General features: G+C 40.9%; 4 protein-coding genes and 3 long non-coding RNA genes across 59 annotated transcripts; 5 read left to right on the top strand and 2 right to left on the bottom strand.

The window, feature by feature from the left end:
* The first annotated feature begins 185,187 nt into the window (after positions 1–185,187).
* Positions 185,188–187,906, top strand: FERD3L (Fer3 like bHLH transcription factor). The gene has a single exon (XM_005303209.4). The coding sequence runs from the start codon at positions 185,721–185,723 to the stop codon at positions 186,216–186,218; it is 498 nt and encodes a 165-aa protein (XP_005303266.1). The 5' UTR covers positions 185,188–185,720; the 3' UTR covers positions 186,219–187,906.
* Positions 187,907–211,645: 23,739 nt separating this feature from the next.
* TWIST1 (twist family bHLH transcription factor 1) lies at positions 211,646–213,948 on the top strand. Its single transcript, XM_005303156.4, has 2 exons — positions 211,646–212,562; positions 213,289–213,948. Exon 1 carries the CDS (start codon positions 211,959–211,961, stop codon positions 212,517–212,519), a length of 561 nt encoding a protein of 186 aa, XP_005303213.1. The 5' UTR covers positions 211,646–211,958; the 3' UTR covers positions 212,520–212,562; positions 213,289–213,948.
* A 40,679-nt stretch (positions 213,949–254,627) lies between these two features.
* Positions 254,628–905,449, bottom strand: HDAC9 (histone deacetylase 9). Of its 19 annotated transcripts, XM_065583245.1 has the most exons (29): positions 888,363–888,430; positions 887,313–887,376; positions 848,337–848,465; positions 780,740–780,874; positions 601,098–601,160; positions 538,739–538,980; positions 537,532–537,682; positions 535,539–535,665; positions 532,705–532,826; positions 513,170–513,301; positions 507,956–508,071; positions 498,618–498,740; positions 495,916–496,126; positions 495,264–495,481; positions 483,407–483,676; positions 441,976–442,153; positions 436,782–436,915; positions 425,025–425,145; positions 419,411–419,460; positions 394,894–395,001; positions 382,631–382,686; positions 382,301–382,388; positions 378,192–378,311; positions 377,781–377,878; positions 332,359–332,477; positions 288,669–288,802; positions 277,382–277,466; positions 271,924–272,077; positions 254,628–261,058 (listed from the first exon to the last, which is right to left on the bottom strand). In XM_065583245.1, exons 3-29 carry the CDS (start codon positions 848,356–848,358, stop codon positions 261,019–261,021), a joined length of 3,417 nt encoding a protein of 1,138 aa, XP_065439317.1. In that variant the 5' UTR covers positions 848,359–848,465; positions 887,313–887,376; positions 888,363–888,430; the 3' UTR covers positions 254,628–261,018. The 19 variants fall into 19 exon arrangements, 18 of the variants coding, with proteins under 18 accessions (XP_065439317.1, XP_065439318.1, XP_065439315.1 ...); XM_065583246.1 differs by lacking the exons at positions 780,740–780,874; positions 887,313–887,376; positions 888,363–888,430 and adding an exon at positions 905,169–905,449; XM_065583243.1 differs by lacking the exons at positions 780,740–780,874; positions 848,337–848,465; positions 887,313–887,376; positions 888,363–888,430 and adding an exon at positions 601,622–601,938 and having other exon boundaries at positions 535,545–535,665; positions 537,532–537,673.
* On the top strand, positions 430,066–569,932 carry LOC122174306 (uncharacterized). 2 transcript variants are annotated; one of them, XR_006175932.2, is made up of 4 exons: positions 430,066–430,360; positions 431,295–431,391; positions 432,006–432,088; positions 562,950–569,932. It is a non-coding gene; the product is annotated as an uncharacterized LOC122174306 (long non-coding RNA). The 2 variants fall into 2 exon arrangements; XR_006175930.2 differs by lacking the exons at positions 432,006–432,088; positions 562,950–569,932 and adding an exon at positions 441,551–441,852.
* Positions 593,275–629,416, top strand: LOC135981315 (uncharacterized). Its single transcript, XR_010598284.1, has 2 exons — positions 593,275–593,396; positions 622,968–629,416. It is a non-coding gene; the product is annotated as an uncharacterized LOC135981315 (long non-coding RNA).
* A 75,929-nt stretch (positions 905,450–981,378) lies between the features above and the next one.
* SNX13 (sorting nexin 13) lies at positions 981,379–1,135,186 on the top strand. 34 transcript variants are annotated; one of them, XM_042856462.2, is made up of 28 exons: positions 981,391–981,607; positions 1,013,044–1,013,139; positions 1,024,783–1,024,895; positions 1,034,776–1,034,878; positions 1,039,315–1,039,404; positions 1,051,604–1,051,725; positions 1,054,683–1,054,804; positions 1,054,971–1,055,072; positions 1,059,642–1,059,730; positions 1,060,546–1,060,629; positions 1,068,838–1,068,976; positions 1,069,665–1,069,753; positions 1,071,275–1,071,374; positions 1,072,712–1,072,905; positions 1,082,378–1,082,482; positions 1,084,603–1,084,735; positions 1,088,489–1,088,526; positions 1,095,386–1,095,455; positions 1,102,007–1,102,179; positions 1,107,934–1,108,041; positions 1,109,782–1,109,892; positions 1,111,759–1,111,920; positions 1,117,472–1,117,543; positions 1,121,281–1,121,426; positions 1,126,829–1,126,897; positions 1,129,920–1,130,032; positions 1,130,788–1,131,031; positions 1,132,834–1,134,455. In XM_042856462.2, exons 1-28 carry the CDS (start codon positions 981,596–981,598, stop codon positions 1,132,946–1,132,948), a joined length of 3,114 nt encoding a protein of 1,037 aa, XP_042712396.1. In that variant the 5' UTR covers positions 981,391–981,595; the 3' UTR covers positions 1,132,949–1,134,455. The 34 variants fall into 34 exon arrangements, with proteins under 34 accessions (XP_065439304.1, XP_065439308.1, XP_065439311.1 ...); XM_065583221.1 differs by lacking the exon at positions 1,132,834–1,134,455 and adding an exon at positions 1,134,868–1,135,186 and having other exon boundaries at positions 981,431–981,607; positions 1,102,040–1,102,179; XM_042856479.2 differs by lacking the exon at positions 1,132,834–1,134,455 and adding an exon at positions 1,134,868–1,135,186 and having other exon boundaries at positions 981,431–981,607.
* Positions 988,708–995,012, bottom strand: LOC135981314 (uncharacterized). Its single transcript, XR_010598282.1, has 3 exons — positions 992,285–995,012; positions 990,265–991,004; positions 988,708–989,587 (listed from the first exon to the last, which is right to left on the bottom strand). It is a non-coding gene; the product is annotated as an uncharacterized LOC135981314 (long non-coding RNA).
* Positions 1,135,187–1,153,433: the final 18,247 nt, after the last annotated feature.

Raw genomic sequence — 1,153,433 nt, 5'->3', positions numbered from 1 at the left:
TGTTTAAAAAAATAACATACCCCAACTATTCTTGCATTATTTGGTACAGTCATGACAACAAATAGAGGATGATGGGTAAATGGCATGCTTACTGGTATTTTCTACATAGTGCCATATAGCTAGTGGATGGATTGACTATTTACTGTCAAAACAGAAATGTGCATTAAAAAAGAAATAAAACTTGACTAACGGTTCTATATTGCTACCCATCACCACTGTATCCTAGTCTTCCACATAAATCAATAGTGACATCCCCAGCAGACTTCATGGAGTCTCTGGCACTTCTCCCTGTTCTAGGAAAACAAGAGGATCTTTTTAATCCTGCAAATTAACATCCTTTTGCATGTCTTTTATAAATACCATAATTCAATGCTTTAACAGTGCAATGGGGACTTGCTAGACACTTTCCCCATAACATAACTCTTTTGCATGATTCTAATTCAAAGAACTACATTCTCTTTGAAGCCTTTCACCAAAAAGGTACACCTGGAACCTCCAAATTCAGATAGGAGCAAGAATGATGCACATAACTGCAGCTAGTGTAAGTGTTTTGACATTCAGTATTCAGGAAGATATTTAAGTATGAACCCAAGTTTAAGCATGAACCTGAGTAGTCCCATTGAAATCAGTGGAATTATTCAGGTGCTTGAAGTTAAATATCTTGCTGAACAGGTACCATAGAGGAAATAGGGCTACCTACTGAATTACCAGTACCTCTTCTTGCAGCCAGCCTTCTTCTGTTTTTTCTTGGCAATCTTCCATCCAAGAATTGACCAGATCAATAAAGGGCCCTATGAGAGGTTGATTGTGAGGCTACAGTGCAGGGAATCAGGTCTGAATATGTAAATAGGTTACTCCAACAGCTGGAATCTCATGCCTGGTATTCTCTGGAAACATCTGTTCCATTTTATGGAAAAATATTGTAAAGTGAATCTTAGAGTTACAGGTAGAGTTGTGCGGATAACTGATTTATTTTATTTTATTTTTGTTTGCTGACTGAATCAAAAGTTGAACGCTTTGTTTCAGGGCGAGCTCGCCATTTGGTTCAACCAAAATGTTTTGTTTCAGATTTTTTAACAGTGTAAATAAAAACTGAAGTAAAAATTCAAAACAGCCATTTCATTTGGAAAATGTGGAAACAAAATATTATTATTTTTTCAGATTTTGTTTTGGGTTTTTTTGACTGAAAGGAATAAGCAAAATTGTCACAAATTTACAAGATGTTTTCATCAACCTGAGTCTGGATTCAGCTGAAAAACTCCACCCAACTCTAGCTACAAGAGCTAGAAAACACTCTAATCACTCTAACAGAAAACATAGGGCTGGATCCTTGGCTGATGTAAGTCAGGTTAACTCTACTGAAGTCAATGCACCCAAGCCGATTTACATCAGCTGGGAGCTGGCTCATAATTTATCAGTTGTCATCCGTCTCCAAAGCCAGTAGAATGTCGAACAGTCAGAATGAGTGGAATGTTATAAGGGAAGGTTGTGTGCAGTTTGCATGTCTAGCTTAGTATTTTATTTTGCACTGCTCTTTTCACTTACATCTCCCCAAGGCCCCCTTGGAAGCAGAGCGCAAGGGGTTTCTCACCATTCAGATATATACCACTAAGTAACATTCTTGTAAATGAAGTACTGGGGTCCATGTTACCACTGTCTGTTGATCCCTCCTCTACAGTCAGTCCCCGCACCTCTTCTGACACACAGGACCACAGTTTCTCACAAAAGATGCTCAGAAAACATATATGCAAACAGCATGTTCATAATCACCATCAGTATCCTTCAATCCATACAATTATTCAGAACACAGATGTAAACAATATTGTGCATTGCTCTAGTGCCTTTCATCTGATCTCAAAGTACTTAATATGCGTTAATTATCCCTTACACAAATGCCTATTTGTGCCCCCAGAAAGGTGGCTTTTTCATGTGCAGTGGGAGCATGTACATGTTACCCAGGCACAATTTAGGAAATAATGTTTGAAAGATTGCCGTAGGCTGTCTTCCTAGAAGATCAGTGAGTACCAAACATTGAAAAGAGTAACAGTCACAGTAATGCCATCAGGGTCAGTTCCAACAGCAAAACAACCCATTACTGCACCTCTGCCAGTTCTGACTGCTGCAAAGCTTACGGATATAGCTTAGTGTTGGCATTTTCTCATCAGCTTGGATGAGAGTAAGCCCTAACCGTGCTGCAGACTCATTCTGCCTCAGTACTAGGAGAAAAATATTTGTGTAATAAAATATGCACACTTCAGGGAACCCCCTGTAATAGCTTAAAAGTCAGTGGTAGTTAATGCTGCAAAATCTATAATGATCCATTATAGTTAATTTACTACTAGCCAGCCTTCATCTTCACTGATTTTGGTGCCATTCATTTGTGCGTGTGCATATTTACATATCCTTTGCTAAGTGCAGCCAGTTATAAGGTTTGGGGCAAATTCTACAACCGTCCAACCCTGTTGAAGTCACTGGGGTTGCATGGATGTAACAGAGGGCAGAATTTGCTGTTACAGATCATTTTTCTAGAATTTGCAAGATTATATATCTTGCATTCTGACAGAACAAAGGCTGGGTCAACATTCATGCAGCCCTGTGGAGTCTGCTAACTACACAATGATCTACATCATCACTTTATCTTATTTTCTCTGAAACAGCTGTGGGTGTTCCCCACGTTTATCCCCCCCACTTCTCCTTCCAACCTTGCTGCTGGCTCGCTAACAGATACATGCTGAAATAACTATGCATCGCATATGCTCAGCTGTATGAATGCTGGTGTCAGTGATCCGGCTGGGGAGCACATACACACAACAGAATTAGGAATCCTCATTTTTTTCCTCCAATGTTCTCATTTCATTCATCTCTCAGATTACATTTCTGCTATTTGCCTCCCTCCATCCCCCTTACCCTTTTTTATAGCAGATGGGCTACGTACTGATGAGATAATACTAGGTGCAATTCCAAGCAATCATTTTCAAAAACATCTGGTTTTTTTGCGTAACTTATGTCCAGCTCACACTGTTTCAGGCAGTACATGGATCAGGATTCTGGATCATGCGTAAATAATCAGAGTGAGAAAGGGGGACTATATGCATGTGGTGGGGAGGGTATATTAGTGTTTGTCCACTGATAATTTTTAATTTAGATCTTTAAATATTTGTATAGATGCATTTAGAGTCAACTGGTTTAAATCTGTGTAGCTCTGATTACAGTGGAACTAATCCAATTTACACCAGCTCAGGATCTAACCTTGAGATTTTATATGAATGCATTTTGCAGCTTCTCAAATCAGTAGGACTAGCATCTAAATTTTAATCTATGCTTGCTATCTGTGTGGCATTTAAGATATAAAGGAGTATAAATGCTACAATAATTATTAAGCCTATCTGGGATTTCTTCTATGTCCATTTGTAAAAAAAATCCATTAATAGATTTCCTATTCCCTTTAATTTACTGGTTGGTGTGTGGGGAGGAATCTATTAATGGGAACAATTATTTTGAAAAGCTAAGCAAGTGTAATTACAGATCCTGTAAATCAAGTAATTTCTGTCTGTTTGTTTGCCAAATGAGACCAGTGGTTCCTGGAAGAGAAAAACAACAAGGAAGTATTTAAATTGGTTAAAAATAGCCTTTGCTTTGAATTTTTTAAAGCCATGTGTGTGGGAGTGTTAACTACAGGGTTTTATTTAATGGATTTTGGGGTTTTTTTGCTAACGGTGACAGAATTTAATCAGTGAATCTTGTACAAAAGGTGGTTTTGGCTACAAAAATTAATAGTTTGAATATTTCATGACATCACTTTATTTTGAAGAGGTGTAAGTATACATTTCTGAACTTGAATCGCTTGTTAAATAGCTGTTTTTGCAGACTGGCCTTTGAATTTCTGGTTCTCCATAGGAATGTGAATGTAAGTCTGTTGTAAAACTTCACACACACATATACACACCCTGTTCCCACTATCAGACTGACATGCTGGTGGCAAGTAAACATTTATTAACACTGGACCATCCCAAAACTAGTGGATTCAAACTAGAAAATATCTTATGGATAGAAAAGTTCAGGACATGTCAAATTAACTTGTGCTCTCTGAATTGGCCAGAAGTAACAAAAGTGTTTAGTTTTGACTACAGTCTGTAATACTGTAGCATTTTGTTATTGTACAGTATGACACAAAAGTGATATGATGTAATCTGATGCACATCCACTATCTCAGAAAGTGCACCAATTTGTGGGCTAGATTGTACACACACAATCTGCCTTGTTAAGGGACAATGCAGAGGTGCACTGCCTCAGAAGCAGAATTTATTTTCTGCTCCTCTGTTTTAGTCGTGGTGGATAGCAATTTGCTACTTATCCTGACCAGTGGCCGATTACAACCCTCCCACCCTGATTTACGCCACTTCAGCTGCCCTGACAATGCACTGAGAAAGGCAGAACCCAGGTTCTGACCACTCTCTGTCCATTTGCTCGAGGGGAGAAATGTAGCTGGTGCACAGTGCCCTGCTTACTTTACACATCTGCACCCCAGTTCTGGGGAGGCCACACAGGACCATGTGGTGGCGGGAGGGTAGATGGTCTGAGGTGAGGGTTTTTTTTTAAATACCCTTGGCATGTAGCTCCTCCTCTCTCTGTATGTCATTGTCTAATGGATGCAAAGTTTACTTGGTAAGAGAAAAGATGCTCACTTCATACTACAAGCATTTACAGCCACTCCACGTTATCCAGTCCACACACCATCAGGCACAAGAGTACAGTCTGCTCCTGGAAGAGCTCCAAGTGCCTTGAATGTCAGCAACAAAGGAGGCTGAGGCTGTTGTAAAGTGGAAAGGGGGGGGGTGGGGCATGGAGTTAAACACCTTTGGTAGAGATTTGTTTAATATTTTGAAATAAGCTTCTGGATTTGCAATCAGTTTGGCAGTGGAATCTTATAACCAAACAGATGACTCTTATGAAAATCTTTGTATGTCTGAACAGGAAGAGTTTTACCTCTCAAGCAGGAAGCCTAATGCAGAGCTTACACAGTGATATATTTTCAGTCATGTGGCCAGGACAATAAACATGTATCTTTTGATCCATGTGACAGTAGTGCATGAGCTGTAGTTTTGTGCAGGGCTGGAATGAGATGCAAATCTGTCAGAAGTGAGTCTGTGCTCCTGGACTGCTTCCGCACATCCTAAATTCATCAAGCTGAGACCAGAGGATTTCAAATAAATGTCTAAAGAACCCATAAAAAGTATCCAGCTGGCATGATGGCTTAAGTCCTAATGTTCAAACACCATCTACTCTATATTGTATGAAACATTTTTGTCCCAGGATCTATAAATTAAATATATTTTGCAAATATAAATGCATCTACTCCCTCTCTACTTCATACTATATGAATGAATGAAGAAATATCATTCCTGGGATGGTTAAGGGCCTGGCTAGAATTTTAAAACATAATTTTAAATGATCTCCTATTAATTGCCTTAGTGTTCAAATGGAGATAATATCTTCAGGGTATTAAGTAGCACTGGTTCCTTTACACCTCCTTGCCTTAGAATGTTATGCAGCTAACTGCAGCGGAACATTATTTCATAGACTGCCTCTGTTTACAAATCAAAGTGCCTAGCTTAAGCACAGTTTGCTGAAATACAGTGCTGTTATTAGGAAATGTGAGTGGGCTGAAGTGGGGATCCCTGTAGAGTTAACTTGGCAGCATTTGAGATCCTGGCTCAACCTGATATTAAAAGTGAGTCATCAGTTTACCCACACAGCAGGCCCTCACTTTGTACTTCTCACTGTGAGCAACTCAGCAGAGGGCCAGAAGATTCAGGGTTAGCTTCTATAATTAATAGCCCACTGAAAGGAACTCCTTGTTAAGGAAGGCTTGTTTCACTCTTGTATTTTTGTTCTTCAGTGTTAGCCTTTGATAAATAACAAAAGCACAAGTCAAATCTACCACCTGGAAGGTTAGTTTACAATACTTGTTAGTCATCTGATCCAGACTGCCTCATTTCTACTCCAGGTCTACGGCTTTGGAACTGTCTCAGTTCACTCAAAAGCTATTTTTATATCTGCTAGGAACTGTTCGCAGTGCAAAGCTTTCATTTTCATCAGCTCTTTACTGGCTTGTTTTTCCAAGAAAATACATGAACTGTCCTAGACTCACATGAGGCCTCTATCAGGAAGCACTTTGATATTCACCACTCTTTGGTGAATAGGGGAATAGCAGAATCACAGAAATTAGAGATGCAAAAGCAATACCAAGTTAACTAGTCTATCACTCTCCTAGGACAGGATTGTCTCCTATAGTACATATTCCAGTGCTTTGTCCAGTTTAATTTTTAAATGTCCCAGCCATCTGGACTTGTACCATTGCCTTCCAGGGAGTATCTATCCATCTTGGTTGTTTTGAAAGTAGCACCTAGCACTGTAGTATCTAAGCGCTGTACAGACCATTACATTGAATAGACTATTTCACACTTTAACAGGATGAGGAAGTTTTCCCATACTGACTCTAAACTTTCCCTTCCTTAACATCATCCAATTAATCATAATTATACCCTTTTGTACTATTGTAGGAATCTCTTTTGCCTCTTACAGTCTTAAAAAATTTGTATGAGATTTCCAGGCTCCTCAATCTTCACTAATCCAAGCTACTGTGTACATATTTTGTTCTGTTTGCTCCAAAGCCATCCCCCCCCAGACCCTTATTTTTTATTCTCTGTGGCCCTGATTTGCAAAAGAACATAAGCATGTTCTTAAAAGTTAAACACATGCTTAAGTTCCATTGACTTCGGTGCATGTGCTTAAGTGCCCTTCCTGAATAGGGATGCTTTCCTGAACTGGGACCTGTATTTCCCAATGATTTTTCAAAAAATGTTTGGCTCTAAGAAGACCAGAACTGAATAAAATATTTCAGCTATGATCTCATTGGATCCATGTTACAGTAATCGGAAAACAAAGTTACAGGAACTACCACCAAGCTTATGAAATCTAGCAAGTGGGTGCAACAAAAGTTCTAAGCATATACAAATGCAACCGAGGAAGTTTAACCCCAGAATGTAGTTTTGCACATGCCTTTCACTTTGTTCCCTTGTGAATACATAGGGGTTCTTCCAAACCTCCTCTCTTGATTTGTGTCAAGATCCATCAGTTTTACAAACCCTTCTCAGTTTGTTATCCTATACTTGTATGTGTTTATGATAACACTCTCATTTCCAATTCTTTGATGCAGTACTGTTAATTACAACATATAATCTCCCTCTCTTGCAACGTCATACCAGTTACTCTAAATGCACACCATTCAGTCATATGCATACGCTAGATTTCAGTTTTGTGGGTATTCAAAATATTCATTTCCCCCATAAAAACAAAACACAAATATAGGGAAGAAGAGATTTAAAAAAATGTACAAAATCTATAGAAAACGTAGCTATGAGAGACAGGAATGGAAGGAAAAATGTAAGCCACTCTGAGCTGTACATGATAGATGGTCAAATGAGCTTTATTATGAAAAGGAGAATGGCTTATGTCAAGTGCCTCTTCACCCTGTAATGATACAGTGAAATATGATCACTTGTCTTGAATAGTCTTCATCCTAACAGCTACATTCTTGAACTTATAAACACTATTAATTGTGGCAAACATGGAATTTGAATCCAGCAGCCCCTTTCTACATTTAAACTGAATGGGTCTCATAAATTGCTGGTGTAAAATCTACTGGAAACAGCGGAGTTATATGCCAGGCAGGAATTTAGTGCAATATTTAAAAATTGTGGTACTGAAGACTTTTGCCTATAGAAGATGCAAGATTTTTTATGCCTGCAAGGATCCTCATCACTCTTGTATTGTTCCTGTTTGCAAATCTTCTGTGTTTGGATTCTTCATGCTAGCCTCCATTTTACACATTTTGGACCAGATTTTGACTGACCCTGTGCAGGTGGCACAATGGGGCTGGGGAATGCAGACATAGTGGGAGTGATTGGAAGGACGAAGTGAGGTTGAATCCCTGGTATCTGTTCCCTGCTTTGGACAGCAGAATGAACTTTCCAAAAGCCTATTCCCATTCATGCTGATTTGTGTGCCTCACCCCTACCTGCTCACTGGAGCTTTTGCTGGCAAAGGACAGTGGCTCATATCATATTGCCTCTATATAAATCCATAGTATGCCCACATCTTGAATACTGCATGCAGATGTGGTTGCCCCATCTCAAAAAAATATTGGAATTGGAAAAGGTTCAGAAAAGGGCAACAAAAATGATTAGGGGTATGGAACAGCTTCCGTATGATGAGAGATTAATAAGACTGGGACTTTTCAGTTTGGAAAAGAGATGACTAAGGCGGGATATGATAGAGGTCTATAAAATCATGAGTGGTGTAGAGAAAGTAAATAAGGAAGTGTTATTTATCCTTCTCATAACACAAGAAATGGGGGTCACCAAATTAAATTAATAGGCAGCAGGTTTAAAACAAACAAAATGAAGTATTTTTTCACACAATGCACAGTCAACCTGTGGAACTCCTTGCCAGAGGATGTTGTTAAGGCCAAGATTATAACTGGGTTCAAAAAAGAACTAGATAAGTTCATGGAGGATAGGTACATCAATGGCTATTAGCCAGGATAGGCAGGGATGGTGTTCCTAACCTCTGTTTGCCAGAAGCTGGCAATGAGTAACAGGGGATGATTATCTATTCTGTTCATTCCCTCTGGGCACCTGGCATTGGCCACTGTCAGAAGACAGGATACTGGGCTAGATAGACCTTTGGTCTGACCCAGTATGGCCGTACTTCTGTTCTTATGACAGACTGGAAATGGTTGGACTCAATTTTCTGAAGTTTATTTATCAAAATCCTTCTAGTCTGAATAACTTAACTGGGCACTGGGGAACTCCACCAAGGGGCTGGGAGAAGGAAGCATTCCCCAATCCAGGTTGTAGGGTAGCAGTGAAGATGCAGATCTGTGGCTACTAGTCCTAGTGGTGGGAATAGTCCTTGACTCTATCACATCCAGGGCCGGCTCCAGGCACCAGCCGACCAAGCATGTGCTTGGGGCAGCACCTTGTAAGGGGCGGCCAATCTTGGAGTGGCGGGGGGCACTCGGGTTTTGTTTTTTTTTGGTTCAGCAGGGCAGCACTCAAGGTTTTCTTTTTGTTTTGTTTTTGTTTCGGCCGGGTGGCGCTCAGGGGGCTGGGTTGTTTTTGTTTAGGTGGCATGGCGCTGGGGGGGGGGGGTGTTTCAGCCAGGCGGTGCTCGGGGGGCTGGGTTGTTTTTATTTCGGCAGTGTGGTGTGGCGCAGCACTCAGGGGGAGGGGTGTTTCGGTGGTGCGGTGCTCAGGGGGGTGTTTCGGCAGGGCAGGGCAGTGCTTGGGGGAGGGTGTTTTGGCGGCGTGGCACTCGGGGGTGTTACGGCGGGGCGGCGCTCTTTTTTTTCGCTTGGGGTGGCAAAAACTTTAGAGCCGGCCCTGATCACATCCCCTCTCCCATGATATGGAAAGATTCTGTGTTCTGTGCAATAGTCTTACATCTGCCCCGACACCCCAACCCACCCCTGCCTTGTCCCTACTCTCTCTATAATGACAGCAGGCAAGGAGCACCTTTAAAGAGCTAGATTCTGCTCTAGGCAGGTGTTGAACACCCCTTATGTGGTCCTTCTATATGCAGACTCCCCTTGCATAGCAGAACTATCCAAGGTTCCACTGCCTGAAAGCCTCTACAACTGGGAAGGAGGAGGCAGGATTTTCCTCAATGGTGCTAATTCTGATACAATGATCAAAATGAGGAGACCTGCCCAAAGCAAATCCTAAAACTGATACTTCGCCACGTGAATTCCACTGTTTGAACTGAAAAAGCAAACGGACTTTGGCAGTGACCCAAACTGAGTTAGACATTATGTGATGCCAAAAAAATCCCATGTAAGTTTTGGTACGGAGTCTATGTGCAGTGCATGAGAGAGGGTAATGTAGTTCATATGGAAGAGATGTGAAATGTGTCAGGAGAGGAACCATTTTACCAAAATAGGCAGGAATATGCACATGTTGTGGAAGGATTTAGTACAATCCTGGACTGCAAGGTGCAGCCTGAGTAGCTGGCATGTACGCTGGGGCTCTCCACTGGACCAAGGGAGGATGTCCTCCCCAAATACCCATGCTTCTCTATGACAGTTGCAGTAGCTCCTGTAATCTGTGCACTCCTGTTCTAAAGGGGATAATGGCTTGTGTCATAACCCCCTAGCCCACTTCTCCCTGCCTCTCAAAGTCCCTGTGCACTGAGTTGCTGAGAATCCCCCTGGGTTAGGCCAAGAATGGTACAGACTGCTAACACTCCAGAAGAAAATGAGTCCTTGGAGGGATGATGGATATCTCCGTATCTTGGAACCGAATACACTAAAATAATAAGCACTTATATAGTGCTCTACATTTGCAAGCATCAACTTATGAATATAAAAACACTCTGACCAGGGAAGGTAGTTCACAGCCTAAAATGATGATGATCAGACAACTTTAATCCAAATGCCTTTTGTTCGTGAAAAGTACTAGTACCAAACTATGCATAAAACATCAGTGATATTAGTGGTTCAGCTAAAAGAAATAAAACTAAATGAGTTAATAGATTTCCAAAACTTTCTGAATGCCAGCTGTAGGCAATTTTATTTGTGTGCAAAGTTAATTTGGCAAATGGAAGCCGGTAAGATTCCGACACCTCTCTGTATGTTCAGCAGTAGCTTAGCCTTGAAATGAATGAGACTACCCACATGGTAAAGTACTTCTCAGCGTGTGTAAGGCTAACACAATCTAGCCCACAGTAAATAACCGCCTCATATATGGTGCATTCATTCAACAATCCTTTATCTCAAAAGTTATCCAGAAAAGAAGATGGAATTATTTGAGAGACATGTTAAAATGAAACCAGTGTCTGCTATGGCAGGCGTGCCATTGGGCAGCCAGAACATGCAAAAGGAGCAGACCAAAAGAATCCCACTCAGAGAGGGAAAACGTATGTGACTTAACAACGTAGCAGATATGTAAAAAGCAGCTCAGGCTAGACAGAGATGATGGAGCCTTGTCTGTGCCCTAACTGACCTTCGATTGTGTGGGAAGAATTCAGATATATAATAAATACCCGTAGGAGTAAAATATTAAGATAAAAACATCCTACATAGAAAAACAAAAGCAAGCTGACATAAAAAAGGGTTGGGAGACCACTAACTACAGATTATTGTATAATGCAAAAATAAAAGCTATGGAAGAGATTAAAGCAGCGGTTCTCAAACTGTGGGTTGAGACCCCAAAGTGAGTCACAACCCCCTTTGAATGGGGGTCGCCAGGGCTGGCCTAGGCTTGCTGGGGCCCAGGGCTGAAGCCCGAGACCCACTGCCCAGAGCCGAAGCCAAAGCCTGAGGGGGGCAGGGCTAAGGCCCCCTGCTTGGGACTAAAGCCCTTGAGCTTCAGCTTTGGCCCCCTTGCCCAGAGCAGAGAGGCTCGGGCTTTGCCCGCCCCTCCCCCCCTCCCCGCCCCCCCCCCCCGCCACCTGGGACAGTGGGGCTTGGGCAGGCTCAGTCTTCAGTCCCCCCTCCTGGGGTGATGAAGTAATTTTTGTTGTCAGAAGGGGGGTCATGGTGCAGTGAAGTTTGAGAACCCCTGGATGAAACTATAGAGTGCAGTGGATATTCTACCAAAATACAAAACAGCCTGTGGAGGAGTAATCCACAAACCAGTGGTCTATGGAAGTCTTTTTGTCCTTACTTAGACCTCTGATTCAGGACAGCACTTATGCATGTGCTTCAAGTTCAACACATGCTTAGGAGCGTTCCTGAACTGGGGCATTATAGTGGGGACATGCAATTGTGTTACAATCAGTAGAGTTGCACAGGGTATAAGCCAGGTCACCATTTGGCCAGGCATATCACAACTAAAGAATAGAAGAAATAGGAGCAGGTAAAACAAAGGCTACGTCTACGTTTGAGCTGGGAGGTCTGATTCCCAGCTCATGTAGGCATACCCAGGCTAGCTGTGCTTGAGCTAGCATGCTAACAGTAGAACTGTAGCTTGTGGAGCATGGGTAGTGGCTCACTTTGGCCGCCTGAGTATGTATCCATCGGATCCAGGCAGCCGTGTACTCCGGCAGCTTGCCCGAGCTGCCGCCTGTGCTACCCTGCTAGTTTTAGAATGTTCATTTGATCACGTCTAACATGAGCTGGAAATGACGCCTCCCACCTCAAATGTAGACATAGCTAAAGTGGCAAAGGAATTTAATAGACTAACCTGAACACCAGGCTGTGACGAGCGAAAACCAGAGTTCTCTGATAGTTCTGAATTAGCAATTCTGGTACTCAAAAGGAGGAATATTCAATCACCATTTCTCTTTAGAAGTATAAACAGATGGGAAGCCACCCTACAAGCCAAAGAACATGTCTTCTGAGAGTAAGTCTAGGGCATTCTGTAGAATAAAACACTTTTTCTGTTTACAGGTTTTTTTCATAACAGTTTTAGTTTCAGTGTTTTGACATATCCATACAGTACTAACTATTATACATTGAGAACACTTTAACAGGAATGTATGCATACTGAATGCCAGAGCCTGAAGCCAATGCTCAGGTTTACCTCAGTTGACTTTTACCTGAGTAAAGATGTCAGGAATTGGCCCTCTGAGGTCAACATGAGACTCAACAGTTTGTTTTCTGCTTTTCTTCAACTTGCAGTTTGGAGGAAAGGGATAGCTTCTCTTCACATTCAAAAGCTCGTTAGTGGTAGGTGACCATATTTTCCTATGCTGAATATGGGACACCTGGTAAAATTACTTGTATTTAAGCAAGTTCAACGGCAATCAATCAGAACTATGCAGTACAAACATTCAAATTAACATTGAGTTGACTGAGCCCCTGTTAAAAATAAATACTGCATAGTTGGAGTATTTTTTATTTATCTTCTTATCTTTAAGGCGTTAGGGTTTACACAGGGAGAGGTCACACACACACACACACACACACACACACACACACACGACCGACCAACCTATCTGGTACCTCTCCTGGTACCTGGCGCCGCGTCTTCCCAAGGCAACACATGTGGGGAGCACGCAGGGTCACATGTCCTCCCCCCCCCCCCCCCCCGATTTCTGCCAGAGTTCAAGCCAGAATGTATCCAGCAGCAGCCTTTTGGCACTGTAAGGGAGGGAAGGGACAGGAGCTGCAGGGAAGGAGGAGGGGGAAGAGATGACCTGGCCCGTGTGTTTGCAGAGCTCATCTCTTCCCCTCCCTCCCCTGTGGCTGGAAGCAGCTTGGCCCTTTCTGTCTGCACAGTGTCGAAAGGAAACTAATACCTCCAGTCTGCTGCTGGCCACGGAGATAACCCAGCCGCCTCTTGTCCCCTGGCTACAGCGTGGGCAGGAAGGGGCTAAGTCCTAAGGATGCATTATGCACCAGGGCCCAGGGAGCCTGACTGCAGGGGCTTCAGCAAACCTGGCCATAGAGGTGGCTCAGCAGGGGGTGCGTGCCTAGGGGATGGAGCAGCCCTGCGTTCCCTGGGGGCAGGACTCAGGGCTGGGCAGGTGGCGGGTGAAGAGACTGCTAAGCCCCTGCTCCAGGGGCTGCTGTGGAGCCAGCAGGGTTGGGGCACAAACAGGCTGGAAATTACTTCCTCCCCACCCCACTCCAGAGCTTAGTGAGGGGCGGAGAGGATTCCTGTGCCAGCGCTGTGTGGGGCTTTGGTACATGCAGGGCTCAGCTCCTCCTGGTCAGTGTCCCAGGCCGGAGGGTCTTGGGCTTTCCTCGGGTGTTGGCTCAGCCAGAGGCAGTGGGGGAAGGAAGGAGCCTGTCGACCAGGCTCTTGGTGAACTAAGCACTCCGACCAGGGGCTAGTTCTCTGCAAAGAGCTGGGAGCTGGATGCGCCCTGCCAGGGGTGGGGGAGGGAAATATGAAGGAGCAGCGGGGCTGGGTGGGGTGTGAAGGGGCAAAACAGGGAGAGGACAGCAAGAGGGGGAGCATGTAAAGGGCCAATGGGTGGGCAGCAGAGGAGACACATTACCACATGCCCGCACTCACCAGCCATCACAGCTCACAGCCAGTTCTGGCCAGAAACAGGACGGGGGAGGGCCTGCTTGCCAAGAGCCGGTATGCAGCAGGGGATTTGCTGATGGACCAGCAGGGGGAATGGCCAGCCCTGTGCGCTACATCTTCACCCCACATCCATCCCCATTGTCGGCCACTGGACCCCCCCACTCATTGCTGGTGGGCGGGTGGCTGGAGAGCAGTGAACCGGCCAGCAGCAGGACCCACCAGTACTGATGTGGGGTGGGGAAAGACAGAAAATATGGGACAATTTGCCTGTTTTAAGGAAAAAGTCGGGACACCTGCAGGAGGGCTTAAATATGGGACTGTCCCTTTAAATATGGGACACCCTAGTTATTGGTTTAGGCATGAGGATGTGTTCCCTGGCCTCACTTCAGCTGGAATTCTGGAGTGAAATCCTGGCTTCATTGAAGTCAATGATAAAACTCTCATTGGCTTCATTAGGGACAGGATTTCATTTTGGGAAGCTAATTGTGCTATAAAAGCCAAGATAAAGGCAAAGATGGTGCAATCTAAGCTCCATAGATCTCATGGTGGGCTGGAGGAGCTTGTTTTATGTTTATTTTCTCTTTATTGCCCAATACTCTATTTAAATATGTGAAGTCTGTTTCTGAACTGTAACGTGGGTCATAATTCTTCTCTTCCTCTGCACCAGTCAAACCCCTTCTCCTTCAAACCCTCCCTCAAAACTCATTACTTCCTTTAAGCTTTCTGTGACTATTCTCTCCTCTGTTGCTATCTCACTTTCTCATGCCTGCCTGCATTCAAATAAATGTTTCCATATGATTTGTTATCACTTCTCCTTAATCCATTTAATTTTGATGGTAGTAACACCGTAGGCAGCAACCTTGGCACTTACTTAAAAGTACCTAGTTACTTATGAAAGTATGTAAATTTATGTGCACTAATTAGGGATTAAATATCATTTAAAAAGTTAACTGTTTAAACAATTAAAATTATATCGGTTAACCGGTTAATCGATTAAAGGGAGAGAGGCTGGGGTTGCTCTGGCCGGCCGGCGCGGCTGGGGCTGGAGTCTGCCAGTGTGGCTTGGAGTGGGGGTTGGCCAGTGTGGCTTGGGGCTGGGGTAGCACCAGCCAGCTGGCATGGCTGGGGTTGCTGCAACTGGCCGGCACGGCTCGAGGCTGGGGTTTGCTGGGGGCAGGGGCCTGCTGGCATGGCTCATGGTGGGCCGGCTGGGCTTGGGGCTGGGGTCACTCCAGCTGGCCAGCACGGCTGGGGCTGCTCCGGTCATCGCAGGGCTGGGGGCTAACGGTTAGGGTGAGTTAACCAGTAAGACTAATGCTTATGATTAACCGGTTAATATTTTACATCCTTAACACTAATTAGTGTAGAGAGCAGAATAAAAATCAGCCCACAGTTTAGTTAAACGCCAGTTTTTCTGAAGGCTTCAACATCATCAGATGTAAGTTGATCTACGGACATTTATATATAAAGACAGATATTCATTGCACTCTTGGGGCCAGATTCTCAGCTGATAAAAATTGGCACCACTCCATTGATGGTAATGGAACTATGCTACTTTATACCAATTGAGGATCTGGTCCTTGCATTTTAGAAGATATGTTATCTCTCTCATACACCGTGACCTAGGAAGTCACTGTCTAGCCTTGCAGGATATATGTGTGAGGTAAAAGCAATGTGCAAGTGAATGGAGAATATTTGGAAGTGGGTTTTGTTCTTGTCCTTCAGTGTGGACTTTTAAAGTTTCACAATGTTAGGAATATGTGATGCAAAGGTAGTTTTAATATTATGAAGACTGGTGCTTCTCCCTCACCGTCAATGATTGTATGTTACTTTATCAAGATAGATCCAACCCAGCAACTCAAATCAGTTATCAGTGATTATTCTAAACAATTATATCAATACTGAAGTTGTGGAACATTTTCTAGTGATACTATTTTAGGATTATGTTAGAATGTTAAGTAATGAATAGCAACTTTGCAAGTAAAATAAAATAAAACCTTGGATAGGATAGCTTGGAAATATAAAACACTGAAAAGTAAGGGAGGGAAGGCAATTATTCTTTTCATTTCTGACACAGTTAAAAAAAAAAAAGCATCACCCAACCAATATCCCCATCTCTTATTTTCCATGTCCACCAACACAAACAAGATTTGTTTATGCCCCTGTAACCACTATCATTACATAACCTCTATCAGGATGAACTCACCAGTGAGAATAAAGGGAAGTGTGCTATAAGGCTGTAGAGTGTATAAGGCTGTACCCTGTACAGTGTCTAGTGGCATTGGAATCAGGGGGCCCAAGAGGGCATGGCCCCCCACATTTTAACAAAAGAAACATATGCGCTCTCTGTGGGATATTTAAGTATTAATTCCTCCACTGCTTTGGCCTGGGCCCTCCCACTTCTACAAAGGTTCCAGAGCCTGAAAAGCCATTGTCCCCCCGCAACCTCCTTAAAGCCTGGCTGGGAGGGAGTGTGCTGTGACCTGGCTGGGTTGCCTGGCACTCAGGTCCTGCTCTGCATTGAGCCACACGTAGCAGCTGGGCCCTCACCTGTCAGCTACCAAAACTGCAGCAGAACCTCCTCTTAGTGCTGGCGTGGGGTTGGAAAGCAGGAAGGACCCATCATCTGAGGGCTGAGGGCTGGTCAGCAGGGAGAGTAAGGTAAGGAGAGTGTGTGTGTGTATGTGTGTAGGGGTGGAGGGGGGGCAGGGACTTCTAGAGGGTGAAGCTGGTGGGAGGGGCGGGGGCTCTAGTAGGGTGGGACGGGGGGCCTCGGGTCTGGGGCTCCAGCAGGAGGTACTTGGAGGGAGCAGGGCCTCTGGGAGGCACCCGGGTTCCAGGAAGATGAAGCTGGTGGGAGGGGTAGAGGCTCTGGTAAGGTGCGACTGGGGGAGAGGGGCTGGGCTCTGGGAGGGTCAGGCTGTTGCAGTCCTTCTGGCACCCGTGACAGTACCTATTCTCTTTCTACTCAGGTATTTGGGATCTGAAGACTGTCCTTCAATCTGTGCTGCTGTTACCCAGGTCAGCTTCTTCTGGATCCTTCACATCTTCTATGCCTTCAGATCGTAGGCAGAGGCCTGTGTATTGCTGTGTATACTGGCTGCTCTATGAACAATAATAATATTGTTCATTTAATGTATTTTAACCCAGCACGTCTGATGAGAATTTGCTTAAGAGGCTTTCAGATCTAGAAAGTTATCCCAGGAGTTCCAAACTCGTATCTTTCTGATCTCTGCTGGAAGTTCCTCTGTTGTAGCTAAGATAGTGGGTCTATACAAGACAATGTTACATCGTGACTTATAACATGTTACTGTAACTTCAGCCATGTAGTTGGAGTTCCCTTGACTTTAGTAGATGCAGCCAAAGGACTGGACCCTACCATTAGAAATTAATATGTAGTTAGTCACTAGATTTGATCTAGCTTGAAATACAAAAAGAAAATCTGAATGAAAAAAATCATCTTTACAAAATAGTTAATTTCAAACCATTCTAAGATTGATAAATCACAGTTTGCCCCTAAGATTCCTGTAGGTAGAAACCTGAGATTATGATTGAATTTCCTCCTCTGTTGGACGCTTTCTCTCTCAGGTATTCTACACAGGGGGCAATGCTCCATTATTTTTCTGCCACATTCCAGACTCAGCACATAGTAAAATCCTTCTCTGCAAACTTTCATTTTCTTTTGCATGGTTAAGTTATCAATTTTCTGCAGGATACATGAGTATTTTCTTGTTTGACAAGCCGCAGGTTAAGATCTGTCTTAATTAATTGAATCTGGCTAACTCTCCATTCTCTATCAAGCTTTCCAGACCTGCAAAGCTTTGAACTTTGCACATGAAAGGAAGAGGTATTTATTGGAATCTTCAGTGGCTCTCATCTGCTCATCTGTATCACTTGTATTCCACTTCATAAAATAATGAACACTGGAACTGTCTAATGGGAACTAGACCAGCAGTCTTGTCCAATTTTAGTGGTAAAGGTAATAAAATTTAAGTGTTCCAGCAGTGAGACCAGCTCTGTGGTAGTCTTCAAAGGACTTGCTTCTGTCTTGGCCTCAGCACTAGGGATATAAGAACATCAAAAGCTTAACATAGAACAAGGCCTAATTTTAACTACATTTCCATGTTGCCGAAGTTGACTAAACATTTATTGAGAGTTTAAGGTGTTCCAGCCTCTTTATTTTGATAGGAATAATATTTTTAGAAGCTGTTTGTCAAAGGAGTTTAGACTTTATAATTTTTAATTTTAATTCTTTGCTGTATTTTCCATTTTACAGGGGCTTTCCCTGTCTCTTAACCCTTTGAAACCTTAATCTGACTACATCTGAAACCTGTTTTACTTACATTTTTATGAAAGCATTTACAATAAACTTCACAGTATATTTTTTTTTAAATCAAATCATAATTTGTAGAGGAGTTGTCCTTTCCAGACAAGTTAACCAGATATTTTCTCAAGTCACTTACACATTTGATTCTGCTATCTTGGTTGGCATCATTCCTTCAGTCTTCTGATCTGATCTTGTCAGATCTCACAAGCTAAGTAGTCCTGCATCTGGTTAACACTGGGAGTGAGAAAAGTTCTCCAAGGAAAACTCAGGGCGTTGCAAGAAGTCATGTTGGTGATTCGTTTAATACTGAGTGAGTATTGAACCAATGTCACAGCATGATAGTACAAGACACTGTGCTGCATTTCATAATAGATTAGATATAAACCCAAGTCCTACTTGTGGTCTTTAAATAAGCAAAGACAGATCATCAGTTGGTGTAAATTGGCATAGCACTATTGAAGTTATGGAGTTACGCTGATATGCATCAGCTGAGGGTCTGACCCACAGTGTTCACAGTAGTTTGTTTTTTTTACAAGACTATGGCTATTAATCCCAGAGTCAGGCCCTGATACAAATCTGGATAGTTAACAGTGTTGAGCATATAATTTGCAACTGATAATTTATCTGACTAATTTAGCTGATAAATATCCCTCTTTTCATGCTGGCAGAATATCCATAAGCAGATCATGATTTCCACATCCGTATTAGTATTTATAAAAACAGAATAATTTCAAATAATCTATCAATTGATCTTGAACCATTCTTTGCAAATATTTGCTGTTTGCCACTTAAGCTGCATTGTTTCGCTGTGATTGGTCAGATAGGTCACATAGTCTTGTTTCTGGTCTCTAAGAGGATGAGTGTGTTAAGCACTTCGGGGGTCAAATATATGGTGTATGAGAATATCCATGCATAGTTCTTCAGGTTTTACTGGCACAAATGTCCAGGGAAAGTGAATTCCAATTGCACAAATTTGTGCAGAAAGTAAATACAAATAGTGGGAGAACCAACCAAAGGTAATACACTTAAAAAATCAAGCAAATATTCGCAGTAGGCATCTAGCTCTAGTAAGTACATTCTGCTTACCTAAAATCTCCTTGTGGTTTCAAATGGATGTGCTACTCTTCACTTCCTGTCACAATCTGTTATGCAGTATTATTGTGCGCTCTTAAACTGCTGCCACATTCCATCTTAGACAAGGCTGAACCAACTCAGAGAAATAGTAGGCAAGCCCCCATGGAAAGATCAGTTAGAAAGAAAAGGAGTGGAAGGGGGCTGGCAGTTCCTAAAAGATGTAATAGTGGAGGCTCAACATCAAGCTATTCCGATACAGAGGAAAGATAAGAAGAGCCACAGGAAGCCAATGTGGCTGCACAAGTTGCTTTTTAGCTATCTAAAAACCAAAAGGGATACATATAGGAAATAGAAGGAGGGGCATGTCACCAAGGAAGTATACATGGGAATGGTGCGAGCATGTAGGGGCAAACAGGAAATCCAAAGCAAAGAATGAGTTACAGTGTTATACCAATAGAATAAAAACCAGCAGGATCTTATTAAGAGGGATAAGGCAAAGATGCCACATTTATTGTAAATATACTGATAAAGCAAAAGATAAAAGTAAACAACGTTGTTCGACTACTTATTTCTTATACACACACACATACATATATATCTAGAGAGAGAGAGAGATTCATTCACACAATCATTCATTCAAGTTCTGTATAGGTGTTATAGTTACCAGCCTAGAAGTTGCTCATGCCAAGTTACTGGCCAGGTATCTTGGTCATGAGGATGGACCCGAGTCTGTGTCAGGTGCACCTGATGCTCCTGGAGGTTGGCAGCAGAACCAGAGACTCAAAGTCATCAGTCTTTAGAGTCCATTCTTATAGGAATTAATTCCTATGTTAGTCTATGGGAACTGTTTCATCCTGCTGTTACTGACTCAATCAGCAGATGGCACATTCCTGTCCAAAGTGGCACATTCCTGGTGGCTCTACACTGTCCAAAGTTTGTGTTTCTCATCCTTCCAGGTGATGGGGTGGATCCCAGTTTACCCTCAGGGGGTTGTCTGGTGGTCCTACTCGACACATTCTTCGGCCGATGGATACTCCTTTTCTAGGCTGGCACCTCCCTAACCATTCATGTGTATCAAGCATTCATCAGCATACATTCCATATCTTAACCATATTTTAATTTACTGTCTCCACCACTTTCAGGGTATGTGCTAATTCATTTGAGACTCCCGGCCCTTTAATCACAGAGGGTGGGGGTCTGTCTTAGGAGCCATTGAATGAAGTGAAAGTCACTTAATGGCTTATAGTGTTTGTTTGCATTGTATCAATTACTTCAAGAACAAAGTCAGTTAACTTGTTTGTAAGTTTTACATAATAGTAAAGTATCTTTCACAGGATAGATATAATCAATGGTTTCTACAGACAGTAGCTTACAAGTTTTAACAGAAGACCCAAAAGATTTTTGTACTTGGTGAAACTGTTGGATTTTAAAGTGTGGGGGACAAATTATGAGGGGGTCACTGTCACTTGGGGGAATCATTGTTAGTACCTTCTTTAATATCCCTACAACAGCTGGCAAGGAATATTAGAGAAGGGGCTTACAAATACATCAGACAAAAAAGAAAGATGATGGATGGTGTTGGTGCACTGCTTAATGGAGAAGGTATGGTGACCAGACAGCAAATGTAAAAAATCGGGATGGGAGTGGGGGGTAATAGGAACTTAGATAAGAAAAAGCCCCCAAAATCAGGACTGTGCCTATAAAATTGGGACATCTGGTCACACTAGGAGAAGGTGAGCTGGTAATTGAAGATGATAGGAAGGCAGAGCTGCTCAATGCCTACTTTGCTTCAGTCTTCACACAAAAAATAACATGTGGCCGGATGACTAGCAACATTATCATAGACAATAAAGGGGAAGGGATGCAAATCAGGGTAAGTAAAGAACACGTCAGCGATTCTCTGACTAATTTGAATGAATTCAGATCAGCGGGGCCTGATGATATTCATCCCAGGGTGCTGAAGGAATTAGCTGAAGAAATCTCAGAACCACTGGCAATAATATTTGCAAACTCATGGATGACAGGAAAGGTCCCAAAAGACTGGAGAAGGGCTAACTGGTTCTCCACTTGTGAGGAACTCCCTTCTCTTCATGTATCAGTATAACAATGCCTGCATCTGTAATTCTCACTCCATGCATCTGAAGAAGTGGGTTTTTTACCCACGAAAGCTTATGCCCAAATAAATCTGTTAGTCTTTAAGGAGCCACCGGACTCCTTGTTGTTTTTGTGGATACAGACTAATACTGCAACCCCTGATACCAAACAGAGATTAAAGCTGCTCTTGTTTTTTTATTAAAGAAAGCCTAGATCCTATGGAAAATGGACTAAGTGCCTGTGATGACAAATAGTTATATGCATTTTCCACTGTACTGAGATTTTAACTCCCTTCCTCACATTAATTTATTTGGTTTGATCATATGATACAATAAAAGAAGTTTACTCTTCAAAAACACCAGACAAATACTGAAAATAATACGCAATCCACAACTCAGTATCTTTCCATAGTTACCAAAGTAGTATGCAAGCCTACAATTTATGTCACATTTGATTTGTCTTGCATTTTGCTGTCCTTATTACACCAAACATTTTTATTTTCCCCTCTAATCCTGTCGAAGGCTCTTATAATGGCATTTATCATCCTCCACTTTCTTCCCTCTTTTATATCACTCTGGATTTTTTTATTCCTTATTACATTATTCTGATTTTTTTTTTCTGTTCTACCTGCCACACTTCCATCTCAGTATCACTTACTCCACCCTAGTTTTCTCATATCCTCTGATGGTGGTTTATGGGAAAAGTCTTCAGCAGAGTGGTGCTGGAGGATGGTTGCTGGTTTGTTTGTGAGGTGTCTACACCATGTCTGCTTCAACCACTTGATAGAGATTATTTTACAGTCCTACTGGTTTGGCAGAGCTAATATATACTTTGGAATCATTTTACTTGGAATGTTGATCTGCTTTTTCTAGTCTGCTCTGTAGCATTCAAAGTTGACTTACTACCAACATTAAAAAGTATATTGGTTACTATATAAGGCAAAGGATGGTGAGACTTAACACTGCAAGTTAATACTCGAGAATACAAATAAAACATGAAATCTAAATATTTTCTATCCCTGACTTTGTTTAGTGATCTGAAATGAGAAGGATATTTTGAATTTTGTTGCAAGCTAATGTTTGTTTGTTCTGATCTCAGGATATTTTCCCAAAACCTATTTTGGTCTGTTGTTTTTTTCCCCAAAAACAAAAAAAATATTTCAGAATCAGGGTTTCATCCAAAATTATTATGAATATTTTCAATTTATTATTGTGGATGATACTTTTTGTGTGTGTCAGGTTGGCATTCTCTCTGCCCTCAGAAACATTTGTTTTTCCTTCCCACCAAAAAGCCAAGATAATAATTTAGAAGCTTAATAACTATGCTGCAAACTTGTCACTGATGTTCAGATTACAGTTTTACTGCTACATAAACATAAACCCACATTTAAGGAAAAGTGCTGTGTGGCAGAGTATCTGTGCTATTCCGAAAGCTGGTGGCTAGAGGGAGCTCCTTTCCTTCTTGCAAACAGTGACTCTTGGAAGGCAATGAATCTTTTGCTAAAGAAAAACAATCAGTTAAAAAAAAGACAGGAAAATAAGAGAAATAACACATTAACTTGGACTGAGGATCATTCAGGGTGGAAGGGAGGGCTGGCAGGCAATTGAATTAAATTTACCATTTCTACAGAAATAAAAAAAAAAGCAAATGCCCCAAAGTCAGATATAGTCATTGGTTACACATGGATAATTGCCTTCTTGGTAGCTAGTTCACTGGCAGCTGTTAGACTAGTTATGCCAACTTGGGTTACCTGGTTCCAATAGTGGATCTTTTTGTTTCATGCACTCAGGAAGGGAAGGCATATACCACAAAAAAGAGCAGTGAGTTTACAGAGCAGCAGTAGGTGAGGGAGTTAGCTAATAGCTTTATACTTTTAGGCCCCTATCCAGCAAAGTATGTAACCACATGCTTAGCTTTAAACATGTGAGTTTTTCCATTGACTTAAATTGAACTAATTGAATGCTTAATGTTAGCATGTGCTTAAGTGTTGGATCAGGGCCTTAGAGCATATACATCCATTGTGCCCAATCCATGGCATCTCATAGACCTATTTTTCATTTGTCAGACTGTCCCAGGCTCATATAATGTGCTGCAATATTATGTAGCCGAGAAGATTGGGTGAGGGGGACAAAAGCAAAGATGAAGGAAAGTGAGGAAATCACATATATTAATGCTAGTAATTAGCATAAAAATCTAAATGTCTAACTCACTACTGCATTACTGCAATTTTATGCCAGTACAACTCTGAGATCAATGGAGTTACATTAGTGTAAAACTGGTATAAAGCATGGTGCTGCCCTCTCCACCACTTGGATCATCAGAAAAGTTTGAACCTCAGACCTTAGAGATAAAGCATGAGCCTCGACCATGTAGTAGGCACTTATTCTCTTACGTGTACCAGCCTCTAGAAGAGGACAAAGACCCATAGTCTCCTAGTGTGGATTACTAATGCAACGGTGAATAATGCCTAGTTGTCTTAATAATGTCCAGTTCAGCAAGCATGCTTGTTATGTCCCAGTCCTAGACCACTAGGAGCCTAAATTAGTTATATGAAGACTCATTAATGAAAGGGGTTATCTTTCTTGAACATACTCACTTGGGCTCCTACAATAGCCTTTACCAAAAACTTTCAAAAATGTATAGTCTTGCATTCAGTGGGTCTCATGAAACCATGGATGGGTTCTTTTCAAGGTCTTTGCAGATCATGGAGAGAGTCTTTTCAAAGCTATACATTGTTTTTTTCTTTTCCCTTACTTCAGTGGGACTTTTCAAGTGCTTAACACACACCAATCCACCTTCTAATTTTCCATTGCGTGACAGAAGAAATCACAATGTGTGACAAATGATCAAAATGTGGAACAACAGTGTTTTGTTGTGAATGATACATTATATAGGGTTTTTTTTTTTTAGTATACAACCCCTTTAAGGATGTTTTCTCATTGTGTGAATCAAATACACCTGTTTTATTTTTAATGGTATGTGTTTGAACCCAGCATCTTCAGATTCCAGGCACAGACCTCTATCATTTGTGCTAAAGGAGTGACTAGTATCCTTCAGGATCCAGCCACTACAGGGGAAAGTGATACAGGAGGTTACATATGTGTTAGACAGCAGTAGAATGTTGGAGATCAGGATTCCTGAGTCCTCTTCCTGGTTCTAAAGAGGAGCATGTTCTAGTGTTCAGAACAATGTTTTACAGACAGGATAAACAAGAATAGGTCCATCAATGGCTAGGGATGGTGTCCCTAGCCTCTGTTTGCCAGAAGCTGGGAATGAGCGACAGAGGTGGATCACCTGTTCTGTTCATTCCCTCTGGGGTACCTGGCAATGGCCACTGTCGGAAAACAGGATACTGGGCTAGATGGTCTTTGGTCTGACCCAGTAGGGCCATTCTTATGTTCTTATAGACTTGACACCTTCATTCTGAGAAGCAATTCACTCAAGTATAGAAGACTTGGATCTGTCGTAATACAGACCTGAGTTTCATTCCCAGGTCTGCCTGAAATGGCTTGTAGAACCTCTTAATTAACTTACTTGTAAAACGGGGAAATTATTCTTGACTGCCTTCTAGGGTAAAAGATTAGGCCTTGTTCAATAATAAGGACTCTGAAGTGCACAGAAATATAAACAGCAGGCAGTAGAGTTGAAGCCAGAACTCCTAGAAACCTGACTCCTGACTTAGTGCTCTGAGAGTCAGTCTGTCTGTCTTTTTCATGCATGTCTGTGGGTGAGGCAGCTCAAGGCAATTGAAATGAGGAATATCCCACAAAATCTGGTACATTCAGTAGCTCTGGCTTAAAGTTAAGCACATGTGAATGTGTATGCAGGAGCAGGGCCTAAATCCCTCCTACAGGCCTGGAGTCGCAGCAGTGGAATTACTCCACAAGAATGCACTGGGTTGGTGGGACAATTCCAACCCTCAGCCTTTGGTTTTTTATAGTATTTAGCCCCATATCCTTAATTTGTGAATACTAATGAAGTATGCTTGACAAATAATGAAAGGAGAAACAGATTTTTAGTTATAGATGTTGAGCTTGGTTTAACATATTTTGTTTCCTGTTATTCTTAACAGTGTTTGTCCTAAGGAGGTCTAAGTACTTGGTAGAAATGAGTTTTAAGACAGCAGGAAAGTAAGGCAATGCAGTTGTGCCCATATAGAGGTCCCTTTATCTCAGAAGGTGCATTGCCAAAAATGTCTGTGCAGGGACAGCAAAAAAAAATTTTTTTTTTAAATTAAGGGTATTTAGTTCCTTAAATACAAATTTCAACCCCTGTAAGCCTACCCAATTTCATTCACAGAATCAAATAACAGGTTAAAATGATACATTAATACTCATGCACAATACACACAACCTTCTTTGATTTATCCGATCCAGAAGGTTCACTCTAGTTTTTATAACATGTTGATAGTATAAACTTAGAGAGGGTTCTTCTGGAATCTGTTTTTCTTCTACTTGCTTTCCCTTTTATAACCTTTCTCTCTCTTTTTTTCCCCACTTTAAAACTGCACTAGGCATTTATCGAGCTATATCTTAAAAGACTAGACTTTTTAAATCCTTTTTGAAAACATATACACTTCTTTCCTAACTGCTTAGCATTCTCAGTCTCTGCTATTATTCAACATAGTGCAATCTTTTTGGATACATTTTGTAAAAAGGACAATGAAAAATATAGTTACCGAATGTTGTAAAAGATCTGTGAATATCAAATTACTAATGGCAAGAAAAGAACAAGAGAATTTCAAAATAAAGGTCTTACTAATGAGTGTATTGCTGTGACATATATCATGCTTACATGGGATTTAAGTATTCCCACAGAGTGTTTGCAACCCAAACATTATACCTTAGTGATAACTCATGAGAACCAGAAAGTGAAATTGAGTATAAAATGATTAGAAAAAAAGCAGTCTATTTTCATTGCCCCAAAAGTACACAAACTGCATAAACTATAAGCAATAAATTAGATATTAAAATTATTTCAGTTTTAATAATATAAGAGCTTGACTGCACGTACCCTTACTTAGTTACAATGAAGTTAATGGGACTGGTTTACTGTCATAAGGACGATATGAATGAGTTGAGTGTTTGTGGGATCAGGCTGTAAGCTGTTTTTTGTAAGAACCATATCTCGTCTTTATATTTCAGTGATCTAAAGAAAGGAAAGAACAAGGAACACACACAGAGGAGGAAATCCAGGAAACCCGTCTAGCCTGTGGGTGTCCTAGCTGGGATTTGTGGGGTGCATGTGAGATGGGATCTATCTCCATGACCCAGGGGGAAATAATAGGGCTTCAGCATAACCCTTCTACAGCTGCCACTCCAGCCTAAGGACTAGCACTGCATTCATAGATCCTCAGCACTCTCATTACATGGGAGGGAAAGTCACTGAATTTCCATAAGTATGGATCCAACCCCCAGCCCACCACATCCTCTCCTACTGCTCACACAATCAGATATCCTACAAATAATAGAAAATCCACCCTCATTCCAGTAGAATCCTTTGACTGTTAAGTAACAATTCTCCATACAGACTTCCATGTATTTTTATTGATTTTTTACCCCCTTTTTTAAAAAGAGTTGTGCTGTATATATTACAGAAACTCAGACTTTTACAAAGCATCTAATTAAATTTTTATTAGGGGTGCATTTTCCTCTTTTACAAAAATAAATAAATGAATAATAATTCTCAACCTATTCTGATGGTGTATGTTTATTTGAACTGCCTTTGCCAATTAATAATGTTCTTTTAAACTACAACAGTTATTATTTTAGGCTATGCTGCATGAGTTAGAAAAGTTAAACCTTGCTAAAAAAAATCACTCTTTACATTAAAATAGGTTATTGAACTGGACAATGTGTGTTATTAAAGTACTGTGTATGTCAAATGATATATGTGTGAACAGATTTCGAATTTAACCAAATGACTTAAAAACACAGATTCAAATAGTTTAAGTGGTTAGAAATCAACCAGGAAACAATCATACTCTATTTCTAATGATCAAGACGGGGGGATTTATTTTGAATGACTCACTTCTTTTTAAATTAAATGCCAGGCATCCTTAAACGGTAATTTACCAGCACAGCTGAATTCCCCAAGGTAACAAAGCAAATTCAAATTCTGTGTTGTGGAATGCTCAGTAACCTTCCACCACTGGACACCAAGTCTACAGTGTCTCAGAAGTGCACAGACTCAGGAGCAGAAATGTAGGAAAGCATCCACTAGAACTGTAAACAGAGAGAAAATAAACCTCCCTCTCCCAACCTCTTTAGTGTACTGATATTTGCCTGGTAATATCACTCAAGACTGGAGCTGAGCAAATAAGATATTTTTAGTTTGCTAGCAATTCTGAAAGATATTAAAAAAAATAATTGTCAAACCAAAAACATTTTTTTTAAAATGTGGCAAATTGAAATATGAAAAAAATGTTTCAGGTCACATGTAATAGCTCACCCCTTAGGCCTGGTCCACACTAACCCCCCACTTCGGACTAAGGTACGCAAATTCAGCTACATTAATAACGTAGCTGAATTCGAAGTACCTTAGTCCGAACTTACCGCGGGTCCAGACACGGCAGGCAGGCTCTCCCGTCGATGCCACGTACTCCTCTCACCGAGCTGGAGTACCGGCGTCGACGGCGAGCACTTCCGGGATCGATCTTGAATCGATTTATCGCGTCTAGACAAGACGCGATAAATCGATCCCAGAAGATCGATTGCCTGCCGCCGAACCAGGAAGTAAGTGTAGACCTACCCTCAGAGTACATCTATACAGTGAGTGGCAGCATGCTAAAGTAAGTCTGAAAGCCCAGACTTGGGCTTGCGGGACTTATGCTACAGCTCTAAAAAATAGCTGTGTAGGGGCTCAGGCTCTGAGGCACAGGGAGATGGTCTACATAGCTATTTGTCGCATGGGCCCGAGTCTGTTAACCTGGGTTTTGAGACTCACTGCTGTGCGCAGCCACTAGTTGTGTAGATGTATGAGGGCCCTGATTACAGAATGAGTCACACCTGGGTAGAATCAAGTAATTCCCTATAAAGGCAGCAGGTGGCTGTAGTAAAGGGGCAAAGAGTAGGAAGCTTTGGTAAAGTCTGCAGCAAATGAGGATGAGCTTCTTCAGGGAAGTCTAGGGGAGTTTGCCCAGGTATGGTGGCCTGGGAGAGACTGCAAATACCCCAGGCAGGAAGCGAAAACTTGTGTTGTGTGGATTTAGGAATAGATTCTGTTTTGGGATTTTGAGTTTTATTTGCAGTTTATTATATTAATAAACATAGTCCCTAAGGAGGGTATTTTGACCAACAAAAAGTCTGAAGGGCAGTTTTATTTGAACAGTGCAAGAAGGGAAACTAAGGTAGGCTGCCTGTAGGTTGGGCCTAGGCCAGCACAGAAGGCAGTTGGGCCAGTTACATTACCAAAACATTTTGTTAAACCCACAATTAAACATTTTGTTTTGATTTCAGCAATTTCAAAACTAAAAGCTGATTTTCCCCCTCCTGATTCAAATAAAACACTTTAATTTAAAAAAATGTCTAAATGAAACACTGATCTTTTTTTCCAGAATTTTTTAGGGGTTTTTTTTTTTTTTTTTTTTTTTTTTGACTAAAGCAAGTAGGCAAAATCAACACATAATTCACAGTATGTTTTGGTGTCATTTTTCCCCCTGCATTTATTTTTGTTCAGGAAAAAAACATTTAGTCAAGACTTCTGCCCAGCACTACTTGAAATCTCCATTGAGCTGATAGGACTCAGTGTTTTTGTTTGATGATGCTGACTAGACAAAAAGGGTAACATTGAGGAGGGGAGCTTGCTTTCATAGTGGAATTCAGCCCCTCTTTTCTGCTCCTGCTAAGTCATCCATTTCACTTTAATTGCTGCCTCAGAAAGATGTTTTTGAAGGACACCTTTTTGCCTCTAAAATACAGTAGGTTGCACCAAAGGTACTTGCACATTTTTTTCTCTTTTGATTGCTCCTGGGCTTTCCACAATAATATTATAGCTTCTGCACTCACCACTATCCTCAATAAGGCCCTGTTTCAGCAAGGTACTAAGTCTAGTACCTAACTTTAAACATGCAAGTAATCCCCTTGACTTCATGTTAGATGTATTCTTAGTACCTTGCTGAATCAAATCTTGAATCACTCAATTCAGACACTGGGTAGCATCATAAGGAAGGTGCAGTAGCATTGTATTTTTCCCATTTTTGAGTGTGTGGGCATCCCAGATCTTTCCCTGTCAAGATTCCATCCAAAAGGATTCAGCCAAATTCATCACTGTTTCCCATCTCTTTAGGCCATGTCATGTCTCTCTCCAAAACTCTTTGCTACTTTCTCCTGGCCTTTGTTATCAAACTCAAGCTTTTCATCCTCCTCTTCAAGGCCCCACGTAACTCTGCTCTGGAACGCATTTGTGCTCTCCCTTCCTCATTATTACTACTAATTAATTGTATTATGGTATTACCTAGAAACCCCAATTGAGCTCAGTTTCCCATTGTATGAAGTACTATGCAAACATAATGTAAAAAATAGTTCCTGCCCTGAAGACTTACAAGACAGATGGATGGTGGGAGGGAAAACAGAAGCAAAGAGAGAGATGAAATGATTTGCTGATTGTCACAAAGCAAGTTGGGGTAGAGGTGGGAATAGAACTGGGCTGTCCTGGCTCCTAGTTTGCTCACCTAGATATGCTGTTTGTTATTTTTATTCTGGCAAGACCTCCTTCCCAACTGTTCCTGTTATATCCTGCTCTCGCCATCCTCTTCATTTGTCCATGTTGCCTCTTAGGATATGTCTACACTAGAGCTGAAAGGTGTAAATTCCAGTTCAAGGTGATATGCCTGCACTAGCTCCAATCTAGCTAACAAGATAAAAATAGAAGTGTAGCTGTCACAGTGCAAGCAGTGGGAGGGGCTAACTGTCCCAAGTATGCACTTATGAACTTGGACAGGATCATACTTGGGTGGCTAGCCCCTCCTGCTGCTCAGGTTGCTGTGGCTACATTTCTATATTTAGCATTCTAGCTCAATCAGAGCTAGTGTGGGTATGTCTCCTTGAGCTGGAATTTACACCTTCCAGCTTTAGTGTGGACAAAACCGTATACCTGGAATTGCCTCTCTGCTCCTGTGCACCAAAGGTCTGACACAAAGCCCATTGAAGTCAAATGAAAATACTCCCATTTACTTCAGTAGGCTTTGTATCAGGCTCCAAGCTAGTTTATTCTCTTCCATCAAAACTCTTTCTTGGCACCCAATGTTTCATGGGTGAGAAGATCTGCCTGCTTTGATCTTCTCTGTCACGTTGTGTGTTATATGCCTCCATACTCTAATATCTGTTTCTGAATTAGACTCTAGACTTTGTGGGGAAGCAGGAATGTGTCCTATTATGTTTGAACAGCACTAATACATCAGCAGTTCTCATTAAATAATAATGAAAACTATGGTACGCTTGGATGAAAAATTCATAACCAAAAAAACGAGGAGTCTGGTGGCACCTTAAAGACTAACAGTTTTATTTGAGCATAAGCTTTCGTGGGTAAAAAATCCACTTCTTCAGATGCATGGAATGAAAATTACAGATACAGGCATAAATATATTGGCACATGAAGAGAAGGGAGTTACTTTACAAGTGGAGAACCAGTGTTGACAAGGCCAATTCAGGCAGGGTGGATGTGGTCCACTCCCAATAATTGGTGAGGAGGTGTCACTACCAAGAGAGAGAAAATTGCTTTTTGTAGTGAGCCAGACAGTTTTTGTGGATACAGACTAACACAGCTACCCCTCTAATTCATAACCAAGAATCTATCCAGCCAAGTTAGCTCTTTTTCTGTTCATTAATTGTCTACAAACAAGACACAATTTTATGGATTTGTCCTCACTTCCAAACAGTGTGATGAACATTTTTTGTCAATACATTTCAGCCTGTGGATTGCTTGTGAATTGTTTGCTGTGATTATTCCTTCAGGAATTTGGTACTCATGATTCAATAGCTAGATTGTGTCATTGGTCACGTAAGGCACATGGTATTGTTTCTTCTCCTTGAGTGGATGACCTGAGTTTTATAAATTGCTTCTGTGTTATAAACTAATTTATTTTGATCATAAAATGATTTTTTTTAGTGATTAAATGAATCTCAGCTCTGAGGGTTGGGACTGGCTTTTGAACAAATAATTGTGAAAATTGAACAAAACAAATTTTATTTAGAAGTCACTAAACTGTTTGCAAATGATTGTTCTGGCTATTCACCCAGTCCTAGAATACTGCATTCCAGTAAAGAAAGTCTGATAGTCAGATTCAACTGTTGCATATGCCAGTAACCAGTTTAGCTTGTGCGGGGTGGGAGGAAATAGAGAGAGGAGGAATATATATCAATCAGCAAGACACCAAAGGCAGCACTTGAAGCTCTATATAGTCTAAAAGAATTGTAGAGAAAGATGGTCTGATTCTCATTTATGCTGCAGTTTAAAGGGCTTTTAAATTGGGAGTAAATGTTACTCCCATTCCCAGGCCCCTTTACATTGCCAGAACAGCACTAAGGGGCCTTCGTGTAAATGAGAATTGGGCCCAGAGCAAGGAAAGGCAGAATGGCAAAGGTTGGTATAAAAGAGTGCTTTGATTTCAAGCATCACCAGACATACAGTATCAAAAGGAAAAGACTGGCAGAAAGCATGGACCAAGGGATAAAGAGTTCACAATGCAAACCCAACAAATAAGTTGTTGTTTCATAATTTAAGTTCTTCAAGTGTTACAAATCCTGAAAGACCAACTTTTAAACGCTCAATTTTCGCCATTGACTGTAATTAAGGTTTTCCTTGGCTCGTGATCCTGGTGAACTCGTAGAACTTTAAATACAACTACTAATTATTAATAATAAAAATCTGCTTTTCTCACCAGGTGGAGTTTTCCCTTGCAAATCCCAAGCTTTCCAATATATTTTGTAAGATACTTTTGTCCACAAGTTTGATTAAAGATGGAGGCATTCCACAAATCCCCGAGCAGAGATCATTTTTATTAGCAAGTTTGAGCGCTGTATATACAGGAGAATATGGGATTATTTGTTAAGAAATTTACTGCCCCAAAATTTATGGCAGTAATATAAACTCACAAGTGTCCCTTTCTGCTGAGGGGGAGTCCAGTCGGTAGCTGTATGACTGATGATGTGACAAAGTGTGATAGTGAGTGCAGCTGCTGGAACAAAAAATAATAATTTCTGAAAGACTGAGATAAAACAGGAAAATACTTTAAAGTGGATATCTAATTTTTAATTGTTGTACTAATTAATCCCTACAAATCAGCTTCTTTCCAAAAGTATGAAGAAGCATTTCTTTATTCATATTTTTGAACTAAATTCAAAGTAAATAGGTTACTTCTCTTAAGCAGAAGTCTCATTCCTTCAGTACATTTCCCCCCAGCTTTTGAGGTGCCGCAGAGTTCTGTGGTTATTGTTTGACAGCTGAAGGTTCTATCAGTGGTTTCTTGTGAGCACATTAGGTAACTAAGGAAATCCTGTTGACCTTTTACATGAGACAGTTCTCCTTTGCTTTTACTATAAGCCATTTTGAGTTTCTTCTAGCACCTTCTCTCTCCTTTGCTTCCTCTTTCTCCCCCCCACCCCCCAAAGTTTGAGGAATTTGAAATTTGGATTTGAAATTTGCAGCTGAACCCTCTTTCTAAAACAGGCTGAACCAAAACTCCAGATGTGAACAGTCCTTGGCTTTGAATATTAATACACCTCTACCTCGATATAACGCTGTCCTCGGGAGCCAAAAAATCTTACCGCATTATTGGTGAAACTGCGTTATATCGAATTTGCTTTGATCCACCGGAGTGCACAGTCCCCCCCCCCCCCCCCGAAGCACAGCTTTACTGCATTATATCCGAATTCATGTTATATCAGGTCGTGTTATATTGGGGTAGAGGTGTAGTGTCGTTTTATCTGTTTATACAGAGTCTAATACAGTTGCACTTTGATCTAATTGAGGTGTCTGTACCCTATTGCAATCTAAATAGTAATTTGTTCTTCTATGTAATCAAGGCTACTGGTGCTTTTCCCTGATGATAGTGTACAAAAGTCACATTCCTAGCCCTTCAGCATCAGAGAGCTAATTAAAACTTGGCTAAATACAGATTAGTTCTTGTTAATATTAGAAATGTCCCAATTCACTTGTCCAATCTATTTTGAGTATAAAATTATCTACTAATTATGCAGATGAATTTGGGTCAGGAAGCAAGTACTCACTTTTTTTCTTATTTTTGTAAATAAAAATATATCTAATAAACCTATTAAAACAAGCTCTCCATATTTTGTGATGGGTAGCATAACACTACTTAGGTTCATACTGGATTATATTATAATGTATGGGTGATCCTATTTTATGCTGGATTTGTGATATAACAGCCGATTTCTCATTTCCATAATCTAATGCTTCTAACCTTTGAAAAAAGAGGAAACTGTTTATCATTACTATTAGCAATAATGTTTCTTCTAGAGAGTAAATAAAGCTATTGGTTGTGGGAAATCGAGTGTTTAATGATACTCACATTTCAATTTAATTATTTTTCAGCTTTCTAGTTAATAAACATGTTGTTGTTCTGACTGATATTTACACTCCTTTTGGGTTTGTCATGCTTGGCTCTTTTTATTTGTTTGTTTATAGTTTGGTTAGTGTTTTATTTTGACGGGTTTATTTTTGTGCTTTACTTTCTTTTTCCAAATTCACCATCTGAGAAGACCAGTTCATTAGAAACTGTATGGAAGTAATATGTATGGTACAGTAGCTGTAATTTTTGTGTATGTGAGCTAGAATTTTTAGAAAGATGTAATATAAGCATGTGAGTAAAGCTAATAGAGGAGGTGGTGGAAATCCATTTAGTAATAGGGATGCATGAATCAGGGCCGGCTCTGGCTTTTTGGCCGTCCCAAGAAAAAAAAACAAAAAAAAACCTGCGGTGCGGCCGGAGTGTGCAGGTGCAGGGGGACCGGCTGCGGTGGGTGTGGGGGGGGAGCGGGCGGGAGAGAGAGAGAAGGGGGTGGCCAGGGCTACAGCAGGGGCGCTGCCCTGCGGCCCCTCCCGCTGCACCGCCTCCTGCCGCGAGGGCTCCGCTCCGGTCGGCGGGGAGGGAAGGAAGAGGACTGCCCTGCAGGGCGCGCTGGTTCTCTGCGCCACCGCCCCCTACAGGGCAGCCGGAGCAGAACAAGAACAACAACAACAACAACAAGTGGCCGTGCCGCCCTAGGATTGGGCAGAATGCCGCCTCGAACAATCTGCCGCCCCAAGCACCAGCTTGCTCAGCTGGTGCCTGGAGCTGGCCCTGGCATGAATCCATAGCGCAGGTGTCATGGGCTGTGCTAACAGACCCCAGCAAAGGTCTGTCAACAGGGATTGACCTCAGATGAAACTGTGCTGGTTCACACAGAGATTTTGCTTCATGTAGGACACGGACCAGCATGAAAAAAAATCTAGTATCTCTACACTTAGCTGTCCCATCTCTTCAAGCCCTGGGACATCCCTCTTTATAGGGAGCCAGGAAGATTCATTCATTATGCATGTCTCTCTCTCTCACACCAGCCACACTCCCACTGTTCAGGAACTGACTAGGGGGAAGTATCACCTCATAGGTGAACATGAAGGTATCCTAGCAACTGTGTTGTAGGGATTTATTGGCAGTTGTTCTAGCACATAGTGACTAGGGAGCTACCCCAGAAGGTCCCTAGCTGCTCAGCAGTAAGGCACTTTCTATTCCTCATCACTCCCTAATTCACTACAGGGCTAAACCTTGACTGTGACTGTTTTCCAGCTCCTGCAGCCCTATGTGGAGGAGAGCCTCTAGAACATCTTTGGAAGACCAAAGAAGGAAGTTGCCTTTTCCAGATAGCACCTTCTTCCCTGAAACATCTGCATGAGGGACAGATGGCACCCAAGATCCCTGAAGATCCAGAGATGGGAGAGAGTTGCTGGCCCAAAGACTCAGTAGGGTTCAGGATGCTATCCCTTCTAAAGGTAGCGTCTAATTGTGAAGAGAGTGGCCCTGTATCTGGAACTACAGAAGCACTCTGAGGAGGGCAGGGGGAAAGGAGAATCCAGTCCTATAATAATTGGCCCAGTCTATGGAATTTTTGTAGAGCTGGGATGATGTTCACTATTTGAGTTAAAAATAGAAAGCTTTTTCCATCCTGATCTCTGGTTTCCTCTCAAATGCTTCACACATACACTTCTATTTACATAAATATTCAAATAAATGCATGCAAATAACGCTCTTTTTAGTAATGAAAAGGAGTTCCACACATTCATTCTGTGTTGTATACAAATATATTTCCTTTTCTCCGGTTTAATATTATTCTCTCTTGATTTAAATATGTTCCTTTTTCCTTCCATTAAGATAAATAGGCCTTCCCTAGACCATTTGTTAATACATAAGCAATTAACTTATATTTTTTCATATAGAGCAGATGCTTACACTTTTAATAGTTCATTTAGGGTTTGATCCAATGCCCATTGCATAGATTCCTATTGATTTCAATAGTCACTGGATCAGGGATGGAGGGAGATTAGGAAGGAAGAATGGCTGTCATTGGCTTTCAGTGGTAAGACTCTTTTCTCAGTCCTGTGTCAATGTAGTGCATCCTTTCCATATCTAGTGAATAGAATGAGAAGAGTAAGACCATGTATTCTTCCCTCCCCTGCTTTCCCTGATCTGTGTCTTTGTGCAGTGATAATGCAGAGTGTTAAGGTGTCACTGTTTGCATTCTATTAAATGAATTAGCCAGGAAGAAAATAGTTAAACTGTAACAAAATCCCAAGAGCACCATGAACCTCCCAGAGCAATATTTAGAAGCCAACAGATAATCCTGCCAAAAACTGGACTAATTACAAACTGCAGTCATAGACTGGTTTCTCGTTTTACTTTACTGCTGTATCAGCGTTTTGCAAAGGGGAAAGTGTACATTTTGAGCCTATTTGTATTTCTTTTGGAAGACAGTGTTCTCTAGTGGTTAGGACAGGTGAGTCAGGATTCCTGGATGCTGTTCCTAGTCCTAGACTCATCTGCTCTGTGGTCTTGGCCAAGTCATTTTGCCTTCTCTGTGGCCTAGCTGGCCCATCTGTAAAATGGGTATCATTATACCTACTTCACAGGAGGGCTGTGAAATATCTGTTAAGCACTTTTAAGATCCTATGATGAAAGGCACTTTAGAATTGCAAAGTATATTGTGTTAGATTGTGCCATTTAGTCACAACCCTCTAGGGGAAGAGGTGCCAAGCAAGGGGGATCATCACACACTCCTGGAGCTCTCAGTTGCACTGTATGGCAAGTAATTAGTGACACATTTTAAGGGTGCTGCATAGTCTCCTCTATGTAGCCAGCAAATTCTGCTGGCCTCTGCATGGTGGTTTGGTTGCAGGCACGGTGGAGAAGGGATTCATTCATCATCTACCCGCTTCCCTCCCCCTGTTTCAGGCAAATTGCTCCCAGGGGACCAACTTTGTCTGAGAGTAGGAGTTGTAACTGGCCCTTATGTGGGACATGAAAGGGAAAGGCTCTTTACTTCCTCAATTCCCCTCACCCCCACTGTGCTGCCACGTAAAGGGGAGCCATGATCAGACCCATCATTTAAAATTTTGTTCATTGTTTATCCTGATGATCTCCTGAACTCTGTCACAGAAACTTGGCAAGGAATGGAAATCACAAGGTGAGCCTTGCAGTAGTAATATAGCATATTACAGTGCCTTTCTTCTGAGAACCTCAGTGGGAGTTACAAACATTTTTTTAGCTTCATAACTCTCAGGTGAGGTAGGGATTATCCCCATTTTACAGATGGGAAAGGCACAAAAAGGTTAAGACTTGCCACATCACATGGAATGAATCAATGGCAGAGCCAAGAAAGGAACCCTAGCAGCTAGTTTTTTGCTCTAACCACTGGACTACTCTGCCTCCCAAAGGAAGTGTCTTCTTATGTGGAAATTGTCCATTATTTCAAAGATCATGGCTAAAAGTCTGACACACTTTCTCTACCAAGGAATCATGCCTTGGGACTGATATTTTTGCAATTCCCAAGATGAGTTTATTACGGACCTGATAAATACGTGTGAGACAAAGCAGCATAACAATGTAAGAGCTGGATCCTGCCCCCACCCAAAAAAGCTGAATGTGGGAAGGCTTGGCTGGCCCGCCCTTGAAAAAGAAAAAGGTGCTATATTGGGTTTAAACTTTTTCCTTTAGTTGTGTGAGAACTGCAGAATACATGGGCACTGATCATGGTACATAGTCATGGATGTGAAAAGACACATGCTATCACATGAACCTTTTAAATTCCTGGGGGGAAGACTTTTCTTTAAATAATAAAGTTGGGAAAAGACAAACTGGAAATAAGATGCAGCTTTTTAGCAGTGAGTGCCATTCATCATCACTTGAAGTCCTTACATTGAGTCTGAGTGTCTTCCTAAAAGCTTTGCTCTAGTTCAGCTGCAGGTTATTGGGCTATAGTGTTCTTCTAAGTAGAAGAGAATATTTTCTTCCATTCTAGGAAGTGAAATTCAATGGCCTTTATGTAGGAGGTTAGACTTGGTGATTGCCATAGTGGTCCATTCTGATCTCAAAGTCTATGTATCTCCTTATGTCTAACTACATTCACTGTACTAATGCTTATGTTGGGCCTACTGCTACAAGTCCTCCGTGTGCAGAACTCTTATTTTATGACTAAACTGACAGATACTTTAGGAGACCAGCTTGGAATCTTGCTTCTCAGTCACCTAGTGCAATAAACCATCAGAGAAATTATTTTCCTTTTTTTAGTTTATCTTTTCCTATTTTATCAAGAATTGTCTTAGCAAGACATAGAGCAAAGCTGCAATGATCCTGCAGACAGTTGGTTTGGGATGGTGCTATTTGATATGAAGTACTGTTGCAAAGGAAACATTGTTGAAATAACTGTAATAATGTTGCAGAAACTTCCACTATATTGGGATTACTCCAAGTGGTGAAAGGGAGCCAGGCTGCAGAGAATCAGGTACAGGGGAGTAGGAGTAAAGAGAAGAACAGAATAGGTCTGATTGGGAATTAAATGAAGAGCAAAAGGTAGAGAGAGAGCGAGTGGATTACTTTTTAAGGCAATGTTTCAACACAGTTAAAATACACAAAGACTTTTCTGATATTACTTCTCCATGTAAGTGATGTGTTTTTTGCTCTTTATGCAACAAAAACAATATAAAGAAATCATAGGAGCACAGTTGGATCCCAAATAACTGTTTACTAAATACACACAGGCCTAACTACGTCCATACTGCTGCTCTGGTTGGTTTCAGGGGGCTTCTAAAGCAGAGAACACGATCACCACTAGAAGGCTCACACAATATTTAAAGGGATGCCCTAAATGCCAGAGGGCTAATAGGAACATGATAATGATGATGAACCTATTCCTATATACTGCAGAAATCAACTGCTGTAGTTCCCGCAGGAGTGTTGCTCAATCAAGAATGAGCAGGGAGATAGCTAATGAGATTCTCTCTGTATTAAGATGTGGTCCTCGCTATATTAAAGTCAAAACTTTTGTTTTGTATAATTTACAGCTGAGGCTAATTCTGCTTACCTTTGGCACGATAGTTCATATTGCCCTGCACAAAGTATACTAGTGCTATGCTGCCGGTTCTGTGGTACCTTTGTGTGGCTGATGTGACCTGGCATATCAGGATATCTGTGATCTTTGATTTTGACCCTTGTGTGATTTCCCCCAATAAAACAGTCATGCATTTAATGTACTACACCTGTTTCTGACAAGGTCACTGTTTCAAACCATCATTAGTGTTGCCTGGAGGGGCACCTTTCTTATGCAAATAAGGTCTTGTGAGTCCAGTGAAGACCTGTGCACTACGAATGTCTGTATGGTGATTGTCTTGTGGCACTTGAGCAGTGAATCCTTCGATCTGCTACATCAACTATATCTGTATCTTAGCATATTGGGTTGCTGCCATGTGTATTTTTGCTTGCAGGTAGTGACTTCCTTCCCAGTGTCCTTGAAGCTAGGAAATGTGTCTGATATTGTTTTAGGGCTCACATCAGAGACAAGACTGTTTATGGATTGATGGACTGTTTGGCAGACTGTGTTCTGGTAAGCTTTAGCAGTCATGTAATCCTGAGTACTGCAAGCTCAGATGGATAGTGCAGTGTGGGCTTGAGACAGCATCCATCATATTGCACATACCTGAGAAAAATATATGCTTCCTTTACCACATGGGTGATTTTGCCCCATGACCTGCTTTCACCATCCTAGAATTTTGTTTGATTCATTAGCTATGAGGTGAAAATTTAGGTAGCCATGTTTGTCTTTTGTTCTGTCCAGGCACCCCCCATCTGTGTATTTCTCTGTGGCCTTCTTCACATGCTCTGATCTGAATAGCAGTGCTGGATGCACCATGATTTCATTGGTGTTGCTGGTTCTTCTGTTTTGTCTTCCTATCCTTGATAGTAGGGACCTGCCTTTTTAGTATCCACAGAATCACCTGCTATATGAACAATTGTATTGCTGCACTATAACACTAGTCCTTCCTCTTCTCATTCCCTCCCTAGAGGTACATCACAACACGTTTAAAAATTCGATTATCTCTAATGTTGTAATCATTCCTGGTTTTGCCTATCTCTAAATGAGAGTCTTACTTCTGCTAACGTAACAGTCAGCCAGACTATTGGTGATCATGTTTGCTTGGTGGTTAGCTGAGCTATTGGTGTAGTGTCTGCTTTTTGTATCCTTTATTTATTTTTTACAAGAATTGTTCAAAGATTATCTTTCCTCTGTGTAGAACTGTAGTCATTATTTTCTATAGACATGGAACGTGAGCCACTATTTTCCACATATATAGAATTGAAGCTTCTTTTCTTTTCTTTTCTTTTCTTTTCTTTTCTTTTCTTTTCTTTTCTTTTCTTACTGAGGACTCATTGCAGTGAAAGTTCAGACCATTATCAACAGTTAGGAAGCTCATTTAAAAATCATTTTCAAGGCAGGATTAAAGAGAAATCTCTATGAAAATTTTAATAAAACATGCTACACTGGTAGGTAACAGTATTGTGCTGTCAATTTTGTTATTTCAAGAATCCATTCAGGGATCTTGAGCTCCAGTACAAAACCATATGGTCTATCAGCATATCCCTTTACTCTGTAAATGCAGGGATACCTATTGGAATACTCTAGTCTATATACAATATCTCTTGGTCAACAAAGTCACCTCCAAATCTAGTTAGTAGAAGATAGTGCATGGCCAAACCAGGGGCCTGCTCCTTAAAAGATGGTGAGCTATTGAAGGATCTGCCCTGGTTTGGGAGGAAGTCTGAGTATGTGTGGCTATGAAAGTCAATATGCATCTAGAAGAGCAGGGCATAATCTTCCATTTTCACTCATTGTAAATAATACCTGATCTGAAAACAGAGTTTCAAAAAGTAGCTAATTTTTATTGTAGAACACAGCTTTTCATCAATTTTGCCTTGGGCTGGGTGGCTAATAAGAATATTTTGATTGTGAAAATTGGTCTTTACTGTAGTCTCAATTTTCTCGGCTTTTTTGTTTGTTCGTTTAACATGGAAACAATGAGTTTTATTTCTCAGCGAAGTGGGAAATACTTGATTTTTTTACATGCTTTTTCTTCCAGTCAGGGTTGGATGATGACCCAGAATTGATCATGTACCACTCACCATATCTATTGGGTTGGTCAGTTTAGACTGTCATTTGAGATAATGTAACATAGGAAGAAATATGTAAGGACATCCATTTGGCTCAAGAGTCCCTTCATATGTCATGTAACCTACTACTTCACAAGAGCCATCTAGGCCCATTCTTTCTAAGATTTGTGCCCATAAGTTAATGGGACTGATCTCATGCATAAGGTTAAACATGTGTGAAAGTCTTAGCAGGATCAGGGCTTTACTTTGTGTCTAATTAAAATAGGCTATCAATATACCAGAATCGGAAGAAAAAACTAATAAAACCTTCAAAACTGTGTTGAAATATTATGCAACTATTTCTGTAGTCCTTACTCAGGCAAAACTCCCATTTATTTCAGGTGAAAGAGGAATATTCCTAGCCACATTTTCACTGGGCTATATGACAAGCAAACTGTTCAAAATACCCAGAAAACTTTGCATTGCACAATAAGAGCATCTGTATTTTGCATAGCCTTGCTATTGTAAATCTAGACTAGAATGATAGTGAAATTCATATCACTGTGTTTTTTTTCTTCTTTTTTTCTTTTTTGGTAGGAGTGGGTATTGTATGTCTGGAGATATTTTTTATACACCGACCAGCCTTGCAACCTGGGTGGAAGAAATAAAGGGAGGATGGAAAGCATTTTAGAAATAAAATATTAGAACAAAAATGCCTGACACTGTTGGGAATGGTGAAGGGTTGTTGGTTTCCCCACCTCTTCTTTCTTTCTGTTCTGGCTGTGTGTAAGCATAATATTACACCCCATTTCACAGCCAGTTTGTGATTGCATGCACTATTTGTATTCTCTAGGCAGGTATTACTCATTTCATACATCATTTAGTGTTAACTGTAGTGATTCCGCAAAGTCAGTACATAGCCTGAACATAAGGTTAAAAGAAATAGATTTTGTTTTTCATCCTCTGACATCTCTGTCTAGAAATATTTCCTTTTGCTTCACCACAACAAACAATTGTACAATAATCCACACAATTCTCTGTTCTTGCTTTTGAAAAATAAGGATTTTCCAAATCACTGCAGTACACACATTCATACTCTACCACTGCAAACTGGAAAACTAGATGAAACCTGAGTCAGATAAGCATTATAAAGCCAGGCGAGAAGAAAACTTTAAGAGTAATCCCAAATGTGCTTGAGGAATAAGAGCTCGTATCCACTTACTCCAACCAATGTGATAAAAATTCCAGTTTGGGGATGGACAACATATCCTAGAATTGTAGATCATTTCTATCTCGAATGTGTATGATTCTCCTCCTCTTCCCTGGGCAGACTAGGTACAGCCCACAAACTGCTTGTAGGCTTCACAGTGCTGAAGAGAAACTGAATCATGCCTCCCAGTTATCTGTAGAGTTTTCTTCAGTGTTCAAGGGTTCCATATTCTCCCCTTCCAGCAAAGCAGAAGACCATCAGAAGCATTTAAACTCAAATTCCTGGGCACGTTACATTTAGTTTGCATCAAGCTAAAGCTTTTCTCGTTAAGACCATTACAGACTTTATTTTGGAGGATTTAGAGATCAATTTTCAGGATAAACCTGACAATTTTAGAGAGATCATATTTGGGCTAGGTCAACCTTGACAATGTCAATTAATGAGTACTTGTGCTCTTTTAAAAAAAAATTATTCAGAGGAATGTACAAGTAAATGCTACTTAAAACAGAATTAGCTGTGTTATGATTGTGACTTGCAGTTTAATTATAATTGTAGATTCACAGTGTCATTATAGCAGTATAGAATAAAAAGCTTTAATATGTTTCATCAGTTCTCAATTGAGCTAAAGCGATCCGGCTCTTTCCATTTTCCTCTCATTTTGCAGACTTCAGGTCATTTAATATCACATTAAACTGTTTGCAAAAGAGCTAGTACAATTTTTCCAGGCCTGATTACAATAATTTTCCATTTCTATTTGGCATGCTTTGATCTCATAATTGAAAATACTAACAGATGGATCATCCCAAAATATGGTGGGTGCATCATATTTCATGATGAATGAAACAAGCCAATCAGGATATTTTGATAGCTTTACTTATCTTGGGGCCAGTGGAAAACTGCAGTCAAAAACTCTGAAAGACGTAGACAATAGTAAAATTATACAGAATTTTCCCAGTTTTTGCGGGGATTTTTTGTTTATATTGCCATAATGCAGTCTAATAACTCCTCACTTATTTCCTCTTTGTCGTCTGAATCGTGTCATTTACCCATTTATGCCAATAGATAGTAGACATACACTGGCCAAATTCAGCTCACCAAGTCAGCCATTAATAAGTGGCTTTGATATGTAGATATATAGCACTTTACTATCCGGGACCTGGACACGGACAGTTGGGCCTCATTGGTCAGAGCTGGTGTCAATAGCCAGGAATCGGAGGCCAGAGTCAGAGGCCAGAGCTAAGGTCAGAAGTCAGGAATTGGCACACAGAGTTAGAACTGGGTTACCTGGAGAGAGGCGAGGCAGGGCTGGGTCTGAGGTGAAGCAGGGCAGGAGCAGATTGGGCACAAGCAGGCACAGGAGCTATTGCAGTCAGGGGCAAATGTTTTGATCAGCCAGTAAACTGTGCTCATTAGGCTGTCAGGAGACTGGGTAGGCACAGCAGCAGGCCCTTATTTCTGACATCTACAAGGTATCATTATCCCCACTTTATAGATGGGTAACTTCAGTGGTGAAGTGATTTGTTCAATGTCACCTAGCAGGCTATTGGCATAGCCAAGAATGGAACTCAGGTCTTCTGAGTCCCACTCCAGTGCTGTAACCACTAGACAAACCGCCTCGCCTCTAAGCATCTCTGTGCAGCAAAATGGATGAGACCCTAACCTAAGGGCTAGATAGTATCTGGTCCCTGCATGGGTGTACAGGTGAAGGACACCAGGAGTCTTCCACTTCTTTTGCAAGGGCCAGGGACAACTGCAATCCCTGTGTAAACAGGGAAAGAGGAAATGTGGCTATGGTCCTGTCCCTACAATAAACCTACTTAAATGCATTCTATACAAAAATGATATTAAAAGTATGTTATTAAGGTTGCAAAGTCAGGTACACAGAACTTGGGGAAAAGCATATGCAACCTTAATTCGACCCTCTTGTGTGTCTGCATTACGCTAGTCAGCCATTGATTATATGCTCAGATTTTGGATTTTGGAACAGTCCCTCTTTCAGCACAGAGGTAGGATGGTGCTCAGGGAATGGATCAGTGTAGTGTAGTGTGATGAATGAGGTTGTTCCATGGAGGACCTTCCTCATTGACTGTAGAAGTTGGAAAGTGTGTAGAAAATGAGGTAGGGGACTACAGGGAAAGAGGATGGTTTGCGGGCTAAGATAGTTAAAATCCTTCTCAGACAGAATCAACCCCGTGCACATAATACTTGGCCAAAGGCTATTTTGAAGGTGAGGAAGGATCCATTTTGTCCGTGTCCCATCTGGAGACTCAGTTCTATGTGGGATGCTGATAGAAGACTCTGGGAAGCATGTTCGGTGAGTAATTTGAGAATAATTCAGAGTGCAAGAGGTGAATTTCAAACGCTTCTAACTCAACCACATCTAAATAGATTTTGATGGGGATAGCAAAAGGCAGCTCCCTGACCCCAGGAATTCCCCCCTGCCAAATTTCAAAATCCTGCTGCAACCCATGGAGGGACTAGAACGCTTCAAAAAGGTCTGGATTTTTTTTTCTTATAATGGGAAATGTTTAGTAATTGTAATATTAGGGTCACTAGTAGCAGTTCCTGGTGTGTGTGTGTGTGTGTGTGTGTAGATATAGATAAATATATGAAATAATGCACAAGCTCATTTTGGGCTGAGCTCTTTATGAACAACATACACCTGCTTTGTTTTTTCAGTTTGCTTGGTTGTGGTATTAAATGCTCTCAGGTTCCTTCATATCGCAAACTTGTTCTTTGTACTGGAAGTCATTTTTGTATTGTACATTCACTAATACATATATTGTTTATGCAGGGTTTTCTCAACTCTTTAATTTACCTGGTCTCTGATGCTCTTTTCCCCGATCTTTTATATGAGTGAGAGAGAAGACCAAGGCTACCATGTCATTGTCAGAAAAAAGGGTTTTTTTATATCCCATTTATTGTGTTATATATTTATAATGTCATCAATAGACAAGTGTAAGGTGGTGGTCTAATAATCGATACTAACTGGCCTATTGCTCCTTTATGTCATTCATATCAGTTAACATGATTATCTTATTTATTTTTTTGTATCTAATATATAGATATTTCTGTGATAATTGCTAGGTAGAGCTGAGCAAAAACTATAAAAAGTTTATGTGAATATTTGTTTGACTTTTAAAACAAATTTTATGTTGACCTTGTTTATATTCCTTTTGTGTTCACTTCATGTGACTATTCTGCAGAATGCATTTACTGGCGGGGATGTTCACAGAAACAGCAAATTTTAAGCAAATATTGGGTAATAGTGTTTTGAATTCTCAAATACAAATATTCATTCCAGAGATCTGATTCCAAAAGCTTCAGTCACCCAATCAGGAATATATCATGTGATGTAAGCACCCAATCAAAACAGCTCGAGGTTTGAATATATAGAATGCTAGCTAAGTACATGCCAAGAATTATTTGCATAAATTATTCAAGAAATAACATCAAACAATTATATTTGAGAAACTTGTGATCTGCTCATGATAGGAACAATTTGTGACCAGAAAGAGAGGTGACATTCATAACATGAATGATGCATTATTAATTATTCACCCAGGTATTCTACTTCAGCATAAGTGTATGTGTGGTGTGTGTGTGTGAAGGAATTGGACTCTTTCTTAAAGACAATGATACTTTAAACGGATTAGGAGTTATTTCTCCAGTGTTTCAGTGTATTGTCACTGAAATTATGAAACCTATTCTGTCTGCTGTTTATTAATAATCCTAATTACATAACTAATAGTAATATAATGACGTCAGTAGGAGGGATACAAATTATAGTACTCTTTAAGCACATATTTATCACAATGCCCATTGGAAGTAGCTAAATAATATTTTTCCTATTTTACTGATGTGTAAAGTGAGGCACTGAAACGTCAAATGACTCTCCTAAGCCCACATGGCAAGTTAGTGGCAGGACTGAAATACAATGCGAGACAACTGGCTCCCAGTCTTGCTCTCTATTCGCTGAACTACTTGAATCCCCCTATCCTACAGTGACACTATCTCAGCATCCCCCTGCATCTCCAGTAGGGAATTCCATTGTGTTTTCCTCACCTCTGGCATTACAGTAACAAATATTTGTTTCTTAAACTGAGCACATCAGAGCAGAGTTACTGGCTGGTGATCACGATGTAAACATGATTTATAAATAGCTGAGAGAGTTTATCTCTTAGGATTTACAGAAACATGCTGTCATGAAAACAGATTGCTGCTATTGTAAATATCATGGGTGCATGACATAGATGAGGCTAAAAATGAAGCCGTTCTGTGATTATCTATGTATCTATCTATCTTATATGGCCCCCAACTCTGTAGTATCTTAGCTCCTCAAAGTATTTATAAATCGAAATAACAAATAAAAGATACTGAGAACAATTGTTTAGAGGGACACTGTATACTTTCACTAGTCTCAGTGGAGTCATGATTCCTCTGCTTTATTGGCATGAATACCTTGGTCTCTATTTCCCCTTTCAGCTATGGGATGCAATTAGTTCATGTGAAATTGCATACCAAAAGGGCATGTTTTGATGGCTTGTCGTATATAATCTTACATTGTGTTGGCTTTGAAATTTCTATTTCCCACACCCACTTAGGGTAATGTGGCTGGTGTTGGTCTTTGTCACATGATAAATACTAGAAACAGTACTGTAAAGGTATGGAAGGCATAACCATTACTTTATCTAGGGAAATTCCATTTTAAAGCCATCTTGTCACTTTTTCCTTAAAGAGGAAAACTACATTTAAATTTCAGAATTACTTAGTGCAATACAATATAGATGTACTTACAGATTATCTCCTTGATGTCTACAGCACCATCTTTGCATACCATGGAAAAGGTGGGCAGAAATCTGCATTTCCAATTTCCATTGGCTTCAGTGGGGCCAGGATTTCACTCATGAACATTTTGACCCATAGGTGGAATTAACCTCCATATTTCTAGTGGCTCTATCCCACATTCCAATGAGGGAGGAGGGATTAGGGTGACCAGATGTCCCGATTTTATAGGGACAGTCCCGATTTTTGGGTCTTTTTCTTATATAGACTCCTATTACCCCCCACCCCCCGTCCCGATTTTTCACACTTGCTGTCTGGTCACCCTAGGAGGGATGGTTCTGAATTCGGGTCGCCTTGGAAGAAAGCCTCTGCCTCCTTGACAAGGAATCTCCTAAAAACAGCACTCCTACATTCATATCTGACCTGGCTGCAAAATAGAGTGGCAAAAGCATCTAAAACTCACAGCATTTGCACTATATTGGAATACTCTGGCCCCTTTCTTAATTAGCAAGTACTCAAGAAGGCTGAGTGAGTAACCAGGCCTGGGATAAGGGTAAGTCCAGGAGGTTTCCTCTTCATGCTGAGCCTGAAGGCAAAAGCGAGTAGTCTCAGTGCAGTCTTGCTTTACTAATAATAGATATTCTGACTGGAGACGGGGGTTGAGAACTCAGTCTTTTTGCTAGTTTGTTTCCTGATTAGAGAGTTTTAGAATGTGGTTTTACTCTATTCTACTATCTTCTAACAGGTGCTGGCTCGAATTCAAGTTAAAAAAAAATTACTTCACCAAAACCAGAGCTAAATCAGAACCAGAATCCCTTCTGATGCTTCCATTGCTAATTTACACAGTAGTAAAGAATACTGCCTTCAATTAGGTGCAATCGTCATTTATATCATATAATTTACAATTGAGTTAATTCATTAGAAATAATGGATTACAGAATGAACTTTACAATGGAATAAATGTCTCACCTCATGCAAGAGGTGCAGAGGTAAAGCTTTGATGCAAGCAAACGCCAAACAGCTTATTGGGGAAGGGAGGAAATATTTATTCCACAAGCACATTCATTGTGTGAATGGAAGAAGATATTTCTATAAAAGAGATGTCAGGCCACTGAGATGTCAGCTTTTCCTAACTGCTCCAACCAACACTTCTTTGCTCTCCATGTTGTCCAGAGAGATGGCAGCTTTTCAGGACAGGAAACAGCATAAGCTCTTGCAAGCTATTGGTTGAGATGTTTATTTCCTAAACATCATTGGTTTTAAAAGATTTTCTTTTGGCAAATAGCAATGTCTCCTGTTTTGCTGCTAGACATAATTACATTGGCTTTTAAATTAACATGTAGTGAACTTTTTTTTTTATAGCCATTAACCGTTAAGTCTATTTCTTTTTTCCTTTCACCATAGATTCAATAATATCAGTCCCTTCTGGAGATTTGCTCCAACTCTGTGTGAAGCTGTGTCATGTTTCCAATTCATTTAAAAAAAATCTTTTGGCAATAGATGCTATTGAAGAATATAGGTACTCTGGCTTCTGACTCAGTCCCTCCTGCAGCATCCTGGTAAGCAGAGAAAGTGTACTTTGGTGTCTCCTCCTCCGCCATGGTATGCCCATCCCTGTACCCTGCTCCTCCTTCAGCCTGCTCCAGAGATGGCAGATGCTCTCTTTGAGGGTGTCTGGGTGGGCGCTCTGCATAGGGAGCAAGCAGAGATACTGAGACTTGTGGTGGAGCCAGCTCTAGGCTGGGAAGGGGGATCCCGGCAGTTCACATTTCTCTCACCAGGGGTAGATATTTCTGGCCCCTGCCCAATCACATAGGTTCTTACCTGCTCCCAGCCCTTTCTCTGACAGCCACTCCAGGCCCTTTGGGTCCTGCTCTCATCTCCGCCTCCCAGCAGCCACAGGGCCCTACCTGTCCTGAGCACACAAAACAGCTTGCTTAAGAACAACACACAGGGTCAGAAACATAGATCAGCCCTCCTCCAATATTGCCATAGCCGGGGCACTAGCCCCAGTTCCGCCGCCCAGGCCTGTGCTGTGGGCCTGCCTCCTCACTGCCCCTGGGAGCATCCAGGGGTAGTAGGAGGGGAACTGTGCATGTGCTCCTCAGGCTTGGGGACTGCAAATGTGCCTGTCTCTTGCACAGGATATGCAAGGGGTGGGGGGATCTTAACCTGTTCATTAATGTAACCAGGTTTAGACAATGATGCAGCCCATAAAGGCTTTCAGGGAACAGGCAATATTAAAAGCCTGATCCTAATTTATTCTAAACCCTTGCAGTACAAAAGGGGCCTTACAGGGGGTGAAAATACATTTTGCTCATATTTTAAGATCCCTTTACACTTGCTGTGTAAAGGAGCCCTAGTGATAGATGAAAATCAGGCCCTCCATGGGTTATGCGAAGCTATTTAATCTAGTTTAATCCTCGTCCACTGAATGGAAAGGAAGTAAGAGCAGGGGTAGGTGGCCTCATACTGGTTGGCCCTCAGTAACTTACTCTGTAAAAGTGAAATGTGTTATGCTACACTGAATGTGTTTCCTCTGTTTCCTGCTGCACCTCGTAATCCTTACTCAACCCTCACTAGCAAATCATTCTCGTCTCAATCAAGCCAAGGCTTGTTTTGTGTTTGGAGTTCCAGGAACACTAACGCTTTGGAACTTTGCCACACTGTTTCGAGGAGCTTAAAAAATTAGAACTGTTTCCACAGTGCAGTTGGGGATGTTTATTGTTCGAGTGGGTGGTAATGTCACCAAAGAGGCTTGGGAAACTAACACTGGGCGGTGGGACTGCGAGCTCCTGCTAGGCAACACGGTAGTGTGGCTGGCTCCGGCCGAGCGGCCCGGCTGCCGGTCCTGGTGCTCTGAGCAGCATGGTAAGGGGGCCAGTAGTGGGGGAGTTGGATAAGGGGCAGGGGGTCCTGGGGGGGGGGTGGTTGGGGCGGGAGTCCCGGGAGGGGGTGGTCAGGGGACAAGGAGCAGGATGGGTTGGATGGGTTGAGAGTTTTGAGAGGGGCGGGAAGTGGGAGGGGGCAGATAGGGGGCGGGGGCTAGGCTGTTTGGGGAGGCACAGCCTTCCCTATCTGGCCCTCCATACAGTTTCGGAACCCCGATGTGGCCCTCAGGCCAAAAAGTTTGCCCACCCCTGAGCCAGATCTTCAGCTAGTGTACAATGGCACAGCTCCACTGAAATCAGTATGGCCCTCAGTTTCCACTGCCAGCTTTTATCTGAAGACAACACCAAAACCGCAATTTTTCACTGGTTACCCAAACCTTTTGCAACGGAGAAGGCAGGCATTGCAGGTTGGACTTTCCTCCACCTCATGATTATTAGCCACTTTTAACCCTGCACAACTAGATAAATAACCATATATAATTAAAAAAAAACCACAACAAACTCTGGACTCCAGAACTGCCTCTTGTATCTAGCTATGATGATGAAGCAAGCAATGTCTTTCAAAAGTACAGCCAGTTATATTCTATGAATTAGTCATGGGGGGGTGGGGGGGGTGAAAACCTGCTTTGTCAGCACTTTTCTTCCCAGGGGGGTAAGGTTCAATAAATCCAGGCCTAGGAATAGGGAATAATGGGCAGGGTAATTACATGGAAGGACAAAAAAAAGCATTAATGACTGACACTTGTTCCTCTATGTATATTTAAGCAAAGTATGAATGTGTATATAACTGCTTGCTAACACAAACCGGAGACTAATTCTTCACTGTCTTGCTGCAGATGCATTGTTATTTCAGTGTCCAGTGTTATTGCCAAATGTTATCCTGAGCACATTCTGAGTGATAAGTAATTCATTAATCTGAGCGAATCAGTCAGCACATTTTATTGAGGTTGTATATTGTTAGCATGTCCGTCAGCTTGATTCAGGTCAGCATACCTACCCTGAGAAGGCATGTTGCTAGTTCCCAAGCTGCAGTCTCATTATCGCTCCCTGAATCGAAGCAAATAAATACAAATACAGACTGACTACATTGTCAAACTCTGTGGCTCCACTTTTAGGGCCAGATCCTCAGCTGCTGGAAACTGGCATCAGTGGTGCTATGTAATTTACACCAGCTGGGTATGTGGTTTCATTTGGTTTTCAGCTCTGGTTATCTAATTCTTGTCTTTGGGTGTGTGCAACTATTGTACTACTGAAAGTGAGTAGTTAATAACACTGCAATAGAACCATACAATAATCCAACTTTCCCTACATCTAGTCCTCATGCCTTAATCTCTAATACACTAGGGCAGCTTTGCGCTTCTCTCCCATTGCAACACTACCCTAAACCCAGCATGGCCAAGGGCTGGAGGATCCCCATCTGATAGGGGAATCCTTCATGATGTAGAACCTCTGTAATGGCTCCAAAGCCACCCCTTGCAGGCCCCTGGCACAGGGGTGTGGTTGGGGTTCTCTTATGCACCACTGAGCCCTGACTGCTGAAATGGCCCCTTGGAGCCATAAGTAGCCAACATAGATCAGCCTCCAAGGTGTTCTAATTCATATCAGGGGACCAAACTGGTTCAGGGATGTCCCAAGGATCAGGGAAGTGTAAAGTTGGCTTAAAGCCATCTCTGTGCCCCACATCTGGAGCTGCACTGAATGCTCTTGGCTTGCAGCCCGGGATCTGGCCCCTCAAGTCAGGCCTGCTGTGTAATATCCCTGCCAAGCCTAAAACAAACTGCATATCTTGCTGAATTGTGTGGCAGTTTTGTGGTGCATGTGCATTTTTCTGAAAGACGGAGATGAGACCACCAAACTCATTTATACTTGTGGTCTATTCAGCATTTGAATCCAAGTCACCAGAGGTGAATGGCTTTTACATACGCTTGCTGTGATAAAATTACAGGCAAACATCCAAAGAAAACACACAGCTCAGGGAAATGATTTAATTTTTTGGGGGGGAGGGGTAAAGGGCATGTAGGATGTACATAATCTATTAGGGGTTTGATTCTCATTCACACTGTGGCCCTTTTACACCAGTACTGCCATGCAAACGAGTCTTAAAATGGGTGAATTGCTATTACATTTACATTCACTTTAAGACCCCCTTATGCCGCTAGAGTGGTGTATAATGAAAATAAGAAATCAGGCCCATAATATTCATCCCCTCTCATTTTCTTATTCACACACTTTTCTTTACCAGTGGGCAGTTTGCAATAATTTTCTTCTACCGTGTACCAGTATTACCAGTTCCAGTGCAATTTCCTATCATCAGTATAGGAACTACTTGCTCAAACCAGTAGCATCTTACTACTAGGAAAGGAATAAAGAAAACTTTTTAACTGTGTCCTTTGTTCCTGTTCTTTTACACCCGTTTTGTAACAGCCCTTGAAATGCAATATATTTTACACTAATTATATAAAACAGAAAACTGTTAAATTGTAGAGGTGGATTAAATGAGTTTTAAGAGTGTACAGTTTCACTTAATACACAATTTGGTTTTGTTACATTTTTCCTCTAAATTAAGGCTTTAATACTTAGACATTTTGGAACATTGCTTTTTAATGTTTATAAATGTCAGGTGATTTTGAACAGACCAGAGTTCAGTGTCCTGTAATGTGCACCCTTTTGAATTTTTGGGCTCTGGAAGTAAGTGTTGAAAAGAGCAGGTAATCAGTTGTATAAAGTGCTGACATTATATTTTACCATTTTATTATATAATTAAGGTGGGCATTTCATTATTTAAAGCCAACCCGAGGCAAACTAAGACCTGTAGTTAAAAGTAGAATGATCTCTGAAAGAATCATAGAAATTTCAGATTGAAAATACCTGTTATGTTATCCAGTCTATTCCTCTCCTAATGAAACATTTCCCCCATAATACCTATATATTCTCCATTGCTTTGTCCAGTCCTGTTTTAAATGACTTGGTAGATGGGCTTCTCAAACTTCCTGTAGCAGAGTGCTCAGTGGAACAGGAGTTAATTGTTACATGCAGGGATCATACATATTGTAAGGCCATAGGGTCTGATTCACCATTAATACCAGTGCAAATCAGGAGGGTTTGCAGCAGTATAAAACTGGGAAAGTGAAAGGAGAATCAGGCTCTCAAAATATACGGCTCTCAGTTTCTGATGGAACTCCATGGAAATGCAGCCTTGGACCTAGGGTAGTACATCCCCCAATCTCCGGTGTCGGGACTTTACTGTTGGTTGGAACTTCCCTTCCTTACCTCTTTCTAGTTTAGACAAATGATGCTGGCACCACTAATTGCCTGGTTTCTTTTTTCCAGATCTTCTAGCCATGTGTATTTCTTTCTATTAGAGTCAAATGTCTGCCTTGCATTTTTACTTTTGAACCATTTGATCTATCAATTAATAAGCCTTTAACCAAACATTGTAAAGAAGGGGACAATTGGACAAGCCTTTGCATTTGGCTGGAATCTTTAAGACTCACTGTGAACAGCTGGACTCTTTACAGTCCTTGTGATGCCGATTAAATGGAAATAATACATGGCAGAAAAAAGCTAAATCATTTGAACTTCACAAGTTATAGCCTGGAGCCATTTCACTACAGCTCATTAGGGAGTTTATGTTTATAATGTAATGCCTTTAAATAGATTTGATATTTCTAAACAGGGTTTTGTAAATTAGAACTTTCCCAGGGGGCTAACCTAGTGCAAGCTATTCCAGTTGTGGAATACATCCTGATTGAATAGGCTGGAGTACAGAAGAAATGCTTCACTTAAAAATGCGGAGTCCTGTGTATTGTAATTACTTGTAGATTTAGGAATGTCACAGCCATACAAGGGAATAGGGAAATAATACCCATACTAGGTATAAATAATACCCAGTACCCTTGTGATGCATGATTCACATCAAAAATACAGCAAAATAAATTAACGAAAAAGATCATTCTGCCCCTCCTTTATACAGATGCAGAGGTGGACCCATATAATCAAGAGCAGAATTTGATTTAAAGTGTCAATATGCTGCTGATAGATGACTGAGACAAGGCGAGTGAGATAATATCTTTTATTGGGGCAACTTCTGTTGGTGAGAGAAACAAGTTTTTCAGCTTACACAGAGCTCTTCCTCAGGTCTGGGAAAGGTACTCCAGCTAAATACAAGGTGGAACAGATAGTTTAGCATAAGTAGTTAACACATATTTCAAGGGACCATTCAAGATGAAGTGGCCCATTAACACCCCTCCAGTCATAGGGGGATAGGAAGGCAGGGGAGGGGAAAAAAGGCATCTGAGGGGCAGGGAGTGGGTTATAGTGGGTTATAGATTGTTGTAATAAGCCATAAATCCAGTGTCTCTATTCAGTCCATGTTGTTTAGTGTCTAGCAAAGTTATGAATTTAAACTCCTAGGCTCGTCTTTTGCAAGTGCCGTGCAGATTTCCTTTGAGAATGAGGCCTGAGAGACCAGGTATAGAGCAATTGTTTTGTGAAAAGTGTTCGCCCATGGAGTGATATGATGTTTTTGTCTTTTATCATTTTCCTGTCATTTTAGTTTTCTCCTATTTATAACAAAAAAATACAGAGTTTCTAGTGATAAATATCAAACCGTTTTGTCCTTCACTTTGTTTTGAACAAAAAGGTTGACTTGCATCCATGCCATTGTTGCCTAGAAATCTCAGGAGATAAGAATGATTTTTTTTTTTTTTTTTTTAATTTTCCACTACCTTTTTTTTCACAAGGACAGGTACACTTTGTGAACAGCCTCATGTTATATTTCAATTCATTCTCTTCTGGTGTTAGATGAAACCCGGATGTCCAGAGGTAGTATACACATTGTTTTTAAAATTAGTTAACTAAGCTTTATTGAATCTCAAAACAGGATGATATTCCGTAAGCAAATAAAAATCCTGGTCCCATTGAAATCGCTGGTTATGTTGCCAATTCATCCATTGCCATTTATTTCTTCTGTAACCTCTCACCCTTATATATCAGCCGCTGGAATGATATATCTGTCATCTTTTTCTCTTTTGTTTCACAACATTTATTTATTTGAGACCATACAAACTAACACATAGTCCTATAATAATGTATACAAATGCACAAGAAAAGAAAAAAATACAAAATCTAAGACTATTTAAAGACTGTGGTGTAAATCCTCTGCCCGGCACCTGGTCTGAGTAATTTAGTGGGGGGTAATGGGGAAGTTGCATGGGGCAAGGTGGATGGGGAATCTTCCTTCCTGTGGTTCAAAATAAGAGCAGAAAAACGAACAGCGGATACTTTGGCCCAAATCACTCTCCAGAGAATTGGACCAGATCAGGTCTTAAATTCTCATACAGTGTTTCCCAGAGCCCCCCAGGCCCTCCCCCAACATGCTATTAAAAACTCCAGGAGGATTGAAAATATTTACCAGAGTGCTGCTCCAGACAGCTCTGGCTGACTTTAAGCGCTGGACCATATGATCCAAGTAGCAATGGATCCTCTGACCCACTCCAGACAACCCATGCGTGATGGGCACAGACATTCCCTAGAGACCTGGGAATCCCCACTATATGAGGCACCCTACACCAGAGCAGGATTTCCTGCGTGAGAGAATCTTCAGCTGCTGCCTTAAAACAGCTTTAAGAGCAAGGGCTTAGAGGAGCAGAGGCTCTGGATCTGTGTCTGCTGAGGGTATGCCCCTCCTGTGCAGCCTCTCCAAATGGGATCCCCCTTGCCAAATCAGTTCCACTCCACATAAGGCCATCTCATCCAGGGAGGCAGGAGGAAGAATTGTTCCCTCCCCAAATATTTAACATACGTAATTAGAGGTGCCATATACAGTAAGTATCCATCAAATTCTCCAGGTGCAAGTTCAGAAAACAAAGCTTTTTGGCTTCATTATCAAAGATGGTAAAGAGTGTTGTATGTCCCCAAGAGTCCCTCCTCTCCCCCAAATGTTCTGCACTTATGGTATACAACTGAGAAGAGTCCGTATTGTTTGCACACATGAAATGGGAAGTTGAGTTCAGCAGAAAAACACTGATTACATACGTGGCAACTTATTCTGCATATCTCGCCACTGCCCGAGATGCCTTTTGCAGGCCCCAGCACCAAGTTAAAGTTAGCAGTACTATACACTATCATTCAAAATTGTTTAGAATTTTTCTTTTGATTCATGCCGTTGCTGTATTTTGTACATCCTCCCGACCACACTTAGCAGCTGTAACAACACTTGTGGTATTACCAGTAATTTGCAACTTATCAAACATGATTGAACCTTGTTCTTTTGTGTAAACGAAACAGAATTCTCTGGTTAGCTTTCTTTATACTTTGGAAATAGTGCAAAGGAAACCAAGGCTATATTTGCATGCCAGACAATGAAACATAACACAGAGTGTATACATGCCTTTGACATTGTAATTACTAGCTGTTGTTTAGATTCCATGTATGGTCACTGGTTTTGGCTGTGTTGAAATCAGCTGTATCAACATTTAATCAAAGTCTTATAGATTTTGGTTGTATATTTTTCTAATGTCAAAATGGAAATGCTGAGGCTAAAAAATAAGTTCTTAGGGATGAAAATGCATGCTTGATCCACTGCAAAAATAATGAACATTTGTAGCATAATGAACAAAGCCCACTCTGAGGTTTTGTCCCTAATGAAAGAAATCAGAGCAGGCCATTTAAAATCTGAATTCTTTCTTTGGGGTTTCAGCAATTCTTCTGGAATTCATATTCAGAATTGAATTTTAATGTACTCTCATTTATCATGCTTAGGCTGACTACCTCTTCCGAGAAAATGAGTCCACCCAGAGAATGAGAGTATATGCAAGTGTTGCCTGGGCTGAAACATATCTGGGTCTTTGAGAAATTGTACCTTTAGTGCACAGTTGCAACCAGTAACTCAGACTGTCAGCTACAGACTGATTAGTGTGTGTAGGTTATGAATGAAACTGTATAAAACCATCACCTGCAATGCAGAATATGCACAGACAGCATTTCTAAATCTTTGGGAGGCAAACATATAGCAATGAAGCCTCTGAGACTATTCACTGTGTGTTCTATAATGCTTGGAACATGTATCAGTGAGAGGAACAAGGGTCTGTACTTTACAGGAACTGTTAAAATGAAAGCTTTAAAAGTTATATAGCAAAATAATATAAAATATAGCTTCTAATAACCCCCTACTCTACAAACCTTATTGCCCAGCTCACTTTTATTCTTTGGAAAACATTTGAACAATATTAAATCCCAAATACTTTGCTAAATATCGTGCCGCTAAATTTAGGGCTTCATTGAACTGCTCCTCCTGCTCGCAAACACTCTTCTTAAAGGTGTCTTGGCTGATTTTTTAATATTAGAAATATTTACTTCTGACTTCCCTGTTTTTGACAGAGATCTCTTTGGAGGACTGGAGATCCAGTGGGATTAGCAAGTCTCCAGGGCCTGAAACCTGAGCAATTAAAAAGAAAAAGGATTTTAGTCATTATTTGTTCTTTTTAATTACTATTATTATATGAATACCTGTTCAACTCAAGCTCCAGATGAACACATGGGATAAAAGCTTTCTTTGTGAAAGTTGCAACACTTTTCTGCTCCTTCAACAGACAGTTGAGAGAGCTCACAATCTATTTCTCGAGCCATTCAAGGAGTTTGCCAGCAGCCACAGGGAAAAGAGAGTTTAATAGTCATGATGTTTCTAAAGTTAAAAGTAAGTTGAGAACACCTCAGGAAAAAGACCCAATAAAACTTATTTATGCTTCAGAAAGAAGCAAAAAGGGCACATTTTCCTACCCTATTAGGTTTCCTTTAAATAAAGAAATCTGACTGCAGTCTTCACAGTAAACTAGCTTATCCTTCTGTTTCATTTTGCCCACCAGGCTCACTAAAAAAGGAAAAACCTTAATAGTAGCTTCACTAATAAGATACTGGGAGAGAGAAACTTTTCTAAGCAAAGTAGTTAAACAGAATTGTTGATAAAAAGCTTAATGTTCAAACTGTGATCACATCATTATAGTAGTGATTGGAGCGAGGCTTTTGTGGATAATAATAAATAATAATAATACCTAGCTCATATATAGCTTTTGTCATAAGTAGATCTCAGAGAGAGGGAGGCAATTACTGTATAATACTGCAGTGAATGAAATAATGCTTAGCTGGTGGCATTTGCAAGCCTGTTTAAAAGCATCATTATGAAAATTCATTGAAACATCATTTGTTTCTCAAGTTAAATTCTCAAGAAATTTCTCTTGATATTTTTTGTGTTTTTTTTTCCCCAAGGATCATTTTAAAAAAATCGGGAAGCTTCCTAATTGATTGATTTTGCTATGGACTCTTTTCCAAGGTTTCTGTCTTGGGTTTTCTTTTTGATAAACCATAGATCTGGGATGTGCTTTGTGGCGGTGTTGCCTTTTTTATTGCATGGGATCATTTGTTAGTGAGCCCAAGGCTTGACTGTTGGCTGTCTCAGAAGGGAGGGGGAGAGAGTTCTATCAACATAAAAATATTTCTACCGTGTGCTTTTGATCAAATGGTGACCCATAGCAATTTTCTACTGTGCATCTACTCATTAGTGATTGAAAAATAGCGAGAGAAACTCTGGCACTTCTAATGCAGCACTGTTTTTAGCAAAGAGCTTTTCCATGAAGATATACGGAGGGCAAAATTCTACTCTTAGTTCTACATGTGTAAATGCAAAGTAAGACTGTGATTCAAAGCCCAGTGAAGTCAACGGAAAGTTTTCCATTGATTTCCCTGGACTTTGGATCAGGGTTTAAGATCATTGAAATCAACGGAGTCATTCTGGAATCTGATTTCTACCAATTTCACTGAGAATAGAATTTGGCCCTATAGTATGTAGGAGAAGTATACGAAAGCCAGTGAAATCACTTCCAATATACTTCCCTTGTAGAGAGATTTAATTATACAAATCAATCAGCAGGCGAAAAGAATCTAAGTAAAATGAGATTTTTTTTTAATGTAGACATTTTTTGTTACTACTTTTTAAAGATTTTATTATTAGGGGAATGGCCGAAGCAGCAGCACCTGGTATAGTGATTTGCAAAATGCTTTCTATTATAAACCCCTATTTTCCTATGATCAAAATTTGCTAAACATTTGCCTTTTGGGGCTGACATTTTCCATGCTTGATTTTTGAAAGTTTGAGTAAAAATGATTTTGCCGTTTTTGAGATCACAGAAGATGGGGGGAAATGTGTCTCATTTTAGAGGAGTGCTTGTTCTATTTTGCTGTTTGTGTTTTTAAACAGACCTACAGCTGAAATAACTGATGTTTGTAGGTTGCAATTTGACTTGCAAATAGTCCTCCTGGTGAGGAGCAGTGCATGGCCTTGCTACATGGAGAAACCTGGTTTTGAGTTGAGGAACCAAGTGCTGAGTGTTTGAATATTGCATACTGAGCGAGATGACAACAGGAATAGATTTTCCTTCAGTCATTAAGGGTCCAATCCAGCACCCATTAAAGTAAATGGGTATCCTTCCATTGATTTCAGTGGGCATTGGATTCAGCTCGAATGGTCCATTTATATTGCCAAAGAAAAAAACATGCAGCAAGTCTCAGAGCCTTGGTCATCTGACTCGGTTTCACGGGACTTGCACCATGGGGCTAAAAACAGCAGTATAGACTCTCCCACTAATGCTGGAGCTCAGGCTTTGAGTCCCTTACCATCATCAGGTTTCAGAGCCAGGGCTCTAGGCCAAGCAGAAGCATCTACACTACTGTTTTTAGCTCTGTAGCACGAGCCCCGCAACCTCGAGTATGTATACCCGGCTCTGAAACTTGCTGCCATGTGTTTTTTTTTTTTTTTTAATTTTAATTTTTATTTTTGCAGTGTAGATGTACCTTAAGTGTTCCCTTGAGGAACAACATGCTGCATATATGTTCAGTAGTGAACTAGCTTATTAAATTCTTCACATCACCACCCTTATTTAGCAGAAGTTTGAAACTTGCCATTTAAGGTGTTTGTTGATGGGCAAATCCATAGCCATCCAGGATTTCCTTGCAGCAGAAGCAGTGTTCTGCTGAGCAAAGGGTGGGCCAGGATTTGGGGAGAAGCCCCATTTCATGGGCATTGGCTACGTGGCAGAGTGTGGGGGCAGATGGAGCTTCGGAAGCAAGTAGGTAGGACTGTATCATTGTCTAGTTAGCAAGCTATTGACAACTTCTTTATCAAATATCTTTATTGCATAAAGGAAAATAAAGAACAATAAAATTTAAAACAAAGTGACAAAAAAATACAAAGGTCAGTATGGTAGAATATAAAGGTTTACGTGTTTGCTGATTCAGAGCCACTGTGTTCTGCACCTTGCACAATCAAGTGCTTACTGAGGCCAGGTGTTCTGGTTTTTGTTCTGAAATGATGGAGTCCAATGTCATTATTTCTCTTGTGGAAGTGTAGACTGTAGTCTCAATCCTGCTTCTCTGAAAGTTTTCTCTCTCACTCTCACAAACTTCTCCTTAATGTTGACAACCTCATTGTTCCAGAGGAACGTAGCTGTTGTGGAAAGTCATGTTTTCAGAGGAAGAGGGGGGTCTGTTACATAGCTAAAGCCAATCCCATATTGGGCTCTGAATATGAGAACAGAAATCTTGATCTGGACTCTGTATTCAAGGCACAGAGCGGAGCATTGGAGTAATGTGTTAATGACAATCCGTGTTACTAAGCAGTTGGGCAAAGGAGTTTTGTACCAACTGGAGCTTTTTCAGGGTTGCTTCATTCCTAGATATATTGAGCTGCAGTAATACAGTTTAAAGGTCAAGACTGCATAACTCACCATAGTCAGACCTGTGTTCATTAAGATATGGTGAAATTTTCTGACCAGTTGTAGATGAAAGTGGAGATGGCGGATTGTCGCCAAAGCTATTTGGCTAACCAGTAACAGTGAGGCATCCTAAAGGACATCAAGGCTGCAAACATACTTAACAGTTTAAGGACAGATATCCTCAACGGGGGGATGTTTTAGAGAAGGAAGATTCTTCAAAGCACTTTGTTCTTCCTTTCATCATCATCTTAGGCTACGTCTACACTGCACCGCAGTGAGAGCTACTGAGATGTGAATTGCAACCTGCCCCAAAGTGTTATGATCAAAGTGCCCCATGTGGATGCTGCTGGTGCAAACTAAAAGGGACCTACTTCACACTAATGTAGTCCTGTTGGGAAGAGATATTAATGCAAACTAGGTACCTTTTAGTTCACACCAGCATCACTCACATGGGGCAGTTAGATTGCAATTCACACCCCGGTGTGGTGCAGTTTAGACAAGCCCTTAGTCTCACCTGTATTCATCTTTAATCAGCGATGACTTTACTTCTAGGTGTTCATTTCAGCTATGCCTTTCATTTGAGGATGCTCTTTACATTTGACGTAAAGGAGATATAGAACTGGGATTTGTCTAGGTACTGCTGGCGCGTCAGCATGTGTTAGCTCATCAGCTCTCCCAACAGACGAATATACATGTTGAATAATGTGGAGGAGCTGTGTGAAACTCTGCAGGTGAGGCCTTTGGAGGTGGACGAACAGGCAATAGTAACCCTGGAAGCCTGAGTAAGGAAACAGGATAGACAGTGCTGGTTCCCAGTCAGTTCAGTCAAACATAGCCAGGATATTCTCTAATCAATGAACAATTCAGAGAAGAGCTGCTGTGAGCAGAATGTACATTACATATCTATGTTAGTGGCCTTCCATCATTCTGCTTTATTGATGAAATAACAGTTAAAAGAACTAGACCATAAGCTTCTGTAGCACTAAATGCTAAAAAATTTGCACACACAGTGATACCTCCTGTTGCCTTTTCATTCCAGTCAAAATGGTCTCGTCTCTACCATAATCCCCTGCTGTCCCCTGGTATTGAAGAGAAGTCTTCAGAAATAAGAGACCCAGAAGGCTTGACTCCTCTTACACGAGTGTAATCAGGAGTAACTCCAGTGAGGTCAATGTAAATAGCCAGTGTCAATGAGAGCAGGACCAGGTCTTCACAATCAGAAGGGAAAGTGAGTGTAGTGCATCTGGCTCAGGCACTGAGCCCACTGTGGAAAACAATATTATCATCACTGCCAGTGACCATAGAAAGTTCTCTCTCTCTCTCTCTGCAACGTTTGTGAATGATCCACTGAAAAATCCAGCTGTGGCAAATACATGTACATCAGATATACACAGCTGTGTATGAACCATGGCTTATCCTTCAGTAGAGTTGAATGATAGGCCAATCCATCAGAGTGAAAGTACTTGTAAAATAATAAACCATTTTCTCTTTATTTTGCTGCCTTTATTAATTTCTTCTTTCTTTTCAATTCCCTGTTGACTTCAATTAAAAGTCAGGAGCCTGCCAAACTTGGAGATCTTTTTCTTTCTATAAAGAAGCTTGCTGACGAGGCAGCTTTCCCCAAACTTGCCCAGTTCTGCTGTAATTTTAGTTCTGTCTTACAGCAAAACAAAATGGTTGACATGAAAGAACAATCAATCATAACTACTCTTTGGGATGTATAAATATGTACATTCCTGGCCTCCTGAACAGTGTTAAGCAGCTGTGGTTAATATTTAAACTGCAAATATGTTAAATATATTTTGAATTTTGCAGCATTTGCAATTCCAGACATTAATGAACTTTGCAGGTGTTCAAATTCATTGCTAATAGTGGAGCTTTTTACAAAGATTGTTAGTGATATTTAAACTGAAATTCTGGAACGCAGGCAAATTAGATAAGTTAAAAAAAAGTCCAGAAATAAATAACATGTCTTGATTAGAGGGATGAGTTATGCAATAACTGGAATTCTGCTGAGTAGGAAAAAATGCAAACCCTTTAAAATTATAAACGGTCTGCAACTTCATTTTAAGTGTGATACCAGATTCGACCACTTCATCTGCCTTCCTGTTTCCCTTTCACATAAACACAATTTTCTCTAAAAACAAATCCCTGAATATGTGTTTCTCATCAAGCTGCAGCACAGTATTAATGCTGATCTCTAATATTTGGCTTTCTGCAAGCTGTCTGCAGTGGAAAACTCATACGGTGAAATCTTGGCCCCACTGAAGTCACTGGGAATTTTGCCATTGACTTCAATTAGGGTAAGATTTCATCCACAACCAACATTATTCCCTGTAATTATTAAAATTAATAAAAAATCTTACCTGTATATAGTCTTTCACACAGAAGAATCCCAAAACACTTGAGCCCCGAATACAGTAAGTAAAGAATTTAAGCGCATACTTAACTTTAGCATGTGCTTACATGCTTTCTTGAATGGGTGCCTCTAAGTAATGCATAAACTGTAAAGGGAGAATTTCAAACATCTTTGAAATGCAGCCATTTCTGATGTGGAGGTATACAGCAGTTCTACATTTTCCAGCAACTGCCCACAACAGATTAGGACAGGAAATAAAGGAAAACGTATTTACCAATTCAAACTACAGGGAACATTTTGATAGGCAGGAATTTGAGTCTGAGTAAGAACTGAGGCTAATGTCATGCTTTCAGAGGAGGGATGATTTTGTGATTAAGGCACTGGACTGGAACTCATGAGATCTGGGTACAATTTTGCTTTGACCATAGAATTCCTGTGTGACTTGAGCAAATCATTTAATCTGTGCTTCGGAAGTCCCACGTGAAATATGGGGAAAACAATATTCTGTTTCTCCTTCACTTTGTCTACCTTGTCTATTTAGAATGTAAAACCATCAGGACAGTGACTGTCTCTTCCTATTTGATTGTGCAGTGCCTAGCACAATGGATTCATTGGATCTTTGTGGTGGCCTTTAGGAAGTACTGAACTACTACTACTAAGAACTATAACATAAATCAGCATGGGATTTTTATGACAGCAAGTGATTAGAACCACAATATTATGTCTCTTCCAAAATTCCACACCTCCACTAGGATGGTATATACCTCAACCCTCCTGGGACACAGGTTCATCCTTGACTCAGTAAACAGTGCCACTTACTGAATAACCATCATCACTTTCTGCAGGACTTTGTTGATCTTCTGAGCTGTCCCATTCAAATTCTAATATGATCTGACACTGTTTAACTTGTGAAATCTAGTGGGTGTTAATTTTGGCTTTGCTATGCTGCTTCTAGAAAAAATTAGAGGACCGGCCAAGTGGAAAAGCACCAAAGTCATGGAAATGAACATTTTAAACAATCCAACATCACAGGTATATTTTTTTTACCCAGAATAGTCTTTATTTTTCTCTCTCTCTTGTAAATAACATAATTTATTTCCAGATAAATTTGGAATCTACAGTTGCTGCTCTAAAGCCAGCGTTTGAGTGCATTTTTGCCTATGGTTTTAATAAGGTCACCTACTTGAACAAAAAGTTCAGAATTGTACACAGTAGTCATGTGACTTGTTTAGTCAATCACAGCCCAGGATATTTTACACGCATTTTACAATTGTGTATAAAACTTTGTCTCAGCAACCATCTGGAGAATATTGAATTTCATAACTGGTAGGAATTATTCAATATCCTCCTTCTCAAAGGAATAACAATTTCAAAGACTTCAAAGAGTGATATCCAAGTTGAGAAAAGGTATTTAATGTTGTTAAAACTGGAAATTATGTAGAAATAACATACTCTTTTTGATCTACCTAAAAAATGATTTTATGGACTAGGGAAATATCTTCCCCTATTGTCAAGTTTTGTGTATAACCAAAACCTTTCTTTCTCTTTTACCTCATTGAATTATATATTCTGCCCTAACCCACATGTCACTTTCTGACTAAAGCTGTGGATATGAAGTTGATTCTGTTAATGGGAAAGTTTTTCTAGACGTGGTTAACAATGATTCATTTTTTATTTTTACATTTTGGACCAGTTTCTGGCCACTCTTGTGCAGGTGCACAAGGTTGTGATGATGATAGTGGAAATAAGGAACTTTCCTCACATCCCTCAAGACTCCTTCAGAGTGGGAAATGCAAACCTGCTCTTCATGGGGCCAAGATCATCAGCTGCTATAAATTACTGTAGCTCCACTGAAGTCAGTAGAGCTTTATTGAATTACACCAGCTGAGGATCTGGCCAAGTATGTGTCCAAGGCAGCATAGAGCCATAGAACTACCAACTGGTGCTAGATACCCCTGAAAGGGTTGGGCCATGGCCCTGCCCCCCCAAGCACTGGCCAGCAGGGCAGGTTCTACCCTAGAGGAATGCACTTTGCACTATGATACAATGTAGAAATGGCCACATCTGTGTGTGCTCCCCAAATACTGTGCAAGCAGAATGTCTCCAGCCACTGGTGTGGGATCCTTAAATGCACCAGCTACTGCTGCATTGGCTAGTACAATTTATCTGTACATACATTGATTTTTGTTAATGTAATGATATCCTCTCTAGCTACTGGTGTGCACACATGCTGCCAGCCACATCAGAACTTGCTTTTCATGCCAACCTTGAGGAGCAGGGTTGTTGTTTTTTTCCCTATTGCCAGCTTCACTCAGTGTTTGTGACATAGCTTAATATCCTGTCCTGTTGAACTTGACCAGCAAAACATTACATGATTGCCCGTGTTTCTGAAAAAATGTGCAAAGAAATAGTAGAGCAGAGACTCGGTTTTTCATACCTCTTCAGAGGAAATGGAATATTAAAAACTTGAAAATTGTAACCTTCCTGCAAGAAATCAGATTCCTGGACCACTGACTGAGGCAAAGTGCCTTCCAGAAAAGATTTTTTTTTTTTAAGCAGAATTTGTTAGCTCCTGTGCCACCGGAAAGGTAGTACTAGGTTTATGTATCATGATGTAGCTACTTCCCTCCCCAGCTCAATAACAAATGCCTTTGGGGGAGTTCTAAGCAAAAGGCGTCTCATGCAAAACACATTAGTGCATGAACTTTTTTGAGTGAAGACTTGCTATCAATTTGAAAGGATGGTAACCCCTAGAGTAAACACTTATCTGTAAAATAGAGATTATGCACTTAATAACATTTAATATTTTGCCATCTCAAGCCTCCTATGTAAATCAGCCTGGGAGAGTGGTGTTTATTTTTTTGCTAAATGTGAAAGTTCATTCTCAGTATCAAGTTTGTTTGGTCCACTAACTTTATTAACCTTTGCATTTATTTTTGCATTTGATGGCCTTTCATGAGCAGCCGCTTTAGTAGCTGGGATAAAAATGGTTACATCAGGGTTAAAGGTCATAGCCATTATGGGATTTCAACTTAAAACAGTCACTGCTTTACAGGGATCACAGTATGTTTGTGATTAATTATTTTCTTTGTGAGAGTTTCTATGCAAAAGATTATTATAGTAATATATAAACCATCTGGGTAACCTTTAATATCTACCTAGTTTCTTGATGAAATAATAATCAAAACTTTGTGAAAAATAGCTACATTCCTAACTAGAAACTATAGTACCTTTCATTCGTCAGTCACTGATGTGTCTATGGAATTTCAATTAAATATAAATGGGACTGAATCAACCTTAAGTGCAAATATATTTATTAAAAGAACCACAACACTTCACAATGCCATGCAAAGTCAAGAGTTTTACAATTTTTAAAAGTATCATTTTGGGCTTTCTTTCATGTTTTTTTAAACACGCACATGTTCATGAAATTCCCAACATGAACTGAATTAGTCATGCATCACTGTCAAATGTATTTTTATTGAAGTCAAAACATCAAATAACATTTTCAAAGACTAATAAAATGATATTTATATCTTAAAAAAATACATTCCTAATCTCACAGTTGAAATTCATAGCGCTCAGGAGACACTGAAATCATTGCTTAGAAACAGTATTTGCTGACTTCACCAGGGTAACAGTTTAATCCTTAAAGTAATCAACTTTCACCCTCTTCTTTGGGTCTTTTGACTTTTAAGTTCTCACTAGTCTTTCTGAGAAAAAACAGTGCTAGGAGACAGCTATTATTCTCCTCCATGGGATAGTCCACTTCACTCAGACAAGTAATATCATCTTCTGTTTACACTCATCTGAAGCAAGTGCACCGGGTCACCCTCTCCACTCTGATGTTTTACCAAAGCAAAAGGAAAGACTTTGCAGCAAGAAACAACAGAGTTCCGAAACCAGAACAACCTGGGAAGCAGACACTGCATGCCTATTTATTTTTTGCATTTGATCCTTTTGAAAAAAAAATCTCAATGTCATGTCCCCAAAGCATTTCACATAAGCCGATGTGCTGTAACAGAGAACAGCTTTGGACAGTATTTTCTTTTCTCCCTCTTTAAAGACATTGGGGCAGATCCTCATCTGGTGTAAACTCTACTCAACTCACCTGAAGACTTGGCCTTTTCACTTCAGTAAGAATACATCAGATTTAGTATGTGTGTATTAACGTTTTCACTAATCATCAAAGTAATTTAGAAGAAAAAATAGTATTTTCTTAGCATAATTCTAGTAGGCTGGCAACCAAATGATAGGAATAAACCACAATATGTACTCCAAACAAAAGTCCTCATAATTTAATCACTAGCCCTAAATCTACTGGCTACTTCCATGGTTCACACCAGCTGAGAATCTGGCCCAGTGCTCCTTTCTACTGCCTGTCACTCGGAGCAGTGCATAAGACACTTCATACAAAAACTCCTCATGCAGTGCCTCCTTCCAAAGCCTGACATTGGCTCATGTGAATATGAGGCTACAGGAAGTTTACCCATGCTGTGATAATTATCCATGCTGTAAAAATCATAGCACTCCTCAAATATTTAATAAATAAAACCCTCCACCTCTGAGGGAGAAATGCACATTTCAGTGTCATGTGACCTGTTCATTGACTGACTTGTCTACTGCGCTCAGTCTCTCCTGAGTGGTGTGGTCACCCGAAATAAGCAGGGAACTAGCTGCTGGTGCCAGCAACCTGTAATGAGACCTCTGAAAGCAAGAAAGAGACTAACAGTGTGGTTACAAACCCCTAGGCACATGGCTGGCCCTGAAAGATATATTGAGGAGCAAATACTTCAGAACAAAAGCCCTCAGTAATTTACTCACTGGCCCTAAATCTACTGGGTCTGTGATAATTGACTAAAGAGTTTCCAAAATGTGTGTCTAAAAGATCATCTTACTAACTGCTCACTCCAGCTATGACCAACACGACCACAGTGGGAAATAGTTTCAGAAATAAGGTAACATTTCTCCTGACACTTTCTTTTTCATTAATTCTGGACCACTAGAAACCTTGAAAATAAGTACTGAGATCTCTCCTCTTCCCGGTAACTGTAAATCCCTGTTGGACATCGACTGCAGCTACCACATAGCTCTGCCCTGAAAACGTTCCAAAAAAGACATCCAAGAAAGCAACATCCTTCTTTAGCTACTTTATTACCCTAATGACAGGATGTGGCTTCTTAACCCGGCTATGTGGGTGCCCCTTGCTACATGACCTAAATATCTTCGCTACGTGGTTGAATAACGCAGAACATAGAAGCAGGTTATATAACTATTTTCTGACTCATGTCTGGGATATGCTCAGCAGTATGATGGAGCAGCATGAAGTTTCTTTAGGATCACACCTAAAGGGGAAACCCACATGTGCTACAATGATGGTTGATTTAATGGGACCGCTATTCTCCAGCTGCTTCTCTAAATTGTTATTAAACATTTGATTTCACATAAGGGCTGACCTCAGATCCCTAGCTGCCCATTTCCTATGCAAGAGGTGGTAACATTTTCCCAAATCCATAAATCACAAGTGCACTTCCACCTATGAGGATACTTTCACAGGAGGTCTTTGCTCTGTGATTTTGAATGTTCCTGGTAGGACACCAAGACCGAGTTCTTCTTTGAGTAGATGCAGACATGTATTCCACTTAGGCATGTGTGTGCCCAGTGCGCCGGAGCTGGAGACTTTTGCCTAGCAATACCCATAGAGGGGCAGTGCTTGTGCCTCGTGGCTGTGGGGCCCCCCAAACGCGCCTCAGTTCCTTCTCACCTCCTGTGACGGTAGTCAGAGCTCCATGTGGTTGTAGTCTCACAACCTCGCATTTTGTCTTAGTGCAGTTTGTTTTAGTTAGTTAGTGTTAGTTAGTAGTTAGTGTTCCCTGGTGATGCTTTAATGAGGGTTTAAACACTGTCCTTCGTGTGGAGGGCAGTCCCCAACAGCAGCCCCCTCACATGGTGCTTGCTTTGTCTCAGTGAGGCCCACCTTAGAGAGTGCTGTTCTATTTGTAAATCATGTAAGAAATGGACTCAGGTGGTGCATGAGCTCTGCCTGAAGCAGCACCTGCTTGACCGGCTATGTGGCCCACTACTGAGGCCCTCCTTAGGCCAAAGAGCGCCCTCAGGCTCGGCACTGCTTCTCATTCTGGGGTAGGCACCTCACTAAAGAGACAGAGGAGCCATTCTTGATCATTGGCACCGAGGAAGAGATCTCATAAGACCAATCGGGACCACTCCAGGTCACGGGACAACTCCTTTGCCTCCCCTAGGAAAAGCATGGACTGGTATGGGGCTGGTTCAGGCATGCAGGACGGCGTGGGTACTGGTGACTCTTCCCCAATATCAAGTGGAAAGGGCAGAAACCCTGAACCATTGACTCTAGTTCCAGAGTCCAGGCCTCCACTGAGTTCAGTACAGATGAAGGAGTGAGATGCCAGTACCAGCTGTATCCAAGTCAAAGCATACCAGGCAGCCGCAGACCTCCTCTGCCTTTTGGTCCCGACCTCACCATCCAGGACTTTCCCAGGTCTGTGCCACCCATGGCCCCTCCGATGGAGTGAGCTGCACAACCTTTGTGTCTGTTGGCACTGCATCCAGACACTCCCCTTCCCATGCTGGGGATGGAGGTGGTACTGGAATCAGTGCAGGGGACCTTGGCACTGGGACCCTCTTCAGCCCAGCTGCATCCGATGCCAGGGGTGCTCTCACCACCTTCAGCACTGGCTCATTCAGGACCTCCGGTACTGCTGTTTCCACTGGCACCAACATTGCCTGTGGTCTGTGTTGCCGGTTTTGTTATTATTGTTAGTCTGATTATTAACATTTTGTATTGTGATATAAGGCATCAACCTGGTCAATGCTTCATTGTGCCAGGCACTGTAAAACCAGGTCATAATTGATTATAAGCAGTTTAAGACTAGAGACTATCTAAAAGATAAGACATAACAGGAGAGGAGTTAAACAAGTCGGGGAGGCTATACACAGGACGAAACAGGTAACAAAATAACTGGATATTTTAGAAATGACTAGCTGTGTGTGCAGTTTTTACTTCATCAGTAGCAGCAACCACAAGTTGCTACTTGCCTAGTCATTATCAGATGTTATCCAGGGACCTGATAGTTACACCTACAGTTAAGGTTACATAACATTTTCCATTCTAAGACTTTTTTTCAATTGCTTATAATTTGCTAACCTTTCACTATTTCGTCTGAAATTTTCCATACTTGTGTCTGCCTCATGCTGAATGTTTTTGGAAAGTTTCAGCTAAAACAGTTCAGCCATTTCTGAGAATGAGTTTAGCAAAAATGCAACATTTTGCACCATTATAAAAAAATTCTTGTGATTGTTTCATTGAGAAGATCTAGCACTTCTAATGCTTTGGAGCAGGGACTTGAAATTTGCCAGAGAGAAGCACTGGGATCACGTAATGTTGATTAAACTTAGGTTTTGTCTATGAAAATCCACCCATCTTTGGCCTCTGAATATTGCAGGCTAGCAGCAAAATTGTCCAAAGATTCCATCTGTACTGAGTATGCTCCATCCCCAGAGAACTCTGGGCAAGCTACAATGAGTATGCTCCCCCAGCACCAAACTCTGTGCCAGGCATACTGGGCAAGCTCCAGCCCTACACAGTGCTCACTAAGCACGCTCCATGGCTCCAGTAGATGACCAGGACTTTCTTTGCAATTGCTCTTCTCAGTTGCCTGGGGCCACTCTGGCTCCAGTCACTAGTACGGAGAGAAGGGAGACTTTTTTGAATCATGAGACTCTCTTATGTGCCTTCAGTGCTCCCTTTGCTGATGCCCAGGCAGAGCTGGCACCAGGTATAAGCAGACTAAGCAATTGCTTAGGGCCTCAAGCAGCTCAAGGGGGCCCCCATATTTGCTTTTTATTATGTGTTGCAGGGGGCATAAAAAAATCCTGCTTAGGGCCCCCAGTGGGTTATCACTGCCTATGTGGCCAGGCATCATGGAGGAGGAGAAAGAGGAAGTGGCATGATGAAACACAGAAGGATGAGGAGCAGAGGTGAGAAAGGGACAGGCTGTGGCTAAGGGGAAAATAGTAGCAGAGGGGGACAAAGACAGGGATCAGAGCAGAGGAAGACAGGGGTAGGAACAGAGGCAGAAAGGAGCAAAGAGGAAGGAAATATGTGATCATGTAAGTGATGTATTAAGATTGCACTTCCTAATTTTTCAGTGCTTGACTTGGGAACCTTAATATTCTTTAATATAATTTTCGAATATAATCTGTTATCTGCTTTATCTCCTAACAGTCATTGCCTGAGTCGATCATTCCTGAGCTAGGCATTTAAGTGACATGTATTCCAAAGGCAAATGGCAACTAACTTCAACATTACGGGACCCCATTTTTTCTTAGGGTCTTTCCTTTTCCTCAGACTCTTCATCTATTTCCAGAGTAATAGAAATTTAGGCTCTGGTCCTGCAGAACTTAAGCATGTGTGTAACTTTACTCATGGGAGTAGGTCCACTGTGAGTAGTCATCCAGTACATTGTGTCTGAATTGCTTCCTAGCAAAACTGGGCCCAGCAGTGGGGTGGGGCTGTAAAGAAGGGAGGTCAGTGGAGCGATGACAATTTACACCAGCTGAGGATCTGCAAAGCTAATCTGGGCTGTTTTCCTGGCTGTCTACAGAGGATAGGGAGGGGATGGAGCCATGGCTCCCTAATGTCTCTGTATCAACAAGCAGAGCTGACTGGTGCCCAGGGGTGGGTGCTCATCAAGGGTGAAATGGTGCATCTGCTCTCACTGCACACCCTAAGCCTCTCGGGGGCATTGTGTTGCTTTAGAGGTAATGCCTTCCAAGTACCTGCCCCTAATGTGTGCCTTACAAGGACAATAGAGCCTTCTTCAGTGTGCAATCTATGTGGGGCAGGAACCCAAGGTTGTCTTTTTGTTTGTACAGCACTGAGCATACTCAGTAATAGTAATATAATTTTATAACATGTATTGCCTCTAATAATTATCTCAACAGACATCATAAAACACAATGTCACATTGAATGGAACTCTGAATACTGTCATTCCATACAGTATAGTCGTGGTTTTCCTCTTCCCACTACTCCAGAGAGCCTTCCGTAGCTCCGTCCTGCATCTCTCATTGACTGTAGCCACCATCTTGCTTGTATCCTGGATGCGATGCACAGGACCTTGTATAAAGCTTATTTTAGAAACCCTGTCACATCCTACCCAGTCTAATTTGCATCCTGTAAAAGAAGCAGCAGCATGCCAGTTTTTGAGAAGCAGTAGAGGAGAACTTGTGGCACCTTAGAGACTAACAAATTTATTAGAGCATAAGCTTTCGTGGACTACAGCCCACTTCTTCGGATGCATATAGAATGGAACATATATTGAGGAGATATATATACACACATACGAGAGCATAAACAGGTGGGAGTTGTCTTACCAACTCTGAGAGGCCAATTAATTAAGAGAAAAAAAACTTTTGAAGTGATAATCAAGATAGCCCAGTACAGACAGTTTGATAAGAAGTGTGAGAATACTTACAAGGGGAGATAGATTCAATGTTTGTAATGGCTCAGCCATTCCCAGTCCTTATTCAATCCAGAGTTGATTGTGTCTAGTTTGCATATCAATTCCAGCTCAGCAGTCTCTCGTTGGAGTCTGTTTTTGAAGTTTTTCTGTTGTAATATAGCCACCCGCAGGTCTGTCACTGAATGACCAGACAGGTTAAAGTGTTCTCCCACTGGTTTTTGAGTATTTTGATTCCTGATGTCAGATTTGTGTCCATTAATTCTTTTGCGTAGAGACTGTCCGGTTTGGCCAATGTACATGGCAGAGGGGCATTGCTGGCACATGATGGCATATATCACATTGGTAGATGTGCAGGTGAACGAGCCCCTGATGGTATGGCTGATGTGATTAGGTCCTATGATGATGTCACTTGAATAGATATGTGGACAGAGTTGGCATCGGGGTTTGTTACAAGGATAGGTTCCTGGGTTAGTGGTTTTGTTCAGTGATGTGTGGTTGCTGGTGAGTATTTGCTTTAGGTTGGGGGGTTGTCTGTAAGCGAGGACAGGTCTGTCTCCCAAGATCTGTGAGAGTAAAGGATCATCTTTCAGGATAGGTTGTAGATCTCTGATGATGCGCTGGAGAGGTTTTAGTTGGGGGCTGAAGGTGACAGCTAGTGGTGTTCTTTTATTTTCTTTGTTGGGCCTGTCTTGTAGGAGGTGACTTCTGGGTACTTGTCTGGCTCTGTCAATCTGTTTTTTCACTTCAGCAGGTGGGTATTGTAGTTTTAAGAATGCTTGATAGAGATCTTGTAGGTGCTTGTCTCTATCCGAGGGATTGGAGCAAATGCGGTTATATCTTAGAGCTTGGCTGTAGACAATGGATCGTGTGGTGTGTCCTGGATGGAAGCTGGAGGCATGTAGGTAAGTGTAGCGGTCAGTAGGTTTCCGGTATAGGGTGGTATTTATGTGACCATCGCTTATTAGCACAGTAGTGTCCAAGAAATGGACCGCTTGTGTGGATTGATCTAGGCTGAGGTTGATGGTGGGATGGAAATTATTGAAATCATGGTGAAATTCCTAAAGGGCTTCTTTTCCATGGGTCCAGATGATGAAGATGTCATCAATGTAGCGCAAGTAGAGTAGGGGCGTTAGGGGATGAGAGCTAAGGAAGCGTTGTTCTAAGTCAGCCATAAAAATGTTGGCATATTGTGGGGCCATGCGGGTACCCATAGCAGTGCTGCTGACTTGAAGGTATATATTGTCCCCAAATGTGAAATAGTTGTGGGTGAGGACAAAATCACAAAGTTCAGCCACCAGGTTAGCTGTGACATTATCAGGGATACTGTTCCTGATAGCTTATACTCCATCTTTGTGTGGAATATTGGTGTAGAGGGCTTCTACGTCCATAGTGGCCAGGATGGTGTTTTCTGGAAGATCACCGATGGATTGTAGTTTCTTCAGGAAGTCAGTGGTGTCTCGAAGATAGCTGGGAGTGCTGGTAGCGTAGTGTCTGAGGAGAGAGTCTACATAACCAGACAAACCTGATGTTAGGGTGCCAATGCCTGAGATGATGGGGCGTCCAGGATATCCAGGTTTATGGATCTTGGGTAGCAAATAGAATACCCCTGGTCGGGGTTCTAGGCATGTGTCTGTACAGATTTGTTCCTGTGCTTTGTCAGGGAGTTTTTTTAGCAGATGGTGTAGTTTCTTTAGGTAATCCTCAGTGGGATCAGAGGATAATGGCCTGTAGAATGTGGTGTTAGAGAGCTGTCTAGCAGCCTCTTGGTCATATTCCAATTTATTCATGATGACGACAGCACCTCCTTTGTCAGCCTTTTTGATTATGATGTCAGGGTTGTTTCTGAGGCTGTAGATGGCGTTGTGTTCAGCATTGCTGAGGTTATGTGGCAAGTGATGTTGCTTTTCCACAATTTCAGCCTTTGCACGTTGACGGAAGCAATCTATGTAGAAATCCAGTCTGTTGTTTCGACCGTCCGGAGGAGTCCACGCAGAATCCTTTTTTTTGTAGTGCTGGTAGGGAGGATTCTGTGGGTTAGTATGCTGTTCAGAGGTATGTTGGAAATATTCTTTGAGTCGGAGACGTCGAAAGTAGGATTCTAGGTCACCGCAGAACTGTATCATATTCATGGGTCTGGAGGGACAAAAGGAGAGGCCCCGAGATAGGACAGACTCTTCTGCTGGGCTAAGAGTATAGCTGGAAAGATTAACAATATTGCTGGGTGGGTTAAGGGAACTACTGTTCTGGCTGCTTGTGGCATGTAGCAGTTTAGATAGTTTAGTGTCCTTTTTCCTTTGTAGAGAGGCAAAGTTTGTCTTGTAAATGGCTTGTCTAGTTTTTGTAAAGTCTATCCATGAGGAAGTTTGTGTGGAAGGTTGGTTTCTTATGAGAGTATCCAGTTCTGAGAGCTCATTCTTAATCTTTCCCTGTTTGCTGTATAGGATGCTGATCAGGTGGTTTCGCAGTTTCTTTGAGAGTGTGTGACACAGTCTCTCAGTAGAGGAGAGCGACTCTTTTCTCACCACTGGATTTGTTCCCCTTCAATCTACTGAATATAACAGGAACAGTCAGTCTGCGCAACCTGTATTTCATCCCATGCAATGCTGCTGCCTCCTTCTTGGTAGCTCTTAAGTCACCCATTCTGCTGACTACTGAAAAGTAATCTGCCCTTTGTGTGCTTCATATGGTCAGATTTTCTGTCGACAGCACTGAATGTTGGACCTGTTGCCTTCCTAACCTGAAGTCAGTCACAATTGTCATGGAAGCAGCAGTGATAGAACCTGGCACTACAAGGTATATGCTGTAGAAAAGGCTTCCCCTGAACCTTGGATAATAGCTTTGCTAAGGAGTAAGCTGCCTTCTAGATCTCTCATAACAGATGCTCTTCACCTCTCACTGTGTTTCTAACCACTAGGCTCTGCATTCAGAGGAACAGATTCTCAGCTCTTTGTAAATTGTCACAGCTTGACTGACTTGGAAGTCAATGAAGCTATCCCAATTTACACTAGCTAAGGATCTCAGATAGAGTGACCAGATAGCAAGTGTGAAAAACTGGGACAGAACCTCTGCTGGCAGAAGAACTTCAGCTGCAGTGAAAGCTCTTCTTGGGTTTTATAACAATGGTGTTACAACTTTTTTACCTTGGTGTTTGTAGTTGTTCTAGTTATTCTTCAGTGTTTTTTGCAAATGAAGTAACATTTCACATACATGTCTGGGTGGATTTTGAGAGCAAGGGAGCATGCATTCAGAATAAGAGAGTGCTGTGGAAACAGGTAATGCTTGTGCAAGTTATAATGAGCAGTGAGGAGGCATGCTGGGAAGCAGCATTTGCTGCCCTTGTACAACGGTGGTAACATGCACTCCCTCCACTGCTGGCCAGCCAATTCCAGCCATGTGCTATTCCCAAGCCCATTTTGTGATGTGTTGTGCTGGTGATGGCACCAATAAATCCCCCGACCCTTAGCACTCCTGGAACACAGATAGCAGCAGTTGCCCATTTTTGGCCAACAGTCAAGGCATTGGCTGGGTTGTTTCCATTAGGAGGAGAAATTGATTATATGAGTCAGGTATTTCTTTGGTGCAATCAGATTTATTTACAAAGAATGTGCACAAAGTCCCATTTCCCTGAATTCAGTAGAAACAAATGACAGGAGGCACTTTCTTTGCTCAAGAATCCAAGCCTGCCTTTGCAGAGAGCACCATTCCCAAAAGAAGCTATGTCTCTCTGCTTCCTCCAGGGCCACCCTCACCACTGCTTGTCTAACTCTCTGCCTCCTACACACAGCAACCAATCAGTCCCCTAGCTCCTGCATTTTACAATCAATCCTAGCGAAACCCCTCAGTCCACATGGTTCAGCTTCTGATCAGCCTTGCCATGCAGCCCGTTGCCTTGGGCAGTGACTTCCTATTTTTTTCCCAGCTATCACTACATAAGGAGGTGTTTAATTGCTCCTTGCATTTAGCTTGTAAGTAAGGTACTTAGCACATTTGTCAGCTTTAACAGAGTCCGTGATAGAGTTCCAGCATAACACATCATTATATTTTTTCCTGCTTGGTAGCATTGGGAAGAGAAGAGGATCCCCATATCTTCTCTCCTACGTAGCAAACCAATGCAGAACAATAAAAATTGAAGAAAAAGTGATGGGTGGGAATGGAAAATTCATAGTTCTTTATTGATCTATGGGAGGTGATGTCAGTTTGCTTTGTATCATTTATTCCTCAGTAGCTTGATACCAAAGATAAAAAACATATATATAAAATTATAAGATATACAATTATTCTTTTCCCTTTTAATCAGTGACATTTTCCCATGTATTGATAGGTACATCCATTTTATTTTGTGCTCTGGGACTCATTCTATGATAATCTCTGTTCTAAAGAAAAGGATAATTTATATTTCAAGTATTGAGGTGTGGCCTCCATCCCAGGAGGAAATAACATTTGTTCCTTAGGGAATATGCCTGATCCATGATGCACCAGAACTTCCACTCCAGGAGGATTTTCTCCCAATCTTCTTACCCAATCACAGCAAAAAAGCAGTGTTTAAACTAACACTACAAACACTCATCTGTCTCCAGCAGAGCTATTTGGTTCCTGGACTGCCTATGCTATTTGGCATATGAGTGCACAGATTTAAAAGCAAATACCTTTATTAAATCTCTGTTATAAATCTTTATAAGAGCCAGACCACCCTTGTGGCCAAGTGGTCGTATTTTAGGTTGATTTCTAGACCCAGCATCTAATTTAGAGGGACTGTGGGACTAGAGATTGGGTGGAAGTGGTCCACTAACCACTAGGCAAGTGCTTCCCACTGCTCAACGCCAGCACAGCTCTGCCACATACAGTGCCTGCATATGGAAACACCAAGCAAAAAACGCAAGTGATGAGCCACAGTTTAAATAATATAAGAAATCTTCTGCTTTCTACTTAAAAGGACCATTTAAAGCACTTTAAAGATTAAGCCGAATTCATTTACTTTATATAAAGAAAATGTCTTCGGAGATTTACTTTCCAGCTCTGTGTGCTAAGAAACCTGCAAACAGAAAGCCAGGCTCAGTTCCTCCAGGACTGTGCTTTAGGAGACATTAAAAATGTATTAATGAATGTTCTCCCCAGCAGCCTGATAACATTATTCTCACTTAGATTCCCAACCACAATGGCAACTGGCTGGAGTGGCAGCTCTCCAAGCATGGGCTAGAAGCCGCTAAAGTACCCCGGGTCAATGTTCGGTTTCTTTTGGGAAGGTTTCTAGTGGGAGTTCTTCATAACGGATGCATTCATTCTTACCAAACCAGGCTTTACAGTAGTTTGGCTGTCAAAAAAAAAAAAAAAAAGAGATGGGCTGTTACATCTTTCACTTAAATAAAATAAAAGTGGGGGAAGGAGCTGGTGTGTTTAAAACATTGGTAATATTAAACCAAATGTCTCTGCAAAACCCATTCAAAGAACCCTGTAGATTGGCGCGTCAGCTCTTTACTCTAACTTGTGCTTTTGAATTCAGCAACACTCATGCTAGTCTATCAAAACATGCACCAACTTTAAAAAAAAAAAGGAAACACAGAGGACATGGAAACCATATTATCATAGTCATTTCTTAATGTGTAAAATAACAAAACTGTCTGCCTGCCTGCCTAATATAATGGGGTCTCGTGTACGCCTCTAAATTGCAGGCTTTTCCAGCCATAGTATAGGCACAGCTGGTAGCAAAGCTCTATATGTTTCCTAACACTTTCCATTATAAGCAACTTAAAGCAGAGGGCTTATAACTTTACCAAACTCCAGCCATTTGGGCTGACATTTTCCATGCCAGGTCTCTGCCTCAGGCTGAACGTATTTAGTTATTTTTAAGTTTCAACAGAAATGGCTCAGGGGTTTGTCTGAATGAGGCTAGGGGGAAATAAGTCATTTTGCCAATGTTAAAACAGTCAACCGTTTTTTCAAAAAACTTTAGAATGGGGATGTCCAGCTTGTGGCCCTGGTGCCACCTGTGTCCCTCCCTGTGACCCTCGAGGGTGACAGGGTTAAGAACATGCATATTTGATTATTAATTGAAAATATGTCTCCAAAAGTCACACTTCAATATTTAAATGGAAGGGTTTGGATCGGCCTCATCACCACAGGGAGGAATCAGGGGGGCACCGCCTCCCAGCCATTTCTCACTATTTCGCCTGAAGCCCCAGTATAAGACAGCAGCCCTCGCTTTGGCCTAGAGGAAGGTCTCCTGGTGCCCCCCATGATTTCTATCCTCAGCTCTTCCCCAACTCATGGTTTGAATTCTCTGCACTTCACAGCCCTCTTTATAAAATAAGGCCTCATACCGTTAGCTTAGAAGGTCAGGTAGGGTTGCCAGGTGTCCAGTTTTTGACTGGAATGCCCGATCGAAAAGGGACCCTGGCGGTTTTGCTCACTGGACTGTTAAAAGTCTGGTCAGTGGCGCTGCGGGGCTAAGGCAGGCTCCCTGCCTGCCCTGGCTCCGTGCAGCTCCTGGAAGTGTCTGGCATGTCCCTGTGGCCCCCAGGTGCAGGGGCAAACAGGGAAGCTCCACATGCTGCCCCTACCCTGAGTGCCAGCTCCGCAGCTCCCATTGGCTGGGAACGGGGGCAGGCACGGGCAGCGTGCACCATGCAGAGCCGCCTGGCCCCTGCACCTAGGGGCTGGACGTGGTAGCTGCTTCTGGGAGAAGCGTGGCACTAGGGCAGGCAGGGAGCCTGCCTTAGCCCCACTGCATTGCAGACCAGGAGCTTCCTGAGGTAAGAGCCACCCAGCTAGAGCTCACACCCTCACCCACACCCCAATCCCCTGCCCCAGGTCAGAACCCCTCTTGGAGCCTATACCCTCTCCTGCACTCCAACCACCTGTCCCAGCCCTGAGCCCCCTCCTGGAGCCCGCACCCCAACCCTATGCCCTGAGCCCCCTCCCACACTCCAAATCCCTTCTGGAGCCTGCACCCTAGCCTCCAGCCCTGAGCCTCCAGTCGCAGCGCACACCCCCTCCCACATTCAAGCCCCGAGTCCCCTCCTGCATCCAAACTTCCTCCTGGAACCCACATCCATCACCCCCCTTGCACTCCAATCCAAGCCCTGAGCCCCATCCCACACCCCAAACTCCTTATCCCCAGCCCCACCCCAGAGCCTGCACCCCCAGCCAGAGCCCTCACCCCCTCCTGCACCCCAACCCTCTGCCCCAGCCCAATGAAAGTGAGTGAGGGTGGAGGAGAGCGAGCGATGGAGGGCTGGGGGATGGAGTGACTGGGGGGCGGGACCTCAGAGAAGGGGCGGGGCAGGGACAGTGCCTCAGGGAAGGGGCAGGGCAAGGGTGTTCGGTTTTGTGCGATCAGAAAGTTGGCAACCCTAAGGTCAGGCTAGTATCAGTCTCCCTATTTTACAGAGGGTGCAGTTCTCAGGGGGCTCAGCACAGAAGGTGCAGCCCAGGAACAGATGGGGCAAAATTCCCTTCCAGTTTCCAGCTGGCTCCCGGGGCAGGTGCTGTGTTATTTGGGTGTCTGTGGGCTTCTCCACAGCCCTGAATTGCCAAAGAGCTCTGGGCTCCAGCCTTGTCCCTTCCTGCCCATACACTAGAGGACTGTAAGGGAAGGGGCAGTGTATGGCTGTGTATGCTAACCCTACACTGTCCCTGCACTGAGGGAATTCCCCAGCATCCATCCTAATTTACTGTCCCTCCATGTTACTGGAGCAGTGAAAAGGAGCAACAGCAGGTGTATAATCTGATTCTAGGTCACTAATATGGTAGATCCCAGTTTTATCCATTTGGCCATTTCAGAAAGAATGACATATATGTCAAATATATGTACTTGGCTTCGCTCCCTGCAACCACTGGACCATGGTCATTCCCAGAGGCAGAATTAGAATCCAGGATTCCTGATTTCCAACATTCCTCCACTGTATAGCAATTAGTTGTGTAACCAATGGCAAAGTATGTGTTACATTAACCTCAGAGATACTCAGACTGAGGCTCGTGAGCTGCAAGTGGCTCTTTAATGTGTCTCATGTGGCTCTTTGCAGCACATGATATTAAAACACTGTGTGATTTAATTATTAACCAATCTAAGTTATTAACCGATCAGGATGCTTTGACTATGTTATTAACAAATTTTGCTGTGAGAATTATAGATAGATAGTAAATGAAACAATGAATTCACACTACTGTGAATCTTTGGGTAATGTTGATCACTAATTTGGCTCCTGAACCACTGAGGTATGAGTATCACTGCTCTAGTGGCTGATCCACAAGGAGGATAACAGACGACTGGGCTATCAGTTACTCCCTTAGCACAAGGAGTGGAGGTCTATGCTGTGGCTCTAAAGGTATTGGACTCCAATCCTGCTGATAACCTGGCTGGGGAGAGGGATCCAATAATTTCAGATGTCCTTTTTAATTACACTAAAAGACTACATTAAACAAATGTTAAGGTTGCAAAGTCAAGCTTTAAAAATTGTTAAGATGGTCTACTCAACCTTAATTCAGTCCCATTGTGCAATGTGATGCAGTTTTTAGTTACATGAGCACATCCTATATAATCAAGTTCTACTTGCTCCACGGGAACCCTGTCCAAATCACTACACAGGATATGCAGTGAATGAGACTGACAGTTGCAAGAAGAGAAACAATGTTCCCTCCTGTTTATCTACTGTACTGGGGTGCTGGAGAGTTAGCTGGATTCTATTCTTCTGCAAACTCAGACTTACTATTAGATTTGAGTGAATAACTGATTTTTCAGTTCAGGGTCAATGGTACTTTTTTAAAAATTCACTTTAGCACAAACAGAAAGTACGTTGTTGTTTTTCCAGGGGTGGGGTTGTTTGTTTTATGTTTTGCTCACCAAAATGAAAAACAAACAAAAATATCATTTGGATCAAACAAAATATTTAGTTCGATCTGAATCAAACTTTCTGCGGGGAGGAGGTCCATTTCTGGTCATTTTTGAGTGTTTTTTTTCACCCTTTTTTGGTTTGGTTTGGTTTTTTAAATTAGCTCAGTTTTCAAACACTGTTTCAAAACAAAAAGTCGAAACAAAACATTTTGAAATGGTCAGAATAAAATTTTTCCTTTGGAATTGGCTGAAACAAACCATTTTGACTTTTTCCATTTTTGTTTCTTTTTTCTTTGGCCAAAATTATTTGCTGAATTTGATGCAAATTCACAAATAATTTTGGTACCCCAAAAGCTGCATTTTCTGGCAAATTTACTATACCCTTGTGTGTTCCTTTTCTGTAAGCAATTGTATAAGCAGATTTTCCAAGCTTAAATGCTTATGGAAAGCAAATTTTAAAAACATGCTAAAAAACTCACGTGTAGCTATTTTTGAATTTGCTTTTTATGTTGATTTGCACCACTGATAAGAGTTATGATCATTCAATCAGAGAACAGAAACATCACCATGTGACCTATGTACAGGGGTGGTTCTAGGGGCAGGGGAACAAGCAGGGCAGTTGCCCTGGGCACTAACTTCCAGGGGGCACAGCCACACTGCTGTGTTTTGTTTCGCCATTTGGAAAGATGCCGAAAATGTTTTAGGATGGCAAAATGGGCCAGTCCTGCTTATGTAACCAATCACAAGTGAGTGACACATCTCAAATAGAAAGCCATAGGGTAAATTAAATTAAAAAAACATAAAGAATAAATTATTAAATGTTTATAATGTATACTACGTAATTTATTACAATAGATATTCCATAAAAAGAAAAGGTGACAAAATTTGATGAATAAATTATTTGTTAAAAGGTATCTGCTCAGCCTTGCTAACAAGTATTAAATACAGTGCTTGGAATGCATTACGCTTTTGCATAACTTCTATGTTATAAATAGTGACTGGCTTACTAATTATCACTTTCTATGTTTAATGTTAGTCAACCCTACCATGCAGTGTAGAAAAGGAACTGCTAAATAAAGATGTTCATTGCTTTGTAAAAGTACCATCAAATCTCTGTATCTATTAGTGCGCTTCTTATGTCCTATGTAGAAGTGTCCAAAATGTATCATATAAAGTGTTTAGCTTTTGAAAATCACAAATATATTAACAAAATGACTTTTACTTGGTGAAGTTTAACCATTTGCCTGCTGAAATAACCTGGCAAACCAGTACAGCATGAATATGGATAGCTCATTGTAAAGCTCACAAACTGACAGATCTAGCTCTCTGCACTGATAGGATCTCAATTAACAGGAAGTCAAATGCCCCAGTTCTAAGATGGGGAGTTATGGTTACAAGTGAGAAAGGGCTGCCTGCCATTCAAATTAGCCAGTTCTCAAGATGAAGGAACAATTTTCTCAAAATGATATGATACACCTTTGAAATTATATATCAGAGTAGCCTCTCATTGTGTCTTATGGCTAAACTGTTGTGACCTGTCAGGGTCAGAGCTGTGGTCAAGATGTTACTTATTCAATCCTCCATTCTTTATCCATCAATCTACCAAGAGTGAGCATTCTTCTAAGAATAATAATAATAAAAAAAAATACAGTAAAAATACCATCTTGTGAGGTGAGCTCATCAGATCTCACAGGCTCTGTTTAGTTCAATAACTAGACAGAAAACCACCAGAAAAAGTCTCTACATTTTATAAGAAATGGTGCTGATGATTCATAGATGTTGGTGACATTGTTCCATCTGAATCAGTATACAGCCAATACTTTTATGTGTTGTCAAGAGACACTTTTATGGATGCTGCTGTCTTCCAGATGAGATGTAAAACCGAGATCCTAGCCAGTGAAGGTCTTAAAGATTTTATGATACATTTCATAAAAATAGAGTATTGAGTCTCGTTTCTTGTCCAAATTCCAATTCAGGTTATTATCTTAAATTAGCCTTGCAATTTCAGTTGGGCATGGATATATTTCTTCTCTTCCTATCTCAAGTTCTTGTGCAGTGTTGTTGTGCTCTATTAATTAGCTGCTTCTTTCTACTGTAGTGACCATTGGGGTGGGGCTGGGGATGAGAGGTTTGGGGTACACGAGAGTGCTCTGGGCTGGGATCGAGGGGTTTGGAGGGCGGGAAGGGGATCTGGGCTGGGGCAGAGGGTAGGGGCATGTGGGGAGGTGAGGGCTCCTGCTGGGGGTGCAGGCTCTGGGGTGGGGCTGGGGATGAGAGGTTTGGGGTACACGAGAGTGCTCTGGGCTGGGATCGAGGGGTTTGGAGGGCGGGAAGGGGATCTGGGCTGGGGCAGAGGGTAGGGGCACGTGGGGAGGTGAGGGCTCCTGCTGGGGGTGCAGGCTCTGGGGTGGGGCTGGGGATGAGAGGTTTGGGGTGCAGGAGGGTGCTCTGGGATTGAGAGGATCAGAGGACAGGAAGGGAATCTGGGCTGGGGCAGGTGGTTGGGGCATGGGAGGGGGTCAGGGGTGCAAGCTTCAGGTGGCACTTACCTCAAGCAGCTCCTGGAAGCAGCGGCATGTTCCCCCTCTGACTCCTATGCGGAGGTGTGGCCAGGCGGCTCTGCATGCTGCTCCATCTGCAGGTGCCGCTCCCGCAGGTCCCATTGTCTGAGGTTCCCGGCCTATGGGAGCTGCGGAGCCAGCGTTTGGGGTGGGGGCAGCATGCAGAGCCCCCTGGCTGCTCCTACACATAGGAGCTGGAGGGGAGACATGCCTCTGTTTCCAGGAGCTGCACAGAGCCAAGGCAGGCAGAGAGCCTGCCTTAGCTCCGCTGTGCTGCCGACTGGACTTTTAGCTAAGGTGACCAGATGCCCTGTTTTTAAAGGGACAGTCCCATTTTTGTCTTATATAGGTACCTATTACCCCCCACCCCCTGTTCCGTTTTTTCACAGTTGCTATCTGGTAACCCTACTTTTAATGGCACGGTCAGTAGTGCTGACCGGAGGCACCGGACGTTCCAATCACAAACCGGACACCTGGAAACCCTAAATCTGGGTCCATGTACCTGCAGCATCACTCACTGTACCAGTGGACCAGTTGCTTGTGACTCTAGGGCCTTCTCTGTGGCCTTTGTGATAATGGGAAATAATCAAAAATATTGCTTATACAGTCTAAGTTTTCTACAAGGGTGTTATAATTTCTTTGCAAACCTAGTGGAATTGGAATAATGCATTGCTCCATCTTTGGCTTGTAAAACCAAACAATGTTTGTAAACACTCAGGAGGCAGGTCTGTCTGAGGAAATGGCCTAGCGCTTTTATCAACTGCACAAGCACTGAGGTCAGTCTCTGCTCTGACTAAACTGAGCCGAAGGATTGAACGGAGTGCTTATGTGGTTAATGGAAGTGTTGGGTCTTTTCCTCCAAGACACATGTCTAGTATACACTGGCATGCTCAGACTATTAACACAGTCAATATTAGCACGGTCACACCCATTGTACTTTCTCATTTGCATATCCAATTCCATACTAATAACTGGTGCAGGTAAACCTCAGCTAATATACCCCAGGGGTTATTGAGAGCAAACAATACAGTGTTAAAAAAAATCATATTCCAATCAGTCTTGTGGGTGGCACATTCCATAAAGTTGTTTGTTCGAGTGTAGTCTGCATGCTGTCCTTACAGCTTCCAAATCCAGCAAGAGCATACACCTCCTTGCGTATGAGATTTTCTGTGTGAATCATGGCTTGGACGCCCAGAGCCTTTTGACCTGCAACAAAAATCACACATTTTAAACAAAAGCAAACCAAAAAAACCCACATGTATCAGTTCACAAGTTTCTTTGAAGACAAAAAAAATGGATTTGACCTAATTGAATTTTCAGTGTTTTGGTCCTGTGTTTATGGGATCAAATAATGCAGGTTGTGTCAGACACTGCCAGAAAGTTAAGGACCCCATAAATTTTTATACTGGAAAATTCAGCTCCTTGCATGAAAGAATTGGAAAGATTATTTTTCTTTGTCAAGCAAGGCAGCCTTTTTTTTTTTTTCTATTTGAGGCTCTTTCAGTCAGTTTGCTGTTATCCTTCACACAAAACAGCATCAAAAGTTAGATTCAAAGAGAGGAAGCAGCACAAGATAAATTGCTGAAACTAAAACCTGCTACTGGAAAATGTGCTTTAAAAGTTTCCACAAGGCTGTAAAGTCTGCCCCCGCCCCCCCGCCTCCAAAGTGGTGCTAGATTATGAAAAAAACCAATATGGACAGACCTGTCTAGAAATTAATCTATTTCAGAGCTGTTGCATACAGAGGAATTTTTATTTAAATTGTTGCTCATGCTTAAAAAGTTGTTCCTTTTAAAAGTTCTATAAAGTTTAGAGCATAGTAAAAAAATGTTGATTTTTAATTGTAATGTTTAATTGTAATGTATTTATTATTGGTAAATGTTACTTCAATCCATTTGCTGCTTAAAAATTAATCCAAATTATATATATGTTCTTTCAACAAAGAGTTTTTGCTTGAAAGGAAAGCAGATAATCCATGGTTGAAAGTCATTCTAATGCGAATGTATTACTAAAGGACATTGCCAAATCCTTGACTCTTTATGGATCCAATAGCACTACTAATATGGTATATTTGGAAGAATCGGTCTATTCCAATAGTATAACAGTGTCAGTTATAGCTGTTGGTAATAGGATATCTCTTAAAAACACAGTTTTGGATAACTAAAAAGCACTAATTCTAGCACTGTATTTTTAGTAGTGGAAACTGAATTGGCAAATGAGTTTTAAATGGCCACAGTTCACTTTGAATTGGAAAGCACATTCTTTAAAATAACTAGAGTGAAAATTAACTTCCTTCCCATTTCTATTGTCTTTTCCAGATTTTTCTGCTTTACAGTGTAAAATTTAATTAAAAAAAAAAAAAAGATTGTTTATTTCCAAGACTCTGTCCTGGCACTTTGTCTCACAATGTGCTAATTGCAATATCTTTGGCACACTTTACTTGCAGGGCTGGTCTCTTTTTGCCTGCTGCATCTGTGTTTACATATCTTCTGTGATCAGTCAGAGGCCTGCTCTGGGGCCTTTCAGCTCCTTTCAAGACTGGTCCTTGAGGAGTTTAACCAAACTCTGCGTCACTAAGATCAGTTACTCCCAAGAGTCTATCCTGGTCAATTTCTACCTTCCACTGACATTTTGACATAAATAGGCAGGCAACTGCTCACTAGTCTGGAGATATGAGGTTTGAAAAAGTGTGAATTCAAATGGTTGTTGATAAATTGCTCTATAAGGCCTTCACTATTAATTTCTGTCAGTAGACAGTAAAATGGCAATGGCTGCTCAACATTGCTCCAAAAACAACACTTCCTGCAACAGAGTAAACCACACTACACTGACAGATTGGAATTAATCTTGCTCAATTGGATATTGAGTGCTATCTAAAATTATACAGCTGGTGTTGAACAGAGGTATTGTTCTCACTTTACTTTATGAAACTGAACCCTAACTAAATACCCTAGAGGGGTTCATCCCTCACAGATCTGCTTGCAGTGGGGACCTTTCCTTTGTAGCAACATCTTCTCCCTTCTCCAGATCCCACAGTGTGTTGTGTGGTATGGGGATCCATGCAGGGACTGTGGGCGGAGAGTAGGCTGGCTGTGGAGGGAGTGGGAAAGCCACAGCCAGAGTGAAAGGAATGCAAACATGCATGCATCATCCTTCTTCCAGTTTGGATTTTAATTGGAAAACAAGATAATACAGCCGGGGGCCACATTATCTTTTATGTGAAATCCTATTCACAGTGAGAATCCCCATAGGAAAGTGATGCCTGGGTGATCCAGGTTCAGAGAGTTTTCCAGATTGCAGAGCTGCATTGGACACACACTACTTGGGGATGTGGAACAGAGCTCACGAGAAATTAAAAGGCCTCTCGCAGGGATGGCCCTGGCTTTCCATGAATCTTCAGGGGATCAGATGAGTTTCTGAACAGGCTTTGTGGACGTTCCCTAGGGCAAAAACATTGTCCCATGTGACAGAATCTCCCTAAAAGGATCCTTACACATTTCCCCCCCTGAGCTCCATCCTGTTGGTTTTACCATAGGAAGGTGTGAGATGGCCCATAGTTCTGATGTTAAGCCTGGAAGTGTTTGGGACTAGCGCTGTGCGAAAGTCCAAAATTGTCACTATCTCAGGGTAAGGCTTCCTAGCTACAGTGAGAACTCAGACTAGCTGAGTCATTACAACAATAACTGCTGTCACCAAAATATGTATTAAACAGTTGGGTTTAAAACAGCTAATAAGGGTCAAAGAAAAACTAATGGAGGTTTCTATTGTGCTAGTGCAGGAGAGACTAGTCGTCAGGATGTCTGGGTTTCATTTGTAGCTCTGCCATTAACTTGGTTGGGATTGAGGAAAATCCTCTTATCTGTAAATTGATTGTGATATAATTTACAGGGGTGTTGTGATGCTTAATTAATGTTTGTAAAGTGCATTTAGATCTTCAGATGAAATGCACTAGATAATGGAAATTGCAAAGTGCAGTATTAATATACAAAGCTCATTCATCATCATTGCTCAAAGTGCACTATTAAGAGTCTCATGGCTTAGTACCACAAATCATTTTTATACAATAGACTCAGAATGAGGTCATAACTTGGGACATGTGCCCATCCAAACTGCAGCACTGGGTGTTTTATGCTGGTTTGTTCTTTCGCAAATCCCAGTGGCTGTCTGTGTGTTGCTGAGTGTAGAGGAAGCAGGATACCTGACTTTGTTGTAACAGTATAAGATTGCACTGCGGGAGTGGAAGGACTGAGATATACTGTGGAAGAGAGAGAGAACCAATACTGAAGAGATGGTGAAAGCCCAAAGACAGTCTCCTAAACGGGCCAACATCTCAAGTCATTTCCTGTAAGTAGTTAGAAATTCCCTTGGCACAGTCCTTGGCTAGGGTCAAATGCAGGAGATGCAAGGCCAGAAATATAATGACTTGAAATGATTGTTTGATCAGAAAATAAATTAATAGTGGCAAAATGAAATGGCAGTTGATAAAAGCACCAGGCCATTTCCTCTTTGCAGTCATTTTTTTTTAAGCACACATGTTGCTTAGCAGGGGTCTTTCATACCGATTCCTTCAACAGTGCCATTTGACAATAGCTGCCATTCGGCAAAATCCAGTGACACCACATGAAAAACTTCCACTAACATTCTTGTGAGATAATTTTGTGTATCCTCTGTATGCCTCTCCCTATGAGTTTCACTAGTAGAGACATTTGTATGGAAACGGGACGTTTATTATTAAAGGCTACATTTTTAAAGCATTTCAGCTTGCAGTTGTGTCCCTAATTTGTGAATGCAATGACCATCATTGCATATGCAAGTCAGATGATTTCACATGCAAATGGAAGTGCTGATTATTTGCATGTACAATCACCCACTTTTCACATACAGTCATGGTAATTATACATGCCAGCTAGTCATAGAATTGTTCACACACGTTGCCTATGCTGCTGCATGCTTACATTATTTTAAATTCTGACTTGAGAGTTAATCTTTCCCGGCTGCTTATTCTGCACACAACTTTATATATGCATATTTCTGATAAGAAAATAATGTGATGTCTGCTTGTGTCTTCATAGTTGTTTTCTGTGAGAGTTATGGTAATGTTACAAATAGAATAATATGGGTCAAATTCACCATATCCAGTATGAATTAGGCCCTGTGACTTTAAGTGAAGAATAAGCAGTGGGGGCACACCAATTCTTAGTGATAAATACCCTAACTTCACATAAGTATCCCTAATAATTTAAAAAAAACAAGGCATGGAGGCATAAAGAATATAGGCATGGTAGATATTTACATTCCAATTTTCTGTAGAAAATATATTAACAGGATTCTTTTGAAAACCATTTGGCTGATATAAGAGCCTTGAGATCCTAGGCTGGAAAGAGTTATATAAGTGGAAAGTGTTCTCTGATGCGTCAGCAGCTCTTTAAAGCATAAGGTAACAGAAGTGAATAGTTGTCTGCCGTGTTGTTGTAGTTGTGTTGGTCCCAGGATATTAGAGAGAGAAGGTGGGTGAAGTAATGTCTTTTATTGGAGCAACTTCTGTTGGTGAGAAAGACAAGCTTTTGAGCTTCTCTCTCTCACCAACAGAAGTTGGTCCAGTAAAAGATATTACTTCACCCACCTTGTCTCTCTAAGAAGTGAATAGTGTCTTTTTAAGGAAGATAAGTGAACCGACTGCACATTTGCACCTGTGACTGATGCTTGGAGCAATTTCCAGTGCCCCTAAAGGTCAGCTCTGGGTTTTATATCACTCCAATGGCTTTGATGGGATGACTAGAAAGATTCCTGTAGTCAGGCGATATAGCTGACATATATTGGTAGATATTAAGAGAAATGCATCCTTGACCCTGCGAAACAGGCAAAATGAAGTGGTCTTTCATTACTGTACCACTGTGGTCTACTGGGCTAATTGACTATATTAATAGGTGGTGGTGCTAAAGCAAATGTTTCAAACTGGCTGCATCTAATGGTAGCTAAAGCGAAGAACAAGAGAGAGACATCGGGGTTTGATGTGAAACTGTAGAAAATGCATACGTCTCGCTGTTTATCCTCGCATCGCAAAGCTGTGGGAGAGAGAGCCAGATCAGATTTCTTTCCTACATTCTACCTGACTTTGAAAGTACAGCATTGCCTTTGAGGCCAAGAATTATAGGGAAAGAATGGACTCCTTCACAGACGCGTAGATTTGATTGTATACATTCTGTTTATCTGGCATACAGATGCATCCAGGTAAACAGATGGAGAAATGCATCATTTCAAACATGCTTCAGAAAATTGGAATGTAAATATCTACCATGCCTATATTCTTTATGCCTCCATGCCTTGTTTTTTTAAGCCAAGAATTTCAAAAATAGGAACCTAAAGTTCAGCCCCTGAATCCTTATATTTAGACCCCTTTTTGATTAAAAACAGAAGAGCTGTTCATTCATAGTATTCACAGCACTTTTGTATGGGATTTTTGGATGCATCTTTTAGTGCTCATGAAAAGCACCATATTGACAAACCTAGAGATTTGCATATATCCTCTACTTATCAGGCAGAACATGTACAGTTTGGGCAAAGTGCAACCAGGGCTGGGTGCACGCTAGCTACCAGAAGCTGAAGGTTCTCTATGCCATTAACAAACTGTCCAGTTTCCCAACGTTATTATTTCTGAAAACTTAGTTCCTAAACTGAGATATGACCGAGGGGAAAACCCATAATGAACATACTGGCACACCTCTCTGCTGCTGCTATAACCAAGCCAAGCCCAATAAATAATTGCTGGGTGTTTTTCTTTTCTAGCCTGGCCATTGTTTTGTTTTTTAAAATGTACCATGATTAAAGAAGTGTAGACTAGAGACCGACTGCTCAGGCTAATTGCAGTGCTGCTCTCCAAGCTGAAGAGGAGGAAGAATAAGAGAGCCAACTGCACGCCTACAAAAATAGCCGAACACCAAACTGTCCTTGAAATATTTCATATGGTGTTTCTTCTAACAAAAGTGAGAGGAGAGTTTTCTTAGCCTATGCATATTTATAAACCATGTATGAACAGGAGAAACACATTAAAGCTTGGTGTACTTGAGATTACTTTTCATGCTCTTTCATTAAAATAGCTCAGGTAAATTTATGTAAGAAATCAGGATGTTTACCCATTAAACCTTATCGAAATCTCTCATTGTATGTATTATTCTTTACACTGTCTCCTCTCTTTAACTTTCTAATTCTCCCTTCTAAAGCAGAGACCATGGGTGAAATCCTGGCACCACTGAGGTCAATGGGTGTTTTGCCAAGAGGAACCAAGATTTTACCAAGTTCTGCAAAGCCCTGATTCCCATGTAACCCCACTGAAACCAATGGTGATGTAAGTCACTACAGAATTTGGCCCAGTATAAACTCATCATAAAGACCCTGAAGTGGGGACATTTAGCTTATCTCCTACATATATTGTAGAGGTTTCCCTTTCATCAGATTTACTTGCTCTGAACTACAGAGCTTTTGGTTCTAGTTGGTACACAGAATGTAGGGTTCAATGAGCTCTTCATATTTCAATTGTGGTTTAAGAACAAACCAATTAAAATTGTAACCAGAACTCTGTGGGTGGTGTGTTTATTTAATTTTTTCTCACTATTTCCTTTATTCTTTCCCCTCCTAGTAGTTTATCATCTTTTTCTTCCCAGCTTCATTCTGTCACCTGTTCATCTGTACACCAATAGATTATTCTGGAAAATGTGTTTTCCCCATAGGGAACTACAGGGAGAGATTTATAGACTCCTGAAGGGAATCTCCATTGCAGAGCTTGGTCTCCTGGAGAAATATATCTCTGTACTTTTCAGCTACAGTGACTGTACCTGCTCCTTCTTTCCATTGCCTCTCTTCTCTTTACCTTTTGGTTACCTTGTCTCCATAATTTTGAAGCTCTCACTGAAGTGAGACATTTGCTTCCACTCCAACTAGACAATGAATCTCTTTTCCAATGTGTTACATTTTCTGCAGCCGGCATTTCCTGTCAGTCATTGACAAGGGTACAGGACAACTGGACTAGCAGAAATAGCCTTAAAAAGCCACCACACTGTCAGGAACCTCTGCAGAGTATGTATGGGGGTGGAGACTGAGACACAAAGGACACTTCCAAGTTGTTGAACTTCTGTTCCTTCCTTGGGAGATAGGGTATGTGGATTCAAATCCTTTCTCTGCATGAAGTAGATATCTTCTACCTCCCAGGTGAGTGCCTTAATCACTAGGCTGTAGAGTCATTCCCCTGCTCACACTCTTTGGCCCAATTAATATTTATGTTTTCAAGAGGAGATCTTGTGAGCAGTATAGCCTGGTGATTAGGGCACTCCCCTGCTAGTGGGGGAAACTTGAGTTTAAGTCCATGTTCCAGTGAAAATGTAAGTATTTATACAACATGGAACAACTTCAACAGGAGGGACAGAGAGCAGCTCACCCTAGAATGGCCTATAATCTGGTGGATAGGAGGTGGGAGAGTTGAGTTCAAAAACTCTGCTTCAGCATGGGGATTTAATGCTGCCTCTCCTGTGACCCAAGCAAGTGTCCTAACCACTGAGGTAAAGCTTATAAGGGGACAAACATAGTTTTCTGAATCTGGCCTGGAATGAAAAGTTTTGTATAACCCAAAATGGACTTTTCAAATTTGCTGACAAATTTTGAACATTTTCCAATTTTTCAGTTTCCTGTCCAAACTGAAAAATCAATTATTCCCCCAGCTCTACCTGATAGTTCTATAGACTGATATCCTGCATTCATTCATAGAAAAAGCTTCCTCATAACCCTTCTTCCAACTTGACTTGGAGGGAGAAGGTGAGTAAGTCTTTATGCTTGTTCAGTCCTTGGTCTCTTTGGCAAGACTCCCAGGACACTGATTAGGGTGGGGATGGTGCTTTTTGTAAGGTGTCCACTAATGTGTCTACTAAGAAGAGGACTGAGACCACCGAACTCCTTTCACACAGATGGACAAATACCTATTAGTTGATAAAACGGTTACCATGTATCATTACCATTGACTTCAATGGGCTGTGGATCAGCCCCCCGGGGTTCTGCAGAAATGTATATAGTTTTTAGAGAGTGGTATGTTTGGGGGAGCTTTTTTCCTCTTTGAGCGCTTGATTCTTTGCAAATCCTCTATACGTACTGTGAAGAGCCTTTGTATGTGTTTATTTTGTCCTACAGGCCCTTGTGTTTACTTCCATTCTATCTCTACTTCCAAAGCCTAGCTTTTTTTTTTAGCAAGATTACTACTGTTCATGCAGCTATACTGTTTTGATTACTATGTCATGGTATATATTCTGTAACACTAAGTCAATTTGTATTAGTCTTGCAGTATAACAAACCTAAATACATAAAAAGATAAACAAAGTTCCCCTCAGAACTCCCACAGATCTCTTTCCAAATGTATCTTAAGGGGAAAAGGCTCTAGCCTTCCATTCCCTCCATTGCCTTCCTGTACTCACTGCTTATGGCCTCGCTCTCTTCATAAACCAAAGCAGCTGATCTGCCCTCTCTTTCAGCCTAATAGCTATTTATTTTTCAACAATGGCTACGTTTTATCACGCTTCCTTAGTGTAAATGTAGGGAAGGTTTGTTATTTTGCCTGTCTCTATGCTGCTGTTTGATTAACCATTCCCCACTTTTTGCAGCAATTCCATTACCTGCCTTCACTTTGCCAATGTGTCTATGCTTCAGGGACATACGCACCCCTGTTGAGTCAACAGCCAAGAGTATTGGCTGTGTTTCTGGAAGGGATCCTCAAAGGTCCTTGGTAAGTGTTCTACTGGAAAAAGCAGCTCCGGTAGCAAGGCCTCTATCTTTGATTCAGCATAGCAAGAGACACACCTCTCAGCTCACGAAGGCCCAGAGGCGGGATGCAACGTGGGTGACACGAGAATTTCATTTTTCATTTTTTTTAAAAAATGTCATTTTCCAGCCCCGTGCAATAAAAGTTTGAAATTGCGAACCCTAGAGGCTCAGAAGCCCAGGCCGATAAAAAGAACTCCAACATTAGTGTTTTTCAAAACCTTATGATTTTAAATCAATCTGATTGTTTTGGGAGGCCTGGCTCATGATTTTTGAACACTTGGGTTTGTCAATATTGCAGCACATTTCCCAAGAGCACCTGGCTTGGGGATTTCTTGGTCCCTGCTGACACTTCTCAGTGCAATGTTGTTCTCTTCTAGAAACGTTCCCATCATGTTTTTCTGGGACTGGGCTGCTAAATTTGGCAGAACCAAGAAACTGCCTGTAATGTGGCCATTTTGCGACTGCTGTTTGTGTTCGGTCTCTTTCTCTCTTCCTTTCTTCTTTCCTCCCAGCTGGCAAGTGCCAGTTATGTTTCCCTTTCCTATTATTTAGGCAATGGGACATTCTCACAAGGAGAAAGTGCCAGAGAGGGAAAGAAAAACAGAGTTATATTTATGTAGTGGGCCTGGCACTGAGGAATACGACACCCCACAAAAAGTTGCTGCTGGGAAAGGACCTTTTACTTTCATTTAATACTTCATATGAGTTTTATGTGGACTGGTATCTCACTCCCCACTCTGAGGGCAAATTCAGGGACTAATTCATCATGCCATATTTTCTTTACTGAATCAGGCATTTTGAAGGGATTTTTGAAATAAGACCATGATCTTTCTACTTTAGCAGCTGACTCTGGATCACCATTAAAATGGTCAATATATATATTTTTATTTTTTCCAATATGTCAATAGAATTACTTCTTTTGTTTTACTAAAAAACCTCCCATCTGTTCTTCCTATAGAGGGGCTGCTTTTAAGCATATCAGATGAAAATTGTCCTTTGATGTATTGAGGCTAAAGACAACTCAAGATTCTGATTTTCTTTCCTTGATTGTGTTGTGAAATAAAACAAGGCCCAGTGATCAGAACAGCAGAGGAGTTGCAAGTAAATAAAGCTGCAATCCTGCAAACCTGTGTGGTTCAGCCTGGGTAACAGGGTCCGTTTGTATAGATCTCAAAGCAGAATCAGGGCCTAAATGCCTGGGGAAAAGAAAAATCCTGGCAAGTTACTGAGATTTCAGTTGGTAATGAACATCATTCCTTGCAGTTCCTTAATTAGAAATGTCTCCACAAATTAAGTAAAGGATCCCTTGAAAAAATGTAACAGTTTTTAATTTCGTTTGTTAGTTGAGTTTGATACTTTTCTGATTTTAAGAAATTGGCATCCGATTCTGGGAACAACAATAGTACTTGAATATAAATAGGATTTCTTGCAAAATCACTGGCTAAGCTAATGTTTAATTGAAATTCTACATTTGTCCACTTCATTAGGTTAACAGATATAATTTTAAAATATTTTCCCCTGTTTTGCTTTCCTGTTTAACAAACCCAAATGAACCTAAGATTGACTGGAATTTACTAGCTAGTTTTCAGAAATGTCTTAACTCTCCCTCTCTCTCTTTTTTAATTTCAAATGTAATGCCTCCCCTGATAGCAGACTTTGTAATTCATGGCACCAATTCAAAAAGGTATATTAACTGCCTGCATAATGCTTAGCATCACATCATTCACTGGACTTAATTGTGCATTGGTTTAATATTAATTAAAATAACACCTTTTCTCGGTGTGGAGTTATAAGAGATCTAGATGTGATGTCTGTCTTCTGAGCTCCCACATCCACTTCAACCTCCACACCCAAACTAGAGCAAAACACTAGAGACCCAGAACAGCACATATATGTCCTTTAAAGTCCTATAAAAGACCCGCAAGGAGATGGTTTCTTTCATTCTCAGCCAGACAGAGATAGACAAACAGGTAAAAATGCAAGGGGGGAAAAGACCATTTACTCACTGTAGCAGCAGGAAATCAAGGAAAGAAAATAAACAGGGCTTGAATTCTGGGCCTTTAACCTGTTTGTCAGACAGTTTTTCTACAGTTTCATTCTGTGCGCATTTGTGTTCTGGTCAATGGTGAAGGGGAGGTAGAGGAACTGAAGGCTTCTGGGATCCCTGGGACTCCCACAGCTACAAGCACAGCTGTACAAACACATGCAAGCTTTGTTAAGGTAGGGTGGGCAATCGGCTGAAACTGCTGAGCCTATCTGACCTACAAATCCCTTGCAAAAGCTCTGCCTGAGAGAAAGCCAGAAGTTATGTGTAAATGTTTTACCCAGCCAATAGTTATTGCTTCTCTTTAAAAAAAAAACACCCTAATGTCCTGGCTAGATAATTTTTATGTAGTATATTTTGGTGCTTTAAATAACCCTCTGAATTGCTGATTATCTACCCAGCAGGGGAAGGGGGAGAGTAGAGGAACTAATAACTCAGTGACTCATTCAAATGAATTCAGAGTTTTAAAGGGTATATGATAAATTACACGAACTGATGCTGGGCAAACAGTTATCAGAAGATTATAGAAAGGTAATATGGACATCCAGCAGCTGGTACTGAGGACTAGGTTGGTACATCGTCACATTTAGTAGCAAGAAAATTCTAACACTGCCTGATCTGAAATGGACTGATAGCCCCCTGAAGTAGCTCTAGTCTCTAGTTTGCAGTTACAATTTAGTGTAGGGAAGCAACGTTGTTACTCACTGCACACTGTTGTGAATGTATATGCCATGGCAGAGTACAGCCTGACAACTACAAAATGACAACTACAGTAGAAGTCACATATCTACACCTCCTACCCCCACGCACATGCACACACACATAGGGGTGGTTTTTTTTTGTTTTTTTTTTTAACTTTCTCAGGCTTTTTTCCCCCTTTTCCAAACATTTCTGAACTCTGCATGACCTCTTTTAAGACTGAATCCAAGCACCTCCAAACACACAGCAGAGTTAGATGGTAGAAAGCAAGGATAACACGTGAAAAACTGAAGAAAGCTAAATAAAGTAATGGGAAGTGAAACAAACAAAGCTTAAGATGAAAATTGGCCAGTCTAAACTTAAAGAAAATTAAAATAAAACAATGGAGTGGAGTATTAAAAACACTGCAAGCCATGCAGTCTTCCCCATATATGCTCCCTCCACATCCCACTCCCATACAAAACCTTCAAAATACAGGGGTATATAATATCACACCTGGGATTTATGAAACAAAATCAATGAGACCAATGGGAGTAATGTCACTCCCGTAAATGATTGAAATTCACCCATAACAGGGAGGTGCTAATCCTCATCAGACCCTGTTGCTGCAGTGACAGCATTTGAAGTAAAGCTGCCCTAGCAGTGTTCAAAGACAAGCAGTTCTGGTGGCATTCAGAGAAGTAGAAGGATTTCCGTTGAGCCCACTTCAGGCTCTAGAAGAAGAGGTGAGAAGGGAACGGATAGTAGAGTATGAGGGAGAAAGAGGGATTTTTTTAAAAATGTTAATTCATACATTGTGCGAAATAAAAAGTCTAGCAAATGATGAATTATGAGGCTGAAATTTCATCTCAGGATTCTGGTACACTTGCTACAGAAACTACTTGAGTTTTTCTCATATGGTTTTTAACATCACCCCATCAGTGGTGTTATTCCTCCATGATTTAGAGATGCTGCTTTTTATGCTGTATATTTTATGCTTTAAGCTGATGGAACCCTCAGTTAAAGCCCTGTTAATTCTGTGCTCACTATAGAACACACTGCAGGCATTTCTAGCTTTACCGTCCAAAGGTATTGTATGGCTGACAAATCAGTCCACTAAAGTTATCATGCTCTCCAGCTCCCTGTTCTGTAAGCTAATGACTTCAATGCGGGGCTTGCAGAATTGGCTCTAAAGGAGAAACAATCAAATTAAAGGCTAGAAGACCTAGTTTCTAAAGGGTTTTGCACACTTTCTCTTTTTAAAAAATCCAAAATAATTGTGTGTGCTACTCTGTGTGTATCTGCTTTATGGTGTGGTTAGACAGTTAAACAAGTATATACTCTTTGCTTTACCCACAATTAATTTCCCCCACAAAAAATTGTCTACAAGTGTAAATTGTAGGCAGAATAGAGACTGGATAAAATCCTGGTCTTATGAAAGTCAGTGTCCTCACAAAACTAGACACACCTGCAAAGTAAATAATGGAATTCCTTATCTCTGGAGGTACTGTCAAAATGTACTTTCTAAGATAAATATAGAAAAAAGACAGTTGCCTGGTCACCACTGATTATCTTAAACTATGAATGGAATTAACTACTGAACTATGGCAATTCATGCTCACATTCGCAGAATTTAGTGGATCACCACATTTAGAGTCCGAAGGAAAGTCTGTTGAAATTGATTGGTTTTTAATCATTCTTAAGGGTGACTAGTATATGAGATAGCTGCCTCATATATCCAAATATATAAATATATTTAAAAACTAGAGTGTGCCCTAAGAAATGTAGTAACAAAAATAATTAAAAAGTTAACAAAATGGTGATAACTTTTATATTGGGATTAGAACTCAGAACTACATGGATTACTGCTTTGTGCTAATTTCTGCAGATTACACTACATTCTTCCAGATGACCTCAGATGAAAATGATCCTCTCCATCAGTTGTATCAGTTTAGCAGATTTCTCACTGTAACCCTGCTTTGTGTATTGAATGTGAGAGAGTATCATAGCTGGGGGGGAAAAATGAAGTTGTAGCTAGTGGTACATTTGGCATGGGATCCCAACTGTAGCTGTTGTAAATCCCTTTGTCTGTTTGACATGTGATAGGTGCCACAAACAAGACAGCTGCTGTGTAACCAACTCCAAGCAGCTCAAAGAGCCAGAACTATGAAGCTGTGAAAATTGAGGACAGAGTTATTGTATTTTGGGATAACTTTTATTTGTCAAATACATTTTTTCTCTTTCTTTCCTTTCTGATGCAAAGACTGTCTTCCCTCTAGATGTTAAAGGAATGAAGAAGATAAATTCAAATGAAAAATCTTAACTTGATTGATTAATGATTTTGGTTTTAGAGGCAAATACTTGAGCTTTTTATTAGTTTTTAGAATGCACTGGATACAGTGAACTTTTCCATCTCTGTTTTTCTCTAGTGTCATCATTGTGCGTCCGCAGTACAGCACAGCAACACAACGCTGTGTGCTCTTCTGCAGACAATAATGTTTTATTCTGTTATAAGAAAATTTGCTGATGGCAAAGTCTCATCCTAATTTACACCCATTCTTTAATCACACTAAAACTATTTTTATCTTTTCAGAACATTGTCCACTGGAAGCTTGTGCAACATTAGGAGCAACTGCTGGCTTGCTACCAGAATGGTTATTATATACATAGGTGAAATATGAAATTATGCAAGGTAACAGTTTAAACCATTTAAGCTAAATTAAATGCCATCCAGGAAATAAACCTGGTATGCTAAGTGCCTTCAGGCTCTAGTTCAGCAAGAAACTCTAGGCACATGAGTAGTCCCACTGACTTTAGTGAAATGACTCCTGTGCTTAAGTTATGCAGGTGCTTATGTCCTTTTGTGAATTGGGGCCTCAGTTCCAACTGAGGGCACTGAGCAATTCACAGGATTGGCCCCTAAATCATAGTAGGCTTTATGGCTGAGTCTTTGGAACATAAGAATGGCCATACTGGATTAGGTTAATGGTCCATCTAGCCCAGTATCCTGTCTTCCGACAGTGGTCAATGCCAGGTGCTTCAGACGGAATGAACAGAATAAGTGATCATTGAGTGATCCATCCACTTTCTTATTCACTTTTTCTACACCAGTCATGATTTTATAGACCTCTATCATATCCTCCCTTAGCCGTCTCTTTTCCAAGCTGAAAAGTCCCAGTCTTTTTTAATCTCTCCTTCCGAAGTTAACTAAAGTGCCTATATGAAGCACTGAGCCCTGTTCCAAATGTACTGCCAGGGTAAAGTAGGCAAGAAATTAATGACATTTTGTACATTTCTGTACATTTTGTAGCTAGTTCTGTATGCACAATTTTTCACTTTGTATGCTATTTTAGTGAATCCTCATCTCTACACAGTAACTCCTCACTTAACGTTGTAGTTATGTTCCTGAAAAATGCAACTTTAAGTGAAATGATGTTAAACGAATCCAATTTTCCCATAAGATTTCATGTAAATGTGAGGAGTTAGGTTCCAAGGAAATTTTTGGGGGGCAGACAAAAGGCATTAGATACCGTACTGTGGTTGGGAAGTGCCCCTGGCTACCCCACACAGGCACAGCCCGCTGCAGGCAAGGATGCTAGGAAGTACCTTTGCAGCAGCAGCTTCCCCAGAGAAGAACAGGAGCCAACTTTGCCGGGGGATGCTCCAGGCCAACCTCTTTCCATCCCCACTCCACTCCAGGCCCACTCCACATTTTCTCACCCCCACTCCACCTCCTCTCCAGAACACGCTGCGTTCCCCTCTGCTCATTCCCCCCCCCCCCCCCAGAAAGTCCTAAGCACCGCCAAGCAGCTGTTTGGCGCTGGGGGAAGTGCTGGGAGGGAGTGGGAGGAGGCGGAGAAGAGGAACTTGTGCAATGCTCCCTTGTAAAGTCGCTGCTCTTCCACAGAATCTTACAAGCAGTGGACAGAGCAGGCAGCCAAAGGACATTATAAGGGAGCATTGCACAACTTTAAAGGAGCATGTTCCCTAACTGAGCAGCGACGTAACTTTGAAACAACATTAAGCGGGAGGACGTTAAATGAGGAGTTACTGTAGTCTACTGATATATATAATGAAAAAGTATCAAATAATGATAAAATGAGGCTATAGTTTCCTCTTCAAAGGGCAGGTTCAAAAACGTCAGCCCAAAGTGCAGTTACAAAGCCATAATGCTACGTATGCAACCATTGTTTCCATTCATTTCTGTCAAATGTTATCAAGTATTATCCAACAAAACCATTTTATCTGCTGATGAAAATCAGTGCTATCTTCTAATCTGAAGAAACAAAGATCTAATGAGGGTGGATTATCCCTTTCCCATTTGCCTTTTTCTACTGCATGAAACCAATAACTCTTTTTTACAATATGAAATAACTTACTGTAGGTATAACGTGGTGGCACAGAACATGCTTGTGCCAATCAATGTCCCAAAGATAAATCTTACACCCAGTCTGGAAGACAAGGGATGAAATTCTGACCCCAATGAAGTCAAAGGTAAAATTCTCATTGACTGCAGTAGGACTAGGACTTCACCTAAGCAATGGCTCCAGTTTGAACACTGCTGCCACATATGCAGCCACTGAAGGTCCCCAGGATATACGGGTTCCAGCCCACCAAGAACAGGTGAATATGCTAGTCACTAGTCATGCTCCAGAGTTGCTTGGTGTGGAGTACAAAGTGCTTAATGCCGACAGTGCTCTGTGCTGCTGACTTGAGATCCCTGGGAAAAAATACACACACCATTTCTATACATATACCCGACTACCATGATGCCATCCAAAATAGGGTTCACTTTAGTGGAACATAGCCCTTTTGTTGTCTCTATGCACAGAGGTACATTTCACCCCTTGAGAATACTCTTGAAATAGGAAAATTCAGTGATATGAATATTCATAAAAACTTATAAAGGGATTGTGAATACTATTGAAGCAAATTTGTGGTTTTAAATCTAATGAGTATTAAAAAATGGCAATATTTATCAAGATCTTGTGAAACATACTATTTTTAAAATTCTTTCAGTGCTTAGTAATATATAGAATTATTAATAGTATTGATAAGGACAGTAAAATATAGATTTTTTTTTTAATTCGAGTGTCCCTTAAAGATCAATGACCAAAAAAAATGGCTACGGCTTTTAGTGTCCCCAGAAAAATGGGGGTTCTCCATTTTTAAAGCCTTTCCCAAGCTACTGTACTGGAATCAAATATAGCAACTGTCATGCTTCATTCTTTCTAAGCAATTGAATAAAGACCAGAAGCAACTATGTTTATAGAAATGATGAATAAGACCCCTAAAAGTCCTGTGAAACAACAGATAGTGAGGTGAGCACATTAAAAATATATTAACATTTTTCAAGGGTCAAGTTTCAGATACGAAGTGATGTTTTTCTTGGGGAACTTTAGCTGGACCAAATCATTTATGCTGTTTGAAGTTCTCCCTGAGATCCATGTGCCTGTCTACACTGTTAATCTCCTGTCTACTTTGATGTTTCACAATGACTAGGTTATGTGGGGTCCCCAAGCATTTTTGAGATCATTCAGAATTCTAATAAAAGATGAGAATGTAAAATGATGCTTTCTCTTGGTAATCTGTTCTGAAATGTGCTGACAGAACAAGTGAATACAACATATAGTACAACCCTATTTGTACAAGTCCCACTTAAGTAAGACTCCTTCTTTACCAAGTCCCAGTAAAGTGCCCCCCCCAAACCACAATGTAAGTAGCTTTCTCAACTCTTCCCCAAATGATCTGAACCTCCTTTGTTTGACCAGGTTTTTTGATGTCCTAGAAATATACTGGTAAAATCCAAAATCAGAAGAATTCAGTTTAATCATTAAAAAGCCGTAAAATTCACAGAACAAGATTTTTTTCCCCACTGTACTTCAAGCCAAATTCTGGCTGTGGGCATGGAAGTATGGGAGAGGACAAGAACTTCCTTCTCTTGTACTGCTGCCCAGGGCTAGCCAGAATCCCTTTGGGGAGCACAGTCTCTGCTGCCTGCTAGCTAAGAAGAGTTTACTCCAAAGAGCTCTTTACTAGCATATGATATAAATATCTCCACGTAGAAACAAAGACAAACACCAGGAAAAATATTAGAGGCTTAATTCTCCTCTCATACTGATATAAATCTGGAGTAATGACAGTGAAGTCAGTGGGGTTCTGCTAATATAAAACTATGAGCTGACACTCAGCAACCTGAAAAGACCAGCACAAGACTGAAATAAATGGCAGAAACTGGTGGACACCCTATGTATCCGAGGATGAAGAAAGAAAGAAAGAACACTCTGAGTAAATGAAAGGAAAATCAGGACCCATAATAGTATGTAAAGATGCTATGATTCCCTTTCTATAGATCTGAGGATCTGAACATGTGACATAAGGATCACCTTGAATTGAAGTTAGTGCAGAACTTTATTCCTGACCCCTCTACTGTGTTGCTAATTTCTCCTCATGCCACTTGCAATTGTGAAACAGCCACCTATGCAAAGGAGTAATGGTGAGAAAGGTGCTTTAATACCAGAAGTGCTGATACAATAACATGGAGTCATTCCTAGAGCTTTGATTCTTCCTGAAGTATTTTAAAACATGGTGTATTAACTTTGCTGCATCCACAGATAAGAAAGGAAGGTACCACTTATCCACCAACAGCTAGTTCAGAGTAGCACAAAGGTGTGTAATCTGGCAATCTGTAAGGCCTGGTCTACACTTCAAATTTAGGGTGACATAAGCCACGTTAAGTCGATCTAATAATGTATGTGTCAACACTACCGAGTCCCTTCCGCCAACCTAAGTGCCCTGTAAAGTCGACTTCTGTACTCCACCTCTGTGAAAGTATATGCATCTTACTAATGGACAAAACAGCATACAGGACATCCAGCTTACTAATGTCAAGGAAATGGAATGATTTAGAAGAGAAATATATTGGGGCAAATATCAAACAAATGATTGAGACAATAAAAGCCGTGAAATCAATGGGAGTTATGCCCGAGAAAGGTCTGTAGGGGTAGGCCCCATAGAGGCATCAGCTGAGCAAACAAGGACAGGCATAGTCTAGAACTAAATCCTGGTTCAATTCAGAGCGAGTTTGGATAAAGTAAGAAGACAGCTGACCCTGGATCCAAAACTCAGAAATAACTGACATTTGAAAAAGTTATATTTTTATTTTAAAGTTTTGGCACAACTCGGAATTTCCTCATTTCTTCTGGAAGTTGAAGTGCTGAAACACTGCTTAAAAATCTGTTCCTGAAGTATCTGTAGCCTGCAGAAACTAGCCATTACTGGAAACTTTAAGAGAAAACCTGATCTCACAACAATTGCAGCCCAATTTTCAAATCTAAGGTAATCCAATGAGTGTGGATATCCAACTGCCAAATCTTTTGAGGCTCAATCCTCACTGTTTTGTGTTCTGTTTTTCTTTTGGTGAAGAAGCTCGTGACCTGATTCATCCTTCAGTAGCCCTTGTGTGTTCTTCCCACATCTATGGAAGAATTACCTTTGGCTCACTACTAGTAATGTGTGATCAGATAAATATCTAGGTTGAGCATCTCTGCTGCACCTATAAGGCAGGAGCAGCACAAAACTTGCAACCCAGGGGGAGGGACAGCTAAAGTGGCTTTAAGCCACCTTTTGCACCCTTCCATTCTGGGTTGTGCTAGGAGTTGGAGAGGCCCCCTGCTGTAATTTAAACAGCCCTAACCACCTATTTAAATTACAGAAGCCTCCCAGGGCTGTCTTCTGGGTTCCAGCACTTCTTAGAATCTCCACATTGCTGCTTGCCAGGGACATGCCCTGGTCTGCCAAATATATTATTCCAGGACTTGCCAGGAGGTCCTTGGAAGGCAGTTCCATGGTTGTATTCTTTGCTGACTGTGCTAAGGGAATCCTCCCCCACACAGAACTGGAGCTTTTAGGGCCACTTTACGCCACTTTGGCCCTTTTACCCAGCATAAATGGGCCAGGGTGGGGGTGTAAATCTCTCCCCTGCTATACAGAGCTCTGTCCCTGGCTGATGTCAAGCAAATTTGTTTGTTCACAACAAAATCCATGATAGGTTAAGCAAGCTCAGTGGAGTTGTAATGCTCAGTAATATCCTTGTCAATTGCTCAATGGTGTTATTAGAGAGACAAGATGGGTGAGGTAATATCTAAAATGTCATAAGGATTATCTGTTTATTATGTAAGCTGTTTTCTTAAATATTGTATCCACTTAAGTGCATCTACATCTGCTCTGCTAACAAAGGCAGTTGCATTGCATGCCACATACCTATTATCTCTTCTGTTATATAAAACATTTTTCTCTATTCTATTTAATTAAAATGCATTAATATTTATTCAGAAATGTCAATGCAAAGTACAGGCTAATTGTGCTTTGTATATTTTTAATTCTGTTATGTTTCCAACCCACATTCTTTCCCTCATCATGGTGCTATTAAATGCCATAAGATAAATATCATTTACATTTTTATTTTGGTTGCACAAACATTTCAAAACATTTTATAAAGTGCTTTCTTGCCTAAAACTAGCCATTACTGGAAACCTTAAGAGAAAACCTTTCATTTTCATTTTCCCAGATTTTGACAGTCCATGTTTCATTCATTTTAAAACAGTTCATTCCTAAAATGTTAAAATTGAGCTTCATATTATGCTATCCAAGCTTTAAACTAAGTTTAGGGATTTACTCTTACACTACACCAATCTTATTGTTTACCTCTTGCTCTTTAAAGTAGTAATTTAGACCTTTTTCCTCATTGTTCCTCAATTACTGTATTACTCTGGGTGCTGTTTGGTAATAAGCTGACTGAAACACCACTTTGAAACACCACTTAACCTGTCTGAAGCTGCTACTTCCATGACTACACATGTTTATTTATTTGGGAGGGAGAAACAGTTATAGGATATAATGGAAATGGTGCTTGCTCTATATACTTGTGGTATATGGCCACGTATTGCACAGACGGTTCATGATCTTTGATTACTTTAGGACCTCTGGCTACTTTGGGGTTTCCAGATAATGGTGGTGGCCTGTACCATACAGGGTTTTTTAAAAAATCAACAGTGCATGTTTAAAATCAATACTGTATTTTACAGGTCAAGAGGCAGGGAAGGATTAATATGATTAGAGTTGCTTAAAAGTGCTGCTGCAACAAGCCATCTATCCGGTTTAGGTATTTGTACTATGAACCACCATATTATCCATGTTCTACAATATCTATGCTACCAGTCACAGAAATCGTGTTTATGCTATGGGCCTCATCTGAGGGTTTCCTCTTGCAGACTTTTCCAGATCATTCTTCTAAAGGGACAATGGAATGTGCATGGGGGCTCAACTCATAGAGTCCAATGAGTTCCCCAAGATCCATGCATGGTGATACCGAAGTTGTTCACAGTACGAATGTATTTGATGATAATTACTATTTATTTGTTACAATAGCACCTACAAACATAGTATGCGTCAATTAAAAAATCCAGTAATTTCATAATATCCAGCCTAGAAAGTGTGCGCACTATCCGCCTTTTTTCTTTCTATGATGGATCCTGTGCGTCACATACAATTGCCAAAAAATAAAAATAAAAAAAATGTGTAGGCAACAGCAGAACTGTTACTGTTTTTAATCTCTTCTATTTTTTCAACTGCTAAGTGCAAGACTTTACATTTTAGATTTTCATACCGAAATATACAGTGGCTTCATGAAAAAAAAGGTGTGGAGCACGCAATAAAGTGCAGAATGCCAAAAATATAGTATGCTTCCTCAGATAGTCTTCCTCAGGGACTAAATTTACATTGGTTCTGGGCTATATTAACTTTGCTTTGTTAAAGTATTTCCCTTTCCACTGTCATTTGACCATTTGTTGAAATGATTTTGATTGGTTGACATCTTTTTTTATTACCACCTTTGCTTGAAGGGATTCCGTTCCAGCTAACATAATACTGAGACATAGTATCAAGAGATTCATAAAACGGTAAATCCACTAATTCTAAGACATTTCAGGCAAATTATATGTACTGGAACATAAAGTAGTATGATATGCATTATTGGAAAAGGTGTCACAGAACTGGGAAACATGTATATCACTCTAGTTCCTAATTTCTAGGGTATGACAAATATCAGCATGGGACATGTTTATAAATGGCATGAAAAAAATCAGTTTAAAACTGAATAGGTAAAGTGCACAATCAGAAGAAAGTTCTGGCCTCAGCACAATTGTTTAACATTCTAAAGATATGATGTCATTTTTAGCAAATTGTAAGGGAATGGGCTTTGAAGCAAAACTTCAAAAATACTGAGTCATTTCCTGATTAAAATATAAATTGACTTCCAAAGCTGTCATTACCTAAGTCAGCTATGGGTGCGATTCCTTATTTGAATAGGTACACATTACAAACAGATTCAGCCATGGTGACAGAGTATTTATTTTCCAAAATAATATTTTTCAGGCACTGTGACATCAAAGCAGGAAATAGTCAATAATTTTTTTGTCAATACACTGGCACATAGCAAAATACTTCACATTGTGATTTAACAGTTTGTGTAATGTGGAGAGATTATTAGTTAATAATACTAACACTGAGCAGATATAACAATATGTGGCCTTTTATAGCACTTTTCATCCAATGATCACAAAGCACTTTACAAATATTGCCTCACACAATACTCCTGTGCTGCAGATAAGTAGTATCTTAGGCTACGTCCTCACTACGGAGGGGTGGGGGTCGATTTACGATACGCAAATTCAGCTACGCGAATAGTGTAGCTGAATTCGATGTATCGGAGCCGACTTACCCCGCTGTGAGGACGGCGGCAAATTGACCTCCGCGGCTCCCCCGTCAACAGTGCTTACTCCTACCTCTGCTGGTGGAGTAGAAGCGTCAATTCGGGGATCAATTGTCGCGTCCCAACGAGACGCAATAATTCGATCCCCGAGAGATCGATTTCTACCCACCAATTCAGGCGGGTACTGTAGACTTGCCCTTAGAGATGGAGAAACAGAGACATGAGGGCAGATCTAAGGTTGGTGTCAGTTGTCACAGCTTGATTGACTTCAGCAGAGCTGTGACACCAGCTAAGAATCTGCTTCATGGAAAGGTGACATGGCTTACCCAGTTCCATATGGCATATCAGTAGCAGAGCCAGGATTAAAACTTTCTTCTACTCTCATGTCCACAAAGGACCTGATCAAATGCCTAGAGATCTCAATGGAAAGATTTCAGTTAGGCTATGGATTGAGCTCAAAGTACATGAACATTACATTATTTATTAATTAGCTATTTTTACAGTCACAGAGGCATCAGTATTATTAAGTTTATATTATGGCTGAAGCAAGTAGTATGTTTCAAATGGATTCAAATGTAACATCTCTACCATCTTATTAATGTCTACTCTTCTCTTTCTGATTCCTTCTCAGTATTTTCTCTACAGCTCTTAAAGTTGCATTGCATTTAGTTGTTTTGCTATTTGATTACCTGTATTTAGTTAGTTGTTGACATACCCGTGTCACTAATCATCTTATTATCTAAGGGCCTCACAATATTAAACATGCATCCAACTATCTCTAGAAGTGTGTTGCCAGCTTTCATGCTTTTATGACTCTCATGACATTTGGTGTTTTTCTTAAAGGCCCAACTCCTAAAGTCAAGTGACTATGTGAGAAACTCAGATCCCTGCTCTTTCCTCCTCCCTTCCCCCATTTCCAGCCTTTATTGGTGCAGAGAAAAGCTTGGAAACATGAACCCTAAAGGCTCAAAAACCAAAAGGCAAATAAAAGGAACCCCAAATGTAATATTATTTTAAAATCGCATGAGTTTAAACAAATCTCAAGATTTTATGTGACTTGAGTTGTGATTTTTGAATGCTTGGATTTGGTAAGACTGGCAGACTGTTGACCATATCTCTCTCTTCTATTTCTAATATCAGAGGGGTAGCCGTGTTAGTCTGAATCTGTAAAAAGCAACAGAGGGTCCTGTGGCACCTTTAAGACTAACAGAAGTATTGGAGCATAAGCTTTCGTGGGTGAATGCCCACTTCATCAGACGCTTTGCCACAGGACCCTCTGTTGCTTTCTATTTCTAAGTTTCTTTCTTACACTGCTAGGATGGTTGATATCTTCTCTGTTGGATTTAATTACTATGTGGTTGTTTGACCATTAGATATAAGCAATCTAATAGTGTTCCCTGAACTCCTGTTTTTAAGGGTTATAATATGAATGAGTGAACTATAGTAGTTTGGAAGAAAAAAGAAAGTCCCCCATTTAGCTAATTATCCCTTTCTAGAGCCAAACCCATTTTTAAGGTATTGAAATATTCAGTTACATTATTTTTAATTTTTACACTTCTCCATATAAGAACATAAAATGCTGAAATACCATGATCGTGGCAGTTCTTGCCTCACCAAGATAAGGAATTACTGAGAATTGCACATTAGCCTGTTCTCATGAGATTTTCAGCTCAGTTTCAGAGGCCTGGAGGTTTAGTTATCCATGTGAAATTTTGGGTGCTTATGAGAACCAAACCCAAATTTCCAATTTTTGACATTCTTCTGTCATTACAGTAGTTTATAAACTGGCCAGAACAATGTCCACCAAGCTCACTGCTGTCATTCATGGCTGAGACTTGAAGGAACAACTAACACATTCAAAATTCTGCCATCAAATCCAGATGACAGTTCTGAACTCTAATATTCTGCTTTCAAAACTTCAAATGCACATCACTGGGATTCTGTGCATGTTGGACAGCAGACTACGAGTTGGGATCTACTCTGTGGACCTGAGAACAGCAGTTTGTTCTTTGAATGCATTTTTAGTCTGGATATTTCTAATTGAAGGTACAAGTTAGCTGGTGGTATCAGTGAAGCAATTTCTGTAAAGACATTACAGGATGTGAATGCCTAACAATAGAGAGAGGCAAAGTAGGTAAAGTAATATCTTTTATTGAACCAATTTCTGGTCCAATAAAGGATATTACCTCATTCACCTTGTCTCTCTAATATCCTGGGACTGATATGCCTACAAATGCACTGCATATAAAAATAAGAGAGAAGTATTTGTTGATTAATACCAACATCATAACCGTGACAGAGTCATAAAAACATGTACAGTGAGAAACATCATTTATTAGCAGGATCTCTCATTTGTATTATCCAATATATTGTTACTATATTTATTATAATCTATGTTAGTAGTTTTCAGTAGCACAAAGAACAACAACACAATCCTCGATCGCTGCATATTAGGCTTTGCTGGGTTAGGTAAAAGTATCATCCTTCCACAGAGATCAGGAACTTACCGCATCATGCTTTGACTTATCTCTTAGGAAAGCAAAGGGGGCATGGGAGGTGAGGAGGACAGGAAGTAAAAAGCCAATTATATGCTGATTTCCTAATGTTATTTTTCAGATTAAATGCCACTTTGAGTTACAAAAACTCTAGCACTTCAAGCTGTCAGTTTTCTGAATGCTTTCACATGAAGCACTGTCACAGCAAACAGAATGTTGGATAGTCAGGCTCCTTAGGGGAGCAACAAAACTTTGACAGAGGTTTAACAGGCCTTGAAATTATATCCCCAAACCTTGGGAAGCCTGCTGGTTTAGTGGGAAAAGACATAAACCAAGCAAGTTATAAATAAACTCTTTTATCACAGGCAACGGTGTCTTGGTGACTTCAAAGACCAGGCAAAGGATACTGAGTTCTCTGAAGTTCCATAGACAGTAAGAACTTATTGTACTGCACAGGCAAATCTTTGACCAGAGCTGCAATTTGATAATGCTAAAGTTTTCTCTTTATTTCCCTCCTCTTGTCCTGTTTTGATATCTTCATTTGAATTTCTGGTAAATTGAGATCACAAAACTATTTCAATCTACATTTGATGTCAAATCTGGTTGTGTTAGTTTTGCACTTTGGTTTCCTGTGTAGATTTTCTCTAAACTCAAGGCCAATAAAAAAAATCTGAATGTGTGGTATAAAACAAATCTATAATTCCATAGATGATGTCACACTGTCACCACTTCTTCTGTAGGTGAAACTGACATGATGAACTTTACAAGCTATGAACTTTATCTTATATCATCAGTACCAACACAGGACATCGTTACATGTTCTGGCAAAGAAAATGTAAGCCTATTAGTGTAACTAATATTACAGCCATGTGAAATATTCATTTTTTTCCATCAGGTGAGTTCTGGAGACATGAGATAATATTTGAAATTATTTATCACAATATTACCTGATATATAGGCCAATTGGAATGCTCAACAATTCCTGAAAATCAAGCCATTTCAAAGTCTCTCAGGTTGAGTAACCAAAAATGGAGGGACCTAAAATCTCATCACTTTTTGAAAATCTTGGCAGTACTAACTATGGGACATTTGTGCTAAAAATATGACACTTGATGCCCATTCTATAGCACATTTGATTTCTCTAGGTAGGGTCAGATTTTCAGATTTCAGCTCATTTAACATGGAATGAGCTAAAAAGTCTCTCTCATCATAGATAAATTTGCTTTTTTCTTTCCTGAGTGATTCTGCTTCTAGTCAGTAAGGTACCTTTTCATGAGATGCTACCATCAATGTGGAAAGAGTCAAATCAAGTAAAGGCATGCATGTCACTTGCTGTTGTCTTCTGTGGGAAAGAACACGTGCTTGTTAACCAGTTGGAGAAATAGCAGGACATAAAGACACATAAAAAACAGAGAGATCAGGACAGCAGCAAGCTGTGAAATGACGGTTATCAGGGTTCTGTCAAATATGTAGGGGCACATTGTGGTTGATGCAAGCATCCAACCATAATTTGAGAGTTTCACCCTTCTTCCCCTTGTTCAAGAGATCCTGACAGAGGAGAAAGGTAATCCTGGATTTAACAAAGTGAATTGTGACAGCCCCATGTCAGTCTGTACTGCAACATTAGCTTGCATAATGTCCGCAGGCAACTTGTTTTACTTATACCAAAGGACTGTGAACTTTTTTCTGTGTTCAAGGAAAATCATGTCAGACACAGACACACAAAGGAAACAATGAAGCACAGAGTATTGTCATTGGCAAAGCCCAGGAAAGAAGTTGACCATCTGCCAGTATTTGCGGAGAACCAACGGAAGGAGCTTTACTCCAAAGGACACAGGCCGTGGAGTACAGAGGTGCTAGGATCTTTCATGTCAGACAAAGACAAAGAAGAAATGTTGCACCTGTTTCTTGTGCCAAAGAAGCAGATCTGATTTTGTTTTGCCCAGTGGTCGATAAGTACCAAAGGGACTGTATCTGTATCCTAGACACATTCATACGCACTCTAGTATAAACTTATCCCTGCCTGCTGAAAACAGCTACTGTCTTATCAAAGCAAAAGCAAACTCAGAGATAGACTCTAAAGCAAATAACATCTCTACAAAAAGCAATTTATTTTGCCAGTCATTTTTTGTTCTCTTTCTTATTTTAAAGATAGATATAGATATGGATATATCACACCTTGTCTCTTCTATCTGATCCTAATGTTATGCTTCTTTATTTATGGTATCACGTTGTGTTACAAAGAAATGATTTCAGAGTAGCAGCCGTGTTAGTCTGTATCCGCAAAAAGAAGAACAGGAGGACTTGTGGCACCTTAGAGACTAACAAATTTATTAGAGCATAAGCTTTCGTGGACTACAGCCCACTTCTTCGGATGCAAAGAAATGATTGTGATTTCACCACAAATCCAGCATTATGAGGTTTTTGCCTACTCATGTCAGTACTACCACAGAAGATTGATGGTGAGAGAGAAGACTTTTATTTAAATACAAAATGCCTAAGATTCGGAAACGCAACTAGTGAGTATGGATACCTCCATACCTGGGTGGCTAATTTGAGACATCTTAAAAGGGGATGATATTTCAAATGGCGGGTGCTTAGCACTTTCTGATGTCCCTCTCAAGTTTGACACCCAAAAATTTGAGGTACCTAGAGTCACCAGTTACTTTTGAAAACCTTGACCAAATATTTTTTCCTAGCAAAAGGCACAAAAGATGGACTCATGTAATTTTAAAATCCAATGCACCTTGTGGGATTTTCAAAAGTACCATCTGCATCTTTAGGCATCTAAATACCTTTAAAAATCTAGCCCAGTGTGGGGCCTTAGATAACTGTAACCTCAACCTTACATATGTTAGGAAATGTAGTGATGGTAAACATTCCCATTTGGTAGAAGGAGAATTTTTAAGTAGCTGTGTGATTAATTTACATATGGAAGTTTATCACTATTGGCAACAGTGTGTGTGATGTACAATTATTGACGTATAAGGAATGGGGTATATTTTCAGCACGTGACCTATGAGTTCTAATAACAATTCATTCATTAATAATCTGCTTTGAATGGTGCAAAAAACATACCCCTAACATTAGCAGATCATATCCCTATGATGGTAACAAATATATTTTAATACTGACAGCAACAAGTTACTTCTAATATCAGACAAACTTTTTTAACCCCAATTTTATTTTGGGACAAAAAAAGAATAAATGTAGAAAAAGGTGGAAATAGCATATGAAGCTATCAATCCTCTTTGTAAGAAAAGAATGGAAAACTATTTACAAAACTCTCCATATAGATAGGATTATTAAATAATTAAGAGTATGTGTTTTCTTTTTTAAGTGGTCCCATAAGAGGATAGTAAAGGAATACGTTGAGTGTCTCTTCACAATCTTCTTTTTCATTTAATTTTTTTCTTTTACTCACCATGATGTCCTTCCTCATTCCATCATTCCATCACCATCTTGACATTTCCTGAGCCATCCTTCCCCCTTGATCCTTTCATCACCATGCTAACTTTATACATTCCTTCAGGATACTCCAAGACTTTCTGTTTTTCTCACTCGCTCCTGAATATCACAACCACACACAAATGAAGGGCTGTTTGGGATCAATTTATTACAGCCCTCAGCCACTTCACTCTAGATGAACATAGCGAATCTTTATTTGACCAGGTTCAGGCTATGCACTCTGACTGTACATCATCCATCATGTATTTTTGTAGTTGACCTTGATATTCCCTGGTTACGCCATAGACATTAAATTTCTTAAGGACAGGCTTAGGACAGTCTATCAAGGGTTATTTCATGAGGCAGGCAACAGATGGTCATTTACTAAACATGGTTACAATATTGTTGTAAGTAGAACATCTTTGGGGGACACATATGCTCTTTCCTTTTGAATTCAGAAATCTTTGGATTATTTTTCAAGTTCTGAATTCTGAGCACCCATATATAGTCTCTCAGTCTCTTTTGATGGTATCCCAGTATGCTGTGCTGTTTGCCGTAGTCCTCAGGGCACTCTTTACTGTAACCTCAACATAGCCCTCTGCCATTTCTACATCCACCCCTTTCACAAGTGACCCAATTCATTTATATATATTTTACTTAGTTTTTTCTGCCAAAATATATACACCTAACAGTGAAACTCTACTCTTCTGTCTTCACTAGCTAACTTTAATCCCCACACTGAGATTTCAGTAAAAAGCATGTAAAAAACAAGACTTGTTGAATTAACATCCTAAAGTTTCAGCTGTCTCTTAGTAGGTTCTTAATCTCACCACAATGGAAAAAGTATTTAAAAATAAAACCACTTTTTTCTGTATTTTTGGCTACTCTCACCTGTTCGGTGCCAACACTAGTCCTCATCTTAAGCACTCACAGTGTAGAAAAAAACATGAGCAATTCTTTTCATATTCTGAGCTGGTGCTCACCAACCACTTCCCTGACAATATACATAACTTTCTGAACTCTTCACAGTCCAGTCAATTGACTGATGAAGTGAAAGGGATGTAGGAAAGGTTAGATACTTGGACTATTGGCAACACGTCATCCAGTCATTTGAACTTACATTTTCTGAGAGAGAGAAAACGTTTAGTCTTGAAGGTAGGAATGATCGTTACTACTTCTTAAGATAAGGTGATCTCCTTTATGTTTTCTACATCTTTCTGCAAAAATATAAATTAAATATATAATTTCTGTTTTGAAAATACCCTCTCACATTTCTATTTATACAGTTTACCAAGTAGAAAATTATCATAGTCATCACACACTACACATTTCATAGTACTCAGCACATGAAACCTGTGGCATCACTTGTTCATCTTTCACTATCAGGAGTTATTCCACTGAACCCCTTTATTCTCCTAAGAATCTTGAAAATCAGGAGTTTATTAGTCACTAGCTAACCCAGCTAATACCAACCAGTGATATGTAACCTGATTGCAACTTTTTCATCATATGCTTTTAACCAATGATAATGTTGCTATTCTTTTGGGTAGTTCAAAAGGAGGGGAAAGTATATAGCGAATAGGTCAGTTAGCCTTCTAAATCTTCTTGATTTTACCTAGCAACTCTGTCTTCGCAATCACAGTGTTGTCCGGTGGGAAGGGGTGGTTATAAGACTTACACATACATATATATTATCCACCTACCGCTTAAATATACAAAGTATGTTGAGAATCCTGTACGTGTGTTTTGGCCTGATCCTGGACCAACTAGATTCAATGGGAGTTTTGCCATTGCTGTCACATGTTTTCAGTGTACAGTTAGAACTTACTCCAGAGCCCACCGTAGTCAAGAGGAGTCTCTTTGTATCAGAAGGTTCTGCATTCTGGATCAGGCATTTAGTTATAAATAACAGACATTGATATTCATTTTTTCCAGCAATACAATGGAAAATAAACAAAATGTTATCTGTTGCAAGTAACTTTTGCCATTTATGGTAATGAAAGCAGGCACCATTACCAGATAAGATCACATCCAAATGATTCACACTTCATGTTTGAAGCCTGATTAAGAATGAGTGGGGAGATGGCAGGGGAGCCTGTTATCACAACAGGGTTTTTAATTGATTTGCCACTAATATAGGCACTTATCTTATTTGGAAAACACACTGCTTCGTATTTTAACCTTTCTCAGCTACCTTAATTACCAACTATTTGTCACAGAGGTGGATCTCACAAGGGCACAGAAGGAAGAGACTTTCCCAAGGCAAAGTAAATACTTTAACTGATAGAGATCAGCCAGAAGTGAAATACTGGGGTTTGGATCTGGATTATGAGCCCCTCAATGTTTGGAGCTGTTCAGATCCAAGGTTTGGGCTCTAGACATTAATTCCTTTTTACCTTCCACAAGTTACAGTGCTAAAGGGAAGACTCTTGGTGTTGGCTGCAAACCTTTATACATTGCAGATGGGAATCACCTCTGGTTTATGCTAGTAGCTGCAGGTACCAATGGGGATAGATTATTAATAAAAATAATAAAAATATTACAGTTGGACTTAGAGGACCCAAATGACACTGAGGCCCCACTGTGGTAGGCACTGTGCAAACACATAGTGAAAGATGTCCCAAAAGTTGGCCAGTAATGCACTTATTCTGAGTATCTCTTTGACAGCCTCCATTGGTGGGGCTCCTGCTATGAACTACAGTTGCTTTTTCTTGACATAACTTGTGAGGGAAAGCAGACAATGTTTGTTTTGAAGTGCAACAGTCCACATTGCTACACTGAGGCCATATTCATTCTGACTGAAGCAAGGAGGTGGAGCTTGCCTCTAATTTCCTTTTTCTATAGCCAACTCACACATCTACAGAGAGGAGGAAGACTTATGCCTTAAGGAGAGGCAGTATTGCCTAGTGGATTGCACCCTGGAGTGGGACTCCAGAGATATGGGTTCTATTTGTGACTCTGCTGTTGGTCTCCTGGATGACCTTGGGCAAGTCACTTAATATCTCAGTCTCCCTGTCTTTAAAATGGAGATAATGACACCTTCTTTGTAAAGTACTTTACTTTGAGCTCTACTGATGCAAAACTCTATGTAAGAACTATATGATGAATAGTATAATAATGTAATTAATAATAATAGTAATAATTGTCTATAAGTGTATTAGTATTGTGAACTTCTCCATGGCAAAACCAAGAAGATTTTGTTGTATAAATATCAAACTACAATATCTTCTTGGTTTTGCCATGGAGAAGTTCACAATACTAATACTCTTATAGACAATTATTACTATTATTATTTATTACATTATTATACTATTCATCATCTTTTTTGAGTGCCTAGAAGGCCCCCTCAAAGCATGTAGGAACATCATCCCCACCTTGAAGAATGTGCAGTCTAAATTTAACCTGACATTCACAAGTGGATTATAACCAGACAGTCAGGGAAGGGGACAGGAAAGACAAAGCAATGTCATGGTGTGGTTACCCAGCAAGACCTGCACCCAACCAACTGTTCAGAGTGTGCTATGACTATTAACAAATGAATTCTCAGAATACTGCTGGGTGGTAGGTCAGTACACATCACTATGCCTATTAGACAGTTGGGCAAATGGTGGCAAAGAAATGAAGTGATTTGCAAAAGGCCACACTGCAAAGTGAGTCACAGAGCTGGCGTTAGAGCTTGGGTCTGCCTGATTTACAGTCCAGTGCTCATTTGACCAGCCCATGCTACCACCGCTAGCTTTTATCCTTTATTCGCAATGACTCACCCCTTGCTTCCGATGGTATCAGCTATGATCCTGCACAGAGAATTGTGCAGAATTTCAGTGTGTGGGGAGGGAGGCACTGTTAGTGTTATGGGTCTCAATGCAGAACTGAGGCCTTATTATTAAAAAAAAAAGAAAAACTGTGAGAATGCTTCCAATAGCACATTGTCTCTCTATCATAGGTGGTCAGTGTGTCTGCAGGCCTCATAATCATTAATGTGTTTACCTTCAGAACACCCTGGTGAGGCAGGGAAGAGCTATTATCCCCATTTTACAGATGGGGAACAGAGCCACAGAGAGGCTAAGAGATATGCCAAAGGTCACAGAAGAATTGTGTGGCAGAGCCAGGAATTAAATGCATCATCTGAGAACAACAACCCAACTCCTGAGCCATCCTTCCTTTTTTTTCAATCACTTTCCTTGCTTTCACCATTGCTCTCAAATGTTGGGTTTGGAGGGGTGCGTGGGTGCCAACTTTCATGCAGTAAATAAGCACCCCAACTTTCACAATAAACCCAAAATCAAGCTAATCCCATTTCAAAACAAGGCCAAAACTAGCCAATCCCTAAGACACCCAACACTCTATGTGACTAGATACCCTCGGTGTGCAGTCTGGGTCTATGGTGGGCCCCCTATGCACCCATGACTCTCTCTCCCCCTTGCCCCTGCTTGCCAGGAGCCGATCAAAAAAAAAGAAGCAACAACCTACAACAAGCAACAAGCTACAACCCAAAAACTAGCCAACAAGCAACTCATAAGCCAATTAAGCCGAAAACAAGCCAATCTCGACAGGTTTTTTTCGTGGGTTTGGCATGTCTAGTTATAATACTGCTGATCAGTAAAGAAGGTCTTAACATTAATAGTTTCACACTTTCAAGTTCACTTGACTAGTTTGCCCCAGTGGTCCCTAAGAAAATTCGGCCCATTTCTTGATTATAACTGGCTAGGGGACTAGCAATAAGAAAGGCTGGTTGGGGTGTGAGGGCTTTATGACACGTGTGCAAGCTTTATTCATGGAACACTCTGTTTCTCATGTAAGTTCTTTGATGCCGAACAATCCATTTTATTCAGGGGATCACGTTTCACCTCTAATATACTTAAGTTTTGTACGTGGTTCAAGAATCACCATTAGGGTTGTTGCTTTTTCAATGTTTTGGTCTTGGAGACCTAACAAATCTGCAGCCAACAAAAACTCATTCTTTCTGTTTCATGCCCAAAAAATATCATCATGTAACTAACAAATATCATATTTTGGTTACAGTATCAGATGGGCAGAGCTTGTTACCTCCCAGCAGATTAACCTTTGAATCTGTACCGATTCATTAAGTGTGCACATCAGTCACCAGATTGTAGTAAAATTTATTGCAATTAAACATTGCTGCACTGTAGTGGCTGAATAGGATTCTCCGTTATCAGTGCTGTTAATGGCTTTCTGAACAGTTGCCAGTTCATTCACCCCACCCAGCCTTCAATAATAAAATAATTTTGACATAGGGCCCATGTTTCAACATTTTTAATAAAAACAAAATAAAAAATCCATCCGTAGCAGAGCAGTAAAGTTTCCCCTCTCTTTCCTCTTTGCCAAAACTAACAGAAAGGAAAATGTCAGCCTGGCCTGACTCCAAAAAAGGAGGAAATTGAATGGCCTTAGTTCTGATTCTTTGACTAGTAGCATTGTGTACATAGAAGACTTGAGTCCTGGGCTCATTTTGATGGATCTGAAACACAGATAAGAACATAGAAGACTAGATGCTGTAATTTATAGCCAATGATTCTGTTTAAGATCTTTCAGTACCACATAACAAATCAATGTGATTTAGAAAATAACATGGTTTCTGCCATTGACATAAGCCATATGTGAACTACTAAGCTACTATGTAAGCCACAGTTATAAATTTTAGTCAGTAGGAGGAGATGCTTTATATTTTTGTGCTCAAAACAATTTAATCCATTATCAAAATTCTGAAAGAGCCCTTGCTAAATTGCAGTCTGGAAATGTACTGGAAGTTCTCTCTTACACTAAGTGAAGATATAAGACTGTCTTCCAATCAGTTTCCTATGCAATTCACTCGGGAGAATATGACAGTAGCATCTGTTTTAACAGCACAACCTCTGTATCGTTCAATATTGTTACTGGTTTATCACAGCACATTAGCAATACAATCAAGAGATTAAATTACATATGGTGTATTTCTGATATGGATGGCAGGGGGCAGTGAGTGGGGCAGCTAATTAGCCATAGCAAGACTCACATAGCAGATAAATGGGCCTGAATCTTCCCTGCAGATATTACCATTTTTTTAAATAGAGTTTTTAGCTCACCCTGAACTTCTTGCTGGGACGGTTCATGAGCTCTTGTCCTGATCACTGAAGTCTGACCTTTCTGGCAGTTTTGATGGCACAAATGAAAAAGTAAAGGGCCAGCCCTCAGTATATTGAGCTTGATTCCTGATGTGGTACCATAATGTCTCTGAACTTGATGCACATTGGATGAATGTGCTACCAGCTGACTCATACAGGGCCATGATTTTCAAACATCATGCAAAATGCATGTGCACCCACCATGTAGGCAAAATCCCACACTTTCACATATAAACAGCCATTTGCTACATGTAGTTGCCTGATTTACACACACAAACATCAAGCTACACACGCAAATGTGGGACTTTGCTCATTTAGGCCTAGATTATGAAGTAGTCCTATGAAACTGCACATGAAAGAAAAATGCCAGAAGACTAGACTACAAACCTCTGCACTACAGCCCATCCTGCTCTTCTGCCAGGGTAGGAGAAGAGACCAGGGGCTAAGGTCCAGACTTTCAAAGGTATTTAGGCATTGCTCTGTTCAGCATTGAAATGCCTAAGTCTCATTTTCAAAATTGATTTAGTCATCTAGAAGTCTAAATCCCATTGATTGTCATTGGAATTTTGGCTCCTCGGTGCTGAAATCCCTTTTGAAAATGAGACTTCTGGCATTGCAACTCTCAGTGCAGCAATGTCTAAATACAGCTCTACCCCGATATAACGCCACCTGATATAACACAAATTCGGATTAACGCGGTAAAGCAGTGCTCCGGGGGGGGGGGGGGGCAGGACAGGGCGGGGCTGCGCGCTCCGGCAGATCAAAGCAAGTTCGATAGAACGCGGTTTTACCTATAATGCGGTAAGATTTTTTGGCTCCCGAGGACAGCGTTATATCAGGGTAGAGGTGTACCTTTAATCTGTGCCTAAATGTCCCCTACTCTCCATGTAATGGCTCCATCCGTACTTGTCTCGTTAATGTGCCAGCCAGCAGAGCTCATTGGACTTAAAGGGGTGATGTGCAACATCTGGTAGCAGATCTACACAGCATATTCCCCTGCTTGTGCAACAAGAGACCCAGAGAACTGTGACCCTTAAGAGCTGTCTAAATCATAATTCCTTGGGCAGTTATGCACCACACCCTTACTCAAGACCAAGTAAACATTCAATCTGACTTATAACATGAACATACACATTCTGCTGCTACATGAAAATTTGATCTGCTAACTTCTTTATGGAATGAATATAAAATAAACAGCAAATATATACCGAGGGAATATTTGGCATTATATACATTCATTGTATAACTTCAAAAATATCACAGGTTTTTGACAATGTAAAGTATTTGGAAGCAGATTTAGTGCTAAGGAATAGGAGCAGATTTTCAAGGTGAAAAGACTATATACAAGGAAATTAATCCACTTTTTTGACTGCACTTTTAAACAAATAATGGCAGGAGTTGAACATTTCTCCTTCTCATCATCAGTCTATGAAGTGGGCTTAGAAGAATGTGTTTGGACTGCCCTGCCAAAGTGTTACTACCCCTGACAGTTAGCAAAATACTGGATCTTAAAGTGTGGGAGTCAGGTAGTTTATTAAAATATTTGTATGTGTTATTGAATGTGAACTATGTTCAACTTCAATAGTTCACAAAACCTAAAAGAAAATTAACATTTGTACCTCCTCAATGAGTCTCCCTCCCAGCAAAACTGTTTGAGTCACATGCTGTTGTTGACATCATAATTAGTTCCTGTTTTGTGCCAAAAAGAGAATTTATCAGGACCAGTAAAGTTAAGTGGAGAAACTATTAGACTTAGGGTAAAATTTGCAAAAGTACCTACATGATTTAGGAGACTTTGTTCCAGTTTTAAAAGTGACTTGAGTACGTAAGGCCAGATTTGTAAAGGTATGTAGGTGCCAAGAGATGCAAATAACCCCAGTGGAATTTTCAGAAATACTTAAGAAGGTTAGGCACATAAATCCAATTGAAACCAATGGGAATTAGGCACCTAACCTGCTTAGACACTTTTGAAAATCCCACTGGGATATTAACCTGCATCTTTAGGTGCCTAAACACATTTAAAAATGCATCCCTTAAGTGCTTTTGAACATTATGCCGAAGAAAAAAGATGTGTAAATATGGAGTAAGACGGTAGGACTTGTGAAACTATTAACGTTTTAGTTCATATTCAAATGAACTCCCAAATAGTTAATAACACAGCGGAAGTATTGTAGTAAATTAGTGACATCCATGCAGAGACAACCTGTGCCTGCTGATGAGGGGGAGGAGGGGCAGAGTGAGGGCAGCTGGCTTCAGCAGTGTTACTGAGCATGCTCAGTCTGTATGAGCATGCTCAGTACAAGCCAAGCAGCAAATCGGGAGGGAGGGTCACGTGACCCTGCATGCTCCTCCCCCATGTTTCCTCTGCATCCATGCTTAAAGAATCCTGTATTCATTCTTAATACCATCTTTTTCCCTCTCTTCAATTTCAACCTGTTTTTACTAGACAACATTCTAATGCACCCCTAGAATTAGAGATTATGAGTTTCATTCCCATTTATACTAAGGCTCATTGACACCACTCTGGCAGTGTAAAGGGGCCTTAAAGTGGTCCCAGAGAAATTTAAAGAGACTTTAGTCTAAATGAAAATCAGGCCCTGTGTTTTTTAAAAATTGTCTGTTATATTACAGCCCCAAAAGTTTAATGGAGCTACTCTGGATATTTGAACTGGTGTAACAGAGAGCAGAAGGTAATTCTAGATGACATCAGCCATGACTGAGATAAAAAAATGCTGATGTTCCCCCATTTCTTTGTTGGAATCTGTGGGTACCATGTTTTATGATCTAAGGGCCAGACTTTCAAATGCATTTAGGCACCTATATAGGTGCCTAGTGGGATTTTTAATAGTCCCTTGATGCCTAATGCCCGTGAAAATCTGCCCCCAAACCATCACTCCTAGCGGATCCACAATTCTGTGCTTTATGGGCCAAAAGAGAAGACTCCACTGGTCTTACATTGCTGAGAAGCTATAAAGATAGCTATGTAGCTAACTCTGCCTAAAGAAGGAAGAAATTGGGCTACATCCTACTCTTATTTCACCTATACTAAATCCGTATTAATTCTGTTAAAGTCAGTGGAATTACTCCAGTGTAAGTAAGAGCAGAACTTGGCCCCCGGGTACCATATGTTCTGTATTTACTTCTCAACGTGATTAGAACAGAAGTAGAATGTTGATCAAATCTGCCATTTAAATCATTAAGGGACTATAATGACATGTAATTTCTCTAGTAGTCACCAGATTTTCCTAAATACACTTTCCCTAGCTGAAGCACTACCAGCAAAATGTAGAACATCATGCCATGGGAATAATAGTCAGCTTTCAGGCAGCTGGTAACTTATATCTCCCAAAGCGCCTGCCCTTCTCTCCCACATTGTGTTTAATCCAACTTTAGGTTCTAGACAAGCCAGATAACTAAATGGTTCATCTTAATTACTATTTCATGGTCAATATATGATGTAACAACTGTCTGAAAGTTACAGATTCGTGTTTCAGTTTTATGCAGTATTGTGGTCGTTGGCCTCCGTACTAAAACCAAAATAAATGTGAGCATTTTTGGACCCTTTGCTACAACTACACCATGCATTCCTTTCATCTTTCTTTCTGGAGACATCATACAATAGTTTCCTTGTTTTAGACCTTCAGCATTGTTGACATTAATGCAATTATTTTTGACAAGTTGAAAATCTTCTTGTAATTGAGTTTGTATTTGACTTCAATGTTTGCCCCGTTTGGAAAGCCCTGCTAACAGATTTCAAGCTGTGATAATAATATTTCCTTCCTCTATTATCAAACATTCTAATCTGTTTTCTTTCCAGACCAGCACTACTCAAAATGGCTACAAGATATTTTTAAAGGTGGAAAAGGTCCTCTTTTTAAAAAGTCTGCTGCTTTTTGATTTGTATCATAATGTCCAGTGCTTCCCAAACAAAATGAAAGAGAGTACTAGTACATCAAACTAATAGTCTGTAGTTAGAATTTAACAGAGCTAAACTAAATTAATGGTCTGTGCAGCTTTACAGATAATCTATTTTTTTAATATCATGAAATATATATGTATTATATTTATTAATAAAAATATAAATAAAGATATTTGGTTCTAATTTATTTGTCTTTTCAGCTGTACCTCCTCCTCCCAACCTTTTCTTACTCAGGTTATTTTCTTTGCTTGTATGAAAAATCTTACTTCCACACTCAAAGACAAACGAAAGCCTGGAAAAATTAAAGGCTTCAATCTTACCAGTTTTGAACTGCTTTTCAGAGAAATTACTATTCACACACTTTCTCATTTAAGGCACGCTGACAGTGAAGTTATCCTTTTGGTTTCAAGTTGATTTTCTTTTTTTTCCTGGCAGAACAGTTTCAAGGCATTTATTCTGAGCTATCCATGCCAGGGATCACGTTACTCTTAAAAATAGAATCTGAGATCTTTTTTTTTCCTGAGTATCTGATGGTTTGGATTTAAGAGATAAATATCAGCTTCTAGTTCTCCTTTCAACACTGTTTATATAGATATATAGATATTTAAAGGCCAAAGTTGCATTCTTCCCGTACCCACTGCTCCTGTCAAAAAAATTAAGGAACAAAAGGCAAGGCATTAATAGAAACTCTGCCAAAACAACCAAACAAAGGGAAGTTACATGGAGGATCATTTTTAAGACATGCCCCTCTAATAGCCCCCATTCTCAGGCTATATCAACTGTCTGCCCCCCAGACCACCAGGTTCAGCAATGATGTCCACTACTGGTCCTCAAATATTAGGGGGCAGGGAAGGGTGTGTGCATATGAATCTTTATTTAAAACATTGTTCCAATTTCATTATAGATTTTTCAGGATGTATAGATGCTAAATTCAGATCAGAGTGATGTAATGGATGACTTCAGATATTCTTGCTTTGATGTAATTATTGGCAATTGCCCTTATATCTTTTCTCTCCAAAACTCAGGGGCAAGTCCTGTCTTTCCCATCTGGTGTGGAAGGCTCAGAATCATAACTACAAGGGCGCAATTAGGTTTGTCATCTGCAGTGGAGGGGCGAGGCTGTGCTTTTCAGAAGGTTTTCTGTCCTTGTGCATCAAGGAAGTGGTGAGTTCCCAAGAAGAGGCTAGACTGGTAGTTGTGAGACTACACAGATTCACCCTTAGCAATGGGCAGAAGGGTGTTACAACCGGTAGGCTATAGTAGCTGCTGTGGAGCCATTCTGTTGCTGCCTCTTGAGATAGGGACAACCCCCACCATCACCACAACCACAGCCATCAGCTCCCATGGACCTTCTCAGCACACAGTCGCTGTATTAAAGCTGTGCACCAAGAAGAGCATTTGTGCCTAAAGAAGTAACAGTCCCCATACAGATAAGAGATCAGCTGTCTATGGGGTGCAAAAAAATGTAGCTGTGAGACTTTTGATGATAGGCGGAATTACAATACATTGCAAACCTCTTAAGCCAATGACAAAACAGTGTTTCACAGCTATCTGGGTTCCGCTAATAGATTATGTTAATAGAACTTGCAATTCTTCATTTTTTTTTAAATTGGAAACAACAGTACTGTGCTCCTGCTGGTACAGTATCCATAAAAATGTTGATGAATCCCAAAAGTTTCATGAACAGGTGCGAGAAATGTGGTGGTGTTCATTATTTCCTCTGTATTCTCCCTCTAAAAAATATAATTAATCCAATCAGCGAGCAGGAAATGTGACCAGTTGCATAGTACGAATGGCAAGCAGGGGTCTCTCATGCCTGAAACTTGAGGGAATGGAAAGAAGGTGAAAACCTGCAAAGAGCAAAACCACGGAAAACGTGCAAATGAATCCTGTGTGATGCAAAAATGCTGATTTTCACAGGACTCTAGCACTGGTACTCAAGGCAGTTAGCTTAGAACATTGACAAATATAAGAAAGATGTGACTTGTATGATGGGGGGGTTATTAAATATTTTGTAATTGATAATTTGCCACCATAACTCATTGCCTTGTTCTAAATCAGTCTCTGCAGTGTCATGCTCCCTGCTAAAAGCTCTAACAACATTCAGCTCCAGCTAGCTCTAACATAAATCTATAGCTTAGCATTTAACTATAAATTGCATTTAAAGACCAAAATTCCTACTACCAGCGGAGACTGCTTTTTGAGCTGAACGGTACAGGAAGAGCACCTAGACTTCCAGTGTCTGCTCACAGAGTCATAGCAGTCACAGCAGCTGTGCTGGACTGTTATCTGCCCTTCCCATTAAAGGAATACTGCTGTGGGTAATAGGCAACAGGATAAATGGGAATGGATCCCAAGTGAATGAGTATCCACGTAAATATGATTCAGTGGAAAGTCATCTAACGCCTACTGGTTCGCTCAGTTATGGTTAATAATATATGCATTAAACTGCCTAATCTTCTACTGCAGGGGTTCTCAAACTTCACTGCACCGCAACCCCCTTCTGACAACAACAATTACTACACGACCCCAGGAGGGGGGACCAAAGCTTGACCACACCTGAGCCCCACCCCCCTGGGCGGGGGGAGGCCAAAGCCCAGGCCTGAGCTCCACCACTCCGGGCAGGGGGGCCAAAGACCAAGGGCTTCTTCAGCCCCAGGTGGGGGGGAGCTGTAAACTGAGCCCTGCCACCCTGGGCTAAAGCCCTCCGCCCCAGATGCTGGGGCTTGGGCTTCAGCCCTGGGCCCCAGCAAGTTTAACATCAGCCCTGGCGACCCCATTAAAACAAAGTCACGACCCACTTTGGGGTCCTGACCTGACCCACAGTTTGAGAACTGCTGCTTACTGTCAAGTACTAAGGCATATGATATGGTTATGTGCTTAACCCTTTTTTATTCATTTCTTTATATGAATGGTTTGTTTTCTTTTTATATGTAAAGATTTACTAACACAAACTTGCGTGAATGAACGAGAGTATGGATTCCAATTTTGTATCTGTTTGTACTATATAAATTGTCTTGTAATGTCATGTGCCTTCTCAGGCACTTACTAAAATACCTGCTTCTGAGAATCTTATGAGAGGATTCCCTGGAGACGATTGTACTCCTCAAACTCACTTATTCAGTACAAAGAATGAAAGCTCCAAAGCTCTTACAAAGCTGTAGGACTTCAACATTTAATCTGTTGAAATTAAAAGTGTAGGAGCTGAAATTCCTGATATCAAGTATTTCGGAGACCCATTTGATGTATTATCAATCTAATCTTACTATTCAATCAGACTAGGGATTGAAGGTCAACTCATCAACCAGACTGATGAGTCAGCATCAAATTGGGTTTCATATATGAAGGCTTGGAAGGATTAGATTTTTATCTGTAAATGTTGGTAACCATCAATGTCACATTCACAAACAGAAGAAAAAAATTCTGTTGATAATAATCAAAATGTATAGATAAGCAAAGTAAGAAAAATGCCTCTTGAGAACCAGGGCCGGCTCTAGCTTTTTTGCTGCCCCAAGCAGCAAAAAAAAGCGCCGCCCCCCCCCCGAGCGCCGCCGGAACCCCCCCCCCGAGCGCCGAGCCCCGCGCCGCCCCCCCCCAGCGCCACGTCGCCGGAGCCCGCCCCCGCCCCCTGCCGAGCGCCGCCGGAATCCCCCTCCAGCGCCGCACCCGCGCCGCACCCCCCCGAGCGCTGCACCCCCCCCAGCGCCAAGCCCTGCGCTGCCCCCCCGCCGAGCGCCGCGCCGCCGGAGCCTGCCCCGCCCCCTGCCGAGTGCCGCCGGAACCCCCCTCCAGCGCCGCACCCGCGCCGCCCCCTTCGCTGAGCCCCGCGCAACCGGAGCCTGCCCCCCAGCGCCATGCCGCGCTGCCGGAGCGCCCCCCCCGCCGCCCCTTACCAGGTGCCGCCCCAAGCATGTGCTTGGGTGCCTGGTGCCTGGAGCCGGCCCTGTTGAGAACTTATTAGAGATTGATTTAAGGATGTTTTGCTTTGAATATTTTGATATGTGATGTTGACAATTTGTGTTTTAATGGCTATAAAGTTTTAATTTTTTTTATCTTAACATCGACTCTCCTTAAGTAACTATTGTCTGAGTGCCCCACACATAATTTCCCACAATAGAGAAAATTTAAATTGATAATAATTGTCAAAAATTCTTAAAAATACAACCGTTATATTATCAGTCAAAAATATAAACAAATGAAAAATAGAATTCTGCCAATCTTACTTTAATGGTGCTGTACGTAAAAAAGACAATGTGAACAGAACAAAAAATAACCCACTGAAGTACATTCTCTATGTTTAATTATGTGTTCTCAGGATGCACATGAGTGTAGTGGAAACCTAAATGATACCACTGCTCTACAGCCAAAATGCTTCTGAAATAAATGTAGTCAAACTTTACTAATTCTGGGTCACTGAGAACGAAAATGATGCTTAAAATTGTTGATTGGCTCTAGTTTTCAAGATATGCTATTGGGTCAGTATATACAACCCTTGACTTGGGAATGGCGGAGGATAAGTGAGTTATAAAGGGAAGGGATCTCAATTTAAACCAGAAATGACTAAAATACATCTTTGACTGGATCTATGAATAAATCTATGACTGGGTTTGGACAGTACTTGCTTTTTAGGCAAAACAATGAATGATGCAATCTGAAGCTGGTATTGCGTCATACATGATATGAATTGCATCATGTTATTCCTAGAAGTCATGGATGATGCAATCATAACGAAGCTTACATCACTCTGCTGAACAAATTGCCCTATATCAGCTCTAGAAATCATACAGTGTCGTGCTCTCTTATTTGTCAGTGTTTGATTTTGCAAAGGGACACATTTCTGTTTAGCCAAAGTGAGCAGAGATGCCTCGTACTTGTGTGAACAGTGCAGATAACTTCTGCTATGTTTGTGGTGAAGTGACTTTTGCATCACAAAAGCGCAGTATAATCACTATGGTTAAGAAAGCCTATCACCTTTATTTTGGCTGCCAAATTGGAGATCAGGACAAGAGGAGGGCCCCACACATATGCTGCAACACTTGTGCAACAAAGCTTGGCCAGTGGTTGAACAGGAAAAGGAAATCTATGCCTTTTGCAGTGCCAATGATTTGGAGAGAGCCAACAGATCATACCAGCAATTGTTACTTCTGCATGGTGCCTCCAGTTGGGAAAGGTGTGTCAAAGAAGAAAAAGTGGACTGTGCATTATCCAAACATTCCATCAGCTATACGACCAGTACCCCACGGAGAAGGACTGCCGGTTCCTGATGCACCAGAATCATTCTCACTTGAGTCAGACGAGGAAGAGGAAGAGGATGAAACTTCTGGTCCTGAACCATCAATGTCACAGGACCCACATTTTCTCCCATCCTTCTCCTCTGAACCACACCTCATAACACAAGGTGAACTGAATGACCTTGTCAGGGGCAGAGCTGTTGGGCTCCAGACTACAGCAGTGGAATCTCCTGGCAGGTGATGTTAGGGTTTCCATGTTCCCTGACCGTCAAAAGGATCTTGTCCCTTTCTTCTTCATGGAAGGTGATCTTGTAGCCTGCAACAACATCGATGGTGTGATGGCAGCCCTCAACATCGTTCACGATCCAGATGTGTGGAGACTGTTCATTGATTCATCGAAGATGAGTCTTAAAGCTGTTTTACTGCATAATGGCAATGTTTTGCCATCAATTCCAGTTGGTCATGCAGTCCATATGAAGGAAACCTATGACAACATGAAACAACTTTTGAAGTGCATAAACTATGTCCAACGTCAGTGGCAGCTTTGTGGCGATTTGAAGGTTGTTGCTCTCTTGCTTGGTCTGCAGACTGGATACACAAAGTACTGCTGTTTTCTCTGCGAATGGGATAGTCGTGCAAGAGATTCCCACTACATCAAGAAAGATTGGCCAACAGTCATTGGAGCCTGAGAGGAAAAGTGTTCAGCATCCACCACTTGTTGAATCAAGGAAGATTTTGTTACCACCCTTACACATCAAGCTGGGTCTGATGAAGAACTTTGTCAAGGCCATTGACAAAACACAAGCAGCTTTCAAGTACCTCCGTGGAAAATTTCCAAGGTTAAGTGAAGCTAAGATAAAGGAAGGTGTCTTTGTTGGTCCTCAGATTCGTGAACTTCTTCGAGATGATGCATTTGACCATGCACTGCGTGGCAAGGAAAAGACGGCATGGAAAGCCTTCCAGATAGTGGCAATAAATTTTCTCGGAAACAACAAGGCAGACAACTACAGGTTGTTGGTGGAATACCTCCTCAAGGCATACAAAAGCCTTGGTTGCAACATGTCACTAAAGATACATTTTTTGCACTCTCATCTAGATTTTTTTCCACCGAACTGCAGAGCAGTGAGCAACGAGCACGGCGAGCGATTTCACCAGGACATTGCAACAATGGAGAAACACTATCAGGGCAAATGGAGCCCATCAATGCTTGCAGACTATTGCTGGACAGTGACAAGAGATGCTCCATTTAATGAATACAAGAGACAAGCCAAGAAGCGCTGAGTAGACACTGAATAGGACTAAACTATGTACATAATAGTTTTTTGCCTTTTGTTTCATAATAAATTTTATTTATATAACCCTTTTGCTGATTTTTAAAGTGTTACATAAACAGGACAGGTGAAATATTATCATGTAAAGCAACCATAAACACATGAAAAGACCTAGGTTTACAATTTATGATTAAAACTCTATCTACACAATATACATAGACATAAAATGTAAAACCTTAAATATCTTAGAAACAGTAGCCAATCAGTTGTTTTAATTGTCATATTTGAATTCAGCACATCAAAATACATAATAAATAGCACACATTTTATCTCTGAAGCAGACGACTTCTCAAAAATTGTAGACCAGTGTAATGTGCCAAACAATTTTACTCTGTTGTATTCCATCCTAGAGGAGTCTGTATTTGGTGTTGGATGAATTACACAGCATATATACAAGAATATGCTTTCCACCCCCTTATTCCCATAAATGAACATGCAGGTCAATGTGGTTTTTAGTAATAGCTTGCTTAGCTTATTTTTATCCTGATGCTCAGACACTAGCTTACTGATATGTGATTTGAAATTAATTACAGATTTAGGTAATGTTTAGTGTTTTATATTTTTATAACTGATGCATAGCAATAAACAAAAAATGGAGAGAAGATAAAGGAAACATCAGCAATGGAGTTCTCTACATATTACAGCAATAAAAGTGGTTTACCAATCTTGCCAGAGTAGCACATTTTATTCAGTGGGAGGGGGAGAAGGGGAGGTTATGACTGCATAGGTTTAACATTTGTGGGATGCGATGTAATTGCTTCCATTATTGAGCTTTGCCACTGCATTCTGACTCATACCTGCACATGCTACTTTCCATGTGTGAAATTTTCAGTCACTCCTCAGCCTCTGTGAAAGAACACATGCTGAATGAGCAAATTTAGGACATCTTTCTGGTAGTCTTAAATACAATACAGTCCACTAACCATTCAACAGCAAGAACATAAGAACGGCCATACTGGGTCAGACCAAAGGTCCATCTAACCCAGTATCCTATCTTCCGACAGTGGCCAATACCAGATGGCCCAGAGGGAATGAACAGAACAGATAATCATCAAGTGATCCATCCCCATTCACCCATTCCCAGCTTCTGGCAAACAGAGGCTAGGGACACAATCCCTGCCCATCCTGGCTAATAGCCGTTGATGGACCTATCCTCCATTCATTTATCTAGTTCTTTTTTGAACCCTGTTACAGTCTTGGCCTTCACAACATCCTCTGGCAAGGAGTTCCACAGGCTAACTGTGCATTGTGTGAAAAAATACTTCCTTTAGTTTGTTTTAAACCTGCTGCCTATTAATTTCACTTGGTGGCCCCTAGTTCTTGTGTTATGAGAAGGAGTAACTAACACTTCCTTATTTCCTTTCTCCACAGCAGACATAATTGTATAGATCTCTATCATAACCCCTCTTAGTTGTCTCTTTTCCAAGCTGAAAAGTCCCAATCTTATTAATTGCTCCTCATATGGAAGCCGTTCCATTCCCCTAATCATTTTTGTTGTCCTTTTCTGAACCTTTTCCAATTCCAACATATTTTTTTTGAGATGGAGCGACAACATCTGCAGTCAGTATTCAAGAGGTGAGCATACCATGGATTTATATAGAAGCAATATGATATTTTCTGTCTTATTGTCTATCTCCTTCTTAATGATTCCCAACATTCTGTTTGCTTTTTTGACTGCCGCTGCACATTGAGTGGATGTTTTCAGAGTCACCATTAAAGACATTGTTTACAAATGGTTTCCTAAGGTCTTCCGGTTTCCTCATTAACTGCTGAGTTTTGCTTTACCCTTTTACAGAAACCTTCCCAGCATGCTCTCCGGCAGGGACCTGGGACAGATAACCAATGGAACCCTAATCCTTCCGACTGATGCAGATTTCAAAAACCTCCTTCCCACTAGTAAGTAACGATAAACGCTTTGTTGTCCTTTTCTCCTGACTTTCTGTTCTTTCATTCCTCACAATTTCCAGTTGCTAACTGAGGGTCCTGTGGCACCTTTAAGACTAACAGAAGTATTGGGAGCATAAGCTTTCATGGGTAAGAACCTCACTTCTTCAGATGACTTGCATCTGAAAAAGTGAGGTTCTTACGCACGAAAGCTTATGCTCCCAATACTTCTGTTAGTCTTAAAGGTGCCACAGGACCCTCTGTTGCTTTTTACAGATTCAGACTAACACAGCTACCCCTCTGATAGTTGCTAACTGTAACTTATCAGAAAAGTAAAACTCTGCTAGAGGTTTAAATAGCAAACTGGTATAGCGGGGACTTTGGAAAGGACTTTGTGCTATTTGAAAGAGAAGAAGGATGAATTTGGTCTTTAGTTTTAGAATGTTGAGGTTTTCTGTTAGTTGTGGTGTTAGTGGAACACATTTCTTTGGTGGCAATGAGAGATGCCCCCCCTTAGGTCAAAGCGGAGTTTGGCTCAGTGTGTTTGCCAATAGAGCGTATAATGGCTTTTTATTACATTCATTTTTAACAACCTGTTGTTACGTTATTGTAAGTGTTCATCTCTCAAAGTGTGACAGTGCTGGAAGATAACAGGTGAACCAGCATTCTAATCATTTAGGCACCAGTCAGTTCAGCTGGAGATGGCTGATTGGGACTATGCAGCTAATTCGCTGATCAGCCTGGGAGGGCTGATGAACCCATTCAGCCATCAGCTGAGGGGCATAAAAGAAGACACAGGATGAGAAGGGACCTTAGGTTAGCTGGTCCCAGTATGCACTGAGATCTCAAGCAAGGGAAATCTCTGGTCCTGTGGGAGAGGGCTAATGGGTAGAAACACAGTAAATACTTTGCTACATGTTACTGAATTGGTATTGGTGATGGGAATATAAATAAAGTTGCTACCTACTGACTGAGCCTGAGAGATTTCTGGGACATCAGGGGATGGGGAAAGTTCATACCTCATTACACAGAGTAGTAACTATTACTATTAATAGTAAATGTTTATATTATGAAAGCATCAAAAGGCCTAGTGGGGACTGGGTGCTGTACAAAGCCAGGAAAAAAACAAATCCCTGAAGGGTTTACTCCCCTTTTACCTTTCCTATCTCCTCTTTTTGGTGTTGAGGGAAATCAGTGGAGTTATGATGATTTACATCAGCTGAGAATCTGGCCCAAAATCTTTTCAAGAGTGGTGAAAATGGTCTTGCCTTTGGCAATTTACTATGTACTGTTGACAAATTTACAAATATTAGACAGAAATGCAGGGCATGGCTTTGAATTTGGGTTCCCAAGAATATTTATACTGTTGATTAAATATAACAGTTAGTGCCTATCTGCAGCACTAAATGGTTAATATGCATAAAATACTGTTATGCACCGTACTCTTGTACTGATTGCTTATTCCACCACCTCACCTACTTCATAGCTTGAATATCATTGTGAGTCCAAGCAGTGCTCAATAAGGACATTTAGTAAATAGCCGACAATGACTCATAAAATAGAGAGGAGAGAATTCTAACCCTGGAACCGACAGGGGAACATTGCTAATCTTCATGTGTTCCCACAGCTGGAGAGTCAACATCTTACACAGCTACAGACTGTGCAAGGATGCCTCATACCCAGTTGCTGAGGTGGCTTTCCTGTAAAACACAGAATGGTTAAAAACACTCTGCAGATCCTGCACAATCAAAGGCCTTTGGCTTTATAAGTTCACTTTACTGCCTGAGTTTGAAGTTTTCATTTTCAGTGCCAGACAGGTTCAAAAAGAATGTCTGTTTTCATTTCAACAAGCCTAATCCCTACGTAACATCCTTTCCCACTATTTACTAGACTGCAGCTATCAAATGCAGATATGATGTCTGTGTTTGGGTTAGTTAGTTTAAATTCTAATGACCATGATGTAATCACTATAATCAAGCAAAGCTTGTCTGTCTTTGCATTTGGGTCTCTTTGCCATCAGCCCAATGTGTGCTCTCTAACCTTGTCATTAAACTAACCACAATTCTGCCTAATTTTCAATTAGCAGTAAGCTTGCTATACAAAGCTGTGTGGCCCTAATTTAAAGCTAGTTTCTTAGGGTTCTTTGTTCTTTCTTAACAGTTTACTAACATTTAGATAAGCTAGTCAGTAACCTCAGCTGAATTGAGCTTTTCATGATTCCACTTCCCTCCCTCCCCCCAACCACTCATTAACTCCACTCACATTCAGTGGTGATGAGACTTCTGAGTAGAATTGCCTAGAAAGGGCTTAATTTAAATCAATGCAAGAAAAAGCAAAACAAAGCTCTTTTAATTGCAATTTACTGTGTGTGTATCTCTGGTTAATCAGAATTTCGGAAAACATGTATTATACCTTTATTTGGGAGAGCCGCAAACTGTTATACTGTTTAGCTAACACAGTTTCTTGAGCCAATGGCTAATGCCTGCCAATAATTAGATTTCTTACATTTGAAACTGATTAGCTGTATTGTGGAAAGCAATTTTACACTGCTTCCCTCTAGCTTGACCAGTCAGATTATGAAAGCAATTAAGACAAGGTGTGGCACACAATAGTTTTACATTATTGTTCTCACCTGATCAAAAGATTTTAGTGTCAAAAACTATTTATTGTCAAGCCATTGCCTGAGACAGAGTTACATGAACCTGTGTCCCAAAGCAAAGAAGGGCAAAAAAGAACATTTATATGTATCTCACAAATTGCAGGGGCAATAATATTCTACTACAAACCTTAATTTTAGTTCAGTTTAGTGGCTCCAATTTATATCTCAGACTGCTCTGATATGATCACACCTATAAAATTCCATGTAATTGTGGGCTCCATGTAACTGGAAAGATGGAAACAAACCATAGGGAAATCAGCTAATAGTGGCAGAGGACTTGAGGAAATATTAAAAGTATTAAACATGTATGGCTTGGCAGATCTATAGTTAAGGGCATCTTACAGATATTTTCAAGTTGTAAATATCAAGGAGAGAAGAAGGGGTTTGTTTTTAGTGTGATAGAGAGAAGTACAACTAGGACTAATGGGATGAAACTAAACAAAAAAGGCAAATTTCAGCTAAACATAAGGGAAAACTTCCTGACAATGAGATGTCCTAGGATAGTACAGTAGTCTCCCTAAGGAAGTGGGGGAAGCCCAATTTATTGGGACTTTTAAAACTACATGGGAAAAAAAGCTACAAAATATGCATGGAATAATCCTACATTTGCATAAACATGGACTGGTTGATATAGTATTCGTTTATAGGTGAAAATAATTTCTGTCTATTATTCTATCTACTATATTTATACGCATTCTATATGACCTATACATTAGTGTGATATTTCCTTATCCATATTCTGCCCTTGTCTATTTCACTAAACTCCGTCTACACTATGGATGTCATGGTTTTCATAATAATTATTGTACTTTAAATAGAAAAAAATGCTTAGAGGATTTTAAACCTACAAAAAGAGACAAATATGTAGACTAAACAAAATGTGATAGGGTGTTATGGTATAAAAATTGTATTGCAACTTGTTTGGGAAGCCCTCCATTATTCACAAGTGAATAATGAGGTCATCACAAACTTATGTGTATCATGTATTCTCTCAGTATGATAGATGCAGCTTTCTTCAGTCTAACCACTGAATAGCAATACATTTATAAGGCTAGCCAATGAAATGAAAAGGGCTTATTTGCCAAAGAACAAATTTCTAACAGAGTTTGCTTTAACTTTAATTCTGACGATGTTTAACTGCCCTATATTATCCTACGCATCCGAAGAAGTGAGGTTTTTACTCACGAAAGCTTATGCCCAAATAAATCTGTTAGTCTTTAAGGTGCCACCAGACTCTTTGTTATATTATCCTTTATCCATGTGAGAAACTGCCACTGATATCAAAAGTATTGTCAGAGCGACTGATATTCATTTGTTATTTGTAAATTTTGTGTTCTCTCTTTAGCTGCCCAATAATCTACTAGAAAAAATTAAGAAGCTTGAATATTAATATCAAGCCAGAGGATAGTTGTAATAAAAATGAACTTCTGAACCTAAACCAACCCATTAGACCCATTAGACTTTTAAAGGACATGCATAGAGAACAGCAGCTATCATGACGTTTGTAATCAGCTGCGTGCATTATCACTGACGTTTCAGCCATGCATTATTGCCCTCATGTCAGTAAAAATTGAACTAAAATGTTCATAGTGAAACCCAACAGTATATGAAACCCATTTGTTTTCGATCTTATTACTGCAACTGCTCAAAATGTAAACCAGGCTCACAAACCTTTTGAGCAAACCTGGGGCCAATTTATGGTTTTGCATTGAAGTCAAGGAAAATCTGCTGGTTCACATGGTATTGATAGAAATTCAGCAGTTTTGACTAAGTTTTGCATTGCGATTTTGAGATTGTTCAAACCCCAAACTCAGGAGCATGAAACCAAATAAAATGTTTGCACAGACAGATTTATCCCAGCTCTAGGTATGTAGATGTGGAAAAGAGCAGGAACTAGATGAAGAAAAACAAAATAAACACAAGAGGTGAAAATGATCCAGGCAGAGGTCTTTACACTAAGTCTGAAGAGCTGCATGCTGTACATTAATACCATGTAACCATGATTTACTGAACACTTGTTAAGTGGAACTCCCAGTTAACCAAAGCTTTGTAATGCCCCCAAGGGTCATATTGAACTCTTCACTCACTTCTACATTTTCCAAGCCCAGAGCAAAATGAAGAATTAGAAATCCAGCCAGACAGCAAAGAAAACCTGCGTTCCAGATTACCCGGGCCCAGAGCAGAGTGAAGATTCCAGCCCAGCCAGCCAGTAAGCCTCTGTTCCCAGTTCCTCCCATCTGGAAAGCAGTGAAGATAGTTGTTTTGCAGACTGGCCAACTTTAAAGCGGCTGTACTAGCTTGAATACAGCCCTTTTAAAGCTGACCCAGAACCCTCTGAAATCAACCCTCCCCTCACCTTCTGAATCCCTACTGTCTGAAAGTTTCTAGAGCTCCTGGACACCATAGGCTCAATCAGGGTTATACTGTACATGTATTTGATCTCTCTGGCTGTACACCTTCTTAGTCTCTATTTTTACTGTGATCTCCCAAGCTTTTGACCTTTTCATAAAATCTCCTGAGTTTTGTCTCGCTGACATACTCCCAAAGCTGTGAGATGCTTCCTTATATTGTATGTGCTAGCTCCTTGTAGCTCCACTCTCTGCCCTGCAGAAGTCTGCCACCTACTGAAAGTTGCAAGAGCAGAGAGCACAGGAGCTGGAGCTCTGTGTGCGTGGAAAGGAAGTCAGCTGGTCAAGTCAGCCTGCCCGGCTACAACTTCCAGTGCCAAAAGCTCCCCACTAGTTATGGCAGCAGTAGTGCAGAGCACAAGAAATTGTGGGTAGGCCCCTCAGAGCTACAGTAATGGGGAGAAGGATAGTGAGCCAAGGTGGGAATTTGCAATGCTACAGTGGGGGGCAGGGTTGAAGGAGAAATTGCTGGAGGATATTTAGAGCCCCAAGAAGCATTTTTGTGGGACTTACCCAGACCCCTTAACGCATGCTTTACACATCTTCAAACATAACTGTGATGTAGTTACCACTCTTCTTAAATAAGCTGTGCCTTCCTGCATTATTAATTGGTCTCTTAAAATGTCTGTTTAACCTTTAAAAACTGTTCTCTAGAGCATGCTGTCTCTCTAACTCTATTTAATTTTTCTCTCTTTTTTGAGGGGTAGCTCGGCTCCTACATTTCTAGGAATATAGGCACTCCCAGACTGGATCAGACCAGTGTCCTGTTTATTCCGTGTCTAGTCCCCAACAGTGGCCAGTGCCTAGCTATAGGCAAGCACCAAATAACCTGCCCACATGACAGTTTCTTCCTAGCCCTCCATTAGTTAGAGATTGGCTTCTGCCTGTTTCAATCCCATTGTTTTCCCTCCGCCACTTCTAACCTCTCATGAGGCATGAATTTTTTATTTTTATTTTTTCCTGCTGAAGCTTCTAGAGATTCATGTATGTTGCCTTTTATTCTTCCAACTACCTGAGTCCAAATGCTAATGTGAATAGCTTCCCAAGAATAGGAAATAATTCAAAAGGAATGATGTAATGTTGTGTAAGTATGTTCAGGCTTTCGCAAGTCACTGTTCTGCAAAAAAAAGCTTTCCTCCCAAAGAAAAAAATATAGATGATGAAGGCTGCTGCTAACCACCCACAGCCACCCATGCACTCACCTCCCCCAAAAATTTGTCAACAAACGTTACAGTGAAGTACCTGATGCTTTTACTACTCCAGTCAACAATAGTGTCTGAGTTGTCTGAAAGGCAGATTGCTTTATACCTGAAGTGTCATGCAAATGACATACAAGGCCATTACTTTGCTTCAGAATTATTCTAATGTAAAAAATGACATGGATGCGGTTAATTAATGTGTTCACTCAAACTTCATTCACCTATAGTCCTCTGATGCATGGAATAACATAACTATAAGCCAAACTAATATGAGGAGGGAAACATGCTCATGAATGTTAGGTAAGCCTAAACTTTTTTAAAAAAGAGAAACAAGGAAATACTTACTATTGCTCTCAGTATTAGAGTCATCAGTAAAAAAAAAACCCAAACCTGAACAATCACAACAACAAAATGCAGATGTTAAACAAAAACTGTGATGTTTATGAAGAATACCAACTATTGAATGAGCATAAAAATAGAAAAGAGCAATGTTTAACATTTTTGCCCGTTCTTATTTTAGAAGATGACTGCACAAAGCAAACTTCAAGAGTGGGATAGGATTTCACATTTTATTGGCATTTGGGGAAACTTTATACGCTGTCTCTGGAAAATCAGAAAGGGAAGTGGTTGCAAGGAATCCACATAATAATGTATGGGAAAGCCAACTAGAATTTACAAGGGAGTGGACTGTGCTGGTAAATCAAAGGGTTGCCAGATCACATGGTTTACAATTAATAATAGTGGGGTGCTTACCAGCAAGCAGCTTCTCCATTTTCTTCTCCTTTATTACTATTTTATTCCCACTAAGCCATTAAATGATTTTTGCTTAACTGTTGGTGCAAAATACACGTTATTAGTAAAACCACATCATGCATAAAATGAGAAGAAAATAAACCTATTGCAGTTTCATAAAAAGGCAAAAATGTTCCAAACTGTGGAGTGTTGTGCTTTGTTTTGCTGGGAAATAATATTTTATGGCTGAATGTTATGGGAGAACAAGTATTCACAAGGACTAGAGTTTCTGTAGCTTGGTTTTGAGGCTCATTTTAGGTATATGGAACTAACTTAAAGTGTGGGCTCTTGAATTAGCTCCAGTTTCCCAGCTGTGACTCCCAGTAAAGGATGTTTATAGAAAACCACTGACAGAACAAGCTTAAAAGTCTTTTTCTGATGCGCTCCAAAATGCCAGATATCACATAAACTAGCATTTTGTCACACCATGTGACTATGCAGCACTCAACTGAATAATGTCGTTAAACAAAAAAAATTGCCTTATAAAGCAAAAAGGAATGCCAACTGTCTAGGTAATTGAAGTCTCAAAACATGGTTTGCCCTAAAACCTACCAATTTTGGTTTGTTAATCCTCTTCCATATTTAATTATAGTATGGCTACCTAGCAGGCTTTGTAAGAGAACAGACTGGTAAAGAGCATTCTTGCTGCTCACATTTAGAGGAAAGAGAGGAAAAAGGAAATGCTTACCAGAAACTATGCATATCTTTGAACTATCCCTGGAAACATCCAAAAGAACTCAAAGTGTTTTACCAACTAGGAATTATTTCATCTACCATTACAATCCCGCCACTACTGGGGTAGAATGCTGCAGTTGTGCATAGCAACAGTTCACATCAGTTAAGTACAGGAAGCTTCACTTTATAAAGTGTGCGTGGTAACTTAGCAATGTATAAGAAGATAAGATGTAAGATTCAGTTTGATTTTCAATTTGAGTTCAGTGGGAGTTTGCTCTGTAAGGATTCAACAAAAAGCAAGTAAGAAGCTCAGGATTTGGTCCATAACCATTAGAGTTGAAGCTTTAATAAATAAGAGAAGAAGCATGAATATTTTAGGGTGGATGAGGTGAATGCAAAATGCCATAAGGAAATTTGATTGCAGTTGACATAGGGAAATATAGTAAACTATCATCATTAAAGAACAGTTCAAACCCCAGAGGCAGAAGCTTAATATAAGAGTTAAGAGTAAAGAAGGATTTTAGTCAGAAATATTTCACTCAAAGAATAGTAAATATATGGAATATGTTGGCAAGTAAAGCCATTGAAATAAATAGTGAAATGAGTTTGAGACATCTAGACACTTTTATGAAGAGAAAAGAGAATAAAGGAGTCACTGACAAAGTGGAGAGGTAAGGCTGAGATAAACTGAAAAGATACAGGCCTTGTAAGTGCTCGTTTCATAGAAATCTTACATCTTTTGCATGACTTGCATACCATTCATACTACTGAAAAGCTATTCTAGCCAGCTGCTGAAATGAGAATATCTATATATATAGGGGAAATTGTCGACTGTAAGTCCAGAATCTTGTCGGACATTAAAAAAAAAAACAGTTTATACTTGCACAAAAAAACCAAGAAACAAAGGTGCTTCTCTGAAAGGGATAAGACATCAGACAATTAGATATCTTTAAATAAAGCACCTCACTACAATGGTGCATGAGTATCAGTCTAGGGAGGGATTTTCCAAAGCACTCAGGATTGAGCAACTCTGCTCCCATTGAAGTCAGTGAGAGGAGAGCTAGGCTGATGCTGTGTGCTCTGGGGCATCCTACCCCTAATGTTCACAAAAGCCAAGAGCAAGGCTGCATGTCAGAATCCCCTTCCCACGCAGCATAAATAGACCCATCCACAGATTAGCTCAAACTTTCTCCCAAACTGTCTCTTTGAGCACCATCCCAATACTGGCTGATGGACTTTCCCTTCCTCCCAATACTTTCCTGGTACCTGCAACACAATCACTTCAGTTGCTGGATAAGGTCTCACTATTTCCTTGTGCCACCTTGATTCCTGAAACGCTGCCACTACCACTGCCCAGGAAATCTGTCATGAGACAAGTCTCTTTCTCTCTTTTTCCCCTTCAGCATTCCACTCTTTGGTATTCTGCTGAGTTTTAGGTGGTGGGGGTTTGTTTGGTTGCTCAGGTGGTGGTGGTGGTCATTGGTGTGTGTGTGTGTGTGTGTGTGTGTGTGTGTGTGTGTGTGTGTGTGTGTGTGTGTGTGTGTGTGTGTGTATTGGTTTTTTCTCCCTAGATGAGGGGAAAGGCAGTAAAATGTCACACAAAACTCCCAGAATCCACAATTTCTAGTGGCTCTGGTTGATCTAAAAAATCATCCCTGGGAAAAAAAACATAGTTCCCCTCTGTGCCACCCAGGCAGATCCCCTTACTCTCTGTAGCATCTCTCTTTTTCCAGCATATTTTCCCACCAAGGGCTGTTCCCCATCATTTGCCCCACCCCTCTCCTATTGGCTGGGCTTCTTTTAGCTCACATAGAGTGTGCAACCACCCAGCTCCTTGCTGGCTGCTGCTGTCTACTGCATGCTGAGCCTGGCTCTAGAGGTAACTGAAGGGGATCAAAGCTGACAAAAGCAGACATCAGGGAGTGGAGGAAGGGGCTGCCGAACACCTGCCTTCCGTACATTCCCAGAGCATTAGCTGGGCATAACCTTTAACCTGCCAGGCCCTAAATGTGGGATCCAGTGTAGGACAAAGACCCAAAATGTGGAACACATACAAAGTATCCATGCAGGAAGCTTGGTGTGCTGTCAGATTAATTCCTTCCTACAGGTGGTGCTTTCTGTAGCCTCCAATGCAGGAGTCTTCATTTCCGATGTACATAATTTCAGCAGTGAAAATGAGGGGATACCAAATTTGTATCATGGAATGTAGGTAACTCTAGGACTCAAACGAGTACTAGCCTCATAGCCACTTTATAACTTTTATGAGGCTCACTGATATGTCTACAATGCAATAAAACACCTGCAGCTGGCCCATATCAGCTGACTTGAGCTCGCAGGGCTCGGGCTCCGGAGCTATAAAATTGCAATGTAGCTGTTTGGGCTTGGGTTGGAGCCCATGCAGTGTAGACATAATGAGAGTTATTTAGCTAAGACAGTGGTTTCCCAGGATGGGTTTTCAAAACCCAGGACTGCCCTGACTGAAACATGACTATTGGTGGGTGTCTTGGTTGCTACCCTTCTCTGCTCCCCCTCAGACTTCCTGGAGGGATCCGTGTTGGGAGACAAAGGGGAAAGATGCCTCCACAGGGTCTTTGGGAAGAAGCAGACTCATGTGCAAAGGATCTTCATATGATGGCAAAGATTATACAAATCTATAGAGCTCCATTGTATTGAAGTTTTAAGTAATAAGAATGAATTATGTCACAATTATAATCCTATCAAACACACCTCTAGGTGGTTATGGGGAGGTGCTGTCTGAGATCACCCATTTCAAGTATAAAAAAGGCAAATGTGAGTCTGCGGGAAAAGTACAAGAAAAAGAAAAGTTCAAATTCAAAAGTTCTTCAGAAACCAGAGGAAATAAAAATTTAGCCAAAAATTGGGTATATATATAGGTCAATATTTCGTGCCTCCATCACCAATTCTTCATGCACAGCCCTTTGATTGATAGAGATTTTATTGCTTGCTGGCCAAAAATATGGCTGCTAGCACCCATTCTCGTGATAGCATGGTACAACACATAGCCTCTGCTCAAGTCAAATAGCTGTTGTTTATGACTTTAAGCCAAGCGCACCCTGGAGTCCTTATTTAAACAGAGATGCAAGTTTTGTGGAATGCTCTTGGCAAGAATAGTGCTTCAGAGGTAAATCTTAATTTCCATGTCGGTGAAAGATCTTACAAATATAACATTTGTGGTAGCAAGTTTACAGCAGAGAACCTTAAGATGCATTTTGAGACTCTTAAATAATACAAAAGGCCTCTCATTCATATGACTATAAATCCAGAAGTTGACCATCTATATAATGTTCCCACTAGCAGTGGCATTCCGTAAGATGACCAGTCCATCATTATGTAGCAAACGTGTAATTGTGGGTTACAAACTTGTTTTGACAACACTGCTTGCATTGGTGAGGATCAACCTGCTCCTGAATCTCTTTTCTTCAGATGGTCTGAAAAATTCATAGTGACACATTTTCTAATTGTATTCAATTGACACCTTATCTGGGAAACAAAGGGGAATATATATCATTTGACACGGTTACCAGAAACCAAACAGAAATTGAGTTTGCAAGCTAGCAGCAGTGCTAGTGGCTTTTGTAGAAGTGGGAAAAAGGAACATAGGTAAGGAGGAATTTCAAAGTTCCATCACTTTGAGAATACAAGAAAAATCAGCAAGAGAGTCCAATGTATCAACTCTATTCGAATCCAAACTCCCCCAGAGTTACTCAAAAGTATATTTCTACTCATAGTAGAGATAGGTCATGCAAAATTCAGTCCTGGGCCCATAGAAATGCCTAGTGGATGGGGGGAAGCAATAAATGTGATAGATCATAATTTTAGTAAGGCTTTTGACACATGATGTTCTCATAAGCAAACTAGGGAAATGTGGTCTAGATTAAATCACTATGAGTGCAAAGCTGGTTGAATAACCATATTCAGTTATTAGTTATCAATGGTTCACTGTGATATGTTTATACATATTTAGTGGGGTCCTGCAGTGATCTGTCCTGAATCTGGTACTATTCAACATTTTCATTAATGACTTGGACACTAGAATGGAGTAAAATTTGCAGATGATACCAAGCTGGGAAGGGTTGCTAGCACTTTGGAGGACAGTGTTAAGATTATTTTAAATTTTAATCAATTGGAACATTGGTTTGAATTCAACAAGATGAAAATGCAGAGTACTCCATTTAAGAAAGAAAAATCAAACGTGGGGAGGGATAGCTCAGTGGTTTGAGCATTGGCCTGCTAAACCCAGGGTTATGAGTTCAATCCTTGAGGGGGCCATTTAGGAGTTTGGGGCAAAAATCTGTCTGGGGATTAGTACCCCTTTGAGCAGCAGGTTGGACTAGATGACCTCCTGAGGTTCCTTCCAACCCTGATATTAAAAAAAAAAACAAAAAAAAAAAACCTACAAATTGGGGAATAACTGGTTAGGTAGTAATACTGATTAAAAATATCTGGGGGTGAAAGTGCATTATAAATTGAATATGAACCAGCAATGGGATCCAGTAGCAAAAAAATACTAATATCATTTTGTGGTGTATTAACAGGAGTGTCATATGTAAGACACAAGAGGTAATTGTCTTGCTCTACTTGGCAATGGTGAGACCTCAGCTGGAATACTGGGTCCTGTTCTGTGTGACACATTTTAAGAAAGATGTGGACAAATTTTGGAGAGAGTCAAGAGGAAAGCAACAAAAATAATAAAAGGTTTAGAAAACCTGATCTATGAGGAATTGTTTAAAAAAATGGGCATGTTTAGTCTTCAGAAAAGAAGACTGATGAGGAACCTGAAAACCATTTTCAAATATATTTAAGGGCTGTTATAAAGGGGATGGTGATCAATTTTTCTCCATGTCCATTGAAGGGGTAGGACAAAAAGTAATCCGCTTAATCTGCAGCAAGGGAGATTTAGGTTAGCTATGAGGGAAAACTTTCTGACTCTAAGGATAGCTAAGGACTGGAATAGGCTTCCAAGGCAGGTTGTGGAATTCTTGTCACTGGAGGTTTTTAAGAACACATTAGACCAAGACCTGTCAGGGATGGCCTAGGTCAGCGTTTCTCAAACTGGGGTCTGCGGACCCGTGAGGGAACTTCAGGGGGTCCACGGACCCCACTGCTCAACTCCTTCCCCTCCCTCCCAGGCAGACTCCCTACCTGCCCTGGTTCTATGTGGCTCTCAGAAGCGGCTGCCAGGTCCCTGTGGCCCCTAAGCATAGGGGCGGCCAGGGAGGCTCCGCGGGCTGCCCCCGCCCAAGTGCTGGCTCTGCAGCTCCCATGGGAGCAGTGGGGCAGAGTCTGCAGGCATGAGGGCAGCACACAGAGCCTCACTGACCACTCCTCCGCCTCAGCACACAGAGCCACAGTAAGCCACCGGGACCCTGCACCCCTCATCTCCCCACACCTCAACCCTCTGTCCCAGCCCAGAGTCCCCTCCTGGAGCCTGCACTCCCCTAGCCACCAACCCCACCTCTCAGCCTGGAGCGTCCTTCTGCACCCCAAACCTCTCATCCCTGGCCCCACCCCAGAGCCTGCACCCCAACCAGAGCCCTCAGCTACCTGCCCCCCTTCCCCAGCCCTGAGGCCCCTCCTACACCCCAAACCCCTCATCCCTGGCCCCACCCCAGAGCCTGCACCCCCAGCTGGATCCCTCAGCCCCATGCACCCTTACCCCAGCCCAGAGTCCCCTCCCAAACCCCTCATCCCCAGCCCCACCCCAGAGCCCACACCCGCAGCTGGAGCCCTCACCCCCCTCCCGCATTCCATCCCCCTGCCCCAGCCTGGTGAAAGTGAGTGAGGGTTGGGGAGAGTGAGCAACAGAGGGAGGGGGGTTGGAACAAGCAGAGGGCGGGGACGTGGAGAAGGGGCAGGGCAGGGGGTCCCTGAAAAATTTTAAATCCAAATGGGGGGTCCTCCGGTTGCAAAAGTTTAAGAACCGCTAGTCTAGGTTTATTGGTTCTGCCTCAGCATGGCAGGCTGAGCTAGAGGACTTCTCAAGTTCCCTTCAAGCCCTACATTTCTGTGTGTTTATGCCACTGCTTTTACTTCCACAGTTCTGTGGCCCTGCATGGGTAGAAATAAGTGTTTTATAATATTGGGAAGGGAAAACTCCATGTTTCTGGATGGGATCCAGCACTCTAGCCCTGGTATGAAAAATATATAGAGAAAAGCTATTTTAGGTCTTATTTTATAGATTTTTGTTACAGCCTCTGAACCTTGTATAGTTGGACTTTATAGTAACAAAGGCACATAGCATTACTGTAACCCCCCATCATTTTTAGACATTTACAAATATTTATAAAGTAGCTTTTTGCCAGCATTGTGCTGTATACGGACTACAGTATACAGAATAGAGTAGTGAGGTTGAAAGGTTTTATTGGTACTCATTTGGGATGACTAGAATATTCACTCATGGTTTTTCTACTCATAAGGAATTTGACCATTCCAAACTCATATCAATAAAGCGTTTATATCACATGACACCATTGTGTATTTGCTAGGCATATCGTTCTCTTTGCTTTTTGTCTCCCTCTCATCTGTAGGTGTGTGTTTAAGCCAGTTCTACATTTTTGAAGAACATGCTATGATGTGGTAAGACAGCTTTTAAACCCAGAATTCACAGTGGCAGGGCTAAAAGTGGCAGCTAGGACAGTGAAAGAGCAACATCAGAATGTCAAACACATGCACAGCTACCATTTCCAATCCTCTGTCTCCTGAACTGTAAATCAGCTTTCTTACCACACAGTCTGACTCTGAACTGAGTTCCTAAAATTCTGTTGTCACTGCACTTTTTTCTATTTTTGTCTTGTTTACATTATTTGAAGTGAAGTTAGCATCCAGGAAAGCTGCAGGAGATGATATCCTTGGAACATGAAGTCCTATATTCAACCACAGCACAGGTGCAGGATAAGCAGCAGCAGCATGCCAGTTGTAATGGTGTTTTTCATAATGCAGACACATCTTTCCAGGAGGAACTGAAATGGCCAACTGACTTTAGATCAGATTACAGCAAGTGATGTGGTTCTATTGACTTATGCCAAGCCATCGTTTTGACCTCCTCTCCTTTTCCAAGGCAAATTCAAGCCTTCGTTGTTAACAAGCTGCTTTCTCCTAATGAAAGATACCCCACAAAGCGACCTTTATTAGAAAAGAGAACCATCCATTTAAATGCCCAAAGTCTGTGTTAGCAAAACCTATAGACTTCAAGGCCTTTTTCTGAGGAATCTCCCTCCACTGCTTACTCTGACGTTAGCAGCCTCAGGAGGGCTAGTATTGACAAGTCTCCTATGGATGCCACTATTTTGAACACCATGTTGTTTAGACCTTCTTTAAGCTGGGTTAGGGGGTGAGGAGGAGGAGGGCAAAGAGAGAAGGTGGTAGCAAAGAGGAGGAGGCAGCCAGCCAAAGTAGAGATGAATCTGGCAGCCACCTCTGCCAGAGGGAAAATGGAATCTGGGAGGGAAAATGGAAATGGAGGGTGTTCGCCTCTATGGACAGTCAGAGTTGCATGGGCTAGGATAGACATTTTGGGTGAATGAGGAGAAAGGGGCAAACTCTGGGTTAGGGGAGCAGTGTGAAGTTGTGTAGGGAGAGGGACCTACTTTCAAATTTTGCTTGGAGGGGTTCATCCAACTATCATTTTTCCCTGGCCCATTCTGTCTGTTTAGAGTCACATTCTCTTATTTATTAATTTGTCTTCACTGTACCTCAGGCACTGAGCACTAGTAGGTAACCAGAAGGGTGAATGAATAAGTTGAGAAGCTAATAACATTCAGAGATAGGGAGAGAACCTGGACATGCTGGCACATCTTGGCAGCTTTGAGGAAGACAATGAGAAGCCCTGAAGTAATGACCCCCCATTTTGTCCAAGAAGAGGTGATAGTTACTTTAAAGCTACAGGTTGGAGCAAATTTGAGCAAGGCAAGGAAACAATGAAGGCAAGTTATGAAGCAATGCAGCTGGGGTGCAGAACACAAGCACGACCAGCGCAGATGACATAACAGGGAGTTTCTAAAATGTAACTGTAACATGTCGGATTTTACTAGCTAAGTGATCAGAATGCACGACATAGGAAAATGCACTCCAGTATAGTCCTGGGAAGGAGTACTGTATTTACGCAGCCATGTTACCATTATACTCTACATCACGGTGTTCCATTACAAATGAGAGTGGAAATTAATTAAAAGACCTGGTGGTCCAAAATGTGCACAGAGAGCAGTCATAGAAGGAATTACTTTTATTAGGAGTAAAATTTTTAGTGTAATATAGTATTTCCTAGCCTCATTACCAAAAGGGCAAATTGAGTCTGAGTGGAAAATACAACTACATGCTGTGTGTATACATTTGTGTGCCTCTGTGTGTGTGTCATATATCACCTGCACACACACACAAACAGGTTACTATATAAAAAGTGACAAAAAGAGTCCAGTGGCACCTTATAGACTAACAGACGTATTGGAGCATAAGCTTTCGTGGGTGAATACCCACTTCGTCAGACAAAAGCTTATGCTCCAATACATCTGTTAGTCTATAAGGTGCCACAGGACTCTTTGTTGCTTTTTACAGATCCAGACTACCACGGCTACCCCTCTGATACAGGTTACTATATAGTAAATATGCAGTATAAAAAGGATATTCATAGAGGTTGCTCAAAATCCATGGGAAATTTTGTCAAATCCTGCAAGTTTCTTCAGATTCTGAAGATTTTTTTTAAACTTGCAAAAAAATCAATGTGATATTTTTCTTCAATTGTGTCCCAAAAAAGATAATTCGACAGCACAAAAGTATCACAAAATATACATATTACAATCTACATGTTCTATAATAAAATAAAAAAGAATCCATCACCAAGAAGATAAAAGGCTCGGTGTTGCTGCCACTGAATTTAGGAGAAAAATTCCCATTGACTTCAGTGAGGGCAGGTTCAGTTCCAGGAAGGATCAATTTTTCATGCCCAGCTCAGTCACACACAGTCCTTTCCCCAACCTCACTCCTCCTTTAGTTCATTGTATTTCAATATTTTTCAATATTGACATATCAGAGCAGGATCAGCACTAATGTAACTACAGTCCTAGCAGACTCTTCCAGCTGCCTCCTAACCACCCTATCCATCACAGAGTTTTAAAGACCCTCACCCAACCCAAGTTGACCTGGCAGCCCATTTTTACAGTCTCTGACAGTTTTTCTGATGCCAGAGGGCTGCATTATTCCACCCATGATTCTCTGGACCTGATCCACTAATTGAGTTTGTAGCCGCATTATTTATTTTTGTTTAATTAATTCATTACTTAATTTTATTGCATTCAACATATCAAAAAGGGGAATGGTTACATAGGAATCTGAGAGTTGTTTTATCAGAAAGCAGAAGACAGTGGAAACTGTTTTACATTATAAGGTACTCAGTTTATATGTCAATGCTTAGTTTTATTTTTCATTTAACAAATTAACAATAATTATCACAATTTAAAATCCTACATAGATGGATGTCAAGGAATCCTATTAATCTTCAGTATAAATCTAAATATCAAACCCTAATATTATTCTTGGAAACCAATTGATTGGCTTAAACATCCCTCTAGTATCTTTAGAAATTAAAAGAAGTAGTCAATTGATGTATTGTTTTATGAAGTCCCAGGAATTTGCTGGGTATATTTGTGTCCCGTTGTTTATAGAAGTTTTTTTTGTTGGTTTTGATCTAGCATGTTTTTTTTCAGTAGGTAAAGGTAGGTTCTGAGTTCATGTCTGCAAATCTGTACTGTGGGTTTTGTTGGTACAGTCAGTAGATTTATGATAAACATTTTTTCAGCATAGACATTTTATTCTATACTTAATTTTTTTTTCATATCAATGCCTGCATTTTAAAAATAGTCTTTCTAGAATTTTATCTCATGGTCAGTCACCTACCCTCCCACACCCACACATACATTTACCATTGCCTTGAGATGATTCTTTGTTGCAGGGGAAAATGTGTCATGCCTATCATCAGTTAAGGTTAAAGCCCTGCAGAAATGCCTGAAAGTGTTGGATATTTCATTTTCCATTATCTGTAGTTCTCCGTTGATAGCAATGATTCTGTCTCATCCTGAATATGTTTCTGTCTTGGTATCTTACTGAAGAAAAGATAAAGGTCTTTTATTTTTGGTGAAGGGGGATTGGGTGGGGGAGTTTAAGCAATTACAAAATACAGTAGTTCAATTAACAGCAATAAAGAGACTTGTGTTTTTGGACTAGCAGTATGCCAGCCTTAGGGCTCTCCTTTCAATCTCCATCAAGCTGACCAGAAGGCAACTAAATTTCATGTTCTTCCCTCCTCAACAAAATGAAAAGAGTAGTTATTTGTGAAGTTCTTTTGTAATAAGGGCGCCATCTCCTCTTGCCTGACTGTTTCTCTATTTCACTGTGTCTTAAAGAAGAGTGTTCCTTTGTCAAGAAAGCTAGAGTAGCTCTGTGGGGATTATGAAAACTGATGGGCAATTTATGAGAAGAGAGATATACCTAGAAAGTTTGTCTCCATATCCCAAAAAGAAGTTCAAACCTTTTATTTAGGTGGAAATCCCTTAAGAAAAAGGATCAAGATTTTCCAAAGTGATTAGTGACCTTAGCTGCCTCAAATTGTAGGTCCCCAACTTGAGTCAGTTTAAAGGGGCCTGGTTTTCAGAAAGTGCTGTGCACCTATTCTCTGAAAATCAGCCCCCTTTAAGGAATTATATCATGTGACTAGCCAACTCTTCTCAGACCAAAAAATGCTAGATATTAAAGTGGTACATTCTGGGAAATAAGGAAAAGTGTTAATTTATTCAATAAATTATCCTGACACAACACTCAGAGATTATATTCTTTTTTTCAGAACCAACATGCTTATACAATTATAATTAGTTGAAAAGGCATTTTGGAGCAAATATTCATTTTAGCAATTTTCAAAAAAGTGTTAAAGTAGAAAGGACTTACTGGACTGACTGTACAGATACATGCAACAAATTTGGGCATGCAAAACAGGCAATTTGGTGTGCAAAAGGAGACAATTGTGAAGCCAGTTACATATTCTACAATAAAAAGGTGTAGACTGAGTAGCTAAATATTCTGTATGTGAAGTTGGATCTTTTGCATGTGCACCTTAGATGCCTATTTCTTTAAACTCAGCCCATTAAGGTATCTGTTCCATCATCTTGTCAATAAAAATTTTGGTTATTTGTTTGTTTACTATGACCCCAATCTAGCAACATAGGTGCTGGAACTAGGTTGTGATGGGTGCTGCAGCACCCCCTATCTTGAAGTGGTTTCCATTAGAGACAGGGTTTACAGTTTGGTTCAATGGCTCTCAGCACCTCCACTATACAAATTGTTCCATTGACTAGGGATAGTCCTGAAGCAAATCACAAAAACCACCCAATTTGCTTAAAGTTACACCCATGTGCTTTGTTGTATTAGGACTTTCACTGTACATACTTTGTCAAGGGCAGTTTTCCTACAAAGTGCAAATTTGAATTTAAGATTTTTTGGTGTTGGTGTTATTGGGGGTGGGGGTTGGTTTTGCTTTTGCTTTTTGCTATCGTTTAGTTTTCAATTTTGAAGTTCTACAACAGCCAAATGCATTATTAAGCACAAAACGTTTAGTTCACATTATTTTCCAGTGGAATGTTTCGAGGTGTCTACCTTTTTAGCTTTAATTTGCTGTATTTCTTTGCCAGCACTTTGCCTTCATTGTTTCAAATGGCAACATGATGATGATAATAATAATGGCTTTCACATAATTCTTTCCTTAAAGCATTTTGAAGGCTGAATCAGGAATGGGAGATCTGTTTCTGGGTCACTGTGGCATGAGGGGAGAAAGAAATGCCATGATAACTAAGGATGAAAGTCCTACACAAGTAGGTGAGCCAAGAAAAGATAACTAGGAATTCATTTTGAAATGAAAGTTTGCTTTTCATTATGATTGTATCTGGAGGAGCTGGGGAGGGATTTGCTACAAGACTCCTGGCTGCAAACTGTCATACATGTAATTGGAACCTACTCCCGCTCCTACTGAAGTCAACAGGAGTCTTGACATTGACTTTACTATAAGCAGGGTCACCATGCCTCTGGTAAAGACAACCATCCTACCAATCTTTCATCTCTGTTTAGTGTCCTTTTGGGGGATGAGGACACAAAGAATGCATATTCCTTTTGGATGATTTAGTTAATTATTGTTGCTTGCCTTTACAAAAAGAATACCACAGTGCTTGGGAAAATATGCCAAGTAAAAGCCTGAGACAAACCTGTTTATTAAAGGCATACAGGGAGGTGACTTTGTTTAATTTAATAAACTTTATTTTATTCCATTTCAGAATTAGAGAATTCAGTAAATCTAGAAATAAATCAGAACACATGATGATTATTCATTCGTCCTTTACAAAGCATAGGTGCTATGATTAAGCTTTTCAAAAGCACTTAAGTGACTTAGGAGCCTAAGTCTCATTGAAAGTCAGTGAGACTTCAGCTTCTAAATCCCTCAGTCACTTTTGAAAATGGAACTTAGGCTTCTAAATCACTTAAGTGCTTTTGAAATATTAGCTCATGCTTATGCATTTCTTTTAATATCTGTGTCTCTTAGTGAACATGACAGTACATAACTTAGTTAATCCAGTTCCTGTTTTTCAAGTGATTTATATTACTTTTCCAGTGCTCCTTTAGCCGTGTTTACATAGAGAAATATGTAATGTCTAATCCTCTACCCAAATTCCTTATTGCCTACTTAAAAATCTACACATGAATTGTTCTCAGAATCCTACATACAGTAGCTCTGAAAGAAACTTAGAAAGAAATTTCACCCTGAAATTTAATCTGCAAATTAGTGGAGTATAATCATTTGCTAACCATATCACAAAGGTTCACAGATCTTAAGCGGGAGAGATTTCCTGAGACAATCAGTCCACCTCCATACTCAAGCATTCATCTGTCCTGTTCTTCTGATTTCTCCTTGGACGCTGCAAGTGTTAATGCCTTGATGACTTCCCTAGGTATATTATTCCATATAATCCTCATGCCTGTGTAATTTTAGGCCATTATTACTTTTCTCACCTTATTTCTATATCCTGAATTTTGTCCTTCAATTTACCCACAGTTCCAACAGAAACCTGCCTGGTTTATTGCTAGTTTGCTCACCAAACTTCTAGGCAGCAGACACCCCAGGGCTTCCAGGTCCACAGCTCTGAATCAGAGACCCTAGGGCATCCAGGAGCTGCAGGTCCAGGACAGCATACCAGGTTGACTGCTTCAGGCCAGGGACCCCCATGCAGGGTCCATGGCCCCAGGGCAGCCAACCATGCAGACAGCCCCAGACCTGGGACACCACCCTCTTTCATAGGAAATTTCAAAATTTGGGGGTTTAATTCCAAATCAGAACAAAACCATATTTTGAAATAGCAAAATCCTCCACAAAACAGGATACATCTCCTCTGCCCATCTCTGCTTTTGAGTGCTTGATTTTGCTATCTTAATAATATTCTTTTAACATAGCTGTTTTGGGTGTAATTCGTATTGAAGGCCCCTAGTACCATTTAGGAAACATGTAGACCCCTGATGTTGGTTCTCCTTCCTTTCTCCTCCCAAAGGGCCCAAGCCACCGCCCATTCTCCTCTTCATCAGATCTCTCTTTCTGTTACCAAGTCAAGCCCTCCTTACTTGCTGTAACTTGTCATCTGGAGGGGGAGGTCTGGTGGCCTTTTAATCTCCTTCCAATAAGAGTTCTGGTGCTTTCCTCTATTAATTTTGGATGAATAGGGCTGTGTGAGTAATAGGATAAAAATACAAAAGACAGATGAAGCTCCATTAGATTTGATTCTGAAAGTTCTTCCAATTTAGGTGGGGGTGCCTGCTTTGGCAAACCCCAGTGTTTTCACTCTATATGTGTTTTGCCAGAAAACCTTAAGGTCTCCTTGAAAAAGTGCTGGAGTGGGCCTGGGAAGACCTGGTTTCAAATACCAGCTCAGCCACTGACTTCCTGTGTGACCTGGTGGAAGTCACTTAACAAACCCTGTGCCTAGGCTCCCTCTCTGTGTAACTGGGATAATAATCCTTCTCTTCCTCACAGGGGTGTCAGGAGGTGAAACTGTTAAATCTACTGATGATTGTGAGGGGCTCAGACACTGTGGTGATGAGGGCAGATGGTGGCTGCCCCTTACATAGCTGTGTAGGGAAGCTGGCATAAGGAGCTTGGATAGGGGCAAGCTACAGCTCAAGGCTCTGTGCTCAGCGGAGTGCAGGAGCTGCTTTAACCAAATCACTCCCAGTAGTCCCCAGCGGCCCCAATGCCATGGGGAGGAGGTGTGGACACGACCCCACCCTCCTTTACACTGACCCATAGAACAGGTTGAACTATACTAAAGCATAGTGAACTCTACTCAGCCCCCGTGCACCCCGGGGAACTCTGGGAATGATTGTGCTTCCCTTGGATTAGGGCAGGGGTAGGCAACCTATGGCACGCGTGCCGAAGGCGGCACGCAAGCTGATTTTCAGTGGCACTCACACTGCCCGGGTCCTGGCCACCGATCAGGGGGCTCTGCATTTTAATTTAATTTTAAATGAAGCTTCTTAAACATTTTAAAAACCTTATTTCCTTTACATACAACAATAGTTTAGTTATATATTATAGACTTATAGAAAGAGACCTTCTAAAAACATTAAAATGTATTATTGGCTCACAAAACCTTAAATTAGAGTGAATAAATGAAGACTTGGCACACCACTTCTGAAAGATTGCTGATGCCTGGATTAGAAGGTTCTGCACTATTGCAATGCAGGGTTGTCCCTTCACTGCCTGACCTAGCCATAACTGTGTAGTGCTGACCAGAAACGTTTATGTTTAGAGGTCAGGACTCAGCCAATCTGAATTTGAAATGAAGTATTTAAACTTGGGTAGTGGTGGGAGGAAAGGGGGAAATCACTGTCATCATATAAATTCATGAAACCCCATGAAAAGTATTTACAAGTCACAGCTAATCTGTTGATAACTTTTTTTGGCCCTTGACTAACTCATCATTATAACGAAGTATATTTTTGGTTACTTTATTTTAGTTTGATTTTTTACGGTTAATATTTACCAAGTCTCTGGGCCCTAAAATTACCTCCGTCTTTTCCTTCAGGTCTACAGCTGCAGTTTCTTGCCATCACTATAGCAACGCTTGGAATGCAAGCATTGTGTTTGCTTTTCTGTTAGGAAAATAAGTGAAGTTAAAGTAGCAACTACCACCAGGAGACAGATAAATGCCTTTATAAACGACTGTAATTAAGAATTTAAAGTTGCATGGTTATGTGGAATACAAGAATGACTTCTGAGGACTTTGTTATTCTAACAGGCATAAGTCAGCTACAACACATGGCATATCCTATCGTGCCCTCAAAATAGACATTCAACTAGGTTTATCATGTAAACATCAGCCAAGATTAGTTTACAGAGTTTGTATGGAAGAGAATTATTGGCTTTTCAGAAGTGACTAGTTATTTTGGGTTCCTCAATCTTTAGGTGCCCAATTTAAAAAAAACCTAAAAGGGAACTGAATTTCAGAGAGTTGGCAATCAAGTTTAGCCTCCTAAAATTGAGGCACCCAAAATCACAATTCACTTTGAAAATCTTGGCCCTTGTCTTTTTTAGGATAGAAAAATCTCACAAGAAGACTAAAGCTTTTTCCCACTGAGCCAATAATCATATCTTTTGGATCATGCCAAAAAGTGAGGTTGAAGGAGTTGAAATTGCTTGAAGGCCTGGAGCTGATAGGATTTGGCTTTGGATAGTCCTCTAGGGGTCAATCACATTTTCTTGTTGTAGTGCCATACGACTAAAAGAAACTATAAGTATAGTGTATTGATAATTATCAATGGTGCTTTGCTTCTTCATTTGTGTTGCCTTTGCTGTGCATGTATTTAATGTCAAGGTCAAACAAATAATAGTGTCAAATGTGTTATTAGTTGGACAGAGGAGATATTGTTCATACTTTGCATTTGAAAACAGAGATAAACTAATTATCACATTTTTGTTGTTAGCATGCTCAGCTAATATCGCTCTTGTCTTTGGACTCACAAGGTCATGGGCTCAAATTTGAAACCAGGCCTTGGACACAGTAAATGCTGACATTGTAGCACAGGGGATACCAACCCCCTAAGAACACAAAATGTAACACCAACAGACCCCAGTCATCATCAGGTGGGATCGGACTGCCTCTACTGCATGAGCTAAAAGCCACATAGCTCTTAGCTAAGGCTGTAGCAGACTCATTAATCGCTAAGTGGTCTTGGTGTGGGACAGAACACCACACCCAGGAGGTGTGTGGGTTACATACTCCCCCCAGCTGAGGAAGCATATCCTGAGCTTCAGAGACTTCCCAGTTGATATCCCGGGCGAGCCCCCACTTGTAACACAGCGGGCGGGATTGAGCCTGAGACCTCTGAAACTCAATGCATGAGCCTCTAATGCATAAGCTAAAAGGCAAGTGGCCCTTAGCTAAGGCTGTAGCAGACTCCTTAATCTCTAAGTGGTTCAGTGCCACTAGAGGGGACAGAGTACCACATCCGGGAGGTGTGTGGGTTACAAAAATACTGGTTATTGATCTAGTTTTGAATTTTAATAATCAGCAATGACATCTGTTAACAATCTGAAAATCTTGTGTCCATTTGATGAACCTGCCTTGCGCTGCTTGAAGAAATGTGGAGAAAACACCATTACATGTAGCATCACTTGGCCATATATAGAGATGGGCCTGAGCTGCAAAGCTGGGCACAGCACTTGCAACTTCCGCAAAATTCAAGGATTATTTGGATCCAGGAGGTTGGTATGGTCAGTTACAGGATTAGGGCATCTCCACAAGTCAGATCTGCATCCAGAGCCAAACTTACCCATAAATCGGGGCTGTTTGGATCCAGAGGTTTGTTTCAGGCCCATCTCAGTCACATCAGCGTTGGCTTTACCATACATACCAAACAGAAAGCTATCAAGGCAATCAAACATGCAGAGCAGCACAATGTTCAGTAGCTTTTAGACTGTACACTTTTCTGGGAAGGGACTGTCTTTTACTATGTCTTTTACTAGCACCGTGGGGCCCAGATCCTTTGGTGCTGTTACAATACATATACATAAATATTAATTGATAATAATTAATAATAAATGTTTGGGTGTGGGGCAAATATTTTATGGATTATTTACAACAGCATCTACAACTCTCTCAAAGCCACAACATTGATAAGGGAAACAAAATTATATATCAGAGGGGTAGCCGTGTTAGTCTGAATCTGTATAAAGCAACAGAGGGTCCTGTGGCACCTTTAAGACTAACAGAAGTATTGGGAGCATAAGCTTTCGTGGGTAAGAACCTCACTTCTTCAGATGCAAGTCTTGCATCTGAAGAAGTGAGGTTCTTACCCATGAAAGCTTATGCTCCCAATACTTCTGTTGGTCTTAAAATTATATATTATACCCCCTCCCTCTCCCATTAACTTCAATGGGAGCAGACCTTAGATCTTTTACTTTATAACTACTATATGAAAGTAAACAACATAGAATCATGCTTAATTCCAGGTGACAGCTTACTAGACCCCTATACTTTGCTGACAGGAAAAATAGAAAAGAGTTATTAAAATTACGTCAGTTTGCTTGGCATACCATGTCTTCATTCAAAAAGGTTGGAGCAGACAGGGTGAGGAGCAGGGCCAACACTCACGCACACACATACACACACAAAGCTAAATTCAGATCTTATTTACTCCATTAACTTCAATGGCATTACTTTGCATTTACGTTGGTGTAAATGAAATCAGAATCTGGTCTTGTGGGGCCATTGTTAATTAATATTTTTTTTGTCACTGCTGGACCATGAAACCATTAAAAAATGCAAATAAGGTGGAAAAGAATTTACTTTTCCCATCATTTAACTGGGTAAGTATTTACGTATCCATGCCAGCAAATAAATGAAAAAGGGAAGCCAGCCACAGTATTGAGTACTAAGTCAGCTGGATCAGATAACTTTGCACTCTATAATAAGCCTATCATATGGGACTGAATTACCTATGATGCCTAAAGTACTGCCAGCCATACACTGATTCTAATCAGTCTTTCACTGGGTTCCCAAGAATGTTTTAAGAATTTGTTTTGTAATGTATAAGATCTTAGTTCAGGGGGAAAAATCATACTATGCCTCTTAATTTTCAGAGAGACAAGGTGGGTGAGGTAATATCTTTCATTAGACCAGCTTCTGTTGGTGAGAGAGACAAACCTTTACATAACAAAGCACTTTTTCAGATCTGGGAAAGGTACTCAGAGTGTTTAGCGTGAGCAGTTAACACATATTCTTAGGAACCATTCAAGGTGAAGTGGCCTGTTAACACCTCTGTAGTCATTGGACAAAAAAGGTGGATTAGTGGGTTACAGATTGTTGTAATAAACCATAAATCCAGTCTCTTTATTAAGACCAGGATTTTTAGTGACTAGCAAAATTTATGAATTTAAGCTCCCAAGCTCATCTTTTGAAGGTGTTGTACAGGTTTCCATTCAGGGATGAGGACTGAGAGGTCAGATATGAAGTGATCGCTTTGTGAAAAGTGTTCGCCCATAGATGATGTGATGTTTTTGGTTTTTAATCATTATTTTTGTGTGAGTTCATTCGAGAGTCTAGTGATTGGTTTCACCCACGTTGTTGTTGGGGCATTTGATGTACTGGATGAGGTACATCGCATGTGTGATAGGCATCTGTAGGACCCATGGATCTTGAAAGGTGTGTTGTAGGGAATATTGATCATTGTAGCAGTGGAGATATGTCTGCAGGTTTTGCATCTGTTTTTATGGGAGGGTCTGGTGCCCCTTTGAGTTGGTGGGTCCTGGTCTGTGGTGAGCTTGTTTCTGATTATGAGCTTGGTGAGTTTGGGGGGTTGTGTGAAGGCCAGAATAGGGGGTTCAGAAAAGCTTTTTTTCGGGATGTGGTCCCCATCAAGTATGGGCTATAATTGTTTAATGATACCCCATATAGTTTCCAGTGGGAAGATTGGTGACAACTAGGGGTAAGCAGTTGGACTGAGGGTGTAGGGGGGAGGTTCTGTATTGAAGCAGGTTCTCTTGGGATACTTGGGTGCCCTATTCCATGATGCGATCTACTTCTCTAGTGGAGTGTCCTTGTTTGGTGAATGTGGTTTTAAGTGTGTTAAGGTGTGTATCCCAGACTTTCTCCTTGGAGCATACTCCATGTATCTGAGTGCTTGGCTGTAGATAACAGATTTCTTGGTGTGGTTAATGGATCAGTGAAGATAGGTGTGGAGATTGTGTGTTTCTTGTATATAGATACCTGGAGAGTTGAAGCTGATTGTGGTGTCCAGGAAGTTGATACTAGTGCGGAGGGGACATGGAGGATATGATCCTGTTCCCACTGAAGTCAATGACAAAAACCTCTCATTGATTTCAGTGAAAGCAGGATCAGGCCCATACTCTGCAGATGTATTTTTAACTAGATATCAGCTTTCTAAAACTTTGATGAATAATAAATACCGGGCAATTCATCTAGCTCTCCAAAATGCCATACAAACATTAATTAAACCTCACAAGAACCTTACAACCCTTTGGGGTAAATGTCCTTACCTACATTTTTAGATGGAGAAACTGAGGCAGGGAGCTGATGTGATTTACGCAAGTGCAAACAGTGAGTCAGTGGCAGAGCAGCGAGTAAATCACAGGAGTAATACAGAAAGATCAGCTTTATTAACTATCCCTTGGTCTATGGAAGCTCCACCTCCTTATTCAATAAGTAAAACTCCCAGAGTATTGTCTCCCAGCATGCATTAAAATTTAGGTAAAGTCTAGAGTGGCTTCTTCAGTGTTTCTAGTTTTGTTTTTCTAATGCCCTTGAATAGAACGTAGTGGGGATCTTTCATACATCACACACTACCACTGTCTCTTCTATCCTCCTACCCTGTGCAAACTCTCCCATTGGAAGTGGAATCCGGTTCACAAAAACATGACACAGTGAGCAGAATATACCCAGCAAGCTTCAGCTGCCCCTGCCTCTAGATCTTCTTCCACTCTTCTTTGGTTCTGAAGCAAAAATCTTAAGCATATGAAATTCCATGCCTTTACACAGCTCCTTATCGCCATCCCTCATGCCTAGGAGCTTTGATTACATGACCATGTAGCACCGGTCAGTGGGACAAATGTTTATTTTACAAATATTCATTAGCTAGGCCAAGAACAGAGACACATTTCCTACACTAATTTTGGTATGTTATCAGATTGTACAGGTAAATTGACTTCTGAGAGGTTCCCTATCAGACAGTCCTATCTTAATATATATTCACGAGGGATCCAATATAAAGGTGACGTGGGAAGAGAGATGTAAGAATACTGATGGGGGGAGACCAAGGAGAGGGGAGAAATCTTATCTTTGAATTTCCTGACCTCTGCAGGGTTATATCTCACTCTCAATATTCCATCCATGTAGCACTTGGAGCTGAATTTCCTTAGTTGTGCTTTCATTTTAAGAAAAGAAAATGCAAAATGGTGAGAGAGAAGGAAAAGATAAGAGAGCAAGCAAAGCAGAAGAAAGGCGGTAGGAGAGAAGAATGAGACTGATATTTTCTTAAGGGTATATCTACATTGCAATTAAAAACCCGCAGCTGGTCCATGCCTACTGACTTGCACTTGCAGGACTAGGGCTAGGTCTACACTACCCGCCTGAATTGGCGGGTAGAAATCGATCTCTTGGGGATCGAATTATCACATCTCGTTGGGACGCGACAATCAATCCCCAAATCGACGCGCTTACTCCACCAGTGGAGGTAGGAGTAAGCGCCGTCGACGGGGAGCCGCGGAGGTCGATTTTGCCGCCGTCCTCACAGCGGGGTAAGTCGGCTCCGATACGTCGAATTCAGCTGCGCTATTCGCGTAGCTGAATTTGCGTATCTTAAATCGACCCCTCCCATAGTGAAGACCTGCCCTTGGGCTAAGCTGCTGTTTAATTGCAATATAGACATTTGAGCTTGGGAAGCCAGGGCTCTAGCATCCTGGGAGGTGGGAGGGTCCCAGAACTCAGGCTGCAGTTCAAGTCCGAACATCTACAACACAATTAAGCAGCCCCTTAGCACAAGCCCCGCAAGTCCGAGTCAGCTGACATGGGCCAGCCATGGGTGTCTAATTGCAGTGTAGACATTCTCTAAGTGTTCCACAGTAGAGCTACATGCCCTCTACAGAGTGTACAGCTTTTTCTTCTGCTAAGGAACGGTCAGTATGCTTATGCAATAGCAGCAACATTGGGAACCCTCTTAAAGGGTTACATCGTATTGAATTTAATGGCCAAACTTCCATTGGTTCCAATGGATGCCGAATTGGGCTTATCTAATGTGACTCTGCGTACCATGGCCCTAATTGGCCATCTTTGTAGCAGTGCAACTGTTTTTGCTTTTTTATAGCTAGCATTTAAAAATGTTATGTCACAGGCATAACCAGGTTTGAAATTCCACTGTGATAAAAATCAATTTGATGAATTAAAATAGCCTAGGAAAGGTGCAGCCTGCTCCTTTCTCTGTGGTTGGCCAGTCTCCAAGGCCAGAGTAGAGAGGAGTGTTAAGGTGTTAAGGCAACTCAGTGAGTTAAACATCAAATTAAGGATTATCTTTATTTTCCAACACTATAATTACCTATAAAAATGTCCTATGAGGGATTGTCCCCATTTCCTCATTTGGCACTTCTCTTGAGACCGAGGCATAAGCTGAAGGTCTGAGCTCAAGGTGCTGGGAACCTTTGAGTTTTAACACTGGTCAACCTTAGTGTTTAAACCTTTTCAGAATGAAATCACACCATCCAGTTGAAGTGTTGAGCTGTCACTTAGTAGATGCTGGCAACTTAAATCCCAAGCAGAGCCTCATCACTAATGCCAATGGATGAGCTCAAAGTTCCACTCTTTATTCGTGCAAGTAGAAAGCCTCAAAGAATGTTATAGAAATTATTGTGCAAGATTCCCAGAGCTTATTGTCTCCTAACCCTTAACAACTAAAAAATGGTCTTTCAAATACTTGCAGGGCAGACACGCCAGCATATGTAAAGGTTAAGGGATAGAAGGGTTAAAGGAAGGATGTCAACCATATCATTCAAAAAAATAACTGCAGTGGCTCACCAGAAAGTGTTATGCCTGACAATCTCCATCATTATCTTATTTCTTAATATCTCAGGCTGCAATTAGGGTACAGTTGCTGTGCTGAGAAATATTTTTCCACTGTTTACAGAAATCAGGGAAGTACTCCTTCAAAACCTTCCAAATAATGGAAGTACTCCTTCAAAACCTTCCAAATAATGGAAGTACTCCTTCAACGGCTTCCAAATAATGTTTTATTTAAGTTACATGCTAATTTCCCTAGCTATTTTTATTAGGAGAGATTTATAGGCTCTTAAAGCAATACTATTTATTAGTATGCAAGTATATTTCCATATTTATATTTACCAGTCTCAGCAAGGCACAACATAGGTGCCACTAGGTAAGAAATATCATCCTTGTCTTGTGAAATGCTGAAACTGCTCAGATGCAGCTATAAATTTTTTTTATGTGATGCACTATTTAAAATTACTTATTTGGCATCGAATTATAAAAAGACATATTTTATGTTACAGCTGGAATGCTACATCTTTGTTGTGGTCTTTCTACATTCATTTGCAGGCATCATTTTTGCCAGGGTATTATAAACCATTTTTATTTATATGAATATAATGTCAAAACTGTAGCAGCAGAAAAAGCTAGCCTAAAACACCTTAAAGCCCCCCTACAGTACAAGACATGAGATTTATAGTACCAGAGTGAGCTCACATAAACACATTTACCATATGAACTGTCTGACAAGCAGATAGTGTTGCCTAGGACAATTATCAAGGGGCTCCTTACATTTTTTTTATCATGTCCCAAACTGTATCATGTCTCACAAATAATGTAACCACAGCAATCCCTGCAGAGTCATTGAGACAAGAAAATAATAGAAGCAGAAAGCATTGGTAAATCCTTTCTGTAAGTTAAAAGTTTTGCAATTTGGCACAGACTTTACAAGCAGTGATATAATGAAGTTTGTACTTACATGATACATGATCTAAAAGAAAGTCCTAGAGTTAAGAGCCTACGTCTTTTGGGGGACTAAATTCCCAGGACTTTCAAGACATGAAGAGTGAACAGCCCGACTACTGAAATGTGAAACTTAACATTATCATCATGCATATCCATCACTTTTGTTTGTTAACCTATTTGAAATGACAGCAATTAGAGGGAGGAGTGGTGGTGAGCATCTGGCATGTACTATAGTAGCCTAACCATCTTCAAAAGAACCGAATCCTGAAGAGAACATACTGACAGAGACAAACTAGCATGAACATGAACTCCTTTAAGTTATAATTCAAGCATCAAGTGTCCAATTCAGTAAAAGATTTGGAGTCTGTTTGTGCCCCTCTGAAACCCTGATTTTATGATTCCAAGCTTACACAGGCTTTTGAGCCATGAAGACTCGATGTATTGGGCCAAATTCTCAGCTGGTGAAAATTGGTATACGCCAATTTATACCAGCTGAAGATCTGACCCAGTATTTTAAGAATATGTGGGCTTTGGTCCATGAGACGTTGAGCACCTCCTGAGAGGTGCTTATTGCCCATAACCCCTACTGAAGTTGAGGCCACTCAGCACCTCACAGTACTCAGCTCTTTGACCATATCAGATTAAATAGTAACATCCACATGAGCTGTTTGTTCTTTAAAGCCTATTTAGTGATCATAGCAGAGAACACTTGACTTTCCAAGAGCTCTATCAGGGGCAAATCCTGCCCCAGTCCTCTGGGGAGGCTCCTCAGGCTTTGGAACTGGGCAGTGTCAGTGCATAGAGAGGGGGCTGGAAGTAGTAGTGCTCACCCCATGCAGTGTGAGCCTCTGCTCTATGCAAGCGCCTTGAGAAGAAGCATGAAATAGGTGGTGCTACACAAGCCCCTGCTACAGAGACCCTCTGATCTTCTGCCCCACAGAGAAGCCATGGAAAGGCTTCTGAAGGCTAGTCCAGCCATTGGAGATGTTGACATTTCAGAGCTGGTCTCACAAGATTTTGGCATCAAACAGCAGAAATCTCATTCCATCAGCTGAGCATGTGCAGTTTCTGCTGTCTTGAATTGGGGAAATCGCATGAGATTACTACATCCCGGGAACTACATTCATGCTAGAACCAGACAATAAGCTCTTTGGTTTGTATGGTCTGGGATCAAACCCAGAACCAAAACCATATTCAGATCTAGGGATTCAAACTCAAACCCCCTTTGAATCAAGTTTCAAAGTGTCTGGTTTGGCTCATCTCTAGTGCTGAGGAAGCCAATGCTACTTTTGCTGACTCAGCAAAATGTTGATGCAGCAGTAGTTGTTAGACTCATCAATTGAGCAATTAAAAGGAAAAGGAAAAGGTCAAGTAAGGACCTCTGTGTTACCATTTATGAGTGCTTTGAACATGTACCTAAGCAATGACATTGTCAACAAATTCATAAATACTCCGAAAATGAACCCACTTTATTTTACCACTTTGATGTCACGTGGCATCAAAATAAGGTTATACAGGTTGCATGTGTGATGGCTCCATGCTTTAAGTACATATTTTTTATTGTTTCTGATTCCAAACATTGTGATGCAAAAGCAGCTGCTAGAAGTGTTACTGATCAAAGCTAAGGAATATCATTGCCACTATTTTTGACAATAAATTCAAATCCAGAATAAAGAACATGCCAGAACAGACTCTCAAGAAATCATACATGGCCACTGCAAGCCTATAAAGTTCTTGCAACAAAATTGTACAGCAATTAATATCCTGCATCACCAACAGGAGTGGATAAAAAGCTCATATTGTAATTATGAATCTCAGTTACAGAATCAGGAGCTCAGATACTGTGGGTGATGGACACCATAGGAATATATTGGTGACCCTATTGAATGGTGAAAACACATCACTATTAGTCCTCAAATAGTACTCCTCTCCTTTATTGGGATGCAATACATTTGAGGTTATTGTTTTTATGTAACGTATACTTCAGTAGTGCCCAGAGACAGAATCTGAGCCCCACATGTAAGGTGTTGTACAAACACACAAGAGACAGTCCCTGCCCCAAACAGCATAAAATCTATGATAATTTCCAGTGCTGTTACTTGTTGAATAATATTCTGAAGAAAAACATGAATAATGAATAGTTATGTGAACAAAAATGTTATTTACTTAAAAGTTAAGATAGGCACCAAAAATCTAGCCAAACTAGTAATTACAAATTCCAACCCACCACAATGATTTACTAAATTATAACTCCTCCTTTTAAGAAACACTTAACAACCACAGCCCTTCAAGTAGATCTATGACCCATTAAAACTACAAATTTGTGAGTGAAAAATCTGAAAGGTTAGAATTTTGTCTTCAAGTCAAATATACTTTTCATTCCTTCCTGGTGAATAGCTATAGAAACCTTTCGTCCACATCTTTATCTCAAACAATAGTTCTGTTTTCAAGATCTGAAGTGAGAACCTTTTCTACATGTAATTTGATTATGCTTCTGACCCAGAAACCAAGCCACGGAAATATAAGAAATGTGATATATCGATTTCTGTCCTAGAAACCTGTTTTTTGTGTTTTGTTTGTTTTTAAACTATCTTGAATCTAACCCAGTTTGTTTGTGTGCACATCACTGCAGAAACCTTAAGGACATTTTTGCATGGGACCCAAATCTCAGTAGTTCAATTCTTTTAAATATTGATGGGCCATTGTCAATAGGTCAAGAGTATGCGTTTGACTGAGATAAGCATCCAAAAGTACGAATTCTTAACCTATAGGAACAGACTCCATATGGAGTCCCCTTCCTTTCATGTCACAAAAGCCACCTCCCACACAGGCCCTTCCCTTCTACCTGGGTCAGCCAATCACCAGCATTGTTCCTTTTTTCCTTCTCTTCAAGAGGGAATAAAGCACTTATCTTACAGAGCCATTACTTTAGCAGAGCAACGTTATACTCTGTGCTTTGTAAATTTGTTCTCTTCAGTTATGGTAAAGATGTAATTAATCTTCCCAACAGTCAGCATGATGTGTATTATAGTTTTGCACACTGTGCCAGGGTGGCATGCAGTACCCAGGATTCATTAGGCCAATTTCTGTGCTGTTACATTGCTGTAAATCTGGAGTAATTCCATTGAGATCATAGCTGATATCAGAATCCTGGCCCAGTAATGCCATACGAAACTATGGCAACTGAAAGCATTGCTCCTGCGAAAAAGCCAGTTCATTCTTGTGCTCTCTCTGTCTTCTCTCCACAGTATTCTTGTTGGATACATGTCAGAAGCTCACTGTAATGTGTTGGTTACAAAGAAAGAACCAAGTGCTTCTCACTGAATTTCATCCTGAACTCATGTGCAAATATTTCCTCAGTTAACACATATCCCAATTCCCACTAGGATTAGATCACTGTACCTCTAATATTTCACAAGAATTCACTTCTGGTTTGATAAATTGAAAAGATGGCATCTTCTTTACCACAAAGTCCTTTGCCCCACAGAAGAATCATACTGTAATAAATAATAAATATACAGTACTGCTTCTGTAGCCAGATTCCAAGAATTTTATATGCTGTAATTTAATCCTTAGAAAACCAGAGGATATTAAATGAACTAAACTGTCTTAGCCAGAAATCTCTGATTTGGACTGCTCTTTGATGTTGGTTTCTGAAACTCTTTGATGTCTTAAAATTGTTTCAGAAATTAGAAAAAAAAATCTTGACTTTGTAAATCATTTTGGGATTACAGCGATGGCAATATGATGATGAATGGCAGAGAGTTTGAAAAAAGAATAATTTCTCTGAATATTATATTAAGCACAAAACCAAGGCTGTCTAGCATTAGTTCCTGGTGACTTAGCGATCCTTTGGCATTCCAGATGCACAATGAAACAAAAATAGTCCAACTTTATTATGAGCACCTTTCCACATCTGCAGTCCTGTTATACAATAAAGTCTTGTTCTTTTGTTGCAGGATTGCACTGGCTCTTTATGTTTTATTATCATTAATTTAAAACATGTGGGCAGAGGGTAATCCAGTAAACCATAGGCATTTCATATCAGAGCTTTCAGACAATCACATGTAACATCAACCATCTGGGTGGATGGCTAGATAGAGATTGTCTTGTATAGATAGATTGTGAATGATAACAAGGTAGAGAGACAGCAGTGTTCAAATGGATACAAAGTATGTATGTGTATTTATTCACTTATATACATTTATTATTACATAATTATAATTCATTCGGACAATGTCCCATATATGGAACAAACAGTTCCTCTCTATTAAATAAAATAGCAAACACACATTTATTTATGCACATAAACATCTATGGTCCCAATTCTCATTTAAACTAAGGCCACTTTATGCTGTTCCAGCAGTATAAAGTAGTTTTAAAGAAGATGTAAATTACATTTCTACATATATTACACAATGTAAAAGGGAATAGGCCTGTGTGTGTGTGTGTGTGTGTGTGTGTGCGCGCGCACGCACAAGTAAATTACATTTTATATATTACACAGTGTAAAAGGGGATAGTCCTCTGTCGGTCTGTGGTCTGTGCATGTAAAAGAGAGAGATTCCTGTAAGCAAAATATTTTTTTATGATTGAAAAATAAATTCCAGTCTTAAAATTCCACAAATATTTGGATGATTCAGCTGACAAGAAATAATGTAATAATTTTCAGACAGGATCTCTGCTTTAGTTTTCAACAGACATAAATTATTATCTGTGTGAATGCATTCATTTATCACCTATTTCCAAAGGGAACTTCAAAATGACAAAAAAAAAAGTGTTTGGAACAGAGTAAAACAATCATTATATCTGAAAGGGATAAAATGTATTTATCTTTTGCCTTTTTGCCATCACAAGATATCTTACAGCAAAGCCTTATGGAAACAAATAAAGGGGGGGGGAATTATGATTGATAACCCTATTTGTGAGTTTTCTGAAAACCTGGTGAAAATTCAATAATTTGCACATCCACTCAAAATGGACTAAAACTGACCATCAATACAGACATTTTCTACTTCAGTTATTTATAGTACTGTAAAATCCAGTCTGCAAGTGGGTGGAATACTGCATATGATTTTAAAAGGGTTGCACATTACCAGGTATGGAAAGAAAATTGTAGTTCTATCTGAAGATTTGTTCCTTGCTGAAGCAGAAAGGGAAAATATCTGACCTATGAAGTACCTGCTGCAGCATGATATGCATTAGTGAGTTTCCAGTGTGTTTTGTAGGTAATATATCATCTAGTTATTAAGGGTACTCCAAGCTGATGTGTTATTTTAATTTTGTATGTCAGATACTCCCTATTTCACTATGGAACCTGTGTCCATATTGGCACCTAAAGTAATGATCTGGACACTAAAAAGATTCTGGCTTGGGTGGTTGAAATGTTTGGCAAACAAGTCATCTCAGTCAGTATCTGGAGACTTTTTGTCTCCCAAATGACTTGCTGAAATCATTATTGATTTGACTGATTTATTTATTTTTACTCATGAGCTTTGAACATTCAGTCCTAGCCCCCATAGAGAACACACGAGAGAGAAACATTTTAAAGAAGGAGTAAGGCAAATCACTTATGCACATGCTTAACTGTAAACTGTTATGGGACTTGAAGTTAATGGGATTACTCATCTGTCTATAGTTAAGCACGTGAATACGTGTTTTGCTGTATTGGGACCAAACTGCTGTTTTTGAATCTGTGCTAGTAAAGTAGCAGGCACATAATTTTAATCAGTGTCAAGCCAGTCAGGATTAGAACCCAGGAGTTCTTGGCTTCCAGCTGCCCCATAATAGATCTATGGATAAACATTCACAGCTCAGAATTTCCATCAATACCTAGGCACAAAGAGCCAGACCATCCCCACCCAGTGACTAACCCATGGGAGGGGGACAAAAAGGCTGGCAAACACCTCAAGGTTCACCACGTGGAGTTTCCTTTTAATGCTTCCCTCAGGAGGAAGAGAGTTGGGGGTCCAGAACTTTGAAGCCCAGGAATCTAGAGGGAACATTAGCAGTAAGTCTTGTGTAGATATCTGTCAGGAGGGCTCACACAGTGGAATGTGGCTGCTCTTGCCTCCCCACTCTGCTACTTCCTGATCTGCAGAGTTCAAGGCCATGTCTACACTTATCAGAGATTGACACTGCTGTGATCAATGCAACGGGCGTCAATTTAGCAGATCTGGTGAAGACCCGCTAATTCGATGGCAGAGCACTCTCTGGTCGACTCTGGTACGGAACAAGAAGAGTAAGGTAAGTCGATGGGAGAGCGGCTCCTCTTGATGCAGTGCAGTGAAGACACTGAGGTAAGTCGACCTAAGCTATGTCAACTCCAACTATGTTATTCATGTAACTGGAGTAGTGTAACTTAGGTCAACTTACCACAGTAGTGTAGACAAGGCCCAAGTAGAGGTAGGGCTTCCATCAGCTTGCGGGCAAGAGGGTCATGCTCATCCTGCTATCCCCCGTTCACAAAGCCACCTGGTGTCTCCTCTCTGATACATTTGTTAACGGTGGTATCCCATTATCATGCTGTCCTCGCAATCTATCATGTATTTATCCTCACAACATCCCTGTAAGAAAAGCATTATTATCCTCATTTTACACATGGGGAAACTGAGGCACTACATGACTTGCCAGAGCACCCACAGGAAATCTGTGGTAAAGCAGGGAATTTAACCCATGTCTCTTGAGTCCCAGTTAGTGCCCTAACCACTGCACCATCCTCCCTCCCTTCCTCTATCACTGTTGGAAAACTTTCTGTTGTAACTGTGAACACTTAGCTTCTGCTGGTTTAAATCAGAGCTTCTCTTCCCCCTACATTTTGAGTCCAGCAATTTCAAAAGTGGGAGTCTAAAATTAGCTGCCCATCTTTGAATATCTTGGCCAGAAAACTTTGTAGTGGATTTTATCTGTGACTTGGAAAATAAAACAGGATATGATTCGAATGCAGGTGTTCTCATCGCTATGCACATAAACAATCAGGGCTGGTCTACACTAGGAACTTATATCAGCACAGCTACATCTCTCAGGAGTGTGAAAAATCCACACCCTTGAGAGATGCAGGTATGCCAGACTAACCCTGGTGTAGCCAGTTCTGGGTTGATGGAAGAATTCTTCTAATGACCTAGCTACCACCTTTCAGGGAGGTGGATTACCTATGCTGACAGGAGAACACCCCTCCACCCCCATCAGAGTACGTGGTGTCTACACTGAAACACTACAGCAGTGCAGCTGCAGCAATTTAAGTGTAGACATACTCTCAGCTGCAAAATGTCCTAATATGTGACCTCGGGATCTGTCATGGGGAAGTATCCTGTATCCATTGATATTAGCTGAAATATGTCACAGGGTATCTGTTTAGTAATAGTATGCAACTTCCTAGGTTTGGGAAAGTTGTTTTGTTTTCCTCCATTCATTAGTTTTTAACTTAATTAGTGATGGGATAATTGATTTGAGTATTAAATAGCTTTTGATGAGCCCCTTTGTTCCACAGACTTTTAAAAAAAAATACTCACTGGGTGTATGACTTGCAATAATCAATACAATTAAATTAATACTGTTTATCAAATACGTGATGTAATTAGGAAAAATTAGTACATTAGTTAAAATGTCCTAAAAAAGTTTCTTGTAGCACTAAAGATGAGGGAAAAACCTCACAACTAATATGGATTTCTTCTGAATGCACTAAGAAACTCCCTTTCAACACAGGCTTAAAGGGATGAGTCAAGAAATCCTGGAAAAAAATCTCTCATTGCACTAGAGACTAAACCATAACCACCATGGCTAATCTCTAATGTCCTAGGACACTCCCTTTCAATGAACAGTATGTACTCCTGTATGTCAGTAATTTAATTCACAGGGCTGGTTTTATAAATGTACCTGAACTAAGCAAAATGGGATTTCTATTTCTTCTTATTTTCTTTTCTGTTTCTCTTAACCCTGAAATAAATTTGTCCTTTTTTTTTTTTTCAGTCTTTCTGGAGCACCAAATAAAATGGGACATCTCATCCCCAATTTATTTTTGGCTGGATCTGACCTCACTGCCCAAATCACATAATCCTGCTGATATTTAGTACCTCAAAGGTACAAGTTACTGATTTCCACTGCAGCTGGGAGGTAGCATTGCCTAGTGATTAAAGCAGCAAACTGATATTCAGGAGCTAGTGATTCTTTTCTCAACTTTGCAATTAACTCATTTTGTTGATTTAAGGCATCATTTAACCTTTCTAGGCCTCAGTTTACCCCTTTGTAAAATGTATCATGTACAATATATAGGTATCACTCAGAGACATTGTGGCCTATGAGGTATGTTTATAATGTGCTATGAGATATTTGAATGAAAGACACTACAAAAGTGCAAAGTAATGTAATATTATTAAGCTATGTAACTATTTTTATACCAGTCATAACCAAAAGATTCCTATGCTGTAGTTAAGGCCCCGTGTATAATGTGATTCCAGGATCATGTAAACTGATGTATAACTGCAGATTATTTTTAAACTCCTGCATTGCACTGACATTTTAAAAAAACATATAAGGACTGGATTCTCTTTCCCACTGTGATCCCTGTATGCCAGTGTACAAGGACCACAGTGTCTCTTAGCTGGCCTGGAGAAAATCCCTTCAGGGCTGGCACTGCAAAGGACAGCTGTAGGTTGTGTTACACAAAACTCCACAAACTATGGTGTGGGGAGTGTGCTGGGGTGGAGTCTAGAGCAGGGGGAGCGTGTCAGGGATGGGAGGGAATGCAAATATAGTGCTAGATTCTGGGACAGCTCTGGGTTTTGGAACTGCCCATAGGCAGCACAAGGGAGGCTGCCATAACTTAGAGCAGCACATGGACTGCCTAACTTACACCAGGGGCCATTTTGGCCCCCAACCAGCCCAGAATCTGGAGATCCTAAAGCTACATTAATGCCACCTTTGCTTGCCCTTCCCTGGGCTGCCTCTGTGTGCGCTGTGCCTCTTAGAGGGATAGCACGTAATCCCACCCCAAATCTCTAGCCCTTGAGAACTTTTGAATTGTGAGCTGAGTGTAAACCAATACAGCTATCTCTGCCTGAGCCTGCACATGGCCTGAAACAATAGCCATGAGAGAAATGTGAACTGTTAATATTATGGCAATTCTCAACTGGCCCAATCAAATAATGGGGCAGCCCATTTTGCTAACTCTGTACAAACACATGGGAAGAGATGGTCCCTGCCTAGGAGATATTATAATCCAGTGCAAAACAAGAAGCAACAAGGGATTGAGACAGACAAGAGGCAAGATGGAGGGAGGACACGGCTAATAGTATTAAGTTCAAGCAGTTACACTGGTGAGATATCTGTGCAGCTTGGTGGTCCATTTAAATAAATAAATAATACGCAACTAAACTCCAGCTGCCTCTCAATCCATCTATCACTAGCTGTCCGATTTCTTGTAGGCGTCGCAGCAGAGGTGAAGAGGTAGCTAGTGAAGGAGAAGGGCGTAGTGAATTTATGAGCCAGTTCAGGGAGAACGTTCCATGTGTAAGTGAAGGAAGCTTGGGAGAAAGCACAAAGATAATAATCAGAGGGGTAGTCCTGTTAGTCTGGATCTGTAAAAAGCAACAGAGAGTCCTGTGGCACCTTTAAGACTAACAGATGTATTGGGAGCATAAGCTTTCGTGGGTAAGAACCTCACTTTTTCAGATGCAAGTCATGTGGGCATGATGTCTGACGAAGTGGGCATTCATCCACGAAAGCTTATGCTCCAATACATCTGTTAGTCTTAAAGGTGCCACAGGACTCTCTGTTGCTTTTTAAAGATAATAATGGTAGTCATCATTAGAGGAGTAGAGGGGACGGGGCAACACAAAATGGACCTGGTCCATTGAGGCTCCCGTTGACTTCAGTGGGCTTTGAGTCAGGCCTAAAGAGACAACAGTGGATAAATTGGCAGGGGCGGAGTCTTGAAGATGAGGTCATGAGGCTTGAATTTGCCACACAGGGAAACAAGGAGCTAGAGGGTAGATTCAAAGAGGGGATTAATATGGTCAGAGCGATAGGCAAGGCATATGATTTTTCAGATGCCTTTTGTATCTCAATGGGTATTCAAACTGAAGTTTAATGCCAATTTAAATGCCACCATTAACTATTTCAATGCAGGTCATTTTAACAAAAATATCAGATTAGGGTGCTAATCCATCATTGTTTGATGTTATAGCAGGTTTTGGGGGGAGGTGCAGTAGGACAGCTAGTTGCTTGGAAGAATTGACAGTGTGAGGAAAATGAAGAATTCATATTCCCGCAATAAACCATTTAAAGTAACCCCAGGTTTCCTAACTGGGAGAGGAAAGAAGGAAATGTACCTCCCCACCACCAGTAAGAAAAGCTTCAGCTGCTTCCTAGATCATCAAAACCACCTCCCAGGCCTCCCTGGGTGCTAAAAGACTCAACTTACCCTTACTCAGCTCTGAAGACTTCCAGCTTTGTCCCTGGCAACTTCCACAGTGCAATTACTTGTACTTTGTTCTTTTCAGTACAAAACTGAAGCACAGTGCAAATTTAGAATTTGGCATAACATAAAATAGCAAACTAAATAATGAGGGGCACTGTACTGATTGGACTGGAGTGGGGAGAAGGAGAGGTCTTGAGATGACTGTGATGCGTAATTCCAGGGTCCTGATCCATAATTTAGGTATAATGTTCTCTACAGGACATAGTGTATGAGTTATGCTAGTTTGCTATCACCTAAAACAGAGGAAAATTAGAACAGATTAGACACTGTGTACTGTGTGGATTACAATCAGGTGATTTGGAGGCAGTTCCATACGTTTTCCTTTGCTGAATAAATAATGCAACCCCGGGGCCTCCAAACTAGCTAGCAATGCATTTGTAGGGGAAAGAAGGTGAAGGGAGGTCATGAGAGATGTAGACATATGAAAGTCCATATGTAAGTTCACCAAGACATAATGAATCATGTAATGGGGAAAGGTGAGCCCAGGCCAGAATTTAAAAAAGCCTGATGCTCCCCTTCCCCCACCAAGTTTTCCCTGTTCCTTGTCCATCACTGATGGTTTGGAATGTGGTCCCAATGCACATCCCTCCATTAACTATGCACCAAAGTGGGACTGGACAATCAAGCCAGAGGGGATAAATGGCTCACGTGAAAACCAACAAGTCCAGGATCTCGCCTGGTCTACTCAATCTTTTTCTGTGCCTCAGGGGGAATAAAGGCAGCTCAGCTGGACTCAGAAAATACTGCAGAGAATCCATTAAGAGGTTCATAATACTCTGTCTCAGACAGGGCAGACTAAAGCTCTCTATGTGTTATTAGCCATCATTGTTCAATACGAAGAGACTCACACAGGATCTTAGAACATGGTCATAGCTTTCCTGAGTATAACATTGATGCTAGGGGATGAGACTGTAGTGAGATTGAGAATGCACTAAAGAATGTGTGACAAATGGCAATGACAAGGTAGCCTGTGAAGCCATGAAATGGAACTCTTGCCCAACAGCACGGAGTTCAGCCCCCAGAGTAGTACAACCAGCAGAGCCCCTGCACCTGCATTTGAAAGTCGAGACTACTCTCACAAGAGGAATTCAGTCTGTTTTCACAAGCAACTACCTCTAAGTGATATCGAGGCTGCTGCTGGCCTTCTGATCAGGGAGCTGTAACCAGCTCCCTGACAATCCCTAAACCCTCCCCTCCTGCACCGAGCAGAGCTTTGGCATGGGAGAGAATCTGATCAAACACCTCTTTTAGTCTTCAAAACCAGTAGCGGCACCAGAAGCTAGGGTGACCCAGGCTTACTGAGACTGATCCTGGGTGCAGCCATTATGTACTTTAATCCTTGAAGATTGAGCACTTTGCAGAATTCGTACACTGCTGCCACCTACGGCGCAGGCCAGTAGGACAAATAAATCTGAAATAGAAATGAGACCGTCTCACAATAAGGAAGTACACAATCTTAGCCATACACAAGGATTTCTTTTCCCCTGTTGTTCTTCTAGAATAATAGAGATCTAAATGGCATCCCATAATAATTAAGGAGAACTTTTCCTTCTTTGGATTGACACACAAAACAAGCCAACTGAAATGTGTCTTTACTACTGACGTCAAATTCACAGAACATTTCTTTTTTGTGGATGGATTTGTCACACAATTAAAGGTTTCAAAACATGTCACAATGAACTATCCTTGGGATCTTCACATACTTATTTTGTAAATCATTAAACAGATCACCTTGTCTCTTGTCCACTTGGTAATTCTAATCAAGTTGCAGAAAAGATTATGCACTCAAAAGCTAATGCTTCTACTTTGGCTGGGATTCGATACTTCTTTTTTAATTATTATTAACAGGCCCAATTAAAATGAACACATTTCAATTTATATTCTTTATCAAGAAAATGGCTTTTCTTGGCTAATCCAGATATATTAAGCACATTTTATTTAAAAACGTATTGTAAAATATTGACATATACCTAAAACCTGTTTGCTGTGCTTTCCCCAGCTATTACACTCAACTCCTGCTAAGTACCTTTTAACCTTACAGACAAAATATTTGTATAATCAGAATATATTAGTATTTAGGATCTAATCCAAAAGTCCATTGAAGTCAGTGGAAAAGATTCCCCAAGGCTTTGGATGGGGCCTGTGGAGACTAACGATCATACAAATGTAGCATTGATTAGTCAAACATTTAGAAAACTACAAAGTCAGAAAGTCATGATTATTTGATAAAAGATAAATCCAGTACAAAAAATAATATACTTCTTAAATGTTGGTGACTGCAGTCCAACCTGAATGTATTACCGGAAGCATGTGATTACATACATACAAGATTGACTATGTTTCCATGGTTATTTCCGTATTGCCAACCCAAACCAGTCAAATATTATGAGTCAGTCAGGCCCCTCAAAATTGTGCAGTTGGCTTAAAGATCATTAGATTTTTTTTAAAAAATACATTTGCGGGTTCTTGTCATTTATCATCGGTTTCTGAGTCTGTAGGGTACACTTGGATAACATTTTCCAGCTTTTCTATGCAGTAATGAGGGCTAGAAACTTACTTTAACAAAAAGAAAGCTGAGATTCCCATGTATTCACGTGACTCCAAGAGCTGGGGGCTAAATCCATAAAGGGACTTAGGCACTGTAAGGCTGAGCATTGCAATACCTAACTTCTAGGTGTCTAGCCATATAGTGAAATCCACAACCCCATGTTAGGCGCTGAGGTTCTCCATATAACACCTGGGGACAATTAGGCACCTAAGAATGGGAGCTACAAAAGCCAGCACACTGAGCAGGGAGCTGGTTAAGCAAGCCAATAGCTCCACCCCTCAAAGGGACTTAATCACCTAAATCCAGGATGGAGGGAGGTGCCTATCTTTGCTTGGGGTTCCTAGCTGTGAACCCTCTCCTGAAATTAGGCAACTAAGCAGTTCCTTGCAAAAAACACCAAAGGAAGAGGTAGTGGTGCCTCCTCTTATAAGTTTTAGCCCATTGATTAAAGCATTCACCTGGGATATGGGAGACCTGGGTTAGATTCCCCCCTCTGTCTGATGTAGAGAAAAGCTTAGTTTCTCCCCCTCTCAGAAGACTGCCCTAACCACTGGGCTATGGGATAGTCTGTGATAGGTTGCTCTTAAACTCTCCTGTTGAAGCTGTTCCACCATATAAAAAAAAATGCATTAGGCCATTGAGAATAAATGTATATCCCAATGGTCAGAGCATCCACCTGGGATATGAGGTTCCGATGCCCTTGCTCCAGACAGGGACTCTGCAGGGGTGGTGAGACTAGGATTGTGGACAAAGATACTGGGACTGGAATGAGAAGTCTGAGGAGTGGAGACTAGGACTAGCGAGGTGAAGTGAATGGGCCTGGGATGAAGGGCCATGCATGGGGAAGAGGCAGGATTGAGACAGGGAGAAGTTGGGGGGGGGGCAGGACAGAAGGAGGCAAGCTTGGAGGGAATGAGTAGAAGACCCTGCCCACTAGAACACAGTCCCCTCCAGACCTCAGAATGGAACCCAAGATTTCTGAGTCGAGTCTCGCCATTCGTGTGCTGTCAATAAATGCTTGTGAAGCTCACTGGCAAAGTGTCCCATCCCCCTCTAGTGCTGGTCCACTTAGAGGATAACAACCTACTATTACTATAATTTACTTCATTACCTCATGTGGCAGAGGTCTGTGTAGTGGATCTAAAGGCTCCTGTTGATGACCCGTGTGGGTGTCAATCTGATGTCACATAATGGAACTTCGGGGTGGGGGGCTAGTTTGCTTTTTAAAAACCTAGGAAATTGCACACACACAACTATATTAAAAGACCTTATTAATGTTGCAAAGTTAAATATTCAAAAGTTAAGAAACACCATAATTAAGGTGGCTTGTGTAACCTTAATTCAGTCCCCCTTCTCCTTTGTACATATGCATTATGATACTGTCTTTAATTACATGATCACATACTACTTTTTCCACAAGGTCCTTGCTTGATTCAGTGCACAGGATGAATTTGTTCTGGGAATGAATCAGGGCTGTGTGGTGAAAGAGGCCATTGTCTATAGGATCCCTGCCTTATTTGATGCAGAAGCTGGAAAGTATGTAGTGAATGAAGCAGGGGATATATAGGGAGAGAAAGAACAATCTCAGGGTTAAGGTTATTGAATGCTGCCCTGGAGAATTAGATTAATAATATAATATATGGAGATATACCTATCTCATAGAACTGGAAAGGACCCTGAAAGGTCATTGAGTCTAGTCCCCTGCTTTCACTAGCAGGACCAAGTACTGATTTTGCCCCAGATCCCTAAGTGGCCCCCTCAAGGATTGAACTCTCACTGCTGGGTTTAGCAGGCTAATGCTCAAACCACTAAGCTATCCCTCCCCAAGTCTGTTCCTGGCCCTGGCCCTGCCACTGCCACAGAGTTCTTATTGACACTGGGCAAGTCAGTTTTCACAGGTGGTCACTAATTGTGTGTTCCTCATTTTCTGGGTGCCTGACTTGAGGCATTGGGCTTTGATTTCCAGAAGTGCAGATCGCTCACAGCTATAATTGAAGTTAATGGGAGTTGTGCATTAAACATATAAAGTGCTTCTAAGTACTTTGAAAAGTCAAGTCCTAGATGTGTCAGATTGAGCACCCAAAATTAGTGGATACTTTTGACAATCTCTTGAAGCCTCAGTTCCCCATCTGTAAAATGAGGATAATAACACCCCTCCATCTCAGAGGCGTGTTGTGAAAATAAATTACCAGTAATTAATATTTGTGAAGTACTCAGAAGCTATAGTGATGAGTGCCACTAGAAAATTAATAATTCTGTCTTCAGAGCAGTATTTGAATAGTGTGCAATAAATGGGTCCACACACTGAGCAAAGAGGATACAACAAAATATTGAATAGCTGCTCATTAAATGAGCACTGTCCATTCTGTGCACTGGAATGAGGCATGGTCTGGTGGGAAAAACAGTATGTGATCATGTAATTAAAGACTATATCATAATGTGTATGCACCAGGGGACCAAGTTAAGGTTGCACAGGTATCCTTAATTCTGGCATTCCGTGGTGTTGAGTGCTTGACTTTACAATCTTAATTATATTCTTTTAGCATAGGTTATTTTGGGGGTGGGATTTTGGGCAGGGGGTTATATATATATGTTTCAAGGGGTGCTTTCAAGGTTTAGGCAGAGAATTTGAGCTATCCTGATTGCTACAAATTAATTATAAAGGTTCTCCTTATATGAAATATTTTTCTTTGAAAAAACAAGTCTACCGGTCCATTGTGAAGAAATAAAAACACCAAAACATAAACAGTCTCTTGTTTTGTAGGCCCTACAAAAAACAGTGTTATGGTGATCCTCTGCTGCTGACGGTTCAAAAAGCTAATACTATTCCCAAAGCAGGGTGAAAATTGCTGATGGTTCTGTTGTGCATAGATTGTTTGGGACGGTGAGGTGGTGACTAAGCCAAATGGGATGTCAACCAATAACAGATGTCAGTTTCTGCTCCATTCAAAGCACAAGGAAAACTCCACTCTGAGGTGGTTACTGTGATTTAGTGGACTGAACATCTACGTCATTAGGAATTGCACATGCACAATTGATGGGACAATCAAACCCTCTGATTCTAATTATTGCTCTGATACTAACTTGCTATGTGACCTTGGGCAAGGATTATTCAAATGTGTAAGGTTGTAGGATCCCTAACCTCTCCATGTCTGAGCCTCCCATCAGTAAGATGAAGATATGTAAAAAGCAACAGAGGGTCCTGTGGCACCTTTGAGACTAACAGAAGTATTGGGAGCATAAGCTTTCGTGGGTAAGAACCTCACTTCTTCAGATGCAAGCTTTCGTGGGTAAGAACCTCACTTCTTCAGATGCAAGGGCTTGCATCTGAAGAAGTGAGGTTCTTACCCACGAAAGCTTATGCTCCCAATACTTCTGTTAGTCTCAAAGGTGCCACAGGACCCTCTGTTGCTTTTTACAGATTCAGGCTAACACAGCTACCCCTCTGATACATGAAGATATGTGTTTATCTACCTACCTCCCGGCATTTTTTAAGAGTAAGTAATAATTAGTTAACGTCTGCACACTGCTTTAAAGATGGAAAGTGTTAAGTTTTCCTACTATTATTTTATTGCAGGAGGGAAAAAAGCAAGATGGGCATGGAAAAAATATTTCCAAACTTCTAAGAGGGTATCAAAAAACAATGGTGAATGAGACAACTGGCTGCCTCAGTGGTTTTGCAAAGGAGACAGAATCTTTGTGTCAAATCAGTTCAAATCCCAGCCTACTTTGTTAGTGGCAGAAAGTAAATGTCATGTGATGGATGATCTGTGCCTTATAATAAACAAGCTTGTGGTCTCCTCCCTCCAGTTCTCAGTGGACAAGTCTCCATATCACACCAAAACAATAACATTATAACTGTGCAAGGACAGTCTCCGTAGAAAGTCCAGAAATTAAGGCAGTTACCCATTCAGCCTAGAGATGGTCCTACCAGATCAAGGTTAAGGCACAGTGATAGGGTTGGTTGGTGAATCTTGTTCTACCAGTATTTATGCTGTACCTGATCTGTTAGTAGAGAAACAAAGGACTTCAGTCTCCAGAGCTTTCAGTCTGGCATTACTCTCACATTCTTTCAATGGTGAGGAGAGAAAAAACCTATAAAGAAATAGTCATTTATATAATAATAAAATTAATGATTATAATAATGACATGGAGAAAAAACATTCCATTCTCCTAGGTAAACAATATATGTTTATATTACATTTCAGTTTCCACAAATTACAATATAGAGAAATCAAGATGAATGAAGCTATGTTTAAATTACATTACAGTTTTCACACAACCTGATAAAAAGCCAGGAAATTCAATAATACATGCCCTGTTCTCATTTCCCCCAGCCCCAGGTTACGGACTAAAGAATAAAGTGTCATTCATAAAACTGTGCACACACGATGAATCACATCACACCCCAACCTCAGCTATACATTTAATTTGTCTATGATTTACCCCAAACTGAACTTTTGACTTTCATTCTTGGTCGTTCAGTCCCTTCTGGGGAAATATCTACAAGCATTTTCTTAAAACCTTTCAAATGTTGTGTAATAGAATTGTAAATAAAAATGAATTGAACATTACTGGCAGAATGCTCTGCTTTAATTTCTTTTACCCAGAATGCACATTTTGCCCCTGGTTTCCTAAGTCAGGGAGCTGCATTGTAGTGAATGTCACATTTCTCAGGAAACTCCCGATCCTGCAATCTGATCTGTTCAAGCAGATGCCTATACCCTTATAGAGTCCTACTGACATCACACAGGGATGTGGTGGTCCATCCACACAGTCAGGATTGTGGGATCAGTGCCTAAAATGGTCTCAGAGACCAGACTCTGACGTCAGTAAGAGTGTTAACTTCTTTAACTTCAATGAAGTTATTCTGGATTTAGGCAGAGATCAGAATTTGTCTCCTGGGCTGCAACTCCAATAATTCACTAACTCTGAAAACAGATGGTGCTGAAAAGATATGTCATCAACACAAGGAATGTATACTGCATGTTAGGGTCAAGCTTTTGCAGAAAGCTAATCTGAATCTTGGGATTTCAAGAGGTCTCTTACAGATTCCAAGTTCCAATCAATCCAGTTCAACAAAAACTCTGGAATGGTTGCTTTTATTTCTTTCAATAAGAGTAATGCTTACATACAAACTCCCAGCTCTGTGTCTCTATTTTGTCTTCCCCAGCTGGTGTAGTCAAGCAACTCACTTGGTGTGTGGCAGGAGCTTGCAGAGGGCTAGTTGCTTGAGGCCCACCCCAGACAACTCAGCTCTCTCACTAGAACCCAATCTCTAGGCTGTCTCTCTAGCTTGTGTGCTTCTATTTCCATAACATTTCAAAGGTCTTTTCTGGCTCTCCAGATTGCAAAGGGCCTCCACCATCTGGCATCTTGATTTCTGTAATCCCCTTTATGCCAGCTACACTGTCTCTTTCAAATCCATTCAAAGCACTGCTACTAGGATCATCTTCCTGACTCACTGCTCTGCCCACATCACCTGCAGCTTTTGGTCACTCTTGGCTTCCACTCCACCACTGGATCAAACACAAGCGCTTTGTCTTTGCCTTTATGATCCTTCTCCATTTAGCCATCCCCTATCTATCGGATCTACTAACTTATTAAGACATCAGCCCTCCCCTTCACTCTTCCAGGAATGCCAGCCCCAATCACCTGATTTTCTCCATGCTGCCCTCTATGCACAAGAAAGGTTCTGTCAAAATCTGTGAAGCCACCTTCTATCCTCATTTACATCTTAATGCCTACTCTGTGGTGATCCCTACAAATCACTCCCATCTGCCATTTGTAAGGCACGTGACGAGCTGAGAGTTCTGCTAAACTCTATTCATCATTTTATTGCAATCTCTAACCCACACCCACCCTGCCTGGCTGTTCTGTCCATTTGTTGCATTCTGTCTGACATGTGAACTACAGACTCTCTGGAATAGAGGGCTGTCTTGTTTATTTGTACATCACCCAGCACAATGGGGCCTCAATTCTTGATAGGGTTCATGAGTACTACTGTAATGTTAAACAACCATCGACAAGACAGAGGTAATGTTGGAGAAAGCAACTGGAATATCTAGTGGAGACTACATCAGCCCTCCCAGATTCCAAAAGCGCTCCTGCCATTTGATATTCGGGGTCACGGATTGAGAGTTGTGTAAGACCTTTGGCAGCTCTTGGATCAAGTGTAGCCATGTGAGTTTAGGAAGAAGGGTGGGGCCTTTTCTTTGGATGCAGCTCTACCTACATTTATCCATGTCTTTGTCACTTTAAGATTAGACTGTTGTAATGCATTCTGTGCAGTATTACCTTCAGAAACTTAAGTTAGTGCAGAATGCAGCTGCCTGTCTATTAAATAGCATTTCACAGAGAGGGCAGGTTACATCAGAACTTTGGGATCAACACTGACTTGCAATTAGTTTCCAGGTAGAACTGAAGGTGTTGGTTTATATCTATAAATCCCATAATCTTGGCACCTGGCTCTCTGAATGACACCTCCTGGTGCCACACTGTGCCAGTTGTGATCAGCAAAATGGCTGATTGTCAGCACCCTGGTTTAAGAGGCAGGCAGCAGGGGTATTTCTGAACCAGTGCCTTGAGCTCTAGAACTCATCCACCCCATTTATTTTGGTTCAAGAGACACCAGATTTGCTATTTGAGTGAGTAAGCTGTTCTTATTTTGTTAGGAAGCTTTTTTTTTTTTTTCTTTTTTTTTTTTTGTAGGTTGGGATGGGTTGGTCAGGCAAGCCATTGTTTTGTGGGTTTTAATCCTTAATCATGCATATTTTCAATGATTCATACAAGCACCTGGACCTGTGGGGTAGGTGCTTTTAAAGATATGTGAATAACTAAATGTTTACACAGCTCTTTGAAGATGTAAACTGTCTACAAGTGCTAGATGTTGTTTTTAAACTATGTGGTATGTGTGACTGAAAAAAAAACCAACCGTTGACACACACAAGCTGAGGTTCAAAAATTAATGTGAAGCACTGACAAAATATAAGGATCAGAGTAATAATTTAAATGATCACTGAGCAATTACTTTCTGTCTGGTTAAAACAAACATAGAACATAATAATCTAAATCAACCACAGAGCTGTTCTGGGAAGGTTTCAAAGCAGCTTCTTAGAGAAAAGTATCTTCCTCCCCCTACATTATTTCAGCTGAATTGGAAAATCGCTATACAAAAGTTTTGCATGGAGATATATATATTTCATCCCCTCCATTTTTCTCAACCTGTTACAATCTGATGCATTCAAAATGTGTTAAAATATGTCTGAAATGATAGCTCACTGAATTTACTTTATACTCCTTTGAAATAAGAAGAAAAATAATATTTTAGCTTATGTTCCTGGGAAAGAGCTAAAAACAACCTTACAGCTGAACAGAATTTGATAACACGATCCCCTTGGATTATAGCCATGTACCTTTTCCATTAGAACTTCTTATTTGTCCAATCAGAATACTATGTTTTTATTCAAACCTTAATAGCAGGTGGACTCTGTAACAATCTTTCCCTGTGTATGTTACTGTATTCTATTCCCATTGTGGTGCAATCATAAGGTTTTGGTTGCTTTCTTGCTTGCTTTGCTCTGTGTTTTGTCTCCTAAAATTTTTAATTCAAAATTTGGATTAGAAACCAACAAAAACCTCCAAGAACATTCATCAGTATTTGAGGAGCCTAGGCTAATCATCTGATACGTCTTCCGATCTATTTTAGCTTCATACATCAGTGGAAATGTTGAGAATATGTATATAGTTGAAGATTTCCAATCCCCATCCCGGTTTGTTTCATTTTCTAACGTAAATATATCACTGGTAAGGAACTTTGCAATGGAAATAATTTGTTGTCAGCTATCCCCCTTCCCAAACAACTTTAAACTAATTTTTACCTGTATATCTTTAAACAAAACAAATTTGAAACTATGTAAAATGAAAATGAGCATGTTTAGTTCCTTTTCAGATAAATCGCCCTATGCATTTAATTGCTCATCTTCCGCTCTTCGGACAATCCTGAACAATTTGAACTCTTCAACTTCTTGTGTTACAGTTTCCATAGTGCTCTGTGATTATCTTGGTTTACAGCAAATGTTTACTTAAACATATGCACAATAAATAACCACACTGTCGTGGTACGCTCTCTCCTTTTTTAATGTAAACCACATTAGTAAGAATGATCTGGATCTCTGTGTTATTTCTGTTTTTATTATTATTAGATATTTAGTTAGTAATTTAAATGCACAAAAAGCCATTAAACAATTGAAATAACACTGGGACTACTAATAATAGTGGGTGTAATAAGATGACAAAGAGAGGTGCACTTTGATTTGTGAGTAAAAGGGCAGGATAAAAAAGCCAATGCACTAATTGATTTGAAAATGGCGTATTTTGCCTTATTTCATACTAATTGGCACTCAGACAGTGAGTACTTGCAGAAATGTTGCTTACCTGTTGCGTCGCTCATGAACGCTCCTGAGTTCCGGGAGCTGTCCAATGTACCTCTCCCCTTGTCGGTTTACCTTCAGGATGGTGTCCCAAACCAGGTGATGTACCAGACTCCTCTATTCTCTCCTGATCACATCTAACTGTGCGGAGTAGCTCTTTCCACTTTTCTTTGGAAGCCCTGGATTGCTTCATATAAAAAAAATGTAAGGAAGAGTGGGAGAGTCATGTAGGGGACATAGTTCCCTTTCGCAGAAAAAGATATTTGGTTTGCACAGCTGCTCAGTGTGTTGGAAATGGGAGGAGAGCTTTGTCATCGATTGGAAATGTTTGCAGTCCTGTAGCCAAACAGGAAGGATTTTCTCGGATGTTTTTTGTTTGTTTTCTTTGTTTTTCGGGATTTGTGTTTTTTTGTTTGTTTGGTTGGTTGGTTTTTTGTGGGGTTTTTTGAGTGGAGGAGTGATGGGGTTTGAAATCCCCGCACAAAAATTAAAGGCTAAATAGCCCCAAAGCGGACGTGGTGTGCTGATGATGCATGATAAGGATTAAAGAAAATACCGATACGTTTGCTTTTCAAAAATAAAGTCCAGTCAAGGCCAAAAGATACCCCGTGTACAAACGATGCAAGCAGGAAATCGATAAAGAGATGCAATTCCAATTAAAGAGTGGTGGGTCTGGCCAATCATGATACCCCTAGGGCTAGTGTGCATATCTAAATACAGTAGGTGGTGTCTGAACTGCAAAATACAACCCTCCTGCCCCCTAAAAATGCTAGCTCGACAAGGTAGTCAGCAGGATTCTGATAAAAAATCGTATTGTTCTCATTGCGTGACTTTAGCTGGCTTCGAATATGCCCAGGCGTTGATTGGGATAAAAGCCTACATTCTTCTCAAGTGCAGGAAGAAAGAGTTTCAGATCAAGTGCTTTGAGACTGGCTGAAACAACACGAGATTTACAGGCCAGTGTTTTACTGCCCCGCTGGATAGATGTTTGAACTCTAGTGGGGGGTGGGGGAGAGCCGATTCCAACAGTTACTACTGGGAATGCAATATGGGGTCCCCTACAATGCTTGCTTAGGCTAATGGAGGTCCTGTCATTCAGCTCTCCTTGCACTGGGATACAGGGTAAACATTCCCCCGGTGACCCTTTGCATGCAGGTCCCCTCTTCAGGACATCATTAAAAGCCTACATGCACTTGTCTGACATCAATTGTCAGGCACGGTCGCAAGGTACAGAGATCCGTGCAGCGAGCAGGGAAACGACCCCAGGGGAGAACAATCTTGGCCGCTCGGGCCTGAAAGAGTCTGAAAATCGTTTGGTTGCGGGGGTGTCAGAAGAGACAAAAGCGCGCAGCAGGTAAGAGCTAGGGACGGTTGCCAAGAAGGAACTGGCCCTGATCGCTGTGACAGGATTGAAGCCCTGGGGAACCTCTCTCATTGGAACATCCACGCGTCCCCGAGGGGCTGCCTGTCTCCTCTCATCAGCATCGAGGGGAAACATTTCATAGCCTTCCTCTTTGGTGCCGCTAATCCGGTTATCTGTTGGGTTATAAATATTAATGCCCTCGCGCCGTTCGGCTGGGGATGGTACCAGCCAAGCCCTCTGTGAAGTGAGATATCAGCCTCTTCCCAGCCCGCACACGCCCTGGGAGAATCGATGAAATATCCAGCCGAGCCCAGCAAATGGCGTATCAGGAAGGGCCGGTGGGCGCCTCGGTGCTGGACTTCGTGGCCGATCTCTCCCTGGGGTCTCCTGAGTGCCACCCTCGAGGGGTGCCCAGCCTGGACCTGTACGATTTCTCCTCCGGACCTCCGTTTGGGGAGAGAGCCCTGGCTCTCCGAGAGGGCATGGCCAGGGGGCTGCCTCTGGCCCCCTTTGATGATGGAGACCCCGAGGAAGAAGAGGAGGAGGAGGAGGAGGAGAGAATGAGGGGCACGTCTCTGCTGGACAGACCCAAGAGAAAGCGAGTCATCACCTATGCCCAGCGCCAGGCTGCCAACATACGGGAGAGGAAGAGGATGTTCAACCTCAACGAAGCGTTTGATCAGCTGAGGAAGAAGGTGCCCACCTTCGCCTACGAGAAGCGGCTGTCCAGGATAGAAACCTTACGCCTGGCCATAGTCTACATCTCCTTTATGACTGAACTCTTGGACAGCTGCAACAAGAAGGAGGCGAGCTAGAGAGCCGAGGACGCAGGGCTTCTCCATCCAGGGATGGAGGCGGACAGCATCCCAGCCCGGGCAGGCGGAAGAGAAAGGTCGGGGACGCAGTTTAGCACAGGCAGTGCTCCTGGCTCTCTGGCTAGTGTCTGGGGTCACGTAGAGGATTCAGGGGATGATGGGATAAGATCAAATCAAGGGGCACTCCGGGAGGGCGGGGCAGGGAGGAAAGCGTCACCATCTGTACATTCATTGATATCTAATGGGACTTTTGGCAAGAAAAAAAGTGGTGATTTTTGTTTGTTTATTTTTACTTAAAACGTTGCCACCTGCTGCCTTTGGGGAAAGGTCTGAGGCTTCCCCGCTGACATAGACCTGGTGGCTTTCAACGGGATTTTCCTGGGAGGCATCCCTGCCTTACATGACGAGGAGTAAATGCTTTCCACACATGCCGCCTATTGAATACATTCATGTTAGCGGGGTTTGCCTTTCAAAAGTCCTTACTCTTTTCTGCTAGCCGGAAAAGTCAATCTAATGCATCACACGACACCTAAAGCGTAGAATGGATCATTTGAACAGAGCTGGGAATTGGCACGGGGTCTTCCAGCAAGTCCAACAAAGTTTCTTGGGAAAGGAGTGCTGGGAAAGGACGGGGCTAGGGTTAGGTGTGGGAGGGAGTCCAGCCGCGGCCAGGCGATGTTGGAAAGTCCCCGAATGAATGAATGAGAAAAGGGGGCGGGGGGTGGGAGGGAGATGAGCCTGGGTGAGAGGGGAGAACGGCTCCCGGAAAACCGTGCGCTCGGAGCAATCACTGCTCCGTGTGAGCAGGGAAACACACGGCCCTGGGCCCGATCCCCGGCTGGCGTCAAGCAGCCGGCCTCCGTGGGCTTCCCCGGGGCTAACCGCTGCTGAGGCGCTGCAATGAAGGAGCCGGCCCGGCAGACAGCGAGCGAGGCAGGCCGGAGGGATCCTGGAGGGATCTCTGATCCCTCCCTCTCTGGCTCGGCTGCCGAGCCGGTCGGCCTGGCTCCGTTCGCCTCCGGGCGCCCCTAGAAACCTCGGCGCTTCCTCCATTGTGTCCCCTCGGCCCAGCCCAGGCTAATTGGCTTTCGCTAGCCCGCTCGCTGCCGTCTCTCCGACTGCAGGTGGGGGCGGGCGGACGCTTCCTACAGGCCAGGCGAAGGGCGAGTTTAATTATTTTGGCATTATCTGAGAGCGCCGCCGGGGTCACCCGCTCCCATGTGCCCGGGGCCAGTGGCAAGAGCCAGCGGCGAGGAAGGAGATGAGCAGTGAAGGGGAAAAGCCCCCTCTCCTCCCAGCTGCCTCCGCTCCTGCTCCCCCCTTTGCTCGGGGCTGCTTTCCCCAGCAATAGCTTTGCCCTGCAAACTGAGTTCTCTGCAGGGGCTCCTGGTTGCTTTCTGAGCTCAGTTCTGGCCTGAGTCTCGCGCCTTATGTGCGTTCCAGCTCCTCTTCCAAAGCAATGGGGAAACTGACAGAGATTAGTCACCCCTGGCCGTTTTTACATCAAGCCTGGATGTGTTTTTAAAAACTCTGTTGTGGGAATTATTTTGGGGAAGTTCTATGACCTGAGTTATGCAGGAGGTCAGACTAGATGATCACAATGGTCCCTTCTGGCCTTGGAATCTAGGAATCTGCCTAGTCTATTATTAGGAATTGCGACTGGTCTGGGGAAAGGAGGGTGGGCGAATTTGGGGGGGGGGGGGAAGGGAATGAAAATTTGACTAATCTAAAAATAAATTTGAGATTTTGAAAAGTTTTTTTTAAAATTGGCTATCCATAAAGGTGATTTGAAAACAGAAAAAAATCATTTTTTTTTTCATTTCATTTTCCCCCAATTTTTAAAAATTCAGAATGTTGCAATTCAGAAAATTCCAAATACCTGTAATCTAAATCTATCTATCTATCTATCTATCTATCTATCTATCTATCTCCACATACATTCTAGTGTTCCTGCTCCCTCTCACCTTCCTTTCTCATGGTTTTCCTTCAATTGATATGGTGTTACTTCTTCTCCAGTGAGATAAATAAAACAGGTTTATTTACCCCGACCATACATCAAAAGCATCTTAATAAACAGTTTAGGGCCTGAGTGTGCACTCACTGAAGTCAGTGACAGAACTCCCTTTGAATTAAGTGGTATAAATCTGCAACAGTGCCAATCAAAAGAGTGTCTCTATTTTTTTGCCAGTATAACCGAGATCAGAATCTGGCCCAAGTATCTATGATTTATAGTCCATGGTTTTGTTAACTCCCTTAAGGATTGTTATTGCTCTTTCTCATTATGTTTATTATTTACTATTAATATTGCTATTAACATTTGCATTGCCAAATGCTTATTCCTTATCTGTGCTGACCTTCCTGATTCAGATATCAATTGGTTTGCAATATATCTGCTTTCTGAGTTGTTGGAATGTCTTTTCTAATAGACGGCGGGCTGGCTAATACAGTCCAAACCTCACTATAAAACTGGGGTGCTTCCTGTATTAGAATATATTCTGCTAAAAATGAAAAATTTAACTAGAAGTGAAGATTAAAACTCTCAAATCAACAAATGGTCCAGATGTATATTGTTGTTACCACTGTATAAAGAATCAAGATGAAGACGGGTTCTTTATAGACAATGGAGTGTGCAATTAGATTTTCGTTTTTAAAACTACTCTATATTATAATCTGTATATAACTGTGCTTTCCATAGAAAGGCTGTGTATCTCTTTATGAGTGTTCATTTCTGTGTCATTGGATAAAATTAGGTCTCTATAACCCATCTTATTTTAAGTTAAGAGCTTCAAAATGTAAACATGTCTGTGTCAGATAATTCAAAAATTATTGGTTTTCTCTTTTTGGCTTAATAACAAAACATTGGAACATTTCAAGATCCAAATTGTTTTCATACTTGTGTTAACAATTAGGAAAAGGCAGAAAGCAATGTCTGTGTTTTATTATTTATGTATGACCCAAAATCCTGATCCTCTATAATTAATTATTATTAAAGAATTCACTGGAAATTTGACAATGGTAAGTCAGAGCTATAGTGAAATTCCTGTTTGAATCATTGATTTTGAAGAAAAAAATGCCACTGCAGTTTATGCCAGAGGAGAAAATGTATAAACTGCGCAGGGCAAATGTCAAGGACCTCCACTGGTGTAAATTGCTATAGCACTATTGCCTTCAAAGGAGCTACTCCAGTTCTGTATTGATTTACATGAGGGGAGGAGCTGACAAATGTCTTCCTACAAACCAACTATCAAGTGCAAGTGTCTGGTTTTGCTTGCTTCAATTGATTTATCACTGACTTGGATGACTTTATAAAAAAGGAGCATGATCTGATGCAATGTTATCCTTAGTGCAATGCTCTCTTGGGCTCCCATCAACAATGGTAACTAGATCTGTTCAGGCAGACCCCTTCACACATGTGGGACTCCACTAAAGACAGTGGGATTTCACATGGGCCCATCCATCTGCCCCTGTGGATCCAGTTGCAATACTGGGGCCATGGTGTGCCAGGCATGTAAACACATTTTGGAACCATATTGGGCAAGTTTCCAGCTGCAGTATAATCCCCTTTCATTGCAATCAAATGTACAATGGGTCTGATTCTCATCTCACTTACCCTGGTCTGATTCAGGGGTAACACCACTAAAGTAAATGGAGTAGTATAAATCTGGTATATCTGGGATCAGAATGGGATCCAGTGAAATCCTGGCCCTATTGAAGTAAATGGCTAAACTCCTATTGACTTCAATGGGGGTAGGATTTTACCCAGTATATTTAAAGGTTTCCAAAACACAGCAACCACCAATGCACAAGCCCCAGCAGCCTCCAATGCACAAACTAATCACAGCGATTGGTTCTCCTAAAGGATCATGCCTTTATCACCGCATTAAAAAGAAAAACTGACGGTGTCAATTACTCCTGGGAAAAGATAATAATGGGGTTTTTAAAGTCTTAGAGCTGTTTGAACAAATACCATTTTTAGATCTTGCTCTGAAGCGGGTTTGTTTATGTTCTCTTTGCTCACTGAAGGCTGCCTTTTGGTATAAAGCTGAGTTCCTTCATAGCTATCGGGTTACTCTTAGTATTCAGACATGTAAACCAAAAAATAAGTCTAAATGAAATCATATTTGAAAGACATTACCAAGCTTTCCAAGAGAAGGAAAAATAATCAAAAGACTTTACAATCTATATTCAGGCTGATTTTGTTTTACAACTACCCAACCTGAAAGCAGATTTAAGCAAATTAGTGCTGGAAACAGAACAAAATATTATGATAGCATTGAAAACTCCTGCATCCACATTCTGACTAGCTACTAAGGCCCCATGATTGGTGTTTATTATCACATTTGTCAGCATTTCCATTATAAACACACTAGTGTGGAGGGTTTATAACTCAGCTATAAAAATTCCCTCCAGGATGAAACTTGATAAGTGAGGACTTAGCCCAACAACTCTTTTTTTGTTTTTCCTTTTACAAACTTTAAAAGAAATTAGGTTTTAAAGTCACAGGGGTACTAAGAATATGTGGGATGGGGGCTTAGACTTTTTTTTTTTTTTTGGTACTTCTTTAACTTCAGATCAGCTGTGTTTCTTAAGTTGATTTTCTCTGCAGCCATTTTGCTCCTTAATATGAACATGAACCCTTTGATTTTTTTTTTTAAATTGCAAATAGCTGAGATAATGAGGTTTAAAGGGTGACTGCTGTGCATTTGTAGGGCCAGTTTTCATAAGTATTTTTTTCTATGCATTGATATTAGTGATCCAATATAATGAAAGTGTAGCAGGCCTCAAGAGCACCAGTTTCATATTCTAGCCCTGCGCGTTATGCCTGCACCATCGGTGACACAGACTGCCGCTCGAGAATAGGACTTTTTAGCTACTCGTGACATTTCAGCATGACGCATGGGGCTTGTCTTCATGTACAACACTATAGCGTCACAGCTGTACTGGTGCAGCTGCACCGCTGTAGCGCTTTAGTGAAGATGCTACTATGCCGATCACTGGAGAGCTTCTCCCATCACTGTAGTGAATCCACCTCCCCGAGAAATAGGAGCTATGTTGACGGGAGAAGTTCTCAACATAGCATTGTCTACATTGGGGGCTATCTCAGTATAACTACGTCTCTCAGGGGTGTGGATTTTTCACACCCCTCAGCAATATAGTTATACCTATATAAGTCTGTAGTGTAGATCAGGCCATTGTAACTGCTTTGGCACTTGTACCATCATCTTTCGAGAAGGACAGTTGTGATCTAATAGGGCAAACCAAGCTTTTGCTATTATGCATACACCATAACCGTTGCAAAGGCTGTTGGGTAGGCTGAAAAAGTTGTTAACACTTCTACACAAAACTTTTTAAAGAACTGCTACATCTAGAGCATTCTCATTTAGGCCTTGATGCAAAAGAACAGACTGATCCCAAACAGCCTCTACAATTTACAACAACTCTAACAGTATGCCCAGGTAAAACTACCAGTGACTTCAATGGGATCAAGAATTCAATTGAGATTGCCTTCAAGACTTTGTCTGTTTAAGAACTGTAGGATGTAGTCCGTAATGGAATATAGACCTGGTTGATAAAAATTCCTCAGGTAGGTCTTTGTGTTAACATGATAGACCTTAGAATGTGATTCATCTGAATAACCTATGAATTTAAAATTTGTCTGAACCTCTTTACAAAGAATTTTGTTTCTCACCTTTTTCTCCCCTAATTTCAGAGGTGACACTCAGGTCTGGTCTATAGCAGGCTATTATCCTCCAAAATTTTCCACTGTTGCTCCACTGGTGGTAAGAATAGTGAGAGTCCAGTCCAGCAATCCTTGGCCATTTGAAATTCCCATGGACTTAACCAAAGAATTCAAAGTTAAGGGGGTGATCCTATAATAACCCTTAGTCTTGGGGTGTATAATGTTAATTTTCACATATATATATACTTGTAAGAGAACATATGAACTGTAAAGGTATCCAAATGTTTATGTATATTATCTTAACTTAGAATTGTTTACATACATTTTAATGGTTTTGGTGCTTTAACTGTAACCTTCTGGCATTCGGATCATCTCCTCCCATGGCATAGCATTTAGGAGGAGGAAATTTCTACAAAGAGCCTTTCATGGAATTCCTCCCCATTGCAGGAGCTTGAGCCTCACTATCATGGAGTAGGCCAGGGGAGTTAATGACAAATCTGAATGATCTGAGGATGGATGGTTCTCAGAAAACCATGGGAGGCCAGGGCCATTCATGCCTCTGCACCAGTTCTGTCACCTGCATATTCTCCTCCTTCCAGAACTCCACAGAAAATAGAGTAGAGCTTCATGCTGTATCACTTTTCTCACCTCAGCTCTTGGGGCCAGAAGGAGACAATGTGTGTCCACTCCCTTTTCTGGCCCACCTAGTCTCTTCCCCCTAACCCTGCATGGACCCAGGACCCCAAAGGTGGGGACTCATGCTGTGAAGGCAGATGACCTTTCACAGACTTATACATGGCAAGGGGGAGATCTATGTGTAGAAGGTCCTTTTCCATGCACTGATCAGGAGTTGATGATCCAAACTTTGATATATATTTTTTCTACTACATGTTACTTGCTGCAGCATCCTTCACTTTGTTAATTGCTTTATTTTTTACATCTGAAATTTCATAGGTCAGAGGAAAAGGGAGATAACATTTCTTCTTAATGATGAGTGTAATATAATATATAGTCTCAAAATCTTGAAGCCAAGCCCCACCAGAGCTTCTTCAACAATTCTGATTCATCCCTAATATTGCAGATGATTCTTTCTCATTGGATAAAAAAAATTAGCCAAAATTTTCAAAGGTGACCAGTGATTTTGGGCAACCTCCGTTTTTGCATGCCCAGCTTGAGACACCTTACAAAGGTCCTGATTTTCAGAGGATGAGTTCTCAGCACTACTTGAAAATCAGGACCCCTTAAGGAGTCCCAAATTGGGCACTTTAGAAAATGTTGGTCTTTATTCCAAATAATGAACACCCTTCTACACTCAGGCCCAAATGTATGCATGCAACTGCGCTTGTACACTTCTGTATGTGTGTGTGATATGCCCAGTGCATGTGTGTAAGTCAAGCAAATGCTGAAGTGTGCAAACGCACTGGAAAGTGTTGGGCTAAGAATCTGTGCATACCGCATCTGATATACATTTCTGCCTTGCACAACAAAGATTCTGTGTAATCTAGTCAGCAGGAGCAATAAATCCTAGATACTTTTGCTCCACTGGGTTAAAGGTTATCATTTCTTCTTCACTCACTGTCACCATTCCCAACATTTGCTGTTCAATTAACAAACATGTCCAGAGTGGATGGAATGCTAGCATGTATTTTACCTTGCCCTAATGAACTACATTAACTAACACTTCTACCTCCTCTGGAGATCAGGGATGGAGCAGGCATAGAGGTATGTGTAGGGTGGGGAAGAGCCAATGGCCACATGGCTCCTAGAACTAGTGACCTGGAATAATTTGAAATGGAACATTCCATCCTGAGTAGTTGCTCCCAAGCACCACCTCCTCACCCACAACCCAACACAGTGAAACAGAACCTTGGCCAGACAATATTTACGGGGAGGGGGAAGAAGGGACTTCTGTGAGCTCAGGGGAATCATATAGCATAGTCTCCCTGCTTCCAGGGCTAGAAGCTCTTGGAATTTTTTTCTTCACTGCTTCACTCCTCTTTATACTGTCAGCAGAGGGGCGCATAGAGCCCTTGAAGGGTGACTAACATTAATTAAAATAAATCTTTTTAAATAAACATGAAACCCCTTAGAGCTAAATCCAGCAATAATGCATGAGATCTCATGTTGCAACAGGGGTCCGATTTCTGTGAAAACTGGCACTAGTGCCCACATTCTGCCATTCAGCCCACACTATGTAACTCCATTTCCCCGCCGCCCCCCCCCCCCAATAAGCCAAACAAGTCTTGATCTGAAATCAGCCCCTTCATTTAGCTGACAATCTGCCAGAAATCTGACATCTTCCAAAATGCAGAGATCCATCTGTTGTCTGCTTTCAGGCAGGGAAATGGAGTTCCAAAGAGAAGTGGGTGTTGGCCCCAAATGGCTGGAATTATCCAAATGCTGAAGTACTTCATAGGTTATGTTTTTGAGGCGCATTTGGACCCAGTCTTGGCCACCTAAGTTACAAGGGACATCTTTAGACTAATGTATATAACTGATCTGTGTAGCTAATGGAACTGCAGAATACATATGTTTTTAAGTATCTTTAAGATGATTCAGAGATCCTAATGTGAGATCTAGGAGTCAGGACTATTCCCTGGAACACTTGGAGTCCTTCGATGTATAAATAGTTTACACTGCTTGGCTTAAGAAGATTATTGTAATTATATATACAAAAGAAAAAAGTAAAGAGCCATAATAACAGATCAGATATTCATTGAATATACAGAAAAGTTGAGAAACCTTTAAATCCCCATTTTCAAAGATGTGTTAGAACATTTATGAATAGCATTAATGAAGTGATTCCACAGTATCCTTCAACTTTACAATGAGAATAATTAAATCCAAGAGAAGTTGGAGGAGGGTGAATAACAGGCTGGGAAAAGAGAAAAAGAATAGCATGACTGCGAGACAGTTAAAACAATAGTTTTCGGAGGTCTTCTTTTGTTGTACTAAGTGAAGCACTGAATTAATTTTATCCTATGTTTGAGTTTGTTTTTAATTTCCAAGTCTTCTCAGATATCTTGAAGGCAGCATTGCCAAATTATCATTAAGTTGATATTTTAGCTCTTTATAAGATGCTATCCCATCCATATATAAACCCAATTCTTAATTGTGGATGGAGGTGGATTCCTTCATCAGCCTAACAATATGCCCTTCATGTCTTGTATTGCTAGAGCAAGCCTTGGTTAGATGCAACAGATAGTTCAAACTCTTAACATTATTAACAATATCAAACTATTAGATCTAGGGATGTTTTCCGCACTACCCTGTCTATTATTTTACCATACCAGCTGTACATGCTTCCACAAACAGTGGGTCAGTTCTCACAATCATATGTTTGATACCATAAGTAACTAACGGGCTTTATGAAGGCCACATCTAATGCCAGCTCAACAAGTGGGCAAACCCCACACTCTGACAACATGGTACCTTGGAAACTCCACAAGTTTAAATTCATGAAGTTTCTGAGTATTGCCTTTGTGAGTTTTTCTGCAGGAGGGCATGTTCTGGCCCCGTATTACTGGCAACACACTTGCAGATTTGAAAGTACCTCCACAATATCTGCATATCTTTCTTGAACATGGCTAAAAACATTAAAGTGTCATCCACATACAAGTCTCATATGCACTTGGGCTCAAATCCCCTTCCCAGTGCATAACCCAAGTAGTTGACTGGGGATTTCTTTGGGGACAAGGATTAGAATTCTTCTCTCCAAGCTGTAGAACCAAAGTGGATAGTTAGGAGCAGGGGCAGGGGAAGTACTGAGAAACATGTAGTGTCAGGCGCTGCAACCTCTTTGCAACCTCCACAGGGCCACTATTTGTGAATAGGGAAGGGCTTCTGACACACACACCCATGCCCTACCCCACACAAGCACCCAGCATAATCACAGTGGTTCCACTGGGTCCTGGGTCTCTGTGTCCATGGGAAAGGGTGGAAGGATTTGTGCCCATACTCCTGTCTTTTACTATAAATGTCCCTAGCTCTGTTTTTCTCCATTTATTTGAACAAGAGTTGTTCTGCATAGAGAGGCTTAACATTTCTATTAGATACAATCCATCCAGGGCAAACTTACTGCTTGTATTGTGAAGATTTTCTAACCAATGCAGTGGGAGTGTGAGCTACTTTGGCTTCTGTCTCCCTCTAGCATGCCAGTGCTATGATAGTGTCATGTCATGCATGTATTACGGAAGACCAGTGAACGAGTTCCCCTGAACCATGAGGATTTTTTCATGGTGTTTAGTCCAATCTTGACTTCAACCTCACATTTTAAACTGTTTTAAAATATGTTTTAGCAACTTTTACTTGCAACTTTTTAGCTATATATTAATTTAGCTACAGACCTGAGTTAGAGGCAATGTCAAACCTCTTTGCTCAAGTGTCTGACGGACAGTGTCTGAAGAAATACCCTACTCCTGTAGCTTCGGGGACTATACAGGGAAAGCGTGTGCTGCACTATCCTTTAGAATCACTCAGCCTGCTCCCTCTTTACAGTGAGCCTCTGCAGATGGTCAGCTTTGCACACCTGGGGTGAAGGGTATGGCCTGCATAGCTGATTGGCTGAACTGGTAACCTCTGTCCCACTGATCTGCATCCCGTGAGGGAGTTGGGGTGAGAGGGGAGATTTGCACTCTGATTGCCCCAGGTGTTTGCACAAAATGTTTAGGTGAGTGTGAAGGACCTTTCCCCTTCCTTGCACAATTAAGCTAGGGTTAAGGACTATCTAGCCCAGTAGTTTTCAACCTGTGGTTGGTGAACCCCTGGGTGTCCGCAGACTATGTCTAAGGGTCCATGAAAAGTTGTTACCATATAACAGTGGTTTTCAACCTGTGGTCTGAGCACCAATGGGGGTACATAGACTCTGTCTAAGATTTCCAAAGGGGTCTGCACCTCCATTAGAAATTTTTTAGGAGTCCACAAATGAAAAAGGTTGAAAACTACTGATCTAACCCATAATTTTCTAAACACAATTAAACTGTTTTTCAAACACCATCCCCTCCCCAATTTTTCCCCTTAATTAAAATTTCTTCCCACAATTTATTGTGGGTTCAAATGGAAACATTTAGACATTTAACTAGCTGACTTACTCAACAGATCAAGTAGTTTGACATCTAGATGGAATCATTTGTTCCTGCAATTAATTGCAGGCAAAAAAACCAAACCAAACCAAAACAAAAAAACAGGCACAATTATTTAGGGTTGAAAAATTCTGCTTCCAAATTGGAGGACAAATTCACCCTCCACTAAAATGTAGCCACCTCCAGGGGAGACTGCAGGAGATGTTTCACATTGAGTAGCAACACTACACAGTAATTTAGGACAGGAAGTATAGAGAATTACCACATTTGATTGAAATGTAAGCCAATTGGACCATACCATAGCTAAGCAACTATTGGTGTTGAATTTGCATAGACAAGCTGTATTATCCATCATGGAATTTGGCCAAGACATTGAGATTAACACCTTTACTCTTTCAAGGCTGCTTTGTGATTTTCAATGACCAAAAGAGGTCTGCTCCTCAGTTTAAGATCTTGATTGATAATGGCTAGGTTGAGGGGCATTTGGGGATGGTTGAAATATATTTTAAGTGGGATTGTATATTTTATCCCTTTCCCTCACCCTTCCTATGCTACTTGCCTTTTTAGACTGTAAGGTCTTCCTCTGATGCAGACAGCACCTAGCTGTGCACTCTACTATAATGCAAATAATATATAATCATCATCAGTGGCACCTCCAGCACCATATATTCTAATATCATGTGAGGGCGTTGAATCAGCACCGACTCAGAGAGGAAATGCCACATCTACCGTATCATCTGTACCATTTCCTCAAGTCCTGTGGGTTTTTGCTAGAGGTCACCCATCTAAGTAGAGACCAGTCCTAACCCTCATGAGCTTTTCTGATCTGAAAAGATCACAACATGAGTTTGTATGGCTGCAAGACACAGAAAGGTATTTGACCAGACAAACATTTCTCTGTAATGAATGATCATAGCATCATAGAAATGTAGGGCTGGAAGGGATCTCAAAAGAGATGTCCTCTAGTCCATCCCCCTGCACTGTGGCAGTACCAGGTATACCTAGACCATCCCTGACAGGTGCTTATCTAACCTTTTCTTAAAAATCAATCTGGGGATTCTGTAACCTCCCTTGGTAACCTATTCCAGTGCTTAACTGTCCTTACGGTTCCTAATATCTAACCTAAATATCCCTTGCTGCAAATTAAATCAATTACTTCTTGTTCTATCTTCAGTGAATATGGAGAACAATTGATCACCATCCTCTTTATAACAGCCCTTAACATATGGGAGGATGGTTATCAGCTCCTTCCTTGGTCTTCTTTTCTCAATACCAAACATACATAGTTTTTTAAAGATTTCCTCATAGATCAGGTTTTCTAAATTTTTTATCATTTTGTGCCCTTCTCTGCACTCTCTCTAATTTGTCCACATCTTTCTCAAAGTGTGATGCCCAAAACTGGACACAGGACTGCAGTTATGGCCTCACCAATCCAAGTAAAGAGGAACAATTACCTCCCATGTCGTACATATACCATTCCTTTTAGTACACCCAAGAGAGATATTAACCATTTTTATAACTGTATCACATTCTTAGCTCATACTCAATTTATGATCTACTATAACTCCAAGATCCTTTTTAGCAATACTACCACTTAGCCAATTATTTCCCCATTTTTTATTTGTGTATTTGATTTTTCCTTCCTAAGTGTAGTACTTTACACTTGTCTTTACTGAATTTCATCTTGTTGATTTCAGACCAATTCTCCAATTTATCCAAGTACTCTTGAATTCTAATCCTGTCCTCTCCAAAGTGCTTGTAACACCTCCCATTTTATTGTCATCTGCAAAATTTAGAAGCATACCCTCCACAAAAAGATGGAATAGTACCAGACCCAGGACAGACTGTCTTATTAGTTATGACTTTCACCGAATAATCAATGTTCAGCAGAAACTCCAGGAGACATGTTTCTTTCAAATTACCCAAACTTTTGGGATAAGGAGTAAAAATGACCAACATTATGATCCTAAGTCTGGACATGGGACACAGTGGGGTAAGTGAAGGGAGGTTGGAATTGGATTTATAATGGTTTTCTTTTTAATATGTGTATTGTTATCCATTATGTGATGCTGTGGGGGAAAGGATTACTGACCCAAGAGAGGATATAAACTTCACTCTGCTTCATATGGGAACTCTTAGTTCATTCCACTATAGATGCCTATCTCCTGGAAGGTCATTGTTGAGTCCAGCCTCCTGCCTTCACTAGCAAGTACTGATTTTGCCCCAGAACCCTAAGTGGCCCTCTTAAGGATTGAATTCACAACCCTGGGTATAGCAGGCCAATGCTCAAACCACTGAGCTATCTCTCCCACCCTAATGCTTTACATTCTAATTAATTACAACACTTGTTATCACCAAGGGCTGCATTAGCCCTGTTGCAAAATGTGTAACAGCAAAGAATAACATTAAATCAGACAATAGAAAACTTCATAACCTGTCTGAGTATGAACACAGACATAAACTTGGAAATATTTCAGTGGCAGGAGAATATTTTGGAATGAAGGCCCTGCTCCACCTCTGGCAATCTAGGACATATCTTACAATTTTGGACGGAGCCCATATACATATCATTAAAATAACACACCCTTTGCACTTACTTGACCAACATACTTTAAAAACAAAGTTTTAAAGCACTAAGGAACTTACAAGTTCTCAAGAGTGCAATTGAGCTAGAATTCTGATCAAATGTAACATTTCGTTCAATCAGAGGGAAATTTCATCAACTCACTTTAACTAAAATTAAAATAAATATTAATGAACAGTGAGTGAGTACTGGATGGACTAATTTGTGCCCTGTGCTCCAAAAGGGACCTCTCCAAACATTTTTTTTCACCAGCATCAGTCACCTTCTATGAGCCCCAGGAAAGCCCCTGTTTCCCTGACTGATACAGGCCACGTCATTTTAATTTACCCATGTTAGGGCCTGATCTAAAGCCCTTTGAAGCCATTGGAAACACTCCCACTAACTTCAATGGACTTTGGATCAGGCCCATTATGATCACTGACGGCAAACGTCTTAAAAGGGGAAACAAATATTTCTCTGCTCCTGATGGTAACTATTTTTAGTGCAGCAAGGTCAGATAATGGACTTGGATATGAAAGTATGTTCAGTACAGTAGACAAATTTCAGGGTAGAATCTGTATTAATATGCTATATATATAGTCACGCTGTCTGGAGTGGTTCACAACCATGAGTGTCAACCTCAGGGCAGACTGTCAAAAAGCAGGGCAGATTGGTTGTATGTTCTATAATTGCTAGATTTCATCAACCCCGTAACAAATGTGAACTCCTGATGCACTATAACAGTCTTACCATGGAATCACAGACAGTGGATATATCTACTCCAATCTATCTTGCCACCCAGGCAAGCTGTACTTAGTGACAAATGGTCACTTGCACCAAAGATCACAAAATATTCAGGTTTCTCCCAGTCCTAAGAGACCAGTCACTCACCCAGGTCAATTTGTACCTTAGATCTCACACCAAAGACGATGCTTGTAGCAATCTTAGGATTGTAGCCAATCCTAACTAAGGAGTTATTAACTAGGAAAAAGGAATTTGAGAGTTATTTACAGGTTAAAGCAGGCAACATATAGACACAAATGAGTTACAGTCTATGATTCCAAAAGGTATCAGAGTTGTAGTAATCTGTCAGCACCAAATGTCTTTTAGGGCTAACCCATGCCAAACAGCGTGGGGATTTCTTGCACATGTTTCGGAATCGTTACCCTCCGAGTCCAGACAGCCTAAAAGATGAAAATTGTTCATGTCAGCTATCTTTATTTCCTTCTGTCAGAATTCAAGCTAATGGGACAAGCTTTCTTGCAGGTGGCACCTTCATGGGTCTGATGGGGCAATTAACAAAGCCTTTGCATTATGACGTCCCACTATGGTCCATTTGGATTCAATAGTCCTTCCTGATGAGCTGGAGATAAACACTTTTTGTAAGAATTCAGCGTTTTGCATTGAGTTACATAGTTTGGAACAAACATTTTATAGTTATGGAGCAAACACTTAAGTATTATCTTATAGCGTGGGGTACAGACATTTCAAGCATTTCATCAAGTCTAAACACTAACAACATTGTTATAGGTCCACTCCCCATCTTAACTATGGTAACACATAGGTGAGCTACACTGGTTTCCAACAATAAATTTGTCAGCACTCAGCTGTGACCTAAACCCTTGGCCAGAGCTGGCATATGGTCTGCCAGCATCACACATATATATAATGCTCATATGCCACCAACTCTTCTAGAAAACATTTTCTTTTAACTCCTGTCGAACAGTGAGTTAGTGAAAGATGGTATCTCAAAACAAATCATTGTGGATTCATAACTCAGATATAAAATAAATAGAACGTATTTTTCATGCTCAGAATTAAACCGTATTCATAAACGAGCTCCATATGCAAAGAAGGTTCCCTGGCTGAGTATCTTTCAAGGACCATCTGGAAGGAAGCAGGTTTTTAGCATGAAATAATGGTTGTGTTTGTGTCTCTAAGATGTATAGCACAGAACTCACAGCCGGGGGGGTAAGGGTCTTTTTAAAGTGATCTTTATACCTTCAGTCCTAAACTGCCATGGGGGCTGGAGAGGCCCCTGGCCTTATTTTAGAAAGCCCTCGGGGCCTGTCTAAGTTACAGAAGCCTTCCCTGGCTGTCCTATGGTCACAGCACTGCCCAGGATCTCCACAGTACTGCATGCTGTGGCCCCATCACTGACATACCTCTCTCACCCCCTAGCACATCCCCTACACCGGGATGTGTGAAGGTCAAAGGTAGGCAGCCTATGGCTGTCTTCTGCAGTGCATCTTATAGGGGGATCCTCCTCTGGCTGTGTAGCAGACTTTCAGGGTCTCTTAATGCTATTCCAGACCTTTCATAAAGTATAAATGGGCCAGAGCCAGGGAGGGTCTCACCCCTTGTCTTCTAGCTGTGTACACCATCATAAACACTTAGGGTGAAATTCACCTCTGTGCAGAGGACCAACACAAGGCATATGAACCACTATTTTGAGGCTAGAGTGGGATTTAAGTCAGACTCCTTGCTCTTCCCACCCTGTCAGACACTGTGAAAACCATACTGCATTGAGGGGCTCTGTGATGGCTTGGACAATGACAGAGTTGCACTCTCCCATCTACAGAGACTTTATAGCTTCTCCTTTCCACAAAGGCTATGTCTACCCTGGCATAAAAGGGGTATGTCAATTAGCCTGTTACCTAACACATTTACCCACACTTTAAAACCCTAGTGTAGACAGGCAAGTTGTATTTTAACATGTGTTGGCTTGTGGAGGTGAACTCTGTACTATTGTTCCTAGAATACTAGAGGAAGGTAGCTTGTGGTCCCATAACTAAGTGCTGTAGCTATTCCTTGTGCTGATCTCCCACTGGAATCAATAGCAGCCTTGTATGTAAAGAGACTGCAGGATTGGGCACTAATGTATCATGGTTTCATTTCTTTAAAAAAAAATCTGTGTTCAACTAATGATTAGGACCTTATCCTTCCTGGGAAGGAGTGTGCTTACTCCCATTGATTTCAGTGGGAGCTGTGAGCACTGAGCTAGTCACAAAAGCTATTTAGCACCCTTTGGGATTGGATCCCTTGAAAGGAAGGATGATCTTGTGGCTAGGGCAGTGCACAGAGAGCTGGGTAACATGGATTCTGTTACTGACCTACATTAGTCTTGTTGGGTGGCCTTGGACAAATTGCTTAATCTCTCTGCCTCCATCTGTAATATGGGGATAATAATATTATTAACCCACCTCACTGAAGGGTTGTGAGATTAAATTCATTCCTGTCTGTAAAGCACTTACAGATCCTTGGATTCAAGGTACAACATTACATAGCAATGGCAATTATCTATCTATCTATCTATCTATCTATCTATTTATCTATCTATCTATCTAAGTTTTTACATTAATAAATAAGATTTCATACTGGATTAGTGGTAATTATTTACTCATAGAACATTTGATTACCACTCCTCTATTCTAAAGCCAGGCACTATGTTTTGTTAGCATTTGGACTACAACTGTTATAAACTTAATCTCTGGCCTCCAATTGTCCAAGACTCCTGGACATAAATCTGTATTCACTTACTACCATGGTTTATATTCTACAGCGCCCTGGTGGTTCAAACAGATTTAATTGGGTCCCATATACTCCATGCTGGTTCAAAACACTCTTGTATCACCATTTGATTGATTAAGATATCAGCATGCTAAGGTAGCAGTAGTAGTAATGTAAACACCTCCTTTCTGTGTCCCTTTAAATTGGTGGCAACAGCAAAAGGAAGCAAGTGGCTGCACATTCCACTGAACTATGAGGAAACTCGTGGGCATCACATTTGAACATTTCCACTGCAGCACTGAGCAGTGTGGCAGGGTTGCACAGTACACAGGAGAGCAGAAGTTTACACTTTGGTCACCCAATTCAACACGCTATCCTGTTGTCCAGAAGCAGGCAAATAAGATCCAGGACCATAAAGTGATAATTGGGTTAGATTTAGAAGTTATGCTCAAGGTGTCAAAGCAGAAGGCCCTATGCAGCATAAAATATTCATGATCTTTCCATCTACAGAAACCTGTTGATCTTGGCACTACTGTCCCAGGCAGATCTAAAAGAAAGGATAACCTGACACAGACACAAACAAAACCCCTTCCCTAGAGCTATTCTGGCCCTAGAAAGGAGTCAGACTGTCCTGAGAACCAGGATAACTGGGGAAAGTATGAGGTACTTGTTCATTTACATAAGCTTTGACTTCCCCTAGTCAACTCCTCTCACCCACAGGCTAGGATAATCTCCTTTTGTGGCTCCTGGGTGGGAGGAGGAGATGGATGGGATCCAACCTGGCTTCCAGTCAGCCAGAATTCCAGTCAGGAGAACTTTTCCATTTACCTAGGAGAACATGCATGTATGGTGGGACAGCCTTCCATTCCATCTCACTCACACCCACCTGCGCTGTCTGCTTTCGCAGAGGCGGGGACTCCACTGACTGGTGATCTGCTGCAGAGTCTTCACAGTCACTGTCCTTTTATGGCCCCTTTCTTCATCTCTGTATCTCCCTACGAGCAGTTATCAGCTAGACAGAGAGACCCTTTGGGCAGCAAGTTCTTGACATTCTCCCCCAGGTGGCTCCTGTTGTGTTAGCAAGTGAAGAGACTTTCACCATCACATTTTGTATGATTCTAACATGAATCCCATGGGCTCTGGGGGGAGTCACAGAATCTACATCTTAAAAGGGGAATATTTTGCAATGCCCTATCCATCATCTGTGTCTAAAAAAGAGAGGCTATGTTCCTCTTTGTCAAGAAAGTAGCTTCGGTGGCTGAAAAGACCAGGAGTCTCATAATGTTTCCATGAGCCCACAGCATTGAAGGATGGGGCCTAGAGATCTGAGTAAAACGTGGGAACAGTGAGAATACAGAAAAGGAAATATATGGTTTAGCAGAGGTGTAAAGGGAAAAAAATCCAAAGAGATTAAAATAGCAAATAAGATGCATTATCAACATAAATAACCATTTTATTTTGGAACATATAAACTCTTGGCAGTTAAACCAGCTTTTAATTGATACTCTACTAAAATGTAGGCATAAAACCACATACGTAAGGTTCACAACTATAATTAGGAGTTCTGCCCCAGTGTAAGAACCATTGCCATAGGACTGTGGGCTTAATTGTGCCTGGCCCTGGGCTTGCAAGGGGGAGGGGATGAGAGTGAGAAGATGTAAGGGGGAGAATGCACAAAGCACAGGCACAAATGCGGTTACACACTGGGGCGTTCTTCCCCAGATAGCAGAGGACATGTGTAAGTGCATGCTCCCCCAAGTCTCCTGTAGCTTTGAACCCTGATGCCTCCTGGAGCTGCACCCCCTCCTGCTGGATATGGCTCAATGCCACAGCTGAGTCCTGTATGTGGAACATAAATCAGGACTGATGGTCAACAAACAGCCCATTATCCTGGCTACCTGCTATAAGCAAACAAAAACAGAGGCAATCTACTATGATATGCTCTGAGAAATATGACAAACCAACATTTTGGGGTGAGGGGTCTAGCTAACAGAAGCTACGATGGTGTTTTAAAGCAGGATATCTTCACCTGTAGGGAAAACGAGCCCAACACAAATCTGGTTCTGAAAATACAGTGATTGGCTTTTAAAAAAAAATCAAAGTCCCGGAGGAAAATAGAGATCAAAACAGAACATTAGAATGGCCGTACTGGGTCAGACCAAAGGTCCATCTAGCCCAGTATCCTGTCCACCGACAGTGGCCAATGCCAGGTGCCCCAGAGGGAGTGAACCTAACAGGCAATGATCAAGTGATCTCTCTCCTGCCATCCATCTCCACCCTCTGACAATCAGAGGCTAGGGACACCATTCCTTACCCATCCTGGCTAATAGCCATTAATGGACTTAACCACCATGAATTTATCCAGTTCTCTTTTAAATGCTGTTATAGTCCTAGCCTTCACAACCTCCTCAGGCAAGGAGTTCCACAAGTTGACTGATCGCTGTGTGAAGAAGAACTTCCTTTTATTTGTTTTAAACCTGCTGCCCATTAATTTCATTTGGTGGCCCCTAGTTCTTGTTTTATGGGAATAAGTAAATAACTTTTCCTTATCTACTTTCTCCACATCACTCGTGATTTTATATAACTCTATCATATCCCCCCTTAGTCTCCTCTTTTCCAAGCTGAAAAGTCCTAGCCTCTTTAATCTCTCCTCATATGGGACCCGTTCCAAACCCCTCATTATTTTAGTTGCCCTTCTCTGAACCTTTTCTAGTGCCAGTATAACTTTTTTGAGATGAGGAGACCACATCTGTATGCAGTATTCAAGATGTAGGCATACCATCAATTTATATGGGCTAGCTCAGTGGTTTGAGCATTAGCCTGCTAAACCCAGGGTTGTGAGTTTAATCCTTAAGGGGGGTGCCTTTTAGGGATCTGGGGCAAAAATCTGTCTGGGGGTTGGTCCTGCTTTGAGCAAGGGGTTGGACTAGATGACCACCTGAGGTCCCTTCCAACCCTGATATTCTATGATTCTATATAAGGGCAATAATTTATTCTCTATCCCCTTTTTAATGATTCCTAACATCCTGTTTGCTTTTTTGACCACCTCTGCACACTGCGTGGACGTCTTCAGAGAACTATCCACGATGACTCCAAGATCTTTTTCCTGATTTGTTGTAGCTAAATTAGCCCCCATCATACTGTATGTATAGTTGGGGTTATTTTTTCCAATGTGCATTACTTTACATTTATCCACATTAAATTTCATTTGCCATTTTGTTGCCCAATCACTTAGTTTTGTGAGATCTCTTTGAAGTTCTTCACAGTCTGCTTTGGTCCTAACTATCTTGAGCAGTTTAGTATCATCTGCAAACTTTGCCACCTCACTTTTACCCCTTGCTCCAGATTATATGTGAAAGTGAAAGTTAAATAAACACTGTAAAAGATAAGCACAAGTTGAAATGAAGTGATTTCTGTTTAAAGTAGGAGAATCAATGGTGCAGTAACATTCTATTCTGTACTGTGAATCCACAGCTAGTCAGAATTTTAGTGACTCAAAAAAAAAGAATTCAATTTTTTTTAAAGTCCCGTTTTGTTTCTTTTGGCAGTTAACTAAATTAAATGACTTGATTTCCTTCAAATTTTCAACAGCTAAAAAATGACTTTCAGCATAAGAAAAATATTAGAAATGTCAATGGTTTCATTTAAATGTAGAAGTGTCCAAACATAGATGAACAGCATGGAAAGGCCTCATAAGCAATCACTAAAGTCTAGCTGGTGGCATCACTCGTTGGTACTTGTAAGAAAAAGTGAATTTGCGTTTGAAGAGGGTGGGAGTGAGTTTGTGGGACTAAGAAGAAATGGTGGTGGTGAATTAAAATATAGCCACTCTGACTTACTGTACCCCTGATATTTTGATGTTCTTCAAGCCCAATGTTAATAGAAAGGAAAAATACAGGCTATAACTCTGCTCTCAGACACACCTGTGTAAATCCTATGTAACTCCAATGAAATCAGTGGAGTTATTCTGGATTTACTCAACAGCAAAAAAAGTATATTTTTTGTATATCTTTGTAGCAACATTTTAAGTAGGAAAGAGAGATTAAAGTATTACCATTTCCTCCACTGATGTCATAGTTAAGCTCTTCCCGAGCTATCTTTATTTAAAACGGGGTTCTATAGGAAATTGTGCCCTCTTGTGGTATTAGCATTACAGCACAATACCTTTGCAAGTAATGTATACTTACAACTGGATAAAAAAAATCACACATTTTGGAGACAGTATCCCAAGTGAACAGAAGTTGAACTCATGAATCTTTGCTCCCTCAGAGCAGTCACTAGACTACCTGAATTTTAAAGGTTATATAGTGATAGTTTCTGAACAACAACAATAACAATGGAAAGACTGAAAGGTGAAACAGTAAAAGAAGAAAGGAAAAAGAAACTGAAAAATGGGATCTGTCATGTTCACTTATACTCTACCATATCCCTCTGTTTTGTGCTCCTCTGTATCTGTCTGTACTGTGGCATTATAGAATTTATGCACATTTCCCTCTACACACTTTGAAAATAGTATACAATATGAAAGTATGTGGGTGAAATCCAGGCCCTATTGAAGTCATGGGATTTTTGCTATTGACTTCAAAGGACCACAATTTCACTCTGTGTCTTTAGGATGTATAGAATGTATAGTACTGTCTTTAGAATGTATAGGATTGACCACAGTTCATAGAAACCAGTGGAAAGATTTCTCCTGTTTTCAATTGGCTTTGGATCAGGCCCTAAACGTACAACATATCAGGAAATTCTAAAGTTAAGGGTTTTCACATCATCATTAATGCAGCCACCTTGTATGTGTGTCATATGTTGCATTACTGGACAGCCTGTTAAATCTGTGCTTGCGTGTGTGTGTAATGAGAAACACTGGTAGAAACATTACATTTCTAATTCATTGTGTGTTTCAATTCGTACACTTTCTCACTGAATTTCATGGATTTTAAAAAATGTAAACTAGAATTCTCATGGTCCCATAACTCATAACTGAACACTGAGCCACTATACCTAAAAGCAGTGGGGTTATCTATTAAGCTAAAGGAGAATCTGATTTTATTTTTTCAGTCTGGGGTAGTCCTACACTGGATGGTGCCTAAATTGTACATGTTTCACAGACTTTGTTCCTTTTGAGGCCTTCCATCCAAATACTAGCCATAACCACCCAGGACAGTTTTTAAAACCCAAATGAGATCAAGGTCATACTGACCAGCACAGCCCTGATCTTTCAATCATCAAGTTGCTGTAAACTCAACTTCTTATGAGCCCCACCATTTATTCATTTCAATATGCACTTATACATCTGTAAAATAGATTTTAATATTACAGTTTTATAAACTACTGCCCAGATGACAGAATAAGGAAGTCATTGCTGCTGTGTGCTGAGCAGTGTTCTCTCTCAGTGTAAGATCCAATCTCATAAATGCCCAGGAACTGTTTCCTTCAATCCTCGCTCAGGCAAACGTCCCACCGAAACCAAGCGCTGCAGAATCCCAGTTGACAGATTTTAAATAAAGACAGTTTCATGTTATCTGAGCACACAAAATGGCCAAGATATATTTTGAGTGGAAAACTCTGCATCCCCCCCGCAGTTGCATAATTCAAAAATACTGAACTGATTCTCTTTGAACTTTACACACACAGAGAGAGGAACCTCTCACCTGAAGCTGAAATCAAGAGAACTTTCAAACTTCAAAAGGCTATTTTTGAAAACTTTAAGACCAGCTGAAAAGAAGGGTTTAGAATGGAAAGTCCTTCACAGTTTTAACTAGTCTGCCTAGCAGCTCGCTTATAATACATTCGCATGCTGTAAGAACATACATTCATTCGATTTCCAGACTTGTTCTTGTGTTGGCAATACCTTAAGGGACTTAGCTAATTCTCTTTCTAGCAACTGATTTGTGGTTTATTAAAAATCAATCTGATGTCGATTGTTGGGTGGTTATAGCAGATCGGAGGATATAAATTACAGATAATGCAACTGTTGGCTGAAAATACCCCGTGCTGTTAAGAAAACAGGGCATTTCACACGAGTTGCAATATGAAAATAACTGAGCGTAGCACACGACAGCAACCCCATAGTTAGGAGATTTTCCTTCTTTCTTTTCTGGACCATTTTTAACATTTATTCGGCTAGCTATAGCCATTTGCTTGCCCTGAGTTTTTCATTAGGTAGAGAAGAGTGACCCTAAAGACCATCTATCCAAAAAGATCACTTTCTCCACAGCCACTGTTTCCATTTCCTTTAAGGTGGAAAAAAAAAGAACGTTTGTTTAGGTTCCTCACGTGGATTTTCCTCTCAACGTGTTCTTTAGATTAACGAATAACACGCAGACTAGACTCTCCTGCCCCATCCACCACCGCCATGCGCTACTAAACGCGTTCGAAGTTCAGTGCTCTGGTGAACGATTTGTGTCACTTCTTTCAGAACCAAGCCACGGAGATCAATGATTGCGAAGGCAAAACTGTTTTGAATGCATCCTTTTAGGCTAAAGCGTTTTACTCTTTGACTAGCTTACTAATACTATGGACTCTCTGCCCCTCCCCCCACCTTCCTTCACCATTTTTTCCTTGCTAGATAATATTTAGATTAGATTGCCCTCCGATACCACTCATTTTACAGTTTTACTGCCTGTATCATAGTGAAAGAAAGAAAGAAGAAAGACATGTCATTGTCATCCTAGCAAAGGTTACTCTTGCATTGCCAGCTGCCATCAAAGCAGAAGTACTAGATTACTACGGGGAGTTGGGCAGATACTCCTTTGGGAACAAATGATCAAATAGTCCCACCCAGGCAAGCCCTCGTTCTAAGGGAGGATGACAATGTCAAATGGGAAAGGCCTATTGGTCATTGTAGAGTGACATATTCGCAAAGCCAATGAAATTATGACAACTAGCGCTCTGCACGTGCACCTTGTCAGCGTGCGCGGGGCAGCTCTTGGAGCTGTGTGGTGTCTTTATCACTTCTCAGTGAGTAACCCATCTGCTTTTCACACCCCTATTTATAAAGGATAGAGCAATTTTTTGTTTAAATCAGTGGGGGAAATGCAACCATGAGTCCAACCTCGTTGTTCGGAACAATCATAATAAAATAACAACGAAGTAGCCATTTTGCACAGTTATTTTTAAACGCCAACTAGAATAGTATGTATTATGCAGGTCAACGATGAAGATTCTAGCCATGCAAAAAGAAATCAGGGCATTGGATTCAGATTTTTATCAATGAACGCTTCCCTCGCAAACGGCCTCAACATACCCAGGGGCAGATCCTCAGCTGGGGTCAATTGCCACTGAAGTCAAAGGGATTATGACAATTTACACCATTTGGGGATCTGCTGAGGCTCTCTGTCTTTTTTAATAGTAAACAGTCTGAGATTGGGGGGAATAAAACTAGATTATGTCATTAATAAAAGAAGTCTCCGTTCCCTTCAAAAGTGTAAGCTTTTCCCCTTTCTTAGAATTTCCCCCCATCCATCTTTGCTGCTTAGAACAGCCGTGTTAATATTCTCGATTCCTTCAATCTGCATATTTCATCTTTCTTTTCTTCTTCTAGCCCAATACGTGGGGGGAACAGAACTACGTAAATTCGGGACTATCATTGTACTGTCCTGTGCTTTGACTTTCGACAAGGTGCCCAGACAGACAGAGAACTCCACTCCCACGGCTGAGAAGCGAGATCTAACAAAGTGTTGTGTAAACCCTGCATTAAAGCCTTGTGCTCTCCTGATGCAGTGATCTAAAATATTGACTGGTCGCATTGCAACTCCTCGCTTTCCAACGCAGGCTTTCTACGGTTTGCAGCTGAGGTGTTGTTAAAAAACCACAGCACCTGCGCTTTTCTGGTAGGGAACTGGGAGGGGAGGACCAAGACCTGTGTATGCAAACCTAAAAAAAACCAAATGTAAAACAGATTGGCGCTCTGTTCCCCCCACAACACATCTTTGAGTGAGGGAAAACTTACTGCCCGATCACCAGTAATGAAATCTCAGCAGTGAGGAGTTGTACAACCTCTGGATGCGAAGTGTTTGATTGTCAGTACTATGTCAATTATGTATTTTTTCCCCAAAGGCAGAAGAAGCACTCCAGGATATGCATGAAATGAGCTAATATCGGCATTTCTTCATATTTACATAGAAGACGGCTTCCCCCTCGCAGATTACATCACCCTAATAGGACAGACCGCCCAAGAAATCCTTGGCTCCCCCGGAAATGCAGCCCATGCACCAGAGGTGATGGGAGCGAGGGGTATGTGTGCCAGCACCGCACACTGCGTCCTCTTGTTCGGTTCTTCTCCCTCCCTTAGTTCTGCAAGCCGTTGCCCATGGCACAGGGAACACGGGAGAGGGCAGAACGCCCCAGCTGCTCGTGGTTCAACGAGCCCCGTGCAGCCCGAACAATAAGGGCCGCGCTCCCAATTATTAACGGGGCTCAGGGCGCATTGGCAAAGCCCCCGAAGCGCCCGTGTAAACGGGAAGAGCCCGAGAGGGAGGGATGGACGGAGGGAGAGGGGTAGATCACTTGTGAATGGTTTGGAAACATAATTGGGGGAGGGGGGAGCGGAAACGTCCCTATAAAGCTCAGCAAAGTCCCTCCTCTCCACGTCAGGCCGATGACACCGCCGCTGCCCCAAACTTTCCGCCAGCAGGAGCTATAAGAGCCTCCAAGTCTGCAACTTTCTCCCAATCCCAGACACCTCGAAGGGGCTCCAAGGAGGGATCGGGAGGGGTGGGCTGTGGTGGGTTTTTTTTTCTCCTGGATCCTGATGCCATCCCCCCACCCCCCGAACTGAGGTCCTCCTCCCTCTCCTCCTCCTCCTCGCAGGCCCGCAAGCCGCGATCCAGGGGGAGCTGGCGGGTTAGGTGCCCCCCTCTTCTCCCTGCCCCCCTCCGGGCCCGCGTCGTGTGTCCCCCCCAGAGATGATGCAGCAGGACGAGTCGAACTCTCCAGTCTCCCCGGCCGACGACAGCCTGAGCAACAGCGAAGAGGAGCCCGACCGGCAGCAGCAGCCCAGCAACAAGCGAGGCGGGCGCAAGCGGAGATCCAGCCGGCGCAGCGCAGGAGCGGCCGTCGGAGTCGGGGAGGAGCCGTGCAGCCCGGCCCAAGGCAAGCGAGGCAAGAAGTCCGGCGCCGGGGGAGGCGGCGGCAGCAGCAGCGGCGGAGGCAGCCCCCAGTCCTACGAGGAGCTGCAGACCCAGCGGGTCATGGCCAACGTGCGGGAGCGCCAGCGCACCCAGTCCCTGAACGAAGCCTTCGCCGCCCTGCGGAAGATCATCCCCACCCTGCCCTCGGACAAGCTCAGCAAGATCCAGACCCTCAAGCTGGCGGCCAGGTACATCGACTTCCTCTACCAGGTCTTACAGAGCGACGAGCTGGACTCCAAGATGGCCAGCTGCAGCTATGTGGCCCACGAGCGGCTCAGCTACGCCTTCTCCGTGTGGAGGATGGAGGGCGCCTGGTCCATGTCCGCATCCCACTAGCAGGGAGGGGCCCCCACCCGCACCCCCAGGGAAGGAGACCTAGGTAAGGCAGGACGCGGCCCGGGGACGAGCCCATCCCTGCGCGCGTGGGGCTGGGGAGGGGGGGAGCGTGGGGGGATGGAGCCCTGGGGCAGAGCTGGGAAATATCTGGGCTTGGGCCTGCACCGAGCGAGCCCAACGCTAGTGAGCTGGGAGGGCTCCGCTTGCTGGGTGCCCAGCGGGAGGCGTCTCGAAGGGGCCCGCTGTTCAGCCAGTGCCCCGCCAAGCGGCCCCGGGAGAGGGCTCGAGCCCGGCACCAGAACCACTCGGGACATTTGCAAAGCGTGGGCGGGTGTAACATACAGACGGCTTCCGAGGGGAAACGCGGTCGCTTCAGCCAACGTTGCATGAGCGAAGGTGGGGGTTCGGATGGTTTCCTGTCCTTGCTCTGTGTGTGTGTGTGTGTGAGAGAGAGAGAGAGATTTTATTCCTCCACCGAACCTTCATTGTAAATTCGCTTTTTAAAAAGAGGAATCGGTGTCTCTGGTACACTTGCCTGTGTGCGTTTCCCAATTCCTTTCCCCCTGCTATGGTCCCCTCGCCCACCCCACCCCCACCGCCGGGTGCTTTAATTCCTCCTGATTGTGTTGCTGTGCTGGATCACGGTCAGTTGTGTCACAGGCAAAACAGCACAGCTTGCTCGCTCGCTCTCTTCCCTTCTGCATACATTTTTTTTTTAATAAAAAGAATCAGTAACAAACCTTTCCTCCCCCTCTCTGGGTTTTTGCAGATGACATTGTTCCCAAAGAAGGAGAAAATGGACAGTCTAGAGACTCTGAAGTTGGATACCATTTAAAAAAATAATAAAAAAAAACTGTGCCAAGGATTTTCTTGGAAATGAGAAGAGCTATATCCAAATTCAAAGCAGGGCGTGGGGAGCACTTAAAGAAAGAAAGAGGCAAGGGTGCTTGGACAGTGACCACCCAGATAGGCATCTGCACAATCCACACATCTCTGCATTCTGATAGAAGTCTGAACAGTGTTTTGGTTTTTTTTAATTTTGACGAAGAATGTTGGAATTTAATTTTTTTGCATGCATGCATTCCCAAGAGGTCGTGCCTATGAGCCATTGATGAAAGGAAAATACATTATTGTGGACTTTCGCCGTTCTCGAATGGTCATAATGAAAAACAAAACAGACATTAGAGATGAAAACTTTTTAGGGGGAAAACAAACTGGGCTCAAACTGTTATACACAAACCTACCCGGTTCCTACTTTTTTATTATTATTTTTTCCTCTGAGAAAAAAATAAACATTTTATTTATTTATTGATGACCCATGTTAAAATGCAAATAGATCCGGTGTCTAAATGCATTCATATTTTTATGGTTGTTTTGTAAATATCATTGTATATTATTTTTCTGCAATAAATAAATATGATTGAAATTTTAAGAACCTTAAAGTTTGGTCTATATGAAAAAGCTGGGTTGAAGCTGGAGATAAATACCTGCTTGTTGAGCTGTAAAGACACCCAAGAGAGAGGGGGCACTAATATAAACAAACGGGGCGAAAAACGCAAATAAACTAGCTACTGACAGACACAGGCAAGTTCTTTATAGAGACAGCTTTATTATTCTACTTTAGTGCTCACTGGACTTTGAGGTCGGATATTCTCTGTGTCTCCTTATTTCAATCAGAACTCCAAATAACGTTACATTAAGTGAAGAACGGAATTGTTTTAGCCACCGATCTAAAGTAATGGCCTTCTTTCCCCAGACCATTTGCCTCCGAAATGTAAGCCAGAAAGATGGCATATGCCCCCTGCCATTGCTCTGTGCACAGCAAATTGTATTGATTTAACTAAAAAAGAGTCGAGGAAAGAGAGCGCATCCGTTTTAAAGAGGCCCATAAACAGACAAGGGGAAGTCAAAAAAAGGCTGGAATAAGAAACCAAATGGATATTTGGGTTTTATGAAGAAGGGGGTGTTTTAATATTTTAATTGCAAGGCTCACAAGCCTTATTTTTGGTTGTAAGAGGGGGTGGGATACAATAACCTAACGCTGTTTTCCTTTTCTAACTATAAACAGGAGTGCTCCGCCATTTAGGAAGCATCTTTGTCTTTATTTCCCCCCGCTTTTTATGGTTTAAAATCGAATGTAGGGTAAAACTACAATTGTAAAGGAAAATATATCTTCGGGCGTCAATGATCAAAATAATTGTGGAAGGGGCAGCTATTTAAATTACTAAAAATAGCCAGTCTCTCTAGAATAGTCATCGGTATCATTGTATTTGTATTGTATTCCACCGATTAATATATACAGCTAGCTATCGCTGTTATTTCTATATAAAGCAAACCACCTCACTGACAAGCAATGCTTTGTTTATTTTATTTTGTAAATTACAGGTTGTGATCAATATGCTAATACTAACAGGAAAGTGGGCGGTCACTGTTTAGCTCCTTAATAAGACTCTAGATCAAATCGTAGTAACTCACAAAAGGCGTTTGGGTTGAAACTATAATTTCCTTTTGCTGAACAGATTCAGTCAATGTCTAGGGTAAATAAGAGGGTGTGTTTACTCAAAACAAGTCATGTTTGCTTAGCCCAGGTTGAGTTTACTTTATTGCCTGACTGTTTTTGTTTCCATATCCACATATTACCATATATTGCTGACATAACAGTATTATGAATTTAATATCGTGCATATTTTAGACCAGTGCGCAGTGTTTACAGTAGAAAGCCTGCAGTGTTTGTTTATATTAAAGGATTAGCGAGGACTTTGAAAATTGGTTTTGGGTTGTGGTAGTCCCAGCACTAAGCATCGGAAAGAAGGGTGACATTTTTGTGTGTGCTAGAGAGGGATTCGCTATTTTCGGTGGTCCTACTAAGTGGATTTCTGACTCCCTCCATCAAGGTCTGATCGCTTGATATTCAGATTTCTTGAAAAGCTCCAGCAATGATGAGAGCCCACCATCAAGGAGAAGGTAATGCTTACTCTGCTACCTTTGCTTACATAAAGGGATGGTGAAAAGAGGAATGTCTTGTACCTTTTGCTTTTTTTTTCTTAGAGAGGAAGGTTCACCAGAAAATGTTTTGAGTATCATGACAAATGCTAAAGAAATCACCAGGGTGAAAAGAATAATTTGTCCTAAATTTGCAAAAGAGAGAAATAGGTAACTAACAGCTGGGTAATTTTGAAGGAAAGGGAAATTTACGGAACAGATTATTTACTAAATATAAAAAAGCAGAAAAGTGGATAATAAGATGGGGAGGGGGGATTCTGCTCGTACTTTACTGGTGAAAATTTCAGAAGAAGTCAGCTGAGTTGGATGTCGTTTGTCCTGATTGACATCATCATAAGTGAGTGCAGAATTTGGCCCAATCTACATCAACTCTTTCCAGCAACTTGAAATACGCTGGGGGGGGGGGGGGGGGGGAATCAAGTCACTTTCAACATTTTTAATTACTGCATATACTATCCTTACTTGCCTGTACCTTTTCTAGGAGGGAATTTAATCTATATTTTGCAGTGATCACTATAAAAAGGTGGCAAATACCATATACCCAATATTTGTATTGTCCCCATTAGAATGGGTCTGTTTTATTTGTCTAGTCTCAATCGTTATCTTTATTTAAAAAAAAACACAACGAGATGATCCTGATTTAAAACTACAAACGTGACCTTTCGCGTTTGGTATTTTGTTACTGTGTGGCCCCCTACACTCGAGCCAAGAGCTATTAAATCAGATTCAGCCTTATTGAAGAAAATATTAATTCGTCTTCTGGGAATGTTAAGCACTCCTGCAATCAAAAACTGACTCTGTCTTTGAAAGTTATGATTTCTGATTGATTTTTTTTGCAAGGCACAAAGTTGTACAGTTTATTTCCAGAACAAAATGTAGCATAGATGAGGTTCCCATACATAATGTTCCCATGTTTTGTTACCATAGCTATGAACAGAATAAACGTGTCCTGTTGGCAATCCATGGAAAGTTGTGCAGGCTAACAAACCCAATGTCTGTTACAAGGAAAGCCAGGGACAAGGGGCCGGATCCTGGAATCTTTACTCACGCCTGTAGGCTAATAAAGCGAGTACAGGTTCCAGGATTCGGGCCCAGATGTATACCTTGTATCTCTCTGCCCAATGCAACAAGCGCACGGCTTTGCAATTTTGAGGTTCAGTTTATTCCATGGAGATTCTTAGGGCGCTACCCTCGGCCTTGTGCAAGAGAGTGGAGCATTTTGCACATTCCACGGTTTGGCAAGCTCAGAACTAGCTATTTTCTCTAGTCCAGTATCAAATTCTTCTCAGGCATATGATTTCACTTGAAGTCCTGCCCAGGAATCCTTCAAAGTGAGCGTTTGTCCCGCTCTCATGATGTCAGGCGGTTTCCCCTGCATCTGTAATTTTAAGAAAAACAAACAAACGTGCGGGGAACAAATGTGACGGAAATCCAAACAAAATTCAGTAGAGAAAAGGGGTTCACCTGCGGTGTGGGTAAACAGCACTGCCCCTGCGTGTGGATAGGGAGGACCTGGCGGGTAAATACAGTGCCGATCCCTCCCACATGGGAACCGCAGTTAGTAACCGAGGGGGTGATGCTGTAGCTGGGACAAGCTCTCGTTAAAAAGAGAGACCAGCAGACAGAGGATAAAAGATTGTAAAGGATCCTGGTCCCTTTGCAGTCAAAGGGCGTCTACGGGGAGCAGGATCGGTCCCCGAACCCTCAGAATGTATCGAAAGAGAACTGTAAAGAAACAGAGGCGGAAGCTACTTTGGGGCCATTCTCCAGAGTCCTGTGTGCTCTTGTTCACACGATCAGTCACTTCACCTGCATCCCTGCAAGCTGGGGGCAGACCCCTTGTGAAAAGCGGGCTTTGCCGTAAATTAGTATCTTTTGGAAGTCGGGGGAAAAAAATGACCCGAATCAACTGCCATGGGATGCATGTGGCTAAGAGCAAAGAAGGCGCACACATTTAGCTCGCGCCAGAGCTTGTTTTATTTGCTGAACAACACAATCTGCCCGCAGTAAACATTGCCCAGGATGCATTTTACATTAACTTCTGCACCAGTTTCTTTAGACTTCAGTCCGCTTAATGTTCTTAGCAAATCAAAGCACGTGTCCTTTGAAGAAGGTGTGTAATTGGAGTTTAAGGCATGTATGGAATTCCCAGATGTCTATAAAATAAGAAAGAGCATTTGGCAGGTCACTTGAAGGTGGAGCAGGTTAAAATCACTTGCACGAATTCCCCCCTTGCCCTCTTTTTAAGAGTCTACCATTGAAAAGGGCCAAGTGATAAGAATTCTTTGTACAGTTTTACACAGTGGGAATAATAAAGAGCTACAAATAGTAACACACGTTTCAAAAAGCCAAAAGAAAATAGCAAAACCGTTTGGAACAGCCCGGTGGGGAAACTGCAGTGAGACCCTGCCCTGCCTGTGTCTAATGCCCTCCTTGCTAGGATTATACCGTTTTTATTTACATCGCTTTGTCGTATATAGTAACCAACACGTCGGTAATGACTTTTATAATGTGATCTGAAACTTAAAGGAACTGAACCAGTTGAACTCGCGCTCTTTGAGAACACCTACAAGAGACCGGGGTTGAGTTTCATTCCCAAAACATCTCGCTGCAAAACAAGTCGAAAACATTAATAACAGAATAAAAGTGTCTCGCTTTCGGATTTAACCGATTAAGCTATCAACACCTGGCCTGCGGAGTGTTTCTGATAGGGAAGAGCGCAGGGAAGATATTAGCATACGCCAGAATTGCCCGGGTGTGTGTTTTGTTTCGAATTCCGTTGTTTGGTCCGGAGCAGAAACCAACGCACAAGTAGTGCACTGGGGTGGTGTGAGATGTTACCTTTGGTAATCCAAGCAAAAGTTGGGATTGTTGGGGGTCAAAGCTGGGAGGTGGGGAAAGGGTTGGCACTTTAATATTTCAGAGCAAGAATTTATTTTATTTTATTTTATTTTATTTTTTGCATTGTGAGGAAAGAAACAAAGCATCGGGGGAAAGCAACGCACAAAGCAGCCGTGGGGGAAAGAGGAGCTTCAGAGGTGGAGGGCTTTTGACATGTGAAAAGTTAAGCAGGTACCTGAAAGAGGTTTATTTTGACCAGATGTTCGAGCTTTTAGGAAAACGTCACGTGAAGGGAACAGATGTACAACTCGCAAATGGAGCCACGCCTTCTAACTACACGGAAGGAAAATCGAGCATAAATCAGTTTTGCCTTTTTTCCCCTTTATAAATGGGCTTTATTTAAACATTGTTTGTTTGTTTGCTTGCGGAATGGAGGACGCCCATGTGCGATCCCGGTGTCCCTCTGTCTGAAGATTAGGAGTCTTTTAAACTCCACTTTCCCTGTTTGTTGTTGCTGGGTTTGGTTGTTGTGTGTGTGTGTGGGGGGGGGGGGTATTCCCCCTCCCCTCCGCCCCTTTCAGGATCGTTTGATCCTGAGGAAAGTATCGGATCTCGGTTGGGAAAAAGCTGAGACTAATCGATTTTTTTTGAAGGTGGGTAAGACTGATAAGAAGAGTGGAGGAATGCCTCTCCGGACAGAGCCTAAAACTTCAAACTCCAGGGAGGAGACTCCTGGCTGGAAGGGAAGACAGGCGGGTTTGCTCCTTCCAGGCTTCAGCGCTCTGCCCATTTTGTCGCGCGTTTAGCCTGGCTGTCACTGCCTGCGATCTGCTTGCCAGGAGCAGATACATCCCTGGAGTGAGTGAACAGCAGGTCTGGGACAAAAGAAGCAACGCCACGACTATGCAGGAAATCAAAAGCTGCCCAGAGGTTATCAGCCCTTTGCCACTTGAAAAAAAGTTAAAGGAAAAATGCATAAATCCTTCGTTCCAGGCAGAATTCTAACTTAAAAAAATTCAGGCATATTTTAGTATAAAGGAGAAAGTCCTATTGAACAGGCACTGTCAGTGCAATTTCAGAGGGCTTATTACATCCTATGGGTGGGGAGAAGGGCGAGGAAACGCAGTTTTTCAGTTGTTGTCGCTTTAAAAAGCGAACAACCTGCAAAGCCTAAAAGATGCGTCAATATCAATCCCAGTGCAGCAAAGGAATCATTCCCTAGATGTGTGTGTTTTCCATAGGGCTGGTACAGCCGCGGTTTATCCTTTTGGCGCGTTGCAGAAAATGGAAATGAACTGTCCATACTCCTTATTTATTTCTGCATATATATTCATATACTCAGGCGAGTATCCAGAGCGAGTCGATCTTCTGTCTTATGTATTTGGGGACAGACGCTCTGTGTAATGTGTTTCTCTATTACATAGCAACATCCCTTTTGTGGAACTTCGACAGGGGGTCTACAAAGGTAATCATAAATGCGCCCATATTTACTGTGTCTTTTGAGCGGTAAAAAAAAGAAAAGAAAAGAAAAGAAAGGTTAAAAATGTAATTGATCACATTAGCTTTAGGGATGACAATTTAGGTATGTATAATACCAGATGAATAGTCTGCTTTACTATGCACTGCTTATAGTCTATAGCATCAGTCTAAAAATCCCTCGGGATTCTTAATCTAGATTTATTGCCTTTGAGTCTCTCTCACATGATCTCGTAAAAAGTTTTAAGCGAACGCACATACAAGATTTTGAAAATAAAAGATTAACTATGGGGTCTTTCTTCCCTGTTATCCACCGCATAATATAAATGATGCACTTCAATTATGCAGTGACACTACTCCTTTCCGCGAAAGCCAGCTTTCCTTACAATACATTATATACTTGACAAAAATATGGGGGATCAGCTTTTTTTATTCCTTTGCCTTTTAATTTAACAAAGAACGAAGACCTTTCTTCGTGTGTGTGTACCGTACACTCTCTTTCTCTCTTGGACCCCGGAGCTATCAAACATGTTTAGTGACAGGGTGATGTGCTGTCTATAAAGGGGTTGTTGATGTAGGGGCTAAATTAGTGTTAATTTCAAACAGGCGGCTAATTCTTCCATGGAACCTCAGCACTTTCAAAATGTGTTGATGTGCTTCAAATTTAATTTCTGTCGATGGAAAATATGTCCTTTTCCCACGTGGATAGTTACATGGTTAATTGTTTGATTTTGTGGTTCGTTCTTTCTTTCGTTTTCATGCATCTTGGAGCACCTTTCAACTTTATATTTTTTACACCAATATAAAACAGATCCAAAACAGAGCCTCCCCTCCCTTCAGATCTAAACTTAAAACATATATCATAGATCAGTTTTCATCCAACGAATTTAGGCACAGTGCTCGACCTGTACTTTCAAAGAGAATCGAAGCTGGAGTCTGCAATATTTAATCCAGTCAGCTATTAAATGTCCTCCGGCTTGGACCAAGAATTTAAACAGGAATCTGTATCGGGGATAATGACAGTAAAAGCTGGGGAGGAGGGGTTGGATTAGGGGGAGCCACAAAAATAAGACAACTTTTGTGCCTTTGATTTGGAAAATACCTGATTTTAGGAGACCTGTCAGACTAATAAAGAGAAAACATGAAAGAAAATCCTTTGTTCAAGGATATGGTTTTAATGAAAATAATTGTCCTATTAATACCTGACAATGGCTTCTTCGCGAGTCCACTTTCTTCCCAGCCCCCAAATTATGATAAAATACGTATTTGGTTTGCCCTCTTCCTCTCTATAAATATTCCGCTCCTTGGAATGCGTGTAACGGTGCGTTTCTCTGATCATTCCCTCATTTCGTTCCCATCAGAAATCCCCATCTGAGGCCTCGTGTTCCCTCTTCATTACTAGATTCATTTTTCATTTCCAAGGGGCTGCACCTTGAGCTCATCTTGGAGCAGTGTGGGAGTTAGCTCTGTGGCTGAAAGGGGCACTTTAGACCGAGAGGGCATTTTTTTTAACCTGGCAATCAATGTCTAGAGTTACTCTGAAAGATGATTTTAAGAATATGGGGCATTAATAAAATCTAATCAGGCTTCAATAGGAGGGGAATTAAAGGGGGACGTGGGAAAGAGGGCTCGGTTTGGTTTTTATGAAGCATATGTCTGCTCCTGCGGTTAAGACAATTAAAACTCTTTTCTGATCAAAGGGCTGCATAAATCACCAGAAGAAATGGATTGGAAAGAGGCATTTTGTCTGTGTGATTAGGACCCGGGCTCAGGCTTTTCTCTGCGCCTTTTGGATACTGCCTTTAACTTACGGGTGCCTGCCCCCAGTGCTTCTCATTTCCAGAGTGGATTTATGACATTGTTTGTTTGTTTGTTTGTTTGTTTGTTTGTTTAAAAAACAGCAGCAAGAATAGGAAACCTTCCTGATCACTAGTGATAATAAGACCCTGTGCACAAGAAAGAGAGAAAGAGAAAACTAAAACTGGCACTGTTGGCTTTTGGATAGAAGATAATAATACTGATAGCCAAGGAAGAAAATACACAGAAACCTTATTCCCTGGTCCCTTAGAATTAATACCTGCGCCTTGAAATAGCTGGTATTTTCTTTCTCAGGAGAATAGTGCCATGTATTTGGGTTACATTGAATATGTCTTAAACCCCTGTGCTGAAGCAGCTTTGCCAGTTTTGTTGAACCCCTCTCTCCCTAGAATAATTTTCTCCTGCCCCATGGAGGTCTTGTTCTTCCCCAGGGCGTTTTGATTCTCCCAGAGGGGTTGAAATCTAAGGCATCTTTAAAACGTGGCTCATCTGACCAGCACGGTGGTCTCCTCGGCCCGCTTGTGTCTGAGCACTGGGCTAATGTGTGGGAGATGGGCCGAGGGCGAAGCGTATAGCTCTGCTGAGTGAATGAGCAGCACCTTCTTACCACCAAGGTCCCTGCAAGGCGAAGGCGAGTTCGCTGCAAGGTCTGTTCTGGGCGTTCGCCGGCTCGTGGCATTTCCTAGCTCTGGGGTTCTGTGGCTGTAGGTTTCAGAGGGGTAGCCGGGTTAGTCTGTATTAACCACCCTCCCCCATCTTTACTCAGTGCACCCTCTCGATAAGTTGGCCTTTGCATATAATAGGTGTTTATGGCTGGAGGGGATGCTCTTTGATCTAGGCATTTGGAGGTGAACCTCTTAGGGGTCTCAAGGCGCTTGTCTGACTTGAATGCTTCTCAGGGTGATTTATGGCTAAAGGCTCCTTCCTGACACCTCCAGATGCCAAACCTCTTACCTTGCAGGATTGGAGAGGGGGAGAGAGAGAGGGAGCTGAAAACCTGTTTCCAATAGCCAGGGAGAGTGGTGGCTGTTCCTTCAGTAGCTGGGCTGGGTTAACAGGAGGGGCACCAGCTCTGCAACAGATCACTGGCAGGAGTGGTCCTAACAGTGTCTTCCAAACATGCTCCTGCTTGATTGTTGTCTCTTTGGTTAACACCCACAGAACTGAACCTGTCCTCATGGAGCCATGAAAGACGGCGGCCCCTTCATGCATAGGGTGACTTTCCCTAACACTTTATTCTGGGCAGTTTACAGCCCTCTCTGGGGCCTGGTTGTGCATTTATGATTTTTCTCCTTTAAAGTATTTGAACCCCATTATCCCATTAGCACAGGAGTTCCTGAGCGAGGCAGAGCCAGGCATTTTCTGCACAGCAATCCCTGAGGATATCTAGTCAGTGTCAACCTGGGCAAAGGAGCTGAAGGGGATCCATGTGCATTCAGAAGGCACTAGGCAACATGAGGCCTGTAGGAATGCTAGAACTGCACTGGAATCCCAGGAGAAATCGATTGCGATTGAATTACTGATGACCCACTAATTTAACAGGTTTGTCCAATTGCAGTGAAATGGGTTAGATGAACATCCACAGTAAAACACTGCAGCAGCCCGGCTCTAATGCACTTCACACAGACAATGAGCAGCAGCTGCATTCCTTGTTCAGCCCAAATTCCCATTGATATCAATGGGAGCAAAGCAAGGGAAAAAACTCACTAAGAGTAAAGGACATCAGAATCTGGCTCAATATTTGGAAGCCTCATCAGATTTCTTGTAGCGGTGAAAAGGTGAGAGAAGACAATTGCCACCCACTCCTTGACTTCTCTCAAAGAGGAAGAAATTCTTCTGTCTGAAATGTAATGTATACTACCAATGGGGGGAGGGATAGCTCAGTGGTTTGAGCATTGGCCTGCTAAACCCAGGCTTGTGAGTTCAATCCTTGAGGGGGCCACTTGGGGATCTGGGGCAAAATCAGTACTTGGTCCTGCTGGTAAAGACAGGGGGCTGGACTCGATGACCTTTCAAGGTCCCTTCCAGTTCCAGGAGATGGGATATCTCCATTAATTATAACATCGAATAGATCAGAGACAACAAGGAGCCCTTGGTGTTGGGAAGAATAGGCGAGGAGGAGAGTAATAGCAATATACAGACACTTACAGTTAGTATTTGTAATGGAAGTTCTGGGACCTGAGTCTCCCCTCATTGAAGTCAATGGAGAGTTTGCTATTGGGATTAAATAAAAAGGTTACCAGGTGATCTAAAGTCCCACACTGATATCATCAAATTATTACAAAGCTTAATGCTATAAAAGATAGCTGGCCAGTCACCTAGACAAATATAACTACATTTGATGATAGCGTTCCAAATCTATATTACAAGCCTATGTAATGTAGCCCCTGTCAGTTTACCTGCCATCAGTCTATCTGCAAATTCACAGATAAAACTTTACTGGGTGGAAGGTAGAGAACAAGTTAGTGCAGGGAGGGTGACAAACTCTCTAAATAGATTTAATTTTCTCTCAGTATGAACATGAACCTGTTTTTTCACCTGGAGGATGATTGAGGTACTGTCAGTTTTTATTGGTTTGTGGCTAACAGTGTAAAAACCTTAATCATAGGACAAAAGCCAAGTAAATGTAACTAAAAATGGTGATTGGCCTTAAAGAAAAAGGCTTCTTCCCCCCATCCCCATGTTTGCCAACCAGATCAAATGGCTTGCATCATTTTTGTTCTGCTGCATGTATATTTTCAAGAACATTAAAAGAAACTCCCCTAAACTTCAAACCTATCGAATGTTTAGCAGCTGAAGGATATTCATCTTTAGGAGCTAGGCCAAAATGTCAATAACAATTTAATTATTTCTGAAACATATGGGAGCACTTACAAGACCAAACCCGTGATAGTAAGTATTGATACCGGGAGGAAACTCAACAATATACTTTCATATTTGCTGGTCAAGACCTTGTCCCCCCAAAAGGCAACATAAGCCACTGAAATTGTAATTAATCCTGACAGGGCCTCTAAAGCTGGTACTAAAGATAGATCAGTGACCATGGGGGTTACCTGCATGCAGCTTAATGATAGATTGATGCTGAACATCTATGTGCAGGGAACAACATGTGTTTAGCATTTATTAGTATAGTCAATAGGAAACGAATATTTGCATGGGTGAGATTCTTGCTGTCTGAAATGAGTTATCTCCTTTGTGTATGTGGGCCTAGGAAGAGAGTGGAACTTGGAGACAATCATTTCATAGTGGAATAAAAAGGAAGGCCCAAATTTTAAAGTTAGAAATAGTTTCAACATAATGATTTCTCAAAGGCATTGTCAAGCAGGGGATTGTTTTCCAAGGGCTGGATCTGATGGCTGTTGGAGTCTTCCACTGACTTCTATGGGTGTTGGATCAGGCCTCTAGAGAGTGACTATGGCATAGCTGAGACAAGGCGTTGGATAAAGGAAAGAGTTGTGTACAATTCTTCTGGCTTAATGTAGGAGGTTGAGATACAATAGTTTGAGAAGGCCTTCTCAACATTTTCATCTGTGAATTCTTGTACCGCTGCTAGGCCTGTCATATTCTTCATAGCCATTCCAATTCTAAAGAGTCACTTTCAAATTGAAGATTACAATCAGATTAGACAGGCCAGAATGAGCAGGAATAACACTACATACACATCACTTCTGTCACTGTTTTAACTCCTGTGTTTTAATAGACTGCAAGTAAAGGGGAAAATAGTAATATCACAACTGTTACAACATATACATTCGCACCAACACAACCCTCTTCCCCTTTCATCATGTGATGGAGATATCTATGTGTTAAATTGCAAAGATGTGTGACAAATTGTTTTTAATCATGCTTCTTTGATCGTCTCACCTGCACTCTGCCCAATAATCTGTCTACACTGGGACTGTTTTCAATATGCCAAATATCTGAGCAGCTTCAAATAGGCATCATTACAAGCAAAAGAAAAACAAAACACTGCCAGACAAATGTGGAACTACCCTTTCCTTCACTGCCCCCCTCCAATCCCACAAACATGCCATCTAAAACCAATCCAAAACAATGGAGTGAGGTACAGTTCAGGAAATAATTAGGCCTGGAACAATGGCAGGTTTATTGTCTGATATCACTGAAAAACACAGTTTTCCAATAGAATACAACACTTGCTTCTAACCTGGCAGATCCTGAAATAGTGGACAAATTGTGACATTATGTATGAAAAAAGGTTATTTTATTTAATGTGTCAAGGTTTCTAACATTTATTAGCTATCACCTTTCTCTTCCTTGGAGACCCGTACAGTTGGATTCGTGGTAATTAAGGCAGCCTGGCTTCACAGGAGCTGCCTTAATTGCCAGGAATATGAAAAATACTCCCCCCCCCCATGTTGAAATCACTCTAAAATATATATATTTTTTATTCCAAACATGTGGAATTAAGGATACACGATGGTCTGGTATTATATAAAGGTTTTATTGATGCCCATTGTGAAGCCCTGCCTGACTCACACACAGATTTGCCATGCCTGAGTAATGCAGCCATCCCAAATTCATGCCAATAGAATCTTTATACTTTACCATGGCATCATGCATCGTATGGACAAAGAGAAAGGATAATCTGGTACTTAAGGGAGAGAGTTAGGAATCACGGGATCTGGTTTTTTCCCCCTCTAGTTCTGCCATAGATTTCCTGCATAACACAAGCAAGTTACTGGGGGCAATAGTACTGATTAATCTCAAAAGATGACACAAGGATTAATTCATTAATATTTGCAAAGTGCTTTGAGATCCTCAGCTGGAAGATGCTGTCAGTGCAAGGTATTATTTTATTATTCTCAGTCTCAATATATACTACACCAGTGGGAACATAATCTATTGGCTTTATAACCTATAGGTTATGTACCACTTGTACATATTTAGCTAATTTAAAGCAGTCAGCTATTATAAAGATTCACAACAGAAGATGACTATGCCATTCTGAATACTTCCCTTTATGTCCCCCATATTATATAGAATGCTTTTTGTGTTACATTAAATATTTTTATTTTCTTCCTAAACTCCTGTTTTGTTTCATTCTTTCTCATTTCCTAAACTGAAATGAAATCTAGTTCAAGCTGAACCAAATAGCCCGTGTTGATGTTACCCTGATCTGTATTGGCTGTAAGCAAAATATAGCATAAGGTACGAGAGGAGAGTAGGGGGTCATTTCGCTGGTTGTTTTATGTAGCCAGTCATGCAGCATGCTACACTTACTGGACCCTGTAGTGACGCCTTTACTCACATTGAGTAGCACCTCACTCCATAAATAGGCCTACGGAAGCCAATGAAGCTGTTCATGGAGTCAGGTATTAGGACTGTCTTTTTGTTCTGTATTTGTATAGCACATAGCGTGATGGGGGCCTGATCCATGACTAAGGCTACTACTTGCTACAGTAATGCAAATAAATAAGCAAATAATAATTCAATGTGGGTAGGAGGTCTTGGGATCTGGCCTTTAGCATTTCTTGCTTCTATTTTTTTAAAAAGGACTTAAGAGCTACAAGAAATGACAGAAACTTGCATCTATTGAGGGCTTTTGGCAAGTCAGAATAGGTTTCCAATGCAAGAGGGAAAAAATAGATTCACAAAGTAGAATGTGACTGGTGGAGTGATTTTTGCACAGCACCTTGCCAGTAATAACATGTCTTCCAGTCATAGTAATGATCTTGTAGCATAAAGTGAATAATTCTTGCAAACAGAGGGGTGGCAGGGGGAACGATGACCTTTTTACATTCTTTCCAACAGAAGTAAAAGAATAATTATGGGAGTTCAGCTTCAGCTAGGAATATTGGAACGAGCTCACATGTCATTATTTTAAAATGAACTGTTAATATTTCTAATTAACTTATTCATTTCTCCTGGGAAAACATTGCTAATTCAAGGAAGTGGCGTTTGTATAACTCTTTTTTAGACTGGACATCATGCAGACTCATGGCCTAAAGTGAGTTTGGCTTTGCAGATGTAGATGGCCCAGATCCTCAAAGGCATGTAGGCACTCTTTGTTTGTGTGTCTTAGAGCAATTGTAGTCCCTCCTCTTGCCTTGAGACCATGTAGTTAGGCAGACTCTTCTGACCTGCAGTATTACTTCGTTTGTAATACACTGTAAGGAAATATGAAAAAAAACAATGAATGTGACCATCCTCTGAATACCCATCTCTTCCTACTCCTTCACTCATTCCTGGATGGAGTGAGGAAGCTGAACGTCCCTCTTGAACCCAGTCCACCAGACAGTTCAGCCAGCCCATTGTTCTGTGGTTTCCCAGATTGCTTCCCAGACATAGTTTGGATTAAAAACTAAGCTCTGCTCCTGCTCCTGGATCACTGTGGGTGGACTCTGAAGCCTAGTGGAGCCCCTTGAAGTCAATGATTGGATGATATACGCTTCCAGGGCCGGCTCTGGCTTTTTTGCCGCCCCAGGTGGCCAGAGCGCCGGGGGGAGCCGGCCGGGGCTCCGCTCTCTCCGGCGGCTAGAGCGCCGGGGGGAGGGCAGCGAGCCCCGGCCGGGGCTCTGCTCTCCCCAGCGGTGGCCCCGCTCTCCCTGGCGGCCGGAGCTGGAGCGCCGCACCGCACCGCCCCCCTCCAGGTGCCGCCCCAACCACAAGCTTGGTAGGCTGGTGCATGGAGCCGGCCCTGTACGCTTCAAAACAGGAAGCTTCTCTTTCTGGTCACCAATTAACAGTGAATGTTTGTAATTGCTCAGCAAATCTATGATGTGAATAACAAAAAGAGCTTTTCAAAATGGCCGTGAGAACAAGCCCAGTGTGAATACCCTGCTGCAGATTTAGCTGTGTTAATTTTCCCTGCTGTTTTTGCTTCCTGAAAACAGTCTTGTGAACAAACACTCATTCTCCCAAATATTTGCAAATAAGCAAATAAAAGATGTTACAGGCACCAACAAAGTGGGTTATTGGGCTTTACGCACAACAGGTGAAATTCATCTAGAGCGTGGAGGGCCCAAACAAAGTTCTCTGCATCACTAAAGTCCCATTTTCAATATATGCAGAAGGTCTGCTGACAGTGATTGCAGCAGGGATATCTGCCCACCCTCTATGCATCATGGCAAGAGAATGCATTAGTTCTGCATAGGTTGACAGACTAGTTGTAGGTGAGGGGCAGGCGGGAAGAGGAGCTATTGATCCATATTTATACAGGACCAGTAACTTGTTCAGTTGGCAAATAGGGGCTGAAGTCATTATTTTAGCCCAGCGGTTGGAACAGCAGCTGCAGAAGGCTGGTCCTTGGTTGGGGAGATAGATTTCACCACTTCAACTCCCTGGACTTCACCCACATAGAGTTTGAATTCGCAGGCTCTCTGCAGGTGGAGTAGATTTCACCCAATAATATGAATCAGCTCTTTGAAAACTCCATTCGCTCAGCTCTAATAAAAACACTATTGCAATTTCAATTATCAATCTTGTTCTGTTTCCCTTCCGTGGGATGACAAAATACGGACATTTAATTAGCTGGTAGAACCAAACAGTAATAAGAGCCTTCTCAGTTCTGTCTTTTCTTCATCACTTGACAGTGATAGGACTTATCCTGACTAGTCAGGATATATTTGTTATTCAGCAGCTCATTTTTATGGTGTGTATGTATGGGAGGAGGGCAGTGTCTCCAATTGTTTGCATGTATTTGCAGCAGGAGACAAAAAGCTTTTGTACCAATAGGCAGAGATGAAGTATTCGGTAATGTTTATTTGCAACTATGCTTCATAAAGGTATTAGTCATCAGCTCCGCACTGAACTTTCCTTTTCTATGTGTAACATCAAAGTCGAGGTTTAAAGCACTATAACCTTTTCTTGAGAAGCGCACTCCTGAGTATTTCTGTTTCTTGTTTTGCTTTGTGGTCACTAACCACAGGAGAAATTTGTCTTTTTTACATATGCTGGAAATAATTTACTGCCCTTAGAAATATTAAACCACAAAAGAAACCTACATTAAAGTAACGTTAAGGGTCTGCCTAAAACCCACAAAAAGCCAGGAAATTGAGAGTTAAAGCTGAAACTCTGCTCGGATACTCCAGCCTTAATTTACCTCATAGTGCCTAGGTACAGCTGGCATCTCAGGCCAGTGAGTGACTGTTGTCGTGTAGCATACCCTGTATCTTCTGCAACACCTAAACACAACAGGATAAGTTAAATAAATATTTACTCTTCATAACCCAAGTATACTCTGGAGTAAGAATGTGAAGCACGCACTCCCTGCAGCCACTGTTAATTCCATTACGAGCAGCAGTAGGATCCTTAGACTGCAATATGGTTTTGGCCAGCAGATCTGCCCACTTGCAGATACACAGGCTTCCATTCCAAATCCCAGCTCTGTGAGATGGTCAGAGATTTGCAGCTCACGCCCAGAGAGCTTTGCTTCGTTGCACCCAGGGAGTCAGCAATCCCCCTACATGGTCTGCACATGCCCTGTTCTGTCCTGTGCTGGTTTCACTGCATTTTGGATGTTCTACAACCCTTCCATGTCTGGGAAAATTCTCATACAAGGTTCTGATCTAGCACATCATATACAGAACCTTCCAAAACATGTCCGCTCAAGAAAGATGTGTATTGGGAGTGCACACACCACACCTCACTGTTCAGGAGAGTCAGTGGAATGTAAGGGCCAAACTAAAAACAAACGGGCAAAAAATCCACTGCACAGCCTGTGAAGTTGTATGGGTTTAGGTAGAGAATGCATGGCAATGAATCCAGTGCTCTGAAGAACAAATCTCTCTGTCCCCATGACACTTGCCCTTATCTCCTGTCCATTGCTGGCTCCATTTTGGGCCTGTCAGCCAAGGAGATGTCTGGCCTTGTGGTCCCTTCAGGAACTTCTCCAGCTTACTGACAGGATGGTCAGTTATTGATAAAAGGGAAGGACTGATCCCATTGTGGCTTTGCTTTTCCAGAACAGCTGCATTTCCTATACCCTAATCTACATCATTAGCCCATCAAAATGATAACAAATGGCCAGTTTCTGGTTGATTGTTATTTAGTCTCTTATTGCATTTGTGATTTGCTAGACTGAGCCATTAGGCAAAGCTCATGTAAGAAGTGGCATGGCACTACTCCGCCCTGGGGGCAGCTTTGGGAAAGAAAGCTAGACTGGTGCTCATCTTACTTAGCTGAATAGCCCCTCCCTTGCTTGTCCTACTGGAGTCTTGGTCCTCAGCTCTTGCTGTCTGGATACACTGCCATATGAGCCAGTAGGTAGGGACAGGGTGGAGAGAGCCCGTGAGTGGGTGTAGCCTTGCTTTTTTGTTCTCCCCACTACTCACTGGCCAGAGTAGTTGGCGAGGAAGAAAGCGGGGACTAAGTTGCACCCTTCCAAGGTTCAAAGGGAAGAATTGTACCAGAGGGGAGTATCTCTGAGAACTACAATCTCTTGGTTTGCTTCTGGGGTCGTGCGTCTTACTCACCAACCCTTGCTCAGGGCTATGCCTGAAAGCACCAGATAGTCCTGAAGGTTTAGAGTGCAATTCAGAGTGGCCTGCTACAAGAGTTTTCAACCTGGGGGATCATGAACAGGGCTCACAAGTTGCCACCATCCTCCCTTTCCCATGTTGCTAAATGGGAGAGAAATCCTGTGTAGACTGGCTAGGTAGAAAGGTGGTTTGAAGGGGATCTGTTATAAAAAAGATTGAATTCCACTAGTCTATTACACAGGATTCATCGTCTCAAATAGGGTTATCCAAAAGGCACCTGTATGCTCCCAATCCTGCTTCCAGTGAGGTCAATGGCAAAACTCCCTTCAGTGGGAGCAGGCTTGGGCCAGTGCAGTGGTATTTTATAATGCCCTAGTGCTAATGATGGATATTTCATTCCCAAAATGGGTGGAGTGGGAGGGTTGGTAAGGTATGTAATCAATATTGAATATTTAAAATTACAGTGTGTTCTACCCCCAGATGCATTATCTTCTATAATACATTAGGCCACTAATAATGTTACCTCTGCTCCTCCTCAGTGTGGAAAGCTGATCTCTGTTACAGAGAGGCCACCGAGCTGTCGAATCTCCGGGTTCTAGCTTGTGCTGTACACAGATAATGGGCCTTATGAACATATCATGATTTTAACTCCTCCCGCTAGCAGTATCCTGTGGGGTTTTTAAAAAGCTTTTGAGAGGCAATAATCCTAAATACCTCGCATGGAAATGATAAACTGCCTGTTGTGCCTTTACTTTGACCGAGTTCTCCTGCAGAGTATCATGTTTAAATAAATTGCCATTGAGTGCAGCAAGCAACACAATCATGCACATTCAGCTGGAGCCTTTTGATCATATTCTGCAATGCAATCAAGACTCACATGAGGATTCAAGTACACACCGGCCTCATTCTATGCTAAATAGGTGATAGGGAAAAAGGAGTATTAATTGTGGATTATGACTAATTGGCTGATGCATTAGAGTACATCTGTACCCATAGAACCTTAAACTAGTTACATATAGGACTATATAATTGCAAAGGGATCATATTCACAGCGCTGTACTACAAATGTATGGTCATTCACCGCTGAAAGATTATTAACATAGATTTTTGTTCTGTCTCAGTTAAAAAAAGGACTTGGGGGCTTTTAATCCACAAGGCACATTAGGGTCACCAATTGGGAATTGCTAACTGATGGATTAATTGAGGAAACTTATGGATGCTCTTGAACTCCAGCCAATAATTTAGCTGATGGATTTAAGTTGAGGCAACAGATGTGGAGTGGAACCTTTCAAGGAATGTACTGTATTGGTAGAGTGGTATCTCTGCTCTCATTTAAATTACAAATAAGAAAAAAAATCCAGCGAGAACATGAGAACTGATGCTGTCTTAAAATATTACCTGCTTGACAAAGATGTGCAGTTTGGAGAACAAATTCTTTGCATGATCACATGGAGATTGCCTCTGCCAGTGATAACAGCCTTGCCTTCCCTGTTTGTCTGCCTTGCATACATTTCTTGGTGCATTTCTTCCATGCTGTCCCTTATGAATGATGTGCCCTCCCTGAACTGATCTGTAAGGCCACTATTCTCTCCTACCTCTCTTCAAGACCCACTTCTTCCAGGTTGCCTGCAAGAAGTTAGCCAACTAGTGCTGGCTTGGGTTGAGGGGCATTTGGAGAATGTTGATGTTTCTTTAATGTTTGAAATGGATACATTTTTACCTCATGTTTTATTCATCTTCTCCATCCCTTTCTTTGTCTTCTGAAGCTGTGAGCTTTTCATGGCAGGCTATGGGTCAACTCAATGGCATTGAAGTCCCATTGAAGTAAGTGGCAAAACTCCCCTTGACTTCAAAGGGGCTGGGGTTTCACTCTGCGTCTGGACAGCATCAAGCACACAGGGATGCCACAACAGTACAAATAAAGGAGTAATAATGGGCCCAATTCTACCACTCTTATTGACACTGAGTAGTAATTTACTGTTGGATGGTGCTGGATGCGGGCATGGAGACAACCTTTTCTGGCTCAGTCCTCAGTAGGAGGGGAATCTCTGCCATTCCTGTTCCTACTTAGCCAGGGACAAGAAAGGTTGTGTCTTTCACCACACCCTCTCTCCTTGCCCTTCAGTGAAGCAGTTCTCACTCAGGCTCTCCCTCCTCTTGTGCTGAAAAAGAAAAATGGAGGAGGAAAGATTCCTTGGCTAGTCCAGTCTGGCTCTTGTTTTCTTTCACTAAAAAAGATGGGCCAAACTTAGCCCTGGCATGAATGGGTACAGCTCCATTGACTTCACTTGAGTTCATCCCAGCAACATGTAATCAGCTCTAACTGAAGGGATAACAATAGCTCTGCTTTTTGCAGAACCAATAAATAATTGTTTGCTATGATGGCTATACACTGCTGTAAACATTTAGGAACAGAAAGCATGACATGGAAAGACTTTTCAGCTATATGGTATTTTTCAAGCATTATTCATGTGTGGGGTTCTCCTCGGCTTTACTTTTCTGTGTTTGCTGGGTTTTGGGGGGTTGTTTCTTAAGAAAATTCCAACAGCATAACCAAAGAGAGGGCCCTCTCTTTCAAATGGCCCTCATTCCCCAACTCCCAGTGTAACCGCCACTATGGGACCCAATCCCATTGACATTAATATGAGCAGGATCAGACCTATAAGCAACACTGTGTGCAACTTGAAGCCTACCTTCAAAGCTGAGGAAAGAAAATGGTCTTTTAGAAATGTATTACCTTGACTTCATCTGCATTTGGTTTCAAGAATGATCAGCAAAAAATTCTTGTGGGCCATAGGAAAGTCACATTTAGTGTCAGAGCTGTAGCATCTCTATATCCTGCCATCAACGCCAAGAGAAAGGAAAAATAGTTGAAAGTAAATAATGTTGTGCTTCTTATTGGTGGGGAGGAAGGAGTAAAACAGCCTGATTTTTTTCGTTATCCTAAGAGAGATGTATTTAAATGTCTCTGTTGCCGAAGGCTATTTGGCAGGCCCACATAGTTAAATTTACATTTGTTCTTAGACTTAAAAGGGGTTATTTCATATTTGAAATATTATCCACTATTTCTTGAGCCTCCTGAGAAGTTTTTGTTAGATTGTATGATTGCTGTTTGGTAGGTAATAATTCTGCTGCATCTCTCCAGCGGTGAGGTCATTTTCTTTGTAATCTTTATTGCATTTTTCTGGAAATTCTTAGCAAATCAGATCAATTCCCTTGTCTCTCTGTAGTTCTGGGAAAGTGTCTTCATTTCTCGCTCCGATGAACTGATTATCACCCATGTTTGATCTGTAGTTGCATGTTCTATGTATGTTAGGTATTAATGTGAACACCTCACAATCTTTGATGCATTTATCTTAAAAACAACACTGTGAGCTAGGGAAGTGCTATTATCCCCTGTTCACAAATGAGAAACTGAAGCACAACTGGGCTGGAGTTTTAAAGGTATTTAGGCACCTAAAAAGGCAGATGGGTGCTTAGTGGGATTTTCAAAAGCACTAAAATAAGGTAGGAACCTAATTTGTTCAGGAGCTTTTGAAACTCCCACTAGGTGCACATTTAGGCACCTAAACACCTGGTCCTAAGTGACTTATCTGAAGTCACACAGGACACCTGTGGCAAAGAAAGGATTTGAACACAATTTGGCCATATGCTAGTACTCAAACCACTAGACCATCCTTCCTCATAGAATCATGAGAGCTTAACTTTGTAACGGTCACTTGTGCACACCTGCTGGTACACAGGGATGCATGTTCAGTGTACCAGTGGCTACCCTGTACACGGCACTGGTTTGCACAGTCCATCCTATCCCCTTTTCAAGTCTGCCTGCAGAGCAGGAAAAAATTGTTGTGTTTGGATGGAAAGGGATGTGACCGGGCCTAAGGAGAGATTCTTCATATGCTGGATGCCAGAACTGGCTGCTGTTAGCTGGGACTCCAAAATTTACTTCACCTGCACCTTAAAAATAATTGTCCTTATGCAGTTAAGCCCCCACTCCAGTAAAGCATTTAACTGTAAGCATGTGAGCAAGTCCATTGATTTCACTGGCTCATTGAGACTACTAACATGCTTAAAGTTATGTTCAAAGGGGTTGCTGCATTAGGGGCTTACTTCTGATGGGAGTCAAAATATATATGAGTGTGTTACATTTCCCAGATCACAGAAATGGATACACAGATCCAGGGTTCCTATCTGAGCCCCCAGCTAGAAGGCTTCGTAGAGACACTTGTAACAAGCCCGTCAAATCTGCAGTCATATAAAGGGAACCCAGATCAGTGTACATGTGCACACATGGAGTGAATGTGTCTGGCCTAAAAAAATGGGATGAAGTGTTTTTAGTTGCAGTCTTATGGCTGCACAGCGCCCCCTGAACTGCTGATGCTAGTGCTAGCTCTGGACTAGCTGATGGCAAACTACCCCCCCCCCCCCCCACACACACACACATCTCTTGTAGATTTTAAAAAAATTATACCTATTACTTGTGGTGGACATTGCTCTTCTGAACTGGGGTCCATATAGCCTCAGACTTCCTAGCCTGCATCTATTGGTTCTGTGGCATTGTTAGTTTTTTCTGAGGGGGGGTTCATCTGTAATATTTGGGAAGGGTCGTTCCATTCTGACATTTAACAGTAGTCCTTTACCAAATGATAACAGAGGAAACGTCTTGAATTTTAAAGAGCCAAAGGAATAAAAACCTATATGGGTCTGCCAACCCGTCTCCTGCCAGCTCCAAAGCTGTGGCTGGTGGAGGATACACCTTGTGCCGAGAGACAGAAAGCGAGCACGCACATCTGCCCTAGCTGGGCCACCCTCCCTCAGGCTTCTCACAGCCAGATGTGCAAATATTAAGCTTCAGAGTCTGATGCCCTTGATCACATTGAGTAGTTTCTTACTCCACCATTAATCCAATTGATTTATCACTCATGAACTAAGCTACTACACATGTATGGAAATCTGGCCCTATAGTTAGTTCTAGGACTTCTGCTGGTGGCGGTATAGATGTACCCGAGCACTGGGCTACTTGTTTATAAGGGAAGTGTTGTTTGTAGGGACTGACAAATCCCTACAGGAAAAAAACCCAAACAAACAAACAAATGAAAAAGCAGCATATGCTGAAGAACTCACCAGCAACTTTAGCTTCTGAATCTGGGATATCACTGGTGGTCAGCTGTGAAGTTATTTATAAATCCACTTCAGAGGACAAAGCCTTTGTTATATGAATGCAATAAACAGAATAAAAGGGAAATGCAGCAGGGAAAGGGTAAACAAAGACTTACACCTTCCCCAGCTCTCTGCCAGCTGCCAAAAGTGCTTCTCTAACTGCCTTTTTTGAGCGTTACATCTATCATGCATCCAGCTAAATTTGGAGGGTAATAATTTGTTTCCCCCCTTGATGTTAGAGATGCTAGAAGCTTTCTGGAAACTCAGTTTAAGGAAAGGAATCTCTCGGGTGAAACAGGTGTTGAGGATGAATCATTTCACTTGACAACTTAGACCCCTGTAACCCTGTCTGGGAAAGCAGGATCCAAACAAGGAATAACACAATTCTAAATTCATTTTTGTTGGTTGCTGCCTGCAGGCTGGTTATTTTCTAGTCTCTTAATATTTCCCTACCAAACAAGTAGTGCAATGAAGAAGTGTCTCTTTTTGCTTATGGCTAATATATACACAAGGGCTAAACTAAGGGGACTTTAGAGCAGCACAGATCCCGTTCTCTGCTATAAGTTTCCTTTCTTCTGCGCTCGAGTAAACAGTGATCCCTCATAACTCCCCTTCTTGCTGCTACTGGTAGAGCTCCCTCTGCTGTTTCAAGCTAATTTAACCACTGTATATGCATACAATGCTAGATTGTGCGGATGCACAAGAATGGGACCTCTCTTCTACCCCTACACTGGGGCTGAGTATGATCAGAGTCCTGGGACTCACCTGAACAATGGTAATGCTGTTACTGGCTCTAGTTGTTTTAAGGAGGCAAGAAAGAGGTAGGATCATAGCCCAAACCCCACCTCAGAAGGACGTGTACAGTCAACATTTTTTAAAGGGTGGCACGACAGCCTAACTATGTTAGACTTCTAACCAGCATGGAGCAGTGCCTCCATGGCATGATCCAGGCTATAGTATACCGCATCCATGAGTATTTAGATTTGCATGTGTGTGTGTGTGTGTGTTTAGCATATATGGGTGTTTAGAACTTTTTTAAGGACTTACTTTCAATTTGGGCAGAAGCAGCTGAAAGCTTTCCTCAAAATTGTAGCTGGCCTAGAAAGCATGGCCCCTGTACCGGATTCTGTCGGAACACTTTCTTTTTCACTTGGCCTCTTTTGGGAGACACGTCACTGCATATTTTGCAGCAGAGCTGTTACTTTTTTGATCAATTGCTTGCATGGCAAAGCATTTGTATTAATTGATCTCTAGTTGGCCTGAAGGTTTCTTGGCCCATCCCAGCTGTTTGCTGGGAAAGGCTCCTTCTCGGGGAATTCAGTTTGATAATAGCACAATCATCTTATTAGCTTCAGCTACAGTAACCGTGAGTGTTACACTCTGTTCAAAGCTATCATTTAAGCTATATTTAGCAGGCCAGATTCACCCTCCCAGACACAGGGGTTGCAATTTATGTTCCTGCCCCTTCCCCCCACACACCCATGGAGCAGCTGCACTAGAGAAGGGATTTATTCCAGGTGAGAGCAGATCATGGAGCTATTATTGCTCTTCCCCTGGGCTTCTGATGGGGGAGGAGAGCTGTAAATTCTAGCCTGGGCTCTTTAGGGGCCCTTCCCATGGAGGCTGCTTGGGAGTGGCTCGGAGTGAGAGCATCTCCTGTCCCAGCTGGCCTGGGTTTCACCAGTCCTCTGCCAGCCTCAACCCATTTTGATGCTAGGCAAGTCAGCCACAAGCCCTCTAGCAGAGTTAGTGTGGTGGATAGTTTACACCATTGTGCTTCTGCTCAGGTTGATTTTCTGTCACTGAGAGCCCAGAACATGGTTACCTCTGGCTTGGAGCCATGCAACCCCTGGAGTGAATCTGGCCGTGTTTCTGTTATCAAGCCATCATTTAATCACCTTCAAAACATTGCCAGACTAAGCCGCAGTCTAAACAGGAAAGATGTGAAATGTTATGTGAGACATTCATCCTTTCAAGGACAGATTACTGTAACCCCACTGCTGGATCTTCCACAACGTGTCACTGACAATTTGCTGAGGCTATGTCATGCTGCTGTGGTGCTGTTACTGGCTGTGGGTGATTCGGTCAGATTACTCCACTGGATGTGTGACAGCAGGAGAGAAATGAATATGTGTGCACAGAGATCTGTGCATGAGAACTTGATATGTGATATGGGCTGCAGTGTAGGTCTAACACCAGATCACCCGCCTCTATTTGCTGGAAGGGTGGGTGAAGACTAGAGCGTCACATGATGGCATACAGAATTAGCTGGCATATAAGCAACATGTTGGAATTAAGGCTGGTTTTGGAGCTTTAACTAGAAATGTCATGGTCTTTTGGGGACAGGTCCTGGCCCCTTGTGGCAGATGCTTGGGGTTTGGCTTAGCTGGCACCTCAAGTGTTCCCCCAACATAGGGGAAATCCCTGGATTAGCTGATTTAAGGCCACCTTCTCCTGGCCTCCAGTGCATGCAGGAGAAGGGGCTGCATTCTGTGGCCATTCCAGCTGAGTGTAAGCCAGAGTAGCTCTGAGGTTGCTCTAACTTGTGGGGGGGGGGCAAATTGGCTGTAGAATTTGCAGGTAAACAAAGCCCACATACCATAGCCTTCACCCCACCTTTCTTTGTGTCCCGCACCAAACAGAACTCTGCCAAACCAGAAGATTGAGACATTTGGTTTAAAATATCTACTTTAATAAGAAAGGATTTTTGCTGTAAGTTTTTTGGGGGAAGTGTTTTTGTCTCTAGGGATTTTCATGTGATTTGGATAAAAAAAAAAACTGCCTGGATCTCTTATTCAGATCATATAAAGGCTTATTGCCTTTTTGCCATGTGGCATGCATTCCAAGAAGCTTGGGAGTCACATGAAGGGAGTGTGGATAGTGAATAGAGGTCAGCGATGACATATAAAGGGGGGGAAGTTGTCAACATGAACAAATTGCACGTATTTTCCCCTCTGAAAACGTTCCCAAAATATATGTGCCTAGGGTAAAAGCTTGAGAGAAGAAAGCAAACGATCCAGCACACTTTGCTTCTAATATCTGGCTTTCAAAGTAGATCCAGACGTTGGCCAAAGAAAGTATATAAATTCTGGGTTCTATTCAGTGGGAGGTAGGAATCCCTTTTGGATTCATAACTCAAACTGAAAACCATCACTCATGGAATCTGCTCCATTTTGTGAAAAACATTCTTTCCATCTCTATTTTCCAAAAAAAAAAAAAAAAAAAAAAATTAAAAAAGCTCTATCCTAGACCATTTTGTATTTACACACCAAGATCCATATGGATGGATTTGAAGCAGAAGTGGAACTAGTGAGCAATTATTATGCAGCTCCAGAGCTAAGGGGCAGCGTACAATCTTGAGCTGTCTTCATTTGGGCCATAGCTTTGCTAGTCTGTCCTTATGAATTTGTGGAAGTAAATTGAAAATAGTCTCTTATGTTTATTTTGGAAAATGGAGTTGAAAAGAATTAATTTGCACTAAAAAGGAGGGCATTCTGGGAACTATTGTTTTCATCAGATAAAGTTTTTCTTGGCCAAATTTAAGTAACACAATAAGCTTGGTCACAACACTTAGCATCACCTCACACCATAGCCACTGTATTTATTTAATTAAAATTGCTACTTTATAGGATATTCATTAAAGTTAGCACCAAGTAAAACCACCACCTATTGCCAGAGACAACAGACACTTATGGGAATTTGGTCAAATTTTCAGAGTGATATTTTGGCACAAATGTTGGAGAGTTCTCTTCTACTTATCATCAAGCTTTGAAATTTCCATGGGCAATTTTCCTTCTTCTCTTCAATTCCCGTTCTTGTTGGTCTCACTAATATCAGAAATCAATACAAGACAGAAAGATTTCAAATATTTGATGTATTAAATTCAGGGTTTTTAAATTGTATCCTAAGTAAAGATAATCTCTGGGCCAAGAGGAATCTATAGGAAATGCTGACAAAACCTGGAGAAGTTTCTCAGCACAGTTCTGTGGAATATACATTTAACAGAATACTCCATGATACGAGAATATTCCACTTTATACAGTAAACTGCTCTGTAGCCATATTTATAATAGATGCAAAAATGGAATTACGAGGGATGAAATCTTGGTCCCACTGAAATCAATGGCAAAATTCTCATTCATGGTGGTAGGACCAGGATTTCACTATGAGGGCAGATCCTTAGCTGGCTTTGACTTTGATGGAGCTATGACAATTTACTCCAGCTGAGGATCTACCCCCCTATTGTTTAGATACTGTGATGGTCCAGATAGCACATTCATTGATGTAGCATGTACAGCTAGAGATAGGAAGACTTATATGGGATATTTTAGCACTCTGGGTCCCAAATAAATTGTCATGAATGTGGGTAGCTAACCTAAATGTGCCCAGAGTGGTCTGGCAGTTATCCAATAATTCCCAAATTGCTTCATTTCCAAGAGAAAAGACAATTTTTCTAACTGCCAGACCTGCAAACTCAATTTTGGATCTGAAAGTCAAGCTGTTAGTTCTCTCATATGAATCATATATAGCCATAATAAAGAGTCGGCAACAGAAAGGCAGAGCTAAATTGTGACTCCTTTACTTCAACTGCTGAGCAGTTACTCCCATGAGTTGTCCCACTGACTTCAATAAGATTGCTTGTGGGCTGCTGACCAGTGGGAATAAGGCATTCACAATCTGGCCCTAAGATAACAATTTGTCTATGATGCTTGAAGCAGTGTAGAAAGTAGTTCTGTCTCCCACATATGTGTTGTTTCTCCAGGGCTGATAGGAATACATACTTTTCAAAGTAGAACAGCACTTTGAAACTAATTTAGCAAACACAGTTTCCCTTCCAAACACTTCAGGCTGGCTTCATAATCAGAAAAGATTAAAAACTGTATTTTTTTTAAGGTTCAACAGTTTCTACAGAACATCCATCTGGATTTTTATTCAATATCCCCACACTCTCTACTCACCTCATAACACACTTAACATCCTCACCTTCAGTTTACACTTTTAAAAACAGGTTCATGTTAATTCCTTTGTGAAGCAACATTTGTACAAATGGAAAATGGGTCGAGTCTAACGTCTGCTCTTCAGATTTACTGCAATACATTACTGCAGCCAACCACAGTACGTCTTGAGGCAAAATAATGCATGGAGATATAAACAATAAAAACACAAATCTGGCACATCTGGGAATATCATATTATAGAGGGCACACTCTAATTAGACATGATGAAGAAAGCAGACAGCAAACGGAGACAAAAATGATGATGGTGAGACAGAGTGTATAATAGGGCAATGGACAACAACATATATAGAAATACAAACAGTACCACAGTTCATATTGTTACATCCCCATAGAAACTCACATTGTACATATTAAGAGAATACACTTTCTCCTCTTATATGCACAAAGAACTCACCTACTGGTAGCTACAAATAGACATCATATTAGGAACCTTAGGAAATTACTCAGGAAAATATATAACATGTTAAATTTAATTGACAGCTGCATTCAGTAGTTGTTAAGTCTTTCAATAACCATGGAAAAGATAGATATCTGCAGCATTTGGAGACCCTCTGATCATCCAGAGCCCATTGAAGTAATTGGAATAAGACTCTCATTAACTTCAGTGTACTTTGGATCACTACTGAGTACTGTCTCTCTAACAGTAATTCTGAAAGCTCTTACTCTGGCACGTAGCCCTGTTGAAGTCTCTGAGGTTGTTTGCATGAGCAAGGAAGTTTCTGTCAGTCACACTGACTGCATTCAAGAAATGAATAAATACATAGTAAGAATAATGTTGGTGACAGAAGTGTGCTAGTGTTACAGGTAATAGCAATACTCTTAAACACTCTCTTCTCTCCTCACTTGTTTTGACTTAACTGTTCCTGGTGTCTGTGGCAACCATTTTGAAAATTGTTTGTGCAGCTGCCTGCTTCCTGTTCCCTGTGTTGGCTTATCTGCCTTTTCACCCGTAGTGACGTGAATGGGTGAAGTTCAGGATCAAGATCCATTTCCTTGTTCAAATACAGAGCAAGCTGTAAATTGCTATGGGTTGTCTGAAGACTGTGTCACTACTGCCCAGATCCTCAAAGATATTTAGACGCCTCACTCCCATCGATGTCAAAGTAACTTAAGTAAGCACCATAAGAATGGTCACGTGGGTCAGACCAATGGGCCATCTAGCCCAGTATCCTGTTTTCCGACAGTGGCTGGTGCCAAATGCTTCAGAGAGAATGAACAGAATAGGGCAATTATCAAGTGATCCAGCCCATTACCCAGTCCAGCTTCTGGCAGTTGGAGATTTAGAGACACCCAGAGCATAGCGTTGTATCCCTGACCATGTTGGCTAATAGCCATTGATGTCCTCCAGGAACTGAGCTAATTGTTTTTTGAACCCAGCTATACTTTTGGCTGCCACAACATCTCCTGGCCAGAAGTTCCACAGTTTGAGTGTGTGGTGTGTGAAGAAGTATTTCCTTATGTTTCTTTTAAACCTGATGCCTATTAATTTCATTGGGTGACACCTGATTCTTGTGTTACGGGAAAAGGTAAATAACACTCCCCTATTCACTTTCTCTACACCAGTCATGCTTTTATAGACCTCCATCCTATCCACCCTTAGCACTCTCTTTTCTAAAATGATAATCCCCAGTCTTTTTAATCTCTCTTCATGTGGAAGTTGTTCTATACCCATAATCATTTTTGTGGCCCCTTTCTATACTTTTTCCAATTCTAATATATCTTTTTTGAGATGAGGTGACCAGAACTGCATGAACTATTCAAGGTGTGGGCGTACCATGGGGTTATATAGTGGCATTATGATATTTTCTGTCTTCTTACCTATCCCTGTCCTAGTGACTCCCAACACTCTGTTGGCTTTTTAACCAGCCACTGCACATTGAGCATATGTTTTCCAAGAACTATTCACAATGATGCCAAGATCTCTTTCTTGAGTGGTAACAGCTAATTTAGCCCCCATAATTTTGTAAATATAGTTGGGATTATGTTTTCCAGTGCATTACTTCACATTTATTAAAACTGAATTTCAGCTGCCATTTTGTTGTCCAGTCACCCAATTTTGTGATGTCCCTTTGTAACTCTTCACAGTCCGCTTTGGACTTAACTATCTTGAGTAGTTTCGTATCATTTGCAAATTTTGCCACCTCACTGTTTACCCATTTTTCCAGATCATTTATGAATATATTAAGCAGCATTGGTCTCAGTATAGATCCTTGGGAGATCCGTTATTTACCTCTCTCCACTGTGAAATCTGACCATTTATTCTTACTCTTTGTTTCCTATCTTTTACCCAGTTACTGATCCATGAAAGGATTTTCCCATGACTGCTTCCTTTGTTTAAGAGACTTTGGTGTGGAACCTCGTCAAAGGCTTTCTGAAAGTCCAAGTACACTATATCCATTGGATCGCTATTGTCCACACGCTTGCTGAAACCCTCAAAGAATTCTAATACATTGGTGAAGCACAATTTCCATTTACAACAGCTGTGTTGACTGTTCCCTGACATATCATATTTATCTATGTGATTGATAATTCTGTTCTTTATTATAGTTTCAACCAATTTGCCTGGTATTGAAATTACGCTTACTGGCCTATAATGGCCAGGATTGCCTCTGGAGTCTTTTTGAAAAAATCGGCGTTACATTAGCTATCATGTCATCTGGAAGGAGGGTCCCAACTATGGGATTGTTTCTCTTTGCTCCAGCTTGATGTTCTCCTTCCCCAAGACTTTCATCCTCCTCAACAACACAAAGGCTGTCAGAATGGGATGAGACCACTTTACTATGTCCCAGAAAGTCTCATCTATATATCTCTGTCTCTTAGCACCACAAGTTCAGCCACTCTGGTCTCAAGAGTCTCTGTGGGCCATGAGCTGCTTGCACCAAATGCACAAATATACCACCTGCCCACAAGGCAGGTAATCATACATACTGCATTCAGTGCAGTACACTGGATAGCCCCCACTCTGCTGTTGGACATGTGCCTGCATTATTTTGATTCTTGCAGGGTTCTTTTTGTTTTTTTGTTCTTTGGGAATTTTTTTTTCATGGTGGGGGGTGGGGTGGGGTTATTGGCCTAAGTTTAGAGTACGTTTGTTAGGTGTATCTGACTCACGCTCCCTCTCTGAACTCTCTCGCAAAACTCCTGTTTCTGTTGCTGTTTGCTTCCTTTGCACAGCAAACAAGGCAGCACACAACAAACAATCTAACAGACAACAAAGTCACCCCAAGGGTCATGTGGTTTCTCCTCATTCACTTGGAGAACATCCTTGCAAAACTACTCCTCTGATTGCTTAGGAGCTGGCTTTTTAAGCCTATTCTCTCTGAGTTAGACCCACTCCCTTGTCAAGGAATCCTAAAGGGATTAGGGATCAAAACATAGTGGGCTACAGCCTCATTAGGAAGCTCTCAGCCTTGCCTAGCAGGCCACTAGGCTCAGCACACAGCAGCCAAAACAGTCCACAATACAAACTTCAATCAAGGAGGCGCGTGGCAAGCAAGCACAAAACAAACACATGGACAGGCAACAAATTCAGGTACTTAAACAGCTTTGAAGGTCTGGACCTATGTTGATTGATCTATAAAGATAAAAAGTAGGTGTTTTCTTCATCAATGTATGTATTTGTTGGTAAAATGTGCAACAAGATAACTGCATCAATACTTTACTCATTTGTATAATTTACAGTCACAGGGTCTGATTCATCTTTGCCGTAAGGTCCGTTAGGATCAGTTATCATTGATGCTAAGCGGCTGGAAAGCAAGTGTAAGGACCCTTCCCTGTGAATACCATTGGTGCAGGGGATCTCTCCACCAGGCACAGAGTTGGTCCTGCCCATTCTGGAGAAGCTCCTAGCACAGGAGATGTCCCAAGGCAAATCAGGGAGAGAGGGGTATGCGTTAGGTGTTTCTAGGGAGTTTATCTTAGTGCTGTCCTAGCATCCAAAACAGTCCTCCACTGATCATGATTGGGAAGGTGCAAACCATCCTACCTCTGTCCCTGTAAGGCCTCAGAGCTGCCTCTTCCCCTGAGGGTACGTCTATACCCAGCCGCTAGTTCGGCGGCTGGCAATCGAACTTCTGGGTTCGACTTATCGCGTCTTGTCTGGACGCGATAAGTCGAACCCGGAAGTGCTCGCCGTCGACTGCGGTACTCCAGCTAGACGAGAGGAGTACCGCGGAGTCGACGGGGGAGCCTGCCTGCCGCGTGTGGACCGAGGTAAGATCGAACTAAGGTACTTCGAACTTCAGCTACGTTATTCACGTAGCTGAAGTTGCGTACCTTAGTTCGATTTGGGGGGTTAGTGTAGACCAAGCCTGAGAGATCAGGAGATGGAGCAGCTGATAAAGTCATCCACAATGAAAAAAGAGTTACTCATAAACACACACAAAAACCCAGGCAATTCTCCTAGTCTTCATGTGTGGCAGAAGGAGATGGAATGAAAGGGAAATACAATACTTTGGTGTATTAAAAGAAGTAATTTTAAGTTGGTGCTAAGTTGAGGCAAAAGGCATAATGCCTAACTGAAACTATAGTTCCCCAATTTGGGAATTATCTTAGATGAAATGCAGCCAAATCCCCGCTGACTTCAATGGGAATAGGAGTTGGCCCAACATCACTCTGTAGTTGTTAAGAAACTAAATTTATTTTAGCACCAGATATGACAACCTTCTGTTTGTGATGGCTCTCTATAGAAGAGATTCCCGTAATAATAAGAGCTGACTTTGGTATTTCCATTCTAGCAAAAGTACTAGACACAGTCTACATAGTTCAAATTGTGCTTAAGTCATTAAAAAAAACCAGGATACCACACCCAGTTCATAAACCAAGGATTCTTAACAAGCTACTCTTTTAGGCACTCAGAATGATTTTCACTGTGAATACTGGTTGCTAGAAAGCAGTGCTGAGACTCCCTTTTACTGTTGCAAAATTGTACAATATTTTAAGAGGTTGAATACAGTGAATTACGGGAATCATTTGAACATATTTTTGCTGCTGTTGCTATCAAGATGTCGCTGTACATAAAGACTGGTAGAAAATGGTAAACTAAGTGTTTCTAATTTTAGTTAAGGACGTTTTGTTAAGGCTGTACCTGCAAAAACACACATACGGTACTGTACTTTTCAGTGTAGCTGTCTGACTGAAATGATGAGGCTGAGATGCTGAATGGCAGCAGTATGCAGCACTTTACACAGCCAATAGAAGCCACAGTGTCCAACATAGTTTCATCGAGTTCCCATTTAGTGTTTTATAAATATGCAGCCTGTTGGCAAATGAACCTAGCATGATGAGCTGGTAAAGAGTTCCTTGAAAAGGTAAATAGACATAAAAGCCCTTGAAAAAGTGAGCCTTGTAAATAGTACTTATACAACTGCTTCCTGAAAAGATGTCTTGGACTTCTCCGGAGCTCTCTTCTGGGTTTTTTCGGTGCGCTCTTAAAGGTCTTGTGCATTTCCCCAGCCAAAGCCTAGCTTTAAGTCATTTTAGTACTGCAATTTGAGGGCTGCCATAACATTAAATTACACCCACTTAAATAATTACATCTCTTGAGCTACAAATGATAAAATAAACGTATCAGGTTTAGTGCACACCCGTTGCATGCATTCATACAGCAATTTACACATAACAACGTTCCCAAAGTAAGTTGGGGGGGAGGAGAACCCTTTTGGAAATCTTTACCATTCTGTTAACATATTTTATTGTGGGAAACAATCGCTCAAACAAGCCAAAAGTCTTGGTGGAAAAATAAACTAAATCAAATGGGAATAAGCTACAGCTAAAAGGACAAATTTCAGTCAACATGCCCTTTATTTTCATTCATAACCTCAATTAACTGTTTAAGGGCATCTGTTTGTTAAATGATGTCATCTGTTGACTTCACAAGGTTCGTTATACATGTTTACCCTTTCAGGGCACATAAGACTTTGTCTCTCATTCAGCTTTATACTTGGGATCATCATTCATTTTACTGAAGTATGACAAAAGATGTGTGGGCAGGAGAAAGCAGATGGATAATTCGATGCCTGGCTGTAGTTAACAGATTTCTTGGTATGTCTGGGGTGGTTGCTGGATCTGTGGCGGTAAAGTGTGGTGATCTGTGGGTTTACTGTATATAGTCATTTGTAGGGTTCCTTTGCTGAAACTGATCATGGTGTCCAGGACTTTGATGCTGGCATGGGAGTATTCTAGAGAGTTTGATGGATGGGTGGTGGTGGTGGAAGTTGTGGTGAAACTCTGTGAGGGAATTCCAGAGGATGAAAATATCATTGATATATCTCAGGTATAGTGGTGATTTTTTGGTGCATCCCCCCCCCCGAAATTCTTCCTTGAGGTGGCCCATGAAGAGGTTGGTATTTTGAGGCACCATCCTAATACCCATGGCTTGGAGAAAGTGTTTGTTGTTACATGTGAAGTTGTTGTGGGTGAGGATGACATGGATGAGTTTGGCAATGTGTTTAGGGTGGATTTCCAAGCATTTTACATTATCTTGTAGGTATTTGAGGCAGACAGCGATGCCATGGTGATAAGGGTAGTGTTCAGAGGGGAAGAGGGGAGTTGGTAAAGTTGCGATAGTGTCTTCAGGAAGCTGGCCCTTTGTGTGGTGAGTTGTTTGAGGATGGTTTCTATAAGTCATACTAATACTAATACTCCCTCAGTGCCATGGCCCAGCTATGACAGGGCTGCCTGGGTTCCCTTGTTCTTGAAAAGCATGTAGAAAGTCCCTGGTGTGGGTTCATGTGGGATGAGGCTATAGAGTTTTTCATGGCATTGGATTTGATGGCATGTTTAAATTCCTGTGTGAACTGCAGTGAAGGGTCTTCTCTAAGTTCTTTATAGTAGGTGGTGTCCGTTGACATTGTTGACATAGTCATTGCGATTAATTATTTTTTGCTATTATTAATTATTCTCTCCTATATTGTCTTTTCCTAAAACATATGCATATTATGGAGAGATGACATTGTCATTATATTTATGGCTTGCAGCCTTATTTTTAGTCCTGTAACTTGGCTATGCTTTCCCTTTTCTCTGGGCCTTCAGAAACCCTTTTACCCCATGTACCTGGGCTTGTTGCTCAGCTGGTCAGGAAGCACCATCTGCTTGCACAACAATCCACGCTTCCCTCTGGACTGCATCAATGCCAATCTGCTATCCACACACAGGGTTAATGATTCATTCCTGGTTGGGCCTGGCAGAGCATCTTCCTTTTCCCATAGATTCCTCCACACTCCTCCTCTACTAGGGGATCATTCCAAGAAAATACTGCAAGATGAACTTTACAGAATTTCCTGGACTCTCCAATTCTCAATCCAAGTGTTTTACCACAAGACAGCAAGATATTCCCTTTGGAGAGGTTTGGTCTGAGGAGCCAGCTTGTACATAATATGGGCGGCTTAAAGAAATGGCATCCTGAGAAATATACAACACAAAGGAAGGCGAAACAATCAGAAACAGGCATGCAGAGGGAATTCTGAGAAATCAGCTTCCTACAAAGAGACAGGGTTTTATTAAGCTCCTACGGGCCTGATCTAATTTCCAGAATCAACACTCATCCCTAGGGCCTTGCATTACCGTCTACTATGTTGTGGTGGGGCATGTAGTTTGTAGCTGTTATGACTTGTGTCTGTGTACACATCTTTAAGAGTAAAGAGCACCCTTGCCTCCATTCCCCTGCTCCCACCTGTCTGCAGGGGCATTCCCCTTTAAACAGTTCAAGATGGCTGCTGTTACAGAGTGAGTCTTATATTGTGTGCTCTCTCATGGAGACCTTACCTTCTGATGATTTTCTTGCTCTCAATGTAAAATAAAGGCCCTTTCAGACTGAAAGGCTATTGTCTTGCAATATTTAGCACATATTTGAGCCCAAGCTCCTCGAGTCATATTATGAAGTGAGAATCTCAGCTTTCTTTTTTTTTTTTAAAAGAAAAAAAGCTACTAGCTGTAATGGCTGCAAGGAAATGATTGAAGATGTGAACTTCGAAACATTCAAAAACAAGAAGGCCAAATAACTAAATCGTTTTAAACATTCTTAAGCCACTCTTGAGATTTTGGGGGGATTTTTTCTGACTCATGACTTCTGAATGCTTGGGGTTTGCCCACCTATGTAGATGCAAGTAGAGAGGCTATAAAGAGGCTGCTTCTCCCACCCTTCCATCCCTCAAGCTGTGACCCGTGTGGGAAAGCAGGAGAGGAGGAGTAAGGCTCTATTCTGTAATTATATGTACACCTGAAAGGATGGTGATGATCCAATTTCCTTTCAAATCCCCATGTGCACTGACAGCAGCATCATAGGAGACCCGAAGTAGTTTGGTTGCCATTATTAAAAGCAAAGGCAGTATTTAATGATAAGTGTTTGTTCTTCATAACCAAAATTCAAACTATTCCTATCAGTTTATGTAATAAACTGAAGGAATGATCTAATTCAGTATATTTAATTCAGTTATTCCTGCATTTTGTACACAGCCCAAATAGTTCTTTTTTTGGTTTTCCTTGAGGTCATTCTAAAAAGGTGGTAGTTAGAAAAAACAAGAAAACTACAGGATATGATTCATAAAAATGCCACGTCTTCCCTATATTCGCTTATATTCTTCTTTACTCAAGAACAAAACTTCTTTTTCTTTCAATGTTCTAGTTAGCAGTTGGCTACCCTTGCTTTATACATCCAAGTGGGCTCAAAACGGGGAGCTAAAATTAGAGGAAGAAGAATATTCAGTGGCTAAAGAAACACATCTAAAGGCTCATATGAATATATTGGGGCGGAAGGATGGTCTAGTGGCTTAATTGGACATTAGATTAGGTTTCAGGATTGGGTTTCAGGGGTTTCCTGGATCAGCCACAGACTGCCCTTGGACAAGTCCCTTAACTCACCCTATTCCCCATCTGTAAAATGAGGCTAATACTTCCCTGCCTCATGGGTATTGTGAGGATAAAAATCTATTAATTATTGTGAGGCACTTGGGCCGAGATCCTTTCCCGAATTAGGTACCTAACTCACATTGAAATCAATTGGAGTTAGGTGCCTAAATACCTTTGAGGGTCTGGGCCTTGGATAATACAGACACGAGGGCCATATAAATAGATCAATGTAGTCCAGTCACTTTTGCCCAATGAGAACGATTGTAATTGTGACATCATGGCTGTTTTGCTATTGAAAACAAAGCAAACTACTGGGAATATGAATCTAAGCAATTCCTACTGGTGCTGAACACCGGTTGAGAGCTGGTGTGCTCTGCCATCGGATAATGTCTGCTTCGCTACATGAGCTAAGAAAATGAGGGAATAAAAGTGATCCATGTGCACAGGGAGATTATGGCAGAGGGAACTGCAAGAGGGACTGGGACTCCCTCCCAAAAGCCAAATTCTGCCCTCATTTACACCTATGTAACTCCTTTGGCACCACAATTTCCTGTCAGTGGGGTTGAATAGAAGTAGGTGTAAGTGTGGGTTGTTCGACTCATTCTGTCCCTTCTCAGTCATGCTGTCACTATAGTGCCACTGTTAGGTGAACGGGGCAAAGTGTGATGGTGAATACTGTACTAAATAACAACCCTTCACAAACATTTGGAGCTCTGAGTCTGTGACCTTTAATTCTAGGAATCAAAAGGAATGTTGTCCCCATACAGTTATGTACTTGCTTAGATGCCCTTTGCCACTTGGGGGCCCAATTAAAGGTTCAGTAAAACTCTTATGCATCCCTTTTGGCCATGTTTAGCTACACTAAAGAGGAGCAGCAAGTCCTGAATGGGGAGGTTTGAGGTGTGTGGTGGATGATGATTCAGCTACTCCTTATCTTCATCATCAAACTGACAGATATAGAAAGAGACACTCCTAAGCAAAGGAAAGGGATGCCATCATGAATAAATACCCCAGCTGCCTGTCTACCTACACTAAGAGGATTCAGCAGGACTTGACTGACATCACCTTAGATCCACAGCCCAACTACAGTGCAGGCCTAAAAGGAGATATCAACTTCAGATTAGGCCTACAAAAGGTGTAGTTTTCTTCCTTAGCATCATATGTACACCAGAATGTCCCTTAAAGGCTCCGAAGTTTACATTTTAGACAAGAGTCTATCACTGCGCTAATGCCAGTCAAGGAGTGATGTGCCTGGACATGCCAAAAGACAAGTGGAGTGCAGCATGATTTCTGAAGTTCTCCTCTTCACCTGCTCCCTTCTTACAGATTGGCCTGCTGCTGCTCCCATGGTTGGAACTATTACTCCTCAGTATGGGCCTATCCAAAGTCCCTTAAATTCTCATCTGGAAATGTTTTTCAGGAGGGGGATTGAAACTATAAAGAAGAGGGCCAAACACTCAAAGACATCTCTCCCTGGCCATCTCACTCTTTGCACCTGACACGACAAAAGAAGCAGCTGTTGGACTCTGGGGGAGGGGTCCTGACCTGAAGAGTTTGGTCAGTAATGCTGTTGGAAGCCTGTGGTGAGAAACTTTGCCTTGAATCTAATATAGTTTGTTAAGTTAGGCCACGGGTTGGCAACCTTTGGCATGTGGCTCGCCCGGGTAAGCGCCCTGGCAGGCTGGGCCAGTTTGTTTACCTGCCACGTCGGCATGTTCGGCCGATCGTGGCTCCCACTGGCCGCGGTTCGCCATTCCAGGCCAATGGGGGCGCGGGAAGCGGCACGGGATGTGCTGGCCATGGCTTCCCACCACCCCCATTGGCCTGGGATGGCGAAACGCGGCCAGTGGGGGCCGCGATCGGCCAAACCTGCCAATGCAGCAGGTAAACAAACTGGCCCAGCCCGCCAGGGTGCTTACCCTGGCGAGCCGTGTGCCAGAGGTTGCTGACCCCTGAGTTAGGTGCTAGAAAGCATTTTATCTTTATTTTTCTTGTAACCATTTCTGACTCGTATGCCTCTTTGCTTGTACTCACTCAAAAATAGTAGGTGTATTGATTTAGCTAATCCAGTGTATTTAAGTTAAAGTGTCTGGGAACTCTATTTAAGATAGTAAACTGGTGTATGTTATTCCCTTAAAGAAATAATGGACATAATATATTTGGACTGTCCAGGAGAGGGCTGGGCAGTGCAAGACATACATTTCTGGGGAGGGAAGTCTAGGACTTGGAGTGTGTTGGGGGTCACCTTGCAGTATAACCCAGGCTGGTAAAAGCCAAAGTGTAAACCAAGTGTGGCTGGCAGGTTGCAGTTACACACAGACACTCAGGGTGTAGCAGCATGCTGGAAGGGTGATTGTGAGGGGCTGATTGTGAGCTACTGCAGCAAGACATTGTAAGGAATCCAAGGTTGCAGGGCAGGGGTGACATACCCCCTTCCTGGTCTGCATTGCACACCTGCCGCAAGTAACTTAAAATTAATGTTCCTAAAATGATGTTTTCTGTAAGTAAAAACACCATTCATTAAAAGTTATTGTAGTTAGTTATTATTAGTTGATAATTATTAATGTAGTTATGGTAGTGCTCACTACGGGATGGGTGTTTGTACACATGTTAGAAGTGAGAGTCTCTGCCTCCGAAAGCTCACAGTCTAAGGGCAAATAGGGCGATAGCTGCACAAAACATTGGCACCAATAGCCAGCTCTGCCACATAGAGAAACTCATCCTGCCTTGTAATTGGGTTTACTCAGAATCTGGCCCCCAGGCAGAGCCAACCCCCACATTGTTCCCAGACAAAGTGCAATAAGCATAGAACGTCACACATGGATCCTGCATACCTCTCACTTCAAGCATCCAGGCTGCCTGTGGGGAAGGCAAAATAGAGTCTAGTGAGGGGGAAAAAATCCTTCTCAGCCCTCCTTCTCTCTCCCCCACCACACACACACAAAGATGATTGGCATAATACTCACAGAAATACTCACACTTGGTTTATACTTTGGCATAATACACCCAGAAATTTGGTGTCACCTCACTCTGGTTGGAGGGGAAGGGAAAAGCAAGGTATCAAACATGAATGCACAATGCGGACAAACACTCCACCTTGAAGGGCTATTTATCTCCTCTGAGGAGAAGAAATGGGCCAAACAGCTCCTCTACCCCTTTCAAAGCAGCCAATGGGCTGCCATTGCTGAGAAGAAAACCTCTCTCCAGTTAGGGGGAACCAAAGAGGAGGTAGGGAGGAACTCACTCACAGTGGCAGACGGATCTCAGGAGTGTCTTTACCTCTGCCTATCCACCAGAGCACCTCCCTTTTTCAGACAGAGGAGCATTTCTGTGGCAGGTTGCTTTTAAAACAGAATTGGTGTCTGTTTGAAGTTTCTCAGAAGTTTGGAATGTTAGAAGTAGTCCCAGGGGAGATGGTCTAATGCACAGCATGCAGGTGAGGCTGCAAAAGGAGACTGATGAATGCAATTTATCACATAGCTCTGCAGTTTTTCATATGGATATCACTAACTACAGACAACCAGAGAAGCAGATAGATGAGACAGATAAGCTGTTTGGGGGCATGGAACATGTTTTTTAATATTCCATGTAAATTATAGGGCTACAAATATAAATGTTATATAATCACAATATGTTGTACAGGGCAGATTTTCTCCCAACCCCCTCATCAGGATGATTAAGAAGTAAAAAGACATTGAATTCTGGAGAACTAATTTAAACTGAAATAAGGCTTTTTTTTTTAAATGGCCTCTGAAATGGTGCCTGCAAAATCTCCATTTGTGTAGGTAAACAGGGATTTGCCTTTGCAAATCAGATTCTTGTGCACCCAACTACCCATTTGTATGCCAGATTTTCCAATTCTGGGAGCACAAAATACCACACATAGGAGTGGATTTCATAGCCCCAAATTCAGAGGCCACTTTGAATTATGTGAATATGATGAAAGTTTATTCCAAGTTAAATATGACATTTTTTTATTTATTCCACCTTGGTCTTTAGCTCTTAATGAAAACTAGTATGCTATCATACAATAGTAAGGCCCCAAATTATAGTAATATGGTAGTAAACTGTAGTGTTTGTACTATTACTGTGGTATACTGTATATTTCTTCCCCAAAAGGAGTAGGTTCTGAAGAGCTTTCAAAACAGGGTGTGTGATAGTACATAGTTCACTGGGGGGAGGATTGGGCCCACTGCAAGATCCGCAGTGCCTCAGAACAATGAGCCAAATTAAGTACAGAATATGAGCTTGGTGTTTCAGCCTTAACTCTGAGTCTCTTTTGCCTTATGTGGGTTTTAGTCTGACATATAACATTACTTTTACATTAACTTTTGCGGTTCAGTTTTTTATGCACTCCAGCTTCATCACACTCAACCCTTTATGTTTTATTAGTCAAATTCCTCTGATTCAACCAGGGTGGCAAGTTCAGATGCTGAACGTCTATTTAATCCAGATTTTTAATAACAGAAAAAAACCCCCCAAAACCAGAGCAGAGTATGAAACAATCTTATTTCAAATAGCCTTTATTCACACTAGAACAAGATTAATAGTCAAATAATTATACAAAACGCAAGACAAAAGGAATTTTTACAACTTGCTTGAAGTCTACTTACACCAGTCCAACGCCTATATATGTACAACCAACAAATTTTTGGAGCACAACACTACTCAAAGTCACCCAATGGATGCTTTCAGATACAAAAACGTATCAGGACTAATAACGATCCACTGGCTCCTCTTAGTTGTATAGCAATACTAATATTAACCTTTTATTCTAGAAGAGTTTTGCACATTTGGGACAATCCCACTGCTTTCCAAACAGGTTTGGCAACTTAAATTTTTCTCAGCAGCTCCTACTTTAATGAAGCTGGAAAAACAAATGACAGATGAAACTTTTAATGCACAGAGAGCCCAACGTATTGCTTTCATTATAGAAACAGAGATCAAACAACAATTTCAACTAAAAATTGACATTTCAACTGTGCATCTTTAGACCGGAGAAAAAAGCAGCGTTGTTGACATGAACAGCAACAAGCTTGTTCTGAAAGATTAAACAACAAATGTACTAAGTGTTGCTTTTTGCTGTTCTACTGCATCCTTATTTTAAAATGATAAGCCTAACAGGTAGTGTAACACGGCAATAAATAAAGTAGCAAGGGTGAGGGGTATGGAGAGGTTCCTCAGTCAAAATAGCATACTTGTTATAGGGCTGATTCAAAGCCCACTGAAGTCAATTGAAAACTTCTCATTGATGTCAGTGTGTTTTGGGCCAGACCTCTGTTAAGGTAGAAATGGTACTTCATATAGAAATGGGCCTGACCTGTTCAGTTCAGATCTGAATCTGGTTCTGAACTTTTCCGAAGTTCAGGCATGTTTGGATCCAGAGTTTAGGTCTGGATCCAGTGCTGCTTAATGGACCTCATCCAAAGCACATTGAAGTCAATGGAAGATGTTCCATTGTCTTCAGTGGACTTTGGATCAGGCTCCATGCAACTTTGCCTTTGCAGATGTGCCTACAGGCAGCAAATATCCAGAAATACCATGAGGAGTACCTTAAAATTCCAGAAAAGCATTTGGAGATTTAGCAGAGAAGAATCACCTCTCACATAATATAGTGACAGAGCTCCTAAGGTTTATGGTTCATATTTCTCCGGACCTTATGCACACTCCAAATACTACATGACTGGACCCAGAGTGTTACAGTTTAATTAGTCACATTCAGCTATTAAAACTGAGCAGCCTCGTATGCAGAATACTTTATAAATGGTCATAAAATGCTGAGCTGCAGAATCCAGCTCTATGAGGAGGGGCTGGAGAGTACGTACAGTATATGCAGTACCAGCTGGAAAGTTCTTTTGTTTTTAACTTTTCTCTTGTGGTGTGCTAGTTACTGATGCCTAAAACTTCGCTTCTGCTGAGCTGGTAGCAAGATGCCATGGAACAAAACTCCCTCCTTCGGACCAAATGAAAATATTACATTGCTAGTCCCCAAATGGGCCATTTGTGAGGTTAGAGAGGAATGTTAGTTTCAAAGTCACAACAATCAGCAGACAGACAGTGAAATCGAACTAATAAAATACTGACTCCAGTTTGGATCTGTTACAAAACTAAGCATTTAATTGCAAATAAAGAAGATTGTTTATTCTGTGAGAAGTGACGGAGATAAGTTATTCTTATTCCCACATCAAGCACAGAGGCTTCTGTCAGAACTAACAGATTTTGTACTCTGCAAATAAAAGTATAGTTAAAATGAAACACATAATAAGTGAAGTGAAAAAGTAAAAGCTGAAGAAACAATGAAATCCCCCAACCCTTCCAATTCCAGGTAGCAGAGTTAAGAGAAATTCTTTCCCAGCAGGTTCCCCCTATCAACATATTTATTCTCTTTTACTTCCATATGGAGTCTAGAAAAAAAAAAGAAGAAAAAAGAAAAGAAAAGAACCCTTCCCTCCTCCCTCCCCCCCCCACACACTTTACAGTGGTTCACCAGGCCTTATGGGTGACCTTTTAAAATAAAACAACTGTGCACTGTTATTTAGGTCTTTGGAAGGACCACTGGAGCAGAACCTTCTATTTCTCTATAGCTCTCATGTTAGACACCATCTCTCCTCGAGGCTTGTGCATTTTGGTTTTGGTTTTGGATGAGAGGGATGATTACATGGAGCACATTTTAAGGGCAGTGCACCTAATTGTCGCTATTTTTTTTTTTTTGGAAGGGGAGAGGAATTTTCAGAGGTGTAGATGGCAGTTAGGCACTTTGCACTACAAGTTAATGGGAGTTAGGTGCCTAATTGCCATTTGTGCCTTTGGAAATCGTCCCCTGGGTTCCTAGTTCCAGACAGATTGCCCTGAAAGTGTTTAGCTGTATGTCTACACAAACTAGTCTGTCTCCAATTCTTGGTCTCTACAGTACCTCTGGAGTTGGCTGCAGCACAACCTTTCTAATATTTCATCTCCAATTATGCTTCCCAGCTTTTAAGGGAGTTTGTACTCAGACAAGATATCTGCAGGAAAAAAAAAACCCCAAGACATTCCAGACAGAGAATAATTTTGCCACCGTATCCTTAGCTGTGCTTTGTTGGTTTTTTTTTTTTTAATATAAAAGACAAAGTAATCTTTGCTTATATAAGAGCTATTTTTATTCTCTAGTTATTTTATTAGTTTTATATAAGAAAGGTTAGTGGATTTTTCAGGTTTGATTTCCTCAAACTTGTTTCCTCACTTTCATGGTAAGTAAAATTAAGTAGGTATGCAAGCAAAGGACCAATCCTGCAGTCCTCACATTGGCCAGACTTCTGTGGACTTGGATTACTTTTGTGGGAAGTAAGAACCACAGAATCAGGCCCATAATTGCTGCAGCTTGTACTAAAGCAAATTAGTACACATATGATTCCCACAAGAAAAGTCAGAAAATGAACCACAGGATACACTGAGTTATTAGCAGTTGAATATTCATTGTTATTTCCACCCCAGTCCGGTAAAGGTATTATAGTGGAGAAAAACAAGTTGGCCTTCATATTGTGCTACATGCTATTCCCATCTGGTTTATCAGATACAGGGGCTTAGAATCACTATGAGTTTCTATTCTGAATTTCCTGCAAGGTCTTCCACCTGAACCAGGGGTTTACACCCATAGAAATGGTGGGGGAGTCCCCCAAACTTGCTGCGGTTCTGACTTCCATAGTGGGTAGGAGAATCACATGGAGGTCCAGGGCCTCTGTATACCTCCTTTGTCTCCACCTTCTCCATGACATCGTGGCTCCCATAGGAATGTCCCATTGTATGACTATTTAGGCCCACATTTTCAGAAGTAATCTAATTTTGTGAGCCTCATTTTTTTTGGTGGCCAACTTTAGACACTGGAGGCCTAATTTTCAGAAGTGCCAGTCGTGTCCAACTCAAGTTTAAGTCAATGGGCGCTACAAATCTGCCATTCCTCTGTAAATTAGTTCTTATGTGTCTAAACTTGGAGACTGAAAAATGGAGATACCTAAAATTAGTGAACACTTTTGGAAACAAGCATTTTTAAGTGGGTAGTGTGATTATTGACCAAGAGATATGGCTAAAATCTGTGCTTAAATAGGAGAGAGTCTAACAGCATCCTATAGGGAGCTATTGTTGATAATAAAAATTAAAAAAAACAAGGTGAGAATAAAACAGCAGCAAGTGAAACTGCCCTCTCAGAAAGCACTGGTTTGTTTTAAAGAGAGTGTTGATATTCTCCATAAGCCTCAGTCACATCCCACAGGGCTATGGTGTGTCTTGTAATGGTATAATCAAAAAGCAATGGTGCTCTGAACTTGCAAATAGAAGGCCTGATCTTCCTTCCATTTAAATCAATGAGTGTTTTGTTATTGACTTCAGTGGGAACAAGAGCAGGCACACGTTCATCTGTAATTAATCCTATGTGTAGTTTATCTGCACATTTGCTTATCCAAATGATTCTAACTGGAACCAACAGTGTACATTTATATATGAATATCTGTCTATAGGAAAGCATGAATGTGTGATTGATTTAATAATGTGTTTTTAATCCAAATGGTCTTGGAATTTGTAAAATGATTCCTATTACCAAGACTGACTTAGCTGATGCCTGCACATTCCCCCCCCCCATAAATACAGAGTTACATTACTGTAGATCAGTAATTCTTATTTGCATATATGCTAGAAAATGCAAATAGATTTTTAGGTTATTTTTAAATCTTCTCAATTATGTATCCAATTAAAATATTACACATTGTTTTAAACCAGGACAAACTTTTTAAAATACCCAATCCATCAGCCATGGTTCTTGGTTTCCTTGAAGCACAGTTTCTTTGATGATTACTAGAAAATTGCAATAACTGACAGGTAAGATTGTTGTGACAAGCTCCTTTGATAATACAGGACCAAATCCTGATTGCTTTATTTATCCGAATAGTCCCATTCGAGTCAATGGACTATATTCAGCTTTGGTGTAATTCCATGGGAGAGAATTACACCCGAATGAATTTAGCCTGTTGGGACTATTTGCATTAGTAAAACAAGCAGGAATTAGCTCATAAAAGTGTGGGTAGAATTTTATTTTATTTTTAAAATTAATGAATGGTATATATCCATTTTAACATAACTCTTTCAAAATAGAATAGAAGTCTACTTCATGTTATAGGAAATTACATTCCTTTCAGATTTCCTATTTCAAAGAGTGCCTCAAATTTCCAAGATTTCCAAGAGACTTTTTGTATAAGTAATAAAAGTCTTTAAAATTAAAATGCTAATTGTAAACAAACCCAAATGCTTGAAAAATATAGTCTGACTGCATAACAAAAGAGAATTATATAATTCTATTTGAGTGAAATCTTTCATCTTTGATTTACAGGTTTGAGTCCCCTATAACTGAAACCATATTGTTCCATATCTTTCATATCATGGCATTCCCCAAAATCTTGTTTTAATTAAGGTTTCTTTCAGATTTCTGAATAAAAAGCATGACAGTCTTCACTTATGGCTTTAATATATCCTTTGAGTTTGGAAAATATATAAAAAATGAACATCACTTACTTTCAAAAGCAAAGCCAGCTTTCAAATACTGCAAGTAGAATTCTTCAAGGTAAGTAAAACAGCTCCCAGGGTTGACTGGTGGTGGGGGGCAAGTTGTAAACAAAACTAAACTTGCTGTATCACAATTTGTGTTTATTTAAAGTATTCTACATAAATGCCCTGTTCCCTTTTACCTTCTCTGACAGTAAGGCAACATGTGTAATAGTTTAGGTGTTCATTATCAGCTAAAGGCACAATTCTATGTTACGCTCTCAAACATTAATTTAAGGAGTTAAAGTCACTTTTCAAGGACATTTTGCTTTAAAGGATCTAAAATATAGACTAAACCCTTTGAAACTTTTTAAGCAACACTAACTTCTGTGGGTCTGCAGTAATGAAAATAATCTGTTTGCATTCAGATGGTGATGTAAAAAAAACCTCTCAACAAATGATCACTGCAGAAACACCTGAGCTTCCAATGAGCTGCACACAGATACTTTTTCTTCTGAAAGTCAGGATGCAAAATAAACTGAAACAACTTTTGAAAAGTCATCCATTTTTCAGAGATTATTTGAGTCTCTAATGCACATATGCTGAAAGCTACTGTCAACTATGCAGAGTGCAGCATTTTTAAAAAGGCAGAAGATCACTCTTGTAGAGAACCTTGATTATGGTGTTATTGATATAAAATTATACATTAAACAGGGATATAATTCTAGAAAGAGATAAAATAAAGCACCACTAAGCACAGTACTTTGGGGGACTTAAAGTACAGTAAGCAGTGCTTTCTTTTTAGCTAAAATTCCCTCATCCTAATTTACGTCTTTAATTTATCCAAACAAGATTTCAGTACGTTGCCTTAAATAAGACACAGTTTATGAGCTATCCATTATTTCATTACACTGAGCACAGAAAACAAATTCTATTAACAATTTAACACAGTGTGAAAACAATTACCCAGTAAAAAGTGTTTCAGAATGTCAGAAAGAGTGATTCGTGGAGTTTCCCCAGAATTTTGCTGGATGTTGCAATTCTTGTAGCTATCAATAATCTATCATGTAGAATATTTTAATATTTCTATTTCACAATTTATGTCAGTGAGTGGGTCACACAGCATATTAAAAGCATGCACTAGGCTCTTTCTCTCAAGCCTGATTTATTGTAACTTTAGAATTGTAGTGGTTACATTTAAGGAATCTTTAGGGCCCTTTCAAGTCCATCCAAAGAACAAGTGAAGCTGCTGTTCAGAGTTTTGTGCCCAGTGTTTATGTTCCATCTGATCTGTGCCACCCAAGCAGCAGACAAGACATGTCTGAGGGTGCTTTGGGGGGATACACAATGATGTCACACACAGGAAATATCAGGGAGGACTTGGCACTTCACAAGGCTGGCTCTTCTTCCATGGGCTCGCCAGCAGCTCTGTAAAAATAAACAGGCAATCAGAATACAGCGCAAGAGTACACAATGACATTGTAGATTTTCATGCATAATCAAAGCTGATTTTTCAGCTCTCTCTGATGTTTATTTGTGTTATTCAGTTATCCATAAATAGAGTTTCTTTCTTAGGAAGTATAAACAAATGTCAAGTGGAAAAACATTTTAGATCTAAGCAATCACTGCAAATGTTCCTGTTTATATTAAAATATGTCAGAATATTTTATAACTTTAGGTTCAGAAATGTACATGCATTGTGTCAGCAAAGTCAAATAATTTAATGAAAAAATTAGCTGTGATACTTTTATTTTTCAAGCATTTGCAACTAAAAATAAATTACTCTTCTTCAAATGGGACCATACCATTAAAACCAAATAGTTACCATGTAGTTAGCTGACAGTCCAGTCCTCTGATTTTTGCTTCTGCACTTTCATAACGACAGTGCATGTCTTCCTAACATTTCTAAGACCAAATTCTGAATTTGAATAGCAGATCGCTGCCATACAGCAGGTATCTATTAATAATATATAATCAGATTAGATACCTATCCTTTATTAAAAATCATCTGGGAGACATTCCGCTCAGGCAAAACCAAAACCGACTGTTAAAGATGTACAGCTGGTGCAAACTGCCATAGCTCTATGACAAGTTACGTCAGCGGAGGATCTGCCCCACTATCAGCATCCACTATATAAGGAATTGTCAGAGATTGTATTAGAAACCTCATTGTTGAAAGGCTTAAGAATTTGGACGTGGCCATTTTTTTCCTAAGAAATAATTTGACAAACAATATCTAAACTTGGAACTTCAGTTGAAAAAAAAAAAGGCAGTTCAAGACATTTTTTACATGAGAGGAGGGCTAAACCAAAAAGAGGCTTTACCAATAAATCTCACTTAATGTTTGGATTCAATAAAACCTCCCCCAGGAAGTGGAAGCTCTCATGCAAGCCATAGAAAATTAATTATGTGGGGCTTGCATAGCCTTACATGGGTTTCTGCAGCAAGGAAGCCAAAGAACTTTAACTGAATCTGGACTTTATTTAAGGCTCCTCCAATGAAAATTCAGTAGTGTCTCTTTAAAAGAATTTATACAGGTTATTAATCCAATCACTAATCACTTCTGGTATTTTGAAAAAAATAAAATAAAATGAGCGTGATATGAAAAAGCAAATGTCTTCTAACTAACTACTTTCCATAAAATGTTTTACAATGTGTTTGGATTATTAATCCATAAAGCACAAATCCTTCCTCCTTCCCCACGCTGTGGAGGGTCTCATATGCAACGTAACCACTCATGTTCTGCTGCTCCTGGGAGTTGAAAGGGAATGGAATTTATGGGAGCTCTGCAGAAGTGTACACCCATGCATACAGCTCTGTGTTGGTATGTTTGAAAATGTGGCAGGAGCAGGGCTGGATAGGATTGGTGTATCTATTTCCAGACAAACTGCCCATTGCAACACATGGCATATTTCTATGTTCATGGAAATTTTAGGGAAAAAGTAGGTTCAATTTTTCACTGGTGTTTTTTAAATGCTCCAATGAGCTATGCAGCCTGATGAAGGAGTCCCAGTCCTCTCTTGAGATCACTAACACATGGCTCACTACTCAGTGTGGTGCACTGAATTCCACGTGATAGGGTATAAATGCCCCACTGACTCTGTCGTAAATATGCACTCATTACAACATCTCAAAGTGAGTCATCGCTGCGTATACAACACGTATATTAAGGCAAACAGAGAAAATGTACAAAAATCAAGGTACAGATAGACAAATTGTCTTAGGATGGTTGATTTGTATGAGACAGTAGGGGTGTGTTGTATAACATTGGGCTTTCATAGCATTTGCCCCCAAGACTGCACATCAGTTGCAATGGAAATGGGTCCCAGAATAGAAGCCTATCTGCTACCACTGGAGGTGAAGAGAGAGCCTCCTAGCATAGCCTCTCCACAAGGCTTATCATAGCATTCATATGATTCTATACTTGATGTATTGGCTTTTCTATGATTCTTGACTGTCTCACCTGAACTCTGCTAATCCATCTCCCCAGAGGATGCATCTAATATTTCAAACTTCTGAGCCGTTTCAAATAGCTGCCATTTTGTGCCATAGACAACAGGCCAGATAAACAAAGCCATCTTTACCCCAATGTGAATTCTCCCATATTCTAATTTATCCCCCATCTGGAAGGATCAGGATGGGCAGTATTAGGTCCTATACCAGTGACAGGTTACAGGTCCATTAGCTTCCTACCCTTCAGAGCTTCCAACCATTTCAAAGGGGAGAGTCCCATCTTTTTACTAAATCCACTTAAAGCCCTGGAAGATCACAATATATCAGACTATAAAGTCATGCTATTTTTATGTATAGAAAAGTTATTAAAGAACAGTTTTTAGGGATTTTGACAATTGTGTTGATTTTAACAGACCATCTTCTTTCATTTATATTCATGCAAACCATTGACTTCAACAGGATTGCAAGGATTAAGCTAAGAGCAGAAATTGACCATATTTTACATATATATAATATGTGTCTGTGTATATATATCATTACCCACACACACAGAACCACCTACGTAGAAGGGATACCCACATGCCAAATTGAAAATCCATGGATCTTTAAACATATTATCTTGCAACTTTGATCACTTCACCTGGTTTCTCTGCTCACTAATCCATCTTCCTTTGGATTCATTCTCACATCACAACTTAGGAACTGACATACGGAATCGGACTTGAAATCCATCTAGTCCAGTGTCCTGTTTCTGAGAGTGACTGGTAGTAGATCCCTCCAAGAAGGTGAAAGAACTCGACTGTAGAAAGGTCTGGGATAATCTGCCCACCCCACCTCTGCCTCCCAACACACATATACACACATTAGGTCTCATCTTTGTCTCTAAAAGTTAGAGATTGGCTTAAAACCTGAAGAATGAGGTTTAATATCCTTTCCAAATTTTGTTGTTAATAATGATAATGTGGGATATTCTTGCTATCCATATAAATAAACAATCTCTTTTTGAATCTTGTTAAGTTCTTGGTCTCAATGACTTCTGTGGCAATGTTTAATACATTTCCTTTCTCAGTTTTCAATTTTTGTCTTTGTTCTTGTATTACTGAAGATCTTGAACTACCTTTTCCATACCATGATTGTTTTATATGCTTTATCATGTTCCCTCTTACTCGTCTCCATCTAAGGTCAAGAGTCCCAATCTTTTCAATCTCTCGTGTGTTTTTTGGTGCCCTTGATCATTCTCATCACCGTTCTCTGAGCCCGCCTCCCTTTAGTTCTGTAATAGCTTTTTGAAAATGGGGTGATCAGCACAGCACACAGTGCTGCAGATAAGGATGCACCATTGATTTATATAAAGGTATTATACTATTCTTTGTATTATTCACTATCCTATTCCTTATGCATCCTAACTTCTTGTTTGCTTTTTTACTATAGCTGCACATAGAGCAGAAGTCTTCATTGAGCTGTTAACAATGATCCCCAGATTTCTTTCTTGAGTTGATACTGTTAATTTAGATCCCTGAAAAATGTATGAGTAGTTCAACTTTTTCCCTCCAATGTGCATTTTATCAGCATTGAACTTCAGTTCCCATCAAGTTGCTCTTCCACCTAGCTGGTTTAATTCTCTCTGAAGTTCCACTCAGTCCTCTCTGGTGATAACTAACCAAAAATAGCCTAAATTTTGCTACTCACTATTCACCCCCCTTTCCAGATCATTAATAAACATATTAAATAACACTGAACCTACTACGGACCTTTGAGGCACCGTTTGTTACCTTTGCCATGATAAAAATTACTCTTTACTTTCTGTCTCCTAGCCAAGCATTTGATGCATTACAACACTTTGCCTCTCACCCCATGATGATTTAATTTCTTTAGTAGCAGTCAAAGCCCCTGTGAAAGTCTAAACCAATTGTGTCAGCTGTTCTTCCTTATCCACTACTGACATGTTCAAAGAATTCTAAGCGATTAGTGAGACATGATTTTCCTTTGCAGAATTCAGGCTGGCTAGATCCTAACATCTTATGATCTTCCAGATACTTGTTATTCTGTCTTTAATGAACCCATGAACAGCTTCAAACAGTCTGGTTTTCAAAAATCAGCCTGCTGGGGGGAAAAATTGTCCTTCTGATCTCAAATCTGGAATTAAAACATTTATTTGGAATACTGTTTAAAATGGTTTATTTCTGTATTTCTTTCATTCATTGTTAAGAATACCGGAGAAAAATTTATGTCACCAAAAAAGTGTTTTCCTCATTTTATAAATTGGAATTACAGAGATTTCTCAGCTCGACATCATCACATTGAGATTAAAAATAAAAGTATAAGGTATGTTTCTAAGCAACAGAGAACTGTCAAATGCTCAAACAGCATAAGAACATAAGAATAGCCATACTGTGTCAGACTATTGGCCCATCTAGCCCAGTATCCTGTCTTCCGACAGTGGCCAATGCAGGTGCTTCAGAGGGAATGAACAGAACAGGTAATCATCAAGTGTTCTGTTACCAATTCCCAGCTTCTGGCAAACAGAGGCTAAGGCTAGCTCAGTGGTTTGAGCATTAGCCTACTAAACCCAGAGTTGTGAGTTCAATCCTTAAGGGAGCCACTTAGGGATCTGGGGCAAAATCAGTACTTGGTCCTGCTAGTGAAGGCACAGGGCTGGACTCTCTGACCTTTTAGGGTCCCTTCCAGCTCTATGAGATAGGTATATCTCCATCTATACATATAGAGAGAGCACATGGTTTTGCATCCCTGCCCATCCTGGCTAATAGCCATTGATGAACCTATCCTTCACAAACTTATCTAGTTGTTTTTTTAACCCTGCTATAGACTTGGCCTTCACAACATCCTTTGGCAAAGAGTTCCACAGGTTGACTGTGCATTGTGTGAAGAAATACTTCCTTGAGTTAGTTTTAAACCTGCTGCCTATTAATTTCATTTGGTGATCCCTAGTTCTTGTGTTATGAGAAGGAGTAAATAACACTTCCTTATTTACTTTCTCCACACCAGTCATGATTGTATAGACCTCTATCATATCTCCCCTTAGTCATCTCTTTTCAAAGTTGAAAAGTCCCAGTCTTATGAATCTCTCCCCATATGGAAGCTGTTCCATACCCCTAATCATTTTTGTTGCCCTTTTCTATACCTTTTACAATTCCAAAATGTCTTTTTTGAGATGGGGTGACCAGATCTGCACACAGTATTCAAGATGTGGGAGTACCAGGGATTTATATAGAGGCAATATGATATTTTCTGTCTTATTATCTATCCCTTTCCTAATGATTCCCAACATTCCATTAGCTTTTTTGATTGCCACTGCACATTGAGTGGATGTTTTCAGAGAACTATTCACAATGACTCCAAGATCTCTTTCTATCCCCATTATTTGGTATGTATAGTTGGGATTACGTTTTCCAATGTGCATTACTTTGCATTTATCAACATTGAATTTCATCTGCCACTTTGTTGCCCAGTCACCCAGTTTTGTGAGATCTCTTTGTAACTCTTTTCAATTTGCTTTGGACTTAACTATCTTGAGTAGTTTTGTATCATCTGCAAATTTTGCCACCTCACTTTACCCCTTTTTCCAGATCATTTATGAACATGTTGAATAGCACTGGTCCCAGTACAGACCCCTGGGGGACACCACTATTTACCTCTCTCCATTCTGAAAATTGACCATTTATTCGTACTCTTTGTTTCCTATCTTTTAACCAGTTACCAGTCCATGAGAGGACCTTCCCTCTTATCCCATGACAGCTTACTTTGCTTAAGAGTGACCCTGTCAAGGGCTTTCTGAAAATCTAAGTACACTATATCCACTGGATTCCCCGTGTCCACATGCTTGCTGAAAGAAGAATTCTAGTAGATTGGTGAGGCATGATTTTCCTTTACAAAAACCATGTTGACTCTTCCTCAACAAATCATGTTCATCTATGTGTCTGATAATTCTGTTCTTAACTATCGTTTCAACCAATCTGCATGGTACTGAATTTAGGCTTACTGGGCTGTAATTGCTGGGATCACCGCTGGAGCCTTTTTTAAAAATTGGCATCACATTAGCTATCCTCCAGTCATCTGGTACAGATACTGATTTAAATGATAGGTAACAGACTGCAATTAGTATTTCTGCAATTTCACAATATAAATGCATTCTAAGGGACAGATTTTTTGGGGTGGTGTGGCTGTTTCTGTGCACAGCAGAATGTGGCCCTAGCCTAGCTCAGCTGTGGAGGATCACTACTGTGTAAAGGTGATTTCTGGTGTAAGGCTCTTATCCTTCCCATGGAATAGCAGGACAAGAGAGGCATGGCCAAAGGAGAGGGTTTGACCAGAATACCTTGTGCCATGCCAATCCTAGAGTATGGTTTCATCCCACTCGGGCTGTTTATTGCTGGCATAAATTAGAGCAGCCCTCACGATGCTCTAATTTGATGCAGGTGGATTACTCCTGCACAGAGATGACAGTAGGGTCAGAGGAGTGCAAGGACCAGCGTTATGCACCTCTGCACATACACCCTCCCTCCCCCATGATTGGCAGTCTATGAAAAACAGTTGTATCTCAGGATCTGGTCTTTAATCTTTCCAACAGAAATTATAAAATGATGAAAATCCCAGTCATTAGTTCAGAAACCACAGAATCCTCTAAAATGGATTTTAATCCCACATCTAAGAATTACATTTCATATCTCATTTCCAGTTGGGTAAAATCTATATCCAGGTAAATCAGGGCCATGAATTCAAATTCGTTTAAATGTATTCCTAAGATTTGCTTTAAAACAATTAAGTACCAGATAGCCCCTGCTCCTTTAAAAAAAAAAAAAAGAAGTAAAAGAATCAAGGAGACTATTGTACTGAACTTTTTCAAAACAAAAGTTTTGTGAAACAACTGTTGGCCACTACAAAGCTCTAATCAGTTATATGTGTATCTCATTTAGGTAACAAGTAGTTATTAATACACACAATGTGTTGTGGTTAAACATGTTTATAAGACCATGCCTATTTATTTAATTGTCTCTGTATTTAAATTTGTATTTACATTATTCATATTTTCCCTTCTGTCCTATCCATAAATCACTTCTCCCTTATCTATTCTCTCCTGAAGTCTACAATTTAGTTTCAAATGTATATTAAAATGCATAGAGTATTTTAACAAAAAACCCACCAAGAACAAAAATAGCTTTTCATAAAGTCTGCTTCACTCAGCATGTCAGGGCCAATCAAATTGAAACAACTGTCTACTTTGTGTTGTCATTTACCACTGCAAAAAAAAAAAAAAAAAAGGGAAAGAAAGAAAACTAAAAAAAAAAAAAAAAAAAAAAATACTTAGAATGGTTCTTAGCCAGGAGCATTTTATACTTTATTCATCAGTGGTAAATGAGTCAGATATGAGTTGGCCAGAAAAAGAGCTGCTTTACCCAAAATCTGAGTTTAAAATGAGTCATCTCACTCCAAACACCAATATATCCTCCAACATAACTGGCAAGAGTTTCCTACAAAGAGACTCTCCTGCTATTGCTCTCTTCATCTGGGGGCCTGATTCTACACAGCTGAAGGCAATGGGATCTTTACCATATATTCAGTGAAGCAGCATTGAGTCCTTGGGATGCCCCTCCTAGAAGCACAGCAGCTGTAGGCCAGATATGTGTGCATGCGGGGAGGGGATTTAAGCTACCTTTGTGAGCTCTCCAGTTGCTCTGAAGTGTGGAAAGGCTCTTAGCATAACTTCTACAGTTTTGGGGGCCTGTCTAGGTTACAGCACCCTCCCTAGACTGCCATGTGGACTGCAGCACTGTGTGCTTTGGCCCTATGTTCAACATGACCTGGCACACCTCATATACCAGGGCTTGCCAGGGGATCCTCTGATGGCAGCCTTACAGCTCTCTTCTTCAGTGCCAGTTCCAGGGCAATGCTCACTCAGCTGAAACCAGAGCTTAGAGGGGCCCTTTACATCTGGCATAAAGGACTGGAGCAGGGGTAAGGCTCTCCTCCTTGGTCTGTAATTGTTATGTGTTACTGTCCTGTATGGGTCTGTCTCACTGCAGTGTTACTTCAGTTTTATGCTGCTGTACTTCACAGAACTTAAGGGAGTTAAGATAGTGTAAAATTGGAGTAGTACAGTGGTAAATCAGGCCCTGTGTTTCTAATGCTGCTTTAGAGCTCCTCCAAGCCTGTGCTAAGCTCACACAATTCCACTCAGGAAGCTCCCAGCATCTCAAAGGAAGCAGGCCCTAGAAAGCCGATTTTTAGAAGTAACTATTTTTGTTTGTCTCTGTTCACAGGAAGTGAGGGGTGGGGAATAGGAAACATGGTGGCCAAAACTACTGGAGAGCTTGGCTATCAGTTTGGTCCAAAGTTGCCCCCGTCATTCATTTATGGAAAGGCTGGTTTTGAGTGACCACTGGGCAGGTTATGAATGTGGTAATGGAATCAGCAATGTAGGCATGCAAAGGTTTTATTGTGCTGCTGAAAAACCTCTATAGCACCCCAAAAGATATTTCAAGTGGAACCATTTTTCCACAGAAGAATTCATGACCGATTCATTCCTATAACCATCCAGAACTGATGAAGTGTAGTGAACCTGGCAGCCAAATGAATTCCATTTGTATACATATCAGTACATCCATTTTTCTCACACTTCCTTCAGCTGCACTCTCAATTCATTCCATGTCAGGAATGGGTGGAAATTGCCACAGGTTATCAGTAGTCAGGTGATATATTTACATAGCATTAAGAATATACATTGTTAGCAGAAGTACTGCTTTACTGAATGACTATAGAATCAATTACTGTGAAGTGGCTATAGTTTTAGATTAATATAGGTTTATAACATGACTTTTAATTACTGATTATTCTAACCTATGTAATTTTATATGCAAAATTAATTACATTTTATTTAAGAGAGCCTAAAACAGCTTTATTTCATCATATTAATTAGTTACCAAACCCTAAATTATAGTCCCTTTACATTAGCCCCTTACTCACATGTGGAAAAGGTTTTTACATCCTTGGCTAACAAATGAAAGCATTAACTGCCACACACTTAGATTACAAACATTTGGGTTCATTCCTTAGCTGAGGGTTAATTGACAATGTTGTGGATCAAAAATAAGATCGCTCGTATGGACCAACTGTCTGTCACTGAGAGAAAAAAACGGTTCCTTCCTATGCATTTATGTATTTGTAATAATAATAATCTATTATTAAAGTGCAGTTATAGTGAATACTCTACTCACTAGATCTGTCTTTGAGTCACAGCTGCTTACTTTACTTAAAACCCCAAGTTTTTACTCTTGTGAGAGCCAATACAACTACTGAAGATTCTAGAATATCCTACTGAGTTCTATAGTTATCCCCCTTGTGCATCATCAGTAAAATTGTCAGCTGAATTCAGATTAAAACAGCCAATGCAGGTTTTGAGGACTAGAACCCTACCACTGAGCCCACAGGCAGCAGCTGCCAGTACATTCACATAATTCATGGATCCACTGGCTACACTCCCACTGCTCCTCTGGCCCACCCACAACTCCCTCCTCCCTTCGATGTTCCTGTGGAGAGAGCTGTCATGGAGCACAGCTTCACAGTGCACAGGGAGTTGAGGAGTCCCCTTGTACGGCCTCTCTATCTCCTGCCCCTTTTTCTCTTGTCCAGTGGAATCAGAAGGTTCCACTGCATTTTTGGGTCTTTCTCCACTACAGAGAGGCCAGGTGGGATTGGCGCTGAAGGCGAATAAATAGGAAACTCCATAATGCAATTTTTATAGAGTGACTTTTCTGACTCCAACAGTTCCTTAAAGAAACATTGTACTGCACATGGCACTATTCAATAGGCATCAGTGCTTCATTTTGAAATATTGTATTGACAAAAGTGCATTGGCAGTTGTTGTTCCATTTTATAGAATTGTTAAATTCACATCCAAGTCCAAGCCTTACTGGATTAGTGTGAAATGTCAGCTGACGGGCAGGGAAAACCAACGCTCTTTATTTGATGACCTATCTTCATCGTGGTACATTAAATACACTGAGCCGGATTCTCCACTGTCTTACTCCAGTTTTACATCATGTCACACACTGAAATCAGTGGAATTACATTAGTGTAAAACTGAAGTGTAACAGTGCTGATTTCAGTCTATCATTACTAAGGCCTGGTCTACACTGGGGGGGGGGGGAGATCAATCTAAGATACATCGACTTCAGCTATGCTATTCTCGTAGCTGAAGTTGCGTATCTTAGATTGAATTAAAATTATTTACTTCGCATCCTTGCGGCACTGGATTGATGGCCGCGGCTCCCCCGTCGACTTTGCTTCCGCCTCTCGCACTGCTGGAGTTCAGCAGTCGACGGGAGAGCGATCGGGGATCGATTTATCCTGTCTACACTACACGTGATAAATCAATCCCCGATAGATAGCTACCCGCCAATCCAGCGGGTAGTGTAGACATACCCTTAGTCTGTCTGAAAGCAGTTTACATTGATTTTTATAAAGTCAAATCTAAAATAGGTCTGAATGTCCTCTCAGGAGGAGACCATGATCAACTATGCTTTGGCAATTCGTGATTTTTTTCACATCAGTATTTTGCTTTTCAATTTAGTTTTTGAGGGGGAAAGGAGTGCATTTAGTAATTGTGAATCTTAATAAATATTTATACACACTGTGATCACTAATATAGGGTGACTCTGATTTTTGGATGCCCAACTCAATATACTTTCCTAAGGGTCTCAAGCTGCGGTGTCAAAACCCAAAGCACCCAAAATTATCAGATACTTTTCAAAATCTGGGTTCTGGTTCTTACAACACCAGGGTACAAAATCTTGCCATCTGGGTTTCCAACAATGTACACTTACCTGCTGTCTTCCTGAGAAAAAGACTGTTCAACATCCACTGTCAGTGAGGCCATAGCAGAGACAGTCTCCGTCTCCTCTCTCTCTTGTTTCTGAGTCTCAGCCAGAGCACAACCCACTAGCACAGGATACGGCTTCACTGACTTCCAGTACTTGCCTAAAAAAAAAAAATCACACATAATAATTTATGGGAATTTTAGCTAGCATGGTGGTATAAGCACAGTAATCACTTCGGTCCAACACAGAGTGATTATCAGTTAAAATCCCTGTACTGTAAGCAATTGTAATTGGGATTTCAAACTGCCACGATGAAGAATGTTTCTGGATCTAAGAATGCCAAATTGGAAAGCGCTCTCATTCCAAGGACTGTGTCACACCCTTCCCCAGAAGGTAATAAACTAAAGGAGTAACACACAGCCTAACGAACTCATATTATCAGTCAGACTGTTGGCTATATCTATGGTAGGAGAAGGAAGTTCAGAACAGATAGGTACGATATTGCCTGGCAATAGGTGTAGTTGCGACAAATGGGAATAGAAAAATGAAAATAATTGTACAAAGCGCTCACATTGCACTGACTTTTGGGGGAGGGGGGAGTCATGAATGCCAGCATAGCCTGCAGTTATGTTGCCAGAACAATCAGGTTTGTTAGTCCTGGATGTTCTTTCTCCTCCAACCTCAGGGTGTGTACTAGAACAATAATTTATTTAAAACATTCATATACGCACTGGCTTTTGTTGGAATGCTACTAGGTATTATAAGAAAGACATTTTTCTGGTTTTGGGGGTAAAAACACACCAGTGGAATAAAAGTGTGAGAGAGATGTCAGCCTTCTGCCTGCAACAGAAAAGACTTTGAAAAGCTTCCCAAGTGAAGCAAAAAATAATGTGCAGGTGAGTAGGAATGAAAAATAATCACTCAGTAATATGTTATTCAAGAACAGGGGTCAATTAGTGGTAACCAGGTGAACAACTTAAAACTTACATACATATTCCTCATAGTATAATAATCCATAGAATTCTTACTAAATTCCAGGTGGATGCCACCTGGAAAGTAGGAGCTGGAAGGGAGTTTGGGACCAGCACTTATCCAGTGGTTAGCAAGAGGCTTCCAGCAGCTGGGCCAGCGGCGGGGTCAGAGCACTTATTTGGGAATTAGTGGATGGGTTTCAACAGCTGTGACAGAGGGGGGCTCAAGTAGGGGATCTTTCACAAGGACTAGGAGGAAGATTTTGGCAGCTGGGAGGTGGGTTGGGTCAAGGTGCTTAGCCATGGGATAGCTGGAGGGTTTCAACAGCTGGCAGGCAGGGCCAATTGTAGTGTATTCTGGACTGAGAGTGTTAAAAATTCCTTCTTTGATAACATGGCATATAACACCATTTCAGGCTTTTCAAAAGATGAGCGTTCGAGTCAAATGAGACAGCAGCTGTCAATAAAGATAGCAATAACCTTATTTAAAATATACTCAAAGGATGAATGCATAAGTCAATCTCCATGATCGACAGACACCGTGGCAGACGGGTGTTCCTTTGACCCCTAGTACTGTGCATGTTTGAATAGTTAGCAGGATCTTTAAATAATAGGAATTGGTGGAGGGGGGGATAAAATCTGAAGTGTATTAAGTATCCTACAAAGTTAAGATTAAGTGTTAGAAGCTGGATTTTCCTCCAGATACAGGAGAGCCATGGCTAAAAAACTGTGTACATAACACTAAACCAAATGGCTGAGGCCTGGCAAATTCTATAAAAACAAGACAAAAATATTCAGTAGAGACCATATTCTCTAGTCATTAAAATAAAAAAATTAAAAAGTTATTTAGGCATTCCACAATGTTCTCACAGCGGTTATATGTAAAATCAGACTGTGCAATATACCTGTCATAATTTATGGGCTAAATGTTCACAAGTGGGTGGGGTTTTTGCTGTAGAAACAGATGTGCAAGAAAATAAAATCTGTTGGCATGGGAATAATACACAGTTTTGCCCATAAAAGAAATGAACCCATGTTCACTGCTTGAGTTTTCAAGGTCTCCTATTCATAAAATAAAATATTAGTAACCAGCCACTACTGTGCTGCTCTCCTGCAGCAACAATAAAACAGCATCAGAGAGGACTGCTTGCTCTCTCTCTCACTCACACACATGCGCGCGCACTGCCCCCTGACTTTCTTCTAACACTGAAACTAACGACCACATTCAAGCATATCAGTTGGTGCTGTGTATCCATTTTACCTTCCACCCCATATGATCATTCATTACCCCTCCCCTTCCCTTTCCCTACACTCAATTAAAATTGTGAAAGGGGGTTTAGAGGTGGAGGAGAATTGCAGAGTAGGAACAGGAAGCAGGTGGCAGTATCCAGGTAGCGGTCATAGTATCCAGGTATCACTATCTGGGGGATGGAATGAGGAGTGTTTGGGGAGGCAATTTTGAGTCCCCATTAGGACAGCATCCAGTTAGCAGAGGGTACACTAAAGAGGCTCATGGACTAAATGCTCCCTGATATTTACAAGAAAATGTGAGAGACATTTCTTAAAAACAAAAAGCTGTATCCTATGCCAAGATGATTCTCTTTGGAAAATGAGGATTGTAGGATTGTTTTTATAACAATGGCATGATCAAGGCTGTGCACAAAAGGCATGTGCAATTTATCACCTATTTTTCATGCACAACTACAACTGAATGTACAAATTGGGCCTTTGTGTATTTTCAACTACTGATGTGCATGAACAGTCTCATCAATTGTATATGCATAGTGCAGGCAATTGCACAACTACTTTTGCTAGCAGCCCAAACTATCCTATGTATAAAAATCCAGCTCTGTTTGAAACAAAAGCACCAGGGACAAACAGCTCACAACTGACAAAACTGACATTTTCACTTTCCAAGGCAGGAATGTGAAATTCCACTAATCTTGTTATATTTTCTAAGAAGAACATTTTGGAGTTTATGAAATGGGTTGCCAGTCCCATACATGCACCGCTTGTGGCATCGATTACTTCTAAGAATAAACTATGAAACCAAATAAGTAATCTAGATATGCTTTTGTTTGATGCATAAAAAAGTGCTCAAGTCTCCAATAAGGCAATGGGAACATTTCCCATTCACAAAGGAAATAGTAACAGTGAATGTTTATATCATGTATTTTTGTTACAGACATTTCAAAGTACCCTTCCTTGAAGTATGTTGGAATGTATGTGGCTTAGGCTGACATTTTCCATGTATAAAGAGCTCGGTTGAGGGGTGGTGCCTAAGCGAGTGAGAGCAACTTATTTAGAAATACATATTGTATGGTTGTGGTGAATACTTCTTCCAATTGTATCATATCCCCATAAATACATGATACCATTGTCACAAACAAAGAAGTTTATACAAATTCCATTCTACTTAGAAACAATTTGGGTTTTCTCTTTGTCTGATCGAAAATCTGCAATTTCCAGCCTGTTAGAAACAGAGATGGAGCAAAGGCAATCCTTGGACTAAAACACTGATCAGAGGTTGTAACATTTAAATACTTGACATCAGAGCTGTATCACAGAAACGTAAGTGTTAAGTAATGCACGTGCCAAAGCAGGATTTGTCAGTATTTTGTCCTGTCTAGTTTTAAATGTTATACGTGATGGACTTCCCCAGGTTATAATTCTACAGCTTAACACATTTCACCCCCAAAAGTTGTCCCTGATATTCAGCCTATATTTTCTTTCTTTTAATTTCATCCAATTGTTCCTACTGAACTAACTCCCCCATGTAACATTCATACTAGTTCCTCTCCATCACTAGTGTTTACTCCTTTCAAATATTAGTAGACTGTTATATCCTCTCAGTCATCTCTTAGCCAAATTATGCAGATTTGGCTCTTTTAAGTCAATTCCTCCAATCACCTTCATCATTAATATGGCTCTTCTCTGAATTCCCTTCATTTTGTCAAGATTTTTCTGGTTATATGTTGTATAGAACTAAATGCAAGATTTGGGTCACATCAGAGATCTGTAGAAAAAGACTACTGCCTTTGTGCTCTGTGATGAATATGGCACCTAAGTTGTTTTGATATTTTTGCTGCTATATTACCTTGTACATGCATGTCTCATTTTTGTCCACTATTATCTCTAGGTCTATTTCAGCATAACTGCATTCCAGATTTCTCTTTCCATTCAACCGTTTTGTTTTTCTCAAATATTTTTTCTCTCAAATTGAATTGTGTTTTGTTATATTTTGTCCTGGTTTCTAATCTCGCTAGCTCCCTATGTATTATTTCTCTGCCCTCATTAGCATTTGCAGCTTACCCAATTTTGTATGGTATGTCATTTTCATTAACAAGCTGCGTACTGTCTCCTCCAGATCATTAGTAGAAGATATTAAAGAAGACTGAACCTAGCACCAGCTCCTGCAGTACTCCACTACACATATCTCCTCAAAACTGACACTGACATTTAGCATGAATTCCTGAAGAAAGCTGATTTAATTGTGACATTTATTTACCTGAGTGCATAAGTGGGAGCAGGGATAACTTACCAGTTATGTAGCTACACATGAGTTTTCCAATATCTCTTCACATGAGAAGAAATGTATGAAGAACTGACCAATAATTCTGTGTTATGCACATTTTTAAATATGATGAATCTGCTTTTTTTTATTCACCCAATACTAGCAGAACATGTGGTATTCAAACCAAATCTAAATATAAATGGCACCAGAGGGTGATGAGAAAGAACTGGCAAACGATAGGTAGGAAACAGGAAGTTCCCTCTCCCCCACTTAGTATGGTTGGAAGTAGCACATGGTGGCAAGTGGAGGAAGGTCTCTATAGCTGAGCTGAAGCAACTGGGAGCAGGGCAAAGTAGGAAGGTGCAGGTGGAAAACTCAGCAGCGAAAAGTGGGTGGTAGCTGTGGGCCACAGAGAGCGTATGTGGGGAAGGTTCAGGACTGGTGTTGGGATGCATAAGTGACATGCATAGGGAAGGGGTGGTGGGAGGGAAGCACTGAATATTTTCCATCACTGTCCCATGTGGCAGCAGCCATTTCAAGTATCCAGATGTAGTTTTAAACTCACGTACATCTCAACATGAATACATTGAAAAGGTATTTGTCTACAAATTGAATCCAAAGAGACTATGTCATATCCCTAATATACCCACCACATATCTACACCCACCCACACGTATTTCTCTCACTGGATCGCAAGACTAAAATGCTTGAAATGAGAGTTGTGCAAATGAAAGATTTTGGACTATATGGGAGTAGGAAAGCTTTGATTAACGTTAAGAACTCAGCTTTTTAAGTGTTAAATCATCAGTGAAACAAAAGATGTGCCAAAGAAACAAGAGCACAAGCATACATGTTATAAACATGTATTGTGTATATGCGCAGATATCATATTTTTTGTTTATTCTTTACTCTGTAACAAAAGTTTAATCAGTTGTCTCTGACATTAATTAATAACAAGAGAAAAAACACTGAAACATACTTTGAATTTCAGTGGCCTTTTGTAAAGAAGCCATTGCATTCATATTAGGGGTTTGGTGCAGCATATCTTCTGGGAGAGGCTCCAGCTGCAAGAATAGAACAGAATAATATGAGCAGAATATTATGAATTTGCAACAAGACACATGGAAATAAACCAAACTGAAACAGCCTAATCCTCAAGAGAGGCTCAGCCCAAGAACTGGTTAACATTTTGCTGGTATTTCTAAAAGTATAGCCACAATTTTGTTTTCTGTTTTTCAGCCATGTAATTGAATTCCAAGGGGCTTTTCTATTGGCTGCAAGACTAATCTATGGAGTCTCTGAAGCAGGTGCATGTCTGTGTATTATTCATTAAAAAAAATGTTAGTTATTTGTGTAATTTTTGTAGGTTCCTCACAAACCAAATTCCATTGCGTCTGTATGTGCAGCTGGGCACTCCAAACAAAACCTGGTTGAAGCCGCATTGGGACTAAAGTGTGCACTCTATTATCTATATTTTTCTAGTGTTATTACATCTAACCATCTTACACATTTCAACATTTTACAGTGGAAAATTATAAAACACAGCTGCTCTTAGTAGCCTTGTGTTAATTTCAAATAAAGTAGTAGACAAAATGCTTAAGCATATCAACAATAAAAGTCTCATAAATTTATTTGGACTCCACTGTACTTTTACTGGCTACATTTACTTTCAATACCCTTTAGTTTGTTTATGTGTTTGAGTGTGCACATGCATGAAACAAAATGCCAACACTTATGTTTTTTTCCCTGTAATTCCATTTTCAATGGCTCTAACTATTCTAAAAGGAGAGCTAGTGTGGTGGTTAGGGGCCTAATCTAGGCCTTTATAAACCTAGGTTCAAGTCCCCCATAAACCACAGATTTTCTGTATGACCTTAAGCAAGTCACTTAGTGTCTTGCTGCCTTGGTTCCCCATCTGTAAAATGGGAATAATAGTACTGCTCTATTTCATACTGATGTTGTGAGTTGCTCAGATAATACAGAAATGGGGGTGGAGGGCTAATAAGTACCGTAGATAGAGAACCTAATATGTCAGACATGAATGGATCCTAAATTAAACACTGGGACTTGTGAAATATCAACATGTCATGATATTGAGCACTGACATGATGACATTGTATCATGATGCATGATGATATATCGTCACAAGAGCCAAGCAAAAAAGACAAATCATGTTCCATCTACATTCATTTCAATTTTTAAATGAATTCAGCTGTGCTCATGCCCCTTTCTGTACACCTTCCATTCTACACACATTAGGGCAATTAAGTTTTACTGGCACAAATGCTCACAGCCATCTGTGTGAGTTCTCATGGAAACAGCAGCTGAAATTTGTACACATAGATATTGATGCCAGAAGTATTTGCACACTCAGCCAATCAAAGGGCTGGAATAACATCATGTGAGTCATCTGCCCAATCATGACTCAGAAACTAGCTCTTCTTTTGAATATTTGTAAACAAATTCAAAAATATATTTTTTGAATACATTTGTATGATGAATACACTGGAGAGAATTTCAAACTTATATGGATATTTTGTGGGCAGAAAAAGAGACAAAATTGGCTCACTTATTCATTGTCAATGATTAGATGAGCTCTAGTCATTACATTAAGGAGATTAGCCTGGATTATAAAGAGGTGACAAACTAAGCAAATTTACCCAAAGTCCCAGAATTGCAGGGATTCAGGTAAAATGATCAGCAGAGAAATATTTTAATGCTGATGAAATTCTAATTATCATCAGGCTTTTGGGTTAATTCTCATGAGATGCCTATAGTCCTGCATTGGGAATCTACCTGGAAGATTTTCTTTGAAACCATAAGAATTAGCAACATAATTTATATTAAAGTAATATAAATGTTTAAATTCTTTGGAATTCAAGGGGACTGCCAGAAAAAGGCTGATACAAATATCAGCCTTTACTAATGCCATAAAACCACTGAGGATGCCAGATTGTAATGGTGGATTGCTGCTATTTTAAATGATGCATTAAGACATGCCAGTCTAGCTTTAGGATTAGAGCTAGTTGAATAATAAAAATCAAAGTAACTGATATATTTGCAATTAACAAGTCAACTTTGCTTCACTGGTCTTCATAGGTCATAGCATTCAGTTATTTGCAAGCACTTGGATGAAAGCTGAGTATTTGTGAAAATGTTCACAAATCACTAATTTCACAAATTTTAGCGCAAGTGATTATTCGTCTGAAAATTCATACCGGAAGTCAGGTATTTGTTAATAACTGTTATTCATCTTTGTCATTCATTATTCTCTATTTAAAATGTTTCAGGCATCCAACCAGGAAGCAAAAAAAAAATACTTTGGGCCCAATGCTCAGGTCCAGCTGGGCTGAGCTCAGCACAGATCCACAGGCAGGAGAACAAAGGTGGCTTAAAGCCACATTTTTACACTCTTCCAATCCTTATGGCTACTGAGACCCAATTTAGCTCCTGGAGTAAGTTAGAATAGATTCAAGGCTACTCTAACCTGCACCTCTGGGAGCTATTGCACAGGCTGTGGAATTGCCATAGTGCAAAGTGCTCCAGCTGTGCTTTGTTCTGTCCTCGACGTATCCTTCCTGTTCCCCTGCAAACTCCTTCTACTGGGCAGGAGTTGGTGATGTAGACATAGCTATTGTAGCTCTATGCCAACCAGTGCTTCTCCTAATCAAAGGGAATCTCGTCAGGCAACTTTCATAAATTGGTTGGACTGGGGTCCAGTGATAGGTGTGTGATTTAGGCGGCCAATCATACACCTTAATTAACCAGTAATGAACAATTAAAGTGAAGAGTTCACAAATAACTCATAGGTTAACTCATCTAAAATGTCTGATCAATACTTATGAATACCAAATACATGCACAGAAATCAGGTTAGGTTCATGAATCAACCACAAACAGAAAAAAGGGCCAAATTTGCAATCATTATTATTCAAGATGAACATTTTGGTCAGCTCTTGTAACAGACCTGTAGCTGACATGGATTTTCAGTGTTTGTTATCTAAACTTCCCCCCTCCCCACCCAAAAAAATGAACAAACCCCTCCCTGTAACTATTCCAGCTTGGTTACAACTACAGAAATGTTCTCTGTCTCCATATTCTTTGCAGTAGCCAGGCAGAATGCTAGATCCTGTTCCATATCAATAAAACCACATCAGACTCCAGACGTAAGTTCATTACATTATACACCCTGTTCAATCCTGATGCACTATTGTTACAAAAACACTGTAAAAATAAAGCCAGCGGATTATTACAGCTATTTCTATACTCCTTTGGAACAGGGCCTTCAGCATCAGGGAGAATAATTTCTGTTGGCAGTGATCCACTTTTTGGATCTACATAGACATAGGGGTGTCCCTGGAAAATATCAGGACACAGACCCAACAGTGAACAAAAGAAATCACTCTACACCTGACAGTCATAGCACCATCACCTTCACTCCTACACTTCTTGGCATTCAAATCATGCAGTTTATTAGATCTGGAGCCGAAGAGAATAGAAGTTGTAAAGAGCACTAGAAATACATTTGCAGAACAGAATCTTTCAGAGAGGAATGACTCAGGTCAGTGCAGGACCAACAAAGCCACTTAAGGGAGAGTTTGGATAATTTACAGAAGGCAAAATTTTCGAAGGATTTGCACCACTAAATTGGGCTTTTGTGTGCCCAAGGGAATGTAATGGAATTTGTGTCCATTAAGCATTTTCAAAGGAAAAAAGCAACTGTGCACCACATACGTTGGATAGTCAAAAGTTGCTACAACTGAATTGTGCTCCTATCAGCAAGTGGCATAAAAATACACCACCTATTAAATTTTCACATACTTGGAAGGTGGCATAAGTGATGGTAAGGGTGTAAGCAGTTTGCCAAAATTTGAGACAATTGCCATCTGCACTGTATGAGCAGCCCAGACTTGGCACCTGACTACACTGCCTCCTTAGCCCTGCCATGTTTTAAAGAGCAGAAGCTAGCTTTATTCATGGGTGTTGGTGAATTTGTTTAGAGAAAAAAATGACACAGAGGAACATTTTAGGCAACCTCAGGCGTAAAGCAAGGGTTCTGGAGAAGGAGATGGTGATGGTAATAGATATAGGGGCCACAGATCCCACGGATGCCTGAGAGTCCACCATACACTTCAAAGTGGGTCTACAGGCCATGGGGACTTTATAGATTTACTGGAGATGGGATTTCTCTTGTACAAGTTTGACTTGATAACCATTCTACAGCTGTGTGAAAAGGAGCCAGAAGGGTATGTAGAGAATCACACACATAGGAGCCATGACTGAGGTGGTCAGTCACCATTGTTCTGGGTAAGTCATAATAGCAGACTGTTTGCTGCATCCAACTTCATTCAACAGTTTCTGTGAGCAACTCCCAGGAGTTTTAGTAATTATATTGGCTTCCCTAGGGGCAAACATGACCAACAGTAGGTTCACGAGAGAGATCTTTGACACTGCACATCTCCTATTCCATCCTGTGCAGATTTTGACTTCTGACAATATTCCAGTGATCATAATTTTGCATAATATGCTAGGAACATAATGCCCAAGGACAGTCAATGGGAGTTAGGCATGTGACTCCCATTTGTGCGTTGGAAAATTTTCCACTAGTAATGTAGCACTTTTGAACCAGTTCATCTTCAGTCTGCTTGGCCAAGCCACCTCCTGGCTAGCACTGGCCACTTCCGGGATTATAATGTCACCCTATTGGCACATACTTTGCACTATTGTAGATTCCTCCCACTGCCAACTTTCCATTTTTGGGCCCCTTCTCCCAGGTTTATGCCAGCCAGAGTTGACATAAACCTCAGGTGAACCAATGATTGTAACTGTATTAATTTTTTGGTAATAATGACAGATTCAGATTAACAATGAAGCTATGAGATGTAACCAGGTTTAACTTTCAATTTAAAATTGATCTCTGGCAATTTTCACTTATGTGTATGCTATTTGGGAAATATTTCCATTTTAGAGAGAGAAGCATTTACCTATTCTGGCAAATCACACACCCCCCCCACTCCTTTCTTTTTTAATGCAGTGTCTGCGTTCTTAGCAGAGCTCTTTGCATAGCTGGCAAGCTTCCCCAGATTCACACCAAATTCCACAAAAATGGGGAAATGCCAACTTTTCATCATCTGAATGACAGCTGCAGAGCCCTAGTTTTCCATTTAAATTGCCATACACACCCAAACCCAAGATCCACTAATTGCAAGAAAGCAGCACATATTTCATACTTTACAACAAAAGTGTCCAGTACAGATTTTTAAATGCCCTTGGTAGCCAACCAATCACAATGTTTTGTCAGATTATGCTTCAGAAGAGTAATTCAAGCAGGAAGAATATTTACTAGAAGATGTTAAATTTAGCCATTTAAAAATGTTTTCCTTCTTTGGGCCAAATCCAGCCTTGGCCAGCACAGTAAGAAAGAGCAGACATACTTTCTGGTGTGTCCTCTGCTACAAGGATCCTGCTGGGTGGAATGCACCATGGAGTACACTTTGCTGCTTCCTCTGCGCAGGAAGACATCTGGTACTAGTTAGCACTTGCTACAGACTCTGGGACACTTGCTACAGCATATGGGGCTGGCTACTAGATACCTCCCTAAGCCATAGACCATTTCTTGTTGGGGACAAGGTGAATAGGGTACTAGTTAGCACTTGCTCCAGATCATGGACCCAATAGATAACCCACAGACCATTTCTTTTGTGGGACAGGGTTCATATTGGTTTGGCTGTGTGGTATGGGGAGATCCTACATGGCTGCTTACAATGGGGATTGGGAAGGTTGTGGTGGAGAGAAGAATTAAGCCTATAACTTCAAACCAAAGTAGTCTGGGGAACGAAGGCTTAGCAGATCTGTCACTGCATACATATTATTAGCCATCACCCACCAGGGCATGGTGGTGCAAGGGCCAGAGAGGCTATTCTAGCCCAATGACTGGAGTAGAAGCCATGGTGTGGGACCACTTTTACTTCCCAGCCTGGGCATAAGATTCTCACTACTACCACCCTCACAGAGATGCCCAACACCCAGTCCAAATACATCTATAGTTAAGTCATACAATTAATCTGTGATGGAAAAATATGAATTAATCCAGGGGTGCCCAACCTACAGCCCGTGGGCCATACACGGCACACCAGAGCATTTCATAAGGCCCACGGCCTGCTTCAGCACAGTACACTAACAGCTGATTCATCAGCGTTTTGTCATCATGTTAACATCATTTTAGTTTACACAAGTGTGTGTACAGACATTGCTGTACATAGAAACAACCTATCTAAATACACACAAAACAAGATGAACTTAAAATATAAATTGATACAGGTGACTTTAAATCTTATTAAAATATGTAGAATGTGTTTGGCCCACACAAGGTTTGTGCTTGGGTTTATATGGCCCTCCTGTGTAATAAGGTTGGGCACCACTGGGCTAGTAATGGAAGCCAACAGGAAAAAAGCCCTGTTCACAGAAAATGAGGGAGCTGAATTTTCAGTGCAAGGCTGCATCAGCATCTCAACAGCTTCCTGGTTTTAAAGTAATTTCTCTTTTCTAATTAGCTAAAACCATCATTTCTTTTGTTTTGACAGGTGCCCATGTAATGGATGTGATCTAAAACCACTAGCAGAAGACATCTAGGACATTTTACAGCAACTTAACCTCATCCTTCTTTCTTTACCGGCATGAAGGATTTCACTGTTTTGATTTTGGATTTCAGGGGAATCCAATTGCTTAATCACTTCTCGCCTCTTTGGAAGATTTCCTTCCTAGGAGGCAACCCAGGGTGCTTCTAATTAGCTTTGCATTTAGTTCAGTAAATTGTCCTTAAAAGAAATTCAGGTTTTTCTTTTTGTGCACAAAAGTATGAATAATAAAAACTGAAATCTAGATACATTTATGTCTTCATTTATGTCTACATTGTTGAATTTTTGCTTCGTTTATTGTCTTTACAAATAAACAACTGCTATGCTAAGTGTTTCTGATAATAATAATAAAAAAAAGCCAATGGCTTTTATTTTGTAGAGTTCCATATATGTTTCTGTGGAATTTCCAAAATGAATGTTCACAACACTTCTATGTAGCAGTTCAAAAGTATTCATCACACATTATTGGCCTGATAACTCATTTAAATGTTGAGGTCTTCCAAGAAAAAGAGACCTTCTGAAATAGATTTTTTGGTTAGTCTTCAAAGTCAACATTTGCATGAAGGACTTTCCTTTACCATGCTCAAATTATTTAACAAAGGTTAATTCAATAGCATATTCTTTTCATATTGACCCAACTCATAATTATTAAGGGAAAAGTAAAAGCTATCTTCCTAAACAGATCACTTTCATGAAGGCCACATGTAATTAAAAGCAAGTTTGGGTTTAGTTTTGGGGTTGGGTTTTTGTTTTTTTCAGGGGGGGGTTGGTTTTGTCTTTTTGGGGTGTCAACATGTTTTTCTTGCAGAGATTCAGAAACAAATTAGTTAAAGCAAGCATTTCTAGCTTGTAAGTCTGTTGTTTCATTTACATGTCTGACTGGCTCCGCACGAAAGGTGAAAGTTACTGCTAGTTTTACGGTTACTCTTTTCGTTACAAGTTATTCTGCTGATAATAAGACATACGAAGCAGTATATTGCTCTACTGACAGGTCCTGGCCAAGAACAACATAGGCAAGGAAAAAAGAATTTAAAAAAACCCTGCAAAATGTTTATGAATTCTAATCCTCAGCACATGAATAAATACAACTGACAAACTGCAGAGTACCTTACAAAGGCCTTTCCTGACCTTTCTAATTTGAGTTCAATTGCATGTGCAGTGTTTAGAAGCCAAAGTTGGTCTTGCCAATGTTTTTAAACTACGGTTGCAGTACGTATCATTATTTGTAAAAGTGAAGTGCCAGATAATAAGTTATAATTACCCTATTAATCACCTGTAAAGAATTGCATTCAAGGAAGAATGCATCTTCAAATTACAATAATTGGTGACTTAAAGGAACCAATTTTTTCTGTCCTTGACTGGAGGAGACTTTGTAGTTGGCTGTGCAAATCTACAAGTATTCTGTTGAAATGAGGCAGTGTACACCATATATATGCTATGGTCCATATCCTCATCTAGTATTGATTGGCATAACTCCATGGAAGTCGATAGACCTGTGACAATTTACACAAGGTGAATATCTGACCCTATATCTACATGCCCTTCCTTATCAGCCTACCCATCTCAGCAATACCTTTAGTCACAGATTTTCTGTGAGCAATTTCTTATGGTGGTGATGATGACATAGTTTCTGAATCTTCCATCTCCAAAATTAGCAGGGGCAGTATCTGCTCTCTCCTTGCTGTAACATTGTTCAGTTTTGGTTCGGAGATGTGTGTCTGCCTGTTTCCTGCATGTCCCTAGTTAGATTTAATACTTGGAAAATAAACATGCTTGTATTATAAATTATAATGTAAGTGTACATGAGAAGAATATTTATTGTGTGAGAGGTTTCAAGATCTTAATGTTCATGTCTTTCCTCTAGTGAATTATAATGCACATGCACTCACACTTGTCTTCATCTTCCATTATTAAAAGTCCTTTCTTCCATTTATTACGCTATATTTTGCAAACAGATAAACCCATTGAATCACCCAGCCTACTTTATTGGCCTCAGATTACTGGTCCCCCTTAAGAGCCAATAGAGTTAGGCCAATATTTCAGTGCACTCACACATAACTCAGTGACATACATTTCATGTCTGTTTCCAACTGTAGGTATTTTTCTGAGAATGCAGAGGGTCAGCAGCTTTAGAAGCAGTAGCAGGCGTGAGCCAACATTAAAACAAAACGAGGCCTTTCTCACAAAGAAGCAATGTCACCAAATGGTCATCATTGGCTGTGGAGAGTCAGGCCCCTGGCATAGTGACGGGAGTAAGGCGACCAGACAGCAAATGTGAAAAATCGGGACAGGGAGTGGGAGGTAATAGGAGCCTATATAAGAAAAAGACCCAAAAATTGGGACTGTCCCTATAAAATCAGGACATCTGGTCACCCTAGGTGGGAGCATAGTTTCATTAGCATTATTTGTCTCTGCACGAGGCTGCAAACCTCAGAGAGATATTACCTTAAATGTGCCCAGGCTAACCAGGGCCAAGCAGAAATCAGGCTGACACATCTCCAGTCTAAAGCTGGGCAAGGTTGCACTGTGAGAACATTGCTGTTGTGGCTGATTTTGAAGGAGGAGGATTCAGAGGATGTGCCACCATCACCATCACCACCACAGGAAACTGCTGTGTCGGATATGAAGTTCATGAATGAGTGTGGGTGAGGATGGGCAGGAGGGCAGGCTGATCAGGAGGGTCAACAAAATTTTATGACTAAGATTTTCAAACAGAGTACCTGAAGTTGGGCTTCTAAATTCATATTTCAGCACCCAAACAAGAGGCCTGACATTCAAAAGTGTTGTTCATCCTTCTCGAAAGAAGACACTGGATGTTCAGCACTTTTGAAAACTTTTCTTTATGGGCCATATCATAGATCACCCAGCATGAAACTCAAATCGGGCTAAATATTCTGCTATGGAATGCTTGTTCCCACAGAGTGCAGGGGGATGGGGAGAAGAGAGACCTTTCCAGCAAGCCCAACCATCTTCACACAAGGGATCATTTTTCTTTGCTCACCCCTCTACGGTAGCACTCCCTTAATGTATTAATTCCTACACTGTCCCTGGTGCCTGCAAGGGAGAAGGCTGAGGAACTGTTTGGGGTTGCTCCGGGGAGTTTCCTTGCATTCATTTCCTGTTCCCAAGAAGCTCTATAGCTCCTTTTCCTGGAAGAGGTGCCTTGGACCTTCTGAATCAGGCTACTTGTTCTCAAGACAGGCCACTATGGTGCAGAGCCAGCGTATGCAGCCTGTTGGGGTGTACTATGTTGCCATGTAAACTAAGTTCAAGACTTGCAATATAGTACATTTTCCTTAACCTGCAAAGGAAAAAAATAATGGGCTTGTGTCCTTTATTGCTTCTTTGTGATACATAAAGAAAGCCTGAAAGGTTTTGGTTCAAAGTAGGGGGGAAAGGCATAGGAGAAGGGGGCTTCCTGCTTGTTTTTAGCACTACAGATGTGTGTCTTGTCTACTTTGGAAGTTTCTATGGACACTGGAGAATTGGTGAAATTGAGACTTCACCAGAGCCAATAGATTGAAAAGTGAGCAGCTGAAAGGGGGAAAGAATTTTTAGACAAATTGTTTAAAACTGTTTTTTTTAACATGTATTCAACTCCCATGCTTGAAGAACATTTGAGAGAAAAGGTCTTTGTTATATTACTATTACTCTTTTGATTCAGGTTTGAGAACTCCCAATACACATCTCTGAGATGCTCAATAGGTTCTCCAGCAAAATTAGGGAAGGCCTCATGTGACATTTTTGTTGTCTATAAAGTAAAACACAAGCAGAAAAAAAACCCTTTCAGGCATTGTCTATGTATCATTAAAAAAAAGGCATAAAGGTCTTTAAAAAGTCCTTCATAGGTGATCTTATGGGTTGTAAGCAATTTCCACTATAACAAACAGCACTTCACATCAATCTAATAGGCCTGAAATGGTGCCCTAAAAAGGAATTAGGAGACTAGTAAGTAAGTACATTAAAAAATACTGATTGCTGGGGTTGTCAGTTTCCAGTAAAAATAATGACTTGCAACACTGTTCCCCATAACAAGATTTCACAGACCATGGCATGAGAACATGTGACAGGGTCACAATTTAAGGTAAAGGTACGTTGCCTTTATGTATTTGATTTTTGTATGTGCCTTTAGCAGGTTTACCCTTAATCATTTTCACCACAGAGTGAACATATGCAGAGAGCAGAGATTTGCCCGTGGATGGTGGAAAGAAAAGTATCAAAATACTGCATGAAAATGTGCTTTTGCTATTTTCAGTCCAAGAACTTACCAGCAAACTTGAGAGAAGAGCCTGTTTTTCCACAATAGCTCGCTCAAAGACTTGATCAATGATGAGCATCAGTGACCCCCACTGATGTCAAGGCAGGTTCTCAGCAGGTTCTCAGCACAGCATATTGAGTCCCTCTCAGAATCAAGAATAGTTTTGCAAACCCTAGAGATTCATATAAACATCTGATGGTGGGGTGCTTATCAAAATCAAAATAACTTCCGACTCTTTTGCATTTTGCTCATTACTAAGACATGTGCAAAAGGCACTTATTTCTACACACCAGGAAAATTAAAAGAAACCAAAAAGACAGAACTTTTCGAAAACATGGATTGTCGTCTGAAACCCTTGGACTTGTCTTTTACCTCATTTCCTAGAAGGGCATTTACGCAGGCTTCAGATGCATCACAGATGGCAGTAAGGTCATGTCCTCCCTCCAGTGCCAGCACCACACGGCCAGCTGCTAGCTTCAGCAACTGCTGCGTTAGGTGACCAAAACCTAACATGCAAAGACAGTAGTGCCAATTAGTAAAGCAGAAAAGATTTTAATGACATATTTTACATCTGTTGTATCAGAAAGTAGGAAACATGAGGATATTGCACAAAAACATAAGATCAGAACTATGGTCCATCTATATCAGTAACCTGGCTCCAACACTGGTCAGCCCTAAATACTACAGAAGAAAGTGTAACTGTGTACCTCTGTATTCACACCCTACTGCAATGATATTTGTACAAAATATGCATTGTGAGGTATCGTATGAAAGCTAACAACACACTGGTTATTAATATCATTGTAAAATGATACACATTCACATAGTTATATGTGAAGCTATGAATTCCCACTGTGTGACGTTACTAGAACATGTTTACAACCAGACAGGCTAGCCTAGGTAAAGGTGATAAACAGGTCTGTCCTAGAAAAGGCAATGCAGATTTACCCCAGTTTACATATTAGCAGTAAACAAAACCATCAAGCTAAACCAGTGGCATTTATCCTGATCCTGAACTCAAGAGGTAGAGATTTAATATGATTCCTGTACCCCGGAGAAACACAGGAGACTAAATCCCCAGGAGGCCTTCCTAACTTGTAAACATAGACATACCATTGGGGATATAAGGAACAAAGAGAAAATCCACTTTTATCCTTTACCAAAGGAGACAAATAACAACAACAACAACAACAACAACCCAACAACAAGTGATTTGAGCTCTGTGATGGATCCTGGCCAGGCTGGCTAGTAAAAGCTGAAAAGGAGGCTGTGGGTAAGAGAAACTATCTTGATCAAAGACTATATCTTGCTAAATTAAGTTTTAGACTCTTAGATGCATTTTTTCACTTTGTAAAGGGACCAACACAATGGGCCCTGAACTTAATGCACTACCACAATGTAAAAAACAAATCATACTAGATGTTACATTTTGGTGTTTGTTAAAGTCATTGCATTAGCAACAATCTCTGGAATCAGGCTTAGTGCAGGCTGGAACTGTTCAAGGTTTACCAGACAGCTCTGCTGGTGTTCCTCAAGCATTGATCCACAGCACTCTGTATCCCTGTATCACAACCAGAGGCTGCCAATGGAGCTCCATTGGATCCAGCTTTATGAGGGTATTCAACTCAGGTAACACCACCACTTAAATTTCATCTGAGATTAAAGTTAGGTGAAATTCTTTCATTTTTGTTTCATAAATTTCATAAGAAGTTGGATAATTTCGGGAGGAAAATTTTGAAAATGGTTGTGTAATTTCCAAGGGCAGTTTTTGCTTTGGCTTGACCTCCCTTCCAATGGTTAATGGCAGGTAAGGCCTTGAGACTTTTTAAGTTAAATTCACAACACACTTGCAGCCTGGGTCTCACACTTCTATCCACTCTGTTCTAGTTGCTCTTCTGACAGTAGTCCCTACCAGCTCCAGAGCACTGCGTGTCCCCTAGGTTTAATAAACAGATTGGCAAGACACCCAGGAGGTTTACGGCTCCAGAAAGACATTTTTACTGTGCTCCAGTGAGAACCGAATGTAGAAATTTGACATTTCAATAAATGAAAAAAATATTCTGGAGAAATGTTCTGAGGCACAGACTGAAGCCCTGACCCTGCAAGCATTTACACATATGCTTAAGAAGTAAGCACATGAGTAACCCCATTTACTTCAATGGGACATATAGTTAAGCGTGGTTATAACTGTTTGCAGGATCGGGTCCCTAATTATTCCACATTTTGCCTAATTGTTCACAAAATTCTACTTGCCACTTGTCCCAGGGCTGATCCCAGAACCGTTGGAGTGAAAGGTTAATTCTTTAAACCAACTCACAACCTAGTGTAGCTCTCTAAGAACTGCAGTTTTGACTCTACTGAAGCCACTACACTGTGGTTCAAATTACACATGGTTTGAAAAACAAGCAAAAATTTAAATCTCTCATTTAAGCTCAACCTTCACTTGTAGGGGGGAGGGAAGCTTTGCAAAAGCCCAAATTTAGTAGGATAATAAAACTGAAGGAAGGAGTGGAATGAGGATAACCTTTGATCATTGGCCAGTTTCCATTTTCTTTTACCTAGAGGATTTATTTCTGTCTGCATACTACACATGTGATCTTCAGACTCATATCAAGACAGTGCCAGCAGCAGTACCATGAGATGAACACATAGCATTCAAAGGAAATGAAGAAGAATAAATAGTTCATGGGCTCCCCACATCCACATACTGTATAACTCTCCCCTCAGCTTTGTGAGAAGTGCGACAGGACTTTAAGATGCTATTATCCCTCACTTCACACAGCTTCTGTCAGGAAGGGAAAGTTCTACTGAATCCAATACCCTGCACAGTTTGAAAACAATATACGACCACAAGGGTCACTGCAGCCACAACATAATTTTCTGGCAATAAATTCAGAGTCTCTCCCAATAGATTTTTCTTCTTTTTGAAAATTGTACACAGTACTTGTGATAGAGATCATTACCAGGTTATTTCATCTGCTTGCTTTCCTCAAACTACTAGCAAATATCAATGTTACAATATTCACTACTGGCTTACTAGGAGATGTCTACACAATCAGCCATACAAGACATAACACTCCCAATACAATTCCAGGATGGAATTAATCAGACAATAAGAGCAAAAATCTGGTAACACGATAAAGGGTTGCCAAATGAAACCATTATGGAGGTGGCTTTTCTTCAGCACAATTACCCAGAAAGTCAAGATGACTTGCTGCAGGGAGAGGAAATGACTTTAGCCAACAGTACCAATGCTTCTTATGACTGAATGAGTTATGGAAATTCTTAACAAAGAAACTTAGCTCATGTGCCATTATAGCAAGCTTAGAAAGATATTAGCTTCCTAAAGGAAATTCCCTGAAGTACAGAAGTAACAACATGGAAATAAGGAATCCCAGGTTTTAAGATGGGCTGAAGTTTATGCCAAATAAATAAGAGGAGTGGGAGAGGAAGGGGAAACAAGCACTGTGAAAAGAAGCAGTCATCTCTCCTGGTATAATAAGACTGAGCATGTCTCTGAATTCCCAAATGACCAGGTGCTTGGGGGAAGGAAGGGGTCAGACAACCATTTTTAATCCTAAACCTTCAGTCTCACCTGAATCCTTAAAAACCAGTAGCAAATTCAATCCTTGGCCTCTCTGCTAACATTGCTGACAATGGTACCAGTTGTGATGGTGATTTCAAAAAACAGTTTCAGTTCGGCCTTGCTATACTGTAAAAGGGTCTGCTTTTGCTGTGGTGTACAAGATTTATAGTATGGTAGCATTTTATATGAACAGAACAGGTTCCTATAGAGGTTTAAAATGGAAACTCAAATTAAAAATATTAAGAGCTTGATTTGCAGTTTAGCCTTAAATGGACATCCTTTTTGAGCATAAAATTTGGTGGACAGAAATAATTGCAAGGACAACTCAGACCATTTAGACATCAACATACATAAATTGGTGGGTACAGTCCATTACTTCAATGCGTAAATGGCTTAATTGTGTCCACAATTACTTGCGCCCATGAGTAAGGGTATAAAAAGAGGATGTCATTTTGAAAACATCCAGCCCTATGGATGTTAAAAATTGATTGTTTCAAATGGATAAATAATAAGGAAAAGATTAAACACAGACTGGTATTTCCCAAATGCTACTGTGAATGTGCTGCATCAGTACATTTCTTAATACTTACACAGCAGTAGCCAGATTTTTTTAAATAGTTTAATTTTTTTGGTGCCAGGAAACTGTGAGCATGGTTTTGTGCCAACAATTATTTTCAGGCACACTTTATATATCGAAGTACCTGTTTCCCTCTCAAATCCAGTACTTAGATATCAAGGGTGCAGTTTGCAAAAGTGCTTAGAAAATATAAAAACGTCGAGTAGTGGAACTAAACAATAATGATGTAAACAGCAAATTGTAAATTTGACACTGAAATATATGGTTAACAACACAAATCAAGGATATGCACTTGATGGATATTCTTAACTAAAGACCCACGCCTGCAATGATTTATGCACGTTTAACTTTACACACTACAAGTGACCCCATTGACTTGAACTAAATGTCCATATTACTCCCCCATTCCCTCTCTCCCTTCCTGTCCCCCCCATTTTTTGATTAAATATAGTGCTGGTTAGAATTTTAACAAAATTCCAAATAAAAAAAAATCACAAATTATTTCCCCTTTTTCCCCCAAGCTTTATATTTTAAATTGGGCCTACTGCACCAGACAGGATACAATCCTAGGCTGGGGTGAACAGCCTGCTGTCCTGCTCCCTGATGAAGGTCAAAAGTGGAGTATGCAAAGTTACCCCCTGGTGCGGAGACTTGCACAAGTGAGCTAGCTACCTGGTGGTCACCCTCAAAGCACTCTGACATAATGAGCTAGTGAGTAGGGAGCAAAAAGACAAATCATTTCCTAATGTTAACCAAATTAGTTCACCCATCCATAGGATAAATCACATACTTTTATGATACTGTATTCCTAGATGCCTTAAAGTAAAGTCTCTCCTATAGTCACTCTGAGAAAGAAATATTTAAGAATATATTGTATCATAAATCGTAACCATGGAAGAGACCATAAGGAACACTTGTTAATGCACTGTATCTAGTGCTCCTCTCTCCAAGCAGATGGGAGAGTCACATGTGGAGGGGCTGCTCCAGGCCAGTATTGTGCTACTTATGTTTTCCATAAACTGTAATATGAATAGTCTCTATTCTCTCATCAGTGCATGTGCAAAACTCATATTCAATAGGCTCATAGGTCCCAAAGCCAGAAGGGACCATTGTGATCATCTAGTTCAGGGATCGGCAACCTTTGGCACACGGCCCGTCAGGGAAATACGCCGGTTCGTTTATCTGCAATGTCCACAGGTTCAGGCAATCGCAGCTCCCACTGGCCGTGGTTTGCTGTTCCAGGCCAATGGGGGCTGCGGGAAGCAGCGTGGGCTGAGGGATGTGCTGGCCATTGCTTCCCGCAGCCCGCATTGGCTGGAACGGCGAACCACGGCCAGTGGGAGCTGTGATCAGCCGAACCTGCGGACGCTGCAGGTAAACAAACCGTCCCAGCCTGCCAGCGGATTTCCCTGATGGGCCGCGTGCCAAAGGTTGCCGATCCCTGATCTAGTTTGACCTTCTCTATAATACAGGCCATAAAACTTCCCAAAATAATTCCCAGCGTGTGTCTTTTAGTACAACATGCAAAATTGGCAGTGATGACGAATCCACCACAACCCTTCGTAAGTTGTTCCAATGGTTAACTATTCTCAGTGTTAAAAATTTACAGTCTGAATTTGTCTTGCATCAATTCCCAATCATTGGTTCGTGTTATACCTCTGCTAGATTGAAAAACCCATTATTAAATATTTGTTCCCTGTGTAGGTACTTAGACTGTAACCAAGTCGCCCCTTAACTTCATCTTTGTTAAAATAAATAGATTGAGCTCCTGGAGTCTCTCACAATAAGGGATTGCATTAGTCCTTTTGGCCATAGCATTGCACTGAGAGCTCGCATTCAGCTGATTCAGTGGCTGGCTGCATCCATCACAGCCCCCAAATCTTTTTCAGAGTCACTGCTTCCCAGGATAGAGTCCCCCATTAGAAACAAATGTGCTTGATGATTTCACATTTACAATTAGATTTTAACACATATTAGGTAGCCAGTTTTTAACCTTTTTAATGTGTGCCCTGTTAATTTTGCATCATTCTAGCTTGTTAATATAAATGTCATGCAGTACCAAGTCAAATGCTTTATAGAAGTCTAAATATATTACCTCAACACAATTACCTTTATCAACCAAACTTGTAATCTCATAAAAAATCAAAGTAGTTTGACAGGATCTACTTTTCATAAACTTGTGTTGACTGGCACAATTATATTACCCTCTTCTAATTCTTTATTAATCGAGTTCCATATCAGCTGCTTCATTACCTTGCCCAGAATCAAAGTCTGAATGACAGGCCTATAATCACCCAGGTTCCTGTTTATCCTTTTAAGATATTGGCCCAACATTAGCTTTCATCCATTCTTCTAGAACTTTCCTGGTGTTCCAAGTTCCAACTGATAATCAACATTAGCGGTCCAGTGAGTGCCTCAGAGAGCCCTTTTAAAACTGTGGATGCAAGTTATCTGGATGTACTGATTTTAAAATGTCTCTCTATAGTAGCTGATGTTTAACATCCTCTTGAGATACTAGTGGAATGGAAAGAGTGTTAGTTATTATATGATATGACTACATTATCTGTTTTTTCCCAAATATACAACAGAAATATTTATAGAACATTTCTGTCTTTTCTGCATTATTATTGATAATTCTACCATTTCATCTAGTAATGGACCAGTACCATTGTCAGGATTCTTTTTGATACTAACACACTTTAAAAAAATTAATGGGAGCTGTGCTTGTATCTGGGAGGATAGCACCTCTAGTGTATACAAGGAAGACAGTCCTATCTTATACAGGCATTGCTCCCTGCTAGTTGGGTAAAAAGGCGGGGTGAGGTCAGAGACATGGTCCTAACCCCCCTTTCCTGAGGAGGTGGTTGGTGGAAAGAGGAGGGGACAGTGCAGCCAGCCACTGAAAGGGTGGTGGAGCTGCTAAGTTACCCAGAAAACCTCCCAAGAGCTCCACTGCAGCAGGACCATTGTGCACCTCCCCCGTCCCCCCCAGCATAGGCAGTATCTTAAAAGCCACAATCTGACCCTAAATTACTAGCAGACAGCTGGTGATCTCCTCTGGCTATTCAGCACAGTACAGAAAGAAATACTCCCAAAACACAAAAACTCCACAGTCTCTGTCCTGGACCTACAGGCATGCATTTAACTATTATTTACCATTTAATCATGTCATTACTCTCTAATTTACTTGAGAATGTGTTTTCCTCTCATTAAAACTTTTGTGATGGTCACTGCCAAGAATCTACCCACCAGTGTTCTGCACTCTATCCTTGTGGTTCTTTCATGACTATTTGATTATTTTTCATTGATATTCTTCCAACAATAGCATCTAAAATTAAGTGGGTCAGTTTTTACATAACTTCCTGAGTCATCAGGCTACGTGTCCTAAATAAATATGTCCATACAGGAGTCAAATGATAGTTGACCCTTCCAGTGCTGGGCTGCAGCTAAAGCACTTTGCAAAGCTTGTGCTGTGTTAGGAGAACAAGTTATTCTTTTAGGGTTCGATCCTTACTTTTACTCAAGCAAAACTTCCTTTGAAGTCCATCAGAGGTTTGCCTAAGTCAGTAAGATCTAGACTTTGAGTGAATGAGGGAGAGGGATTCTCCATTTAATGCCAAATACATTCTTATGAAAGGCACTTTCCAAATGGCAGAAGTTCTTAATGACAGTACTAAAATACCTGTGTTTAAAAGACAAATATTTGACCTCCAGGCAGAGCTGGTGACTTCATGGTTTTAATACCACAGAAAGAAGCTCAGTAACACTTTAAATTACATGTCTCAAGCAGGCATTTAATTTAGATTACATTAGACAGTAATTGTTCGTTAAATAAATACCAGCATTCTCAGAAATGTATTTTTTGAGGATTAACAATTTCTATAATAGATGTTTTCCTACACAGTTGTTACCCTACAGTAATATGTTTTTCACAATTAATTGGTTTTAAGTGCTACCATGTACCTATCTTACATTATCAAATCTCTATGGTGTACATACTTCAGGAGACACATGACACCTAACTGAAAGCCAAATAATATTGACCCATCTCACCAAATATGTGCTAGAACAAGGGAGAAGAGTGGCATTAACCAAATGGAGAGTGCGGGAGCTAGTCTGCCCCATTGATCATGATGGCTCAGGCTTCAGAAGCCACAAGCACTGCAATGCCCCAGCCTTTCTAAGTACTTCAATGGTGGCCCACCTCGCCCGAGTGCCTGCTTACTACTCCTTCCGCAAGGAGCAACTTGTGCACCTCTATCACAAGGCAGCCCCTTTTGGGTAGTGCAGACATGTCAGCCCACTTCTCTCCAAGAGGCAAAAGTAGTGCATGAGGGAAGAAGCGGTTCCCCCCCCCGTCTTCCCTCAATTATCTTTTGCATTGTTTATCTCTATGATTGTAATACATAGATAAAATTAATGGGAAGGTACAAGATAAAGGAATTATTGCACTTTTAGTGCTGTTATAACATTATGTTTGTAACTAAATACAGTGGAATAATGCAATGCATTTTATCGTTGTGTAGTATCCAAAATACACAGTATGGCTACAACTTTCACTTGCATCTGAAGAAGTGAGGTTCTTACCCACGAAAGCTTATGCTCCCAATACTTCTGTTAATTTCAAAGGTGCCACAGGACCCTCTGTTGCTTTTTACAACTTTCACAGAGATATTTATAGGGCTAAAGAGCAAATGAAGGTTTTGAGGAAGTGTTTAAAGAGCAATTGCCTCAGTGGCTAAAAGAGAAAGAGAGTTCTAGGGGGATCAGCCAGAACAAGAGGGAGTGACCCTCTGAACAATGAACAAGGGTCTACATTCACAAGGAGGGGAAAGAGTTGCCAGGACTGGAGGAACTGACAGGAAAGTACTGCAAGTGGCTATGAAGTCAGAGAGGTAGAATGGAAGGGATAAATGGAGAGGTCTAAAAACCAGAAAACCTGGCTTTGCTACTGAGGTCAATAAATCTTAGGGCTAGATCTTGGATTTTATGCCACAGCTATGTGTAGGGGGAAGTTCAGAGCCACACCAGCCCAGGAGAGAGACAGGCACACTAAGTAAAGTCATTAGGCTGGCACAGATTGCTCCACACAGTGAATTGGCTTAAAGGCAGGGCCGGCTCCAGGCACCAATCTTCCAAGCATATGCTTGGGGCAGCACCTGGAGGGGGGCGGCGCTCACCTGGGGAGAGCGGGGCCGCGGCCGGGCTCCGCGCCCTCCTCCCGGCGCTCCGGCCAGTCGGGGAGAGCGGGGCCCTGGCCGGGCTCCCCGCCCTCCCATGCTACACTCCCCGCCGGGTCGTGGGGAGGCTTTTTTGCCTGGGGCGGCAAAAAAGCCAGAGCCGGCCCTGCTTAAAGCGTGGGCTGCCTCCAGGCCACTTTTCAAGTGAGTTGCTTCTCATGGGGAACCATGAATGATGTCAATGGAGCTACACCAATTTACACTAGCAGAGGATTTGGCTCACCCAAATTATTGGTCTAATCCTGCAAGGTGTTATATATCCTCTGTGGCTTGCCAAGGGCCCTCAGCACCCACTGACTTAAACTATAATTGTAGACTATTATGATCAAGAAGTGGCTAGAGGCAAAAAGGCATCTTTAAAAATTGGAAGTTAAATCATACTGAGGAAAATAGAAAGAAGAATAAACTCCAGCAACTCAAGTAGGAAAGTATAATTAGGCAATCCAAACAAAGAATTTGAAGAGCAACTAGCCAAAGACTCACAAACAGCAAAAATATTTTAAGTACATCAGAAGCAGGAAACTGGCCAAACAATCAGTGGGGCCACTGGACGATCGAGGTGCTAAAGGAGCGATCAATGAAGATAAGGCCATTGTGGAGAAGCTACATGAATTCTTTGCATCAGTCTTCACTGCAGAGGATGTGAAAGAGATTCCCATATCTGAGCCATTCTTTTTCAGTGACAAATTGAGGAACTGTTCCAGACTGAGGTGTCAATAGAGGAGGTTTTGGAATAAATTGATAAATTAAACAGTAATAAGTCACCAGCACCAGATGGTATTCACCCTAGAGTTCTGAAGTAATTAAAATATGAAATTGCAGAACTACTAGCTGTGGTATGTAACCTATCATTTAAATCAGGCATCATAAAATAATTTGATGTAATGTCCCTGATTTACCTGGATATAGATTTTACCCAATTGGAAATGAGAAATGAAATGTAATTTTTAGATGTTGGATTAAAATCCATTTTAGAGGATTCTGTGGTTTCTGAACTAATGATTGGGATTTTCATCATGTTATAATTTCTGTTGGAAAGATTAAGGCCCAGATCCTGAGCTACAGCTGTTTTCCATAGAGTGCCAGTCATGGAGGGTGTACATGCAAAGGTACATAACACTTGTTGTCGTGCACTCCTCTTACCATAATGTCATCTCTGTGCAGGGCTAATCCACTTACATCAAATTAGAGCAGGGGCTGGCAACCTTCAGCATGCGGCCCATCAGGGTAATCCGCTGATGGGCTGCGAGACATTTTGTTTACATTGACCGTCCGCAGGCACGGACCCCTGCAGTTCCCAGTGGCCGCGGTTCACTGTTCCTGGACAATGGGAGCTGCGGGAAGTGGCACAAGCCACAGGAACGGGCTGGACGCCGCTTCCCACAGCTCCCATTGGCTGGGAACGGCGAACCATGGCCACTGGGAGCTGCAGGGGGCCATGCCTGTGGACAGTCAAAGTAAACAAAATGTCTCGCGGCCCACCAGTGGATTATCCTGATGAGCCATAGGCCGAAAGTTGCCGACCCCTGAATTAGAGCATCTTGAGGGCTGCTCTAATTTATGCCATCTGCAAACAGCTCAAGTGGGATGAAACCACAGTCTAGGATTGGCATGGCACAAGGTATTCTGGCCAAACCTTTTCCTTTGACCATGCCTCTCTTGTCCTGCTATTCCAGGGCAAGGATAAGAGCCTTACACCAGAAATCATCTTTTCACGGTAGTGATCCTCCACAGTTGAGCTAGATTAGGGCCACATTCTGCTGGGCATGTGGCACAAAACAGCCACACCACACCAGAAAATCTGTCCCTTAGAATGCATTTCTATTGTGAAATTGCAGAACTATTAACTGTGGTATGTAATCTATAATTTAAATCAGCTTCTGTACCAGATGACCAGAGGATAGCTAATGTGATGCCAATTTTAAAAAAAGTCTCTGGAGGCAATCCTGGCAGTTACAGGCCGGTAAGCCTAACTTCAATAGTAGGCAAACTGGTTGAAACTATAGTAAAGAACGGAATTAACAGCCACATATGTGAACACAATTTGTTGGGGAAGAATCAACATAGTTTTTGTAAAGAAAAATAATGCCTCACCAATCTACCAGAATTCTTTAAGGGGGCCAACAAGCATGTGGACAAGGGAGAATCCAGTGGATATAGTGTACTTAGATTTTCAGAAAGCCTTTGACAAGGTCCCTCACCCAAGACTCCTAAGCAAAGTAAGCTGTCATGGGATAAGCAGGAAGGTCCTCTCATGGATCAGTAAGTGGTTAGAACAGACGTGGGCAAACTATGGCCCGCAGGCCACATCCGGCCCACGGGACCCTCCTGCCCAGCCCCCGAGCTCCTGGCCCAGGAGCCCTTGGCACCTCCCCCACTGCTCCCCCTTACCCACAGCCTCAGCTCACTGCACCGTCGGTGCAATGCTCTGGGTGACGGGGCTGTGAGCTCCTGGGGCAGTGCAGCTGCAGAGCCCAGCCTGACCTGGTGCTCTGTGCTGTGCGGTGGCATGGCTGGCTCCAGCCCCGCCAGCCACCAGTGCTCCAGGCAGCGCGGTAAGGGGGCAGGGAGCAGGGGGCGTTGGATAGAGGGCAGGGAAGTTCGGGGTGGTGGTCAGGGAGCGGGGGTGTGATAGGGGTCGGGGTGGTCAGAGGGCAGGAAACAGGGGTTGAATGGGGCTAGTCAGGAAGGAGAGGGGGGGTTGAATGGGGGAAGGGGAAAGTCAGGGGCGGAGGTTCTGGGGGCTATCAGGGGACAGGGAGCCGGGGGGTGGATGGGGCAGGGGTGCCAGGGGGCCGTCAGGGAACAGGGGGGGTTGGATGGGGCTGGAGTCCGGGGGGCCGTCAGGGGGCAAGAAGCAGGGAGGGTTGGACAGGAGGTGGGAGCCGGGCCACGCTTGGCTGTTTGGGGAGGCACAGCCTCCCCTAACTGGCCCTCCATACAATTTCTGAAACCCAATGTGGCCCTCAGGCCAAAAAGTTTGCCCGCCCCGGGTTAGAACATAGAAAAAGAAGGGTAGGAATAAATGGTTAGCTTTCAGAATGGAGAGGTGTAAATACTGGTGTTCCCCAGGGATCTGTACTGGGATCAACATATTCATAAATGATCTGGAAAAAGGGGTAAACAGTGAGGTGGTAAAATTTGCAGATGATACAAAACTACTCAAGATTGTTAAGTGTTAAGCAGACTTCAAAGAGTTACAAAAGAATCTCACAAAACTCGGTGATGACAACAAAATGGCAGATGAAACTCTACGTTGATAAATGCAAAGTAATGCACATTGGAAAACATAATCCCAACTATACATACCAAATGATGGGAATAAATTAGCTGTTACCACTCAAGAAAGAGATTGTGGATTGTTTTCTGCAAACATCCACTCAATGTGCAGCGGCAGTCAATAAAGCTAACAATGATAGGAATCATGAGGAAAGGGATAATTGCTAAGACAGAAAATATAATAATGCCACTATATAAATCCATGGTACGCCTACACTTTGAATATTGAGTGCAGATCTGGTCACCTCATCTCAAAAGAAATGTATTAGAATTGGAAAAGGTACAAAGAAGGGTGACAAAAATGATGAAGGATATGGAACAGCTTCCACATGAGGAGATATTAAAAAGACTGGGACTTTTCAGCTTGGAAAAGAAACAACTAAGAAGAGCTATGATTGAGGTCTATAAAACTGTGACTAGTGTGGAGAAAGTGAATAAGGATCTGTTATTTACTCCTTTGCATAACACAAGAACTAGGGGTCACCCAATGAAATTATAGTCAGCAGGTTTAAAACAAACAAAGGGAAGTACTTCCTCACACAATGTACAGTCAACTCGATGCCTGGGGGTGTTGTGAAGGCCAAAACTATAACTGGGTTAAAAAAAGTATTAGATAAGTTCATGGAGAATAGGTCCATCAATGGCGATTGGCCAAGATGGTCAGAGGTACAATCTTATGCTATGAGTTTTCCTAGCCTCTGTTTGCCAGAAGCTGTGACTGGACATCAGGGGATGGATCACTTGGTGATTGCCCTGTTCTGTTCATTCCCTCTGAAGTGTCTGGCATTGACCACTGTGGAAAGAGAGGATACTGGACTAGATGGACCATTGGTCTGACACAGTATGGCCGTTCTTATGTATGAAAATTAAGTAAAATACAGAGGGCCAGATCCTCCAGTTAGGCTGAATGGTGCTTGGGGCAGGACTGGTGAAGTGGAGGGCAAAGGGTGACTTGAAGCCAACTTGACAACCCCAGAGCATGGGATCAGTCTCCAGTGTAAATCAGATCAGCCTCAAGGCTGCTCTCATCTGCATCAGCTGTCGATGGTTGTCAGGGGCAGCTCTGGCAGAGAGCCTTAGGAGATAAGGAAAATCCTAGTGTGCCCCTTATCTCCTTGCCATGTATATACCCTGCACTTCCCCATACACCAAGGGGCTTGGTGTAAGAGCTGATATGATGGTCCTGTTCCACTGGAGGCATCTCCCTACGAAGAGGGAATATTGCCATGGTCCTTCAAACAGGATCAACGCTACTTTACACTACCAGAGGGGCACAAAGCAGCCTTTCGTGTGGCTGAGGATCTGGTCCAGAAGGCCTAATTGGGTTTAATAGATTTAACATAGTTTGATTTTAATTGTAATGCTTTCATAGACATTTTAACAAATCCAAAAGGTTTGTGGAACTAATATATTAGGAAATAAAATAAGCCTGTTATGCCAACAGAGTAGGTCTAAAAGGTAGGACTGCACTGGACATGAATATAATGTGGTTGTTTCCCAATAGGGATGTTTGATAAAAGAGCTTGATTCTGAGCTCAGGTATGGAGATATATTCATTTGCAATTTGGAACATCAGATATCTTTATCGTATATCCAGTGAAACCAGAGAACTAGATTAGGTTTGGAAGATACCAGTGGTACTGCCAGTACAATCAATTTAACGGATTTTTAAATATAAAGACAGAGTCTTAGTGGCATAAATTGGAGTATCTCAGTTGAAGTCACTGGAACTTTTCTGATTTATGTCAGCTGAGGAGCTGACCCTATTTTTTTAAATTGATGAAAACCTAAACTAACCTGATTTGGAATTCACAGGCACTGGCTTCTGATTTTCCCTGGGTGCTCACCCTGTTCCACTCCAGGCCTGTGTCCCACTCTGCCCCTGCCCTACCTCTTCCTGCCCCCTCCCCTGAGCGTGCCCCATTCCCTCTCCTCCCCCTCCCTCCTAGTGCCCCCTGCCCACCACTGAAGAGCTGTTCCAAGGTGTGCAGGAGGCACTGGGAGGGAGGGGAAGGAGTTGATCAGCAGGGGCCGCAGGATCAGCAGGGGCAGGAGTGGAGGGGAGGAAGGGGAGCTAGCTGCCAGTGGGTGCTAAGCACCTGCTAATTTTTTTCCGTGTTGCTCCCTAAAGACTCTGACTTAAGCCCACAGCTCAGAAATTCAGAACGGATTGGTGCTGACTGAAGAAGGTTTATGTTATTCTGCCAAAAAGGCAGAATGGACTAGATACCTCCGGTCTGACTTTTCCACTGTGTGCAGCTCTATCAGTCTGTGAACTAAGGCTCTCACTTTGTCATGTATTACCCAATCACACCTACATTCAGGGACAAATTCTCAGCTTGTGTAAAGCAGCACATGCTGATTAACAGCAGCTGAGTATCTGGCCCCCATATGTAAAATCATGCACCATACTGAGATTTACGGCAATATCTACAATGGGTACAGCAAGGATGGCTTTTCAATGAGCAGGTACTTTCAGGAGGAACATTGAATTTCCTGGCTCAGATTGGCACCCACTCCACCAGTGAAGTCAACATGAGTTGTGGGTGCTCTGCATTTCCTATGAGTTGGTCCCTTATGTTTAATAAACTTGATTTCCTACTAGCAAGAGAACTCAAGGAAGTGCATTTCTAAGGGATTACTGGGTAGTTAGTCACTTTGTCTCTGGCTTTATGCCTTCGAACACCACCTGACACACGTTATAATAACCCAGAAATGCACTGCCTGTCATTTCTTATTGCAGAAGTAATGTGTAAAATTCAGCAAATGAGAGGAAACTGTGTTGAAACTGGGTTTGGGTCTGATTAATTGTAATTTCCAAATTAAATAAAATTAAATTTTAAAATTAAATAAATACATTTTAAATGTTTAAATAATTAAATTAAATTAATTAAATAAATACACTGAGCACCTTTCTGCTGTAGTCTGTTACAACGATGTATGAGAATGAAGGGTCAGATTCTGCCTCATATGACAGCCCTTTGTGCCTCTCTGATGGTTCAAAGGGATGGTAAGGATGCTCTGAAAGGGCAGGTAAGAATTCCCCCAGTGTGAGGAAAACCATGGATGGCATATGAATGACGTAGCTGGATCTATATCACCATCTCCCAGCTCCCCTAACATAGGAATCATGTCGGAGTCTTGTCAGGTATATTGTTATCAGACAGCAGAGGGTGGAAGAGCCGTGAGGCTGGTCTAACTTATGCTAGAGGCCAAACCAGTTCTTAGCTGCCCCAGGGAACACACAAAGGTGGCATACAGCCATCTGGGCTCCAACGGAGGACCTGTGCCCCACAGAGCCAGACCGAAGGACTGAAACCAAGGTTCAGAATTTACTTCACTTTATTGTGATTCACAGTCAGGTAAACATAGTAGAAAATGTTCTTTCTTGCCACTTCCTGAAGTAAAACATGTGATGCATCACCTCAGACGCTTTAGATTTTAGAAAAACTAGAGCAAGCGTTTTCTCGTTGTTTCATTCTGTAGATATGTACATGAGAATAAAATCCTTCAACAGAATATCCCTCGCCCAACTCCCAATATATGGTTCTCAAATGTTTCATTCTATTCACTACTGAAAACCAGTGGCTCCAGGGACCACAGTTTGAGGACTGCTATTCTCAGTATTTAGAGCTTTGTCCGGAATTCCTTATCCATTAGTTTTCCAGTTTTCCAAAGGGAAACTTTAAAATAGTGCTGGTGTCCAGTTACATATCCCCATGGGACCCTTGCATGAGCAAGGCCTTGAGGCAGATGAGCAATTGTCTGACACTATCCTCTGGGTCTCGCCACTTGAGTTACTGCGTCTTCCCCAATAGGCTCTGCAGATAGGTTAATGGCCTCTATCTGTCTAGGCCCCTGTCACCATAGTATTGGAGTAGCATCACAGGCAGCTGACAGATCTCTAAAAAGAAATCAGTAGGGATGCCTAATCTTCATTCATCACCAGAAGGATCAATCAACAATGCAGTTTCTGTACCATACCCAGGCCTAAACCCAAACAGATTGGTATTGAGGTGACCTGAGGAATCTAGATATTGCTGTAACTGCAACCCCACAGTCTTCTCAGTAATTCTTCCTAAAAGCAGAAGATTCAAGATAGGGCAATAAACAGAGAGTTTCTCTGTGTTAAGAGATGGTTTCTTCAGCAACAATAACAATAGCTTCCTTAAGGGAAGAAAGGATCTTGTCTCTGGCAATCAATTACAATAATAGCCACCATGTCTCTACTGACTTTTACCAACTAGGAGGGACAAGGACCTAGCTCACAGATCCTGAAGGTCTCCAACAGCTCCAGGACCTTTGTGAACAGCACATGCTGAATTGTAGCAAAGAAGACTGCATTTGTCCCCCCACAGACACAGCTCTGCAGCCACAGAAGCTGAAAGCTCAATCCAAAGCTAAGCAATCCTATTTGCAAAGCAACACAAAAATTCCTGACAGCAAGAAGTCTTTCACTCTCTCACTAGGTACAGACAGACAAGATCAACTGAATTGTTCTAAAACTGGAGCAGTTCCACAGATCACAACTTTTCAAATGTTCTACTGCATACGGGGAAATTGTTTTTCCCTTCTCAGTTTTGGCAGAACTACTGAGTTTCTTTTTATGAGAGAGATAGGCATGAACCAAAATTCCAGATCTAAACATCACCCTGCTATTCAGATCCAAATTTCACAGCTGGACCCTAGTATCTATATGTAAGACAGAGAGGATGTGGGTGTGTCAGAAAACGGATAAGTGTGTGTGGTGTGTCAGTGAATGAGTATGACAATGAATAAGTGTGTGTGTTTGTGCCAAAGAGACAGTGTAAGGGAGAATACTAGATATCTGAGTTCCTGTGTGGGGGAGCAACAGTAGAAATGAATGTATGTATGGGGCCAGAATGATGACAATTGTATTTTCCTGTATATCCATCATGAGATTTGGAAGGAGTAGGGAGCAGTGAGGGCTTAGAGATAAATCATTTCCCTCTACAAACGGAGGGGACCTAGATTCAGAGAATCTCCCCAGGGGGATGAATAAGGGGAGATGCTTTGGTAGCTCCTTTGTAGGTGCTTCACATGGACTGAGCAATGTGTGTTTACAGGAGGTGGGCTGGAGCAGGAGGTGGTGGAACCTGGGAAGAGGTCATGAGTGATGCTTTCTGCAGCATTAGATCTCACAGGCCCATGCAGCATCCCAAAGCAGGAAAATGCTGACTCAGTCCAGCACTATCTTGACCGTGTAGATCACTACACAGTAAATCACATGTTTTGAGGGAGAATTCAGGGGCAACAATCAGCAGGGAAGTCCATGGAGGTGTGCTGCCACAGAGCCTCGAGGTTAGTGTTGAAGTGTGGTGCTCCTGTGGCTCTTGCAGGCTGTGTTTAGGGGCCAAACCCCCAGCCAGTTCCATGGGAAGCGCAAATCCCACCTCCCATCAAGACAATTCCAATATAACCTCCAATGTAATCAGTGAGGACTTTCCTATGAATGGCTGATGAAAAAAAGAGAAAAAATAAGCAGCAGTGTATCATTTCTAAAACTTTTATGCCAAATATGCAGCTTGGCTTCTGATTTTACACAGCAGAATATATTGACCACTTTTCTTATTCACTTTGGAGGAGTGAGTTGGTATCAGTCATTATTACCAGTTGTTTGTTCAACTCTCCTTGATATGCCATGCAGTGTAGGGAGCACTCCTAGACTTAGGGCTTGGCTCATGCTGTCTTTGACCAAGTGTGAGAAAAGTCCTGATCAGATACATCCATTAAGTCTTTAAGGGTACATCTTCACTGCAGGGTTAGCTGGGTGATCAGCACCAGGCAACCAGATTAGCCTAACCTGCATCTGAACAGCCACACTGCAAAGTCATACCTGAGTCACTATGTCCTCACCGGTGCTGAGTGATCTTCTGTGTGAGTTGGCAGCACTACTGGGGTCATTGCCCATGGTTCTGTGTACTGCAGTAAGCTGAGTTGCTCTCTTTGTCAGTGAATTTTGGGAGAACTTGTCTGTCGTTCTGGGCACCTGGGGGGATTTGGAGGACTGGACTATCAACACACAAGCAGCTCAGCCTGCATCGTCACTGCAGAGTGGGCGAGTTACCACCCCGAGTTACAGTGGAACCTGAGTTCTAACCCACACCCCCAGCTGTGCCAATTAGCGCCGGTTCAAAGCATCTCTTAACTCGAGTGAGGGGTTAGTGTGTGTAGACAGGAGGTGGATTGAGGAGAACACCTGAGAAAGAGGCTGCAGTGAAGACAGCCTAATAGACAGGGCCTTGACAAAGAGCATGTGGCCCAAGAGGAGATCTCACCCCTTGTCACTGCTTCAGCTACGTTTAGTATCATTGCTTTAGTCATGTTAGTCAGTGGAGGCCAATGTAAATCTGGAGTAGTCCCATTGGCTACAATAGATTTACACCTGTGTAACAGTGGCAGAATTTAGCCCAATAATTGCAATATTGTCCCCATTCTTTAATCATCACAAAAATAACCCTAGAAATTGTGTGTGACATCTATGTTCAAGCCAAAAGGACAGAGATGCATGTTTTGGGAACCAGAATACAGACAAGCACAAGGCATTAAAGATTTTCATAAGCTTCTGTAATTACACCTAAACTAGACAAATCTTAATAGCATCCAAACTTTGGTCCTATAGTTCTGTAGGGCAGATGCTCTTTCAAACTTGTCATCATGTATGTTTTTACATATTGTTTTTTGTTCTGATGGTTCATGGTATAGAAACTCAAACTAACTTTGATGTGTGTGAATCCTTGAAAGCAAGGGAAAACAAATGAAAAGAGAAAATTTTCCTTTCCTTGGTTGTGATTCCATCTGTAGGCCGGTTCCACCAGTACAGAAGCCCTCACGCACAGCTCGCCTAGCCTGAAACACCTTTAAAGGTGAGGTAGAAGACTTTTTAAAAAAAATTAGCCCAGTTTTTTGCCCTTACAATAGTGCAAGGTACTGCACTGTACATATCTCTTAAGTGGTTTTGGTGCTGTGCTCTAGTAGGATAACATAGGTGAACACAAGTCTTTCCATGTAAGAAAAGAAAGAACTGGTTTTCAAATTAATAATGATTACTAGTAACAGTAACCACTGACAACAACACACAACTATCTGCAAATCTACAATGTGCTTTATAGGACACAGAGTGAGATACAGTTCCTGCTGTGAAAAGCTTACAATCGAACACATATAGACAAAACATGAGACAACCATGAAGGAAGGGAAGTTGTGGGGAGATCAATTGTGCAGAGGCCAATCCTGGAAAGATTCATGAAGGAAGTAGGTGTTGAGTGAGAGAAACTGAAGGAGAAAAAGGGCTTGGGGGTGAACAAAAGCATTGTCCAAGTGTTGGGGGCAACAGGGCAGGAGGTGCAGGCCCAATATGAGGTGAAGCGAATAGTAAGGAGTCATGAATGGGAGCAACATAAAAAGGGAGAGGAGCTGTAAGAGGAAGAAGCCTGTGGAGCACAGGGGAGGGCATGTGTAATTTGCTGGGGATTTTTTTAACATTTTAACCTTGTAGGCACAGCCCCGCACTGGGACCACATCATCTTAGGGGGAACTCACACCCTTGTATAGGATACAGCACACTACCCCAGCCAGACAGGAATACTGGTTGGCTGGCTGGCTGGCTGGGTGAGTGTGTGTGTGTGTACTGAGGATCTGTGGGCCTGTTTCCTCCCTGCCCCCTTTGAGATATGTCATTCCCTTTGAGTACAACAAACTGCAGGATAGGTTACAAAGAGAGTAACAGAAAATGCATCTGTAAGTAGGGTTGGTCAAAATGTTTCAAAATTTGAAGGCTGTTTTGTTTGTTTGTTTTTTAAATAAAAAAACAGGAAATTTTCACAAACATTTTTGTGAAAAACTTATCCCATTTTTTAACCAAATCTATCAGTAACCCAGCCTGGAAAACATATTTAAAACCTTGTTTTTAACTTCATAACTGCACTTCCATTCTTTATTTCAATTCTTTACCCTGGCTGTCAAACAAAACCTCGGCAAATTGTGATTTTAAATAGTTCATATTCACAATCAGACAAATCCCTGAAAAGTTTCATTTTCCTCCTTATGTTCCTGCCAAACTTCAAAACAGCCAGATACCAGTGTTCAGACATATTCTGACTTCTCTTTCTCTATTTTTTTGGTCTTTACCATGGTGAAAATGCCATGCTTAGTAAAGTAAGATCAAACCAATACAGTTGATTTACAAAAAAACAAAAACAAAAAAACAAAAAAAAAAACCCCACACCCTTAAAGGAACTGAATGCATAAAAAACAATTTGGGGGCAATGTGGGAGTTTAAACAGCACATTTATTTACATCTAATTTTTGTGCTGTCATATATCAGCACTGAAGGCCTGATTCAGAACACATGCAATTTCCCTTTGAAGTTTTGGCTGCTTTTTTAACAATGGCAAAAAAAGATATAAAGAAATAGAAGTACAACACAAATCATAAAACTGGGCTTTTGTGCTCTTGATTTACAAATTGTTAATATTTCATATTTGTAAACAGACAAATAAAATAAAATAAAATAAAATAAAATAAAATAAAATATAAACACCACACCCTTTTTTCCCAATAATCTTTCACAGGAAAAGTCACTAATATTCCTTTCTACATCAAATCCTTCTCTTCTAAACTTAGTTCTCTTCTTTTTTCCTCTCTGAGTCATTCTGCTTTTATTTTAATTCACTGAAAACAGTTTATTGTAGTTTTCTGAAGACAAAAAAGGGACTAGAAAATCTACAGCGTCTGCACATGTCAAACCCTTATTGTGTCAGTGTTTGCTGTACTCCCTGTACTGCATTCTGCCTGAGTTTGCAGGGTAGTTGATTGAAAGAATAGTGTACTCGGTCTTCTTGGTCCATTTACCTAGCAGTGACATTTTCCAAGGCTGTGCAAGAAAACTGATATTTACAGCTATTCAGTGTTATTGGTGCTGGCTTAATGATGCCATCTATATGGCTTTGAAACATATTTACATAATAATAATCTATATGCCTTTGAAGGGAAAAAAATTCATGAAGGGAGAGTATCAGAGGGGTAGCCGTGTTAGTCTGAATCTGTAAAAAGCAACAGAGGGTCCTGTGGCACCTTTGAGACTAACAGAAGTATTGACAGCATAAGCTTTCGTGGGTAAGAACCTCACAGAAGTGAGGACCCTCTGTTGCTTTTTTCATGAAGGGAGAGGAATTATTGTTTAAGGAATATCTATGGAGATATAACTAGGAGCAAATTCAGAATAAATATTAGTTAAGTTTAAGTGGACCAGTCTCCCAAAGAAAGTTGTACAAGCACCATTACTAAAATAATTTAAAATTAGAATGGAAAAGACATTCAGTAATATGATATCTAGAGAAGGGAATAATCCTGCACTAGCAGAACAGATCTTTTCCTTCTCTAACTTCTTTGATTCTGTGATTATTTATGGTTCTTCTCCAAAGCAGTCTCTTACAATCATGAGTTTTTCTTAAAGAGTGATGCAAAAACCTGAGAACAACCAAAATCACATGTGTTATGGCCCTCCCACTGTAGATTTGATAAGGTACAGTGCACCTGCAACCATAACATGCTGACAGTGTTATTCATTGTCATAAACTAGGTAGAGTTGAGTCAGGTCAACAGGATGAAAAACCAGACCTCCAAGGAAAAAGTGGGTTATTCAGGAAGTAGGGTAGGTGATTTAGTCTGTGGCACTCTTCCCTCTGAATCAGTATTGATCTAATGCCAAAGGTGTGCTGGAGGAGCTGTTATCTTCTGAATGAGATATAACAAAAGCCCTGACTATTAAAGCATTGAAAATATCTCCTCCCAGTTTTTGTTTAAAGTAAGTGTATTTACCTTGGCATCCATTTTAATGGTAAGTTACTCCTCATTTCCCCTCTTTAAAATAATGGGTAGTGTGGCAAATACAGATTGGTTGACATGTACCACCATAGAGGAGATTGCTTTACCAAACTAGCCAAATGCTGTCTGTGTATTATCTGATATGCCCAGTCCTGTTTTCATTGAAGTCAGCTGCAAAACTCCTATTGCTTTGATGCAAAAATAAAGTCAGGTCAGTGGTCTGTAAAGCACTTTCAATGCTTTCAGAACAAAAGATGCAGTTTATCAATATTTTTTCTTTATTTACTATTGATTTCTATTTTTAACCATGAAAGTCAGACTATATAATACTCTCTGGGGATCTACTTGATCTTTAGTACATTGTTTAGAAGACAAATGGGTGCTTCATTGTATGTTTTCAGTGTGTATGTGTGTGTATTTCCCCCCAAACTTTACTATGTCTGCGATAAAGCATTAAATGTGGTCAAGCAGATTTAATTTCCCATTCTCTTTAAAAGCACTAGGTAAAAACTTATCTTCATTAAGTGCCACTGGGAGTCTGGCACCACATAACTAATCAGAGAATTCAGTAGCTTCATGTCCATGTGATGCCTCAAGTTCAAAGGGGACCAAGACATCCTGTTTGGTGTTTTGTTTCACTCAAGCTATTAAAACTGCCCAGGCCTCCTTAAGTGTATTTCTAAGGTAATCTTCTTTATTCCTCATCAATAACACTAACCATTATAAAATCCAATGTCAGCCTAGATAATTTTCAAATTTGCAACATGATTAAAAAAATCAGTAACCATCGGTGGAATGGAAGTACAGAAACTCTTGATGCAGGCTCCCATTTCTATTCTATTATTATTTTCCATAGACCTCTAAGCATTTTGGTTCAAACTTTGTGACCCTGATGCCTCTATACCACGATGTAGGTAGGCATGCTGGGAAATTTGCCAGAGATGTGTGTTGTATGCAGGAATGTACACATCCAAGAAGGATCAGGCGAAAAAAGATAAGCGTCAGTACACATACCCTTTCTTCTAAAGTGCTCTTTTAAAACAACAATTAGTGGTAGCTGATACAACTAGAAAAATAAAGTTTTGCACATAAGGTCACCTTCTCTTCATAAGGTATATAAACATCACAATTTTTATACACTTTTCCTTTGATCTAGTTAAATTAAATTATGAGATTTGAATCAATATGTTATCACTTGATCCATAGATTTACTTCACTCTGTTCCCATGACCTGATAAAGACTGTGTAGCTTTAACAAACTTGCTTACTTATTTATGTGTAGTTTAATAAGAAAATATTAAATTTATCTTGTTTGTGTTAATGTTTATGGTATAGACTAAATACAAGATTAAATACTATATACCACTTTTATTTCTTACACTAAATGTTCTGAAATATTGGAGAAAATGGGTACATACATTTTAAAGCAGCCCCCAGGCACTGTTTTTTTCAAATCTTACTGAACTTGTTAGCATTTACAGGAATCACATTCAAGCAAATAACCTGATCTTAAACAATTTCTCCAGTGTATGAAAGTTCAAAAGTTCTCATTTGGAGTAAATTTGAAAATAAAGGATTTAATTTACAAGTTTTATATCTGAGACTATAGGTAATGGTTATCTTACTAAAAGAAAGAAAAAAAGATAGCATTAGTAACATCAATAGTTAGCTTGTCAGAAGTTTGAAAGTATTTTCGGTGAAAAATCTTGAAAGAAACAAAATTTGCTCATTTTTTCAAAAGTATTTTTTGTGGAAATTTTCCATTTCTTTGGATGGAAAAATCAAAAGGGTTTTGGTTTTTTTTCACTGAAAAATAAAAATATTTAAAAGGAACTAAAATTTTCCATGAACATTTTTGATTTGAGAAAAGGCCATTTTTTACTGAAAAAAAAATTCTGGATGAAAAATTTTAACTAATTCTACTGGCAGCATGAGAATCCCATGCAGAAGATTTTAAGTTAGGGTTTTTTCCACACTTTAAACCTGATTTTACATAGAGAAAAAGAACCTTAGAACCGGGTTTTTTTAAAGAAGAGTCGATGCAGAACCGCACACACACAATGTCTGTGCAATCACACATGTAATGTGCATGACTGCAGGCACAAATTGTGTAATTGTATATATGCAAGTATCTGATTCATACCCAAACACAGTAATAACATGTGCAAATTAGGCATGCAATTGTGCACCTACCACTTTTAAAAATCAGACACTTTATGTACAAGGAAATCATATAAATGTAGGGCTGGAAGGCACCTCAAGAGGTCATATAGTCCAGCCTTCCAAGCTTGAGGCAGGACCAAGTAAACCTAGACCATTCCTGACAGGTGTTTGTCTAGCCTGCTCTTAACCTCCAATGAGTTGGATTTCATAATCTCCCTTGGTAACCTACTCTAGTACTTAGCTAGTCTTACAGTTTTCCCTAATATCTCACCTAAATCTCTCTTGATGCAGATTAAGCTAATGACTTCTTGTCCTACCTTCAGTGAACATGGAGAACAATTGATATCTGTCCTACTCTTTACAACAGCCCTTACAATATCTGAAGATTCCCCCCATACACACATTTTTTAATGGTAAAGTTTTGTGGCTTTTTTAAGATTGCAAAGCAAGTACAAGTAGAACTGAGGCTGCTTTACAAACCCATGCATCACCATCAATTTGCACTACCCAAAGGATGGTGTATAGGCAGACGTTTGTTTTGGAAGTTTTTGGCAATGCAGCCAAAGAGCCATCCTTCCACGGTGTATATAGGGGATGAGGATGAGAAAGCTACATGACAAAAGAGACAGAGGAAAACTCAATATATATCAATAATTAGTAAATATGAGTAACCAGAATGGACGAGAACTTTGATGGACTGGCAATATTTAGTTATTTTTTTATGGTATCTTATTCTTGGCTTGCTCTTACTTTACTGAACAATCTTCCAGAAATCTGCCTTTTGGACAAATTTGTGCATGTTGTTTGAATCTCAATCAATGGGAAAAATTGAACATAAAAATGTGCTTCTTTTTTTATGCATTTTAAAGTACACTGCTTTTTATTAGGAAAACTGTTTCTGCTTCTTCCAAGTTATCGCCATGAAATTGAGGGAAATATTAAATCATTTTAACATTTCTCATGTGATTTCTCATGTGAGAAGGAATGTGAAGTTTCCCGCCTATAGTGAATATTTATATATTATATTAACACTTACAAACCTGGTGCCTGTTCCTGAAATTATTACAGTACTCATTTCAGTAAATCTTAATCATGTTGGTAGAGTAGTCCCACTTAGGTCAGCAGGACCTACTCAAGTGAATAAGGATTTGTGGAATCTGACCCTACATTCTAGCACTTCCAGCAGTTTATGGTGGTTCATTGATAGAAGCATGAACAATTTCTTTTTGACAAAATATATTTTAAATATTGATAAAAAGTAATAATTTGTATCATGTTCTGATATTGCCAACTTTCGCATTTTGTTGCAAATCTCATAAAATTTGATACTTATATTAAACTCCAGCTGCTGGAATGAAGAAATTGCATGAGAATTTCAGTTTTCCTTAAAAAGAAAGTTTCGAGTTTTCATGGTTGCAGAGAAAAGCTTGAAAATGTGGAGCAAGCGTATGTTAAGAGTTCACAAACAAGCAGACAAAAAAAACCTCCCGCCAAATTTCTTATTTTCAATATAGCTAATGATTTTTGGGGGCTTGACTCAAGATTTTTTAACTTTTGGATTGGCAATACTAGTATTCCATTTTAGTTACTGGTTAACATTCAAGCATAATGCACAATATTTCACATAAGGTAGATTTCTGCAGCTACACTGTCCTGCATAGCATTGCAGGATTGGACCCCATCAGCGAATGTTCAACCAAAACAACTCCAGTTATGATTCCATGGGTTTTTCTTTTCTATTTAATCTCTAAATGGACACAAAAAACTCCTTCACTTTTGTTTTAAATTTGATATCTGTTTGATTTTGAATGTTTTACAGAAATAACAGAAAACAAGACAATTGTTTGGATCAAACGTAAATGAGTCTAGAAAATATCATTAGACAAATGAGGGATCCCTGGTGCTGACACCAGTCAAGCATGAAGTGTACTTGATACTGGGACAGTGTGAAAGAGATGAGTTCGCAGACCAGAAAACAGATGGCCCCTTATCACCCCCTGGGGCTAAACACACAACAGCAAACTTCAGAGATGCCTTTACCTTTACCCTGTCTGTCCCTATCAGGATAGGATCTGTTATATTAAGGGTTATTGCCTCTCTAGCCCTCCCTGTGATCAGCTTTTGAAGTCCATGGCCAAGAGGCCAGGGTGAGAATATCATCACAGATAAGAGATGTTTGCTTTGTGAAATTTTCAGGACAAGAATCCATGGAACCCTTCATAGTCCAGCAGGAAACCACAAACTCAAGCTAATATCTTCTAATCCCCTGTTGGTTTCAGAACTACTCACCATACAAAGCATAACTGGCTGTTTATTTGTGCAGCCAAGCGATAACATCTTAAAGTTACAGTCTGCCTTAAGTAGTGGGGATATGAAGCCCAAGAAATGAACCATCCAAGCTCATAATCAAAATTGTGTCTGCTCTCTCCTTCTCTGCCTAATGAGATGTAAACATTTTGGCCACTAATTCTTTTTTTGAATATTAATCAAATATAGTGGTCAAAAATCACAAAGGATAGCTCTGCCCCCAAATCAAATGTCTTGCATTGTAGTTTTTTGAAGCTTTGGACAATATGTTAAGAAATGTTCCCATGACACAGCCAAGTAAATACTTGTGGCACATTTCTATTTATTATAAAGAATACTTCAATTCTCAGACATAAGTCATGCTCTTTTAATAAAGGCTTCACAAATTCCCAAAGAGAAGCTGAATTCCCAAGGCACCAACGCTGCAAAAGCTCAGACCCTTCCTTTTATGTAGAAATTCCCCTTTTGGAGACTTCTGTCAACGTTTTCCTCTCAGAACCCAACCCGGTGGAATGCCAAGAAACTCATGCAAGTAGCTGAGCACCCTCAACACCCTTCAAACAGGCCCTAAAACTTTTATTGGTTTTCTTTGCCTCATAATTTTGTCAAGTGTAAAATATTCTGACTGGAACAAAACCCTTCTCCATCCCTCCCTCTTATCATGCATTACCCAAACCTTTTTGGATAGCAGGCAAAAGTGTGGATTGACTGAGTTTAAGTTGCAGGACCTAGAGACTAGGCCACCAAAATATTTATGGCATGGGTCGCATTAGTTATTATCTCATCATCATTCAGTGCCTCTATTGTAGCACAAAGGGGAAAAGAATGTGAGTGAGGGAAGAGATAAAGGAAGAGCAGTGAGAGGGGAAAATGTTTCTTAATGGTGCAGTGGGTTCTCTTTCCATTGTAATCCATCCTCCGCCCTGTCACCAGCAAACTACCTTAAATCAAGTAACTGGCACCTGATGTATTCTGCAGATGGGTCAGCACTGTATATCTGGAACACAGTATACAGGTGGTTTTTCACTTGCACTTGATAGTTAGCTAGCTAGAAGACAGGTCTTCTATTTTTGGGGGGGGTGCAGCACTTGGAAAGGGAAAATATCTCCTGGATGATTCACAAAAAGTAAGAGTAAGTGAAGGAGTAAATCCATTCAGTGTTTATCTCTTAATACATTTAGTTGTCTTCACTTCCTCCTTAGGCAGCTTCTTCCTGGAAGGAGCAAGTGACAGTTGCAAAGATAAAATGTAAGTATATTAATTAGCCAGATGAATTTTTGAAAATGTTGGACACAACAAAATCAGTGCTAAGAAAAGTTCTGTATAGTTCAGATACGCTTTGGATAAGCATTCAATTGGAGCATGTAGTACAACCACCAATTTATGAAGTTCTCCATTCCCTAGTTCTAGCCAATTGTTTACTTCCTTTACCTGAGGATTTCTCTCGCCTTGGCATATTAGGTAAAATGTTCAGAAAAGATTTGAAAAACAACTCCCCTTGATGCTGGTTCCTTTGAGGCTGGTTATGGTGGGCAGTACAAACCATTAGCACCGAACAGATTGTGAACTGGGAGAATAAGACTGTATGTGCAGGCAAACTAGTCAAACATCTTTAAAATAGTCTAGCATTCATCTATATACATGGCCAGCTCCAGGCACCAGCGAAGGATGCAGGTACCTGGGGCGGCCAATAGAAAGGGGCAGCAGTCCATCCGTTGTTCGGGCGGCACGTCCTGGGTAGCGGCGGTGGTACTTCGGCAGCAGCTCAATCAGTCTGCTTCAGTCTTCAGCGGCAATTCGGTGGTGGGTCCTTCCTCCGTCTTCCTCTTCGGCGGCACTTCGGCAGCAGGTCAGCAGATCGGGTTTTTCTTTTTTTTTTAAATTTTGTTTGTTTGTTTGTTTTTTGCCGCTTGAGGCAGCAAAAATGCTGGAGACGGCCCTGTACATATAATGGCATTTGTTTCTCAAAGCACTAGGGCCTTAGAATGAAACTTGTAAGAGTTCTTTTGTAGCTCATTTCATGTCTTCACCTTGAAGTTTCTTTATATGGTATACGGTAAATCATCTAGAGCAGCGGTTCTCAAACTATGGGGCAGGCCTCCCAAGGGAGCCATGGGAATGTGTCAAGGGAGGTTCAAGCTTTCTGGTTTTGGTTTTTTTCTTTAAGAGCTCTAGCTGTCAGCCCTGGGTGGCTGAGGTTCATGCTGAAGGACCATGCACATCTTGGAGGTGATGATAAAGGGGAGAGCCAGAGCCCCGCTACCTGGGTAGCCGGAGCCCCGCTACCTCCCCCGCCCCCAATTCCTCACTTGGAGTTGGTGGGGCTCCAGCTGTCAGCCCTGGGGTGATAGCAGCAGCGCAGAAGTAAGAGTGCCAATGGGGCGCTAAGTCTGCTGTGAAAAGTGATATTCCTGAATATCTGCCTTCAGAGCTTGGCACCCAGACAGCAGCTGCTGCTCTCTGCTCTGCCTTCAAAGCAGGGTGGCGCTTTATGTACTTAGGGGGTGGGGGGCTGTAAATGACTACAGACACAAAAAAGGGGGACCCGGTCAAATAAGTTTGAGAACCACTGATCTAGAGAGGATCCAAACAGTATACAGCTAATTCATATATCAGTTCCACGTCTAACAGAATAAATTTCTCAGTTCTGATACAGATAGAGTTTTGGGATCTTCTATATTTCAAATGTATTACACTAGAAATGCAGATTATGTGTCTGATCCTACACTCACGGAAATCAGCGACAAAGCCATAACTGATTTCAGTGATGTAAATTCAGGCCTTAGAAACGGAAGATGTGGATGACTGATGGAATGCTACCAACAAGCTTGACAACTGCTTTGATGAGGAGAATCTACCACCCACTCTATAGCATGCAATAATTCAACCAGTATTAAAGAAATCACTGCAAGAGATCTCACAAACTCCCATTGTTTAACTTCCCTTTCCTAAGCAAGCTAATGGAGAAGAAGCCAAAACTGTGATTATCCTGGATTTCTCTTGATCAAGCCTGGGTATAGTAAAGGAACCAACACTTACTGCTTTGGTAGATAACCTTCTCCTGTCTGTAACAGGGGAGTACATCCAAGTCATCCAGGTGGGCCTCCGTGGAGCCTTTTATACCATCAGTTACAAAGTACTCCTGACCCGTCTCCCAGAGGCAGCAGGAGTGAATGGAAATTCCCTGGCGCAGCCACCTTCCTCTAAGATTGAGATTCACATTATGGACAACTGTCCCTCCACCTCCAAGCTTTCACCTGCAGAGTTCCACATCTCCTGTATATCAGAAGTAAACAACATTGTCTGCTTTCCAACCCAAATCACCCCTTGGATGAAAAGCAGCAGGCTAACAGGGAATCCAGAAAAAAATGAGGTAATGCTGAACTCTCAAAGCTCATACTTTGTTGGGCTGGCTGTTTGCTTGTAGAGAGAGGAAATATGATACAGCATCAGTGAGACATAATGACCATGGAACCCTACAATTTACAAATTTTTGTAAACTAGAACTGCACTTAAAAGGATACCAAACCAACATTCATTTTCTATGTTATCTATCATATATTTATATGGGCTTCCCTTGCCTGTCTCCTTTACAATAATATTATGTTATATGTATATTCAGAACTCCCAGAAGACCCAATCAGGATTGGAACTCTGTTATGCTAGGTGCTGTACAAACACAGAGGAACACATGGTCCTTGCCCTAAAGAGTTTACAGTCAATCTAAGGTAGTCTGTATCAGACTTTACAACGTTCTCTTGTGAGCCCTCTGGACAATGCAAAGTACGTCAAAAAACCACAGAGGATCAGTTATTGGAATAGCCAAAATAGTTACTGAGAACAATTGATCAATCCTGATGAAAGCAAGCAGCAAAGTCATGCTTATAGAGATAAGCCTGAGCCACTAAGTTTAGCTCCAGATCAAACCTCCCCCAAAGATTAAGGGCTTTAGTTCAGATCCACCCCTTTAAAACATATTACAAATCTAATGCCACAGACAAACTGAAAAGAACTTCAAGAGATGATGTAGCAACTTTGAACCTGGGAAAACACGTCAGGAGGCCAAAGATGACTGAAGAGACACAGAGAAAGAACCAAATAATTTGTTTTGATGTAAGACAGCAGCTGTAATGAGCACCCAACAAAAGAGCAAAAACCACACAAAAATATTATTTATTACTCCCTGAGACTTCATAGATTCTAATGTCAGAAGGGACCATTATGATCTAGTCTGGCTTCCTGCATAACACATGCACCATAGAATTTCACCAAGTAATTCCTAGAGCAAGTCCATAACTCCTGTATGAGCTAGAGCACACCTTTTAAAAACACATATAATCTTGATTGAAAGGTTCAGGTAATAATGGATCTATCATACTAGATAAGTTGCTTCAAAACATGTGTCTTATTTCTAGTCTGAATTTGTCAACTTCAAACATTGGATTTTAGATTAAAATCCCCTCTACTGGCAGACATATTTTCCCATGTAGAGCATGTACACTGTGATCAAATATCTGAAGAGCAGAGCAGAAACCAGGGTTCAAATTGCCCATTCTACCTCTGAGTTCTGAGAAGCACCACCAGGACCCAATAAGGATGAGGGATTGATCTGCAGGATGTGAGCACAGCTAATCCAAGAAATGGGAGCTGCAGAGCAACCCTAATTTACACATTAAGTTTTACAGCAGAAGGCAATATGTCTCTTGGAAAATTTTTGATGCTCAGGATGTTAGTGAGTCCTGTGCTGTGATTAATGAGAGGCCCTGTGCTGTGATGAGAGGGTGCCCCGTTCCCTGTGCTGTTATGGGAGGGTTCCCTATTCCCTGTGCTGTGAATGGTGGGATGTGTTCAGTGCTTTACAACTGTTTTCATTAGTCACATTCGAAGTATCCGATAATGCAATATTTATTTCAACAAGCTTAGAGAAGTCAATTTGACTTTCTTCAGGAAAAATGCACAAGGATAGCAAACCAACACATCCTGGGCAATATAATGTGCCTGCAGCACATTAACTTAGAGTGAGTTGGCACCCATGGATTCCATATACTTGAGCAACCGTGCATCACTAATTTGACACAGCAGTAAGTAGGTATCCAACCTGACACTGAATGATTTACTCTTTAAATGCCTGCAGTGGCATCTTTTCCTACTGCTAATTGTTGATCTCATTTTGCACCCTGGTGTCAAATAGTCTCCCTGGGATAAGAGAGTAAAACGACAGGAAAACTTCAGCAAATCATTATAGCTCTTAATGAAATGCAGTTCTCAAAGAAGATAACAGACCCCAAAACATCTTAAGTCTTGCTTGACACTTCTCTGTTTACAGTTTTTATGGAATGATCACCATTTAATGACCAATTGCCAATAATACTTACTTAAGTGGGAAAATGATAAGGGACTGCAGACAGTATACTAAGGAGTAGACTATAAAACAAAGAGAAAGCAATTCACGTAAGGATAACAATACAGGAAGAAATTCTCTATTTATGATAGCTAAATTTGAAATTTTTCAGAGTGGTAGCCATGTTAGTCTGTATCAGCAAAAAGAACAAGGAGTACTTGTGGCACCTTAGAGACTAACAAATGTATTTGGGCATAAGCTTTCGTGGGCTAAAACCCACTTCATCGGATGCATGCAGTGGAAAATACAGTAGGAAGATATATCTACACAGAGAACATGAAAAAATGGGTGTTTCCATACCAGCTATAACGAGACTAATCAATTAAGATGGGCTATTATCAGCAGGAAAAAAAAAACTTTTGTAGTGATAATTTCAAACAGTTGACAAGAAGGTGTGAGTAGGGGGAAAAATTAGCATGGGGAAATAGTTTTACTTTATGTAATTGTTGCTTTTACTAGAGTCAACAAACTGCAAATTTATGACCAGATCTGGCAGTCCTGTCTTAGATCTGTGGGCAGAGTATATTCAAATCGCAAGAAAATATGTCCTAGCACAGACTATAGAAATTAACTATAAAACAAAGTACAGGACATACCAGCTACATCTCAGCGTTCCAGATAAGGCTCAGTAAGCCAACGCAGAATCTTAGAATACCATACACTCAACATCATTTTTCCTTCCTCCATTAATGGAGATTTTTCATTATTCCAATATCAAAAAAAGGTATTTTATGCTCATATATTTTTTATAATATACTATATATTATACTGAAATTTTTATGTTATGTTATTGAAAGTTTAATAAAAGGATAGTCATAAAAGAGAAATACTAAGATTATTCAGTAACTGATATGGGCTTTCCCCTGAAATGTTTTTGGATTGTATTAAAATGAAGGTTCATATACTGCACTTGATCCACACAAAGAACTTCCAGTAATATCAGTAGTTGCTCTGTATGAAGATCAAAGGCAGCAGTATATGGTCCTAATTTTGGTAAATCTTTTATTGAGTGCTACAGTAAACGGCCAATGGAATATCCATAGTAGTACACTGTGTGATGAAAGGTGGTATAGAAAATGGTCCGATTGATAGATAACATGTATAAGTTTATAAAACTGAATAGACAATCTATATATTTGTTTTGCAATTTTCATACAACTGTGTATTGTGCAACAAATTAACTTCATAAAGAGTCAGGCTTCAGTATTACTTTTCTTCAACCCAGTAATAAATACGCACATACATACTTGATGGTGTGGTGTACAGATTTGATTGGCTTGTGTTTAGGGCATGTGCCCTGTTACCATCTCACTTCTAGTCAAGCTTTTGGGCCAGATCCTCAGCTGAGGAAAACTGGCTTAGTTCCACTGACCTGGGGATACACCAATTCACACCTGCTGAGGATAGTGCCTTTAGATGTTTGTGCATATATTTACAAGTAGCATTGTTTAGGAAATAATGCTGAAAACCTCTGCCTGCTAAGCCGGTAGAGGCTGTCAGCTGCATTCTATCTGGATCGTGATAGCTTGCTGAAAGAACAGCAATACAGAGAGAGAGCCTCCCATTGCATAGGGCCTCTCCACAAACAGTTTTTGTAATTGATTTAACTCACCAGTGTAGATAAAGTTATACCGGTACAAAGGTCTTTTGTAAACTTTCTGCACAAACATTATGGGGTTTCACTGATTTAACCAATTAGTTTTTCTGTCAATTTAGTTAAACTGGTACAAAGCTGTGTGCAGAGAAGCTTTTAGTAACTTCAGCATGAGAGTAGTGTTCACATGTACTCCAGTTCAGGCAAGTACTAATGCATATGCTTAAGCCAGGGGTGGGCAAAGTACGGCCTGTGGGCCAGATCCGGCCCCTCAGGGCTTTGGATCCGACCCACTGGATTGCCCCCCATGGTGCCGTGGGCCCTGCGCCGCTCTCAGAAATGGCCGGCACCATGTCCCTGTGGCCTCCAGGTGGGGAGGCAGAGGGCTCCGTGCGTTGCCCTTGCCTCCAGGCACCGCCCCCCACAGCTCCCATTGGCCGGGAACGGGGAACCACGGCCAATGGGAGCTTCGGGGAGGTACCTGGAGGCACGGCAAGGGAAAGCATGTGGAGCTCTCCGCCCCCTCTTCCCCAGGGGCCGCAGTGCTTCCTGGAGTGGCGCAGTGTGGGGCCTGGGCAGGCATGCAGGGAGCCTGCCCTGGCCCCAGTGCACACCACTGCCACCCCAGTGCCATTTTAGGTAAGCGGCGCCGGGCCAGAGCCCGAACCCCTCCTGCACCCCGCCCCCCAATTCCCTGCCCTAAGCCCCCTGCCTGCATCTCGCACCCCAACCCCCTGCCCTGAGCTCCCTGCTGCACCCTGCATCCCTGTGAACCCCAACCTCCTGCCCTGAGCCCCCTCCCGCAGTTCACATCCCTCCTGCACTCCTGCCCTGAGCCGCCTCCTGCACTCCACACCCTTCCTGCACCCCAACCCCCTTCCTTGAGCCCCCTTATACACCCCACACCCCTCCTCTGCACCAATCCCTTGCCCTGAGCTCCTTCCTGCACACCACACCCCCTCCCACACCCTCCACTCCCACCCTGCCCTGGCTCTGCATACAATTTCCCCACCCAGATGTGGCCCTCAGCCCAAAAAGTTTACCCACCCCTGGCTTAAGCCCATCCCTGTTCAGGAAAGCACTTAAGCACATATGTATGTATTACACTTAAGTTTAAGGCTTCAATTTTCTGCTATATGTGAATTCAGCTCGGAAATAGTAACAATTGTCAGCTGTAGGGAGCTGGGTGTAGAACCCTGATCCTCAGCTGATCAGGCACCATGGCTTCCCCTTCATCATGCCCCCTCCTGTTTTGTCACATAACTGAACCTCCCCTTTCCCTTTCCTTACACTGGAGGTGGTGTAGCTGGTGCAGAAGACACAAACAACTTTCCACCAGCAGAGAGTTCCTCTGCTCAGGAGGAAGTACTCCACTGGTTATTTCCAGTTGTTTAAAGCCCACTTTACACTAAGCAGATCAAGGAATCCAGCCATAAACTAGTGCAATGGGACGTAAGCATGTGTTTAAGTATCTTCCTGAATTGGGATCATGAAGCATGAGGAGTATTTCTGTGAGCAAGGAGACTGGAATAAAGTGGGACAAAAAAAGGCAATTCAGAGTGAAAAGGGGGTGAAATCTTGACAACTGGGAATGGATGGACTAGTTTGGTAATCTCCATCCAGCCTCCTTAATTAATCAAATCAGAATTTTTGGAAGACAGAGAAATTTAAGTTAAAGATCAATGTCTTTTGCTCGAAAGATCAAACAGCGAATGAAGGAATGTCACAATCAGTTGGGGAAGAAGGTTTGCATGGGAAAGTAGGTTCAAAAAAAAAAAGGGAGAAAAAGAGAAGAAAATATCAAAACCAAAATTTTTCAGTTTTTGTTTAAAACCATAACCCACAACGTTTCAGCTGTATCACAACATTTAATAGAAAATACTATATTTTCATTAAAAAAATAGAATTTTTTTTAAGTTAGGGCTTGTCTACACTTAAAACTCTATAGCAGCACTGTAGCTGCTGCTGTAGCACTTCAATTTAGATACTACCTACACTGACAGGAGAAATTCTCCCATCAGCACAGGTAATCCACCTTCCCGAGGGTGGCTTCCCTTCCTAACTAGGTTGATGGAAGAATTCTTCCATTGACTTCGTGCTGTCTCCACCCCTGAGCAACGTAGTTAGGCTGACCTAATTTTCTAGTGTAGATGAGGCCTTAGCTGAAAAGCCATTTTTCACCCCCCTCCCCCCAAAAAAAATTGAGACAAATTTATTTATGAAACCTGTTGGGAGGAGGGAGGATTAAGATCCTTCAGGAGATGTTAGAAATATGGATAGTCTTCATGTAAGTATCTACTTTTTATTATATATTTATCCACAACCCACCCTTTAAAATCTTTTCATCACTGCTTTGGTGACGTAAAGGTTCCTTAGAATACATTTTAACTCCAGTTAGGTTGCCTTCCTATACAATAAAAAGAATTAATAAATAAGATCATATATAATTTTTTCTAAACAAAATTTGTAGTTCTCAAAACGTTTCAACCAGCTCTCAAAATTTAAACTCAAATTATTTACAGCCAAATTTAAATGAAAATGGCATACAGAGCAATTGTGAATAGAAACTGTCTCTCACATTTTTTTCATTAGCAGCTTGAACCCCGAAAAATATTTGAATACATAGCTGCATTATGTTCCCATGCAACACATTCTATGTTGTGGTCCTGCATAAAGCCAAATCTTGACTCTTTGGCAAAGCCCAAGTAACAAGGTTTGTGCCCATCTCTGAGAGGAGTGGTGGGTGAAGGAATCCTCCCTTCAGCAGCTGGCAAGATTAACTGGGGCCACAATTGCAGCCTCAAAACTGCGGAAACACCTGTAGCCCCTCTGCATTTTCTTCATAGAGTGTTTTAACCAGTGGATCAACATGGCCCACTGGTCATGCCACCTCTCTCCCTTATTGCCTTCAAAACCCTTCTATAGAATTCCACTTCATGGTACGGCTTCTCCATGGCTCAGACCCCCATGAACTGTAACTGTGCCAGTTCTTCCACCTTTGACTCCTTCCACATCCTTTCAACAGACCGCTGGATTTGGCTCATAAATACTTGGTAAGCTGACCAAAAAAGGAATAGCTCTAGCTGTGGACTGTGCAATAAGTTAGTTTGGTGACAGATCCTCCAGCACCAGCATTACTATCATCATAGGACTCAACTGTGCCTTTAAACTGCAGTGCTACATTAGGCATGGCAAGGAGCACCACCACCCAGGGAAATATCAGAGAGAGACTCTGCTTCACAGGCCACGCCTGGCATTGAATGGGAGCCAGCTGAAAGGGTATGGAGTAGTCGTTTGCTGCTGATGTATTCATTTACTGTTCAGAAGCTGAGACCGGGCAGTGGCCCAGACTACACTTATTTTAAATAAAGTAACATGCAAAAATGTGTGATTGCATTAATACGGGCTATAAATTAAATATGCTTCCCAAAATAAACAGATGTAACAGGCCGCATTCATTGGACATATAGCTGGTGAGACGAAGGCAGCTGGGAGTCTAAGGGAGTTAGCCAGCTGAGTTCACCAGTGGAGGAAGGTTTTTTTATTTATTTTCTTCCCCCACCCCCTTCCCTTAACTTGCAGGTAACTCCACAAGGAAGAACTCACAATGGGAGGAAAATGGTATGTTGCCAACACCACTGCTAGCTCTTTCTTTCCCTGCACCTGTGGGGTACCTAATCGGACAGGTATCCTGACCCTGGAGGTGTCTACCAAGATCCTGGTTTTGACTTGCTTGGAATGCAGCCTTCATGTCCAAGTCAATGAAAGCCAGGCAAGGGAAATCACCTGGTGTGAGAGATCTCTGTTGGTGGAGTCCTTCAGGAAGCAGGTAAGAGAGCTGAAGGAGGAGGTGGCTCATTTGTGTAGCATCTGGGAGCATGAGGACTACATTGACCGGATGCACATGGAAACATCTGGGATGAAGGATGCTAGCCAACTACAGATGACTACAGCAACACCAGAGGAGGAAAGAGAACTGGCTTCTCTGTGTGGAGGAGATTGGCTCCCTGCCACCTAGGTGCTCCATCCTCCATCCTCCACGCAGGTCTCATTTCCAATGTAGTCAAGAACCAGTATGCTGTACTGGCAATGGGAGGTGACCCCAACGACTGAGGAGGAGGAGCCATCTGACATTAAGCCTGGGAGGCTCACGGCACCTAACAGGTGGAGTGCTGGTGGCTGGGGACTCCCTCATGAGGGGGATGGAGGCATCCATCATGCTGACCTGTCATGATGTCCCAGGAAGTGTGCTGCCTGCCTGGAGCCCATATCCGACACATCAAGAAAGGTTGCTGAGGCTTATTATCTCTCTGATCACTACCTCATGCTGCTCATTCATGCAGGCAATAATAGTATGGCCCTGAGCAGATCAGCAGTGATTACAAGGCTTTGAACGTGATGGCAAAAGAGTTGGGGGTGCAGATTGTGTTCTTGTCCATCCTCTCAGTTGGGGTAAAAGCCAAGGCAGAGACACACACATCCTGGAGACAAATGCATGTCTGCGCAAATGGTGTCAGTAGGAGAGCTTAGGCTTCCTTGACCATGGGATGCTGTTCTGGAAAGGAGGGATGCTGGGAAGAGATGGGGTCCATTTGACCAAGAAAAGGAAGAGCATCTTAGCCCACCAACTCACTAACCTAGTGAGGAGGACTTTACACTAGGTTCAAAGGGGGCAGGTGACAAAAGCCTACAGATAAGCATAAAAAGGCAACCTTAACAGACAGATGTTGGGGGGTGGGGGGGAGACATAGAAAATTACAATAGGGTCATAGGACCAAAAAAATAGAAATCACTGGGGGAATCTGCTCAACATCTTAGATGTCTATACACAAATTCAAGGAGTATGAGGAATAAACAGGAGTGCATACGCTAAATTATGACTTCATTAGCATCACAGTGACTTGGGAAATCTCATCACTGCAATATTCATATAGAGGGGTATATCTTGTTCAGGAAGGACAGGAAAGGAAAAAAATAGGGAGGAGGTGTTGCATTATACATCAAGAATATATACATTTGTTCTGAGTTCCAAGGAAGGAGGTGAGAGTCAGACCACTTGAAAGTCTCTGTGTAAAGATAAAAGGGGGGGAAATAGGGGTGATATCATGGTTGGGGTATACTATAGACAATGAAATCAAGAACAGGAGGTGGATGAGGTGTTTCTAGAACAAATAACAGAAATATTCAAAACATAAGACCTGGTAGGAGTGGGGAAATTTAACAACCAGATGTCTGCTGGAAAAGTAATATGGCAAAACACAAAATTTCCAATAAGTTCTTGGATTGAATTGGGTACAACTTTTTGTTTCAGAAATTGGAAGACATAAGGACAACAGGAGAGTCATTTTAGATTTTATTCTGACCAACACATAAGAATGGGTTATGAATCTGAAGGTGGAAGGCAATTTGGGTGAACGTGATCATGTAATGATAGATGTCATGATTCTAAGGAAAGGCAGGCTTGAGATCAGCAGGGACAATGGACTTAAAAAAACCCAGACTTTAAAAAACTCAGAGAACTGATAGGTATTGCTGCCTAAGAAGAAAATCTAAGGGAAGGCATTTGGAAGAACTGTCAGTTTCTCAAGTAAGCAGTATTAAAGGCACAACTTAAACTATTCCAATGTGAGGGAAAGGTAGGAAAAATAGTAACAGGCCAATATGGCTCCATCAGAAGCTCTTTAATTACCTGAAAATAAAATATTAATCCTACAAAGAATGGAAACATGGACCAATTGCTAAGGAAGAGTGCAAAAGACTAGGACAAGCATGCTGGTACAAATCAGAAGGGCTAAGGCACAAATGAGTTACACCTAGCAAGAGACATAAAAGCCAATAAGAAGAAATTCTTTAAATACATCTGGAGCAAGAGAAAGATGTAGGAAAGTGTGGGTCCTCTACTTAGCAGGAAAGGAGAGCTAATAACTGACAACATCAAGAAGGCTGAGGTGTTTAATGCCTATTTTGCTTCAGTCTTCACTAAAAAGGTGACCAGATAATCAATATTTAATATTGACAAGAAGGAGGAAGGATTGCAAGCCAAAATAGGGAAAGCACAGGTTAAAAACTTTTTAAATAAGTTAGATGTATTCAAATCAGCAGGGCCTAATGAAATTCATCCTAGTATACTTAAGGAACTAGCTGAAACAATCTTGGAACCATTAGCAATTATCTTTCTGAACTCATGGAGGACAGGTGAGGTCCCAGAGGACTGGAGAAAGACACAAAGAGGATTGGGGAAATTACTGACCAGTCAGCCTAATTTCAATACCTGGAATGACACTGGAACAAATTATTAAATAATCAATTTGTAAGCATGTAAAGAATAATAGAGTGAGAAGGAATAGCCAGCATGGATTTGTCATGAATAATTTCCTTCAGTGACAAGGTTACTAGCCTACTGGATAGGGGAAAGCTGTAGATGTGATATATCTAGATTTTAGTAAAGCTTTTGATACAGCCCCACTTGACAGTTTCATAAGCAAACTAGGGAAATGTGGTCTAGATGAAATTACTATAAGGTGGTGCACAGTTGGTTGAAAGACCGTACTCAGAGTAAGATATCAACTGTTTGCTCTCAAACTGGGAGGGCATATCTAGTGGGGTCTTGCGGAGGTGTCCTAGGTATAGTACTACTTAATATTTTCATTAATGATTTGAATAATGGAATAGAGATTAGGGTTAAAAAATTTGCAGATTACACCAAACTGGGAGGGGTTGCAAGTACTTTGGAGGACAGGATTAGAAGACAAAATTACCCTGACAAACTGAAGAACTGGTCTGACATCAACAAGATGAAATTCAATAAAGACAAATGTAAAGTACTTCACTTAGGAAACAAAAAAATCACATGCACAACTACAAAATAGGACATAATTCGCTAGGCAGTAGTACTGCAGAAAAGGTTCTCGGGATTATAGTTAATCACAAATTGAATATGAGCCAACAACGTGATGCAGTTGCAAAAAGACTAATTTCATTCTAGTGTTTGTTAACAGGAGTGCTGCATGTAAGACAATTGTTCTGCTCTACTCAGCACTGGTGAGGACTCAGCTAGAGTACAGTGTCCATTTCTGGGTGCCACACTTTAGGAAAGATGGGGATAAATTGGAAAGCATCCAGAGGAGAGCAATAAAAATGATAAAAGGTTTAGAAAACCTGACCTATGAGGAAAGGTTAAAAAACTGGGCATATTTAGTCTTGAGAAAAGAAGACTGAGGGGAGACCCGATAAGTCTTCAAATATATTAAGGGATCTTATAAAGAGGATGGTGATCAATTGTTCTCCATGTCCACTGAAGGTAGGACAAGAAGTAACGGGCTTAATCTCCAGCAAGGGAGATTTAGATTAGATATTAGGGAAAACTTTCTGAACTATAAGGGTAGTTAAATTCAGGAATAAGCTTCCAAGGGAGATTGGGGAAACCCCATCATTGGAGGTTTTTAAGACAAACGCTGGTCAGAGATGGTCTAGGTTTACATGGTTCTGCCTCAGCACAGGGAGCTGAACTAGATGACCTCTTAAGGTCCCTTTCAGCACTACATTTCTATGATTCCATGAGTACAGTTGAGTTACACCAGGGATGTATTTGGCCCAGTGATTTTCTCATTTGGATCATCTCTCTTCATCCCTTTTCTCCTAATTCTTCAGAGTTAGAACTTTCTGCACTGTTAACACTTTACAGTTATTCCCTTGTGACTGTGCTCTGATTGAAGGCCATAAAATGCTCTCCACCCATGGCACAGCATCTCTATATTGCTTCTTTACCAAGTGCGGCAAATAGTCAAAGAATCAGTTTTCCTTCTTTGATGTAAATGTCTTAATTCTCAAGTGCAAAAATTGGACTGGCTCACTGGAAATCAGGGAGACCAGTGTATGAAATGGGTGCAAAGCACTAAAAATATGTAAATAAAATGACAATAATAGTTTGGGTACAAGCTACAGTCCGGCTTGCAAAAACATGTTAACATTTCTCTGTGCACTTGCTTGTATTGTACATGTTTTACAAATCTGAGAAGTAATCAATGATATAACTATTTCTTCATGGATATTTTGATTACCGTTGCACTTCCTGAATATGGAGTTTGTCTCTCAAATGTTAGATGATTTTTTTGTTATAGTCTGTACGCACTTTTCTCTATACCATATACAGTATGATATGCTCTAAAAACGTATGGTGGAATGTTGAGTATTTTGTTTTGGGGAAATAATAAATTCCTTTGGCTCTGTGCAAAGAAATTTATTCATCCTTTAGATACGTGATTATTATCTGGGCCTATATTTGCTTTTCCTTTAATTTAAACAAGAGACACTTACCGTAAATCATCTTTTTGTTCACATTTATACTGGTGTGTATGGCCTCTTGTACTAAAATTCTAAGATGATTTCAGGTTCTGTAAGAGTGACGTAAAGGAGGTAGAATGGATTCAGAATGCAGAATGGATGAAGAAAAAATTATCTGAGTTGATTTTAAAAAACAAGATAATCCTTTTCTTCACTCCATTCTCCTTCTCAAGGTTGGGGGCGGCGGGGGGGAGAGAAATAAGATACTTCTCCAATATACTGGTAGGTTGTGGAATTGCTTCACAGCCCATCGTGCCTGGAACAGCAAGTGGTACCTCTCAAGCCCACTGAGCAAGGATTCCTGGCTGTGTCATCCAAGTAAGTAAGGATCCCTCTGGACCAACAATTTTAGAGTCATTGTGAAGCCCTCTTGCCCTGCACACTGGGAGTGTTGAGCTCATGCAATCACAGCTCTACCCATTCCCCTTATTTGTAAAGGATAATGATAAGGACAGTGTAGATGGAGGCACTTACACGAGTCCTCCGCCAAGGAGGGATTTCACCCCCAGAAATTTAGAGATATAATAAATTAAAGGTAATTTTTTATTTGCACTCTGCATGCATGTCACGATGCAGATAACATCCCAACCTTAAAGGAGTTGGCAGTCGAGCTTCTGTGGCTGGTCAGCTCCTCACCATGGCCAGGTTCTTGTTTCCTCTCCATTCCCACTGCAGATTAACACCTCCCATTGTTGTTCAAGGACTCATTGAGCTAAACCTTTACACAGTGCTCCCTCCTTTGCACATCAACACACAACTCCCACTGACTCCTATGGAGTGTTTTTAAATTACACTAAATAAGGATCTGGATTAGAAAACAAGTTTATTTTGTATTCCAGCGTAGAATGCCAACAGTGTCGTATATATTGCAATGCTACACTGCACATTGCTCAACATGTTGTTATTGGGCCAGATTTGTAAAGGTATTTAGGTGCCTAAAGATGCAGCTACCTAGTGTAATTTTCAAAATCACCGTGTCACCTAATTCTTATTGATTTCACCTAGGCTGTTTTGAAATTCCCACTATATGTCTAGCTGCATCTTTAGGCACCTAAATACCTTTACAAATCTAGCCCACAGGCAAGAAACAGATTTTGGCCAAGATTTTCAATAGTGGTTAGTGATTTTGGGGTCCCCGATTGGAGGCACCTTAAAGGGGTCTAATGTTTGGAAGCTGGTGAGCACCCATCCTCTGAAAATCAGGCTCCTTTAGGGGCTTAAGCTGGGCATCCAGAAACTGAGGCACTGCAAATCAGTAGTTTCTTTTGAAAATCTTGACCTTCGTGAACAGTGGTGTAAAAACAATGTGAGATCAGAATTAAGCCTCCAAAATTTAACATGTTCAACACAGTTTAAAAATGACTAATTTATTACTGCATTTGTAAGTGGGGCCTGTTGAAAAAAAGCATGAAATCACTGAAAGGTTATTTGAATGCCAACAAAATAAAGCTTTCAAACCTAGACAAAAATATGCCAAGAGGCTCTGCAACAAGGAGTGAGCTAGAAAAGCTAAGAAATAATTTTATTTGTATCACATTCAAGTGGTTCTTGAGAGTTCTATGGCTACCCACGGATATTAACTAAAGGACAAATTCTTCTCTCAGTTACACCAGGGCAATCTCATATGTGTATAAATGAGGCAAAATTTGGTTCTGAAATAAAGATCCATCCCAGAAGAAATTATCAAGCCAGAAAAAAATAACCGCTTTATGACTATACATACATTTAGCTGTGACTTTGTACCCGCCTAATGGAGCATCGTGGCCTTCCACAGCATCAAATCCAGCTGATACTAGGACAATGTCCGGATCAAACTCATTGGCAATTGGCATAATCACAGTCCTGCAGAATAAAAAGGCAGCCAGTTACTAACTACAGCTCATACCTTCATTAAGCATACTGCTTGGCATGATCCCCAAAATCCACTATACAAAAACAAAAGTCTGGGCATCAAAAACATTAATGTCTCCCTTTAACTAAATTCATCATCATATGTAGTCAAAAAAATTCTACTTTTCCCATCTCTGCTTTTGTTCTTTTTCTTTTCCAATTTTCTAGGTCTTTTTTAAAGTACAGGTACATGTGAAAACCTCTAATATTACACACACATCTGTGCCTGTTTTATCCCGCTGCCTATAAAAAGCTGTCTCTTCCAGGGGAGTGACTAATGGTTTACAGAGAATATTCAAAGCCTCAGTGGAAACCTGGACTGCTCCAGTGAGTGCGAACTTGGTGTAAATTTGAACTATAAATTTCTTTTGGGAAAATGTTTGCTTTCCAAACATTTTTTTTCTTAACATTTTAAAATGTTTGTCGAGGTGGGGGGTGACTCTAGCAAAGGAAAAACATGAAATTCCCTTAATCAAATCCAGGCTACATTGTCGAGCCTTTCCAAGGTCAAGCATAGCAGGAATGTGACAACCACAAAATAGTGACAGCAACCCCTGCTGGTTTCAGTCAGATAATTCAATGCTTCACATTCCCAAATGTTCTAGTTTTTTTAACCCTTTCCTTCACATAGGTTTTATCCTGGGTTAGGATTTTTATGGTTTAGCTTAGCTTTTATCAGCATTTAAAGATTTAAAGCAAATTTATTAAAGAAAAGGTAAAGCTCAAACTGGATTCACAAATATTTTCTTTCACTTGACTGTTCAGGATTCATGCTCATACGTTGGCTTAAAAATTACAGGTTTAAACACTGATATTTTATTATTGTTGACTGTGTTTAATTTTGAAGGTCTTCAATTATATTAAAAGTCAATTGCATTAATTAAGATGCTAACCTAAATTCACTACCTCCAGAATTCCAGACTTCATCCTGAAATTCTTCTTAAAATTAATATCTTTATATACCATATATGATAGCACCTGCCTTATTTTAAATTACGTGTGCATTCTCTTACTGATACTGCACATAGGAAGAAGAAGAACATATTAAGGAGCTAGACTTCATGTTAAATAAGTTAGACTGTTAATAGTTCTCGTCCATTCTGTGTGATTTTTGTTTCTGCATTTTAACTTCCTTTGTTTTGTTCCAAATTGCTCAACAGTACGTTTAACATTGGGGACCATATCCTGAACTCTTTACTCCCACAAAACTCAACTTGAGTTGCAGTCAATCGGAGTTTTATCTAAATAATAAGTGTAGGGTCAGGACACTGGAGAATCAAATTGCTGTCATTTTAGCTCAGAAAAGAGGATAGTTCAACTTTCCTGCAGGTCTGTTATGCTTATTCCATTGAGATTGCACTAAAGCAATACAATGCAAGTATACAGAAAATTCCATAAAGACACAACAATTATTATATAATTACCTTTAAAGAAAGCTATGTTGAAAGAACGTTAAGTTTGTAAAGCAAGTAGTCAAAAGTTAGGAAACGCCTGGGCAGCCTTAATCCAGCCCCGGTGCATATTTATTGTGATACAGTATTTAAGTCCACGATCACTGCCTCATTCACCACACACCTCCCAACTTCTGCAACAAATGAGGCAGGGGCCCTACAACAACAGCCTTCTTCATTGCACAGCCACAAATTCACCCCGAGAGCGTTGTGCATCCTGAGCACTGAATGAGACAGGGATGATGTGAAGTCCCAGTCCAGGTCCTGCTTCTAACTCCCTTCTCCCTCATACTCCCATCTCCTCAAGCTCCTGCTCCTGACCTACAGCACTGCATCTCTCCTGCCACCCGGGTTCCTCATCCCTCTGCATTCCAGTCATATTCCTTATCCAAGCTGCCAGCCTGCCAGCAGGGGCAGCATTGAGAGCACAACAGAGAACAATTGCAGGGGAAGTCCTGCTCAGGCTCGCAGTCCTGGAACAGCACATGCCTCTGTGGGGAAGGTGCATGAGTAAACCCCCATGTTCATCGCCAATGCAAAATAACACAAAATGAAAAAGAACATAAAAAATGGCATAAAATGAAAATGCACCCTGCAGTGGCAGCTCCTGCAGCTCTTGTCCCGCAGGGCTGAATCCAGATCCCTGCTCCAGGTGTTGTAACCTGGCACATGGGATCATAGTGCTGCTCAGGTTTGCCCCGGCCCCACTGATGAAGGGGCAGCCGGGTCAAACCTGAGCAATGCTGCGTTCGAACCCATGTCCAAGTCACAATGCCTGGTGCGGGGAACTGAGCCTAGACCTGCAGGACAGGAGCCACTGCTGCAGAATGAGTGTGTGGGGGCTTTATCTGCAACCCCCTGGGGCCTCCCAACCCCTAAGTACAGGACCTGACCCCCTCCCCCAGAGTTTTCCACCTCCTGCGGGCAGGACCCAACCCCTCACTAGGTCCTCCCCACCCAGAGGCCAGGGAAAATATATAAGGAGGAATAAGTGAGAGGGCCTCAGGACTAATGGGTGACCTGGAGGGCTGGGACTCAGTAGGGGAGGTGGAATATTTAAGGGGGGGTAGGGAAGGGACTTCTGGGCCTAATGGAATTGGGGGGCTGAAGGTCAACAGGAGAGGGGTGTGACAAGGTGTTATCAGTAGCATTCAGATCACTGACATTGCTGTAGTTTGGAGAAGGCTGCAGGCCCAGCTGAGGGCAATTACATACTTTCTGATGGGGGATTGTGAGCACCTGGGTGACAATCAGGGCAGGGCGGTGAGGTGAGGTGAGGGCTGCAGGGGAGCCTACCTTGCTGTAAGCCTGTATTGCACAAGTATTGTTACGTAAGAGGGAAATAAATGCACACCTTGGTGAAAGATAAACAACCCAGTATGTATGTTTGTGACGGCAAAACCATCTGAACTGCCCAGGCTGCAAGATTCACCAGGTACCGACGGAGGCACCCTGTGACAAGGGGAAATATATAAGGGGGCATGAGGGTGCCTGGATAATGGTGTAAAATAAAATAACAAGAAATTCCTATAACATAAAAAATATAAAAAATAAAAAGAATATCATGGGCTCTATACATGAGCAGCCAGGTCATCATATATTTGCTGTGAATGGATGGATCATGCTCACTACAGATTGAATCTTTGGAAAATTTAGCCTCCAAATTCTAACAAGTTTCTAGTGAGCATATGCAAACTGAGACTATTATTCAGAGCCTTATAACTTGACCACATTTGGTCATGTTCCATTGGGAAGACAATAGGCTTATCCCTGATATCAGCCATCCTACCCCATCCCCTGACCAAATTTCAAGTCCCTGCTCCAAAAGCAAAGTGTCTCAGTGAAATGATTGTAAGAATTTTTTAGCTCAGGCAAAACATGTTTTTCCCTAATCTTGTTCTCAGAAACAGCTCAATCGTTTTAGCTGAAACATCCCAGAAAAATTCAGACTGAAGCAAAAATGCAGCATGGAAAATTTCCGCTCAAATGGTTACATTATGGGAAAGTTATAAGTAACTGAAAACAGCATCTTGCAACGGGACGTGTCAGGCAACCATACATATAGGCGTCACTATTTAGCACTACCTATAATGGTAGTAAAAAATCTGTACAGAGAGGATACATGGAAACCTCCAGACAAAAGAAAGATAATGATTACAATGATAGTAACTGGAAAAGTGGGGGTGAAATTTAGAACGGTTCTGTCAGTGATAGCTGAGATTATAAGGGTGAGTAAATGCCTCAAAATGCTTTTCTGAAAATTAGCAAAAAGAAAAAAAGAATGAGAAATTCTGCTTTTGAGAATGCAGATGTAAAGCATCAACTTGGATGAATGTATTTCACACCAGAGCAGTACCACCACTCCCTCCACAAAACAATAAAGTTACTTTACTAACTGTGGCAGACTTTTGCTAGTATGATTCAGCATATTGCACACAGAGCTGGCCTGTGAAGACCAGAAAACCTATGTCATTGCTTCCTCTCCCTTTCATCCCTCCAAATTTGGGGGTAACTGGAATATCAGACTTAATCTAATTAATCTTTCATGTTTTAATAATAAAAATACATTTATAGTCCTTTTCTTTGCAAAATACTAAGGAAAGTATAATTTGATTGCTAGAATAGAAAGTTAGTCCCTATTTCCTTCTAAAAATCATTAGTTATTTATGGTTCTCACTACAGCAACCCAAGGCTGGTCTTTGGCCTCCAAGAAAACTATGGCTGCAGGTTCACTGATTTTTGGGAGGACCCACATGGTAATGGATTCAAGTGCTCCATAAACTGCTACTGATAGCACTAATGTCACTCTCTCCCTCAAACCTAGCAGCATGAATCTAAGCTGGTTCCTGTGTTGAACAACCAATATGATGTCTGTAAACATGAAGGGGCAGTTCATCATGAAGGTATAATGCACCTGGTCTAATGGACTACATGTAGAACTGAAAGCCAGGGACAACTCCTCTCTGTGTCCAGCTCTGACAACAACTCCTTCTATGGCTGAGGCAAGTGACGGAACATCTCTGCCTACATTCCTCCATCTATAAAACCAAGACAGTGATACTTTCATACTCTATGGGGTTGCTGTCATGAGTAATTTGTTTGACTCGAACATATAGATAATACATTTCACCAGCATGCACACCAAACCCTGTGGTCACAGTGGCTCTCACAGCCCCCCAACCTCCTTGGCTTGTCTGGACAACTGTCTTTTGCAAAACCTTTTAGAAGTTGACCACTATGCAGAGCCCTGTTCAAGCAACTGGGCTGCACATCACCAGGAGGCTGGGGACCCTTGAAGATCCATCCCTTCCTCTGCCCATACTTGAGGTTCAATTCTTCCCTGAACCCAAGTTTTGTTTAGCTCGGGGGAGAAGGAACAGTCAGAGAGCAGGTTACAGCTCCCTGATCCTGTGCTGGCCTGGCCAAGCATCCGAGAGAGCAGCCCTGGGACCTTGTGCTAGTGAAGGATCTGCATAACATAGAGAGCTCCACCATGACCTATCCTCCCTCAGGTACACGCATGACACCAGTGTGGGGTGGGGTATTTGGCCTGTAAGCTGCTTCACTGAGTTTGCACTAGAGTGCGTTCACACATGCCATGGCCAGCTTCAGCCAAAATATGTCTGGATCTGAACATTACAGAGGAAAAAAACGGTAAAAATACATTTGGGTGTATTCTAAAGAATCATCTTGTTAGCCATCCCTAATTCCTCAGGACATATCTATGCTCAATAGTATATCACATCTGGCAGGTTCTGGTTATGATGAATGTCAAAACACTTTCTTACAGTCCCAACAAAAATACTCTAAAAGCCTCTGTAGACAGAGGCTGTATCCAAGATTAAGACTAAGGATAGTTATTATTTTATCTGGAGGGGAATTAAGAATTAGATCCAGGCAGTAGAGCACTAGGGGACAAATTCGTCTATCAGATGCAGTAGTGCAACCCTATTGAAGCCAGCTGGGCTGCATGGGTGTAACAGAAAGCAAAATCTATTACTAAGTATTTCTGAGACTTTAGATGGAATTACCATTGTCTGATTAGATCTGAGTTTTATATTTTAACTATTACTCATGCCCTCCACTTCTTCCTTCCCTCGCGAAAGAAAAAAAATCCAAAAGAGCGACTTATTTTCTGTTATCCTGTGTCATACAGAGCCATACTTATTAGATATAAAGTATTCACCTGAAAAGAACAGTAGGATTCTAGGGATTTCCCGGCTCTTTCTTTCCTTTTGCTGTGTCACTAATTGCACGTCACATTTTAAAATCTTGAGCAGTTGGCTCATGGCTTATATCACACCAGAGTTTACTTCACTCCGTTAGGCCTTACAGCAATAGTGGAGCTGTCTCCTCTGACTCAAGACAATGCAGCCCCTCCTTTAGTTTGATGGCACTGGCAGTGGACCATGTGCCTGGGAATTTGAAGAGATTAATTTTAGTTCCATAAAAGAGATTTCCCCATAGAATTAATGCATTCAATTTGGGCATGCTGCTGTCTGCAAAGAAGCCATGGGACAGCTTCCAGTTGGGTGTAGTCCTAGAGAAAACATCAAGCATGTGTTCTTTCCCCTCCCCAGCAGTATGAACATCAGATGCAAGACATTATAGAGACTTTACCATTTACTTGATCTTATTCCTTTTATTCTTCTATTCTATTTTTGTGGTTTTACAGCACATGGGAAGCATGCTCCCAAACATTTGTTCTCCCAGAAGACACGCAGAGAAGTACCCAAGCCAGAAATTCATCTGGATGTGCCACCAAACAAAGCCAAAGATCTCCAGAGAAAGGGCTAAGTTGACATAAATGACCACTCTAATTGGGCAGTGTTTATAATGTAAGAGGAAGCAAGAAGGATAACCTACACAGAACATTGAGGATGGTAATTAGTAAAACTGAAAGGGCAAATCTACATTTTTTCTGAACCTACAGGGCATAGTGGTTTAGTAACATCAATTATTCACATTGACTAAAAAAAGTAGCACTTTCCACCCACAGTTCTCAAAACACTTTATACATGTTAACTAAGAAACACAATGGTCCACATCCTCAGTTGGTGGAAATCAGCATAGCTATGATCTGGCCCAACATCCCTTTAAAGTAAGCATTATTATACCCATTTCACAAATGAATAAACTGAGGCAGAGTGCAGGTAACTAACTTGCTTAAAGTATCACAGTGATCATAAGGAAAAACCTGGACAGAAAACAGAAATAAAGAATCCAAGTCCACTGTTTTAGTTACTAGACAACACTAAGTATTTTGTTTCCCCACTCCCACCTTTTGCTGAATATACATAACACATTAGTTCTAATATACCTAGTTTTTGATCCCAGAGGGCCCTCCCTTAATTTGAAGTAATATACTGCTATCTACTAAGACTCTCAATTTCCCATCTTGAAGATGCATGCACTCCTTATTTACACAAACAGTCTTTTACAGAGACCTTCAAAAGTATACAAACAGCAGTATTTTATATTGAGCAAAAAAGGCATTAAAAATTAAACCTTACTAAATTTTGTAATTAAAACAGTTTGTACTGTGGTTTGGGCTTTTAGCATTCCTTTAATTTAATTAATATAGACACAATACATGACCCTGTCTTTTACCTACTAAACCTTAAAACAAAGAAATGACTAGAGGGAAGTTTATAATGCATATAATTTATAATGCAATCCATTTTTTATAATACAACTTATTCTAAAACAAAGGGTGACCATAATCAGTCATAAGGACTGTTCTGGTCTGTCCCTGCCTTAACATCAGAACAGACACTGGCAGTCTATCAGATGCATTTCTACCAACACCCCAGAGGGTCATTCCTTTCTGCTATTTAAAAAGGGTGACTGGCAGCATAAACTATGGCCTTTAATACAAATATAAAATTCTACACCCACACAGAAAACAGAAATAAAGAATCCAAGTCCACTGTTTTAGTTACTAGACAACACTAAGTATTATTTATTCAGTTTCCCCACTCCCACCTTTTGCTGATTATACATAACACATTAGTTCTAATATACCTAGTTTTTGATCCCAGAGGGCCCTCCCTTAATTTGAAGTAATATACTGCTATCTACTAAGACTCTCAATTTCCCATCTCGAAGAAACAATATCAGAGTCGCCTCTACGGGACTGAAAGTTACATATGTTCAAGTATGTTGCTGAACCCAGGCGCAGTGAATAGATCAGTGAAGCCCAGGAGGTTGATCCCCAGCATTTCAAAGCATATGCAATACTTGTTGGGAACAGTGCCCTATGGTATCTATTACTTTTATGCATTGTTTTCATGTATGTTTTAATGTAATATAATATCATGTAAGTTACCTACTTACATAAAAGAAAACTATGTTGTATTCCCCCACACACACCCAAACTTCAGGTTAAATTTTTTCTGTATTATTAAGTACCGTTATATCTCCCAATCAATCTAGCTAACCTCGGATATGGCACTAAATCAGAATAAATGGGGTTTTAAAACAGGAATGAATCTCTAGCATAATTAAGGGACCTTCCCTTCTTAGACCCCAATCCCACCAACAATTAAGCGAGTGCTTAACTTTATTACTGTGAGTAGCCCCACCGATTTCCACTGAATCAAAGGGGTTAAAGGCACCCTCAGCTTTGCATCTTTTATTGTTCTTTTTGTTTTATTTTTTTGGCTTTTGCAGCTTACATTTTTGAGCCTGAGATTATTATTCGTAGGTTTCTTTTTAAATGAATAATGATTTAGGTATCCTGCCTAAAATTTTCCTAAGTTCTGTTACAACTGGAATTGCAACATCAACAGCAACCAAAAAACAGAAGAAATATTTACTACAATATGTGCTGATCCTTCCATTTTTTAAATTATTATTTACAAAGGTGGTTTTCATGTAATTACAAGGGCCCTTCTACATTTGATCTATGGTATGCCTAAATCCAATCCACTGAATTAGTTCAAAAATAACCAAAGATGGGCAAAATAAATTAGCAAACAGGAGAAAGATTAGAAAAATATTACTTTGAACTTTTCAGAAACTACAAAGAAGGAGCTTATGATATTGTCACAAGAAATTATCCAACTTCTAACAGCTATGACATACAGACATCCACAATGAGAATTAATATCTATATTCAGATTTCAGTTTATTCACAGCTTAGCAGTGTTTAGATATAGGGTTTTAAGTTTGGCCCAATATGGAGACAAATTTTAGGGAAGTTTAGATCCATAACCATGGCCAGTCTTCAGTGTTCAAATATGTGGCTGTAGTTCAAACCCATCCAGAATTTACAGTTTGCTATTGAGCATAGATGCCCATTTGCGTACAGATACAAAGCCATATGGGGACAATATTTGAAAAGAGGCCAAGAGAACATGCACCCTTAAAGAGCAGTTTTATTCTGAAAGGTCAGTATGTAAACATAGCACCTGCTTACTCAACAAACCTGCTCCTTCATTATTCATAGCCATATGTGTTTACGTATTTTAGTGATAGAAATAAGTGTTTTCTGTCTTCTCCTCTGCAGATCCAACACAGCTAAAAACCGATCAAGTTGGATATCATTCCATCTTATATATCATAAACAAAGTATTTAAGTTCCTTTCAGCTGGGGACCATGGTATTGACAAGTGTGACTGCGGGATTAACTTGACCTTGAAGATCTTTATTACTGGTGAAGATTCACAAGAAGCAAGAAATCCAGCTTAACTTCTAGATTCTATCTGCAAGGCAGGGGGTTAAAAAACAACAACATTGTGTTACCTGTAAACTGAACACCATGAATAAGGAGAAGTAGAAAGATGATAAACATGAAACCTTATAACCACACTAACATACATCATGCACATACACACACATATCCCGCAACATTTTGCTCTCATTAATACCTTAGGTCAGAATTTAGCCCATGTAGTGTAACATGTGCCTATTGGAAACTCGTTTACTGTCCATCTGTTATTAATTTATTTTATATATACTATATATATATATATATGTGTGTGTGTGTGTGTGTGTGTGTATACACACACACACACACACACACACACACACACACACACACACATATATATATAATCCCTAGAAGTTTTTCTGACATAAAACATAAAAGTAATAATAGGGATTATAAAAGAGTTTTCTATTTTAAAATTTGGATGGAGTGCAATGTGGAGCTTAACACTCATATTTCACTTCTATGAAATCTGGGTGCAGTACGGTATATCCTCTTTCTTAGTCTTAAATAGCTATCAGTTTTGTCTTTCTGTTAAAGCATTTCTTTCAACAGAATTTTATCACACAAATCAATGGACTTGGCCTAAATCTTTGCCACAATAAGCCAACAATACCACTAAAATCCCCACAGTAAACCTAAATATTACATACTAAACGTGGTTGTTCCTGAAAAGAAAAAAAAAGAAAAATGTATAATACTAGAAATAAGTAACTGGAAAGGTCAGACTTTATGGTAAGTAAATGTAGTGTGGTTTTTGGAATGCACAAAACAAATGGTAGCTTGTCTATGGAATCATTTATTTCCATGGAAAAATTTGTATTATTTTCAATAGAGACTACCTTTTCATGGGTCTTTCCAAAGCATTTCACATCAAGAATTCCCTAACAACATAACAATCTAAGAATGGTACAATAGAAAGCATAATTTAGTAGCTAACATACATGCCAGAAGAATATTGAATAGGTGGGTAGGGAGAAGAAGGACAAGGGTACTGCTTGGAATAAACTAAAAAACATTCTGCCTTCATGACCCAATGGACACTTTATTTGTTGCAGAGACCATACAAAGCAACAGTCCAAGCCACAACTTAGAGCCTAAAATTCCCGAAAGTTCAAAAGGTATTAGGGTAGGTCTACACTGCAATCATGGGCTGTAACTGCAGCTCATGTATACATACCTGAGTTAGCTTTAATCTAGCTAGCTTGAGTAGCAGTAGCAATGAAGCCATGGCAGCACGGGTTTCAGCATGGGCTAGTTGCCTGAGTAATTACCATGGATTCTTGGCAGGCTTAATCCCAGATCAAGTTTATGAACATTTGTGAAAATATCACTTTTCACATCCACTAGTCAGGAACAGGGTTATGCATGGAACTTATTCAGTTATCTTTTTACATTCCCCCTCTCCCCCATATTTCACATATTCATTTTCCTAGATGTAATGAATGCTGTGTGAAGTGAAGTTGGAAGTGTCCTCATAGTTTATCTAGTCTGGCTCCTAGTATACTTAGCATAGCTTCTAAAAGGTAGTTCATCTGCTTCCTTTTTCTTTCTTGCCTTTAAAAGCTCTTGGGGTAATGATTTCACAACTTTTCTGGGCAGCCTATTCCATTGCTCACTTTTCCCTTGAACTGAAGTTGCTTTTTTGTGCTTAGGCTGATTTTGTCAACTCTTAAGAGTTATTACCTCAAAGGGAAGAAGTACGGTATGTATATATTATTTCCTCCTACTTTGTCCTAATGTATAAAATGAAGCAATTGAGAAGAGTGACGTGGAGATTTCCTTACACCCAGGCTAAATTCACTATGAGGAAGTCTCTCTGATCTACAATAAGATGATGCTGTTGTCCGGCTATACCAAAAGAAGAACAGGAGACACTTGATATGGATTTAATCAGGCCACAACTTTATTATTAGATGCCTGGGACTACCCAGTAGATAAAAGTGTACAGTGCAGGCAACTCCATGTTCATTCAAATAACTACCCGGGACTTCCATCAGCTCTCCATCATTTTACATCCAGGTCCCCCAGCCAACCTATAGCTTGGACCTTACCATCCCCCCTCCCCGCTCCTAGGAGGGTTAAGATGGGCTATAAGAAAGTGGGGTTTGCTCCTTGCCATACCAATCATACGAGCTCTGAACACTCCCCACCCCCACATTCCGTTCCTTTCCTTTAACCAGCCCTTTTTTTTTAAATTCCTTTACCAGGCCATTTATCTGGTCACTGGATGCCTTCCAAATGGAGTACTTGCACTGGACATCTGCCACAAGGAGGTGCCAGCAATTAGTTTGGCTGCTCCCCCCCTCCCCAAACCCAGTAGGGTTTCCAACCATCTCCCAATGGCCTCTTTTATAGCATCTAAACATGCCAGCTCCCAAGTCTGAGAGGTGAACCACCATTCTCCCAAAAGAACTCGGTTGCCCCTTGCACTATGCCAGGATTGTCGAGGACACCGGCAGCTGGATTGCCAACGCCCATGTACTGCAACTCCCGCCCCGCTCTGATGAGCCATATTGGTGACTAGCATTCCACATCCTGAAATTGGAAGAATTCATTAAAACTTCCTTCATAACTCAGCCATGTGCCCAGAACCAAGGCTCTCCATACCACTGACAACATCATACGCTGAGGCTCCACAGTGCCAGTGGCATCTGCTCAGGTTCATTGCTAGCTCCTGGTGCAAGCTCCCAAAATCTGTGGAAGTGAAAATTGTGCCATTATTCACCCCAGGCATGTGCTTGGAAGAAAAACAGATGTTGAGGTTTAAACATTGTAGCACAAATACCGTCACTAACTTCATAATCCTGTATGAACTGGACATTTGGTGACTGATAACATGTACCACTGCCATGTTGTCACACCCAGAAGCACACCCTTTTATTAGCTAACTTTGATCCCCAGATAACCACTGCAACTAAAATGGGGAAAAATTTCAGGAAAGTCATGCCATGCACTACCCCGTTTTGTGTCCAGATGGTTCTGGGAACACAGCCTGCTTTGGTAAAACACCCCAAAACCCATATCCCTGAAGCATCTGAATGGATTTTCAAACCCGCCTCTAATACCCATTCCTCCCTCCATAACGACACCCCATTAAATTAACTCAGAAACTGTTCCCACAGCTTCAAGTCTTCCTTCATCTCTCTAATAACTCATATACAATGGTGTGACCTGGCTATTTCCGCTGTTGCCACCGCAAGCCTGACCACAGAATGCCCACCCTGGAGCAACAACCTTGCAGGCAAAGTTCAGGTGCACATAATAGACTGCAGGTTTCGAAGCATGAGTTATAACCTGCACGCCATAACCTGCTCCAACCAAGCCAAACCTGAGGTTGGCACTTGACCCACCCCCAATCCTGTTTCCCCCTTGCAACCATCCCCAATCCCTCTGGGAAGAACGGACTGAAGCAGTTGAGAAAAGTGTCATGGAGATTTCCTTACACTTAGGCCAAATTCACTATGAGGGAGTCTCTCTGATCTACAGCAAGATGATGTTGATGCTACAGACAGTGTCAGTGTCTAACATGTCCCTTTTAGAAGATGCAGGCTGGTTGGCACTTCTCTATCTCAGCAGGGCTATGAAGCTTTCACTGAAATCATGACACAATATCGCCAAAGAAAAAAACATTACATTACTACATTCTTTTCCAAACATGCATTTAAACAGAGCAGCAGGATTTCACACCCACAGTGCTACAGCTAGAACAGACATTAATGAAGTACACAAACCAAACACCAGTTCTGCTAATGTGGGCTGTGCAGAATTCTGCATAATTAGACATTTAGTAGAGACACAGAGTGAGGTCCTTACAGTGATGTGCTGTAATCAGTACAACTTTTTGGCCTCTTGTTTGTTACACTACATAAACCCCCTTTCCCTTGTTCATGGGACAAGGAGGAATGCTCATAGTAATGCTACAACCTCTAGATACTACAGTGTTGGAAACTACTACTGATTCTGTAAAAGTTCCAGCTACTGTTCAACTAGAAATCTGACCTCTTTTGGCTCTGGACAACACTGTCATCCTGCTTTTCTCATTTTCTCTTTTTCCCCTCTCTCTTTTTGTTCAGCAAAAGAAAATAAATTATAACAGATCCCAAAGTAGCAGAGAAATTCAGTGTCGGTGATCACAAACCAGCTGAATTAGGTGTATTAAGAAGAGGTGGTATCACCGACAGCCAAAGGAAAGCGCTACACTTCAGAAAGGAGGAGACTGCTAATCACAATGGGCAATATTAGATTGCTGGCATATCAAAACATAAGTACACCATCCTGCAAAGCGTTGGTGGTCCTTGTATCTCACACAATGTGCTCACCATCTAAAAGGATGGGGTCCAAAAAAATAACTGGAGGGATGGGAGACGTTGGCAGATTTGGGGCCTGTTTTTGAATAGTTGAAATGAATGGGAATTTTGCCATTGACTTCAATGAAACCAAGAAATCAATCTTTATCACTGAAATATAAAAGACAGATCTCATATAGAAGGAAAGCCTAACTAGAAAAGAAAAACTGTCACCAAAATGAAGTTTCATAAAAGCCCAATGTCATTGAAATGATTTGCTTAAAATTGTTATCTAAAGCAGAAAACAAGATAGAGGTCAAGAGACAAACTGGGAGATTATGAGACACTAAAAGAAAATCAATGAAAACCTGTTGACTAAAGCAATGAATGGAAACTTAATGTTTTTCTCAAAGGTATCAAGCAGAAAAGAAAGAATGAAGACAAAGTAAGACCTCTGAAGAATGAGGATGGAGAGCAATAACAGAGGAATCAGGAATGGCCGAACGCCTAAATAAATATTCCCCAGTTTTTAACAGGAAGGAATGGGGAATAGAGACATACACTGGGGAGCTCAATACAAGAAACAAAAAGGGAAAATACAGAGCTAAGTGGCAATAAAATGATGTTAAATAAGTATTTAATTAAACTGCTGTTGACTTCAATGAGATCAGTATTTCACCAAATGGGTTTTATTAAGGCTCTGCCAAAAAGGGGTAAGAGAAGCATTGCTAATGCATGGGGCCCTGTGGCATTACACCTGTGAAAGCTAGAGCAGACATAATTCTTCCAGAAGTACTGTGAGATGGAAGTTTTGAGCAGCACCACCAGCAGATTCTGGACAGAAAGCTAGTGCATCTGGCACTGGGCCATTCACAATAGCGGAGTGGGGTGGCATTTGTTCTCCTATACAGAGTAGGGGCAAGTTCAGAGGAAAGGGGCATGGCAAGATTTGGACAAGCATCCAAAGTCACTTTAAAAATGGTGTTGCTGAATTTGCCATTCATTCATTCATTTCATTCATTCACTCACATGATCACTGCACTCTTCCTGTGAAGCCAAACTGCTCACACCTCTTTCAATCATTTTTTCATTCCAATTTGAAGTGATATATTGCGTAGCCCCTTTCATGAGCATTTTTTAAGTCACATGAAACAAGAAATACTTTTTCTGCCATATGTTATAGTTAAAAAACTTAAAGCTGTTTCCCATTATTGGCTGGTCCATCTTTGTGTCGTCAGTTGCCTTGGGAACTGAGATTGATCATAATTTCAAGAACATTTAAGAATGAATTGAATAGCATATTTCCCTATACAACGTGCAGCTACATTTATATTATATGTTGGAACTACTGGCAGTTCATGCAAATAAGCATGATTTCCACTTTTACCTATATTTTTCACATACTTGTCTCCCGCAGTTACAGACAAAATAACATATTAACATGAATTAGATACATGCGTAAAATGACTATAAACTTCCAATAATCTTTTGGGAAAACACTGTAAAGAGGATGTATATTCTAATTACACAAGACTTGTTGTATACCTGTTAAATCCTCATTTTCCAGTTTGACTATCTGGAGCCCATGTTATCCAAAAGCTTTATCTGGTCTTATGTCTGAAATTTTCATCGAAATCAAATTTGGTTTTATTTGGTTTATTTTATTTTGATTTTCCAAATATTCTGGAGGTCCTCCATAGGGTGACCAGACAGCAAATGTGAAAAATCAGGACGGGGGGTGGGGGTAATAGGAGCCTATATAAGAAAGAGACCCAAAAATCGGGACTGTCCCTATAAAATCAGGACATCTGGTCACCCAAGTCCTCCAAGACTTTCATAAAATTGGGGAGTTACGTGTGTACACACCCATCAGTTACATAAGCTCCTTCATAAACATTTATTAATCCTGAACGAGGAGTTGTATTTAATAGGCTTCAATATGCTTAAAGCAAACAAGAGAAAAGCAAGCATTTGCTTATTGAGACAATTTTGCCATTTTAAATCCTTTGCATGAAATAGCCAGTAAAGCGTGTAAGCTGTGCTCAAGAGCGGTAGTTTTCAAACTGTGGTTCATGAATTACCAGCAGTCCCCAAAGTATTTGCTGCTGCTCTGAAAAATCCGGCTGCTGAAATAGAGAGCTCTTCATTTCCCTCCTGCCACAATGCATTTAAAGATAGGTAAAAATTCAATTCCTGTCTTGGATCAGTTCCTCAGCTGAAGTCAATGAAGCATTGCCGATTTGCACCAGCTGAGAATCTAACCCATGTATATTTCACTAAAATGATTTTTTCAAGGAAAAATTACCATAGTTGCCACAGGGAAGTTATGCAATTACAATGAGTGGGAAGGTATTCTATGTGATCACAAATGGATGGAGAGGTAGTCCTCTAGAGCAAATCTAGATTATGGCCCACACAGTGAAAAGGACTGAGGACCCCTGCCTCCAGGACAAAGAATTTGTCAGCCGTTCAAGATAAATAACTATGGATTTAGTTCTGTTTTACACTTTTTATTCTTCGTTGCATTTTTCTTTAAGAACAGTCCAGGAAATTATATTAAAAAAAAAACAAATGACCCTGCATATTAGTAAAATGTTAAAGGCGAAAAGATAAAATCACAAAAACTTAGGTGATTAAGGGTTACAAACAGGATACACAAAATGGCCAAGTTAAGGTTGCTTTTGGAGGGGTCATATTAGCATATTCTGACTTTTGTGATTTAAATTTGAGCTGATCAGTTTATTTGATGCACTTTGTCTCTTAAATTATTGACAAATAAGTTTTCACATTATTCAACCAGCTGCATAAGCAGGTCAAATATTATTCATCAAGTGTTTTATATGATGATTTTTTTCCTATCATTAGTTAAATTATTTTGAATAGTTTTGATGTTTATTGACCAGTTTTAACTTTTCAAGGTATCTTTCACATTGCAGCAACACATTTTTTGCATTTGATGTACATCCTCATTAAGCAGTTAACAATCCCTTCACATTACTGTACACCTTGAGTTCAAATAAAAAAATTGAGCAGTTAAACCGTAAAGCTGAAACGTTAAGATCACAGTCCAAAGACAATTAGTTCCAAGATATTTGCAAAATCTTGGCAACTTATCAAACCAACTGGAGACCCACAGTCAGGAAGGAAATGACCATCTTTAAGGAGACTTGATTGGAGAACCTGCAACTGGAAAAGGCTTGCTTGTTATGAGTCACAACAAATCAGCATCGTTTTCCCACCACCTCACCGTTTTGTTAGCTAACAAGGCAAAGATGGCGATGAGGAGTACCAAGAAGCAAACAGTACTTTAAAAGAAGCCTGTCCTGCAAAGACTGGTCTTATCATCCTCCCCCTGGCTCTTCTCTGTTCTCTTTAAATGTAATTGCATCTCTAAAGGTGTGCTCTGCCCGATTGTGGAGAAAAAATATCTGGTAACTAGACCAACTATTTCCCCAGAATCAAAAGTACTCCGCCACCTGTGACCTAAGCAGCACTAGTTTTAGCTGTATTGTTGAGTACTGAGGAAAATTTATCAAGAATGGCTTAGGAGGAATTAGGAGACCGTGCTATAATTTTAAAAAGTGAAATACCACTAAAAAGTAAAAAGACATACTGTCCAAATGAAAATTTAAAAAATGGAATGTGACATGATGTTGTTACATCAACCATAAGGTTTAAATGAATCTTCCTATTTGTCCCCCTCTTTAGGTGCAACTGGATTAAACTCCTGACCTCCATTTCCTATAGTACTGTTGTGTGCTCTTTACCAGTTGCTGCACTGTACGCCAGAGGTGGCTGCATTTTAACAAAGAAGTAATTGTAAAGATAGATTCCAAAAGTCCTTGGGATTCTTTGGCCTAAAAGTCACCATGCAAATATAAATTATGATATATTAGTAAGAGACAGGAAATTACTCTCAAAATAGATACTGTAATTATGAGACTAGACTGTTGTGAGATAAAAAAGATATTTGGTGTTTTGGATCAACTGCTTGAAAAAATAGGTTGTGTTTATGTAATTTATACATATGTTCAATTTTAGGTTCAGTTTAACTTCAAGAGGAAGTGTATATTAGCGAAGGACAGATCTCAAGAGGTTTGGTTTGAATAAACATGTAAATGTTTTGATGTTTATCTGAAGCTCATCTATGAGGGGTCACCAATATCATCAGAATATCCCTCTCTCGCAGTATCTCTGTTTCCGGTCCCAGGATGAAGAGGTTCACAATAGTTTTGCTTTAAGTTTCCTAAACTTTTTCAAATCTTGTCAAAAGATTTGGTTCATTTTGAAGTCTGACTGAAGGTATGCTTTGGTTTTTATTTTATCCAGACTAGTTCTTCCATCCCTTGTGTAAATCAATGTGTTCTTGTCTCTCTCACTTCATTGGCTTTTTTTGCCTCCATCTGTTTTCTCTCATCTTTTCCTCTCCTTTCCTCTGTCTCATCTATGTTCTCCCTCTGTTTTCTCTCATCTCTTTGCTCATTACTGTTTCCCCACTCCTTGCTCTTCTTGTTTTCCTTTTTTCTTTTCAAGTATCCTGGAGTGGATGAAGACGAAGGCCTCAATCCTGTAAGATGCTAAGCACTTTCAATACCAATTGACTTCTTTTAATGACAGTCTTTTAATGACTGTTGCTTCAGTATAAATGAAGCATTTGAAGTCACTCATACTATGTAAAGTTAAGCATGTGCATAAATCTCTTCTGGATCAGGGCCTAAATATCTATATTAAATTATTGGTGGTGACCTAACACTGTAGGCCAAATTCTGCTTTACATGTCACCGATGCAGCACCATGTATGTTGTGATTTGGATGGCAGAATCTGTCCCACCGAAAATGTGCTAGAAATAATCCATTAATCTAAATTCAATCTAAAACCTAAATTAGACGTCACTCTAACTTTTTCACTTTCTTTCTAAAGAAGAACTATTAACTAACACTACAAAATCCTGCAACTGTCAATGGTAGCAGTAGGATATTGAAATTTAAGAAGCACAGATGTGATCTCCATCCACTCAAGGGGCATTCCCAACATTTGCTATTTGTGCACCTCGCATTCACTCATGATACGCTGAAGATTTTGTCTGAGCACCTACAACTTGCTAGCTTCCACTGAGGCAGATGGGATGCATCTCAGGATTTGGCCCATCATTTCCACTGGGAGCAAAGATTTCCCAGAGCATTACCGTTGTGTTTATATAGCTCACTCCTTATCACTAGTTGAGCACCTAACAAAGCTATCACCAACACAGTAAGATCCAAACATTATTATTAAAAATTAGTTGTATTACCATAGTGCTTGGGAGTCCTTATTATGGCCATTGTGCTAGGTGCAATACAAACATAGAACAAAAAGACAGTCCCTGCCCCAAGGCCCAACATGGTCTACTTTCCTCTCTCCTTCCCCTGCGGCAGCTGCTGGAGCTCCTAACTGCACCAAAGGAGACCACCTGCCATGTCCAACAGCTAAAAATACTTCATATAAGGAGCCAGTTTTTGTTTTGTGGGACCCACAAGCTTCGCTCTGGTGCCAGCAGGCTGTATGATTCTGGAACCTTGGTTCACTCGCACATGGAATCTACAAGCTCTGCAGATCCAAAGAGCACAGTCTGTTGACACCCCTGAGCCAATGGGGGCAGCTCAGAAAGCAGAAAGCACGACCGCTGCTCTGCTCTGGACGTTCTATCAGCCATTGGGTGCTTCCAAGATGTTCAGGGGTTTCCAAACAGGTTTTAAAAAGGAACCTGTTTATCTTGAACCTGGAGTTGCTATGACAGTTCCATAATTATGAAAACTTTCAAAGATTCACCCCAGGGAAACAAAGGGCCAAGTTCTTCCATGTACAACTCCCACTGAATTTCCAAGGGCTACGCTGGTATCAGTGGAACGAGAATTTGGCCACATTAAATTCTACACAACAAAGATAGCTTGTTTCAGTCCATCTTCCATGGCATATCATATTATAGTAAACACTAGAATTCAGTAGAAACTAGGGCTACTGCTAGTTGTCAGTGTAAGCATAGCTATTTGCAGTGGAAGCAGTAACAAGCATTTTAAATTTTCAAAGAGGCACTATCTGAAAGTGTCTCTTGCAATAAAATGTTGGACTCATGAAGTTGAGTGATTTGGCAAAACCCTATTTATAAACAGTTATTCAGGACAGCATTTTTGGAAGGCAGCCACCAGAGTGTACTGTATTACAGAATAAATCACACTAAGAAGACACTCTCTGTCAAGCTGCAGATGATCACAGAAAATCTCAATTACAGAACCCATCACACTTATGTGACTATTTCTATCTTTGCTAGCGACACAAGCTTATTTCATACATATCACAAGATCACACATGATTTCCCATAAGATTTCACACTGATCACTGATCTTAGTTCTATTGGAAAGGACTTGTTCATTCAGTAACATGAAGTATAACTAAGGCAAGATCTTCATTTGACAGATCCCATCTACCTCCCTGGGGAATGTGCTGCTGTTTAACTATTTTAAAAGACCTTTATCCACCATTTCAGCTACTCTGCAACTCTCATCAATATTATCAGCTGTGTGTACAGTCCCTTTGTGAAGGTACAGCTCGGCAATGGCTATAATGCAATCTCACCCCAAATTTTTATTTCGTTCATTAGTTATTTTAAGGTAGTGCCTAGTGATCCCAGTCATGAATCAGGGCCCCATTGTGCTAGATGCCATAGAAACACCTAACAAAAAGACAATCCCTGCCCCCAAAGAATTTACAGTCTAAGTACCTGTCCCGCCATTTACTTACTTCATCAATGACCTGAAGTGATTGTCCTGCCTAGGTAAGGGAGATGGCTCTGTCCTCATCCCTTCCTTCACACTTGCTTACTCTTGAGCCTCTCCTGTTGGACCCTGTTAACTGCCCTCCTTTTAAAATATCATCCCATAATCATAGGCGCCAACTTCCACTGTTCCCAGTGGGTGCTCGACCTCCACCCCCACCTCTGCACCATCCTCGCCCCGCCCCCATTCCACCCCTTCCCCAAAGTCCCCGCCCCTGCCCCGCCTCTTCTCCCCCTCCTCCCCTGAGCGCGCCACATTCCTGCTCCTCTCCCTCCCTCCCAGCACGCCACCAAAAACCTGTTTGGCAGCAGCCAGGGGAAGCACTGAGAGGTAGGCAGAGGAGCAGGGATGCGGCGTGCTTGGGGGGGAGGAGGTGGAGCAGGGGCTGAGGGGAGCTTGGCTGCCAGTGGGTGCAGAGCACCCACTAATTTTTCCCTGTGGGTGCTCCTGGAGCACCCATGGAGTCGGCGCCTATGCCCATAATTGTGCTCTAGAATCCAGCCATTCTGGCTGTGAAGTTAACCTTCAACATATGGAGCAAATATAAACTGATGCAGTGATGTCTGTCCAAGTCTCCTAAAATATTAACTCTGAGAGAAGTGTAAACTACTCCCATTTTCTTAGATCTCAATTCAGGAGCATCCCTGTTCAGGACAGCAAGTTTGACTTAAGCACAAGCTTAAAGTTAAGTATATGCATAAGTATTGTCCTGAATAGAGATGAGCTACAGCAAGTGTTGAAATGTTTTCCTCTATCGGGACCTAAATATAGTGTTAAATCTGAAGCCTAATGATCTCATTTACCTTTTTGGCCACAGCATAGCCCTAGGGGCTCATGTTCAGTTGATTATTCACCAACCCCCCCAAATCTTTTTTCATAGTCTCATAGACTTTAAGGCCAGAAGGCTAGTTTGGATCATCTAATTTGACCTCCTGCACATCACAGGCCACAGAACCTCACCCACCCACTCCTGTAATAGACCCATAACCTCTGGCTGAGTTACTGAAGTCCTCAAATCTTGATTTAAAGACTTCATATTACAAAGAATACACTATTTACTCTAGTTCAAACCAGCAAGTGACCCATGCTCCATTTTGCAGAGGAAGGCAAACCTCCCTCAGAGTCTCTGCCAGTCTGACCTGGGAGAATTCCTTCCTAACCCCAAATATGGCAATCAGTTAGACCTTGAGCATTTGGGCAAGACCCACCAACCAAGCACCTGGGAAAGAATTCTCTGTAGTAACTCAGAGCTCTCCCCATCTAGTGTCTCATCTTCGGCCAGTGGATATATCTGCTAATATAGATGAGCCATATGCCTTGTAGGCAACCTTATCATACTACCCCCTCCATACACTTATGAAGCTCAGTCTTGAAACACATTAAGTTTTTTGCCCCCACTACTCCGCTTGGAAGGCTGTTCCAATACTTCACTCCACTTCATCTAATTTCAAGCCTAATCTTATTGTTGGCCAGCTTATATCCATTTGTTCTTGAGCCAGTGTTTACCCTTAACTTAAATAACTCCAATCCCTCCCTGGTGTTTATCCTTCTGATGTATCAATAGACAGCAATCATATCTCCCCTCATCCTTCATTTTGTTATGCTAAACTATCCAAGCTCCTTAAATCTCCTCTCATAAGGTAGATTCTGCATTCCTCTGATCATCCTAGTAGCCCTTCTCTGCACCTGTTCCAGTTTGAAATCATCTTTCTTGCCTGTGCATCCTAGGATTACATTGCCCTTTTTTGTGGCCACATCACACTGGTGGCTCATCGTCATCCTATGATCAGGCAATACACCCAGGTCTTTCTCTTCCTCCATCACTTCCAACTAATACGTCCCCAGTTTATAGCAAAAATTATTGTTTTTAATTCCTAACTGCATGATCTTGCACTTTGTACTATTGAATTTCTTCTTACTCCAGTTTTCAACGTTGTCCAAATCTTCTTGTATAATATTCCAGTACTCCTCCATATTGGCAACACCTCCCAGCTTTGTGGCATCCGCAAAATTTATTCACACACTCCCACATTTTGTGCCAAGGTCATTAATGAAAACGTTAAATAAGAGTCATTGCTTCCCAGGATACAGTTCCTCATCTTGTAAGTTTGGCCTATGTTCTTTGTTCCTAGATGTATAAATTTACATTTAGTTGTATTAAAACACATATTGTTTGCTTGAGCCCAGCTTACCAAACGATACACACCACTTTGTATCAGTAACCTGTCCTTGTTATTATTTACTACTCCCCAATGTTTGTATCAACTGCAAACTTTATCAGTGATAATTTTATGTTTTCTTTCAGGTCATTGATAAAAATTTTAAATAGCATAGTGCCAAGAGCCAATCCCTGCTCGATGATTTCCCATTTATACATAGATTTTGACACTTATCAGTTAGCCAGTTTTTAACCATTTTAATGCATGCCATGTTAATTTTGCATCATTTTAGCTTGTTAATATAAATGTCATGTGGTACCAACTCAAACACATTCCAGAAATCTAAGTATATTACACCAACACTATTACCTTTGTCAATCAAACTTGTAATTTTATCAAAAAAGCTATCAAGTTAGTTTAACAGGATCTATTTTAAATAAACCTATGTTGATTGGCATTAATTTTGTTAACCTTCTTTAATTCTTTACTAACCGATTCCTATATGAGCTGCTCTTATATATTGCCCAGGATCGATGTCTGACTGACAGGCCTATAATTACCGAGGTCATTCGATTTACATTTTTTAAATACTGGCACAACATTAGCTTTCTTCCAGTCTTCTAAAACTTCCCCAGTGTTCCAAGACTTATTGGAAATTGACATTAATGGTCCAGTGAACTCCTCAGTGCCTCTTTTAAAATTCTTGAATGGAAGTTGTCCGGACATGCTGATCCAACTAACTTTAGTAGCTGCTGTTTAACTTCATCCCAAGATATTAGTGGAATGAAAAGAGTGTCATCATCATATTATATGACTACATCATCTGGCTTTTTCCAGAACAGAAACATTTATTGAACACTTTCAGCTTTTTCTGCATTATTATTGGTGATAATCCTACTATGTGCATCTAGTAATGGAACAATGCCATTGTTAGGATTCTTTTTGTTCCTAATATACTAAAAAAAATTACTTCTTATTGTCCTTAAGTACTCTGCAAGCTATAGATTTTTCCGTGTGTCCCTTTGCTTCCCTTATCAATTTTCTGTGATTCCTATCTTCTCATTCATATTCATTACTATCATTATATATAAAATAGCTGTCTTTACTTCCCTCTAAACGAGGTCGGTTTTTCAATCCATACAGCCTTCTTCCTTGATGGGAGATTTTTGGGCATTTAGTAAAGTGTCCTTAAACAATTTCCAATGATCATTCACCTTCTTCTGACTAAATTCTTCCTCCCAGCAGATTCGGCTGATAATTTTTTCCAGCTCTTTGAAATTGGCCCTTATAAAGAACCAAATATACATACTACTGGTCTGGACTTTATTCTGTTTACACATTACAAATGTGATCAAGTCATAAGTCTGTGATCAACTCCTCTTTATCTGTCCAGACAACATCTAATAAAGAATACTCCTGTGTTGGATGCAACACTTTCTGAGTTAGAGCAACAAGAAATTCCAATTCCTCTTCTTTGCTGCCCTGGGCTCCTAGCACTGTCATATAGGCTATTAAAGAATTGGGATTAAGAAAGAATTTATCCAAAAGACAGCATACCATCGTGTTGTTTGCCAGTCCCTTGCAGAATGTTCTTTCAATTCTTCTTTGTACAGAAGCCACATCAATGATCATCTGTCTTCCTTAAATGGTTGGAGATCTCTGTGGGAAAGCTTGCTTTTCTTACAGGTTGGGTGACAGAATTGCCAGGCAGCCAGCTGAGGCAGAAGAAGATGCAGGCTGGAGCAAAGGTTGGCTAGTGTGGAAACAGGCACAGGCTAGAGCAGAAGCAAAGCAACGGCTGGCTGCCGCAGGAGCAGGATCAATGGCAGTCTATCAGAACTGTAGGCAGGTAGCGATGTTGAGTAGACTGAATAGACAGTGTCTCTTAGGAGCCTATAACCTGCCTTGGCTCGCTTGTGGATTGACTGAACCCTGGTTGAATAGTGTGGGGCCTGTCACAAGACCAGCAGATAACTGACTCTGATGACTTATCACACTCTCTGGCTCAGGGAGGACTCATCTGGCTTAAACAGGCTTAGGTTCAGAGATAATTCAGGGTTAGGCAGGCTCAGGCTCAGGGGTAACTCAGAGATGAGTCATCACATCAGGCCAAACAGCAGTCTGCAGGTGTGTCCCATACATCTCTCCATTCCCTTGGACCAGCTGGATTTTGAGAGATATCTTCCATAGTTTCCATGTTGAGGACCTGGTATTGACTGTAAATTCCCAGATGTGTGAAATTCCTCCTGGTACTCCTTCCTCTGGTGGGCACAGCCTGACAATCCTTGTCTATCTCCAGCTCTGTAGAATGCCACTTGGCCTCTTGCCTATGGAGATTATGAACTGCCAAACCTCCTCTCTGACTTCCTTTCTCTCTGACTCCTTGGTGCCCAGTTCCTTTCTTCCTTGAACTTGGGGTATTGATGTTTCCTGAACCTGGCTATCTAGGAACTTCTCTGATTTTCAGTAGCATTTCTATCTGCCTATCCAATCCAAGAATCTTTTCTTCCAGCACAGCCACCAACATGCACTTCATACACAGGAAGTCCCTTCTGGCTTTAGGCAGGAAAGAAAATATGGCACATCTGCTGAAAGTCACCACCGCTATTCCATTGCTGGCCATTGTGGAATCGCACTTAGAGCTGGACCTGGAGTGAAAGTCTCTCATACTATATCTCCAAACTCCTTCCAAAACTCTCCTGTTAGCTGCTTTTGTTCATGGCTCTTAAGTTTGCCTAGCAAGTGCCTTTTTATACCCAATCTTCCTGCTTAGCTCAGCTCCGCCCCACCCCTCATTACTAGGGAGCAATTAACCACTAAGAGATTTCAATCAGCAGAGTTGATCAAAGGTTTGAGGGTCATTCCACATAGCCTTTACCAAGACACCAACAAAAAGATCTGTCTCAGCTGCTTACTTAGGCCTTGGCTACACTTACCCGCTAGTTCGACGGCTGGAAATCGAACTTCTGGGTTCGACTTATCGCGTCTAGTCTGGACGCGATAAGTCGAACCCGGAAGTGCTCGCCGTCGACTGCGGTACTCCAGCTCGGCGAGAGGAGTACCGCGGAGTCGACGGGGGAGCCTGCCTGCCGAGTGTGGACCAAGGTAAGTTCGAACTAAGGTACTTCGACTTCAGCTACGTTATTCACGTAGCTGAAGTTGCGTACCTTAGTTCGAATTAGGGGGGTAGTGTAGACCAAGCCTTAGGGACCCATAGCCCAGCATACAGTCCATACACAGAAAACTAACAAACAGCAAACAAACATCCCACAGATGGCTTCAATGCACCACTCCCCAAGTCCTGCTACCTCTAAGCACTTGTTCTGTAGCTACATCCTCCAAAACTTCCCTTTTAGGTGCCTCTGTTTGAAGCTCCCAAGTTTGCCTAGCAAATTACTTATTATACTAAATCTCTATGTTTAGCTCAACACAGCTCCACCCTTCACACCAGGGAGAGATTAATAACTCAGAGACGTCAAACCACTGGGCTGATCAAAGGTCCAACGGCCAGAGCCAAACAGACGTACCAAGACACCAACAAGCAGACCTGTTACTCCATCCTCTCTCAAGATAGAGGGGGCATTTAGTAGCTATGAAGCATGCCTGGGGTGAAAAATGGGGAATTCAATTCCTTTTCCCAAATATAAAGTTATCTTTGCCCAAAAGTGAAAGGAAAAGAGGAGGTGAATCCCATTCTCCAGATCAAATTCTTCATCTAGTTCCTAGGTGCCAAAAAATAAATTAAAAAAAATAAAAAACATTTCCCAAGCTTTCCTGAATGCTAGTAACATCATCTGTCACCTACGCAGCTGCCAAAACCTTAGTTTTCTTTTAATGATTTCTATATTTATGCATTTTCAGTTAAAAAATCATTGGTAAACCTGGGCAAGTAAACTGAATTTCATAGTGATGTAAATAATCAACACCGGGGCACTGGACCGGATATGGAGTAGTGTTCTTTGAAATTGAGGATCTCTGCCACATAATGTAAGTCTAATATGCTACATAGAACATAGGGCCTTGCCTCAATGACTGAAGCAGCTATTAGATAAAAACTGGATTTATTGCTAATCTCATCTGAATTACTGTACTCTTTTTTTCGGAGGCCCAAGAGAGGACCCCTCACAAACGTAAACCATGGTTCTAAGTTAAAGATAGAAAAACAACATTTCCCATTTGCTAAGATTTTTTAAGTGTAATAAAAATGGAATCTAATAGGAAGTCGCTTGCAATTTTTAGCTTCTTAAAGAAACTTTGAATTCCTGGATGTTTTCCTGAGTTTCATTACCGTACTATCAATCACTGCAGTTGTACATATGAATTAAATTAAAGCAACTCAGTACATTAAGAGAAAACACTGCAACAAAAAGCACCCCATGTTTTTTCTTAATCCCAATTTTGACCTTGTTAACAAGCAGGTGTGAGTCTTCACACCACCACTAAAAATAATAAAGAAGCATGCTATTCTTTAAACCACACTAGCTACCATTTGTTTTGTGTGATGTTCCCCATTATCCTTTTTTTTCCACATTTACTATAGTCAGGAAAGTAAAAATACAGTTCTTTGATCTCCTACATCACACAAAAGTAATCTATGAGAATACAGCATGTGCCGTGGTATGAGAAATGTGTCCCAACGGAATTCCAGAGTCCAAAGTATAACCTAACTAGAATATCCTCTATGCACGTTTTCTGCAGTGAATTACTCCCACTGCTATTACTGAGTACAGCAATGAAATATCACAGCCAAAAAAAGCCACATTTAATACATCGGCTAGATAATTTCCTTACATTATAGTAACTCTTTCATTCTCCCTTAGCAGCACAAATATACTGTTATTTTAAGGTAATTTGGAATTAGAACAACAGCTGACGCATCCACACTCCAGTTAGTTTAAAAAATGGAATATTTTATTATGTTTTACACTTACCTAGAGAGGTGAATCAGACTGTGTGCATTAAGTGGTTTTCAGATTCAATTACTACAAGATACACTTTGACAATTGTGTATTTGGTAGGGTCAGAATAAATATTAGTAATGCACTTCAAAGATAAAAAGTTCTAAGTAGATATAAAACATAATAAAATATACAAAAATCCTAATTAAGTACTTTACATGTAACTTCACTGGCAGGTGTAAAAGAAGAAAAATTCCACTGAAGTCAATGAAATTACACTGATTTAAAGGAAGAAGAGAAGCAAACCCTAAATTCAGAAAACGTAGGAAGGGGAACAGGTTGCTACATCAATACATAAAATGAACATGGAACAAAAGGATTACTACTAATAATGACTTTTAAAACTACTGAAAAGTAGGACATAAAGACAACAGTAATGTTTTGAGCATAAAGAGTAGTCAGGAAAACTATTTGGCCTGCAGGAATCAGCATAGAGTTGGTTATACTTCTGCCAGTGATTCCCTGTGTGGTCTGTTCAGTGCTTTAAACATACACAGTGTTACAGAAAGATTGTTCTACTAATATTTTTATTGTACTTTACTTTTCAAGTTGTAGCCTTCACATGACTTAGTGAAGTGGGAAACTTATCAGAAAAGTGAGAAAATTACCACTTATATAATGAACAGCTCTACTCATTTTAAAAAAGTGCTGTAAAGCTTGGAAATTAACAGAATGAACAATGGAATGCTTCCTATTACTCTACCTGAGGTACATCATTCATCCAGCCGTAACTTTGCCCCATAAAATTTGCAAAAATAAATGCAAAGGCAAATTAAATTACTAGTGGATTATAAAATCAAATCTCCTATTCAAAGGATCACTGTCCGATATAGTATAACATTAACAAATACTACACAGACACATTCCCTAAAATCACGTTAGTTGCTACAAAATACAGTCAATATAGTTAAAAGTGGAGACATGCAAAGTTTACATTCAATTGGACACACGCAACCTCCTCACAAACACATATCATTACAGCAAGCATATCAGTTATTCCAATTCTATTCATAAAAGTATTCTACTTTGCCAGTACATTACAGGACGTGTATGATCAGGCTACTATCTGATTTTGTTAAGGGATTCAAACTACATCTTACCTGAGCAAACATGAGTCCAGAATATGTTGGTTTACTGAAGTGGTAGTTTAAACTATCTCTTATATCAAGTATGGGATCAAAGAGGAAGTCTCTTGCATTTTTTTTATTTAGCCACTAAAAATGAGAGCAAATAAAATCTGCTATTTAATAAAAAGCATAACATCGGTCCATCTGGAAATATTATCTATTGAAAATTACAACCATTCACTCTATGACACATAGAGCACATTTTCTCATCCATTATACTATTATTGTTGGATTGTACTGAATTAGAAGAGAAATCATTATATGCTGAATATTTTACTGCAATACCACTATATAAAGGGATATTTTGTGAGCTTGCTCCATAGAGTTTTACATGCAAGTTGCTTATTAATGATAATAAAATCTTCATCAAGATAAAAAAGCTCTCTATAATGCTACCTATGTATTGAACATGCTACATTGTTGTAAGGTATTGATTAGACTCAGACAATGCTGATTATCTTTAAAGCATTATTATTTCAGCAGAGTAAGATTCATTAAATTTATAGAACATATAAAGGGAAAAAAAACAGGCTTCTTATACATGGGTCATTTGTGATAAAATATTTTTCAGTTACAAGTCGCATGGCTGCATACAGAATCTTTGAGGTATATCACAGAATGGCATAATTCCAAATTACAGTGTCTTAAGGTGTATAATATTGCTGGAATAACAGAGGATCTATGCAATATATACATCCCATCTCATAGATGTAACATTAGAACATAAAAAGCTTCAATTCTTTCCCTCAGTGGAATCTAAAAATGTTGAGAATATTAAAGAACCCAGGAATAACTAAGGGAGACCTTGAAATTCTGGGATCCACAATTTAGTTTGCACCCACAATTTTGTCCTTTCCTGTTTATCAAAAGACAATTATTTTAGGGGCTTGGACAGTGTGTTATGATGAGATTTACAGTCACCGGTGCACAAGTTTTCCCAACAGTAGCCCCGGTGCTCATTTGGCTGGCCAGGGAGAATGATCACTGCAATGTCACATGGGTGATGTGTCTTTGTTAGGCTCCACTAAAAAAAAAAAAATAGATGCCCTCAAAAGTGACTCTTCAGTCCTTTATAACGTCTTTATTTTTATTTTTCTGCCTACGTGTTTTTTTTGGTGGGATGCGGGACAGGGGAGGAGTTTGGATCTGGATCTGAGCTTTGTAGTTTGGACCCCGCCTCCAATTAACATTGCTTTTATAACATGCCAGTGGTGGTAATATAAAATCTGGCTCAAATCTGCCAACAGTATAGACTTTTGTTCTTGAGAGGCCCAATCCTGCAAACGTTTATGCAGATGTGTAATTTTACTGATGCGAGTAGTCCTATTGACTCCAACAGGACTACTTGCACAAATAAAGTTACACACTGCCTAAGTGTTTGCAGGGCCCATTCCAGGCTTCTTAACTGCTGTCTTCCCATTGACCTCAATGGGCTTGGGCCTTAGAACACTCTCCCTGCTTTGGTGTGCCAAGATCTGGCCACTCATTGATTAGCATGAGTGCAGATCCTTATTTATCCAGCAGCACCAGCAGCAGAAGCAGCTCTGGGGCTAGGACCATACTCCGAAAGCAATCATCCTTGAAAGAGTAACTCACAGCTAACAGTGCTGAAATGCTGCAGTTGTTTCTGTGAGTTACAGTATTTCACCTTAAAAAGCACAGATGTGCTCTGCATTCACTGTAGGGGTGTTCACAGGATCCCTTCTGCTTTTGCAGAATGCCTTTGCATTCATTCATGCTACCCTGAAGATATCAGGCCAGATATAAGGGAGTTGGTTCTTTAGGGTGTCAGGTCTGCAAACACACCACAGGGGTTTCCTCACTTATTTCCACTTCAAAGAAGCATTAAAAATAATTTCACTTTATGACAGATTTTAACTAGATTTCTTTCCTCTGTGATGATTAATTAGGCATTTGTTATAATTTGCCATCTTTGCAGCCCTAAAAATAAATGTCCCCTTTTGCAAATCAGGCACAAACAAAATGTTTTGAAAAGTAATCACTTGTTAAAAAAAATGGAAATTGGGCTTCTGTGTTGTTAGGAATGTACACACATAACAGAGTGAAATTTAACACTGGTAAATGATCTAACTACCTCAAAGTGAAGTTTTTGCCTTCCTACAGTGGCCTTTCACCCTGCCCTTTCCTCCAATCTGAAGAGAGCTGATGTTGATGGAACATATAATGGCTCCTTTCCTGTGTAGTAAAGTCAGCAATAAAGCTTAGTAATTAAGGTGACCGGGGAGGCCCAGCCCAGCAGGCTAGTGGTGTGGCGAACACTTTTAGAACTTCAAACAATATCAAAGTCACTGAGAAACGGACCTAGTTCAGGACTGGTTTGAATTAAGCCTCACTTCCACACGCACTTTTCAAATCCAAGCTCAAACAAGAAAGCCAAGGCCTTCTGGATTTCATTAGAGCCAATTATCTTATCTGTTTCATCTCAGGCCTGACCCTAAGGCTGGCAAACAGCTATTCAGTGCGTTTGTGTGGTTGTTTGAGAAAGCCTCTAGCCAGCCAATGGCCTGAGGAACTGCTAATTAAAACACTGTTGCCCCCTGCCTCTAGTGATTAAATATTTTCAAGCTTTTGTAAATAATTTTTCCATTCTTTGCCCCAAGCCTCGGAGGTCCAATACATGCAGTAATTTATTTAGTTTGTCAGAGAATACTGCTGGAAATCTGACTATAATACAAATTTAGGAAACTTTTATACCTCTCAACTTCTGAAAGTGACATTTTATAAACGAACAAACTATGTATACTGTTTCTGATGTAATTAAGTCCTAATGACCTTATTCTGTTTGAAGTGATATAGTGTATAACAGAGCTTACATTTTGTCGATGATCATCATATTTCCTCAAATGTCAACATGATATCTAGGCTCAGGGGCTTAATGAGATCATACATATCCTACAATAGATATTGAGGTACATATATGGTCTTTAGAATTGTAACTAGAGGGTGGGGTCAGTGTTCCAAAGCCTGGCCTGGGAAGGATTGCATCCCAAGACACCATATTCAAACATAAAAATCTGCCAAGCTAGCCTGAGAATTCCTTATCCATTATTATTATTATTGTTATTACTTGTATTACCATAGCACCTGCAAGCCCTTCTCATGGACCAGGACCTCATTGTGCTAGGTGATGTACAAACACAGAACAAGATAGTCTCTGCCCCAAAGAGCTTATAATCTAAGTATAAAACAAGAGATAACAGATGGATACAGACAGATGCGGGAGTAAAAGGAAACAATAAGACAATATTGGTCACCATGATAGGCAGTGGTATCAGCTTACCAGTGGCCTAACCCTGGTCAACCTTTTTTTTTGTAGGCTTCACAAGGGAAAGCTTTAAGGAGGACTTTGAAGGAGGATGAGGTGGTTTTGTGGATGTTTACAAGGAACTCCTCCTAAGTGCGAGGGGCTGTGTGGGAGAAAGCACAAAGGTGCTCATGTGAAAATTTAACAAGTGAGCAATGGAGACCGACATCATGGGCTGATCAGCCAAAATTTTGATACTGAATAGGCCATGATGGGGTTTGAAAGTGAAGACAAGAAGTTTACATTTGATGCAAAAGAGACAGGAAGCCAGTGGAGGGATGCAAAAAGGTGGGTAACATGGTCAAAGTGACAGGCTAGGAAAATAAGCATTACAGCAGCATTGTGAATGCATATGAGGGGGCAAGGTGGCATTTGTCAAGACAAGAGGAAAGAATGTGGCAGTACTCAAGACATGAGATGATGGGAGCTTGGAGTTTCAACAGTGTGCATGGACAGAAAAGGCCGTCTCTTAGAGAGGTTATACAAAAAGAATCTGCAAGGTGGATATAGTCTAGATGTAAGGACCTAGAGAGAGGTCAAGTCAAAGAAGACATATTGGTTAGGGGCCTGAATGACAGGCAGAATGATGGTGTTATCCACAGTGAGTGAGAAAGGAAGAAATGGGGAAGACTTGGGGGGAAGATTAAGAGCTCCTTTTTCATAGAATCATAGAATCATAGAATCTCAGAGTTGGAAGGGACCTCAAGAGGTCATCTAGTCCAACCCCCTGCTCAAAGCAGGACCAATTCCCAGCTAAATCATCCCAGCCAGGGCTTTGTCAAGCCGGGCCTTAAAAACCTCCAAGGAAGGAGATTCCACCACCTCCCTAGGTAACGCATTCCAGTGTTTCACCACCCTCCTAGTGAAATAGTTTTTCCTGATATCCAACCTGGACCTCCCCCACTGCAACTTGAGACCATTGCTCCTTGTTCTATCATCTGCCACCACTGAGAACAGCCGAGCTCCATCCTCTTTGGAACCCCCCTTCAGGTAGTTGAAGGCTGCTATCAAATCCCCCCTCATTCTTCTCTTCTGGAGACTAAACAATCCCAGTTCCCTCAGCCTCTCCTCATAAGTCATGTGCTCCAGACCCCTAATCATTTTTGTTGCCCTCCGCTGGACTCTTTCCAATTTCTCCACATCCTTCTTGTAGTGTGGGGCCCAAAACTGGACACAGTATTCCAGATGAGGCCTCACCAATGTCGAATAAAGCACATTTAGCTATATTAAGCTTAATTTTAGCTATATTAAGCTTGAGCTGATGGCTAGACATCCATGAGGAGATGTCAGATAGGCCAAGATTTTAGTTTACCAGAGAGAGACAGGTCTAGAGTAAAGAGCATAGCATAGAAATGGTAGCTGAATTTGTGTTTGTGGATGCAATTACCCAGAAAGAAAGCCCTGTGGAACCCCCAGTGAAAGATGGAAGAAAGATGAGGAGGATCACCCGAAGAACACACTTGATTAAAAGCAATTAGAGAGGTAGGAAGAGAACAGACTCATGAAAGCAAAGAGGGACAAGATTTCAAGAAGCGTGTCAAAGGCAGCTAACAGATTCCGTTCACAAGAGGGATGAGGGTCGAGGATGGAATTGGAAGAGAAGAACTCCAGATAGAGATTATATGCAGCGCACTCAATGAATTTATAGATGAAAGAGAGAAGGGGCGGTAGTTGGAGGGGCAAGTGGAGTCCAGTGTAGGGGTTTTATGATGAGAGAGACTAAAGCATACTTGTATTGTGAGGGGAAAGAGACAGTGGAAAATGAGAGGTTAAGGAGAAGAGTAAAGGAGGAGATGAGAGTAGATGTGAGGGAGATCAGATGGGTTGGGATGGGGTCAGTGGGGCAACCGGACGGTTTAGAGGAGGCAAGTAGATGAGAAACTTCTGTGTTTGTGACAGGGGAGGTGGAAAGAGTTGTAAGAGGGGAAGGGGAAAAGGAAGGCAAGCAGATGCTGTTTCAGAGAATTTAGTGAGTGGTCCCAGTAAAGAAAGAAATGTGAAGGGAAAAGGGTGGAGAGGAGTCTTAGCAAATACATCTCCATTGCTTAAAGGAAAGTGTAAATGACTTTGTTCTAATCATTTACATAGCTAAATAGTCAATAATAGATATTGAAAAAATAAATGTTAAACCAGAGGGCCCGATTCTCCCTTTCACTTCACCTTTTACACTTGCTTTGGATAGGTGTAAATGACTGCACATCTTACTACCCTTCTTATTTGGTAACATCTTACACCCAATTGCATGGTGTACGCGACAGAGAATCAGGCCCAGAATCTCCATTTGTTGAATGGTGTCTCTTTCAATGGCAGCTGGCATTTTGCTGATCCTCCCTAAGAGTGCATCTGATGGTGCAAAGTAGGAGTGAAATAATTGCCTTCCTTGTCAGTTACTGTTAGTCATCAGACAGTATCCGAGCCGTTGTAAATTCTCTATTTTTTTTTCAGTTAGTTTTTTGTTAGCATTGATTATATGAAAAAAATATAGCAACAAAGTTTAACCTGTTTGATTTCCAGGGTTATTGGTGGTTGATTAGTTTTTTGTTTCTTATTGAAGAAAAAGCCTCTATTGTCTGATACATGGATATTGATTGTCATTTGAAAAACTGAATCAGCTTCCCCAGGGAGTTAGTTGGTGGCGGGGGAGGGAGGGAAGGGAGGGATGTGCTGATGCTCCTAAGCTCTAGGGAATCATGATACCTTAGCTTGTGAGAATGGAAGGGGAAAGAGATTATCATATTCATGGCCACAGTTCCTTCATCCAGAAACCTCTTGCTGGGTATTTGTGAATAAACCCACAGAGTTCCTTATCAGCCCAATAACTCAGGATCACTCAGCATAGGATAGAGAAGTCAGTCAAAGCTTGTAGCATTTACAGTGCTACTGCTGTCTAATGCATTTTCTTTATTGTCATTCTTTTTTGACATGTGTGTATTTTTAAATGTATTGTTAATGTGCCTACAGAGACTAAGATAGGCAAATCATACAAGTTAAATAAATAATTAAAAGGACAGCCAATTATTTCAGCATATGTTGATGCAGGTGAATGCTTGTGCATACTTTTTTTAACTTTGGTTACTTGAACAGTTGTTTAAACATAGCTAAAATAACTAATTTAAAGCCAGATTCTACCACCTTTTCTCTGTAAGTAGTTCCACCGATTTCACTGACATTAATGAGATTACTTCTGGAGTAAGCTGTTATTCAGTGTGAGTAAAAGTATCAGAACTCAGTCCTTGGAATATATATGGATAGAATTTACTCTGTAACAATGCCTTCTTATGATACAGCTGATTGATTCAATCCTATGCCCTGATCCTCATGTGTGTACAATTCTGCCGGTGTGTGAATAAAACAGAGGCCCAAGTTTGCATCATCAAAAATTGAAGATGGTAGCTTGCTGTCTGAGCATTCTTTTATTACTAAATGTAAAAAAAAACAATTAAACTTTAAGACCTCATTCTAATATGCTACCTCACTCTGAGGAGCACCTTAGTGTACAAGTAGTTCTATTTACTTCAATGGGGCTGTTTGTGGATTAAAGCAGTATTGCCAATTTCAATAATCATGAGCCAGGTGTCCCAAAAACATGAGACTTAAAACAAAATGGGGTTCTCTTTTTTGTAGTGTGTTTATGAGCCCTTAAGGATCATGTTTTCAAGATTTTCTGCACAACCATGTGGACTACAAATTCATGTTAAAAAAAAATAATATAAAAGCTGAAATTCTCACAATCTCAGGATTCCAGGGGTTGGGGCTTTTAATAAAAACAGCATATATCATGGGACTCAGGATAAAAATCACAAAAATTGGAAACAATGAGTCAATTGCTTCTCAGCATAAGCCAGTGTTTTAGAATATGGCCCTTAGAAATTTAGTCTTCCTTGGAATTACTGGACAGGCATTGTTCGTAGTGACCTGAAGAAGAGTTCTGTGGAGCTCTAAAGCTTTTCTCTTTCACCAAACAGTTGGTCCAATAAAAGATATTAACTCACTCACCTTGTCTTTTGCATGTATAGGTAATGAGTAGAATATATTTTGTATGAAAAAGGATGGAATTATGGTACGAACAATCCGTGACACAACCACTCAATTCCTCGAGGATTAAAAAAATACAACCCCAAGATGTTTGTGCCACTCAAGCATTAGTACACCTATGTGCACATATGAGTATACACACATACACACCACAGATGTACACACACTGACATACACACTGATACATGTGCTTGCACGCACTTCTATGCAATCCAAATCATGTTTTAATGGAGGCAAATACAAATTCCACTTCTTTTTTCTTCTTGAAGTATTAAAAAAATGGTGGTGATCTCATTAGCTAAACTAACTAAAGCAGATATGAAAAAGAACTATGTAACTGAAAGGCCTCTGTTGCTGCTGTTCTTGAAATAACACTTCAGTCTGATTCTGGATAATGGGCTTTTAATAAAAATATCCACCAAAGGAAAACAATTTAACAATACATAAAGCACTAGGGCGCAATCTAGTGGTTCTGTTACAGTCGGGAGCTGTGGAGCTGTTCCAGAGGTGAACATGTGGATATATATATATGTATGTTTATTTATTTATTTACAGGCTATAGTATAGTTATAATAAATTATCATAAAGAAACAAAATTTTAAATTAGGGCTGGACAATTACACAATAAACCAGTGTTAGTGCAGGACTTTACATTCAGACCTGAGGTTTTGCCTGACCTAAATACCACAGATATTTTGACTATCAAGAAAAATCCTCTATTACCACTTTTTCTATTTAATTTCTTTAAGGACATATCAGGTGATATTTCTTACCTCTTCACCAGAGTATTCAAAACGTTGGCAAATTCATTCTCCACACATCCCTATTCTTTCATCTTTTTGGCCTGACAGAATTTGGAAAATACTAATAATGCTAAAAAAGCTCAGGTACATTCCTGCTCTTTGAAAACCATGGACATACATGGCTTAGGGTTTTAATCAAATAGTTTTTAACCTGAACCCCATAAACTTGACACATGCCATATTTTATTATCCTTTCTCCCCTACCCCCTAGTAGGCCATGTTAATAAAAGAAACTGCGTATCTGCAGGAAAGTAAGCCGACACTAATTAATTTATATAATGAAAGGTTTCATTTCTGTAGTTCCAGTAAGTTAAAGGAGCTTCATCGGCAATTTTAAAAAGCTAGTGCAGCTAGGGAGACAAGAAGATTTAGAGTGTTTTGGTGAGAAGTTGGGATTTCCAAATAAAAATACACAAGGGGGAAGAACAAGAAATCACAGGATATAATCACTGTTGCCACTTTTAGTTTTATGGTAAACTTTGAAGTACAATAAAACGATGAGAGGCCATTTTTGCACTGTTTTAAATGACTCCCTTCTCCATTCCTTATCCAGAGCAGGGGAAAAAAAAATAGAAAAACTCTCTTCCTACCCACCAATGCAAATCTAAATGTGAAATGGCACTGGTCACTCCGGAGTTCTTCTGATCCAGAGGAAATGTCAGGAAACAAAGAAAACAGCACAGCTCCAAAACTTACCACTCGCACTTCCAAAAAAGTTACTAGAAAATATCAGTCCTCATTCAGGACAATTGAATAAACCCCATTAGAAGCTAATACATTAAGCTGTTTTGAGAGAGATCATTCCAAACAAGCATTTAACATAGCAAAACAGCTATGCATTTTAAAACCTTCTCTTTCACAGGTGCTTTGTCCAGTTACCTTTACATTTTCCCCAAAACATTTTCTCTGGCAGAACACACATGAGAAATTTCAGTTGAAACAGTTTTATTTTGATGACTATAAGAGAAGGGGGACAAAATTAGAGATGCAATGGAAAATCAGCTGCCACTTTTAACTTCTGAATCACAGCTGAAGTTCCAGCATATTGTACCTAACAACACATATTGCTTATGTGGCTATTTTCCCTTTGCACAAATTCATCTGCAAAACTCACTCCTGCAATGCCTCAGTATGATGATCCACAAAGTAACTAAATTACATATTTTTAGCCTGAACAGAGGTGTGAATACTCTGACTGTAGAGTTATTTGTGACTCCTCTGTACTGTCTTTCTAATTTAGGGTTACATTGTGTAATTTACACACAAACCAGTATACACATCTCATCTATTTATTCTATAAACGATTAAGGATTGAGACTATCTTGTACCATGTGCCTGGCACAATGGGGCTCTGATCTCAGCAGTACATACAACAACACTGATTAAAGGATATCTAATAATAATTTTCAGAAGAGGAATTTTCCTCTACAGAGGGATATCCATAGTGGAATTGATTACATGTAGTCACCATACTAATGTCCTAATAGTTCACTTTATTACCATGCTTCTAAGTGTAGCTAGGGAAAACACTATCTGTTGTCTCATATTTTATTTTATTTTATCATTTTATCAGAAAAATACTCATTCTCAGCTAGCAATTTACGCGGCATTGTAGAATGGACATATTACAGTACTTATTAAATAGTACCATAATAATATTGAAAATATTATAAAACCATTATATAAATCAATAGTACGCCATCATGTGGCATGTTATGTTCACTTCTGAAAGAGAAGGGCTTCAGAGGTGGGTGACAGGTTTTAGCTATATGGGTAATTTGAAGAGTCTGTATTATTCCATTACTGGGGCTAAAAAAAAGTCTGACATCAGATGCTAAATTTCTTGAAAGACCCATTATTTAATTAGTTTTAAATATCAAACTAATTAATGGATTTACTTGTAAATTCTCAGAAAATTCAATCTATTCTCAAAGAATAAGTGCTGCATTTTTAGGGGAAAATGCTATATTTCTCATATCTAACAAAGAGGATGGGTGCCTGCTTTAAGTGCAAAACTCAGCTCAACCTTAAATCTGAAGCCACAAATGGCATCTCCATAATACCCAGCTATGTGCTGGTCAGCCAAAAGGTCTGGAAAAGGTAGTGAAAGTACAAATATACTTACTTCATACTGACCAATAACTTAGAGCAATATTTCCCAAACATGAAAGTTGAACCTCACTCCACATATAGGAAAATTAAACCAATCACTTCAATCTTTCTAGGTTAGCAGGGTAACATGGAGGAAACTAGCATTGCCACTATTCCTCACTCTGTACTTTTGGAAAACGCTGCCTTAATGAGATTCTCTTCTTCCTATGAGTGAAATATCCTGAGAACTCTGGGGTTAACTAAATTATTGATATTATTTAACACCTGGGGCACCTACTTTTAGGTAGTTTTGGAAAAATGAGGCACCCATGAAGTAAGAAACTAAATTTATGAATGGATACAGACATCTAAGTACTATTTTAATAAACAATTAGCCAATTTACATGTACAACTGAATAAATAAGAAAGAATGTTAGGCCTCATATTTATCAAAATCTGTCCCTCAATATTATTAACAGTTGTGTTTTAGTGGAGCCAAAACTAGTAAGCATAAAATAAAAACTAGTTGGCGGAATGAAAACTCTGAATTACTTTCAATATCAACGTTCCTACTTGTGTTATAGAAAGCTTTTTCCTTCTGCCTTTTAGCATCAAGCTAAATTTTCCACTTATCTTTTTGTGGTCAACAAACCAAGCACTTCAGTATGTGTTAAACTTAACATGAATAACCATACAAACAACAGTCTTAGCAGAAACACAAAAGAAACTAAAGGAAAAACATTTTCTTTTACACAGTAGAGTATTACATTTTCAAGACGGCTGCATACATTTAAAACTTTTGTTTGCATTGAAAAAAAGAAGTGATCTGAACTCTATCTATGCTGAAATGTGTTTTTGTTTTGTTTTGCACATAAATGAGTATCTGTCAGTTTAAAGAAGTGATAAAACAGCATGAAACCAACATGGCAGCCACAATCCAGCATGGTGGTTTTTCACAGAGTTCATAGCACTCCCATGGGAGCCACTCATCCAGCACACTTTTAAAGTGACTGCTCTGTACTAGGCTTCTAGCTCATCTGCAACTGGGTTCATATGTTCTTATATGTGGAAGGTGGTTTGTTTTCATTTCTTCTGTGAATACAAATAGGATTTTCCTAGGCTGCTTTAGAGGAAAGAGATTGAGATTTACTCTTGTTCAGCACTAAGAAGACGTATTAATTGGATTCATCTGGTGATAGATCAGCATATAAGATGAGATATGCATTTGTGGGTGTGAGTTCCTAAGAACAGATACCTACATAAAGCATTACACTCATGACATTGAAAGTATCACTGAAGGCCAAATACCTGACTATAAACAAAAATCTAATATAAGAAAAAAGGCTGGTGTCTGTTTCTATGGCCATTATTATTTAGAAGGGCCTCTGTTGTGAAATTAGTGGTCAATCAAACAATAATGGACACTACGCCATAGTTGCCAACATTTCAAAAAATGTGCCTAGGGCAATTCTGGGAAGAAGCCAGAGCTCTGAGGGCTTTTTATATTATCGCTATTGGAGGGGGATTTGCTTCTACCCTGTCACTGCCTTCATTCTGTTGGGTGGCACCATCTTGGTCCTCTGTGTTGCTCATATACCTCTTTTTTTTTTTCATTTGTCAACATCAGACCAGTTGAAAGCTGATGCTCTTTCTATGGCCTCTTGGTCCTGGCTTTGGCCCTGTCTGTCTGGGTGTGCCAGCTGACTGCTGCTACTCCAACATTGCTTTGGTTTCATCTCTATCAATGTCCTGAGTCTGTTGCTACTTCATACAACCAGTCCCACTGTAGCTTGAATAGTTGCCTTTTCCCATTGCTTTTGGACTATATGACAGTTGGACTCAGACCTGCTCACCAGTGTGTAACAGCCTCAGGTCCTCGGCTTTGTTGTAGTGAACTACCCTCTTAACTTGGCATTCTCTTAACTGCTTCTGTTTACCTGTTCTACACTAGTGGTTGTTATTGTTTTGATCCTTTCCCTGAGCATTTAGCTGCCCTTGCTATTTGGAGGTATTTCTCTAAGGATTTCTCTGTTTCTCTCAACAATCATTTCTGTAAGCTGAGAACTTGTCTTTAATTAGGTAATATTTAATGTCACCAATGTGGATGTAATCTAAGAATTTATCCCCTCTTCTGCTTCTTGGTTTCAGGTAAAAAAAAAAATCGGTATCTTTCTACATTCTCATTCTGTTTGGGTCACAGCACTCATCAAACACCTTTATCAGCTGTTCCAGTCTTTCTGAAAACCTGGCGGGCTGGGGATAGGCATTTGGGAAGAGCAGTGAATTGATAATGAGTCTGGTTTACAATAAACCTGAGAAATCTTCTGTGGCCTCAGAAGATAGAAATATAAAAGTAAGCATCCTTCAAGTCAAGGGCAGATCCAGGGAGGGAATGACGGAGGCCAGGAAGACCAGGCAGAACCTCAGTTTCTGAGATATCTGTTGAGGCAATGCAGGTCCAGGACCGGATGAAGGAAATAATAGAGTAAAACACCTTCTCTCTCAAGTTTTGAGGTATCTCCTCTACGGCCCATCCATAGGAGGGTCTGCACACCTCCTGGGCCAGGAGGTTTTTTTTTTTTTTTTTTAAATGGAGATATCCCATCTCCTAGAACTGGAAGGGACCTTGAAAAGTCATCAAGTCCAGCCCCCTGCCTTCACTAGCAGGACCAAGTACTGATTTTGCCCCAGATCCCCAAGTGGCCCCTTCAAGGACTGAACTCACAACCCTGGGTTTAGCAGGCCAATGCTCAAACCACTGAGCTATCCCTCCCTTCCTCCCTACTGCTGAGAAGGGTCCATGAAGAGCGACGGGAATGGAGTGGGAGGGAGGGGTGGATAAAAATTGTGTGGTATAACAAATCGCCACAGTATTTAGCATCCAGTGGTTCAATGTTATACAGGACTATGCTAGGCTGAAGTGGGACAGTCAGTCCAAAAATAAAGGGGAGGCAGGATCTGAAGCAGAAAACCTGGGGCGCACCTTCTAAAGGCCTGCTTGGGCCCACCAGAGTACCTATGTGACCCTGACTGTGAGGTTGAGGTGGACGGAAGGAGTTGACTGCACTTGTAACCTCTCTCTTTTCTCTTATAGGGGTCCTGTCTTGGAGGCAGAGCTGAGAAGTATGGCGGCTACTGGGGCCTGAAGTGCTTACTCGAATCAGATGGAGTACACTGGACTCAACATTCTCAGCAGAGTCAATGGTGCCACCATGGGACCAGGGATGGAGGAATGGCCCAACGTGGGTCACACTCCACCACCTTCCCCTTGCTTGCCTTTCTTTGGGACCAGCGGGCGCCCTCTGTTGGTGCACTGCTTTTTGTGCTTCTTCCTTGGCACCAGGAATGGAGAGCAGTGCCGGGATGCGCACAGTGGTGGAAGAGCACTTTGCACTGAGGCTGACGTGCTCAGTGCTGAATCCGAGGGGCTTAGTTCTGAAGCCGGTCTAAGACCCGCTTCCATTAGGATAGTCTTAAGTCTGATCACTGTGGCCTTCTTTGTGCAAGGTTTAAAGTCCCAACAAATTTGGCAGTGGTCTTACATGTGAGATTCTCCCAGACACTTCAGACAACTGGAGTGTTGGTCGCTCATGAGCATAGGCTTGCCATAGGAGGCACAAGGTTTGAAGCCCGAGGACAGGGTCTTGCCCGGCCTAGAGACAAAGGGAGCCCCTTAGCAATAAGGGGAGGGGATACAACTATACACATTAAAAGTATTTTCAATATCTACACTAAAACTAAACTATGAAACAGAGAGATAATCACCTTGCCAAAGGAAGAGGAGACATTCTAGCAACTGTCACGGGCAATAAGAAGGAAGAGGATGTGGGGCCAGCGGTGCCCCTTATACTGGTGCATAAGCATGCGGCACCAGAGGGTATCAGAGCTGACCCAATGAATACCACTGAGGGAAAAATCTCTGGCAGCAATCTGGCAAAACATCTTAGGTGTGCACACACCTAACATGGAATGGACATGAGCAAGCACTCAAAGAAGAACTAAACTGGCTCTTTATTAAGACAACTATATACAGAGATGCTGTAACTGCAGCTAGCATTCGAGCAAAGAGCACACAGACTGACTTTATGGTGCCTCCTCCAAACTCCTCCTTCCTGAAACCTGTGCTCCTCCCTCCAAATTCCATTCAGGTTGCTATATTGACAACTATGCTAAACCATCATCACAATTAGTACTAATTGTATTCATGATGGCAGTCTCAAGAGAGAGGCAAAGACTACTGAGGCAAATAGACTAAATTATCCTCTTATTCTTAAAGGAATTCTATACAGGGAGGGTTTGAGGCACATGGGGGTGGTACTGAAGGGTCACTTTTACTACTACAGCTGCTCTTTTATCTATCATTTTAGATAAATAGAGGACATCAGTATCCATTGCAAACAATCCCATTCTGTTCATCAGCATCACATTCACAAAAAGAGTTTCAAAATAAAATAATAACAACAACTTTAGAACAATGAGAAGTGGTATCCACATTATTTGGACATAACTATGGGTTTTAAATGAGTTAAGCTGCTTACATTTTTATGTGAAGGCATAGTAGTAAAATTAAATTTATAAAAGTCTGGATTTTTTAAATCAAAGTTGGGCACAAGTTGTTATTGTATGGTTGCAGACTTGCTAAAATTATTTATTCTTTAATAAATAACAATAATATTTTTCTTTTTCTAAAGTTTGCCTTTCAATTTACTGCTCCAGAAAGGTACTAGTTTGCCAGCCAGGAGACTGAAGTCCTCTGTTTAGTCATGACACTGGCACAGTATGGACAGGAGCAATACAAGCTTCTCCACAGTGTTCATGAATGTGCCTTAAACTTGACCTGTGGGGAATAGATTTAGGCTGGACCATTAATTTCCTGTCTTTGCTGTCAATGATAAGTATGGTGGTGGTCTCTGTGATGTAAACTTCTACCCATTAAAAAGGGCTGAGACCACCAACTCATTTCACTTAAGCCATAATATGGTAACAATTTCACTCACTACCAACCTGGGCTGGAGTTGAACCAGGAACATAGAGGTGAGAAGCACTATAGCCCAGTATTAGTCCTGAGTCAGCCAATCTCCTGGCTTTTATAAAATCTCAAACAAAGAACAAGACTGACCTTGGCAACAGAGTAAATGAAACTTTTAAAGGAGTCAAATTTTGGGGCCTACCACCTTGACAATGTCCCTTGAAATAACTGGCTGTTTGGTTAGACTGTTTTAAATAAGGCAAATGATGTAAGTAAAATTAAAACCCATTTTACAAAAACAGATTGTGATTTTCTTAGCTATTTCTATGTTTGGGGTTTAGGCTTTGAATTCAGTTGTGTGATGTCTAAATACAAAACCTTCTTGGATACTGTACATACCACTTCACGACCACCCAAGAGTGTTACAGAAAAAAAAGTTTTATATGTTTGTGGTATATTTGCTTTACAGTACAGGTTTAGAGTTATATATTTTAGATATATCATTTCAAATTATAAGTCTTGACAGGGTCAGAGGTACAAGTTAGTGGTCTCACTGCCATTTTTGAACTGCAGCCATTACAAATTGAAGCCTGGTATTTCCCAGCAGTTACAGTTTGCCCAGTCTTGATTGGCTATTGTTCACCATGCCCTTCCACAGCAATAAGGCAAAATGCATTCTGCTTTACTGTGAAAGGAAATGATACATGAAATGTAGGGCTGCTGAAAGTGAGTACAGTACGGCATGTTTAGGTTCTTTCTCCTCTGGCCCCATGAAAATAGATTATCAAAAGCCAATGCTTCATGGCTGAAAGAGTGATCCATTTAGAATGAGATATTTCAATGATATTATGATGCTTCACAATTACTTATTTTAAAGCAAATAATACCTTATTGTATTGCATAGAAGATACCATTCTTGGCCAAATCTATGAACTTTAGTGGGAGTTTTACCTGAGTAAGGAGTGAAGAATTTGGCCCATATTATATTTTACTTGGTATTTTCTATACAATTACAATTAGGTTAAAACTAATTATTTTTCTCATGCCAGGTAAAATTGTTTACATTTAATAGTGGTAGATGTGAGGAGGTAGATGTAAAGTTGGTTTACTGCTATCATATAGTAATGATGTTTATCAGTGACTGATTAAATCATCAAACATTTTCTTGTATATTTTGAGCTGATGGCCAGAACAAGTAAATAGCTTGTTTATTAAATAACCTATAATGTTTCCGAGAATCATTAATTTTATAAAAAGTCTAGTTTTATATATTTTGTAGTATATTTGCTATATCGTGCAGTTATAAAGTTGCATATTCTCGATACAACTTTTCAAATTGCAAGTCTTGACAGAGGTCAGAGGTAAAAGTTAGTGGTCTTGTTGCCATTTTACTTAAACAGTTATTTTAAGCGAGTTCCACCCGGGGTCATTTTTTACGTCTTTCAGGATTACTATAGTTGTTACTTGTGTGAGCTTTCACTCTACTGCCAGTTTTGGCACTTTTAGAAGGAAACAAGTACCAACCTGAATGCTGTTAGGTACTCTACATCTCCCATGGGGGGATCCAAGCCACCTGTCCAAGCAATATTTACATTATATCCTTTGCCAAGGCCTCTTCCAACCTGAAAAGACAGGGGAAAGTGCCAAAGGAGGAGGGGAGCAGGAAAAGGGGAGATGAAAAAAATAAGAAAACATACAAATGTGTGCTTTTGAAACAAACATCAAACACCATGTCAAATCAGTCCAGTCTTGTTTGACAAGGACTGTTCTGGGTTATACATTTGTTCTCCACTGGTCCTCCAGTCCCTATGGACAATTTGGTAATCTGGTATAATTTAAAGCACCAGCGAAGGACGAGAAAATTAGGGGTAATCATGCAAAGCAATTACCTGAAAGATGCAAATAAAAATGGGTCTCTAAAGAAATAAACCTAACCTCATTTGGGGCTCCACTGCCAGGGAAGAAGTTGCCTTCATCATAGCGATGGAGGGAAACATACAGGATGCTGGGGTCAGCATAAAAAGCCTGCTGTGTACCATTGCCATGGTGAACATCCTAAAGGGGAAATTAAATAGATGACAAATGCAATAATGTCCAACTCGGTGAGTAGAGATAAGTTCTCTCTCTCTCTCTCTCTCTCTGTGTCTCTTCCCCTCTCCCTCCACCACCCCTATACTTCCTGAACTTTCAGGCAAATTACTCTTTAATGCACTCATTTTTTAAACTGGCTTCTAAAAATCAGGAAACCACAGTGAGCATGCCCTGGAGACTCCAGATGAGCAGTCATTGAGAAATCCCAGTCCTTTTGTACAATTAGATATTTATACACCGGCTCTTTGTACTCCTTGCCTCAGTGATGGAATCTAGCATCCTGTTTTATGGAGGAATTTTATGACTTATTAACTGCCAACAGTTCATAACCCCTCAGGCTTAATTAACTAGCCTCACTGGCCTCTGAAGAAAGACTAATGTTTAAACTACAAACTAGTATTTTGCAGAAGGATCTACGGTTTACAGAGCATTTTCGCAATTCTTGACAGAACACTAACCATAAGTGTGTTCATTGATTTGCCAAGTTCCACTACTGAGGTCAAAGGCTTTGCGACCAGCTGAGTAAATTGGCTCTCTTGAAACATTCAGTTCAGTTAGCAGTCCCTCAGCAGTTAGATCCACATCAAAAGATGCCAGATGCAGAAGGACTTCATACTTCATTTTTGCAAAATCATGACGGCAACAGTAGACATAGCAGTATGATCTCATTAGCTATTAAATCATCTGGCAGAGAAGAGCCAATAGTACGGTGCCTTCCACAACCGAGGAATGACCATAGCCAATTTGCATATTTCAAACATAATATAACAGTCCAAACACCAGTGCACAGGAAATCTCTTTCTTTAAATAAAATATTTTAAAAATATTTAGAGAATGAGCATATGATAATGGATAACGGTTTAAACTTTTCAAATTTATTTTTTGTTTCTTCACAGTTGTATCATTGTACAATATATGGTTAGATACATGTGGGGTTTTATAAGCGAAAAGGGAAAACCCAGGTGCACTGTGGTGGAGGAAAACTGAAGGTTTTTTTTTTTCCCTAAACTTCCACATTGAAGCTTATAAGAGACTGAAAGATTTCAGATGTTGATTCTGCTTCTTTACTCCATCTGAGTAAAAATATAGATTTCAAGAAGCTATTCCACAAGGAGAGTAAACAAAATATTTTGAAAAGCAAGCCTAATGCCTTGACTGCATTTTCATTACAAATGAGTGTCCTTGGGTCTGGGCTGATATATAGTCTTCAAAAATATTTTATTCAAAAACTCAACAAAATTGCCATCTGTTCATCATTCATCTATTCACTGTGATCTCTAGGCACCAGATACAGATTAAAGGAGCATAAAAATAAATTCTATAAAGGCCTGTGCTCTCCACTCTTAAGTCAGCTTCTACTGTTGTGGGTTTTGATTTTTTTAATATGTTCTGGCTCTGACACTTTTGAAATTATAAGAATTAAAATAGACACTTGGGCCTTTTATATGCTTCTTGATCTTCTATACTGCAAAAATAATTTTCTATTGTAAACTTAAATTTTGCCAATGAAAATAGTCCAGAAATGCCATTGAGTAGACAAAGATACCTGAATGGTAAGGATAGTGTATTCTACTATTAATCAGTTATATGTTTTGAGTATGGACTCGGTTCTGAGCCTAGCCTTCTTGGATGAAATGTAGGACTTATTCAGAAACTATGGATCAATCCAAAAATTGAGATTTATTCATCGGAAGGAATGAAAAAAGGAAAGCAGAAAGTGAAGTGTTTTTCCTGTGGTGTAGATGTAAGAAGAAGAGGAAAATTTCAAAATGAAAAACAAAGAAGTTAAAATTATATATACAAAAACAATTCTGAACATTAAGGAATGCACTGGACTGAATATTATTAATCTTTTTATTATTATTATTATTGCAGTAGCACCTACAGGTCTCAGTCAGATTGGGGCCCCATTCTGCTAGCCACTATAAACATATAGCCCTGAAGGTCAATTAGAAATCTCAGGGTACATCTACACTTGAAATGCTACAGAGGCACAGCTGCAGCGCTGCAACTGTACCGCTGTAAGTATAGACACTCACTGCATCGATGGAGGGATTCTCCCATTGCTGTAGTTAATTCATCTCCCCAAGAGGTGATAGCTAAGTTGATGGAAGAATTTTTACATAGACATAGCACTGTGTATACTGCGGATTAGGTGAGCATAGTAACATTTTTCAAGGATGTTGATTTTTCACACCCCTAACATCTGTGATTCTATGTTATCTTTCAGGTGAGACCATTAAGGCCAATTCTCCTTTGCTCTGAATGGACAGTAGAGCTCTCATAGGTAATTAGTTACATTTGGATTGTGGCTTTGCCTCTATGTTCATAGAAGGGGCAACACGTCATTGCATTGACCCTCGAGGAGATCAGAGACCACACTGTGCCTATTCCAGGGGTGAAGTCATCTGTGCCAGCCCTCCGTACCATCTCAGCTCAACAGGTTTGTGGAGGAGATCCAGAGTGGAGCTGAGTGTTACTTGCTATTCAAAATTCAAGCTGGGTTTCTTAGTGGAGACTGATCAAATAGGCCTCATGTTTATAATTCTCTTCCCGGACTGGATGACTATATCACTTATAAGCAGATCTCCACTGCAAACATCCACAGAATCTAAACTTTGCATAGGTTTGCTAGGAGTTTATAAACTTAAAATTTACTTCATGCTAGTAAATCCTAATCGCCTGAATAACCCCAGTGAGCAAATGGACACAAACCACAGTGGAAGTGAATTTGTTCACAAATCCTGATGTGTTTCTGCAGAAATATGTTTACGCTATTCTTTCTCTCCATAAGTGCATTCTTAAACCATAGGGTAAAACTTCTGATAAATATTTGAAAACTATTCCAAGAATATCAATATTACTTTTATACTTATTTTAGCCATATATTTCATTTGCTATTTCTCTTGCTCACACTCTCCCCTCCCCCCTCTCTTTTTCCTTAACTACTAGTATGCACACTTAACTGAACAAAAGTGCTAGATGGTAAGGCCATGACTTCACAATAAGATTTAATTATGAGTGCAGATATGAACAAGATTTAGACTATTAAGCCATGCACTTCAAAAAACCTTTAACATATTTTGTCTTTAAATCTTTTATCACCTGCAAAAATTAATTAAGTGCAGATGTAACAGGTTAGGTTTTGATGCCAGGGTTCATTTCCTGTCTATGCTTTGTCAGACAACCTATTACACCTCCTCATGAACTGTAGGCAAAACAAAAATGGTGCTCATAAATCAACATTCCGCTTTCTTTGGGCTGTGCATTGGGCTGATCCTTTAAGTATGAAGCAAAGCTCCAATTCATTATTCATGAAAATAATATAGACAACATGCCAAATGTCATCTGTATTTAAATACACCATCAGTTAAACAAATTAGAACTCTATTGTGTAAGAATGCATTCTATTCAAATACTAGATTAATCCAATGAAGTTGACTTTTAATCATTTCGCTCTCCTGCAGGGAATCATCCAAAGTTGGCATATGTGATTTGAAAACTTTTCAGAGAGAATGACTTGTTGATTTGTTTTAATAATATCAATGTTACTCAACAAGCAGATGGGGGAAGTGGCCAATTTGGTTACCAAAGCAACAGCATTCTTTAAAGCATATCAGACTATTTAAAGTCTGTATTCTGTAGGGAAAAGTAAACTTGGGTTCTGTTGGGTTATTTTAACAGTGGAAGTATCAATTCATTTAAGGACCATAAATGTTGCCCTGATCTGTGCCTTCTTCTCATTAAATTGCAGTTAACACCATTAAAGTGAAACATATATGTTTATAGTTTCAGTACTGCCATCCTGGCTTTAATGAGTTCCCAAATGCAAAGGAAATACATGCCTTTATTTCTTGTAAGTATTAAAAGCAGGAAAGCCTGACGTACAAATATAAATTCATTATCTTTTATCTAGATGCACTGAAAGTGTGATGCTTGCCAAGAATACATACCAGATCTACAATCAATATCTTGCCTATATTTAGCTTGTCTCTCAAGTATTTGGCAGTAATTGCAACCGAATTAAAAAAGCAGAACCCCCTGTGGAATAGAGAAGAACAGAAATAAGAAAGCAAATCAGTCAGGAAAACAGTTATAAATAATGTTCAGGGCATTTAAAAAAATGCTATAAGATCTCTGAAGCCATAAATCTGCTTCTGGGAGTACCTAGAAAGCCTTTTCAGTCATCTGCTAACAATTAGAGTTCTTCAGAGACATACACAGTGCAGGTGATTGCCAGTAACCCTAGCGCTCCAAGATGGGCAATATTCCCTGGTACTTACATGGCTGTTGATTCTTCAGCATGATGGCCTGGGGGCCTTACAACAGCAAAACCATTCTGTAAGAACAAGATAGGTTTTCAATTATCTGATTTTTTTTTTTTAAAAAGCTGGTTTTTCTGTGTAACACAGCACAGCAGGCAAACAGAATTGGAATCTACCAGAGGCTCTTGAGCACGTTTTGCTGCCCCCATTGCCCTTTCATAGAATTAGCAGAAACAATATATGTGATCACAGCTGCATATAGATCATGACTTAAAGAGAAGCAAAGAGACAGGCTCTAATATAGCCGGGATAAGAATAAGATATTTTGGAGCTGTACAGCACCTCGCTGGCAAATATACACAATAGCTATTGTTCTGTACGACACAAGCATAACTGATTTATTCATTTAAGTCCAGAATCCATAGCTGGTAGAGAGAAAGTATCACTGATCCACCCCGATGAACATTTGATCCAAATTAAATTGCTCCCTGTCGATCCGTTTCAGACTATAAAACAGTAGAAAGGAAAAAAGCCTTGATATTTACATACAGTGGTTTGGAAATGTTGGCTCTACCTTCTGTGTAAACTAAATGATAAATTTACACTCGCACACAAAAAAGGCAATTCCTAAGAGTAGAAAAGGAGGACAATGGAAATCTCATTCTTCTCCAGTCTATAAATTAAGCTTGGAGGCCTGCCAAAGCTTGCAACTTTATTGAATTCCCTCTGTCAATTTCTAACACACATTCTGGAGTTTTATAGAACATTTTCATACGCAGCAGCTATCAGAAGTAGTGATGATCAAGGAATTCCTTAACCTACAGATTCACTGCAATGCATCATGTAAAAAAAAAAAAAATGAAGTCCCCCCTACATGAAGCAAAGGAAAGATCTATAAATCCTTGCAAGACGGCTGCTGTTCAAAAATGTAGGCTGGATAGTCATGAAAATAATTTGCTATCATAAGGAAAAAACTGTTAATCAAAACCTGGGCCAAATTCCACTCCCTGTTATACCAGTATGAATCAGGAGTAACTCCATTACTTCAGCAGATTTACTCTTGGTTTACACAGATGTGACTGGGAGCAGAATTGGACTCGTGTGTTCAACTATTGCTTTATAACCATAGCCAATGGAGATTAAAAAAAATGACGTTCTAATCAATGCATAATTCTGGCAGCCAAACCTCTATTTTAAGTAGTCAACAAGGAGTGCCTCAAATCCCTCATACAAAATGCAGCAATGGATTTTAAGGAAATACTTTAGACTACATTTTAAGAAAACACTGTAGAGTACTGTTGAATACATATGCCTTTTATTGATAAATTATTCTAATTAGAACTAAAGAGGATAGTTAGGCTGCAGAGCTGCAGTCCTTATCCAGGAAAACAACTATAACAATCGATGGACCTGATTGTCCTTTCACTTCCACAGGTGTAAATAATGAGTACCTACAAGTAAATCAAGGGAGTTACACTGATGTATGTGAGATCCATTTTCCTAGACAAAAGTGCCATTGAACATATAAATAGCAGTTGCCTTACTGAAGGCTAATTTAGCAGCCAAGCAATCCTACAACAGCATCTAATATAACCTACTGTTAAACATAATTCAAGAAGCCAATTACAATATTTTCTAGAGTCTAGACTATTGTGTTATCAGTCTAAACGGAACCCAAGGCAGCTGAAAAGGGAGTAGTTCTGCAATATACTGATCAATTCCACTGATCCTCATTTAGAGACTTCAGGGCACTCGGCAGCATCGCTCAATGTCATACCCCTCATTTGCATATAAATATTCATACTTTATCAAAAAGAGACACACACATCAAATACGTGTGTCAGTTCTTAGGTATATCTCCCTTGGCAATTGAACAGAAATTGCCTGTAGATTGAATTCACCAGCAATGAAAACCAAAAACCAAGGCAATTACAAAGCCATTAGTGAGGAATATCCAGGATTGCCTATGCTTACCGGGTTTGTTGTTTTTCATAAAGCCTCAGATCTTGGAATCAGGTGATTTTAAAAAAAAAAAAGTTTCTAGCCCTCATAGTTTCTGAGAAAAACTCGAAAATGTGACCTTTAAAGGCTCAAAGGCCAGATGGCAAATTAAAAGTACCCCAAATTTACTATTTTTAAAAAATCTCATCATTTTAAAGCCAATTTAATGGATTGTGGGGATCTGACTCATGATTTTTGAATGTTTAGGGTTGGTAATACTGAACAGCACTGGATGTTTAACTTTAAAGACATTAGTCTGCTGATTGTACTTAATATAGAGTACAGTGAAGCAGAAGGAGGATGGGCTGCATTTAGCCTATAGCTGTCAAACCGCATTTATACTGCTAGCTAAAATCTTGGTACTCTGCCCACATAGGCTTTTTGTGGCCTCTTTTTTCACAAAATATGTTTCACAGGCGAGTGTACCAAATTTCATTCTCATTCAGACAAATTCTGGGATGTGTTTCTCCCCTCTACCATTTGTGAAAATCTAAATAATATATACATTCAAGTACATGTAGGTAGAGAACCAAGAGAACACAGTCAAGGAGGCACCATTCATCAAATTATGACGTGTATTTTGCTCTTTCAATACTAGAAAACAATTTGGAAATATCAGTGCAAGAATTATAGCTGCCCCTGCTCAGTTCACAGCTCATTATTATCTAACCCTATCAGCATTCCCAAAAGATCGATATAATTAAGATGATTATCTCTCAGAGTACATCATGGGGGTATCTAAAGGGGAGAAAATGGGACACTTTCCTGTTTTTGACAGCATGACAGATACATTGTACACTCCTCTCTTCTGTTTCTTTACTGTAGCAATCCACAAAGGCAAGAGGAATTGTTAGAATGATCTGTCTGGAGATCTAGTTTCCTTACCAGTGGCTAATTTCGGACATCTTGGGGTAGTTAACCCTGTCAGTCCCCTATGAGCATCCAAAATATCTATTTGACCCCTCTGGGGACTACATTATATATCCGTACATTACAGTGAAATTCAGTGCATTACAACAGGCATTTGGGGAAATATTTTTCTTAGGAAAAAACCCTATGCTGGTGATCAAGCAGTTAATTTAATCTAATCCATATTGAGCAACACTGAACACTGATTATCAGCTAACACACAGTATTAAAAAACAACATTCATGCAACTGATAGAACTCCCTTCACACATCCTTTAGCTTCAAGCTTTGCACAAACATACTCTATATTAGCACAACTGAATGTCAACTAATTTATTTAGGCAATATTTAAATACCAAACTGTAAGCTCTGGCTGAGGGTTAGAAGAAATGCAAAAATACAGAGTAGAGATAGACAGACTAACGAAGAACAATATGTTGAAAATGAAGTGAACACATACATTCAAAACATTTTATTTATTTATTTATACTAGGATACAGGAACCATTACATGTAAACTGACTGACATAAACGCACATTAAAGGAAAGATTCACATCTGTAGCATTATATACTTAGTTCTCTGGTTAAACCTAAATATAAGGAGTAGAGCTGCAACTAAGATGGTATTAAAGCCATGGCTCTCAACCTTTCCAAACAACTATACCCTCTCAGGAGTCTGATTTGTTTTGCGTACCCCAAGTTTCATCTCACTTAAAAACTACTTGCTTACAAAATCAGACACAAAATACAAAAGTATCACAGCACACTATTACTGAAAAATTGCTTACGTTCTCATTTTTACCATGTAATTATAAAATAAATTAGAATATAAATATTGTACTCACATTTCAGTGTATAGTATACAGAGCAGTTTAAACAAGTCATTGTCTGTACGAAATTTTAGTTTCTACTGACTTTGTTAGTGCTTTTTATGAAGCCTGTTGTAAAACTAGGCAGATATCTCAATGAGTTGACATACCCCCTGGAAGACCTCTGCGTACCCTCAGGGGTATATGTACCCCTGGTATAAAGTCTACACCTGCTCGAACTGGGAATGACAGAGGAGACGTATATTCAAACTTTCAATTCACAGAAAAGATGCATTTTAGATCTATGTGATCCTGTCTCCGGGCTACTGGAGAGAAAAACAAGGAGAATTCATTCCCTTCCTGTACTAACATAAGTATTTTGCTCCCTCTCAATGCTATACATGTGGCTGGATGCCTACTTTCCAAAGAGTAGCTGGGAGATCAGTCATATATGCTAGCATTCTTTTCCTCAGTGTTTTACTTAATTCCTTGATGCTTTGCAACAGCACAATCGGACATCCATCCTGTTTCTGCTGAAATGGGCAGTCAAGGATAGTTTCCATCACATTATTGGGTTCTCTGCTGTTTATGTACTGGTTGTCTGCACTGATCTTCTATGGTGGATCCACAGCATAATGAGGTAATATAGGCTTAAGAAGCATTTTGCCACAATGTGAATTTGTCCATTCACAGCAATGTGTGAGAACAAGATCATGGTTACTAATGTTCTTCTCAAATATCCTGTACCCATACTCAATGATTCATGTGTTTATGGACACATTCCTACGAAGTGCTGAATGACTTCTAGAGGTGCTGGGCACCATTAACTCTCACTGGCTTCAAAGAGAGTTTAGGATGATTGATAACTTGCAGTCAGGCCCTGAGAGGGTAAAATTGACTCAGCAGTTGAAACCACTGCCAGCCAATTTTGACTAGCTAATTGATAAATATAACTTTTGTATTAAAATGAATGGTATTTAGCATATTATGTCTTGTTACAAAAACTGTATAGCATTTGTAAAATATATTTATTATGGCAAGAAGCAGGGGTTCCTTTGGAAAAAAGACATCTGATCCTCTTTTGCTATCCTCAAATTCAGTACAAAACTGGTACTGTATGATATTTATAAGCCCACTTGTGCATTGACTGAAAGTACCTTTCGGATCTTTACAAATTAGTTTCATATGACTTCACCCTACAGGACAAATAAATGCTCCTTGGAAAGTGTTCCAGTCATTTGCAGTGTCATGCATGCCGCTGCATCCCAATGGGACAACTTGTGTGAAAAATCTAGCCCTATTTTTTTTGCAGGCACAGTTTAGCTGTCTAATTTTGAAAATTTAGCCTTCGTTGTCTTTTATTTTGACTGTGTAAATAGGTAAAACAGTGTGAAGCGGGAACCTAATGCTTAACAATAGTAATATTCGAAGTGCCATTCTTGGTCATGCAAACATCCCTTTGACTTTAATGGGAGGGATTTAGTTCTGTTTTAACAAATCTTCTGGATTTTTACATAGTAATTAGGTGCACAAGGCTTCTGGATCAGGCCAATATTGACATAAGACACTACTACATTTCTCTGTTTAGACTGCACTAGTTGAGTAGATGACAAGTTCACCATGCTTTCGTAAATAAAATCCTATATAGTAGCACACTTTAAATACCTTTACTTTTAATATAGTTGGCCTATGTGATTTTAAAAAAAATAATTTTATAGCCAGATTTGCAGCTGTGCAGGAGCTCCATTCAGCTAGCCGATGGGAAGAGGCAAAGGTGGCCTTAAGCCATCTTTGTGCTCCTCCAGTCTCTGACACTGTCAGCTCCCTGGCATAACATGGAGTAGCAACAGGGCTGCTCTAAGTCCCACCAGCTTGTAATAGTCCCTTTGAAACTGTTATCCTGGATGAGAATCACTGTGTTCCAATCATCCTGCTTCAGCATGACCCCAAGACATGCCATACATCATGGTGGAGGGAACACGAGTGTAAGAGGTGGGGGAATCTTCAGATGTTTGTTTAGGGTAGCTTTAAAGGCTATTTGCCAGAGCAGGAGCTAACAACTGGCCCTTAGGGTCTAAGAATGCTAAATACAAGAACTCATGATATTAACAGAGCATTACAAGCAGCATGTTGATTTGCCAAGGAAACAATAACAAACGTGTGGGAATGCCATTATTTCTCACAAAAGAAGCCAGCAGAGGCCAGAAACACAAGAAATCGCCATTAAACACGTAACTGTATAATGGAAACAAAGAGCAATGCACAGCTGCTTGTCTGCCTCCATGAGGAGTCTGTAAAGATGACAGCATTGGAGGAAACTGGAAACGTGGGACTTGTAGTCTAAGATGGCTGTACCTGTGTTGCCCTGTATATTAACCACCCTAGTGAAAAATCAAATAAACAATAGGAAGAGGAGGACAGTTGCTGTGAAGGTCAAGTGAATAATTCAAGTTGTATTGCTGTATAAAATAATAGCAATCATTTCGCTATGAACATAGCCATAATTACTAGGAGAAATCATCTAAGGGATGTTTTTGAATGCATTTTTTAAGAGACTAAAAGTAGAGTGCATAAAGGAAATGGTGTTTATTTAAAAAGCCATACTAGGCAATTATAGTTGCCAGCTTTTATTAAAACAATATAACAATAACTACCAACAAAGCAATTATGATAGCAATTTACTCTGTTCTTGTCTTTTTTCTTTTCTTTTTTTAACTCAGTGTGCATAGATGCTGTTGCAATAGGCACAGGGAGAGATTTTTCAAAGGTACAAATGACAGTTAAGCACCTAATCCTGAGTGTTAGTGGGAATTGGGCACCAAACTGCCCTTTGTGCCTTTGAAAATCTCTCCTGCCATGGACATTAATTCATTCATTAGGAAGATGAGAGCTGGTGGCAGTAAGTCCATCTCAAATAAGTGGCTTGTGTTGTTGCACTCCCACAGAGCTGGCCAGCAGAATCCCAAATGTGAGTGAATGGCCACAGGAGGAGGCAGAGCCAGGTTTACTAGGGACTTAACTAAATCAGTCTCGCTGCTGAAAAGCCTCTGTTACAGTGGAGCTGTGACTGGATTTTAAAACTGCCATTCCCCAGTGGAACTCCTTGGGCAGAGTAGCAGTGGTATCACCATCTTCTTGCTCCAGTAGGGAATGCACCCTCTGGAACAGCTATCCCAGAAGAAGGTGAAAATTGCATCTGCAGGGTAGAATCTGGCTCATTTTCTTTCATGCTTCATACCTTAACATTTCTTACTCACTTCAGTGTAGTTCAACAGGGATGTATTTGCATACATGCATTTCCCCTTTTGCTATGACATCTGAAGTTGCCTTATAGAGCTACTTATCAGTAAGAGAGTATCATACGAATACCTGCTAAAGTAAAACATGAACCATGGAGCAGTTCCTTAAATAATCAATATATAACATACTCTATAACTGCATATGTAACACATTAGGAAGATTAGTACAGATTAAGTTAATTTGTCATGTTACTAACATGCCTCAGTTATTGTATGTGATATAAGAAGCAGAAATAGTATAGTTCTATATACCCAAATGGTATAACTTGTCATATTACAAAGATGAGAAGAAATAATTAAAACATTTTCCCCAGTATCTATTATGGACATCAACACTCTTTCAAGTAAGACAACTAATTAAATTCTTTCATGATGATTGAAACAATATGGACATTACAACATCCCACTCTATCTGCAAATCAGCTGGTACCCAAGTTCAGTGCTTCCAAAGATATCTGACAAACTGTTCGGCACATTTTTTGCATCTCATGCACTTAATCTTGTCTGGCAGTCTACTTTATAGACTGAGGTGAGACAGTGGTTCAGAGACCAACACCATATTCAAGCATATGGATCTAATCCAAAACCCACTGAATAGGTGGTCTCCAATGAAGTTTGAATCAGTCCCTAGGTTCCTAGAATGGTCTTTTAAATAAGTTTTTTTCCCCTAAATTGTTTTTAAGAGATTAGGAGTAAAGCTCTTGTTGTGCTTCTCTTTAGCTTGTCTTGGACTGATTTCACAGAGTTTTATAAAGATGCTTTGAAGCAGAGGCAGATCCATATTCCAATCCATGTTCCGCCTGTCTTTTGACTAGTAAATAACTATGCGGTCTTCTGCTATGTACAGACCTCAATACCTTTCTCCCATGGTAAAGTCTGAACCAACCTTTTTCATGCTTACCTAAATTGGATTTTAGCAATGCATCTGAACTGAGGGTATGGGCAATTTAAAAAAAATAAATGCATTATTGAAGGGGAAAATGCACAATATATACATCTCCTTTTCAAGAGTAAGAAAGAAGGAGAATATTTTGGGACAAATTGTGCTTACCCTACTCACATAAATAATATAATTGATTTTATGGTGCTAGTTCCATGAGCATGGCAAGCAGGATCTGGCCCTGTATGACTTGAGCCTTGAGCAATATCAGTATCCAAACTTGTTTGGAATGACAATTTCAAGTTCAATTCCAGTTATCCAGAAATAGCAGCGAAACAGCACAGTAACAGTGACTGAATACAGCAAATTAATTTTGTTCCTGATGCATGCTGACATGTTCCAAAGCACCATCCCACAAAAGGATACCTTTTTTGTTTCTGAGGATATTAATTTCAAACTGTTTTAATTCAGTTAAATGATCCCTGTCTACTAAGAGGGTAATTACGCAACACCCACACACCTGAAGATATGGGAAGGGGCTTGTGTTTGTTTTGGTTCAGTTTAACTGGATGTTCAAGATAGTATCAGACCTTGTCATCTTTTAACTGATTTGGCCTTTTTCTTGAGTGCCCTTGTGCATAATTGCCTCTTAACCCATGGAAACTTTTAAAACAATAGGGAATAACCAGACAAAATACAACAGTTCTTCACAGTTGATTGCAGAGGTCTCTTCTGTTTCATATTTGTCAAATTAAAGATATATGGTGCTTATGTGTTTCTCGCACAGAACAGAGTGTTGCAACGGACAATGTTGACATACTTAATGGATATAAAAAATAAAATGAAGAGAAATCCTTATTTTGAGTACTGTGCTTAAAATAATTAACTCCAACTTATAGTAGTACTTAATAGGGATATTGGAAACTGCAGAAAACAATATCAGAAATGTTCCTGTAGATTCTAAAGGCCCAGTTTTGCGATCTTACTCACATTGAGTAGTACTTAATTACAAAAGGCCCCCCCCCACTGCAGAATTTGTACCCAAATTAGGCAGCCCCTTTCTTCAGCTACATTAGCTCAAGAATTTACCCTTTTCATAGCTATTAATTTTTGTGTCAATGGGAAGGTATGAAGAGGTACCCAAAAAAATCCAGGGCACCTTACGTAACTGGGAAAGACACTAAGAGATTGCATTTTCACAAGACACTATCCAGTAAAACTAATATTGCAGCATCGAAAAGGTATTTTTTAAGAATGTTATTGATCAATCTGTAAACATAACCAATTATAGTATTAATTTACTTATATTTATATACTTATAAATTAATTTTAGAGCCTTAAAAGCATTACTAATATAATGAATAAGCACTGACATAAATAATAATAGTAATAAAATATCTGGTTTTAAAAAGTTACCAGTATTAGTAATGACAATTTGTTTATCACTAGGGAAATATCAACGACCCAAACACTACCACAGAAAGCAATTATTGGCTACATTAAGTATTAAGGGTGAAATTCTGTGCTGTGCCGCTAAGAGGTGCAGCATAGAACTTACAACCCAGAGGAAGAAAGCGAAGGTGTGCCCTTTTGATGCTGGGCTGCTCCAGGGACTGGAAGTCCCAGACATAATTTAGGCTCTCTCTACACAGCAATCAGGAGTTGTGATTGCAGTATGTATAGCCATAACTGAGCTAGCTTTGATCTAGCTAGTTCAAATAAGAATGGTAGCATGGGCAGTGGCATGGGCTAGCTGCTTGAGTACGTACCAGCAAGGCTACACTGCCACCTGTACTGCCACAGCTGCATCACTATGCTTATTAGAGCTACCTAAATCAAAGCTACTCTGGGTATGCATACATGTGCTGCAGTTACACCTCTGATTGCCAGGTAGCCATACCCTGAATTATTGAAGCATTCCTGGGTGGTTCTATTGGTTGTAGCACTGTGTACTGCGACCCCACTCACACCACAATGCCCTGTACTCACTCCCAGCATGCCTCTTCCCTCCCACTACACCAGGGCTTGCACTGAGGGAATGCTCCCTCTGCAGGACAAAGGTCTTCTTCCACAGGAATGTTTGGTCCCTTTACTTGTCTTAAAGGGCCCAGGACAGGGGTGAGGCTCTCATCCCAAGAGCCTGATTCACCAGTGAAGTCCATGGGCCATATTTGATAAGATCTCACACATGTAAAGAGCTACACACAAGTTATTTGTAATGCACAACTACTATTGGTCCTAAAGCCCCCCATGAACTATGTTCCGTATTCTTGAGCACCATCTAGTTAACCTTATCTATTAATTATTTACATAGACATCTTTCATCTACAGAGCACTCCTGTAACAATATTCACCTAGGTTTGACACTGGCCTCTGCTTACATACACCCAAGTTGAGGGTCCATAGCTGAGAAAAGTTTACCAGGAATTGTATTGTAGTGCCACAAGTCTCCACAACCTCCCTCCACTAGGGGTCTACAGTCAGCCAGTGTAGTGCCAAAAGTTGATGCTGCTGAACAGTGAGAGGCATGGTGGATGCAGCAGGGCTGGCTGGGGAATGTGCTGATTCAATACATCTAAGGTGCAGACTTCATCATCAGGGCTCCTAACAATTGCATTTTGTGTCTCTCAAACAAATGTATGACAATATTTTGAGTATCTGAATTCTAGACAAATTCAATTTTGAATTTACTATTTAAAAAGTAATTAGCAGATTAGCATTAGATTTAAAATATTGACTTCCAGACTGCAGCCACTTCAGTGGCAACTGAGGTCTTACAGTGGCTGATGCTTTATTCTTCTCAGCCACTCATTACACACAGATAAACAACCAAGAAGAATCACACAGTGTGAAAGACTCCATAAATCCGTGGAGATAAGCAATAAAGGTCTTGCAGCAGATCCTGGTCATGTCAACTGCACATAAAGCATATCTGATTATTCTTATCTAGTCCTCCTTTTAAACCCTGTTACATTCTGCAGGGCAACCTACAGTCAACAAAGATAAAAGCTTGCTAAAAATCCCTACAGATCCCTCATTGGTCCCTCTGGCCAGGAACAATGCTCTGAAACTGTATGCACAGCACTAAACAGGGCCCAATTTTCAAACTTCTGTGCATAAAGGCCTGACATTTAGTCGGCAGGATTACTCTTCAACCTGAGTAGAGGGCTCCACAATATGGCCATATGTTTGGGTGTCCCAGTTCTTCATTTGGTGCTTTAAATCACAAATACTTATTATTTATTCGTTTATTTATATTATTAGACCATGTAGGAGCCCTAGTCCTGGACCAGGAACTAAGCAGTGTACAAACACAGAGCAAAAGAGCTTACCCAGCGCACTCTAAGTAGAAGACAAAAGGCAACAGATGGATACAGACAGATTGACAGGAGAGTACAAGGAAACAGTCAGAAAATACTCATGATTTAAACACTTAACGTCAACATCCAGGTTTGAAATTGAGCTAAAGAGGTTCTGTATTTAAGTGAACTACGCTATCTAGAGTATAATTGAAATACTGTCTGAAGTAAAATTGAGATGAAGGAATTTCACCATAATTTCATTCCAATTTATATTGTTGGTCCTAAAATATTTACCTCCTACCTAGACTTTGGTCACAGGACTAAGTCCACCAGTATTTGGACAAGAAAATGTATACACAGTTGCATTAAGAAGCCATGTTAGCTCCAACAATATTTATTGGGGTAACTCTGCATTCAAGCTGCACATGGTGTACCTTAAATAGAGGTGTTAAAATACCAAATAAAATGTCCAAGTCTGTCACGTCTGGAGCTTTTATAAATTGTTTAGACTGGGAATAATTTGGGTTTTGTACATCATTCTTTTCAGATCATGTAGAAAAGAGAAAAATAAGGTGGGAGAAGAAGAACAATGAAGCATAGTCAGTTTGAAGTTGTTTCATGGAAAGGCATATTCTGGATCATTACCTCCCTAATCAACAATTTCCCTATTCCTCCGTAACTTGCAAGTCCACTAGTTACCTTTCCTCTCTCTGGGTGGTATTTTGAGGTTACACATACTACTCAATAATCATATTAAAAATCACTTCAAAAGGGAATTCCAGTACAGCTTGCCAGATATGTACATACTATGAGTAATTTTAACTTGGACTGTAGCTCCCTAATCACCTCTGTGTTAAAAAAAAAATACTACAGTATACTGACAGCAAACCTTTCCCCTGTGAACAGAAGGCTTTGAGTAATAAAATCTGCCAACTACCTAGCAGAGTATTTAGATTACCACACCTTAGTGACCATCTTTCCCACTCTCCCCTCTTCCACCCTCGCCACAACTCCAGAAAAATAACATCTCTCTTTCAGCTTCTTCCCTCGTTTTCCCACACACCACGCAACCCAGACCTCACCTTCAGCTCTCCAGAGGCTACTTTGGAAGCCAGTTCGATGACACAGCCAACAGCCATGCGTGCAGCGCCGGACGAATGCAGCTCATTCCAAATGGTGTCACTGTCCACCTGAGCAAACAGTCGGCAGAGAAGGGGGGGGGGAGGAAGAGAGAGAGAGAGTATAAGAGAAAACAAATCAGTGAGGGAGGGCTGGCAGGGTGACAGCCAATGTACAATAACATTAGTCTTCCGCCTTGGCCAGCTGAAAAGGCCTTCTGGACATGGCTTTGCTTATACTTTTTCTCTACACTGACTTCTCCAATGGAAACACATTCCTGTCATGCCTCACTGCCATTCCCTGTTTAGATTTCTCATTACAAACAGCATTACATAGGCCGGATCTGGCCTAGTTACAGGCCCGTTAGACACCAGGCCCCAGTAGTAGATACAATATATGTTGAGGGCCCTTAGTTATACATGAAAATGAGTTTTGCAAGTGCCAGGACAAAGAATTTAAAATAAATTTGTGACTACAGACATTAGGAAAGCAAAAGCTTGTGTTATTAAGAAATCAGTAGCACATATTCTACACAAGATGATAGCTACAGTTTATATTCCTTAAATAAATGGAAGGAATATTTTAGATTTACTGAGAACACTTGGTAAAACAATTTAAAAATTAGAAAAACTAAAATAATAAATCAGATAAAGAGATACATCCTCAGGATAATCCCACATTTTTACAATCTCAATCCTATTTTCTATATGCTACTTTGCTAGGATTTGGCTAGTGGAAAATAGAAATCTAATCAAATCGTTTGTTAGATTTCTGAATGCAAACTATACATTTATGATTCATTTGATTCATGCTCGAGATAGGAGCAAAATAAAGAAGAAATACAATGTGAAAAATTAATCTCTGGTGTAATTCCACTGAATTTGATGCAGTTATATCAGGGATGAATTCGGTCCAGTATGTTTTAGCTACTAACATTTAATTAAAGATAAACAGGATTGCTGACTCTTCAAATTATTTTCTATCATACTAGTATTAAATGAGAGCCTGCCAGCTATTAAAAAAATAAGGGAATACAGCAGAGATGAGACAGCATAGAATAAGAACTTCAGTAAATATGTTCAAAAAGTTATGCTTATTCAATACTTCTGTTTTCAATAATCCAGTAAATGTGCTTGCATAAAGTAATTAATGCAAAGGAGAATGAAAACTAATGAATGAAAATGGTGAAGGGTTGCATTTACATTGTCTGATTTCATACCAAGCAGACACTTTAGTATGAAATACTTGAATCTGGCAAATATGCAGCCTTCTTTGATGCTTTATAGGAAGTACCTTTAAATGGGAAAAATATCACACAAGTCCATTATGAAAAAAAAAAGCTTTAGAAATACCGATTCTAGGTGGAAGATCCTATTTTTAAAGTTTCCAAAAACACTGAGACATGTTTTTAATTTGAACTTCTGTTGTTAATTTCTCGAAAACTAAATCAGGTAATTGAAAATAGATGCAACTGTTACTTGACTCTGGAATTTCTGAGGAATTCTCTGGCTAGTCAGTGGAAATAGAAAGAAGTTTGATCTTCTATACACCTGTCAAATGTCTTCACCATTGATGTTACATTGCTATTAAATTTCAAGCTATCATAATGATCTCATTTTTCAGTATATTGCGCCTGATTCCTCTTTCTCTTTCACCAGTTTACACTGGTGAAACACAGCTGACTTCAACTGGATTAGTCCACATTCTCATCAGTGTAAGAGGAGAATCAGGCCCTTTGAATAGTAAGACTGGCATTTGCTTGTCAAGCTTAGTATAATGAAGATATTTTGTATTTTCATCTGAGGATGTCATAGTGCTGTAGAAACATGAATTAAGCCTCACAACACAAGTAATGATTTATTATGCTTCTCTTACAGATGGGTAATATTAATTTTTAAGGAATTAAGCAGCTTTTCCAAGGATACACAGTAAGTCAATGGGTAGATCACGGAATAAAACCAACAAGCATTAAGTCCCGAAGCTTTAGCCATTAGACAACACTCCTGCGGCCTTTGTCTCTAATGCTTCATATGAAGCAGGTGTCATTAAAATCTATTTTAAGTCTAAAAGGCAAAAAAATAGAAGGTATTTGTTAAACACAATAGAATAGGATAAACAATGTATTCAATTTGAATGCTTATTAATAGAAGGGCTAAAAGGGAGCATTTTCCTACCATGTGCATGGCTAGCAAATGAAGGTTAAAAACCAAAGCAGTGGTTGATGAAAATGATTCAACTGCAGTTCAACATGCCAAGGTACAAGCAGGCAGGGAGCCTGCAGCCTTGGAAGGGCTATGATTCATTTCCAGAATTGCTTGTTGAGTCTAAAATTGTAACCACAGTTTGTGAATGTATCCGCCCTTCAAAATGGTTGTCTCCTCTAGAAAAAGAAAAAGGGATTGCTAGCAGCTGAACACTGTCCCTGTTGCCCAGACTATTTATTGTGTTAACTATTTTCTGTGTTCTGCTGTAGATGAGAATGAATTGGAACAAGGCCCAATATTTACCACTGGAAATTTCCCTATTCCCATGAGAGCCTAATTTTAACGGGACTTGAGATAACAGTGGAGAATTGGAAAACAAAACAGCATGTCTCAAGGTATTTTCAAATATGACTAACAGAGTATATGGGAAATTCAGCACTTTAACTGATGAATTGGGGATGGCACATATCATGCATTTGGATCTCCCAACGCAGCAGGCGCACACTTCCAGCTGCAGAAGTGTGTGTGCTACAAGAAGGATACAAGAAAATTAACACACACACACACACAAGGAATGATCAATATGGGGAGATACAGCATTACAATTTAAAAATTAAATTCTGGAGTCCACACTCCTGCAAATCTCTATTGAACTCCATCGGAGATTTCCCTGAGAAACAACTAAAGAAGATATTGGCATATAAAATTTAACTCCCAATGTCAGTAATGGAAAAGATCTGTTAGATAATCTAGTTCATCCCTCTGCCAGTGCAGAATTGTTTCTCTCCATATTTTTACTAGTTTTAAATACTAGTTTCAAATATCTCAGTTGCTTGGGCCTGAGACATTTTCTTAGAGGCTATTTACTCAATAGTTTATTCAGCAGCATGCTATTGAACTACCACTGTATAAAAAGGCAAACATGTTAAAGTTATGTCTGTTAGCTTTTGTAGACGTCACTCTTTAACTGCAATACACTGGGCTGTAAAAGAAAGCAGAATATAGCCCTATGTATCTTCTTGATTGTGCACCATGGGCCAAATTCAGAGGTGTCATAAATGGGCAGGACTCAGCAACAACCTAGTGTCGGAATGTAAATGTATGTGTGTTACTATTGTAAGAAATTGGAGAGGAAGGAGAAAGTTGTAGTAGAAAAAGTAGCCAGGATGTAGGAGGGTGGGAAGCTTCTTTTTTCTTTTGTGCACCTTTTGTTTCTTTTTCTTGTTCCAACCCCACTCTTCTGCATGTATAAATGCCACCTACATAGACTCACACCAATGTACTGAGAGGTAACTTATACCACCATTTAAGTCTCTTCTGAACGTATCAGTCTGAAAGAAGTATTTGAGGAGAAACAATTCTGACTAAATTGAAGGGCAATGTTTACAATTATTTTGACTCTACAAATAAATGATTATTTATTAGATAGGAAACTGCTCCTGAGAAAATGTCTCAAATGTAATCCCCTGAAACATTTAAAACTACACAAATGATGTTTAATTTAACTATTTTACTGGGTGTTCCCCAGTGAAACGTGAAGACAACCAGCATTAAAAGTCCAGTCAGGTATACAAGACCAATTTTTGTTTGCATTACTTGTACAAGATGAATACAACAGGACAACTTATATGAATAAGTAGAGTAGGATTTGACTCTTTGTGTAGTCCATCATTACTTCCTGCCTACTTCAGGTCCGCCTCATGGAGGAACTATATACTTAATGCATTATACTCTTGCTAAAGATGTCATAGTTTCTGAATCATTGCTTTATGGAAAAGTCCTATAGAATTTAATAGTGAGTGATGCCTTTTCCATAGGTGTTTTGGACCATCCTATAGAATTTAATAGAAAATTTTATCCCTGTTAGATATGCCTACAGAATGATTTAAATAAAACCCTATATTAAATTTAGCATTTTATGCTAAGTTCAATTGGTTTCTAGCACAGGATCCTTTTACTTTAATCCCTATTAAATTGTTGTTCTTTTTCCATGAGGAACATATGCTTCGGATGTTTTGAAAATTAACCTAGAGCATTTAGTATCTTGATAGAATAAAATATACATAACATAAAACTAAAAGGGGTTTTAATAGGATTTTGAAAGCACCAAAACTTCAGTATTAAAATATAACTATACTCAGTGTTTTGGCATCCATGTTCTTATCATTTATGCAGCCCTTCAAAGAATAAGAATCATCTGTGATAATGCTGTGAGCCAGAAAACACAACTCCAATCGCAAGAGTAAAGTTTTTAAGACCCATATGAATTAATTTCATTCAGAGTTTTCTGAATGAACACTGTACGTTGCAGGCTCTTTCAAGCACATGTATCATAGCTCAACCATTGGTATGTATAGCAACACTAATACTCTGCAAATGATAGAAATTAAACTACTTATTCTTGAAGTGGATGTGGCGATATTAAAAAGGAAGAGAGAATGACTTAAATAAAAAGCATTTATACTGTCTAAAAGCATCTAATGTTTCAAGTGTTGTGTGCAGAAATGCTATATCTTATACTACCAAAAGGAACTTGATAGGAATGTATTTCTTATGATCAATTTATATCTGATATCTTGAGGCCTAACAATGAAAACCTTAACATCCCAAAAGCAAGCAAACAAACAAAAAACCTCCAGCAACACATAATGGTCGAGTTTATAGGGTACTTGTTACAACAGCAAGACCGGGACATTCTGTGTTAGGTTGGATTGGTTAGTAGCTGAAAATTGCTGTTACCACTATAAATTACTGCCAGATGCACTGTGTGGGGGGAGGTGGAGCAGAGAGGGAAGATACATATGAGTGGGGGGGGACTGTTTATGTTAATGGCTTTTTTAATAACAAAAACCTGAAATACTATATGCCTAATACTGTAAATATATGCTCATATTTTGGTGGCCTGGATCCTATCTGAGGGATGGGGAAAGTGATGAAAAAATTCTAAAAACGATTAAACATTTTTCTTGCAACTTTTCTTTCTTCTTTCTCTCTCCCGCATCCATACCCCAGCCCCCACCATTGACCTCTATTCCAAACTCTCTCCCTCCTTAAGAAGGGCCCTTTCTACATCCTGGCACCAACTTTACTCTGTGGGCATTTGGGATCCAGATTTTCCGATCATAATATAACAATACAAGTGTGTCATTTCCAATGATCAGAGAGAGAGAGAGAGAGACAGGCAGGCAGGCAGAATGTTCTACACCTTATCCTCTTCTCTGAAACTAAGCTCAATCTCAAATTCACATATAGCAATAACTGGGAAATAATACAAGACAAAGGCAATGATCAGGGCCATTCTTTAGGTCCCACACTTACAAGATCTGTAGGTTCTTCTGATTCATCAAACAGGGTCAGAGTTGGAGGGGCACAACTGCCACTGAATATTATCCTTTAAAAATCAGAGTGCATCCAACTCAAATTTTAAGGCCGGGAGGCTTGACTCCACTACAGCATTAGCTTGAATTATCTACACTCGAATTAACAGCTCTTAAATTAGCCTTGCTCTAAAGAGAGCAGTCACACTACAAAAAGCCGCTCAGAGTGATGGTAGTAGCAGTTCGGAGTAACTGAGTCCCCACTGAATTAGTAGGTCCTGCATCAGCAACATTTGAGCTTGAACCCACACCTCCTGACAGGCCAGCTAGCTTGAGTTTAAAGCCACTTAACTGGAGCTATTTGTGTGTGCACAGGAGTCAGGTTAGGGGTAACATTTGAGTTACACCTTGAGCTAAAACTGCAAGGAAGGCAAGCTCTAGATCTCAAATGCAAAGGGCTAGAATATCTGCTTGGTACCCTCTGACTCCTAATGCATCTCTCTTTCACACACACACACACACACACACACACACTTTGAATTAAAATTTATGCAGTTCCCCCAGTAGGATCTTGTGACTTCCATCCAAAGGCCAAATATAAGTAGACATAATAATACACTAAATCTCTCATCCTATGAGTGATTCACTGTATAATAACTGCCATTAAAAAATCAAAATTTGCCAAGTGTTATCAAACAGTACTATCAGAGTTACTGCATATATTCCCTATTCTAAATATAGTAGGAAAATGTGGTATCTTATATGCCGGTCGGTGGGAACTGTTGGCAAAATATGACCTTTTAATGGCAGTTACTATATATTATATGCACAGTATCTTGGGCAAAAGCAAAAAAGGGTAATTGTGGTTCAAAAGTAATAGCTCTTTGGAGCAATTTGAAGGGACTTCCCTCTCATTCATTGAGCCAGTAGGAGTTGTGCTAAAATATTCTCAGATGGAAGTTGTACCAACATACATTTCAGGGGAAATCGGTAGCTTAACACACATTCTGGAGAACCTATTGCATTGATTGTATGTTGTGGTCAGACACAGTAAATATAAAGATGGAATGCAATAGAGTAATATTAACTAGCTAAGTTATTGGCCTTCATGGAATGGACCAACAGAAAACTGTAAGAAATACACTCGAAATCACAGCTTTCCCATGTGACCTTGTGATCCACAAGCATTTGTATATTGCTAACTGAATTTATGTGCCTTAGCAGGTATAAAAGTTTTCAGAGTCTCACACTCTGCCACTTGTGCCAGCACAAACATGTTTCCTTCACTGTTTTTTGTTACTGGCAAGTAAGTAGTAACTGAATATTTTCCTGAAGCATTACAGCCTCTAAAACTTGTGTGTGGCATTTTGATATGACTGCCAGCAACGAGCCTGTCATCATTGGAATGAGCTAGTGCCAAAGAGTGTTAATGCACTACCCTGCAATAGTGTGCCCAGTGCTACACTCCAGCTGCCATGCTAATAGTTCATGTCTCCGATCCATATGGAATCACTGGTCACAGTGATCATTCATCACATCCATGATTTCACTAGGAATCAAAAGATCCTCTGTCTTGCTTCTCTGCTTCTGTTTCATCTCACCATGACTAAAGAAGCTAAGGTGTGTACATCATAACCTAGAAACGATACTTAATAAATGGCCTGTCAACCATGTCTCTCAATAGTGAACAAAGGAGAGAAAGTATGTGTGCCTGGCCTAGTGTTTCCGTCATAAATTTCATTTATCTGAAACGTGTGAGTAGGATACTTTAGAAAGAATATATTCCAACATTGGCATACTGAGCTTCTTATAATTACTTATAAAACTGCAGCAGTTAACTAAGATTTTGCTTTGCTAATGGCTTCACTAACTAGTTTCCCTGATAAACGAGTACTCAGAATAGCAACTATTCAGGAATGTACTTGTACTTCCAGTGTGCTATATAGGGAAATAATAAACGTTATGCAACCTTTTGAATACCTCAAAATATTTTCAGTTACTTAAAAAAAAACCAACCCAACAACCTGAATTCACCTGTGTTCGCTCCCCATTTGTGTTTGCTCCCTGATAATATTCTAGTAAACGAGTTTACTGACTGGAAAGTTCACAGAAACAGCAAATTTTAAGAAGATTTTGGAAAATGTTTGCGTTGTTGTAATAGCTGTGTCAGTCCCAGGATATGAGAGAGACAAGGTGGGTGAGGTAAAATCTTTTATTGGACCAACCTCTGTTTGTGAAAGAGACAAGCTTTTGAGCTTACACAGAGCTCTTCTTCAGGTATAGAGTATTCTGTATTGGAGAATATTGCCAGAGAGTGAATTTTGAATTTAGAAAGGCAACTATTTGACAAGAAATGTAAATATAATGGTAGGTCTACACTGAAGTCTGAGGTGTGAACACAGCACCTCTAGAGGTAACTGAGCTAGCTTTGATCTAACGAGCTTGAATAACAACAGCAGTGAAGCCACTGCAGCACTGCCCAGGACTCTAGGTATGTATTCAAGTGCCTAGTCCATGCTGCCACCTGTTCTGTCTTGGTTTCACTGCTGTTATCATTTGAGCTAGCTAGATCAAAACAAGTTAGCAAAGTCACACCTCTGATTGCAGTGGAGACATACCGTAAGAGTATGGTATATATATTTGGAGCTAAGCCGCTGCAAACAAGGAACAGAAAAAATACCATGTTACCTATGCGTCCACTAATCAAGACTTCTAAAGTTTGGAATAATAAATACAAATAATTAACTACTCATAAATGATCTACAGACCAAAATTTATTTAGAGAAAATATTCCTGCTGAAGAAAAAAAAAGAATGTCAAGGGCCCTATTTTGCCCCATTACATTGGTGATTGGGCTCAAAGTTTCATTGTGAATTCAACTTCTGAGCCATAAATACCGTAAGAAGCAAGTTTATAACAGCAGCACTAATAGATCTTTAAAAGTGAATTGGAAAACATTTCATTTTTTTAATTTTAAATGATCATCTCTGGCTTTCAAATCACTAACAAAAATGTATCGATATAAATGCAATAAAAGTATTAAAATAATGATATCTTTAAAAGAAGTATCTGAACTTAATTACCCTCCTTAAATTCTTGCAAAGATTCAAGTTCAGGGTTCTGTGTTTCTCATGCAGCAGCTGAAGATATTACAAACACCTAACAAAAACACAAATTCTTGAACCCAAGTTTGGATGGATATAATAGTAATGCTAGGATCATTTCTTTTGGGGAAAGGATAGGGTGGATTAGAATTTATTTTTAGAAAAAAAGATCATAAATAATACATCTAGGCACAGACTAAAGTCTCAGATATGTGGCACATATCACCAGATGCTTGTAAAAAAAGTTACTGCACTTGCAGACCTGGCCCTGAGTATTCTATTAATTTAACTCTATGTTTGCTTCAGTTTTCAATGTATTGGTGTGCAAAAATCCATATGCAATTGCCTCCCTGTATTTGATGATGCAGTTCCTATGACTTCATGTGCAAATTAATTACTAAAGGTTTATTAAGCCATTTGTGCATGCAATCACAGTAACTGCAGATACTTACATGTAGAATCAGGCCTCCTCTTTGAAAAGTTTGACCTCTTACTACAGAGTTCATTTTTCTGTTGCATCATGTTTCAGCCCTCTTCTTGGATGTAGATATTCTTTCTATTAGGAGTCACCATGGAGCTATTATGGAGCCTTAGTATTTACTATGATAAAAATTACATGAAAAATACAAAAAAGTTCTTGTGCCAATTTTGGAGGCTAAATTTGATCACTGAAGCATGTCACAGTGGAATTTTAAAGTACAAATGCAGAAAGCTAAGGAGTTTCTATCAAAATCTCATATGCGTGTGTGTGTAAGCTTGTTTGGGGGCCATGAACATGTGTGTATTTGTCCGTGCATGTTTGTCAACCGAATGTAATGTAGTATAAAATTATTTATAATTAACTTACGTGTATAATGTTCAATATCACCCTTATAAATAAAGAGGGATTCTCTGTTTTACATAATACTACTCTATACTTTGCAAGCTTTGGGAATACTAGATATTTTTGCGGAAGCCACAAAATGAAATAAAATCCTCAAGGGATTGAATTTGTGACACTTTATCAGCTTCACAATAATACTTTGTGTTCCACATGATGTTTGGTGTTTTATAATTTGGGTTGTCTTAATACCTCTGAAATAGTGAATGCAATTAAGAAAGAGCTTCATTATTAAAAATGAGGCAAAATAGATCTAAAGGGACAGATTCTTTGTTTTACCAAGATTACACCAGGCAAAAAAGTTGTGTTGGAAAGTGTTACACCTCCTTAGTTTTCTGTCCAGTCCCCAGTCAGAGGCCTGCACAAGATTGAACAACTTGAAGCTCTTCTAACTTTTACCCATTAGCAACAAAGCCAAGGGACTATCTGCTAGTTAAACAACACATGCCATCTCTCACTACCCCCAGCATGACTCTGTGCTGGGAGCGGTGTGTGGGGAAGGGGGATGACATAGGATTGTTACAGAGGGAGAAGAATGGAACAGAGTATCTGCCCTTAAATCTGTGTAGACTGGTGAATTGTGCTGTGGGCAAGGCACTGCAGGTACAGCCTCAGCACAATCCATTCAAAGGGGAAGAGAAACAGTTGTGAGATCCCAGACTCAACAAATTTGGTATATGTCCACAGGTTTGTCAAATGGCTGCTTCAGGACATGAAAAGTATCAACTGTGACAAAGTTCCTCCTCTATCTTGGTGGGTCCTGCGCTTATTGGTGGATTTTCTTGCCTCAGAGATTCACCATGTGGGTTGGGGAACAGCCCAGAGACCTTCCCCTCTGGAAGAACCCACAGTCCAGGTCAATTGGGAGGTTTGGGGGGAACCTGGGCCCGCCCTCTACTCCGGGTTCCAGCCCAGGGCCCTGTGGACTGCAGCTGTCTATAGTGCCTCCTGTAACAACTGCATGACAGCTACAACTCCCTGGGCTACTTCCCCATGGCCTCCTCCAACCACCTTCCTTATTCTCACCACAGGACCTTCCTCCTGGTGTCTGATAACGCTTGTGCTCCTCAGTCCTCCAGCAGCACACCCTCTCACTCTCAGCTCCTTGCGCCTCTTGTTCCCAGCTCCTCACACTCGCACCACAAACTGAAGTGAGCTCCTTTTAAAACCCAGGTGCCCTGATTAGCCTGCCTTAATTGATTCTGGCAGCTTCTTCTTAATTGGCTCCAGGTGTCCTAATTAGCCTGCCTTAACTGGTTCTAGCAGGTTCCTGATTACTCTAGTGCAGCCTCTGCTCTGGTCATTCAGGGAACAGAAAACTACTCATCCAGTGACCAGTATATTTGCCTTCTACCAGACTCCTGTACCCCACTGGTCTGGGTCTGTCACATATCCCTCCCCCCTGCTCAATGCCAAGGGGTTGGGCAGCTTGGGACGCCAGACAGTGCACACGTGACAAGCCATCGGCGTTGCCATGATGGCTCCCTGCTCTGTGTTGCACACAGAACTGGAAAGGTTGGAGGGATAAGAACCATCTGGTCACCCTTGTGTTCGTCTCCTTGTTCCGCTGCATCCATTGAAGAGGGGCATGGTCGGTCATGAGGAGAAATCTGCGCCCAAGCAGGTCCTAGCGCAATGTTTCCATGGCCCATTTTACAGCGAGACATTCTCTCTCCACCACTGCATATTTTTGTTCCCTTGGAAGGAGTTTCCAACTGAGGTATAGAATTGGGTGTTCCTCCTCCCTGACCATCTGTGATAGAACGGCCCTCAACCCTACTTCCGATGCATCCGTCTGCAGGATAAACTCCTTGGTGAAATCAGGGGCTATCAGTACGGGGTTACTGCAGAGGGCAGTCCGTAGGTCTGTGAATGCTTCCTCTGCTGCGTCAGACCATCTCACCAGATCAGGTCCACGGGCTTTCACTAGGTCTGTCAGGGGGCTTGCCCTTGTGGCAAAGTGGGGGATAAATCGTCGGTAATACCCCACCACACCTAGGAACGCCCGGACTTGTTTCTTGCGACTTGGTCGGGGCCAATTTTGGATGGCCTCTAACTTGTTCACTTGGGGTTTTACCAAACCTTTTCCCACAATGTAGCCAAGATATTTGGCCTCTGTAAACCCTACAGCGCACTTGGCAGGGTTTGCTGTAAGGCCAGCTCACCTGAAGGTATCAAGGACTGCCTCCACCTTCTCCAGGTGGGTTTCCCACTCTGGGGTATGAATGACCACATCGTCCAAGTAGGCAGCAGCATAACTGTTATGCGGGTGTAATAGCTTGTCCATGAGGCACTGGAAGGTAGCTGAGGCCCCATGTAGTCCAAAAGGGAGGACAGTATATTGAAAAAGACCCTCTGGTGTAGAGAACGCAGTCTTTTCCTTTGCATCTTCTGCAAGGGGAATCTGCCAGTACCCCTTTGTCAAGTCTAGGGTAGTCAAGTACCGGGCATTACCCAGATGGTCCACTAGCTCATCTATGCGAGGTATGGAGTACGTGCAAACTGGGATACTTTGTTTAGTCTCCGGAAGTCGTTGCAAAAATCTTGTGGTGCCATCAGGTTTGGGCACCAGCATGATTGGGCTGGACCACTGATTGTGGGATTCTTTGATGATCCCCAACTCCAGCATTTTTTTTACTTCTGCTTTTATTTCCTCCCTTTTTGCCGCTGGCAGCCAATAGGGCCTCATTGTTACTCTGGCCCCAGGGTTCGTGACAATGTGGTGATATGTCTCGGTTGTTCGACCCGGTTTTGTCGAGAACACAGCTTGGTTCTGGAAGATCATCTCAGATACCTCATTCTTCTGGTCGGGTGTTAAATCGGGAGACACTCTCACCTGTTTGGAAGGCTTGTTTTCCTGGGTTAGGTCTTTTTGACTGTTCTGCATGCCTGTTGTGCATGCCAGGGTTTCAGAGGGTTAACGTGATAAATCTGTTCTTGTTTTCTGCGTCCTGGCTGCCGCACCTTGTAGGTTACTTCCCCCATGGGTTCAACCACCTCATAGAGCCCCTGCCATTGGGCCAGAAGCTTGCTTTCTGCTGTGGGTACCAACACCATAACCTGATCCCCTGGTTGGAACTGTCGCCCTTTTGCCTGGCAATTGTAATGGGTTCGCTGGGCCTCCTGTGCCTTCTCCAAATGTTCCCGTACAATAGGGGTAATCTGGGCTATCCGGTCTCGCATCTGCATTACATGCTCTATTATATTTCTCCCTTCATTGGGTTCCTCTTCCCAGATCTCTTTGGCGATATCTAGTATGCCACGGGGGTGATGCCCGTATAATAACTTGATGGGGGAAAACCCAGTTGAGGCCTGAGGTACCTCCCGGATAGCGAAAGTAAGGTAGGGTGTCTCAATCCTTCCCGTCCCAACTTACCACCTTCCTTATCATAGCCTTGAGGGTTCGATTAAACCATTCTACCAACCCATCAGTCTGCGGATGGTAGACCGAAGTTCTCAGGGTATGTATATGGAGCAGTGTACAGAGGTCCTTCATTAGCTTCGACATAAATGGGGTTCCTTGGTCGGTTAATATCTCCTTCGGTAGCCCCATTCGGGCAAAGATCCCCACCAGCTCTTTGGCTATAGTTTTAGAGGCCGTGTTCCGCAAGGGGACGGCTTCTGGGCAGTGAGTAGCATAGTCCAATACAACAAGTATATATTGGTGGCCCCGAGCCATCTTCTCCAGGGGTCCCACTAGGTCCATGGCTATTCACTCGAAGGGGACCTCTATGATGGGAAGGGGTACTAAAGGTGCCCTCAAGTGGGGATGGGGACTGTGCAGCTGACACTCCGGGCAGAAGGCACAGTACCGCCGCACTTCTTCATGTACTCCGGGCCAGAAGAACCGTCGTAGGACTCGTGCCAGGGTCTTCTCTACCCGCAAATGCCCCCCAAAAAGATGACTATGAGCAAGACTTAATACAGCGTTCTGGTGTTTTTGAGGTACTAGGATCTGCTGTACCTTCTGCCCCTCTACTGGTGCAACCCTGTACAAGGGATCCTTCTTCATTATGAAGTAGGGTCCTGGTCCCTGGGTTTTCCCTTCCACAGGGACCCCATCTATTTCAGTCACCTCCTTTCTAATGTTGTCATATCTTGGGTCTTCTGCCTGGTCCCATCCAAAATTTCCTCTCCCGGGGCTAATCTGCCCAAGATCTAAGGGCCCAGTCTCTGTTGCCTCTACTGGTTCAGAAGCATTAGGGTGGGGGTCAGACTCAGGTGCTTTTCCCTCCTGCGTGGCCTCCTTTTCAGCTGCGTGGGTCCGCCTACCCACAAGAGCAACACTCTGGCTTTGGGTCAGTATTCGGGTTTCCAAGGCCTTAGCTGCCCTTCTTTCCCTTTTTGTCTTTCTACCCTGTCTGGGAGTGGAGAACAAATCTAGGGATAGTTTAGAGAAGATTGGGGGTGGACAGTCTGCTGTGGATGCCTAACTAATTTTAGGGTCCCCATCTTTCTCCAATCCCCCTACTGGGAGTAAGTTTCCAAACCCTGGGAAGTCCCTCCCTATGAGCACCGGGTATGGGAGTTTAGGGACTACACCTGCTGCTACCTCAGTAGTGTTCCCTTGGATCTCTATTTTTACTGGGATGGTGGGGTAGTAACTAACTGTCCCATGGACACATGTTATCCCCGTACGTTTAGCCTGTAGCAGCGGACTACGCTTCACGAGCTTCCCTGAGATAAGCGTGATAGCACTCCCTGAATCAACCAGTGCCGTGGTCCCTACCCCATTTAGTTTCACTGGTCTGGTATACATATGTGGGGTTAGTGAGACCCCCACAAGGTGGATTAGGGAGCATGGATCTGCCCAGTTCCCCAGGTTACACTGCATAGGCTCCTCAACATTGGGACACTGTGCAGCTCTGTGTCCCCACTCCCCACAGGCATAACATCTGTATGGAGCCCTAGGCGTTCCCCGGTCTCTTGGTTTGGGCAGTCTAACATCACGATCCTCTTCTCCCTCAGTGCTCCAACTCTTTGTGGCCTCTGATGGGCCTTCAACCTCTCCCTTTTTCCACCTGGGCCCTCCTGGTGGCCCAGTCACCCGAACTTTAGGGCTTGGTGCTGCTAGTTTAACCCAGGGTGCCTCTTCCTTAACTGGTCGGGTCAGCTCCCTTGCTGTCCTTCACCTCTCTACCAGGGTGACAACCTCGTCATAGGTGGAGGGTTCGTTCTGGCTTACCCAGGCACGAAGGTCTGGTGGTAGTCCCCTCATGTATCGGTCGATGACCAGAACTGCTAGTATCTCTTCCGGACTCCGGGACTCTGTTTGCAACCACTTTTGTGCGAGATGGATGAGGTCATACAATTGGGACCGCGGGGTTTTGTCCTCCTGGTACCTCCAACCGTGATACTGCTGGGCCCGCACTGCTGTCATTACCCCAGATCTGGCCAGGATCTCTGCTTTCAACTGGGGGTAGTCTGCCGCAGCCTCTTCAGGCAGATCATGGTAGGCCTTCTGGGCCTCCCCACACAGGAATGGGGCAAGGATGCCAGACCACTGATCTCGAGGCCAGGCCTCTCATAGGGCTGTCCTCTCAAAGGCCAGAAGGTATGCCTCTACATCATCCTCCCGTGTCATTTTCTGCAGCCAATGGCTGGCCCGTATGAGCCGCGTCCCATCATGGCCGCGATTCAGCTCTGTAAGGGACTTTACCTGGTTTACCAGTTCCCGCAACATAGCTCGGTCTTGAGCAGCCTCGTCCATCAGCAGGCGATTAGTCTCTTGCTGCAGCCGCACTGCCTCCTGTTGGGCGGCTGCCTGGACACGGGTAGCCTCCTGCTGGGCCGCCATAGCTTGTATCAGTGCCCGCACTACATCATCCATTGTGGTGAAAAAAAATAAACCCTCTCCTTTTTTTTTGTTTTTTTTGTTTTTTAAAATCACCCTCCTTCTTCCGCCATGCTGTGCACCCCAAGATCCCACTCCTGACACCAGTGTGACAGAGTTCCTCCTCTATCTTGGTGGGTCCTGTGCTTATTGGCGGATTTTCTTGCCTCAGAGATTCACTGTGTGGGTTGGGAAACAGCCCAGAGACCTTCCCCTCTGGAAGAACCCACAGTCCAGGTCAATTGGGAGGTTTGGGGGGAACCCAGGCCCGCCCTCTACTCCGGGTTCCAGCCCAGGGCCCTGTAACAGCTGCATGACAGCTACAACTCCCTGGCCTCCTCCAAACACCTTCCTTATTCTCACCACAGGACCTTCCTCCTGGTGTCTGATAACTTGTGCTCCTCAGTCCTCCAGCAGCACACCCTCTCACTCTCAGCTCCTTGCACCTCTTGCTCCCAGCTCCTCACACTCACACCACAAACTGAAGTGAGCTCCTTTTAAAACCCAGGTGCCCTGATTAGCCTGCCTTAATTGATTCTAGCAGCTTTTTCTTAATTGGCTCCAGGTGTCCTAATTAGCCTGCCTGCCTTAACTGGTTCTAGCAGGTTCCTGATTACTCTAGTGCAGCCCCTGCTCTGGTCACTCAGGGATCAGAAAACTACTCATCCAGTGACCAGTATATTTGCCTTCTACCAGACTCCTGTACCCCACTTGTCTGGGTCTGTCACACAACATTATCCCAATTACAGATTCCTGCTTTGCGCCTCTACCCAAATGAGGTCTTACGTGTACACAGTTTTGTTTTCTTATTTTCTTTTTCATATAAATTTCATGCTTGAGAAAGATGCTAGCCTGATAGCCCTGAAGAGTGTAGTCCTCTATGTGTGGACTGCTTGAATTTGCACAAGTCTAGCCCTGTCCTGCAAATAATTACTCATATGACTAGTCCTCACTAACAGAAATAATACCATTGGCCTAAGAAAGCAAACTTACGTGAATAAGGACTACTTACATGACCCAGGATTTTCAGAATTGTGCAGCTACCAATCCAAAATATACACTCATAAACCACTATCAAGAAGTAAAACTGTATCACTGAGAGATAAGATAATACCAGTCAGACCACAACATTAATTAAAACCAGAGACAAAAAGAACAATATATAAGCAAATAAATTATTAACCCACTTGATTCAGTATTTTAAAAGACAGTAACTTTAGGAAAAAAAGCTGCATGCACTTTTAAAAACATATTTATATAAACACACTCATCTCTACACTTTCTTCTTCTGGGTAGTCAGAGGGTAAAATTCTCTATTGGTATAATGAGCAGAAACTGCACCCATTTACACCAGCGGATACTTTGACCTATGGTTTGTATATATGAAAGCAAAGTTACATGAAATTCACTGTGCACATACAGAATAGCCACAAACCCATTGTGCACCTCAGAGAGTGGCTAACCTGATCAAACTACATCAATATTTAGTACATGGACTACTGTTCAGTTAGTCCTCTCAACATTGATGCTGGGCAAATCTGATTTCATGCAGAGTATTGTTTTGACTCTGCCACAGCTCCTCCTCTTCCAATTTAAAGATCTGACTTTGCACATCGCAGGGTAGTGGTGGTTGTTTTTTTCCCATATCTTGGTATTGGATGACTGCCCTATTTCATGATAAAAGTGGAATTCTCTTCTGTCTGCAGGGCAGTCCCCAGGGATCAAAGTATGAAACCCAAACTTAAATAAAATCATATCCTGTTTGCAAACATCATATTCCCTTTGCTAGTCACTAATCTGGACCCATAAACCCTAGCACAGCTTGAGAGCCCATTCCTCATCTAAACAAATGCCATAAGCCTCTTTATACTTTTACAGCCATGTCAGAAAATAATATTGACTGCCAATAGTGATGTGATCAGAGTTGCCTCCTCTGAGCCATAAAAGAAGTGGTCTGTTATCAATTTCTCTAAATGTATCAAGGGAACTATGGGTTGATTCAGTTCCAAGTTATAAATGACAACTCAAAAGCCGCAGAAGCTTTTGAAGCTGGGAGCCGATGATGACATTATCATAAAAGCCTGCTCTTCCTTACTTTTGTGGGGTTTTTTTGCCTATCAACTGGACAAAAAATATGGCTGAGAAATGATTTCAAGATTTCTTCACACAGCAGCAAGTCAGATGGGCAGGAAAACAATCACTATGTTTTAGTGACGTACTGGAAAAAAAAAGATTAAACTTACCCACATTAAAATTAGGTTTTACTTCCCATAATTATCAATTTCATAACACAATTCATAGGGAGGTGTTGTAATAAATCAGTCACAGCTCAGGTGGCATCATGTAATGATCAATAACATCTCGGATGGTAATATCCATGTAAAAAACTGTGGAACCCTTTGATAATTATCAGAGCCACAAGATAATTTGCATCCTAAACCTCTGATCAACTTCAGGAAGTCATCATTTATTATTAAAACCACTGGCCTTAAAATAGTCTTTTTCTTTTTCTAACGTGTGCAATTTCTCCCCAAAATTACAACAGCATGAGGTATGGAATTGATAATACTCAGTCCTGGAACAGTATAAAGTCCAAAAACTTTCATCTCTGAAGAAAGAAAATTAGGAGCACCTCTGGAAAGGGGAGATTCCCATCCATTCAACAGTTTCAAACTGCTAGTCCTGGAAGGTCCTGAGATGTAAAACCTTAAAAATTGAAATACTTGTGTGAAAGAACCTATTACAGGCAAATTTGAAGAGGTTAGAATTCATCATCATTTCTCTCTCCCTGTGAGACCCATACAGTTCAGCTCACAGTATAAGGCAGCCTGAATTTATAGGAAGAGGAATAGATTTATTTCTAATACAGTTTCTTATAAAACTCTATAAATAGCTTTAAAATATTTTGTTTCTGCAAAATATTTGGCACATACGGGGTCCAATTCACCAGTGACCTGTACTTTGTCTGATCATTTTCACTACAGGAAAGTGAGGGCAATGTGAAAAATCAGTACAGGGGGTGGAGGATAATAGGAGCCTATATAAGAAATAGACCCAAAAATCGGGACTGTTCCTATAAAATTGGGACATCTGGTCACCCTGGGGACAGGGCCTGTCTCTTACTATATCTATACATGGCACAAAGGGTCCCTGATCTTGGTTAGGATCTCTAGGTGTTGTAATAATACACATAAGAATTTGACAGGATAATGTGTCATGAAGGTTGTACTGGCCCTCATTTGGGACCATTTGTAAATAATCCAGGCCATCCCAAACTACTACTTCTAGCCTTAGTCCTATCTATATGCATCAGCTCTTTGAGTCACTCTTCGCCATTCCAGTCTGTCTTGAAGCAGTTCCTTGGAAAGTCTGCAGCTAATCATATCCTTTTGTATGACATCCATCCATCTAGGTTTGAGTCTTCCACCCTCTCTCTTACCCTCCACTTCTAAATTTAACACCCTGTTTCCTACATATTCTTCCAATCTTCTTTTCACACGCCCAAACCATCTAAACCTGGATTCTCTCAGCTTTTCTACCATCTTCACATCGCCCCAATCCATTCATTCCATGGTCCATCCTTGTAACTCCAAGCCTCCATCTTAACATCTTCATTTCTACTGTATTCAAGATCTGCTCCTGTCTCTTCCTCAGTGACCAGCATTCAGATCCATACAAAAGTGAAGGCCTAATTACCATCTTGTAGATATTAATTTTTAATGAGATAATTCTCCTATTGCAGATCACTCCACTCAGTTCTCTCCATTTAGTCCATGTCTTTCCTGTTCTGCTTATAAATTCATCTCTGAGTTTATCATTATCCCATACTTTCAAACCTACATACTTAAACATCTGTACTGTAGTAGTAGCTGACCCCCTAGACTTACAGTATTTTTTGTCTTCCTAGAAGGTATCATCTAATCTACAGACCACATACTCTGTTTTATTTCTGCTCATTTTCATGCCATTTCTTTCAGGTACACACCTCCATCTCGCTAAATTTTCTTCCACTTCCTTTTTGTTGTCCCACATAGCACAGCATCATCTGGAAAGAGCATGTGCCAGGGTTCCACTCTCTGGATCTTTTCTGCTAGTGCACCGTGAACAAAAAGGGGCTAAGTACTGAGCAGATGTACTCCAATTCTTACTAGAAACTGTTTAGTTTCTCCACATGGCTTTCTAACTGTGGTAACAGCACACTAGTGCATGTCCTGGATGAGTCTGGTATAGGCTATGTCTACATTTACGGCAGCATGTAGTGTACAGGCACTACACGTGCAGTTACATGCCGTAGTGAAAGGCAGGCTGCATCAGCACTTGCCACTGTGGTATGTCACATGTCAGCTACATGTCATAATGAACTACTCTGGCAGGGGGAGACAGTTTGGGAAGCAGTGGGGAAAGGTTCCGGCAGTGGGGAGCCTTTCCCTGCTTCCTCCCCCCACCAGTGCCTTTCTCCACTGCCAGAGCCTTTCACTGTGGTGGGGAAAGGTTCCAGCAGCCAGGAGGCAGTGGGACATTACACTGGTAAAAATAGCTGTGACACTGCTTAAGTGTGCAAAGAGCCTATGTAGGATACATACCCTGGGCATTCAGTTGTGTAGAGCATTTTATTCTCCTTGCCTCACCTAAGCATGCCAAGCTATTTATACCATGCTAGCTGGTCATTCAGTGTTTGTACTCTACATGCTGCCATAAATTTAGACACCCTTACAGTCTTCCGGTATCTGTTCCAGTCTCATAAGCCACCAGATGACTTCTCTCTGAATGTGGGCATAAGCTTTCTCAAGACTGATAAATACTACATATAGGGTTTTCCTCTTTTCTCTATATGTTTCCACAAGCAATCTCAATGCAAAGATAGCATCCATTGTTGACTTGCCTGGCATGAATCCAAACTAATTGTTACTGACCTTTACTTCTGTTTTAGTCTCTTATCAATAACTTTCTTCCAGATCTTCATTGTGTGGCTCATGAGTTTAATGCCAATGTGGTTACCACAGTCTTGTACATCTCCTTTTCTCTTTAATACTGATACTAATGTGTTCTTTCTCCGGGCATCAGGCATCATCTCAATCCTCATGACAATTATGTCAATATGTTCATGTCAGTTGCTCCAGGCACTTCCATACTCTGCTGTATGCCACCAGGGCTGAGATTTTTCTTATTTTTCATGTGGCTCAATGCTTTTATAACTTTTTCTTTTAGGTCTGGTGCCACCAGACCTTGGTTTGGTTTTATCATAGGGCATAGTTCTATTGGTTTCTCTCCATTCATTAGCTTTTCAACGTAATTTCGTTCCTTAATCTGGTTCTCATTGATTAATTATATCCACTTTCATCTTTAATTACTTTGATCTTACGACTGTCTTTAGTTCACTTATCACAGGTCTTTGCCAATCAATATATTTATTTCTCACCTTCCTTCATGTCAAAATGGGCATTTTAACCTTCCATGGCTTTAGCCTTAGCGGCTGCTATCTCTTTCTTTGCCTCCCCCCCCTTTTTTTTTCTGGCTTTTTTGTACTTCTGAAAATCCTGCTGTTGGAGCATTGCTTGCCAAAGTTTAAAACACTTTGTCTTTTCCTTCTCAGCCACTCAAACTTTCTCATTCTGCCACCAGATCTCACTGGGGACAAAGGCTCTTGCTTCTGTTCACCAAGTGGGCTCTGTGCACATTCTTGAATTTTGTTTGCAACATGAATCTACCATTGATTCACATTTTCTCTTAAGCCTTCTAAAGAGATCTTCTCCAACACTTCCTGCTAACTTTCTTAAGCTTACACCACTTTGTTTTCTGTACTGTTTTGGACTGTTTTCTTCTAAAGTACTATATGTATCCATATTCAAGAACCAGCATTCTATGTTGAGTTGCAATGCTTTCCCCTAAGATGACCTTACAGTTTTTGATGGTCATCCCAAACTCACACTGACAAAAACTTTATATCACACCAAATCATCATATATTCCCTATATTTTAATGCAAGAGGAGTTGATAAACTTGATAGGTATCAAGACAACTTGATAATTTTCTATACTTCACTATTTATAATAACCCAATCATAGAATTACTAATCAAACCAGCACAAAAACAATATTTAACATAATAAAGCTGGCCACCAAGGCCCCAATCCTACAAAAATGATGCACCTGCTTAATTTTAAGCATGTGCACAATTCTTTGCAAGATCGGGGCTTAAATTCCAAAAATACTACAAGGGGAGGTCAATATTTTTTTGCATCTTATCATTTTCTCCCCTGTGCAAGGAACTATGCTTAAAAAGAGGTTATCCATATTATTATATTAGCATAGAAAGGAAAACCACATAAAAACTGCTAAGCACCCTGTGCATAATCTAATAATAATAATAATAATAATTAATAACAGAAAGAAAGGAAAAAAGATACCTTCTTTGAATAACACCACTGTTTATGATATATTTAGAATGAGCAAACTTTCTCTGAGCTAGACTCTCAGCTGGTGTCAACGTACTTCAATGGAGCTATTCCAATTGACGCCAGCTGACAATCTGGCACTAGATATTTCAATTTGCAAGTCATTTCTGATTATTTATCAATGCCCCAAATACAGAACAGACAACTCCACACAGACTCAGAACTTCTTAAAGAAGGGGAGTCTTTCATATATTCTTTCCCACTATATTCTCTACTACAGAATACAGACTTGAATTTCATTTTCACACAAGGAAACAAAAGAAAACAAAGATCTGCTCACCAGCAAATGAGAAAACTACATTCAAACTCATCCATCCCATCACACAAAACATTCAGACAAGAAGTATGCTGGGTTTACTGCATTATGCAATACTATCCCCCTTATCCCAAAAGTGATCAAATAACAGTGACCCTTCCTACTTCCACCCTTATAATAGAAAGAGCTCATTTTACCTAAGAGACAACTAAATTCAGCCAAAAAAAGGTCTCCTAAACTGACCATTTACTTTGGAAAAGGTCATAACCTCCCTCCTCCCTCTCTAAAAAGAGTCCCTAACCAAACACGAAAATAAAATAAAAAGAGGCAAACTAACTAGCGGTACACTAAATAGGGTGTAATACAACAACATATATTTCTGTTTATATGGTTCTTAATCAGAAATGAGTTAAATGAGTTTGACAAAGTGCAGGTTCCTCTAAACATGTGAAAGAACAAAAGTTGGCTGAGTATTTCCTGACCTGTGTTATTGGTAAATTTAGTGCAGAACAGCACACACGCCTCTCAATTCTAGAAGCACCGCAAAGCCCCCCCCCCCTCTTCACTGATTTTTCTCATTGCACATATTGGGCAATATCATGATGACCTATTTCTCAGAAGTAAGATTTTCCAAAATGTTGCCAAACAAACAAAATGTTTTCCAAAACATTGTGAGCACATGGCAACCTTTACTAGTTTCCCATGCTCTTGAGCAATCCTAGTTAACAGGTACCTCTTATTAACTACTTTTTGCTCATAAATGTAGACAACATCTGCTGAAGTTGTTCCTCATTTCTTGCTCAGTCCTTTCTCAAAAAAACCCCAATAATTATAATGACAGTTTTGCCTCAGTAGGACCTGATTTGGCCATATATATATATATATGTGTGTGTGTGTGTGTGTGTGAATGTGTATGTGTATGTGTATATATATATATAGAATGTCATTACCATTAGTCACTAGGCTTAAAATACTGGACCCAATCCTCAGCTAATATAGCCACAATGATTTACATCCTCTGAGAGTCTGTTCCTTAATTCCCATTAGTGAAATCTTTAGAAATTACCAAATAATAACAACAATTATAAAGTGAAATTGATTTTTTGTTAAAGCCCTGTAGCCTGGATATGCTTTTTGTCAAGTTCATGCTTCATGATAATATCTCATAATAAGAAAAACCCACAGCAAAGATTCTAGTGGTATGGAAATTATCCTATGTGGGGGACAAAAGCATATGAAATGTGTTGGCAAGCTTCAGTAGAGAAAAGGCAAACTTGTAGTATTTCAATGGAGGTTGGCCTCTAGCTCCAATTGCACTCTAGAGACTGTGGTTTCACTCCTGAAGACAAAAACAGTGAAAGGGAGCTAGAACAAATGTGCAACACTCAGCCAGCATATCAATGGCTAATAATCTAAGCATTGCACCTTAATTTTACTGACAGTGATTGTTTACAGTTCCATTTAGACCACAGAACATAGGGTAGCTAAAGAAAGTACCAGTGAAGAAAATTGTAGATGGAAAATCGTTTCTAACTGTTACGACCTTCAATAGTAAATAACAGGAGAATGTTAACAAATGTTGATAGAGCTCTCTTCTGTGGGGAATTTTTTTTTAATTTTGATTCTTTTCCTAATATTGGAACAGTTTCTCCTAGAAAAATGGACCCACTGGCTCAAAATGTAGCAGAATAAATAGTTTCCATAATTTGGTATTAAAAAGGGTTGAGGGGGAGGCATAGCTCAGTGGTTTGAGCATTAGCTTGCTAAAACTCAGGGTTGTGAGTTCAGCCCTTGAGGGGGCCACTTAGGGATCTAGGGCATAATCAGTACTTGGTCCTGCTAGTGAAGGCAGGGGGCTGGACTCAATTACCTTTCAAGGGCCCTTCCAGCTCTAGGAGATAGGATATCTCCATTAATTAAGGTTGGTCAAAAATTCTATTTAATATTTTATTAACAAAAACTATGCCCTGGCAGTTACTAAACAATGCCCATTATGCAAAGTGCTATTTGTGTGTACTTTAGTTTTTTCCTTTCTGTGGAACATAGTGCTGCATTACCTATTCAGTACTCTTTATCAGGCTTTCACTATACCCAAGAACATTTCACTAAAATACAGCCCCTCTAATTATCACATTACTTTTCTCAAAAACCAACGCACAAAAGAAAATATGTACAAGGACAGACAAGTAACATACCTGCTATCAGGACAAAAATATTGCCCCGTGATACTGCACTCTAAGATTATGAATATATTGCAATGCACAGTATCTAGAAAAAATCAGTATGGCAATAAGACAAAAGCTTCATTTTTATTTTCTGTCATTGTATATATTAGCTCCTCAAGTGTAGGACCTGCACAATCCTGAAGATGACAAATTACTTTAAAAATCTATTTATGCTGTACAGATTACATTGGAACAGCCTCTACTTACCCCAAGTCCCCCACAAGGCAACAAGGAAAAGATTTTTTGAGACACGCTGCCTATATGTTAAAGAGAAAAGACAACAATCAGCATAAAACTTGAAAAATAATCTTAATTAATTCAATCCTAATGTATTAATCTCTCTCAATAATTAGTCAACTACAATACTGTTTGCAGTGTTGCTGTAGCCATGTTGGTCCCAGGTTATGAGAGAGACAAAGTGGGTGAGGTAATATCTTTTATTGGACCAACTTCTGTTGGTGAAAGAGACAAGCTTTCAAGCTTCTCAGAGCTCTTTTTCAGGTCTTCCTGCAGAAGAAATCTGTGGAGCTCGAAAGCTGTCTTCTTCACCAACAGAAGTTAAACAAAAATACTATAACTTTAGAATAACACTGTGATTAGTACTAAAAAGATCAAAATCAGTCTTTGGATTTTGGGGTTAAATTTTGAAACACTAATAAAGCTGTTAAACTGGTTTTCCTGGGATTTCCAAAGGAATGGGGATTAGGCATGAAACCTCACTGAAAGTCAATGTGAATGCTGGTACTTTTAATGGTCCAGACAATTACAGTATGAGCTCATTTAAAGTGTAATTATATGAGTATTTTAATAGCTTATAATTAACATAGATAACTGTATACTTCAGCAGTACTATATGAATTGATAGCATTACTATACCAAATGAAATTTAGACAAAGAACATACAGATTACACAGTCTAATTTATTACTTCCCTTAATTTACACAATATACCACAATATGATGACTCAATATAACCTGAAGTTGTTATTAATTTTAAGACAGTCCTATATTCAGTTTTTACTACCTTTGAACTTAGTGTTTGCCTTATTAAGGACTATGTTAAAATTAGGTAGGAATCTTAGGATTTGACCCATTCACTGTTGGAGTATGTAATTCGGCTCTAGGCAAATCTTTCCAGGGCAGTTGTGGAAGAGAACATAGATTTCCCCCAATGTACCACTGAACTAGTTTTGTAACTTCAACACAGAGGAAATGCTAGATGGTGGATCAATTCAAGCTGCCTAGAAAGTAGCAACCCATTGCTGAGGAAGAGGCAAAGGCTAGAGTTACTTGTGTTTAACCAGTATAAATGAAGTGTATAACGAAGATTATAAGCTATAGTCTTTCAGCACTGAGAGACCAGATTGGAAAGTTGGAAGAAAGTGCCTTAGTCTGATAGTAAAATCCAAGGCATACTGAATTTGCAGCTATTTCTAATCAGCAGAAGAGGGCATATTGATCAATTAACATAGGGTGAAAATCATACAGGTACAGAGGGACTAAACAAAGCCATCTGCACCAATTTAAGAGTTCTGCAAGGGAACTGCACATGCAGTAGCTGTACAGAATATTATCTCACACTATGCCATAGAGGAATGATTACTCCAGATATACCAGGGTAGGTAGATGCTCTGGGGCATGCCAGAAAGGGGATATGGAAGGGGGTCATCAGGTCACTTGCAATGCAGATCCAGTGGCTGACGTGGATGACACTTTTTTTACATTTTTCTGAGGAGATGATGGAAAAGTCTGAGAAAGGGCGCTAAAAAATACATAATTAAAAATAACAGGTTTGAGGTGCTGTCAAAGTATTAGGAGGGAGTGACTAAAGTTTCATGTAAGATAAAGGATGATATTTTGAAAACATTGTATAACTAGAATGTTTTTCAATAAATCCAGTAGCTAACTGATGGAACGTGAGAGAGGAAAGATGAATTCCCAGATATCTTAATGCTAGATGCATATAGGAATTGTCACAAAAAGAGAGCATATGGAGAAGCAAGATGTAGAAATCCATCAGCAGGCAGTATTCAACACTGAAGTATCGACACAGGGGAAAATATGTACAAAGACTTTTCAACACATCAAGAAATTTACCAGAAACACTTATTCCCTATTGCACAATTGTCAGAGAAGCAGATAGCAAAGTGATAACAGAACAGGAAAAACATCAAGATCTCTTTGAAAGAACAGTATGAAAAGGTTTTGCTAAGAGGGAGTAGGACGGTCACCTAATGATCCTCATAGCAATGAAAGAGCCTCCAGCTTTGTTGACAAAACAAAAAGACAAAAAAAACAACCCAAAACCAGCAGCAAAAATGTTCAAAATGAGACAATTCAAGAGGTCCTAATGATATTTGGAAATGATTCAAAAGTACTTGGCAAATGCCTACTGCTTGATTTTTCATAAAATGTATCCAAAAAAAAAAGGGATTTGAATAAACCAGATTATGTGGAAGGAGAGTGAAAACTTCACAATAAGTTCTTCAGTCTTGCATCAGGCCAGGTCTTGTAAGATTGAGAGCCAAACCCTTGAAGAAAATGACCATCAGGAGAAGATCTGAGGGATATGGTGTTAGAGTGATCAGCTCTATTAGTCATGGATGCAATATAGAGCACAAATAAAGGAATGTTAAAATAGGAGAATCACAAAGGTTCCCTTTTCTGATATGTAAGACCACAAAGGAAAGGATTCTCTGGTGAACTCTCATACAAAGGAGATTTTTTGGAGAAGAGGGTTATGATGCAAAGTTAAGTGCCAGGACAGTAATCCACATGGATGCTGCAGTCTGTGTGAGTGATTCACAATGCAGGATTGAGGCTTTGGTGAGCAAAAGAAGAGACAGCAGCAAAACATTACTTTGTGGAAAGATGGACAATCTAGTAATACTGTATGAAAGCTTACAGAACACAAGGGAGGTTTGGGGACCTTAACTGTTTTCCAATATCAACCCTCAGATTGAAGCGGGTACTGCTAAGTGATCACATAGGAACGCACAAAAATTGTAACATACTTACATATGCTGTCTAAATGTATCTTTTTATTCCACTTTAAATGAAGCATATAAGCTGACAGCAAATTTTTCACATTTACAAATTTGTGGTAATTGGAAACTTACTTTTTTAGAAACATTTTCATAATGACAGCGGGAGAGAAAAAAATTCACACTGAACTTGCAGGATCTACATGGAAATGACTGATTGTTATGCATTTGTGCTCATTAAAAGAGGTTTGAAATGGTGTATCCTGTCACATTAGACCATAATGTAATATGACACATCATCTCCGGTATTAATTTGCATCACATCAAGATGTAATGCAACATGTCATGTTGTTTAACACACTGTAGTGAAACATGAGCAATCAAAAGCTTAACTTTTTACTAGTGCAAAGTTACATAATTTCTAAAAGGTTACATAATTTGTAAAATGGTAATTTGTAATAATTGAACTCTTAGGCCCTGATTCAGAAAAAATGTAACCACGTGTATAAATCTATCCCTCTTCAGGAAAGCACTTAAGCACCTGCTTAACTATAACCATGTGCTTAAATCTCATTGATTTATCGGGACATAAGTATGTGGCTAAGCACCCTTTTTAAAGATAGATGCTTTCCTGAATCAGGGCTTTAATATGTAATTTGTAAAACACACACTTAATTAGCAAGTACTAAATTTCTCATGCTAGATTTACCCCATCTCCTGTAAGTCACTTTTAACACTAGCGCCCTAAGCGGTTTCTTTTTTTATTTTTAAGTTACAAAGAAAGGTTTGGCTATTTCTGAATATAAAATAGTTTAATGCAATATAAATCTGTTGTTTCCACCAGGCCTATCATCTGCGGTGTTCCACTGAAAAGTGTCTACTATGCATGACTATGTGCATGGTAGGTGAGGGTGGGGAACAAAAGAGTGGCTGATTTTGGTCAACCATTACTTTTCCTTTGAGTTAGCACATGAGGCCAAATTGTAGAGCTAGTCAAAAATATTTAGACAGAACAGTTTTCTGTCCAAAAAATGCACTTTTGTTGAAATTGAAATGCTTTGCAGGAACTTATCGATTTCATGAAATTTTCAATGGGGAAATATTTATAATCTCAATTATTTTGCTTTGACATTTATATATTAATTAATTATATTACATTACATTAAGGCTTGGAAGGCGTACATTTTTATCAGTAAATTTTAATAAACACTGATTTCATTGTCTACACACAAATCGATGAAAAAATATTTCCATCAATAATAATTGATATTTATAGGTAGGTAAAGTAAGAAAAATGTTGCTTGAGAACTTATTAGAATTTGATTTAAGGATATTTACTTTGTATATGTTGACATGTGATGATGACAATTAGTGTTTTAAAGCTTTAACATTTTGAATCTCAATATGTTGTCTGACCCACCCATCGTGTGACTTTCCCCATAATTTCCCACAACTCTGAAAATTTAAATCAATAAAAATAAAGAAGCTTAAAAATAAACACAGTTATCCATCAAAATTATAAAAAATCAATTTTTGCCAAGCCTAATTATATATAATGTTTAATATTGTGTGTATATAACATATTACAATTAATACAGTACAAAAGTCAAAACAAAATTGATCAAAATGACAAAGTCTCATTGAAATATTTAAAATTTTCAATGGTCTAGAAGTGATTTTTTTTTTTTAATTTTTGTTTTGTGTGAAATTTCAAAATTTTGAATTTCATTCCAATTTGGACCATTTTTTCCCCTAAATGTCAAAATTTCCATTGTTACAAATTCGAGTTCCTGACCAGTTGTATCAAATTGTTGTAGTTTTTATTTTTGCCATCCCATGGACCTGGCCTAATAAAAATATAAACGCTCATAAAGGATCATTGTGTTTCCCTTTATCTATTCTAGTGCCTCAGTGCAGAGGCAGTTTATCAATATTACTGAATAAATTATTAGCATCACCATTCCTATAGCAAAATAACTGTTCTATTTTAGTGTAGTTGTAGAAATAATTACTAATGAATCTCTGGGGAAAAAAAGCTTCTGGTGGGAAGGGTATGTTATAAATATAAAGCTCCATGTCTTATACTGGGTGAAATAAAAATAGATAAGAACTCTAATGTGTATAGTGCAACATTCACTATTGTAGGTTTGTCAAGATACATTGCCTTGTGAACGATTTATCTGAGATTAGAATCTAACCTTACTGTTCCTAAAATTAAAGTATATGCTCAGCACTGACCATGCATCCAAATATAATTCTTGAGACACATCAGTGCTGATGGCTTGTTTTTATTTTTACATATTAAAAACCATTTAATACTTTAAATATGATTTTATGTTACTCAAAGATACTATACACTGCATACTGCACAATTACACAAAGTTCAGTTATCAGCAAAATCTGATGAATAGTATCTATATTCAACTCGGCTGAAATAACGTTTAAAATAAATAAAATGAATGAGAACAGCAGAAGAACAGTTTTGACAAGCAAGTGTATTTTTAACTCTTATTTTTAGATGAAAGATATAAAGAAATAGAAGATCTATTGCATTCCAAATTTCCATAGTTACTGATTTCTGGCGGAAATGACTTAAAGGGTTAATATTAAAATGATGTAAAAGCAAATGTGGAGAAACTTCTATTGTTGTTTTCCAGCCAGTGCATTTTACTAATGTATATTGGCTTCCACTGTAACATTCTCATTTCACTTAGCAATGCATTTGGAAAAAGTGAATTTTTGTCACACTGCTTGCCAAGTATTTTAAACTGACACCAGCTATGACTAATGACAGTGCTGGAATGTGCTGTTCTCAGTAGAATAGAGGCCTGTACAGACCTAGGAGTTTCCTGGGGTCCAGCTTCTGTCTGTTCAGGGGGCTGGTGCCATATAGCAGTGAATGATGTTCAGAGTGAACCAGCTGTATTTCCTCCAGACTGGCTTTTCGACCTCGAATTCGCTGAAAGAAAACAGCAGAGGCCTACAATATTCCACTGACAATATCTGGGGGGGGGGGAGGGAAGTAAAGGTCCAAAATAACATTTAGTATGATTAATAATGGGTTGAAATTGCATCATGCAGGAATGTGACACTGATTTGTTTATTAAAGTATACTAAGGATGAAAAACAAATGCATGTGTGGTTAAGTCTTAACTTATAGTTAGCAAGATACAGTATTCATATAACAGAAAAAAGAAGTCTCTCTCTCTCTTTTTACAAGCCAATAAGAGTTAGAAAACAAACATAGATGTGTTTTCTATAGTACTCAATCCACGTTGAATATCTCAGTATTAAAGAAAACAGTGTATTCGCACCTGGAAGCTACAGATGAGTTTTGAAATAAAGATCACTGTGTTTTGCTAGTGCCACTATTACTTACCACAGTGTCAATTCTTCTAGAAAGGAAAATATAAGTCCTACATTTAAAGTAAGCTAAAAGTACTTTTTTTCTTGAATTTAGGGTTGGTCTCCATAGAGTTTCATTCTGCCAGACTCAGATTCATTTGCTGCCTCTTTTTTATTTTTATGACTTCCTTACTTATTGTAATTGGAGTTTGGCCCTTTACATACTTACCCAGCCTTTACCTTTCCCGTACAGCATTGTTAAAATTCAAGGATATTCTTCTAGCTCCATTAAAGTACAGTCAGTTAAAAAAACTGTAAAAATGACACTTGCTTACTCAACAGATCTTCTCCCTGTGTGTATTTAGTTATCTTTGCTTACTACAATGACATAAATAAGCATTTACTACTTTCTACTCCTGTTAGTACTGCACACAGTCTATACAGCTACAGCAGAGTGAAATGGATTTTATTCTGGTTCATGCATAATCAGCAGCAAGTTCTGTCACGATGTCTTTATTACTGTAGAAGCAGAAAGAAAACAGTTCAACTTAAAAACCCTAGGTTTTATTTGCAGTGTTGACAACTAGAAACTGCATGGGTCAAATCCTCAGCTGGTGCAAACTGTCATAACTCAGGCTGAGGAGCTACACCAATCAAATATGGTCTGTATGTAAGTAAATAGATATGAAACTTACTGAGGGACAATACACATGTAACCCCCATGCTATTTTCATGGAGTCATTTTTCAAAGTATATACTTCCACGATTTGAATGACTGTTCTTTTTGATAAATTCCATTCAGGAACTTATTTTTTCCTGGAGGTAACTGTCTAGCACTCAGTATTACATAACAACCCCACCACCACCACAACCATCACCACACACACATTGCAAAACACTAAACTCTTCTCTTCATCAGGGCACAAAAGCAACAATTACATATATTAAGTGCCCTACCAAATTCACGGCCATGAAAAACATGTCACAGACCATGAAATCTGGTCTCCCCTGTGAAATCTGATCTTTTGTGTGCTTTTATCCTATACTATACAGATTTCAAGGGGGAGACCAGCATCTCTCAAATTAGAGTCCTGACCCAAAAGAGGCTCATGGAGGGTGTTGCAAGGTTATTGTAGTGGGGTCGAAGTATTGCCACCCTACTTCTGTGCTGTCTTCAGAGCTGAGAGGGTGGAGAGCAGCGGCTGGTGGCCAGGTGCCCAACTCTGAAGGCAGCACCCGGCCAACAGCAGCATCGCAAAAGTAAAGATGGCAATACCATACCATGCCACCCTTACTTCTGTGCTGCTGCCTTCAGCATTGAGTCAGGACCCCTACAGTTACACCATGAACTTTCATTTTAAATATCTGAAATTATGAAATTTATCATTTTTTAAATCCTATGTCCGTGAAATTGATCAAAATGGACCATGAACATGGTAGGGCCCTACATATATTTGAAGAGAGCAAGTTTTGAGGAAAAAGAGTTGTCTAGGGTGGTCCAACTGGACTGGGCATAATTTATACTAAGTTAAGCAGAGGCAAATTTTGCTGAATAATCAGAAAAATATCCCTAAAAATTAGATCTAGTGGACTGTGGATTAGTCTGGCAAGGGAAATGGTGGAAGTCCTATTTTGTGCATAATTTACAACTAGACTGGACACAGCAATGGAAAATAAAATTTAGGGAACAATCCATGGACTAAATGACAAGCTCTTTTTTCATCTCCAAATTCTCCAGGCCTCCCCAGTCTCACGTGAGACTTTGTAGCAGCACTTTCACATCCTTTTGACACACTTTTCCACAATCAAAATCTGCACATTATGTTTCTTCATGGAGTCAATGATAAAAATATTTTTTCTTCAAAAGTGTGGTGACGGATAAGATTTGTTCATTCATCCATTCTCTCTAAAAATGTATATATTTCTATCAATTGTTTCACAACATATGTACACAATTCTCTACAGAGATAGGGAGGGAAGGATAGTTCTTAGGTCAGCTAAAATATTTTTCTAATCAGATAGATAAACAGATGTGGTGTCAATGTTTTATCAGAGTGAGCTTGGAATGGCTGCATTAGTCACAAGTGGCAAAGGCCCAAGTGCAATAAGCAGGTCATCTCAAATAAGTGCCCATATACCCTTTACGCTGCATGTTCATACACTTAGATCACATAGAGGGCTTGTCCACATGAACATTCAATTTGCAGCAAGTCTGGGTATTAATCCACCCAACATCAGTCTGCCATGCAACAATTGTCCGTGTGAACACTGCTGCCACACACTAACAGTTCCTTAGGGTATGTTTACACTTACCAGTAGATCGGCACTGCTGCAATCAATGCAGCGAGTGTCGATTCAGTGGGTCTGGTGAAGACACGCTAAATCGATGGGAGAGCAATCTCCCATCGATTTGTGTACTCCACCTCCGCGAGAAGCGTAAGGGAAGTCGATGGGAGATGCTCTCCCGTCGACGCAGTCCAGTGTAGCCACTGTGGTAAGTGGATCTAACTACATTGACTTCAGTTACGTTATTCATGTAACTGAAGTTGTGTAAGTTAGATCGATATACCTCAGTAGTTTAGATCCGCCCTTCGTGCACTTTGATCTATTTCACTTTGAAATGGGACTAGACCACGGTGCACTAAAAACTGTTAGTGAATGTCAGAAGATTCCACATAGTTAATGTGCAGCAAGCTAGTGCAGGGTAGATTTATACCCCAGCATGCTGCTAACTAAATGTTCATGTAGACAAGCCCACAGCTTACAGAAAAACTATTTTAGAAATATTTAAAAGGGTTAGGATTATTTTTAATTGCCATTAATTGTCATAATCTTTTGCCTGTAAAGTCAGTTTCCATAGTACCAAAACTCCAACTACTGAGGACTCGGGTCAGAATAATGTCATGATTTTCAGGTCCAATATGTCAAGACCTAGCAGGGTTATATAAGTAAATGCTGTAACCCCATTATAAAATTTGGAGTCTCTGTTTTTTCAATGGTGCAAAGTTCCTGTTTTAAGCCCTCATGGGCCACAAGAGGTCAGACAACATAATGTAGGCATTTCTGTATCTTTAAGTATACACAACTATATATTTATTTGTTGGGGGAGCTAAACAGAGAGATGTGAACTGCTTTATCTGCGTCCCCTAATACTTTCAAGGTCTGAAATATGGCCAATGTAATGTCCTAATTAGTTCTGATTGGTCCTGGAGGTATCTAAACCTTTAGTAAAATATAGTAAAAGGCATAAAATCATGATAAAGTACACTTTTGTTAAGGAATTAGAACTAATGTAGCAGAACAGATGGACTGCATTGGTTTTGCATTATGGAGAACTTGAAAGGGCTGATTTGGGGGTAGATCCATAGTAAGGGCAAACTTCTCTTCTCTGAACTCCATGATATTCTGCTTCCCCATCACGGGTGGTTCTCTCACTGACATCAGCTTGGAGGCATGCATATGTCAGGGGAGTAGAATATTGAAGTTGGGTAATCGGAAATGTCCACCCTAGAATGGGCCAGTTATACCTGCCAGAATTGGAGAGGCCTGCATCTTCTCCATTGCATTAAACTAAAAATAATTGATAACATGGATTAAACAATATTTATCACTCAACTCTTTCACTATAAGCTTTCCCTTTATTACAGTTGTATGTAGGGATCTGCTTCCTCTAAAATTCCACTAGGCTCTCTAGTCCTCAAACATGCAAATAAACAAAAAAACAAACTAATGGTCTTCATAGTTTTTTCATCTTTCTTGGGATTTTTCACAGTGGTTAAATTCTCTCTCAGTTCCTTAAAACACACACACACTAAATGGACCTGTTGCCCAGTTGGCACATCAGGGGATCTCTCTTGCTCTATATGTGTGTATCTTTCTCTTAAAAACACATGCACACAAAGACATATCATTTTTGCTCTGTACATAAATTCATCTTTCCTGGTCTTTTGGTATCTAATGTGAATGTGTTTGTCATTAAAAAATATGTTTTTAAAGTGCCCATACAGATTCCCCTATCACTCTCCTACCCGCACCCTTGCTTTTTGTGTCTTCTTTAGAGTTAAAGTGAGATTATGAAGAAGGAATCTTTATTTCAAAGTTCAATAAAAATAATCTGGGAGTCTCACACCTCCTTAACAAAACTCTTTCTCCCCTCCCAGAAAGTTAAAGCTCACGAACTGGCCAACGCATCCACGTAGTAAGGCAGCAATAGACAGCGTGAAACATCTCATTAATCCCCTGTGAGAGCATTGCAGGTCACATTGTGAGCTGAGCGAGCAGCCAGTGCTGGAGCCGTGGGCAGCGTTTATGAGGCGAAGCTCCCCAAATGGGGCAAGAAATGCCAGATGCGGCAAACCTCCCTTTGGAGGTGCACAGTCCTGCCGCCTTTACAGTCCCGCTGCCGGCAGATCCCGAGAAGTGCGGCCAGACTGTAGCTCCGCCCCGAGGCCCCGCTCCCGCTCAGCCTCTTCCCCCGTGGCCCCACCCGCACTGCACCTCTTCCCGCTGAGGCCCCGCCCCTTCCTACCCCCCCCCCCGCCCACTGCTTGCACCTCTCCACTGCCCATCCCCCATTGCTCTCCCTCAAGGCAGGAAGGGGCAGAAAGGAGCAAGCGGCGGGTGGGGAGGCCCCGGGGGAGGGAGGAGCAGGCAGGCAGAGGGGCTTGGGGGAGGAGGGAGAGGGTTCGGGTTCTCAGGACGGAGTGGGGTTGGTGCCGCGGGGGAGGATCGGGCCTTGGGCTAGAGCGGGGGGCAAAGTCCAGGCACCGGTGGCCTTCCCACTTTTAGGTAGCTTCCTGCACGTGCCCCAGCCTCCCCAAACACAAGAGGTACGTGCCGCCTGTGGCTGGGTCGCTAGTCCCCATCTCATACCGCGGGGGGGGGGGGGGGGAGGAATAGCTGCAGCCTTAGCTCTATTCCCCCCCCCCCCCCAATGTGCCAGCCAGTGTAGCTGAGCCAGTTAGGGTGACCGGATGTCCCGATTTTATAGGGACAGTCCCGATTTTGGGGTCTTAAAGCGGCTCCTATAACCCCCCCACCCACCCCCTTCCCGATTTTTCACGTTTGCTGTCTGGTCACCCTAGAGCTAGTACATTTGCGGATGTACTCTTCTGTGCCAGCAAAAGCGTTGGTACAACTTATTCTCCACCCTGGAGCAAGTGGGAAGCAGTAATCAAACCGTTATTTGTGAGTCACAATTCAGTCGCTGTTCTGGCTGCTGAGGCAGCACAATTATGCACTGCCCGGATGGTATTAATTTTGATGGAATATATGGGGACAAGGAGTTAAAGGTGTCAACATGACCCTTTCATTGTCCAACATTAAACAGTTTTAAATAAGGTTCAGGGTTTGATATATAGAGCTCTTAGTCTGCTTAGCACCATGGCAAGTACACTATTAAAAATCTTCATAACTTTTTATAGTCTTTGGAAGGAAAAGAACCCTAGTCTGACAGCATCTTAGATGGTAGTAATGGTCCTTTAGGGGAAAAAGTTAGTTGAGATGGGTTGGAGTTGTTGTTAAAATCCAAACCTATTTCCTAGAAGACAAAACAAGACACACACACACAAAAGAGGAAAGAAAAGAATAGCAAAGATTAAAAAATGCAGCTTCTGTCTCTTGTGTTGACATTCACTTGCAACCTCGCTGCTGGAATAAACACGTGCATGGCACACAGTTGTATTAGCCACTCTGAAAATTAGCAAATTTGTGCCAACATCAGGCTGTTTAGGGAATTGCTTTTAACTGCCTCTTTCATTGCAGGCTTACAGCAGTGTGCAATAGATAGTCTTGGTTGACTGAGTCAGACTCTTCCTAGACAGAAGACAAATGGAGAAGGAAAGAAAAGAGAAGAAATAAGGTGGGTGTAATATTTTGGGGTGCAACCCAGACCAGTGAGAAGTTGTGTCACCGCCTGCTCTGTAAACCCAAGTGCCTTAAATGCTCTGTTGCTGTGCTCACAGCCAGTAGACAAGCATGTAGTTCCTTGAGTGTCTGTGTGTTCTATGCAGCACTGACTCAGCACTCTGACCCCAGCAGGCTGCCTACAACACAACAGCTCTACCCTGGTCTCCAGCAGCTTCGGTGACTACTTGCAGGGTGACCCCAATACATTCCAACTCCCAAATTTCCCCAAATTTCCATCTGCCCAAGTCTCGAGCCCTGTCCTGGAACACTCAGAGAAGTAATAAGGTTCGTTGAGCCTTAAAAGAGATAAAAGTGCGCTTTATCATTTTAACTGGAGTGAACAATCTCTTCAATTCAAACAGTAAAAATAAAACAAGTTTATTAGCAAAAGGATATAGGTTAAGTGATACCAAATAGAAGGGATTGAAGCTAGAATGGGTTAACAAATGAACAAAAGTAAAAATACACTTTCTAATGACTAAGACCTAACTTAACATGGCTGACCAGATGCTCTGGCCAGGACCCAACACAGGGACCACAAAGCACTAGGTTTCTTTGTCTCCTCAGGTTTCAGATAAAGATGGAGTCTCTCTTTGACCCTTATGTTACAAAGGAATTGTCTTTGTCCTAAAAGTCAGGAAGGCCTCCTGGTGAGTCAGTCTCCTGTGTCTCTCTGGGATGCAGGAGCCATGTTCATTCTCTGTCTCTCGAGTTCAGTCTCAGGATAACCCCTGCTCATTTAGCTTGATGGCTTTGTTTTTGCTAATATGTGAACTGAGGTCAACCCACATTCCTTTGTTTATGACAAACCTGTTTGTTACTTTTACCTAGGTTAGGCCATCTGGTTTTAAACATGTTCTAGTAACATCAAACAGAGACAATTCATAACTTTACATATGACGTGGTTACATTCATTTTATAAGGATATTACTGACCAGTGTGTTATTAGTTTTCAAATGATACCTCGCAGGGCATATTCTGTATAAATATCCTTGCAGTAGTGTGTTGTGGTGATGAATACATGGGTGCCTAGGTTCACAGTGGGGAAGATGACACATGAAGCGTGGCAATGACAAAGTTTCACATCCCAGGTGTGGTTCAGGTTTAGCCAAGGCCGGTGGAGGTGAGGATGTCATCTGGGTCCCTCTTTCTGGCCCGGCCTGGTCAGGACCAGGGCCGGCTTTAAGCCGATTCGGGCAATTCCCTGGAATGGGGCCCCACGCCTAAGAGGGCCCCGCAACATCCCGGGCTGCCGGTGGAGCGGAAAAAAAAAAAGCCGTGTCCTGCTTCTCCCCCCTCCCTCCAGCGCTTGCGCCACCATACAGCTGATCAGCGCAAGCCTGGGAGGGAGGAGTGAGGAGGAGGAATGCGACGTGCTGGGGAAGAGGTGGGGCTGGGCCAGGGCGGGAATTTGGGGAGGGATCCAATGGGGCAGGGAGGGGCGGGGCTGGGGGGCGGGGCCAAGGCGGGTATTTGGGGAGGGATCCAATGGGGCGTAGGGGGGTGGAGTCGGGGCGGAGGGGCGCGAGACAATTTGCGTCCCGGTGTGGGGCCCCGCACATGCTAAAGCCGGCCCTGGTCAGGACATCTTTCAGGATCAGAATGACAGAGGCCCAGCAGTGTTAAAGAAGATCCCAGTGTCCCAAGAGGTAGCCATGATGTTGAAGCTTGCTGCAGTGGTTGCTGGCAGACATCTTCTTCTTCATTTTCCCCCCAAAGTCTTTTCTTTTAAGATCCCAAAAGGGATAAAGACTGATTCAGTCTTTTTGTCTCCCATTTGCACATTTTCCCATCAACATTTATTGCTGTAGGCTATTGTGTCATTTTATAAACTTTCAGTCACTTCTCATAATTAAGGCCATAATTAGGGTACAGCTGTAGGCCCAATTATCAAAACATCCCTTACTTATGATACATGGCAAAGTCCAATCTAGCAGCTAGGTAGCACTCTGCAACTTTCAGTTGCCCTGTTCTGATGTATCACATGACACTTCCTTGGTTATCCAATGTTCATAGACCTTTGTCAGACAGAGTAAGTGCATCAATAAATGCACAAGCAACAGCTCATCTTATATGAAAATATTATGTCAATGTTTTACACACAAATTAAAGTCCCCAGTATCGCAAATGCTATATAAATTATTCCATTCTAACCCTCTGTTTTCAGTCACTAATAAAAACAACGAGAGTCCTTGTGACACCTTAGAGAATAACAAACCTAATAATTTTCTAAAACTCACCATTCAAACTAATATTTTCATGGCTTGGTCATGGGCTGAATGGGGATTATTATTTTTCTTTAAGTTTATGGGAATATGATCCAGCCATTTTGGAGTAAAAGCAAAGTGGAAGGAGTAAAAAACAAACTCCTGCTCCATTCTACAATTTTGTTTGGCAAATCTTTATATGAACAGCTAAAATGTCTAAGGGTAGCCCAATGCTGCAAATGCTTTGTTAAATAAGGTTAGACTTAAGCATATGCTTAATGTTAAGTACAGTATGTGCTTAGGATGCTTTGCTGAAACTGGGCCTTAGAGTTCATGAAAAGTAAAAGACAGACTGGACTGTCAAATGAAATCCTCTCTTCAGCCAGAGAACAAGTTCAAGACAAACACCTGCAATGTGCACTTCCCTACATCTCCCTATCAAAGCGCCTCAAACTTGTATCCCTTCAGATTTCACTTTATTGGATGAAAAGGCTATTTTTATACTGGAACCATTAAAATAGCAATTTCTCAATAGTTTAAACAAAGAAGCCATTTTCTTTCAAATAATTAAACATGAATATATAACAAGCTATGAAACTCCATTTGTAAAATGTAAGTAAACTTTCACAAAATGCTTTCTTTGAGACATATAGGGGGACCAAATTAGTTGAACGTGGCTTGAGTGCTTTGTTTCCTCAAAGCTCTTGCAAACTTACTGGTTTCTACAAGATCTTAAAGGGTATATTTTAATTTGTAAAATAACTGAATTTTAGGGGGAAATCTTAAATATTTAATATGAAAAAGGTTATTTTGGCCTAATATTACACATAATAAAAACATAACATTTTTTCTACCTTTAATTGTATTCAGACCTATAAAATGTTTGAGGTCCTATTATATCACCCTAGCTTACACGGAGTAATAATCAGTGGGATGACTTGTGAAGTAAAGTGCTACAAGATCAGAGTAAGGGCATCTGAAGCCGGCCCTTAATGATTTACATAACACTGTATACAAAAGAAAGGAAACCATGCAGACCACCCATGACCAGCCAACTATTATGGCAGCTGCTCTGATAGTGTTTGTAAACAATAAGGCTTTTTTCTTTTAGATGTCTCTCTGATTATTTTTTACATGCTGCTTGTTGCAGCTTCACGTAACCTGTTAACATGCCAGTTGCATTCTTCTGTACATTTTCTAGTATGGGTCTGAACCACAAAGTTCCAGATCCAAATTTCCCAAAGTTTTAGAAGTGTTCAGATCCAAGGTTTGGGATTGGCTCATCACAAAGGTAGATAGGGGCCACTCATAACATTTCTATCCAAACCCAAACTTTCTCAACGATTGGGATTGTCCGGATGCAGGGTTTCAGTTTAGGTACATCTGTAATATGAAAAGTAACAGCAAACTCCAAGATATGCTGTTGTAATGAGATATGCTGTTGGAACTTCATTGGTTCCAGAAAACTACTGGACTACTGAATTATAATGTACCCCAGGCATGTGACACATATCCTAAGAATCAATTTACACCACATTATAGGTGCTGCTTTTCCAAGATTCAACACAGTTTACTGATTAGGAATGTCAGCTTCTTTACTGCAGAGATTATGTAACTAAAATCCACACTGCATCTTCCTTAGGTTCTTTTTTTGTTCATTATGAACCTGAGTCAGCAAACTAATTAGGCCCCAAATTTAGCAAAGCACTTAACTTTAACTTATTCCTTAAGCATATGTTCATGACCCAGTGTAATCAATGGAACAACTCGTGCTAGAAGTTACATATGTGCTCAAGGACCTTGCTGAGTCACAACCTACTAAAACATTTAAAAAATTAAAGCAAATGAAAAAAAAGCCTGTTAGAGTGTTGCCATCTAGTTAAATTAGTGTATATAACAAATCCATTACAGTGCTTGTTACATCATAGTTCTATGTGCTCAGTTCCCTACAGAGCAGAAAATCTCAGTGAATACTTAGTGTTTCCTGAAGAAATGACCTACAGTGCCTAGTTCATGTGGATTTGCAAAAACATTAGTAAACAACACAATGTAACGTGAAAAACAGAGTATATGAGCTGAGGAAATGACTTGATCCTGCTAACTTTACTTATGGGAGTAGTGTGCATTGAGCTCTGCTCGGGCCTGCTCCTGAGAAGCAGTCAGCACCCTTAACTCCCAGGGACTTCAATAAGATGTGAGTGTGTTCAGCACCTCTCAGGAGGCATTACATGCCTTGCAAGATTGAGCCCCTTGTGCGTGTTTCCAAGATTTGAAAAATGATGAATGGAGGCTGTTTTCAGTCTACTTTTAATTAACTTATTATGCTCTAATACACAATCATAGAATCATAGTAATGTAGGGCTGCAAGGGAACTTGAGATGTCATCTAATCCAACCCCTGTGTGGAAACAGAACCAAGTAAACCTTTGTTCAACCTGTTCTTAAAAACCTCCCATGATAAGCATTCCACAACTTCTGTTGGAAGCCTATTCCAGAGCTTAACTTCCTTTATATTGAACAATGTTGTAAATGTAAAGGAAATTAAATACATTAAATGCCAAAGTTGCCCAGATATTGTCTAGAGAATTGGGCTTCAAGTGTCTTGATTTTCTGACCCAATGTCCATCTCCTGGGACAATAAGAAAAGCTTATGAAAGCAAGTTTTATATGCTGAAACACGACAAGGTGAAGCATGCAATTATGGAGATAATGGAGATGATTAATAAATAACACAATGTTCTTATGCTGTTATGAAAGCGAAATTGTTAGCTGTCTAAAGAAACAAACAATGATCCTATTGGAAGGATTGTAACTCCCTTTTGATCGCTATCTATCTATCTGGCTGGCTGGCTGTCCTTTACATTATCTCTCTCTAGGTATCCCCAGGTGGAGAACACAACTAAAGTCTGGATTTCACATTATGATATTACGTGTAGAAGAAATTTACACAACTACAGGTGGATAAATTAATGTCAGTGTGCAGATCCCATTTTAGGAGAGGAAAGGAGGCATCAGAATGTGCAATATTTTAGTAATGTCAACCAATCATTATAGGGACAATGTATTCTATTATTACAGAAGTGACACAGACTTAGGATTTATTAATTGGCCATTTGAAGCTACCTGGTCTTTATTACCTCGCATTTGTTTAGCAACCCTGTTTCTTGCAGCCTCGACCAGATGCTTTGTATTCTTCCAGCATGCTCAGGATGATTGGCGTAGTTGCCACACATGCATTGGTGCTTCAGCATTAGACTGTCATAGACAACACCTTCAGCACAAAGAGAATACAACAAGAAAATAGAAGTAAAACTGAAATACAAGTTATAATATTCTATACATAATGCTTCCATCATGAACAGATTTTATTTAATACCCACATTTACCAAAACCAAATGCCTAGATCTGAACACCCCTTAACTTTGGGCATATCAAAATTTGGATTCCAAATGTGCATACTAATTATTATGACAGTACCTAGGATCCCCAGTCATGGACCAGGCCCCCATTGTGATAGACACTATACACACACAGAATATCTTGTCCCAGCATAGAAGATAAAAGTAGAATCAATGAGAAATAATGCTATCAGACCACATAATCTGAAAAGAATGATATTGAAAAGTACTGTACCTTGTGAACAGTTTTTAATAGGTAGCATAATTCAATTGAATTACTGAATCATTTATTTACAGTTTATTCAGTTGATATTTTTGTGGCATGGGAAGGGCATATATTTATTGCAGAGTATGGGGAAATCACTCACACTACTCCTGAAAGTTTGATTCAATGTGTTGAAAAAGGTCCCTAAAATGAGACAAAACAAGTCCTTATTTTTATTGTTTGAAAATAATAGAAAATAAAATGTAGATTTTAAATGTGCTGTGTATGACATTTAAGTGAGTGGTACAAACGCAGCAGCTGGAGCCAAAACCCTTCGTTCATCAAAGAAAAGAGTTATATCCTGCATGAATTTACGACTAAATTTTGCTGTCAGCTCCAAATGCAAGGTTCCCTTTGAATTTGGTTTACTCATATATCCAAGGCCGGAACAATTTAGTACCAAACAACTCTCAGTGTCATGTCTATTTTAGTTGCATCTTGGGAGCAAGAAGCTTTTAAGGTATTTTGGTCATTGGGCTCAATGTTAGCCTTTCATTTCAAGTCATGATTTAAAGACAAGTCTAAGACACTGACAAGTCATTTTTATTTATTTATTTTAATTCTGGTGTTTGTATTTCTCTCAGAAATGACTGAAATAAAAAATATTTCCCTAACCACTTAGGATCTTTTTCATTTGGAAAAACTTTGGATTTCCCCCCCTCTTGCATTGGGATGGAACTGAAATTAACAACTTCTGTAAATTACACAATTCAGCACTTAAAACTTCCCTGTTATGCACCAATATCACTGATTATGCCAACACATTTCTGGTAAAATTGCATTAGTCTGCTCTTTCTGAACAGTCAGCCAGTGAGGAAAATATAAAATTAAAGTTCAGATTCAACAAAGCACTTAAACACATCATTCAGCACATGTGTAAATTAATCATAAGCACATGCTTAAATGCTATGCTGAATCGGGGCCTGTTGGCACTATGGGTAATGCAAAGTTACGGTTGTATTTAAAAGGTAGAGCATTCCAAATTATGGTGCTTCTGATACCTTAATTTTTCTATATTACCAAATCCTGTACACTTTAAACCTGATCCTGTGCTGGGAGATTTTCTATTCACTTCAGTGGCTATGAATGTGGGATTGGACTACAAAATGATAATACGCTAGTAAAGTTTACATATTACACGAGCAAGAAAAATGACCTATATGCAACACGGCGAAATTTATGTTGATTGAGCATCCTTGGTGTAGCAAACTTAAAAGTGCATTAACGCTAACTTTTTGCATTGACTTTCCTGGTTTGTTTTCTTTTAAAGGAAAAAAAGGGAAATCTGGAGGTAATCATCTAATACAGCTTAAAAGCTCTGCTGGCATTGCCGATACAGTTTAGAATTTCCTTTCTCTACAACTATTTGCATTGCACGGTTTACAAGCCTTCGTGCTTCATCATCGGGGCGTATAAATTCTCAGAACCAACAAATGCACACTCATATAGGTGCATACTCACATGCTATGCATTTCTCTTCTATGCCCATATAGCTTTATTTTTTATGCTCAGTATACACCTTTCCAGTGGGCAATACTTGGTTAAATAAAGCACATTTTTTTTCAAACTAACTAAAAGCATATGTCTCTGGTAAGTGCTGTGGCCAGATTTTCAAAAGGTATTTAGACACCTAAAGATGCAAGTAGGTACCTAGTGAGATTTTCAAAAATCCCATAAGCAAGTTAGGTGCCTAAGTCCCATTGATTTCAGTGGTTCTGCTCACAGTGCCTAAAGTTAAGCATCTGCAAAGTCTTTACAGGATCAGGGCATATTAAACTTAGCCCTCCCTCCACCTGGGATTTGTCCTGATTATTCTAGTTCCCCAGAGGGTCTCCCAGAGTAACCCCAATTCTAATCAACAGAAATAAAAATACTATTAAAAGCAATTAAAAGGTGCTGTGTAATAGTTACTTTTTTGGAAATTATATAGGCATATGTGGCTTTGACAATTTTGAAGCTATTTGTTGATGATGCCTAATAATGCAGATAACCATGCAAACATTACATGTTTAGAAGTGGCAATACTGTTCCATTAGCATGTTCCCTAATACAGAGTAAAACAAAAATGTAATGTTATGGTAATTGAGTTATTTTCTCCAAATCAAAAAATGAATTCAGCTTGGATGGGTCACTACTATAATTTTATGATGGAAGCATCCACCCCAAAATTTTAAATGGTAAGATATTCACACCACCAAGTGCATAATTTACTTCTAAACAGGATTATTTGGTTTAAAAAGAGACTGAAATACACATTTTCATTTACTGAAAGCATCTAAATTGATTTAGGATGTGCAAATAATTCAGTGACACACAGCACATGTGTTTGGTACAATACCACAATGCAGCAGCAGAGCTCACTGCTAAAAATAGCCTGTAGGATTTCCCCAACAGGATTCAGCCAACAATCTCCCCACCCCCACAGAAGAAGAGACAACTGTTTTCAATTGCAGGCTGCTGTGGAACATTAGTAAAAGACGGTTACTCTGTCTTTCTAGAAAAAATGCCTAGGGCCAGATTCTGATCTCATATGCCTTTGTATAAATCCACTGAGGCCAGTAGAGTTATTCAGGATTTACACCAGTGTAACTGAGGTTAGCATCTGGCCCTTAGTGAGGGAATAGAATGGTGACCTCACTCAACCATGCAATGATAGATAAGGGACCAAAGAAATCTATCTTTCATTTGGGTCAGAAAAGGTGAGTTGCTCTTAGTCAGGATTGCATAAATCTCATTCTATTCCAAAATTCCTTATCTGGATCAACTTTTTTAATACCATTTGAAACAATAGGGGTGGGGGGGGAACACCTAAAATTGTGGCTAATACATATCTTCATGACAATGTTTTCTATGAAACTGCAACCATAAAATGTCATTGAGAACAATAATACCAATAGCAAAGCCCAAGAGAAGGAGTTCTAATAAATTAAACAGCATAACAATCTAAAATAAAAAATGTCAAAAGTCTGATATAAACTGACCAAATGACTATACATCAGACAATGCCGTTGTTCCCCATCTTTATCTCACAATCATGTGCTTAAATACTGCAGAGCTTGCATGGCAGTATTCTGAAACCCAGGTTTTTGCTAATAGTGTTCTTTCCCACATCTCACAGACTAATGGCAGTTTTAAGTCAAGCATTCAAAGGTTTGGAAATGTCAAAATTAAGGTTGACTCTGCAACCTGAATTTGGCTCTCATGTGTGTATGTATTATCCCAGACTCCATCCCTAGCAGCACCACCTATAACACTATCACCTATCACACCTATAGCACTACCAGCATTATCTATAATAACAACTCCCTCTTCACACTATTGGCATTTGCCTTATTACTGCTGCTCATTGCAGGTTTATATGCATTTTTTGGGGGACATCTACAAGCTTCTTACTCTCCAAGAGTGAGAATCCTACACCAAGGGTATCTTTGGAGAAGGAAAAAATGCTTAAATTGTTATTTTGTTTCTCTGAGGATGTTGTCTTGCAGTCATTAACCCATTCACCCACTTCCCCTTAGTGTTTACAGGTTACCTTTTTCAGGTGTTTTTTCTTTTGCATCGTTTTTCATTTTTTCTCTGAGGCACATTTTTTTATATCATGCTGATCACCTCCAGTTGTCATTTCTCTCTGCAAACTTTATTTCCTGCATAGTCAAGTAACTGAAATATTTGGAGGGCAGTGACAACCCTTGGCAGGCTGATCAGTGGTGGCCATTAAGGGGTCTGGCTTGCACTCTGTTCCACTATCCTGCCCTCAAGAATTATAAACTTTAAGAGCTAGTGTAGCTCTGCCAGTCTCATGCTAAGGAGCTATGACCCAAGAGAGAAACCTAAGAAATAATATTTTAAGAGAAGCAAAATTACAAGTCATTTTCCCTTTCTTCCTATCAGAATAAGTAAAGCATGATATATCTCCCACCTATAGGCACACACTGTATTTTTAGATTTATATTTCTATGGGCTAGATTCTCTTTCTTCTGATTAGCTGCAATTGGGGAACCAGGCTTTCTGTTTAAGGCATTTTCTTCCTATCATTGGAGGCTTTCAGGCCCCTCAATCTTTCTGTGGATCATATACATATGAGCTGCTCATTGAATGTCTGGAATAGTTGGTGTCTGCCCAGGAAAACCTCTCCATTGATAGCTTTCACACAAAACTGTTAAAAGACTTGAAGCCTGTAGCTGATATCACTGTCCCATGACTGATCACCTCATTTGTGCTGCCATTACTTTGTTTTTCATAGAGAAGAGCAGCACCCCTGCAGGAATGAGTGATATTCCCACTGGAATCAAATTAAGATGTTGAGAATCATATCCCAGCCTTGCCACTTACTGGTGATCTCTGCAAAAAGAACATGAAGAAGAGAGGCAGAGGATGGGGAAATAAAAGAAAAAATTGTAAATGACTTAAAGACACCAAAAATGCACCTGTTGCTACATTGCCAGAGCCAGTGGATGATAATATTTTATGACTGTATGAATATTAACCCTGTGATTTATCAGCTGCATTGGTTGATTTAATGCCAATAAAGCATCATAAAACCCAGTAATGGTGAGGTTAAAAATGAATGCATTGCTACAGGAGATATTCAAGGCATTTAAATCAGTTGAGCCCACATGAACAGTGCATTTACTCTGCCTATTAAAAGAAGTCCTTAGGGAATCCTACCAGTCATGTAGACAGGCTGGATGGGCCGGTCCATTGCTGGATGAGGTAATGTGGAAGCAGCAGGGGAAGACTGGGTCCTGGAAACAGGCCGATGTTTATCTAATCCTGCCATGCCAACTGTAGCCATCTGAGCCTGGTACATTTGCAACTGGTGGATACGCTGATGCTCCAGGATCTGCTGTTGCCAAGAAAACAGCACAGTAGAACGAAATGTGAGAAGGGATCAAGTAAGACACTGAGAGAAACATGTCAACAAATTAAGTTCATTAGGTCAGGGCTGTAATAAACAGTGTGAAAAAAAACCCCCACCTAAGACCTAGTCAATAAATCCATTCAACAGATGTTTTCACACTGACACTGAGGGGCTGCCCGCACTGCTGAATACTGTGTGATGGCAGGCAATCTCTCAATTCTCACTGATGGAAAGAAACAGCTCTACCCACACAGAGTAACATTTGACTGAAGACTTTTCTAATAAGTTGATAACATAATATTAAGCAGGCTCTGTACTGTTATAAGTCTATGTGAGGGAGAAAAAAAAATCTTCCTACAGTACCTCATTCTAAGAGAAGGATACTAAGCACTTGCACTTAATTTGTTGAATCTAGTGGGCCAAATTTTACAAAGGCCTTGATTTAATTTTCATCAAGATGTCTGGAAAATGAGAAACATTTGAACATAAATTTTTGTGAAAAATTTAGGAACGTAGGAATCGCCATGCTCGCTCAGATGTAAAGTCCATCTGGTCCAGTAACCTGTTGCTGACAGTACCAGATGCATTCGAGGAACGTGGAAGAACCACACAGTAGACAGATGTGAGAAGATAAGGGAAGGTAGATTTATCCCCTTTTTGTTTGTCAAAAAATGTGGAAACTCAAAATTTTTCAATGCACTCTTGGGTGAAACTCTAGCCTTACTGAAGTCAATGTGAGTTTTGTCATTGTCTTCAATACAGCCAGAATTTTGTCCCAGGTCTTAATTTTTTATGCACATTCCTAGGCCCACAACTGATTGCTAATGCAAAACTGATGGTGCAAAACAGATTTTTACAAAAATATTTAGCTCTAAAATAACTGAAATATAGATCTCCATTTTAGGGCTATACGCTGCATTTTTCTTCACCAGGCACTTATGTTTACTGATTTTCTTTGGAACTAAGCAACATATAATCAATGCATTGGCTCATTTAGTACTGCTGCAGACCTGGGTGCAATAGCAAGTCCACTTTGCCAAAGGCCTGGACTGCCATAGAAGGTATTTTTCAATGCTCAGAGAGCGGAAGCAGAGTTCAGTTTGTACACAAAAGCAGGCGGGAGTACACTATTTCCCCTAGCTAGCTATAGAATGAATCCAAGATTCCTCGAAGTGTAAATGGCGGTCCTGTGGGAGAGGGAATTAAAGCTTTTCCAAGGGACAGATGCTCAAAAGAGGGGTATTCAAGAAGAGATGAAATGGGAACCAACAGTTAACAGACATGAAAGCCCCCTCACCCACATTAATACCCAGAGTCCCCACTTCAGTGAGATGATGTTGAGTCAGAGGATAAACTGCCTAGTTGTATTGCCATAAAATGATGCAACATAGAAAGAAAATGCAAATAAATAAAAAGAGCTTTTACAGAAAGTTGCTTGGTTTTAAGTCATGAACTATTTTCTTTCTTTCTTTTCTTTCGGTGGTGGTGGTGTAGGGTGTTATAAATTCAGAGTTACTTGGTAATAGCTCAAGAAATCACTGCACCCAACTCCTTTATGAACATATCACAGGCACCAGACACACAAAGGAATCCCCCTTGCCAAAAATGCTTAATAGTATGTTGTTTTAACACACCTGCTGAAGTGGCATAATGTGATAGTGAAGATACGTGTTGTGCACCAGATTGAATGTGTCTTTTGTAGCCATAGCTGTGTGAAGTGCTCATCGAAGGGATGGAATAGTTGTGCATTGGCAGGATAAAGAGGAAACATTCTATCTGTGGAGGACAGAGGCAGAGTCGATCTAAGTGAGTTTATTCTGTTCACCTCTAGCTATGGTTTCCTGGGAGAAAGCAGGAGCAAAGTCTGAGAACCTGGATATGTGAATTCAAGAGGAGAGGGACATTGGACATCCAATATTTTTTATGTGCTTTTAAATAGTTACGGTACTTTTGACCTTAGTGCACTCTATATTTGTGTTTGAGCTACATGGTATCTATAAAGGATACTGTTTTCAATTGTAGCCAGATGGACTGATTTTTCTACGTGTATCAAGCTGAGTGTATTGTATCTAACAGCTTGTCTACCAGATATTTTAGCACGAGTTTCTGATAAAATTTGCTGAAGACTGAGAGACAAGCTAATTCCTGGGTTTCTTATCCTGCTAAAGTCTGTCCTCACATAAACCTATACAAGTATCTAGAAATTGCAACAAGCTTATTTGACATAACCAGTTTAGAAAAGGAAGAGGAATCGTGGTAGGATATTCATTTTAATAGCCACTGCTCTACTGCTAGGTTAACACTAGAACTAATAATCTGTGCATAGCTTCTAAAATTTGTTAAAATAACTTGTAGTAATTTGTATAAGGGGATTCATTTTGGGGTGGATTATTCTTTCAAGATATCACAAAGCTCCTTTTACTTTAAGAATCAAGATTTTAGATACCAAGCGGATGTCCTCTTATCATCATGGCTTCTGTTTTAGGTTTGATTAGTTTTGAGCCAGAGATTTAGATTGAATTCCAGAATTAGGTTAAAGAGCACAGCCACTGAGCTCTTTGATTTTTTGATAAATAGCAGTGCATTCGGAAATTCCTCCTCCCCTATATATTTATGCCTTGAATCTGTGAATAATGCTGTATCACACTGGCTAGGGGTTTAATTGCTAATGTATAGAGTAGCGGTGTTAATTAACACCCTTATCTGGTTTCCCAGAAAAAGCACGTGGACTTGGAAAGATGATGCTTAACTCAATACTATGAATTCATCCTTGGATTCCCTGTGCTGTAGCACTGTGAACACATGTCCATGTGTCCAGAGATAGGACAAGAGAACTGTCTGCACATCTGTAGTTAGTGATTTGTATAAATATATCTGGAACATTTCTTAGGTTATCTGAGCCTTGTCCTCCCTGCATGAAGCCTGTTTGTTCCAGGTGCATGAGATTAGTTCATTAGTTGAGTTAGGCAATTAGGGCCTGATCCAAAAACTATCCAAGGCAGTGAAAAGATATCCATTAAATTCTCTTGACATTGGATTAGGCCCTTAGTAATTATTTTGAGGAGGATTTTCAAAGCAGTATCTAAAAGGGAGCTGGGTCTTTTGGAGATAGGTAAGTTACATTCTTGTTGTTCTCCCAGTATTACCATGATAATTGTTGCTTGTAGGGAATCGATCTCAGTTTAGACTTGATGTGAGTCTCCCTGTAGGGGCTTATGTGTTTTTTCCTAGGAAGGTTATATAAAAATGTGATTCTTTGTATAGTCTATGGATTTTAATGAGAACTATTTCCTTTGTTTCCAATGGGTCTGAAAGTTGCTACCTGATGTTCAGCAAGGTAAGTCAATTTTGTTGTTGTCAGGAAGTTTATAATTTTCAAGATGAGATCAGGGGTTCCTTCTGTTCACTGCTATATGGTTTAGTACCACCTGCAGTACTTTCTTCTGCTCTGTTGATTATTTTGTTCTGTGTATAGTAAAGAATAGGTGCATTTATGCTCTTCTAGAAGATTGTTGTTTTTTCACCTGGAACCCTACCAGCCTACTTGCTGTTGTTCTAAACAGTTATGTAGTTTCTGTACTGTTTTATCTGTTCACTTTATCATGATAGTTTTAGTCTACAGATTTGAGTACCTCCCCTTGTATATTTAGAAATAGCACAACAATGAGCTCAAATTTCCCTTTCCAATATTTTGTTTATTTTCTGATATAATTATTTTACACTGAAAACTGCTTTGCAGGCTTTGCACAGGATTATTTCTTCATTGGCATTGGTTTTCAGGGAAACCTTTTTTATTTATATCCCCGTAAAATGTTCAAAATTTTGAATTTCCTAAGATTGAAATCTGTGTTAATGAATTGCTGTCAGAAGTCAAGCTGGTGAAACAGGTAGCTTATGCCTATGCTTTATAACCATCTACAGCACCTTCTATGGATGTGCTTCTAACACAGTGGTTATTTTAAATGGAGGCACAGACCCCTTTGGAAATCTTAGCCATTGTTCCGTGGACCCCTCGCGTGCACAGACTAAGTTGAAAACCACTGTTCTAGCACATAGTGCTCAGAGCTGTAACAGGCGTAAATGTCCATTAATCATGTTAGTCCTTTTTAAAATGTGATGGCTTCAGTGTTGCCAACCCTGCAAGTCCAAAACTCATCTGATCGGCATAAAAATGTTGTCAACTCTGTGGAAGTCAGGGCCGGCTCTGGCTTTTTTGCCGCCCCAGGTAAAAAAAGCCTTCCCCCCGCCCCCGGCGGGGAGCGCAGCAGGGGAGGGCGGCGAGCCCGGCCAGGGCCCCGCTCTCCCCGACTGGCCGGAGCGCCGGGAGGAGGGCGGGGAGCCCGGCCGCGGCCCCGCTCTCCCTGGTAAGCGCCGCCCCCCTCCAGGTGCTGCCCCAAACATATGCTTGGAAGGCTGGTGCCTGGAGCCGGCCCTGGTGGAAGTGCCCCCTTTTTGTGCACTGGTATTTCCAGGTGGTTTCTGGAAATAAACAAAAATAAATACATGCACAGGGTGGAGCCCTCCTCCTCCTCACTTCTGAGGGCTGATGATGACCCTGCCTCCCCTGCTGCAGGTCAGGCATCTTCCCCTGGCCGTGATCTCTGCTCAGCGCCCTCTCCTCTCTCTGGCCTGGAGGCCCGCTTGCAGCTGCCTCCCCCTGCACACTGCGCCTGGAGCGGTGCAGGAGAAAGATGCTGGTGAGGGGAGGGTCTTCTCCACCACCCCGCGCCCCTTGGCGCCTCCTCAGCGCATGGAACCCAGGAGGCTCCTAGCAGCTGCCCCTGTAGTTGGCCCACGCTCTGCACGGGCAGCGCGCGAGCCCGAGCGCTCCCCGCAGCACGCGAAGCCCCGGCCTCTGCCGCCTCCCCGCCCCCCGCTCAGGCTGCCAAGAGCAGCATCTGGCGGCGGAAGGCGGAACTGCAGCACTCGTTTCGGGTCAGCCCGGAACCTGCGCGGCCGACAGAGGCAGCTCGACGCGCTTCGGCGGGACCGAGGGACTCGCGGAAGGCAGTAGGACGAGGGGTGGCAAGGCGGAGCATTGCGCGGCCGGGCGAGGCTCCTTCAGGCAGCGGGGCGGTGTGGGACCAGCCCAGGGAGCAATGTCTTACCAGTTCGTGCTCGGGCGCGCAGGGAGGGCGAACCCGGTGCAAAAGGTGTGCATGGGAGAGCCGGGACTAAGCCCAACCGCCTGGCTGGGCTCTCTCCAACCACCCTGTCCTGCCTAGTTTTACCATCACCAGATCCGAGCTTACGTCTTCGTCTCGGCAGTGTCCCGCGCCCCGGCTGTGGAGTTCAGGGCACACACTCCCCCAGCCAAGGCAATGTAGGGATCACCTGGGGAGTGGCGATTTCCACTCCTACTAGGGACCTTGGTGTGGTGCACTTCCATTTAGTAAGGAGAAGAGACCTTTCCTCTCCAGATTCGCACTCTGAAATGGAGGAATCTTATGCCCAGGTTTCCCAGGGAATGATGGGTGATTAGAAGACTGTGAGTGAGTGTCAACTTCTTCTCCCTGCTTAGGATTCAGACTGAGAAGAGCAGGAAACTTGTCCTGTCCATCTCCTTTTTGAGATCATATGTTCTTGCCTAGTGTAAAAACGAACATGGCTACCACTCTGAAATTTGCCTAGTGTGTTTCCTGTAAGTAGTAATGGAACACGTTACTGATTAAATCAGCTGAGAAATCTGCGTTATTGAGTAGGGGAGGCAGTGTTGCTTGCAGGAGAGAGCACCAGACTGGGACTCAGAAGACATGGGGTCTGTTCTCAACTGTGCTGCTGACCTGCTGTGATAGTGAAGTCACTTCACTACCCTGTGCCTCGGTTTCCCTATCCATAAAATGGTAAGAATGAGACTTTGTAAACTGATTTTCAGCTCTACTGATGAAAAGCGCTCTGTGAGAGCTAGGAATTATCTTCTCTTATACAGTCCCCTTTGCAGGGCTGGTGCTTCCATTTAGGTGACCTAGGCAGTCGCCTAGGGCACCAGGATTTGGGGGGGGGTGGCATTTTGCCACCCTCGGCGGCAATTTTGTGGGGGGGGAGGTGTCCTTCTGCACTCCAGGTCTTCGGCGGCATTTCTGCAGTGGGTCCTTCACTCACTCCGGGACCTGCCGCTGAAGTGCCCCAAAGACCAGGAGCGCGGAAGGACCCCCCCCCGTCGCAGAATTGCCGACGACGACCGAGAGCATGGAAGGACCCCCTGGCGCCACTCCTGCCCCTTTGTGGATCTAAGCCAAAGCCCTAGATCTGAACAACCCCAAACTTTGAACAAATATTAGAAGTTGGGGTCAGGTTACATTCCAGGACCTGGATCCAAATTTCACAGCTGAGCCCCATCTTTGTCTTTCCAGAAGAAAGTTCTAGATGCAGACACTCCTGAACAAGAATGTTTATTAAAAAAACAACAACCCAAAATCCTATTCGCTCTTAGAAATTTTGCAAAAATAGGTTTTGTGCACATAAATAAGCATATATACGTTCACAAGTAAGAGTGCACAAATATGTTTCACACAAGTGACTTGTCAATGCAAAACTACATACAAGTAGAAACCCGTGAGGAACCTTTGATAATGTAGATCTTAAGGTTACATTTTTAAGTTGGCCCATCATTTGAAAAACCACATGTAAAACTGCAAAACCCCAGCAATGCCATTGTAAAAAAAGAAAACAAACACAAACCCACAAATTTCCATCATTTTAAAGAAAACCTCAGAAATTAACCATTTAAAATATATTTATAGCAATCCACACGTCATTTAAAAATAAGTAAATAACACATTCACAAAAGGAGGGAGAGAACAAGATTGGGGCCCTGACCTGACGGATGTGAAGGAGTCAGGCATGTGGGAAAAGTAAAGAACAGGGCTCTCTGGTACCCTAACCCAAGGGAGGCAATACTTAGTGGAAATGGAGGAAACAGGTGTGTGGCCCTGACTGTGTGAAAAAGGAGGCAGCAGGAAAGAGTGGGACTAAGACAGTCACTAGGCTGAAGGCAGACAGGAATGAAGAGGAAAGCCACAGTGGGAAGTGATGTCTAGGAGTGACAGAGAGATACTGTGGCAAGGAGGCTCCAAAGCCATCCGGGAGCTTTTTTGCTTCCTGTTCTGTGTAAGACCTGATGTTTTCCCACAGGTGTAGCTGCAAGTATTTGACTTCTTCCCTCTTTACCAGAATACCAGCTTTACGGAAACTGAACACACCACGCACTCTGGTAAATGTGGTACTTCATCTAAGGTTGGATTCCTGACTCAACCTTCTCATAAATATTTAGACGTTCTGGAGGTAAAAAACAAAACAGGTTGGAAACCTCATGAATAAAAAAAAGATTTCTGGTACCTTCTCAGGCTATATATAGCACAAGGATCTCCCTCAGTATTTTGATGCTTTCCATACCAGAAACAAGAAATGCAGAGATGCACAAAAGTGAACACTACTAGAAACTAATGTATCTCCATATTTTACATTCAATTCAAACTAGAAGAAAATATATATTTAAGATGCATATACAAGGCTCTACATGCACTAACACATAAATAATAGTCACGTAACCCCAGCAGCATTAAAAAATTCAGATAAGAATCTGGCCAGCCAACCATCTACAAAAGCCTCTTGTCCACCCATTCATAGTTACAGGAAGTTTATATCCTCCATCGTCTCCAAAAACCCTGTCAAACCCGTATGAGTGGGTTATTTTATCTGAATCACTTCATCCCTGATCATAAGCATAAAGCCCTTTCATTTTTGTTTCTGCTCAGTTAATTCATTTTTGGTATAATAAATATGTTTTAATAATGAGCACAATTTATTTAAAAAAAAAATTATTTGGCCTTCATTCTGTGCAGAAAGTACAGTGTATGGACTAAATTGAGCAATAGGCCATGTGCTCTGATAATCTACATGGCCTGATTCTACTTTTACTTCATTGCTTTCATACTGGTGTAACTCCACTGGCTTCAAGATTTCCTGTGATACAAACAGGAGAAGTCTCAAGCCCCATTGTATGAAGGAAATGCTGGTAACTCTTTATTCAATATACCGCCATACATATGAACGCACAAAGGACCAGATTCATAGTTGCCTTAAGGGAGGCATAAGCCTCCTAGCAAAGATTCCCTTCTGTCCTGTGCAGAAGACTGCTATGCCAGAACTGCATCTCCTCTGTAGGAGCCCTCCGCTCAGAGGGCATTCTGGAGAGAGAGAAGTGGCCAACACATTTTTACAGCTCAGCAATCCTGTGCCCCTGCAACTGGAGCACAAACTCAGCCAGCCTTTAGGGCTGCCATCATCTGTACACAATAGTTTTCTGTGAATAATAAAAAAGGGCTGGTTTTTTTTAAACCTGGATATTTAACCTTAGAAATATCAGATGTCAATTCTGGTCTTACCTTGTTTTTCTGGAGGATTTTTTGAGGGTTTCAGAGATGCATATTGTTAGTTCTCATGCCCTTCCTATAGTGGGATTTGAATCCTTGACAGACTTCCTTTCTCCAAAATATTAGTCATTGGAGTTTAACAGGGGGTTAATAATAACAAAAACACACCCAATCCCGCCCCCCCCCACCCTACCCTACCCCACCCAAGGAGAATTTTAAACAGTCTGACTCAAAATCCCTTCCCCTCTCAAGAGCTCAACTTTCACCTCCATGGCTTTTGTGATGTCATCACTTCACTAGTTCTTCAGTCATCATAAAGTCTTTCAGGACACAAGATCTGATATTCTCCCCCCCCATATAAATAAAAAATATACAGGGGTGGGAAAGAGCCTTGAGAAAATAAAACTGAAAGCTTTCCAGCCCCCCCCCCTTTTTTTTTTCTCACTTGTAACCACCAGCAAGTATCAGTTGATGGGTAGAGTGGATGTTTAACTGAAGTTAGAACAGAATTGTACTGGAAACCTTGGGGAGAGTTTAAAATGTTCACTAAAGACCAGGATTGTCTATTACAAGTGGAATCCTCTGGTTTCACTGTATTTAATATGAAGAGAAAATAAAACACTACCAGAGGGGGTTAATTGATTGAGGGGAGGGGGGAAATCTATACTTGCTGATCTAGGAAAAAGTAGAGGATAAAAATAATTGGAAAATAGTGCTGTGTTAGCACATACTATATTATAGACTGCAAAATAAAGTGTAGTCTCCAATTTCTTGACTCTCCAACCGACCTTCGACCAAGGATGGCAGAGTACATTTCAGAAATAATCATAATATTTATTATGTTGCATGGTAAGGATGGGTGAACTTCTTTGATCTCACACAAACATAACATGTTTGACTCTTTTAAACATTAGTAGATGCATATTCCACTTAAGACAAGATTTAAAAAAAAGACTAGGGATTGAAGTGAACCAGTGAGAGCAGTATTGCCAACTCCAAACATTTAAAAAAAAAAAAGCCCCCACAATAATGAGATGAGCTTAAAAATCAAAAGATGTTTTAAAATTAATATATTTGGACTTCTTTTTATTTGCCTTCTGTTGTTTAAGCCTTTAGGGTGCATTTGGGTCATCTTTTCAGACTTTTCTCTAATACCATGGGGACAAGAAACTTATTTTTTATGTAACTGAAAGCTGAGTTTCTCACATAATCTGGCTTCTCAAAAAGGTGGGACTTTAGTAAATCCTCACATATCACAAAACTTTTGTTAAAATCACAAGAATTGGCAACCATTAGAGAAGCTGAAAAGGAACAAACTAGAGAAGGAACAGAATATATATATTTTTAAATATTTTAAAATACACACATACACACACACTTTTCCCAATTTAGCTTTTGGTGTAAATCTAGATTAACTCCATTCAAGTCACTAGAGTTACTCTGGATTTACACTAGGATAAGGAAGTGCAGAATTTGGCTTTTACCAGCTACTCTTCAAAACAAAACCCAAAAAAGAAAAGAGAGTATTTCTAAAGCCCAAACAAAGTTAGAGGAAAAATGTAATAGATAATGTTGCCATAAGTCAAAAAGCACAATTTTAACTGCATATAGTAAAAGTGAAAAGAGCCTTAAAAACCAGTCAAAGCAAAATGTTAATTCTAATTGTTCTATTTAGTTGTCCTTGATTTGTGACAGGTTTGTTATTATGCAGATTTCCTACATGCCACTTTCCATGGGGGTGTTTACCAAGTGAAGTTATGCAGACGATTTCCCCTTGCATCTCACGTCTTTATTCCTAATTATGTTGGCCCTGTGTTCACTCAGGGTAATGTTACAGTTGTCCCCAAGTGTTCTTGATTTGGGGCCAATGACAAACTAAATCATATAGTTTATGCAGTATATTTAAATAAAAATTCATAAAAAGTAAATCCTGAGATGCTGAAAAACAGGGTTGTGCCTGCTTATTCCTGCCAACAGATGTTTACCTGTTTGTTGGTATTGTTCCATTACATTTCTTAACCCCTTTTTGATTTTCCTGTTCTGTCTTTAGGATTTAGTTGTTCAATAATTGCACCTGGACTATGTTTCCTAATAAAAATGTACCTATATAACTACTGGCATGCTGCAGTCCATGGGCTGAAACCAGAGATTCAAACGGTGATGGCTAGACTGGGCATTATTGTATTCTATGGTATTTGTATTGCACTTGGATGTTCTGCCTATGAAAGTGCAGAGCTGGTTTTATTGGTACCAGTAGACTCTGCTGGCTAATGCCTCACAGAGGATTGAAGAGTACCTAGTGCTGAGTGTCCTGAGAAGCCACATGCCCATATCTGAAGTCTTGAGTGCTGGGACAGACAGCCAAGCAGGCTAAGGAATCACTGTGGATAGTGTGATGGGATCAGGGAACTCAAACCAGGTAGTCAGGAGGACAAGGACTCCTGGTGTGTATCTAGGATGCCAAGCTCAGACCTTCACCTGTGATTGCAGTCACTGGGCACTTGCCCACGAAAATTAAGGGAACAAAAATGATCAGCCTGATTGCCACAGGGGTCTGTTACCAGCATCTGACCAGCGCATACAGTATTAATCAATTCCACCCCTAGTTGGAGTGTGATTATTCAGAAATGTGTGCCTCTACTATTGTATCAATGCATGATGCTCTCAGGATCTTAGTGATCTGTGTCCATAGAGGTTTGGAATCCAGGATATAGTGCACATTCACTGCAATGTATTGTTTGTTTGGGAACTCAGTCATTCTGCAACTGATCATGCATCTCTGCACTGGCTATAGGCCATGAGGACTCCAATCCCAAGATCACATACCGTGGTAGCTGGCTCTTCAGTTTTATGCCTTATCTGTTTTGCACGACCGTGGGAAGATAATGCCAATGTCCTTGAGATAATGGCCCTTAGAAAGTTATCACCTTTCAGATGGTTTTGTGTGTATGTAGCATTCAGGTCCATTGGGAATCTAAAGAAGTGGGCAAGGAGGCCTCTGGGACCAAAACCATGCTGCGTTTTTTTTTTTAATTACAATGGTGGGAGGTGGCTGCGAAGGAAACAACCTGCAGGAAATAACTGGGCACAGTGGCTACCTCCTTCCCTCTGGTTATGGAAAGGGAGAAGGCACTAGTGGGTGCCAGGATGCAGACAAGGAGAGAAGCAGGTGGATCTTGTTCTTAATAAAAGGAGCTGCTGTGCTCTAAAGAAAGGTGGTAGAGAGATGCATGGAAAATGTTTACTTGGGTGAATGGTTCAAAGCCCTGGTGCTTCTTTGCAGGGTAGGGGAGGATTCAGATTGGAGTCCATTTTTGTTTGTTTTGTGTCTAGACTTGAATCTGCTGAGAACTTAAATAAATAAATAGAATATTCTTGGGGCGGGGTGGCCCAGTGAACAGAGCACTAGACTGGGAATACTAAAACCTGGGTTCTGTTTGCAGCCGTCACTGACCAGCTGTGTGACCCTGGGCATGTCACTTAACTTCTCTGTGCCTTTGTTTCCCCTTCATCTGTGCTGTCCATTTAGATTGTAAATTTGTGAAGGCAAGGAATGTCTTTTACTGTGCAATTGTTCAGTGTGTAACAAAGTGGGCTCCTAACCTCAGTTGGGGTCTTTACATGCTACTGTAATACAAATAATAAAATAATGGAAAAGGGATCTTTTTATTGTTGAACCCACCACCAAAAAAAAAAAAAATGTGGTGCATTTCTCACAATTTGTTCCAGCACAAATCTTGGCCCTCCCACAAGAATTATCTGGGGTTATCTAGATAGGGCTAATCATATAACAGATATAAGAGTTAAAAAACCCAATGAGATGGAACTGAGGAGCAAGGGCAGTGGTGGAAGAGAAGTTAGATTGTTTGCTTAGTATGGGTCTGACTGCAATATTCACAAATAATGTAGCTCCCATTGCTGAGAATGTGAATCCAACCACTGTCTGTCTCATGTAACTTGGAAATCATCCTTTAACCCAATGTTGCTGTGCAGGGTTCCCAGAAACAGAATTACTTGTTGCTTTGTTTTCAGCTATTAGTGTGAAACATTTGTTTTCCTGAATAGAGACCGTATTCAAGGGCTTTCCTTTTTCTTTCTTTCTTTTTTTTTAATCTGGCTTGTCCCTTCTGTAACTATCTACCCAAAAAGTCAATGCACATTTTAATAAATGTCACTGCAGATCCATTCATGGATTTTTGGCCTCCACCTACTATATAAAGTGTTCTGAAGAATAGCCCCTCTGCCTCACTTCAACAAGTGCTACAAAAATCTTCAAACATAGACATTGAATAGCCTTAAGTATCAGAGGGATAGCCATGTTAGTCTGTATCCACAAAAACAACGAGGAGTCCGGTGGCACTTTAAAGACTAACAGATTTATTTGGGCATAAGCTTTCGTGGGTAAAAAACCACTTCTTCAGATGCAACTGAATTGAATAGCCTTGTTCATTGCAACATGATGCTTTCTGAATCTGCGGCTGGCTTTTTTCAAAGCCCCTGTTCTGATAGAGCATACCTATATAACATGGTAAAGACCCAGTTTATTTGAAGTCTGCTAAAAAGAGATGGTAATTAAACTATCACAAACATAATGACACTGTGACAATTAATAGTCAAACAGAATCAGCTGAGAAAGCAGAGCTGATTTCATGCTGACTGCAGCTCCCACCTATTGCTGACCACAATAACCTTTTTGGGAAAAGTCACTTCCATCAGTCAGGCCACTACAGGGCACTGGCCGCAAGGCAGCAAAACAGTACTTGGAATAATTCTTTGCAGATGCCAGGAACCGGAAGTTTCAGGAGGAAAAATGAAAGCCATTCACTCTTCCAATGACACAGGCCTTTGATACCACAAAGTCATTTGGGCAGAGAGCTCCAAGGTCAGGAAGGCACGTAAAGATTGGTGATTAGAGAAATACTATATCAGCAAAGTGTGGCAAGCTATTAAAAGAAACTGTAGCTTTTATGATTGTGTTGCTGAAGCTTCCCCAGGGCTATTTGCATTAGATATTGAGTTAAGCATAACTTATTTAGTCCCAGCATTCCAGAAAACATTTTGATGTCAGCTACTGCAGGAAAGTAAACACGAGGCGAAGGAGGAAACAGTACTGATCCCAAACAGATAAAAATATTGTAATTTAATTTTATGAACCCATGCATTTCAGAGCATTAAGAATGAGGAATTTTTAAAAGGCTCTTTTAACTTTTTTTTTTTTTTTTTTTAAAAAGGGTGGAGGAACGAGGGAAAGCTTTTAGTCATTTTGTTGGGTGGGGGAAGGGAGAAGAGAGAAACCAAGTCATGATTTATCATCAAACGTACACTAGAATCTGCCAATACATTAACGCATTTACTCTTATGAAGGATTTTATGCACAGCTATAGATCTCTTCTAATTTTATATACTTGCATTCAGATAGTATTTTTTAATTTCTTTGTCCAGTAGCTCTTCTGCATGTCTGCTGATGGGGACTTACAGCAAGTAAAAAGAACCTCTAAAATGGAATTGCAGTTTGGTGGAGCATGTATGAGGAAGGAGATCCTCCTTTTTGGATTGTGCTGGCAAACACTGAGCGCGGGACTTAGAGAATAAGAAGTCATCCCTTACAATGTTGTGCACAAAATCTGGTTGCATTCAAAGCACAATGTAGGGGTTCTATCTCCATCCCATCTGCTTCATGCGGATACTCCCAGCTGTGCCACTCTTGCTGCCACCGTGTTCTCTGCTGTTGGTGCCACCGCAAATCCTCAGCTGGTGGTATTCAAATTCTGGATTGTTGGTCACTAAATTGAGATTAACTGCTATAGCCAAAAGATTGAACTCTTGGGAAAGGTGGTTATCCCACAGATTACCAGCTCCTATACTGCACCAGAGTTGGTCTCTTTTAAAGAGGAAGCCAATAAAGCAAACAAGGAATTTTGTATATGGATTATCTATTGAATCATTGTTCTAGGATACCACAGCAGGGATATAAGGGAACCACAGACTTCAATGGATGGTCAGATTTTCCTTGGATTGACCTCAATAACTGTACACACAAGGGGTGGGGAGCTGGAACCCCAAAAGCCATGCATACCTTATGGTGAAGAATAGTCTCTCTCTAATACATTGGAGACATTGCTCAAGAGCAGTTTATTTTAACATAAAGACTGACCTTGCAGCGTTGACAAAGCTTTGCTTACTGGCTATAGAATTGTTACGGCCACAAGTTAAAGGATCCTGGAAGTAGCTTGTTTACCTCACTTTTGTGTAAGATTTTTTTGGTAGCTTTGTGTTCATTCACTGGTGTTGCCTGCTCACGGGCGCCTCCCTTCTCTGCCTGTCTGTGAATTTACACATCCTCCCCAGGCTCATCACTGTAAGCAGAAGTACAGGGTAAAGAATATTAATTTTGCTTCAAGGGCCACTTAGAGTCTGATCTTGAGAGATGCTGAGCTCCTTCATTCTCATTCACCTCAATGGAAGATGAGCTATTTCAGTACCTTGTATGGAGTGCGCAGTACCTGGCATGATCAGTACAGTGCTTTGGGGGAGATTGTTCTACTGTAAGTGTGACCTCTTTTGGATCACTACAATCCTCATACAGGACTGGAAATGAAACCTTTCAGAAGACGACCTGTACTTTGCTGGGGGCTGTTGTTTGGGAGATGTTTTATTTTTTTGCTGTATAGTGTGTCCTAACTACTTATATAATTCCTCTCCAGTGAAAATATGATTATAATAGGAATATCCTGACTCTGCAGGCAACATCTCAGTGATTAGTTCTCCCAGACAGAGGGTTGTATTCCACTTAGAAATGCAAATACTTTGACTCCTGATTATCAATATCTCCATACAAGATTTAGTCCGCATATTAATTCCTATTACGCCCACTGCCTGGAAAGATACTGATTAATAAAAGGGCACCAATGAGAAATGTTTTGAAACTGTTTTATCCAATTTTAGATCTTGTAGTTAGAGTAAACCTCAGTGTTACTCCTTGGAAATGGAGATTGTTCATAACTCCGAACAAAATGTTCTGGCTGTTCTTTCAAAAGTTTACAACTGAACATTGACTTAATACAGCTTTGAATCTTTACCATGCAGAAGAAAAATGCTATTTTTAACCATCTTAATTTAAAAGAAACAAGCACAAAAACACCTTCCTTGCCTTGCCAAATCCTTTTTAAACTTTCCCTTTATTTTTTAGTAGTTTACATTTAACACAATACTGTACTGTATTTGCTTTTTTTGTTTTGTTTTTTGTCTGCTGCTGCCTGATTGCGTACTTCTGGTTCCAAATGAGGTGTATGGTTAATGGGTCAGTTTGTAACTCTGGTGTTCTACTGTATACCCTTGACATATTAAGTTACAATTATATGATAATGTCTTGATTGTAAGTCCTTCACTTTTAAAATACATTGTACTGTACTTAACCACTGATATAAAGGAAACGACAAAAGTACGGAACACTTCAGTTAAATATAGAGTTTGTCTATTACTTTCAGAAAGTGCAACTGGTGGTTTTTTTGACTCAGTGGAGGCATATTTGAAATTGTTTATCTTGGAGGATCTAGGTAAGTGTCAGTTTTTTGGTTTTGAGCAAGGGAGATCAGCAGGTGGGTGGCTTAACAAAGAGAAAGCAGGAAAGTTCTTCACTCTGGAGCTAGAGTGAATTACTTTAGCTAATTTTGGATGACAGCTGAAGGATTTTCCGAGAGGTTGACAGAACATATTTAAGTGAAGTTCTGCTGTGTTAGAATTAGTAATGTTAAAGTGCATTTTGGTTTTTTAGGAGTTTGTGCATTTTATAGTAATCTGGGGAAGGTAATATGGTCCCAGTTCTCCATTGTATATGTCACCTGTCTTGGTCCCCGTATGCTCATTGGGCTGCTTTAACTTACACTGTGGCTGCAGTTGTGCTCTGTGGGCTGTCCTGCTGAGAATAGCAGGGTGCAGCTATTCTCTTCCTCAATACACCCCAGGTTTGTCCCTTACTCTGGAAGTCAAGGAGGAGCTGGCATAGAGCCATCCTGGGGAGGTTCACTGTGCTGGTGATATTTGCCAGGGCCCAAATCTGGAGTATATTTTAGTTTTATTTAACTCTTCAGGTTTTTTACTGCCATGAATTCTTGTATGAAAGTTACACACTAACGGCCAGTAATGTGTGTGACTTGCAAATGGTGGTGTCTTCATCTCTGCTCTTATTTTGCTAGGCCCCTTACACTCTCCTCTTTTCATCTTTCATTCCTAGGGTAGACTTAGCCTAGGCTACATAGTCTGGGAGAAGCTAGACTGGTAGCTTCTGCGTCGGGCTGCTGCCTGTGGGCACCTGTATGGAAAGTACCATAACATGTCTAATTCAGTATTTGAGGGCTGTACTTCATGCCACTTCCTTCCACCCCCCCACCCCCGTTTTTAAACAAGACTAACTACAGTTCAAGTGAAGGAAAAATCTGGAGCAAAGTTGTAAAAGCAAAGGAAAAAATAGTAATGTATTTCATGTTAACATAGGAAATAAATTCTCCTTTACTGTTGAAAGATACTTGCCTTTGAAGATAAAATACCATTTGCAAAAACTGTAAGGCCCTCTCTAATGTAGCTTTCATTATCTTCTGTGTTCCCCTCTCTCTGAAAACCAAATGACTGATGTCAAGATCAAGGGAGCCAATCAAAGTAGATACACTCCAGGACCTGGCCAGGAAATAAATCACTCTTGCCCCTATCCAAGGTAGATACTAACTAAAGGAGAGAGTTTACGTGTTCACTATCCTGCTGGGGGAGGCCAAGTTTCTCAATCAGTCACCAATTGGGGTGCTTAGTATCACTTATCAAATAGGCTAATCAAAGTTTGAGATAAACCAGCTCTTGACCACTTCTTGCCCTTTGAACACTCCAGGGCCACCTCCTACCCTTAGACTTTTATCTCATTAAAGTTAAAGAGGGAAAATTAATCCATGGAAGAAAATGAGATAACAGCCACTGTAGCAGACCATCCTACAGACTGTTTGGCTTTCATCTATTGCTACCTGACAATTAACTCTTCAGCCGCACAGGAACCCTCCTTCATTAGAGATGGATCTGTCCCTTAATGCAACTACTCTTTTGTTTGTCTTTAACTCTGCTTCAGCTGTTTCATTTATTGCTCCACCATGTAGTTCTTTGGACTTGTAATGGGTGCAGATGAATAAAAAGGTCATAATTTATTCTGCGTTTCTCAAGCTTGACTTAGTGCTGTTTTCACTTACAAAATACAAAAGTGAAAACTGTAATTTATTACAGTACTAGCAATTCAAGATATTTTGCTTGGATTCTGTGCTTGCAATTGGTTACCAACATTCCAGTCTCTCTTGCTATTTTTGGCTACTAGGTTATTGCCCTTAATTTCATTTCTATCAATCTGCATTTAAAAAACAATTTAACACTTTGATTTTGTTTGGAAAAAAATAGTGGTGTGTTCCCTTTGCTAATGCACTGCAAATTTTGTATTGTGGGATTAGTTGTGTTTTTTTTTTTTTTTTAAAGCCATTAGGATTCTGATGGCTCTCAAATCAAAAGACTCTTCCCTATCATCAGTTTAATTTCTCATCTACTAAAGTTTTTAGTACAATGAATGTCAGAAGTGGGTTCACTCTAGTAAAACTGCAGCAGTCAGTTGCACTGCCAACAGAGAGACCTGCATTTTATGGGAGTCCCACTGATTGTACTTGCTTCTCTTGGAAAAGAGTGCAGGCCATGCTGCTCTTACAGCAACACCTGCTGGACACTACATGGTGGTGTCCTGGAACTCGCTTCAGAGGGGGCTCTCTCACTGGAAGTTTAGTTTATATGAAACTGAAACGGCAAGGGTGGGGTATTTAACTTTCAGTCACTTCAAAGACATGATAGATTTGCATTTCCAACATCTTTAACAGGAAATATTAGATTAGAAAATCTGTGGGGCAGGACACTGGGCCAAATTCAAAAATCATGCATAATTCCTCCTTACACTCGGACTCCCGTCCGCCCACTGTACCCTGTGATAAACTATCCTAAGTAGTGTCATTTACAGGCTGGAGAGCCCAAAGTGTGAGTTAAAGTAGCCCCGTCCTTACACCCACTTAAATTCCAGATCCCAAAGAGAAAACTGGTCTAATTTATACCGCCTTTTGCATTACTTCTGAAATTGGCTACTGTCATTTGTTTTTTAGTCTGTAGAAACCACACCTATCTATGGCACAATAGCCAGTGACAGCCATTAAATTCCCCACAAAGCCATCTTTAATATTGCCCTTGGCCTTCGTGTGTGTGTGTATGCAATTCCCCACACTTAGTATGGGGCACTATAGAATACAATTAATTACTTACAAATGGCCACTGTAAAGGAAATAAGGCTTGATGGAAAATCTCCCATTGACTGAAATGCCTACATGTTAGAGAGATGCCCAAACTAAGCCCCTCTACATGGAGCTACTCCGAACTTTGGGAGAATTTTTGAATCCAGTCAATATCTGAACTAATATCTGGCCCTTCTGTCTATAATGACCTGAACCAAAGCCCCAGATCTGAACACTCCCAAATATCATAATGATGGCCTGCAATTTTCTCACAGGCATTTAGTTAAGGAAACAAGATTGTTGAGACTTTTAGGAGTGAAAAATTAAGTCTTCATAGCCATGAATTACTCCCTCTGTGAACCCTTTGGGCTACAAGACACCCGATAAGGAGTGGGAAGGAACTGAGGCCAGCAGTGAGGGGAGTATGTTTTACTTCCCAACACCCTGACCCCTGAAAGTGGTGTAGCAGCAAGGCTATTTCCACTGCGTGCAGAGTTCCTCCTAAAGCATTCATTTGAATGATGCAGCTCCACGCCACAAAATGTCTGCATCTTCAAGGCACAGTTTCTTAGATGCCAGTTAGTGCCAGCTGTAGTGGTTTTTAATATGGACAACTATCCACTAGGAACTGGACAAACTACTAACTAGAAAACATACCACAGAGAGCAATTCTGCACTGGCAGGGGGATAGTTTCTATGCATTCATTTTATATAGGCCACTGCACAGTTGGGTTATAACAGATCACGGTCACGATCCACAAGAGACAGATTTGAACCAGTGACGCAAAGGCGAAAGGCTCTGTATCTAATTACCAACCCCCTCAGACATGCAGTCCCTCATATAGTTTTTATTTCAATAACTAAATACCATTAACATTCACAGTCTACACAGCAATGTTTTCAATGGTCCTGATTCCTCATAAGTTCAAAAGGAAAGTGAAATTCAATCTTGCACTAGACTCCAAAACTTGGATGGAACTTCTATTCCAAACAATGGAACCTCATTGATGTTTAATAATACCATTGTTCCTTATTTAAGTGGGGGAAGAATAATAATAAAAGAAAAGCAAGGGCTGGATTAGGATGAAATGTACTTAGAAATGTTTAAGGATAAGAGGTACTGTACTAGTGGAACACATTATGCACTGGTCCTGTGCTGCTGTTCCCACTGTCTCATGTGACTGACCATTGGTGAGAGTTCTTCTGTCTTCCTTACTGGCAGTTCTAAATCTTCTACTATAATGCCACAAAGAATGAGAGTCTGAATTCCATCCAGCATCCAAAGGTTAACACTGACTTGATTGTGATATTGGTAAGCATGATTAAAGTATTTCAGGATCTATAAACTTAAACAGAATAAGGCTGGGAAGACATAACATCTTCATCTTCTATTGAAAGATAAATTTGGAAATAACCAAAAATAATTTATGTTAAATAGCAGTTGGAGGTCAGTATTCATGTTGGAGGTGGTCTAGTTCGTGGGTTTTTTTTCCCCTTTACCTACAAGCCAAGTATCACTAAGCCAGAAACCACCAACCAGCACAGTCTCACGGTAAGAAGATATTAATAGCCCATGGAAAAATAACATATAATTTTATATTATGCTATTTACTAGAGTCCCTGTATTTTTTTTAGTTCTGAACTAACTGTAATACAAGAAAAGGCAACAAAGTGACATACACAGATCTATGCACACTTTATTTTTTAATATATTTCAAATACTTTAAGGACTTTCTTGTGTAATTTTTAAAGCACCCTTACTTCATCCCTCAGATTACAGAGGGCGGTGGAGTTTTCTGATTTTAACCCTATTCCCCCACCCCACACCTCATCTTCCAATATTCAGAGAAATATGAAGTAAGCTTGAGAGTGTATTATAAAATTCTGAATTTCTGCCATGTCCTATACCTCCCTCTCTGCCTACATCATTAATTATATGAGTCTTATTCACCCATAAAACAGAGCTGATGCACATGGAAGTATTAAGTAAATACACATGTGTTTTCATTGCATGGCAAAGAACATTTGCATTATATTCTGGGCCCTCTAGGAAGTGACCCACATACGTACAGGCATGTAGGCATATCCCTAATAGGTGCCTAAAACACATTAGTGGTTTTTACCTTAACCATAAAATGACTGAACAGAGGTTTGTACATGTGGAAATGGCTAACAAACTAAACTTGTTTAAACCACCACCCCATGTAAAAAATACCTAACTTAGCCACCTTCCTTACTACTATTAGTGTAATAGCATTTTCCAGAACAACTTTTACTGTTTTGCTCCCATGGGCCGATCATGTAGTACCAATAACTTGGAGTGTCCTGTTGCCATGTCCCCTAGTGGGGATTATGTGGATTAAACCTGATGCATTGTACTAAACATTCACCCCATGTGCCACAAACGTTTACAAAAGCATATTTCTTGTTTGCTTTAAACTTTTGAATCAGAACAGGCACTTGATATCTTTTGTTGGTGAAATCAAGTGAAAATAAAGGACAGGTACAGAATCATTTGATCTCATTCATTCAACGCTAAATAGTAATAAGCTTTTGACTTGTCTGTCTCCCATCCCTAAAAAGACATGCAAATTGATGCCTAGACTTTCAACCAGAGTCTTTGAATGGTCTATGCTTTGCAAGAATTCAAGCTAGGTATGACGTGCAAAGGTGTTTCTCAATGTCAGAAGGAGTGTCAAAGAAGTAGAGAGAATGCCAAGCGAGAGAGAGGAAATACAGACACATTCTTTCTGAAGACTCATCCCCAGCAATAAAAAAAGGAGCCCAAATGGGGGAGTCCATTAAGCAAATGATTTACAGGATAAGATGTTACATGGATAACTCCATTCTCACAGGCAAGTCAGGAGTCACATTTAAAGTTCAAAGATACAGCTCTAGGTTAGAGCAGAAATGTCAGGTCTTTCTAAGAACTGTAAGTCTTATTTCAGTTATGCCGTAGAGTTCAAGAAAAAAGAACAGGAGTACTTGTGGCACCTTAGAGACTAACAAATTTATTAGAGCATAAGCTTTCGTGGACTACAGCCCACTTCTTCGGATGCATAGGAAGTGGGCTGTAGTCCACGAAAGCTTATGCTCTAATAAATTTGTTAGTCTCTAAGGTGCCACAAGTACTCCTGTTCTTTTTACGGATACAGACTAACACGGCTGCTACTCTGAAACCTGTAGAGTTCAAGGTACTTTTAAAGCTACAATATATGGAATTGTAGCCTAGATTCATGATTATATTAAATGTTTTGCTACTGTTTATATTCTAATGCTAAAAATTCACTTTGAAACCAGATTAGGCTGTTGGAGAAATGTTGGGTTAATCTACTCCACAGGAATTCTCACTGGTCATCAGAATGGAGTGAGGTCCTGCTGAAAGGATTTAAAAGTAGGCAACGATATTGGAAACTAAGCCAAACCAGCAGAATTGTTTCTAAAGCTCAGGACTCTGTTCCAAACTTATTGTCCCCTCTTCTCAAGCACCCTTGTCTTCAAAAACAGGTCCAGTTAGTTCTTTAACTACCATGATTTGGTGTCAATAATTTTTTTTAAGGTGATAAATCACATAAGCACCCTATGACTTGATCTACTTCACACCATCATGGAATCTGTTGTCCTATTTTTTTTTCTACATACCCAAGTATTTCATTCTGTTCTTTTTCTAACACATGGAGGATTTAGATTTCTTCCTTTCCCCAGACAGTTATCGTTGGCCATCACATCAAAAGACTTCTTTTAGTGAACTCTAGCCACAGAACAAACACACCAACCAAACCAAAGGCGCCCTATTCAAATCACAGCCCCATTTGGCAACAAATTCCTCTCATACTATTACATCCAGTGCAAACTATAAATCTTTCATCTTGCTACCTCAAGTGTGCAAAACTAGTTATAATGATTTTAGTAAAATGATCAGCTGCTAGAAAGGGATTGTACTGAAGGTGTAACATTTCACAGGGTTTGCCTCATATAGTTTTTTCTGACCCCTCCTTCCCCACTTGGTAAGGCAACTCCCAACTTTTCATGTGCTGTGTATTTATCCCTGCCTCTGTATTTTCCACTCCATGCATCTGATGAAGTGGGTTTTAGCCCATGAAAGCTTATGCCCAAATAAAGTTGTTAGTCTCTAAGGTGCCACTTTTAAATCCTTGTTTTTGCTGATACAGACTAACATAGCTACCACTCTGAAACCTATAGGTTTTTCTCTTTCCCAAAATGCTTAGAATGCTGTTCTCCAGAAAATTTCAAACTATACTTTGTGGGGTCTAGTGCTACATTCCTTTAATTGTTAAATTTGCTTATGCTTTCTCCTCAGGCCCCTTTCTTTTGACAGCTATTTTTTCCTCTATAACCTCTCACATCCTCTGTTGCAATTATTGTTGAGCTCTGTGACATGCTTATCATCCGTATGCTACCAGCAACCATGGTACAAGTTTCTGCTTTAGAAAAGAACACCACTGTCACTGCCAGATTTATAAACTCTGAATACATTCAACGGAAGTCTGCTCTGAATGGGACCTGAATTTGGTTCAATCATGTCAGTTGAATTTGGTCTAGAACCTGTTTCCCCAGGTTGGTGTAAACAGAATTCCTCATGATACTGGAGGGAAAAAATGACAGGAAAGAGAAGATCTCCTCAGGTATGATTCTCTGAAAAGTTAGTTAGTTAAGCTGTATTACCCAGAAAGTTCCTCGGCATCTTTATCACCAGACAGCAAACTCCTGTCTTCCCTACTTCACTGATGAACTTTGGGTCCAACGTCAGATCTGAAGCTCAGTTTACCATCCCTGCCTGTCTCCCACTCACTTATGCATGCTACAACCTGTAACAGAACTTGGGGTGCTCAAAATCCTGGAACATGGCAGATTGCTCTAAATGAGGGTTTGGGTCACAGAGGTTGCAGTGGGAAGGACCTGTCACAATGATGGTCATCCCAGTACCAGTGGCAGAAGCTCAAAATACTAATGCTGTTTCAGATACAGTGCTTGTGGTAAGAAACTCTATACTAATTATTCTCAATGGCTAGATTGGTGATAATTTTGGAGAAAGTTACTTGCCCATTCAGGGCCTGATCCAAAGCTCACTGACTTCATGTATCCCATTGAGGATAACTGAAAGTTGTGACTGGAATATGCTACTGCTTTACAGAGGAGTGCTTAGGAACAAAAGAAGGTGAAAATCATGAATAGAACATAGGTGGAAGACCATAGCTACAGAAAAATAGTATTTCCTGACCATTGCTACAGTTGTCTCTTCAGTGCTCCGTAATTCTTCATAAAAGCCAACTTGTAAATGGTAACTACTGTATATGTGGAAAGTTTTCTTAATCCTCTAATATGTTTATTGTTACAAATGCTTTGTTTTCATATTCAGTGCAGTAAAAATCTGGATGTATTTATTTTTCACCGAGTCTTCTTCAGAGTGAGCTATTATATTGACTGACCTAAGTTCTGCTCTCATGTCCAGTACAGCGGGGGGAAATTGGAGTAACTTCACTGAATTTAGTGAGTGATTCCGGGAGGGATATTCCCTTCAACCATGGTCCCAGATCCAGCCAGACGAGAACTCCTTCAGCACAAGGAACTGAGTAAAAGAGCCATCAAGTCTTAAAATGCCCCCTCCACAAACCCATGGTGCCATTGGCTACAGGGGATGGGCCAGGAGTGGGAGGGATCAGGCTTATGAAAGACTTCATACAGTGATTATACATAGTGTTACCCCTATAGGTAGTTTGGCTTGAGCTACATAACGTAGGTTATGTTGGACCCCCACAGCAGTGCAGAATTGAGAGGATAAAAAGGTGGTTTAAAGCTACCTTAGCCTCCTTCCCCTTGGGCTATGTCTATCAGGCGCTGCACAAAACCTCACTGCATGCAGACACAGTATATAATGAGGACTTTGTCCCTATTATATGTACTACATGCACAAACACACTCAGAGGACATTTTCACAGAAATACACGCCAACAGATTCCAAGTCTGAAGATTTGCGGCTTCCCATGACCATTTTATTTTAGTGTTCTCCAGCTAACCTTCCTCGAGGTTGTGGTGAGCCACAAACAGGGTGGAGATCTGTTTGCTCTCCATAAACAATCTTCAAAGGGAGGTTCAATCATATTGCATTAAAAAATAAAAATTGTAGGAAAGAAAGAAAAGCAACCCTCCCAGCCATTCTGCTTAAAGGAAAACACACAATAACATTTTTACAGAAGAAACTAAACTCTGAAAACAAATTACATTTGTTTAGACTAAATATGAGAGAGAACTTTAACAACATTTCAGAACTAGTGGCTCGTTTATTGTTCTTTGGCATATAATTGTCCACGTAAATCACCTGATATTGATTCTGCTCCCTGCTTAGATGGCTGTAACTTTAGAAACAGAATAACGTAGAGTAAAGAATAAATCCCCTTATATGTGTAGGATGCCACATGATAGTGTTTTAAAAAATAATATCCCAGTTGTGAAATACAAACAGCGCCAATAAAAAACCACAAGAGGCCCAAAATGTGGATAATATTCACCAACAGTTTCAAAAGTAATGTCTGTGCTTACAACTTATAGCTCAAAAATCTAGCCCAAAGTCATGACAAAATCCCCTCACCATACACCCAGGACTACTTAAATAAGAGCTGAAGTTAACAGACATTTGAAGCAGATCCTGTATGGGCCAAATTCTGCTGTCACACTGATGTGCAAGGTAATGACTGTGGACTTACACTGGTGTAGCAGAATTAAGCTCTGTATGGAATGAATTCAGCTTATGAATAAGTAGTCCCAATCCTTCATCAGAACTACAGCAAATATATGACATCACCAACTGATAGAACTAAAAGAGCAGAATTGGTGCAATTAATGAATGATGGTGTCTTAAGGTTGTCCAGCAAGTTAAGGGCTTTAGCATGTGTCTCTTTAAGGCGTATCTGTCTGACAATCACATGAATGTGATAATGTGTTATTTACTGCTTTTGAGTCATGTAGCGATCATAGTGGCTCTATGGTGCAGAACTGACTAAATTTGTGAGGTTCTCCCAACAGTTATGAAGCAATTCTCTAGGTGAGTGAAAGTACCATCACTAAGATTCATAGTATTCATGCAGCCAACCGACTTCTCCTCCTTGTCGGAGGTGGAGTCCATGGCTCCTCCCTATAGGAACTAGGGGATATTAAAGTGCTGAACATGCCCCGTGCCTCTAAAGATGATGGGGAAGGCAGGTTTCCAACAACTTACCAGGTGCTTCACATCCTTTTTAAAAAAAAAAACATTTTGGAGTCTCAGGCCTTTTGATTTAGAGCTGTTAGGCAGGAGAGATGATGAGGTAATTGGCCTGTGGTGAAAAAGCAGGAAGAGGGAGAGAGACCACTTGTCCCACACAAAAGCTACTATTTATTTTTATAGTTTTAGGTCTACAGTACTTTCTGCAACTTAGTCTAAGAAGCTGCTACTAGCATTCAGGGGGGAATGAACCCTAGACCGTCCGCACTTAAAAGCAGATGTCTCTGCCATCTAAGCTACAGGAGCATCTCTATTAGCTTGAAGAAGTAGCATAGTCTCATCTTCAGTTACCCAGCCATTAGAGGGGTACAAGAAATGCTGAAACAGTAGGTTACACTAGAATGAGAAGCAAGGGAGACAGTTTAAGGGGAGGGCTGCTTCCATGCAAATCCCTTTCTGCAGCAAGTCATGAGGCTCAGAATAATTGGTTCGGGAGACACTGGTTTGAGCAACAACAGGGGACTTACATAACCTGTATTACCACATAATGGAGGGCCAGGACTTGAAACAGGGTGTGACTGCATAACAGTCTGGTATGCAACATGAAATATGTCTAGTTCAGATTACTAAGTCAAAAAGAATTATTTAACTTGCTTTCAGTATGAAAAATCAGGCTAGCTAGTAGATGGATTAGAGATACATTTTAAAACACAGGCATACCACACAGACTAGGGCCGGCTCCAGGCACCAGCTGAGCAAGCTGGTGCTTGGGGCGGCAGATTGTTGGAGGCGGCATTCTACCCAATCCTAGGGCGGCACGGCCGCTGTGTGTGTGTGTGTGGTGTGTGTGTGTGTGTGTGGTGGTCCGCTCTGGCCGCCCTGTAGGGGACGGCGGCGCGGAGAACCAGAGCGCCTTGCAGGGCAGTCCTCTTCCTTCCCTCCCCGCCGACTGGAGCGGAGCCCTCGCAGTAGGCAGCAGGAGGCGGCGCAGCGGGAGGGACCGCGTGGCAGCGCCCCTGCTGTAGCCCTGGCCGCCCCCTTCTCTCTCCCGCACGCTCCCCCTCCCGCCCCCCCCCCCAGCCTGTCCCCCTGCACCCGGGTGTTTGTGTTTTTGTTTGTTTGTTTGTTTTTTGCTTGGGGCGGCCAAAAAGCCAGAGCCGGCCCTGACACAGACCATTAAATACAAGTGAACATATACTGTAATTTCTAAATAAGTTAAATATTGAATGTGAGAACAGTGTAATACACTGATGGCCAGATTTTTGAAAAGTCAGGCATATAAGACCATGTACAAAGATGTACGCAAAGACAATTCCATATCTATTTATACAGTTACCACAACTGCATAGGCAAACCATCGTACAAGTGCCTGACTTGCATATGCAGTTATGGTACTTGTGCATGCAAATTAGTAGTTCAAATGTAGGCACTTTATTTTCAAATGGTCTGGAGTTAAAGGAGTTTTGAAAATCAGGCCCTGAATATCTGTCACTTGTTTACTATGCCCACATGTCCTCAGGAAGGTCCCTTGTTTCCAGTTTAAAAAAAACACAGCAGGGACTCCCCGGATATGCCCAACAGCACAACCACATCTCTGACCTATTGCTCGCAGATATGTCAACTCTTGACTTGATTAATGTAAGCCTTTCCTGCCTGGCCTCTCTGCCTCTCCTCTTTCCCACCACCTATTCTTTCCAATATGACGCTGAAAGGGAATCGTCTCTGCTGTCTCCCTCCCCAACTCCAGTTGCATCACCTCTCTCCTTGAATCACTTCATTGGTTTCATTTTACTGAATCAAGCTCAAGCTCCACATCATTACACCACAACAAAGTTATGCAGATTACAATCGCATATTATTTTGTTTTATACAGGACTTGCGCACTTTCACCCACACACAGTTGCTAGATCAATGTCTAGGTATATTTACACACCTATGCACAGTTGTCAGCACAGTACCTCTATAATGTTCTATTTGCAATGACATGGTTTAACAGTGCATCAATGTGTGTTTCTAGGTAAATGGAAAACAAAGAGAAACACCTGTTAATATTGTGGGAAGTGGTGTCAGCCTGTAACTTAAACTGACTACAAAGCTACTAACGGTTGTCCTCAATCACACTTAACTCGTTCAGCTCTGAAAAAATGTAAAATAAAAAGGCTTTCCACATATAGTCGTTTCTTAAATCAAGGAATTCACCTTGATTAAAGATGCTTCATGGAACTGACACTGTGAAAGTTTGCTTTCTTTATTCTCGGTCATGAAAGATATAGCTCCAAAAGGCTCAGGTATGTATTACAAGTGGTTTTCCAGTCTTAAATATTACTTAATAGCATTTACCATCTATGGCCTTAATTTAAGAAAGCACCCATTCAGGATAGCACTGAAGCATGTGCTTAGATCCCACTGAAGCCAATGGAACTTAAGCACATGCTTAAGTGCTTTCCTGAACTGGGGCTTATAATGTTCAGCACCGTAAATGTCACTTTACCAAATTCTAGGATTTACCACACAGATTTCTGTTAAAGTTTGTGTTACATATATTTCATATAACTTCTAAATTACTAAAGGCGTTTTATAAAGTTAGCCCTTATCAGGCTACTTGTGTGATGACTTGCAATGCAGTCACGCTTAGTTTTGCTTCTATAATTCCATCTTCTAAAAAGAAAAACTGAAACTTGCACCCATCAAAACATGTCAGACAAGAACTAAATGCATTATGATGGAACAGTTATACATAGGACTTTTCTAGCTGCCCCACACTAACAGCCAAGTCTGAAATAACACAATGATACATGTTTTAAGTTTCTGCTAACAAAGCTTATTTCTGACCAGGAAGCTGGAGTATTCTTTTTTTGTACATTAATCCTCCAAAAGTGACCATTCTTCTTCTTCACCAAGGCCAAAATGTCATCTTTTTTGTAAAACAAAAAAATCAAAGCCAAATGGTAAAAATGCAAAGTTTTGGTTAAACAAACAGTCAGTATTTCAGTGGTTTTATCTGCAGCCTCCAGAGCAGCTAAACAAAGCCAAGATATTGTCCATCTCTTTGACAGACAAAGAGCCTCAGAGGTCCAGAATGACATGCCCGAGGCTGGCACGTGATTGGAGTAATTAAATTAAATAGCAGGAAACATGTTTTCCATATGCCATTGCCTGGCCACACACAAACTGTAACAGTAAATCTTTTATATAACAACGGTTGGGGGGTGAGAAAGTGTAACCATTTTAGAAGTGCTCACAAAAATAATGTTAAAGTGAGAATAGCAGCATGTTCTGCAAGTTCCCTGTCTTTGGTCATTGTCCTCAAATGTTAAGTCAGTTATTTATTTTTAAAGGCGCAGCTCAAACTGCTAAGAGTATGTGAAAATTCAGGAATGTTCATTAAGATTTAAGCTGAAAAACGGTTAAAGAAAAAAGAAATCACCACACTAAAGTCAAGGAAAATTTCAGGTATCGCCTGAAATCAAGGTTCAAACACATTTCTGAGAGCATTTTATCCTAATCCAGAGCTCAACAAATACTTCAGAACTGAAAGATACTTTTCATACTTTTAGTAATGATGTGAACTTAAATTTTGTATTTTATGACAACTTTTCTGAAGGATACAGCACATTTATCTACATCCTCATATATCCAAATGAATTGCACTTGGGTGGAATTTGTCACTCTTGGTTTTGGTTGGCATTGTTATTAGCACCATCTAGAATGCTAGTTTGGAACTAATATCTAGGACTAGGTTTTAAATAGATGAGGATGTCCGGTTAGATCACTGGTACAGTTTTTTGCATCACAGGACTGAAAATGTGAATGGAAGGAACTATTAATGAATGATTGTCACTTTGGTTTAAATGTCTAGTCATCTCCTAGAAATCTCAGTGACTGATGGTAGACCATTTCCCATATATGATATTCTCCAAATTGTAAAGTGTTTTTAACATAAAGAGGATTAAAAATCTGGGAAAATTCTACTTGGCACATCAAGACCTGTCTTTTAAAATAATTTTAATGAAATAAGAAGAAAAATGTGCCCAATATCTTTTTGGTTAAGTATTTATTGTGTATTTTTGCTAATATTTTAAACCTACATGTGTTTTTGTAGCAGTTGGTCATAGCCTCAGCAGATATTTGAAGAGGTTTAGATTTCAGGACGGGCACTGTATTAAAGTGTTAGACTTAATAATTGATAATGATATAATGAAATCAGGGTACAGTCTTCCAGCTGGAAAAATAAGTGTAAATTTGTATTTCATAAATGATATAACAGAGATGACAGGAGGTTGATACTCTTGGCTCTGCCTCTGGTTATTATAATATGCACTCAAATTGTTAAATTGAGATTTAGATATAACAAATATAGAGACTAGAACAGAGGATAGGTTTTTTCTCTACTTCTTTAATCCTGTGCTTACTGATTTATAATCTCAGTTACTAGACCAGGAAAATTCTTGTTTAACAATAAATCTAACATCATTGAAGGAGTCACAAAGAATAGAAATGCAACAATCAATTTGGGTGTCATGCCAGGTAGCCATAAATAGTATAGTTGGTAGAAATTTTTTGAATTTAAACTTTTTAAAACAAAATTTCTTGAGCTTCATGAACTGACTCCCTGAAAAAATTCAGTGAAAATCTGTGTTTTATTTATACAACCTGCTATAGAGCTGGTCCAAATTATTATATTTTGGGGGGGAAACAGAAAAAATAAAAATCATAAAATTGTACTTTTTTTAAAAAACAGCCGTGTTAAATAGTTCTCTAAACTATTACATATAGTAGGTAAAACTCAGGATCCTCAGTCTTTATCTATTCCAGAACTTCCCATTGAAGCAGTGAGGTTATGAGGAAGGGGCAGAGGTGCTACAAATCAGTAGGTACAAAGGGACAAAACCTGCCATCCACTTGGATAAGAGGGGATGCAGACCGGGCTAGAAGGGGTGGAGGGTGCTGCTCCTGTGCCATCTTCCTCTGTCCCATCCCTTACTTCACACACAATTTCCTAAGGGAGTGCAACATGAGAATTTTCCTGAAGAACTTATGGGTGGGCTTGGAGATGGCAGCAGGTGCTGTTGTCCTCCGTTTACCTTCCCACAGAAGTCATAATTATCCACTCAGGTACCTGGTACCTAAATTAATGCTGCGTGAAGCAGCAATAACTAGGATTCTATGCTTGTAACCCTTCTAGAGTGGGTTTCCTTTGTGCAACAGCACATGCCTTCCAATGACCATGCAGCCAGGAGGCAGAAGGCTCAAGGAACACTGGGTGGGTCTGATACAACTGGGGACTTGTGAGGATATATGAACTGTTCCACTAAAACCATAGCAGGAAGCCAGGAAGGAGTGGGCTAGGGAAGTTTCTAGGCAGAAGCTCTTCAGTGAAGCAGAGGGAAACACATAATCGCTTTAGGGATAAGATTGTTCTCTTTATTCTGATAAAGTTCACGGTTAGAAAGCAAATTTTCCTGTAAGTATTGTGCTCTTTATCACCATAACTCTAAGGAACTCATGCTGCTTTCTCTGAGGAACACTAAGCCAGTTCCACAGTGAACTCCCACAATTGTCCAAAGGGACAGTTTGAAGAACATTTTGTGGGGTTTCCTTGCTGTTTTATCTCCCGCCTGTAGGTAACTGTGCAGGAGAGTGCAATTTAGTACTGCAGCCAATATTTTAAAAAAGTTCCCTCAAAACCTTTCTCCCTTGGTCTGTGATATTCTCTATGGTTTTCCCTCTCAAAATATTATCAATCCTTTGGCCTGAGCACACTTCCAGTTCCCAATTCAAATAATCCATCCCTATTCCCCTAGCCAAAAACTTCTTTGACACACCACCAGGGCCAGCTCCAGGCACCAGCTTGGCAAGCAGGTGCTTGGGGCAGCCACTCCAGAGAGGGGTGGCCAGTCCAGCTATTCGGTGGCACTTTGACGGACGGTCCCTCACTCCGGCTCGGAGCAAAGGAGCTTCCGCCGAATTGCCGCCACAGATCGCGATTGCGGCTTTTTTTTTTTTGGGCTGCTTGGGGCAGCCAAAACCCTGGAGCCGGTCCTGCCCACCACATTTCCCCCAAAAGCTCCTCCAGAAGACTCCCCTACCTGACAGCTGTTCCTCACAGCAGCAGCAGTTGTGGAAGGTGGTTGTCTTGTGACCTCTCTTTGTAGCAATGGTGGAAGATGGGTTGTACTATGGTCTCTGGCTGTGGTGTGCATGGTCGGATGGGGAGTGGGTCTTCTCCGATGGCGGGCTGGGTAGCTAGTTTGGGAGTGAACACCTGCTGATTGATAAGCTACCAAAAAAAATCTCCAGGCACACCTGTCATCTGCTAGTGTCTTGAATCCCTCTCAGATAGGTGTCAGGCCCCAACACTTGTTCTGGTGGATGGCCTTCTCCTTGCATAGATATGTGAAGTACAGCTGTACTCATGCTTCTTGACCCCTCTGAAGCATTTGATGCTGTTGATTAACAAAAACTCCTGTTCCTCCTGCAAAATGGCTTGTGTCCTTCATCTCAGACTGAGTCCAGAGTCCTTACCTGCGAGTCCTACAAAGTTCAGTCTCTCATCGATATTATTCAACATCTATACCAAAATATTGCTGCAGTGGGTGAGACAACATGGGTTGAACTATCAACAGTACATTGATATCCACTACCTCTACAAGTACATCTGATGTTAAGAAAACAGACACCCAGATTTCTCAATCCCCAGTTGAAATCAGCACCTGGATTAAGAGCCGCTGGCTAGAGCTGAACCCAGTAAAAGTTGAGGGGCTATGGCCAGGAAGACAGAAGGGCTTCAAAGAACTTGCCTCCTCTGTAATATGGCCCTCTATTGATGGCACCTGTCCTGCTAAATTGGTGCACAGCCTTGTCCGGTGACACTGGATGCCCATATAGCCAAGGAAGTAAGAAAAAGAATCAAATACCTATTTCCATCTGTGACTGGCCAGAAGATTTCACCTCATCCTATTAGATTCAGACCTTGCTACAGTGATCCACCTATCCATGACCTCTAGGATTGATTATTGCAATTCAAATCTAGGATTGAAACCATAAATTCTGAAATCATCCACATATGAACAAAATGCAGCAATCTGTCTGATTAGCAACACAAGATGTAAGAATGCATCATCCCATTACTCTGGCATCCCATAGAAAAAAGTCCAGTTCAAGCTCTTTGTTCTGATACTGAAAGTCCTTTGCGAACTGGACCTAGCTACCTGAGCAATTGTGCTTTCCCCAGGACAATGACCTGCTATACAGCTACGTTCCACTGGAACAGTGAAACTGCCAGTCAACAGGGGGAAGTTTGAGAGTGCAGGAGACAGAACTTTCATTGGAGCACCCTCTAGACTGTGGAATTCACTGCCAGATGAGATGAGAATGAGCACTGGCCTCAGTGCATTGAGAGCAAGATACAAAACTTACTTCTTTGATTAAACTTTCTCGTACAACTCTCCTCCCCCATCTCTCTAAAGTGAAATAACTAAGCTAACAAAGTTATTTCTTTGAAAGGTTGGAGTAAAAGAGACATCATTATTTCTAAACATGCAAGCGGACTCGCATACTATAAGGGTGGGAGACCATATGAGCACATAACTAGAGAGATCATGAGCAGCAACTGGCGCAGTCCCAGAGAGGGCTGAAAGTTACAAGATGCAGAGTCCTTTAGGGCAGGCTGCAAAACAATATTTTCCTGCCTTTAAATTAAAATGTAACTGATTCCAGTCCACCTTCATCACACACCCAGAGGATGATTCTGTGGGATCTCTCTCAAATTTAACAAGTTTATTTTACATAAAGAGTGTGGTGGTGTAGCATGCAGTATTCACCATCTCCTTCTGCTGTGGAAATGGTGTTCCACTGCTCTTCCTTTCAATCCTAATACTTGGTTTGCATTGGTTTTCAAGGCTCTCTGTGCAAAGAAAATATCTAGAACTATTTAAAAAAAAGACTATAAGGAAAACTTAGTGTCCTTCACAGGGCACAAAGGACATTTCTGTTAGCAAAGGGTTTGTGCAAGTTGTTATAGTCCAAATTGCTTGCCTTAAGGCAGAGGTGGGCAAACCATAGCCCGGGGGCTACATCCGGCCCTTCAGACATTTTAATACAGCCCTTGAGCTCCAGCCGGGGAACGGGGTCAGGGGCTTGCCCCGCTCCACGCATGCCGGGGCTCCGCTCAGCTCCCGGAAGCAGCAGCATGTCCTCCCTCCGCCTCCTATGCTTAGGGGTGGCCGGGGGGGCTCCACACACTGCCCCCGTAGCTCCCATTAGTTGGATGCGGATGGGATGGAAAGGTGAGCAGAACCGCCTGGCCATGCCTCCGCATAGGAGCTGGAGGGAAGACATGCCACTGCTTCTGGGAGCTGCCTGCGGTAAGCGTCGCCCGGAGCCTGCTTCCCTTACCCCCTCCTCTGCCCCTGCCCCAGCCCTGAGCCCTCTCCCGCCCTCTGAACCCCTCGGTCCCAGCCCGGAGCACCTTTCTGCACCTCCAACCCCTCATCCCCAGCCCCACCCCAGAGCCTACACCCCCAGTAGAAGCCCTCACCCCCTCCTGCATCCCAACCCCAATTTCATGAGCATTCATGGCCCGCCATACAATTTCCATATCCAGATGAGGCCCTCGGGCCAAAAAGTTTGCCCACCCCTGCCTTAAGGGCATACAATGCAAATTCTTACCTAGAAATGAATAGATTTGAACTACTTGATGAAGTGAAATGTACATGGAATGAGCAAGGTGGTGATGAATAGAGATCATATTTAGTGTTATTTTCTTCTATCAAAAATACAAAAGAAATTGCATTGAAGATATAAGCGTATGGTCAGGAATTCAGCACATTTAAAAATATCCATAAGACAATCCATCCACAGGAGATAAAACTTGAGCATTTTTCCATTTTATGAGACCAAAGGAAACTATCCAGATAAGAGAGTAGAAGAACTGTAAGAGAATGTTAGATAAAATTCTAGAAGACCAAAAGTAACCATCTGGAACAAAAGAGGAGGTTTAGTGGGATTGCTGATGGGATAGGGAATCTTTCATGTCTAAACCCCTGTTTCAGCCATGGATCAAGCCTGATAGTATCCAAAAGATGGTCCTGCTGGCTGCTGTTTGGTGGCGTCTGTGAAATGAGTTGGCAGAATCAGCCTGGTTGCTACGAGATGGGTGGCCAGATAACCTTAATTGTGCTGCTGAGTTCTTTATTTAACTGTCAACCTTACAGGCATTCTCAGCAGAGGAGGGGCTAAGTAAAGACTGAACAGGCCTGAAGAGGCCCTAGAAAAGGTCCATCCTAGCTAGGTCTGAGGTTTATTGCAGATCAGTGTGAGGAAGCTCACCCTTTCAGCTTTGCTCAGAGTCTGACGGAATCTCATCCTGAAAACACACATTTTAAATGATAATATTAAGAATAAAAGAACAAGCACTGGGAATCACTGCTGTGCACAAGTTGTCACTTCAGGAGACTGACAACGGCCCAACTGTGCTGTCAGATGTGTAACCAAAACATCCCCGCTCTAGCTCCCCCTCATGGTGCAGGGGGGTTCTGAAGACATGCTTGGAATGCCCTGCAGTCCTCCAATCCCTGGACGCATAATGGGCCCTAGGGGCCATTACCAGCTTACAATCTTCAGAGCAGCTTTGAGCTGCTCTAAGTAGCAGCTGAGGCTGAACTGCTCCCAGGATTGAAGGGACGAAAGATTAGCGTAATGCCAGCCTCCTCGCTTCCTGGATCTTGTGTGATGGAGACTTAAGGAGCTGGCCTAGAAAGAAGAGTAAGCTCCAGTGCTGAAGGTATTGAGTTGAGCTGGTAGGCACTGGAGTTTTGTACCTACACTCTTCTGGTGACACAACATTTTCTCTAGAATTCTAAATACATTCAGAAACAGAATTAGGCCTCCATCCCTTCTTGTTGTGACAATTATTATTCTGAACATGAACAGCATGGTCTCTAAGGCCAAAATGCTGTCCCTTGCAAAAGGCATAGAAGGCTCTAAATGGACTCAAATAAGTATGGTTACGCTGTGCAAGTGGAGACTATGGAAGGAGACCTTTCTTGCAGGGCTTTCTGGTGGTGTGGCTGGGGAATGATGAGGAGATTCAGTGCAAAGTGGATTCACGGGGTTAAAACAACTGGCCTGGGACTGGGAGCCTGTGAAGAGTTGCTATGCGCCAAGCCAGTCACTTGGCTGTGGAAGATTATTCCCCAGCCCTTCGCAGAGCCTCTGTGAAAAGCTCTTTATTCACATTCCATGTGGGGTAAATGAGCATTTGGTCTTAGGAGCTGTGGACTGCCCCCCTTTGAATGTTATTAGTGTGTTGACTCTGAAGCCCAGTAACAACACTTTAAAATCTTAGCATTGTTAACTGTCTGCACACGTCATTGTGACAGGCACATCTACCTGCTCTGATTTATGGCTAGAGTTTGCCATTATAGGTGGTGCTTGGTTCCACACTCTTCCCATCCCTCTTAAGTAGGGCATCTCATTAACTTGCACAGCACCCAGCACAATGGGGTTCTGAGCTTGACTGGGCCTCTGGGCACTACTGTGTCATAGATAATAACCTGGCCCTTGCACTGTATTGTGTTTTTAGAAATATAAGAACCATTCAATTTTGTGATATAGAACAGAAACAGATGCAGCTCTTAAGAATTGAAGTATACCATAAATGCCAGAAAATAGGGCTAAAAATAAATATATGCTCTATAAACATATGGCATAAAGATAGAGTGGCACAGGTAGGAACACTGTAGAGCTATTGGGGAAAATGCAGACCAGTATACTCTGTCAGATCTAAATGCATAGCCAATGCATATAGATCTGACAGAGTTAGAATAAAAAACAAAATAAAAATCAAGTTGGGCTGAATTATACTGAAGATGAAAGGCACAAGGGACAAGTTCCATCAAATACACTGATGCAAGCCTATTACAATCAATGAGATTGTACCAGAATAAATGAGAGGATAATTTTATCCATGTTGAACTTCTCTTTTGCGTGAGGAGGACTTCAGTGTACAGTATAATGCTCAAAACTATGATCCTCCAGCAAGCAAATGAGGTACTGAAAAAGCTTTGTCATACTGATGATGGGAATTGCATAAGGAAATCAGAAAATAAACAAATAAATGAAAAGCAAACAACATCCTTTAAATGGATAAGTAGGACAGGCTGCTACTCAGACAGAACATAATACAGCAAAGTTAATTTTCTAACTAATTCTGGCTGCAAATTGTGGAGAGTTCATAGCCTGGCCTTTTGGGACTAATGTCCATAATTTTTTTTTTTTACCTCAGAATGCCAGTGAAATAAAAACAGGGTACAGCTGGATTGCTCAGGATCGATACACAGAGTAAATCTTAGCGATCCTGAAGATGATATGGTAATGATGAAGGTGCATGAATGAATTTTTGAATGGTAGAGATATGTGTCAGCACTGCCCAGATTACTTCTGCTCTGCTCAGAGATTCAACTTTTAATGCTATTTTGTTAATACCAAAGGATGAACAGATATTAAAGGGACAATAACTTTAGCAGTGTATGGCTTAATAGAGTTTGTTTTCTCAGAGTACATAAGTTATATGAAGCAATTTTACTAATTTAGAAGTGATTGGTCACAAATTGCTACATATACAGGCTTTATTTTTGACAACAGGACTGCATAGGTGCCTATTGTTCTAAAGAAGAGACATCTTACCTCTTGAAAAAATTACGGTATTTATTTGACTTTTGTTTCATTGCAACTTGCTTGGAAACATGGCTAACAAAAATCTTTTAGCTACACTCAGAAAATGAATGCTGTAAAATAAGATCTTGGATTATAGATGGAAAATGTTTTAAACTGCTATTCTGACATGTTTATTAAAACAACAGGCCTCATTTCAAAAAAAATTGTCAGCAGTATTAACTATTTAAAGACTTCAATTTATATATACGTGATCGATATGGTAAGTTGTTACAGCAGTATGGTTAATGCCTATTAACCTGTTTAACTTTTGCAAAATTAAGCCTTTTAGCATTATTCTTTTTAGCTAGTAAGTATTTTGAGTATCACTCATATCAGGGAAAAGTAATGCTCATACAATTAACTGTAATGAAAAACTCTATTTATGGAAATGTTTGTTTATTCATATCTATTTATTTTACCTGAAACCATTTATCTTAGTGCAAGAACCACTGGAAGTGAAAGAGTTAAGAACTTAACCATTGCAGAGTTAGAAAAGATGGATAATCATTCTGCCAAGCTACCTTTTCAATATCTGATTTTCTGGATCCTTTATTTGCCCTTCACACACCTTTTTGTAGAAAAATTTCAGAGACTACTAACAATGAAAATAGTTATGTATATTGGAATGATATTTATCTTTGTAAAAGGTAAAGCAAAGTTAGGGTCCAACTCAGGAAAGCATCACCCGCCATTCAGCAAAGCACTTAAGCATATGCTTAACTTTAAGCATGTGCTTACAGTGCTTTTCCGAATCCGTGTTGAAAACCACCCTCTAATTAGTCTGAAGTTCTCTCTCCAGATTTGTATTAATAGGTAAACCTTGTTTTAACCAAGGTTTCAAGAGACATCCAAAACTTTTGTCAGTTTCAGATCAACAGATTTTAGGTTATATATGAATTTTGGAAATAGGAATGGAAATGATTTTCAAATAGCTCACACATTGGCTAATCAGGGGTCAGAAAATTTGGGTTTGTCTGCATTTTATTTGTTCTGTATGTTACCATTGATGATCACGTGTCCAAGACAAATGCCATGATGGGAAAATGAGCATGCATAGATATTATTTCCATTTGTTTTACAGTTTATAATGGCTGATGTAGGATCATATAACAGACCAAAATAGACTTTGTGTAATCATTGTAAAAATAGTGTAATAAAAAATCTTGCTCCTAAAAGCTTTAATGGATTTTTTTCAACAATGCATAGCCAGCAGATTTGGTTATACAAAAAACAGAGCACCAACTAAAATTTATCAACTTTACACAAAGCCAGATATATGAAAGGGGATCTCCTTTAAAAAAAAAAAAACTTTATTTGAGAAAGAAATAGACTTATATCAGAAGGCAAGAAAGGGAACATACAAACAGAATATATTTACAACACAAAACAAGAGATCACCTCCAAAGGTGTAGATTATAATAAATACAGTAGATTTTAAATGTAAGAGACATTTATCAATTAGAAATATGGTTATTTAACCCAGTTTTCCTTTTCACTGGTTCCAGGTAGTTTCTTGATTCAATTCAGGGGCTATCAAATTTGAATAGAATAAAAGTCCACTGGCTTTACCTGGGTAACTCTCCTGAATGACACTATAAAAATATCTTTTGTTTGTTACATGTCTTTGAAATGATATTGTACAAAAGTCTCCTCATTTGCAAGTTCCTCTGTAAATAAAATGTATTTTAAAAGAATCACTATCCCTTTTTGGTGAGGCTGAAATTAGGCTTGGTAGGAAATGAAATATATACAGAATGGGAAAATACATATTTCCATCTTTATATGCTTCATAATGTTGAATGTCTATGTTATTTCCCCCCTTTGTATTTAAGTGTGGAGGTGGGGGGGGAGGGAATATATTTAAGCAAAAAACATATATTGTCAATTAGCAAGTCTTTCCTATCAAAGCTGATGTTAATGTTTCAGGAGGCATTTCTTTTACAGCAACTATTTAAGTCATTTAATTTGTTTGGAGACTTTTTAAGGAAAAGGATAATGTATCTTTAGAAGTTGCAACATTTTATAAGGGACTTTTATAATATTAGAGCAAACTGTAAACAACACATACTAATAACATATATTAGAACAATTTCTAACTTTGGCAAAACAGCTATCTCTTTTGAAACAGGATACTGCACCTTAAAATACCTTAGCTTTAGAAATATAAATATTTTTAATAGAAAAAAACCTGACAGGACTCCAGGTCAGTTTTGGATTATCCATATTAAAGAGATCTTAATACAATGAATCTTTAACTAGCTTAACAAAAGTAAACCTATAAAACAAGGTAAACATATCAAAAGGGAATATGAAGGAAATGTTTCACTGGAAAGCTTCCTTAACAATTTCCCTACTCGCTTTGTTATTTTCTTTGACAATAAATCAATTCATAGAGTGCCCTTTAAAAACAGAGTAAAACACTATCCATCCCCCCATTCCTCCCCCCCACCCCCTTACATTCCTCAGTACATGAATCACTTGGACTTCCTGTTTCCATAAGGCATTTCCTGTTCACCCCCACAGAATCACTTTTCTGCAGGAGAACAGCAGGGACCTGACAAAGTACTGACTTAAATAAACAGTGCCTTCTATTGCATTCAGAGTTGTTCTGATTTTATAGGGAAAAAAGGACACCAGCATTCTGAAAGTACAGTCTGTATAAGTGCATTTATCATTTAGCAATTTTTAAAATACTTTTTACCAATTTAAATGACCTTTTGCCACATTGGTGTCTTACACACACTGTCATTAATTTAGCATTTCAGTGAGACCCTAATGGTAAAGGCTATACAATATTATATGATTAGTCTTTATTAAAAAATATTGACTATCAGATGATAGTTCTGTTTTGTTTTTCTACAATTACACATATACCCTAATATCTGATTGGAACACAATGTTGCATATCATTCCTTGCTGATATTTGAATCTGCTTCATTTGATCATGCCTTTGTAGACAACATAATCAAATAGGGAAAAATGCACTAAGAAGTGCAAAAGGAAAAAAAACTTTTAAATAGTGCCTTGCCTTGTATGTTTACATCCACTTTGCACTCCCAATATCTCCATAATCATACTCTATACACAAACCTAGGACCCCTGGTATTGCAACCAGTATCTGCCTAATGGAGAAAACATACCTACTCTTAACAGTGTTCAAGACTACAGTATGATACATTATATACATATAGGTGAAAGGAAAAAGTCAAGACATCAGAAGAATTCAGAAACAGAGAAAGAATGTTTCATTGATCAGTTCTGGAAATGGACTCCACAACTACTGATCTCAACAAATTAGTTAAACAACAGTGAGTTCTATTTCCCTGGAACTAACTCATGTGATAGAGTCTAGAGCGAAAACAAGTTCTATGTATTATGCACTGACTTATGTAGAATAATTGAGTGCAGCAGGTATTTTCTCAGTTAGTGGCCTTTAAAAGGAGCGTCACTATGTTTTAAGAGTGCACGCAAAAGCACCAACCTTTGTTAGATTCTCTGAACACTAAAATGAAATTAGCTAGATCCATGAATCAAGACAGTCAATCTCTTATTCAAGCCCTAAAAATGCATTTGATGTTCAAATAATAACTTTAATTACAAATCCTGGAGCTAAATCTTTGCCTATTACCTGTTGCATAAAAGCAGCCTGCTCCCCAGATTCCATTTGCTGGGTTTGATTATCGTCATCAGTGTCCAGTGGCTCCTCTTTCACTTTCACAGCCCCCACATGCTGTCCTATTCTGTCATCCACACAAATGCTGCAGCTGTCATCCCTAATGCTGTTACCACTAGAGGGAGCCCTTTCTTCCTGCATAGCATGATCTCCATGAAGCTCTTCTTCAGCTTCTTCTAGATGATTGCCAGGCTGCTTTAACTGTTCGATGGATTTAGAGAGCATCTGAAAAAGAGAGAGAGACACAGACAGACAAATTAAAGTTACTGCCAATATTTCTCCACAAATGCCACATGCTAAGGATTACTATATTTGTATTGACAAGTGAGTCAAAACTTTCCTGGAAAAACTAGTTAAACTTCTGCTGCAAAGTTGCATCATTATCGGAACGAAGAATGTAAGCTCCTCACTAACAAGATCCTACCTTCTTTCAATTTAGAAGATTGTACAAATATAGCATTTTATAGTAATATTAAATTTAATAATAATAATACATAATATAGCAACATAGTAAACAGATGTTTATAAATACTTACATCTAGAATTTTTTTTAAAATGATATTCTCCTTTAAAATACCTTAGCAGTCAAACATAAATGTTTTTAATTCAAATGTATGACTTGAACGTCAGTACATTTTACATAATATAGTTTGCGTGGAACTTCTAACAAGCTTAACATAATTAACGATACACAAAAATATAAAGAGGGGAGAATTAAGTAATTAAAAGCATTTTTCCAAATCTCCCCACTCATTTTGCATGTACAGCTTGTAAATACTGGAAGGCTGAAAAACAGGGATATTCAAAATTTCAGCAGCTTAAAGGTTAATATATTTTTCCTATCTAATTTAGTCTGCACCTGTGGAACTAAATTTTGTGGTAAACATTTCCCCATTTATCTTCTGCATAGCACAGAAACTTCTGCTTTTGTTAGATTCTGTGCTTTGCTGGGTTTCCCTCTTTCCTGTCATTGATGGAGCTATGCCAATTTACACCAGTGAAGGCTCTAGGGCCCTTATTTTAAGTGGCAGTTAGCTTTTAGCAGATCTTGTTGTTAAAATATTATCAGTATTGAAACCTGTTTACTGATGATAGAAAGAAAAGAGATCATGATTTACTAGAACTCAAATAAGTAGCCACATGGAAGCTGCCCTAATAATGAAAAGAAATTTTTATGAGGTGGCAAAAAGTAATTTGCAATTTGCAAAATGTGACACAGGCTAAATCTTGTGGAATCCTGGTACAGAACCCCAAAGTGAAGTGTCTATTAGAAGGGAAGGGGAGGTGGTGCAAGGTGATGTCTACCAGGACACAGAGAATCAATGAATTTCAAACCGTGAATAGCACTGGTCAGGATATAAACTTTGGCCCAGATCCACAAAGGTATTTAGGCACCCAAACCCCAGACTTAGATGCCTAAGTCCCAGTTTTAGGAACTCCTGTGATCCTCAAAAGGCTGTCTAACCCTAAATGTTCACTGTAAGAGTTCCCTTGGTGTCTCTGTTTCCGCCTCGGAGTATGCACATTGCTACCCCACTCTAGGCATCTGCCTATCTCCTGCCTAAGCATCAGTGTGATCCACAAAGTGGGGGGAAGATAGATGCTCTGCCCCTATTGGGCCCAATCCAGTAGGTGTGCTCAGAGACCGCCTACTGGAAAAGGTCCCATTCAAAACTGGTGGGTGGGAAGTGGGGGATGCCCATTCAATAACTTTCAATCCAGTGGTTAGAGCACTCACCTGGGATGTGGGCAGCCCAGGTTTAGTTCTTCCCTCTGCCTGCTGGGGAAAATAATTTGAATAGGGATCTCCCATCTTTCAGGTGAATACTCCAACCACTAAGCTATGGAATATTCTGATGTGGAGCCTCCCTCAATCTCTCGTATTGAAGCTGTTCCACTGTGTACAAATAAGGGGTCATTGGAGCAGGGGGACTGGACCTCTGGTCTCCCCATTTCCAAGCTACAGAGTCTCTCTGGCCCAATCACTCTAATTAATTATCCCCAGGTGAGATTGAAGGGGCCCCACCATCAGACTATCTCATAGTTCAGTGGTTAGGGCACTCCCCTGAACAGGGAGACTCCTGTTCAAACCCTTTCTCTCCCTCTTGTAGAGAAATGAAAATTGAACCTGGGCCTCCCACATCCCAGGCGTGTGTTCTAACCACTGGGCTAAAATGTTTAAGGTGGACACCAGAACCACCAGCCCCATCACCTCCTCCAGCCATTTTGTGTGGAGTGAAGCTGGCCCCTAACTCTTTCTCACAAGAAATAACTTAGGCGCCTAAGCCACCTGGCTCCAAAAGGGGGCGCTGCTGGCTGTGGCTCACAAGCGGAGATAGGTGCCTCCCAGCAGCTCAGACTTAGGTATCTATCTCCATGAGAGGGTCCCATTGGCTAGTTTAGGTGGCTCCTTGCTTAGCATGCTGGCTTTTGTGGAGAGCATTCTTAGGCACCTCTCTCTCTCCCCATTCATTGTATAGGGAGCCTAAGCACTTAACTCAAGCTTTACGGATTGCTTTGTTGTTGCTGCAATTTTCAAGGTTCTGGAAAGCTAGCTCTTGCAATGCTCACCGTCACAATGCCTAAGTGTCTTTGTGGATCCGGGCCTTCCTGTCTGTGCAGCTCACATGGAACTCCCTGTTGAAATTATAGCAAATCCTCACAGAGCACAGGTATCAGTGAAAACACTGCCAGCCGTCTGCTCGCTTAAATGTCTGCTGCAGTGTAAGAGGACTTGCTGATGCAGGAAGGTGTGTTTTGCACTTTTTTGTGTGAGCTTCTGGAATGTGGTCCAGTAACTGCACCTCTAACTTGCTGGAAAAGATGCAACTGGGCCTGAACCTGCAAATGCCTAATCACAGAAATAGTCATTATTCATGCGAGCATATTGATGTGAAGTGAATAAGAATTTACAGAATCAAGCCCAAGATTTATGGATAGAGAATTCTTCTGTGGTAGCAGAGTCATGTCTTTGGGGAAAAATGTAGAATATTTTCAGATCTGCACTGGCTTGAATAGAGGTTGGCAGAAAATTTTCAGTGAAGAGTCCCTCTATTCTGGAACTTATTCTCCTTTTGGTGCAGCAGAGCCCAGATGTGATATTTATTTTCCAAAGGTTGTTTTTTTTTCCTCATAGGGGAGGCTTAATGTGGTATGAGTGGATTGGGAAGAAGAGATTTATGGTAGTTTGAGATATTTATCCAATAGCATTTTGTATAATGTTTAAAAACTTAATAAATAATGTGCAGGTCCCTAAAATTTGGGAGTAGTGTTTTTTATAAACGCAAAACATCCCTTTTAGGCTGTCGTCCACCTCCAGAATCATGGGCCAGTGTGAAAGAGAAGGCTTTATGATCCTCATTGATTGAGGCAAGGGCAGAATTAACACCCACTTTCATCCATGTAGACATAGGATTTATGAGCAAAGTTCTGGAGGCCATAAAATCATCTTCTATCCTATTCCTAGATCCCATATCTACAACACATCAGTCAGATTGTTTCGCATAAACATTAGGAAGCACTGAGGAGATTAATTGAAACAAAGAGCTACACCTCCTGGGCACTAATCATTAGCACTAACCAAGGCCTGCAGCAGCAAAAAAATAATAATTAAAAAAAAGTTACTTTACCATTGTTGATCCTGAACAAGTTGTGTGTGTTATAGGGATAACTGTTCATTCCCCCACAGTAGGGCAAGATTACCCAGGCAATTGAAGGTGCTGAGCCTACAAGCAGATGCGTGCACCCACTTGTGCAGCTGCATTTGCAGAATCAGCGCCTATGTCTAATAGTACATCTATTAAAGAAAAATATGTCCATGATGAAAGTCTTCAGACATGAGAGAGAACCCTTTTGGGTACTGGTACTGAGGGCCGCAGCAGCCCACTTAAAAATTATCTCTGTTATGTTCTAGTATTCATCAATCACTTCAAATGCATCTTCAGTGCTGCAGGTGGCATCGTTATAAGCAGAGGAATCCCTGCTAGCGTAACTAACGCCAACTGACTCCTTATAAAGAAGAATCTGGAAAATTTCTTAGATCATACCAGTAAATCTCTTCCAGTTATTTCTCAGGGGCTAATGCTGCCCAAGAAGGCAGTGGAGCTAACTACATGTATTCACAATAGTAGACTATTCTCTGTCTTTTTGTTAAACATCTGTTGGTGATCCTGCAGCAAAATAAAATTAAAGAGAGTCTGGCTGCTGGCTGGCTAGCAAGCAAACACAAACTAAAACATCTGTGAGACAGATAATCATATACAGCTAGCGTGAGTCACTGATGCTGATCCATCTGTAAAACATTCCATATGCCAGTTGTTTGACATCAGGTGGGTTACTCGGGAGGAGAATCCAAGAGAGACTGAGAGCTAGTCCACAGCACAGTTAAGGAGCATATTTCATTTCCTTATTGCTCTCCTTTCTTCTGTACTTTCTCACTTTTATGTGGGCTTGTTCGCCTTCATGCTACTGTATGGCACTGTTCCTGAACGCTGATGAGGCTACTGATGCAACCCCATTGTAGCATGTGCTCAAATGCATTTTTGGATGACCTAATGAGTAGAGTGATGCAAGCACCTATAGGAGGAGTATTTTATTCTTAGACTACATTTAGTGATAGCATGCATTTAAATTTGCAATATTGCTGTGTTAGAGTCTGATCCTGAATTACTGAAGTCAATTGGAAATTTGCTAAAGACTTCACTGGGATCAAGGCCTTTGTAAGTAATAAATTTGTGCCTTGATTCATAGATCTCAAAGTGCTTTACCAGGTGGGTATACATTGTTTTCCCTATTTCTGAAGAAATAAAAATATGGCAATATCTTTCCCAAGACCACATGGCAGATTAGAAGACGGAACCTTGAGTTTCCTTGAGTCCCAGCCATGTTCAGTCAACTAGTCTACAGCTACTTCTCCCTCCCTCCTTGAACTTTCATTTTGTTAATGTGGTTTAAAAGATAGTGCCAAGCTATCATATTATATTGACAAATATACCTGATACCACAAGGCTCTTCTAATCACATATATTCATCATTAATGATCTGGATGATTGGATGGATTGCACCCTCAGCAAGTTCGTGGATGACACTAAGCTGGGAGGAGAGGTAGATACGCTGGAGGGTAGGGATAGGGTCCAGAGTGACCTAGACAAATTGGAGGATTGGGCCAAAAGAAATCTGATGAGGTTCAACAGAGATAAGTGCAGAGTCCTGCAATTAGGACGAAAGAATCTCATGCACTCCTAAAGGCTGGGGACCAACTGGCTAAGCGGCAGTTTTGCAGAAAAGGACCTGGGGATCATCAGTGGACGAGAAGATGGATATGAGTCAACAGTATGTCCTTGTTGCCAAGTAGGCTAATGGCATATTGGGCTGCATTAGTAGGAGCATTGCCAGCAGAGTGAGGGAAGTGATTATTCCCCTCTATTCGGCACTGGTGAGGCCACATCTGGAGTATTGCATCTAGTTTTGCCCCCCCCCCCACTATAGAAAGGATGTGGAGAAATTGGAGAGTCCAGCGGAGGGCAATGATAATGATTAGGGGGCTGGGGCACATGACTTACGCGGAGAGGCTGAGGGAATTGGGCTTAATTAATCTGCAGAAGAGAAGAATGAGGGGGAATTTGATAGCAGCCTTCAACTACCTGAAGGGGGGGTTCCAAAGAGGATGGAGCTAGGCTGTTCTCAGTGGTGGCAGATGATAGAACAGGAAGCAATGGTCTCAAACTGCAGTGGGGGAGGTTTAGGTTGGATATTAGGAAAAACTATTTCACTAGGAGGGTGGTGAAATCTCCATCCTTAGAGGTTTTTAAGGCCTGGCTTGACAAAGCCCTGGCCGGGATGATTTAGTTGGGGTTGATCCTGCTTTGAGCAAGGGGTTGGACTAGATGACCTCCTGAGGTCTCTTCCAACCCTAATCTTCTATGATTCAATGATATGTTAGAAACATCAGTTTATACTTTACTTCCTGATATTACTCCTTCAACTTGTCTGATCATTTTGTTTCTGAATCTATAGCTAAATACATAGATTTGGATACTGAGAATGACTATGATGTTTGCTAGTATGAATATTTAGTAATAGTTTTGGAAAGAGGAGTTTGAGCTCTAATGAGACTATACTTTAAAATAATGATAAAGCCATGTTTCAGATAATGTTCTAAATTAGAATTGTACAAATTAGCCTTCTCCAAAGCAACATGCATACATTTTAGAGTTATTCAAATTGAGACAGCAGCTTAGAGAATGACCTCAAGCTACTGTAACCCATATTATTTCATTTTTTTGTTTTAAGGAAATTAAGCTGTAAGGAATATGCATAAGCATTGTATAATTACAAGAGTCCAACCAGAAAAGACATTAAAAGACAATTGTGGCTGCTTAGCTGCATAGGAAAATGGGGAGAGTGCATAAATCATCTGGCCATTGAACATAGGCCTTTTATAGCTCTTTCCATGGCATGCGTGTATCCTTTACAATGAATAAGCTGTTGTAAAATCCATAATTTCCTGATACTATTTAAATGAAATGTTTCTACAAACATACGAGGTACGAGGCACCGAGAGTGAACCTGCAGCAACAGCCATGTACATTGATTTCCATCAGAACGTAATCACCTTATTTATGAATCAAACAAACATTGGAAGAGGAGGAAAAACAATTTTCCATAAGCATACGTTTTTTGAATCAACGTATCCATGCACTTAGCGAGCTAGGCTTGTAAGCAGCTATGCTTGCACACCTAGTGTATGGGTATGTTTGAAAATTTTGTATTGAGCATGTACAATAGACACTAAAGAGTCAGCTGTTCATTCAAAATTGTATTCTAAAGTAAGCATTGGTGCTAGTTCTCAATAAATAATCTGTCTATGGCAACGCATTATTCATTGGTTGTTGCTATAGCCTTGTCCAAAAAAGCGGGATTAGACTTTTTAAAACAGGAAGTGTGTTTGTGGGGTTCCCTCCTCCACCCCTTGCTGGACCTGGTGATAAGGATATGATGGAGAGCCAGATCCTGAGCTGGAGTGAACTCAATGGAAGTATGTCAATTTACAACAGCAGAAGATCTGGCCCAGACACAGTTTTAGCAGTTGCCAAGAATTAGTTGACCGCATTAAAAGTTCCTATTGGAAAAACCTCAGCTTCTTTTGTCAACAAACTCATGTCAAGAACTAGAAACCTCCAAATTATTTTCCCACTCCTTATATGCTTTATCTCAGTTATTATCATCATCTAAAGTACTCGCATTTCATTTCCCCATGTATTTTTCTTTCCTCAGAGTCATGCCTAACCATTGTTTTCTCATCCAAGTAAAAGACTTTATGAACAGATTAACAGCCTGGAGTGAAAACTGAAGGTCAAGCCCTCCTTCTTTTATCTTTTAGTTATGAAAGCAGCATTGGGAATGATAATGTATATTGCAAACTGTCCCATAACTTGACTGTTTAATTTCCCTCTCCAATACAAAGTTTCATCATTACAATGTAATATTGAACACTTAGTACAATATAAAGATGTTATGTAACAACAATATGGGGATGTGCTCCTATACTGATGGGGTAAAGTCCTTGTCACATCAAAATCTTTGGGAGTTTTGCCATCAACTTCATTAGGGCCAGGATTTCACCCACAGTCTGCACTGATGTAAACCACTTCTAAAGAAACAGAGCATGTTTCCTTAATCCCCTCACTGCTTTAATTTCTGAGGTTTACCTACATTCAAACATCTGCCAATGGCCTTGTGTTTATATTAATTATGCAGAAATCACATCTTTTAAGTAGTAAGGTCAAGGTTCTTTAGATACCCAAATAACATAAGGAGCCAAACAGTACGATTTTTGTTGCAGTGTCAGTTTTCTGGTACCTGCTACAATAAGTTTAACTGGGTTCCTAGACATGCTATTCCTTTTATTGGGTAAAATGAAGTTCTAAAATGTTGATCAAAGGACTCCACAAGGAAACAAGCTGTCATTTGGACAGAAGTGTATTAAATCTGACAACAGCAAAGCCTATCTTCCAAAAGAAAAGCCCAGTTCAGGTTTCCACACATTTGATTTTTCAAAAGCAAGGGCAAGGCTTTCCACCTACTTCTGGATGGGATGTCAAAATTTGCATTTCAGCTAGAATGTTTTGAGAAGGTCAGTGTACTAGATCCCATAGGTATAAATGTCAGACTCCAGTGAGGAGGTATACTATTTCCCACATCAAAAACCTGCCATCTGACAATTGACCAGAAGTAGTCCACAGGGAAATCTTCTCTTTGTTACTAAGGATAGAAGCACACCTCTTGGCTCAATGATTTGTTTCTTTTTAGAATGGAAATGATCCAGGGAAATCTTTACCTCTGGCCTGTTAGGTTTTGTTTTTTATCACTCTAATCACAGCCTTGGCTTGTGGCTGGAAGTATATTCCCCTTACAAAGAAAAGGAACCATATTTTATGCCTGTAGTTTTGCAAACACTAATGCTTTACAAATCATGAGTTTAGCTGTGTAGCCGCTGTTTTTCCCTTGTCACTGCTATAGCTCGATTTCCCCCCCACCCCCCAATTGCCATAAAAAGAGATTCCATGACTTTCAGGAGTTTATATCATGCCATAAAAAAGTATTCCAAACTGAAACGTCAAATATAGCATTTCCATTTGCGTTATTAAAAAACGTTGATTTAAAGTTTTAAAAATAAATGTCATGAAATACCAGTCATTTCCAGAAGGGCAGAGTAAGAAGATGCAGGGGAAAGGGATAGTATCTTGTCCTGAGCTCATGACAACTGAGTGTTGTTTTAGTTAAAGAGTCTTGCCATCTTAAAAATTGCTTTTCTGGCTTTCCCAGTTACAACTGCTAAGAAAATGCTTCAGAATATCTGATTTATTAAATAAAGCACCTTTTCATAAACAAAAACTTAGGAAATAGAATGATAGATTTTTGCACATTTCACTTTACTGCCTTCTTACAGAAATGCAATGGGTAATAGGATCAGTGGAAAAACATTAGATGCACATATACACTTGGGACATGGAAAGAAGCTGCACTGTATTGTTTAAGAACCAAATAATTCAGCTTTGCAGCCATTTTTATTTTGCTTTAAATAGCCCCACAAACTAAAGTCATTAGTAGGCTATCATGAACAGATAACTTTAACTTCAAGTAGAGCAAACTTTTAGCTTATCAACCCTATCCTATACATTTGATTAATGCCTTTACAAATGTTTTAATCCAAAACAAACTGACCACCTGGAGATGAAAAGACAGTTCTGAATTATTTCTTTTTAGCAAAATTATAAGAGTGAACACGCTATTCAACACTCTGTGGTGAATAATTTCATAGTTCAGGTAAACATCCAAACCTTATTGTAAGTGAAGGGCTGTTCAATCTCAAGCAATAATTTAACACCACAATTGTATGTTTCCCTCTCATTCATATAACATTTTAAGTTACCACGGTACTCAAGATGATCACCTGCCTTCTGAGTTGTTCAGTCATCACTCTCTTCTATTGCCTCATGATGGCTGTTCTTTACATTTCATTTATTTATACACGTTCTCCCTTTAGATACATGAAGATCACCTCTTGCTTTGTGTAGGTTTGCAGAGGACAACTACATAACTAGAACAGCAGCATTTTTCAGTAATCTCTCTAAGATGTACTGTTACAAGAATGCTGACCCAGAAATCATGGCCACAATCTCGTGAGCAGAAGGCCAGTAAAAATGAGTGTGACAAAGAATTTCCAAGTGCCATTGGGCCACTGAATACTATAGTCCTTGCTAATTTCGACCATAGACGTAAATCAGTGGCTAGATGGTGCTGACTGGCTGAACATGGCACAGTTAAGGCCAAACCTTTACCCACAATAAATAAGAGCAATATTTCAGAAGCATTTATTCTCCAATGCCAATGCGTAATTAACTAATTAAGTGCATGTGTCTCCAGATGTGATTAGTCCCCCAAATTTTTGTTTCTTTTCTTAAAATTGCATTTTAACCAAGAAAAACAACTTCGCAATGGAACCATAGACTAAATACAGCCTTTACAGTCCAGTTCCTATTCGGTAAAAATGTATGCATGGGTAAAATTAAAAGATTAGTAACCACTACTTCAGTATCATTCCATTCTGACGTTGTTTGATTCAAGTTTCATTAGATATAATTAGGATAGATGCATCTAAAGCTCATATTATTTATCCCTAAAAGCTACAGACTGTCTTACAATAGAATCACAGGTTTATCTTTCATACAAATATAGATTTGATTCACTTTGTGAAAAAAACCATGATCATTGTTTGCTTTGGATACCCTTAAACAATACAAAGACTCAGTCCTTTACCCGGTAATAAAAAGTTCTCTTTTCTTCGGACAATTGAGGGCAGGTGAAATATTTTCAAAACCTGGAGGCTACAAGATGTACATTATGCCATCTTGATTAAACATATGGAACGCATACTCGAAGAAAAGCCAACTGGAGTCCTAGTTGAGTAATCAAAACACCCTAGCTGAGAGGGGTTAACATGCAAGGATCAGCTCTGAACTTTGAAGTTTTCTGGTCTTCATTTTTCCTAATTAAGACAAGATTTAATAACCAAACCACTGTACAAACTATATACTTAAACTCTGGGTTTGTTTCTAATTTTGTTGGGAATTCCTAACAGATTCCAAGGAATCAGCACCCCCTGAGAGAAGTTCACCAGTGAGATAGGTTGATCCTTTCTCCAATGTACAAGGGCAACATGCCTGCTTTTCATCTTATTTTCTCCCATATGACTGGCTTTCATATATACCCATCAAATAATTCTCTGACAAGACAGAAAAAGGAAAGATGCATTGATTCATATGTGCCAAAATTATTCAAAGCAGGCTGGCAAACATGTATTTAACTTCAACTTGAAAATGAGTATAGTACAATCAGTAAGATGGAAGGGTGTGCACTAAAAAGGTTCTCCTGGGATTAGATCATTTAATTACTCACATATCTCAGCATTGGAGTGTGGCATTGTTCATGGCTACAACTTATCTTTTGATGAAGTGTTGGCTCTCTCTTTTATAAAACGATACTGTCTCTGCTATGAATATAGCTAGATTCTAACACCCTTTGTTCATTCATCTCCAAGTAGTCCTATTGATTTCTTACAAAATAAGGTATTTCTTTACATAAGAAACAGTAGTAGATTTGGGCCCCAAATTTATTAGTAGCAATAGTTGGTTCTCTCTGACACATTAATCTTTTATCCTGACATGCAGGCAGTGAACATTTTGTTACTTGTCAATTTTATATGGAAAGCAGTGTCTTGATACGTTATAAAAATCTTGCTTTGGCTGATCAGTAAAGCCTCTAAATGGAAAAGGAAGCTGATTTTGAAGAACTACCAATGTATTGTTCACCATTAATCAAGTAAGCTTAAAATATGAATCACAGGTAGCAACACAGAATTGCCTCCCAACAGTGAAATGGGAAGTGAAATAAGTCAGAAATAAATCCAATAACCTTTTGAGGAATCATTTATCAATACAACCGGAAACTGATTTAAAATGGTAATTTAAAACTTCAAGAGAATCTGGTTGCTGTTTCATTTAATTTCATTTTTCCTGATGCCAATGCCCAGAGAACCAACTTTGGACAATCTTTAGGAACGACAGAAAATGGATGTCTAGTCTAACAGTAACACTCACACCCACACCCGACATGCCTATGTATATATAATGTGCACATGTAGCAGGGACTTGTGTGCTGCTCAAGTACAGCATTGTACCAGTTATCCACACTATCTTGTTAGTCTTTCATTCTCTGTGTGTATTGGAAAGGCTTTAGTTTGGGAGCTCACTTTGTTCATGTGAATCTGTTGCTGGTACTGTTTCTGCTTCTCCAGGAACTGCTGGTGCTGCTGCTGAATGACCAGCTGGGCCAAAGTGCTCTGAGGCAGTGGAGCTGACTGGGTTCGATTCAGGGGCCTATGACGAGGCAACTTGTGGGCAACTCTGATGCCTGGTGAGACTCTCTCCTTTGATGCTAATGGAGACTGTGGATGGAGAGGAACCCCTCCTGCAAAAAAATGACATTTCACTCATCAAATATGAGGATCAGTAAAACTAAGAAAACATAAAAGTCAGGGAGAGCTTCAGTGTAGCCGGCATACTGAAGAACTTTGCAGTAGTATCAATAAAATGATACTCCTAGCACATGTCCAGCAACAACAGGAAGTTTGACAGCCCCAAGAGAAAGCTACTAAGTTTTCTGTGATAATTTTATCCTTGGAGGGCAGGAGCAAGAGATTGGAGCAGATCTCACTAGAAGCAGGGGGGAAAAATCAAACACCACACTGCTTCCCTCCCCTTCCTCCCCCCCGCCCAATGGCTGAGCACTGTAGCATTCACGTATTGCATTTCATATAAAAATGAAGTCACTCTCTTGTAAAACTCCAGGTTAAAAAAACAAAAAGCTCTAAAGGACACTCCAGTGAAGCCTTTGAGAATTACCAGTCACAAGAAGCTTTTGCTGTCTCATTTGCTCCTTCAGTAACAAATGTTGCAGGAGAGCCTGATGGCTACTGTTAGGTTTTCCCTCTAGAGCAATATGAGGCTGAGCTGAAGAGGGAGGCATGTTTCCCCCATACAGTCCAGGAAGAGCCACTCCCTGCCTCAGTGTCTGGGTCTCACACTTCTGTTTTTCTTTGAGTGAAGATGAAGCCTGTGTCAAGACACAACAGAAATGTTAGCTGCTTTTCAAAGACTTGGTCCATTAGGTCTCCGCATAACTAGCTGGGCTTTTTATTGACTGAAAATGGAGACCATGACAGTTATTTTAACACAGTGGCATCAATGCACAGGGAACCTGAAATAAAGAGGTTGTTCTTGAAGGGCAAAATTGGGACCTTTCCTTACAATGGTGTGTAGGGAAGTGTGGCCCTTCCCAGTCCCCTGCATAACTCACTCAAATCAACACTTTCTGTACAGGTAGAAGGAGAGGAACAGGGGAAGCAGGTGAGCTTTGGCTTTCCACACATCCTTGTCTCACACAATAGATCAATCAGCAATACTGAGCCAAAGTGAGATGGAACATTAACTACAGCTGGTATAGAGCTGGTAAATGTTCCTTCCCCCTGAAGCAATTCCTTCTCTGGCCTACTCCTAGGGCAGCACAATTATACACTGCCTCCTTACTCAAGGTGGATTGTAAAGTAACAATCTGGTCTACAGGAGTCAATGGGAGCTGCTGGGCATTTAGCACTTTAAAGCCCCGTGATTTAATTGCCTAAATACAGACTATGGGACCTAAATTTAGGCACCCGTTTTAGAAAATCTTGACCAATTAGCATTGCAAATCTACTTCAGAGATCTCTGTTCCAGCTAATGGCTGCCTACATTTTCACTGAAAAATATAAACTAGATTTTAAAAAAGGGTTGATAAAAAAAGTAATAAATAGCAATAATAAATATCTAATTGAGTCTTCCCAGGTTGTACATGGTTGCCATTCAGTTTGTAATAGTAAAAAAGGGCTATTCCCTGATTATCTGAATTCCAGATGTTCTACTCAGGCAAACCCTAACCTTTTTCATTAAGTTTTCTGTACATACTTTTTACTTCACACTCCGCCACTGCCATTTTCTCCTGAAAAAATACCACGGTGGGCTATATTCAATTTAAATTACACTATCTTATTCTAACAATTGCATAAACATTACCTTGCAAAAATCAAATACCCTGTTTGTTCAATTTCCAAAAGTAGCATTTAGTGCTAACTGATCTCAATACAAGCTTATATGATGTGTGTGTGTTTTAAAGAGAACAGCTTTTAATTTCATGTAATAAATTACTTTGACATTACGTACTACTTGTTCTCAATTAGACAAGACATTTTTGCAGAAAGGAAACATTATTTATAAGTAGTGTATTTTGTAATGTTACTCATTTACTTATGATCAGTATCTTAACTAGACTCATTTGCTTACAAGTGTCTGATGCAAGATTCCTAGAGAATTTATTTAGAGTTGCAAAATTTTCTTTTGCAAACTTCTCCAGGTGTCTGATGTTAGAAAATAGTACCATATTTTCCCTCAGAAATTAACTAGGTAACAACAATATATCAGAGATAAGGACATTATATTGTACTGAAAAAAAAAACAGGTATGACATAAAACTTGAACTAGATTCAGCATTCAAATTAAGTACTACCTTACTGAAAAAACATAATAAAGTGCATATTTAAAATGAAACTTGCATACTATAAAGTGACACATTGTCATTTATACATCTAGAATGTATGTAAATTCTACTAAATTCAAAAGTCATACCACTGTGTCATAAATTAAATCTTAAATTGCAGAGATTTCTTTATAATATTCCATATTATTGTACAGAGTTATCATAAAACCTATTGTAAATCCTTATTTGCAGTCAAACTGAACTAAGAAGTCCTAGGGTAAAATTTTGGCCCCACTGAACTCAATGGCAAAACTTTAATTTACCCCTAAAGTTCTGTGACTTTTTCTCAACCTGATGTTCTCTTTATGAGTAAGCATGAAATGTAATTCATTAATAGACTACTGTGCTATATAGTCATGCACTTATTTTAACATTTAAATACAAAACAAAATTAAATGCAAGGGACTTCTCCAAATATATTAGCTCCAACTCAACCTGAGTCAGTATTAGAATGTCATCTTAAAGACTATTGGCTTTGGAAGGGTATTTCTGGAAGAAATGTTATTGACGATAGTAGTCACCAGTACAAAAGTAGTTCAAAAGGTCAAATTATATGACCCACCCAGGTATCTCTCACCACTTCGGTGGCTTCAAGCATTCATATCTATAATTCAGAAATTGTGTTTGGTACATCACTGTATAAGCTTTATGCTCACATTTGTTTATTCATTATTATTCAGTGTGATTATTTATTGTTTCAAGTAGTGCCCACAGTGTATCAGGTCCTGTATAACACAAATGAAATCATGGGTCTTGGCCTGAATTGCTTACACTCCAAAAAGACAAAACAGACACAGAGATGGAGATGATTTTTTGAGGGGAAAAGAGACCAGAGTATGCTTGTATTGTGAGAGAAAATAGACAGAAGAGTGAAAAGTTGAAGAGGAGGAGGTGGTGAAAGCAGGGATAAGGGAGATTGGTCTCAAAGAAAAAAACCATGATACAAAAAGGACACCCTTTTAAAGTGATCACTTACACTGAACTGGGATTGTACCGCTGGAAGTCCCAAGGTAATGTTGGGCAAAGAAGGAGAAGTATACAAACTCAACAGGTTCATCGATTCTTCATGAATCAGAATACGTTGTTGTGAAACCAAGTGCTGAAACAAGAAAAAAAATCACCTCCAGATCTGTAACACTTATTTCTATTACCCTTCGGCAACAAAAGCCAGTTAGTTAGTTATCTTTGTTAGTGTGCCTAAGATGCCAAATATTGGGGAAAAGTACTTCCTTTCCTGATATACTGAGTATCCTGAATACTGGGGCCTACTAATATTTCCCCAGTATAGCTCTGAAATTCTTTTCCTGAAATGGAGACAAATATTCACCTGCCTACCATGCTGCCTTGGTTAATCAGTTAAATTCCTATGCCGAACCAAAATGTCAAGGATTCCCTGCTCCATTACCTCTTCTCCCACCAACCACACATTCATTGCTATAGGGTCAATGGGAGTTTTGCTTGAGTAAATATTCAGGAAGGATTGCACGATATGTCTTATGGAACACTAATGCTTCATCTCTTAATGTATGTAAGGACACATATATAGCTGTATTGGATATTATTTGGATATGCTGAGGGATATCCTCCTTGCTAGAACTAGAGCAGATAACCTATATGAGATTTTCATTAAAATGGAAGAAAAAGTTCTAAAGGAGTATAATTCATATGCATTGCTGCAAACTTCACCCAACATAATTCAACACTATTCATTCTGTGTATCTTATCCCCTTGCCACTAAATTACCATTAGGCTACAGTGTTTATTATGGACGGAGAAAGTTTGAGTAAAAAGTGATTTAGGAAGCAAATGCCATTTTAAAAAAAATAATGTTAAAGAACACGGCCACCATTCCTGTTGGGTGCTGAGCTGCCCTGTAAAGTGCTTAGCCTCCTTAACTCCCTCCAGTTTCAACACCTTGCTGGATAGTCCCCATACTTGTTTTGAAACCATATGATATAATCATTTATGAAGAGGACATATAATTTCTGATATGATTTTTAAAACCACCCTGCACAGAGAAACAGGTATTCTGATAAGATCCCCCGTAAGCACTCACTTAGAATTCGGTGGGAAGAAGCAAAAAAAGGTTACCTTATCACATGCTTACTGCAAGAGGAATCTTTTTGAAACCTTTGCCATTCTGCTTTAACGGTCATGTTTTTCAACATGTGGTCTAGTATAGTTGCTTGAATTACATTTTCTGTTTAACTCTTGCTTCCCTCCCAGAACTTTTACACAATAAGAGCTACAAAGGTCTTATTAGGCTTAGGAACTCTGGCATGATATGGTCCCCAAGGGAACAACATCCCTGAAAAAGAATACCCTGTGTAACAGTATGACACAGTGACTGCTTTCTTCCCAAACAAAAAGCATATGGGGCTCCAATAATAGACCACCTCCAAGAGGGATACTGCACACTCGGGCTTTGACTAAAGTAAATATAATAACTTGTCAAGCATGTTGTGGGGAGCGGTAGATTTTCCCCTGGACAAACCTGGGATATCAATTAACTTTGGAAAATACCTTGTGCTAATACAATGCAACTTCAGACTGTCACTGAAAACTGGTGCTGCACAAAAACACAGGATGTTATTCCAAAACATAACCTTCCTCATATAGTTTGTTTGGAAATAAGACCTATCACTGAGACAATAACAGTAGAAGTCTGTATGTGTAATTTTCTCTTGGTATCTTGGGAATGCTAGAAGATAGTATATGAAAGAGAGAAGAGATATGGACTGTATGGAATGCAAGTGTCAAGAAACTGCTTCATATGTATATTACATTAATTTTCCATTAAAATTGCACTTGCTTGATGACATCCAAATATGTACATTATTAAAATGAAGTATGTCCAAAATACAAAAGTCTAGTGTGAAATGCTATAAAGGTCTTACCAAAAGAGATGCTGTAAACATGTAATCCTCTTTTTAGGACATCATCAGACTTGTGCTGGTTGCAGCATCTATACGGTGCTGCATTTAAAAAATATACACGTTTCCTTTTTGGTTTTATGATATGCCACTGTTAAATTCCAAGGTGTGCATTGAGGAACAAGAGTGAAATGATAGAATTTAAGGAATAAGTCCAGCAACTAAAAGGTAATGCCATGACTGTTAAAACTGAATCTCCCCTAATCTGTTCCTTTAAGCATATGTAATAAGACAGCTGTGTTAAAAAACCAATTGATTATTAATAACATTTGCATTGAAATTTAACAGCATAAATATGCCTCTACAACATAGTCATTTTCTTTTAATAATCAACTGGCATTTGTTTTATGATAACCCTCAGATTAAGCCCATATTAAGACCCCTATCCTGAAACGAGCTTTATGCTGACACAGGGGGCCACTTGCATGGAAGCTACTGCGGAATCAGGGCCTATGTGCGTCTTTGGGCAACTTAAAGTGTTACACTAGTGACAATTTACTAAGGCTTTGTCTACACTACACAGCTTTTAGTGACATGGCTATGTTGCCACAGCCGTACCGCTAAAAGTCGTGCAGTGTAGCCGCTGTTTGTTGGCTCTCCTGCCGACAAAAAACGCCCACCCCCAACGAGCGGCGTTTGCACTGTTCACGCTTGCACTTGTCGCAGCAAAACTTTTGTCTTTCGGGGGGGGGGGGGGAGGATGGGGGAGGAGGCATTTAACACCTCTGAAAGACAAAAGTTTTGTCGTTCAATTGCCAGTGTAGACATAGCCTAAGCTAATGGGGCATAGTCCTGTCACCCACAGCATCCATTTGTTGAGGCAGAATTCCCAGCTTGCTAGTGTTTTAAAAGAAACATTCTTATCAGTCAGGTTCACTTAATTCTTAAAATGTAAGTATAGTAATTAGATGTAGCAGTGTGTGGCTTTACTGTCTAATATCAACTTCTCTTCTCTTCCTCCCCCCCCCCACACAAACAAAAAGGGAATATTTTATTTTAGCTTTAAATCTTCCAAGTTGCAGACACAGTGTCTGAAGATACCATTGCTTTGAACAGTCAGAATAAGTGGCACTCCGAAGAAAGAACTACTTCTATTATTTTCGTTAGTTTTAAAAATTAAGTAGATTCCCTTTTCATGTTTGGATTGAATTTCAATTTCATCATGCTGGCTAGAGACTTAAAATTTTTGAAGAACTACTAAATGTGCTCCTCAAAGCTGAGGTTCATAAACGAATATTATGAAAGATGGGTTTAAGAGACATTTGTACCATGTGCATTTATTTATGTCCTCCATATAATCAGGCAGTTTAGTTTCTACTATTACCTTCAATATACCAGTCTCCAAAAGTTCTGTACACCAAATATAAGTGGATTCTATATGGGCCTGAATCAAAGCCCATTGAGATGAATGGGACTTCATTGGGCATTGGATCAGGCCCCCTCTGTGCTTAGAGTTAGCACATGCATTTGAATTGTGCCTTACTGAGGCAAGCTGTCCCAATGAAGTCATAGGAAATCCTTACATGAGAAAGGCAGGCAGGATTTAGCCATGCACAGCACATGTCATTTGAAAGTATATGGTTTGCTCCAACAGACAAATAGTTACCGCAGTGAACCCTGAACCCATCAGAGACAAAACCTGGGTCTAATAAAAACAACTTTTATTTATAAGGCGCAATTATAAGTTTAACTTTTAAGGCTCATATAATGACAGAAAGTCTTTTAACAGACTGGTTACTGAAATCACTATTAGAGAAATTGATAGCAAGGGATTATCTGCAAGGTTTCTTACTCACAGTGCTCTTCTGTGCTTTCAGAAAATTTAAATAAATGGTTACCACACTGTCTACTGTGGGTTAAGACACTTAAGAGACTGCTATTTAAATGATTAAGGCAGAAATGTTTTAAAAGAATCAAAATTTCATTACTAAAATTGCTCTAGTCACTAAAGTGTGACAATTTACAGTACTGACTCAGATTTTTACTGGTAAATGATTCTTCTGTCATCGCAACCTGTTTTTCCCCAGCAAGAAGTGTTCATTTGCCGCCATGAATACCACGGCCATACGCCCACTCAGATGCGAATACAACACTTACTGCAAATGTCACAATAACTATTAGGAAACAACAGAGTGAGTCATGCACGGTTACGGCAAAACAAGTGACATTTTGCATGATTTTAGAACACAACCTATTATTAGAAACCTCTGTACTTTGTGTGTCTGGCAAAAAATTGATTAGATAAATACCATTTGAGAGCTGGCAGCTAATGTTCAACTACAGAAGAAATATTCAGCTGTTTGGTTACTAATAAACTATCAAATAAAATCAAAATGTACTGATGTTGAGATCTATGGAAAAATGTTTGCACCCACAGGACCACAATATTAACAATCAAGTAACCAGTGAGGTAAAGAAGTCTCTGACTGGAGCCAGAAATGGAAGCCAGTGGTTTCAGCTTCCAAGTGTTCTGCCAAAGAGCTGAGTGAGTGGCTCCAGAACATAGAGCTCAGCTTTTAAAATAGCTTTTTAGGCTCATTTCAGTGCTCATGATAGTAAGAGACTAATACCACTGTTGCCTGGCATAGCAAGGGAAGATGATTTTGCAATGTAGTGTTCTATTCATGCACAGAATATAGTCCTAATGGTCCTAGAGCTGCAGTCTTCCCAAACCTCTCCCGAACAGAGACTGCCCATCATACCAGACTGACCAGATTTGATTGTGGTCAGAGGGCTCTGCTCTTCACTGACGAAGCTGCCGCAAATTGGCTTTGCAAAATCCACATCCGCTAAGGAGACTACCTGATTGTAATCTCTGTGGTGGTTTAATGATGTGAACAAGTATCTAGGAGCTAGAATATTCAGAGTACCAAACACAGTAAATAAGCCCAAAGAAGCATTAATATTCCCTTTTGTATTTTGTGGTGTTAGCATTAATGGCAAAGTATTCAAGTAGCTGTATATCCAATTCCATATGATTTTCCATCTAATATAGCATTAGCACCCCTACTATACCCCTATTTGAAATTATGCTTCCCAAGGTGAAAATATACTGTTTTAATCCCACTGTACTGACCAGCCTGTGGTCTGAACTGAACTTTTTTATACCTTGCAATACATAATCTGAATTTCTTCACAATCCCATACAGAGGGCTACGAGGCAAAACCACATGTTAGCCATCAATGTAACTTTTTTGTTTTCTCTGTGCCACAGAGAGGCTACTAATCAGTGTGCAGAGGTCACCCACCTGCCCTCTGGATCATAGTTCACACACACAATTAATTCATTATGGGGAAGAGTCCCTGCTGGAGGTTGAACTAGCCAATCCAGTTTTTTTTAGGTGAATGTCCTGCCACTGACCTGGAGAAATAGCTCCATTAGCCCAAACTCTGGTAAGTCACATTTCCTCATGCTCTTTTGTTTAATCAGTAGATAATATAAAACAATTAACAGCAAGCTAGGCCATCAGAGTAGTTATGATTCTAGGCATTAGCTGCAGAAGATAGGGTGGAATACAAATCTTAGCATTGAATGAGGTGTCCTTTTATGTGTATTGGTACTAATAGGTAAAAACTGCCTTTGGCTTGTGCATTACAAATATTGTATGAGGGAGGAAAATAATAAATAATTAATACCTCTATTGTGCCTTCCATCTAAAAACCTCAGAGAGCTTTACAAAATAAGTAATGAAGCCTCCTCACACCTTTGTTGTGTTAGGGAATTATTATACAGATAGGGAAAACAAGGCACAGAGAGACTGAGTGACTTGCCCAAGGTCACACATGATATCTTTGAGGATAGGACTCCTGACTACCAGCCCTATGCTTTAGCCATAAGACCATCCTTCATTTAATAATAACTGATAACTAATAGCTTATTCAATAATGCAGTAAGACAGGACTTGGCTTACCACAAGTTAGGTTCTTCAAAAGTCTATGGTGTGTGTGCGTGTGTGTACATACATATGTAGTGTGCTGGGAGCTATTTTTTTTTATCCCTTTAAAGCCAGTTCATTAGGGCCCTGATTCAGCAGACCACTTAAGCACATGCTTTATTTTAAGCACCCAAATCAATCAGAGATCAATTAGACTACTCACATGCTTAAGGTTAACCTGGATTTAAGTGCTTTGCTGAGTAAGGGCCTTGAATACTCTCTGCCTAACTGCACAACACTCAATGCGAGAGAAAAATGACTAAAATTCAAAATAATTTAAAAAATGACAAAATAATGTTTATAAATCCCAAATGTCCAATCCCTCAAGCCTTTCCAGGGCTAGAAGTATATGCTGGATGGCCGCTGGAGAAACTCGGAAGCTCCACTATTCTATAGCATTGAGTTCCTGTTTCTTGTTCTGACAAGTAACAAGATATTGGACTCTACACCCATCTGGAGTGATTATTGTCTATTTGGGTCTTAGGCCAACATAATTGGAGGTGGGGGAAGGGAGAATATTCACATTTTGAGGGACAGGAAACCACTTCCTTAGAAAGTTTATTTTTAAAATAATGCCAGGTGCTTGACATTCCTGAGAGTTTTGGAACGTTGAAAGCAGTCCTGGGGCAATGGATTAGTGGGCAGAGTGCAGGTGAGGCAGTCAATGACGATAAATACAATTTGTCACATGGTTGTCAATACCACATTCTGGAGGTGTCAGTAGTGACTCCATAATTAAGGTTACGCTAAGATATACACTTGAAACAGGATTAAAATCCTTCTATTTCACTGGGAATTTTGTTTCCAAATAGCACAGTGAGTTTTTGGATGACAATTGAATTTTCCATAATTATTATTTATTTATTTTTGGTAAAGTATTTACTAATTTTTACATAGGAAATTTAAAATGAGCCCCTTTTGCAATTTCTTACATGTTGTCTGGTCCTTGAAGCTAAAGGCCCAGGGCCACCACAAACACCCAGATATATGCACCAACCCTTTCGTGCCCCCACTCCATTTCCCCTCCCCATAGTGTCTTACTGGAGATGTTAACCTTTTGCAGTGGAAATCTCACAGACCTGCTCAGGTCTGCTAAATAGGGGTTCCACTCTTCAGATCCACAGGAAGCACATTGCCCCCCTAGCTCCATTCCTGCAGGACCTTAAGCTGCAAGTCTCCTCCTCATCTCCTTGCCCTTTGTTTGTAATAGAGACTGGGACATGATGGGAGGGGACAGGGAGAAGGAGAAAGTTCAGGATGCCTTATGAGTGGAGGAAAGAGTACAGATTTAATATACATTATGGAATCCATGGGAGCTCTCGCTCCATTAATAAAGCTATTAGCCCTTGTGTCTAGCTTGTACGATCTGCTCTTTCATTTTTTAATACATTTGTCAGCAGTTGGAGGGATGCTACGACCAAATATGTCTTACTGGATGTGTTGTGGTGTATGTGTCATATCTGAAAATAAACTAAACACATTATCTCATGAAAGGAATTTCTAAACATACTGCAAGAACATATATTTGAATGTATGTCTCTATTTAATTAACAGAGCAAAACTCAGACCTGGCCAGCTAGTTAAAACTATGATATAAAGCTATTTCACAGCTATGCTATCAACAGATTACAGAATCTCTCATTTGTTTTTAATTCAGTTACTGGAGTACACTGCCACAAAATACCCAGGTTTATTATTTTACTACCTCAGAGAAACATATAGAATCATAGACTATCAGGGTTAGAAGGGACCTCAGGAGGTCATAGAGTCCAACCCCCTGCTCAAAGCAGGGCCAATCCCCAAACAGATTTTTGCCCCAGACCCCTAAATGGTCCTCTCAAGGACTGAACTCACAACCCTGGGTTTAGCAGGCCAATACTCAAACCACTGAGCTATCTCTCCCTCCCCTTGCCACCTTGTAGGAGAACAAACAAATACATAAGAAAAACAGTAAATGTTGTCAATTACTATATATTATTTGGGGAGTTTACGTTACGTATCTGTGCTTTGTTTGCCCACATTAAACAAGATGCAATACACCTGAGGTGTGCATATTGTAAGGCTGTATTTCTTTATTCACAGTTCTGGTGAGCTATGCTTCACTCCTCTGGTTTATGTTTACATTGGGAAACATCATAGCTTCACTGTGCCACTTTACTGACAGTGAGTAGTGCCTTATTGTACAAGCATTCCCATGGACATCAATGGGACTATAACAGTGTCTCACCACTCCGCCACAGGTATGGCTGCTGCCTCAGTTTCCTCAGAGCCTCCCTTTCACTGTTTAATGAGTTTAGCCCTTTGGCTAAACCAAAATGGTCCTATCCTAGTGTGTAAGCAAAACAAGAAGTCCACAATAAAAGTCTGTGACTCTGGGCCTAGCCCTCTTTTTAGGGTCTGTGTAAGCCTCCTCTCTTTGAGGAGTATAACCATGCCCCTCTAGCTGACACCTCAGTGCCACAGGGGTGCTTATGCTTTGAGCCTAGAAATCCAAAGAGGGAAGGTGACTGCCCACTACACTGCCCACTGCTTCACTTTCCCCTCAAAGCCGCCTCCTATATTTGTCTTGCCCCCACAACCTCTTTCCCTGTATTCTACAGCATGGCTCCCCCTGGGCCCTTTTTACTCCTCTTCTGGGTGTACCACCACTGGTCTTCAAAACCTGGTCACTGAAAAACCTCCTTTTTGCTTGCTGTGCAGGGTACAGCTAGCTGGGGAGATCTTTTATATCCCTGGCCCCTTTCCCAGCATATTTTGTACGAGCCTAGAGTTCCCTTGTCCCTCAGGGAACTACAACTTCCAGAATTCCTCTGTTCTAGGCTGGAACTCAGAACAGGAATGGGTTGGACCTGAGCCAGCATAAACTGTAACAGACTACTTACAGAGCAAGGTACTACTCAGCATGAGTGAGGGCTTGTCTACACATGGAATTATTCTGGACTGTACACACATGGAGTTAATCAGAGATAGTCAATCAGGACTAACTCCACGTGTAGACAAGCCCTAAGGCAGGTAAAAGCTAGCCCTACATTTACATGTGTGTGGGAGCATAAAGCATTTTGCTGGAGTATCATTTGCTCCAAATAAAATTCCAAAGCAAAGTACTTTGCAGTATCCTGGATCAGTTGTTTATGTTAATATTTAGAAATGCTAGTGTTATTTCACGGGATTTCATTATTTCTAAGATACCAATATTCATTATGATATATCAAAACAGTCATTCCACAATGTATCTCAGCACCATCATATCTCTGCTGTAGACCAGTTTCCACTGCCATCTGAAATACAAGCCAGTTTCTCTTTCACACACAGTTACTGTGACTTCCAGGTGAAGGAAGGAAATCAGAAAGCAACTATGGTCTTTAAAGTGCTGTTTGGAATCTTTCCAGCTCTAAAACGCTAAGCAATTACCTGGTCAATAAAGGGACTGAGTGTATTATTCTTACCTCAGCTTGAGAATTAGATGGCAAAAGTGAGGTTTCATTTTCTGTCATACTTCCAGTAGGGCCGTTGCTTGGTGAGCTGGGCCCTGTTCCTGGAGAACTGCTACTAACTGACGACTCTGAAAAATGATTAAGCACACATGAATTTATAAGTAACACAGAAATCCAGCTGCGATTATGATGAACAATATATTGCTTATGGCATAGTCTTTCTTTTGTTGAAGAATAGTTTTCCTGTATGAATGGACTTTTTACTGTCTTAAGGATTTTCTCTCAGTCCCAATTTGTCTGCAACCTTAAAAAGATAGATAGTTTCATTCTTTTCCCCTCTCGATCCCTTCTGCACAAAGGGGGAATTTATTACTTGAGTTTCCTGCAAAGATGGCAAGTTACTCAGTGGCAGGCAGAGATGTACAAACAGAACTCCTAATGAGGAAAAAAGAAAGGAAGTACTTTTTATTGCATACTCTTCTGCCTCTGTGAGAGATCAAAATGACAGAAACAGTAGACTTGCAAAGGTCATGATAACATGTCATCAATTCATGAGGCCTACTGTCATTCCCTTGCTGTTTGGGAAGGGCTCCGGAGTATTCAGTTGTGAACTAACCTCTATATGAGTAACCAATAAAAAACAATACACCATTTGCAATACATCTCTGTCAGCAAGGTACGAGGGACTGTTTGTAGCATACAAAATCTTAAAATAGCATTTTGAGGGCTATAATTTACCCAGGCTTGGTGAAAAAACTCCCAGGAGTTTTGGTTAAGACGAAACGTAATATCAGTTTAGGAAATGATACATCTGCTATCGGTGATATATATACCATAGGAAGATATTCTGCACTTGTAAAGGAATGGACTTGATGATCTAGTTGATCTTCATCACATCTAACTGTTATAAATCCTATATTGATGACAAGAGTTTTTGTACAGAACAAGGAAAGAATATAAATAACTAAAATTAGAATTGTATGGTGTTAGCAGAGATAAGAATATTTTATAGAACATCTTTCATACACACTATCTCAAGAAAATTAAAATAATTTAGAGAATGTATTTAATTAGCCAGCTATCAATTTATGGCTATCACCAATTCTTTGCTCTCTTTTTTGGGTCAGTTTATTAGGTCCAGTGGCGTATTATCATCTAGGCCGACAAGGCCTAGGCCTAGGGCAGCAAATTTATAATAGCAGCATTTTTGTAATGGCGGCATCAGTGACGCCGTGATTCTACCAATCATAGCGCATATTGAAACCACCAATGATGGCGCGACGCCATTTAGTAAACATACTTGCAAGAATCCTAAACGTTAATAATAGGACTGGAAGGAAGAAATTAAGCGGTTCTCAAAAAAAATGCTATACAAAAGGAAGAAAGGGAAAATGAAATGATAGCAAAAATGCGCAAAATAGATTCCTTTGTTGTATCACTTAGTGCCGACAGTGAGACAGAAAAGATAGTTGAAAGTAGTAGTGAAGTAAAAAGTGAAAATATTGGTGTTGATATTGAAATTACTGATGTTTAATAAGTTCATATGGGGCCAGGGGCGGCAATTATTTCAGGGCCTACAGGCAGCAAAATCATTAATCCACCACTGGTTAGGTCCCCACTCCTCTTGTCACGGACGAAAATGGAAGTTTTGCTAGTGACTTAAAGGAACCATTCCTTACTCCCAGCTAGAGTACATTTTGCAAGTCACTATCCCATCAATAAACTAATAATACAAGTCTGGTCAGGAAATATTTTTGCTCAGAAAATGTTTGATCAGCTGTACTTTTAGCCGACTGGGGGCTATGTACAAAGTCTGATGGGGGGAAAAATCATAATCAAGTCAATGGCAAACTTGTAAAAAGTGAGTCCTGGGAATATATTTTCAGGTATATAAGCAATCATTGATAATAAGTCAGTGACAGAGTCAGGATTAGAATAGAAATGTCCCAACACCCAGTCATGTACTTTAACCATGACTATAGGTAATGCTCTCTTACTAAAATCATTACTGTTTTACTTTAAACCTCACTTGAAAATATATGTATCACAAAGGAATGGGCCATTCTAGAAATGTAGGGAAAGAGTGTCAGTAAAGAGAGAATCAGCAATAAGCTGCCAACCCTTAGATCCCCAACAAATTCAGCAATTACACTTAACACCAGTGTTTGTGAAATTAATTGGGCATATCTTGGTCAGACAGAAATGTTATGGAAAGCTCTGTATTCAGCTATTAACTGGAGATTAAGAATAGGAGAATGATTTCTTTTACATTTGCACCCATTGGTAATAAACACCGTTCAGGACAGCTCTTCAAACAGCACTTATTGGACAGGGAATTTACCGTAATTTGTTTACACTATGTCATATCTACATGGTGATGTAAAATCAGTGAGATGCACTGATTTAATTAAACCCTTCCCTGACTAATGGATGCAGATATATATAACCAGCTGAGCAGTAATCAAGCACCCTTATATACACAGGGCCTAAGTCTCATCTCACTGAAACAAGTGTAAACCAGGTGCAATGCCAGTGAAGTCAGTGGAGTTGCACTGGTGTAAACCAAGAGCAAGTGACATCAGAATCAGGCCCAGATATTGTAGATTCTCCTATTCTTTTCAGATTAATGGGCCAGGCCCTGAAAGCATCCTATGTCTGCATGTTCAGGAGTCTGGATGCCAATGTGCTTGCAGAGGGGACAATTCAAAGCAAAGTTCAGCCCTAATTTTGCAAGATAACATATATGATAATGACACACTAACACTAAAACATATATAACCACTTTATGAGCATACATAATATGCAAAAGTAGACTTTATTATCCAAAGATAATTGGCCTCTTCATTTACTTAGTTCAAATGTGTGGAAAGGAATTCAAAACCAATTTTAATTAACCTAAAATATTTCAATTTACATTTTTTCCCTATCTGCAACTTTTCTCCCTAAGGTGCAAAACTTTTATGTTATAACTGCTAAAAAATCCCTTCTAATTACTAGCAGCACCATCTGCTATGACTGAAAAATGTGCCAATGAATATTTAAACAGGTCTGTAAATACTTCACGTCACATAATACCTTCGTGAGTTCTTAAAATCAAAGCCAATTAAGCCTGACATTTTCAAACAAAGGGAACCAGGAGGAGTGGTCAAACATATGATTTCAAAAAGGTTGTGACGAGTTACCCTCATTTCAAGTTCTTTCTTTTGAAAACATCAAACCTCTCACTCATCAAAATTGTTAAGCCAAGCAACACTTCTAAGGAATCAGGTGTCCTCCACCGTGTTTGGAAAAATCATCAAGATGATATTTCTTATTTTGCCCATCTTGTTCAAAATGTTCAGACATTTCTTTAAGCCCTGGGAGATCTCTCACTTCAGAGAAAGCCTAACACAGGGAAAGATATCCCAAAGACTTAGGTTGAATTTCTAGTCTGCACACTCCAAAAGAAACTAAGCTGTCATATCACCCCACTACAAACTAAGCTGGCAGATACATAAGACATAATATTGCCACTGAGGGCTATTGAGTATTACAGAACATTTCCCTCTATTTAAAAAAAAAAGTGTACAAGCCCTCTCACACAGCATATTTCGGTTCCCTGGGAAAACACACAAAGCCAAAAAGCAGGTGGAATTTCAATTACTTCAGTGTAGTTGTATACAGACAAATGCATTCCTGTCCAGAAAGCTTCATATGGTTTGTGGGTCCCTACACTTCAGAGGTCCCATAAAGGCCATTCGGTCTCCAGCAGCATCTTCTGGAGACTGAGCTCCAGAGTTCCTTCAATGGCTGTCACTGTACTGCCTGCCTCCCTCCACTAGGGGCTGCTGCTGAGAGCCAAGAGTCCAGTAGAGCATCCCCTTCAGCACTGTCAGCTGCCAGATACTTCATCATTCTAGCGCTGAGTCCATGCAGCTGGCATTTGACAATGGGGAGAGCTGCAGCTGGTTACTTCAGGTTGCAACAGGGGACCAGCCCTCCTCTTGACTTAATGGATGATTGACCATGTGTGCTCAAGACTTGAGTATGCTTTGCATAGTCTTTAGTCAAGCAACTATAGATACCAGTAAGTTAAATCTGTCTCTATTACCCATGCATTAATTAGAATACTGTTATCCTGCTCCGCTCCTCTTGGTTAGAAGAGCCAAAGAACAAGCGAACACACACACACACACACACACACAGAGTGTTGCAAATAATGCTCTATCCTGTTTTAGTTTGAGAGAACATACTTATTCAAGACATTATTTAGGTATGTGCCTGAGTACCATTGAAGTTAATAGCAATTAAGCATGTGCTTAAGTACTTTGCCGAATCAGGACCTTAAATTGTATTGGCTTCAGAGCTGTTCGCAAGCTTGTTAAACCATTGCTTAGATTTGTTAAAATCTGTGTACTGTTCATTCTCTACATTCCTAAAGGTTTGCTTTTCCTAAGAGATTAATCTGGGTTTAGCATTCCTTTTTTGCTGGGAGTATGATGAGAGCTATTAATTCATTTCTTGTTCCAATTAAAGGGACAGGAATTTTGTTTATATTAAGTATTTTAAATCTATTTTTCTGATAGTGCAACCTTTACATAGTATATATTAGTATTTAAATAGGTTTTTTTAATCCCTTTAAAGCATTATATGGGTTTTTCTGTTCCCTTGCTGTCTTTTGGGAGGGGCTTGGACTGCTCCTGCCTCCCTCCTTCCTCTTCCACTCTGTACATACAGATGCCTTTTCAGTTTACATTTCAGCTTTGCTGCTGCTACTACTACTAAACACCCTCTTACAGAGCCTGAGGAAGAGCTTGTACACTCGCCACAGAGCAGTACAGGAGAGCGATGCAAGAGACCAGCAATGAACCAGTGACACTGACTACACACAAAGTGCTACCAACCCACACTGGAAATAAACAGGAACAATAGAGAATCTTTTCCCTTCTTATCTCTTTTTATCCCAACAATTCTAGCGGTTCCTTGTTTTTGTACTTACTATTATATGTAAGAAAAAGTGTGCTGATGGAAGTGTGATTTTTAAGTTGACAGTGCCCTTCTCACAAGTGAATAAAGCAAATTATTGTATGCAATTGTACCTTAAGTATTGCTGCTTTTCTGACAGAGAAATCTCTCTCCACACCTATGTTCAATACACAATTATGTTTCCAGTAAACTATATTTCAGGTCTTCTAAGCAGTCTACTAGCATAGTAGTTTCAGCAGAATCTCTCCAGTCCTTAATTACCTGTCACTTCAAACAGTCTCTTTTTGAATGAACTGACAACATTTCCATCCTTCCGCCTGAGTAAGGGGCTGCTTCTCCTTTCTGTCACCTTCTGTTTTAACCTGGAACGCACCTTCAAGTTGGGCTCCGAGGCTGGGAATTAAGAGAAGAAAATGGAAAATTTAAAATTAAAAAGCCGTTTCACCAAACAGTGCTTCCACTCATTCAAGTACCCCTCCCTCAGCCCCCAGATGATCAGAGAAGAGAGAGCAATTTAATTACAGCTCCTCAGCACCCTCAAGTGGCCCCAACCCTAAGATGGTGGATGGGAAGAAGTCTGAGGCAGTTGCAAAGCTGCTGCTCCCACTACTGTTACCACTTCATACCTAAGATAGGACCTAAACTCTGAGCAGACCAGAGGGGGAGGAGGAGATTAAAATATGCTCTTCCCAGAAATAGTGCCACTCTAGAAAGCCCCCTTAGCCATCCCCTACCCTAGCCCTGAGCCAACGGTAGGACACAGCAGAGAAAGTAAGAGGGAACACTTTATTTTTATTTACTTTTTTTCTTCTAAGCAAAATCACTGAATCGCTTTGTTTTTTAATTTTCTGTGGTTATTATTCTGCTTGAATGGTATATATTTACCTCATATATTGGGGGGAGATGTTCAAAAGTGCTTGATAGTCTCAGCAGCATAATGCCCATTAAAAGTCAGTGAGACCTGTACTCCTAAAACCCTTAAGTTCTTTTGAAATTGCCTCTAAACAGATATGATTCCCCATGTACTTCTCCCTGTCTTTAATTCAATGGAGTACAGACCTACCACACTGTCAAAGCTATTTATAATAAGAGTCAAGTATCAGGGGGTAGCCGTGTTAGTCTGTATCTACAAAAACAACAAGGAGTCTGGTGGCACCTTAAAGACTAACAGATTTATTTGGGCATAAGCTTTCGTGAGTAAAAACCTCACTGTATATACATCCGAAGAAGTGAGGTTTTTACTCACGAAAGCTTATGCCCAAATAAATCTGTTAGTCTTTAAGGTGCCACCAGACTCCTTGTTGTTTTTACAATAAGAGTGGCATTTTGGTGGTTATGTTAAAGAAGAAAAAGAAAGAAATTTCACTAGTCAGCCACTGAGTTTATTTTTGTTTCCAGTCCTCAGCGAAATCCCTGCTATTTCTCTCTCATCCCAGCTGTGCTACAGAGAAAAGTATCTCAACATGAGGATAGACAAAGTTTTCTATAGCAGTTAACAAACAGCAGAAATGTGAGTTATTAATATGCAGTTTTATCATTAAAATTATCCAGAGGCCAAGGAAAGCTTTGTTCTACTACATTCCAACTGTAGGTGAAAACTGGTAACAATATAGTGGGGAATCCCCTTCTGGGTTTAGACTTTGGTCTGATGGTAGACATAGGAAGAAACCTCTGCTCTGGCCTTTTGATTTCTTATAGGCATATAATTTATATCAAAGCCCATTGGGAGAACGTTTCTTAGTGAGCAGTTCTGAGCCCGAAACCTTCAGCAGGTCTGAGCCTGAAACCTTTTCTGAATAACTGCACCAAAACAACTGCATTTATTGCTGTATTCTGAGAAAAGTTATACATGAAAATATAAACTCAGTCTGAAAAGGAAGAAGTAAGATCAAATTCAGGAATCCTACAAATTATATTTAATGTATTCTGGACAAGTTCTTCCACCTTTTTCCTTTACTAAATGGACACAGTATTTGAATTTGAATGCTACAGACAAGGTTTTGTGGTGTTTATTAATTTTTGGCATCTCTAATGTGAAAAAATGTTTCATGTACCCATTTATCTGCTCTTCTAAGTAAGCCTTTATCAAACAGACTGCTAAGGATTAGTGCAGCCACCTGGCAGGTAAATTTAGGGTAGAATTTGTTTGTTTCATTGTCTGGCCATGCATGTTGGCTCATCAATGTCTTAACACATAGAGGGGTTGGAAGTTTTTTCTCTCTCTCTCTCTCACACGCACACCCTCTCTCTCCCATGCTTTCTTTCCCGTGTGTGTGTGCACATGCACGCGCACGCACACAGAGTTAGAAATGGAGGAAGAAAAGAAGGGATGAAATCCGGGCTACACTGAAGTCAGTAGAGTTTTGTCATTGACTTCAGTGGGACCTGGATTTCTAATTTCAGCTCTCTTCTCACTTGCACTGTGAACGCATTTGTTTCCTGTTGTTCCATTCGCTTCTACAGTGATGAGCACATTAGAAATGCCTGAGATAGATCAATGGGAGTTTCAATTACTTATTATATTTAGCCTGCTCAAAGAGTGGTACAAAATGTTTAATAAACTCAGGACTGGTTGGATTTGCAATGACTCTAACCAACCTTTGTCATGCCTTTTCCCATGATGCTAAATAGTTCCTGAGAGAACGCTGCCTTCTATGTGGTCTACAGTTTGTGCTGCTTTCAGAGGAACTATATAGCACCCTCATACAAAACTAGAAATCTTTGAGGAAAACTTAAAATGTAAAATCAAAGTTAAATTTAATCAGTCACTATATGACTCATCCATGGGAAAGCAAATCTGATTTATTTCTTTAGAGAGATACGGTTTTGATACAGAACTGTCAACTTACAAATTAATGTATGATAAGATGACATTGGTGTACTAGGAGGATATCTATGTGTGCTCAGACCATGAATCTCATGTAGTTATGATTTGGAAGTAAAGTAACTCATATATTGTGCTGACTCAGTTTGCGGTTAGTGTTCATTCTATTTATAATTCTTCAAATTCCCAAGCTGCAGAAGAAGATTTCCATACCAGTGACTAACTAATGTGATGTAAATCCTCTGGGTCCAGAGAAAGAGCTCTTCAGCATTCATTGGGGAGAAGTTCCACTTGTATATGAATGTATTTCATGCCCAGTCACACTGATTGCGTTTCTATTTTTAACCATGTTGCCATCACACTCTGCATTACAATCAATCACATAAACAGAGAAGACAGTCTTTTATGTGGATATCTGAGTTTATGCGCCAGCCAAGAAGAGAACCCTTACATAAAAGAGGAACATCATTATTTAAATGAAAACAATAAATTTTCAAATGAAGAGGAAGAAAACAACCCAGTTTTTTAATATTCCAAATAAAAGATAAAAATTAAAGCTTTGAAGAGTATGAGGTTCAGAAATAGACTTTCTTGAATATCCCTTGTGAAATGCAGCAAACTGAGAGCACTATGCCAGACAGGACTCTTGATGATAAGAGGTGAAAACTCAGATTTTAATACAGCAAGAAGAGGATGTTAGGGCTGATGGTTAGAGTATAGGGTTGAGGAAACAGTCCTGGGTTCTAATCCTGGCTGAGACATCAATTTAGTCTGTTACCTTGGAGAAGTCCACAGGGTAAAACCCTAGCCCTGCTGAAGTCATGACAAAATGCTCATTGACGTCAACAGGTCAGGATTTCACCCACAATCTCTACAGGCCTCAGTTTATTCTGGTATCAAATGATTGTAACAACAGGCATCTATCAGCCGTTTTGTAAGCATTAAAGAGATACTGTCAGGTAGTATAGACTCCAAATGTAGGTTTTATTCTTAAAAAAGGTTTATCATAGTTCAATATTAATATAAATGATTTATAGATTTAAAAATTTCATTGTTTAAACTGAGTGAAATGCTAACAAGTAAACTAAAAGCAAAAATAGGGAAAAGTAAATTATATGTTTACATTATTTCACTTCTGGTATTCAAGCTTTTTTATTAGTAATTCATAAGGATTTTTCAAAAATATACTTACTATATAATTTTTAACATTTCATTGTCCCTTTATTTAATTAATGTTTATAAAGTGCTTGGAGATCCTTGGATAAAGATGCTAAAGAAGTATTAAAATTATTCAGTAGTAGGTTTTCAATGAGTATTTGGTATGATGGTTTAACTATTGGTGCTTAGAAGTAACCTTTCCTATGCTCCATTATCAGTCAAAAAAGACCTTTATGACTCCATATAGTGGTTCACTGACGCATTAAGACCATGATTCAGCATGGTATTTAAGCATGTGCCTAACTTTAAGCACATGACTAGTCCCATTAAGTAAGAGTCTACAGCTAGAGTCAGCCTGGCTTGTACAGGATGGCGCAAATTCCACTTTCCTGAACCAGCAGTCGCTTACAAGCCAAGGAGGATGCATCCCTAAATCAGGGCAGGAGGTGTTTCCACAACTGCCCTCACTGGGGAAGCTATACAGGGATAGGGCAACTGAAGTTTCTCTCAGAGCCTCCATAGCATCCCTGGTGGCAGAGACAGAAGCGGGATTACGCTGACTAAGAAGCCAGCATAAACCAGAAATGAATCTAGCTCATAGCTTGTAAAGAAATTTGCATCTGGTTCTCAGCTCCATCAAGCTTTTGCATTGCCAGTCAGCACAGCACTTTGAGCTAGATCCACAAAGGGATTTAGGTGCCTAAATGCCTCTTTAGACATCTAATGTCAACATTTAGGTGCCACTGGTATTCACAAAACCTTCACTGTCTTGCTGCCTAGCCTGTGGGTGCCTAAATTTCTGCCACTAAAGTCCCCTAGGCACCTAAGTTTCTGCAAATGGGCATGTGCAAAACCACTTAAATTCAGACACTGCTGAGTCATTCGGTGCCTAGCTCATTCCTAAGCGAAGGCAGGATTCTCAAACTAGGTATTCCCCTGCCTGTTTCACATGCAGGGCCTAGTCTGGCAGGACTGCTCTGAGCATCACTTAACCCTCACAAAAGACAGCTGGGTATGAGACTTTGTGGGGCTGGCTGTGTATTTCCCATTATACCCAACAGCTCAGTGGTTAGAGCACAACCCTGGGATGTGGGAACCTAGATCTGAACTCCCACCCTGCCTGATTTGGAGCAGGAATTTGAACCCAGATCCCAAGTGTGTGTCCTAACAACCATTCTAGTGAATATTTTAGGGTGAGTTTCTCAATCTCTCCCCTTTAAGCTGTTCCACTTGGTATAAATAATTAGCTATTACTAATGACTTGAACTTGCCTTTCCCACATCCCAGATGAGTTCCCCTAACTACTGGGGATATTTAAATAATTATATAAAGTGGAAAAGCTTCAACAAGAGAGATTGAGAGATTTATCTCTGAATACCTAACAGCCTGGTGATTTGGGCACTCTCCTGGGAAGTGGCAGGCCCCCAGAGCAGGGATTTGAAAACAGATCTTCCACATTCCTGGCTAGTTTAGGTGGCTTCCTTGCTGGCTTCTGTGAATCCCTTTCTTAGGTGCCTAACTCTTCGCATACAATGCATGGAGCCTGGGCACCCAGTTGGGGCTGTGAATTCTACTGGGCAGAAGGGCAGCTAGGAGTTGCAACACCTAACTCCATTTGTGGTTCTAGTCCTTTGCCTCTAGTGTTGCTGGTATCTCCCCAATTTAAGGAAGGGAAAATGTACCATTCAAATTTGCTTTGGATAAAAGGAAGCAAAAAGAAAAGGTTGGCAGTAGACAGTTGGTGGAGTGTCAATGCACCGGAGAATCATTCTGCACATGCAACTCTCATTTGCAATGTGTGTTCAGGTCTAAAATGTTATGGGCCATTTCAGTAATGTTGGCAGTTTAGCATCCCATTGCTATCAGTTTGCTTAGTGTCTACTGAAATGCTGACCATAAGAACCTCATTCGATATTACTTCTCCAATCTACTCTAAATGGACTACACCTAGAAATCACACAACACATCTTTTTAATTTAAACCAGCACATAGGAATTATAGGAAACTCAGAAGGTCAGCTGAGAGCAATAGCAAGAGTGCTCTAGTTTCTTGAGAGAGGCAGGGAGCTCTGCAGAGCTAATGTTTTGGGTCCTAGAGGAAGAAGGGTGGGTTACGTCAGAATAAATTTTTCGAATTTTGAGGTAGGTGTTTGTTGAGTGCCATTGCAGAAGATGATGTTACTACACCTGCTATAGAGCTGTATGAACCATTAGCAAGGAAGCCAGTCGCAATGGGGTGGACTCAACCAAATGGTAGGTTAAGACTTTGTGACGCCCACCCCTTACACCATTTCAAGTTGCTCTCTAGGGCAAGTGGAAATTTCCTTAATGGTTGGGTGAGACATACAATAGTTCACACTTAGGTAGCCAGTGACCTGTAGGGAGACAGTACTGCAGCAAAGAGCAACAATCCTAATGTTGACATTAGAAAGAAAATATGACACCGTACATAAGTACAGATGATTTCACTGAGATCACCCCTCTTACTCAACTGTATGACATCCCAAGTAGCTCCAGTCTCTCATGAGTAGTGTGATGACGTAACACAAGCATGGGAGACAGAAAAGTAATACACTGAAATATGTCACATATTACAGTGTTCTTTAATTACTTGCAATTTACAGATACTGGCATTAAAGAATGCAGTCCAAGGACTGGATCACTCCCCAATGTGCAAACAAGACTGAGATTTCTTCGCTAGGATTACCTTGACTATTTCTTTAATTAAACATACTCAGATATTTAAGAATCCTGTTGGAGGAATAAAAACACCTAACATTAAAGGGGGAAAGCCTTATAAATGAAGGGTGTTTAACAGATAATAATATACTGCTTTCTGATGGTACCTGGAAAACAGTAGTACTTTTGTATCAGAAAAGTATGTGCCAATTTCAAATCAGCATTTACTGAACCCAGGCAGGAAATGGGGGATGGGATAGGGGGTATAGTGAGCCGGTCCTCATCTTGAGGCTAAAACCATATATAGGAAACCCGAGGAGCAGAAAGTGAGCTTTTGTCAAGGCTTAGGATGGATCTATAGTGAAAGCATTTCCTTTTATTAGCTCATAGGCTGGTTTTAGAAAATCGTAGGGAAGCAGAGGTAGTGACACTAAATTTGGCAATAGTGACTGTTTAATTTTTTTAAAATTCAACAGGCAGCAACTTCTGTACGTTTCCAAGATTTGTTGCATCCTATGTAAGAATGTCAATTTGTTCCCTATAGCTCGTGCTAAAATCACTATTCCTGAGTTCACTTAGAGAAATAATAATAAGGAATGTTGTGATGTGTTTAAGTCCACAAAGAGAAATACGACAAAAATAAAGAATTAGCATACTATTTAGTAATTTTAATTGCTGGTTGGTATTTTCTGTTTATTTTCGGTTACAAATGGCCATTTTATTTGGGGGCATGGAGAATCATACTTTAAGTTGATTTGAATATATTATGTGGTATTAACATAATATATTATATTGCATTGACAAAAAAATAAAATTGCTGACATGACTGGTAGTTGTATTACTAATCATTTAAATTGTTTTTAAACTTAAAGTGTTATATCTTAGACGTGTCAATAAAGGCAGTAACATTTTCAAAGGCAGATTTTCAATAAGTAGCATGATGCTTTAGACTGGAGCAATTTACCAGTCAATTATTGAAATAAAAAGGAAACCTTAACATAACACAAGACTGGTTGTAATATACTCTCATCCCTAAAAAAGAGTGGTTTAAAATATATAAATAAAAAGGGGATAACATGTAACTCTGGTCCACTTCTATAAAAGTGAAGGTCAGGGAAGATAAATGGACAGTCTTTTAAAAATATATATCATTTTGGATATTGAGAGCCCCCAATTCCTCTCCTAATTCTTTGTTTCCACAGACAGAAGCCTGAGCCTGCATCCTGACTTAGGTATGTTTGTACATCAATATGGGTGGGGCAGCCACAGCAAAACTTGGGGAAACCGAGGCTGCTTAATACAGGGGACCGCTGCTATTTTGAAGAGCAGCAATCTGAAAACTACTGGGAGAAAGCATCTTTGTCCCTTTCTGTCCCCAAAGGATCCGGGGGGAGGCTGGGAAGAACACACATACACACTTCCCCAATAAAGGCAGCTGAGGGAGGAGTACCTGTGCCACGCCAAGAGTCTGTGGCTAAGGCGAGTGCCTCATCTCACCTCATCAGCATGCCATTCCAGTGAAGACAGCTGAAGAAAGAGGAGCATATTTGCTCCCCAAGAATCTGGGCAGGCAAGGGTGGAAAGAGGGCTCAGGAGAAACACACACACACACACACACACACACACACACACACACACACACACACACCTCTGAGGTAGGAGGGACCAGAAGCTCCCAAGTCCTTCCCAATAACTTAGATAGCATAGAGGGAACAAGAGTACCAAACCTCCATTAGCAAGAAGGGTAGTTGATACCGTTGTGGGCTCCCTCCCGAAGATTCTGGGATGCCCAGTACCCTTCCAAAGATGGCAGAAAGCTGAGGGAAAGGGGTTCAGAGAGCAGGGTTGCCGGTTTTGAGCTTCCTGCTCCCTCAATGGCTTGCGGGAGAGCTGCCAGTGGCCCTTACTTTACTGGAGGTGTGTGAGGGTCTCAACTTCATCCCAGGATGCACTAGCTTCTGGGAGAGGCATAAATACTCACTGTTCTACTTGGTGGTTTCTGGCTGCTGCTATTTTAAGCTGCCCCAGCCTCTTCAGCCACCTCAGAATATTTGTATTTATTAAAGGCCAAGATGTACCATTTAGTTCTCCCGACCCTTTGATTCTCTAAGTGATCTCTGTGCTTAGAATGTCACTTTCCAACACGATCCGGAAATGGGGAGTTAATTCTTTGGATACTATGGGCATCTCTCATGGCTGGCACTCTGGAAAATGCCAGCACTTTATACTAAAAGTTCACTGGCTCTTTAATTCTGGTATTTTAAAATGCCATTTCAGGTTGAAGTTAGATTTATGAGAGAGAGAGCCATTTGCACTATTTCCTCTAAAGGTTTTCCAAGAACTACATGGAACATCCATTTGGATGGGCCTGACTGTTGGGTGGTCCCAACAAGGCTAGAGCGTCACGTACTGTGGTGAAGGATGAAGATGCTTTATTTTTCTGGCTTGCATCACCTAATCTGTTTTCAGCATACACAGAAACTGTTTCCTGGTCAGCCGCTTGGTTTAAAGGGAATGTTGATCACATGTGAAACCTTTTAGTCCTTTGCTTTATTTTAGTTTTGTAAAAGGTAAAATGCTTTATTTACTCAGGCTAAGGTAAATATCCAACCCCTAAATAAAAAAACAGGGTTAGTGAAACACATGTTAAAAACAGCTAATTAGATTAGTGGGCATATTTCAGCCCTTTAGCTTTCTTCAGGCTATGGAAGCAGATTTAACAAGGTTAGTTGTTTTTCATCTATAGCCTAAAGAAGGTTCAGAACTGAAATCTTCCCTCCAGCCCTTTTGTAAATTTCTACCATGCATTTTAGAATCTCCCTCCCTGTTTTTCTTTGTAGTCTACATATTAATGTAAAACCTGTTTCATTGGCCATCCCAGGAAGCATTAAGCTTGCCTAATGAAGTCTTTGCTGATTTAGGTATATATATTGTATATTGTACCATATCCTCTTGCAGAGAATTAGGTGCCTTTTAAATCTAGGGAGATGATGCAAATGATGAACACTAATCTGGATTCTCTATTGACATTTGGCCTCTTTGTGTCACTTGGGAAGCAAAGGCAACGGATTCTGGTTTCCAGCTGCCAGAAGAAAATTCTCTGGCTATGGGGAGCTCTTGGCATGTATGTATATGCCAGATCTGGGCCCTGCATCTGCCTTGACAAAACTCCCATTGACTTCAATGGGGCCTGGATTTTACCTATAGAGCTTTAATATATATTATGTGGGACGCATAGACCACATTGTGTTTTGGGTTTGCTGGAGTCTTAGGCATGTGCATACCTAGCTCCAGGTCATTAACTGCCATTGCCAAAGCTGAAGCGCTCTTTCTTTCTTCTCCATACCACTCATAATTTGGATATATTTCAGCTCATGGCTTATGTACATTATGTAATTTATGCAATGGAGCCATTTGTTCACATTACATACAAACTTATGTGAAAGCAACCACTCCGTGTACTGGCCTCCAATAAAAGCCAATTTCAATAAGAACTATGTGCATGAAGTGTTTCCCTGATCAGACCCATAATTTTGGTGTTAGCCTAAAGAAAAGTTTGTTATATTAAGTTATGGTGTGATTCTATGACTTAATGGCTTATCCTAAATTTTCCCTTGGCATCACAGGGAAAGCCAGATTATTTTAAAAGAGGATCCTTTCTGCTATAAGAAACAGAAGAATAAGAGGTAAATAAAAAAACCAGTCTTGGAATGGGGGGGGGGGGGGAGAGTCATGAAAACTTCATAGTGAACTTCCCCACTCCCTTACCCCTCAAATTTAGAAATTTAGACCCCACTTTAACATTATGGGAGGAAAAAGGTGCAGCAAGTCAAATACCTCTCAGTACACCTGTGTGAGGGACAGCCCTCATTTGGTTAGTTAGGGGTCGGGTCAGGCTCATGGCTGGCAGTACTTCTTGGTTTAGAGAAGATATCCCTGCATTGAATTAGCATCATCCCCACTTCCGCCCCAGTATACCCAACAGTGCTAGCTGAGAAACTACACAAAGCTACACATTCTGTGGATGTAACTAGCTAGTCCCACTCCCCATTGCACTCTCTCCTAACATCCATAGAGTCATTACACTTTACATAAGCAAAATGACCCTCTCCATTGCAGAAGTGCCAGAGCTAATCCCCTTACCCCGGCACTCCAAGCTTTTGCAGGGCCACAATTTGACCCTTAGATGCTTGATTTGTAGACTGCAGAATATTCATCCTCACGTCCTCTAGTCCCCACACAATTAAATAATTGTGATGATTAAATCCCAGAGATTTTAATCTAGGAAAAAATCCAACAGTGATAACTCATCTGATGGCAGGCAACAAACTACAACACTGTATTTCGCTAGCCTGCAGAAGCCCAGGATTAAACATCACCACCTTCTCCCCAAATTTAAAAGGACATTAATTTCCTCAGTAGATGAAAGCTCGGGAGGTCTACACTATCTAGGCATACTGCTTAGAGTTGTGCAAAGGTAAGGCAGAATGTCAGCATGTAGGGACTTTGCTATAACAGTACATGATGCCAAGAAAACTAAACACAAAAAGCAATATGTCTTGTTTTCAGCATGGATAACTCTGGGGCAAATTCAGCTCTGGTATAAGAATGTGCAACTCCATTGAAGTCAGTGGAGGCTGAATTTGGCCCTGAATATTTGTTAAACATATGTTTCAATAACTCCTATGATTCTGTAGGTATGAAGGCTGATTTTGTAAAAGGAACTCTCATGTTAATCAAAGGGAGGGGGAGAAAACCACCTGTTTAAACTCTTAATTAGGCATAGATACTGCACATCCACAATGAACTTAATTAAAACAAGTTTACTTTCAGATATGCTCTTTTTGTTCTGGGATATAATTCTAGTCCCCTAAAACTTAATTAGCTAAATATACAATGTAACCTTCCATCTGGTAGAGTAATTTAACTGGAATAATTGTACACCACCATAATTCAATGAGACACTGAGGAAAAGCATTGAAATGCTATTTCCTTTCCTTTGGAAGAGAATTATGTACAATTTCAGCATGCTTTGCATTTCTAACAGTTAAAGCCAACAGGGAGGTATCACTCTCATTTATATTACTTTCCCATGAGAAAATCAACAGCAAAGTATAAAGCTTGTGCCGTTATTCATGAACAACTCTGTAATACTTATTTGGCTTTAGCCAGAACATGTTATTTGGCAGCTAAAACCTTTAATTAGAGTTGTGGGTTTGAACAGATTTTCACTGAAACTATGTTTTGTAGGAGCTTAGAGAAGTATAATCTTTACTAACCAACATATTCTATTTTGGATGGGCCGATATCATGTGACTTCCAGTATTCACCTCTCTCTCTCTCTTTTGTCACTTTTCTATAAGCTTTGATTTGTTTTCCCCAGTTTTCAACTTTTTCCTGCCACTGGTACAGTAGTGGTGAAATCCTGGCTCCATTGAAATCAAGTGGATCTTTGCCATTGACTTTAATGTGGTCAGTATTTCACCCTCATATTTTGACTCTATGGGAACTCTCTTATTTGTAGGGGAGAGATTTCCAAAAGCCCCAAAAAGATTTAGGAGCTCAAGTTTCACTCACCTTCCATGGGATTTGTGCTCTTAAATTCCTAAGGCACTTTGGAAAATCTTCACCTATATGTATGTATTATGTGTTCTATTCTACACCCTTACTCAAGCAAGGTTCCCCTTGGCTTCAAAGTGATCTTTGCCTGAGTAGAGCAAAGGGGCCCAATGTCTTCTGCTTACTTTTTGATGCAGAGCATGTTCATATGTGAAAGCATTTTTGGAAAGCTTTCTGTGTAACAAAATCTGCATGTATCATATTAAACAATTCACAAATGTAAAATACATAGGGTGCAGTTTTGACTATTTGTTTTCTACTTAGGAGCTCAGAGAAGAGTAATACATATGTTGACAGGGCTGGGAGGACTGATGTAAGAATAAAGGATTATAAATATATTGCCATTTATACATATGGGTCTTTAGAGATGTGGTAACACAGTTTTCTTTGCGGAGGAACTTACAAATTTAAGGACCTGATCTTGCTGACACTTATGGCTGTGCTAATTTTATTCATGAGAAGTCCAATTGGCACCAGTGGTTATGTGATTAAAGGTAAGCATAAGTGTTGATCCTGCATCAGAGCTTAAATTAGATATCACTCAAAATACATTGTTAGCTGAGAATTCAAGTTTCTCATGTGTATTTCCTATCAACTCAATCACTTAAAATCACCGAAGTAATATCCAAGCCAGCCTCCATTCATAAGACTTACCATCCAATCATCATAAAACTCTGCAGCACTCACAACCCAGAAAATGAAGGAGACAAAGGGAGCATTAAGAAGACAGTAATGGGACTAACTTTGCATAGTTTGGCTAAATGATGACTAATTGGGGACACAATAATCATCTATCCACTAAAGAGGCAGAGGAATTATTTAGTGTAATACAAGGTGATGTAACTACAAGTAATGGGATTAAACTAAGAAAAGAACATTTGCATTAAAATGTACTGGTAGGAGGTGGGGGGGAAGCATCCTGAAAGTGAGCTAGAATAGTCATTTAAAGGGAACCCTTTTGTTTGACACACTGAAAAGTAGAGTGTACAAATAAAATACATTACAAAGAATCATCGGCAGACAGGGGGATGAACGAAGGGTTTCATCCTGCTGGACTTTAAGTATGGATCAAATCCTAATAGGGCAGGTCCTTTCTGTGATGCTGTCTTTAGGTTTATTTTATCATATTGCTATTTTTGTGTTAGATCATTTTGCAGTGATTTACTTTTTACTCAGACTAAACTGCAGAAATACAACATTTACAACTCTAACTCAGGTAGTTACAGAACATTAATAGTACCAAGTAGATTGCAACAGTATTATATTTCTTCAGAGCTATTGGGCTCCAGTACAAATTGATTGCAACTTTCCTCTAGCCTGTTCATTATATAAATCCGGAAGAAGCTGTTAACATCAGTTTGCTTCAGATTCATTCTTTAATCAAAAGTGAAAGTCTCCTCTGTTTCTCAAACCTATTATTACTAATTATGCCCTCCAAACTTATCAATAGAGACTTTAACAAGGCTAAAAATTCCACCTAGTAATTAGCTGTTACAGGAGAAGAAGAGTCTTGAAGCAAATGGCCTGGGAATCAGGAGATTTGACTTTTATTCCCAGCTCTGCCAAAGATTTCCTGTGTCTCCTTGGGCAAATCAGTTAGGGCAAAATTCTCAAGAGTGTCTACTAAATTTGGCAACCAGTTTTGGGAAGCCCTGGATTGTCAGCACCTCAAAGTCAGATCACAAATAAGGAGAAATATATTTTCTCTGCTGTATTTTCACTGTTTTAAAAACAAATATGCCCTTGCCATTTAATAACGGTGTACACTGTCCTAACCTCTAAAAGTTTATGTATATGCCCAAAGAACCCGAAAATAACTCCCTTCTGGAAATCTGGTAATTGAAGATTTGGGCCCTTTCTAGACTTTTTAAATGGAAGATTTGCAATTAGGAGACCCAGAAGAAACCTACAGATACAGTCTTTTCATATACTATTACTTCACAGCGGGGTGTTTTCCTAGAAAATGTAGACAGAGGCAGAATGAGGTGGGGGTGTGGATTAGGGAGGCGAGGAAGAGAAAGACTTTCTCACACAAAATGTTTTTCTTCTCAATTGCAGTCACTCCTGCAGATTAATGAATCCATAAGCATAGAAGAAACCACAGTAAGGAATAAGTTTCATTACTTTCTTAAAAAATACATTTGCTGAGTTCTGATACAAGAATCTTCTACCCCACCACAATAAAGCCAGGTTACCTGCTAAGACTGTGTTGTTAGTATGCTGCCTAATCAGGCTAGTCCAGTGTGGTCCCATTGTTTTTGTGTTTGGAGCTTCACTGTACACAGCACACCTCTCCTCTCCTTTACCACAAATGAACTCTTTGCTTACACTAGGTTTTATTTTCTAGTATATGAAATAATATAATAGCATCAAAACAGCACCTTGTGCTATTACTAACTAAATATACTGTTCTGAGTTTCATTTGTACACACTTCCAATATTTGGCTAGTAAGCCACAAACATTTTCTTAGATAGTACTAAACCACAGATGAAAGTTTGCAGTTAAGTCCACTAACAAAGTAAGGCACTAAAGACACAGAATCTAGAGAGCTCCTTACAGAAATAGAAGTGTTGATCAGCAGCACTGGTTTTCAATGTCTGCTTCAGGTATTTGTGCTGTTGTGCAGTAGTTTTCAACCTTTTTTCATTTGCAGACCCCTAAAAAATATTGAATGGAGGTGCAGACCCCTTTGGAAATCTTAGACATACGGTAGTCTACAGATGCCCAGGGGCCTGTGGAGCACAGGTTGAAAACCATTGTTCTGTGGTAACGACAACCTTTCATGGACCCCTTAGACATAGTTTGCGGACCCCCAGGGGTATGTGGCCCACAGGTTGAAAACCACTGCAGTAGAGCTATTAACTTGCAATTTATGCTCAGTGTGAGGAATATAACCTCCAAAACATTAGTCATTAGCTTTAGCTAGCACTCAGGTGAAACACAGACTATCTATAACTCTAGCAAAATGAAAACATTACCCTCAGTAATAATTTCAAGGATAGCACCATAACTAACAGTTTATAAGAGCAACACACAATTTAAATATGAAAGTAACATGCAGAGAGGATAAGAAGCTGCTGTTAGAGTGTTGCAATATAAAAGGTATTCAAAAGTCTAGTCTTTTGATTGCCAGATTAGGACTCCAACCCATGGTGGTGTCCTCTGGAATTTCTTCCAACAAACGCCAAGAAATGATGCAAAATGAAGGCAGAGGCTCCATCTATAAGCAATGTTTAAAAAAGGCACATGGCTTTAGTTAAAACAGAGGGCTAATCTTCATTTGGAATTTACTGGCTTTTGCTGGTTTGCATCAATACTAGAGCATAGAAAGTGAAATGTTACAGTTCCAAGAAAATGCAAACGTTCTGGCTTTATGCCAGAACATTTTTGTTTTGTTTCAACAAGGTGAAAAGTAAGTTTGTTAGAGAACAACTCTTCCCCCCATGAAACCCATCTGGTTTGTTACATATTCATTTTCAAGGAGCCTAGTCTAAAGATAACGTCTTCCCAGTTAGACATACAGAGAATTATGGAGTTCAGCACCAAATGGCTCTCATCTAGACACCTAAATATGTGATCAGATTTTTAAAAGAGATCTGCTCCCTTTAGGCCTCCCAAAAGTTACCTGACTTTCAAAAGTGTTCAATATTGAGCAGCTTCCATTGAGTGGAATTTTCAAAAGCACCTGAGTGATTTAGGAGCACAAGTCCCATTGGAAATCAATGGGACTTGTGCTGCTAAGTCATCTAGGTGCTTTTGAGAATCCCCACACTAATCATAATGGGAGCTGCTGGCCGCTGAGCACTTTTAAAAATCTGACCCTACACATTGTAGGCCATATTCTGCTCTCAATTAAACAGGTGTGACTCCTCTATATGCTAAATCTATATCCATGTATCTAACAAAGCGATGGCTTCCCCAGTCCTCCTCCTGCTCAGCTCCTTCATGAGCCTGTCAACAAAAAGCTTATCACCCAGGCGTGAACACTTTTCATGAAGTGATCACTCCATATCTGACCTCCCAGTCCTTGTTCTCAAAGGAAACCTGCATAACACCTTCAAAAGATGAGCCTTTAAATTCATAATTCTGGACACCAAGAGTCATGGTCTTAACAGAGACACTAGTTTCATGGCTCATTACAACAATTTGTAACACACCCTGCTGCTTTCTTTCCTCCTTTGTCCTACCACTGCAGTAGTGTTAATTGCCCACTTCATTTTAAGTTGTCTCCTACAACATATGTAAACCACTTATGCTTAACAATCTGTCTCACCTTGTATTTGACCTGGACATTATGGTTCCCCCTCCAGACCTGAGGAAGAGCCCCGTGAAGCTCAAAAGCTTGTCCTTTCCATCAACAGAAGTTGGTCAAATAAAACATATCACCTCACCCACCTTGCCTCTCTCATATCCTGCGACCAACATGGCTACCACAACACTGCAAACAACAAATGTGAATGCCGCTGTGCAAGGAGCTGCAATCCTTGGCCTAAAGCCCCAAAACTAGTGTCAAACCCCTGTGCACTAGAACTGCACCAAGTTTATTACACACAGGTCCCTCTACACCTTCTGGGGAAGGAACAATACATGGGCTCACAGTCACTGCAGTGGTGTGATTACTCTGGAATCTAATGATAAGCATGTAAATATCAAGACTACTAACTAATTAGCTACAATGTCCAGTTATTCTGGATTTTTGTGTCTTGTAGGCAGAATTTGAGTAGAGTAGTTCTCCCTTTTACAGTCTGACCTTTGAATACAATTGAACAGATTTAGTAGCAAGACACCATTTCCCCATGATGACAATGGTGGGATGGGGAAGGGGAGGTTGGGGAAACAGTCTGCTGAAATAAAAAGGAAAACCTCATGACTTACGCAGGAACGCCGCTAGCTTTTCTGCCACCCTAGGCAGCGGAAGGTCCCGCCCCAAAATGCCGCCCCCACAGAGGCGGCGGAAGGTCCTGCCGCCAAAATACCGCCGCGGTCGCCGCCCCCCAAATTGTAGCGCCCTAATGGGTTGTGCCGGCCCTGGACTTACGTACGTTTCTTTCCTAATACTGTGTTTCTTGTTCACAGTTTTGCTGTTGGGATAGCATTATTCAGCTTTGCTTCTCATTCCTTTATGCTGAATCTAAACTAACTAAATATAATCAAAAGTATCCTTTGAGGGCACCATGTAAATGAAGAGAAAAGAAAGACACCTCTTGACTTTATGTTAAGAGCATCAGTAAGAACTTGGGAAACAAATCAGAACTATTATTACAAACTAACCCTTAACTTGGGTTTTAGCTATCCCTTTCTTACCTTCAACAGAATGTAAAGGTTCATTTTCATAGCAATTGCTGATTGCATGCAGGTTCAGAATCACAGAATTTTGGTAGAAGCCAGTGGCAATAAGCATTCATAGCCCCAGGAAAAGGGAAAAAAAGGTTCACCCTGGTGGCAAAGGTCAGATTTCTGCAGGCAGAGAGCCTGTCTATATATATGAATGTTCCTGGGACATCTTTGTCTGATATGGTCCCATGAGGATGACACAGGCTCCACAATGTCCCCTCTGCCTAAGGGATGGCCCTATAGCCACCCGGATCAGTTTGGGGTCATTTGACTTGCGTTGTTCCAGTTCCTGTTGATTTTACTCTGAACCTGGGGAACAATCATTGGAACCTTTGTGGAGCTGTTGCTGAAAGGCTTAAATTAAGACTCTTCTGCTACTGGGAGTGATTTAATAGGCAAACAAGATATTTATAAGAGTTGCTATATTAACAGATATATAGAGCTATCAAATGCAGTTCTTTGCTAAGAAATGACATACTGAACATATCATCTCCGTTTACATAGTAGAATATTTAAGTAAAAGTATCAAATAACACTGAAGTGACAAAAAAACTGCTGCGCTATTGAATATATCATATCATTATTTGTCTATTTATGTTGTGTGTGTTTTTTTAAAGAGTCATATACTCATGAGTTCTATTTGTAACTGATGCACTGCATGGCCAAATATTTGGAATAATGTATGGAAAACATCTGCATTTAATTATATTATAGTCCTCTTATACAGACAATGGGAATTGAATTAAGGAATATTTTGAAACCCCCACAGAGATATAAAAGTATTAACAGCTGCACAAGAACTTTACTGTTACAGTGTTTGAAAATGTTTTGTTTTACAGATCAACAGTCTGACACATCATAAATATCAATCAAACTATTTAAAATATGTAAAAATTGAAGAAAAATTAAAACCTGCATTGTGAAAATGCAGAAAAATTCACAGCATTTTAGAAGGTGCAGACTGTATTGTTTTGTTTTCCAAACAAATGTAAACATCTAGCATGTTGGCACAGAAAATACATCTTGTACAAGGCCGTTAAGCAAAAAACTGCAGAAGGGCTTATTATGACAGAATAGCCTGAGCAAGCTTTTTATAGGATCCTTATATTGCCACCATGGTGTACTAAAAGCAGACTGAATAATTCAGCCAGAATAAATTAGCAGTTTGTTTTTCATTCTTTACAAAAACAAGCACTAAACTATTCTTGTGAAAACATTAGGGGATATAACATGAGCTGAGTGTCTGTCCTGAAGAATTAGATGTAGATTGGATTTTCTTTCTGGATGCTTACTGGTTTCAAATGCCACTTCTCTCTCTGTCAGTACCAGTTCTGCAGTTAGTTTTCAATCTCCCAGTGATTGAAGCACATTCAAAGGCAGTTAGCACAGCAGGGGGGTAGACTCTCTCTCAGAATGTAACTATATCACTCAACAGCAGCCGCATGCAATAAGGGATCTAATGTTTTCTTCTCTCTTCTTCCTCACCCCCTTAGTGTCTCCCTGCATTCTTGGATGCCAGTCACCACACCAAAAACCTGGGGCAAGGGGCACCAAGTCTCCACCACCAGCCCCTTAACACACTCTATGCTGTAGTAGACAAAGTCAAGCCTACAGTTCACCTATTGTCAGGAAAAGAGGTTCAGCTAAAGCTTGTTTTCTAAGTGAACACTTTCTTCTAAAACATTTCACATTTCACATTGAAGGATTTTAAAACAGATATATTTAACCTTGGCAACCAGCCAAAGAAAATGGTCTGATATAATAATTGTCTACCTCCTCCCAAAAGAAAAAGAACTCTGAAGACCTTAATGTAAATGCAGTATATACCGTCTGTGAGAAAGAGAGAGAGAGCCATGATTGTCAAATTAAACCCAGAATTAATATTAGATTTATTAATAATACTGCACAAGTTCCCCTGATATTGTGAAATATTAACAAGTACATATATCAGGACTGGAGTCTGTACTAGCTGCTAGCATTGGGAAATACTGGTTCTTGACACCACAGGGTCAATCTAAATTGGAAAATTATACAGTTAGCACCTTTGAACCTTTCCAATGAATCATGCGGCTGAATAGGCTTTGCAGGTTATGATATATACCTTGCTAAGCAACAGCCCGATTAACAACCAAGTGAAGCAGAATTGTGGGGTAGGGGATTAGAACAAACTTCTCTGACTCACCAGTTTTTCGAAGTGGAAAATCATCCTTGGCATCCTGTGCTCCTGGTAAAGTGTATTTGTATGACGGAGAGGCCCCACTCAGGGGTGGAGAGCTTTGATCCAGTGAGGTATGGTGGGCAGCCCTGAAGCAGACACAGAGAGGTCATGACTTAGTAGTAAGTGAGGTGACCAGCAGTAACCGTCTACACATGTTGTCCACATGTCTGAGCTGTGTTTATGTGCTTACTCCTCCAAGTGTGCACAAACCACAGGCTCATGTAACCAATTTCACTTTTACAGTAAGTTATGGAACTGCTCAGGATTCCCAAGAATGCCATTTTTGCACTTATCATAAAAGTCACAAAGGATAAGAGTCATGTTGGCCCACCAACAGGATCTGTACCAGATCGGGGAATTGAACATTTTAGGTTGTTGGGTTTTTTTAAGTTGTACCAGCTGAAGCAAAGCCATTTGATTCCTGTTTATTAAATAAAAATATAAATTAAAAGTGGCCTTTACTATGGAGTTGTCATTTTTTGTAGGGCAAATACCCAATATTTTGAAGAGGAGGTGTTACTCCCCTGGAAAAATATAGATAAGTTTGCCAGGAGTTGTAAAGGAGAAAGCAAAACCTTGCCTTTAGTTTGGGCAGCAAATGAAACTTCATAACTGCAATACTTTGCAGCATGTAAAGTTAGTGTCAGCAGTGAAGTCCTACATTGGAGAGCTCTTTCTGACACCTGGGCAATGCAAGAAAAATTGTGGGCAGCTCTTTCCAGCCATAAATGCCCAAGGGAATTGCATCATCTGGCTCAAGGACAACTTAATTTACAGAGCTTTTTTCTTGTGGGGCCCTTCTTGGAACCTCATATCTACGCATTTTACTCCTGTCATCTTTTACAGGCCTGTTGCGGCAACTCTCTCTGAAATAGCAGGGCCCATCAATGACATTACATGCCTTCAGAGAGACAAGGTGGGTGAGGTAATATCCTTTATTGGACCAACTTCTGTTAGTGAGAGAGACAAGCTTTTGAGCTTACAGAAAGCTCTTCAGGTGACCCAAAGAAGAGCTCTGTGTAAGCTGTGTGGAGCTTGAAAGCTTGTCTCTCTCACCAACAGAAGTTAGTCCAATAAAAAAATATTACCTCACCCACCTTGTGTCTCTAATATCCTGGGACCAACACGGCTACAACAACCCTGAATATTACATGCCTTTGTCAAAGGGAATTGCTAATGTGAAAAACTAGCTTTCCTAGTGCCTGCTTATCTGAAGACCCTAACCTCAGATTTCTCTCTTGGCTGCTGGGCCAGAAATTTTACAATTAGTAGAATAGTGCACATTATATAGCACAAACTATTAAGTACAGTACTACCATTGGAAACAATGTAATTACATATTAAAACATGTTACCAGGATTCTCAAACTGTACAATACAGTGAAAACCCCAGAGGGAAACCTTTAATGACTGTTTAAAAAGAACAAACACCAGATCAAAATGCTTAATCAAGGACATCTAGGTGTCTTGGTAGATTGCACAACAGACTATCTAGGTAGGAATCTTGGGTTTGCTCCTCAGGTCTCTAAACCTCTCTTGGGAAGGAGGTGACACTAGCATGCTGCATATATTTCTCTCTATCCAGGCAGACTCAGGAATGGTGTTGAAGTCTTTGGAAACATGTCCACTATCCTGTTTGCAGGGCTGTTTTATATTGATGCAGCTGCTATGATAAAGATGGCAGAAAAGACTGGACTGAAATAGTGAAAAAAATGGACCGGAAGAATGAGTGTAAATCCTTAGCCATTGCAATGCTTAGAAGCATCACTACCTCAGTAACCCGAGAACCTCATCCTCATGGTCTCTCTCTGGGATCAGTGTGCATTCTTGGATACCTAGGGCCAACAACCTCAAAAAGAATGGTGAAAAAAGCTAAGAGATCCCTTACCACTTCTCAATATGCTAGAGAGTTATTTCTAAAATCCCACACATTGGACCGGAGAGCAGCATTCTACAATATCTGTTAACTTCATCTACAATATCATGGCTTTGAATTATACCTGAGGCTAAAAGGAGGCTGTTTCATTTTCTGAGTCTTAATCTGAGTGACTCAAGCACAAACCAATTCCCAATGGAAAAACAGGTCAGATTTGCAAGATCTCTTGAGATTTTATATAAATGATATAGCAGCAGAGGTTAAAACTTCAGAAAAGTTGAAAAGAAATCTCCACCTCTCCTAGATCCTCAAATTATATCAGTTTCCCTTTCTGGAAATGGGATGGCTCACCCGGAGTCTATCAATCTGTTATGCATGTTCTCCATGAGCAGGTGAACCACAAGGTCACAGCAAACTTTCATAACCAGGTCTAACGCCAGACAAAAATTGCCTAGCATCATTATAAACACTACGCTTGGCCCAAGTTCACAAGCTTTTTAGCCAGCCTGAGTCAGCTTTTGAGTGAACCTGGGAAAATTATGGGTGTGGGTGGAAAACGGATGCATTCACATATTCTGTCTCCAAATGTGACAGTTTTGGCTGAGCTCTGCTTTGAGTTTGATAGGGGATAGTTTGAATGTGAAACTCGAAGTGAGGCACTTGGGACCTGAAATAGGAAAAAAAAATACAAACTCCTGTGAACTGAAACCACTTTGTTTTGAAAAGCTCTAACTACATCACTTTGAGTACAGGCTCTCAATACTACTATGTTCAGTAAGAAGTGTTTTTATTTTGTTTCTGTATTAATGTTCTTAATTTTTACTTTGGCCTGGAGACAGGTTCTCAACATTCCTATTGGGAAGGAATCCCACCCTTAGCAAATATATCGGTGAGGCATGCAAACAGCTTAACACAGAACATACGTGTACCAGAGCTTGGGGTGGCGGCTCGTGGAATGATTCTTCCCATTAGTTGGAGAGTCTTTTGTTGCTGATTTACTCAACAGGAACTCTTGAAGTTTCTGCTTCACTTCTGTGCTTGCCACTGCCCCTAAAATACATAAAGATTGAAAGCTCTTCCCATTCTCTAGAGCACCGGGGGGAAAAACAAAAAAGAGCCAACAGCTTGTGGAAAGTGATGGAAAATAGAAGGAAGCCTGGTGGAAATCACAGTCAAAATGGGAGAGAGTCTAAATTAAATGTTCACTCTGCAGGACACCTCTCTTTCAGGGCCTGATCCAAAAGCCCATTGAAGTTAATGGTAGCATTTAAGTTGACTTCAGCGGGCTTTGAATCAGTCCCTTTCTCCTGTGAATCCTTTCCAGGTGCAGAATCAACTCTTAAATATCCCCAAATCATTAGGAAAAAGAAATGCTGACAGAAATAAAACAAAATATTATCTGAGTCCCTTTGAGTTTGAGTTACCCACAAATAATATCTTCACTGAACGAAAGCAATGCCAATAGCACCTCAAACCTGTCATCTGCCTACTGCACTGCCTCTTAACAGAATGCTGCATGAAGCCCCAGAGTTAAGTCTTTATTTTCAAGGCACTTACTGACCTGGACTTGCGATCCTAAAAGATCACCTAATGCTCTAAGATAAGGTCTGTGGTTGACAATTTTGCTCTTGAAAACAATGGAACTTTCCACAGCAACAGTGAAGCTCATTGCTGGAGACAGAGCTTCTTGGGGGCCACTTGGGACAGCAGAACAAACTGCCACAGGATATGGGAACTACCTTAAACCTCACCCACCACCTTCCATTTCAAGTGCAAGCCACACTTTTTCCACCTGGTCTTTGCTAATATAAACATAATATGTCATATAGTTATAAAAAATCCACATGCAATGTTTCCTGTGGGGTGAAAAAAGGAAAGAACTACCCATTGCTCAATGCACCACTGGAAGCCACTCTGAAACCACAGTGATGGGTGCAAAATAAGAACCTGAATAGAACAGAGGAAATCTTTCGAAAACACAATTTCAGAGTCAAATTTTGCCTTCAAACACTTGTGTGCAGTTTCCACTAACGTGATAGGAGTTCCACTGAGTCTTTAGTTTTTAAAACCTAAAACATATTATAGATGCCCCTGCTAAATGGGTACTATTTTCCTGATAAATAAAAAGGCTGAGGAATGTAAATCCTGCAGGCATGGTATGCAGATCTCTTCTGGTTTGCTCTTTATGCTTCTTCAGCTGCACCAGTAGTAATACCTCTTTGTGACAATTCCATTTTGAATCACTTCACATTTTTGATACTCTGGAACAATCTGGTTTTAAACTGACCTTACTGAGGGAATTATTTGTATCTGTCTCCCTCTAGTGAGCATCACATTCCAGCAATGTTCTTTCTATCTTTCATTTGCCTTAAAGCCATACTGGAGCTGGAAACGGAACTCTTGGGCACATCTCAGGAAGCTGCGTCAGCAACACTGACATGCCCGTCTGAAAAGAACTAGTGATCTAACTAGAGCAGGTGTGCTCACTTGAGATACTCTTAAATGCTATATTAAGTTTTCCCTCTTGAAACAATGTTCAAATGAATTTCTTTGCTAGCAAGCAGCCTGCTGTTTGGTAGTGTGCTCTGCATTAGGTAATAAAAAAATTATCTGAGAGAGAAGATCTCAAACGAAGCTTTGTGCTTTCAAACTACATACTTTATTTTTACAAAGGCAAGGTAGGTATCAGAGGAAGATATACAACCATGGTGCAACTCCCCCGCCCCCCGCTCCCAGCTGCATAAACTAACTGTGTGGCTGAGTTTGCAGGCACACCACTTACTCCTGTGGCTGAATATTTAACGTTGAATGGGACCACACTTATTAGCCTTGCTCCTGGCCATTACCCATTGCAGGGGATGGGAGGGGAAGGATATATCATCTTTTTATCCTTAGTCCTGGTACAGTGGCTCTTACTTTCTCGGCCTCTTTCTTTGCCTCTGAGGGGAGGAAGTTGCTGTTCCCTGCGATGTCTCTCTAGCTCCTGCTCTTGCCTCTGCTGCTCCAGTTTCTGCTCCTTTTCAAGGAGTTCTTGCTGTTGTTTAATGGCGAGGAGTTCCTGTTGTAACTTGCAAAGAATAAAAGACATGAGCAAATGCAGTCTGCACCGCTGTCCAGGTCAGTGTTGGCCAAAATAACTCACTTCAATAGTTGAGATAAGAGCTTTCATCTGTGCTCATATTACTCCGTAACCCACTTTTCTATTCTTTCAAGTGGAATACTGTGTTATCAGCTGCCATTAAAATCAGCTCTAATATCACAAAGTAGCTGGCTGCATTGGTTTTGCTTTTTTTTTTTTTGGCCAAACGTGGGTATAACCTGCACATTATTCTCACTCTCTGCCAATGCAGCATCAGACTCTAGATGCTATTCTCAATTGGATTTGTCAGTTAGTCGCATCATAGAAAGGCTCACCACATTAGCAGAGCGACAGTCTAAGATATTTCAGAAAGAAAAAGAAAAAAACCCAAGACCATAAACTCTCAGTCAAAAAAATCTACTTCAGTGTTTCTTCCATGACAGGTTTAATCCCATAAATCAGTTTCTTTCATATTCTGTGAGGTAGCCTAGAGAGGGCAAAGTGCCAAATTTGCTGCACCTGCCCCCATTTTTGCAAATAGCAGAAGGCAGGTGGCCTGTCTATGTGATTTGTGGATACAAACTCAGGCAGCTGCAAAAACAACAACAACAACAACAACAAAAACCATCACATTTACTAGGCAGCTCAAAATCGCTCCTACAAAAAAGGCAGCCATATTGAGGCCTGACTGAAAATTTGGTTAAAAATGTGGACTTTGATTGCCTGAGAAGGTCTCATCTGAATGTGACAGAGTATTCTAATTCAGAGTGCCTTGGTTTGCTGCCTGTATAGTACAACACTGCAATAGCCTCTACCAAGTATGCTTGAAAATCTTCTTTTAATAGCCAAATGTTATCACCATCCAACCCAGTATGGGTTTCTATCCCTTCTCTATACCGCGCACATGGACAACAATAATCACTCAAACTACATCTTTAAATCCCACAAAAACTTCCAGGAGAGGAGCACACCCTTTCCAGTAGTCAGCTGAGAATATTCAGCTTACTTTGGAGGAGCCCCACGATAAATGAAAGATTTTGCTACCTTGATGTGCTCCTGGAGCTGGGCCTGGTGCTGTCGGGTCAAGTTTTCATGCTGTTTCTGAAACTCCGCAATCAGAAGTTGTTTCTGAATTTGCTGCTGCTGCTGGATCAGAAGTAGCTCCTGCTGGAGCTGCTTTTCGCGCATAATTGGGTCCACAATGGGAACCATCATCCTGAGATCTGTTCGCAAGTCCAGTGGGGTGATGGGCTCCAATCCCACAGGAACCTCTGACTTTACATCCACTATAAAACAACAACAACAACAGGAAAATATATAAATGAATGCAGACAAAAATGAATTTATGCTGCATATCGGGGAGAAATAATTTCATTTCACTCCAAATTCCTTCAATTTATCGAGTTAGCAAAATGCCTGTCATTGTAAGCCATATGCAAAATCTAGTCATTTCCACTAGCAATCTAATACATTCACACACCATCCTATTACTTTCCTCCCATTTTTTAAAGAAATGTCCCCCTGTGGAATAATGAGAACCCAGCTCCTACAAAACATTGCACAACATGTCAGAACTTGCCAATTTGCTGACTTAGCATTATTTAGTTTAATTGGTGAGACACTGTGTAACAATACACATTTAGTATACTTGTGGTGTTTGGCATAAGATGAAGGTCCTGAAGTTGTGACAGTTCTTATTCTCAAGGGAGAAAGCTTACATTCAGACTGATTGAATATGATTTTACACCTGTACAGATATTCTTCTGCATTATGCAGTGAGAACCATAAATGTGCTAAGAACAGAGGAAGACAGAGGATTATATGGGACAATAATGGGGAAAACACATTTTTTAAGTTTTAATGTGGTGGTTTTAAATAATGAACACTCACATACTTATAGTAGATAGAATGTGGCACATACACCTACCCCAATATAACGCTGTCCTCGGGAGCCAAAAAATCTTACCGCGTTATAGGTGAAACCATGTTATATCGAACGTGCTTTGATCCGCTGGAGCGCACACCCCTGCCCCTCCGGAGCACTGCTTTACCGCATTATATCCAAATTTGTGTTATATCGGGTCACGTTATATCGGGGTAGAGGTGTACAATACATTACTCATCATGGAATGAAAAGATCTTGCTAAAAAGACTGTTTTAATTCATCCTCGGTAATGGAATAAATTGCTAACACAACATAGAACCGGGTAATGAAGAATCTCATGATTTTTCATTCCCTGAATTAAATCCAAGGATATATACAAACTTAATGATTTTCACTATTCTACACAGCAGGGCTGTTTGGGTTTTCATACCAACTGTGGGGGGTAGAACACAGGTCTATCTGTTCCAAAAAGGCAGAAGCACCTACCACTTGTACTAAAAGAGAATCTCCATTAGTAGTTGGCAGTATAGGGTCTGAGCAGTTCTCAATGAGCAGAGTCTGGGCAGTGTTTCAATTCATTAAAGGGGAATTATAAACAAACACACTAGTTCACTGCAACTATTTCTATTGAAAAAAAATTGAGTGGCTAAAATACAGTGTCTCAAAATGACGAGCTGCACATACTTCTATACATATTTTCTCTCATGTTTTATTTACTTTTATTGTTCCCTCAGTTCAAAACAAAGAAGAGAGGGACAGAATACAGTAGAAACATTCCAGCAAATAGTAGTAGTATGCTGGCTGTGAAAGCTAAAACTCACAGCCAACAGATTCAGCTGAGTTCTAAGCATATGCTAAAATCTGTTGGGCATACTTTGGCATCTGACACATGCGAAATAAAAAATAAACTCTCTTTTTTTTAAAGGAAGACATGAGACACCATAACTTTCCCTTTTTATTATATTCTGTTTCTGTCAATAAACTGGTAACATCAAACATTTTGTTTTACTCCTTGAAACAGTGATTGTAAACCTCAAAGCATAATTTGACTTCTTAACCTGCTATCCCAACAGAATGATTATGCCTAACTGCTTGCTTTTGTTCTGAGACTAATCACTAAATTGTAAAAAATCACCCTTAACTTACAAAAACTACTCTTGATTATAAATAATTGCCCAAGACCAAGAGAAAGCAGCAGTCAAGAACCCAGCCTTTCATCCAAATTATTCAGCTGCAATCCACATTCCATTTGTCTAGACTAAATATAGCAGCGTTTATACAAGAAATCAATAGTGCTTCCAGAGAGCAGAGCAGAGACATGAATATTTCATCAAACTCCGAGAGAAATGGCAATCAGCAAACTGACAGTTCTGTGTAGGTTGACTGGCCCTCCAGATAAGTCCCTGTTACTTGGACAATGGCTCATCGCCTGCAAGTCACAATCTTATCATAGGCACGGTTCTATTTTTAACATTAATTGTGTTGTAGGTGACAAAGGCTTATGATGTTTAAAGTGGAGAGATGGATTTTCTTACATCTTCTGTGACAGGATAATAAGCCTCACCAGGAGCAATAATAGTAACTAGAGCTGTGGAAACCCTGCGGGGTTCAGTTTGCAATAGTGTTTGCAAACTGAACCCTGTGGTTTGGTTTGCAGGCATTGGCTACAAACCAACCCCTGCATGTTTGCCTGGTGATTCAAGTCTGATTATAACTTGTACCTTCCAGAAGCATCCTACCTCTCTATCCCCAGAGAACCCCTATCTGGTTAGGGGGAGAAAGTGAATAGATTTTCTAACAATGGAAACTTCCCTCTCTCAATTGGCAAAATGTAGCAAACCTGAAACCCACACTCAGTTTGAAGGGATTCAAATTCTTGCTGCAAAGAATTCACACAGCTCTAATATTAACTGCATACTGATGGCTCCATTTCAGCAAGTTCAATTTACCACCCTCACCAGAGGGGAAAAAATAAATGGTGGATATTCAGAAACAGAGATTGTGTAAATCAGTATACAATATTTACAGTGGTCATTGTTAAAGAGTCAATATTTTCCTACAAATGCTCATGATCCTGGAGACAATGCAGATATTTCCTGTCAAAAAGTATTGGTAACAATTGTGTTATCTCAGATACTACTGTGTGGTAACTGTTGGTACAGTGATATTGACTTTTAAATGGCAACCACTGTACTGAAACCGCATCCCTGGTAACAGCTAACCTCATCAACCAAAACCTCAGAAATGATTCTGAACAAAATGTACATATAACCATTAATTAAGTAGACTGTTATGGTGCTGGCTGTTGTACAGACCTGGGACATTTTCATTATGGTTATTTCCTACCAATTCATGAGGATAACATAGAGGGAGCCAATCAGTGCAAAAGTAGAATAATGGAGTTCAAAGTCAAAGTCAGAGTCTATAAGAACTTTGACATATTATGGTTGAGGTTCCTTTTCCCCCCCACCATTTTAATTTTAGAAAGCTCAAAGTAGGCACAAAAATGTTTATTCTGATCACGTTTCATGTGTTATGCACATCCACATCACACTAGAACACGGCGTTTTTCAAGTGCACACAAAGTGCCTTAATTTTCAGTGTTTGCAACATGTGCACAGATGAACTAGGAGTGGGAATTTTTAAACATCCCAAGAAACATTGGGTTCAGATCGCCCATCTGAGGACTTGCCAAAATATTGGCTGAAGGAGGGGGAGGATGGGCATAAAGAAAACAGTAAGCTTTGACATCCTGCTGTCTGCTGATGAGACAACTAAAGATATTACTCTAAGCTCCAGCGATTCAGGAACTATGCCAAAATGTTAGAGGAACAAACACTCAGCAAGTTGCAAAAACAAGTATATTTGTTTCCCTTAAGAACTTCTTTTGCCTTAATCTTAAAATATAACAGCACAAGGGTCACAAAAGGGTCTCTATACAGGCTACATTCAGTATATGCGCCTTACGGCAATGTTTTTGACACACTAGGGCAAATATTAGCAACACCTGCAAAACACCATGGTCCAATGTGTACATGGAGGCATGGAGCTTGCATATCCATGTATAACAATACAAAAGGTCTGATTTTAATTGACTGAGGCTTTGGTTCTTGAAGCCACCCTTACACATGGGCATCAGTGGAGGAGCACAGCTCCTTTGTTGAAGGATGCCATTTCAAGCTGTTTCCAGTGACTCATAGTTTAAATTTCTGCTGACTGGCCTATTCAAAGATCAGGGCCTTACTCACCATTTTTATAAGAAAACATCAGGAAAAAACAACAATCCGTGGCATTGACCACCATATTATCACAATAGGGACAATCTTCCCTTCCTTTGGCATTTACCTTCCTTGGTACACAACTATATCATTTTTAAGCACAGGAACTTTCACAACGGATGCTGTAATCTGGTGATCAGGTTACCATTTGTCTGCTATTCTTTATTTGAAATTTAATGAAGAATTCTAATAGGCTTGCTTACCGTAACTTGTTTGATGCATTTACAGTTCTGAGTCTAGAGGAAGTGTGTAAGTGCATTCACTGGGAGTGTAAAAATTCAAGTTGACCCCTTCATCACTGAATTTCCTGGGCAGCAGGTTGAGTTGTTCAGATGGGAACGGGTGGCAGACAGGTTAAAGCAGCTAGGATCATGTCAAGTTTTTTTGTCACCTTTTGGGGGGCAGGTAAGAGAGAGGGTAGCTGAAGCATTTTAGAGTTTGGGAGTGGCTCTTCTTTTGTGGGGAGAGGGAGGGCTGCAAAAGCTGGAGAGCTAAAATTAAATGATCCATTGGAACAGGGAATATGCAAAAGACAACAGGTGACTGTCCTTTTCCTAAACCTAGCAATTTTAATGTTCAGAGATAAAGGAGGATTTCTGAAAACTTATAAGATTTATTAAAATCCCAAAGAAACAAACTTCAAAGAAAGGGACACAAATTATTCAAAATGTCAGCCCAATTTGGAGACACAAGGTATAAAAAATAGAGAATCCTTTCTATAGGGCATCATTGAAAAAATGTTAGAGCTACTCTTTTTAATTATATTCTCCAAAACAAGTAAATCTTGAAATTATTATTATGTTGTGCAGCACCATCCACAAGCATCATCTTCACTTCATAAAATGAAAACAAAAACAAACTAGAACATAGTAAAGAGTTACAAACATTCAGAGATAACGGAAGTCTTCAATTAAGATTCAAAAGTAGAGGAAAATGCATGTACAAAATTAATATTTTTCAATGTGGAAATAGAAGGGATGGGTTGACCAGCAACAAATTATCACATGCCCATAACCAAGGTGCTGGAGAACCCACAGAAATTAGTTTAAAATGGTAAGAGTGTGGTGGGAAAGCATAAAAAAATCAATGACAATACTTTGAACTTACTTCTTACTTTAACCCCTGAACTTTGGGATTCATGTGTAGAAAATCCAGGAGTTGGGACGAATCACTGAGGTAAAGGCTCAGGGAATTCTGAACCACTGTGCAATGCAGAATTCACACAGAATTAATGTTCTGTGCAGAACTTTATTTTTCCCTGCAGAATTGGTGCTGCAGAGCTGCTGGCCACCACTAGGGGCTGCTGGACCCTGCAGAGCCCAGCTCTCCAGCTCGTAAATAAAGGACACTGCCGGGGGGAAGAAGGAGAGGAAGGGGGATCTGGAGGGTTCCCAGCAGCTGTCGTTCCCAGCACATCCTGAAGGAAGGAGGCAGTGTGCAGGAAACTCCATACAAGCCCGGGACCCAGCATCAGGCTGTTTCTCTCTCTGGATCCCTGGGCTCTAGGGGGTAGAGGTATGGGTGTTTGGGCTGGGGGGCACTACAGAGCTGGGCTCTGGTGGGTTGGGGGTGTGGTTGTCTGAGCTGCAGAGGCTCCCTGCGGCTGAGTTCTGGGGGCCGATGTCTGAGACTGGAGGGGCAAAGCTTTCCCCCAAGATGTGCCCAGCTGGCATGTGTGACACATCCAGACTGAGGTGCCCAACAAAAACATAAAGAGAAACAGGAACTGGGTTGTCATACGGGTTTCTTTAACTCTCTACTCCTGGGGGAATCTCTTTTGTTGTCTGTATTGTTACAGACATATTTGCTGACAGGTATTTTGAAATAAAGTACCAAAATAATTGAAACTGGTGTGATTATGTAGTGTTATTTTGACAAATAAAATATGCAGAATTTTAAAATATTGTGTGCAGAATTTTAAATTTTTGGCATGGAATTCCCCCAGTGCTGTGATGTACTGAAGCTGTGTGTGGAGGGGGTAGGAGAAATGGAGTGCTAGGGGGTTTTAAAAAATGAGATATGGGGGGCAATGGGGGAAGGTATAGGAGTAGTGGGCTACAAGTGGGAGTTGGAAGAACTATGGGAAAGTACAGGACAGGCATGTGGGGACGGAGCAAGAGAAGTAGCGTGAGGCAAGGCCACTGGGAGAGGGTGCAGGCTGAAGAAGATCTGCCCATGCAGGGAGATCTTTGCAATCATCCAGAGATAGAGTATAGGGAGAGGATGTCAGAAGCTCAGAGTCAGTTGAGGAAGAAATATCTCCCTGTTGGGCAACAGAATTACAGGAACATTGCACACCCTGTAATCTAAGAGCAGTTCTGGCATGCTGATAAAGTGATGTGGCAGGACCATGAAGCCAATGTAAATAAACAAATAATGGAGTGATGTGTCAGTAGTGAGAATACTGGAAAATTAAGTGAGCAACATGGTTTTGAACAGCCAGGGATAGAGGAAACACGGAGTCTGGCAAGAAAACTATTGCAATGGTCCAATGTGAAATAGTTACACAATAATTCATCATTTTGGACCTGTTTCTGAGAGAAGCTGAGTGGTCGTAACTGTCATTCGCTTCAGGAGGAGCTACATGTGTTCAATGGTTCTCAGGATTGGACCCGTACATTGCCGAAGGGGGCTACGAGTTTTGATTTTTTAAAGTATTGAATACATCAAGCCAGACAGTCCATGAGCAATGAGATATGTCACAATCTAAAGGGATGCCCAGGACCAGATTCTCAGCTTCAATGGAGCAAAGCTGATTTACCCCAGGTGAGAATCTGGCCCCAAGACCTTAGCCACTAGTACTGGAATGACACGAGCCAAGATGGCCGGGAGAAAATCTCATTCTAGTTATCCTTCCAGGGACACCAGCATCCTCATTTAGGACTAAAGTTCAGGTTTTGTAAAAAAGGGTTTTACAAAATGTATGCTCAACAGGAATGATTCCCTGCCATCACAACTGATAAGTGAAGGCACTTGTGCTGTAGACCATGGAGTGATCACTTAACAGATTTCACTGTAATATTTTCTCTAAGCAGTTTACATGAATTACATTTTCTATATCATAGTCTGGCCTCTGGACAGCAAAGAAAAAATGGAAATATAGAAAAAACGACAGTATACACACAGGGAGATTTTCAAAGCACAAATGGCACAATGACTTTCAGTGGGAGTTAGGTGTCCATTTGTGCCTTTGAAATTCTCTCCTCCTTTGTATTGGCCTGGAAGGGAAAGCACAAGAAATTAAACAGCAGATATTTTCTTCCAGAACATAAATTTATACTTAGATCACTCTTAAAGGACCATTGTGAAATTGGAAATATAAATGAATTACCAACCTGATGAGACACTCATTTGATGTTACAGTATCGAGGAGTAGAGTAATAGATTGGACTAGAAATTTATTCCTCCTTGTTCTTCATAAGGGATCTTACCATGATTATACCTTTTCTCTCTTTCTTTTAAGCATTTGCATACATGTCATAAATGAGAAGTAAAATAAATGCAAACAGCGTTCTGGGCTTTGATTTACCATTCTCGTATTTCCCAAGGGCCTGAAAAGGAAGCTCAGACAACCACAAACTTCTAAAATATCAGTGAGAGGCCTTGAAATACCAACATTGAAATAAAAGCTAGCTGGCTGGCTGTTTTAAAAATCAAAGCCTGTATTATATTGATTTACTAAATTCAGACTCTTTCTCTGCAAATATGTTTTTGAGTTAAACAGTCATAACAAACCATAACACAAACATGAATGCCACATAATTTGTAATATCCAAGAAGTACTTAAATGTTGTAGTGTTTGCTATTACTTCACTAGTGAGTACTTAGCAAAAAGCTCCATTTATCAGTTTTCCAGTTTTCTTGCAAACATCAAGCCAACATCTTGCTGTTAACTAAAAGGGGTCAGAGGATTACAGGCAAATGCATACAAGATGTTATATTAAAATATGAAACAAATTCAAAATCTGTTAAGACCAAAACCATGATGATATGTTATCAAAGTCAGACCTGGGCTATATTTGGATTTCCATGTTGCTCTATTTATGCTTCAGCCAGTACTGTTCTTACCCACAGATTCTCTACACCTGCTGACAGATGGGACTGTTCATTTTTCAGAAACTGCCCTTTTCTTACAGGGAATCGGAATGGTCTTAATTCTAGATACTTCTCCTGCAGGCAAGATAAAAATATGCCAAGGATAAATGTGGATATATTTTAAACTGCAGAATCTCTCCCCAACCTTTGAACTTCCTCCACAGCTCCAATGTCCATGCTACATTCATGGTGACAACTAATTAATGATAATATAATATACACACAGTATAAATGCTATGTGTAGATACATCATATCTGCATCTACCTGGCCAGATTGTGCCTGACTGCTGCATATGTATGCAAGAAAGGGCAGGTGAGAATGAAAATGTAATAATAGAATCCTAGAAATGTAGGACTGGAAGGGACTTTGAAAAGTCATCTAATCCAACCCCTTGCACTGAGGCAGAACCAAGTAAATCTAGACCATCCCTGACAGGTGCTTGTCCGACCTGTTCTTAAAAACCTCCAATGACAGCGATTCCACCACCTCCCTGGAAGTCTATTTCAGTGCTTACCTATCCTTATAAAGTTTTTCCTAACATCTAACTTAAATCTCCCTTGCTACAGATTAAGCCAATTACTTCTTGTCCTTCCTTCAGTGAACCTGGGGAACAACTGATTGCCGTCCTTTTTATAACAACCCTTAACATATTTGAAGACTGTTTTCAGATCGCCCCTCAGTTTTCTTTACTCAAGCATTCTTCAACCCCTTATGTCCCCCATGCAATGACCAGACACAACTGTAGCCCTGTTTTCCTGTCTTTTCTTGATCATTACTGAAGACTGGATCTAATGTGACAGCATTGTCTGCAGCACTAAATACACATATATCCCCAACTCAATACAGTTTATCATTACCCTTGTTTAAGGTCATGTAGCCAGTTTTCAATCCATGTGACATACGCAACAGAGTTCTAAAGTGTGAATTAGACAGGATCATATAACTGGCTGTGTGCCTATGTATATACGCACACACAAACATTGATCCAAATGAATCGTTGGTGTTCACACATGCACGCACGCACACACATATCCTGACGTATTTGCAAAAAGTAAAGGATAGCAGTGATACACTGGCCACATGCTTTCCCCATCCTCCTTTCTTTCAAAAATATAAAAACTTAGACTGTGATTTTAGCAATCCTGCAATTCCCATCTCAAACTACTGCGTGTAATCAAAGAAGGCAAAAAAACTCTCTCAATGACTTTTGTTCAAATCTAACTAAGAAGGATTTTAGCAAACACCACTTTGAAACTGTCAAATGAATGTACTGTAATTCCCAAAGGGTCATTTTTACTCCCAGTCACTGAGATTGAATAGTAAAAAAATTATGGGCCAGATTCTCTGGTTTGCTAAAAATAGGCTTGGAAAAGAAAGGGATGGTTGGGGGAGGCGGGGTGGGGAAGGGTTACAGAGCTGATTACGGATCCCTGATTCTACCACCTGGCTCTGATGGCTCTCAGGGCTCCTGTAACCAGGGCCGGCTCTAGGATTTTTGCCGCCCAGAGCAAAAACAATTTTGGCCGCCCCTGGTTCTTTAATTACCCCACCCCCGGCCCCGCCTCAACTCCACCCCTTCCCCAAATCCCCAGCCCTGCCTCCTCCCCCCAGGCTCTCAAGCCTAGGAGGGAAGGAGGGAGGGAGGGGGAGAAGCGGTGCCCGCGCCGCGGCCACTCGGAGTCTCCCCCTCCCTCCCAGGCTCTCAAGTCTGGGAGGGAGGGGGATCAGCGGCGCGCGAAACGGCTGCTCGGGATCTCCCCCTCCCTCCCAGGTTTGAGAGCCTGGGAGGGAGGGGGAGACCCCGAGCTGCCGCGGCGCGTGAAACAGCTGATTCGCGCGCCGCTGCTCCCCCTCCCTCCCAGGTTTGAGAGCCTGGGAGGGAGGGCGAGTAGCGGCGCGCGAAACAGCTGATTCACGCGCCGTGGCAGGAGCAGCGGAGGTGAGCTAGGGCGGCCGGGGCACATTTTTAGGGGTGGCATTCTGGCGCTGGCCATGCCGCCCCTAAAAATGTGCCGCCCCAAGTACCAGCTTGTTTTGCTGGTGCCTAGAGCCGGCCCTGCCTGTAACCTGTGCTAGCTGCCAACACGCCCAAGGGACTGTCTGCCAACAAAACTTAGCCAGAGCACACTATGTTCTGACTCCTCCTCCTCACTCCACCATTCTCTTGCACTGGAAATTGTAGGAAGGCTAGTAGCTATAATGGCTTTCCATCAGCTTAGCACTCTCCAGCACTGGGGATAAAACCAGTTTCCATCAAATCACAAAAGTATAGGAGAGGGATCAAGAATTTTCTCCTAGAGCTGAGATCCCAAAGGAAGCATCACTTGAGTGGGCTGGTAGCTGTGTCCCTTAGTACCATTTGCTACCAAATGCAGCTCATACATTAGGCAGACATGTGCGAGCAAACTGTCCACAAATAAATTTGGTGCTCAAACATGGGCTACCCATTGCTCCCAGAATATATGAGTGAGGGCGATGTCAGGCAGCCAAGGCAATGCAAACCTGTCAGAGGACAGCAGGTAACATAATTTAGAAAAAGTATGTAAAAAACCAAAACCCAAGAATTTACGTTTCTAAAAAGGCATACTTAGCAAGCCTCAGCCTTTTGAATTTCTACAGCTACGTGTATGTCATTTAGATATGAGAATGCCCAGGTTTTATTACATTGCATAGTGTAACTTAATGTGCCACAACTCGCTGAGCTCACAACCTCTTGAGAAGTCATTATGCCAGGAAATTAAAAAAATACACTTGATTATTTCAATGCCTTTAATCAATGTTTTTGGAACACTGGTCTTTGACAAGCAGGGAGCTAAATATGGTTTCTAATCACAGAAACAGAAAAGGGGAAGGATTGAACTGAAGCTTCCTACAGAGGAGAAACAAAAATCCCAACAGGAAGATAATAATACCCCTTTAAAGGTCTTTTGCAATGTGGGACTGCATAAACTGGTAATGAGATACTTATTGAAACCTGCACTGCTACCCAAAGAGTAAAGATCTTGTACATACAAGGTTGTTAAACACTGTTTATATTTATTAGTAAAAAATGATATATTTCATTGTATATTTTATCTCCCTCTTCCTCTACCTTTAATATGTTCCTTGTTTTCTTAGACTGCATGATATTCAGGCCAGGGAGAGAGAGAGAGAGAAAGAAAGTGCGTGTGTGTGTGTGTGTGCGTGTGTGTGACACCTTGAATATTTTGGGTGCTACTAGACCACAAAGGGATACAACATAAATGTAAAGAGACCACAATGAAAGCAGACACATACCATGTCATTTCCATATTTTCGTGTGTGTCTGGTAGTGGAGATGACACAGGGAAGACGAACGCATTGTTAAAGCAAACGAGGTGAGTGAATAAAGGGACAGGAAAATTTAGGGCTAGACTGAAGGGGGAAATGAAAGGGGGTGACTGATGGAAAGGCCTCCTGCACTCAGGCAACACCAGTTAGGCACACCTGGAGAAGTGGAGTTTAGAAGGGTGAGACTAGCCACAGAAGCAGGGGGAGGGGGCAGTTTTCCTAGGAGCAGAGAGGCTGCCAAGAACTGCTAGTGAGCTCTGGTAGCAAGGGCAGCTCAGCTTGAGGCAGTTACTAAACTTTTCCTTCAACCACCTTGTTTGGGGCAATTTGACACAATAAGCTCAATCTGAGCGAAGGCCCTGGAGAGCTGCTTCTAGCCAGGGCTGCCCACAGGATTCAGGGGGCCTGGGGCAAAGCAATTTCAGGGGCCCCTTCCATAAAAAAAAGTTGCAATACTATAGAATACTATATTCTCGTGGGGGCCCCTGTCGGGCCCAGGGCCTGGGGCAAATTGCCCCACATGCCCCCTCCCCCCCCGGGCGGCCCTGCTTCTAGCCAGCAACCTGTGGTGGTTTTTGGAAAATGCCACCAGGGGCTAGATTCCAGGGGACTGTAAATTGGACTCAAAAAAGACCCCAGGAATGACTTGAACTCCTGCTGTGAAGAATAAGATTGCTCAGGAAAGGGCGGTTCCTGTAGGGGACCCAAGGGCAAGAGACTCAAGACACTATAGCTGAGCTGAAGCTGAGGGTTGGCTGACTACAGGGGCTCAGAAGAAGAGGGGGAAAGCACAATGAGCAGGCAGCATGAGGCTTGGTACGATGAAGAGTTGCAGTTTTAGGAGTGGAGTGGGATGAAGGGGACAAACAACCAATGAAAAAATTATACAGAGCTCAAGATGCAGAGCTGAGATGATTTTGATGTGAGAAGGCAGCTACTACTCCAGTTTCCCCTGAAGAAGGGATGGGAAAGCTATTGGGCCTTGCTTCCTGGGAGGGTCCCTCTAGGTCTGGTGAGAGGATTATAGAGGACTGGAAGGCCCTGATTTACCCACTGCACCCTCTCCTGCAGCTGGTGTTTACTTTGGAAAACAATCCTGGATTGGCTTTGGGATGGACTATATATAAATCAACAGATCTTTTCCACCACTGATGTTTATGATTATAAGAGAAGAGCTTCAGTGTGAGGGATTACACAAAATGACACACAACAGAAAGTAAAAAAGAAAATCAAGGAAGTACCCATCAATCGTCATGAACACTTAATGCATGCCACTGCCTCCCAAACATGAAGACATTTTGGTTTTACAGCATCCAAATTCAAACCAAAGCAATTTACAGAAATTAATCCCAAGAAAGTTTTTTTTTCTCTGCTATTAAAAATGACTATGGAGATTGCTTAAGGTAGAGAAGAAGAGAAACAACACATATTCACAGTTCTACTCAATCAACATTTTACAGGACTCTTTCCACTGTAAACAGTGAGGTCTACTTGGCAAAGTCATACTTCGTGGGTTTTCTTCGAATATCAAATTACATTCTTGAGCTGAAAACAAAATTAAGCTGCTAAGAAATCTAATATTTAGTTCACACAATTATGTGACTTATCTAGCTTCTCTAATCTATTATACTGTGTATTTGAACTCTTCTTTTTCTATTTTGGCTTCTTTGAACATATGAAATGGTTTAGATCTGACTTTGCTCATATATTTATTTATTTTGCTAAGGGTTCATTTTGCTTCTTTAACACAAAATTGTTTAACTGTTCTTATTCAATTCAGAATATTCTGATGATAGACATAATGAGCACTATGCTCCCAGTACTTCTGTTAGTCTCAAAGGTGCCACAGGACCCTCTGTTACTAAAAATATAGTGATCCATCTGACGCTCAGAGAGAAAATACATATTAAGATCTTTTTAACAATGAAACCCAAAAATACTGTAGGCTATGAGGCATACTCAATATTCCCTAGACCAAATAGACCTATGGATAACATCCACTGCAATGTAAAGCTATTATTTTAGCCACTAGAGGGAGTCCATTTTTAAGTCTATAAAATACATTTAGAATTAAAAGAAAAGAAAAGGGAAAGAGAATGCAAACAGACTCCCTGGTTTCTATCAAGATATATATGCATGGGCAATTTAATTAAAATCAGGTTGAATTTAGTGTGGTCTTCACTTTATCAAAAATGAAGAATAATCCTGAATTGTTGTTAGAAATGTTTTCCATGAATAGAATTCCTCTTAATATAATTTTTTATGTATGACTGTAGAGTGAGCAGGTTGGTCTAGAATGATGTTCTAATATTCCCATTGTCAGTGCAATACCCCAGATTTCCATTCAAATTAGTGTTCTTTCCTTATTTCTCTTAGTCCAACTGTTTTAGACATACGCTGGCTCAAAAGATAACTGGATAAATTCATGGAGGTTAAGTCCATTAATGGCTATTAGCCAGGATGGGTAATTAATGGTGTCCCTAGCCTCTGTTTTTCAGAGGGTGGATGGCAGGAGAGAGATCACTTGATCATTACCTGTTCGGTTCACTCCATCTGGGGCACCTGGCATTGGCCACTGTTTGTAGACAGGATACTGAGCTAGATGGACCTTTGGTCTGACCCAGTACGGACGTTCTTAACTAACAACTGTAAACACTGCAGGCTGTCTTCAATTTACTTCTGATTAAGTCATCTTGTGAGCAAGCACAGTTATGGTTTTTAAGATGCTGGGTGAGAAAGAAATTAAAATTTCTCTTCACTTTGACAAACATTTGCCTTTGTAATTTTTAATTACCAAGCAAACAAACTATAGGATTTTTTTCATGATGGCAGCTTTCCAGGTACTGCTGCATTAAATAGGGAAACGATTCTTATTCTGAAAAATCACTGCAAAATGTTTGTATGTTCCATAATACTCTATAACCTAATTGACTAGACAAATGAATCACTTCTAAATATATACAGAAATTGGACCATTAGATGAAGTAACTACATAGAACATTTTTGTACAGTTCTGCCAGGAAATAATAAGTAAAGCATAGCATCGCACCTGATTCAAAGAAACTGAGAAACAGAAATTATTACCCATCAATTGGTTTTCTGCATCTTAGCACATCAATTTATAAATAGTGGGTTGCTTCTATTTTCCTCTCATCTGACAGGTAACGAGTCACTCCAGTAAGTGGATTTTTGGTATCTTTTCCTCAGATTCTCACTAGAGATTCTTTTCCCCAGTAAGATTTTCCATAGCTGTAAGACTGCAGTAGGCCTGATCGTAAGGGACTTCCATTGTTTTTAGTAGGCTTTGGATCAGACTCAGTATAAACACTCAGGTTGGAATTTTCAAATCAATCTAAGAGAATTAGATACCCAAAATTAAAATTCAAGGATCCCAGCCTAATCAGCCAGACACTGAAAGAAATATTTACTACATTAAAACTAGTATTTCTAGGTTTTTTCTGGTCTGAACTAATAGTTATGTGGGCCCATCTTAACATAGTTCATTGTGAAAAAAATTTAATGGTATTAATTGAAATTGTAACCTAACTGAAGGGGTCATATTGTGATACATAAAGACCATGTACAGGTAAGAATTTCTATTTCTGCACTCTCAGGACATCCACTACAACTGATGGGACCTGACTCACAATCCCTTATGGAATTATTGCATCCGATATGGTACACCAAGAGCTAGGTGACGAACAAAGTGGGAGTAACTGCTCTAAACACCAGTCATCTAAAGGCTGTGCTGGCAGACATGAAGGAAAACTTTAAAAAGGATGGGGTTACATGGGGGTCACAATTAATGGCTGGGCTTCAATTAAGCAAGAGGAAGGATGGTTTGGTGATTAGGCTGATAGTTTAGGACTTGAGACCTGGTTCTATTGCCTACTCTGCCATAGACTTCCTGTGTGACCTTGGGCACATTGCTTAGCCTCTGTTCCCCATCTGTAGAATGAGGATAATAAGAACATAAGAGTGGCCATACTGGGTCAGACCAAAGGTCCATCTAGCCCAGTATCCTGTCTTCCGACAGTGGCCAATGTCAGGTGCCCCTGAGGGAATGAACAGAACAGGTAATCATCAAGTGATCCATCTCCTGTTTCCGATTCCCAGCTTCTGGCAAAATATTTCCCTACCTCACAGGTATGTGGTAAGAATAAATACATTAAAGATTTTGATGCACTCCGATACTACAATAATGAGGCCTATAAGTACCTCAGATACAAACCCAGCCATTACATTAAAGGGTCAACTTTGAGATGGGTTGATTGATGGTGAGTTGGCATTTAAACTAGAGGGCTGAGCTCTAAAATTTTGGGTGAGGCAGTATCTCTAAAATTGTGTTTTTTAATGAAATCCCATCAATCAGCAAAGATACACCCAAAACCTTTTTTGAGACCACACTAAACCTTGATTGTAAAATGATAGTTGATAGTGCTTAGAGAAAGCATCCAGGGAGGAGAGGACAAGACCACCTAGATATTTTGGAAGCCATATGGGCTGCCAAGGGGATCATGCCACACTCCAGAAGTTTTGAGGAGGGAATCAAAGATGGTGAACAACCTGTAGAAGAAATAGTTCTGGGAAGGTGAAATACAAGTGGTTTGTGAGAAAAATGATAGTCATAAAGGAGGAGAGGATACATTTGTAGAGGAGGAAGTCCTTGGATTGTTTCCAGAGGCATTCAGAGGGATGAGAATAGGAGCAGAATATATGAGCTGTGAGCCAGGGTTCAGAGTCCATGGGATGGAAGGTGGTGGCAGAGAGAATGGAGTTGTGGGGACTGATTGCAGAATAAATGGATTGAGGAAGAAGAGAAGAGGGTGCAGAGCTCCAGGGAAGTCAGGATTTAGATACTAGATTGATGGGTGGCAGTATAAAACCTTAAGATAGATACACTTCAGATGCTTATCTAATTAAATCTCCAGCCCTTCTGCCTGATCTTGCTCTAACTGAAGTAAATGATAAAACTCCTATTGACTTCAGTGAGAGATGAATTGGGCCACCATTCAATAGATACATGATAAAACTGAACTGCATGGGGAATATATTGAGAATGACCTTGCGCATTGTTGAAGCTATATTGGTCCCAGGATATTAGGATATTAGAGAAACAAGGTGGGTGATCGTGAGCGGCTCTTTGAGGATAAATGCTTCTAGAACTTCAAGTGGGCATTTTACATCATATTATTTGCAGTTATATTAATTTTATTTTTCAGAAATGTGCTTTCCTTAGCTAACTCATATTAAAACAACATACCACAGCCAAAAGATGTTACATCTGAATTTGAAATTTTCACTGTCCATTTTGGAAAGTTTAGCAAAACAGATTTTGAATTTTGGGTGAACAGTCAAAAACCTACAGACATCTAATTCTTCAGTCTTCACCTCATTTCAGCAAGCAAGCATGTTTGATAACTTCTGGAAACTAAAGTTAGTTTTCCAGCCAAAAAGCCATTGCCCACGGATCACACGGATTCTTTTGGACAAACATGGCCTAAAGTGGAATTGCTGTTATTTAAGAGGAGCTGATTTTCCCTCAGGCATATTAATCTGTTCAAATTCCATCATCAAGCAATTCGGTAAATAAACACATTACAGCAAGAAACTGCTTGAGTAAATAACAAAAGACATGTGGCTGAGTTCTGGAGCTTCCTTGCCACTGGTGGCCAGACAAAATGCATGCCAGACACCTAAAGTGACCAGACATCCTGATGATATCGGGAATGTCCCGATATTATGGGCTTTGTCTAATATACGCAACTGTACCCCCATCCCCTGAAAAAAAGTCTCCTGATTTTTCACATGTGCTATCTGGTCACCCTACATGCACCTCGCCCAACTTTTAAGCATTTTTCCTGATTATATTAATCTATTGATTTTGAGCATTGCTGTTTAAAAAGATACAGCAAAGTACTTTTCAGTATCTTACATTTACTGTAATAATCCCAAAGCAATATTAAAATTGAATCATATTAAAGACATTAAAACAAAATTAAAATAGTTTATTGTGGAATCCAGAGTAACAATGGCTATGCTTTATAGGATTATTTAAAAATTATATATTGTTAATATTAGATTTATATTTTTAAATAGATATTTAGACTTTGGAGGAACTTTACCAGTCAAGTTACTTATATAAATACTTAGGTATAATCATTCTTAGGCTGAGATCATAAACTATTGCTAGTTTTAGTTAGTGTTACTTTAACCTGTGCATCAGTTTTTTTCTCTATAGTAATATCTGATGACAATACCCAAGCCCATATTACTGCACTCTCATGGTCATTTATTGAACGCAGAATTACTCACATGGTCTTCCAATCTAATAAATAGAATCTTCTGCTCAAAAAAATCCAATTTATATTCCTCTCTTTGTGTGTCAAGTTCCAAGGGTTTCTGGGCTCTAACTATTGTCATAACTAGGGTGACCAGATGTCCTGATTTTATAGGGACAGTCCCGATATTTGTGGCTTTTTCTTATATAGGCTCCTATTACCCCCCACCCAGTCCCGATTTTTCACACTTGCTGTCTGGTCACCCTAGTCATAACAATGACATCATATATCTTGATAATGACAGTCAGGCTCAGCTCCTGGTCCACCAAACTGAAAGCTCCGCTGGCTTTTCCAGTTGTGGCATCAAGAGTCTTAATAAGCTAAAATGGTCTATCAAACTGTCTTCCACAACTTCCCAGTGCAATTTAGCTGAAACGTTTTTCCCATCACAAATTCCCCATTATCATTATGAGAAAGAAAAACCAAATAAAAATTATTCATTCTGAAGCGAATGTCAGTCTGACCCAAGAAGTAAAACGCATCTTTTATATAGTTAATGTTGCTCAATTCTAAGGACTTGCATGATTCACTTCCTTTGGTATTTCAAGACAACAGTTTTTTTTAAGAAGATATCTATTTATTCCCCAGCACATCTCACAGCTCTTGTTTCTACACGAGAATCATATTGACACAAAGTAGACAGGCACAATGCAATAAAATGTACTCAATCTCTTGTGAAAGTAAGTTTCGTTTATTTATATGCATAGTGTTGGTTCTGTGGGTTCCAGGGATAGACAGCAATGCATTTAGTCTCGCAAAAACTATTGAACATGCTGTGAGCTTGCCAAAATCAAAGATTAAAAAATAAAATAGATATTTATGATGCAGTGAAACAGCAGCAATAATTGTGTGCATTATTATACAAGTAATTTCTCACCTATACATCAGGAGATACACTTTCCTGGAAAGCATATTTGCAGCTATTTATTCTCTGATAGATTATGGTATATGTTACAGTAATTATGACTGATTTTTTTAGAGAGAGAGAGAGAGAGAGAGAGATAAAAAATAAATGCCACACACAGGTTAGAATGCATAGCACCAAGAAGTCCACTCAGTATACAGCTATTACCCATCTCTTATTATGGATGAATACTATTTTCTACACAAGCTAAACAACATATGTCCTGTCTCATACAGCAATATCTGGAGCAGCAATGTATGCAAATAAACAATCTGACTGACAAAACACAGAGGATCACAACACAGACAGTGCCAAAGGAGTGGCAATAAACAAGGACTTAAATGGACACCAAATTTAACTGCAAATTATTGGATAATTAAAAAAAAACTATTATAAAAGTTTCCTCCCATATCGTGCTCTCTCTAAATCCTTGGGATCAGAATGGCATGTAAGCAACATCTCCAGCTATTAATCTGATTGTGAAACCTTTGTTGGCATCCCCCATTGTGGAACCTTATTGAGTCTAGTCATTGATCTAGTGGTACTTATTGGCCTGGGAAGGAGTGCAGAGATGCTGTAACTCTTTCTTTCTGTGATTTTGTTTTCCACAATCGGCTACACAATATTGCGAGGTACTCTCGGGACCAGTATAAACTTCCTGCTAAATTACTGTGGTTCCCAACTATGGGCACCAAGGACTGAACCACAGTCTCTGGAGTAAAGAAGTATCAACACACTTTTTCAGTTGCTGAGTAAAATGATTAATGTACCCAAATACCTGTATTTTCTAGCACAGTTTTTTCCTAATGGTTTTACAGGGCTTTTTGGAATCTGTAGCTTGCACTGCTGTAAAAAAAACAACAAAAACCCCCAGCCCACTTAAGGTTTCTTTTTGAAATACACGATTGCCATGATTTATATTGCACTGATTCTTTACATGCCATTAAAACTCGGTCATTTACTCTTCAGAGTGACTATAATCTTCTTTGGGAAAAAAAAGCACCCTGAAAGCAGGATTCTTGAAATTTTTATTTTGTAATAAAACTTGCCACAAGCAAATAAACACAATTCTGAGCTAAAGCTGCAGAAGCATTGGGTTTCAGTGCTACCATAAAACAGTCAGGCTGGGATGGGAGATGCTGAAGAGGAAAGCAGCCTCAGCTACCTAGACTTACCAGAAACCCTCTAAGACTGCAATCTTGCAAACCCTTACACATGTTCACACATTATGCATGTGAGTGGTCCCAGTGAATGTAAAGTTAAACATATGTGAAACAGAGCTGGATTAAGGCACAGGGACTATAGGTCCCATGCCCAGGGCTGCAGCTCCGAGGGTGATGTGATTACACCAGAATCTTGGTTTCTTTCTCTTTCTTCTGAAACTTTCTAGCCTCAGGTTGTGAAGGAAAGGTCAAAAATGCGATCTAAGTATAAACAATGCAGTAGCATCTGCCTGAGTCTGAAGAGAGCCTGAAACAACACCTCTGAGAGAGGTGAACTGCCCCCATGCATCCCAGTGTAGCATCAGGGAGTTAGGCCCCAATACTACAAAGTAAATGGGAGTTGTGTGCACTCAATACATAGAGGGATTAGAATTTCCTCGGGCATGAATTTTGATCATTGTATGCTTTGCTTGGCTAAAAATACATTATCAACTACCTACTGTAGTTTTGTATTTGGCACCAGCTACTTAAAACCATATTGCTGCTATCTTAAAACCTAAGAAGTTGGCTGGCCTACTGGCTTAGGAGCTCTTGCATTCAGGAATGATCTAATCCTTTCTACATTTGGCAGAGATCTGACATATCACAATAGTGACACACACTTCAGCCCAGGGGGTGGCACATCATAAAGGCTGATGACTGCGACACAATGACACTGCCAGCCATTTCATAGACCACCATCGTGAGTACTAGAAGATGGGGCCACAAAGTGTGTGGATGCTTCACAGTATGGAGGGGGCAAGGATCCTCAGTTAAAAGGGGTATAGACATGGAGAGAATTCTCACTCACCAAGGAGTGGGGCAGTTAAACTACTTTATTGAGCTTGGCTGCCACCGAGGTCCATGCAGATATTGAATTTCACTTCCCTTCCCTCACTGCCAGAAAGTTCTCTGTTTCCCTGTTGAGGCACTACAATCCCCTCTCTTCTTCCATTCCCTGCTGGATGTGCCTGCAAAGCAGGGAGCAGCTAAATCTAGCCAGGAAGAGACTGGCGGGTATGCAGGGAGCCAGTGCAGACCTAAACAGAACCCAATAGCCACCCTCCTCAACACACTCAGTAAGGGTGTGTGAATGAGGTAAGAACCCCAGAAAGTGGGAGTACATAAAACTTCTCATCATCTTTAGCCTGTAAGAGAGAGGTGGTAGAAGTGCACAGCAGAGGGGAGGGACAGAGAGGAAGGGAGGAGATAAGTCAAGAGGGATAGCTGGGGTTGCAGAGAGGGGTAAGAAAAAGCTGCAAAGTGCTAGGAAGGGATAACTGGGCCTTCAGAATACTGGGAAGGTCTGAGAGAAATGGCCTGTGATTGATGTTCCAATCTTCAGCATGACATGGCATGTGATCTCCACCAGGGCAGATATTGGACCTTTTTTTTTTTTAAATGGAAGAGCTAATGTAACAAGGGCTGTTTCTCCATCTAGGGAGGGCAGACGAAGCTGCCTAAAAGAGAGAACAAGACAGTCTGCTGCTGCTGCTTCAAGCAGCAGCTTCCCTTGCCTCAATGTACATGAGACTATGGCAAACAAGGAAGGAGAGACAATACCATATACAAAAAATCCTAATGACTTGGCAGGAAGAGATCTGAGTGGGACCTATGGGCTTTAAATCTCCCCCAGTCCATAAGTATATACAAAGACTGGAACTGAATTTATTCACACTAGCCTTCACTTGTGATTAGTGAGGATTTTAGTTCCTAGCCTCTGGCTTGCTTACAACAACCATTAACCTATGTAAAAGTATTTAGCCAGTCAAACTTGGCTTTTATCAGTCCAATAGCCACTGCACACTATTTTGCTTTATGACCTCTGACTACACATCCAGGAATGCTACTTGGAAAAGTGAACTTTTTCTAGGCCAGATCCGCTCAGAGAAAATCCCACAAGGGAGAAAAAGATGTTAAAAAGTAGTCATGAGTTTCCCCTTTTCAAGTGAGCACGAGTCTGGGCCTACAACCCAACTGATGTGCCACGATCTGCAAGAAAATCCCATGAATCTCACAGTATTCCTGCACAGCTTGGACATTTGAAAGGAACGTTGGGCTTTCCATGCTACTCCCTGATCCTCCCCTCCCCTCAGGCTCTTGGCAACAGGGCTCTATTTGAAGTCATATAGCCAGTACTTTACTGCCTGCACCTGGCCCCCCTTCCTACTTCTACCACTCCTCTAGGGGATTTGCAGGCAGCACTCAAGTTTTGGAATCTCTCACTTGTGCACCTAGAGTTGAAAAAATAGACCCACAGAAGTTTGCACATACACAAACCAAAACCCAATTAAGCCCATAAGAAATGTTACCTTTACTACAACTTAATATATTACTTGGTAAGTGCATAATAAATTGGCATGTATGGAGAGCACACTCTCAACTGTATCTCTTGGTTTTGCACTGCATTTTTAAACAACTCATGGCATCTATTACTTTGTCACTTTGACAGTTTTTGTGGACACTGTATGATTCTTTGAAGTTCCAATAGCTACAATGCAATAGTATTTTTCATGCAAGACTGATATCATACAATGATATCTCTCTTGTAAAGATTGCCATATGATTTGGTATTGACATCATACTAAGTAATGTTTCACTGGATTAAACTTGATCATTCACTGTTTGTTATGCTGCTAGCAAACAGCTGGGTCATGGTATTTTCAGCACAATTTATATGTAACTCAGTAACATATTTATTACAGATCTTTTTAAAACGAAAAACACAGCCTGAAAGTGTAATTTCATGTGGTATTTATTTATAAACACTTTAATCTGAAAACACTGCCATATTTGTCCATCACATTTGTGCTAGCAGTTATGAAGGTAGAACACAGGTAACACAGCAATCAGGTCTACCACAAACATACAGAAGTAATAAAAAACAGCAGACAATATCTACTCAGAGTAGTATGCATATAATATAAGCACAAATGATATGTTGGATAAAACTGTCCTTCAGAGGGAAATGATCATCCAAGACAGGATACATTTCCCTCTCAGGGTACCTAATAAACATATATGAACAAATATCTGTAGTACTCTTTAAGAATGTATCATACAATGGAAAGATTTAAGAAAGTCATCCAAAGAATCATCCTCTACTATTGGTGAACCGTGTATTTTTTCCCCTATAAATACTGCATGTGAACAACAATAAAGACAAAGATTTTTAAAATAGTTTACATGAATTAGGAACAAGCAGCATTGTGCAGGTGGGAATCACAGATCTCTGGTACAAGTGCATGTTGTGTCCGTATTCAACACATAGGAAGTCTCTACCAATATAAATCAGCTGTCAGCACCACTTAGTGAATTCATGTCACTTCAGAGCACAGCACAAATCCTTGATGTTGCTCTGTTGTCTCATGCAACATATTACCATGTCTCAAGGGAGGAAAGAGTCAGGAAATACGAACATTTTGAATGTGGAATGTGAAAGATAGATTTGTGATGTGTGCCTACAACCAGATAAGATTGCTTAGTACTGATCATAACAGGTAACAGCTAAGGAATACAGACACAAATCACACAGAAGAGATAGATTTCCCATTATTAGGAGAATAAGTCTCAATGGCTCAACACTTACTAAATCCAAACTAAACACTGAACAGGATATGGAAGTGCTCAGTGCCCCCCAAAAGTAATAACTCCACAGCAGCACTGCTTATAGCTATACTCTCATGTGTCAGGTGAAAAGGAGTATTGTATGGCTGCTTTTGAAAGCTTTCACTTTCACGACCTTTACTCATTATTTACACCATTTCTGGAGGGGATTATACATCAGAAATGCTTTGGCCATGACCACACCTTTTTTCAGAAGTCCCAATCCCTTTCCCAGTATGTACCCAAGATATGAACAACTCATGCACCTTGCTTCCGCCCCATCCCACAGATGCATGGGGCACAGCTTTTAGTCTTATGTCGCTCGCTCATTTCTTTGCAGTAAATGAGCAGATATGAAAATGACCCCATGCTATCACTCTAGTCTTTCCATGCTTCTTGAAGGCAGATAGAAGACAGGATGGCTCAATAACATGGAACAGCTGTGATGTGCTGCAGGGAGCAAGCTGGAGCTACTTATTAAAATGTCACCACCAGGGGATTCCTCCCATTTCTCCTACCTGGGTCGGTTAGCAAAGAAAACATGTATTAAAACCTTACTCCTATGAACCAACCGGTTGGGTTCCATTCACAGTCAGAAGCTGATTCCTCAACTCTCCCTTTCTGTCCTCCACAGCACAGGAGCGAAGGAGCAACAAGCATAAGGAGCAGAAAAGAGTCTGCAGAGTGCTTCACTTGAGAGCAAGACACCCCTCTATCCAACTTTAATTCTTCAGCATCTACGTTTGAAGGCCAAGAAGAGATTTTCAGGTGGGAAAGGAGACCCAAGGGATGGATAAGAAACCATCAGGGGGAGGGGAACTCTGTGAGAACAAGACAGTGTAGAAACCCTCTGAGTGACAGGCACATTCAGAAAGAAACATGTCAGTAAGAGACTCCGAAGCAAGAGACTGGATTCTGGAGCTAAATAAACGGAGGCATCTTGATTGTAACTACTTTTTTTATTCTCCAATTTTCTTTTCCCTGACTTATTCCTCAGCCTGACATTTTTGTGGTCATTTTTGGATCCAGTCGTACAAGGTGCTGAACATGATCAACTCCTGGTGGCTTAACTGGCTCTTGTCACTTTGCAGGGCAAGTCCCTCTGTGGCTGTCACATTCTGTAGCACGTAACTACGAATGGTAATTTGAAAAAAAAACCAACTTGCTTGAATGGAATTTGCCATCCTTTCTATTTGTCTTCCAACAACATTCATAGGAGAATTTTTTTCCCCTTTAGAAAAAGAGAAAGGAAAGACAGTCTTCTACTTCAGGCACTAGGACTAGCCTCAAGAGAGTGAGGTTCAATTTCCCTCTCTGCTTTCTAATAAGAAAATGATAACAAATGTACAGAGCCTCAAGGATTCACATTGCTTTGCATCAATGCTATTCAAATGCATCCTCACAAAGAACTCTGAACTGTTATTTCTAGACAAAGCATATTTGCTTTAATACAAAAATAAATCTGCTGTTAGAAAATTAAAATCAGCTCAAGGTTTTTTGCTATATATCTATATGAACATACACACACAAAAACATACGTAGAGAGAATCATGAAGACTTGACTGTATAAAGACTTATTTCAAGAACTGAGGGGGCTCTTCTACTGTTTTAGAACCTTGGCCAGCATGCCACGCTGCCAAGGCTGTCCTCTCCTGGCACATAGTGGAAGGCATAAGTCCATACACATTAGCAAGTGATCAGATGCCAATGGAAAATCATTTCACAGTCAATTTACTTCACGAAAAAGAAATTTCTAAATCAAATCAGTGGCACCTGCTACACTTTCTATGCCATTTTTCATAAAATCAGGTTTCTTAGATATCTAAAACTATTTAAAGCCATTTACTTAATGCGACATATTATGGTTGCTTTTTATTTATTTTTGCAACTTCAATTCATTTAGACTAAAGCTACACAGAATCTGATTCTGTAGCCTTTGAGAAGCCACAAGAATTCCATGAGAAGCCAACTGGACTGCAGAACCTGAACAACAAAATTTCAAAATATCAAATTTTGGGGAACCATTACATAGCCACACGCACACATAAAAGTTATGTTAAACAACATTATAAAGGTTGCAAAGTTAAACACTAAAAAAAGTTAGGAAATGTCTGAACTGAGGTTGCCTGTGCATATGTATTATGATACAGTCTTTAGTTACATGATCAAATACTATTTTTTTCCATGGGACTCCTGCCTCCTGCCCTCTCTTCCCCCAACTAGCTCCCAGCCTCACCCCCATCATTCCCTCCTTGGCTCCCAATCCCAATCTCCTTGCCCAGCCAGTCTGAATCTCCTGCCCAGCCTCCCAGTCCCATTCTCCCCCCTCCACTCGCAGTTCCTTCTCCAACCCACCAGTCCCCAGTCCCACTCCTTCCCTAATTCCTTGTCCCAATCTACAACCCCACAAAATTCCAACTCTTCTCCCGTCTGCATTTGAGTCAGGTAACTTCCTCCTCCTCACTGCCTAGGGATCAGGTGGGGGGCTTTGAGAGTGCAGGAGAGAGAGGCTGCCTGCTCTCAGTTCCACTGCCCAGACTCAGCATAGCCTAGGCTATCCAGGAACTGCAATGGCAGGGAAAATCCTGTGCAGCCTTGGGCTGGAGTATGCCCAGCGCAGTTGGAATCTTCAGGGTCCCGGCTCTAAAGCATGGGGTGATGGGGAATAGATCATCTTATAGAAAAAGCTGCCAGAATTTAACATTGGCAAAACAATGTATTTTCCCTAGCCTTCTTATCGGAAATGGCTGAACTGTTTTGGCTGAAATTAAAAGAAAAAACACCAAGAAAACAAATCAGCCTGAGGCAACACATGGGGGGCATGGGTGAAATCCTGGCCCCACTGAAATCAATGGCAAAACTCCCATTGACTTCAATACAGCCAAATTTCAGGCTCAAAATACTTCCAAAATGATTTTGTCATCCAAGGTCTGCTCTTCCTCTTATTTAAATCAATAGCAAAAGTTTTATTAATGTCAATGGTGCTGGGTCTGGGTCAGGTGCCAAGTGCAGGACTAATTTCAAGATTAATCAAGGAAGGAGATTCATTAAACAAACTGTGTATGACACTAACCTTTAACTGGCGAAGTATGATTGCAGAGAATAATAAACTAGAAAATTACCAATGTACTTATATGAGCTACACTGAACCAGAATTGCAAAGGACTTCCTATATGCTATTTAAAAAAAGAAGGAGATTTCTGATCATCCTGTAGTATAAGAGAGAGGTCAGGTGTTAAAGAACTTTGAGCTGGAAAAGTCTCATAAGCTGTCTATTCTATACCCATGCCAATAGAGTTTCATCAACATAGGAGGGTTGTTTGTCATAATTTATTTAGCTCAATGATCATTTTGAGTTAATAGTATTCCTGAATCTGGCAAGTGAAGTGTTGTGAATGAGTCTTTGGCTAAGCAGAAGGTTTATAAACAGGAAACGAGTGCAATAACTTTGGAAGCTCAGAATAACTGAGAGGAGAATATAGCTTAGATGTCATAAGAGTTCAAGGTAGAGGGGATGTAGTGGAAGGATGAAGGTTAGTGTGTTGCCAAGCCTGTGTTGCGCTACAACCAGTTAAATCTCTGCATAGGGGAACAAATGTGATAAACGGTGGGTTGGAAGACAGAGTGGGAGCAAAGATTAACCAGTGTCAGGACAAGAGTAAAATGCTCTACTTGGGAGCAAAATGCAAGTAACATGAAAAACTGCATCCCAAAATCTAGTAAATGCTTTTCAAAGTGCATGAAGGTAATGTAGCTTGGTCCAGATGAAAGTTTGACTTACAAAGTTCCTAGAATCCCCATGAATATAAATCATTTTAGAGTTCATGGCAAATTTTTATGTTTGTGCAAACACGTTGGACAATGAAACCAAACCAATGTCACTGTTTTTATCATTTCAGTGTTCCGTTCTAACAAATTATCTATTTTATATTAGTGCAGAATTCAATTAAATCCTTCTGGCATCCCCACTTGGTAAATGATGCTTCTCCTTAAATAAAACCTCTTACAAATGTTTTACTATACAGCTGGAGAATAAAGGTAAGGTTATAATCAATTTTACTATTATAAATATCTAACGGATGTCCAAGAAAGACTAGTCATTGGATAGAGTGACAAATAGGTAGCACTTCAGATTATGAAATCTTGTTGAAATTCTACATTAGCCTGGTTCCTTTTTGGTGCCTAATCACACAAGTAAGATCACCTCTATTCTTCTCTGACATTCTTGTCTTTACCACCAGCAAATGCATTTCTAAATGTCTTTGACTAGTGAAAAATTCCTTCTGCCACAGTCTCAGGATGGTAGCTCAACAATTTAGGCATTAAATGTAACTGACACACAAGTTCCAGGAAACAAGTTCAGAAATCCTTCTTCAGAGACTTAAAGGGCCTGATTCAATCCTGAGATTCTTTCCACTGATTTCAGTGGGCACTGCTGGACCAGGCCAAATCCTGCCTCCTACTTTGCAACCACAGAGGATGCTGACTAAGCGGAAATAGTACCAGTCTGCAACAAAATCAGAAGGCAGGATATGGAGACTTATGCAGATGGTTGACACCCACTGCATGATATGGAGCTGTAGCTCATAGGTTTGCCTTTACTATATTCACAGCCTTGCCTTCATTATATTTGTCTGATTTCATTATATTCAGCTGTAACGCAAGAAACTTATAGTATCCTGTAAGACGTTAGCATAAGTGTGGTTAAGTAGGCCATAACACTTGGCATAGGTCAACAGGTACATTTAGATTTTAGGAACTAAGGAGAGCTTGCTCAATGGTAGGAGACAGAATGTTCCAGTAAGTGCTACTGCAAGGAACATGGAGGTATTAACTGCAAAGTTTAAGCAAGGGGTGACAGATATGATCATGAGCTGAAATGGTAGTTACATGTATCAGTATACTAACCTATAGAAGGAGGACACCTCAACATTAATAGGATGATGAAATACAAACAAGGAAAAAGGGAAAAACCCCTACTGAATATGCATTAGATATAGTGGTGTCAGCATAGCATAGTATAAAAGTTGCCTCCCAGCCTGTGGATGTAGGAAATAGAGAGAGATGTAGCCTTTGGAAGGGGCCAGAATGATGGCCCATGGTTATGAGGAGAAAGGTGATGGTGATGAGGAAGATAGTGGCTAACATTTTAGGTCCTCCTGCAATGGATGGTGTGAGTATATGGGTGTGCAAATATACATTCTGTAGTCTCTCTATCTACCTTACTGAGTTAGAGTGTTTGTGACTTTGCTAAATGTATTAATAAACTATTTGGAAATACAGAAGAGTTCCTATAGTGTGAGTATTGCAATTGTGCACTTCAGGGTTCCCAACTATATAGTAATTTTAATAATACTGAGCCTGATCTTGGGACAAGGATCGGTCAAGGCTCAAAGTGATAAATGGAAATCCTTAGGTAATCAATATAATTAATTCATAATCTATGGATCAGGTTACAGAGCCCTGCTCCACAGAGACTTCTTATGCTTTATGCTTATTGCACAGAAGGTTAGAGGAGTGTGCGCATGTGGGTGGGATATTCTCCTCTGTCCCCTAAGGCTGTAGTGGGGTTATGTTCCATGTGGGAGAAGGGTTCTTTCACTCCAACTCTGCAAGGTTCTCCACTGCAGATCCCACCCATTTTGGTTGCATACTGGTTCCAGGACTTGGTCCTGTAAAGTTAAGTATCTCTGGACACTTAACTTTACTTTGAAGAACAATGCTGATGTATGGTTTCAGGTTTCTTTGTGACTGTATATATTCAAGTGATGCCAACATCTACTGGTTGCACCTTCCATTTCTCACTTATTTTCTTCTAATATGTACTTAATATTTATTTTCCCTGATTGTGAGCCCTGAAACTTGAAGTCCTCTGTTCATCAACAGAGTGGAGAGAGGCAGTTGCAGTGCAAGTTTCCCCATTTGAACTGCTTGCTCCTACTGATGATTTCAGCAGTGTGTTCTACATTCTAGCCAATCTCTTGCAAAAAAAAAAAAAAAAAAAAGCCAGGGGTATTAGGATGGCTCCACAACATGCCAACCTCTTCAGGGCCACCTTGAGGAAGAATTTCTGGAAAAACCAATGATATGCCTGGGACATATTGATGATGATATTTTCATCCTCTGGATAGACAACCTAAATTCCTTCATAGATTTCCACCAGCGCTTCAACAACCATCACCCCTCAATCAAACTCTCTCTAGAACACTCCCGCACCAGCTTCAATTCCCTGGGCACCACAATCTGCTTGAACAATAGAACCCTACAGACAACTTTATACAAGAAATCCACTGATCAGCACGCTTAACTCCAGATTCAGTAATCACCCCAGACACTAAAAAAAAAAAAAAAAATCTGTTATCTAGAGCCAAGCACTCAGATACCACAAAACTTGCTCTGAAGAGAAACAAGGACACTCCACCAGAGAAGTAGATTGCATCATGGAATGGGCCACTTAAATACACTGGGAGAACCTACTTCAATATGGCGGGGGGGACTGACCACACAGCTCTACTTGTCATCTGCTTCCCCACTCAGGAACCCATACAGGGGATTATCAAAAAGAGTTACAACCAATACTCAATGGAGACCACATCCTGAAAAAAATCTTTCCCAACCCCCCTCTTCTGGCCTTCAAATAACGCCCCCGCAACCTTGCCAAGCTCATCATTAGAACCAAGCTCCCACAGACTAGCACACACCAACTCAAAATGGAACCAGACCCTGCCAGAACAGATGAAAAACTTGCAGACATGTCTCCACTGCTACAATGATCCTCACCTCCCACAACACACCTTTCAAGATCCATGGGTCCTATATGTGCCTATCATAACATGTGGTGTACTACATGAAGTGCATCAAATGCCCCAATAACAACTATGTGGGTGAAACCAGACAATCACTATGCTCTTAAATGAACTCACACAGAAAAATGATAAAAGACAAAAACACCTGTGGGCAAACAGTTTTCACAGAATGAACACTCCATATCTGATCTTTCAAAGGAAACCTGTGCAAACACTTTCAAAAGGCAAACCTGGGAACTTCAATTTATAACTCTGCTAGACACCGAAAGCCACAGACTTAACAGGGACACTGGTTTTATGGCTCATTACAACAATTTGTAATACATCACACTGCCTGCTACCCTTCATTGTGCACTTCAAACCCTTTATGGATAATAATCTAACCCCCAATTGCCCACTTCATTTCAAGTAACTGCCTCCAACATGCGTTACCTCTTCTGCTTAACAATCTGTCTAAACTTGTATTTGGCTCAGACACTCTGATTTCTTTCCCCAGACCTGAAGAACATTTCTGTATAGCTCAAAAACTTGTGCCTTCCACCAGCAGAAGCTGGTCCAATAAAAGATATTAACTCACCTATTTTGTCTCTCTCAACCTCTTCTAAAGACATTCTGCCTGCGTGTCTTATTGGATAGACACTACACCTAAGTTCAATCCAGGCCTTTGAATTAGTTACTGTCTCAAACTGCTGACTGACAGTGATCCCATGGCTTTCCTTTCAGGGTGCTATATACAGCATAACTCTTTAAGTTCCAGTTAGCCTCCTTTCTTTTAAGCTATGTAGGCCATTCATATCCTTTGTACTACAAATAGAACTGATACAGTTAATTGAAGGCTTCCCTGCTGCTGAATTTAGCTTGTTACTCTGTAGTTTGAAACTTCAGAGAGAGTTCCTATAATACAGAGCCAAAGGCGACTTCAATTTCCTCTGACCCCACTATGGGCAATAATTTTTTATAGTAAGTTTTGTGATGCAATAGCAAGCAGTGGTTTTACCCACCTAGCACTTTAGTGCATTACGGCAGTTACTGTCTTGTGCTCCACTGGCTAGAGCTATAACTTTATTAGTATATACATACTGGTAGAGCCATTTTGATTCTCCAAAATGAGATTTCCACCTAAATAGTCAAAGCAACAAACAAGATATATAACCATTCTAGGTCAGATTTCTTAAAAGTATTTAGCTGACTAAATGTGCAGATAGTTGCTTAGTGGGATATTCAAAAGCTCCAATAGGAGTTAGGTGTATTTCAAATAGGAGGAAGCAACATCATCCCCATCAGATAAGAAAAAAGAGACAAAAAGAGGTTAAGTGACTTACCCAAGATCACACCACAAGTCAGTGGCAGAACTGAGAACAAAACCAAGGTCTCCTGACTCCCAGTTATGTTGCTTATCCTCTAGGCTGTGTTCTTTTTGCTTGGCCTTCCACTGCTGTAATTTAGACTCATTCTATACCCATCCCATTTTCAGAGTTTCATAACTTATGTTACTGTACCATTTTGCCCATAAGTGAAATGTAGTGCAAAGATATCAGCCCTAAATTTAACATATTTTTTTACCAAACTTGAAGAAGGAAAGAAAGTGGTGGCTGTTTATAAACATTGCTGTTTTATATTTTCAAAAATAAATTTCTTCTGCTCCTATGGTTCAGTAATGGATTTGTCTCTGGAAATATTTTTTCCAAGCCATTAAACGATTAAGAGCAGTGCTGCCTTTCAGTAATTAAAGGGGAGGGGGAAAAAGCACAAATTATAAATGACTGAGTTATTTCATTTAGAATATGCATTGATTGCTTCCCACAAAAATATCCTAAGGATTACAGAATAATATTACATCTTGTATCAGGAAGGCTGTGCAAAGCTGATGAAGCCGAGCCTATTTTTTTGAAACAGACCTCAGTAAGGATGTGCAGTAAATAATAATGGGGCCTTAACAAACCCAAATTTGCCTCTGTAAGTATGGGTCTTAGAAGTTTCCAAGAGACAAGGAGGAAACGGACCCACCACAGCAGAAGGCAAGTGAGGAAGAGCTGAGGTCTCTGCCCATCTCCCTAGTATGCATACTTCTCTCCTTCTTGGCACTACACAAAGGTATAACTCCAGCCCTAAGACTAACGTCTCTTATGGACTGTGCTGCACCATCAAGGGATTTGTGGGGGTGAGTGTTGGGGGGGCGGAGGAGGGGGACTGAGCTAACAGAGAGGTGAAGTGCATGGGATTTATGGATTTTTTTATGTGAGCTCTCCTTTCACCCTCCCCTGGACTTGAGCAGTCCATAACTTCTTGGACACAAACTTGGGGGTTTTTTTGGAGGCATTATTGCCCTTCTGCAGTATGCACAGGCCATAGAGTTAACTATGGGTATAAGAGGCTGATGGGAACTATAACCTTCCTACACTTGGACATCTCAGACCCATGCATAGGGTACCATGGGAACATCTTTTAATAAAATCGCATCAGATATTTATGTGAATAAATATTATTCCGTTTATAAACACCTACAAGCATAAAAATAATTAAAAGAAATAAATTAAATGCAAAACATGATGGGCCTGACTGTTGTGTCACACGCATAACTCCACTGTCTGCAACTGAGTTGCTCCCAGTAGGCAGTAGTGTGAGTAAGATAAGAATCATCACTTATTTACATAATGCTAGAACACCCAAAAGGCCCAAAACAATGACAGTAAAGTCTACCATTCACTGGAGCCTTTTCATTTGCTAGGTCTTTTATTTTTCACAACAGTGTGAATTAAGGGATGAATATAAGTCACAGCTGTGCTATTTAGTTTATGGCCGTCTATCGCTATTTAACATTAAGTAACACAATTGATGTAGTTACTGTACTTAAAGGCAATTTGTCAATAGAAAAGTTAGTACAACTGTAATCATATTATAAATACGTTAGCTAGGTATTTGTAAGTTATTTTTGCATGTATATAAAAAACTAAATAGACAGGTATATTTTTATAATCTTCACTAAGGGAGGCAAATGAGCTAATCATTTTTACTGTGTAAATAACATGTGCCGTAGGCCCTAATCCTCCAGTGAGATCCAGGCGGTGGACCCTTAGGCTTACAGTGAGTCCATTGACTCTCAGACATGTTTGGATCCCTGTGCAGGATTGGGGCCTTAATCAGTGGCAAATTTTGGACAGAATAATTGTATTAGACCAACCAATGAATCAGTCAGCTTCCTCCTAAGATGCATGTGCTAAAATACAAATGTCTTTTATCCTAGTCTACCTATACACTTAGAGATCCATAGAGGTCCTAAATTAACGGAAAGGACAGCATGTAAAAAGTGACAGAAGAGGCGCTGGGAGGAGCTGAAGGAGCTTTGGATAATATTTTAATTCAGGTAGTATTATGCTACTATGTTATGCAAGCTCTTTTATTTTATTAGTAGTGCTCTTAAAACTATGTTTTGACATGGAAGGCCACTGGTTTTCCTTTGTTAGTATTGCTGGCATTCATCAGAAGTTGGCTTTATGCACATTTCTGATCAAAAACATTTCAGTCATCATTACTAGTGATACACTCTAAGGAAATAATAAATTATTTCAGAAAGAAATGGATTGTCTCCCAATGAGGAAAATTAGAGAGAACGACACTATTCTAAACATTGCTTTTTCCTCCTAAGACATCAGTTTTCCTATAACTGCATGGTATCCATTATTGTTCAAACGGCTTGTTCTCTCCTAATTGGATTCCACATCATTATTTTTGCCAAAAAGAAAGGTTTGCTGTGTTCTTAAAATAATTAGGCCTGATTGCAAATCAAATTATCCAATTTCAAAGCTCTATTTTCCTCTCTGAAAATGCCTGTTAAAGAAAGGCTGCAGATGACTAAGCCTTGTGTCATCCCATGGCTTTATTAGGAAAATGTTCTAAGTCCTTCACTTTCTATGTAATCAGAACTATAATTTCTTCAGGTTATTTTAAGACCCAGCTATGGCTAAAGCAGGAAACTCAATTTTATTGTGCGCTCCAGACATGTCGACGCAGCCAAGCTGGGCTCCAGTTTTATAGGCTATCTTCTTACATAAAGCCTAACACTGGTATTAGACTAGTACCCCGAAAGATGCACCATGCTACCTAGTATCAGATAGCTTTCTATTCATGGAGCAAGACATTAAGGGTAGTACAATCTGTTTACAAGTCACTACGGTAGAAGTGAGATAGGCCCAACATGGCCACTGCCTTTCTCGCTTCTATTTATTTTTTAAAACTTTTAAAAACAATCCTGTACACAAGAGAGTTAGAAGAACCATAGTAACATATATGTACCCTGAAACCATGGGACAGTACACTCACACTATTCAATTCCACTTAGTTCTTGCATATTGTTATTGGTATTTGTTTCACTATAATTCTAATAAGTTATAGAATTCATTCTACTAAAGCATCCTGTTCACGCTAAGACACTAATCATGCTGTAAATGGTTATACTAACAGTGTATAGCATCACTTCATAACAGGCATAATCATCCTTAAGAGCCATCTACTTTCAGCAAGCTAGTACATCTAACTACAACGCTAAAAAGAAATACAACAAACTTTTAAAAAAGAAAAGAAAATCAAATCAAAGTGCAATGAATTGTAAAAGCAAATTAGCTGCGACACTGCAGCTACGAGGTCTTCTTGGGGCTGTGGAAAAAATAGAACATGGTTAGTACTACACTATTTTTCAACTGCCCAAAGAAGGCCTTGCAGCTAAAATGTCATCTTGCATCTGATTTTCTGCTGCGAGGATATAATTTAATTCATTCTTATTTTTTATTATTTTGCTGTTTATAGCCTATGTAACCCCTGCATTTGCTCAACCCCTCTATCTCCTCCTTGTCCCCCACAAAAAAAAAGATACAGCTAGAAGTCCAGATAAAGAAAACTTTTGACCAATGCCTCTGGGATTACCCAATTGCCTACGTTTACATTACATTACCTACTCCATTGCTCTTCTTTTTTCCCACTTCTCCACCTTTCTCATTTCACTCCACTAATGAATCTCACCACTCTCTATCAATCCTTTTTGTCTTTCCTTCATTTCTTTTATGCTCCCTCCTGTTACAGTGCACTGAGTTCTCTCTCTTTTTTTCCCATTCAAATCCATCCTCAGAACTCACTGGGAAGTACACAAACACTAACCCAGATTAACAAAAGTACCAGGAGTCACCTTTTGCCTTCCCACCAATAAAAATGTTGTTCTAAAGCAGAATCGTCAACTGGGTCCTCTAGGATGTTTTTGCCTATCTTTCTATTTAGCCTGTAAGTTCCCCAGGAAAGAGATTGTATTTTCTTTCTTTCAAACTACATAATTTTTCCCAATTTATCAAACATTTTAAGATTGGTCAACAACTTTTGTTGGTTTGTCTGGCCTATTCTGAATAATAATATCATCCATTTATACAACTATCATTAACAGGAATTGTATAAAGCTTTACAGAGGAAGGGCCAGACTGTATCTGGGATTTACCTGAGTGCACAAGGGACAGAGAAGAGCAGAACAGAGCTCTCTCTCCCCCTATACTATCCTTAACTCCCATGTGCAGTTCAAATATGGAATTGCAATTGTCATTCACATCTGGAAGGTTTTCTTCATCACTGTAAAGTTTAGAAACTTTAATAAATGAAAATATTAAACCTGCAGTTTCTTTTCATGTAAGAAATGCTGATACAAGGTACTACCAAAGGACATGCCCAATACATTTATATAGTTCCTCCAAATCTGTGTAAAAGTCAACGAATCTTAAAGGTTCAGTATTTCACATAATGAAGGAAACACACCAATCCTAGGAGCGGTACCGGGTTTACAATGTCACCTGCCCTAGCACCAGGCCCAAACTCAGAAGGGGCCCCAGTTTGCTCCACTTGCGCTGCGCCCCGAGGCCCTGCCAGCCTGCTGGCTCCTCTCCGTCCTCTGGCCCTCCCCACTACCCACTGCTTGCGCCTCTCGGCTGGCTGGCCCAGGGCTCCTCTCCACCCCCTGGCCAGACCCCAGTGTGGCTCTGGCTCTGGCCAGTCTCAGCCAGTGTGGAGGGGAGGGGGCGGTGTATGGGGCTTGAGGGAGCCTGGCTGGGGTGGGGGCAGGCCTTGGCCTGGCTGATCATGCCGCTCCCGAGGGGCCGGAGTGATTCTCCACCCAGGGACTGGGGCCGGACCTGGCCGCACTGCCCATTCAGCCCAGCAGACACAGTCACCTCCCAGCAGGACCGGTGAGTGCATCCAGGGGGCAGGGCGTGGGGAAGTGGGGGTCTGTGGAGGGGTGCTGGGCTGTGAGGGAGCAGGGGGTGCTGGGCAATTGGGGAGGTTTGTATGTTTTGGGGTACTAGGCAGTGGGTGTCTGTTGGGGGGGCGCTGGGCAGTGGGAGAGATCTATGTGTGTTAAGGTGCTGGGCAGTGGGGGGGTCTGTGTGGGGTACTGTGTAGTTGTGATGGTGGGGCTGTGAGGAAGGGCACTGGGCTGTTGGGGAGATCTGTCTGTGTTGGGGTGCTAGGAGTGAGGGTGCTGTGGGTGGTGCTAGGGCATTGGGCAGGGGGCACTGGGCGGGGTGGTGGTGGGCAGGGTGCTGTGCATTTGTGGGAGGGAGTCTGGGGGGAGGGGTGCTGGGCATAGGGAGTTAGGGGGTGTTGGGCAGGGGGAGGGGCTGTGTGGCGCGGCATGGGCCCACCCCTGAGGGGAAGGGGCATGCTGGCAGCACAGGACCAGGCAGGCCAGTATGTGTCTGGTGACTGCCAGTTTGTAAACAGTGCCCTCGCATTGGGCTGGGCGGAGCAAGGCCACTCCTGCCATGCCAAGCCCCATTGCCCCTGGCTGGCCACTCACTCTGGGGACCAACCTCCCCGTGCCATGCTCCATTGCCCCCATGGGGGCCCAAAAATATATTTGGCCCTAGGCCCACAAAGGGTTAATCCAGCCCTGCCTATGAGGAATCCTTCATAGGCCAATCTATTAGACCCCAGTTCAACAAGGTACATATATACAGGCTTCAGTGGGACTATACACATGTTTAAAGTGAGGTACATGCTTGAGGCCTTAATTACCTGGAATAGCTATATATTTTATATATCACCTTTATAATAGGGATATTTACCATTGTCTTGTTTTAATGTTTTCAGGAAGATCAGGGCACAAGAAATGGCCACTGTGATGCTCAGAGGCATCACTGTACCACACATTTGGTTAAATCTGATATTTCTTACTGGGAGTTTGATTAATACATTTGTGAAATGAACAATGAATTTAAAGGGATATGGTATCAACCCCATACATGGGGACCTAGTTGCATGTCAACTGCTGCAGCATCTCCATTCAGAAAGCAAACCAATTCTGAATAACAAACAATACAGAAGACTGCTACCCCTGAGCAAAAGAAAACATCATCATCTGACCTGATCATTAGCGAACAATAGCAAATATATCATTCAGTTTCCATTGACGCAAGGCCTGACACAAATGGGAATATTTCTGGGTCTAGGTAAAACCTGAATGTATTGCCAGGGAAGATAATCATCGAAGGCAGTGAGCAAACAGGCCATTTCTGCCCTCTACACAAATAGTAAACAGACAGTTTATACCATAGTACTAAACTAAAGTAATTTTTCAAAGGGAGTAGCTGAGCAAAATAAGGATGAATTGTCTTTTCTTTCTTGTCTTTAATTTCTGCATGTTAGACCCCATAGCTCAATAGAATAAAGTGCAACACTGTAAATGTATAAAGTGTTTTGTCTACATGACAGCCCAAGCCCATCACAGAGTCACTCTGAGGACCTCTGTGGCTGACCATGAAGAGTCTTAAAGAAATGCTGGAACATTTTGAATCCCTCCAGCTTTCTCATGCTCAAAATTAAAGCTATAAAATTACTGTACAATATAATAGCAAGATCTAGACGAGGTTTACGTATCTGATTCAATATGGGTTTGAAATAAAGGTGCAGAAATAACATTTATGTTTCCCCTTTACAACAAAGCAAGTTGCCTATTAGACAATTTACTTAAGAACAGCAAAAAACTATTGTACTTGTCAATACTGTGTACTCTTAAAGAACGAATAATGCAGCAGTATTCCTGACTAAGAGCTAGGTGAACCCTGAAGGGTTTGGAACACAGGAAGGTTTACACGCTGAATTCTACAATTAGGTTTGTCAGGGTATGCCAGTAAACCAATCCCTTCATGTTCGCTTGGAGGTTCAAGGCCGTAAACTTTGATTTCTAAGAGACGATTTCCTTCTCCTCAACTCAACATCAATCAAACCCCAGAATTACCCTACCTTCCATTATTCTCCCCAGTGGTCTTAGGGGTCACCAGGGAGATCCTTCCCTGGACTTCTAGCATGCCTGAATGTCCCTCTTTCCTATCTTCAGGAGTCACCAGGCAGGGCCACTATTCCACAATTCCAAGGGTTTTCCAGGGAGACTAAAAAGTATTCTGACCGCACCCCAGAGCACCAAGAGAGGGAGGACTTCCTTCTCATCCCTCCCTCTCTTGCAGTAGCAGCTCTGAACTGAGCTCATTGGCATTAAGTGCCTTTTAGTAACTCAAGAATGCTTGGAGGTTCTCCGACAATTGAATTTTAGCAATTAGAGGGCTTTCCTTCCTAGTGCATAATCTCTAGACCTAGAGACTAGGGAACCTGTGAGAAGTCCCTGGAAACTGTGCTAGAGTTTATGAAGAGCTGCATATGAAGAGCTGCATAAGCAACCTTAGTATTGGCATTTCCTAACGGTCGAGTGCTTGACTTTGCAATTTTAATTATGTTCTTTTAATATAGTTTTTGTGTGCGTATTACTACTACTGCTGGCTAACATTGGACTCAGTAGTTAAATAAATGAGTAAACAACGGAGTAGTAAGGCAGAAAATTACCTAAAACAACACAAAACGCTTGGCACAGAAAAAGGGATGTGTTTTATTTGCAGGAGTTTTTATGAGATCAGAGAAGCAGGTCAGGAAACTAATATTCTCTTCCATTTTCCAGAAATGCTACCAGAAACAAATAATAATAATAGTTCAATAAGTACTGACATAATTCCCCAAATAACGTTATCTTCTGCATTTGGTTTTTCTTCTCTTCTCTCTCTGTCTCTGTCTTTTGTGACTTCGTATCTAAACATATTGTAACAAGATCCAAACCAGTGATGTGCTGGAAGGGATGTTTATGACTCCCAGGAACCACACAACATTTTTGCCTACTTGAACAGAAAACTGGGGTAATAATCTCTGCCGTTACTCAAGAATACTCCTCTCTGGATTTGGCTAAATACTTCATGACCTTAGAAAAATATGCATGAAGAACAGATATTTTGTCTTTAAAATAAATCAAAACAAATTCAATATATAGTACACACAAAAACCTACATTAAAAGCCAAGCACTCGAAAGTCAGGAAATGCCTGAATTAAGGTTGTCTGTGCAATCTTAATTCAGCTCCTTTGTATGTATGCATTATGATACAGTCTTTAATTACCTGATCAAATACTATTTTCCCCCACAAGATCCATTCTGCAGCACATGAAGCAGGGGTCCTATGGACAATAAACTCCTTCATAATAGAACTTTGATTCAACCCCAGAAAAGGTTTATTTTGTGCACTGAATAAGGCAGAGGTCCTGTATGTTTTCCCAAATCTCCTCCCACCCCTACACCAGTTTACACACATGCCTCCTTCTGTTTATACATTGATCACTGTGCTGTATTATACTAACAATATACTCAGAATATTTTTTAGGAACAAAGTATAAACGTTTCCATGAAATATATTTAATATAAGTTTGTTTAATAAATGATGTTGCCTCATTGGTCATGAGAAAGTTTCTGATTAATTTCTGTTTCGATAATAAAACAAAAGGTCATCCAGTCCCTCTTCTCTCTGCAACCACATGCTCCCCTGATGAATGGGGTCTCCCGTACAGTGCTGTTTACAAGCAAACTGGAGTGTGTTGAACCACAGTTATGATTGGGTATTCCACTCAAACCTGGTATGAAAGGTTTGGCCTTAATCCAAGGGCAACAGACAACATGCAAATACACTGCACTGAAGGAATGAAATAGCCACAGCAGATGAATGAAATGTCATACTGGATCTTTTCCTGTTAACTGCTAGCTAAAACTTGGGGGAAATAGATGTCAGCAATTGGACTTGATAATCTTTCCACCTTAATTTTAGAGGCATCCTAAATTATACTCTCCCTTGCCAATTAAAGGGCTTGAATAATGTAATTCCAGGTAATTGATAGCTATGCATTATGCATTTCTGAAGTCCCAAGCTCACAAAAGGGCCAATCCTGCAAGTTGCTGAGCATTCTCAGCTACCACACTAAAGTCAATTGTAACTGAGGCAGATAAGCATCACAAAGACAATTCCAAGCAACAGTTTTGAATAATGACTTCACCAAGGTCCCTATTCTGCTCCCAGTATTGTAAATGAGAGTTTTATCATTGACTCCAGCAGAGGCAAAACTGGCTGCATGATCTGATATGACTTTCATTTACCAGAGTGTCAGATAAAACAACAGCAACCACAAGAAAAACTCTATTCCTCTTTTTCAGACTATTATGGGGAAAGGGAGAATAAGAATATAGCACTGTTAGTTGTCCTGGACTAGGTACTTTATATGGACCCCTGTGTCTAACTGTGGTACTGTACCCTTGTACAAAGATTCTGGATGTGTGATGCAGTAGAATATTATAGTCTATCCAAATACCTGATTCAAGGTTACACGTGGTCTGGTAAGATTCACTCCTATCTAAACAAATTCTCAATTCACTTCAGATACAAATTCTTTGTCAAAATGAAACCAGGGATGAGAGAATGTATTAATTAACTTCTCACCATGCAACAGGTGCCACTTCAAAATACTAATTTCTGTTTTAAGACAAATTATTTTAATTAAAACAATGTGAACAAAACAGCACTTTCACAAAGGAAGAAAGAAACTCACCTAAGTCAGCTGACCCTAATGGAAAAGTTCCAAAGAAATTAATAAAATATTGTAAACTTGCTATAGGTTTCTGAACCATCCTACAATTTAATAGAAACTCATATCTTTGCTATAGAATTTGATACCATGGTTCAAAAACCTACAGCAAATATCTCATTCTCTAGAGTTGTTTCTATGGAACTCAATGACTTTTCTATAAGACTATTAGTATAAACAAGACTTTTCCATAAGAGGAATCAACTGAGATAAAGTCAGAAATGGTTCTTTATTTGTATAGTAAGGGGTCTCTTTGCTTCCATTTGCTGTCTTATGTTCAGTCCAAGGAAATAGACAACTTTAAGGCTTCATCCAACTTCCAGTGAAGTCAATGGGGAGTATATATCTATTTTTGAAAACCTAACTAATATCTGTATCATGAATACTTACCATTAGACCCAGATCCCAAGTATTTCCAGAGTCAAAGGATCTGGGGACATATCCACTAGGTTAATAGAAAATAATTACCTTTATGACTTTACCATAGTAACTGTAAATACTCTGTTAGCAAATTATTATTACAAAACAACTATGCAGCACTTTAAATTTTCACAACATAAAGAGCTGTCTCCTGACCTGAAGAGCTTACAACTGAAAGACAAAAAGCTTTCTGCCATAATATACGTATGCAGTGTGGTCAAGTTACTGTTGCAGTGGTTGCCATTTCAAATCAGTAAGGGATATGGGGTTTGACTCTGCAAAGTGCTGAATGTTCTGGCCCCAGTCCAGTAACGTACTTAAACACATGACTAACGTTAAGCACAAGAGTAGTCTCTTTGCTGGATCAGGGCTAGACTACTCAGCAGGATATTTCCCATGCACAAAACATTGTTTCACTCCTCATTTACTTCTCAATCAATTCTTACAAAACTTAAGTTAACCATTCATTCCACATACAAGTCAGGACACTGATTCTTCAATGAACTCTTCACAGGTTGACCCCAGCGCCTGCATTGAGCCCACACAAACTCCAATGGAATAGGTAGCTCTGCATCGGCGCAGGGCTCAGCCCACATTAATTCCTATGGAATACGTAGATCTGCATCGGAACTGGGGTCAGCAGTGCATAGCTCTTTGAAGAATTGGAGCGTAGTTTTTAAAAAATAGGCACTTTTTGAGTTATCTCCAAACTGTCCAAAAGTCTGAAGAACATCTTAATACATGATTTTATTCACGTTCGGACAACTAAATATTGGGCAACCAGCTTTTTCACACACACACACATACACACACACACACACACACACACACACACACAAAGTTTCAAGCCAAAGAGTATTTATCGGCACATGAAAATAGGGATTAGAATGAAGCTATCAACACATAGTTTATAGATTTTCATTTTGTAGAAGCAAAACATTTTTCAGATTATTTTGGGCAAGTTGAACACATTCACATCAGAGTTAAATGCTAATTAGGTTTCTTAATGTCCATCATTACATAAGAATTCGGGGTACTACTGAAGAAGAACAATAAAAACAAATATATTGGACTGGAACTGGGGCCCAGCAAAAGGGGAGAAAAGAGTGTATCTACACATTTTTCAAGCAACTAAACATGTCCTTAGGAAGTCTGGCAGAAATCTGAAATTGACTATTATCTGTATACGTGATCCTTGCAATTTGAGCTGATTCTGAAAACTGCATATGTACATAAAATGCAAACAAGTCATGACTCATATTTTTCAAGTTTTAAATTATTTGAAAACAGCTTGTTTGGTTGGTTCCCCCCAGCCCTTCTCCCAAGGACAGGTTTCATAACATGCAACAAAGCAGAATTCAAGCATTCAGAAAATGTAATTAAATCCCCAGTTCTGGACGAGCTGAAAATGAAAAAAGGGAAAAACTGCAAAGAAGAAATATTAATAAAAAAGTTGAGTATCACTTCTTTAACTTTGGGAAAGGTCTATATTAAACAAGGATACTGTCAATCAAGAACATGAAATGAATAAACAAAATGATAAAGACTTTTACAGTATAAGACAGCTGCCTCTTGGCAGAGAAAATATATGAAAACATTTATGGACAGCTCATTCAAAATGTAATAAACATTAAATGATGAAATGTGCCAAGCAACGTGCCAGAAAACTAGATTATCATATTCATGCCATTTTCACTTATTTGAAACCTGTTGGGTTTTAGATCCCTTTGATCTAAAAAAGAAATATCACACTGGTGACAAAGTCCTCTTAAGATGGTTGGGAAATGAATCATTTTGGTATCAATTTGATTTAGTGGCCAATTCTCGTTAGTATCAAGGGGGAAAAAAGTCAGGGCTATGTACTGTAGATTTTGTTATTTTTTTGATACACGGAGCAACAACAGTAATAAAATTATATCTTACATTTATTTAGCACCATTCATGCCTAAAGATCCAAAAGCAATTTATAAATCCTTCTTACTTTCCTGACTTACACAAGGTAAGTGGGATCATTGTGGAGCTAGCAGATTGGTCCTTGAATTCTCCTGGCAGTAGAGTGGCTCAGGGAAGCCAGAAGAGGAGAACAAACATGCTCTGGAGAATACCTAACTGATCTTCCAGAAAGAAGCAGTGTGTGAAGTCCTTTCCAGCCTATGAGACACACCCCTTCCCCGCCTTAGAGAAAGAGAGGAGGAACCTGGTGATCAAAGACACCAAAGGGAACAAACAGATCTGAGGTGTGTCCTATCAAGGAAGAGAAACCCAGAAACATTCATTTTTTTCTATCGGCTGCAAGCATGCAAATATACATTTTATGCAAATTAGATGTCTGGTTTCTTGATGGTCTAGTGGTAGGCATGTATGGTCTCATCTGACAGGCAGGACTTTCCTTAGCACAGTTCCCTCTAATTATGCTGGGAACTTGTGCATTATGACTAGGAGGGAACAGTACCACCTAGTGAATCACCAGCACACAGCACTACTTGCTGCAGCACCTCCCTCTGAGATTCAATATATATATATAGGGGAGGGAAGTGGGGCAAATTACTCCAGGAGGTGGGGTGTCCTTCTGGCCTTCCTCTCAGGGAGAGATGATAGGCCACCAGTGCTTGTGCCATGTTCTCTCCCCATTACTGCTGCAGTCTGCTACATGCCATAGAAGAAAGAGTTGCAATCATTCAGCTTTCCTGAGTAAGTAATGTGCAAAATAAAATGCCTCGGGTGTCTCTTTTGCAGAAGAAGTATTAGACAGAGGCAGAAAGCAGCAGTGGGGAAATTAAGTGATAGAGTGAGTAAACTGCACTCTTGGCCCACTGGAAGTTATCGGTTTTGCACCCATTGCTGTAGGCATTTTAGTGCTATTATATGCTATACTATATTCTAGTCAACATAAAAATCATAGATAAGGCCAGAATAATCTATTCATGTCACCCTGTCTAACCCCCCTCAATTCTGCAACATGTCTCCCTATGTTGCTCCACTTAATCCTGATCTCTTGGTGAATACCTGCAGCGATGGTTTTTCAGCCTCCTCCCTTGTCTGGTTATCTGTGTCACTGCTCTCAATTGCTCTTACTGTTAGGAAAAAGTTCTTACATTTTAGCCTAAAATTCCACACCCCCTCCACTTCAGACCATCATTCCTTGTTTCACTATGGTTTGAGAACAAATAATTCCCTCCCTTCATTTATATTGTTACCTTGAAGTTATTTATAGCTTGTGCCCATGGCCTCCTGAGTTTTCTCCTTTATAGGCTATAAATATAGCTCCCTTAATCCCGCTTCATATGTTTTATCCTCCAGATTTTGCATCAGTTTTGTTACTTTTCTTTATATTTCTCTAGCTTTTAAACTGTTGAGATTAAAGCTGTGCATTTGTGCAGTGACATAATTATCTCACTCGTTTTAAAAGCTATACCACTATAGTTTTGACCACTACAATAAAGGTCGAAATACAGCTTCTGTTTTAACTACTTTCCCTTTTTCAGTTGCTCTTTCTAAAACAAATTGCTTTGAGGCTAAAATTTCCCATGTTTTGTTTCAATCCAGAGATTAATCTTGTAAAGTTTCAGCAAAATACATTCAACCATTTTTGAATTATGTATGTGTGCAAATTGAAAGAGAGAGAGAGAGAGAGAGAGAGAGAGAGATGCCCTTTCCCCATATGTTCTCTCAAACTTTATCCCCCACATAACTCAACAACTGAATCAATTTTGTTTAAACATGGCTTGTTTTGATCTTATTGACATTTAAAGAACAATTCAAGTTTGAAGGAAACTGGTTCTGTAGTTCTGCAGTTATAAGCTTTGAATTTTTATTATACATGTTTGAAAGTTTGTTATACAAACTTTTGGGCATTTGGGGCAGTGGGTCAACAAAATAGGTCTAAAGGAGACAGGAGCAGAGCCTCAGCTAGAAAAATTGTCATAGCTACATTGACATCAATCCGCTTCCCAAAAATGTATCTGGACTTTCAAAAAACCTTTCACAAGATCCATCACAAGAGGTTATTAAGGAAACTAAGGGACTGGGCTCCTATTAACTTCTTTGGGATCAGGCTTCTCTTAGTCAGGGCTGAGAGTTAAATTTTATCTTGGATCAGAAACTATTTTAGAGTTAAAAAAAAAAGAGTAAGAATAAATCATGGTACAAGGTAGACAGTGGCAAGCCACAACATTCTGCAACAGGATTATGCTTTAATATATTTATTAATGACCTCAAAAAAGGGAGGGGGAACAGTGATTTAGATAAAACTGTAAATGAAAAAAATTATTTACGATAGTCAAGGGAAGACTGTGAGGAACTCTAGCGGTCCTAACATGGCTATGTGATTGGGTAGCTCATTGGCAGATTAAATTCACTGTTGTCATGTGCAAGGTACTGCCTAATGAGAGGCTGTGACTACTTGGGAAATTTTCAGTACAGTCTATGAATACTGTGTGAGATTATGAACTCTCTGTATGTATCTATGTACCAACCTGCAATCTCCATTTTGAATGTTCTGCTCCTTTGCCTTCTCTGTTGGCCACTTGACTTCATGAAACTCCAAAGGCAGTGGCAAAAGAATAGCAAAAGAGGGTCTTTGATATTAAGTGCTGTTCCTTTGAAATGGAATAGCTCTAAACAATAGACAAGCTCCCAACCAGAAGAACTGGTTTGTCAGGGGAGAGTTCAGGAAGTCACCTGCCATGGGTCTTCAGTACCTGAGAAAGCTGCTCAGGACATCCCCTGACAGCAGGGGCTAAAAGCAATAAAAGGGCAGGAACAAAGTGGCCGTCTTCAGGGCCATTTTTTTCCTGCTCAAGAGAAGGGTAAAGCAACACAGTGTATAGGATCCAGATGAGTCAGGAGACCCTGACCCAGGCAGTCTCCTAAAGGAAGGGTGAGCTAGTGAGGGGCATTGCATTTAGGATGTTTACTGTATTCTACATTATCTGTACTTTCTGTGTGATGGAAGAGCAATGGTGTTAGAATCCTATGAAAAGTGTTTCTATCTCTATGTGTTAAGTGTTTACATATACCACATGCTCCTTGAAGAGGTGACCAGAAGGTTCACATCTTTGAGTGGAGTTCCTGGGACATGATGTGCTTAAGCTACAGGGATGTTTGAGGGGTCAGCACTGAGTCCAGGGGCTAAAGCAGCTGGACAACAGGTTCCAATTCTCAGAATTCTCTGCTAGACAGAGGGTCCATGACTCAAGAGTGACCCCAGGGACCCTAAAACGGGGCCAGTGCCTCTGCTCCATTCTGGCTCTGGAGACTTAAAATACCTGGGGATCCAGTGTCTGGGCCCCCTCACAGCAGTCTAATGAATGACCAAGAGAAGGTGCTCAACTGTACCTGCGACAAAGGCATAATTTGAACTACACCTTACTGGGCTCTATATTACCTTTAAACAAGATCTGGGTGGCATTGTGGACAACTCAATGAAAATATCTGGTCAATGTGCAGCAGCCAGGATTTGAAAAAACAAAACAGAACAAAAACAAAAAACAGTATTGGGAAGTGTATTCTATACCATAAACAATGGTATAGAATACAGTAGGAATAGAGCAGTTCCACGTATATCAATATATCAATGGAGCATTTTTGCTAGGAATACTGTGTTCAGTTCTGGTCATCCCAACTCAAAAAAGACAGCAACACTCAAAAAAAAGGTACAAATTGGATGAAAAAATTATCAGAGACATGGAAAAACTTCCAGATGAAGAAAGAGTGAAAACATTATAAAGCTGATTCTCATTTATACTAGGGCCTCTTTTCACTGCTGTGTCACTGTAAAGGGGCCTTAAACTGGAGATAAAAATAAGAACAGTAAGAGGCCAATATGGCTGAATCAGGAACTCTTTAATGACCTGGGAATCAAAAAGGAATTCTACAAAAAGTGGAAACAGGACAAATTGCTAAGAATAAATACAAAGAATAGCATAGGCATGTAGGGACAAAATCAAAAAGACTAAGGCACAAATGAGTTACACCTAGCAAGGGATATAAAACGCAATAAGAAGTAGTTCTATAAATACATTAAGCATATAAGAAAGATGAAGGAAGTTCTGGGTCCACTGCTTAGCTGGGAAGATACGCTAATTACAGATAACATCAAGAAGGGTTGAGGTGTTTAATGCATGTTTTGCTACAGTGTTTTCTAAAACCATTAATTTTGACCAGATGTTTAACACAATTAATATTAACAACAAGGAGGAAGGAGTACAAGACAGAATACGGAAAGAACAGGTTAAAGACTACTTAGATAAGTTAGATGTATTCGAGTCAGCAAGGCCTGACAAAATTCACCCTGAGGGTACTTCAGGAACTAGTTGAAGCAATCTCAGAACCGCAGGGCCGCCTGGGGGAGGAGGGGGGCAAGTGGGGCAATTTGCCCTAGGCCCGGGCCCTGCAGGGGCCCCCCGAGAATATAGTATTCTATAGTGTTGCAACTTTTTTTTTATGGAAGGGGCCCCCGAAATTGCTTTGCCCCAGGCCCCCTGAATCCTCTGGGCAGCCCTGCAGAACCGTCAGTAAGTATCTTCAAGAACTCCTAGAGGATAGGTGAAATCCCAGAAGCCTGGGACAGGGAAAACATAGTAGTCATCTTTAAAAAGGGAAACAAAGAGGACCCAGGGAATTACAGACCAGAAGCCTAACTCTGATACCTGGAAAGACACTGAAACAAATGATTAAACAATCAATTTGTAAGAACCTAGAGGATAAAAGAATGACATGGATTTGTCAAGAACAAATCATGCCAAACCAACTTAATTTCCTTCTTCGACAGGATTAATGGCCTACTGGATAGGGGTGAAGTTGTAGATGTAATAGATCTTGATTTTAGTTAACCTTTAGACATTGTCCCACATGACATTCTCATAAGCAAACTAGGGAAATGTGGTCTAGATGAAATAACTATAAAGTGGATGCATGACTGGTTGAAAAACCATACTCAAAGAGTAGTTATTAATTGTTTGCTGTCAAAGTAGGAAGATGTATCTAATGGGGTGCTCCAGGAGCATGTCCTGGTTCCGGTACTATTCAATACTTTCATTAATGACTTGGATAATGGAGTGGAGTATGCTTATAAAATTTACAGATGGAACCAAGCTGGGATAGGTTGTAAGAAATTTGTAACTCAAAATGACCTTGATGAATTGGAGAATTAGTCTGAAATCAACAAGTAAAACAATACATTCAATAAAAACAAGTGCAAAATACTACACTTAGGAAGGGAAAATCAAATGTACAAATCAAAATGAGGAATAATTAGAATAAATTAGGAAAAGCATCTGGGGGTTATATGAATATGAGCCAACAATGTACTGTGGTTGCAAAAAAGGCTATTCTGGAGTGTATTAATAGGAATATCAAACGTAAATGTGGGAGGTAACTATTCCTCCATACTCGGCACTGGTGAGGTCCCAGCTGTAGTACTGTATCCAGTTTTAGGTACCACACTTTAAAAAAAGAGTGGGAGTAAAGAGGAAACTGAGCTCTTTGCTACACCAGGATGAATTTTTGAGCATATCACTAAGCTTGTGTTTCGATTCTTCTCTCACCCAATCCCAAAAGCAGGAAAAATGGTTATTGTTATTATTAGTTCTATATGTCTATGTTTGTCATTAGAGCTTTGGGAAAGCTAAGACAAAGAAGTGAGTCTTGCATTTTGCCCTGACTGTGGTTAGGTCTGTGGTCATCTTCAGCTCCTGTGGAAAGGCATTCCACCACAACGGGCCAGCCACCAAAAAGGCTCCGTCTCCAGCTCTGACCAGTTTAACACACTCCGCTGAGAGTTTCACAGGGATGAATATAACTGTCTTGGGAGGTCTTGGTCAAGGAAGAAGTGCAGTTAGTAAAAGTAGTTTAGGCACAAATCGACTGACAGCCTTGAAAAATCAAGATTTGGGCATTAAACTTGACCCAGTATTCAGCTCCAACAATTGGTGCACTACAGTAATATGCCCCTTTTGACCTGTGTTTGCTCATATGTGGGCTGCTGCGTGATGCAATTCATATATGCATTGTTATTCAGTGCTGCTCCAGCTAGAGACCATATGGGGCAGAATATTCATCCCTGCACATTTTAGCTCTATTACTTTCCAGATTGTCTAGAAAGGTGGTGATACAAGGTGGGGAGGAGGGGCATTTGCAGGTTAGAGAAGCTGAGAAGGAACAGGAGGATTTGACTGGAAAAAATGTCTGGCAAAAACATTTTCTCAGAAAGAAGCACATTTAAATAGAAAATGAGGAAGAAGATACACAAAGTAGTAATGGAGGCTTTTTTTTTTTTTTTGTACCAAAGTCCTACTTGTCCCTCCCCACCACTGTTGTGCAGGGTCTTCTGCTCCAGTTATCGGCTATCTCCACTATAGCTGAGATTGTTGCAGTTCAGTGAAGCTGATGTAACCCTCACTTTAGGGTCAAGTGGGCTATATAAAAGTAAAGTATTATTATAGTCTTTTCTTCTTAGTGGGACATCCTGAAATTTAGCCTATGGATAATCAACGGTAATGGTGCCTCTTTAATCAGGACAGTATTAGCACACATTCCACTTAATGGGGAAGTGCCATGTAATTAAGTGGTGTTTAATAAGGTGTTAATTAGGTGTAAAATACTAAGCTCTGATCTTTTCATACACAAATTACCAATTAAAGTTTGAGAGGTGCTTTTTCTAGGCACTCAGGGCTTGTCTACACTTGAAATGCTACAGCAGCTGAGCCACTGTAACACTTCACTGGAGACACTAAGGCCTTGGCTACTCTGGCAATTCACAGCGCTGCACTTGCTGCACTCAGGGATGTGAAAAAACACCCCCCCGAGCGCAGCGAGTGCAGCGCTGTAAAGCGCCAATGTAATCAGCGCCTGCAGCGCTGCACGCTCGCTCGCAGCGCTGCAAGCTATTCCCCTCGGAGAGGCGTGACTACACTCTGGCGGCATGACTACACTCGCGCTTCACAGCGCTGCCGCGGCAGCGCTGTGAATCCGCAAGTGTAGCCAAGGCCTAACTCCATAATCCACCTACCTGAGAGGCAGTAGCTAGGTCGATGGAAGAATTCTTCCATCAACCTAACACTGTCTACATTGGGGGTTAGGTCGATTTAACTATGCTGTTCCAGGGCTTTGATTTTTCACACCCCTGAGTGACATAGTTAAGCCAACTTAATTTTCTAGTGTAAACGAGACCTCAGTCAAGAGCAACCTTGGTCAAGGGCAGCAGAGTTCAGGTGACTCAGAGAGATCTTCCAAAGGGACCATTCCTCAAAAGGAAGGCAAGTTGTAAAGTCCTAGTTGAATACAAAGGAGTTTCTTAATACAAATCCTTCTCGGTTGAAGCAGACAAAATCTTAGACATAAGTGTAGCCAACAGATGATGGAGTTTCACAGCTGAGTAGAGTGTGTCACTACTGTATGCTGTCATCAATTTTGTTTCTCCTTTAAAATAAAATATAATACCCCTCTCCCTCCCGCCCCCCAAAAAACCAAACAAACCCTGACTTCCAAATTGGGAGGCTAAACTGGGGAACGAGGTGGAATTTTTCTACCAAATTTGAAAAGAGTTTGCTGAAGAGTGTTATGGCACCCTAAATAGAGTTTACTTTGTAGCAAAAAAGAAAAAAAAATTAGAAAGCAGAAAAGAAATAAATATTACATTTACTGAACTCCTGCTACTGAAGTATGGCATAGCAATAAAATTTAGTATATTATTTATTAATCTGTTTGTATAGCACCTAAGCTCAATGGGGCCCTGGTCCATGATTGGGGCTCCTAGTTGCTATGGTAAAACAAATAAAAATAATTATCATCACCACCACCTCTCGAGGGAAACAAATTAGGCCAAACTCCTTGAGATCTTTATGAAGGAAGCCTTTCATAGAGTCATAGACTGTAAGGTCAGAAGGGACCACTGCGAATGTCTTGTCTGACTTCCCATATAACACAGGCCATAGGACTTTTCTGAATTAATTCCTGTTTGAACTACACAATACCTTTTTAGAAAGACATCAAATTGTGATTTAAACATTGCCAGTAATGGAGAATCCATCATAGCTGCAGACCTAAGAATATCTGAAAGAAGAGGATGACTGGACAAAACAGTAGGTTTATGGTGCTTCCCCTCTTCCTGTTGACCTACTGAAGCCTACAGAATGGGAGAACTACCAAATAACCTTAGGTGAATCATTGGCCCCACTCACAAGCCTTAGCAAGCTTGTTTGAGCTCACCTAACCCTTGAGCCTTAGGCTACATCTGCACTGAAGCCACGGATGTGATTTGCAGCCCATGTAGACGTACCCATAATAACTTTAATCTAGTTAGCTCAATAAAAGGAGCAGTCAGGATGCACAAACTGCCTTACCCTCCAGGGTACGTAATCACTTGTGCAGCCCACAATGAAGTCCATGCTGCTATGTCCTCACTTCTATTTTTAGAGAGCTAGCTAGATTAAAGTGAGCATAGGTACATCGATACAAGGTACAAATCACACCCCTGAGTATTGTGGTGTAGATGTACCCCCCAGAGTCTCTTGCTTTCCATGAACCTTTGCAAGGTCAGTATCACTACCATTTATTCATCTGCAGCGTCACTCCTATTAATCTTAGTTACAGTAGCTTTCCTTATCTCTGTTTCCACTTTGCTCGTGGCTTCTCTACTATTGTCACTTGCAATTTCCTTGCTTCCTGCATAAAGTTTTCCGATTGCCTCAGTATTAGCTTTTATGTGTTGAAATCAGCATAAAAACAGCAAATGAGTGCAAAATTCTAACTGGCCAAAAAAGATGAAGGGGAGGAGAAATGAGTGTAAGTGTTCTGGTCTAATTCTATGTCCCCACAAAGCTATGAAGAAATGCTCTGTAGGTGCTCTATGAATGCCAAGGTGCATTCCAAGAAGGAGCCTAGGGATGTATCCCACACATTGTGACACAGGCAACGTGCCCATAGTCCTGTGCACCCCGCACTAGACAGGTAACTAAGGGTTTGTCTAGATGAACAAATAGGTTCATGGTAAGCTGAGGTATAAATCTATCTTACACTATCTTGCTACACTTTAACTGTCCATGTGGACTCTGCAGATGTGCACTAAAAGTTCTTCCCTGAGCTTTCATCTACTCTTGTTTCAAAACAGAGTAGATCAAACCACACTACTGAACTTTTAGTGCATGGTAGTAGGGACCACACGGACAGTTAGTGTCCACATACTCATGCAAAGTAGATTTACATCCCAGCTTGCTGCGCACTAACTGTTCATCTAGACAAGCCGGTGTTGTTCTGCCAAAACACTATATGTGGTGGGGAGAGGGATGCCTGAATATTGGTTCAGAACTAATTGCTTTTGCAGCCTTAATGTACAACTGTTCGGGAGAAAATCAATGTGTGTCTGAATTTGCCCCTTACAACTTTTGCTTATTTTATAATGTTCTCATTTTTCCCTTGTGTTCTTCGTTATTTTCTGTTTTTTGCATAGATCCTCGATTCTTTCAGTTAAATGTGGTTATTTCAGAATAGTTTTCCCCTTTCTTATTTTAGGCTCCCTTTCCTGGATGGCTAATGTGTATTTCAATCTCCCTTTTCCACTTCCTATGCAATTCCCTTTCATTTTCAGTTCTTTCACCAACCTCCCCGGCAGCAACATTTAACATTTTCTGGAGGTGCACTTATAATGTTAACCTCTTTGCTCCAAGTACTATGTTTCTTAACCTCTCTCATCCTTTTCCAACCACTTTCCATCTGGGGTCTTAATCTATCATACTACCTGAAGAAATATACATGAATACTATTGCTGAGGCTGAAATTATTTCAATGGAAACTATTCACAATCTTTAAAAATGTACATTGTTGTCCTTTCTCTGAAAAAAGTCATTGTATGGAAAATGTCTTAACGAAACAATGACAAGAAATAATGGCATAAACCCTTTAGGAAATATGCTATACACCTGTCCTGCTACTTTTATTAATAAAGACATATACTGGCAATCTTTTCCTTCTACCTCATACATCTTTTCTTGTGCTTCAAGATATTAAATTTCTCTGACATTAAATTATTCATCTTAGAATAAACTCCCCAAAAGCCTGTGTTTAAATGTATTTCATTTTTTGTTGTTGTAATTCATACATTTTCTGCATGCATTTTAAATAGTTTCAAGGTCATTTCTAATTTGACTGTCAAAAACAACAGTCTAGAAGATTGAGACTGGTTGTTTAGATTCTTTTAGATCCATGAAAATATAATATTGATCCAGTTCAAGGAAAAAGCCATGCCTTTCAAAATGACTGGCGAACTAGGGATCACACAGGTAGATTAAGAGGACTAAAATATATATTCTCAGTAGAGAGTGGAGTTATGAAGGACTAAGTCATAAAGTCAATTGCTAACATATTTACTGTGGTTGCATGCAGAAGCAGCACAAACCAAACACAGTTACTGCATAACATTTGGCATTTAGAGGCTAGATTCCCTCATCCCTGCAATATTGTTACTGCTCAACACCAACAGGGCGCTGGCCTTGGGCACAAAGAAAGAAAAAGGAAACTTGGATTAAGAACAGAACAAATGGGGGAAATTATTAAATTAACATTAAGCTTTCTTATTCTTCCATTCCAGGCTGCACATAAATTGAATAGCTATCATTCCTCCCTGGGGTATGCATACCTCCAGCTGCATGCACCATGGGAGAGAACAATAACCTTTGATTGTAAAAACATGATTTAGAAAATTGGCATTTTGAAAGAATTTATTTTGTACTTGGTTTTGTCTCATTTTGATTATACGCAGTCTCAATACCAGAAGGAATGTGCTACCATTAGAATGAACCATCCTGCATTTCAAGCACCCTCATCAAGAAAGGGCCTGAATTCTTGAAGCTCTTGTCATGTTTATACACTTCCTGAAGCAGTAAGTGGTTTATAATCAGGAGACACAAAACAATTAAAGCAGATGTATCAGCTATGTTATGTCATCTGATAATGCCAAAGTAGCCTTAAAGTAATGTACAAAACTGCATATCTGACAAAAACAAAATACTGCTTATCATATACTATATGAATTAAGCATTAATGCAGCACTGCCACACCGTATCATGGATGCTACCATTTTTTCAGGTATTTTTAAACACTTGCATTCCAAAGTGGATATAACCCAGGGACATTTTGTTTAGTCAGGAATGTGCACAGGGGTCACAATAAGCTGTTTAATTTGGGAGAAAGTTTGTTAGACTGTTATGATGATGTCCCTGGATATTACTGCAGTGTATTTCACCAGCTTCCTGAGCAACACGTACCTATAGATCTGTCACATTATCCTCATTCTTTCTTACATTGCCTCCAAAAGCTACACTGAGCCTACACCAGTGCAACCACACTAGCTTCAGTAGGGTTCTATGGGTGTAAGCAAGGGGAGAATTTAGCCCATCATACTTACAACCTATAGCTCTTTATGCAGGATTTGAAGCTGTTCAGGTAAGCATGCATGTTTTAGGGGCAGTAGAAAGTGGTTTGCTAAAATGTGTCAAAGAACTGAAGTTGTCGACTGTGTCTTTGCAGAGAGAATTAAAATGCACGTTGGCATGTCACTGAATCGAAGACATTTCTACTGTGGTTAATGAGTTTTCACTCGAAGGGTCGATGCTGGAGAAGCTGTGTAGGTGTGACATGTTTGCACTGAACACAGAGCTTGACGGTGCTTGCCCCTAAAAATAGAACCTGGATGTCCCTTGTTGTCATTGTCAACTGAAATCTTGTGTTCCCTGTGACATGGTGTGTTAATTTGGACCCCTTTCTCTGCCTGTGCAGAAGAGAGCACTATCCTAAGGCATCTCTTTTTAGTTGAAGTGGTGGAGATAAAAGGGATGTTGCATCTGCTACAAGCACACATTTTAAACGATATCATCACCCCTTAGCAGGCTGTTATCATGTTGTTTTGGCAGCAGGAAGGAATCTGTGGTTTTTCTTGAATGTTGCTCTTCTTTATTTAAACTACTAGAAATAACCCAAAAATGACAGAATGCTCTGTCTATAAATAATCATTCCGGTGTAGAGTTATATTAGGAGGTAACTCAGATGGAATGATAACGCCTAACAGGCTAATCTTAGACCTGTAATGCCACAAGATGAAAATAACTAGGCTAAGAATAACTGACCCATTGGAGTCAGCCTGCTAAACAGATCCACAATATAGGGCATGTTAGATTTTCATCGATTTAACAATAATCTGCCATCTTCTTTCCCCAGAATGCTTTTGGGTTGTTTTGTGTTTTTTACCAACAGAAACTGTACTAGTTTATACTGGGTTACCATGTCATGCCATCTGAAACATCACATGGGAAATACATACACATGCACAGACACACACACACACACAGATGTGTATTAATGTTTGCATACTACATGGTCAGTCATTCTGCCTTCTCACAGCTTTTGCTTTCTCCACAAACACTGTGCAAGAGAAAGGGAAATAATGGTTAATGCAGAAATGGAAGTTTGATTAAAGCTGTGGCAATGCAAATTGTATATTGAATGGGACAAATTCTCTCCTCGCACTCAGTGCATGAAATCAGTGGGTTCATACACAGGTATAAATTATGACAGAATTTGATTCATACTATCTGCTTTTAAGTGCAATATATACCAATCTATGAAGTAGAGCTGAAGATTTGAATACATGTGGCTAAAATAATATAAGGCAAAAAAACAGAAAGGGTTTAAGTCCTCCCCTATTGAAAGTTATCATGCACTGTACACTACAGAGAATTGTTGCTGGTATCAGTGAGTACCTGCAATTCAGTCAAGTAGCAGCTGCAATACTTTCAATGCCAAGCACTTGAAAATCAAGAGAATGGCTTAACAGTTTTTTTTTAAATATTACATATTGGATTGTTTTTATCTGAATCTGTTGGGTTTTGTGTGTGCCTTTAAGGGTTCATATTTTCACACTTTTCTCTTTAATCGTGAGAACTAGAAATTTAAGGAAAACTGAGATTTTCATATAATCTCAGGTATCCAGGAGCTAAGGCTTTAAGAAGAACACCAAATATCGCAAGACACATGATGAAATGAGAATTGCCCAATTCCATACACTCTTTTAGGAATGGTAAAGTCCAAAAGCAGTGTCACTCAGAACGGGGCCAATCTAGCAGGTGCTTTCTGTTCCCCTTGGCTGTTCACAGAGCTCCTTGCAATATCAATGTCCAGTCTTGCAGCCCCAGAGCAGGCAAAACTTCCACTGAAGTGAATGAAGTTTTCACTGGATGAGGACTGCAGGATCCATAGTACTTTGGCTCTTCTAATTCCATTAAAGGTGATGGCAAGCCTCAGAATTTAAACAGCCGTAACACTGAATAGATCCTATTTTCTCCCTTTGAGTCTGTGGGACAGAAATGGATTCCCTTGGCAGCAAAATTCTGGATGCTTTAAAGAGTTTCTGGGTTTCATATCTACAGCAGCAAAATATTCTCTGTTTCTTGGAACATGTTTAATGCTCAGCTCTTCTGCTTATCCTCTTTCCAGAGCTCTAGAGAGAGCCAAATAGCACAAGTTCAGGGAAACATCAAGTGTTCTCTCTCACAATAGTGTTTTAATAGCCACTGTGCTATTGCCTCAAGATAAGATCCATACAGCCCCTTACCAATGTAAAATGCTATATGGTATCTAACTGAAATGGACAAATAATTCAAGTTTTCCATGAATATTAGAGATGGGGTTCTCAATCTTTTTCTTTCTTTTTCTCCGCCCCAACATGCAATAAAAACTCCCCAGCCTATCTGTGCCACAACAACTGTTTTTCTGCACATGAAAGCCAGGGCTAGCGTTAGGGGGTAGCAAGCAGGGAAATTGCCTGGGGCCACAAAGCTACATTGCTCAGGCTTCGGCTTCAACTCCGGATGGCGGGGCTCGGGGGCCCAGGCTTCAGCCCCATGTGGTGGGGCTTCAGGTTTCTGCTCAGAGTCCCAGCGAGCCTAATGTTGGCCCTGCTTGGCAGCCCCCCTGAAACCTGCTCGTGGCCCCCCCAGGGGGCCCCGGACTCCTGGTTGAGAACCACTGCATTAGCAAATCTTCAAATGAATGGGATTCAGCCATCCTTATGATCGTTTTGCATTCACTGTGCAAGAACATTTGAGTAACTGAGTTTTCTTGGCCTGGGAAGTGGATTTCAAAGTCACAGATGCTTGTATTTGTAGTGGATCATTTAAATGCACATGCTTATCCAACCACAGAACAGAAACAACAAATGTGATTTATTCCACCACTCACCTCTAAGCAATGCAACTTGAATTTCTTGATCAAACCACAGAGTAAAATATTTTGACTAGATTTCAGAAAATCGCAGATATTTTGGAAGCAGATAGAGAGGCTACGTTAATCGAATAGTCATTCTGAATTATTTTACTCCACGGGGAACATGCTTGTGAGCTGATAAGTAAGAATTATTTTCCTGATTTTACGGGAAAAACTGAGATGTACCACGTTATGTAACTTGTCCAGGGCCAGCAAGTCAATGGCACTTTTAGGCTTAGAACTCAAGCTCTCTCTTGAGCTTTGACCAGGCTTGTAAGCACAACACAACAGTATAGGATCAGAAGAGAAGAATTCTTTATCTAAATACAAATGCAGGTAGAGTGTAGAGAGGAAGAATGCAGGAATCCATGTTGGAATATGGCCAGGAAAGCTGGGCCAACATCCCTACTCTGGGCCAACATCCCTACTCTTCTTAAAAAATGGCAAGGAATACTTAATGACTGAAAGGATTCAGTATCTTGGGTTTACTTCTCAAAGCCATGTATTCTCAGTCCTCACAGCATGGTAAATCTACATCTCCCCTCTTCACAAAGGCCAAATTAATCACTGGTTAAACTCCATTTAATCCAATTATTATTGTTCAGTGCAACTTTTTTGCCCTGCTCTAAAAAAGCTTAGTAGTAGTATTAAACATAAATTATTATTGTTCTGGGCAAATTATTTACCTTGCTCTGTTAAGCTTACAGGCCTTTCACTAGAGATCAGTTTGACCCAACACACTTTTCCCATTTTTGGTGGGGAAATTAACAAGACAAAGTATTTTTTCCTTAGAGAGTGAGAAAGAGAGAGAAAAGTTCACTTTCTTATGTCCAAAATACATATTTAATACCATAATTTTAATCAATATTGTCTTGTTGAAGAAACCTGCCAAGTACTTCGTAGTGCATTTCAGAGAAAAGAGCACCATACATTAACATATAATACAGACGTTTTCAAGATCACTGATATTCTTATTGTCTGACATAGGGTGTAGGTGTTTGTAATTATATAGCTTCTTGATTTGGTGCCTATCTAGATTGTCCCATTCATGATTATACTTTTGATTGGTACCTATCCAGATCATCCCATTCATAATGTGATATACAAGCTGAGATGGAGGCAGGAAGGCAAAGCAGTAATTAAGGGAATACCAGAAGTGCTGTTTCACATGACAGGAGCATTTCATATGCCTAGTATTCTTAGAAATTCCTCAGACAGTTTGGTCTGCGAATACATATCAGATGCCCATTGGAAGTGTCTCCTTTGGGGTTGACTCCATCTATCTTAAAAATAGAGCTGAGGAATGCGTGCACAGTGAATCTGGAGATTTGCAAATCTAACAATCCATTAAGTGAGTGCTAAATTTGTGCTAATTCTTAGATTTCTGAAGGATTAAGGGTGCACAGTGTTAATATTTAGAGGTCTAGTCTCTTATGATAAATATGCGTAGCTCATTAATAGGAATGGACTTTACACATGTCTACATGAGAAAACAGACCACTAAGTTATTAGTGTACACACAAAAAAACACTACAATTAGCTGACATTTTAGCCACCCTAACGCAGCCATATAGCACCCTAGCAGCCTTAGAGGGGCAACTCCTTTTTCCTATAAGCAGTAGAGCAGGCTCTGCTGACACAGATGTCTCTCATAAGTTTCAGAAATGGGGAGGGGGGTGTTTTCATTTTAAATCACATTAAGGTACAGCAGCATCTCATTTATTATTTGTTGCATAACAGTGTGATAAAATATTATAGAACGAAAGGGAGGCGCATTTCCAATTCAGAAATATATGGATCCTTAGTGTTTTATTAGAGTTTATCTATTGTTGTGACATTTCCCATAAGTTCTGTAAAACATCAGCCTACATATGGAGATTGCCATGTACCAAATTATAGGGCCTGATTCGGCAAACTGCTGAAGTCAAAAGGTATAGAGGTCACTCAACAGCACCACTGGACCTCTAGTTGCACATGAAATGGATTAAACTGCAGACTATGTAAAATGTCAACTAGTTGTATTTTATTTGTGTATTTTAAACGTCAGCATAAATACTGAAGAATGTTTCTGTTTTAAACAAAGTAACTTTTAAAAAGCCTTCACCTGGAAAATAGTCTTTTGTCTCCCGATTAAGAAAGGAAGAAATTAAAGCATTATCTGTTGCTTCAGAAGAAGTTTTATATGTTACATGGCTCTAACAATACCAGATAAAAATCAAACATTATCCGACATTCTTGTCTCCAAGGAAGGAAAGTAGAGCTATAATCTCACAGAAAAGTACCAGTTCTTCTTGGGTTCCAAATCAGATAACTGCTGTTATTCAAATGGTACTGACTGGTAGTTCAAGGCAGCATGATGGGCTATGCACTAACTTTCCACCTTGGTAAAACTGGGTTCAAAATTGGCTTTTTTGCAAATGAAAACAAAAAGAGTGATCCTAGTCTGATCTCTGGGTTATGTCGGTGGCCATTACAAAACCACCATACAACTATTAATCTGTGCACAGTAGGCCAGTGACTGTAACAGGTCTACGCTTAGGTGGCTTGGCAAAGTTCTGAGAAAGCTTGACAGAAATTTCAGTGCCTAGCCACAGTCTGAGCCAGTGCTTAAACCTTTACACTTAAGAACAAATTTACCCCCAGGTTTTTTTTTTTTTAACAAGGAACCTGGCACCAGTGGTACAAAACCTATTCCCAAAACACAAAGAAACAGCTCTGGAAATTCTTGAAGAGGAGACCAAAAACTGAGTCACAACGAGAGGGGAAAAAGACTTTACCACAGAGAAAACGGACAATGTTAAGCAGTACTGGTCAAAAGTTCCCTCTCCCATTCCTTTATCTCCAGTCTTGAGATTGCATTTAAGCAGTTCTTCAGTCTTTCATCACTGCTCTCAATATATAATTATTTCTAGGTGGCCTGGGTTTTCTGCAATGGAAATTATTTACTGTGCTGTTAAGACATGTATATGTCTTGGCTGAAAAGGCAGGCATTCCCAGTTGACAAACTCTCACTACATTACAATTTATTTTAATATCTGAAACCATTATTCTGCTCTTCAGTTCCATCCATGTACGAAACAAATACAACTCTCAGCATATCCCTTTCCACAAAACAGGAAAGGAAGTAGATATCAAATATATATACTAATCATAGAAGGTTCAACAGGTGGACCAAGGGTATGATCATTAGAACAGGCATGGGTTCTTTCAGACATGCTCACACTTCAGAAAGTGAGAAGCACTGCCAAGTTTTGTGACGGTTTTGGGGGGTTTAACTAAGATTGAAGCTATGTGGGCAATTCACAGCATTTCACATGCAGGTCTTATGCAAAGCCAACTTTACAAACTAATAAAGGAGAACCAGAAACAAGGGGTTGAAAGTGCATAAGGCAGATAACATTGTGTCCAAAAGCATAATAAAGTTAAGCAGTGTAAAACCAAAGCCAGAACCACACAGTGTTAACCAGAGAGAGACCAAATTTGACTTGCGCTCTGGGTTCTTTTACTAAGTTATCTTGTTAAACCCTTGCAGCTTAATTCAGTTTCAGTGCATCGTTTGCGAGGTCTAAAACACAGATACTACAGAAACTAGAAAATACAAGGTCTTCAAAACTCGGAGATAATATCCATTATTCTGTAACTGCAGCTTTAAAACACCTGCTTTAAAAACACATCCAACTTACATTTTCAGTGAGTCATCACATCTGACTGGCATTGCCAAGGTTCCCAAATATGTTTAAAGGTACAAACAGGTTTAAAGTAAAGTAATACGTTTAAAGTAATATGAGTCCTATGTAAGAAAGACACAGATTTACTTTAGAGTAATCAAAGATGACAGCATTATGAAAACAGAAAAGGACTTTTACAGAAAACTCTCTGTCTGTAAACCTGAGAAAAAGAAACTTACAAATAGACCTATTCCTGCTTACAAAATTATATATGAACAAAACTGACTAAGATGGGTTATATGAATTGCAGCCTGCTGATAAGGTCTTGTTTGATGGAGTCTCGTTCTGACTGAGCCTGCGATCATTGCAAGCCCCATTTTGCCATCACAGAACAAGAGGAGAAAAAACCCCACACTGTATTTTACTTGCTAGTTTTCTTTTTGCTTGGAAGCAGTAAGCTTAAAAGAAAACCACAACAGCAGCAGCAAGTGTCCAAATAATATTGTTGTAGAGATAATCATTTAATAAGAGCAGAATAAAAGAACTTGAAATAGAACCAATTCTTTAAAGCAGAAGTGCTTTACTGTGACAGTTTGTATTTCCTGAGAAAGTCACCCTCCAGAGAGAGAAGCCTTAGTTATTGAACTGCCTCTTACCTGAGCTGATCATACTGTGCATTCTTTGCTGAGCAAAGAGCTGTTCACGTCCAGAAACTCCATCTGAGGAAAAACACGATTCGCTCTCGTAAATTGTCTGCAGCATATTCCAATCAGTCTGTACTTCAGCTACATGAAAGATTCATCACTGTACCATACAGGGGCGTCAGGAGCGACCCTCTCTAATCCTACCTCCTTCACAGTGGGGTGGGAGAAATAATAGACTTTGGTAATTAACAATATTTAAGCATTTGAATAAATATCTATTTAAAAAACAAAAGGACAATCCATTTTTACTCTGCCCCAGTCTGCTGCAAAATAATAAGAAGGACTCAGTGGACTATGCACCTCTGAGTTGGAATAGTTGTGTTCTGGAAGCCAATAGCAGGTGGATGAAGAAATGTATTTGTGCTTCAGGCTTTCTTGTGGAGTGGTGGTGGGGAGAATAAAGCCACTTTAAAAAATAAAACCAAATAAGCACCGTTTCCAGGGACTTCAGCCCCTAAGGGCTTAGTTTCAATTACCCTCAGCCTTGACAAGTGTTTCTGTCTCTGTGCCCTCCTCCTTTCTCTCTCTCCTCTCCGTCTCTCCTCTCTCTCTATCTCCCTGGCTCTGTGTCTCTGCAAAGTTGGCTGAAGCTAGTGATAACTCATTTGCATATGAATCAACAACAGTGTGGCCCACAGGCAACAGAAATAGAACAATGGCCAGCCTGAGCCAAAAATAGGTCAAGCATGGCCCAGTGATTGGAGCCTGCATTAATGCACTTAAAAATACCACAGCAAACACAGCTGTCCAGTCTCTATCTTTCAAACTGCAATTCTCTTGCCAATCCTCAAAAGTAATTAACCCTTTCCCACTGTCAAACTTATTTGTGCACAAATGTATGTTTGTGAGCAGCTTTTCAAGCAAGAAAAGAAGCAGGAGAATATAAATTAAAATTCTAGATTTATGTTTGATTTCTTTCTCCTTCGATCCTCCCCACGGGTATTTTGTGAAAAGAGAACAAAATGAGAAGGGCTCTGGATTGGTTCTAAAATAATACTGGAAGCTTTTGCTCATAATGTGGTTTCTGCCTCACCCACGCACAGCAATCCTGGCATTCTATTTTTGTTGCCTGTTTCTCTGGCTACGCTGCACTTGGCTGTAGCACTAGAATCTTGCTGCTGTCTTTTAGTTTCAGGTCCTACAGTAGGCTCAGAAGCAGTGGCTTCTGAAACCAATCAGACTGCGGTGGGCGGGGGGGCATGTTAATGAGGGATCCATTTTTTCACTTTCATTATAAGCAGTTTGTTCATTTTTAGTATGATTGATATAGTCCTAATGTCTGTTTTCAACTGCAGTACCGCATATTAGAGATGCGCTATTCTAGTGATTTATTAGAATTTGGACAAGAGCTGCACTAGTCTGCCTCTCTCACAGCTTCAGCTCTAAACAATTTTTATTGCAGTTATCTGAGTTTAAAAGGAAACGTGGACTCAAAATAGCAGCTTTTAGACTTTCATAGAAATGTTAAAACTACATGTTGCTGTGCATCTTGCAAGCTACTGTGTGATGCAATGTCAAGTGTGGCTGTTGCCTGCTCCCTTCTTACTCCCAAGAATTATTTATTTGCGTTTTAAAAGGTAGATGGGGCAGATTATATTTGCTAATTAAGTACAAAGGTCATTATACTTGCACACACAGAAGTAGATAGTAAGTCAATGTTACAGATGATACACTTGGTTTCTTTTGGTTCAGTATTGCTATATAGAGTTTGCTATATGTACGCAAATAGTGCAACATTGTTCTAGGCAAACCATATCAGTTTTTTAATAGACCATATGAACAGTATAAACTAGCCACAAACCTCTCAAGAGGTACATCAGAGTATTCCAGTTCTGAGAAGGGGAAGGCAACCACAGCAGGTTAGTAATAACCCTACTAGAAAGTCAAATAAGGCAGCAGATGCACATGTTCAATTGTCCTTATGAGACTCAACTAATCTCGGAGCCATTTCAACCATAACTCTTTTTCTCTCTTGGAGGTGCAAGGTTACTAAACTGAACTATGGATTCAATTCTGCTCTTAGGTCAAGTGTAGAGAACTGAATTGTTTGTCATTGAACAAACAGGATAGAACTAGTTTCAGCACAGACAGTTCAATGCATCCACACTAGTCATGTTGATTCGGTCTATAGACCATTATAGTTGTAACCACATATTCGAACTAGCTTTGTTCTAAATGTTTCAGTTGCAATGCCCTATGGGTAACCATCCCGTAGTTCCCTGCACAGCTCCCAGAAGTGGATTCTGGGACATTTGTATAGGCCACAGATGCACTGAGGGTCAGTAATGGGAGGCCTGCTGGAACAATTTCATCCTGCATTCACAGTCTGGCTGCCATTCTGGTCAACCTTGTTTTAGGGTCCATACAAGGTTTTTTATGTGGATTCTATATCTCAAGACCATACATTTTAAGAATCTGTCTGATGATGACCCTCTATCACTGCTGAGCATATTGAAATATTGACTTTTCATTCCACGCTCACCACCACCCATAATCATTAAAAGAGTTTGCATGATTTGGGGCATACAAAATCAAGGCAGAAGAATTCTAATAAGTGAAATGCAGGTATTTAATATTTGCAATATCAATCAATAGCAATAATTTTTGAGTAATAGGTGTACATGAGGATGGGAATTGGGAGTATAGCATGGACCTCAATTATCATTTTATATAGTGACCACTCTTTTTAATGTAAAAAATATTCAACACACACACACACACACACACACCAACAAAAGAATAATAACTTATGGAATCATTATAAATGATTACTAGTGTTCTCTCTCATTCAAACTACAGTTGAGTGTCTGCATATGAGTAATACCACTGACTACTTGTCATAGTCGTTTTCATCTGCAAATGCTAATGCTGATTTTTTCAGATCATTGCAACACACTACATCTCCTTGGCAAGCATACAATATGGTTGGGACTGTTACATCTACATTTCATAGACTTACAAGGCATATCACTCTCACAAGAGTACTTGATTAACTTCAAAATATATGGAGGAGAACATAAGAAAGACCATACTGGGTCAGACCAAACGTCCATCTAGCCCAGTATCCTGTCTTCTGACAGTGGCCTATGCCAGGTGCCCCAGAGAGAATGAACAGGTAATCATCAAGTGATCCATTCCCTGTCGCTCATTCCCAGCTTCTGGCAAACAGAGGCTAGGGACACCATCTCTGCCCATCCTGGCTAATAGCCATTGATGGAACCTATCCTCCATGAATTTATCTAGTTCTTTTTTGAACCCTGTTATAAGCAAGCATGACATTTTCTGGTACAGTTTTTAAAAAGAGAGACTTGGAACTGGCATTGTGCATTCATCCATACTGCATTGGATCAAGTGCTGGTGTCTCTGGATCCAAAGCACTTTTCCACACACATGCTTGAAGATGTACTCATTTTACATTTACTATAAATGCTTCAGTTGTAAGTGGTAGGGAACTGGTATTTGGTGTTGACATTTGCTATTTTTTGCTGCCCATGATTTCTATCATGCTTCTGACATGGTGGCACAATTTGATTGTCCATAGCATGCAGCCATAAATTTCAGTGACATCAGGCATTGCTGCACTGATGTCATCCAGAAGAGGGAGGGTGCATCCAGCTCACAGAAACTCAAACATAGTGCTTTTGCCGAGGCCAAAATAGGAAACTACGGTATCACCTGAGAGTGCATGGGCAGTTAACAGTCCTGATACAATGTTCTGGTGTAGTTCGGCAGGAGCACGGATGTCTATTTCAGCTCTCTCTTGTACTTGGGGTTCCAAAATCACTAAAGATGTTAGACTCTGTTCAAAGTAGTGGTGCAAGAATAAGACAAATATGTCAGTGTCATCTGATAATAATGATATTCCCAATAGATTATGTTTTGCAACCATCACTCTTTGTTGTGCAAGGATGTTGTTGGCTTCCTCATGAGAGGTGGCCATATACTCTCTATTGATCACCACATCTCTCTGGTTTATTTCAGCTGGGGTGTTGTCACTGCCTGTGTGCTTTAATGTGTGTCGCTAATGACATTTCTTGTCTTGAATGAGTTTGATACAAATGATGCCAATCAACTGTGTCTTATTTTCAGTTACTGTCAAGTAAACTTTCTGTGGAGGAAGCTGTTTACTTGTACTCAACTGATGCACTCTGCTTGTTTCTGTAGCTCTGCTAAATCTTGTGCTGAAGTCTTTGTACCTTTCAAAGACAAGGTATGTATCACCTACTGTTGCCTTGTGTTCAATGTAATCTCTGAAACTGGTCACAAGTCCTTGATGATACCTCTTGCTGGATAGTGTATTAGCCAAAAACTACGGAACAGTCAATAATTATGCAGGTGACCTCTTGTGAAGTATGCTTCTCTAGGTTAGACATAGCATGTATCATCATTATGTCACCAGAGCCAGTGAACATTGAGGTTGATACAGAAGCCAACTCACATGACAAAATATTCTTGATGTTCACCCCTGGTAAGTGTCTTGTAAGCCTATCACTCTTGAATAGATAAGATTAGTATCAAATATCTTTGTTGGACCAATCTGCACATGCTTTTTTTGTCACTGCTAGTGTCTCTGTTATCCTTGGTATTGTGTCATAGAACTCTTTGGTCAGCCATGTTCAAATTCTTGCATTTAGCAAATTCCAATTTTAAATGTGTCAGGTACATTAATGGATAGTGGTGTCATTCCACCACTGACAATGTTTACTATTGCCTTTGGGTGCTTAGTGGGGTGTAAAGGATTGATGCACAGCTCTAGGTTCTTACTATGGCTTCTCTGTCCCCTGCATCTGCAGCTATCCTTGACTTCATTTCTTTGTAGAGCTCTTGTATTTGTGCTTCATTGGTGCTCTTTATGTCTGCAATGTCTTCCACCAGCCAGCTGCATATGTGGAGGCTAAGAATCTAAGTCTTCAGGGTGATCCCAATGATGCCATTAGGGCTGTAGCCATATCTCATGAATGTGGTTTCAATGTACATGTCACTCCATATGCCATTCCATATTCCTGGAACATGGTGCACGACATACTCACCCTACATAGACCACTCTAAGATGTCACCTGACATGGCAGTCAGCAGCGAACCAGCTGAGCGGCGAACAGCAGAGGCTAACAGCAGGAGTTTGCCTGGGAGTTCGCGTGGGGAGAGCGCACCTAGGCTTTCATCTGCAGGTTTCTCAGAGTAGTTCCTGCAACAGTTGAGGAAGCTCCTAAGAGGACGGTGATATGGAAGGTGAGCGATCAGCTGTTGTAACCTGCACAGGTTGTGCCATGTTTGTCTTTCTTCCGCAGGACAGAAGTGACTTTGTCTGTACAAAGTGCAAGCTGGTCTCCATATTGGAGGAGAAGGTTCGAGGGCTGGAGAAACAAGTATCGACTCTGCGTTGCATAAGGGAAAATGAAGATTTCCTGGACAGACGTCAGGAGATGCTTCTACGGCCACATTGTTCTGAAGATTCAGAGCAGGCGCAGCAGGGACAGAAGGATTGTGAGGAGGTTTGGCAGCATGTGACCTCCAGAAGAAGAAAGAGGAGCGTCCATGCACCAGCAATGGAGATACAGGTGAGCAATCGTTTCCATGTTCTCTCTACAGGTGCTAATGCGGAGAGTGGACTAGATGGCCCATCTGAGGGAAGGGAGCAGAAGGAGACTCCACCGATTGGAAGGCAAAAGATGCACTGTCCTAGGGATGGGGGTTCCACGACCACCACTCCCAAGAGGAGGAGGAGGGTGGTGGTGGTCGGGGACTCCCTCCTCAGGGGGACTGAGTCATCTATCTGCCGCCCTGACCGGGAAAACCGAGAGGTCTGCTGCTTGCCAGGAGCTAGGATACACGATGTGACGGAGAGACTGCCGAGACTCATCAAGCCCTCGGATCGCTACCCCTTCCTGCTTCTCCACGTGGGCACCAATGATACTGCCAAGAATGACCTTGAGCGGATCACTGCAGACTACGTGGCTCTGGGAAGAAGGATAAAGGAGTTTGAGGCGCAAGTGGTGTTCTCGTCCATCCTCCCTGTGCAAGGAAAAGGCCGGGGTAGAGACCGCCGAATCGTGGAAGTCAACGAATGGCTACGCAGGTGGTGTCGGAGAGAAGGCTTTGGATTCTTCGACCATGGGATGGTGTTCCAAGAAGAAGGAGTGCTAGGCAGAGACGGGCTCCACCTAACGAAGAGAGGGAAGAGCATCTTCGCCAGCAGGCTGGCTAACCTAGTGAGGAGGGCTTTAAACTAGGTTCACCGGGGGAAGGAGACCAAAGCCCTGAGGTAAGTGGGGAAATGGGATCCTGGGAGGAAGCACAAGCAGGAGAGCGCAAGAGGGGAGGACTCCTGTCTCATGCTGAGAAAGAGGGACGATCATTGAGTTATCTTAAGTGCCTATACACAAATGCAAGAAGCCTGGGAAACAAGCAGGGAGAACTGGAAGTCCTGGCACAGTCAGGGAACTATGATGTGATTGGAATAACAGAGACTTGGTGGGATAACTCACATGACTGGAGTACTGTCATGGATGGATATAAACTGTTCAGGAAGAACAGGCAGGGCAGAAAAGGTGGGGGAGTTGCGTTGTATGTAAGAGAGGAGTATGACTGCTCAGAGCTCCGGTATGATACTGCAGAAAAACCTGAGAGTCTCTGGATAAAGTTGAGAAGTGGGAGCAACAAGGGTGATGTCGTGGTTGGAGTCTGCTATAGACCACCAGACCAGGGGGATGAGGTGGACGAGGCTTTCTTCTGGCAACTAGCAGAAGTTGCTAGATCGCAGGCCCTGGTTCTCATGGGAGACTTTAATCACCCTGATATCTGCTGGGAGAGCAATACAGCGGTGCACAGGCAATCCAGGAAATTTTTGGAAAGCGTAGGGGACAATTTCCTGGTGCAAGTGCTGGAGGAACCAACTAGGGGCAAAGCTTTTCTTGACCTGCTGCTCACAAACAGGGAAGAACTAGTAGGGGAAGCAAAAGTGGATGGGAACCTGGGAGGCAGTGACCATGAGATGGTCGAGTTCAGGATCCTGACACAAGGAAGAAAGGAGAGCAGCAGAATATGGACCCTGGACTTCAGAAAAGCAGACTTTGACTCCCTCAGGGAACAGATGGGCAGGATCCCCTGGGAGAAAAACATGAAGGGCAAAGGGGTCCAGGAGAGCTGGCTGTATTTTAAAGAATCCTTGTTGAGGTTGCAGGAACAAACCATCCCGATGTGTAGAAAGAATAGTAAATATGGCAGGCGACCAGCTTGGCTAAACAGTGAAATCCTTGCTGATCTTAAACACAAAAAAGAGGCTTATAAGAAGTGGAAGATTGGACAAATGACCAGGGAGGAGTACAAAAATATTGCTCAGGCGTGCAGGAGTGAAATCAGGAAGGCCAAATCACACTTGGAGTTGCAGTTAGCAAGAGATGTTAAGAGTAACAAGAAGGGTTTCTTCAGGTATGTTAGCAACAAGAAGAAAATCAAGGAAAGTGTGGGCCCCTTACTGAATGAGGGAGGCAACCTAGTGACCGAGGATGTGGAAAAAGCTAATGTACTCAATGATTTTTTTGCCTCTGTCTTCACGCACAAGGTCAGCTCCCAGATTGCTGCACTGGGCAGTACAGCATGGGGAGAAGGTGACCAGCCCTCTGTGGAGAAAGAAGTGGTTCGGGACTATTTAGAAAAACTGGACGTGCACAAGTCCATGGGGCCGGATGCGCTGCATCCGAGGGTGCTAAAGGAGTTGGCGGGTGAGATTGCAGAGCCATTAGCCATTATTTTTGAAAACTCATGGCGATCGGGGGAGGTCCCAGATGACTGGAAAAAGGCTAATGTAGTGCCCATCTTTAAAAAAGGGAAGAAGGAGGATCCGGGGAACTACAGGCCAGTCAGCCTCACCTCAGTCCCTGGAAAAATTATGGAGCAGGTCCTCAAGGAATCAATTATGAAACATTTAGAGGAAAGGAAAGTGATCAGGAACAGTCAGCATGGATTCACGAAGGGGAAGTCGTGCCTGACTAACCTAATTGCCTTCTATGATGAGATAACTGGCTCTGTGGATGAGGGGAAAGCAGTGGATGTGTTATTTCTTGACTTTAGCAAAGCTTTTGATACTGTCTCCCACAGTATTCTTGCCACCAAGTTAAAGAAGTATGGGCTGGATGAATGGACTGTAAGGTGGATAGAAAGCTGGCTAGATCGTCGGGCTCAACGGGTAGTGATCAATGGCTCCATGTCTAGTTGGCAGCCGGTTTCAAGTGGAGTGCCCCAAGGGTCGGTCCTGGGGCCGGTTTTGTTTAATATCTTTATTAATGATCTGGAGGATGGTGTGGACTGCACTCTCAGCAAGTTTGCAGATGACACTAAACTAGGAGGCGTGGTAGATACACTAGAGGGTAGGGATCGGATACAGAGGGACCTAGACAAATTAGAGGATTGGGCAGAAAAAAACCTGATGAGGTTCAACAAGGACAAGTGCAGAGTCCTGCACTTAGGACGGAAGAATCCCATGCACTGCTACAGACTAGGGACCGAATGGCTAGGTAGCAGTTCTGCTGAAAAGGACCTAGGGGTCACAGTGGACGAGAAGCTGGATATGAGTCAACAGTGTGCTCTTGTTGCCAAGAAGGCTAACGGCATTTTGGGCTGTATAAGTAGGGGCATTGCCAGCAGATCGAGGAACGTGATCGTTCCCCTTTACTCGACATTGGTGAGGCCTCATCTGGAATACTGTGTCCAGTTTTGGTCCCCACACTACAAGAAGGATGTGGAAAAATTGGAAAGAGTCCAGCGGAGGGCAACAAAAATGATTAGGGGTCTGGAGCACATGACTTATGAGGAGAGGCTGAGAGAACTGGGATTGTTTAGTCTCCAGAAGAGAAGAATGAGGGGGGATTTGATAGCAGCCTTCAACTACCTGAAGGGGGGTTCCAAAGAGGATGGAGCTCGGCTGTTCTCAGTGGTGGCAGATGACAGAACAAGGAGCAATGGTCTCAAGTTGCGGTGGGGGAGGTCCAGGTTGGATATCAGGAAAAACTATTTCACTAGGAGGGTGGTGAAACACTGGAATGCGTTACCTAGGGAGGTGGTGGAGTCTCCTTCCTTGGAGGTTTTTAAGGCCCGGCTTGACAAAGCCCTGGCTGGGATGATTTAGCTGGGAATTGGTCCTGCTTTGAGCAGGGGGTTGGACTAGATGACCTCTTGAGGTCCCTTCCAACTCTGATATTCTATGATTCTATGATTCTATGATTCTATGATTCCTTGGATCACAAATAATTGACATGTCCATCTACAAAGCCATAAAGCAGCATCAGTTTCATGACTTCTAGATGCAGTGACCCATTTCCTTTTCTCTCTGCTCTTACATATATAATGTTGTCTTGGTTTGGGGGAAAAAGAGGAATGTACTAATAAGCTATACAGTTTATACAGACACGAATACAGATATATCATTTATACCTCCTAGTTAATTCTGTTCCCTCTGTTCTCTAGTGTAGAAAAAACTTTTGTCACACGTATGTCACAAAGCCTTTGAGCCATTCAGAGTATGTGGCTCAGTTTCCTAATTCAGTGCCTCAAATCAGCAAATCCTGTATTACAGAATACCACCTGAAGGGTAAGTTAAAAACAGTATACAGTATAGAATGTTCATAATTTTCAAACCTAGGTGGCTAAATTCATATTTAGGCTCCTAAATAAGTGGACTGATTTTCAGTGGTACTGGGCATTCACAGGTCCAGTTGACTTCAAACAGGAGTTAGGGAGGCTTAGTTAGGGAAAATCAGAATATTTTGTAAGAGTATAAATATGCACTTGAGTGCCTAGCTTGAGGCAACCTTAATTTTTAGCATACATACATAAAAACATAAACATACTATGCTATCTAAATTATCTAATTATTATACCATATATAAAAACACAGATTTTACATTTTATATATAAAACTACATTAAAATAATGTTATTTATTGCAAGGTCAATTTTTTTTTTGCATAGTCAAGTCATAAGTTAGGACTTTTGCAACCTTGATTCTTCCCCTTTGTGCATATGCATTATGGCTGTGATTAAGCAAAGCGAAGAATCATAGAAGTGTAGGACTGAAAGGGACCTCAACAGGTCATCTAGTCCAGTCCCCTACACTGAAGGCAGGACAACATAATAACAAGACCATTCCTGACAGGTGTTCGTCTAACCTGCTCTTAAAAACCTCCAATGATGGAGATTTCACAACACCCGTAGGCAATTTGTTCAAGTGCTTAACTACCCTCATGGTTAGGAAGTTTTTCCTAATGTCCAACCTAAACCTCTCTTGCGGCAATTTAAGCGCATTGCTTCTTGTTCTCTCCTCAGAGATTAATGAGAACAATTTTTCATCGTCCTCCTTGTAACAACTTTTTATGTACTTGAAAACTGTTATGTCCTGTCCTCAGTCTTCTGTTCTCCAGACTAAACAAACCCAATTTTTTCAATCTTCACTCATAGGTCATGTTTTCTAGACCTTTAATCATTTTTGTTGTTCTCCTCTGGACTTTCTCCAATTTGTCCACATATTTCCTGAGATGTGGGACCCGGAACTGGACACAATACTCCAGCTGAGGCCTTATCAGCGCAGAGTAGAGTGGAAAATTACTTCTTGTGTCTTGCTTAAACACGCCTCCTAATATGCCCCAGAACGAGGTTCACTTTTTTTTTTTTTTTTTTTGCAACAGTGTTACGCTGTTGACTCATATTTAGCTTGTGATCCACTGCAACCCCCTTTCTGCAGTACTCCTTCCAAGGCTGTAATTTCCCATTTTGTATATGTGCAATTGATTGTTCCTTTCTAACTGGAATACTTTGAATTTATCCTTATTGAATTTCATCCTATTTACTTCAAACCATTTCTCCAGTTTGTCCAGATCATTTTGAATTTTAATCCTATCCTCCAAAGCACTTGCAACCCCTCCCAGCTTGGTATAGTTTGCAAACTTAAATAAATAAATGCTTAACTTTAAGCATGTGTGTAAATCCATCCCTTTTCAGCAAACAGTTAAGCACATGCTTAAATCCTATTGATCTCAATGGGATTTAAACACATGCTTAAATACATTGTTGAATCAGCGTTTATAATACAATCTTTAACTATGTTGTGATCACATCATTTTATATACATCTTTTATAGCACCCAAAGGGGAAGGATGAAGAGTTCATATATGAAGAAAATCTGTTTTGTATTTCTAAATCTATGCATGTTTCAATCTGCCTTTTCATGCAGGAACATGAGTTTTCTATTCATTTTTTCCCCCATGCATGTCCTAAACCTAGAGAGCTCTCTTTCTCCCCCTCTTGCCCTGCCCCTGGAGTTAGGGGAGATCCTTCCCCACATAGTGCACCTGGAGAAGTATAAATAGGTGTGGGCCACATGCTGGGTTTGTGAGTTTACATGTGAGGGCAGCCCAACAATTCCCCCATTCTTCTTTCCTCTACAGGTGCTCCAGCAGCTCACTGGTGTCCCTATGCACTGTGTGCTGCTGCTACTCTTTTACATTGCCATGAGCCCAGTCACAAGGTGTTCTGTAATTCTGGGATGTTGGTAATTTCTTACAAGTGAGAGAAGGGAAATTGTGATTTATAACATTTTTGATCTCAATCATATCTGAATGGAATGTCCTAGGACAAAGAAAAGGTACTTCTGTAGCCTCAGGGGGCTGGATATTAAGTCTGCTGCAAACAGTGGAGGTGTGAGAGCTTCTCAAGGAAAAGGTTGCAAGGATCCTTTGTAGTGGAAAGTGTTAGATAACCTACATATAGGGGCCTCTACCAGTCCCCGGTATAATAATATAGAGTCTTTTAATACTGTTGTCTTGTTATAAGATTGTATCATTTTGAATAAAACAAGACACTGGAGCTTTTTGTAACTTTCTTGAAAATATCTGTTAATTTTGAACAATCAAAGCAAATCATCACAACAAAACTAAAAATCTGTGTTGTCGATATATTTACTGGACTGATGATAAAGTGCTTGAAAATCACAGGACAATATTTTTTAAATCAGATAATTTGATACTTAAATAATGGCTAAGGCTTCTCACTTGCACTGCTAAATTTTTAAATAAACCAAAGGGTGTTTTCTATTTAATAATAATGATTAAAAACAGCAAACAAAAAACAATATATATCTTGCTAGGAAATACAATAATCCAGTTGAACAATTAACCAAGGGCAAATGGTTAACATAAAACTTTGAAAGGGGCACTGTTTAAATTGGTAGACCAAGAATGTGACCTATTGTACCAACTATATTTCAGACTGTAGTTACATGCATTCACATGCCCCTTTTCCCTGCTGTGATGTTCTGCTCTCTGATCTTTTCTGCTTTCATTATTCTACAAACTGCATTTATTGCAGAGCAGACAAGCACAGAGAAATAATATTACACATGCAAACATACCTGTGATAGCAGAGACAAACTTAGCACTCACTGCTTTATTATTAAAAAGTCACATATAGATCCTTTCAATACTTTCATTATGGGACCCCATGAAATCCCTCTGATTTTGGATATTGATAGAAATCTGAAACTTGGCTTGGGTACTCTGTACATTTGTTGTATTTCTCAAAATGTTTTTGTAAGCCTGGCTTCATTTTTGAGCTAATCTTGCCCCTCCTCATGGGTTCTAAGAAGAGATTGAGGGGGCAGATCCTCAACTGGCAAAATTTTCATAGCTGCATGGACAGTTGAGCTTCTATCCCTTACTGTTTCATTCAAAACCAGGCAAAACATGAGGGGTGAAATCCTCATGAAATAAACACAAATCAGCAGAGGTTAGATTTCTCCTGAGGAGTTCAGTAAATTTAACATTTCTTGTTCAAACCTCAAACAAAAAGGCTGAAAACCCCAAATAAAGCAAAATAAAAGTGAACACAAATCACTGAGTTTTCCACAATTCTGGATAAAACCAGGGCAAAGGTTGCTTGATTCCCCCCCTGCAAATAAATCTTTAAATGTGCAGGCTACACAGAAAAAAATTACTTTTACTTGTAACATGCCAAAGACCAAATTTTGGAACTACCAAATAACAGCTTGGAGCAGCCTCCTGATCTTTTAAACATTTGTATTCAACATTTTAAAACTAACTTAATAGCAGGCCTTATAATGAAGTACCTAGAGAAACACAGAGAACTGAGAATTATAAGAGACTATGGAAAATAATGAATTACATGCACTGTATTGTCCTTGTTCAGACAACACTCCCATTCAAGTCAGCTATAGATTTACAGTATTTCTTCCTTATGAACTTTTCAACAATTGAAAGACACATTAACTCTTTGCAGTTCACTTTTATATGTGTTTTTGCATTCATGAAAGTTGACATAGTACCTACAATGGGTTAAATCTTGGCCCCATTGAAGTCAATGGGAACCCTCGCATTGACTTCAATAAGACCAGGATTTCACCCATTAGACTTTAAATATTCTCAGTAAGGATGATGAAGGAGGAAGTTGGCAAAACTCAGGCCACCATGTAAGGGGAAGTTCAGGAAGAGAGCTATTTTTTTTTACAGAAGAACAAAGGCTTAAACCCATAATTTGCAGCAGAATCAGAGTGTATTAGAGATGGGCTTGGACCTCAGGGTGGTCAAAATCTAGATCAGAACTTTGTGGCTTGGCCCTATCTCTAATAGTAATGCAGGCCTCATGAAACAGGCCTCATTGTATAATATCATAACATTGGTACTTGGTAAAAGCAAGTGGAAAGATATTGACAATACTGTCAGGAAAAAACACCTCTTAGGCCAACCAGTCAGAGCTCTTAAATGCTCCGATCACACATTCAGTAATGTTTGAGGTAGTTTGCTTCTGAATTCTCTATCTGCAGAGATGGTGCCTTAACTTCTTCCCTCACCAGTCAATTCCACTGCCCCACTGCTTGGAACATTTCCCTAAGGTCCAGTGTAAAACTTTCCTTCCTAAGCTTCTGGCTGTTGCTCACTGTTTTACCAGCTCCTAAAACCCGTCCGCTTACCCTTAGACCATTTCTACACTAGGAAAAATAGGTGTGTTTTTGCAATGAGATAGCTCACATGCAGTAGCTCTGACACTATAAAATCCTAGCACAGACAGGACAAGTTGCAGTTTTACTTCAATGTTGCTGGTCGAAGTGAATCCCAGAGGAATGTGCAATGTGTTAGCTGTTATGTAGATCATTATGAAAACACACCTATTTTTCCCTAGAGAAGACATGGCCTTAGAGTGTGCTCATGGGATTTCCTGAGTCCTCCTTACTATCGCCCCTACTGCTGTCAAGATTCACTGTGGGCGCTACCTTCACAGCAAATCAAGAAACAAACATTGTATCATTAAGAAAATGTGCCTTGAAAAATGTTTGTTTGGAATGGGTGAGGAAGTTCTCTCTGTCTTGGGAGATGGGTGATCATGCCCCAAATATGTCTATTGTTCTACCTTTGCTTAGTCTGATTGGGGTAGCAAACCCGGGCACCACCCTGACTAAAAATAAATGTGTTCATAACAGCAACAAGGCTGAAAACCACACAAGCAAATAACCAAGTGCTATGAAATTGGAACAAACCTGCAAAAGTTGTTTTTCACAGCACAGATCGTATGAATTCTTCTAAAAATAGCATTGTTATACTTTACAATTCATTTGCCTACCACCCCAGTCCATTTCTTTCTCTACTTTCAAGTCGTGTGCATAAAACAAGACAGATCTTAGATTTCACAGCTATGGTCTGCAATAAGATAAGAGGGCCAGGTTTATTTGGTCAAATTCAAATAAAATGCTATATTTAAACCTTGGAAGCATGTCACAGTCTTTATATGAGTACATATCCACATACCATTAAGGATAAAAATCTCTCTCCCCTACACACTGCACAGTACATGTTCACGTACGCCATGAAAACCATGCATTTTTAGCCACTAGCATTCCAAGATCCTGAAGTTCCTATATAGACACATGAAATAAGAGTGTATTAAGACCTGGATTTAGCAAGGTACTTAACCACATGCTCAACTTTAAGCATGTGAGTGCTTAAATACTTTGCTGAATTGGGGCAGTGTTTCCAGGAAGGGCATGAAATAAATTGTGTGGATGACTCCTGAATCAAAAAGTAGCCCTGGCTCCAACCCATCTTGCTCTCATACTATTACAAAAACACCGTTTGTGGAAACTCCAAATTCTTTGCAGTATCTAATGACTGCAATTTGAGACTGTCCTTTCTGTTATGTGTGACACTGCTTCTTTCTGGAGAAGAATTTTAGGACTTTCAGCATCATTCCCTTTGGTCTCAAGGCTCAGCCAGTGTTAAACTTATAACTACTGCCTCAGTGACGCATCATTGTTCTACTATTAGCATTAGAATTACAGTGATAGAAGTTCTAGTTATCTTTCATATCATTATATTACACTGTTCTACTGAAGTTATCTTTAGGAAGCTCTAAGAGGATGACATTCTTTCTAGACAATCTATACGTCCGAGAGTCCCTGGACTGTATAACAAATATCCCTTAAAGATTATAGCTCTTGGCGTATACAAGGCAAATATCAGTCTTCGTTGTAAAAGTTATGAGGTATTTTTAGGACAGGTTGCAAAGCATTTGAAAATCAAAGCCTCTAATAATCCTCCAAAATTATAATCATGGTCAGTTTTGATAGCACAGGTCTAAATTAAATTATTTTTCTGCATAATCATGGACCAATTATTTTTTAACGTGGAACTTTCCTCTTCAGTTCATTAAACATTTCTTTCATAAGACCCAGCTCTATACATCACAACTCTGCATATCATCCTATTCCACGTGTATGGAAAATGGAACGTAGGGTGAAACCATTTCTACTGGATTTTTACCAACTTTGACCTTTCCTTTCTATAATTTCAAACTGAGCTGATTTTCCTCGCTCTAGCTCACAGATCTCTCTCTTCTTCCCATTCTTGCTGCGCACATACACATATACACACGTTTTTCTGCAGCCTGTAATTTTCCTGTCCTGTGTCCTACAAGAGAGAACAATGGGAGCATACCATTTGTGCAGTGAGAGGACAGAGTGACATTTCAGATTGCGCTGACGTCACTGGAAAGGCTGATAAACAATCCATACAATTTGGCTGCTTTGTTTGCTAAGCTTTATATTGATTTTTTTTTCTTGTTAGTAACTGTACAGGAAAAAGTGGGTAAACAAGAGGTTTTACTATAAATCACAACAGAGTTGCCAATCTTCAGATTAATGAAGGAGTCTAGAATTTTTAAATTTTAATTTTGGATACAGATATGGCAGCATTCAGTCTGATTTGAAAGAGATTGACCTGCATCCATGACAACTTTTCAAAGGCTTGTTTTTTCAAGCTGAACAAACCAGCCTGAATGTGAGTCATCTCCCCACTATTATCCTGATCCAATGCTCTATTCTGAAAGCCAGGGACAAGGTAACATTAGTTACTTCACCTGAAGCAATGACATTCTGTACTTTGTCAGCAAGTGCCCCCTGCAGCAGTTTCTTTTTGGCTGTGCCAGAAGGAAACCTTGAGTTCCATTCATATACTGAAAGGCAAATATCCACTAGTAAATTACTGGTTATTTTTAAGTTTGCAAGCTTCCATTTTTCTTGAGTAACACAGGTAAAGAACATACATAGAAACAACAGCAATTTTTCTATGTTAACAAGGTAATGTAACTATCCCAAAGAGCCTATTTGGAGGGCCCTGTTAATGACTATTTAATATATTAATCATAATACTTAATAGGAGAGAAAAACAGTCCAAGAGAGGAAGGATGATGCAGTGGGTAGGGCATTAACTTTGAACCTGGAAGATATGGGATCAATTCCCTGATCTGCCACAGAATTCCTGGGCAAGTTAGTCTTGTACATCAGTTCTCCATCTCTAAAATGAGGATAATAGCACTTCCCTACCTCTTAGGGGGTTTGTGATGGCAAATATATTAGAGATTGAGAGACACTCAAATATTGTGGTAATGGGGGCCATATAAATTCCTTAAATTAGCGTATAAAGCATTAACATCTCTATAGCACCTTTTTATCCATTTATAATAATTTGTAAGCTTCATTTTTGCCACCTAAAATTGGCAGACTGCAGGAGTTTACTGTAGCCATCCTTGTCTTTTATTTATTTGCATTGTTGGGAAGTACAATCACTGTTGAAAAGATAACCCTACGTGGTCTCCCAGTACCACTGAACTAGGTGGCTTCTACTTAACAACACAGAGAAGGCACAAATAGCCTACACAAGCTTTCCTTTTTTAAACTGTTGTCCTTATGTTATACTTAATCCAACCTCCCACCCTTTGGAACATTTGAAGTCATGTTGTTCCACTTTATGAATGGTAAGATATCTAGTAGAAACGCTGAGGGAAAAGAGGCTTCTCTGCTTGAACATCAATTCTAAAGTAGCCTTTTACAAATATTTTAAATTAATTTCCCAAATACAAAAAATATACCAAAATATAAGATACACAAAGTAAATACAAAGGTTAGGACAAAGGGAGGGAAGGGGAAGTGACCTATCTATCCTCAGGGTCTCCATTAACCACATTTTTGGGGCAGTCACTTTCTGTGGAATGTTGGTGGTTTGTTAGCTGTGAGATCAGTCATATCACTGAGCCAGGCATCAATATTTGGTGGGAATCAATTTTTCCATTTTTGCAAGATTAATTTTTTAGTAACCAAAGCTGCACTTTGGAACCACACTACCTTGTTACCAGGTGACCTCCAGGTATCAGGAATATATCCAAAAATGAAACTCAAGGAGGAGGGCTACCACTTACCATCCAATATCAAGTTGGTCCTTTGACCCACCTCATACCAGAAATTCTTGATCCAGAAGCATTCCCAAAACATATGAGCTAATGCAGCACTAAGGGAATTAGATTTTAAAGGGTTGTCAACATTTATAAGGCCAATTAACATTAGCCTAAGTGGTGACTGATATCTTCCAAAAAGTGTTTTTTGGCGAATAAGCCATATTCTCAGATATATAGTAGTGGGTTTTTTTTACATTAGATACAATTGTATTCCCTGAGTCGGAAATATTTGTGTACCAAAATTTCTATTCCAAGCAACTCTCAAATTATCAATCTTTGGCACAGTTTTTCAGGCCAGAAAATCATAATAGGATACTGCCAGCTGAGAAAATCCTGGAAGTTCCCTCCAAAATAATAAAAGTTCTTGAGGTTCTCAAGCTCCCAATGCATCCAGTCCAAATACATTCACAAGTAAATGCTTGTGGAGATATTAACTTAAGATATTAATCTTAACTGGAGATATTTCCATGCTCCGGAGCAGGACAAGCCAAATTGTTGTTGAAGATTTACAAATGGTTAAAATTTATCATCAAGTTAGCTTCAACACAGTCATAATTCCTCTCTCCGGCCAATCCCTCCATATAAAGGTTTTACCACTGATTTTAATGATAGGATTGCTCCATATGACTGCTTCTACATGGAAGAATGGATGGAAGCAGAACTATTTAGCCAAGTTTGACCAAGTTTGTCTCATAGCCATGATTGTGGGAGCTCTGTAATCATCAAATCAATAATAATTTGATCCTACAGTGCCTGGAAGGAAGAGAGGGCATACAAATTCTCATTCAACTGTACCGAAAGTGGGGGTCTGTGTGGTCATATCTAACAGCCACAAAGATGCCTGGCTTAACAAATAGGAGATATGATAATTTTCCAAGTTGGAAAAACAAAATCTTCCCAGAGATAGGGGTAGCTGTAATTTGTTTAGAGCCTGTCTAGGTTTCTTACCTGTGCTCCAAAGGAACATTCTGAAAATATTATTGAATTTCTTAAAATAAGTTTGAGGAATAGAAATGGGGAGACCCCTCTGGATATATAAAATTTTGGGAAAGACATTCATTTTCAGTATATTAGTTTTACCCCACAAACTGAGGGTTAGCAACTCCATCCCCCCAAATCATTAGACACATGGGCAATAATTGGTTCTATATTTGTCTTAGTGATGTCCTGAATATTTTTGGGAATCAGTATTCCTAAAAGTGTCATATAAGAGGACTGCCTTTGAAAGTCCCAATTTAAGAAAAGGCCTTTTTGGACATATTTGTCAATGCCTAAAATTTTCTGATTTACCCTAATTAATTTTATATCCTCAGAGGAATCCAAACTTACTAATAATGGTTGTCAAGTATCAGAGGGGTAGCCGTGTTAGTCTGGATCTGTAAAAAGCAACAGAGAGTCCTGTGGCACCTTGAAGACAAACAGATGTATTGGAGCATAAGCTTTCGTGGGTTGCATCCGACAAAGTGGACATTCACCCATGAAAGCTTATGCTCCAATACATCTGTTAGTCTTCAAGGTGCCACAGGACTCTCTGTTGCTTTTAATAATGGTTGAAAGATTAGGAATGGTAACCTTGGGCTTAGATACAAATATAGGAGCATTATTTTCATAGAGAATAATTTTGTGCTCTTCTTGGCCAACCTTAACACCATGAATCTGTTGATTTGCTCGGATGGCAATGGCTAAAGGTTCTAGAGCTAAATCAAATAGAAGAGGAGAAAGGAGGCAGCCCTGCCTCACACCTCTCAGTAATGGAAATGGGGCAGAAATAATACCATTGGTAACGACCCTCGAATTCAGGTTACAGTATAGAATCTTAATCCAAATCTTGCTAACACATGAAAAAGTCCCTGGCTATGCAGTCAAAGGCCTTTTTGGCATCTAAAGAAATGACAGCTATGAATCCTTTATAATATCTCAAGTGGCAATAATATCAATCAGCTGACTCAAACAATCCAAACCACATCTATTACAAAGTAAGCCTACGTGATGTTTGTGTGTAACATGTGAGGGAGCTTTGTGCAACCGCATAGTAAGAGCTTTAGCTAAACTCTTAGCATCACAATTGATTAAAAAAACTGGCCTGTATTTACTACATAGTCCAAGGTTTTTCCCAGATCTAGGAATAACTGAAATTACAGTTTCTTTTAGAGTAGGCAGGAGAGTTTGCTCATTCTTGGCCTCATTGAACATATTCAATAATCTAGGTGTTAAAGTTTGAGAATTTTTTGTAAAATTCAGTTGGGAACCCATTGGTACCAGGAGTCTTTCCAACCTTCATTTCTTTTATAGTCGGAGTCAGTTCTGTGATTTCTAGAGGTTCCTTCTGAGAGTCAGAGATCAGCGGCAGAAAGAATCACTAAAAAAAAGTTATCTAGGGCATCTTTACTGAGTCCCTCTTCAGCTAAAGATTGATTTAATATTTCAGTAAAACTGTTGAAATTGTTTATAAATATCTGTGTTGTATATAATTTATTGCTACTACCATGAATAGCAGCAATCTTATTTTTGCTGAAGTCTCCATGCCAACAGCTTGCCAGCTCTTTCACCAGATTCCCAGTAGTTTCGCTTCAAACAGAATAAGGCAAACTCAGCCTTTTGGGACAGAAGTTTGTTTGATTTCATATCTTAGATTGAGGACGGTTCTGAGTTTCTCTGGGGAGGAGGCAGAAGCATAGTTTGCATCCAAGGCCTTAATTTCCTTCTTAAAGGTATCAATTCTATTGTCTCTCCATTTCTTTGTAAATGTGGTATAAGAGACTATATGGCTTCTGATGAAAGATTTACAGATTTCCTGAAGTGTGATAGTTGATGAAGTAGTGAGGAAATTTGTTTTAAAAATAAATCCTAACTCCTACTGGATAGAGTTAAAAATGATGTATCAAACAGCAGAGAAGTATTTTATCTCCACATTTTAGTTGGGGTGCATATGCTGGTGGCCTAAAAGACATGTGTATAGAAGGATGATCAGATAGACTAATACTACCAATGCCACAATCAGTGACAGAATTGATCAAGTCTTATGACACTCAGAAATAGTCCAATCTTGAATATTTTGAATGACCTGACAAAAAACAAACAAACAAACCAAAAACCCATCAACCCCTATAGTCTCTGGCCATAGGATTACCCAATCACCACACATTTTGTAAGCCAAATCTGCCATATATGTATGTGAAATATCTGATAAATATTAGTGTTTTTATTGGAGATGGAGCTGGGTCTAGAATTTTGTTAAAGTCTCCAGCTATAACTGTAGGATGATGGCCCATTTATAATTACATAGGATGCATGAAAAAAAGTTAGGATCATCTGGGGTGGCCTGTAGAGACTGGCAAAGATGACTATACAATTGCCAATTTCAGCTGTGAGGACAGTAAATCTGCCCTCACTGTGAGACCTTGTGCTCAGAATATTAACATTCAACTTTTTATGTATTAGGTATATACTCCTGGGGGAATTCTGCACCACTGTGCAATGCAGAATTTTGCAGAAATTAACGCTGTGTGCACAGAATTTCCTTTGCCCCATAGAAATAGTCTGCAGTGCTAATAGCTGCCACTGGGGCTGATGGACCTGGCAGAGCCCAGCTTGCACACAGAAGACACTGCAGGGGGGAGGGAAAGGAGCTAGAGGGTTTCTGGCAGCTGCAGTTCCCAGCATGCTCTGAGGAAAGGACAGAGTGGCATACAGGAAACTCTGTGAAAGCTTGGGACCGAGCATCAGGTATTTTCTCCCTCTGGATCTCTGGGCTCTGGGGGAAGAGGGGCGAGTCTCTGGGCTGGGTAGGTTACAGCGGGGCGCTGGGGGTGGGAGTGTTGGTATCTGGGCTGGGGGCCCCACGGCTGGGCTCTGGGGAGGAGGGGTTCGAGTGTATTGGCTGTGGAGGCTCTGGGGGGGGGGAAAGAGGAGTTGGGGGTATCTGGCCCCTCTGGCTGGGCTCTCGGGGGGAAGGGGACAGAGAAACAGGAACTGGGCTGTCATAGGGGTTTCTTTAACTCTCTACTCCTTGGGGAATTTTTGTCTCTCTCTGTAGGTTACAGACATACTTGCTGACAGGTATTTTGAAAAACACAATGAAAGCGGAGGAAGAAAAATTTGCTGTCACCCAGAGAGCAATGGAAAGGCGAATGTGTAAGATACCGTTCCACGATCATATACCGAATGAGGAGATCAGAAGGTGTACAGAGGTGACCAATGTAGTGCAGGCAATGTACGACACAAAGCGAAGATGGGTGGGTCACGTAGTCCGCAGGCAAGACAATAGGTAGACAACCCGCATCAGTGACTGGATCCACAGAGAACACAAGCGATCGCTTGGCAGACCGAAAACACGCTGGTCTGATCCCATGATGAAACTCTTTGGCCAGGAATGGAAAGAATGTGCTTGCAACAAAATGGAATGGTGGACGGACGAGGACAAGCTGGACAAAGGTGATTTTGACATAAATTATCAAAATAATTGAAACTGGAGTGATTATGTAGTGTTAGTTTGACAAAATGTGCAGAATTTTTAATTTTTTGACGCAGAATGCCACCAGGAGTAGGTATTTCAATGCCCCTCCCTTTAGAATTAAAGCAACTAGAAACTGAGGCCTACTCAATCTCTATTCAGTTTGCAAACTTCAAGTTCTGTCAGATGCATCTCTTGGCACATGGCAATACCAACATTCTATTTTTTAAACATTGAATATATTTGTTTCTTTTAATCGGGTTATTAAAACCCTCTATATTCCAGGACATATACTTAATTATTGGAACCACTGTTGTTAATATATACTGGATAAAATATAAAGTCACTTTGTGCATAAATGAGAAATTGCAAATTTTCCTGAGCAACACACAGTTCTTGCACATCTCAGTAGCAAAAGTTATATAATCCAGGGTTAGGGTGTTGCTTCCCAGTACGTACGCTACAGGAGAGGAAAGAAAATTCCCAGAGTGGAAAGCTAACAGGAAGGGGACAGAAAGAGGAGTTAAATAAGTGGAAAACACAAAACAGAAAAGATAGTGGAAAGAGAAATATACATTAGTACCATACAATGAAAAGGAAGAATCTGTTAAAATAGTCCTAAAATACACATTTGGCACCCAGATCAGGTGGCTGGATTAGAGTTCCTTACTGCTCTTGAGGCCCCAAACATTACAACTATAGTAATGACATATTACCAATAGAACCTTCATGCATTAGTCCATAAGGAAACACCATCTAATAAAGCAATGACTGTATGTATTATACACATGCACACACACGTACATATATAATTACTAATCAAATTATGGGCTTTACTTCAATGCACCTTTTCCATGAATTAAGGCAATAGGAAGTAAATTGAAAATAACACTTTAATCCTTCAACCGCAATGAGAGAGAGAAAAGGAACTAACATATCAATATCAACTAGCACCCATCAACTTGTTTAGAGGAGCCATATCAGATCTCAGAAAGCAATACATAAATTCCATATGGTTGGATGATTCCATAGGTGTCTCCTGTTGCAAAAGAGGAGTTTGCAGATTTTCGAGATATTTTTCTGCCTCCTAAGGAGAACCGAATGCTTCGTTAAAAGCTGCCCTGATTGCAACCATATCACAGGGATAATCTTGAAGGAGCAGCATTTTAATTGCTGGTTGTCTCCATAACAGCTCCTTTTTCTTTTCTGGATTTCTGCAATATAAGCTCCTTAGTGGTAAACTTCAAGAACTTCACAATCAGTGGTCTAGGACAACCTCATGGAGCTGGCTTGGGGGCAAGAGCCAATTGTGCCAGTTCTATATCAAAACAAAAATCCACCGGCAGATCCAACAACTTAGTTACCAGTTTAGGGACAAATTACCTTTCTATATACCCACAGGGACATCCACAATCCTGATGTTATGTCATCTTAGGTAGCCTTCTAGATCAGTGGTTTTCAACCTTTTTTTCATTTGTGGACCCTAAAAAGTTTCAAATGGAGGTGCGGACCCCTTTGGAAATCGTAGACAGTCTGTGGACCCCCAGGGGTCTGCAGACCACAGGTTGAAAACCAGTGTTCTATGGTAACAACAACCTTTTGCAGACACCTTAGACGTAGACTGCGGACCCCCACAGGTCTGTGGACCACAGGTTGAAAACCACTGTTCTAGATCAATTAGCTTGATCTTACTAGTCTTGATATCATTATAGTTCTTCATAACCTGTAATTTGCTCTCTTTGAGATCATCTTCCACTTTAGAAATTCTGTGTTCTGTTTCACCCATCCATCCAGATAGAACTTGTAGTGCACTCCCACTTGTCACAGTGGTCTATAGGGTGGAAACTGTAGATTTAATTTCAACAGTACTGTGGCCATCAGCTGCGTTCCATAAGGCACCATTTTGTTTGTATAAGTGGGGGAGGCAGGTATCCTCTGTCTTTTTGGCACTTTCAGATTTGAAAAGGAAGATGCAGAGCTAGAGGGCATTTTGGGGGTTTCAATAGTCTGGCACAATATTTCTTGAGGTTGGATGGTGGGTTTTAGGGTACAATGTTGGGAATTCCCCAGGGGCTGCTTGAGAACTTAAGGAACCTGCCTCCACCTTGCAGCACCATATGATGTTCTGAAAGTAGCTTTCAGAAGTGATGGTCAAGCAGAGAAGCCTTCTTTCCCTCTCTCTAGCTCCCCAGTTTTCCTATTAGAAATCCCCCCCATTCATAAAGGGGAACAACATGACTGAATGGATGCCTTCAGTAAAAACTCATAGCAGGCAATGAATCCAGATAATGTGCATATTAAATACCTAATATGCAAAAACAAAAAAAACCCCAACCTTTTTGTTATATCTTAGGTGAAAATGACACATTATTTTTCAACATGGGGGTAGATATCTTGGTCTTTAAATCTGCATCACATAATGACTTGTTGAGACTGAATGGAGGAGTCACTTTTATTCCATTCAGATGTAGCTTCTTTTGTGGTCATATGCACCTGCTCCACTCACTTCATCTCCAACATGGGCCTGGCATGGACAGCTAGTTTTCCTTCCATTTTGGTCTGAGGATACTTCAACAATGATAGACGATGAACAACTGCATCTTCTCCCTACACAGTTGTCTGGCCAACCTCCATCAATAGCACTACCCCTGACTCTGGAACCACAACAAGAGATCGAGCCATATCAGGATACTTATTTCCAAGGATTTTTCAGCTGTCCATGGAAGATATTTTTGATGGCTGGAGGCTCCAGGTGTCCCTAAACCTCCAACTGCCAGAAGCTAGGACTGGACAACAGGGGATGGATCACTCAAAATTGCCCTGTTCTATATCAAAACCGGCAGATCCACTGGCCACTGTCAGAAGACAGGATATTGGGCTAGATGGACCATTGTTCTGACCCAGTATAACTATTCTTATGTTCTTAACTTCATCAACAAACACAAATTAAAGTGTCATCTCTGTGCTGAAGACTCACAGATCCACTTCCCTACTCCAGACCGGTCTCTTTCTGTCCAAACTAAAATCTCAGCCTCTCTTTCTGATATCTCATCCTGGATGCCCAGCCATCAGATCAAGCTCAACATGGCTAAATCAGAGCTCTGAATTCCACCTCACACCCCAAGCCTTCCCACTCCCTCTTTTGTCGATCACGACCTCAACCCCAACATCTCTGACTCAAACCTCTCTCTTTAAGTCCTCACATCCAGGTTATATCTACATCTTGCAGATTCTTTTTGCATAACATCTTTAAGACATGGCTTTTCTTATCCATCCACACAGCTAAAATGCTCACTCAGGCCCTCATCATCTGATGTCTCGATTACTACAACATCTTTTTCTCTGCTTTGGCAAATGTAAGCTTGCTCTGCTAATATCCATTTGGAATGCAATTCCGAAGGTCATTTTCCTAGCCCATCACTTTGATCACCTCACTCCTCTGTTCACATTGCTCCACTGGCTCTCCTTTCTCAATAACATTAAACAAACTGCTTGTCTTCACTTTCAAGGCCTTTCACAGCTTATCCCTAATCTTACCTATCATCTCTCATTCGGTATCAAAATGAGAGATTCCTGCCACCAATCAGCCCATGATGCCAGCCTCCATCACCTAGTTCTTAAACTGTCAAACAATCACCTTAGTGCTTTCTTCCTCCATGTTGCCCCTCCAAGTTGGGAGGAGCCCCCCATAAACATCCACAAAGCCACCTCATTAGCCACCATCAAATCCCTCCTCAAAACTGTCCTTTGTCATGATGCCTATAAAAAACTTGACAAGTGCTGCACTGCTGGTGTGCTGAGACCACTGTCTGTCATGTTGACCAGTGCTGTCTCATTGTTTCCCCATCTATCTTTCTGAATCCATCTGTAATCTTTTGTCTTCTACCTAGTCCCCGCCCCAAAGAACTTACAAGCTATCTTTTAGTTCTGTATTTGTACAGTACCTAGCAGAATGGTCCATGACTAGTGCTCCTAGCCACTCCTGCAATATTAATAAATAATAGTAATGATCGTTGATGTGTATTATTTGTACCCATCTGTTCCTGATACATAGAAAATGTGAGTCTGTTACAACCATGGCTCTTTATCTGAAGTTGTAGAAACTCACACTTTTAGCTCTGGAGGTGTTTGGTTCAATCCAGGTATTCGCCAAGAAGGCATTGTCACATCTGGAATCTCCTAGAACCTAAAATTATGTGAATAGTTCCTTTACTCCATTCATCTGGGCTTTCTTACTAATGGGACAGGCTGTCATCCAGCAGTGTACCCAACTAGAGCATCAGGGGCACTGCCTGGAGTGTGGAGACTCCCCACTTTGATGCAGATAGTCAGGGCCGGCTCTAGTTTTTTTGCCGCCCCAAGCAAAAACAAAAAACAAAAAACTCTGGGAGCGCAACTGCCAAAACAAAAACAAACAAAAAAGGTGTCCGGAATGCCACCCCTGAAATTGTGCCACCCCAAGCACGTGCTTGGTTTGCTGGTGCCTAGAGCCGGCCTTGCAGATAGCCAACAGTTTCTTTATAATGACTATGCACAGATGAACAAATGTGTTGTTATTCCCATCAAACAAACAGAACAGCCTGTTCTTAAAATAAAATGAAACCTGTGTTTTTTCTCCTTGCTCTATTATCTGTGACTCACACAACAGGATTCCATCACAGAATCACGTATTATCTCAAAACATAGACTAACAAACCTCTGAAGATCAACCTTTTGAACTGAGTCATCACAAAAGTTCTTACACTTATTATGGGTTGGAAACCAGGAGGATATCAAAACCTGCTGTCACAAATCAGTTTTTACTCCTCTACTCAGGGATGTATCCAGGTTTATTTATTTAGTTAGTTTGTTAGCTTTATTTTATTAAGTGAATTTGGTAGGCCAAAAGTCTGAAGCTGATTAGACTATATGTGCACTAGGTATATGCTAGTGGAAAAGAAGATAGTTTTTGCAACAATTTTTTTTATTATGGTTATCAACATAAAGTGGCCTCTTAACAGACATGAATTTAGGGATCATGGCTTATAGCCCTTATTATAACTCCATTCTAATTACTGCAACTTTAGTACTGCTTTGTTGTTAATCCAAAATTTCTGATCTACTCCCAAGAATACCATCAACTGCATTCTTTTGTAGGAAATGCTCATTTGGATGAATCCCAAATAGGTTTGGGGAGCACCTTGCGGTAATTAGAAATGTATTGTTCACTGTTTCACATAATTGAGACTTCCATGATCCCTGTCTGTGTTGAACTCCAGTAACAAATCCAGGGCATCTCTCAAAGAACAACTGATACCAAATATATTTGTCTAGACTCCCATTGTTCCTGATAAATAAACATCTTTCCCACAGATTTTCCTTTCACTTTTCACAGCTCTTTTCTCTCTCATGCTTGTTTTCTCTATTTTTTCATATTTGCCCTATTTTCCATAAAGTTCTTCACAATCCCCCCTCCCCAAAACTATGATTAACACTTCTCAATTCTAATCTTCTTATCACCTATTTTAGAACAGTTTTTACTCTTTGATCCATTGATTCATATCTTACCCCCGTTCCCTTTGTTCTTCGTATATACATCCTGAATCATTTTTCATCTTGTGCTATTCAAAAACACGTCACCCACTTGTTTCCATGTTGTACTCACACACTTTCATCTTTCCTTATACTACATACATGCTTCTCTATGATTCAGTGTCTTTTCCAACTACTGATACTCCTCCTTTGAGTTCCCCAGCCAAAAGAAAACTTCAGTCACAGTTAAAAAACACTTCTAATCCTCTTACTTCCTCGTTTCTGGGGGGTGTCTGACCCAAAAGCACCCTACACATTACTTTAATTATCTTTGTACAAAATATGCTTGTGAGATATCATTTGAAAACGAATAACTCGGAGGTCGATAATATCATTGTGAAATGTTTGTAGCAATATTATCTGTAAAGTTATGAATTCCCCCCTGTATGACGTTACTTGTTCAAAACAGACAGCCCTGCCTATGCAAATGTTATTAAAAGGGTCTATACTAAGCAAAGAAATGTGTGTTTACCTCAGTTTACATATAAGTAGTAAACAGGATCATCAAGATAGCAAGGGGAGGAGATGGCAGGGAACAGAACAATTTGCATTTCAGCAAACACAAGTGGGGGGAAAAAAAGAGCAAGGAGCCTCCTTCACCACAACTCCATGTCTTCTTCCTCCTACCTGAATAGACTTTGCTTGGAGGGGTAACCTCCAGAAGAATCCATTTCAAAGGTTCACTGAACTATAAAAGAACAGGACAGAAAACTCCAAGTTATCTCTTTCACCTAAGAAGACAGAGGCACCAGCACCATTGGACATCTGCAAGAGATCCTGACAGAGGAGAGGTTTACTCACCTTCTTGCTGGAAGACTGTAGATGAGAAAGGCAATTTTGAACAAATCCTTAAGCCAAAACTTAGTAGATTAAATTTTAGATGTTTAGATGCATGTTTTCATGTTCATTTGCTTGTATCTAACTTTCTATCTTATACCTGAATTCAGTTACAATCCTATCCGCTTTTGTTAATATGCTTGTTTTACTATCAATCTAAACCAATAATGTTGTGTTGGTACTAATGTGAATGTCAGCTCCAGTGAATGTGCCAAATTGGTGTGTTTTGTCTCCTTAAAGGAGCAAACAAGCCATATTATGTCTCTGAACTGTCCAGGAGAGGGCTGGAGATTGCAGAGCACACAGGTTTGGAAAAAATTCGGACTGAGAGTGTGTTTGGGTGGGGGGGGGGGTCACCCTGCAAGTAGTAACCAAGTCTGGAGGAAGCTAAAATGGGGGCTCTGGGGCTGTAGACAGGCTGCTTGGGTCAGAGCTGCTGACCCTGTCTAGCACACTGTCTGAGTGCTAGCAGGCTGTTTCTGAGTAGCCCAGGTTGGGATCTACAACAGCAAAGCATTGTGAGGCACCCAAGATTACAGGGCAGGCAGTGAACACAACCCCTCACTCGTATGGATTGCACCCCAGAACATGATTGGGGGAAGTGGGATTGTGACATGTGTTATAGATTCAGATAATTTCTTTTTTGATTTTGTAGAAATTACAGTTTTGTGTCTTATCCTTCTCTGAGCAAATGTGGTTCTTCATACACAACTCGAAGGGTCTGAGAGATCTTGACCCATTTGCCACCTACTCAAAGAACAAAAACAACTTCTCCTGAGTTGAACAGTTTTATTTCCCAAGCCAGTGTAATTCCAATGACCAGACAAGAGAAATAGAAAACACCCAAAGGGCACCAAATCGTTATGATTCTAAGGACTCAACATTTCAAAGAAGTTAAACATACACTGAGAACATAACAGGAGCTTTGTGTACTTGATTTCCATAGTTTGTGGTCATCTCTTTTTAGCCAGTTTCATTCCATGCCATTTGAAAAACAGACAGGGGTGTGAAAGCACTGTTTTTAATGGAAATCACACTAACTTGGGCTTTTTTTAATGAAAGAGGACATAGCCAGTCTTTCCCACAATACAGCATAAGAGAAGGGTCAGGGAGCTGCCGAACACGTAGCAAAGGAGGAGTAATGAGGTAATTCCCAAACAGAGACGGGTATTGTGGAACTCTTAGAAACCCAGAAAAGCCTGCTAGGAAAACAAACAAATGTGGCACTTTGGGAAAAAAACTAAGACAGACCTAAATATGGTGGCTTCATAGCATATGATCAGCGTTACTAGACAAGACTCATCATGGATCTTAGCGATAAGCTTGCAAAACATAAAATGAGACTCTGCAAATCCTACTGTTAATTAGTTTAAAATCTCTCTCTCTTTCTCACACACACACACACACACACACACTCTCTTTCAATATTTTGCTAGCTTTCTATGGACGTGTTCATGTTTCAGCTGTACCTTGCTTAAAAGGTGCTCAGGAAAAGCAGCAGAAACACAAGTAACACTGCTCAGTCGCCTGATTGGGCAGATCCTCTGGCTGTCAACAGGGCAGTGTCTGCAACTTCTCTTTCCATTACCCTTTCCCTACCTCTATCTCTCCCCTCTGATATGCCCGCTGCCTGCCTCATGTTGAAGGCGCATGCTGATCATCCGTACACTTCACAGTTTTACAGTCCCATTATTTGCTAGTTGATTCACAGTGACAAACGTCTAAACAAACCCCCATTGTGTCATTTCCAAGTAACTCCTCAGGGGCCCACATCTTATTTGTGTCTGTAAAGAGCCATGCACAACCATGGTGCCATACAAATAACAACGGCTCTGATCCTGCAAACACTTAAGGCAGGCTTGACTTTACATATACAGAATTTAATGGGATTGTTCAGTGCATAAAGTTAAGCATGCGCATATGTGTTTGCAACACTGAGTCCAGTATGCCCATTTGTTATTCATCAAATAATGCCATGCACCATTTAGCATGTCAGAAAGCATGAAGGAAGGAGAATCAATAGCTCACAAATTAAAAAGTTTAAAAAAAATAAAAATCAGCACTCATCTCAGTGGCTCAGTCTGTGTTTACGATAAGCCAAACTTTATAGAAGTAACAATAACAAATATGTGTGAGGTCTATCATTCTACTAAGATGTGTAACACTAGTGTTTACAGGTGCCTTCTGCCAGTTTAGCAAAAATAGCAAAGAAATTACTAGGTTATATTAAAAGATGAGTTTAAAATAAGCAGCATGAGTTTATGCAATGCACTTGGTTAAGTCACACCTACAGTATATTATTGCCTTCAGCTCTGGCAACTCCTTTGCTGAGCTCTACAAAGGTGCTGGTAAAGATATAAAGAAGAGAGTCAGCAGTAACTATAACAGCAAGTCACGAATCTCTCACAACCTTTTGCTTTTGATATGTGATAAATATTGCTACAATTTCCTCTTTCTTTCTTGTTTTATAGAAAATTCTGATGCTTATGTTAAAGCAGATTATATCAAACACCTGACTGATTTCTTCTGTTTAGCCATGTGGGAATGGAGCTCAGTTAATACAGCTGACTTCACCTTCCCAAGGTATACTCATCCTTATTGTTCTTATATTAAATACATGGTTAAAGATGTGATCACTATTAGCCCCCTCCCTCTCGCCACACACAATTTAGACACTCACAAAGGATAAAGTGGCATATCTAAAATTAGAAACACCTCACAGCTGTGGTGTTTCAAACACTGAGCCCAACCTTGAGAAGCGCTGAGCACCTTTGGAGAGGTGTTGAGGCACCCTCAAATCGCATCGTCTTCAATGGGAATACAAAACAATGGGATTTGAGGGTGCTCAGCACTTACAGGATTTGGCTGAATGGTTGATCTAAAAACAATAGCAAAATGAGAGACCTTGTAGAATGAAAGGGGATTTAGAATGCCCTATTGTCGAAGAGCACTACAGAGTTGCACTATAAAGTGCCATCTATTTACATGTAGCACACACTTGTCCAAGGCAACTTGTTCAGGCAACTCTGACAAGTTCTCAGTGGCTGGTGCTAGGGTAAACCTGACCTAAATTATAGTGCTCTCTCTTGACCCACAGTATGTGAGATCAACACCTATTCCCAAACTACTCCGAGATGCAAAATGTGAACACAATAGCTGTTAGAAAAGGGGAAAAAACCTTCTAAACAAAACTTGTGGAACTAACAGGACATTTGTTAAACCTCACCCCTTAGTCATCCTGCTTTTTGGTCCATTCCACTTTACATCCTTTTTCTCTCCACTTCTGTTTAGAGGGCAGGATCCTTGTCTACATACCCACCTGTAAATCAACTAATATGCTCTGAGTGCTATATAAATAATAACTAATTAAATAAAAAGTGATAATTGATGATGATGGTGTTTGTTAAGGAAGAAATCTGGTATTTAACTCTACATTTCTTTCAAAGCATGTTTTAACATTATTCATTTTTGTACATTGTTATTTAATCTTCTATGGATTTTAGAATACACATTAGGTTGAAAAGAGACAGAAGGGAAGTGGCACTGAAGTAGTAGGAGATGAAACTTCTTTAGAAAAGATATCAGGTCAATGGAGTCATAATGACTTAGACAAGATTTCTCATTTAGGATGCAGGTTACTTTGCCTTTAAGGCAAGCCAGACTCAGCCTCACCTGTGAGCAGACAGCTACGCGGCAGCTGAAGATGACGGACACAGTTATAATGGCTGACCCCAACTATGAGGGATCAGAGAGAGAAAGAGAATGAACTACAAAAACTGAGCTGTGAACTTGGTCTGTGGAGGAGAAGGTTTTCTTTAGGAAGGACATAGGGAAGCCAGGCTGGAAGAGGCTCATAGGTCTCGGGCTCTGAGGTAGGGCCTGCAAAGAACAAGGAGGTCACTGATGTAAACTGCTGGAGTCCCTGGGGAAGGATGCGTGGGGAACCAGTTGGGTAAGAGACAGCTTAGGAGGGCTAAGCCATATAGCGCTCAGATAGGGTACATCTGCCCTGCTGAAATAGACATACTTGTACTAGCTCTCATTGAACTAGTATGGTAAAAATAGAATGTGGTTGCAGCAGTCTGAGCTGTGGGACATACCCAGGGTCTTGGATAGGCACCTGCTTGAGGTGGTTACTCCTTCCTATAATTTGTTCTGCGGTGGTCACATTCTGTTTGTTAATGTACTAGGTCAATGAGAGCTAGCACAAGAATGTCTTCTCAAGCTAGGAAGCACACAGCTCGAAGTGTAAACGTACCTTATCCGAGTGTTCTGTGGCCTGGCCCTCTCAAGATGTTTCTTACCCAACAGGATTTTCCCACTACCCCCTTCCCCAGAGACTCATAAACTATGCCTACATTAAAAGCTAGGGGTGTGATTTCCCTTGCTTGTGTACACATACTTATGATAGCTCTCATCAAGCTAGCACAAGGATAAATAGCAGTGAAGCCAAGGTAGCAGCAGCACATGCACGGCTTAGCTGGGCTGAGTACAAGCCTCCCTGAAACGGGGTACATACTTAGCATGACTGAGCCACGTCTGTGCAGCTGCTATCCATGCTACTGTGGCTACACTGCTATTGATACTTGTACTAGCTCGATGGGAGCTAGTGCAAGTGTGTGCACATGAGCAGGGACATCACACCCCTAGCCTATAGTATAGATGTAGCCATAGAGATGGTCAGGCCCCGGAACACCCAGGGAAAGAAACAGAGGTGAGGAAGTGGTCAACAGGTGGTACTGCACTGCTGTGTCCAGGCATGAGGGGGCATCCTAGAGTTTAGGGTGTGCTATAGCAATGCCAAGTAGTTGCTTGATCAACTTTGCTACCTTGATTATTTCAACAGCTGTTTTGTTTAAAAATAAACAAACTATATTAAATATAATCCTCTCAGATAGGCTAGAAAAAATTACTGAACTCTAGATCACTACTACTCAAAACACCTGTCTCCAAAGAAGGATTGTGAAATGCTATAAATGTGTATCAGACTTCATCAACATGTAAAATACCCTGGGGTGGAATCCTGCTCCATTGAAATCAATGGGAGTTTGCCATTGACTTCAGAAGGGTGCAGATTGCATCCCTGGATCCTGCCCTAAGAGCATACAATCCAAATAACATGGAAAACAATAGCTACGGGAAACACACACACTTATCTAACAGCATAAGGTGCTGTAAAAAGGTATGTAGACATTCTGATTATTGTGCTTTAATATAGCTATTAACCTTTAAAAGTGCAGAATAAAGACATCTGTTCCAATGTTTTTTATAGGAGGACTTTAAAACTCTAGTAGCCTACTTACCAGTAGCAAGCAGTGTTCACTGGAGAGTGGGGCCATCAACCTCTGTAGAGTTTGAGCTATCATTAAAAATAATTACATTTCCAGCTCAGCTCTTATGGTAGGAAGATACCCTTATACATGTGAATTGCTATAGTGCTGTCTTCCTTAGCCTATAGGGGGGGGGGGAAACCATTCCCAAGCTTCTGCTGCTGCACCATTGGTTCCCAAGCACAATGAGGCTAAAACTGACAGGACTCTGGTCAATTTCCTGGCTGTTACTTAGACCCCTGGGCTGCTTGGATAGCCACAGTGATAATGTCAGTTTATTTCTGTTGTTTCCTGGGAAAGATGGGAGAAGTATCACAGGCAAAAGTCAATGGAGTAGAGGTGGCAGGGCACCTGGCAGGCTCAGACTATGAGTACTACAACTTCTCAAAGATGAAAAGGCAAATTCTTCACATAGGTTTCTTTCCCCCCATCACAATCTGATGTACTATAAGACTTTATATGGTCTCTAGGTAACTCATAGGAAATTGCTTACAGTTGCCTACAACTGATAAGCTCCATAAATAGAGTGAAACTGATCCCACAGGGTGGACTGGATTGGCTGAAAAAAGTAGAAAAAGAAATAAACTTTATTTATTTGAAAGGTTATGAATAAAAAATAGACTTCATTGCTTTACAGTTTGGGTATGTCCAGTCCAAATGTTTTGTTTTCCCACCTGGAGATAGGAGCTGACAATGCAATTGTTAACAAAATTAGTGCTTTGTTCAGAATGTCACTATAAATAGGCCTCTTATAAAAAACAGATGCACTGCCTATTACTGTTTTAAAGGCTTATCAAGCCACTAAAGGCCAAGTTGGTTGTAATAAAAACAACACAAGAATGCAGTGGCTAGATAACTTATTATCACAACTAACAGAAAAACATGTACAAGCCTGATTTATAACAGACGTATTTAATGTTAAAATCCCACAAACGAATCTATGGAGAAAGCATGTATTTAGGTAGAAACAGCTGTTTTTGTCAGGTATAATCCTTTTCTTATTACTAGAAAATACTGACAAATGCGAACAACAATACTCCTCTGTTAGTGGGTGAAACAATTTTTTCACAAATACATTTTATTTTCTTAAGAGACAGATCACAATTTTCAACACTTTTGCCCCAAGTCACATTGAAACACCAATGTCAATGTCAGCTGTATTGAAAAATGTTAGCTACATGTCAGGGAATTAGTCCTGAATTTACACTCTTTACTAACTGATTACAACTGGTATGAAGATCAAGTAATTTAAAATCACCCTGATGAGTATATTTCAATCTTTTGAATCAACTGTGTTTTTTACCTTTTCCTCTTGGCAAAACAAACTATTTGCATTGTTTACTGAATAGAAGCAACAATGTTTTTACTAGCAGTAATCTAATTTTGCTGTACTTTTTCTACCACCCTAATCTAATATTCTATTTCTAGCATTTTTTTATAACTCTTGTTTATTTTCTCAGTCTGGCATAACAAGCAGTGTAGCTGCAAATGCTAGCAAGGGGTTAGCAGTGGACTGTTTTGACTGTTGTTAAAGTAAATCCATCTTTCACTGGATTCATATAAGGGTTGATTCCTCATAAAAACGTCCTATTGGAACTTATGCATATGAACAGTTTCATTGTAGGGAAATCCCTTGTTGAAGTGCACAATGTAAAGATATTATAAACTGTTAAATATAAAAAGCTGTAACTTTTGCAAACACAGCCTGAGCTCTGATGTGTCATAACTCTACAAAATTACATGTAACTTCAGATAGGAATTGTCTGACCTGAATTGAAATCTAGTGAGACTGCTGCCAAAAGCAACAATGTTGATTTCTTTTAAAAAAAAAATACATTGTTTTTAAGGATGAGCAAAATTGAAGCAGAAACAGGATACTAAACAGTGCTGTAAATGATGACGGTTTATGAAGAAGTTCACATACAATACTGTAGTAGTACATTTCCTAATGCAATGTTTTTGAAGGTTCATATTATTTAGATTTAGCATTTTATAATGTATCTTATTAATGTGTGTGCACAAGTCTGATGCTACTTAACAAATGAGTAAGCAAAAAAACTCAGAGACCCTGATCCAAAGGCTACTGAAGTCAAAGACTCTTGACTGGATTCAATGGGCTTTGCATCAGACCCTAAGTGTATATAATTTTGGATGTTCAGGGTGATCAAATGTGAACTACACTAGCATGAAGGGATGGGCCACATATAATTTCAGAGGTATTTTTCCATGGACTTGCAAAAAGGTGTCAGATTTGACTGAGGACCTCAAGAATTTCATCAATCATATTATATCCTTTTCTGAGATGGGGAACTCCATTTTTTCCTATTCTGGCATTTCGATTTTATTGTTTGTTCTCATTTTGTATTGCAAATATTTCAGTCAGAGTTGAGCCAGGAAAGCAGTGCTTGGATGCCACTTAGGTAGGCTAAACATTTTGGAATCTGTGTTCGACAGTTAATCAAAGTTAGGGTTCAGATTTAGATTTGATACCAAAATCTAATGACATTCTTGCAAGATTTTATCCCAAAATGGCAGAATCTTGTAAAACCAGCACCAGCACAAACAATAGCGATCACAGCACTTTTGCCATCTTGGGCTGAAATAAAAGAGTATGGGTAAAATCCTGGCCACATTTTAAGTCAGTGGGAGTTTTGTCACTGACATCAATGGAGTCAGGATTTCACAACCTGCATGATGTTCTGAGTTTTCATCCATATCAGAGCCAGCACAGAGGAAAGTCTTTTTCTCTTTTTGGATTTCATCTGAAATCCAAAAGATGCAAATCTGAACCACCTGAAATTCAAAAGGGATTGAGATTTGAAGGTCCTGTTTCAGCTATCTGTAATATTTCATAGATAGGCAAACCCAATATCAATACTATCAGTTTATCAAAGAAGGCCTAGTAAAACCCTCAGCTGAGGATCAAAAGATTTCTCTTGTGCAAAACTTATATTCATAAACTTGAAATTGCATAAGTGAAGTTTCTGTCAGAGTGACAACTGGATGCAAGACACAGAGGAAACCTCGATAAGATAGTGTAGGTAATAGGACTGGCTGAAACAGATGAGATTCAGTAACAATCATACAAAGTCCAATATCTGGGAAGAGGAAATGAACAATACAGATAAAGACAGAGGGACAACCGAAAGAGACTCATAGGTGATGGATAGGCTATAGCACAGTAAAAATGATCTTGCAATGTGATGTCATTGCAAAAAACAGTCCATTCCAGTTTCATACATATATTGCATATAGAGGAATAATATGTAATCATACCATATTTTATAAACCTGAAAAAACATGTTCAGAATGATTAAGGAAATGTGCACACAGAATATTTTTCAGTCTCCAAGAGGTTAAAACAATCACTTGTGAATAAAATGAAGCCACTAAGAAGATTTCAATAAAGTACCTACCATCCTGTCCTACAGACAATCCGAGATTAAGATGCACTAGACTAATAGCTGGGAGTAAAACACTGCAGCACAAACCATCCCCATTTATTTCCTAGCATCACCAGTCAGTGAAAGAAAAACTGTCCCAATAATATTATACTAACAACTAACGCTGATACCATGAGAACCCTATAGTTACCAAGTCCCCTCAGGGACAATGAATTGTATATTTATAGTTTTAACCAGGGAAGTGGTTGCCTGGTAGCAGGGATGTTCACACCTGTTATAAAACGATCTCAGAGAACCCCAGGAAAGATTGACTAAAAACATAATACTAAAAGCTTTATAATCATTTACACTAAATTCATAGACATTCAAGATTTCCGCTGAATTATTTTTTTATTTAAATTCATATTTACATAATTTTTGTATGCCTTGTGAATTGTTTTTAAACTTTGCATATATGCCACCATGGTTTTGGTGTTAAGGGGAGAGAGCGAGAGAGAGAGAGAGAGAGAGCGAGAGAGAGAAAGGATCTTTTTAGTGTAGTTTATATTCTGTTTAACATTGTGCAAGTGCATTTGTCAAGGTAGTATATGCCTGCAAATAATCAAGTGTAATCAAATTCCATGCAAGTAAAGCTAGTTCTCAGGGGAAAAGACCATAGTCCAGAAAATTGTACTTAATTGTTGTTAAGCACTGAAATCGCTGTCTGTACCACTGAATCTGTAATGGATACAAAGATAATCCCCTAGGGTATTTTCCTCACATGTAACCCCCAGGTAAACAAAACTACATTTTAACTACCCTCTTTTGGTCTAAGAATGACTAGATGTGGCTCCCATCACACATCCTGGCCAATTCTCACAATTTTATCATGAGTCTCGTGATATTTGATGTTTTTCCATCAAGCTCTGCCTCCTGGAGGTATGTGATTAGGTGAAATCTCAGCTTTTATTTTTAAAAAAAGTTTCTAGCCTTCAAGATCGCAAAGGAAATGTGACCTAAGTATGTCCTAACGATAGAAACCAGAAGGCAAATAAACAGAACCCAAAATGTATTTTAAAAAATAAATAATATTTTAAATTATTTTTTCAACTCTCAATATTTAAGCCAATCAAATGCTTTTGGCAACACTGAGGAAGGCAATATAGCATCATTGCCCAGTAATAGTATACCTTAACTGGACAACAAAGTCATAGCTGAGTGACATGAGACATCGACTTGTACCTCCTCCCAGGAATGAGAGGAGAGGACAGGCCTGGAAATTGGACTCATTTCTCCTGCACAGCAGTGCAGGTGTGGCCAATAAGGCGATAGAATCATAGGATTGGAAGGGACCTTGAGAAGTCATCTAGTCCAGTCCCCTGCACTCGTGGCAGGACTAATTATCTAGCCCATTCCTGACAGGTGTTTGTCTAACCTGCTCTTAAAAATCTCCAATGATGGAGCTTCTACAACCTCCCTAGGCAATTTATTCCAGTGCTTAACCACCCTGACAGATAGGAAGTTTTTCCTAATGTCCAACCTAAAACTCCCTTGCTGCAATTTAAGCCCATTGCTTCTTGTCCAATCCTCAGAGGTTAAGAAAAACAAATTTTCTTCCTCCTCCTTGTAACAACCTTTTACATACTTGAAAACTGTTATGTCCCCTCTCAGTCTTCTCTTTCCCAGACTAAACAAACCCAATTTTTTCAATCTTCCCTTATAAGTCATGTTTTCTAGACCTTTAATCATTTTTGTTGATCTTCTCTGGATTCTCTCCAATTTGTCCACATACTTCCTGAAATGTGGTACCCAGAACTGGACACAATACTCCAGCTAAGGCCTAATCAGCGCGGAATAAAGTGGAAGAATTACTTCTCGTGTCTTGATTACAGCACTCCTGCTAATACATCCCAGAAGGATATTCGCTTTTTTTGCAACAGCGTTACACTGTTGACTCACCGTCTCCCATGACCTCTCAAAGATAATCACTAATGGCATAGATATCACCTCAGTCAGTTCCTTGAGTATTCTAGGATGTATTTCATCAGGTCCTGGTGACGTGAAGACATCTAATTTGTAATTTTTAACTTGTTCTTTCCCTATTTTAGCCTCTTCTGATCCTACCTCATTTTCACTGGCATTCACAACATTAGACATCCAATTAACACCACCTTCTTGGTGAAAACCAAAACAAAGAAATCATGAAGCATAGGGCCAGCCAAAACAAAATCATTTTTAAAATCAGACAACAGATAATACTCTAGAGCTTTAGGGAGGAAGGTTTACTTCCCCTTTCGGCTCCCCAAGTAACAGCTCCCCAAGTAACATAGCTTATACATTTTAAAAAAACAACAACAAATTTTGGTCCGTCAAGCAAAGCTTGAGCAAAAACACATTTGTCCATGTTAATTACCCAGTGGTTGGTAACAAGGAGCGTCTTCCAACCAGTAAACAGAGTCCGGAACAGCCACACTGACAGGCCACTGACTCAACTACAGGGCACATGAAGAAAAGGCCCATTCTTACCTATCTACCTGAGTTTGTAGATAAAAGTGTCTCTGTGCTGTGCATGCATCCACTAGTTATGACTCAGCCAGCAGAAAGAGTTGCTCAGCTTCATATTACTAAATGCAAAGTCCTTACTGTTTGATTCCTTCCCTGAGGTCCCCACATTTTCAAGCAACTTATCACCAGAATTTCAATCAATTCCAGGAAATAGTTTTGTGCTGATAACTGTACTTTATCTCCCCTTTATTTAAATATGCATCCTCTCCAATGTATGCTATTGTATATCATTTGCTAGAGATTGTAACACAGTTTCTACCGCCTCCTTCTTTCTCTGCCTCTTTAACTAAGAAGAAAATCAGCAGCAAGTAAAAGCTCACTTTTAATTATGCTAGGGTCAAGATGTAATTTAATTTAAACAATACACCTTTTCTTTTCCAAGTCTCCTTTAATTTCCCATAGATATCAGTTGCAGTCTTTCATACACATCTATGAAAACCACCAGGAAGAGCTCAAAACCTCTTTGCATTTCAACTCTATTAGCAGAACAAATAACTTCTGCTTTCTCATTTTCACTACATATGATGACAGTTTGCTATTGTAAACCCTTCCTCTCTGGCCTTGATGCCAGCCATATTTGTCCTCCTTGAGTAAATTCTGCTGCTAAGATTATCTTCCTAGTTTATTATTCTGACCTTATCACCCCTTTCTTTTTATCCCTCCACTGGATCCCCATCCTTTACCACATCAAACATAAGCTCCTTGTCTTTGCTTTTAAGGCCCTTCACCATTTAGCACGATCCTGCTTATCAAATCGACTAGTTTATCAAGCCATCAGCTCCTGCCCACTTCTCCACCAGCACTTCTGCACTTTTTTCTATGCTACTGTTACACATGGAAAATTATCACCAAGAAAAATCACAAAATCTTTTCATGCAGACTTCATCATGATTTCAACCATACGTGTGTGCTTATATATATATATGGGAGGAGTGTGTATAATTTTATATCATTATATCACATTTGTTCCTTCTTTTTATTATGCTATTTGCTTATTGAAACCATGAGAGCTTTTGTCATACTGATTTTTTTTCTTTCTTTTGAAATTTAAAAAATGATGCGCCACATGTTAACATGGAGAGCAAATAATGGGCAGGGATACATTTTACAGCACAGAAACATAGTTCTGGAAATTCACTGCAATGTGTCTAAAACGATAGGGATTATCAGCGCTTCTACCACTTCTGCAATGCAGGCAAATGAGCTGGAGTGAGAATGATCATAGACAGCATGTAGAGTGCAGTAGCAACAAAACTGAGGTTAATATCGTAAACCAGATATTTGGCAATGACTTTAGGAAATGTTTCTGCAAAATGTAGACAACACCATATAAAAATAAACTGCTAAAAGCTATTGCTCCTTTAAAAATATCAATAAATATGTACAGAAATCACCCTAAATTCATGCCCTTTTAAATAACTGCTTATATGGCACAATCATTTACAACTGTTGAAAAAATAAGGCTAAAAGTAAGGGATACTATGTGCCCAGAGCTCTCCTCCAGAAGTCAGAAAACACTAAGCCTGAATCCTGTATGCAGTGTGCATGGTTGGACACTTGCTCTCATGTGGAGACCCAGCGATTTACATGGAACTCCATGTGTACGGCAGTCCATCTGCACACATCATGGTACTGGATCAAGACCTCATCCGCATGTAGAAATTACAATGGTTTCATTTTAATGGGTTTTTTAACTGATTTAGTTAACCTGGAGCAAGTGTCTGTGACCACCCTTACTTTAATTCTATTTAAGAGTGGCTTATTTTGGTCTAGTTTAAATCTGTCCCAATAGACTTACGCTAAGCCAAAATAAGACTAATTTAAAGTGAATGTCCATGCAGGGGTTGGACTTGGTTTAACTAAAATGGTTTGAAATCATATTGTAAATTGAATCAGTGCCATTTCCTTGTGTGAACAAACACTATTTGATTTCCGTGGAGCTAAGCTGATTGATACTAGCTGACGAGCTGGCCTATTTTGATTAATCAATAGAGTGATTGTTAGTTTGCCTAATCTATTCAAAAGCATGAATTTTGAAAAGAGAGAAGAAAACCTGTCACCAGCTGACTTGCTACATGAGCTGGAGAGCCTGGGGCTCAGCCAGCCCCGATTACTGTCTGGACTCCGCCTGAGAGAAATCAGGTATTTCTTGTATAAAAGGAGCCAGTTTTAAGTCTTGAGAGGGCCAAGGTGGGGAAAAGCTAGAGGGAAAAGCCTGTAGGGAGCAGGGAGGCTCCTGAAGGTCCCATGGGTATGTCTACATTGCAATAAAACACCCACGGCTGGCCTGTGCCAGCTGACTCAGCAATAAAAGTGCAGTGTGGATGTTCTGGCTCTGGAACCCCATGAGAAGGGAGGGTCCCACACCCCATGCTTCACCCAGAGTCTGAATGTCTGCACCGCAATTTTACAGCCCTGCAGTCTGAGCCCCATGAGCTCAAGTCATCTGTCATGGGCCAGCCGTGGGTGCTTGATTGCAGTGTAGACATACCCTGAGTGATCACGAGGCCTGGGGACCCAGCAGGCCAAGCGGGAAGTGGCCCAGGGAAAACTGCCATATGGGTAGAGGATTTGACCTAGCTGTGCAGTACAGGGTCCTGGGCTGGAACCTAGAGTCGAGAGTGGAGACAGTGTTCCCCTACTGGCCCCAAGGAGGGGCCATACAAATCCTTCACAAGATTAATTGAGCCCAGCAAAGGGGCTGCAGACTGAACATGACCTCACAGAAGAAAAGCCCATTGAGGATGGAAGCCTTTTGTTTCTGTTAAAGACAGTTCTGAACTTCACTTTGGACCAGTGGTGGGCAACTTGCAGCCCACGGGCTGCACGCGGCCTATCAGGGTAATCCACTGGCAGGCTGCGAGACAGTTTGTTTACATCGACCATCCGCAGGCACGGCCGCCCGCAGCTCCCAGGGGCCGCGGTTCACCATTCCCAGCCAATGGGAGCTGCAGGAAGCGGGTTTGGGCACATCTTTTTCTATTAATGAAATGATGGACTTTCTATGAGCTTGTATTGTCCAGGAGGGTGCAGGACAGTGCAAGATGCACAATTCTGTGGACTAGTCTGGCACTAAGAACTTGCTGCTATCTCTCTGTAATATAATTCAGGCATGACTGGCACTTATATAATTCAGGTTGGTGCATTTTTTGCATGCTAGAGGCTGAGGGTGAACAGACCAGGAGTGTTTGTTCTCACAGAGAAGCACCCCAGGTTGGAGAGTTGACAGTATACAGCTGTTTAACAGTCCAGATTGTATCCTGGGTAATGTCACACAGAGAAACTACCACAGCACTGGAGTGACCATCAACAGGAGGCACTAGGATAGTGAGGCACTGCTACTACTATGCACCCCTCCTGGCCAGGCACAGTGGAAGTGGACTCTTACAAAACCCCTCACTTTTCAGGGAATAAACTACTGTACTGGCCCAAAGAACATGGTTTTCCTGCCTCACAAATGCTATTAATCCTCAATTAAAAGGAGAATTTGCACCTATGGTTAAGGCTACATTGTAGTCACAGGTACTTTTAGTAAAAGTCATGGACAGGTCATGGGCAGTAAACAAAAATTCATGGCCGTGATGTGTCCATGACTTGTACTATATACCCCGACTAAACCTTGCTCTGGGGTGGGGGGAGATAGCAGGGTGCAGCCAGGCACCCCCGCTGCTGCTGGGGTGGGGTGCAGCAGCCCGGGACCACTGCTGCTGCTGGGAGGTGGGGCAGGTGGTGGCGCGTGGGAAGGGCGTGGGAGGCGGGGCGGGGGGGTACGTGGCGATGGCTGCTGCAGAAGTCACGGAGGTCCCAGAAAGTCACAGAATCCGTGACTTCTGTGACCTCCATGACGGACTCGTAGTCTTACCTATGGTTTTCAATTGTTAAAAAATACAAATTATACTGATCAAATATGTTCACTTGAGAAATTCTTTTGATGCCAAATGACTTTTTTTCAAAATGAAGTATTTTGGGGAAACTTTCTTTTTGAACTTTCCTTTATTTGACAAAGAGTTGACAATTTTGGCCTTCATCCCGCTGTGTCTGTAGATTTTTTTAAAAAGCAAAACAAGACACATTTGTTTCTTTCTAAACTTTTTGTGGAAAATATTTATCATTTTCCTACCAGTTCTAGTACAAACATTTATCCATGGTTGAAGGTTGAAAATAGCCGTAGGACTGAATATTTTGTAATACACAGAGGCAAACTGTGTGCTCAATGACAGCATTGCAACTCTATATGTTTTCACTAGGGTTTTCACAATGCAAAGAACCTGTGGCTTACAGGTTTTTAGGATTGAATTGTTGAAAGTGTTCAGCATTGGTCTAACTCTGCTCCCTCTGAAGTCAAATCTATTTCAAGGGGAGCACAATTTAGGCCAGAGAATTGTTAAAAATGGCACCCTTAATGATTTTGAAAACTGCTAGCACAGACAAAATTAAAACTGATTTAAAACTTTATTATTTTTTAAACAGGATTTTGGAGAACACATTCAATTTTTTTCTAACCTTGGTCTAAATACAAATAGATGTATAGCCAGATCCTGAAGCTCATGGAATTATACCAGCTTCCATGGGCTGAGGATCTGGCTTGAAATGTTTAACAGGCTATCGTCGAGTGAGAAACACTGATCTTTTAGCAACAAAAGCCAGTTCAACCCAATGACACAAACCGAAAAACTGCTACTGAAGAACAAAATAACATTAACTTGTCTATAAATGGCCTCTGGTTTAGCAAAACCTTCGGTGGACAACAATGAGGTATTAAGTGGCAAAATTAAAGTAACTTACTCTAATTAGATTTAGGCTACTACTTAAAGAAAGTTTTGACTTGACACTAATAACTAATTTTACCTTCCGTGATCAGGGCAAGCTGATTACAGTTGATTAAGTACGTAATCTGTTGGCTGTGACATGATTGTTGTCTTAAAAACTGCATTATTCATTTTGCTGCAGCTGCAAATTTCTTTCTAACAGAAATGCTCAGCACACTGCAAGCTATTCTGTAACCCATATATTATGGGGGACCTTTGGGTTATAAGGTTATCATTTAAGCTCTTCTACAATTTGAGAAATTCATTGCTGATCAGAGATTTCAAAAAAATATTGGTACTATTCATTATGGGCCTGATCCTGAGATGTGAGGCAGAGGTAGGGAGAGAGAGCAATTCAGCAGATTCAGGTCTCTGAAGTTCCCAGTAAATAATTCTATCTGAACACAAGAAATAAAAATGAAAGTTATAAAAAATTCTTATCCTTGAGCTGATAGATACTTTGGTTCCAAAAGGATACAGTGAATAAAATGATATTGAGATTATCCACCCACATATCCCTCTTCATTCAGACCTATTCCCACTCAGTCCTAGCTACATGAACAAAAGGCATGGCAGGACAATACAAAAGGCAGTTTGGGATATTTATAGTAACTCAGTGAGGTTGACAAAGAAATATCCTATAAGGCCAGATTCTGATAGCCTCACTCACACTGAATAGTAGCATACGCCACAAATGGTCCCGTTGACTCAACATGAGTAAGGGGATCTGAATCTGGCCCCGGTGTTTTCCCCACTTAACATACATGCTTGCTATATAGATCTATCTGAATGTTGTTGTGATTAGTTAGCTAGTATCATCTTGGAATAGGTGAATGGTAGTAACGTGTACTTGTATTTAGAGAAGGGGGGGCCAAAATCTCCCTACATTCCTGTGTAAATGAGATCTTCAATAGCTGCATTCAGTGTAATGGGTGAGAAGTTGCCCCGAAATTTACATTCTAAAACTGCAAAGTCAAAATAAAATAAATTGGAAAACAATCACATAGACACCCCTTCCTCTCCCCATATATTTCTCTTATGAAAAACACAGTAAATGCGATCTCATTAAAAATTCATAAGTGTAACACCTGTTCTCTATACACTGAGCCTATAAAGAATGTGTATTAAAAGAATCTTCATTATATACTAACAAATTCAAGCATGAAATTTGACAATCAGGTCTTTGTCCATGACTGCTTGAAAACTGAAAAAGACTTGAGACTTTCCGAAAACCGGAAATGATTCTGTTTTGTTGTGTTCAGTTTTTTTTAGTAAAATTCCCCACCCTCCATATACATTTCTTCATTATACAATGAATGACAGGCCTTTTAAATTATTCTTAAAGTAACTGATTGTTCCTGTTGGTGAGGTTCTAGTAAAATTGTCATCAGACAGATGTTCTGGGTGATTTCTTCATGGTTAGTGATCAACACTTGCTGATTTGATTTTGTAGTTTGTTTCAGGAAAAAGTTCCTCTTTGAGTCGGTTAGTCTCCTGTCTATCCATTTGCAGTAAATGGCTGATTTTGGGATACCCTCTGTACATTTATGTAGCATAGTCAATGTCAGCTCTCAATGTAAGTCAGTGAAGTTGTGCCTGCTCTCAACAAGGACCGAATTTAGCATCTGAATGGGTCACAGAGGAAACATGAAGATCACAGTGATGGAAAAGCTGTTCTTATAGCCTTTTACTAGAACACTGAATTTTTCAAGGCCAGAGATCCTCCCCGTAAAGTAAACACAGGTGTAGGGCCTTGGCAGTGGGAAGTCTCCAAGGGAGAATTTGCAGCATCCACATTTCCAAGAGGGCCATAGCAGGCCAGCATAGCCCTGAAGTGCATGTAGCTGGTTGGGAATTTGTCAACAAACTTTTTTTGGTAGGAAAATGCAGATTTGTCAGGAAAAGTTCCTCAGGTCCAGGATGGAATTTCTGATTAACACCACAGAGGAACAGCAAGATGCCAGAACAGCCAATAGCTCAGTGATTAGGGCATTTACCAGGGATGTAGAATACCAGGGTTCAAGTCCCTACTCTGAATCAGATAGAGCAGGGACTTAAAGCTAGGACTCCCCCTCCCCAGTGAGTACCCTAACCACCAGGCAACTGACTACTCAGGGATGGATCTGGGTGTGTGCTTTATTTGTAACATTTTTTTGGAAAGGTTTTGTCCCAATGTACAATGGGAATTTTATTTTAAATCTCAAATTTCTGCAGGATGGCAAAACCATTTCCCACCAGCTCTATTTGGAACAGGCTTGGGCAGGGCAGACAGCAGCGGTAATGAGGCAGCACATCCCCTCAGCAGACTCTGCTGATGGGGATCCTATGGAGCTGTAGTCATAAATTAAACATATTTTGTGGTAGAAAACATGAGGAAGATAATGGTGGCAATGCAGCCTGCTCTTCCCCAGGCTTTAGTGAATTTGTTCCACAGTTCATATTCTATATGCTCACACATATGCTTGTGCCTGTGTGTGTGTGTTGCTAAGAGGGTAGGGTTGCCAACTTTCTAATAGCACAAACTCGAACACCTTTACCCTACCCAATGCCCTGCCCCTTCCCAGAGGCCACGCCCATGCCCTGCCCCTTCTCTGAGCCCCGCCACCACTCACTCCATCCCCCCTCCCTCTGTCACTCACTCTCCCCCACCCTCACTCACTTTCACCAAGGTTGGGGTGCAGGGGGAGGGAAGTGAGGGCTCCAGCGGGGGGGGGAGGGGGCATGCTCTGGATGGGGCCAGGATTGAGGGGTTTGGGGTGCAGGAGAGGACTTATGGCTGGGGCAGGGGCAATATGGGGTGTGGGCTCCAGGACGGACGATGGGATTCTGGGCTGGGGCAGGGGGTTGGAGTGCAGGGTCCCAGCGGCGCTTACCGCAGCTCCCAGCGGCGCTTATCGCAGCTCCCAGGAAGTGGCCACCAGGTCCTTGCGGCCCCTAGACGCATGGGCAGCCAGAGAGGCTCCACAGCACCGCGTACTACCCTCGCACTTGCAGGCACTGCTCCCTCAGCTCCCATTGGTCGTGGTTCCTGGCCAATGGGAGCTGCGGACCCGGCACTTGGGCGGAAGGAGCGTGTGTTGCCTCCCTGCACCTAGGGGCCGCAGGGATCTGGTGGCCACTTCTGGCAGCTGCGTGGAGCTAAGGCAGGCAGGAAGTCTGTCTCAGACCCGCGCTGCCGCTGTGCCACCAACTGGACTTTTAACGGCACGGTCAGCAGTGCTGACCGGAGCCACTTAGGTCTGTTTTCAACCAGGTGTTCGTCAAAAACTGGACACCTGGCAACCCTATAAGAGGCTAGTGGTCTTCATTCATGTGTAGGGGCATACAGTAAGACATTTAAAGAACAGGGAAAGGACATCTGGCCCAATATGCCAGCTTTTTATGGTTTATTCAGTGCTGTGCAGTTATTTTTTATGTAGAGTTTATCATCTAGAATTTTCTGCAGCTGGTTTACTGAATATACAGTAGGATTATACAGGGCATAAGCTCGTGGCCCAAACTGAATGTAAATGGAGAATTTCAATCATACCAGTAAGAATGGAGTATTTCAATCATATTACTTCAGATTTATAGTGGTATAACTGAGGATCGAGCTCAGGCTCTCTAGGTCTGAATAATCAGACCCCCTTTGTTTGTGTCCCTTTTATTATGTATTATAACTTCAGAGTGCAAGGCTGTTATTGTGGTTTTCTTCCCGTAGGGCACATATATTGGTCTGTGGTCTACAACTGAATTTACAGGGGAAAAAGAACTTTATAGTCTTTTCTGACTAAACTCCAAGGTGGGCAATTTCCATCAGAATTCATTCAAGTTTCAACTGGGATTTAGGTAAATACAACATTCCAAAAACCGCATGCGCTGGTCTCAGTTCAATAAAACTGGCTGAAGTGAAACTGACCAGTTTCCCTAAGTCCAAACTACTAATTTTCCTTTGCTAATTTAAGCAAGTACCTGAAAACTTCACCTGTTCACAAGCCTGTCTCATCTGCCACCTGCTGGAGCCCTACATATTAACTCTGCAAAATCTGCCTGATCTTCCAAAAATAAATCATAAACAATCTTACTATTATTAGTATAAGTAAATATACATCAGAAAAGGGTGAAGAATGGTGTAAGCTATTGTCATTCATTCTGATGACCTTGTATAGTGACCTCACTTATAACACTCTTTTGATCTGATGCAAAAGTTAGGTCAGCATCCAAAATCATGAAAGTAAACATGTTCCTCAGAAATGGTGTCCTGAATATCACAGTAAAAGCTACAGGGCCAAATTGCAGTCTCAAGTACAAGAGGGTATATCCCGAGTAAGTCCCCTGTTGTCAACTGAGTTACTCTGGATATATCCAATTGTAATTGACTCCAGACTTTGTCACATTATTTTCCTGTACATTTTTAAAACAACCTGAGTGCCAAAATATTTAGAGCATGAGAGGCACATATTGTAGGAACCTGTAAAAGTCATGTGCTTTGTAGGAACCTGTAAAAGAGGTCTGTATATATTAGACAAGCATGCAATTACCTTTTTAGAGACAAATTTAGGTATAGTATTTCCAGACATGCTATATCTCACTGTAAATTGAAAGAAACTTCTCTCCTTTGCCAAATGTACGAATGTGTCAGTCCTCATGACAGACCAGACTCACTACTTGAATTATCATTGCCAGGGCATATTGTATATTGCATATTGTAAACTGCAAAGATGGACAACAATTTTACTTAAACTACTAGACTTCCTTAACCAAAGCAATGAGACCTCCTTACACAAAGCTTACCTCCTCACTGTAAGACGAGAAGAGACATTTCTAGACCCATGGCGGAGATGCTTACTCCCAAGACAACCAAGAAGGATATCCTTTTTACTGCTTTTGGGCCAGGCAAGTGTCTCTTCTGTGAAGTAAGGGCCTAGATTCTTGTTCTGAACATTTGGCACACAATCCTGAGACGTTACCTGTGTCTTAAATGGACGTTGGGGATGCTGACCACTTCACAGCATGGGGACTTTCGTGTGTGACTCTTTGAATCTGCATTCCCAGGTTTCTGGGATATTATAGATGGCACAAGTAGAGAAGACTACAGTTAAGGTTCCCCAATACTTTTCATTATATGACCATGTTTTTTTCATTTGATTATAATTTTGCCAAACTAACTATTTGGGCTGTAATTTTCCATGCCATGTATCTGCCGCAGGCTGAATTTCTGGGAAAAGTTGCAGCTAAAACAGTTCAGCCTTTCCTGAGAAGGAAGTTAGGGAAAAATACATCGTTTTGCCCATATTAAAAAATTCTTATAGCAGTTTCATTGAGAAGCTTGAGTACCTCCAAGCTTTGGAACAGGGACTTAAAATTTGGCAGGGGAGTTACCCTATGGTCAGAAAGAGGCCTTTTGCCATTCCCAGTGAAAATTCACCCAAATCTAAGACTTCAAAAATCACTATTTGGACATGCTGCATAGAGGCTAGTCAGCGGGCAGAAGCTGGCAGTGAAGTTTCCTGAGCATTTTGTCTCTACTGAGCATATTCCACCCTCACAGAGTGCACTGAGCATGCATGCTGCAGGCCAGGGCTGAGAAAGATGTTTCTTGCAATTGCACCTTTGGGCTGCAAGGACTTTCCATGGCACTAGACCTATGAGCTAAAAGACTGTCTCTCCTGTACTCTCTATGTGGAAGGGCAATATCAATTCATATGATAGATTTTTTTCCAATTTGTGTTTAAAAATTTAGGAAATTACAGGCAAGAAATCATCTTAAAAGAATGTTAAGGTTGCAAGCTCATGCACTGAAACATTAGGAAATGCCAGAATTAAGGTTGCCTGTGTAACCTTAAGTTGGTCCCCTGGTGTGTATGCATGATGATGATACAGTCTTTAATTTACAAGATCACAAACTATTTTTTCCACAGGATTCCTGCCTCATTCAGTGCACGGGATGGATGGTGCTCAGGAAATGAAACAGCAGTGAAGTGAATGTTGCTGTAGAACCCCTAACTCATTTATTGCAAAAGTTGGAAGGTGTGTAGTGAATGAAAAAAAAGACTGCAGGAAGAGAAAAGATAGTCTCATGGCTGGGGCAATGGAGTGCTGCACTGGAAAACTGGATTCTATCCTTGCCTTTGCCGCAGAGTTCCTCTGTGTTGTTGGACAAGTCATTTAAACCAATATTTAAACCTATGTGGCCACAGAGTATTCCTCATTTTCTGAGTGAATGACTTGAGATACTTGGGGTTCTGATTTGCAAAAGTGTTCAGCCCTCTGAATTGCATCTGAAGTTGAGTGGACAGTTCTAGGAACATACAAAGTGCTAAGTACTCTGCAATATCAGACTGTAGGCTTCTAAAGCTGGTCATCCCAAATTCGTGATCACTTGATAATTTTGGCTTTAATCTCTGAGTCTCAGTTCTCCATTTATAAAATGGGGATGTCATCTCACCTTTCAAGGATGTTGTGAAAATAAATTAACTAATCTTTGTGAAGCATTTAGATACCATGGTCCTGAGCATCATAAAAAAAATAATAATTCTGTGTTCAATGCAGGGTTTAGACGGTGTGCAATAAGGCAGCCTGGGGCCACACATTGAATGAGTAGAGTAAAAAGAAATATTGAATAGCAACCTATGCACTAGCACTGTCCATCCTGTGCACTGAATTAGGCAGAGGCCCTGTGGAAAAAATAGTATGGGATCATGTAATTGACTGGTACATAATGCATACACTCAAGAGGGGAGAATTAGATTGCACAGCAATTTTAATGTTTTAATATTTTTGTTACATCTTATGTATGTATAAAGTCACACACATTTCATATATATGCATACACATATTTAAATGTATTTTATATATTTCCTTGATTAGGAGATGGAAAAGGGGTACCTTCCTTCACAGTTTATATTTATACTCTTAAGCCTATTTGTGGTATTTATACCAGGTTTCTAAGAACAAACAAAAGCAAAAATCCTAATTTCCTCAGTTAGGATATTAAAGTTCTATTTATGTAGAGAGGTGCGTCATTACATCTCATTCCGAACCAATTAGGCACAGAAGGTTAGCCCTATTTATAGATGGGGGAAGCACAAGGTTTTTTGGCATGAGGGTGTTAGAGTCCTCCCCTGATTTCAGATTTAAAATGACAGATAACACAGAAGAAAAATAATGTAATTATTCCCCTCAAATAAAGAAAATTACCTTTGCTAAACTCAAAGATAATCTGTTTTAATTATAAAAGACTTAAACAGAAGTGTGTATGTACACACACACGCGCGCACACACACCCGCACACTACTTACCAAAGATTATTTTAGTCAGAAATCCAAATGAAATTGGGGCTAACATCAGCTTTAATTAAAATCAGCTCAGTAAACCTGATACTGGATTTCCAGTGCTAAATGGAGGTTTACAGGGCTTTAATTAGGATATAAAGTCTCTGTTTCCAGTGGAATAGATCCTCCCTAAACCCCTCTGCTATTCCATTATCCCCAGCCCAGCATGCGTCATTAGATGCCTCTGTCTATTTTAGCCTTATTAATGTGTTTAGGCACATACATGAGTGAATTAGCTCAAACTAGTCTAGAGTTTCAGCACTGGGGAGTCGGTCATTTCCATCGCATCAGCTTTACCTCTCACCCTTCCAGAAAAATAAATACCACAAGCCACTCCTGGTAGTTTCCTTAGTTAGCTACTTTAGATATACAACAGGTTTCATAATAAAAGATTGCATTTCAGCAAAGGTTTATATAACAAATACAAAGTTTCTTTTAGAAGGACAAAATAATCCATTGGTATTCTGATTTACAAGAGATACTTACTGTCAGGACATGGGATATTTCACCCTTCCAAATGCAAAGAAGTTCAAGAAAAAGTTTACTTTTAAAATCAGAGTACCCTTTTCTCTTGTGGCTATAATTCCATCAGATAAATATATAGCTACAACTATTTATCAGGACAGATGGAATTCTTACAAAAACTATTCTTAAATCACTTCCTGGCTCACTTTTTGACCCAAAATACTCAGCAGGGACCACACAGCCTTTCTATGGGCAGAACTTTTCATTGACAGAATCTAAAGTCTTTGCTAATATCCCAAGTAAGAATATGTTTGTTACCAAAAGTTATTTGTTCTGTATTTTCCAGAATGCCAAGTCTCATTTTGAATTTTCAAGATATTTCAAAGCCACCTGGAACTCCAGAATTGCCATGCTCAAGTTCACACTAATCAAGAAGAATCTTACATTTGTTGCACCTGCTGCGCTTGCTTTTCAACTAAACTGAGTTTTGAAAAAAACAGGAAAAATCACAAGATGCAACAAATAGGTAGATGTTAATTACTTAGCTGAACATGGCAATGATACACGAATCCCCCAAAAGTAATTGAACACACTTTACTTAAACTAAATGGACCAGTTTATTTTATCTTCAGACACACCAAATTAAGGGCTAGATTGTATCATTAGACTCAGCCCTGAGTAAGGGGCAACACACAGCTGCACCATCCAGGAGGAGCTTCAAGGACTATGACCCAGTCACAAATCCTCCTGTTTCCCCATTGGTCTGAAGAGGCCAGGCAGGAGGAGTAAATTCTGACACAATTTTTCAGCATGGTTCTGTGTCTCCCGCAACTGCTCCTGGAAAGAGTATCAGTCATGTAGCCCCTGCTCTTCCCACTTTTACCCAAGCCACAAAATTGATTGACAAACTCATCAAGAGGCTGTGGAATCAGCTCAAATCCCTCTACCTATTATCAATTCTGTCCTTTTATGAATCCAGGATATAAATGTGCTCTTTACCGTATTCACATAGGCAATAATAGAAAAGGTAATATTTTACTCTAGTACTGAGAGTGTGACAATGCATTGTAGGAGTCTGAGAAGAATATCTGATTTGATGCATCATACGTGTGTGAAATAGTCGACAAGACGTTATGAATATTCAATTATTGCCAAAAATCAGACATTAATTTTAAATGTTCTATTACCTACCAAACAAAAGTCTATTAGGATGCTGTCATGGCTGTAGAGACTGCTTGTTAGCTTTCCGGCATGGCAATAAAGCTTGGGCAATGAATGTAATTGTACTGGGGATCAAAGAGTTGAGCTCCTACTGAGAAGCAAGTGTATATACTGCCAATATTTCATCATTCAGGGCCACCTTCCCTCCTCTACCTAATATGAAAGCTATAAAAACAAAACAAAAAAGCCCCTGAAACTGTTATTGTTAAAGCCAAAAACTAATTAGTCATTGCTTCCCAAAGTGTTATGTGAAAAGTCGCTAGAAATAATGGGCAGCATTCTCAAATTTTATAGGTTTACTGAGTCTAGTGTTCTCTGGTATTTCCTGTTTCCCTTGCTAGGGAAGATTGAGTAAAGTTTACAAGTCATCTTGAATAACACACAAACCTTTCAATAAAGGCAATAATTTGTGGATTCATAAAGTGTACAGCTACTCTTGAAATAAAGACAAGGGTGGCAAATAAAAAAGCAATGGTTGGATTTTTGTTTGTTTTGATTTTAGTAACTAATAATGTCCAGAAACATAAACCTTCTTTAGACAGTAAATGAGTTTCCAGACTTGAGATTAGGTGACAAACTTAATAACTGTCCTTGTGAATATTTTTGTTTTTGATAAGAGTAACATATTCAAATTTGATTAACAAAGTGGCCCGTATAAGTCCAGACTGTCTATGCACATACACAAGCACACACTTTATAGCAATTCTAGACTGCTAAAATTATGTTAAATAATGAACCAAGAAAACCCCTGACACATTTGAGACATTTCATCTAAAAATCCCAAAGCACTCAAGAAGCTGATGACAACACATACTGAAACCACTTCACCCATATTTGAAACACACAACCTTGACACTCATTCGAAGGATGTTCAAAGCCATGAACAGTGTATGAATAATGCCACAAAACAGTTAATAACAGGAAGTACAGCATACCTTCCCTTCCAATAGAAGCTATAAAAGAACCAGGGTGAAATGTCATTACTCTTGAGAAAAGTACCATGGATGAGTGCAATCCTGACCCCATTGAAGTCATTGGGAGTTTTGCTGGTGATTTCAGCAGTCAAGGATTTCACCTATGAGATAATTTAATGATCCCGTGTAGTCAGGACCTTGGTTTTACATCTGAAAGACTCTCCAGCACAACTGTGAGACAGAATGTTGTGGCTGGGCATTGGGTCAATGTTGACTCAAAGGGAAAAGGGCCATCTATTGAATAGCCAATAATAATTCTTCCAGCACCTGGGTCACTGGACAAGCATGGCCCATGCCTGCGTATGAGATCTAAAAAGATCACAGCCCAAGGGGCTCTGACTGATACTGTTTGGTTCTTTGTTTTGTTTTTAACATTTCATTTTATTTTGCCTTCAGCTGCATACATTTACACAAATCTATGTATATTTTATGCAAATTAGGGGCAATGCTTGAGGTCCTGACAAGCTGTCTCATGGCCATTGGTGTTGCAAAGACTGTGCCCAACTGATGTTGAATAAGTTAAGTCTCTTATTCCTAACCAGAACTACCTTCATTTTGGGATCTGGCACAATAAGCACACTCTTAATGTGTGACAAAAAGTCAAGAGTCATAAAATGTCTATGTATTGTTTTTAACATAGAGAGCTTTTTGGTTTTAAAAGTTCATAAAACATATCAAAATATTTTTAGAAAAGAAATCCAAGATACCTGTTTTGAATAAATTGCTGTGTTCTGAGATAATTGGATTGTAAAAACAAATATGAGTATTAATAAAAATGTTCCATCAGTTTAAGCCTGTTGTGATTTAGTAAAATACAGTATACCCACCCACTAATGCTGTGCTATAAAGTTACTTTGGACCTAATACTGATGTATTTGTGGCTGCAATCTCCATTACAGCCCATTTATTTGACCTCTTTATAGCATGCACCATAATGCTGAAATTCTTTTTGATCCCACAAATAGTCCTGCAGGGAGATGCTGGAATTATTAATATCAGTTAAAGATGGGTGAGTTAATTCAGGACAATAAAACAGAAAAACCCACCTAGAACATGTACCTATGCCCCTAGACAAACAATGATTTTTTTCTTAATGGGGTAGAGATATTGATTTATCTAAGAACTTGCCTTTTCCCTGATTGTCAACAAGCCATAGACATAACTGCTTAGGGGTGTCAAAATAGAGGTGGTAGCCTTTAAGGTTTAAAAGAATGCTGGGTACTACTAGGACTGGCACCAATAAGTTCACAGGAAGGATCCTGCCAGTTGTGGAGTCTCTGAACAACTGTGGCAGTTGGTGTGTTCCTGAAGAGGATCTTTCTACCTGGAGGATTCTCAGTGCCACAAACCTGAAGAGGAATGGGGAAAAGGCACTATTTGAACTTGACAGTCATTGTCAGTAATTTAAGGTAGACTGTACCACAGGACTGTTGTAATTATTCCAGAAACAAACATTATAAATTCAGGAAATTCAGAGTTCAACCTAAAAGAAATTCAGACATGTTATGGTACAGAAATGCATGGTTAGGGTACCCAAACAACCTTAACTCTGCCCTGTAGTAGTTCCCTAGGGCAGGAAAAAGAAATGTACAAAATTAAATGTGTTTTTAAAAATTAGTTGAATCTAATCTGGGAACACAAACCCTAAAAAACCTTGATCATAAGCTTATGGTTATTGCATCACCCTCCCCCACCCAGCTCTGCGCAGCGGGTCAGGAGGCAGGCTCCCAGTCCCAAGCAGCATGGCCAGCAGCAGATTCATGGTGGGGGGAGGGGCAGGGGCAGTGCAGCAGCTGCAGATGGCAGCGGAGCAGGGTATAGGATTGCCAATTTTGGTTGGACATACTCCTGGAGATTTCATCACATGACATAGTCTTTAATTTGAAGATTAATCTTTAATTCCTGGAGACTCCAGGACAGTCCTGGAGGGTTGGCAACCATAGCAGGGCAGTGGGGGGAGGTAGGGCAGCATTTTTCCTCCCACTGCAAACTTCACCCAGATGTGGTACCAAATTTGCAAGGAGGAAGGGCAGGTGTCCCTCCTGCCCTCTCTAAATGGTGCCCCTGGGGAGGGCTCTGAGTCACTACAGAGAATTCTTTCCCAGGTGTCTGGCTGCCAGGTCTTGCCCACATGCTCAGGATCTAACTGATCACCATATTTGGGGTTGGGAAGGAATTTCCCCCAGATCAGATTGGGAGAGACCTTCGGGGGGCGGGGGGGGGGGGTGTTCACCTTCTTCTGCAGCATGGGGAATGGGGTCACTTGCACGTTTAAACTAGTGTAAATGGTGGACTCTCTGTAACTTGAAGTCTTTAAATCATGATTTGAGGACTTCAGTAACTCAGTCAAAGATTATGGGTCTATTACAGGAGTGTGGGGGGAAGGTTCTGTGGCCTGCAGTATGCAGGAGGTCAGACTAGATGATCACAGTGGTCCCTTCTGGCCTTACAGTCTATGAGTCCATAAGCGTAACACTATGGTGGCTTTATCACTGTATATGTCAGCATACAACAGTCATGTCTAGATGGAAACACACACATTCTCCACAACCAGGTTAAATCCATATCTTTATACAGTGGGGAAATGTCTGTGTTTGGCACCCAAAACATGCAGAGCAAATGATGAGAATCATCTCTAGCTTGACAAAGAAAAATGATACATCACTGACAGGAAAGCATGGTTTTGACACACTGTAATTGCACCACGTATAGCATGTTTCAGAGTAACAGCCGTGTTAGTCTGTATCCGCAAAAAGAAGAACAGGAGTACTTGTGGCACCTTAGAGACTAACAAATTTATTAGAGCATAAGCTTTCGTGGACTACAGCCCACTTCTTCGGATGCATATAGAATGGAACATATATTGAGGAGATATATATACACACATACAGAGAGCATAAACAGGTGGGAGTTGTCTTACCAACTCTGAGAGGCCAATTAATTAAGAGAAAAAAAACTTTTGAAGTGATAATCAAGCTAGCCCAGTACAGACAGTTTGATAATAAGTGTGAGAATACTTACAAGGGGAGATAGAGTCAACCAAAACAATGGATCTGAGCACCTGGGCACTTAGGTGAAATTTAGATCTGAATCCAATTTGTGTGGCTCAGGCTCATTCCAAATACTACTGAATAAAAAAACTGAGCCATACCATGCATGAGACTAGATGGATGACAGCAGCAGCCACTCAGGAAATTCATAATCTATATCAGGGTGTCAAACTCCTGGCCTATTTATTATATTTTATCTGGCCTCCATGAAATAGTCAGATTCTGTTGAAATGCAATCTTGTTTGATATACATGTAATTACATATTAGTTTATCTTCACAATCATAAGAAATATTATAAATAGAAAATATTCCTTGTGATTGTGATATACAATATTCCTTATGATCGTGAAGATCACTTTCTAAATATGAACTGATCCAATACTATTGCAATAACCTTACATAGTTCTAAGATATATGTGAACTGCCCCTGCTCATCTTATTGGGGTGCCTAATCAGGATATTCAAAAGTCATATTTTCAAATGATCTCAGTATGCAATTGTATGCTTAAGCTGTACATGTATTGGGGCCAGGGGCCAAATAAACAAAAGACAGAAATCTTAAAAGAGCACTGCATTGGTTATTTCCCCAACTGAGTGAAGTTGGCTGTAATGACAGTTTTATTAAATTTAGAGGCCAATGCTAATTTAGGACACTTACTCATGCTGAATAATACCTTATTCCAAAAGTAGAAAGACAGAATCAGACCATAATGGTGAGTTACTGCAGAAGGGCTGCAGCCTATCCTTCAGTCTTTGTGCAAGCCTCCCATGCTCACCATCAGGAGATCTACTGTGAATTAAGGGCAGCATATGGTCTTAAACTTTGCAGCCACCAATGGACAATGATAAAAAAATGTCGCTACCCAAAGACCTGAGTACTGATCTAAATGAGTAAGGAAGAACTTTCCTAAAGTTCTTGTCCGAGGCTTCTGACTGTCAGTTTTATGGTAGCTGTGAAAGATCGCCAAAGCCTCAAAAGGTAGAATGGGATCCCCATATTCCATGGTCAGAGCTGTCATCTGGTAAACTGGGTTAGCAAGAGTAGGGCAGGCATGTCTATCCTCACTGAACCTTCGTACTTGAGAACTTCACCGATAATAGATTTTATGCAATAGAACTTTGAGGATGGATGAATTTACCTAGTAGATATAAAATCGAAATTTGCTTTGGCTTAACCTTCTCAGTTGGTGAGGTGCTTTCCCAATAATGGCTCATTCTTATATAAAATGGTACATAAGAACGTAAGAATGGGTCAGACCAAAGGTGCATCTAGCCCAGTATCCTGTCTACCAACAGTGGCCAATTGCAGGTGCCCCAGAGGGAGTGAACCCAAGAGGCAATGATCAAGTGATCTCTCTCCTGCCATCCATCTCCATCCTGACAAACAGAGGCTAGGGACACCCTTCCTTACCCATCCTGGCTAATATCCATTAATGGACAATCTCCATGAATTTATCCAGTTCTCTTTTAAACGCTATTATAGTCCTAGCCTTCACAACCTCACATTAATGAAGAGACCCAGTGAAAGACACTATTACAAATAGTGAAAAAGCTGAATGTGGAGAGTTATATTCATGTTATTCAGGAAGAGCAGGAGGGGCCAGAGAGAGAGAGAGACACACACCCCAAGAGGCTTCAGATGTTTTCATAAAAAAACTAAATCTGTTGTTCTGCAAGTCTGAACACAATTAATTTTAAGTGCTGTGTATCTGGGTAAGAGACACCAGAGATTAGCATGGTATAGTCATTTGACAATATGTGTAAAAGGTGCTCTACTTTGACAAGCACGACCAGTAAAATTTCTGTAAAGGCAAAGAATGTGCATATAGTGGTTGTGTAAGAGATATACAAAAGGGAATGGGGGACGTGCAGTGCCAGCAACAAAAACAAAGCAGTCTTTTTTATACTCCAGGTTTGTTTTTTTAAACTGCCTTGGGTGATATTTCTTTGGAAGAAGAATTTCAAATGTACTTGCTTTTGAAGAGGTTTGGCTAGCATTAGCCAAACAAACCTAATTTTAGTGAAGATGCTCTAAACCATTGGACATGCCCCACACCTCTTTCCAGCCCCTTTCTTGTACTAATTTTTCCACCACTGTTAGGTGAATTATGCTTAGAAGCTAAAAGAAACTCTCACACAAAACTGAACGTGGTATTTTTAGCAGCATGGAGGTGATGCATAAAAGGATAGAGTCTGTCTGGGGTTATTTGTATTACAAAAGAGTTGAAGCAAACACCAGCAACCAAGGCATGGAGGATTGATCTATTTAAAACACCTCTTTGATCTCAAAGATGTAACTGTCTTCATTGAATAGACTAAAGAACTGCAGACAGATTGATAATATGGAAAATAAGGCAATAATTCTGAATTTAAGTATTCTTGATGTTGCAAGAAGATTACAATGTAGAATGTAGAAAAATTACTGATTTTATTGTTATTTATTGTTTTTTAAATGGGTGAATGCCTGCTATCTTGGAAACAGGTTTTGATAAGTTATCATGTTCTACATCTGCAAAGATGAACCGCATAACCAAATTGTTAGACCTTAGTATCTAATCCTACTGGCAAGCCAAAAACCAAAGACTATTTATTGCAAGATCACCTCAAGAATTTGTGTCAAAAGAATCCTAAATCTCTGCCCTAGCCTCAGATTTTACCCTGCACTCGCTGAAGACAGCATAAACTTTCAGACATGAGCAATAGCTCTGAGCATAAGGACATCATTCTGTTTTCTTAAACACGTCCAAAGTATTTGCTGACTGAGATGTCTAATTGTATACTGAGCCAAAAATGTTTGCAACAAAGAAATGGAAGATACTAGAGGATATTTCATAGTATGTGTTATGTGCACCACATATTTGTAAGGTGTTCTATGCTTGGAGTCTTCCATTAGAGCTGTAAGAGCATTAATGATGTCTAGAGGCAGGATCTTAGCAGCCATGTGTTACTTGTTAGCATACTAGAGCTTGCCAAGCTGTACTTTGCTAATCATACACTTTATAATTTTCACACACACACACACACACACACACACACAGTGCCTTCTTAGGACTTCTCAGAAAAGATTTAATAGAAGAATGATGTAGTGAAGTATAACATTTTACTAAGCCTTAATTATTTGCACTACAATACATTTACTAATATATTATGTAGCATTATAAGTAATTAAAATTATAATAGACTACTGCACAGGTGTCTAGATAAATGGTATGTTTGTGATTCCTTATCCTTGTTTTTTCAATGTTCATCCACTTTGGCCTGATCTTAAGCCTATTGAAGCCAATGGAAAAACTCCAACCGTCTTTACTGGGCTCTAGCCAGCAAAATTCATACAAAACACTCATTGAATCTACAGTAACTCTGAGTAAGGTCTGATGGAGTGGTTCTTATTCACTAATATGCAAATTTCAATAATTAGAAGTAGGTCTCCCATTTATTAGTACAAATTGGGGAGGGACTCTCATGTCGTTTGATCAAGAATTCTTGGCTATATATTTCTTTATTGTGTTTTTTCCAACATTTTAAGAGAGAACACCTGCAAACCTGGCAGCTCCGTTAGTGAGCACACACACAAGAGAGTGTAACATCGGCCTTTGAAGGTCCAAATATTGATTGGCTGCTTCAATAATGCAAAATACATAAATAGTTTAATATAAAAAAAAAGACAAGAAAAATGGATGCTTTTCACGAACAAGTAAACAGTGTTTAACTGCCCCCTCATTCAGGGTCACTGTTCTACTAGAAGGATACACAGAACTTGAACCATTCTTCCTCAGATTAAACCCTTTGTTCCATATAATACATCACAGACGTTCTCTTGGATGGATGGACATTCCCTTTTCAGGCTCACTGTCCCCAGTCTGGCTAACTCTGACCCTTTTGGGGATTTACACACACATTTCTTATTTGTACAGCTTAGTGAGATCTAGATCAGATAAATGCATCAAGGAGATATTTCTCAACAAGAAAAAACAAAAGTATGTTCTGTCCTTTTTATACATCTGAAACCAAAACCACAGCTAGAAATGGCCCATTTATTTGCTTCACAACATATACGGTGTTGAAAACAATGAGTATTATGGGCTATAACTATTTGTAGATGTTATCTCCTGCCTACAAAAATTATACTGACCCCAAACGTTCATGCTTTCTATGCTACTGAAAAAACACTTTTGTGGTGTAGGAAACAAAAGCGATATGGTATTGTATTTTTCTGTGGCAAGCCCCTTTTAAGATTTATGTTCAGGCATCTTATTTAGATATGGTTCAAACAAAAGAAATGGCCCATTCAGCTTTTGCTTCAGCAGTTTAAGGCACGTTTTGCACGTGATTGCTGGTATTATTATCATTACTGAGATGACATTCATTTTCGGCAAACGGATTTCATCGGCCCCAAAACATCAGATGACAGCTTAGCTACACAGGAACTTTAAGAAAAAAGAAATGGAGGAAGTTTCTTTAGTTTTTTTCTCAAGTAATTTAAGTTTGTCATAACTCTGAAATATGTAAATGATGGATGCCATAAGCCATGTTATTTATGGTATAAAGAATACTAATGACTGAATCATTCCTTCCTGTGGAAAAATATACTGGAAGACTCAAGAGTCTTGCCACATTCTCCTCTGCAGCAGCAGGAGTTTTGGGGCCCAGCTTGCTAGTGTCACAAATCCTGGGAACCCCTGGGGAGGAGGATTAACAGATGCATGAGTGGCCATACAGAGGGGCCACTTCTCCATATTATTACTCCACCCTGCAGGCAGCATGGTTCCAGCAGTGCCCACATTGCCATTGGTTGATTGTCCTAGCTGCAGCATGGGGGACCTCACAGGAAGCAATGCCTGAGGCAGCATTAACGCCAGAAGGTGTATCCCATGGGCCCAGTTGGGAGAGACGCCGTGAAGAATGACTGGTGTCACCCCTTCCCTGCCATGATCTCTAGGGCTCTGTAGAATGACTCCACAAAATGTCTCATGGAGGGACTTCCAGGGGGTTCTAGGGATGGAGTGACAATATCATGAATGAAGAACTCTTTCTCTGCCATAGCCTAAAAGGGCATTTTGCCTAAGTTGGGTCTCCTCCGGTTACATAAAAAAGAGGATGATATGGGCCTAGGTCATTATTATCTATCTGATACCTGCTACTTTGTTAATTTACATTGAATGTGGTGCTATGACTGGAGAGAAAATAAAGGCCAAGAGACATTACCTCTCACTAAGATCATGCTAGAAACAAACGAGTTAATCTCATTTAGAGACTTCTCAATTAATTAAGTAAAAATGAAGCCACCAGATTTGTACTGGGGGGAAGGACGTTTTAAAGAATGTTTCTAATTCAATACAATTAAAAAAAAAACTTCACAAAAACAGCTTTGTAACATTTTCAAGAAAAGCTTTCCAAGATTTCAATTGTTTTAGTGCAGGGAAGAGAGCTGGATTTTTGAAATGTAAAGATACAAAGGGCTGTTTACCTTATGAAATGGAAAAAGAGCAAATAGCCATGGACGGAGTCTGAGTTCAGAAGCTAGACAGAATTCTAACAAGAATCAATAAAATCAATAATATATGCACTTGGGAACACAGTATGTCTACACAGAGAAGGAGTTTAAGAAGACATTTTAAGACAGTAACATCTAGACAGCTCTGCATTCACTAAGAAACATTTCACTTAGCAAACAGTTTGGAGAAAAATTATCTTCTAAAATATCAGTGTATTAGACAAATTCACAGGCAACTATATCTGCATTATCCCATTCAGAACACAGGTTTAGAATTCAACTGGGGATGATGTTTTCTCCTCTTCCCCTCTTCCCCCTCCCCCCCAATTCCCCTTATGTATGTGATCAGATAAGTATAATTACTCCTGGGGAAAAACATAATGGACATCATTATAATATTTTTAAGTTGCTATGATTGATCAAAATAAATATAGGCTTAGTGAACTGAATGCACACATTTCCCTGTAATAATAATTACTGACATTTAAAGAATATACATGAAGAGGGCACATTTTCAAACCCAGGCCATAGAGTTCAATTGTCCCTTTTTGTGGAAAAGTCTACCAGAGACAACAAATATTCTGCAACCTCTGCAGGAGGAGCCTCACAAAGCTCCCTTCAAGAATTCTGTGAGGAAACCAGACTGTATCCCTCAGGGATCCAGAAGGAACCAACTGGAGCACCCCTAGCTGAGCAGTGTGCCTCCAAGGGCTTCAATTATATTCTCCCTAAGTTGTTATACCACCCTCATCATCCCAGTGCAGTGGTTCTCAAACTGTGGGTCAGGACCCAAACGTGGGGGCCAAGGCTCCCGTTAGGCTTGCTGGGGCACGGGGCCAAAGCCCGAGCCCCACCACCTGGGGCTGAAGCTGAAGCCCGAGATCTTCAGTCCTGGGCAGTTGGGCTCAGGTTACAGGCCCCCTGCCCAGGGCTAAAGCCCTTGGGCTTCAGCTTTGGGTGGCTCGCCCACCCAGGGTGGTGGGGCTTGGACTTTGCCCCCCCCCCATTTAGGTGGGCGCAGGCTTTGGTACTCCCTCCTGAAGTAACGTAGTAATTTTTGTTGTCAGAAGGGGATCGCAGTGCAATGAAGTTTGAGAACTGCTGCCCTAGTATCTCAGTGCCTTCCATTAATGCATTAAAGAGACAAGTTGGGTGAGGTAATATCTTTCGTTGGACCAACTTCCGTTAGCAAAAGAGATAAGCTTTCGAGCTACACAGAGCACTTCTTCGCTTGTCTCTTTCACCAAAAGAAGTTGGTTCAATAAAAGATATCCCACCTACCTTATCTCTCTAATATCATGGGACCAATACAGCTGCAACAACACAGCAAACATTAATGCAGCAAGTTGTGTGACTACCATCTAACCAAGAACTGTGTTCGACCCAGGGGAGAATTGTGCTTGTAATGCAGTGTTATGTTTTGCTAGGATTTTGGTTTTGAGGTTGATTGGTTTGTTTTTTGAAGTGTAAACACTGTTGTGTGTTAATGTTAAAAGAGGCTTGCATTTGGAGCAGAAGGCAGAGAGAGTTATTTCCTGCGGGAGTCTGTTCCATAGTTCTAGATTGGCTCTCAAGAAAGCTCTGTCTCCTATACAGATACATTTTATGTATCTTATGGTAGGACATTCCATTGTGCTTGAGGAGCAGAGTTGTTGACCACAGTCCTCATCACAGAGCTGTAGGTGATCTTTTATTTATCCTGGGCCTAGGCTATTGAGCATCTTGAAGATAAGGACCAGGACCTTGAGCTTGATCTGATATTTTATGGGAAGCAAAGGTAGAATGGAAGACAGGGCTGATGTGTCATGGTAGTCCATGTTGCAGAGGAGATGTACTTCTGTACTTGCTATGCTTCTGTGGGTGTGGGGATGCATGAGACAGTCCCAGCCTAAATTTCCACTTCCTTTTGCTCACCTCTGCCAGCAGAAAGTGAGGGGCACCTTCAAAATTATGGACAAAATTATGTACAAAATAGCAGAAATTTAAGCTCAGAACTGATGGGTACAGTTAGTTTTGTTAGGCCAAAAGAGGTACCACTGAGGCTAATTATTTTTCTGTGTTTCTGTCCATAAGCATTACCCTTTTCAGTGTTCCCAGAGAAAACCCTTAGTTAATGAGATCCATAAAGTTTCCTTAATCAGCGTATATTGTGAAAGAGTATTGGAGTCTCCACTTTCACAACAGGCACATGAAATATACAGTTTTATGATATATTACTAGCATGGGAACTCACCTTCCCCTCCCCCAAACCACCTGCAATTTTTAATAGTCATGTATCGCCAGGGTACCAGAAACCCATAAAAGTTTAACCTGCCAATTAACAGCTAGCTAATGTTCCAGCCTCGTACAATATTTTGATTGATTCCTAGAGCTAGTCACAAAATATAGCAAAGATTCCCTTCAAACCATCAGCCAAATTTTGATCTGATCTAACAAATAAATAAATAAATAAATAAATGGAAAACCCTAAAAGAACAGTCTCTGTTTATGTAGGGCAATGGATCATAGAAGCAACAAACCCAGCAGTAGATAGAAAATTGCCTCTTTTATATAGCAGGAACTTTCATTCAAATATTTCCTGTAAGTGGGATACACAAAGAATGGATACGGTTCAGATGTTAGAGAGCTCTCTTAATCACGATGTGAAGTGCTGTAAAATACTTCTCATGCTATTGTTATAGATATACAGTACATCAAGGACACTAGAAAGAATGGAGGATAAATTGAGTTCCTAATAATTTGCTTAGTCCTGCTTTGTCAATTAAAACCATGTCAGTTTTCATGAGATGTGTTTTAGAGCTAGATAAGAAAGTACAGATCTCAAGCTGTGTTCAGGAACATATCAGTAGTGTAATCTAGCCAACAGGACTCAGGACGGGAAAATCAGGATTCCTGATTCTAATCCTGGCTCTGCTACTAACCTGCAGTGACCGTGGGCATCTAACTTTACTTCTCTCTGCCTATGTTTTCCCTTTTATCTGGTTAGGGTGTAAGACCTTCAGAGCACAGACTGTTTCTTTCTGTGTGCTTAAACAGTACCTAGCACAATGGGACCTGGTCTCTAGGGGTACTGAGAGAGTAAAAACTCATGGTCCAGTTTCTCACCTTCCCATAGCAGCCTGCAAAGCATAAGATAGCTGTGCTATGATAAATATTAGCCATATACCCTAGGCACAATGAAGCTGAACTCTGTTGCAGCTCTGCATTGCCCTTAGATCAACAATTACTTGGATTCAGGAGTCAAAAACTCCAATATAGGGAGCTGTATGCAGGTTACCCGAAGCTGGATTAATAGCTATGGAGATGCCCTACACACTCTGCTGGCAGGCTGGGGTGCATTCCAATTTCTCCCCCCCCCCACCAACCCCATTTAGACTTTGCAGAGAGAAGAGTCACTTTCACCCCATCAGATTATTTTACACTATTTTTACTGATGAAGGAAATAATGACATTTACACAAGAGTAAATATCAGTGCTGCCAACTCTCACAATTATATCACAAGTCTCGCAAGAATTGGTTCTTTTCTGATAGCCTCAGTTTTGGGGTCACTCTACTATATCAGAATCGTGGCTTTCATCTTTATTTTTTTAAATAAGTTTCTAGCCTTCCTGGTTTGGAGAATAGCTAAAAAACATGAACTATAAAGGAAAATAAAAAGACCCAGAATTTATTTGATTTTTCTATGTTAGGGGTTGGCAAGATCAAAATTGTGTGTACTCTGTGCTTTCATTAAAATCTCTTTTAAATATTTTGTTTTCTCAGAAAACACTACTATGCTTTCAGCTTGCAGTGAACTACCATTACTATTTGACACCTCATGAAGGGAAATAACAAAACAAATGTAAGGAGTGACTACAAACTTGTGCTCTCTTATCAGGCCATAAACTGAGTGAACAAACAGCAGTGCACTTCATGACACATTCAAATATTCCTCCATCATTTTATTAACCAACTCTCTGGCTTTTTCCTGCACATCCAGATTTCATAATGTGTTTTGTATCCCTTTCTTTCCTTATGAGCAGCAGAATGAAACCAACATTTCTCAGAGTGTTGTTGTTGTTGCTTTTGCAATACGGGAGTAAACAAAAACAAAAAAAACTAGTAAAATCCATAGGCTTACCTCTAACCTTAGGTCCAGGCTGTACAGCCTGACTAAAATCATTTTGATTCTATGTCATTTTTGTCTCTTCCTAGTTCTCACTTGCTTATTATTATTGGCTTAAAAACTCTCATCAGTTTCTGGATTATTTTGATTCAAGTCCCCCCCCCCCAATAATATAAACAGAAGTTACCATATTACTAGGGAATCCATTCCACCCTAATTCAAAGGATCACAAAAGAGTACACTCTTCTTGTTCACACTACACCATACTGTAGAAACATGCTCCAAAATTAGGCCTCAGTCCTGAAAGAATAAACATATGCTTAACTTGATGTACTGTGAGTAGTCCCATTAAAAAGCTTAGCATAAGTGCAAATTTTTGCAGGAATAAAGCCGTGGGTAGGGCCCTCTCAATTCTAAGGAAATGACCATCAGAGGACTCAGGGAAGCTGGGAGCATGACTGCTGAGACAGAGTTGGTGGGTGTGCACTGGGCCTCTATGCAAATGTCTGGGACTTTCAGAGTCCTGAGATGTGTGGGATTTCCCCACAGATCTTGCAGGATCTGGAATTAGAAGGGCTATGCTCTTTGTTGATTACTCTGTGGTGAAGAAATGCATATAACCATAATTAAAAGTTATTTTTGGGATGTGGGAATTTGGAGGCTGGCTGAGGGGCTAGGCAGGTAATGAGACTGGGGAGCCAGTCAAATAATCAGACATACTCCATTTAAGACTTCACACACCCAGGGAAGAAAGTGTAACCATTGCATAGCATAGAAAAAAGTTAGCAACTTCACTTATCAATCCTCAGATTCTATTATTGCAAGGACACACAATATTAGAAACCAGAGGCTACATCCTCAGCTGACGTAAACTGGCATCGCTCCATTGAAATCAATGGAACTACGCAATGGAATCAATCAACATAAGCAAAGCACAAATTATACTGTACAGCAAATACAGCCACCTTGCTTATTAGATAGTATTACACAAACACTGTTCAAGAGTATCATGAAAAGAACCTACAATATTTCCTGTACTAAATATATGTCTGATATTTAGTATGTTCAAACTTTAGAATCATAGAAATGTAGGGTTAGAAGGGACCTCGAGGAGTCATCTAGTCCAGCCCCTTGTGCTGAGACAGGATCAAGTAAACCTATACCATCCCTGACAGGTGTTTGTCCAACCTGTTCTTCAAAACCTCCAATGAGGGTGATTCCACAACCTCCCTTGGAAGCCTATTCCAGAGCTTAACTGCCCTTATAGTTAGAAAGCTTTTCTAATATCTAACCTAAACCTCCCATGCTGCAGATTAAGCCCATTACTTCTTGTTCTACATTCAATGGATGTGGAGAAAAATTGATCACTGTCTTCTTCATAACAGCCCTTAACATATTTGAAGACTTATCAGGTCCCCACTCAGACTTCTTTTCTCAAGACTAAACATGCCCAGTTTTTTTTTTTTAACCTTTCCTCATAGGTCAGATTTTTTAAAAGCTGTTACCATTTTTGTTCCTCTCCTCTGGACTCTCTCCAATTTCTCCCCATCTTTCCTAAAGTGTGGTGCCCAGAATCAGACAAAGTACTCCAGCTGAAACCTCACCAGTGCCAAGAAGATTGGGACACCTCCCGTGTCTTACATATGACTCTCCTGTTAATATACCCCAGAATGATATTAGTCTTTTGTGCAACTGCATCACATTGTTGATTCATGTTCAATTTGTGATCCACTATAAACCTCAGATCCTTTACAGCAGTACTACCACGTAGCCAGTTACTCCCCATTTTGTAGTTCTACATTTGATTTTTGCTTCCCAAGTGAAGTCCTTTGCACTCATCTTTATTGCTTTTCATCCGGTTGATTTCATATCCTTTCTCCCGGTCCCTCAACTTTTATCTTTTTGGACAGATCTTTGGGGCAAGGACTATGTGTTAGTAGAATACCCGATTGGAGGCTTTGGGCACTGCCCCAGTAATAATATTTTACATATAACTCACTCTCCAGAATGCAGCTGAGGTTTTCTCTTTCTCGACTCTGAATCTACAGCCAGGAGCTTAATTTATTTGTTCATACGTTGGTAACACCAAATCCACTGTGCTGGGCACAATGCAAACACATAGCAACACATTTGATATAGTTTCTCCCTGCATTTTAATGCCCCAGTATCCTGTAGTATATTTAGATTTTAACTGTAATTAAAGCACCATCGAATTTCATTTAAAACATTATTTTTTTATTATTTATATATAGTGTGGACAGTATGGTCTGTACTTATATGTTGAAGAAAGGTCCTGGCTCAAGAAGTTAGCAGTCCAAATAATCTAAAAATGTGAAATTTTACAGTTTTCATTTTGTAACTACCAAAACTCCATCAATAAAATCTAAATCAACATTATAAGTATTTGTGTAATACCAGCTTAATACATTTGAGATGTGCCATACGTAACAATAAGTAATAATAAAATGACATTCAGCTGCAGCCTCTGTGTTTCTACATTACAATGTGTACCTGAAAGTAATGTAGGCAAATATTACACAACTTAACATCCCCATTTCCCCCCAACAAGATTCCAAACATGTTAAATCTATTACTGGGGGAGGAGATGGGGTAAAAAGTCTCCCTAGGAACTCTGCTTTGCTTTTTTGATACCTTCAGTATTCCCTGGTGTCATTTGCAAGAGTACAGTACAGACCAGTTTATGCGCGGATGTCGGGAGTCATGCTGTCACGACCGCGTGTTAATAGGGCCATGCTGAAATATGTTAAGATATCTATATATACATATGTATAATTATCTAGGATTACATAGGTATTCACAGCGTCCCAAATACTGCAGGCCTATCTGTTAACGGCGCTTTGCAAGAATATAAATTCAAATGTGTAATCTAATAAAAAAGATTATTATTACTACACAGGGGTGAAAGTAACTCAGGACACTTACCGGCACAGGGCGGGGGCAGCTCTGGCCCCCAGAAGGGGCGGGGCTAGGAGTCAGCATCCCCCAGCCAACCCTTCCAGGCCACCTGGTCCATGCCACCCGGGGTTCCCATGTCGATTTAAAAGGCCCGGGGCTCCAGACGCCACTGCTGCGGTAGCGGCGTCCAGATCCCCGGGCCCTTTTAAATAGCCAGCCCCGGGACAGCTGCTGCCTTTTCCCCCACCACCACCCCCATTGGCAGCCAAGGGGGGGCAAAAGGGGCAGAGGCCTTAAAGCACTGCAGGGTCCTTTGACACGGCAGCGCTTTAACGTTGCTGCGCCCTCCCCCGCCCTGTCAGCAGCCCAGTGCTGCCACAGCAAAGGACCATCCTTAAAGCGCTGCCACGGGAGCACTTTAACGTTGCTGCTCCTTCCCCCCCATCAGCGGTAAAGACGTACAACACGTTTCCACTCCGCACTTCCTGTCGATTTCTATGTCAGTGAGCATATCTGTACTGCTACATAGCAAGTTCCTGTACCACGTGTTGAGTCTCACATGTTAAATAGGTAGCACTGGGAGGTATGGCGCTACTGCACGTTAAGCGGATTAGCGCGTAAGCAGGTCTGTACTGTAATAATTACATTAGTCAGGGTCTGGGACAGATCCTCAGCTGGCATAAACTCTCCTTCCTCCACTGAAGTCCAGTGATTGAAACTATGACAATTTACGCTAGCTGAGGCTCCGCCCCTTTGACTCCACCCCTAAAACAGGCATCATCTTAGGTGGCCAATTTTGGCATTACACAGACATTGGCAATGGACAAGAGGTAGCAGTTTCAATAGCTCCAGAGATCACAAAACCCATGGAAGGAAATTTGGGCCAGATAAATAGTTCCCTTGTTGCTATAATAATCCCATCCAGTTAGTATTACTTACACAACACAGCAAATTAGGCATCAAAATAACAGCGTCAAATATCAGCTCCTTTTCATATTGTTATAACATTTTGTTTCATACTGATATTCAAAATCTATAATCAGCTGGATTCTTCCACACACTGCAGTTTTGATTCTGCAGTTGATTTATCTGGCTTTTTAGTTCTGAGGGTCATGGGAGATTTTCCTGTTTGCTGCACCTGAGAATGCCCTTTTTAATTTCATGTTTGCAGAGGAAAATGGATCATGCAGTCATACCATATTGTTTTACTCAATGCTACAGAAATTAGCTTTGTCACACACCAGTGACCTCCCTAGTCATTTTTCAGCTTCATAAACAAGTCAAAAGGAAAGGAAATCTATTTTTATTAGCCAGCTTCTAAAACTAAAGCCATTTATAAAAGCTGTGTGCTTCACTCCATTGGGACCACTAGTCAAAGGAAAAGAAAGCCAACTGCAATAAGTTTACCAGTAGGTTGGTTTATTAAAATCTATAAGGTGAAATTTTTCAACACAATCAAATCATGATAAAATATGTTATGTATTTATGGTAAATTAAACTGTTATTTCACTCCTTCCTCGCTATGACACCACCCATGGGAGCAAAAGGATTTTGTAGGTTCCAAATGTGTTATTGTAAGGTGCTGCTCTAGTTAAGGTTAACTTGCATTTTCCATTATAAATGCTTATTTCCAGGGGTTTATTACTCAGCCATAAAAATCTGCTTGCGGCTGAAATATGGTATGTAAAGACAGCTCAACAGCAATTTTTTTCTTTCCCTCTCTTGTTTTTTTTTGCACTGAATTTAAAACAAAAGAAAAGTAAGAAAAGAAAACCTCAGTTTAGCTATTTTTAAATCAGACAAGCATCAACAATTCCATACAAGCAAGGATCTGAATTGGGACCCAAAGTATGCTACTAAGATCCTAAGGATGACAGAGGTTCTATTTTGTTTATTCACCTTGTGTCAGTCACAAGCGAATAACTCCACTTAACATGCTAGTAGTTCTGTCCAGACTTTCTACTGCCTGAGCCTGCACCCACTGAAGTCAGTGGCAACATTGCCCTTGACTTCAGTGGTGCAGAATCAAGCCCATAGGCTAGCAGGAGGAACATCATGACTTGTGTCCTTCAGCATGGTGGCAGATGTTCAAGAAGAGAAAAGGATCCCCTCTTTCCAATTTCTTCTTAAATAAGTATTATTTTATTTTATTTTGCATTTGTATCACTCAAACATAACTTTAGTGTCAAACAGGCAACTAACCCAAAATTTGATTTTATCACTTTTGCACTAGAGACCCAGAAGTTAAGAGGGCAAGAACTTTATGATGCAGTTGCACTGCTCTTGCATTGCTAGACTAAAGATGACAAGACCTATTGCATTATAATCCCATCATTTTCATCTCATATAAATTTCTGGAAAGAAGATTTTAAGCTGAAATTTCTCTAGTTATTCTTGATTGAAATAAGATTATTTATTTTTAGCACATGAAGTATAAATGATTCAGAGCCATTGTAGTCTCTTGAGTACATAATCTACATGTGATTAGACACAAAAGCCCATTATGTTAAAAGAACGTTATTAAGATTGCAAGGTTAAGCACTCAAAAGTTGGAAATGTGAGAATTTAAGTTGCCTGTAAAATTTTAATTTGCCCTTTTTGTGCACATACATTAAAACACAGTCTTTAATTACATGACCATATACTATTTTCCCCACAGGACCCAGCCTAATTTAGTACACAAAATGGACTACATTAATTTGAATACCTGCTCCTCGTTTGTTTTTTCCTCATTGTTCTATGCATAGCCACATGCCTTAATTATTGCACACTATTCAAACTCTGCTCTGAAGACAGAATTATTAGTTTTCTCATGGGCTTTTCTAGGACACTCATTGCTATATCTGAGTGCATCACAAACATTAATTTATTTTCACAACACCTCGTGAGATGAGAGGCTGGTATTATCCCAATATTACAGATAGGGAGTTGAAGCACAGAGAGATTAAACTCAAAAGTATCCAGTAATTTGGGGGGGGGCAAATTTGAGATGCCTAGGTCCTGATTTTGCAGAGTACTTGGCATTATATAACATTTATATATTCAAGCCACAGCTTCCATTGACTTCATTTGTGGCTATGAGTGTTCAGAACTTCTTACAGCAAGTCAGAACCCAGGTCTGAAATCAGGAACCCAGAAAATAACACAATTAGTAACCAGTGAAAACTTTGTTTTAAGCGACTTGCCCATCATCAGATAAGAACTTTCCAGCAGAGACAGGGATAGAATCCAATCTCCAGGGCAACATTCAACTGCCTTAACCAAGAGACCCTCCTTCCTCTCCTTGCAATCTTCTGCCTCATTCACTACACACCTTCCAGCTTCTGCAACAATTGAGAGAGGGGGTCCAACCGACAATAGTCTCCTTCCCTGCAGGTCTGGCTCTCATCCCCTCTGCATTTGAACAAAGCAGCTTCCTTATCCATGCTATCTGGGCCCAACAGAGGGTCACAGAGAGAGCACAGGAGAGAGAGGTTCCCTGCTCTCAGTTCAGATGCTCAGACCTGGATGTGGTGCAACCAGTAGTAGCCCAGAGCTGCAGCTGTAGGGAAAGTCCTGCTTAGGGAAACCCTGGGCTGGAGCACATTCAGTGTGGATAGAATCATCAGGGAATTTAGCTGCTAAAATCTAAGAAGTCTCTACTGTAGGGTTACCATATTTGAACATTGAAAAAAGAGGACACTCCATGGGGCCCCTTCCCCTCCCCCGGTCCCACCCCTTTCCCCACCCCCGGCCCCGCCCAACTCCGCCCCTTCCCTGCCCCCATTCCAACCCCTTCCCCAAAGTCTCCACCCCCTCCCCTGAGCACCCCACATTCCCCCTCCTCCCTCCCAGCCACACGAAACAGCTGCACCAATTCTAAAGTCAGGCACTCCACTAGTATAGACTCCCATGACTTTAATGAAGCTGCTCAGTGGAGGATCTGCCCCGGCGCTCAGTTTTTGGGAGCGGTCAGGACACGCAGCTCACACTGTTCTGTTTCCCAGCTCCCCAGATGCCTTGGAGCACCCAGTTCTCCTCCCTGCCCGGTAAAATCCCGGACATTTTGAGCTATTTAATTCTTTAATTCTAAAACGTAATTCTTTATATGTAGTGAACTTTGTATTTTCGTTTTGGCATTGTGTTTGCTCCTAGGATCAGGGGCAGCCAGGGTCTCCACGTGCTGGGCCCGCCACAAGCCAAGCTCAGAGGCTCCCATTGGCTGGGAAAAGCTCCAATGGGAGCTGTCGGAGCCAGCCCCTGCAAGCCCTGCCCCCGCAGCTCTGATTGGGCAGGTATTTCGCAGTGATCCACCACACTGCTGTGTCTCATCACAAATGGGGAGCTGAGTGCCATACAGCACACCCCAGCCCCAGGAGCTCTGATCCACTTGCAGGCAAGGCAGCCCGATGCCCATCGCAGCCAGAGCTCTGATCCCTCTGCACACTCCTGCCTTTTTCACACTGCCCTCCCCTCCTCCCCCACCAGTCAGTGCTTTTTGGCGACTCCCCGGAGCAGCTCCCCCAGCGCTGCCCCCCACCTGTGCAATCAGCGGCGCATGGTACTCCCAGCTTTGCTGGCATCCCTGGCTTACCTTAGAGCAGGCTCTGGCGACTGCTGCTGCTCCCTGACTCTTCGGCTCTGTTTAAGAGCCAAGCTGCCCTAGTGCTACCGGCTTCAGGCACTTCTCCTACCTGGGCTCCAGCTGAGCTGCTCCTGCCAGCTCAGACTGTAAGAGCCGAGCTGCTGGCTTCTGGCAGCCCTCCCCTACCTCAGGACCCAGAGCTGGCTGGACACATCCCTTCCCCAGCTCCAGCCGAGCTGCTCGGCTCCGCCCCCTCAGACTTACAGAGCAGAGCTGCAGGAGCCAGCGTTACCGGCTTCAGGCAGCCTCCCCCCTGCCTCCGGACCCTGCACCGTGGGAGCAGCTCAGCTGGAGCCGGGTAGGAGAAGTGCCTGGCTGGGGGCTCGGGGTCCAGAGGCGGGGGGGGTGCTGCCTGAAGCCAGTAGCGCTTGCTCGGGCAGCTTGGCTCTGTAAATCTGAGAGAGGAGGAGTGGAGCAGAGCCACAGGGGGAGAGGAAGTGCCGGCCATTTTCCCGGACATGTGTGGCTTTTCAGCAATTCCCCCCGGACGGGGGTTTGATTGCTGAAAAGCCGGACATGTCCGGGAAAAAGAGGACGTATGGTAACCCTACTCTACTGAGCATGTACAAACTGCAATTTTTCAAATGCTTATAACTTTCATGGGGACAGCATAAGTCACATCCCTGAATGAAAGGCCATCTTCTGCCAAATTTATAGTCCCTGCTCCAAAACATGAGGACACTGGAGCTTTTCAATGAAGAGGTTTGAATTTTTTTTAACATGGCAAAACAATTTTTTCCCTAGCCTCATTCTTGGAAACAACGGAACTGTTTTGGCTGAGGGAGGAGAAAACAGCCTGAGGTGTATACCCAGCATGGAAAATTTCACACGAATAGTTAAAGTTTGGCTAAGTTATAAGTAACTGAAAACAAGGTCTTATATTGGAAGGAGCTACACCGCCTTTGATAAACTTCCATTAAATGTTATCTTTTCTTTTCTCCTCCCCAATAATTTTGCTAGGAAGTTGAAAGTGAAAAGTCTCTATATTCATATTAATAGTTATACATATGTACATATATAATATACACACACTCTAACATTTCAATGTATGTGAATGCATAAATGTCAATGTGTATGTAATATAATGCACGTGCTTGTAACAGGTCATTGAGAAAATGGCTGACAATTGTTTTCTATAGTCCCATGGAGCTGGTGTCTTGAAATTTAGCGCATTTATTCATTTTGGTCCACTGAATTTAGGAAAAATTAGAAATTTGAACTCTGGCCTGTCCTTCAGAGGTAATCAGCAATTTCTATCAGATTGTTTGTGAGACCGCTTTAATGCTTTTATGTGTATACTAGCATCAGGTGACAATTTACAAAAACTGTGTTTTTATTTTTAATGTGAGCCATTGATGCTGGGTAGGAGACCTCCACTCTGGGGAGATGAAGGACATATGAGGTCACTGTTTCTATTTATGGATTTTAGACACAATTGCCATACGATGTTTCTGTGAGTTATTATGGTTGCAAGGCTTGATACAATCTAAATAGCAAAGTGTTCCGATTGAGCGGCTCTAATAGGTTGCATAGTGCAATACAAATATCACTTATACTTTGTATATCCTGGGGTTTTAGCCACCTGCACCTAAGGTAAACACTGAGTGTAGACATGATTTGTGCTGATGCAGCTTACTCCAGTTTGGAACCATATGTTCCCTAGGCACTGCACAAGTACAAATCATCTCTACACCACAGGTATGTAGTGGTACAGCTGCAGTGATAGCTAAAAAGCCAGTGTAGACAAGACCTTACTCTCAATGTTTTATAAGTAGTATTTCTAAAGTCATTTTCCTTTAGTACAAATTGAAACATATTGGGTTAGATTTTACACAGTGTGAGCGCAGCTTTGCCCCTCTTTGTTAGTGCTACAGTACTTTCAAGCTGCTCTAATTCCTGCATAGTGCTGACCTGGCACAGAGCAGCCCTGGCTTAAAGCTTCCTTTGCATTTTCCCATCCTGGGTCATCCAAGTATTCCTCAACCAGAGTTGAGGATCAGGGCCACAGTGTTCACTATAAATTAACTGTCAGAATGAACACACACACGGACACACAGTGTACATCGTGACCATGCAAGACCACACAAACCACAGATAAAACTTTGTGCTACAGTAGTCATAATAGGAAGATTCTTCCCACTCCCTTAACATACACACCCAAAATGTGATTTCAGGTATCCTCTTCCTAAAGGTTTTAAGGCCCCTTGTGAAAAGCTAAGTGGAGATTATTTAAAGACTTAAATACACAGAAACCCGACACACTCATTTTTAATGGGCAACCAGACGGTTGTTTATTTAGTTTTTAAAATCTAGTCTAGATTAGGCGTTAAGAAAGAAAAGAAAAAGTCTAGGTTTCAATTAACAGATTGTCTTCCACTTTTCAAGGGTTAATTTGAACTTGAGTGAAATGTGTATGAAGTAAAAATAAAAACAAGCACTTCCTCAAAATGCACACTGCTTTGTATCAGTCCAATTATCTGTGGTTTTGTGTTCTGGTTAAAATGAATTTACATTCTGGTAAATGTAACTTACATACACTGGAAACTGACATTGTTAATAGATTTTTTATGAGATATCAGTCAACATAAAACAAGAATGATTCTTATTAAAAATCATGGTCTAAAATCAATTGTCAAATCTTTTAGCATTGTCCAGCTTATTAATAATGCCCTAAAGAAATCAGAGCAGTATGATGGGAATAGTAGCAACAAGAAAAGTTTCCATAAGGAACATGTCAATGGAAAGCAGTGAAACTGAAATTTTATTGTAAGAGAAAATGATGTCGCTTTGTAATGTTACTGTCAAATTTGGAAAAGCTCTGATTTCCACTATGCAAATTACTGACCTAGACCAGTACTTACTAGTGCTGGGAAAAATACTCTTAACAAAATGTTATAATGAAAATACATTTTCTACAAAATCCTTGCTTTTCACAAAACAAAAGCAATTTTTTTAAAAATTCAAAAATTTCCCACAATAAAAATAGTTCAAATTCTTTGGGCAAGACTCTGCCACCATTACTCAGGAGCATTATCTTATTAATAAGGCTACGATTTAGTCATAGGTATTTTTAGTAAAAGTCATGGGCAGGTCAGGGGCAATAAACAAAAAATCCCGGCCCTGGGACCTGTCCATGACTAGTACTATAAATACGCCTGAAAAAATCTTGGTGGGGGGGAGGGTGCTGCTGGGGGAGGTGTGCTCCAGGGCCACTGCTGGGGGGGGGTGATGCGGGGCCAGGGGCACCAGCTGCCAGGGGCCATTGAGCAGACGCTGCTGTGGCTGGCCGGGGGGCTGCCAGCAGCAGCTGCTCCGGCTGCCCCAGGGACCATTGCTTGGGCAGTCCCGGGGCTGCTCCAGCAGCAGCCAGTGTGGCTGGCTGCGGGGGCCACCCGAGTAGCTGGGGGCAGAGTTGCTCCAGCAGTGGCAGGTGTGGCTGTCCCTGAGGCCACCTGAGCAGCAGCCCTGGAGCCAGCTGCTTGGGCAGCCCTGAGGTCAGCCACACTGGATGCTACAGAAGTCACGGAAGTAGCAAAAAGTCATGGAATGCATGATTTCCGCGACCTCCTGCTTATTACACATATAGTCCCATTGAATTCAATCCAACCTGCAGAGACAGGTACTGCTCAACAAGAGTAAGCCGGTCAAAACATGGCCCTTTGTTCTGAGGACTAGGAAGAAGGCACATTAATCATTGGGGGGGACAGGGTTGGGAATTAAGGCTAGACTGAGTGAGATTGGTCTTGGGATACTGATTTTGGTGATACTGTGCCAAGCCGCAATGGGCAGGAGATATGCCAGTCGTTTTGACTCATTCTCTGAGAAGTGGCGTAAGAGAGGAGATGTGCACTGCTTTCTGTTGTAGCTACTCATGCATCTGAAATCAATCCAGGTTTTTAACTAAGGTTGTAGCCTTCTCAGGCTGTTCTCCAAAAACACTGGATGAAAGAGTGTTTCTCCACTGAAGACACAAGAAAAAATATAATAAAACAATAGTTTAAATCCCCCCCCTTAAAAAGAGCCCCTCAAACTGTTTGTATGTCTCAGGCGCTTAATAACATAGTGGGTTGGCATTAAATACAGTAAAGTGATTTTAAGTACAAAGTCACTGAAATGAGGTCCAGTCAGGAAACATGGAATATGAAAAATCTACTGATTCATAATTAGTATGAATGTTTTCTGTGATACAACCAGTCATAGGGTTTGCTTTACTATTCCTTTAATCTATTAAGATAAATGGGCCTAAACCACAAAGTTAAGATCCAGATCTGAACTGCTCATCTCTGGCTAATGTCTGCTCAGCACTTTTTGAGACAAAGTGCTACATAATTGTTATTTATTATTATTCTGCTTCGGTTCAACATGCTGGGGGAAGCCATTAATTTATTAGTTTGGTGAACAGATCCTATGCAAAAGGATGAATGATAATTATTTGTTCAGGGTTTTTTGGGATCTGCATGTACATAGAAAATGTGGAGTTGGAAGAAGCCCTGGCTCTCCTGAAGCCTGAGAGCTAACAGGAAAATGTACAGAACTGAAAACATGCTTTGTTCACCTTGCAAACCCTGAAACTAAAGCACTGGGGTTTTTGTACTGCTGATACATTTATGTTAACTTGTAGGAAAGTGTAGTTATAAATTTTAAAACCATTTGTATATATAAAACAAGTTCAACTTCCTGTTCGCCTCCAATTTTAGGTTAAGGGTCAGAGGTCACTCCACTTGTTCAAGGAAAATGCTTTGTTGTTTCAGCTCTTTAAACTATCTTACATCCCTTCTAATTCCCTAGTGTCTCCATTTAGGCATTCACTTTTTTTTTTTTTTTTTTTTTTTGGTCTTGCTTTGAGGCCCCTTTCTTACTCCTCTAAACATTGTAACACAGCTTGGAAAATACCTGATTGCACAGTAAAACAACATTTGCTCTATGTGGTTCTCTTACCCTTCTTTAACTGTTACTCATGCATATAATCCTTACTTACGTAAATATCCCCATTCAATAAGCCTGTGTGTTCTAGGGAAGTTTAAAAGAGTATCTCCATTCAGAGGAGATACTCATCTGAGTAAGATTGCAAGATCAGGCCTAAAATTCTAACATACATAAATGAATATTACACGATACCTTCCTTACACTATATCCTCAGGAAGTCGCACCATCTTATATATTACCACAACAATGAAAACTCTTGCCTCAATTCGGGCTATGCTGTCCTTGGTCCTTGCTCAAGTGCACATGGAGACTTCTCTGTCCTTTCGCACCCTACACAGGAGACTGGAACAATGTGCTCAGGGAAGTGCAGAGTTGCTCTCTCCTTGGGACCCAACGGGTGCACATTGCCCCACATGGCACTCAGACAGCATGTTGATTAACACGGCATTAAAAGTTAGCTAAAAAGCAAAGGGTCAAAAGAAGCTAGGGTCATTTGCCTCACATGCACTATCCCAGTGAGAGCAAGCTGCCTCATCCTGTGCCATGCAGATCGCAGGGAAAGAGTATGCCTCCCCTACAGCCTAGTGTATCGTGAACAGCTTCCATCATATCAAGCTGTGCAATGGTGTGCCAAGACATGCATAAAAAGGGAACTCTGATATGGGGGACCTTGGAGTTTCTGGGTGGTAGATGGAACTTACAGCTTTGCTCAGCTTTGGGGCCCATTGTCACAAGTGACTGCAATTTACAGCAAGCTGCAAAGGTAACCAGTGTCAACTGTGAACTTGCCATGGGATAAGTAGTTTCTGCTTGAACACAATGACAATTGCATTGCCAAAAACTGATGAAAAAAATCTAACAGAAGTTCTATTTGAAGGCTTAGTTTGCATACTAGCCAACTCCAACCTTTGCCAGTAGTGGCTCTGATGGCTTTGTAATCCAGTGCCCACAGTAAAGGGCTTCCTGTACAGAGATTTGCATCACTGCTGACTGAGGCCTCCCTTCCCTAGTGGCCTTCTCCAAGTTTGAAGTCATGTGAGGCAACAGCAACCGAAATGATGAGTGTTCCATACTCTCAGAAAACTGCCTGGGCTGGGGCAGTGGGCATTGCGCTGGAAGTCAAGAAGCCCCGAGCTCGAATCACAGCTCTGACATTGACTCACTTTACCTCTCTGTCTCGTAACACTTAATTCACAGCAGCATGGGAGGGTTAAATTAGTTACTATCTGTACTATGGTTTGAGTATGTATAGCTCTGGGTAAATGCTAAGTATTGCTGGGCCAGATGGCTTCTGTTGTTCAAGCTAAGAAAAACGCAAAAGGTAAAATCAGTAACAAACTAGATTTACAAAATGTTTTCACTTTAATAATTGAGGGTGCTATTTTATGTAAATAATTTTGTTCTTTAAACTTTTAGGGGCTGAATTCTCTGCCGCAACACAACAGCCCATACTGAGATATCTAAGTCTCCAGTTACCTTTCCACCTGCCCTCCTGATCTGTGGCTGCCTTGCAAAGGTTATGTGAGCCAGCACACCTGGCTCTATTTCAGCTGAGGACTCCCGCTCATTGAGACTCCTTGCCTGCCCATTTAAGGCAGCTTTAAAGTCACTTTGACCAGTAAGGTGGCACAAAAGCCCAGAATTTGGCCCATATGATTTTCAGCCCCACAATGTCCTTTTTAAAATTCTATTAAGCCAGCTCGGGGGACAGTAATGAGTTGGGGGTGGGGGTGGGGGGTCGCGTATTATGTTATGCAGCGGAAATTTTAATGAGTGGTGTGCATCTACGGTAACCAGTGATGAGTTCTATTGTAGATTAAGAAAATGAAATGTGTCTATAGGTCACAGTCCATTTAGGCATAAGACGTCTACGGCAGATCTCAAAAGCATTATGCATTTTAATACAGTTGATAATTGATTAGTAAGGCCAGGAATGATGAGAGCCGAATATGGGATTTTTTATAAGAAAGAAAAGATCTTCGAGTTAAAACTGAAACATTTTTGTAGCTATCTTTGGCTGTAAGTTATCCACTGTCCTAGTAATTTATTTTCAGATACTAATGAACAAGGGCCTGATTTTGATCACAGTTTTTTTTACCAATGTAAATCAAGTGATTTCACTGAAGTTACACTTGATTTACACTAGCATAAGTGAGATCAGAATTAGGCCCAAAATCAGAGCTTAAATTCAGCCAGAGCTGTCCGGAGCGGAGCTCCAGTAAATATTTTCAAACCCAGGGGAGCCCCAGTGCACTCTGTGGGGCAGAAGCCCCGATCTCTGGCACCGCCCCCCTGCAGAGGTAAAGCCCCAAGGAATCCTGACCGCTCCCCCCCAAAACCCCAATATCCCCTGCCCCTGAGCTGAAGCCCAGAGGCCTGAATGTGTGTGGGGGGGGGAGGGGGGTGTTTGGGGGAGGCTCCGGGAAATAATCTGTGAGAATTTAAGCCCTGCCCAAAATGTATAATGGCTTCGGAGTTACAGAATGAGCCGAAGATCAACAATTATCCATAGAGAATAAAAGAGAAAGTACATGCGCACACTCACAAATTTATGACACTAAATAAAAGTTTGCCAAGAAAACAAAACAGCACTCTAGTTTTCTAGCATGCACTGGAAGGGAACACTGTAGTCTGTGCCACCTTGTAGCCAGAAAATAGAATTGAGCTAGCTAATTAACCAAGTCACCACCACCATTCTGTGGATGAATTATTGTTACTTCTCATGAGACTCAAACTGGGTCCCTAGTGGTACATAGGCAGCATTTCTACCGGGTGAGTTAAAATGAAGCCTCCCTCCACCAGGTCAGTAGGAGCTGTGAAAACAGGTCTCAGCTGGAAGTTGCTCTGTCTATCTTACATATCTAACCTTACATTTACGTTCCTTAAATTTGGGATTGTAATTGGGGAAGCCTGCAGAGTGTGCATCTGGTTCTCTACAGGAGGAGATGTCAGTGGCAAGCAAAGTTAATCTGACTCAGGGACACTTGCACATAACACATAAATCTGCGTGCGTCTCTCTCTCTCTCTCAGGCTACTGCTATACTGAACACCTAAGTGAAAAGCAGGCTGCGTCCACGCTGCAGTGGATGCAGTGTCAGTAGAAGGTTCTGGCAGGGGGAAACAGCACAGAAAAGTGTGACAGTGGAAAGCTGCTGGAGTCTTTCCCCACTGTCTTTCCCCACCAGACTCTTTCCCTGCGGGAGGAAGGGGGGAAGCAGGGCCAGACTTAGGGAAAATGGCACCCTGGGAGAACTTATATTATAGTGCCCTGGCCCCCACTGCCTTCCAGGGCTCCCAACCCATCCCCCCATAGCCCCTGGCCCTCGCTGCCTCCCCAGCCTCCTGCCCATCTGCCCATCGCTCCTGTCTCACCCCGGCCCATCTCCTCCGCTCTCCTGGGCCCCGCTGCCTCCCTGGGCTCCCCACACACCCATTGCCTCGTCTCCATTGCCCCAAGCTCCCTTCCATGGCCTCACACCGCCTCTTGACCACAACGCCCCGGGCAGTCGCCCACATTGCCCGCCCATAAGGCCAGCCCTGGGGGAAAGGCTCTGGCAATTTCCTGAGGTGGTGAAAGGTTCCACCAGTTCCCTGTGGTGGTGAAAGCTCCAGCTGCAGAGGGCAGCCAGAGTCTTTCCCTGTGGTTGGAGCCTTTCCCTGCAGCTAAAAATAGCAGTGTAAGTGGGGGTGGCACTTGGGTGAGGCGAGATCTTGTAGGGTACATACCCCCAGAGGGTTCAGGCATGCCAGAGTCTCACCATCTACCTGCACCGCTTGCACAAGCAATCTCGGGTCACGAGACGAGCCCTACTGAAGTAATCTAAGTTGGGCACTAGATATTTTCTGTACCATGCTCATGTTTTAGAGGAAAATTGTAGTTTGAAAAGGTACAGCTCTTTTTAAATGCTGTTTGCTCCATGAGTCCCTCCTCCCCTAATCCTTTGTATGCAGATTTCAGATATCTTGAGTGGAAACTGGACACGACCACCTCAACAGCAGTGTTTCCAGTGTGCAGAGGTGAGGAGATGGGAGGGGATCTCACAAAGGAGAGGGGAACTGATGGCAGGCCCAAATGGTACACAGAAATTACAGAGGAAAGATCATACAGCCCCAGGCTTTGGGGATTCCACATTAAGGGGAAAAATAAATCAGCCCTGATGATGGATTTTAGGGGGGTGGAGGGAGATCTCCACAACAGCTGGAGAAGCCATGGAAGCCTAGCTCTATTTGAACTGCAACAGCAGGGAATGCAGTATCTGTCCAGGGAACATAGTCTCAGACAAATGCCCCGGGCCTCCTGCTGATCACTACTGATCCGTGCAGTTTGTGGTCACAGTCTGTTGTTTGGGGGAGGCAGAAGCAACATACCATCCTCACCTACAGTGTAATGATCAGAGACAAACCTCAGATTTTGTGCCCTTTAGTCCCCTCCAGCAACTTTTATTGCAGGAGGGGGTGATCAGGCCCATTGGTTTTTATTCTTTTAGGTATAGCATTAATTGTGGGTAGAGTTCCTTACTTGTTAGACCAGTTCAAACAGAGTCAACTAAAAATATAAACTTTATATACACATAAGACATTTAATTTAAGTTATGCTAGTTATTGTACAATAGTGCTGGAAGTGCTGCAGAAGTCACACTGTGCCACAGAATGTTCTGCAGAATCCAAGCTGTTATTTAAAAATGTTTCTAGCCTTCAGGTTGCAAAGAAAACAATGGACTTATATTTTCAAAGTTAAATGAAACAGTGCTTTGTTTTTGAGTTTGCAGATAGCCAGCAACAAATGAGATGAGAGGTATGAGCTGTCTCACTCATTTTAAAGGTGATAGCTCTGAAACCTAATAATTACAACACTGATGTCAACACTGTTAATTGTTTCTTTACTGCTCATTTTCCTCACAAACATCCTGCTAGGGACTGTGCTCCTGTGATCCCAACCATTTCTCACCTGGGTCCAAAAGCCCCAACTGTCCTCTGCACAGCAGCCAAAACCTCCAGCTTGCGGATGACAACTCTTATGACTTGGTTATGTGTTGTCAATACAAAAACAATGGCACACTGAAATCTGACATTGCAGAGACAGAGAAAAAAAACTGAATGTAATGTATTGATCAAATTAGCACATTTTCATATATAATTTATAATGCTGATTTTTCAAGAATTTGAAACCACTACAGTATTTACAGAATTTCCACTCAAATACTGATGAATCCAATGAACTTGCAACAGAATTGCCTCAGAATACATGGGGCTTTGGTTATTTCTGTAAATTTCAATTAAACTTTTATGAGTCAATTGAACTATCACAGACAGGATCTTTTTCTTTATAGTAGGGTGGACATATATTTCTAGAGGCCCTTATATTGTATATGGGACTGTGGTTTTAAAATATTATTTATTGTTTATGGCAGTGCCCAGAGGGCCCATCTGACATGAGGGCCGCATTGTGCTAGGCACTGTTCAAACACACAGTAAGAGACAGTCTCTGTCCTGAAGAGCTTTCAATCTAAATCGGCGAGGAAAACAAAGAGTGTGAGAAAGGGAGTATTAACCCTATTTTACAGCGAGAGAACTGAAACACCAAGAGATTAAGTGAATTGCCCAAAGTCACATAGACAGTCAGTGGAAGAGTTGTGTACAGACCTCAGAAAGCCCAAGTCCCAGCCAGTACCCTTCAACTCAAGACATTCTCTATGAATTCAAATTAAGTTATTTTCTTTTTTAAAATAAAAGAGTGAGAGAGCATAAGTTTCTTCTTCTGCAAGTTGTTCCACGTAGGAAAACTCATGAAGCTAATGGGACTCCGTGCAAGTAAAGGAATTCATCTGTGTGGAACAACTTGTAGGATTGATTTTTGTTTTAAAATCTAAATGGGAGACAGATCACTGGCCAAAACAGATCTACAATCCCCACCAATAGTCTGTTGAACAAAATGATTTGCTCTCCAGTTGCACAGAAGGACCCAGACTCATCCTTCCCTGAACTGTTCTAAATCTGTAAAGTAAAATCAGTTCCTACGCTATCAGCCTGGTATGTGCTACTGATTCAACTAAAACATTGTATGTTATTACCTTCTTTTCTCCCAATCTTTAGCAAAACATAATATCAAAGTGTCACAGTAGTTTGGTATTTCAGTAAAAGGCCATTGTACAGCTGTTTAAAAACATCCCTAGAGACGTAGTCTGCAATATACTGATCAGATCTGAAGTCCTGAGTCATATTCAGACTACACACTACCACAGTAATAATTGCAATATGTTAAGAAAATGTTTTCTGTAATCCACATGGCATACCATTTTGTGCTGTCTGTTTTAAAACATTACAAATATCTGTGTGTTCTACTGCAAAGCTAGTTGGATTGTCTAGTTTTTAACATTAGTCCCTGGTCATTCCAGTACTGAGCCATATTCACCCCGACCCTGTTATAGAATTAGTTAAACGTGTCAGTTTGAAAGGTATTCTAAAACTTGACTCTTTGGAATAAATTTTCAAAGGCGGGCACAATTAGTACTCCCATATTTACATATTGTACAACTGGGGCAACTGCATAGTCAATGAGCTCGGTGTGCAAATATGTATTTGTACATGTGAACTGCTTGTCTTTTTTACATGTTTGAAAGTCTGTCTCATTAATTATGAGTCCCTACACACACACACACACACACACACACACACACACACACACACCATATATTATTACATACAAAATCACTACATTAAAAGATTTATTTAGGTTCCCTTCATGCACCATTCTTTGTTCCGAATGAGCACCTGTGGAAAACTTAGTATGTAATCATATAATTACAGACTGTATACATAATACATATGCACAAGGAGATGGAGTTAAGGACCGGTGGGCAACTGAAATCTGACATTTTTTAACCTCAATTTAAACCATGCTCTTTTTGTGTAATGTTTTGTATATACTGTAATTTCCTAGCGATGTGGGGGTGCAATGAGGTGGGGAGAGCACTGTTTTTAAGAAAAGGGTAAAAATCAAATCCTATTCTGTACAACCATAACAACCCCCACATCATGCATCAGCGTTTGAACCTAGCGCCTTCAGCACTGCAACCCAAATTTCTATCACATGAACTGCAGGACTAAAGACATTAATTGGGAACAGCAGAAGGCAGTTATCGCATGGGGTGGGAGGATGGGTCACTGATGTCATATGCTGAGGCAGCAGGGATGGTTGGTGGGAGCCTAGTTCATCTCTCCCCTCACTACGCCACAACAGGGGTAATACATAATTTTTTGTCAAGGTCCAAGTTTTTTGGTCAAGGTATAATCAAGGTCCAGACTCCAGAAAAAATAATAAAACCCCCCAATAATGATAATAAGTAAATAAAAAGATTTTGTGGTCCATTCAAAAGTGTCTGGTGGTCCAGATTTGGCCTGTGGTCTGCCTATTGACTGCCCCGCCTCAGGAACTGGGTAGCTCCTGCCCCATGTAATACTCCAGGGGGACTGGGTCACTGGGGCCATATGCTGGGTTTAGGGGTTGGTCAGAAGGGGGGGAGGGTCCTGCCTGCCTCTCTCACCCTCACCACTGCTACAGCTGCTTTGGCAGCTCCCAAGCATTCCCACCAGTCTATTGCTGCTGCTGCTTGGGCAACGCAGATGCCAGCTCTTTAGAATGTTCTTGTTCGATGCATGCCACAGAAAGGAAATGGCAATTTTTAACTATTTATATTTTAGATAAACCTGAATAGAAATTCATGGGACAAACAAAAGGCACATCTCTAACCCTAGGGCTTTGTCCCTGCTGAATTTCAAAGGCCTGCTGCAAACAAGAACTTCTCAAAAGAAGGTTGTAAGAATCTTTTATAATGGAAAGTATTAGGTAACTTAACTATATGGGTTTTCTACCAGCTCCCTCTATAATTATGTGTATATATGTTGTATAATGTATGTATACATAAACACATACACACAGTATAGACATGTGTACATGTACACCCACAAATATATATACATACTCATGCTGAGTTTCGATGTTTTCTGATGGCAACTTCAGAAGAAACAGTCTCATTAACAAACCACAATTAATTACCAAACAACAATCTTACATCCAGAGTTTTGCCCCAGTGATTCTGAATATCTTTCAATCTTTTAACCCACCTAAAGTCATTTAGATCATTTTCAATTTAATTTAAAAAACAAGAAAAGGCTTAGCCAATGGGACCTGAATCCCATGATAATACCATGGCTGTATTTTAAAAAAATTCTGGAAATCCATAATTACCTTTCCAGTATATCAGAAATAAAAAAGGATTGTCATATACTGTTATTAGTGAGTTGGAAATGTCAAAACAGCCCAGTGGGAGAGAGAAATGTTAGACTGATATGATTATGAGTCAATGGAGTTTTGCTTGAATCATGGCCATTTATGTGAAAATCTGCTGTCCCAAAATGTTTCCTAATTTGCAAAACCTTTATTTTTTTAACTGGAGATCTTTTATATAAATTTGTTTCCATCACTTTATTCTCAGGAATTTTTCATGTTGGCCCTTGTGTAGCATGATGCCAATAACATCCAAAACAGAGGGCTCCAGGATGTCTGCCATAAGAAAATATACTGGCTTTCTTTATTTTTAAATGTTAATACAGTTGGCAACCATGAGGACATGAATGACATGATTTACAAGTTTGTGGGCCAGACAAAGAAGGATCAAAAGATTATCTGCAAGCAAAGAGTCAACGTTCCAAATGGAGGAAATAGAAATAGAAAAGGCCTCAACTGTACCCAGCCCAAATCTTTTCAACAGTCAAAGGTAAAACAGCAGAGATAGAGGGAAATCTTCTACTCTAGCTCCCTCTAAAGGAGTTAAAGCGTAATCATGTGGGAGAAAGAAGAAAATTAAGGCTAACAAAACCCTTTTTCAGATCATTCTCTGTCCAGCTAGGACACCAGTGCAAAATTGGGGACTCCCCTGTTGTCTGATAAATGAATAAAATTAAGAGGATGATTCCTGGCTATTATCTATGCAGTAAAATTGAAGTTCAGAAAAATTCTGCTGGACATAGATGAGTTCTTTTAACCTAAAAAAAGTTTGGCCAATCTTTTCACACCTCCCTTATTTCTTCTCTTCCAACTCACTTCTAACTCATCTTCCCTGCTGTCTTAACTTTCTTCAGCTCTCTCCCTTGTTGTATCTAATTTCTCCTTATTACCTCTCTGCCTCTCACTTCCCTCCCAATGAAGTACAGAATAGAAGTATATACGCTCACTGTCCCTGAAGTCATCCTTGCTCCCAGACTCTTAAATAAATGTCTCTCTGCTATTACCTTTACAACATGAGATAGGAGGGAGACACTGCAGACAGACAACTTCACCACAGTGAGTGGTAGGGACAACTGGTCAGAACCCAACCAAAAAAAAAATGGAATTACAATGTCTAGTTTTAGTTGTAAACTCAATCTTTGCAGGAAAGAGTCACATTATAGAGTCTTTGTCCTCTAGGTCAGCATTTTTCAAAGTTCGGGTCGCAACCTAGTCCTGGGTTGCGGCATGTAACGCACTGGGTCACTCTGGTCAGCACCATCAATTGGGACGTTAAAAGTCCCATGGGAGGTGCTGCCCAGCTAAGGCAGGCTAGTGCTGACCTGTTCTGACACTGCACTGCACCATGGAAGCAGCCAACAATGGGTTCAGCTTCTAGGCAGGGCTGCCACAGTGCGAGAGCCATGCAGAGCCGATTGCGCCTTCCGCCTAGGAGCCAGACCTGCTGCTGGCCGCTTCAGTTGCAGCGCAGTCCACGGGAGCGGGCTCTGGGCTGGGGCAGGGGTTTGGGATACAGGAGGGGCTCAGAGCTCTGGGCTGGGGGTGCAGGCTCTGGGGTGGGGCCACGGATGAGGGGTTTGGGGTGCAGGAAGGGCTCTGGGTTTTGGGGGGGGCAATCCCCAGCCCTGAGCCCCCCCAAAACCCAGAGCCCTTCCTGCACCCCAAACCCCTCATCTGTGGCCCCACCCCAGAGCCTGCACCCCCACCCCAGAGCCCTGAGCCCCTCCTGTATCCCAAACCCCTGCCCCAGCCCAGAGCCCGCTCCCACACCCTGAACCCCTCATTCACAGCCCCACCCTACAGCCCTCACCCCCACACCGCAACCCTCTTCCCCAGCCCTGAGCCCCTCCCACACCCCAAACCCCTCATCCCCAGCTCCGTTGTGTCACAGGCATCTACAATTTTCTTCAACTGGGTCCCCAGAAAAAAAAAAGTTTGAAAAACTACTGCTCTAGGTCCTAGGTCACTGGTTTGAATGCAGCATAGGCTGATTGTGACAAAGCACTTCAGGGGCTTAGTTATTTGCCAGCTTAGTTATTTGCCTCAGTCTTGTTCCTAATGAACAGGTGTCCACAGGTACCCTTGCTTTCAATGCCTACAGAATCTGTGTGAAGGAGAGTTTTATACTACCAATTCTGAAGAGGGGTGTGTATATTATGTACATTAAAAAAAACATTCTGAAGAGTAATCTCCTCCTTCTTTCCAGCTACTTTTACAGATCGCCAGTCTCTTCTTTGCAATTAAGATCCTGGGTACCTGAAGAAGCAGCTGAAACGAAGAGGAGATACTATCACTTTAGCAGCCAGCCTCTACATAGGTGCAGTGGTCTATGGACTATGGTTTGGGAACGATTACTCTAAGGATCATCCCTTACACTAACTTCTCTCTTTGACAGACACATCTGACTGCTTTCTTTGCTAACCCCATGGGAAGAAATATTTCTGTCATTCCCTCCCCTAGATCAACCGGGAATGTGAAGAACAGTTTTTAGCAGGGGAATGAAAAGGAGAAAAAGCAGGAACTGGAACACAATGGAAATGGGACGGGCTATTATGGGAATATTCAGCCAAATCAAATACCCTCTGGATATCATAACAGTGCACAAGTCCCAAAAACAAAAGTAACCTAACGCTGAATATGCAACCCTGCGGATTTTATGAGCTGTACAATGAGGATCATGCAGGTATCCCTTCAAGTACACGTACCATTTATGAATATAGTATTTGAGCTGTTAAAAAGAGCCATTACAATCTTACATAAACATATACTTTTTAAAACAGTTCTCCAAGTGAATTGGTGGCGCAATATAGGACTCAATATAATAATTTTTTCTTCACATTTCCAGATTTCTCCTCTTTCTGTGCCCAAAAGAGCATTTTCTGAATGCAGTGATTGGGGAAACTGGTCTTTCGCCTGGAGCTCTGCAACCATTTATACAGGCAGTCCCGTCAACTGAATAATGAAAGGTCTGTGTTTGTGGAGAAATTGTTTTACCAGATGGGCACAACTCCAACCTGTAGCTCTCTCTACCAGCAAAGTCAAAAGAAGTTCAAAAAAATTGAAATGGCAGAAAGTGAAATGGTTTTTGAACTGAAAAGCACCAGGTGCAAAAAATTTATGTTTTCACCCACGACAGCAACAGTTCTTCAGAAGTGCAGAAACTCATATTCAAAACCGGCAACAGCCTCTAAAGAGTGGTGACAGTGACACGGCACATCCTAATATAGCTGATCAGTGGAAAGCAAGGGTGCTGCTGCACATGACCCATTCTACTCATTTTAAAATTAATTTTAAACACACATTATACATGTTTCACATTTTGTGGTATAAAATGAAAGGTAACTTCTGCCTTGGATGCATGTACAAGGCCACCATTAACTTCAAAGAGAGCTCAGTGAACACATCTGAGAGCAAAGGAATGTTGTTCTTGTTTTATTCACAGCATTGTGAAAAGCCTTCAACAACAATAAACCACAGGTGCAAAGGGATGGGGTTTTATAATATATTACACATGCATGTGTGTTCAAGTACACACACACACACACACTTATCTATCACGTGGCTGTGCAATTTATCACATGGATATTATCTCCAAATGTGTGTTTATTATTCACACATACATATGTGTAATACACACATATCTAGAGATGATATCCATGTTATAGATTCATTTATCACACACCTTTGACCATTTCATTTATCTGTTTTGGGACTACTTTGAACATTCTGAACTGCTGAACAATTTCAAATAGTCATTCATTTTATTTTTTAAACTCAACCTGCCATTAAAATATTTCCTTTTCCCCTCCATCCACCTATAGAAATTCTCTCCCTCCACCCCCACACACACATTTAAACCTCCCCATGACCCAGAATAGGAAATATTCAGCCATCAGCTTATAACAGATTTATGGTACAGTATCTATAGGGCTAAAAATGGGAACTTCCCAGCATTGAAAAATGGGAGAGTCCCAGCTTCCCAATGAGACACAGAATCCGTGCTTCTAAATCCTGGGAGATTCCATTATGTTAATCTTAAATAGTCTGATATATTTATTGATAAAAAACTATTTTCGTTCAATTTAGATGGTTTTTATGGCCCGCACTGAGCCCTACATTTGGACTCATGCTGTAACTGAGGCCTGGCTTGACATGAGTAATTAATACATGGAGGGAGGACTCATTTCTTGGAGGACAGAATTAGGGAGATGAACAGAACGTTAGGCTGAAGTAAATAGGTCATTAGGCTAAAAAGACAGAGGGTATGTCTACATAGCAAATAAAAACCCATGGCTGGCCCATGGCAGCCAACTCAGGCTTGCAGGGCTCAGGCTGAGGGGCTGTTTCATTGCTGTGTAGCATTCCGGGCTCAGGCTGGAGCCCCAGCTCTAGGACTCTGCAGGGTGTGAAGGTTCCAGAGCCTGGGCTCCAGTCTGAGTCCGCAAGGAATCACCCCAGCAGCCTGAGCCCCACAGGTTTTTATTTGCTCTGTTTACCTACCCAAAACGTCTGAGCCAGCTAAGGTAAGAGAGAGAACATGCAGGGAACCAGTTACTAACAATGGACAAGATACGTTAGGAAAGTAAAGAGGAGGTGAAGCATGAATGATACATGAACAGAGCATGCTGCCCTGGGATTGGTTCCTGCAAGGCGACCAAGCCAATCCAAAAATGTGAGATGTAGTGTATAGTAAATGCAATGAGATGTGTCATTGTATATGAACTGTGTATGAACTGTGTAACTTTGAATGTGTGGCATGCCCTATACCCACCCCCTACACTTGAGTCTGATCAACTCAGCATAGCTTTGCTGTATGCTAAAGAAAGGAACCTAAATCTGGAGTCAAACTGATTTTTTGCATTCCGGAGAACTGGATGAAGTGTTCTCCCAGAACTATACACGGTGTTCTGAATAAGCTGAGTGGAAAAGGTCTGAGATGGAATGCCAACACATGCTAACGCAGGCACCTGGGTTTTAAATAAGTACAAAAAATAGTTCTAATGATTAAAAAAAAATATATAGCCCACTAAAATTTGTAAAATAGATTTTGCTGTAATGTGTGTGGCATATAGAGAACATATAGTAGGATGGAGTGCTATAAAGGTTTTATTAGCTCCTTCTGTATTACTCACTTGTTGCTTTTCCACTTGTGAATAACGTGGCCATGCTCTGTCCATCCAGATAAAAAGTCTGTTCCAAAAACACACAATCATGTAAGCCTCTTTCCCTCTTCCCACGGTCTTCTACAATATATGCACTACGTGTTATTTATGTTCTATATCATACACACTATTCTATATACACATGCAAACACATTTTTAACATGTGCACTCTAATAAACTAAGTATAGATGAATTATTTTTTAATTGTGAACAAAATACTCATTGAGTGAATTTTTATGCTAGAAACTTTTCAAATTGTAACTATTCAACTTTTCAAGTCAACTCATCCAAAGTTTTTATAGAAGGTGCATAGCTAAATCCCCTGCACTGCTTTGAAAATCTCAATGGGCAGATAAGCAAATGGAAGTGACTCATGAATAGATGTCTATATTCAGATCTTCCAGACACAAAAGATACTGGACAAAATCTCATTGCTATTTGATTTATGCTCTTTTATTGCTTGGGTACCTTAAACAAATGTTTCAAATAATTTATAATAGATCATTGTGGGATCCTTGTTTTTATCATTTCATTAGTTGTTGACTGCAAAAGCGATATATGCAATTTACTTTACCTTTTTGCAAACTTCAACAGAAAAAAAGGTAATTAAAATTCACCCAGCTGTAGACTCCGCTTTATTCTAATCCTTCTTAGTGTGTCCTTAACCTAAGTTCAAAAGGTATGAATCTGACATTTGCATTATGTAAGAAACTTTCGTTCATTAAATCCATGCAGGAATTAAAGGGGAAAAAAAGCAATACTATATAAACATATATTACTGCATGTGCACTACTATTTATATAGAGAGTCTACATGCTTATTTAGTCATCTCAGGAATGCTGTACACAATCCTTTGAGCATCAGTCTACTGGCAAAGAGGAAATCTATGTTTGCTTTCATAATAATGCATAAATCTAACTGTAGGGACATACCAAAATTCTTTATTAGTCACCTGCAAGTTACTGTAATATATTAACCATATCAAAAACAAACTGTCTTTAACTATACATTTACAATTCCCTAGCTTCCAGTCACTAAATATGAACCAGCCACAGAATAAACAATCAAAACCCTACAAATATCAGCTATTCCAAACCTAGCTTTGGTCTCTATTTTTCCAAATGCTTAGATGTTAGTTGTTTCATTTTTGCTGACTGATCATTTAAACTCCTATCTATTATTAAGTCTTTGAGCTTTAGGAGTTTCCGTTCTAACTACTGAGGAATCTGAGATCTCCTTTAGGTTTCCTGGAATGAGAGGTTAAATATTTTTCAAGAGGTGTGAAAAATGAACCATTTCCTTTAGCCTGTCTGTGGATAACTCTTCATCTCTTACCAACAAAAGCAACAGGATAAAGCTTCACCACACTAGCATACCGTAGTCTTTAAAACTGAATTACACAACAAGGAGGTAAGAGGCTTTAGACTTTTAAAAAGGCACATCTTGGCAGGTAAGAAAAAAGAATGTATTTTTATTATTATCTGTTTTTTATCTCAAAGCCGTCAGTATACCTTTTCAGTAGTATGTTCAGAGAGCTACACACATGTTTCTAATTACAATGATTGATAGTTTAGTATAAAATATTCACTAAGAAATTAATGAAAGCCAAAATTTGAGGTTTTCTCCAAAATGGTCCAATTTCACACACAAAAAAAAGTTTTAAATGAAGAATAGAATAACATTAACAAAAATGTAATCATACTACTCAAAAATGGCCTAATTTTAAAGCAAAAACCTCATGACAGTTTAAATCAATTCAGAAGATGATCCATTTTCTTTTCAAAAATTGAATTTTGCATATTTTGGTGCCAAAATTCCATTTTGTGAAATTTTATAAGAACACACAATTTTGTGGGCATGATATCATACAATTTCACAGCTGCAGTGCATGTTGGGCATGTGTGTATATTCCATCATGGAATATCTATCTACGGACACACCATCAAGGGCTCATTCACCTGCACATCTACTAATGTGATATATGCCATCATGTGCCAGCAATGCCCCTCTGCCATGTACATTGGCCAGACCAGACAGTCCCTACGAGAAAAAATAAATGGACACAAATCGGACATCAGGAATGGTAACATACAAAAAGCCAGTAGGTGAACACTTCAATCTCCCTGGTCATTCTATAACAGATTTAAAAGTCACTATTCTTGAACAAAAAAACTTCAGAAACAGACTTCAAAGAGAAACAGCAGAACTAAAATTCATTTGCAAATTTAACACCATTAATCTGGGCTTGAATAGGGACTGGGAGTGGCTGGCTCATTACAGAAGTAGCTTTGCCTCTCCTGGAATTGATACCTCCTCATCTATTGTTGGGAGTGGACCACATCCATCCTGATTGAATTGGCCCTGTCAACACTGGTTCTCCACTTGCGAAGTAACTCCCTGCTCTCTATGTGTCGGTATATAATGCCTGCATCTGTAACTTTCACTCCATGCATCTGAAGAAATGAGGTTTTTTACCCACGAAAGCTTATGCCCAAATAAATGTTAGTCTTTAAGGTGCTACCGGACTCCTTGTTGTTTTTGCGGATACAGACTAACACGGCTATCCCCTGATACTATCTACGGACTATCATTTACATTATTTCAAGTCACACTAACCTGAGTATCAAGTCTAGAGAATTTTCAAATTCTCAAGGATGAACATATTCAATGTAATTCAATTACAGGCGGTACCTGCAGACATCCCACTGCACCACCGAGTCCTGATACCATCGCTGGGGTTCTGCATGGGCACAGCAGCATACTTGCGCATTACCATTTGCAATATCAGAACCTCCATGTAAAAAATAATGAGTTCTATTAATTAAATTCGGACGTAATCACACAACCCTTACTCATTTGGTTTCAACAGGACTCTTTGCATGTGTAAGACCTACTTTTACAAGTCAGGGCCACATGATCTAGCACTTTCATTGTATCACTCCCCAGTGCTAGAGATCTGTCATTCATCTGTAAAACACCAGGCATATCTACTATACTGAATACATTATAAATAAACAAATAACAGAATTTACTATATAATAATTCACTGTGGGTGAAATCCTGGCCATTTAAAGTCATCCACTGAAGTCAGTGGCAAAGTCCCATTGACTTTAATGGAGACAGGAATTCACCCTGTATGTTTACTTGCCTATTTGTTCCCTAGATCAAAGTAGCGGGGCTAATACTCCGTTCATTTACACTGGTTTTGAAGTCTATGAGTGCTATGCTGGTGTAAAACCAGTGTAACAGAGTGGAGAATCAAACTTAATAACTAACAACATTGATCAATTGTCATAACGTAGCTCAAATTCAATAGCCAACTGCAGAGGCAAGAAGAGCTTTGCACATAGGAGCTGCAATACAATGACATAACTGGGTGTATCAAGATGGAAGTGAATTATGAGACTCTTTCAGTAGAGGACTTAAGCTGTCATCTTTAATTCTGGATGTCTTCGGTTTTATGGCTAATTTTAAGTCACACCCTTGAAGCTTTTTAGCATAGTTTTTATATTCAACAAGATGAGAAAAAGACCAATGAGTTAAGTGTCTTAAATTCCAGTGTACTGGTTTTCATATATTTTTTTAAATAAAAATATGTTGCACCACAAAACACAGGTTGGTACGTTTTGGCAGAATACAAAAATACCAAGGCTCATCCATAGATAACTGAAATTTCAAGGAACAGCTGAGGAATGTTAATGATCAATAAAGAAGATTTACCTCACAGGTTCAAAGTTGGAGAGTGGTATTAAATATATGTTCCTTGCAGGGCTGATTTTGTTTCACTTACACTTTGGTTTTGAAAGGACTGGTATGACAAAATGACATTTCAATAGCATGAGATTGCATTCATTTGCCACAAAACTACAAAAGGTGTTGTTTTTCCTAGAAAGGGAACTCACAATCAAGAAGCTGTAGTAGAATGAAAGACAGTAGATAAACTCTAAGAATTTCAGTGCCAATTTTAATCTTGCTTTAAAGTTTACTAACAGCAGTACTGGGGCTTGAGTAACAGATGAAGCATCTGTTTCCACCTTTCCATAATCCATAATGTATATGAACAAGATCTATAAAAATCTATGTAAGTCTGAGACTCCCAGTCTGACACAAACACATAATTATGTCTGCAGCTACACAGATAGAAAGTTAGAATGCCTTTCTTAACTACATTTAGATATTGACACCCTGCTGTTAGTTGGTCCATTAGCTAATCGTTAAGGACAACTGGTCTGATTCTATCAACTTCCTCAAAATGTTCCTTTTAATTTCCTTTTTAAATTGATACTTTTAAATATTAAGGTCTATTTTGCCATATCCAGAAGAATTTCTTCTGTTTTTTTTTATTTAATTATCTATTTTAAAAGTACTATATGTGAGTCACATGAACCTGAAGAATCAATAAAACATGTAAAATAGTTGTTATTTTAGTGCCTAATCTCAATAATCTATCTAATAAGTCCAGTTTGTTCCAAGCTCCAAAGTTTGGAACAGAGTCCGAACTTCTCTCTGCTCAGATCTAAGGGTTTTAGCTCATGTTTATCTTTAGCAGCAGTGTTTTCTAACAGCTTTAAGATACTGAAAGCAGGTGGAGTAAGACCTGACATGAATGCCTTACATACAGGTGCGGTACCAACTAGCTCCTTATACACCCGTCAGGCAAAATAATGGACTCAAAAAGAAAACAGTTTTGCTCTCAGAGACATCCATTCAACCCCATTAATGTTAATGGTGCTGCATGGTGTTATTTGAGAGCAAATTTTCACGCAGGTTCTAAACTGGAAATACTAATACAATGGATCTCTCCCATGTCTAATTACAGTAACTCGTCACTTAACGTTGTAGTTCTGTTCCTGAAAAATGCAACTTTAAGTGAAACGATGTTAAGCAAATCCAATTTCCCCATAAGGTTCCAGGGAAATTTTTTTTGCCAGACAAAACGCATTATATACATTTTAAACAACTTTAAACAAGCAATTTAATACAGGCACAGCTCACTGGCACTGGAGATGAGGCAGGCAAGGAGGCTGAAGGTGCTGTAAGCTAGAAGAAGCACATTGTGCAGCAGCAGCGGCAGCTTCCCCTATTCTGCAAGCACCAGCGGTGGGGGCCTCAACCCTCAGCCCACCCACGCCACCCCTTCCCCCAAGCCCCAATCCTTGACCCACCTCTTCTCCCCCCCACCTCCTCCCCCTTTACTTCACACACTGCGTCCTCACTCCTCCCTCCCTTCCCTCCCTTCTGAACGCCACAAGCCAGCTGATTGCCGCCGGCAGGAGGGAGGCGCGCCGAGTCCTCGCTCCTCCTCCTGCCTGGGGCAATTAGCTGGCTTGCGGCGTTTTGGAGGCAGAAGGGAGGGAGGAGGAGCAAGGACTCGGGGCGCAGACTCCCCCTTCCTCCCCCCCACCTCCTGCCCGGGGCAATCAGCTGGTTTGCGATGTTCAGGAGGCAGGGGAGGGAGGGGGAGCCTGCGCGCCGAGTCCTCGCTTCTCCCCCTCCCTCCTAAACGCCGCAAGCCAGCTGATTGCCACAGGCAGGAAGCGGGGGGTTGAGGGGGAAGGCGCTCATCTGCGGGGTCTGCCAACAGGCGGGAGGTGCTGTGGGGACGGGGGAGGGGGGCGTAGGGAGGCTGCCAGCTGAGAAAGCAGGCAGCCAAACAACGTAATAGTGGTGCATTGCACAACTTTAAATGAGCATATTCCCTAATTGATCAGCATCGTAACAACGAAACAACGTTAACCGGGATTATTTTAAGTGAGGAATTACTGTACATTATTTAGATACAGCAGGTTGCATTTCTGGTATTACATCTATCATGATATGCTTTATATTATTTCTGACCAGCAGAAGGGCAACCAGAATTTTTGTAGAGCTCTTCCTCTGTCTGCTGCCCTCCACCCAGCCCCACACACTTCCCTCTACCCCTACTGACACTGTACCCAGCCCTGAGCTCTCCCCATGCCGCTCCCCCTTACCCAGTCCCTGAACTTTCCCTCGTACACCCACATCCACACACACTCCCCTCCTGCTGCCGCACACCCTGTATTATGCTCTTCCTCCCCCACGCCCACCACATTGCCCTGCACCCAGATCCAAGCTCTCCTCCCCGCATGCAATCGTGTGGTCTCCCCTTTCCACACCCAAACCAGATCTCTTACCCAGAGAGGTGATGTGACAGGACAGTTTGCCCCTTAAAGGCCTAATGGTCAGCCCACCACATCATACGGTGTGGCATGGCATGGCCCCTAAGGGTTTGAAAGGTCTGATTATACATGAGGACCCAGGAGACACTGGGAGAGAGGAAGCAGTCCCGGGCGTAAGAAGTGTTTGGGAGGAAATCCCATTACTATGTCTTAAAGGGCCTGGGGCCCAGAAGCCTTGCAGAGAGGGTAGGGATGGATCCCCCCTCACCACTACCAACTGGGGATAAGCTTGGAGAAAGGGACCAGCATAAAGGCTGCCTCCCCTTTCAGAGTGGATACCAGCAGGGAAAGCTGGCCTGCTGAGCAGCCGGAAGCCTAAGACAAGGGGCCAGCTGGGGGAGAAGCTGGTTAAGGCCGCACAGCTGACTAATCCACAACTCAGCTTCAGAGAGGAGAAGGGAGAGTTAAGGGCTCCTGTTTAGGAGAGACTAGAACATAAGAACAGCCATATTGGGTCAGACCAAAGGTCCAGCTAGCCCAATATCCGGTCTTCCAACAGTGGCCAATGCCAGGTGCCCCAGAGGGGCAAAACAGGTAATTATCAAATCGCCCATTCCCAGCTTCTGGCAAACAGAGGCTAGGGACACCATCCCTAGTAGTGGCTAGTAGCCATTGATGCACCTATCCTCCATGAACTTATCTAGTTCTGTTTTTAATCCTGTTACAGTCTTGGCCTTCACAACATCAAGATAATCTGATTAAGAAAACTTGAGAGACTCCTGGGTAGAGAGAAAGTGTGGGACTAACTAATATAGCCCAGTTCGAGAGAGGAGAGCTGTGAACTCCTGCTAAAGGAAGGACGACAGAAGTAACCCAGAGAAGGAAATGAAAAGGGTTCCAGAAACAGAGAGTGTTTACATGCCCAGGAAAGAAGAGTCTCTTGAAGGAAGGTGCCAGAGACCACTAGTTGGATGAAGCCTGAGACAATGAATGCCCCAGGTGTAGCTGAGAGAGCTTGTACTTACACTCATGGCTCTTGTAAATAAAGGAGACTCTTGGAAGGGGGCACTCTTTGATAAAAAGATCTGCCTGGACTTGTTTATAACTTGGGTGAAGGGAAGGGAGGCAGGACTCTCGTGCAGTACCACTCCTGACTGAAAGGGGCACACTAGGGTGGACACCACGCCATCACAGGTGGCCAGGCTGAGGCTCACCATCCCCACCAGGGGCCAGGCAGTTCTGGGAGCCTCAGACCCCATCCTCCTTCTGTGTCTCTGCTTCCCCTGGAATCAGCAAAAGCCAGGCTCCACCCCTCCCATCCTCCTGAGAACTGGGGTTCCTGGTGCCTTGTGCTCTGCTTCTCCTTGATGGCTGGGAGTGCCCGGTGCCAATGGATGCTGGAAGAAGTACAAAAGTACGTGGGGGGCAAGGGTGAAGCTGGTCCAAGAGATAACAACGTCATGCAAATTTGACCCAGCCGCCCCTCCGTCACACCATTGGGCACCCTAATGGGGCTCCACCATTGGGCACCCCAATCCAGTTGGTGCCAACATTGTGCCATTGCTTATCAGCTCTCTATTTAGCAAAAACTGACAACTCGTTGAGACAATTCTTCTAGAATGGATACACAAAATGTTTGGGGCTGGGGATGGGGTGTATTCCTGACCTATTTTAGGCTCCAGTGAAGCAAGATAAATAAACGCATGCTTAATGAGTGAGTAGTCCCATTATCTTGTATTGGACTATTCAGAAGCTTAAAGTTTGACCCGTTTATGTAAATTGCTAAATGAGGGTCTTAATATGTATTTGGACCAAAATGCAAAACAGACACCACATTTCCTTCTCTTATTGAGGGGTGAGGAGAGGGTCCTGACTTAAATTAAAAGTATCCTCTGGAAAGAGGAGCAGAGAGTGTGGCTAAAGCAGTCTGCAGTTAAAATTACAAATTGTCCTGTTCTGGAGCCCTGAAATCCACGTTAGCCAGCCTCTTTCTGCAGCTCCTAACTTGTTTCTTTTTGTACCTCAACCTCCTACGGGTCCTTTATCCTTAACACACTCTTTTACCCATCCTCATACGCCTATGTTCTACATGCGTTTGTACAGCAATATGATACCAGCATTAGCCCAATGCAAAAAACATCCAAGAAAAAAGTGGTTGTTAAAATCTTTCCTTGTAGTAAGCTGAAATGCAATACAAGTAAATGTTTCAATTAGAAAATCTTTACAATAATAGTCTAACCATTATTCATTATTTTATGTTTATTGTAGCAATATTAATTATGACAGATAAACTCATTTGTTAATAATGAAGATGCCAAGTGTACTTCAATGGGATTCTTTTGTTCAGTATTCATTAAAAGGACTATTATTTTAAAAGGCTTCCAAAAATATTAATACATAATGTTAAACTGAAATCCATACTTCAGTTATGTTCGTGAAGCAACTGGCAAGATTTGCTTAAGAAATTTCATGCCCGAGCTTTAGAAGTGTGCACCCTAACCTTCTTTGACATATAATTCAAGATAAACACTTTCTTCGTGACAGACATTTCAAGAGATCAAAGAGTGGAACAAAGGCAGAGGGTGACATGAAGCACAAGTTCTGGACCATTAAGATGAATGGATAGATTAGCTGGAAAATTCATGATGACACATTGGGCTGACTGAAGTGGCTCTGTTTATGTAATTACAGCTTGGGTGCTTAGGGGATATGAAGCTCTAAACAACAATTTTACAGTAGTGCCCCTGTATGAGAGCTCCTGCAGTATTTCAGCAAACCAGTCCATCAGTGCCAATCAATGCAATTCACCTGACATCTCATTACAGGTTTTAAGCAGTTAGATGTCAAATAGCAGAGGACAAATAGTTCATTAGAAAAACCGTTATGGGACAAATACAACCTTTATGCACAACATTCCAAACAACATTCAAATGTATTGTCAAATAGGGCTAAATAAAAGTCAAACAAGATAAATTAGCTATAATGGAGTGCGCTCTTTGTATATCCCAATCACCCAACTGGCCCATGTTTATGATTTATTGACAAACTGCAAGACATAATGTTCTGCTTGCTAAACAAAAATGTGTTTTATAACGCATATCCCAGATACAGAGAATGAGATTGGGAGTGTTGCTTTCACCTCTGAAGCTTTCTTTGTGAGGTGAATAAGAAATAAACCATGGCTTGTTTTGTTTGCTGAAGCTCAATGTGTTCAGCCCACCATCTAAATTAATGTTTTCAGCAACGTTGTAGACCATAAGATGGACTTTAGAGCATGCCATGACATCAAAAACCTGGCCAAGGTTTCTCTTTCAATGGCAGTTTGAAAGGATATGTAATTAATTAAAACTGTGATTTATGAGATTCTAAGTGGAACCACACTCACTGATTTGCTGGTGATTACAGGAAGAAAGCTATCCATATAGCTGGCAAAGCCTACAGTGCTGGAATATAGAGATGGGGCGGGGGACAGGGAGAGCTAGGGTTTCTTGAACTAGTTCACAGGTGCCTTCCATTGCTCACTATCAAACAGTTGCACATTTCTTTTCATGCTAGGAACTCCACTGCACATTTCTCAGAAAAGCAGAAGATCTCCTCTACAGCCCAAAGTCCCTCCCATAGAAATGAAAAAGCATAAGTGATAGGGAGCAACTCTGCAATGGCAGGAAGATGAACTAGCTCAGTAGTTCCCCATATTTTTTCCCCATAAGGTGGATAACATGTTAATAGAGAGATTTGTTGCCTGTTTGCAAACACAGAAACTACCTTCCTTCTCACTCACAATCACAACTTCCATGGCAAGAATAGCAATTGCTTAGTTGGAAAGGGAATATATGAACAATAATGTATTTTTAGATTCTTTAAATGCCATTTAACAGCTGGAAACAAGGAGGATAATCAGTACCATGTAGCCAACCCCGGAATGACAGCGAGTGCTCCACAGAGCCCAGTTTACATTCTAGTCTAGATGTCTGCACAGTCTGGGAACTGCTGCACTAGATGTCCTCATAGGCATTTCTCATTACTAATTTTTGTATTGCTATTTTGTCATTATGGGTAACAGCCACAACAATAAAAAGGGAAGTATTTTACTATATTAGCAGGATTTAGGGGTTATAGTGGACAAGCAACTGAACATGAGCTCCCAGAGCAATACTATGGCAAAATGGCTGATGTGATGTTTTGCTGGAGTAGAAGTGTTATTTTACTTCTGTATACACCATTGGTGAGTATACTGGAATACTGAATACAGCTCTGCTGTTCACATTTTAAAAAGGATGATGAAAATTTGAAGAGAATGCTGGAAAAAAAAAAGCCACAAATATAATTTGAGGATCGGAAAAAATGCCTTTCTGTGAGAGACTTAAAGAACCTGTTTAGCTTTTCAAAAGGAGGACTGAGAGGTGACTTGATTACAGAATATAAAAAGTACCTTCATGGGGAGAAAATACTGGTATTCAAGCATTTTTAATCTAGCAAAGAAAGACATAACATGAACCAACGACTGGAAGCTGAAGCCAGACAAATTCAAAATAGAAATCAGGCCCACATTTTTAATAGTGACGGTGATTAACCACTGGAACAAACTACCAAGGGAAGTGGTAGACTTTTCATCTCTTAATGTCTCCAAATCAAGACTGGATGCCTTTATGGCAGATATACTGTAGCCAAACATAAGTTATGCTTTAGTCAAACACAAGTTATTGGGCTCAATATAGGGGTTAGTGGGTGAAACTTAATGGTCTGTGCTATACAGACTAGATGAGCTAATGATCCCATCTGGCCTTAAATTCTATGAATCTATACAGTAAGAATTAAAGCAAAAATGGCAGAATACTAGTTCCAAACACCAGTGTTAAGCTGAAGTGACCATACAATACATTTCCAGTTCTGGGTTTGATCTTGGGACCACATTCCAGCTGCTTCATTGGCACAGGACAACCCTCAGCTTGGTGGATCAGGCCCTTATGTAGAGGATGCCAGGGCGGAGGCTGTAGCCAGGATGAAGAGGTAATTGCCAGGACTCCCCTACTCCCAGGCTTCCTTAGGAAGCTGAACCAACATAGAGTAGCCCTAGGCATCTCTGCATAAATCCCTCCTTAGCTGCACTGACTGCTCCTCAGCCATGGCAGGAAATCTGACCCTCTGTCACATCAAAAGCACACTCTCCTTCAAGAATCTATCCAGGCCACCCCTGCTTACATCTCTGCCCTTGTTTCCTACTACAAACCCATTAATGTTATATATTTTGTTAACTGCAACCACCTTACAGTCTCTTCCGAGCTGTGCTCCAGCAAGCCTCACTGGTGTAACAGTTCCATTATAAAACAACATAAATTAGAGCAACTCTTAGGCTGCTCTAACTATAAGCTGATTTCCAGCCTTACGAGACACATATGCCTCCCCACGAGTTGTGTCAAGCATGACTGGCAGAACTAAGGATTGCCCATCATCTGTAAAGCACTTTGGGCAGCTTCAGGATAAAAGGTGCTATATGTTGTAAAATTAAAATATTATTTCCATCAGTATTAACATTTTTGTCCTGGAGAAGCCACGTTGTCAGGATTTGAAACCAAGAAAGAATGGATGCAAACACCATTTAATTACTTTATGTGATATTAAGTCACCATTACCATCATTCTGTTACTAGTATGAGAGATGCTAGCTGCACTACTAATGCTGATAACTTAGCATACTTTTTATGCATCATATAATCGCCCTGTAGAATGCACTGCCACAGGATACTATTGATGCTAGTTATTTAGTCAGATTGATAAAAGTATTAAACATATATGAATAAGAACAGCATTTGATATTATTTTAGCTACATTAAAACATAAGCAATATCAGTCCTCATGCTTCGGGGCATAAACTGATTGCCATCTGAGTTTAGGTAGGAATATCTTGCCCATTTCATAATTGTCTGGGTGCATTATGGGTTTTTTTACCTCTCTGTGACTCATCAGTTACAGTATGCACAACTGGCTAGAGGCATACAAAAATAATATTTTAATATTTTGTGTAAAACATAATACACATTTAACTTGCCCAATATCATATCCTTTCATTGTATAATATCATTTAATATCTGCTAAGTGAAACTTTTTGTTGCTGTAAAATCTAGGAAGAACACTGAGAGAACATGATAAATACAACATGTAATTTGGTAGTATCATACAGGACTCAGTTCATCATTCAGTAGAATAAGTCAATAGCAGTCCTAAGAGTTCAGGATCATTCTTCACTGCAAAGTCAAACTGCATGCACAGGATTTTAATTTTCTAAAGTAAAACATTGGTCCAGTCAATTACTTTTATCAGTACCATACCCTGGTATTTATTCTACTTTCCCCACATTTTTAGACCAACTTAGCCCATAAGTAGCCCTCAAATTCACGAAAGCAAAGTTTATCTGGGAATTCTATGACTATACAATGCCACGTATCCATCATTAAGTTTACCTAATTTACAATGATCCGTGCTCCTGTTTTGAAAATGATAAAGGTTCTCCATCACTGCGCATGAAGAGACATCTAATGAAGAGGGATAGATAAAGCCTAGTTTTATGCACACCAGTAACAGATTGTTTCTGTTTACATCATATCTGTATTTAGAGAAAGGGGAAAACAGTAAACCAGACCAGTTAGTCTGACCTCAGTAATATATAAGGTTTTTAAACAAAGTGTGAAGAAAAGAATAATTAAATTAATGGAGGTAAACAGTAAAGGGGATGTAATACAACTAAGGTAGATCATGCCAAACTAATGTGATTTCTGTCTTTGAGAAAATAACAGATTTTTTAGATAAGGGACATGCAGTAGATTTAAGAGCTTAAAATGCTGCAGCAGTGTTTTGTAGTGCTTCAGCGACCAACAGAAGGGGTTCTCTCGTCAGTGTAGGTAAACTGTCTATACCAGGGATTAGCTTGGTTTAACCGCATTACTCAGAGGTGCGGATTTTTCACACCCCTGAGAGACGCAGTTATATTGATTTAATTTCCTACTGTAGACCAGGCTTAATATACTTGGATTTAAGTAAAGCATTTGCCACAGTACTACATTGGAAATTATTAGTTAAATTAAGGAAGATGGTGATCATCCCAAGCATTGTAAAGTTGATAAGGAAAAGGTTAAAGGGGATAGGGCAACAGGTTGTGAATTATCAGAATGCAGGGAGGCTACTAGCAGAGTTCCTCAAGGATCAGTCTTGGGATAAATTAATATTTTTATTAATGACCTTGGCACAAAAAGTAGGAGTGTGTTAATGACATTTGCTAATGATACAAAATTGGGAGCCATGATCAATACAGCTGAGGATGGGAATATTACATAGTAAAATCTGGATGACCTTGAAGACTGGAGTGACAGAAAAATGGGATGAAAATCAATAATACAAGGTAATGCACTTAGGATCTAACAATAAGAATTTCTGTTACAAGCTGTGAGCTCATCAGTTGGAAGTAACAGAGGAGAAGAGAGACTTTGGTGTGTGGGTCAAACGCTATGCCTACCTTCATGCCTCTAGCTTCCACCCCGGTCACACCACACGATCCATCGTCTACAGCCAAGCACTGAGGTACAATCGCATCTGCTCCAACCCCTCAGACAGAGACCAACACCTACAAGATCTTCACCAAGCATTCTCAAAACTACGATACCCACACAAGGAAATAAAGAAACAAATCAACAGAGCCAGACGTGTACCCAGAAGCCTCCTGCTACAAGACAGGCCCAGAAGAGAAACCAACAGAACTCCACTGGCCATCACCTACAGTCCTCAGCTTAAACCTCTCCAACGCATCATCAGTGATCTACAACCCATCCTGGACAATGATCCCTCACTTTCACAGACCTTGGGAGGCAGGCCAGTCCTCGCCCACAGACAACCTGCCAACCTTAAGCATATTCTCACCAGCAACCACGCACCGCACCATAACAACTCTAACTCAGGAACCAACCCATGCAACAAACCTTGATGCCAACTCTGCCCACATATCTACACCAGCATCACCATCACAGGACCTAACCAGATCAGCTACAACATCACCGGCTCATTCACCTGCACGTCCACCAATGTTATATATGCCATCATATGCCAGCAATGCCCCTCTGCTATGTACATTGGCCAAACTGGACAGTCACTACGCAAGAGGATAAATGGACACAAGTCAGATATCAGGAATGGCAATATACAAAAACCTGTAGGAGAACACATCAACCTCCCTGGCCACACAATAGCAGATGTAAAGGTAGCCATCTTACAGCAAAAAAACTTCAGGACCAGACTCCAAAGAGAAACTGCTGAGCTCCAGTTCATTTGCAAATTTGACACCATCAGATCAGGATTAAACAAAGACTGTGAATGGCTATCCAACTACAGAAGCAGTTTCTCCTCCACCTCAACTGCTAGCAGAGCACCTCACCCTCCCTGATTGAACTAACCTCGTTATCTCCACACTGATTTATACCTGCCTCTGGAGATCTCCATTACTTGCATCTGAAGAAGTGAGGTTCTTACCCACGAAAGCTTATGCTCCCTATACTTCTGTTAGTCTCAAAGGTGCCACAGGACCCTCTGTTGCTTTCTATGTAGAGGAAGTACATCAAGGAAGATAAATTTAAACTGGAACAGGTACAGAGAAGACCTAGTAGGATATTCAGGGGAATGGAAGACCTATTGTATAAGAGGAAACTGGAAGTGCTTGGCTTGTTTAGTCTAGCAAAAAGAAGGCTGAGTGGGAATATGCAGCCAGGAGGTTTATAGCAGGGAGGCTGAAGAGCTATTTAAGCAAAAGGACAATATTGGCATGAACAAATTCAGGCTGGAAATTAGAAGGTTTCTAACCATCAGAGAGGTGAGGTTCTGGACTAGCCTCCCAATAGGAGCAGTGGGGTCAAACAACTTAATTAGTTTTAAGAAACAGATGGACAAGTTTATGAGTCCAACTGTATTGTGGGGTTGCTTCTGATGGTAGGGGGCAGGACTCAACAGGGCTCACTTCCAATTTATGTCTTATATTCCTAAAAGCTCATATTTCAGGGCTTCAGCTGGCCACTGCAAGGGTCAGGAAGGAATTCCTCTCTCCCCACCCCAATGTATTCTGAGAGGGTTTGTTTTAATCTCTTTCCTCTGGCGCATCAAGGGTGGCATGGCTGGAGATGGGCCATTGGATGGGGAGGACCAGTGCTGTGAGGTGGCACTGAGCATTCTCCCTCTCAGGTGCTTGGCTGGCTGGTTCTTGCTCACATGTTCAGCATTAACTGATTGCTATATGTGGGGTCGGGAAGGAATTTTCTCCCAGGTCAGACTGGCAGTGATCTAAGGGGGTTGTCTCCTTCATCTGCAGGGTGGCGGTGCAGATCATTTGTCACGATTATCTGTTTATATCTCACTGAACCATTTCCTGGCTATTGCAGGGCCTCACACACTGACTGGTGCACCTCAGTCCCTCCTATTCTCTGCCTGTGGCACACAATACTCTAGTCTCCTGAGGGATGTAATACGTAGATCTAATTTCGGTTTGGGGTTTTGTGTGGGGTGCTGGGTGGTGTTGGCGGCCTGTGATATACAGGAGGTCAGACTAGTTGATCTGCTGGTTGCTTCTGTCCTTAAACTCTATCACTCTATGACTCTCTAACAAGATCAATCATTCACCTACTGTCCTAGAGTCACAGGAAGCAGGTATGCTGGTTTGGTGCACGACAAACACTGAGGGGCTAAGTAGCCCAAATTAAAAGGTTAGATTGTGCAGCAGTTTAGCAAATCAGACTATTCTCTTGCAACTAAAGTGCATCAAACTAGAAGAACTATAGATCCTTTGGGACTTTGCCTGGAGCTCTAGTTGGTCTACTGATGTCGACTCCTGTAAAAGCAGGAATGCGCTCCAGCTAACTAAAGAGCTAGCCAATGCTGAATTAGCACTTGCATTTGGACTAAAGTAGAAGAGGAAGGGAGAGAATCTCTCAAGAACAACAACAAAAAAATTGGCTGTAAGTTCTTTGCCTCTGTCAGTAAAGGACTGGCAAAAAAAATCCCCTCTCTCTGTGTAAAGTAGAAAAGACAATGCCACATTAAACTGCCTTTGTAAAACATAGATATTTTTAAAAAAATCTTGAAGGCAACATTTCCTTAAACAGCTTGAACTTAACTCTTCTGCTCTATTAACAGAGAAAAGTTAAGCTAAAAACAAGACACGGGTTCCTAAGCCATTCAAATCTATATGATTCTATGGATCCTGAGTTCACTTACCTCCTTTTGAACACTGCCAGGTAGGCTAGGCCAGAAACAACATGTGATTTCCTCTTCCCACTTCAGAGGAATTTGAGTTAAGAGTTTGCAAAAGGTAGAGCTGGAGGATTCTCATGCTTGAATTTGATTTAAAGACGCAGTTTAAATTTGCAGCTGTTATTAAAACAAAAAAAAGGGGGCGGGGGGAATAGCTGACAGGCATAAACTCAATGTTCAGTGCTTCTGGCTAAACTTTCATTAGTGATCCAAGCTCAGTATTGCCAGGTCCTACCATGACAGCCTGTCTGCTTCCAGCCCCTCTTTCCAGTGACCGAGGAGCCAGTTGGCTTGTTACACTTTCCATTACGTTAGGAACAATCTACTCTCCAAATCACATAGGTACAGTAAGTGATGCCATTAATTTAGTCTGCCGTGCAGTTCTTTGCCTTTTATTGTGGGGGGGCCCCCTACCCTACTCCACTTCTATAAGCACTCAAGGAAAAGAAAGACAATGGGACTGTTTCTCCATTAGCTTGCCCCATATGTTGTCATTTACACCAGTGCAAAAGGAGTGTAGAAGGCTGCCATTTTCATTTAGTAGTATTGACACCCACTTGGCTCTGATGTAAATGACTGCAGATCATGCAGGTTAATGGAAAAATGGCCTATTTATACATTAAACTTCCTTTTTAGGAGTATGTTGAGCATAAGCTATTCTTTCCTCTGTTTAATTCAAGAAGATGTGTTGCTTTACACTCACTAGCCAATTGCTTATCTGATTTTAAAAGGTAATCCTTAATCAGAAAGACAATAATGTTCTGTTATTCTTTACTACTGGTGGCAATATCCCCCAGGTGGTGAATTCAGGCACACAAGAAGTACCTCAACAGATCCCCAAAGGTGGATGGGAGTGGATTTAGGGTCACATAAGTTAAGCAAGGAGTCTCCACAACATTTGGATATACTTTAGGTAAAAAGCATCTCAACTTCTGGATGCTAAAGCAAATTTCATTTACAAGGGCATCATGCAAAGTCTATTGAAATGTTCACTTAGCCCTAGTTTCACTGAGCTATTGACCTATACATATTTATTCTAAGTTACTTTTTTGTAGCCGTAGACAGTTTTAAAGGAATTGTGAAAAGCAATCAAATTTAACGTGAAAGTTTTTACTTTAAATGGCATCGAGGGCTTTAACAAAAGACTGTAATGTTTCTTTAATATCTGTCCTTATAGCTAGCTTATTTCACACTGAAAATTCTATGATCCCTATTATTCCTCCTAATAAAAAACAGTGCATTTCCCTCTAGAGGTAACCTGGCAAAAGGGCTCAATCTGTTGGAAATTCACCAAAATAAATAAATACAATCACGTTTATTCTTTAAGTCTTTGAGTATTAGATTGGTAAATCACTGGTATTTTCCAACTTTCCCTACAGGATTTTGCACTCTTTGGTAACCTGCTAATTTAAGCAGAAACAATAGCAATAGGAAGATACACAAAATTGTCTCTGAATTTAAACTCAATGATCTGATGCAGTTTAAAATTTTCCCTGGGATTTGTTTATATATTAAGTTATTAAAAACTGAAGTTACATGGTCAATGGAGCTTGCAACACATATGCAACAGGTAATCCTCAAGGAAAATATGCTCCACCTAGTATCCCGTTTTCATCTGATGTTTATCTTCATCATTACCATGCTCTATGTTTTGAAAAAGCATTTAGAGGACATTTTATCTGTAATGGATTTTTTTTATGCTGATGGCATTGCAGATACAAATAAGCCAGATCCAAGCCATAACATTTAGATTTGAATGTATCCTAAGTTGAGGAGCGTCTGCTTGGATCTGGAGGTTTGGTCCATTTCCAGTTGTGGCAGCAAAGACAGTCATTTAGAAAAGGCACAGTAACACTTGTTGTCCAATGTAATTCCCTAAAGTCTCATTAGTTAGAATCTCTCAGTCTCTCTCATTCCAGAGTTAGTATGGCTCCGTCAGTGACACATTTGCCTCTGGGCTAGAACAACAGTCCTTAAGGCTGCAGCGCTCTTCATTTTCAAAATACTTTACAAACATTAACTAGTTACTTCTCATAACACCTATGTGAGGTAGGTAAGCATTAACCCCCTTTTACACTTAGAAATCGGAGGTGAAGAGTTTGTGACTTTCCCCAAGGTCACGGAGAGAGAGCAAGTGACAGTCAAGGTGAAAACTGCAGGTCTTACAGCACTTTCAGGAAAGAGAGGATAATTCCATACCCCATATTCTACATAGTACACCCAACTTCCATCTCTCCTCATAATGAACTGCATGGTGGAGCAATGGTAACATGGCTGCATTACTGTACCGTGTAATTGTGTATGAAAGGTATAAAGCTACTTGGCATCTTGTGGGTTATAATGCATAATGAAATCAAGCCAATAAGCTAAACAAGGGCTTAGCTTATTAGCCACTTTATTTTGAGTCAGTATTTTAGAAGACAAGGTTTCCTTTCATTTTCTCCATATATTTATACTGTGACTAACCTTTTTCAGCATTAAATCTGTGGATGGATGCATCATCGAGCATCACCCTCCCCAACTAAAACCAAAAGAGAACCATCAACTGTTCCATAGACATTCATCTAGCACGATGCATCTGGCACCCGTCTGCACTAGCCCCCGCCTCTGCCTTTAGAATTCATGTCTGCACATTAGCTACCGTCAGTCTTTTCCTCCCACTTTCTAATAGTGTGAAGTGAAGTTTCATAAACAGTGAAGTGTGTTAATTCAAACAAAATACAAGACAGCAGTTCTTTCTAGGCGGTAAAGCCCTGTCTGCATATTTCAGCTGTTGCATAATTGTTACCTTTAGCCCATAAACTTCAAGGTCAATTCAAGGTCAATAAGAAGTGGTTAGCACATGTAACGGGAAGGAATGTAGCTAGAAAGAATACATTTCAGAAAATACAATGATTATTTTTGAATTTTTATCAAATTTTCTTCACAAAATGTACAGTTATACAGTACTTCCAAGCAAAACGTATGCATGTATATAGTATTATATGTACAATACTGTATATCTAGAACACAAGATTAACAAATCATTTCTATATGCCAGATTCTTTTACTTCCCCCTTTAACCTCCACATCAAGTGTTCGTGTTTATGGTTGCGGAAGGGCAGAACTCAGCTGGCCATTCAAACATGGAACCATTTATTCACAGGGGCCATGTCCGATCATTGAGGGTCCTTATGAAGACAAAACACTATTGAGACTGGCATTCCAGACACGTTCCTCCATATTGAAAAAGCTAAAGGTGTTATGTTTAAAACCAAGTACATACAATTTTACTTAATTTATATTTCTCTCCATCATTTCTAAATTATGAATTCTATATGCCAGCTATAGCTAGAACAAACTTCTCATTACAATATAGATATTTGCTCCCACACAAAATAGCAGCACATTGTATAATCATGAAGAAAATATCCCAAATATTTAGAAGTATATTACTGCATACAATAGTGTGTGTGAAGTAATTGTTTAAATTTCTGCTAACATGCAAAAGTGGTTTCGAAAGTTGACTGTTTTTATGCTCCATTTTCACTTGCATGCTTGTTGATACCCAAGATATAGCAAATAATGTCATCAATTTCCTTACAAAGGATTAATTTGCTCCCTGGGAATAAAAGGTTGCGACAGTAGCTTTTGGATCACTCGACAACAGAATCCAGCATTTATAACAAGGCTCAGAAGCACAGGGGAAGGGGGGGAAGTCATTTACTTAGCATTCTTTAATTCTTTGAGGTATAACAAGAATATGTTGTGATTTATGGTTGAATAGCACATTTATTTTGCTCACGAGAAAAGCCTTTCATAACCTGCTCATTTCTGTGGCACTTTAGAGTTATGAGATCTAAGTCGAGTCATAAATGTGGTGTCCTGCTGAAAGCTATCAGATAGCCTTTCCATTACAAAAAATAGTTGCATGTACTGCAAGGTTTCTAAGTCTCTGGGTTAAAACTTCTAAGTACCAGAGTTTGTAAGTATGTATTGAATGATGTTGTATAAAATATTTATTATATTACTTGTTTTTTAATATGGGGTCATTTATTTCTAATTAAGCATTTTTACCCTGATTTGATTACATAAAGAGCTAGGTTTGTAACACAATAGCGCGTGAAGGTCAGTATGGCTACAGGAGAAACCTTATATACTGTGACAAATCCAATAACCATCAGGGTATTTCAGATACCATATTTGGTTCATAGAAATACAGCATTTCTTAAAATATTTTGCTGATTCGCTAAGGTATTGGTAGACATTTTGCTGACTGGAGCCTGACCTTCATTGAAAGGCATATAGAATATAGTGAGGCTGTCAACAAATTTGCTTATGAGATGAAAGTTTGCACTTTGGGGAGGCCAAGGGTATATTGGCAGAACAAACAGACGTGAAGAGACAGGGGCTGCTGAAAGAAAGGGAAAAAATGAAAATCAGCTACTTTTGATCTCTGATTTCACATCTCTGCCTATTTGCAGAAACTGGAAAAATTGTGTTGGGCTTTCCCTTTGCTGGGCACCCTGAGAAACATTTTAGTGTTGTTACATTTAACCTTTTTAAATTTTCATTAACTTTTAGAAAATTTAAAGGCAGTAAGGATGTTAATCACCATTACATTTCAAGGAGTTAAAACGTGGTCGTGATCAGCAATGTATACTTCAGTCTGTAATTTGTTGGTACAATTGAAAAATGTATTTAAATACAGTATGTTTAAATCTCAAAACAAAAAATTAGGAAAAATACCATCCAAGAGAGAAACACATTAACTTATTCCAGAAATTGGTTTCAATTCTCTGTAAAAGTGTCTCACAGTAGTAAAAGCAAAGTTACTGCCCCCCCAAAAATTGTAATAATAAGACTTTATCTCCCCCTAGAGGCTTCTAGCTTGTAGCCGGCCTTCTTTCCATTTATGTTGATTTAAGTTCTATTCCTTGATAAGGGAGAAGAATTTCAGATGCACTAAGCTAGGTTTCAAATGCTTATTGATTTCACATTTTTAGGTCATATGAGACTGTTAGAAGAATATCAAGAGATAGATGCAGTCAAAGTAATGTTTGTGTTAGCAAAAATAATTGTCACATCACTGCATTGTTCTAACCACTATAAAACAAGTTAACACAGCCTGATACAAAGGCCTTTTAAGACAATGAGATTCTTTCCATTAACTTCAAAGGGCTTTGGATCAAGGCCTTACTGTTTTGAGTATCACAGCATGAAAGTGAGATAGGGGCATCAAGCCATTCACATTTACATCAGTTTTAAAAATGTAAGGGCCAAATCCTTACACAATCTGGGGAAAGCCATTGCCTTTTCATGTCAAAGTGGTACTTTGTATGTATACACTACATATCCATTATCCCGGTCCTTAGCCATACATTTTTCCTGCATACTGGGCCCTGCTGCACAGAGTGTGGACCATTTGTGTAGCTCTCCTAGCTCCTGCCTCATTGTGCAGTAGAATCACTCAGGTTCCCCTGTGTTCTCCAAGAAAAAGTCAGCAAGTATTTTCAGCATGATTAAAAACACTGGTTCTCGTTATTCTAATGTCACTTTTTATGGGCAAACGTACATGATTTGTTTAGTTTGAATCAGATTTCTGTACAATAGTAAAGCTTGGAAGACAGTCCAGTCCTCTCTAAACCACTGCAGCTCAAAGCTGAAAAGCAGGTTAAGAAGAAACATGCCAACAACAAAGCTACTGCATGCATGGTCATAGTACTTATGGGGATTAGTGGTGGGTCAGGATCCCATGGCTGCATCTGCAAAGCTTAACACTGTGATATTAGTTAATATCCTGCATAAATCATACTCCTTCTGTTTTAAAATCAAATAAAAATAGCTGTGTGTGTTACTGACCTGTATGCCTGGGAAACCTGTGCAGTTTATCTTTATGGCTTCTCCCTATTGCTTAAGTAGAACTGAAATTCAAAGCTCCCACCATTGATAAAGTGTTTGGGGTTTGTTTGTTTTTTTTTGGTTGGAGTTTGTTTTGTTTTGTTTTTTTAAGAAGAGGAAAAATCTAAGAGCATGAAATCAGAAAATTCAAAAAGAATGGTTCACTATACATGTACTGTATTAAGAAATAAGGAGAAAACTGAGCTGTCCACCTGTTTAAACTGTTTGAATATTTTGATGTGTCAAATAATGATATAATATACAACAAGCCAAAATCATAATGCTGGATAGGAAGGGCCTTGTGCCTTTGATCTGGGTTCAGATTATGAAGCCAGATCTGGGTGTGAATTTCACCCTAACTCCTATTTTAATAATGGATTAAATAGGTCCAAATATCCATGAGCATAGTTGGATCGAAATTCAAATCCAGATCTTAACTAGTGGGTAATAGGCCTCAGCCACACAAAGTATACAGATGAAGAATTTATACATTTTGTTTGCAAATCGAAGATTCTGTCAATTATTTCTCAGCAGCAGCTCATAAATCACAACTATGCAGTGGTGTTTGTACGACCATCATATTACTATATGGAAATAATGATGATCAAGGATAAATTTTTTTCCCTTCTGTTGACCTTCCCAGAATCAGAACTATATTGTCTTTAAGTCATGGAGAAAAAATGGTCCCTCAAAGTATATCTGTCCATGATAGGTCATGAAATACTCAATCTAAAAAATAACATAATTCTGATCATCATGTTGCTTTCATCTAACCTCCAATTCCAACATGATTTTAAGTAGTCAGTATCTGATGAATTGCTACATTTAGAGATTAAATCTTGTTTTTTTTTAAACAAAATCATGAATAAATTGGTTAACTGTGCACATGAATAGCTATATTCATTGTTACTTGTGCACGCAACATGATTTAAACACCTGATTTGTTCAAAGTGCTTTTTGTGACTTGAAAGATTTTAAATTGTATATTACAAAAGCACTGTTTTCTAGCTTTAGCAGTTGTGTTGAAAGTACCTTCTAAAATTATATTTGAATTGAAATGTAGGAATGAAGACACAATAATGCAATCAGAATGGTATGATTTTATCATCTTAACTCAAGCTTTTAGGTCTAGAATCAACTGTAATTTACTGTTGAAAGATGAGATCTCCAGTTTTCCAGAGGTAGATAACAGTCATTTCTTGCCTTGATTATTTACGATATACCCAATGTTCAAAATGTCACTGGTCCCTTGGCATAAACAGAACTCTTTTTTTTTTTTTTTTGGCACTGCTCTGGAATTCAGTAGAGCAAGTCCCTAGTCTGGTATCAGTTTCATTTGCATTCCATGATACTGACAGAGCCTCGTTGCCTTGTTTTTCACATGTAACGAGAAGACTGATCTCCCAAATTCTCTGGGACTATGAAGGAAATGTGTGTTTTCATATGGACCTGATCTAATAGCTGAACCCACATACAGAAATGCTCATTGAACTCACAGCAGTTCTGTGCACAAAACAACTACATAACTGGACCCTAACCCCCTACTGGGAGTAATACTTGCATTTCTGACCTTTTCACAACAAGGCCAGTTTATAAGAATGCAAATCAGTCAGAAATGGAACAGGGATCTACTTTCATTTTGACACCAAACAACAGAAACAGTAGGATAAATGGGCAAAGAGCAGATAATATGCAAGTTAACTTAAATCAATAACAGCTAAATACACACAAAAAATATTTTCTGTTCTTTACATGTTCAAGGTAAATTAGAGTTAAGGCTGATCATAGTGGGGCCACAAATATAAAATACTGTATTCTGCCTCCCAAGACAGCAGAGAATAGGGAGTATTTTTATTGGTACTCGGTTAATGAATAGCTAATAAAAACTGTATCTCTATATTTCTAATGAATTATTTTCTATTTGTAGTACAGGTGCACCTAGTGCCAAGCCAATAGCAGGGCTCCACCATGCGACACCCTGTACAAACACATAGCAAAAGTCGTCCCCGCCTTGGGTTTTTATTCCAAATAGACAAATCAGACAAAGGGTGGGAACAAGGGGAAAACATACAAGTAGACTATTGGGAATTGAGCCACAGAGAGTTCCAGTGAGTGGCCTAGGATCGGACTTAAACCTTGTGGCAGATTTGGGAATATCACGCAGACTCCTGAAGCCCAGTCCAGTGTCTTAACCACAAGACCATTTCTCCTCCCTCTAGTTTATGGCGTAAATCAACACTGGATAGTAAAAATACGAAGCGGGACTGCTGAGCAGAGACGGAGTCCACCTATTGAGGAAGGGGAAAGAGCATCTTTGGATACAGACTGGCTAAGCTAGTGAGGAGGGCTTTAAACTAGGTTTGATGGGGGCAGGAGACAAAAGCCCACAGGTAAATCAAAAAACATGGAGACCTAAGAGAAGGGTCAGAATTTGAGGGGAGCATGGGTCATTGTAGCAGGGATAAGGGAGAGACAAGAGGGAACACACAGGGGAAATCAAATCAGTATCTTCAATGTCTGTACACTAATGCAAGAAGTATGGGAAATAAGCAGGAAAAACCAAAAATGCTAGTTAATAAACACAACTATGACATAGTTGGCATTAGAGATTGATGGGATAATATACATAACTGGAATATTGGGGGGAGGGATAGCTCAGTGGTTTGAGCATTGGCCTGCTAAACCCAGGGTTGTGAGTTCAATCCTTGAGGGGGCCACTTGGGGATCTGGGGCAAAAATCAGTACTTGGTCCTGCTAGTGAAGGCAGGGGGCTGGACTTGATGACTTTTCAAGGTCCCTTCCAGTTCTAGAAGATGGGATATCTCCATTAATAATAATTATTATTATTATATAGAACGGTACAGCTTGCTCAGGAAGAGCAGGCAGGGAAAAATGGGAGGAGGTGTCGCCTTATATATCAAAGATGTATGCACTTGGACTGAGGTTGAGATGGAAATAGGACACAGACTTGTTGAAAGTCTCTGGGTAAGGATAAAAGAGGTAAAAAACAAGGGTGATGGCATGGTAAGGGTCTACTAAAGACCACCAAACCAGGAAGAAGAGGTGGATGAGGCTTTTTTAAAACAACTAACAAAATCATCCAAAGCACAGGACGTGGTGGTGATGGGGGGATTTCAACTACCCAGACATCTGTTGGGAAAATCACACAGCAAAGCACAGATTAACCAACAGATTTTTGGAATGTATTGCAGACACTTTTTTATTTCAGAAGGTGGAGGAAGCTACTCAGGGAAAGGCTGTTCTAGATTTGATTTTGACAAATAGGAAGGAACTGGTTGAGAATTTGAAAGTGGAAGGCAACTTGAGTGAAAGTGATCATGAAATGGTAGAGTTCATGGGTGTAAGGAATGAATAAAGATAAATAAAGATACTGGATTTCAAGAAGGGTGGACTTGAGCAAACTCAGGGAGTTGGTAGGTAAGATCGCATGGGAAGCAAGTCTAAGGGGGGAAACAGTACAAGAGAGAGTTGGCAGTTTTTCAAAGAGACATTATTAAGGGCACAAAAGCAAACTACCCCACTGTGTATGAAAGATAGGAAGTATGGCAAGAGACTACCCAGGCTTATCCAGGAGATCTTCAATGATCTGAAACTCAAAAGAGAGTCCTACAAAACATGGAAACTGGGTCAAACTACAAAGGATGAATATAAACAAACAACACAACCCTGTACAGATAAAATTAGAAAGGCCAAGGCACAAAATGAGATTAAACTAGCTAGAGACACAAAGGGTAAAAGGAAAACATTCTACAAATATATTAGCAGCAAGAGCAAGACCAAGGACAGGGTAGGCCCATTACTCAATGGGGGAGGAGGGGGAACAACAACAGAATATGTGGAAATGGTAGAAGTGCTAAACAATTTTTTGTTTGTTTTCACCAAAAAGTTTAGTACAGATTGGACATCTAACATAGTGAATGCCAGTGAAAATGAGATAGGATTTGAAGCTAAAATAGGGAAAGAACAAGTTAAAAATTACTCAGACGAGTTAGATATCTTCAGGTCTCCAGGAGCTGATGGAGGAGATATCGGCGCCATTAGAGATTATCTTCAAAAAGTTATGGAATTCAGGAGAGATTCCAGAAGAGTGGACAAGGGCAAATATAGTGCCAATCTATAAAATGGAGAATAAGGACAACCCCAGGGAATTACAGACCAGTCATTTTAACTTCAGTACCCAGAAAGATAATGGTGCAAATAATCAATGAATCAGTTTGTAAACACCTAGACAATAATAAGGTTATAAGTAACAGCATGGATTTGTTAAGAACAAATTGTGTCAAACCAGCCTGATAGCTTAAATTGCCACAAGGGTGGTTTAAGTTGGACATTAGGAAAAAACTTCCCAACTGTCAGGGTAGTGAAGCACTGGAATAAATTGCCCAGGGAGGTTGTGGAATCTCTATCATTGAAGATTTTTAAGAGCAGGTTAGACAATCACCTGTCAGGGATGGTCTAGATAATACTTAGTCCTGCCTTGAGTGCCAGGGACCGGATTAGAAGACCTCTCAAGGTCCATTCCAGTCCTACGATTCTATGATCTTGGATTAAAAAGGTTCCTTTCACTGAAGAGACTAAAATCAATTTTTAATCAAGAAGGAGCATAAACGGGTCACAGGCTTTGTTTTCCCTTCAAAAATTCCTCTGGAATTAACTAAATGTTATTTTAATTAATAATAAAATTATTATTTTTTATTTTATTACCTCCAATGCGCTAGTTTAACACAGGTCTTCTGTGAAAACCAGAGCAACATCTGACACCCTTCAAAATTCCAATCCATCCTCAGGCACAAACAAATTTTATTGGGAGCCCAGCAACTGTAGTAATTTATTCCTGTAGTAGTTTTATTGATAAAAATGAAGAGGGCCAGTTGCATTAGGGTTGTCTGAAATGAAAGCAGGGGAATAAGAACATTAAAACCTTACACAAATGCTAAGGCCCCAGTGTGTCCATAAGACTAGGTTGTGTGCTACAAAAGAAGGTGGCATCAGTGCTTTGACTTACAGTACCTCCTCACTCAAATCAAAACAATACATAGTGTGTTTCAGTCTTTCGCACGTGAACCTCTTAGTGCTGGGATCTGGGACTTTTTTTATGCAACACCCCTCAGCAAATCTATAATATAAAACAACAACAACATATACTGCAGGGAGTAATCCTGCATTCTCAGATAAATCAATTAGATGACGTAATACATCTTTTCCACCTCTAATTTCTGTGCTTGTTTAGTGTTTCGGCACTTAAAGGGTTCATTGGAACCTGGGTTTTTCACACTATGTGAAGCATTAAGTTGCATTAAGTGATGCAAAGTTAAAATCAAATTAGAATACTGTTAACACAACATGTTCTGGAAAGAGCTTCTAGTTTTAACACGTTTTGTTGAGTAAGCTCCATAGATTGATTAGTGAGTTTATGGCACCACAACCCCCGCCCCCCCCCTTTTTTTAAAAAAAAAACAGGTCGGAAGCAATATGGGCCTAGAAGCAGAAAATGAAGAAACATTTAATCTTTAAATGAAATGTAATCCCATGAAATAACTACCAGTATAAAAGAAGGTAGCAAAAGGATGGAGCTAGGAACTGTAGAATTCTCAATGCCTTCAATTCTTTGTGTTTAAATTTTAATTACAGTGTCAATGGAAATAGATGATTTTTCTGGGTTGTGTATGTATAGATATGCATACAGGCATGCATATAAATATATATATTCACACACACACATATACACATACACACTTATTAAACAATTCTGAAGACTTCATTGAATTTTGTGCTTTTTTAAAAAAATTATTTTTTCTAAACAATGTAGAACAAATTAAACCGCATTGAGGAAAAAAAGATCTCCCTCTTTGCGAAGCACACAAAAGTATTTAAAGCTTTAATGCCTTTTAATATAGACAGTCACCTCCAGCACTTACTCATTTGGAACAGCTTTGATCTATTTTTTCCTCTTATATTAACAAAGATTTTCTAGTAATATCAGAAGCAGTAAAATCTTATGAATATGTTAGTATATTATACACTATAATATTAAACTTTGCTGTTCACTCTTATCACATCTCTAGCTAAGGTGACCAGATGTCCCGATTTTATAGGGACAGTCGCGGTTTTTGGGTCTTTTTCTTATATAGGCTCCTTTTGCCCCCCACCCCCTGCCCTGATTTTTCACACTTGCTGTCTGGTCACCCTATCTCTAGCATAAATGATACTATACAGGAGGCTGCTTTGAAGACATGCTCAAGCAAACTATTATTTGGAAAACATTCAATAATATGGTCAGCAGGGGGAGCCATAATCCAAAAATAACTAGTCCAGCTGCAGAGTAAGTGAATAGTATAATATTCAGATGATATTTGGATTCATTTGGGTAATGTTCAGGCATCCAGAAACAGTTATTACACTATGCAACCCCGCAGTCCTTTCTAAGAGACCATCATGACAATACTCCAGAATACAGATATGTCTAACACAACCTCTTCTGGAGAGGTTTTTCAGTATGTTACAAACCTCCCCTCCTGCTTCAGTTCACATTCCACATCCCATTCCTCCTCTCAAGCTCTTTAAGCGGTGGGGACTTTCAAATTATTGTTTTAGAGTTGGGAGAGCTCTTCCCCATCTCATAGCATTGACAGGCTAAACTAGCTTGGGAGTTGTGACGCAGCATAGACACTGTTTGATGGAGTAACAGAAACCTGTAGTTGTAACTAGCTACATCATTAAAGGTGCTTGGCTATCACATTTAAGTCTTTCTGATGCAGCTCTCAACCCCGTATCCCATGTAGATGAGGGGCTGGACTCAGTGAATCCTAAGAACCGGTTCCCTACCAGGTCCACTCGCTCCGGGTTTTCAGCGGCAGGTCCTTCACCGGGAGCAAGTGAAGGACCCGCTGCCGAAGTGCTGCGAAAGACCCGGTAAGGAACCGTGCGGTGAGTACAAGCCCCAAGTGCCTGTCTCCCCACAACCCCAACCCCAACCCCAACCCACGTCCTGCCCCCGCCCCCGAACCCACAAGTTTCTCCTCCCCCACTCCGCCACCGGAGCAGCAGCAACAGCAGCCCATGGCTCCGGGGGCTATTTAAAGTTTAAAGGGCTGGGGCTCCCCTGTTTCTACTGCCCCAGTCCTTTAAATAGCCGATGGAGCCCTGGGGAAGCAGCAGGGCTCTGGCAGCTATTTAAAGGACTGGGCGGCAGAGGCAGCCGCTGCTTCTACTGCCCCAGCCTTTTAAATAACCGCCAGAGCCCTGCTACTACTCCAGGGCTCCAGTGGCTATATAAAGGACTGGGGTGGTAGAAGCAGGGGAGCCCCGGCCTTTAAATAGCCGCTGGAGCCCCCCGCTATCCCAGGACTCTGGGGGGTATTTAAAGGGCCTGGGCTCCCCTGCTTCTACCACCCCAGTCCTTTAAATAGCCACCGGAGCCCTGGAGTAGTAGCAGGGCTCTGGCGGTTATTTAAAAGGCTGGGGCAGTAGAAGCAGCGGGAGCCCCGAACTTTTTAAATAGCCCCCAGAGCCCCACAGCCCTACCCCAGGGCTCCAGCAGTGGGGCTCTGGTGGCAATTTAAAGGGAGCCCTGCTGGGAGCCCCAGGCCCTTTAAATTGCCCCCTGGGAAAGCCGGGCTGCCCCGGTAGGGCGCACCGGCTCTCCCCTTTACCAGCCGGTTCTACACCGTCTTCTAAATTTAACAACCAGTTCTTGCGAACCAGTGGGAACCGGCTCCAGCTCAGCACTGGCTGGACTAAATGTTAACCTCATAATTTCAGGGTTGGGTGTGGCAGCCTGGAGTCCTCCTCCCAGTATAACCTACCTGTGGCTTTTCAGGATGCTGAAAACTAAAGAAAAAGCAGTACATGGGAAACAAGACTGCCAAACTCATCTATCGGATCAAGCCAGGAAAAGTTCTTGGTGAGTAGAGGAGGGACATTTCTGACAATACTCCATGTTATATTTAATCTTTCATGAAAGATTAATTAATTCATTATAATCAATAGAGTAATCCAGGGTTATATATATGTGGTATTTTTTTATTTGTGATTACTTTACTCTGACACACTTTGTGCAACGCACTCTATACAATTATTGCACTTGTTTTTAATTTGCACCATTCTAACTAAATCATTGTGCTGCATTATTGCATGATTTCCTTTTTCACTTTGCAGCACTAAAGACCTAATAATTAGGATCAACAATACCCCACATATAAAAGGGTAATTATGCACAAATCAGGTAAATGTGCACCTCGCCATTTGATGATCCCAGCAACTTCACAGGCCAGCTGGAAACATGACCTTCTTCTATTCTGTTGCACTAACAGAAAAATATGAGAACCAATTCATCACCAAAATAAAATACCTGAATCCTCAGAGATGTTAACTAAATAATGTTTAGTCTAATGCATACAGTCTCTGCTTCATATTTCACAGATCTTCACAACTCTGTGGTATCATATGCAGCCCCAGAAGTGACATAAATTCTTCTTCTTTACATTACATTTTATTTATTATGTAGTGTCTTTGAACCAAAACACTGAGGAAGAGTGATAGAAGGATACTGCAATAAATCAACAGAACCCCCTCCCCCCCCCCCCCCAAAAAAAAAAAAAGAATCCACAACTGGTGGTCTTGAATGAGAGCAATATATTAAGTTTATAAGAAGACTACCAGGAAAAGAAAAGGACATTGTGCAGTAATTATAATTCTTCGAGATGTCTCTCCCTATGGGTGCTCTCTTGATCAGAGATTTCTAGCTAGCAGTGTCCTTTTGGCCTATGCACACACCCTAAGACTCCTTATGGCAGACATCGAGGCTATATAGGAGTGTGCAGGTGAAATACTCTCAGTTCCTTCTTTACCCAGGCATCCTCTCAGGAACAACCAAAGTAGAGGGGAAGAAGAGCACCCATAGGGACACACACCTCAAAGAACTACAGTTACTGCACAGGGTGAGTAATCCTTCCTTCTTCTTCGAATAGTGCTCCTACAGGTGTTCTACCTCAGGAGACTTCCAAGCCATGCCCCCCAGAAAGAGGAGGGAGTTTTGGAACAGAGTCCAAAACTGAAGATAGTACTGCAGAGCTAATTGCTGCATTGGATCTGATGGCATGGAGCAAGGCATAATGCTTTGAAAATGTATGGACTGAAATCCAAGTAGTTGCTCTATATAGCTCAGATACTGAAATATTCTTCAAAAATGCAGTAGATGTTGCCTACAATCTGGCTGAATGTGCTCTCACCCCTTGAGGGGCTGAGCACATGCAGACTCATAACACATAGAGATAAAAACCCAATATCCATTTTGAAAGTCTTGGAAAAGAGACAGGAGCCCCTCGAGATCCATCTGCTAAGGAGAGAAAGAGTTTAGGTGATCTCCTAAACTGCTTAGTCCTATTCAGGTTGAAGGCCAAGGCCCTTCTAAAGTCCAGGGTATGGAAATAGGATTCTTAATGAGAACTACGAGGTTTTGCAAAAAAAATCTGATAGATGGCTAGATTGGCTAAGATTAAAATCCAAAGTCATCTTCTATAGGACTTTAGAATGTGGACATAAAGAGGTCTTATCATTAAAGAACACTGTAAAGGGAGGATCTGCCATCAAGGATCCATTCTCTCTGATCCTATGGGCCAACATGACAGCAACAAGAAAACAGTCTTCATAGATAATTTAAGTAGGGAGCAGGTTGCTATTGATTCAATTAGAGGTCTCGTGAGGTGATTGAGGATCAGGGTGCGGTCCCAAGATGGGGTGTGGTGTCTAATGAGGGGGAAGAGGTTATGCAGACTCTTAATAAATCTGGGCAATACTGGGTGAGCAGAAATGGAGTTGAGTTGCTCCTTCCACCAGTTTATGGAGTTCTTTATGTGCCAGGGGCTCGTCACCTGCCTGTCCAAGATGACCCTGCTCGGAGAGTAGGTTGTTCTGAGCCAACCCTGGAAGCAGTGGAGGAATAGCCTTGAGTGATTGGCCACAAAGGTGCAAGCTGCCATATGGCTTAAAAGTTGAAGACAGTCCGAAGGCTTCCCTCAAGTGTCCCTAATGACAATGTCACAAATCTGTCTAAAGGGAGATATGCTCTGGTTGTCAATAAGTCCAAGTACACCCCTATAAACTGTATCCTTTGTACTGGTACCAGTGTGGATTTCTTTACATTCAACTGTAGACCCAACTCCTGGAACACAGCGAGGGCTGTCTGGGTGGAAGACAGCACTGTCTTGAAGGAGCAGCCCTTGAGTAGCCAGCTGTCAAAGTACAGGAAGACCAGGATCATTTCCTGCAAAGTAAGCTGCCATTACCACTAGATCCTTCTCAAAACACCCTTGGCTCCAAGGGGCAGAGGATAGGCCAAAGGGGAGCACTTGGTCCTGGAAATAATCTTGGCTTACGGTGAAACATAAGTATTTCCTGTGTGATGGGTGTATAGTTATATGGAACTAGGCACCTTGTAGGTTGAGGGCCGAAAATCAATCCTCTTTCTCTATTAAAGGAATTATAGTTGCCAGGGTAACCATCCTGAACTTCTGAGCCTTTACAAACTTGTTCAACAGTCTTAGATCTAAGATCTGCCTCCAATCTCCATCCTTCTTTAGTACTAAGAAATACTTTGAGTAGAACCCCCTGCCCATGAGGGGAAGGAACTGGTTCTATTGCTCCTAGTTAGAGTAGAGAGTCGACTTCTTCTTTAAATTTTAAGCTCTCTAGCACATCTTTAATTCTAGCAGAATGCATAATTAAGTAGATGGAGATAGCCAATGAGCTAGTTCAGTTCATCACTATCCTCATTAGCCCACTCCCAACACTCAGCCAATGACTGATCACAGTGCACAAATAAAACCTTAATTAAGGTAAATTAATCCTTCTCTTCTCAAGCTCCTTCTTCTGTGTTCCCTTAATTACAAAGAAAAATAAAAAGATATCTTAGGAGCCCACCAGGAGCTACAGAAAGACTTATCTTGATTGCATAAATGTCTAAAGATATGGCAAAGGAAATGTTCACTGACACTTCTCCTATTCAAGGGGAGCAGTCAGCAAAAATTTAGGTACATACTAACCACTCAGACCCCAGACTTACAATCCCTTCCTTTTGTTCTGTAACTAACTTCCTTGTTTTAGGTCCTGAATTGTGAATGATGCATTTTGTCACTAGGAAACTGCAGGAGGAAAAGAGCAGATATGTTTTAAATAAACCTGAATCTTCCTCTCCTATAACTTCTGTGCCTGCCTCTGCTATCGCTCTTATGTTTGCCAATCAGCAGCAGTAGCATGAAGCTAACATGATTATTAAAGTTTCATGCCACTCACAGGACTGAATAGCAGGACTGAAACTGAGCAGTCTTGTAAATTTCATTCTGTTGCAGTAGAAGCTGTGGCCTGTCTGAAGATAAAGCAAAATAATATTGTATCCGTTTATATTCCTGTCACAGTAGAAAGGGTTTCTTTATAACCACAATGGATAGATTTCTTTTTTAAAACAAAAAGGTTAAGTTCTGCAAAAACTGGTATTTTAAGACCCCACATTAACCTTGGAAATTTTGCCACTGGCAAGTAGATTTTTCTAACTCTGTTCTGTGACTTATCTAAGATCTCATATTAAACTAATTTTAGTGTGTTTACCACTTTTAGCATCATAACATTCTTGCTGAGGATGATTTCACAGTCAGAGATTGTCAAAGCTCTGATTCAGGCTTGTATTCATATCCAAGACACTAATTTCTCTAAGCTTCTCCTTACCTAGGAATATTACAAAAGGTATGTCAACACTGCAATCCTGAGCTGTGACTGCAGCTCATATAGACACAACCAAGATAGCTTTAATCTCGCTAGCACGGGTATCAAACGAGTGAATGCACAGCAGGCTGGGCTTCAGCGTGATCTGAGTAATTCCCCAGGGCTCCAGGTACACTTGTACAGCTTGCACAGAAGGCCATGCTGCCACAGCTTCACTGCTTCAGTACCCAAGCTAGCTAGCTTGATATTGCCACTTGTGTAGATGTAGCCAAAGAGTGCTAGCAAGCTCCGAATTGCTTTTACTTCTTTCTTTTTTTCTCCATCTGCATAATGGGCAGACATTTTATACTGGAGAAAAACCTCAATCCCAGAACATTTTTTTCCTCTGCATTGGTTTGGAAAATGTTTTTGGTATTTGCTGCATATACAGTCTACGTGGCTGCCTTGCACCACGACAGTGGCCTAAAGGAGGATTCAAAGTTTACAAGATTTGGTCCCTCACAACAGTGTTACTAGTGATTCTCCCATCTGTTAAGCATTATGGACCAGATCTATTGAGCTATGACAGTTTATACCAGCTAAGAATCTGACCCATGTATATTTGACACAAGACATGACATAAAAGAGGACATACTAGACAGTAATAGGATTTTGTTAAGACAACAATCTGCATAAAAGCCATAAAATTTCAGAAGATTACCCGTTTATTTAATTGGTTTTTTTGTGGGGGTGGGGGAAGAGAGGAAGCATTTTGCTAGATCTGGGCCTAAATGCACAGAAATGACTACATCCCTAGTCAACAATGCAAACAAACTAAGAATCTGATTTAGCTTTTATTCCAATATTCAATGAAACATGCTGTTCTGCCTCCCTTAATGTAAGGTAATATAGCATAACTATCTGTTACTGAATATAAACTCACCACGATTATCAATTACCCAAATACAAACAGCGTGGAAATACAATACAGCCTTTGGTTCCTTAAACATGTGTCTATCATCTGAGCTAAATGAGACTCTCTATACATCCCTTTTCTATGCCACACACCAGGAGGGGTGATTGGGGTGATCTGGTTCTAGCCAGGAGAGGGCAGCAATACACATACACCCAGACAATATATAACAACATACAGTACTGTTTTAGAAACAGAACAATTTCTTAAAGAAACATTGCTGTATTTTAAACTACAGTATTTGGGTATGTGCATTTATTTTGAATAGATGATTGTGTATGTGAGACTTCTCAGAGTGGTAGACTAACAGCACCAAGAAAATACATGTGATTAGGTGAGATGTGCCAGACTCCTAATATTTCCAATTATATTGCAGGTCTATCATTTGGAGTTCTTTATATTCAGTGTGAAAAACTGTGTTCATTAAATATTATGGTTGGGAATTAAAATGCACAAAAGTCATTATATTCAGACTTATGGTTCCCACAGCAACAATTACTCAGACCTTTTGTGCTCACACAGTAATATATGCTGTTAAAGGTATGCCTTTGAATTTTTTTAAAATGTAATTATATTACCATTTATAAAACTGTGCCCCTCTCATGCCTCTAGATGCAGGTATAAACTCAATTTAAAAACCAAAACCATGTATCAGCTGACATGAACACATGAAGACGTCATAATCATGCACCCATAATCACAGTTCCTAAGCAAAGGCCTCAGCCAAAGTATCAGGGCCTACAAGGGGAGTGAACATTGTTGCCAATTCCTGCCATTTTAGTTATGAGTTTCAGGATATTTGAACTTTCTCTTAAAGCCTCAAAATTCTGGAGTCATGTTGTGTTGTAAGAATTTCAGATTTCATTTAAAAAAAGAAGAAAAGAAAAAAAGTAAGCCCTCCTGGAGAAAAGCTTGAAAACATGGCTCTTAATGGCTTAAAAAGAGGCAAATACAAAACAAAAATAAAAATCTCACAATTTCTAAGCTACCCTCATCATTGTGGGGTCCTGACTCATGATTTCTGAGCATTTGGGGTTGGCAGAACTGAGTGATTCACAGAGATAAGGGCCATCCACTGAGGATTCCCCATCTCCAAACCTACAGCATGCAAATTTGAGGACTGCTGGATTAACTGGCTGAACTCAGCTGCCACACCAAACCCACACCCGAGACCCACACCAAATAGGACTAGATAAATCATAATCAACACTCTGAACTGCACTCACAAGCCAGAGGAAACTCCAGAGAGATAAGTTCTAATATGTTCAACAGTTTATACTGTTAGGTAAATGAGCAGTGTTAACCTGATCTAGCTGAAGCATTTCCCCATTTGCATTCTGTGGCATCACACTCTGTAGTGGCAGCAGGAAGGTTAGGGCAGAGCAGAGGCATGGAGCGGGGCTAGCTGTTCCAAAGTTAAGCAGATCTACTGGCCAAAAGTGTTCTAAAGTCCTACGTATGTGTGTACTTGTGAAGGGATCACAGTGAGCATGGACACTACTACAGAGCATGCTCCATGCTCCGCAGCTGTCACAGTGGAGGGGGACAGTTTCCCACTCAGCGTTCACCCCCTAACATGAATTCCAACAGTTGAAGCGCTTACATTCAATATCATTTCTGAGATTTCACAGGCCTCTGGATGCATTTTGCACTTTTAATCTTGGCGGAATCTCAGTAAAGGCCAGGGTTGGTTGTGGTGAAGGGATGGTTGTGATGGGGTGCCCACACAGGCATAAATGGGGTTAATCATTCGCTGACCTGGAAGGAGTGATGGGGTGAGACTTTCAAGGTCCAGAGAGGCTGCATGAAGTACAGCCAATCAGGGGGAAGTTGTAGGGAGTAACCAATCAGGACCCAGCAGGCTCAGATAAAAAGGAGCTGTAGGAGAGAGTAGGGTCAGTTGCTGCTGGGAGCACAGGGAATAAGGACGGTATCCCTGGAGGGCTGAGAGAACTAACCACCTTGGACAGAGCAGCTGCTAGCAGTGACCAGGGGAGTGAGAGGGAACTCCTGGCTGAGCAGCTGAGTGCCCTGAGGTAAGAACAAAGAAAGTGCTGGGACCATGGAGAAGTGGCCCAGGGAAATATCGCAACCTTGACAGAGACTTCAGAGGACCAGCAGGAGGTTGCTATTTACAGGGTCCCTGGGGTGAGCCTAGGTCCCTCCCCCACTTGCCACTGAGGAAGTGGCTGGACTGTTGGACAGAGATGCCCTCCCCCCCGTAAGGGGGAAAGATAAACAACAACGTAGCCAGAGGGCTGAGTTGCAAAAAGGATGCTGCAGTTCTAGAAGCTGAGAGAGGAGCCATAGGCATGAGCAGAGACAGAGTACCAATGTGCAGACCACAAGCATGGGTGTTGGCCTTGAGCTAATCCCCAGCATGATGGGGAGGAGGCGCCAGTGAGGGCTGCACCCCATGATAGTGGTAATCATGGCAATCCAATTCACACTCAACACATGGGAATAAAAACAAGAGGTTTAAAAAGAACTAGGAAAGAAAAATATTGAATAAAGAAAAGACATGAATGAGCTCCCCAAAGACCCCAGCATCATCCAAAACAAAGGGTCAATAACATAACAAACAACCTCAGAGGAATTGAAGCCTGCTCCCCCTTTACCAGGACAGTTTTCTAGATATGTAGGACTAAGGAGAGTGCTCAGACAGTGTGAAGGAGGACAAGAAGCCTTGGCTAGGAACAGCTCGTTGGAGACGGTAGTGTGGAAAGGATGGAAGCCAGATCAGAGTGGATTTTAGAGGGAGCTGGAAGAGAGCAGCTCATTGCAGTTGTTGGAATTGCCCCCATTTAAGCAGGATTGGGTATGTGTACACTTCAATGTACGCCTAGGATTAGTGGAACTTGAGTTAGCAGTTTGAGCATCTACAATGATTGTCAATCCTAGGTTAAGAATTTTCTAACCTGGGACCAAAACCAGGGCTCTGGCATCCATACTGCAGTTTGCAGACCTGAGTCCAATGACCCATATCCCAGACTTCCTAGTGTACTCCCTAAATGTGGCCACTCTAGCCCTTTTTTTGTGGTGCAGTGTGGGAAAACATGACTGTTCACCAAATTTGACTGTCCAGAGGACAAAAGAAAATCAGCCTGTAAGATTGCGGGCTACTTTTGACAGACTTCCAGAGCATAAGTCCAGTGGGGCTTAGTCTACACTGCAAAGCAATAGGGTTGAATCCTGGATCCTGGATTGGCTCAAGCTTGGACCGTCCACCTCAGTGGGGTCCTGGGACCTGGGTCAAAGCCCTGGGTTAGTGCAATTTGTGTGTAGGCGAAAAGCGGGGTAGGCTTGAGCCTCCCTTCGAACTCTGGGCTCATACTGCAGTGTAGACGTACATTTAGAGGCAAAGGAAGAAGGGAAATGGGATAGCTGCTGGAGAGACAAGTGGATTCAAGATTTTTGGGGAGGGGATATTCATTTTGTCTTGACTTTAGGTCATGCTTGTATACAGATGGAAAAGCACTTGACAATAAGGTGGTGAAAGGAAATAAGAGGGCTGGAATGAGTGTAGGGTATACAGAAGGCAGTAACCAGGAGGAGATGAGGTTCAGGACAGAGGTGGAGGATTGAAGGTGAGAATAGGAAAGATATCTCAAAGTGACTGAGATAAAGGAGAAAGTAATATATGAATGAGAGGGAGGAAGAAGAGGTGAGAGACAAGGATGGGGCTTGGGCAAAGGACATGTTTCATCTTCTCAGTCTTCTTGAAGAAGTCATAAAGATATTGGGCAAAGACAACTATGTAGGAGTTAAAGAATAGTCAGTGGGTCCTATCAATTTCTTCCCAAGAAAATTTATTTTCACAAATTCCTCACCTCCAAGGCACCGAATAAGGTCACCCCCACCCTTGTACTCTCTCCTTCTTTGCTTAGATTGAGCATATTACTTCTGCAATGCATGATTCCCTCCGCTCCCCACCCCCCACTGGCCTGGAGGCTTGAGTCCTAAATTCACTTCCCAACCCAAGTCTCACACAAAGAAAGCATTTGTTTCTGGAACATGATTAGCTTTGTGATAACCACAGATCAAAACAGCTAAAAAGAACACTTCTGAAAGCCAAAAAGAGCTGAAACTGCTAGAAAAAAAAATCTGATATTAGCAGCAGTAGGTTTCAATGAGCTGATCTGGGAGAAGCTGGGGATCTAATTTTCCTTTCAACAAAACATTAATGCAGCAAACATTTTCAAATGTAAATATGCTGAAATAGATACAATGCCACAAAGGACAAGCATTTCCTTATTTTATTGTTATGACTTTATTTTGCAAGGGGATTTAAAAGAGTTGAAAGGGCCCTCAAGACAAGCTAGGGCTCCCTCCCCCTTCTTTTCTTTTTCACATATTGAGCTCTTTTAAACAAAGCAATGTGAGATATAGGAAGTGCTTATCTCTCACTGTAGTCATTTTGGATGAAACCAAAATTTAAATAGGATATAAAAGCTACTTTAGAAGAGAAAAATGACTGAGAAGAAAAAAAAATAAGAGTTGTTATAATTTCTTTTTTGATATGATAAATTAATCTATGATTACTCTGCACCCTTGGCTTAAAGGTAAGGAGGAGAGATCCTAGCTAGTAAACACCATCTAGCTCATTCTTAAGAGGCTTAAGAAATGCCATCATCAAAATGTTTTGATGTAGAGTTTTGCAATAACTAACAAAATGCACACATGTTAAATGCATATTTTAAGTACTCTATTTGAAAATTTTATTTTAAACATTTGAAACTAAATCACTCCGCTCAGAGGATTTATTACCAAAATCCTTCAACATACACCTTTGGACTATCCATATGGATATGATTGTGAAGAATAGAGAGAAAAAGACTCTCTCTTCTTGTGATTTCCTAAATGCTGCATGTTATATGACAGAAATGGATTAAAAAAAAAAAAACTCAGTGCCACAGTTTTCTACCAAAAAACTGTTAGTTTTAAAATGACAGCAGTGGATTTATCTCTACAGCTGTTATTATTGCTAACGGTTGAATAGACATTAATTTCCTTATCAGATATTCAGAGCCGATGCAATATTTTATTCATGGATAGCCATCAAAGATTATGGGAGGAATTCAGTCATTCAAAACTAGTTTATCAAGCTGAAAATGATGATTGCACTTACACTCTGCAGTATTAAAAGGAGGCGAGGTTCAGGGCTTCCTTGATCCCACATGCATTTCAGTGGGAGTTGGGAATGCTCCTTAGGGGGCTGGGAAGAGAAGACAGAAATCAAAGATGGTACAAGGAAAGGTAGCTGAAGATGGCAGAGTGGGCCTACAGAGGAGAAGAGCCTGCCATCAAAGCACGGAATCACCAGCAAAGAGTGCCACAACCCTTTGAGAATCTTGTCAGAATAAACATCATTCCAAATCATTTAAACCCCCAAAACAGCTGAAATATAAACACTTATCCAACAAATACGCTGAATCCTATAACCAAATTCTATACCCTTAATTCCCAGGGGCTCATACATAAACCAAGATGGAGCAGCCATAGCTTTACAATTGATTTTAAACACTGCATCAGATGTTATCCACTGCAGTACACTATGTTCTTTTTGCAGAACTAAGTATTCATGTGTCCCAGAACTATGCAATCAATTTACACTAGAAAAATAACCAACTGTGTCCTCTAAAGACAGAGGCCAGCGCAATTACAACATATTGGAAAATGGCTCAAAGGTGTTTTAAGTCAATTTCAGTGGAACTCCCTCTTCAGAGGGAGAGAACAAGTAAAGAAAGGTCGCATTTTGTTATAAATAAATTGCAGAAGTATGGAAAAGGGACACTTGAAAGTTGGCTGGGTTTGCAGTTCCTCTTTAAAATCCACAAAATGTAATGTGGAAAAAATTCTAAAATAATATATGTTTAATGCTAATGCAACAGCTAGTCTTTTTATCACATTGCTTTGGTTTGCTGTCTGAACACTATGTTGATGTTAAGTATCAGAGGGGTAGCCGTGTTAGTCTGAATGTGTAAAAAGCAACAGAGGGTCCTGTGGCACCTTTAAGACTAACAGAAATCCCTGTGAGTCTTAAAGGTGCCACAGGACCCTCTGTTGCTTTATGTTGATGTTAATACTTTACACCTTGAAATTACAATAGAATCAGAGTAAAGGGATTTAAAAAAATAAATATGGTAATTACCTGAATATTTTAATAACCACTCTGATTATTAGTTTGGCCTTATCAAATATTTAACACTTAACATAGCGCTTTTCTTGACTAGATCTCAAAATGTTTTACAAATGTAAGAAAGCATTTTAACCCCAATTTTAGAGGGAACTGAGTCAAGAAGAGGTAAGTGACTTAACTATGGTCATATAGCCCATCAGAGGCAGTGAGCTATAAGTCCCATGTCTCCTGGCTTTCAAGCCATGTTTACTAGCCATTAGACCTCAGCTGACTTCTTTGTCAATATTCATTGGCAGAAATATCTAGTCTTCTTCCTTGAACAAAGGGCTTGTCCACACAGAAAGTTAGTGTGTGGCAAACCAGAGTGTGAATCTACAACGTACTAACTGGCCGTGTGGACCCTGTTGCCTCACACAAAAAGTTCTGTACTTTTTGGTGTACTCCCATTTGAAACAGCAGTATGTCAAAGCGGACTATGGAACATTTAGTGTGCGGTAACAGGATCCAAATGGCCAGTAAGCTAGTGTGCTGTAGATTCACACATTGGCTGGATGTGCACTCTCTCCATGAAGACCAGCCCTTAGGTTCTGACAGCATATCTTTACTGGCAAATACTCCTGTTGTAGATGCATCTTCAACATGAAAAAAGGGTGCCGGAAATGAAATAAGCTATATTGGCAGAAGCACTTTTTGGCTGGTATAATGGTATGTACACTAGGGCATTTGCAGGTATACAAATATAAAAAATTAAAACATCAGATCCCAAACCAATATTATTACTGGCAAATGTTTCTAGTGTAGTCTTGGCCTTTATCTTGAAAATTTAATTTGCCTGCCATTTCTGAAATGAACACTGATTTATGCCGAACTGAACTTCCTAAAGTGACAGTTTTTCAAAGGTTATATTGTGCCAGTGATCCCTGTATGTGCATGTGAAAATATATACCCGATGCACACAATGACCTACTTGTAGGTGCAAATGCCAGTCTGCACAAAAACGTCAGTTCAGTGAGCATGCACACACATTTTGCAGGTACCCCTTAGGTGTCAACTTTTCAAAATATGGCCCTTAAGTTTCTTAGTGATACTGCATGATTCAACAACACTTCTGTCATTGATTTCCAAAGTTTGTGTGAAGCCAAGTGCAATTAGTCAATGCTCAGTAGTTTTCATTGTTAGGAAATAGATTATGGAGAACATTGAGACCCTCCCCCCTTTTAAAACAAAAAACAAAAAAAACCCCAAACAATTCAGACCATGCAATTTAGACAGTAATTGCCTCATTAGATTTCAATGGTCATTGACCTGCGTGATCCTACACCATCTGAATATTTACTTTCCATGCTTGTAAGAGTAATCTCTGCAAGATTTGTGAACTTCATTAACATAGCAATGAAAAATACGCAAATATAAAATCCCAAAACTCTAATAATGCGGGGGGGGGGGAATACCCACTATTCACTTCCAATATAGTGCTTAGAATTTTTTAACTTTAAACTTTAAAAATATATGTATATTTCTTCTCATTCCCCATCCCCTTTTTACCAGCTCTACTTCAAAACTTTTATATATGCAATATTTACTTTGATACTGGGTCTGAGAATGTCTATATCTGTTTATTATTAATCCAATATTTCTCCTTTTGGGTCTGAGCCAGAACCGGAGTGGGATTTTAGTTAACTTATTTCATAGGGAACATAGTTTTGCAAAAGCAACAGAACCACCTCTCTGAGGCCTTGGCTACACTCGCGGATTCACAGCACTGCCACGGCAGCGCTGTGAAGCGCGAGTGTAGGCGCGCCGCCAGCGCTGCGAGAGCTCTCTCGCAGCGCTGCAAGTACTCCACCTCTCCGAGGGGAATAACTTGCAGCACTGCGAGCGAGCGTGCAGCGCTGCAGGTGCTGATTACACTGGTGCTTTACAGCACTGCACTCGCTGCGCTCAGGGGGGGGGTTCACACCCCTGAGCGCAGCAAGTGCAGCGCTGTGAATTGCCAGTGTAGCCAAGGCCTCAGTTATCCTAGTGCCACCTATAGGATTTACAGAAAAGCCAGAGAGAGTTCTTTATCATGTCTGTTCCCTTCAAGAAACCCAGTGGCTTATTTTCAATACAGAAAATGATTTTTGGACCTCTACCATCCTTTTCTGCTGCTGGAGAAGTGGAACCCAGCAGCTTGTATTGGAGTCTAACTCCACAAATCTCAATCACAAACTGCATTTGCTTTACTTATATTTTTTTCCACACTTGCTCCCCTCTTCATCAGCAAACAAATCAGTTTCTAGTGGGGTCCTGCGGGGATCGGTTCTTTGCTCTACACTATTTAACATTTTTATCGTGACCTGGAAGAAAACAAAATCATCACAGATAAAATTTGCAGATGACACAGAAATATGGGGAGTGGTAAATAATTAAAAGGATAGGTCACTGATACAGAATGATTTGGATTGCTTGGTAAACTGGATGCAAGCAAACAATGTGTTTTAATATAGTTAAATGTATATGTCTATATCTAGGAACAAAGAATGTAAGTCATACTTATACGATGGGGGACTCTATCCTGAGAAGCAGTAACTGAAAAAGATTTGGGGATGATAGCAGATAATCAGCTGAACATGAGGTCCTAGTGAGATGCTGTGCCTAAAGGCCACTGCTGAAATAATGACAGGTTTCAGAGTAGCAGCCGTGTTAGTCTGTATCCGCAAAAAGAAGAACAGGAGTACTTGTGGCACCTTAGAGACTAACAAATTTATTAGAGCATAAGCTTTCGTGGACTACAGCCCACTTCTTCGGATGCATATGCATATGCATCCGAAGAAGTGGGCTGTAGTCCACGAAAGCTTATGCTCTAATAAATTTGTTAGTCTCTAAGGTGCCACAAGTACTCCTGTTCTTCTTTTTGCTGAAATAATGTATTTAGTTCTGGTGTCCACAATTCAAGAATGATGTTGATAAATTGGAGAGGGTTCAGAGAAGAGCCACAAGAACGAATGAAAGATTAGAAAACGTGCCTTACAGTGCCAGAATCAAGGAGCTCAATCAATTTAGCTTAACAAAGAGAAAGCTGAGGGGTGACTTGATTACGGACTGAAAGTACCTACACTGGGGAACAAATACTTAATAGTAGACTCCTCATTCTAGTAGATACAGGTATAGCATGATCCAATGGCTGGAAAATGAAGCTAGACACATTCAGACTGGAAATCAGGCATAAATTTTTACTGGTGACAGTAATTAACCATTGGAGCAATTTACCAAGGGTCAGGGTGGATTCTCCATCACTGGCAATTTTTAAATCAAGATTTTATTTTGGGGAAGTTCTATGGCCTGGGTTATATAGGATGTCAGGGTAGATGATCATTGATCACAGTGGGCCCTTCTGGCCTCAGAATCTATGAATCTTTGGGTAACCTCCTGCCTCTGCTCTCCATGGAACTCTTCTCCCTTGGAACAAAGCATCATCACATGATCCCAGCTCACTGTGAACACGGTAGCTGTGGTCCCCAAGAGCAAACCAGAATGCCTTCAGTTTTATAGAAATGTGATTTTCAGCAGTACTATATTATTCTTCAGCAGCTATGTGAAGCTGATGAAATTTAGAGGAAGAAAAGCTAAACACCCTGTTTAAAAAAAAAAATTGCAAACAATGCTGAAGTCATAAATATTTCCAACTACACACCCGGGACAGGAAATGCACAATTAGACTGCTCTTCTCTTAACACTCAGTCCCACCCCTACCAAAAGGCATTAGGGACTATTAATAGTTATAATTAAATGGTTTTGGTCCGTCAAAGTCCCTTACAATAATTCTACTAACTATTTAATTACTAAAAACTCTTCTTGCCATTATGCTAACAGTTGAGATTAATAACAAAAGCACAAGATAATTAAACAGGGATATTTTAACCAAATGGCATTCATGCATTTATTACACACTTGGTTGCCTGACTAAAATTAGGCAACTAATCTGAATATGACTGATGAGAAATAACAACAATGAAAGAACAAATAAAAACAATGTGAAGATAAATGCAATGATTTTTCTTTTTTTAGCCCGAAGTGCCATTTCTATTTCTGATTATAAAAGCAGCCTAATCTGATTTCCTATTTGGTTTATCATTACAGGCCAAAAGCAGAGCACACTGTTAATTGCTCAGCACAAACTATATAATTTGTTTTTATTTATCTCTGGGCTTTGATCCTAATTTCTCTTGTGCTTCCTGTCAGAATTGTTTGTCATATTTCTGCAAAATCCAAGAACCACATGGATATGCTGATCTTATACTGAGTTCTTTACTTCTGAGTAATCTTCCTATGTACTCTATTTTACATAGTTGTATTCTTTAGTGGATTTTTTCCATATGGCTGTATTACTGAAGCACTTGCCTGTACAATTGAACATAAAAAGGTGTCAATGGCATCTGCTTTTGAGGGTTACAGTTTGTATACAATAATGCTCCCTAAGCTAAAAACTGGCATACACCATCAGGTAATGCCTTAGAGAAAATTCATTTTACAAAATGTCAAGGGAAAATCGGTTTGGCTATTTTTAAACTATAGGAATGCAAAATAAAAATAGAAGTTGGTGTTTTCTGGAGCATTTGTATAACTCATGAATCTGGGTTTTAATTAGGCTTGCATTTGTGTACTTCTGTGGATTTGTATCTTTGGGTTTTGGGGCATTCAAGAGCAAATGAGTAATGAATGAGCTGTTAGCTACTTTTTCCTAAGTGTATCACACATGTGCAGGACGTCATGCCAGACAAGCATATATAAGAAGCCATCACTATTTGTTGCCTAATTAGAATAGGAGCTCTATACTCTTTATATATTACATATAATTTAGTAAGTTATTTCAGTTCTTTCTGCCCATCCTAATCACTTGCTATTTTCAGGGGTGCTGACACTTCCAATTCCTATTAAGATCAATGAGACTCTAAAAGGGTGGCAGGACCACTATCAAAGTGGTTGTCCCACTCAGTTTTAACCCTGAAAGGGGCTGCAGACTCCATCTTAGGTACTTATATGGCCACCATTACTGTATGATCTGACTGGCTCACAACCTTTAGAGGTAGGGAAGTACTATTAGCCTTGCCCAAAGCCAAACAAAGTCTGTGGTGAAGCAGGGAAATGAATTAATGTCTTCCAAGTTCCAGGCTAGTTCTCTAACCACTAGATGATCCTTTTTCTCACTGTAGATTGATTCTTCCTGACTTACTGGGTAAATGTGGATCATTAATGCCACCATGATATAAGGGAAGTTGGAAGGAGCCATCTGGAAAAAGGAGCTAGGGCCTGGGGAAGAGGCTTGGGCTTGTTGTTTTGTTTTTGAGTTACCTTGTACAAAAGCCAAACTGTAGGGAGATGGGGGAAGAGGAAGAGAGACAGTGCATGTGTTTTTGTTCCTGTGCAAGAGCAGGACAAGCACACAGACCATACACAGGGCCTGTGAGCATCTCAGCACCGCTGAAAATTGACTGGGAAAAAACCCTCAACATCCACACAATCAAAATGTAACAACAAACAACAAAAACCCTGTCCATATAACAATGATCCTAATTCCCAAAAAATAAATGACACAGTAAACCCTTGAAATAACCACGCAGCTCACTTCAAAATCTCAGGAAATAAATAGTTTAGTTTGAAACTTGGGTATCAATTATTTAGGCCCTTTGTTTTGGTTTTTGGGAGGTTTTTTATTTCTAAAGGAAGGCTGTACAAAACCTAATATGTAGAAATATTTTCAGAACATTTTGAAAAACATTAAATATTTAAAAAAGTTACATTGTGAATGTGAACTCAGCAGCTCTGCACTAATGCATGAAAACTGGATGTGAAACTGAAACAAAAGAAAGCAAATATTCTTGAACAGAACAGGCTTGTTTCCCTGTCCAATTTGAGGGAAGTGTGAAGAGCAAACAAAAAAGCATAAAGGATAAAAAGTAAATGAGATTTTTACAATTCTTTCTGTTTTAATCTTTTTTTTAAAATATGATTTTTATGTTGCTGATATCCTTCCTATAAGTGGCCTCAACAATCTATAAGCACTCAACAATCTATAAGCAAATATTTTTATTGCATTGTTTTAACTAACAATACAAGAAAAATGGGAAAAATGTAGTAAAAATAGGTTAAAATAATTTTAAGGGCTTGGTTTAAATAAATATAAGCCAGGAAGTGCACTTAAGATTGACATTCTCGTCATCCTACTCTGTTGTGGCCAGTTAATGAAGCTTATATGATCCTCTAAGGAATAGGTAATTTTATATACGTTGGCAGCAATGACACATTAAGGAAAAGGATTTTAGTGTTTCTGGCTTCTCTCAGTTGAAGCCAGATCTTTAAATACTATTTTAACCTAAGTTTATGTGTGTGTGACTTTCTTCCCTTGTGTATGCATACTTTTGTACTGTTTGTTTCTAAGCTTTGGTGTTGTTAGGTTTTATTGGCAGGTTTTTCCTCAGTAAGAATGCGTTCTTCCTTTACTTTGTACCATAAATGAGCTGTTTGGTGGGATTTCCTTCTTGTTAGAGATTCTGCGATTTGAGGGCAGGAAGTCAACAATTTATTTTGTTCAACAAGAGTTTTGATACTTCATACCAGAAAGTAAGCTTTGCTCGCTTTACATTTTTTGTTGTTGTGTCCAACTCTATATACCTGACTCAAAAGAAATATATCTTTGCAGCTATTGAGCAATGAAAATAGCTCTAGTTTTGTCCTCTTACAGTAACTTAATACAAAGCAACTAAATGTACCACCACTTAACCAAACTGATTTTACAGCAGGCATCTAGATAATGCCAATTACAATGAATCCTGTAATACCACTTTCTCATATGCATATTATTTATCATTAGATTTAGTAATTAATATGCATATTAGAAAGAGATAGTAAAGGATTCATTTAAATTTTAGGAATATTTTACAGTGAACTTTTCAAGGTAAAAACTGACTTCTAAATTTCTCCAAAATACACAAAATTCTAAGGAAGGCTGCAAAATGAGGTATTTAATAAACGCCACACTTGTATCACCCAAAGCCCTTGTTTATATTAAAATTTTGCATCATGGTAACATGCTTTAGTTAACAGAATGTTAAATACATTTTTTGTCCACAAAAACAGTCATGTTTAAAAAGATGTTAGCTGGTCATGGTTAACCCGCAGGGTAAAATCACACTTAACACAGTACTAGTTAGAACACATTAGCTTGTTTTCTAACATGTTGAATTTAAACAGTGTGGAACAAGCAAAAGTGCAGCCACTGGTGAAGCTCTTAGGGTATGTCTGCACTGCACCTGGGAGTGAGCCTCCCAGCCCAAGTAGACAAACTCATGCTAGCAGGGCTTGCACCAGTACACTAAAATAGCCATGTGGACATTGTGGCACCCGTGAAGGTTTGAGAAAGCCACCTCAGCTCAAGCCCACCTTACCCCCTGGGTCCAAGCACAGGGGGATAGCTGAAATCATCACCAGTGCTGCAATGTACGTACAGCTATTTTTTTGCAGGCTACATGGGCCCTACCTACACAAGTCTGTCTATCCTGGCTGGGTGGCTCACTCCGAGCTGCAATGTTGACATGCCCCAAGGATGGTGCAGGATCAAATGGTTGGAAAATCAATACAACCTGGTAAGGCCACTGACTGGAAATGCTATAGAGAAATGCTGAAGAAACAATCCCTGCATGTCAATAGCACAAGGGAAGTTTTAAAAAAATATATAAATATACCCACTCCATTCTATCCTTAGTCAACCAGTGTGCCTAGGCAGTCCAGGGATTAGGGGTGCCAGGAGTCCAGTTTTCGACCAAAGGACCCTGGCAGCTCCAGTCAGCACCACTGACCAGGCTGTTAAAAGTTGGGCTGGCAGCGCAGTGGCGCTAAGGCAGGTTCCCTGCCTGCCCTGGATCCGTTCAGCTCCCAGAAGTGGCCAGCATATCTCTGCAGCCTCCAGGCACAGGGGCAATCAGAGAAGCTCTGCATGCTGCCCCTGCCCCCAGTGACTGCTCCGCAGTTCCCATTGGCTGGGAACCGCAGCCAATGGGAGCTGCAGGGACGGGACCTGTGGGCATGAGCAGTGCGTAACGCACAGAGCCGCCTGGCTGCGCCTCTGCCCTGGGGCCAGACATGCTGGCAGCTTCCAGAAGTAGCACATAGTCAGGACAAGCAAGGGATCTGCCTTAGCCCTGCTGCCCTGCAGACTGGGAGCCACCTGAGGTAAGCACCACCCAGCCGGAGCCTGCACCCCCTACCACACTCCAACCCCTTGCCCCTGGTTGGAACCCCCTCCCGCATCCTAACTCCCTCCCAGACCCAAAAGCCCGCATACCCACTTGCGCCCCAACCCCCTCCTGCACCCTAACTCCCTCCCAGGCCCCACACCCCAACCCTCTGCTCCAGCCCTGAGCCCCCTCCCAGAGGTCAAACCCCCTCCCACACCTCTACCCCAGCCCTGAGCCCTCTTCTGCAACCAAACTCCTTCCTGGACCCCGCACCCTCTCCCACACCCCAACCCCCTGCCCCAGCCCTGAGCCCCCTCCTGCACCCAAACTCCCTCCCAGAGCCCACACCCCAAACCTCCTCCTGCACCCCAACCCGCTGCCCAAGCCCCCTCCCGCACTCCAAACCCCTCGGCCCCAGTCCAGAGCCCCTTCATGCACCCCAAACCTCTCATCCCAGCCCCACTCCAGAGCCTGCACCCCCAGCCCCTCCCGCACTCCAACCCCCTGCCCCAGCCCAGCGAAAGTGAGTGGGGAAGAATGAGTGACTGAGGGAGGGGGGCAGGGCCTCAGGGAAGGGGCAAGGGTGTTTCGTTTTGTGCAGTTAGAAAGTTGGCAAGCCTACCAGGGATCCCAGAGCAATGGATGGATACTTCCTGCCACGGGTGCTGTAATAACTAGAACAACAGAGAGTTGAAGATGGAGATTTTAGGCCTTGAACCTGCAATGAGCTAAATGAAGGCAGGTCCCTGTGCTTGTGTGGAATCCCCAATGCACTGACCAGAGAGGTCTGCCTGGGGGAAGCTCACTGTAGGATTAGAGTCTGTTTCTTCTAGAGTCTTTTAAAAATGGAGGCCTCGGGTCTGTGCACAAATGTGCAAAACCTGTATTTTTGCACACAGTTACCATGACTGCATGTGCAAAATATATGCTGCTGATTTAACTGGAGCAAACAAACTGAATGAGATATTAGCTAAAACATGAATATAAAATATAATTACAGTTGAGCAGTTGTCATCCAAACTGCACTGCTAGTGTCAGCTCAGTGAAAGTTATAACAATTGTATTGTAAACCCTTTAAAAATAAATATTATAATGCAAACAAGTCACGGACCCCTCAGTATAAAAATGCACTTGGGCATAATTATAATTAAAAAATGTAACCCTGAATACATCCACTTCCACTCCGATTATCTCTACGTTTGTGTATTTTATCTACTCAGTAATGTTTTTGCTATTCTCAGCAACCAAGGCTTAACATAGCGGAAGAAAACGCAGCTGCAGTCACTCTGCTTCATAAATCATCATCGCCAGCCAGAGATGATGACAAAAATAATCCAATTCTGACTTTTCAGTGTTTGCTTGTATATAAAAACTGCATTAAGTTAGAAGTAAGATCCAAGTGAAACCCCCAAAATGGCAAAAAGAATCAAGTTAAGGTTGAAATTAAATGTTCTCTTACATGAAGGTGCAATATCCAGGCATTACATTCAGTATGCCTCAATTCTGGAGAACATATGGTATATTTTTACCTTAATTTCAAATGTTCTCACCTTTAGGGGTTTTAATTAGATCTTTAATGTTAAACTACAACTATTGTAAGGTAATTTCTTTTAAATTTGAGTATTTAAAGGGACCACGAATTGTTTTACGAAGTTTCAGTTTTATCATTTACGTTCTCCTTGTTAGTAAGAGCCTTAAAATAGTTTGAAAACAGCTTTCTTTCGCCACTGATTTTCTTCTTTTCTAACTGGAAACACATTTTCCCCTGTATTTTGAAGGGGGATGGAATTCTCATTATAAATTATTTCTGAATGCTCAAAATTGTGCTATGGACTTTAGAGAAAAATCTCCGCCCCAAAATGCTAAACTCTAAGGGTATGTCTACACTACCCACCGGATCAGTGGGCGGGGATCGATATATTGCATCTAGTTGACGGGGGAGTGGCAGCAGTCGATGGGAGTGGCAGCAGTCGACTCACCGCAGTGAAGACACCACAGTAAGTTGATCTAAGTACATCGACTTCAGCTACGTTATTCACGTAGCTGAAGTTGCGTAACTTAGATTGATTCCCCCCCACAAACACAGTGTAGACCAGGCCTCAGATCTGATCCTGCAAACACTGACATTCCTGAGTAGTTCCATTGAAGTCATTGGGAATACTCATGGGCATAAGGTTACTCACAGGCCTGAACCTTTGCAGGACTAAGACCTAAGTTCTAATGTGATACAATAAAAGAGGCTAACAGGCAAACCCTGAAGAGGAAGGCAAGAGGAAGGACAATGGTTACAATAAAATCATGTGGTTACCTGGTTAAGGCACATACACATCTTGAGGTTTCTGGGATGTTTGGGTTTATTTACATATAAGAACATGGGGTACCTCCCTGATTACCTTGGCTAATAGCCATTAATGGACCTATCCTCCATGAATTTACCCAATTCTTTTTTGAACCCAGTTATACTTTTGGCCATCACAACATCACATAGCAATCAATTCCACAGGTTGATTGCATTGTGTACAAAAGTATTTACTCTTGTTTGTATTAAACCTGATGCCTATTAATTTAATTAGGTGAGCCCTGGTTTTTGTATTGTGGGAAAGAGTGAACAACACTTCTCTATTCATTTTTTTTTCCACACCACTCATGAAATATAATGTCTTAATGCACTTTTCACACAACAAAGAATTGAGTTTTTAGGGATTTCAATGAAGGGGTGAGGGTTAGCAAATCATAGACTTTAAGGTCAGAAGGGAACATTATGATCGTCTAGTCTGACCTCCTGCACAACGCAGGCCACAGAATTTCACCCACCCACACCTGTATCAAACCCCTAGCCTATGTCTGAGCTACTGAAGTCCTCAAATCATTATAGGATTGGGGAGGATTGTGTTTAAAAAGGCACAGATAGGAGGAGGAGGAAATGGATGAAGAGGACACTGAGAATGGTAGTGACTGATGCAACTGTTTAATTGAACTAGCCCCATGACTTCAGCTTCCACAGAAATAAGGATCGGTGACTAACCTGAGTAAAATAAGAGAACAGCTACTAATCTTTCTGTAACTGTTGTTCTTCAAGATGTATGGCACATGTCCATTCCATGTTAAGTGTGCATGTGCCACGTGCACAGTAGCCGGATTTTTTTTCCCTCAGTGGTATCTGCCAGGTCAGCTCTAGTGGCCTCTGGTGCCATAAACTCATAAGCTGCTATAAGGGGTCCGGCCAATCCCGCACCTACTCAGTTCCTTCTTGCCGGTAACTCAGAGAGGGGTAGGAGGGTGGTTCGTGGAATAGACATGTGCAACTCATCTTGAAGAACAACAGTTACGGAAAGGTTAGTAACCGGTTTTTGCTCTTTGAGTGCTTACACATGTCCATTCCACATTAGTGACTCCCAAGCAGTACCATAGGTGGTGGGATCGGAGTTCACGGACATGCTGACCGCAACACAGCTTGACCAAAACTGGCCCAAACCTTGCTATGTGATGGCATAGTGGGACAAAAATATATGTACCAATGACCAAGTCACCGCTCTACAGATGTCCTAATTCAGGACCTGGGCCAGGAACACCACTGAGAAAGCTTACGCCCTTGTACAATGGGCTGTCACTATAGCCAGTGGTGAAACTCAATGCCTGCTCATAGCATATATGGATACATGATATGATCGAGGATGAAATCCTCTGAGCTGAAATAGGAAGGCTAGTGTGTGGAGATGTTACTCCTGCTTGCATGTGGTTTCAGGAAGAAACTCGGCAGACAAATAGCCTGATTACTGTGAAATTGCGAAACCACCTTTGGGAGGAATGCAGGGAGAGGACAAAGCTGTACCTTGTCCTCAAAGATGACCACGTATGGGGGTTCTGACCAGGGCCGGCTCTAGGCACCAGCAAAACAAGCTGGTGCTTGGGGCGGCACATTTTTAGGGGCAGCATGGCCGGCGCCAGAATGCCACCCCTAAAAATGTGCCCGGGCCGCCCTAGCTCACCTCCACTGCTGCTGCCACGGCGCGCGAAACAGCTGATTTGCGCGCCGCTACTCGCCATCCCTCCCAGGCTCTCAATCCTGGGAGGGAGGGGGAGCAGCGGCGCGCGAATCAGCTGTTTTGCGCGCCGCAGCGGCTCGGGGTCTCCCCCTCCCTCCCAGGCTCTCAAACCTGGGAGGGAGGGGGAGATCCCGAGCGGCCGTTTTGTGCGCCACTGCTCCCCCTCCGTCCCAGGCGTGGGCGCCTGGGAGGGAGGGGGAGAAGCGGCGCCCGCGCTGCAGCCACTCGGAGTCTCCCCTTCCCTCCCAGGCTCTCAAACCTGGGAGGGAGGGGGAGACTCCAAGTGGCTGCAGTGCGGCGCCGCTTCTCCCCCTCCCTTCCTCCCTCCCTCCCTCTTAGGCTTGAGAGCCTGGGGGGAGGAGGCAGGGCTGGGGATTTGGGGAAGGGGCAGAGTTGAGGCGGGGCCGGGGATGGGGTAATTAAATAAGGGGGGGGCGGCCAAAATTGTTTTTGCTTTGGGCGGCAAAAATCCTAGAGCCGGCCCTGGTTCTGACATAAGGGCCCTGATCTCTGAGACCCTCCTGGCTGGAGTGTTAGCCATCAGAAAGGCTGCCTTCCACGAAAGGTACAACAAGGAGCAAAATGCCAGTAGCTCTAATGGGAGGCCTGTGAGTTTTGACAGGTTTAGGTACCACGGGGGGAATGGGTTCCTGAATCTGTGGGTATAGTCTTTCTAGGTCCTTGAGGAAAACGAATGGTCATCTCATGCAAGAAAACCAATCGGTCATCCACTGGAATGGGAGAGCTCCCAGGTGTACCTTAACTAATGAATCGCTGCCAGGTGTACTTTAATGAAAATTAGCAGACCTTGCTGTTTCAGATGTCGCAACTACTCCAGAATGGTTTGCAGTAACAACTGGTCAGGTCAGCTCCTTGGCATTTAACCATATCACTCCCAAGCTGTCAGGTGGCGGGTGCTGAGGTATGGGCGGAGCATTTGACTGTGGACCTGCGATATCCGATCCGGGAGGAGAGAGAGCGTCATTGGAGTTTCTAGTGAAAGACCTAGCATCGTGGCTAACCAGTGCTGGCGGGGCCAGGCTGGGGCTACGAGAATGACTCGCACTCTGCCCTGCTTGCTCTTCAGCAGAACCTTGGGCACGAGAGGAATGGTGGGGGGGGGGGGGGGGAGGAGTAGAACAGGTGCCCCATCCAAGGGAGCAGGAAAGCATCTGTAAGTGAGCCCAGGCTATGGCCTCGCAGGGAGCAAACTGGTGACATTCCCTATTCTGCCTGGTTGCAGACAGGTCTAACTGGGGAATCTCTCACCCCTGGCAAACTACTCTTACTACAGGGACCATTCGTGGTGACTGGAGAAATACTTGCTAAGGTGATCTGCCAGCTCATTCCGGGCTCCTGGAAGGTGAGATGGATAGAGTGCATTATGTAGAATTCCCAAAAGCAAATAGCTCCCTGGTACAGGGAGGAAGAGCAGGCCCTTCCCTGCCTGTTGAGGTAAAATATGGCTGCCATATTGTCTGTGAGCACTAGCATGTTCTTGTTTGCAATGTGGGGTAAGAACACCTGACAGCCAGGCGTTCTTAGCTCCTTGACATTTATATGTAGGGAGAGCTCCTCTGATGGGGCAGCAGAGCGGAGAAATGGGTGGAATGCTGGAGCCTGAAGTGCTTCCACAAAGCTGCCAGGGTGTAGAGACCCAGGGGCTTGAAGGTGGCTCTGGAGTCTTTCAGGCCATGGAGCTTCGCATCTGTTTTCTCTGAGGAAGGCCAAGCACCTTCAAAAGGAAGGTCCTGGATGGACTGCTGGACCTCTGTTGGCAGTCACATGGACTGGAGCCAAGAGCATCTGCGCATGACCACCACAGAAACTATAGATCTGGCCACCAAGTCTGCTACATCCAGTGCAGCCTGGAGGAAAGCCCTAGCTACAGACTTGCCCTCCTCCACCAGAGTGTAGAACTCCTGCCTGGACTGCTGGGGAACCAAATCCTTGAATTTCAACATCGACTCCCAGATGTTGAAGTTGCACCTCTCCAGCAATGTCTGCTAGCTGGAGATGCACAGCTGTAGACACCCTGTAAAATAAACCTTTCTACCAAAAAGGCCTAGTCTCTGAGTTTTTCGCCTTGAAGGTCGCTCCTTTCTGCCCTTGCCTGTCCCCCCTCTCATACCCTTGAGCAGGAACAAAGTACTTCTTTTCAGCTTCTTTGAGGTGGGAGGCAGGGAGGACGGGGCTTGCCACAGAGTTTTAACCAGTCCCATGATGCTCTCATTGAGAAGGAGAGCCACCTTTTGATGGGGCCGCCGTGGTCAAAATATTGATCAGGCTGTGGGAGGACTCAGACTACCTTAACTTCCTGCCCAAGGTTTGAGGCCACTCTTTTCAACAGCTCCCGATGAGCTCTGAAGTCATCATGGGGAGGGGATTTGTGCACCCCTGATACTGCCTCATCTGGGGAGGAGGAAGAGGAGGCCTGCACTGGCAAGGGGTCCTCCGCCTCTCCTTCTGAACCGAGCAGGTCCCGCAAGTCTAGGGTCCTGAAGGTCAGTACCAGGCTTGGTACCGGAGTCCTGGTAGGGGGGAAGGAGGCACTCTCCTCTCCAAGACCACCGAATATGAGTGCCTGGAAGGAGGTCCCTGCATCAGGGAAAAACCCCATGAGTTCCAAAATGGCCATTGCATAGGCCAGTACCCACTGTGCCAAGTACCCTGCACCCAGATCCACAACCAGATAGGGTTGACGGGAGGAGGGGCAGGTACTAGCTGGGGATATGACTCCACATCTGAGTCCGATGACGAGCCTTCCCCCGGGGAGCCATTGGTGCTGGGGAACAGTGCCAAGATGGGAAGACCTGTGTCAAGACCAGCAGGGCCAGTTTCCCTCTAGACATTATCGAGATATGCTCCCTTCTGCTCACCAACACAGATGCTGCTAACTCTTGTATTGCTGGTGACAGCGGTACCGAAAGCACCAACAAGTTCCTGGCCACAACAAATGATTCCAGGGTAGACAGTACCGCGGTCCTGCTGGTGCCACATTGTCCCTCCAGTGTCAAAGGTTGGTCTGGGACCAGACTCAACAGAGCCTGCATACAGGACAAAGTCAACTGTACTGTCTTCAGAGCAGGGGCAGAGGAGTGGCCAGATTCAGGTCATACTCCACTATGACCCCATACTTGGCTTTCTTTAGAGTCGGGCAACACCCCTTCTCAGCCAGCTGCTTCTTACGTTTTTTTCCTCGGCACCCGTGAAGGGGAACAGTGCCAAGGAATGACACTCTGATGGTGAGAGGAGCACTCTGCACCATGCCAAGGTACTCGGCACCAAGTCCAACTGGCTTGGTTCTGTTGAGGGTTGGAGCACTGCCTCCATCAGGAGGGATTTCAACCTGGCCTCCTGGTCCTTCTTAATGTGGGGGTTGAAGTCCTGGCAGATTTGGCAGCAGTCCCTGATATGAGTCTCTCCCAGGCACTTCAGACAACTGAGTGCAGGTTGCTCACAGGCATTGACTTGCCGCAGGAGGCACAGGGCTCAAAGCCCAGAGACCGAGGCAGCCTCGGCACCAGGAGCAGATGAAGACTCCGCTAACACAGTAAAAAATGCCAACTATATACAACAAATAGACAACAGTCCAAACAAGAAATAAAGAACTGGGACGAAAAAATCAAAGGGAAAGGTAGTAATCTAAAACCACTTGAGCAGTTCCAGCAACTGTCACAGGTGGTAAGAAGAAACAGAGGGTGCGAGGTCGGCCTTATGCTGATGCATGAGGGCACGGCCCCAGAGGGAAACCACTAAGGGAAAAAAATTCTGGCGACTGTGCACCCAGCACATGCACACCTAACATGGAATGGACTTGTGCAAGCACTCAAAGAAGAACTAGCAGTTTTACTGTAGGTTAAAAATATTGTATTTGTTGTTTGTGTTGTTGTTTAAAGTTCCTCATCCCCCCCACACTTTCAGTGCCAAAGATAAAAATAGAAGTATCAGAGATACTGTGGGGAAAATATTTCTACCCTCCTGATACTTCTAACCTCAATTCCAAAACATTTTACCAAAAAAAGAAAAAGCTATTCTCTAGGGGGTTCCAGCTTCATTTATTGACCAAAGAGGTTTGATAGGTTTGAATAAGCTTTTTGAATGTTTAGTCAAACCAAATATCTGAGCCATTTGAGGCTCAGCCTTCATTACCTGTACAGCTTCTTACAGTGTCCAAACAAAGATGTTTGGGTTCAAACATTGCCAAATGAGCTGATCTCTTGGACTAAGTGGGTTCATTAACTCCTGCTACAGAGAAAAATAACGTATGTTTTGGTATACTCTGGTCTGGGTTGCTGCCCCGACCCCATTTTGCAGCAATGCATTGTCAAATTAAAAATTAAAAGTAGTTAATTAGAAATCAGGAAATTTTACCTATCAAATTATTACAATTATAAGGTTATTTGAATCTAAAAACCATAACAGTTCAGTATTGTTTAATTGGTCTGGGTTAGCTAAAGCTAATTTAAATGTAGTGATGATGACAGATGCCTCATTGGTAGACAGAGATATAAAAGTTTGTTACAGGGTTTATTTTGTTTTTCCTGAAAGTTAAGTCTTTGGTTTGTTTGTTTGTAATAGAAGCATAGCAAGTTAGCTGTTTGTTTTCCAGTATTACGAGTTTAGCGAATAACTACAGTTATGGCAGAACAGTTCTGACATTAGAGAACTGAGCATCCCAGTTTAACGCAGAATGACCATATTTTATAATAATACTGATGCTGAATGATCTACAGCAAACTAACATGTATAGTTTTGGGGCAATCTTAAAGTGCCTTTCCATAAAATACACAGTCTATTCTGGAAGAAACCCGGGATTAAATATAACCAATTCCAAGACTTCTTTCCATATGAAATAGTAGTAAAAGAATCAAATAAAACAAGAGCTTCCCCCCCCCCCCCATTTAAAAGTTTTAGGGCAGCTGATTTAGTTTGAAAGCTTGTAAATTAAGAATATTTTGTTAGCTATTTTATATTTGTTTTGCTATTTTTTTTATGTTCTACTCTTCAATTTACAATTCTTTATAGCAGTGGTGGGCAACCTGCGGCCCACGGGCTGCATGCGGCCTAACAGAGTAATATGACTGTGGGCTGTGACACATTTTGCTTATGTTTACCATCTGCAGGCACGGCCCCCCCACAGCTCCCAGTGGCCGCAGTTCGCCGTTACCGGCCAATGGGAGCTGCGGGAAGTGGCGGGCTGGCCACCGCTTCCCACATCTCTCATTGGCTGGGAACAGTGAACCACGGCCATTGGGAGCTGCAGGGGGGCATGCCTGCGGACAGTCAACATCAGCAAAATGTGTTGCAGCCTGCAATCAGATTACCCTGATGGGCCGCATGCAGCCCATGGGCCGCAAGTTGCCCACCACTGCTTTATAGATATCTCTCCTCCTCCAATACTTATTCTAATATACTTCTCTAGTCTATATGTATGAGGGAGACTGTCTAGATTTCACAGTTCCTTGGCATATATCACTCTCTTTCTCACAAGCGTTGAGTATTTACAAATTACGACTCTCAAATCCTGTATATAAAATTAAGAAATCTCAAGTCTGCTTTCAGCTAAAAAGCTGTCCAAATAGAGCTGGAATAAAATGTGATTAACAACACTGTTTTAATGTACTACAACACAAGTGAAGTCTGTCACAGTACAGTCCCAAGGCACTTTATAATTTTTAACAAAAGCCGACAAACCCCCATTCGGTTACATATGACATAGAAAACAGACGTTTCTTAAGCATCATCTTGTATACCAGAATAGTAGCTGAATCTCAAAACAAAAGAAGTTCAAGATCACGGTAGCAATACAAGTAAAAATGTGAGAATCCCCTTCTCTTCCCCCCAGGTCTTAAATCTGGGGCTAGAAGCTCTCTTGGTTACCTCAAGACAAAGGAGTTGGGAAGTGACCAATAACCTCAAAGAAAGTGTTCCAGACTCATGTTTTATCCACACCATCTGACTGTTCACAGAAGACAGTTAAAATTCATGGACTGTATGGCAAAGCCCTCTAATGACAAGAGCTAAGTACCAAGACACATGGATAAACTAATATGATCGAGACAGACCAGTGGATCTCAACCTATTTACCATTGTGGCCTGCATATGCAGCTCTCTGTGTGTTATGTGGGCTACATTCACACAATATGTATACACTACCCGTATGGCCCTGAGGATGTCACATGGGCTGCAGGTGGGTGCTGATTGGGCCTCAAGCAGCCCACAGGCCACAGGTTGAGAACCACAGAGATAAACAGATCTATATAAACAGCAGTAACAAAAGCATGCTATTCCACTTACATATCATCCATGCTTTATGTACGTCCAGCCTGTATGTATGTGTTTGCAGCTTTATATGTGGAATGGTGTGTGTAGTATTTATATGGTCAGCTCCTTGGGGCAATGACTATATTGGCATCTGTGTTTTGTATAGCACCAAGCACATATAAATAGATATAGAAGTTTACATATCAACAAGTTCATCTTTCTTACAAAGATTAGGGGCCCAATCCTGTTTCTACTCATGTCAGTGGCAAAACTGCCACTAACTTCAATGAAATCACACTCAAAATCATATAGTCTCTATCTGCTAATGGTCCAAAGTACATCCCTAACATATAAGAGGATCGGCAAGTTAGATATTCTCTTCCCAGACTTATACGAATGATAAACAATAAAATTTACAGAACCTTTAACTCAAAGTTCAAAAACTGATTTGCAACTATGTATAAAGGTTACTTTGTGCAACAGTGAAATGCACTTACCTTCTGAGTGAAAGGTGAGAGTTCTTTCACAATTCATAGCAATACCACTTAACAGTTCAGGACAAAAGTGAAGAATCCAGTTAAAAGTGCAAGAGGCAATTTAGATATACAGAATTTAACTATGCATTTAGAACTGCACCTTCTCTCCCAGATAGAAACATATGGAATATATGCTGAAGCTACGTCTACACTACAGCCAACGCCAGCATAGCTATAGTGGCATAGCCCCATAGCGTAGATGCAGCCTACACCAACAGAAGAAGTTTTTCGGCTGGTGTAGGAACACCACCACTCCACACAATATTAGCTATGCTACTGACATAAGCAATCTTCCATTGACAAAGCTGCACCTGTGGGAATTTTGTTGGCATAGCCATGTCAGTCGGTGTATGTTTTTTTCATACCCTTGACCAATGTAGCTATGTCAATTTAAGTTTTAAGTGTAGACCAAGCCTGAGTAACACTCCAGTTTCTGAACCACTGAAATAATCAAGTACTAAATAAATATAGGTTGGTGACATCCCAGATTATTTGCCTTCATCCTGTTTTGTTTGGGTGTTTTCCATGTTAGTTCAATCATAAATTACTGCCTTTGGTAATTTCTTGTCTCTTCTTTCTCAGAACAAGAGGTTTTAAATTTCAAACTCAGGAATAGATACACACACTCACTCCATATGTGCTTTATACAATTATTTAATCCGGTAACTAAAGGGTTATGCACCTGTCATAGTGTTTACACACAGGCTAAAATAGAACCCATATGAGCCATTCTGCTGCTATTGTCTAGTACAATAAAGGTGATTAGTTCTTGTAACTAGTATTGCAGCCCCAGGGTACTCAACTGTTTTCAGAATATAGCCATATCATAAAACAAAGAGATTAGCCTTGATTCTTGTGCAAATGTAGTGGCAAGCAGGGATGCATGGAGCTGGTTGTGATTCCCTGCCTTAGGGCTGCCCAGGTCCCTCACAATTTAGAGCAGGAGGAATCCTACTTTAATTTACAGTGCTGGTATCAGGACAAGAAGCTCAGCTCTGTCACATCTCCCTGCTCCTGACACATCCTCAGCCTGCACATGACTCTGCTCTTTCTTACATGGAGCGGAGCGTGGCGTCCTCAACTGGGAAACTTCAGCCAGTTTAAGGCCACTTTGTACAACATAAATGTGAAGCATAAACTGGCTTTAGCAGAATAGAGAATTTGGGTCATTTTCTCTTGACTATCTCCTGTCCAATGTATGATCACACTTCAAAGCACAGATCAGAAGGGAAGTGACCTAGCATCCATATGGCAAAGATAGCAATTACCTATATGGCAAAGTAATATTAGGACAGTATTTAATTCACCTTGAGATTATTTTACTGTGACTTAACAGCTGGAAATAAGGAGGAGAGCTGATACTGTGATTATCCCCACAGGCCAGCAGCAAGATCTACGTGGTCCACTAGTGGTCCATGGAACACACCATTTGGGAATCCCTACTCTTTTTGTTCTGTGTCTGTACAGCACCTAGCACAATGGGATCCTCGTCCATGGCTAAGGCTCCTAGGCTCTACAACAATACAAACAACCACCACCACCTGCTTCTGTGTTAATTATATTAAGACAGACCAGTGCAGAAAAGTAGCTAGAGAGCTACTATAGTGCTGGCTTTTGAAGATGTTTAGTCTGTTTTTATCTTGTTGCTACCTGGAAAATATATCTTGGTTTAGTCAAAGTTTCAGAGATGAAATCCAGATGGGTGCTTCATGATTCTTTGATTCACAGCAATGTAGTTAAATACTGTTTTCAACTAGGAACCTAAAAAAATAGTAGGCACTAAAAAAGAAAAAGAAAAATCTTACCAGCTGGAAATGTTAAACTCCTCTTTAAGAACTAGGCTAACCATTGCAAGCAGAAGTATTTAAATCTATGCCCTACTTTTGGGATGAATCCCAAATAAGAGAATCAAAACTGCAAAAATATGCTTAACCTAGACCTTTATACCAACAAACTTCCAGTTAAGAAAGTAAGGGGTTTGTATTAAAATCTTAGGTCATGAGGTTTTGAAGGCAGCTCTCTTTTCCTGCATTTGCTCATTCAAGAGTAGAGAAGCTGGTTTAGTTCAGGATCATGTATTCAGTTTTTGGAGTGTGCATGACTGACATCTGTAAAACAGTAGTGCTCCTGAAACCTTCATCCTTCATTTAGCATATCTATCTCACTCAACCATATGGTCACAATATTGTAGTAGTTCCTGTCTGGATCAGCTCTAGGGGTTCTGCTGCCATAGGCAAGCCAGGAATGGTCTGCACCTATTATAACAAGTTCACATGCTACAGACAACTGATACAATCATTATATAATCGAATACACATGTAAAGCTAAGGCCCAGGACTAGACTCCTTGTACTTCTGCTACAGAAACACTGAGTTCTACCGCTCCTGAGCGGAGTAACTGCTATAGCTCCTAGCAGTAGGTCCTCTATTGTTTTTGTGGCCCAGCCTCCAGAGGGCAATATCACTCACTCATTCACAAAGCCAGTACGTTACCCTGCCAGCCTGGGAACATTTGCTGCCCTAGGGTGTATGTGGTTAAAGCCGTGCTGATTTCTGCAGCTCCCTATAAGACAATGCAATGGCACCTTCCAAAATAATGATAGCTCCACATGACAGGGAAAGGGAGGTAGAGTGGCTCCATTCAGGTATATACACTGAATGCAGAAGGCAAATAGCTACGCTGGAAGACATACTTTATGGAGCCACTTTCACAGCAGAGTGAATTTGGGGCAACAGAGGGGATGGAAACATTTACACAAAAGCAGTTTACTCAACCAACATTTTTTTTAAATTTAGTTTTTCAATATTTCAGGTATTGGTGTTTGTTCAGTGTGATCTCCCACCCAGCCCTGCCACACCTTCAATCTAATCCTGCACTGAAAACAGAAAACAATGTCTGTAACCTCAGAACCCGTAGACATAGGAATTAACTATTAATTACATGGGGCCAAATTCAGATATCCTATGGTAAGCAGAGACCAGCTTGAGTAGAAGGAAATGAGCCATGAGCAACTCAACTCATGATCAAGCGTGTATTTTTGGATCACTCACAAACCCAGCCTTCACTCCATAACCCCACAGCAAAAAAAAAACCCTGCCAAACAAACAAAAACACCCTAAAAGGTGATCAAATTTATTGTTAAAGCCTATATAAGTGACAGGGTTCTATATTGTGAAGTTTTTAATCTCTTAATAAAATTAATTTTAAGAAATATTAGGCAAAACATTTTTAGAAAAATATCCTGCTGAGTCACTGATTTGTTCTACATGCAGCAGATTATTTAATACATAGATTATGCTTTTGATAGGCAGTGGCAACTCTTCTTCCCCTGAGCAGCTGATTCTGAAATCCTTTTCAAGAGAAAGGTCCAGATTCTACTTCACTTACACTGGAGTAAATCAGTAATTCCACTGACATACACTTACACTATTGTTACAGTGAACAGAATTTGGATAAAGACCCCTTAACCCTAGTAGACCAAGCTGTCAAGGCTACATGCAACTCACATTCCAAAAACTGCCAACTGTGAACAATTACTACCAGATTACATAAAATACATTCTAGATGCACAGGACCAGATTCTGATACCCTTATTCATGTGGAGTAGCACCTTACTGCATGAGTCATTCCACTGATGTCCAAGGAACAGATTTTGGAGTGAGGTGTTATTCAGCACTAAGAAGGTTATCAGAACTTGGCCTTGGGGGGAGGGGGACAACCACTACCTTTTCTCATTTCATCCTGATCATTCAAGAAGGCAAACTATAATAGGTTATGTACTTTTTGTTTGTTTGTTTTTAAAAGTACGAGCAGCTAACAACATGAAGAGCAGTCAAGCCAGATATACGTATTTCTACCCGGCTGGAGTGTATGCTTCGTTTACTTCTCTCTTTAGCCTGATGCTGTTCATACTATCTGAGGTGCGACAGTTTCAAGATCACACAGTCTTGGAGCCATTAACGCTGCATGTTTGTAGATTTATAGTTGGTGCTCAATAATAGGAAGCACATGAAAAGCTTACCAGAGTATTCCATTGAATTTAGACATATTCACGTAATTTTACTAATTTCTGTAGCGTCTAACAGAACAAGAGAGAAACAATTAACCAAATGCTAAACAAAATGCTTTGCATCATGCCCAGGGCATGGATAGGCTACAGTGTTGATGAGCTGCCCAGGGAAGCAAAAACTATAGACGGGGGAGAGGGGGTACCTCGATTAAGAAAGCACTGGAAGACATTCTTCTCAAACTTACTGATAGGAAGTCCTTAATCTTCAGTGCAGTGCTAGGGTACAGAGTGAGGTGGTCTGTCAGTTAACTGATTCCTGGGCTATTCAAGGATTTGAAAATCATCACCAGCACTGAACTGTCTGCAGAAATGAAAAGGAAGCCAAAGCAGAGACTAGAACACAGGTGTCATATATTCACAACTTTCTATTTGCTACTCTGTTTCTACAGTGCCTAGCATAATGGGGCCTTGTTCTTAGCTGGTCCTTAGACACTACCATAATGCACAGCATTAGTAATAATGAAAACTGAGCAAGGTCTGCACTTGAGAGGAAAACCCAGTCTTCTGTCCAGCTGTAAATGAAATCCATTTTAGTTGCAGGTACTGCTACTATATGGTCTAATCAAGGAGCAACAATGGATCCATTAAGTCCCCCATGCAGCAATCCATTCCAGTGAAGGTCACTATAATTCAATGTTAATAGAAGGTATTGCTGAATTATATAGAAATCACATCATAAATGGTATAAACATAGCCCCTGCCAAATAATTCCCTACCAACAGACATCACTCCAGAAGCAGTCAGAACTTGGCCATTACAATGATAGACACAATCAAAAAATATCTACGTTAGATACAAATAGGCTGAGTCACAGTCGGTTCACCTTACATTGATCCTACTTCAGAAGCTCTGCCAATTCTCATCTCTTTGAAGTGTGCATGATAATGTTACAGCAAAGTTTATTATAAAGAATGGCTTTTGGATAACACCATTATGAGCTAACAGTTGTTGGTAGGTTCAGTTTCATTTCAGGGTCCATTTCTACATAAAGTCTGAGAACATTTAGAACGGGGCTCAACTGTCACACAACAAGTGCAATAAATATTTCATTCTGTCTTAGGACACAACACTCAGAATCACAGAGAACGAAGAAAAGGAAATCCTTTAAATGGACAGGTGATGTGGTGAGTGCTAATGACCTTTCGTACAAGAGAGGAGAAGGATGCAGCATGCAAACTACAGGTCACATCAAAATCATCACACTTATGAAGAAAAGACAATTACCAAGAGAGTTTAAATAAGCATTCAGGTCACTCTCTACCTAAATACTATATATAGATATAGATATATAGATATAAATAAAATCAGGACTGCTCTGAAGTCAGATTACAATGAAAAATATTGGCTGCACTTTATCTGGTTCATTTTTATATGACCTGGAATGCAAACAGTCGCAACAAAAGGCAGTAGAAGTAGATCACAAAAGACAAATATGGGTCTTCAAGCAGGATCCTCAGAGTGTTTTTTAGGGGAAAGGGCTTATGAAACCTGCACCTCTCAGTATTCTTATTGAGCTGATCTCAAAATATAATCTCTCTTTGCAACCTAACGGACAGCTAGAATCCAATGTAACATTGACTTGATTTACGAAAGGCATGGGTCCAAACAAATACTAAAATGTATTCTGGATGGTTGCTGACCTGTTTATCTTACTTCCGTTCTCAGGTCCTTTTAGGAACCTGATCAAAAGCTCATTAAAGTCAACGCAAAGACCCCCATTCACTACGATGCCCTTTGGAGCCTACTGAATTGCACTGAATGCATGCTACAAAAACAGTTCTTGCCTCATTAAAAAAAATTTTTAAAGTGTTATCTTGAAAAGGGGTCTAAGTGAATGAAATATACTAAGACTCTTGAGTATTTATGTCCTTCCCAAATCAACTCCTGGGCAGAACTGGATGCTTTAAAACTCTTCTGTTTGCGTATGGCAAACAAAGCTGTGAAGCAACGGCCAGGCAATAATAAGATAAAGAGATGAAGAGAGGTGTGTAATACACAGCAAGGTCTCATACCATCTACCTTGCCACAGGCAGGAAGTTCACTCTGTCTGTAAACAACAGTTCCACAAATAGATACAGACTTCTTGCCTTTTCTCAACAGCATTTTTAGTATGTGGTTTAATACAGTGGTTCTCTGAGAAAACAGATCTGGCACTTAGAGCAACTAGTAAAATACCATCGAGTATCTTGCTGAATGTAAAGCTAACCAAACAATACAGTTACCAAATATTCTACTATTTTTTCCAAGTCTGCCAGTGATAGATACTACTTCTACATCACCCTGAAAACAGTGCTCCATTCTTTTATTGATTTTTCTTCAGCTTATCAAACCTATCGAGAGAGAGAGAGAGAGAGAGAGAGAGAGAGAGAGAGATTCTCTGCATGCATCAGAGATGGGCTGCTGGCGAGCTGACTACAGCTACCTGATTCTCTGCCCAGACCTAGACGCACTACTGGGAACTGCTCTAGCATGTGTCTTCTGGCAACAGTCACTAAGGCCTTGTTCTCACTTGGGGGGAAAAAAACTGTGTTTTTAACTTCAGTTAGCTAACCTGAGGTAAGTCCTAGTGAAGACAAGGCAGTTTGCAGTTTTCACAAGAGTTAGCAGATCTTTCACTCAACTTTCTAACTTGTGCGACAACTGCAAATGGCCTTGTCTTCACTAGGACCTTACCTCAAGTTAGCTAACACACCTTTTTTCCTAAGGGGTTGTGACAGGTTGCCCCCCTTTAAGGTGCCACCTGATGTACTGGGATACCACTGAGCCCACTGTTCTGCCAGCCTGGGCCCCCTTTACCCAGTCTTGCTGAGTCAAGCTCTTAAGCCTCCTCTAACACACACACAGGCAGGGCCAAACCCAGATGCAGAAAGACAGACACTGAGATCAGCTCTGGGAAGACTCAGCTTAAGGCACTTGCCCCAGCACTTAAGTGCCCTCCTCCCTTGGAGTGCAGACCCAAAGGGTATATGATCTTGCACTGTATAGAAAGATCTGCACAGTGCAAGCTCATAAAAATTCACCCTCTCCCTCAATGTGAAGAGAGATATGCACAGCGTTTTGACCTCCAAGATATGATTTGCACAAACTGGGTTTAATAAAAACTATTTTATTAACTATAAAAAGTAGATTTTAAGTGATTATAAGGGATAGCAAACAGAAAAGAGCCGATTACCAAGGAAATAAAACAAAACGCGCATACTAAGTGTAGGATCTTAAAGAAACTGGTTTCAAGAAGCAATTTCCCACTCTAAATGTTATTTTAGGTAAGTTTCAGTAGCTTAGAGTTCCAGTTATTTCTTCTTACAGACTGGACCCCGTCTCAGTCTGGACTCACCCTTGCCTTTCACTTCAGGTTAGTTCCTTTGTCCCTTCAGAAGTCCTTCTTCTTGGGTAGGCAATGGAGGAGAGTCCAGACTAACCCCCACTCTCACCCCCACCCCCGTCCTTAAAAAGGATTTACCAAATCCATCCCCCTACAGTAGAAAAGTACCAGCAGTGTCCAAGGGGGTATTTTTCATCAAGTGAAATTATCACCAGACCTTGTAGAGTCTATGCAGTATCCCAGGAAACTCCTCAGGAAGGTGGGAGATTAGTATCTTCAGACTTCTATTGTGCTTCTTAAATGGGTCATTCAGGAGGATTGCCTACTGTCTGGTGGGTGTTCCCCCCCCAAGTACACACACAGTTGTAATTGTTACATAGTCAATATTCCTAACTATAGATACAGAAATGATACAGACATGCAAATTGGATAATCACATCAGTAAAACATAACCTTTCCAATGATATCCTACATGAGCCATCTTGCATAAAGTATATCTATCTTCATATCATAACCATATTTCTATGAAGTATATGGGGTGTGTCACTGGGTCTGCACAGGTTTCTGCCTTCTCGCCATGCCCTGTGCTTAGGCTGGTAAAATAAGAGTTCTCATGCCTTCTTCTGGTGTTTCACCCTTGTGCTTTATTTTACAGTGCCACCGTGCAGTCCCCTTTATCCCCCAACAGTTATCCCCTTTTTAACCCGTTCCAGGGTCTCTTGGCCCTTGAGGCTCCCGTCCTGTGGTGAGGAGATAGAGCTGTAGCCTCCTGTCCCCTCCCAGGCTAGCCTCCCAACTGAGTTTTGTTCAGGGCTTTTATAGTCCTCCCAGCCTTCAGCCCAGCTGTTGCTGCTTAGCTCAGTCTATTGCAGTGAGCCAGCCCTCGTTAGGGCCTGTAGCTGGGCTCCCTGCTGGCTGCTTTGAGCCTCTGCCCCTGGCCTTTCTGCCTGAAAGCAGGGCTTAGCCAGCATTTTAGCAGGACATTCAAGGGGTTTCACCCCTGCCCTGCCACAGAGTGTAACATCACTGGGATCATCCACCATTGCGGGATAGCTGGAGCACATCAACTTCTGGCAGTTCCTCCTCCAAACCATGACACTGATCTTTCTGTCCCAGCATGCCCCCTCCACTAGGGGCTGCAGGAAGGAAGGCATAGGAGCCGGCTACATCAGCTCTACATCTGCCGAGGACTCCCCCACACCAGGGAGATATGGGCAGTCTCTACGTCAGTGGTCCCCAAACTTTTTCTGTCATGTCCTTTACCTGTAATGGAATCTGCCTGCACCTCCTCCCCTAGGAGCTGCGACCAGGAGCTGAGGCTGTGGTTGGGAGCCAGGGACTGAGGCTAGGGCCGGAGCTGTGGCTGGGGCAGGGAGTGTGGCCTCAGCCAGGGACAGGAACTGTGGGCCTCAGCTGGGGCTGGGTGCAGAGTCCAGGGTTAGAGCTGTGGCTGTGGCTGGAGCCAGGGGCAGAGCGAGGCCCGGTGGTGCTCTCTCCCTCCCCCCGATGTGGGCTGGCCCTGGTTCCTCCACATCCCCCCCCCTGAACATTCCTCCCCGCCCAATAGGGGGACACGCCCCACTGTTTGGGGACCACTGCTCTATACCCTTTCCTGTAGAGGGGTGCTAGAGGAGCAAAGGCAGGCTTTAAAATTCCCTCCACTGTTCACTATAACAGAGAAAAAAAAAACAGGTTGGCTTTCAACAAGGTGAGTAGGGACCTAGCAGCACAAACCAAAATGACATTAAAGGGGGTCAATGGAGTGAGACCCCGGTGCATGTTACATTTGCTATTCCCCTATCACTCACTCGTTTTTCATTCTACAATCTTCCTTAACATGGAAAATACAGTTTCCATTAATTGTGCCTTCCATTGTGATTTGTTTGTTTGTTTGTTTATATAAATGGAACAATTTTCTAAAAGGGAATACTACCATCTGGGAGAGTCTCACACTTAACTCCAAATTTTTGGCAGATCTCTTTATATAATCACGGCAGCACCACTTTTAGCAAATTGGCAGTTCCTCCTGTAGTTACCATACTGCAGTTCTAAAGCCCTCATTAGAAGGTTAGGAAATTCCAGTGAACTCAGATTATAAAACAGCTCTTTTCTTCTTATTTCTTTATTTTTGGGATGCATTTTATCTGAAAAAGATGTGAGTAGCCAAAGGAAACAAAATAAAAAGACCATAGCTGTCTAGAATTGCAGTCTCTCCCCACTATCTCCTAAGCAGAACCAAATGTTTAGCAATTTCTGCAGCAAATATTACAGCATGTAAATCTGATTGTTGGAGGGGTCTATTTCTGACATGGTGGGTGTTAGTAACCAGTCCTAAATCAGGTGACAGACTGAATTTTGGGGCATTGGCGCTTTTTGACCTGACGAGCTTGTCAAAGTTCAAGTCTGTGTGTGTGTGTTTCAGTTGGGAATAGAAATTGTTGGTAGCCAAGTATTTTTTCTTTGATGCAATCTTATTTATTTACAAGGAATGTACAAAGTCTCTGAACGTAGAAGGAACCAAGAACAAAAAAGAGCAGTTTCTTAGCTTATCGGTGCCCAAGCCTCTTTCTAGCTTTTTTTCCAGCATCACATAGGGGTCAGCACAGGGGCGACTCCAGGCACCAGCACAGCAAGCACGTGTCTGGGGCGGCAAGCCCTGGGGGGGCGGCCTGCCGGTCACTGTGAGGACGGCAGTCAGGTGGCCTTTGGCGGCGTGCCTGCGGGAGGTCCACTGGTCCCGTGGTTTTGGTGGCAGGTACGCCGAAGCCGCGGGACCGGCAGATCACCCATAGAAACGCCGCTGAATCTGCCAGACCGCAGACCGCCCGCAGGCATGCTGCCGAAAGCCGCCTGACTGCCGTGCTTGGGGCAGCAAAAAACATAGAGCCGCCCCGGGGCAGCAACATTTTTGTATACTGACACAAGTGTCCATGGTAAAAATGTTGAGGTCCGTGGTAATTTTTCAAGAAACGTTGAATGACACAACCCTCCCAAAGTCCATCACTGCATACGGTAATTTGGTCAAGTGTCCATCGTGCAACATGGTGGTGCCAACCCCTGGCGCCACACTGTGCTTCCAGGCTCCTGATTGGCTTTTTATTGCCTTTCTGTTCTTGTCTGTGACTTTGACATTAGTATCTCTGTGTTCTCTCATTTATAGTTGTGCTGAAAGACCAGGATCCCAAAGATCAATTTAAAAACAGTTCCACAAGGGAATGTCTTATCATAAACAGGTCAACTATCATGTAACACTTGTGCAGTTCATGTTTACTGTAACTAAGAAGTCAGGATTTGCGTAAAAGCTACTGGTAATGAGTGTTTGTGGTGTGGTGTGTGTGCAAGTGCGTGTGCAAGTGTTAAGTACCAGTTTTGACACTTGTGGCACACCACATAGGCTGTAAATGCCTCGTGGTTTTGGAGAGTCGATAGTCATCATCAGTACACAATCAAAAAACAGGAGATGTCTATCACCTCCCTAGCATACCTACCACATATTGGTGAAACACCTCTCCTCCTGGATGAAAAATTTCCATTGTGCTGTATACTCTTGCAAGAAGTTTGAGAGCACCCAGCTTTTTCATCCCCAAAATCTAAAGCCTCCAATAATGAAGGCAAATTAATTTCCAGATATATTTCTTAGTTAACACAGACTAAACAATGATTTTAAGTTCTTTTTTAGTCTAAGCTCTTCAAGGTGGATGTAGTCTTCCTCTGTATTTGGAGAGGACACCTCATCACTGTGCCCCAATCCTGATTTAGCCCTCGGAGTTCAATAGAAACATGAAAATGTGGCTAATTTCATTTATTTTAAAGAAAGTCTTCAAGGGGCTGTCTCACAACAACATAGGCCCAGACTCAGGCCAAAGTTATGTCAGATTTTTCAAGGATTATCCTAAGGGGCAGGTTCCCAGGGTGGACAATCTGCGAGAACAGGTTGTGGTAGCAGAAAATAGCTGAAATTAGCTGAAATTTCCCCTCCATCAAGAGAGCAAGCTTGGCCCCAAAAGCTGGCAGCTCCACTATTGGGAAGGGGCAGGGTAACTGGAGAACATGCAGAGTCAGCACATCCCCCTCAGAAGCCTCCACCTAGGCTCCTTTGGAATCTGGGCAGCAACTTAAAACTGCTCCCCATGGTGGAAACTGAGAGGAAGGACAGATGGCAGCAACACCACCTACCTTCTGTCTAGGTTAATTCTTTTGGAGTGGAGTGGACATGAGAGCTAAATCCAGACTATTGTACTCTGCCTCCTATTTCACCACTCTCTTCTGTCCAAGCCACACAAATCCTTCCATCCTTCAGGTCCTCCTCTTACTCTCTCCTATTCCATGCAGAGTCACGCCCTGTGCTCACAGCTCTCTCCTGGTCCCACTCCCCTATGCCACCACCTCCTCCTCGTGTCTACCTATGCAACTGTGTCCTACCTGCTGCCTTTTCTCCACTCCCACTCCCAAATAAAAGTCTGTTAAGCATCTAGCAGAGATTGGCACTATATACATATAAATAGTAACAAATATAAATAGTGAGTTGCAAGATAAGTTCCCCTATTTGGTTTTGTTGCTACTTTAACGGCTGGCATCCTGTGTTTCTAAGGTAGGTTAAATATTTGTTTGCCCTGTGATTAACTGTGGAGGGTAATCATAAATAGGAAAGTACCGTGTTTTAAAGCTTCAGCAGAATAGATAATCTCTCGTTCTACAAATAAAGCTTCATGTCTTTGTCTGCTCTAGTCAGATCTACTGTATTGTGCAGAGTTTAGTTGTCAAGCCAGTTTGAAGGACTTTAGTTTACATGCAAATCAATGAAGGGGACTAATGTGCAAAGCCATCAAATGCTATGGCAAATGAAAAACAAGTGAAGGAAAATCACGCGCAAGACTTCCTTTCCCTTGCTTAGATTTTTTGTGTCATGGGAGACATTTTCATAATGCTTTCAAATTATTTAGCCAAAAGTACAAAGATTCCACTTCAAAACCTGTGATGCAGGACTTCCTTCAGTTTCAAAGAGCAGCTACACAATGCCATAGAACACTTCACATAACTTGACAGAAATAATACCACTAATAAGACCACTGATTTTAAGGGCAATACAATTTCAAGACTTGCACAACACTCCAATTTATTCATTTTTGCCAGTGTATAACATGCAGTCTAATGCAACTTCTTGGCATGTCCCCATAGCTCTTAAAAGTCATAGAGACTGAAACATAACTAAGCTGAAACAGTGGCAGCTAAAGAAAACTTAACTGCCAGAAAAAGAAACTCAGCACCCCCACTCTATCTCCACCTTTTTGTCTTTTTCCCAGCATTCACTCTCCCAATGCCTGGAACCCTCCTCCTGTGTTGATTCACCATGTCTATTCCTGTGTTGAATCACTATGTTGATTCACTTAGCCTACTCCAAGTCCCTTCTGAAAAAGCATTTCTGCCAAAAGGTCTGCAAATCTTAATCCTCCATGGACAGAAGTGTTATATTAATGAGAGAGAGAGAGAGAGAGAGAGAGAGAAATTCCTCTCTTTCTGAAAGAAAGAAATCACCACAACTGAGCCCCACAGCTTTTCAACAACATCCCTTAGTTTCTACATCGATTATTTAGATGGTAAACTCTTTGAGGAGAAGATTTTGGGCCAGATTCAGAAGTGGTGTAAATTGGTGTCCATTGATCTCAGTTAACACCTTTGCTGGCCTGACCAAATATATTCATAACTGACTGTAAAGTACCTAACCCGCTAGTGCCATATAAATAATAAATAAATAATCATGTGGATTGGTTATGTAAATACTACATTTCTAAAATGTCTAGACGAGACTAATCTCTGTACTGATACTTCTTTTGTTCTCCACACTGAACACTGGCTCCTTTTATCTTTATAATGCCTCCAACCACGCTAAAGAGGTGTCCTGAAAGTGCACTGGGTGGTGGACAACAGCACTTTTTGCCAGAGCTGACATCTCAGATCACAGTACAATTGGTTTTCAAATATATAATTCACAGTGGAATGACAGTAAAAACTGTCAAGTGCAACATCACCAGCTAATGAAAATTCAAGTTTTAGTGGATGGACTACAGATTAAGTATTTGGCATTTTAAAATACAGTATCTCTCTCCCCCAAGGAACTATCATCATAAAACAGCTAATAAAAATGCTGTACTATCAAGAGCTTGCAAACTCGACCATGATAAGCACCCCTTTTAATATTAAACCCATCATCATGATGTCTGTTTTTCTACAGTAGTTTCTATCTCTGGCTACCATTCAACGAGCAAAACACTGCGAACTCAGAAGACTGACAACAGACAGCCTTCCATTGTGTGACCCTGCTATAATTACAGGATGCTGACTTTTATCATTATCAAGAACTTGTTTGAGATGTGCATTGAATATAATGTTAACAAGACCTGAGAAATTCAAAAGCCTTAACATGTGACAATCAGGGGTCAAAGTATAATTTTGTCATGAAAATGGACTTTCCCATTTACCGTTAATAAATAAATAAAAATATTACCATGCACATTTAAATCATCTGCATTTTAAAAAGTTTATTATTGTTTTCTGTCCAGAATTGATACATTTTCTTGTATTTTAGATATATGGATGCAGAGAGGACCTTATGCTTTGCTTTTTCCTCCTACTTGCCTATTCCACATTGAGAAAGTTCAAGTAATAAATTACGACTCTGATGTGAAAAGCTAGAGGAAGGTTATACAGGAGCATGCTTCTGTTTACATATACTTAGCATAAATAATTACCTATTGAAGGATGAAAACAGACAATTACATGAACGATAAGAGCAACAAAGTTTAATTCACATTTCTACATTTTGAGATGTGAATTCATCTTAAAGGAACTTGTTCCCATAACACTGGTCTACAATTTTTGAGAAGTCGTCTGCTTCAGAGATAAAATGTGCTATTTATTATGTATTTTGATGTGCTGAATTCAAATATGACAATTAAAACAACTGATTGGCTACTGTTCCTAAGATATTTAAGTTTTTACATTTTATGTCTATGTATATTGTGTAGATAGTAGAGTTTTAATCACAAATTGTAAAGCTAGGTCTTTTCATGTGTTTATGGTTGCTTTACATGATAATATTTCACCTGCCCTGTTTATGTAACAGCAAAAGGGTTATATAAATAAAATTTATTATGAAACAAAAGGCAAAAAACTATTATGTACATAGTTTAGTCCTATTCAGTGTCTACTCGGCACTTCTTGGCTTGTGTCTAACTCTGTCAAACCCAGTCATAGATTCATAGATCCAGTCAAAGATGTATTTTAGTCATTTCTGGTTTAAATTGAGATCCCTTCCCTTTATAACTCACTTATCCTCCGCCATTCCCAAGTCAAGGGTCGTATAAACTGACCCAATAGCATATCTTGAAAACTAGAGCCAATCAACAATTTTAAGCATCATTTTCGTTCTCAGTGACCCAGAATTAGTGAAGTTTGACTACACTTATTTCAGAAGCATTTTGGCTGTAGAGCAGTGTAATCAGTGTTTACTTGAAAGTCATACATTGTATATGATGTGTTCTGTCAGTAGTCCAAGCAGTTTTTATCTTTTTCAGCCATTTTATCCATTTTGTTAACATTAGAAATTTCTACTAAAAGTCTGTGCATGCAATCAAACTTCAAATTGTCGCATCAGATGCTTCACTGCATTGAAACATTCTAGCTAACTCAAAGCACTGCTTAATGGTTAGGAAAAAAACTGCAAAAGAGCAATGGAGGAAAATGGAAATTCTGTTAAAGATACATTAAAGTGACAGGATTTTTAAAAAGCTGATTTCCATGACAGCCTTCTGCTCTTAAGTGATGAGATCTATCACATATAAAGCAGTATTTGGACTCTGAAATACAGCTGATTAAGTAAATTGTACTACTTCAAACTGGAAAATCCTCTCAGTAAAAAAGGATTGGTCATTAAAAACTATTGACTTCATTGCATAGTTCAGTAACAAACACTGAATATCATGGGCCAAATTCATCTCCAGTGTACTGTAATTCCAACAGAGCTAACAGAGTCATACTAGGGTAAATTTGGCCCTGATTTTTCAGCGGGTCAAATTAGTTTAACTCTTAAAAATAAAATGGTTTAAACACATTGTTCAATGGTGAAATAACTGCTTTGTATACATAAAAGCTGAAAACATACCACAGGAATGCAAAGTTAGGATGAGCTTATTATCCTTGTTTATTCAGACTACTCCCTCAGACTATTTCAGAGTCTATAGGAGCTCCACAGATAAGATACATCCAAATGCATACAATAAAAGGTCCATAAGATGGTATAGACACCTTTTAAAGAATTCCTAAGCATTTGCCATTATTAGCTCATCTAGGTTCTAAATTTGGGTGCATTAGAAAGAGGCACAGATGAGGAATCCTTATCACCACTTCAGTTACACTCAGACTGCTGACATTTATAAGAATATTGTGTACTGTAATGTGCATTGTCCTGGTAATGACAGAGTGCTGTCATGGCAGTGACTTGTGCTGTATAGCTACTTGTGTTAGGACATCAACCCTTGGAGTCCAACACTGAAAGTCAACTTCTCAATCTATTTAACAAAGGTACTTTTAGCTTTTACTGTGTGTGTGTGCGCGCATGTGTGCATGAGAGGGAATATGTGCATATACATGTGCACAGTATCTAGAGATTAGCATCCTGTTCCCTTTTTTCATTGGGGGAAAAGAGAAACAGTACTATACTTTCACCTGCCTCTACACCACCTGCAGGCTTCAGGTACTGTTAGGAGTCTCTACTGGGGTCAAAATCTTGAAAATTTGGGTCAAAACAAACAAACAACAACAAAAAAGCAAAAGAGGGAGGGGGACAGACGGATGCACATAGAGTTAGATTATTCACCCAGGATGGGGCTGACCCAGGTTCTAGTCCCTATTTCGCCTGATTGGCAAATGCCCAAACCACCGGGCTAAAGAGCTGTCTACTTTGCATAAGTAATTAAATATTCATTGGGCCAACAAAATACTGACTCGATAGCCCAGTAGTTAGGGCACTCACATGGAATGTGAACTTGAACTTGTGTCTCCCACATTCTTCATGGGGATGGATGGCTGAGTGCTCCGGCTACTGACTATCCTGGGGGCTCTCTGTTCTCATTTTGACCGGAAATTCTATCCTGGACCTTAGAACCCATCTCAATAGATCAGATTTTCTGATGAAAAACATTTCATTGAAAAATTCCCAACCAGCTCTTCTCATTGGGACAAATTCTGCCTTGGCTTAACTTTATTTCCATATGGAAGTCAATGGACTTGGGCAGAATCTGGCCTTGCAGTGCTTATTGCAGTGTGGAAAAATACATCCACTATTATACTTCAAGAACAAGTAATAAAATCAAAAACATTTTAAAAATAACAAAGGGAGAATTTTTTTCTTGCTTATAGTCCATACATCCTTTGCATATAGAGCAATAACCCCCAAGATCTTCTTCTCTTGTCAAAATATTGTGACTATAAAAGATATGCAGCACACACAGCAATCATTGACCAAAACAAGCCCTAAGTCCCATGTATTCCACAGTATCAGAGAAGCATCTGAATGTGATGTTTTCAAAGATAAGATTAAATCTACCTCTTTCCAATTTTTTTCTACTTCAAAATAATTTTGAACTGAGATTGAAACATTTTCCCATCTGTCAAAATATTTTAAGTAGAATAAAGCTGGTGCTAATTTGTCAAAATATTTAATTGCTGATAGTATCTAAAATTAAGCAAGCAGCTCCCTGAACTATTTAAAATGAATAAGCTGTCAAAGAAACAAAGCATTTTTAGAAAAGTTTGCAGGATTTTGCTGCATACCTAACGAGGTTATTTAAACTGACTGGAAAACTGATGAGAGTAGTAAAATGTATATAGAGTGAATGCTGTGCTTCATTTTCTGCCTGGAGGTTCCAGGCTCTAGATCACCATATATACATTAGATAATGAACCTTACTGGAGAAATGCTTAGGAGAATGGATATGTATCACTAGATGAGCTTCCTTTCTGCTTTCAAATCCTCCATTTAAAAATAAAATCCTCTTCTTTCAAAAACACCCACCAGAAATAAAATAAAGTAAAACCATCAAAAATGCACTGTTTCATGGCTCTACTTTCAACCTACTGATTTTATATGTATTTTATAAACACACACAAAAATGTGTTAAAAGTCAAGCACTCAAAAGTTAAGAAAATGCCAGAATTAAAGTTGCCTGGACAACCTTAATTTTCCTCCCTTCTACGTATGCATTATGATACAGTCTTTACTTAAATGATCAAATATTACTTTTTCATTAGGGCCCCTGCCTCATTCAGTGCACAGGATGGACAGTGGTCAGTTATTAGGGCTGTCAAGCGATTAAAAAAATTAATCACAATTAATCGCGTGATTAAAAAAAATAATCGTGATTAATCAGGCTGTTAAACAACAATAGAATACAATTTATTTTAACTATTTTTGAATGTATTAATTTCAATTAAACACAGAATACAAAGTGTACAGTGCTCAGTTTATATTTTTTATTACAAATATTTGCACTGTAAAAAACAAAAAAAAATTATTTTTCAATTCACCTCATACAAGTACTGTAGTGCAATCTCTATCATGAAAGTTGAACTTACAAATGTAGAATTGTGTACCAAAAAAAACTGCATTCAAAAATAAAACAATGTAAAACTTTAGAGCCTACAAATCCACTCAGTCCTACTTCTTGGTCAGCCAGTCACTCAGACAAACAAGGTTGGTTACAATTTGCAGGAGATAATGCTGCCTGCTTCTTGTTTACATCACCTGAAAATGAGAACAGGCATTTGCATGGCACTGTTGTAGCTGGTGTTGCAAGATATTTATGTGCCAGATGCGCTAAAGATTCATATGTCCCTTCATGCTTCAACCGTCATTCCAGAGGATATGCTTCCATGCTGATGATGGGTTCTGCTTGATAACAATCCAAAGCAGTGCGGACTGATGCATGTTCACTTTCAACACCTGAGTCAGATGCCACCAGCAGAAGGTTGATTTTCTTTTTTGATGGTTTGGGTTTTGTAGTTTCCACATCAGAGAGTTGCTGTTTTAAGACTTCTAAAAGCATGCTCCATACCTCATCCCCCTCAGATTTTGGATGGCACTTAAGATTATTAAACCTTGGGTCGAGTGCTGTAGCTATTTTTAGAAATCTCACATTGGTACCTTCTTTGCATTTTGTCAAATCTGCCGTGAAAGTGTTCTTAAAACGAACATGTGCTGGGTCACCATCTGAGACTGCTATAATATGAAATATATGCAGAATGCAGATAAAACAGAGCAGGAGACATACAATTCTCCCTCCAAGGAAGTACAGTCACAAATTTAACTGATGCATTATTTTTTTAACGAGCATCATTAGCATGGAAGCATGTCCTCTGGAATGGTGGCCGAAGTATGAAGGAGGCATACAAATGTTTAGCATATCTGGCACATAAATACCTTGCAACGCTGGCTACAAAAGTGCCATGCGAACACCTGTTCTCACTTTCAGGTGACATTGTAAATAAGAAGCAGGCAGCAGTATCTCCTGTCAATGTAAACAAACTTGTTTGTCTTAAGTATCAGGGGGTAGCCGTGTTAGTCTGAATCTGTAAAAAGCAACAGAGGGTCCTGTGGCACCTCATTGGCAGAATAAGAAGTAGGACCAAGTGGACTTGTAGGCATTAAAGTTTTACACAGTTTTGTTTTTGAGTGCAGTTATGTAACCAAAAAAAAAAAATCTGTATTTGTAATTTACACTTTCATGATAAAGAGATTGCTCTTCAGTACTTGTATGAGATGAAATGAAAAATACTATTTCTTTTGTTTATCATTTTTACAGTGCATATATTGGTAATCAAAAGTAATATAAAGTGAGCACTGTGCACTTTGTATTGTAATTGAAACCAATAGTGAAAATGTAGAAAAACATCCAAAAATATTTAATAAATTTCCATTGGTATTCTATTGTTATAAGTGCAATTAATCGCGATTAATATTTTTAATCGCAATTCATTTTTCTGAGTTAATTGTGTGAGATAACTGTGATTAATTGACAGCCCTATCAGTTATTCAATATTTTGTTTTCTCCTCATTTTTCAGTGTGTGGCCCCGTATCTTATTTATTGTACACTATTCAAATCCTGCTCGGAAGAATTATTAATTTCTTCATGGGCTTCTCTGTGGTGCTCATCAGTATAGTATGACTGTGCTTTGCAAACCGTTATCTTATCTCCAGAAGCCCTGTGAGGTTAAGGAGTAAGGTATTATCCCCACTGTAAAAAAGTTGAGGCACAGAGAGATTAAGGACAAAAGTTTCTACTCATTTTGGCATATCTAGGACTTGGTTTTTCAGAGTACTTAGCATTCTATAGCACTTTATGATCAAAGAACAGCTCCCACTGACTTTAGTCCCAGCTGTGATCATGCAGAACCACTGTAGTGCATGCCACAGGGTACCAATTCAGGTACTCAAAAAATTATGAACATACAATTAGTGACCACCTCTGAAAAGTTTGGTTTAAGTAACTTGCCCAGCATTACACTGGAACTCTGTGTCAGAAGAAGGGATAGAATCCAATTCTCCAAGTCAGCATTCAACTGCCTCAACCATCAGAACATCCTGTCTTCCTACAAGCCCCCACTCCATTCATTGAACACCTTCCAGCTTCTGCAACAAATGAGTCACGGGTCCTACAGACAACATTCATTCCACTGGTATCATTCGTTTCCTGAGCACCATCCATCCTGAATGAGTCAGGAGTCTGATGGAATGATAATATAATTAAAGACTCTCTTATAATACATATGCATGGTGGGGGGACTGAACTAAGGTTGCACAGGCAATCTTAATTCTGGCATTTTCAAACTTTGTAGTGCTCAGTTATGTAACCTTAATCATATTTTAACTTAGTTTTTAAGTGTGCAATTCCCTAGGTTTTTAAAAAAGCAAATTGGAAAAATAATTCTATCATGAGGCATCATATTGACATCAACATGGGTCATCAGCAGGGTTGGAGCCTTTTGATCCACCATACTTACCACTTGAGCTATCCAAGTAACTCATAGCAGTAGTAGATTGTCTTCCTCTCTGTGGACTAGCACTAGAGGAGGTGGGATACACATTTTGCCAGTAGGTTTCCAGGCATTTGCTGATAGCAGAGGAATGTTGAAATTCATATCTTGGGTTCCATTGCAGGCTCTGGAGGGAAGTGTTTCTAGTGGGCACAGACTCATTTATCTGTTGCCCCCAAACTGGACCCCTTCTTCCCAGTCCCCTCTGACATGCCCCTGTCCCAGATCTGTTTCTTCCCCATCCCTTGTTCCCAGGCACATTCTTTAATACTCAGGCTTCTCATCGCAGTCTTGGTCTCCCCCTCTGGGCTTTCTATGGTCCCAATCCCTTTTCTCACTCCCAGTCTCACCCCCTCCCCACATTCAGTTCTGACCTCTTTACCCAACCAGTCCCATTTCTCCCCTCCCATGTGTCTCTCCTTTCCCTTGCCACTAATGCCCAGTCCCAGTCTCCACTCCTCAGACTTCTGATTCCAGTCCCAATGTTCTTGGCCAGCAAGTCCTAGTCTCACTCCTCTGGAATCTTCATCTAAATCCTAGTCTTTCCCCGAGTCCCAATCTCCTTGTCCAATCTCAGTGTGCCCCTCCCCAGCTAACTTGTCCCAGTCTCTTTGCCCTGCCAGTTCTACTTCTCTCCCAATATCCCAGCCCCCCACCATTAAGTCTGTCTTCCCTTTCTCCCCCAGCCCTACTGGTTATCAGTTCCAGTTTGCTTATCTAGCCATTATCAGTCTCCCCCAACAATCTGTCCCTGTCTCCTTGCCCAGCCAGTCCAAGCTTCCCTCCCCTCTGTCAGCCTCCGCCTCTTATCCCCTCTGCAATCTAATCTGGCAGTTTCCTCCTCCATACTGCCTGGTCCATTGAGAGTGCAGGAGAGAGAGGCTCTCTGCTCTCAGGTCAGGTGCCAAGACCTGGTATAGCACACAACAGTCCAGAGCGGCAATTGCAGGAAAACCCTTCTCAGCCCCACACTGGAGCATGCCCAGTGGGGATGAAGCCTTCAGGGAATTTAGCTGTTAAAGACTTGTTTCAAAGGCTTATAACTTGGCCAAATGTTGGTAGATTTTTCATGGGGACAGCAAGAGACACAACACTGACACAAAGGGCACCCCTGCCAAATTTCAAATCCCTGCTCCAAAGCATGGAGGAGTTTAAGTTTGTCAAAGAAATGGTTGCCAGAATTTTTTACCTGGGCAAAATAAAATATTTTTCCTTATCCTTGTTCTCTGAAACAGCTGAACTATTTTGTTAATTATCCCCTCACTCCCCCCCCCCAATATCCAGCCTGAGGCATCAAACTAGCACAGACAATTTCAGCCCAAATGATTACAAGTTTGCCAAAGTTACCAGCAACTGAAAACATGGGACGTGTTGGGCAACTTTAATAATAGATAGTGCTACCAGCACTGCCATTCGCATGCGAAAGAGAGAGTTTATATGTAACCTGTCTGAATGCATTGTCTGTGTCATTAAACTAGAAGATCCTTGTGGGGAGGGGACAGTGCCTTCCTCTACATTTTCACAGTGTAATCACATAGATGGTGCTCAAGAAAAAAATAACAGTATTAGCAAAACCATTACTATCAGATTGTTCCTTACCTTCAGTCACCAAATCAGTTCTACTTTTTCCTCTTAGACAATATTCTAATAGGACTAGATTGGGAATCTATGCTTGCTTCTTTTCTTTTTTTCTTCAACAAGGGGCAGATTTACATGTCCCACTCTCATGAACACTTGTGTTATAGACATTGAGAAAGAAATTAATTCCTTGGTAATCCTGCATGAACACATCATTTTTCATGCAAGTATTGTTACACACCCCACTGTAACAGTAGTTCTCTCTATAATCCTAATGCAACTCCCTTTAAAGACAATAGAAGGATGCTCATTGACTTCAAAGGGACTGATCCAACTCCAACGTGATTTAATGTACCAGCAAATCTAGTAACGTTACACCTTCATATGCCATTTTTCTGGAGTGAATACTGGCAAACCCACCATCTCCCCTTTACCCAGGCTAGCTTACAACTCCTCCAAACCCTTTCCAAAGGAACAGTGCCACTTCAGTTGCCTCAGAAGATCTACAGATGGGCTAGGAATTACTAGGGAGAATATTGTCTGCAAACAAACAAAAATTTGGAAAGGATTGTGGTGCTGGAGTGTGTCAGACTTCAAAATTTCAAATGAAAGGCCCTCCTGAGAGATGCAAGATGGCCCTATGGTTAAGACAAAAGATTGGGAGTCAGGAGTCAAGGCCACGCGACAAACTTCATGTCTCTTTGGTCAAGTAACTTAGAACTAAAGTGTGATTCAAACTATATGGAACTGCACAAAAGAAACAAAAAGGATAACAACCCCCCTCAGGGCCCCTACTGATGCTATCCGGACCTCAGGCAAAATTCTGAGCTGTGCCTCTAAGAGGCGCAGTATGGAACTTGCAGCCCTGAGTCAGGAGAGGCTAATGTCGTTTAATCCATCTTTGCACCCTCCTGCTCTGGGGGCTGGAGAAGCCCCTTGCATAACTTAGCCAGGCCTCCCAGAGCTGTCTGAGTTCCAGCAGTCTTCTCAGGCTGTCCGATGAGCTTCAGTACTGCCCAGAATCTACACACCATACATGCTGCAGCCCAGCCGCAACACACACCTCACTGCAGACTTATGGCTCCCTACTGCAGTGTCTGCACCACGAGACTTCTCCCCACATTGAACCAGGGCTTTTTAGGCCCTTTTACAGGGCAAAAAGTGGCTAGAACAGGAAGGAGGATCCCACTCATTAGATCCAGGTGCATAGATGTAGGTGGAGCTGTCTGTCTGCTTACCCCTTTCCCAGAGTAGAAAGTGGTCAGGGAGGGACAAGGAATGGGGGTGGATGAAGTACAGTTTTGGTTCAATGCCTCTAATTTGCTGGCCACTGTAGTTGAGCCAACATAGGGAGGATGGTCATTAATTACTGGTAAAGCTCAGCAGAAAATGAATATCCCCTGGGAGCAAATGTGATTCAGTTACATCTTTGAGGGCCGGTGACTACCAGTGCTACTCTTGTTCAGGACTGTACCTAAAGGTAAACTCTAGCCCTTAATCTCTTTGTGCCTCATTTTCCTCACCTACTCAACTGTTTAACAAAGGTGTTGAAGGCTTAACTCATTCATGTTGATAACGAGCTTTGAGATCATTGGAGTGAAAGCACTATGTAAGTGCACAGCAGTTTTATAGCGATCAAATGTGCACGAAGAGAGATTCTGTAGTATGTACAGGGCATCGTCAGTGGGGATTTGCCAAAGACTTCACTAAGAACAGGATTAGGCCCAAAATCCATGGAAGCTACATTTTAGCTAGTGCTATCGCCATGTATCATTTTAATAGATAGCTTCCACAAGGTGACATTTTCAGTACTAATGACTACCTTTTGCATGACCTTCTGAATAGAGCTAAATTTTTATTACTTCCTTGCTTAGGTATATAGAGAGTTAGACAAATCCTGTTTTTCTTCTAGACGTCTCTCACACGCTATTTGTGGATAGCCAGATTTGTATGTGTTTTTATAACTGTCTGGAATGAAAAAGCAGCATTTTATGCCAACAGGTTAAATTTTTTAAGCTCTCAGAAAAGCTGCTTAAAGCTGTATCTTTGGAAAAGAAACATATACCGAAGTGAGGCTAGATTTTCAAAGGAACTTAGATTACTTCGGCACTTACGTAACTGGCCAGATTTTCAAAAGTCGTCAGCATGTTGAGCGCTCTGCTTTTTTGAAAATCTAGCTCTAAATGTCACAATGGGAGCTGCCGGTTCTTTTAGCTGTTTTGAAATTCTGTTCCCAATTGCAAGCACTGAGCACAAGAAAATGTGGGCCTGATCTATTTTGAAAATGCTTATGCTTACAGAATACCTACAATATGCTATGATAGAGCTACTATTATATTATGTGCCTAACCTTTTATCAAGCTAAAAAACCCACGTGGACTACTTTCACTTTCCTATATTATATGAGTACTGTGTCTGTATACACACACACACACACACACACACACACACACACACACTACATATAATATTATACACACACACTATATATATATATAATGCCACTCTAACACTCATTTTTATGTTCTCCTCCTTGTTTTAACCTGAGAACTAAAGGAGGGAAAAACCATGGGACCTGTGGCCCTGGGTGAGTTGAGGAACTGTGTTTTTGTTGAGTCCTTAGCAAGGCTGGGGAGAAACACTGATGTGTTACTAGCTATTATTAACATTGTGGATCCACATTGACCGAAAAAGGTATGCACAACATGGATAATTTTGTACCAACAATTATACACAAAATTTTCAATGGATGATGCTTAACAACATAAAAACAACTGCATGGGTAAATGAAAAAAAAAAATCTATAAATGGGTGGCCCTTGGGTGATTCCAGCTATTTAAGAGCATAAGTGAATTTTATTGGTAAGGAATTAGGAATTACTGAGGTGTACTCCAAGCAATTGTTCTCTCTCCATTTCCTACACATTAAGTTACTGAGCAATATATTTGCTTGTGAATAGATTGAGAAAATATTTTCAGGTAATTTATAATACAACAAGTTTGTTAAAAATTCACAAGTCAATCACAAAATACAAAAAAAAATGTTTTAAATAAAAAAATACCTAAGAATAAGTAATAAAAAATGAAACATTATAACAGAAACAGTAAATTATTCCCAACATATATCTTACAAAGACTTTACTCATGTCTATTGTTCTCAGACAGTCTGAAATTTGATGTATTATCTTGCAGTCCAAGTAAATATGAAAATGTGCCATGTAAATACAAACCCTCTCATACATGTCCATTGTAGGCCTGATACTACATTTGCGCCACAGCTCATACATTCCTGGCTCTGCCAAAACTCCCACTGAGCAGAATGATAGGTAACGGTGCTTAGCACCCGGCAGGATGGGGCCCTAATTTAACTGGACTGTGCTACTGGTCAGCCAAAAAAAAAAATCTCATTTTCAGTTGCACTCCTGAATAATTTCCCACAATAAGAATGGGAAAGTCCTATCAAAAATTAAACCAAACATTTAATAATGTGTCAAGTATTTCCCCTGAACTTACTGCATTTTATAAGACTTTGTCTTGACAAGAACTATATAATACTGCAGGTATACGCTAGAACAGCAATCTCAAACTTTGCAGTTGTTGCTGGAGAATTGTGTAGCTACCAACTTTGATATAGCCTCAGCATACTTATGTAATGACAACTTATTTCCTCAAGTGAAACACAACAAATCTGTTGTCCAGACTAAGTTTTCCTACATATTCAAAATTAGCCAATCACATTTGGAAAGCTCACTCATATATCTGCACATTACTTCTGCCCAATCTAGAAGCACCCTTTGTTATTCTCTGTGGTATTTGTGAGCAAAAAAAGATTAATTTATAAGATCCCTGTCTCATTCTAAGCAATTAGCTTGGGAAAATAAAATGTTCATTCATTCTCATTACCAAGCATGAAATTGCTTTACAGTATGGATGAATGATCTTGGAATTCCATATCTTGGTCTCAGAGGAGAAAATCCAATGCAAAGAGGACAAATATATTTGTCAAACACTTGCGCCCTGTGTTAAAATGTATGGGTAATTGTAAGCAAGAATTTACATTACTTACCATAGCCCCAGTATCTATTCCAATACATGGCGGGGGATACTGTAGAAAGACCCCTCTGCAGGCATCCAAATTGTTCTGGATAGGTAAGATGCTTCTCATAAGAGGCTTCTGTAATGCATCCCAAACATTTTCCATCTAAATCCATTTTAGTGCAAAGTAAGAAAAACACTAAGTACAGGAACATGAAACACAATTTTGATTACAGTCAACTTTCTCTATCTGAATGAACAGCTGACATTATGTTCCCCCGAAAGGATTTTAAACGTAGCAGCCTCTCATGTAAGTCCATAACAATAGCTATTATGCAAAATAGTGGATATGCAAACAATTAGGGTGACCAGATCACCAAAGACAAATATCGGGACGCGGGGCGGGGGGTGACGCCGGGGGGGGGCGTGGCGGGGGGCGGGGCCAAAAAAAAAAAAAAAAAAAAAAACCTTCCTCCGCAAGCGCTGGAGGGAGGCCCGGGAGACGCAGGGGAAGCGCGGGGCCGGGGTGAGTAACAGTCCGGCCTGGTCCCTTGCAGGCAGGACTCAGTTGGGTGGTAGGGCGAGGAGGGGGGCGGCCCGCGGGGCCAGGCGGCGGCTGTTCTCACCCCCGGCCAGCGGGACTCGGGAGCAGCCGCTGCTGCAGCTCCCACTGCCGCGGGGGAAGAAGCGGCCATGGCGCTCGGCGGCTGCGGCTCTGGCGCCCCCGAACCCCCCGAGCCGGGGCCTGCTGCGGGGACCCAGTAGCGCGCACGCTGCGCCCAGCCCCTGGCCAGTCGCGTCTGGGCTGCTGCCCAGCTGGTGCTATCCCGCGGCGGCCCCGGAGTGGGGGCAGCAGGCCCCAGCCCCCCCGTCCCGCAGGGGAACGAACAGGGCTGGGCTGCCGATGCCTCCGCCCCGGGGCCGCCGCGGGATAGCACCAGCTGGGCAGCCCAGACGTGCCTAGCCAGGGGCTGGGCCCAGCGTACGCGCTGCTGCAGGCCCCGGCTCGGGGGGTTCGGGGGCGCCAGAGCCGCCGAGCGCCATGGCCGCTTCCTCCCCCGTCGCCTGGCCCCGCGGGTCGCCCCCCTCCTCTCCCAACCACCCAACTGAGTCCTGCCTGCACTGGGCCAGGCCGGACTGTTACTCACCCCGGCCCCGCGCTTCCCCTGCGTCTCCCGGGCCTCCCTCCAGCGCTTGTGGAGGGAGGGGGAATGGTGAGCCCGGGGAAGAGGCGGGGATTCGGGGAGGGAGCCAATCGGGGGAGGAGGGGGCGGAGTCGTGGCGGGGGGGGGGGGGGGCGCGAGCACTTCCGGGCTCGAGGCTCGGGGCATTTCCTTGTTTGTCCGGTTGTCCCGACCGCACATCGGTCGGGACGCGGGACAAACAAGGAAATATCGGGACGGTCCCGATAAAATCGGGACGTCTGGTCACCCTAGCAAACAATGAACAAAATACAACTACAAAATTCAATCTTGTGACTTTCAGCTCAAGAGAGAAAATTATTATTTTGACCATAGACCACACTGGAAAATACTACATTGAAGAGATTGTTCTTAGTGTTTATTTGAATTACTTACTACAAATTAGAAGTGATATCCTTGTCAAAATTGTATTTCTTGTCATAAAAATTATTTCAGAAAACACCTACGAGGAAACGTAGGGGTTGTCTACACACAGAGCGCTGCAGCGGTGCAGCTGCTAAGGTTGCCAATTTTGGTTGGATATATTTCTGGAGATTTAATCACATGACATAATCTTTAATTAAAGATTACTCTTTATTCCCTGGAGAACCCAGGCCAATCCTGGAGGGTTGGCAACCCGAGCAGCTGCATTGATGCAGTTGTACTGCTGCAGTACATCTGGTGAAGACACTCTACGCCAGTAGTGGGCAAACTGCGGCCTGTGGGCCACATGTGGCCCATTAGGGTAATCTGAGGTAAACATTGCGGGCCATGAGACATTTTGCTGACGTTGACCGTCTGCAGGCATGGCCCCCCGCAGCTCCCAGTGGCTGCAGTTTGCCGTTCCCGGACAATGGGAGCTGCAGGAAGTGGTGGGGAATGGGAAGGTGGCCGGGAACCGCGAGCCACAGCCACTGGGAGCTTTGGGAGGTCATGCCTGCGGATGGTCAATGTCAGCAAAATGTCTGGCGGCCCACAATCAGCTTACCATGATGGGCCTCAGGTTGCACACCACTGCTCTACGCCAACAGGAGATAATAAAACCATCTCTGCGAGAGGCAGTAGCTACGTCGATGGGAGAAGCTTTCCTGCGAACATAGCACTGTCCCCACCGCTGCTTATCTCGGTGTAACTTATATCACTCAGGGGGTGGTTTATTCACACCCCTGAACAACATAAGTTATGCTGACATAAGCCATAGTGCTGACATTGTTTTTGTCTTCTCTAGCTGTAGCGAGGAAATACCAGTATTTAAATTGACGTTGAAAACAACAGGCATATTTCTTTAATTGGACCTAATTATTAAATTGACACTATTGTCCTAAGAGGGCAGTCTTGGCCTTTTCTTCATAAATTTTGCCTTCTTGTTTTATTCAATCAGGCATTAAAACTTTAGACTTGATGTCAAGTATGATAACCATTCACTATAAAAAATGCTGCCACTATAAACAAGACTGATATTTTTATTCATACAGTCAAAAAAGCTAAACTAAGTTATGAGGTTTATGCGTCTCTTAATGGAAATTACAGTTTGCCTTTTGTTACTTCATAAGCATCTAAGGTCAAGAAGCCTGGGATGTTGCTTTTGGTTCCAATGGGTCTCTCTCTTGGCAGCAAATATGCAAAGCCAGAACAAGTACCGCCTTACACATTCCAACCCAGGAGTGGAGTCACAGGGCTGGTTTACAGTGAACAGTGTAGTGACATCTGCATAGCTACATCTCTCATGGGTTTGAAATGTCAACACCCAAGAGACTAACCTAACCCCCCGTGTTGATGGAATAATTCCTCCTTCGCCCTAGCTACCATCTCTTGAGGAGGTGAATTACATACAGCAACAGGAGAACCCCTCCCGTCGCTGTAGTAAGTCTCTATGCTTACAACACTACCTTAACACAACTGCAGCTGTGCCACTGTAGCATTGTAAGTGTATACTATAGCCTAGAATCTACCTAGGCTAATACAGATTTATTTGAATCATATTGGTGGTTGGTAGGTCTACCATAATGTAATAACCAATACAATTCTTCCTTGGCTGATTTGATATGGAAGAAATTTTAAAAGGTCCTCAGGCCCTTCACAGTTGAAAGTTTGGAAACAGAATTAGAGAGAGACAACATGGATGAGGCAATTTCTTTTATCAGACCAACTATTGTTGGTAAGAGAGACAAGCTTTCAAGCTTATACAGAGCTCTTCTTCAGGTCTGGAAAACATACTTAGGGCATATCTGCACTACAAAATTAAGTCGACATAACTTATCAGCATACAGTTGCAGCAGTAATTATGTTGCTTGTGTGTATCTATACTTTGGCATGCAATTCCCTCAGGAGTACACTGTGCAATGCAGAATTTGCACAGAATTAATGTTCTGTGCTGAATTTCATATTTCTCCACAGAATTGGTGCTGCAGAGCTGCTGGCTGCCACTAGGGGCTGCTGGCCACCACTAGGGGCTGCTGGACCCAGCAGAGCCCGGCTCTCCATCTTGAAATACAGGACACTGTTGAGGAGAGGGGGAGCTGGGGAGTTCCCAGCAGCTGCGGTTCCTGGCACATCCTGAAGGAAGGAGGCAATGCCGTGCAAGCCTTGGACTCAGCATCAGGCTGTTTCTTTCTCTGGGTTCTGGGGGTGTAGGGGATGTGGGTGTCTGGGCTGGGGGGTGCCCCACAGCTGGGCTTTTTGGGGTGAGGGAGGTGCAGGTGTCTGGGATGGGGGTGCACCCCACAGCTAGGCCATGGAGGGTTGGGGATAAAGTATGCAGAATTTTGCAGAATTTTAAAATATTGTGCACAGAATTTTTAATTTTTTGGTGCAGAATACCCCCAGGCCCAGAAATAGCCTATGCTTCTTGTGTCAGCAATGCACATCCTCACCTGGAGCACTTGCACCAATTGAACTGTCAGTGTCAGACATCATGGGATTGCTTCTGAAAGCCAGCAATAGTCAATGTAAGCAACACAGTGTTTATACAGACACTGCATTGACCTAACTACATTGACACTGACTCTACACCTCTCATGGAGGTAGAGTTATTAAGTCAGTGTAGTGAGCAAATTATATTGGAGTGAAATTTTAATGTAGACACTTAGGCTATGTCTACACTCCACTTTTGTCATTAAAACTTTTGTCACTCAGGGGCATGAAAAAAAACCACCCCCTGAATGATAAAAGTTTTAACGACGAAAAGCGCCGGTGTGGACAGCCCCTCATTGCGGGTGATTTTATTTTGTTGTCAGGAGAGTTCTCTCCTGGAAACAAAAAGTGGCTACGCTGCCTACCTTACAACGGTGTGGCTGTGCCGCACCGTTGTAAAGTGCATAGTGTAGACAGCCTTAGAATTAGGTTGACGTAAGTTGAGTCGACCTAACTTTGTAGCATTGACCAGTACTCATAGTGTCATGGCTAAATACAAGATGGAACAGATTGTTTAGCCTAAGTAATTAACACATATTTCAAGAGAACATTCAAGGTGAAGTGGCCTGTTAACACTCCTCCAGTCAAAGGGGGGGAGGGGGATAAAAGCAGGAGAGGGAGGCAGCTGGGGGGGGGGAAGGTTGTTAAACAATCTGCTCGATCTTGTATTCAGCTGTCACACACAGAGTATGTTTTCCAAAGCTGAAGAAGAGCTCTGCAGAAGAGGGTACTGCTGTCAAAAGCTGGTTTAGCACTTCAGCAAACTCTGTTTCCAGGTTCTTAGTCAGTGACTTCCACTAGTTCAGTGGTCTGACTTTCTTTAAAAACTTGGAAGAAAATATGTACTGCTTAATTTTTTTTTAATTTATTTAATTTAAATGATTTAGGCCTAAAAATGGGTTGTCAAAAATAATTTGAAACAGATTTGTAAAAATACACCTGTATTTTATTTAAACAAAAAAAATTTAAATTAAAAAAATCCAATTTACATTAAAAAAATTGATTTTTATGCTCAATGGTGTTCGCTTATGAGATCTCGTTTCCCAAGCACCTCTGCAGCCCACTGATGTGAAGCTGTGTGGCGTTGATTTTACCTTCTGTGGCAGGCAGACTTTGCCTCTGGTGGGTTATCCTATCCATTTGTAGAGGTACTACTTTTGGTCTTCTAGGGCCCTTCTAGGGTTGCCAGGCATCTGGTTTTCAACTGGAATGCCCAATCGAAAAGGAACCCTGGTGGCAGGCCGCTAAAAGTCCGATCGGCTGCGCAGTGGGGCTAAAGCAGGCTCCATGGTATGTCCCCCCTCTGGCTCCTAGGCTCAGGGGAAGACAGGGAGCCCTGTGCGCTGTCACCGCCACCGAGTGCTGGCTCCACAGCTCCCATCGGCCGGGAACCATAGCCAATGGGAGCTGCACTTGTGGGCAGGGGCAGTGCGCAGAGATGCCTGGGCACACCTCTGCCTAGGAGCCGCAGGGACGTACTGGCCACTTCCAGGGAGCTGCCCGGAGCAAGCGCTGCCCAGAGTCTGCACCCCGCACCTCTTCCCATGCCCCAACCCTCTGCCCCAGCCCTGAGCTCCCTCCTGCACCCAAATTCCCTCCCGGAGCCCACACCCCAACTCCCAGCCCCAGCCCTGAGCCCCCTCTTGCACCCCAAACCTCTCATCCCTGGCCCCACCCCAAAGTCCGCACCCCCAGCCGGAGCCCTCACCCCTCCCACCCCTCAACCCCCTGCCCCAGCCCAGAGCTCCCTCCCATACTCTGAACCCCTCATTTCTGGCCACACCCCAGAGCCTGCACCCCCAGCCAGAGCTGTCACCCACTCCTACACCCAAACCCCCTGTCCCAGCCTGGTGAAAATGAGTGAGCAAGGGTAGGGGGGAGCGAGCAACAGCGGGAGGGGGGATGGAGTGAGCAGGGGCGGGGCCTCAGAGAAGGGGCAGGGGCGGGGCCTCAGGGAAGGGGCAGGGGTGTTTGGTTTTCTGCAATCAGAAAGTTGGCAACCCTAGGCCCTACACATTGATACTCAGCTAACTACAGTGTGTTATGATCTCCTAAAAAAGTAAGTGAAAACTTGTTTTTGTAACAAAAAGAGATTGATTAAGATTTACTAAGTCATGCCATCTGACTTCAAGGGAAGGCCTTTCTTAATCAGCCAGACAAAGTTTGCTGGTAAGGTGCCCCCAGTTGATAGAATGTAGTATTATTAAAATGTAGTATCATTAAAGACAGGTCTGTATTTGAGGACTAAATTAGGCAGAAGGAGTGAATAAACTATATCTTTAAATGTGATAAGGTCCATTTACACTCCTAGATGAGATTACTTTTCTCTACAATACATTACCCAAAGGTACTTGCAAAACAGAGGAAATATATTATGCTGGTGTTAAGCAGAACTTTTTTGTTAAATAGGTCAAATTTTAAAACAAAACCTTAAAATCTTATGCAGTGTTACCAAAAAAAAAAAAAAAAAATCTTGAGAGCTGTACTGCCAAGGTGCTAATCACTTTTTAAACTATAAAAAGACTTACTTTTGCATAAACATTAAATGTAACGCTTTAAAATGCATTGTCACACACCTAAGGCTGTTCTTTCACTGTCATTTTAATTTAGTGTTTAATAACCAACTGAATTTTAATTAACTCCATTGTTTTATTCATTTATATTTCTTGAACTTCACAAAAGATTGCCTTGTTGTCTGACATCCATGTTTTCTGTCATTCAATTGTCCCCTTTCCCCAATAGTCACAAAGGGTTTCGACGTTGGGACTGGTTTAGTTCTTTGATGGGAAAGAAGTAAGTGTACTTTAGATTCAAGATATTGCTGCCTTGCTTATTTTTATGTGCAATATGCTGAAGTGTGGGGTGCATACAGTATTTCCAACCCCAACCATGAGGGCTAGAAAACTTTTCATTATTATTATTTAAAATAAAAACTCAGATACTCAAATGATCCCAGCTGGGGCTTTGGGGAAAAAACACCAACAGCCAGATCCTTAACTTGGGTAAATCATCATAACTCAACTGAAGTTAATGAAGCTATGACAATTTACACCAGCTGAGGCTCTGACCCCAAATACTGCAGTAGTTGCAACACTGTGAAGAATGAAGAGTCAAAATCTATTTATGACATGCACAATATTTTGGGGGATTAGGGAGAACCATGAAGAATTCCAGAAGGAACTAACAGAAGTAGATAACTGGGCAAAAGAATAATAAAGAAATTCAATGTAGATATGCACAAGGTAATGCACATTGGGTGTATCAATCTCCCCTCAAAACAGGCCAGATGAGCCAGCCAGTTTTGATTTGGGTGATAGCTCAGCATGAAATTATTTTATGACAAGACTGTATGTCTCTTCACTTAACTCAGATGACTGAGACCAATGACCTTAAACAGCAATGCATTCTGCAGCCTCTGCTACTGTATAACTTGTTTACTATAAGAATTGTTATCACGTTGTTTTGTTCCCTTACCTACTGGATTTACAATTTGCTTCTTTATGGCAGTGCCCTCTAGTGCCATTAATGTTAAAGATACTTTATGATTAAACTTTTATAATAAAATATTGGTTTATTATCATGTAAGAGACAACTATTCTATAGCTGGCATATAACATTTTGCTCTTGGCTGAAACTTGATACACAAATGCCCACATTTTGTCTTGTACCAACCTCTGTTTAAATTATTTCCACCATTTTTCAGTGAGAGAACAGCAAGCAAAGCAAGCATGTTCAGTGGTTTCAGATGCTGTTTTCCTTTCTGTACTACATCTGTTTGTTTTCATTAAGTTTCCAGGTGATTTAGTGGAGTGCTTTCACTACTTAAAACAAAAAAGCCAAATATAATCCAGTCAGTTATTATTATTATTATTATTATTTTTACAAGTGATCACTGGCAAAAGGAAGAAACTATTTTGAAAAAAAAAAAGTAGGAATCTGAGTCGATGATGAAATAACCACACTGACTATAGAGCTTAACATCTGTGCTCACATACCAACTGAAGTGACTTCAGGTTGGCATTACCACAGATGATGACATCTAAAAAGCCATCCGTTTTTTTTTCTCCACACATTTTTGATAAAGCCTTCCCCAGGAACAACACTCATAATTAAATAAAAGTCATTGATCATATAAATTGACCCATCTCTGTAAACCATCAGCCCAAGACAGAACATGGCATTTATTTTGAATTTGTTTTCTTTTTCATAGTTTTGTTTGGGGCCTAGATACTCAGATCACAGGTGCCTTATTAAAAAAAACAGAGCATGAAATAAAATGTTGTTACAGCTGAAACTCCATTGTCAATACATGTGCTTGTGTACTTAGGATCCAATCCAACGCCCACTTAAACCAGTTAAACGTAGGATCAGGGCCTTAAATTGCAATGGTCTCCAAATATTGGGTAAGCCTAATGAGGTAAGTTAAGATCAGAGTTTCAGCCTTAACTTAACTTAACTAAAATAACATTACTTCAAATTCTGGTTATTTAGTGTTGGTCTCATCCTCCCAGCTTGAGTAGACAGACAGACAGACACTAGCTCTGCTCAAGTTAGCATGCTAAAAACAGCATTGTAGCTTGGGCAGTATGGGTGGCAGCTTGGGTCAGCCACCCAAGTATGTACCCAGGGAATCCAGGTGGGTTGCACTCAGACAGCTAGCCTGAGCTGCTACCCATGCTACCCCCACTAAACGGGTATTTTTAGCACCTGTCTGTCTACCCATGCTGAGAAACATGCTTCCAACTGCCGTGTAATCATACCCCCAGAGAATGAAATCCTCATCAACAAGGTACACACCAGGCAGAAGGAGTACTAGTGTGTTATATCTCCACCATGGATGGGGTAAGTGAATGGTTCAATATCCATTCCATGGCCACTGCTTAGACAAGCCACAAGTTTTCAAATTACAATAGAACCTCAGAGTTACCAACTGACCAGTCAACCACACACCTCATTTGAAACTGGAAGTAGACAATCAGGCAGGAGCAGAGACAAAAAATAAAAATAGGCAGCAAATGCAATACAGAACTGTGTTAAACAAACTACTAAAGAAAATAAGGGGAAAGTTTAAAAAAAGTTTTGGTAAGGTAAATGTTCAGAGTTACAAACATTTCAGAGTTATGAACAACCTCCATTTCTGAGGTGTTTGTAACTCTGAGGTTCCACTATAGTACCAACCGTGATGATGTTCCCTGCTACATGAACACTTATTTACTAGGAACGGGATAGAGACCACCAAATTAGACCTAGCAAACAGCCATCAAATGGTTACAGGAATAAATGAGGCTGCATTCAACCAAGTGACATGGAGGCAAAGGGCTGCATACAATAAAGTACTAATATTTAACATTTACATAAGGATCTACATTTTCAACTCTCTGCAAAAAGATCAACTAATCAACTAATCTCTATCATCGTCTACTCTCCCCAACTCAGGACTGCCCCACCCCTTTTTTTTTTTTGCTCTTAATACTTTGAAGAATAAATAGTATTAAGAAGAATCAGTAGTTAAATGGACATTTCCTCATCAAGGGAATGGGGACATAGGCAGACAGCATGACCTTCCTTTAAGTCAACTTGTTATTTTAGCACCTGTGTCCATGTGATCTGCATTTTTCTGCATAATACAATCTGTTATACTGTATTTCAAATGATTACCCAAAGGCTGCAACTTGTAAAACAAAGTTTTTAAAATTTTAAACATTGCACTTAATTTCCACTTTAACCTTCACCTTCGATCTTAAATAAAATTAACTTACCGGTCCGAGTGTACATTTGTCTCATTTATATAGCTCGCAGTGGTTTTGAAAACTAGCAGCGCTCTGCTAATATTATAACTGACATAAAAAATTACAAGTAACAATGAAGGGAAGTGGTTAGTCAACTAGCTGTTTTTATTACTACTCCCTCCCACTGCAGCAGTACCTGATGCTGTAGACACATCATTCAACTTTCCAACCAAGTTCCTCCTTTTGGTTGTTTTAAAATATAACTAGTTTTCAGGGGGTTATATTCAGTGCAGGTGTTACATGACTATGGCCATGATATGGCAGAAGAAACTAGATACAGACTGTCCAAGGAGTACAAAGCTTCAGTTTCCCAGGATATAAGCTAGTAAATTTATCTGTTAAAATACCAATTTATAGAGTTATCTCTAATAGTATCCATCCTCTTTGCTGCTTAGAATTTATGCCAATAAAATTTGGACCACTTTGGGGGGGTGGAAGAATGTGATATTGTGTATTATTTGTTACTGTTCAGACTTTGGAATCAATACAAAATTTGAAGACCTGCCAACAAGCAGGAACCCAGGCACAGTAAAAGAATGACCCCATTTTCAACATATCTCACACAAGATTGTGTGCTGTAGCAAGGAAAAATCAGGTATTGCTCTTGCATGCCTCAGAGGACAAAACTGTACCCCAAGGATCAGGTTCAGTTATGTAAATCTTTTCCTCTTACACATGCAGATCAGCATTTTGAAGCAAGAATGTAACCCTCTGTCCAGCTGCATATTCATTTTACCATGGGGAATACTGATATGTGTGTTTTCTGCTGAGAGCTTTAAGAAGGTGGGGATCATTTTTAGCAGGAAACAGTGTATTGTAAAGGAGATTTTCCATCATTTCCTGCAGAATCTCACAAATTCTCCTCACGCAAAGTCATAATCCTTTGCAATCTAACAATCAGTTGCTGACAATGTTATTATGAAATCAAAATGACAAAGAGGATTATTAGTTAAAGCAAAGGATAAAAAGTGTGAGCAGTTCGATTTCTAAGAAGCAGAAGTTTCTTACTCAGAATAGAAAGTGTGACTCTCCCCTGCCTTGCACTTAACACAGTCATTTACATGTATGCAAAGTGAGTGCAAAATACATTTTACACCCACGTTAACATAGGTATAAATGAGTACTGTAAGTGCAAGGCAGGGGAGAGTTGGCTCAGAAGATGCACAAATTATTTCTGAACAGAACATTTTTCAAAGGTTTCTGAAAGCCACCTCTGCACACACCTTTCCTGAGCTGCATTGTGTTCTCTTTGGCTTCAGCCAATAATGTTGCCCACTATATCTTAGCAAATGCACTTTAAGGATTAATATGCAGCATTCCATTAGATCATTTTATGGCATTAATTCCTAGACCATTTACTCACAGGATAATATCATACAGTGCAATTCTCCCTCATCCATGCCCTTTCCCTGCCCAGCTGTGCCGCCCACTGAACTCATAGGGCTCTTATGTGGAAACTGTGAGCATTGACTTCCACACAGTAGCTGGAATGGTGAAATGGTGGCAGTCTGAAGGAAAGGAGCTGAGCCTGATAGATTTGGGGCTGTTTTAGAGAGACTTCCATTACTTTCATTGCTTCTGCAGCAAAACTCAGAGAGGATAAGCCAGCCCTTAGCCAGGACACAGGCCCCAAGAACTTTTGTTCTTTTAACAGGTTGTTCATTTTTTTTAAGACGTTAATTTCTAAACAAATTACTACAGTGGTGCACACTGTGAGCCTCAGTCAATTTATAAAGCACCATTGCTTTCATAGCTTGGTGCCACATATACAGTTTATGAAACAACCATCATCCAAGAAAATCCTATGCTCCTTTCTGCTTTCAGATGGAGGTGGTCAATCAGGCTTTTTGCATGCATAATGGAGAGCAGAAACGGGGCCTCTGTTTTTTTCTTTCTTTTTATATTTTCTGCCATGTGACTTTTCACAAAATATTTTTAGGTTCTTATGTTTACTGAATCCAAATAACTGCTGGTCCAGTAAAATCTCATACAAACAATTGCCATTTAGAGATACATTTGATTTTAATTACATGTTCCTACACACACAAAATTTCCAAGACGTGGCACATTATGTAAGTTATACCTAGAAGAAAAGAAAGAACAACAAATAATTCAGGACATCTTGAATTGCTATTTTCTGAGTATCTGTTATTCACACCGAGCAAATTTTAGTCTTCAAGACAAATGTTTAAATATAGTGCTTGATCTATGCTTAAAAGGCTAAAAATACTGAGTATTGCACAAGGTGATGGTTAGACAGGAAGGTGTTTAGAATACAGTTCAACAAAAGCGAAGGTCATTTGACTGTTAAGATGTGCAGTATAGCCAGAACAATCCTACACCTGCATTTTCTTCAATGGAATAAATCTGGTGCAATGCTTCTATATAAATTATATATGAACACAGAGTCAATCATGTCAGGAGTTATCTATGTCAGGAAATCATCCAGCCTTATTTACTTTCCTCCCATGTTTAGCAAATAGACCAGGACTTCAACTGTTGTGTTTCATAAAAAGAAGTCCAAAGTCACTTACCCTCAATGGGCCAGATTCTCAGCTGATGTAAACCAGCATGACTTCATGGAGCTGCACTGATTTACACAAGATCAATCCTAATATTTCACAGAAGTATGTAAAATAGGTTAAAACTGAACAGTGCATTGACCACTATGCAGTATAAAATTTACTGCCTTCTGGGACAGTAGATTAATTTGCACAGTCTAAGACCTAATCTAAAAGTAAACATGACTTGGGTGGAGAAAAGCAGTGAACATCATGGAAGCACAATACTTTTTACATCATTACTCCCCAGTTGCACTTGAACAGAACTATCTACTGGCATATCAACTGCTGTGTCAATATCACCATCACGTAAGTGCCACTGCAAGGCATATATACCTATTAAATGTTTCAAAAGGTCAGTTAAGAGGTTCTCAAAATATTTCCCCAAATGTAAAATGAAAAAGACCCAGCAACCCATTAAGCCCAGCTATCCCCCACAGAATATAAATAGCCCTCAGGTCAGCTCCCCAGCCATAAAATAAATTTCTCTTCAGCATCCACACCAAAATAATCCCCATCCAACCCGTTCACCGTGAAAACTCGAGACTCTTTCAGAGCATCTTGAAGATTGCCAAATTTGGGCATTTTTGAACCAAAGAGAAAAGCAAGATCCAGAGCATGAAAATAATCCAACCTGAAGGCAACTAAAACACAGTTAATAATGTTCCAGGTCTGCAACCATATAAGCTGGCTGCTACCTGCTTCTTACCAGGAGACAATAAAAAGTCCTCAACACCAGCTGAAATCCCAACATTCAGGAAAATTTAGGAATACAATATACTTAGTTGCAGCAACTTTGAAACAAAGTACGTATGTATTCCACTCATTTTGGGGGTACTGGGATAGCATAATAACTATCATTTCTTCTACTTCCTATACAATTTAGGGTCAATATCTCAACATCCACCAGAAAGTTCATGTTCATATTAGCATCACAATGTTTATATCCATCCCCTATCCATACTATTCAATATACACACACAGCTGCATTTATTCAACTGTTTCTGTTCAGTTAATAACAATGTAAACAGAAAAGATTTCCAGACTTTTTAAATTTAAAATAAAACCCAGTGAAAAATAAATATGTTTGCTATTTTAGGGCTGTTTAATTTTTTTATTAGATAAATAATTGTTTGCTGTGCTGACATAAATAACATATAACCCTATGATTTCAAGACAAATATCGAAACATTGTTTCATTTGCTCTCTTGAGAAATCATTACATGCTCCTTCCTATTTAAAAAATTAAAAATAAAGAAAATAAAAATATCTCAACTGCTCCAATCCCCTTTTAGACCAGTTGTTATGCATTGCTGAAATTCCTTGAGGAAGTGCAACTTTCAGAAGTTTGGACAGCTTGTTTCATTTCCCCACGCTGTTTCTTTTTAATATCTTTGCCTAAGGAAAAAACAATTTTTTTCAAGAGACAAGCGTCTATGTTCACAGAACATACATTGTCTTTTTAAAACTGACCTTTAAATATTACTAGTAAATCAAAGTACTATAAAACAATTATGAGGAAAGAGATAATCACCATCCTATTTTAGTGTCTTTCTTTCTAATGTACCGGGAGAAGGTTCCATGGTTTTTATGAGCAAAATTATTTTACAGTATGTTCCACATATGGGGCAACAAGCAGCTGTGTTGCTCCAGAAGCAGACCAGGAAACAGATTGTGAGAGTCACAATCTACCTCCTATTTTTCCTCTGCTTGGCATAACACATCCTGTGCCATGGCACCTGTATCTGGGACAGTGCACATCTCCCACTGCAGCCATGTTGGCTGGTGAATTGTGGGGAGGGAAGTGGAGCTGCTCCTTCTAATTCATACTTCATCCACTCACATGTATTGTCTGACCTCCCTATTGTCTGATCCCACCCCTATAACTTCCCACAATTGTGAAAATTTAAATTGATAAAAATTGGAAAAAAGCAACCCCATAATTCTGCACAACTGTGAAAAATAAAATGGATAACATTGTTTTTGAAATCCTTAAAAATGAAAATTGATAATATCCATGGAAATAATTAAAAAAAAAATCAAATTCTGCCAAACCTATATACAATTATCAAGGTAATATTAACAGGCCTGATCCAATAAGCAGGCAGAACTCCCAATTGCCCATTACGTATCAACTTACAGCTGCAATGGCTAAAAACTATTATAACAGTTCCTGCTGTATTTTGCACTTGCCCCTATCACAAAGTCAGAGGGAGTTTTTGCAAGATCCTATAGAATTTGTACACCCTCCATTCACAAGTGTACCACAGAGACAGCTTTAGTTGTCTTCATTATATTTTGTGGGAAAAGATATTTTGAGCCTGATTCTCATTTACACCAAAGCCCCTTTACTCCACTGTGGCAACGCAAAGGGGCCTTAAAACCTGGGCGAGATTCTGTGCTGTGCTCTAGAGTCTGGGCATGGGCAGGACCACAGCGCTAAGAGATTCCAGGAAGCTCTGCCATCCATGGGGCAGCCTGGAGAGGCTTTAAGCCACCTTTGCAGCCACCTGATCCTGGGCTGCTCTGGGGGCTAGAGAAGCTTCCAGTGTAATTTAGATAGCTCGGGGGAGGGGGGAAGGCTGTCTATGCTACAGGAGATTCCTTAGCTGCCTGGAATCTCTGCAGCCCTGCGCCTGCCATGCACAGGTTTGCAAGGGTATCCTCAGAGGGCAGCCTTACAGCTCTCTTCCACAGGATCTGCACCAGGAAAATCCTACCCAGCCAAACATGGGGCTTTCAAAGCCTCTTTATGCCACGCCAACTGTTTAACACATAAAAGGGGCCAGAGTGGGAGCTGAGGTGTAAAGGGCCACTGCTGCAGACGAAGATCAACACTCCCCCTTTTTGTTCGTTCACTTTACAGTTTTCTAGCATGTTCAAATTTTAGTGAAGTTTAAAGAAAAAGAAAAAAGTTCCAAAGGTTACAAAAATAAAACACCCAGTCTCTGGGTCAGTGCTAGTGGCCTGGATGGAGCCTCTCCATGAGCATTCAACACTGCATGCTCCCCACTCCCCCCATAATCACATTATGATGTTATTGCCATCCCTATGGATTGAGTAGAGACCAAATTTCCCAGTTCTATGTTCCTTTAAGAATGGACTGAATGTGTTGGAAAAGGCAATGAGGATCTCAAATCTTTGCAGACTTTAAGATGCCTTAATTTTCTCAGCAAATGTCTTTTCTCATTATCTAACATCTCTGCATTTCCCTGTGTGATCTGGTCCAAACTCCACAGCTGGATTTAGAAACAGGAGATGAGTGGAGCACTAAATGTCAAATTGTTATGAAAGGTTGCACATTTCAGTAAAATACTTCAAGTGCTACATACCATCAGGAAGACGCTTTTCTGTAAATTAAGATTCTGAACATAGACCTGTCAAAACTCACTGAGATCAGCATCTCATGCGCAAGGCCAGCCCATTGATGGCTAAAGTTTAATGGTTTTCCTATCTGCTGTGCAGTGCTATCTCATTTACAGGAACGCTTATGTAATGAAAAGCCTCAGCTTCACAGTTTTCCACAGGCATCTGAGCGTGAAATGATAATAAGATCTTTTGCAGCATCTCTTTCTTGTTCACATACCCTCTATACTACTTTCTCTCTATTTTCAATACTCTCGGTATGGAAGAAGACAGGTTGAACACTAAAGACTGTATATAATTCCATTACTAAAATGATTGTTGGAGGCTGGCTGGTGTGAAAGTTTATAAATTACTAGAACCTCGAGGCTGAGTTCTCTGACCCTCCCCCATCTTGGGCAACTCAGAATTAAAAAGGGCCAACAGTAGAAATGGGCCAAAATCAAAATAGCTATATTTATAAGTCAGATCTGGAAAGCATTTCCCACCAAAGGATAAGAACTTTAAACTAGGTCAAACAGCAGGCTAAGTTAGGTTGCCAATGGGCCTTTTAACTTACCTTTAGTTTTTAGAAAGTAAATTGAATTTGAGGCGAAGTATGAAAAGTGGCACATTGGACAGCAAATCTAAAACATGTAAAGTACTAGTGGCCAATATTTTCAAAAGTGACTAGTAATTTGGGGTGCCCCACCTGAAATGCTTTACAGGAGTCTGATGTTTAGAGGGAGAATGCTCAGCCCTTTGCAAGTGCCTCAAGTTGAGCACCCAAAATTCAACGCACTGAAAATCACTAGTGATGTTTGAAAATCTTGGTCCAGTATATTTGGGAACATAGTAATAAAATAAAGAGTATGGGGTGGGAGTTTTAATTCTGATTGGGTCTGCTTTTTAGTATAAGATGTGGGTGGGGAAGGACAAGTGCTGCTGCTGCTTTGATTGACTGCATAAACTTTTCTTTATCATGCTTTTAAGGTATGTCATGAGGGCTCAGGATGAGTGGTCTTTGGGATGGAGCTTTTTTAATCTAAAAATAAATAAAGAGTAAAGCATATTATAAAAAAAGTGCAACATAGTAGAAATTGGAAATTTCTGTGTGGAAGAAACATCAGACACTGATCACTCCTATTGGGTGCCCTCTGCATACTAGACAGACCCAAGGATCCTCCATTTTTCCTCCATATCCAGTATCCAAAATGGCTCATTTTATCTGAGGAGGACAGCACTGCATAGACCCAGCCTTGGATCTCATCAGTTTTGTTCTTTAGCTGCCCAGAGGTCACTATTGGGCAGTGTTGTCTAGTGGTTAGAGTAGGAAAGTGGAGTTCCTGGGTTGCCAGCTCTGCCAATGACTCACAGTGCAACCTTAGGCAAATCACGTAACTGCTCAGTGCCTCAGTTTGCCCTTCTGGAGAACACTTACCTTTCAGAAGTGTGTGAAGCTTCATTAGTGCTTATCTGAAAGATGCTACATAAATGTAATTTAGGAGCTGAAATCAAGGCCTCCAAAGCTGGGGGGGAAGAAAAATCAGGACCGAAATCAAACCCAGGCCACCAGCATTAAAGCCAACTGGCCAACCATAAACAAGTAGGTTGATTAAATGAATAACATTTTCCTTAAAAACAAATATTAATTTTCATTTTGATTACGGCTTATTTTTTCTCTCAACGAGGCTATACAAAAAATGAATGTGTAACACAGCAAATATGAAAATGCTAAAAGTTCCTGGAAATGCACTAAGGTCACTAAATTCACCTTAAACACTACTACTGTATTTCTTGTGATTAAAAGAAAGCACCAAAAGTGTACCAGATGCTGACAGATCAGTGTGCCCCCATCCCAAAGCATTAATAGACATAAATAAGGTATTCCACTTATCTCCTGTATGTTCTTCTTTGGCAGTATTTAATACAAGAGAACCAGACCTCCCTTTCTGCAGGAATCATAAACAAAGGAGCTGCTGTTGTTACTATATTTACCTTGCCTCCTGCTTTTTTCTCTTTACAGAGAAAACTTGGGGAGGCGGGGGGCATTTCCTGGTGGGTATATTTTCCCTCCTCTCTCTTCTAACTTCTCAAACATTCTCGTGTCTGATTTTGCGTAATTTTTCTTCTCTTCTCCCTCTGTTCCTCTACTACAATCCTGCCAAATAGCAGCAACACGCGTGTTTTACACCAGCTACCATCTAGGTTCTAGCCTCAAGGATTTTAACAAAAATAAAAACACAAAAGGCAGAGTGGGGATTTTATGCCACTTGTCAACTGAATTTTCTCCCCCCAGATTTTCTTCAGACACCCACATGACCACTATCTCTTGCCAACATCTCTCCCAGTTATGGTACATGAACCCTGCATGATCATCTGTCAGTGGTTCTCAAACTTTTTTTTGTGTGGACCACTTGCCATTAGCTAACTATTGTAAAGCATTTTGGATAAAAGTGCTATATTAAAAAAAAAACCTTAATAATAATAAACTTTTTTTGTTCTACAAATAAAAGTACACAACTCATATCAGTAGTCTTACCTTTCTAATGTGATGGATGTGCCCTCTCTCCCCTGCTGCAGCAGCTCCTGAGCTGAGACTGGGAAAGAGGGGGGTCTCTCCCTCTCTCCCCCGAGCAAAGCCACAGAGCTGAGGCTGGGAAGAAGGACCGTCTCTCCCTGGCAGCCACAGCCCTGGAGCTGGGGAAAGTCTCCTCGTTCTCTGGCCGCTGCAACCCTGCACATCCCAAATTTTCCCTCACCCCCTCTTCTCACCCTACTACCCCTCCCACCTACTCCTTATTCCCCCCAAGGCCACCACCTCACCTTATATGTGCATCTTCTCCAGGGTCCGGGCACCTAATTAGTGGAGCCACGCCTGCGCGGCTCCACTAATTAGGTGGGCGGCCCTTCATTTTTGTGTGTGGCCGCCAGGCACGAACCTTAGAGGGAACTATCCGCGGACCACCTGAATGGAGCTCACAGACCACTGATGGTCCACAGACCACAGTTTGAGACCCTCTGATTTATGTCATACAGATTGAGAATTAATGACACAATAAATGGAATTTCAACTTTTGGGACTCATAGGGTCCAGGAAAACAGAGAAATTTCTCTCCTCCCAAACCCAAATGAAAATTGGCAAAAAGCTGTCCCTCCAAACCATTCAAATTTTTCAAGCTGCACTAAAATCCTCTGAAAAGCACATTCTAAAAACTGCACAGTCGGTGCATATTTTATATTATACAACTTCTACTGTTACTAAAACTTTGGGAGCATCAGACAGGGCTTTATGCTGAATGATCAGACCTTAAGAAACAAAGCAGTCTGTAGCTGAATCTCATTTATAGGGGTTTTAGATTTTAAGTAATTCTAGTTATAACAATTCTGATTGTAATTTGATATCTTCGGTGCCTGTATTGCTCTGGCATAAGACCTATGTAAACCAGCTCTTTAACTGGTATGCTCTGTAAGAGGCTTAAAAGGATCACTGATCAGTTAAACATAAGGATTTTTAGAGCAGAGTGTGCACATTCATGATGCCTAAATGGATAAAGGGATTGGTGGCTATTTGTCCCTTATTTACTCCCACAGCAAGAGAATCCCAGAGCTATAGTGTGCTGGAACATTTTGCTGAAAGTAGAGCACTTTCTATGGCACTCTATGGAAAGAAGTCTTTTAATCCCCAAAACACTGCTTTAATCCTCAACTTTACTGTAACACGAGCAACTTTGCTGCATTCAATGATCTCTCATCCACTGAAGTATACACTCCCTTTGAGCCGGGTCTCACAAGTAACTATGACAGCAATCGTTTTATCTTCTAAAATCAGGGTTTCTCAGCCTGGTGGGTTGGAACCCATAATTGGGTCACCAGAATGTTTCAAAGGGTCATGTGGCAGCTCCTGTGACTCCTGTCTCACAGAGCTGACTGGGCTGGCCTCCTGGCTCCAGGCAATGCTACCTCTGGGGTCCCAGCACCACTCAGGTTTTGCTGAACCATCATGATGACAGGGGTCGGGTAGACCAAATTTGAATGAGTAGCACTGCAATCCCATGAGCCTGGTCACAACTCCAGAGTCAGAGTCCAGTCAGAGAGGCGGGGCCAAACTGGAGCATTACTACAACCACAGAGATTGCAACACCCAGAGCCGAGAGCCAAGCCCAGCCAGCCCCACAGCAGACAGGGCCGGCTCTAGGATTTTTGCCGCCCAAAGCAAAAACAATTTTGGCCGCCCCGCCCCGTTCTTTAATTACCCTTCCCCAAATCCCCAGCCCTGCCTCCTCCCCCCAGGCTCTCAAGCCTAGGAGGGAGGGGGAGAAGCGGCACCCGCGCCGCGGCCACTCGGAGTCTCCCCCCCCAGGTTTGAGAACCTGGGAGGGAGGGGGAGACTCCAAGTGGCCGCGGCGCGGGCGCCGCTTCTCCCCCTCCCTCCCAGGCTCTCAAGCCTGGGAGGGAGGGGGAGCAGCGGCGTGCTAAATGGCCACTCGGGATCTCCCCCTCCCTCCCAGGTTTGAGAGCCTGGGAGGGAGGGCGAGTAGCGGCGCGCGAATCAGCTGTTTCGCGCGCCGTGGCACCAGCAGCACCAGAGGTGAGCTAGGGCGGCCGGGGCACATTTTTAGGGGCGGCATTCTGGCGCCGGCCATGCCGCCCCTAAAAATGTGCCGCCCCAAGCACCAGCTTGTTTTGCTGGTGCCTAGAGCCGGCCCTGACAGCAGAGGAGCTACAGGAGCCATTACTCTGGGGTGAGTGCCAGGCAGGGTTGAACCAACCCTCCCCCAGCCTATTTACTGGGTTTTGACAGGCCATAAACATTTGCAAATGGGTCCTGGGCCCAAAAAGATAGAGAACCACTGTTCTAAATCACTAAACTCTCTATTATAAACACCTCTTTTAAACCTTCCCCTTCCTGTCCTGGCCCTCCTTTGATTGAGCTCTCAGACCTATATAACTACCTGTCTTACTGGCTAATAAATTTCAGGAAAAGCCCAAATTCACAACTGAAAACTAAACACACACACACACACACACACACACACACACACAGACTAAATCACTTTATAATAATTAAATAATGTGAAAATAGTTCTACTCAGAGCTCCTAATTTTTTTTTTCCTTCCTTGATTCCCAGCTAAACTGTTAAATGCTCAGTTCTGACATTCAGTAAGAAGTATTTCACTCCAAATCAGAATAAATTACATTATGGTAGACACTTTTCTGTGTCCTCATTTCAGAAAAGCACCGATATTCAAAAAAGCACTTAGGTCATTCCTAAGTCCCCTCTATTTCAATAGGAGTTAAACACATGCTATACTCTAACCCTGTTCAGGAAAGCATATTAAGCATATGCTTAAGTGCTTTCTTGAACTGGAACATAAGTAGGGTTGCCAATTTTGGTTGGACGTATTCCTGGAGATTTCATTACATGACATAATCTTTAATTAAAGATTAATCTTTAATTCCTGGAGACTCCAGGCCAATCCTGGAGGGTTGGCAACCCTGGACATAAGAGCTATACAGTTGCATTTGAGGACGTGATCTGACCATGAGGCAAATAGAGTGTTCCACAAAGCAACTTTTGTACAGTTCTGTAGGTGAAAACTATGCAATTATCACTGTATTGCCAAATCTAAGGAGAGAGCCGTTCATTTTAATGCAATGGCAATCTATCAAGTATGTATCTCTAAAGCAATGGAATATCTTACAATGATAGTGCATCTTTAAATCCCCCCCCCCCTTTTAAACTGAGACAACATTTAATGACTGCTTCTAGCACAGAACTTAGAACATTAAGCTACTGATCCTTCTCATCTGAAAATTTATATTTAGATAAGCAATTTATTTTATCTGTATACCAGTTTCTCATTATTACAGAACATAAGTTCTTCCTCAAAATAACTTGCTATTTTTATATCATCACTCAGCCACATACTTCCACAAAGCTGCAAGTGTTACTTCAGATAAACTTATTGGGTTTTTGGCTAGTTTCCATATTACTTTATACCAACTTTACTGACAAGGAGATTAATTTAAGGAGGCTTGTTTCTGGTACACCCTCCACCATTACTTGAACTGAGAAAGAATCAAGAACTGATTTCTTTGTCGGTCCTCAGAAGAGCTTATGCAAAATGTGAGTTTTATGTGCATTTCCCCCCTATGGAAATGGAAATTCTTGGGTGAAAATAACTCCAACATCAAAACCACTCATCTGGCTACCTTTTATTGCAATGCAGAATGTTTTCTGGATATAGGATGATAGTGTTCCCAATAACAAAATTATCCTGCCCTAAGAAGAGATTTAAAAGAGTGCTATTTAATTCAGTGACCATATGGCATTTGAACACCAAGAAGTCAGCCAGTGCTACTTTAACAAACATACACCCTCTCCCAGGTTTAGGATCCACAGAAACTCTGAACAGCAACCCTCATCGTCAGCGAAACATTTTATTTACTCATTCACAAGTATCATGGTATCACATATAACACTGCGGCAATGCCAAAAAGAAAGCCAAGGTGTATGTTGAGCTCCCCAAGTCTCACAAAATAAATATTTGCAGCCCAATAGCATTCTTCTTTTGTGATGCTAATTTTTTTATTTAAGACTGTCCTACACATCTTATAGAAGCAGTAGTAGCTATATATTTCCACTATTCTTTACAGGAGATACTAACTTGTCTTAACTAACATGATACTAACACCTCCTCAACATGAATCTCTTTTGATAAAAATGGCCTGCATGTGAAAGTCTCATTGAAATAAATAGGAGTTGTGAACTCAGACAGACAGACATCCTGCATAGTGCCACTTACAACTATCATGATTGATTTAGATATGTACCAATCAAGAAATGCATGGAAACAGATTATCTACAAGTACCATACTGTACAATAATATTTTTCTTCTTTTCTCTTCTAAACTATTCTAAATAGCAAATACAGGCATATTCACACATTTCTTACAAACTATGCACTTCTTTATTTATATAGTTATCTTGGGCCATCACATGCAATCAGGGCCGGCTCCAAGTTTTTTGCCGTCCCAAGCAAAAAAATTTTCCTGCGCCCCCTCGACCTCGCCCCAATTCCACCCCTTCCCCAAATCCCCAGCCCCGCCTCCTCCCCCGAGCGTGCCACATTTCCCCTCCCACCCCTCCCTCTCAGGCTTGCCTGGGAGGGAGGGGGGAGAAGTGGAGCGGCGGCGTGCTCGGGGTAGGAGCCCCCATCCCAAACCCCGCTTTGCCTCCAGCATTTATAATGGTGTTAAATATATAAAAACGTGATTTTAATTTATGGGGGGGGGGTCGCATTCAGAGACTTGCTATGTGAAAGGGGTCACCAGTACAAAAGTTTGAGAACCACTGATCTACATGCTTAGCAAAGGAGGCAGGAAGGAGTCTCTTTTTCACGGTTTTACTGCAGAGGGTGCTGTTACAATAATAAAATGGTTTGACACATCCAGAGAATAAAAAGATAAACTCCTCAATTTAAAGTACAAGCTATTTCTTTAACCACCAGGTACGGAATTCTACTTTTTTTAAAGTATCAGAGGGGTAGCCGTGTTAGTCTGGATCTGTAAAAAGCAACAGAGAGTCCTGTGGCACCTTTAAGACTAACAGATGTATTGGAGCATAAGCTTTTGTGGGTGAATGCCCACTTCGTCGGATGCATGTGAATTTTAAAAAAATTCCCACTTCTTAATACCACCTAGTTCTTATTACTAATATCGTACCAATTTCTTATTACTAAGGCTAGGACTATAACAGGGTTTAAAAGAGAACTAGATAAATTCATGGAGGTTAAGTCCATTAATGGCTATTAGCCAGGACGGGTAAGGAATGGTGTCCCTAGCCTCTGTTTGTCAGAAGGTGGAGATGGACGGCAGGAGAGATATCACTTGATCATTACCTGTTAGGTTCACTCCCTTTGGGACACCTGGCATTGGCCTCTATCGGTAGACAGAATACTGTGCCGGATGGACCTTTGTTCTGACCCAGTATGGCCATTCTTATGTTCTTATGTTTATGTTAAGTAGATGCTCATATAGCATTTTCTGTATTCTCTCGTGATTCCCTCTAAGAGCTCTTCCTTTTACACTGCCCTGTATGTCTGTGAGCCTAGCAAAGAGAAAAATCCAGTGTTCTGTAATTTATTAGCCTCTGCAAGACTGAGTGCACACTGTGATGAACATGAGCTACACAGAAGCCAGTAATCTGCCTCAGGAGACTGTCCCACATCTCCCTAATAGCTCTGAAGGTGCAAACAATTCACTATTAGATTATTTACACCCTACTGTTCATAAATATTACCACCGCAAATACAATTTAGTGCGAGAGCAAAGCCACTGAACTGGAGGTGCAGTTTTATCAACCTGCTCATCTGAATCTCTGTTGCACTTGATCTAGGTTTCCCAGTGCTGGTTGTTGTTTAATTAGCTAAATTGTAGCCTATTTCTAACTAGTGAAACTCTACTCTGGAGTTCCATTGGCCTGACCCAAAGCACACTGAAACCAACAGAAAGACTAGGCAGCATTAATGTTCACCAGCAGCATCTTGCCCTTCTGAAACACTGGCTGAAGAGAAAGGGTCTCTGAAAGATCTTTTAAAGAAGTTATTTTAGTTCTTCATATAGATGCTAAAACTCTGTTTCCTCAGTAGAGGAGAAAGGGGGTCAAGTTCTGGGATGATGATAGCCTTATATTCAAGCATTTCCAGAAATTAGCAGAGAATAGGCCATATAGAATCTGATCTTAAAGAAACAAACTTGCAAGATTACTTATTAAAAATAACAATTTGCTAATTAAAACTGCAAGCATCTGAGAACCAAGTCAAGGTTCAAGACAGCCATATCCTGGGAATTCTACATGATGTTGATCTTGAGTCCATGCCATAGAAAACTCCATACCAACTCCTAAAATTGTACACTCCGCTGTGGAGAGGAATTATAAAATCCCTACACTCAACACAAAACAAGAGAACAATAGAAGCAGCACTATTACTACAACCTTGTCTGACACAAGTGTCAGGGAACAAATTCTGGAAGCCTGTTAGGAATAGCCATTTATAAAGTTCAAGTTATTGTTTTTCCCTTACCTGAGCACCATCACAGAAGCATATCAGAATGAGTTTGCATCTCTGAAACTGGCATGTGAACATCCAGAAGTGCAAACAGCTATATTATTCCCTGAAAAATCCTGGGTTATCTTCTACAAAGAAAAATTCTTAGAGCCAGGTTCTCAGCTGGTGTAAACCAGCATAGCTCTGTTGCAGACAATGTTGCTATGCTGATTCATACCAGCTAATAATCTGACTCTACGTCTCCTGGGACATTCATTTGCCTAAAACTGTAGTGGTAGAGATCCAGAAAGCCAGCCAATCCCGCTTCTTGGAATTCTCAGAAGTAGAGGACTACATATATGTTAATGTTTTAATCATTGTTCAATGTAAAAAAGATGTGTCTCTGAATTCCCCTGTTTACCATGCTCCTTACCCCTACTGAATTTGCTGTCCATCCTTCAGTGGAGTGCCTTTGATTTTATAATTGTATTCAGGTGGCACTACAAAAAATGAAAGCCAACAGGGCAACTTTAATGGATCCTAACAAGACAACTCATCAGGTTTCATCAAAGGTAGTTTACCATTTGACCCACTGTGCTATAAAAATAAAACATCTCTCTTTTTGGACCAGAATCTTTATTGTATTCACTAATTAACTATGTATGTGATATAGAGATAAAAACTGGACTTAACCTTTGTAGTTGTATGTGTTATCCCATTTTTTAAAATCTGAATATGACATTACAATATTTAATCTATAAATTGACAAAAACTATTTAAGAATATAAATATAACCACCCTCAAAGGAATCTTGCTCAATGATCCTACATTTGTAGTATGACACTGCACATTTAAATGATTGAATCATACTATTGTAAGCATGTCTACTGGCATCTGACTGCAAATCTATATATAAAAAGCATATTATGTATGAGCATTTAATTTCATAAACTGGGTCATATTTCAGTATATTAATTCAAGTTCAAGGATATTGCTGGATTGTCTTTACATTTAAGGATACCATGGAAATGGGCAACAAATAACTGCTTGTAGTAGAAACAAAACAACAAAAACATCATCACAGTTCATTTATCCGACATCTACCAATATTGCAGTCCTGTCTGCATCTGTACTAAAAATAAACTAGTTTCAAAAATGGTTTCAGAGTGGTGTGCTAATTATGAAGTAGGATAGAAAAGAGAATCAGAAAGGAGGAGACAATGCCATGTACTGTGCTGCATATCAGAGGGATCTGAACTAAGAAAACTGTTGCAATCCTAAAATCTTACTGATATTGGAAACCTGGTGTGTATGTTTTTTAAAACTAGCAGGCAAACCAAAAGATTAGTCAACTATGAAAAATTTACTATTTATAATATCAATATTGACTCTAGTCTGGAAAATTTGGAAGTCATCTAGTTTGAAATGCAAGGAAATATGAATAACTATATAGTACTTGTATATATTTAAATGCTAATGGAAAAGATGGATACTTAAGGCCCAGTCCTGCCATTTTATGGAAAAGTCCATGGGAGAGGAAAAAATCTCACTAGCAGTTGCAAGTAATAAACCTTGCAAGATATTCAGTATAATACAGTATGTGGAATTTATATGTAAAAGGTGAGCCTACTTGTATATTTGCATATCACATACTAGAATTTCTTGTCTAATTTCTGGAAAGTTAAACTATTTTAACAAGTTTGCTACACTCAGCTTATTGTTACACAGTATCTAATCAATACAATTAACTGTGTTACTACACTCTAGGATTTTTTAAAATCCCCATTTCCTATCAATGAAGATGAAATAAAATAGCAAACCAAAATCCAGAATTTGAAACCGGGATTAGCAATATTAGTAAATTCTTGGAAATTAATAAGTAATCTTATCTCTCTGAGCACCCCTGGGACTTGCTGAATGAATGCCTACGAGGTATTTGCATTTCTTTTTCCTCTAAATTGTTAACATTTCCACCAGATTAGAAAACCTGAACAGGAATTGAAAGATATGGAAACTCAATTCCTATGAAGCTATTTCCAACAAAATCATTTTAATTTATTCAGGATAGAAATGCAAATAAATCTTTTGAACACATACCGAGCACAGAAGATTGCCCTGAGACTTAAATATAATTATTCTGACATGAGGGGAGAAAATTGAGAAAAGTATTAGCATGGCAGCTTAGAAAAGAAACATTCAAAGCATGTAGTTCATCAGATAAGCACTGACACAGGTCACATTGCCACCAAATCAAAGAGTACCAGCAGTAGTTTTCAAATTACTATCAGAATTCCTAGTGAAACAATAGAACCCTTTAACACAGAAGCTTGACATGCAAAAATGTAGGATAGTAAAAAAAAAAATTCATAATATTTTTAATGGAGGCCAGGTGACAGTAAGCAGCATGTCTTATTGTTACTTGATGCTGAGCAGGTCTGAGGGCTGGGTTGGACAGCCTTATCTTCTTCCTTTTTTAAAAAAAAAGAAATGTGCTTTTCTCATGTAAATTTGGGAGACTGTTTTATCAGATGAATTAGGCACTTTACTTCCACCTGGGAGGAACTGTGATAATGATTAGCTATTCAAATATTTTGACCTTTATATATACTGTAGCTTATTTTCAGAAATAGAGATAAAACTGCAGCATAGTACATTGTGGAAATGTCCGTGCCAATCATCAAAAGGACCAGTGAAGATCAGTTGAGTTTTAACCAGAATATGCCTTCAGAAGATTTAAACACCTAATATGCCAAGGAAAAGGCAGAAAAAGCTGACCCTTTTCTCTTCTGCATCTACCAGCACAACTGTCTTCGGTCATTAGAATAAAAAGATCCCAGAAGTAACAAAGGAAATAACGTAGACTATTTCCCGACAAGGTGACATTTTGTTATTTATTAAAACATAAAAATAGTTTTGTCCCAGGAATTCCACACCTTACTATTAACAAGATGTATGGATAGGATTACCAGATAGCAACTGTGAAAAAACGGGACAGGGGATGGAGGGTACTAGGTGCCTATATAAGAAAAAGTCCCCCAAAAAAGGGACTGTCCCTTTAAAAATGGGACATCTGGTCACCCTATGTATGGAGGAAATAAGTTCAAAATTACTTAGGAAAAGTATATTTGAAAGCTTCATCAGACTTTGACTCAAATTATTTTGAGAGAAATTTGCCCACATAATACAGTATTAGATATTCTGAATACTAATTACTACCTATTTGCCTGATTTAATTTATTCTAAAATTGCTTTGTTTGTTAAATTTTAATCTGAGCTTTTGTCTAATTTCTGTATGCCCAATTGAATGAAACACGGCCATAAGATCAACGTCACTTCTAACATAAAGAGATGAGAACAAAAATTATGGGAAGCCATATTATAATACTAGCAGTCACTTTAAAGACCTTGCAGAGACCCAGAAACAAAATCCTGCAGATATCTATCCACGTACGTTGAATACAAGGTAATTCTATGGACATCTCTTATTATAAATGATATAAAATGTCAATAGTTCACTAGAAAAGGGACTGACACCCCCGGTTTATTTCTTATAGGTCACCAAAAGGGAGCAGATGACGACGACACTGTACCTCTACTAACATTGGCTCAAGTCAAAGCAGAGAGCTAGAAAAGAAAAAACTGTATTCCAGTATTACCAATCCCCTAAATCTGAAAGGGTCATTAATTCCTAGTGATGTTTAATAAGAAATACAATATTGGATTTTACATGAAAATGGACCTTTGAAAGCCCTAAATCCGTCAGATTATAGTGAAGAAGACAGAAGAAAGTTATAAATGTACATCACACTATTCCATTTGTTCAGTCATTATCCTTCTCTAAATTTAAGGTCTGGAAGCAAACCTGTGTGAAAATTATTGCTAATGACAACTGGTAAATCTGCAAGAGGAGGAATCTAAATAACTGTGAAATGTGTAAGTGCAGTTGATGTTTAGGAGGGGCCAAGTGTTAAAAAAAATAAAAAATAAAATAAAAAATAAAAAGACAGTGCAGCTATTCTCAGACTTGGGGCTGCAACTCCAAGATGGGTTATGAAACTGTTTTCTGGGTGGATAGGGCAGGTGCAAAAATGTTATAACTTGAAATGATTTGTAACAGATATGTTCCTAACCTACCCCACCTGGTTTTAAAGATAAAATTCCAAAGGGAACTGGGATAATTGAATGTACCAGATTGGGGAATGTGCAAAACATTTTCAACCAAAATATACAGGGCGAATCTGTGCAATTTGGACAAAGCCTTCTGTATGGGGAGGCGGATGGCAAGGAGGTGCACCACACCTCAGGGAGCCTCAACAGTGATTGTGCCTCAGGTGCAGTTACTCCTAGGGCTGCTCCATGTACACGGGGATGATGAAAATTGCTCCCCCTGGTTCATTGGTCTCACTGTGTAGGCCAATGTGGAAGGAACATGGGACCGCTGCCTCACCTTCTCTCTGCCTCCTTTTTAGTTAAATTTGGGACAAGAGAAGGAACAGTAAGGACTGAAGAGTCCCTTTCTGTGTGATCACAATCTGCCCTGTAATTCATACTCTTTTCCCCTTTATATATGTTATAAATAAGATATCAACATTAAATGCAGAGGGCCAGTTCTGCACACAGTTACAATGCTGTACATTCAGAGTAATTCCATTGGCTGTAATGGGGTTACATTGAATTTCCAGAACTGTAAATAAATGCTGAATTTGGCTCCCTGCATGTCTGTACCTACGATACATGGCACAATGAGCTTAAAATATCTAGCCTGTTATGTGCTATAGCACTTTTAGAAATCTTGAGTGATTGTAGCGAGGTCGTATCGGCGAACCGGGAAGTGGGCAGGCTCACTCGCCCACTACTAAAGGCCCCTCCCCCAGCCTAGCGGGAGGGACCACTGGACCCAGTACCAAATGATTACTTGGGACAACTAATAAAAAAACAGGGAGCGAGGTCGTATTGGCGAACCGGGAAGTGGGCGGGCTCAGCCGCCCACTACGAAAGGCCCCTCCCCCAGCCTAGCGGGAGGGACCACTGGACCCAGTACCAAATAATTACGTGGGACAACTAATAAAAAAACAGGGAGCGAGGTGGTGGGCTACCCCACAGCCCCGCTGAGGGCCGAACCTCCCCTACTACCAACGTGGGCGGAGCCACCGGGTCTGGCGCCCGCCCCTCCAAGGTCACGGCCCCGACCCGGAAGTATAAAAGCTCTCCTGCAGAGCTCAGTGGAGCCCAGGCCTGTGGAGAGAGCAGACGTCCCTGGCCGAGCTCCCGCTTGGGAAACAGCCGCAGGCCGCGAGCGGCCTGCTGACTCACCGGTCCAGTCGAGCCTACCTCTCGCCAGGTACCCCGAGGGGGACTGGCCAAGCCTGCCCCATGCCAGCTACCCCGAGGAGGAGCCAAGCCTGCCCCGTGCCAGGTACCCCGAGGAGGACTGGCCAAGCCTGCCCCGTGCCAGCTACCCCGAGGAGGAGCCAAGCCTGCCCTTCGCTACTTACCCCGAGGAGCCCATGCTGGTGGAGAGCACCGACGACACTAAGACGGCCCAGGTACCATACGGGGGGGGGGGATGGAAGTAGCCCGGGGTCAGCCGACCCCAGTCTGGCTGCTGCACTGCCAGAGCCGATGTCAGTGTGTTGCGGCCAGGACCCCCTGACAGCAGTGAACATCCTTTTTCCCCTGGCCTAGAGAGGCTGGGTGCCGGCCTGTCTATTTGATTATTGCCTGCCCTGACCTAGGGCCTGGGCTACTACAAACTCTGACCCAGCCCCTGCTTAAGGGCCTGGGTATTTGCCTGATTATTGGATTATTGCCCGCCCTGACCTAGGGCCTGGGCTGCTACAAACTCTGACCCAGCCCCTGCTTAAAGGCCTGGGTACCTGCCTGACTGTGTGATTACTGCCCAAAACTACTACAGTGACTTATTGCAAATGATTCTGGGAAATGGGATCATGGAGAAAATCCTGGGTGGTTTTAGGAGCACAAATATTTAGTATCTCTGCTGTCATGTTTAGAGTCTTCAGAATTTATCCCAAATTATTGCAAAATTTGATATTTTTTAGAAGCGGGACATTTTAATTAAAAGTAATCATATTTTTAGAAAGAGAGCAAAGTTTGTACTAAAAGGGAGACAAAGATGCACTTCTGATAGAACAATAAAAGAAATTTCATTCTACCAGTTTCATATTTCTTCTTCTGTTTATCACTAGAAGGAGGCTCAGTCTAAAATCAGTTAAAATATTCAATATGCAGAAGTGCCTGGACACTTATTTTTATGTGGGAAATATAGAAATCTGTGTTTCTGTTGAAAAGTCTAAATTTAGCTGCAGAAAAAGAGGTAGTGCAAGTGTGAAATCTGTGGTCATCTTGGAACTTCCACAGAGTTTAACTTTTCTTTGTCTAGATAAGGGTGTAAACTAGCTTCAGACATGTACAACACAGAAATACTTCAGTTCCATTTGCAAACTCGGGCAAACTGTAAAATACTCTACGCTGATCTGCTACCTGCAAGAACCTCCAGGAGGTATAGTGCATAATCGTTCCTAAGACTTTGCGTATCCAAAAAAATCACCAGTGAGAAGGCAGAGATGCACCAGGGATTGGGAGGGAGTCTGAGTTGAGGGGTAGTGCTCGATTCTGAGAACTCCTGCAAGGTTCTGGACACCCTCAACTCCAATGCGATCAAGACCATATGTCTTAAAGCCTGATGTTGCACTGATTTAGTTTAATAGGGGCAACTGTGTGGACACTCCATCAATTTAAACCTGGCTTACCGCAGTTTGGCATGCTGCCATTTAATAATGGAGTCAGAGTCATAATTCCTTCCCTGTTCATAGATGCATAGATTCTCAGAGGGGACAATTATGATCATCTGATCTGACCACCTGTATACCACAGGCCATAGACCTTCCCAAAAATTATTCCTACAGCATCTTTTGAAAAAAACAGCCATTTTGATTTTAAAATTGCCATGATGGAGAATCCATCATGACTCTTGGTATATTGTTCTAATGGTTAATTACCGTCACTGTTAAAAATTTATAACTTATTTTTCTACTCTGAATTTGTCTAGCTTCAGCTTCAAGCCACTGGATGCGGTTATACTTTCTTCTGCTAGACTGAAGAGCCTGTTATCACTTATTTTTCACCATGGGGGTACTTATAGTCTGTAATCAAATCACCATTTAACCTTCTTTTTGTTAAGCTAAATAGAGACTCAAAGAGCACAATCACAGTAAGGCACGTTTTCTAACCTCTCAATCCTTCTCATCACTTCTCTGAACCCTCTCTAATTTATGAACATCCTTCCTGAATTGTGGACACCAGTAGCCCAGCAGCAGTCACATGAGTGCCAAACACATATAATCTCTCTACTCCTATTCAAGATTCTCCTGCTTATTTATCCAGGGTTTTGCATTAGCCCTTTTGCCCACAGTGTCACTCCGGAACACTTGTTCTGCTGATTATCCACTTCAACCACCAAATCTTTTTCAGAGTCCCTGTTTCCCAGGATAGAGTTGTTCCTCCCCTCCCCCCCTCCTGCCCCCGATAAGTATGGCCTACATTTTTTGTTTCTAGATGTATACATTTAGCCATATTAAAATACATATTGTTTGCTTGCGCCAAGCTTCCCAAGTATTCCAGATCGCTCTGTATCAGTGACCTGTATTCTTCATTATTTATCATTCCCCCTATTTTGTGTCATCTGCAAACTTTATCAGTGATTATTTTGTTTACTTCCAGGTCATTGATAAAAATGTTAAATAGCACAGGGCCAAAAACGGATCCTTGCAGGACTCCACCAGAAACTGCTACTCAATGGCAATTCCTTGTTCAGTTACATTTTGAGACCTATCAGTTAACCAGTTATTGATCAATTAATATGTGTCTGTAGCGGGGTGATCACCCGCTCCTGCCCGGGAGGGGTTAAAAGTGGCCCTGGGGAGGGCGGTGGCTGGGAGAAAGCAGCAACTAGGCTGATTGGGGAAGCAGCTGCAGCTGGGCCATGCCCCAATCAGGCCACAGCTGGCCATATAAAAGGCCAGTGAGCCAGGAGCTGGCAGAGTCTCCCTCTAGCTGAGGAGGAAGATGGACCTAGCTGCCTGAGTCCTAAAGGGTACTAGAGTGAAGCAGGGTGGGGGAAAGGCCAGAGGAGCAGGGGAGCTCCAGGCTGGCACCTCACCAGGCTGCAGGGCCTGGTCCTAGGCCCATAGAGGTACTGGAGGCAGAGGAAGGTAACAGGTCCGAACCCCCTTGCCTATGATGAGTGGCTTTTACACTTCAGTCTGCCCAAGGAGCGGGGGCTTAGTGATGACTGACAGTAGCCCAGACTGAGGCAAGGTGGAGATTAGAGGATTGGGGGTTTCCCAGAGAGGGGAGACCCATAGAGACCGGTGGGGTAGTGTTACCATTCGTCCGGATTTACCCGGACATGGCCTCCTTTTTGTGCTAAAAATAGAGTCCGGGGGGGAATTTGTAAATAACTCAAAATGTCCGGGATTTCCCCCCTCCCGGGCAGAGCAAAGCAAGCGGCTGGGAGGGCTCCAGGAAAGTCCCGGGCTGGACTCCGGAGCAGCTGTAGAGGAGCTCCTCCTCCCTCCCTGCATTCTGAGCCGGCAGCTCCTCCTCCTGCAGCCCAGTGTCCCGGTCCGGCAGCACTGTGCAGGGCCAGGGACCGGGTTTTGTGTTGCGCTGGGGAGCACAGCCACGTGTCCGGCTCGCACAGAGCCCAACACCCTGTTCTGAGCAGCAGGGTAAGGGGGCCAGGGGACAGGAGAAGGGGCAGGGAGGTTCTGGAGGGGGCAGTCAAGAAACGGGGGGGGGTCGGGAGTTCAGGGGGGGGCTTTTTGGGGGGAGTGGAGAAAGTTTTGGGCAGTCAGGGTACAGGTAGGGGGTAGGGTCCTGGGGGGCAGTTGGGGGGGGGTCTCAGGAGGGGGCAGTTAGGGGACAAGGAACAGGGAGTCTTAGGTAGGGGGTGGGGTTCTGGAGGGCAGTTAGGAGCAGGGGGTCCCAGGAGGGGGCAGTCAGGGGACAAGGAGCGGGAGGGTGGGGGGCTGGGAGTTCTGGGGGGGCTGTCAGGGGGCAGGAGTGGGGAGAGGGATCGGAGCAGTCAGGGGACAGGGAGCAGAGGGGTTTAGATGGGTTGGGAGTTCTGGGGGGGGCTGTCAGGGGGTGGGGAGTGGTTGGATGGGGCGTGGGAGTCCCAGGGGTCTGTCTGGGGGTGGGGGTGTGGATAAGGGTTGGGGCAGTCAGGGGACAAGAGGCAGGGAGGCTTAGATAGGGGGTGGAGTCCTGGGGGCAGTTAGGGGCAGGGGTCCCAGGAGGGGGCAGTCAGGGGACAAGGAACGGGGGGAGGGTTGGGGGTTCTGGGGGGGCAGGAAGTGGGAGGGGCAGGGGCGGGGCTAGGGCGGGGCTCCTCCCGTCCTCTTTTTTGCTTGCTAAAATATGGTAACCCTACGGTGGGGGTATTGCCAGGGGGCAGACCCCAGGTAAAGGGGCACTGGGAGGGATATGAGGGCCAGCGGCAGTGGGACACCGGCCTGCAGAGGGTGCTCTGGAGCTGGAAAAAGAGCTAATTCCCAATGCCCAGTAGGAGGCACTGCAGGGCTGAGTCCTGCACTGTTACAGTGCCATATTAATTTTATATCTTTCTAGTTTTTTAATCAAAATGTTATGCAAGTCAAATGCCTTACAGAAGTCTAAGTACATTACATAAATACTATTACCTTTATCTCATTTTAAAAAAAAAGAGAGATATGAAGTTAGTTTGGCAGGATCTATTTTCCATAAACCCATGTTGATTGTCATGTATTATATTAGCCACCTTTAAATCTTTATTAATTGATATCTTGGATCGGCTGCTCCATTATCTTACCCAGTATCAATGTCAGACTGACAGGCCTATAAATTAGCCAGGACATCACATTTACCTTTTTACTGACAGAACATTAGCTTTCTTTTCTTCTGCAACTTCCCTGGTGTTCCAAAACTTATTGAAAATCAACATTACTGATCCAGCAAACTCCTCGGCCAGCTCTTTTAAAACTCTTGGATGTAAGTTATCCGGACCTGCTGATTCAAATATGTCTAACCCAAGTAGCTGCTGTTTAATATCCTTCCTAACACTCTTTCCATTCCACTAGTATCTAGCATAAAATATGATTACATCATTTTTTTTCCCCAAATACAGAACAGAAATATTTACCTGCCTTTTCTGCATTATTGAGAATTCTACCATTTCCACTTAGTAATGGGCCATGAGCATTGTTAGGATTCTTTTTGTTCCTAATAACTGTAAAAACTCCTTCTTGTCCTTAACTCTACTGGCCATAGATTTCTCCTTATATTCCTTTGCTTTCCTTATTTTTCTATCCCCTTTCTTCTATTTGTTTTTTTTGTTTTTTTTTAAATAGTTGCCTTCCCTTGTCCTCTAAACCTGTCAATTCGTGTTATTCAGTTATGGGATTGTGGCTTTGGGGGGCATTTAGTAAAGTGTTCTTCCATAATTCCAATTTATCATTCACATTTTTGTGATTAAATTCTTCCTCCAAGCTGATTTGGCTCATAATTGTTTTCAGCTTTGTGAAAGTGGCCCTTTTAAATCACCAAGTATATAGATCACTGGACTGGACTTTATGGCGTTTGACATTATAGGTGTCATCCAGTCATGATCACTTGTACCTAACCTACCATTAACTTTTAGTTCTGTGTGCAGTTCCTTTTTGTCTGCCAAGATGAAGTTTAACATTGAATTCCCCCATGTTAGATGTAACACTGAGCAGGAAATTGTTAGCTATAACATTCCCTATGAAGTAACTTGCTGCAATTACTGAGTGCAGCCTACTTCCCTCCTTATACTGGCTCAGGTCTGTAGGCCAACCCATCCAGAGTAAAGCCAATGCTCTGTCCAAAACCAGCCTCTCTCTGCCTCCTTCTGCCCATCTGCTTAGGGGGTTGGGTAGAATGCTAGATATTCAACCCCTACTCCACCTGGAGCCAGAATGAAGACCATGCTAACATGGTCATGTAAGGGTTGTCAGGGGGCCTTATTCTCTCTCTTACTCCCCTGTATGTCTGTTTAGGGAATGGGGCCACAATCATCCCTTAGTAAATGGACTGGAAACCATTTGTATATCACTGACTAAATATTTAAATAAAAAAACTGGAGCAATCATACTAATCACGGAACTGCTCCTACAGATGGGGTGATCTAAATCCGGAAACTCATCTGTTTAAGACCCCATGTCGTGCAACCATGTATACATCTACTTTAAAAATTACATCTGCGTAGCTTTATTGCTGCTCCTGTCAAAAACTAATAAACACTCAGTTTGATTTCCCCCTAAGACATCTTAGAACTTGACTACAAGTGGTACTATTTTAAGATCCACTTGTAAGTTGAACATGCAATCACATGCAGGAGACGTCAGACCTGCAAGTTCTTAAATCACTTGTTTCAACAAATTATTAATAAAACAAACCAAAAATTGCAATTCTTAAACTCCTGCCCCCCCCCCCCCAAAAAAAAAACCACAACACATTCATCCACTTCTACGTCACTTTTGAAATTTATTTTCATAGAATCATAGAATATCAGGGTTGGGAGGAAACTCAGGAGGTCATCTAGTCCAACCCCCTGCTCAAAGCAGGACCTAAACCCCAACTAAATCATCCCAGCCAGGGCTTTGTCAAGCATGACCTTAAAAACTTCTAAGGAAGAGATTACACCACCTCCCTAGGTAACCCATTCCAGTGCTTCACCACCCTCCTAGTGAAAGTTTTTCCTAATATCCAACCTAAACCTCTCCCACTGCAACTTGAGACCATTACTCTTTATTCTGTCATCTAATACCACTGAGAATAGTCTAGATCCATCCTCTTTGGAACCCCCTTTCAGGTAGTTGAAAACAACTATCAAATCCCCCCTCATTCTTCTCTTCAGACTAAATAATCCCAATTCCCTCAGCCTCTCCTCATAAATCATGTGCTCCAGCCCCCTAATAATTTTTGTTGCCTTCCGCTGTTCTCTTTCCAATTTTTCCACATCCTTCATGTAGTGTGGGGTCCCAGGACTCCAGATGAGGTCTCACCAATGCCGAATAGAGGAGAATGATCATGTCCCTCAATCTGTTGGCAATGCTCCTACTTATACAGCCCAAAATGTCATTAGCCTTCTTGGCAACAAGGGCACACTGACTCATATCCAGCTTCTCATCCACTGTAACCCCTAGGTCCTTTTCTGCAGAACTGCTACCTAGCCACTCTGTCCCTAGTCCGTAGCAGTGCATAGGATTTTTCCTTCCTAAATTGCAGGATGCTGCACTTGTCCTTCTTGAACCTCATCAGGTTTCTTTTGGCCCAATCCTCTAATTTGTCTAGGTCCTTCTGTATGCTATCTCTACCCTCCAGCATATCTACCACTCCTCCCAGTTTAGTGTCAACTGTAAACTAGCTGAGGGTGCAGTCCACGCTATCCTCCAGATCATTAATGAAGTTATTGAACAAAACCAGCCCCAGGACCGACCCTTGGGGCACTCCGCTTGATACCAGCTGCCAACTAGACATGGAGCCATTGATCACTACCCATTGAGCCCGATAATCTAGCCAGATTTCTATCCACCGTACAGTCCATTCATCCAGCCCATACTTCTTTAACTTGCTGGCAAGAATACTGTGGGAGACTGTATCAAAAGCTTTGCTAAAGTCAAGGAATAACACATCCACTGCTTTCCCCTCATCCACAGAGCCAGTTATCTCATCATAGAAGGCAATTAGCTTAGTCAGGCATGAATCCATGCTGACTGTTCCTGATCACTTTCCTCTCCTCACAGTGCTTCAGAATTGATTCCTTGAAGACCTGCTCCATGATTTTTCCAGGGACTTGTGCTCGTCCAGCTTTTCTAAATAGTCCTGAACCACTTCTTTCTCCACAGAGGGCTGGTCATCTCCTCCCCATACTGTGCTGCCCAGTGCAGTTAGGGTGACCAGATAGCAAGTGTGAAAAATTGAGACATGGGGTTGGGGGTAATAAGAGCCCATCTTAAAAAAAAAACAAAAACAAATATCGGGACTGTCCCTATAAAATCAGGACATCTGGTCACTCTAAGTGCAGTAGTCTGGGAGCTGACCTTGTTCGTGAAGACAGAGGCAAAAAAAGCATTGAATACATTAGCTTTTTCCACATCCTCTGTTACTAGGTTGCCTTCCCCATTCAGTCAGGGGCCCACACTTTCCTTGACCACCTTCTTGTTGCTAACATACCTGTAGAAACCCTTCTTGTTACTCTTAACATCCCTTGCTAGCTGCAACTCCAAGTGTCATTTGGCCTTCCTGATTTCACTCCTGCATGCCTGAGTAATTTTATATTCCTCCCTGGTCATTTGTCCAATCTTCCACTTCTTCTAAGCTTCTTTTTTTGGGTTTAAGATCAGCAAAGATTTCACTGTTAAGCCAAGCTGGTCGCCTGCCATATTTACTATTCGTTCTACACATTGGGATGGTTTATTCCTCAATAAGGATTCTTTACAATACAGCCAATTCTCCTGGACTCCTTTCCCCCTCATGTTCTTCTCTCAGGGGATCCTGCCCATCAGTTCCCAGAGGGAGTCAAAGTCTGCTTTTCTGAAGTCCAGGGTCCATATTCTGCTGCTCTCCTTTCTTCCTTGTCAGGATCCTGAACTCTACCATCTCATGGTCACTGCCTCCCAAGTTCCCATCCACTTTTGCTTCCCCTACTAATTCTTCCCTGTTTGTAAGCAGCAGGTTGAGAAGAGCTCTGCCCCTAGCTGGTTCCTCCAGCACTTGCACCAGGAAAATTGTCCCCTACGCTTTCCAAAAACTTCCTGGATTGTCTGTGCACTGCTGTATTGTTCTCCCAGCAGATATTGGGGTGACTGAAGTCCCCTATGAGAACCAGGGCCTGTGATCTAGTAACTTCTGTTAGTTGCCTGAAGAAAGCCTCCTCCCCCTGGTCTGGTGGTTTGTAGTAGATTCCCACCACAACATCACCCTTATTGCTCACACTTCTAAACCTTAATCCAGAAACTCAAGTTTTTCTGCAGTTTCAGACTGGAGCTCTGAGCAGCCATACTGCTCTCTTACATACAATGCAACTCCCCCATCTTTTCTTCCCCACCTGATTTTATATTGAAATACTTCCAAAAGCTTTTGGACATTTTAAAATTATGCTTAGCATCAGTTAGTACAAAAAATTACAGGCCTGATAAAGACTGATTAATGTGTTTCTGCATTTCAAAAATAAAAGAACCCATCCCTCATGATGAATGCAGAAGAATTACATGTTGAGGAGAGAATGCCAGTTTCATCAGAGATGACCAGTACCTGCTGATTTTGTGTGTGTGTGTGGCGGGGGAAGGGGACGACAGAAAGAGGGTGGCAGATTCAACAGATGTTTCTGAGCATGCTCAGTCCATGTGAGCATGGTCAGTATAAATCAAGCAGCAACTCTGGGGGGCATGTAAAACTGTGTGTCCCCCCTCCCCCGCACCCGACCTATTGCCTCCGATTTCCATCTACTTGTCTGGTAGAAACTGTAGTTGTGGCACTGTTCCTCTTTTGAGTGAGGATCTGGAGTAGAAGGAAGGAGTGAAGATGCTGGTTGCTGAACACAGGCACAGAGAACAGGGTTTGGGGGGGGGGAAGAGTATTTAGGTTTTCTCAATGAAGTTAAATGCAACAGCTAAAATTAAAGCAAATAGCAAAAGTTAGGGCAGAAATTGCATTCCAAACATCAAGAGTAAAAGGAAACTGAACATGAGATTTAAGAAAAACCTTAATGCTCTAACAAGACAAACTTTCAAAGAAAATGAAAGGAAGTGATGGGACAAGGGTATGGAGAGCATTTAATATCAATAACCATCGTTTTCATACACATAAAATGTGGTAGTATGCCTGCTGTGTATTTTACATCAGCTGTCTATAAAGTAGCAGAAGGGCTACTTAATTAGTATTGCTTATTAAAGCCTGTAGTGAACTTTGCTTTAAGTTTTAAGGCCCTTATCTTTGATCCTTGGACATAAAGGGTATCTGTGTTCAGATACTATCAGTGTTTCCAGATCCTACTACCATGTTTCAAGCAAGTGCACAGTTTGGCTGTTGCCACTATGGCTCCTACAATAAGCCACTTGCTTCTCCCCAGGAATGTGTCTTATTCCATTTCTCTTGCTTTAGTTTAAAAAAAAACAAACGTTTATTGTAGAGATTATTCTTACTTTGACCATCCTTGGCTCCATAGTATTTCACTTTTTCTTTTCCCATACTGGCCCTGAGTGATTCAGTATATTTGTTAGACTTTGATTTGGCTTTTATTTTAATCTATTTTACATAGAACTAACTGTCAAAGAACTCAGGGTAATGTACACCATAAGAACTAAATGTTTGATAAGGCAGGAAACTATTCAAATCTGTACCTGCAAGTACAATTACAATGAGATGTTCATGTTCTACACAGAGGAACATTTGATATAATACAGCATTAGGATTAGCCACAGAGGAGTACTGAAACATGTTTAAGCTCTTTGAGACCGAGAACTTGCATATGTATGGCACCTATTATTTGAGTTGACCACCAGATGACAATTGTATTTCACTGCAACTTTTGAAATGTTTTCATTCCACACCTGTGAAAATGAAAACGACACACACACACACACACACACACACACACACTATAGCTGGGTGGTGTTAGAGTCCTGGCCTGGGCTTTCCACTATATTTTCATTGGGAAAGTCTTTGTGATGGGTCCAGAGCAGGAAAGAGTGACTATAGCTGGGTGGTTTGGATACCAACCTGTGATGTGGGAGACCCAGGTTGAAGTCCATGCTCTACCTGATTCATAATGAGACTACCTTCCTAGATCACTCCAAATCAGGGACTTCAATCTTAATCTCCCACATCACCGGCCAGTACCTACCCACCCAACTGAGTCTCTCTCAACTCTCTCTTTCTGTTGACCTGGACCCAGAAATCTTCCCAACAAAAGTCTCAGGGAAATTGCTAAGTCTCTGTAAAACATTTCAGCAAAAAATGTTCCAACTAGCTCTACCTATTACAATGGGGACCTGATCTTGATTAGGGTTTTGGGGAACTATGCTAATATAAATATTAGTAATTATCTTAGTCAAGATTCTGATACCCCTAATCATGTTGAATAGTACTTTACTCCCATTGACTTCATTGGGACTATTCATGGAGTAAATTATTATTCTAAATGTACCAAATTTTGGCCCAATGCAAATAGGGGCTTTTCTTGTGAACATATATAGTATGTTCCTATGAATTTAGCATTATGAAACCATTCTTTGACTTACCCATGTGGGGAAATATTAAAATAACATTTTTACTGGCTCTCTAATTGGTAGTGTCTGTTCTAAACAAATATGTTTATCAAACAGTTTGACTGGCAAAATATATTACTATAGCTGTAGTTACCCAAATTACATGCTGTCTAAAGCAAAAAGGGCAAAAGCCATCTGGCTGATATAACTTACATTTTCTAGACAGCTTGCAGCTGGTTCTGATTAAGCAACATCTCAAAACTCTCAGATCTATTTTTATCTCTACGTTTATTTTTAGGGCTCACACATCCAAGGCACATGGTGTTTACGTTAATAAATGAACAACCGCCTACAGTTAAGAAAAGGTTTGTGCAATTCTTGTGGCACAGTAACTGTTTAAGATGGATAGAAGGCTGAATAAAATAGCTTGTGTCCCAATTAAAAGACCTGTCTGTTCCCTGGCTCTTTACAAAATTGCAAGGACTGTCTGGAGAATTGAACACTGAAGGAAGCAAAATACTTGTGAAAAAAATTGAGTTAGATAATACTATATTAAGGCCTTCCCTGCCCCCATGAAGATCTTCATTCATATAGTTTACCTCAGTAGTGAAAATGGATTTGGTTGGTCTTTATGTCTCCTTAGGACATTGGTACCAAGCAGAAAACTACTGTTCAGTTCAAGACAAACCCCAGAACTGTAAGGGCAAAGGTGTTACTTCTCAATCTTTACTTGTATTAGCAGACCAATATGCAGAGAACTATTAAATTTAAGGCTTTCCAATACTATCAGGCCTTAATTTTCATGCATGCAGAAGACAAACATTCAAGCCAGGACATTGAATTTTGTATTTATTACTGCATAATACAGACACACAAACTGACCGCATCACTATATAGTAAAAAAAAAAAAAAAAAAAGACAGACTCATAGCTATAATAAAATCAAATGCAGCTAGAACTAAAGTAAGTCAGCAACTCTGCATATGTAATATTTGTTTCCTTAAGAGCAGACTTTTTTCACAAAAAGAAATTGGTCTGTGGCACTAAAGTATACAGTACATGATGGAAGAATGAGCAAAACACAGAAATAAGTAATCACGATTAAGACCCTACCTGAATCGCAGTATGATCTTCAAATAATTGTGGCTGAGTTGTGGGCAAGATATGAAAAATTACAGAAAATTAATAATGGACCTTTCTTAATAGCGGTAATTTGGAAAAGCCACAGTAGACCTATTGGTTTAAGGAAAATTTGCTAAAATGATATTAACACTCAACTATTATGCTATGCCTGCAAATTTTCTAATAACCAGAACATTTGGTGCAACTATATTACATTCATTTAAAAAAAAAAGTGACAGGTTCAATATAAAATTCAGAAGTCTAAACACAACTGCTGTAGAAATAGTCTAGTCACTTTAGCCATTTACATTTTACAGGCATTGAATGCTAGTGCAGTACACCCTGCTACAGTGGTCTCCTTCATGCTCTGTCTTTGCTTTGTGAAGATTTGGCCGTACCAAGATACTGCACGCTCAGCATCCACAGACTTAAGTAAGATCGATAGTGGTTGCTTTGCTGTCTCTGCTAATTCTGGAAAATGTTTAGAACTGAAGGTGAATCCCAAAACTCTCCAAGATCATTTAATGTACTAATGAGGAAAAGTGTGTGTTGCAAACCTCAAAATGTATGCAAAATTGTGCGCTGTGCAAAGAAGCTTAACATCGTGGAATCCGCCATTTCCACAATATTGCAAGTGAAGTAGACCGTTAATCGTGATTTATTTCCTTCCAATACATGATAAAGAGTAAAACTGAACTTAATCTTTTAGTACTTCAGTCTGCTTTGGGTTTTAAATTCCAATCTGTTTCAGTTCTGGACTGAACAGCAAATGGAAGTGATAACAGTTCTTGTTGTACGGGACTGTTTGAGATGCAGTGAAAAGTCCCTACCACAACAAACATGAATTCTGAAGCCCAACTTGTCAGAGCCTCCCGAAAGCCTCAATCCTAACTCCCTTTTTTTTTTTAAAGAAAAATTAAATTCTTCAATCTGCCCCTCTAGTTGGGTTTATTGCAGCATTCAAATAGGGGAAAAGTGAAACAGCATGTTCACATTTATGCCTTTTCTCCCCTATTTTAAACCTTTTTTAAAAAATGTATCATTGAGAAGTGTTGGTATGGCATACTCAACTATGCCTCTAAATTAGAGAATTACAACTTCTAGACGTTGTCCTTTATGCATTAAGCAATTCAAAGAATTATATGATGACAAGCTAGATAGTGCTAGTCATGCTGTATATTATGCAACTGAACCAAATCAAGCAAGCAGCTTATTCCCGTAAGATGCACCTCACTTTAACTTTCATGTACTTTCACTCTACTGGTAAGTGCCTTCCCTAATACATCATTCCCTTCTATCCCTTTGATGTGCATTATAATAATGTTATTATATAAATCAATGGTGCGGACTCATCTAGAATACACTGTACAGTATTGGTCACCCACTCCACCTCAAAAAAGATATTGCAGAATTAGAGATGGGCAACAGTATGATCTGGGGCACAGAAAACCTCCCTTGTGGAAAGAGATTGTCTCCTTTCAAAGGTAAACAAAATAGTTTGGGAGCATCGGTTAGCACAACATCAGGAACTACTCTAATTTACAGGGGTTGCCCACAGCTACCAATGGGCTGCTCTGCAATCCAGAACTGATGGAGCACAGAGCATTCTGGCCACTCCCACTCTTGGCCCCAGGCCCAGTCACACTACCATGCAAGGGGCTTTGTGATGGTTGGGGGAAGAGGAGGGGGCGTGCAGGCAGGCAGCACTGCCCCAGCACTGAAGATATTCCCTAGAAGCCAGTCATTGCAGCTGAGCTATGATAAAGTCACCAAAATGGCACCCACATTGGGCTGTCTGTGCCTAAGGGAGTCTTAAGTGGTGCTGAGGTGTCCAGATGAAGGTGTAAACTGTACCAGCTTTGAGTCCCTCATTTCAACTCAGATCTCAGTTGGATCCCATATTAGCCTGTAAAGTATTTTGGGTGTTATTCTCTTTCCATGCTTCCTCTTCAGAAAACAGCCTTAGCCCATGTTACAACAACCCACACCTGTCTTCAGGGATCAGAGCTGACCCACAATCCATTTGCCAGCTGCTGCACCATGAGGGAGAATGAAACAGAGTGCTCCTGACACCCAGTAATGCTCGCTGCCACTGCACGGAAGAATAGTCACTCTAAGAAGTGCTGCAGCATGGAAACAAAAAGCTAAATATGGCTTCCCACTCCTGACTGAGAAGGTGCAATCAGAATACCTTGATCTCTATAGTCTTCAATACAGTTACAAGTTAACTATTTATAGTACATTATGGTAGGGGAGCAATCTGAATCACTAATCAGTTTTTGACTTCACTGGGGTCAGGATTTCACCCTCTGTGCTGCTCTTCTAGGAATGTGAGCTACTTGGTTACTCTGATGCCCTCACAGATTTCCTTATTTATGACTACAGATTTTTGACCACTACAGTCAGTGATGTAAGGATGCTCTAATAACTATTAGGCAATTGTTTTAGAACTCTGGACATAAATTAAGCTCTCTTAACATTCGGCAATGTCATAGCCGTGTAACTGTTCATGAGCTCAGTGAATGCACAAGTTTAGTATTTTAACCTTATTTTATTTTGAGATCCAATGTCAGAGTGATAAGACACTTCAAGGGTTTATTATACTTCTTGGGTAGATAAAGATCTTCATGCTTTACAGCATCACCCAACAAATTAAATATTTGCCTATACATTGCAAGTTATGCACATTGCTTAAGAATACCAACCAGGTTTAGCATTAGAGTACAGTATTTCTAAATAATGGAGGTGTACTTAATTAGAAAAAAAAAGATTATTTTTGTCAGATTTTACCATTAAAGGAGTCACTTTTTGGAGACCAATATCAGGAACTGGTATGCTGGGATGGGGGTTACACAGTTTACCAACCAATCTATGACTTGTGCTGTATTGCTCATTTGAACAATGCATGTTAAAATCCTGATGTTTAAAATGGGTTTCACAGGATATGTCAAGAACAAGGTCATAACTGCTGCAAGGGTGTATTTGCTGGCTGCTGTGTTAACTTGCATTTGAAAGATTCTCAAAGTCTGTAATAAAACTGTTTTCCTAAACCTGTTCTGCATGGAACATCCTGCAAACTACCTACCAAACATCTAGACTATAATTTGAAAGGAAAACCCCCCATAAAATCCCTTCTCTCATATGGATGGCAAATCTGCTTTTAAGAACCAAGAAACATAGGTCTGATCCAGTATGTCCATTCCTATGGTCCATTTAATCCAGTATCCTCTCTCCAACAGTGGCCAGCATCAGATGCTTCATAGGAAAGTGCATGAAAGTCTCACTGTAATATCTAATAGTGACTGTCTTAAGACCTGAAGCCTGAGATTTTTATTCCTTCCAAGAACCTCATCATTTTAGTGAACATCTAAATGCCATCTCAGTTGCAACAGCATATACAAAAATCAGAAAGCACTTTATTAAATAGCTGCTAAGATTGTCTCATCCACCCTAGTCCTTTTGAGCTGCCTGAGCAACAAAATGGGGCTGGAAGCTAGCCCCATTGGGCCACCTGAGAAGCTCTGAGTTGACAAAGTCAGCATACCCAGCTCCTATACCACTCCCTCACCCAGCACAGAGGACGTGCCAGGGTGGGTCTCAGAGAGAATCTGATCCAGGACTTCTCATGACATCAGTATCTGAGGGAGCTTGAGGCATTTCCCCATAATTAAGGCCCTACCAAATTCACGGCTAAAAAAATGCATCATAGGCCATGAAATCTGGTCTTTTGTGTGCCTTTACCCTATTCTATACAGATTTCACTGGGGAGACCAGCGTTTCTCAAATTGGGGGTCCTGACCCAAAAAGGGAGTTGCAGAGGGGTCACTAGGTTATTTTAGGGTGTGGGGGGGTCATAGTATTGCCACCTTTACTTCTGCGCTGCCTTCAGAGCTGGGTGACCAGAGAGCAGCAGCTGTTGGCCGGGCGCCCAGCTCTGAAGGCCACGCCCCACCAGCAGCAGCACCACAGAAGGGTGGCCATACCATATCATGCCATCCTTACTTCTGTGCTGCTGGCAGCGGCTCTGCCTTCAGAGCTGGGCTCCTGGCCAGCAGCCGCTACTCTCCAGCTGCCCAGCTCTGAAGGCAGCACCACCGCCAGCAGCAGCACAGAAGTAAGGGTAGCAGTACCACAATCCCCCCTACAATAACCTTGCAACTCCTGCACAAGTCCTTTTTGGGTCAGGACCCCTACAATTACAACACTGTGAAATTTCAGTTTTAAATAGCTGAAATAATAATAATCAGCTCTATGTTTTTTGCCGCCCCAAGCATGGCAGGCAGGCAGCTTTTGGCGGCGCACCTGCAGGCAGTCTGCTGGTCACGTGGATTCGGCGGCATGCCTGTGGGAGATCCCCCAGTGCCACGCCATTGGCATCCCCGCCACTGAATTGCCGCCGAAGCCGCGGGACCGGTGGACCTCCTGCAAGCATGCCGCCGAAAGCCGCCTGCCTGCCGCCCCCACAGCAACCGACAGGTCGCCCCAGGCACGCGCTTGGTGCCTGGAGCCGCCGCTGACACTCAGGCTAGTGGGACAACCACCACCCATCTGCCCTACAGGAAACTGTGATAAATATTTGTGTAAAGACAACAGAACTCAATCAGAATTTCTGAGAGGTAAGGTTTTAGGGTGAAATCCTGGGTTGACTGAAGTGAATACGAATTAACTAGATACAACTTCATAACCATCAGATTCTGCCACCCTTATTCACACTGAATATCTTCAATAAACTACAGCCCTGGAGTCTTTATTCAGGCACAAGTCCCACTGTGCTCTATGCAGGTTGTAGCTGAGTAAAATCAACAGGATTTGCCCAACATTCCTGTGAGGAAAAAGGACTACTAATGTAGTCCCAGAAGTTAGTGAGCTTGTTGTTTCCTGTAATAGTTAATATTTCTTTTTTGATTAGCAGTGACTGATTCACAGAACACAGAGGCAACAGGATGAGTAACAGGACTGTGCACCTACAGAAAATGCAGCATGTCTTTGCCACATCACTTTCCCCAGCATAAGTCATTCATAAATTTTATACTCTTGCTTGCAAGTCTAGTGTTATTAAGCAGGCACAATATTAATGAATAGCTACCTCTGTAGTTTTACTTCTGTGCATTTATACTTTCTGCAAAATTCAAATTCTGCTTCAACTATTACCTTTCCCCAACACTTTGTGAATGATAAAAAACAATTCAAGTCCTGAGCTTAGGCAATGAGTGCACTGGAAAATGGGCCAATACTTAACCCAGTTTAAAGAAAAAATACAAAAAAACCCCCAGGTGATGAATGTGCATGTCAATTATCTCTTTGATAATTTTCTACACAACACACAAGATTCCATATGGCACATCAGAACACAAAACACCAAAATGTGGCTTTTGACAGACATGTTAATGCAAAGTTCTTACAAGAGGGTAAAATTATTTTCCTTAATTTCCTTTGCATAAAGAACCTTCTGTAACAAATTTAATGTTTCACCATCTATGACATGAGGTGACTTGGGCAAAGATAAAACCTGTGTCTAAAACTACTAATAAGTAACAGTTCAGAGGTAGTATGCTTAAAATTAACTAATAAGCCAGCATTCAGTGTCACCTTCTAGAATATGCTCAATACATTTTGTATCCTTTTACACTCTTCTGTACAGTTTTAAAACTGCACCAACTTCCCCATCAAGGTGCTACAAAATAGCCCCACTTTGTGAGAGTTAATCTGCAAATTATCTGTTATAAGTATTCTCATTATCATTACAGAATCACTTCTTCTGCAGACACATCAGGGCTGCCAGAGACAAACTTAAGAAGTGGTGTGTGGGTGGAAAAAAATTAGAAGTTGTCAAACATTCTTTCTTTGGGTGTTCAACATAATCTGTTATTCCAATTATTCCTCCTGATATTTATGCAGCTAATCTAATGAATTCAGAAACTACAGAAAAAGTTTGAGATGCTATAACACTCTTTACTTTGTATTTTATTTAGGGTGTTTTGTGAAAGTTCCTGTGTAAAACATCTTATTTCCGCAATTATCTGTGTATCTGTAGAAATATACGTACACTGCCTATGTGTTTATGACATCGATGTGCTGAACTGCAAGTCCCTGTGATAAAAAAAATGCATTCTGCACATACCTTTAGCAGTTTTGTGGTAGCTGGAGCTTTATGAACCTTGTGGGATGTGTGTGGGGTCTAGAACGTTCTGTGTAGGAGATTCAAAGGACTTGTCACTTGGTAGCGGCTGCAATTGTTGCTGGAGAGGGAACCCAAGAATGAATGATGTAGTTTGTAATTAAAGACCCACTTACTGGGCCATGAGACACTTTTTGTTGTTACTGTATTTTCTTGATGTTAGTCTCATCCATTAAAAGACTTTGTAGTTAGTTAAAAGGGCATGATTGGCTTAAAAGGATGTAAAGATTTAATACACTTCATGTGCACCTTGCCCATGAAGATTACCTGTAACATGCCACAACTCTGAGCAGCATCAAGCAACTGGCTCCTCCTTTTTCTTTTAAAACAACCTGCCAATATGGTTTCCTTCTTCCACCATGATCCAGGGCAGGCAATATTCATTCCTGGTAGTTCACAGCCTATCTGGGATAGGAGCTTTGTAACACTGGACAATTCCTAGTTCTCTTTCCTGATTGCAAGAAACCTCACAGAGAAAGTTAGCAATACCCAAGCGTCATTGCCAGGTCCTGGGCTTGACTCCACTGACTGACAAGAAATCTTCCCAATAAGATAGAAAACAGGATCAACACTGACCTGGGAGAATCCTTGGAAGCTGGATACTGCAAAAGCAGCTCTTCCAAGGGCAGATGTCAAGCCCAACAGGTACAGAGGACAGGTGGGCAGTTGAGCTATCAAGTTAAACTTTGTAAAAGAAAAACGGCTTGGGAAGACTGAGCTGTAGCATACATACCAACTGTAGTGGAAAACAGAGAAACACTACTCAGGCACATGGACAGAACTGGACAGTCAGGGATGCTAGAATCGAAGCCACAGTGGAGCTATAGCAACCAAACCAGCCCAGAGTAGCCAAGAGCCACCGGAGAGAGGTGTAGTTATTTCAGGGGAGTTTCAGTACCACAAAAACTCTAATGGGCTCCATTATGGTTTGCAAAATCATTGCTCCAAGATCCAAAGGAAATGCTGAAAGAAAAGCCCAGAGGATGTAAAGCCATCCACAGATACAAAGAGCAGGAGCCACACGCCAGCAGAAGCCTCAGGGTGGGGTGAGACAGAATACAGAGGGCATTTATTCCAGTAGGTCAACCAGGGACCAGATACCAGAGGGGGTAGTATTAGACCCAAGATATCCTGGACCAACAGACAATAAAAAGAAAGTACCATTTAGGAAAATAAATGTTGTTCTGAAAAAAAAATGTCAAGTGACATTTTTAAAGGACAAACGTAAGGATTTTTTTTGTTGTTGTTTAGTTACAGGTAACTACAGTACCAAGGGAAAATTGTATGGGTAGTTAACATTTGCTTAATCTTATTAACACAAGATGATTGTTTCAACAAAGCAAAAATGTTTTTGCTTAAAAAAAATCCTTATGAATTTGCAGTGCATGTGTGCATCCATGTGTGTGAAAGTCTGATTGCTGGGAATCAGAAGTAATATTTATCAGTTTTTTAAAAAGTGTGTGAGAAATAATATGGGACAATTGGAGCTGGCTGAATTTTTTTTAATTCCAAATTAAAACAATTTTGAATGGGTCATCACCATCCATTGTACTAGCATGCCTTGCTGGTGCTTCCTCTCACCCCTGCACAACCAGCTCCCCCAATCCCTATAGGGGTTCTCCTATCCACTGGCATGTAGAAAGTTGGGTATATGTTGCATTCTTATGGCAGGACCTGTATCAGCTTATTACCTCACAAACCTTTAAGCTCTTGCTTGCCACATTCAGCAGTAGATTATCTAGTGAGTCTGAATGCCTCTGCAAGGACTTTTGGATTGGAGACCTAGTACCTGCATAATCATGCAACAACTTTGGTGCCAAGCTCTTCTTTGAAATGGCCTTCAGTGTGCCAATGAGCACATAGACTCTCTAAGCCCAATCTGAATGGAACTGGATGAATACAGTACTATGGGAGTGTGCAGATAGAAAGCATGCCCTGTTAAGGCTCGGAGAAGTCACTTTCCCAGTCCAGTGATCAGGCTTCTTCGGACATGGCAATTTCCTGACCAAGGTGTGATTTAGTGCAGTACCACAAAGAGCTATTGATTTTAGTGGGTTGAACCTCAAAGACTTTGGGATGCACTGTTTAATCAAGCTGGACACCCTAGTAGCTCGTTAAGATCTGTGGCAAGGTGGTCTGCTGCTAAAATAAGGATATGCGTGCCATCTATTGCCCCGCTGCAGTTTGGGAACCCAATTGCTGCAAAACCATCCACTATCTCCTACGCATTGCCCAGAGACACATCCTGCATAACAGGGGCAATGAATGGCTCTGCACACTTGCATGACAATGGCCCCTGCAGTGGATTTCTCAACTCCAAAATAAATTCTGACTGACCAGTGGCATTGCAGTTTTCCACAGTGCAACTGCCACTCACTTCTCAACTGTCAGGGCTGCTCTCATTTTGGTGTCTCTGCGCTGGAGGTCTGGGGCGAGTTCGGCACACAGATCAAGGAAGGTGGCCTTGCACATCCGAAAGTTCTGCAGCCACTGCTCATCATGCCAAACCTGCATGACAATGTGATCCCACCAGTCAGTGCTTGTTTTCTCAGGCTGAAAACTAGTGCTCCACCATCTCCTCCGTGAACGCCACCAACCTTGAATGGTTTCATTCTATGTCCCACAGCAATCTAGCCTCCAAGAAACTGTCATGCATTAAGTATGCATTTAAAAACTGAAAAATGAGCATGGAAATCAATGGTAAGGAATCTATAAGTGTGCACCAAAATAACTGCACAATATGGGAAAGGAGTAGGAGAATCTTACCATTTGATTATTTGTTTTATTTGTGGAAAAAAATGTGTGAATTGTTTCCGTATGGAAAGGGAAATGTAAATGAATTAAAAGGTCAATTAAATAACCATTGATAATGTGTGTGCATGCATGTATTAGGTAAGCAGGCTCCTAGTCATCTGTTTGAAAGCTACTAAAATACTTCTATGGGAATTGAAGGGAAAAAGCAGCTGAACAGACATTAATAAAATGCAACATCTGGAACCAAATATTTAATTCATACTCAGTTGTTATTCAGGTAAACTCCCACAATGTCTCAGTAAAGACTTCAGGATTCAACCCATTATGAGAGAAAAAGAAAGATACTCTATAAACAGCAACTTCTTTCAGACCTCAACAAGGGACAAGTCAGATTGTACAGTCAGACTAAGGCTATTTTGGATGTCTGTAAGGAGATTTGAAAGGTCAAAACACTTGAGTTGTGCTTTGCATTTAAAGTTAAAAAATGAATCTTCCTTTAACCTATTTCAATCTAAGGCGCTTACAGAACTTATTTTCCTATTAATATACAGTGCAGATGCAATAGCAAGCCAGACATGAATTCTGTTAAGCCATAATAAGCATCTATTAATTCTGATAATTACTGGGTCAAATTCAGCACTGGTGTAAATCACCGCAACTTCCTTGAGCTCACTTGTCTTACATTAGGACTAAATTTGGCTCAGGTTTTATCCAAAGATACTTTTGCATTCCACCTCAAAATGAAAAATCACAGCAAACCAGAAACACATTTGATTCCCTCACTGTGCAGTGAGGCCCCAATTCAGGAAAGTGTTCAAGCACATGAATCAGTTATATTGACTGCAATGGAACTTACAGCACATATGCAATGGTGCTGTATATGTTCTGCGTATTAACAAAAGACATCATTCTCCAGTTCCATCCATAAAGCATCTTCTGTGAGTGCGAAATTTTCTGAAATATTTTCCAAAGTGAGTGAAGATGATTACCTGGGAGAATGATATATTAAAAAGGGGCCATATGCAATCTGTCTCTCAAACTTCCTCTGACTTCATCTGTCCATGGTGTCTGTTGCTGGGTCTGATAGTATCAACAGGCTGGGGTTACCCTCCTCTACTACTGGGATGTTTTCCTTCCTCTACTGGTGAATGTTAACATTGGATTAAGGTACATTTTCTACAAATTTAGGGACCATGAAAAAGATTTTAAAAATAAAAGCAAACCAGAACAAAAAAAAACAGGCAAGGACAGGAAGACAGTCAACAACTAAGAAACATGGGAGTGGGCACTATGAGGAGGAGATAAAGTCAAGCTATTCTCCACAAGGAACACTAAGAAGAATCAAGACTGCCACCAGAGTAAAAGAGCAAGATGACACAGAGGAGCTGCAGAAGTGGGAAGAGGAAGAATTCAACAGAGGCCATCTGTCTGTTTTCATAGTCCATCAAGAAAGTCAGATTCTGATGAACTCTTGTAACAACAAGAAGCTCTTGCAATGTATAAAAGCCTTTGAAAGGTTAACACTGTTACTGGAGAATAGGAAGGAAGTGTGGACAAAAGCACTAAAGAGGAGGAAAGACCAGAAGAAACCCTAGCCAGCAGGGCTGGCTCTGGCTTTCTGGCCGCCCCAAGCAAAACAAAAAAAAACGCGGCTGCCAGAAGGGCAAAGCGAAAAAAAAAAACACCTGCGGCACAGCCGGAGACTGGGTGCAGGGGGAGAGAGAGAAGGGGGGTGGACAGGGCTTCAGCGAGGCACTGCCACGCGGCCCCTCCCACCGTGCCCCCTGCCAGGAGGGCTTCGCGCCGCTCTGGTCAGCTGAGAGGGAAGGAGGCAGGCTGCCCTGCTGGGCTTGCTGCAGGGCGCTCCCGTCCTCCACGCCGCTGCCCGCTACAGGCGGCCGGAGCAAACAACAAAAAGCAGCCGTGCCGCCCAAGGATTGGGCTGAATGCTGCCTCCTACAAGCTGCCGCCCCAAGCACCAGCTTGCTCGGCTGGTGCCTGGAGCTGGCCCTGCTTGCCAGCCATCAAGGACTTCTACATGTTGTTCCCAATGTTGCACCTCCAAGAGGTGTCACTGTAAAACACCCTGGTCGTAAGTCCTTCTATACCAAACCTGGAATACAACACACACAAAAATTACAGAAACATGAGACTTTGGTCAATGAGAAACTATGAGTTTCAACAGTTTGTAGTCATGGGGAATTTTATTTGATGGAAAATTTACTTTCACTGTTTAAATAGCTACTGCTATCTCATTATGTTAGAGAATGAGAAAATGAAACGAAGTAGGGGGAGGAGAGAGAGAAAGAAAAGAACAGTCACAAAGAACTAAGCCAGGAATCAGGAACTGAAAAGGACCACAAAAGTGTAGGTGGGACCAATATTTAAAAAAAAAGACCATCATATAAACAAGATTATGTGGAAGCATTATCTGAAGGGGGGGAACACCATCTGCATTTTAAATGTACTGTAATTTGGCCTACTAGAAGCAGGCCCCACAGCCAAAGAATAGTGTGATCAGTAAGTATGGCTTGAGTGAGAAGTATTATTGCCACTTCCTAGACTTGCTGGGGGAAAAAAAAAATCGTTGTACTGTATTCTACCGCTAAACTAACAGGCATCACTATAAAAGCCAGATTCTTTGTGCCACCTGTGGACTGTTCCCTGTTGTTGTGGGTTCCATAACCAAAAAGGAATCTAGACTAGCAAGCTAAATAGGGAATAGGCTAGTTTTGCTTTAACTTAGAAAAAAATAAAATGGAGAACAGAAAAACAACACACGAGCATTATTAAGGCCACCGCCTTTCAGTGAGGCAAAGAGATGGAGGAAACAAGCTGAACAGTACACAGGGAAAAAGTCTGCTTTCTCTCATAGACCCTTGCCTAATGTGGAAAACAATCACCGCTTCCAGACTGGTGAATTGAGGATGCAGAAAATGCAGCAGTTAAGGTCAAAGTCTACTTGTAATAAAAGCACAGTAGAGAGACTGGGACTGCCACACTAACTGTGGGCTGAGTTTGTACTGGAGGGGAGAAAGCCTGCACACAGTCAGAGACAAATGTAATTGATTTTGAATGCAGACATAATTGAATTGCTTCCTATAAAAAGAAGCCATCTAAATTGTTCAAGAGGCCTCTCTTTCCATATTTCAAATTTCCTTTCTCCCCTCTAACCCGAATAAGCAGATTTGAAATATAACTGGGGCATTACCTATAAATCACACATGGGGGCAATGACAATAACCTTTCATGTAACTCTAGATAGACCAGCATCTCTATGCATAAAGAAAGAGTGCTCAGGTTATTTCTAGTTAAATACAAAAACTATGTTAATGGAATATCAAGACTGCACAATTAATAGGCAGCAGGTTTAAAACGAACACAAGGAAGTATTTCTTCACACAACATATAGTCAAGCTGTGGAACTCTTTGCCAGAGAATGTTGTGAAGGCCAAGACTATAACGGGGCTCAAAAAACAAACAAACGAACAAACAAAAAAACCCTAGATAAGTTCATGGAGAATAGGTCCATCAATGGCTATTAGCCAGGATAGACAGGAATGCAAAACCATGTTCTGAAGTGTCCCTAGCTTCTGTTTGCCAGAGGCTGGGAATGGGCGATAAGGGATTGATCACTTGATGATTACCTGTTCTGTTCATTCCCTCTAAAGCATCTGGCATTGGCTACTGTCAGGAGATAGGATACTGGGCTAGATGGACCATTGGTCTGACCCAGTATGGCCGTTCTTATGTTCTACCACAGTTGAGGTTTTTAAAAAAATCACACAAGGTCAGGAAATGTTGATATTGCAATATTAACTTATATTTATATCACACTATAAATCCTGTTTGTCTTATGGCTTATAAACACACACAGGTGGGTCAGATAATATTTTATTGGACCAACTTCTGTTGGTGGGAGACACAACAAAAGTTGGTCCAGTAAAAAACATTACCTCACCTACCTTGTTTCTCCAATATCTGGGACTGACAGGGCTAAAACAACCCTGGGTTATAACACAACAATATATGAAGCTATATATTTAAACAGAAAAATAGGAATACAGAACATCACATATTGAATGTGCTTTGTAAACATCTTATCATTGCTACTGAAACCATAACTTTTGCATTCCCTGAAAAGAATTTTAACTGCATAGGTCTTAGTTGCATCAATGTAGGTTGTTTGCATTTAATTACCTTTCAATAGTGGTGGGGAAAAAGAGGAGAAATGCTTTATAGTTTTAACATGCTTATTCTTTATTGTTACTGTGGGTCAGGCCAACATCATGGCTGAGTACTGGCTTCAGCTTCTTTGGTCTTGGAAGGAAATGCGTGGAATGAGGACCAGAATCTTCTGGAAGCACGTAGCAGTGCATGACCCACTCATCTCTGCTTTACCTAACACATGCAGCAGTGGTACAGGGTTTTCAGAAGCCCACAGAGTGATGCAGAGGTGAGAAGAATGGGCCTTAAAGATCCATGACACTTTAAATTGGAGCTTTATTTAGGTGCCAATTCAGCAAGCAACCCCTTGACACATGCACTTAAGTTAGGCCCATGCTTATATACCTTGCTGAATTAGTACCTTAGAGATAAATAACAGGGGTAAATCTGTCATCAGAGTCAATTATTATGGTGCATGCATCTACCTACCTATTCGGTGTGATTTTTAAATGTATTAAGTTTTTTTCACAACTAAGTAGCTATGCCATGGCAGTTGCCAGAGGTCCACACTAGAATAAGTATAATAGTTCAGGCTACTAAAACTTTTAACTGTTTAAATATTTTAAAATGTCTAATAACAGTTCTTCGATTTGTTTCTTTGCAAAAGAAACTAGGTGGATTTTTTATTTAATTATTGATGCTATAGTTTGTTTGGGGGGGGGTTGTTTTTTAAACATTAATGCTAACTGTTAGTAAAAGCTGTACTGATTTAAAATCCTAACTGATAATTTAGAAGTTGTTTCTCCAGAACTGAGGCCAGCCAAGTGATGCTGCTTTTAGGCTGATAGGGACCATAGGAGGGAGAGCACAAAAGCGAAGGAGGTACTCAAGACAGAAGCCTGGTACTCAAGCCCTTTTTCAAAATTTCTCTGCTGCGCATATATAAAAACTGTACACGTGTTTTGAACATCTTCCTTTCAGGCCTACTTTTCAGCATTTGCCCACAGGCTTTTGGGAAAGGGGCATGGTTCCTGGGGTGTAGAAAAACTTTTACTAATCATTCCTTTGATGTATTGATCAGCAGCTTTCAGATGTGCTACAATGTGAATTAAAAAAAACCTGCTTAGTAAATTCACTGTGAAATTGGATAAGAAGTAGTCAGCTTTATATTTAATTGTGCTATGAGACACCTTGCCCACTTTTCAGAAGTTGGTAATTTCTAGAAGATCAAGACCCTTGACAGTTCAGAACTCCACCCATTTCCCTGTCTTCAGCATCTAATGACATTAGTCACTCTGCTCTCTCCAACCACAAGTCCCTCCATCCTATCCCTTTCTTCTCCTGACCTCTAAACAGCTCCAAACTTTTTTTGTTGTTTCCTCATAAAACTGATGTTTTCATCACTTCCCCTTTTTCAGAACAAAGTTTTCATTCACAGATGGAAATTAGGGCCAATATTTCTAATCTCATAAAACTTTCAAATAATACACTATGCTGATGTAAAAACTTTGACTGACATACTGGTTCAAAAAAAAATGTGGGACAACAATAAAACCTACTGGGGGGGAAACCCAATATTTTTACATAACCCTAATTTTTGCAGGCATATTAGAAGTACGTTCCTTTTTGCAGGTGTGCACATATTTCTTTCCCTTGAAAGTTTGGACAACTGCATTTAACATAAAATAACTAACTTTTTCATTGTCACCCAATTTTATTAAAATGTTCTCCTGAGACTTATAAAACCAGCATGTTGGCAAGAGACAGGACCCTCAGAAACTGAACTGGTATTCATCGGATGTAAACAAAGCCCCAGCCACAAAACCATGGATTATTAAAAAAGAGTCAGCTCTCAGCTGATGGCTATGTATTATGAAGTAAACAAACACCTCTAAGCATCTCTCACCATGAAAAACATCCATGTATATATTAATCCACCACTGGGGTTTTGCTTATTTAGCCAGGCAAACAAAGAAGGAAAAGTTTTCCACAAATAATACCAAGTTAACCACACCCTTAAAGAGCAAATATTTTCTTTTTTTGTCCAACACTTTTATGTACATGGATTGGTTAAGAACATGTAACAGCAACAGGATGTAAACACTTCCTTAATGATCTTACAGTTTATAACAAGCAAAGCAAACAATCAAACACGGGCATTTTACCCCCTACTGGGATTCAGCATTTACTTTATAGCTACATGAATTAGCCACTCATTTAGCCAGAGCCTGGTCCCTAAAGGTTCACAGAACTGCTTTCAACTTACTGGGTTACGGTGTTGTTGTAAGTAGACGTTGCTACACAGGAGGCCTATTTATTGCATCATGCGGTGTAAGGAAATATTTATTATGTGTATTGGTGCTGGAAACAAAACTTACCCAAAGAGGTTCCTTGGATATCATCTGGATAAAACATGTACAACTCTTGCTTGGTCCACATCTGTTCTTTCAGACAATGAGTTTACAAACTCAGTATAAAGGGAAGCCTGTTAAAATACAGCTCGTCTAAAGAAAGTAACTATTTCCTCTGCTTATTGCTCCAGCTCTCAAAGTTTCTAGCAATACCAACGGCCAGAACACTTCCACAGCTCATGTTCCGAAATTATAAATGAGTTTAGCAGAACATTTTACACTTGAATAAAATCTGAAATGATGTTAAAAGATTAATAAATAATAAGTATCCCAGCTATAAAATGGATCAGCATGAAACATTCACTTACATACCAGAACCACTTAAATGCGTAAATGACACCACAGGGACAAACTGGTATTTCACTTATTATTGCTGTCACCTTCTGTGTAAATAGCATGTGAGTTGTTATTTTTATATGAATAAATGAACTGGTTATCTCCAAGATAAAATGTAAACTCAAAGGGTTATCAACAACTTTTCTCTCAATCTACAGCAGTGGCCCAAAACACCACCAATTCCAATAGCATTCCTGCAGTTCTTTCTAACCATGTGTGTAGGGTGTGGTAGGTTTGTTTTCAAATGAGGGAGCATTTCATTCCTTCACAAGGGAAAAATAACAGTACTGTAAACCTGACAGATTAAGTCCAACAATCATTCCCTACTGAAAAGTGATTTAAAATCCTCCTCAACTTCTGGCTCTATTTCAGCATAGTCTTTCCTGGTCAGATGTGGGCCCCTGGAAGCATCAACGCCACCAGGAGTGGTAGTACAATGAAGCAAGCTACCTGCAAGCCCTGTGCTAGCCTACCGTAGCCTGATTCAACATGCTTTCTGTGAGCCTCTGCCAGTGAGACAGCTCTAGAACCCCTGACAGAACTTAAAAGCGGCTTCATCAAGGTGCAATTGCCAAGGGAGGGAGCCGGTAGTACTACTACTGGCCCTCCCCAGGGATGGATTCCTCTGCCAGTATAGCTGCTCCCCCTGGTAGAAGGGGATGCAGTTTATGTATGCAGTACAGCCTGTAACAAAAAGAAATATGCTCCTTCCACTTCTAATATTGCCAACCACAAGCAAGTCAAAAATCACGAATCAGCTCCACCCCTCCCAAATCATTGACTTAATCTTATTTGTCTTGTGACCTTTGAGCCTCTAGGGTTGGTATTGTCAAGATTTTCTCCACAACCATGAAGCTTCCTTTTTTCTTTTCTTTTCTTTTTTTTTTTTAAATGAAAGCTGAGGTTCTTTCGTATTCGCATGACTCCAAGAGCCGGGATTTTATGAAAAGCATGAAAATTTGCAAGGGTTGATGATAATGTGTGCAAGCAAGTATACTTATTAACATAGCAGCGTTCCTGCTTTTTAGTACTAAGTGAATACACTATACAAATTCACCAGTTCAGCATCACATACAGATGACAGATAACTGTACAGTATGGGTAGGCAGAGGACCAGCACAAGGTCCTCTATACCACTTAAGCCTCACACATTGGGAACAGAAGTTGGAGTGGATGCATAGGACTGCCTATACTCCATGGAAACTGTATCTGCACAAAGCCTAGAGGGATGGAGGCAAACCAAGATTAGGCCAGGAAAGGAAGGTTCAAAAGATCCACACAAGCAAAAAGGACTGAAAACCCAGGGGTAGCTCGTGCAGTGGAGTCAAGGTTGATATTCCAGCCCACTGGTTGGAACAGAAATTGAGAATGGGAAGAGGTAGAAGTAGGAGGGAAGGTAGGGATTTTCAGTCAGAACTAGTACTGGCATTGTGGGGGGGAGGGTAGATTTAACCTTCCTAACCTCTCTGCATTGCAGCCTAATAAGAGCCTGATCATGGGGGCTTTATTTGGGAGGGCAGATTTTAGCCTTCAGGAATAACAGCATAAATCAGCAGATCACAAGATCTATTTGCAGCACTTAAATTCACATTTTCATTCTCTTATGTTTTATATATAGTACAGGAATTATATTTCTAAAAGCATACTTTCTTTTTATATGAACTTTCTCAGATTTTTGCTGCTGCCCTGCACTCCAGTGGTGCTGGAATAGCTACAGGTTATAAATTGCGTTCCACCTGCAGATACGTCATTCTAAAAATATACACTTTATTTGTTTAAAAAAAAAATTAAGTCAAGTGGAACCTACTACTACTAATTTATCTTATTTCATTACCCAAAGCTTGGAGCAACACAGCCATAGGCACAGTTACTGAAAGTTATAAAGCTGTCACTTCCACCATCAGTTGGAGTCATGTTTCCCTCGAGATGAGGGACATTTTTTAAATTAAAACCAAGAATGAGTCTTAAAAAAAACATTCATTGTAGCTTTCTTAGGCTATAGCTATATTTGTGGCAGCATGTAGAGAACAGGCAGTACGCACAGTTACATGCCACATTGGAAGGCAGACTGTGTCCACACTTGTCACTGAGGTGTGTAGCTACACGCAGCAGTGAAAGGCTCTGGAATCATGGAGGCAGCAGGGCTCCAGGGCTGCTGGAGCATTTCTCTGCTGCCTGCCTGCTGCCAGAAACTTTCACTACAAAGGGGAAATGCTCCAGCAGCATGGACCCTACACTGCTAAAAACAGTAGGGTAGATGTGGGAGGCACTGCTTGGACATGTAAGGAGACATGTGGGGTATAAACCCTAGGGGGTTCAGGTGTGTAGGGCACTCTACTCACCTAAGCCGTGTCTCATCATCTACACTGCTATTTATACCTGTGCTAGCTGGACGTGCGGTGTTTGTACTCTAAATGCCACCGTAAGTGTAAACATACCTCTAAGTAGTAAAAGGCAGCATGCCTTATATAGTGGGATCCTGACCTCCAGGAGCTCCACTAATAAAAAATACAAAATATTTGACCTAAAGCAGTCAGTGCACCTGGATTGTCTAGATCTGGAATCTGATCACATATTCACAGTACAGGAAGAATGATACCTGCATAGCAATTATGGCCCAGAGTCCAGAACGGCATGGACACATGTTGGGCCAGTTTGTGGCTGGCCTGCCACGTAGGTGGTAGAAAGGGTGGAAACAGTAGAGGTAGGCTGCTTTCCTTTCCCTTTCCCCTAACTCTACTCCATCTCCTTGCACAGAGACAGGTACAAATCAACTCTCTCCAAAGGCCCCTCAAGAAGAGTAGCCACACAAAGGTCAGAGCTGGTCAGCCATGCAGCATTGTATCTACCTACGCAGCAGCAAGTTCTCACCGTAGGCCTGAGCACACTAGGAAGAATCACACCTCATCCTGCATCATCCAGTGAGCATGTGACATGCCTTCACCTATCAGAGACCTGATTAAGTGTAGACTAAGAGGCAACTTGAGCCTGTGGATAAGAGCCAGGACATCTGGGTTCTATTCCTGGATCTGCCATCATTGACCTTCTGCATGAACTTGGATAAGCCATTTCACCCCTTTGTATCTCTCTCCCCTTCCCCCTCCCCATTTGTCCATCTTGACTATTTAGATTGCAAGATCTATATTTTTATACACCATCTAGCACAAATAGGGCCCTGAACTTGACTGGAGACCCTAGGTACTATTGTAATATAACCAGCAATAGAAAAAAAATAATCTAACTCCCACCGAAATCAACAAGAGTCTTCCCAATGACCTCAACGGAAGTTGGATTAGATACTATGTATGTGCAATTCTGAAAAGTGAGGCCCGTGGATATTTTTATTAACAATAGTTCCATAGGATAACTTGGCAATCTAGTGGCAGCACAAAGCAGTGCCACAAAAGGATACCCATTTAGGTCTCCAACTCCGAGGCCAGAAGGTTTTTATGATGTCAGTAAACATCCCAATCCACTAACACACATGCACAGTAAAATGTAATCGCCTGTAATAGCACCATGGTTCACTCTCTCTCTTTTTTTTTTTTCCCTCTCTGAATTAAGAAAATGATATTTCCTGAACCATCTCCAGGGTGACAATTTGGGACAAATGAATGAAGTACATTTAAAAGTGTATTATAGACAGGGCTAGTAGTTCTGCCATTATTAATGTTGCGTGATACTTCCCATTGTAACTTTGCCAAATTTTAACCATTTCGGATGAAATTTTATACACTGTGTGTGTCTGCTTCAAGCTGATTTTTTTTGCGGGGGGGGGGAGGCAGAAGAAATCAGCAAACAGTTTGGCTGTTTCAAGAATGAGGCGGGGGGCGGGAAATATTTTTGCCCATGTTCAAAGAAAAAGTCACTAGAATTTTTTTAACAGCTCTTACACCCTCACATTCTGGAGCATGGATTGAAATTTGCCAGGGGTGTCTTTCTGTCAGAGATGTGCCTTTTACTATTCCTGTGAAAATCCAAGTTACAAGCCTTTGGGAAAAAAAAAGTCTCAGTTCACACAGCTAAATTCCCCAAAGATTCAATCTGCACTGGGTATGCTCCAGCCTGGGGCTGAATAGGATTTTCCTGCAACTGCAGCTCTGGGCTGCTGCAGGCAAGGCCAGGGCTGGGCACCAGCACTGAGAGCAGGCAGACTGTTTCTGCTGTGCTCTCAACGATCCCCTGCTGAACCCAGATGGCATGGCGGAGAAAGCTTTCTGAGTCAAAAGCAGCAGGAACAAGTTCCATACCTAGGTTTGGGGGCCAGAGAAGGGGCAAGGAAGTAGATTGGGACAACAGACTGGGGGTGGAGGCTGGACAGAATGTGTAAAGAGAGGGAAACTGGAAACTAGTGGGGTGGGAGGGGAAGGAGATTGCGGGGAAGGAGATCGGGGGGAAGGCGAGACAGATCTGACAAGGAGCCAGAGTGCAGGGGGGAACTGGATCTGACTGGGGAGAGAGTGGGATAAATGGCTGGGGGGGAGGGACAACGAGATTGAACAAGGAGTCTGCAAAGGGACACGGATACTAGGACGTAGTGGGGACAGGGAATGTTACCGGGAGGCAGCACAACTACAGGCCAGAAGGGGAGAGAAACAGATTACATGGGTAGCTGGGTGTGTGTGGGCTGGGACTGTTGCACAACAAAACTTTGGACAAGGAGCTAGGGAAAAATAGGAATGACTGGGCAAGGAGATGGACTAGGATGACAAGTCTGTGGAATGGAAACTGGGACTACTGGGGTGCAGAGAATGGTCCTTGGGACAAAGACCAGGAATGGGGAAGAGACAGAATTGGGAAGGGAAGTTAAGCTTGGGGAGAATGAGCAGAAGAGTCTATCCATTAGAGCAGAGACCCTCAGAGTCTGGAAAGTAACCCAAGGAGGGAGACCAGGTGTGGTTGCTCCAGTCAGCACTGCTGACCAGGCCGTTAACTGTCCAGTTTGCGGTACCACACAGTGGGGCTGGCAGGCTCCGTGCTAACCTCCGTGCTGCGCAGCCCCCGGGAAGCAGATGGCATGGCCCCTCTCTGGCTCCTACGTGTAGGGGCAGCCAGGGAGCTCCGCATGCTGCCCCTGCCCTAAGTGCTGCCCCCGGAGCTCCCATTGGCCAGGAACCACATAGTTGCCTGGCTGCACCTACACGTGGGAGCAGGAGAGGGACATGCCACTGCTTCCGGGAGCTGCTTGAGGTAAGTGCCGCCCTCACTCCCCCACACCCTAACCCCCTGCCCCAGCCCTGATCCCCCTCCCACGCGCCAAACTCCTTGGTCCAAGCCAGGAGCACCCTCCTACACCCCAAACCCCTCATCCCTTGCTCCACATCAGAGCATGCACCCCCAGCTGCAGCACACACCCCAACTCCCTGCCCCAGCCCAGAGACCCCTCCAGCACTCCATACCCCTCAGCTCCAGCCTGGAGCCCGCTCCTGCACTCCAAATCCCTCATTCCCAGCCCCACATCAGAGCCTGAACCCCCAGCTGGAGCCTTCACCCCCTTTCACATCCCAACCCCCGGCCCAGCCTGGAGCCCCCTCCTGCACCCTGAACCCCTCATTTCTGGCCCCACCCCAGAGCCTGTATCTCCTCCCACACCCCAACCCCTTCCCTCATTCTGGATCCCCCTCCCAGACTCCAAACCCTTGGCTCCACCCCACAGCTCAAAGCCCCCTCTTGTACCCCAAACCTCCTGCACCCAGTTCCCTGAGCCAGCCCAGTGAAAATGAGCCAGTGAGTGAGGATGGGGAGAGTGAGCAACAGATGGAGGGGGGGTGGACTGAGCAGGGGCGGGACTTTAGAGAAGGGGCGGGGCATGAGCAGGGCCTCAGAGGAGGGGCGGACCAAGGGTGTTCGGTTTTGTGCAAGTAGAAAGTTGGGAATCTTGGGTTTAGGGTTCCCAAGTCTCACAATTCCTCTGCTATCAATAAATATTTTTGAAACACACCGGCAAAGCATGTTGCATCCCCCTCTATAGCTAGTCTACACTGAGGATGATAGCCTACTACAGCTATCAGTTACCTCAAGTGGCAGAAGTCTGTGTCAAAAGGTTCCAATCCTGCTGATGACTCATGTGGGTGTCAATACAGTGTGTCACGTGGAATTTTGGGGTGAAGGGGTGTTCAAGTTTTTTTTTTAAAAACCTAGGAAATTACATACACTCAAAAAACCTATGTTAAAAGAACATTAAGTTTGCAAATAAAGCATTCAAAAGTTACTAAATGCCACAATAAAGGCTGCCTAGTCAACCTTAATTCAGCCCTGGGGTGTATATGCATATGAAGGAGTCTTTAATTACATGATCACATGCTTTTTTCCCCACAGGACCCCTGCCTCATTCAGTGTACAGAATTGACAGTGATCACTTAATAAGCAGCTATTAAATATTTTGTTTTCTCCTTGTTTTTCAATGTGAAACCCCATGGTGTTAAAAAGATACTGAATGAAATCCTGGCTTGATTGAAGTCAATGGGAGTTTTGCCACTAACTTCAATGGAGCCAGGATTTTACCCAATGTAATCTCCAATATAATCTTGGTTAAAGCACAAAAACTTTCCCGTGGATGAGGCACTGATGTAACAGGTACCTTAGAAATACCATGGATCAGATCTTGCCTCCATGTAATTTTACAGTATTGTACATAAGCTAAAAACAATGTGATATCTTACCCTGCAGATTTACAATGTACAAACATGAAGATTAGAATGGATCAACACAATTTACAAATTCTCCATATATATGAAGGTAAGAAAAAATTAACCATTTTCTATCCTCCATTTGGAATAAGAACTGAAACCATTGAAGAGATAGATAATCCATTTATACACAGGTCAAGTGCACTGAGTGGTTCATGCTGTATTTCTTGAAGAAGTCAATTGAGAGATCCACTAATTGTTCATTCAAACCAGATATAATCCAGTCTGTTACTCCCAAGATTTTGCAGAGTTTTGTTCCCCCCCCCATCTTTTTATTGTGTAGCCCATCAAAAGAAGGAAGGAAGCTATGCAACTTGGGGTTATAATAATTGTTAGATATAAAACTTTTCCACTTTCCAGTTGAATGCCATAACTGTGGGCAGTGGAGCATGACTGGTAGTTTCAATAAGTTGTCCACAACTTTTGAAAGCCAGAGCGTTCCTTTTGGGTACTCTACAGTGCTTCTACAGTACACTCTTGCTATAACACCCTTCATTATTACCAACCTTCAGCTATAAACAAACCTGATCCCTGGATCCCTACTACAGTACAATACTGTACTGTTGTAAAAAAAAAAATGATGTTGCACATGCATGCACAATTTTTATCTAGCCTCATATGTTGGGTTCAAGGGCAGAAACTAAGGAGTTGGCTCTAGCCCCGTCTCCCCCACCTCCCAGGGCTGAAGCCAAAGCCCCAGGGCCAGCCGTCCAGGGCTGACAACCTGGAGCCCCAGCCCCGCCACCTATTCATTTTGATTGTCCTTTCGCTATAATGAACAAATGGCCTGGGTCCCGACAGGTTCATTATAGCGAGGGTGTACTGTAGAAAGATTAGTGATGTTTTAAATTCAACAGTGATTCCATTTTACAGATAGCCGTTTTTGCCACGAAACAATTTTACTGAATGACCTTCAACACAGACTAATTACAAATGGTTAGAGAGACTAGATTACCATACTGTGACTTCACATGCAATTTTTTATAAAAAAAAAAAAAACCAGTACACAGAATAGAAATCTTTATCTTCGGGGTGGGCACAAACACCAACCACCACACAATGACGACTATTTCTTTTAATAAATCAGAGTTCCAGTTATAGTCTTTTAGGGGTAAATAATCAGCATGAGGCACGGTCATAAACACACAACTCTTAACGTTAATGGAAGTCAGTTAAAGACCCACTGGGAGTTGAGAGTGCTGTGCACCTAGCAGGAATGGACCCTACATACAGAACTTGTATCACTACTACCCTGCTCATCACACTGAATGTGTCTCCTTTATGGCATTTAGAATGACAATAGAAACTTGAATGGGCGCCCATAATCCTCTTCCTCCTGGTTAACGAGGGTCAATTTGACACCTTGCATTAAGAGCCAAATCATCTCCAACTGCAGTAGAGAGTTACACCAGGAATGAATTCAACTCAAGATCAGCAATCTACATTAGAAAAGCACCATGCAAAGTGGAGGGCTGTGACAAGTACAGTATATGAGAAAAGCACAGTAATACATTATTTCATATTTGTTACCAAGGGGACACATACAAAACCATGAGACGACAGAGCCAAAAGCAGAGCACAATTCCTTCAAGAAAGCAGAATGGGAAGTCAACAACAGTCTTAATGTTCAGATCATCTAGTCCTCGTCTACAAAATTTGTTCTACTCAGACCCAGAACAATATGGACTTGATTTTTAAATCAGGCCTCCATTATCGGAGGCATATTTTGTATCCACAATAAATTATGTTAACCAGTTTTGACCGCAGGTCATTCAAGCTTTTTCCTGACAATTATTGCAGATGCAAAATTGTGTTTGCAAAAATGGAGGCCAAGTTTGAAATTCAGGCCACTTTTTGAGGCACTGATGTGAATACTGTTATTCCTCATTTCCAACACGATGTATCTGCCATTTCTTTAAAAAAAAAAATATTAACTGAAAAACACTCCTAAATTGAGCTGCATGATATCCCGCAAAAAAATTCAATGAAGAGTCCTGCTTATTATTACAATTTCTTTCTTGATGTTTTATGCTAATTATTTTCACGAAAGCCAAAGCAGACAGAAATAAAATCACCTGTACAGAGTTATGTTACCAAAAGGACAATAAATAGATATTTTTAAAGTGGAGGTGAACTGGAGTGTGGGCTATCTGGGACGTTGTGCAGATTTGACTTAGGGATTCTCACTCCTCCAAGAAGTGGAGAGTAGGCGTGTTCCATATGTAACTTTTCTTTCTCTAGAACGATGGGTATTGGCTGTAGTGCTCACGGTTCATCTCCTGCCAGCTGAACCAGAACTAGCTCATTTCTACTGACATCAGATAAAGCAGGTGCTAAGACTTATATTAACTAAGCATGTGTCTACAAAGAGAAAAACATAGCAGAGGATGACTGCGTGGGCAAGTATCCTTCCACCATAGGGATAAGAAGGAAGGAACAGAGCAATGCAGCTCAAACTCAGATTGTTCAAACACTGCCATAACGTAAAGATGCACAATAATTTAATGCACAAGTATACAAATATTAAGAATACAAATGTTAAATATGTCTGTTCTTGTTTCATTATGATTATTTGGCTCCTAAGCAAGTCATATGGAAAATATTACAGAAGAATTACAGAATCATTCAGTTTGTAATCCAATTGAGATAAGATATCCACACAATATAGTTTCTTTATGCATACTCCTGTATTTCATTTTATATGACAGTCAAATCTTATTGGATGAAACTGGCATATGGGTCACTTGCCACCTTTTTTTTGGCTTTGAACACAGACACACTGAAGAATTCTGCAAAATTACAACATATGTTAATATTCTGTGACATATGAAAAAACTGACCTGGCTGTGTTGTGGAGCTCATTGTTGCTGATGAAACGATAAATTGTTAACAGATCGAGACCAGATCTCGGCAACAGGAGACCAGATTGGAATGTTCTGGCCAAGATGAGGTAAATCTGAAGATGCAATCTAGAGATGAAAAACATAGATCTGTGCATTAACAATATACTATCCATGCATACTTTAACCCATTCTTATAAACAAAATTTCTTCTATAATCATGCTCTGTAGGTTCAAGAAACTATGGCCCCAAAAACCAAAACCTTAGAACTAAACATCCTCAAACTTTAGTAAAGTTCAAATCCAGATCTAAATTTGCAGCTTAGGCCCATCTCTAGTTTCAAAAGTAGCTTGGAAAAGAAAGTCAAAGGGATGATTTCTCTTACCATGAGGTCAGAGGATTAACTGTGGAAACTGAAAGGCCTGAAGGTAAAGTAGGTGGATTACTATCTTTCAGTTAAACAATGGCTAATTCACAATCTATTTCCTAATTTAGGCTTTTGGTTTCTGAAACAGTTTCACATTGGGAACTCTTTCCAAAAAATATACAGTCTTAATTTCTAATGTTTACCTAGTTTAGAAATAGACACATTTCCTTGTTGAAATTTGTAGTATCACTGAATGGATCACCCACTAACTAATGAGATCTATGATACTGTCAGGGGAATGCTGCTAGTAGGGTGGGTTGGTCTTAGAATAGGTCAAGAAAGTTCTGCTGTTAGACTGAATTTTTTCATACCCTTCTGGAATATTACTGTCAGAGCAAAGGCAAAAAGAAGCAATGCTTTTGTAATACTTTACCTACTAAATACTGGAAGTTGCAGCTATATTACACTTTCAGAGAGATATTTTCATTCCAGCATGATACGAATACCATAATGCACAACCTTCTATCTCCAATTGCAGTGCTTTGTAACTGTGACTACCTTATTCAATCAGTGCTGTAGATGTGTCTGGATATTTGAAGATATTTTAATGCTGTATCTTAGCAGTTTTTGTCAAAATGTTTTTTTAGACACCAAGTGGTTTCAAGTAGAGCTGAGATGAATTTCAGCTAATAAATTAGAATGACAAAATTTGGTAATTTTGGATTATCAACGTTAGCTATAGGGGGAGGGGGAGAGTCACTTGTTTGGATAAAGAACCTGTATAGTATCACCATTAAAGACATCATTCACACAGATCTGATACTTGGATATACCTAGCATTCAGATATCTAACATTCAGATAAGGTGGTGGTGAGGAGGGTGCAGCAGAATGTTATGAAAAGCTAAAACTTTACAGAATTATATTTGAATAAAAATTCTTTACCATGACTCACATCAACAGTCAAGTGTCCTCAACTCAATGGAGGCTGCTACTAAACCTGAATAGACCCTAAGATTAGTCTGAGATGTGTATTTTTTCCTCCATTTACAAGGCTAGAGTAAATGCTACTATGGGGAAATCACTATACTATTCAAGTTTGAAGGCTTCACACAAAACAAAAAGGCAGTGCCTTGGATTAGAACAACTATTATTCAATTCATAGAGCTCACAAGTATGCTAGAGGCTCCGTAGCAAAGAAAGAAAAAACAATTCCTGCCTCAGAAAACTAACAATTTAAGCACAAAATCCTGCAAACACTCAAATATGAACTCCTACAGCAAATACTCCTATTGACTTCAATAAAACTGCTTAGATAGCTAAAGTAACATGAATAGAAGTCTACAACATTAGGCCCTAAATTTCAGACAAAGAAGGGAGGGGATAGAGCAAGAATGAATGAGGCTTACAGCAATTATGTCACAGGTATTTTTAGTAAAAAAAAGTCAGGAACAGGTCACAGGCAATAAACAAAGATTCACAGATGCCCACAACCTGTCCCTGACTTTTACTAAAAATACTCGGGGGAAGAAGGAACACAAAGAGAGCACTGCCAGGGTTTGCGGCTGCTCCAGCCCACCGCTGCTCCTGCAGCAGGGGGCTGACCCTCAGCCACTGCTCCAGCAGCCGCCAGTCAGCTGTTCTGGCAGCCCCAGGACTGGCAGCTGCTCCAGCCCTCCCCCAGAAGAAGTCACAGAGGTCCTGGAACGTCACGTGTCCATGACTTCCATGACAGAATCATAGCCTTAATTATGGTTACATAATGACTCATTTTAAGTGCATGCATCTCTTAGTAGTTTAGATAATGTTTCTCTCTCTGGGGGGAGGGTTCCTTGAAATAACAACCATAATGGTATAAAATATTAAATTTTAAATGACTCATTTACTGTGGGCATTATCAAAGGAGTCCTAGATATGGTGGCTGAAATGGTGCTTTTGTAGTGTTTTCACGGAGGAAATTTAAATCATGCTTTGAAATGAAATAAAACACTTGGGGGGGGGGTTAATTTGCTCCAAATGTTACAAAAGCACTATTTCAGCCACCATATCTACGAATAATATGTTAAATTTTATATTATATGCTGTTCTGACACTGCTTAACTCTTGGGAGAAGGCTGCCAGAAGTCATGTTTTTAATTCAGTAAGTGACACAACTCCACCTTGTTTACAAGGAATGTTCACTGAACTACTGAAAGAAAAATGCCATCCAAAGAGGAAAAAGTTTACCAGAGATCCAGACACCATTTTGGTTATCACCAGCTGGGAGAAAAATGCCCATCAATTCAGAATGATGGATCTGACGGGCCTTTCAATTGCACCTAATATTAGAGGCAAAGGTGTTTGACTTTTCCCACCAAAATAAGGTTAAGCTACTTTTTGTATTTGAGAGAGTTTTACCATTAGTGGCAATTTACATGTACTTTGTGACTCCCAATTGTTTAAGTATGACGTTAACATTCAGTGCTCCATCAATAAAAGTTAACAATTAAAGCTACTGCATTCTGGATGCCATTTCCCTGATGTTCATTATTAAACTGCTTCTTTTTAGGTCCTTGATATGAAATAGAAAACCCTTGAATTCCAAGATACTGATAAAGAGAATCAGCACTGAATATTTATTGGAGAATAGATTTGCTGAAAATAACTCTTGTATAACTACTGGTAAGTATTTTGCTGGGATCCTTATAAAATACCTGCATAGAAGTCTTTTATAAATTCTTCTCCACTGGTAATATATTTTACAAAATGACAACAGGCATCCTGCCTAAAGAGACAGTATATTTCCATTTCTTTCTTTCAAATACAGAGCTTTTATTTCTAATATAGTACAATATTTAGTTTGAAGAGTTGTTAATATCAAATCTGAACAACAAGATTCATATTTTCAGAGCTCCCATTCAGTCCCATGAAAAATACCATCCTATCACATACAGAAGTACAGATGCAATCCAATCACTCTCATCCAAATACACTTACATTATAAAAGCAGATAAACCAGTACTTCATTTCTCTTCATGAGATGAGATGTTCAGAGAAATATTGGAGGGAATATCATATTGTGAGCTACAGTATAAAGTACAGCCCCAGATGTATTTTAGTGTTGTGTTTGAACTGCAGAGAATCAGAATACTGGGTGGGGCACTCTAATTCTCCTGGAAGGGTAATTCCATCTCCCCAGCTCTTCCACACCCACAAGTAGTGGTGCAAAGGTCCCGACCACAGCAGAACCATTAGGGTCCCATGTGCAAGGAGTGGTTCAGGATGCTAGGATCCTGTACAGATGATCTGCACTCCACATGCCCCAGGATGGTGGATAGTGGTGAAGGGTAGCGCAATGCAGGCCCAGTGGATTCACCAGCCATTCCCTTCATAGAGGGAAGAGAGTGGGGTAAGTGCTGCAAAAGTTAATACAGCCCTGACTCGCCTCAGAGGTAATAGATTTCCTTTCTCCATGGTCACCATAAAGCGGAGGTGCATCTTGTGACTATAACTAGATACAACATTTTTAGATAAAAGTGTGAATTTCAAGTTAACATTCCTTTAAGCACTATCGTCTTCTTTCACCCCAATTCCCCAGCCCACTCACTCACTCCATTCTTTATGTTGTGCCTATACTGCAAAATTTCTGAGAGAATAGAGTTGCTAAAAGAGGATGCACTGAATAGAAATGAACAGAATTTAGATGAAACAGACATTTCATTCCCTCTCCCCAGCAAATGAACTTGTGTGTGTGCACGCTTTCAAAATGCACCCAATGGCATATATTTTTGAATTATTTTCTTAAGGAGGAAATCTCCAGATCCTCTTCCAGAAGGATTTTACACCTTTCTCTAAAATACCTCCCTTTGAAAAGTGTATGGGGAAACCATTACACATAGATTTTACAAATAAAATACAGTATGCTGTACTCCCTGAAATTATAAACAGGTTGGCATCCCTAATAATACATTAAGTAATCAGACATCTTTGTCAGCTATTTTTGTGTTGTTGTTTTTTTACAAGAGACTTGCTGCAAAAGTTCTCTTTTATCTTGACCTTAAATGCTCTGGCCCTTTTGCCTCAAGTATCACAGAAAATACACTTCCTCCTAAAGCTGTTTATGAATTTTTTAGACCCAAATCCTTTGTTAGTACGGGTAGAGTCCCTATTGTCAAATAATATAATGGGTTTTGCAGTGTGCCATAGTTGGAAATACAGTATTAAAAAATCCTATGGCTTTAAAAAAAACAAACCCTACCCTCTTACCATCTTCAACAGCAACTATCCCTCCAGGGCAGCAGGAACAGGCCTCTTCAACATAAAAGCTGACTTATTCCAAATTATGGAAGTTTACACCATAATTATAAAGAAGTGTCAATGTCATATACAGTGGAACCTGCTCATAAAATACTCTGATACAGTGAAAATCCGTTGAAGATGGGATCAAACTAATTGGTACATTGTATAGCAACAGAAAGACTGCAATTCAGGTTTACAGCAAACTTCGATACTTAGATAATGGTAAACTGACCCATGTGCAGACAGACAGCACTCCAAGTGCACACCACTCAGGTCCTGCATAAACCATAAAAACTGGACTAGGAAATAAGATGGCATAAAGGCATAGAGACAAGCAATTCCAGGGTAATGGTCAGGAGTCTAAAGAAATGCATATGTGAAACTGAAGCAAATTGGTTATAAAAAAAACTGTGTTTATTTTGGTTTTAGTACATATCACTATATTAATTTTGTTTACATATAAATGTAAGACAAGAATGAAATATGTGTAAAGCCATTAGGCATGAGGCCTGTTCATAGAGTGCAATATGTATTTATTTCTAGTTCTAAAAACAGAAACTATGGCCCAAATTCTGAAATGACCTCTGGGCAATTAGCCTCTTGCACCTGCACCTTGGTCATTGTCGGATTAGGGACCAAGAAGGGGGTAAGAGGTTGGTAAAGAAAAACATGATCCCACAGAGTCTGTGCAAAAAAAGTCTACGAAATAATAAGAAGCTGGTAAATATACATTAGGTATGACTAGAAGTGGAGAAATTCCTCACTAGGGAGTCAAGAAATGCAGATCTTTTCTCTGTGTAACATACGTCATTGTACTTTCCCCAATTTATATACAAGATAAGGGGAAAGAATGAATTTATCACTATTTGAACAAGCCACTCGCCCAATCATAAGTGGGGGAAGTATATGATTTCCATCTCCTCAGCTTGACTTCTAGCTTCTAAAATATATACAGCAGGGGTTCTCAAACTGGGGGTCAGGACCCCTCAGGGGGCCATGAGGTTATTACATGGGGGGTCATGAGCTGTCAGCCTCCACCCCAAACCCGCTTTGCCTCCAGCATTTATAATGGTGTTAAATCTATACGAAAGTGTTTTTAATTTATCGGGCGGTGGGGAGGAAGGGGGCGAACTCAGAGGCCTGACATGTGAAAGGGGTCACCAGTACAAAAGTTTGAGAACCACTGATATGCAGGGATCTATCACTGTTTGACAGCATTATTTCACCCTCTCTTCCTAATACACAAAGTGCATGGTGGTTGAATGAGCATTTCTGCTACTGAGGTAGGAGGACTTACTCCCACTTCTGACTCACATGTTTAAAATTTAAGCACAAGTTTAGTCCCATTGAAGCCAATGGAACTACTCACATGCTTAATTTAAGCTTGTGTTTCAGCACCTGTCTGAACTGGGGCCTAGACGCATTAGACAGTGGGAGACAGAGCGGGAGACACACAAAACATCCAGAAGATCCCACAGGATTTGTGGGCAGTCCCCACAGCATGTTCCCAAATGGGGATGCCCCCGTCTCCTGACACAATAATCAGGAAGAAACTTATGCAAGCTGAACCTTGGGAGAGATGTTCTCTGCTGTAAGAAGCAACAGAGACTCCTGTGGCACCTTTAAGACTAACAGATGTATTGGAGCATAAGCTTTCGTAGGTGAATGCCCACTTCGTCGGATGAGATTCACACCCAGGAGGAAGAGACAGGGCAGAGTAGGCTACTACACTCAATAATATTTTACAAATAGATTATTTTGAAAGAACTTCTGGTATGAAGAACTCTATGTATCTTTTTCTTTCCCCACTTTCCAGGAATCAGGCAAAGTACGCACATTGCACCAAGTCTGGACTGGAGTCCAAGGAGCACAACTCCAGCTATGTCAACAGAGCTCATCTGCTTACACTCACGCTGAGTTTAACCTCTTTATCCTCTCCTTTGTCTCAGTTTGCCCATTGCCCTAAAACATAGGATTTCTGAAAAGAAATTAAAGGAGATTAAATATAATTTAAACACTGATATTGTGTTTATTACAGTAGTGCCTAGGTATGAACCAAAGTCAGGATCCCATTGTACAACTAAAAAAGTAGTTGACAACCTCTTCCCCAAAGAGCTTACTCTCTAAATAGGCAAGATAGACACAATGTAGGAGAAAGGGATACAATATGGTATGCCTAAAAACTTAGGGTCTAAGACCCAAACGTTGTCAAGGATTTACACAAACTAACTAAAAGCCCAACAACAGTATCAGTCTAGAGCAAAAAGAACGAGTACCACCTGTGGCGCCTTAGAGACTAATAAATGTATTTGGGCATAAGCTTTCGTGGGCTAAAACCCACTTCATCAGATGCATGTAGTGGAAAATACAGTAGGAAGATATATATACACACAGAGAACATGAAAAAATGGGTGTTGCCATACCAACTATAATTAAGGTGGGCTATTATCAGCAGGAGAAAAAAACCTGATGGTGTGACTGATGTGATTAGGTCCTATGATGGTGTTCCTTGAATAGATATGTCCTTCGATCCATCACTGTCACAGATCTTGGGAGACAGCCCCCCAACCTGAAGCAAATACTCACCAGCAACCACACTCCACACAACAAAAGTACTAACCCAGGAACCTATCTTCGCAACAAAGCCCATTGCCAACTCTGTCCACATATCTATTCAAGGGACACCATCATAGGATCTAATCCCATCAGCCACATTATCAGAGGCTCGTTCACCTGCACATCTACCAATGTGATGTATGCCATCATGTGCCAGCAATGCCCCTCTGCCATGTGCATTGGCCAAACCAGATAGTCTCTACGCAAAAGAATAAATGGACACAAATCAGACCTCAAGAATTATAACATTCAAAAACCAGTCGGAGAACACTTCAACCTCCCTGGTCACTCAATTACAGACCTAAAAGTCACAATTCTCCAACAACAACAAAATTCAAAAAAAGACTCCAATTAGAAACTGCAGAATTGGAATTAATTTGCAAACAGGACACCATTAAATTAGGCTTGAATAAAGACTGGGAGTGGATGGGTCATTACACAAAGTAAAAACTATTTCCCCATGCTAATTTTTCCCCTCCTGTTACTCACACCTTCTTGTCAACTGTTGGAAATGGGCCATCCTGATTATCACTACAAAAGTTTTTTTCTCCTGCTGATAATAGCCCACATTAATTGATTAGTCTCATTATAGTTGGTATGGCAACACCCATTTTTTCATGTTCTCTGTGTATATATATATATCTTCCTACTGTATTTTCCACTGCATGCATCTGATGAAGTGGGTTTTAGCCCACAAAAGTTTATGCCCAAATAAATTTGTTAGTCTCTAAGGTGCCACAAGTACTCCTTGTTCTTTTTGCTGATACAGACTAACACAGCTACCACTCTGAAACCTGTCTAGAGCAGTGGCTCTCAACCTTTCTGATAACTATACTCCTTACAGAAGTCTGGTTTATCTTGTGTACCCCCAAGTTACACCTCACTTAAAAATTACTCGCTTACAAAAATCAGACATAAAAATACAAAAGTGTCACAGCACACAATTATTGAAAAATTGCTTACTTTCTCATTTATACCATATAATTATAAAATAAATCAACTGGAATATTGTACATGCATTTCAGTGTATAGTATATAGAGCAGTATAAACAAGTGACTGTCGGTATGAAATTTTAGTTTGTACTGACTTTGCTAGTGCTTTTTTATGTTGCCTATTGTAAAACTAAGCAAATATCTAGATGAGTTGATGTACCCCCTGGAAGACCTGTGCAAATTCCCAGGGGTACATATACCCCTAGTTGAGAACCACCGGTTTAGAGCACTGGCACTAGCAAAAAATAGTTGTTTTAAGGAACTGGAAATGGACAGGCAAATGGAACTCTTTGGAACAGTCTAATAGATAGCAACAGACACAAAACAGAGTGTTTTACCCTTGGCTTATCTTTTCTATCAAAAGTTTAGAAACTTTTTTTTTTTAAGTTGAAGAGATTCTTCAGATATTAATGAACTTCTATGAGCACTGTGAGCAGCTAACATACAGCCCAGGAAGAAGGATGAGGATATTGATGTGACATGGTTTTTATTTCATGATCTCCTTATTCATTTTATCCCTTTGACTTAAGAGGTAGTTTTTTAATTATGTATTTTATTACATTGTACTGTACCTGAGCACTTCAGCAAGAGGACTATGAACAACAATTATTATCTTTATGACAGAGTCAATAATGGTTCCAATTGTTGGTTTTTGTTTTAGTAGTTCTTCCTCACATGTAAGAATCTTTAGCGTTATCTTGCTTTAGACTTCATTACTATCGTGTGCCTTCCCCTCCACCTCTCCTCCCCCACTATCCCTGTTCCCTCCTGTGTTAAATTTAATATAGAATTTTCAGTGCTTCCATTTACATTGATTTTAAGAAGTGCTCAGGTTTGGCCTAATTCTGCTCCTTATGAAGTCAACAGAAGTTTTTCCACTGTCTTCAATAAGAGCAGAGTTAGACCAAGGCTGATGGCTTCTGAAAATCCCATGCTAAAAGCATAAAAATATATATATATTTCTCCAATTTCAATGTGACAACTGTAACGATCTTGAAGTTCATTAATAACAAATCAATGAATGAGAAAGGAATAAAACAAACTAGAGAACATCTTTGGTGAACTGCTTGCACACAGCCAGGCAGCGTTTGCATCTCCAAATAACTATGTTCATAATACTGTCCCTTATGAGGGAGCATCTCTAAATGATGATCTTCTACAAATCTCTCTCTATTACAACAACAGCTAAATTTTTATATAGCTATTTACAGAGCTGTGCTAAATTCAGTGGTCTTGATATACAAAGGGTTCAATATATTTTTGGAGAGATTAGTAGGTTCATGTGCATTCACACCCAAGTTTTGCCTTGAATTTGGAGTTTAATTGAACTCCAGAACAATGTGAAACAAGCATATCTGCCATGGTTTACACAGTTCTTGTCTGAAACCATGATATACCACCAAGCTACTCATTGTTTGAATGAAACTGTTATTATTTCTATTAAAGTAGTACCAAGAATGCCCACCAACATTTGAGCCCTAAACCAGATAAAGGATGTGGAAATTGGAAGTTTTAATATCACCATTTTTACTGTGGCATGGAATAGTTAAGCCAGAAGGTCACACAGGAAGTATGTGGTGGAGAGAGGAACTGAAGCCAGGGCTCCTAAGTTCCAGTCTTAAACATAAGGCTACCCTTTCTCTCTAAAAAGAAGAACAGGAGGACTTGTGGCACCTTAGAGACTAACAAATTTGTGCCACAAGTCCTCCTGTTCTTCTTTTTGCGGATACAGACTAACACGGCTGCTACTCTGAAACTTTTCATTATGCAAGGCACTGCATTTAGCCGTATGGAGTATAAATTTGTTAGTCTCTAAGGTGCCACAAGTCCTCCTGTTCTTCTTTTTGCGGATACAGACTAACACGGCTGCTACTCTGAAACCTTTCTCTCTATAAATCCAACATGAAATGTCATGAAGAGGAAGGGGAGATTTCATTCTATAATACATAGTCATACACTGGGGGGGGGCTGCTGTCTGAGGACTGAGGAATAGTTTTCAGAAGCAGAAAGGCAAAGTAAGTTGAGACTCACCCTTAGCAAACGTTTCAAACTGCCCTGCCTCCCCATTAAAGGAACCGTCTCCAGTGCTATACACAGCATCCCCTCCACAGTATAGAACAATATTTTTCAGATTTAACCTAATTTAGTTTGGTATGATTGCATTTATTTCTGGCTTCTGGGAAGCTAGAGGCACACTTATTTCAGCTGGATATTACTGCTGCTGTTTCAAAGAAAACAGAACATTTCTGAATGTTGTAATATAGATATGCTGTAAAATCCAAACTGACAAGTGAGTCTTTGAATTTATGATTCACTGGATTTTGTTCTTTTCATACTGATAATGCGTGAATCCCTATCTAAGATGATTTATATCATATTAAAACACTCAGGAAAATAGTTTGACATAAAAGAAAGCAAAGGACTCAGAACAGAGTCCTGTGGGACTCCCAGAGAATGATGGAATTAAAGAAGCTGACATGGCTACAGAGCAGAAACTGCTTGCACAGAAGATAGATACAATGTGAACCAAGAAAGAACAGTCTGATACAAGTTGTCATATCTCAAGATGTTTACCACCGAGTGAATAGTCAATTACTTTTATTTTCATATTACAGTAGCACCTAGCCGCCTCAACTGTTATCAGGGCCTCCATTGTATCAGGTGCTATACAAACAGAAAGGAGAGGGAGCCCCTGCCCAAAGAGCTTACAACCTAAATAGACTAGACTGACAAAGGGTGTGAAAAAGGGATACAACAACAACAACAACAACAACCAGAGTAGTCACAATGTTTGCTGTCAAATGTCATCTTAAATGCATAAGTTTTTTAAATGGTGACTTTGTTTTGTTCATAATGTGTGCTTTTTAAAAAAAAAATATGTGGAGAAAAGTAAGAGATGGGTTAACAGGACCAATGAAGTGGGGTAAGTCAAAAGGAGAAGATGGACATTGAACAGAGTGAGAAAAGAGACGAAAAAATGATAAGGAGCTAAATTCCTCACCCAAACTACAGGCACATACAATTCCCTTTGACTTCAATAGGAGTTACATACAGATAACCCATATGTGGAATTTTGTCCCAATTGTCAATCTTAGAGGAATGTTATTTCATATGCTTTAAACAATCATCAATAGCTACTAGTCAAAGTATTTCCCATTGACGCTTTTATTTTAATGGAAAATTGGGGTTTTGACTAAATGACAATTTTCACAAGAAAGTGGGGGTTTGGGGGTTTATTATTATTTATTATTATCATTATTTGTTCATTTGTTTTTGAGAAAAGCAAAGATTACTTGGTCAACTAACTGAAAACTTCCCAAATTTTTGGAAGTTTTCAGCCAAAACTATGTGACTTTTGGTTCCTGAAAATGATAACATTTTTGTTTTTTTGACAAAAAGTAGAAGTTTATTTTCCATCCCGATATATTAGAAATGCCTCAGATTATTAACAGTTTAAATTTTTAAAAACTCAACCACTTGTCATTATATATGCTCTGCATTTAATTCATTAATTTATCTAAACTTGGAGGATGAAAAGCTTTGATGTCAGCTTTTAATTATAGTCATTTTCACTTTTGGATTCTCATGCTGCAACATTTGGGTTTCAAACACTGCAAAGGAAAGTTTAAACTTATAAATAGTTGTGGTATAAACACAACTATTTGCATACAATTTGTTTAATTGTAGAAACACATCTATTGGTCTTATTTAAAATAAACCTTGTTCTCACAAAATTTAAGTTATCGAGTAAATATAAATTGACAATATCCCTTTAATTGTGGGTTTCTTTGCAGTAGTTGGCTTGTGTCCAAACTGTAATGTTACTCTAATCATGGGCCGCAGGTATCACAGGCTGGGGGTGGCTGTGCCTCCTCAAACAAACAGTCAGGTATGACCTTGCCCACACTTCACCCTCAGGCCTCCTCCTGCCAGTTCCCCTGTCCCTGTGTGTCTGGGATCTAGCCTCCCCCAGCTGGCAGTTCACGCTCTGCCCATGATTCGAATATAATTTACTGTATGCTAATGGCTTCTTTGGCAGGCATTAAGTAACACAGGAAGATTCAATTAATGCTTTGGCATGCCAGCCATGGAATATAAGCAAAGAAAATCCAAATTCCAGCATCAGGAGTTAAACTGATTTCACTGAGAGATCTGGAATAATGCTTTCAATACAGAAGGAAATTTCTGTGAATTCACCCATGTGCATATTAATAACATTATTTGGGATTTCAATATTTTCTCATAATTTACAAGTTATTTCTGGAATATTGCAGATAAGGTACCCTTCAGTCAGCATTCATTGACTTTAATGGGTACAGTATCAGGCTCAATCAAAAGATTCCTATTGACTTCAATGGGTGCTGGATCCAACAACTGAGCAGAACTTAAATGGAAAATCCTGTGCCTCTGCCACAAGTGCAAAAGAGTGCTTTGGCAGCGTTACTAGAGTGGGGCAAAATAACAGAAAAGCAGACATTGGATTCAATAAAAAAATTAAAGGACAGGAATATAATTAATGCCAGTACACATGGTTTTATGGAAAATTGTCAAAGCTGATTTCATTTTTTGATCAGATTATAATTTTGGTTATGTGACAATGTGCACTCACCTCTCGTGAGTGCCTCCTGTTACTTGGGTGCGAACCTCCACTCTGTGCTCACAGTGGCCCATTGGTTGTTGCCCTCGTTGGGCAGGTCAGTGGCTCAGCCCTCTGGCTAAGTCACACAGAGTCTCAACACCTGAAAGAGCCCCTTCTGGGGCAAAAGGTCCAACAGGGCCAGTCCCTGTGCCCTTGTTACCGTCTTTAGCGGTCTGTGGGCTCAGGCCTCAGCTCCTTCTGGCCTAGCTTTAAGTCTATGCCCACCCTGGTATAGCGTAGTGCCCTCAGGGCTTTCTCCCTGGAGACTTTAGGCCTTTACCAGTTCTCTGGTGTCCCTTTAAGTCTCGCCCTTCACTTGGGCCTCTAAATAAGCCTTATGCCCTTTTCGGGGCTTGGGCCACTGCCCTAGTGGCTGGTGGGGCGGATCCAGGCCCACCCCCTACTCCAGGTCCCAAGCCAGGGACCCTACAAATAGCAGCTATGTGCTGCTTCATGTAATAGCTGCTGCTGCTATTCCTTGGGCCACTTCCCACGAAGCTCCTTCCTCTTCACCCTTACTTCAGGGCTGAAGTTCTCGCTCCTTCCTCATGGAATATGAGTGTCACCAGAACCCATCTTCTGGTTCTCCCTTAAGCTCCAGCCACCATCAAGGTACACCCTTCCTTACTCCTCAGGTAGTAAGGATCAGATCTGCTCAGCCCCTGCAGCTCCTTTTAAGTGAACCTGCTGCACTCTGATTGGCTGCTTCCCTGCAGCATCTCTACGCAGGCCTGGAGAACCCACCTTCACTTGTCCTTTTCTGGGGTGGGGTTTAATAGGACCACCAGGCCTCCAGCCGGGGGCCTCAAAGGGCCTGGTACGCCCCATCACAAGTTGGTAAAGGTAATTGCAAAAATGTTAAATATTTAGACTTCTGTAAGATGTTTGACTTAGGCTATCATGTGGTACTGATTCAGAAAGTAGCACTATACAATGCCAATACCACACATGTTAAGTGGATTCAGAATTGGCTAACCGATCTCAAAAAAGTTGTCAACAGGGAATCATCTCTAAATGGGGGTGTTTCTCATGGGGTTCTACATGGATTCATACTAGACTTGACATTATTCAATGATCTGGAAGTAATTACAAAATAACTGCTGATCAGCATATACGTGGATGACACTGATTGGCAGTGGTAAATAACTGAGGACAGAACAATTATTGGATCACTTGTTAATCAGGACCCATTCCAACAAAATCCTTTTTTTTTTCCTTTTTTGTTTTTAAACATCTAAGAACAGAGAATGTAGACCCACCATGCCTACAGAATTGGGAACTATGCCCTAGAATACAGAGACTCAAAAAGAATGTAGGGGTCATAGTGGACAAGAAACTGAACATGAACTCCGAGAGCAATGCTGTGGCAAAAGGGGATCATGCGATCTTTCAATGTATAAATAGGGGAGTAGGAGTAGGGAGATGATTTTACCTCTGTGTTCAGCATTGGTGAGTCCAATACTGGAATACTGAACACAATTCTAGTGTTGATATTTTAGAAAGGATGTTGAAAAATTGGTGGCTATGACAGTGAAGAAAAGAGCCACAAAAGTTATTCAAGGGCTGAAGAAAATGCCTTACACTCAGAGACAAAGAGCTCAACCTGTTTTACTTATAAATAAAAAAGGGAAAACCAAGAGGTGACTTGATTACGAAGTGTTAAGAACCTCCCTGGAGAGAAAATACAAGATATTAAAGGTTTCTCTTTAATCTAGCAGAAAAAGACATAACAAGCCAGACAAATTCAAAATTAGAAATAAGGCACAATTAAAAAAAACAAAAAACAAACACACACACACACCACTGAGGGGGATTAATCAGTGGAACAAAATACCAAGGTGATAGAGACTGGATGCCTTTCATCCAGATATGCTTTATCCAAACAAGATATGCTTGATATGAAGATATGTTGTAACCAAACAAATTATGCTTTAGTCAAGCATATGTTATTGGTCTCAAAACAGGGATAACTGGGTGAAATGCAATAGCCTGTGATACACAGGAGGTCAAATACATGATCTAATGGTCCCTCCCTTAAGCTCTATGAATCCATTCTGTTGTGCACGAGGGGGAAAAAAACATGGGAGAAAATGGAAGAGACCATGCAGGTGGTGCACATTCCCTGCATGGCACTAAGCGTGGCTCTGCAAAGACTTCTGGCATACCTGGGCAACGTGGGTATTAGGAGAAGGCTACTCAGATCCTCAATTCTGGCCTCTCAGAGCTGGCCCACTCCCACTCAATTGCTGAAGTTCAAGAAGAAGATACATCACCCAAGTCCCACTTGCTCAGGCCAGTTGCCAGATTGGGAAATAACTTGTGGGCAAATCGCCTAATACAGCTGTTCATCCAAGAACTACTTCCATTTTAAGTATTCTTATAAAACCACTGGTTTGTATTATCTCAAGTCATAGCCCCTGAAGGCAAAGCTGTGCCCACAAAATTTCATATCATATAAATGAGGAATCTTGCCTGTAGTAAGGATTCCTGCATCTCAGTCCACAAATATGAAAAATACTAGGCTATTCCTCTTCCTGTTTCAAATGAGAGACAGATAGATATTTTGGCAGTGACTGACTCAGTTTCCCTTCCTGTTTTGACTACGACTGTGAAAAAATAATAGTTTTGCATTGCAAGGTTTCATCTGCACAATTATTTCAGTTTCTATCTATATGGGCTTGTTCCCGTCCCCCAAAATATACTTAAAAGGTTAATGAAACACAAAACCTCAGAAAAACTCAACTAAAAAACTGACAAGATGACAATTGGCACGTTAACTACAGCATATACACAGTCTATTTGCTCCATTTTGACTATATTACATTCTGATCTTAATCACTCATGTGAATTCCAAGTAATTCCATTAATGTGAATGACCACAGCTCAGAACATGAAACCAATAGTAAAGGAGTTAAATATTGGTATTAAATACATGGTAATAAATAATTCTCAGGCTATGAGGGAACCATATTAACTATATAGTCTTTTTTGTTCGTAACGACATATTTGCTTTCCTTTTTAAACCAGTTTGTTTTGTAAAGCATTTTATAGATGAATAGACAGAGGCACAGGAAGTTAAGTGATTTGCCCATAGTCACTCAGTGAACCAATGGTACAACTGGGAATAAACCCAGTCTCCTGACTTATAGTCAGGGGCTCTCCCTTTGGACAATGTTGCATCCAGTAAGAAACGGCTCTTCAGGTATTGGAAAAAGTGGCATTTCATACCACCAAATGTAAATATTAAATGTAATTAGCAAACTATAACCATATTACCACAGCTGGTGCCTCTGATATATAGGATGAAGTTTTAAAAGGGGCCACAACCCAGCCCTACAACATTTGTGGGCTTGCAATTTTACACATACAAATCATTTGTTCTCCATCACTTAAATGCACACAGAAGTTAAAATGTATACATCTGAATTCCTTTAGTGCTCCTTTGATGCTATAAATTTTTTTTTTTTGTGCAAGTATAGAAAAGTGCCCAAATCATGCATGCACCAATGGAAGCCAGATTTCAAAAATCTGACCATGGTGTTCAATTATAAGTCACTTTGAATACACACAATAGCAAAAGTGGGTGATGAAAAATATCCCAGAAATTCTTCCACAGCAGACCAGAAGCATTAGAAAAGCCAACAATTAAAAGTATACGAATGCATTTAGATTTTCATAGCCTACTGTCAAGGCTTGTGGAAAGTCGATTCCAGTTGTATAACCAGGAACAGATTCCACACTATTTTACTATCAGAGCTCCAACAGCCTGTTTCATCGTCTATACAGCTCACACACTGCTGGCTGATCTTACCCACGCTACTGGATATCTACCACTGTAGGGGGACTGCTGCACACAAAGATTTAATGTAAGCTCTTGGGGGAGGGGCCAAGCCATTTTGTGTTTGTAGAGTACCCAGCACATTGTGGATGCTACCAGAAACAAAACAATAATTCCATAAACAGACGTTTCATCATCATGGTGCCCTCACAAACACACAAAAATCACACACACAGCTGGTACACATATCACACCTGAGCATTTGCTAATGTTGCTGGCTTTGTCCAATCCTAATATAACTTATTGTAATGTGATGATAAAATCCCTTCTTGACCTGAGGGTGGGCAGCTAGCCTCAGGTTCAGATTACCATAATTCAAGCCAACTCAAAATATATCTAATAAAAAGAGCACACAAAATCATTACAACATATAATTTTTATTAGGGCTGTCAATTAATTGCAGTTAACGCATGCGATAACTAAAAAAAATTAACTGCAATTAAAAAACTTAATCGTGATTAATCACACTGTTAAACAATAGACTACCAATTGAAATTTATTAAATATTTGTGGATGTTTTTCTACATTTTCAAATATATTGATTTCTATTACAACACAGAATACAAAGTGTACAGTGCTCACTTTATATTATTTTTATTACAGATATTTGCACTATAAAAATGATAAATAAAAGAAATAGTATTTTTCAATTCACCCCATACAGGTACTGTAGTGCAATCTCTTTACCGTGAAAGTGTAACTTACAAATGTAGGTTTTTTTGTTACATAACTGCACTCAAAAACAAAACAATGTAAAACTTTAGCGCCTACAAGTCCACTCAGTCCTACTTCTTGTTCAGCCAATTGCTAAGACAAACAAGTTTGTTTACATTTACAGGAGATATTGCTGGCTGCTTCTTATTTACAATGTCACCTGAAAGTGAGAACAGGTGTTCGCATGGCACTTTTGTAGCTGGCTTTGCAAGTTATTTACGTGCCAGATATGCTAAACATTCATATGTCCCCTCATGCTTTGGCTGCCATGAGGGCATGCATCCATGCTGATGATGCTCGTTAAAAAAAATAATGCGTCAATTAAATTTGTGACCAAGCTCCTTAGGGGAGAATTATATGTCTCCTGTTCTATTTTACCCACATTCTGCCATATATTTCATGTTATAGCAGTCTCGGATGATGACCCAGCACATGTTTATTTTAAGAATACTGTCACAGCAGATTTGACAAAACACAAAGTAGGTACCAATGTGAGATTTCTAAGGACAGATACAGCACTCGACCCAAGGCTTAAGAATCTGAAGTGCCTTCCAAAATCTGAAAGGGATAAGGTGTGGAGCATGCTTCCAGAAGTCTTAAAAGAGCAACACTCCGATGTGGAAACTACAGAACCCAAACCTTCTGAAAAAGAAAATCAACCTTCTGCTGGGGATATCTGACTCAAACGATGAAAATGAACAGGCGTCGGTACACTCTGCTTTGGATCATTCTCAAGCAGAACCCATCATCAGCATGGACGCATGTCTTCAGGAACGGTGGTTGAAGGATGAAGGGACATATGAATCTTTAGCACATCTGGCATGTAAATATCTTGCAACGCCTGCTACAATAGTGCCATGTGAATGCCTGTTCTCACTTCCAGGTGACATTGTAAACAAGAAGCAGGCAGCATTGTCTCCTGCAAATTGTAACCAAACTTGTTTGTCTGAGCGATTGGCTGAAGTAGGACTGAGTGGACTTGTAGGTTATAAAGTTTTACATTTTTTTTATTTTTGAATTCAGTTATTTTTTGTACATAATACTACATTTGTAAGTTCAACTTTCATTATAAAGAGACTGCACTACAGTATTTGTATTAGGTGAATTGAAATATACAATTTATTTAGTTTTTTATAGTGCAAATATTTATAATAAAAAATAAATATAAAGTGAGCACTGTACACTTTGTATTCTGTGTTGTATATCAAAGGCACAAAAGAACCTCCCAAGGCTCACATACACAAATCAGAAATGCACTTTATGAATGGTTCTCACCACATTCTTGTGATGTCATATAAAGAGAAAGTAGTATGGTTTTTTAAAAAACAGTAAGTGACCCAATTTCTTACAGGGAAGCAAGGAAAAAGTTCCAATTGTGGACAGTCAAGGGGAGAGACAAGGTCAAAGTTACAGAAACAGAGCAAATGGGAAGGAAAGTAGGTGGATACAAGGTCAAAAAAGTTCACTAGAGTAAGTCTATGGAGAGAGTTAAAAAACAGAAGGCCAATTCTCAACTGTATTCTGAGACAGGCCTCCCACTGAGACAGTCAATGACAGTGATAATATAAGAGGGCAAGGTAGAGAAGCAGGGAGTAATACTTTAAAGGTGTTCAAACAGGAGGAATTTTCATTCACAGATTAGAGGATCTTCGCAGGTGCAAGAGAGGAGGAAATTAGTGAAACGGGTTCATGGCAAATTGTACAGTAAGTGAATCAAAACATGCATGGTATTCTGTACCTTTTTGATGTTAAATGGAACAGTACAGCCAATGTCTCGGTGTTCATTAATGAGAAGATGGGAGAGAAAACTGTTTTCAGGGAAAGCGGAAGTAGAGCAGGTCAATAATCTGTTAATGTATTAAAGCGTCATCCTATGCCCATTGAAACTAATGGCAAAGCTCCTATGACCTCGATGGTGCAGATTAGAGCCTTAAGCACTATAAGTTACAGTACTGTTACTTCTCAAGAGCAGTTTGGACCTCACAGTCTACAGAGAGTTTATAAAATAGGGAGCTGAGCTAGCTATAATCCCAATGGATGGTGATCTTCAGTTGCCCCACTCTCTCTCTCAGAAGCTGAAACTGAATTCATGGAACTGGGCAAATAATAGCCAACATAAAATGTAAATCAGTGGCTTCTCTGAAGTCATAACTTGAAACATTCTCAAGGTAAATGTTACAACCCATAGTGCTTAATGCTTCAACACACACTGAAGCACATGAAAAAATAAAAGGGAGAATATCGTCTTAAAAATCCTGTGTTACAATATTTTAGATTAGAGCCAGGGACTGTAGAAACATAAATTTATTCTTTTTTAATGCTGCTCATTTCTCCCAACTTGAACAATGAAAACAGATGAGTTAATTTCACTTTTAGCTTTCCTCTCACACAAAACTGAAGCTTGTGAGCTGCAAATACTGCATGAAGAAGAATGTTTAAAAATTTGTTTGCAATAGAATTTAAAATTAATGGAAACGTTTCAATTGGCCTTAGATTTTATAAAAATCTTATTTTCACAAAAACCTAAGTTTTGGACCAAGTTTGTTCTGAGAATATTCCTTTTATAAAGTCCTGATTATTATGAATACTTACAGCTAAAAAGCGTTCTGTATTCCAGATCTCCATTTGAGAATATATGCAGTCTATAAGAGCTTTGGCTACAAGTTGCGTGCCCCTAGCGCAATGTTGCAAAAAAGGCACTGTCTTGCTTTCTCAACAAAAGGAAAAAATTTGGAGTAGGCATTGGGAATGTGATACCGCTTTTAGTCTATTAGTATAGCTAAAGCAGTACCACCTCCACACCCCAGCTAATATAGGTAAAGTCACACACTTGCTAAGGACCGGGGAGGAGGGGGGAGAGGCGGAGAGAGGAGGAATAAAGACATGTCAGTGATTAACTAATAAGTATACAATAGCATAAATATAAAAAATTGCATAAGTTACAGTGTAACCAAATTGTGTGCCTACCTCTAGTTTCATAAAATTTTAAGTGTTAACTGACATGAGAATTATGGACAATAAGGAATGAGCACCGTTTTCTTTATCCAACTGTTTCATTAAACATGAGGTATTACAAGAAAGGATTACCTCACTGAATAAAGAGAAAGGAGTTTTTGTTCCCTTGTTTTCTTCCCTCTTCTCTCCCCACCCCCCTGCCCTGCCATTAGTAAAATAAAAACCTTTATGGAGAAGTACTTACAACTGAAAAAGCCAACAAGCCAAGAGAGAGAGAGAGAGAGAGAGAGAGAGAGAGAGAATCTCATGTGGTTTTTTCTTTGTTTTGGCAGTCTAGTGAATAGTGAACAATTAGGATTGTGCCAGGAAAAAGATACATAAATAAAAACAGATATTGAGAACTTATTTATTTAAAATAACTTTTCCAGATGCACTAGGAAAACTACATATAACAAAAGAATTCAATTAAAGGCTCAGAAGCAAAAATAATAGATGATTAATCTAAAATAGTAGGTCTTTTGTAACTCAGAAATAGCTTGTTAAATCTCTGCCAATAAGCAAGACACCTTTCTCACAAGATGGAGAAAATTTAGTGACCTATATTTAGCAATGGAAGTCACAATTAAATGTAAGTGTCTGCCAGAAAAAAAATGCATGAAACTATAGCAGCTGCTTTGATGAAAAACACGTTCTATTACTGTTTCCCTGCCAAAGCTAAACCTGGGTTCAGATAAAGAGGCAAAGCTACAACTCTGCTTTCTGAAAATGAGATCAGCTAAGTCAGTCTCTTATCATAATTAAACTATAGACTCCAGAGCTTATTTTAACACCTCCATTTGGAATTTTCTTCACTAGTGCTTTGGATACCAATTAGCAGAGTAAGAAATAAATAATATTTTGATGTTTTATAACATTTCATTAGAGGATCTTAAAACATTAATTTAGCCCAACACCTAAGTGAAATAGGAATTACTAAATTCTCTTGAGAGGTGGGAAACATGAGGCAGACCAGAACTAGAAAACCCTATCTACCTGCTACATCATTATAGTTTCTGAACACCTCACAATTTGTATTTATCCTCACAACACCCCTGTGAGCAAAGGAAGTACTATTATTCCTATTTTACAGATAGGAAACTAAGGCAGAAAGACAAAGTGGCTTACGTCAGAACACACAGGCAGTCTATGGTGAAGCAGGGAATCGGGTTCTGAGAGTTCCAGATTAGCACCCTAACCACTGGACCACTATAGAAGTCCCTAGAAGTCAGAGACTCCGGTACAATGGCTGGTTTAGCTGTGAAACACACACCCCTTTAAAACACCAGGTGATGCAGATCACCACCAGCTGTAAATCAGGTTACTAGATTATGGGTCTGATCCAACACCCTCATCTTAGATCCTCCCGTGCCACTGACATGTTTAGTCCAGTTCCTTCACTGATTGTGGCTAGGTCTACACTACGGGGCGGGGGGGGGGGGGGAAGTCGACCTAAGATACGCAACTTCAACTACGTGAATAGCGTAGCTGAAGTTGCGTATTTTAGGTCGACTTACCTGGCTGTGAGGACGGCGGCGAGTCGACCGCTGCCGCGCTGCCGTCGACTCCGCTTCCGCCTCTTGCAGCGGTGGATTTCCGGAGTTGACGGCAGAGCCATCGTGGATTGATTTTATCGCATCTTCACTAGATGCGATAAGTCGATCCCCAATAGATCGATTGCTACCCGCCGATCCGGCAGGTAGTGAAGTCGTGCCCTAGTTGTGATACTTCTTCCCAGTGAAGACAACACATTCATTACCCTCTATCACAGTCTTTTGCCAGTTCTTCCCTTGGCCTGCCTCATTTTCTCTTTCCTCCTTCAGGTACCCAATTCAATACTTGCTTAACATGCCTCCCGTCTTCCATACAGTGTACATGTCCCAAAACACCTGGGCCTTCTTTCTCTGATTATATTTTTTAATATGTCCTGCTCCTGTCAGCAACCTTACTCTCACATTTATTATTTGGTCTTTCCATGACATGTGTAATATCTTCTTCAGCCATCTGTGATGGGCAGCCTCCAACCTCTTTTTGTAAGCCACTGTAACACAGCAGCACTCCTCTTCCGAGCCCCCACAGCCAGGCGTATGTCTGTACCTGTGTCTGTACTACCTATCTGTAGTTTTTCAGATGGTTTCAGTGACTGAGCCCTCCGGCCAAGTCACACACAGTCTGTGTGAAACAAACAAAGCAGATCCCTTCCGGGATCAACAGTCCACAGGGCCTATCACAAAGCCTCTCAGTCTTTACACAGTCCCAGCCCTGGTGTGGGGCCATGCCCCCAGGGCTTCCTCCCAGAAGGCAATGGTTTTGCCCTTTCTGGCCCCAGCTAGGCAACCCACAGGTCAGGTCCCCTTCTTGGGGGTGTCAAAGTCCAATATTCAGACCACTTCCCCAGGCCCACCCACTACTCCAGGTCCTGCACAGGAATCCTATGAATAGCAACTGCCCCCTGCATCCCTTTGACTACTCATGATGCTGCTACATTTCCCTGGACCAATTCCCCGCAGCCACAACCTTCACCAGTGCTTTGCCCTTATCATAGGGCTCTTCTATCTTCAGTCCCAGAAGCCAGCCAAGAGCTCCTTCTTAGTCCCCAGGCTCTGCCAGCATTTCTCTGCATCTGTACCTCCCTTGGGCCAGCCAGGATCACCATCTGCACTCTTCTGACTCCAGCAATGAACTCTCTGTCTGTAGCTCTGCAGCTCCTTTTACATGGCCCTCCTGGGCTCTGATTCGCTGCTCCCTGCAGCCTCTATCCAATTGGCTTCCTCCCCCACAGCCTCTTTAGGCCGCTTGAAGGATTTAGCTCTAATACTCCTTTCTGGGACAGGATGCTGAGGCCTCCAACACTCTGTCACACACCTCCCACCCACACAGGATCGGGGTGGTGGTTCTGCTGCAGGTAATATCCCTTCTTACCCAGCCCTTTTGCCCCACTCTAGTGGGGTCTTCTCCCTCCCTCTCGCTATCTGGAGAGCTAGTGATAGTTTCTATGCCCTTTTCTAGCAGGGCCCTTTTTCTCTCAGGACTCTCCGCCTTGAGAGTTCATCTTAGTCCTTGCCCCCTTTTTAATCAGAGCACTCTCTCCCAGACCAGTCTTTGCCCTGGTCTCTCACGGTCCACTCTCCCAGGCCTTTCTTAACTGGAGAGCATGTCCGCAGTCTCTTGATTCACTTTCTTCTCCTGGATTTTGGGGTCTCTCTATGCTGAGCCTCTAGCTGTGTCTCAAAATCACATACCCCATGGAGCAAGTGCTGTTTTTCGTCCTCAGTGAACTGGAAATTTTCGGCCAGCTGTTCCTTCTTGAGCTTAAGATCTTTTAGTTCCTTCTCTGCTGCCTCAAGTTATTTTGCCAGGCCATAATCCCTTAGGCGGGAGCTTATAAAGCCTGCCTGCACTACTTTCTTCCACGTCCTAATGTTCTGTTCTCTACCCCTTCTTTTTCACCTCTCCCTGTTGGGGAGATTCTGTCTGGGCCTCTGTGCTAGTTAGCAAAATGGTATTTTAGCCTGGCGGTCCCACAGTGTCCTGCTAAACTCTGAAATCTGTCTGGGTCTCTGTTGTAGCCCTTTGAGTTTTCTCCAACTGGGCCTGGGCCAATGCTTCCTGTATAGCCACACATTGTTTTCTTTGCCCTTTAGCTTCCACCTGTACTCAGGCCAACTCCTGTTCTACCCTGATCAGCTGGCCAATGATTTTCCCTCATGAAGTGTTAGCCTTCTCCAACTCTCATTAGCACTTTCCAGCTGTTACCTGAAGTCTTGGTCATTCTGGTACCACCTCTGGGATCTTTTCTGGGGTCAGTTTACCCTGGCTCACAGTGCCTCTGCTTCCTTTCAATTACATGATATAATCTGACCTTTAGTTTGGTATGGACCTTTGTTTCACCAGATGTTGTTCATCCTTCCAAAAGTTTGCTTTTCCCAATCTTGTATGAATATCTTTATCATAGCCACCTTCAAATGTCACCACTCCCCAGATAGCATCTCTCTTCTTCCTGTTTGATTTCTTTCCCATCCTTTGCACCTGTCATCCAGTTTCATTATCTTGGTTTTCTCTGCATTTACTTTCAATCCAATATTCACTGCTTCCTGTCTCTAACAAAAATGATTAAGGGTATTGAGCAGCTTCCATATGAGGAGAAATTTAAAAAAATACTGGGATTGTTCAGCTGTTGACACCAGCTATGTTAAGGTCACGCCGCCTGAGGTAGGCTGTAAAGAGTAGTGCCCTGGAGGTGTCAGAGCATCCATAGCTCTGCTAGAGCTTGATACCAGTTGAGTAACATGTGGATGGTGAAGTGATGTCCCTCACTAACACTGGGTTTGTCAGGATTGGAGACTCCGGATCTGTAGATTGCCAGGTCCTTGAGCAGGGCATGCCAAGGTTTAGCTAGAGGAAAACAGGTAGAGTCTGGTCTGGGATCCATTGGTGCAGGCTTGGGAGCATAGTGTGGTACTGCTGGTGATGCAGGGGCTGAGCAGTGTTTAATGTCCTTGCATGCTTTGGTTGGCAATCTTGAAGCACAGGAAGCTCCTGGTATTGTCGATGCCTGCCTGCATTCCCTATGAGCTCCAGGCACACCAGCTCCAGAGTGTGGAGTCTTGCTCAGTCCTGAGGGAAAGGGGGAAGCCACTCATCATTGATAGGATTTGTCTGACCTCTTACGAAGGTGCCTCTCCTTACCTTCATCATGCTTCCATTTCATGGAATCTTTGGGTCTGCTAGAGGGTTTCAGCAGTGCTGGCAGGGCACTGCTCAGCAGCTCCAGCTGCTGAGACGGGTCTCAGATCTGACAAAGGTCTCATAGCGAGCTCCATTAGGTGTCACCAGAGTCTGAACTCCTGAGACTGCCTAATGCAAAGGGGGAAAGAGCAGCAGAACTTACAGTTCAATGGGATGTGTGATTTCCTGAGGCAGTTTTTCTCCAGGTTGCTTACCAGGAAGACCCAGGGACAGGCAAGACGAGGCTTGAAGCTCGAGACCATGGGCATAAATGCCATGGCATTGGGAGAATAATGGCGGGAACCAGGGCCGGCTCTAGGCACCAGCAAAACAAGCTGGTGCTTGGGGCGGCACATTTTTAGGGGCGGCATTCTGGCGCGGGCCATGCCGCCCCTAAAAATGTGCCCCGGCCGCCCTAACTCACCTCCGCTGCTGCCGCTCGCGCGCCGCTGCTCACCCTCCCTCCCAGGCTCTCAAACCCGGGAGGGAGGGGGAAATCCCCAGGGGCCATGGCGCGCGAAACAGCTGATTCATGCACCACGGCCGCTCGGGATCTCCCCCTCCCTCCCGGGTTTGAGAGCCTGGGAGGGAGGGGGAGCAGCAGCGCGCGAATCAGCTGATTCACGCGCCGCGGCCACTTGGGATCTCCCCCTCCCTCCCGGGTTTGAGAGCCTGGGAGGGAGGGGGAGACCCTGAGTGGCCGCGGCGCACGTGCTGCTTCTCCCTCTCCCTCCCTCCCTCCTAGGCTTGAGAGCCTGGGGGGAGGAGGCAGGGCTGGGGATTTGGGGAAGGGGCGGAGTTGAGGCGGGGCCGGGGGTGGGGTAAGAAAAAAACGGGGGGGGGGGGCCAAAATTGTTTTCGCTTGGGGCGGCAAAAATCCTAGAGCCGGCCCTGGCGGGAACCCTCCAAACCCCACTAATTACACTAAGATTGCTAACTAACTAGATACTAAAAAGTACTAATTAAACAATTTACAATATTTATAGGGAGTAGAGTTTTGAACAAGCTAGAGAGTAGGGACACAGGAGGGTTCCATCCCAGCCCGCAAGCAGTAGAAAAGGAACTGAATAGAGGTGGGAAGTCCATACTGCCACTTATGCTCTTGGTTTGCAGAACAAAGCAGCATAGCATACAGATGCAGACCAACGAACATGGGCATTGAAAAATTTCCAGTACTGGGCACAGAGCACATGTGCACCCCACAGCGAATGCCCAGAGGGCCTGGCACTTGAAGAATTGCACCTGCAAAATATCCAAGTACAGCCATTATAAGTGCACAATCCTTATTTGTAAGTACAGAATACATACCTGAAAACACAAATGTTGATTTGCATTCTCAATTACCCAATATGCATAGGCTAAGTGATTGTACTCATACATTTGAAGGAGACAATTAAGGGGCCTGCCAATTACATTTTTTAATTATTATATTAGCTATTGGAAAGAATTTTTCAATGCCTAAAAATAAGGTTGCTATAAGAAGTGAGTAATATAGAGGGGAGGATTAAGACATGACAAGAAAATACTGGCCAGATCTTGTCCTCCACTGTTTAGGTAGTTTTATTAAATAATTTTCCTTCAGTGGCATATTCTTCCTTCCAACCCACACACTGAAGCACTCAACTGCTTATTTACTAGTTTTCCAACCTCATATTCCCCCCTACCCCCGCTTCCCCCAGTAGCTCTCAATCTTTTGGATATTCTTCATCTATCCCATACCTGTGTTACAACCTTTACTCATGGACTTCTTCCAGCATCCTGAATCCACTAGAAAGTTACTTGAAGCCTCTAGCTTTTGACTCAGCTACCTTACTTTTACATTCTCAGGGATGGATTCCTGCTAAATGACCCACAGAGTGCGATTTTCATAAGCACTCAGCCTTGGCCTAACTGCTGCTTCAGTGGGACCTGAATTAAGCTAAATGCTGAAGCGCTTTTGAAACTTCCACCTACGGCAGTTTAATTTAAAGACCCCTTGTCAGCACCTCTCCCTCTGCTTATTTTAAGTAGTTTTACTGTTTAATAAAGATAATGGCATTGACAATCCCGAGGACAGAAACTGCTTATTTTTTACACAGCAGGGACAATATCAGTGCAAGCTTCTCTGCACTGCCCTGACAACGTGCCTCAAACCTAAACTGAGGGGACCATCCCTAAGTGGTAAGAAGCTAGTTTAGTCTCCATGGTGATTCAGCCCTTGGTATCCAGGCTGTAAATGCTAACTGGTGCTGAATATGACGTTGGCTTTGTGATGTGCAGCATTAGCCACTCAGAACAGACTGAGACCATTAATAAAAATAATTAAGATTGCATACTATGACTTTGCTCTTCTATAACCCCTCCTACTTCAGCCCTCTGAAGAAGACTTATCCCAATTTTACAACTTGGCAGGCAGTGGCTAAATGTCTTACTCAAGATCACACAACAAGTCCATGTGGAAATAAAACCCAGATAGCTAACTCCCAGTCCAGTTTAGTAGTAAAAGCACAGGACTTCCTCTCCTACAGCGAATATATTGATATCCCTTGATGAAGCTGTCAGATGGTAACAAGTTTCAGTCACTACCAACTGTACTCACAACAGCAAGCTTAGAAGTAATAACTATATATCCTGTCTACAGTTCAGGGGGATATCTTCAAGTCCATGGAGTATGATTCTTGGCAGGCAGTGGCTAAATGTCTTACTCAAGATCACACAACAAGTCCATGTGGAAATAAAACCCAGATAGCTAACTCCCAGTCCAGTTTAGTAGTAAAAGCACAGGACTTCCTCTCCTACAGCGAATATATTGATATCCCTTGATGAAGCTGTCAGATGGTAACAAGTTTCAGTCACTACCAACTGTACTCACAACAGCAAGCTTAGAAGTAATAACTATATATCCTGTCTACAGTTCAGGGGGATATCTTCAAGTCCATGGAGTATGATTCTGCATTATACTGGAATTTTGTCCCTGTTGTCAGCACTGTCAGTTGTCATTTCCAATGGAGTTAATCACACAGGCTTATTTGTATCCTATTATATTTCATTACAATACAATGAATGTTGTAGCAAACTACTACAGACACCTGTATATGACTGATATTTTATCGTTATTGTGCTTTCAAACTAAAATTGAGACAAAATGCATGAACAACATTACATGCTCTCTTAAAATACAAAGCCCAAAGCTCCTAGCTGCTACATAAGTTCAACTGTGGAATAAACATTTGAAGTGTCAGAGCAAGGTTACAGAAGAGTGACATGCTGCTAAAAAAATCCTTTATGCCTGAAGAGTAAAGAATTTGTTCCATTTTAAAACATGGATATGGGGGAGGAACTCGTTTTTTCTATATTTTATTACCAGGATTTTAAAACCAAAGTTGAGTAGCATCCACCAAATCACTCTGGAGTTAAATACCCACTGACCCCCAACTCTACTGTAATATCCATCTATAACTCCCCCATGCAGCACTGTGACCAAGAGATTTCTTTCAACCCTAAGGCTAAATTCAATCAACTCTTGGTATAGGGTGGTGCTCACTTAGTAATGACCTGAAATTGGCCTCAGCATGCTGAGTCTAGTCAAGATTCCATGTTTTTACGATGACACTGGTTAAATTACTTGAGTATAAAGTTGTTAAAATATGAAACAATTGTAACAGGGATCATTAATACACCCACAGCATGTGTAACAAGTCATCAGGAGCTGAACACAGCTCCTATTTATCCAAGTCACAGGCATCTTCCACATGAACTAGAGGAGTCTCTCCCTTGGACAAGAACAGTAGTAAGTTCTTATCCACCATGTGTGCCAGCCACTAGGTGAAAGACAACATGTGGTGGATTTTCCATCATTGGAAACTTAAATCTAGACAGGATGTCTTTGTAAAAAAATATCCTGTAGTTTGATCACAAGCAATGGGGCTTGATGCTGGAATTACTAAGTGAAATTCTATGGCCTGTGTTATGCAAGGGAACAGACTAGATAATCACAGCCTTCTAGCCTTAATACCTATGAACACTTACAACCTTATACTTGTATAGGACTGTTGAACAGCTTCCTAGAAAGGGAAAGTGGTTAATATACTGCCCCTTTATTAGGTAAAATATATTAATTGATGTTCTTCTCTGAAAAGTGATACTGAAAATGCATTGGAAGGTTTTTTTTAATTTACCATCTCTCAGCTACTTTAGATCAAATTTGCTCAGATTACAAGGGAAAATAAGAGGTTTTAACTATCAGACCTATACATTCATCTTAGGATCTGGGAGTCAAGCTATGTTCTTTTTGGTTCATGCATCATTCATGGGAATAACGATTCTGTGGGCAACAATCTGTCCTCCGTTATACTTGTGCAACCCCACTATGCTTACACAGATGTGAGTGAGGGCAGATTTTGGCCCTGCAATTGAAATTTGGTAATTTCTACTGATAATATGTAAATCTGAATAGAATATAGTGTATCCTCTCATGTTTGTATTCACTCTTAAGTACAATAATTATATAAAATATATTCTTGTCACTAAAATAAGCAGACAAGGCTCAAAGGACACACAAAGAAGACAGGCTGAGCAAGAAAGCATCATTTTTGCAATTCCCCCCTCCACCCTCCAACCACAGTGCCTTGCAGTGCCTTCTTGTTTTCAGGATACTTGATAACAAATTCTGAAAACCTATGTTATGTCTAATTTATTCAGCATGTTATGAATAAAGTACCAAAATATTCTGATTTTTATTATTTAAAATATTAAGTTAACTGTACATTGGAAAGCATCTTGTCAACAAGTTCATCTGGACTACTACATACATCATACTACAGTCCATTTTTATTCTCTCCCCTGATATATCTGCTTGTGTGACTCACTCACTGCCTATATTCAAATATGGGAATGTGGCTTCAGTACAATAGTCGGACCATATAGATACACAGAGAAACTATACACCAGCAATGGTGTATATTTCCTGTCACAGACATATTTTACTATTTACTCCTGGGGGAATCCTGTGCAAGTACAGAATTAATGTTCTTTGCACATTCCCCCTCCTACCCCCAGCAGAATAATTGATTGGGACGGCGAGGCAAAGGGAAGCTGCAACTACACCTTTCACCCATCAAGGGCTGATGTGGTACCAGAAAAGAGGGCAGCTGGCTCACAGGCTGGAGCACCCAACTGCGGAGAGGGAGGGGCAGAGGCTGCCTTTCTCACAGCGCCCTGCCTACAGGGCCAGGTGAGGAGGCATGGGATAGACAGAGCGGGGCATACAAGGCTGCTGGGAGAGTCACACTGACTGCAGTTCAGAAGGGCTAGTCAGGGGACAGACTGTGGTGGGGTCATAGGAGCTAGTGAGATGACAACATTGAGCCAGGGGCTAAATGGGAGTGGGGATGCCGGGACACATGGGGATGGAGAGTGGCTGAGTGAGGGTGCAGAGACACATGGGGATGGGGAGGTGAGGGTGCAGAGACACATGGGGACAGGAGCAGATGTGCCTGAATGGGAGAAGCTAGGGATCAGCCAAGGTCTGCATGGAGGAGGCTCCCCAATTCCTTAGCTATCCATTTCTCCCTCCCCCTCCAAAAAAGTTCCATACTTCTGCTACCCAAACCCAACAACCCTCCAGGTTTACTCCCAGGCTCCTCCCCAGCAATTACTTCTCTCTCCCTCAGCTCCTCCATTACCCTGACTCTCACAGTCCTTTGCACTGCTTCTGAATGGTGCAGGAAATACATTTCTATATTGTATTTTATATGAATTATTACTCAAAGTTCTGTATTAATATGCCTAGTAAGGAATCTATTAGTCAAAAAACATTTCCTGAATCTTCTTTGTTGTCTGTATTGTTACAGACATACTTCCTGACAAGTATTTTGAAATAAACTACCAAAATAATTGAAACTGGCATTATTATTTTGTGTTTTTTGACAAAGTATGCAGAATTTTGCATAATTTTAAAATATTGTGTGCAGAATTTAATTGTTTGGTGCAGAATTCCCCCAATTATAGCAGAATTTCTGATATAACACTGACACAACACAATGGATGAAAGATTTGTGTTGCATGCAGTCTTGAGCAAAAATTTCATGTCATCCACAACAGAGTGCCCCCGAAAAAAACACCAAAAAACAGAGCTGTTTCAAATTTTCAAATGAAAAGTTTTTCCTCAAAAACTTTAAAAATTCTATAGAGCTTATTTTCTTGATTTTTTCATCTCTTGTAAATTTTATAATATTTGATTTCATAAAAACAGTTACAAAAATGCTTCATTTACCAAAAAAATCAGATTTAATGAAAAACAAATTTTCAGTAACATGGAAAATTTCAATAGCAATTTTTAAAATGGGTTCAATAACTTTTCTAAAAATGTCAATTAAAAATGTGCCCATAAATTAGAAGAAAAGAAAAATAGGGCAGTTTTCAACCCTGTGAAACAGAAATAATTTCAAAATTTTGAAGTTTACTCATAATTTGTTCTCATTTTTTGACCAGCTCCACAAAACACTGTATTTAAACATCCTGAAACACCAAAAACAAAGTCACCTGTTATTCAACATGCTTGCTTCACTGAATAGTATCTCAAAATAAATGAGCCCTACTTACCTCCAGGTCCTCAGGTAAGAGCAAGGAAGTGATTTATGGCAGGGGGAGGGAGACAAAAACAAACAAAAAAAAACCCCACAAAAAACACCACCACCACTGCATTCAGCATTCATGCTCCTTCTTGCATTGAATATGTAATTTCCCTTTTCTTAGTCTGGTCTCTTCCAAAACCATAGCAAAGAAAAGTGCCCCAATGTAAATTAGTACGTACAAATAAACAAATTTGCAACTTGTTGGGGGCGGAGTGACAATACAATAAATTCTCTGGAGTGGTATAGGATAAAGAGATTACATTCATTCTAAAATTGCTCTGCACAGTTTGGGCCTGATCGTTCTCCCTTTGACTTCTACCAGAAAAGAAGCAACCCCAGCTTTGTAAAGGTCTCAGGGCTTGATCCTGCACTATTAAAACCAATGGAAATTGCACTATTAAGGTCAGTGTGAACAGGATCAAGCCCTAAAACAGAAGCTTCTCATATAAACATAGCCAATGGAAACTAAAAAACATGAAGGGTGAAATCCTAATGCCATTAAATCCGTGGGAGTGCCACTAAATTAAATGGGGCCAACATTTCACACCAAGTCTATACAATAGCCACTTTCCAGATCACACAAAGAACAAATGCAGGGTCAGATAGTCCATAGACCTCACTTTTTTAAGATTTGAGAATATGGCTCCTTAATGGATTGGCCTGCTGAAGCTCAAAAAAGCCATCTAAACAGTATGGAAAACTACAGTATTAAAAACGCTTCTTACCATGAGTGCTGTATACAAAAAACTAAGCTTTTGCAAAGAACCCATCGAGGATCAGATAAACTGCTATCATAGAAAGGATTGAGTTTGCTATCACGCCCAAGATCTGCAGGCAGCATCTTATACAAAAGCTCTGTTTAAGGTTATTATTACAGTTAAATCCACAATTCCATGAATAGAAGTGAGAAGGAATCATTCAGCTTCCAACAAACAGTGAAGCATCTCAGTTCTGAAAATATTTACTAAGAGAATCCTCTCTTTTAAAAGGCATTTCAGTATTTTTTTTTAATTACTCAAGTAACCGATCCTGCTTCATTTCATAATCTTCAACAACAAGCCTTACAAGCTTCTTGGATGTAGATACCGAAGTGCAGTACCACCTATCCCTGGCATGGTCAGATTCTGAGCAATAAAACTCACAGCACACCCAAACGAATCACCTAATTACACCATTTTTGCTGTCTGTATATCAAATTAAACAGCATGATTAAGGAGCCTTTGAGAGAAACAGAAGAATTATTTTAAAGGCTTGTTATGTAATAAAGGCAGGGTGGATTTGATTTAAATCATGATTTAAATAACTAGTCAGGAAGTCTTGATTTAATCATGGATTTCTACATAAAATTGCATTCTTGTTGGTTGTTATAACCTTAATACATATTCTTCACAACTCAGAGATAGATTTAGGTTCATTTTTAGAAGGTACACACTATACATTTTTAAGTGATTTCTTTTTAAAACTTTTCAGATTAGTTTTACAGCTATATCAGAAAATGAATGATTGTTTGGTTATTTCATTTACCAAAGATAATTGAAGCAGATATTTATGAAGTCCTTGGGAGGTGAACTATCTCCAATTCAACAGGTTAATCATTAATATGGAGGATTTTTTTGCCATGCTCTATTAGGAGGAGAACATCACCAGACAGATATTTAAATTGTTTTATTTAACTAAAACAACAATGCTATGTACTCTGGATTTTTTTCTTCAACAGCAAACATATAATATTTTAACAAAACAAGCATATGAATTTTTGAATTTAGTTAAATATTTAAGTTTTATCAAATAAGGTTTTTGTTAAAATAGTTTTAACTAAAATAGTTAAATGAAATATTTAAAAAGAAGCACAAATTAAATCGACTATGTCAGCCAGGTGAAAATGAGAAACTTAAAATATTGGCTTCTGCAGCTAACTCAGTCGTTTTCACCTTCATGTTTCTGTTTGTTCATAATCTGGAAAAGAAAAACAAACTTTCCTGCTTTTTCAGGTCCCAAACGATTTCTCAATTTGGAATGAATTAGTCCAAAGAAAAAAATATTCTTTCTACACCAGCAGAAGAAGCTATTGCTGGTAAAAGTGAGATTATCACTTCAACAGTCTCTGAATCCAAGTGCTTAAGTGACTTCCACAAGTTCACTGGTGTGACTTTCTTTAAAACATCATCATCAAACATATTTCTTGAATGGTTCTTATTCCCAAACTGGGTCTCTTTTACGGCCTGCTGCCATTATAGGTTTTCCCTTCTTGAGAGAGAATGGTATGACAGATCTCAAATCAATGAAGGCTACAGTCAGAAAGACCTCAAGACTTCTGGAATATGCTGCTCAAACAGTTTCACTTTTGTTTCTACTGCCTGTCCCTCCCTTCTCACATTTATCTCCACACTTCTTCTCCTTATCCAGATCTATTCCGCCCCCAACAATCTTCGATTCATTGAACTTTTTGAAACTTTTCACTTTTAGGAGAGAGGTAAGGGATTGACTCTGTGTACAGAAATTTGCAGAGGGACAATAGGGTTGAGGTCTGTTATTTCTCACCTCTATATATTATTTATTTAAAAACATTTTTGCTGTTAACAAGCATCAGAGTAGCAGCCGTGTTAGTCTGTATCCGCAAAAAGAAGAACAGGAGTACTTGTGGCACCTTAGAGACTAACAAATTTATTAGAGCATAAGCTTTCGTGGACTACAGCCCACTTCTTCGGATGCATATAGAATGGAACATATATTGAGGAGATATATATACACACATACAGAGAGCATAAACAGGTGGGAGTTGTCTTACCAACTCTGAGAGGCCAATTAATTAAGAGAAAAAAAACTTTTGAAGTGATAATCAAGATAGCCCAGTACAGACAGTTTGATAAGAAGTGTGAGCATACTTACAAGGGGAGATAGATTCAATGTTTGTAATGGCTCAGCCATTCCCAGTCCTTATTCAAACCGGAGTTGATTGTGTCTAGTTTGCATATCAATTCCAGCTCAGCAGTCTCTCATTGGAGTCTGTTTTTGAAGTTTTTCTGTTGTAATATAGCCACCCGCAGGTCTGTCACTGAATGACCAGACAGGTTAAAGTGTTCTCCCACTGGTTTTTGAGTATTTTGATTCCTGATGTCAGATTTGTGTCCATTAATTCTTTTGCGTAGAGACTGTCCGGTTTGGCCAATGTACATGGCAGAAGGGCATTGCTGGCACATGATGGCATATATCACATTGGTAGATGTGCAGGTGAACGAGCCCCTGATGGTATGGCTGATGTGATTAGGTCCTATGATGATGTCACTTGAATAGATATGTGGACAGAGTTGGCATCGAATAGATATGTCACTTGAATAGATATGTGGACAGAGTTGGCATTACAGAAACCTATCCTTGTAACAAACCCCGATGCCAACTATCAAGTGACATCATCATAGGACCTAATCACATCAGCCACACCATCAGGGGCACTTCTGACAATTTTACCACACATCTACAAAGTAAAGATAACAGTTATTGTACACCCAGTGCAAGTAAACTCTGAGTGAAGGAAAGGGAAGTAAGTCCAGCTGCCAAAAATGGAACCCGAGCATGAATTTCCGAAACCATGGTAATCACATCTATACTGTATGGCCTATGGACATAGAATCAAATTCTTCTGGTATCATGGGATATTGTCATACTTCTTGCTAAACCTAGAGAGAAGTTGCACTGCCATTAGTGATTTTTAGAAATAACGTCTTGGGGCATTGTGGCATACTATGTGTTAGAAACTAGATACTGTGATGGAATTAATGAACTTGTGATTCATTTGGAGCTTCTCTGTAATAATTCATGAATACCATATGTTGACCTGGTTATTGGCCTGTTTACTGTACAAATTTATTAGTTTAGTTTAATTAGGGGCTGTTAGAAAAACAAGCAGGAAGGGAAAGAACAGCTCAAGCCAAGCCTCAGTATACACAAGGGTTGTTAAGTGCCAATGGCAGATCCATTGGCTCTGAGGACTTGGACTGATCTCCTGAGCGTTCAGGACTATTTCAGTCCAGAAGGGACAAAGCAGGAGAACAGAGAAAAAAACAGAACAACTGCAGCAGGGTTCAAAAGGAACTCTCTCTCAAGAACCAGACAGAACACAGGGACTCACTGAGGGCATCTGAAAAAGTTAGGTCTACCAGTGTTACCATCAGGAGATGGTAAGCCTTCAGATAAGACAGACACGTGTATAAGTCTGTTTCAAAATCCTTTTTGCTAAATGCTTTGTTCCCTGTTAAAACAACTAATACTTTGGTTTGAGAAGGCTGTCTGTATACCACTGATCACAGATTCACAAAGGAAAGAGTACCAGAACTCAGTCAGATCTGCTGGATTGATACAAAGGTTACAGTAGTCCAGGGCCTCGTCCAAGAACGGGAGTTTTATGAAATTTCCACTCCAGGAAAGGTGAAGGCTTTATATGACTTGTGTTCTCTATTTACAGCAGGATGAGAATGCCACCAGCTCTCATACACACTATTTTTTTTGCCAGCATATTCATCATTAATTGTCTGAACATCTCACCCATGTGTTCTAGAACAACATAAAGTTATTTTTCCCCTTCTACAGCATGGAGGATCCTAACTCCCCAGGAATTGCCCAAGGGAGAGTGGTAAGATTTGGAAACCCTATGAGCAGGGCCATTTCCCCATACACCAGAGAACAGGTCTGCAGTGGTTCTATAAATCCTATCAAAATGGGTTTGGAACCAGGGTGGGGACAGATGGATCTGATTACACAGAACCACTAGCTATTATTTCTTGGAGTGCAGTAAAAGCAAAAACTAATGTTGTATCAATGCAAACTGACCATGCATTCCCCAGCCATCTCCAACCCAATTACCCAGACTGCACTGGTCACAGGCTTTAGATGATAGTGATCAAATGCAAAGCTCTAGTTTTTGTTTTCCCCCTCTCCCCATCTTTTGGAACATTTAGTTTTCTTTTTGGTTGTTCTTGTAATGATGTGTTTTGCAGCTTTTATTATTCTGCAAACAGTTCTTTGAATAGCAGTCACACATTCTCTCTTAAGCTATAGTACTGCAAGAAAATGCTAATAGTTGCTATTAATATCCCTGATATGTTGTAAAAGAAAATCAATTAACTTTCTTTGAAATATCAGCATTAAGGCTTCTAAAGGTATTATTAGGAAATGAGATCCCATTGTGCTAGGTGCTATACTAACATGCAGTTTGTGGTCCTAAGTGCTTCCACACCTATTCGTTAGGAATTACACCTCTACCTTGATACAACACTGTCCTCGGGAGCCAAAAAAATCTTACCAGGTTATAGGTGAAACCGCGTTATATCGAACTTGCTTTGATCCACCAGAGTGCGCAGCCCCGCCCACCCGGAGCGCAGTTTTACCGTGTTATATCCGAATTCATGTTATATCGGGTGGCGTTATATCATGGTAGAGGTGTATCTTTTACATTCTCCTCTCATACTTATCTCTGTTTTAATTGACATCAAATTTCTCAGTATGGAAAAATGATTTTTCCAAGATGGAAACTAAGTGAAATATAAGGGGTTACAAGCGGTGTTTGAGGCTTAACTTCAATGATTCTTGCGTATATTCACAGTATTAAACTTTGGCCCCAAACAAGTGACCCCTGGCAGAGGGTTAGACCCACTTAAATTCTGAGAGAATTATTTCCTTTAGCTGAATTTTGCAGGAAAGGTGAACACACCATTATGCTGTGTGGTAGTCAACACTCACCCTGATATAACAAAGCAGATTTAATTGGAGTACCTCTGGAGCAATACAGCAAAATTTGACCATAAGGATACTCACAACTAACAGTCCACTGTCATAGTAAACGTGCAGCTATGTTAGCACGTTTACTAATGCTGATTTAGTCTGTCTAGACAGACAGGGCTTTGCTTTTAATTCAATAGAAATTTACATTATGGCTGAGATTTTCATATGCTGCCTATGGGATTTAGAAACCCAGTTCCCATTAAAAATAAGGGAATTTGTATGCTGAATTTCCATAGGCAACTTGTAAGATGAAATTTTCAATTTTCTGATGACTTAGACAACCTATGGCCAAATATTCCACAGCTTGGCTACAAGAGAATGGAATATAAGCAGGAATGAAAACAAAATGGAGATGATGCAGTGACACCAAGGGATGATTAACAATACCAGCAATGTTAGCCAAAAAAAAAAAAAGGCAGGGGACACACGAGTAACTTTATGCATGTGTAAGTCCCATGCAGTAAAATTACTCATGTTCATAAGTGTTTTAAGGATCAAAGACTATGCACCCATGATGGGTGGGGGAGTTGTGGATTTGACTTCATCCTACTGCCCTTTGGCATAAACCACATTTGATTTCACAAGGAGTTTACAGTAAGATAAACAGTTTAAAACTCAACTCTGTCCTTAGAGCTCCCATTGACTTCAATGTATAAAAATACACTTATCTGATGACAAAATTTGGCCCTTAATAGCTTCTGTTTTACATGTCTACATCAAGAAGGAGGGTAATTACATAGCATTCTCTTTCTCAAAATGCATTAGTATAAAATTATACTATAGAAACCACAGCAATAGGCACCTTAAAAATATCTGAAAGTCAGAATCAACTGATACTTCAATAAATACGTTAGCCTCAATATCTTAAAGCGAACCAATTTCATGCAAGAAAATGGGCTTTCACCAGAATAAGCAAGGAGAATTTGCCCCAAAGAGGTTTTAAAAATGTAATTTACTTTTCACTTGTTTGCCATTTATATTTCAGTCAGCCTCAACCATGTGAAAATAGACTTTTACATTCTCAGTGCTGCAGTATTTGGATTGCAAACTGCAGGGGATACAGATTTTTTTTTTTAAATTTATGGAAACATTTCTATTGCTCTAACCTGTTATTTCTGTTTGTAAAACCTAAACTACGATCCAAATTTCACTACTCCAGTCTCTTTTTCCTGGCATAAAGGAGCCAGAGGACAATGAGGATCTCACCCCCCACCCCAAAGTACAAAATACTGACCCTCTTTAAGTCAGTGGTAGAATGTCCATTGGGTGAAATCCTGGCTCCCATTAGTCAGAGTCTCAACATTAGTATTATACTGTTTAAAACAATGTACTGGGTAGCAAGTTACTAAACACACTGTAATCCATCTGAGTATTTTATAGAATATAAACTGCTCACATTAACTCACATACAGATTTCTCACCTTATCACCTTCCTCTGTACCTTATTTACCTATCTGAAAAACTGTACCAACAGCATACATGAGGCTGAGAAAAAGAGAGAGAAGGTATATCAGTTATTTGAAGTGCTAGTGCAGGGGTAGGCAACCTTTCAGAAGTGGTGTGCCGAGTCTTCATTTATTCACTTTAACTTAAGGTTTCACGTGCCGGTAATACATGTTAACATTTTTTAGAAGGTCTCTTGCTATAAGTCTATATTATATAACTAAACTATTGTTGTATGTAAAGTAAACAAGGTTTTCAAAATGTTTAAGAAGCTTCATTTAAAATTAAATTAAAATGCTGATCTTACGCCGCCAGCCTGCTCAGCCTGGGGTTCTGTTCACCTAGGCCTGCAGCGGGCTGAGCAGGGCCTGTGGCCGGGATGCCGGCTGGCAAGGGGCTGGCAGCCGGGACCCCAGACCTGGGGGCGGTTCAGGGGTCAGGGCAGAGTGTGCAGGGCAGAAGGCTGGGTGTGGGGGGGGGGGGTTCAGAGGTCAGGGCAGAGGACAGTGGGGATGTGGGGGGTTCAGGGCAGAAGGCGGGGGGATTCAGGGATGCAGGGCAGAAGGCTGGCAGGTGTGGGGGTGCAGGGCAGAAGGCTGGGGGTTTGGGGGAGTTCAGGGGTCAGGGCAGAGGGCTGGGTGTGTGGGGGGTGCAGGGCAGAAGGCTGGATGTGTGGGGGGTTCAGGGGTAAGGGCAGAGGGGTGGGGGTACAGGGCAGAAGGCTGCGTGTTGGGGGGACTCGAGGTCAGGGCAGAGGGCTGGGGGGTTTGTGGAGGTGCAGAGCAGAAGACTGGGTGTTGGAGGGAGGTCAGGGCAGAGGGCTGGGGGTGTGTGGAGGTGCAGGGCAGAAGGCTGGGTGTTGGGGGTGGTCAGGGCAGAGGGCTGGGGGTGTATGGGGGGGTGCAGGGCAGAAGGCTGGGGTGCTCGGCTCATGGGGGTGCTCCCGCCCCCTGCCCTGAGCGGCTCATGGCAGGGGGCTGGGAGGAACATACCCTGTTCCACCTCCTTCCCCCAGGCTCCGTCCCTACCTCTCTTTGCCTGCTCTATGGAGCAGCGAGCACGCTGCCGCTCTTCCCCCTCCCCCCTCGCAAGGGCCATTGCCAGCAGGGAGAGGGAGGGGGAGGAGGAGGAGGGGCTGGAATGCACCAAGCTGTGGGAAGAAGCTGGGGAGGAGGGAAGCTTGGCTGCCGCAGGACCAAGCTTCTGACTCCTGCCACCCCAGGGGAGAGCGGTGGGCGGGGGAGCTGAGTGGAGCGGGGGGCCACCCCCCCCCCCGCTCTCTCCTGCGGAGGCAGGAGGCAGAAGCTTGGTCCTGCGGCAGCCAAGCTTCCCTCCTCCCCCGCTTCTTCCCCCAGCGTGGTGCTTTCTGGCCCCTCCTCCTCCTCCTCTCACCTGGCAGGCAGCGTGCCACTCAGAATCGGCTCGCCTACCGTGTTTGGCATGCGTGCTGTAGGTTGCCGACCCCTGTGCTAGTGGAACAAATCCTATCACAGCTATGGGTCCAATTCACCACTAGTGATGCTCCAGTTTTATCTCAATGCAATTCCACCAAAATCCATGGAGTTACACCAGTATAAAAGCTACAGTAATGCGGTGATGAATCACACCAGCCCCACATCTCTTTCTCTATCAACAGTTCCTAATGAAAGCCTACCAAATATCATTGCTAACTTTCTTTCCTAACTTAAGGATGTTTTAATCTTATTGTTCCGTTATAACTGAAGCAAGTTGAAATTTAGTGATAGTTTAATATCTGGTGATCCTGCTCTTCTTTCAGTGGGAGAAAAAGGGTATATTTAGTGGACACTTGTGGTGAAGGAATGATTAAAAGTAAAATCCAAGTGCAGAAACTCTGTGCTCCTCCAGCTGACTATTTACATATTAATCTGGTCTTAAAGAAGAGTTATTTTTTCCCCTAGATGTTCCTTGGTTTAAAGCTCCTGCTAACATGAGAAACATGAGGCTAACATATTTTCAACAGTTGGAATGAACATGCCTAAAAACTATACTCAATTTTTCCGTGTTACTTCATATCAAACGGTGCTATGTGTTATGCAAAAATCATCCACCCTAAACTAGGAACAGGTTCATGCAAGCCAGACCCTGCTTATAAAATGGAGTACATTAGATGACTTAGCTGAAAGCTAGCCTGAGATATATCATTAAAAAGTGATTATGGCTTTCAGTAATTTGGACTGAATAATTTGACTCACCAAACTTCACTAGGATTTGTTCTGCTAGTGTAACACCATCTGTCAGGATTGAACCTGGGGCCTGGGCCTCTGAAGCTTATTGCATGAGCCTCTACTGTACGAGCTAAAAGCCATATGGTTCTTACCTAAGTCTGTAGAGTAGACTCATTAATCTCTCTCTTAGTGGTCTTGGTGCCACTAGATGGGACAGAGCACCACACCCAGGAGATGTGTGGTTTCCACTAGCTCAAGGGCTGACTTTATCTGATTCATGGTGTTGGGGTTTTTTGGTATATGTAGTTAAATGGCACTTATTTACCTGGAAAATCTCTCTTTGATATCAATAAATATCAGGTCAATTCTAAGTTTAAGGACTGCAGTGATTAGCTGTACTTTAGTCAAATATTACATTGTGGAAGAATTGACAAATAGAGCCAATCATCTTCATGCCTTCTTGCACACTGCCTCTTATGCCTGGAGCATCCTCCCTGAATTAAACCATAAATCTTATACCTTCTCTTCCTTCAAATCATTCCTCAAAACCCACTTCTGCAATGACACATACAAAACATCCAACCAATAATGGTTTGGGAATCGTTTAAAATTACAAACATACTCTTGAAACCATCAAGCCCCTTTTAGCTGTGCATATAGCTAACTTTGTAACGATGTGAACTTATTTTATTATCCTCATCCCTCTTCCCCATTTTCTCCTTATGTCTATCACACACACACACTTACACTTGTTGTGTCTTTTCTCAAAGGATAATCACTATCTGCCTTTAAAGTTCTTAGTACAACAGAGCCCTGATCCCAACTGGGGACTCTACGTGATACTATTTATTATTTGTATTGCAGTAATAACCCAAAGTTTAAAGTGACTAGGCCTACTGTAGCCAAACTACATTTAACATTTGGTTAAAAAAAGTTTCTCTAAGACTGAATTATTGTAGGGTCTGTTGGTGAGAACTGAAAGTGAAGTCAGCTGACAAAGAAGCATATTCTATCCCCAGTGATCCACATACGAATCAAGGAGAGTATAAGGCTCTACCAGACTTACCAGAATGCAATAAGGAGCTCTTCAGACAGGGGAAGAAGCAGGGCTGGCTCCAGGCACCAGCTGAGCAAGCAGGTGCTTGGGGCGGCAGACTGTTCGAGGCGGCATTCTGCCCAATCCTAGGGCAGCACGGCCGCTTTTTTTGTTGTTGTTGTTGTTGTTCTTGTTCCACTCCGGCCGCCCTGTAAAGGGCGGCGGCGCAGAGAACCAGAGCGCCCTGCAGGGCAGTCCTCTTCCTTCCCTCCCCACTGACCGGAGCGGAGCCCTCGCGGCAGGCGGCAGCGCAGCAGGAGGGGCCGCGTGGCAGCGCCCCTGCTGTAGCCCTGGCCGCCCCCTTCTCTCTCTCTCCCACCTGCTCCCTCCCTCCCCCACCCCCCACCCCCCAGTCAGTCCCCCTGCACCTGCGCTCCGGCCGCGCCGCAGGTTTTTTTTGCTTTGCCGTTCTGGCCACCCCGTTTTTTTTTTTTTTTTTTGCTTGGGGCAACCAAAAAGCCAGAGCCGGCCCTGGGAAGAAGGATCCCCACAGCGGTTAGATGGGGTTAGGCGGAGAGGCAGCACACTCATCTAAGGAAGGCTGAAGCCTGGAGTCACCCCAGCTTACTTGAAAACATTCAGATTTAAGGGGAGTTTCTGTTGGCATGCAAAAGTGAAAATCATCCCACGGAAGGGAGACAGTGGGCTGAATCTGGGATGTAGTTCACTTGAACTGGTTTCAAATTTAGCCTACATTGACTGAATGATTCATGAACCACAGCACACCTGAGCTGTGCTTGTGATGGAGGACAAACAGATGGCTACATTATGAGCTATTACCCTAATTAGGAGGACCCAAAACAGTTTCTTCTCTCTTCTTTGCTACAAGTGGGGGATGGGATCATTTAAAAGTTAGCTTGACTTCATTTACATGTTGTAACAAGGGGAAAACATAAATTTCCCATAAAGATATTTAGTTTTTTTCAGAGAAAAAACAAAAACAATTTGATTTTTGAAACACAAAAACATTTGGGTTTTGGCAAAAATGTTCATTTTCAAAAACTGAAAATTTTAAACTGATTTTTTTTTTTAGAAAAATGTTTTGGTTGTTTCTGGTTGTTATTTTTTGTCAAAACAAACCAAAAGTTTGGCAGGGGTCATGCCTGTAAAAAATTGGGAACCACTGCCATAGGGAAAGTTTAATCCTAACCCTATCCATTAGTAGTTGTCTTATATCTCAATGCCTAAGGATTTATATCCCTTAAAAAAATCTTTGTATCCTATTTAATGTAACTGGGAATATCCTTATTATCCATATAAATCTCGAATCTATTTGTAAGTCTTATTAAGCAATTCAATATCTTGTCGAAATGAGTTCCACATGTTAAGTATATGTTGTATATAGAAGTATTTTTGTTTATTAATTTTAAATTCATTGCCTTTTACTGTCATTGAATGCCTCCTGTTATTGTATTATGAGAAAGGGTAAATGTCACATCTTTTTTTGTCTTGTCCAATCTGTCATCATAAAGAAGTCGCTCCTTGGCTCTAACCATTTTTATTACTGATTTTTGAACCTCTTCTGTTTCTACTACACACACACACACAGGTTGACTAGAACTGAACACAATATTCGAGGTAAGGACATGCCATTGATTTAAACAATAGTATTATAATATCATTTGTATTATTTTCTATCCCTATCTTTAATCCGAATATATCCTAACATTTTCTTTGGGTTTTTGATCACCAATGCACACTGAGCAAGCTTTCATTAAATTGTCTAACAATGGGGCACCCCAATGTTTTTCCCATGATGAAGACTCACCATTTATCTCTACTGTTTGTTTTAGATAAAACCATGTTCAGCTGGAAGAAGAAGGATGGTCCACTGGTTAGGGGTACCAGTTTAGGATATGGAGATCCAGGTTCAATTTCCTGCTCCACCACAGGCTTTCTATGTGACATTGGGTAAGTCACTTAGACTCTCTGAGCCTCCGTTTCCAAACCTGTAAAATACAGACAATAGTACTTCCCTACCTCACAGAAGAACTGTGAGGCACTCAGATACTATGGGAAGAAGGGCCACATAGTTATGAAAGATGGGGTGCTGAATGCTTATTTCCTTGCTGATTGCACTAACACAATATGCAATCTAGAAACATTAATTCTTTGTTTAAAAAGAAATATTTTATGAATGAGTAGGGAGGGAGGATTATACTAGTTATATTCTGACAACCAAGACTCCTTGCAATCCACTCTACAAATCCCCTTTAAATGATACAGAATAACTGTTCAAAAAGAACAGGAGTACTTGTGGCACCTTAGAGACTAACAAATTTATTTGAGCATGGTTGTAAGTTTCTAAGGTGCCACAAATACTCCTGTTCTTTTTGCGGATACAGACTAACACAGCTGCTACTCTGAATAACTGTTCAGTTTTCCTCAAATGATTACGTGCTCCCATCAGCTTCTATTATATGCATCTATACTCTGATGTAGACTAGACAGTTTCCATGTTTCAGAATATTGGAAAGTACAATAAGTAGACAGTTTGCAGCTGCTTCTCTTATACCTGCCTTCTCATAGGGCCTCTGTTTTGTGGAGGTTTAAGAACATTCTCTTAGGTAAAAGCTAATCAGTAAAAAAAAAAAAGGAAATCTTAAATATTGAAGTCACTGCTGAATTATTGAATATTATTTCCATTTGGATTCACTGATCCTTTCATTCATACCATCTTTACAGAGTTTATTTAATGTGTCTATACTGTAAATACAAAAAGAACCTGGTGGTTTCAGTTTCAGAATAGATTACCTAGCTTTCAGTTTAAGGAATGCATAATCTGGTTTGTTAATCCATGGTTGTTATACGATCTATAGAACAGGGATAGCTGTAACGTTAAGGTAGTAATTATACCTACAGCATACTGCCAGGTAACAAATACTAAACATTTCTTTTAAATCGGAATAACTATAGAGCCTGTGGAGAAAACATGATTAAACAGGGCAGACTTTATTAAGGGTATGTCTACACTACAGCAGCACACCTATGGCACTTCTGCTGTGCAACTGAAATGTAGACACTTCCTATATCAATGGAGGGGAGTTTTCTGCCAATGTAAGTAATTCACCTCTCTGAGAGGTGGTAACTAGGTCAACAGAAGAATTCTTTCGCTGACCTAGTTGCATCTATAGTGGGGGTTAGGTAAACCCAACTACACGGCAGAGGGTATGAAATGTTTCACTGCTCTGAGTGATATAGCTAGATCAACCTAAATTTTAGATGTAGACTGGCCTGAGGAGGAGTGTAGGACTGAAGAGGTTCAAATTTTCTGTGCATACACTGACAACTGTTTTCAAGTGTTACTGAATCAAACAAATTAAATACCAGTCAGTCATTTCACATGCATTTATTATGTACTTAGTGCAGTTGGTTTGTGCATGCCACATGAGCCATATTTATAGCTGCTTAACTCCAAGGTTTGCTTTCTATTTTGGATTTATACCCCCAGTATTTTTCCCCATCCGTCTTGGAAATATTATACTCTTGCCTCAGGCTAATCCATCTCTCTTGAAAACAAAGCTTGAGTTTAACAACTTTGCCTCTTGGAGGCCTAATGATAAATGTAAAAAAAACTCCTTAACAATTAGGGTTTTGTTCAGTTAAACACTAAGGCGTACTGCAATGTTTGTGTTATGCAACTTTCTGTTCAACTTTTATAAAGGAGTCATAGTACTGTATGTAAGGAGCTTCAAAATAAAATTCCCATGTCACACCACCTCATATTACAAGGTAAAATTATTAAGGAACCTTTGCATGCCAAAAATTATCAGTGCATTTGAGTTTCCTGTAGATAAGATGCACAAACAAGTTCTCCAGTGGAATTTATGAACTTTTAAAATCAACTTTATGGGTTTGAAAGAGCTGTTGTTTTGATCAATGCCCTATTGGTTCATTATCTTGTAGGAAATTATTAATCTGTTTACTACTTGACATATTCATCAATGTGAAGTGCCGGGCTGAAGTGTAAGGAAGGAATGTGTGCATGATTTTTTATTTTAAATGTATAGTTCATGTATAGAGTGCTGAAAGACAACAGAAGTAGAGCAAAGCAATTTTTTGACAAAAAATTTTCAGCCAAAAAATGCATTTTTCAGGGCTCCAAAACTATTCATAAATTCAGGTCAAATTCAACAAATTGTTTCAGAAAAGAAAAAAAAATGAAAGTCAAAACATTTCATTTCAACAATTGTTTCATTTTGACTTTTTCTCTTTCAGAATAGTATTTTGAATTCAAGTTTGGCCAATTAAAACACACACACACACACACACACACACACCCCTGAAAATGGCAAAATTCACCGAAACATTTTGGTCAGCCCAAAATGAATAAAAATACTGGGGGGGGGGGGGGGAGAGGGAGGAATTGTTTCAAATTGACCCAAAACGTTTCAGTTGACCTAAACCAAATTTTTCAATTAAAATAGAAAGTTTTGGTTTGAAACAAACTAGATTTTTTTTGTATTTGATCCCAGAACTGAAAATCCATTATTCAGGAAAATTAGACTTTCAGTTTGGAATGACTGAAGAGACTTGTCTTCTCCTAAGGCCTGATTCAAAGTCCATTGGGGTTTGGATCAGTCCCCTAGAGCTAACTTTCCATCATCCTCTTCCTAAAAAAATTAAGATTAAAATATTAATTGGAGAAAACAACTCAAAAATGAACAGCATTTTATATGTACACTTGCAGAGTAATCCCAAGGTTGTGCAGTTAGGACATTTAGGCTATGCCTTCAGTGCAAAGTGAACTCTTCTCAAGTTAGCCTAGCTAAAAAGAGAATGGCCATACTGCAAAAAGACATTTGAACTACATAGGGTATGCCTACACTCAATTGCAGGGTGTGACTGCAGCTCATATAGACATACATGACCTAGCTATAATCTAGCTAACACGGACATTGGAGCACTGAAGTCTGTGCTGCTGCTGTTTCACCATGGGCTGTACTTGCCCTCCCAGAATCCTCATAATTACCCAAATGGAGTATGCCATACAGCAAAAAGGACTTTTTTTGCCAATATAACTGCATCAAGACTTGGCCTTTTGCCAGCACAGCCATGTCAGGGGATGGGAGGGAATTGCACCTCTGATTAACATAGATATGGCCGCAAAAGTTTAAGTGTAGACCAGGCCTAAAATCATTATTTAAAACAATTTAGTAAAACCAGTGAAACCCCTGATGTGGGTACTCTTATTCCTTTCTAAAAATAGATTATTTTGAGTTAGCTTAAACCAACTCTTGATCAATTTACAATGAACCAAAGTAAGCTGGTGTCTATACTGCTTTAACTGAATCTGTTTTTAAAAAAAAAAATTTAATCACAACTTAAGTTAAATGAGTGCTCAACTTTCTTTCAACAGGCAGTGTAACCTGAATAAAGCACTAGACTGGGACTCTGGAAACCTGAGTTCCATTGGGCATGTCATTTCCCTCATCTGTGAAGTACAGATAATACTTACCTCCTTTGTTTTCAGACCTACTTATAAAAAACACTCTATAAGAACTAGGAATTATGATTTCTTGTGTAGACAAGGCTCAAGTTTCAAAAGCATCACAGCAGCAAATCCAAGCACACAAGAAGAGTTGCTCCAGAAAATCTATGAAGGACAGAGCAGACAGGAGAGACCTGAGACAGGCTATTTACTCTTGGGTCAGTTACTCCCTCCTGCCTCTAGCCAGCACCAGAAAGAACCTTCAGATAATGGAAACTTTGAACATTTAAGTATGTAACAGTATATGTCATCCCCTTGCACCCCTTTTGCAGCCCAGTCTGGCAATGTGGGCATGCCCTGTCTTAATTTCCCTCAGTTGGGGCAGTAATAGGTTCACTTGAACAGTCCAGGGTAAGGAATAACAAAAATGTTATTCCTGTTTGAATAAGATTTCAGGAGAGGAGCAATGACAATAAATACTTCATAAGGGCCTCACCTCAGGACCCTGGTTCAAAACTCCCAAACTTAAAGTCCACAAAACAAAGTCCCTGAGTCTGATTAGGCAAATCTCCTGGAGACACAGAGAAATCACCACTCACTGCACCTTGTATGGCTTCTACACCCCTCTCACTTGCTCAGCTTCCTGTTCAGCCTTCTGGTGGCACTGGCGGAATATCAACCACCCTAGGCTCTACAAGCCTAGGTTCTAGATCCCAGGTCCTTACACATACCGAGTGCTCTTCCTGTTTAAATAGCTCAGCTCTAGGGCAGGGTACAGCATCCTTGATTACACCCTAGAACAGGGGTCGGCAACCTCTGGCATGCGGCTCACCAGGGTAAGCACCCTGGTGGGCTGGGCCAGTTTGTTTACCTGCCGCGTCCGCAGGTTCGGCCGATTGCGGCTCCCACTGGTCGTGGTTCGCCGCTCCAGGCCAATGGGGGCTGCAGGAAGTGGCGCAGGCTGAGGGATGTGCTGGCCGTGGCTTCCCACCACCCCCATTGGCCTGGAGCAGTGAACCGCGGCCCGTGGGAGCCGCGATCGGCCGAACCTGCAGATACAGCAGGTAAACAAACTGGCCTGGCCCACCAGGGTGCTTACCCTGGCGAGCCGTGTGCCAGAGGTTGCCGACCCCTGCCCTAGAAGGTTCCAGCCATAAACCCAGCCTGTCCCTTAAAGGGGTAGTACATTCCTTCACAAAGTGTTTCTTTTGTTTTCTTTCTTTCCTTGCCCCAGGTTAAGCAGGAGGTAACTGTGGGAGCAGGAAGGTAGGCGGACAAGAGGTGATGTAAGAGGGCACCTTTATCCTGGGTTACCATAAGGAATTGACAAGTCATGGTTACACTGGTAGCAACCAGGTCAACTAGATAGAGTTTATATTTTTAAAAATGGAACTAACAATAGCCAAGTAGAGTGGAAATTGTAGATACTTTGTAACAATACATTTTAAAAATGGAACTACCAAATCTTTTGACAGTGATCACCCTCATAATTTTGCTTATACAAAATATTCCTTTCCCTTATCCTTCCATTTCTTGTCTTTTTAGATTGTAAAATCTTCAGGTCCGTGACTTTGTTTATTTGTTTTGTGAATCATCTATTGTGCCTTCAATGAGGTACAAATAATAAGTAATCAATTATTACAATTTTTCTCCTATAGATTTGTGCAGTTGAGAGATCATCCATATCTCCATGCAATTTCTCAACATTCTTGCCCTTTAAAAATGATACACTTTTTATTATAGTACTTGATGGAAGTTTTCAGCAAAATTCTAAAATGTGTTATGTTGCATGAGAACTATGTGTGCTGTGGGCTTGTCGATGCTGGGGAAAAGGTGTGTTTTTAATACATTAGCCAACGTATTAAAGTCCCAATGAAGACAAGGCAGTTGTAGTGCTAAAAAGTGTTATCTGGTCAAGATAAATTCTGGACTCCCCCATAGCTAATAAAGGTAAAACCTGACATGTTAAAACTATGATTGCCTTGTCTTCATTAGGACTTTAACATATATTAACTCATGTTTTAAAATATACCTTTTTGCCTAATGTAGACATATACCTTTTACATACAAACAGGCTAACACTAGGGATGGTCTTCTTCACTCAAAAATACACAGATTATTTGCAGTGGACTCAAAGCAGAAGTTGGAAGAGTCACCAGAAAAACATATGCATGCATGATATTTTCATCAGTTGTTTTATATTCTCCTCTCTATCCTAGTCAGCATACAGTCCATTATTCTCTATTGCTGTAATTTGTTTTTCTTACTTCTGTGAAGGTTATTCACAAATTGCAGAGGGACAGTGTAACTTTAAGCTAAAGTTTGGGTTCCATTTTTTAAAAACTGTATTTTTACATAGTTCTGAGAATTCCAATGAAAACCAGTCTGCTGGTTTTTAAATGTAGCTGTTACTCCTGCAGTATTGGACTTCCAGACACAACGGGATTTTGCTATGCAGAGGTTCTTACATTTATTTTCATAGTGTGGACCACATCTGCATAGAGATTTTCCAGTGAACTGCCTCCATAACCATTCACAAACACTGTGACAGTTACTTTTCCACGTAAGTAATATTAAGCAGCAATGTATTCTGTCTTTAAGTATGATTTAGCAGCTGGATAAAAAGACAGCACCAGGTGACATGTTTGCTCTCCACAGACTGCAATTTCAGAGCCACTGACTCTGTTAGCATATGGGAATCAGAAAGTTAAACTGACTAAACAGCCCCGTCTAGTTTCACTGTACAAACCGAGTGAGTTGAAAAATAAACATAAATCAAAGTACCTCATTTTGAATGATCTAAGATAGATATCTGTTTTATTTTGACTGTCATTTCAGTGAAATAGAGCTTTCCTATGCCAAGACACCCTTCTGCAGTAATATTGGTGAGTCCTTCCACAGTTTTCACCTACAGATGGGAGTAGATGCCCATCTTCTCCTCCACGGATCAGACTGTTTTCCTGGCAGGGGAGGTAACCATCAATGTTGTCCTTCTCGTGACTGGTCTACACTCCAGAGGTAGGTCAGCTTAACTACATCACTCAAGTCTGTGAAAAATGTTGTGCCCTTTGCAATGTAATTAAGCCAACCTAAGTCCCACTGCAGACACCGCTAGGTCAACGGAACAATTCTTCCATCAACCTAGCTACCATCTCTTGGAGAAGTAGATTTACTACAGGAATAGAAGAACCCCTGTGCTAATGTACTATTTCTAGTGCAGACATATCCTTGGAGTCCAATTTCTCTCTTACTGTTCTGATCCCAAACTCCATGCCATCTACCTGCGAGTTAACAATCACTCTTCAATTCCTGTGCTCCAATTCCAGAGCCTCCACACCTATGGCAATTCTTCATACTCCTTGTGACTCTTTTTCCATAGTTCACAGTTCAAGGCTTCTGCAAGAGGGCTCCCCGCAATGTTCCACCACCAGGCCTCCCATTGCCTGCAAGTACTACCTCTGCTAAGCAGTTTCTCATAGAAACCTCCCTCTACAAAAATATAACCCTCTTTTTTCTGGGCTCAGCCTGCCCCAACTGGGCTGATTCTCCTGCTTTACCCAGAGAAAGACATGAGCCTTCTACTCAGTAGGTTCCCCACCAGTGGCCAATTCTCTCAAACAACTCTCAGCCACAGCACTCTCCTATTAGCTCTCTGCACTGTTACCTCAACTGCTGCTCTCTCAGGTCTCATTCAGGCAACTCCCTACAGTTCCTCCCTGCTCCCCTTTCTCAACTGCTGCCTGAGTCTTTACAGAAGCCAGGTGTCCTCTATCAGGCCCCATTGCAAAGCAACTAACTAGCCATAGGTTGAACTTGTTCCCACTTGAAAGGGCCAGTCACCCTTTCACACAGTGTATTAGCAAACAAGAGGAAGATTTTGCTTCTTTCTGCAAAATGCTCCATGCTGCCCTCTGAATGCACTGACTTAAATGGGAACTTTGCCTGGGTAAGGAGAGCACTCTCAAGCAAATCCTCTTGCCACTGCCCAGCCTGGGTAATCAGGCCATTGTGAGGAGGTCCCTGGATACCCTGTAAGAGGGGAACAGACTCCTCCCACCAAAGACAACAGAGCAACAGATGAGCAGCTTTGTGGCTATTGTCCAATATTGCTACCTCAAGGCTGAAGAAACCAGAGGAGAAGCAGGTGAATCTGTGTAGTCATGGATCCACCAGCCCTGTAGCTGCTGCTGCTCCCTGAAATCCCCTTGTATGTGATGGCATAGGGGAGCACAGCTTGGCACTGTAGTACCCCATGTGGTGTTCCTGAACCTCACATATGCAGACTGTGTTCAAGGCCTTTCATGGCCACAGGGAAGGTGGTCAGCATTTGCCTAGTAGTACTTAATCCTGTAGTGTAAACTCAAGCAGTACCACTGATTCAGTGGGCCCATTCATGGTAATAAACACTATACCTTGCTATATATAGCAAGTAAGGGCACGTCTAAGCATGGAGTTGTTCCTGATTAACTGTTCCTAATTAACTCCATGTGTGAACATTCCTATTCCACAATAAGAGTATATTTTCCTGTTTAGCTTAACCCAGTGGTTTAAGATGAACAGGAGCAAGGCACTCTTATTCTGGAATAAAAGTTAATTGGGAACAACTCCAGGTATAGACAAGCTCTTAGTGCTTAGAGGATGAAACCCTTAGGACCCAATAATATGTGGTGCTGAGTGCACTTAGAGAAGCGCTTGGCTCCCTAAACGTTCATTAACTGAAAGTAGTCATCACCTCTCAGGATCAGGCCCGTTACAGGTAAATCCTGTGGAAGGTATACATCAATGTTATTACCACTGGAAGAGTAAGTAACAAAAGAGTGTGCAAAACTAAAACAATACTACAAAAATTGTAGTTTTCAGATTTCAACTGTGAATATATTAAATGAAAAATGCCATTCGAAAATACCAATTTGATTTTATGTTACTTTTATTAAACCTTGCTGTATTCACTCCCAAACTATCGTGATCAACAAACATTTTTGTTTTAGAACACAAACAGTTGCCAACAATCTAACTCAAACATTAAATATGAACAACAATTGCCATTCCTTACCTGAAAACAATAAATATAAAACTGAAACTCAGTAAAATGACAAGTAGAAGTTGGCAGGATTTGGCCCTTTGCCTTGTGAACCTGTGCGGTTGTTCAGCAATGTTGTGTGTATCACTTTCATTTAGAATGTGTAGTAATATTCCTGGAGGAAGGCTTTTTCTGTTGATCATTTCTTGCACATCTTCATTTTCGATTTCTTTATTGCCATTACCTTATTTTAAAAGGGCCTGATCCAAAACCCACTGAAATTAATGGGAGGCTTTCTAATACTTCTGTGAGTACTGATCAATCTCTAAAGATGTGGGGTTGGCTATTCAGCTGATATAAATTGTCATATCTCAATTGACTTCAGTGGAGTTATGATAATTTACACTAGCCGAAGATCTGGCCCTGAGCTGTGTGTTGGTAAGCAACTCCTGTGAGATAATGCAGCAGTTCAAGGAGCTATTTAAGAGACTACATGGCCAATACCTTGTTCCTTCATTTCCTATCTTTGGAGATCACTGGGCTATATTCCAAATGTCCAGATTTTTTACATTTCAATCATTTCAGTAAGTTTAACCTTTGTGTTACAATAAGACTTGATTCATTTCCAAATTAAAATTCTCCTATTAGAAGAAGTTAAGTACTCCTATCATTTGTATTCGCTTGCAATGATCATATAATTATAAATGACCATTAACCATTCACACTACTATAAGTGCTTGCATTTGATCGTGATTCTCTGCATGTCAATTATATCCTTTAACAATACCTGAAAGCTTCAATTTAAACTAATTAGGGTGCTGGGATAAGCAACTGATAATTATTTCTCATTATTAGAATGTTTCTGATGTCCTAATATTTAGACATTTTCTTTGAAAATGACCTTTTTTATATTATCCCTCCTCAGAAATTTGAAATGTTTTAGATATTTGACCTTAAGACTTTTCATTTTGTTTTTCATAATTTAATGATTTTTTTTTCATTTGCAACTCTAAAAGAAACATCTGTATCAAACATATAAAGTCAAATCACTAGTTCACTTTTGTTTTAGAACTTTCGTGACAGATGAAGGAAGGTGGTGGTAGTAAATTGAAAGAAACTTAACAGGAATTACTGTTCCTCCAGCCTTTGCTAGTGGAGTTTTCACTAAAGCCTGCTATTCATTTGTGGATAAGTGCTAGTTTACAGAAGGTGAACGGGAGGCCAGGAGCCATTGTTTCCACAATTGGTATTTTAGTCTGGATGAAAACCTGCATCTCTGTGTGCATTTTTAAATGATCAGAAAGAAATGGAATATGAGACAGAGAACAGTGTTTGAGTAAGGTTAACCTACCTTTAGTGCTGTAAGTGAGAGTACCTTGACAGCAGCAGAGGTAGAATGGAGTGCTTTTCCCTGCTGCTGGAGCCTTTCACTGCGGGGAGGAAAGACTCTGGCAGGCAGGAAGCAGAGGGAAAAGGCTGAGCCTTTCCCAGTGCCTCCCCTCTGCCAGAGCCTTTCCCCATGGCCAGAGTCTTTCCCCGCTGCAGGGAAAGCTTCCAGCAATGAGGAGGTGACAGAGCCTTTCCTCATTGCAGGAGTATTGGAAAGGGTCTAGTATCAGGGAACTGACGGAGACTTTCCGAGCAGCTTGCCCACCGACAGATTTCCCCCACTACCAGAGTCTTTTTCTGTGGTGACGAAAGGCTCCAGCAGTGGGGAGACAGTGGGACACTACACTGCTAAACAGAGCAGTGTAGACAGGGACGCACACATTGGGCAATAGAGTAGCGTGTAGGTTATGTACTCGAGTACAGACCTACCCCTTCAGGCATGTCTTTACTCACCTAAGCTGCACCTCACTGTCTATGCTGCTATTTATATCCATGCTAGGTAGATTATATATGTATGTACACTGCACACTGATGAAAGAAGGGTGCAGTGTAGATGCACCCATAGAGCAGAGATATTTCAATGTGTACACGAGGGGGCTAGCACCAATGGCAGGCAAAATATAGCTGAGAACACTGCACCTTTCCCCTAGGGTAAAGGCATGTTTTTTCTATGGATTGGAACAGGTTTGTTTGCTCATATAGTCAAAAGGAGGTGTTAAAATTGTGTATTGTTGTAATGTTAATTTTACAAATGGGTTGATTGCGTTATATATACACTTGTGAACTGTATAATGTATATCTGTAAAATGATACAACTTTTCTGTGTGAGGGCAGGGAATTGCCTTCCAATAATACTCTGGTACTGTGTTAGAGCATGATTCTGAACTAAATAGGAGTTTTGGGTACGAAGCAAATGTGGGACTGGGCCCTTCCGAAAGGAATGGGTGGGCTTGTCACAGAAAATTTAGAAAACAAAACGAGGTGAAAATTAGAGTTTTACAACTCTCTCAAGCAGATCAAGGAAGATGGTGCTGAGAGGAAAGCGTTGGGAAAGCCTTAATATAAATTGCTTTTCCTCTTTGCTCATAGAGTTTATAATAAAGCTTGCAAGCCCTTGTACTTCAAAAATGTATTAAAACTGCTTTCAGTGAATGTCCCAAAACTGTTCTTACTTCTGTCATTTCATCATTTTATTAAACTAAAAGGATCATAAAGTAGACAGACAAATATATATGAATGCCTTGATTTATGTTATAATTTTTATCTGTGCTTATTCTGTGTTGTTTATGACAAAGAATCATAACTGCTATTGCATTAGAAAAGAGCACTTAGACCTTTTCAAATGTCAAAAGGTTCCCATAACACACCTCATTATTGCACTATCTATTTTAGGTTTGTTTTAAATATTCCTTCCATAAATTCATTTCATTCTCATGTATTTTAATAACACCTTTAAGTTTTGAAAGTGCTACATGGCTCTGAAAACTACAAACTCCATCATGATGAATGTAAATCTTTGAAGGATGGATATATTTTCTGCAGTATTCACAATCATAAATCCTATTTTTCTAAAGTAACTTGAAGCATAAATTATCAAGTATTATTATTATCATCTATTTCAGATTGTACAGTAATATACAGGAAATTTAGCCACATTTACACTGTTTGCAAAATATCAAAACAATTTTACCTTTCATTCTAAAGAGCCCAAACTAGTCATTCTAGGCTTATTTCAGTTTCTTGCAAGCTTTTGGGATTTCAAGTCACTCAACCACTTAGTCATAGAAAATAAAAACTCACATCTTCCTGAAATTAGGAGTATAAGAATCTCATATGAGGATTCAAATTAGCATCAGTAAATGCATCTCTAGTTTTCCTATCACTGCATCATCCAAATGCTTCTAAAATAGCTACATCTGGCCCATTCCTATTATTTAGCCAAATGTCCCATTACAGCAAGAAAGCACACCTTATACAAAATCCCTACAGGTTGCAATGACTGAAAAACCGCTTAATACTGTGCATACAGACATGAGCTCTTCCACCTGTGCAGTGGGTAGCAAAACATCTCCCACTGTGACACCCCAGTGTAGGTTTTAATTACCCAGTTAACCTTAACGAGCATATAATTTACTATTCACCTTCCACCGGCCTAGAAATTATTTTTGTCAGCTCTTGAACTTTCATGAAAACCTGGCTGTTGTATTAATATTGTTGCTGGATAGGGCACTGCAGAGCACAGTGACAGCCGCTGCTGAAGAGGGAGGGAGGCAGTCAGAAAGATTTCCCTCCCAGTACAAAGTATATTATTAAAACAAACTTCTCATTATGTATCTTCTTTCCAAAGAAATAAAAATGTGTTGGGGAATAATTGTCTCCAGCACTAGATCCTCATCCCCTCCACACACACACCCCTCCCTCCACACCATCAGCACCACCCTAACATCAAACAGCCATGCAAATAGCCCACCAGGCTTGACCTAACCAAGAGCTGAAGTTCTGACAGCCCAGTGAAAGGGTCCTAAAAATCCAGCTGGCTTAGCAGAGGGGAGAGCCCAGGGACCGCCTGCCAGGGCGCAGCTGGAGAGGGGGCAGCAGGGAAGAGCTAGCCCTTGGCTCTCAAGACTGATGGATCAGAGGTTTTTGCAACCTGGCTAACAGGAGCCACCCAGCACTGAGCCCCCGCCGTTCCCTGGCATCGATGCCACTCACCTTCCCTGTCGCTGCCTCTTACCGCTCCGCTCCCGGGCTGCAACTTCCAGCCCTTCCCCAAACTGCCATCTTCCAAGGGCGCGGGAGGGGAAGGGGAAGGGAAAGTTGCCGCGGCTGCTGGGGGCTAGCTGGGCATGGCCCGGGCGGCGCGCGGCGCGCAGGCAGCAGCCGGGGCTGGCTCTCTGTGTGCGGGGCTGAGGGGCGGCAGCGCGCGAGGAGGGAGGGAGGCAGTCGCGGCTGCAACCAGCGAGGGGCTGAGCGATGTGAGCGCAGCCCGTGGCGACACTAGGAGGATTTGCTAAAAATAGCCCCTCGCTACCGGGAGGAGGAGAGGCCGGCGGGCTGAGCCAACCCGCCCCGCCGCTCGGGGGGGCGAGCGCACGGACGGGGAAGGGAGGGGGAGAGGTCGGGGAGCCCGGCCCGGGGGGCATGTTCCAAGGGGGGAAGGGAAGAGGCGCCCTCGGGGGCTAGGGCTGTGCAGAGGGGGCGGATGCCCGGTGCCTGGTTTTCTTGCCAGGAGAGCTGGGTCCCCGGGCGTGCAGCCCTGGCTAAAGCCCGGGGGTGGGGTTGTTCTGTGGGGGTCCTTGGCTGGAGGCACAGCCCAGTGTAGCAGGCTGCTCCCGAAATACAGTGCCCGTCCCTCCCATAGCCCCTGGGGTGTGGGCCTGCCTAGCCCTGCGCTCTGCAGCGCCCAGGGGACACCCGGGTGTACCTAAGGAAAGTGGCAGAGCTGAGGGCAGGTGCACTGGGAATGGAGCCCCTTCTTTGGGATCTCATCCCATCTTCCCACACCAGCCTTCACACGAGACCCTGTAAAGGAAAGGGAGGGCACTGACCCAAGTGCCACAAAGTTCTCATTAACCTCCCCTGGGAACCTGATTTATCTTGGCTTTTTATTATTGTTTTTTAAATCCGCCCCTCTCTTTGGTGAAGTCTGACACTCCATTACCCGCTGGCTTTGTCTAAGCTGCACTTTCTCTTCATGTATGCCTTGGTGGTGGTACCCACAATGAGAGCGCTAATGTAACAAGGCACCAGCAGCCACCCTACTTTCCCCTACTGCCGTATGTAGACCTGAACTTTGCAGGATTACATGGCATGATTTGCAACGCTGGCAGCTGGCCCACATTAGCACTTTCACTAGTGCCGCAACTGGTGGAGCTGTGACAGTGGGACATTTTAGGGTTAGAGCGTAATGAAGACACCAGTTGCCGAAGGAGAAGTCACCTCCTGGGTGGCATCTTCCACTGGTTCTATCCATCTCTGACTTTCTAGTTATGAAAGAAGCACCCATCTTAACCAGCTACTTTGCCTTCCACTACAGAGTAGATAACTTCACTCCCCTGGGCCTTTAAGCCTGTAGACCTTTTCACCTACCACTTTTGCCTCCTTTTCTCAGGCTCAACTTTATTCTTTCTGCCAAACTGGTATGTTTGGAACAGTCTTACTATCTTCATCCACAAGATGCCTCTCTTCCTCAAAAACTTTTCTTAAATCTCTCCTCTTCTAATAATTAATAATCCCCACAGCCTCCCTCTCCTAAAATATTGTCCTACGAGCTCTTCAGAGGAGGGAATGTGTTTTATTTATATTTATATCTTAGCCTCTCTTTTGCCTAGAAAAAAAGCAAGCTTCTACTTTTTATTTCTTCCCTTTCAGGAGAAGGATAGCCTCAAAGCAGTTTGGTCCTCAAAAATTTGAACAATCCAAAAGCTCCTCAGATTTTTCACTAGCCTCAGCCCCAATACAGGCTTTGGCATTTTAATTTGGATTTATATTTGTTTGGTTTATTTCACTGAGGAATTCTCAAGTTCCTGGGAAACACATTTTATCTACATATTCATGTTGATGATTAGAAGAGAAGTTTCATCTATTTTGGTTGTTTATATTTGATTAAGAAAACATTTATTCTTACTTGTTTTCTTGTAGCTTGTTTTCAGTTTTTTTTCTTTCTGTGACAAAAATGTTAAAAGCTTCTTGCTGTACCTTATTCTTGTTTTTGTCTCTGATTCTGGCTTAGAATTGGTTCAGACTATGAGGTAACCCCTAGTTGTAGATAAGGGGAATTTGAGCTTTTTGTCATGAATGTCTATCATATACACACAGCCTTCCAGTGGAGCTCCCCTGGCTGGACTCTCAGCAGGCTGGGGCCAACCTCAGCTGAGTTCTGTATGCTCTTTTAGCTTCCTGAGCAGAAGCCAGGCACTGTCTCTCATTCTGGGTCCCTAGACAGACTCTCAGGATACAGATCCTCTTCTAGTACCCCCTTCTGAGAGTTGAGATCCCCACAGTTGGGGTGAAACAGGTGCCGGGGCTCAAGCAATTAGCAATTTTTTTACATTAATTGATGCAGCAAGCCCAGATGTGCCGGGGCTATGAACTGCCAAGCATAGAGGGGCTGGGGCTCAGTCCTGGCAAACCCTGGCACAAATTAAGCACTAGTCCATCTGCCCAGACCCTATATCAAGAGCTGGCTTGTAAGAGATGCTATTCCAGCACATCCCTTCATAGAGGACCATGGCAATACAGCAGCTCTCTGCCTCAGCTTCCCCACATGGTCCTCAGCCCACATTCGCTGTAGATGTGACTTAGCCCTCCAGTCAATTTGCTTCAGGGAGTTCAAACTCAGCTGGGGTAACTGAGGCTATGTCTACACTGCGCACCTTATAGCAGCACAGCTGTGCCACTACAGCAGTGCCACTGTAAGTTATGCAGTGTAGCCGCTCTTTGTTGGCAGGAGAGAGCTCTCCTGCTGACAAAATAAAACCACCCCCAACAAGGGGTGGTAGCTTTGTCAGCTGGAGAGCATCTCCTACCGACAAAGTGCTATCCACACCAGTGCTTTTCATCAGTAAAACTTTCGTCAGTCGAGGGAGTGTTTTTTTCACACCCCGACCAACAAAAGTTTTAGCGACGAAAGTGCAGTGTAGACATAGCCTGAATCTTTTATTCAAAATTCAGCAGTGGTTTCACATGAATAGAGTTTGTGATAGTGTTCCACCTAGCATTTCAGCTATTTGTTTCCCATCAGTTATGACGTTTCCATTAAGAGATCTAAGAGGAGCAGTCTCCTTGACTGAAGGACTTGTTGCTTTCTTGATTTCATCTTACATACCTCTTAGATCTCCAATCTCAAAGGACTTTTGTATCTTCTCGCACAGATCGAAACAGTATGATGCAGCATATTGCTTTGCTTTTCATTGCAATGTGCTCTTGGCCATGCTAAGGTTAGCAAATGCCGCAGGAGAGGGGTTCATGTTGTTGTGGAGATATGCTGTGCATTTTGCTTCAACTACTGGAAGCATATAGTCAGAGTATGTTGCAAACCAGTCTGTATCTTCTACAGTCTTTTTACTAAAAGCTAAGGTTGCAGATGTATGGATATTCATTCTGAGTGTGTTCCATGCTGCATCGGATTTCAGGGGAGGTACAGTCGATGACAAAGCTTCCCTGAGATTCATAGTGAATTGGAGACATCTTCCTTCATCTTTTGTGTTGTTGATGTTAATGTGTGGGCAACAGCTTTGTTTGACATTTTGGGATTTCAGTAGTGAGAGCCTTAGTTTTCAGCATACAAGTGTGCGGTCTGTGTCCCAGTCTGCACTGTGAAAACTAAGAGTGTGGAGAAGATCCTGTGTTTTCTGCAGGTGGCAATTAAATCCAGTTGGTGCCAGTGTCCAGATCTGCACTGTCTCCATGAGACCTTCCAGCGGTGACAGCCTTGGAAGTAGGTATTGGTAATGCACAGTCCTTGCGGAGTGCAGCATTCCAGGAGCCTTGTCCATTGTTGTTCATTTTCCCACCTCTATGGTGGCCAATGCATAGTGCCCACATCTCATGATCTGAACCAACTCTAGCATTGAAAGCTTCCAGTAGATACAGTTGCTCACTCGATGGTAGCTTATTGATAATGCTGTCAAGTTGCTGATAGAACAAGTCCTTCTCTTCAGAAATGAAGGAAAGTGGTAGGGCACATGCACTGACAATATTGGCAAAGCCATCTGTAGTAAATATTTTTAGTGACATGATATGTTCTGATGTTGCAACAGAACATTAGAACATGAGTGCTAATGAGTATTTTGAATGCAAAATACACCCTGTGTTCACAGTGGTCTTTCTCCATGCCAGAAAAAAGTACAATGCATCTTGTGTATAGACCCTGTGTCAGCTACTCTCATTTCAGAGAGAGTGGCTACATAAATGTCTAACTTCTCCAGCTCTCTATCAATGTTGACAGACTTTCTAGAGTTATTGACCTCCTCTAGATAATTATAATTTGACACACCAGTGAACATTGTCTTCACATTCCAACAAGCAACTTTGAAGAGGGAGACCAACGTATACAAACCTTTGGCATGTACGTCCAGGTAGAAAAAATAAAGAGCCAGATGCTTGCCTTAGGATCAAAGCCCTCCCTTTTGTGGTACTGACTTACCCATAAGCTTGGAGACCAAGATTTGGAAGTCAGCATGGCTGCAGGAGATGCTGGAGGACAGAGTTGAGTTGCAGTGCCAAATACCTGACATTTTCTCTGCAGTGGATTTGATTCAGGATTTTCTCCGCTAGCCTTTGTTCAGCCAAGAACTACCTGCTGTAAGGCAGCAGCACCAGATGGAGTCATTCCTTTGTGGATATTGTTTTTCATTCCAATGGGTATCTGGTATGGGGTTCATGGTTTAGTTGCCGAGCGCCTGACCCATGGCAGGTTGTACTGGGTTACGTGGTACCAGTAGCAGGCTTACATGCTGACCTTATTTGAAAATAGACACAACAGACAAGGAATTAAGGGGAAAGGTATATAACAGAGTGAACAGATGCAAATGCAAATGTCATGTTAGTTCCACAATTTCTGTTGTTGCTTTCTTTCAGTGTTCTTGTGTTGTTTTGTTTGTGTTTATTTATTTATTGGGGAGAAGGGGTTGGGAGGGGTTTTAGCTGAACAGTGAGTCTAAGAAGTCGGGACAAGGAAGATAGGGGAAAAGAAAAGAATGATAGAAGGGAGCATGGAGATAGGTGGAGTGATGCGCTTACATAATCAGTTTCTACAGGACCCGGCGTGACTCCGTCGCTTTGCTCCTGCTGGTTCAGTTTCAAGAAGGCCCCTTCCAGAATTTTTTCATCCATGATATCACATGGCTGGGAGGAGTGGTGGGTTGATATGGGGCATGGTGTCCCTGGAGAGGGACTGTCCCCTGCATAATTCAGTGTCTTAGAGTGAGGGGTATCCCTAGCTTGGTCATGGCTCCCCCTGCCAAGTAGGAGCTGTTAACTGCTGCAGCTGTTTGTCATTGCTCCTGCTGGCTCAGGCACAACTTCCATTGGCTTGGTAGTGGTGCCTGGGTAAGGGCAGGATTGCAGGATGTTTCTCAGGAGTAGAGCTGGCTGGAAATTTTCTGACAAAACTGATTTGTAAAAACAAACTTGTCACTGAAAAATATTGTTTTTGAGAAACCTTTCATGAGAAGATTTCTCAGATCTAAGATTGACTTTCACATGAGCAAGAGAACCAACCCTATGGTAAGGGCACTCACCTGGGCTGTGGGAGACTCAGGATCAAGTCCCTGATTTGCCTCATTAGGTGCGGGGACTGTAACCTGGGCCTCCTTCGTGTCAGCTGAGTGACTTGACCACTGGGCTATAGAATCAGTTTTGCTGTAGCCCAGTGAGTATTTAATTACTTATTCAAGTGGAACAGCTCCAACATGAGAGCTTGACTCTATAGGCTGGTGGATGGGGCACTCAGATGGCAAATAGGAGACCCAGGTTCAAGTTGCTGCTCTGAATAAGGGTCTCCCACAATACAGGTGAATGCCCTACCCACTGAGCTATTGGCTATTCTTGGGTCACTCTTGCCCTCATTTTCAAAAAGTCTTGCTTTCATTCTGATGTAGAACCACACATTTTGAAACTTCAAAAAAATTGTGAAATTCTTGTTTTCCAGCCAGGCTTACTAAGTAGCATTAGAGTTCTGAGCTGTTTAAACAGCTCCCCACATATGGCTCCAGTTTGTAGGGCAATTTGGTATGAACACTAGTACTTTACAAATTCATATATATTATTATAAGTTGATGTGGATAATGAAAATGAAGTAATTGGAATAAAAAATTGTCATGTGATCAGGTTCTGTTTGGAAAATAAGGATTTCAGCTCCCCTTTGGAACTCACCTACAACCACCAATATAATATTATTTACTGAAGATAATCAGTTCCATTTACATTTTATCTTGAAAGGAATAATGTTTATGTGACAGCGAGTGAAGGAAGGAACAAGCCGTCATCTCTGTTTTTTGTGATTACTGCCCACAAATCTTATCACTTTACTTTTCAAAAATATTCTTATAAAAATATTAGTACTAATAGTACAGTATGCATATGTTGTTAGAGTATAAATAGGGCAGCTCAATCTTTGTAGTCTCACAAGCTTGCTAAGGGCCCAATCCAACGACTTCAGTAAGATTTTAGGATGCTGCACAACCCACAGGAAGCACTCAGCACATGCAGGACTGGGCAATATATTAAAGGCCTAATCAAAGGACGTATTAAGCACCCTCTTCTCTCACTGAATCCAATGGGAGTTATGGACCTCAGCACCTTGCATCATCAAACTCTCAGTTTTCAAATGTCTGTTGAAAAGGAGTTCCTTTTTATGTTGCATTGTGCCACCATTCTAGTGAAGGTACAAAACATCACTTTCAGATTGTTCATACAGTGGCCACAAGGTGTCTGCTGCCTTTAACTCCTTACAAGATTCCTTTTTATTACGTGAAGTTTTAAAGAGGAAATTCATCAGACAAGAAAAACAAAAACACACTTTTAGTCTGTACTAGAAACAGGCCTACACTTAAGTAGTTCCTGAGTTCCAAAAGCTAATACCAATAAATGCCAAAACTTGTATACCACATTGCCATCAAACAGGGGTACTATGTTTAATAGCACCAATAGTTTAACATGCAATGCATCACAAACTCAAAGCTACAATAAAAAGCAGGCTACAAACAATTCTTAGAGATCCCAAAAAATGTTGAAGATGTCTGAAAAATGCAGGCACAAACAGCTGAGAGGAGGCCAAAAAACTAAAGACTCTCAAAGAAAGATCAAGATCAAAATTAACAAAGGATATCTTTTACTTTTACAGAAATCTCATTGATATTTGAACTATTTAAATATTGCATAACTTTGTGTGGTTCACTGTGTAGTTTTTGACTTTTTGTCACAATTACTATCTCTCTGCCATAAGAGTTCAGTTTTCAATTCAGTGAATATTCCTGGACAAGAACCTCTGATTCAGCTTTTATCAGCCTTCTGTATACAATATCTTCTACACACTAAACTGAATAATGGTGTAGAGGTCACGCGTCCTCATTGTACTGCATGAGTGCCCAGTTTCTGAAAGATTTCACAAAATGTAATAGGCACTTTAGATTAAAATATATATATATATATATATATATATGCCCCATTGAATACCACCTATTCAGCTGGAGTAAAACATTCAGTGTGTGTATGTGTGTGAGAGAGAGATGCAGATTCAGAATTATGTTTTTGTTCATGCTAACCCTTGTGTCATAACTATAAAGGGAAGGGTAACAGCCCTCCTGTGTACAATACTATAAAATCCCTCCTGGCCAGAGACTCCAAAATCCTTTTACCTGTAAAGGGTTAAGAAGCTCAGGTAACCTGGCTGACACCTGACCCAAAGGACCAATAAGGGGACAAGATACTTTCAAATCTTGGTGGGGGGAAGGCTTTTGTTTGTGCTCTTTGTTTTGGGGGGAGTTCGCTCTTGGGACTAAGAGGGACCAGACATCAATCTAGGCTCTCCAAATCTTTCTGAACAAGTCTCTCATATTTCAAACTTGTAAGTACAGCCAGGCAAGGCGTGTTAGTTTTATCTTTGTTTTCTCAACTTGTAAATGTACCTTTTGCTAGGGTGTTTACCTCTGTTTGCTGTAACTTTGAACCTAAGGCTAGAGGGGGGTCCTCTGGGCTCTTTAAGTTTGATTACCCTGTAAAGTTATTTTCCATCCTGATTTTACAGAGATGATGTTGACCTTTTTCTTTAATTAAAAACCTTTTTTAATAACCTGATTGATTTTTCCTTGTTTTAAGATCCAAGGGGTTTGGATCTGTATTCACCAGGGAATTGGTGAAGAGTCTCTCAAGGCTACCCAGGGAAGGGAATCAGCACATTGGGAGTGGTGGCAGCGGACCAGATCTAAGCTGGTAGTTAAGCTTAGAAGTTTTCATGCAGGCCCCACATCTGTACCCTAAAGTTCAGAGTGGGGAAGGAGCCTTGACACCTTGAGTAACACTGTATTATGCATTGAAGGTTATAAAATAAAATGTTATAATACTGTTTCATATACCTATACTGTGTGCAGCTGATAGCTGCTTTGTGTGCATGTGTGTGAGATTTTACCTCAACAATTATTAAAATTCCTAGAAGAGGAGGTTTAGGGTTACATGAAAATTCACCTTGTGAGTAAGCTTTGATGTCTAAGAGATTTTAAACTTTTTCCATTGCACTGAATTACAGTACTCGAATTATAGGAGAATAGAGAATCCATTCTCTCTGTATCCCTGTCTTTTTCTTGTCAGGCAGCTGAACTATGAGCCCAATTTGGAGGTCCTTTATTCAGGAAATAATTCTATTGAGGAGGTGCAAATGTGAGTACAAATGTAAGGTCTTCAGCAGGGAGTTCATTAAGGAAAAATAAATACCAGTAAATAAGCAATCGGGTTGTTAAACTCACATTTTCCCTGTACATAGTCTGTTCAGATGAAACAAGTGTATATTACTCTATTCATAAGAAATAAAAACAAGAGATTAAAAGCTCGAAAGCTGACTTCAAATAAAACTCGGATTCACTGGTGAGCTTTTAGAGAAAATATAGTTTTATTGATTTTGATGTTTCTTTTTATTTACATTTATAAAAGCCTCTTTAGACATCCATCTATGCATTGAGTGTCCATCCCATATGTTAAAAATGTATATACAAAAATATATACACAAATAATCACACAACCTAAAAGTGTGCCTATCCCATCCTGACAGATAAATATTCACCAGCACATATATAAAAGAAAACTTCTCTGGTCCTTAACTCACTCTCCCACCCCAATAAACAAGTCTGAGCACCTAGATTCCAAATGTTTTTGATGAAAGAGCAGTTGCCCATTGTACTAACATGGCACATTTTACCCCTGTTGCTAAAACCCAGCAAAGACTTTCTTAATATTGTTAATGCTGATCTCACTTTCACAACGTGATTGTAAGATACTGTCAAAATTACTTGCTAGCAGACTACAAAAAGATATAGGCACCATAACCCCTCAAGAGTCAACGGGATTAATAATGAAAATATTTGAAGCTGACTACATTAGAACCCTATTGGTTAGAAAGGAGCTGTTCTCATGCATTGCTTTACATCGCAATGACTAACGTTTGATTGTGTTGAATTGAATCATCTTTTTAATACAGTATAGAAATATACACATTTAATACAATACTAGAAAAAATGGATTTTTATGCCAATTGTATTGTGTGTGTCCAAACACTATACAATAACCAACAGGAATCCAATCCCACCAGTTCAGCTATTTCAAATTCTTTGAAGTTAACTAGAGGCAAAAGGCAAGGCCTCTCCTTTCTCCCAATATTGTTCTTGTGACCCTTGAATTTTTGGAAACAACCATATAAATAACCTTCAAATTCAAGCTGTGATGGTAGGAGAATACTCCAATTACATTTGCCCTAATACCTTTGTGACATTTAAAAAAAAAAAAACACTATTGAAAACCATTTTGTGTCCAAGTTTTGTGCCAAAGAGACCACATAAAAAATTAACAGAAGAGGGCTTGGAATTATAAATTACCTTTAACAATGTCCTATGGAAAGATATTAATAAGAACATATATAAAGCCTTCACTAACATAGGCAGCAGGGACCTATCTGATTCAAAATCCTAATGTAACAGTATAAGTCAATTTTCCTTTTAGAAGACACTGAAGGCAAAATTAATCGACTCGGACAACCAGTGGAGATGTAGTACTAGTCCTAGGTGCTTACACCAACCCTTTAAAGTATAGATGGATAGAATTAGGCAGTAGATCTACATTTAAGCATCTAAATAAACATGGTTCTGTCCCAGCTGGTGACTTCACAGTTCCTTTTAACTTCAGTAGGAGCTATGAGTGCTCAGCATCTCTAAAATCAGGCCACTTGTATATAGGTGCCTAAAAGTGGAATTGGAATTCAACTCAGTGAAGAGCAGCTCCTGGTTCCAGAGGGCCCCTGCCATGGATTCCACCCTCTCAAGAGCTGATGTCAGGGAGACAAAGGTTAAGGTAGAGTGAGGTGGTATACTCTCCCCTCCTCAATGGTAGGGCAGCCTCCAAATAACCTCACATGCCACAGAAGTGATGTCAGAAAGCCTGGAGAAGGGATGTTTTTTTACATTTCCCCTGCCCAGGGAAGAGCATAGGTTGGCTCCAGATGGACTCTAGCAACAACCTGACCCTGGGGAGTGGGGATAGATGCAGGGAATTATAGCCTCCTTCTCCGCAGCGGGGAGTGGGTGCCTGCTTCCAGAACACATACATCTTTCCAATTTACAAACAGTGAGGTGGGGCTTTTGGATTTTGTAGAGTTTGGATACCTCTGCATCTGTATAACTTAATTAAAATCTTGTCTATGCTGAATGACCATGTGTGAGCCGAAGAGCCCCTCAATGCCAGCTGGCAAAGGGTTCACTGCTATGTAACAGCAACACCTATCTGGCCTGACCAACTCACTACACCTAGCACAGCTGTCATGGTATTTATCTACAAAGAATATTGTGTAAGGTATCAAATGAATACTTATGTCATGTTGGTCATCATGATAATTGTGTGATGTATGTACAGTTAAATACTTGTGTGTTTATACTGAATATATGTTTAAACCAAGCAAACCAAGGAGGGTTGATAAGCAAAGGTTTCCCAGACAAAGGAATGTTGACTTCTCTGTCTGCCCAAGTCTTAAATGTGCATGGAGCAGGGTTAGCCAGAGATAATGGGAACTGTATTTGCATATTGAGTCAACACGAAAATCAAATCATTCCTCTCCCACTGCATTGTATAGGGACCCTGGGTGCATAAGTCAGGGTTGTGAATTCCACTAGGAGGCAGGGTGCCTGAAAGATAGATACTGCATTGCTCAGCATTGCAACACTTAAGGGCTTGTCTACACATACAGTGCTGCAGCAGTGCAGCTGCATCACTTTAGCACTTAGTGAAGATGATACTATGCTGCTGGGAGAGCTCCTCCCGTCAGCACAGTTAATCAATGTCTGTGAGAGGCAGTAGCTACGTCCATCAACTCTCCTATCAACATAGCGCTGGCTACACTGGGGATTAGATCAGTATAGCTACCTCACTCAGGGCCATGGATTTTTCATACCTCTAAGCGATGTAGTTGCACCAATGTAAGTTTGCAGTGTAGACCTGGCCTAAGTCCCCTTGTGAATAAGCGGGGCTGAAGTACCAATAAGTACCAATAAGTGGGGCTGAAACTGTAAAGAGATTTACTCTTTCCTAACAGTCCACATCACAATCATATTTGTTGAACACTGTGGCTTAGACTGTAGAATTAGCCAATAAATACGCCAGTGCCAAATCTATTATTTCTATAAGCACTTCTGAAGTCATTCATCTTTTTTGTTTGTTTTAAACACACACAGAGGAAGTTTCTCAGGAGAGCAAACATTTTGTAATAAATTGTTTATAACAAGAACTCATAGATTGAATGGTTTAAAAGGAAACAGAATATCAAGCAGAATTTATTTACACACAGGGTGGTTGAACATTAAATAAACTTCTGAAGTCAATAATAGACAAAGGGAATGTGCTATAAATCAGTTTGATCAGTTGAGCAAATCAGAAGAGATTAGCATGTGGTACATTTTAGCAGTTGTAAATAGGTTGATTTGTATATTTCTTAAGAGGTCAGTGGTCTTCTTCCCCTTAAATATTCCTTTGTAAAAAGTGAATTGATTGAAAGGAGGATGACTGAGAGCATATAACCCCACGTTCAGCCTTTGTAAGGAAACTCCAAGGTGCAAGATGTCAGTCCATGTTTCAAAACAGTATTTGAGTAGAGTATAAATGAACTAAGTCTGTTGTTTCCCCAAATGAGGCAATAAATGCTGATGTCTTGAGAAACATAGAAACAGTACATTTGTTTTCACATTTGTGAAGTGGTAAGCATTTAATTGCATGCATGTAATTAGGGCTAAGTGAATGGTCTGTAACCAAAACAAAATGAAAAAAAATCCCCAAAAATCCCTCCCTCCAAAATTCAAGGTCTTTAGTTGTCTGAGCCAAGATAGAACTTCATAAATATTTCTGAATGTTTTATGATCTTTAGGAATGAGCATGAGTGCATCCCTTTCCTAGTTATATAACACTATCACTTCTATGAAGGTAGAAAGTACAAAACTTCAATGCTACAAAAAGCATAGTCTAACTGCCCACAATGTTCCAGTTTTGGAGCTCAATTCTCCAATGCACAGAGCACTTTAGCCCTGATCCAGCAAAGGACTTAATCGCCCACTTAATTTTAAGCACATAAGTAGTCCCATTGACTTCAATGCAACCTGACCCTCAAACTATTGTCCTACTCCTCAGGATGTAGCCAACTACTTTTAGCTATTTAGCTATTTTTTAAAATGTCTGATATAAATACTTCAGCTAAATAATAGGACCACATTGTGAGACCTTGATGCTATATATCATGGATGACCCCCCTATTTCCCTATCTCTGTTAAATGGTTGAATTATACTTATCTATTTCACTGGGTTGTTGTGGAACAAAATTCATTAGTACTAGACCGTGGCCAATCATACATGAATTGTGCAAGGATTGGGAAAAGTATGTAAGGATCCTTCCCCCTGCCCATCCCTGTTCAGGGACCTGTCCAGGAATAATTCAGGTGTTAGAGAGTATTGTTAGCACTTTTTATAAGTAGTGGTGACCCTAGCTTTACAAAAAACGAGGTGGGGTGATTGCAGGGCTCCACCCACTCTTCCGGCACTGGATAACAGAACTGGACTGGTGCAGGTGGGTGGGCACGTGCTACTCTCATTTAAACTGAAGCAGTGATGTTGCTCCAGTATTTGCTCCCCAAGAGTCCCAATGACAATTCTAGCTGTCTCAGCCAGAGTCTTTCTGGGGTTCCACAACAATGTGACCCCTTCGTCATGGTTACAGGGAGACCTGCACTTTAGACCCCTTTTAGTCCTTCTCCAGTGCAGTCCTTGGGAGTTATATTTTGCTACCTTGTTGGGTGGAACCACCTGGTCCTACTACTTTTATACTGGATCTTTAGGCTGAAGTTTCTTGTTTACCAACCATGTTAACCTGACAGGCCCAAATATGTTTGGCACCTGTAAGCCCTTTTCCTCCAGGAGCATGCCACAGTAGCTGATTAAAGTGACTCAGAAACAACTTCTTCAAAACACAGCATTATTTATTCATCCAGAGGTACATAGCAAGCAGAGCAAAAGGTAAAAACAATCTTTAAGATTTTAGCATGCCTTTTGACCAGACCTGGGAACAGTAAACCTTTCCAGCCTGGTTAGAGACAGGCAGGAACATTCTACAATTAATAGTTCCCCCCATTATTCCCTTAGGGAGTCTTCTCTGAGTCTTTGTTTAACTTCCTGTTTGTTTCCTCACCTTCCTCAACAGCTCCCGACAACCTCCTTTGATTTAACTCTAAGTAGCCAGGTAGGATAATATCAAACAGGTAAACTGAATAGCGTATCATACTCATAAACAGTACCGCAGATATCTCCCTCCTGCTCCCCACTCCTCTTCACATCCTTCTCCCCGCCATCCGTTGACTTTTTAGCATAGGCAATGGTTTAAAATCCATCACCTGGTCTGTAATCTTCTCAAACAGTTTGATATTGTCAGATGAAAAATGCTATATGATGCACATGGTTATTATTAATTAATTATTATTATTATGTATAGTTACAGATCTGGCATGATATATGGGGGCTAATATATTATTCCAGCATCTGTGTATATCACGAAGCTTCCTCCTTCTCTTTTTGCTGTTTCACTCACTGTTATTTGCTTTCTTGCTGTCTATCCATCCATGCATAATATGACACATTTTCAACTGTAATCTCAGTATGAAAACACTCAGAGCTTTAAAACTTTCATACATCTCCAGAGCACTGTAGGTTACTTTTACTTCAGACTATGCTGAGATGACTGTCATGAAGAATATTAAAGTGAAACATCAAATGCTGTAAGTATCAGGAGCTGCACATGGTAGATGCAAGATTCAATGCACAAAGTAACTCCCTCTTAATAAACAAGCAACGTTCATTGTAAGGAAAATTTCCCTGCATATGAAATGTAACTGCCAACCATCCACATCCTACACATAACTGTCATAAAGGATGTCTAAATCTGTCCTTGTTTATAATATGTGTTGTGACAAGATTTGACAGTTTCTGAAAGAGCTATAATTGCTACCTAAACATCCAGCATTTTGTCAACTGCGATCATAGTTAGGGAAAGCATTTATTTCACTTAAACACACACACACACGCACCAATTTTTTTTCCTTCCTGGAAGATCACAAATTTTTTCTCTTCTCATTAGTGGTTGCAAGTCAGTTTTTTTTTTCTTTGCAGTACTTTTCCAGTGAAGGAAGTTGGAACTTTTAAAAGAGGAATCCAAAATGAGCAGAAACTAATATCAATTAAAAACATTTAAGAGGTACTTCTACAAAGATACTGGTATTTCTGACAGTTAATTGGTGCCTTTTGACCTGAGGAGCTGATTAAGACAGGTACTATGCTGCCTATCACAGGAGCAAGGGTGAGAATGGGGAAATAATGTCTCAGTATTTGCCATTTTGATACACTTGAATGACAGTTATGGAGCAAACCCATGAGGGTTGGGGGGCGGGGGGGGTTGGTGTTTTTTCCCCCCACTTACCAGTAGATTATGATACTGTTGTATCAGTTTTACTCAAATGTGAAGAGTTATTCTACATACTTATACATTGCTACGGGGTTGAAAGTTGTTATTGCAGGAGGCAGGATGTTCCTGCTTAAGGAACTGTGGTGTGCCTCGCATGCAGTAGTTTTCTACATAGATGAGACTTCTATTAATCTAAAGCTGATAAACTTTCATTCCATCCGAAGTCTCTGCTATTGTTAAAATTAAATCTGTTTAAAGGACAATTCTTCTACGTGCTCTAAATATGCATGCTTACTTGGATTGGCTTGACATTTGATTTGCCTCATTAGTAGTGTTAGAGGTGCAAATTGGGGGTCATTTGAGCAATGGGTTCCTGAGATACCGCTCTTCAAAAACCAGCATTTTACAAAATCAACAAGTCCTTAATTTTTTAATTTTTATTTGCACACTCCTGGATTTCAAACTCTGGCTTTGATGGTCCCCACAATTGATCTCAGTCAGTTGACCTTTACCTCATGTAGTGCATGGCACCCACTGCCCCTTTCAGGAACCAATATTGAAAGTGTCATTAAAGGAAGTGTGTGACTCTCATGAATGTTATCTGCCAAACACTCATGCACCAAAGAGATTGAAATGTACATGTGTAGCAAGACTAGGTAAGCAGGTTTTTAAGCAGCCCATCAGCTCAATGGGACATGTTATCATTGAATCTGTGCTACACCCAGGCACAGTAAATCTGAACCTTACCCTCAATAGAAATCTGCAGGCATGTTGCTACTATCTGCCTCTGTTATGTTTTGTTTGTTTGTTTGCTTTCTTTTTTTGAAATGTGCCCTGATAATTTATACAACAAATTTAGAGAGCGCTGTTTTCTGAAAGATAATAAATTACACATGCTCTGGGCAGATATATGAGAATGATGCTGGGCATGTTGATACTTTTCCGCCTGGAGCCAGCATTAATTATCTATAGAACAGATGAAAGACAGGATAATGTAATCATGTTTCCTGAGTAATGGGACTGAGTGGGTTTATGGTCGAGGGGTTCCTGATATACAGTCTTCTGAGGTACTCAGAACACTTTTCGATTTTTATAACTTCTTTGGTGCAGAGCTGGGGAATACGGGGGACCAGAGCAGTGAGGGGGAAATGAGTGTGTGTGAGAGAGAAGTGCTGTGGGCATGGGAGTTGGGATAGTGCAGGGAGGAGAGATTTGGAGGCCAAGGAGAGGCAGGGCTTAGGGCAGTGGTGGGCAACCTGCAGCCCATGGGCCATATGCGACCCGTCAGGGGAATGTGCTGGCGGGCCGTGAGACAGTTTGTTTACATTGACCATCCTCAGGCACAGCTGCCTGCAGCTCCCAGTGGCTGTGGTTCACCGTTCCTGGCCAATGGGAGCTGCGGAAAGCAGCAGCCAGCATGTCCCTGCATCTCGCGCCACTTCCCACAGCTCCCATTGGCTGGGAATGGCAAGTTGGATACAAGTGGATGGATGGTAGGGGAGCAGACAGCAGTTGTGTGAGGCCAGGAGGAGAGGATGGGGGAGTAAGAAAGACACTAAGGGGGAGGCTGAACTATTTATCCATCAGGCTATTTTTCCAATGAAATGCAATGTTTCACCTTACATATACCAACTGCAGAGGTGAAGCTCAAAACAAATTTTGTGCCAACATTTTGTAAAGTCATCTTTTTATAGTCACAAAACCCCAGCTCCCCTGTATTTAAGAAGAATAAGCAACCTCAGCTGCATTCTCTGATGTGAAATGGCTAAACAGAAGGTAATCCTGGTTTCAAATAGCAGCTCAGTCATACAACAATGGGGAAAAATAGACTTTTTAAAAAAGACAAACAGCTTAGTGAACTACACCACTGATTCTTTTCCTGATGGCTTAAATGCTTTTTTTATGTGCAGATAAGAGGTTTTTTGGCCTTTGTGATGGTCCCACTTGGTAGCATTGGGAGCATCCACTGTTCTGATGCTACATGATGTCAGGGTTCAGTTCAGCTATTAGTTGAATTGGGATAATTTCTCTCTTTCCTTCCCCTTCCAAGAGAAGATGGTATATGGTAGGGAAGTTTTGGGGGGATGGGAGGCTAGGATATGGTGGTTTCTTAAGGGAGCAGAGAAGGGGATATGGGTTGTATTTAGTCAAGGAGATTGCAAAGACTGATCTGAAGATCTCTCAGAGAAGAAGGCCATTAGGGGGTCTATCGGGAGGAGGGATAGCTCAGTGGTTTGAGTATTAGCCTGCTAAACCCAGAGTTGTGAGTTCAAGCCTTAAGGGGGCCATTTAGGGAACTGGGGTAAAAAAATATGTCTGGGAATTGGTCCTACTTTGAGCAGGGGGTTGGACTAGATGACCTCCTGAGGTCCCTTCCAACCCTGATATTCTATGATTCTATGAAAGTTATAAAGAGAGGGGAGATGGCATCTGATGGGTCTTTATAGGACAGTAGAGTACTGAAGGGTATGAGGGAGGGGAAAATGGAATCTAGGTGGAGAAGATGTGATCTTGAGTGTACCTTGCAGATAGAGGAAGTAGACTAGGGTCTCATTAATGGGGAATATTAGGGGTTGGGCAGAAGCACCATTTCAGATTTATGTGCAGGACAACTTTAACTGTGATTCCAGGGGCTACTTAGGCACCTGAAAACTCTAGGGGTTTTGTTTGTTTGTTTTTTGCAGACAATAACTTAGAAATTAGCTGACAGGAGCACTGTGTCTAATTCCTCAGCAAGATCTCTCTTCATAACAGGATAGTAGACACCAGACTTTATAAATTCTTGAGAACATCATGTATAGATGACTGACCCAGTGTACTAGAAACAAAAACAAGGCCATCTTGGAGGATATTTTCTTAGGTTTTATTGCTGTGCTCAGCAGTTGTGACTGCCTGACCTGGAATAGTAATTTCAAGTTCCTTAACAATGATTTCAGCTTCACCACATAGCTCCTTGCATTTGCTTTCAGATGTTCTCATTTCTTTAAGAGCAACAACATTGCTTGCTACTAATTCCATGGCACTTGATAAGTTCAGGTTTCCATTTTGCAATTCTTATGAAGCACTATTCAAAATCTTGAATATTCTTTACAAAACCAAGAGCCTCAACAGAAAGGAATAGCTCTTTATCCTTGCCATCAAGCCCTTTTGCAGAGCTAGCTGATGGTCCATCTGCTCTCTGAACTGTAATGGGTTCCAGTGTTTCCACTACAGTGTAATATCTTGCATGCATTTTTCGGAGGAAGTCATACTGGCATGACCAGCGAGTGTCACATAATCTACTTAGCTCAATTACCTTCTGGCCTAGCTCCTGCTGTGCCTTAACAAACAGTTTGTGGTGCTTGTAACTACGGCTAAGTCATTAATTAGAAGAGTGTGCGGTCTTGAGGGTAGAGTAGCAGAAGGGCTGAGATACATTTCCAGCTTTAATACTAACATGCTCTGACACCTTGTGGCAAGTCACTTAAGTGACACTGCTTAGGCTTAAATTTCAATGTATATTCTTACTTTGTTACTAACTCTTGAATACAACAATTGAAACAATTGTAGAAAAATCTAGATTACTTTTTATCATTTAGGCTGCTTACTTTTTGCAGTTCACCAAGCTTGGAATAGATCATTTAACTTTTGGAAACATCCTACTAGGGCACGGCCCCATGAGTTTATACTGCACCTGCCTGGGGCTCTAGAGGGTGTTACCCTACTACAAATAATAATAGACTAGAAACTGACTTTAAACAGAAGTGAAACTGACACTTTCAAATCACTTTCACTTCTGTTTAAAGGCTAGTCACTTTCCAGAAGGCTCTTAAACACAACACTATAGTGACTGAGTTGCAGTTCTTACAGGAGAATTTTTAAAACCAAACATCAAGAAAATTCCACATTTTAAAGCTGAGAAAAAAATTAAGTCTGGTTTATTATTTAGAATTTGTATATATGTTTCTTTAAAGTACCATTCTGTGTTTGGACACTGTCTCAGTTCCCACTGCTGTAAAATAGAATAATAATACTTTCCTGCCTGTCATATGGAATTATAAGGATTAGATTGAGATCTGCTGAGCAGTGTGATGGGGTGGACTAGGTCTGGAAGCCCCCTGCTGGAGGCCTCATGGCCCTACCTCACCCTGCAGCAGAAAAGAGCAGAGGAGAAGTCCTCCAGGCAGCCTAGAGTGGCTGCAGGAGAGCAGCCAATCAAAGGGGTTGCTGGAGCAGCCAATCAGGGGCCAAAAGGATCTTATAAAAAGGAGTAGCAGAGGCAGAGTAGTTAGTTGCTGCCTGGAGCTTGTAAAGGGAGAACTATGCACCTGGGTGGCTGGAAGAGCAGCAGGACTGTGGACAGCTCACTGCAGGCAGGACTGAGCCCAGGGAAGGCTGCTGAAGACTGGCTAGCTGGAAGAGCAGCAGGACCATGGACAGGTCAGTGTGGGTAGGCTAAACCCAGGGGATTGAGCCCAGAACCTAGCCAGACTGGGTGAGGGTACTATAATGGGCCCTACTGGTCTGCTTGAAGACTGAGCCCAGGTGAGGGCTGCTGAAATGACATCAATTGAGGGTACCAAGATGGGCCCCTGTTGAGTGATTAAAGAAGGCAGTGCTTCTGGAGAGGAAGCCTTAGAGCTATGGCCCCATATGAGGGCTGTGAGTAAGAACTAGAGACAATGGGGAACAGCATGTGAGACTCAGCGTGTGAGGGTTGAGTCACTGAAGACCTGAAAAAGAACCATTGGCTAGGGGGTGGGCAGGCACTCATGAGAGGCAGATGCCACTGCATTGTAAGAACTGGAAAAAAACAGGCTCACAATCCCCCAAGAAATGGGGTGGGTGCCACCTCATTCAAAACTGAGTGATTGAAGGTACATATCAGCCAAAGAGGGGGTGCTCATGAGGCAAATGCTGATGCTGTTATAGGCAGGAACTGGGCCATCTTAATGGTTTATATGGTGCCCAGCACAATAGGGGACTCCCACTGATTAAGGTCTTCGGGCATTACTGTAACATTAGTCAGCTGTTGAGATGCCCGATGGTAGCTGAAGAGACCTACCTGGTGGGTGGGATATTGGTGGAGTACAGGTTGATCTCTGTGTTGGCCAGCAGCACAGCCCTCATCCCCTACGAGCTCAGCACTTTCTGGTAGAATTTGCAGCACAGGATAGATACACACCTGTCCTTGAAACTGCAACCACTAGTGCACATGATGGCTCTGGACTGGAAGGGTCTGTCCCTGGTCTCTTCCCAGGGACAGGTGAGGGTGCGCCCTGCTTTTTGGAGAGCAAATGGACTCCAAGTCCCTCTTAGCTCCTCCTAGCCCCCACCCTTCTTCAGCTCCTCTTCCCTCAGGATCTTTTCCCCAGGGATTGTTCCCCCTCAGTGGCTTCTCCCACACTCACTGCCCCTCCCTCAGGGCCCAGGCCTATGCCCTCACCTCTCTTCCCCTGGGGATTGACTCCCCTTTCCCAACCCACTATCCTCCCAGACTCCAACAACCCCCCTGCCACTAGTGCCCTATGCTCCCCCTCTTCCTACTGCCACCATGGGGGACCCGGTACTCCCTTTGTGCCCCCCCCCCACTGGGGACACTCTTGTCTTCCTTCCCCTCTGGGGATCCTGTGCTCCTCCTTCTACCCACCACCACTGGGGACCTTGTGCTCCCCCTACCACCCTGACTGACCCCTTCCCTGCCTAACCCACTATTGGATTACTCAGGGTACAATCTGGACCAATGAATAGCTGTGTCCCCTCAGTTCTCCAACCTGGGGTACCTTTTACATTGCTTCACTGTGAGAGCAACTACTCCTGGGGCTCCTCACACACAGCCTCCAGCATGTAAGTTTTATTCCCAGATATACTGTATGAGTGCTATAGCCAGCCACTCCTGAATTACACTGCAGAGCAACCCCAGCAAATACCCAGTCACAGACTTCCCCAGAAATGTACATCTTGTACTGCCCTGCTCTCTTCAGGACAACACAAGTTCATATAAAATCCATATTAATAGAAAACTATTTGCACAAATCCTGTTATTCCCAAATGGAGTTTCCCAAACTCTTCAATCCAAACAGAAATCAGTAAAACAAGTTTATTAACTACAGAAAGATAGATTAAGTGATTATCAGTAATGAGGCATAAGTCAGAATTGGTTACAAGAAAATAAAAGAAAATTGCAACTAACTTAACAAGGTAAGTGAATTCAAAGCAAAGGTCTCTCTCTAAATGTTTCAACAATCTTACTGACTGAATCTCTGTCTGGATCTCTTCCCCCAGTCCAAAGCTGTTGCCTTTGTTCTTCAGGTGTTGTGGATGCTGTGGAAAGAAAGAAAGGGAGACATAATTTGGGGCATTTGCTCACCCTTCTTATAACTTTCTTTGAGAATCCTCTCCAGCTGAGGTTCAGGAGACAGTCTGTGGGTGGGAATGCCAAGCTGTTTCTTTATCCAGGTGTAGATTTTTTTTTTCACCCATACCCTCTTTCCTGCCAAAGAGTGGCCACTTAATCAGGTGATGGTCCATTTGATTTCATTGGCACCTGACTGCGGCATTGGTTAGCCTTTTGTCTCTGGCAAACTGGGTTTGTGACTGCTCTCCAAATGTGGAACATGTCTTAGTAATATCCTACAATAGAATCTTAATCTTGCATACAATGTTGCCACAGATTTTTACCAGCAAATTGAGTTTTCAAATGATAACTGGCAAAATCTATCCTGGTCTTGTAAAAGGGGGTGAACAAAGGGGTATTGATGGTCACCCCCAGAGGCCCTGCTTACTGCCCCTCCCAGGGGCTGACCCTCTTCTCTTTGCCCCAGGCCATTTAAGTCATTCTGTAACCTCTCAGCTGCTGACTGGGGGAGGCAGATGAGGGGGCGGGGTGGGTGAGCTAGCAAAATGGAGGAAAGTGACCATGGGAGCCATAGCTGGAAAACCACAGCTCCTGAAGGAGGGGACCTGGCTGATGGTGCTGCCAGGTAAGAGCTGGGGCATGTCACAAGCAGACCTCCAGTATGAAATCTTTCCTCCTCCCTCCCCCAATGGCATCCATGGGGGGGGGCAGAGAATGCACAAGTCTGGTCAGGTGAAAGAATGAGGATGTGTTGGGCTTAGATCAATGGTGGGGAGGAGAGAGAGCCCCAATCAAGAGGAGATGTGTCTGAAAGAGAAGAATGGGAAGTGGCATTAAGAGGGAGAAGAGCTGCTGGAAAACCTGGTGACTGGAGCTGATAGTGTAAGTTTTTGTTTCTTTTAATGCAAATTATCTGCTTTCCTAATGTTACTTTTCCAAATCAGCAGTTGATGTACTTGCCACAGTTTGCTGCAAATGGCAAGGAAGGTTGCCTGCATAATTGGCTTGTGGATCACTTACCCTCCAATTTGGAAGCTATCAAGCATGCAGTCCACACTATGAAAAAGTTGAGAACTCCTGATTTTAGAAAAAAGAACAGGAGTACTTGTGGCACCTTAGAGACTAACAAATTTATTTGAGCATAAGCTTGCGTGGGCTACAGCCTACTTCATCGGACTGATTTTAGAAACAGCTGTGGAAATTTCCACACTTCTGTAATGGATGGGGCAAAGGACTGAGAGTCAGGAGACCTGGATTCTATTCCCAGCTCTGCTACTGACCAGTATGACCTTGGGCAAGGCACTGTACCTCTTTGGGAGGGAGAGGCACAACATTTCTTATCTATTTAGAGACAGTCCCCACCTGAGGAGACATTCTCATTATGTTTGCATAGTGCTGACCACAACAGGCCCCTAATCAAAACTGGAGCCTCTAGGTGACTATATTAGGAGATCCAGGTCTGAGGTGCCCCCATGTGTGTGATATGAAGGAGGTGCATATGTAGCTTGAAGTTCCAGTCTGCATCATTTCAATACAGAATTGTGTAGGTTGTCAGTAGCCAGACACGAGGGTCTTCTTGCCATGGGTATTGACAATAGTGAGGTGGGATACAAGAACCGTCTGTGGATTTAATGATGGGTCAGGAAAAGTGTAGGTTTAGGTGGTATCCTAAGTGTGAAGGGGCTGTTAAATCTTACATGTGTGGTATTCTGTTGGGGCATTAGGCTTAGTGTTTGAGCAGAGGGCAAGGGTAGGTAGTGCCTGTCCATTTACTGTGAAAATGGAAAGTATGAATGTTATGGTTGGTGTTGGGCATTGCTCAAATAGGCCAGAGTTAAGGATGCATAGACATGTATTAACTTTGCATTTCCAGAAGTTTGAGTTTTGTTGAATGAGCTATTACTGGGTAATCTTAACTCTGCATTAACAAAGTTTTTGCCATTTAATTTCCTAGTGTCTTTTTTTTTTAAGTTGGTAGGAGTTGTAGTTCTCATCTAGGTTTGCAGCTGATATGCTACTGTGGGCAGGTAATAATCAAAAGACCTATGCTATGTCTACACTGCAGAGATTATACATCACTGTCAAGAATCAGGGCCTGCAACAGAGCTAGTGTCCAAGCAACCTTGTCAGTACAGTTGGCCTGCCGCAGGCTGCCTGATTAGCCAAAGGTGCCAGCAGACTGGCTCTTAAGCTAGCAGGAGCTCACTACCTGTTCAGTGCTCATGCCCACCATTATAACTGCTCCTGTGTTGCCTTGTTCCTGCTGCTCCTATGTTGTACCCAGCCTTGCTTTGGTTCTGCCCCTGCCTTGAATACATCCTTACCTGCTACCCTGGTGGCTCCAGTGCAAGACCTTCACTTTGACCCATGGCTCTGGCTTCTAACTACTGCCTCTGGCTAGACCTTCAGCTCTGGTATCCAGTTCCTGCACTCTAGTTTGAGCCACGGCTCTGGCCTCTGACTCCTGACTCTGACCCTAGCCTAGTCCCTGGTTCTGATGCTTGGCTCCTGGTGCCTGCTCTGACCACTAGGACAGATCACCCTCATTCTGGTCACCTGACAACCGGCATAGCTATTCAGGCATAACCTGTAGTATAGATCAGTGGTTCTCAACCAGAGTACATGTAGAGGTCTTCCATCAACTCATCTAGATAGTTGCCTAGTTTTACAACAAGTTACATAAAAAGCACTAGCAAAGTCAGTACAAACTAAAATTTCATGCAGACAATGATTTGTTTATACTGCTCTGTATACACTGAAACATAAGCACAATATTTAAATTACAATTGATTGATTATATAATTATATGGTAAAAAGTAGAAAGTAAGCTATTTTTCAGTAATAGTGTGCTGGGACACTTGTATTTTTGTCTGATTTTTGTAAGCTAATAATTTGAGAGGTGAAACTTGGGGTATGAAACACAAATCAGACTCCTGAATGGGATACAGTAGTCTGGAAAGGATGAGAGCCACTGGTATAGATGTATCCTACACCAATGGAAGGGGAGTTTCTTTTGGTGTAGGAACACCATTTCCCCAAACAAACAGCTACATTGATGGGAGCATTGTTCCACTAACATAGCTCCTGCTCCATAAAAGGTTGGTCAGTGTTTTGTGTGTTTCACACCCTGGACTGATGTAGTTATGTCAACCTAGCTTTTTAGTATAGACCAAGCTATAGCTTTTATACAGTGCTTGTCATTCCTAGATCTCAAAGAATTTTACATCATTATCCCCCTTTTACAGATGGAAAATTGAGGCACAGAAAGGTGAAGTGACTTGCCCAAGGTCAGCCAGAGTTAGGAATAATCCCAGGCTAGGGGTCTTTCCAGAATGCCTTGTGGTTGCTGTGTGTTTCCTCAATGCTCCTCCCTAGCTCCTGTATACTTTGTTACAGTAAAATGGGGATATGGTTGTGCTTTGAAATGTTTGCAATGTGTGGTTGGTAACAGGGCTGGGGAGAGAAATCTCATCTGGGGTCTATATTCCCAAACTTTGATGCCTTTATTACAAGGTCATTACAGTTACTTTAAACATGTGAGAGAAGACTGATGTGTGTGTCTCCTCCATCCCCTGTCCCATCATTCCCTGCAACATATAGCCCCTTGCCAACATTTCCAGCTCTCCTTCTTGTCCCATTAAGCCATTATTTGGCACAGTAGATGGCATTAACATGTAAGTAGAGCCCTACAAATCCATGGGTATCCGTTTTATATCCGTGGATAGCCACAGCTGTGGATGTAGATATCTGTGGACCATTTTTTGTAGATAGCCGCTCGGCAGGGACATGGGCTGGGGGCTGCTTGGGGGTGGGGGCCCCCACCCAGGGCAGGTGAAGGGTCTGCCACAGCTGTGCACCCAGCTCTCCCTAATCCAGCTCCGGCTGTGGGGGAGGGGCTTAGAGCTGCAGCCCAGCCATGATGAGAGCTGGGCGGGCAGCTGTGGGGAGCCATGGCAGACCCTCCATCTGCCCTGGGTGGGGGGCCTGCACAGCAGTGACCAGTGGTGCCAGAACAGGAGTGGGGGGAGCCTTGCCCATCCACTATTCACAGGGATGGACCCCTTCCTCCCTCTCCTTCCCCCGCCCCGGCCCCTCCCCTGGCCAGGCCAGCTGGAACCCAGACAGGGAGCTGTGGGGAGCCACAGCAGACCCTCCACCTGCCTATGGTGTGGGGAAGGAGGGGCTGAAAGCAGACCCTGGCAGTGTCTTCCCTCCCCATCCCATCCCACCCCCTGGATCCCTGCCCTGCTGAGGGCAGGTTGAATGTCCATGTCGGCTCCCCACAGCTGCCTGCATGGCTCTCCCTGACCTGGCTTTGGCAGATGGGGGTGTGCCTTGGAGCCTCAGCTCAGCCCAGGCATTGTAAATAGAGTCCTGCAAATCTGTGGATATCCATGTGACCTGGTGTGCCTGGGGCAGCCCCCACTGGAAATGCCAAGGTCAGGGCAGACTGCAAAAGGGAGAGCAGATGCTTCCAAGACTGGTGGATAACACTGAAGTTCAACTCCCCAACCAGTCACAAACTGTGCTTCTGATCCCCCCTACTGGTTATCAAGAAGCCCCTCTCAAAAAAAAATCACAGCCCCCTTATTGCATTCCAGTTCTCTGGCTCCCAGTCAGCATCCTAGGTCCAATACAGTGAGAAGTTATTTAAAAAACTCTGCTCACTTATACAAAATGTTCTTCTGACCCCAAAGGGCCAGCCACATTACCAGGTCAGAACAGGTTTGGATCTTGCCCAAAATACCATGCTTCCAGCCAATCCTTTATAATAAACCTTTAGTTTTAGATACTAAAGAGAGAACAAGAAGAGAGTTGTTAAATGTTAAAACAGTCACATACATACAAAGACTTCAAAGTCCATATATCAGGTTCCTGGCAGTATTGGTGAGTTTGCTGGCTTGAAAGTCCCTCTGGAACACATCCATACAGCTTGGATGGGTCATTCAGTCCTTTGGTCAGAGCTTCGTTTGTAGAAAGGTTACTCCACAGGCAAGAAGCAGGAGATGCAGCTGCCTTTTATAGTCTTTTGCCATGCAGCTTGATTTCCTTGGTTTCAAACACAAGCTGGCCAGCACATGGCCTGGAAGCCTTAGAGTTCTGCCCATAGGCAGGACCGGCTTTAAGATGATTCCCTGGAATGGGGCCCTGCACCTAAGAGGGCCCCGCAATGTCCGGGGCTGCCAGCGGAGCGGGAGAAAAAAAATGCCACTTCCTGCTTCTCCCCCCTCCCTCCAGCGCCTGCACCGCCATACAACTGATCAGCGCAAGCCTGGGAGGGAGGGGTAAGGAGGAGGAATGTGGCGTGCTTGGGGAAGACGCGGGGCCAGGGTGGGAATTTGGGGAGGGATCCAATGGGCAGTGAGGTGGTGGGGCTGGGGGCGGGGCCAGGATGGGGATTTGGGGAGGGATCCAATGGGGCAGGGAGGGGGCAGAGTTGGGGCAGGGCCAGGGCGGAGTTGGCGCGGGGAGGCGCGAGACAATTCGCGTCCTGGCGTGGGGCCCTGCACTTGCTAAAGCCGGCCCTGTCCATAGGCATGCCCCTGCATGCCTTGCTGAGTCATGAGGTGTATCCCTTGCCTTCTCTCAATGGGACAATTGTATAACTGATGAGCTGTCAAGCAGGTTAGGCAGTGCTAATACCAATCTGTCTAGGAGTGTCACTCAGATGCACAGCACAAGTTTGAAACTACAGACATACCATACATATAACTTGCAATACAAAGGTGGTACAAACACCATAAATAAGATAATCATATTTGGCAAATTATAACACTTTTGCAGATACCTTACATGACATATCTGGCACAACTCATTGCAAATTTATAATATTGATATTCATAATATCCTAAAGTGTCCCCCCAGATCCCTAGTGTCACAATCTACACCTGTGGATATTCACAGACAATTATGGTAGATCGGATGCAGATACACATTTTTGTATCCGTGCAGGACTCTACATGTAAGTAGCTGCTCCTTGCTGCTCCACCTACGCACCCCAAGCTGGGACTCCTGCCCTGTTTCAACCAGATGTCCCCTAGGCCCACCCAATCTGTCCCTCCCCTCCACTAACTAGCTCCACCACCACTAACACATCACCCCAGGGTGTGTAGAGATCTTAACTACTCACTTTCTGGATTTCAAATGTTTAAATTTGTTACCTTTACTCATCACCCTAGATCCCAGCTCACATGGGGAAAGGGGCTCAGATACCCCATGAGGAGCAAGGTCCCTAGATCCCAGAACACAGAGCAAGCAGGGAGAGGGACTCGGACCCTTGCAGAGGGGTAGGGCTCCCCAGATCGCAGCACACAGGGAAGGGGAGAATTCAGCCCCTCCCAATCCCCAACTTCCTCTGCTACCCCTCACATTCTCCAACCTCCCCCATCATCTCCATTCTCAATCCCTACTCCTACCCCTTCCTCTTACCTAGTGATTCTAAAACTTTTGCATTGGTGACCCCTTCACATTTAAATATAAAAGTTTTTAATTTGTCTCCAGCATTTATAATAGTCATAAAGCAGGATTTGCAATGCCCACATAATATCATCATGACCCCCAGTTTGAGAACCCCTGCTCTTACCTGATCCCCCCAACCCTTCTTTCCTCCCTTACAACCCATTCCCATTGATGCACTTCCCTAAATACGCTGTCCCTTGCTGCAGACCCAAACCTCTCATCCCCAATTACCAGCTACTCTTGCATCCATAACTATCCTTCCCCTCCCAGTGAGCATTCACATGTGTAATTGTTTTCAAAAACAGTTTGTCTTCTGGTATTCTGCTGTACTCAGATTAGATTGCTTTAAAAAAACACGCCCAATATCACACTATGAAGAGGCAGATGTTTTCCCTAATGTTTACAGTTCATTATTAGCTTTCTGTCCAAGGTAGGTTTCAAACTTCAAAGTTGCTAATATCAGGGTGCACTTAATGAGCCTGTTCTCAGAGCTGTATCTCTGGAACCCCTTGCTCAAATGACCCCACATTTGGATCATTAACCGTACCCTAAACTCTCAGGTGGCATAGCAAATGTCAAGACAATCCATGTAAGCATATACAGATTTTAGATTAGAGTCATCCTTTAAACAGGAAGGGCTTCCCCCACCTTAGCTAGAGAAAAACTGGTGCTCTTTTTATAATTATGCTTGGCAGAAGTCTGTTATAAATGTTAAATTTTTCTATTATCAGTTTAAATTCTCCTATGGGAAACTATAGGAGAGTCAGACAATTGTATAATAGATATTGAGATTCAAAAAGTTAAAGCTTTGTAACTGTTAAAATACAAATTGTCAACCTCACATGTCAAAATACAAAGTAAATAGCCTTCAATCAAACTCTAAATTTTCAAGTAGCATTTTTCTTTGCCCATCTGTAATTTTTGATTATTATTGATGGAAATATGTGTACAGTGAGATTGTTTATGGACATTAACTCATAAACTTAATCCTTCCAAGCCTCATTATACTACTGTATAATGGAGAATGGAGCGGAGGGTCTCTCTATATCCATCAGCAGTTTAGCAGATTTGGAGAGGTGTGAAGTGTCCCCTTCATCTCAATGTGATATTCTCAGCTGATAGTGAATACCCAATGGAGACAAATATAGCCTGAAACACTAGATCTGAGATATGAATTGCTCCATTCAAGTCAGTGGCCTTTCTCATCTCCCCTCCCCAGGACTGTAGAGTTTCTGACATGCCCATTCTTGGCTCCTCACCCCTCTCAGCAGCGTGTTCTTAGTGCATGCTCTGGGCGTGCCTGTTCTAAGCTTCCCACTCAGAGGGCCAGGGCTTCCCCAGATCCTGGGGCCCACCCAGGGGATGATGGGGGGGGGGCAGAGGGAGGTCTCAGACAGCTCCAGAAAAGCCAGGGCCCCCACATAACCTGTCTCACATCAGGGCAGGGATAGCAGGTCAGACTGCTGCAGATTGGCAGTGCCCCCTACCCCCCCGATAGCCTGGCATGCACCTAGAGGGGCAGGGAGGGGGACAGGCTCCTACTCCCAACTCGCATAGTAGGGGTAAGGGGAGGGATTCAGACCTGCCTCTGACAGGCAAGTCCCCATAACCTGGATCACATGAGGGACCACACCCCTGGAGATAAGATGGGAGGGGAAAGTGGCTCCAACAAGTGCCCCGGACCTATTTTCCTCCAGATCCCCTGTCATTCACTCCCATGTACCCCTTCCCACTCTCCCAATCTTTCCTTCCCACTCCCCATCACCTGATCTCACAACCCTTCTCCCTCATTCCCACCAGCTGTTCTCTCCCCCCCCCCCCAATCATACTCCCCTCCCAGTGAGCATTTGTGTAATCTATTTTGTTTTCAAAAAATAGTTTCAGCACCTTCTCAATATTCTATTGTACTGATTACATCTCCCCAAAATACCCCCGACATGCAGCTTGGAGGAATATGTGGGTTTTTTATTTCAGATTTCTTCCCTGGGTTGAATTTGAATTTAGAGTTTGGGGGGGAATGGATTCAATGCCATGACACATCTCAGAGCCCTACACCTCCTGGGATGTCGGAGTACTTTTCCAGATAATCTCTCTCTGCACATGTACAGTATAATCCACTAGGTGTACAAATAAGCCCGAGCCTTAGAGCTGCTTGGTGCACACCTCACCAGAGAAGTAAACCCTTTTTCAAACATTTTAATTTAATTCCCCCCAGAGGGCTTGGTGGGTGATGTGCATTCTTTTGGGGGTAATGCTCAAGCTTCAGAGACTCTGGTGCAATGATTAGAGCCCTACTTTGAATTCTATCTGGGCACAAAAAGGTTGCCAGAATGTGTCAACATTTAAAAAAAAAAAAAAAAGCTGTTTTGGGAGGGGGCTGTATCTCAGAAATCCCTTCATCAAATGGCCCTTTAACAGAGTGCCCTGAGCACTAGGTGCCCCCCTCATGGCCAGGTGTGGCATACTAGCTTTCACAGGGCTAGTACCCCCTGCCAATGATCTGTATAGCACTGTGGTGTGTATGGTTTTGTTTTTGTTTTGCTTAGTAACTCAGCCATTGAGCTGGGACTTTAGTCTACCCTCTTGAAGATCACAACTGCCCCAAACTAAAAGTCCAAGAATATCTTTAACAGAAACAAAATTCCTTCTGCCCTCTCTGGGGCTCTTCCTCAGCATGTTTTCAGCTCAGCTTGCTGGGTAAAACAACCCTTATAGGTGGGGCTCATTCTGTAATCAAGTTGGCTTAGCCCAGGCTCTCCAACTCCCAAGGCAAGCCACCCTGTTGCAGATCCCCAAATTTGGATCATTGACAGTACCTCACACTTCCACGAGGCATGCCACATTTCAAGGCAATCCAAGTAACCAAATAGATTCTAGAGCACTTGGAAGCATCACATTTTAAACAGGAAGCTGGTCTTAGTTCAACTATAATTAAAGTTATCGCTCTCTTATATAGTGATGGATAATTCCAACATATGACCCTCCTCTAGCAAACTACCTTTTCTTTATTGACTTTTCTGGACCAGTTGAATGTGGAAGTTACGTCTAAAGACAGATAATATTGCCCTTTTTACCCATCCTGAGCCCAGGTTTTCTCTAACCTGTCCCCTTTTCTGCATTCTTCAGAACGCATTGCTTCATATTCCCTACACCTTCATTAGGTAGGTTCTCTGATACCATGGCAGTATGACAAAATAGATATTCCATAAAATTCCTCATGTGCCTCATTTGAGCTTTAGTCTCTCTGATGAATTCTGTGGTGTTTTCAATGAAGCATTCAAAAATCTCTGCTCTCCCACACTTCACCCCCATTCAAATGGTAATTAGTGTCTCTCATTTAGTTACAGTATATTTTTAAAACAAACAGCTATGGACTCCCCCCTCCCCATTTGGAATCTAAACTCCCAGACCCATTTTGCCATTAAAGGAACTGGAACCAGTTGAATTTAGTTAATGTGGTTTTGAATTAAAGTTTAAGGTAAACTTACATTAAACCAGATTTCAAATATGCCACCTTTTCATGCTGATCTCTATAGAACAGTTTAATTGCCTTTGCTTCATGGAAATACCTGCCACTGAGGAATAGCTTTTTTAAATCTTAAATGCAATATTTTTGTTGGTGGTTTTAGTTTAACCCTTGATTTTTGAAGAGTAAAAAATAATTTTTAAAATTCCAGTTAGTGGCCATCCTGACTACCCAGTGATAATGCTGCGTACTCCATTCAGACTCAATCCTGATATTTATTCTCTAGGACAGGAGGTTTCCTGAAAGGAATTTACTACCCAGCTTTGCTCAACAGTGAAGCCTCCAGGCAAGGAAATAATAGCATTGTCAGACTCCAAAGGGTAGCCTCCTGGAAAGATGGCAAATGATACAGGGAGGGAAATTAAAGTGGGAAAACAATTCCATTCTAAACACAGGCCTGGTCTACACTACAGAGTTAGGTCAAAAGCCACCTTAATTCGACCTGTTAATGTATGTGTCTACACTATCAGGTCCTTTATGTTGACCTCAGTCACTTCTGAGGTCAACTTCTTCTGTAATCCATCTCTGCGAGAGGCATAGTGCTTAGTTTGATTTTTCTTGGGCCAACTGCGAGGTAGTGCAGATGCAGTGTTGTGTAATTTGACTTAATTGGCCTCCAGGTGGTGTCCCACAATGCTCATCTGTGACTGCTCTGGAGATCATTCTCAACTCTGCTACACTGCAGCCAGGTACACAGGAAGCAGCCCTTCCCCTGCTAAAGACCCAGGAACATTTGATTTTCCATTTCCTGTTTGATCAGCGTTGGGAGCATGCCAGCTTGAGCACAACTGATCATGGAGACTACATGCCCCAAACACGCTCCAGCCTGGTCTGCACAGGAGGTGGTGGAGCTCATCGCTGTGTGGGGAGAAGAGTCTGTGCAGGCAGAGCTCCAATCCAGCAGAAGAAATGTTGACATCTATGCAATGATCGCTTGTGGAATGGGGGAGGACTACACCAGGGAGACACAGCAGTGCTGTGTGAAAATAAAAACTTTGCCAGGCTTACCAGAAGGCAAGGGAGGTGAACAGTCATTCTGGTGCTGAACCCCACATGTGCTGGTTCTACAAGAAGCTGCATGCGATTCTCAGGGGTGACCTTACCAGCAGCCCCACAAGCAACTCACAGGTGTGTGAGTCTAGGGACAACAGGGAGGATTATATAGTGGATGAGGAGGATAATGGGAGACAGGCCAGTGGTGGATCCATTCTCCTTGAGAGCCAGAAAATATTTTTAACTCTGGGGCCCTGTGGGTTGCAGGACAGCATGGTGGCTGACTGTGATGCTGGGAAAGGCACCCTTGGTGAGTAGACAGTTAAAATGAAAGTCCAGTTAAACTTCAGCGGGCACACACATTCGGTGGTATTGTATGTTTACTGTGAAGAAAAAGCAAGGTGTTGTGGTTCTCTGCTTACAATAGGCTGCTCCAACTACGCAGAGAGTGGCCCGGAAAAGACTGCTCATGTGGACTGGGATAGCCTGGGTATCCTCCATGGATATCTCTAGGAAACTTTCATGGAGGTACTCTGCAATCCTTTGTAAGTTTCTGGGCAGGGCAGTCTTTCTTCTTCCACCATGGTAGGACACTTTCCCACACAACTCCTGAATTAATTCTTCTGGTATCATTGTGGTACACCGCATAAGGGGGGGGAGGGATAGCTCAGTGGTTTGAGCATTGGCCTGATAAACCCAGGGTTGTGAGTTCAATCCTTGAGGGGGCCACTTAGGGATCTGGGGCAAAATCAGTACTTGGTCCTGTTAGTGAAGGCAGGGGGCTGGACTTGATGACCTTTCAAGGTCCCTTCCAGTTCTAGGAGATGGGATATCTCCATAAGAAAGAAATAAGGATTGGGTCTATACCCAGATGCTTGCAGCATCTCCTTCCTTTCTGCCTCTGTTACTCTCAGGAGGCTGATATCACATAGGGTCACCTAGGGGAGACAGGGGAAGTTCTCTTTAAACGTGCTCTTATACGGGGGGTGGGGGAGAGGGCATGTAGACCCATTCCCCCACACACACTCAAGATTGCCAAACCACATGGCCACTAATGTGCCTTTACTGTGCTCAGCATGGGTCGGCAAGTAGTTAAGGTGGCTGATAGGGGACTGGGGCCCCACATGAAAGATTCTGCAATTTGGGAGTGAAAACGTTCCCCCGCCCCCGCCCCATTCTTAAACAGCTTCCCATGGTGCTATGGGGAAGGGCCATTGTTCGACTAGCTACCTCTGCTCCCGACATGAGCCTGCCATAAACTTCATTAAAAGTGCAGTCACCCATGATCTGGGGGGGCTACTCACCTTGGCTGGAGCGGCAAAGCAGCACAGTGAATGGTTACAGATTCTGATTGTTATGGCTTGCATTTAGTGTAATAAGGGGTTTTTTATTTAAGAAAATGGCCTTGCTATGGAAACATTTTATTCATGTACAATGGCTCCTTTATTTCTTCCCCGATTGACAGCTAGAAATGTGTCCTTCGGCAGGTCATCAACACCTGAAAGCAGACTTTTGCTGATTTAGAAGGAGGAGAAGTTCACTGAGATAACGAACGCCTCCAGGACAACTGACTCAGAGTTGAAGCATGGAAGATTTCATTGTCTGAGAAGTTAGACATGGACATGGAGAGCAGGAAAGCTTCCAATGAGCGAGAGCATGTGGCGCAGGATGAGATGCTTCAGATTATGAGGGACCAAGCAGACACTGAAGAGTCTAGATGAACTGCAGGAACAGAAGCAGGAGGGAAGGGTCCCTCTGCAGACCCTGGTGGACAGCCAGCCAGCTTTGCCTAGTGCAAAATTACCCTCCCACAAGTGTTCCATGAGACATGGATGAAAAGTCCATTATCCCTTTCACTTAACTCGGTGTGCGGGGAGAAAGTTCAAGGAACAAAAGGCGTCCATTCAGACCTTTGATGGTCTGTAATGCAGTGTTATATTACACAGCTGAAAATGTTTCTCCACTCCCACTTTACAACCCCTTTTCCCTGAGGCTACCTTTTCTTTCTACTCTCCTTCTTTGCTTATGTTTGTTAAATAAAGTCAATGGATTTGAGAAATGTCCTTTATTGAGTAGAAGCAGTGGGCTTGGGCAGGGGATTGGCTTTACAGGGACAGTGATACAAGCTAGGTGAAGGTTTGGCAAAACACAATGCAGACAAGCAGCTCACATTACTGTGACTCATTATTGAAACAGCTTTTCAAAGCCTCATAGATACACTGCACCCCTTGCTGTGTTCTTCTTATTTCCCTGGTGTCTGGCTGCTCAAAAATGGCTGCCATGTGATCTGTCTCATCTGCCCACCCATGTGGAAAATCCCCCCTCCCTTTCCCCCCCCACAGATGATATTGAGCACATAGCAGGCAGCTATAACCATGGGGATGTTCTCCTCACTAAGGTCCAATCTTGTTAGTAAACTTCTCTAGTGCCCTTTCAAACAACCAAAGGCACATTCAACCACCATTCTGCACTTGCTGAACCTATAGTTGAACCGTTCCTTATTGCTGTCCAATAAGGATTGGCTGATGTATGGCTTCATGAGCCATGGGAGCAAGGGGGTAGACTGGGCCTCCCAGAATGACTATAGGCATCTCAACGTCATCAATGTTAATTTTGTGGTCTGGAAAGGAAGTTCTGGATTGCAGCTTTTTGAACAGACCCGAGTTCCTAAAGATGTGCATGCATCATGAACCTTCCCTGACCATCCTATGTTGATGTCGGTGAAATGCCCTATGATCCACCAGTGCATCTATCACCCCACTGCAATCATAGGTGCAGACTTCCCCTCTTTCCTGTGGTGCTTGATGACCCCCCCCCCCAACTCTACCCCTTCCATGAGGTCCCACCCCTTCCCTGCCCCAACTCCACCCCCTTCCTGCCAATATTACAACTCCTTCCCCAAATCCCCACCTCCTTCCCTGAGTGTGCCATGTTCCTGCTCCTCCCCCTCCCTCCTGGTGCGTGCTCATGCTGCCAAACAGCTGTTTGGCAGCGGCCGCGTGGGAAATGCTGGGAGGTAGGTGGAGGAGTGGGAACACGGTGCGCTGGAGGGGAGGAGAAGATGGGGCAGGAGGTAAGGGGAACTTGGCTGACAGTGGGTGCAGAGCACCCACTAATTTTTTTCTGTGGGTGCTCCAGCCCTGAAGCATCCAGAGTCAATGTCTGACTGCAATTGGGGAACCCCATTACGGCAAAACCATCCACTATGTCCTGCACATTTCCTAGATTCACTACCCTTCTTAGCAGAAGTCAATTAATGGCCCTGCAGACTTGGAGCACAGCAGCTCCCACAGTTGATTTACCTACTCCAAATTGGTTCCCCACTGACTGGTAACTGTCTGGCATTGCAAGTTTCCAAATAGCGATCGCCACTTGCTTCTCCACTGTCAGAGCAGCTCTCATTTTTGTGTTGCTGAACTGCAGGGTAGGGGACAGCTCTGCACAAAGTTCCTGGAAGGTGGCCTTCCTCATGTGAAAGTTCTGCAGCGACCGCTTGTCATCCCATACCCGCAAAATGATGCAGTCCCACCAGTCAGTGCTTGTTTCATGGGGCCACAAATGGCACTCAGAGTGCAGCTGCTCTGTGACTGCCATCAGTAATTGTGAATTATTATTATTATTTTTTTTTTAATGGCTTGAACCAGGGCTACTTGCAGGAGATCGCTATGTTCCACGCAGCAGACCCTACTTCGGCTCTGGAAATACTGCAGGAGAAGGCGCGAGGTGTTTGAGATGCTCACAGCAAGAGTGCACAACTGAGCAGGCTCCATGCTTCTGGGGTTAAGGCGTACGTGTGGCAGTTTTAAAGCGCGAAAACCACTGGGTGGTTTGTCATTAATGTGAGGGAGCACAGTGCATCATGGGATGCTGCTGCAATGTTCCCATTCTCCGCTGCAACAATGTTTTGGTCCCACGAGACACTGCACAAACTTCCCAAAACACACTGTGGCAATAGCCTTAGGGTAGGTACCCATGATACACTGCTTTGTGCATTGATGCAGGTGCTGCTATTGAGGGTGCACTCCGTCAAGACAATGAGCATGGTGTGGCCATGCACAGTCTACTTCATTAATTTGGGGGCTCGAGGTCGAATTAGATAAAGTTGACTTAATTTTGTAGTGTAGACAAGCTTATACTTCCTGAAAGTGAAGGATGGAAAGGTCACATCAGCAGGTGTGATAACTCCCCTATGTGTGGAATGCTATCAAACTTTGATGTATTTATATGAATAGAAACAATCTTTTTTTAAATTTGTGAACACAACTTGATAGGCTAATTAGTCATGCACTACAGCACTGCCTTTCAACAATTTATTTCCATCAGCAATATTAATCACTGCAAAGCAGATGTATTAGGGACAACCCAAGGTTAAAACAAATGATACAAAATAATGAACTAGAGCACAACATGATAACCTGGAGAACTTCTTGATTTATTATTCTGCTAGAGTCTGCTGTGGGCTTCTGCAGCAATGTTATGAAAGCCTATTTCCCTTTTAACCAGATAGGATCACCATGATCAGAGACTTACTTTGCATTAATTTTATCTGCCTTTAGCGGTAATGTAACTGTGATAAGAGTCAATTAGTTTTGCACCATCAAGGAGGACAATGAAATGTGACTTGGCAAAACAAAGAGAAAATTAACCATTTGCCTAAATGGGGCTATTCATTGTTGTTTTTCTTGAAAAGCTTATTCTATATACGTTCAGCTCCATGAACTAAAGAACAGTTGAGGAGATGCAAGCTTACTCAAAGAAACGTGTTCTGGAATTAACATGACACTAGTCTAGTAGTAACATTGTCCAGTAATTCAGGGCTAACTTTCCATAAGCTATTAGATCTCTGTCTGAAGATTGTATTTCACACACCTCCAGGTCTAAGTAGCACAGTGAGAAATGAACTAGCATTTCAGCTTTTGTAGTCTGGACTTCTTAAGTAAGAAGTGAAATGAGCTGGATGGTCTCTCTGAATTTTGGGGGGGAGGATATAACGTAAGCATAACAGCATCCTCTTGTCACAACTGTCAATGTGCAGTCACTGCTTCAGAGTGAGCCTGTACTGGAATTGCTCACCAGGGTGAAGCAAACTTAAACTGTTTGGTAGACAAAAATGAAAAGCTATTTTTTACACTATAATAATACTTTGCACTACAGAACCTATCATATAAATAGTTTTACATAAACCATGCATCACAATGTTCCTGTGATGTAGGCAATTGCTACCCCCATTTTACAGCAGAGAAAGGCTCATTTTAGAGTAAGCAGGATAATAATATGATCATATCTCCATGATCATAAATCTGTACTATTTTTCAATAAGAGAAACCCTTTCTCAGTTCTTGTGACATTGATTTAAGGCAGGTGTTTCCAGTGAAGTCTATGGCAGTTTGGTGCCCAACTCCTGTTGAAATTCAGTGAGATTTGGATACCTATGGCTCCTTTGAAATTTCCAGCCCAAAATTCTGCTGCCATTAGCTCTAGAAAAATCATCTTCTGAAGTCAGTGGAGTTACTCCAGATTTATACCAGCATAAGTGACAGTGGAATTTGACCCAGTTTTTAAAATGGGGTTTCCTGTGTTTTTTTTCATAGCTCTAAATTCTTACTGTTGGCTCATAACTTTTGTTAGTAGCTATCATTTTATTTATTAAAGTAATAAATTAATTAATTTCATTAATATTCATTTATATTAATGAATTTTGGATTAGGCCCTTAGAGGTCATATGTGTCTCTCTGCTGCTGTTTGGCTGTAGTTCCTTTCTTGAGGACTTCTTTGAATCAATTTTCATAACTAATAATTTCATACATCTTAGGGTTTTGCACATTCAAAGCTCTCAGTGAAACCACTGGGAGTTCTGGGGTTGTGAAGAATGCAGGATCAGGTCCAATAACATACTGCAGTTGGACAGAACATAAAGGACATGTAAATGTTATTTATTAAAAAAAACACAAGGAACATACTAGCAAAAAGATGAAAATTAATCATTTCAGATATAGAACATTTTCATCCAGTGACCTGATTAGGTCTGCTAAATAGTATTGTTTCCATAACAGAGTACAGGATTAACTGCAATGGATAGCCTCAGACTAAGAATACTGATCTAGGTAGAAGATAATTGTTTCTCAGTCTAGTGTTTCTGTACTGAAGTGTAAGCAAAGAGTCCTTCAGATTATGAACTTCCTTATTCTCTCATAATCAAATCTATTTTGTCTGAACTTCTTTTAGAACCAAGGACTCTGAGACTATTAGAGGAATGAGATATTTTACTAAGACATCTATATATACATCTGGGGATCTGCACCTTCTGAGACACTTCACAACATGGAAAAAGGTACTGTGATACTTGAAGTAAATTATTTTATTTGCCTGGATGCTTCTATATAGATGTCAATTCTGAAACACACTCATCCAGTTGGTGCTCGAATTCTACAGTGCGGGCATAGAGATAACATGATGATGAGACACATCAGAAAAAACAAGATAGATAGAAACGTAGACACGCCAGATATTTTTAAATTGCCATGTATATTTAAAATTAGCTTTTCTATGGAGATCTGAACCCTGGTTGATCATCCCCTCATTTTAAAATTTGCTCTCTTCTACATGTGGTATTGAACTTGCACCATTCTTTTCAAAAGCTGAGTAAATAGAAAGTTTTAAATTGCTTCAAGCAAAGGCACTCACAGCGGCACTGAAATGGTGTGGCACAAAGTTAAGGTCTGAATATTCAGATGCAAGTATCCATAAACTCTAAGTGCCTCCGAATTTGAGCACTCAACTTCAGAAACCTACTGTAGGGCCAGATTTTCAGAGGTTGCTAAGAATCTTCAATCCAATTAAAGTTGATAGGAGCTCCATGTCAATAGCAGCTCTCAAAATCAAGTGCATTAGTTGGGGGCACAAAAAAGGAGAAATCCAAAGTGAGTGAAAATGTCTGCATCATTGATTTAGCCAAAATCAGAGCGTCAGGAATGGAACCTCGGTCTTCTGGCTTCAAACCTGTGCTCAGTCCACTATATCACAGTCTTTTTCAAATCATCTTGATCTCATTTTTTTTCCAGCATGACATGTGCATGTATTTAAGTGATCTGAGGGTTGTGTGGAAGTAGAGCAAGAATTTCCACAGTTGAATACCAGGGTTAGGGAGAACTGACAAAACACAGATTAAAAGATACATCATTTATAAGAGTGTAGGGGGTGGGCGAGTTTTTTAAATAGAGAAAATGAGAAAAGGAACAACCATTGTGTCCCACCCTATGGGAAACTCTGAAAGCATTCAAGCGAATATGTACAAACCTGGGATTTTTAAAGTTTTATGCAACTAAGCTCTCATTGGGTTCAATGGGAGCAGGCCTTCCAGGGCTTAATTTGTGCCAGGGCTGAGTCCTGGTACCTCTAGATTTGGCAGTTCATAGCCCTGGCACCTCTGGGCTTGCTGCATCAGTTATGAATGTAAAAAAATTGCTTGAGCCCTGGCATCTCTTCCATTACAAATTAAGCACACAGGCCTTCCATAACTGGTCATAATCCTCTGTTTCTGACGTTCCAGTTGGTTGCAGTGGAAAAGGATTGATTCGGGGGGGGGGGAGGGGGGATAGGGAAGATTAATGACCTCATGTATGGAATAAACAATAGGAACAGATGATATGAATCTGCTTTCATGCAAATGTTCTTAGCAATAGAGTACAAAAGGGAAGAAAGCAGAACGTGTTTTTTCAAAGTTTTCCATAAGACATCAGCACTCTTTAAAGACTTTTTCTTGAGCATCACAGAGACTAAGGCCTTGTCTATACCTAAAACTTAGGCCAACCTAGCTATGCCACTCAAGAGTGTGAAAAATTCACACTCCTGAGAGATGTGCCTAACCCCACCATCCAATATAATGAAAGATAGATATGTAAATAGCACAGACTGGTAGCTTGTATTCCCTCAGTCTGGCCCTATATCTACTTTATTTCTTAGGTTATTTGTATTTCATTTCAATTTGACATGGGTAGTGGGTTAGATTTTTATGACTAAAGAAACAATAACTCTGCATTTTTGGAGCTCTAGCCATGACAGCTGCAAAAAGTAAATTACTCTTATAGTAAAAACTGTCATAACAGAATATTCATGTGTACTAACAAACTACAACTTTTAGAATCTTCACTTCAAAGCTAAACAAACTTGAGACTTACAGGCCACTGACACAATACATTAGGTCTGAATTATTGTCCCATGAGAAATTCTTCAGTTCCCTCATATAAGTTACAAATGTTCCACTTTGCAACAGAATAGTATATTGGTTTAAGCATTTTCCTCTAAAAGGGTAGACTCTGACAAACTTTCTTTCAAGCTTTGTGGTTATGTGCCATGAATATTGAACTAAGCTTTTATGTTGTCATGAAAATGTGGACATTGCTTTCTCACCCTTTGTGAACACTTTTTTTATTAGATACTGAAAGAGCAAAACCTGCATTTATTAGCCTCTCTGTCAGTTAGATATGAGTGTTTTGCTAGCTACTGAACAGAACACTGCCTTATCTTCAGGAAAACAGCATGGGTACAGAAAATACTCTCAGGTAATCCAGTGCAAAAACACATTACCCCAAAATGACAGTCTTGGGTTGCATGAACTATTGAGTCAGAATTTCTGCTTTAGCACAAAGGATAAAAATACAAGCTTATAGAGAGGAGATACTATTATACAAAGAACAGTAAGCAAGACAATAATGCTTAAGTCTATGCTGTGGATTCATCCCAATCAACTCTAAAGCAAGCAATTAGCATATGGTACAGTCTGCAAATGGATAAGGTGAAGCACACATTCCCATCTGACATTGTTTACGGGCCTGATCCTGCTTCTATTGAAGTCAATATAGGTTTTGCCTATTGGAGCAGGACTGGCCTATTTATTAACTAGTCAGCTAAAAGCAAAACAAGCCAGACTATGCAGAGTGCTGCTGCTGCTAAAAGCCTCTTTCTCTCCTGGCATTCAGATCATGCTACTCCCTTCTTACCTCTCTTCTAGCTTCCTCTTTCCATCAACCTACCAGCTATGTTCTTCCTAAACCACGCTCCCAACTATTCATTTCATCTCTTTCCAGCCAGCTCCTAGGCTTAGGTTCTGGCTCTGTATGTCTGAACAGCACTGAAAATGTAGTTTAGAATATTACCTCTCATGGACAGCAACTATATCTACATGTACCAAGTACAAAATCATTGTTCCATAAAAAGCCAGTTTTGAGAGGGCTGTTGGATCATCCACACTTTTACACCCAGACAGAACGGTCCCAGTTGACCCACTTCAGTTCTAACAATATGCTCAGTGCTTAAGAGTGTCATACTCTAAATTTGCTTTCTGCCTACAGCACAAAGCTGAGCAATCAGATTCAGACAAATTCATAGATATTATTTTTTCAACCCAGAAGGGACCATTATATCATTTAGTCTGACCTCAGTTGTCTGTAATGAAACATTTGCTCTACACTGGAGTAACCAAACTGTTTAACATTAGTTGGTCTTTATTTCATTTTGTATTAAATATTTAGTTTAAATTTTTTTAGGGTGAGGACCATCTACAGTAAATATTGTAGGCATTTCCCTCACTGATTTTCTCTGTGTCTTCTATTGCTGGTCCTCAATTCATATATTCTTCACGTGAGACTTCTTAGGGAAATTAAAGATTTCAAATGAAAGCCCACATTGGGTTTTTAAAAATGTTAGCTCTTTTCACTTTTTTTCCTCCCCAAAATGGCTTGTGTGTGGTATAATTTTATTTAGATGTTTACCGAAATATTTGTGCATTTAATTCTTATGCCAATGAAGGATTAGAAAGTAGCTCTAGTTAATCAGTTTTCATCCAAGTATCCCCATGTAGAGGCAAATCTTATGGCCAAAATCCTGCAGAGTGGGAAGCAGCCATGCAGCTGTATGAGCATAAAGCATGTCCAATACCAGAAATATCCAGGATAACACAGGCCGAGCCTGTTCTTGCAAAAATACTCAGATGTTCAAGGCTTGCGTACAGTACAGCTTCCAAAGGCAGGAGCAACATGCTCACTAGAGTCATGGCAGCATATGTGATCACAGGATTTTGGCTTAGCTCTATCCATTTTTCCTTGCACCTAGTAGACACTGTGTGAAACCATGCACCTAGTAGACACTGTGTGAATGTCCAGGCACGCTGGTTAGGAATTTCTGCTAACAGGATTCTCTCTGGCCAGGTGCACTGCAGCTGGAGTGCTGGCTTTTGTCTCTTTGCACAGGTGCAGAAGGTACAAAGGGGATTGACATAAGCAGGAATTTATCCACACTGACTGTGACATATGGAATATGGGTGACCACTTATATTATCGATACTAATTTTACAAAATTGCAATAAATCCTATACCAGATATGCCATGTAAGGTATCATTGAAAAATATATGATTTGCTAAATATGATACACTTGTTTATATGTATTTATTATCTTTATATCATGAGTTATAAATGTGTGGTATACTGATATCTGATATCACAAACTTGTGCTGTGTATCTGGGTGACAGATTGGCATCAGCACTGTCCAGCCTACTTGGAATCAGCTGTACAATGAACTCATTGAGAGGAGCTAGGGGATACACCGATGAGTCAGCTGTGACCCATGTGCTGTGAGTTTGTGTTTGGGACAAAGGATGCACAAGCCTCATGGCAAAGGATAGAAGAAGGAAGCTGCATCTTCATTTTGTTTTCAATCCTACTTCTCACCTCCTGGAGTAACTTTTCTACAAACGGAAGCTTACAAGTCTGTGAGGGACTAGGGGCCTTGCTAGTAGCATGAGGTGCAACTTACACCTCCAGTAAGAGCAGCACCTATTCTGTGCATCCTATAAGAATACCTGACCTACAATTCTTTAGTGTATGCTATAGAAGTTAAGATGAGGTTTTAAATTACATTATTTACATTATCTGCAAATGAATACATTTGAGGACACAAACTTAAATCATTTAGTTCAATAATATATAATTATGGTACAAGATTTGACTTGTGGTTGTCTTGACTATGCACCATGATATTAAATCTCATAATGCTTAAAATAACATTTGGATGCCTTACATGTGACACTTTTTCTAGATTAAATAAAGAAAACTTGAGTGAATAGAAAATATTCATCTTAAATGAAATCACATTTCTCTGAGACAAATCCATTCCTCCTGTAACCCATTTGTTTCAAAAACATTACACCGGAGATGAATTTAGCCATTCATCTATAAAATCAAGATAGCAAATTGGTGTAAGATTCTAGTTTTCTTTTTAAATATTTACATTGTAATGCGAAAGCTTGTGAGTCAATATTCTGAAGCCAATGTTTGTTTCACAAAAGGAATGGAATAAGCTGCCACCTAGAGTTGAGGCCTAGGATGATACTAGTATTGTGTTATTGTGTTATGACAACTTCAGCATTAGGATATTTCAGGAGCTAAGTGCCACTAGTCAGCACTAGGCTTTGAATATTGTCAAAGAGTTAGAAATTTGGTACTGAGCCCAAATAAATGTGAGTTTGATGTGAGTAATTTCTTGACTGATATCAATCTGTTTCAAAGACACTACAGGATTGGGAATTATTTTTTAGAATCTATATTTCTCGAACAGTTTGGATTCCAAATGTAACAGCTGATCAGCAAAATGAACCAATATTTTAAAAACAGGCAGTCATTTTTCATTTCTTGATTATGTAAATTTCAGTCTAGTGAGATTGGATGTCCAGGTATGTCAAGACCTGACAACTTCATCAGCTGCTTGTTTCCCCCCCCCCCCCCTAGGTGAATTCTGAAGCAGAGATAGTCCTACTGGCTTCTAAATCTACTAAATAAGAAATCTGAATATATATATATGCATTCATATGTAAATGAGACATTTATTAATTATGATGCTAAAGGAGAGGGATTATAAGAGTTCCCTACAGCCCACAGAGGTTATGACAATTGATTGCAGTTGGAAAGTGCTGTATAAATTGAGAAAGTCACCAGAATACACACAATCTTCAAGTAACGGGAGGAGTTGGTCACCTCCTGAACCCCAGCTTTTTGGACTATTATCACATGCAAAATGATTAAATAAAGATTCCAAGTGGGCTTGATGCTTGGCCTGGGTGCTTATGTAACCCCTGCCTGCTTGGTGTGGTGCTCTGTCCTCCCCTAGTGGCACTTAGCTCAGCTAGAGATTGAGTCTGCTACAGCCTTAGCTAAGAGACGAGGCTTTTAGCTCATGCATTTTGCTCCAGAGGTCTCTGGTTCAGTCCTGCCCGCTGACGACCGGGGTCTGTCAGTGTTACACTTACTTCCTTTTTGGGCCTCAGGCCAGAACTCCTGGGAGAGGGCAGATGGGGTCCTGTCCTTGAACTGGACCAGACCAAAGTGAAACAAGCCACAGCTGCCTTCCATTCATAGTAGCAATTAAAGATCATAGATTGATAGAACATTTCAAAGAAATGTATCAAGAATTTATATGCATGGGATACTTTGCCCATTTTAAACAAAGGTGTTTTACAAAGATGGACAAGTATTATCTGCATTTGGGGAAAGGGAGACACAGAGTGGTTAAGAGACTTGCCCAAGGTCATACAGCAAATCTATGGTAGAGTGGGAAACAGACCCCAAGTTTCCTAAATCCCCCTTCTCTGTTCTACCTACCAGAAGAAGCTGCGTTTCCTGCCACATACAATAAGTTTATTACGGACACCATTATAAGTAAAAAATGGCTTTTAATTCTTTCACCATTTTATCAAACAGCAGCTTTGGACTGTATCACTTACCAATTAAAAAAATTCAAAACAGCCTAACTCATAATCATATTCTACCAAGAGAACATACAAATCACAGAGTTTGGTGTGCATGGTATATAATGATAAAGAGTGTGAAATCTAGTGAAAAATTGTTTGTAAAGAAGTCATGCCAGCAGGGAAATGAATGAGGGGCCTTTTGCACCAAACACAGGACTAGTTATTGAGCTAAAAGAAAATTTGTAGTCCTCTGTAAGACTTGTAATCAAAGGCCAAGGAGGACACCAAAGAGTATACTGGTGCTCTAGGAGTCCCCTCTGACAGTTCATTAATGATGAATAGAAGTGTGTATGCCCTTAGACTTTGGCCTGTGAGTTGGAAGAGTGATTACTGTACACGGGTCAAAAAGGGCATTCTAAAACAAGTATTCTTTTTATACTTTTGGGGGGGCAATGTGCTTTGCTCGCATATTTACAGAAAATTGTTGTGGCACTTTTTATTTTATTTAGAGAACTAAACTATAAAGGAAAACTATACAGAATGAGCTCACAAAGGTCAGGGCAATCTATCAGGTTGTCATCCTTGTTTAGTATCCCAGTATACTATTATTATGATAAACAGTAATGCCTCCTATTTAACTTTAGTCTCGATTGTACTTACAATAATCAATTAACACAAATCTAGGGCTTGATCTAGACATTCTAAGTCGAACAAAGCTCCCATTAATTGTCATCGGTGTAAACACTACAATATCAGACCCATACTGGCTTCAGGCATTGTACAGTAAACTGTTTATGGAACTAATAGCTGTGTCATCTTTCTCCCAAATCAATATTCTTACTTTTTTTTGATATTGTCAATGACTGTCTTTTTGTGCATATCTCTATCATTTTACCAAGCCTGATATGAATAGAAATGTTCACGATTCTTAAAAAAAATTCAACGAGAACACTTTGATTCTTGTTTAGAAAGTACAAGAAAGAATGTTTAAACAGCAGCATTGATCTAATACATGGATCCACAATGTGAACTGACTGTAAAGCAGAGTGAAACTGAGCATTCTGGGCCAAATTCTGCTTTCACTTCAGTGTATGTAAATTCATTGACCTTGACCTTACTTTCAGGGTCCAAATGCAAAAAATAAACAATATATAATATAAGTAAATTTGAATTTTTCAAACGATTGATGTTTAAATAACACTGGTCTACAATTTTTGAGAAGTCGTCTGCTTCAGAGATAAAATGTGCTATTTATTATGTATTTTGATGTGCTGAATTCAAATATGACAATTAAAACAACTGATTGGCTACTGTTTCTAAGATATTTAAGTTTTTACATTTTATGTCTATGTATATTGTGTAGATAGTAGAGTTTTAATCATAAATTGTAAACCTAGGTCTTTTCATGTGTTTATGGTTGCTTTACATGATAATATTTCACCTGTCCTGTTTTATGTAACACTTTAAAAATCAGCAAAAGGGTTATATAAATCAAATTTATTACGAAACAAAAGGCAAAAAACTATTATGTACATAGTTTAGTCCTATTCAGTGTCTACTCGGCGCTTCTTGGCTTGTGTCTTGTATTCATTAAATGGAGCATCTCTTGTCACTGTCCAGCAATAGTCTGTGAGCATTGATGGGCTCCATTTGCCCTGATAGCGTTTCTCCATTGTTGCAATGTCCTGGTGAAATCGCTCGCCGTGCTCGTCGCTCACCGCTCCGTAGTTCGGTGGAAAAAAATCTAGATGAGAGTGCAAAAAATGTATCTTTAGTGACATGTTGCAACCAAGGCTTTTGTATGCCTTGAGGAGGTTTTCCAGCAACAACCTGTAGTTGTCTGCCTTGTTGTTTCCGAAAAAATTTATTGCCACTAACTGGAAGACTTTCCATACCGTCTTTTCCTTGCCACGCAGTGCGTGGTCAAATGCATCATCTTGAAGAAGTTCACAAATCTGAGGACCAACAAAGACACCTTCCTTTATATTAGCTTCACTTAACCTTGGAAATTTTCCACGGAGGTACTTGAAAGCTGTTTGTGTTTTGTCAATGGCCTTGACAAAGTTCCTCATCAGACCCAGCTTGATATGTAAGGGTGGTAACAAAATCTTCCTTGATTCAACAAGTGGTGGATGCTGAACACTTTTCCTTCCAGGCTCCAATGACTGTCGGAGTGGCCAATCTTTCTTGATGTAGTGGGAATCTCTTGCACGACTATCCCATTTGCAGAGAAAACAGCAGTACTTTTGTGTATCCAGTCTGCACACCAAGCAAGAGAGCAACAACCTTCAGATCACCACAAAGCTGCCACTGATGTTGGTCATAGTTTATGCACCTCAAAAGTTGTTTCATGTTGTCATAGGTTTCCTTCATATGGACTGCTTGACCAACTGGAATTGATGGCAAAACATTGCCATTATGCAGTAAAACAGCTTTAAGACTCGTCTTCGATGAATGAATGAACAGTCTCCACTCATCTGGATCGTGAACGATGTTGAAGGCTGCCATTACACCATCGATGTTGTTGCAGGCTACAAGATCACCTTCCATGAAGAAGAATGGGACAAGATCCTTTTGACGGTCACGGAACATGGAAACCCTAATATCACCTGCCAGGAGATTCCACTGCTGTAGTCTGGAGCCCAACAGCTCTGCCTTACTCTTGGGTAGTTCCAAATCCCTGACAAGGTCATTCAGTTCACCTTGTGTTATGAGGTGTGGTTCGAAGGAGGATGGGAGAAAATGTGTGTCCTGTGACATTGATGGTTCGGGACCAGAAGTTTCATCCTCTTCCTCGTCTGACTCAAGTGAGAATGATTCTGGTGCATCAGGAACCAGCAGTCCTTCTCCGTGGGGTACTGGGCGTATAGCTGATGGAATGTTTGGATAATGCACAGTCCACTTTTTCTTCTTTGACACACCTTTCCCAACTGGAGGCACCATGCAGAAGTAACAATTGCTGGTATGACCTGTTGGCTCTCTCCAAATCATTGGCACTGCAAAAGACATAGATTTCCTTTTCCTGTTCAACCACTGGCGAAGATTTGTTGCACAAGTGTTGCAGCATATGTGTGGGGTCCACCTCTTGTCCTGATCTCCAATTTTGCAGCCAAAATAAAGGCGATAGGCTTTCTTAACCATAGTGGTTATACTGCACTTTTGTGATGTAAAAGTCACTACACCACAAACATAGAAAAAGTTATCTGCACTGTTCACACAAGTACGAGGCATCTCTGCTCACTTTGGCTAAACAGAAATGTGGCCCTTTGCAAAATCAGTCACTGACAAATAAGAGAGCATGACACTGCATGATTTCTAGAGCTGACATAGGGCAATTTGTTCAGCAGAGTGATGTAAGCTTCGTTATGATTGCATCATCCATGACTTCTAGGAATAACATGATGCAATTCATATCATGTATGACGCAATACCATCTTCAGATTGCATTATTCATTGTTTTGCCTAAAAAGCAAGTAGTGTCCAAACCCAGTCATAGATTTATTCATAGATCCAGTCAAAGATGTATTTTAGTCATTTCTGGTTTAAATTGAGATCCCTTCCCTTTATAACTCACTTATCCTCTGCCATTCCCAAGTCAAGGGTCGTATATACTGACCCAATAGCATACCTTGAAAACTAGAGCCAATCAACAATTTTAAGCATCATTTTCATTCTCAGTGACCCAGAATTAGTAAAGTTTGACTACATTTATTTCAGAAGCATTTTGGCTGTAGAGTAGTGAATCGAAGTCAGTAATTTCCAAACTTTTTCAGTTGTGGACCTCTACAAAATTTCAAATGACGGGGCGGACCCCTTTGGAAACCTTAGACATAGCAAGTTGAAACCATAGAAAGGTGGCTAAGACAATCTTTCATGGACCTTTAGACATAGTCTGCGGAGCCCACAGGTTGAAAACCACTGATCTAAGATGTTGTTAAATGTAGTGATATTTACAAATTTATGAATATTTTGAATCTCTCTTGGACCCATTATTATTTATCCTTCTTTAATTTTTTTATTGTAGTAGCATCTAGAGACCCCAATCCAGGTCCTTGCCCTATTGTGCTAGTTGCTGCACAAACATATAGGATGACATGGTCCTGTCTCAAGGGCTTTATACAGTAACTCCTCACTTAAAGTCGTCCCGGTTAACGTTGTTTCATTGTTACATTGCTGATCAATTAGGGAACATGCTCGCTTAAAGTTGTGCAATGCTCCCTTCTATTGTCGTTTGGCAGCCGCCTGCTTTGTCCATGCTTGCAGGAAGAGCAGCCCATTGCAGCTAGCTGGTGGGGGCTTGTAACCAGGGTGGACCGGCAGCCCTCCATCAGCTCCCCCTATCAGCTTCCCGCTCCCCTAAGTTCCCTGTGCTGCAGCCGCCCAGCAGACTATCAATCGGCAGTTCAGCTGTCCCTCCTCCCACTGCCATGTGCTGCTCCTGCCCTCTGCCTTGGAGCTGCTCCCAGAGACTCCTGCTTGCCGTGCAAGGGGGGAAGGGAGGAGGCTAATGTCAGGGTGTCCCCCTCCCCTCTGCTCCTGCACCCTGTTTACCCCTTCTCCATATAGAGCAGGGAAAGGACACAGACAGAGAGAGACAGAGAGAGCTTGGGGTAGCAGCTGCTGTCTCAACTTCCTGATCCACTTAAAAAGACAATGCACTTAAGACTGGGTCAGTTTACTTAAAGGAGCAGTGTGCATCTCTCTCTCCCACACACACAAGGTGTGTGTCTGTCTCTGTCTGCTATGCTGCCTCCCCTCCCTCGTGTTCGTGCTGCCTTGTGTGAGAGGCTACATTAGCAACAATGTGTTAACCCTGAGGGCTCAGCCGAGCACTAGTTCATCATTTAGCAGCAAGGCATTCCCTGGGAAATATCCCTCCCTCTTCCACCCTCTAACTTCACCACCTCAACCAAGCTTCACAATCATCATAGCTGTGAACATTATTAAATTGTTTGTTTAAAACATATACTGTGTATAGATCTATATATACCTCTACCCCAATATAACGCTGTCCTCGGGAGCCAAAAAATCTTACTGCGTTATAGGTGAAACCGCATTATATTGAACTTGCTTTGATCCACCGGAGAGCACAGCCCTGCCCCCCCCCCCCCGGAGCATTGCTTTACTGCGTAATATCCGAATTCGTGTTATATTGGGTCGCGTTATATCGGGGTAGAGGTGTAATATATAGTTTTTTGTCTGCTGAAAAAAAATTCCCTGGAACCTAACCCCCCACCATTTACATTAATTCTTATGGGGAAATTGGATTTGCTTAACATCGTTTCGCTTAAAGTTGCATTTTTCAGGAACATAACTACAACGTTAAGCAAAGAGTTACTGTAAACTTCCTGCCTAAAGGTCAAGGGAACACAACTTATGTTCTCCCGGAGGAGTTTGTGATATTCTTTGGCCTGTACAGGTAATTGAGCTGAGTGAACCTCTGAAGCTCAGAATGAGCTTACCTTGCTAGGGTGAGTGTGTAACCTACAACCATGCAGTGTAGCACTGTAGTGTTGGCTGAGCCATCTAAACGGGTTGATGGGCCTCCCACAGTCTTGGCTAACAGGGCTGGACCTTTTAGGTCAGGCACATAGAGCCTCATGCTTTTTGAGCCAAAGGTCTCAGGTACATGCCCCACTGCCGACAACCCACCCGGGGCATGTTACATATGGAGAGTTTGTATTTAACACTTAAATTATTTTTTTATTTATATATTGCATAATGCTAATACAACAGGCTGTGTTGACTGTACCTTGCAGCTCCCTGCCTTCCATGACATAGAATGGGGTTTGGTCTCTGTAGCCATACACCACATCCTGATGTAACAATGGCAGCTACTCTGTGCATTTCTCCAGTGCTCTATTAGTTGCTCCTTAAGCACACAGTTCTACTGCTTTTTAATAGAACTTATACTCCTAAGTACTTAGATGCTTTTGAAAAGCCACTAGATAACTGCCAGCATTAAAGCAAATCCAGAGGTTTGTCTAACGAGTAAAGTACGCAATTTCCATCCAACATACGTATTATTCAGTACCTCTTTAGAGTCAAAAATACCTTTTGCTACTTATCTTGCATTTCTAAGTGCAACAGTTGAGTAGCAAGATAGTAATGCAAACAATGGGACTGACCAACCCCCAGAGCTCAATCCCATGAGTTAGACCACCAAAAAATCCTAATTGTCTCAATCAGAGCTTATTTTTAAAAAGAAGATCATGGTATGGTTTTGGTTGTTTTTTGATTTTTGAACTCCCCCTGCCCATCCCCGTGTGTATTAGTGCTGTCAGTGCTCTCAATTGTATTGAGTCAAGTGAGTTTAGCTCCTGCTGCAAGAGCTCTCACTGGCTGCCAACTTATCCCTAAACTTCAAAATATTAATTAATTTTGTGTCTTCCCTACCTGACACCTGCCTATCCTCCAGCCAGCAATTAATTCTGTTCTCCCAGCACCCACATCAATTATTCTGCCTCTATCCCCAAACCCCCACATCAATTCTGCCTCTGTATCAATTCTACCTCAAAGGTGCCACATCTTTTTATCCCATTCCCGTCAGCCCCTCCTCTGCTTCTCTTGCAACTCCTGGGGCCCTGCAGGGCTGGGGGGCAGCTGAAGAGGGTTCACTTCTCGCCTTTCCAGGGTTGGGGGGCAGCTGCAGGGCTCTCTATCCCTTCTCTCCCTCCTCAAGGCAGCTTCAAGGGCCCTTCACACCTGTCCTCCCTTCCGAGACCCAGTGTTGCAGTGAGGGTAGGGCAGGGGACCAGCACTAGACACAACAGAAGGCCACAGGGCTGTGGCCTGCTGACTGGAAGATTGAATGAAGAGGTTATAACAACACTGTTACCTTTAAACCCCTTTACTGGACTGTGCCTAAGGGCTGGGTTAGAAACTGTCAGTTCATCTCTTTATCATTCTTAAAGCAACTGTGCCTAGGGTATTTGCACCTCCTATTTCTGGCAGTCCTAACAAAGAAATTCTTTGTTGTTTCATCACACACACTGAATCTTTTAGGAACCCACTGTAGGAACTACAGCCTATGGAACCTTGTGCTTGGAGTATCTACAGCTCTTGCCTCTGAGCTTGTGTTATACCAAATATGTAAGGGGCTAGTACACCACAACACTCATAGTGACCCCCTGCAGTGGGGTTACACTGGTGTAAATCTGGAGTAATTCCATTGATTTGTATCAGTGTAAAGCAACAGAACTTGGCTGGCATTAGAATTATTCAAACACAGAGATTTACAAACTGTGGGGTGTGCCCCCTTAGGGGGGGGTGGAGGAACATTCGGGGTGGGGGAGAGGGGGGGGAGCGGCAACACCAGGCAGCTTGGGCCAGCCCTGCTCAGGGAGGGAGCGCCACCTCCACTCCTGACGCACCTCAGCGGGCCACCCAGCCTGGGGGTCAGTGTCAAAATCTGCCGCAGCTGTGCTGATTTCTGCCCCCGGCAGCCTCCGCCCCCAGTGCTGGCTCTGCCCCCAGAGACCATCGCACACACCTTCCCCCACCCTGAAAACCTGAGGGGGAGGGGCAGGTATTAGGGGAGGGCACAACCAAAAATTGTAACTTAAAGAGTGGGGGAGGGGACTCAGCTCAAAGTTTGAAAACTGCTGTTCAAACAAATCTCTCAGTTATGGTATTTTAGAAGTAATACACATCTGCTATGCCGTAATCTACAGTTAAACTGTAATTAACATGTTATAACCACACTATCTAGTTGTCTCTAAAGCATTTCAGTTAGAAAGAATAGAGCCATTTTGAAGCATTCAGCAAGTTACTATATAAAAAACCTCTGTAGAGGAAGACAGGATGTTGCTATAGATCAGTGATCATGGTTTGTGTAGGCTTATGATGTCATGCTCATCCAAGCAGTAAATTACTTTTTGAACAGAATTAATCACCTCAGAGAATTGTACCTCTTTTTGAAATAAAATTATTGACAGCTCACAGCGTTGGAAGACACATTGCAGTTCGCTTTACATCAAATATAATTATTTTGCATTTGATAGCTATACGTAACAATGACAAATGATGGCTTCCTTACTTTTACTGCACTCCTCTACTATACTTTTCCGTCTGTTTCTTCCCTCTCCCACGCGCGCACACACTACATATTCTTGCACTCCCTTTAATTTTATATAACCTGGTGACATCAAAAAGAGATTTGAAAAGCTGTTGACAGATAATAACATCTCATACATTTGGAAATGTTTGTCAGGTTTCATTGCTTATCAATGGCACATTTTTTTAAAGTAGAAGTTGTATTATAAGGGAATGTTTTTTTTATTTTTTAATTATTAGTTTAAGGCTCTATTCTGCCTGTTAATTGTACCTGTGCACCTTGAAGGTTGGCATAATTTAAATGTTATAAAGATGTTCTGTAACAGTGGTTTTCAAACTTTTTTTCTGGCGGCCCAGTTGAAGAAAATTGTTGATGCCTGCGACCCAACGGAGCTGGGGATGAGGGGTTTGGGGTGTGGGAGGGGCTCAGGGCTGGGGCAGAGGATTGGGGTGCAGGAGGGGGTGCAGGCTCTGGGGTGGGGCTGGGAATGAGGGGTTTGGGGTGCAGAAGGGGGCTCAGGGCTGGGGCAGAGGGTTGGGGTGTGGTAGGGAGTCAGGGCTCTGGGCTGGGGCAGAGGGGTTTGGGGTGCAGGAGGGGGCTCTGGGTTTTGGTGGGGCCGAGGCAGGGGACTGGGACATGGGGTTGGGGCATGGACTTACCTTGGGTGGCTCCTGGTCAGTGGTACAGTGGAGGGTGCTAAGGCAGGCTTCCTGCCTGTCCTGTACTGCGGACCGCGCTGCACCCCGGAAGTGGCCAACAGCAGGTCCAGCTCCTAGGCGGAGGTGCGCAAGCAGCTCCATATGGCTCTCGCCAGGAACCGGAGTGTGGAGCTGGTGCTTAGGGCGGGGGCAGTGTGCGGAGCACCGTGCCACCCCTTCCCCCGCCTAGGAGCTGGGCCTGCTGCTGGCCACTTCTGGGGTGCAGCACGGTGTCAGAACAGGTAGGAACTAGCCTGCCTTAGCCGGGCAGCACCGCCCATGGGATTTTTAATGGCCCAGTTGGTGGTGTTGACCAGAGCCACCGCGACCCAGTACTGAGTCGCAACCTGCAATTTGAAAACCACTGTTCTATAAGGTATTCTCCTTTTAAGAATTATGTATATTTAACTCGGACTAGGAGCATGTGGATCTTTGTCCCTCTCTAGTGTCTGGGCCACATAGTGAGTTTCCCATTAACAGTCATAGCTCAGTTATGCTCAGTGTGGATGCTGAAGTAGATGTCAGATACTTGGAACAAACAGCCCCTGGCTAGGGAAATATATAAGCCACACAAGGAGAGTGTGGATCTTTGTCCTCCTCTAATGGCTGGTCCACATAATTTTTTAAATTTTGCTATGGCTTCCACCTGAAGGACTAGGGCCAGATTTTTAAAGATATTTAGGCACCTAAAAATGCAGATAAGCTCCTAGTTGGATTTGCATTAGCACTAGGTGCCTAGGCACTTTTGAAGATTCCACTAGGTGCCTATTTGCATATTTAGGTGCCTAAATACTTAAGTCCATTAGCTCACATAACAGACTCTCATATTTTTAGCTATGTAGGGTCTGAGTTCAGCTCCTATTGATGAGCCAGATGGTGTTGGTCCCTTAAACATCCTGAGAAATTGCCGGGTATGCATAAGTATATTTTAAAAGGGAAGAGAAGGAAGTAAATAAGGATTCAAAGGGTAAACAGATTCAAATGACCAAGTCATATATAGGGCCACTGTCTCCTCCCAGTCACGCTCCAGCAACATTGCTTACTTTAATGGAGCTACAGTACTGTCAATGGAAGGAAAATTTGGCCCATTCTCTACGTTTTTTGAACTTTCAGAAAAATTGAAAGTGTACATTAAACCTGCTTCCAGAGAGATGGAGGATGGGGGGGCGGGGAAGAAGTAGAACTTATAAACACACAGGGTTACATTTTGCAATCATTTATGCTTGGAGCTGGTCAGGAATTTTCCAGTGGACCGATTTTCCAGTGGGAAATGAAGTTGCCCCAAAATCAAAATTTTTATTGTGCTGAAAATTTTCAATCAAATGAAACATTTCACTTTGAGTCCATTTGACATGAAGTGGAATATTTAGGTTTTTTTAAATGACCTGTTTAATTTCAAATTAGCTCAACAAAATATTAAACTGCATTTTTTTATCAGGGTACATTGCCTTACGGTTGTAGTTCGACCCCTGTTCTCTGCAATAGGCTGAGCTCCTGGAGGACTACATCTCCCATAAGGCAATGCACTGATTTCACTCTGACCAAACTGTAATAGGAGTCACATGACTTTGGATGCATTATGGGAGATGCAGTACTGCCAGGGAGACTGGGCCATAAGGATGAATGAGGGCATCAAGGTCTCGAACTACAGTTCTGATAAGGCAATGCACCACCATAAGGAAATACTGCCTGTAATGTTGACATGAATCTAAACAAAGTTTTTTGGATCACTTTAGCAAACTTAGGGTTACCATACGTCCAGATTTTCCCAGACATGTCCGGCTTTTTTGGTCCTCAAATCCCCGTCTGGGGGGAATTGCCAAAAAGCCGAACATGTCTGGGAAAATGCAGGCATCCCTATCCAGGTCCCCTGCTTACCTGAGTGGCTCCGGCAGGCTGCGAGCTGCAGGCGGATTCCCCGTTGCGGCGGTGGCTGCTGCTGCTCCCCCCAGACACCTCAGCTCTGTATAGGTGAAGAGCCGAGCTGCCCAAGCACTACCGGCTTCATGGTTTGCCGGGCAGCCCCCAGACCTCCAGACCCGCTGCGCCCCTGGCCGGGTGCTTCCCCAGCACAGCCGTAGCCCGGGAGGGGAAGCGCCTGGCCAGGGGCGCAGGATCTGGAGGTCTGGGGGCTGCCCAGCAAACCGTGAAGCCGGTAGCGCTCGGGCAGCTCGGCTCTTCAGCTGCACAGAGCTGAGGTGTCTGGGGGGAGCAGCAGCCGCTGCCATGCGGGAATCCGCCTGCAGCTCCCCCCAGATACCTCAGCTCTGTGCAGCTGAAGAGCGGAGCTGCCCAAGCGCTACCGGCTTCACGGTTTGCTGGGCAGCCCCCAGACCTCCAGATCCTGCGCCCCCCAGCCGGGCACTTCCCCTCCGGGCTCCAGCTGTGCTGGGGAAGAGCCCGGACGGGGGCACAACAGGTCTGGAGGTCTGGGGGCTGCCCGGCAAACTGTGAAGCCGGTAGCGCTCGGGCAGCTGTTTCGCGTGGCTGGGAGGGAGGAGGGGGAATGCGGGGCACTCAGAGGAGGGGGCGGAGTTGGGGCGGGGACTTTGGGGAAGGGCGGAGTTGGGGGAGGGGCTGAGTTGGGGCAGGGCCAGGGGTGGGGCCAAGGCCCCGTGGAGTGTCCTCTTTTTTAAAACCTTAAATATGGCAACCCTAAGCAAACTGAAACAAAACATTTCAGTTTTGGGAATATCTAAATATTTAATTTTGATTGAAAATGTCAAAACAAAACATTCCAGCATTTCTGTACAGAATTTTTTTAAATTTCTGTTCTGCAGAAAATTTCGACATTTCAACTTTTTGTTCCATTTCAGGATAAAAACAAATGTTGAAATATCAGAATGTCCTGTGGGATTAAAATTCCAAATTTTGTACAGTTCTAGAAGTTATGCTGGTGTAAGTTTAGTGCAACTCTGCTGAAGATATGAAGCCCTTATGGACTTACACACCATTATAACTGAAAATGTGTCCCTCTATTTGCCAAACACACCGGCTGATGCTTTCTTGTCTATAAGCTTTTCTTTGTAAGCAAGAGCCTGGCAGAAAGCAAACATGCATGTGCAATTAAGGCATAAAAGTCTATATACATCCCTGAGGATTTACTGCAAAGTTAAAAAAATGAAAAGGAAACATTACAAAGAAAATTTTCATCACAGACAAGAACATCTATTCCTGCTTCATTTTAATAGCTTATAAATAAAAACCCTAGCCATTTGTACAGTACCCTAAAACAATTACTGTGTTACTAAAATTCACATATTGGGCCAACTTCATCATTTATCTCCCACAAAATCAATGTGACTTCAGAGATGGCCCTGTGTGGAACAGATGTTATTGTATAGTATGGATACAAGATGTGGCTGCAAAGGTCAAATTGGAATTCGGGACTCTAGATTGTTACTACACAGCATAAGAGGAAAGCTGCAGGCTGAAGTTAACAGCAGGCTCTGGTTCCTGGTGCTAAATTTATATACTTTTAATAAATTAATTTAATTGCCAAAGAAAAACTCTCTGCTTTATTGGGAAGAACAAGGTACCCACTGAACCAACACATACTTCTGTTTTACAATTTCAAAAGTCTATTTAAAACAGTGAAAAAAAAGTACAATTAGTTTGTGTAAATAAGCCCTTTCTTAAAGGGCTAAGCAAAGAAGCTTTTGTATCTAACTTCACAAGGCCGGACAGAATCTGTTTTTCCAAGCATAAAGTAGTACAATGTAATCAATAATAATATTAAAGTTGGAGTTCTTACTTAAGCCTTTAAATAAAATAAACTATTTAACTGTAATGAGTAATTTAGATAAACCATGCTCTGATTGTCACAGAATGGGAGAAATTAGATACTACTTGATGTGTAATCCTGATGGTACAAAGAAGACTTCCACAAGACAGACCAGGAAAAGGCACCATAGGCCTGATTAAAATGGGGGGGGGGTCTTTCCATTTCCACATGCCACACTTTACTGTCCCTCTTAGCAGGAAGATGTACTCCAGAAACTGATGAAGCAGTGTAACATTGAAAGTAACTCTATGGTGCTCTTACAGATTATCCTACATGTTTGACTGCATAGGTTGTTAGGTTTTGGAGCAACTGCTTAGTAGTAATGAAATTCTTTATTGGAAGCTCAGCATATTGCCAGTTGGTTCTCCCTGCCTTCATCCCGCTGACTGAATCATTTAGTAGGAGCAGAGCTGCTGCCTACAAGTTCCACACAAGCAAACAAAGCCTATACAGTATATGGTGTCAAGTTGCATATAGACACCAGGTGGAGGAAGGGTAAGTAGATATACCTTGTCATTGACAGATGGGGACACGCAGGGCCGGCTCCAGGTACCAGCTTAACAAGCAGGTGCTTGAGGCGGCCAAGGGAGAGGGGCGGCACCTGCAGCAATTCAGGGGCGGCAGGTCCCTCACTCTGTCTAGGAACGAAGGACCTGCCACTGAACTGCCGCCGCAAATCGCGGCTTTTTTTTTCCCCCCCAATTGCCGCTGCCAATTGCGATCGCGGCTTTTTTTTTTTTTTTTTTGCTTGGGGCGGCAGAAATGCTGGAGCTGGCCCTGGGGACACGGTATATTAGTTAACTGTAATTTTCACACAATCCTGACTAGCTATTTGTGGGTGGGTTGGTGAGGAGGAAAGTGGTGAAAAAATGACCTTCTAAATTTTCTGATTGTGCCCCCTTTTGCACCAATGCTGAATAGGGCAGAATTTAGCCCCAAAGTAGAGAGATTAGGATAAGTGACTCTGTCCAAAATGTCATAACAGGAAGAAATCTTCAGAATGTATGAACATATTTTTGTGTTATTGTAATTAGTCAAATCTGGAAACAATGGAGATAGATTGTTAACTTGTACATTACATCTTATTATAAAACAATTCTGTGATAACATTAATTTTGCTAACCCACAATTTATTTGGCACTTCTGCAGGAGGCAGGGGAAACTAGTCTGAAAAATGTATAATTAGATTTAATTATCTGTATTGTTGTATTAAAGAAGGAAGACAAGTCTTATGTTTTGGCACATTCCAAAATGGAATATTATACACTGAGGAACTACATTTCTTCAGTACCTTATTAAATTGGTTACTTTTTGCTGAATTGCACACAGTAAATAGATCAGATGTCATTATAATTCATAGCTCCTATTAAGGCCAACTTTTTCTGTGAAGCCTACAAGAAATTAGCCATCTAAGACTTTGTTAAAAATAAAAATACATAATACCTTTGATTCACCTTGCTCTGCAGTAGCTTTCATTCAGTCACTATTATTTTACTGGTGGTACCTCTGTCCTTCCTCCTCCCTTCTGTCTTGTTATTGTCCTCATTTAGAGCATGTCAGAACTTAGGCTTGGTCCACACTACATGCTTACTTCAGTATAAAAATGTCACTCAGGGGTGTGAAAAATCCATGCCCCTGAGCGACGCAGTTATACCAACCTTAACCTCCTGTGTTGAAAGTGCTATGTCGTTGGGAAAGCTTCTCCTGCCTACATAGCTACCACCTCTCACAGAGATGGAGTTATTAAGCCGATGCGAGAGCTCTTTCCCATTGGTTTAGAGCATCTTCACCAGACGCGCCACAGCGGCGCTGATGTCAATTTGTAGTGTAGACCTGCCCTTAGTTTGGAAGCTCCTTGGGACAGGAATCATATCTTTTATCTGTATTGGGAGGTGTTCTTTGGAGCAGGGAAAGATGTTGTGTGGGTTTTTGAAAAGTGCTTAACGTCAGCCTAACTCTGCGCCCATTGAAGTCAATGGTACAGGATTTTACTTTCAGATAAGAGGGCAGACAAGGTCATTTTGAGGTCTGATTAGCAGCAAGGGTCTTCAAGTGACTGATCAGTCCAAGCTGAGCCTTTGTGGCTTCTTGCATAATAGAAGTGGTACTATAGAGCATTATGCTAGCTCCCCAATCCTTGGATAAGACATTACCCAGCTTGCTCAATAAATATGGTAACCAAGCTCTTAAGAATTATGCTCAGCAATTTATCTAACATCATAAAAATGGGTTCTACTATGGCTATCACTCAGCCAGGAAAGACTTATAAAGGCATCACAGACCAAATTCACTGGGAACTCCCTGCCTGACCGTTCCTTGCTAGAAGTGGCCATGCAGCCAAATATCTCCCTCCACATTTCCAAAATAAGATGATCAAAGAAACACCCTCCTTTACCCCACATACATACACAAGGGCAATTCAGGATGGAGACTTGCCATCTCCCCAACATCATGAGGGCTATAAGAGGTTTTAAAAGAAAGTTTAAAGGTGTCACAGAGGCTGAGCCATGAGCCATCTGTTCTCATCCAGGGGATGCACAGAGGGAGTTAGTGTGGCCCTAGAATTAGAGGAAGTCCTCAAATAGCACAGTCCCCAGCCCAATGTGAGGGTAGGAAGAAACATGGAACAAAACTCAGGAGTATCGCTAAGAAAGCCTCAGCTGGTATAATTAAAGAGCCACCTTGCCTCTGACATGCTGTTAGTAAGAGAACTTCAGAGAATTTCCTAAAAAGATAACTAGACACTTGTATACATTTGTAACCATTATCAAGGCAACCTGGGACAATGAGCACGAAGAAAGAACTCTTAATCTCAGATGTTAGTTGTTCTTTACATTTTAGGATGGGCTGTGGGTTTTCATCAGCAATATTTGATGATGAAACCCAAAGCCCCATTTGTGCCAAGTAATTCTAGAAATACATAAAGGAGAATAATTGTTAAACAAATTCAACCAGAAAATTTATAGTAATTGTGTTATTTAATCATTGTTGTCTGTTTGACAGGTGTTAATTCTGTTAGGTATAGACTTGGTTGCTTTTAAATAATTTTACAGATGTATGCACCTATTACTGTCTTCCTCATTTGATTGTATAGATTTTTATTTTTAATTTGTAGTCATTTCTTAAACTAAGCAATGAGAGTAGAGTCATATTATGGAGGATTTAATACCTCAAATTAGCTCCCTATGGGCTTACACGGGAAAGGGAAAAAAGGATAATGTGACTAATAAAGGAAATTCAGACGGAATATTGTACAAGTTGGCAAAATAAAGAAGCCTGAGATATCACTACACTAATGTTGGAAGCATGGGAAAGCAGCAAGAACAACTACAGGTTTTCATGCATGAAAGCAATTACAGTTCAATTGACAGACACAAAGTTGGATAAGTCACATCACTGCAATGCATATATCATTCCATGCTCCAGTCCTCCTGTACACAGGACAGCTGGGCCATGGACGTGGCTAACCGACTGCATTACATGGAGAAGATCCATACACAACGCGCTGCCTATGTGGCTAGATCTTGAGTATTTCAGCAGGCTGTGCATTCTGTTAGAAACGTTCGCTCAGAGCTTTATCCTGCAAGGGGCTGAACACCTGCCCCTTTTTTGATATCACATACTTTTGTACGGGTCAGGATTATCTAACTGGCCTATAAATGCTACAGAAGCCAGTGTTCCTTGCCACAAAATTTTGTCCTTAAATGCCAGAATATTTTGCTTGCATATTCAAAACATGAAAACAGTGGAATAGAAGAATTATAAGTGATCTGCAAATAATTTATTTTAATTGGGCTTCTGCCCTTTTTACCTCTCTATGATGCATAATGAAGTCTTGAAAGTATTTGGGATATTTGGCTAAGTTTTTTAATCTTAGGAATGTCAACTTTTTGTGGGTGTGTGAGTGCTGGGAAACAACAGGTGAGCCAGCACTCTGATCACTTAAACGCCAATTAAGTCCCTCCAGTGTGGACCTCTCTGTGCCTAATTAATGGCTTAGACTGTGCTGGGGAGGACTAAAGAGCTAATTAGCCCATCAACACAGAGGATAGAAGGCAGCAGAGGAAGAAGGTGTAGGCTAGTAGAGTCAGCACTGTGGAAGGCTTTCTCGGTGGTGAGATCTCTCCCCTCCTTGGCGGAGGAGAAATTGATGCTGTAAATGATGCGGTGTATAGATCAGTTAAGGTGGTGGGAAGAGCAATGTAAATAAGCTACACAGTGGTATCTTAACAACCGAAGATCTCTGTGTTGTCAGTCTGTATAGGTAGAGCAAGAAGACAGGACTGGGACCCTGCCCTTTCACAGCAGGACTCAGCTGTTTTGTTATGAGATCTCACACCTTAACTGAAGGAGCAGGGTACTGAATCTTTTTAACAAAGGTAACCTTTCTCTTATTGATTCTTTAGACATTGGAGTTAAACTGATATTTATGTCAAACAAAAAATTTGAGTATGAATCCCTTCTCTTCTCAGTTACTCATCTTTGCCTCCTTTCCTTTTTATATTGTAATTTCACTAGAGGCCTGGATCCAAAGACTTTTAAGTTGGGCTCTGATTTCCTGGTCACCAAGAGTATTCCACAGTAGATCTGAATTTCTAATGTAAACATTTTTAAAAAAAAATAACAAGCCTCAAATCCTTCTCCTTTTTTTTTAGGGGTGCTGGGGCTACCTGGGTTCTGTTGTGATTCAGCTGAGTGGTTCAGGGTAAAGGTTGTGGGTGGATGGTGTCACTAGTCCTAGGGGGTGGAGGATGAAGAGACCAGGGGAGAGCTGAGGGGGCAGATTGAGAACGGGTCCCTGAGGGAAGGTTGTGGAGGATGGATGGGGAGTGAGAGCTTGGCACTGGGAATGGAGGAGGAGGAGGCCAGGGGAGGTTGTGGAGGCTGGGGAGTTCTGCAGGACAGGAAGGGAAGCAGCTTCTGATCAAAAGTATTCTCTTTACACTGTTAGAATGTGTTTCTCCTAACTAGGCTAGATTCACTGGTGCACTCTAGCTCCTATGCAGTATTTTGCAATGGAAAATGGTCATCAACCTGCTCTGATCAAATTAAACCAGTTAAATTGCGTTTATAGAGTGCCCCAAAAGGAGCTGGAGCATGCAGTGACTCTTGCTCTTTATGGGGTAGGATCAACCCCTATCCAACTAGTGCAACTCAGATGATGTTACAGATGTTGGTGAGAGCTGGCTTTTTATCTAGGTCACGTAACATTTCTATTACATGGAATCACACATAGCATAAGTGCCTAACTTAGACAGTAATGTAAAATGGACTAGCTATCATGATCTTTGAAAAGTGCTGAGGATGTAGTTGTTTTAAGAGGTTGAGGTTTTTTATTTTATTTTTAATTCCATGGCAGTATGGATCCTTGTTTGGTTTGTGACACAGAGAACTCACTATTAAGAATGTTCTGTATATTTGTGACACTTGTTTGCTTTTGGTGCCCAGCCATGTGATTGGTGAATGCAAAGCAAATACTGTTTGTGTGCAAACTGCAAGTTTTTCCATGGGCAAAACTGTGTGTTTAGGTGTAAGACTGGGGCTTGATTCTCCATTGCATTACTTCCTTCTTACAGTGGTGTAACTGTATTCATTTACTTCCAGTAGAGTTGCATCAACTTGAAAGGCTCATTGGAAGTGATGTACTGCTAAATTTTATAGTGCAGGAGCCCTGCAGAAATAATCTCAAGATGGTAATTCTGTCACGTGAGACAGTCTACAACAGTGGTGGGCAACCTGCGGCCCATCAGGGCAAGCTACTCCAGACTGCCAGACCATTTGTTTACATTTGCACGGCCACCCACGGATCTCAGTTGCTGCAGTTCGCCACTCCCGGCCAATGGGAGTTGCGGGAAGTGGTGGCCAGGCCTGTGCCACTTCCCACAGCTCCCATTGTCCAGGAACAGCGAACTGCAGCCACTGAGGGCTGCGGATGGCCATACAAATGTAAACAAATGGTCTGGCGGCCTGCCAGTGGCTTGCCCTGACGGGCCACAGGTTGCCCACCACTGGTCTACAAAATATATTGTGTGTGTGTGTGTGATGCCATCAGAAGATTTTGGAGTCTATTATATGCATGACAGAACTACCAACTTGAGAGAGAGTTTTTGTTTTGGGCTGTGTTATTTTATTTTTTTCTTTTTCTTTCTTTCTTTAGGCATTAAATATTAATTATGATTGATTAAATATATCTATATACAAATTCTTATGTTAATTCCTTCATTACTATCCTTCACAGTGTCTTTCTAAAACTGGATATATATTCCTTGTTTCATTCTGATTTTTTTTTAGCTGAAAATATTAAATATTTTATTTGCAAAGTGTCTTGACAACTCACTTCCTTGAAAGCTCAGTGGTCAAAATTTAGCAAATACTTTAATAAGATGTAACATATCATTTCCTGTTTAGTGCACACCCAATAGTTTGATACTGTGGGATGCACAGAAACAAAGAACTACATAACAATGTCTGATCATGGGTCCCAATCATCATAACATTATGCCTGGGAGTCAAGTTATTCACAAGTAAGTATTTGCTGGACTGAGCCCTTATATTTCAGACTCTTAGGTGCAGAGACCATATCTTTATTTATTTCTGTGAAGCATTTAGTGTACTTTTGGGTGCTCAAAATAATTACTACAACAAAAATATACCTTTAAAATTCTAAAGTAAGATTAACAAGATGGAAAAATTGTCAAGTCAATGTTTATGCCTAAAGATCTTGAAAGTGATCTTTTGGAGACAAATTACAATCATGTACAAGCCCATGGGAGTTGTATTTTCCCTTGATCATCTTACTTTAGGGCCTAATCCAAAGCATACCTAAATGAATGGAAAGCCAAAACCCACAGTTTACCTCATACTCTAGAAAGAAGAGAATAAAAATGAAACCAGGATGACTTCAGTTTTTTATGGCACTCAGCAGAAAATAAACATTATTACTGAAGCCTTTAAAATAGTACAGGAAGTCATGAAGATTCTTAGGCTTTCTCACAGTCTAAAATCCTGCAAATTACTTTATGTAATTACAGTACTAGGCAAACACACCTGAATCTGAACCACCAAGCTATTAACTTAAAACTGTTAAAATTAAATGTCATTTCTAATTGGGAAAAAAAAAAACCACAAAATGCCACTCAAAGGACTAGTTCACTCTGTTTGTTCAAAAAAAATGCTGTTTCTAACTCCCCACTCTGCAATCTCTTAATCAACACCTGAACTCCTCAATGTGATAAGAATGTTGACTGCAAAAAGACAGAAAATATTTTAGCATAGTAGCAGAATTTACATATATCTTCCTCATTGTTTGCAGCATTGAGGCCAGACATTTATTCAGACAATATATGCAGGCTACTCACAGGCATAAGTATTTATAGCATCAGGCCTTTGTGGGCATGACAGGAAAGATTCTGAATGCGTTTACAAAGATAAAGACAGCTAGTGTGTATCCAACTAAATGGTGAATAATGTAAAACCAGGATTTTATTTACAACATTTTTACCTACCGCAGGTAAGAAAAGAGTATTTTTCTTTATATGGTCTCAGAAATAAATCACTTCAGCAGTCACTTGCTAGCAATTGTATTACAAATTAGGGTACTGATCTTGCAAGAAGATTTACACAGCCAAAGTAGATGATCTTGTTAGGCCAGGGCCTAAGTTTTACTAATCTGCTGCATATGAGAAAAATCATGGTTTAAATATAAAGGAATAAATGTAGGAAGAAAAGCCCTTCATTAGATCTCATTAGAGAACTTTTGCTCCAGTTCTTTGTGGGTCTGATTCTGTACTGCTTTCCACCTTGTTCATAACTTCTGCCTGTGGATTCAAAACAGTGGAGATTCAGCCCTTTATCAACAATACCTTTACAATGTGAGACTCTGCTTGGAGGAATGTGTGCATGTTGCACCGTAAATCATCTCCCCTTACTGTCTATTTTGTATACATATTAAAATTATTAACAAATGATTCCTTTGTGTTCTGGAAAGCCGTTTATTTCTGAGAAGAGTATGGATTATTCACCTTTTGAAATGCTAATCTCTTTGAAGAGTACTGCGTGCCCAAAACATACCAATCCAGCCCTAATCAGTATAAAGATATTTCTAGATAAATATATTAAACTGCGTAGATCCTAATGCTACAAATGTTTATGCATGTGCTTAATTTTATTACTGTGAGTAATCCCACTGTGGTAGTAAAATTAAGCATTCTCATAAGTGTATTCAAGATCTGGACACTAGGCACTAATAGAGATACGTAGCTGTTGAATCCAGGGGGTCTTTCTGACCCTGCTCAGATCAGTACAGAAGGACTTCAGTATTGCCAACCCTCAGTGTTCAGAAATCATGGGTCAGACCCTAAAAACACGAGATTGACTTAAGAGTCATGACATTATTCAAAAATAAGTTTTGGGTCCTTTTATTTGCCTTCTGGTTGTTAAGCCTTTAGGATTCACATTTTTAAGTTCTTCACTGCAGCCATGAGGGATAACAAGTTATTTGTTTAAACAAATTGAAGTTGAGAATCTCACATAATCACATGACATAATGAGCTGGAGCTTTAAGAAAAAAAAAAAGAAATATCACAAGACTTGCTCTGATGTGAGTTGGCAACACTGGCCATAGTTTTGGAAGGAGCAGGGAGGACATTTCCTCTCTCAATTTGGGCAGAGGGAGACAATAATACTTCCCCTTGAATTAGAGGGAATGGGAGAGAGGTCAGAGGCAGAAGGGCTTCTTGAAGGGGCAAAAGCAGCCCCTTATCCCTGGAAATGAGACCTCTCCTCAGCCAGCAGGGGGAGATAGAAGGCAGAGGAGACTTGAGGACAGCTTCCCCCACAGAGCCTGCACCCTACTGGGGAAGAAAGAGTGGAGACACTAGCCAGAATCCCGTCCCAATCCAGGGGAAGAGAGTTACTTCTGTGAGGGGAAAGGGGGATAGCTTTCCCTATTGGGGGGGACAAAGATGGAATACAAATGTGCAGTGACTGAGGGAGGAAGGGGACCAGAACAGGAGTAGAATGTAAGAGGGATGGGGAATGCAGAGTTCCTGCCATAGAAGTGGCAGAGAGGGCAGGAGATAGCTGCAGAGAGCTCCTGGCATGGAAGAGGGACTGGCCCCTGGGGGGAAGGGAGATGTGCATGCTGGGGGACACATATTTAACCTCTGATGCGTGTGGGACAGGGAGACAGTGTAGTGTATGGGAAGGATATTTTAAAATCAGGTTGTTAATCTGTCTGTGGAAATCCTAAAATAGCTTTCACTATGTTGGCTAAGCAGGTCTGCAAGAGCAGTTCCACTCTAAAAATTGCATCATGGGGTTCTGTGTTTATTGTATCTAAGTGATACCAGAAGATACGTGTTTAGTTTGCAGCTTTGCAAACTCTGGGCATTCAGAATCCAGAAGAATTCTACTGCAGGCCGAATGTCATCTTCACTTACTCCTGAGCAATTCCATTATCGCCAAATGATGTCAGCAGTGTGATTGCAAAGGTGTAAGTGAGGATATCATTTGACTGCAGCATCTTTATTTCTTGTAATGATGGGTGAGAAGTCAAGAGAGTTTGCTGGGTTGGTAAATACAGAAGAACCTGTTTATTATTAAAATGAATGGATTTGATATAGGAACAGCAGGACACTAATACTGAATCTTATAATGCTATTTTAGGGTAAGTCTACACTGCAGAATGAGCAGCCACACTTCAAAGCCCTACCTGAGATACTCTGTCCTCAATAGTGCTGTGTTCTTCTGTCTGAGTTACCACCTCTGGGGCATATCCCATGGTTCTTTATGCTGCAGTAAACTGTGCAGTTCTATGATTCTTTACCAATAAATTGTGGGAGAAGTTGTCTGCCCTTCTGGGTACATAGAGAAAATTGTAGGAAGACACTAGAGGAGTGGACAATCAGTAGGCTTGGAAGGATTAGATTTTTATCAGTAAATGTCAGTAAACATTGATTTCACCATACACACACAAACGGACAAAAATATTTCCATTGGTAATGAAATTTACAGATAAGCAAAGTAAGAAATGTTTCTTGAGAACTTCTTAGAGTTTGACTTAAGGATATTTACTTTATATATGTTGACGTGATGTTGTCAATTTGTGTTTTAACAGTTATAAAGCTTTAACTTTTTGAATCTCAGTGTCTACTGTCATTAAATAATTGTCTGCCCCTTCTTCCCCCATAATTTCCCACAACTGAAAATTTAAATAGATAAAAATTAAAAAATGCTTGAACTCCATAATTTTGCACAACTGTGAAAAATGAAATAAGGTGACCAGCACTTGTTGTAAAACATCTAGTGTAGACAAGGCCCTGGATACTGCATAGATCTAAGTAAACAATTAAGAAATAATATGCTTTCAGATAGGTCAGTGACTATCGTTGCAGGACAGTCTTTTCCCTAATTTATTGCAAACTGTCACCCAGTTCCAGATTTGTCTCTTAGGATTTCCAGAGGCTTTTTTGATGACTAAACTTACAAACAAACAACTAACTCTGACCTTATTATTATTTTGTCTGTCCTTATTGTGATTTTTTTGGCATAAATTCAACTTTGATCAATTTTTGCAAATAGTGCCAAATGGGAGGGGTATCAAACCCATGGGAGAACAGAACCAAACCGCAAAGTGTCCTGAAAAGAGTGGAGCAGTGGGAGGCTTGAGGCAATAAGGGAAGATCCAGTACAAATAATAAACTTCTTTACTTGGAGACAGGAAATAAATAGTAGAGAGACATACCGAGAAAAACTTACAACCAACCAGCTATAGTAATCACAATTATTGCTGCCAGTTCTCCCAAGTTTATTGCAACTCTCACAGTATTAGGTGTATTCTTTTTTTAAATACCAAATCCTGGAGTCATGTAATTAGGCGATAGTTTTGGCTTTCATTTAAAGGAAAAACTAAGTTTCTAGCCCTCATGGTTCTGGAGGAAAGCTTGAAAATGTGACTTGAGTGAACCCTAAGAGGTTCAGAAACCACAAGGCAAATAAAAAGTTTAAAAAAATGAGATTAAAAAAAATATTATGACCTAACTAATGATCTGTGAATGCTTGGGTTTGATAATGCTACAGTTAGAAAGTTTTTTCATCTTGTCTACTTAATACTGTCCTAATAATAAATTTTCTTGTACACAGGAGGCACGATAGTTGTCACAGGAAAGCTGTGAATTCTAGATTAGGAGTTTGGGATAGGAGGTGACCCACAGTATAAGAAATCTTGATAGTCACTGGTATGGATTAATATTTTCCTTTTCCAGGATGATGAATTTATATTCAAGGATGCTAATCCTCTACTCAGCCTTTCTTACTTAAACTCATTTTTAACATGTTTCCTAATTAAGAACACTTTCTCTGATGTAGTGTCAAAATACTGAGATTAATTTTTCCTTACAGTTCGAACAGTTTTCAGGATGGTGTTTAGAGCTGATCTTGCATAACAAGGACCTTGTCCCTTTCTGGCATAGTCAGGACTACTGGGGTGAATCATGCTCCCCATTCTCCATTTCCTTCTTTTAATTCATAACGAATGGCTTGGTTCTCCACTGTCTTTTTTCCCCCACTGGTCCCCCATTGTTAAACCTTTAGTAACCACTGCTGTTTTTCTACAGCTGTTCCTAAGCAATATTTCAATTTAGTAATAGTTTGGTGTAAGAATACAGATACTCTGATTTGGATTTTGAGTCATCCACAAAGCTTAGATTACTATCAATGTATTCTCTTATTTAAACTGCCTCCAGAATACAACCAGTTCTTCTGTTCTCGGGTCTTGCCTCTTTTTCCTTTCTAATAAGAATCCAGTGTTTTCCTTTGAAAATGGTAAAACAGAATATTTGGAGTGGTTATATGTTTTACCAATTTATTTTATTGATGTGTGTCTCAGAGTGAGGCTATGTCTACACTATCATTTAGGTCAGCAAAACTTACATAGCCCAGTGTTGTGAATCCCCCACCCCTCCTGAGTGATATAGTCGTAGTGTGCACAGCGCTATGTTGGCAGGAGAACCTCTCCTGCCGACATAACTACTGCTACTTGTTGGGGGTGGTTTAATTATGTCAACATGAGAGCTCTCTCCTATTGGCATAGAGAAGCTACATGAGAGATCTTACAGCGGTGCAGCTGCATCGGTTCAGCTGTGCCACTATAACTCTCTAGTGTAGTCATAGCCTAAGAGACCTTTTCTTTTGGCTCCTTCTATCCTTGGGTCATTCAGCCATTAATGTGACTGTGTCCTCCTTTCTTTGTCAAATGTATTACATTGACTCAGTCTTTCATTCCCACCCAAGAATCTCCTAATTCCTTTAGAAATCCTGGGTAATCCCAACCCACAAAGTACCACATTACAGCATCTTTGTGTGTGGCCTGTCACCTATGCTCTCTATGTTATACAGAGGATCACTAGATACTCCTTCCATACTCCCCATCACCAATTTCAGGACCTGCTGACATAAGTACTTTGGCCCCATACTTTATTTTAATAAATGGTATTGTCCATATCTTCATAAGGAGAGGGGTGCATGTTACAAAGATTCAAACAAATCCTGCTTGCTAACCACTGGAACAAATAAAGTCCATCCCTGCCTTTAGCTCCTCTGATCACTGACAAAAGAAATAGCCTGGGCAAAAAAATATAGGCTACAGTGTGTTCTAAAAACGGTCATGCTCAAATGGAGCCCAAGAGGAAGCAGCTGGGGGCCCTGCACCCACAATAACCTGTCAGCCACCGGCAGGAGTTCAGACCTTAGGACAAAAAGGAAGAGCATTCAAATATTTTACAAGGGGTCATAGGAGAGATATTGCTCAGACAGCCAGCTCAAAGGTCACTTAGATTTGTATAGATAATATCCAATACCTTGATGGGGACAGGGCGCATTTGTAGGGCACAGAGATGTATTCCTGTAACTCCTGACCCACTTCTGTGACATGTGGCCACATATTCCATACTAACTGAAGTGTCTGGCCTTCAAGAATGATTTCACTTTAAAATGAAAGCAAGCAATAAAAAATGATCTTTTAAAAGTCTATTTAAAGAAAGAAATACTAATGAAAACAGGCCAATTAAAACTCCTATTTTCCCAAACATGCTGTCTACTCTCTTTCATTTACTTGTTGCCCATAGCAGCAACAGCGTGGTAAGTGGCGCAGGAAGCATTCTGTTTGCATGCTGTTCAGATAATGAATGGCCAGGAGCTGAGTGACTGATGCTTGCGTCATTGTTCTGAAATGATCTTAGTCACTGTCATTACAGACTAATGAAACGATTTAATCTCTAAATTATGCTGTCTCCATAAAAATAAATCAATTTTTCTAAATGCAGAAGTACAAAGTAGCTCCTGAATGCTCCAAATAAGTAAAAATAGTAAAGAAAATCTAGAACCCTTGGAGTAGTCCAGTGTAGCATAACGGAGGTAACAAATGTATGTGTATGTGTAACTGTAGTGAGCTCTATATCAGGGAGGAAAGGCCAGACACGATGAAAGGCACTTCAGGCCACAAGGAACAATGATAATTCTAAGAAAACTGCTAAAATATTGACAGGAACGGTGGGCATCACATCCCCCTCACAATGTAAGAAGCAACGCTAGCACCTGTCATTTCCTCAAGTCAAACTTGGATCTATCCATTCCTAAACTACACAATCTGTCAAAATAAAAAGTGAGGCTGATCAATAATATGTAGAAGTAGAGAGAGGTTCTCCTACCAAGAAAAGTGGGAAATTTCAGATTTTGTTTTTGCTGATTTTTGTTCTAATTAGAAAAAGCCTAATAACTATTAAAGCAAAGAGCTGTATAGAACAAACTTTGTCTCCTCCTCTTTTCCTATTCTCCACTTTTCTTTTGTAGACCCTTTTCTTTGATCTTGCCTTCTCCACCTCTTGCTTTTAGTGTTTTTCTTCTCCTGCCTCCTCACTGTTCAGATCTTTCCCCTTCCCCTTGGTCTTCTCTCCTGTATTTTGGACCTTCTGGGATGGAGCTGGAGTATATGCTCTCTCCAAATGCAGATGATCAGTGATTCGCTGAGTTTGTTGGTTTTTGCCTTCCAGGTGGGTTGACAGCTTTGCAACCACCACTGTCCTCCTGTTAGTCTCTGAAAAATTAATACTTTCCCCTCTATTATCTCATTTTCAGGTCAGAGCAGCGTCTCTTCCCTCTACTGCTGCATCTTTTCTATTTGATCTCTTTCTTTACACTCCCCCCTGTTCTTCTATCATCTTCCTTCCTTCCTTCGGTCTTTTTTGTGTCCTTCTGCCCATACCTGGACTTTGTTGAGGGGGCAGTTTTCACAAACTATAATTTACTAGAATCACTAGTAAATTTCACATTGCATCCTGGGTGCACAGCAGACCTAAAGGAACAGAACTGCAGGACTCTCACATTCTCTCTTTGGCTCCATCCCCTGGTTGTCTGTGTGTAATCTGCAGGCTTAAAAGCAAAGTTCACCAAGGAATACATTAAATATTGCTTTGCAGAATCTCAGTGCTGCAGAAGTTCAAAAAAATCAGGGATTGTCCTTCAGGCAAGCTTGGGTCAGGGAAAGCTGTGGATGAGCTGATGTGGTACACCAAACCCTTTTGGTGATATGCAAAGTGTACCATGAGTTGGAGAGCTTTAGGGTCTTCACATGAAAAGCCTTATTGGCTCTGACTGTAGGTTTCCCAATAAGCACTTTATGACATTTACTAGAATCTGCAAGAAAGAATAGGGTGCCCAACCTTTTATGTAAAGTTTTATTCAGTTCGTTACAGTTAAAACTATACATCATACTCCATATCAAAGACACTGTTTAGTTGTCCGAGGACAGCTTCATAGGTTATCTTGGCACTTTTGTGAATGATTCAAGCCTAGTATCAGGATTGTCCCTTGAAGTTGGTCCCTGTTGAAGAGCAAATAAGTGTTTGGTCCTTGGGTTTTACGGGACAGGGCTTGATCTCATCTTTGGTGGTTTTGTTGAAGGGACCATCCATATTGTCATCCTTTTATCTAGTGTGAATGGCCTCGTTTCCAGACTGGCTTATACTGCCACAGGAAAAAGCTGGAAAAAATGTGCATAAGATGTGCAAATGTAAATTTCTGCATTCCAGAACCTCACTACACAACTCCTCATAATCTACCAATGACCCATGCAAATGAAGTTCTCTCGCTTCCTTACACTTCAATTCTAATCTCAGCAGGCCTTCCTCTCCTAATCCCTCAATTTCTACTCTCCCCCCCCAGAACTTCATTTCTCTTCCCCACCACACTCTCCCACTGCTGCTCCATGTTAATAACTCCTCTGCTAGGCTGTCTCCTGTTCCACTGTGTAAATACCTTTGCGGTCCTGCCCTCCCTTGCAGCCTCCTTCCTGCTGTTTGCAGCCACATTATTCTTCCCTTCTGAAGTCAAACTACTAATAACCTAAAGTTAGAATACAATATTATAACTTTCATAGCTAATCATTTTCACATCAATATTGATGTTGCACATCCATGGGATCCTTCTGAGATAGAGGGATAAAGAACAGTAGTGAAATACTATTCAGTAGCTTCAATCTACCAGTACAAGAATGCTAGGTGGTTCCCTGCACAGCACGTTGTCTGGCACTGCCAGCTGTCAGGCAGAAGTTTGAAGAAGTCAGCATAAAGTATTAATTAGGATTTCTTTTTAATGACAAGAAAAAAAACCACCAAATATTTATATAACTGAACTTGGGTTCAACAATTTGAAAATGATACATGTGGTGTTGAGGCCAATTCAAGCTTCCCATCCATCTGCACTGAGCTCAGTCAGGAAGTGTTACTTGTTCTATGAGAAGGAAGAGGAGTGGAAGATTGAGTTTGTTTGTTCAACTAAACCAAGATTATTATGTCACTGACAATCTCAGAAGTACATTTTCCTGTGTGTGCGCATAACATATCATAATACCATATATACACACTTACGAGGGGAGAAAAAAAATCTTACCATAAAGTAAGGACTGTTTTTGCTCCTCCCCACCCCCCTCCCTCCAACAAAAAAGTTTGAGGCTAAAGATACTGTTCCAGAATTTGGGACATTTGATACAGTAACATGTACAATTGCCCAGCCTAATATTCTACTCTTGTAACATTGACAGTTGGGATTTTCAAAAGTGCTTAAATGAGTTAGAAGCACAAGTTCTGTTGACTTTCAAATGTATGTTTTGTTTTATAAGAACAAAGTGTACCTTCTTTCTGCACCTAGCACACTTAAGACATTAGGGTTCTCAAAAGTGTTTTCTCTTCTTCAGTGGGACTTATGCTCCTAATTCATTTAGGGTTTTTTTGAAAATCCCACTCTGTGCTCTTAATGGTGCTCAAGATGCAGAAAGAGGAGAGAATTGATTCTAATCACAAAGTATCCATTTTACTAGAACACCATCTATGATTCAATTACAGCAAAACACAATGAACCTGTCTCTATATATGTTCTCCTAATCCCTACAGGTGCACTTCCTGTTTCTCACAGGGTTTCTCCTGAAATTTTATAAACAGTAATTTATCTTATCATTTGGATGGTTCTATACCTCACCCATAGAGAACACACTCACGGTAGCCTGTGGATATCAACTAATTTGGGTACAACCAATATAAAAATAGCTATGTGACTATGTGCTCACACTCGTTTTTGCATAATTACACAACTGATGGTTTACCAAGCACTCTGGTATACTATTGCTCCCTTCAGAACTGTCTCTAAGCATGGTGCAGATCATTGGCTGAATGCAATTAGATATGTGATGAAGACTTGAATGTTGTGAATGCAGACTTACTGCAATGAATAATTTTTTAGTTCTGCCAAACAAATGTCCTTTGTGTGAAAGAAAATTATGCTATTATAATTCTTTTATGTCCTTTTTTTATAATATGTAAAGAAAATCTAAATGCCTGATGCAGTGGAATACCTATTGTTAGTTTACAGCTTTCATGGCAGAATATTTTTGAACAATTACTTTACAAATTTGTTGTAATAGCTATAAAGTAGACTATTACATCCTATGTTACTGTTAACAACCATCTTGTTTACTAATGTTTTGGGCTTCTCTTAGGTATCCACTCAGAGAAGGTTTTAACAGTATTTGCCAAGCCCAAGCATTCAAAAATCATGAAATGTGGCTTCAATAATGATTAAAAAAAATCAATAAAACATTTTGGGTTTTTAATTTGCATTCCAGTTTTTAACTTTTAGGGTTCACCTTTTCAAGCTTTTCTCTGCAGCCGTGAGGACTAGATTTTTTTTTTTTAATGAAAGCTGAAATTCACACGATTCCAGGAACAAAAATAATTATCATAAGATTCATGATAAAACTTGCAAGAGTTGACAACACCCTATTAGTAAACCTTAATGTAAGCAGCAGATAGGTTAACAAACTTCTAGTACTCAGTAGCCCTAGGGGAGTTCTCCGTTACCCACTCACCCCTTTACTATAAAGAAAACAGGTCTCCTCCCCTTCCCAAGTCCAAACTAGACCAAATATAAAGTCCCCTGAGCTCTTCCATTTCTGGTTCCAGGCTTTCCCTTCCAACTAACTTCTACTACTACTTCTCCCTTCATGCACCTCATATGAGACCTGTGATGCAATAAGCCTTTATCCACTCCCCCCTACACTTTATTTACCCATGCCTAATTTCATAGACCTGAGATCTGCCAGGGACCATGGAGTTTTGCTTTCAGTACAAACTGAATGTTTTAATAATTTAATTTTAGATCATATAAAACTGGACGAATACTGAACTGTCTAGACAGATTCCCCTGGAAGCAGGGACATGCTATCTTTGTTTGAAATTTAAGATCCTGATCCTGCAAAGACTGATGCACGGAACTGGGGATCATTCCTACAGACTTCCGTGGGATTGTTAACATGGGCCAAGTTAAGCATGTGTGTATTTTTGCAAGAGCAAGATATCAATACTTTTATACATTTATATTTCTGCTTTCCTAATAGTGCAGCAAAATCTGCAAAAGTTTTACACAATTTACTCCCCGCTTCCCGACGTGTGCTGATCATCTAAGAAAATACTTGCTGCCCTAAAAACTGATGCCAGAGAGCAGTTAACCCCATAGGAGATCTGTTGTCCTGACCTAGGCTTTTCTCAGATCCAGCTGCACCTGTAGACAGCAGTGAGCTAAGCGAGCAAGCGAAATTCGGCAGGAACAGGACCAAACCCAAAAGGAGCCAGCGAGTAAAACAAAGACCCACTATCTGGAGCGAGAGCAAGCCCCCAATCAAACCATTCCCGCCCCCAACCAGCTGCTGACACGTGGGACATTTCAAGACCCCCCCCTCCCCCCATATACCATCATCATCCACCAAGTTGTTTGTAATCAACCCCTGGGCTGGGCTGGGGCGAACACGGCGCTGCTCACTGAGGTGCATTTCCCAGCGCAGGCCCTGACTCCAAGCTGGGTCCTAAGTTCCCCGGCTACTGCTGCTGCCTCAGAGCCACTGGCCATTGCCCTGACTGACTAGCCCAGGCTGCCCCGCACGGGAGCGACCCCTATGGTGGCTGCTGCTCTAGTCACGTCGCGCCCATGCCCAGGTGGGGAGCGCAGAGCCAGGCCCGGGACGGAGATAGGCCAGGTGGGGGCGGCTCCCTGTCTCCGCATCCTGCGGCCCCAATGGGCGGGCGCGCCGGCGGCGGCGGCGGCTCACGTAGCCCTCCCAAGATGGCGGCCGCTCCGGACCGAGCTGCGGAGGCAGCGGCGAGGCTGAGGGCAGCAAACGGCCGCTGAGGAGGGCGGCAGGGAGCCGGCAGCGCCCGCCGCGCAGCGGAGCGGGGGAGTCTTTCCCGGGCTGCTGCGGGCACCATGCAGCGGGGCTAGAGCCGGGGGAGTCCGCAGCGGGGCAATAATGTTAGCAGAGGTAAGAGCCCACCGAGGCCGGGAGGAGCAGCCCCCTCCCCAGCTCCCGCTGTGCGGGTCTCCCCGGGGCCTGGCCCCCTTCACGCCCCCCAGCCCCGGACTGGGCTGAGAGCCCATCCCAGACAGCGGCTCCCGTCCGCTTGCGCTGCCCGGCACAGGAGCTGGGCCCCCTCAGCCCGTCACCATCGTTAATCACCTCGGTAACCAGTAACGGCGATTAGTCCCTTCCGGCTGGGGGACGGAGGAGCCGCTGGGCCGGCCCCGCTCTGGGCTGGGGTGTTGTGTTGTTACGAAGTGCAGTCGCCCCTGCTTTGGACGTTAGTCATTCAAGAGGCCGAGATCCCTCAGCCTAGTCTGTCCAGAGATCGAAGTGCCTCCCCCAGCCCCACACGATTGGCCTTCAGCTTCAATAGGACCCCATCTCTGTTAAGCACCGTGTGTTGGATCCCTGGTGCACTGTGTGCTTAGTACACGTTTTGTCTTAATTACGTTTGTATTTATTAATTGGACATCGAGGCTGATTGTGGTAATGGGCTGAGAAGCAGGAATTCCTGGGTTCCAATCCTGCTCTGCTGTTGCCTTGATGTATGGCTGTAGGCACTTCCTGTAACTTCTCTGCCTCAGTTTCCCCGTGACAATTTGGGGAGTTTTGCCTTCCTTACAAGTGTGTTTTGACGCTTAAGGTAATGTTTTTTATAGCACGTAAAGTATAGTGTAAATCCAAAGTATCTGATGTCCGGTCTACACTAGAAAATTGGGTCAGTGTAACTACGTTGCTCAGGATGTGAAAAATCCATATCCCTAAGCAGGATAGTTAAACCACTCTAAATCCCATGTAGACAGTGCTAGGTCAACGGAAGAATTCTTCCATCACCTAACTGCCACCTTGCAGAAAGGTGGATTACCTATGCTGATGTGTAGGTACCCGGTAGTGTCTATGGTGAAGTGCTACTGTGGTGCCATGCTGCTGTAGAGTTTTAAGTGCAGGCAAGCCCTGAGTGTCATTAATGTGCTTGGTGTTTGTATAAAACACAGAAAAGATATGACTGCTGCATCAGGAGGCTGGGAGTGCAATCTGATGTCTGGCATAGTTTATCAAATGCTTTAAGTGATATAGGTTTCATATGTTTGTCAGTTTCCTTTCTTTAAAGGATTATTGATTATCTGAATGCCAGCAATGTGCTTAGTGTACAAACATTTATAAGGCATGATCCCTCTCCATAGTCCCTGTTCGTATTCTAGTCTGTCATTTAAGTACACCTACCTGCAAAGAAGGGATAGATCAGGGATCTCAAACTCAAATCACCACGAGGGCTGTATGAGGTCTAGTATGTTGGCCCGAGGGCTGCATCACTGACACCTTTTCATATAAAGGTGTCTCTCCCCCCCCCCCCCCCCGCCGCCGCTGCCCTGCCTCCACTCCGCCTCCACTCCACCTCTTCCATAAGGCCCCGCCTCTTCCCACCCCTTCCCTGCCCCATATTCCAACCCCGTCCCCAAATCCCCGCCTCTTCTCTGCCTCCTCCCCTGAGTGTGTGGCTCCCCGCTCCTTCCCCCTCCCTCCTAGAAAAGCACTAAGTGCCACAAAACAGCTGTTTGGCAGTGGGACGTGCCTCGAGGTAGGCAGAGGAGCGGGGATGTGGCGCGCGCTGGGGGGCAGTGGGTGAGGGGACCTTGGCGCTCCAAGAAATAACTTTGGGGGGGGGGCGGCGCGGGGTGCTTGGTGAGCCACAGCAAATAACTCCACAGGCCACATGTTTGAGGCCGCTGGGATAGAGGCTAATTCCTCTAAACAATATATAGTTAAATTTTGTCACATGTTCTTGTGTGTGAGGGAAAATGGTATAAAGGAAAGTGACGCTGCCTTTTGACACCTGAAGCATCTGATTTTTATTGGTCATGAAGGCAAACAGACATTTTAAGCTTCTGATTTGCATATCCTTTTATCTCATTGAAATGTAAGTTCCTGGGTGGGGAAGGTGCAGTGCAGTATTTGTGGGACGCGTTCATGTTAATGTGACAGGACAAGAACTTGCAGACTAAATAATACGTGTAAAATAAAAATCTTAGTTTGAACATGAACTATTTGGTGGTATTTTGTTTGGAGTAAATGGACTACTGTGGGTAATGGTCAATAAGTGATGTGTATATGTAATACGTTATGTGCAGTATTTCAGCAGTAAAACCATATCACCTCAGATTGTATTTATTTTAAATTAGCACAGATTTTAACAATTTTGGGTGAATGATTAGTACCAAATTCATATTTAGCATGCTCTTATATCCAAGGGGCTTTATATCTAAAAGGATTTACTGAGTAGTTCCTATAATAGCAGTGAGCTGCTTTGAGGTTGAAACTTGTTCTGTTGATTTTTGTGATATCTCTTGGTGATATTTTAAGGTACATCATCAGAATTCATACTAATAGTTGCTTATAATATTTTCCAGTTTGAGTTCTGAAGTGAAGAATGTTAGCCAAAACGAATAAAGATTATCAGTTTTTCAAGCTTCGGGTTTAAATTTGATTTACTGATTAAAATCCTACCAGCAAAAGAGTTATTCACAAATACTATATATTAAAAGAGATTCATACAGCTCCAGGTTTCCCCACTGGCTGCTTCATGCTGCTCATAATCAGTTTCATAAAGAGGCCATTGCTGCAGACTTCTAACTGGAGAGGAAATCAGTAAGTGACAGCAATGTTTTGTGCCTTTTTATTTGCCAAAAGAAACTCCCTAAAATTTTCAGGCGGTATCAAAAACTGGGAACTTTAAGGGAAGCTCACCTTAAGTGAAGTTAGTGTGTAAAATTAAAAAGTATAAATTATTTTGCTAAGTAAGCAAAACATAACCTTTGAACCAAACATATGACTTGATGTTGGGGTCAGAGGAGATGTTTGTAAGTGCTATGTAGATGATTCATCTTGACCTTCGGTTGATTTTTTTTGTAGAAGCATCATTCCTCCTTCAATTTCAATAGACCATAGTTACTTACATTGAATCAAAACAATAAAAACACTTTTAAGGCTCAATTTGCATTCATATACTCATGTTCTTAAATAATACTTATAAGAATAATAGAAAACTATCAGCTTGTCAGTGAGCACCCTCTTCTCCCCCCTACTTTCCCCAAACAGACCCACTTTAAATTATTGTTAGTGTTGCTTTTTTGTTTCCTTAACATTTCCGGCATTATGTTGCTACACTCATGATGCTTTTTATAGATGCTACTCTAAAAATATGATTCTTTGTGGCCCAAGTATAGTATATCTCTTTTTAAGCAGACACTAGATTCTGCTTTATAAAATGTGTTTAATGTGGATGCTATTTAGACAGTCATGTACCCATATGCCTTTTCTTTTGGGAAAACAAATATTCTATATAGTTTGGCCTAGTAATGACAAATATAGTCATGCTTCTGTAAGGTATTTAACTTGATACTGCATCTCATTTTGATTAAAAAAAACCCTAGAAAGAGATAAAATTAATATGGCACACATTAAATGGATTAAAAATTGGCTAACTGGTAGGCCTCAAAATTTAATTGTAAATGGGAAATCATCATAGAATGGGTGTTTTTAGTGGAATGCCACAGGGTTTGGTTATTGGCCCTCTGCTATTTCACATTTTTATTAATAACCTGGAAGAAAACAAAATAATTACTGATGAAGTTTGCAGATGACACAAAAATTGGGGGAATGGTAAGCAATGAAGAGGACAGGTCACCGATACAGAGCAATTTCGATTACTTGGTAAACTGGATACAACAAAACCATATGTGTTTTAATACTACTACATCTAAATATATACATCCAGGAACAAAGAATGTAGGCCATACTTATAAGATGGGGGAACTCTATCCAGAGAAGCAGTTGTGGCAGACTGACAACTTCCTGCAGTATCCTGAATTAACTATGTTGAATTATTAAAAATGCAATGGTCTGTGTTGTAGTGCAATTGTATGTATTTCCATGGAAAGATAAAAAGAACAGCAGGGGGAGATTAAGGGGAGATGTGGTAATATCTTCAGAGAAGAGCCCTCTACATCTGCCCCACACTTCCTGAAAGGTATGCATATACTAGTTCAAACTGGATTATCCAGGGACCAACAGACACCGAAAGTGTTTTTGGATAAATAGCCTGGATTTAAACTTGTTCATGGCCTTCTTCCTGATCAGACAGGACCTCTTATCCACAAAAGACCACAGTGCTTAGGGTAGGTTTGGAGGACTGGGCCTACTGATACTCAGGAGATTGAGTGCTTGTTTTCAGCTGAATCTGTGATGAAGTGGTAACTGCAAGGAATCCCATTAGATAGGGGAGTTGAAGGACTAGCTCCTGCTAGGGTGACCATATGGGCCCTTTTGCCGTGGACAGTTCCTTTTTTAAGCCCTGTCCTGGGCTGTCGCCACTTTTTTGGCAGAAGTGGGTTTTTGTCCTGTTTGCTCTTGCTGACTTGATCAGTTGGCAAGAGCAAATGGGACAAATGCCCACTTTTTTTGTGTGTATTTTATTTTAACACAAAAGTGGAGTGCGGTGTGGTGGAATATGCAGGAGGGGGATGAGCAGCCATGTCAGCCCCATGCAGGGGGAAAGGCAGGGCTCAGGTAAGCAATGATGCCAGCCCCAGCCTTAGGGGTGTGTGTGTGTGTGTAGGGCGGGGGGGGGGGCCCGTGGGAAGCAGAGCTCGGACCAGCTACATGTGGGGTGGGAGGGTGCCATCGGACCAGCACTGTGCGATATCCCATTTTCCCTTTGGGAAATATGGTTATCCTAGCTCCTGCCAGTCTTTTAGGGTTGGGGTTAATTCTGGTAAGCTTATTAGCATGCATGCACATTCTTTTAACGTTTTTAATATGTTTTCTCGGTAATGCTTTTTAACTTAATAAAATCGGCTTTCCTAGGAAGTGCTGTGTGGTTACCTTATCGCTGTAGTGAGTACAAGTGTTAACAGTCTCTGAAGAGAAAGCAAGCACGCATCTCTGGGAAACCTGTGCTGGGAAATACATGGTGAAGGAGGGAACTGGGCAGCCTGGAAATAGCCTGGTGACAAGGGAGAGGAATGCGTGTCTCCACTCAAGAGAGGCAACAGCTGCGGAGCTGGAAGCCTGAGAGTGGGTGACCTGGCTGGTCCACTGAAGGGAAAATACAGGTGCAGTTGCCCTCAACTGTGCCAGCAGACTCTGAAAAAGATTTGTGGTCATGGTGGATAATCAGTTGAAGATGAGCTCCCAGTGTGACACCGTGGCCAAAAGGGCTATTGAGATCCTTGGATGCATAAACGGGAATATTGAGTAGGAGTAGAGAGGTTATATGTGCCATTGGTTCGACTGCTACTGGAATACTGTGACCAGTTCTGATGTCCACAATTCAAGAAGGATATTGATAAATTGGAAAGGGTTCAGAGAGGAGTCAAGAGAACAGTTAAAGGATTAGAACACATGCCTTATAGTGACAGAGTCCTGTGGCACTTTATAGACTAACAGACGTATTGGAGCATAAGCTTTCATGGGTGAATACCCACTTTGTCAAAAAAAGCAAGTTTCTTCATGAGGTTGATGGATTTCCACTCCATACGGCTAAATGCAGTGCCTTGCATGGTGTCAAGTATCAAGGGGTAGCCATGTTAGTCTGGATTTGTAAAAAGCAACAGAGTCCTGTGGCACCTTATAGACCAGGAGTAGGCAACCTATGGCACGCGTGCCGCCTTCGGCACGTGAGCTGATTTTCAGCGGCGCTTTCACTGCCTGGGTCCTGGCCACCGGTCCGGGGGGCTCTGCATTTTAATTTAATTGTAAATGAAGCTGCTTAAACATTTTAAAAACCTTATTTACTTTACATACAACAATAGTTTAGTTATATATTATAGACTTATAGGAAGAGACCTTCTAAAAAGGTTAAAATGTATTACTGGCACGCGAAACCTTAAATCAGAGTGAATAAATGAAGACTCGGCACACCACTTCTGAAAGGTTGCCTACCGCTGTTATAGACTAACAGACGTATTGGAGCATAAGCTTTTGTGGGTGAATACCCACTTCTTCGAATGTTCCAATACGGCTGTTAGTCTATAAGATGCCATAGGACTCTTTGTCGCTTTTTACAGATCCAGACTAACACGGCTACACCTCTGATACTTCATGCCTTATAGCAGTGGTCTCCGAACTTTTTTTGAGCACGCACTCCCTACCGCGCCGCAGGGCCAGCTCTACCATTTTTGCCGCCCCAAGCAAAAAAAAAAAAAGTCGCCCAAACTGCCGCACACCCCGAAGGATCCTCTTGTGCACCCCACTTTGGAGACTACTGCCTTATAGTAAGAGTCATGGAGCTCAATCTATTTATCTTATTAAAGAGAAAGTTAAGGGGTGACTTGATTACAGTGTAAAATATTTAATAATTGGCTCTTGAATCTGGCAGAGAAAGCTATAACAATCCAATGGCTGGAAATTGAAGCTAGACACAATCAGACTGAAAATAAGGCATACATTTTTAACAGCGAGAGTAATTAACCTTTGGAACAACTTACCATGGGTTGTGGTGGATTCTTCATCACTGGCAATTTTAAATCAAGATTGGATGCTTTTCTAAAAGCTCTGTTGTAGGAATTATTTTTGGAAAGTTCTATGGCCTGTGTTATACAGGAGGTCAGACAAGATTATCACAATGTTCCTTTCTAGCCTTGGAATCTAAATGATGTAGACTTAAATGCGGTAGCTCATTTTTTCCTTCTATTAAATCTGTGCTGCAGATATCTTAAAATGTATTTAATATTTGCAAAGCACTATATAATTTGTAAGTGCTCTAGTGAGAGCAGCAGTAACTAGAGTGGCTCCAAATCCTGCAAAGACTTGCATATGTTTGAATGTCTGTACTGTGAGTAGCCCCATTGTCTTAACTTTATTCAGTATAGTAATCCCAATTAAGCTTGTACATATTGACAGTTTGAGTACTTCAGGCGGAGGGATAGCTCAGTGGTTTGAGCATTGGCCTGCTAAATCCAGGGTTGTGAGTTCAATTCTTGAGGGGGCCACTTAGGGATCTGGGGCAAAATCAGTATTTGGTCCTGCTAGTGAAGGCAGGGGGCTGGATTTGATGACCTTTTGGGGTCCCTTCCGGTTTTATGAGATAGGTATATCTCCATATATTATATTATTATTATTCAGTGGTTTCCATTCCAGTCTCCTTTATAGTTTCTTACAACTTTCTGAAACTCTTCATTATTTCAGGATGAAATTTTCCAGGCTTGGGTTCTGCCAAAAAGGGATCCTTTATTTAAAGTTTGTGCAAAAACAGATGAGCTGTTTATTCAGTTGTGAAAAGTGTGTGGGCGTATGTGGGGTTTGACGTTACAAATTCTTGATAAATAATTTTTGAACAGCTTTTCAGCTTAAACACCTGGGCATAGAAAATTGAAACGTGTTTGAAAATAATGCTTTTTGAGAAGTGTTCTGGCGAAGATTAGGTTTGATTTGACTGAATTATGACACTTTGAAAATTGCATGCTTCCTTGTGTGCTTCACATTTTGCACGAGATTTCTTACTAAGCTTGTGAAGTATGCAGTTATGGAAGTCTATGATAGAATCCCAGGTAGGGACCAAAGGTTCAACGATACTTGGGGTTACAAATGAGTGTAGCTGCTATTCTTCTAACCCTGGGCTTGCATTGCAGTGTAGGTATACCCTTAGGGCTTATCTACACAGGAAGTTAAGCCAAATTAACTAAAGCAGTATCTACGCTATGGGACTATAGTGGCATTGTTAGGGTGCCTTAGCTATGCTGGAATATCTCTGTAGTGAAGTACAGTGATGGAACTGGCTTTTCCATCGCTGTAAGAACATCACCTCCCTGAGCGATGGTAGCTAGGTCAATGGAAGCATTCTTCTGTTGACCTAGTTGCGTGTACACCAGGGGTTAGGTCAGCATCACTATGGTGCTCAGAGGTGTGGATTTTTCATACACCTAAGCACAATAGCTATGTCAACTTAAAATTTAAGTGCAATTTTATTTTTCAGAGATAAAACAATTTTCTCCAGAAAACAAACATTTCAGTGTTCAGGGAAGCCAAGCAAGGACTTTCAGGGACTCCTCTCCTTCAATGAAACCACGGGGCTCAGGGGCCCCGATCCTGGCCAGGTGAAACTGCTGCAAGTGTTCTCCCGAGGAGGCTGTCGCCCATCACTCCCAGCGTCGGTTTCAGTCAGCCCCGCCCGACAACCCCCGTACCCATCCCCAGCCCCTCTGGCACAACCTATCCATCCCCATGGTTACTGACCCCTTTGGCCCTAGCACCGCTCGGCCCTCCCCCAGGCCGTCTCCTCCCCTCCCAAATTACTAACCCTCCCGGCCACTTCAAGCCAACAGCCCCTTTCCCGTTCCATGCCGTTCTCCGGCTGCAGCCGCACAAGTCCATAGCTGCTGGTTTCTCATCCCAGCCAGAACCACTGCTGGGGTTCCAGCCCCAGTCCCCAGCAGCGCTTCCCCCTCCCCCCCATCAGACTCAGAGCCAGAGCAGATGTCTCCCGCTGTGCTGCATCCGAAGAAGTGGGCTGTAGTCCACGAAAGCTTATGCTCTAATAAATTTGTTAGTCTCTAAGGTGCCACAAGTCCTCCTGTTCTTCTTTTTGCGGATACAGACTAACACGGCTGCTACTCTGAAACCTTAAAATTTAAGTATAGACCAGGCCTAAAGATGTGACTTCAAAGTGTATTCGTTGAAGTACATTAAACTCCTGAGTGGATGATCTCATTTAGAAGTAAAGGTCTTAGTTCACTAAGGGCTTGTCTACACTGGCACTTTACAACGCTGCAACTTTCTCGCTCGGGTGTGTGAAAAAACACCCCCCTAAGCACAGCAAGTTTCAGCGCTGTAAAACGCCAGTGTAGACAGTGCACCAGCGCTGGGAGCTACACATCTCGTGGAGGTGGTTTTTTTAGAGTGCTGGGAGAGCACAAGCCACGTTAAAGCGTTGCCAGTGTAGACAAGCCCTAATCAGGGGTAGGCAACCTATGGCACGTGTGCCAAAGGTGGCACTCGAGCTGATTTTCAGTGGCACTCACACTGCCCGGGTTCTGGCCACCGGTCTGGGGGGCTCTGCATTTTAATTTAATTTTAAATGAAGCTTCTTAAACATTTTAAAAACCTTATTTACTTTACATACAACAATAGTTTAGTTATATATTATAGACTTATAGGAAGAGACCTTCTAAAAAGGTTAAAATGTATTACTGGCACGCGAAACCTTAAATCAGAGTGAATAAATGAAGACTCGGCACACCACTTCTGAAAGGTTGCCGACTCCAGACCTAAGTGAATTAAACTAAAGTGAAGCCCTTAGTTATTTAGGTAAAAGTGTACTGGAGGTGCAAAGGGATCTAGCAGAACTCCTCCTCTGAAGCACCTTGAAATAGGGTTACCATTCGTCCGGATTCCCCCGGACATGTCCGGCTTTTTCAGGTTAAAAATAGCGTCCGGGGGGAATTTGTCAATGTCCGGACTTCCCCTCCTCCCCCCCCATGCAGAGCGTGCGCGCGGCTTACAGAGCAGCCGGTGCTCCAACAGCCAGAGCCAGAGCCAGAGCCCTGCTTAAACTTCCCCCTCCTCTCTCCTGAAACTTTACACCACTCCCCTCCTCTCCCTCCCTCCCCCTCCCTGCACTCACAGATTGCCGGCTGTTCGCCTGGAGCTCCGACCCTGCTGCCTGCAGCACAGTAAGGGGGCGGGGGGCCAGAGAAGCGGCAGGGAGGTTCTGGGGGGGGGGGTAACCAAGAGACAGGGAGCAGGGGGGAGGGTTGGATGGGTCAGGGAGTTCGGGGGGGGCTGTCTGGGGGTTGGGGGTGTAAGGTTTTGGGCAGAGTACAGGTGGGGGGGTCTCAGGAGGGGGCAGTTAGGGGACAAGGAGCGGGGGGGGTATTTGGGAGTTCTGGGGGGCTGTCTGGGGGTTGGGGGTGTAAGGTTTTGGGCAGTCAGGGTACAGGTGGGGGGGGTCTCAGGAGGGGGCAGTTAGGGGACAAGGAACAGGGAGGCTTAGGTAGGGGGTGGGGTTCTGGAGGGCAGTTAGGAGCAGGGGTCCCAGGAGGGGGCAGTCAAGGGACAAGGAGCGGGGGGGGGGGTCGGGAGTTTGGGGGGGGCTTTCTGGGGGGTGGATAAGGTTTTGGGCAGTCAGGGTACAGGTAGGGGGTAGGATCCTGGGGGGCAGTTAGGGAGAGGGGTCTTAGGAAGGGGCAGTTAGGGGATAAGGAACAGGGAGGCTTAGGTAGGGGGTGGGGTTCTGGAGGGTAGTTAGGAGCAGGGGTCCCAGGAGGGGGCAGTCAGGGGACAGGGAGCAGAGGGGTTTAGATGGGTCAGGAGTTCGGGGGGGGGCTGTCAGGGGGTGGGGATGTGGATAAGGGTTGGGGCAGTCAGGGGACAGGTAGGGGGTAGGGTCCTAGGGGGCCAGTTAGGATGTGGGGAAGGTCTCAGGAGGAGGCAGTCAGGGGACAAGAGGCAGGGAGGCTTAGGGAGGGGGTGGAGTCCTGGGGGGCAGTCAGGGGACAAGGAGTGGGGGGGAGGGTTGGGGGTTCTGAGGGGGCAGGAAGTGGGAGGGAGTGGAAGGGGCAGGGGCGGGGCTAGGACAGGGGCGGGGCTAGGGCGGGGCTCCTCCCGTCCTCTTTTTTGATTGTAGAAATATGGTAACCCTACCTTGAAAGTTTCACAATAGAGCAATGCACCATTCCCAGTTATGCATCTTGAAAGTAGAAAGGGACTTTTGTGGACCTCCTAAGTATGTGAGAGAGTTCCCATCACAACAAGCCAAAACTTCCAGAATATTCTTTAAAGCCAACTTTACTGTATCTAAGGGAGTGAATCTCATTTTTATGTGAATTTGTCTTTAAAAAATAAACAAACCTCAGAAGTCCCTATATTACACTATATTAGGTAAATGTTCAGCTTGCAAAATTAAGTGTTCAGATCAAGAAATGCCAAAGTTAGGGAAGCACAGTAGTTTTATCAATTCTCAAATATGATTAAAAAAGGACTGTCATTGCAAAACTACAACTTTTCCTCCATAAATCTGAAAAGTCTTAGGGTCATTTATAGTTGGCTTCTATGTAATGGAGTATAGGATTTTGACCCTGGTATTTTGATGGCTTTACATATTTATTGTGAAATAACTGATATTGAACTGAAAATAATTACTGTGGGACTTTTCCCCATAAATGTGTGTTTTTGCAATATTTACCGTCAGCCATTTTTTGCTATGTCAAGCAACCAGTCTTATTGCCTATTAACTTGCTTTTAAATAATCACCTTTATGAATATGTTGCAGTTTACTACTGCACTGCTATAATACTAGCTCGATTCAGAAATATTCAGGAGCAAGTTTAATGTACAGACTTGTTTAATTTCTTTTGTCTATTCCTTGATTTGCAGCTATGAAAAGTTGAAGACCAGGTTTTCCAAAGAAGGCTTTGAAGTTTGACATCATGATTGGGTTATAAATTGCTGGTAGATGTAGGCCTGGCTTGACATGAGTAACTGGACATGGGTGAAGCCTTATTTTTTGGGGGGACAAGATTAGGGAGTTAAATGGATCAGCAGGCTGGAAACAGAATGTCTTTAGGAGCTAAGATAAGGGGGAAATATTGCACAAAAATGTTCTGTTTTTTGGTCACTGTTATTAAATTTTACCAGTCTGCACTTACCTAAAAAATTGTGCCCACTAAAATTTAGTAAAATATAATTTAAAACTGTTTTAAAAAAAACTTTCTAAACCAAAATGTTTAAAAATGCATAAGACTGGTAGAGTTGGGGAGTGGATACATTAAAAGAAACTTAATAGGACTGGCACAAAACGAAACTGTTTAAAACCAAACTGACATAGAAATGCTCTGGGAACATAACCAAGCATTTCAACAGAAGATAGCGACAAAAGTAGTGCATCGATTGAATGAGCAAAACCAAGAACTCATTAATAAAGCTTGTTAACTGCATATAATAAACATAACAGTGTAATTGTTTTAAAAAAGTATAACATTAACATAACATAACGGCCGTACTTGGTCAAACCAAGGTCCGACTAGCCCAGTATCCAGTCTTGTGACAGTGGCTAATGCCAGGTGCCCCTGAGGGAATGAACAGAACAGGTAATTATCAAGTGATCCATCCCCTGTCACCCATTCCTAGCTTCTGCCAAATAGAGGCTAGGGACACTAATCCTGCCCATGCTGGCTAGTATCCATTGATGGGCCTATCCTCCATGAACTTACCTAGTTCTTTTTTGAACTCTGTTATAGTGTTGGCCTTCACAACATCCTCTGGCAAGGAGTGCCACAGGTTGACTGTGTGTTCTGTGAAAAAAACACTTCCTTTTGTTTGTTTTAAATTTGCTGCCTATTAATTTAATTTGGTTACCCCCTAGTTCTTGTGTTCTGAGGAGTAAATAACACTTCCTTATTTACTTTCTCCACACCAATCATGATTTTATAGACCTCTATCATATCCCCTGTTAGTGGTCTCTTTTCCAAGCTGAAAAGTCCCAGTCTTATTTATCTCTCCTCATGGCAACATTAAGTCTATATGTTCTAATAGGAATATCATGTAGTATGTGGGAGATACATGCTATACAAAGTAAAAGTGGCCAAGGTACATGAAGCAAAAAAACTTGCCTTTTATCACCACGGAAAAGTTAAAACTTTGGTATAAGAGCGATAATGCCAGTTGGTGCAAGATAGGAAAATTAACAAGGGTCTGGTACCATGAAGTTAAATGTGAAACCACTGTAACCCGTACGATGTGGAAGAAGTTTGTTTTCTCTCCTCAAATACTGTTGAAAGACAATGCAAGGTCTGGAAAGCGACAGCCTTGTACTGCCATTTGCACCTGGGGGACACTTACATGTGCAGGTGTAATGTCCTAGAGAGAGATTCTGGCAAGTGGGTTTACACTGGGGGAACAGTCTCTAAATTATACAGTACAGTTGAGATATTACATATTTGTAAAATAAACATTGCAAATGCCGGTGATAAGTATTCTGTGGTGTCTGAAGAGGGCCACTTCTGTTATGACCCACGGAATGCTATTTTAATTGGCCTATGTTTACTTTCACACCTAAATTTCCTCTAGAAAATGAAAGATTATATTTTTAGCATATACAACGTAATAAAAGCAAAGTTAAAAGTTATAGAAGGATGCTTTAAAGGCAGTGCAAGCTTATAATGTGGAATTGTACCCTGGCGGGCTATACCATAGGAGGTAAGCTTGTACCCCCTAGTTTGTACTTTAAGCCTAGTATCAGGGGTGGTTCAAATAATTACAACTACTGTGATCTTAGGAATGTTTTGCTGGGCAATGAACTTAAAAAAGAAAGCACAGAAAAATAGATATACTGCAAATGAAACCCATGCTAATATAAAAAAGAAAAACAAAAGCAGTGGAATGTAGGCCTGGGTTGACATGAGTAACTGGAAGTGGGTGAGGCCTCATTTCTTGGGAGTCTGAATTAGGGAGGTAAATGGATCAGCAGGTTGGAAACAGAATGTCTGTACTAGCTAAGATCATTTACGATAGACAAGATAACAATGGATAAGATAAGTCCGGGATGTAAAGATGAGGTAAAGAGTAAGTTATACATGGACAGAGCATGCTGTGCAGGGATTCGTCCCTACAAAGTAACCAAGCCAATCCCAAAACAATGTGTAGTAAGTGCAATGTAATGTGTACATATATATAAAGGAAGAGGTTTGCTGTGTAACTTTGGATGTGTGATATGTCCTATACCCATACCCTACACTTGCATCTGATCAACTTGAGAGTTTAAAAATGACCACTATTTCAATAGCATGATGGTGATCTTATTATGGATAAGATTCAGTACTTGCAAATACACACCAAAACCAAGCATTATGAGGTAGCATAGATGGGTAGGCATGTTGGGCGGAGTTGCCTTTTTCTGTAATTAAATCTTTGTGCTTAGGATAATTTTCAGAGCTTTTTTGTACCGTGCATATGAGCATAGAAGGATATCTATGAATTAGTTGTCTTGTTTTTCTTCATGTTTTTTGTAGCTGTTGACTAAAATTCCCAAGTATGTTGCCACATGGCAACACCAAGTCCTGTATGGTTTGTGTTAATTAGCTGCATGTTTTTTATTGTGGTTGAAATGTAACCTCAATGCTACAGTTCAAATAACTGGACTAAATATAGGCCCCAAAGTTGTTGCTGTTTTTTGCATAATCATCATGTGTATATAGGCACTTAGGCACTATGCTAATATGAAATAGACAGTCCCTTTCCCCCAAAGAGCTGCAAACAACTGTTCCATTCAGATTGAGCCTTAATGGGGTTTTGCAGAGGTGTAGTGATCAATCCAGACAGAACACGTTATAGGATCAGGCCATAGTGATTAGGTTAGTAGTTGTCATACTTAAAGCAAGTGTATGCCATGGGTTGAGAAGAAAGAACAGTTTCTGATATGGAGAATTGTTGGGGATCATCAGGAGTTGCTTCATCTTGCCAATTGTGTATATGTAAACATGAGTTTTGTCAGATGACTTTTTTTTACTTCAGGAAACACGCCTAACTGCTGTTGGTATAGTGCTTTTTACATGTGTTCAATAGCTTGCTAGGGTTGATTCATAGTTAATAGTGAAAGTGATGGATAATACTGGATGATAATTCTGTTAAATGTTCTTTACGTCAATATTGGCTATGTCATTAGATTCTTAAAACACTTCTTTATTTTACGTCCACATGTTTATGGTTAACTGTAGATTTTTGCATCAGTGGGTAAGGAAGCTATACTCAAAATTTTTGCTTTCTAAGAGCATTTCTGAGCTTGTGACAATTTAATGACATTTAGGAAATGCTGCAGACAGGTTTGGCTTTTGCATTTTCCCATGATTATGGGAGTAAGGCTTTACTGGAGTATGTTTTAGGATAAGCTCTGATTATAATATATTTGTGGTCACAGTCATGAAAGTATTCTTTTAAATTCCATCCATTTCGGACTGTGCAGCATATCCCTCTAGTTTTAAGGAATGAGCTGTGCTAAAGATTTTTGCTGGTACCTTAAGGCCATTCCAGGTTAGCAAGGCCATTGTTTTTGCCGTAAAGAAATGAGCTTCAGCAGGAAGTTTGAAGTTGCTACACATCCTTTAGGATAGTCTGCATTTCCATGCTTCCTGTTGACTCTCTCAAACATGGATCGGCTGCAGAAAATGCTCAGAAGTTCATTATCAGACTTGTTGCAGATGACCCACTGGCTATGATATAGTGACTCAGACTTCTGTGTTGAATTAGTTTCTAGAAATCTTAAATGTAGGGCTGGAAAAGGGACCTTGAGAGATCCCTGAATCCAGCTCTTTGTGCTGAGGCAGGACCAAGTAAACCTGGACCATCCATGACCGGTGTTTGTCCAAACTATTATTAAAAACCTCCAATGATGGGGATTCCACAACCTCCCTTCGAAGTCTATTCCAGAGCTTAACTATCCTTATAGTTAGAAAATTTTCCTAATATCTAACCTAATGCAGATTAAGCCCATTACTACTGTACTTGTCCTATCTTCAGTGGAGAACAATTGTTGTTCATCCTCTGTGTAGCAGCCCTTGACATAGTTATTCATTGGAATGGGTTTCTTTTATACATATCTAAAATCAGTAGCTAAATACAGTGAGAAATAACAAACTATTATGTTTCATGTTGGTTGTCATGCTAATCCAGGTGTGAAATTTTGGCACATCAGCTCACCATTGGTATATTAAAATTAGCTAAGGCTGAACCCACTGTGAGAATAAGTACACTACCTTTATTATTGTGGAAGTGACTGCTACCACAACAGCACTGTTGGGAGCTGCATGATTCAATTGCAAGAAGGATGAAATCTCACAGCAGAAACCTCTCTTCAGATTTTGTTTTTGCTGATTGTTTTCTGTTTGTTTGTTTCAGATAGAAGGAGCATGATAGCTCTCCTCTTTCCCTCCCTCACCTTCTTTCAAGGCTCTGCATGGCTACCAAGCTTCCTCCAGCTGGGGGTTCCCTAAATAGCATAGCAGTACTGCTGCTTCAGTTCCCCAGGGTGTATGGATCATTAGCGATGCAAGATGTCCCACCTCTCACTCTAGAGACAGAATGAATTGACTGTACAGTGCTGACCCACAGAATATGGACTGCATTAGTTCCATACTGGTGGGTGCTTCCACTCTGCTGATGGAGAAGCATTTCTGTTTGTGCATCCAGGGCCGTCCCTAAGCATATGCAGCATACACGGCTGCGTAGGGCACTGGAAAATTTGGGGCACCATTCCCCTTGCTAGCCGTGGCTGGAATCCTCTCTTCTCTGTCCCGTCCCCCGTGCTGGCCCGGCAGGCTTCTCCCCAACCTCGCCCCCTTCCTCATTCGCTCCTCAGTCCCTTCCTGGACCCTGCCTACCTGCGCTGCTTGGTCTCTGGTGGGGACAGGGCCTGGCTGTGGACAGGACAGGAGGACCAAACTTCCACCTGAGTCAGTGGGGGGGCTGCGGGGAGTGAGGGAAGGGGGACTTAAAGTGACAATGTGCTCACTGTCTCTCATACTTCCGTAACTCACACACAGTCTCTCTCACACAGAGACTGGCTCTCACAGCCACATACATCCTGCCTCTCATGAGTCACAGTCCCCCAATACAGATTGTGTGTGTGTGACACAATCTCACACTCCCCAACACAAATTCTGTCACAGTCCCCCAACACAGTCTGTCTCTCTCTCACACGCACATGGTCTCTCTGGCTCTCTCACACATACACACGCTGTCACACACACACACTTGTGTTGTTGTTGTTGTTATTACTGCTTGGTATTTCCTGTCAAAATGCTCATGGTGAGCCAGGAATGGCTACGGGCTGGAGGAGGGCCATGGGCTCTGGCAAGATGCAGCCCCCATGTGACAGAGCAAAGCCTGCCTTGAGCCACTGCCGCAGCGTCTGCTGCGTACGAAGCTCGGTGTGTGTCAGCAATGGGGGGAGGTTTCTGGGGGTCTGCAGGGGTGGTGGCTTTGGCCGCTCAACTCACTGGGGGCCAGTGGTGCCGGCTGGAGACCGCCTTCAGTGGAGCATAGGGGCACCAGTTTAATAATATGGCGTAGGGCCGCATAAATCCTAGGGATGGCCCTGTGTGCATCTCTTGCCACCCCCCAGATGTTTTTGTTTCCTCTTGTTGTTTTTCCTTCGTCTTTCCTTTCCCTCACCCAGGAGTATGGCAGGAAAAGTTGCAGAGTGGAAATCTTTCACTCTGTTTAGTGAGTTTCCTTTAACACAGCAGGATGAGCAGAGTGGCAGAGTGAAGTATCTCTTTGAGTGTCCTAGCAGTTGCAGGAAATTTCCAGTTTGACTCTGCCACTACTTCAGGTTACTATGCCTGTAGAGCTCTGAGTGAAACTAACTAGAAACATTGCTGGGCAAGCACTGTGGTTGAGATTTTCAAAGATACTCTGTGAACTGGCTGTCCACACACATTTCCTTTAATTTTAAGGGCAACTGGATCCCATATACCTTAGGTAGCTTTGAAAATCTCAGTTTGTGTCCCTAAACAGATGCAGCATCACGGGCATAATGTTTGACTGCAGGTGGCATGGGAAAATGCAGTATTCATGATCTTTGCCTGAATCTAATCCTTGGGAGAGGTATAAGTCCCAGATCCTGTGAACACTTACACAGCATGAGTAATTCGTTCCACTGAGTTAACTGGGACTGCTCACCTGTGTAATGTTACTCATAAGCATGTTTGCAGCTTTGGGGCCCTTAATCTAGCCCTCTCATAAAGAAGAGGGGAGGTAGGAGTTCTGTTTGTTAGATAATATTGGTGCCTGGCAGTCTAGGAGCTGTGATAAGTTCTATTCATAAAGATGACCTTGTTGTCATTCTTCAACAATATGCCCAGTGTAACATTTGTTACTATTTGCTCAATTTTTTTTCAACCAGGAATTTTTGCTTGAGGCACAGGAAGTGGTAGGAGTTTCTTGCTTCAATATTAAGTGAATGTGCTACATTGATGCTTGTTATATGTTTAGGAAACATGATGTACATAAGTGGCACATACACTGCCACATTTGTAATTAAGTATTTAACTTCAGTAAAGTGAAGCTGACGACAGCTAGGAAACTAGATAAACTCTTAAAAGTAGGTGCATCCTATTGGTTAACATTAATGGGATTTTGTTATGATCCATGAGGGGAAAGTAGGATTCTTGATATAAATTTAAAATAAAAAAAATACACTGAATTAATACATATTTGGTGTTTTTGAGGAGGGGTACAAGGAAATGTTTGGTTACAAACAAACATGTGCATATCGTCAAGGCTCACTGGTATACTTCTTTAAGGAGAGAAATGTGTTGCAATCCAACATACTCTCTTCCTCTCTACTGTGCACTGCCCCCATCCCTTTAAAGTATATCCAAAGAAGACCTTGATTCACCAAGTTTCTTAAGCATGTGAGTAGTCCCATTAAAGTCAGTGGCACTACTGATTAAGAACCTTATTAATCAGAGCACAAGTCATTTTGGCAGAAGGAGAATGCTGCTGGAGGGCTGCTGTCAACATAAGTTCTTGCTGAACTATTTCAAGAGGTCAGTCAGAAGGATTTGGGAAGAAGGAATAAAAAATGCTTCTTTCTAGGAGACCATGATGGATACAATCAACATCTGTACCTAAACATGGGGTGGGTGAAGATAATAGACTACAATTGACATGTTACTTAATGTGTGCTTTATTTTTCTTTGAAATGTTGTGGGATTTTGGGATGTTTCCTCTAAAGTTTTCTTTACAGATTTTTACTTAAAATGTAGATATAACCAAAGAAATTTTCACTAGAAATTGAACATTTAAAAACTTGAAAGTGACTGCTCCCTTTGAATCGGTACATCTCTGAAACTCAGTCATTGTTGATGTTTTAACATACGTGGTGAAGCCACATCTTTTAGCTCTTGCAGTGGAGGGTGGTAGGGCAGTCTGAAATCAAAAGCAGTCTGTCTCTGGGCCTCCCACAGAGTGGGAGTTGGCTAAATATATAATCTGAACTTCAGAACTGAAGAGTGTGAGGATAGTTTACAAAGTTGCTTACAGGCCCTCTTACACTTAAAATAAAATAGCTTTTTAAAACTGTTTGCCTTTAAATTGATTTTTGCAGCATCTACTTAAAAATGGTATTACATACGCATAGCTAAGCAGCAAAATCGTTTAACAAGTCAGACAAGGACCTTTACTAATCCTGAAACTAAGAGGTATATTCCCTACCCCTCAGTTTTGAAGTCTTCCTGACTTGTCTTTATTTGTTGTTTTAAGATATATTTTGTGTTAGTGTTGTAGCTTCATTAACATACACTATTACTTCATTTCCCCACTTCGATGTCTTTTTTCATAGAATAAACAAAAAGTAATAAGTATAGAGCATTCTCTCAATAAATTTAACAAGTTCCCAGAGACAACTGGAATTCAGTAAATTTGTCTTTTGTATTTACATAGTACAATATTCTCCAGTTGAATATCATTATTCTGCAATTTTTTAATGTTTTTTTTTTCTTGGTGCCTTGTATTATTTCTCGTCCTATGCATATAGCATGTGTGCTGGTTGCAACTATGACAGAGTTAATGACAGAGATTTCAGACATCATTAAAACTTAGTGTGTGATGTTAGTCCATTGGTAATATTAAAGTAAATATTCTAATAAGATTTAATATTTAAAAGGGCTGTATCCTAAGGCATGTTGTAGAATGATGACCACAGAGGGTTGAAGTCTTCATTCTACAACATGGACCTCAAAAGCCTCTTTCTGGAGCTTAATTACCTGGTACTTGAGTTTTTTTTAATATCTGACCTAAATTTCCCTTGCTGCAGATTAAGTGCATTACTACTTGTACTTCTTTCAGTGGACATGAAGAACAATTGATCAGCATCCTCTTTATAACAGCCTTTAACAAATTTGAGAAAAGACGACTGAGGGGGGACCTGATTAAGTCTTCAAGACTTAACATGCACAGCATTTTTAACCTTTCCTTATAGGTCAGATTTTCTAAACCTTTTATCATTTTTGTTGCTCTTCTCTGGACTCTTCAGTTTGTCCACATCTTTCCTAAAATGTGGTGCCTGGAACTGGACACAGTACTCTAGCTGAGGCCTCACCAATGCTGAGTAGAGCTACCCCCCATGTCTTACAGATGATACTCCTCTTAATATACCCCAGAATGAGATTAGCCCTTTTCTCAGCTACATCACATTGATTCATATTCAATTTGTGATTCACTATAACCCCCTGATCCTTTTCAGCAGTACTACCACCTAGCTAGTTATTCCCCATTTTGTAGTTGTGTGTTTTTTTTTTTTTTTCCTTCCTAAGTGAAGTATTTTGCACTTGTCTTTGTTGATTTCATCTTGTTGAAGACAAGTGCACAGTACATCATTTAGGAAGGAAAAGTCAAATACACAACTATGAAATGCTTTTTCTCTCTGGGTTGTGAATGACTAGTATAAATAGAAAACTGGACTAGGTAATGGGCTACAGAGGGTAAAGAGTGAAAATGACAGTACACAAAGTGGTGTCATATGGACATGGTAATCTTTGAAGAAATAGGTATTTTTCTTTACTCTCTCAGCTACAGGAATCTTATGTAGTATTTTTAGCAATAGCTATAAAATCTCACTTAATTTGTTTTAGTTAACTGCATCCCTTTAAATTCATGTGAGGAAGGTCATGGCTTTGTTTGTTTCTGGGCATCCTTTGTCTTTTAGTTGTGGGTACTCTGAATTTCCATTTGACTTAAATGAATACGTGTTATTTGGCTTGGTGTTTATTAAATATATTTTTAAGCCTTCCCCTTTGTTGGTTTATTACCCTCCGTAAACAGTGCTGTATAAACTTTTACTGTAAACTGTTGAACTTTCAATGAACTTTTAGGGGGGAAAAGGAAAATAAAAAAATGTTGCAAACAAAGTCCCCACAGTGAGACAGGATTCTTAGTATTAAAAGTGACCATACAGATGCTACCTGGTACTTAGTTTTCCATAGTGTGATAATCTGGACAATTTTTGTTTGAATTTAAGACACTGAATACTTAGTTATGTTTGACTTGGATTCTATAAATTTCGTTCGGGAGGAAAACCTCTTGTCTGCTGTAGTAGGATCTGATCCTACAAACATTTATTATCAACCACAATGTTTACTTGTGTCAGTTTCACTGGGTATGTCAAGATATACAGTTGGGCAGTGCTTTTTTTAAAAAAAAAATTGATTTAGCTAACATGACTTGAATCCCTTAACATGTAGGCTGCAACTTGACCAAATAACACCATTGCAAAGGTGTTAAACTATGTCTATCCTAAGTGTTAAGGGTTGTTTCAAAGACATGCTGGCTAACATGATTAGACAATGGCATTGAAGCACTTTACTCTGCAAAGTAAGTGTTTGTAGGACTCGACCCTTGTTCATCTATGTAGTGGAACACACAATTATTTGAACTGTTAAAACATAGCATCTAATATCCTATCATAGAACTATTATACCTTGAATGTATTTTCGTAGGTGAATGAACTCGAAGATATTTTTTAGATGTGAAGTCTGCAGTTACCACAACTAAGCACTAGTTAAGTCTGCTATACAGGTGGATGTGATAATGAATGAATACCTCAATAATTCAGTTTTCATTTGACAGTTATGTTGCAATTCTGTTAATTGCTTCTTGCAGTAACAAACAAATTGGATACTAAAGAAATAAAACAGGACTTTCACATAACGTAGTATAAAGTTAACCAGTAATTAAAACCAAGACACTGGCTAAAGGAATAGACGTAATTCATGAATAAACTTTTTGCAGCTTACCATCTTAAAACCTAAAGATATTGTAGTAGCAGCATTTGCATGGGGGGCTCTGTTCACATCCACAATAATGTTTTCTGGCCATAAGAAACTGTAGATCTGGCTTTAGATTTTGATGATTTGTCAATCTAATATTTAAAAGAGAAGCCTCTTATAAACAGTTTGAGAGTTGTATGTTAAAAGAATCTTAATCACAAACCAACAAGTTAATTGAGAGAGAATGAAATGTCTTATATTTTAACATTTTCTCAAATTTATGTAAAATTTTATTTGAATAAATAATCACTGAATTAAACATGACGAGGTATTCTGGAGCATTGTATCTTCATATATGATAAAAAAGAGGCAATGCACTTCTCTTGTGCTATATGCAATTTTCAAATTTACATAATTTTACTAAGAATGGAAACTTCATACTACTTCAGTGTCCCTGTAAACTTCCTTGTCACAATTTACTGTCTGACTTTGTGGGACTGTCACTTTCTAAGATTTTAGGAGTTTTGTAAAGAAAATGTCATGTCAACTTAATTAACATTTTTTTTAAAAAATGGGAAATTTTGTATTGTAAAGTCTTAAGAGGATGAAAACATTAAATACTATTCTCGCTGGCTTGCTTGACTGGCATACAGGTGGTTGTGGGGGATGTTTCCATAGCATAGATTGTAACTATCTGTGAAACGCATCAAAACCAAACAATCCTATCTTAACATCAGGTACAAGAGAAGCACAGGTGTGTGTGTGGGGAGAAATCAGTGCCTGGTATTCTAAATAGCGAAGCTGTAACTGGCTGCAAAGAACTGGAGTACTTGCAGATGTGGAGAAAAACACTGGGTTATACTGGGTTAAAATTCTAAATTTGCAACTCTATGGCCTAGAAGCCTAATTTTACTTTAAATGATATTTAAAATTCTACAGAAACAGGTGGCTTAGGCTTTATGCTCATCAGTAGTGAATGGGGATTGGTAAGCCCCGGTGGAGGATTTTTCTTTTTCTTTTTTAAGTTTAAAGAGAGATTGTCATCTCTTTATGATCCAAAGGAAAGAAAGCTATAGCAAAATAATCATTGGAAATACCACTTATTCCTTGGACAATACAGCCCTCAATACATTGTGTGTCCTTTGAGGCATGTAAAGTGTATATTGTTGGCATAGATTAAACTATTGACTGTGCCTACCATTATGTAGAAATAAGATAAAATTATTCGTACCTGGGAATTTATGTAACAACTTGCATATAGTAGCTAAGACTGTTTACCTTCTTAAAAGCAATAGAAGTCATCTGTACTAGCTACACTGTTGCTAGCAGGTAGCGTACACTGTTGAGGCAATTTATAAATCATCATATCACTGTCAGTGTATAGCAGTATAGGATATTTTAGATGAAATAAGTACATCGTTGTTGATTTGGTAAACAGCATGTTAGATATCAATAAGAGGACTAGATTTTCACTTTTGTAGTGCAGCTTGTCAACTTTTACCGAATCATCTGGGTTGGCCTGTTCAAATAGCAGTTAAGTCAAGTCTCCCCCTCCCTGGTCACCTGCTTCTTTATCACCATTTCAATAGTTGTGCTGGAAACTCTGATAAAATCTGGCTCACGCTGTGAGAAAGCAAAGCATCAAGGTTGTTGCATTGGAGTTAGGCAGCTTGTGTGCCGTGCCAACATAAGAAATATTTTTTCCATATTCTTATGGCTTTGTAAATTTTTCTTTCTAAAGGAGAGAGATACAGTCTGTAAACTTAGAAAAATTCAAGTTTAAGGAGACGTGCCAACCATCAGTCTCCATCCCCCAGGAATTGGCCATATGCTGTACCCAACTGGTATCCATATATCTAATAACTTGTCAGGGAGAGTGTGGAGTGACAGGGCAGTATGCTGTAGAAATGGGTTCAGGGAGCAGGTAGCTATTGCTACTAAGCAGAATGGTAAGTGAGATGTGTAGTGCACGTGTGTTATAGAGGAATGAGCTAGTTTGCTATTGGCATTCCATCCTCAGGGCACATTAACACAAACGTAACCAACATTCGTTTTACAATGCCACTTTTAATCTTCAAGAAGTACAGCTACTAAATTATGAAGAAAAGTTTGTTACAGTTGTAAGTCATCTTGTATGATTGCTGGTGCTGCTATAGTTCTGACTGAGTTTAGCACTCAAGTTTTAAACCTGGTAGAATACAAATAGTCTACTACAGGGGTCGGCAACCTTTCAGAAGTGGTGTGCCGAGTCTTCATTTATTCACTCTGATTTAAGGTTTCATGTGCCAGTAATACATATTAATGTTTTTAGAAGGTCTCTTTCTATAAGTCTATAATATATAACTAAACTATTGTTGTATGTAAAGTACATTAGGTTTTTAAAATGTTTAAGAAGCTTCATTTAAAATTAAATTAAAATGCAGAACCCCCCGGACCGGTGGCCAGGACCCGTGCAGTGTGAGTGTCACTGAAAATCAGCTCGTGTGCCGCCTTCAGCACGCGTGCCATAGGTTGCCTACCCCTGGTCTACTAGAAATGATTCTTGTAAACGAAGGCTGACCTAATGAATTGGTGCTGCATTGAATATTGGAAGCTGGAGGAAGTTTAAGTGGCTCAGACTGTCGGGACTGACTAAGAAAATATAGGTGAAATAAACTATTAAGTAATTAATACAGAATTGCAATATTATTGCAACATGAAAGCAGTAGCGTTTCAAACATATAGTTGCTTTTTAAGCAGAACAAAGCTTAAGGTTGGCAAATGTGGCTTTTTTGTGTTTTTGTTGTAGGAAATGTAGAAATAGCCTTAGTATTATACTTACTTGAGAGTTTTATGTTTTGGGAATTCTATTTCAGTGCAGAACCCGAAATAGATGTAATCTGTTTATCCAAAGGCCAAATACAGGATAGTTCAGGTTAGGGTGACCAGATATCCCGATTTAATAGGGACAGTCCCGATTTTTGGGTCTTTTTCTTATATTGGCTCCTATTACCCCCCTACCCCCGTCCCAATTTTTCACACTTGCTATCTGGTCACCCTAGTTCAGGTACAGTACAAGTTTATTCCATTGATGTGAACTCTTCCTTGAGGTGGAAGGATCACTATGTTATCCCACGCTGAGTAGGTGGGTAAACTTTCCCCATGCTAGTGTGGTTCAAAATACTTTCTCTTTATACCCCCATTAATTTTACTTATTTTCTTCCTGTTTTCATCGTTCTGATTTAAATCACCAAATGGAAAGTCTTGATTTAAATCAATTTTAATAAACTTTTCCATTTGTACTTCAGTTAAAGAGGTGCATTCTCAGTGGCTGTAACATTGGTTTACAACTAAACAGAGCCTTTACACTATATTGGTTATCTTTTTGCTCCCTACGAGGGTACGACTATAACTATATACATTTATTTAAGCAATTATATAGTTTAATATTTTCAGACTTATATTAATTGTACATTTTAGTATGTTAGAAAATGGTGAATGATATATTGCTTACTTATTGATTAAATTTTGCTCATGATTTGTGTCAAGCTACATTAGGATGGTAACTGGTATTGAATTAAATGCATACAATAGCATGCAAAATTTATTTTTATTAAACAAAACAACCTTAAACGTTTTGGATATATATATATATATATTTTCTGATCAAAACGTGTTTCTCATTTATAACTAAATATTTATTAAACAGCGGGAAAAACTGTAGACAGCGAATTAAACTGATTTCAGGTCAGCCTGGGAAAACTTTAAAATATGCCTACGTTAAAGTGACTGGAGCTTAAGTCCCTGCTTGCCAAAGTCTTTTGAAAATGAGACTGTCACCTAAGTTACTTAGGCTGTCCTTCAGTCTTTGAAAACTAGTAGAACTCATCCCCTCCCTTTGCATTTTTATTCCCAGATTGGAAGGGAGAGACAAGTATTCCTGCTTTTTCAACACCCAGTTGATTTCTCAACATTGAGTGAATTAGTTCAAATGAAAAAAATAATCCTTTTGTGTCTACAGAAGAGGTTACTGCTTTCAAAAGCTGGTTTAGTACTTCAACAAACTCTGGTTCCAGGTGCTTAGCTAGTGACTTCCACCAGTTAGGTGGTATGACTTTCTTTTAAAACATCAGCAAACATGTTCCTCTTGAATGGTTCATTTCCAGCCCTGAGAGTTGTTATAATTAGCATGGTTGAAGGGTGATTATTAGATGCTCATGTGCAACAGCAGCATCTTCAGCTGCTAAGCATCTACCTTGGTACTTTGCGTTGAGAATATTGGCATGAAAGTAAGGTGCAGTATAGTACTTGATCCACCTGCTTCTTTACCACCTTCAATTTAACTTTATTGTTGGGTATTCCTTGGAATGTCTCTTGAAGTTCTTTCCAAATTTCATCAAAAATACTGTAGCAGCAAGCTTTCTGCAGTTTGTCCAAGTATATGGAAATAGATTTTAGTATATTCACTATATCTTCTGCATTTTTCTTGATCCAATGTTGACTACTTTGGCTTTGACAGTTTCATATATTTTGTCATGATTTCTTCACAAATTGTCATCAGAATAGGCCACTTTTTAATAAACAGCTCAAAACAGTCAACCACTGAATTCCATTATACATCTTTGGGAGAATTAGTTTCTTCCTGTTCTCTTCAGTGAAGCTGAAGCAAAGTGGTTGTTAAAGTATTTTCCAATTTCAACAACATTTTCCCTTTATTTTTGGAGTTGTACTTAATCCTTTGGCTAAATGAGCACTGCAACCGTTTGTTATTAGTTTCAGGTTCCCTTCGTTATCTTCTTCTAGATTTCTTCTTATCTTTGCTACATTTGCAGCATTTTGTGTGACAAAGCTAAGTGCTTGAAACTTGAATTTTTGTTCAGTTTGTTATAATTTTTACTGCTAAACTCAGTTTTATAGGGAAAATAATAAATCATAAAGATTATCTAAATCTATTTTAAACCTGATGTTTAGCAACATACCAAACAGCTTGGGGGAAAAAAAAACTTTTAAAAAATGTTACAATTCATAAATAGCTAATAACGCTTTATTTTTAAACAGGAAGTCTTCACCTAGCATGTTTGATTATACACCTCTACCTCGATATAACGCTGTCCTCGGGAGCCAAAAAATCTTATTGCGTTATAGGTGAAACCGCGTTATATTGAACTTGCTTTGATCCACCGGAGTGCGCAGCCCCGCTCCCCCGGAGCACTGCTTTACCGCGTTATATCCGAATGTGTGTTCTATCGGCTCACGTTATGTTGAGGGAGCGGTGTATTAAGCAATAAAAAATAATTTCAGAAATCCAGCAATAATAGTAAAAATAAGTTTACTAACCAGTTGATCCAGATTGTTCAGACACGTCGTCGTCATCATCATCTTCAAAGTTATTGCCTTCTAAAGAGCATTTTTCATAATATTGTTTCATTCTGACAACCAGGCTTGCATCTCTTTGTTGCACTGGTTAAATTTGGCACACATTCCCTTTTTACCCAGAGGTACATGAATTTCTTGAAAATATCCCAGATTGGATCTTTTTTATGACCTGCAGCCATGGCAGTTTTTTCCCACCAGTTCCCAGGTGTTGAAATCAACACTAAAGGTTGGACTCTGAAGAATAGGCCAGTTTTCCTACAGTGTCCTGCTTTGACATCAGTGTTGCTCATTTCTGGTTTCACACTCTGCTCTTTCTCCCTTATTATATAACTCCACCTAACCTCACCTCCAGAAAAACAAAAAAGCTAACAGCAATCCAAGACTTCTGCTTGTGTAATTCTCATGCCTTTTGCACTGCAGTATTTTATTTGTTTAGAGACAGAGAGGGGAGGCAGTTGAGAAATTAATGGGTTTCTGTTTGTTTGTATCTCTGCAAGGAGACAAAGCAAGGCCATTTCCTTAAGTGCCCAGAACCGTCCAGAAGCAAGTGCTTATAGTTACAGGGCAGATCGGTGTTTTTCCATGAGTTGGCGTTTACATTTCCATGCTGGGTGGAATCAAAAATATTCATCATTTGGGATGATCAGAGCTCAGGTAGGGAAACGATGTAAAGTAGGAATATGAGACTACCCAGATGAGATACATGATGGTGTCTCCTGGAGTCAGAGACTGGGCCCCGATGTCTGTCATGACTAAGGCTACATTTAGTCACAGGTATTTTTAGTAAAAGTCATGGTCAGGTCACTGGCAGTAAACAAAATTCACAGGCCCATGATTTATTTTTACTAAAAATAGCCATGACTAAAATGGGGGGGGGGGGGGGAGACTTGGGGCGCGCCACGGGTGCTGGGGCGGGCTCCATACCTAGCTCCTGGGAAGCGGAGGCCCTAGCTCCATGTGCTGCCTCTGCTCTGCCCGAAGCCCCAGTTCTGCAGCTCCCATTGGCTGGGAACTGCGGCCAGTGGGAGCTGCGGAAGCGGTGCTTGGCTGCTGGCAGAGGCAGCAGGTGGAGCTAGGGGAGCTGAAGGAGAGGAGTGCCCCCCCCCAGGTAAGTAGTTGCCCAAGCCCTGAGCCCCCCATCCCCGTAAACTCCTGCTGCTGGGGGCTGGGGGGGATCCTGAGACTGCCCCAGCAGTAGCCAGTGTAACTGACCCAGGGGATTTCTCGAGCTTCTAAGGCGGCTCTTGGGCCAGCTGCACAGGGCTCCTGCAGAAGTCATGGAGGTCATGGAATCAGTAGCACAGCCCCTGGATTTCCCACAGGATCATGTCCTTAATACAATACATGACCTGTTGTGCCATATTTATAAAGCTTGACTTCAAAAGTTAGGTGGCTTTCTTTATCTAGAAAAGTAGCCTCTCTAATTCAGTTTTTGATAGAGGCTCATGAAGTCAGCATATTTATTTTTTTATGTAAATGTTTTAAGAGATTATAATAAGTTTAAGCCTTAACATATTTTGTACTAAAATCAGGTTTCGTTTTAAATGAATCTATATTTGAAAAGAAAAACATAATTTAAATAACAATCAAAAATTTAATTTGAATTAAAAAAAAGATTTTTAAAAAAATTGTCAGGTTTTTTTTATCCAACCTTTTTACATTTAGGTTAGTTTTTTAACAACCGGTGCTATGAAACTGGAAAATACCATTTTTGAATGGGTTACGAGTTGGTCTTCTATGCTCAAATTCAGGGAAGCATTTGGGCAAGTGCTTAACTTTGAACATATGCTTATATCCCATTGTTTTCAGTGGGATTTGGCATATCTTCAAGCTCTTTTGTAAATAAGGATGTTTTCCTGAATCAGGGACATAGTGCAGTTTGTGATCAGACAAGAGATTTTTTTCAATTGGAACATGAATAACTATTCTGCTGATATAAGGCATAACAAAATCCAAGATCTCTTTCCCATACTGTTGGTTCTGCAGTGCTAATATCAATAAATATCTTATTTATTAGAAAATAAAGTTAATATGGATCAAAATACTTACCCTCCATATGCAAGGAATAGTTGCTTTAAGTGAAAAGGTGCCATTTTTACATAGTTTCTCTTACTGAGGAGGATGTATGTGTCAGAACAAAGTTTGACTCTTAGATCCTAGGTAGAATTGACAATAAAAGAGGGGAGGGAGTTTTTTTTCCTACAAGCTAATAAAATTGATATGGAAATTATTTAATATTTTTGATACTACCCACCAATGTGTTAGATCCTTTCGGAACAGAAAAGAGACATTCTTTGTCCTGAAGAGCTTGCCATCTAAAGCTATTAGGATAGTAAACACAGAACCCAATTTCACTACTTTTAGTCTCTTGTCAGATTATAATGGATTTAAAAGGATCTGTGAAAATAGATGGGTCTAATTTATTTTATAATCTTGATACTTCTACTGAAAAAATCAGTGTTTAAAGGGACACAGTCAAATCCGTGCCATTACTATCTGAAACACTTTTCCTACTGTTGTAACACCTAAAATGATTGTAACTTGAAAGATCAAAGGGAATTAATTGTGTCTCCTTTACCTGATGTCACTTCGGGTATGTCTTCACTACTGGCCAGATCGTCGGGCAGCGATCGATCCAGCAGGGATCGATTTATCACGTCTAGTCTAGACACGATAAATCGATCCCTGAGCACGCGCCTGTTGACTCCTGTACTCCAGCTCGGCGAGAGGCGCAGGCAGAGTCAATGGGGGAGTGGCAGCAGTCGACTCACCGCGGTGAAGACACTACGGTAAGTCAATCTAAGTATGTCGACTTCAGCTATGTTATTCACGTAGCTGAAGTTGAGTAACTTAGATTGATTCTCTCCCCCCCCCCCCCCCCCCACCCCCCAGTGTAGACCAGGCCTCCCCCCAACCCCACCCCCCAGTTTCCTTTGCAATATGAAAAATGTAACGAGAGAATTGGGTTATTGTTCATGCCTTGCTGTAATTTTTCATAGCCTTATAGCTTCTTAGGATGAGAATGGATCACGGAAGTGACTTTTAAAAAGACAAACTGTTAAATCTTGATAGTTGTGTTATATTACTACAGATTAGCATAGTGACTACTCTCTTTATGCTATTAGGAAGATGGGAATAAGTAAATTGCAGAGCTGTGACTTTGCAAAGCTCCACCTGACATCATTTTCATTTTGTTGGCAAGATCTTAAATCATCTAGGTGTAAAGACTTCAGCAGTTTATTTCTTGTGTTATGATTGTTGTGCCTCACTGTTTTTTATTAAAGTTATATGCTGTGTGAATCAGAGTTCTAGTTCCACCTACAGCATTCCAGATTCTAGTTGTCATGCTAGCTGAAGTACCGTAGTTTGAATCCCAAAATAATTGTCTTAATCACTAAAATGACCTCTACCCTAATTATATAAAGATATATGTATACATGAACAAATTTCAATTGTCCTCAGAACTGGAAAATAAAACTTAAAAGGCAGATGTGTTTAAATATTTAATTCCAAACTCAAGTGTATAGGTTAGTTATCATACAATGTCTGATACCTACTGTATATGCTATAATTTACCCATCCATTGACAGTTTTCTATCACTCCAGCAGTGATGCTAAATATATTAAGCAAAGTTTAGCACTGTATTTCTTATTTAAAAACTAATATACTGATTTGATAATTCTTTGTGTAAACTGAGTAGTTTTGTAATTGCTCTATAGTAGCTACTCATAAACTACACTAAATAAAACTATTGTCTAAATGGAATTTAATTTAAATATTATAATAGAGCTGATTATACAAAATAAATGAACGTCATATAGGTGTTTCAAAGAAACACCCTTGCTGCCACCACTCTGTAGTGAGTAGATACGTCCTTCCTGCACTCTCTCACAACTCCACTGCACGGAAAGGAGAACTATCTATGTGAATCAGTCTGTTTCTTGTTGGTGGCAGGACAAGTCTTGGGTTACCACAACTGTAATATTGTGGGAGTAACCCATTCTTGAAGTCTTGTAGTTCAGGTAAATGATTCTGGAACTGAGTCTTTATGCCAACTTCCTTTAGATTTTTGTTTCCCTTTATTAAAAAAAACAGCAACTTAGAGATGCTGTCAACAAAATTCATGCTTCTGGCAGAAAGATATATATATATTTTTACTCTTTATTATGAGTAATGCCTATATTATTAAAATGACAATATCAGGGATTTTCTTTTCCCCTTTCCCTGTACATCTGACAGTTCTTTCCTTGTAAGTAGTTTCACTTCCTCATTTCCTATTTTAGTATGAAGATGGCCATCTCAAACTGCTGTATGGGCACCTAGTTGCCTACTCTCCCTTTGGCAATGCAAGAGTATGGAACAGTCACAGAAACATGGACGTTAGTAATATTTCAAAATTTTGATAGCTGCCATTTTGTGTGTTAAAAAAATTGTTTTATAATGCCCAAACATGTGCTGGGTGTTTTAGAAATATAACAGATGGGGAAGGGATGCCATCATACAAGCAAATAACTGAAATAAGTCCACGATTTGTGTAGTTTTTTTCTTTTCCCCCCACATCCTGTCCCTCAAGCCCCTGACCTTTGATTCAATCTTATATTTGTCCTGCAATCCTTGATCGCTTGTTCATTACTTGCTTCCTAATCCTCATGCCCATCACTCTCCACTGACTTATTGTAGCAAAAGAAACTTTAACTCAGTATTGCCAACAACAAAAGATTAAAAAAAAAAGTCAGATCCCTCAAAAATCACAAAACGCTTTTAAAAGGCTTTAAATCATGTTTTTGGTTTGATTATTTTTTTAAAATTCCTTCTACTCACCCCCAACATGTAGGAGACAGCTAGTCTTGTCAACTGTCACAAATTTATCGATTACAAAATGTGATTTTTGGTCCCTGTTGCAGGATCCTCATTAGTAATACATAGAGGCATCCAGTCCCTCATAAGCATTACATCTTTGAGACTTGCTGTTTGGAAAAGCAAGTTTATTAAATCACAATCTGAACTTCTTGGAGCTTACAAACGCAGAATCTTCCATTCTCTGGACATAGGCAAAATGTCTCTCACAGTGCTTTGCATCTCAGTTATGCTCTAGAATAGTGCCACACCCTATTCTTAAAAGGATAGCTCCAATTAACTAAAACACAAATAGTAAAAATACAACAGTAATATGAGTAGTATCACAACATTCAATTTCATTACTAAATACATTTTGCAATATGAAATAATTCCAGCAACTACTGTGGGGTTTTTACATTAACTTTTTATATGATATGTATATTTTTCCCACTCCCACGTGGTGGATGGTCAGCAGAGTTTGAACACCGAGCTGTCAGATCCACAGCACAAACCTCTTTCCAACAGTTACTCTTTTAGCTGATGTGGAAGTAAGCATACTACTGGTCTTTATGTGGACTAGAGCTTAACAAGGAGACATGTTTTGCCAGTGGGTTAAATGTGTTTGCAACAATTTTTTGGCAAATAGTAAATACACTGAAAAATGCATTTAGTTTCAGTCAAAAAAAAAAAAGTTCAAGAGTCTGTTCAAAATGAGCTGGATTCTTTTTTGGATTTTTTTTGGTTCAGCTACAAAACCAAAAAATTAATTATTCACTCAACTGTATTTGTGACACAGCAGTATACTCTGTGTAAGGCAGGGGCGGGCAAACTTTTTGGCCTGAGGGCCACATTGGGTTTTGAAAATTGTATGGAGGGCAGGCTGTGCCTCCCCAAACAGCCAGGCATGGCCTGGCCCTGCCCTCTATCCAACACCCCCTGCTTCTCGCCCCCCTACGCCCCCCCGATCTCCTGCCCCATCCAACCCCCCAGTTCCCTGACTGCCCCCCTGACCTCTGCCCCATCAAACCTCCCCTTCTCCCTGTCCCCTGACTGCCCCCAGAGCCCTTGCCCCTGACTGCCCCCTGCCCCCATTCAACCCCTGTTCGCCACCCTCTGACCGCCCTGACCACTATCCAGACCCGCGCCCCTTGACCACCCAGGCCGGGCTCTGCAGTTGCGCTGCCCCAGGAGATCACGGCCCCGCCACCCAGAGCATTGCGCTGGTGGCGCAGTGAGCTGAGGCTGTGGGGAGTGGGGAACAGTGGGGGAGGGGCCGGGGGCTAGCCTCCTGGGCCAGGAGCTCAGGGGCTGGGCAGGAGGAGCCTGCGGGCCATAGTTTGTCCACCTCTGGTGTAAGGCATTGTGAGTCTCAAACTCGAGCCTGCAACAAACACCTCCACTCTGCCATCCATTAGCAGCAGTAGCCAACTCTTGCTCCATTACCCACGACCTGCTGTGGACACAGTCTACGGGAAGTTCCTCCTCAAGGGGTCTGACAGACAGTAAGTAACCTCATGGCTCCTGATTGGCTCCCCGCCCTATATAAACCCAAAGGGTGTTCCAGGAAGAGTCTAGTCAACAGCGTAAGTGTCCTGTAGTTGCCATATCCATTCCTGCTTTCTGCTCTTGAACTCTGGGCTCTGACCTAAGTTTGATTTGGACCTCTGTTTCTAACTTGGACTCTGATCCTTGGTATTGATCCCAGGTTGGAACATGACTACAAACTTTTCTGCTACGCTTGGCCTTAGGTTTCACCCTGCTTTGACTCTTGGTCCCAACTGCCCGTGTCAGGATCCTGACACTCTGGGTGTCAGGATTCTTGGTCTTTTTTACTTGGGTCTAAGAGTAGTGTGTGGTGTTAGTAGCTAGGCAACATAGCTAATATATCTATGCTCCTGTGAAAGTTGTCTGTGGGGATCGGGATATAAAAGTATGAAACTGTTCCACCTGAGTGTCATGAAATAATGTGAAGGCTGAAACTTTTGCAGTCTTCCCAAGACCAGTTGCAGTAGGGTCCAAAATCACATTATTTGTGAGGTGGCAACATTGTTAACTGCTTGGCTCATTTTGAATATGGCAGACTCCCTATCCACTTACCTTTCTTTCCACACCTTCCAAGCAAGCCTGTCTCTACCCTCAGAATCTGGAACTAGTGGAATTTGAGAGCTGGAACAAATAGCTGATGCTGCTGAGTCGGTCTCTTGAAGGAAGCAGGGCTTTCCTACAAAACTTCAGGTCCAACTGAATTTATGTAATTTAAAAATATGTAACTTGTAAAACACAGTTTCAAAATCGCTGCTTTATATGCCCCTTGTGTTCATCTTTGTGCAGCTATCTAAAGAGAGGAAAGTTCCATTTCAAGGTGCACTTCTCACTTAATAGAGAATATATTCTTATAGTAGCAGAATATTCAGTAACTGTCTGCCATTTTTGTGTTTCAGTTTCAGAATTACCTACTCCCACTGATATGGAAAAATAAAAACTCCTGTCATGGGATTTATGCCATTCTAAAAATGTAACAAAAAATTCTATTTTTACATGTACATCTTAAAACAACCTTCCGTATGCCTCTGAACTTGCTAGTTCAAAAATGTGGAAAACTAGCATGTTGCAGAAAAAAAAATGTTAAACATAATTGCTGATTTTTACTACTAACTTGTAACGTGAATCATTCTGCAAATCCAGAAATTCTTATATTCAGCTTCTAATACAAGGAATATAATTTTCACAATGTACCTTTTAAAAAAGTTGGTGCATTTCCCTTAATGACCCTAAGCTTTTGAAATATCCTTCTTTGCAATCTAGCTATTTGGAGGTTTCTGAGAAATTAAGTCTACCACTTTGCAGTGGTATGGAACAAGGTCTTAATGTGAGTATTTTATTCTGCTTTTATGAGAACAAAACAATAAAAAGGCACTTTATCCTAGGTGCCCATTGCCCTTCCAAATTTTTTAAAACTTAAAGATGAATCCAGGAGCAAACTCTGTGTAAAGCAATAACTAAACTTAGCAGTGGAAAATTGAGACATTACATCTGCTAAATATTGTCTTAAGCAACACTGCAAAACTCCCTACCCAAAACACTATGTAAAAAGGTGTATTTTGCATTATGCTATGAAAATCAACAAATATGGGCTGTTTTGGAGCAGATTCTGAATTTATGGGTCCATCATGCTAGCGTCTTCTTCCCTTTATATTAAGGGAGTCTGACTTGCGTACCTCTGCTGGTTTAACTGTGTCATTCTGGCACAGGAAAAGATAGTCTCTTAAGAAGGTGTGCCCAAGGCCATTATGGGCTTTATACCGTAGGCCATAACCATCAACTTAAATTCCACCTGGAAACCTGCAGACAGCCAATGCAAATTACGGTGCCCTTTTTAATAACAAGTTCATGGTGAAAGACCTTGCTTAACAAATGGTAGAGAATGCACCAGCCCAGTCTTAGTTTCCAAATGAATTTAAGATGTAGCTCCCAATAGAGTGCATTGCAGCAATCCAGTTGTGTGGAGACAAAGGAATGAATCATGGTAGCAAGAGAGAAGGCCACAACTTCCTAGTCAGAAATTGGAATCTTTTCCCACCTAAATGATACCCCAGGCAGGATGCAAACCATACAAGCCTTTCATGGGCAAGAGGGAATCCATAAACAAGCTCTGCTATTATTCTCAAAAAGGGAAGTGGGCACAACCCCAACTTAATCAGTTTCATGAGACTTGAACCTGTATATCAAATGCTTTCCTTCTCCTAGGCTGGCTACCCAGTGTAAAAAGCACAGCCCTCCCTACCCACTAACTTCTCAGTGAGCATCTTCGTTTCATACTAGGAGAAAGTAGTACCAGTCAGCATTCTTGTCCTTGAAAAAGAAACATGGAGTAATCTGACCAGGAGACAGAGCTGAACTATCAAGGAGTGCCTCTAAACAGCCCTGTCCTATCAGTCCTGTCCATGGCAACCATTAACCTGGCCCGTCCCTTCTCATGTCTATAGCAACTTTACCCTTATTTAGCTTATAACCTGGCACCTTATTCACTATGTGGAGGTGAGGGAAATAGGGGGAAAAACAATTTATTGTTTCCCCTCCCTTACAAATTGCTGATGGAGCCAGTGGCAGGATATGTATGTCTTCTGTACTTTAGAAAGGAATTACTTATCTATAATTGCAAAACTGACCCATCTTCCTTCCCTGGAGAGCTGGATCATGCTATGTTCTTAAATTGGGACCCAGAAAAAGAAGAAACTATAGAATACAGAATTATGTGTAACTTTGAGCTATGTGGCAGAAATAATGTTTATGGAAACCCCCTTTCTGTAGCTGAGCTATGACTTTTTTCATGACTTTTTTTCATATTTTTTTCATAATTTAGGTTTCAATCCCACAACCTCACTTGCGTGCTTATTAGTAAGCAAGTGAGTAATCCCACTGAACTGCTCAAATGAAGTGTGTTTGAGTTTTTGCGGGATTGAGGCCTAAATTATATGCTGGAGTCTAAATAGCTTTCTATAGGAGATACAGGTCTACAAAAAAGGTACAGCAAAAATTCTCTCTTATTGAAATTGAGGTTATGTCTACACCGCAAAACCAACCCCCCCCCCAAAACAAAACCCCCCAAAAAACAAAACCACACCCTACAGCAGCGAGTCTTAAAGCCTGGGTCAAATGACTTGGGCTAATGCTATGGAGCTAATAATAGCAGTGTAAATGTTCCCATTTGGACTAGAGTCCAGGCTCTGAGACCTGGTGAGAGGGGAATCCTGGGTTCCAGCCTTGATGGGAATGTCTACACTGTTATTTTTAGCCCTGTATCATGAGCCCAAGTCAGTTTACCCGGGCTCTGAGATTTGCTGCTGCAGGGTTTTTGCAGTATCGATGTACCCCAAGACTCCTAAAGAAATGCCTCCACCTAACAACCAAAGCATACCCTCCTTTCCTCAGGGAATCCGTTCACAGGTCCCTCTAGAATGAATAATTTTCTCTTTAAAACTAAATATAGTAGAACTGGAAATATTTGAAAAAATCTGCAGAATTGTAAATTACTTTGATTATTTATAGTAACATTAGCAGAAATGTCCATCTTCAGCATTTGAGTGTGAGTTGGAAAATATTGACATTGGACTATTAGCTGCTTACACTAAAGTAAATAGTTTTACAGCATTTTCTACTAAGCTAGTATTATGTGTTTGTGGTAAATTTTCCTGGAGTGTGACTCCTTATGCTAGCCCAGTAGAATTATGGACTTTCCTTGCATTAACTCTGGGGTGGCCAACCTGAACCTGAGAAGGAGCCAGAATTTATCAATGTACATTGCCAAAGAGCCACGGTAATACATCAGCAGCTCCCTCCCAGGGCCTCCCACCCACCTGCAGCCCCTCCGATCAGCACCCCCTGCCTTCCTCCCCGCATCTCCCGATCAACTGTTTTGTGGTGTGCAGGAGGCTCTGTTGAGGGTAGGGAGGAGCGAGGGCACTACAGGCTGAGGAGAGGGGGTGGGAAGGGGTGAAGTGGGGGCAGGGCCTGTGGCAGAGCCAGGGGTTGAGCAGTGAGCACCCCCCGGCACATTGGAAAGTTGGTGACTGTAGCCCCTGCCCCGGAGTCGGTGCCTATCGACGGAGCCGCATATTAACTTCTGAAGAGCCTCATTTGGCTCCGGAGCCACAGGTTGGCCACCCCCTGCATTAACTCTTTAAAATTTCAGTAGCTAATGTATAAATTAAAAAAAAAAAAGATGTAGCTGTGAGTCTTAATTGCTGCAAACTTTGTCTAAAATTGTTCTTGGGAATTCCATTATCAAGAAGCCTAAATAATACCTTTCTAAAGATTAGCTTTTTTGAGTAGCTAGAAAACAATAGGATTATGTACCATTTCATAAAGTATAGAAGAATTTGGGTGAATATCTCAGCTTAAATTAATACAGTGGTACCAAGTAGTGAGAGAGCTATACAATTGGGTCAGTTAAATTTTAGTCTTAAGAAAGCTGATTAAAATGCCTAATGAGATTTGACTCTCTTTGCAGCTGTATGCTAAATTACCAAAAATGGTATGGGGTAGAGAAGTTCACTGTTCTGGCTACCCAGAAAGTTTTGAGGGAGGTGTATTTGATAATTATAGAGAAAATCTCTTATCTTCTCAATGTGAAGTTTTCCCTCAGACTTCTAAGATTAGATCTTGCGATACACGTTTAATAAAGCCTTAGTATAAGCATTCTGTATGACTTCAAAAATTATAGAGAAAATCTAGTGTGATTTTTGTATTTATAAATTTTGGTCCCCATATACCCTGACTTCCATCTGTCGTGTCTTTCCTTGCCCTCTCTTGTTGTTGCTTAGACTGTAAACTATTTGGAGTAGGGGCCATGTCTGTTTTCTAGTTATGGCACCTAGCACGCTTTTGAGGGCACAGTGAATAAATTTCCTTTTCTGTAAACTTGAGGAGTACTTAGAATTGGAGGACCCTTGTTTTGTCATATTGTGTAATGGAAACTTTTGTTTTTGTGCTCTTATTTTTAAGACATTTATTTATCACTTTGCTGCTAGGCCATAATGTTTTGCCCAAAGAGAAAACAATTACATCTTGAACTGATTTGGCTAGAAGAAGATTCCATGATTAGTTAGCATCAGTGCCCTATGTATTATGTGGCCAGGAAATCTATTTCTTGTCACAGAACTGTTCTGTTCTTCAAAATTTGAACTGTCATATTTTTGTGAAATATGATGATGATACCACTGAAAACATGTACAGGAAGATATACAGGAATAATCTGTACAGAAATAATGAGTAGAAGAGGCAACCAAATGCTCAAGTCTGTAGGTGACTAAAGTTGAGAATATTGGCCAGTGTTTTTATCCCACAATCCTAAACTCTGTTAGTCTGCCAAAGGCCCCAATTCCAAAACGTGGCAACTTCCATGCAAAAATATGAGGTGTATTGAAATATGATGACAGTGTAAAAGAGAATTTAGTATAAGTGAAAGTAATACAGGAAGAAATTAACAAACCTCTATTTTTAATTAAATGAAGCTGTTGCAAAATTTCCAGACTGCTGCTTCTGTGATATAAAATTTTGGTCCACCTTGCTATGGTGCACACAGGAGCTTGCCACTAGAAATGCCAACTTTTAGGGTGGCAGAGATCTTTGGTATTTGTTATTTTCTGCAGAATTTAAGCTTTTGTAAAAGATTCTAGTCTCCTGACACAAGACATGCTGCAAGGTGAGAACTGCAGAAGAATTGAAGAATGTTTTTTCATTAGAAAACATCGGAAAAAGCAGTGGTTTTGAAACTGTAGATTAATAACCATAAAAAAGTTATGTTTCAAGTTGATCTGACTGGGAGCTGGAATTGTTCATTTTTCATGATAAAAAGATGTGTGTATGGTCCGAAGAGTCAAGGGGAGAATGAGCGATAAAATAGCTTGTCGTTTTCTGTGACAAGGATAACTTCATTTAGTAAGGTCAAAGCAGTTCACAGCCAAAAAAAATCTCTAGCGGTTTCAATTTTCAGCTACTAGATTTTGAATTGTATTAATGTTTTAATTAATATTTATAGATTAAAAATCTCTGATGTTAGAAGGAAAAATGTCTTCCAACTCTTGAGCTCCCCCTGCTCTCCCCTCTGCAAATGACTGCATTTTACTATGGATATTGGGGCACTTATTTAGGGGACTAGCCTCTCTCTTGGGAAGAAACAAGTAATTTTAACCAATGGGAAAGCAGAACTTCACTTTTAACATTCCAATAGGATTTAGAATCACACATAATTCTTCATATCTTATGATACGATATATTTCTGGGTGAGTAGGTGTGTCTCAATCTGAGAGGTGAAAATGTTTTATTTTTCCCCCCAGAAAGGCACAGAGGCCACTTTATTATATCTGTTCCCTTGGGTCATATGGCTTTTGACTATCCTAAGGGTCTAAATACCTTTCTAGAAAGTGAGCTTTTTGACTTCCATGCATAAAGTCGAAGCCAAAGTGTGTAAGCTCTGAATATTCTAATCACTCCTTTCAGAGAATAAGAATTAAAGGTAGACTTTTCATCACTTTCCGAGGAGAGCTGGCTGATAACATAGTGCTGGATCTCCTTTTGTTTTACAACTGTCAAACCACATTAGAAGACAAGTACATTAAATACTTAATATTATTCTTCCACATAAGCAATTGCTGGAATTCCCACAGGGATGTTATTTAATAACTAGTAGGAGAGGTGGTAAATTACACACATGCTGAGATGTAGTCCACACCAAGAAAAAATTTGAGAACCCTTCAGTATTGCAGAACTCTTGGAAGGCCTCTAAATTCTTGCCTGTATTAATTTATTTCATGCTTGGGATCAGGTTAAAGCATGCTTTCCATATTCCGCTGTAGACTGGACTTAACTATGCTTTAACTGTGTTCATAGGCCAATGTTGCAGCATTGAAAAAGTCATGACTAGTGTAGTACAGTTTGTAGAATCTTGTGCGGATACAAAAATTTGTATCCACATCCGATCCACTTAGATTAGCTGCAGATATTAACAGATTTGCAGGACTCTACATAAGAGTTCCACATGTCACCATGCAACAGTGATGCAGAGTTGTGCCAAACCCCCAACTGTCTCTCCTTCCCCCCTGCACCCCCACTTCTCCACAGAGACCTCCTGCTGTACCTCCTTCCCTGTTCCGGGCAGGGAGGCTTCATCCTGGGCCCTTTTGTATTGGTCTCTAGTTTAGTATAATTCCTTCTGTCTAAATGAAGGAGCAGCACTTATTGGCTATAGAAGGTAGTGCACAAGTGGAAAGATGGTTATTGTGTGACCTGAGCATATACTTATTGTGACACAGACTCCTTGGCAAAAGACTCGCACCTCAGACCTCACAGACTTACTCAGCTAAACATATTTTGCGAAATATGTATCCATAAAGTATCTACAGAAAGCTCGTAACTTGTGATATTCATAACTATCATTGTTATGATTGTTATGGTGTGGGAGGGGGCAGGGGGTTCAGGGATGGGGTGAGGTGGGCTCTGGGTGGCACTTACCTGGGGGGCTTCCTGGAAGCGGTGACATTCCCCTCACTGAGCTGATAGGCGGAGGCGTGACCAGGCAGCTCTGCATGCTGCCTCCGCCTTCAGGCACTGCCCGTGCAGCTCCCATTGGCAGTGGGAGCTCCATAGGCCAATGGGAGCTTCAAAGCCAGCGCTCTGGGTAGAGGCAGCACGTAGAGCTGCCTGGCCATGCATCTGCCTAGCAGCTGAGCAAGGAGGATGTCGCCGCTTCTGGGGAGCCACCAGGTAAGCACCACTGTGCCGTGCCCCAACCCCCTCCCACACCCAAACTCCTCTGCAGGGAGTGCAGGGGCACGCTGGGCCGAGACTGCCCCAGCAGCAGCTGGGGCGCCTGGCACAGGGGTTGCCTGAGCTGCCCCTGAACCAGGCACACTGGCCGCTGCAGAAGTCACGGAGGTCACGGGAAGTCACAGAATCTGTGACCTCCATGACAAACTCGCAGCCTTATTATAACAGAGAGTAAATAAAACCGTAAACTCATCTTAACACACTAAATGGGTAGGATATGAATTAGCAAATTCTCACCTTGAGTGGTAAACAGGCTGGCAGATTCTTTAGGCACAAGTTGCCTTGGCTTTCCCAGGTTTTCATACGCTGGCTAAAAATCCCTCTAGCTTGGGACCATCACTTCCCACAGTTCAGTCTTTGTCCCTCAAGTGTTTCCAGGTGTGTTGTAGGGAAAGTGAGGTGCCATCATGATGTGATTGTCCTTCTTTTATATCTTCTTCTCAGTTACTGGAAAGCTCTTTTGCTGTGACCTGGGTCAGACAAAGTTCCCATTGTGTAGTGCTATCTCTGAGAGGTTTCTATTGTACAAAGTTCCTGGGGTAATCCTTGTGCTTGTGTATATTTTCTCAATGAGCTATTAACATTGTTTGGCCTTTTTAGCGTTGTACCTGAAAGGCTCCTTGTGGGTGTTTTTCAACCTCACAACATGTTTCAGTAACACATACACAGCCTAACTTCACATACAATGATAGCACATACAATCCAGTGAGATATTATTGTCTAGCAGATCAAGACTTTTAGAATGATACCTCACAAGGCATACTTCGTACAAAACATATCCTAATTACATGACAGTGGTGATTATTGGGGTGCCAGGGTGTCACAAGGGTTTTTTTCTCATGAGTTTGGATCCTGGTTCCTGTGAAGCCAGCCAGCTCTGCAACAGATAGAACTTTATGCGTGTCTCGGGGGGGGGGAGGGGGAAGGGCTCACTTTATTAGATGGGAAAATTAGCTATTAATAAATGTAGATCCAGGTTTGCATTTTATTATTTGGTTTTGTATTATGACCATTTGTTTCCACTGCACTCTCTTGTTTCCAATTAACTCGCCATTCTTTCTTAAATAAACCCACTCTTGTTTTATTATAAGTGCTCACAAGTGCTGTGTGATTTTACAGAAGCAGTGATTTAAGGAAAAAACTGGTGTACACTACTCCTTTGTGGTAGGAGAATCTGGGATTTGTGAGTAGCCAGTGTTGGACTGGAGATCACAGAAGAACATTCCAAAGAGACTCAGGGACTGGAGTGCACCTGTTTTTAATCTGCAAGAAGACAGAGCTGGCATAGCCTGGAGGCGAGAGCATGAGTGGCTAATATCCAGCCACCATGGCCAAGGCTTCCTCTTGCTGGAGCAGGGGGTGACTCACAGTCCTGGGTTACCAGAGAACCATCACACTTCCCTTCTCCAGAAAGTCTGAGATGCATCAAAAGAGGTGTAAAGACTGTAACAGAGGAGGAAGAAGTAGAAAGTTACATGACAATAAGAGGACCCAAGGAAGAGAAGTGCACAAATGCATAACTAGAGTAGGGGTGACAGTATGTAAAGGAGGGAAGGATGTGTAATATTTAATTTTTGCATGGAAGGGAGAATTAGTAGCTGAAAGAATTGTGCAATCTGATTGTTGCTTAAATGGGATTGTTAGCCCAAATATATTCAGTGATAAAAACAACCTTTCTGAGACTTTGGAACCTCTTCTCTTTATGTAAAATAAAACGAAAACTCAAACTAAATCAAAATGGGCAATCATTATGGTATCTTTTAAGACATTACAAATATGTTAAATTTAATTTACTAAAAATTCTCCAAAATGTACAAATATTACATTAATTATTCCTGTTCTGTTTTTTATTTCAGACCAGTCTTTCCATATGGGGATGGGGAAGCCTTGGTGTTGTGCTCTTTCTAGTAACTTTTGGACCCTTTGCTATATTTTACTTTGCGTTTTATATCCTCTGCTTTGTGGGTGGGTAAGTATACTCTACTGTGGATTATAGTGTATTTTGTAAGTTTAATTTACCATTAAAAAAGAACACGAGAACTAAAACAGAGAAAAAGGGTAGAAGTACACCAATAGGAAGCTATCAAGACATGAAGCATATCCTATGTTTTCTCAGATGCTTCATGTGTTCACCGCAGAGTACATTTCTTTGATCTAGCATTTTTTCTTTGGCTAATGCAAAAAGTATCCTACTTCTCTTATTAAATAAGTGAAGAAAATAAAATTATCCTCGGCTTGCTGCTTTCTTATTTACTTTATTACAGTATTTTACATGTTAAGTAAAAATTAATCAGACAAGGTAATATTTATTTCCCTTCTTGAAAATTTCTGTACAAACTACTATGAAATAAAGAGGGAAATTGGAAATAAAACAAACAGAACTTTATTATCCACTGAATGGTGCTTATTTCAATATCTCCACCCAAGTTTGAGCAGTAACCATTTTTTTTCCTGACTCGTCATATTGATTTCTTACATTTTAGCAATAAACTGAAAATAAATAGGCATGCAATGACTGACTTTACTATCTTCAGTTGATCATTACCTTCAATTACTGTACTGATTACTTGGCCAAGAACCAGGAGATAACTGTACTTTGTCCATTTTCCTTATCAAAACCCCATTTCCCTGGTTTTTTTATGTATATGCTAGTTAACTGTTTGAATGCCAGTCTTCCTTGGCAACCACGCTTTCAGCTGCATATCCAAAGAGATGGCATGAGGGTATAATTTTGTCTGAGGAAAGAGCAGGTGATATTTTAGCTGTGTTTAGCTCCAGTATTATAGCGGCACTACAGCGTGTGAGTAATGTAATTTGTTTTTATTTCTATACTTGTATGTAAACCAAAATTATATTATTTGTTGTTAATGTATATCTTAACTACATAATACGTGTTGTGGGAGAAACCTTATCTATTGTAAACAGCCAGGCAATTCCCCCTTCCTTTTTCAATTTAAGATGTTGCATTAGTGCTATATATTTTTTGGCCTTCAGTATGTATTGAGTTTTAGTCTGTTTAGCATATTATCAACTCTAGTAATCTCTCTGCAGGATGCTATGCCAGTAGGTTATATTGAAGGTGTAGTAGCTTCCAAGAGGGTGCTTAGTGGCTAGAGTAGTTAAAAGTAGGGCACAGTATTTCTCATAACCATTTTGGAGTCTAGACTCTCTGAGAGCCCATAAGGGTCAGTTTTATGGAGTTGTACAACCTGGTTAAAACTGAATTATTCCCAGCAAACACTTCCCTAGAAGGAGTGGGATTTTAGACATGTATGGCTAGGGTATTTTTTATTGGTACTTCCAGTTGAGCGCTGATGTAAAGAAGCTAATATTTTTAAGTTTTGTTATGGGTTCACTGCTCAATGCGTCAGATGATCTGAAAAGTTCTTTGTCCAGCTATACCGAAAGAAGGACAGGAGACACTTGATATGGTTTTAATGAGGCCTCAACTCTACTATTAGATATCTGGGACAAACTGGCAGATAAAAGTGTACCTGAGGGGCTTCTGCCAGCCGCCCCTCTTTTCCATCCAGGTCCCCCAGCCAACCCATTGCTGGGATCTTACCATCCCCTCCCCCATACAAAAGTTAAGGTAGGCTATAAGGAAGGAGGGTTGGCTCCCTGACGAACCATTCATAGGAGCCCCAAATCTCCCCCCATTCCGTTCCTTTATCCAACGCCTCCTTTTGAAGTCCTTTACCAAGGCATTTATCCACTCATTGTATACCTTTCCTATGGAGTACCTGCACTGAACATTCACTCCATGCTTATATAATAAGTTGTGACATATAGCCTAACTCCCTTCATGCCTCACATCAGCAAAGCCCTCCCTGAACCTGCTGTTGGGCAGGTGAACCACTCCCCACCTCCCCCCTCAAGGCCAATCTGGTGGTGAGAGAAAAATTCCTCCCCAGCCCCCTTAAAAAGGGGTGGCTAGAGTAATGCCCACAGTAGGTTCTGGTATATTGCCACCTAAGGGGGATAGAGGGGGAGTGCTGCCTCACCTGCTCTGTGGAAAAGGGCTTCTTCCACACGGGTTTGCCTCTTTTCAACTCTTCCGGTCCAAGGGGATGAGTCAGCGTGGCTACACTGACCCATTTCCCACTCTTGCAGCAGCTTCTGACCTCTCCCCTCCCCCGCCCCCTGTAGAGCACTGTTCCCTTTCCTTTGGTCAGCTTGACAACATCCACCCCCTTAAAGGTACGATGCGGTCAATATCTTAAACCTATTGTCTTATCAATATTAAGGATGTTGATCCAATGAGTAAGAAGTACTGGCCCACAGGAAAACACAAAAGTACTGTATGGCTCCTTCACTTGAGTAATTTATCAATATTTTGAGGTAGCATGTTTTTGCTTTTGACAACTTTGTCTTTGAACGTTTGAAATCATGTATGTGCCAGCTTCCCCCTTACCACTGATAAGGTGAGCACAAAATGTGTAAACTAGTTCATTTAAAAAATCTACTTGCAGTACGTTAAGAGTTCTTTCATTTATTACCACTTCCTTATAACAATGTAGTCTAAGAAATTTCCATAAATTCTATTGGAAACTGCACTGATCTCTAGTTTGTGTTCAGTTTCAGCTCCCAGGCTGAATTGCTTGGCTTGTCAAACCTATCAGACTGAGGAACCAAAGACAACTCCTCACGTAGTCAATTTACCATCTTTGATTACTCATTATTGTAGGTAGCTTGGATGCTACATCTTGTCCATTTCACCAAGCCTCATCAATATCCGCCTTAAGCTAATTTAATTTTATGGTAATATACTCTATACCGTTATAGCAGATTTTCCAGCCATCCTCCTGTTACTTATTTATTGATGTTGGTAGATGTTAAATCTCAAGTGGAATGTTATTACTTTGAATTTAATGTGCATGAGGTTTCCTGCCTTCCTTCCTACCTATCACTACTTAGTGCTGTTAATCTTTTCAGGAGCATGATACTTGCTTAATCTAAACTGTATCAATGTGTGAGGAACAGAGCTATGTGTATGGAAAAGGTGAAGCTAGGTTGTATCTGAATTGTTCCTGTCTGCATTTTCTTCACTAATTGATCTGTCATGTTAATCTGATCCAAATTAAGTAAAATTCCAAATACTCTTCCTCTGATACAAAGGTATGTAAGTACTTGTCATGATTCATTAAAGCAAACAAAGTTTTAAGCTGATGTTTAAGGTAAATTACTTGTCTCTACTTAGCAATTAAATAATATGCTGTGTAGCATATCTACCTTCATACCAGAAAGAAACAACCCTTAATACTTTGGGAGGTCTCCCTACACCCAATTCATCTTTATCGTCCTGAACAAAACACATAGCACTCAACAGTTTTGGGTATGGATCTTTGCTTGATACCTGTATATTTATATCTGTGTGTTTTCCTATTTGGCATGCACAGTCTTACCAGTTTGTATCGTTTTTTCCTCACCAGTATTTCAAAGTCTATATATTTAAGCAGTACTATTATTTATTTTATGTATTCATGTCCCATTAATGTTGATACCAGAACAGTATCAATCTTTGTCTATTTCTTCATTGTATATGCTAGTTAAACAAAAATGCTTTGTTAAATCATATGGAAATAGTTTCCTTTTAAATGTGATAGATATACTCTATCTAACTGCACATTTTATTTTATTTTAGTATGCTGTAGTAAAGTTACAACCATTGTTCTTCAGCACATGTGTGGAATGATATTGGAACTCTTATTTTTATACGTATGCATAGCTATAAGTCTGAAGTCTAAAATCCTTTTCTGCTTGATATTTATTTTTTTTTATTTGGAGACTGATTTACAAATATTTAGGTTTTTTTTTTGTAGTACATCTCTTCATCAATTCAGGATCAGGTAAGCTATCACATTAGGGAATTTGGCATTTCCAGAAGCAAGAGGCAAAATATTGGTATCATTTGTGCAAGTTATATAACATAAAACCATAGAACATCGCAGTTTCCATGAAATATTTTTTGCCTCTACTTCAAGTATTGATAACTGTTTTGACCTGTGTGCTGGACCCTAGTTCTACCACCTCCCCTTTCTTTGAACAACATGTGAACATTTTTACTCCTGGGGGAATTCTGTCGCTGCACAAACACAGAATTAATGTCCCTGCATATTCTCCTCCTTCCCCCCCCACCCCCCCAGCAGAATAATTGATTCTGACAGGCAGATAAAGGGAAGACGTGAGAGGGGTCATGCTGTAATTAAACCTTTCGCCCACCAGGGGCTGGTGTGGTGCCAGAAGAGAGAACAGCTGGCTCAGGGGCTGGAGCATCCAACTGCGGAGAGGGAGGGGGCAGAGGCTGCCTTTCTCAGATTTAGGTGAGGAGGCACAGGATATGGGGGGGAATGAACTGAGCGGGGCACACGGGGTTGCTGGGGAGTCACAGACTGGGCTTCAGAAGGGCTAGTGAAGAAATGACAGACTGGGGACGGGGCATATGAGCTAGTGACCATATTGAGCCAGCGGCTGAATGGGAGTTGGAGGTGCAGGGCCACATGGGGATAAGAGAGTGGGAGTGCAGGGCGATATGGGGATATGTGCAGAGGTGCCTGAATGGGAAAGGCAGAGGTCAGCCAGGATCTGCATGCAGGAGGCTCCCCAGCTCCCTAACAATGCCTCCTCACCCGCCCCCAAATAAAACCTGTCCCATACTTCTGCCACCCAAACCCAACAGCCCTTCTAGTTCACGCCCAGGCTCCTTCCCAGCAATTTACTTCCCTCTCATACAGTTCCTCCATTACCCCTGACTCCGTTAAGCCTTTGGACTGCTTCTGAGGGGTGCAGGAAATACATTTCTGTATTGTAGTTTATATAAATTAATACTCTATAAGTTCTATATTAATATGCCTAGTAAGGAATCTATTTGTCAAAAAACATTTCCTGAATCTTTTTTGTTGTCTGTGTTGTTACAGACATGCTTGCTGACAGGTATGTTGAAATAAATTACCAAAATAATTGAAATTGGTGTGATTATGTTGTGTTATTTTGACAAAATATGCAGAATTTTGCAGAATTTTAAAATATTGTGCACACAAATTTTAATTTTTTGGTGCAGAATTTCCCCAGGAGTAACATCTTTCATCAGTTTTTTTTCCTTTGGATCCTAAGTGGTGCTAGGCAAAATGGCAGTTATTTGCTGGAATTGAATTTTAATTGTGTAGCCATAGAGAATAGGCTTTGAAGGTAACATCTTGGATTTCTTTTGCTCACGTGCTTAGACCATCTGACTCTTATTTTGTGGCTGCAGGAAATATCTTCTGACCCGTTATGCCTACCTATCAATATCTTATCAGTGTGTCCCTTTTTGTTGCTGGGATCTTAAATTACAACTGTTCGCCTACGTTTTTAGATGCAGCCCAAATTGGGAATGATGCTGAAGCTGCTTTTGGTCCTTAAATAGTCTTAATTTGTTGCTATCACCTTTAGGGCTATAATTCCTTGAGAGAGAATAGTCCAGACAAATCTGGAGCTAGATGGATGAGAACTTCAGCTCCCATCACTGTTCTGTTTTAAACAGTTGCCTTTATGACAGTGTTACAACTCTCTAATACTTTTGAGTGTAAACAAACCATAGGGTCTCCCCCTTTGTATTCATCAGTGTGTCTTCTATGGTGTCAGTTAAGGAGTTGAAGCAAAAGTTACTTTTTACAGTGCATCAGTTAGTGTTCTTTTTAACTTATCAATATGAAGCAGCCACCTTTTTATATAAAAGGCTGAAATTATCACTCTGCATCTCTAGTAACACAATATGCGCACTTTTGGACACCATTTGCTGTCCCCAGCTAAGTGGGCATGTGAACCTCTACCTTTGCTGTTAAGCTTCAAACTGCTGTGGAATGGATGAGTTTGTGGTACAAATGCTCTTTCATAATCCTTATTTTCCAGTCTGTTGCCCACATGCCTCTCTCATGCTTGAAGTTTTTAACTGGGAAGCGCATTCAACTTAGTCACATAGGAGTTGTCTTATTGGATCAGGCCAGTGGTCTTCGTAGTCTGACATTTTGACTGCCACAGGCAGTTGCCAATACTTGATGCATCAGAAAAAGATAAGAACGCACATCGGTGTGCACCTAGTAGGTTTATTCAACACTTCATGTAGGTGTAAATAGACATGATTTCTTTCCAATTCTTTATCTCATTTTCCTGAAGTTTGAGATTTTAGCTATATATATGATCTTAACTTCTAGAAATGAGTGATAAGAGTATGTTTGGATGAGTAACTACAGTCTACTGCATCCTCCTTCTGGTACAGTACGTAGGGCCAAATTCTCTAAAGCAGTGCCTTAACTTCTGAGAAAAAGAAACACCAAATTTACCTGAAGATCAGTATAAAAAAATAAACAAGAGGAGTGGTTATTACCCTCTGTGTATATAGCAGCTTTCATCTGTGAGGATCTCAAAATTCCATTACAAAAGTTTATAATTATCCTTAGGTGCCTGTAAATTCAGAAATATTCAAGCAATCTATATTTGCTGCTAAAGTTTTTAAAGAAAGGCAGGCCACTGAACTGGTAGAATTCAGCGGCCAAGCACATGGAACCAGAGTTTCTTGAAGTGCTAACCCAGTTTTTGACAACAGTTTCCTCTTCTGCGGGTGCATAGAGAACACATGGTCTTCATTTCAGTTTATTCACCTAGTTCAGTTACAGGTTCATTCAAAGTTGAGTAACTGTTTGGAATAGAAAAAATAGAAAAGCTTGTTTTCCTCTTCTAATGTATGAATAAAAACTTTGTGAGAGATGATATCTACTAGTTTTAATACCTTGAAGGACATGGCGACCAGAAACAGTCAGTTCGATTTACTAAATACTTCCCTTGTTTTAATAAATCGGTTAGTTTTAAATACAAAAAATGCTTTGCATTTAACTTTTTTCTCCCTTTATGTATCCCAGTACAGTTATGGTAGTTTTAATTGATAAAACTTATGTTAAAATGCTGTATTTTTTACGTTTTAATTGAATTCCAATTTCCATCCAAATGCAGCTTGATACAATTACAAATAAAAGATTGATAAATGCATCATTCAACATTTCTATCGTAATAAAAAAAGTAAAAATTAAGGATTTGAATAAGTGTAAATCAAGCTACTATAATTGCTTAAATAAATGAGTTAATATATAGTGGATCATCTCGGTTAACAAAAAGTAATACCAATTTATACTAGCCAGTGAGAAGTCAATTTTTCTTTAGGAAAATAACTAAAGTACAATGAAAAACCAGATTAAAATCAATTATTAAATCAAGGTTTTCTACTTGCTGATTTAAATCATGATTAAAATCACTTTGATTTAAATTAATCTACCCTGCTAAAACATGTAGTATTTCTGGGTTTAAAAATTATTATTTATAATAACATAAAGTTGTTCAGAGGATATTTTTAATTATAAAATGGTATTAACACTTTTTTCAGTTTGAAAATATCATGGTAGTCATATGATCTTAGTAGCTTACTTTAATGTGTCATCTTGGATTTTCTAACAGATTTGAAACAGAGCTATAATGTATGTATTTTGTCTGTTACTTCCATGCATGGAAAACTGTTAATTTTGATTCTCTTTTCATACAGTATAACAGAGAAATTGGTTATTTTTGACATTAAAACTAGTTTATCATGCATAAAACCTTATATGCATCATCTTTAAAAAAAACTAGTTGGTTCCCTTCCTGTATAAAATGTTGCTTTAAAATTAATATCTGCAAATTTGCTTTTTGGAGAGAGGATTGATGATGGATAACTGATTAATCATGATTGGCAAAAGTTGTCTGTTTATATAGTTACCATTTCAGTTATGCTGTGAAATTTATTTTTGGGAAATTGTTTTAAGACAAATTTGGGAAGGTGCTAAGAAAGATATTTCAACTGTTAATTATGCTAATTGTCATTGACAGTGGCTGTAAAGTACAGTTCTCTGAAACTATCTCTGCGTGCAGAAAGCAAGACACTGTAGAGCTCAGGTTTTTTTTTTATTGGCCCTCAATGACTTCCATATCAAATATGCTTTCTTTGGGAGTAAAAAGATATGTTCTAACTGCCAGTGCTGCTAACTCCACCTGGGATCTATAAATCAAGCTATGTACTGCCTCCCATCCCTTGTATCATATACAATAATAAAGGTTCTGCATTGCCACATATCCATAGTTATGCTGTGCAACTGTGTTGTCCTCCATGACTTTTCACAAGTGTAACTGATTGGAACTTAGTAAATCATCATATTGATGATCTGCAAAAAGGGATAGAATCAGTCTCCATGCTTCTTAGTTGTATTGTTTCTGGAGTGCTTGCAGGAGGAAAAAAGCCTTACAGTTTTGGGATTAGAACCTGCAAATAGATCTGTTTCAGTGTACTCATGTGTTCAGACAGATCCATTTGAACTAATCAGCCCCTATTTTATTCATAAAAGTAAGCATACCATATATGACCGGGCAGATCTGGGAGCAGATCTGTTCGATAATAGTATACTATTTTTTTTTATAGTTACATTTCAGTGTAGAGCAGCAGTTCAGGTTGTCCATATGGCCATTAAAAGCCTCCAACTAGTTTACCTGAAATTTTCAATTTGCCATTAAACCTCTGTGTGTATGACTAACATGAGCAATAAGAACTTTCTCCTTCTCATTCTCCTCCAGCTTAATTATTTTTCAAAGGCTGCTTTTTTTGATTTCACCCATTCCGAAGTGGAAAGAGAACATACAATACAGCTTTTTGGGTTTCATCCACTTCCTATCAAAAGCAGCAGTGTTTGTCTTTCTGCTATCATCCACCAGGGTTAAATAGTTGATTCGTCATAAAAAGCAATTGAATTTGTCATAATCACAACTGAAACCATTATTTTTTTCCTTGCGGTCTTCATTTTTACCAGGATGAAAATGTGCAGTAATAAAATTAGTTGCACTCCTATTCATCTGATTGTAGAAGCTCAAGAAGAGCCAAAAGTTAATTTCTGATAAAATCTCCTTTTCTGCCAACCCCTCAAAAAAGCTCTACAGTGTTCCTTTCATTGATTAAATTGTATATTTAAATAAAAAGAATAGTAATAAAACCACTTGCTTACTAAATTCATTCAACATCACCTCAGGCTTCTAACTTAGCTTTCTGTTCTTACCCAAGCTACCTGATAAGTCTACTTGTTTGACCTTACATCTTATCTTACTGCTCCTTCCTTTTTCAGCTGTCATTATACTAATATAAGTAATCAGTTCAGTGTTGCTATAGCATAATATAGTTTCTTCCTGGTAAAAGTTGTTATACCAAGAGTTCTTTTCATACATTAAATGTTTGTGTGTCCATGTCTTATGCTTTCATGTTGCGGTTTGAGTGCATTTCTAAAGAGTATAGTGCTTTGTATAATTTAAAGAAAATATATACATAATATATGTATTTATTTATAATGGCCTGACTGCCTCTAAACCTACTTCATTTTGCTAACATCCCTGTGAACATAAATAGTATGTGTAAATTTACCATCTTTAGTTCTGGTCCTGCATCAGGATCCACTAGTATAAACATCTGCCCTGTGCAGAATCCCCATGTGGAAGGGATCGACAGATCCCAGTGCTGGATAGGGGCTAAAGATTTTACCAATACAAAGTATATTGGTGACATTAAACAAGATGTTACACAGAAGTAGAGTTTTCATGGTTCTTTTTTTTTAAATTTCTCTTGAAAAATATAGAGATCTGGCATTGTATGTGGTGAACAGTCACCTTTGGCAAGCATTACACAATGTGTGTAAACTTTTGCTAGAAAATATTGCTTACCAGATGCCTTTGAATTTTTAAGTTTTAGATTGTCGTTAAACATTTAGAACATGGAAGCTGATTATTTTATTTTTTATCTTTTTTAGGGGTTTTGTGGTTACTCTCTTATTTGGAAAAACAAATTCAGAAAAGTACCTTGAACAGTGTGAACACTCATTTCTTCCTCCTACATCTGTTGGGATTTTTAAGGTAAGCAGCATAAGGAAAATTTACGAAGCATTATAACTTCAAGATCAGAATCCATAAACTTCAGACTTTCCCATGTGAGTCTTTCAATATGCTGTACTATCAAAAAAAATTGAAATGTATCAGTTTAAGTGCATATTTCCCGAGATAAACAATTCTATTCTCAGAGTTCTAGCCAGGTTTTCTTTTGCTACAAAGAAATGTACTAAATGGGCAAACTCTGCACTGGCCTCTCAAAAAAACATTTTTATGAAGTGTGTGCTACTTTAAAGAAATAGCTTATTTTGATTATATTTTTCTGGCTATAGTGTGAGAAGCAGAATAACATATATACTAAGTGGTTTCTTCCTATGTGTAATCTGTATAGTTTTTCTCTGATTAACATTTATAGTTTCCTATGTATTCATTTAATAAATGTTTGTGTCTTAGTCTGCAAAAGTGCGGAGACTGAGGCTCCTCACTCACTCACCCCAACAAAATGACCATTGCTGTTTGGAATTTTTCCATTCCTTGGATCTTCCTCTCTGCCTCTTCAGTTTGATTCCCTCTGATCAGAAGGGCATCTGTTAGTCTACTTTTCTTGCCTAACTAAGTTGAAACTCTTGTTGAAGATTAGGTATGGAAAGCTTGATAGAATGGGAGTCTGTGTTGGCCAAGTCATAGAAAGCAAACTGGTAAATGGGTTACAACTAGGGAAAACCATCTCCTCAGCTGTCATGTTTCCTGAAGCTAGTGACCTTTCTTTGCTCTATTAACAACCTGGTCTTCTGGTTGTGTGAGCCTCCTTTGAAGACTCTTCACTGGGTAGATTTTTCATTAGTTTACCTTGAAGGTAATGTAACAAATACCTCAGTCAGAACAATGGAAGAGGTATTTCATGCTCTTCAGTAGTTCTCCATATTTGATCTTCCATAGTGATAAGTGTTCCTTTACACTTGTCTTTGTTGAAAACTAAGATCCTGTCCACCTAACAAAGATAGTTCCCTTCAGAGTTTGTTCCTTAAGTGAGGAATGTTGAAGCCTGGGCCTCAAAAATGTGTTTAAATGTATCTGCAGCCTTCAGGGGACTGGATCCTCTTCCAGGTTTCAAGGAGAGACATCTAGGCTTCTGTATACATCATGGCCAGTTGAAGGCTTGTAAGGCCACAGAAGGAAGTTCATTGTCTCATGAGGTTTAGAGAGTCCATTCCATTAGAGTCAGAGCCACTTTCTGGGCTGAAGAGGGATAAGTGTCAGTGGGGAAGTCTTGCAAAACTGATACCTGTTATTCCATGCTTTTACTAGTCACTATTTTAGCGTGCAGGCACCTACACATGCTATTCTACAACGGATGAGTGCTTAGAGCAGGGCATCGGTTTATCATTCCTTTGAAGGGAGTGGGATATGGGACTAGAGGTTGCCATTTCCTTTGCCTCAGGATCTTGTCTAATTCAGCCCTCAAGCTCATGGTTTTCTATTGCAAACTGAGCCACAGAAAGCATTATATACTAACTTATCAGCCAACTTGCTTTATGTGGCTCTGGCAAGAGAGTGAAGGCTTCCACCATACCAGGCCTTCCAAGGCCAGGCTTCTGCAATAGATTCTCCTTTGTTAAGGAGGTAGAGCAGACAGATTCCCTTTGGGTCAGAAGGAATCAAACTAGAGAGAGTGTTGAGTGAGCCTAAGAGAGTGGGAGAATCCTGGGTAGTGGTTGGTTGTCATGCTGTTCATCAGAAGGAATGAGGAGGAGGAACCCCAGAGTCTTTGCTGTCTTGATTGAGAGAGAGAGAGAAAACAATTAGCTACTAAAAATGTGCCTTAAGTAAGTATTGCTATGTCACGTCTATACTTTCAAAAGTCCTTCTACTGCTCTAATACTTAGTTATTCTTTCTTTGGAGTGATTACTGACTTTTAATGTTGTAAACACACATTGCACATTCAGGTTAATTTTGTCTATTCATTACATACAGGTTAGTCAAAACTCTAGGCTCTTGTGTGTCTGTGTGTTGAGGCATGTTTTAGTTTTAAAATAGATCAGCCCGCACAACAAAGAAAGGGGAGTGTTTATGAAATCGCAGAATTTTATAGTTCCAATCTATACAACCCTAGCCATCTTCTTTCCACCCAAAATAATGTTTTCCATGCATTGCATAGGGTTTACAGCAAAAGTTGCTTTTATTCTTTCCTTTCAGAAATGTTTAGGCAGATGGCCAGCAGGGATTACTGTTTGTTTATATCTCTAAAAATAAAGAAAACGGAAAACTCTGCACATGAGTGGATTGTGATACCAGGTGTTCCCATCACTGTTACCCTCATTCTCCCTTTTCCTATTCTTTTTTTCTTTCTGGTACATGCACTTGTTCTGTTTTGTCTCTAAACCAAACTTTGTGGGGCAGGAGCTCTCTCTTAGCAGGTGTTTCTATGGTATCCAGCACAATGGGACCTCAGTCTGAATGCGGCCTCTGCATGCCACTGTAATTCAAATAATGAGAAGCAAAACAGAAAATATTGTAAATGGCCCTCATATAGTGCAAATATTAAGTATTCCTTGCCTCATAATGCTTAAAGCCATTGGTCTCATTGGTTCAGATGCCTAAACAAATCTCAGCCTATTGATTGTGTGCACTTCAAGACAGAGAAGATCCTTGGTGGCCTAAAGGCCTCCAGCCAAATTTAAACAACCTGTGTTTAGTTCTAACTCCTCAGTTTGAGACAGGGACATGGATCAGCATTCACATCACACTCCCTATCAGTGCCTGGGCTAGGGAGCTAATGATCCAAACAGTGGACCAAATTCGGTGATGAATCCTGGTTATGTGCCTGAGGCATGTTGCGCTCACACTAAGAAGAAATCTGAGATGGCTGCTTTCTCCTTGTTCCTCTCTTGACTTGTCCTTCCTCATTTCCAATGCTTCAGTGGAGACACAAGCTTATTCCATGGCTATCAAGATTGCACATTTTAAAAATAAAAAACTAGTTGTGAGGTTTTAGCAGGTCTGTGTTTTAAGGGTATAAACTTCTGTTAGCATCTTCAGAAGCTGGGTCGTTGGCCAGTTGATTGCTTATCCTCTTGTGGCAAAGTTATTTAAACCTATGGAGATATCATCTTAGCCTGAAGTACGAGCCTAGTGTTCAGAGCTCTGTGTGTGTGTCTCCTTTTTTTAGCCTCTGTTTAGTTTCCATGAGAATGTTAAACCATAAGATTTTATTTTTAGTTGCTGCTGTTGCTGAAGGACAAATCAGCAAATTAGTGACGCAGTCCACTCAGCCTCCCAACAAGGTGTTTCACTAAGATAAATTGGTTTCTGCCTAGTTCCCTTGTTTGTTTCTAAATATATTTTATCTGAACCAAGAGATTTTGAGTCTGCTGCTCCAATGATGCAGAGATGTTTAGATGTCAGACTATGAAGTTCTGTCTCAATAGAAGTTTAGAGAGATAAGGTGGGTGAGGTAAAATCTTTTATTGGACCAATACAAAAGCACAGCAAACAGTCAATAGAAGTTTTATGTTTATATTACCATAGGCTGAAAAAAAGGGAAGTTCTAAAGTTTGAGGGTGCAGAGTTGCTGTCTAATCTTCAGTGCATATACTGTATGGTATTGCGTAAGCAATACCTCTGCTTCTCTTAATCTGCCTCTGTGGGCAGATTTTTGAGAAATTCTGCCTTCTCTGATCTCACCCTCCGTTTTTTGTTTAAATTGCTACTTTGATCATTGTATGTGTACCTGACTTGTAGAGCACTTTTTCCCCCTTATAAATGACATTTCTATGACTGAAGTCTGGTCAGTCCTCACAACCTTTCCTGATGCTTTTACTACTGGTTTGTATATTGGTTGGTTGTGCATATATGTCCTCCTATAATCTGTTAGTTGATCTGTGTACTGAAATTTTGTTGTGCAAAGTTTATATGCATTTTATAGTACTCTGTTTAACAAAGACATCTTTATTTTTGACTTACAGGCTTTCCGGGGTTTGTTGTATAATAGTTCAACATTCTTTTAAGTCCTTTTCCAAATACGTTTAGTTTTGTGTGCTCAACACACCATAGAGGGTGAAGTGATTTGCACAAGGTTGCAGTTTCTAATGGTCAGGTACAAGTCCCAGGTCTTTACTTTCAGTCCTGTCTTACCCACAGACTATCCTGTCTCCTTTGACTATTATATTTCAAAGGAACCAATTTTTTCATCATATGGGCAGAGTTGAGTTTTTCTAATATCAGTCCCTCAGCTCGATTCAGTACATAGTACAAGGGGTGGGAGGGTGTGTGTGTGTGTGTGTGTGTGTGTGTGTGTAAATATTTTCAAATGATTTTATGTACGATATAACTAATGATTATAAGGGAAATACTGTAGTGTAGACTTCTTCATTAAGAAATATTTATATCATGAACAGTAGGTGCGACTATTTTTATTCATAGTGAAGATCTGTTTAGTAAAATTGTCTAATCTATTTTTAAGTGTACAGAAGAAATGAAATGTGAAGCCAGGCCTATTAAGATTGACAGAAGATTGACAGGTGCCAATATAATTGATGAACCTTTGCAACAAGTGAGTTTTAATATAAAATATTTGAATTTTTTTCATGTATTGGGTGTAGTATTTTTGTGGCCTTCATAACTAAAATATTTACATGATCCACAAAACTGGCAACTGCAGTAATTGCAATAATTGAATACTGCTTTAATATAAATTGCACAGTGTTAAACCCACTTGAAGACTATTCTAAATAACTCTAACAATTCCTGACTCATTTACAGGTTGGAAAGCTCACTTTTAAAATATCAAACATTTTCTGTGTGGAAGACTGAATTTAATTTTATACTTACATGGTTGCAGATTGTGTTGTTAAATCCTTAATTTTTACATGGACTGTGTTACTTATTTGGCAGATTTTATTCAAAATGATGAATGTGGACAAATACAGCATTTTCAGTTGTTGAAGTCTTTTGAGTAGTGGTTACAGTCAACACAGTAATGACTTGCAGATTGAACATTATTCACAATATTTAACAGGAAACAAGTCTAAGAGGTGTTCAATTGAGCCTCCTTTGACATTTTTGTTTACTTACAGAACAAATATGACACAGGCAGTGGCATTTTAAGTTTCCCTACATTGCCTTGCCTATATGCCTCTCCTCTAAGAGGAAAGACTAAAGGTTTAAAAGAATTCTTTTAATCACCATAAGTGATCTAATCTTGGTTTCTTCAGTGAAGAAAGCAAAGAGTAAATTATAAATTTATAACTGTCATAAGCTGCATTTAAAGTGATTTTATTATAAAATGTTACAGAATTATGTACATTTCACTTTTAGAGCTTAGCTAAAGCAATGTTTTCTGCCCCAAAGAATGCTGAATATATTTAGAAAATATACTTGCTATAATAAACCTGAGAGAGACAGGCTATCCTTCAGGCATCAGATTACAAATATCTTGAATTCTGAATACAAACTCTCTACTACAAACCCAGACACTCAAGTGAAATAGTTGTTCTAACAATATGTTAAATACTTAGAATAAGGTTAAGACTCTAGCACAGCTTTGGTGCTACCTACGTAATTAAGAATCTCATTTTCAGGAGGTGTTTTTTTTTACTTTTTTTTAAGGCAACTTATTTTTAAAATGTTTATTCTCCCTAAGTAAATGTAATGATAGCTGACATAGCCTGGGTATAACATACAGCTCTTCAAAAGTTTTGGATCCTGTGCTTAATATTGAGTAGTAGCAACAGAGGAAAAAAGGGTGATTTGATTAAAAGTTTAGTTTTTACTCTTTTAAAAAAAAGATAAAACTGGTTTTCAAACCCCAGCACTAGCTCTCAAGCTCTGTACAGCAAATAATTCTCAGAGTACTTACGTTATCTATATCCATTCTTCCCTATAACTCATCTTTTAATGGTACTGTACAACTCACCATTCTCTGTCTAAATTAGTACAGATTAGTATTCTGTATAGTACCAAACCAGTATGTTACAAGACACAGTTAAAATTGTCATCCTGATTGCTGTCATATCAACTATACCAATTATGAGCATGTCTCTAAATTTTGCCTTTTTTGCAGAAGGTTGAGAAAGTGAGAGGCAACTTTGCAATCATTTGGAGTCCTCAAATTCCATGAGTTCTTTCTATCTGGCTTTCAGCCAGGGTATGGAGAATTTTCTCTAACTCCTTCTTTCCCCATCAATCCCTGCCTCCAGAATACTTTTGATTCTGGAGGGATGACCGATGGTGCTCTACTCCTTCCCAATCATCATCATCTTCTTTTTTTTTAAATGTTCCTCTTCTGTGAATATCTCCAGGGCTTACCTCTACTGCTCATAGTCATCTCAAACCGAAAGAGTGAATTTGATACTGTTGTGTGTTTTCATTGCTGCTCAGAATCTTCATTTTTTTATTGCTTGGGAAGTCTTCTGAACTGCAGAACAGGCACTAGAATTGTTTGCCTTCAGATTCAGGAAGGCAACACTTTATCTGTTTACACTCTGTTCAGATTTGGAGATTATCTTTGCAACTATGTAGGCTTAAGAATCTTTTCATTTAATTAAAAAAAAAAGTTTAAATTCTGTGTAAATTTACTTAGTTCACCTTCATTCCCCTATATCCTTTATAGGAGCTGATAAATGAAACTTAATCCCTATCTTCCTCAGCTGTCGACTGACCATGGAGAAGTTCACTTGCAACAAAGCACAGTCAGGAAAAATTCACAGCTTGGATTCTTTGTATGCCAAATCACTAAGTACTCTCAGAATTCTATTCCCAATGCTTAGCTTTCCATAGACAACAAGGATTGTGTGCAACAGATAAATTGTATATCCTTCTGCCTCCTCGCTCTGATCTCCTTGCAAAATTCAAACTAACCAAATTGCAGTTGAAGCACTCTTCAGTAATTCAGAAAGCTGCTTAGAAGGGAAAATGTAAGGGAGATCTATTACCACCCTCACATATACCTAACAGTAGTTCTTCAAGTGATTGTTCACGTCCATTCCAATTAGGTGTGCGTGCGCCATGTGCACGGACATTGGAAACTTTTTCCCTTAGCAACTCCCGTCAGGATGGCAGGGGAGCCCCCTAGAGTGGCGCCTTTATGGCGGTGTATATAATACCGTGCCGGCCTGACCCCCCTTCAGTTCCTTCTTACCGTCCGTGGTGGTGTTGGAATATTCTCTTTCTCTCGCTTGAGAGGTGACCCCTTAGCCTTCCAGTCTTCTAGTTAGAGCTGTTCTTAGATAGTTATCAGTTAGTTAAATACTATTGTTGTCAGGTGTCTGGAAGCTAGTTCCAGCAACAGCCTTGGGCTGTGGGGCATGCCGCAAGCCCAGGGTTTCAAAGCTTGCGCCACGTGCCGCAAGTCTATGCCTAACAGCGACCCCCACGACTCCTGTCTCCGGTGTCTGGGAGAGTCTCATCAGGCAGAGCGCTGCAAATCTGCAAGGCCTTTGAGCCGCGCACCAAGAAAGAAAGACTTTCGCCTTAAGCAGTTGCTCATGGAGGCCGTGTTACAACCACCAGCCCCTGACCGACTGGGACCGGCCCTGGCTTCCTCGGAGCGAAGTGCCCCGGCATCCATGCGCGACCCGGCACCGCCCAGACACTGCAAATTGCCAGCACCGAGACGGACCAACCAATCTCGGCGCCGGTCGACCTCTCTGGCACCGACTAAGTGTCACAAGAAAGGAGAAAGAGGGCGCTCTCCCCAAAGAGCTACTAAGCCGCTCAAAGAAGCTCCCGGCACGCAAAGACACTTTGCGGGCCTGAGCCAAGAACTGGCACTGTCGACTCCGGTGCCACAGGCCCTGTTGAGTCCGGTACCCAGAAGATTCAGTGCCGACGAATGTCTGGAGGAGGTCCTCGAACACCCCTCCACACCAGACACTGGCAGTGAAAGATCTTATTGAGTTGTAGGCGCCAAACACCCTCCAATGCAGGGAGAAGCCTCCAGCACCATCGAAAAAGGTGCCGTCCAGAGGGAAGCCAGCAATGGTGCGCCGCTCGAGGTCACCGTCTCGGCACCACTTATGGCACCGCTCCCTTTCGAGCTCAACGTCCTGCTATTCCCCGGCAACCACGACCCAGCATGAGGTTACGGCACTGGACGCAAACCAGCCAGCAGCACCCCCAGCGACTGCACACTGGTCCATGATGCCATCGGTCGCCCGGCACTGGAGTATGGCACCGACAACCTCACCGGCACCAAGTGTGAGACACTGGTCCCGGTCCCAAGACTCCCAGTACCGTCCCAGTCAGCCAGGCACCGCTCCCCGGCACTTGCTGGTCCTCTTTGTCGGCATCCTCCAACTCCGAGGCTGACTCCGGTCGCTCTAGCTACAGCAGACATCGAACAGTAGCCAACAGAGAATTTCCAGCCAGCATGGCAACCACAATGGCCTCCTCGGGTCAGTGGCCTTTCTGGACCCCATGGGCCTACCACCAGCAACAGGACATCTCCTCCAGAGCCTCTAGGTCTGGGCAATCTATGCGACTCCATGCCAGGTCGCCACACAGGCGTGCATCAAGGACAAGGGAGGCCACTCTCTCTAGGCTGCCCCCGGCCCCACAAGAGCAACCGGCGCTTCCAGGCCTAATGCCCGAGGCAGTGCCAAGCTCTGCGACACCTAAAGAGGTGTCAGTCCCGCATGGCCCTGAAGTGACCCAGGCATATGGGGACACACAGGAGGGTCTAGATGAGGGCAGCATGCAACACCTCACTTCCTTCTCTTCCCCAGACGAGGCAGTGACAGGCACATCAATCTAGGACCGCCACCGATCGACCACTAGGCTCACCAGGAGCTACTCCGCAGGATATCCCTCAGTATGGGCCTCCAGGCGGAAGAAACGGTTGAGCAGGAAGATCTGATGGTGGATATCCTGACGCCCGAGGGTCCCTCCAGAGTCGTGCGCCCTCTCATAAAGACCATACAAACTAATTACAAAACTATATGGCAGACCCCGGTCTCCATCATGCAGACGGCCAGGAGGTAGAACGGAAATACTTTGCTCCTTCCAAGGGCTACGAGTTCCTGTTCTGCCATGCGACTCCCTGTTCTCTAGTCGTTTCAGCAGTCAACGAAAAGGAACGACCGGGCCAATGAGCCTCGGCCCCAAAGGCCAAGGAGGCCAAGCGTTTGGATCTCTTCGGTAGAAAGGTCTACTTCTCTGGAGGCCTCCAGCTACGCATAGCCAACCAGTAGGCGATCCTTAATAGACATAACTTAAACTTGGATACAGCCGTCCAAGAGTTGAAGGATGGCCTTCCCCAGGACTCTCACTCTGAGTTTGTGGCTTTAATCGAGGAAGGGAAGGTGGTGGCTAAGACTTCGCTACAAGCCTCCCTCGATTCAGCTGACTTTGCGACCAGAATCATTGCCTCAGGGGTAGTCATGCAACGCTCTGCGTGGCTCCAGGCATCGGGCCTCCCTCCAGAGGTCCAGAATACCCTCCAAGACCTTCCCTTTGAGGGCTCGGGCCTTTTCTCGGAGCAAACAGACTCCAGGCTGCATGGCCTTAAGGATTCTAGGGCCACCCTGAAGTTGCTAGGGATGCATACGCCAGCAACCCAGAGAAAGCCCTTTAGGCCTCAGCCTCCACAGCAGAGACAATATCAACCCAAACACAGGCAGGAGCCATATCGCAAGTGGGGCAGAAATAACCGGTGTAGACAGAACAACGCACATACCCAAGGCCAGAATAAACCCCAGCCCGGAAACAAGCAAGGGTTTTGAAGGCGCGCCCAAGGACAGTGTACCAACCCAGTTCCTGGATCCATTCCCACGGTTTTTAAACCTGCTATCCCACTTCTGTTATGCTCATACAAAGCACACGGGATCCTTATAGAGGAAGGTAAATACACACAGCGTTTATTGAGAATACCACAGTTAGCATATGCTTTTTATACACACACACACACACACACACACACACACACACACACACACACACACACACACACACACACACACACACACACACACACACACACACACACACACACACACACGTTTACAGTTACCAGTCTAGAGTCAGGATCAATCTAGTGGCCAGCCAGAATGGTCGCGGAGGGGAGCGGGGTTCTATCGCTCGCGATCCGATGCTCCTGGAGTGTTCCAAGACGAACCCAAAGTCCTATGGCAAAGCACCCTGTTCTTACAGGTTTTCTTCTCTGTTGAAGCCTATGGATTTTGCTGTGTCACTTTGTGACCAGTTACTACTTAATGGTGTAAACATTCCAATACACCTCCGAGAGGGTCATCCTGTCCTTTGTTCCGATTTTAATCAATTGTCTTTAGGGGTGCCAGCCTTTACCTCAGGGTCATCAATCTGCCCTTCATTATGGATGCGTGTTGATGATTCTTTGATGTCCTTTAAGTTTCTTTACTCCTTCTTCCTTGACTGGCTATAACAATGGCCTTCACACCGTATCTTTTTCTAATGCATACATTCTTCATTCACACAAACAGATTGAGAATACAAACAGTAGTATTTTATATTGAGCAACAGGGCATTGCAAATTAAACCTAAGTTTTACAATCAATAACCAAGACGATTTACATTGAGACCCAGGCCTTCAATGTTCCTCTAATCTACTTAACATAGACACAATAGAGAATCCTGTCTCTTACTTCCTAAGTTGTAATACATATAGGAAACCATAGTAGCTTTATAACTTATTCTAAAACAAAAGGATGACCATAATTAATCATAAGGATTGTTCTGGTCTGTCATTCCTTTCTGCTATTCAAAAAAGGGTGGCTGACAAGATGAAATCAAATCATACATTAATTCTCATGGTACATTATAAAATCCAGCTCCTACACTTGTACCATATAACATCGGACCTCTGGGTCCTACGCACAGTACAGGTGTGATACTCTCTCCAGTTCTCCTCCTCCTCCTCCTCTCCCTCCCACCCACCTTCCCCGTCCGTTTTCAGGGACCCCTCTCACAAGCAACTCCTTATGCAGGAGGTTTGTTAGATCCTCGAAATAGGTGCGGTGGAGGAGGTTCCACAGGAGCTAAGGGGAAAGGGGTTTTACTCCCGTTACTTTCTAATCCCCGAGTTGCAAAGGGGGGTCTTCGACCCATTTTAGACCTTCGCGGACTCTACAAATTTATGGTCAAACTCCAGTTCCGCATGGTCTCCCTAAGCACTATCATTTCATCTGTAGATCCGGGGGATTGGTACGCTGCCTTCTACTTGAAAGATGCATACTTCCGTATTGCCATTCATCCGGCGCACCGATGCTTCCTCTGGTTTGTCATAAACCAATACCACTACCAGTTCATGGGTTCTCTCATTCGGCCTGTCCACAGCCCCCCGAGTGTTCATGAAATGCATGGCAGTGGTGGCAGCCTTCCTGCGGAAAAGGCAAATACGAGTGTACCCATAACTTGACGACAGGCTACTCACAGGTCGTTCCAAGGACGAGATCCAGTTCCATGTGATGTATGGGCGAAAGCTAGCCTTCCAGAGCCCAGGTTCCAAGCCATAGAGCAGATTGTGAAATCAATGCTTCAGTATCCCATCACCACAGTCAGGTGTTGCCTGCAGCTAATAGGGCATATGGCAGCATGCACGTACATAGTCAAGCATGCCCGACTTAGGCTCAGACCCATGCAAGCGTGGCTCGCACTGTCTTACCGTCTGTACAGAGACCCATGGACCTCATGGTGATGGTCCAGGGACAGGTTCTAGAATCCCTGCGCTGGTGGCTGGACCAACCAGTGGTCTGTGCAGGGGTCTCCTTCGCCAAGCCCCAACCTCCTCTGACGTTAGTAACAGATATGTCAGATCTGGGCTGGGAAGCACAGTTAAGGGATCGGAGGACACAAGGCTTGTGGTCGAGGAACGAGATACTTCTCCATATCAACCTGAAGGAGCTCAGGGCAGTTCGTCTGGCACGCCAAACCTTTCATGCCACTTCGCAAGGTCACAGCGTGACAGTTCTGACAGACAACAACACCGCCATGTTCTATATAAACAAACAAGGCGGAGCCCGCTCCTCACCTCTCTGCTGAGAGGCTCTTCTTCTCTGGGACTTATGTATAGCCCGATCCATTCAGTTCAAAGCATCCTACCTTCCAGGAGTACGGAACAAGCTGGTGGATCGCCTCAGCAGGTCATACCACATGCACGAATTGTCAATCAGATTGGACATCATACAGTCAGTCTTCCAAAAGTGGGGTTATCCCCGAGTAGACCTCTTCGCCACCAAGAGCAACAGACAGTGCCCTCAGTTCTGCTCATTCCAAAACCACAGTCCGGGCTCAATTGCAGATGCATTCTTAATACCATGGGGCAAGGGTCTGAAGTATGCCTTCCTTCCTATCCCACTCATCCACCCGGTCCTCCTCAAAATCTGCAGAGACAGGGTGACGGTAATCATGATCGCCCCGTCTTGTCCCCGACAGCATTGGTACGCAACCCTGCTAGAGCTGTCTGCAGATGCCCCGATTGCCCTGCCCCTCCACCCAGACCTGATCACGCAGGACCATGGGTGCCTCCTTCACCCAAACCTGCAATGTCTACATCTCGTGGTGTGGAAACTCCATGGCTAAATCCTATGGAGAGCCAGTGCTCTCTGTTGGTGAGACAAGTTCTCCTCGGCAGGACAAGACTACCTACCTGGTGAAATGGAAAAGGTTTCCCTGTTGGTATGAACCCAAGCACCTTCAACCGCTCTAGGCTTCCATCCCTGTTATTTTAGACTTAAGCATCAAGGTCTATCCCTTTCCTCCGTCAGAGTATACCTGGCGGCCATTTCAGCTTTCCATCCAGGAGAGGCTCGGTGTTTTCTAATCCCATCGTGGGGCGATTCCTCAAAGGGCTGGAGAAGGTGTTCCCGTATTCTCGCCCACCAGTCCCAACCTGGAACCTCTCCAAACTCATGAGCTCAATTTGAGCCACTGGCCACTTGTTCCCTCCTCTACCTTTCTTGGAAGGTGGCGTTCCTGGTGGCCATTACATCGGCAAGGAGGGTAACTGAGCTGATAGCCCTCACCTCCGAACCACCTTACACGGTGTTTCACAAGGACAAGGGGCAGCTTAGACCACACCCTAAATTTCTCCCCAAGGTGGTCTCCCAATTCCACGTGTCAGGACATTTGCTTACTGGTGTTCTTTCCAAAACCCCACACAAGCCTGAGACATCGCGACCTACACACGCTAGATGTCCAGAGAGCCTTGGCGTTCTACATAGAGTGCACGAAACCTTTCCGCAAGTCGACCCAATTTTTCGTCGCCATAGCTGACAGAATGAAGGGTCTCCCTGTCTCTGCGCAACACATATCATCCTGGATCACAGACTGCATTCACACGTGCTATGAGCTGGCCAAGGTCCCAGCCCCAGCAATTATGGCCCATTCAACCAGAGCGCAGGCATCTTTGACAGCCTTTCTGGCTCAGGTCCCTGCCCAGGAGATCTGTAAAGCAGCCACCTGGTCTTCAGTGCACACGTTTACAGCCCACTATGCTGTCAACCAACAGGCCAGAGATGATGCAGTGGTTGACAAAGCTGTTCTTCAATCAATCATTCCATGACTCCTACCCTCCTCCAATGGTAAGCTTGGAAGTCACCTAATTGGAATGGATGTGAACAATCACTCGAAGAAGAAAAAACTCGAGATGTGTTGTTCACGTCCATTACAATACCCACCCCCATTCCCCTTTGTTGGAGCCAACGGCAAGGAGGAACCGAAGCGGGGTCAGGCCAGCAGGGTAATATATACACCGCCATAAGGGCGCCACACTAGGGGGCTCCCCTGTCATCCTGATGGGAGCTGCTAAGGGAAAAAGTTTCCGACATCCGTGCACGCGCACACCTAATTGTAATGGACGTGAACAACATATCTCAAAGAACAACAGTTTAGAGAGGTGAGTAACCATCTTTTCTCAAATGTTCAGCCCAGGCTCAAGGCTGTCTTCACTTCCCCTTTCCATGGTTTGAGAGATTTTTTTATATCTGTATTAAACCCTGCTAAAAGTGTCTGTGTGTGAGTGAGAGCGAGAAAGAGGGGAGAGGAGAAAAAAGGTTTTAGATTAGTTGTGACCCTGGAATACTCATTTTGAAACTGTATTTATTGCCAGCTTGCTGTATTTTTACACAGTGAGAATGTGACTGTCGAGGCTATGAAATTAGTTCTTGAATGATAATGCATTTATTAAAAACCACACTTTTATATTTCATAATATTTATATTTATAGTTAAGGCTAAGATTTTGTCATGGATATTTTTAGTAAAAATCAGGGGCAGGTCTTGGGCTTCTGTGAATTTTTCATTATTGCATGTGACCTGTCCCTGACTTTTACTAAAAATATCCATGATAAAATGAGGTGCGTGGGCAGCTGCGGGTGGCCTGGGAGCTCCAGGGTCCCCCTCTGCTGGCGGCTCCCAACTCCGCGGGTTCCCCCTGTCACCAGGAAGGCCGGGAGCTCCGGGGGTCCCTCCTGCCTGAGAGCTCTGGGGGCCCCCTGCTGCCTGTGGCTGGGAGTGGCGGGAGGGACCCTGCAGCTCCCAGCCAGGGCTGGTTGAAGTCACGGAGGTCTTTGGAAGTCACGGAATCTGACTTCTGTAACTTCTATGACTAAATCACAGCCTTATTTATAGTTTATGGATTCATTCCTGGTGCAGTTTGACTCCTGGCATTCTCTCTCTTTTGTAAAGGTGCAAGGAGTCGATAAACTTTAGTATAGAACTATACCATCAAAAAGAATGGTGGTGGCTGCTCAGCAAAAGTAAAAGTAGTGTGAGCTTTGCAAAAGACACAAATGGATTGCCAGCTTTGTTACTGAGTTTTTTCATCAAAATCCCTTACTTGTTATGAATGCAGAGCTGACCATATGAAAAGAGGAAACTTGCCAGTTTTTCACTCTTTAAATTTCTCATGGAAATTGATATTATAATCCCCATTGACACAATTTTTGCTATGATGATGCAGGGCAAAATCATATACTTTAATACATGTTAAATCTCGTGCACTTGCCAAGTACTCCCACTAAGCATTGTATGAAGATTTAAAGATTATAGCATGTCATGTTGTCTGTAGTAGCTCACAACTGAGAGTGCCTACCTCTGGGCAGACACTACAAACTGGTGGTATGTCACAAATCTGAACTCCTGGATCACTATACCAGTCTTACCATGGAGTCACAGTCAATCTTCTTAGACTGGAGAGTCTATCTTGCCACCAAGACAAACTCAACTTACTGATAAATGGTCACTTACACCAAAAATCACACAATATTTCAGTTGCTTCCAGTCTCAAGAGACCAATCACTTACCCCAGATCAATTGGTACCCTAGATATTACACCAAAGACAAAGCTTTTAGCCAATCCTGTAATAAACAATCTGAAGTTTTATTAACTAGGGAAGAGAAATAAGAGGTGTGTGTATGTGTGGTAGGTTAAAGCAAGCAAATATGCACAAATGAGTTGCAGTCTAAATTCTAAGAGAGACAGAGTTGTAATGATCTGTCAGTTCAAAGTGTTGTTCAGGGCAGACCCAGGGGCAGCCCCGGGGATCTCTGGCTGCAGTTTGGTGTCTCTTGACCCTGTGAGTGTTCAAACCACAGAGATGAAAAATCTTCACGTCAGCTATTTTTATTTCCCTCTTCCAGCGTTCAAAGCAATGGGATGAGTCCTTCTGCATGTACTTCTCCATGGTGGATGAAAGCTTTTGTCTGATAACGTCTCATTTAAATTTTGATAGTTGTCCCGGATGGGGGATGGAATTCCCATGCTTGGGTTCATAAGTTCAGAGCAAACATTTTCAAAGCTATAAAGCAAAACTTATATATTTTCTTATTGCATGGAATATGGACATTGGAAGTGAGATTAATGCATGCAGCAATTTACAAGCATTTCATAGTCTAAACATTAAATACATTCTTATAAGACTAATACCTATTAAGCAAAACTAACATACAACTGAGCTGGTCTGGTCTCCAGCTATGAGTTTTTCAGTTCTTAGCTAATGCCTGCAGCCTTGGAAAGAGCCTCATCTGCCAGTGTTACACCATGCCTTTAACCATGTCTGCAACCCAAAGGTCGTAGAGAATAAGAGTTATGATTTCCAGATGAAATATTCCTCCACCTTCCTGCATCCATGTGGCATGGTACTTGAATGTCTGAGCCACAGCTGTAATTGTGATGAGTAGAGGTTGTGGTTTGCACATCCTTCCTTTTTGTGGTCAGTAGATCTCTGTAGTTGGTAAATCCACGGTGGGAACATCTCAACAATATTGCTCAAACAATATGGAGAGAGTAGCTATTTAGTTCCAAGGAACTGCAGAGTCCCTCTGCGTAGCTTCTCTGCTTATCATTTCCCCCAGCCAAGCAGTACAGTGTTGTTTCACTGTGTTTGGGGCCTTCCACAACTGCAGGAAGTCTGAGAATTTCATGTAGCTGTGAGTAAATTTGCATAGTCTAAGGTACGTTTCATGTCTGTATAAGCATAAAAATATATTGGTAAAAGCAAAAATTTCAGGGATTGTTTCAGCCTTGTCTCTGTGTGTTTTGAAATATGCCTTGGAGTTTTCATCATTGTAACAATAGAGAAGGGTGAATGTTAGTCAACTGTAGAGAGACTGAGTTAAACATAAACAACGTTGTGGTTTAGTTATCTATATAGCAGTGTCTCAATCACCGTGATGTAAAGCATATGAGAGAGCATTCTTTATCACATGAACTTTAAATGACACAGCTGTTGCATCTTCACACACTAAAAGCTATTTTGTATCCTTTTTTTTAAATTTTAGGTAATCCAGTTTTCACTGAGGGATTATGTCCAGTACTGGTATTATACACTAAGTGATGATGAGTCCTTTCTTCTTGAAATCAGGCAGGCTCTTCAAAATGCACTTATTCAGTTTTCTACAAGGTAAGACTGTTTGTATTTATATAAACATAAGTTTAAGCAAGTACAAAATATCATCTGTAGATTGCAGTATAACAGCTGGAGTTTATATATTTTTAAAAAAACTTCAACTATTCTTAAGCATAGTACAAAAAGAAGTATCTGAATTTTATGGAAAGAGCCAATAGCTTTTAAAAATAATAGTTCAAGACAGCTGCAGCCATTTGACCATCCTCTAATCTGAGTAAATCGAGTGGAATGTTAAATTTTAGCAATGTGTTTACCAGAAAGATACTGGGTAGATATCAAGCTGGAGCAAGTTCAGATAACAGTGATATAAAGAATCTAGTGGTAGTGATAGTGACTCAAGGAAAGATTAATAATTGTGTTTAATTTGCCAACATTTCAAAAATAAGGGTTTTATTGCCAGTTAATCCCGGGGGAATTCTGTGCCACTGCACAATGCAGAATTTTGCAGAAATTAACATTGTGCATGCAGAATTTCCTTTCCCCCACAGAAATGGGCTGCAGTGCTGCTAGCAGCCACTAGGGGCCAGTGGACTCAGCAGAGCCCAGCTTGCACATAGAAGACACTGCTGGGGGGAGGGAGAAGGAGCTAGAGACAGACCCTCTAGCTGCAATTCACAGCATGCCCTGAGAAAAGGAGAGGGTGGTGCGCAGGAAACTCTGTATAAGCCTGGGACCTGAGGGGGAGGGGGACAGGTGTCTGGGCAAGGCGGGGGGCCTGCAGCTGGGCTTTGCAGGGGGAGGGGGTGCGGGTATCTGGGCTGGGGAACCCCTGCGGTTGGACTCTGGGGAGGAGGGGGGTTGGGTGTATTGGTTGTGGGGGACCCTGCAGGTGAGCTTTGTGGGGGTGGGGTTTTGTGTCTGGCCCCCCAGCTGGGCTCTTGGGGTGGGGGGGGAAAGAAGGGGACAGAGAAACAGGAACTGGGTTGTCATAGGGGTTTCTCTAACTCTACTCCTGGGGGAATTTTTGTGTGTGTCTGTATAGTTACAGACATACTTACTGACAGGTATTTTTAAATAAATTATCAAATTAATTGAAACTGGCATGATTATGTAATGTTATTTTGACAAATAAAATTTGCAGAATTTTAAAATATTGTGCGCAGAATTTTTAATTTTTTGGTGCGGAATGCCGCCAGGAGTAGCCAGTGGAGGTGAAAAATACTGTAGGGTGAACAGTGGGATGTAACTAGAATAATGGGTGAAATAGATGCAGAAAATTTGTCTTAATATCAAGAAGACGTCATACCATTGAAATCTGTTAGGGCATAGGATAGTGGAAACTTGCAAATGCTGTCACTTGAGACACTTAAAACTAGACTAAGCAACACGGGAGGCTGTGCACTGTGGGAAATAATCCTGCATTTGCAGGAGATGGGCTGCTATTTTTCCATCTTGTAATTACTGTGATTCTGTGCAATTACTTCATTGGTTTATTTTTACAGGGAAGGAAGAAATTCACAGATTTGAGTGCTATTTGGCTATAGGCAAAAAATGTAACAGCTTATAGGAGTGCTAATTATCTAGTTATAACTAGATTGACCTGTTTTGACGTTAAAGTAGAACTTGCTATCCTTGTAAGATTAAGAAGATTGCACTTATTTGTATCTTATTTTTAAGAAATTTATTTCATAGAATTGGTGCAAAGCTATCAATAGGCTGTAACTGAAAAAAAAAAAATACAAAACCTGCTCAAGTCTGTTACAGTGGTTATAGCTTGGTATACAGCTGTTGTAGGTAGGTGGATTACTTTTCTGCAGAATTCTGTTTTCTTCTTGGGAGATGCTTGTCAGAGGAATTAGGTAAGGCTGCCACCTAGTGTTCTTTGTGTGATTATTAGGTATTTACTACAAGTGAACAGTTTGTCTACTGAGTCATAGCTTTGTCATACTCTTCAAGGTGTAATGCTTTCTGTTTATCTTTAACTCCCAGTTCATGCTTCTAGACTAGACTTTGCTGTAGACTCAACTATTTGTAAAGTTTCTTGCCTATCTTGGTGGGAAAGCTGTTCAGAAACCAAGGTGGTTTTACTTATGAGTAGTGGGGCCCTTTTAGGCAGAGTAGGTACCAGAGTGGTTTACTCTTGTTTTTCAGTTAAGAAAGAACCCACAATGGGAATGCCTAGCAAGGAGGAGGAGCTGTGATTGCCTGCCTCCTGCTTTACTAAAAGCAAAAGGGAGGAACACCCTTCAGTCTACACAATTAGAAAGTGGTTTTTTCCCCTAAGAGCACTAATGAAATGTTGATACATAAATATAATGGTGGCTGCTATTTTACCAAATGTGTAAAATGTCATCAATATAACTGGCTTCCTCACAGTCCATGTGATTTTTTTTTTAATGATTGGTTGTTTAGCTATAAGCAAGTGCAATATTATAATGGTGATTTCTAATATGATTACATATTGCAAGGTGTGAGAACATATTTTTTCACAAGTAATGTCACAGATCTGTCTGGGAGGTCTATTAGTATTACATTGAGACACTACAAATGTTAGACCTTTGTTTTCTTATGCTTAATACAATTTATGAAAAATGCAAATATGCTCATTTTTAACGTTTTGATGCAAATGTTGAAATTACTGTTGTACAATATACTTTATAGTTGATTTTGTAAATTCATTTATAGTATGTAAGAAATCTCCATGTGTGTTGTTTTTGTTGATGTAAAGCTTTCTAGTGTTGTACGAACAAACAATCTAAACATGGAAACGTGTGTTTGAGTGTGTCAAATTAATCCTTTTGCATAGCCTTCTGTAGACCTCCCTGAGCTAAGTTACAGCAGGACCATACTGTTGATTGTTCATATAGTAATTGTACAGGCTTTCAGAAATGTAATACTAAATTATAATTCTCAAGTCCTTAGATAACTACTGTTGACATTAACATTAAAAGAAATTAGCATTTTATTCTGCTTTAAAATTTTTTGTTGATGTATAGTCTGTTTTCTGTCAGGTCAAAAGAAATGGACTGGCAGCCTTATTTCACCACACGACTTGTTGATGATTTTGCCACTCATCTTCGAGTATTCAGAAAAGCTCAACAAAGGATAACAGAAAAAGATGATCAAATGAAAGGTATTGCCATAATTTAAAATGCATTTGACTTTTTTGTTGTTGACCCTGCATAGCAAATTTCTCTATTCTTCACTTCACCCAAACAATTTTTTTATTTGTATTCAATTACTAGTGACTTACAGAAGTCTTTCATGTACACAAATATCTTCTAATGTCTTTTGTGTAGGTACAGCAGAAGACCTTGTAGATACATTCTTTAAGGTTGAAGTTGAAATGGAGAAGGAAGTCTGTCGTGATCTAGTCTGCACTTCTCCCAAAGATGAAGAAGGTTTTTCTAATGATTATTTTCTAAGAGTTGTGTTGCTACATTAAGCTATGTTAGTTATGGCATCAGCCAATAACATGGAAGAGATTCAAAGCTAAGCTGTTAACTTCATTGCAACCAATTTTGACATATTTCGTATATTTCTTGATTGGTGCATGTCAGTATTATACTTTTAGTGGCAGTGACAATATATGTAATGAGGGCTGAAAGAATTTGATGGAAATGTGACTTTATTCAAGTTCATGGTTTCCCTTTATAGGTGGGGGTGGGAGGAGGGAGAGGCTAGTTAATTCTACATCTAACATCAGACTGATATCTGGATGAAGAAACAAGGATCTGTTTTGTTTAAAAAATAAAAAATCAATAATAGTTACAAGAAATTTTATGTCATTAATAGTACAGTTACTGCCTGGTTCAGAGCAGGGACTTGAATCTGGGTCTCCCATGTGAGTGTGCTAAACGTCATGCTATTGGCTTTTCTGGGGTGGGTCTCTCTTTCCTGTTGGAACCATTCCACTTTGAATAAATAACTATTCTTGGGTTAGAACGAGAGAGAAAGAGAGAGAGAGTTTGACTGTGTAGCCTAGTGATTAGGGCACTTTTGGGTTGTAGGAATCAGAGAATCGTAGAGTGGAAGGGGCCTTGAGTGGTCCTCTAATCCAGTCCCCTGCACTCATGGCAGGACTAAGTATTATCTAGACCATCCCTGACAGGTGTTTGGAGATTTTTAAGAGCAGGTTAGACAATGACAGAGATTCCACAATCTCCCTGGGCAACTTATTCCAGTGCTTAACTATCCTGACATTTAGGAGGTTTTTCCTAATGTTGAACCTAAACCTCTCTTGCTGCAATTTAAGCCCATTGCTTCTTGTGCTATCCTCAGAGGTTAACGAGAACAATTTACCTCCCTCCTCCTTGTAACAACCCTCTATGTACTTGAAAACTGTTACCATGGCCTGCCCTCAGTCTTCTGTTCTCCAGCCTAAATGAAACCAATTTTTTCAATTTTTCCTCATAGGTCATGTTTTTTAGACTTTTAATCATTTTTGTTGCTCTTCTCTGGACTTTCTCCAATTTGTACACATCTTTCCAGAAATGTGGCACCCAGAACTGGACACATTACTTCAGTTGAGGCTATATCAGCATGGAATAGATTCCTGTGTCTTGCTTACAACATTCCTGCTAATACATCCCAGAATGTTTGCTTTTTTTGCAACAGTGTTACACTGTTGATCTGTATTTAGCTTGTGATCTGCTGTGACCCCCAGATCCCTTTCCGCAGTACTCCTTTGTAGGTGGTTATTTTCCATTTTGTATGTATGCAACTGATTGCTCCTTCCTAAGTGGAGTACTTTGCATTTGTCCTTATTGAATTTCATCCTACTTACATCAGACTATTCCTCCAGGTTGTCCAGATCATTTTGAATTTTAATCCTATCCTCCAAAACAGCTTTGTATCGTCCACAAACTTAGTAAGTGTATTTTCTGTGCCATTAAGATGTTGAACAGAACCAGACCCAGAACTGATCCTTGTGGGAACCCACTCTATATCCCCTTCAAGCTTGGCTGTGAACCATTGATAACTACTCTCTGGGAATGGTTTTCCAACCAGTTATGTGTAGATCCATCTAGGTCAGCGGTCCCCACCTTTTGAGGGTTGCGTCCCCCCAGAGCTGGGAGCGGGGCTGCGGCCGTGGTGGAGTGAGGGGGACGTGGACTGGGTAAGGTGGTTGCAACTGGGGGTGAGTCTGGGGCCGCGGCTGGGCCAGTGGCAGGTGCAGCTCTGCTCCTGGCCTTGCCCCCAGCCTTGGTCCTGGGCCGGGAATGGAGCCCCGGCCAGTGGCAGAGGCTGGGGGCTGTTGTGGGGCCGGGAGCGGAGCAGAGCTGACATTGGGTATGGGGCCAGGTGCAGGGTTGGGAGCTGGGAATGCGGCTGGGGGCCGGACCGGAGCAGAGCTGGAGACATGGAGGGGCTGGATGGTGCTCCCTCCCTGCTGTTCCCCTCCAGACATTGCTTCATGCCCCTCCCCAGGGGGTGCACGCCCCACACTTTGGGGACCTCTGATCTAAGTTGTATTTCTCTAGTTTGTTTATGAGAAGGTCTTGAGAGACCGTATCAAAAGCCTTACTAAAGTCAAGATATACCACATCTACTACTCCCCCGCCCCCCCATCCACAAGATATTTGCTGGGTACAGAAGTTAAGCTGACTGGTTTGTAATTCCCTGGGTTGTCCTTATTTCCCTTTTTGTAGATCCAACAGTATTTTTTTCCATTTTCCAGTCCTCTGGAATCTCTCCTGTCATCCAAGACTTTTTGAAGATAATCTCTAGGTTCAGATATCTCCTCAGTCAGCTCCTTGAGTATTCTAGGGTGTATTTCATTGGGCCCCTGGTGACTTGAAAAAAATGTTGAAGTAATTTTTAACTTGTACTTTTCCTATTTTACCTCTGATCCTACCTCATTTTCACTAGCATTCACTTTGTTAAATGTCCAATTGCTTCTAATCTGTTTGGTGAAAACTGAAACACAAAAGTCATTTAGCACTTCTGCCATTTCCACATTCTCTATTGTTGCATGCCTTGCCCCCTTCCTCCCCCCTCCCCCCCCCCGCACTCCCTTGAGTAATGGGTCTACCCTATCCTTGGTCTTCCTCTTGCCTCTAATGTATTTGAAGAATATTTTCTTGTTACCTTTTATGTGTCTAGGTAGTTTAATCTTGTTTTATGCCTTAGCCTTTCTAATTTTGTCCCTACATACTCGTGTTGTCTGTTTATATTCATTCTTTGTAATTTGGTCTAGTTTCTACTTTTTGTAGGACTTGCTTTTGAGTTTCAGATCATTGAATATCTCCTGGTTAAGCCCAGGTGGTCTCTTGCCATACTTCTTATCTTTCCTATACAGTGGGATAGTTTGCCCTTAATAATGTCTCTTTGGAAAAACTGCCAGCTCTGTTGAAATGTTTTCCTCCTTAGACTTGCTTCCCATGGGATCTTAACTACCAACTCCCTGAATTTGCTGAAGTCTGCCTTCTTGAAATCCATTATCTTTATTGTTCTGTTTTCCCTTCTACCCTTGCTGAGAATGGTGAATGCTACCATTTCATGATTGCTTTCACCCAAGCTGCCTTCCACTTTCAAATTCTCAACCAGTTCCTCCCTATTTGTCAAAATCAAATCTAGAACAGCCTTTCTCAGTAGCTTTCGCCACCTTCTGAAATAAAAATTTTTTGTCTCCAATACATTCCAAGAACTTGTTAGATAATCTGTGCCCTGCTGCGTTATTTTCCCAACAGATGTCTGAGTAGTTGAAGTCCCCCATCACCACCAAGTCCCATGCTCTAGATGATTTTGTTAGTTGTTGTTTTTTTTTTTTAAAACTCATCCACCTCTTCTTCCTGGTTAGGTGGTCTGTAGTAGACCCCTATTATGAAATCACCCTTGTTTTTTACCCCTTTTATCCTTTCAACAGTCTGTCTTCTTTTTCCATCTCAACCTCAGTCCAAGAGTGTATATTTTTAATTTATAAGGCAATACCTCCTCCCTTTTTGCCTGAGCAAGCTGTATCCTTCTATACCAATATTCTAGTCATGTGTATTAATCTGTGATGCCAACTATGTTTGTTTAACTAGCATTTTGAATTCTTCCTGCTTATTCCCCATACTTCTCGCATTGGTATACAGACATCTAAGATACTGATTTGATTTCCCCGTGTGTTCTCTCATATCTCTCCCTTATCCCTGCTATAATGGCTCATGGTCTCCCCCACATTCCAACCCTTCTCCCATGTTTTTTGACTTACCTCTGGGCTTTTGTCACCTGCCCCCATCAAACTTAGTTTAAAGCCCTCCTCACTAGGTTAGCCAGTCTGTATTCAAATATGCTCTTCCCCTTCCTTGATAAGTGGACCCCATCTCAGTTTAGCAGTCCTTCTTCCTGGAATAGCATCTCATGGACAAGGAAGCCTAAGCCCGTCTGTCAACTCCATCCTCATAGCCAGGCATTCTCCTCCAGGTTCACGTCTCTGCTCTGTCTCATTCAGAGCAGGGATTTGAATCAGGGTATCCCACATGAGTTCTCTGACCACTGGACCATTAACTATTCTGGGTCTTTCTCTCATATCCTGGACCTGAGAAACTTCCCAATGAAAGTTTAATGGAAACTGATTCATTCCTACGAAGAGTTTGTTTCAACTAGCTTGCCTTTTCCAACAAAAAATTGTTTTGTTGAAAAAATCCTGAATTGCTCTATGCATAAGTATGAAAAAAATGCACTGAAGGGGAATAGCTGTTTCTGTGAAAGTTAAGACCATGCACACATCCATCCATTCTAGTCAATATATATAAAATCAGTAAAGTCATTTGCATTGTAAGACTTGATGACAGTTCCATATGTTTATATAAAGTAGAAAAATAAAACTTAAAAGTTTGAGAATCATTGAAAAGTATATTTAATACTTTCAAATTCAGCCCATAAACTAAAGCTTTTTTTCTTACATGAGAATAATGGAAGGGAACATGTAGTGTTGTCACTACTCTATATTGGATTGATATTTTGTTGTTGTTTTTCCCTAGGATTCCTAAGGGATCTGTGTGAGGTGTTACTGTATTTATTGCTACCTCCTGGAGACTTCCAGAACAAGATCATGCGATACTTTGTCAGGGTAAATTTAGGATTTATATTTCACCCTAAGACTTCCAGTCATATATATTATAAAAGAGATTTAGATCTAGGTCACTGATTTTGCGTGTTGTATAAAATGCAATCAGCAGCTATTATATTAATCCCAGATGATACTTTTCAACATAATAAGTTAGATACTTGTTTTCATATGGAGGTGTTGACTTTTTATATGACATTGGTGAACAATTCTAGATAACATTTGTTAGAGATATGAGTGACTTTTGGATGTGCAATAGTCACTGTTAAAAAGTCAATATTTACCTACTGACATCACTCAATGGTTTTTGTGATACTGTAACTCTGATATACTTAAAATGGGAAATAACTGAGACTGCAGATACTATAGAAGGTAAATGTTTTTCAATGGTCACCGTTCTATTCTTGTCCAACTAATACTAAAATTCTTAAAATTGTATGGGGATGAGCGTTTCATTTGTCATATTTCTCTAAGGTTCCTATTGCTGTGATATTTAGGCTGTCTTCCTTGAGGTCAGATGCCTAGTTTCTATACTGGGCACACAGCAGACTAAAAGAGCTAACATTCTTTATTTATCACAAGAATTTACCTTTGGGTGTGGAGAGTGAGTCCTGAGAAATAAACCTAATTTTCTTTCATTTTTTTGTTTCATAATTTGTTTTTAAGTTTGTTCTTAATATGCTTGAAGTTTCACTAGTCACTCAAATAGAAGCTTTACGTTGAATTCATAGTAAAATTTGATAGTTTTTTGAGTAAACCATTTGTCACTTTTTAGATCTAGAGGACAGATTTCAATTGTATTACATTTCATTTTTCAGGAAATCCTCGCCCGAGGAATTCTTCTTCCATTAATAAACCAGCTCAGTGATCCTGATTATATTAATCAGTATGTCATATGGATGGTAAGCTTTTTAGTGCTTCAGTAGTATTTCCAGAATATTCATCTGTAAACACATTCCTATTCTCTTTTCCTGTGCTCTCTAAGCATGGTTGGTTTAGTGGAAATACAATTTGTAATAGTACATCATTAGAGTAAAAGTGGTAGTGATGCTATTGTTAATGTTGCATAAGAATTCCCATTCTAATTCCCTGCTTTGGTGGCTTTATAACTTTCTCAAACTTTGTTTTTTCAGGATGATAGTTTCTAAGCTTGCTCTCTACATGCAGGTGAACTTTTTAAAAAAGTTTGAGTAAAAACTGAGTATAGTCAAATTAAGGAGGAAAGTAATTTGTCTTCAAGAATTAATTTTGTTATTAATTTTGTTATAGTGAAGTGCAGGGGTCAGCAACGTATCTGTACATGGACACAAGTGTTTGTGATAAAAATTTTGAGGTCCATGTTAATTTTCAAAAAATTGAATGACTGAATGACATACCCCTCTCTCTCCCCCCTCCCCCATGTCCGTCACTAAGTACAGTAATTTTGTTGAGTGTCTGTTGTGCAACATGGGGTGCCGACCCCTGGTAAAGTGTTTTGAGGGGTCTAGTTCTGCAGTATTTCTTGTGGAAATGCTTTTATTGAAAAATGTTTGTGAGAGTTGCATCAAAAATTTAGTTTTGGGTTGGAATAGACATGACACATCTTAAATCATACTTTGCACATGCACAGTACTTTCCTAATCATGATGCACAGCTAAGGAAGTCTGCACTTGCACACAACAGAGTGAAACATTTAGTTGTTAGCTGATGTATAATTTAACATGCATCCTGCTGTTAAAGGTTAAAGCTGCACAGTTCCTAAGGCTCACAGTAGAGAGATCACCTAAAGTATGCACAAAAGGCCAGAGGTAAAGTGCATATGCAACCGTATACTTTTGGTTGCGTGACTTTTAAATGTTTAACTGCAACTTGAATGTTCTCAATCATTTTTAATGGAATGAGAGTAGACACATTTTTAATGGAGCAACAGATTTTGGTTGGTCGAAAACTATATTTGTAAGAATTTTGGGAATTGTTTTAGTGTTACATGGAAGATAAAAACAGTAACAGTAGATCATAATACTATGATAAAGATGAATTCAGTAACATTATTAACATTATTAATATTTCTAATAGCATGCCTCCAAATGAAGTCGTTTTCTTAAGGGCTTTAAGAATGACAGATGAAATAAAAACTAATAGCAGTTTAAGTACATTAGAAGCAGTCAGCCTGCAAAACAATCAGTGGGGCCACTGTACGATTGAGATGCTGAAGAAGCACTCAAGGGAGACAGGGTTGTTGCGGAGAAGCTAAATTATTTGCATAAGTCTTCACTGCAGAAGATGTGATGGAGATTTCCACACTTGAGGAATTCTTTTTTGGTGACACACATGAGGAACTGTTCCAGATTGATACATCTTTCGAGGTGGTTTGGGAACAAATTGATAAATTAAACAGTAATAAGTCACCAGGACCAGAAGTAACTCAAATATGAAATTGCAGAACTACTAATTGTGGTATTTAACCTATTGCTTAAATCAGCCTCTGTACATGGTGACTGGAGGATAGATAATGTAAGGATGATTTTTAAGGAATGCTAGAGGGGTGATCTAGGCAATCACAAGCTGGTGAACCTAACTTAAGTACTAGGAAATTGATTGAAACTATAGTAAAGAACAGAATTATCAGATACATAGATGAAAACAACATGTTAGGGAGTCCCTTTTGTAAAGGGAAATCATGCCTCACCAATATCAAAGAATTCTTTGAGGGTATCAGCAAACATGGACAAGGGTGATCCACTTGATACAGTGTACTTGGACTTTCATAAAGCCTTTGACAAGGTCCCTCTTCAAAGTCTTGTAAGCAAAGACATTAAACGATAAGATATTATCTCACCCACCATTTCTCTCTAATATCGTGGGGCAAACATGACTACAACACAACTTCATACTTAAGCAAAGTAAGCAGTCATGGAATAAGAAGGAAGGTCCTCTTATGGATCAGTAACTGGTTACAAGATAGAAAATAAATTACAGGAATAAATGGTCAGTTTTCACAATGGAGAGAGATAAATAGCATGGTCCCCTAAGGATCTATACTGGGATCAATGCTGTTCAACATATTTATAAATGATGCGGAAAAGGGGTAAACAGTGAGGAGGCAAAGTCTGCAGATGATACAAAATTACACAAGATAGTTAAGTGAAAAGTTGACTGTGAAGAGTTACAAGGGGATCGCTTGCTGACTGGGCAACAAAATGTCAAATGAAATTCAATGTTAATAAATGCCATGTAATGCATATTGGAAAACATAGCCCCAGCTATACATGCAAAATGATGGGGTCTAAATTAGCTGTTACCACTCAAGAAAGAAATCTTGGAGTCATTGTGGATAGTTCTGTGAAAACATCTGCTCAGTGTGAAGCAGCAGTCAAAAAAGCTAACAGAATGTTAGGAATCATTAGGGAAGGGAAAGACAATAAGACAGAAAATATCATCATGCCACTATATAAATCAAGGGTGTACTCTATTCCTACTGAATATTCTCGTGTTTATGCATACCAGGACTGTATAGTTACTTTGGCCACAGCATCATACTGAGAGAGTTCATGTTCAGTTTATTTATCTACCATGACACCAAATTTCTTCAATGGTACTGCTTCCCAAAACATAGTTTGCCACCCTATAAGTATGGCCTGTATTCTTTGTTCCTACATGTATACGTTTACAGTTAGCTGTATTAAAATACACATTGCTTATGTCCAAGCAAACAATCAAAAGGGCTCTGCATTAGTGACCTGTTCTCTTCATTATTTAGCACTACCCCAAGTTTTGTGTTATTTGCAAACTTTCAGTGATGATTTTGTTTTCTTCCTGGCAATAGATAAAAATGTTAAATAGCGTAGGGTCAAGAACTGATCCCTATGGGACCCAACTGAAAACACACTTGCTCAGTGGTGACCCTGCTTACGATTACATTTTGAGACTTATCAGTTAGCCAACTTTTAATTTATAAAATGTATACCATGTTAATTTTATATCTTTCTAGTTTTTTATCAAAATGTCATGTGGTACAAAGTATGTCAACACTATTACCTCTTTCAACCACATGTATAATCACATTAAAAAAATCAAGTTAGTTTGACGAGATCCATTTTCCTTAAACCTATGTTGATTGACATTAATGATATTATCCTCCTTTAATTCTTTGTTAATCAAGTAATGTACCAGACACTCCATTGTCTTGCCCAGGATTGATGTAAGGCAGAAAGGCCTATATTATAGTTGTCTGAAGTCGGACTCTTTCCAAATAAGTATTTCCAAAAAATAACTAGATGGCCTGCTTTCTGAGAAATTTTGACTTGTTTAGATTCAAATCAGGTTAAAAAGAATTTCCAATTTCTGAGACCAAAGTTGTGCTGCCACTTCCTAATAGGGTTAGAAAGTTCATCCATGGGATTTTATTGACTTGAAAATATTTTTACTCTGGATTATGATGGAAGTTCATGATGGATGTTTCAGTTCCACTTCATCTATGAAGGCAGACAGATTTAAATGAAAATCTTCCTGAGCTTGTCTTCCATGCTACACATATGTTACACATACACACACAAAACTACATTAAGGTTCCAAAGTCAAGCACTGAAAAGTTAAGAAATGTCAGTATTAAGGTTGCTTTCATATGAATTATGACAGTTTTTAGTTTCATGATCACATATTATTTTTCTACAGGACCCCACATAACTCAGTGCAGAATGGATGGTATTCACACCTATGCAGCTATTTAATGTTTTTTTAACTCTTTGTTCAATGCATGGTTCCATGCTTTATTTACTGCATGCTATTCAGAACCTGTGCTGAAGTCAGAATTATTAATTTCCTCATGGACTCTTCTGTGGTGCTCATCGCAATAGCATTCGAGTGCATCACAAATATTAATTAATTTCTTTTCACAATACCCTTGTGAGATGAGGTGGTATTACTATCTCATTTTATAGATGGGGAGTAGTGGCATAAAGAGCTTATGGTCAAAAATAGAATAGCTTGGAATGGAAATTCTGGTTCCCATGAGAATTCTGACACTTTGAAAGACATCTCATTCTGATTCAGAATGCAAATCTGAAATTTCTGGCAAAATGAAAATTAAAAAATGCAATTAGGGACCCTCAATGTTTTGTTTAGTGTCAAAATGCATCATTTCAGTACTGTCATTTTTGTATAGACTTTCTATATTCTATTTAGTATTTGACTAAAATAAAATTTTAATATAATTTGAAACAAAAAATTAGAACAGCACGGTCAGTTGCAAACATTTTGCCTTTTCCTTGACAGAAATTTTCAGGCCTGCAAGATGTTTCAATCTCAACTAACTGCATTTTTTCAAAGTAATCAGCTTCCACTGACATTTTTTTTGATCCACTCTACTCAAAAGTATCCACTAATTTTGGGGGCTTCAGTTTGAGATGCCTACAGCCTGATTCTTCAGAAGACATACATAAGAAAGGCCGTACCGGGTCAGACCAAAGGTCCATCTAGCCCAGTATCCTGTCTACCGACAATGGCCAATGCCAGGTGCCCCAGATGGAGTGAACCTAACAAGCAATGATCAAGTGATCTCTCTCCTGCCATCCATCTCCATCTTCTGACTGACAGAGGCTAGGGACACCATTCCTTACTCGTCCTGGCTAATAGCCATTAATGGACTTAACCACCATGAATTTATCTAGTTCTCTTTTAAACTCTGTTATAGTCCTAGCCTTCACAACCTTCTCAGGTAAGGAGTTCCACAACTCCTTACGTGGCTTCATTCACGTAGCACTTTATATGTTCAAATCACAGTTCCCATTGACTTCACTTGTGACTGTGAGTACTTAACACTTCTTCCGGGCTCTCAAGTCAGGCACCCTAAAAATGAAGGACATACAGTTAGTAACAACCTGTGAAAAGTTTCTTTAAATGACTTGCCCAACATCACACAGGAACTCTGTGGCAGAGGCAGGGATTGAATCCATTTCTCAAAGGCAGTATTCAGCTGCTGTAAGCATTAGACTGCCCATTCTCTGCTTTCATCCCTACTTTAAGTAGCAGCCATGTTAGTCTGTATCCGCAAAAAGAAGAACAGGAGTACTTGTGGCACCTTAGAGACTAACAAATTTATTAGAGCATAAGCTTTCGTGGACTACAGCCCACTTCTTCGGATGCATATAGAATGGAACATATATTGAGGAGATATATACACACACATACAGCGAGCATAAACAGGTGGGAGTTGTCTTACCAACTCTGAGAGGCCAATTAATTAAGAGAAAAAAACTGTTGAAGTGATAATCAAGCTAGCCCAGTACAGACAGTTAAGAAGTGTGAGAGTACTTACAAGGGGAGATAGATTCAATGTTTGTAATGGCTCAGCCATTCCCAGTCCTTATTCAAACCGGAGTTGATTGTGTCTAGTTTGCATATCAATTCTAGCTCAGCAGTCTCTCTTTGGAGTCTGTTTTTGAAGTTTACTTTAAGGTTGCTCAATTTATGGTGCACAGACTGTACATCGCCCACCAGAGCATTTTATAAGGCCCACGGCCTGCTTCAACACATTATATGAATGGCTGATTCATTAGCATTTTGTCATCATGTTTACATCATTCTAGTTTACACAAGTTGTAAATAGACAATGTTTCTATGTACAGTAATCTATCTACATATGAAACAAGCTGAACCTAAAATATAAATCAATACAAGTGACTTTAAATCTTATTAAAATTAAATTAAAAACTTATTAATGTTGATTAACATTAATTATATTATCCTCCTTTAATTCTTTGTTAATCGAGTAATGTACCAGCCGCTCTATTATCTTGCCCAGGATTGATGTTAGGTTAGGTGACTTTAAATCTTATTAAAATATGTAGAATCTGTTTGGCCCACACAGTTTTGCTTAGGTTTGCTAAGGTTGTGCTTCGGTTTATGTAGCCCTCCTGTGTAATAAGATTGGGCATCATTGCTTCATTCACTATACATCTTCCAAAAAAAATTCATCATGCAGTTGAAGATTGTATCATAATGCATACACACAAGAGAGCCAAATTAAGGTTTTACAGTGAACCTTCATTCTGGCATTTTCTAACTTATGAGTGCTTGACTTTGCAACTTAATAACCTTTTAGTATAGTTTTATTGTGTAATGTCATAGGTAAGGATATGATTTAATCATGAATGTCATGGATTCCATGGCTTTAACGAACGTCCATGACTTCTTTGGCTTCAGCCTCTTCTGCAGCGCACTCCTCCCCCCATTATTTTTAATAAAAGGTTAAAAATTCAGTGAATTTTTGTTTTTTGCCTGCAGCCTGTCCTTGACATTTACTAAAAATAACCGTGACAAAATCTTAACTTAATCATAGGATTTTAAAAAAGCAAAGACAAACAGAAATTCCATCATGTCATGTTGATGCTCAGAAGTAAAGCAGCATTGGAACCTACTGATCTTTCAGATCGTCAGCCATTTGAGGTCATGGTGTAACTGGTAGTGGTAGTAAGTTGTCATCTTTTATGTGGAACAGTACTAGATGGGGATGGGTTTTGGAGATGTTTTTTCACAGCAGAGGAATGGTGAAACGCAGGAATCTTAGATTCCATTCCAGGAGGGGAGTGTTGCCACAGACTTTTCTGCCCATTCCCTCCAAGTTCAACTCTTTTTGCTCCCCCCAATCCTCACTCTTCCACTTCTCCTCTCTTCTCTTCATTTCTTGTCCCAGTGAATGCCACTTTCATCATCTTGCTAACCCCAGTCTCCACTCCTCAGGTGTCTCATCATTGTATCATCCCACCGAACTCCCCGTCTCAGTCTCTTTGTCCAGCCAGGCCCAGTTCCCCACATATCTTGGTTCCTTGTCCCCAGACTCCTTGCCTAGCCAGACTCCCAGTCTCATTTTCTGCCCTGCCCCTTCTGACTCCTTGTCCCAGTCCATTCCCCTCTTCTTCCTGCAGGTCTGGCTCTTGTCCCCTCCACTTTCTAATCAGGCAGCTTCCTTCTGCATACTGTCTGGGGCCAGCAGAGGGATCATTGACAGCACAGAAGAGAGAGTCTCCCTGGACTCAGTTCAAATGTCTGGACCTAGCACAACAGCTCAAAGCTACAATTGCAGGGAAAGCCCTGCTTAGCTTCAAGCTAGAGCATGTGCAAAGTAGACAAAACCTTTGGGAAATTTAGTTGCTGAAATCCAAGTTGTCTCTACTGAATGTGCTCAAACTTTCATTTTTCAAGACTTATAACTTGGTCAAATTTAGGCAGATTTTCACAGACACAACCCAGAGCACATCCCTAAAACAATGTCTGCCCCTGCGAATTTCAAGTCCTGCTCAAAAGCAAGTGGAGGGGGCATGAGAGATTTTCGAAGAAAACGTCACCAGACCTTTTTAACATGGTGACTTAAAGGTGCCTTAGCTCACACTCCCCATGAACTGCAAGTTCTCAGTGTCTGACCTTTTGTTTTAGCATGTAGAGAGAGACCTCTAGATCTGTAATATTCAAGAAGGGGATTTTAAATGTGAGGTCTTAAACTTTCAGAATTTGTCTTCTGAGGTGAAATATGTCTTAGTTGTCCATGGGACCATTCCTGTCTTAATAAACAATTGTACACATCCCCACTCCTTACAGTTCTGACCTTTTTCCTTGATAGAATGTGGGGAAACCCTTAAATGCGGTAGGGTCTTTATATCATTCCTGATGCCAGGAACAACAATTCAAAACGCACAAGTGTGGATCTGTATGTGATAGCAAAATGACAGAATCTGTTGCTTTAAACATGACAGGCACATAATTACTGTGGGCACCCACAATCTGGTCTTTGTTCAGAACAGAAAGTTCTTACAATTTCTTTAAAAAAATTTAGCTTTTAATTTAAAAAGTCTACAGGTTCAAATAGAATTTCCTAATTGAAAACCAAGTTTAGAGGCTTAAACTGCCACAAGGATTTATTTCTCCATAGTCGGCACAATCCTAAGAAAGCAGTTTGAATTTCATGGCTGCCATGAACTGTGATGCTTTTAAAGTGATGGCACTATACAGTATATGTTAAAATTACAATTTTCCCTTAATTGTCTGATTCCAGTTCACCATGAAGAAGCATACACTATGCATAGATTTTTTTTTCTTCTGCATAATTTGGGTTGTACATTTTCTGGCTATTTCAGATTCGTGATTCCAATTGTAACTATGAGGCCTTCATGAATGTTATTAAATTAAGTGACAATGTAGGGGAGCTGGAAGCAGTAAGAGATAAGGCTGGAGAAGAACTGCAATATCTTCGATCCTTAGATACAGCAGGAGATGGTTAGTATTTTTATTTTAATGAAGAAATAAAATAGGCAAAAGCTAACAGATTTTTTGTTTTATTTTGTAATTACAGGAAGAGTGTTAAAATGTGAACTCTTACCTTACTAAATAGTTAATTATGAGTGCTATTAAAAATGTTATGTGAAAGATTCAAACCTCAGTTTTCTTTGATGCTTAAGATCAGACTCATTTCCTCCATCTGTATTCCCCTTTCTGTGGTGGCCATTATCATAGTTTGTAACAGTAATCATGTGTCTTGATAGGTTTTGTTCTAACAAAATAATATTTTAATAAAAGTCAAATGTCCTGGTTGAAACCTGCCTGACTGGTTCTGACTTTCAGTAGTGCTTCATCTATTGATGATGGATTACTCTCAACTTTTTAAATAATAACTGAAAGTTATATTGAGGATGGAAGGAAAAAGACTACTTAACTGCAATTCAGTTCTTCCAGTAGAAATTAAATTGGAAAAAAAACCAACTAAAAAAAATCCCACTTCACTGTAAATATTGACAGTGATATCCATTCTGGTAGGTGTCCTTACATAAGAACAAAACAAGAAAAAATATGTATCTTTTAAAAGTGTGTTTAAATTGATGATATACTTCAAATCAATTGTTTAATCACTAGTTTGTTTCTACTTCAGTCCTCTTTAGTCTTAGTTCTTGTGATGTTTTGTTTTCAGATATCAATACTATAAAAAATCAAATAAACAGCTTATTATATGTTGTTAAAGTATGTGATTCAAGAATACAGAGGTTGCAGTCAGGAAAAGTAAGTACTATTTTTCTATTAATACTCTTTCTAATGTTTGTTTTAATTGTAAATGATAATGTGAAATTGTCAAAGACTTGCTAGAAATTGTCACAATATCTCTCTAGTTCATTAAGGGAAAAATATGACTATAGCCCTTGAGCTTATACTGTTTAGTATATATACTGAATATATTGAACTATATACTGAATAATTGTGTAGCTAAAGTTGCACCTTCATACTTTCAACTTTATATGGAAAATTCACCTATCAAAGCTTCTGTTAGAAAATGTTATGTAGTGCTATATTTATAAATATATAGCTATTATGCTACATATAACTATTACATATTTCAGATTTATTTTCAAACCTTTCAAAATCTTGACTGTATTTTTAAATGATCTTGGTTTTAAACACTTCCAATTAGAAAAGAACTGAAGTAAGCTGCATAGCTGACTAATGAAGTTAAGAATTAAGAGAAAACAGTTTCTCTGACACATGAGTTCATCTCCTGGGATTTAGCTTCTCTACATCATCAATTGAATTCCTGCCTCTGATTAGGAAGTTCATGCAGCAAGCAGCTCAGTCTGGAGGCCCTTAGATCAAGTCCCTGTTTTTCAGCTGTAGGAGTTTGTAATGTTGCTTTCTATTTATTGGTAGTAGTGTTCTCTTTTGAAGTACAGTTTGTTGTTCAGACTGTCACTTGTTTAAAAGTACCAATGGTATTTTGCACTGCTTGGAAGTTCTTGTGTATCAGAAATTCATCTGACTTGCTTCCTCTGTTCTAACAGCCTCTCCAGTTGCCACCTAGTCTCCAGCCTGTACTTCTTGTGACGTTTGAAAAACTGTTGGCATTCTTACTGTAGCATATCTGACTTTGTCCTGTTTCTTGGGACTCCATTAGTTGAGCTTTAAGCTTGGATGGGGCATAAAGATGATGTGGGTTGTGCTTATTGACCAACACAGTACCTAACAAGTAAGGCTCTGGTCCATGACTTGGGCCCCTGACACTACTGTAATATAATCAATAAAATAACTAGTGGAAGTCAGATATCAATGCAGACAGATCTATATCATATTGTATATCATGGAGTGCTGATGAATTGACTGCAGAATTTGAGGTTGTCAGATCATTTTTAAGATGGTTCTAATAATTTCTTTAGAAAATATTTCAGAAGGTTGTGATGAACATTTTCTTATCTACACACTTAGTGGCCACTTGTGAACAGTTAGGTTTAAAATACTTGCCCACCGGAATTCTGTGGCAGGGGCAGGGGTAGAATCCAATTCCCCAGAGGGCATGAATCATCTATGCTGTAAACACTGTTACAAGTAATTACACAAACAAAAAATTGTGGCGATAGCAGTGATCCTGTAAACTAGCATTTTAAAAACCAAACCAAACAAACCCCAAACAGTTTGCTGTAGTTAAAGTAAATCTGTTTACATTATATAAACACTTTTTGATAGTAATTTAAAAAATATAAAAAGTTAATAAAAATAATATATTAACTTATCAATGCTGTATCCTATATTGTACAGGAAATAGATACTGTGAAACTGGCAGCAAACTTTGGAAAACTTTGCACAGTCCCTCTGGACAACATTCTGGTAGACAACGTTGCACTACAATTTTTTATGGGTAAGAAAATTCTAACTTTGGGGGGAAAAAAGATTATTTTTTCTGAGGTAAGAACATGCATATGAACTAATACACATTTGTGTCTTGTGCCATAACTATACATGATACTTTTCGGAGAGAATTGAAACTTAGTCTTTGCCATGATGAGTTCAGGTTAAACTGATATTATTCTTAACTTCATACTTCATGTTAAAGTCAGCTTGAAAGAGTTTTCAGACATAGAGATTTAACCACAAGACTGATTCAGTGAATGTTTACAGTGGTGTCACTTAAGTTTCTTTTTGAAAGATTCTATCTGTCTGGAGATTTCTTCCTTTTGAAATAGGAATATTGCTGGCTGGTAATATCTCTTAAATTGAACAAATTTCTTAAATTATGACCACATTGCTTCAGAGATGACTGGTACCTGTTGATAGTGGTGGGGCACAATTTAAAGTTTCTCTCCCACCCCCTCAACAGTTTGAGTCACATCCCCTCTTACCCTTAGTGGCCGCTCCCTGCAACTCCCAGGTGTCTTCTGTTACCTCTCTCTGTGGAGCTGCCACACAGGGAAGGGGCCCAGCCAGTGAAATCTCGGGGGGGGACATGACCCCACATGCACCCCATGTGTCGCCTCTGCATTGCCTCATACTCTAGGTAGTCCTATTGAGACTATTTATGGTAGTATCCCCTGTGCCAGAATTTGGAGGATTGCAAATCCTTGTAAAAGGTGCCAAAAATGTCCTTTGTTTAAAGAAACTTTTTAAAAAGCATTAGTTTTAATATCTCTAAAATGTATTCATATGCAAGAATAAGAATGTCTGTCTTTAGATTGTTGGCATGTTCAGTAAATTACAAAATTGATAGAGGAGTGAAGTTCATTTACAAGTTTCACATAATGTCAGTTTATTCTGTTGTGCCCTGATATTGCAAGGATTAAATAAAAGTTAACTTTTAGACTTCTGTGAAGGGACCCAATCTTACCTCAGGTTCAATTTCGTCTTGGCTCCTACCATGCTGCGCACAGTCCCTATTATATCTCATATGGCTGTGGCTACAATTAAGATGTGATGTGCTCATTTTTTAATATAAAACACAGCCCTAGGTCTATACTTTCCTCCAGACTTGGCTTTTTGATGAAGTCTTATGAGTATCCCATAGGGCGTTGGGGGGCGTTTCTTACAGTGACTCTGAGTGTCAATGTTATAGTCTTATCCAAAACCATAATCAAATCCTGAAGCTTATTCCTAATTTAGTTAATGTTTCTGACCTAGCCGTTTTTTACATCAGGATGCGTGAGTTCTTAAGATGTGTTTTTATCCTAACAGGTATAATTACAATAATGATTGATTTTGTAGATTACATGCAGCAGACTGGAGGCCAAGCACATCTCTTCTTCTGGATGACAGTGGAAGGGTACAGGGTTACAGCACAGCAACAGCTGGAGGTATTACTAAGCCGGCAGAGAGATGGAAAACATCAGACTAATCAAACCAAAGGCCTATTAAGAGCAGCTGCAGTTGGAATTTATGAGCAGTACTTATCAGAGAAGGTAGGAATATTCTTTTTGAAATAATTTACTAATTTTTGAATTGGTAAGTATTTGTGGAATGTTTTTTTTTAAAAGTACACTGCAGTGTCAGAACTCTTAGTTAAATTTAGAGCAATCAGAAGCTAACTTCTTGTGAAATAGATTTGGTAAAAAACTTGTTACAAGAAAACAGATATGTTGCAGTTGATACCTGAATGATTTCACTTGCATCAAGTGTAGGGTAAATACACCTCTACCCCGATATAAAGCGACCAGATATAACATGAATTCGGATATAACGCGGTAAAGCAGCGCTCCGGGGAGGCGGGGCTGTGCACTCCAGCGGATCAAAGCAAGTTCAATATAACGCGGTTTCACCTATAATGTGGTAAGATTTTTTTGGCTCCCAAGGACAGCGTTCTGTCAGGGTAGAGGTGTAGTTCCTGCTAGTAGGTCTGTAAAGGGATGCTGGCATCAGCGCTGATGACTGCCTGTCCTGTAAAACGCAATTCATATAAGGTACTCAAAAGTTGGTTGACTTAGATGAAGAAAAACAAATTGAAAACCTTAAAGCCGGCATCCTCAGCTCATTCGAGCTCCACCCATAACCAACTAGGTGGTAAGCAAGCATTTTGAGGGTGACATAGCCTGTGTCCTGCTCCCCTGTTATTTTCCAACCGTCTGTCCCCCTTCTTCCCTGCCTGGGCCTCTATAACATTGGACCAGTGGGTCATCAGCACAGTAGCAGGGGGATATACTCTCCAGTTTATTTCTATCCCTTCCTCCCACCCTCCCTCTTCAGGGACCCTTCTCATGAGCATCTGCTCGTTCGGGAGGTGCAAGGCCTTCTGTAGGTGGGAGCCGTCGAAGTCCCACTGCATTTAAGGGGCAAGGAGTTTTACACCCACTACTTTTGATGCCAAAGGGGAGTCTATGGCCCATCCTCAACCTGCGGAACCTCAACAAGTATCTCAAGAAGTTGAAGTTTCGCATGATCTCCCTGACCTCCATCATTCCTTCCCTGGATCCAGGAGACTGGTATGCCACCCTCAATTTGAAAGAAGCTTACTTTCACATATCGATATTCCATGCTCACAGATGGTTCCTACGTTTCATAGTTGGGACCGCCCACTACCAATTTGCGGTGTTCCCATTTGGCCTGGAAACAGCACCAAGCGTGTTTATGAAATGTGTGTCAGTGGTGGTGGCCTACCTCAGGCGTTGTGGTATCCAGCTTTACCCATACCTTGACGATTGGCTCATCAAGGGCCACTCCAGGGCCTAAGTCTAACACAGCATTGAAATGCTGCAAGCCATTTGTCGGGCTCTGGGCAACAAACAAACGAACAAAAATCAACTTTAGTCCTGGTCCAATGGATAGAGTTTATCAGGGCGGTACTCAACTCTACCGAGCCAGAGCGTTTCTGCCAGAGGCCAGGTTCAAGGCAATGTCTCATCTAATTGCCAGTGTCACAGCACATCCACTCACTGTGGCCCGGGTCTGTCTCAGACTATTGGGTCACATGGCAGCATGCACTTATGTTGTCCGCCATGCGAAGCTCAGACTGCACCCCCTTCAAATGTGGCTAGCGGCAGTCTACTCCCTGGCCAGACATCACCTCCCTTTAGTTCCTACCCCTCATCAAGGGCAAATCCATTAGAAACTTGATGGACAACATGGCTTGCATGTTCTAGATCAACAAACGGAAGATCAAGATCGCCTCCCTGTGCACTGAAGTTGTAATATTATGGAACTGGGGTATAGCCCATCAGATTCAGATATCATCCATTTACCTTCCTGGAATCCAGAATGTCCCTGACAATATGCTCAGCAGATGCTTCTCTCAGCACTATGAATGGGAGTTGGACTCTCAAATCCTTCTTGGGATATCCAGAAGTGGGGACTTCCACAGGTGACTTATTCACCACATCCAGCAACAGGAAGTGCCCCTTTTTCAATAGAAGGCATGGATTTGCCTCTCTTTGGGAGAAGCATTTTTCCTTCTTTGGATAAAGGGCTTGTTCTACATTCCCTCCAACACCACTAATTCTAAGAACGATGAACAAGGTTAGGCAGGAGTCCTCCATCTCCAAGCATGGTTCCTAGAAGGTTCACGGGAATAGAATCCACCTGGTCGACAGGAGTAGAACAAGTATTACTAAACATTAGAAGGGAGTCAACTTGAATTACTTACTTTCAGAAATGGAAAAGGTTCAACCACGGATGTCACCATCACCACCATATCCCTGAATCTTCTCTGCTCTCAGCCATCTTGGATTATCTGCTGGAGTTAAAGACAACCAGGTTTATCAGCTCTATTAAGTTCATCTTGCACAATATCAGCATTTCATTCCCCGCTAGAGGGGTTTTCTATTTTTGATCACCCTATGTTCTTGAGACTTATTAAGAATCTGGGGAATCTTTACCCTCAGGTTAAGGATACTACTGACTTGATCTCAGCCTGGTACTTAGATACATTATGGAGCCTCCGTTTTAACCTATGTCAACCTACTCCTTGCTTCACGTATATTTGAAGACACCCTTCCCAGAAGCTATCACGTCAGCTCGCAGGGTTGGAGAAATTGGAGCCTTGATGGCAGACAGCCCACTTGTATTATTCAAGGACAACGTCTCCCTATGACCTATCCAAAGTTCTTTCTTAAGGTGCTGTTTGATTTCCATCTTAACCAGTCTATTAATCTACTATTATTTTTTCCTAAACCACATAAATCTCAGCAGGAGACATCCCTTCATACATTAGATGTAGGCTGGGCTTTGGCTTTTTATCGGGATAGGACCAAAAAATCACCTAAATTTTGTCTGCATCACAGAAAGATCGAATGCAACTTCCACATTTTTACTCAAAAACATTTCCGTGTCTGAGATATGCAGATATATCTCTGTGAGGATACAGCTCAGGAGTCACCTGAAATGGAGCACCCATAGGTATTCTACTTGAAGAAGAAAAGGTTAGACACTCTTTGTAGTGTAACTCTGGTTCTTCAAGATGATTGACCTTGTGGGTGCTCCACTACCCACCCTCTTTCCCCTCTGCTTTGGACTGTTCTTGTTGGATGTTCAGATAGAGAAGGACCTGAGGGTGGTTCACCCACGCAGCCTATATACCCTTGAAGTGCGGCATGAGGTTGTGTATACTGCATGCATGGACTGAATGGACATTGCTAACAAAAAATCTCCAATCAAGGGCTTGAGGCACCTGGGCACCTAAAGTGGAGCACCCATTGAGGGAGGGAGAAGGACACATCTTGAAGAACCAGTTACTGCACAATTATCTTTCTGTACCCAGACAGATAATGGAGCAAATAATTAAGAAATCAATTTGTAAACATCTAGAATATAATACGGTGATAAGTAACCATCAGCATGGATTTCTCAAGAACAAATCATGTGAAACCAATCTGATAGCTTTCCTTGACAGGGTAACAAGCCTTGTGGATGGGGGGAAGCAGTAGACGTGGTATATCTTGACTTTAGTTAAGCTTTGATACTGTCTCACATGACCTTCTCATAAACAAACTAGGGAAATACAAACTAGATGGAGATACTATAAGGTGGGTGCAAAACGGGCTGGAAAACCATTCCCAGAGAATAATCATCAGTGGTCCACTGTCATGGTGGAAGGGCATAATGAGTGGGGTCCCACAGGGATCAGTTCTCGGTCTGGTTCTATTCAATATCTTCGTCAATGATTTAGATAATGGCATAGAGAGTACACCTATAAAGTTTGCGGACGATACCAAGCTGGGAGGGGTTGCAAGTGCTTTGGAGGATAGGATTATAATTCGGAATAATCTGGAGAAATGGTCTGAAGTAAATAGAATGAAATTCAATAAGGATAAATGCAAAGCACTCCACTTAGGAAGGAACAGTCAGTTGCACACATACAAAATGGGAAATGACTGCCTAGGAAGAAGTACTGAGGAAAGAGATCTGGGGATCGTAGTGGACCACAAGCTAAATGAGAGTCAACAGTGTAACACTGTTGCAAGAAAAGTGAACATCATTCTGGGATATATTAGCAGGAGTGTTGTAAGCAAGACAGGAGAAGTAATTCTTCCGCTCTACTCTGCGCTGATTAGGCTTCAACTGGAGTATTGTGTCCAATTCTGGGCACCACATTTCAGAAAAGATGTGGACAAATTGGAGAAAGAGCAACAAAAATGTTTAAAGGTCTAGAAAACACGACCTATGTGGGAAGATTGGAAAAACTGGGTTTGTTTAGTCCGGAAAAGAGAAGACTGAGAAGGGACACGATAACAGTTTTCAAGTATGTAAAAGGTTGTTACAAGGAGGAGGGAGAAAAATTGTTGTTAACCTCTGAGGATAGGACAAGAAGCAATGGGCTTAAATTGCAGCAAAGAAGGTTTAGGTTGGACATTAGAAAAAACTTCCTAACTGTCCAGGTGGTTAAGCACTGGAATAAATTGCCTAAGGAGGTTGTGGAATCTCCATCATTGGAGATTTTTAAGAGCAGGTGTCAAGGCTGATTCTCCACCCTGGCACTTCGAGTGCTGAAAGTGGGGGCCCACAAGGATTTTAAAAATTAATATTTGCCACTCCAGGCTTGTATTAAACTCCCAAGGCTACAGCTTCTCTCTGACCTTGGCTTGATAAATGCTGCCACCACCCAAATGCAAAACCCCTTTTGGAACCCAGGAAGACGCACTTGGGAATTCCTTTCTGTGGGGTACCCTCAAGCCCTTTCACCCCCACTCCAGGGAAGAGCTGAGAAAGAAAACAAAGGAAATTAGCTGTTGCCACCAGCTAATTAAATAACATATGCACAAATCTCTTAGGACACCAAAAATCCAATCCTGTTCTTAAAAAAGGTAAATTTTATTAAAAACAATAAGAAAGAAAAATACATCTGGAACTTAGGCTTTTGCTAGCTTTTAAAAGAGCAGTTCCAAAAATCAAGCACCCAAAATAGCTTTCTTGGGGTTCAACTTAACGGTTACAAGCAAACAAAAGCATCTGGGTTTAGCACAGAGGATTCCATAAGCCAATAAGAAATAACCCTACTCGTGTCTTTCTAGACCTTCCCTAATTTACTTACATATCTGAGGCTTCAGGTAAGTAGGTTCAAGGTATGAATCGATAATCTATAATCATACCTGGCTTAAAGCTGTTTACACCATTGCTGCTCTGTGTCTCCGCTCTCCGGAGCACCACAAAACCCAGACAAAGGGAAGTTTTTTCCCAATTTTAAAAAGTTCTAGCCCTCCCATTGGCTCTTTTGGTCAGGTGCCCACTCCATTTCCTTTACCTGGGGGGCCTTTGTTAACCCTTTACACGTAAAGCAAGCCAAGAACAGCCACCAAGAGGGACTTTATAGCTAGCTGGCTGGCTGGGTGTCCATAAAAGCTCCCCCCTTCCCTTCATTTATCACAGCAGGTTAGACAAATACCTGTCAGGAATGATCTAGATAATACTTAGTCCTGCCATGAATGCTAGATGACCTCTCAAGGTCCCTTCCAGTCCTATGATTCTATGAGTAAACTTTTCTTATGTGCTTCTAAAATTCACTCACCCTGTCTCACACAGATGTCTTCAACAAATTTCTATCCAAATCTTTTATGTAATATTTCTTTATCAGCACATTTTCCCTTCAGTTATATAATGAGTCTTTCACTTGTTTTAAATACATACCAGGTTGGTGTTGACCAGAAATTGTTGTCTTTTGAAGCTGATTGGTGGGCAGATACGGTTTGGTAGCTGTAGTCCAGGTTGGATACACACAAAAAATACCTCTGTCATAATTAGAACCCTTCTATGTAGAAATCAACGATTGAATTGACTTGCAGACTGATAGTCTTTCTCCTGGGTTCCTTCAGAGGTGAGACACATTTTCTCTATGGAGTATATTTATATTCTTGTTGACCATGTTGTACAATAATTATTAAGAAGACTTCAGTTTCCTGTATCCTCCAACTGGGATATTTCACAAACAGCAAATTCACAAAACACATGAAAACAAATATGTATTATTTAAATTTTTTTTAAAGTATGCCTTTGTATTACTTTACTTTTTACAAAAACAGTTTGAAAGCATTCAAATGTATTCTTGAGATGATTCTCCACATTTAATACTGGATAATAATTCAGAAAATTTCACGATACATGAATGAAGATATTGAGAGGAATTTGAACGATCTGTTCTCCCCCTTAGAATCATAGACTCATAGGACTGGAAGAGACGTCAAGAGGTCATCTAGTCCAGTCCCCTGCACTCATGGCAGGACTAAGTATTATGTAGACCATCCCTGAAAGATGTTTGTCCCACCTGCTCTTAAAAATCTCCAATGAGAGAGATTCCACAACCTCTCTAGGCAATTTATTCCAGTGCTTAACCACCCTGACAGTTAGGAAGACTGTATCAAAAGCTTTAATAAAGTCAAGATATACCACATCTACTACTTCCCCCCCATCCACAAGGCTTGTTACCCTGTCAAAGAAAGCTATCAGGTTGGTTTGACACAATTTTTTCTTGACAAATTCATGCTGTTACTTAATCACCTTATTATCTTCTAGGTGTTTGCAAATTGATTTCTTAATTATTTGCTCCATTATCTTTCCGGGTACAGAAGTTAAGCTGACAGGTCTGTAATTCCCCGGGTTGTGCTTATTTCCCTTTTTATAGATTGGCACTATATTTGCCCTTTTCCAGTCTTCTGGAATCTCTCCTGTCTTCCATGACTTTTCAAAGATAATCGCTAATGGCTCAGATGTCTCCTCAGTCAGCTCCTTGAGTATTCTAGGATGCATTTCATCAGGGCCTGGCAACTTGAAGACATCTAACTTGTTAAAGTAATTTTTAACTTTCCCCCCTATTTTAGCCACTGATCCTAGCTCATTTTCACTGGCATTCACTTTGTTTAGATGTCCAATCTCCACCAACCTTCTTAGTGAAAACTGAAACGAAGTCATTATGCACCTCTGCCATTTCCACATTTTCTGTTCTTGTTTTCCCTCCCTCATTGAGTAATGGGCCTACTCTGTCCTTGGTCTTCCTCTTGCTTCTAATGTATTTGTAGTGTTTTCTTGTTACCCTTTATTTCTCTAGCTAGTTTGATCTAGTTTTGTGCCTTGGCCTTTCTAATTTTGTCCCAACATACGTGAGTTATTTGTTTATATTCATCCTTTGTAATTTGACCCTAGTTTCCACTTTTTGTAGGACTTTTTTTTTTTTTTTTTTTTTTTTAAAGATAATTGAAAGTCTCCTGGTTAAGCCAGAGTGGTCTCTTGCCATACTTCCTATCTTTCCTACACAGTGGGATAGTTTGCTCTTGTGCCCTTAATAATGTTTCTTTGGAAAAACTGCCAACTGTCTTCAATTGTTTTTTTCCCCTTAAACTTGTTTTCCAAGGGATCTTATCTACCAACTCCCTGAGTTTGCTAATGTCTGCCTTCCTAAAATCCATTGTCTTTATTTTGAATCTAGAACAGCCTCTCCCCTATTAGCTTTCTCTACCTTCTGAAATAAAAAATTGTCTCCAATACATTCCAAGAACCTGTTGGATAATCTGTACCCTGCTGTGTGATTTTTCCCAACAGATATCTGGGTACTTGAAGTTCCCCATTACCACCAAGTCCTGTGCTTTGGATGATTTTGCTAGCTTAAAAAAAGCCTCATCTACCTCTTCATGCTGGCTAGGTGGTCTGTAGTAGACCCCTGCCATGACATCACCCTTGCTTTTTCCCCTTTTATTCTTACCCAGAGGTTTCAACCAGTTTGTCTCCTCTTTCCGTCTCAACCTCAATCTGATTGTGTACATTTTTGATATATAAGGCAACACCTCCTCCCTTTTTTTCCCCTACCTGTCCTTCCTGAGCAAGCTGTACCCTTCTATACCAATATTCCAGTCATGAGTATTCTCCCACCAAGTCAGATGCCAACTATGTCATAGTTGTGTTTATTTAATAGCATTTCAAGTTCTTCCTGCTTATTCCCCATACTTCTCGCATTAGTATAGAAACCTTTAAGATACTGATTTGATTTCTCTCCCGCCCCTCAGTTCTGTCTTGGCTCCACCTTATCCCTGTTATAACAACCCATGCTCCCCCCAAATACGACCCTTCTCCCAAGTCTCCATGTTTTTGACTTGCCTGTGGGCTTTGGTCACCTGCCCCCTTCAAACCTAGTTTAAAGCCCTCCTCACTGGGTTAGCCAGTCTGTATCCAAATATGCTCTTGCCTTTCTTGATAGGCGGACCCCATCTCTGCTTAGCAGTCCTTCTTCCTGGAACAGCATCCCGTGGTCAAGGAAGCCGGAGCCCTCCTGGCAACACCATCCATGCTGCCAGGCATTCAACTCTAGGATGCATCTGCCTCTGCCTGGGCCCCTACCCTTGACCAGAAAGATCGAAGAGAACACCCCTGTGCTCCCTACTCCTTCACTCTTAGTCCCAGAGCCCTGTAGTCACTCCTGATCTGCAGAGGGTCGTACCTCGCAGTATCATTAGTGTCCACATGGATGAGTAGCATGGGGTTCTAGTCAGAGGGCTGGATGATCCTCGACAATCCCTCTGTAACGTCTCAGATACAGGCCCCTGGCAGGCAGCATGCTATGTCAGGGTGACAGATGGATGCCTCCGTCCCCCTCAGAAGAGAGTCACCAACCATCACTACCCTACGTTTCCCCTGGGAATGGTGGCTGCAATCCTCCCAGCCTTGGGGTACATGGCTCTCCTCTTCAATCTTTTGGGGGTGATTCCTCATTGCTCATTGCCAGGGCACCATAATGGTTTCCCATCACCATGGTGGGTGGGTTGGTAGTTGGGGTGGAGCACTCCCTGCTGCCAGAGGTAACCAGCTACAGAGGACTGCTGTCACACCACCAGGTGAGGAGGATATGGCTCTGTCACAGGGAGGACACTGGCAGCTTCCTCAGCCTTGGATGTCTCCATATGACTACTCTCAAGGAATTGCTCATGGGCATGAATGCTCCTCAGCCTAGCCACCTCCTAATGTAGCTCTCCTGCTTCCTGAGAGATTCCACCAGCAGGCACCTTTCACACTGGATGGTTCCCCCCCAGTCTGACTTTCTGAGAGTGGGAAATGCAGGCCACAGTCTCTGCAAATCCACACCAGGATCTAAGTAGAGGCATCAATGGTTAGGCTGTCTGTCTGGGTACAAGCACAGGTGGAGGAGACAGGAGCAGCGTTGGCACTGGCGATGCAGCCCTTCCTAACCATAGCGATTATATTCCGTCTTCCTCCCACAAACCTCCCTCTCAAACTCCTCTCTTTGTGATCCCCTTGATTCATATAACTCTCGTTAACTGAATAGCAGCTGTATGCACAGGGCATTTTTAGGTTTGATTTCAATAACTGTTGCAGAGTTATTACTTTGTGTGTTTCTTATTTATAGCCCTATTTTGTATTAAGGCTGGGGTTTAATTTTTTCAAATGGAGTGGTGTTGGTTTTTTTAAGTTAAACCCTACACACATTGATTTAGATCTCTGTGACAGGCATCTCCAAGAGTTAATATTGATGACTCCTTGGTAGCAAAACTGGCAGAAACATTGAACCACGAGGAACCAACACCTGAAATCTTCGATGACATTCAGAGAAAGGTATAACATATTCACTCTTTATTTAACAGGAATTATTGAGACTCATTACAGCAAGGTGGATTGATTTAAATCAAAATGATTTAAATTGCTGAATTTAATAATGATTTAAATCAGCAAGCAGGAAACCTTGATTTAAATAGTTGATGTTAGTCATGTTTTCCATTTGTATTTTTTAGTTAAGATGAAAACAACAAAAAACCACTTTGTTTCTTATTTGTGATAACCATTAAAACATATGGACTTGCAATTGAATATAGCCTTCACACTAAACTTGGTGGTACTTGTTACTAACCAGGAAGATATAATATATCTATACTCATTTAAGTAGCTATGTAGCTTGACTTGCATTTATTCAAATTCTTAATTTGCGTGTGAGAGATGTTGTGTTCACATAAACAATTTGTCATGCACATTTTAATAAAAATGTGTGTTTAGAAACTTATGTTAATTATTAGCTTTGGTAATCTTTTTTTATTGTTAGAAAATGGTGAATGATTCATTTTTATTAATAAATTTTATTTCCTGTGGTTTTGTCAAAACAGCATTTTAATTTGAAGAATTAAATAAAGCTACCTTAAATATGCTGGATACATAAAAGTTGATCAAAAACTGATATATTAAAGGAAATATTATCTGTAGTTAGTGAATTGAACTGATTGTTTCTGGTCACCATGTCCTTCAAGATTTTAGAACTGGGTTAGCTTCATCCTCTTGGACCTAGTTTTTTATTCATAGAATAGAAGAAGAAAACAAGCATTCCTGCTTTTTCAAATCCCAATTGGTTTCTTAACTTTGAATGGATTAGTCATTGAACTGAAGTAGTTGAATAATCTGACATGAAGAAAATATTCTTTCTACCCCTGCAGAAGAAGCTAGTGCTGTCAAAAGCTGGTTTAGCCCTTCATTAAAGGCTGGTTCCAGGTGCTTAACTAGTGACTTCCACCTGTTCAGGGGTTTGACTTTCTTTACAACTGGGTGGCAAACATACTGATTAATACTTATTTTTGTATTTAATTTAAATGATTTTAATAGATTATAATAAATTTAGGCCTTAATATAGGCTATCAAATTCAAATTTAATTTTGAATAACTTTATTTGATTAAATAAGTCTGTAATTTAATTTAAATTAAAAAAATCATAGATTTTTATTCCCTCCTTACCTCCCCCCCCCCTTCTACCAGATTTATTGGCAACAATCAAACTTTTCTTCAATTTTAGATTAGTCATCCTATGCTGTTTTACAGTTCCAGTACACAGACCTCATAACTAGTTCATTGTTTTAAAAGCAAGTGGGGAAAAAAGATGTACATATGATAGTAATTTTTTGGCATTGTTATAATTAGGGTGATATTGATATCTGTGTGTTAAAGCTCCAGTTTAGGAAAGCATCCTTATTGAGGACCCATTTAAACATGTGCTTAAGTCCCACTACTTTTAATAATATCATCAAGGTAAGGATGGGTTAGTATATTTTTGTTCCTGAGCTAGGACATTTTTAGGCAAGTTTTTTTTTTTTTTTGCAAGTACACCTCTATCCCGATATAACACGAATTCTGATATAACTCGGTAAAGCAGTGCTCCGGCAGGGCGGGGCTGCACACTCCAGCAGATCAAAGCAAGTTTGATATAACGTGGTTTCACCTATAACGTGGTAAGATTTTTTGGCTCCCGAGGACAGCGTTGTATTGAGGTAGAGGTGTATGTTGCTATTGCAATGAATAACTTCCAGAAATGCTGTTAAAATATTAGGGCGCTATTAGATGTGAAAAAAGGTAAAATATATCTACAACAAAGGGGGAGACATTTTTTAATCTTTTTACTGGTAAGCAAGATTTTGTCTGGTTGAGCAGATATTCTCTATACTTTCAAAGGGCAATATTATTAGAACCAGTAATATCACACCTTGTTTTAAAAGTGCATTGTTAACTGTGCTTCACGTGAACCAAAGCATATTTATAATACAGCAACAGGATTTAAAGAAAACCCCCAAAAAGGGAGTGCGTGTGAGAGATGTTGTGTTCACATAAACAATTTGTCATGCACATTTTAATAAAAATGTGTGTTTAGAAACTTATGTTAATTATTAGCTTTGGTAATCTTGGTATTTTAAATCAATAAGGTGTATGACTTGATGCTGCGGGATGAAAGATTTTACCCTTCATTCAAACAAAATGCTCTGTATGTGCGCATGTTAGCTGAACTGGATATGCTGAAGGATCCTAGTTTCAGAGGATCAGATGATGGGGAAGGCGGTAAGGTCATGAACAATTACTTTTCCTTTTTAGCCTTGTATTTCCACTTAAATATTAAGCAGTCAAGCAATCAGAATTTTCAGTCTGACTTTTCAAATTATAAATGTATATTGGTTTGCTGTATTTCCTTCCCACATTCCGTTCTACATGGTCACCATGTCCTTCAAGCTTTTAGAACTAGTTAAAGCTCATTCTCTTGGACTTGTTTTTTTATTGATAGAATAGAAGAGAAAAACAAGCATTCCTACTATATGTGGAGTTCTGAAAGAGTTACACATTTTATTTAACTTTACTAACTGATGTTAAACAGTATTTAGATTCATTTTATTAAATTAAATGTACACAGTATGTCACAGATGCTAAACTTCTAGATAAATTGTAATCCAGTTATTGGTATATATTTAATAGCTATCTTTATCACTAATCCTTGTGATGAACTGAAGCTTGAGATTTTTACATTTAGATTCCTGATTTAGCTGATTTTATATAAAGCTGAGTGAAAACTTTCCCACTAGAGGCACTGAGTAAAATAAATATATAGCTTTAGCTCAGATTTTCTCCAGATACGTTGCATGAAGGGAAGTGATGAAGTTTGCCAACTCACTTCCAAATGTAATCTCTATTGTGATGTCATTATGTCCTGACATATTAAGCAATATGGCTCATTTTATGAAAGTGTGTACACTGTTGTGCACATGAGTACACATGCATTATGTGTGTACCACTTATTTGTGAGTATAAAATGAAAATGCATGAGATGAGTGTTCTGAAGGCTCTCTAAAAATTTAAAAATGATCACTACTATAGCCACTTCTAAACAGAAAGTGCTAGATTCCATTGAGGAATAAAGGTCTTAATTCAATAACTAGTTAAAATCTTAGTTTTTATAGCTTCAGGCCATTGTTCCTCATCTCTGTATCATCTGGCCTGGGAATAGCTCCCTTTTTTATTTTATATTTTTATCTCAGACTATGATCCTGTTTCCTGAGTTGTCTTTTTCTAGATTATACAGATTTAGCCCCGTTTTTCTCTTATGACTTATACAAAATGATACAGGGTTTGAGGATAACTAAACTTATATCACATTTGATCCTTACCAATATAATGGAGGCTTTTAAAAAAAACCAATCTAGATGCTAAAATGTATATACATATAAACAAAGTAGAGAAACAGCTGAAGATGAAAGATGTAATTATTGTGTACTTTTATGCCCTCTAGTGATGTTCTCTAGCAACATCTATAGAAGAACAAACAGGTCTCCAATTTAATGTCATCATTTATACTTCTCCCAAAATAGTTTTTCACTACAATATATTGTCCAATGTTTGTCCAGTTTTAAATAGCTCAGTTGACGGGGCTTTCCCGATTGTCTTTGAGAAGGTCGTGTCAGTCAAACACAACCCAGGGTATTCTGTCAACTTTTCTGCTTCATCCCCAAACTATTTGACATACCTTTATATCTACCCATTATTGTGATTTAGAGTTTTCATGTTTATTATATCCTTTTTAGTTATTTGACCCAGCTTCACAATCTAGTTCTTACAATTCATATTAGTAACTCTGTTCCATTAATAATTTTGTTTCCTCAGAATTCTCTTCTGTTTGTGGACATCCCTCTATTATTGAAATGCTCCATGAATGAATGTAGTGTTCTAGGTGTTGTCTCACAGTGCCTTATAAACAAGGAACTATGTTATCTCCAAATTTGATATTGAATGCAGTTTTGCTAGCATTTATTCTTTATTTTGATATTTCTCATTATTTTGTATTAATAAAAAATAGTGATAAAATTGATTACCACATCTTAGTTCCATTCATGAGAGAAATTGGACAATACCATTTTTTCTATGGTTCCAGAATAAAATTCTTTATTTTAAAATCTTTGTTTCTTTGTAGGCTCTAGAATGATGAATAGATTACAGAAATTTCCTTTAACTGATGTCCTGATATTGTTTTGGCATTCATTGAATCACATTCCATGTTTGGTTTTTGCTGCTAGCCGACTGTTTGTCCAGATATTTCATAATGAAAGCCAATTCGTGGCTTTCTCATGGTACAAACAAGGTGGCTTTTTTGTCCTTTTATGATGAGGCAAGAATAACAAAGTAAAGAAGAGCTAACATTTCCTTGTAGACATGAGTGTGGGACTTCCTTTGTGTGTATGCTAGCCCCAAACAAAATCCTTTGTTGATGGGATGTGCACTGAGAAACTTTAAGCAAACATAGTTTTTACATGAAATAAATAGCAGGTTAATGCAATTTTCAAACACATGCCATAACAACCAAACATCACACGAATCCAAGTGCGTTTGGCTATTTATGTTCATGATAAAATCCCTTGCACTTCTAACATATAACCAACCACAAATGTGTATGCCAAAGGGTGGCTATAGAGAGGGTGTGATGATGTGTGTGTGGGGAGAGGGGATGGCAGGTAAGTGAGGAATGGGGGAATTTCGGCTTTATGTATGAAGAGGGGGAAGTGGTGCTTTATGTTGGGTGACAGGTAAAGGATGAAAAGGGAAGAGGAATTCTGAGGTCAGGTCTACACTACAAACTTACATTGGTATAATTATGTTGCTCAATGTTGTGAAAAATCCACACCCAGAAGCGATGAAATTATACCAACCTAACCCCCGGCGTAGACAGCGCTATATCATTGGGAGACATAATTACTGCCTCTCGCAGAGGTGGAGTAATTACGCTGATGGGAGAAGCTCTCCTATCAGCACAGTGGCATCTTCACTGAAGCGCTACAGCGGTGCAGCAGTGCTGCTACATGTAAGTGTAGATCTGTCCTGAGCAACTACTGGATAGTTGAGCAAAGTTTCTCTCTGCATCCCCCACCCCTGCCAGTACTTCTATGTGCTGTTGTATGGTGTACCTGGGGAGCTGACCTGGGTTTGTGAGCATATGGGAGGATGGGGGTTGGGAGGAATGGATCGGGAAATTGGGGACTTAAAGGATAGCCTTCAGCCCCCCAGCAAGCTGTTTCCTTGCTTTGTGCTACCCTTGTAAGAATGATGGCCAGATGCATAGGGAACTGGACTGGAACATGGGAGACTAAGGTTTGGTTCCTGGCTCAACCACAGACTTCCTTTTGAGACCTTGGGCAAGTCACTGAGGGCTTGACTATACAAACAATTAGTGAGTGATAAGCTGGGGTGTAAATCTACCATAGCCTGCTGCCATTTGATCTACTGCCATTTCAAAACAGAACTTTTAGTGTGTGGTAGCAAGGTCCAATTGGACAATTAGCATGCAGCAGGCTAGTGCAAGGTAGTTTTACAACGCAACTGGTCATGCACTAACTGTTTGTAGAGAAAAGCAGCTCTGTTGTCCCAAGTAAAGTTAGTATGTTATGTTTGGAGACTAAATTCAATAGTTAATGTAAAATATATAGGGATTTTAGTCAAACGTAAGGTTACTTTCATATTTGCACTTTTAATGCTTGAGCATCTATGATGACTCCATGTGATACCCTGAACCTAAAATCACAAATTGTTCTGTAGTGTATGAATACTCTGTTCTTTTCTAGCTGCAGGTGCACACACATTTTCATTTAGATGTTGTGGTTGGAACCTTTAGGAGCTTAGACACTTGGAATTGGGTGTGTGCCACAAATTATTTATTTTTCTTTAACGTTTTGTTGTGTTTCAGCTGAGATCATTTTATTTCTATTGCATGACTCTTAGATGCAGCAACAGTTTAGAAAGTATTTTCTGAATTCTAAATTGATTTTTTTCCTGCAGAATCTTTTAATGGGTCCCCTACAAGCAGCATAAATTTGGTAAGTGCCTTGGGCTTTTTTCAACATTATAGAAGCCTTATAAAATAGTTTAAAGTATGTAGACATGAGGGTTTTGATTTTACTGCAGTTGCTTTTCTGAAAACATAAGCCTACATTCCTGTTGAACTGATTAAGCAAACCTAAAACTGTTCATTTATCCACAGAATACAGATTTACTTTTCAGCCCTTTCCCTGTGTTTTAAAACATGTACAATTTATTATTCTGTCTCTCATGGAAATGGGACACATTCATCTACAATTATTTTAATTTATGTAGAAACATACGTTCATTCCTAAATGATTTCTTAAGTAGGTATGAGATTAGGTGAAAAGGAAATACCTTTTACATTGATGGAGCACCTTGAAACCATGCAAATCTACAAGGAATAACTTTCTGAAAAATAATACACCTATGAAATTGTAAGGTTGCTAGAGATGATTAGCTTTCAAGATATGGCTTGAACAAATTTAGAAGTTTGTAAATGAAATTCTAAATTCTGATTTACATTAGTTATACAAATAATTGTTCAAAATATATAAATATCAATCTTGCAGATTTCAGTAGTTTCCTTTTAGAATAAAAGTTTTGAAATAGCTAATCAGAACTGAAGAACCAGTTCAATTATTTGACTCCTCTGTAATTTTTAATAAATATTTGTAGCCATAAAGTTTGTATGTGTTCTAAGCTGCAGCACACGAAAGCTTATGCTGAAATAAATTTGTTAGTCTCTAAGGTGCCACAAGTACTCCTGTTCTTTTTGCGGATACAGACTAACATGGCTGCTACTTTGAAACACATATGTGAAGGTAATAGTTATGTGATAAACTTGTTTATCATACACTTTTGAGCCCCTTACCTGCCCTTTTGCGACTAATTTTTTCCAACAGGACTTATTCTAACATTCCAAATCCCTAAGCACATTCCACAGCCATTTAAAAAAAAAATCAGCCTGCCCAAGTATGCTTCCTCCTTTTCCTCTCTGTGTGTTCCCCTAAATTACAGCTGGCTGAGGCCCAAGCAAGATTCAGCTGTGCTCCTATGACCGTTTTCTGTACGTAAGTGTGGTGACTTTGGGTAGGTCTACACTTACCTCCGGGTCCGGCGGTAAGCAATCGATCTTCTGGGATCAATTTATCGCGTCTTGTCTAGACACGATAAATCGATCCCAGATCGATCTCGGAAGTGCTCGCCGTCAACGCCGGTACTCCAGCTCGGTGAGAGGAGTATGCGGCATCAACGGGGGAGCCTGCCTCCCGCGTCTGGACCCGTGGTAAGTTCGAGCTAAGGTACTTCGAATTCAGCTACGTTAATAATTGCGTACCTTAGTTCGAAGTGGGGGATTAGTGTGGACCAGGCCTTTGAAGCCCATCTCTGTTCTCAAGAAAAGAGATGGGAACCTTATACACTGGGGCTCAGCCCTTACTTCAAGTCTAGAAAGGTCTGAAATCTGAATTTGAAGGCATTACTTTTCATGGCTAGCAAATGTTCTAGGTTGTTCTTTAGGGAAGTTTTTGACTCTGAGTCTCTACAGTGTGATTCATCATAACCTAGTTACCTGGCTATAAAGGCAGAGGGATACAAACGCTAGTCCTCACAATTAACTTGACAGCTAGTCAGTTTTAAAAAATGAATTGAAAGTAGTTTATCATTCTACATGTATCTTGGAGTTCCCCTGCCAATTTTTGTGGTTTTGCAATCATATTTTCTTTTTCTTCTCATCTGTTATGTAAAACACACAAAAACAGGGGAAACTGACTAATCAACTGTTAAAAGGAAATGGTCTATATATAATCGATATCAAACACATAAAATAAAAACTAGAGAAAAATAATCCAGCTGAAGTAATTTTACTGTAGCAAGTACAGTGTAGGTTATAAAATTTCACACAACTATGATTTCTATATTGATTCTTTAAAAAAAATAAATTTCCTCAATAGTTTTTCTGTGTGGTAGTGGTGGTATTATTTTATTAATATTGGCAAATCCTGAATATTTGATGGGGGTAAGGAATGGTGGATTTATTAGTCTTGGTGCTTACCTGCATAACTTAATCATAGCTTCCCCAACCATAATTAGTGCGGCCACCCCAAACTAAAGCAGGTATAAAACCTTGATAGTTACACAATTATGTATTATCTGCATGTTTGTGAATTCGGTATTAAACTTTTAAAATATAATTTACTCTTTGATTACCACATTTCATAATCTCATTGTAAAAATGATTTGCTCACAGTGTGTCAAGGACATGTTAGTGGTGGGATATGCTGTTATAAAAAAGGTCTGCATATGTGGAGGAACTTTTTACTTTCTTAGGTTTGTAACATTTAATGCTATTTCTGGTTTGCAATGCTTGTGCAGGTGTTTGAATACCAGTGGATTTTTTTTTTCTGGCTGAGTTCCATGCGTGGAATATGTCTACTCAAATAATACAGCTCCCTTGTGTCACTTAGTTACATAAAGCAGAACAATCTATGAATAGGAAAAAAGTTATTTCTAAGGTTGCTGACTTGCAATATTTTGTAGCTCACGGCAATACATTAACTGTCTTGATGACAAAATATTTTTTTGCATTTGGATTAATTTGTGCTTCACTAAATGTAATTTGTATAAAACGTTTTTATGTAAAACTATTTCTAATTTTAAATGTCCTAATATCTCTAACAAAAAACCCAAATAAAAAAAAACCCAACACCCCCACACCTTCTTACCTATTGTGGTAAATAATCATAGAGTAACCATAATGTGTTCGGTTTACTCATTCATCAATGCACTTCCCAGCATGGCCAAACTAGTTAAGTGGTTGCTACCATTTCCACTATAAAACTACGTTTTTAGCAATTTATAACTTGATCATAAGAATGTATTTCAGACTTATTTGGAGGACAATCTCAGCCTAAGAGCTAATTTTTGTAAATCAGTTGTTTTAGATTCTAGATGGTTAGAGCAAAGTATATTTTTGTACCTTATGTTTAAGATAATTTTAAAATACAATACTGATGTATCTTAACTTTTTGCAGTTGATTTATATTGTAGATGAATCTTACCTGATATATTGAAATGTAGTCTAATGATTTGAGATGATGTACAGAACCATTGATAAATAGTTATTGTGCATGTACTGCAAATTGTTATACAGATATTATCTAAATGGGTCCATAATATAGAATTTACACTGGTGGTGGTAGTGGTGTTTTTTCACATCATATCTCTTCCAGAGGTGTATGCTCTTGTGCCTATAAAAATTGCACAAATATTAGCTTAATGGAACTGAATCAGGTTTCAAAGCTAGAAATATACAGTTGTGAACATAAACTAGATATCTGTGCACACATAAAGCTGTTCAGAAGTTTAACTGGTTATTGGTTTGTATAGATGAATAATATGCACTTACATATGTACACCTAATGTGCACATTTATTAGTTAGGGATTGGAAAATCTGGACATGGTATCCTTGCCACCTTTAGACATCAGTACATGTAAATACCTTTAATGTACTGTTTCTGTCTTCCGTATTTTTAAAAAATACAGTAACATTAAAACTTAACATGTTTTCTTTTTTGTTTCTCTTCTTGTGAACACAATTGTCCCCACACTTTTTGCACTTGCCGATAATTTGCAGCCCCAAATCTAGTTCATTAGAAATCTATCCAAGAACAAATAAGTTAACTGGGTAATTAATAATATCAAATAGCTGTAAAATGTGTTCTTAATGAAAACATGGTGTGATGGGGTTCCCTCTCCATTCATGATGCCTCCTGCTGGTTGCTCTGACAACTAGCTCTGTCTTGTGCTGCGCCCTCCTCTGTAGTCTCTTCATCCATCATCTTCTCTCTGTATGTGTCCTCTCACACGCTCGGTATTGCCGCTTCAGGTCTATGGCTTGGTCCTCCAGTCAGGTCACTATTTCCTTCCCCTTCTAAGGAAATCACAATCTTTCCAGACCAATTGTCTGGTGTCTCCAGCACCCTGAGCCACTACCCAGTGGCTGGTAAGGGAACCCAGGCCCACCCACTACATTGGGTTCCAGTCCAGGGACCTGATAACATGCAGCCTAGGCCTGAACTGCCTTTGACCTTGCTGCTGTTTCCCTGGGCTTTTCTACTTAACTGGTTCTCCCTTTCTCTGGGTTTGCCAGCTTCTCCACTCCCTCCTCTCAGAGAGTCTGTGCAGCCTGCCTTCCTGCAGACTCATACACTCTTCCCCCTTTCCAGAGAGTAACTGCCCTTCCCTAGCTGCCAATCTCTACCCTCTTGCTAGCTACCTGGCTTTCTACAGGCCCTGCCAGTTCCTGCCCAGGTGAGCCCATTCCTCCTCAATTAGCTCCCTGGCTTGCAGCCTGATTAGTAGCTTGGGACCCATCTGGCCTCACCCAATGCTTGCAAAGCCAGATGGGTCCCAAGCTACTAATCATTGTGGGTTGCATACCCCAATACACATGGGCACTTTTGTGGGTCACAGATTGTGAACTGGGAGACAAGGCATCAACCCAACTGACAGTGTACTCCTACATATGACATAAGGGCAAAATCTCTTGCTGAGGAATATTTTGTCTACTCTTAGTTCAATTAAAAGGATGTAGTTCTTTCATCCAGTTTGTAATAGGTCCTAGCCGGGGCTCGACCCTTCCGGCAGGAGGGGAGCCACACCGACTCACTACTGTGGGAACAAGCAGTCAGTTAGTCCCGAAGCTCCGGCTCTTTGGTGCAGGGCCGGAGCGACCACAGTAAAGCTCAGGCCCTTGACTGTAGGGGTTGAGCGAGCAAACAGTTCAGAGCCCAGGCCCTAGATCAGGGCGGGGCAAACACAGTTAAGCTCAGGCCCTTGTTTGCAGGGAGCTGAGTCAGCAAGCAGTTCAGAAGCCCAGACCCTGGATCAGGGCGGGGCAAACACAGGTAAGCTCAGGCCCTTGTTTGCAGGGGCTGAGCGGGCAACTACTTCAAAGCCCAGGCCCTGGATCAGGGCGGGGCAAACACAGTTAGGCTCAGGCCCTTGTTTGCAGGGAGCTGAGCGAGCAAATAGTTCAAAGCCCAGGCCCTGGATCAGGGCGGGGCAAACACAGGTAAGCTCAGGCCCTTATTTGCAGGGGCTGAGCGAGCAACTAGTTCAGAGCCCAGGCCCTGGATCAGGGCGGGGCAAACACAGGTAAGCTCAGGCCCTTATTTGCAGGGGCTGAGCGAGCAACTAGTTCAGAGCCCAGGCAAGGCACGCCTAGGCTTTCTGTAGCCGAGTGTTGGGTGAGGGGGATGCCTGCCACCCGTGAGCGGGGGTGGCAGGGGGGAACGCAGGCCCACCCACTCCACTGCGTTCCAGCCCGGGGCCCTAGCAGCGGTTACTGCCGCTGCTGGTCAGTGGGGTATCCAGACCGCAACACACTGACATTGGCTCACATTCAGTTGCAGCCGGACCGGGGTCGGCTACCCCCGGGCCACTTCCGTGATCCCCCTCAGAGCCTACCTCGTTCGTCGCGCCGGGCTCAGGCCGGTCCATCTGCATGGGCTCCTCTCGGCCAGGGCTCGGTGGCAGGTCCGGTAGCTCTGCCGGGAAGTCAGGCCAACGGTCCTCGGGCGGCTCCTCTGGGTAACAGCAGGGGCGAAGGGGTTCGGGTGCAGTCTCGCCCTCCGGGTTGGTGGGATGGGGTTCCCAGGGATTCTCCCAGTGTCGGGCGTGAACGGGCTCCGGCGGCTCCTCCTCGTAGCGGGCCCGGGGTAGCTCAGGCCAGCTAGGGTCCAGGCCTCGGTCTTCGACGGTCTCCTGGCCGGGAGCTCCCGGCCGCACGTCTGCTCCCTGTGGTGGCTGGCCGCCGACTGAGCTCTGGCGGCCGGCCTTTATACTTCCTGTCCCGCCCCTTGACTTCCGGGGGGCGTGGACAGGCGGTGGTGGTCCCACCCACTCTGGGGTCTGCACGTGGGCTCCCTCTTCTGGGCAGGAGGGGAGCCACACCGACTCACTACACAGTTCATCAACTTATGTAATATTTTTTACTTATTTTGATAGAAGAGAGTAGTGCAATCATGTGAAGCAACAGTATATAACATTTATTAATTCTTGATACCAATATCTACTATGTCTATAATATTATTTTGCATTTGCAAATGCTCTATAAAAAGAGGGTACATGTAGATCAGATATAAGGCTAAGATTTAATGGGTATTTTTAGTAAAGTCATGGACAGGTCATGGGCAATAAACAAAAATTCACTGCCCCATGACCTGTCCATGGATTGCATTGTATACCCATGACTAAGTCTTGGGCGTTCTGGGGGGCTCCGGGGCACCCGTTGGTGCTGGGTTGAGTGCTCCAGGGCGCCCGCTGTTGTTTGTGGGTGGTGGCTCTGGGACGGGGGCAGTACAGCTAGCTCTGGGGGGCAGTACAGCTGGACCTAGAGTCAGGCGCACCAGCAAGCTGCAGAAGTTACGGAGGTCCCAGAAAGTCATGAAATCTGTGGCCTCCGTGACAGACTCGGAGCCTTATCAGATCAAAACCTAAATCTGTGTTGTTGTTGTTTTTGGCCAGGAATAAGGCTAGTAGATGAAGGTGTGACAAATGTGGTGGTGGTAGTCATCAAATTGTGAGGGTTTTTTTTTTTTTTTTTTTTTTTTTGTGGTCTTTTTTTAAAGATAGCGAAGATCTAATAGAAATTAGTAGAAGTGAAACTTCTTAAATAGGGGCTCAACATAAAAACAGAAATTGTAGTTGTCAGATATTGGAAATATTTATAATTTTAATACTATTTATGTTTATAAAACTGTTCCATTCAAAACTGTGAATTAAGTGCTTTAAAATTAAATAAGTAGGTGAATAAGCAAAATCTCTTTCCAAATAGAGGGATATACCTATGATCTTTTTATTTCCTCCAGTCCTTAGATGACCTTTCAAATGTCTCTTCTGACGAGTCAGCACAACTACATGCATACATTTCAGATACTGGTAAGTGACTTTATTGTAGTGATGCTTACTTCTCTTTTTCCTCTGTTGTTTTTGAGCTTCTGTCATTTAATATACATTTATTTTAATTCTAGTGTTCTAATGTTAGTGAACTAATTATAGGCCCCCTTAAATCCTAATCCTTTCTCTTTCCTTTCTGTGTCTTAAACGTTTGTTTTCATGTTTGTTGCTGATGAAATCATTGTAATCCAGAGCCTCATCAAATTCATATTGTAATTGTAGACAGTGCACCTAATGTACTAAAATGGGAGACTTAGTTATGCAGCATATCATACATTTCAAAGTCTCTCTACCACTAATAATTAGAAGATCATCCATTAATTTTAATTCACTTGACTAATGTACCTTACTACTCTCGATTTGATTTGATTTTAAAATTTAATTTATCTACTTCTAGCAGTTCTCTTTTTCAGTCAAGCAAATCCTGTTCTTAAGTATTCTCTTCTGTACTATAATATCTTCAGCAATCTTGCTGTAAAGATTAAGTGAGACAGACTTTCACAGCTAGAGAATGAGCTAAATCTTATGCTGCAGTAAGCGTTAAGAATGGTTCTCATATCAGCTCTTCAAAAATTAAAGAAAGTTTAATTGCTGTTACAATTAAAATGTAGGTGTTCAATAGGATTGCTCTTTAATGGTGTCAAATACGTCATATCTTCTGTTCAAGTTATGCTACAGCGATAAGATTGTCATTGTTTCTTCATTTGATCTTATTACAATACTAATATTTGATTTTTGGCCTGGTATCAGGGTGCTATTAGGAAAACTGTTAGTATTTTATTCTTTCTTGGCCATTATTGCAGACAACAGTTCCCTCAGTGCATTTGACGGTTTCACTATATGGATACTAAAACTTTTGCAGTGAGATATCTTTAAAACCAGAGATGACAAGTTTGTATTTTTGTATGCCTTTTAGATTTGGTTATTGGGTTGGGAAGTTTTTCTATGTGCCTATGTAGACTTTAGTGAAACTCCCCTTTTAGTATACCAGAACACCAGCTCTTGACTTCTCTAAGTGCTCTAAAATCCTCACAGTTACTGAGATTGCCTTGAGATTTTGTTTTCCTCATGGGGAGAACAGGGATTGGTCAGTGATCCAGTTTGGAAGCCATTTGAATAGGGAGTTCCTGAGGTACAGCCTCCTGAAAAAAACATTTTTTCTTAAAGTGGTCATGTTTTAGTGATGATTTTTTGTGCACGGATAGAGATAAACTAGGTCTCCAAACACTTGAGTTACTCCAACATAGTGCATGCCACACTTAGCCATTCGGGGGAAATCAAATTACAACATTATTACCCAAAGAGTTTGGTTCTTGAACATGTCAGCTATATAAGTGCTTGGTGGCCCACCACAAAGATTATGCTGTGCATGCAGAGAGAGCAAAGCTAATTAACTTGTTAATGCCTGAGTCACGGGTACTGAATGGCTCAAAGGGGAACGTTCCAACCATCAAACCAGGCACTGAGAGTTCAAATCTAACCATTGGCAGAAATCTTAAATTATTAAAGCAGGCATCTGGTTCGATCAAAGTTTTTGTTTTGAGGAAATGTAGTCAAAGTACAGCAGGATATTCAGAAGATGCTGAAACTGTTTTTGAAACAAAAATAAATTACATATGCAAATATTTGCTGGGAGGGGAAAGTGAAGGGGTGGAAGAGTTTTGGGGAATGGGGGGAAAGTAGTTAGAGTGTAGCAAGGAGAGAGGGATTATGGGGGGCATTGGGACACTGGGAAGTGAGAATGTGAGGGTGAGTGGGGTGGCTTGGGGAGAATAGGGATGGGGCAGTTGTCAACCTGACATTCCCCTCCCATGTGTGCCAGGATCTGGGGGTCAGTATCACTTGGGGTGGTCGGAGCCCCTCTGACTGCCGTTGAGTGTGTCACGATCTTGGAGGCCCTAGCCCACACAGAGGGGATCTGACCCCCCCCCCCACCCCACTCCCAGTTCCCACATGTGAGCCTCAATATGGGGGAACTTAACCTCTTGGGGGTGTCAGCAGTTCTCCTTGCCCCACCTCTGTGAGCTGGGGTCTGGATAGTCAGTGGGAGTGAGGGGCCTACCTCTGTGTGCAGCTCAGGCCACGTAGCCAAGGTAGCTTGCGGCCCTCCAGTAAACTGCTCTCTCTAATGTGTGTACACAGTAGCATAGGGAAGGGGACAGCAAGGAGGAACTTCTTAAATGGTAATAGCTTCTAGAGCAGGGGTGGGCAAACTTTTTGGCCCGAGGGCCACATCTGGTTGGGGAAATTGCATGCAGAGCCATGAATGTAGGGCTGGGGCAGGGGGTTGGGGAGTGTGAGGTGTGGGAGGGGGTGCATTGTGCAGGAAGGGGCTCAGGGCAAGGGGTTGGAGCAGAGGAGGGGTGCGGGGTGTATGAGGGGGCTCAGGGCAGAGGGTTGGGGTGTGGGAGGGGTGTGAGGTGCAGCAGGGGGATCAGGGCAGGGAGCTGGAGTGCGGGGTGCAGGAGGGGTTCGGCTCTGTGCCAGTTATCTGGAGTGGCTCTGGGGTGGCAGCGGCGTGCACCGGGGCCAGGGCAGGGCCCTAGCCAATGGGAGCTTCGGGGGAGGTTCCCACAGGCAAGGGCAGTGTGCAGAGCCCTCTGGCCTCCCCTCCCTCAGGGGCCACAGGGACGTAGTGCCAGCCTCTTCTGGGAGCGGTGAGGGGCCTGTGGTGCCACGGGGGTGGCAATCCCGCAGGCCGGATCCAAAGCCCTGAGGGGCCTGATCCAGCCCTTGGGCTGTAGTTTGCCCACCCCTGTTCTAGAGTGCCAACTACTTAATTAGATGGAAAGGTGAACTGGAATTGAGGATGGGGTGCATGGTGGGGGAGGAGATTTAGAAGGAGACACACATCAGTCTTCTCTCAGTTGCTTAAAGTTATTGTAACTGCCATGTAATAAAACTGTCAAGGTTTTGGGACATAAACTATGGATGAGATTTCTCTCACCGTTCTTGTTAACGATTACACATTGCAAACATTTCAAAGCATAACCATTATCCCTTTTTCACTCAAACAAAATGTACAGGATGGGGGAGGAGTATTGAGGAATCACATAGCAACAGTGTGAACTGGGACTATTACTAGCTTTGTCACTGACCTGCTGGATGACCTAGGACAAGTCATTTCGCCTCTCTGCCTTTGTTTCCCATCTGTAAAATGGGGATAATGATGTAAAATTCTTTGTGACATACTCATGAAAATCACTATATTAAATTACTCCCAGGGGAATTCTGTCTCACTGCACGTGCGCAGAATTCTTGTGCTCCACAGATTTCTTTGCTTCCCTGCAGAAAAATGATTTTCTGATGGGGAAGCAAAGGAAGCCGCAAAAGCAGTCATGTACCACTTCTCAACAGCGCAGGTGTGTTGTTTCAGGTATCCAGAGCAGCCAGCGGAGAAGTAAATCACTGGGGGGAGGGGAGAGGAGGGGATGGGGCGCCCCAGCCAGTGGCTCCTGCCCTATGCCAGCCTCAGCTGCTAGTCCCAGCTGGGCTGGGGAGGACGGGAGTTCCTCTTCCTCCGCAAGGAGTGACCAGGGCTGAGTCAGACCCACCCCAGAAACCTCTCCAGCTGCAGGAAGCTCCATGCCCCCTGTCCCCATCACTCCTCAGCCATCGGGGGGAGGGGTCACTGTACAGAGCTATTCCCCCATCCACCCAACTCCCATGCATCTGGACCCACCTCATGCCCAGATCACCCTGCCAATCCTCACCCCCTGCACCCACCCCCCCCACTGAACCCCGCACTCAAACTCCCCTCCTCCCCAACAAGCCCCACACCACCTGGACCACTGTGACTCGCTCCTTCCACCCCACTGAGCCCCAGCAAGCCAGCATCCAGACACGCACCCGGACACCCCTGTCCTCGCTGAGCCCTCCAAACCCAGACTATCCCTGCTGAGCCCCAACCACCTTCACCTGGACCCCCCTGCAGAGTTTCATTGCCTCTGCACTCAGAACCCACACCTCAACGAGCCCCTATTCATTCAGATTCCCTGCACCTTCCATCAAACTGCACCCAGATAGCCCCACACAGAACCCTATCACGCCACACCTGGGTCTCCCCACACTAAGCCCCTCCACACTTGGATCCTGCTGTGCTGAGCCTGCCTGCCTAGTGTGCTTGACATGGAGTTCTGGGCTTCCCACTGCCATGCCAGAGCCTCCACAGTTATTTATTGACAAATAAAATTTGCAGAATTTTGCAGAACTTTAAAATATTGTGTGCAGAATTTTTTATATTTTTGGCACAGAATTCCCTCCGGAGTAATATTAAAGCTAAGAATTTTTTATTATTATCTCGCCACAGTAGCATATCTGCTACAAACTAAGTGAGAACTACAGCTGCTTAAATGACCACTGACTCCTACCAACAAACATTTCTCTTTCTGTTTAAAAAGCTAGTAAATTCAATGGCAGAAAACATCGTTAACAGAGAGTTAAGATTGCTGGGTGATAGGTTGTGCTCTTTCAGAATATCAAGTTCAGCAAAACTCAACCTTCTAAAACCTGAGTACTCATAACTGCAGCTGAGGTCAATAGAAGCTCTGTCCTGAACATATGCATTTCTATAAAATGTCAAATAAGGTTTCTCAAGTAGAGCACCCAAAATTAGTTGACACTTCTGACAATATTGGCTTTAATCTCAGTGCCTCAGTTCCCTGTTTATAAAATGGTAATAATACCTCCTTATTTCACAGGGTTGTAGTGAAAATAAATTCACAATTAAGACATTATGATGAAAGAATTTCCCATGAGGAAATTAATATTTCTGTATTCAGAGAAGGGTTTGGATAGCATGCAGTAAATAATGCTACACACTGAATGATGAGGATAAAAGAAAATATTGAAGAGTTTCCCATTCAGTAAGCACATCCTTTTTGCTCATTGAATGAGGCAGCAGTCCTGTGAAATAAATAGCATGTAATCATGTAATTAAAGACTTTATCATAATACATATACATAAGGAGGCAAAATTAAAGTTGCAGGGGTAACCGTAATTCTGATATTTTGTTGCTTTTGAGTGCTTGACTTTTTGCAACCCGAACATTTTTCGTAAATTTTTTTAATCTAATTTTCTAATTTTAAAAATTGTAAAAAGAAACATCATTATGTGGAAACATATTGACCCTCGTATGGGCCTTCAACAATGTTGGAATCTTTAGATCCACCACACTGTTCTCTAACACTTGGGATAATGGGATAACCGGTAGCAGTAGAATGCTGTTGTCTTGTGTGTACCTGTTACTAAAGTGGGTTGGAGATGCACGATTTGCCAGTTTCACAGTTGTTTTCTAGACAGCAAAAAAATGTTGAGACTCGGGAATAGTACGTTCAAGTCCAGGTTCTGCAGGGGAGTGTACTTAGTGGTAATAGACCTTTTGCTCCTGTCTCTCCCCCTCTTCACCCAGCTTCCCCCTCTCTCTCCTTTTGCCCCTGTCCCCGGGACAGTTCCTGCCCTATCCCTGCCCCCTCCCACCCTCTCTCCCTCCCTTCATTGAGGGCACAGGAACTAAGAGAAGGGAGATTGTCTTTCCTGTGCCCAGTGCCACAATGGCTCCTGGCAGCTGGGAGGAGCAATTGCAGGATAAGTCCTGCACAGCCCCTATATTCCCTGGATGGGGCATACTCGCGTATTCTGTGGGAATGATACATGTGCAGTCCACTAGGCCTGTCGGGGCTTTGAGGGGATGGAGCACATGAAATGATACAAGTTAGCTTCCAAGCTCTAACAGGTTTCTATTGATCATGTATGAACTGTGATTTTTTTCTAAAAGCTTATGACACAGCCAAATTTGGGTGAATCTTTGTGAGGATAACAAAAACTGCTTCCCTGACACAAGTGCTACCCCCTGCCAAATTTAAGGTCCCTGTTCCATGGCATGGCAATACTAAAGCTTCTTGATGAATGGTTTTAAGATATTTTTTTAACATGGTCAAAATATTTTTTCACTACCTGTGTACTCAGACTCAGCTGAGCTGTTTTAGCTGAAACTTAAAACAAAACAAAATTCCAACCCAGATGGTCTAAGTTTGGCAAAGTTATAAGTAACTGAAAACAGGGTCTTATAATGGAAAGTGTCAAGCAACTTTATCTATAGGCATCACTATCTGCATCCCGCCTGTAATTGCGTTTCATCTTGAGCTACTTGACTCCTTAGCTTGAGGTGTGTGTGTGTGTGTGTGTGTGTGTGTGTGTGTGTGTGTATATATATATATATATATATATATATATATATATATGTATATGTATGTATATATATATGTGTGTGTGTGTGTGTGTGTGTGTGTGTGTGTGTATATATATGTATGTATATATATAACTTGTATAACTTTCTTCTAAGCTAAAGATTCATGCTTGCACAATATGGGATTCTCTGGAGGATGCCACCTACAGAGGGTTTATTGCTTGCATCCATTTTTGTGTCCAGGTCTGTCATTTCAGATGTTTCCATTTCATGTCTCTTGTGCCTTTTCGTCTTCCTCCTTGTTTGTGTTTCTCTTCCCTCTTCATTTTTGTTTTAAATAACTAGTCTATGCTGACTATAACCCATATGCTGTGGCAGGAGTATGCAATGACCATGGCAAGACATATGCACTGTATGCGATCACTGTACATCGGAGAAATCCAACTAGTGAAGAGAGATGGAAAACGTATCGTCGCTACAGTGACTTCCATGACTTCCACATGAGGATAACTGAACAGGTAACTGATCCCATAGAGACTGTTTAATATTATGACTGTTTATATCTTTGAAAGGCATGATTGTGTCTTAGCAGCTGTAACGTTGTTTTAGAATTGGCCACTAAAAGTTGATATAACTTTGTCACTTGTGTGGCCTTAATTCAGGGGTGGGCAAATTTTTTGGCCAAAGGGCTACATCCGGGAATAGAAATTGTATGGCAGGCTGTGAATGCTCACAGAATTGGGGTTGGGCTGTGGGAGGGGGTGCGGGCTCTGGTTGAGGGTGCGGTCAGAAATGAGGAGTTCAGGGTGTAGGAGGGGGCTCAAGGCTGGGGTGGAGGAGTAGGGTATGGATGGGGTGTAAGCGCTCCAGTTGGGGGTGCAGGCTCTGGGGTGGGGCTGGGGATGAGGAGTTTAGGGTGTAGGAAGGTGCTCTGAGTTGGGACCGAGGGGTTCGGAGTGGGGTTGGAGTATGGGAAGGGATGCAGTCTCCGGCTGGGGGTGTGGGCCCTGAGGATGAGGGATTTGGGCTCCAAGAGGGTGCTACAGCTCGGATTGAGGGGTTCAGAGGGTGGGAGAATGATCAGGGCTGGGGCAAGGGATTGGCTCAGGAGTGCAGGCTCTGGGCAGCGCTTACCTCAAGCGGCTCGTGGAAGCAGCGGCCATGTCCCCACTCTGGCTCCTATGTGGAGCCATGGCCAGGCAGCTCTGTGCGCTGCCCCGTCTGCAGGCGCCGCCCCTGCAACTCCTATTGGCTGCAGTTCCGGGCCAATGGGAGATGCGGGGGCAGTGTGGAGAGTGGAGCCCCCTGGTTGCCCCTACACGTAGGAGCCAGAGTGGGGCTATGCCGCTGCCTCTGGGATCCGCGTGGAGCGGCCCCCGACCTTGCTTCCTGGCTACAGCGCTGGAGTGCAGCAAGCCCCAGACCCATGCCCCCAATAAGGGGGGAGGGATAGCTCAGTGGTTTGAGCATTGGCCTGCTAAACCCAGGGTTGTGAGTTCAATCCTTGAGGGGGCCACTTAGGGATCTGGGGCAAAATCAGTATTTGGTCCTGCTAGTGAAGGCAGGGGGCTGGACTCCATGACCTTTCAAGGTCCCTTCCAGTTCTAGGAGATAGGATATCTCCATTAATTAATTATAAATTTATAATTATATGTTGTCAGGCAAAACAAGTGTTCGTCAAGTAGGACTATTGAAAACTGTTGAAAATTGTATTAGACAATGAATTTCTATTTGAATTTATGTGCTCTTGTGTAATATATAACTGCATTTTCTCATGATTAATGTTAAGAAAGATTTGCACTGAGCCTTATACTTACATATTTTTAAAAAGGAAATCGTTTTTTGTATATTCGTGATTGAAGCCTTTTTTTGTATTTGGTCAAGTAAAAAGATACTTTTTATAGGTGTCTTTAGAATTAACCACCAAAGAATAATGAAAAAAATTGTATTATCTTCAGAATTATTTGGTTGACGTGTTTTAATAATTTTTCTATAGAAAGTTAAGTAATGTTCACAGTGGAAGTGTAGTCAGTATGGAACAGCTCTTTAGTTCATTTGTTGCATTTGTCACAGAGCTTAAGAAATAAAAACTGAGCTTGGGAAATGGGCCATTTAGGTCTTTAAGTGAAATGCTAAGGATCTGTGAGGTCTAGGAAGGGGACAGCTGTTGGCAGTTCTATATACTATTAGACAATCTGCCTTTTATTGCTTTGCCTGTATTCTCATACTCTTAACCCCCATAAAATAAAAGAAAAAAATGCAAAGACTTGTAATTCACCAGCTGGTACAAAGTAGAACCTGCTCACATGAATAAGTGTTAACAACACAATGCTTTTAAAGGAGTCAAATGCTTTTGAACCACATCTTAGTAGCAGTTGAGATTATTGACTATATAAATCCTTTAACTACTCAAAACTGTTGCTCTGTAGCATACATTTACTCTATTTTTTGGTAACAGAAGTGTAAATAGGTTTGAATACTCTAATGAGAGTTCTCTGTGGCCATGTCAGCCTTTATAGGGTCAAAATAACATTTTAAAATGGAAATGGCCAACTTCTTGAAGCGTAAGCATATATATACACACTAGGAATGTAAAAGTTTAACTGGTTAACCGATAAGCTTGATGCTTATCGGTTTCAGTTAACAATTAAACTCAGCTGCTGGCCCCGCGTGCCTGGGTCCTGGCTGCTGGGACCCCACGTAAAACATGGGGGTTCTGCAGCACCCCCGCACCTCTAGTTCCCTGTTTAAACTTTTAACTGATAGAATTTTCATTGGTTACACTGTTATCTTTTTTACATACTATTTACATCCCTAATATACATCCCTAATATAGTGTTCTTGTACTCGTACAATTTATATTTAATAATTTGTATATGTACATAGATTACGTATTTTTTTTTAGATTATAAAAACTATTATCAGAGTTGGACATCTCTGACTCACTGACTAGCAGGGGATGTAGAATAATATATTTCAGTATATCAATTTTGCACCCCTTCCTCTCTGCAGGATTAATATCTATTTAAAAAAAAAAGACATACCACACCCTGAAATCCATGAAGCTGAAACAGCTGTGTTAGGTTTCTTACAGCAGTGGGTAAAGATGTGTAGTTGATGTTGTCCCCATGCTGATAAAATGTATTCTAGAAAAGTGTAGTTTGTACCTATAGACACACAGATTAAAAGCCCTGTGATGTCAGTGATAGCCTTTCCATTCACTTCAGTGGGTTTTGCCTTAGGCTCTGGATCACCATAGTTTGGGCTACAGTTTAAAGCAACAATATTGATACTTATAAATTCTTCATTTATTTTTTAATTGAGTTTCTCAAAGCTGCAGATAAATACCCATAAAATGTAATTATGGAAGTGTGTACAGAACAGGCTGTAAAACTCTGTTCAATGCTATTGTGTATTTAAGTTAGCTAACAAATCTTGCTCTTTCACTGAGTATTTCATTAATCTGCATATCTTCCAATTGTATAAGCTATAAATATTTGCTTACTGTGGCCTTTCTTTTGAATCCCCTTTTTAACCTTTTAAAGTTGGTATAAACGCCAACGATCTAAAATCTTGAATCTACAGATTTAAAAAGCAACACTACCATGTATTACCACACAGTGAGATTTCCTATTTTAGACCTTTGGAAAAAGTGAGATATCTTAGATGCCATTGTGTGGTAAGTAACTTGTTAGTACCTATGATGTTGATGGATCTTCTGTGCTCTTCAATATGGGAGTATACTACAAGAGTTCTATTACATCTATCCTCTTACGCTAGTGCAAGGTTCTTAAAGGACTTTGCAACAGTGGCATAAGTTAAAGCAGCCCCTCAGGTGTTCTCACTTGTGCAGGGGCTTGCCAATGCTAGATCAGGGAGCCATAGCCAATGACTTGCAGCCCCCCTGCATCCTGATTCACAAGCACAGCTTGTACACATAGGAAACCTAGTCCTGTGGCTTTTGCCTTTTTATATTTTATTTTTAGTTAGCAGAAAGAACCACCACATTATTAATAGACTCTCTAAAAACAAATAACATCCAGAGCTGGGGTTGAATAGCGAGGAAGAAGTAAAGCTTTAATTATCCTGTGACAATTAATCTCCTCTGTAGTGCGATGGTCTTAGCTGATTCAGGGCGTGGTACTTTACACTTCCATGTGGTAGCTTTGAATTAGGCCCAATATTTTATTATAAATAAGAGCCCAGAAATGAGTTAAGTATTTGTGCCTTCATAAAGGAGGGTTGGGATGTTTGGTAACTCTTACTTTTCTTCAAATTTCACAAAGCTGGCTTGTGGCATTGGTTTCAGATTGAGCAACCCCCACCCTACAAGCAAGGGGCAGAGGATTTGTAATGTCTGGCTGTGTAAGACAGGAAGAGGGAGCTCAAAATTCTTCTGCTACTGAAACCAGCTTTTCTGGGTGCATTAATAAGAACATCATCTTAGACCAATAGAAATAGTTTAGGTGTCTGTTTGAAATGTAACTAAGTGGTGAATCAGAAAATTGCTGTACATGAGATAAATTTATAAAGATGTCTTTGTTTTTAAAAAAGTGCTTAAAGTTCTGATATTAATTTAAAATAGTTTGTCAGACTACAAGATAGTGTAGATATTTACTTTTTAGTGTGTTTTTTGGGTTGAGCTTCTATTAGCATTTTTTGTTTTCTGAGTTTCGTGCTGCATCTTGAAAATACTATAGGGTTGCTTCCAGTTTCTAGACGTTAGTGTTTTAATAAATTCTGAGAAGTGCCACTGAAACCAACTAACCATGCTTGATAGCCTATTTTCCACTTCCAGGGCTTCTGATTAGTCTAGTTTTAACAGGGTACACCTCTACCCCGATATAACACGAATTTGGATATAACACGATAAAGCAGCGCTTCGGGGGAGCAGGGCTGCGCACTCCAGCGGATCAAAGCAAGTTTGATATAACGCGGTTTCACCTATAACGCAGTAAGATTTTTTGGCTCCCAAGGACAGCGTTATATCGGGGTAGAGGTGTATTTTGTGTCTGCCTCTCTAGTAGTCTTCCTATGTGACACACATTTTTAGAGTGAAATAGATTTAAAGCCAAAAGGGAAAATGTTTCTACACAGCTCTTCCTACACATTGTAATTAGTTTAGAGCTATGGGAACCTTGTAGGGTTCGGTGGTCTTCACAGACTAAACCCTGGAGTTCACTTTGCAGGAACTGGAAATAAACCAACCCTTCCCTGTTTGATTGGACTCTAGAGTTCACACATCCTGAAAACAGTCATTCCCTCACTCCCACAGGTGGTTCTTAACTAAATTCCACTTACCCCTTCAGAAGCCACAGGTTACTACCAGTCTCTTACATGTTTCTAATAGAAAATCTGGGCTTGCTGAGCATGAAGAGCATTGTTTGAGGCTTCAGGTTCTGTTTTTACAACCTTGAATATTCTAGGGTATTGCCGTGGGAAGAGACTATCTCCCTAAAATACAAGGTCTCTCTGGAGGAGAGAGGCAGGAACAGTCTTAAAAAAACCTCTTCTCCGTATAAAGCAGTGGGACAGAAAGGCACTTTAGCCTCACCAATATGTGCTGCTACCCTAAGCCCAAGAGCAGATAATGGCCTCTGAGGTTTAGTGCGATAACGAAGGGTAACTCTCATTCCCAGAATCCACATGCTAAGAATTGAGACTTGATTGCCTAGCATGTGAATGCTAGAGAAACCGTGGATTCCTTTGCAAGTGTACTGTGTGTTATGGTTATACCTATCTTGCTCTGGATTTAATGTGACAGTGGTCACTTTCAGGTCTGGGAGTGTTTCACTTCTCTAACTGGTGTTGCTCCCCCAAAGATACAGTATGCGGTCAACTATGTGACCTCCCAAAAGACCTTGGCATAGACCCAGACAGTTACAGAATGGAAGCAGCAGTACTAGGAAGGAGGCCACTTCCCCAGAAGACTACAGTGGTAAGCAGGGCCTCTGAGGACTTGTGGAGAATGGCAGCAAGCTGGCTGACTTGGAGAGGAGGCAGGAGGACGCTTTGAAGGGGTTTGCAGATGCTCCCAATGTGCAAACCATATTTTAGCTCTTTCTGACTAATTCACAAAATATTAACTCCTAAACACAAGCTCTGTTTGAGCAGATTTGATGATCTATTCTATGTGAATATTTTGTACAGTTCTAATTTAAAAATAAGCAGGTGCTTCAAGTTGACACGTTATGCAGGAGTTCAGAATAGATGATATAAGGGGTCCTTCTGGCCTTCCAATCTATTGAAAAAATCTAACTTTTTTTTTCTAGTTTGAAAACCTAGCAAGTATATTGAAGCTTCCTGGCAAAAAGACATTTAACAACATGGACAGAGAATTTTTAGAGAAGAGGAAAAAAGATTTAAATGCATATTTGCAGGTAAGTTCTTGACTAGTCTAGTTTCAAATTTTCCTTCCTACTGATGGCTGTCTAATAGTTCTCCATCAACTATTCAGTGAATTCCACTAAATGTTAATTCAGTCACCATGAGATTGTCTTAATAAAATACCCTGATTTGGAACAACACAAGTATGTTGTAAATGTCACAGCTGAAGATAAATGCTAAATTTAACTCGGATCATCTGTGTTTCAGTGACCAGAACTTAAATAATTGAAGTATAAGTGGGGGGATGCAGATGCTCAGTTTTATAAGGTGTTAATAACCCAGTTTCGAGTTGGATTAACTGAAGTAGTTTATCCTAATGACTGAAAGTGGTTTACTGCTTAAGGAAGAGTATCCCTCCTCTTATACTATAAATAGAACAGTAAAACTTTATTCTAGTTGTTAAATTTTCCCCTCTCACTGTTAGCTCAGCATCCTTCTTCATTTTCCTCACTCCCAGCTCAACTTTCAGACTTAGTCTATATCTACACTGCAGTTGGGGGTGTGATTTGTAGCTTGTGTAGATGTACCCATGCTACCTTTATTTTAGGTATCTTGCTAAAAATATCAGTGAGGACACGATAATGCAAGCTGCACAAGCCTGCCTGACTCCCCTGGGTATATACTTGCTTGTGCTGCCTGCATGAAAGTCCATGCCATCCTATCCTCGCTGCTATTTTTAGTGAGCTAGCTAGCTTTAATATAGTCTGGTACAGCTACATAAGACTGCAAATCACACTTCCAGCTGCAGCGAAGATGTAGTCCTGTTAATTGTACTCAGTTTGACTGAAACAATATTCCTGTCTTTTGGTCATTTTTTTTTTTAAGTGTTTAACCACTCTTTTCTTCCATTATTCTGATGTTGAATTCAGTTGTCTCATTTCTAAGTGACTCATTGATAAGGCTGGTCTCTAAAAATTTTTGGCTCAACAGGGAACAGTTGTCTGAGAAGTTTTTTTGTTTCAGAGGGCATGTCTTTACCACCATGCTAAATCGGCGCTGCTGCTATTGATGCAGCAAAGTCAATTTTGCGAGTCTGGTGGAGACATGCTAAGTCGATGGGAGACCTCTCTCCTGTCAATGTCTATAATCCACCTCAACAAAAGGCAGAAGCTTTGTCATCAGGAGAGCATCTCCCATCGACATATTGTAGTGTGGATACCACTGTTAGTCGATATAAGGTACGTCGACTTAAGTTACCTTAGTTACGTAACTTAACTAGTGCGCCTTAGATCAACTTATAGTGTTAATGTAGTCCAGGCTTAAGTAAAATTCTAAGAGGGGGTGAGAGTAAACAAAATGCTATGAAATCTAACAGCTGTTTAGATTGTCTAACAACCTGCATTTGTAATATATATGGTTACTTATTTTATTTCAATATTTTTCCTAAGTGTTGATTACAGTGTGACTACTGATTTTAGACTCTAGTTTCAAGATAACCAAAAAAAGATGCCTTTTATAAATAGTGTGGAACTGATAGATCCTTCTTAAGCACTTCATAATTAATTTTGATTATTTCCCTCTCTGTAACAATACTCACCTTGAAGTAATGTTTAGAGAGAGAATGAAGAAAATGCATTCAAAACTGCCACTTCTTTGTAGAAATATATAAATGTGGTTGCTGAATACAGTATTAAAAACCTTTATCATATGAAATGAAATTATGACTTTTTTTCTAAATATGATATGTATTTTGGAAGACGCTGAAAGTTTACAATTAATCTTTTCTTTCTTAGTTGTTGTTAAATCCTGAAATGATGAAAGCTTCCCCAGCTTTAGCCCATTGTGTGTATGACTTTCTGGAGAATAAAGCTTACAGCAAAGGAAAAGGAGATTTTGCTCGAAAGGTAAGAATGGCATTTAATATTTAGCAGATTTTAGTGATGCATTTGGTGCCATAACTTAGTAAATGAATTGAATATATCAGTAACTGACTGCAGACAGTTATAAACCAGAGTGTTTTATTTAATGTGCAAGCAATTTTTGAATTTGCATTGTATTAATGTGTGTTGTCAGAAGGTGACAATAATATATCAGGAAATAAGACCAGTATAGAATTAAGAACTTAGCCATTTTTAAATGTTTTTATTTGTAAGTCAAGGAAACCAAATTTCCAAGAAATGAGTGAGTGTTGTATGTGCTACAAAAGGCTTTTTAATTCTATTGTTGACAAGTTAACTTCCCATCAAAGATTCCCGTTCTCCCTTTCCTTTCCCAATCTCCTACCCATCACAACTCAACACAAGACTGCTGCTATCATGACTTCCACGCTCCAGTTCAAAATATATAATGTGTGTACCTGCTAAGGCTGCAGTTAATGCTGTTTCACATTCAGCCAGCAGAGAATACACGGCGTTAAGCACCGAAATCGTGCATCCACTGTTAAGCCTGCACAAAACCCAGTTGTGTTTGTGAAATTGGTGTGTCTGCAAATAGATACTTCAGTTTACAATTGCCCATTTTGCATGGGCAGCTGCTTTTGGGAATGACAACCAGGACCTAATTTGCAATATTCCAGTGACCTGACATGGATAACATCTTAAACTATTCTAAAAGTTACTTTTTCAGTTATTTAAACTGTGTTCTTTAAAAATTTACATCTGTAGAGTTGACTACAAAACATCATTCTGAATTATCCAGCTTTATGTAATGTCCAGAAAAGAATAAAGATTTAATGTTCAGCTTTCCAAATGTATTGGATCTTTCATAACCTTATCTTTTCCTTTTGTAGACTATTACACTAGATGATGTGCTTTTGTTACTTGCACTGTACTTTAAAAAGTGTACATTGAAAATATCAGAACACTTATTAGTCTCCATTAAATATTATACTAAAAATAATTTAAATGTGTGTGCCTAATGCTGAACATGTTAGACTTAACATATCACCATGATGCTATTTAGGCAAGACATGGGACAGTGAGTCAGGTAGGAGATGAGATGAGAACAAGGGAGGTAGTGCTTGGGAAGAAGTGAGTTTGGAGGACAATTATTGGGCAAAAAATTGAAAACCCTTCAAAGCATAAGGGAGTGCTAGGAATGACGGTATGAAGCTGAGATTGACAAAGGAATAATAAATGAGGATTAGATTGGGGTAGGCAGAGTGGGGATGTGAAGAAATGGAAACTATAATATAGATCAGAGAATGAAGCTAAAACGTCCTCTGAACTCAGTGAGAAACAAACTTCAGCACTTCATGGCAACACATAGAAATGTTGCTTAAAGTATAGTTTAGATATGCACACGGGGAAACTTTTCCATATATTAAGATATGATACAAAAGTATCAAACAACTGTGTATAGATTTCCCAAACATTTCAAATGTACATAATAGTTAAAATGAATTCTGCATTTATTTTTTACAAATAAGACTTGGGGCAGAACCTTGAAGACCTTTCAGTAAAACATGTCTGATGTCTGATTTCAGCTGGTGAAATTCCTTATTCTGTGTTTATCACATTGTTCCAAAATTTTAAGCGTTGATAGCCAATTAATTTTTGTCCACATTAGATTGTTTCCAGTATGTTTGAGTGAACATCCTGAAGTAAAAATATTTAATCTAGTGCTTGTATCAATTGAATTTTTATATTCAAAGTAAGAGATGTACTATACATCAGTTTATTCACTAGAACAGTGTGACTTTTTTCTTACTGGATGATTGTACTAGTGTCCTCCATAGGTTATGCAATCGTGGTAAATGTTTTCCCCTTCAGATGGACACATTTGTAAATCCACTGCGTAACTCTATGAGAAATGTTTCAAATGCAGTCAAGTCCCTGCCTGACAGCCTGGCAGAGGGGATGACTAAAATGTCAGACAACATGGGCAAAATGTCAGAAAGATTGGGACAAGACATAAAGCAATCATTTTTCAAGGTAAGAATGTATTGGTCAGGTAATATATAGTAGAGTCTAACAGGAGATGACATTCAGGTTTGGGTCCTCTTATCTAAAAACAAATGTTAAACACTCTATTGAATAGAAAAGGCTAAGAATAGGGAAACAACTATTATTCAAAGGTTCTATTTACTTTGGAAAGTTGAAGAGTAATAGGAGTTCCAAAAGAAAGCAACATACAAGGTAATGAATGATATAGAGAAAATAAAACAGACACCTAGTTAAATTTTAAACTTTATTTTAAAAGTAAAAGACATCCTATTTCAAATTGATGGAAATATTGTGCAAAAAATTACATATTGCCCCATGATTTATTTAGGCCAACAACTTAGCAAATACTGAAAAAGGAGTAGACCCAAAGCACAACTGTCATCCCGTTTTTTACTAACACTCTTCGAAATAAGGGTTAAGGTAAATAAAAGTGCTTTTAAAGACCGAAACCAATTTTTAGATGGCCCCGATTCACTCTTGCTTCCTGTTTCTAGGAAGACCCTTCCCCACTCCCCTCCCTGCTGAAATTGCTAATGAAGTCCCTCAGCAAGAAAGCAGCACTTGCTGTTTGAAGAGAGGAGGCAGGAAGGTGCTATTGCTTCAGACAGAAAATCTACAGGGCAAAAGGCGATCCTCTGCCTTTTTCTCCCCTACATTTGGCAGCTGAGCATCAGAAAAGAGGTGAAGAAATCCTAGGCTCCACAGATATTGAAAGCAGACAAGGGACCACTGATAAGGAGCTAAGTCCAGTGCTGGCATTGCTGCTTCTGCTGCCAGGTTTTATGATAGCTGCCTGCCACCGTCACCTAAGCTGCTGGCTCTGCTCTCTTCCCCACCAAGTCTTTGGTGTTGCTGGGAGGGAAGTAGTAGCGTTGGTGTTCTTCTGTACACCACCCACTCTTGACCAAATCTCCCATCAGGCATGCAAATGATTTTTCTTCCTCAGAGGGGCTGCCCTGACAACTGAAAGGGTGGGAATAGAGGAAAGTATTCTGTTCATCTGACCCTGCACTAGAAGTGGGAAAACTCAACAGTGATTTCATTCCGTGCATGCTGGCATTGGTCCTATCAGGGCTCTCTTTCTTCTCCTTGGCTAACTTATATCTTTGGATAATTTGAACTTTTCCTGATCTCACCCACCCGCAGTGTACTAGAGATCTAAAGTTTTAAGGAGGGAGTGGGAGCTCCACTTCGTTCTTCAACTGATTGCACGTGTGCATTCCACTCTTGGTGTGTGTGCATCCCGAACCACAGTTGTTGGAAAATTTTCTCTCACTAGTACCTGTCAGTGCAGCTTGAGCTCCTTCTGCTGTTGCACACTGCTGTGTGTAGGTATAAAGGGCACAGATGATTCACCCCCACACACACACTTTCATTCTTACCACCTGTGACTAATGTTGGAATCTGTTGGTCTTGCTTTAGCAAGTGCTCTCAGCATGGTTTTTTTCATATATGTAGTTAGTTATTAGGGTCAGTTAGTGTTTGAGTTAGTGTTAGTGTCTTAGTTTTTCCCCATGTTTGGAGTTTCATTATCAGTACCGAAGAATGCCTTTGACAGTATCTTGCCTGGCATGCTCTAAGTCCATGCCTGTGAGGAACCCACACTCTAGTTGCTTAGATGAATCTCATATTTGGGATCGATGAAAGAACTTCAAGGCTAGGACCAAGGAAGATCGAGAAGCCAGGTTGAAGTTTCTTTTGATGGAAGCCATTCTGAAACCACCTTCAGAACCTTCTTGGTCAGAGAGGGTATTAAGTACATCAGAATCTGAGAGATGTGTGCCTCTGATACAGACTGAATTGCTGTGTCCAGGAAGAAACTGCTGGGGGAGGCAGCTTTTCAGCCCCGAAGTCTGCCAGGAAAGGGGACAAAGTGAGTAGAATGCAGTCAGAATCGAAGCACTCCTCCACTTATTCATCAGCTAAATCAACCCATTGACACCTGCACTGAGGCAGGCACTGTCAAGTCTGAAGCCCGAAGTGGTGTCTTCATGGTTGTGGCACCATCTAAATCTCTTGCACACCGGTCAGAGATACTCATGGTACCATCCATGCCAGAGACATTTCAAGCTGCAAGGGACTTGCTAAGCTTATTGGCGCGAGTGCCCCCAGCGGTGCAGGAGATCATTCCTCCAGTACTGGTAAACCACTCGGCACCAGTGGAGGGCCCAGTACTGAGTCAACCTCCTGAGTCCTGGAGTTATGCCCTCCTGTACTGTCGAGAGAAGCCAGCAGTGATGGCTTCTTTTTGCTCTTTCCAGGACTCTCAGCACCAGTCCCTAGCACTGACTGGAATGGTTAGGAAAAGGCAATTCTTCTTCTAACCAATCCGTGAGGGTTTTCCCGTTTCCATATCTTCACTGAACATAAGAACATAAGAAAGGCCGTACCGGGTCAGACCAAAGGTCCATCTAGCCCAGTATCCTGTCTACCGACAGTGGCCAATGCCAGGTGCCCCAGAGGGAGTGAACCTAACAGGCAATGATCAGTGATCTCTCTCCTGCCATCCATCTCCATCCTCTGACAGACAGAGACTAGGGACACCATTCCTTACCCCTCCTGGCTAATAGCCATTAATGGACTTAACCACCATGAATTTATCCAGTTCTCTTTTAAACGCTGTTATAGTCCTAGCCTTCACAACCTTCTCAGGTAAGGAGTTCCACAAGTTGACTGTGCGCTGCGTGAAGAAGAACTTCCTTTTATTTGTTTTAAACCTGCTGCCTATTAATTTCATTTGATGACCCCTAGTTCTTGTATTATGGGAATACGTAAATAACTTTTCCTTATCCACTTTCTCCACATCACTCATGATTTTATATACCTCTATCATATCCCCCCTGAGTCTCCTCTTTTCCAAGCTGAAGAGTCCTAGCCTCTTTAATCTCTCCTCATATGGGACCCGTTCCAAACCCCTAATCATTTTAGTTGCCCTTTTCTGAACCTTTTCTAGTGCCAGTATATCTTTTTTGAGATGAGGAGACCACATCTGTACACAGTATTCGAGATGAGGGCGTACCATCGATTTATATAAGGGCAATAATCTATTCTCAGTCTTTTCTCTATCCCCTTTTTAATCATTCCTAACATCCTGTTTGCTTTTTTGACCGCCTCTGCACACTGCGTGGACATTTTCAGAGAACTATCCACGATGACTCCAAGATCTTTTTCCTGACTTGTTGTAGCTAAATTAGCCCCCATCATAGTGTATGTATAGTTGGGGTTATTTTTTCCAATGTGCATTACTTTACATTTATCCACATTAAATTTCATTTGCCATTTTGTTGCCCAATCACTTAGTTTTGTGAGATCTTTTTGAAGTTCTTCAGAGTCTGCTTTGGACTTAACTATCTTTAGCAGTTTAGTATCATCTGCAAACTTTGCCACCTCACTGTTTACCCCTTTCTCCAGATCATTTATGAATAAGTTGAATAGGATCGGTCCGAGGACTGACCCTTGGGGAACACCACTAGTTACCCCTCTCCATTCTGAGAATTTACCATTTATTCCTGCCCTTTGTTCCCTCTCTTTTAACCAGTTCTCAATCCATGAAAGGACCTTCCCTTTTATCCCATGGCAGCTTAATTTACGTAAGAGCCTTTGGTGAGGGACTTTGTCAAAGGCTTTCTGGAAATCTAAGTACACTATGTCCACTCGATCCCCTTTGTCCACATGTTTGTTGACCCCTTCAAAGAATTCTAATAGATTAGTAAGACACGATTTCCCTTTACAGAAACCATGTTGACTATTGCTCAACAGTTTGTTTTTCTATGTGTCAGACAATTTTATTCTTAACTATTGTTTCGACTAATTTGCCCGGTACAGACGTTAGACTTACCGGTCTGTAATTGCCGGGATCACTTCTAGAGCCCTTTTTAAATATTGGCATTACATTAGCTAACTTCCAGTCATTGGGTACAGAAGCCGATTTAAAGGACAGGTTACAAACCTTAGTTAACAGTTCCGCAACTTCACATTTGAGTTCTTTCAGAACTCTTGGGTGAATGCCATTTGGTCCTGGTGACTTGTTAATGTTAAGTTTATCAATTAATTCCAAAACCTCCTCTTGTGACACTTCAATCCGTGACAGTTCCTCAGATTTGTCACCTACAAAAGCCCGCTCAGGTTTGGGAATCTCCCTAACATCATCAGCCGTGAAGACTGAAGCAAAGAATCCATTTAGTTTCTCCGCAATGACTTTATCGTCTTTAAGCGCCCCTTTTGTATCTCTTTGCATCAAGGGGCCCCACTGGTTGTTTAGGCCCTTCCTGCTTCTGATGTATTTAAAAAACATTTTGTTATTACCTTTGGAGTTTTTGGCTAGCTGTTCTTCAAACTCCTCTTTGGCTTTTCTTATTACATTCTTGCACTTAATTTGGCAGCGTTTATGCTCCTTTCTATTTGCCTCACTAGGATTTGACTTCCACTTTTTAAAGGAAGTCTTTTTATCTCTCACTGCTTCTTTTACATGGTTGTTAAGCCATGGTGGCTCTCTTTTAGTTCTTTTACTGTGTTTCTTAATTTGGGGTATACATTGAAGTTGGGCCTCTATTATGGTGTTTTTTTTTGTTGGAACAATTCTTTCCCCAGTTTTCCACCAAATTCCTCATTATCTACTCTTGTTCACACGTGATCTAATACCCCTAAAATATAGCACATTTTTAAAAGTATAAATAAAAAGTGGAACAAGATGAATGCCAACCATAAATCCTGTGAAAATATTTTGTTTTCCCTCTTGCATCCTTATCCTTTCTACTCTCCCACTTTTTTTTTTTTTTTTTTGGTGCAGATAATTAAGATTGTTAGCTCCTCAAAGGAGGTACTTTGTGGTTTTATGTCTGTAAGGTTCACCTCTACTATAGCTGTAGCTATACCAGTAGCTGAGGTGAGGGCCCTTCTTCCTCAAAACTGGAAGGGGAAGAGTGAGTCTGGGGTCATATAAAATATAAAACTATTACTTGTAAAAAAACAAAGATTGGGCCTCACCTGAGCCTCCCTTTTTGGAAAGCTTCCCAATTACATGAATAAGGATAACACAGTTATAGTCACAAAGAGAGATCTAGGATTATGAATCCTCATGCTTCAGGGGCCTGAGATCAGGAAGACATGTCCACTGTTGGCTCTACAGTATGGATTGATGGGTTTTACATCTTTCTCTGAAGAATTAGCCATTATCTGAGAAGGCATATAGAACTAGACAAACCATCAGTTTTTTCCAGTTTGATAGTTCCTATGATAATTTTTAATATAAATGTGTATGTGGGATTTTTTCTTGAGGATATTCATACAGTTTTGATAACTATATTGGGAAACATGTTTCAAGCTATGCTGGAAGATAATTCAATATGCAACCATTGATATATCTTGATATGTCACTAAATTGGAATCAAAATGCTTGATAGTCAGTAATGAAGACTGTATCTGAAATTTTGAAATTGGTTCTGTCGTAATTAGAGGTTCTCTTTGGTGGTTTCCTTGAGACCTGTAATTTTTCCCTCATAATCATGGGGTTTTTTTATTATTATTATTTTGAGTATAGGTGCCTCCTTTAATGCAGAAAACTGATTCCGATCCTGAACATTGCCGTGTTGCCGCACAGCTTGATGACAATGTGAGTCTGATTTTTATTTTAGATTTGTTTAGCTACTTAATTTTAAAGTAGCAATGTGTATTTTGTTTCAATTTGTATTGTTTACTTGCTCTATGCTATACTGTTTATTGGCATCAGAAATTACACCAGAGGGAAAATTGGAAACAGCACTTTAAAGTAAAAAAAATTAAAAATGTTCTGAAATAAAATTGACACATTTCATTCTAAAATGTTTAGAAGCTGTTTTAATACTAAATGGTGTGCATGGTAATGTGGTAAATGTTGCCTATCTATTATTACTTCTGTGACTATCCTCAAAGATAGAATAGGGTTGCAGTCTTAATAGTATTCAGCTAAATTTGATTCTGAGATCTTTAAAACTAGCCAACATCGTCAGTATTGGTGATCAGAGAGAATTGTTTTAAAGACAACTTAAAAAAAAATTCCTAAACAATCAATGTTCAATCTGTGGACCCTGAAGTACATAAAGGAAAAAATATTAGAAACGTGATAGTTAAGTTTAAAATGTTAAGCTCTTGATGTTCTCATAAGCTATGGTATTTTCCCAGTGTTCTGATTGATACACTGATCATATGTGTGAAACATAGTTGAATAAAATCTTTTATCCGTAACTAGGACTGAAGGCCCTTTAGATTACTAGTGATTATATGCAGATTTGTCATGGTCATAAATCTGCACCTGTTCCACACTTCACATTTTTATTTGTCACATCAAAGCATTCCAGTTTGTCTTCATGTGCATAACTGCTACCAGGGCTCTGGTAAATGCTGTTTTGCTCAAGTAACAAAGGCTTCAGTTCTTTTGTTTTGCAATGATTTCATCCAATACAATTGTTTATCTATAGATTTTGATTACTTCGGAATTTCTTGTATTCTGAGACACTGAGCTCAGCCAAAACAGATTAACATAGAAAGTACATATATACCATTTTAGCACTAAAATGAGCAGAAGTTAGAATTACTGTACATCCCTTTTTCTGCAGTTCAATTTTTCTGAAAAAGTGTAGCATCTACTTAGTCTTAAAAGTTCATTTTGAAAGAGTAGTGTTTGGACATTTGAATTTTGCACCATATTTCACATTTAGAACTTTTCCTGAACTTCACACAATGCCAGGAAATTCATAGTCAAACCTTTAGATAATATAATTTTACTACATTTCTCTTCTGTTAGCATTGCAAAGAATCAATAGTATAAGGAAGATTTAGTTGGCTTATATCTCACTAACAAAATTGTGAACTAAGGCTAAAATTTTCAAAAAGAGAAATTAGGCTTCAAAGTCTATATTTAGGTTCCAAAATATGAACCAGTTCTTGAGCCCCCAACTTCAGTAATTGGTGTTGCATCCTCAGCACTCTTGAAAATCTAGCCATTTACTTAAGTATATCGATTTAGGCTGGGAATTTTTAAGGGATCCCTAGAGAGTTAGGTGCCCAAATCCCATTGAAATTCAGTAGGAATTAGGCACCAAGTCCTTTTTGGCTCCGTTCAAGTATAGGGAACTATTTTTCAAATCTTGGCTTTAGTTCCAATTGCATGTGGACATTCTGCTCTCAACTATAGTTGTGCAACTCCATTGTTGGCAAATTATGCCTTCTGAAACACCCAGGGCCAGCTCCAGGCACCAGCTGAGCAAGCAGGTGCTTGGGGCGGCCAAGGGGAAGGGGCGGCATGTCGAGCTCTTCGGCGGCAATTCGGCGGACGGTCCCTGTCCCTCTCGGAGGGAAGGACCTGCTGCCGAATTGCCGCCGAAGAAGAAAGTGGTGCGGTGGAGCTGCTGCCGATCGCGGCCCCCTTCCCCCCCCCCCCCCCCCCCCCAGCTGCTTGGGGCGGCAAAAACGCTGGAGCCAGCCCTGGAAACATCTTTACTATCTCATTGAATATAATGGAGTTGCACAAGTAAAAACAGTTTGTCTCTGCAGTTAGAACCTTGTGAACTAACTTTTCCCATAGTTGTATTGACTCTGCAATTGACTTTTACAGGAGTAAAATAGAGTAATGTTGTAATATCAGTTAAGGAAGTAGATTCCATTTTAGTCACTTTTTAGAGTAAAGCCTTTCTGTAAGATATTTAAATGTGACTGAATAGCATGCTTAGTTTGAAATTTTTGCCTGAAGCAGTGAATTCACCCTTTACATCAGAGATTTACAGAGGACACAATACGTTTTCTTAGACTTTTCTTATGTTCCATGTGGGTACAGGTTTGTTAAAACAATACTAATTGGAATAAAAACCAAGAAACTCAGTTAATATTTTTGTGTGGATTTCTTTTGTTTTTTAATAACCATTTCTGGCTGATTCACAATCTAGCATGAGTTGATTTCATATGTTGAAATGGCTGCTCTAGATAAGTTATTGTCTTACATGTAAATGTATTGGATAAAAATGAAGTTGTTTACCTAATAGTGTCTGTCAATCTGTAAACTTATATTTTGGTATATGTACCATACAACACATGGATAATAGACCCTACTGGTCACCTATAAAGAGACATTTGTTATCAGATTTTTCAGATTGTTATTGACATGGTCAGATACTACAGTGATGGATATCAATATAAAATGCTAAGATAAAAATTGAAAAAAATCAATATAAAGATTAACAGTTACTGCAATTTCACAATAGTCTTTTAAGTTAAATATCTAGTATTTGAAGCTATAAATCTTTTTGCAATATCTCTGTAAATATAGTGTCACTGTAAAACAGCAGCCTATGCAACTTTTAAAAATAAACACAATTTTTACTACAGAACCACAGTGAAGCATTTGAAGACAACAGAACTTTGTCTCCCCACCACTGCTAAGTTAAAAACACAGGTCCTGTGGAATCATCTAATACTGACAGCTTACTTCTGCATCAGGCTCAGATTGAACTCAAAGAAGAAAAGTTTGGGTTCTGTAGAAATGGAAGAGTGGTCTACAATTGGGCACCTTCCTTTCAGAGCCACTGTTGCTACTACTGCATTCAAAAGAAAGGGTATCCAGACAAAAGCCACTCCTTGAGTTTCCGCTTCGCTCTTGGAAGCACTGTTGCTATCTGAAGAAGAGAAGAATAAGATACCCCTCTAAGTAATACTGCTGCCACCTTCTGTATCTGGTTCTGAACTGGCCTCGGTAATGCATCCTGGCCTCAGTAATGCAGTAGATCGGGGTAGGCAACCTATGGCACGCGTGCCAAAGGCGGCACACAAGCTGATTTTCAGTGGCACTCGCACTGCCCGGGTCCTGGCCACCGGTCCAGGGGGGGCTCTGCATTTTAATTTAATTTTAAATGTGAAGCTTCTTAAACATTTTAAAATCCTTATTTACTTTACATATATAACTAAATTATTATTGTATTATAGACTTATAGAAAGAGACCTTCAAAAACATTAAAATGTATTACCGGCACGTGAAACCTTAAATTAGAGTGAATAAATAAACACTTGGCACACCACTTCTGAAAGACTGCCGACCCCTGCAGTAGATTCTGTTTTAGGACATATTTTTAAAAGACCATACTTAAACCTAGTTTAATTTAAAAATTAAAAGCCATGAATGATTCCATCCTGGGAAAGAGAGATTTCAGACCATAGGAAACTCTTTTAATTATTGACTTCTTTCAGAAAGACAATGCATGTGACTTAGTGTGGAAGCACTAAGACTCTTAACTTTAACAATTGTGGTAAATGTTACCTTAATTGCCTGAGCTGGAATACAGGTTTTCTGTTTATACTTTGCCTTTTACTCTTCATATCTAGGTGGATGACAATATCCCTCTTAGAGTAATGCTGCTCCTTATGGATGAAGTCTTTGATTTAAAGGAGAGAAATCAGTGGTTAAGAAGAAATATAAAAAATCTACTTCAACAGCTTATTAGAGCAACATATGGAGACACGATCAATAGGTACCAGGTTTTTTAATTCATGCTCAATAGTTGTATGAGAGTTTGTGAATCATGTCTAGAAAATTATCCTCTATTACTTAGTTGTAATGTTCTAATCATTGTGCATCTGCAAATGTAAGCTCACTGCTTGAACGCAGTTTTTTCTTTCTGAGATTATAAACAGATCGTTAAAGATGGAATGAGATGGAAACAGATTTTTTTAAAAGGTCATTTTTAGTGTCTGTTGCATAAGACATGGAATGCATCTTATTTAAACTTCTCTAAAAATTTGTTGCATATGTTAATATAATGAATTCATACTTCTAGAACTATCAACTAATGTTGACATTGTGTAAGCGTTGTGTAAACTTTACTTTTTATAGTGTGCAACTGTTTATAAGATTTATTACTTCTTGCGCTATTAAACACTTGAGTCAATCAAATGGCCATAAATGAAGCCCTACAATCTACCAGACTGGATGTATTGTACATAGTTATACTGTATGTATTAGAACTGGTGTCAACAAGATGTTTTTTGTTGGAAAATGCCAATTTGTTAAAGCTCAAACTTTTCATGGGAAAGGGGTGGTTTTAATAAACTTTGAGACTCAAAAACTTTTTGGAAAAATAAATCATAATTGTCACCATTTCATTTTGATGCTTTCACAATGAAAAATTCCAGTTTTCCCATTTTAAATGGCTATTCATTAAAAAATTTAATATAGGAAAAATTTAATATAGGGGAAAAAATTAAATGGTTGAAATCAAAAAGTATTTAGAAATTATAGAAACAAAATGTTTTGGCCCAAACTGAATGTTTTTTTTATTTTTCCATTCATGAAAGTATGAGATTTTGACTTTTCATCTGATTTGGCATGGGAAAATGTTTTGCTATGTCCAATTTTTGTTGGATGGCAAAACTTTCCCTGTCAGCTCTAATAAGTAATGATATAGGAACTTACTGTATTAGTTTTTCTATTTCAGCATGTTAAGCAGTTTATTTAAGACCATCAAGACTTTTGATTTATAATTATATTAAAATGTACATGAATTGTTATACTTCTTTTAAAAAGCATGATCACTTTAGAGACCAAACGCAGTTCTGTTTAATCCATATTCTGTCTCGCAAATGGTTTCAAAGATTACAGTGAAGTAGCACTATTCTAATCTCCCATTTCCCCATTCCACTAATAGGACACAGTTACATAATTCCATGAATCCACCCACCCAGAAGCAGGAGACAGAGCAAATTGTAAATTATTAATCTTGTATAAGGAATAACTTCACTTACCCTCTTCAGCCTAGAAGGGAAGAGACTATAACTATCTCCAAACATTTTTTATGTGCTTGGAAGTAGTAGGACTTGGTGAGTGATGTGTTTGTTCTCTGCATATGGTCTGTGTAGCTGGGCATGGGTCCCTGAGTAAGCAGCTGAGACAGGTGTTTGTTGGTGCCTTGGTAAGGGCTGTGTGCTTTGACCCTTGGACCTTTGATCAACCCTGATGTTTGAAGTCTGAGTGGTTAATCACACACTGGTGTTACGGGGTGGAGCTGAGCTAAACTGGGAGACTTAATATAAAAAGTCACTTGCTAGGCAAACTTGAGAGCTGCAAACAAAGGCAGATAACAGGAGAGTTTCAGAGGAAGTTTGGAGGGGACCGTGTGAGGCTTTCCTTCCAGTTACAGCTCTATGTATGATTCCACAATGGCCAGCAATGGAGCAGTGGTGGTGACCTGCAACAGATGTGCTATATTTTCTTGCCTACCTGAAGCCAGGAGGTACTTCCTCTGTATGAAGTCGGTGGCTATAATGGAAGAAAAGATTCTTGGATTGGAAGATGAAATAGAAATGCTACTGAGAATCAAAGAAGCTGATAAGTTAGCTCCCAGGTACAAGGTTGGGCAGGTCATAACCACCAGAAGCAAGGGGTCAAGGTGGCATTCTACACAACTGCAGACAGATGAGGATGGCAAGCAGTGGCCACCAGAGAGAAGAGGATCAGGAGGAATTTCACGCAGCTAGAATCAATTGGAACCATCTAGCTGTGTGGAATTTCTCCTGATTCTCTTCTCTCTGGTGGCCACAGCCTGCCATCTCATCTGTCTCCAGCTGTATAGCATGCCACCTTGACTCTTGCCTCTGGTGGTTATAAACTGCCAAACCTCCTCTCTGATTTTGCCTCTCTCCAATTCCATAGTGGCCAGCTCAGTGTAGAAACTGTGCAATATATCTCTCAAAATCCTGTTGATCCAAGGAAACGGAGAGAGATGGGGAGACATGGATGCAAATCTGTAAGAAAATTAAGCTTGCGCACAGAGATCACCAACCATCTAAGCAAAACAAATGATCCTTGTTGGGGATTCAGTACTCAGAAGAATTGGAAGCACATTCTGCAAGGCAGAGGTGGACTACAGGATGGTTTGCTGCGTTCCTGGAGTTAAGATAGGATAGGCTTTTGAAGTCGACCAGCAAGGGTCCATTACTGATCGTTCATATCAGCATTATTGACACTGCGTCACGGGATATCTCGCAGATAGGATGACTTCAGTGAACTCAGAAGTGTGGTAAAGAAGAAGAAAGGGGGAGATATGAACACTCATTACAAAATCGAGATGCTGAGAACAAAATTAATTAAGGAATCAACATGAAGAAAAGAGAATTTTTAATTGCTTGGGCACCAGTACTAGGAGCCTGGATAGCAAAAAAGAGCAACAGAAGTTGCTCATTTATGAGCATAAATTAAATGTAGTTGGTATTATTGAAACCAGGTAAGATGATTCACATGACTGGAATATTAAAATCAATCACTATAATCTAATTAATTAAAAAGGATTGAATGGGCACAAGGGAAGGAGGAGTGGCACTCTATTAAAACTGGTATTACTTGTTTCTGTGTCCTGCCTATAATATGGGGGGCGGGAAGCTGCCCCCAACCTGCTACAAAAACTCCACGGCCTACCTGTGTCACAACAATCGTTTTTCTGCATATAAAAGCCAGGGCGGGCATTAGGGGGTAGCAAACTGGGCAATTGCCTGGGATCTATGCCACAATGGCCCCTGTGAAGCTATATTGATCAGGCTTCATCTCCACCCCCATGCAGCAGGGCTTCAGCTTTCTGCTCTGGGCCCTAGCGAGTCTAATACTGGCCCTGCTTGGCGGCCCCCCTGAAACTTGCTCACGGCCCTGCAGGGGGTACCGGATGCCTGGTTGAGAACCACTGCTTTAAAGGGGCCAATTTCGCAAAGCTGAAAACAATTAAGCCAAATAAATTGGGGAAGAAGAATTTAATCAGAAAAATTTAATTGATGATTGGGAATTGTTTAAGAACACTTTAAAAGCCACAGTCCTACAATCGAAAAAGAAGGCTGTATTGGTTAAAACGAACCAGGTTTAGAAGGGAATGGAAGGCATCTGTAAAATATTAAAAAGAATATATAACAAATGGAAGAAAGGGGAAGTTGATAGTAATGAAAATAAATCAGAAACTAGGAATTGTAGAAAATTGATAAAGTAAGCAAAAGGACACAAGGAGATATCTATGGCTACCAGAGTTAAGGATGATAAGGAGTTTAAGTATATTAGGAAGAAAAAAATCCTAACAATGGTATGGGTCAATTACTAGATGGAAATGGGAGAATTATTACTAGTGGAGAAGAGTCAGAATTGTTCAATACATATTTTTGTTCTGGAAACAAGCCAGATGACGTCATACTGTATGATAACACACCTTCCATTCCATTGGTATCTTATGTTAAACAGCAGCTACTAAATTAGACACTTTTTAATAAATAAGGAGGTGCAGGGAACTTGCATCCAAGAGTATTTAAAGAGCTTGCTGAAGTGCTTTCTGGATGGTTAATGTTGATTTTTAGTAAGTCTTGGAACATGACATTACAGAAGACTGTAAAAAAGCTAATGTGGCATTATTTTAAAAAGGGTAAACGGGATGATCTAGGTATTTATAGGCCTGTCAGTCTGACATCTATCCCAGACAAGATAATGAAGCACCTGATATGGGATTTGATAAATAAAAAATTAAAGGAGGGTAATATAATTAATGCAAATCAACATGGGTTTATGGAAAATAGAACTTGTCAAACTAACTCGATAACATTTTTTTGGTGAGATTACTAGTTTGGCTGATGGAATAGACTTCTGTAAAGCATTTGAATTGGTACTTCACAACATTTTGATTAAACTAGAACAATACAAAATTAATATATCACAAATTAAGTTACCGGTAGTTTAAAGCTGGCTAATTGAAAGGTCTCAAAGTGTAATTGTAAATGTGAATGATCATTGAATGGGGGTGGTTCTTGGTCATATGCTATTTAACATTTTTTTTATCAGTGATCCAGAAGAAAATGGAAAATCATCACTGGTAGTTTGCAGATGACACACAAATTGGGGGAAGTGGTAACAATGAAGATAATAGGTCGCTGATGCAGAGCAATCTGGATGTTTTGTAAACTGGGCACAAGCAAATAATGTGTGTAAATGTAAACATCTAGGAAAAAAGAATGTAGGCCATGCTTGCATAATGGGGACTCTATCCTGGGAAGCAGTGACTCTGAAGAAGATTTTGGGGTTATGGTGAATAGTCTGCTGAACATGAGCTCCCAGTCAGATGCTGTGGCCAATTGGACTAATGTTATCCTTGGATACCTAAACAGAGGAATTTCGAGTAGGAGTAGAGAGGTTTTATCCTCTGTATTTGGCACTGCTGGAATAGTGTGTCCCATTGTGGTGTCCATAATTCAAGAAGGATGTTGATAAGTTTGAGAGGATTCAGAGAAAAGCCACGTCAATGATTAAAGGATTAGAAAACATGCCTTAATATAGATAGCCTTCTCTTGATAAGATAAATAGATTGAGCTCCTTGAGTCTAAGGGGTGACTTGATTGCAGTCCATACATACCTATTGGAAACAGAAATTTGATAATGGTCTCTTCAGTCTAGCAAACAAAGGTATAATATCGAGTGGCTGAAAATTGAAAATTCTTTAATTGCTCTCCTTTCTGCATCGATATGATGTAATGATCTAATGTTCTGTTTGTAGGATGGGAAAGAAGGTAAATTACCTAATGGCAATCTGGGTTGTAGACTTCTTCTGTTCTCCACCCTTCTTCATCCTTTTTCTTTCCTATTTCTGTTGGGGTAAACATATTTAACTTTAGAAGTATTCAAAATGGGTGAATTTAAACCTTAAGTGAGACAGAGAATGAACACACGGCTTTCTGGTGTGATAACTTGATATACTCTATCTGTGGAATGGTGAAAAGGAGAGATGATGCACTTTTTTGTTTTTCTTGAATATTGTTTGACGTTTTAACTACTTTAAAGCACTCTTTACTCTGCTTCCTGATGCCCTTTGAAAAGTAAAATGAGAGAGATCACTGATCCGTCTCACTTTGAATTTAGAAAAATAGTTGATCATGTTGACTCGATGACGTCTCCTGAGCAAGTAGCAGATGCAGTGAAACGCTTCAGGTGTGTTTTATATATACCTTTTTTATTGAAAAAATATATAAACTGATACCCGTATAGGCCAACTGATATTTAACGATTGTCCTCCTACCTCAGCAATGGAATCAGTTTAAGCTGTCAGAGACAGTGAGTCCACTTCACACCAGAAATTCTGCCTCTATACAAGATTTAGATAGGTAGTTTATATCCTGCTTTGTAAAGATTTTATGATATATAAATTATTCATTACTTGAACACAGAATATTCTGTGGCTAGTCTTTTTAATTTTTTCTTTTTTGGAAAGGGGTAAGTTATTCAGTACCTGTTCTAAACTGTTGCAAAATTGTTTTATACTTTTAAACAGTAGTTAAGTTTCATTCCAATGATGGGTGAAGTGGCTTGTTTTTTTTCATGCAAGTGTATAATATGTTATAGCAGGAGCAGCAACAATTACTGTAGTTAAAACCTTGCCACAGGTTATTACTAATATTTGTCTATATCAGGGGTCTGCAACCTTTCAGAAATGGTGTGCCGAGTCTTCATTTATTCACTCTAATTTACGGTTTCGTATGCCAGTAATACATTTTAATGTTTTTAGAAGGTCTCTTTCTATAAGTCTATAATATATAACTAAACTATTGTTGTATGTAAAGTAAATAAGGTTTTTAAAATGTTTAAGAAGCTTCATTTAAAATTAAAAGCAGCACCCCATGGACCAGTGGCCAGGACCCAGGCAGTGTGAGTGCCACTGAAAATCAGCTCGCGTGCCACCCTTGGCACACATGCCATAGGTTGCCTATCCCTGATCTATACATTCATAACACTTGAACTTTCTTTTGGAACTTTCAGCCCATCGAGTAATCATCAGTTTTTTAAAAAAGTATGAGCTAAAGGAATCTATTTGTACTACATCACTTATAGAATGCTGTCCTTGTAGAAGCCTCAAGAACGTGCTAAAATAGTCATAAGATATGTAGAATGAGCTCTTGAGAAACATGGTTCACAAGATTGCCTGTTTAGCAAAGAAGATGGATATCTGACAGGTATTTTCATCTGAAGAGAGAAATACCTAAAGATTCAAAGGATAGTACTAACAGACCCCATAACAAAGGGTCTGTGACATTAGTCTTCTGGACACTCTCTTCCAGTCTGTTTAGATATGGACAAGACTATATGTGAGGATGTTGCAGAGGTTTCATCTCTCACTGGAATTACTGAGTGAATTTCATAGTTTCTCCAAAGGTAGACTAGATCTCCAGACTGTGGTCCATGTTTTATGTGGATGAGTGCAGTTATGTATCAACTTGAAACTGCTTTCCCAGCAATGTAAGAGCTCAAAATGTGGGTTTTACATTGTTCTGACTCTAGTCATTAATATATGGCATGGGCCCAACTGTGAGGCTCTATTGAATACCTTTCCAAAACAGTAGTTCCAAATAAGTAACTTCAGCGTTTGTCATTTATCCAACAGAGCAATTGCAGATAGACTAGATAGAGTAAAGGCAGATTGACTAGTAAGACAGACAGAGACTGGAACTTTCAGTCCATACATTTCCTTAGATAATGTACATGTTTGAAACTAAAAAGTTATTAATAGACAAAATTTTAAGACAGTTTTCATTGATAGGATAGCAGGATTGTCTACATTTTCCTCATCTCTCTCCTTGAATTGTCCAATTAAGAATACTGAGAGTCTATATGTCCTCTAAATAGAAATAAAAAGAAGCCCAATGTTTGGACCCTTTTTAAAAGTCAAAAATGCAAGCACAGATCAAACATTCCAAAGCAAGTCATCATCTTGAGTTTTACTACCAAAAAATTTGAGTCTGTTATTATTAAAAGAGAGAGAGACTTATTGATATAAAGTGATTTGTAGACAAGTTACATATAGCTAATAAATTCAGGAGTATTTGGATGTTTTTGGCAGGAAAGGTGTGGGTGTGTAAATTTCCCAAAGAGGCTCAAGCAACAGACTCCCATACTGGAGTACATAGAGAGTAGTATCAAGTATCAGGGGGTAGCCGTGTTAGTCTGTATCTACAAAAACAACAAGGAGTCTGGTGGCACCTTAAAGACTAACAGATTTATTTGGGCATAAGCTTTCGTGAGTAAAAACCTCACTTGCTGGCTGCACCTGAGGCGGGACCTATGGTGGAGGAGCCAGTCCCAGCTGGAGCACCAGCCTCCCAGCGGGTGCGGCTGGTTCTGGAGTGGGTGTGCAGCACTCTGCTGGGCCTGCAGGAAGAGCTCAATGAGCTGGACCGCGCGGCGGGGGACAGCGATTGTGGCAGCACCCATGCCCGGGCCGCCAGGGCCATACAGGAGTGGTTGAACTCGACGCCCCTGCCTGCCCGGCCATCCCAGCTCCTCTCCACCCTGGCCAGGCTGCTGCTGGAGAAGATGGGGGGGTCCTCGGGGGCGCTGTATGGGCTGTTCCTGACGGCGGCCGCACAGCCCCTGCAGAGCCGCAGCGACCCCACGGCCTGGGCTGCCGCCATGGAGGCTGGCATCGAAGCCATGCAGCGGTACGGGGGAGCCGCGCCCAGGGACAGGACCATGCTGGATTCGCTCTGTGCTGCTGCTGAGGAGCTGTGCGCCATGCAGGCCCCTGGCACCGACCTGCTGCCTGTGCTGGCCAAGGCAGTCCAGAGTGCAGAGGCTGCGGCTGAATCCACTAAGAACATGGAAGCAGGCGCTGGCAGGGCCAGTTACATCCGAAGAAGTGAGGTTTTTACTCACGAAAGCTTATGCCCAAATAAATCTGTTAGTCTTTAAGGTGCCACCAGACTCCTTGTTGTTTTTTTAGAGAGTAGTATGCAACTGTTAGTAACATTGCTGAGTTATGTTCCTTTTAAAAAAAGAATTGACAAGCAAGAAATTCTTATTTTCTTATTCTACCAGTTCTGAAATGCACCTCAAATGATCAACAAAAGCATTTTGAGTATTAAAGATTTTTGCATGTCAACGTAATCTCTGAATGCCTTCAGTTTGTTCACATTATGCTAAAGAACTTGTTTTGATAGGCTTGTTTTTGTATTTGTTACAGAGATGCCTTTTGGCCCAATGGCATTTTAGCAGAAACTGTTCCACGCAGAAACAAAGATATTAGAATGCGAACGAGAGTAGCAGGGAAAACTAAACTACTGGAGATAATGCCAGGTGAGTAAGCTTTGAATATTTAAATATTTTTACTAGTATTGCACATTATTGGATTTTATATCTATCCAACTCACTTCCCTGTCCCCTGACCTCTTCCCCCCGAACCTCCGCCCCATTCAACCACCCCCTGACTGCCCCCCGGAACTCCTTGCCCCCTTACCATGCCAGAGCCAGCCACGCTGCTGCTCTGCCCAGCAGGAGCGGCGGGCCAGAGCACTGGTGGCGCGGCAAGATGAGGTGGCAGGGGTGGGGGGACAGCAGGAAAGGGGCCAAGCAGGATGGCCCCTTAGGCAGGATGTTACCCACGGGCCGTAGTTTGCCCACCTCTGATTTAAACCCATATTTTTAACTGATTATCATAAGATTGAATATTTTTGGTTTAGTTTGACAGCTTGAGATTTCTCTTAGAACTAGTTCAGTATTAACTTAAACTAAAGATTTAATTTTTAAGTCTTGGACGTGCATGCTGCATGTAGATACCAACGGGCAGTAAAATGACCAGTAAATAAAATTGCACATCATATTCAACGATCTGTACTACTGTAATGAAACAACTTTTTTCTTTATGGTGCTGTTTTATTCTAGTTCTATTTTTTCTTGCCTCCAAGCTACATTCCTTTTAAAACCTTTTCTATAAAATTCTGTCTGAATATTGCAATGGTTGATTTACAAGGAGTTCTACCTTTCCTATTAGTTAACGTATATGTACTTAAAATATGTATAAAACTACTTTATAACTCTTGTCATTTGTATAGATGAACTGAAGCACATCATAGGTGCTGAGACAACACGGAAAGGCATTCTTCGGGTCTTTGAAATGTTTCAGCACACTCAACTAAATAAGAGAATGGTATATGTCTTTCTGGAGGGCTTCCTGGAAACCTTATTTCCACAATATAAATTCCATGAGCTCTTCAGCAAACTGCATTCACGGTCAGAGCAGATGCAGAGATACAAGCAGAGACTACAATCTACTCAAGCGCCTTCTTTACAGAAAAGGTGACACTCCTAACTATTAAGCTGGTGTTTGTTTGTCCAGGACTAGTGGCAAAGGCATATTCTCTGGGGCTTAAAACTCACATGCTGTTGTTTTTGCACCAGTCTTTTAGTGTCACATATTAGATTATTAAAACATCCATAAGACCTGTGGATCTTTTCATCCTCACTTATATTGCAACCACTACCACAAAGGGATTTGTGTCTCAAATGATTTGGTGCATCTTCATGCAACATTGAGAAGAATATTGGCCAGTTATGTAAGGAGTATCAGTTTCTTCCATTCCTGACTGAATCGGTGATTGCAAGCAATGAAAAGTGCCAGGCTATATTTGCTGAGGGCTAAGCAAAGCACAACTACAGTGACAATGAGGGATTTGGCTAGTTTACCACTGGGAGATTGTGCAATGTGTGAGAATCAGGGGAGGTTTGTTTTGCATTATGATTGTTGAGGCATTTTGGGTCTTGATCAACATTCATGTAAAGGCTCAGCTAACAGGAATAGAAGTTTTTGGAACAGCTGGTTCTGGAAAAAAAAAAGTTACAGTATGTCCCCTAAAAGTACATTCACTAAGTAGAGGTTGAGCTAACATGGCTTTTACACCTCAAGTAACTTCACCTTCGTTTATTTTGAAAAAATAAACTAACATTGTATCTTGGTTGGTTTTGTTATTCAGTGGTGCAAGGCAGAGGTGCAGTAGAAAATAATAGACCCTTTATTCTAATGAATTTGTAACTTTAAGGGCCCTCTTCTGTTCTTATGGCACATGGCATACAGTTTGCATGCAGTTTAAATGGAAAAGGTGCATACAATTTTTATTGAAATTGTGCAATTGGTATCCGCTTTGAAGCATATCTCAAGTAGGTTGGCAGTGACAGAAGGATGGGATACATGCTCCAAGCAAGATAGACACCACACTAAAAGAGTAGAAATGTGCAGTGAAAAAAGCAAGTTACACACTACTTTTCCCAGTAAAACTAAGAATTATTTTAAAAGACCACTGTACTTCATTTAAAATAGCCCTAGGATAGCTATGTACCCCTCACATGAAAAGTTGCTAGAATTTCTTGGTGCCTGACTTACACAAGATTCCTCTAGACTTCATTAAACAGTCGTGCAAACATTTGGAAATTCCTGAATGCATCACAATGTATATATGAAAATAGAAAAAGGAAACACAACTACAATATTTTTTAAATAATCTTTTTTATTGTTTGCATAATGTAAAATTTTAATAAATAAACCTATTCTACACAAAGGCCCCAAGTCTATCCATTTACTTCCATAAAATTAGTGTCTGATCAAGAATAAAAATTAATTACACTTATTTGGCCTTAGTATATGGCAGAGTTTGCATCCTCCTGTTTGGACTCCCCGTCTGTCTTGAGCACCACCATCTAGGGCAAAGGATGGGAACCATACACACTCCATTGTCTATTTTCCATTTTTTTAAATGTTAAAAAAATATTTTCTAAATACTAATCTTTTAAATAGGATATTTAATGGATGACTGAACCAAGGTTCTCAGGTAGCAATCCACGCCCAGATGAGAACAAAAGGTGGATCCGTTGTCTGAGGGATGGAGAAGGGGACTTTTATGGGAGCATTCTGAGGGGAGGAACCAAACAGGCCCTCAAGGGTTGACTCTGGAATCAAAACAGATCAAGTTTCCATACTGATTTTCTTTTTTCTCTTAGATTCCAATCAGATACTTTTTTCATCATATTTCTCTTGTAGTGGGTATCACTGACATTTGTCATATGGTATACATGTGCTCAAGTGCACTTGTTTTTCTTTTTTGCAGATCTACATACTGTAAATTAAGTCCTTTCCCTTATGATTTCCAGGAAGGCAAAGACAGCACATGTGGAAGATTCCTTCCCCATAGCCCCATCTATGTATATTTCACCAGGTTCTAAAGAAACATAGTAATTAAGTGCTGTTGGAATTAACCATTTTTCTCACATTTTTATATAAGGTAATAGATATGGCCATGGTTGAAATTCCTGTTGCTTACATGTCAGTCTAAATCTTATCCCTATGTCAGTATGTATCAGCATACTTGAAATCTAAAGGACAAGATATCATGCACGCTTTGTGTTTGGTGGTCCACACAATACATCAACTATTGGAAGGTAATGTACGGAAATACAGACTAGAAAAGAGACCTAAAAAATAATTGTATAACCATACCAAATTCTATTTTTGAGTTACATTTGTAAATCACTTAATAATTACATATAGTACTTTGAAATCAGAAAGATAATATGGTAGTCTGTGAAACTTGTGGTGCCTCTTCTCTACGGGCATCCAGGCTAGACTTCTGGAAGAACAATGGTCATGCTCATATTGTAGGAGATTTTACAATTACTCCTGCATACATCTGCAGGAACACAAATGGTACATTATGTACCAGGTTTAATAAAGTCATTACACTTAATGCATTTACTGCATATACACATATATATATATAAGGCTTTGGTCTTCTACTATTTTATTTCAGAATGTGGTTCTTAACTGTAGACAGGAACCATCAAAGATAAATAATTTTTATCAATATTTGTGTGTTGTTTAAATGGTTTACATGTTGACCATTTAAAATAATCAACCCTGCCAATCTGTGATATATTACCCTGTAAATGCCCCAAAATTGAATGTTAAAATACAGCACTTAACTGGCTATCTCCTAGCATTTGCGTGCTGCTACTAGCCGCTGAAAATAATTGTGCCATTGTCCAACAAATGCACTTATTTTAGCCTTAATTATTTTTAAGAGGAAAATGAACAGTTGAACATTTCATTTGGTTCATCTTAAGCTTGTGTTGCTGGTGTTTGCTAGAACAAAACAGTTAACTTTAATGGTACCAGAATGTGTACCAAATTTTTTAAGAAGTAAAAATAAATAAATTCCACAATCTAAATTTTAATTTTGTGCAATATTTTCATTTAACGCATGTGTATTTGAATAATTGTAAAATAAATGCATTTTTAATGTTCCGAGGTCTAGGTTAAGTTGTCTCCTTAACCCAACAACTTACATTCTATTGTGGTTGCATCCGTTTAATTAAGGACTTGTTTTAAAAGTCTTGTTTGACACTCCTTGTAATCTCTCTTGTTATCAGTGATCTTTGCTCAACTGAGCATGGCTCGTATAGTACAAGGGAAAATCTAAAGAGCACATCTTACGAATATAGCTGTAATAAATGACTTGTGCATATCATTGTACAGTAAGTGTCAACTGTGTGCCTAATTGTTCTAATGATATTCCCCTCCCCTCCTTTTGGCTAACAGAACGAACATGAATCAGAATGTCATGGTCATTTTTATTGAACGGCAAAGGATTCTAAATTTTTATTTGGAGTTTGCATTATGCTCTGTCCAACAGAAAAGCTGAAAAAATATTACACTAATAAAGAATTAACAATATTTTTTGCTGAGTCTGTAATTGATTTGTTTCAAAATAACTTTCCCATCAGAAGATGAACTGTCAGGTCTGAAAACTCACTACTCGGTACCGTTTTGCCAAGTAGCATTAGGAGCTTGAATAATTTGTAAATATCTGCCAAAGAAATATTTTTGCTACAATTGCAAAAGGTAGTACTGAAGAAGTCTGCAGAGTAATTTCCATTGGTAAATACTGGGTACAGATTCAATTCTTAAAAAAAGTTCATGACACAGTTCCATTTTCGCACCTGCATTCTAAAAAGATTGGAGCAATAAAGCCATGTGAGATACAAATAACTGCAGGCCTTCCTCAAACTATTCTACATGTTTGGACCTATATTAGAAAAAAAAAATCTTTACCCTTTGGCTTTTTCCCTTGGGTTTCTTTTCACAGCAGCTGAGTCTGCAATGGAAGTACAATTGTTACCTTTGAGAGAGAGAGAGAGATTCCAGCTGTTCCTTATTCATCATAAAGATGTTCTGAGATCGTGAAGCCACAAAGATATCATTTGTTTTACCCTGTGGTAAACTATGTACTGTGCCTATTTTCAGCTAATTTACACTTTTGTTACAGAATATATGTACACTTCAGGGATTTCATTAGCTGGGAATTTATATGCATGTTTATTTCAGCTACCACTACTGATAGTAATACTTCACAGGAAGAATTTTAATATTTTAGGTTACTCAAAATAAAAAAACTTGCCCAAGAATTATTTTCTTTTAAAAATATTCCTTCTGTTGAATCTACAAAATTATGCATCTGCTAGTTGCTACATGAAGGTATATGTTTGTATTTTATTTAGTTTTTACCCTCCAAGATACCACAGTATGTCTAATTTATATGGTCTTTGATCTCTGGCAAAGGGGAAAGGTAGCTGGTATTTATATTATGCACTCATCACTTATCTTGACTTTTCTAACTTCAAACTTCTTGCTGTATCCCTCAGAGAAAAGGAAATTAACTTACGTAATGAAAACAGTGTAAATCTACTTTTACTAAATATTTCAAAACCAATTAAGGTTTAATTTCATGAAATGTTCCATCTGTACTATTTTAGTTTTTCCTCCCCAATTCACTATATTTGGATACTTTAGTATTTAAGTATCTCCAATAACTATTTCTCTTGCAAAGCTTTTTTTAAAATTACTATGGTCCATTGAGGTAAGGAATTGTTCACATACGACAGTTTCATAGACTAATTTCTGTTAATCATTTTGATACCCTACTTCAGGAGGGGCTAACTGGAGTATTCACTTGATGTACTTTTAGGATCGGAATGGGGAACAATTTAATTCCAAAGAATAGTTTTAATTATACAATTAGATCCCTCTGTTTATGCAGAATTGTCAATTCAAAGCACTGAAAAAAATCGTGAGTCTGGCCCAAAATAAATAATGAAACTGGCTATAAAAACATGACTTAGGAAAAAAAAGAAGTGTATGTCTTGACAAGAGGGGGTATTGGCCTGCTGAATTTTTTTGAGCCTTTAGTGAGCACTGAAGTCATGTTTTCAAGCTTTTCATTGCAACCATGGGAGCTAGAGATTTACTTTGCTTAAAGGAAAGCAGAGATTCTCATAGAATTACCAGGGCTACAAGACAATACCCAAATATCATTAGATGCATAATATTGTGAGTTAGCAATGCTGTTACGTTCATTAAGGCCACACGTGCTCTCAACTGTGAATGACATCTTGTTTTGCTGTATCAAATGGCAGCGCATAGGAGAAAATGATTTTTTCTTGTTTGGCACCTAAAGGATGCAAACATAGGAAAACAAACTTCAGGCAAACCTTTTAGCTGGATGACTCCTTGGAAGAGTAGTGAACTGAAGTGGAATTTTTCTGAGTCTCAGGTGAAGGGGGTGGAGGTGTTTAGAATCTTTATAAAAGAGAATATTCTCCTAAGAGGCAGGAGCTTAAATAACAAAACATCAAAATCATAACAAAACATTCATTTATTTATTTAGCAAAGCATTGTTTGTCTACAAATCCACTTTCCCTCTCCCTTGCTCAGATTTCAGGTCTTATGCAGTCTTAAATCCACTATAGTCCTGCAAGGATAAACAAGGCCTTAGATTTCTAATGTAGAAACAATAGAAAAAACTTGGAAAAAATTAGGTGCTTCATTTTCTGTTGCCCTCCACCTTGTGTAGTCATGCGTGTCATTTTTGAAACTTTTATGAACATTCGTGACAGTCAAACTTGATCATACAAATGTTTGTGGAAAGTGAATAAAGGACATTCAGATGGCTGAAGCAAATTCATTCAGCCAGTAAATATTAGTAGGCTGTTTTTTCAATGCCCATCTCAATTCTATAATATGTCATCTGTCTCTTACAAAAAGGTAATGAATAGAAAGGGAAGAGTATTAGTGCCATCTCTAACACTGGGAAGTCCCACTCTGTTATGAAGGAAAAGCGGGCTCATGCTAATTAAAGGAGATGGTTTCCTAGCAAAATCAACAGGTATTGGTTGTTTTGACTTAAACATAACAAAACCATCTTACAAAGACTTAGACACTTCTAATATATATTCGAATCATAACTGTCAAACAGTGAAACCAGCAGCATTCTCAGAAACGGAAATAACCAAGCAGCAACTGAAACTCAGAGCTAAACAATAGACCATCTGATACACAAGTATCTTTATCACATCCTTCCCTCCCTGAAAGCGGGGGAAAATAGAAGAAGGGTTTTGCAGCATGTCCTGGTTGTTTGAACCAACTGGAATAGTGAAACCAGAGAAAGCCAGCCTTGGAGGTGTTAACCTTCTCTTATAAACCAAGAGGCCTCCAGTCCTAAGCGCCTCTGCTGGAGGAAACTGCTGCAGGTATCACACAGGGAGAGAGGCAATCGCTCATTGGCAGAACCCAAGTGATCTAGGGCGTATAGGACCAAACCAACAGGTAGCCAGCACTAGAGTCATCATGTGTTCCTAACAGAAAACACCTGCAAATAAATGGACTGAATGAATTAAAGAGGCAGCTCCGTGCATAATTCATTACAATACTCTGTGTTGAGCAAACAATAATGTATCGACACTAGTAATCTTTGTATACAACTTGCAAATGCCCAGCTAGGCACAGAGTCAGGGGGAAATCTCAAACTGGCTACTGCTGACCTGAGCATCTCTCAACAGCTGGGGATCTAGCTAGGCTCCTTAACTGGGAACCTGAGTAACAAAAGGTGGCCACATGCGACCCATGTCAGTGGGGCATTTAAAATCCTCACCCCATCTTCCAGTTGTTTCCCTCCATCCTACCGGGATCTTTCATCCAGTCTGGACCGTAGCCAGCCATGTCAATTGCAGTTATATATATGGTAAGACATTAAGTGAATCAGATGGATTAGGTCAGATTAATACTAAGTTTAGCATACTGAGAGCCCCCATAGCTCACATTTCCTCACTAGTTCTTCTAGCAGCCCTATATGTGCTGGCCAAGAGGGCAGACCAAATGAGAATGTTCTTAAGGAGGTCAAACAATTGCATAAAAATGCCCTTTGGGGATGCTCAGCAGGAAGGAACAGCGTTATTCCAAAACCTATACATTCACTCTTGCTGACATATGCAAGCAAGTCAGCAATATCTCATGACCAGTTGTCAATAGGAACAGGTAGGTCTAATATTGGCATGGACTGTTGGGCCAAGATTTTCAAAAATGGATGTCTAAAGTTAATTGCTAAAATCTGTGTTTAGAAAAATCAAGCCACTTATTTTGGTGCCTACATATGGATTACTAACTGCAGCTGTTCATTTTAAAAAAATCTTTGCCCTGATCTTCATCCAGTGTTTAAAGTGTGCTGTCTCAGACCCAACAAATAAAAGGTCTAAAGAGCAACCTGGGTTTCCGAGGGTGCGTATATTTACGCACCCTCAGCCTGGGGGGAGAAACCCCTCTAGATTCTTTCCCTGCTTGCTTGCCTCCTGGGGATGAACAGTGAGTCAGGGCTGCTGCAGGAAGTATGCAGAGTGCTCTCCTGGTCCCCTCAGGAGCAGACCCCATTCTCATGAGAGGCAGGAAAGGGGAATGAGAGAGCTCAGCCTCCTCTGCCCCTCTCCTGCAACACCCAACCTGGAAAGCAGCAAAGGGGACCCTACTGCAGTCCACTCAGGCTGGGAGAGAGGGATGAGGAAACCCAGGAGGAGCAGATGTGAGTCTAGGAGGCAGAATTAAAGGGGGAGCAGCAAGGAGCGGAATAGATGTGGGAGCAGAATTTAGTGGGGGATGTGATTTGGCAGTTGGGGCAGAATTAAATGCTGGCCAGGGGGATGGGCAGCTTTGAGGGGTGATGAGGTACCCCCACTTTTTTTCAGACCACTTCCATCATCTGCAGCTAGGAAGAGAACATTCAGCATTGTGATGCGTGTAACATTCTCATCTCAGCACGAAGACTGAAGACTGAATACTGGGTGTTGTTCGGTTGCACTGTTAGGGTCAAGCAATAGTTTCCCGAGATCAAGCCCTAGCCCACTCTAAGAGAGGCATTATTGTCTCTAGCAACAATGGACCTATGTCTTTCCCACTGGCCTTCGACATCCAATAGATGCATGGGTTGGTTGCTCTTGGTGGAGGTGAAGGTTCTGGCACAGGATGTTCCCAGTATCTCCAGTACCCTGGGAGCAACTCAAGCAGAGCAAACTTAGCATTTTCCCCTTCCCACAGGTGCAGAGTTCATTTCAAATCCACCTACAACGTTACATGAAATTTCCTCAAAACAGGAAAGAATTGAATCCATTGAGGAAAGAGTCTAGATTAACCTGGCTATCCACTACCTGAATCAAATCTGTTGTGAGGTTTTATAGATGTGATGGAGGGAGACATGCAGAATAAGATGTTAATAGGGGTGGGTTTGTGAAATAATGGACCCAAACCTTTGCCTCAAATTCAAACTGGATCTTTCTTGGGGTTGAAAATGATCTTGGAGGGGCATTTGCTTCTAGCTGAAACACTGTAAAGCAGAAAAACCTATAGGAGACAGAATTCAAGCTTCAATTCACAGGCTCTAAGTAGTATGACATGGGTCAGACAAATTACTGAACTTTTGGATTCTTTACTGATCTTCTAAATCTTTTGAAGTTTGCCCATCACTAATATGAAACGATTAGGATCTACAAGCACTGAGTTTGAGTGTTTGGGGCTAGCACCTGCTGAGTCAGAAATTTTAGGTCAATAGAGTTCCTAGTCTTTTCAGCAATTTTATTATGGTTCTGTTAGACATAGTCTACATCAGAAAAATATTCAAGATTAAGTTTTCTTGATTGATTCCCCCCCTTCCGCCCTCTCCCTCCGTCCCCCCCCAAAAAAACCCAACCCACACACATTTTGGGTTCCATCATGTTTAAACACACTTGACATTAAAACATTCTGTCATCTGTTTTCAGGCCCAAGGACTCTTCAGAATTACTCTTGTTGATCATCTTGAGGGAGATCGGTTAGAATTGCAACTCAGTTGGCCAGTTTGGCTTTCTTAGGTGAGCAAAGTTGGTGTCTTTTCATGAGAAATTAAGATAGTAAAGAGTAAGCAAGACATTTAAGCCTTTGCCTCTGACAACATACAGTTTTTCTCTATAGTATATTTTCCATTGCTTTTTCCAATCAAATAACTCAAAAGACAGGGCTTCTATCATTCTCCTGTTCCACAGTCAAATGACTTTTTTTAAAAATTCAACCCAAGTCCATTATTCTCCTTCTTTGATGTTCAGTGAAGATGGTAGGAAAAGTCAATAATTTTTCAGGGGAAATTTAAAAAGATAATTGTCAATTTCCTGTGTTTAAAAAAAAAATCAGATTTAGAATGGAAAACCAGAATCCTGAACAATTTTAATGAAGAAATATGGTTTCACTTTTTTATTGGGAAAAAAAAAACCCTAGAAAATACGCTCAAATGAATTTTTCCAGTTTTGTTTTTGACAGGAAGCCATTTTGTCTACATTATTTTTTATACAAATTGACTAGTCCAGCATTTTCACCCCTCAGATAGTTGAGTTATCACACAGCACTTCTTAGCTGTTTGATCAAGCTCTACACATTTAGGTGTTTTTTTTCCCTTCCTAACAAATTCCTCTTTGAAAATTATAGCCTCTGTGTGAAGGAGCTGAGCACCCAACTCCCCTAGGCCCCTTTGACAATTCCAGCCTAAACATTTATCTTGCCTTTCCCCGAATTGCAGTTCCTCACCATTTCTCTGGTTCTGAGATAATAGTAGTATCAAAATACTAAAAAATGTGATATTAATAGATAGAAATAAGACTTGTTAAATATTTCCCATACCTGTTTTTGAAAGGAGTGATTTAATGGACTGACAAACAGTAGAACCAACCACTCCTGAGTTTTAAACCTGATTCTGATAGCAACTTCTCCTTTTGGCTTTAGTCAAGTCACTTACCTCTTTTCTGCCTGTTTTCCCCATCTGTAAAATCAGGGCAATACCTCACAAGAACACTGTGAAAATGAATAGTATTAGTATGGTGCTTTGACAATAAATTTAAAAAAGCTATGAATTACTTTGGTGGTGTCTGGCACTGTACAGGATATCTAACAGTATGCCTGTGCTTCAAGTGACGGTGTGATTGTAGTGCAGATAGGCATATTTGTGCTAGATTTAATCCATGCCTACTTAGGCTAATATGCCTACTTGTGCTACAATCACACCTTTGTTTGCAGTCTTGACAAATGTAATCTCACTGTATATTCCCCCATAATATGGGACATATTTTTATGTACGCAACCCAAAACTGGAGTGGTATTTGGCATCTTTTCACTGACCTTGCCACCAGGAGTGGCGCCAGGGTTTTTGCCGCCCTAGGGCTGCAGCACTCCTCCTCTGAGCATTCGGCGACGGGGGTCCTTCCGCTCCGTGTCTTCGGGGCACTTCAGCGGCGGGTCCTTCACTTGCTCCGGGACCCGCCACCGAAGTGCCCCAAAGACGCGGAGAGGAAGGACCCCCTGCCACTGAATTTCCGCGGAGGACAGCAAAATGCCACCCCCCAAATCCTGCTGCCGTGGGCGACTGCCTAGGGTCGCCTAGTGGAAGTGCCGGCCCTGCTTGCCACCAAAGTTTAACCTCCAGAGACTGCTGTCTCTAATGGCACCATTCAAAAATTTCTTGTTGGATTTATTTGCTATCAACCCTCTGACTGTGCTGTGGTATCTCCTTGGTCAGTCTGAGCTATTTCTCTCTATATACAACTTCTTAGGTCAAAAAACAGAGCATGATCAATAGTGTGACTTCTGTTTTAATGATAACGTAAACAAAACATTATTTTGGCATGTCTTAAAGTCACTCATTCTTCGGGCATGTATATGGGGCACAGGGCCGGCTCCAGGGTTTTGGCCACCCCAAGCAACCAAAAAAAAAAAAAAAAAAAAAAAGGCCGCGATCGTGATCTGCGGCGGCAATTCGGCGGGAGGTCCTTTGCTCCCAGCAGGAGTGAGGAACCGTCCGCCGAATTGCCGCCGAATACCTGGACGTGCCGTCCCTCTCCGGAGTGGCCGCCCCAAGCACCTGCTTGCCAGGCTGGTGCCTGGAGCCAGCCCTGATGGGGCAAACTATATTTAATACACATATATATGTATATATAACAAACAATTTTGAACAGGTCCCTATGTTTTAGCATAAAATTATGGTATTTTATTGTCTGCTGAAAGTGACAGAGATCAGGAATGACACAAAATGATGGATTTTCTGGAATACTTACACAAAAACCTTATAGTGATTTTGAAACTCTTTGCCTGCAGAACTTGCTCTTGAAGCCTGGGTATCAGACATTTTCATGATTAGTTGATGTCATGATTTCATATATTTATTAGGGCTGTCAAGCGATTTAAAAAAATGAATCGCAATTAATCACGCAATAAAAAAATTAATCACGATTAATTGCACAATTAATTGCACTGTTAATAGAATACCATTTATTTAAATATTTTTGGATGTTTTCTACATTTTCAAATATATTGATTTCAATTACTACCCAGAATACAAAGTGTACAGTGCTCACTTTATATTTATTTTATTACAAATGTTTGCACTGTAAAAAAGCAAAAGAAATAGTATTTTTTAATTCATGTAATACAAGTACTGCAGTGCAATATCTTTATCATGAAAGTTGAACGTACAAATATAGAATTATGTATAAAAAAAACTGCATTCAAAAATAAATTAGTCTGCAAGTCCACTGAGTCTTACTTCTTGTTCAGCCAATCGGTCAGACAAACAAGTTTGTTTACATTTGCAAGAGATAATGCTGCCCGCTTCTTGTTTACAATGTCACCTGAAAGTAAGAACAGGCGTTCTCATGGCACTGTTATAACCGGCGTCACCAGATATTTAGTGCCAGATGCGCTAAAGATTCATATGTCTCTTCGTGCTTCAACCACCGTTCCAGAAGACATGCATCCATGCTGATGACGGATTCTGCTTGATAACAATCCAAAGCAGTGCGGACTGACGCATGTTCATTTTCATTATCTGAGTCAGATGCCACTAACAGAAGGTTGATTTTCTTTTTTGGTGGTTTGGGTTCTGTCGTTTACGCATCAAAGTGTTGCTCTTTTAAGACTTCTGGAAGCATGCTCCACATCTCGTCCCTCTGATTTTGGAAGGCACTTAAATCTTGGGTGGAGTGCTGGGGCTATCTTTAGAAATCTCACAGTGGTACCTTCTTTGCATTTTGTCAAATCTCCAGTGAAAGTGTTCTTAAAATGAACAACATGTGCTGGGTCACCATCTGAGACTGAGTTCAGTCACAAATTTAATTAATGCATTATTTTTTTTAACAAGCATGTGGAAGCAGAGAAAGAACTGACAGGAAGGGGATGCAATGCATGACCGTTCTTTCTCTGCTTCCACAAGCATCATCAGCATGGAAGCATGTCCTCTGGAATGGCAGCTGAAGCATGAAGGGGCATACGAATGTTTAGCATATCTGGCACGTAAATATCTTGCAATGCCGTCTACAAAAGTGCCATGCAAATGCCTGTTCTCACTTTCTGGTGACATTGTAAATAAGAAGCAGGCAGCAGTATTTCCTGCAAATGTAAACCAACTTGTTTGTCTTGGCGATTGGCAAAACAAGAAGTAGGACTGAGTGGACTTGTAGGTTCTGAAGTTTTACGTTTTGTTTTTGAGTGCAGTTATATAACAAAAAAAATCTACTTTTGTAAATTGCACTTTCATGACAGACATTGCATTATGGTACTTGAATTAGGTGAATTGAAAAATACTATTTCTTTTGCTTATCATTTTTACAGTGCAAATATGTTATCAAAAATAATATACACTTGGATTTCAATTACAACGCAGAATAAAATGTATATGAAAATGTAGAAAAACATCCAAAATATTTAATAAATTTCAATTGGTCATTTATTGTTTAACAGCGCAATTAAAACTGTGATTAGTCGTGATTAATTTTTTTGAGTTAATTGCATGAGTCAACTGCGATTAATTGACAGCCCTATTATATATGCTATTAAGCAACGGATCAGCTGCAAGATGGTGTGGAGAGGTTTTCAGAGAGAGGGTGTGGGAAGGCTTTATGAAAGAATTGGGTTTGGTGGGTATGTCAGGTGTTCAAGCACTGAAAAGTGGTAGGCTGACCCAAATATATGTGGTGGTAAGAAAAGAAATAAGAAGTCCGGCATATTAGGAGAAGACAAGGATCTCATTTCAGTATGGTAATGGTGGTAAGTACATAGAGTGAAATCCTGTCTCTATGGCAAAACTCCCATTGACTTAAGGAGTCCAGGATTTCACTCAATGTCTTAAAAACTGCATGTTGGCACAATCTGAAAAGAGTCAGGGAAGTTCTATGGATTCCAGCAGATCATTGGAATGCATTTTCCTTTAATCAGTTCAGGAAAAATCTATCATTTGGTTGAGATGTTTGACTTCTTGGGTGCTTTATAAAAACTAAATATAGATAGATTGGAGAGGCTTATGATATACTTAGTCACCTGCCGCACAGGACACGTGTTTTTTTATGACATCATGGCACTTCTTTCAGACCATTTTAATTTGCTGAGAGGTTAAAGTAGTGAAACACTGGAGAGGGCTCCTTACCCAAGATGATGTGTGCTCTCTTAATATACTCTTTGTCATGTACATCTGTTCATGCTAAAGATACTTAAATCTATTGTAATTTTATATTCTGTATGAAAAAAGCAGGAATCTCTGGCCTTCTCTACACTAGAATGGCTTTGCCAGTATAGTTGCACCAGCCTAGGTATACCAGCAACACGCCCTGATGGAGAGACAGTTTATACTGACAGTTCTTTTGCCGATAAATTGACTTTTTGCTCATACGCATACTCTAGGGCTTTTGCCAGCATAGCTATCTTGGTCTGGGGTGTGACTTCTTTTCCGTCTCCCAACCAGCATTACTATGCTAGTAAGACTTTGTAGTAGCCTATGTAATGTCAGTGTGAACTGAAGGAGGAGATAGGGAGACCCGGTGTCCGATTTTTGACCAGAACACCTGGTTGAAAAGGGACCCTGGCACCTCCAGTCAGCACCACCGACCGGGCCATTAAAATTCCAGTCACTGGTGCTGTAGGTCTAAGGCAGGTTTGTCCCTACATGTGCTGGCTCTGTGCTGTGCCCCAGAAGTGGCCAGCAGGTCTGGCTCCTAGGCGGGGGGGGGGGGGGGGGGACATGGGTCTCCCTGCGCTGCCCCCGGCCTGAGCACCAGCTCCGCACTCCCATTGGCCAGCAGCCCCGACCAATGGGAGCTGCGGAGATGGTGCCTTTGGGTGAGAGCAGCGTGTAAAGCTGCCTGCCACCCCTCCGCTTAGGAGCCGGACCTGCTGGTCGCTTGTACAGCATGGTCCGCAGTGCCAGGACAGGCAGGAAGCCTTCCTTAGCCCCCCTGCTGCGCCACTGACCGGGAGCCACCTGAGCCCCAAAGCCCTGGCCCCACCCCAGAGCCTGCACTCCTAAGTAAATTTCCCAAAATATTTATTTCACTTGAATTCTACCTAAGTTATACCTAAGATAATATATTTAAAAACTATGGTTTGTTTTAGTGAATTTGTTTAAAACTCATTATTTAGTCTCATTTACCCTGGGAGTAAATGTTGTTTTTAAATGGTGACCACTGTAGTACATTTCAAAAAGCTAATTTATTCTGAGGGAGTTTACGTCCATGTTACCACTCTAGGGTTTGGCTGGCTCATGTGATGATGCACTGTTCTTGCAGGCCTTCAGATTACAGTGTATAATGTAAGGGATATAGAGTATATTTCTAAATGTCTAACCATTGAGGACATTGTGAAAGGGAATCTTTAAGAAATGTGTAGGAATCAAAGTGTGAACATTATAATTAAAACAGAAATGGGTCAAAACTGGAACTTCATATGAAACACCCTTTGAATTACAGGGGAATGATTGGGCCTATTTACTTCAATTAGATTGTTCACATGAGCAAAAGCTGCAGGATTGGACCCATGGATTTTAAACCATTACTATCATTTAACATAATGCTTATTCTGATTGGCCGTCTTCATTTTATTCCCCATCTTAAGGTTGTCTTTAAAGTGGAAGGGAGCAGTTACATCCATTAGGAGCCAAGTCCAATACTACTTTAAAACATAGTGTTTAGAACTACATAGTGCTTTGCAGCTTCAAATAGTTTGAGTGTTAACTAGTTCAATCCCCCTGGCACCCCTGCAAGAGAGGCAAGAAAATGTTACCCTCATTTTCCAGGAAGCGGAGAGCTAATGGGCCTGATCCAAAGCTCTCTGAAGTCAGTGGCTTGTCCAAGGCTGAAGACATGAACAAGATAGCTGGGAGTTCCTACCTCACAGTATTCTTAGCAATTAGATTGTACCTCTAAATATTTACCAGCCTATTATTTGTCAATTTTTTGTATTTTTCTCCTCTCTTTCCCTCCCCCTCCCGCCCCCATCCCAGCATACCAATGCATTGCTATGTTTTGGTAAATGTAATAATAAGGCAAACAATGATTTGACTTTACCAGCAATTCCTCAGATAAAGCCAATTTCATTCTTTTCAAAAGAGTTCATTGTTACCAACCCAGCTCCACAGTAGTTGGGATTTTTCTCATTTTACTCCTATGGAAAATCTTATAGCTGCAGGTGTTTTTCCTTTTTCAGGAGGGGGGTGGAGGGAGCAGTTCATGGAGGTCACAGAAGCATGAAATCTGCCCTAATTCAGCTTAGCTGCTAATTACATAGAGAGAAAGGAAAGTGTGACTGAGTATTGAGTAAATGTCAGTTGGCACCTGTTTTCACCATCTCAATTTGTTTTTCTTCTCACAGCATTTTACACCTCTTAATTTAATTTGTGACTAACCTTTTCTCCTCCCAGCTGTCCCTGGCTATAGAGCACACATTCCAGCTGGTGTTATCAGGGGCTTAAATGGCCCATATACTGAGCCAAGCAAATTACCGAAGTTGCATAGAACCTTAGGGTCCCAGCACTCACTGCCTTATCTCACAACAAGCTGGTAACTTGAGTCTCAGGATCTGAAATGGAGTAAGCATATTTCAAATACCTCCAGAAAGTCTTTCCCATCCTAACTATGTTGTTTTGGGATTAAAAAAGACTTTAGGTAACAAAGTGGCCCATTCAGTGGCTTTGCAATAATTACAATGCTAATGTTGATTTAAGTTTCTTTTTTAAACATAAGGGTTCCTAATGGTATTTGCAGAATAGTTCATCTGAGGAACAGGCTGCTTTGCAGCGGTACTGTTGAAATGTGTGGCGTGTAAGAGTTACATTTGACACGTCAAAACAAAACAAAAAGAGCTGCAGGTCTGGAGAAATGGAACATTCCACTCTAGTTCCCCAGGAAAGTTTAAGGCAGTCCCAAAGTGAGATACAGAGCAGTAGCAAATTTAATTTCTTGGGCCTCAGGCTGTGATAACTTAATCCCTCCTCTCTACCACAGCTATCTTCCAAAGTAAGATGTGTGACTGTCTGGAGAAGTTAACAGACGGAAGATTGAAAGATCATGAATTTGCAAGTTACAGAAGCCAACAAAATCCCCTAAGCTTTGTCTATGGAGGTTCAGAGCATTCCAGGCCAATAGCGGACAAACTAGCCTGACTCTGTTCTCTTTCTGAGCCAACATTTCTGATGTGCTGTGAGTCCTGTGACTTTGCAGAGATTATGAAGTTTATAAGCAGCAGTGGTCCATTAAATAGGTTGCTAATTTGTCTGCATTGCAAAAATAAGTATTCAAAACCAACAGCTCTTTCTGTCACGGCAGCCAAATAACTTGCTCGGGATATTTCCATTGTGATAAGCCTGTAAAACAGCGTTACATTATTGTCACTTTTATAGTGGGGTGGGACTTGTGAGATTTGTTATAGAAATTAATATGCAAGCCCCCTGTACGTGACTTCCCCCCTATACACACACACACATACACTACATCTATTACCCCTGGGCAGTAAATCATCTCTTTTCCTCTATAAAATATACACTTGGCTGATATGTTCCGTACAGCACCTGCTTTTGGAAATGGGCCTTGGACTGATGAACTGGGGGAGAGATGGAGGGTAAAGAGCCTACTGCAGCTTCATGGGGAAACTCTGAGAGGCATTCAGTTTGGCAGCAGCTCTATTGAGTCCATTCCCTAGTCATGGGTGGTGCTTTCTGTAAGGCAGACCCCATCACTTGTGACCCTTTAGGCAGAGAAGTCAAGGATTGAATGGCCATGACAACTTGAGCTTCAGGTCCCACCAGGTGAGGAAGCACATAGTGTGGGGAAGCTCTAATGCTGAACAACTTGTCCTCCATAAAAAACGAGAATCCTGTTTATATTAGAGGGAAGGAACTAAATGTGAAACTTGAATACAGAGTAGGGTCCGTCTTTCAAACCCTTCTCTCTCCATTTCAGTTCAGGAGTATTCAAATTTGATTCTAATTTTCCACTAACCCTCCCCCTGCCAAGCGTTGGGATGTGTTGGGAAGTCACTACCATTCTGCTAGTGTTTAATGGACATAGTACTGATATGTGTGAAGAACCTTTCAGAAGCCTCTTTCAAATTAGAAAGGGAATGTGAATCTCAGCTTGTCTTTCCAGATGATGATGAATGGAAGAGGTTTCCCAGTAAGGAAATATGCACCAGGAAATAGTCCTGTTTGTTTTTGTTTTTTTGGAAAGTAATTTTTGTTTAGTCATACCACTAGTGAAGCCTTAAAGGGAAAAATAAAGTTGCTGGGAGAGCCCATATGCAGGACTGCAGTGTCTGAGTCTCCAAGATATTGGCATCTGTGGCCTAAAAAAACCCCAAAGCCTACCACCACAATTGGATTTTTCAGGTAACAGATCTTCCAAGTATATTTTTTGAGTGAATGAGCATAAATTCAGGACATTTACAACAGACATTTCTCTAAACAAGTCTGAAATTAGGGATTCTGGTAACCAAGAGAAGTCTATATAATTCTTGAGTGCATGGGTATCCAGCCATGTATAATTAATAGAGACCAGGGGTGTACTCATATCATCTAGTCTGTCCCTTATCTACTGCGGTGAAGGCATTTGAGGTCCATTTGGGGAGTGATAAATGATCATGCTCATTGCCTGTTCATTGTTCTGCTGCCTCCTGTCTCACATTTGACCCCAGCTGTTTGATTGTGTGCTTCAAGTGAAAAATCAAAATTACCTGTAAATTTTAAATCATGAGGAACCCCCTCTTTCCAGTGAGTATTTACAAAATAGAGCTAATGGAAAAGGGGGTATTTGAAAAGTTTGGCTAACCTTTTGTTCACTTATATTTTCTTGTACCTGTGACTTCTGGTTTCAGCTAGAAGCAAAAGTACCAAAATATCACAAGAACCTGATTGCAGCCATCATGAGCCAGCATCTTTTGAAAGACTTCCAGTTAGATTCCTAGCCAAAAAAATTGCATAAGGTGCTGAAGCAAATTTGGGGGGTCATCTTCCTCACCCCAACCCCTACTGCTTATTTTAATCCTTTCAGTGATCCTATCCCTTCAAAAAAAGGCTTGTGAGTTGGTCTAATTACCGTATTTTCCGGCGTATAAGACGACTGGGCGTATAAGACGACCCCCAACTTTTCCAGTTAAAATATAGAGTTTGGGATATACTCGCCGTATAAGACTACCCCTCTTCCAACGCACACCAAAAAAAAATTTAAAAAACATCAGATTTGATTTCAATATGGTAATTTTGCGAGATCTGAGAGGCAGAGAAGGAGGTACGGTAATAGGATACAAGGGCGGGCCAGACGGGTGAAAGAGGCGTGTTTTTCTGGGCACAGCGCCGCTCTCTCTCTTTTTTCCATACCCCGGGCGTCCCGGACGCCTGCAGCTTGCTCCGCCCTTCACTTACACCTTCCCGGTGAGGCGCCCCCTCACCTCGTCATCGGGCGGGGATGCGGCCGCGGCCGTTTTTGAGCTCCCCCCACCATATGCGGCGACCGCAGATTCTCCAGTCCGGCTCGGAAGTTTCAGCACCCGCCCTATAAGACGACACCCGGCGTATAAGACGACCCCCGACTTTTGAGAAGATTTTCCTGGGTTAAAAAGTAGTCTTATACGCCAGAAAATACAGTATATATTTCTCATACTGTGATAGTCAACTGCTGATGACAGAAGTGTCTGGGAAAACCCCAGTGGATGTGGTGCTTAATCTATGAAAGCAGCTGAATTTTTCCTTCATTCGTCTCTTAGGAGGAGACGCTGCTGTTTAAGAGAGTGTCAAAGCAAGACAAAAGATGAGAGACTAGAAGTGGGGGTAGGAGGGAGAGAAGCATTGGGAAAATGCATTTGTTTAGTCAGTATTCACAAGAGCTCTGGGGTCAAAGGTCACTCTAGCTCTTGGCAATTTTTTTATTTTTCTAAAACCAAAGATGGCTGTAATAAAGCCATATGATTAAGGAGTAAGCTTTCAACCCTGGCTCAGAACTGGGACCACCAGAAACTGATTACAGGACTTTTGAGGGTGGAAAAGGAAGTGTTAACCCCTTGAGCACACCCAAAAGGCATGCTGCTTCCAGAGAGGTCATGATTTCAAGTGCTGCTGTGGTTGTCAGAGCAGAATCTGACACAAAGCACTGCTGTATCCTTTAACGTGGGAGAGGAAACATTCACTTGGGAGGAGTCAAAAGTTCAATGAAACAGATAGTAAACAAGAGGTGTTTCCATACCTGCAAGTACAGCAAGGTTTTGCAGTGGACAAAATACACATCCGTCCCAGGTGCCAATAATTCAGGTAACACTGGGTTAAGCCATCCAAATGCTAAACAAATAAAATGAGATACATTGATGAATGGAATTGTTTCCTTACTACAGAATATATAATTGTTTCTTGATATATTGTTGACCCTGCGGCATGCATGTTAATTTCCTTCTCTGTCAGATGATGATTTCAGTTTTGTTCTAAATTACATTAGAAGCAATTATTGACGTTTTTGTTCAAAGTGTGTTTCCCCCTGGAATGTTCATTCTGTTTACAAACCCACCCATATGATAGCAAACACGTCCAGGGGAGTTAGGTTTTCTTGGCACGAATGTCTGAGTTACTCATCAGGACTAATCCCCAAATAGGTTTTAAGTGGGTCATCCCAAAAGTGCTAATGAAACCTTTATGCCATCCCATTATACCTACTTTGTGACACACAATCTGGTTTAAAGAAGAACAGGAGGACTTGTGGCACCTTAGAGACTAACAAATTTATTAGAGCATAAGCTTTCGTGGACTACAGCCCACTTCTTCGGATGCATATAGAATGGAACATATATTGAGGAGATATATATACACACATACAGAGAGCATAAACAGGTGGGAGTTGTCTTACCACCTCTGAGAGGCCAATTAATTAAGAGAAAAAAAACTTTTGAAGTGATAATCAAGCTAGCCGAGTACAGACAGACAGTTAGATAACAAGTGTGAGAGATTCAATGTTTGTAATGGCTCAACCATTCCCAGTCCTTATTCAAACCGGAGTTGATTGTGTCTAGTTTGCATATCAATTCTAGCTCAGCAGTTTCTCGTTGGAGTCTGTTTTTGAAGTTTTTCTGTTGTAATATAGCCACCCGCAGGTCTGTCACTGAATGACCAGACAGGTTAAAGTGTTCTCCCACTGGTTTTTGAGTATTTTGATTCCTGATGTCAGATTTGTGTCCATTAATTCTTTTGCGTAGAGACTGTCCGGTTTGGCCAATGTACATGGCAGAGGGGCATTGCTGGCACATGATGGCATATATCACATTGGTAGATGTGCAGGTGAACGAGCCCCTGATGGTATGGCTGATGTGATTAGGTCCTATGATGATGTCACTGGAATAGATATGTGGACAGAGTTGACATCGGGGTTTGTTACAAGGATAGGTTCCTGGGTTAGTGGTTTTGTTCAGTGATGTGTGGTTGCTGGTGAGTATTTGCTTTAGGTTGGGGGGTTGTCTGTAAGCGAGGACAGGTCTGTCTCCCAAGATCTGTGAGAGTAAAGGATCATCTTTCAGGATAGGTTGTAGATCTCTGATGATGCGCTGGAGAGGTTTTAGTTGGGGGCTGAAGGTGACAGCTAGTGGTGTTCTGTTATTTTCTTTGTTGGGCCTGTCTTGTAGGAGGTGACTTCTGGGTACTCGTCTGGCTCTGTCAATCTGTTTTTTCACTTCAGCAATCTGGTTTAAAATCCAATCCTGTGTTGGGATCTATGCAAAAAGACTCAATCAAGATTTTTTTATTCCATTTTCTTACTGCGACATTAAAGATGAATTACAAAAGAGAAAAATCTTTTAAAATAAATTTTAAGGTGCGTGGAGGTGGGAGGGGGAGAGAAGGCATAAAGAAGGGTAGGTTTGGAAGCCTGGCTAGCTTTTTACTTTTAGAAATTTTAGAAATTCAAGTTTTAGGTACCTGGAAGGCAACTGGAAAACTAGTGAAATTCTGGCACCATACGAGACTAAAATTGAATAACTGAGAGGGGAAGGGAATTTTAGTTTGAAATTCTTTTAACTTCTTTTTAACTCTAATGCTTTGGAGACAGAGTGCTTATGATAAAATTCAGCAGTCTTACTTCTTTCATATGAGAGTTTGCAATCCGTGCTCTTTTGAGACCCCTTGAATTCTTTCATTACAACTGGAAAAGACCAGAAGTGACAATCCTGCTATTTCTAGGTTATACAAGCAGGAAAACAAAACCTTATAAAAATAAATAAGCCTTCAGTCTCTCTTATATTTGATAAGAATCAAAAATGGGCACGTACCCTTTTTTAAAGTCTCTTACAGGTCACCTTTAAAAAATGGCCCCAGTGTAACTATTTTTCAAGGCCAAGGCATTGTAAAGATAAAGCCCACGCAGACTGGGCCCTTGTCCAGCCAGTTGAAGGGTTTTTTGAGTAGTGACTCAGATAGGCTTTCTCAGGTTCTTTTAAAACAAAAATCAATCTTCTAAAATTGTTTTGATAGAGGCAGGAAAAATAAGGTCTGTGTTTCTGTGCATGTGTGGGAGGGAGAAAAAGTATCAACATCTGAGAAGCTAAACAAACCTTCCTTTCATTGTGCTTGGGCACAAAGAGCTTGTTTTGAGTTTTGGATACTTACGGCTTCCCCCTGCTCTCTTTGTATTTCCCATTGTTTGCTTGCAAAACAGTCTGGTTGACTAGGAACATGGGAGCTGTGGTAGTCCCTTCTGACTGCGCCCGTCCATGGGCCAACATTAGTGGTGTACAGCGTGCGTAAAGTAGCGCTTTTGATATGGTGTGAGCAGAGATTTCATTTTTCCAAGGTCACATGCTCATACCTTGTCATTGCAATTTGTTGCACATTTTTGCATGTCAGTGAAATTTCGTCTTCCCAACCAACTGCCGTAGGTTCCTAGTCTGGAACAAACTATTGGCCTCATCCTGAGAACTGGCATGTACCCCGTGACTCCTGGTGACTTCAATGGGAGTTGTGGTTGCTTCATAACTAGGTCCCATGGATGTGCTGAGAACTTTGAGCTATCAACCTTCTTCCAGTAT

The sequence above is a fragment of the Chrysemys picta genome, chromosome 2, assembly GCF_011386835.1.
Source record: "Chrysemys picta bellii isolate R12L10 chromosome 2, ASM1138683v2, whole genome shotgun sequence".
Classification (NCBI taxonomy): domain Eukaryota; kingdom Metazoa; phylum Chordata; order Testudines; family Emydidae; genus Chrysemys; species Chrysemys picta.
The sequence above is the reverse complement of the archived record's forward strand: the minus strand, read 5'-3'. Positions and strand labels throughout refer to the sequence as shown.

Coding starts and splice junctions, on each gene's coding strand:
- FERD3L (XM_005303209.4), top strand. CDS start 185,721: ATGGCGTATCAGGAAGGGCCGGTGGGCGCCTCGGTGCTGGACTTCGTG.
- TWIST1 (XM_005303156.4), top strand. CDS start 211,959: ATGATGCAGCAGGACGAGTCGAACTCTCCAGTCTCCCCGGCCGACGAC.
- HDAC9 (XM_042856415.2), bottom strand. CDS start 601,856: ATGCAGGCTCCAATCACTGGGCCATGCTTGACCTATTTTTGGCTCAGG. Junction 537,683..538,738: donor AGCTCCAGGAGCACATCAAG/GTAGCAAAATCT, acceptor ATTCTTTGCAAG/TTACAACAGGAACTCCTCGC. Junction 261,059..271,923: donor TTTTCTCAGGAAGACAGCAG/GTAAGTGTACAT, acceptor TTATTTTTACAG/AGCTGCTGGCGAGCCCATGG.
- SNX13 (XM_042856462.2), top strand. Junction 1,082,483..1,084,602: donor TCGATGACATTCAGAGAAAG/GTATAACATATT, acceptor TAAATCAATAAG/GTGTATGACTTGATGCTGCG. Junction 1,126,898..1,129,919: donor GATGCAGTGAAACGCTTCAG/GTGTGTTTTATA, acceptor TATTTGTTACAG/AGATGCCTTTTGGCCCAATG.